Genomic DNA, 1,153,433 nt, shown 5'->3' with positions numbered 1-1,153,433 from the left:
GTGTTTTCGAACTTCGCAATGAGGACATTGCCAATTGAATTCTTTGCGCTTTGCCTCCATTTGGATCTTAAGCTGTTTAATTTCTCGCGTTAGTTTTTTTGTTTTCATCTATGATTTTTCTGTGTTGCTGATTGTCTGTTATTGGAGCACTGGGAGACACCACCCTCGCCAAGCTCACCTGATTGGTCGGTTGGCAACTGCTCCTTCTGCTCCGATTCCGGTCAGGGGTGGTTTCTTCCAGTCGTTTGTGTTGGCCGAAGTGTTCTTGAGGTTTGGTTTCCAAGGGGTCTCCTCGGATTTGTTGGCTTTGGTTTGGCGTGCCCTCGATGTTGGCCTTGATCGCGATCTTGATCGGGACTTCCTTTGGCTCATCAATTCCTCCCGTTCCGAGCTGACCCATCGCGGGGGTCTTTGTTGCTCGAATTCGGGGAAGTCTTTTTTTCGAACTAATCCATTCCGATTTCCGTCGAGGCAGCTCGATTCGAGAAGTTCGGGGGGCGATGTTCTTTAGCTTCTTTCTGCATGAGCTGCCGCCCGTCGTGTGTTCGTCGCCACAGATGGCACATTTTGGCGAGCACTCGTCCATGTTTGAGATGCTGAGATATTCACGCCCTTCTCGCGCCCCGCGCCCCACGCCTCCGTATTTGGTGTTGCATGTTGCAGGATGTCTCCCGCTTCATTTGGTTGAAGGTCCGACGCCCGAGAGGGGCCCGGAATCGCCCCGTCCAGCATGTTCGGTGACCAAAGGAAAATGATCGTCCACCGCCGTCCGTAGCGCTAAACCTAATCCTAGGCTTGGCCTTTTCCCGTCAAAACGTGAGTCTTTTACCATTCAAAAGTCTGAAAAGAGGTGGGAACGCCTGACCTTCGATCGGCTTTCTAGGCATTAGGAAAAGTCCGTAGAGTCTGTAAAATGTTGATTGGAGTCCCGCGAGCACATGTGCACACAAGCACCGCATCCGGCACATGCGAGAGTCTTCCCGCGCCACGTCGCCGGCCGAAGTCGACGTTAGGCTTAGCACCTCCACATGTGCGTCGAATATTCTGGCAACGATAGTAATTTGCTACTTATCTACAATGTCTCTCTCATCGCCAGGCGAGGAGGCTTCCTCCTGGTCGGCTTCTATTCCTCCCCCTGATTTGCCAGTGGAGCTTTTCTTACGCAGTGGGACCAGCATCGTACCTGTGGCTTTAGTCCCGAATGAATACAGCGTAGTGATTCGCATGAAGAATCCCAAGGCGATTCAAATCGAACTACCGATGGCCTCGGCCAATCTTCAACAAATCAACGAGGTTCAACAGTTTGGCCGAGGGTGCATTATTTGCTGATCGCTATACAGGCTTGTGTACAATATTTACTGAAGTGCAATGTTCTTGCAGCACATCCGGTGAGCAGTTTCATTCCTCATCACCTTGCATGTACCAAAGGCCTAGTCCGCGGTGTCAACATAAGTCTTAGTCCGGCAGAAATTTTGGAAATGTTTTCTGCGGCAGGCCTGATTTCTCTGTATCGTTGCAGCCGTGTCGTTGATAATAAGCGCATGCACACAGAAACAGTCAGCCAATCGGAAATCAGTGTATATGGCCACTGAACTGATATACCGAATTGACCCTCTATCACCCTGTGTCCTTCGGTGTCTAAAATGCTGGGGTTTGAGCACTCCATGAAAGGTTGCAGGTCCAACACACGGTGCCGGATTTGTGAAGAAGGCCACAATACAAATGACTGCTCTTCACAGTGGAACTCACCCTGCAGGTGAGCCTAACTTCCCTGCAAGGTCAAAAGAAATACAATTAAGCAATTGAAATAATTGATAGACGTCGATGCTCTCGTCGCGAGGCCTTTGAAGAAATTCAGAGCAAGACTCAAACGTATGCTGATATAACGGCCCGTCGAACATTGTGTATGGAAAGCTTATTCTCACTGGCTGTTGCAGCTTCTGTAGAAAAGGCGTTGGAAAACGCAATGAAGCGCATTATGACAAATCTCACCGACTCCTTTCTTCAGGTAACGTCCCTACAAATAGCTCAGTCATTTCAACTTACTAATGTAGCCAACATTGAGGATCAGGTGCCTAGTCTGCCGCGGAATCAACCTAGTGAAGTGTCGACAGCGCAACCATTGACTAATACCTGTGTCACACGGGCACATTTGGAAGGCCTTCCAGTCGACGGCCTTCGAAATGCCACAACTCTATCGACTCAAAGGAGTTGTCGCGCTGCTACACGGCACTTTCGAAAGGCTGTTGAGTGGTTCACGTGTTTCTCGTAAAATTACGTGGCGCTGCGGATCTTTACTTTCGTTTTCATGTCACGAAAAGTTAAGCAACATTAAAACCACTTAAAAGAACTATAATTTCTTTTATGTTTGTTTATACATTTAAAGAAATGTTTATACATTGCCATACATATATGTTTAATCTTTAAGTTGTTGAGTAGCGAAACTGCGGCAACGTTTGCGTCGCTGCATGTCGCTGTTGTCGAGAGTATGTGCAGTTCGCACATATCAAGTGGCAAAAATACTTTATTGAATAATTAATAACACCCATATATAGTATTTTTAGAGCATTTTGGTTTGATTTGTTCTTTCTAACCGATAGTACGAGCACACTGTGAACGAGAGGGCATGTTCGCACTGTTTCCGTTTCCGTTGCTCAAAGGCCATCGAGATTTCGATAGAGTTATAAGGTGCTCCGTTGACTCGATAGACTATTGACTCGGCGGCCTTCGAAACCGTACGTGTAGCAGCTCGAACTTAACCTTTGAGTCAACTGACTATCGGTTGGAAGGCCTTCCAAACGCCCGTGTGACACGGGTATAACAACGATTTATCAAAGCTATCAACTTCTGAGAAAGTCGACCACATCTGTCTCCCCGAGACAGATGGGGTGGAAAATCAAGATGTAGAAATGGACCTTCGATCTCTTGAACGATCAAGGTCACCGATAGAGAAAAAGTCTAGCTCTCCCACCAACTCCAAGGCAAAAAAGTACGCGAGCGAGATTCCTACTAAGCAGGACTTTTTGAAAGAGAACGTTTTAGACTAAGCATTCTCTGCTGCTCGGATTTTTTCACCATTAACAGTAATTCTGTGGAACTGTAGTTCCATACTTTCTGCTGCAAACATATTTATTATATCTTAATTGCTACTAAATATTCTCCAGATACTATTATTTTACAGGAAACTTGGCTTGCTGCTGGTGAGACTTTTCATTTTAAAAATTTTTCGATGTTTTTGATTGGGTCACCTTTCCTGAGGCGGTGGTTTATTTTTATTTTTCGGGGGATCAGCTAATGTCTGCCATAAAGCTAATATAGCACACCAGATAATGTTACCAGAATGTGAAATGTTAGTATTGTATACTACACTTCCTGGTTGCATGCCATTTTCTACAATTAACACTTACTTTCCCGCTGGAGTGCAAGATATCAGATATCTCGATACCTCTATTGCTTGCAGCCAGAAAAACGTCATACTAGCGGCCGATTTTAATTCTCATCATGTATCGTGGGGTTTCCGAACGGACACTTGTGACAAACGCTTATGGGATTGGGTTTTATCAAATCATATTTCTCTTGTTTAAATTCGAGAGTACATACTTTTGTTCGGGGTCAGTCGCGATCTGCCCTAGATCTTGCGTTTGCTACATCGAGCTTTTCTGTCACTTCTTGAAACACTATTGACTTCGGTATAACAGTGATCATCTCCTTGTAATTTTTGAACTGCTTACCCCGTTAACTAGTTTAGATAGTAATGTGCGCACATTTGTTAATTACGAAAAATTTAAATACGCTTTAATATCAGTTTTACACGCCCAGGAGGGCATGGAGAGGGATATTAAAGCAATGAGCCTGTGTTCAATTCTAAAACAGTCATAAAAAAAGCTCAATTTTCTGTGAAATCTACTAAGGGTGGGTCATATTGTCCCTGGTGGAATTATGGCTGCGAGCGAGATTTTAGACGTCGAAAATCTGCATGGAAAAAAACTTTGATATAACCAATGTCCTGTTAATTGGGCTGATTATACATATATAGCTACTACATTTAAGCGAACAGTCTCAAAAGTCAAGGACGATTATGATTCAAAGCACTACACATATCTTTCGAAGCCTAATAATAAAAGATCCCTGTTTAAATTCCTTCGATCCCGTAAAGTTATACCGGCGCCAGTGAATATTGACTCTGTCGTTCTATGAACAAAAGAACTATCAGTCACTTGAGAAAATTGCTCAAGGACTTGTGCGACGTTTCACGCATAGATTGCCGATAGGACTAGACCTCCCTAGGGAGACGACTTTGTAGAAGTAACAGCGACAGAGCTTGCGGGCATTACATCATTACCGGCGTCAGCCCCAGGTCCAGATGGCGTTACAACAGGAATGCTAAAAGTTCTGTTTGATTGTGCGCCTCAGGACCTCTCAAAACTTCCTATTTTCTAAAAGAATGGAGAGTAGGTAAAATTATTACACTGTTTAAGAAAAAAAGCAGCTGGACTTGACGTAGACAACAGAAGGCCAGTTTCTCTTACTTGCAATGTCGTCAAATTAATATAAAAGGTTGTTCGTGGCCGTATAATAAATTTTATGCAGGATGATGCACTTCTCAGTGCTTGTCAGATTGGATTTCAGATTGAATTTCGTTCCGGGCACTCCAGTGGTGCACCCATGTAGATCTAGAGAGCCGCATTAAACTTGCCGTGCAGCTTTGGTGACGCTAGATGTAGCAAAAGCATACGACTTTGTAGAATGTCTTATTCTATCCAATAAACTTCCGTCCACGAATGTCCCGAAGTATATAACCGCTTGGATATATGAATTTATGAGAGATAGAAAGTTTTATTGTTACTAACGCGCTATTTCGACGCCTAAACACAAGCAGACGAGAGGTGTACCACAGGATGCCGTTCTTTCCCGTATTTTATTTAACATTTTGCTAAGTGCAATCACTTTGTCTCCGGAAGTACACGTTTATTTTTATGCGGACGATATCGCATTTGTAGCATCCGCAACTAATGCACACTCACTACACCAGTCGTTGCAGAATTAGGAATGCTTGAGACATGGCTAGAGGGGTTATGCATGTCGTTAAATGTTAGCACTAGCCAGGCTAACATTTAGTTAGCCTGGCTAGTGCTAACTAAAGTTTTGTTCGATTCAGAAAAAGATGCACGGCACCACAAACGAAAAGGTGCCCGGCTGCACCCACTCGCTGCAAGGTTCAAGGGTGCAGTGCACCACGGCAGCACCTTGCCTTGCACCCCGTTCAATACAGTACGGGGGTGCAGGGTGCACTGCAGCACCTCGGGGAATCGAGGGTCTAGGTGCAGTGCACCGTGATGATGATGATGATGTATGGGGTTTTATGGCGCAAGGGCCAGGAATGGCCAAAGAGCGCCATGTCTGTGGTAGTGGGTGTGCAGTGTAACTATGATTACTATGAAATTGGTGTGACGTGGCTGTAAAGGGGCCTTAAAATATACGCTCTAAAGTGCGTAAAATCTGTGTAATAAAATTATGGCGATGACATATGACTTGTACTATGAACATTTCGATGCATTTAAAAAGAATGATACGATAGGTTAGATATATCAGATTATAAGAAATGCTAGAGCACTACTGCCTCCTTAGAGCCCTTGAAAACACAAGGGCCTGGAGGCATGTGCTAAGCAAAACAATTATCGCAGTGGCATCCTCTGGAGAGAGGAGGCGCTACGAATGCATGGGACTAATAACATGTAAGACCACATCTCTGAGAAAACCTAGGACTGTGTCTGTATTAAAAAGCGGTTCTGGACCAAGAAACATCGCAGGATGAAGGGGAATGTGCTGTCGGTATGCTAAGGAAAAATGTCTCTCTCAGATTCGGCTTCCCGACACTCCAGGAGGACGTGGAGTACGGTCAGCCTCTCCCCGCATCTACCACAGGTTGGAGACTCACTTCCGGTGAGTAGAAAGTTATGGGTGCCAAATGTGTGTCCTATTTTTAGACGACAGAATTGCACATCTGTTCGGCGCGATTTTGTAGTAGAGGGCCAGAATCCTAACTGTGGCTTTATCAGGTGGAGCTTATTATCCGTTTCCGCGTCCCACATGTGTTGCCAGTGGGCTCGCAGCTTCCTTCGCAAGAAAGGCCTCAGATCTGTGACAGGCACCTCAGCGGTAGGGTTAGCGGCTCGCGATGCGATCGACGTGGCCATCTCGTCCGCCAGAACGTTGCCTTCAATTCCCCTATGGCCAGGTACCCAGCATATTATGATATGCTGCTTAGATGAGTACGCTTTACACAAGACGGAATAGAGTTCATTAAATACGGGATTCTTATGTTTGCTGAATGTGATTAAGGCCTTCACGACGCTTAGGGAGTCTGTATAGATCGCTGCTTTTGGAAGTTTAGATTTTCTTATATGCTTCACAGCAGAGAGTAATGCGTAGGCCTCGGCCGTAAATATGCTTGCTTCCGGATGCAGTACGTCGGATTCCGAGAAGGATGGGCCGACGGCTGCATAGGATACCCCGGCATTTGACTTCGAAACGTATGTGTAGAACTCTGCACAGGAATGCTTGTGCTGGAGTTCTAGGAAATGCATTCTGATTTCGGCCTCAGGAGCGTGCTTTGTAACTTGAATGAAAGATGTGTCGCATTGTATCAGCTGCCACCCCCAAGGAGGTAGCAGCTTGGCTGGATGCATTAGGCGAAGCTCGAGGAGTGGAACATGCATTTCTTCACTAAGCTCCCTCACACGCAGCGAGAAAGGCTGTCTTACGGAGGGACGATTGCGAAGGAGTGTAGCATATGTCATGTCATTAACGGCATTAAAACACGGATGTTGAGGATTTGAGTGGACTTTCCGAAAATATGTTTGGCTGATGTATGTTCTCTGCAGATGAAGTGACCACTCATTTGATTCTACATATAGACTTTGTATGGGACTCGTTCTGAAAGCACCAGTGGCCAGTCGGATTCCTAGATGGTGGACTGGGTCTAGCATCTTTAGCGCGCTCGGGGCGGCAGAGTTATATACTACAGCACCATAATCCAATCGAGACCGAATTAGGCTCTTGTATAGGTTCATCAAACACTTCCTGTCACTACCCCATGTAGTCTGGGATAGAAGTTTCATTAAGTTCATTGTTTTTACACATTTTTCTTTCAGATATTTAATGTGTGGAATGAAAGTGAGTCTGTAGTCAAGTATGATACCTAGGAATTTGTGCTCTTTGCTGATAGGTATTCGTTGTCCACAGAAAGAGAGGTGTCCACACACCTCTCTTTCTTGTAAAAAGAACACAAGAGCTTTTGTTAGGATTGATCTTAAATCCATTCTTGTCTGCCCACATTGAGACTTTGTTCAGGCCATGCTGTACCTGTCTCTCGCACACTGCGAGGTTACAGGATCTGAAAGCTATTTGTATGTCGTCCACGTAGACAGAATAAAAGATTGCCGGTGGTAATGAAGCGCGACGCGTGTTCATCTTCACGATGAAGAGTGTGCAGCTGAGCACGCCTCCTTGGGGTACACCTGTTTCTTGCGTAAAAGGACGTGAAAGTACATTACCGACTTTTACCCGGAAGGTACGACTGGACATATAGCTTTCTATTAGGTTTAGCATATTACCATGGATGCCAATTTCTGACTAGTCTCTTAAGATTCCGTAACGCCACGTCGTATCGTACGCCTTCTCCATATCGAGGAATATGGATAAGAAGAATTGTTTGTGTACAAATGCGTCCCGGATATTTGCTTCTATACGTACAAGATGGTCAGTTGTGGAGCGCCCTTCTCGGAAGCCGCACTGATAGGAATCAAGGATTTTGCTCAGTTCAAGGAAATGAATGAGTCGCCGATTAATCATTTTTTCAAACACCTTACAAATGCAACTTGTGAGGGCTATGGGGCGGTAACTTGCCACTGAGGAAGGGTCCTTGCCTTGCTTCAAAACAGGGACCACAATGGCTTCCTTCCATGCGGTTGGAAGGTACAATGCATCCCAAATGGTGTTGAAAAGTGTGAGTAGTGTAACCTGCGTGTCATTGTGTAAGTTTTTGAGCATTTCATACATGATTCTATCAGATCCTGGTGCGGAGCTGTTGCATGCGCTCAAGGAAGCTCTCAATTCGGCAATACAAAAAGGACGGTTGTAAGGCTCATTCTCTCGACCTTTTCTTGTTAATGGCATACGTTCTTTTGTACTTGAAGCGAACGGATCGAACATTAGAACAATTCAGCGTATTACCAAGAAAACGGAGGAGGCCATAAGACTTATAAGAAGGATCTCTAATAGGCATAGGGGTTTAGGAGAAGAAGGTGCGATGCGCTTAGTTCACGCATTCATTATGTGTCATTTCTCGTATGTGGCAGCTATGCTAAATTGGAATAGGGGGGAGAAAAATAAATTGGAAGCATTAATCAGAAAAGCCATCAAGGCTGCGCTTGGTCTGCCTATGACTACGTCAAACGATATGTTGTTACGACTGGGTTTGCATAATACTTTAGATGAAATTGCTGAGGCTCAACGTACCGCACAGAGGGAGCGGTTGCTCGGTACACCAGCGGGTAGGTATATGTTACAGTCAATTGAAGAATCGGTGGCTGTGTCGCACGATAGGGCGCCCCTACACGAGTTGAACGTGAACCTTAGGGCAAATATCATGGTTCGTCCATTTCTGCGGAATGTGCACCCCGTGCACAATGTAGGGAGGCGGGTCGCGAGAGCTAGGGCTTTGTTGCGAGAGGCAAAGGATCAGGAGGAGGAGTCTGCGTTTGTTGACGCCGCATGGATTAATGGTAAAAATGCTTATTCGGTGGTGGTAGTAGATGGCAAAGGGAGCGTTAGAAATGCTGCTTCCATTTATACCAAAGACCCGGGGGTTGCTGAACAGGTGGCTATTGCTCTAGCACTAATTGATTCTAGAAGAGTTTTGGTGTTTAGCGACTCGCGATCTGCGATTACAGCCTTCTCGAGAGGACTTGTTGCGGAACCGGCTAACAGACTGCTGCAGGGTAGGGATATCACTTCGCATACCGTTACTTGGTTCCCGGCGCACATGGGGACAGTGGAGGGAGCCCCGCGTAACCTCAACGAGGTGGCGCACAGGGAGGCACGAGGATTAGTGTGCCGTGTACTCCCTGAAGGGGCTGGATCTCCCGCTCCTGAGTACAGGGACCAACTGTTAACCTACAACGAAATCACCAAGCACTATTACTTAGGGCGCAGGGCATTCCCGTTGCCACATCCTAAATTAAGTACGCCGCAGGCGGTTACATTAAGGCTTCTTCAGACATGGACGTACCCTAACCCGGTCATCATGAATAAAATTAATCCGGACTGCGGGGTTTCAGTCTATTGTAGTAAGTGTGGGGGTTTGCTCGATTTACAACACATGCTGTGGCGCTGCTTGGCGATGGCCGGTGATGGTTCTCGAGGTGAACAGTGGTGGCAGCGAATGCTGCACAGTGAAGTGCTGGCGGACCAACTCAGGGCTGTCCAGAGGGCCCGTGTGATGGCAGAGGGGCTCGGCCTCTCTGTACCGACGTGGGAGCGGCCCGCATCAGTCCCAGACTGATCCCTCAGGACCTAAATAAAGTTCTTTATACCATACCATACGTTCTTCTGTTTGTTTGTATTTGAGAAAGGATTGTGTATAATTTGTTGGACTTGACACGCTCTCAAAATATTCCCCAAGTGACTCTGCCTGGTCTTGCTGTGTATCGCCCTGTGTGTTTACCAGGGGGAGTGAATATGTTTGCCGCCCTCTAATCCTATTAACTCTGTTCCAGGCTTTGGCCTCATCCCTTGTGCCAGCTTTCTCTTCTGGCCTGTCGGCGGGTTCGCCTGCCTTGGGACTTTATTTTTTTTAAGTTCATAAGATTCTCTGCAGTGGGAGAAGCGCGTAGCAACCCCCACGCCTTGTTCTGATTCTTACGGGCGATCCTACATTCGCTGTTCCACCACGGTACACGTCGTTTGCATGCCAGACCACTCACTTCGGATGTGCATTTTGATGCGGCATCTATTATGAATGATGTAAGATACTCCACAGCAGCATCAATTTCTAAAGAAGACATGTCGGCCCATGAGATGTTAGTGAGAGTTCGAAATTTCTCCCAGTCGGCTGTGTCTATCTTCCACCTAGGAGCTTGCGGAGGATATTCGTTTTCTTTAGATGTTCTTATCAGTATAGGGAAGTGGTCGCTTCCGTAAGGATTGTTCGTAACTTCCCATTCGAGTTCGGGCAGTATGGACGGGGAAACTATGCTAAGATCTATTGAAGAAAAGGTTCTGTTTGCTAGGGAGTAATACGTGGGTCCCTTCTTATTCAGCAAGCACGCACCTGAAGAAAAAAGGAACTGTTCAACAAGACGACCTCGCGCGTCTGTACGAGAGTCGCCCCACAGGGAGCTGTGCGCATTGAAATCGCCCAGAACAACATAAGGTTCTGGCAATTGATCTATATAGGATTGAAATTCATGTTTCGTTAATTTGTAATGTGGGGGTATGTAAAGAGAGCTAATGGTGATGAGTTTGTTTAGGAGAACAGCTCGAACCGCCACTGCTTCGAGAGGTGTTTGTAGCGGTAAAAGTTGACACGCAATGCTCTTATGGATAACAATGGCGACACCGCCCGATGATGTGACAGCATCATCGCGATCTTTGCGAAAAGTTATGTACTGTCGGAGAAAGTTTGTGTGTTTGGATTTTAAGTGTGTTTCCTGTAAACACAGCACTTTTGGATTGTGTTGGTGAATGATTTCCTGCACATCATCAAGGTTTCTAAGGAGACCTCTGACGTTCCATTGTATGATTTGTGTATCCATTATTAAAGTAAGTTGGTGCTGTGTGTACGGAAACGGAAAGATGCCTCAGATTACAGAGCTCTTTCGAGGCCCTGTAATCGGGGTTTTGCTCTTTCTGAAGCGTTCGAGGGAGCCTCGCCGCTCCTTAGGCGCTTGGTGCGCCTTGAGGGTAGGTGTAGTGTCCATTGCCTCGTGTGAGGCGCCGGACACGTGCTCTTGCGAGCGAGAAGTTACTAGAGAGGGTCCCGCCTTGGAGGGCAAGACCCCTGCGCCCACCAGCCCGGAGGTCGATGGGGCTTCCTGAGGGATTTGGCTGCGCCGGCTGTTGCCAGCGCAAGAAGGGGCCGGGGAGGCCGGGGCAGCCTCGGCTGCGCCAACCTTCGGGGTCGATGATCCCTCATTCAGGGTTGACGGAGCAGCGCTAGCTGCAACCGCCGCGGGGGCAGATGGCGTAGCTGCCGACTCACTGCCTGTGGGTCGGACAGCCGCCGGAGGCCGTTGTGACGCTGCCCCCTGACGCGCCACTTCGGCAAAGCTTTTCTTTGGCAGGTATGCTACCCGCCTGCGTGCCTCTTTGAACGATATGTTTTCCTTAACTTTGATTGTGACTATGTCTTTCTCTTTTTTCCAGGACGGGCATGACCGCGAGTATGCGGCGTGCTCGCCTTCACAGTTTACACGATGGAGAGTGTTCTTGCAAGCTTCAGAATTATGTTCGTGGGCACTGCACTTCGCACAGGTTTGACGGCCTCGGCAGCTCTGCGAACTGTGGCCGAAGCGTTGGCATTTGAAACATCTAAGAGGGTTTGGCACATATGGCCTAACACGGAGCTTCATGTACCCGGCCTCTACAGACTCGGGCAGAATACTTGAGCCGAAAGTCAATATAAGGTGTTTGGTCTTGATTTCTTTGCTGTCACGCCTGATCTTAATTCTTTTAACATTGATAACATTCTGGTCACTGAAGCCCTCCAAGAGTTCATCCTCAGTGAGCTCCAGCAAGTCATCGTCCGAGACAACACCGCGGCTTGTGTTCATGGTACGGTGCGGGGTTACTGTTACTTGGGTCTCTCCAAATGACACAAGTTTCGGCAGCTTCTCATACTGCTTCTGATCTTGGAGCTCCAAAAGGAGATCACCACTTGACATTCTCGACACCTTATATCCTGTACCGAAAACTTCGGTCAAAGACTTGGAAACAAGGAACGGTGAAATGGACCGCACTAGTTTGTCTGGCTTTTCTGAGTGAATCACGTGGAATCGAGGAAAGTTGTGGACTTGTCGTCCGAAAAATTGAAAGAGATCTTCGGTGCGCCCTCGTTTCTGAGGGCGATCAGGAAGTTTGGGGAAAGAAGTTTCCATGAAATATATAAAAATTCGGCAACAGCGCCGACCGCCCACCACGGAGCTCAACGAGGGGACGCGGCAGAGCTTGCATGCAAGTCTGCACGACGCCAGCCGTACGCCGCCACTATAACCAAATATGGTGTACCCAAGGTTGGATAGCCACACAGGGTTAACCCTTGCCGCCAAGAAGAAGGAAGTAAATAGAAGAGAGAAGGAGACAGGAAAGGGGGAAAGTAAGGGAAAGACGAAGGTTGTAGGAAGAGAGAGACAGGAAAAGGCGACTGCCGATTTCCTCCAGGTGGGTCAGCCTGGAGGTGCCGTCTATGTGAAGCCGAGGCCGAAGAGGTGTGTTGCCTCCTTTGGGGGGCCTTAAAGGTCCAAACACACAGCATTGGCTCAACCTCCAGGATCCCCTTTTCCCCAGACACGGCTAAGCCGCGCACTGCTACACGCGGGAGGGTCCAACCCTCGTGTGCTCGGGTACGTGGTGTCGCAACACACCAAACGCCTGCTGACGCAGACGCCCCTGCGGGGGCAGTGCACCGTGAATAGGTGCGGAATGTGCAGAGAAACTTGGCTGAATCGAATAGACCTTAAATGTAGTCAGGCGGTGACAGGTCGGGGGCAGGAGCTGGGGCGAAGAATTCACCGGGCAGGCGAAGGGCGGCGCCGTACACCATTTCAGCTGCAGTCCACCCGAGGTCTTCTTTAATCGCCGAGCGAATTCCGAACATCACGAGGGGAAGCTCGTCAACCCATGACGTTCAGGCGTTGCGAGCGATGAGTGCAGCCTTCAACTGTCGGTGCAGTCGTTCGAACATTCAATTTGCGGAGGAGTGGTATGCCGTTGTGTGGACGTGCCGTACACCGAGGATACGTGTTAGTGTTCTGAATATTTCGGACTCAAACTGACGACCACGGTCTGTAGTAACAATACTGGGGCAGCCGAAGCGAGAGATCCATCAGGCAACGAAATATGAGGCTACGGTGGATGCCAAATATCGTGAAGCGGGAATGCCCCGGGCCAGCGTGTATAGCGATCCACACAAGTGAGAATGTAGCGCTTTCCGCGCGATGACGGGAGTGGACCGACGATGTAAATGTGCACGTGGTCAAAGCGACAGTCTGGCGAGCGGAAGGTTTGAAGGGGAGATTTGGTGTGTCGCGTCGTCTTCGCACGTTGGCACTGCAAGCGCTCACGAGCCCAGCGGCGGACGTCTTTGTTGACGCCGGGCCACACAAAACGAGACGCGATGAGGCGGTGAGTGGCGCGGATGCCAGGGTGGCTTGCTTTGTGCAGCTTAGTGAAGATTTGACGACGATAGTCGGACGGCACCAAAGGGCGCGTGAGGCCAGAAGCTATAGTGGTCGCGATATACGATGCTTATAGACAACCGCGTACATACGAGCGGCGGAACGCACGTAAGCACGCAACGAAGGCAGAGATACAATCTGTCTTTATTTCGCGTGTCTTTCGCAACGCGGAGCTGGCGTTGCAATCGGGAGCGCGCTTAGGGCGCGCCGCTACATGTGGTACTAGTGTTTCTGTTAATTGCACAGGTGCATATATCTTTACAATACCGCCAGGCAATCATTCCTCAATTTCACTCAGTCAAGTACCTTGGTGCTATTTATGATGACATGCTCACCTGGCGCAGTCACGTTGAACATAATGAAGCAAAGGCAGAACCTGCCGTACCCATGCTCCGCCTGCTCAGCCACCGTCACTCTGGACTACGCAGGGCTACCTTAGTGATGATATATAAGATGTATGTTCGGCCCATAGAATTCAACTGCGTATTTTCTGGTGGTCCCGCCTACAAAACTAAACCTCTCATACTTTTAGAAAGGGAAGCTCTACCCTTATGCGTCGGGCTACCTAGATTCGTTGCCAACAGTTTTATATCATGAAGCTCATATACCCACCCTAGATTGCAGATTCCGCCTGCTTATGATTCAGGCACTTTAAAAAAATTATGACTTTTTAAAGAGGCGTCCGCAATATGTATTTATCACTGAACCGTCTGAGTTTTTTTTAAGTATCGTGGTCGAGATTACACGTGCACTGCCCTCAGATAATACGTGTTCAAGCACTGTTACAACAATTGGATTTCTCCATACGTCGTTTGCTATTTGAATTATGCCTTACCAGACCTTAAAATTGAGTTCGAGGACATATTTCCAAATGATGCTAAACTATTACCAAGGCGAGATTTAATAAATATCTTGCACGGCCACCTACACCAGCTAACCACTGACAATGTAATAGCTACTGACGCTTCTGTGTGCAATGAGAAGGCAGGAGCGGGGTCTTCTCTGAATCTCTTCGATGGTCTTACTCTCTATGCCTTCCCGACTTCACACCTATATTTCAGGCAGAATTATTGGCGATTGTATTAGCATTACGAAAGCTTCCCCAAAATGACCCATTAGCTGTTATTGTGACCGACTCGCTGTCTGTATGCACAACAATTACTGCATCTTCAAATTCAGGAATCCTGCGAACATTTAGTTCGATGGTACCTCGGTACTTACGGCAAGTATACTTGCTTTGGGTACCGGGACATCGTGGGTTACACTTGAATGAAATGGCTTATTCACTCGCACGAGCATCCCTTAACTCTTTCCCTACCATGGAGAAAAGAGGTCTTTTTGTAGGTTACGCCAGGTTCTTTTTTTCTGAAGAAACTACTGCACTCAATATTTTGTGTAATAAATAAACAAAAAGCAGGATGAATGTACTTTTCACGCATAAAAGGTTTATTAACGAGATGTACGTATGTCATAAAAAAGATATAAATTGCCGGAATCAAGATTGCGATAAAATTGAACAAAGTTTGTAAAGACACGGTTCTATCTACTCAGAAAAATATGTAAAAAAATTATGATATATACAAAATGTATTACCGTCTAATAGGCACTAGCTCTGAAAAAAAATCTAAATTTTTCGTTGAACAGGTATTCCACTACAAAAATTTAAGTGCAAGCACTACAGTTTGGCGTGCCGGGCTGCGGCCGCTGATGTTCCGGCCCGGCTTGCGTCGTCGTCGCTCTCAAATTCAAAGTCCGACGAAAAGGCAGCATCCTCAGACTCGCTGCTGCCATCAATAAAATCAGCCACAGACGCAACGGAATCGCAAGATCGATCTTTCATAGCGCGCTACGCTCCCGGAGGCGGCCATTTTTGCTTTCTACTTTGATGATCGCGAAACTTCGAGTGCGTTCAAAAATTAACGCCTGGCGGGGGAAAAGCGAACTGCTTAGAAAACAAAAAGATAGTTCTCCTTCGCGTCCTATGGTGCAGAGTGTCCGTTAGCGGCGCGGAAGGTCTCGAAAGCGGCGTTTGGAACCATCGATAGCGAGCGGCCATTTTTGCTTTCTACTTTGACTATCGCGAAAACTTCGCAGCGCGCTCAAAAATCACCGCGTGGGGGTAAAACCAAACTGCTTAGCAAATAAAAATATAGTTATCCTCCTTCACGTCATATAGCGCAGTGAGTCCGTGAGGGGCGCGTAAGGTCTCTAAAGCGGCTTTTCAAACCATCGTTAGCGGGCTAACGATGAAGTATAAACTCCCTGCAAGCGATCTTGCGCGCGACAGCGACAAGCGACGCGATGGAGATGGCTGTCGTGTTCGCTTGTCTCTTACAAGTCGTACGCCATGCGAGCGATGACTTCGAGCGACGTCTCCCCGGTGTTGCCGGTATGAGGGCAGCAATATAGGCGCCGAAACTAGCGTGACGCGTGCTTTATTAACTTAAGTTGATGTGTTTTACTGTATAAGGCAGCGTAAAATATCCCTGAGGGTCTTGCAGTAGGTTCTTGCCCTTGCATGTATAAAAATTCAATCGTTTGCTCCTTCCGTGCGACAATCGGTAGTATTTGAGTGATGTACATCCAGTTCCGGCTTCGCGCTATTGGCTAGTCGCCCATAGCACTTCCGGGCAACGAGCGACGAATTCTAGTTTTGCAGAACCGAGCGATCGCGCGACAAGACCGAGCAAGCTGTTCAAGCGACGGCCCGATCCGTCGCTCGAAGCCATCGCTCGTCGCTGTCACGCACAAAATCGCGCTCATGGGGTTTAGCTTTGATCTATGGGCCACCGCGGCTAGGTACAGAAATTTCTCTATATCGCAGAATTCTGCAATATCCACGCTAACGTCGTCTTCTGAATTCCACCATCTTTGTTGTCTATGGAATAACAATTGGTGTATTTCAAAAGAATTGGAAGTTTCCTTTACAAGATTGAGAAGTCGTACACCGGCTCTAAATTTTTTCTTACACAAGTCTGTTCTCGCTGTGTCCCCTCTATGTTCTCTTTGCGATGCACCTGAATCTATTGAGCATTACTTTCTTTCGTGCCGCCGACTTTCTGTGAAGGAATTCAAGCGCGTGACACGGTCGAGTCTGTGTTATGTCAGTCAGGTAACGCACCGAACCACCACACATTACGTTGACGCGGCTCGCCGCAGACAGGCGCCAAGGCTGTAGCGAACGAAGAGGTCGGGTAACCAGCATTGTGCCCAGCAACCCGCGAGGAGGAGGAAGAGGAGGAAAAAACTTTATTTTGCAAAGGAATTTGGGACCTTTCAGGCCCCCTGGGTCCCCGCACGACGAGGACCACCTCAACGAATGGTCACGTTTCGGGGCAGTTTCAGGGAGACGAGAAAAGCTTTTCGCTCTAGCCATCCTTCCGACGACGATTCGTCGCATTTGGGGGCATCTTCTGGGAAACAATGACGCTTTCCGCCCCCGCAAAGAGGTGCAGGTGATCAAGCGAGCGTCCAGGGTCCGCAGCGACTGCTTTCCCGTGGGAAAAATAAATGTCGTTCTTTCTTGTGCCCAAGGATGGACCACCGAGCCGGGGACTCCGAACATATTTAAGGTCGTTCCGGCCCATTTTTAAGGCAGACAGTCCCAGACGGCGTTGTCGTTCTGTTCAATGTATTCGGCCTCTCAGCAGACCGGCAACAACTCAACAGGCGCGTCTCAACGGCTTAAAGCCGCCGCACCACACAATCTTACAAAACAGTGCATGCAAATCAGAAGGAAAGGCGACGACTTCAGCGTTCAGAGTGCAGACTAACGCTATTTATTTCTCTCACAACGAAAGACGCACAGCATAACATTTTACTAAGCGAAAACGCTGCAACAAATATCCCGCAAAACATCCCGTCTGTTCCTATAGGTGCAAGACAGGTGGACCAAAATTAGCAAGAAAATACGCACCGCTGTTTAAGGTGCACAACAGCTGATTTTACAGCGCTCGTGTTTGTTCATTCAGTGTTACGACGTTGTGACGAAACAATAGACCATGCTCAGGCATTCTGGACGAGTTTCGAGGCGAGAGCGTTGGCAACTCCGCTAACCGCGCTAATAGGCGCAAGTGACGCTTTGAAAATTCTACCGTCATGGGTCAGGTACCCCAGTCTTTCTCCGCGTTTCAAGGCATCGCATTCGAAGCAAAAAACGACGTGCGCGGTAGCAGAAAACCAACACTTCCTACGTGCCTCCATGCCAAGCGTTGGCCGTCGATGCCAGAACCGCGACACCTCCTCTGTCGCTGAATGGCCACGTCTCTGTGCCGCAGGGAGATCTAGCAGGGAGATCCTCTGTGTGACAGGGAAATCTCGCTGTTTGTCAGCAATACTACCTGCCTCAACTTCCTTTGCACGATGAAAAGATAATTCTGCGGCCTCACGGAGGACTTTGTCTCGATAAGTGGACGCGCCCAGAACTCGCCAGTGCTCTATGGAGTGCAGCCGGCTTGACCACCGACTATCGTCAGGACATCATATTCCGACTGCGACCTCAGCAGAACTTGGCAATCATCAGCACACCCCAGTCACACGTAGCCGACGCATTGTACTAGGTGAGGGAGCTGAACCTTGGTCAGCGGGTCTATCCCATCACGACATATTTTGCGGCCCCAGACAACTCATGCAAGGGAATTGTTCCTGGCCTTTTGCCCAGTACACCGTCTTCGAAGCTAGTGGATGAGCTTTTGGTTCCTGGAACTCAAATACTTCAAGAACGAATGATGGGTCAAACCAACGTTGCGTTGGTAACATTTGAAGGACTTAAAGTGCCTCGCTACGTGCGTTTCTATGGTGCAGAACTCCGCTGCTACCCCCATCGACCCCGCCAACTGGTTTGCAAGATGTGTCACAAGCTCGGCCATGGGGCTGATTACTGTCCTACGCCGGCACGTGGTCATTTGCGCGACGTGCGGGACTGACAACCCCACCCCGTCACATCCGTGCACCCCACACTGCAGATCCTGTGACGGGACCCACCCTACAGCGGATCCAAACTGCCCGCGGCGTGCTAGGCAGACACTGAACAAAGCTTGGGTGCGGAAAGCTCTCGAGAAAGAGCAGCGTGAACTCCAACCCTCCAGCGACCCGACCACTACCACAGATACGGCGGAGACCCGAACGTCGCGCGCCCCAACGAAACAGACCAGAAAAGTCCGGTCGGAGGCCCGTTCGAGATCCCGTCGCAAGTTCCGGACCCGCTCCAAGTCTCGGTCCCGATCCCGCGAGGCATCGGTGCGCCTCCCAGAGAAGCGCCCTCCTTCCCCATCTTCCCAACAACCCTACAGAAGGCCCTGCAGACCAACGCCCCAGCCAAGGTGACCCTGGTCCCTTCAGGGGTGCAGCGGACCCCGGAGAAGAAAACAGCAATGGAGGCGCCTCGGGAGGTCGGGCGGAGAGTCCCCCACAGCTCGCTCCGCCCCGTAAATCTCTCCCTACCCCTTCCCCTATTCCCAATTCGTTATCAATTCCCGATCATCTAATAGAAATAGCCCGCCTACGTCGTGACATGGAGGCGCGCTGTGAGCGCCTGCTAAAACAAATGGACGCGCTGGTGGCAGACATGAACACTAGTATGCAGGCGGCTCTGGACAGGATAGAACGCCAAATGGAGGCCCTTCAAATAGGGATTACGGAACAAGTGAAATTATGTATATAGTGCACTTTCGCACGCATGCAAGTTCCTGAGCTTAGCGGTAACAACGAAAGCGCGCTTTCCGACCAAGGCTCTCGGCCGCAACCCTCAAATGTGGGCACCCGCCCCCCGCATCCCTATGCACGACCGCCTGCTTCCTCTCGCGATGATGATGGCGCCGCGTAACGCGGAGCAACTAGTGGTGTGGCAGTGGAACTGCAGGGGATTCCGTCAAAAAAGAGGTTCCCTACAGCAGTATATCGCCACATCCACGAACCCTCCCGATGTCATCCTCTTACAGGAAGTCAATTGCACCCCTTCTTTATCCGGCTACAGCACGTTCTCGGGTGTCTCTCCTCTTGTGGGAGCCTTAGTTTCGAAACATGTTACATGTCGCATGCATACCACTAACATTGACATTCCTCACCAAATATTATAAATAATTACGCAAGGTAAACGCAGCGAGAGTCTGTTTATACTCAATGCATACAGTTCCCCCCGTTCGCGAACGCACTGTTTTCAGCACCTACTAACAGAATTTGGTGGGTTTGGACGGGTTTGTGTGGTGGCCGGCGACTTTAACGCTCCGCATACTGCATGGGGTTACGTTAAATCGCAGGCTAAAGGGACCCGCTTATGGAATGCTATCTGTAACATGAGATACACACTGCTTACCGACCCAGAGCACCCCACTCAGATGGGCAACAGCGTATCTCGTGACACCTGCCCTGACCTTACCTTCGTGCGCAACACTGGCCCAGTCGTTGCGCACGGGCCTTTAGAGGAGCACCTTGGTAGTGACCACTACATTGTGGCGACCACCTTGTCATTACGGGGTGAGCGCAGGCCCGAGCGAAATATGCGTATAACGGATTGGGCGAAATTCAGGGAACGTCGCCTGGACCCACCTAAGCGCCAAGGGTACGAACGCTGGCTTGACTCTCTCGCACAAGATCTAGAGGCCACCACGAGAACACTGCGCACCACAACCGAGACACCAGACATAGACCCGCATTTACTTCATCTTTGGAACGCTCGCAGAGGGTTGACACGACGATGGAAACGACAACGCCTCGACCGCAAACTTAAGAAACGTATAGATCAAATTACACGGGAATCTCAGGAGTATGCAGAGATCCTTACGAGGAATAACTGGCGAGGATTTTGCGATCGCCTCTCAGGCACATTGAGCACAGCAAAAACGTGGTCGATTCTTCGTTCACTCACAGATCCCACCACAACAAAGGGAGAAACATTTCAACAGCTGCACATCCTAATGCACGAGTACAGGGACGATGTCTCGACACTCCTCAGAGAGCTAGAGAAGCATTTCATACCCACAGGCCCGCCGCCGCAGTACCCTAACTATCCTTATGTAGGCGAGACGAACGAATTGCTCGATGCGGACATCACATCTGACGAGGTGCGGGTGGTCCTACAAGACCTACGCCGCAACACGGCACCGGGAGCCGACCACATCCGATTCGCCACCCTTCGTAACCTCAGTGACGCGGATATTAACCACCTCACCCATATCTTCAATGATTGCTGGCGCAAGGGCATTCTTCCCCAAGCATTACGACACGCCGACATCACACTGATCCCCAAACTGGGCAAGCCTGTTAAAGTTGAAAACTTACGACCCATCTCCCTAACATCCTGCATTGGTAAGCTCATGAGCATGTACTCTTGCGGCGTCTGCAGCCCTTCCTCGAAGAAAAATCATTCTTTTCTAACTCTCAATTCGGATATCGGGCTCATCTGTCTGCCAAAGATGTGCTTTTACAATTGCGGGAGGAGGTCATAGGACCTCCGTCGTCCGCCCAAACGAGAGCACTTATCGCCTTAGACCTAAAAGGGGCATTCGATAATGTTGAACATGACCTCATCCTTCGCAATGTTGCACATTCACACTGTGGAATTCGTATGTACAACTATATCCGCGCATTTCTTCGAGATCGCACAGCCACCGTAGGAATGGGACCGCATCGATCCGGTACGATTCGCCTTGTAGGACGTGGGACACCCCAGGGCTCAGTTCTTTCCCCTACTCTATTCAATATCGCGCTCGCAGGGCTCCCCCGGCTACTGGACCAGATCCCTGATGTCGCCCACGCTATTTATGCGGACGACATTACTATCTGGTCGACACGGGGTTCCGACGGAGCCATCCAGGACTGACTGCAGCAAGCAGTCGATACAGTTTCCGAGTACGCGAGAAAATGCGGCTTAAGATGTGCTCCGGAAAAGTCGGAGCTCATAATCATTCGCCCCCGGAGCCGTTCCTCTACTCTCCCTATCATTGTGCATGTGGATGGCACACCGATACCACAGGTTAATCGTGCTCGTATCCTCGGCCTACACGTCCAAGCGGATGGCAGGTCTAACTACGGTGCTTCCCTTCTATCCAGACAGATTGAGCAAATTCTGGCCATGATCCGGAGGGTCTCCCACAGGCGCTCAGGCCTTCGAGAAGAGGACCTGCTGCGCTTGGTGGAGGCATGCGTGATCAGCCGCCTTACATTCCATCTCCCATTTCAGCGGTTGACGCAAGCGCAACAACTTCGCATAGATGCAATGATTCGCAAAGCGACGAAGCTGGCCCATGGCCTCCCGAACTATACTTCCACACGCCGTCTCCTTAACTTAGGGACACATAACACACTAGGTGAGCTGCTAGAGGCACATTGGGTCAGGCATCGCCAGCGCCTCCTACTCACTCCTACTGGCTGCCATCTTCTCACACGGCTAGGATACTCTGTCCCACCCCTTGAGTCTGAAACCCGTCCAACGATCTTGTCGTCAGCGATACGCCAAGCACTAAGTATTCATCCATTGCCACGTAATATGCACTCCGAGCATGACAAAGAGCGGCGCAAAGCCCGTGTACGATACATTGGCCGCATGCTTGCAAACATCCCGGAAACACATACTTTATACACGGACACATCACGCACTCAAGAGGGCTATACCTCGGTAGTTTTGGATGGCACCGAATCCCTGAGAGACTCTGCTGCAATGCGCGGAACAAATGCCGCTTACGGGACCGAAGAAGAAGAAGAAGCATCGAAGAACGTGGAGAAATATCGACTCCCGCTTTCAACATCGATTTTTACCCGGTAATCAGAGTGTATCCTTGGTTCGGTTACATCAATCGACGCTTAGCATCGAGAGGATCACGGCGACACCAGGATTTCTACGGTGGGTCGACTATTCGCATCTTAAGATACTTTTTGAGCCGCCACCATCGCCGCCGCGCTAGGCCAGATGCTGCCTGAGTGTGGCAATTGGAGGTGAGTCAGACATGCAAGTCGTGATGGAAGGGGAGGAACTACCTCCCGACGAGTGCACCGAAGAGTACGGATGGCAGGCAGCAGTCTCTAGGCGAATTTCGACCAGATCCACTGTTAGCGGCAATTCAGCCGGAGCTAGGCCTCATATGGCTACGTCGCCTAGAACATACGAGAACGGCAGTCGAGTCAAGAACAGGGTCGCCAGGGCGTCCCGAATGCCATACTTGCCGAAAGATCACTTTAAAATCATATTCCGACCACGCGGCGGCCTCAATATTAGCAAGATTGGCTCCACCAAGATAGGTAAAACCATGGTTGCAGCAGCTGGTCTAAGCTCGGACCACATTGCATCAGACATCATATGCCCGAACGTCAACCAAAACATAATTGTGGCGAGTACGCCTCAACGAGAGAATGCTGAGAAATATGTGAGAATAACGTCAATTAACCTGGATGGATGCAGCTTCGAGATCAATGCATGTGAGGCTGCACCTCACAACACGTGCAAGGGAGTGATAAGGAACATTGACTTAGCAGATGGGCCGACGGAGCTGGAGAAGAACATAGTAAACTCAAGAAACCCTTTGGCTCTCGCCGTTAAAAGAATCAAGAATACTGGTACGGTGATCATCGCCTTTGATGGACACAAGGTTCCGAATTTCGTCATATACGGCCCGGTCCTTGTAAGGTGCTCACTATACAGGAAACAAGTCGACGTGTGCTACGCTTGCGGTCGGCTTAGTCACAGAGCTGACATGTGCCCGTCTCCGCAAGAGAGAATATGCCGAGGCTGTGGTGCAGTGAATCCGTGTGACAAACATCAGTGCCAACCCAGGTGTGAACTGTGTGGTTGCCCACACCCAACGGCGGACAAAATGTGTAAGCAGCGCTATACAACTCCATACGTGGTCAGAAAACGGAGAAACGAAAGAGCACTAGCAACCAACGTCAACAAGGACAATAACGACCCGCAGCCAAGATCAAGGTCCCGCGGCAGGTCCAGGTCCCACAGTCGCTCGCGCTCCAGGGGAAGAAGCGTGTCCAGATCCCGACCCAGATCCAGATCCCAATCCAGGGCGCCATCCGGATCCAAGAGATCGGAGTCAACAGGCTGCATCGAAACCCGGGGAAGGAAGCAACGGATCCACATGGGCCGACAAAGTCAATGGAACGGCCATAGCGGATAAGACGCCTCCTCACCGGGACACCAATAAAACAAGACTTATCTGGGCCAACGACGCGCGTACCGATCCGGTAAATGCCATGCTTTGTGACCCACCCCCAGAGCAAAGTAAGGATCGTGAAATAGAAAGACTCAAGAAAGAGAATGCAGAACTAAAGGAAATGAATCAGAACATGATTAGAGAGATGACGGCAATAAGGAAACTCTTAAGCGAGGTTAAACAAGCAGAAAACAAAGATAGCACTAATACACGCAAAGAAGCCCCAGTCCCCGCGCCTGCTGGTGAGGGACCCATGTCAGCCAAGCGTAGAGCTGTTGAAAGTAAGCTCAAAAACACTGAAACACAGATAAAGGAAGTCAAACAAGCGCTGGCGTCTTTCAAAGACAACATGCAGATGTTTATGGACAGTGTCTCACAGTTGATAATGAATGTAGGCCAAATACAGACGGAACTGAATGACCCTAAGGAGGGACTGAAGGCTTTTGGCGAAAGAATCAAAACACTGGAAATGATGACTATGTCAATGGACGTAAGGGAACAATGCGGGTCGTCATTCCTCAGAGCTGCACTAACTCCCCAGGTGGAGGAGATGAATATACAATATGGCTCACAATAAGAAGGAATTTCGAATATGGCAGTGGAATTGCGGGGGGTACAATAACAAACGTAACATCATCCAGCAATACCTTAGGTCACTTCAGTCTAAACCGGATATTATCGCACTTCAGGAGACAGGATATGGATATGTCACACTCACTGGATACAGAGCCATAGAGTGTCAAACCTTCGGTAGGGGCCTGTACGTGCTTGTAAATAAGCAGCTTACACACATCCCACATGACTTAGGCATCGTAGACAAAAACCTAGAGTACCTCATGGTTGAGGTTGTAGTACCAACTTCACACAAAAATCAAAGGAACAATAGCTTATTCGTACTCAACATCTACAGCAATCCGAAACACCAGAAACAACACTTCAAGAGATTATTCCAAAAGGCTACTAATCTAGCTGGAAGTAGACCTCTGATTATATTAGGAGACTTCAATGCAGCCCACGAGCTATGGGGCTACGTTACGACGAATGCCAAGGGCAGGAATCTGTCTAACCACGCGGATGAGCTAGACCTGGTCTTAATCACGGATAAGGCACATCATACAAGGGTTGGCAATTCTGCTGCAGAGACACCACACCTGACCTTACGTTCATTAAGAACACAGAGCATGTTTCATGGACTAACACAAACATGAATTTTGGCAGCGATCATTACGTAATCGAAGTCAAACTGGAAGTAGAGAAAGGCCGAACTCGAGAATTCGAGGTCGTAGATTGGGACCTTTTTCGTAAGTTAAGAGCCCAAAGCGGAAAAGAAACCACCAAACTCAATCTCAGAGACTGGTGTGAGGGCATCAGAAAGGACATTAAAACAGCGTCCAAAAGAATTGTTACAGACACTAATGTAGAGGCAATGGACTCGAAACTTGCCCACTTAATAGAAGCCAAGGAAGCCATAACCCGAAGATGGCGGGCCCAAAGACTAAATCGTAGGCTGAGAAAAAGAATCGCAGAACTTAATAAACAAATCGAACAATACTGCAACACCCTCTGCCAGCAACAGTGGGACGAGTTTTGTGAGTCACTCGATGGGCAAATAAGGAACGGCAAGGCGTGGAAATTGATCAAGCATCTGCTGGATGAAAAAGGCACTAAATCCAACTAGAGACACAGCCTTGCCCGAGCTATACACATAGCGCTTAAGGATCAGCCCATTGAAACAGTAACCAAACAACTAATTGACAAATAACTACCAGTTAGAAATGAGCAGGAACAGGAGCATCAGAATACAGGGGAGCCGCTCAACCTGAACTCGACCAACCCTTCACTACATCCGAAATCCGGAGGGTGTTAATTGAACTAAATCGAAAGTCAGCCCCCGGTCCTGATGGAGTAACAAACAGATCACTTAGAAATCTCGATGAGCCGTCAATTGAATCGCTTACAGACTTCATCAATGAAGCACGGATCTCAGGCGAAGTGCCAGAAGAATGGAAAACTTCACAAGTTATACTAATACCGAAACCGGGTAAACCTCCAAGCTTGGACAACTTAAGGCCGATATCACTTACATCATGCGTGGGGAAGGTCGCTGAACACGCAATCCTTAACAGGCTAAAGGACCACTTAGAGGACAATAATATATACACCCACAACATGCTGGGTTTTAGGTCGCACTTTCCACGCAGGATGCCATGAAGCAAATTAAACACCACATACTCGACGGATATTCTAGATATACTAAGGCCCTACTGATTAGACTTGGAAAAAGCGTTCGACAGCATCAAGCATGAGTACATCCTCAAAACAATAGAAGACAATTTACTCGGGTTGAGGATGTTTAAATACATCAAATCTTTTCTCGAAGCACGCACGGCGAAGATAAAGGTCGGAGACAAACTCAGAAGTGGTTCAGCTCGGAGATCGAGGAACCCCCCATGGATCGATGATCTCTCCCGTCCTTTTCAACCTGTGCATGTTTGGTCTGTCCAGAAAGCTGGGCAACATTAAGGGCATTGACCATACCATATATGCTGATGATCTCACTGTATGGTGTGCTGGTGGCAGTGAAGGGCAGATACAGGACGCGTTTACTGAAGCGATCAAGACGGTGGAAGAATACCTGAGACCCACTGGACTCAGGTGCTCCCCACATAAATCGGAGTTGCTACTTTATAGACGTGAAAAAGGGGGCAGGCCTAAGGGCTGGAAACCTCTATCGGAAAGCAATATACACCTACATGCAGAAAATGGTGCCAATATACCCAGAGTCAATGTGATCAGGGTACTAGGCTTTTTCATTGATGCAAACGGTGGAAACCATACGGAGGTCAAGAAAATCACCCTTAAAACGGATAACGCGTGCAGGATGATCAGACGCCTGGCAGGAAGACACAAGGGCATAAAAGAAGATAACCTCATCAGGTTAATCAACTCTTTCGTGCTCTGTCATATTTCATACGCCGCTGCCATGTACAACTGGACGCAGGTTCAACTCAAGAAACTTGACTCAGCCATCAATAAAGTTGTTAAAAGCGCATTGGGGCTCCCAATTCGAACCAGCACTGCAAAATTGCTCAAGTTAGGAATACACAACATGACCATGGAGATCGCGGAAGCTCAAGAAACATCACAAATAGCGAGACTATCTACAACCAGCACAGGAAGATCAATCCTGGACAAGATCATGATCAACCCGATTACGTATCCAGCACAGTACACTAAAGTTAATCAAGAATTCGCAGACAACATAATTGTCGCACCGTTGCCCAGGAATATGCACCCAAAACATAACATCAACAGGAGAGTTGCACGAGCCAGGGCGTTAATCAAGAAAATGGATAAAGGGGGCAGATGAGCCTGCTTTGTTGATTCGGCTGCCTACAACGATCGAACTAAGTTCGCGGCGGCAGTAGTGGATCATCAGGACAATTGCACCAACTGCGCCACGGTCTACACTAGCAAACCTGAAGTCGCTGAACAAGTTGCCATTGCATTGGCACTAACAGACGATAGACTTACAGAAATTTATAGCGACTCGAAAACAGCTATTAGAGCTTTCAATAGGGGAAAAATTGCCCCACAGGCTGCGAAAATAATTAACAAAAGGCAAACAAACGTTACACGTTACATTTATTGGTTCCCGGCGCACCTTGGTTCACTTGATGGTATTCCTGTGAATCCAAATGAATCGGCCAACAGCGTCGCCCGCGACCTTACAGACCGGGCCGCTTTTACATAGGGTTTTGATTCTGCTGGATTGGAGAACTTACAGAGAGATACGCTCATTACATACAATGAAATCACAAAACATTACTACATGGGAAGGAGGGAGTTTCCACCCCCTCACTATAGACTAAACAGAGCACAAGCAGTTACACTTAGGCAATTACAGAGTCTTATTATTCACCTGCACAAATAAAGGAATGGTATGACATTGCAGACATGAATATTATATGCAAAGCATGCAAAAAGGAGATACGCACGCTTCAACATATGCTCTGGGAGTGTGGGTCGCTCGGCCCTGGCATTTCCCGGAATCGGTTTTTAGGAATGATCAGATCTCCAGATCATATCCTTCAAGTCCTGGCTGTCCAGTACGCCCGTGATAGGGCTAGGAGACTTGACCTCCCGGTCCCAACATGGGACTAGCCAGGCAGGTGGCAACACCTTGTACAGGACAAGAATAAAGTTTTTTCCTCCTCCTCCATGCCGCTTACGGAGAAATTCTCGGCGTTGCTCTTGCAATTCGATACGCCATCCGTGTTCCTGAGGAAGTGTATATATTGACGGACTCGCAACAGGCATGCCGGGCGTTCCTATCAGGACATGGCATCCCGAGAGCGGCGCACCAAATTCTCAAACAGATCCCGCAAAATACACCAACCACACCTCCCCGCATCCACTTACTCTGGACCCCTGGTCATACCTCGCTGCCGGGTAACGAACGCGCACATGCGGTTGCCCGAGAAATTTCCCTCCGGGTGACTTGGCGTGGTGAGGCGACTAGTTCAGAGTGGGGGGATCCCTTGCTCCGTTACGAAGACATACTCCGTCATTATACACGCATTCTTCGCACCCACGCCGCACCACCGCCGTCCTTCTCGCGGGAGGAAGCAGTGGCATTACGCCAGTTACAAACCGCAACTTTTCCAAATCTTGCCTCTCTCTATAAATTCTACCCACACTGTTATGCAGATCGTTGCCCTGGCTGTGGCAGCTCGCCCAAAATCTTCCACGTCACGATTGAGTGCACTGCAAACCTCTTTCCTCCCTTGCCAACTCTCCTTTACCCCCTACGCAACAAAGAGCTGTGGGACGATGCCCTCCGCGACGGACCTCCCGAGGTCCTCCGAGCTATGATACAACGGGCTCGAAACATCGCCGGAATTATCTTAGGGACCCTGGACTGAGGGTTCCTCCCACACTGCTCTCGCCATTCAAATAATATTAATAAAGATGTTTTACTCTCTGCCGTCGACCGGCGGTCCGCGAACTGCTGCGAGTTGCCGTGTCGCTAACATGGACGCGCACCACAAGTGGCTCCTAGGAAATCAACGTCACTCTGCTTACGAAGGAACAGTCTTTATTTGCGTCTGGAATATGCAGAAACGAAACAAGTGACCGCTCACTTGAATTCTGATGGCGTACGTTTATATCGTTTTCACTTGTAAATTGTATTTCGCTGAAACCCTGAACCGTCGTTGTCAGGTGTCGTTTTCTCAACCTAGAAAGAGAGAGAGAGACTCTTTAATTGTGTCTCGTCATGGTACGCGGGGCATTCTAGTAATATATGTGTTACATTGTCTCTAAGTTGCCACAGTTATCACAGTAGGGGTTAGCGGTAAGCCCTATGCGGTACAGATAATTGTTCGTGTAAGCCACGTTCAGCCGAAGACCATTTTACAATGTCTCTAAGTGTCGAGGAAGTGGTCGTGGAAATTTCTGTCCCATATCTGGGTCAATATAACGCAGGAGTTATCTTGGTGAAGCGGCATATTCCAGATGCGGTCTTTTTCTTGAGAGGCATATTTCTTTTGCCATGTTTGAAGCGTCGGCTTTTGTAAATAATGTTCTTTTGAAATTGCGGTATTGGAGTCCATTCCGGGAACTTCATCCGCTTTTTCATTTCCCGAAATACCGGCATGGCCAGGTATCCACTGGAACTTGATGCAATTCCCAGCAATCTTAGCTTTGTGGTGAAAATAAGCAATGTGAAATGCTGCAGGTTGGTTATTACAACGCTTGTGCCTGTTCCACATACTTTGTAGGGCTGCTTTTGAATCCGTGAAAATCACCCATGTCTTTGGCGGCTGCTCTCGAAGTACATACACAAGGGCCTCCTTAATGCCATATAGCTTTGCTGAAGTAGATGATGCCGCTCGCTCAAGATGAAACGAGAATCGTTGCCCTGTAGAGGGAACAAAAAGTCCGCACGATGAACGGTGTGGAGTTGTAGAGCGATCTGTGAAAATGTGCATTGCGGCTGCGTGCATTTATTTGTGCATATATTCCAAAGCTATCTGATAAGTCGCTGCTTGAGGCATTTTCTTTTTCGCACTGATTCCAGGGATATATGGCACGATTTCCAGCGGGGACAGTGTCCATGGTGAAACATTTCGTGGCATAATTTGTGACGCCTGAGCAGGAATCGAAATAGATATGCTTCCGACGGCCTGTCCAAAGCAAGATGTAGCACGGGTTCTAGAAATATCCTTTAAAAAGTGGGTCTTCGTAAGAATGATGTGTTGGAGGTGAATTCGAAGTGTCTCCTACGAAGATAGCACTTCAAGAGGCGGGCATCCAGCTTCTGCTACAGTTCCTGAGCGGGTCGACCCCTTCGGAAGGTCAAGACATACGCGAAGGCAGTTGTTCCGTGCAGCCTGAAGTTTTATCTTGCTTGTGGGAGGCATTTTGTGCAGGATCGGTAGGTAATACCGTATAGTGTTCCGTCGACGTAGGCCTTATGGAGGAGCACTATTGATCGACAGTTGCTGCCCCACTGTGATCCGGCTAAAAATCGGAATGCGTGCGACGGCGAGGAAATCTTCTCACTCAGTTTTTTCACTTCAGGCAACCATGTGAGGTTCCTATCGATCGTCACTCCAAGAAACCTTTGCGTCTTGACGTATGGAAGGATACGACCACCCAACACTAGTGGGTATTTTTCTAACACTTCCGCGTGAAAGCCATAGCAACGCTTTTGTCGGGGGACAATTTCAGACCCCTTGGATTTAGGTAGGCCGATATTTTTGCCAGCACTCTCTCTATACGTTGTTGGGTGGTACTGCGGGAACGCGCCGCGCTCCAAATGCAGATGTCGTCCGCATACAGTGTGATTTTGACGCCACGGGGCAGGTTTCTTCTGAGATGAATGAGGACTAAATTAAATAATACCGGGCTTAACACAGCTCCTTGTGGCACTCCCTTCTCGACGGCATAAAGCGCCGTGGGGCCATCCGGGGTACACATGAAAAGTTGACGTCCTTGAATATGGCCTGCAAACTATGCGTAAAGCCGTCCTCCAAGACCAAGGGTTTCCAAAGCGTCAAGTATTGCTTTCTGATAGACCGAATCATATGCTGCCTTAATGTCCAAAAATAATATAGGTGTGCTTCCACAGACCACTTCCTCTTCAATTGATGAGACCAAGACAATGACATTATCAATTGCGGACCTATTTTGCCGGAAGCCATTCAGTTCCTCCGGGTAAACTTTTGTAGTTTCCAGGAACCAATTTAGTCGTTTGTGAATCATTTTTTCAAATAGCTTCCCTACGCAGCTCAGCAGAGATATGGGTCTGAAGGAGGCGTAATTTGTCGGCTGCTTCCCTAGCTTCAATATAAGAATAACTTTCGCAAGCTTCCATTCCGTAGGAACTTCCCCAGTTATCCCCCCCCCCCCATGAGGCCTTGTAGTACTCCAGAAGACGTACGCGAGATGTGTGGCATAGATTTGCGAGGGCTTCATAACTCACACCGTCATGGCCAGGTGATGATCGCTTGTTTGCGTCGCCGATTGCTGCCGTGAGCTCTTCAATTGTAAATGGTAATTCTAAGTCAGGAAGGGTCGCTCGAGGTGGATTAGGCTGATGACTTGCAATTTGCCGAGAAGGTTGCACCCCGCTGGAAAGGAGCCTACAGTACTGCTCTGCCACCTCTTTCAGGGATGCGCGCTCATGTAATGTGAGGGCGATGAAAGGATAAAGCTGTTGCGGCTCTTTGCCAATGCTTCTGACGACTCGCCAGATTTTGCTCAGCGGTTTTCGTATGTCCACTGTCCCACAAAAGTACCTCCACCTTTTTCGGTTCGGTTTGGTGAGGTAACGCCTTATGTCTTTGTGCCCGTCGACAAGTTCTGAGGTCTTCGATATTCTTAGTACGTAGAGCCTTCCTTTCGGCACGCCTTCGAATGGCACATAACCTTTCGAATTCCTCATTGTTAGTAGGTACATTACAATGCTTAGTGACAGAGCGGGTACTTTGTTTGAGGCAATAAGCTATTGTCGGCATTAATTCTGCATTCGTAGTCGAGGCTGTGATCCCTTTGTCTACGGCTGCTGTGTAAGCTTCCCAGTCTACCGACTTCAGTTTCACATTTCTGGGCGACGTCCGAAAATGAAGGGCAGAGATTAGGATCGGGGAGGGACCATTACCTCGAGTCTCGAAATCTGTACACCATCCGAACATAGGGGCAACTTGACTTGATGCGAATGTGACGTCAATGCAGCTAACACTCTTCGGATTTTTTAGGTATGTTATACAGCCATCGTTCAAGGGCTCTATATTGTATCTTGCAAGAAGCTTCGCCAGCTTAGCACCCCGAGCACATGTGTGTGAACTGCCACAGATCTCGTTATGTGCGTTAAAATCGCCACAAATAATATGTGGGGATTGAGCGCTTCTCAACAAGTTTTGCAATCTTAACACGTCGAAAGGTGATCTTGGTTCCAAGTATAAACGCCGATCAGGGTAAACACTTTAGATGCAATCACTGTGGTTGCGCAAATATATTCATTCTTGTCATGCGGTGCTACGTCAATCACAGAGGCAGGCACTTCGTTGCGAAATCCAACGAGCAGTCGGCCATTTCCATTTTGTTGCCTTGAATGATGAAAATAATAACCCTTTATCCTAAACTGCTCGTCGACACGAGACTCGGAAATGACCATAAAAGGGAATCGGTACACTCGCGCAAGATACTTAAAGTCTGCTAACTTCGAGCGCAAGCCGCGAGCGTTCCACTGGAATATAGTATAGTGTAAATGAGATATCAAGTATGCTGATTCCCATGATGTTCGCAACAATAAAGGCTATTCTCCGTGACAGTTCATCGTTTAAAAGCATCCCTGAGGTAGAGGCTGTCCTGGCTCTGGAACCGCTTGTGTCGTCTTCTTTCACGGCGCAACGCCATGATTCTTCAGAGTAGCAACGATGGCTTCGCCAACAATCGTCTCGCAAGCGGTGTCCACCAACAAACACTTCAACCTAGAAAACAATTTACTGTATGTCATCATCGCCCTTGTCGAGTTATTTTGCATCAAAGAGCTCTTGCAGTGAGCCGATACTTTTGGAACCGTAACGCAACACGACCGGCGGTATACGCTTGCAGCTGCAGGTGATGCACGGCTCTGATGCAGTTTTCCGCGCAAGACACTTCTCATACGCTTTTCACAAGGAAATTCGTCCTCGATGATCGTAGCCTCTTCATTGTTTTCAGTATTCACACTGAGAGAAACGACAAAGAAAAAAAAAGATCACTGACGATTGCGATACTCCCTAATGCGAAATTTGAGCGCAGCTCTATACGTGTTTTCATTTCGCGATATATTGGCTGGCGCGGATAATCTGTCTCGTGCGGCACGTTGGAAACGGAGCAAGTGTGGCGCGACTGCCTCTCTAATTGGGAGATCGCGAGGGGAAGCGCGCGGGTGACGCGTGGGCGCGATTCACCTCAGCCTCCGCTCATGACCGTACAGACCTCCGCTCATGCAGCGCTTTGTTTCACGTATGGTCTCTGTGACGTCGTCGGTGAAGAGACGACGCGCGCTACTCTGGCGCCATATCGTAGTCATCGTCACCGCAGAGCCCGTCTCGCACGGCACTACGCTTTTCTTCTCACGTTTTCGCTATACGCTCCTCCTCCGCTTTCCGCTTCATGGTTCCACTGAACCGTCCTTCTCCGCTTTCCTCCTCGCGCTCTATTCGCTATCGACGACTATCATCCACCGCTGCACTCCGCGTTAGCTCTTTCATCCTTAACTGTGCTCGTTCGCTCGGTTACGAGGGATGCCACTTGCCGCAGGAACGGGCGCGTAATAGCTGCGCTCTAAAAAAAAAAACCACCTCGTATTTGTAAGGAAATTTGTCAAGACTTCGCAATATCAATTTCACATTGACTGGCGTTATAATGGCTGCTGTTTTGCATGCGCTCTTGCATTTGTGCGCTTGTGCACTTTTCGAGCATGACAAAAAAGATCGTTTATATAGATATGTTTTCAGAAATGCTGATAAGAAGACTGGTTTTGCAACGAACTTCCTACTCGAACCATTTTAAAAGCCTTTCAATTCATTTTCACTTGTTCAGGAGCAGACTCCTCTTTTATTGCGATAGCAAATATATGGACACTCCAGGCGCCTTTCTGCCGTCGGCGTCGCCGTGATGTTCCGTATAAAAGCCAAGAGGGGCAACATCGTCGCCGCGCGCCGTATGCTGTGTGAGCGAGACAAAGTGTGCGAGGGTGGGCTTCTTTTTTTTCCTCTATGCGTGCGAGGGTAAGCCGACGATGGTGGCTCCATGGAGGAAGAAAAAAACTAGGAGGGAGCGTCACGTGATTCTGCTAGTCTCAGCGAGCCAACGCCTCCAATACCTCGTGGATAACGTTCTCTGGCTATGAAGGGAAAGCTACGGGCGCGTGGCTGCTGCACATGTGTTACCGCGCCAAGTAGTCCGGCAGCGTTGACGATGCTTTTGGTTGCTCGGAACCATGGAGGAAGGAAAAGGATAAAAGGGAGCATACCGCAACGCGATTGAAGCCATACCTGGTGGCCCAACACGTGATCGCACGTCCAAGTACGCGGTAGGTTCTAGTGCTCCCGCTCTACCAGCAGAGTCACGGCAGGGCAGCTGAACAAGCAAGCACTGAATAAAAACTACTGGCATAGCTACTGGGAACCAAACGTCTCAGCAAATCACGATTTTTGCTCCGTGATCTCGACGCAAGAGGTCACGTGTTGAGCCACCACTGTGGCTTCACGGAGCGTTCGCTTGCTAAGGCTGGCTGCGTGACGTAATGCTCCCTCCTATATTTTTCCTTCCTCCATGCTTGGAACAGACGCTGAATGGGTGCAGCTTCCACGTGCGACGGTTTGGCGTTTGCCCGAACGCGGAAGGGAAAAGCCGCAAAATAGGTAAACTTTTACACTTAGTGTGTTCTTTCTAATTTAACTGTTGCTAATAACGTGCTTATATTTTCTCTTCTTTAGCCTAAGCTAACGTGGATTAAAACGCGGGACTATTTTCAGAAGCGTTCTCAGTTGTGCGCGCTTTGCCTCCGTAGCTTTACCTTCATAGCCACAGAAAGTTTCCCGCGATTTTTTTTCTATAAACAGGTTTTGACTAGGAAGTGTTGAGCAAGCCAACTTCCTCTGACGCCGCTGCTCCTGCTCTCCGGGGCCTTGTGCACGGTGCCTTTTCAGTAGGATTCAGCCAACATGGTTGCCGGACCATTCGAGATTGTTTGGTACGTGGTAGCTATTAATGGCACCTGTCGTCTCAGTCAAGGAGGCACGGGACCACATACGTGGTTCTTCGTTTCAAATGCGTTGCCTTGAAACGTGGAGAAAGACTGGGGCGCCTGACCCATGACGACAGAATTTTCAAAGTGGATTTAGAAATGGTTTTAGGCCCAAAAAATAAGTCATAGACAACAGAATAAAAGACACGGACACGCGCACATTCTGTTGTCCGTGTCTGATTTTTTGCGCCTAAAACCATTTCTAAAGGCATGTATCCTAGCCCGGCAGCAGATGCTACGGAAATTTCAAAGTGGAGTTGCCAATGCTCTCGCCTCAAAGCCCGTCCAGAATGCCTGAGCGTGGTCTATTGTTTCGTGAAATCAGCTGTTACCCACCTTAAACTGTGGCCGGTGCGCATCTTGATAATTTTTGTCCCGCTGTCTTGCAACTATACACTGTTCCCAGCGGCGTAGCCGGGGGAGGGGGGGGGGGCTTATGGGGCTTCAGCCCTCCCCCTAATTTTTTCGTGCCGTCATGCGCCGCCGACGAAAACAACCTCCTGCGCCGGAAATCATGCTAGATTGTGTCTAGAATGTCCTTTTTACGCTCAAAAAAACATTTTAGCGCGAACATTGCGAAATCGGGCTGGATTTTGCGGCAACACCCTTGCACCGGGAGTCACATAACGCAAGGACCCCCATCCGAAGACAAAGTTTCAGGGGCGTTTTCATAGCGAGCGGGCTCGTCGCGGCATCTAGCGGAGGCCGCGGAATTTACGGAGCGCATGGACTTCAATTCCGAAACTTTATGGGTATAAAGTTCTCAAACTTTTGACGCCAAAGGTGCATTGACTTTTCTAAAGTCGTACATCGGACCATACAACGAGACAAGCCAAATCAACATACGCTATCAGACAAGTTGACAAAACGCCCAGCTGGGCCCGATGAGACGAAGCGTTGTGGTGGTTCATTTGTGCCGTCATGTCACAGGAAAAAATATCAACATTTTTGTTTCACCTGTGCCAAAGCATCCATGTCAAGACACGAAAGCAAGCAAAGGTAACTACATTCTTATTTATTTTTCTACTTTGACTTTTATTCGCGGGGACATATTGAGCTTCTTCTTTCTTTTCTTCTCGCTACCCGCGGGCTGCCGAACCAGCGAGAGCGCATGCGTTTTTTTTCGTGCTGCATTGACCACCGCGCGGCGCACTTCGATGCCCGTTCGTTTTTCTCTGGCCGAGTGGATTTTCGCCTGGCAAAGTTTTGGACGCTTTCTGGCTAGCAGACGAGAAAAAGAAACAATCCATGGTCGCTCGCCGCCATCACTGCGGGGACTCGACGGATTGCAGCGCGTTCGCTTGAGCGCTACCTCTCCGGAAAATTTTGTCTCGCCGGCGTAGGATACCGAGCAGTATGCGTATGGTTCTCCGTGGACCAAGCGTCTCACGTTTTCTTCGATATTCATTCGGTAGCCACACTAGGTGCCCAAAATAGACATTCGATTGTAGCCAACATGCTTTCCTTTGCCTTCTTCATTTCGGCACCCGCCGCCCCACAAAAGAAAAAAAATGATATTGTTGTGGCGCAGCGAATTGTCGCATGGTGAAAGTTCAATTTTTTTACTTCTTCTTTTGCGGAAAGTAATGGGCCACGGGACGCTTCAGTTACCGGATACTCTTATTATATTATTGCGATAGCGGTTATATGGACACTCCAGGCACATTCCTACCATCTCCGTCGCCCTCATGTTCCGTATAACTTCCAAGGCCGATAACATCGTGACCGCGCGCCGCATGCTGTATGTGCGAGTGAAAGCGGAAGGGGGGGGGGGGCATGAGTGAGCCGACGACGGCGGCTTAATCTTGTGTGCGCAAGGGAGAAAAGCGGGGAGGAAGCGCGCCGCCTTCCCTCGCGCGCGATACATCGGGGGAGTGGAGAGAGGAGGGGTAGGATCTGTGAATCTGTGGTTGCGCAACATGTTTATTTGCTTTGTTTGACGCATCATATACAGTGAATTTTTCTTAGATACGTAGATATATTGGAGACGTATACGAATAGTTAAATATCTTGTTGTGAGGTTTTGTGTATATGTGCAGTGAACTTTGTTTCCATTGACACTTTTTTGACCCTTATCAAGCTGTATCTTCGCATTTGTATATTCCATTGTATCTTCGCATTTCTAATGTACGAAGGCGAGACAAATGAAAGTGAGCCAACTCCCCCCCCCCCCCTTGCGCAATGATGGTTCGGTTCATTATCTGCTATATATGCACGTGGCACAGAGACATCTCTCATTTACAAAAGTGACACGCAGGTGTGAGGATCAAGGTTCTTTAATGCTCTCATAGACTGGGTTGAACATGGTTGCGTGACCTAACGGACACTCCAAAAGTTGAACAGCGTGGTGTCGTGAGGTTTTTGACAGATGAAGGTGTTTCCCAAAAAGAAATTAGTCGCCGTATGGCTGCCGTGTACGTTGAACATTGCAGTTCATTGGCCACTGTGAAGCGTTGGAGCAAACGGTTCAAAGAAGGACGTGAAAGTTGCAAAGACGATCCAAGACCGGGCCAAAGCCACCGTGCATACCCATCAACCTTTGCAATCACCCCCAACACAATCGCAAAGGTTGATGAGCTGATTAGACAAGAACGGAGGATAAGCACCGGTGAACCGGCAGAGCGTGTGAACATCAGTCACGGTTCGGTTCACACCATAATTCATGCACATCTCGGTTCTTGTGTGCGCAACGGATGCCCAAGGTTTTGAACCACTATCAGACGACGGAGAGGTTCGGCGCTGCCTTGACTCATCTTGTCCGGTATCAAAATGAGGGTGACGACTTGTCTGCAATTGTGACCGGGGACGAATCATGGTACCACTACTACGAGCCCGAAACACGACGGCAAAGCTTACTGTGGAAACATTTAAATTCACCACCCCCAAGGAAAGTAAAGGCCGTCATTTATGCCGGAAAGGTGTTCTTGACCTTTTTTTCCCTCGTCAAGGGCCACTATTGATCGAATCTGCTAAACCTGGCGAGACTATCATTCGTTTCCGATATTTTGCAACGTCGGATCGGCTGCGTGTCGCAATCAAGAATAAAACACGTGGAAAATTGAAGAATGGGTCATCTTGCTCCACGACAATGCCCGTCTCCACGTCGCTGATGTGGTTAATACAAAACTGGCAAAGCTCAAGTGGGAAACGCTGCAACATCCGTCATACAGCCCAGACCTGTTGCCTTGCGACTTCCACATTTTGGAGCATTTGAAGAAACAGCTCAAGGGAACCAAATTCGTGTCGAACGATGACGTGAAAGAATCAGTTACAGACTTTTTGAAGCATCAACCCAAGGAGTTTTATGAGTCGGGAATCACGCGACTCGTTAGTCAGTGGGACAAATGTCTAAATGCTCATGGAGACTACTTTTAAATAAAGTACCCCGCTTGTCATATATTCGCATTGTCTCAACGTCCAAGTTCACATAAGGGCCCTCTGTCCTCCTAAAGTCTCCGCCTTTAATGCCGTCGTCTTCCCTAGGCGAGTCTACTAGGGAATCTAAAAACAGTCCAATAGCAAACCACCCTAGTCAACTCCGTGGCGATACCATGCCCATGCTCGCAGTAACTCGCCGTAACTCAGCCTCCGAAGAGACTGGTTTGGAATCTGTGGCAAGACAGCAACGCACGACGCCCCGTTCGTCGTCGTCTCCCCTTCTTCGCTCAGGCTGCCAGGTAAAGGGCGGGGTGAGGCCCTTTTGTGGAACCCTACAACAATCGGTGTCCACGCTGTGTTGACGTCTGGATAAGCGCCGAGGGATGGGTGGTGATCTGACTCGCCGCAAACGTCTAATTAACTACGCCTCTCAGTTAGTTGTCGTGGTTCCTTTCCTCCTTTTCATCCTCTGCTCAGGCTTCCAGGTAAAGGTGGGCTGAGGGCCTTTCGTAGGACCCTTCAACCGTCGGTGTCCACACTGCGTTCACGTCTGGATAGGAGGAATGAGGGTTTGACACGTGGCAAACGTCCAATTGACGCCTTTGTGGCGTTGAGACGTAACAACAGGAAGAGACGAGATGTTTTGGGGGATACTTCCTTGCCGCATTTTCGCTTAGTAAAAGGTTCTGCTGCAGTGCGTCTTTCGTTGATAATATATATATATATATATATATATATATATATATATATATATATATATATATATTGTTACGCGAACGAAGGACTAAGACTTGAGACTATTTACAAAGTATATTTACAAGGGATAATGCAGCGCTGGCCATTTCAGCCGACAGCTCGAGAGCCAGAGAGGGTTCGTCCTCTTCGTCGGGGCGCCCGCGTGCATCGGCCACAAGAAACACGCAATATGCATGTATCATTATCCCCGGCGGCGGAAGCATCGTCCCGGTGCATCTAAATATCGGTGATAACCGGAAAGTAATATGGCTTGAGGCGTGTGCCATGCACAACGTCAGTGGAATTTGGGACAGATGAGGCACTGGTACTGACTGGGGCGATCTCGTAGGTAGCTGGAGTCACGGCCAGCAGCACTCGGTATGGGCCTGTGTACCGAGACAGGAGTTTTTCTGACATGCCAACGTGGCAATTGGGGACCACAGGAGTACCAGAGATCCAGGCGAAAAGTGGACGTCTCTGTGTTGGCGATCGTACAAGCGCCGTTGCTTCTCTTGAGAGGTCAGGAGGTGAGCGCGAGCAATTTCGCGTGCTTGGGCTGCCGTGGTGATGGCGACAAGTGCATACTCGCTAGTCTCTGCTGCGGCGGATGGAAGCGATGCGTCCAGTGGCAATGTGGGTTCTCGGCCTAACAACAGAAAGAACGGGGAATAACCGGCAGTGTCGTGACGCCAAGAATTATAAGTAAAAGTGACATAGGGTAGAGCAAGGTGCCAATCATTATGGTCGCACGAGACATACTTTGCAAGCATGCCTGTTAGGGTACGATTCAGACGCTCCGGGGGACCATTAGTCTGTGGATGGTAAGACGTAGTCAGATTGTGCTTGGTTGAGTAGGACTGCAGGATGTCGGCGATGATTTTAGAAAGAAATGTCCGACCACGGTCAGTGAGCAATTGGTGTGGAGCGCCACGCTGCAGAATCACGTCGCGTAAAAGAAAATTGGTGACCTCTGTGGCGCAGCTTGTTGGAAGTGCTCTGATGATGGCGTAGCGCGTGGCGTAATCTGTCGCCACAGCAATCCACTTGTTGCCAGACATGGATAGAGGGAAAGGGCCAAGTAAGTTCAAGCCAACGCGAAAGAACGGCTCCGAAGCAATGTCGAGAGGTTGAAGGCACCCGGCAGGGAGCGTCGATGGTGTTTTTCGGCGCTGGCATTTCTCCCACGCCGCAACGTATTTCCGGGCGGAGCGGGCAAAGCCTGGCCAAAAGAAGCGTCGGCGAATCCGGTCGTAGGTGCGGGAGACGCCAAGGTGACCTGCCGTTGGTAAATCATGAAGTTCTTGGAGAACAGCTGACCGAAGGTGCTTGGAATGAAGAGGAGTAGGGCAGGACCGTCGGGGCGTACATTGTGGCGGTATAACACACCATCCTGGAGACCAAACGGGTGAAGGGACGAATCAGAAAGCGAAGATTCCAAGCCATCAATGATTGCGCGCAAAGTGGCATCACGGCGTTGCTCGTTGGCAACGTGTAGCAGCTGACAAACGGAGAAAACGCAAGCGTCCGAAGCGTCGGTATCGGGGTCGGGGACGGCAGGTGATTCGTCCACTGGATAGCGTGATAAATAGTCCGCGTCTTGATGTAATCGGCCCGACTTGTACACTACTGAATAGGAACATTCTTTCAGCCGCAGAGGCCAGCGACCAAGCCGGCCGCTAGGATCCTTCAGTGAGAAAAGCCAGAAGAGCGCGTGGTGGTCCGTGATTACAGAGAAGTGCGTACCATGCAAGTACAGGCGGAATTTCGAAACCTCCCAGACGAGAGCCAGGCATTCACGATCTGTAATCGAATAGTTGCGCTCCGCTGCTGTGAGGAGGCAGCTAGCGTACGCGATAACGCGATCTTGACCCTGTTGGCGCTGGGCTAAGACGGCTCCGATACCGTGACCACTGGCATCGGTACGCACCTCTGTAGGAGAGGACGGGTCAAAGTGAGCTAGTATATGTGGCGTGGTGAGAATGTTGGTGAGGTGGGAAAACGCGGCAGTTTTAGCGGGGCCCCACATAAACGGCACGTCCTTCTTCAGAAGATCAGTAAGAGGTCGGGCAATCGCTGCGAAGTTTTTAACGAAGCGTCGGAAGTAGGAGCAGGGTCCTACAAAACTTCGGACGTCTTTGACAGACTGAGGTACAGGAAAAGACGTGACAGCACGAATTTTCTCCGGGTCTGGTTGAATACCGGAAGCGTCGACGAGGTGGCCCAGCACTATAATCTGCTGACGACCGAAGTGACACTTCGAGGAATTTAGTTGGAGCCCAGCCTCGCGGAAGACTTGAAGAACAGTTGATAAGCGCTCAAGGTGTGTCTCAAATGTAGGCGAAAATACGGGAACGTCGTCTAGGTAGCAAAGGCATGCTGACCATTTGAACCCTTGAAGCAAAGAGCCCATCATATGTTCGAACGTTGCTGGGGCGTTGCATAGACCGAATGGCATAACTTTGAATTGATATAGACAATCAGGAGTGACGAACGCGGTCTTCTCTTGGTCTTTTTCATTCACAGAAATCTGCCGATGACCAGACCGCAGGTCTATTGATCAAAAGTGATTGGCACCGTGGAGACAATCGAGGGCGTCGTCAATTCGAGGCAAGGGGTAGACGTCTTTCTTGATAATGCGGTTTAGATGACGATAATCTACGCAGAAACGGCTTGTGCCATCTTTCTTTTTAACAAGCACCATGGGCGACGCCCAAGGGCTCGACGAAGGTTCAGCAATGCCTTTGGCAAGCATCTTGTTCACTTCATCTAGAATAACCATACGCTCTGAAGCAGAAACTCGATATGGCCGGCGATGAATAGGACTGGCATCACCAGTATTTATGTGATGCTTAAACATTGAAGTCTGGCCCAACTGGCGATTGCTGAGGTCGAAGATGTCGTGGTAGGAAACCAAAAGGCGACAAAGAGCTGCTGCTTGTTCAGGCAATAGGTCCGCATCAATCATGGGCTGAAATGTTGCGTCAGGGCAAATAGCATCCTGTGGACATGGTGAATAATCGGAGCAGACGTCTACAGAAAACGTCGTGACGTGGTCAGCTCCGATAGCACGGAGCGTTGCAACCGATATGCTTTGGGTAGAACTTGCTTTGTCAGGCCAAGATTGACGGCGTGGAGGCATGTCCGATTATCGGCGACGGTGACGACGAAGTGGGGCACAGCGATATTTCGCATCAAAAGGACATCAGGAACAGGTGTGGCGACGTAATCACCATAGGACACAGGGAAAGATGATACCAAATCGACGAATGTCAAGGCTTTAGGCGGCAGGCGGACGAAGGCGGTCGTACTAAAGTTCTTCGGCAGTTTGGCACGAATATGCGCGAGTACAGGAAGTTCCAGGCAAAGGGTACCGGCAGAACAGTCGATCAAAGTTGAATGCGTCGTAAGAAAGTCGAATCCGAGGATTAGGTCATGAGGACAATTGGTCAGCACTCTAAAAAGAACAGGAACGTGGCGGTCGGCGATACTTATACGGGAAGTACACATTCCGGTGACGTCACAGTGCTGCCATCGGCCACGCGTACGGCTCGAGTAGTAGGAGGCGTGAGAACCTTCCTCAGTCGACGACGGAGGTTGCAACTCATTGTGAACAGCTGGGCTCCAGTATCCATTAACGCTGTCAAAGGGACACCGTCGACGTGAACATCAAATAAGTTCTGGTTCGTTGGGAGGGTCAATGGTGGATTTCGACACGACGAAGATAATGCAGCAATACCTCCAGGAGCTGCATGGTCTAGTTTTCCGTCCGGTTTGGTCCATAATTGATCGGCGACGAATAGCGGCGTGGCTGGGCGACGAGGACCGACGGCGCTGAGGTGGCGGCGAGCGAGCAGGACGACTGACATCGACGGATACGTCAGAGGTAGGAGGCATACGGCGAGGTGAGTAACGGCGCGGGTCGGCATACGGGCGAGGAGACGGGGAAAAGGAGCTTGAATACGGCGACATCCAGGAGGTGCGGCAGTGGCGAGCGACGTGGCTAATGCGGAGGCAACGGAAGCAAATGGGCTTGTCGTCCGGAGTTCTCCACTCGGTAGGGTTACGGTATCATGGGAGGGGAATACAGATTTCCGTGAGGCGTAGCAGTCTCGCGCGATCGAATCCCGGCCACGGCGGCCTCATTTCGATGGGGGTGAAATGCGAAAACACCCGTGTACTTAGATTTAGGTGCACGGTATAAAGAACCACAGGTGGTCGAAATTTGCGGAGTCCTCCACTACGGCGTGCCTCATAATCAGAAAGTGGTTTTGGCTCGTAAAACCCCATAATTTAATTTTTTGTTTAGGCGTAGCAGTCGGCACCGGTCGCGGGTCAGGTCAGGAGACGGAGCAGGCAGCAGGAAAACCTATAGGTTTGCAATTTCTTGCCGCACAGCTGCTTGAATGAGAGAGATCACTGGGGCTGGTTGGTCAATGGTAGTGTCAAGGGGGCGTTGATGGAACGGCGCAGGACTTGTGGCCTAGAGCTCGCGGCGAACAATACGTGTGACGTGCTCATTTAAAGGTAGTGAAGCGGTAAGGTCGACGCAAGACGACGTCGCAGCCGTGTCAGGGAGCCGGGAGAACTGTGGAATGACGCGGCGGCTTTTAGCGAGCTCAAAGCGGCGGCATTCCTTGACAATGACGTCGATGGTGGACACATTCTTGAAGACCAACAAGTTGAACGCGTCGCCCGCGATGCCTTTGAGTACGTGGCCGACTTTGTCAACCTCGGCCATTTTCTCGTCGACCTTGCGGCAAAGAGCGAGCACGTCTTGTATGTACGAGACATATGATTCAGTAGAAGGCTGAACTCGGGTAGCAAGCTCTATTCTAGCAGCCAGCTGCCGACCGGTGGGATTTCCAAAGAGGTCGCTGAGCTTCTCCTTCAAAGCATCCAAGCTAGAGATCTCGTCCTCGTGTGTCCGGAACCAGATACGAGGAGTTCCGCCCAAGTACAATAGAACATTCGCTAGCATAATGGTAGGGTCCCAGCGGTTTTTTCGGCTAACACGCTCATACAGGCTGAGCCAGTCCTCAACGTCGACATTATCTTGGCCGGAGAATATGCCAGGATCGCGGGGATTGGTAACCGTAACGTACGATGTTGTCGGGGTCTCAGGAGTAGAAGGAGACGAGGTGTCGTCACCGGGAGCCATGGCGGAAAGCAGGACGGTGCGGCCACTGCGGAGCTGCGTGGCGAGGACGGGGAACGGCACCCTCCACCAAAATGTTACGCGAACGAAGGGTCAAGACTGGACACTATTTACAAAGTATATTTACAAGGGATAATGCAGCGCTGGCCAGTTCAGCCGACAGCTCGAGAGCCAGAGAACGTTCGTCGTCTTTGTCGGGGCGCCCGCGTGCATCGGCCACAAGAAACACACGATATATATATATAACGAACGAGAAGAAAGGGGGTTAACCGAGGGACCCGATTTTCATTAATCACATCACAAGGATATAACAAACAAAGACACCAAGAACAACGCAGGGGAAATTACTTGTACTTACTAATTCAAATTGGAGGCGAGGACTTACGTAGTCGCCATCAGTTGGAAGCGCCTCCCTTGCGTAGTATGGGGGATAACGCGGCGCGCTCCTCGTAGGTTTGGCTTACGGCGCTCAATAAAAACACGCGACAGCCCTCCTGGAGCTTACTGTAAGTACTCTCAAAACGAGGGAATTTTTTTACTGTCAAAATAATAAGCTTAGGAAAACTGAAAGCACAGAATCGTTTACAGACGCTATCTCTTTACCGAATACGAATAGAGTTAACGCCACTGCGCGCGCTCGCCGCGATGGAGTCTCCCGAACCGGCTTCTTGCGTGAAAGGTAGGCAGACGCTGAGAGCAAATTATGTGATATATGTTCTTATAGTGGGCTGTCTATTTAACCTAATGGAGCATAACAGAATGAAGCCTCAATGCAGCGATCGCACGAGTTCGCAGCGACTGACTGCGCGTCTGCATGCATGCCCGCGCACTATGTTTTGCTTTCATTGTGAGCGCGTTTTCGCACCGTGCCGTGAGCTTTAGGCCGCAGAATATGAGCATTTGACAGTGCACAAGCAACCATTGTTGCGTGGACGCTATTAGAGCTGTTCAAAAATAATTTCGTTATAGAGACTTCGACGCCTACGGCGACTGTGATGTGCCGTCACGACGATTCAATCTTTTTTCTTCTAAATTCTTGGACGTTTCAATATATTTTTCTCAAGTTGCGTCGCACTGTATGTTTATCCGTCTTCTCAGTGTGCGATTTCCCGCTGCTTCTTTTTCGTAATCCAGTACGTAATTCATAACAGAAACATAACCATGTGCAGTGCCTTTTTTTAATGCGCTTCTTACCGCTCCCTTTCCATTCCAGTGAACTTGCGAGAATCTAGCATCAACAGGTTCATAGACCAAATAAAGCGCCATGACATTAGCCGGGCAGTGGGCGCGGATGAGCGCCTCAGTGCACGTTTTCTGCTACTCACCGAACATCGCGATGTTCGGCGATTTCAGCTACTGAAATCTTCCTTGCGTCTGTGCTTGCTGCATACCCGAGCCTATGGCTGCCTGTTCTAAGTTTCACGAGCCAAGCTTCACGCAGCTTCTTGTCCTGCGGCTACGTGTGAATAAGGCTGACACCGGGTTCCGTTGCGTACGTCCGGCACTGCGGCATCCAGCCTACCATGCTGCACGTCTCCAAAAGCAGCCACTACCTATTATAGTCCTTTCAAATACTGTCAAGCAGATACCCAAGGCGGGAAAACCTCACCACTTAATCAGAACCGCAGCGCAGGTGGGACTTTGAACTTTCGTTTTCAGTTTGCTTCGGCGCTTCCGAAGTAGCCGACGCGGCCGCTGTGTCCACGCTGTGTCCATGATCCCTCATGCCACGTCACGCCGACGGTGGCGCCAGCTTTTGCAGTGGTGGCGCTCGCCCCCAATAAATAAATTATAGATTAATTGAACTTAAGGTGGATGAACAAACAACTTGCTGCAGGTGGGGAACGATCCCACGTCTTCGCATTACGCGTGTGATGTTCTACCATTTGAGCTACCGCGGCGCCGTCTTCCCATCCACTTTGGGGGGTATTCATGTGTTACTACTAGAACTAACCCTGGGAGTTTTAGCCAGCGCCACCACTCACAAACCTTGGCGGCGGATGTGAAACATCCTTTCTACCGCAGACGTCACGAGTATGTGATTTTTTAGGGTGAAGGCAACTGGTCAATAAACCCACACGTGCTATATGAAGGCATAAATGTTGCCGGATTCGAGACCCTCGTTATGTAATGAACGAGAAGAAAGGGGTTAACCAAGGGGCCCGATTTTTATTAATAAGAAGATATCTTTATCATAAGAAGCCAACAAACAAAGACACCAAGGTGTCTTTGTTTGTTCGCTTCTTATGGTGTGATTATATTGTAATGAAGAACGCCTGGACGTAGGCGGCAGAATTGCCAACAGCATCGCGTACCGCAGATGCTCGAGCTTAGAGGCTGTGCTCGGTGAAGCTCTCTACCCGTCATTGGCCCGTCCTGTAATAATTGGTGGAGATGCTGGGTCCCTTTCACCTCTACCATCCTGGAACTCCGCACTCGAACGCTGCCTTCCGCCATGCCAGACGCCGACCAGCAGACGCTCCCGTCGCCGCCTGTTCTCTGTACTGGCGCTATTCGCCAGCAGGATCCTACCATCTTCAGCGGGACGGACGAGAAAGACGCTGAAGATTCGATTGCATCCTACGAGAGGGTGAGCGCTCATAACAAATGGGAAGACTCGACCAAGCTAACCAACGTCGTTTTCTATCTCGCTGGCGTGGCCAACCTCTGCTTCAAGAAACATGAGGCGGATTTCCGAACGTGGGCTACGTTCAAGGCTGCTTTTACAGCGGTATTTAACCGTCCCGCCGTCCGCAAACTCCGAGTTGAGCAGCATTTGCGCACAAGCGCACAGGACACGGGTGAAACATTCACCAGTTACATAGAGGACGTTGTCGATCTATGTAAACAGCGCCAATGCCACTATGTCGGAAGCGGACCGGATTAAGCACATCATGAAAGGAATTGATGATGATATCTTCCATAAGCTACAGGCCAAGAGCCCGAACACTGTTGCCGACGTTATCACCCTCTGTCAGAGCTACGACGAGCTACGCAAACAGCGAGCTTTGACGAGGACTCCTCCTACAACAGACGCGTCGATCTCCAGCATGGCCATTGGTTCCGACCGAGCGTCGCTGATCACGCAGATCAAGACCTTTTTCCGCGAAGAAGTCGCACGACAGCTGTCTCTGGTACCCTTCACCCAACAGCCTACAAGTCCTTTGCCGTCTGCTCTGCGCAACGTCATTCAAGGAAAAATCGCTGACCCAGCAGCCGCTTGCGGCCGTCCGCTAACTTATGCTGTGGTAGCTGCCAAGCCATGCCAAGAACAGATACGACCGACCCATTCAGCAGCCCGTGCGCCGCCCTTTTCCTCCTATCTCCTGGGCCGGCCCTTGTGTTGCCAACCCGTGACGCACGCACGACAACCGGCCTATATGCTTTGCATGTAGGTATCCCGGACACGTCGCAAGGTTCTGCCGCTGCGTGCAAACAATTGACAATGATCTCCGGGCGCCTCGTTATACGGTCGACTCTCTATCCGACCCAACGCCATCTCGTACTCTGGTTGATCGTCCTCTCTTCGACCATCGCCGTTCGCCATCCCCACGTCGCCAGTCGCTTTCACCGATGCGTCGACGGTCCGTCTTTAACGAGGGAAACTAGACGCCGCAGTTCCCGAGGCAAGAACTGTGCAAGTTTCGAAATGCCGAAGTCCTCGTTCCTTACCTGCTAATGTTATTGACGTGTTTGTCAAAGGTGTCGCTACAGTCGCTCTTGTTGATACCGGCGCAGCTGTTTGTTATGGATGCCAGATTTTGACGATCACTTCGTAAGGTAACGACGCCTCTTTCTGGATTGTCACTTCGAACTGCAAGTGCTCAACCCACCGAACCTGTGCAGCCCGTGTCCTGATTCAAGACGTTACGCGTACACTATAGAATTTGTAGTGCTCTCATCGTGCTCCCACGCAATTATTCTAGGGTGGGAGTTTCTCTCTTCCCACAACGCTGTAATCGATTTCGCTCGCGCGGAGGTTGAATTCACCCAGCTCAGTGACCTCACCTTCATTGATCCTCCTTCTGCGAAACTTGTCGTCAAGGAAGACACCAATATACCGCCGTGCTCGTCAGCACTTGTACCAGTCTCATGTGGGGCTATCTACGATGGAACGGTCTTTTTCACGCCGTCCGACCTCTTCGTTACCCGAAAAGCCCTTCCTCTGCCTTTTGCTACTCTTGACCTCGCCGCCGGTTTCAGCACAATGCCCGTTTATAACACGTTTTCATCCCGGCTCACATTGCTTTGTCACGAATGCCTTGGCCACGTCGAGACCATCGATTCTATGCAGATTGTATCCGTCCCCGACCAGGCGTCCCTTACGACCGTCCTTGACCGGAGCGCCCTCTCTGCTCCTGATCCAACAGCCACGGATGTTTTCAGCCCATTCATCGCCGAGGATCTGATACCCTCGCAGCAATCCCAGCTTCTTACCAATCTGCAGCCCTTCCGAACTTCTTTAGACGTCGCACAAGCATTCTTAGGCCGCACATCAACAGTCGAGCACCACATCGACACTGGCTTCTTAACCGCCGCGCCAACGTTCGTATCGCGTATCCGTTGCGGAACGCCGCATCATTGCCGACCAGGTCGACGCATGCTCAGTCGAGGTGTGAATAAACCTTCACAGAGCCCATGGGCTTCTCCTGTGGTACTTGTCACAAAGAAAGACGGTTCCAAACGCTTCTGTGTAGATTTTCGGCGCTTAAACAAGATCACGCTGAAAGATGTTTACCCATTGCCGCGCATTGATGATGCTCTGGACTGCTTACAAGGAGCCGAGTTCTTTTCATTGGACTAGCGGTCAGGCTACTGGCAGCTCCCGATGGCGGATGCCGATCGCCCAAAAACTGCTTTTGTTACACCAGATGGCCTACATGAGTTCACCGTCATGCCTTTCGGACTTTGCAACGCGCCTGCTAGATTCGAAAGGATGATGTATAACGTTTTGCACGGCCTTACATGGAAGATATGTATATGTTACCTTGACGACATCGTGGTGTTCGCCCCTGATTTCGCAACACACCTGCGCCGCCTTCTGGACGTGCTGAGTTCCTTAACCAACGCCGGTCTGCAGCTTAATCTCAAGAAATGCCGCTTTGCCGCACGCAAGTTGACGATCCTCGGACACGTTGTGTCCAAGGATGGAATTCTTCCGGATCCCGAGAAATTGCGGGCCGTCTCTGCATTTCCTAAGGCCAGTACAGTGAAATAACTTGGCAGTTTCATCGGCTTATGCTCTTATTTCCGGCGCTTCGTTCGAAATTTCGCATCGATACTATCACCCTCACGCAACTGATTCGTGGCGCCAAAGACCTTTCATCGTGGTCCCCTGCCTGCGACCATGCGTTCACCACCTTGCGCCGTCTTCTCAAGACGCCACCTATTCTTCGACATTTTGACCTTCAAGCTCCTACTGAAGTACATACCGACGCAAGTGGCGTAGGCATACGTGCTGTTTTCGCACAGCGTCATGCTGGTCAGGCAGAATACGTCGTGGCTTATGCGAGCCGCACACTGACCAAGGCGGAGGGCAATTACAGCGTCACGGAAAAGGAGTGCTTGGCCATCGTCTGGGCGCTTGGCAAGTTTCGCCCTTATTTATATGGCCGCTCTTTTGACGTAGTGACCGACCATCATGCGCTGTGTTGACTTTCGAATTTAAAAGACCCGTGTGGCCACCTCGCTCTCTGGGCCCTGCGAATCCAGGAGTACGACATACGGGTATGTGTATCGTTCCGGGCGGAAGCATTCCGACGCGGACGCTCTTTCCCGCTCACCACTCTCGCTAGAGGCCACTCGTGAGTCCTCCTGTGAGCACACGTTGTCGTCTCTTGACTTTGACGCTGTTGCTGCCGAAAACACAATGACTCCTGGATTGCATCTCTTTTCGACCTTCTCTCGGATATCTCAACAGTTCCGGCCTCTCGAACACTTCGGTGCCAAGTTCCTCATTTGGCGATCCGTGATCAGCTCCTGTACCGACGCAACTATGCACCAGAAGGACGTACCTGGTTGCTCGTCATCCTGAGAGCCTTGAGATCAGAGATTTATTTATTTATTTATTTATTTATTTATTTATTTATTTATTTATTTATTTATTTATTTATTTATTTCAATGCCCTAAAGGCCCTATGCGGGCATTACATAGGGTGGGATTCATCAAAGAAAACTTAGCAATATACAACACAGAAGATAAACGGCTGAAGACAGAAAATAAACAAGTTAAGAAGCCAGGTACAAGTTAATAGGGGAAGAAAATGACTAGGAACAGGTACTGAAAAAATGCACATGTAGCAAATCCCACAAAGCAAAACAAACATCGCACGTTCAGAAGTTACAAAACATGGCATCTAACATTTCACGATACGTTACGGCCGACACGCACACACTGAAAAGAAAAGAAAAGAAAAAAAACGCACATCATTCTACATTGGAATTTTCTACGTATGACCAAAGAGCTGTTTGAAATGATGTTCCAGCGATAGCCGCAATGCTAGAAGGAAGCGAATTCCACTCTTCAATAGCCAGGACCAAAGGTGAGCATTTGTATCGTTCTGTCCGAGCGAAAACGGGTTTATTCTTCTTCATATGATCTACACGAGCCGATGTGTGCGGCGCCGGGAGATGTGAACTTGCAAATGGCGTGTTGATGTGGTAGAGAGTATGGAAAAAAGATAAACGGCTGAGTTTTCTGCGCATGACCAGAGGCGGGAGATGGAGCGATATTTTCAGTGCTGTTACACTTTGATACCGAGAGTAACGGGAAAGGATGAATCAAGCAGCCTTGTTTTGTATAGATTCCAGCATGTTAAAGATAGGTATAATGAGGGTTCCAGATCATTGACGCGTATTCTATCATAGGCCTGATTAGCATGTTGAATGCGTGTAGTTTAGTGTCCTGGTTGGCTTGGTGTAGTCGGCGTTTAAGAAGGCTAAGTTTTTTTAAGGCTTTGGTAGTAATCAGTTCAATATGAGTGCTCCAGGATAAATTAGAGCTAAAATTTACACCGAGGTATTTTGCCGACGCAGCAGTTTCAATGATAGTATTATTAACTGTGTAGGCATTAGGACTCGTGTTAGCAGCGGAAGTAAACTTGAGATGTTTAGTTTTATCTGCGTTAATCACCATTTGCCACCTGCCGCACCAATGAGTTAGCTCATCAAGATCAGTCTGGAGAGCAATGTTCCACGTCCGCCGTCAAGGTCTGTGAGTGGTGGCGCTGGCTAACACTCCCAGGGTTCTACAAGGAAACATAAATACCCAAGAATGTGGACGGGGAGACGGTGCCGCGGTAGCTCAATTGGTAGAGCATCGCACGCGAAATGCAAAGATTGTGGAATCGTTCCCCACCTGCGGCAAGTTATTTTTTCATCCACTTTAATTTCCATTAATTTATCGTTTCTTTATTTCATTTATTAAGCACAAGTAATTCCCCCTATGTTGTCCTTGGTGTCAGTGTTTGTTGGCTTCTTATGATATGACTAATAAAAATCGGGCACCTCGGTTAACCCCCTTTCTTCTCGTTTGTCACTTATCACGTGACACAAGTTAGGTGACTTTACTCAGTCACTTAGTCCTCCCTGTTTAGTTAAATTTGATCGCAATGAATCTTGCAATTTGCTATATTTATTATAGGTGCGGACATGCTTATTGACCAAATTAATTTGGCACGCGATTTCAAAAATTATTGGAAGGTGATCGCTGTTTGTGGCCGAGGTGATAGCAGACCAGGACAAAAGGACACAACCCGAACTGGAAAGTCAGGTCTAGCACTGAACGCAATTTTCCGGATACAGAGGTTGCGGTTCTCGAATTTACACAATTAAGGTCATTTGATGAAGTCAAACCTAACAATTGTTTGCCACAAGAATCGGACCGATAGCCCCATATGATATATGGTGAGAATTGAAATCACCAGCTACGAGTATATTCTTTCTGCATGGTGCAACTGCACCATCAAGAGAACCTGTATTTACAACTCCTGTAGGAAAATAAACATTGACTTTCGAAAATGGAGCACAACCAGGCAGCATTACGTCCAAAGCTAGCACCTCACTTTCTGCACAGAATGACTGGTGACTAATCTTAGCTCTATGACGAATTTTCAATGAGATGAAAAATGCTAAACCCCCTCTACGAGAAAGTTGATCCAGACGAAAAGTACGAGAATTCTTTAAATAAAATATATTTTCTGTAGATAACCATGTTTCTTGCAAAATAATCAAATCAGAAGAAAGTTCTTCACAAAGATATAACAAATCAGTGGCTGCAGCAAAATGGAACGACAGTTCCACTGCAGTACTTTTAAGGTCCCTATGTTGACGATATACTGGCAGTATTAACTGCCGTCTGTAAAATACTATCTTTTCGGAAATCATCCTTTTATAGGTTGTCATTCTGACTCTTTTTAGCCTTTAGTTTACGAAGGATAGTAGTTCTAGAAAAGTACGGAGAAGCGCGACGTTTACACGTTCGAGCATCCAAATCCATGTTGTCAATGCTTTCTGAACTGGACTCGCAACTGTTACCATACTGGCGTTCGACATTAGATGCGGAAGGTTCTGTGTCGTCTGAGCAGTGAAAACTTGCCCAATGGTCTCAGAAAGGTTCGAAAAAAGACTGTCAAGGACTTCTGCCACAGCTTTTTTCTACAGCAGTTGCTACAGCATCACCAAGAGAGGTATCCATAGCTTTTGAGTGACGTGCAGCAGCTTCAGTGTACTCACATTATTTCTCTAATACAATAGTCCGATCCTCACGACGTGAACATCACTTCCGTTCTATAACTTGTAGAATTTGAAGCTCTCGGTCTCGCAGGGCATTTCGAACAGTCCTCAGGGTGGGAACCTTCGCACAAGCAGCATCGCTCGCTCTGATAGGGGCATCGTGGCATTCTCCACAAATGCGGCACCGAAGCTCTGACCTACATCACTTAATGCTATGGCCATCTCGCCATCACTGAACGCATTGCAGTGGGCGGGGAGAAAGTGCTTCAACCCTGTATATTAAAGGATATGCCTTGAACTCTGGGGGCCTAGTTGTGCCTGTAAAAGTGACAATGACCGACTCTGTGCGGACTCTTTGATTCTCAGAAACTCGTAACATCGGTAGACGGATATGGAACCTGCCGTGGAAAACATCTTCAACACCTCGGAAGCACACAGACTCGCGTCGACTCCCCAAACTAACCCCTTAACGCAAGCTAGATGAGCACGAATAAAAGGGCTCACCGAGTAATTCGCGAACATTATGCAATTTAGAAGGTCGGAGACATAGGTCTGGTCCGGCGAACAACATATAATGCCCCCTTACCAAACTGTCGGACATCGGTTATGCTCTGCAAATGCGGGGTAGCTTTACGCAGCTCTTCTTGAATTGCCTTTGGATTCTTCAGGTGGATGAATCCCCCATTGGTCGGCACTAGGGCAACTGGAACGCTGTGAATGCCACTGCGCAAGAAAGCCTCTATAGGGATATCATTAGTGGGAAGGGAAGCCGTCCAGAGGAAAGACCGCTGGCCGGGAGAAGAAAGAGACATTAGGAACTCACTATGGGATCAATCAGATCATAAATCAGAATCTAAATCAGCAACTAAAAACAAATAAACCACTCGATACTTGACCAATAACCCGCAACACGAGGCCTGGGGAGAGCGTCCGTAGAACACCAAACCAAACCGTCGACCGTCGAGTGGAACGAGACGCACTCGACCCCTTGCTGGCTTGTTTGTCTTGTCTTGTATCCTAAACAGTGGCGCGTACCCACTATGGGAGATTGGCCAAGAAGCAGGCGGTTTTCCGTATGCTTAGAAGTAACGCGAAACTATTTGAATAGTGGAGCGTGGGACGATAGAATTGTAATTTAGAAGTGTAATGAAAAATTGTTAAGAATTTTGGTAAAATAAGTTAACGTAAATAAATGAAATAATAGAAATTATTTATATTTTTTTAGAAATTCAGCAAGGTACTCTTTTTGCTTCTCTAATAAAATTGTAAACTGCAAGAAAAGCATCCCTGTGGCTGCATCCCAGTGAAGTCGCCCCAAAATAAAGAATGGTTGGCGAGGTTAGCGATAGCCCAAGTTTGGTAAATGAGTATTCTAATAGTTTTCTTTGTCTTAGAAAGCGGCGGCACGAGAGAAAATAATGTTCGATAGTTTCAGGTGCACTGCAAAAAGAATATAGAGGGGACGTTGCGAGACCAGACCTGTGTAAGTAAAAATTTACAGGAGGTATACGACATCTCAATTTTGTGAAGGAAACTTCCAATTGCCTTGAAGGACACCAATTATTATTCCATGGGAAGCCAAGATGGTGGAATTCAGAAGACGGTGTTAGTATGGATGTTGCAGAGTTTTGAGATACAGCGAAATTTCTGTACCTAGCCGCAGTGACATAAGCTGATGTCGGCAAAACAGATAGGATAGGGCCGTTGGGGGATGCTCGTGCGAGTGAATCAGCCATTTCATTCAAATGTGTAATCCACGATGTCCCGGTACCCAAAGCAAGTATACTTGCCGTAAGTATCGAGGTACCATCGAACAATATGTTCGCAGGATTCTTGAATTTGAAGATGCAGTAAGTGCTGTGCATACAGACAGCGAGTCGGTCGCAATAACAGCTAATCGGTCATTTTGGGGAAGCTTTCGTGAGGCTAATACAATCGCCAATAATTCTGCCTGAAATATAAGTGTGAAGTCGGGAAGGCAAAAGAAGTAAGGCAATCGAAGAGATTCAGAGAAGATCCCCGCTCCTGCCTTCTCATTGCACACAGAAGCGTCAGTAGCTATTACATTGTCAGTGGTTAGCTGGTGTAGGTGGCCGTGCAAGATATTTATTAAATCTTGCCTTGGTAATAGTTTAGCATGATTTGGAAATATGTCCTCGAACTCAATTTTGAGGTCTGGTAAGGCATCATTTGAATGGCAAACTTGGCGCATGGACACATCCAATTCTTGTAACTGTGCTTGCACAAATATTATCTGAGGACTGTGGAATCTAGACCAGGATACTTCAAAAAACTCGGACGGTTCAGTGGTAAATACATATTGCGAGTGTCTTTCTAAAAAGTCAAATTTTTAAAAACGTCTGAACTGTAAGCATGCGTAATCTGCATCTAGGGTGGGGTATATGAGCTTCATGATACAAAACAGTGTTGGCAACAAATCTAGTTAGCCCGAGGCATAATCGTAGAGCTTCCATTTCTAAAAGTATGAGAGGTTTAGTTTTTTTAGGCGGGACCACCGGAAAATAATACTCAGCTGAATTCGAATATAGGCCGAACATACATCTTATATATCATCAGTAAGGTATTCCTGCGTAGTCCAGAGCGACGGTGGCTCAGCCGGCGGAGCATAGCTACGGCTCGTTCTGCCTTTGTTTTAATATGTTCAATGTGACTGCGTCAGGTGAGTTTGTCATCGTAAATAACACCGAGGTACTTGACTGAGTGAACTTGAGGAATGATTCCCTGGCGCTATTGTAGAGATATATGTACCTGTGCAGTTAATGGGAATACTAAGACCGTACTTTTGCTAATATTTAATGACATACATAACCCCCTCTAGCCATGTCTCCAGCATTCCTAAGTAATTTTGCAACGACTGTTGTAGTGAATATATATTATTTGCGGATGTAAAAATGCGATGTCGTCCGCATAAACATAAACATGTACTTCCGGAGACAAAGGAATAGTGCTTAGCAAAATGTTAAATAATATAGGGGAAAGAACGGAACCCTGTGGTACACCTCTTGTCTGTTTGTGTTTACACGTCGAAATACCGTGTTGGTAACAATAAAACTCTCTATCCCTTATAAATTCATAGATCCAAGCGGTTCTATATTTTGGGAAATTCGTAGTCTGAAGCTTATCGAATAGAATACAATGTTCTACAGAGTCGTATGCTTTTGATACACCTAGCGTCACCAAAGCTGCGTACTCTCTTTTGCGGCGAGCAAGTTTAATGCGGCTCTCTAAATCTACATGGGCGCACCATATGGAGTGGCCGGGACGAAATCCAATGTGACAAGGACTGAGAAGGGTATCATCCTGCATAAAAGTTGTTATACGGCCGTGAAGACCCCGTTCTATTAATTTGACGACATTGGAGGTAAGAGAAATTGGTCTTATGTTTGCTAAGTCAAGTCCAGATGATTTTTTCTTTAATAGTGGAATAATTTTAGCTACTCTCCACTCTCTTGGAACCCATGAATTCCTGAGAGAGAAATTTATTATGTTTAGCAGGTCCTGATGAGCATAATGAAATACAACTTTTAGCATTCCTGTTTTAATTTCATCTGGACCGGGGGCTGACGCTGGTAACTAACTCATAATGCTTTCAAGCTCTGTCGCTGTTACTGTTACAAAGTCGTCTAGCAAGGGAGGTTTCTTTAGTCCTATCGGCAATTTATGTTTGAAACGTTGCGCAAGTCCTTCAGCAATTTTCTCAAGTGATTCTGATAATTCTTTTGTTGATAGAACGACAGATTCGATGTTCACGGGCGCCGGTATAGCTTTGCGAGATCGAAGAAATTTAAACAGGGCTTTTTTTATTGCTAGACTTCGAAAGGTATGTGTAGTGCCTGGAATCATAATCCTCCTTAGCTTTTGAGACTGTTCGTTTAAATGTGGTAGCTATATATGTATAATCAGCCCAATTAACAGGACATTGGTTGTATAAAAGATTTTTCCATGCAGCTTTTCTACGTCTAAAATCTCGCTCGCAGTCGTAATTCCACCAGGGACAATATGATCCAGCCTTAGTAGATTGCACAGTAAATTGCTTGGTAGTGCACAGTAAATTGAGCTTTTTTTATGACTGTTTTAGAATTTAACACAGGCTCATCGCTTTAATATCCCTCTCCATGCCCTCCTGGGCGTGTAAAGCTGATATTAAAGCATTTTTTTATATTTTTCGTAATTAACAATTGTGCGCACATTACTACCTAAACTAGTTAACGGGGTAAGCAGTTCAAAAATTACAAGGAGGTGATCACTGTTCCGGAATCTACAGTCTTCCAGGAGGTGACAGACATGCTCGAGGTAGCAAACGTAAGATCTAGGGCAGATCGCGACTGACCCCGAACGAAAGTATGTGCTCTCGAATTTAAGCAAGAGAAATGATTCGTTAATACCCAATCCCACAAGCGTTTGCCACAAGTGTCCGTTCAGAAACCGCACGATACATGATGAGAATTAAAATCTCCCACTAGTATGATGTTCTTCTGACTGCGAGAAATAGAGGTATCTAGATAACAGGTACCTTGCACTCCAGCGGGGAAGTACGTGTTAATTATAGAAAAAGATGTGCAACCAGGTAGTATTATATCCAGTGCTAAGATTTCACAGTCTTATCTGGTATGCTTCAGAAGCTATATGGCAGATTTTTGATGAGACAAACAAAACTAAACCACCACCTAGGGATAGGCGATCCAATCGAAAACATCGGAAATTTCTTAGATGAAAAGATTGACCAGCAGCAAGCCAAGTTTCCTGTAAAATAATATCTTGAGAGTATTTAGAAATAAGATATAATAAATATGTTGCAGCCGAAAGTATGGAACGACAGTTCCACTGAATTACTGTTAAAGTTTCTATGGTGAATAAATCCGAGCAGCAGAGACTGCTTGGTCTAAAACGTTCTCTTTTAAAAAGTCCTTCTTAGTAGGAATCTCTCTAACGTACTTTTTTGCCTTGGAGTTGGGAGAGCTAGATTTTTTCTCGGTCGGTGACCTTGTTCGTTTAAGAGATAGGGGGTCCATATCTACGTCTTGATTTTCCATCCCATCTGTGTCGAAGAGACAGATTTGGTCGACTTTCTCAGAAGTTGATGGCTTTGGTGAATCGTTATTTGTGAATGGCTGTGCGGTCGATATTTCAATAGGTGGACTCCGCGGTAGACCCGACACTGGATCCTCAATATTGGCGTCATTAGTTTGTTGAAGCCACGGACTTAGTCGTGAGGACAGCATTGTGAGGACGACGACAGCATCGACGTCTATCAATTATTTCGAGGATTTGCACTTATTTTGACCTTTCAGGACAATCAGGTTCATCTGCTGGGTGGGGACCACTGCAATGGCAGCAGGGGCCCTATAACGTAAAACTATTCCAATATGTTTCTATTCCAATCTCCTGACGTCAAATTTACGTAACCACCGACGCAAGCACCGGACGGTCACCCGCAGCGTTGTCTGGACAGACCAATCAAACGCTCTCCTCGTTCATAGGAGGTCACTTTTGTTTGCTTGAAAAACGAATAACATTGCCCACACTGAGCGGCTTGTCGTATCTAATTGGCTGACAAGATGCGAGGAGAACGCTCAAGTGGAGAGGGATTCGCTGGGGCAAAGCCAGTGCACTGAAAATCGATAACCGTATGAAGAGGGTGGTGCCGGCGTCTGCGATTGGTCGGCTTTCCCTTACTTAGCCTGTGGTGGCTGGTCGAAAATCGCGGTGGCATGCAACGGAAGCTCAAGAATGACGCTAAAACTGACCCTCAGCAAAGAAGAGTTTGCAGAATGAGGTGGTAAGCGTGCCGAAAGTGCTCGACAACGTTACACGGCCACGCAAGAACTTTTATTATACGCAAATACACCCATGCTCTCCGGCAGGTGCGAGTAGCCAGCGTCTCAGCGATCGGCGGCAGCCACCTTTTATTCCTTTCGGAACGGGGCAGCCTGCGGCTATCCCGAAGAAAATTCAGTTTTGTTCGGCATATTAATGCATCTTTATCGCGTACACGTCACTTTGACGCGGTGAGTTTGTGTGGTTTTGTGACGTTGCGTGACAAGCAGGTGAAGTGGGTGCAGCCTGAAAACTCTTTAGCAATAGCCGAGGGCTAATGGCGAAAAGGGGTCGAATCAGAAATAACTGTTTTTCTTTTTTCTGTCAAATCATGCATAATCAGTGTGTAAACATCATATCAGATGGGGAGGTATCGCGGTTTTCGTGACGTCGCGTGACAGACAGGTGAAGTGGGGGTGGTGGAAAAAAGTTTTTCACCAATCGTGGAGGGCTGATAGCAGAATTGGAATAGAAAAGTTTGGAATAGTTTTACGTTATAGCGCCCCAGGACTCATTTCGGGAAGAACAGTCATTTGAATGATGACCTTCTCCACAAATTCGGCATCGTGTGTTAGACCTACAGCCTTTTATGGAGTGCCCAAACCGCCAGCACTTTAGACACTGAAGGACACGAGGTAATAGAGGCTCAACTCGGTATATAAGTGGCCGTGCCTTGATTTCCGATGGGCGGCTCATTCCAGAAAAAGTAGCTATGACTGTTTCTGTGGGCATGCGCTTATTATCAACGACACGGCTGCAACGATACACAGAAATTACGCCTGCCGCAGAAAACATTTCCAAAATTTCTGCCGGACATAGACTTATGTCGACACCTCGGACTAGGCCTTTGGTACAGGCAAGGTGATGAGGAATGAAACTGCTCACCGGATATGTCGCAAAAACATCGCACTTCAGTAAATCTTGAACACAAGCCTGGTCTGACGAGCAGCAAAGAATGCACCCTCGGCCAAACTGTCGAACCTCGGTGATTTGTTGAAAATTGGCCGAGGCCATCCGGAGTTCGGTTTGAATTGCCTTGAGATTCTTCATGCGAATCACTCCGCCATAACTCGGAACCAAAACCACAGGCAAGCTTCTCGTCCCACTGCGTAAGAAAAGCTCCACCGGCAAATCAGAGTTACGAACAGAAGTCGACCAGGAGGAAGCCTCCTGGCCTGGCGATGAGAGTGACATTGCAAATAAATAGGAAATTACTCTGGCAGGTTAACAGATATTGAAACAAAAGGTCAAAAACAATTTCGTAAAAGACACAGATTAAAAGAAAACCGCCAGCTACTTGACCAGAACCGGTGTTCGGGAGCTCAGGCACCAGGGCAGGTCAGCTCAAGAAGGCCTCGAAGCGAACGCCTGTCTCACGATCAGCTCGTGACACAGCATTTTTACCACGAGTACGTACATTTGTTATTATCTGTATGTAACTTACTTTGGCTAATAAAAAATAGGGGCAAGGACTTTCTGATTCGCCTTAGTAGATACATAGCCCCCGCAATGTGCGTAAAGTACCCTAACAATGCTAACGCATTAAAAGTAAGCGGAACAACGCACTTTTACCGCGAGTTTGACGGCTCGTATCTCAAGATTTACGGTGCCATCTTGACAAGTCGATACGCCTTGCAAACACGCGCGCACGCACACACTGAGAAAGGAAGAGAGAAAAATTAAATTAAAAATTAATGTCTGGGGTTATACGGGCGAGAAGCACGATACGATTATGAGGCACGCCGTATAGTGTTTGCCTTCGGTAACAGTGTGTTAGTGCGGTCCATGCACCTTATACACGGCGGTTCAAGACTGAACTTCGCCCCCATCGAAATGCGGCCGCGGCGGCCTCGGCGGCCGGGATCTGATCCCGCGCCCCTTCGCTGAGCATCTTCAAAGCCACTACGGCGGGTTAGAAGAGAGAGGTCATTTTTAATGTGAGAAAAGCAGAGATCGAGGTCGGCCGAAGAATCTTTGTCTCTGGCATGCTTCAAGGCAAAAGAGAACGCCTCTTACATCAGGCACCTGCTGTGTGACTAAAGAATGAAGCGGCGAGATCGCGTTGCGGTGAAGGGCTGTAGCGGCTCGTCCAAGTAGGATTGAGTAGCTTGCCTGCTTCAACTCGTCTTCCAGTGCTGACTGCGAATTCGCGTAGCCACATATGAGCTTCTTGTTCGAAGATCGGCGCAACTGCGTACGATCTTCGAACACAGTATCCGAGGTGAATGCTGAACTGTACCGGATGAATACTATGGCATTTTATTCACGCGCTGCATTTCGACTATGAAGTCAAAAATCAGCGCTTCAATCACGGAAGCGAGCAACAATACCTTCGAAATTCCACTGCCTTAATATTCAAACCTTATTTGATCGCATTCAATGCAACAATCAGTGCTAACATGTGCGCGATGTGAAGCACATGGTTTAAGTCTCCCTTGAGTAGAGGGAGGAGGGGGGGAGTGTTATAGGGCGGCGATTAGTGTAACGCCCGCATGCTCCGATATATACGCCAAGACAAAATACTAGGATTTTACTGACGTTTCGGCGGGGCCTTCACTCCAGCTACCTTTCAAACGTAAACATGAGCAACGCTACTTGTTCTGTTTGCCTTGTAGCATCGCTGAAGTTATATATATATATATATATATATATATATATATGGTGGTCCTGCCTTCGTCAGAGTGATTACTCTTCTGATGAAGGCAGCACCGGTCGCCTGCCGAAACGCGTGAAGTTATTTCGTGCGCGTTTGCTTTGTATATATATATTCGGGAATAAAGGAAATCGAGCGGTTCGAACCTTGTTAATCACGAACATAAAAAGCCAACAGAACAGACAATGAAGCCACGGAAAGCATAACTGAAATCAGCTGCTGTGGTTGAAATTGAAATCTAGAAAGGAACGAAGAAAGGGAAATTGTTGTGGGCGAAGAGATAACGTGCCGCCGGTCGTATCGCAACCTACAAACTCCGCATTACGCGAGCGTTGCACTACAAATTGTGCTACGGCGACGGCTATTAATTTATATATGTAAAGTGAAGCATAAGATCAAAGGATTGCGGCAGTAGAGGAGACAAAAAAGAGAAAGAATGGGCACTTTGGAAACGGTTTTTTTTTTCTATTAACTCGGTAGGTACAGGGTTAAAGATACGTGAACTCGAAGCAAATACGTCTACCTGGAACACAGAACATTAGTAGTCTTGCTTCATTAACAACGTCAGGCACTACAACAATATGTTTTCTGGTTTCACACCAACTTACCTACAAAAGTGGACAAAATGCATTCGTCTTTGGTATAACACATCACTCATAATGCACAACTAAACGAATGAAAATCATCTGGTAACCTAAATAAACCACGATGAACCTTCACTAATTCACGAGCAGATAGCTTGACGTGATGAACGCATTAGCCGATTAATCGGATAGTTAATCGATCAGTCGCGCGGTCCTAATTTTAATATATTTGTGATTTATGGCAATCGGCACTGTAATGAAACGTGATCGATCGATACATGGCGATGCTTATCTCTAAGCTCAGCCATTGTTTCTAAACACAACGAGCACAACAAGCAACCATACTGTTGTAAAACGCCTGTATTTGCGCATTGCTGCCGCGGCTATAGTGTGTATGGCTCACACCAGGAGCTCCCCTCTGAGAACCACCGCGGCGTGTCCTCCGACTTGAAGCCGGTGTCCACCGGCTGGGACGCGTAGGTAGAGGTCACCACCGCGGGCCGACGCCTGGTGCGCTGCGAGACGGTGAATTCTCGTTACTCCATGTACTACGGCCACATACATGACCACAACGCTCTAATACAGCGCGCTGGAAACAACGGAGTCCTGCAATACACCTCTCGCCGATACAGTTGCTTCTTTGGTTTCCTTCTCTTCTAATAATTTCAAGCCCCTTCATTTGACCGTGTGCGTCCTCCTATAACCGTTCGTGCATATGACGCTTTTAATACCTTCTTTTTTCGCCAAGTCATCTGTAAACGGGCTGTTGTTCCGGCTCAATAAAACTTGCCAATGGCGGCTTTCCTTCTCCATAATTCAAACACATGCGTCCTGGTGAAAATTTTGTCAATGTTTCCACGAAAGGTTGTCATGGTCTGAAACGAAGAATTAAAATGGCGAACGAAGGTGTCTTGCGTATGTTGCAAGAAATATTGCCCTGTCCCAACTATCATGCACCAAAATTCAAAAATATGCAAATGCCACGTAGCTGGACAGAACCAAGGTAATGTTGTTTGCCGTCGCTTGGAGATACTCATAGTACTTTTTGTATTCCGCCTAATTATGTAATTAGGCGGAATTAGGCGGCGCTCGAGGCACCCATTGCGTCTATTCGCAGGATTCTTTCACGCTCGGAAAAACACTTTTATGTAGCACTTATTGAGAAACGGAAAGCTGTATCGGGAGTTTCTCATGTGGCTCTATAATTTTCTCATTGACACTTTTCATCTAATTATAATATTTGAGAAGTTTATTAATTAATTCAGACTATATTATGCAGTTAGGTAGAAGCGATGGCAAACAACATTACCTTGGTTCTGTCCAGCTGCATGGCATTCGCATATCTATTTTTAAACTCTGGCTAAGTTAGCTGGGACACCCTGTATACCATGCGGTGCGTGTTAATTAAATTCGGCTCTCTTTCTGCATTCCTTGTGTAAGTTCGCTTGAAAAATTTGCATGGTGTTTATTTTTCAGAAATAGCAGAAACGTACCGTACCGTGCCTTGAAATTAAATTTATCCCATTTGCCCGCAACCGCTGTCGTGTCTATAGTAGTAGCGTTTCATTGCCTTCTCACGTCACATTTTCCTTATCTCGCCCCCCTCGCCTCTTTATGGGAACTGCGAGTGAAGAGGGACAAAGCTGTTATTCACTCGTATCGCGACTGCGTCGGTTTCTGCCTCCTCTTCCCCTCCTCTCTACCATTATATCTAGCTTCCCTCTGGACCTGCACGTTAATAGGAAGGTAAGCGCTGCAATTTCTGTAGTGCTTTTGCGGGGGGTCACGGATAATTACAGCTGTTAATAGGCTAATGCGGCGACGCCCAGGGAGCTCCAGAGCGTATTGTGCCCATTCGACGCGGTGCACAGATCCAAACGAGTTTCTTGAGTCGCCTTTACTCTCTGCCGCGCACCTGTCATGTGTACACACGCTCTGAACCACCCCCCGACGCGGTGTGCCAGACAGCAACAGCAGCAGCAGCAGTGGGAAAGTTGAATGAAGAGGCAAAAAAAGAACTTCGCTTTAAAGAAAAAGGAAAATAAGAAAATCTGTGGTGTGGCAAAAAAAGAAAAAAAACTATGAACGACGTTTCAGCTCAACTGATATGATACATCTGCAAAATAAATGTATAATTGGTCAAGTTAACAGATGTAAGCGTTATAATTTGGTAATAGCAGATGATTGGTGGCGATGGGCAGACATGCATAAGCTAGCTAAATAAGTAAGCAAAAGCGAAGTAGCAGCCGAGCCACAGAATGCTTATGCTTAGTAGACAATTTTCAAAATTCCTATAGCATTATTTTTTGTTCACAATACGGTGAGAAATACATAAGTACGCGCCGAATTCTTTAGCAAAAATTAATTAGGTGGGAACGTCGAGACGTATACGTGAACGTACCATTCAGCTCTTCTTTTCCCAAAACATCAGCCCAGTAGGGTCCCAGCACGGCATGAGCAGACCCTGGAAGAAACAAAAACATATCCGGACCAGACCGCGTGATGCTACAGCTCGCAAACAGCATGGGTAAGAAGAGGAAGACAACACGACCTCTGACCTTAAGAAAGAAAAGTAGAATAAGAAGAAGAAATCGGAAAGTACCAACAGAAGACAGAGGAACCAATGCAGCCGATCTCGGATATATAAAACCTGGGCGTACCGAATTGTCTATATCGCCTTGAAAACATACCCTTCAAAATCATATGCAAAAGTATAGCGCTGTTGCACGAGTGTATCGAAATTTTGGTGCCATGAATTTTGGTCCCATAAAGCCGGCCGGCGTAGCGCCGGTCATCGGATTCTCCGTCCCATGAGCTGTCTAAGGCTTTCGCCTTAATAAACATTAAGTTGGTGACCGCCCGGGGCACTTTACCGAGTACGAAACGTGACAAACCGCTGGTTAAAAGTATTCGCTAAATAAAGAATGACGATCTAAACACAGCGGTACTGAATCATTTCATAAGGGGACGCTAGGAAAGCTTGGCCTTGGAATAGATACTTAGCCCCGATTTTGTTACAAGCTCCGTATACGCGACTGTTTGGACAAAGCGCAACGACCTTCGGAAGCGCTTACTTGTCCTTTGGAGCTGTAGCCAAAGCTTCGCGTGTCGTCCACCCAATCACCGTCTACGATAGCCGTCGAAACAGGCTTGTAGAGCCGCACTGGCGTCATGTACAGTCAACAGCAATAGTTTAGATACGGTTCCCCTGCACATTTAAGGCATGTCACATCTAATTTAATAAATCACTGTGTAGGTGGTGAAGGCTACTACATGCTGAAACATTTAATTCGAGCCTGTGTGACCCCGCTCCGCCAGAATTCAGCTTCTTGGCAGATCCTGCGTCCCGTAAACTTTTGCTGTTGTCGGTACATTCATTGTAAACACGGAGGCACTTGAAGATCAAGTCATACTGCCACCTCGAGCCTGCATCATGATTTCTGTCAACGCAGACGCGATAGGAGACATAGAAGTCATCGTCCAGTGCGATCAACGCTTGCTGTTTGTCAGAGAAATTTGCAACGCCGTACAGCTGAGGCAAGCAGTGGACGCGTCACCACGTGATCAAACGTGGCAGCACCTACGGGGTCGCCGTGAAAACGGTCAATGTACAGTAACTCTAGACTAGACTAGCCGGCCTGTCAGCGCTTTCTATCGGCGCGAAGCGACGAGATCACCAAGAACTTGTTGATCACTTTTTGATCTCTCTTGCTGTTGCTGATTTCGTCGCTTCGTGCCGTTAGAAGGGCGTTCATCGGACCGCCAGTCGACGCTCGCGCGGTAATGTTGAAGAATCGGTCGACTGTACTATCGTGAGTAATATTAGCGGGAACACGCGAACGCGTGGAAAATATATATAGCCTCGAAACCGAGTTAGCGCGTTACGCGGATGGCGCTGTTGAAAATAGAGGGGAAAGGGGGCGCTCTTTCGCTAACTGTTTGCACTCCCGCCTCGCTAGCGTTGCTACGCAACAGCAACTGATTGCGTTTCATGTACTGGCCGCTAGTGATGATAAGGGTGCGATCGGAGATCGCACCTTCCACGGCTGCCACATTTCCACATTGACCGAGCACGATGCAACACGTACGCAATGACAAGCTCTGCAAGCGCCGGCACAGAAATCTTGACGTTGCGCAGGGTTCATTCGCAGCTTGTTGCTCAGATCTATCCGATGATTTGCGGAAACAATCTCGCTGTAGTCCCAAATCATGTTCGCTCTGATATTTTCGGGCATCATATTACAGAGATGAGCGGAAGAACCTTACTATTGCATCTTTGGTAAACTTTTCTTAGTCGACGACATGGGTGAAATCGCGCTTGAAGAACTGTTCCTAAAAGCGTCCTTCTTCCAGAAGCGGTGTCCGCTGCTGCTTTAGGTTCCCTGATCTATAGTTGGGAGCGAAGAAGTAAGTGTGCTTGTTGATCTTCTCTGAAGCTGAAACACCGCCACTATTTGATGCGGACTCCACTTATCCGCCATCGGAGATGAGCTTCGCTAACCATGCCACTCATCTTTTCGTCGTAGAAGCTTCAACATATTTTAGCAACTTGCAAACACGCAATAACAGAGATCTGTATCTCCTCAATGCACAAAGAGGGGCATTTGCCCACTCTCACGACGACGGGGGGGGGGGGGGCAAAGTAGGTCATTGCCCCGCCCCCTACACAACACTTTTGAAACCCGGGAATATATTCCGAATGCCTGCAGTCCCAACCAAGATAACTCGGGCCTACAGAAAGCGGCTCGAAGCCCTGATAAGGGGGTGTGGCCTCTCTACCAGCTGCACGTGGAGTCTCTGCTACATTGGTTCTTCAGCGCACTCATCACTGGTATTTACGCATATATAGCATACAGAGCCTGCTCGGTAACAGTTGGTAAATTTCCATACCTCTGCAAGTTTGCAGTAGTCTTTCAAGTCCCGATCTAGAAATTGATTCGGGCTACTCGGTCTGTCAATAGTGCAATTGAACCTCAATAGTGCAATTGAGGTCCCCAGAACTTTCAAAACTGCTTTCACTTATTTGGTCGTGAAAGGTTTTCTCGCAGTGAAACTAAGGCAGCACGAAGCGTTCACTTCACGCTGCCGGCGCTTTTTATCAGGCCAGCGTTGTGACGGCGGGTGCTCGTGGTCCTCTAGTGAGATGCGCTTATATTTGCCTGTACGTGCGCGACACCATGCTTGTCATAGGTGTATCTACCGGTTCTACTCTTCCCCCCACAGTCAGATTTGAAAAGGAAAAGTAGGCCATTTATCCTCCGACGCCCCTACGCACACACGCTTGTGAAAGCGGGCACTGCCGGCTGCACACTGCACAAATAAAACAAAACAACAGCTGAGGCCAACCTTTTTTCTCAGAATTGGGCTCACACAGGTACGATTTATTTATTACGCATTCCCTGCTTTTCGGCCTCGCCTCCACGTGCTGTAGCAGATGACGCTGGGCGGGCCGTGCTAAGCAGCCAAGGGTTAACCTTGCGGTGCGAGACGCCTGCGGGACGTGCCTTGCAAGCCTGCACTGCTGAGGAAGCTATCGCTGGGCTGTGCAAAACAAGTTTAATCTACCATCACTGGCATCGTCCCGCGTTTGTTGGGGCCGTCTAACCTAACCATCTTTGAATACACAAAATCAAATTTGCTTTTGTAATTTACCGGTATTTAATCAGTGTTACCATTTTAGCGATTTTGACGCTAGATTTAGCGAGTTTTTTTCTTTGTCTCCTTACGGCAAAGTTTGCTATTTGGCAATTAGCGACTTTTTTAGTGATGTGAATCAACAGTTGGTAATATTTTAACGATTTATAAGTTAGAAAGGTTGCTTGAAAAAATGACCTTCTAGAACACAGCTTAATAGTCAAAAGCAACACACCTAAACTCGCTGTACAATGTATAGGCTCCGTGACCATGATGAACCAACGGTTTCCTTCACATTGTGATTGTACTTCACAGCACAGTGGTCATCATAGCCTTGATACTGTGGTCACAAACTTGAAGGTTCTTTATTATTTACAAAACCTATTTGAATGCGTTTAAACGCTGTGGGTTCAGCGGTGTCACTAAATCCATTCATTTGGTAGACGCTTGACTAGCCTGTCAGATAACTAATTTACCAAAACCAAGTGGAATAAATTTTCTGTTCAGATTTAGAACCCAGCATGCGTAAATATCGGAACGACTTAACTCGTTCACGCGCGACTGAACAAATCACTTCCGTTTCTCACGCCTTTCGAGCCAATCAGTACCTCACGGCGGCTTTCAGGTATATAGATCAAGGGCGAAAATATGGTATTAACCTGTACAAAGCTTGGGTAATTGTCACTGCCATGTCAACAACATGCGGCCAAGCGCCTTCCACAGAATCTAGTTCTGCTACCACGAACGTCGGGGAGCACAAAAAATGTAGGGATAATATGCAGACTAAATGCATTTTCATGCTAGGAAAACTACGTTGCTTGTGTTTTTTGAATCGTGCGGTATTTGTAACCTTCCAATCTGAGGATAATGAAAAACTTAAGTTGTCATAATCCAGTATGTAAATATTACAGGTATGCGATCGAATATCGACTTTTTTAAAATACGAATCGAATACGAATATTAAGTATCGAATATCGCATAGACAAACGCAGAGGCACATATTTACAGCAGGAATATTTGATTCAGTATAATTAGGAACACGCTTGCACTGAATAGACAGCCAACTATCACGTACAATTAAGATCCTTTTAAACACAAGATCACAACAGTCATGCAATAAACTACACGAATAGCCGCTTGACACCTCTAAGCGTGGTGGCAAACAAGCTTCCCAAGAATGACAGGCATTTGAAACTGACGAACTTTTCAAAAACGCATAATAAACAGTTGTTGAAAAAATATCAGAAGTTATAGAAAAGGAAAATAAAACACTAAGGAAGTATTTGTGTGCCCTAGACAGACTACAGTCTCTTACAAGAAAAAAACACTACTCGTTGTAACGTAAGAGATAAAAATCCTACATGACTAGGCTGCAAGAAAGACTAATTGACAAAATATAGCCGATTGTCATGTATTGACGAAAAGAAGGGAAAACCGAGGGGCCCGATTTTGTAAGGGCACCGTTTTTGTAAGAACGCTGGCACGTATTTGTTAGTCAGAACCATATGAAACCAACAGATAATGAAGAAACGGAATAGATAAGATAAATTATTTGTAGTTTCTAATTGAACGGTAAAAATAAGAATGTAATGACTAAAATTAAACTTGCTGACGGTGAGAGCCAAACCCACAACCTCTGCATTAGGCGCGCGTTGCACTACAAATTGTGCTATGGCGACGGCAGTTGCCACGTCCATGCATTCTTGGGTATATATGTATGTGTACAAGATGTAACCCAAGGAGTGTTAACCAGTGTTACACTTCCACCGCAGAACCGAAATCAAAGCTCGCGTCATGAACTTTGTTTCTGCATCGCTTCGAAAACTGTCGCTGTTTTACTTCTGATAATTATAATTCGCGATACTTTGTTCAGCAGGTGGAGAACAGTAACCCGATTGGAGCAGTCGGTTGTTGCGAAATGTTTGGTCAGTTTCGATATTCGAAAATGCCGAATAGTACATTTTCCAATACCAATAAAATATTACGCACTAACTATTCATATTCAACTATTCAAGTTTTTAATACATTACCAATCCGGAGCCAGTACAGACCTACTGTGGAACACTTTTTAGAACATTGTATGACAGTGTATCGAATGTTTTGTCCCCAAACACCGCAAAATTGTCAGGAAGAAAACTCCTTGGATGACGAGGGAAATTATACGTACTAAAAGGAAACTGGAAAGCAAACGAAAAGCCCGTTCGCAAAACCCCACCTCACAATATGAGGAACCCATTCGACATCTAAGTAAACAGTGAAAACAACTAGTTAGGGAGAGCAAGGACAGGTTTCGTAGCACCACACTTCAGAAATTTCTTGCAGAAGACCCCGGAAAATTTTGGCGCTACGTTAATCTTACGGGTAGGCGACCACACATGAATGCGAGCCAAAATAACGATAAACAGGTTGACAGCTTTAGTGATTTTTTCTCGTCTGTTTTTACGCGAGATAACGGTTCGGTTCCGCACTTTGTAGATGCCCCAGATAGGGCCCTAATAGAGGATATAGTAATTAGTGAAGAAGTAATTCTTAACATGCTCCTCAACATTAATATAAAAAATCACCCGGACCAGATTAAATACCCAACGAATTCATGTACAGGTATGCGGAGTGGGTTTCAAATTATCTTGCCATTATATTTCACTCATCTATTACTACCGGCTGTTTCCCCAGTCCTTGGAAACGTGCCAAAATCGCACCGATAGACAAAGGCGGCTCAACAGCGAACGTCAGCAACTACCGGCCAATTTCCCTTACCAGTGTGTGCTCAAGATTACTGGAGCATATTGTATCAAAACATTTAATTAAATATCTGGATTACCATACGGTATTATACAGCCGTCAACATGGGTTCAGAAGGAAACTCTCCACAACTCAACTTATAGAAATTGTACATGCCCTCTCCCAAACCATTAATTCGCGTGGCCAAACCGACATAGTGTACCTAGACCTTACGAAGGCGTTTCATAAAGTTTCTCATTCTAAGTCATTACGCAAAATAGACGCCATATTTAAAAATCCCGCAATCAGGAAATGGTTCACGTCTTACCTTCATTGCAGAGAATAGTATGTCCAAATTGGAAGCTGCCAGTCCGTACCCTCACTTGTAGAGTTTGGTGTACCTTAGGGTACGGTACTATAGGACCACTCTTATTTCTCGTATTTATTAATGATATGCCTAATGGACATCACTGTGCCGTTGCGTTTATTTGCCGACGACTGCGTCATTTATAACAAAATTCAGTCGAGACAAGACCAAGAAGAACTTAACTCAAATCTACAAAAAATTAAAAAATGTTGCAACGATTGGCAAATAGGCATAAACCCGCAAACGGCTTCGGTAGGATTTCTCTGATAAGAACTGCTATCGTTGAATCTTGGACGAACACATTTTGATACCATGCGCCAGAAACAGAGGTAATTCCATTCAAGATGGTCGCCATCATAACAAGGGCCCTTCAGAGCACCTGTCGCCAGGAACATGAAGTTCAGTAAAGTGGAAAGTTGGCTAGTTGGTGAGTGATCATCATACCTTGCTGGTGAAGCAGCGCACTGACACGGACACAGTGAAGACAAACAGGAAAAGACGACGCTCGCTTACACTTACTCCAGCCTGGAACATGCTGGAGTAAAAACTGCCCGCCAGCAAGCTCATGACGCCGGCCAAGCAGTCTGCTAATAGCGAGCCGCCGGCGGTAGAGCATCAAGCCGCACGGTTTGCACGGCGTCAAGCGCTCCACGTTCCAGCAAAAAGAAAAAAAAAGCCAAGATTCGATGATGGCAGTTATAGAAGAAAGCCTACCGAAGCCGCTTCATCTACTGCGAATAAACCCAGCAGTGCGAGATAGCATGGGCAAATATAAAGAGTGCGTCGCGCGCCGTCATTCCAACAACCTGTCGCGCACGGATAATTCCGAGTCTAGCCGACGAGACGGCGCAGCGATCCTTTGCTTACGCGGTATCGTGGTAACGCGTCAGAAAATAAAAAGAATGTATAGGGCCTGCGGCTTTAAGGTGGCAGCCGTCCGCTGCAGCGTGAGCTGGGCATAGAGAACAATCGCACCCCTGACAACCCATTCCGGCAGCGCATCAGACGTTGCCGGAATGGCAACATCCGAATGGTAACCAAAATTTGCTATGTGGCATGGTGAGGGGCCCTTTAAAGAATGAAAGGGTTGCCGCCCCCCTGACTTTAAGCACTGGGTTAGTGAACTTCGCGGGAATGACGTACCATACACGCAACGCAAGCACACGCACAGGTTCTTTGTATAGGGACACAGGAGGCACTTACCGGTGACGGGGTCCTCAGGGATGCCGTTCCAGGGGCTGAAGTAGCGAGAGATGAAGTCGTAGTCGTCGTTGCCCCTGCCCCGAATGGTGACTGCGACGCCGAGCACTCGGCCGCCGCCCTCAGAGTTCAGCATTCGCGCGGGACTCGGACTCAGGGCCTCGAGGGCTGACCTGCGTGCACCGCCGCATGTATTTCACTCGCTTACGTTAAGTCGAGAGGGCTGGTCAAATGCAGCTTGCGATTATCGCAGGACTCTGCGACTGCGCCGTGGTTTAAATCATGTATAAGCGGCATAATTGTTCAAGTTAACGGGATCCGGATGGTTTGCGTCCCCGCTAACGACATCCACCTAAATCAAAATCTTCCGAGAATTCTGAAGAACCAAGATCGAATACCGTTCGAAGCGCACCTAATATTTCCGGTGCTCGCGCGATATGTTTCTGGCCCCTGAGATAGAAGAAAAATAAAACATCGAATGCCCGCTTTCTGTTGTCAGCCATTATGCAATCTTGACTCGTTTTGACCCCGTAATTTGTATTCAGGGATATGGCAATTGGTATTTCGTACAATTAACTTCGTCGAAGGAATTAGAGGTGATTCAAGTTTTGAAGCACCAACGGTTAGCTGTATACCAACGACGTAAAAAAAGAACACAACCACACGTAAGAAATGTTGTGCGTTCGACGCACCAATCTGCCATGACCAATGCCTTATCAGCATAAATTGAAATTCGGACAGGAAATAACTGGTCAGAACGTCTGTTACCGGACACGGACGTTTGTCGTGTTTCGGAATCTTAATTAAGCCACTGTTACAAGTGCGTGCTGAACCTGGAAATGACACAACTCATTGGTGCATTTTCAAAATGTTTCGCGTTTTGATTAAAGCCGACAGTCCACTTGGTCCGCACGTACACATGCAAGTGTGTTTATCACCTAAACGACCCGCGGCTGAAGCAACAGTCAGCAGTGCGTGGTACTCACCTGGTGCAGGAGTCTTGCAGGCGCACCACTAGCTTCTTCGCATCGGCTGAGTAGCGTACTTCGGCCACCGGTGTCTCACCGACCACGGCCTGCGATGTGATACGCACTCCGGATAATCAAAGCTCGGACCAGCGAATCACTCAGGTATGGGAAACTATAACTATTTTCATCGCTACTTGATTTCATATTGTTCGCACAAATAACATCCATCCTTCGTATAAATAAAACAGCAGATTTCTGCTGACCTGAGTTAACCATAATTGCCAGGAAAGTTTGGTCGAATACTATATATATAAAGCCAAACGTGCGTCATCGTAGGGTTTCGTTTCGGCACCACGAGATTAACAAGTCGTTAGACCACATATGCAGTCTAGCATATCCCATAAAAAAAGGAAAAACTTAAAATTGACGCATAACCTCGCGAAAGTTTCAAGACTATCGCATCAGCGGCGTTAGGCTGGGCTTGAAATTATTCGCCCATCATTCAGGCATATTCTTCCTGCAAAAATATTTCGCACATCTAGAGCACAGCTCTTCTGTTATCTCTGTGCACTACCGTCATGACGTAACAGCATTTCACGGCACTAAAGACAGCAGATTATACGGAGGGTATATACTGCATGATTTGCCTAAACCGAATTTCGCGTGCTCGCACCACGATGGCTCAGTAGACGTGACATACTGCTGCTGATAGAGGCGGATCCAGGTCGTCCAGGAAGCACGCTGAGCTTTGTCAGCAATGAAGTGCCGGTATGCATTAAAAGGGAGGTGGGGGAGAAGTGGGGACTATAGTGCCCCCTCTGAATCCGCCAGTGGCTGCTGAGTATGTACAGATGAAAACACGCTCCTGTATATAGCGCCATTGGAGTGCACGTAAAACACCCACCGCTACCGCGTTGCTCACCGCCCCTGTGCCTGCCTTGGAACATTAAAGCAAATCAATCCATCACTCGATCGATCAACGAATTAATTGATTAATTTAAAATTGATTAAACGAAACAAAATATCACCCACCTTCACGTTAAATTGTAGATTGATACAAAAACAAATTGATTGATTGATTGATTGATTGATTGATTGATTGATTGATTGATTGATTGATTGATTGATTGATTGATTGATTGATTGAAATGACTTACTCAATTTCCACTCGCGCGCAAAGCGAGGCCGACACCTATTGCACGAAGCATACACACTGTAGCCATCTATTCAGCAAGTACAGCGAATTCTATAAATCGTGCACGAAGCCTGCACCGTGTGAACAGAACGGCGACACGCAAAATGATACAAAATGATACAAATGATACAAAATGATACATTTACTTCTCTGCTACAACGAACAACAAAGTGAAACACCTCCGTGATTATAGTCCAGGGGTTCCTAATTAAAGATTCTGGCCTTGGGGAACTCCACCTATTCACGCAGGCTGCTGCGGATCAACTTACTCTGATTGATGTGAGCATTAAGCGTGGAGAAAAATATTCATAACGTCCGAACTTTAGCGGATATATTATCATCATTTAAAGTAAAAAGCGTTGGTTACCTAAAATGTGAAAATGTGCACTTCTTTAAGAGCTACCTTGCTTAGAATGCACCGACGTTGCCCTCTAGAAAACTGTAGCGTTTACTCGTGCAGCAACACGGGTCAGTTTCCTGTGTGCCTATATAGGAATAGGAGCGCCAGCTTTTTACAAGCTGCGTGCATTGCCATCTTATTCTGCACAAACTTTGCATGAACTGTGACAACAGCGTGCGTGCGTGCGTGCGTGCGTGCGTGCGTGCGTGTGTGTGTGCGTGCGTGCGTGTGTGTGTGTGTGTGTGTGTGTGTGTGTGTGTGTGTGTGTGTGTGTGTGTGTGTGTGTGTGTGTGTGTGTGTGTGTGTGAGAGATAAATGCCGGTGGCTCTTTGGTAGCCCATTTTGCTCTTTTCATCGTTTATAAAAATACAAGAGAAAATATGTATGTGTCTGATCAGCCTATAAGCTTTACGTTAGTTACTGCCATAGGCGCCGACTACGGTGGGGCTCCGGGGCTCGAGCCCGCTCCGAAGCTTTCCGGGGGGCAGAGCTCTACCCCCGGCAATGCCGAAGGCAACCCTCCCCCCCCCCCCCCGCCCCACCTAAAGTGTCATTACCAGAGTTTTGTCGTCCACATCACTTGAGGTTTCTTTTGAGTTGTCAACCTTTTCACTTAAAATTTTATTGTGGCTAATAGCTAACTATACCATTGTTGGTGCGGACGTGCATGGCTTTTAATTCACACTTTCGCTTTATTCCTGTAAATCCTGACGATAGGAGGACCAGCGCATTAGAAGCACCAGTGGCGGCTGCCTCATCCGTATTTTCTCACTTCAACATTGTTTTAAATTTCCACTGTAAACACCATACACATACACAATATATTTAAATACATACATAGGACAAAGTTTATTATATTTTTCAAAGAGAAGGAGGTAGCCAATTAATAGATATTTCTAAATGTATGGATAGCCTATGCCTACAGAATGAATATGTTGCTGTATGTTCACCTTGATTGAAATTACTTTGCGTGCTTTTTTGACCCTGAAAGAAACCCGCAGACTTCAATGACCCCTTCAGCGGACTCTTTTATCAACGGCGAATGAAATGCACGTGAATGATATGTGTCTCCGTATTGCTTCTCTGTCCAGTAACCAAAACTAACGACTCATGAAAAAAAAATCTAATAACTTACAACATTTATTAGGGATGGAAACGTCGCCACTTGTATGTAGAGGTCATAATTATATATACAGGTAATCCCAACTATCATGCACTAATATTTCTTTAATTATGGGGTTTTACGTACCAAAACCACTTTCTGATTATGAGGCACGCCGTATAGTGGAGGACTCCGGAAATTATGACCACCTGGGGTTCTTTAACGTGCACCTAAATCTAAGTACACTGGTGTGTTTGCCCCCATCGAAATGCGGCCGCCGTGGCCGGGATTCGACCCCACGACCTCGTGGTCAGCAGCCTGACACCATATCCACTGAGCAACCACGGCGAGTTTAGCAAGATTTTAAAAGACAGCAATTGCGTTACTCGAAGAAAGCCTAGGGCATATTGTTTCCAGTAGAGTAGCCGCCAGTAACTCTTTCGTTAGTGAGGTTTAATTAGGTAATTGTAATTAATTATCTAACTCAAGACGTACTGTTCTAATTATCAAAGTGTCAAGGAGGCATTTGTAGGCACAACCAAGGTACATCTAACTGCGGTATATTCAGCGACGTACTAATTGCGTACTAATTTTCTCCGACTGATAAATGAACCCGCGAAATATGAAAAATAACACGTGACTGCGCTCCCACCCGTATTATAGAGCAGTGCCCTCGAACATGCTCCCTCTGTGTTAGCCAGAACGAAATAAAGGAAATAAAGAAAAACATCGTGATCGAGCTAGTGCCTTATCTGCCGCGCCCCGGCCAAAGTAACACGTCGCGTTTGGTGTTAGTTGGAAACAAGCTGTGATAGCTGTTGTCTTAGCGTAGATAAAGTGCACAGATGATTTTTTTCTTTTGTTTTTGCCACAAAATATATCACCACAAAAGCTAACTGAAACGTCAGTGCAAAGGTTCAAAGGTTCATTTTGTTTCGTCCCAGTCTTTATATAGCAGAAGGCAAACTTGATCCTTGCCTTGTGAGCTGCAAATGGCAACAAGAGGAAGGCTGCATATATATATATAGGTTAATTTGCATAATTCACACTATTGGGGTGACTACAATGCACACTGGGTAAAGCGCAATCGGCGCCAGTACCAGTGGTCGTTCAATGTGGGGTGCGGAATTCACGCCGGTGCTTTAATAAGTCCCATATCCTTCGATCACACGCTGACTAGACACAGCGTTACGCGGACGAAATCCTTGAAGGCGTGGTGGATGAGTTTCTCAGCGAAGTCCCTCTGTCACGTCTTCCACTTCTGTGATATCAGCACGATGGAGCACCAGAATACAGCAGCAGCCGAGCACGGAACTGGCTGGATGCGACTTTTCATGCGCAATAGATTGGAAGGCACGGGCCTGTAAATTGGCCGGCTGGATCACCTGACCTCTCTCCACTCGATTTCTTTCTTTGAGGTTATGGGAAAGATCATGCTTACATGATCGAGATGGACGTCAGATGAGCTCAATGCAAGGATAACGGATGTCTGCCGTAGAATTCCAGCGTCGTTCATCAAGAAAGCCACTGATGATGTGACAAAGCGGACTCAGTACTGCGCAGCTACAGAAGGAGATCTATTCGAACGCGTCGTCTCGGCGTCAGCTGTTGTTCAACGGAGCTTACGAATGCAAAGATAACAAGGGCAGGCTAGTATGTTCTTTTTTTTTCGTTTCTTCTTTATTTATTATTCTTTTTTTTGGTGGGGGGGGGCAGAAGTATATAGCAGGTACTATATATATATATAGTACATGACCGGGGTAGTTGGAGAAGTATGGGAGAGGCCTTTGCCCTGCAGTGGGCGTAACCAGGCTGATAACGATGATGATGATACGCTCTCATGACCGTCACTTCTATTTGGCTTCGGTCCGAAGCAAGTTTCTGGCGCGAAATATAGCTGCGCGCGCACCTACTCTTTCGATGCCGTGCGACCAGCGCCGGGATTTTGAACAGTCTATGCCGGTAGTCCATTGCTTTTCGCGTTTCGTGCGTGGTCAAAGCGGCGCTTCGGCCGCGTTATCAAGCGCCTTTTTTTATCAATGTGATCAGTCGGCCTTGAGAGACGGATAAGTGTGACGTAGAAATTAGAGGAAGGAATAGCTGCGAAGCCGCGATACCTGCTCTGGTGTTCCTTCCGTACCATTCTCAAGGTGATGCGCTGTCTTTTAGGGTTTGCGACAGGCAAAGCAGTTGCTTTCAATCTGCTTATATTAGGGGATCTGCTTTGTGATGCGGGAGAGAGCGCAGTCACGTGGTATTTTTCATATTTCGTGGGGTTTCTTTACCAGTCGCAAAAAAATACTACGTCGCTGAAGACACCGCAGTTAGATGTCATTTGAGGGCGCCTACAAATTGCTCGTTGACATTTAGATAATTAGGATAGTACTTCTCGAGTTAGATAATTACAATTACCTTATTAAATCTCAGTAACGAAATGATTATTCGCGGCTACTTCATTGTACTGAAAACAATATATGCACTAGGTTTTCTTCGAGTAACGCAAGTGCTCTTCTTTTTAATACTGGTGCATGATACTTGGGACACACTCAGCAACCGAAATGAGTCCAAGACAGATTCACTCGAAATCATAATCAACAGCAATCATGCGCAGCGGCGCTTATACTCGAACTCACACACACAAAAAAAGAAAAGAAAAAAAGAAAAGCTGCAGTTTCTCCCGAAAGTCGAAGCAGTAATAATGACAGCGAAGTATAAGACAATAACACGAATGAAGATTACACCACGCGAGACGCCTGAGGGGACTCAGGCTGTGAAATTTAACGGTCTCCTATGAGGTCTTGTAAATACCCATACAAGGTCGTCACTTCAGTGAACAATTCTTCGAGGTCACAGGAAGTTTCTTCAAGTGCAACTTATATTAAAGGTTATATTGTCACGAGAGGAGAAGGCAAGCAGTCACTTCTAAGCGAACGGTCATTTACTGTTTATTTCTGCAGCAGCTACCACACACACTTCTTCGTCCTCAGCTTTCAGCCTTACTAGCGCGTGGCATTACCCCTCCCTCCCCCCCCATAAAAAAAAATAAGAAAAGAGTCACCGTCTCGATGCGACTACACCAATGTTCCCCCAACAGAATTGGGGACGGGTTAAATACCACAAGGAGAAAATAAAATAAATGAGAAAGAGAACGGACGCGAGGACAGGGACCGCACCACAAAGTTTGTGAATTGGAGTCAGCGTGAGCGGTAGGGCTTCATCCTGGTAACGTGAACAGTGTCAGAGGAAAGTGCTCTACGAGACTGGTGCGATGTTTTGGCTGTGACAATTAACTTCGCAGTTGACAGGACTTAGGCGATGCAAAACTACGTAGGGTCCAAAGTATCGGCGCAATAATTTTTCTGAGCGGCCTTGTTGGCGTATATGGGTCCAAACCCATACGAGATCTCCCGGGTTGTATGTGACGTCTCGATGGCGTATGTTGTATCGACGAGCATCTTGACTTTCTCGACATAGAATTCGTTGCCGTGCAAGGTGCTGCGCTGCTTCGGCACGCTGAAAATAGGCGTCTGTATCTGGTGTGGTAGGTTGAGACGAAGTTGGTAAGAGCATCACGTCGAGCATAGTGGCGACGTCGCGTCCAGTAGACCACACGAAAAGGAGGAAATCCGGTGGTTTCTTGTAGCGCAGTGTTATACGCAAATGTCACATACGGAAACACTACGTCCCAATTTTTATGATCCATGGCGACATATATATGGAAAGCATATCTGCAATCGTTTTTTGAGACTCTCACTGAATGGTGCGTTGTTCCACTCAGCTGCAGAATATCTCGGATAAACTGCGCGGTAAAGGCCGTACCACGGTCTGTGATGACGACAGCGGGAGCACCATGTCGAAGGACGATATCTTTGACAAAGACGGTGGCTACATCTGAAGCAGTAGCTTACTGAACGGCTTGGGTTTCGCCGTATCGAGGGAGGTAATCGGTGGGGACAACGATCGAGCGGTTATCAGCCGAAGACTTCGGAAACGGGCCGAGTAAATCCATCCCGACTTGTTCAAAAGGTGAGCAAGGAAGTCGTACAGGCTGAAGTAAACCGGCTGGTTTCATTGGTGGAACTTTGCGACGTTGGCAATCTCGACAACTTCTGACGTAATGCTTCATGGTTTCTGTGAGTTTTCGCCAGTAGTACTTCTGCTTGATCCTTGCCAGAGTACGCGTGAAACCAAGATGCCCGGACGTTGGTTCGTCGTGGCATGCACGTAAAATGTCGCGAATAGAAGCGGGAACAACGAGCAGGAAAACGGTTTCCGTAGGGTGAAAGTTCCGCTTGTATAGGATGCCGCTGCGTAGGCAGAAAGAAAACAAGTGGCGCGCAAACTGCCGCGGGGGTTGTTGGCGGCTTCCTTCAAGGTATTCAATCAAGGGTTGCAGCTCGGAATCTTGGCGTTGCTGTTGAGCTAGGTTTAATGAAGGAAGAGTACAAATAAAACCACAGTCGTCAGTATCTAGTGGTGCGGGTTCAACGGGGGCGCAGGAGAGACAGACGGCGTCGGTGTGTTTCTGACCAGATTTATAGACGATTGTCACGTCAAATTCCTGCAACCGAAGGCTCCATCTTGCGAAACGGCCTGAAGAGTCCCTGAGATTCGCCAGCCAGCAGAGAGAGTGGTGGTCGCTGACGACGCGGAAGAGGCGTCCGTACAGATATGGCCGGAACTTCTGGATAGCCAACACGACCGCCAGACATTTCAGTTTTTCAGTTGCTGAGTAGTTTGTTTTTTTCAGGAGCAGACAACGTGCGGCTAGCATAGGCAATAACGCATTCAACACCAGCTAGAAATTGTACGAGTGACGCTCCGAGACCAACGTTGCTAGCATCAGTATGCACCTCTGAGTCGGCCTCTGTGTCGAAGTAACCAAGGATCGGTGGTGTCTGCAGAGGTCGCTGAAGGTCGTGGAAAACGTAGGATTGTGCCGGGCCCCAAACAAATGTGACGTCTTTCTTGATGAGTCGTTGCAAAGGTTCGGCAATCTCGTAAAAATTGGGCACAAAACGGCGGTAATACGCACAAGTAATACGCACTAAATATCGGTGCACATCGTGCTTTGTCTTCGGTATCGGGAACAGAGCAACTGCCGCGGCTTTGTCAGGGTCAGGGCGAACACCGGTGCTGCTTCTCGTATCCAAGATGACATTTTTGGGGCCTCAGAGACAGGCCGGAGGTGCGAATGGCCTGAAGAACCGCCTCAAGCCGCTCGATGTGTTGCTCAAACGTCGTGGAAAAAACAATTACATCGTTTAAGTAGACTAAACACGAGTGCCACTTGAGGTCAGATAAAACTGTCCATCATGCGTTGAAATGTGGCCGGAGCGGAACACAATCCAAAAGGGAGGACCTTATATTCACAGAGACTGGCGGGTGTTATAAACGCCGTTTTTTCCCAGTCCCGTTCGTCAACTTCAGTCTGCCAGTACCCACTACGCAGATCCATTGAAGAGAAGTAACGGGCATGTCGCAGGTGATCCAAAGAGTCGTCAAACCGAGGAAGCGGATAAACGTCTTTTTTCGTGATCTTGTTCAGTTTGCGATAATCGACACAGAATTGTAGTGAACCGTCTTTCTTCTTAACTAGTACGACAAGTGAAGCCCAAGGACTTGTCCATGGTTGAATGGCGTCATCATCCAGCATTTGTTTAACTTGATGACGAATAGCATCCTGTTTTCTCTGCGACACGCGATAAGCGTGTTGGCGAACAGGTTGGACGGTCTGTTCTGTAATGATTCTGTGTTTGGTTAAAGGTGTCTGCTTGACCTTCGACGTGGCGGTGAAACAGTCGCTAAATGACAATAGCAGAGTGAGGAGCCTCTCCTTTTCGGGTTGGTCTAGCTGTGGGTTGACGTTAATGCGACTGGTCAAGTCCGCATCGCTTGGTTCCGGAATCGAGATTGTCATTACCGAAGCACAGGCATTGGACTCGGCCACTGTTTCAAAGTAGGCCATGGTGGTATGCCTCGCAAAGTGCTTGTATTCGCCACGGAAGTTGGTAACTAGGATCATGGTTTGCCTATTTTGGAGCTCTACGAGAGCTCGTGCGACTCCGACTTCACGATCCAGCAAAATGGTGAGGTTACCTTCGGCGATGCCTATTCCTAGTTGGTCTTGTGGGTATTCAACGAGGACGAAGATGCTATTTCGAGGCGATAACGCGTCACGCAGTCATCGACCACGCGTAAAGCCGCGCGATGATTTTCATCCTCCACACTCGAATCCGAAGAAATGTAATCAGAAAAAGTCACGAACAAGTTACGCAGATTAATGATCACCCATATTCATGGAAAAAATCCATGCCCATTATAACCAACCGAGAACACTTGGGCAGCACAAGGAAAGACGCTACGAAGGTGGAGTACAAATTGCAAGTCTGGCGGTGCGTCGTCCAATGGGTGACACGAAGTGTCCTCCAGCCGTGATCAGATGTAGGCCGTCCCACGCTGTCAGCACCTTGCGTAGCCGAGTGGCCAGTGAGGCACTCATAACCGAGTAATCAGCCCCAGTATCGACAAGTGCAGTTAGCGCATAACAGTCGATGGAAACAGTAATAGTAGCGGAAGTTCTTCTGGCAGTTTCGAATGAAGGCGTCAACGGTACGTCGCGAGGGGATGGCGTCGGCGGAGAATATTTGACGGTTCGCATGACAGCGGCCTCACCCCGGAGGTCGCCGTTTTCAGTTTCGCTAGCGCGGGCTTCCGCCGTTGACTCCATCGGAATTAAAGACGGGTCGAGCGCGGTTTGGTGACGCGCGACGACGAGGTGATAGCGACCGTGACTGTCTTCGCTGCGAGGCAGGAGGAAGTTGCTTTCCAAGTATTCCTCGATTTCGTGCGGGCGTTCGCCATAGCGCGGGCAACGGGCGTCCGGGTGGTATCCCCGCAGAACAATCCGTCGGTATTGGCACTCGCGATACCAGTGTCCAGCCTCCCCAGTCGTAGCACAACGGACTGTTGTCGGGAGCACGCCATACCATGGACTTGCGCAGACCAGGATGAAAGGCTGCTTGCAGAGTCGTGCGGTGGATTGGACTTGGGAAGCGTTGAGGAATCTTAACAGCTAGGCGGCTGCGAGAAACGGGCCGTCGACGGCGTAGAAACCCGAAGAGCATCCGCGTACGAGAAGGGTGGGGGGGGCGGGGGGAGGAAGGGGTTCGGTACGTGTTGGTGGCGAGGGATGAACCACCTGCCTGATTTCCTTCCGAATGACATCCGTAAGAGCCGCTGCACTCGGAGGTGCCGGAGCCGATGCATAACACTTCTGGAGTTCTCGAACAATCTGCCGTATTAGTTCGGTAAAGGATTCCCTGTTATCATTTGCAGGTACAAGCGACCATGCAGCTGTCATGGTGGTCTGGCGTTCATAATGCGAGAGCCGCTACCGGAGCATGCATTCCATGATTGTTGCCATACGGACGAACTCAGACACTATTGCAGGAGGATTGCCCACGAGGCCCGCAAAAAGCTGTTCTTTTACGCCTCGCATTAAGAGACCCACCTTTTTGTTCTCTGGCATTAGTGGGTCGGCCTGACGGAACAATCGCGTTATGTCTTCGACAAATATGGAGGCGGTTTCGTTCGGCATTTGGAACCTTGAAGATAGTGCCTGTTCGGCTCTTTCTTTCCTTTCGGGCCGGGGTGCTGAAAGCGTCGTGAAGCAGTTGGTAAAACTCCTACCAGCGGGTAAATGAAGCTTCGTGGTTCTCGCACCACACTCTTCCCGCGTCTAAAAGGGAAAAGTAGACGTTCTTCAACTTACGGCGATCGTCCCAGTCATTAAAGGTGGCGACCCGGTCGAAATGATCTAACCAGTCTTCGACGTACTCAAAGGCGTCGCCGTGGAACGGGTTAGGCGTGCGAGGCGCGTGGACAATGCATTGTACAGCAGCATTTTGGATCCCCTCGGTTTGGCTTGTGGTTGTTGTTGACATTTTCCTCGCAGAGCTTGTCAGGGGACTGTATCGCGGTGGAAGAACTTAGAGGCGACGGCTGCTTCGATGGATTTCTGCCGTCCCCAAAGTACTGGCGTCGGTAGCTTCTGGTTCAGGACCAATAGGCACAGGGCGTATGCGTACCTAGCACCTCCACCAGTTTGTCGCGAGAGGAAAAGGCAAGCAGTCAGTTCCAGCGAACGGTCGTTTACTGTTTGTTTCTGCAGCAGCTAGCACACCCACATTTCTTCGTCATATATATATATATATATATATATATATATATATATATAGGTGTTACAGCTAACTTTAGCCAGAGTTTAAAAATATGCCGATGCACTCTAAGATGATGCGACCAAATGCATGTTGTAGTGCGTCCCGCTACTTTTTGTATTTTGCTTAATTAGGTACTTCGTCAAGATTAATTAACCAACTTTTGAAGCAACTAAGTTAGGCAAAAAATTCCAATGAGGAAGTTGTAGAGCGCTTTGCAAAACATCTGATAAGGCAGTTTCTAACTTTCTATCTATTAAGTATTAATGTCTTTCAGCTTACTGCGGATTCCCGCGAAATAAAAAAAGAATACCACGCGACATACCCGCTTGCTCGCCGTGATTGCAGCGCTTCCAAACTGCCCGCGTACAAACGAACATGGCATCTACAGGGCGTGCTGCCGCTTAAAGGGCCCCTCACCAGGCCGCATAGCAAATGTTGGTCATACGCTGCAAGTTATTACATGTCCTCTAGGGAGCGTTCTGCCGCAAAATTTTTTCAAATTGGCTCCATTAATAGTCGTGATAAAAACATTTCAGTGCCGCGAACCCACGATTTCAGCAGGCGGGCTCCACTGCCAAGCAAGACGCTATCTCCACTCGGCCTTTCTAGCCTCCGCAAGCGAAATTCCTTCCCTGACGTGTACGTCACAGGCCCCGCCTTCATTTTTTTTCTCCTTGCCTTGTTTTTGTCTTTTTTTGTTGTTGTTGTTGTTGTTTTTTGGAGGGGGGGGGGAAGGGGCGCTACGCACTTCCGATGACTAGAATCACCGGAAAAAATTTCAAAGTACCGCATTCGTTTTCCCCGCGCCGCCGACGCGTTCATTGGCCCGACCGTACCGCGTGACTTTGGGGCGCTATATGCCTTCCAAGCGCCGGGCGGGCCGGCTGAGTAGAGCGCAGGCAGCGCAGGTTTCCACGTTTTTTGTGTTCCGATTGTCGCGCTCGCATTTAACTGCAAGGAAATCATGCCTGGCTGCTGCGCCTTCGGATGCAGCAACCGAACTGAGTCTGGAAATACTTTTTTTCTAGATTCCGACCGGGAAAAATGACCGAGAGCGTCGTTCTGCGTGGTTACACAGAATCGGCCGGGAGAACTTCAAGCCTACAAAAAACACCCGCGTGTGCGAGGTATAAGTACACCTTGCTTGTGCTTTACGGCACTGTTTTAGAAGATATTTAAGCGAAGTGCACGCGGTGTTAGCGATGCTACGAAAATAGGAATTCATTGCAGGAATCGTTCGCGTCTTGCACGCTTGACGCGGGTACACGTGTACGCGTTTGTTGCTCAACACACGCGGTTATTCCGTGCTCGTGGCACGCGAAGGCACACTTGTCGCGCGAGAATTCCGCGTCCTCACGTGCACCAGCTTCTCGCATGATTTCTCCGCGAACGTGAGCGCGCTCTCGCCTCGAGTCACTCGACCCATATGGCACTTTTTTTTTCGCAGATCGTGACGATCGCAGTCAATAGAGAGTTTTAGAATAGGGGCCCCAAAGAAATAGCGTCGAAGCCACTGCGCATGCGTGAGACACAAACTGCGTTTGGGTTTTGCGTTGGGAACGCTATTTCACCGATTTAGCGGGAGCCCAAATAGCGTCCCCAAAAGCTTTGCGTCAGCAAACATGGCAGCACCCATCGAAGCGACGGCTCTAACCTAGCACTAAACTGGCTTTGATTCGTGGTAACGCGTGAAGTTCGCAATTTAGGAGAAGTGACTGCGGTTATCGCTTTCTCTCAACTAACGTGTATTATGAAGATGGATTCATTAGACGCCGCTGATTTCGAATTCGATTGTGTATTTTATGGCTCATAGGCCTAACACGGCTAAGCTTGGCTGGTGAAGGCATAGAGTTTCCTACAAAATTACTAGAGGGAACTCTGGCGCTGCAGTCGTTGTCCTACCATGGGAATGATGGGAAGTACATGGATTTGTCTGATCTTCGTGCTTGTGGATTCAGACGTTCTTGTGGCTTTGTATATTACGCTATATAAATCTTATTGTCGTACATTTCAGCGCAATCTATATTCTTCGAAGTGTAGAAGACGCCGGGGAACGCGTACAATTGCTATTAATTGCAATGATTGAGCTTGTTTATGTGCCCAAATCGAAACGCACCAAGCGTCTCAAAGCACTGGCATGCCCGCGATAAATTCATAAGTGCGTTTCATTCGCTTGTCGATACATGCATCCGTGGCTTAATGGTTTCAATATCAGGCTTCTGTACTAGAGTCCTTGTGTTCGAATCCTGCAGTCGGGCAATTTTAAGGATGTTTATTTAATTATTTATTACGCAATAAACTGTTGAAAATGACGAGTTTACTAAGTCACAAAGCCGTTTGAAGCCAAAAAGGACGAAGTTTAGGCAAATCCATGTACTTCCCATAATTCCCATGCTGGGACAACCGCTCCCATTGTAGCTCACGTAGACACTAGCGCCAGAGTTCCCTCTAGTAATTTTGTAGGAAACTCTATGGGTGAAGGCACGTAAAGATGGTTCGCTCAAAACTAAGCGCAACTAATTGTTTGCTGCTTACAGAATAACCTCTAAATTGTAATTAAACGCGAATACACGCAAGTAAAAATTACTATTCCTATCATAAAATGGTATATTTCATTTAATTATTTCTAATAGCTTTTCTTTGACGCCGTAGTGGCGCTGTCAGCGCAAGACGCTATCCGCAAACCCGTGCCGCAAACGTAAAACCCTAGTCTAAAGCTCTTCACTCCTGCGTGCCCCAACGCTAACCCGCAAAGCTCTTTGGGGCCCCTATTCTAAAACTCTCTAATAAAAGCATGGTCAATACGAGGCCCATGATACTTCCTCTTTTCAACTTATCCTTTGCTCATTTATACATACGCATTTCGAGCTTGAAACCAATGGCCAGGTGATATTCACAACACATGCTTCAAATTTTGAGCTTTAAGCCGAGCACATGCAATGAACTGAAGTCAGCATACATATTATGTTTTATGTTAAAATGCTACAGTGCATACCCAAATAATGTTGTGCTTGATGCATAACAAGAAATACAAAACAACAGAACACCCAGTAGCTTTAGTTTCACTCTGTCACTATGTATGTTACAAAAACCGCTCTAAAAGCACAAGAATTTTATACATCGCCTATGTAACTTAGAAAAAGAAGTGATGCGTCACCAGCGGGCGTTCCGGCTTTTTTTTTTTTACACAGGCAGCAAATCTTGGTAGTCTAAGAAAACAGTCACAAATAAGTTGAGAAGAGTAGCCGTTCATGGGGGGGGGGGGGGGGGGGGAACGCACCAGACAGCCGCGTTCATAAATCGCAATGTAGCAAACTCTCGCTCATTATCAGTGTACAGAAGTACATATACGTTGCTGTAATCACGCAAATGGCTCATATTGGCCTTCCACAAGATTTGGTGCGCAAAATGGTCATCGAAGTTGGTTTTTACGCCTGTTGTGCACAGATCGTCTTACGATCACGGCCAAACACCGGTGCGCACACGGCAGTCGCATGTGTGTCGTGCGTATACGGCGGACGAAGTCGCCCGGCAGAGTCGAGAACGCGCGGTATCAGTTTACAAACTAAATTAAATGTATCCGATTTATCTTGTGAAATTATACAATGAACGTACGTGCCTGTGACGCTGTCAGGTGTTAGTTTCGTCCTGCTTGGAAACATTCAATAGATGTGACGGCGGCCCACGATGTTCATGCCCAAAAGCACAAGCTTGCCTCATTCCGTCTCGAAGTGACGAAATGTTTCCTTCGTAGCTCGCTCCGCGGAAGGGGAAAAAAACGCATGCATAAGCTCCCGATAGCAGCGCTAAGCTGCTGCCCACAATCGTAGCACATGTAGTTCCAGCAGTAAACACGATCGGCGTGCAAAATAACCACCGGCTGCATTACTTCGCACAAAATAACATTTCATTTTCGTTCTTAGCAACCATTATCTCCGGGCACAAAGTATTTGTACTTCAGTAAACACTCAACCCAATGTGTCACGGAATATCAAGCTATTCCAACACGGCGGCCTTCACGCGACTCAGTCGGCTTGGAAGGTATATGGCGGTGGCCGCTCAGTGTTGCCGACCTTTGCAGCAGTACTCTCTGGGGCCGAATCTTATAACGGTTCGGTTGGGGAACCGTTCCTTTGGCCTCACCTGATTGGCCAAAATTTTGATTATGTCACAGGTCGTCAGAGGCAGCGGGGCGGTATAGCAATTTTCGAATACGTCACACATCTGTCAATCATCTTCAAAACGAACCGGTCGTAGGAACCGGAGAAGGGGTAGTCCGCTTTGGGTTCCGTTGCTGTGGCTTGGCTGTTGGCTTGTGACCCTGGCCGCGCTCGCCGGTTGCTTCGGAGGCTATTACTTGCCTTCGTCGTCTGCTTGGCGTTGCTCTTTCGGTGTCGACCACGGCTGGAAATGCGATACGCTTTCGAAGAAGTGACGGATAATGAGTTGCACCGCCCTTGCTGGCTTTCTAAGTAGACCTTTTGCAAGCTACGCTATCAAATGGAGGAGACTCGGGTGCAAGCGTACGAGTGGCCATTCCATGCAGAGGAAGGGATATTGCGTGCTGCGGTTCATCGCCACCGGCCTGCAGCTCCCAGAGCTCAGTCGGACGCGAAGCATTAATCGGAATTGCCTAGATCCCTGCTGCCGGCATTGTCCACAACGTTGCTCTCGCAATTACTGTGTTGGCCGGTTGAAGGGCTGGGTCAGCTTTGCCGTGACTTCAGCTTCAAAGTCAATGCCAAGGAGATATTTGCATGGCGAGATCGAATTCCCAGTGCTATCGCCAGTGTGAATAGCTCGCAGATCGCCGTTCAGCAGTCAGAAGGGTTCAACCTAGGCTGGTTCAGCGCTTCCTTCGTTCGGCTGATAAAACTATACAGTCAGGACGGGAAGGTATTGTGGAGCTCTCTTATTTGGCTTGCCTTTTTTCTCTAGTTCGGGAGTGCCATACTTTGTTTCTCAATTTCACGGCACAGCGCGCACCGTCAGCACCGCACTCTTCGATTTGACTTCGCGCAGGCAATGCAGGGCCCGTATACCGTAATGTTCGATTTAAGTTCCACTGCTTCTATCACGCGACGCGACGTGGGGCAGATCGCAGGGATAGCGGCAGCGCGGAGGCGAGTGAGTCATGTCCGAGCCGATGACGAAGGGCGAAAAAAGAAGGAAAATTGATATAGTCGGCTAGTAAAGGTGTCCCTAAGAACCAGTTCACGGTTTTGTCGTGCTAGCTACTTGAGAAGTGCTCGTAGTGCGTTCCTATTGCATGCATCGTGCGAGCTCCTGGTAGCAGACGACGTAGCCCTGCGCTCTGCCAACTCCGTGGCCAACTCATTTACGCTTACGATACCGCCTGTGGGCTGAGAATGAAAAAGAATGACATTAATAAATTACTTCTGCATTGCGTAAACGCCTGACACCACAAGTTTATATTTCAAAACTTGGCGTATAATATTTAATTTATATTTTACATTCATTTAGCAAGCAGAAACATTCTGCAATTCCTCGATTAGCTCGTCATATAATGACGTACACTTCAGAGGTGGCGCCCTCTCATCTATTGGTCGCGTACTTCCCTTCTTCCACCGCCGGCTTGGGAGTGGCACATCTAATGACGTAAGCGGCGAAGCGGACGGTTCGTATTCCGAACCGTTATAAGATTCGGCCCCTGAAATTTTTTCCAGTGACTCTACCGATGACAGCGTCGCGCGCGAACTGCTGTTGTCTCGTTCGCGCAGCGCACGATTTTGCGCGCTGTGCACAAGGACACATAACTAGCAGTATAATTCAGTGCTCACGAATACTGAGGCAGATCAAGCGGATCGCAGAGCATGATCACGGCGCAGAAACACGGTGGAAAATGGCATAGTTTCGGTACGTGCGCACGTGACTGCACGACCGTGGGAACAAGCAGACGAAGCGGAAGTACATCTCTCTTGCTTCGGTGCGAAGTAAAACAAAAAATACGCAGACATTCCGTTTGTGTGTTTTCTTATTTCTCTAAACTTCAATTCTTCTATTCAAGCAACAGATCACACAAATAACAGATGGTGCCTTGAATAATTCTCGAATACACGTGTCACCACTAGCGACTTCACACTGAGGACTCGAGTACGTAGGCGCAGGGACGCTAGTACGTCATCCTCCGGCTTGGATCGCAGCGGCCGCGAGAGTGGAAAGGTCTGAAATTTCAGACCTTTTCGCGGCGCGTAGCGATGTAATTCTTTGCAAACACGATCGTTGGCGCGCATTGTATGCTCTGCGCTTGTCAGCTCAATATGGCCAGACCTGGTGAGGGGCCCTTTAAAAGGCGACAGGGCAGTGACGAAAGCGTTAGCTGTGCGGTTTACGCCAGCGATGTGCTTCCCTCGCGGCGGTTCATGATAGCGATAAGCAGACGCAGCGGCAGCACATGCTTTGTTCGTTTGTGCGCGGGACGGTTGTGAACAGTGCAATCACGACGCGCAAGCAGGCATACGTGATGTTTTTTTATTATTATTTCGCGGGAATCCGCACTGAGCTGAAAAACACTAATACTTAACAGACAGAGAGACAAACTGTTTATTCGGACGTTTTGCAAAACGCTCTGCAGCTTTCTAAATGGATTTTTCCCTAGCTTCGTTGTTTCAGGAGTTGGTTATTTAATCTTGACTAATTATCTAATTAAGCAAAATAAAAAAAAAATGCGTGACACACTACATACAGAAATGAGCAACATGCATTTGGTCGCGTCGTCTTAGAGTGCATCGGCATATATTTTAACTCTGGCTAAAGTTAGCTGAAACACCCTGTAACATATTGGCCTCGAGCTCCACCACTGGAAAAGCTGGCGCCACCGTCGGCGTGACGTGCTAGGAGGGATCACGTGGACATAGCGGCCGCGTCGGCTGCTTCGGGCGCGCCGAAGCGAGCTGAAAACGAGAGTTTAAATTCCCTCGTACGCTGCGGTCCTCATTTAGTGCCGAGATTTGCCCGCTTCGAGTGTCTCCTTTACAACGCTTGAAAGCACTACAATAGGTAGTGGCTGCCTTCGAAGGCGCACAATATGGTAGGCTACTGCTCGGTGCCGCAATGCCGGACGCACGCAACGGAGCACGGTGTCAGCCTTATTCACACGTAGCCGCAGGACAAGAAGCTGTGTGAAGCTTGGCTCGCGAAACATAAAACCGGCAAACAGTCATCGGCTACAACTCGGGAATGCAGCAAGCACAGACGCGAGGAAGATTTCTGCTACGGCGCCCCGTCTGCGATGTCCTGAAAACGCGCACCGAGACGCTCGCCCGAGTCCGCTGCCCGACTAATGTCATGACAGTTTGGTCTATGAACTTGTCGATGCTATAGATACTGGCAAGTTCAGTGGAGTGGAAAGGCAGCGGAAGAATCACATTTAAAAAAAGCATGGCATATGGTCATGTTTGTGTTATGAATTAATGCACTGGATTACAAAAAAGGAGTAGCGGGGAATTGCACGCTGAGAACACCGATAAACATACAGTGCGACGCAACTCGAGAAATAGTATTGAAAGGTCAAAGAATTTAGTAGAAAAAAAAGATTGAATCGTCGCGACGGCACATCACAGTCCCCGTAGGCGTCGAAGTCTCTACAATGAAATTATTTTTGAACAGCTCTAATAGCGCCCACGCAACAATGGTTGCTTGTATACTGTCAAATGCTCATATTCTGCGGCCTAAAGCTCATGGCACGGTGCGAAAACGCGCGCGCGGAGAAAGCGAAACAGTGCGTGGACAAGCATGCAGACGCGCAGTCGGTCGCTGCGAATCTGCGCGATCGCTTCATTGAGGCTTCATTCTATTACGCTCCATTTAGTTATACAAACACTATAAGAACATATTTCAGATAGTTTGCTCTCAGCGTTTACCTACCTTTCACGCAAGAAGCTGGTTCGGGAGACTCCATCGCGGCGACCGCGCGCAGTGGCGTTCACTGTACGTATTCGGTAAAGAGATAGCGTCTGTAAACGATTGTGTGCTTTCAGTTTGCCCAAGATTATTATTTACAGTAAGAAACTTCTCTCGTTTCGAAAGTACTTACAGAAATGTCCGGGAGAGCTCGCGCGTGGTGTTTTCCGTGAGCGCTGACAGCAAAACCTATGAGGAGCGCGCCACGTGATCCTCATACTATATATGTATACGCCAGCGAGGCGCTTCCGATAGATGGCGACTCCGTAACTCCTCGCAGCCAACAGTCGGATACAACTTTAGAAAAAAGGGGGCGTTTACTCCTCCGAGGCGGAGGCAAACGAGGATCCACCAATGGACGCGCGCTCCGGACTAACGTCATGAGCCGGACGGCCGGTGACTCCGCCGACGGAGAAGATGGCCGCCCGCGCTTCGAACTCCGCGAGGTCCCGTCAGCTGTGTGCTTCAGCGCCTCGTAAGAGTGAATTCCAGAACTCTTTGTGATGGTCTATCATGCTGGAAATATTATTGCGAGCTCACGATGCGGCATTTATGCCGCATGCGTTTATTCTGAGCCGTGATCCGGCGAAGGAACATTGCAGCGAGCATCGCTGGCGCAGCGCTACGCTTTGCCTGAAAACAGGATCCCGCGGCGACCGCTACGAACACACATCCTGCGTGTTTGTTCCATGTTGTTTTATTTCGCTCCCGAGTGAAGTTACGACGAGAAAAGTTTTCCAAAGACTGGTGCCTACTGTTGGCGGCGGTGTGTTCGTGTACTGCATGTGTCGCTGCGTTTTTCGTCGGACGGGGTGAAGTGATGGAGCAAAACCCTTCTCAGGAGAAATCAGAAAAGTGTGCGCGCATGAAACAAACCTACGAGTGTCTCAACAGAAAATACTTGCAGAAGAAGCCTTCAACGCAAAGATTTGTCGCCGTCAACTTAGCGTCAACGATCATTGCGAGCAGTGACATAGCCGAGCGTCTAGCGACGGTGTTCGAGCGTTGTGTAGCACCATCGATTGATTGCTGTCCACCAGTGCTCACTGCACGCGCAAGCTGTAGAATGCGTGCTATGAAATTGTCAAAACTCAAACCAAAAAAATATAAATTTTATGCTATTTAAAACCAAGAGTATTTATTTAAAGCGATGAATGAAGCATTTTTGTATGTTCCTGCCTCGACCGTACACTCGCCCCAGGTTTGTGATTGTTGCGATAAATGCATCATTTTATACAAATACTTTTTCAATGGCAACTGATTCATTTTAAGCTTGGAAAACGAGTAGTAGATACGCCGTGTACATGTGAACGAGCGCAAAAGCCTTGCAGAGCTGCTCTTTCTACTTTTGTCACTTGCATGAAGCTAAAGAGCAGACGCCGGGCAGCGTTGTAGAAGGCACGGGATTATTTTTCTGTTGCTATCCGGCATGTGCTGTAGCACATGAGAGCTCTACTAAACCAGTCATCAAAAACAAAAGTCTTTATTTATACCGAGAATTACGCGTTCAGGAGCACTATTTTTCGAGCGGGACTATTTTAGTCGCGGAGGCAATCGGCTGTCGCGCTTCGGTCATCTGGGCGCGGGGCCTCCCCTTTTTTCTAAAGTTGTATCCGGCTACATATATATATACGAAAAGAAAGGGAGCCGAGCGGCCTGATTTCGGTTAATCATACCATATGAAGCCAACAAACAATGACACCAAAGACAACATAGAGGAATAAGAAGAGGAACGAAACTTTATCTGCAGAAAGGGCTTCGTTGCCCCTAAAACGTGGTAACGCCGTGTGGTCGGGCCCGCTGGCACCGCTGGCCCTCGCCATCCTTTCTGCCCTCCGGACCAGCCTGAGCTGATCCCCGAGGGCGGAGCTGGATAGCAATGCCTCCCACCTCACTCTCGTGTTATTCTCTTCTTGCTCATCGGTGGGAGCCGTGCATTCCCATGTGATGTGGTAGAGTGTCGGTGTGCTCCCACACCATGGACATATGTCCTTGTATGCTGTTGGGTAGTATATGTGCAATTTATGGAGGTTTGTATATGTGTGAGCCTGCGTAACGTCGCTGAGTCCACGGCTGAAAGGTTCCTATGCGGTGCTCGGTAGAGCCTTCTCAATTCCATGTAGTATTGCAAGATTGATTTATAACTTGGATCGATGGGTGTCGAGTCCTCCACGATGTTGCCATGGTCAGCTCGACAATTAGTGAAACCTCGAACCACCTCATCTGCATAGAGGTTCCCGGTAGCACCCTTGTGTCCCGGGGCCCACGTTATTGTTTGGGCATACTTGACGTCGAGTGCTCTGCTGAGTTCGGTAAGTATCCGATGTGCCCTAGCGCCGATTTGTCTCCTCTGATAGTTCATACAAGCAGCCTGAGAATCTGTGATTATTGTCAGTGGAGCACTGCGCTCTATGCCTTCTCTTATGCTAAGGCGATGGCTATCTCTTCAGCTTCTATAATGGTGGCTCGGGAAACCGAAGCCCAGGCCGTGATGTTATCTTTACGGTTTACGATAAATGCCACCATATTCTTTGTGTTGGCCCGATATGGTGAAGCATCCGTGAATCTTGCAGTGACCAAGGACGTTGTTGTTTTGTCTGTGTATTCTGTTCTAGCCTTTCTCCTTCTTGCGTGTAACGTAGGATCCATGTTTTGTGGTATTGGTGATACCCCATACAAATCTCTAATCTGACAGGGCAGACCCTTGGCGCTTTGGTATACTTGTATGCATTCTCCAAGGCTGACTCTTTGAAGAAGAGCTCTGCCGGCTGTCGTTTGCGCCAATCGACTCCTCTCTGCTATGAGTTGGGCCTCAGCCAATTCATGAAATGTATGATGGAGGCTGAGGGCTAGAAGCTTCTCATTTGAAGTGTTGCGTGTCAGCCTCAGGGGTCTCTCATATGCCATCCTTCTTATTTGGTCAGCCTTTCTTCTTCCTCCCTATTCATGGTATGGTAAGGTAGGGAGTACATTAGTCTGCTAATGACCAGGCTTTTCACCAGTCTGAGGGTGTCTTGTTCACCCATCTCTGCCCTATTATGAGCCACACGGGCTATCATCCGGTTACTTTGTTGCATTGTTTTTCTGATCGTGTTTAAATGTCTGCATCGTACGTACATGACATAGAGGAAATTACTAGTACTGACTAATTGAATGAAAGAAATGATAAATTAATTAAACTAAAAATGGATGAAAAAACAACTTCCGCAGGTGCGAAACGATCCCACGTCTTCGCATTACGCGTGCGATGCTCTACCAGTTGAGCTACCGCCAGCGCCTTTTTCCCATCCGCTTTCTTGGGTATTTATGCTTTACTGCTAGAACTAACCCTGGGAGTGTTAGCCAGCGTTACCACTCACAAACCTTGGCGGCGGATTTGGAACATCCTTTCTGCCACTGGTGTCACGTGGACACACACACACACACACACACACACACACACACACACACACACACACACACACACATATATATATATATATATATATATATATATGGTGTTCGGAAAGCTGGTCGGGCCCCAGACCCTAACCCCCGGAAAGATGAAAACTTTCCGCCTGTGCTTACTGCAGATTGGCTGATTAGGCAGAAAACAGCTTCTATATGTAGCTGCCGTCAACACACTTGGATTCAGTCACATAGAATACTTCTTTTTTTAGTTGTGCACGTTATTTGGAATGTTTTCTTGCAACTTTAACGCTTGGCGAAAATCTAGCGGTGCCCATACTCACGTCGAGAAGACTCCGGTAATCTTCTTGTTGCTTTCACCACAAGTACGAGGGCGTGAGGTGCGGCGACATGCGGACAAGGAAAGCGAAAATGCAACTTTTACTGCCTTGGACTTGCCGCTCGCAAGTCAACACTGGTCAAGAAAGACGCGAGAAGCCGTTTCATACCGAAAAACACGCTTGATACTTCCAGCAGAATTAGCACGGAAGCGTGCATGAGTTCTGACGTACTGTTGACACTGTACTGCTGCTGTACATTACTACTGTACTGCTGACGTACTGTTGACACGCGCGCATCTATTACCATGCACACCCGATCAGTTTCAAGGTCAGGTCAGTTTTGTCAACACTAAAGATAGTCAGTTCCAATCCCTTCTATGTCCGTGGTTTCTCCTCGCTAAAGATCTTTGTTCGTGGCATACCAGATAGCCCTGATTGCCTTCGCTAAAGTCTTGACTGCTTCGTCCCTACAACATTTTGCTCGCTGTCAGTGTCATTGCGACAGAAAACACTTGACTGCGAGCATTATCAGCAATGTATTTAGCAAAGTTTCACTTGTCTCATGCGCCTGACGCTATCGGAAAGGCTTTTCATTTAATATAAAACAAAATAAAACAAAATTTCATTTAATATGAACAAAATAAAAGAAACAAGCAAACAAAAATAAAGCTAGAAGCTATGTGGCGCTTTTGGAACTGTATACATTTGTTGAGACACCGACCACTACCACCGAAGACCTTGCTGGCAAATCAAGGACGATGACACCATTTGGCTCCCTTGACGCTTTCAGCACACCGCTCTTGGTGTGGAACCGGAGTTCTCGAGACGCATTTCCTGCAAAGGATCGTTCTGTCAGTAAAAATTGCAGGACTACACAGTGCGCTCAGACTTGTAATATCCTGACACCGTTTAGGCCGCGGAAGAGAAAAAGGTATCTGTGTGACCATTTAACACTGTTTCCGTCTAGATGTCGCTGCAAAGCAAACTGCAAATACGCAGTGTAAGTGGCGAGTCGGCAATTAAGCAACCGTCATGCATATATTATGTAAGCGACACAGTTGCTGAAGCTCTGCGCTCGATGCTCGATCGACGAATGCTTCCTTTTGACTACCTTCTATGTGGTAGTGTAATAAGTTATCCACATCCGTGTAGAATGTTCTTTTCTCTAATTATTACCGTATGTTTACTCATATGTGGGCAGGTCCAATTTCTAACATTTTGTCTTGCGCCTAATGTAAGGCCATGCCAAAGTTTGAACGTGCCCATACTGCGTGCAATGGCACTCACTCACGAGAGCGACGCGTGCTGTTGAGGCGAGCGCCGCGCACTTCTGACGCACATCTTCTAAGTAAGCGGCATGCGGTGCCCTAAATGCGGTGTCGCGTTGGGTTCTCTTTTGGCTGTGTACACCTTGTCGATGTACCGGGCGTTTCAGCGAACACTTTCAAACATCTTTAAAGGTTGCCTGTGGGAGGTAGCACCATTCTAGTTCATGAGCTGGTCTACTCGAACAGGTGGACATTACTTGCTCCGAAAAATAATATGCATAATCGACTAAGTAAAGAATATAATTAAGTTTTTAACTAATTACCTTATGGCCCATATTGCAAATAACAAATTCCAGCTGTGTAGTTCGCAAGGCAGATCCACTTAAAATGAATTCTCAGGATGACACCAGTTTCGAACTAATAATTCCCGAACTTTGCGGAGAAATGCATTGGCGTTCCAGTTACTTTCTTATTAACAAAACGTCGTTTTATGCATTGACGCACAAAAGTAGCTGGAACGTTAATGTAGTTCTCCGCAAAGTTCGGGAATTAATATCTCGAAATTGGTGTCATCCGGAGAATTCGTTCGAAGTGGATCCGCCTGGCGAACTCCACGGCTATAATTTGTTAATTGCATTATGGACCATAAGGTAATTAGCTAGAAGCTTAAGTATTGAATTTCTGATAATTAGTCTATTATGCATTTATATTTTTTGGGGCAAGTAATGTGCGCCTTTTCGAGTAGACCAGCTCATGAACTAGAATTGTGCTTTGAAAATTTTTGAAAGTGTTCGCTGAAACACCCTGTATAGCAACTGAATCGTTTTCGCAGTTTCAATTAGAAATGGCATGACTGCATCTTTTAAGCAAACACATAATTTTTTGCGGCATTGTTATTTCTTCAATACCCGCGTTGAGCACTGGCATGCATCCGCATCACATGCATGTATTTCTGATGTACCCTACATGGGCTTTTTTTTTTCAGTTGCACCAAATTTTTAAAAATCACCTGTGGCAGGTAGCAGAATTCTTATCTTTGAACTAAATTACTCGATGAGGCGGACATTACTTCCATGAGCAAGAAAATGCGTAATTGACTAAATTACAAATTTCCACTAATTATATTTCCTAATTAATTTACAGCACATATTGGAATTTACAAATTGTAGCTAGTGAATTTGCAAGGCATATAGACTTGGAAGAATTTTGAGGATGGCACCGGGTTTGAGATATGCGCCGTCGGACTTGCGGGAAAAATGCGTCATACTGTTCGACTTGCTTTTTTAAAAAAAACGCTGCCTTATGTATTGAAGCACAAAAGTAACTGGAACACCAATGTGTTTCGTCGCACACGTCAAAAATTAATATCTCGAAACTGGTGCCAGCCTGAGAATTCGTTCCAAGTGGATACGCTTTGGGAACTCGCCGGCTACAATTCGTAAATTGCAATGTGTGCCATAAAGTAAATAATCTTTTTAATTAGTGATTTTTGTTAATTAATTGAATATGAATATTTTAAAAGTAATGTCCGCCTCATCGAGTAACCTGGTTGAGGGGTCAGAATCGTGCTATCTGCTACATGCGATTTTTTAAAACTTGGTGCAATTTAAATAAAAAGAAAACACTTGGTATGTTTCAGCTAGGGGACGCATCCAATAGGTGGATGAGGTACGGTTGTAGGGATACTGTTGAAAACAAAAGAAGGGTTCTTCTTCCATTGATGACTGCCGCCATCTTTCTGTACTACGAGGAATTTCTAAATTTTGTGCACACCAAAGTTATGTCAACAGGCTCGTGAAATGGTGAGCGCCTCTGCGCGACAGTTTTCATCAGGCAATTGAACTCCACCACAACGCAGCCGCAGACAGTCGGTCACCACGTTTCTGGAGCGGGAGGCGGATTAGGGTGGATATGAACTTGGCGCCTTCGCGGAAGCTTGCGCCTGGCTGGCGTGGTATTTCGCCGTTCGAATTTGCTGCTTTGTAACACAAAGACACTGCAGAGAATGACAGCCACATGAACTTTTGCGCAATCGTATTTTCTGTGTGTTTTCCTTTGCGGCATAACGAGCGGTGTGTTGAAACGTGGAAAAATCGCGTTCCTTCTGTTTTCTACCTCGGTTTGACAACGTGGTATAGAATATAACGAACCCCACTCGGCAAATATGGCGGCTGCCGTCGCCAGTGTCGCGTGGCCGCACAGTGGCACTTCGTTCTGGGGTGTGAACCAGCGCAGGTTGAAGCAAGAGGCTGAAATGGAACATGGTGATCCAACTCGAGCGAATAAATGGGGGAGAAGAATATAACTCAATCAAAAACCAGCGAAAAAAACATGCATATTTCTTTTGAACACATATACACATATACAGAGTTAACAGGAAAGGGAAAGCGAGGAGCAGGCTGGCAACTGCCACCGGAAGGGGCACAACGCCTGCCTACTCTTCTGAAGGGAGGTGACAGCAACAATGGAAGATAGGAATGAGGGCAGGAAAGAGGAAAGGAAGAACAACAGGACAAATCTAAAGACTTAAGTAGGACACAGTACACTACGCACGTTGTTCTGTGGAGTTTCGACTCTGCAGCCGGAATTAAAGTGACGCCGCGTCGAACAGCCTCCACAATTATCAATCACATCCAAGGCTAGTTCGCTATGCGGCTAATTGTGCGCTCCACGATGAGACGCCAAGTACAGGTGCACGCAATCACGGTTTCACCGGTAGTCGGTTCACAATATACACTACAAGGTGTTTGAACCCGCCACCTCCCATCTTCGAAGGAAGAAGCGTTAGAACACAGTACAGATCACACACAGCACGGCCGGTCACTGAAGGTCACGCTACTACAGAATGTTGAATGTTCACGCTACAAACGTGAACCTAAGTTAGTTAACTTTAGAAAGTTTAGTAGGGCGCGAAGACATGCATACAACAAGCGAGAAGCACACAGTACGATTGTTGGACTGTACAAGTGAAATTTATTGTCCTGTGTACACCTTGTTTGTTGTGTGCCTATTTCGCTTTTTAGTTCATTACGTACCAACTCGCCCAGCTTAGCCTTGTGTCAAAAAACAGAACAAAAAGCAGGCGCGACTCATGCCTTTACTTACATTTGCCAAACTCATCCAGGGGGTTCTGCTTGGACACAAAGGCAGTCTCAGAGTGTTTCATCTCCGCAGCAATCGACTGCTTACGACGATCGTCGATTGCCTGCGCGAAATGTAGTTTTTTTTTTTTTTTTTTGAGGGGGGGAGGGCTACGCCTCCAAAGCTACAAAAAGAATGTTGGCTATGGACGACATCATCGCGAAGTATTACTAATTCCGTAATTCCGACCACTGGAATCTCGACCAGGTAAAGGAGGTTTCTTGCATTCCGCACCCATCGGTCGGCCGCTAATCGAAGCCCCTGCACATATGCGTTTTCTGCTGGAAGACTTCTATGGTACACACACAGTATTTTTCAGTATTACTGTGTTGCCGTTCAACAGTACTAGGAAATGATGCAAGACAATAATATTGTCCAGTGCGTGCCTTGGAAGCCTATAGTTCACGATGGTGTAGGTTCCGCACAAAAAATGACGGACGAAAGCAAGAACAGAGAAGGACACCGCGATTCCAACAGCAGTTTCTTAGCGTAAGAACTAATGGATGCCAGGAACAGTTTCTTAGAGTAAGAAGTAATGGTCAGGAATGTCTTCGTTTCAGCTCATGGATTAAACAAAGCTGAGTCATGTGCTTGCTTCCTTTTACAGAACTATAAAGCTTCGCATCCATCTGAGGCACAGCGTTTCGCTGTGGAGCGAACTTTACACGATGAACCGTGACATCGATTAGCCACCAAGACATGAACTAAATACATAGCTAACAAACTACAACTGAAAACTAGCCAAGTATGTGGTACACGCAGGTCGCTTCTATGACAAATAGTGCTTTTACGCTCTGCATTGGTGCGGTAGCCGAAACTGTATACGCTCTCACCAAAAGTGAAAACAACGACTTATGCCCCGTCCGAGGCCAAACTTGTCTCCCCGTGATGAGGCGCAGTGGAGGGTGACATAGGTTGGGCCTCTTTTGAAGTGGGAGAAGCGCAGAACAATATTAGTTTTGAGAAAAGGCTCAGGAGCCTGGACGAAAATAAATGGATGGCTCAAGCGCACAAATACTTCTACCTCAATAGCGTGGACACGGAATGAAGGAAGAGGGCAAGAAAGTTGACAACCAAGTACAGGATAACTGGAACTGTAGGCATCCCGGAGTCATAAAAGAAAGGTGAAAGAAACAAAGGCGGTAAATTGGATGCAAATAATGGAAACAAACAAAGATGTCCATGGAGTTTTACAAATACAGCAAGCCAGAAATTAGGAAAGAAAATTTGTACGATAACACAAAGGGCAGTTGCCTTGCTACTTGAGGCCTTAGCTGGCTGCCTGAGGACAAAAACGTACAGGAGCAAACATTTGAAACAGGGTATAAGACATGTGTCTGGTGCAGAAAAATTCCTGAAATTACTCAGCACATTATAATGGAATGGCAGATATTCGTTCAACAACACCTGTAGGAAATGTTCACCTTACAGAAGCGCTGTCGTTCAAAGCTGATGTGAGTGTTAACTGGTCAGCGTTCGAGATAAACAAGAAACGTTTAAAGTATTGGGGGAAAAAAAATTACAGGCTCTCTTAAGATCTCTCTTACGAGGTGAACGGCGAAAGCTGTCGTTAGACATATTGGTCATATCATAGTCATTAGTAGTCATTACAAGTCATTTCAGTCATTATTATTATTACTGCTCACTACTAAACATTTTAATCATTTGTAATCAATTGTGGTCATTACAAGCCGTTGTTAGAAATGTTGGTCATATCATAGTCATCAGTAGTCATTACGTCATTTCAGTCATTATTAGTCATTACTGTTCATTACTAAGCGTTTTAGTCATTTCTAATAAATTGTTGTCGTTACAAGTTGTGGTAAGACATATTGGTCATTTCGTAGTCATTACTAGTCATTACAAGTTATTTCAGTCATTATTAGTCATTACTGCTCACTACTAAGCATGCTTAGTAACTTGTAATCAATTGTGGTCATTACACGCCGTCGTTAGACATATTGGTCATTTTATAGTCATCAGTAGTCATTACAAGTCATTTCAGTCACTATTAGTCATTACTGGTCATTCCTAAGCATTTTTAGTCATTTGTAATCAATTGTAGTTCTTACAATTCGTCATTAGACATATTGGTCATTTTGTAGTCAATAGTGGTCATTACAAGCCATTTCAGTCATTACTGGTCATTACTAAGCATTTTAGTCATTTCTAATCATTTTTAGTCATTACAAGTTGTCGTTAGACATATTGGTAATTTCATAGTCATTACTAGTCATTACATGTCATTCAGTCATTATTAGTCATTACTGCTCACTAGTAAGCATTCTTAGTCATTTGTAATCAGTTGTGGTCATTACAAGCCGTCATTAGACATATTGGTCATTTCGTAGTCATCAGTAGTCATTACAAGTCATTAGTAGTCATTTTAGTCATTACTACTAATTACTCGACATTCCTAGTCATTTCTAATCAATTGTGGTCATTACAAGCCGTCGTTGACATATTGGCCATTTTGGAGTCATTATTAGTCATTACAAATCATTAGTAGTTAATATTAGTCATTACTAGTCATTATTAACCTCTACCAATCTCTGTTATAACGTTATCATTCACTAATTGTCCCTATCAATCATTTTTCATTCTTTAATCTGTCTTTAATCTGTCTTAATATGGCGTGATGACGCTTCGGCGGACACTCCGGTGGTCAGGTGCGCTGATACAAACTTCACCATGAGCCTAGAAAGGCTTTCGCCTTAAAAATAAAAGCAGGGAAGGAACGGGGAACATAGTAACATCGGGTACAGGATATACTAGTACACATGTTGACAGCTGAAGTAATGATCTGTGCTAAAAAAAAAATTATAGTAATTGCAGATCAACTCAACTTGTGTTTCTTCAGCTATTTCTTTGTGTAACGCTTAAAATGCCTATTTGAAGGCAATATCTTCTCTGGATCTGTTTAAACAGAAATTGAAAATATTCATAGTATTTAGTTACAAATAACTACATCGTTATTCCTCTTTTTGCTCATTTTCCTTGAATTTGAAAAAGATGAGGCGGGGTCATTACAGGCATAGGTAACTTTACATAATTAAGTACAGATAGGCAAAATGCTCGAGCCCTCCACTATGGCGTCCCTCATAACCCACTGTGCAGTTTCGAAATGTTAAATTCCACGAGTTAATTTAATCGGTTAATAGATAGTAAAACTTGATAGCTCAGGCATGCTAGGTGACTATTGTCGGCACCCCATTTCAACAGGGATGCCATTAGAAATCATTCCACTACTCTAAATCCAAAACGGGTCATTTCCTACCTTCTTTTCCCGCTTGATCGTACCTGTAAACGTTCGCTGGTTCGCGGCCAGAAATTGGAGTGGCGCCCTCTCGTGAGTGACGTCACGGTAAGGACGCCGCTCGCTCCGGCTCGCTCGGCTGCCGCGCGTGCTCGTTCACTTCGTGCATACTTGGGATATTGGTGGCTAGAGCCGTACTTGTTGAAGGATATGTCGGCTTCTTTCTGCTGTCATGCCTGAACCGCAGTTCCTTCTCCAAAACCGCGTGTGCCGAGAAAATTTGCCGCTTGGATATCGCAAGCTATGTAGTGTTGAAGGGGTCTACTGGTTTTGCAATGCATATATGCGCCGTGTCTGTCCATAAATTTTGCGTAAATAGAATGTCTGCAAATTCAACACGCCAAGTTGTGTGTGATGCTTCGTTAAACACTTAAAATCCTATTAGTACTTAGCCATGAGAGACAATGAATTTTACATAGAAGAAAAATCTTGCTATATGGTGTCAACATTATAAATCTGTGTTAGGGCACTGCCCAGCGAAGCTTTCATCGTGATTCTTATTACTCTGGTGAGTTATTATAGTGAAATATGGCCACTTATTAGTGCGTAAAAAGACGAGCTAGGCGCGTTCTATATGAAAAAGTTCGCAACTATACTTTCACCGTTCTCTGAAATAGGAACCCAGAAAACGGATTGCTCATGGCTGTTAACACGATGGCGCGTCATGTATTGTATGTATGTGCTTCACGAATACCATAACAGCAATAACCTGAAAGAAATGTTTCGTAATTAAGATCGCGAGCCAATCAATTGGCGCTATGTACATCCTATCACTGTGGCTTTCATAGTGGCCCTCAGTAGCCTTTATCGACAATATGGCATACCCCAGACGCAACGGCAACAACCGGCTGTCGTTATGGCGAGGCACACATTGTTCTCGAAACCAATCTGTTGTTCACTGCAACTTAGAATTAAAACCATGATGCAGTTTTTTGCAGCGCCAATTGTAATGCCTAAAGTATACTAGAGGCACTACAGCGCAGCTCAGGCTGCCTTGATAATGAAAATTCAAACCCCTCCTGCTTCACCACGTCTCGATCCTGCGTTGTTTAATTACACAAACTGAGATCTATTCGCTTCGTCAGTACGTAAAAGAAAACCTCGCAAACCCGCCTCACAAGGAAAACACCACAAGCCTCACGTGACTTCACTTGATGTTTGATCTCCAGCGGGGAATAATGATATCTTCAACTCTACCAGTGAATGAGGCTTTGGCTTCTTTCTGGCTGCAACCATGTGATTCAAAAGGCATATTTCACTTAAACATTTGGGCCGAGCAGCCTGTGCCAGTTCGCCAAGCAGATTTGTCATGCCTCTCCCTCAATCAAAAATCACCAGTAAATTGCTCAAGTGAGTTGGACGTGCAGCACGGAAAATGGAATAATTATTGGTACATTCCACTCCGTATGCTGCAAACAGCTGTAAGCCTCAATTAACTTTACTTCAAATTACTGCCGCTTAAAATTAACGGTGAATAACGGCCAAATTTTCAGCAGCAGTTAAAGAAGCAAGTGGGGCTGGTAGAACCTAAACTGCAGTGTTAAGTTCTCGTGTTACTGCCAAGCGTTACTGTCAAGAAATGCAACATTCGATATTGTACCATGAACTACTCGTCGTGAGCAAACATGTTTTATTTATTTATTTATTTATTTATTTATTTATGTATTTATTTATTTATTTATTTATTTATTTAAGATACCTTACAGGCCCATTTAAGGGCATTGGGTAAGGGGGGACACAAAGTAAGTGTTTCAACAGGAGTAAACAATATAAACATCAATACAGGCTTTCACAAGATAAGTAAAGCAGTATAGGAGTAAACAATATAAATATCAATACAGGCATCCACAAGATAAGTAAAGCGAAGTTCAATAAATGTTTGTCTAGGCTAAGGTTTAGAGAGCGTAAACACAGTAATATACTCATGCACACAAAAATACAAAAATACAAATGTGAGAAACAGGGAAGGAAAGAAGGTAAATAACATCCTTATACAATGTTTCTACAGGGAACTTTGCAATTCTTCGCGAAAAGCGTCACGATCTGTTATGCTCGCAATGTTATCAGGAAGACTGTTCCATACGGTTATGACACGTGGCACTGCTGATGCGTTAAATGACAGTGTATTGCCGAATATGCGCATGAAACCATGGCTATTGTTAAGGCGACGTGACGTGCGCGCTGGTACTTCAAGCGGCAACACATGAGGTCGATTACCATGGACGTATCTATGGAAAAGGCACAGAAGACTTATCGTGTGACGAGTTTCAAGTGGCTGGAGCGAAATATCTGCTTTAATCTTGGTCACGCTGCAAGTTCTGTCGTAGTTACATGTGATGAAGCGTGATGCCCTGTTCTGAATTTTTTCTAGCATATCAACTAAATAATTTTGATGTGTTGACCATACTGATGACGCAAATTCTAACTGTGGGCGAACAAAAGTCTGATATGCTAATTTACGAACTGTAGTAGGGGATTTACGCAAGTTCCATCTAAGATAACCCAGAGTTTTCGAAGCTCTTGCGCAGATAGCTGTTATGTGTGTACTCCAGGAAAGATGAGTTGTAAGTTCAACGCCAAGGTACTTGTAGGATAATGTCGGAGGTACGGCGGTGTTATTTAGGACGTAAGAAAAGTGAGAGTTTGAATGTTTTCGCGAGAAGGACATAACTTTACATTTGTCTGAGTTCCGGGTCATCTGCCACGTACTGCACCAGAAACTGACAAGGTTAAGGTCGTTCTGCAATACTAAATGGTCATCAGATGTTTTTATTGTACGGTATAAAATGCAATCGTCGGCGAAAAGCCTAATCTGCGATGATATGTTTTGTGGAAGGTCATTAATGAAAATTAAGAAAAGAAGAGGACCAAGGACACTGCCTTGCGGTACGCCAGATGTAACGTCAGAAGTAAGCGATGAGTGGTTATTAACAACAGTGAACTGTTGCCGCAAGGAGAGAAAGTTTCGGAGCCAAGATAAAGTTAATGAATCCAGCCGGAGCGCGGATATTTTTGAGATGAGGCGACAATGAGCGACACGATCAAATGCTTTGGAAAAATCTAAGAATACACAGTCAGTCTGCTGTTTGTTATTCATGCTGGAATGTAATTCTTTTGTAAATTCAAGCAACTGAGTTTCACAAGATAAGCCTTTTCTGAATCCATGCTGGTTAAAATAAAAAAGTCATTTGATTCTAGATGGAGGTAGATATGCGATGCTATGATATGTTCCATTAGTTTACAGCAGATGCATGTTAATGAGATGGGACGGTAATTTCGTGGAGAGTACTTGTTATCCCCCTTGAATACAGGGATAACCTTTGCGATTTTCCAGTCCAGGGGTAGTTCGCCAGATGATAAGGATTTCCTAAAAATATGACACAAAATTTGGCTTGAAATTGTAACGGTATTTTTTAGTATTTTTGAGTTAATATTGTCTATACCGGAAGATGTGGATGATTTCAGATGATTTATTAAAGACGAAATGCCATCTGCTGTAATATCTATTGGTTCCATAAAAGGATGTTCAAAGTCGGGAACTATGGGAACAGTGGAACAGTATTCCTGTGTAAAAACAGAGGTGAAAAAATTGTTTAACGCTACTCTACAATCAGCGTCAGACAGAGGGCTTTCACCATCATTATGTAGGACAATATTGCGGAGAGTGTTACCTGGTGATATGACTTGCCAGAATTTTCTGGGATTGTTGATTAAAAGAGATGGCAGGTCACGTGAGAAATATTTGTCTTTGGCTGCGCATAGCTCTTTGCAGTAAAATTTTAGAAAATCACTGTATGCTGCCCAAGATGAGGCTTGATTGTCCCTTCTGGCCGCCCGATACAGACGCTTCTTCTTGTTTCTTAGTGTTCGAAGGTGCTTTGTAAATCAAGGATTAGATCTGTCATTTGCTATAACGATTTTTGGCACGTAATTTTCTACAAGAGCTGTTAATTTTTGCTTAAAAAGTTCCCAGCTGTCGTTTACGGATATTGAATTAAAGAATGGCAGAAACACTTCACTAAGGAAAATAGCCAATTCAGCATTAATATTCTTATAGTCGGCCCTATTGTAATCTCTAATACTTTTAGTCTGAACCTGATAGAAAGTTTGTGGAATATTAATGTCCAATTCAAGAATTTTGTGATCGCTCAAGTTATCAATGTAAGCAATAGGCCCGGCGGTATCAGGTGCGGAAGTTAATACTAAATCTAGGATGTTGGGACCACGGGTGTGTTGATCGACTGTCTGTGTTAGATTGTAATCTAGTGTTAAGCTAATAAATTCAGCAGAGGAGCGGCATGATGATGACAGATTTGGCCAATCACTAAGTGGAAAATTAAAGTCTCCCAGGAGATAAACAAGAGCCCTGGAACATTGTTGAGTAGCACGTGTAATGCTTTCGCGCAGTACATCGAGAAACGAGTGGTCAGCGTCGGGCGGCCGATAACATGTGCCCACTAGGACGCGGGCAGAGGCTGTTGCGCACGCGACCCAAACTATTTCAGCTGGGGAATCGGTGTGTACAAGAAAGGACGAAATGCAGGTTTTTATAGCAATCAGAACACCACCACCCCTCTTCCCACTACGGTCATGCCTGTAAATGTTGTATTTGTTACTGTTGGGAAGAAGTTCTTCATTAGTGATGTCTGTGTGCAACCAAGTCTCAGAGCTACGATATCGGGATCGCCATCTTCCAAATAAGCACTCAATGCATCGCGCTTGTTTAGTAGGCTGCGAATGTTCGTGTAAGAGAAGATTAAAATCAAGGTAAATGTTGTGAAACTCATTATAGCCAGCGTTTGTGAGATGCTTGTTGCATCACGGCAGGTATGATATTCTAACTGGATTCTTATGTACTGTTCTTGCGGTTATGCTTCTATTATCGCGTGAGCTACCACTGCAAAGTGTAGAGCGGCGCATGAAGAACTCGCAATGGGCTGGTCTGAGCTTCTTCGGCTGGCACTGTAGCGTTACCTTCGAGAAATATTGTCATCTAGGAAATAAGCTCCTTGAATAAATTTTCGCGAACGAAGGCTTCGCAAAAATATATTTCAGACGACCGTCTTAAGTATGCAAGCATAGGAGACTTGGGCGAACAAACGGAAACACCACAGAATGCTCCCGGACACCACCTGTACTGTAGCAGACGACAGGCGCGAGTCCGTGCCCTGACGTCACGCGAGCGGCACTCGCAGCGCCCCTGTAGGTGGTTCTCGGGGCTAATAGCTCATTTATCATGACAATGGGGCAACGATACACATGGAGGTTGGAAAGAGGTCGAGCATTTGTTGGTCGATTAGTGTGCGGCGCCTTCACAATATGCACGTCGAAAAAGAAAGCAGACATTTGGCTTGACGAATATCTCGTCATCAGCAGACAAATACGCTTGCATTGCGGCCAGAAAGGCTGCTTGCTAAATTGTTTTAGAACATAAGTTCCGTAAACGTTGTCCACATTTGTATATCTGTAGAGCGTATACCGACACGTACGACAGGTTGGTCGGAACATCAAGGCATACATTTACACACACACACACACACACACACACACACACACACATACACACACACACACACACACACACACACACACACACACACACACACACCACACACACACACACACACACACACACACACACACACACACACACACACACGCACGCACGCACGCACGCACGCACGCACGCACACACACGCACACACGCACACACACACACACACACACACACACATTTCGTCTCCAGCTGGTGCCCGTTATTCTCCTATCTAGAATCATTGTCAGCCGCTTTTACACGTCCACTGCAGGACGAAAACCTTTCCTACCCCTAGTCTTGCGCCAGCTGACACCATCTTATGCTTGCAGATTTACTAATTTCATCGCGCCACTTAGCTCTCTGCCGTACCCAACTGCAATTTCCTTCTCTTGGACGGCACCCATTCTGTAACTCTTTAGACCGCCGGTGATCTGCCCCACGCATTAACATGGCGTGCCGAATCCCATTTCTTCCTCTTATATCGGCTACCCCTGTTTCTATCTAAACCACCACTGCTGTCTTCCTGTCGCATGCAACGTTACGTTTATCAGTTTTTTTTTTCCATCGTTCGTTGCGAGTTTATTAACTTCTCAAGTTCTTTGATAACCTCCAAAATTTTACCCCATATACGTTAGTACCGGTAGAATGCGATAATTGTACACTTCTCTTTTCAAGGATACCAGTAAGCTGCAGGCCATGACTTACTTTAGCACAGGTTCTAGGGGCTGACTGCCAATCACGAATTCTATTTATCTTGCCAGGCTATTGAACTTTACCTTTGCCTTTGCTCATTAATCTTCGAACCTACTCTTCCACTTAGTCGGCTTAGGACCTCAATCTTTGGTTTAAAGTCATGTACATCATTGTTCAACAAGACAATGTCATCTTCAAAAACGTAGGTTGCTAATAGGATCCCCGTTGATCTTCACTCCTATCCTTCCCACTTCAACAGCTTGGATATTTCTAAGTATGCAGTGGATAGAATTGGAGAGACTGTCTCCTCGTCTGACGCCTTTCTTGATTGGTATTTTTCCGCTCTTCTTGTGAAAAATAAACTTTCTGTGGAATCTACATAGATTTGCTAAGATATTCACGTATGCTTCCTGTACTCCTCCACTAGGCACTGCCCTCTATAACTATTGGTATCTCTACCGAATCAAACCCCTTTTCGTAATCTATGAAAGCCATATCGAGAAGTTGGTTGCATCTAGAATAAAAATCTCTAAATTTGCGTGATCACAGTTGGTAGCCACGTTAATCGGAAAAGCAGTAAATCGAAATGAAAATCTGCACGTACGCCGTCTTCCTGTAGAAACACTACGGCCGCCGGGTTGCCAGAAAATGGAGCCTTTGTAAACGCGTCCACCGTGAACAAGGGAAATCGCACAGAGCGCAGAAAAGCTTCCATGTTGCTGTTACTGGCTGATCGTACCGATAGAAGCGCAGGATCGTAGAGAGTCACTGTGGTGAAGAGACGACTCCGCTGCCGCAGTGTCGCCTTACTGCGGACGCTGTATCCAGCGACGTGCTGCTCCTAATCGGTTGTAAAGATACGCTGGCTGTCGCGCTTATCGCCTGCACCGAGAGCATGCTGCGGCGTATCCAGGACGCCAACGAGAAAGGGCGCAGCGGCGGTTCGCTCTTGGTTTAGGACTTCAACGAAGAGCCGTTTCAAATAAAGTTCTATTCATTCATTCATTCATTCGTCGTCCTGCCATATATGAGAACGGAAGAGCGCGAAGCGAATCTTTAGATAGATAGATAGATAGATAGATAGATAGATAGATAGATAGATAGATAGATAGATAGATAGATAGATAGATAGATAGATAGATAGATAGATAGATAGATAGATAGATAGATAGATAGATAGATAGATAGATAGATAGATAGATAGATAGATTTAATTTTTGTGACGTGACACGAAGGCATATACGTGCTGAGCGATTGATACCCGGATCGTATGTCGCCAGGCGCTTTTTGTGCCACCCGTGAGCGCTGGGTGATCACCGAGAGACCCAGGGCAGTCACAGTGCTTCGCACAGAGACGCTCGCTTTCATAGGACACAAAAATCCGAGGACACTTAATGGATGGATGGAAACAACTTTATTTTAAATCCGGCAAGGTTTAGCGACCCGGGCTCAGGTCTCCCATGAGGGGACTTCGAGGCCTTGCCTCGTCGCCGCCTCTCGGACCTGCTGGACAGCCCACTCTTGCGTCTTAAGGTTGGGGCTGCGCAGAGCGGCGGCCCACTTCGACGCAAGAGCCTCCGGAGCTACTGCCATTGTAGCTGATATAACACGACACTCCCACAACATGTGTGAGAGAGTCACTCTAGTTTCCTGACATAACTTACAAAGAGCACTCGCGTATTGCGCGGGGAAAATGTGCCGCAATCGCACCGAACTGGGGAAGATTTGTGTCTGCAGTTGTCGCCAGACGGCTGCCTGGCGACGTTTCAGTTTAGGGTGAGGGAAGGGGCAATAACCACCGCTGGTAGTGCTTGGTGATGTCATTATATCTGACCAAGCGTTCTCGCGGGTTTTGAACCAGGAGTTGCGAACTCGAAGAGGCGGTCTCAGCTTCTGCGCGGCGGGTCAGTTCTCGCGCAGGGCGGTGTGCTACCTCGTTCAAGTTAGGGGGGGGGGGGGGGGGGGGGGCTCGTCGGTGGGGTGGCGACGTGCGCTGGGAACCACATGGTCGCGGTGCTATCGAAGTGCTGTCGAGCAGCTTCTTAGGGTCTGGAGAGCCTCGGAGGAAATGCGCCCCCGCGCATAGTTGCGAACTGCGGATTGTGAGTCGCTAAGCGCTATATACCTCGCAGAAGGGGTCGGTAAGCGCAAGCGCAATCGCTACCTCTTCCGCTGTTTCTGGGTGTTCCGTTGCGACACTACACGCGTGCGTAAGCCGGAAGTTAACGTCTACGACTACCACTGTGAACCGGTGTTCGCGTGTGTATTCTATCGCGTCTACGAAGCGCGTAGTCCTCTTCCCGCCCAAGGAGCGCAGCAGTGCCTTGGCAAGGGCCTGGCGTCGGCCCCGATTATATTCGGGGTGCGTGTTTCGAGAGATAGGGGCGACGATCAGCGTGTCGCTGAGGTCGGGTGGAATGACCTGTTTCTGACTGTGTTGGACGTGGTAATTGACGCCGAGTTTCTGCAGGATGTACCGGACATGCGTTCGAGTTGCGAGGCTCTTTGCGCATCCACGATTTCCTCAAGCGTGTTGTATACCCCCAGCTGTAGCAGACGAGCAGTGCTTGTGGACTCCGGTAGGCCTAGTGCGATCTTGTAAGTCTTGCGTATAAGGGTATTGACTTTCTCCCTTTCCGTGACATTCCATTTGTGGAAGGCAGCCACATAAGTAATGTGACTGATTACGAAAGAGTGTATGAGGCGCATGACACTGTCCTCCTTCATGCCCGTGTGCTTGTTTGTAAAACGTTTGATCAGGCAGGTAGCCGCTGTAACCTTGCCTTCGATTTTGGGGATAGAAGTTCTATGTTTGACCCGTTGGCTGCTATTTGCATGCCGAGGATGCGCATCTTCGGGACTCGGGGATACAGGAGCTGTCTTGCGTATAGAGGATTATTTCATCACATTGGCGCGATTCGCCTGTAGGCTTGGGCCGGCGGCGCGGGCAGTAGACGAGCAGCTCCGATTTGAGTGGAGATAGTTGGATACCTGTGTCTTGGAGGTAGGCTTCGACTGTAGAGACCGCTGCTTGTAAGGTGGATTCTATCTGACCGGCACTGCCCTTGTCGACCCACAGGCTGATGTCATCTGCATACAAGGCGTGATGGAGGCCGTCAATCTCGTCGAGGTAGGCCGGGAGACCGAGCATCACGAGGTTGAAAAGGAGCGGGGATATGACCGGATCTTGAGGAGTGCTGGTGCTTCCTAGTGCATGTTCGTCGGATGTCATGCTGTCGTCCGCGAGGATGACTGTGCGGCGCGACAGGAAGTCTCTGATGTAGTTGTAGCTTCGCTCGTCCATGTTGAGCTTGTTTATTCTGCTCAGGATTGCTGCATGTGCTACATTGTCAAATACCTTTTCCAGATCTAGGCCGAGGATGGCCCGGTTGCTGCTAGTTGGGTCGTTGATAATCTGGTGGTAGAGCTGGAGCATGACGTCTTGATTGGAGAGGAGTGGCCGGAAGCCCACCATAGTGGGTGGGTAGGCTCCAGTGTCCTCGAGGTGGCAGTTCATGCGGGTGAGGAACGCGTGCTTCACCACATTGCCAACGCAGGGTGTGAGGGAAATGGCCGAAAGTGATCGCGGCTGGACGGCTTGCCTGGCTTCGGTATCAGGACTGCCTTAGAGCATTTCCACGCCTCTAGGATGCGACCTGCTCGCCAGCATTTGTTTACGTATGCTGTAAGAGCGGTTATCGAGACATCATCGAGGTTTCGTAGAGTCTTGTTCGTAACCTTGTCGGGACGAGGTGCTCATTTGCCATTAAGGTCGTGGAGAGCTGCGCGGATCTCTGACTCGTGAAATTCTTCATCGAGTGTCACATTTGTCCCTCCAGTGTAATCTCCGTGTTGAACATCGGGTCGTTGAGGGAAGTACAGTCTCGTCAGGGTGAACACGGCTCACCGTGGCCGCGCTCCGCGGGGCTCCAGTGCGTCCGGCGCGGCGGCGCATCGAAGCGAAGGCATTCTCATTTAGAGGAATCGTCGGTCAATTATTTGGTTACATTGATTAGGTGAAGTAAAAAATGTGGCGCCGACGTTTTTTTTTTTGTTTACTTTTTCTCCTTGGAGTGAATGCACGCCGCATGCGAATGCTGTTTCCGTCCGTTTCGAATATGTAATTGGAGTGGAAAATCTATAATCTACATGTCTGTTTTCTAGCTCAAATTACGTCTTGCCGGGTAATTAAGTCGTTATTCGCTTCTATTTCATTTCAGTAATTTTTCGGATTGGGCCATATGCATATTCTCACTAGCATATAATAATTTGTTAATTGTGCAGTATACGTCCCGAAGCGACACATGGCCTCTGAGTTACGTCATAGAGGTGGGCATCGGATAAATTTGGAGATTAGGAGGAATTGAGTTCTTTTTCTTTTAGGGGGTAGGCGGGGGTGGGCTGGGCTGACAGGATAAAACCCAAATATGAATACGGCCCAGGAACCCAGGAGTGAAAAAATGACTGTATTTTTACCCTCATCACTTATTAAAAACATGCTAAGTGATTTATGTGGTGATAAGCTTGTTTCTGTTAATGTATATTGATTAAGCAGACTGTTCACAAGCTGTAGACCGAACCAGCTGGAAAATGCTCCAGTTAGTGAAGTGCGCCTTCCCGCAATGCCGCCTCGGGCACTCAGTCACCTGAGTCTAGCGAAGTGTACTTTACAGCAAAGCAAGAGGCGGCGCGCTCCAGCTGTGTAGCAGACGACGCGAAGCACCTCCCCTGGGTCCGTGTGCGCCTGCGCCGCTTCGCTTCGATGCGCCGCCGCACTGGACGCACTGGCGCCCGCGGAGCGCAGCCACTTTAGTGGCCACGGTGAGCCGTGTTCACCCTAAGATTGGACAAGACTGTACTTGTATAGCAGGCGGGCCACAAGCTGTTGATCACTCGTGGTAGCCCGTTCCTTGTGCAAAAGGCGTTGCAGGTTTGCTCGATGAGCAGACTAGCTCTGCGTTTCCCCCAAGAGGTGACGAAGGAGACGCCATGTACTGCCATTGTGGAGCTGCCCATCGGCTGCGCTGCAGATGTCATACCACTGTTGGCGGCTGAAGGTCCGGCACTGTTCTTCTAGCTGGCGATTGATTTGTGCGATCTTCTTACGAAGCTTTCCGTTGTGCATTTGCTTCTTCCATCTTGCGTGTAGTGATGTCTTGGCTTCCCAGAGGTGGGTTAGTCGGCTGTCGATCTTGTCAACCTGGACTTCGGGTGCGACCGTCTGTGTCGCCTTGTTCATGTTGTCATTGAGCGTCTCCATCCATGCCTCGATGTCGTCGATGTTCTCTTCACCTCTCTGTTCTACTTGCTGCTTTCGGAACTTGTCCCAGTCCGTCCCTTTGAACAACTTAGGAGGAGGGGGTGTACTTGCCTGAGTAATTCGTGTTTCTATCATCATGTGGTCACTACCGAGATCTTCAAAGGCATTGCGCCACGTTGCTTGAGGAATGTTTCGGACCGCCGTTGGGTCCGGTATCGTGTCCTGTGCCGTTGATGTGCCCGTGCGGGTCGGCATTGTAGGATCGGTAATAAGAGTTAATTCTGCATCATGCAGGTCCTGCCACAGGCATCGACCTTTGGCTGTAGCACTTCTTATGAGTTGTGAATGCGAAAGCATTAATGTCCAATTAAACGCCGCTAAGCGTTCCTTCGAGTTATGAACTCCTTGCGGGCAAGCGAGCGCGTTGAGACGCTTGACCAACGTCTCCTAGATAGCACAAGGCCAATGTACTTCGATCCGTGACGTCATGCCACCTTGCCCGACTGCCATAGAGTCTAATCGGGACGCTTCCCAGTAAGACGCGGTGATTTTTGACGTCACCGCTTTCGTCACGCCTGATTTGGCAGTGGAAATTTCGCCCAAGTAGCATGATGACATAAAACAAAGTGCATTAGTCTACCATCTAGGAGGCGCTGGTTTAGCGCAGTGGGTAAGAGACTCTGCTTCTGAATGTGGGGTAGCAGGTCCGAAACTCACTACCGCCAACGTTTTTCTTTCGAATTTGTTCAGTTTCTTTATGCATTAATTTGTTTTTACCGATTACCGAAGCCAAGTTGATGATGATTAATTTTTTGTTTTGTGGTGCAAGGGCCAAGTATAGCCAAAGAGCACCAGAGGCGCAGTTAGAACGCAGGCACGAACTTGCGCGGACAAGGAACGCGCGGGTATACACAGGCTTCCTATAGCGAGGGTGACGTGGCGCCGCAGCGATGCCCTCTCCCCGCACGCAACACCTGGCGCGCCAGTGTGGCAGCCGGTGTACCTTTTCGCCTTCTCTGCTCCGTCCAGGCGCGCACGTGACGTGGCGTCGAAACCAATGGGAATTTCGGTGCCATTTTGCCGCTACAGACGCCGGATTTTTCGCTCAATGGGCCAGTTGATGTTTTCGCATAAAAAATGTATCAGCTCGGTGTCCCCACCGCCCAACGGTGGCGCAAAAAGTGCGAGCAGCAACGCGCTTTCCGTATCGCGTTTCAATCGCTGAGCACTGTACAGTTCCCTGTAGCTACGTTTCAGCACTGATATTGTTCCGTTAAAAAAAAGCCTTAAAAAGTGCGAGCTCTCCTTACACACCGCCCCTCCTTTATTACTTTGTCACCACACTTAAAGTCAGTATTCAAATAAACGCAAGAATACATATAATGTTAATCTGGAACAAGGCAAACCAAGAGGCAGAGAGAGAGAGAAAAAAAAGGAAAGGCAGGCAGGTTAACCTGGTTACACTTGCTTTGCTACCCTGCACTGGGAGAGGGGGAAACAGGCAGAAAAGGAACAGGAAAGGGAGAAGGAAAAGAAGTGATGCGCGCGCGCACACAGCAGCGTTCACCGTGCAATCAAAGGCGATATCAGAGATGAGGCTAAAAGGGACACAGCCTATAATGCACTACAAGAGAAACGAGTAATAAGGTAACATACGAATCCGCGGTCTGATCAAAATACGGCCGCCGTGCCCGCGAATTAACGGCGATATGATGAAAACATATAACAACAAAAATATATGTAGATCGACTTCCTGTGGCGTCGATTCGTTTGGCTGACACAACCTAGGCTGGGATGATGTAATGATTTTATATATTCCAATGCTATTCCTTTTCGCGCATCGTCAGTGGTCCAAGCGGCGCTCCACCCATGTTATACAGGCTGTTTCACGTAACTTGAACCAACGATTTCAAAAAAGTGGTTAACCGCGCAACTATTTGAAACCAACGACATATGGTTTGCCGTCATGTACAGGCTCGTCCACTCTTAGGATGAACACGGCTCACCGTGGCCGCGCTCCGCGGGGCGCCAGTGCGTCCGGCGCGGCGGCGCATCGAAGCGAAGCGGCGCAGGCGCACACGGACCCAGGGGAGGTGCTTCGCGTCGTCTGCTACACTAGTGTTCCTGTATATGCTCCCGCAGGGAGCAGAGTTGCGCATACCTTTTCCGGCGCCGCTCGCACCGCTATTGGCCGAGCGCGAAAAATGACGTCAAATGATCCGCGCCGCTGCGAAGCCAACTTTACGGGCGCATCGCCGACTCATGCGAACTCGTCGTTTCCGTCAGTGCCATCGCCATTGCAATCAGCGGACCGTCGATCGTGCGTTGAGAGGAGCAGCTGCGGGTTTCAGGTACGGTATTCGACGACGTGAAGTCAAGGACCTTGGTGAAGTGATACGAAACACATCGTACTGGCACTTGTATTCCAGTATGACGGGGTGCGGCGCACCACACTGCACAAACCGCACGGAAGTCAGCCATAGGAGTAAATGCTTCAGCCAAGCAAACTAGCTGCAGACACACTGATACTATAGTGAGAGTGTTGTTGCTAACAAGTCTGGGCTTCTTGAGTTTGAATGCACCCTTCAGAGTTTAAAATTGAAATGAATAATATGTACCTCTCTCGTCAACCGCAATTTCTGAAGAGCTAGGACATCGTTGCAGAAAGCACACAAGGGAACAAGGATAAAACGGGTGCTAAGTTGGCATATGCATATTTAGCTCTCGAGCTGTGATAATTGTAATATATTCATTCTCCGTGTGAAGTTTTGAGAACAGTAAAATTGATTCTAGTCAATGTATTGTCTTGAAGTGCACAGGCTTATTTATTTTGTTAACTAATTGCTGCCATAGAAGCTAAGCCGCAACTGTATGTGTGCTAGCTTGTGAGCATCATGTATCGGCCAGTGGAACAAAAACTTGTCGTTCATTTAAACACGCTAGAAATCTACGTTGTGCTTTGGTGAATGCTGTTTCCTGTGGGCGGGAGTGGAGTGAATGCACTGTTCAATGACGTAGAATTTCCTTGCCTCTGATGCGATAGGTCACAAAGCTTTGTAACCTGGCTTTTTGGCCAAAAGCTGCTTCAGTGATTTCATTGATTTGATACAGTGTCTTCAACTACGGGCTTTTTTCCGAGTGGTAAGAGATCAAGAAAAATGTGTTGTCAGATTACAGTCTGCACTGTGTGAATAATTACTCTGCAAGTTTGCCATCTTGATGTGATTAGTGCAATAAAAATAACCTACTCTTAATAGCTTGTTGCCTTTCCAGTTTCTTTGAATTCTGCCCCCAAGGTTCCAAGAACCAGCACACTTGGCCTGCTGCCAGCAGCCGTTCATGCATTCCCTTGTATGAAATAAATTTGATCTAGAAGCTCATGCATCTTGAATCTTTTTCTACTTGCAGATTTGCTGCTACTATATAGCTGATTAGTCTGCGGTATGAATGAATCGTAAAAGCAAGCTTTGCTTAAAATGTGCGCATGTGAACATTTGAAATGCGCTTAAATCTGTCTGCACCGCATTTATCGAAAACGTGCAGCTGTTGTGAACGATGGTTAGTGATAAATGACGCTCTGTTAACGGTCACTGACATAACTGCAGGTACGATAGCTCTCTTGGCGACGGTCATTAATAGGCTGGTTTCAACAGCCAAAATGCGCTTAGTGTCCACCTTACGTGTGTGGAGTTTTAAACACTCTTTAAAACATTTCTTGCTTTCTGACAGTGATAAGACAACTTCATATGCATGCTGAAAATCATTGCACCGCGTTTTGTGGCAACGTACTGCGCGTTTGCGAGCGAACTTTGGAGCTGTTCGAGCCACGGGAGTATTTTATTTTGGGGAATGGAAGGCGGTCCTACCCCCTATTTGTACGTTCGTGAGTGTGTTTGTATATGCCTGTTTACATAGGTACATACAAAGTTTCGGTTGGTTGGAAGCCCACCCCCTACGACTGCACGAATGACTCGTTTGAGCGTAGCCTGTACTAAGAAGTGCCCTTTGCTAAGCGCCTGCGAACAATTGGCGCTTGTAGCTCGCGACCACTAGAGAAAAAGGCGGAACACCGCGCGGCATTTGGCTCCTGCGCGCACGAGGAGTGGCTTCGCTGCAGAGCTGGATCACGACGGCGGACCTATGCGCAACTCTGCTCCCTGCGGGAGCATATACAGGAACACTAGCATGAACGGCTGCTGGCAGCAGGCCAAGTGTGCTGGTTCTTGGAACCTTGGGGGCAGAATTCAAAGAAACTGGAAAGGCAACAAGCTATTAAGAGTAGGTTATTTTTATTGCACTAATCACATCAAGATGGCAAACTTGCAGAGTAATTATTCACACAGTGCAGACTGTAATCTGACAACACATTTTTCTTGATCTCTTACCACTCGGAAAAAAGCCCGTAGTTGAAGACACTGTATCAAATCAATGAAATCACTGAAGCAGCTTTTGGCCAAAAAGCCAGGTTACAAAGCTTTGTGACCTATCGCATCAGAGGCAAGGAAATTCTACGTCATTGAACAGTGCATTCACTCCACTCCCGCCCACAGGAAACAGCATTCACCAAAGCACAACGTAGATTTCTAGCGTGTTTAAATGAACGACAAGTTTTTGTTCCACTGGCCGATACATGATGCTCACAAGCTAGCACACATACAGTTGCGGCTTAGCTTCTATGGCAGCAATTAGTTAACAAAATAAATAAGCCTGTGCACTTCAAGACAATACATTGACTAGAATCAATTTTACTGTTCTCAAAACTTCACACGGAGAATGAATATATTACAATTATCACAGCTCGAGAGCTAAATATGCATATGCCAACTTAGCACCCGTTTTATCCTTGTTCCCTTGTGTGCTTTCTGCAACGATGTCCTAGCTCTTCAGAAATTGCGGTTGACGAGAGAGGTACATATTATTCATTTCAATTTTAAACTCTGAAGGGTGCATTCAAACTCAAGAAGCCCAGACTTGTTAGCAACAACACTCTCACTATAGTATCAGTGTGTCTGCAGCTAGTTTGCTTGGCTGAAGCATTTACTCCTATGGCTGACTTCCGTGCGGTTTGTGCAGTGTGGTGCGCCGCACCCCGTCATACTGGAATACAAGTGCCAGTACGATGTGTTTCGTATCACTTCACCAAGGTCCTTGACTTCACGTCGTCGAATACCGTACCTGAAACCCGCAGCTGCTCCTCTCAACGCACGATCGACGGTCCGCTGATTGCAATGGCGATGGCACTGACGGAAACGACGAGTTCGCATGAGTCGGCGATGCGCCCGTAAAGTTGGCTTCGCAGCGGCGCGGATCATTTGACGTCATTTTTCGCGCTCGGCCAATAGCGGTGCGAGCGGCGCCGGAAAAGGTATGCGCAACTCTGCTCCCTGCGGGAGCATATACAGGAACACTAGTTCATGCATTCCCTTGTATGAAATAAATTTGATCTAGAAGCTCATGCATCTTGAATCTTTTTCTACTTGCAGATTTGCTGCTACTATATAGCTGATTAGTCTGCGGTATGAATGAATCGTAAAAGCAAGCTTTGCTTAAAATGTGCGCATGTGAACATTTGAAATGCGCTTAAATCTGTCTGCACCGCATTTATCGAAAACGTGCAGCTGTTGTGAACGATGGTTAGTGATAAATGACGCTCTGTTAACGGTCACTGACATAACTGCAGGTACGATAGCTCTCTTGGCGACGGTCATTAATAGGCTGGTTTCAACAGCCAAAATGCGCTTAGTGTCCACCTTACGTGTGTGGAGTTTTAAACACTCTTTAAAACATTTCTTGCTTTCTGACAGTGATAAGACAACTTCATATGCATGCTGAAAATCATTGCACCGCGTTTTGTGGCAACGTACTGCGCGTTTGCGAGCGAACTTTGGAGCTGTTCGAGCCACGGGAGTATTTTATTTTGGGGAATGGAAGGCGGTCCTACCCCCTATTTGTACGTTCGTGAGTGTGTTTGTATATGCCTGTTTACATAGGTACATACAAAGTTTCGGTTGGTTGGAAGCCCACCCCCTACGACTGCACGAATGACTCGTTTGAGCGTAGCCTGTATTAAGAAGTGCCCTTTGCTAAGCGCCTGCGAACAATTGGCGCTTGTAGCTCGCGACCACTAGAGAAAAAGGCGGAACACCGCGCGGCATTTGGCTCCTGCGCGCACGAGGAGTGGCTTCGCTGCAGAGCTGGATCACGACGGCGGACCTATGCGCAACTCTGCTCCCTGCGGGAGCATATACAGGAACACTACCACGCTCTTCCTTGCTGCGCCGCGCGCGGCCGCGTAGCTACCATATGACGTCATAACAGCTGCAAAAGCGGAGGCTCAACTCGTGCGCTCGCTTGCGGCCGCGTAGCTACATAGCCGGGTCTCAGCTCGTGCGCTCGCCTGCATGAGTTGTTTCTTCGTCTAGCCGAACCAAATATAGCCAAGCAACAGCAGTTCTCCAGGCTAAACAGTGGTTCAACAACTAAAGTAAAGGCTAGTATGCTTCGCATCCTGGGCTTAACCTTAGCTAAGCCACAGCCATTTTTTAAGCAGGTGGTTCTTCAAAAATAAAACCAGTTGTTAGAAAGCGCTCGTCCTTTTGTTTCTTCTATTCTTCGTCCCTGTTTGTTTGCGCACAATAAGTTTTAAGATGAATCTGTTCCAACTAGGCCGACTCGCAGTCTTGCTTCGACCCCACTCGTCAATGCCGGCACGCCTAGGGACAAATACCTACAACACGCGCTAAGTTAGTACCTAGACAGGAGCAAAAGCCCCCAGAGATTTTCTCTCTTGCGCCCGCGCTTACTCGCGCCTGCGCACAAATGATTGGCGATCCCTCAAATGAACGTCTCGTGCCGAAGATTTGGCGCTGATACACATTGTTGCTATCTTTGCTATCGCTAATTATCTGTCATTGCGATGCGCCAGTTGTGAGGCGGTGCGAGGCTGGTGTGTTGAGGTTGGTGGGCGTACGTCATGTCGCCAAAGCCAGTGAAAGTTTCTACATGATTGTTGCAAGCGCATATGAGGATATGAACGGTAGCGCCTTAGAGTATGTGAAGTTTTGTACAACATCGTAGCTCGGTGCTTTCGGATTGTTTTGTGCTTCTTTGAACAACAGCCTTTCATTTTGCGTAGTGACACCTTGGCGAATGCTATGGATTGGACGTAGTACGTGTATTCCTGTTCATTTTGTGCGTTACGCCGTGGTGGTTGCCCCGGCTGCATCACGAGAAGAAGGGCGAGGAGCAGGGTTCTTCTTTGTTTCTGCCACATTATAGCAGGGATAAATATAAGTTAGCAAAGATGTTGTCATTTTGTGCCACGTAACTGTTGTATTGTGTACTATGTACATTATTTGCAGTTGAGGAATATGGCCAGTCCAATAGAATTCTGCGCAATCGCGCGGGAAACTACGGTACTCGTGAGTCATCGAGAGACGTCTTGCGACTTCGAGTATCTGCTCACGGACGTGTTGAAAGAGATCCCCCCACATGCAGACTTCAAGACTACTCGGTCCCGTGGTGGGTAGGTCTGTTTTCTACATATGTGTGCGGCGCCTAGGCATCAACCTGTCGTGCAGTAAGGTGTTGGCTCTGGCTGTTTTTACTACACCACTTATATTTTTCACTATGCCAGTTACGGCAAACACCATGCAGAAAGTAATTAAAAATTACAGATGAATGGCAAGAAAACAAAACCATTGTGTCCATGTCGTTCGCACTAAACAATCTTCCTCCATGTAAATGCACATGCTACAGAAGCTAATATCAGGAATTTTGCATTTGACACAGAAGCATATGTCTGTGGCCGACCATCTAACAGCAGCACACACCAGAGCTCGTCAGACTGTCATGACAGCAGCTGGTTTTGTTCTTTCATTAGCAGGATTAGTTGATTGCATCAGTGTTCAGGGACCACAGTTATGAGCACGGCAAGCCTGCATCTACTCCTTTTGCTCAATGTACATATTTGGCATTGCATTTTTCTTTCCTTCCCAAAGTACAGTGTATCTGACAAAGCCTCCCATGCATGAAATTCTCTGAAATTCCCACTGCAGCACAGCTAAGGCAGACAGATATAGTACCATGATCCCATGCATTCAATAGCAGAGGCTTGGATTTTGTACTGCCTAGAAGCATAAACTGCAGCATTGAAATTGCTGCTGACAAGTGTTCTCAAGCGCTGCCTGAGCAGTGCAGCTGGCCTGTAAGGCACAAAACGTTACACGCATTTAACATCATCTTATTTAGCTTGCAAATTTGCATATGTGACAATAAAGGTACAGCAAGTGAGTCACCAGCACATTTGTGTATGGAGTTTTGAATGTTTGGTGGTGCTGAAGTTTCTTTAAAAAATGCTCATTAAGCATGAATAGGGAACCAGTCGCAATGTGGCTCATCAGACGCACCAGGGTGGTCTGCATAGTGATTTTAAAGCAAATCTTCGGGGGGTGGTTGAGAATGTGTATAGTATACATGACAGGTGTTTGACATCTTTACACGAGAAAAGAACTCTGTGGGCATTGCCACAGTGCTCTCTGGAAGTCGCTGGCCATTGACACAACGCCCTCTAGACGGCTGTAATTATACGTGAGCCCTCGAAAAATCATTGCAGAAGCTGCAGTCCTTACCTTTGTACTCGCGCACAACAGCCCAAAGGGGACATAGAATGGTAGAAAGAGCAGACAGAGAATGCTTAATGCCAGCACTGTGACGAAACGTGTGAATAACAGCCTCTCTACTCTTCGCTCGTGGCAGCTTGCGTAAATGGAAGGGTCGCGGGGGAAGGGAAGGGTATCATCAGAAAGCATGGTTCATTTGGGGTCTCTTCAATAAACACTACTGCTAGACTTGGCACCAGTTGTGGACAGACTGTAAAAGTTTTATTTCAAGGTACAGTATGTTTCAAGTTTCTGCTATTTCTGAAAAGCAAATACCATGCAAGTTTGTCGATGCGAACTGACACAGGGTGTGTAGACGCAAAGCCTCGTTAAAGCAGCGCAGCGTGAAAACCACAACACACAAGTGGCTGTCCAGCAAATCACTTCAGCCACGATGCGATGCGCCATCTGGGGGGAATGACATTGCTAAAGTTCTCGCAGGCTACGAACAATGGCGCACAACAACACCTCAAGAAAACACGTTTGCTGAGTGTTCTGTGCACTACCTACATAGACAAACACAAGCGGTACATGCAAGGTAGCATTTATTATTGCGTCACAACTGTTGCATGCCATGAACACCACCATCAAATATCATCAATGAATGCAAGTAGAACAGAAATCTTTGCTTACATCGATTCCCACAGTGCGTGGGATCTGTTTAATTTTTTTGTTCTGAAAGAATATTGATACATGCATATTGCGTGCTTCTTGTCGACGATGCAAGCAGGTGCCCCAACGAAGACGACGAACAATCTCTTGCTCTCGAGCTGTCGGCTGAGCTGGCCAGTGCTGCAGTTACCCTTTGTAAATATACTCTGTAAATAGTCTCCAGTTCTTAATCCTTCGTTCCCGTAGCATTTTCGTGGAGGGTGCCGTTCCCCGTCGTTGCCACGGAGCTCCGCAGTGGCCGCACTGTCCTGCTTTCCGCCATGGCTCCCGGTGACTACACCTAGTCCTTCTACTCCTGCGACCCCGACAACAACGTACAATACAGTTACCAATCCTCACGATCCTGGCATATTCTCCAGTAAAGATAATGTCGACGTTGAAGACTGGCTCAACCTGTATGAGCATGTTAGCCAAAACAACCGCTGGGACCCTGCCATTATGCTAGCGAACGTCCTATTGTACTTGGGCGGAACTCCTCGTATCTGGTTCTGGACACACGAGGACGAGATCTCTAGCTGGGATGCTTTGAAGGAGAAGCTCAGCGACCTCTTTGGAAATCCCACTGGTCAGCAGCTGGCTGCTAGAAAAGAGCTTGCTACCCGAGTTCAGTCTTCTACTGAATCATATGTCTCTTACATACAAGATGTGCTCGCTCTTTGTCAGAAAGTCGACGAGAAAATGGCTGAGGTTGACAAAGTTGGCCACATACTAAAGGAATTGCGAACGTCGCATTCAACTTGTTGGTCTTCAACAATGTGTTCACCATGAACGTCATTGTCAAGGAATGCCACCGCTTTGAGCTCACCAAAAGCCGCCGCGTCATTCCACAGTTCTCCCGGCTCCCTACACGGCTGCGACGATGTCTTGCATCGACCCTATCGCTTCACCACCCTTTAATGAGCACGTCACATGTATTGTTCGCCACAAACTCGATGTTACAAATCCTGTGCCGTTCCATCCACGCCCACTTGGCCCCACCATTTACCAACCAGCCCCAGCGATCTCTCTCATTCAGGCACTTGTGCAGCAAGAATTTGCAAACCTAGGTTTTCCTGCTGCCTGCTCCGTCTCCCGACCTGACGCCGACCGGTGTCGACTGCTACGCCTCGCAGCGATCTGTATTTACTTCCCAGATACCACAACTCTACAGAGTGTTGAACTCCGGACGACAAGCCTGTTTGCTTCCGTTGCCTCCGCATTGGCCACGTTGCTTGCCACTGCCGCACCTCCTGGACGTCGCCGTATTCGAGCTCCTTTTCCTCGTCTACTCGCCCATATGCCGACCCGCGCCATTACTCGCCTTGCCGTATGCTTCCTGCCTCTGACGTATCTGTTGACGACAGTCGTCCTGCTCGCGCGCCGTCGCCCTACCCACACCGCTATTGACCGCCGACCAATTATGGACCCTCCCGGACGGAAAACTAGACCATGCAGCATTATGAAACATCGTTCCAGCGCACAATTGAACACGGACGAGAAGAGAAAGACAACACGAACGCCGGACTTCAACTGAATTTTATTCGTGGAAAACAGGGCTTTGTGTACACAGGGGGAGGGGGGGGCTGCTAGTGCGCAGGACCACCCAAAAATATTTCCTTGGTCTAGGCAACAGTCATCAGAAGTGTCAAACCAAAACAAGAAAGGCATAAAAGCAAAAAGTGAAAAAAAAGTGATACCTTTCCCTCTCTTTTCTTCCCCTCTTTCTTGCATCACTCAGTACAATCTTGCTCATCTCCCGCCCTACCTAGCTGATTCGACACACCCGTTTGCCCTGAGATAATCAAGTTCTTTTTTCCCGAGTACAACAGAAGCAGCACTGACACACTAATCATTTTCATTGGAAATACAAAATGCTTCAAAAGTTTCCCAGTTTTTCTGATTTCTATATTTGTGTTCGTTTGAAAAATGCCTTGTATGCTGGCTTGTGCGAGCAACGGCGAATGTGGTCGGCTAAATGACCAGTGCCACTTAGTGAAGTAGCATTCCTGCGATGCTCTAGCAAGCGTTCGTTCAGATATATTGGGCTAAAACATTAAAAATTTTGTTTCTAAACAGTTTCTGATACGTTTTACTTTGTTCTTACCAAAGCTGGTTGAAACAAGCTTATTTCAACTATAATTGAGTCCAGCACTAGGTGCTCACAAATGTGAAAATTGCAGCAGTCATGATTTATGCATGTGAAACAGAAATTCAAAGTCTGCATGTGTGGTAATCACAGCTCCAAGAACTGCAGCACAGAATAACTTCATGTGGAACGAGCATGAACATAAGCTTTTCTCGTTTTCTTGTTTTATTGTGTGTTTTATTGTATTGTGTGTGCCTATTTTCACTTGTTAAACAGTTGCTGAGATGTCTAATGAAGTGCACTCAACTGTGTAAGAACTTGTAAGAACAAACATGCACAGGTGCCTTCCTATGTTCTTCTGTACTAGAAAGAACAAAAAAAAAAGGATTGTGCAATTTTTTGGTTTTTGGTAATTCTTGCTAGCAGGCTTTTGGGAAGCACCTGTGTGTTTGTTTTAGGTCCAGCAGTCATTAAATGCAAAGCATTCATTGTGATTTGTGAATGACCAACAATTTCATTATACTCTTAGGTATGTCTTCCACCTATTGGTGGAACAGGGGCTTATCTACATCTGTGCCACACTGCCAGAGGCGAGCATGCACCAGTCATTCACCTGTCTCTTCTTGGTAAGTGATGCATGTGTGATGTTTGTGTGTTTACCTACCATGATGGCCCAGCAACTGTGAAACTTGTGTGCTGTGTGGTGGGGGCCCATTAGGAATCCAGATTTATTTATTCTTTATTTATTTATAGATACTGCAATACCAAAAAGGGATTTTAGCAGGGCGGGTTAATACATCAAAAATATTACAAAGAATTGTCAGGAAGAGAAAACAAAATAAAAAGTCTAATAAAAACTAGATTAAAAACTAGAAATGTAGTAAATCTAGTGAAAACTAGAAACTAGGTTCAGAACATAAGCGAAACCAGGATGAAACAAGGAAACAGAACTACGAATTCTACAAACAGAGCTACACAATGAGCAGCACTAAATCCTGATGCAGGAAATCGTTAGCTACATGAGGCAAACGTTTCAAGAGATGGCTGCAAAACAGTGTCATTTCTCAGTTTGTTCCACTTCCTTACTGTCCTTGGAAAGAACAAGTACCTAAAGTAGTTGTTACATGTTTGAAAGGGTGTTATGATTAGATCATGGCATTGTCTTATGGCATAATCGGAGGGAGAAAATATGAAATTGGCAAGATCTACCTTATAGTGCCTGTTAATTAGGTAAAAATTGAAGACAAGAAACTCTATTTTTGTCATTTGGAGAAGTTAAGTTTGCTCTTGCTATGAAAGCGCTTACTGATGTCTGCCCAAAATTGTTGATGAAACAAGCTGCCCTCTTTTGTACGCTTTCAACCTTACTCTCATGGTTATGTCACCGGATCCCCAAGAATGTCAGCGTAGTCAAGTAATGGCATTGCTATGGATTTGTAGGCAAGCAAACAGAGGGAGCACCCACGACGATAATCGAAGAGAGAATAGTCTAGAGGAATTTGAAATCCCACAAGTAACGCCGGAAGAAGTGAAGAAAGCCTTGGGAGCTATGCAAAGGGGGAAGGCGGCTGGGGAGGATCATGTAACAGCAGATTTGTTGAAGGATGGTGGGCAGATTGTACTAAAAAAACTAGCCACCCTGTACACGCAATGCCTCATGACTTCGAGCGTACCAGAACCTCGGAATAACGCTAACATGATCCTAATCCATAAGAAAGGGGACGCCAAAGACTTGAAAAATTATAGACCGATCAGCTTACTGTCCGTTGCCTACAAAATATTTACTAAGGTAATTGCAAATAGAATCAGGAACACCTTAGGCTTCTGTCAACCAAAGGACCAGGCAGGATTCCGTAAAGGCTACTCAACAATAGACCATATTCACACTCAATCAGGTGATAGAGAAATGTGCTGAATGTAACCAACCCTTATATATAGCTTTCATTGATTACGAGAAAGCGTTTGATTTCGAAACCTCAGCAGTCATGGAGGCATTACAGAATCTGGGTGTAGACAAGCCATGTGTAAAAATACTGAGATACCTATAGCGGCTCCACGGCCACCATAGTCCTCAATAAAGAAAGCAACAAAATCCCAATAAAGAAAGACGTCAGGCAGGAAGATACGATCTCTCCAATACTATTCACAGCGTGTTTACAGGAGGTATTCAGAGACTTGGATTGGGAAGAATTGGGTATAAGTGTTTATGGAGAATACCTTAGTAACTTGCGATTCACTGATGATATTGCCTTGCTTAGTAACTCAGGGGACCAGTTGCAATGCATGCTCACTGATCTGGAGAGGCAAAGCAGAAGGGTGGCTCTAAAAATTAATCTGCAGAAAACTAAAGTAATGTTTAACAGTCTCGGTAGAGAACAGCAGTTTACGATAGGTAGCGAGGCACTGGAAGTTGTAAGGGAATACATCTACTTAGTGCAGGTAGTGACCGCGGATCCGGATCATGAGTCTGAAATAATGAGAAGAATAAGAATGGGCTGGGGTGCGTTTGGCAGGCATTCTCAGATAATGAACAGCAGGTTGCCATTATCCCTCAAGAGAAAAGTGCATAACAGCTGTGTCTTACCAGTACTCACATACGGGGCAGAAACCTGGAGGCTTACGAAAAGGGTTCTACTTAAAGTGAGGACGACGCAACGAGCTATGGAAAGAAGAATGATGGGTGTAACGTTAAGGGATAACAAAAGAGCAGATTGGGTGAGGGAACAAACACGAGTTAAAAACATCTTAGTTGAAATCAAGAAAAAGAAATGGGCATGGGCAGGACATGTAATGAGGAGGGAAGATAACCGATGGTCATTAAGGGTCACGGACTGGATTCCAAGGGAAGGGATGGGTAGCAGGGGGCGGCTGCAAGTTAGATGGGCGGATGAGATTAAGAAGTTTGCAGAGACAACATGGCCACAATTAGTGCATGACCGGGGTAGTTGGAGAAGGATGGGAGAGGCCTTTGCCCTGCAGTAGGCGTAACCAGGCTGATGATGATGATGATGATGATGAGACAGTGGGAGTGGAATGCCTGAGGGCCTTTCCAAGAAAGAAAAGTTTTGAATTAGCACACTGCTTGTGACGTAATCAATGTGCTTAATCCAACAGAGATTGTTAGTAATCCAGAGCCCAAGGTACTTATAATGCTGTACTACGAAGAGCATCACACCAAGCGATTACTTTTTGAAATGCATTGTTTAACAACACTTGGTCACCTGAGCCTTTCTCTTGAGAATACATAACAGAATCATCTGTATACAAGTTGATTTTCACTGATACATTTACAGATATGTTATAGGATGGTCAAAATTGATCCAGAGGCCCCCCAACTATGGTGTCTTCATAGGCCCCATGTTCCATTGAGGTGTTAGACCTCTTTAATCAAGTATCTTTGAGTGTGTCGTGACAGCAGTGTTGGCGTAATGTGATGTCACAAATAAAGCATTTAAATTGACATAAGTACTATAAAATTCAACATTTCAAGCATTTCTTTCTCTTTCAAATCACTTGCACTTTTCTGCCTTGCTCTAGTCATGCAAGTGGACAGCTGCCAGTGAAAGATTTATTTTATTGTCTGGAAGATGCATGCATTGCAAGGATTTGGATAAAGTGTGGGTCATATTAGTATTTAGAAGTGCTTCTCTTACACAAGTTTTTGGCACTGGTGATTGCAGTTGCATATTCTGCTGGCTACCATTAGTTTGTGACCTTCAAGAATCTCTTCAGAATATTGTTACTAATTATTCATCTTCTGTTTTGGAGAATGAACTTACAAATGCTGCATGAGCTTTCTCTTTGTCTGTTATTTTGGGACCTGATTTGGTGTAAATGTTTTAGATAAGCATAAGCAGGTAGCTTGAATGTCTACCCACAAGTTCATTCCTTCAGGCTCATTCAGATATAAATGCAAAGATTTACCACAACTGAGCCTGACTTTGAGTGGAAATGAAGTGAAAAAAGCTTTTAATATTCTTTTTTTTTCACAGAAAATAAAAAAAAATATTCTACAGAAAAAAATACACTAAGCAGGCTGCCTTCATGCAAGAGTCTTACTTATCACATTGAGTTCTATCTGTGTAGCGAGTTACAAGTTCAGTTTTCCATGGATTTAAGGTAATCTCATAAAGAGCTACTGATAAGCTAAACTTGAGTTTGAATCTGGTTAACATATCAGCCGTGGTCAGTTATATGCAGACAATTGTTGAAATCACCTTCCTTATAGCAATATTCATAAAACTTTAAATTACTCATGACAAGAAAATGGTTAAATATATCTTAACTTCTTTATCTGGATTGCTTCCCCTTCAAATATGGGCATTTGAATAAGAGAAAAGGCTATCATTTATGTTACACTTCAATATTGCCTGGTTCTCTCTCTGTTTTGTTTGGATCCTCTCAGCATAGTTCATAGGCATGGTTTAATTGAATGTCAGAGTCCACCACTACGACATGCTTCATAATCACATTGTGGTTTTGGTACATAAAATCCCAGTATTTAATTTTTGTTAGGTATTGTGACCAAGATTTCATGATAGATGCATGAGCAGTTTACAGTGGCATTGAAGTATCCAGCAAAATTATATTCAAGGAATAGCTTTTCTTTTTTCTTTTTAACTGCATTTTTGTCTACCCATTCATCTTGCATTTCACATGGCCTTGGTATCTGAACCTAGAAATTTTTGACAGATTGAATTAAAGCTTCCTTACTCAAGATTGTTGCAATTGAAGGCTGGAACAGCGTCCCACAATTTCTCTTAGTGCTTCAATGAGGTCATGCCATGGAATCCTAGATTTATTAGCTGCTGGGCTTCTTGGTGTCTTGAATATGAGAGGGCACAGACTACTCAATGGGCCCTGTTGCTACCACTGCTAATGTTTTCATTCGAGACATTGAAAATGTATTGTGTAAGCTATTTATGTTGAAAAGAATGCAAGATATGGTACACTCATTCATTGTGAAAATTTCTATAAAAGCTTAGGTCCTCTGAAAATGGAACTTGCGTTTACTTTCTAGGGCAATCACAATTTTTTACACATGTTACATGCTTTTCGGTTACCTTTTCTGTACTGGCAGTTGTCTGGTTGAAGTTCCTAATTAATACAACATATTTTTGTATGCTTTTATGATGAACAATCCATTCACTTGCAAAAATTCAACATCACACAAAGCTGGTTCAGGAACATGAATGTGGTGTTACTACACTTCTTTCATATCTTCTCTGACTTAACAATCTACTGCATTTAGTACAAGTAACCTGTTGCCTATATTGGAAGTTTAATCTACCAACCTAGCATGACATACTTCCTACTTAGAGGTGCTTTTTTTTTAAAACCTTTTCTCATTGCAGCTGATACTGACTTTCATTGAGCAATTTTTGACAATTTAGTGCAATTTTATTAAAAATCCAGTTCACTTTTATTTTGGTACACTTTCATGTTTGCCTCTGTGTTCCTTTTGTCCATCATAGATAAAGCAGCGTTTCCTGGAGGGAAGCTTGTCATCACGTGCCTGGACTGCACAGGAACATGAGCTTGACAGAGACTTTGGCAGTGTCATTGCTGATATCCTAGTAAGTTTTATTCCTCTTACAGTTAGTGCTTTTGTGGAAGCATATACCTGCATTTGTGGCAGAGTAAATTTACGGGGTGATAACTTTACTTGCACATAGCATTATGTGGGTGTCTCTGTCACAAATAGCTGGTCACATAAGACACCCTTCTTATGCTGCCCTTTCACTGTATTGACCATAATATATCACCCATGGAGAACAGCTTCTTCTTTTTTTTTCTTTAATATAATAAGCTTGCATGATACAATAAGTGCATTGTGAAATTGGTAGATCTATGCAGATACAGTTTTGAAATTTGAACTGTGCCATCTGTAGACAGATTCCATGGTGACATTTATAAAATGCTGTGGTGGCATAATTCTTTGTGCTAGTAAATGCTCTAGGACAGTTATAGAGCATGTCCTAATATTGCCAGTGCTGTTAATCCAACTTAATACTAAATACTTGAAATATTCCCTTAAAATGAAGAAGGAACTTAGATGCAGAGAAGAATAGATGTGGAGGACAAAGCTTTTTTTTTTCACCCAGCCAAGCTACAACATGCTGGGCCCATTCTAATAAGTAGGGGCTTATAGCCAAATTACCCGATGTAGCAGTCCTAGGAACTCAAATATGGAAAAAGATAAGATGACCATGCATCAAATGGATAGATACAGCAGAAGTTTCAATGTGTCTTTTATCTAGAAGTATACCTTTCCTGAATTATCAACAATACTAATTGTGTAATAAAGCTGTCACATCCTATAGCAATGTATGAGGGGTAATCAGAAAGTTTTGGAATTTGTGTAAACAAAGGTAGGACATTCATCTCTTTATTACCTTTGGGCTGCGCATAATGTAAAACACTGTCACGGTATCAAAACTTACAGAGCGCCACAACGGCCTTCGGCGGCCGTCCGGCCCGCACACAGTGAGCCGGCACTGACGCCATCTGCCCCCTTGGCGGGTGCAGCTGGCACTGCTCTGCTATCCCCGAAGTAGGGGCCATTAACTTCAAGGGTGTCTCCAGAGGCGAGGCATTCAAGCCAAACAAACTGCTCGAAAGAGTGGGTGTCCAGCGCCTCGGAAGAGATGATGGACACACACCCATTCAGACGGCACCCTTAGTGCCAAAAGAGTGGCGCGAATCTCTCGACCACTCCAAAAAAGACAAACCTTGCACCACGGTGCCCAGAAAGGGCTCTGTGAGCTAACTCCTTTTTTGTAAACACTCAGCAGAAAAACCACATTCAACATGAATACACAAATATTACACTGGAATGTCAGAAATATCCTCCACAACCTCGATGACATCAAAGAACTCATGTACAGGGTCCTGAATATTTGGCTGCGCGTGTTCAAAAAAAGATTTTGCACTCACCGCTGCTGCTCTATTCTTCCTCAAATTTTGCAGAACGATCGCATTTTGGCGTCAACTTTGTTTAGTATAACACTTAGCATGATTAGTGGCCTGTTTTTTAAGCCAAAAATGAAAAACTGTTTTCGTCTATGGGAAAAATTGCATCTAAAAAGATGGCCCTGGCACATACTTGTGTCGCCACCTGCAGTCATCTGCAGAAAGCAGCGTTTCAGGGAGGGCTGCTGCATATTGCCCACTCGTGGAACAGGCGACTGCCCTCCCTGAAACGCTGCTTTCTGCAGATGACAGGTGGCGACACAAGTTTATGCTTGTGCCGGTGTGGCAGCAGTTCACATCCCCATAAGCGTAGGCAAATTTGCACTTTTTTCTTAGAATCTAGGCAATTGAAACAAGGCAATCTTGGAAACCGGGCAACTGTGTCAAGTGTTATACTAAACGAAGTCGATGCCAAAATGCGATCGGTCTGCAAAATTTGAACAATAACAGTGCAGCGGTGAGCGAAAATCTTTTCTTGAACACACACACAGCCAAATATTCAGGACCCTGTATATAAGTATAATCCAAAGGTGCTATGTGTTCAAGAGCCACATTTGAAGCCCACTCAAACAAATTTCCTCTGACAATATGCTGTTTTTCGTAAAGACTGAGACAACGCTTTTGCATCATCCGGTGTTGTGGCTATCATAGTCGACAGAGGTGTTGCCTGCCGGGAATTAAAATTTCGTATGCCCCCAGAGGCAGCTGCTGCCTGAGGGGTGTTGTTTGACAAGCTAGTCACTATCAGCTCTATATACATAGATCCAATCCTCCCAATCATCAACTTCATAAAACCGAATTTCAAAACTACATAGATGAACTTCCGGCACCATACATAGTTGTCAGAGATTTAAACGCACATAACACATTGAGGGGAGACTCTCGCTGCAATGCGAGAGGTTGCTTAATTGAAAACTTAATCTTTTACTCAGGAGCATGTATACTTCATAAAAAAGAGCCAACTTACCACAGCATGGCACATAACAGATACTCCTCCACAGGTATATAAGCATAGTGTCGAGTACACTAATGCCATACCTGGAGTGGTCTCTTCTCAAGAACCCCTTTGGTAGCGACCACTTCCCAATTATGTTAAGCCTAACAAAACAATATGCTTGCTTGCCACACATTCCCCAATGGAAGGTTGACTCAGCTAATTTGGAACTTTTCCGAGAAGTAACATATTTAGGCCGAGATGATATTGCCTCTTTTAATATAGACGACGGTGTAGCATATATAGCGGGCTTTATAATTGAGGCTGCCACAAAATGCATCTGTCAAATTAACAGACTGGCAAATAAACGTCGAATCCCGTCGTGGAATGAAGAATGTAAAAAAGCACAGAAAGACCAAACTAAGCTTGGGGACACCTACGCGACCATCCAGCAGTCAAAAACTTGATTAGTTCCAAACAAATGAAGTCCCATGGTAGAAGAACACGTCAACATGCTAAAAGAGAGAGTTGGGAGAAGTATATCTCTGGCATAAATTCTTACACAGACAAGACGAAAGTCTTGAATAGGACAAATAAACTAATATTCTGGCAGGCACATCCCCTACCCTTAGTAAATGGCCAAGGTGATAGCCTGGAAGATCAGGTGAATTGTCTAGGCAAGCACTTTCAATATGTCTCGAGTGCATTGCACTAAACACAAACTTTCCTGAAGTTCAAAGAACACAAAGAGCGGCAGCCCTTTAATCACAAAGGTTCATTGAGTGAGGCTTACAATCACCCATTTAGCTTAGCTGAACCCAAGTCATCTCTCACTTGTTGCAACAACTCGGTGCTGGGTGGCGATTGCATTATGTATGACATTAGATATTTACATCCTGAAGCACTGAAAACATTCCTGTCTCTTTCCAATGCCATGTGGGTGGCTGGGTATATTCCGTCCTCGTGGAAAGAAGCCATAATCATCCTGATACTTAAAAAAAGCAATGACCCGTCCTTAGCCAGCAGTTACAGACCAATAGCACTAACAAGCTGTCTGTGCAAACTGTATGAAAAAAAAATATAAAGCAGTGCTCAATCTATTTCCTAGAAAATAAGAAAATACTAGACCCCTTCCAGTGTGGCTTTCGAGAAGGTAGATCAAGGCAAACATCAGAGATGCGTTTATACATAAGCAGTTTTTACTTTCTGTATTTCTAGATTTAGAGAAAGCATACGACACGACATGGTGCTTCGGGATTCTGCGAGCTCTCCGTGTTGGGTGTCCGTGAAATTTTGTTAAACACAGTCGAGAGCTACTTGTTTAACCGCACATTTCCTGTAAGAGTGGGCAATGCTTTATCTAGAACGTTCACCCAGGAGACCGGCGAGCCGCAAGGGGGTGTGCTTAGTTGCACACTCTTTGTTGTAAATCTGAACTCCCTGTGTACAGTCATTCCACACACCATGTTATATTCTGTGCATGTCAGTGATGTACAGATAGGTTTCAAGTCATGTAACATTGCTATCTGCAAACTACAGGAGCAGCTTGCATTATACAAATTGTCCGAATGGGTGGATGTAAATGGGTTTAAAATAAAATAAATAATAAAAGTATGTGTATACATACTCGTATGTGTATACATACTCTTTTCAAACAAAAGAGGCGTGACACCAACGTCAAATCTCACGATAAATCGAGAGGAACTATCTGTGAGCAGTGAACACAAATTCTTGGGAATAATTCTAGACTCTAAACTTACGTTCATCCCCCAACTTAATTATCTGAAAGCAAATGTCTGAAGATGATGAACCTTTTAAAAATTCTGTTGCACACAACATGGGGTAGTGATCAAAAATGCCTCCTGAACTTGTACAGGAGGCTCGTCAGCTCTCGCCTTGATTATGGCGCTATAATCTATCATTCTGCAACGCCAAGCACGCTAAAGATCCGAGACCCTGTGCACCATCTAGGTATCCGCCTAGCGACCGTTGCTTTCAGGACAAGCCCTGTAGAAAGCCTCTATGTAGAATTAAACAAGTGGTCTTTCCGTCTACAGAGGTCATATTCCAGCGTCACATACTATCTGAAAGCAAACTCGAATCCTGAACATCCTTCTTACACAACTGTAAACGATGTGTCCTGTGCCATACTTTTTAATAATTGGTCCACAGCCAGGGAGCCCTTCTCACTGTGTGTTAGGAATCTCAGTGAAGAAATGTGTGTCCCACTTCTAGGACACTATCTAATGCTTCCAGCGAAGCTGTCACCGCTGTGGCAGTGACAGCTCGTGGAATGTGACCTGTTGTTTGTTGAAGTTAGTAGTAAGCATGCTCCTGAGATGCACATTCGAATGCACTTCCATGAACTTCGGTCGAAGTACTGCTGCCCGGAGTTCTACAGCGATGCATCAAAGTTGCAGGCCGGTGTTTCGTATGCAGCAGTTGGTCCATCCTTTTTAGAGTCTGGCATTCTGCATGCGCAAACAAGTATCCTTACAGTTAAAGCATACGCGCTATTATTGGCTGTGAAACAAATCAAACAAAACTAGAAAAGGCAATTATATTTACCGACTCTCTAAGCATTGTCAAGGCTTTATTTAGTATCGCTAAACAAAGCATAGAAATCTTGTAATTGTTGATCTTTACACGCTCTTGTGCGCTGTTTATGCATGCAATCAACATGTCTATATGCTGTGTGCCCGGGCACAGAAGCATCGGGGGTAATGTGCTTGCCAACGAAATCGCCACATCCACAGCAACAAAATATTTCAACTCTTCCATAGCTGCCCCGCTATAGATTTGAAAGCTTTCATTCAGAAAAAATTAAGAGACTATTGGCAACACTTGTGGGACGCTCAAACCTCGAATAAACTTTATCTAATTAAGGTGCAGTTAAGCACTTCCCCATCAATAATAAAATCACGAGAAACAGATTTTCCGTTCTGTCAATTAAGAATAGGGCACACGTACGATACACAAAATTCTTCCTGACTAGTGACGAACCTTCTACATGTAGTAGATATGATAAAAGACTGTCCGTCATCCACATCCTTGTGGAGTGTCGAGAAACAGAAATCGAGAGAAAAAAAGCACCTTCCTTTAGCTTATCAACAGCGTATCCCGTTACATCCAGCACAGTTTTTGTACAAACCCATTATTCGACACCAAATCTGTTTAAAATTTTTTAAATGTCACTCTTACACTGCACATTATCAGTCCAAAAGTTACGTAGTATGGCATCATCCAGGGGCTCCTGCTGCATTAAGCCTGTTTCACATGCAAGCGATTTTGGGCCAGGAACGGTGCGGCACCCATCGTGTAAGTAAGCCTCCTTTCCCAATACCAGTTTTCCTAGCAGTGCACGCCGCTGCAATCACAACATTTGGAAAAATTGGCGAGCGGCGAGAGCAGCAACCAAGAACCTTGCCTTGAGCAGTGACGTGAAGATCACGTGGCAGGGGCGTGGCCGAAGCATGGGCGGTGCAGGGAACCGGGGAATTCACCCGCTCGAGCAGACGGTTCTAGCAGGCATTTGTAGCAGACGACGTCCGCTGCCAGTTTGCAATGTCTCGCACATTTTCAACGAGCTGTTCATCACTCAAGTTGTGTGGTGTCCACTTGTTTGGGATGCTAAAATGAAGATTTTCACTACAAAGAAGAGAGTTCTTTGCGAATAAATTATGGACTGAAGCCGAAGGTACTCCTCGTCACAAGTGACGCATGCTTCTATAAAGTAAATGTCGGTGTCACTCAAATCGGCCATGTCCGTTGGTGCCTCAGAATTGTCACTTGTTTCCATCTGTCGTTTTTGAGTTCATTCTTTAGAGCCAAATTGTCCCCACGTGCTGTTTTCTTCTTGCCTCTTTTTTCCCCGGATGGTGACAACATATGGGTCTGGACAGACGCAATGAAATGGCAGTCCACACGTTTTGTTCGCAGCGCATGTAGGTGCTTTTTTTTTTTTCCTTCTTTACAACTCCGAACTAGCATGTTCATAGTTTTGTTTGGTCATGTTTCTTCAGTTAAAAGGTGAAGCACCCCAAGCTCTACAAGGGCCGCCGCCTTTCTACTCAAATGCCTAGAGCCGAAAAGGGACGTGAGCTTCTTTGAAAGCCGTCCGTAGGCCTCTTACATGTGGGTGGCCGAGATGGCGTCCGAAAGCCTTGCGGTATTCGAAAACAAGAGCCGTTCGGAGACGTGCATGTGCTTCAAGCCTAGATCACAGAAATACGAACCAACCCATTTATTTGCTTCCATGTGGCTAATTCTGTGTTTGTGTACTAAGCAAGACTTTAAGCTGTCACCTATAAAGAGCTAAAACAGACATAAATGTGAATAAAAGAAATTGTATTCACCGTTCCATACACAGTGCTTTTATTTTTTGCAAGGTTTACAGGCACGAAAGTGGAGCACCAACCTAATAAAGCGATCAAACCCTCAGCTCAAGCACGCCAAAACATGGAAATAGGGAGCAAGGCGCAGCTCTTGAAGACCGCTGAAACCTGAGGCTCACAGGCGCTTTCCGCAAGCAACACAGTGCATCACAGCGGCACGCATCGTGCCAAAACGAAGCATGTGAAACGAAGCTGCGTCTTCGCACTGCGCTGCCGCTCAGCCGTCGCGACCACCGCCACTCCGTCGCTTGCATGTGAAACAGGTTTTAGGTACACATAGTACAGCATGTGTTTCCAGGCTCTTGCATTCAAGGGCCCTGATGAGGCAGTAGTACTACGTTCACCTACAAGTTTTATTACATCATCCTTGCATAACAAAACATTCGTGGTCATAGTTTATATCCTGGTCATTGTCGTTGTTTTAATACATGTATATTTTACACAATTTAAAGTGACTGATTTTAGGCCTATTTACAGCCATACTACATCCACCATTCAAAGTACAATTCTCCATTTCATAAACGATTCATTGAAAAACCATCACCATGTGTATGGCGCTCTTTGGCCATATCTGGCCCTTGTGCCATAAACCCCATACATCAATCCAATCAATCAATCAATCAATCAATCAAAACTTCCGGTTCCACTATTGTTCTGTATTAGCCACGGTGACCTCCGACAATTCTATACATGTGTACCAGAGGAGGAGGAAATAACTTTATTGCGTGTCCTGCGAGTTGGTGGGGAGGGCAGTAAAGTTTTTTGCACAGAAGGGAGCTTTACTAAGACTAGTAGAATGGTGAATGTGTATGGCGGTGAACACACTTTGTATGCTATAGTAGCTTGTTAGTTCAATAAGTTTAAATGGAGTCGTGTGCATGTGCAAGATGACGCAAAGTCAGGTACTCGGGTTGTCCCAAATGATATAGCCCATTTGGCCTGGGCTCAAAGCCTCATCACGAGCAGTCGTGGAATCATGTTGTCCAAAATTGCCACACAATTGGATATATTATATAGCAGTGATTTCGCAATAATGAAATTTGTGGGATCTCAGTATTGGCATGATCGGTGTCACGAGACATCTCTATCGGAGATCGACGCCACCATGTGTATCCAACACGAGATTTCGAGCCTCTGTAATCCAAATGCAAACGAGTTCTCATATCTTCCTAATTCACCTATAAACTTCCTAAATATCTCAATCTAAGCAAGTTGTAAGTCCCAGATTGGTGAGCATAGATATTTGAAAATAAAAAACTGAATTATCTCAAATTTAGCGAGGCCTGAGCTGCAAACATTGCATAGGACTTGACACTTGTAAATAACCAATACTGAATTATTTATTCTTTGGAAGCTAGTCTTGGTAAAAATCTAAAAAATGTTGAGCTTTATGAAATTGCAAAGCTACAGAAATAAGAATCCTTTTGTAAGAAGCATGCCAGGATCATGAGGCAAGTTAGATTTGCAGAGGAAGTGGGTTTCATGGTGAAAGGACCATAATTTGCTTGTTTGTTATTTTGTTCCCTCTCAGAACAACTGCAACAGTGGACGAACGGGTGACCAGATCTCTCAGTTGCACCGCCAGGTGGAGGATGTGCGCGGAATTATGGCACAGAACATTGAGCGAGTAGTTGAGCGAGGTGACAGGCTTGACAGCCTTCTTGAAAAGACCCAGGACTTGGAGCAAGCGGTCAGTTAAATTCTGTTGAATTACAGTTAAGTGCACAGAGGGCAATCTGATAATGACTCTGCCATGTTGCTTATGCTGGAGCACTGCAGTATACATTTGAGTGAAATCCCATTATTACTAGCTTGTTCTTGAAACAGTCTTTGAGTAAAAGTTATTTGCAGTTTAGCTTGGGCCCTGACTTATATTGTGGCACTGTAAGTTGCGGCTACAAATTTCTTCATTTGTTTCTGCAGGGTGTTTCACGAAATGCATTTGAAGTTCCTTAAAAATGGGGAAGATGAGATATGTAAATGATGTTCTCTGGTTTGCTTTTACCACAGAGGCTTGCATTTGAAAATGACTGGAGGTAGTAATTAGACAATTGATTATGCATATTAGACAAATGATCTTTTCAGCTAAGAGAGCAAGTCGACTGACTGCAATGGGAGACTTGAAGCATGTTATCTGAGATGCTCATAACCATTTCCAGACATGCAAAAAGCATACTCTGCTAATTTTTACAGTGCAATGAATTCTAGTCAGTTTCGCATAGAAAAGTGAACTGAAGTGCCAATGAGCGCAACTGTCATGCCTTTAGTAGATGCCCATGAGTGGCGTAACTGCTTGTGCCTTACCATTGGGAAAGCATCATGTGAGCCTTTTTATCAAGCTGTGATCTTGCTCGCTTCATGCTCGCCTGATAGTGAGGCATATGCAGTCTCATCATTCATGGGCATCTAACAAGTCTCTGACATTTGCGCTCATTGGTACTTCAGCTCGCTTTTCTATGTGAAATTGACCAGAATTTACTGGAGAGTGTAAATGCCAATCTTTTTCTTTGTCTTTGCGCCCATGTCACAATATTGGTGTGATGCTGTTTTGAAAATTTGACTCCTCCCCTCCCCCATCCTTTCTTTCATGGGACTTGGGGGAATGCTGAGTAGTTTACAGCATCACTGTAATCCCTCCTCAAATAATCAAGGGTTTGACGAAAGTTCGTCTGGTAAGGCATGGAAATGGAGGGGATCTCGGTCGCTTCAAAAGTAGCGGCATTCATGACGCATCTGCACTTCAACCTCACATGTAAACGGGAGGACTTAACGCCGAGGAGTCTGCGATTAGGAAGACCAGTTACCACGTCGTGGAGCCGGGAAAAACTCCGAAAGTTGGAAACGCATACGTTTTTTGCACGTCGGCAGCTTGAGAATCTGATCCCAGAGGACTTCCCAGAGGTGCAACTGCACGCAAACTACACGGCAACCACGAGAGAATGTCTTCATAGAACGTCACAAGACAAGAAACTACAGGCACTGTGCCGAGATGTGTCACAAGACGCGCAAGGTGTCATCAACCTATCTTCATACACACCGACCGAGAAGGAGGCTGCAATACCGTGGTTTAAATTTCAACACGAAAACACCACCAAGGCCAAGATATGTGGTCTGTACAGTCAAACGTGCAGTCAGTCAACTTCCCTCTGAAGTGCAAGAAGAAGCCCGCACCCGTGCCATTGGTGTGCTTTCCGGTATGCGGAGACACAGTGCAAGAACGCATTCATCGTTAGCGGAGAAGCAAGCCATTCGAAGCCTACGGAATAACAGTAGCACTGCCATTCTACCCTCCAACAAAGGCAATGTATGGTCCTGCTAGATGACTACCACAAGATGATGTTGGCCCTTCTCGAAGGCCATCATACGTACGCTCTTCTAGCTTATGACCCTACAAGCAGACTACGATCCAAACTCCAAAAATTGCTGGCCAGGCTGTTCAAGCTGGTCCCTCCACACCACGTGGGTCTCTATCACCGTTTGCTCTGCATGAACGGATCGGCCCCTGCAATCTACGGCCTGCCAAAAGTCCACAAGCCTGACGTCCCACTTCGTCCTATCGTCGACTTCACCAGGTGTTGAGCCCTCTTGCCGGTAAGACCTCGATGCACGTCGAAAACTCATCCGCATTTGTAGCAAAGATAAAGGACATCAAGCTGAGTGAAGATGACGCCATGGTCTCGTTCAACGTCACATATCTTTTCACTAGTATACCAGTGTATTTGGCAGTAGCCACGTGCAAAGAAGCCTTAGAAGCAGACAGTGGTCTTCCTGGTCACAGCCCCTTCAACTTCACCGAACTTAGCGAACTGCTGCGGTTTTGTCTAAGCAACACATTTTTCTTATGGTGGCAGCCTTTATCAGCAAACGCATGGCACGGCAATGGGAGCGTCAATATCAGTCACCACGGCCCATCTAATAATGGAAGCCTTGGAAGGGAAGGTGCTGGCCACGTTCAACCTGGCACCTAAAGTTTTTTATCGCTACGTGGATGACTGCTTCTGTATTTTGAAGAAGCAAGACATTCAACACTTCCTGGACTGCCTGAATGCCCAAAATGGACACATACAATTCACGTTGAATACAAGAGGAACAACTTGTTGCCTTTCTTGGATGTACTGGTTCGTCAGGATGGGGGCGCTCTCGCCTTCTCAGTATACAGGAAGCCTATGCACACAGGTCATTACCTCAGGTTTAGTTCTTGTCATCCTGTCGGCTACAAGACGTCCGTAGTGTCGTCCCTGATAACACGGGCCGTACGCGTCTGCTCAGGCAACGATGCACTGAAAATGGAATTACGGACGGTCTACCATAAACTAACCCGCAACGGCTACCCTAGTTGTTTCATATGCAGGACCGAGAAGCAGATATTAGAGCCAAGCTCGGAGAACAACGAGACAATCTGTGCACATGCAGCCATCCCTTATGTCCAAGGAATCAGCAAGGCACTGTAGCACATATTTTCAAAATGCGACCTGTGCATTGCCCACATCCTGACCAGCAAGCTCTGGAACCAGCTAATGAATGTGAAAGACAGGTTGCCTGTTGAATCATTCCCAGGAGTTGTGTATAAGATACCATGTGCTGATTGCCACAAAGTATATATTGGTGAAACAGGGAAGTTCTCCAGACCCCTTAAGGACCATAAACGTGACATAAGAAATGGTCACACAACAAACGCCATTGCCGAGCATGTGCAGGAACATAATCACAAGATTGACTGGGACAATGCCACTATTGTTGCCAAGAAAAAAAGAACATGTCATCCCAACGGCTGCTAGAATCTGTAATCATTCAGTTGGCGCCAGCTACGATGAACCGGACACCAGGGACTATGCCTGCCATTTACACACGTTCGTTACGTCACGTGCTGGATTATATAAGTGACGACGATTTCCTGTCCAACTCGGTGAACAAGGAACACAAACGCGGTTCCAAAAGTCGGATTATTCATCAGACTTGGTCAGTGACCGTGATCGCCTCCTCCTCCTCAAATGCGATATACATAATGCTGTTTTATTTATAAAGAAATAGCCCTCCTAAGCCAGATGTTGCCACATCATCTGCTCTTGTGTCATTTTCTGCTATATCAAGCCTCTGCTAGGTACACCAGGAAAAGTAACTGATCACCAGAGGGAAATAAGTCTCTTAGATGGCCTTGATGTGTATTTTCGTTTAGTGTCCCTTTATGCGTTTTGCAGTTATCTGTTTTTTACTGTGAATGTGTAACGACTTATTTCCACATTTGCAGGGGACAGTATTCCGAGCCACTGCCAAGAAAGTGAATCGCCACATGTGCCTTCGTAATGCGCGCATGATGATTGTCATTGGAATTATAGTAGCTGGTGTGATCACCATAATAACATTGTTTGCAACAGGCATTATTAAGACATAACTGCTCTTGCTTCTATGTTCAAAACTCCATTCTATGCATAAAAGTTTAATGCATGTTTCACTATGAAATTAATTGTCTCAAAGTTGTGAATGAACATGGGAATTTTAACTAGGCACCGACACAAAACAAATTTGTCTTTGAGCCCCAATTTGTTTGTGATGCCAGGTACACCATACTTTGCAGCGCAGTGGCTACAGTGCCAGATGTGACATGCCCTGGTTTTTTAGTTGGCACAGAAGCAATCATTGTAAATGCCCTGTGCATGTAATTTGCTACTAGCTGATGTTTGTCCTGAGCATTCCACGGGAGATATTTTCTGCCACATAGGATGCATAATTCCAAGTGACACAAGGGACCAAATCAACTCTTTTTTTTTTTTTTTTTTTTTTTTTGTCAGCTGTGCCTTTGACAAGTTATGCTACATAAATGTATAAGGGGGAAAGGTATAGGTGCAGTTATTTGTCCATGTCTGGGCAGTGCAGTCAACTATATTGTTGCACTTGAGAGGCCATAATTCCACCAGGCACAAACAGGCAGAAACAAACAAAAAAAGCATGCAGTTAATGTCATACCAATGGAAATCTCTGCTGATTTTGCTGCAGAGTTCTTGTAGTTGAAGGAAGAGTGACGCAAAGTATTGAGTTGAGATACTGGCATCATTTGCCTTTTGTGTTCTATCTGTGCACCTATATTTTCTGTTCCTACACGCTCTGTTTTGACGGAACAGTGTGGCAGGACACTGGGCTTTCTGGTGCACATCCAGTGCTCATTGGCGATTTGTGATACCGTGTATCACCAGCTATGTCTACCAGGCATCTTGCGACATTATGCTTCTCTGTGTACGGCTCAAAATGAAAACCTAGAGTGACTGTAGTAAAAGACAACATAATTTTTTATTTCTTATGTGCTGGAGAAAATGAGGTTCGATACCATGATTTTTTTGGTTGAACAGCTGCTGTTTGCAGCAGAAAAACGAAAACCTATATAAACTTTTGCATCAGTACTTAAGTTTCTTGTGTTGCATAGTTGGTATAGTGTTTTCTTTTTGTTTGTTTAACTGTCATGCTATAGTTATTAATAGATGCAATATTTAGCTTATTGTTTGTGTCATCACTTTCAGTGTTTAGTGATATGGTATCATTTTAGTCTGATTGCAATATATATACTAGTATCAATGTATTTTTATCAATTATTTTGCCTTTGTTTGGAGCAGAAAGTGCTCACCTTGTGCCTGCTATCACCTGGTGCACGACATAGTTAAAAGAATCGCTGAGGCTTCTTTACATAAAAAAAATAATTTTATAACCGTTTCACTTGCATTTTTCTTACACTTTCAAATTTTGTTTCTACTGTAATTAGCCACGGTTACAATTTAAACAAAATTTTCATATATTTGATATAACTTAACTATGGAGAGTTTTCTGCTGTAATTTAACGTGTTTCATGGCTGAAGCGATGAAAGGTGCTAATATTTATGTGGTAACATATCTTTTTGATTTAGTGTGTGCCATACTGGTCTCCTTCAGAATAATAAATGCCAATGTTATTTTAGAATTTTTATTAGGTGTGCAAATTTTTCTAATAATGCAGTCAAATCCTACACACATTTTATCTGACATTGCCCATTGCTCATTCTAAGGAGCCAGGGCTCCACTGGGCAGCTTTCTGTGTTGGTGCCATAGCACTAAGAAAAACAGTTTTAGCATTACATAAAAAAGTAACCAGTTATGATTGAAATTACCACAACTTAAATGCATATGAATTCACTTATCAAATAGAGCCTCAACAAAACAATTGAGCAATTATTGGAAGTAGTCAACCATGTTTTGCAATACTTGCAAAACTTTTGTGAGAATTTCACTAATATGAATGATGGACAGACCTGTCAGACTTTTTTTTTTTTCATTTGTGCTGTATAATGTTAAGTCTTCGTTTAAGACCCCACTAGAGAAACCTGGCCAGTTCATTCTATCGTACATATGCTTGTTTAATGATAATAAATGTTGAAAGTCCAGGTAAGTCAGACAAGACTAAAAAATGAGACAGGCTTGAGGCTCTTGCACTAGCTTCTCGTTCTGTTGTAAGACTTGACAGTGTCTACTCAAGACCATTCAGCAGTTCATTGATAAACAAGCAAAACATTGCATTCTAAAAGAACCAAAGGCAAAAGTTATTTTAAATATGCACCAGCACTGTGGCTTGGGCACTAAGTTCAACTAGGGCAATTTTGCTATTCATTTTATCAACTACTAACCAACCTTTTCCCACCAACAAATGCATATCGAATCTTGAAAAGTACTTCTACAAAGTAAACCAGCTTAGTGTTGTTTTTTATGTCCCTTGAAGACTCGTATGCAATGGAGAGGACAATTTTTCGATGATTTAGGGAACAAACTAGCACAGCACGTCATTAGAATGCTGTTGTTTTTCTAACTTCTCTTGATAAAGAAATGTACCAACCAATCCAGCTGGGTTGCTCGGACATAATCATGTGGCATACTTTATAGCTGAACTGTGTTCTGCTACCAGATGAAACATTCCCACTGATGCCACTCTTTGATAACAAGCTCACGTCCTCAAAGTTGCATCACCAGTCATGTTCTAAAGAATTTAACTGATAACTAATATCTGATTACTGAAGAAAAATGGAATTATTACCAGTCTTACAAAAAAAATTTATTGATCAATTACCAAAATTAAGAAAAACTTCATTTTTACGCAATTAGAAATTAATCAGTTGCTTCCAACTCATAGCATACAAGTCTAGGAGGAAACTAGTGCCCATAATGCCTGCTAGCTTGGCTGCATACTTGGCAAACTTTGTTATGTAGCTCTAGATGTGCACATATATGTCAAGTGCAATGGCACCTGTGCCTAGTGACCTATAATCATTGGACACTACCAGCTATTTTTCTAAGTGTTTCATTTGTAAGCTGATGGCTCATGTAGGTAGGACTTTCACATCAAACACATTAAAAAACCTTTGTTTGTTTAGGAAACACGGGAAGTCCCATGTTCTTAGCACTTATATTTGGTAAATTATGACAGATGTTTTTACTTAATTTGTATTTTTTTAAATGGCGTTTTATGATAGTTTATTTTTGCTAACTTTAAAGTTTACTTAATTTCTATATCTTTTAAATGGTGTTTTATGATGGTTTATTTTTGCTAACTTTAGAATTATCTGAAATTGGGCATCTAAATTCATTGCATTGGGAACTATCAAATGGTATAAAGAAGCACAGTATCTACAAAAAAATTCACTAGGCATACCAAAACCAATTTTAAAGATGCAGAATGTTTGCTATACAAGCAGGCATAAACTTGAGCACAAGAATGTTAATTTAAATACACAGTCTCTTATTAGAGGAGGCATCACCGCTATTATATGAATGTTTGACAAAAGTGGCATTGGAAATGGCGGCATGTCCTTTTTAAATTTATAATACATACCATAGAAATTTGCCTGTAAGAATTACCCGTGGAAGTTGAGAGGGCTGGAAGCCTGGGCATGCCTTGGAGAACTAAGCCACTGTAAAGCATGAAGTATCCAAAATAATGAGAGGCTAACAACCTTGGCAATTTCAAATTCCTCATAGCAAGCAAACTGAAGTTCTGGCATGTTGTTGCTGTCAACTAGCACCAACTTGAAGATTGGTCACAGACTTGGAAGCTCATGCTTCACATTAGGTTTCACTATACCCGAATCATCCACTTCTGTACTTCAGTGGTTTGAAAAGGTTTTGTCTGTCTGTTTGGACCACTTTGCAAGACAGCAGAATGGTACTCATGCAGATTTTAAATGTTTCTAGACCAACTGTGGTTATCAAGCTCTAGCAAACTTGTGGCATTAGGTGTGAAGAGTGTCTTTGTTGGGTCAGGATGTTGGTTGAGCATTACACTAAGTGCATTAAAATAAAGGTGGCAGATGAGTCCTTCCTCCAAGAAACTGTAAGGATCATAGCTAGAAAAACTGAAAATAAAAAACTAGCAAAAGCTCCTATTACCCACACTGCTTATGGTAGGCAAGCAGCCCTTGCACAGCAAGCTCTTTGATGGCAAACAGATGCACACAGCTGCATTAGCTTCCAGACCATGCCATCTTCAGTGGAAGTTTTACCTCGATGAATACATGGCAATGCATAACTGCTTTCATTAGACAACTGCTGAATTGATTTGAAATTGTTGCATTTGAGAGAGAGAAAATTCTGGTCATTGTAGTAAGCAGAATTTTTATTTAGCACCACATCTGCTAGAGAAGGAATTCACAAGCTGAAACCAGTGAGGACCAAAACCAACTTCTCATGGGAGCCACACAGGCTGTACTGTACTGGAAACATGTCATCTTTTGCTTGCAGAAAGGCAGTCTGCTTGGTGTCATTTTTTGCTCTCCTCAGCACGTCTTGTAATGTCACGTCGGTCCCCGAAAACCGAAGACTGCTCTAGCTCAAAGTCATGAGTAAATATCGGTAAAATGTTTGCTCAAAGACATTAGCACTTCTAAAGAGAGACACCATTTTCAAGGCATTGTTAGCTATGTGTGTCTGTATTTGTCTTTATCAAGGTTCCTATAAAACCAAAGGATGGGCTGCTCCCTCTGCGTGTCTTTTAACTCTAGTCAACAATGCAGGTTGACGCACCTCTAGCTGCACTGTATATTTGCACTCTTCCGCTGTCACCGAGAAAGGCTCACTAAACAGGTGGTTTCCTTTTCTTATCTCTGAACAATGTAAAACAGTTTTGAGATTCTGCTATAGGGTTCTCGCCATGTTCTGAAGATTTCATGTGCATGAAGTTTATCTTCGAATTCAAAAACATCTGATGTTCGAAATTATTGAAAAAGACACCATTTCCATTTTAGTTCTTAAGTATGATACAGATGGAAAATCTGGCTTCCACAATTAGAATGGAGAAGTGGCGCATCCTAATGCCAGTAGGAGTCGGGCTAGCAGCATGTCAAGAAATTGGTCTTCCAAACCTCGGTCACTTTATAAGAAGCTTTTTAAATGAGACAACGAAGAACCGCACGCTCTTTGCATCCTCCTAATATACAATAACTTGAACGATGTGTAGGATGCCAACATTATTAAAGCCCATTAACCTTGACTGATGCTTACTCCCAGAGCTGCAATGTGAGCAAATATTTGTGACTGTCAACAAGTAAGGCAAGCGCACACAAACAAAAAAAAAACAGCATCTATTCGCAGGTGTTGCAGTCTGCGATCATTCAATCAAAATATATAGGGAATGTGCATGTTTGATTCAATTATGGATGCCGCACTAATGCGATATTGGCCTTGCTATCTCGACGAATACGCACTGTTCTTTGTGCCTTTCTTATATGCTCCCAAAGAGATGCTATGCTCCCACATCCTTTGCAACTTATTGTAACTGATGTCACCGATGGTTCATGTTCTGCATCATGTTTGGCAACAAAATTTGTTTTCCCTCATCATATGGCCATGCTCTGATTGCAGAACCAGCACCATATAAATTTGGCCGCCGGCAGTATGTTGTGCAGCCCTGAGTTACTGTCTGAAGTGGACAAATATGATGCATTAGTTCACAGCTTATGTGAAATGTTACATCATTTATGGGGTTTTGGAAAAAGTCATGCTTTCTATCTTACAAGATTTCTGTCCCTGTAATAAAAAAGGAAAAGAGTTTGTCACTTGGAGTCATCCTTTCTATCCTACAAGATTTCCTGTACTAAAAAAAAAAAAAAACCTTGTCATTTGGAGTATGACTTTCTCAGAAAGTCTATTACGTTGATTTAATGGCATGTTTGGTATTTTTACAGCTCTCTGGCAGTGTTGTTAGTCATGTAAGACAGCTTCAAACCTGCATTACGAGAATAATAGGGTCTAATTGTGACAATCTGGTTTCCTCATTGTAGTGGGAGTCCACGAATGCTTGCAGTAAAGCTTAGTATCTGTTCCACCCATCTGAAGCACTGCTACAGTGCACTGCATGACCAAATATGCCATAAAACAAGTGCTGAAATGTTAATACTTTAGGGAAACTGTCCTATGCCTACTTTCAGTAACAGCATAAAGTTCACTATGGAAAAGAACTGCATGTAGCATTTGCAGAGTGATCTATAAACAGTCGAGCACTGCCCGGGCCGTACAAAGCATTTTTCGGCGGGCCCGGGCCATAGTCAGTCCCGCTCATTAAAGGGCTTAAGTTGTGCCTTTGAGCACATGCAAAGATTATAAAATGCATTGTCCAAGGCATTCTGTGCCAAACTGAAGCAAGATGTACAAAGAGCTGGTTCTTGTATACCTTGCCAAAGAAAATGGAACAAAAGGTTAAGTTCTGATTTTTTTTTCCAGAAAAACAAACATTGTTTTCGTGTCTGGAAAAAAAATTATACGGAAAACCGCTCTTCAAACCATTTCTGTGTTACTTCTGCAATTGCACTATTACTAGTCTTGATACTATTATATTATTTTAGCGCTAACGCAACAGGTATCTCTTCCCACTTGTGCGTTTATTTTATGGTATATGCTTGTGATTCGACATGTTCGTGTGTATATGTTGCAAGAGTTGAGGAGGACTTTGGGATGAAAACTTGGAGGTTTATTTACAGTGAGACGACCAAGAAATTAACAGTCATAGAGTCAGAGTCATTACGGGCCGGCAGCAACTCGGACGCTGCGGCCCGTGGCAAGAAGCTCGAAAGAGATGAATCAAGGAATGCTCTCTTGCTGCTCCCGGTCTCTGGCTTTAAAGCCCTTCGGTGTCTCGAAGACAGGTCACATTCGGCCAATCTGCGAGCCGCTCAGGTGTCGTCATTTTTGGCCAATGGTAGGCGCTCGTGCGATTGTGTCACACCCGGCGGAGAGGGTCGCTCCTTGGTCCCCAATTGTCCGAGTGCTTACTTCTCTCTGCGGTCTTGCCGTCCCTGTCTGCAACTACCGTCACCAAGGCGGAGAGGGTCGCTCTTTGGGCCCCAATTGTCCGAGGGCTTTCTCCCTGCAGTATTGCCTTGCTGACTTGCAAGCGCCGTCACAAATTGGTGGAAGGGGGTGACGCTGCCAGGGTCTCACGGTGCATTACAGCCGTCTTGCTTCGGGACCCACTTTACCTGGAACAGTGCCAGGCTCTCGCTACACTTCCGGGAAGAGTCAAGCAGTGAATAGCTCCAGATGCGGCATACGAGGTGGGGGACGTCAACTCGTTTGAACGTGCCGCGCCTCGTGAATGTGGTATACGTGCTTCTGTGCTCCTTAATTAGCTGCGGCGCGATTCGATGTGGTCTGGTGAACTCGAAGTAGGCTCAGGAAACAGTCCCGTATCTAACAATGTATGCATTTTTTTTTCCACATGTTAAATGACCGCATAGGACCAAATCGTACGATCAAGGTAAATGCAGGTGCACCTGTGGAAAAATAACAGCACAAGCAATAATGGGCCTGATCCCTGATGTTCCCATAGGAGAAACGAAAATTTCAGTCTTTTATTGTGTTTATTGCTTATACACTGCAGCTGATTAGACCCCTAGAAGGTAAGGCTCAAAGAGATTAAAGTTTTTTTTTTACTTACAGGCTGGGTCTGCAATGCACACATGGGCCCTGGCTAAGCCTAGTAATGAACACATGGGCCTGGGTTGGGCTCGGTCATGTATGTCCAGGCCCGGGCAAAGCCCAGGCTTGGTATCACAGGCTGGGCTCGGGCTTCATAAAGCAGGCCCAGGCCGGGCCCGTGCAGTGCTCTAGTAAACAGTATATTTTTTTCAGTGGCCTGGTTTACTTAAAAATAAAGGCCCACACATAAGCACTGTGTGCTTAGGTATAGCAGTGAACATCTACCAGAATAGTAATAGCAATAAAGTATTATTGTTGAAAAGTCATTTTTTGAAAAGTTATCAAAAAATGTTTTGGCCTCGTAAGCTTCTGCCGTTTTTTGTTCAATATGATAAAATGTCCTGTGGATCTATAGCACTCTATATTGTTCACAACAAAACTTGAAATGGTGTAAGCAGTTCTTTATTGTATCATACTTGATTACAACGCGTGCATGCAGAATTGGAAGCCTGGTGTAAACAAATTTACCAGTAAAAAAATATGCATTGTCTTAGGACACAAATGAAGACATTACATTTTCTTTCTGATTATATGGCTAAAATTTCACTCTTGCACATGGCTGTCCTGATTATGGAAGGATGTGTAGATGAGTTATTGGCACTCGCTGTTCATTACAGTAACAGCAAAATGAAAGCAGTGCAAAACATATCTTAAACAATCTCCCTATACAGGGTGTCCCATCTGACTTTATCCAGAGTTTAAAAATATGCCGATGCACTCCAAGATGACGTGACCAAGTACGTGTTGCCAACTATTTTATGGAGTAAGTTGCACAATTTTTTGCATTCTGCTTAATTGCATAATTAGTTGAGATTAATTGAAGAACTTATAAAACAACAAAGATGGGCAAAAGTTGTAGAGTGGCTTGCAAAATGTCTGAATAATTAAACAGTTCCTATCTATCTCTTAAGTTTAAGTTTTGTTTCCACTTGCTGCAGATGCCTGCAAAATAGAAAAAATACCACTTGCCTGTGTGCCATGATTGCAGTGCTCCCAAACGTTCCGCGTACAAACCACCATAGCATTTAGCCGGGCAGCAACGCAGGCGTTCGCTGTGCGATTTACGCCAGCAATATGCTTTCCTCGCAGCGGTTCATGAGAGTGATAAGTGATAGTTTGCGCTTGTACTGCCGCAAACAACAGGTGCGTCATTTTGCGATAGCTGTAAGCAAACTGAACATCTGTGGAAAAAAAAACTTTTTCAGAACATTGATGATGGAATAGCAGTGGCCTAAATGGCCACACGCAGTCTTTCGCTGAATGTTGCATTTATTTTTCCAATATGCACTTTCATAACGCACACTCGAAAGGGCCACCTTCTGCTGTGATACAGCACTGGGACCTTCCAAGTGGGCTTGCTGTTGCTGCCTTAAGCATCATTGGTGAAACACTGCAGCAGACTTCAGTTACCTTGTCCTGTAAGGCTTCTGGAATCGTCATTTCCGTTGTGTATGTGCAATCCTTAATATAGCCCCAGAAGAAAAAGTCAAGAGGGTTAAGGTCGGGTGACCTTGCTGGCCACAGGTTGGGCCCGTTTCTGCCTATCCACTGTCCTGGGAAGGTAATGTCAAGCCATGCTCGTGCTTGACTACAGCCTTGACTACATCGTGCTGATACCACGTTGCACCGAGCCGAGCCAGTAACATGTTGCAGCGGAAGTTTTCCAGCAGCCCTTTGAGGATCTCTCTTACATACCTCTAGGAAGTCGGTGTGTTAAAAAATAGGGGGCTAATGAGTGTGTCGTCATATATTCCGCACCAGACATTAAAAGACCACCGATATTGGTGGCACAATTTTCCTAGCCAGTAGGGATTTTGCTCACTTCAATAGTGTGTGTTGTGGATATTTACTTGGCAATTTCGGCAAAAGTTTGCCTTGTCAGTCCACAGTACCTTCCCAAGAAAGTCTCAATCCTTCTCCTCCTGAATCAAAATCCAATTCACAAAGTTAGGTTTGTTTTGAAGATCCCTGGACTCCAGGCATTGATGCAACTGCAGATGATAGGTGTGCAGTCCAGCTGTTTTCAAAATCCTCCAGGCAGTTTATTTGGATACTCCGGTCTCCGCACTCGCGCTGTGCGTGCTAGCGTGTCGATTAGCCGCCATGAAAGACAAAATGCTGGAGCGCACCTCATCATTTATGGCTGAAGCTCTCTGCCTTTTTCTTGTGAAGCTGCCGGTTTGCTTCAATGACTTGTAGTTGTTCACTATTGTCATCGGGCTAGGTCACATGCCAAGGTGCCAGCTTCGATATGTCCTTGCAGCCTGCCATCTCTGTCCATCTGCAGCCCCCAGGGCAAGGATCATGTCTGCTTTTACTGATTGGAAAAAGGCACCTCAAGATTGCTCGCACTTCAACAGCAGATGGTCTGTTCATCGCTGTCTGGAACTGCCACGTCCGTCATTCACTTTACGCAGCGCAAGCAATAATGGTTGCCGGCGTAAATCGAACAGCCAACGCCTGTGTCGCTGCACTGTTGCCTTTCAAGTGGCAGCATGCCCAGCCAAATGCTATGTCCATTTGTACACGGAACGTTTGGGGGCACTCCAATCATGGCGCGCAAGTGGGCATGTCACATGGTATTTTTTTTGGGAGGGCATCTGCAGCAAGAGGGAAAAAAAAGAACAATACTTAATACATAGATATAAAGTTCGAAATTGTTTAATTGGACGTTTTGCAAACCGTTCTACAACTTTCTACTTAGAATTTTCAACTTCGTTGCTTCATAAACTGGTTAATTAATCTCGACTAATTATGCAATTAAGCAGAATACAAAAAATAGGGTGACTTACTCCATACAATATTCAGCAACATGCATTTGGTCACATCCTCTCAATAGTGCATCAGCATATTTTTAAACTGTGGCTAAGGCTAGCTGGGACACCCTGTATGTTTGGAACTTCAACACACATTTTCACCGCAGAACGTGGGTATGGTTTTTTGGGTGAAATAACATTTCCACTTTCACTCCCGAAAAATCAGGCTTTGGTGGTAGCATTTAATATGGTTATTTCATAACAGAAGCACTGACTTCATGGCACATTTATTACTCTAGGACACAATGTCAAACTCTGAAGAACAACCTAATGCTTTGGGCATATCTTAATGTACAGAAAAACAGCACATGGGAGCACACACAAGCACTAATTGGGTTTGACAAATGACAGCTTGAAGCTACAGACACAGATATGTGTACATGCAAAGTGCAGCCTTGCTCCAATTCTTTGCACTGTCCCAACACAGCTACTTTCGTCGGCTTGACGCTTGAATCAAATGTACAGAGATTGAACACTTGACATGAGGCTGTGAGGTCTAAGGTCATGGAATGTATCCATGCAATGAAATTTAACATTTATACAGTAATGCATGTGTGGTCTCATCTTAGCAAGACTCAGGGTTAGACATAATAGTTGATTTCTTTTTTATTTGCCTGGGTTGCCATGTGGCATAATGTCGAAAGGAAATGAAATATTTGTACTGTTCCGCTACATTTCCTGTAACCATGTTGATGCCAATGATAAAATTTTTGCCAAAACCACCTAGTATATACTGCTGAAACCACCTAGTGTGTACAAGTTCTAAATTGCACAATTTAAATTGTCTCCGATAACTTCAATGACTTGAGCGCAAACCAGAATGGTGGTGAAAGTAGTGCAACAGACATTGGGAAATGCTAAATTTTGAATTAAATGCAGTGAGATGCACAGAAGAATGAAATATATTTTATCTAAAATTAAAGCATGAGAACCTGTCATACTAAAATATCTTTATTGGAGGAAAACAAATATGGAGTAAAAAGCGGGGCCAACCCTAAATGTGTTGGCACTAGTCTTGTAACTTTACTGACAGATATCTTGGTGTTGCCTTCTAGATTTTATTCCAATGATAATACCTTCATGATGTTTGTTCATGAAACAATGTACAAAAAGGCGTGCGAAAAAAGGTTGCCCACTGCCAATTTTGGTAAAACATGTCAATAAACAGCCAACTTGATATCGCCCACCTTATCGAGAATACAGTATACTCCTTTTGCCACCCAAGAGTATCCTTTCTTAAAAGGGGCACTAAAGATAGCTTTATACATTTACTTACTTGCGTCCTACACCAGGTACTGCAGGTTAATAACTCATTTAAGTGCATGTTTCTTGAAAAACATGGATTTAAAGATGCCTGTATCTCCCACACTCCCAATTAAATTCAATTGTAAACAAAGTGACAATGACATTTATTACAGTAGATGCCACCATAGCTGCATATTGCCCTCAGCTTGGCTTTGTTTCATTACATTGGCTCAACTAGTGGCACAGCATAAAATTCGAGGAGATGCCTGCACAAAAAGTACTTGGCACATGGCTTTTTCCTTGAGTAATGTGAGACTGGCAACATGCATGTTACTGAAATGTGACATGCAGCAATTCATGCCAGTGCTAATGGAGTCACCAGCCGTCTCCTCCTGTTCACATTTTAAAAATAAATTAGGGCTCTAGACCCCAGCACAATGGTATAATAATCGTTCACGTGATTGGTCACAGATAACCATAAAATGCATTTGGCTCCTCATATATATATATATATAAAACTTCAACCACTTTTACAAATTGCAAACACCTCCTCAAGTCCAGGTGCACTTTCTGCACAACTTCCCTGACAGTGTCGGGCACGGTGCTGCAAGAGTTCACATTGTGCAAGTTGGGTGTGGACATGTCCACTTCATAGCACACCCAAAATAAATGTAGCAATGTATAAACCTTGTTGTATGCTATCATTGCTATATCATTGCTTAGCCATTACTGTAGCACTTAGAAGTGGCAAATAATTAGTGGCCATAAATGTGCCTTTCCGCTCAGTACATGTAGCAAGCCAGAAATTCATCTGTATTTAGGGAATTTAGAGTTGATAAGGAAAAAAACTTAGTACAGAATTCAGGCAAGTTATTTAGAGTGAATAATTGAGGGGAAATCGGGGCTGCTGACTTCAGGATATTCGTGTTGTATTCAACAAATGAAGTTGCTACAATAACGCACTTTTGTGGAAGTACCAGGTGGTTGCTGCATTGAAGCATCTCAAACTTGGATATTTCTTCCTCTGTTTAGTCCTCACGATCCTTTTGGCTCATGTACATGATCACCAATTAGAAAAAAACATTATGCAGACCCAACACAGATGTTGGAATCTATGTGTAATGTTAATTAAATGCTATAGTACTACAAAATTAAATGTGGGCAGTTGTCATTATTTTCGTCCTATGCAACTTGTAATCTCATGCAAAGTGAGAAAACAGCCCAAACTTGATCACCTATATGCAGTCATCACTGAGAGCTCATCGCTGATTTTCTGTGGCATAAAATGGACAAAGCAATTCAGGTGAGGCGCCATACTGAAGAACTTTTTGCACATTTAAGAGTAAGTGAAGCCTAGCTCTACTTACACAGCTATTCAGAAACCAAAGAGCTTGCACTGTGATTGGACTAATTTATACAAGCCATCTTTTCAGAAAGTGGCTACTTTTCCATCTTTTCAGGAAGGTCTTCATGAAACCAACCCAGTCTGCAAAACTTCAGAAAAATTATGTTTTACTTCAAACAAAGGGCTCTGGGTATATTCTATTTACTCAATCGCCTGTCTGGTCGCCCTGGACAGACAGTTGCACACCCAAGACAGAAATTTTCGAAATGGTACTGTTAGCAGTTTCAAATGTGTGATGCTTTGCACAATTACTAATTGTGCTTCCTAGCTTCAGTTTTTCTGCCAACAATACATGCACAAGAAAGTTCATGAAACTATGACTGTTGCTATAATAACAAGGCATTGAAAATAGTACTTTGCAGCAATTAAACAAGCAGCAAAAGATAATAATTTGTGATGAAAATCATCAAAGTGTTGATGGCAATGTGTCATGTAGTTGCAAATCACTGCTTTGCCGAAGAATGGTTTGAGAAGTGTTTGTGAATGTTACTCCGCTGTTTTGCTATGTGATCCCAATAATGCAAATGCATACACTTCTCAACGTTTACAATTACTTCAGTGAGCATTTAACAGCAATCTGATACAAATGCTGTCACATGAACACAGCTCTCAAAGGTTGTGCACTGTTTCAAGAAGCGCTGCCTTTGAATGTAGCAAAAGCTATGGATGTCTCATGTGGACGGATGTTTCCGAGCCATTACGGAGGTTTTGCAGACTGTATAAATGACATTGTAAAGCTGCCAAATGTGCTTCCACAATTTTCACATGAATATCACACAATCTTTTTCACAATAAATGCAGTGTATATACAGTTGAACTTTGTTATAACATAGTTGCATTCAACATGAAAATACCTTTGTCATAAGCATATTCGTTATACTCGTGTTGATGACAAGCATTTTATATTTCACTTCATTATATCTGATAATTCGTCATATCCATGTATGTTACATTATGGTTCAACAGCTGCGTTTTTTCTCTCTCTCTGGTGTTATGTGTTAGTCAACTTCACAAACTATATGGCAGCGTAATGTCTGTCAGCTGACTTATCAAAGGTAAGTAATACACCAGTCACACCAATTATGACTAAGTGAAAAATAATAAATTCATACAAAGCACTGTGCTACATTCACGTGTCTCCCTGTCTCATAGAACACAATCTTGGAAGATGCTAAACACTGGCCATTAGGCATTTCAGCTGGAGGGATATCTTCACTACAGTTGACTGCTCCTTCATGCAGGCTTCTACCTAAATCTGAAATGACTGAATGTCATAATGCAATCCAGTTATGTAGTAATAAATGCCAGAAGTTGTAGGGCTCAAGGATGAATGTCATCAAATAAAGTCAGAAATAGTACAATTGCATTTAAATTACCACATAAGCTAACAAGTGCGAGGACAAGAAATTATGTTACAAAGTCAACAATTTTCAAGAGAACAAACTAAGAGAAACCTATAAACCTAAACTGTCAAACATGCATGGCATCACTTCTTCAGTAATGAGAACAAAGAGAAGATATTTGTATCTGGTATACTCTGAAAACAAGGACAGTGTCCCTGAAATCTGAAAGATGAAACAAAAAATGTAAATGTTTTCCCCAAGTCTGGCCAAATAGTTTATTTTTAGAAGAAAAGAGAAATGGCTCAAAGGTGTGTCATAAGGCTTTACGTGACTTTAAAAGGATAAAAGTGAGCTGCAGAAAAAATAATCACAGTTATTTGTGATTATAAGAATGTATATACAGTGCGTATGTTGGCACATCCGTTATATAAATGGCAAGATTTAATCACAGTCTGTATATTTTCCACATAAGAAAAGACATCTTCCAGGTCCCGTAACAGTGAAATAATAACAACTTGCTTTAAATGTTTGCCATTCATTGTTATAGACCTCCAATTTCACGCAGCACACCAATAAGCTTGCAAATTCCAAACAGGTAGTTCTTATCACACTCTGCTGTGGGAAAGACGTGAGCAAAGTCAATCATTTTGGCCACACAGTGAATTTTTTTATCATCAGAGCTATAGGGCAAAGATCCATATACAATCAGAAGTGAACTTGAGTAAAAGGCATAAACACGCTGAGTCTCAAACCAGTGCCTGATGTGTTCCAGCTGAACTAATAGGTCTGGCAGAAATGCTGGGCTATTGGGCTGTTGGTGTGTCATGCCAAGGAATGTCTGAAAGGCTGGAAAAAAGGCACAAAAAAAAAAAATGCTCTAAATTAGCAAAAACCTTAGATACCACGAATGCAAAGATGTTGCAGGGGAATCTCTGTAGCTTGTATGTAGGCTATAGCAGCGCTAATTTCTTACAAGTGACTACATACAATTTAACATTGATTTCTTGTTAGCCAGCCCTTGAATGCCACTCAATGGTTGGCTAACACTACCAGGGTTATATCTTGTACACATAAATAAACAAGAATGTGGACATGGGAACAGCTGCCACCTTAGCGCAATTGGCAGTGCAACACTCATGTAATGTGGAGATTGTGGGTTTGGCTCCCACCAGTGGCAAGGCTTCCTTTATGTCCACTTTCATTTCCCTTTAGCTTCTCATTAATACAGTACAATTAAAAACTACAAATAATTTCCTCCATGCTTTTCTTGGCTCCATTATCTGTTGGTTTCATTTGGTTGTGGCTAAGAAAAAATCAGGCCCCTCGGCTTCCATTCTTGTTGTTATGTCGGGTGTGTAATTGATGATGTATTTTATGTTATGATTATTGTATATTATGTATCCCCACACCATCCGTGAATCACAAAACCTTATGTGCACATCAGCTGACACACGAAGTGGCACCCTTGTGTCACACTGGCATATCCATTATGGGGGATCAGGCAAGAAACGGCACATACCAATATGACATACACATTGCTGATGTATGTTTGGGCACACACCCAGTGACCCAAGTTGTCTACTAGGCCAGACAGTAGAAAGTTGTCTATTCAGCCACATACCCAGTGCCCCATGTTGTCTGCTCAGAAAGACAGCAGCCAGCACATACCTAGGCAACTTGGGTCACTGGGTGAAAAAGGCTAGATAAAACGGACAAACCGGAAAGTGGGTAAAGTTCCCAAAAAATGCCAATCGCATTAATATACTATTAACTGTGATTACTTTAGTCTCCATGTGAATGACAGATATTATCTCAAATATAAGTAATGCGTAGAGCTTGGCTTTGTGTGTGTTGAACAGATGTATGACACTGGTAGGTGTTACCGTAAGCAGCTATTTCATAAATAATGTGGCTTGAATGAATGCATGATAGAATGAGAGGATAGCAGCAGTAGATAGAAAAAATCAACCTTTAATCAGTGCTCACATTTTAAAGACTTTTTTTTATGTTGTGAAATGTGACTATGAAATTTCAGTCATTGGTAGAAATGCAGCAAGAACCAAGGTAAATCTCAGGTAAAAAGGGCAGACTTCTTTGAGTGGAAAAAAAGGTGTGGAATTTAGTTTTGCTTGAATTTCAAATCAAGTGATTGCTGTGAAAACAGGTAACAATCAGCTAATGCGCTATTCAATTTAGAAATTAGCGATGGTAAACATCTCTCCTAGTCTGAGATGGTTGTGTCGTCAACATATACATTGTAAGGGTGAAACGTATTGTGGAAGATCATTTATACACAGAATGAATAACAGTCCCAAGATGGAAATTTGAGGCACCTAATGATTAGCAATTATTTTAGTGTTTGAAAACATGCTCATAAATAAACAGTAAGTTTTCTGCTAGACAAGTAGTTTCTTAAAGGTGATAATACAGGGCCTGTTAATCCATAAGCTTTTAAATTTTTAAGCAACATGTTGAGATAAACTGTCTCAAAATGTTTAGAGAAGTTAAAAAAAAATAACCAACAATAAACCCATTGTCAATAGTGTTCTTAATATAGTCTGTTAATGAGATTACAGCTAAGTCAGTTGAATTACCAGAACGAAAACCAAACTGGGAGCTGTTCAAAAGATTAAACTTGGCCAAGTAATTATTCAAACGACTAACAAATTGCTTCTCGATTATCTTGCTAGTGGAAGATATATGATGATTATAAAATGTATTTATTGAGGGATGGCTCGAAGGCCTATTAAGGGAGATAAATAAGATGGCAATTAGAAATAATGGGCTTTGACCTTTCTTGAAAACAGGTATGAACAATATTTTTAAGGATGCAAGGAAAAATGTCGGTTTTAAAGACGACATTAATTATATTAAATGTCGGTTTTAAAGATGACATTAATTATATTGACCAGTGTTATGGAGATCAAATGAGCCATAATTCTTAAATGGCATGATTGAATGTCATCTAAGCTGGGCAAGATATCTTCAAGGTTATTAATTCTGGTGTTACAGAAGTAATTAACTCGATCCATGCTACATTGAGCAGCTGTGCTATGTTGGCTGTAAATTTCAAAAAGTCGCTGAAAGCACTAGCAATCGGAAGTGGGTCCTCAATGCAACAGCATTATAATTCATTTAAAAATAGCAGACTGACATGATCTTCATTTTAGAAACACAAAGAGCAACTGTCAATTTTTTTTTATTTTAGTGGTTCTGACAATTTACAAACTCTATTTCATAATAACTTCTCGTAGGTTTCCAGTAAAGAATTCATAATGTTGCAATATCTTCTGTATCTCAATGCCAAAGTCACCATGAACAGTTGTTTCTTTGTTTTGTTATATACATTATCTTTTTTTTACGCATGCTTTCAAGCAGCTCTTTGGTCTAATGGATTCGTCGGACGATCCTACCGCTGTCAACCAGATGTAGGAGTCGTCGGACGACCTCGCCACTGCCACCATTTGAAGGAGTTGAAGGTCGTAGAGAGGAACTCGGTGAACAGGATTTATTTACATTATTTACATCTTAGAGAAGACATACATCGACAGTCCAGCGTGACTCCCATATGGAGCCCGCAAGACTAACATACAGCAAACAGCTTACGAGCACACAGGTCACGAGTACATTTCTAGCATGACAACGAACACTCAGCTCCCGACGACGAGCACTACAACGAGCACCGGCAAACGCTGCTTATAAGCACTTAATCCCCCCTTGATTCCCAGTGGACGGAAACGTTCGTCCAGTCATCGTTTGACGTCACCGTTCGACGTCACCGTAGGTGACCCGCCCTTTTAGAGGATGAGGGCTGTCATACACGTGCCGCACACACACACAGGTGTAAAGGTCCGCAGCCGACATCAGAGGGGCTTCGTAGAACTCTGCTTTGTCCCGGGTGGTGCGGCCGAGTACCACATTCCTGAGCTGACCCCGCGCCACGTGGCTGCCGGTTTATTCGCAGTTCTCTGAAGGGCGCCCCGTCCGGTTGGATAGGAACACGTGCAGCGGGCTGAAAGCTGGCACGTTGCCACCCCGTCCGGCCATTCCTAACAGCTCCTCCATGGCCTGGAAAATCTCGCCTGGCCAGTGCTGGCAACCGCTGGGCAGGAAAAGAATGGCTGGCGAGCAAGACGATGGCTTTGCTCTCTGCAACCCCTGCGTACTTGGAATGCCTTCAACCATCTCACAACAACTGGCACAGAAGAGTCGATCCTGGCAACACAATACCGCACTCAGCGTTCAAACGCCTGAAATTAGCTGTTAACCTGCCAGGCTTCCTATCAAAATTTCAATGCAAGTCACTCAACTGGGAACCCCAAATTTTGCCCCATAATTTTGTGCCGCCAAAGCGAGCGTTCACGTTCCTCTTGAGTTCGACCAAACCCGACCGTCACGCTGCACAAGAGTAAAGGTTTACGCAGAATTAAACTGAAGGCTCTCAAACACCAATACCCAAACATAACTTAAGCAGCCTTACTTCGCGAACAGCCTGTTCTTAACCTATCACAGTGGCGTACTTTTCTCATGTACTGTTGCCACTGAACCGTCTGGCCAACTCCATAGGTACGTAAATACAATTGCGCTAGCTTTGTGGTCTCTATTCCAAACGCGTACTTGCGACGCTTACTCACATTTGTTCCTTTAATCCACACAGGACACGTTCCTTAAACAAACAACCAAACTTGTATAACTTACGCAACACAGAGGAACCTTTGAACAAATGTGTCTTTTACTAACTAGCTCTATGCACGCGTACTAGAGAAGTCAGAATACGGCTGCCCTCGACACACATGAGCAACCCAGTCATAAATCTTCTGCTTCCCTCCGTCCACACAGGACACGCGCTAAAGGAACTAAGAGCTCTTCTCAGTGCAAATCACGCACTTACTAAAAACCTACGCGGTTAACCTTAGAAAATAAAAAAACATATAAAAAAAGAAGGTTAACTAAAACGCACGCACGTTACCATAGGCCTCTTAACGATAACCTTGACACTCAGGTTACTCACACACACAAAAAAAAAGAAAGCCTATCTGCTTATTAATGAACACCTCGCGAAACTACATGTTTACTTAAAACGCGTCTTTTAAATCTCTAGCTTCTCAAACAAAACATAAACAGAGCTCATACCTTACATATTGAAAGAAACTTAAATCGCGAAAATTATCCGAGTGCTCAAAAATAAAACAAAACAACATGCTTTACTTCCACGGAAGCTCTCTTGGCCTCCCATTCCCGATTGCTTACGACTGACTCATACTTGGAGCCGTACCCGAGGTGGTCGCGGTCCAAAAGCTACTCTGGCTACCGGGGAACAACAAAAGGGCTGACTCACTATCAGCTCCCCCAAGACGTTACAGTCCCCTGCCAATTTGTGTCCTGGCACCCCGCTTTCATCATGACCTCGATTGACCGCGTCACTACTCCCCACCTGGTCTCGTCTTGCCACCTTGCGCTTCTTCGTACTGCACGCTGAGCTTCGAAAAGAACGATGGAACGACGAGGAATTTAACTGCCCCGTGCCTTTTGTCCGCGTCCGCGCAGAACATGCTTCTTGGTCTCTCTTTGACCTGTGGCTTGAACGTTTAGGATGCGTCAACATCATCCGTGACGACCGCACCTTTCTTTTCTCCGCACCCTGCCTTTTCGCGCCTGTCGCCGTCTTTGGCTTCGCTACATTAGCCACCGCATTCCGATCCTTTCGGCGCTTCTTTCTGCGGCGCTTTGTCCTCGAACTCTCTTTCATGCCGTCATCTCGCGCCTCGTGCTGGCCGTTACACATCTCGCCGGCCCTGATGGGTCTCTTACCCGCAGTCTGAATGATCCTTAACTAAATCATTCCTCTCTTGGCTACCTAGACTGGCGGAGAGCCGCACCGATCCCTGAACAATGCAGTTGTTCTCTCGTGAGCTACGGAGCTCGCCATCCCGAGAACTACTCTCAGCTGCATCGTCCAGCTGGCACTTCTCTTCGGCATGGAGATCTGACTCGACATGTACCCGCAGTCTGAATGATCCTTAACTAAATCATTCCTCTCTTGGCTACCTAGACTGGCGGAGAGCCGCACCGATCCCTGAACAATGCAGTTGTTCTCTCGTGAGCTACGGAGCTCGCCATCCCGAGAACTACTCTCAGCTGCATCGTCCAGCTGGCACTTCTCTTCGGCATGGAGATCTGACTCGACATGGGTGCTCGTGTCTGTCAAGTCCGTAGTACTCTGTACCTCGCTAACGACCTCGCTACCATGAGATGTGACGCACACGCGTGGTAACTGTGCCAATTTGTTCGCAGCTGGCCTAGCTGTTTCTACAGTCCTCTGTTGGCACAGCACCTTGTCGCTCTCACTCTGGCCTTTAACGGCCTCTGTTGCTACTAAGGCATCGTTAGCTGCTAGCACTTCGAGTTCACCTAAGAACGTGCTGCTACTCTCACAGGTACTACTACTTTTCTCGGTTTTCGACGAAAATCTGCATTCTACTTCCTCACACTTTCGCTACGTCCAGCCTTCAGATTTCTCAAGCCGCTGTTGACTTCCTGCGTTTAGCTGCTGCAAATCCTGTATCTGTTTCTTTACTGCTGCAATTTCTTTTTCAACCTCCTGCCGTTTTTTCTCATGCTCTTGGCATTTTCGCTCGCGCTCTTGGCATTCTTGCCTAATTGATTCCTGTTCCTGTCTTTTGCTTAGAATTTGTTTACCTAGTTTTTCGATGAGTTTCAAATCATTGCCACTTTGCAAAATGGTCTTACGAATTTCTGATTCCATCAAGTCCTTCTCTACGTCTACCTCGAGCTCTTCACACAACCACAACAGGTCAGCTCCCGTCAAACACATTAGGACCATGGTCGCTACTTTAAGCTTTGGCTCTGCTGTCACACAATACTTGCTGCGATACCCACACAAATCAAACTACAAGTAAAAGATCCCCAGCGAATCAAATTCAAAAACACAGAGAAATTGAAGCCTGGTAAATCTTACAGCCAAAACCAAACGCTTACCCACTGAAGCAGCACCATATCACCAGTCCTTCCCCGCCGTATCCAGTCAGTTGCAAGAGGTGGTCAATCCCAAGTCGCCTCCAACTTGATCAGGATGCCGGTCGGTCACCATGTGCCAACGTCCGTCAGCTACCGTTGCTGTCTCCGAGTCGGAGGCCGATTTAGGAGCCGTAAGCCGATCTCACCGCTGCCATTCAGTTAATGGATTCGTCGGACGATCCTACCGCTGTCAACCAGATGTAGGAGTCGTCGGACGACCTCGCTGCTGCCACCATTTGAAGGAGTTGAAGGTCGTAGAGAGGAACTCGGTGAACAGGATTTATTTACATTATTTACATCTTAGACAAGACATACATCGACAGTCCAGCGTGACTCCCATATGGAGCCCGCAAGACTAACGTACAGCAAACAGCTTACGAGCACACAGCTCACGAGTATATTTCTAGCATGACAATGAGCACTCAGCTCCCGACGACGAGCACTACAACGAGCACCGGCAAATGCTGCTTACAAGCACTTGATTCCCCCATGATTCCCAGTGGACGGAAACGTTCGTCCAGTCATCGTTCAACGTCACCGTTCGACGTCACCGTAGATGACCCGCCCTTTTGGAGGATGAGGGCTGTCATACACGTGCTGCACACACACACAGGTGTAAAGGTCCGGAGCCGACGTCAGAGGGGCTTCGTAGAACTCTGCTTTGTCCCGGGTGGCGCGGCCGAGTACCACATTCCTGAGCTGACCCCGCGCCACGTGGCTGCCGGTTTATTCGCAGTTCTCTGAATGGCGCCCCGTCCAGTTGGATAAGAACACGTGCAGCGGGCTGAAAGCTGGCACGTTGCCACCCCGTCCGGCCATTCCTAACAGGTCACCAATGGATGCCTAGGTGTTTCGTATCACCGTTTACATTTAACCTTCATTGTGCTTCAAGACATGGCTTCCTTAAGTAAACTGCAAAAACTTTCGAGTGCATTCTCAGAGTTTTGCATTTGATCAAGTTCTGACCAATCAATGTTATTCACGTCATGTATAAATTTATTCTTATCAAAGACATTGATTATGTGCCATGTACCATCTAACTTGTTCATAGAGTTAAAAATGACGAAAATAGGGTAGTGGTCACTAATGTCAGCGTTAATGATGCCTGAGTTAGGTGTAGGGGTGATGTTAGTCAACACGCAATCTAGAAGCATTTTCGTTCCACGAGTGGAACCTTGTTGAAGACGTTGAGTCGCTCATACTCCAATGCAATGACGCAGTCTGTGTGTGCTACAAAAAGGCTACTACCAATACCTGAAACTGATGTTAATGTCACCCACTATCAGAGTGTGCTTATTTTCTGAAGCTAACTTTTTAAAGATGATATCAAGAGGAACCACAAATTCAGTTGAGCAGAATGACGGCAAGCGTTATATGCATCCCAATACAACATTTTTAGAATAAATGGAGAAAACCGCATGGTCTAGTTAAATCCACACCGATTCACAATGTGCAATGGGCACGGAGAAGGAAGTATTTAAGGACATAAATCTGCTAGGCCATGACAGCGCGCACAGGCGGCGCGATAAAGTCACATCTGGGCGATGAGAAAAATTGCGATATCGCCTCATATATTGTAAATTTTCCCAGATTTAATCAATAAATAGACATGGTGGACATTATCCTGCAGGGAAAAGGTAATTACCTTCAAAGTTCCAAGTAACCATGTATGATTGAAATTGTGGGCTCGTGCAATACTTGGCATGGAATAAGGACTTCCGAATGGAAGCTGTGACGCAATTACTAAGACAGCAATAGGTTGGTGCTAGAATATTACAGACTTCAACCAGCAGGGTGGTAAGTGAACAATCAGGAAGCTCCGGACAAACTTGCTGCCTTCTCACAGTATATATAATTAGATAGCAGCAGCAAAGAAAATAAATCATTAAGTGTGAAAATTGACCCACAGGATACAGAATTAGGCATAGTGCATTCCGCGCACTTTGTTTTTTTACCAGTGTCCTACGGATCGTCAGACACTTGAAGCGATGCTATTGCATGAGTTAGCGGTTCCCAACATTATCATTAACAATGCTTTCAATCACTTAAGGCATGGCAGGGAAGAAGTTAGAAGAATTTAAATATGAACTAATGGCATACAGGGTAAGTACCGTCATTTGCTGGAATAAATCATACCTAACTTATCAATCTTGCATTTTAAAAAACATACATTACAGATTTGGCGTTCTAAAAAAATACATCACGCAGCAAGTCATGAATTCTTTTTTTCTTTCATTTTTCAAGGCATTTGGAGCCGGCGAAGAGGCGCAAGAAACCCAGCCATTCATGCATAAAAGTAAAGCGCTAGTGATGTATCAGCAGCCAACATCTATGAACCGGCGAGCCTCTTTGGAGAGCGCACGGCGTACGTTTTGCCTTCACGGTGAGCCGACTCACAACAGAGGGCACGTCAGCACCGTGCCCTCCGCCGCGACTTTATTGGGACGCCCGAGCAAGCACTGTTTCGCCTCCTCAAGAATTCTTGCTCCATGGCAATGGGTATAGAAATATCACGCTCTCGAGTGTAAGTGACATCACTGGAAATAAATATCGATGAACCTCTATGATAATCTCTTGAATGGAAGCAGTATTTTGAATGATACAATGGAAATCCAAATATGTTATCTTCACAAAGCCATGTTTCCGAGATGCATATGAGAGAAAATGGATAAGAAAGGGAAGTACGAAAGCTACTTATACTAGACCATGCCCTTCATAATGGATTCACATATAACATATTTCCGGATATAACAGACCATTCTTAAGGTCTCAATTTGGTCTGCCTATATTATTTATGCAATGAATTCCGCTTTTAACCAACCTGGCTATAACGGACTTTAGGCTAAAACAGACATGATTTTATCCAGATGGTGCATATACCATGAACTTTGTTGTGGCAATGCATGCATGCAGCAAAGCACTGCATGCAACTCTTTCCAGTTTCTTGCAAATTATGTGCGAAAATTCACTTTTTCTTAAAAATCAAATAAATTAGCCTCAAGCTTCTCACATCTGTGTGCTGCTCGATGCCCTGTTGGAGAGTTTTTGGGACAACCACAGAAAAGGCTCGCAGCCACCCATCGCAGTCAAGCGTGATGCTGAGCAAGTACAGAGGACACAGTGGCCAAGGCTACCGCTAGGCCTAACCAGCTTAGCTTTGAAGCCTTAGCTTTCGGCCCTTAAAAAATAACTACCGGCAATAGAACATGCATTGTTTTGAGAATGCTTTATTCCTCACCACATCAATTCGCACAAAAAAGAATAGAGGCTGCTCTTCGTGGCGTACATACTGCCGAGTACGTGATGCAGTCAAGCTGTCTCACATGCAGTGCCGGTGGCAGCCGGATGTGGGCTCCGAGTTTAACTTTCTTTCCCTGTATCGCAGCCCTCGTTTGTGCTACAGGTTAACAGCAGACATCACTTGTCATGAAAGATTAAATTAAGAAACAAGTTTATTTTGTTGGCCATCGTTTTGTGCGAAAAACAACACCCGATACTAGTGTCATTGGCAGCTGCTACATGCTCGGCCAAAACAGCAAAAATATCGTTTGGACCCATTTTTTTGCTGAGAGGAAAATCTTGCCATTGCATGGGGGTAGAGCTTGCGTATACTGTAGTGTTGGTAAACTGCCAATTTTCGGCAGCCAGCGTACAGAAAACAGCAGGCAGCAAGGCACCATGTCGCTAGTGTGGTTGTACAATTACAGCATAAATCCGTCTATTTACCTATTTATTTATTTTAATTCCAATTCTTTTTCATTGTTTTTGCAATCGTCTCTGAGTTCCAATGATCAAACACTAGACGGCAGGATATAGTTCCACCATTTCACAACTTACCGCAACCCTAATTTTGGATATAACAGGCTTGAGATCATAGGTGTATATATCAAGGGGGGGGGAGGCAAAGTAGGTCATTTCCCCCCCCCTCCCACACACACACACACACACACTTTTGATATCCGGGAATATATGTGTCTAGAGTCCCAACCAAGATAACTCGTGTCTATAGAAAGCGGCTTGAAGCACTGATAATGGGGGTCTGGCCTCTCCACCAGCTGCACGTGGAGTCTTGGCCACATTGGTTCTTCAGCGCACTCATCACTGGTATTTATATATATAACACAGAGTCTACTCGGTAACAGTTCGTAAATTTCCCCACCTCTGCAAGTCTGCAGTAGTCAAGTCTTGATCTAGACATTGATTCGGGCTACTTGGTCTCTCAATAGTGCAACTGAACCTCAATAGTGCAATTGAGGTTCCCAGAACTTTCAAGACTGCTTTCACTTATTTGGTCCTGAAAGCTGTTCTCGCGGTGAAACTGAGGCAGCACAAGGCATTCGCTTCTCGCTGCCTGCGGTCTTCATCGCATCAGTGTCGTGACAGCGAGTGCTTGTGGTCATCGAGTGAGATGTGTTTATATTTGCCTGTACGTGCGTGATACCATACTCGTCACAGGTGTATCTACCAGTTTGGGGGGAGGTGTGCCCCTCCTCCCACAGTCAGAATTGAAAAGGAAAAGTGAGCCATTTATCCGCCCCCCTATGCACACGCACTTGTGGAAGTGGGTACTGTCGGCTGCACAAATACAACAAAAACAACAGCAGAGGCCAAGTTCTCTCTCAGAATTGGGCTCACATAGGTACAATTTATTTATTATGTACCCCCTGTTTTCAGGCCTCGCTTCCACATGCTGTGGCAGATGACCCATTACTCATACTTTGCGGTGCGAGACGCCTGTGGGACGTGGCTTGCAAGCCTGCACTGCTGAGAAAGCTATCGCTAGGCTGTCCAAAACAAGTTTAATCTACCATCACTTGTAACATCCCGTGTTTGTTGGGGCCATCTAACCTAACCATCTTTGAAAACAAAAAATCAAATTTGCTTTTATAAGTTATCGGTATTTTATCAGTGTTGCCATTTTAGCGATTTTGACACTAGATTTTGCGACATTTTTGTCTGTTTACGACAAAGTTTGCTATTTAGCAATAAGCGACTTTTTTAGTGACTTTAATGAGCAGTTGGCAATATTTTAACGACTTCTAAGTTAGGAAGATTGCTTGGAAAATGGCTTTCAAGAATGCGCTTCGACATTCAAAAGCCACATGCAAGTGGCCGAAACTCACTGTACGACGCATAGGCTCCGGACCATGATGAACCTACAGTTGCCTTCACATTGGTAACCTTCACATTGCGATAGTGCTTCACAGCACAGTGGTCACCATAGCCTTGAAATTGTGGTCACAAAATTGAAGTTTCTTAATTATTAACAAAACCTATTGAATGCACATATAATTGAATATTACAAAACCTGTGAACCTGCAGCGTTTAAGCGCTGTGGGTTCAGTGGTGTCACTAAATCCATTCAATTGGTAGATGCTTGGCAAGCGTGTCAGAGAACTAATTTACCAAAACCAAGTGGAATAAATTTTCTGTTCAGACTTAGAACACAGCAGATGAACAAGACATATCAACTGCGTAAAAGAATAAATATCGCAACGACTTAGCTCGTTCACGCATGACTGAACAAATCGCTTCCGCTTCTCATCCCTTCAAAACCAACAAGTACTTCACGGTGGCTTTCAGCTAGATCAAAGGCGAAAATATGGTATTTAGCTGTTACAAAGCTTGGGTAATTGTCATTGCCATGTTAACAAAATGCTGCCAAGAGCGTTCTACAGAATCTAGTTCTGCTACCACGAATGTCGACAAGCACAAAAAATTTAAGGATAATACGCAGGCTAGTAATGCATTTTCATGCTAGGAAAACTATGTTGCTAGTGTTCTTTTTAATCGTGCTGTATTTGTAACCTTTCAATCTGAGAATAATGAAAAATTTAAGCTGTGATATGCCAGTATGTAAATATTATAGGTAGACGATCAAATATCAACTTTTTCAAATATGAATCGAATACAACGGTAAGTATCGAATATCAAACAGACAAGCGCAGATGCACATATTTGTAGCAGGAATATTTGTTTCAGTATAATTAGGGACACACTTGCACTGAATAGACATATTTAACAGGGATACTGGAATGCATCATGTAACCGCGCAAGCAACAAGGGACAGTGTGTGTTTCCTTCTCTGTCCTTTGTTGTTTGCGCGGTTACATGATGCATTCCAAAACTGAATAGACAGTCAACTATCGTGCACAATTAAGATCGCTTTAAACACAATATCAGAACAGTCACGCAAGGAACTACATGAATAGGCGCTTGACACCTTGAAGCCTGGTAGCAAAGAAGCTTTCCAAGAAAGAAAGGTATTTGAAACTGACGAACTTCTCAAAAACACATAATAAATAGTTGTTGAAAAAATATCAGAAGTTAGGGAAAAGGAAACTAAAATGCTAAGGAGGTATTTGTGTGCCCTAGACAGAATACACAGTCTCTTACAAGAAAAAAACATCACTCATAACGTAAGAGAGAAAACTCCTTTATGACTAGGCTGCAAGAAAGACTAATTAGCAAACCATAAGCACAATATAGCCGATTGTCATGTATTGGACAAAAAGAAGGGAATACCGAGGGGCCCTGTTTTGTAAGAACACTTGCACGCTTGCACATATTTGTCAGTCAGAACCATATGAAAACAACAGGTGATGAAGAAACGGAAAGCATAGGATAAATTATTTGTAGTTTCTAATTGAAATGCAAGAATGAGAAGCTAATGGGAAATGGAGGAATACTCAACTTGCTGACAGTGAGAGCCGAATCCACAACCTCCGCATTATGTACGCGTTGGACTGCAAATGGTGCTACGGCAACAACAGCAGTTCCCACGTCCATGCAGTCTTGGGTATAAATGTATGTATACAAGATCTGAGCTTAGGAGTATTAAACAGCGCAAAACTTCCACCGGAAAAAAAAAATTATATTATGGGGTTTTACGTGCCAAAACTAAGACCTGGTTATGAGGGACACCGTAGTGTCCCAGGACTTCAAAAACTTGGACCACCTGGGGTTCTTTAATGTGCGCCTAAATCTAAGTACACGGGTGTTCTGGCATTTTGCCCCCAGCGAAATGTGGCTGCCGTGGCCGGGATTCAATCCCGCGACCTCATGCTTAGCAGCCCAACACCATAGCCACTCAGCAACCACGGCGGGTTCCACAACACCGAAAACGAAACTTGTAGTATTTCCGGTCTGGTTTCTGCATTGCGTCAGAAACCTTGTCACTGTTTTACTTCTGATAATTATAATTTGCTATACTTTGTTAAGCAGGTGGAGAACAGTAACCCGATCTGAACAGTCGTTTGTTGCGAAATATTTGCTTAGTTTTGATATTCGAAAATACCGAATAGTTCATTTTCGAATACGAATAAAATATTAGACACAAACTATTCATATTCAAAACTTCGATATTCACCTATCCTATAGTAAATACATTACTAAAGCTAAAGCCCTCTATACTCTGTTGGTAAATTCACTGTTTTCCTTCAGCTGCACGAACATTGGACCAACGTGACACCGTCTAGGTAAATTATTTACTTCACGCTAGCTTATAGCGTATTGTCACGTGGTGGTGATGTTCAAGAACACAGTAGCAATACTGTGAAAGACAAAACTAACTTTTATTGGGCAAACCTGTGCCCACAAAAACAGGCTACACTTATAGCACAACGATAGCGGCGAACACGGTCGGCGATCGTCGAAAATCTTATCAGCGGGTCAAGCGCGTCCGCTTTTATACAGCAGTTGTCGAATGTTCCAGACTAATCGCTGGGACCCGCGTGCCTTCCACAAAGTTCTACACCATTCGCGTCAGGTGATGAAATCAGATAACACAAGGTTCGGCGACAACAGACAGCGGATAGAAGCATCGATAACTTTCCAGAAACTTCGGATACATGCAGGCGCGTCCTGCGCCGTGCGATAACATTTGCTGGGCGGTGAAACGTGGTCGCCCGATAAAGATAAGTACACATGTCAATATCCCCCTCTTAATAAGCATCGACCCGATGCTGCATACAAACGAAAGTAATAAAGAAAAACACCCGTAGCAAAGAAAACAACAAAATAAGGAAGTTCGTCAGCGTCTGTAAAAGGGTTTCAGACGCACCATGTGGACCACTTCAGATCATGCGCGGCGCCGCTGTGAATGCGAGATTCCGTCTGGCAGACCTCATAGTCCAGTGCGCCAATACGTCGAATGACCTTGTAGGGTTCGAAATAGGGTCGAAGTAGTTTCTCACTGAGTCCTCGTCGGCGTATCGGGGTCCAAACCCAAACACGGTCGCCAGGCTGGTACTCGACGAAGCGTCGTCAGAGGTTGTAGTGTCGGCTGTCAGTCCTCTGTTGGTTCATGATCCGTAGGCGGGCGAGCTGTCGGGCTTCTTCGGCGCGCTGGAGATAGCTAGCGACGTCAACATTCTCTTCGTCAGTGATGTGGGGCAGCATGGCGTCGAGCATCGTCGTCGGGTTCCTGCCGTAAACTAGCTTAAACGGCGTGATCTGTGTTGTTTCTTGCACCGCCGTGTTGTAAGCGAAGGTAACATACGGCAGGACCGCGTCCCACTTCTTATGCTCGACGTCCACGTACATTGCTAGCATGTCGGCGAGGGTCTTGTTCAGGCGCTCCGTGAGACCATTCGTTTGCGGGTGGCAGGCAGTTGTCCTCCTGTGGCTTGTCCAGCTATATTGCAGAATGGCTTGGGCGAGCTCTGCTGTAAAAGCCGTTCCTCTGTTGGTGATGAGGACTTCTGGGGCACCATGTCGCAGCAGGATGTTCTCGACGAAAAATTTCGCCACTTCGGCTGCGCTGCCTTTTGGTAGAGCTTTAGTTTCAGCAAAGCAGGTGAGATAGTCCGTGGCCACGACGATCCACTTATTCCCGGATGTTGACATCGGAAACGGCCCCAACAAGTCCATCCCAATCTGCTGGAATGGTCGGCGAGGAGGTTCGGTCGGCTGTAGTAATCCTGCTGGCCTTGTCAATGGTGTCTTGCGTCGTTGACAGTCTCGGCATGTCTTGACGTAACGGGCAACGTCGGCGGTCAGACGCGGCCAGTAATACCTTTCCTGTATTCTCGACAGCGTCCGGGAGAATTCGAGGTGCCCAGTGGTTGGATCGTCGTGTAGGGCGTGCAGTATTTCTGGACGCAGCGCTGACGGTACAACAAGAAGGTAGCTGGCGCGGACTGGTGGGAAGTTCTTCACGAGCAGGTTGTTTTGTAGCGTGAACAGAGACAACCCGCGCTTAAATGCCCTAGGGACGTCGGTGTTCCCTTTCAAATACTCGACGAGGCCTTTTAGCTCCGGGTCTGCTCGTTGCTGATTAGTGAAGTCTTCCGCGCTTATTATCCCAAGGAAGGCATCGTCCTCCTCGTCGTCTTGCGGCGGGGGATCGATGGGGGCGCGTGATAAGCAGTCGGCGTCGGAGTGTTTTCTTCCGGACTTGTATATTACCGTGACGTCATGTTCTTGCAGTCTGAGGCTCCACCGCACCAGCCGTCCTGAAGGGTCCTTTAAGTTAGCTAGCCAACACAACGCGTGATGGTTGCCGACGGCTTTGAATGGTCTGCCATAGAGGTAAGGGCGGAATTTAGCTGTAGACCAAATGATGGCGAGGCATTCCTTTTCAGTCGTAGAATAATTGCTTTCCGCTTTTGACAGCGACCGGCTAGCATACGATTTCACCCGTTCAAGTCCTTCTTTCCTCTGGACTAGGACGACAGGTAGCGGCCTGGTGACGGTGAACGGGAAGGTTGTCGAGGGCTCTACTGAGTGGCGGCGAGGTAGTCGGCGACCATCGCGAGGTCGTTCGCCAATCTGTGGCCGCGGCGCGTTAATGGCGAAACCTCGCAGTCCCATCTCCCGTTCGCCCGATAAAGATAAGTACATGTGTCAATATTAGAGTGTTCCAAAACACCTACATTCTTAAAATCCACTTCAGTTATAACAAGAATTTTAGTGACTTTTTTTTTGTCTGACTTCAGTGACACGCTTCCTCAAATGTTGGCAACACTAGACTGAAATGGTCCATAATGCACGATTGATAACCAGATCTGTCAGTGACAAAGATAACTTTCACTGACGCATTTTTCCACCTTTTTTGTTGCCATGTCAATCGGGTAGTCCACAAGGGAGGCAATCTTTACAGTATACGTGCCAACTGGGCCCGCTCTGAGTATGATCCAGCCAGTCATGAACATGAACTTCTGTATAACCTACAGTGGATATATTACAATAAATCAAGGTGTCATAAACACATTAAATAAAAGAACATGTCATCATTTATTGGACTGTGGCCGCTAAAGTGGCATCTACCCACAGAGCAAGAAATATTTAGGTGTGGAAACTCCGCTGTTTGCGGTGACCAGAAAAGGTCACAAGCCCGCGGAGCCGTTATCGTGCTGGCGGCCTGGAAAGAAATTACCATCGTTGAGAGCGCGCCGGAGCAATGCCTCCTTTGGCTGGAGCCGCCTGCACGGGTGCTGCATTTTTTTTTTTTTTTCACTGCGGCTTCTACGACACGCCGCATGGCGCCGCCACTGTATACGGCCCCATCGGCGCATACAACAGTTGTGACCTTATCTGGTCGCCCGCGCTCGCACGCACCGACGGGAGTTTCACCTCCTAAATGTCTTAATCCATGCATCTACCTAACCTCTCTCCCACCCGGAAGGAGCCGGGTGGGAGGGAGGTTAGGTAGATGCCGCTAACCTAACCTTCGCTCCCCTTGGAAGGAGCCGTCCGTGTCAGGCTTTGCAGTAAAGCAGGAAAAAAACGAACATGTACTGCAGAAGTCAAAGGGGAAATTATATGCAGGGTAGTGAAGCTGCCGTTGGTGCGGAGCGTCAATGCGGACAGGGTTGCGGCGGCAGAGTTATCCCAGGTGGCACGTACTGCGAAAATCACTTTCCTACACATACATATATTGTTACGCATGAAGAAAACGAAGACCGGTGAATGTGCTTGCGGTCCCGAGTGGGGGAAGGATAAAAAAAACGACGCTGAGTTGATCAACCAGCTGGCCACTCTTGCGCTCACCTTTGCGACCTAAAGTAAACAGTCCCCTTCATCCGTAAGGGTGATAAACAATCTCCTTTGTGCGTAACAAAGTGTTGGAGGTGCGAGGTATCAAACTCCTGTCAGATGCCGGGGAGCGATTCCGGGAGCTGCTCGGCCAATACTCGTTGCCAGATGATACATGTGCTGGCCATGGGGCACCGTGTGGCCATTCGGAGGGCTGAGAAAACTCTGAGGGCTGGCCATACCACGTGGTCATACGCTGGTTACAAAACCGCGATATATGACCCGGGACACCGCAGGAATAACACACCAGGAGAGGTTGAAACCTTGGTTGTTCGTCGATGAAGCGGATATGATCATTTTCCCGCGTCTAGTGGGTTGGTTCGTGGCGTGTGTCACGACGATACATCGGGCGTCGAGAAGGCGTGCGCTGAGCGCGTTGGTCATAGCGCGGAGTCAGAGGGCGTCTTGTCATCCTCAACTGTGGGGCTGCGCTGTACTCTATGGCCATTGCGGTAACCATCGGTTGCCAAGGGGCCGAATGTGGCGCCGTCATAGCCTCCCGTGACGTGTACACGCCATGGTGGTCAGCAGTTGAATGCAACAACTCCTCGCGGCGGGAAAGTTCCTCGCGGACAAACTGTCGGGTGGTCGAAGGAAGGTCGAGGCAAGGACTCGTGTCCACACTGGCAACTGGCGTAACGTTTGCCAACCTACCAAACTTTGGCGCAATCCGACGCATCTTGAGAGTTTCAAAAGTTCTGCAGTGCCAAATGACGTACACAGAACTGAGGCTCTCCTTTCCAACAAGTGGGCATTGACTTCGTAGGCCCTTTTCCAAAATCAGCCAAGGGAAACCGTTGGATAGTTGTTTGCGTCGACTACCTCACACGCTACTGCGAGACGGCGGCCGTGCCCTCCGCAACTGCCACTGACGTTTTAACATTCCTGCTGCAATATGTCATCCTACGACATGGTCCGCCTCACGTGATCATCAGCGACCGTGGACGACAATTCACAGCAGACGTCGTAGAGGAGCTGCTTCGTTTGTGTGAATCCCACCTGCGTCACTCGACACCATACCATCCACAAACGAGTGGGCTTATGGAGCGCACCAACCGAACAATTGTAAACATGCTATCTATGTATGTTTCATCCGACCACAAGAACTGGGATGACATACTGCCTTTTATCACGTACGCGTTCAACACCGCCAAGCACGAGACCAGCGGCTATAGCCCTTTCTTCCTGCTGTACGCACGGCCACCCCGGTACACAATCGACACTGTTTTCCCTTTCTGTAGTCACGAAAATCCCACTGTCGCCGAGACTCTCTGCCTTGCCAAAGAAGCTCGTCGTATTGCTCGTTTGCGCACTTTGGCATCGCAGGACAGATCAAAAGCACGCTACGACATTCGCCACCGTCCGATAACCTATTGCCCTGGTGATTTAATCTGGCTGTGGACTCCAGTACGGAAACGTGGGTTATGCCAAAAGCTTTTGGCCACCTACGATGGACCGTTTGTTATTATTAACAGACTCACGAAAGTCACCTATAATATAGCTCGCCTCACAGCGAGCGGTAGAAGAGCTGCCAAGACACAAGTGGTCTATGTCGCCTGCTTTAAATTGTTCACGTCAAGACAAATGGATTGACTCGCCCGGCGGGCTTCATCTGTGATGAGAGGAATCTTTGTTACGCGCAAAGGAGACCGTTTATCACCCTTACGGATGAAGGGGACCGTTTACTTTAGGTCGTGAAGGTGAGCGCAAGAGCGGCCAGCTGGTTGATCAACTCAGCGTAGTTTTTTTTTTTTTTCCTTCCCCCACTCGGGACCGCAAGCACGTTCACCGGTCTTCGTTTTCTTCATGCGTAACAACATATATATATATAGAGAGAGAGAGAGAGAGGGAGAGAGGGGGGGTGACTTGCCCCTCACTTGAAAAATAGTAGGTACATACACCACTGCTTCAGATACAACAGACCTTCTACACTGGATTATTAAAGTCCGTAAAAAAAAAGCGTTGACTGTATCATGATTGCGTCGAAAGCTTCATGCGCTAAGGGAACAAGACAGCAATTATTATTTGATATCAAGGACTTAACTTGGGTAGATGACATCAAAGTCATATTTTTTGTGAGTTCTATATGTCATGAGTATGTGAAAAAGTACTAAGGCAATTTCACTCTCTCCCAGCTAGAAGGCAATGTGATTCGACTAGAGAGGTAAGGGCCAGGAAAAAACCCCGAAATATAGGGGAAAAAATTTTTTTTTTGTCAGCACAGAGAAAGTGGGAAAAAAACATTAAAATTTTCATATACAGAAATACTTGCCGTCCTCTGCTGTGCAGCATAAGATTCTAGAAACGACGATGGTGACAACAAGAAAACAGCAGCACAGTTTTCAAGTGTCTTGAGTATATGCTTTGAGTTTTGTTTTCAAAACATAGCTTAGCTTTTAAACGTAGCAGAATACAGGACGCCCTCTGGGTTCTGGTGCAGACTCACGTCTGGGACTCCACGAAGCATGTGAACTGTCAACCTGGTGGCAAGGGCTTTGCATTATTCAGCCGCTGACACCTATAGCTTTTAGGCTGCTTCTGATACCTTCGCCATCTGCCAGTTGTCAACGAAACTGGTCTTTGGAGATGTTCATAACAAGCTTCGCAACAGACTCACAAGTAAACGTGCTGGGAAACTCGTCTACTTACAAATTGAATGTGGAAGCAGCCGCAACCAACTCTAATACGAGTGCGTCCAGTGAAAATGACTCGACACTAAGTGACCTTTTTCTCGGCTATCAGATTAGCAATCTTTCATACAAAAGGACAAGGAATTAATTCTATTGCCTTCGCATTTTGTGCATAATTATTACATGTATTTAAGTATAATTATTTTTTATTGCTGGAATAATAAATATAAGCTATATTTAATGGAGTTAAATTTTTCAAACGGTTTCCTGAATTTTCTGACAAAGAAAAAACTGGAACAAAACTTTCTTTTTCCTTGTCAAAATTTCCGGAAATTTTTGCATCCCTAGATTTGACACACCTTATATATGTTTGCTTTCCTCCAATATAATGTTAATTGGAAGGTCTCTATTTGTATGTGCTGCTTCCTTTTGCTTTTACAGTGAAGCTGTTTATGGCTAGGGTTCCGTGGATTTTTCATGTCCGTCAACAAATCTGCGTGTGCAAAAGCTAAGCTCCTGAATTTGATGCACAATCGCTTCATTCTATGTGAAAGCTTATGCATTTTTAGTAGATTCGTTATCAATAGGCACCATTTTCAAGATCAGTAGGCTCTCAGGTAGATAACTTTTTTTTGCTTGCTTACTGGGGTATGAGCCATTTATTGTCTTACGTGAAGGACAAATTTTTCATTGGGTAGGCATAGAAATGCTTATGCATTTATTAACAGAGGTGATACGAGAATGTGTATGCGTACCTATCATTACTCTTGTTTTTATCAAAATTGTCTAAAAAAAATTATATGACAATTGGCCACTAAGACGAGTCGTCATAGTGGCCAATTGCCATATATAATTTTTTTTAGACAATTTTGATAAAACAAGAGTAATGATAGGTATGCACACACATTCTCGTATCACCTTTGTTAAGAAATCATTATGCCGAGTTTCATTTCATTTTCATAATTAGGTAGTTCACAGTGAAGTTGTAAAAGTTGTGGAATTCCCGTCTGCTGTCAATACATGGGCTTATATTGGAAGGAAACGGACAGCCCCATGTTTGTCTGCTGAGATAAAACTAGTCCTTCCAAGTTTCATTAAGCTAATTAACAAAGAAGTATGCTCAATCACAAATTACAAACAAACATGTTTTGTTCCGTGCACTCCTTTGGACTGCACCTTGGTCAATTGTGTTTTGTTTCGTGCATTTGTTTGGCTTTGCTGTTCAACCACGTTCACGCCATGGATTGGGGGAGAATTTGAGAGCACAGTGACAGCTTTGCTGGAATTCCACTTTCACAGAGTGGATTGGCCCCCAAATTTTTCCCAACCTATTTTGCAGTTAATATAAAATGAAGTTACAAACTCATTCAGTTTTTTGTTCTTCTGATACACTATACAGTAAAACCTCATTAAACTGTACCCACAGTAGTTTCGTTTTAAAAGTAGTAAAGTGAAATTATAGACTCAGCGGCCATTGAACATAATGCGTTTTGTATCCGCATAAACCGTACCAGCTTATTGCATATGTATCGGTTAACACAAAGTGTTTCCACTTTTCATCACAAAATCATGGCGGTACGTCGGCCCAGCAGAACAACGAGCCTCAGAGATCAGAATGGCCTCCAAGCGTAAACGCAGAGGGCACTTGGAAGGGTGAAGCCACAACAACATCAACATCACTTCGATGCTATGCCAGAGTCGGAGCGTTGTGGCCTGTGTTGTAGTATCAGGCAAGCTAGGACAAAAACCAGATGCTCAGCCTAGGAGAAAAATTGGACATAGTTCGTGCTGTCGAACACGGCACGAAGAAGTCAGTGCTAGCACGCGAGAGGGATCTACCGTTGACTATGGTGTGTGGCATTTGGAAACACGAAGAAGTTGACAGGCAATGCTGCTGTGACTGTGAAAATATGTCGGCTATGAGGTTAGACTTTTCGCTATCGTTGCCTCTGTTATTGCTGAAGTGTCGCCTAACGACAGTGGTGAGGACGACACGGAAAGCGACAGCACGGGTGATTCAGGCTCGGCAGTGGCACATGTTGCGCGTTACGTAAGCCTCATGCGGGTGTTTGCCGAGAAGAGGGGGCTGGCTGAAAAGCTGGCTCGTAGCTTGAATGAGTTTGAGGCAGTCGTCGTCGCTGCTAGCCGACTGCAGCATCAGATGAAAATAACATGCTTTTATCGCGCAAAGTGAATAAATACTGCATGAGTTCTGCCTTTGCATCACACTCTCTCTTAGTTCCGTTTTTGACAGGCAAGTGGGCAATCTTGCACTATTTCAGTTAAGCAGTACTACCGTTTAGTACGTACCTTTTTCGAGCTCCGGCCAACTATGGTTTAATGAATTTTCACTGTAATTTCATCACCTAGTGAGGCTTCTCTAACGATTCATGAATGCATTTCAGATGAGAGGGATTATCAGTTAATGAAATGCCGCCTCTTTCACACCTCTGTAGCCTTTGACTTCTTTTCATCATTCAGGCTGCATTGTAAGCTGTAGTACTCTGCCAATGAGAAGCAATGCTTGCTTTGATGCTGAGCTGTGGTATTTTAATGGCCTCTAGACCAGACCACCATGCTGCCCGGATGCACTGCTTAAACAAGAGGTCTAAGGGAATGTGCTGAATAAGAATAGCGAGTTGGCAGGTGAACATCATTGGAAGTAAACACTGCAAATCAAATGAGACAAAGGAAGCATCCTTGCTGTTTGCTTTCTTAGTTAGATTTGCACATTGCCTGTTTACAAAGTAGAAGAAATAAATCCCATCAATAGCCACTGTGTTTATTGGGGGCATCACAGTAAGCATGAAATGTGGTGGGTTTTTCAAGGAAAGGGCATGAGGCCTTTTGAGCTCCCTGCCATGTGTACTGAAATGATAATTATGGTGTTCATGACGGCATTGCCTAGCAACTAAACAGTTTCATTTACCAGGTTAAGAAGTGTTGCAAGGTCCCTTTACGAAGTTTTAAATTTCCTTCACACCAGTTTACTAGAGCTTATAACGTTTCAACGTACAGCATATAAATAAATGGGCCAACTACTGAGAGGCCTCTTGTATTCTCATACCTTTTCAACCATTCATATGCAACCATTCTGAAGGTAAACAAAACACACCTTCTAGTATGGAGTCAGGTGTTTGCTTGAGGCCATAATCTTTTCCATAAATGTGATATTTCTGCTCCCATTTGTCAAAAACCTGCCAGAAAGAAAAAGAACAATGTTATTATAATTTCCTTTAGCCACCTGTCTAACTAGACAAAACAAGACTGCAATACATATCCTGTCGCAGTAGGCTTTATCGCAGTGCCCCAACTATGCGAAATCATTGGCCCCCTTGTGATCAGAAAATTGTTATTAATGCACTATGAATCTCCACTCATGCACTAGATCTGTATGTAAAAAGTTACAGGTAACCAATCACTTGTAAACAATTGCATTTTTTTGTAATTTTGTAATTGGTCAATTGCACTTCTTGACTAGTAATGTTGATGGCAATTAAGTTACCGTATTTGCTCAAAGATAGGTCGAACATGAATATAAGTCGACCCTTATATACAGAACTTGCCAAGAAAGAACAAAATAATAATTTTAATGTAGGTCAACGCACATCTTTTTAGCAATACGAAGAACTTTGAACACGACAAACCTTTATTTATCTTTTTTTTTAAAGGAAGGGCCAGGACACCAACCAAATAAAGGATTTAAAATTGTTTTTAATGTTTCAGCTCCCCCATGGGAGCCTTGGGCGCAATGAGTGAAAACTGGCACAGTGCGCAGTTTTTATGTATAGTGCATGAGATGACTGGTATACATGGGCAGAAGATTGCTGTTGTTGCGAATAAGGTTGTGCAGCATGGTTTGGATGATCAATGACTCCACATAAAGGAACAAAGATAGATTCTTCTCTTAGGCCACTGCACGTGCTTCTTCCCAGTTGATAATTGAATTGAATTATGGGGTTTTACGTGCCTAAACCACTTTCCGATTATGAGGCACGCCGTAGTGGAGGACTCCGGAAATTTCGATCACCTGGGGTACTTTAACGTGCACCTAAATCTAAGTACACAGGCGTTTTCGCATTTCGCCCCCATCAAAATGCGGCCGCCGTGGCAGGGATTCGATCCCGCAACCTCGTGCTCAGCAGCCCAACACCACAACCACTGAGCCACCACGGCGGGTTTCCCAGTTGATAGTGTGTGACATAGTTGTGCAGTGCTCTGCCAGGGCATTTGAAGCAATGCATTGTTTATTGATGTCGTTCCTGTGCTGTTGAAGTCATGTGCCGAAATCGCCGCTCTTGTCTATGTAGAAGTATAGGCAATCTGCACGTGATATGATGTATGCGACGCCTGAAAACTACTCTCTGTCCAGGTGGTCCTTGACGTTGATGACGATTCGGGCAATGTTAGGAACGAAGCGGTGGTGGAAGTCGAGCAGCCCAAGGAACTCATGGAGCTTTCACAATGATGTTGGGCAAGGGAACTCACACAAGGCTTGAACTTTCTTTTCCAACAGTCTGATTCCTTCGGGAGTCAAGCGGTGTGCGAAGAACTCAATGTTGTGGACGCCAAAGCAATGCTAGGAGACTCCCGAGCATGTGCAGCACCATATTTTCTTGCACCAAAATTTGTAAGCATTACATTTTGTGAAAAGCTTCCTGATATTTGATTTGATATTCAGCTTTCTTCATTGATTCAATGTTTGATTCAAAATCTACTATTTGGTATTTGCACACCCCTAATATAGACCCAAAACTCTGCACTATGAAGAGTGTTACATGCCCAAGTAATCTTTTCCAGTCCCAGAATACATAAGTTTAAATTCAAGTGGTGCCACAAATAGTTTTTTATATTTTGTTGTTCCTGTGAGATTGCAGACGGAGAGATGTGCTTAATTACAGCAAACAAAAAATATAGCCTGCCATGACACCATTCACATATGAAAGGGTTTTCTCAGCCATTATGAAAAGATCTTTCACGTACATAGCACCTGTACCAGCATGTTCTTTGGGCAACCCAACTAACACTAAGGAAGTTGTCACTAAATGTAAACAACATGTCCGGGGTCTTACCCGCATGCCAAGAATACGAAAACCAAGCTGCCGACTCCATGTGTACTTTGCCTCTTCAAGGGCGACCTTCTCGGGCTCTGCCAATGGGTCATATGTTTGGGCACCTATCTTCACATCCATGACGCTAGGGCTCCGGAACTCACGAGTCACGTCATCCAAGCGCAGGTACTCCACTTCTGCCAAGGAGGCATATATCTATGAAAGTAGCAGTCAGCAGGAAGGCAGGTGACGGAGCACAATATAAAGGATGCTACATCACGAACAATTGCACAAGTTGCATTGCATGCTACAGTAACTGGACTGAGCTACTTAAAGGTAAATTATTAGATATAAGAACAAGACAAACAGACTAGAAGCAGTGATTGCTTGTATACAAGCTCCTTGCAATGTACTATCGGCGTCAAATGAAAGTTGAACAGCAGAGCGTGTGGCCCAAGCATAAGTGAAGATATAGTGCGCGCCGTCCAGTCATCACAGTTGACAGGTGCGCGCATCCGATTTGGCCACACTGCACGATCCCCATCTAGTGAGATAATTTCGCTTCTGTCCTGGTTCTTACATTTGAAAGGGAGGAAATAAAAAATAAAAATGAAGCTAAAATATTGCAGTTTTCGGCGAGTCTTGTAGCACAGATCGCGGAAGCCACAAGTGCTGTCAGCGCGAATAGCGGTGCGCGTGGTGCAGTTTGCACCATCATCGCCCGCACCGCGCGGACGAATCTCCCTTGCGATGACGGTGCAAACTGCACCACGCGCACCGCTATTTGCGCTGAGAGCACTTGTGGCTTCCGCGATCTGTGCTACAAGACTCGCCGAAAACTGCAATATTTTAGCTTCATTTTTATTTTTTATTTCCTCCCTTTCAAATGTAAGAACCAGGACAGAAGCGAAATTATCTCACTAGATGGGGATCACGCAGTGCGGCCAAATCGGATGTGCGCACCTGTCAACTGTGATGACTGGACGGCGCGCACTATATCTTCACTCATGCTTGGGCCACGCGCTCCGCTGTTCAACTTTCATTTGACGCCGATAGTACATTGAGCCATGTGTGTACAGAGATGTTTGATTGGCAGATTTGAGGGGTAAATGTTTTGCTTCTAAAACAATCACGTAACTTGATGTTGTTAGGACCCTTCATTAAAACACAAAATCAAATTCAGTCTAAAAAAATTAAGTTGATTTTGTTTAATATGTACAGAACTTATTAAAATTGCAATGCATAGATTACAAGATGCATGAAAGTGGTTAACACTAATATACGTTTGAATGATATAAGTATGCTGTGTAAGCACTTTATGAATGTAGTTCCAAGGCACTGAGAGCGTTCCGAATGCCAATGGATAATTCTCAGGGAAAGGCAGTGCCGATGGTCACCCAGTTCAGCAGTTTTTGCCAGTGACCGTGCAATTTAAGGACGCACGAGTTTCGGCTTTCTTTTGGAACGGGTAAAGCAGCATGAAAAACATGGACAGAAAAGGTGATGATGAATGCACACACAATGCTTTACTGGCCCCAACACCAGGTAAACAGCTCACGCTTCAATCCCTAGCTTTGCTGTCAATCATTAGTAGTGTGCACGTTCAAGAGAGAAAAGGTGTTTTGAGCATCAACAAAGGCTACACCAATTTACCAGGCTCCAAAAACAGCTCTTGTCACCTCAGTTTCCCAGATCTCTAGAAAATTATTTTCAAAGCCCCCTTAAAACTTGTCAACGCTTTGTGAACTGAATCGGCATTGGTTCACCTGGCAGGCATTCACCACCACCCGCCTTTTTGGACTTTGCTCGATGGTGCTGTTAAGTACTACATTGCAAGAAAAAAAATTCGCTACACTAGTCATGCTGGAGAGAATATGCTAATGCACTTTCAAAGACGCCTGTTCGGTACTCCCTCGAAGCATCCTCTGCTGGAAGAAAAAATTATGCCGGAAAAAACTGCTTTAATGCTAAGCTGCAGGCCTTGAAAGTTGTGAAACAAAACAAACAGCACAGCGAAGTAGTATTTCAAATATTTGTTCAACACTGCCAAACAGACACCATGAACAAAACTTCTGTCAGAATGACCAAACCTTTGCAAACATACATGTGCATATGAGCATGACAAAACTGAGTAAGTTGCACAGTCCCAGGGAACTTGATCACAAGATATGAACTATCATGTTAAACAGGTGAATTTTTCTGCAAATATTACTTGATTAGCTTTTTTTTTTCACTAGTAAGTCTACGTCAGTTACATAATTGTTTTTGTGTAACTAAAGCAGTTGTGGTTTTATATTGTGCTGCAAATATGCAAGTACAAAAGCATAGCTCCAAGTCTTGTACTTCAATATATCCATAGCACACATATTATTGTTTGACTTTTTGTAATTTTATTCTCCTTTTGAATGTCTGAACCTTTGTTGGATTGTATCACCTCGTATCCATCTATATATGCTCTGAACTCAGATGTAGTGCTGCTGCCGGTTGTACAGGTCTCTAGGGATTCTTAAGATTTATAAAATGTCTTTTCACATAAATTCTTCCAATTCATACTTTTAGTTGTACAAAAAAATTTTTTTCTTCTTCATAATAAAGCAGTCCTACCTATTTCCTACAAATTAAAATCCCATTCGCACATATATCTTTTTTTTTTTCTTCGAAAGAAAAACATCGCCTTTTCATCATGAACTGGAGCAGGTGATGCAAGCTCATTCAGCGTGTAATTCATTTCAATACAGAGAGCATTGCTGTTATGGAAGAAGTATGGCAAGCACAGCCATGTAATCAAATAATATGCCCATGCCTTGGCCAAGGTAGTCTGTCTTCCATGTTCCCAGGTATTTAGGGAGGAATGTTCTCAGGGTCAACAGCTCTGGTAGAGGTTCTTCAGCTCTAAAGACCTCTTCATAAAACTTGTGCTCTCGTAGCGTGCGTTCATCACTGCTCAATAACGGCTTCAATATTGACCCATCTTTGTGTTTCAGAAGACCTACAAGTATTGAAGAGACCAGAAAAATAAAGGAAAAAAGATTAATACATCCATTAAAACAAAGTAGACAGATAAGTAGAAAATGAAGTGTCCCCTAATGGAGGGAACCTGTCAGTTTCCTTAAATAGAATGGGCACCAAGTAAGTCATGGGAGTCAATGTATCAGGCTAACAGATTGAGTTGTGAAATTTACAACATAGTTCTTGCACTATAGTCTCCTAATATGTACTTATTTGTGAAAAATCTGACAAAGAAAAATTCTGAACACACACTTTACACTATTTCCCCATTTTATTTGGCAACGTTGAATACATTTGCAATAACACACTTCAAGGTTAACTTCTAAACTGAAATTGAATGAAATGCTGCTATTAACTGTTTATGTGATGCTTATATTATTGTATTCTATTAATTGGTGATGTATTCATTCTGATATATGCCACAGTATTCTGTATTGCATTCATCCTACACTTTGTCAATGACTATGGTGTTCTGCTGTTGAGGTTGAAGGCTTGGTTCCCAAGTGGTTGCATATCAATGAGGGGGGGATGACAAAAAAAAAACACTCTTGTATTGATATTTCTGTGCACACTTAACCCCAGATGGTCAGAATAATTTCAAAGCCCTTCCTTATAGCAACTCTCCCAGACAAGGTGCAGCTTTCAGATGGTAAAACCCATCAGTTTATTATTCTACTCTTTACGCATTGTTTAGAACATACATTCTTCTCTCCTTTAGGAAAAACCAAGGTACAGGTGATCTAGCAGGGAAATAAAATGATTTACAATCATTCAGCCCGCTCCAAAATGTGATGCCAACATCTCTACTTTCAAATGTCTCTGTAGCATCTGTACTAACAGACATCGTGAAAATCTCGTGAGGGTATCTCAAGGGAAGCATGTCAAGAATCAGTGCTTTATGCTGCAACAGTGCTGCCCAGTTCCAAACAGTTCCGTATGATAAGCATGATTTCTAGACACTTCACAAATAGTGTATGACAATGTTCCCAACAACAATCAGTGCTAATTTTGCATAGAAACATTGTTCCAGTCAACCAAAGTCCATTACTGAAATTTGAAAATGCGCAGAGAGCTGCACCGCTCTGCTTTTATGTTCCTGACACTGGGGGCTTCAAACTGGGATGTCACATGCATGTGACACATTTAAATAAGCTGGGCCTTTATGGTTTTTAAAAATTCTTTGAAATTGAAGGGCCATTCCACCCTGTGAAGGTTGACCAGCGAAGCTGTTATGGTGGTATAAATTATGTTGGTATAGAGTTTTGATGGTATGTAACTATACATATAATTATGTATATGTCATTTATGTGAAATACAAAAAAATACGCAATCATTTGTTGTCTTGTCTCTTTTCTCTTTATTTTATCTTTATCTTGTCACACAAGTGATGATGGCTTTGTGGCCACCGTGATACAGGGCTTTTACGACGACGCCCTAAAGATGCAGGTGTTGACGCAGCTACGACAGAGTGCCATTTAAACGCAGGTGGCAGTTAAACCAAGCCTCGACACAAGCAGCGATATGCATTGACTGGGGCGCAGTCTAAAGGAGTGCACAAAACAAAACATGTTTGTAATTTGTGACTGAGCATACTTCCTTATAAATTATCTGAATCAAACTTGGAAGGACTAGAGTTTTATTCTAGTGGACAAACATGGGGCTATCAGTCTCCCTCCCGTAGAAGCCCATGCATTGACAGCAGGCGGGAATTCCACTATATTTACAACTTCACTGTGAACTACGTAATTATGAAAAGTAAATGAAACTCAGTGTAATGTTAGAGCCGTCCTAGTGGCTAAATGTCAAATAATTTGCTTCGGGATAGCTTCAATAAAACGAGAGTTACAGCCGTTTTATGTAACCATATTCTCCCCGTACATGCCCATGTATTGACAGCAGACGGTAATTTTGTAACGTTTACAACTTGACTGTGAACTAATTATGACAAGTAAATAAAACTCGGCGTAATGATAGAGTCGTCTTAGCGGCCAATGTCAGCATGATTTTTTCCACGATACCTACATTATATTGAGAGCTACAGGGCATTCGCAAGAAAGTTGGCTTTGCCGCAAGGTGTTTTCTGTTCACTGCCACAATTTTTCCGGAGGGTAGCCATAGACAGCTTCGCTGTAATAGCAGCACAATTTAGTAGCTATGGCACCATGTCATACATTCTATGTTTCTCTGCGACTATCCAGCCCTCTGTATATAGTGGCTCCTATGCAGGTTACAGACAATGACAATTCAGAAATACCGAAGCAGTAAGCAGAAATGGGAAAACTTCATTCAAGGTATAGGATTGTTTTCAAAACATAAATTATTCCCCAAGGCCCAGTTATTGCAGGGCATTTTTTTAAATTATTAATAAAGCATAGAGCTGCCCTCACCAGACTAGTACCCATCCAACCTCAGTTTTGAAGTTCTAACTAAATTAATTACCTCCCACACCAGAGGGGCAATGCTAAGTTAAGTTTCTCTATCTAGAATGCTGAAAATGCATGCCATAGTTTCACACTATAAAGTGCATATATTGGAAACCACCAAACACAGAGCATGACAAGACAATGGTGGACAGCGCACAGCAACCCTCATCTTTTTTCTTTCTCTCTGTGTTAGGCACTGGCTCCACATCATGTGCAACTAGCCCACCAACCCTCCTAACTCATGCAGTAAAAAGATTTTCATTAATTTCTCATATTATACAACCTTTCTTATTTCAACAGTGCACAATAGGTTGTGTGCTTTGACATGAAACAGTAGTGATGAATTAGGAATTCATTCAGTGTTGCACAGTTCACGAGTCAGTAGGCCACGTTAACAACTCATAATTTGTGACTTGATACTTGTGCAAAAGCCAAACCATTTTTCTCACTAAGCTATGGGGTTGAAACTTCATGATAACAATGAAACCCGAGGAGCTAAGGATTCTGAAATGAGCAATGGCATAGAAAATGATAACTCTCGTTAAAAAATAGGAAGACAGCACTTTGAATTAGAGAGCAAATTGGTGCAGCTGACATTCTAGTTCAGATTAAGAGGAAGCTTTAGCTCGGGTGCTCCTATCTAAATACATGTAAAAGGAGAATTAGTTTTTCTCGGCAACCGCGGCACCAAATTTGACGAGGTTTGTTGCATTTGAAAGAAAAACTTAAAATCTAGTGACTGTTGGTTTCGAATTTTCGAGTTAGGTCGTCATTTTTTCATTAAAAATTGGCAAAAATCGAAAATTTTAAAAAATTAAACTATCGAGTTTAAAACTCTAACTCAACAACAAGAAATGATAATACAATTCTGCAAATTGCACATAATAGTACATCTGAAGCGCACAAAATTGATGTTACACATGAATATAAAAAAATTTAGTAATAGGGAAATACAACTTTTGCAGAACCCTTGTAACCAACGTAACAAATTCACGTAAGATGTAAAATGACACATCGAATTTGTCCGCTTTGAATGATGTAATGGATGCCGTTTACAGAACCGCGATATCAGTTCTCGGTGCAGACCTATGAATTTGTAAACTTTGTGCTTCTACTTTTTTTCAAACTGTCAAATATTTGAAAATCCTTTTAAGAAAATTCAACCCTAAATCGAAATTCCGCTTCCAACAGTCACTAGAATTCAACTTTCTCTTTCAAATGCAACAAATTTCATTAAAATCAGTCCAGGGGTTATCTCATAAAAACATTTTTGCGTTTTACATGTATTTGAATAGGCCACGTCAGAGTTGGGCCCGAGCTAAAGCTTCCTCTTATGAGGAATAAGTGGAGTTGTCACGTAATGCACAGAGCAGACAAGTGGTGGACTGTTAGAGAAACAAAATAGGTGCCAAGGGGAGGAACTGCAGTCAAACACAGCGGCAGATTAGGTGGTGCGATAACAAAGTTGGCAGGCATAAGATGGAACTGGCTGGCGCAACACAGGTGTAGTTGGGAGATCAGTGGGAGGGGCCTTCGTCCTGAAGTGGACATAAAATAGGCTGACAGTAATACTGACAAGTGGGCACACATTCCTGTCCCATTCCTGGCAAACTTTAAGGGTTTGACAGGTTGTTTGGGTAACACTTGTTATCAGTTGCTGTTGATATCTACAACAGATAATTTATCAAGACGTGTGGTGAATACACTTGGGGCAACGTATGTTCACAGTGCGGCAACAGCTTTCCAGCTGATGAAAATGAGCAAAACGCAATACTACAGTATACCTATAGACTACTGGTACTATCACTCAACATTACAGCGCCAAAATTTCATAGATAAAATAACAAATTGTTTTAATGTGGCTGCTTGAATATGGTACACATTAAAACAGAGTAAAACATGGAGTGCTCACTGACAATTTATTTTCAAGTTAAAATTATATGTCAAAATCCCAAAGCAACACAGGGGCTAAGGAAACATGGCTCCAGATTATTGCTGACCACTTCGTGATATTTAAGCGAACCGCAACCTCATAGTAAGCAAAATGCTATTGCCGCTGAGACAGCGGCAATAGCATTAGCGGAATAGCAAATAGCATTCGGGTTTATTTAAGTTAACTACACAGACTGAAATCCACACCATACATTTTTAACACCATACACTCCGTACAAGACCTGAATTTGACAGCACAAGGCAACAGCATGCAAGTGACAACCACAAAAACGATGCATTGCAAATAAGCAAATCTAATGCCAAAAGCAGCACACTAATAGATCAGGCAAGGTAACTCAAAAAGAATTATGAGGTTTTACATGCCAAAACTACGATCTGATTATGAGGCACGTCATAGTGGGGGACTCGGGAAATTTGGACCACCTAAGGTTCTTTAACACGCACCTAAGTGCCACGGGTGTTTTCGCATTTCGCCCCCATTCAAAGTAGCTCCACTACCTTAATAGTTTCATTTTGCTCGTGAAACAGCGTGCACAACGCCACATCGCCAAGAAACAAGATTATTGCAACCCGCGCGCTTTAATATGGAATATGAATTACCCAACTTGGTTTTGTTGTTCCCGTGAACGTGGCCGGCGATTTGATAGTCGAACAACAACGTTTCCTCGGGCAACAGAGTTCCCTCCTTCATGGCTAGCAAACTTTGAAAAACACGCAACAATTCTTATCAGGCACTACGGACGTGGCGCTGTAGCTTCGGAATATGTAGTACACTGTACATCAAAGGTAGCCCTACGCAGGACAGATCCTACAAGCGCTCTACAGCTGCAGTCCTTCAGAGACTACGAAATAATAAGTGCAGCCACAGAACACCTATATAAACTAAGCAGCGTGCAGCATCGGTCAAACAGCTTTGGGCTGGCCAAATCACAGAACACCTACACAAACTTAGAGAAGGGAAACTGCACCTTCCACAGTGCTACGGAAATAAGCGTAGCGGTGGCGTCGTGAACTAAAGTATGCGACCACAGGTGGCGCTGTACAACAGGGACGCTCCTGTGGACGAGGCTTCAGCGACTTCGTTCGTAGCTAAGTACTTTTTTATCTTTATTAGCTAGTGTTTTGAAGTGTTATCTTTTGCATGTAGTAGGGGCGCAAATTTTGAATTTTTGGTAGGAGTAGGAAACGTACCGGCTTTGTCTAGGTCTGGCGGCTCCCCCGTTAGGCCTAGGGGGTAGTTCTTTCAGCTAGCTCTTCGGATTCTTACATGGAGTAGGGAGTGATAATTTTTGTTTTTGTTTGGGATAGCGGTCGAGGTCGGGTTTGCGTGAGTGATTTGGCGAACTTGCTCGTTGGGCCTAGGGACGTAGGCCTAGCGATGAAATCGAAAAACGTGAAGGCCGCGGGGGACGGGGAGCAAGTGCAGTGCGACGAGTGCCTGCGCTGGTGCTTCCTCGACGAGACTAAATTCCAGAATTTAGCAGACGCGGTGGGGTCTAGCTTCACGTGCAGGTCGTGCGAGGGCGTCAGGGAAGCCGTCCAAAAACTGGAAGAGAATTGGGCGGCTAAGTTTGAAGAGCTTAAGGCAAACCTGAGGGAGGAGCAGGAGAAGCGGGTAGCACTGCAGGCGAAGGTTGAAAATTTCGTCAAGGTGGAGGCGGCCCAGGCCGCGCAGTTGGTGAGGACCGTGGCCGAGCTTGGGGAGGCGAAAGAAAGGAGCGCCGAACTGCAAAGGCGGCTCGACGCTCTTGAGACTCGGGCAGCGGATAATGTCGGGTCAGGACACCAAAGCGAGGGCGAAGTGGGAGGCAGGGAGCCAAAGCAAGCGGTCGCCAGCTCGCCGCCGGTGAATCGGCGTAGCTATAGCGAAGCAGCGCAACACGCCCCGAGTGAGGCGACGCTGCAGCCACAGGAAGCCGGGAAGCAGGGAGAGGTAGGAGAGAGTGAAAGGGTGATTATCGCTGGCGACTCAAACATGGCTGGGTGCTCAAAAGCAATTGTGGAGAGGGTGAAAGGCGACAAAAGAGTGGCGGTAGGGACATTTCCAGGGCAGACACTGGGTTCTGTCATGGAACGAGCAAAAGAAAAGCTCACGGAAAATGCCCACGTGCGCAACCTTGTCGTAGTAGCAGGCGGGCTAAATGACGTCCTGAACAGGAAAGGGCCAGGACTAGCCCAGCGCTTGGCGAAGGGGGTGGACGACTTGCGCGAGCTATCTCCTCAGGTGCAGATCGTGGTGTGCACGGTGCCGGAGGTGCCTGTGCGTGACAGTCACGTACAAAGAGCCGTAATGGCTGCCAATGAGGCAATATGGAAAATGAGCCGAGAGAAAGGCTTCGAGGTTGTCGAAGTAAACAGGGAAGTGAGAAGTTGTGGTGGTTTTAAACGAGATGGGATCCACTTCAATTACAGGCTAGCACGAGAAGTGCTGGCGACTTGGGGGTCGCGCTGTTGCTTTTTTAGGGGGCCCGCGGGCGCTCAGGAGGTCAGAGTAGGTAGTAATAAAGAAGGTCCCCTAGGGGAACATCAGAAGAGCATCGCCGTCGATAACAGAAAAAGGAGGAAAGCAAGAACAAGAGCTCGCCATGCAATAGGCTACATAAACATGCAGGGCGGCAGAAGAAAGGAAAAGTGGGCAGAGATTGAGAAGCAGTTACATAGAGAACAAATAGGGGTGTATGCGGTTACAGAAACGCACCTTAGAGACTCAGAAGAGCCGCCAGTTATTGAGAATTATGTATGGGAAGGGTGCAACAGAACTAAGTCGGAAAGAAAGGGAGGGGGAGTCGGAATGCTCATCCATCAGGGAGCCAAATGAAAAAGAGTAAATTCACAATGTCAAGAGCATCTTTGGTTATCAGGTACAATGAGTGGGAAAGAAACTTGGCTTGGAGTTACGTATTTGTGGACCGGAATAAATTGCACAGAGAAGAATAAAGAGTTAGTGGAATGCATAAGCGCTGATATTAGGGGTTTCGGGAATGGTGCTGAGATAGTCCTATTAGGTGACATGAATGCCCACATACAGGATTTAGATGGCTATACCGACAATAACGGGAAGTTAATGCTAGACCTTTGCGAGCAACATAACCTCGTGATCGTGAATACAGGGCCTAAGTGTGAAGGTCAGATCACGTGGGAAGTGGGCAACCGGCAGTCGACCATTGATTACTGTCTGATGACAGAAGGAATTCATGATAAGTTGAGAGAAATGGTCATCGATGAGGAAGGGTTTAGCAGCATAGGGAGTGACCATAAACGCATCATTTTGAAAATGGGATATGTAGTTGGGAAAGAGAGCAACGAAAGCAAAATGGCCAGACCAAATTTGAACGCTGAACAAATAGCAAATATAGTCACTAGAGTGGAGGAAGAAATTGGCAAGTCGCCAAGTAAGGGGTGGGAATATGGTGAGCTTCTAAGTGTAGTAACGACAGAAATACGGAAAGAGAAACAACATGTTCATTGGAAAGGAAAAAAGAAACCGAAAAGATGGTGGAACAAGGAGATACGAGAAGCGATCGCCGAACGACAGAAAGCATCTCGAGAGCACAGGCAGGCAAAGAAGGCGCAGTTGCCACAGGATGAAGTAACCAGTAAATGGGAAATATACCGGGAGAAAAAGTCTATGGTACAAATACTGGTGCAAGAAAAATTAAAAGGTGAAAGTGAAAGTTGGTTGTCAGAAATACGTGAGAAAAAGAAGGCTGCACCTAGAATATTTTGGAATCACATAAAATTATTAGGCAGGAAGTCAACAACAATACAACAACATATCCTAGACGAAGATGAAAACAGACTGGAAGGAGAAGCAGCAATAAATTACATCCAAAAAGTAACAGCCGAATCTTTCCAAGGCAAGGACGAGGTTGTATTTGAAGAAAAAAAGAGCATGAAAGAGACCCAAGGGGGAAAGGAGCTAGTGCTTACAAATTTAAACTGGAAGAAAGCGGAAGAGAAAATTCCTAAGCGCACAGCCACAGGGCTAGACGAGGTTCCCGTTAGGCTGATAAATGAACTGGGACCAAAAAGTAAGGAAGCTCTCGTGAAAGCAGTTGAAAAAACTTTAAAAGATAGACGAATACCAGACAGTTGGCGACAAAGTAGAATGAATTTAATTTATAAAGGTAAGGGGGAGAAAGACAGAATTCACTCGTATAGACCGTTGACCATTACATCGGTAATATACAGGCTAGCAATGCAGGCAATCAAATTAAAGCTTCAAGCATGGGCAGAAAATAATGGCATTTTGGGAGAGCTTCAGAATGGCTTTAGAATAGGTAGGCGTTTGGATGATAACTTGTTTGTTCTTACTCAGTGTATTGAAATATCAAAAGCAGAAAGCAGACCGTTGTATGTGGCCTTTTTGGACATTACAGGAGCATACGACAACGTAGACCGCAGCATTTTGTTGGATATTCTGGAAGGGGAAGGCTTAGGTAACGATTGTATACAGCTTTTGAGAGAGATTTACCTAGAAAATACTGTTTGCGTTGAATGGGAAGGGATGAGGAGCGCGGAGAAAGTTCATATCAACAAGGGACTGAGGCAGGGGTGCCCTTTATCCCCGCTGCTGTTTATGATGTACATGGTGAGGATGGAGAGGGCGCTAGAAGGAAGTAATATCGGGTTTAATCTATCATACAAACAGGCAGGTACAGTAATAGAGCAGCAACTCCCAGGTTTATTTTATGCGGACGACATTGTGTTGCTCGCAAACAAGCAAAGTGATTTGCAACGTCTGGCTAATATCTGTGGACAGGAAGGCAACAATTTAGGTTTGAAATTTAGTGTTAGAAAATCAGGTGTTATTGTATTCAATGAAAACAGTGAACAGACAGTGGAGATACAGGGCCAAGAAATACCTCGGGTAACAGAATATAAATACCTTGGTATATGGATAAACGAAGGCAAAGGATATATGGAAACACAGGAAAAAAGCATAACAGTCAAGGGGAAGAGAAATGCAGCCATAATGAAGCACAGAGCGCTATGGGGATACAATATAGGTACGAGGTCCTCCGAGGTATGTGGAAAGGGGTAATGGTTCCAGGACTTACTTTTGGAAATGCGGTTGTTTGCTTTAAATCAGGGGTACAATCAGGACTCGACGGGAACCAAAGGTCAGTGGGTCGCCTCGCATTGGGCGCTCACGGGAAGACTACAAATGAAGCTGTGCAAGGGGATATGGGCTGGACTAGTTTTGAAGTGAGGGAAGCTCGCAGTAAAATTGAGTATGAAGAACGGCTGAGGAATATGGAGGAAAGTAAATGGGCTGGGAGAGTGTTCAGGTATCTGTACAGGCAAAACATTGATTCACAGTGGAGGAAAAGAACTAGGAAGCTTACCAGCAAGTATGCGGCCTGTGGGGTGGGCAACACAGCAACAAAGAAGGTCAAGCGGAAAGTCAGAGAGGCTGAATTAATCTCATGGGTGGCGGCAATGGAAAAGAAACCTGCCATGAGTAACTACTTAAGGGGAAAAAACGAAATTAGGAAAGAAACCATTTATGATAACTCAAAGGGAAGCTCATTACTTTTCGAAGCGAGATCGGGATGCCTTAGAACACGCACCTATAAAGCGAGATATAAGAAGGAAGAAGAAGCATGTGCTTGCTGCGGTAAAGCTAGGGAAACGACGGAGCATATTTTATTAGAATGTGAAGACGTCTATCCAGCGGTCGATTTAGGCACCACTGGCCTCCTTGAAGCCCTTGGGTTCAGCGGGAGCAGTGGTAAAGCAAACAGGTCCGCAATAGACATCAGTAAGAGGCGATTGGAGGATTGGTGGAAGAAAAGTGGGGAAACGACAAAAGACGGAGACGTACAACAGCACAGTTCGCAATAGGGTATCAGAAAATTTGGACGTGGTAGTTCATAGTGTTTTTTTTTTTTTCATTGGTTAACTTAGGTATGATATTAGGCAGCATAGTAGCAAGAGCTTGGTGGCGCAAGCCATCGCCCCGTTCCAAAGGGGACGCTCATAACATCCATCCATCCATCCGGAAACGGGGTTTTGCACAGTGGCCGTTGGCTTTACGAGGTGTTCTGTGGCTTTACTGGGTTTCTGGCTGCTGCGCCTCGATCGTGCACCCGCCAGTTTAGTTGCTGTGTGGCAGACGTAGCGCCTACATATATATGTATATGTAGGCGCTACGTTTGCCACACAGCAACCAAACTGCCGGTAGCACGATCGAGGCGCAGCAGAATACATGTAGCGCTGAGTCATATCGAGTTGAGGCACACTCGCATCCCGAGCGGGTTTTCGTTTATTACGCCGCCGTTACCCCGAGTTGTGCCGCCGCGCTCCAGCTGTTGCATTTCGTGTAGGGCTACTGACAGAATGCGGTTTCCAGGTGGCACGATGGCCTCGACTGGAATAAACGCACACAACACCAAAGATTGTGTAAGCCTGAAAATATTTTATTTGCATTTTACAAGTACAACAAAGAGCACACGTCTATACGCATCCACACAAACGCGGTTACATAGTCAAGAACATAGTCAAGAAATGGCTCATTAATAAGGGTAGCACAAGCGCACAAGAAAGAAGACCCAAGCTACAAAACGTACGGTCGGCTGCTAAGTATAATAATTTCCCTGTCACCGTGTGTCACTTTTGTACAGCATCCTTACAGCACTACCAGGCCGGGTAGTTTGGCGGAAAGAACGCAACAGCTTACGGCCGTCAGCTGCCTCTTCCTTACGGGTGTCATAATTATCCTTATCTCCGCATCAACGTCGTGCAAGTCCGCAAACAGGCATCTGTATCTGAACCATATGTGCCAGCTTAATACATGTGTAGTAAAATTATGATAACCACTGCGTCTTATCAAACGTATTGGTTTTGCAAATGCGCATTACAGCTGACGGAACGACATACTGTAAGTGAAGCACAAGAGAACAAGGACAAAAGGAGGGTACAACACTTGAAGAAGAAATGAAGAATTAGTAGGCGTACAGCAAACAAGCGATGACGGAGAACACACAATGATGCATCGGGTGTTCTGCGACATCGGTTTGCGTACTTACGGTGTTATGGAGATCGACGGCATAAAAACGTACCTTCAAGCGTACTCCCTCAACCTCCGCCGCATTCATTATGATAATCAACGCCCAAAACAAAACGAGGCACTATTTGTTGCCAAGAGTAGACCTCTTTACAGCAAGTCTATGTAATGACTCGCAGACGAAACCAGCATGCTTTCGAAAATGTTTTACCGCCGTAGTATTCGAACGCCAACGGCCAGGAAACACATCGATACCAAAAAACCTTGACGCTATGACTAAAAAGCAGCTTCAACAATCAAATTTAAAAAAAATCAACTGCCTATTTGTCTGAGGTAACAAAACATCCTTAGACACCTCGATTGTTTATGTCAATGGTTTGGGTAAAGTAAAAATGGATGGATGGATGGATGATTGTGGCTGAACCCTTTGAATCGGGCGGCGGCGGCGCGCGCCACCTAGCCTTTAATGGTTCTATATGCATGCATACCTATGTATTTACTCCTTTACTTTTGCGTTGATATTGTCCACCAATCAGATAGCCTCCGTTTAGTTATTTCTACCTGTTCAAAGTCTATTCTACTTTCACTGTCTTTAAAACCCAAGGCTTTGAATAGTTCCCCGTTAGATTCAACTGCAGGGTGAAGTTGTTTACAAGCAAGTATAAGGTGTTCCGCCGTTTCCTCCTCCTCTCTACACGCCTCGCACACCAAATCTATCTCCTGGTATCTGGCTCGGTACGTTTTAGTCCTCAGTACACCTGTCCTGGCTTCGAACAACAATGAGCTTCCCTTAGAGTTATCGTAAATACTTTCTTTGGCTATTTCTTGCTTAAACGTCCTGTATGTCTCCAATGCCGATTTGGTTTGCATTTCTGTACTCCACATACCCCTCTCTGCCTCCTTAACCTTTTTCTTGACAGATGATTCCTTACTTGTTCCCCCGCTACTGCCCAAGTATTTGCTTGTCAATTTTCTAGTTCGCTTCCTCCACCTCGTGTCAACATTCCTCGTGTATAAGTAACTGAAAACCTTCCTAGCCCACCGAATTTCCCCCATTTTTCTCAATCGCTCCTCAAATGCTATCTTGCTACTAGCCTCTCTGCCCTCGAAAGAAGACCATCCCAGATCCCCCTGCACTCCAAGATTTGGTGTCTTGCCATGTGCTCCCAGAGCGAGCCTACCCACACCACGTTGCCTAATTTCCAACTGTTGCCGGGTCTCTGTTCTAATACATAGAACTGCATTGGCAAAAGTCAGGCCTGGTACCATTACCCCCTTCCATATCCCTCGTACTACCTCGTACCTATTGTAGTTCCACAGTGCCCTACTCTTCATAATCGCTGCACTTCTGTTACCTTTAGTCGTTAGATATTTTTCGTACTCTGTCAGATACTCAATGCCATTATTTATCCACACCCCAAGGTACTTGTATTTATCGACTATCTCCAGCGTGGCCTCCTGTATCTTATGCTCGCCGCAACTGTTATCATTAAAAATCATGACTGCTGATTTTTCTTTGCTAAACTTCAAGCCTAACCTGTCTCCTTCTGTACCATAGAGTTTCCTACAAAATTACTAGAGGGAACTGTGGCGCTAGTGTCTACGTGAGCTACAATGGGAGCGGTTTTCCTAGACGAGCGTCTCCCCGCAGGCCGGCTGAGGCCGGTGAACAATAGAAGGCAGCATCCACGTGACCCTGCGTTCCCGGATGTTGGTTCCCTAAGTCGGTTTCCAAATGTCCCTATGAGGCCACAGAATACCTAGTGTGTCACGTGATTGGGGAGGCTTCTTCCCTGTATTGCCGCCGGAATATACAACAACCCACGTGCGTGCAATGACACGGAAACCACGTGTTTCCAAACGCCGCGAGTTCTGCTCGCGGCGTTTCCTGCTCTTGCCTACTCCGCATCGGAATGGCGCAGGTCTGTCATCGAGCTGCCATCGGCGATGACGATCGTCGCTGCGAATTTTGCAGCAAACTATTCACCCAGAGGAAGAACATGCTGCAACACATCAGGAATGTTCACAAAATGGCCGTGGATGTCAAGAAATTGATGAAATGCGACGTATGTGGCACTTCCCTGCCTACAATGGAGAAGTATTCGGAGCACCATATCGCAGCGCACAGCTTCGATGCTGAGTACGTGCACCTGGTGTTCCGGAACGATAAGGGTGAGGAACAGTTTTATTAAGTTTATTCTCATTCATCGTGAGCAAATGATGTTGAAACGCAATATTATATCTCGGACTTTTTTTTAATTTCTTGTTGCGCAGTGTGCCTCTAAAAAGTAGTTGGTTATGCCTTGCGCCTTTGTTTTCTCTCTCTCCATCTGTTTCGCGAAGAGCAGCTTTTGCGCAGGTGCCTAATCTATTTCCTTGGGGCATATTGAAGTTTGTATCCTCGTTAAATATAATTTAATTCTTTGTTTATCCATCTCTAGTTAGTCGTGTGCGCGCTCTCCGCGATGCACTACAACACATACGTTTGGCATGGTCTGCTTTTCTGCACAGCAAGTGGAGTGAAATTTGACGTTTGTACATCTTTTTTTTTTTTTTTAAGCGACAAGAGTAAGCTGTTTTGCTTTCTGACGTTGCTTTGTGCCACGTGCGTGCGTGGCCTAGTCTTCGCCTCAATGCACGTCGCAATGCGGCAGAGACGCAGAACCGGGACCACAGTTGAATTTGCGGATGTCGCCGGGATGGTTTCCCAGCGTATTGTGGGCAAGCTCTTTAGCAGTACATTTCATAGAATAGAGCGAAATGTGACGCTCGCGCAACCCCCCCCCCTTTTTTTTTTTTACTTAAACAAGAGGAGGAATTTGCTCTGCGTTGTGACGTTGCTCTGCGCTACTTGCGTGCGTGGTGTAGTCTTCGCCTCAGTGCAGGCCGCAATAGGTTCGAATGCAGGCCGACGTAGGTCCAGGACCACACTTGCAATTGCGGCTGTCAGCGGCTTGGTCTCCCGGCGTACTTTGGGAAAATTCTTTAGTAGTACCACAGTCCTTCAATTGAAGGACTCTGGTTGTAGATTTCATAAGGTAGAGCGAAATTTGACGCACGCGCAATCCTTTTTTCTTTAAGAAGAGTGTGTTAGGAGAGGCTACTTGGTAAGACATCTTTTTGTGAACGTAAACTGCGCTTGGGAAAAGACACCAACGTACAAGAAGACAGGAAGAACGCAGACTAGCAACTGGTTTATTGAAATGGCACATAATGCTGCCTCTTTGAACCAGGCGCATGCCCAAGCCAGATCATAACCGCGTGACGATGGAACACTCCCTCGCCAAGCCCCTATGTACAGTAAAAAATGAAGCTCTTCTTGAAAAGAAGGAGCTTTTCAAGAAGAAACTGAGGGAAGGGATTCACACTGTTCTGGGGCGTAGCTTGCACCACGTGCTCTCAGTTCGTCTTTGTCTTATTGTAACAGCATTGCTGTGAATGTACAGTCTTATTCAATATTGAGGAAGGAGTGAGCATAGATCATGCTTAAGTTTCATATTTGTTTCTTATTAAAACAAAACTAATATGATAAATTTTTTGAAGTTATGGTGCACAGCGTTTGAAATTCAATTTCAACAGAAACTTAAGCAATATCAAGGATGACCTCATGACACGGTCGAATTGAAGGTGAGGGAGTAAAATAAATGCTACATTAGCCCATGTCCAAGACCTTCAATGTGATTATTTTTGTTTGTATCTCTCTCCCCAAGGTACTTGTCACTATCTAATGTTATTTTGTGCGTTTATTACAGAATTTCATGAATGGAAAGCAGAAGAAGAGAGTAGCCAGAACTGCTGGGTCATTTTGCGCACGGGCTCCGAAAAGCTGGCCAGTGGAGGGACAAGGATCCACTATCACTGTAATAGATCAGGCGAGGCAAGGAAAAAGGAAGGTCATAGTGACCGTCGGGAGAAAAGTCAGGGGAGCTGTAGGTCTGGTAAGATATGTCTTTCATTTATTACCGTCACAATGGACAATACTCAGAGTCCGACACCTGAAGGCACCACCATAAAAGTCAGGTATCAAAGAAACCATTACGGTCATAAGCCAGAAATTCAGCACTTGAGAATGAGCGACAAGGAAAAGGCCAGCGTAGCAGAGAACCTAGAAAGGGGTGTGCCCATGAAAACCATTCTAAAGCGAGTAAGAACATCTGTGGCATCCAAGCTGAGGCCAGTGCACTTGGCAGAGTGCTCAACCCTGCATAACATCAAACAGCAGTTTAACATTGCTGCTCCATAACATTGTCACACTAATGACGCTATCAGTGTAGACACGTGGGTGCTTGTGATGAAAGAAAAAGGTGAAACACTTGTCCGCCTGTACAAGGCACAAGGTGCAGTGGACCCAAGTGGTACATTTCCTTCAGCAGACTTTGCTCTTGTTCTGATGACAGAGCCTCAGAAGGAGCTACTAGAAAAATTGGGCCCTGCAGGTACTGTATGTCTTGAATCCACACATGGAACTACAGAGTACCAGTTTGAGCTGACCACTCTTCTGGTGCTAGATAAAGTAGGATCAGGTGTAGCTATAGCTTATTTCATCTGCAACCGGATGAACGAGCAAACTTTGACAGCATTCTTCAACTATCTGGAGTCAGCCATGGCCAAAAAAGTGGCTGCTAAGACATTGATATCTGATGATGCGTCGCAATTCTACAAAGCATGGTCCATGGTCATGGGTGCTGCACAACAGAAACTTCTCTGTGCCTGGCATGTGGATAACAATTGGCGTAAGAAGATACTCGAGTGTGTAGAGAAACAGCTAAGGCCACATGTTTACCATAGTGTGTGGCTACTCTTAGAGTTCCTCGCGGAAAAGGCATTTGAAGATTATTTTAAGCAATTCCTTTCTAGTGAGGAAGAAAAACTGAGGGACTTCCTGAAGTACTTCAGTGACCACTATGCAGTTAGGCCGCAAGAGTGGGCCTATTGCTTTAGGACTAGAGCAGCTGTCAACACTAACATGCACGTTGAGAGCAAGCACAGGACGTTAAAGCATACTATGCTGGAGAGAAAACAGAATAAGCATGGTGACAAACTAATTTCTGTCCTCATGGACTTGACAAATCATTTTTTAATGAAAAGGGCTATCCAGATGATGAAAGGCGCAAAGGGTAAGAAGCTGAGCAGAATTCAGAAGAACTACAGGTCTGGCAGTGAAATGGCAGCTTGTGCCAAATTAAATGAAGATGGCATATGGGCTGTGCCATCTCAGTCTATTAAAGGGCTCTCATATAAAGTGTCAAAAGTGGGAGATGGTGCTTGCTGTCCTTTGAGGTGCAAGGAATGCGCAGTGTGTGTGCATACTTATATGTGCACTTGCTATGACCATCTTATACACTTTACAGTGTGCAAGCACATTCACTTTGTGGTCAACGCTAATCCAACTAGCAGCAACAAGGCCCATGAGAGCTCACCCGAAGAAGCATGTGAGGCAAGTCGGGCATTGCACATTGTACAGAGTATAACAAAGCTGGAAGCAGCCAAAGCAGTGTCCAGCTCAGCACTCTTAAGAGCAAAAATGGACTCAGTCAGACAGGAAATATCAGATGGTGAAGTCTCTGAGGGTGTGGCTGAGAAGGCAAACAATTTGTTTGAGCCAGTTTTCATGCTTGTTGAAAGTGAAAGTGACCCAAAAAGAAAGATGCCAGACCATTCAAATAAACCAGCCAACAAAAAAGTTGTGCGCCTGTTAAGGTTTCACTCTACAAAAAACCCTAGATTGTGGCAGCCATCATCTAGCCTTTCAAGGCCCACTGAAGCTCAAAAGGAAGTCCTTAAATAACAGCTTAGGGACAGCAACATAGAAACTGAAGAGATAACCACGTCAGCAGGGCACGATTACTGGTAACAAGCCTCCAGTGCAGTTAGGAAGAGCGAAGTGGTGCAGTAGTGCTGTGCTGTCATGCCTTATTGAAGCAGGTTGAGGGCTCGCATGTTAACAAATCATGACATGTGGTCTCTGATGATTAGCCCGTCTGTTTTTGTCTGTGGTGTGCAGCCATATGTCACAGCTGGATGGTATGTGTGTTAGAGCACGAGAGAGGCCACCATGCTTGTTGTATGAGCTGCTGGTAAGTGTTCTGTGAAAATAGGTACAAACCCAGTGGTCATCTCTGGTATGTGGCAGCTGTTGGATGGTAGTGTGTTAGAGCACGCCTCCATGCTTGTCATATGAACCGTTGGTAAGTATGTCTGTACATAGATGTAAGGAAGTGCATTGGATGGTGTGTAGTGCTTCAGTGTGCAAAAGCCTCCAATGTGTTTTGCTACTTATAAATTTGTGTAAACACTCAGTAGCGCAGTAGTTATGATGTTGCATTGCTGAGCTCGAGCTTGCGGGTTCAATCCCAGCAAAGGTGGCTGCATTTCAGTGGTGGTGAAATGAAAAAAAAAAAAGTGTGTAGTTGAATTTAAGTGCACATCACAAAACCCAAGGTGGTCAAAAATAATACTGAGTCCCGCACTGTGGCATGCCTCATAATTCGATCTAGATTTTGTGTTCCATGTGATGTTCTTATTGCCCATTTGAATAAACTTTTATTTTTCAGATTACCAAAATAGAGGGCATATGCAATGGTATTGTGTGCAGTCTGGATAAGTTGCTCTGGTCATGAGCACTCAATTAAAACTTCTGCATATTTAGCTGCAGCCGACAGTGTCATAATGATTGTAAAGACTATGCAGAAAGCTTTAGGCCACCCTACATATCAGATCAGTTTTATATTGCATCCCTTATGGTGCATCTCTTACTTGAGTAGGCATAATAACAATTGGCAATGCTTCCTTACACATTTAATATTTTTCTTTCTTTCTTTTGGAAGAGTAACCTTGGAAGAATAATCTACAACAGTGCTCCTACCTTCTCTATCCCCATTTCTTTTCTACACTTCAACTTCATTCTACGCACTATCTTATTCTCCTCTTCATCCTACATTGAGGGTGTGGGAAAGTGAGCTAAAGGTGCATAAAGATTGCTGTGCCGAACTTAATTGCGGCACTGACGAAGACAAATCTTTGTCAAAAGGTTCACTCCAGCTACATTCTCCCTCCAAACACTGTTTATCACTTCAAGCCTTCATATTCCTGTGAGCTTTTGTCTTGTTTAACAGTTGTAACAGTCATACTATTTATTACTATCAATAGCCAGCATACATTTAGCACTGCAAAGGGCTGCTTAGAAGACGTGCGAGTTTCTACTTCCCTTATGATAAATACTACAGACATTCAGTCTCTATTTTATGAAAATCTTTCAAACATTGCCAGTGATGACCACCATATGGGTTAATGTCGGCATGGGACGGAGGCTTTCCCGCAAAAAGAACAGTTATGTTTTGCTCATATCATGTGACTGGCAGTTTCTGCTGTAATTTTTGCACTTGTCAACTGCACTGTGAAGAGTTCATTTCTGTGAATATGTGCTGGCCTGATTCTTCTTGTTCACGCATTTCAGATCTTGTACTATGAGATGAGGAGGGGTAAAATAAAAACACCGTGTAGATTTCACAATGCCTTTAAGAAACCACGCAAAGCTTGGAGATGAAGCATTACATGCAACTTGAACCAAGTGTCTGGACACAGTGAGTGAAAGTTGTTTTGTTATGAGCGAGGGTGTCGGTGTTACTTGTAACTACTTTAAATAAAAGTTTGTTTCAAAACAGTGGCTCAACTCTGTGTTCCCCCGGTAAAAAACAAAACCATTGGGATTTCCAATTCGCTTTTTAAACATAATTGACCTATATGAATAAAAAAAAACTTGAGGAATCAAGATATAAGCTTACCATACCATGGAAACACTTGAAACTCCTTTTGAGAAGCTTACTCATACACGAACACACTATAGCAATTATTTTCAATCATATACTCACAATTTGCCGCGTCACCACGTCAAGTTTCAAGGCAGAATTTTTTTAGACTCGAAGCTATATGCTTAATTCTATCCATTGTTTACTGCATTGCATTTGATTTTCTATAACAAATAAAATTGAATTCTCCATTGATTGCGCCGACGCTCACGTTATAATTACATGCTATTATTATTGACTAGTCATATATATTCTTGGGGGGTGGGGGGCTGCATTGGTGGCGTTCTACGAATTTGCGCCGCGTGTTTGTGCGGGTAAGCTTAAGCGCAAAATTTTTTTAGCGCGGTATGAAAACAATGCACTGCGGGTATTTTAATTAATGCAACGAGCTGTATGAAATATCGGTCAAGGGGTTGGAAACGTCGTTATAGAGAATCCCGACGATTTTCTTTTGCGTGTGTGTATTTGGAGTTGATGCAGTTTTCTTTATTTATTTTGGCTACATTGCGCCAATTGCGCTTCCATAGAATAAGGAAACGCGCTTCCACGCGCTTGCCGACTCGATCGCAAGGGGACAGCCTGATCAACATCAATATCAGCAGCAATGGCGGATTTGCGCTTGCCACGGAGGAAGGAAACTAAGGAGAGGCCCTGACGTCACCCTTTGTGAAGCAAAAGTGAAGCCGGAAGTTGGCGTTGCTCATGGCGATGCTCCGCCTTTTGGGCCACCCTCCTCCCTTGTTTACATCTTTCGTGAAACCACGCCGCGCTGCGCGTGGTATTGCGCGCGCGCTCGCGCATCATCCGGCAGAGCACGGTGCAGGTAACACAGCGCAACAAGACACGGTGACTAACGCAAACCCACCCACACAGCGCCTTTGCCACGGCACGAAACCTACCAGAGCAACACGTGTGAGCGCTCAAAACCATAACAACGCCGCCATTGTGGCCCAAAAGGCGTGGCCATACAGCAAAAAAAATAAAAAAGCAGCAAAAAAATGAGAACCTACTACGTCATTTCCGCCACACTTTTCTTCTAGCGCGCGGAGGGGGTAGGGCCTCTCCTTAGTTTCCTTCCTCCGTGGCGCTTGCCATGGCGCTTGCAAAGTTTTCAATAGTTTTCGCCTTTTAAGTGATGCTTTTGCTATTTTAACGTGTGGAGGTTCATTGTACGTCTGTTTTTTCAAGTTTGGCATGTGTTTTAACACATGTGAAGGTGTAGTCTTTTCTTCTTCAGCGGATATTTGTACAAGACCCTGTTCACCGTCTATCAGGTAAGATGTGTACGTATGCTACACGCAATCGTAGTGCTTCACTAAGCCACAGTGCACTACAAAGTTAAGCATGAGCGGTACACAAAATTCACAAGTTCTTAGTATTGTCAAGAACAACCATTGCTTGGTGAAGTTCTCACAGGCGTTGTAGAAGTTGTTGGGCGCGGCAGTGCTGAACGTAGCGTTAGCGGCTTAAATCGTGTTTTTTACTAGTAACAACGTGTCACTATTTCATATTATTGGCGGCGTCTCCAGGACACCAAATCGATAACGGGGACACCAGAGCTAGAACGCGGACTGGTCTATGGGTTGGGGCTCGCCGAGGCCTGCGCGTGCTAGTAGTATATCTATGATGTCTGTAGGCTGTGTGTAAGTCGTACTTTCCGAATTTTCTGACGCATTTTAAGATCAGCTGTCCGCTTTCGCGGACAAGGCTGGAGTCAGGGTGGTCCGTGAGTTGGAGCAACATAACCTGCTTCCAGTTTAGGACCGCCCTGCTTCCAGTTATGATCCCTCCGCTGCCCCTTAGGTACCCTGCCGCCTCCTTGATTATATTCTAATGCTCTCCTGAGGCCTCTGTTTGCCGGTTACATGTGCCCTCCTGGAGCAGTACTCACTACAACACCAGTCAGAACCTTGCCCATTGGTTTACCTATGTGTGGCCGCAAATATCTGAAACTTAATGCCAGTGCAACAGGTTCGTTGGCAAGGGTGTCAGATCGTTGCTTTGTGTTGAATCGGCCTTTTCTCAATTCTTAAGAATTTAATTGGAATGCACCTGACCAGTGCTGCTCTGTGGTGCTTGCCACCAGTCCCTTGGACAGGGAAGACATATGAGAATCCCTGTGCATACACTTTATATGCAGTGGTGTGACCGCTTCCTTTGGGAAACTACCACGTTAGCGATATTGTGAGCGCAATGTGACTTTCCTTCATCTTCCTCATCCGTACGTAGTGTGTGTCGCTTCTTCCTCGCCATAGCTCTAGCTCGGCAAGAATAAAGCGGTTCCTTAGAAGTGGTGGAGGTGCTGGGGTTCTGCATACCAAGGACGTATAAGGTAACAGTGTTTGCGCCTTTAATATGTCGCATTCGATCATTTTGAGACGTGGTGGTGTTCATGCGTCAGCACAGTGCAAGGACATCCACAATGTAAGAGGTACATGATTCTCGAATTTTATACTCTCTCCGGGCTTTTCTCGCGACCTAAGCACAAGTAGTGGGAGCATCAAAAAACTGACAAAGCTGGTGCATGAATGTTGCCCAGTCAAAAAGATCTGGCTCTTGGATCAAAGCCAATTTTTTTTTTACATTGTAGAGGCAGACGGGCATGCTGTGAAGTTTCTAAGAACTGTCCCACCATTGCTGACTCTGTTGTACATTTATCAAACCACTTGATTCTCACCAAGCTCAAGTTATGGTGACAAAGATGCGCCACGTGCTTTACAGTCACATATTGCACTCGCAATTCATCTGTTATGCCAGTTTGCCGAAATGAGCATGCACAGCAGTGACGAATTCACTATGCATGCACAGGGATTTGCCTTTCCTGTCCTATGGGCTGTTGGCAGGTACGCTCGTCAGGTACACCTCAGGTTTCAGTATGTTTGCATTCGGTTGCATGAATATGGAGGGAGTGTGTTCGCTGTAATCAGTACTACACATTTTGCTAATGTAGGCTTGAGTGGCTTTCCCATGACTCCACTAAATAGTCGGAATACTTCCATGTATGATAGAATGATGAGCATTTTGACCTCCAGACATGCAGCAGTCTTTACACCACTGCAAGGCAGAAGCAGCCTTCTCACCATGTTCACGCTCAAATAAATCTCGTTAAGGCATTTTATGGGCCCGCCAAACCGCCTGCACCACCTGAATGATGTCACTTGTTGTTGCACCTGGCTGTTCATTTCATTTGGCATCCTCTGTTCGCACATATTCGTTTCCAATAATTCAGGAAAATTGCAGGGCTGGTTTGCAATCTTTCCTGTTTTCTTTATTTTTCTTTATGGCCTTGTAAAACTGAGAAACGATAATGAAAAAAAGAAACAAAGGCTGCCTTCCTGTTCACCAGTGAAAGTATTGTTGCTTAGAAAGAGGCGCAGAAAAAGATGTATATGCATGCCGGACAGCCTGCACAAGGTTTTATCTTTGTCTCTTCAAACATGGCGTACCTGCTTGGGGTCAGTGGAATCGCTGTTCTGTAGCATTACCCCTGGCAGCGGAAGCGCTGTCCCAGAGCTCTAAAGAGAGTCATCGGAAACACAGTGCTAAACCTTCATCCTTGAAATGTGAAGGACGTCACTGGACAGGACGAGAGATGACAAGGTGAGTCTGATTGGGGCAATGTTGTGGTGATGGGTGCCACCTGGTTGAGCGCACAGTATGGTCCCCTGTCCTGAGAAAAGCTTTTCTGGGAGCCCTACACAGTGGAAAGGGGACCAGAGAAGTACAAGCGCACCAGGGGAGAAATGAAAGTCGCATTGTGAAGCATGGTACTGTCATTTCTGGTTGCTTCATGACGCAGTAATGATAGTCGCAGCACAATATCTTCAATTTATTCTGGCAACTCACGATATGCAAGTGAATGCTGCTCATTCTGATCATGTGGCTGCGTTTCAGTGCTTGGATATCTAAGGCCACGTTGCAAAATGCACAAGAGATTTATCGACTTCGTATACACAGAAAATACAAGAACAGTTCTAATAGCACTGAAAAGACAGAGCATTCATGGCGTCGTTCAAGCTCAGTGTCCTTGAGCGTGCGCAAGAACTAGTCTAACTGATGTTATGACTGGCCTGTGTGGTCAACGATTTGTGTCGCGGCGCCAAAGCAACAGTGAAAGGCTGGACCTTTTAAATACGCCGAACCGCCTGCAACCGTTGGAAAACGCCTAGGAGGCCCTAATAGCAAAAAGACCTTATCATTTGTACAGGCATTTTCACCTTCTTACCCACGGCTTGCACAACACCCTGATGTCTGCGTAGTCTCCACAGTGCTGTCTCCCTTCAGCAAGTGGGACGGTTAAGCTTCGTGTGTGCATTCGCTCTTTCTCTTCATCCTCGGCAGGGAAGGTGCCAGCGTTCTGTGTGTGTGTGTGTGTGTGTGTGTGTGTGTGTGTGTGTGTGTGTGTGTGTGTGTGTGTGTGTGCGCGCGCGCACCTCAGTGCCTTTCCTTCTGCTGAGCCAGTGGGGGTTAGAAAATTTGTTGAACACTTCCATGTATCGAGCGGTGGCCGCCAGCGTAGAAAGTGTTTTCTCTCTCCTTCTTTTGAGCAAGGGTATTCCAAACAGTATAAAGGACGTCTTCGCCAATGGAATTGAGCCTTCAGTTTTTGATCAAACTAGCATGTCTGTCGCTCTCCATCGGGAAACTTGCAGAGTTGACCACTCCGTAACAATGTGAAGTAAACATTCATTGTTACTCGTTGCCTTGTTGCCGTATCTCCTGCCTGGCCCCCTGAGGACTCACGAGCCGCTGCAAAATGCAGTCAGCGGCACGATCCTGAGCACCTGGGTGCACAGTTTGTAAGAATTGGTGCCAGCGGTTCGATCCGACAACCGATGGTAAGCTCCAGACCACCAAGCCCACGCTACTTCCACAGTCTTGGGTTTCCATCTTTAATACGGAGCAGCAGCAAAAAAAGAATTGACAGCTGTGAATAAGGTATGCGGATGTGGGCTGCTTCCCTTGAACTTCCTGAAGGCAAATGCCTTCAGGAAGTTCAGTCGCACTTTGTTATTTGAAAAGGCGTCTCACCAAGATTAGAAGTTGCAAACCGACAAGTGCAATGCATAGATCACACACTAACAATCCTGTCTCCAAATTATCAAAATGATGCACAGTGGGAAAACAGCTGAAATTTTAAACAAATACCATCATGGTCGCAATGAAGCCCTGCTTCAGCCAGAGTCAAGGTTACATGCACAAATGTCTCTATGTAAAACGTGCTGCCTGCAATATCGCCAACCATGGCACGTGACTTTCGTAAGCCAAACAATGTTAAATGCCATCCCTGGATGTGTGCCCCACAGCAAAAAAGGAAGAGAAGAAAAAAAGGAAAGAAAAGACGGGGCTTGTCATGCGAGTGTGACGTGAACCCTTGGCTCCGTCATGGGGGAAGATGAAGAAGGAAGATCACTTGGAGGCAAAGGGGTTGAGTGCTGTTGCTTTTAGCACTCGCCTCCTGGCAGCGTGAAAATGCAACATTTCAATTTCTTCCATTTCCTTTAATAATGAACTAATTAGAAATATTTGTTTGAGAAAATGCTCCCTTGACGGCTTCCAACGTACCAATGTACCTATAACTAATATTTGCCATGGTGCTTAATGAGAGGGGCTTTTTCAGCCCAAATTAGATCCTGCAGACTATAGTACTGTATGGAAAATATGGTACATGGAACTGTAAAATTTAATTTTCCACAGCAATTTCTACCTGTGCAGTTGGAGTTGGCTTTGTCACAGCATAGATGTGAGGACCGTGAAACAACCTTTATTCCCTAAAGATCCTGTCCTGTAGTATATTTGAGCATTTACATAAAGGCATGGAGACCCTCAGTGTGTTGCAAACTAAGTGGCGGCATATAGGTGGTGTGTGCTGCCTGTAGGGATGCCACTGTAAGCCATCTATGTATTGGCGGATTTCTGAATTGTGGATGGGAGAAGGCTCATGGCTGTTCTGCCTTTGCACCAAGCACTGCAGAGCACAGTGCTGCAATTTTCTCTTTGTGCAGTTGGAAGAAAATTATTCCTGCAGTGGCAGCGACTACACAGAAAATGCACCCTACAAGAGTGGACAGAGTTTCAACGTGACTGTGGTTTGAAATGGTCCGGCCCCTGTGTATACAAGCACCGATTTTCCCAGACAAGTGTGACAGTGCCTGGCTTTGAATGCAGTGTGCTGCTTCATAAATATTGCAGTTGCCCAGCGCTAAGCTGCCTGGATTATGTGGTTGCCATAATGACTTCTCTGTACCCGTGGGACAAATATTTGCACTCAAAATAGCGACAGAAGCCATGCATTTCCTGCTGACATAGAATTAGGTTCCACAATGTCATCTGATGCATACACATGCTGTGGTGTGGTTGGTGTGGCCATGCTCTTTTTTCCTCCCTTCAAATATGCTGGTGAACTGCCACTAGTTACAGATGTCTGCAAGGAGTGCGCACTGTGTGAGTGCTGCACATGAATTGAAATTACGACCACCACAGTGATGATAAAGAACACATTGAAAAGTAATCTGACAACACTTATTAAGACTGTCTACAAGTTTTCTGTGAGAGATTTCCTCAGGGTTGACAAAAACCATCTTAGGGATCATTTAATGGGGTGTTACCGCCCGCATTATGAGGTGAAAGAAAAGGAAGCCATTAGGATTTCTCTGGTGGTGCAAGGTGCTCTAATAGATGGCTTTGAATTGCAATAGACATAAATATTATCATTCTATCTGTCTGGGCACAACTTCTTCGCCAACCTCTCTGTCATCTCTGTAGCACATTAATCTGGGATAGTAACTCACTCTGACGCAGGAGATGAAAGTGCATGCCAGGCATGCTGACCACACTGACTTGGAGAGTGCCACTTTCTTAAATGTGGCAAAAGTCTGTGTTTTGGGCGAAATAAGAGCTCATAGGCAATTTTCATCTGTGATAAACAGAAATAAGTGCTGCCAGTGGTCAGACATCATTGAGGTCGAGCTTCTCAAGCAAGTGGATGCCATCGAGAACACCAAAAAAGCCAGTGATAGCCATTGTGAAGCAGATTCAGATGGTAAGGTCCAGCCGGGGTTTCTCTGCACAAGATCACCAAGTGGAATTCCTAAGTAACGGATATTTTTTCCCCTAAACTGCTACCCTAGAGTGGCCGGAACATGCACCGTTCGATCCAAGCATGCAGCTGTTATCAAAGTTTAGTTTAGTCAATTATTGAGGCTTAAGATGGTTTTAATGAATGTACATTAGGAAACAATTGTAAAAGAATGTAAAAAAATTTGAACTGTGTTGACTCTTTGGTGGCATACTGTTGCTAATCCTGAAGTTACGTCCTCAAATGACTTATGCTCCAGGTATTTGAGCAAAACTATGGGTGTGGAAATATGAATTTTTCAATTTCAAAGCTAATTTGAATAATGAAACCTAAGTGCGAAGCGAATATTTTTCGAATATGAATACTACTGGTATTGCAAAAATCCATTTTTTTTCACCAACCAGAGGTGCAAAATAGTTTACTGCATAGCAAATAATGTACAGGGATATTATGCTTCGTGGTTAACAAAATTCTCTAATACAACACTTTTGTTTGACAATGTCATAACTGTAGTTACTTAATGTTTCATGAAGCAAGGACAACAGCTCAACATGTTCAAAGAGCAGGGACACCTAGTGCATGTCACCATCGATTCAGACATCGAAAAGAGCTGCTTAGAGTGTCTGGTATCAGCAGGTCGCTCTTCACAAGCCGAGCCAACAGTGGGCACCACGCTTACACCATCACTCAAACGGATCTTCTTTTTGGCCCAAAATTTCATCATGCAAATATCTTTGAACCTGCGATTGTGGCAGTGAAAATTTCTGCCACGAGTGAAAATTTCTGCTGGGTGATAAGCTAATCAGTCTTTCCGCAGTGCTGATGTGGAAGTGGCCCGTTCAGAAGCTTTTGTTGTTGAACGCATACTTGGGTTCCTTGGTGTTGAAATTATCCTTCCTTTCTCTAAATCAAAGGGCGAGATCTTGCATTCTGAATGTTTGCTTGCGCTCTCGTTATTCGCCTTCACCGTGCTTTCGTCAGCGGTCGTCTGCTTGGTGAAGCGGGAGCGCCTATTGAACACTGCCTACTCACTGATGTAGAAGGTGAAGCAAACAGTCAGAAAGCTAGAAGCTTGCGCAATCTCATCCCAGGTTTTCAATCCAGTTTGACATTGAAGCATCCTGGTAGTATTAAAGTACTTGAGAATGAGGTTCCAGAAGCATTGCCAAGTTTGCCACTTGGTGAAATTTGTAGTTTGGAAACAATTTAGGCTCTTAGCGAGATTAGCAGTGAACAGAGGTTTTCACATGGCGATTGGTGTTGTCCAAATGCATGAAGAGGTCACAGTACGAGTACTTAAGCTGATAGTGTCGGGTAACCATAAGCACCAGCAGGGGCCCCGTGACAGTGTCCCCTTTAACTTCAGATATGCTTCACTGCATGATGCTAAATATGCTTCGCCGCATAACACGACTCTGCTGCTGTGAAGGTGACTTAAACCGACAACAGCCGAGAAGGTGCAAATAGCACTGCGCCGCCTGGTTCTTGCTGTTGGCCTTTTCTTCTTTTCACAGTGTCCTTACTGTAAGTGCACTCCAGAATTACAATGCAGGAATATGCATGTGTGCACAAGCTTTCATTCAAGAGTAACTCATGACCATAAGTTACGTCATCATGGTTTCGTACCATGTCACGGCATCATAAGCGAGACATAATAAAGGGGGCCTCAAAGGCTGCGGGAGAGACTAATCTTTTGTGCGAGATTGTGCTATCCTTGCTGCACGCAGTGCAATATTATGACTCTCATGTCTATGGTGGCATTGTCGATTATGAATGTTTCCTTACTGCGTTAAAAAAATGTGTAGTGCATCTTTCAGATAATAATGGCATTATAGCTTCAGAGTTGTTCAAGTTTGGGGTACTTGTTCACTAAAAGTACACTATTAGAAAAGCTTTAGAATGTCTAGGTCATAATTGCATTGGAAGAACTGTAAGTCTTCCTACACATAGCAATTGGTAGCTTACTGTACGATGTTGAAGGTGGTTTTTATTCATAGGCCCTACGCAGAGAGCAGCAACACAATGCCTGGCATGTGACCAGGGTTCGTAACAGTGTTTGCATTTCCAGTGCTCGTAACTGATTCCAGTCTTAATGCATAAATTTGCTTTATGAATTCTTTGTAGACAGAAGGTGCTTGAATATTGGTTGCATGAAATGCTCCAATGCACACTGTTACGTGCAGGGTGTCTTTTATTACCATACAGATTTTCTTGTTTTAAAGTTATGAGCGCGGCAAATGTGGCATTCTTGCAGAGGAATTCCTCTATTTTGGAACTCCACAAATTTGGAGGCAGTCACATTTTAATGCACTCTCATTTCTTACAAATCTTGAAAGTTGCACCTAATTCAAGATATTCATCATTGAATTTTACTGGTAAATCGAGGCAATATTGGAACCGAGTGTGCTGGGAGCGCAGAAAAGAAGGTCCCGCTATCTCATCAGATGGAAACATCTTGGCCAGTCATTGTAGCTGCTGATACGACACACTCTGCCTGGCAAGCATGTGCGTCAGTGTGCCATGTCAGGCTATCATTTAAGCTTTGTCCCACACTTCTTGACAGGGCACTGCCGCCTGATGTGGAGGAGGATGCACCAAGTTTTGATTGTACTCAATTGAGCGCGATAATCAATATTTCAGAATAAGTGCAATTTTCGAGATTTAGAAAAAGAAAGGGTGTGCGTTCACATGCGACTGCCTCCAAATATGGCATTTAGAAGGCTGCCGCCAAGTTACTAATAAAAAAGTGACTGAATTTTTCAAAATTTCTGAAACTCGCATTAGCAGCAAAGTGTGTCCACCTGACCTAGAAACTCCTTTGCAAAAACGCCGGGCTCTCCGTGCTCAAATCTTTTTGCTAAATATCAGCATGGTTAAAAAAAAAAAACTAGATATGCATAATTGGTAATGTATGAAAATCGTACACTATTACTTTTCAAAATTTTTGTCCTTCTATGCAACACCAGAAAAATTGGAAATAGAAGCTTCAGGTGACCTATCTGATGTGCAAGTTGCATGGCCATATTATTGTTTTAATTTTTCGCTATCACCTTTTACTGTGATGTCGCCACTGCAGCAGCTCGATGGCTGTGGCTTTTCATTCCAGGTCACAAAGCTGCACCCAGGTAGAGGCAGAATTCAAAAACGCTTGTGTACTTAAGTATAGCTGCACATTACAGAAGCCGAGGCCCTCAAGATTTATCCATAGCCCTCGAGTTCCATATTTTTTATTGGGATTGAAGAGTAATGTTTGTGCTGTATCCCTCTATTTCAGACTAAATAATGTGCATGCAAAATTATATCTTCATTACTTTACACCATAGCACCAATATCTGTTGTGCGTTGAGTTTCTGATGTCCTTGCATTTGCTATAGCAAGGATTTTTAAAAATCAGCCACAAAAGAAAAAAATGAATGGTCAAGGAACCAAGTGGTGTGTAGCAGCTCCCTTCTTTTTTTACTCGGCCGCAAGTTTTGCACTCGTGTGTTAGCAACACTGTTTCGCCAATTGTGTACTTCAAAAGAAGTGTTACCTTTCTGCTTTGGAACTTTGTGGTTTTGTTCTGCCAGCTGCTTGACCAAAACAAGCAAAATGTACTTTGGATATTCCACAAATTCATTCTGTATGCATTTGGTACAATAAAATTTGTTTCAAGAATGGACAAATGCAGTGATGGTTAATTGAAAACTGCAACATGCCGATTTTAGTTTCATGCTTCATTAATTTTCTCAGCCCCAAAGAAAGCATGCGAGGTTCGAAAATGTATCATGTGACAAAGTGCTGGCCTGCCATGACATTAGTGCACTCGGTCTAGAGAACTGATTAATGCTGCACATACATTGAACATGGTGGCCATGACCATCCCTCATGAATTGGCATTCCCTGCCTAAACCACCTCACCAACACAGCCCGTTAACAGCAAGAAAGCTGACGGGGCTTCCAAGAATTTCTATGCACTATTTATTAGTATCGCCCATTGCTTTGCTGACAATTGTCTTGACAAAAGTGGAAGCCGAATCGGTTGAGTTCAATCAGTTTTATTTACATACAACCTATTATAAAGTGGACCTTTCTTCGCCTCTTCAACTGTTCCCACAGCTGCTGCTGCCATCTTGCACGCCACATGGTAGGTGCATGAGAGGATTTTCCAAGGAACTCTGGAAAGCTGTAATCAGATTGTGGGCAAAGTTAAAAACTTAAATACAAAAAGGGTGTAGAGTATTGTAACCTTGTACATGTTGATCACACATGTTTCAGCTACAGCTGTAAGTGCCTTGTCTCATCAACCAAGCTACAGTTCTTGCAACGTTACACTTTGTGATACTCAGTATGAATTGATAAGACTAGCTGCTATTCTAGTGGTTGTGCAGGCCACAGTGCCTGGCCTTTGTGCTTGTATGTGTCAATTTCTCTCTTTCAGTCTCGCCCAAGCCACACCAAAATGCTATCCACAAGTGTTGTGCCAAAATGGCCTGGCAACATTTCGTATTAAGCCGTTTGACCTATTTATTGCGCTGATGCACAAAGTGCAACCAAATGAAGGAAATGACATCACCTAGGTGATTAGTAAATTACCCTTCTAAAATACCACAAGTGCAACTTTGCTGTGGCAAGAGCCTTAGCAAAAACATGAGACACGCAAAAATGAAGGAAAAGCGACACCTTCAAGTTCCCGCACCAACTCACCGTGACAAGCACGAATTTTGATAGTGTCTGCTTGAGCTTAGTTATTTCGAGATACATGCAGTTGAATGCTTTTACAAGCATTGAAATGCCCCACTATGCTAGCTTGCCTTTTATGGCTATAGAAAGTCATACTGCCACAAGTCTGCCTATTCTTCCGATTGGAATCTATATTGAAGCTGCTTTGAGCAATGGGCGGTATTCTATTTCAGCGCAAATGATACATTGAGAGTAGTGTGCCTGGAAGGAATAGACAAAAGCATTGCAGAAGCTGCAGCACTTTGTGTCGCTGAATGATCATACGAGAAGTTAAAGATGCCATCAGAAAGCATCCTTCGTATAGAGTCTCTTTAAAAGAAAAACACTACAACTAGACATGGTGACAGTTGTGGTGGCAAACTAAAAATATTATAATGATAGTTCAAGGTGTGGTATGGCATGTTTATGCTATTTCTGAAAAAATAAACACTGCAAGTGTGTCCATGCCAGCAATTGACACAGGATGTGCAGATGCAAAGCTGCAATACAGCACCACGGCCTCAAAACGACAGTATGCAAGTGGTGGTCCAGCATCAAAACTTCAATGTCCCTACACTGCAACACTGGGAGGCCATGCTGCATGACAGAAGCCTGGGTGGCCAGCAGGCGCTGCTCTGTCGGGCACAGGACGTGGCAGCAACTATTTCTCCTAAGGATTAAATAAACGGATTTCTCTACGTCACCCGCTATGCGATGCGCCATGCGAGGGAATGACAGTGCCACTACTCTCACAGGATATGGATGGTGCACAACACCACCTTGAGCATCGGAGTGCACGTCTGCCTGTGAGCTCTGTACTACAAACACAAGTGGTGCATGCAAGGTAACATTTAACATATCACTGCCAAATGCCATCAATGAACAGAAGCAGCAAAGAAAGCTGGTTACATAATCTTCAGTGTGTCGGATCTGCATATCTTTTACATCCTGTCTGCATGCCGCATTGTTCATTTGTTCGTCACTGCTCAAAAGTGCATAGTTGCATGGTAGTTTTTTCGATCTTGTGCACTTTCTTTTGTCCTGAAAAAATAACCACAGCAGCTATCTTCATAAAATAAAGCAGATGTTTCTGAATGAGCTGTAAGTATTAAAGTTGCTCAAAAGGGTAGTTTACTGAATTGATTGCATTTGAGTACTGCAGGCCTAGTTTCTTTCCGTCTTTCTCTTTTAAAGCCTCAGCACAAATTAGCTGAAACACCCTGTATACTGGACGGCTTGCCTGGCTGCCCGCACCGCCGAGGCGGAGCATCAAACGTTTTTGTGGCGCACTTGTCGCCGTCTCGTGGCACCGGTCGTCCATCCTTATCGCGCACACGCCACCGTCGTCTGGTGTTCTGATTGGCTGCGGCAAAGCGGACAGCTCTGGCGGGCGGGAAAAAAAAGTGGTCCGCGAGCGATCGGGCTTGCCGCCTCATTTAATGCCTGCTTTTATCCGCCTGGCCAAGAGCTTTGCCCGGTTTAGCCGCTTTGTCTTCAGTGTGAACGTGCCTTTAGAGTAAGAAAATCAACAGCTTACACTTCCACATTTTTTGCTTGGTAGCTGCATTCAATTTGCTTGCTCCTCGTCTTTTAGATGTCTAGGCTACCCATATTTTAACGTGGCTGAATAGTACACAAATCAGAAACACGAGTTTCTGTGGCCTAGCCTTCTCACACTTGCAAGGATACCATCCAAAATTGACCTATTTTTCTTATGGGGTGCCCACTGATTATGAGGATGCTGACATCGAAGGATCTCAAGTGGTTCTCTAGCATTTTGGTGACGTAATACAGTAATGCCAAGCTACAACTGACCTGATATCTGTCAGCACCAATGAACGCAGTGGTTAGTATTCTCACTAAATTGAGAGTTCAGCCCAACAGCAGATGGACACCAGTGGTTTGAATCCCCGTGTTGGCAAATTTAACTGGCTGAAATCAAGCATTTAAAAGACACGCATTTATTCCATCCCTTCAATCTGCGAGCATAATGAAGATCAAAGGTCAGGTTATGTGGCTGCAGCACCTTCTGTTCGTGCAGCATACCTTTACTTTTCTTTACCAAGACACTTAGCATGCACATACCTTGTGTGCAAGCCACATCTATTTACAACAGAAACAGCGCTTTCCACTCATGAGCAAAAGTTTGGAGGTAAAATATGGTAGAATTTTTTGTCCAGCCAACGCATGCAGGCTGAAATCCAAGTGGTACAGCCAATATGTGCCTGTTCAATCACTGCAATGCATTGAGCCACTTCTGACAACGCACAGCTGTACCAGAAAAGGTTTAGATTTGTTTTCACTAATGCCATGGACTTATGAACTTTTATGAATGTACCTTCAGCTTTCGCAGACTTTCAAGTAATTCGAATGTAAAGTGGCCTGTGTGTTATTGCTATTCAGCCAGAGTGCAATAGGAGCCAGTCAAATTAGTAAAACATGAAGTCAATGTGCACACAAAGACTACATGTACCCTTGCATGACTTTGTGCCACAGGCAGCTAACAGCTTCCAATTCACAGTTCTTGTAATATGCTTGTGGCCACCATCTACAGTGATCTATTTGATTTAACGGGGATGTGTATGTTGGCTGAAAACAAGAAAATATATTAACACCGATGGATGCAATATATCCTTTCCGGTAGTTTTGCAAGGGGGAAACTAATTCGAACTTCACGGCAGCGTGCACCGCACAGCTGCACCTCATTTTATATTCTCGCGCATGCGTCAGTGTTGCCGCAGCTGTCTATAGTGACACCCTCGCGTGCATTTCTTGTTCAAGCTTTGTTGAAGGGTTTGAAGAAATGAAGGCAGTACGGTGCCGCTCATTTCTTCCTTAATGCGACCTTTGAATAGTGTGTGCATCTTAACCCTTTCATAGACGCAAGCAGAGAACAGGCCGCTTTGTGTCCGAGACATTACAAGTGCTTTTTCTTTTTATGAGGTATTTTTGACATAACGCAAAATCTCAAAGCTGACTATGATTCTGTAATAGCGAAAAGTGGGAATATTACATCCCACTATACAGCCTCAAGGCCCGTTTCTACCTACTCGTGGTCACCTGTAATGTGATTACAAGCAGCCAGAGTACCCAGTAAAGTATACATTGTTTGTGCACGTTTTCATTATACTTACTGAGCATGCTTTGTGTGAGAATCCTCAATCAGGGCTTTCCGATATCACAAGGGTTCTTAGAAAAAAAGATGCTTCTTGAGAATTCTTGAGGGCTCGTATGTAGCAGCTCGCATATGTAGGAATGCGATTTGTTCGCGATGCTAATAATTTGATCACCTGTTTTGGTAGCTGTGGGCACGAGAAATTTAGACACCTAACCGCACCAAAATTCAGCTTATATGAAAACACGGAATTTCGATAAAAAGAGTCCATTTGCCGCTGTGGTGGTTTGAATGAAGGCGATAGAATAGAATAAAATAAACATTGTAGAACGGGAAGTAAATCTGCGCAATCGCTCTATCGCGTTGTTTGACAAAGAAATGGACGAAAAAATGTGCTTAACGTGATTCAGAAACATATCTACACAGGAATGTTCAATGGTAGAAATTACACTTCACCGCTACAGAGTAGCGAAGTTGCCCTGAAAAGTGGGACCAATATTTTCCGACCGCCCAACAAGGGGTGAAATGCGCACAGTATGTACGGCAACACTTGCTTTGTTCACCGCAGTAATGCCACCCTGTAATGGAGACACAACTACGACAAACGGTCCGCATTTCTTCCGCAGCGAGCAGCGAGAAAAAGTGAAACATTTTTTACCGAGTCAGAAATAAGCCAAGCGTGTTCCTGACGGTATGTAACGGCATGCCGCTGGAAAAAGGGGGGTCCATACCTCGGGGTTCAAATTCCGCAGACACGGCATGCGCTTCAGCGTAGCCGTCAATTTGCGGTTGAGCAAGCGACGATTTTGCATTTTCTGTTCCGCATCAGCATGTTCTACGCAACGAGGGAGCTCCTTGAAAACCAGCACGACGGGGGCCATCTCGTTGATCAAGGCCTAAAATTTAAAAGACAACACAACTATTAGCGCTTATTGTTTCAAATTTTGTGATTTCAGTAGACTTACCTTGATGTTGTCGCATATTTCTTGTGGATCCATGTTGCTTTCAAGGTCGTTTCCGCCAACATAAAGAACGGCGAAATCGACACGCTCGAAGCGCATCGTGGAGACAGCTCACGCCAGCCGCACTGCATTGTAGCCCACAAAACTGAATGTGCAGGCTTTCATAGACTCAATTAGGCGCAGGCGCGACCTATTTAAGAATTTAACCCGACAATGACGCCGCGCAAGGACGGCATGACTGAACACGATCCAGCGAGGCGTAACAAGACCACGCGAACGGACCTACGTGAGCCGGCAGTGGCCGCATGTGCATGGCATGTGGCCGGCACACACCACAGGGATTTAGCAGCAGCACCTAGCAGCGTCCTTCCCTAGGCGTACAAGTACCTATCTGGGGGCAGGGAGTACGCCACTGGCTTACGTCACATCCGGTTTGCCTCCAAACCGGGTACAGCCAGCCTGCGGGGATACGCTTCTTTTCCTAGCATGGGAATTATGGGAAGTACATGGATTTGCCTAAACTTCGTCTTTCCGGCTTCAAACGGCTTTGTAGCTTTGCAAATTGATCGTATTGAGCAACATATTGCTTAGTGAATGCGACAATTCACAATTATTATATAAAAATACTGAAATTAATTGACAGCACGCGCTTAGAAAAATGCGAACGCCAAAAGATTAGGAGAAAAAAAGCTTGTAGTACCAGTGTTGCCTTTGTGACTGGTGACTAGATTTAGCAAGAATTTGAAAAATGCAGTGCCAGATAGAAATTATTTTTCAGATATGACGCTTCATTTTTGTAAGTGATGGTGCCGTACTAGTGTGCTTAAGCAGGTAAGAGAGCATAAACACATCATTAGTAACTAATGAGTACGCGTTTGCTTATTTTTGCGCAGGCCAAGTGGGCTACTACATATTTATGGACTATGGCTCACAGCTTTGGGGGAAAGGAGGGGTGGAAAGGGACGATGGAAATGATGGAAATAGGCAATATTTCCGTTTCGCTAGTTTCGTTCGACGTATAAAAGATTGTGCTAATAAAGTTGTGAGGTGAGCACCTCTGCTATTATGCAGTGGTGTGAGTCACACGAGATGCATTTAATAAATTATGCTGAAAGGCTGCGTGAAGTGCAATAGTCTTTCCCTCCCCCCCCCACTCCCAATTTTATAATGTCTGTCGGTTTAGAAATACTTTGATATGTAGCATGCACAACAGGACACACCGATAAATGGCATTATGTGTAGGTTGCGACTACAGCTACTACGCGTTAAAATAACGCATACGAATTCTGCCAACTATTTCTTGTGCCGTCAGAGCGGGGGAAAAAAACGACTTCGTCTGCTACAAACATCGTCTGCTACCGCACAGGCCGTGCGTCGTGCTACGTGCCGTTGCGTCTACTGTCATAGAGTTTCCTACAAAAAATACTACTGTAGCATCTGACAGCGTAAGGAATCAGTTAGCGCAATAAGCTGCAATTACGCGAAAAATTACATGTGTCCATGTTTTATTTTTTGTCCACGCTTAAAAAACAGAACCAAACGACACACGTCCGCCTTTTCAGCGATTAAAAAATTAACGCCGCGAGCATTGTAGAGGCTCTCAGTGACGCTGGTACCGCCGTTCGTTGCTCGCTCATAGATCGTTCGGTCATCCCAGTCACGCCACTACGGCAGTTACAGCTTTTGAGCTCACCGCTTTCAATACGTTCACAATCAGCCGAGACGGGCCGACGCTGTAACCGAAAAGATGCCGAAAGAAAAGCATAGAGTAGTATAGTCAGTATGCTAACTCTACGATGAAAACCCCAGAAAGAGCTATAAACGAAGCCACAAGTACGTTTAAAGCCACAAGCACGAAGATCAGACAAATCCATGTACTTCCCATCATTCCCATGGTAGGACAACGACTGCAGCGCCAGAGTTCCCTCTAGTAATTTTGTAGGAAACTCTATGTTTTGTACCACATATGTCCATTAATTCCTGCAGATCTTCTGCATTGTCAGCCATTAATACAATATCATACAAAATCCGGCATGTTCAGCGCCCCTAGCAGAGAAAGCACAAATTAAAGTATTCGACCAAATTACAGTAGCTACACTTGCGCGCTTACGCTGAAACGCGCCTCGATTGACTTTTCGCCCTCTGTGGCCATTTGTTGAACTTGAGAGTGTGCGGTAGCACAGCGTGCATCTACTGACACCTGCCAGCATAGAGTTTCCTACAAGAATTACTAGAGGGAACTCTGGCGCTAGTGTGTAGGAAACTCTATGCCTGCCAGTGAGCACCGGTGCCATAACCAAACCAGTGACCAAACATAAAAACCAGTAAAAATGGATTATTAATATTTGTCGATGCCTTATAAAAATGACACTAAACGTTAAACTTAAAAAAAATTGTTATTATTTGTGTGTTTCTGCTGAAACTAATTGAAACCTATAACACACACTGTATTTCGAAACTATGGCGTGTCGTAATAGTCATAAATATTCTATCTGTGCAAAACCTCGCCTGTGGTACTAGTATCTGTACGTGTGTTAACTTATAGTCGTAATTAATGAACGAAACCTGACAATACAACACGCAATAACGAAGGCCTACTTTGATGAAACGGTGAAATCTAGCCAGTGCCCTGAAGTGGAGCCATTTCACTAGTTCGTATCGGTTGCGCCCTGAGAACGACAGAGGCAACCGTGGACAGCGTTAACCGTAGAGGCAACAGTGGTTGCGATTGCAGCAGCTCGGTTGGTGTTCGTATTTTCCGTAGCGGTATTGTCGTATCGTGGTTTATCAAAACTAGAGGCCGGTTAATTAACTGAGGACGCGTGAGCAAGTATTCGTCGAAATTGTCGCTACAATGGGAGTCCCGAAGCTCTCAAGTGGAACTGCTTACCTTTTGCTCTGGCTCTTCGTTGTTCGTAGCGTGCAAGGTAAACTAACGCGTGCGGTTTATGTTACAGGCCAAAACTTTAAACGTTCAGTCTTTTGAAGGGTCCTGGTCTGAAGTTGTGTCCTTTTGGGAATGTCTGTATTAATGGTACCGTTGTTTGTGTGAATTCTGTGCCCTGGTGCTCTGCAGTGGATTTCGGTTTGCATTTCACTTGCAAGTGCTTATTGAGCATTGTGTGCGTGCATGTTTTTGTCTAAACAGACGTCAATTTCGGTGTTCTCGAAGTCGCACCACATCTAACGTTTTTTCTGATGTGTTGACGCAATATCTTTCGCGGAGTTGAGTAATGTTGTGGAAGCTACGATAATGATTACTTTGAAATGCAAGCAAATACATAGCACCAGACCTCTTAAAACGTTGACATTTCCGGTCATTTATAGCGTAACTAGAAACTGCATTTTTTTTCTTTTTCTTGCAAGTATTGCCCCCCCTTTTTTTTTCAGTACATGTCTATGCTTGTGCTTAGGCAGGCGAAAATCACTTGAGCAGCGTGCTTTCCCTAACATTATATGTAGGGGACTGGATTTCTCGGCATATATTTTTTTGAAATTCGGCAGGCATTAATTGGCATTTGTTTTCCTGTGAAAATTCGGCGCTTATCAGCATCTGTTTATTTACAACAGCACCTTTTCGACATTTTCGTCCCTTTATCAGAAACTGCTCACATGTATTTGTATTGCAAAGGAAACAGTAAAACTAGAAAGCGTTATTGTCATAAAGGCAGTGCAAAAAAGCATGAGGGCGTAGAAGGGGCAGGCAGGTAGGCAGGTCTGTATATGCCGTATAGTAGACATTTGGGGTGAGCAAATGGGGCATCTATTTAAAAAGTACCGTGACACTGGGCCATGAAAAAAGATGAAAAGATGGGGCCCCCTGCAAATTCCTTGAATCTTACTCCATCCACAATTGCTACTCGATTTGTGCCTCTTGAAATAGGCTCCCTGGTTGTGTCTTGACCCTGTTTGTGTCCAGAAGTTGGTATGTACTGATCCTGGCTGCTGCTTGATAAGCATCGGCACCATTAGCAAATCCCCTTCGCTTTTTCTACATCCAGACTGACAAGTATACACAAGAAGTGCGGGAAGGAATGCACATGCACCAAGTTCCCTTATCAATTTGCCTTTGTCAGAACACGCTTGGTGAAGCCCCCGGTATTCGAGTGACGTTCATGCGAGCCCAACAAGACGTAAACCTGCTCATCCAGAAACCACATTCTTACCCCTACACGCGGGGAAGCATATGTCCCGGCCAAGCACGAGTAAGGGGGCTTAAGTACAAGCACCCAATCCACTTGGAAGCATCTGATCCATTGTGTGAACCCAAATGACAAGCCATGATGAATTCCTAAAATTGGAATCAACAGGTAGTTTTTGACATTCATCAGTAAAAACCAAAAACTCCAATCCCTAATTATATGGTGCATACGTAAACATGACTCACTTTAAGAAAATGTTGTAGCAAAACTTTCAAGCACCTGGGTTCTCATTGATTTACTGTGCTAGTGTGTCAAGGACATGTAGGGTTAGGACTTGTGTGTTTGTGTAGAATGCACTTGGCTGTTAGTATGGAACGTCAACCATCTTTCTGCAGCTGCAAAGAGTACTGTGAGCTTGGTTTCAAACAGTGTCATAAATAATTCCACTGGTTGTAGCAGGCAAATAACTGACATGGTGTTTTCAGATTGAAAACTATTTGGAAGTGCAGGCAAATTGGATGGGTGACTGCCTTCACTCTATAATTGACTTCATTAGGTAGCTCAGTGTAGTAACAGCGTATAGAGGACAGGACAAACGAAAATAATGGACAATGTGCTCACTGTCAGCTCAATTTTATTGAGCACAAGGCAATATATAAAGGCACCAGAAGGAGGTGGAAAAGATAGGCATGTAAAATACAAAGCGTTAAAAGCAAAAATAGGGCCACCAATCGTACATGCGAAGGAAGCACAACTCCTTGGAGAGTAGTGAGTGACAGCATGCTCACACATGTGTCGCCTTTCCTGTTGATGCAAAAAGCCTCGTATATTTCACATACACACTTATTCCGATAACACCTTGAAGGGAAGCTGAAAAACTTGAAAAACAAAAACTGAGCTTTCAGTGAATTATTAGTTTTTCACTCCCTGAGTACAAAAATCATAGTTTAACAATGCACAAGTCACTGCAAGTTGCATTACTTCATCAAAAAACTAGCAGCAGTGTCCGCGGGAGACACCGCAGGTTGGTTGACAGGCTATTAGGACGAAGACGATCGCGAGGTCATCGTGGGTATCAGCGACGAGCGTGATTTGAATAGAGTGCTCACGTGACCCTTGTGTTGACATCCTCCACGGAGCAAGAAACATTTAGGAGTGGAAACTCCGCTGTTTGCGGCGACCAGAAAAGGTCACAAGCCTGCAGAGCCGTTATCATGCTGGCGGCGCCTGGAGGCCTGGAAAAAAATTATCGCCGTTGAGAGGACGCCGGAGCCGCCTGCCCGGGTGCTGCATTTTCTTTTTCGCTGCGGCTTCTACGACGCGCCGCATGGCGCCGCCACTGTATACGGCCCCGTCGGCGCATACAACAATTGTGACCTTATCTGGTTGCCCGCGCTCGCTCGCGCTGACGGGAGTTTCACCTCCTAAATGTCTTACTCCGTGACATCTTCGCACCAAGTTTTTTTCCCCTATGCTAGGTGCACATGGGGCGGAGCTTTGGCGAAAATTTTGCTATGCTCATAATCAAGAAAATAACTTCAGGAGTTGAATTACATTGTGACAGCCTTCCAAACCACTGTAAATCTTCTAATTATAAAACCCCTTCAGTGTCCCTTTCATATTCTGCTCTGATTGAACAATGCCTTACAACTGCATCAGGAGCTATGTGCTGCAAGCTGGCAGCCGACACTCTACTTAAATTGGCATGTTCCGTCAAGCAGTCATTGACGCACTAGCTAGTTTGGCAAATGTAGTAATGGCCACATGAAAGAGGGGTTTTCTACACTACGTTGTGGCAGCATTAAAAAAAGTTTCTACTGTTTTTTCACACTTCTCTCTGTTAACTTTGCAGGACATACTGGAGAACAGCTTGTTCTTTGCCAAAAAAAAAATTCCCTGATGATTATGATACAATACTCCCTAATGAGAAATTTGAGCACAGCTCTACGTGTTTTCATTTTGCATGTAAATATTTTGTATTATTATTGTATACATATGCGGTCTATATATGGAAGAGAATGCTGTGAGTAGCGTAGCTGATGTGGACGATCTGTCTCATGCGGCACCTTGCAAATGGAGTGATGTGTTGTGCGACTGCCTCGCTAATCTGGCGATTGCGAGAGGCAGTGCCTGGGTGACGCAGGGGGGGCAGGCACGATTCACAGCAGCAGCCGCAGACAGGCCTCCCCGACAATATGCGCTATTCTGGCGCCATCTCATAGCCATCGTTGCCACACTATACTTCTCACGCTTTCGCCATACCCTCCTCCTCCGCTTTCCTCACGTCTTTCATTTCCTGCTGCGCTCTGCGCTTGTTCTTGCATCCTATGCTGTGCTCGTTCACTCGGTTCGCTGTTACTTGCCGCAAGAATGGGCACCTAAGAGTTGTGCTCCAAAACAACTCTTGATACCAGCCCTCTCTGCTACTGTCTTTATGTGATGTGTGACTGTGCAAAAATGGTATGATAGTGGTGTGTGACAGCAAAGTTTTTTCTTTTGGATTGGTTTTCTCAATTTCTGGGCAGTTTACGTCTGCTAAAAGACATTCAGCAACAGCATAAAGCAAATTGTCCACAAAGCCAGCCATCTGCAGCCTAAGCACCAGCAAATCCAAGCTGCTGCAAATAATGTGATGGCGAGACCATGACAAGGCAGCCCCCAAACATGATTTGGCCCTGCAGGGGCGTCTGTGTGAGCAGGCGTTGGGTGCGTTGCGACATCACGTACCCAAGCACACGAGGGTTGGCCCCTCCCGCGTGTAGCCATGCGCGGCTTAGCCGTGTCTGGGGAAAGGGGGATCCTGGGGGTTGAGCTGATGCTGGGTGTTTGGACCTTAAGGCCCCCCGGCGGAGGCAACACACCTCTTCGGCCTCTGTTTCACATAGACGGCACCTCCAGGCTGACCCACCTGGAGGAAATCGGCAGTCGCCTTTTCCTGTCCTCCTCTCCATTCTTCGTCTTTCTCTCCCCCTTTTCCATCTTTCCTGTCTTCTGTTCATTTCTTTTAACTTCCTATTTCCTGGCAGCAAGGGTTAACCTTGTGTAATATATCCAGTCTTGGGTATATATATATATTAGGTTATAGTGGGAACGTACCGCTGGCGTACGCAGAATAGAATTTTTCTAATCCTGTGACGTCCCCAGGTTGGGCTCCGAGGTGGGCGGCGGGCATTCCTGCCGAATACAATCCTATATATGGCTTCAAATTCCCCCACACTCCCTGATCGCTCCCTGAAGAGGGGACGCACCGATGAAACCTTCAACGTTCTCTTCAAACCAAAAGAAATATTTCCCAAGTAAACACGTAATACATAGTCAACACGAAACCAAGACAGTCCGTACAATATCCCCGTTTGTGGTTGCAAAATGCCTGACAGAAGCAATTGGTTCTGGTTACAAAGTAACTAAGATGGGAAGCGGCGACCTTCTTATGGAGGTGCGTGACAAGCTCCAATACAGCAAACTGACCAAACTTGTTGCGTTTGGTGACATTCCTGTCTCTGTGGGCCCCCACCGCTCAACGAACACTGTACGTAGTGTCATTTCTGATGACGACCTCCTTGAACTTAATGAGAGCAAGCTGTTGGAAGGATGGAAAGAGCAAAACGTGGTTAAGGTGCAACGAATTAAGTTAAGGCGCGACGACAAGGAAATTCCAACAAAGCATCTAATAATAACATTTGGAACAAGTGAACTACCTGATTCATTAGAGACGGGATATTGTAAACTACGCGTACGACTGTACATTCCCAATCTGCGCCGATGCTTCAAGTGTCAGCGTTTTGGGCATGGGTCTCAGAGTTGCCGAGGGCGTGCTACTTGTGCGAAATGTGCATCTAAAGACCACACTTCAGACAACTGTTCTTCCACAACCCACTGCGCTAACTGTGACGGAGACCACCACGCCTATTCGCGATCGTGCCCGTCATGGAAGAAAGAAAAACAAATAATCTAACTGAAGGTAAAACTAAACATCTCTTTTCCAGAAGCGCGCAAGCGTTTTAGTGTCCACCACCAATCAAATCTGACCTACAGTGATGTGACATGCTGGGGGGCAGCGCCACATCTTCTGCCGGCCGCGCAAGTCACACAGAGTGTGACGGCGGTTACGCCATCAGCCCCCTTGGCGGGAGCAGCCACTGCTCTTCCGCCTCCTACCAAGAAGGGCCAGCAGACCTCTGAGCCTGCCGGTCCCAGGGCCACTGCTCGTGCAGACAGGCCCGAAAAACCCCCGCGCATGCCCGCTGAGCGGGCGTCATCCAGCGCCTCTGACGAGGCGATGGATGTAACAAAAACTTCTTCGGCGTGTCAGACACCGAAGGAACGGCGTTGCTCCCTGGAGCGTGCAACAAAAAAGAAATACCCTGCATCAAGAGGCCTGGAAAGGTCCCTTGAGCCAACCTAATTGATATCTCTTGATACACACCATAAAACACTTCCAATATGGCCACACAGGTAATGCATTGGAATGTGAGAGGTCTAATACACAATCTTGATGACATTAAGGAACTCCTTCGCAAGTTTAATCCAAGGGTGCTGTGTGTGCAAGAGACACACCTCAATCTTTCACATACTAACTTTCTCAAACAATATGCCATTTACCGCAAAGATCGCAGTGACGCCTACGCCTCGTCAGGCGGTGTTGCTATTATAGTTGATAAGGGTATCGCCTGTAATCATTTACATCTGCAAACGCCCCTTGAGGCGTGGCAATCAGAGCCGTGCTATTTGATAAGCTAGTTACGGTTTGCTCTCTCTACATTCCTCCGAGCCATCAACTTTCCAGAACAGAATTTGAGAGCTTTATCGCAGAACTCCCCGAACTTTACATTGTAGTAGGTGATTTAAATGCACACAACACCCTCTGGGGTGGTTCTCGTTGTGATACGAGAGGGCGCTTATTAGAAAACTTCCTTTTATCTTCCAATGCATGCATACTAAACAAGAAAGAAGCCACATTCTACAGCGTGGCGAACAAAACGTTCTCATCTGTTGACTTAAGCATAACATCAAGTACACTAGTGCCATACCTGGAGTGGAACGTGATCAAAAATCCATATGGGAGTGACCATTTCCCAATTGTCTTAAAATTAACAAAAAGCGATAAGTTTTCTCCACATCTGCCCCGTTGGAAGGTCGACTGTGCTGACTGGAAACGATACAGAGAGCTGACACATTTGACCTGGGATGACATCTGTACTCTCTCAATCGATGATAGAGTGTCATATTTGACGGCGTTTATAACTGATGCTGCATCAATATGTATCCCTCAAACGAATGGATCACTCTCTAAACGACGTATTCCTTGGTGGAATGAGCAGTGTAAAAAAGCCCGCAAAAATAAAAATAAGGCTTGGAGTCGCCTTCGCGACTGCCCAACTACCGAGAACTTGATCAGCTTCAAGAAAATAAAATCAGAAGGTAGAAGAAAGCGCCGCCTTGTCAAAAGGGAAAGCTGGCAAAAATACATCTCTAGTATTAATTCATATACAGACGAAAGAAAAGCGTGGAACAGAGTAAACAAAATAAAAGGCCGCGAAACTCATCTTCTACCATTAGTAAACACGCAAACAGATACTCTTGAGGACCAGGCTGACTGTCTAGGAGCACATTTTGAGCACATTTCCAGTACATCTCATTACGCAGATACATTCCTAAAATTCCTGCGACAAGCAGAACAAATGACTCTGGGTGGGAAAGGCACATCCAATGAAGTATACAATCATCCATTTGGAGTGGCTGAGTTCCAAGCATCACTGAACTGTTGCAACAAGTCCGCTCCAGGAAGTGACAGAATAATGTGTGAGATGATCAGATACTTATACCCTGAAACCCAAAAAACACTACTGTCACTCTTCAATTCCATGTTCTCTGCCGGCTACATTCCTTCTGTCTGGAAAGAAGCAATCGTAATCCCTATTCTCAAAGAGGGCAAGGACCCTACCTCACCCAACAGTTATAGGCCTATAGCTCTCACTAATTGTCTATGCAAATTATTTGAGAAGATGATTAACCGTCGCCTCATCCATTTTCTTAAAAGCAACAAGATACTCGATCCCTTTCAGTGTGGTTTTAGGGAGCGTAGATTCACAACAGATCACCTTGTCCGCATCGAAACAAATATCCGTGATGCCTTTGTCCACAAACAGTTTTTCCTGTCAGTATTTTAGATATGGAAAAGGCATACGACATAACCTGGCGCTTTAGAATCCTCCGTGACCTGTCTGAAGTGGGAGTTCAAGGCAACTTGCTGAACGTGATTCAGAGTTACCTCTCCAATCGGACGTTCCGTGTTAGAGTTGGTAACGTTCTGTCTCGTCCATTTACGCAAGAGGCTGGTGTTCCACAAGGTGGTGAGCTGAGCTGCACTCTTTTTATTGTCAAAATGAACGCGATCCAGACTGCCATACCACATACTATGTTTTATTCCGTATATGTGGATGACATCCAGATAGGTTTCAAATCATGTAACCTAAGTATCTGCGAGCGACAAGTACAGCTTTGCATAAATAAATTATCCAAGTGGGCGGACCAAAACGGTTTCAAACTAAGCCCACAAAAAAGTACATGCGTCCTGTTTTCTAACAAGAGAGGCATAACGGCGGACCCCGCAGTAGATCTAAATGGAGAACGGCTATCTGTGAGCCATGAACACAAATTTCTAGGAATCCTTTTAGACAGTAAGCTGACTTTTGTACCACACTTGAAGTATCTGAAATCAAAGTGTCTCAAGTCTATGAACCTGCTGAAGCTCTTTGTCACGTACATCTTGGGGAAGCGACAGGCGGTGCCTTTTAAAGCTCTACAAAAGTCTAATATTAACACGCCTTGACTACGGAGCAATAGTCTATAATTCTGCTGGACCTAGTGCTCTGAAAATGCTTGATCCTATTCACCACTTAGGTATCCGCCTTGCTACAGGCGCCTTTAGGACTAGCCCTGTGCAAAGCCTCTACGTCGAATCAAACGAATGGTCATTGAACTACCAAAGGACATATTTAACTTTCTCCTACACCCTAAAAGTTAACTCAGATGTTAAACATCCTTGTCATTCTACTATATGCGACTTGTCCACTGCTAGGCTGTTTCGTAACTGCCCAGCCACTAGGCCTCCTCTGTCCCTCCGGTTGGAAGAACTCTCAGAAAAAACAGGGGTCCCTCTTTTACACAATGTCCTAATGGCTCCTACACGGCTTCCACCGCCTTGGGAGTGGCAGACTATCCAATGTGACATCTCTTTCTTAGAAGTATCGAAACGAGCCCTGGAGGCACACATTTATTCGCATTTTCTGGAACTCAAGGAGAAGTACTCATGTGATTAATTTTACACAGATGCTTCGAAGTATCCAGCTGGTGTTGCTTACGCAGCTCTGGGACCCTCACTTTCAACATCTGGACCACTAAACCCATACACCAGTATCTTTACAGCGGATGCATACGCCATTCTTAAGGCTATTCAACACATACAGCTCACAAATATCGCTAAGGCTAATGTCTTCACAGACTCTTTAAGTGTAGTGAGAGGCCTAATTAGCTTACGAAAGCATAAGAACTCTGTTTTTAATGAGCTGTATAGCTTGTTATGCTCCGCATATATGTGCAACCAAGCGATTATCCTATGCTGGGTACCTGGCCATAAAGGCATAAAAGGCAACGTAGCTGCTGACGAAAACGCTACGTCAGTGAGTTTTAGCAACACAGATGGAAATATCCCCATTCCTGCCACAGACCTAAAGCCCTTTCTGCACCGTAAATTGAGGAATCATTGGCAAGAAGAGTGGGATACACAAACATTGAATAACTTGCGCATTATAACACCAAAATTGCGGAATTGGATAGGTGACAAAACAGCACGGTACAAGGAAGTACTTCTTTGCCGATTAAGAATAGGACACACTTACAGTACTCACTCCTACCTCTTGACTGGCGGGGATCCTCCTACTTGTAGTAGGTGCGGCGATAGCCTGACTGTCCTCCATGTTCTTATCCAGTGCCCTGCAATAGAAACAGAGAGGAAAAAGTATTTCCCTTCTGCGTATCGGGAAAATATACCTCTCCATCCTGCATTTTTTCTTAGTGACGAACCATTTTTTAAACTGCAAATAGTCTTAGATTTTTTAGCCGAAACCGACACCCTGAAAATCATTTGGCCAGGCAATTTTAGCACATGACTAACAGCCCTGCATCCAAGGGCTCGCTTGAAACTTTGGTGTCAGTGTTCTGCAATACGAAAGCCCATTGCCATAGCCCACATCACTGCCTAGTCACCGTCATTATTTTAGCGACTATATATTCTACGCCACTAACAGCTACAGGTTTTAGGCCCTTTTACAGCCATGTGACATCTACCATGAGGAATTCATTGTGCACGCCATCAATAATACATCGTCAACATTACCACTTGTCATGGCGCTCTTTGGCCAAACCTGGCCTTTGTGCCATAAAACACCACACATCATCAAACATGATTTGGCACGGCTTCGCTTGACTAACTTTGAATACGCTGAGCTGTAGGGTAGGCAGTCTCTAATTAGATCAGGTGCCAAACTGCCAGCACATATGGTCAATAATTGGTTGGGAACCTTTGTTTATTAGCTGGAAATTCAGTTATTGTAATTCCTCCAAGCAAGAATACAACATGTAAATTATCTGTTTAGCACAAAGCTGAGTGTCACACTTGTTACATTCATAACTAAAAAAAAAAAAATTCATGTCTGAAGGCCTTCATAGTCCCTGTTGGTCGCAGGCTATTCATGAGGCATCTGTCATAGCTGGCTAAAAGTAGGTTGCCAAGAATTGGAGCTAGACACGAGCCAATTCATACTCCATCTTTTTTAATAAAAAGGTAATATGAGGCTTTTTGCACCAAAAAGGAAGGTGGCACGCGTGAGTTCGGTTTAACTTCTCTTCAAAGAAATCGGTTTTGCTGCTATTCAAAGAAAGCGTGCTTCTGTTGCGTGCATGATTGGCACCCATGTTATCGATTTTTATGTTTTGTATTATGCGTGCTTATCTCCTCTTCTCCTTCCAGCACTTTGATATATTGCTTTGTGTGCAATAGAATTTGGTTGATAGCACTTTGTTTGTCCTATCCTTCGTTCTCATACTCTGTTTCGCTATAACCTGTACTGACTAGCCCAAATTAGCACTCTTTTGCTGTAGGCTGCTGCTTACAGCTGATGTGCCTACTCCTGACCTGTATGGTTCCCTTAGCTTTTTCAGAATTCTGCAATACCTACTGTGGCAGCTGGGGTTTAAAAAAGCGTTTTCATAGATTACATCACCCATGTCTTACTTTGATAGTGAAGTGAAAGAATTGTCTGTCCTGAAAATAGCTTGATGGGCTAGTGTAATTGCTAAATATTGTTGGGGAGCTAAAACTTTCACGCATACTGTAAAATGCTGGAAAAATGCATGTCAGATTGAAGAATAGCACTGCTAATGTTTTTGCAGACTACAAAAATGCACAGAAATATGACAAGTACAAGCTACCAGGGCTTCACACAGCAGTTTTGGAAACTACAGGAAATTGAGGCATAAAAAGAAAGGATGAAAACATTGCAGGTGCAAAAAACAACAAATAAGACCAGGGTAAACTATCACAATTGATCGTTGTTATTACTGTTGATGCTCAGTACGCATGTCCAAAACCAATTCTGTATTTGCCGGAGTTTTTTTGCGATTAAGGTGACAAGAGGGCATGCTGACATGTGTTCCAAACCTACTCAACATTGTGCAATGGCTTCCATAATTTCTATATTTGTATTTGAATTTATTCTGTTTACTGCTTTGTACTATTGACAAAAGGACAAAATAAATGAAGTGGACACATGTGCACAATGTGTGTCCACTTCATTTATTTTGTCTTTGTGCAACTAGTACAGCACAGTAAACAGAACAATGTTATACCAAATAGCCTTAGTCGAAGTCTTAATTGCGCACATGTGTGTGTGTTTCATTTATTTTGTCCTTTGTGTGAACAGTACGGCGCAATAAACAGAACTGTGTGATACCAATTAGCCCCAGTCGAAGCCTTAATGATCTGTGAATTGTCAATTATACAAGTACTTTGAAATTTTGGAAGGCAACAACATTCACAGTGATTGGCCAGGTGGTGTAGGACCTTAGGTCAGCAAGATAAACAGCTCTGAAACTCTGCAGTCAAACTCGGCTAGGTTCACCCAGACTTGCAAAAGTCAGACCCAGCTGAATTCGCTCATTTTCTGTATTGTACAATGAATTGTGCAGGTTCAATGAGCCTAGCAGGCTCATGTACTCATACTCACTGAGGCTCATTTATATTTGCAGAATAACCCACTCACACAGACTCATGGAATCGTACATGGATTCATGCTTACATATCAGGACTCATTTAACTCACACATTTGCAGCTTCAAATCTCACCCACACTCAGTATCACCAGCTCATGGAAATCAGTAGTCAAACAAGAGATGGCTCAGGCTGGCCTGTGAGACATCCCTTGTTCAACTACCGTTGATCACTTCAAGCCTCCCATCTTCCTTTGAACCTCCGTCTTGCCTGCAGCTCATAGTAAGGGCATTTGTTTGATTAAAAGTTGCATCTATGCATAGTGGTGTCAATCAGTGATTTCTGTTGGCTTACTGCAGGTGAAACAAACATTTGTGAGGGTGGATTGTGTGTAAAATGGATGGTATGTGCTGTTAAGTGCTGTAAAAATTATACAGGGTGTTTTTTTTAGCTGCACCAAATTTTAAAAATTAGAAAGATTTAAATCACGGTAACGTTATGTTTATCATTCGAGCGTACAGATTTGCGGCCTCTAGACACAGAGCGATTGCTGCACTTATGTACGTAATAAGCGAAGTTACGTTAATTAACTTTCTAATTATCAACAATAGGTGGCTACAGCAAATGAGTACTTTGGGGCCCGTGCTCGACACTACCTATCCCAGCGATCAAATTTTGAATAGCGGATTTCATGTGGAAGCTACGCGAAAAGTTAGTTCCCCTTGGCAGGCTCCTTGAAACCGAAACTGGCTGGAAAAAGAGCGTCTGTGTCGTCGATGTCGCTGCCCCCCGCCCGCCCACCTTTCGTCATGTCTCTGAGGTCACCGCCGGTCCGGCCTGCGAGCAGCTTGCGTTATCTCTTTGCTGTCTGTGGTGTTGGCCTAGCACTTGAATGCTGGCAGTCTGCCAAATTTACTTCGCCATTCTGTTGGGCGCCACATGTCCACTTCCATCGACGAAATGCCGTTTCAGGGGCCCAACAGAATGACGAAGTAACTTTGGCGGCCCGCCGGCATTGAAGCCCTAGGCCAACGCCGCAGACAGCAAGAAGATGTGACGAAAGGCGGGCGGGTTGGGGGGGGGGCAGCGACATCGACGACACAGACGCTCTTTTTCCAGCCAGTTTCGGTTACAAGGAGCCTGCCAAGGGGAACGAATTGTTCGCGTAGCTCCCACATGAAATCCGCTATTCAAAATTTGATCGTTGGTATAGGTAGTGTTGAGGACGGGCCCCAAAGTACTCATTTTCTGTAGCCACCTATTGTTGATAATTAGAAAGTGAATTACCGTAACTTTGCTAATTATGTACGTAATTGTGGAAATTACTCTGTATCTAGAGGCTACCTATCCATACACTCAAATGTTAAACATAATGTTACCGTGATGTATATTTCTCTAATTTTAAAAATTTGGTGCAGCTAAAGAAAAATAACGCCCTGTATATTGTTTCAACATTGTTTGTGAATTAGTGTGGTAAACATTATTTGCACACCAAGGTGTCTGCACAATTGACTGACAACCTAGCACCATAAATCAGCAAAAGTTAATTTAGTAGCCATAAGTTCTTTGTTTACATGTCCTCACTCAGGCTTACTGGTTTCACCAAACTCTGCTTGTGAGTACAGAGTTGGATTTACTCATGATCATTGGGACTCAGTCTTGTGTGTAGTCGTGGACTCGAAAACAATTGGATTCACATATATGATCCATTCTTTATTCACACAACCTTCTGTTCACGGGGCTTGCTTAGATGCAAACTCGTGGCCTCTTCGACCCGCTTAACTTCCTCCCATTCATGCTCACACCAATGCGGACTCACTCAGACTCCAACCCATTCGAACTCACTTTGACACACTCAGAGTTATACCCCTTTGGACTCGTTGAGGCGCATACTTTCACCAATTCAGACTTCACAGGAGACTTGAGTTGGAATCGACTGATGAATGAGCTTGTCGCCCTATGCTTATAGCTACACAATGCTAAAACCCCCGCCAAAAAAAAAAAGAAGTAAAGATAGACATGTGCCAAATAAAAGAGCAAATAAAAAGAATGTGTGCGTTAAGCACATGCAGTTTTGCAACTGTAGGTCTCTCTTGCGGCAACAGTTACATTGGTCAAACAGGCAGGTTTTCTTATGAAAGGTTATAGGAGCACTGATATGTATGCCAGCAGCTGGGAGCTTTGGGCCATCTGGCTGATCAGTGCAATAAGTGTGGTTGTGTTCTGCTATTTGAAAGAGCCTTTAAAATTGACAAATCACATATACAAATAGACAAATTATCAATGCAGATTTGGAACATATGTGTTATGCCCTCAATCATTTTATCTGTGAAAGAAATTTCACTGAACATTAACTGTAATGCTCATGCACAATGGTTTTTGCCAGCCTGATTCATGCTTTGTGCCTTCACTGTTTTCACCCTTTCTGTTTACGTTTCAATTTTCTGCAGGTTCCACAACTGCTGTGTAAAGCTCTTTAGTTGTTAGTTCTCACTTGTGGTATTCATATTTGTGTGCATTCTATGTAGTCTCTGCAAAAGCCTTAGCAGCAGAACAATTTTTCGTGCTGTCTTGTGAGCCTGGCTGGACTAGTTGGCTAGGCTCGGTTTCAAGGTATGGTGAGAATTTGAAAGTTGTTATGGCAGAATTGCAATCCGAGGAGTCATGAACATGGTATTGCTTTTTAAATTTTTTATGGTATCAATTATAGTAGGGCTTTTCTATAAGACTCAATATCCTTGGGGGGGAAAAACATCTTATTTTCTTGTTATTTTTATTTCGATTTTTCGCAATGTACCTTTTTTGTAATAACTATTAGTCGCTGAGCTTTTGATTTTTGTGCTACACAGTTGAAACTAAAACTATGTAAATATCTAAAAAAAAAACATTGCAAAAATTTTTTTTCTGTTTTTACATAGTGCAAGTGCCACTATGACATGCTTTTTGTTTACTAAACTTCCATTAGCTTGGGGATATTCATTATAGTTCCAAAGCTGTACGAGGCAATAACTGACTTCACAAAATTTTGTTTACATACACTGCGCAGTTTTTTAGAAAAATGCACAAAAATTTCTTAATATCGCATTATGAGAACAAATGCAAAAAAAGTGTTAAACTGCTTGATTTGTTACCCACCATGGTTGCTTAGTGGCTATGGTGTTGGGCTGCTAAGCACAAGGTCGCGGGATCGAATCCCGGCCACGGCAGCTGCATTTCGATAGGGGTGAAATGCAAGAACACCTGTGTACTTAGATTTAGGTGCACGTTAAAGAACCCTAGGTGGTCCAAATTTCAGTCCCCCACTGCAGTGTGCCTCATGATCAGATCGTAGTTTTAGCATGTAGTTTAATTTTTTTGCTTGATTTGTTAGAACATCTCAGGATTAGTCTTTTTCATGATGAACATTACTGTAGTCTTTCTGTCTCTTTCTGCAGTCCTTTGATTGCTGTTTTACTTCAACTTTCACTTTAAAGTCCCCCCTTTTTTTTTACCTGCGCCGAATCCATTGACAGAGTGCACATTGAAACATACATGTCCAGGAGTGACCTATAGGTGCTTTAGCACACTTGCATTGTAGTGGTTGCCATAAAGCTTTCGTTTTTTTTTTTGTCAGTATTTGCATTCTTACTACCAGCAAAAAAACAAAAAACAAAAAGAAACATGAAATTGGTCTTTCACAGATGCAACATACTCTGAAAAGCTTGTGCCATCATAAGCAAACAAAGGAGGAGCACACAAGAGCTGCATATACCTCCCTAATCACTGGAAGATACACTACATAGAAAAACAGGGAAAACAGAGGGAAGTTGGGAGATGGAAATTCAAGATGATGAGCAAAATGAGAACAAGGTGAAAGCAGGAGCCAACGTTTCGACAAGTGGACTTGTCTTCTTCAAGAACATAGAAAAAGAAAGTTGCAATAGAAAAACGAACAAAGGCTGTCAAACAAGTTGTTTTTGTGTAATAAAAACCTGATACGAAATCGAGACTGGTTGGGGTATGCCCACTTTTCGGTCGATGCGACAACTAAAATGAATTAAACAAGTATTTTAGAAGTCAGGCATTGTGAAGTGTTGCGTGTGGGGGTTTATACTATATATATATAGAGAGAGAGAGAGGGCTAAGGGCATGCACTATCCAAACTGCATAAAATCAAAAAATTGATATTTTAGACCAAACAGTCTCACCCCACCTTAGAAGAAAATAAAATATTTAGTTTTGAATGTTTTGAAGGTTTTATTGAAAAATATTTGAATACAGGAAAGTATATGGTAAATGTTAGTACAGAAGGAGGTCCCAGAGTTTAAACTTCCAAGGGGACCTCCTGTGCTAAGTACAAAAAATAATAAAATACAGACAGGCAGGGGTGTTGCAGATCAGTGAAACAGTATTAGCAAAGATAAATTAAGTAACGAGAATACATAACTTCATTAGAACATCATTAACAGAGAAATATACATAAAACAAATTAAGTACTAGACGGTTATTCATAATGTAAAGTGTAAAAAGCAAAACACGGTTCGTTGTCAATAAAGTTCATTTATTACTAGAGAGTTTTAGAATAGGGGCCCCAAACGTTTTGGGGCCCCAAAGAAATAGCGTCGAAGCCACTGCGCATGCGCGAGACGCAAACTGCGTTTGGGTTTTGCGTTGGGAACGCTATTTCACCGATTTAGCGGGAGCCCAAATAGCGGCCCCAAAAGCTTTGCGTCAGCAAACATGGCGGCACCCATCGAAGCGACGGCTCTAACCTAGCATCAAACTGGGTTCGATTCGTGGTAACGCGTGAAGTTCACAAGCTAGGAGAAGTGACTGCGGTTATCGCTTTCTCTCAACTAGCGTGTGTTATGAAGATTGATTCATTAGACGCCGCTGATTCCGAATTCGATTGTAGATTTTATGGCTCGTAGGCCTAACACGGCTAAGCTTGGCTGGTGAAGGCGCGTAAAGTTGGTTTGCTCAAAACTAAGTGCAACTAATTGTTTGGTGCTTACAGAATAACCTCTAAATTGTAATTAAACACAAATACACGCAAGTCAAAATTACTATTCCTATCATAAAATGGTATAGTTTATTTAATTATTCGTAATAGCTTTTCTTTGACGCCGTAGTGGCGCTGTCAGCGCAAGACGCTATCCGCAAACGCAAAACCCAATTCTAAAACTCTTCACTCCTGCGTGCCGCAATGATAACGCCCGCAAAGCTCTTTGGGACCCCAAACTATTGGGGCCCCTATTCTAAAACTCGCTACTAACAGGCTGTTTACCACACGTGAATTTTCAATCATAACTGCGAGTCGGCCTAGTTGGAACAGATTCATTCTTAAAAAACTTTTTGTGTGCAAACAAACCGGGACGAAGAAAAGGAGCAACGCAAGGACGAGCGCTTTCTAACAACTGGTTTTATTTTCGAAGAACCATCTGCTTAAATACCCACAGATCTGGGCGATCTAGTCAACAGAGCACGCCTATAGCGCAAATAACAACACTTGTGATAAAATGCCGCGGAACATTGCTTTGCTGTAGAACATCGCTGTAGTTCAGCAACAAGTAACCTGCATTTGTGCACCTCTTGAAAAAACAGCCGAGGTCAGTGAGCAAGGAAACGAAGTTGGCAACTCGTGGAAGGACAATAGTATAGGAAACTTTGAGAATGAATTGGGAGAGGGAGGAGGCTGACCTCCTTTAGAAAGAATGTTGTGATTGACACACTGAGAGTGTGAGCAAATGCATGCTGCAGCCTAGAAGATGCACCATGAAAGGCTGAGCAGAGCCAATTTACTCCTTCCAGAGCCATGGGCATTGCTTGCACATTTTACAGAAACAGCCCCCCTACTGAGGGTGGGACAGTTCAGGCCATGGCAACACTAGAACAAGGCCATGGATAGCAAGGAGAGGGAAAATGAGAATTGGAAGAAATGCTTGGCTGGAATGATGTGTGTACATGTTTTCTTTGAGAAGGCATTTGCCTACTGCATTCCTGACCTGTCATTGTCTTTCTTTTTTTTTTCTCTGCTCTTATTTGTGTGAAAGGTTATTGGCTTTTTTTTAGTGCTACTGTTCATACTTCAACCCAATGTAGCATGTTATCACCCTAGTATTTCCATTTGTTATCAGAGGGAAATTATTGTAGTTATTGCAGTGAAGGCATGGTAATTCCTATGTGGCAACGTCTTCAGGCATTCACATCCAGTATGCATTTAATTTGGTATACCCTAGACCTCGAAATTCAGTAACGAGTTCAGCACACTAGTAACAAAGGTTTAATAGCAATCTACTTGCTCGTTTGCCATATAAAACCATGGCCGCTAATTTGTAGCGATGTTTATGCCTTATTCTATGCTATTCTTATCATCCACCACACACGGCCGCCTGATGGCGTTGATAATGTGGGCAGACTGTCGCTCTGACCAGTGGCCAAGCGCGAAAAGCGTGAAAAAGGATAGAATCGGAAAAGGCATCGCTACAAAATACCGGCCCATATGAAAGGCTAAACTGCCAAGGTGGGTTTGACAACCTCTAAATTAAAGATTTAGTTACTTTTCATCTTTACTGCTAGCGCTATGCAAAATGTATGTTGCTGCATTCTGGTAAAACCAGAGTGACCAAATGAGTTTGGACCACAAGTAAGCAACCTTCTCAAAATAAACCTGAATGAGTAGCAGAGCTTGTCCAAGAACAGCTCGAAACAAGCACAATGTCGTAATTAGAATTCTACATCATATGTCCTTTTTCTTGCATGTTTTGAGAGGTTGATATATTAGTTAAAGACGTCATAGGAAGCATACCCAAAAATCAGTCATCATTGATTAAAGTGCTACCTTCCACTAAGCAGTGGTACTGATAGCTATCGTGCTACTCTTGTTGGTTGCAACAGTTGTTACAAATCCTAATGAATGTTGTGATTCAGAGCATGAGAAAGTTTGACTGCATGAATTCACTTGCAAAGGAGAGAATATACACGAGAATAACATTTCTTGGATTTGAAAATCCTGAATGTCAACTAGACTAAAAAACCATGATAAGCAACTGAAGAATTTTACAAGTGGGTGTGCTGATATGACAAATACAAATGTGCTTGTAATAAGCAGAACTGTTCACACTGATCGAAACTTGCAAACTGTTCACTTCCTGTGCATCATGGTCCATATAATTGTTTTCCTCAAGGACTTCCTTAATACTGAATTTTTAGGTGAATGAAATAATAAATGGTATGCTTCTTTCAGCACAGAAATGGTTGTTTAAACAGAAAACACCAAACTCTATTACACTATAAAGTGCATCACATAATAAAAATATATATAAAATAAAATAAATAAATAAATTGCTTTCTTGAGCGGTGGCTTACAAAGGTCCGTCTCACTTAGGTGTAATGTGTACTTTTGTCAGCACTAAGGGGCTGGTTGTCGCATGGCAGTAATGTTCTAAAGGAAGAATGCAGATGTAATAAATTTTGCCTTTTGTGTAAGGTGTGCCACCTAAAATTTTTAGGGTTGGTAAATGGGGTGGAAAACCATGCCACATTAACTTCTATATGATAGTGCAGCACTGAAAGGTGCTTTCTTTCAAGCTCAGTGTGCTTCCATTCTGGCAGACTGTGATTGTATTTGTTGAAACAGGTGAACAGTGGAAAGAAACGTGATGTGGCACCGAGCCACTTCAGCCATGCAATGCCTTCCAGTGGATTTTTTGCCCATACAAGGCCTGCATGCAGTTTGCACAAAGGCTCCTGCAAGTGCTTTTTGCACTCGTGAAAAAGGTTATTGACTACCAGGCTTATGCAGGCATGCACATTAGCTCTTTCGGTAAAAAGACATAACAGATCTGTTATGTCTACTCTGTTGGCAGAAGTGACGTTCGATAGTATGAACCGCATTTCTTACCGAAATGCACTACTATAAAGTGATGCCTCATATTTCTAGTACCTGTGATTTTGTTAAGGTAATGGTCAAGTGCATAAACATGTAACTTAGACAACTCTTCTGCTTATTTCTCTTCTTTTTTGCAGTTTGTGTTCTTGCAAATGCTTTGAAAGGAAATCCAAAGGCTGATAAAAGTGAAGCATCAGAGAGCACAACTTCCTTAGGCATAGCAGTAACAAAACATGATGCAAAGAGTGCACCAAACAGAATCGCTGCAGACCTAGCAGGAAGCAAAGCTGATGAACAAATCAAGTCTGTTCCTGACACCGAGAAAGTTGTTTACATTGAGAAAAATGTAAAGCTTAAAGATAGCCTGGACAAAGAAAATGCTGCACCTACAAGCTTAGTCACTGAAAAGCTTCAGCTGCTGCCCTTGACAACACACTCTCAAATGGAGCAGCAGCACAAAAATGATGATAGACCATCTGTCTTGGACAGCAGCAAGAAATTGTCCAATGGCACAGGTACGTTTCCATTGTTCATGTCGCTTTGCTTGGTGGTGTGACGTTGTCCTTATCTCTTGCTGCTGCACGAATTGCATATATGGCTTGCATTCCTGCCAGACATTGTGCCAAGGTGGTAAGGCCACAGGGCCTTCCGTTTCACTTTCTGAAGATTACAGAACTGGTCATTGACCTGTCAGTGTCAGTACAACTGTCAGTGTCATATGTTGTCAGATCTATGACCTAAGTTTAAAGATACACTGGATGTGCTAGCATGGTTTTCTTCTTAAAAAACTGCTGTGAAGGAACTTAGATAAGTGAAAATGCCTGCCTTGTATGGTGCTTGTAAAGTTCGCCAAAAAATGGGATGGAATCAAAGCCATGGAAATTGGTCATGTTGTCAATGTTATTTGTAGACTGTTCTGAGATACCTAGGTGCAAAGTCCCATACCATTCACTGTTATAATTATTTTTTAACATTTCTAGCTATTGCTGGAGTGACTTGAGTGCTTCAGATTGGTCCTACAACTGCTAAGTCACCTCCTGTGAATCAGCTGTTTACATTCTGGCATCTTTTCCCCAAGTCGCATAGTAGTGGCACATATATTTAGCAATTTACCACAAGCCCCTATGACTGCATTTTATTTTTGGCTGACTTACACTTGTGAGGAGAAGCAAACATACCAGAACCATTTGTACTGATGTGCATTTATTGCCTGCCAGACTGTGCATGTGTGCATATTTTCATGCACCATAAAGACAAAAGCAGATTGCCACCTGTTCTATATTTAGCTTTATTCTCCTGTATGCTCTCTATGGCACTCTCAAGCAGATTAAGAAAGGCTGTGTAGAGGCTGACTCTTTGGCTGTATGTGTACTTTGCCACATCTTGAGGCATAAATAGTTTTGGAATGTCTGGTTGATGCTTCAACAAACTATTGAATATCGATGCAAAAAGGGGAGCTGACCTTCCAGGGCTTAATCTGCTAGGAACTCGTTGCAGCCACAGAGCTGTTTTTGAAGATATTTACAAGGGCAGTTGTATATTTTCACTCACTTCCATAGAAAAAATACGCGCCTTTTTTCAAGTCAAAGACTGTGTGTATTTATCAGTTGTCTATCTAAATGCCATCAACATCGATATGCTTTTGCAGCCAATGAATTGATTATAAGAAACTTTCATAAATAATCCAAATGACGTTTATTGAGCATGGCAGCATTCCATCATGTCTTGTTTGATTTAATTAAAATGTGTCCCTCATAATAAAATTGTGGTTTTGGCACGTAAAATGCCAATAATTTAATTTTTCAGTTCATTAAAAGGCATTTTTCACTCAGAGAAATGCAGTCTAGTCCGTAAACTAATTGTTTGGTGCAAATTGTTTTTTATAAGCGACAGTTATTGTAATTGTATTTTGCACTTACGATAATCTTTGATGCAGTCACCAAGTCACAAATACATTTTTTGAGGGTTTGCAAGGGACACTAAAGACAATTTTATATTTGGTTCTGAAAATGCAAATAGAAATTGTTTGCACTATGTATGAAAATTCTGTATTCATATAAGCTAATGTTCCTCAGCAAAATGGGGTGAAAAAAAAAAAAAAAAAGCTGATTTGTGCTTCCTGCATGTCCGTTCATTAATATAAACAAAGAACGAAACATGTGCTGGTGATATTTGCAGTAACCTATATTACATGGTCTACAACATGCATTTTCACTTTAGTGTCCCTTTAATGAAGCTAGTATTGGTTAACCAAGCCACAGTGGAATGCGCCTAGTCGTGTCACATTTTATGGTTGGCACCTTCCTGTGCATTGAACTTGCCACCTCCTCCAATTTTGGGGTGTGAGAACAGCAGGGCTTCCTTTGAACCTTGTGGATATGTATTGCCTACGCACAAGGCCACTGTACCACGGTTCCGTCTGGCCACTGTAAATAGGTAGGAATCCATATGTTTGTTGCAAACCTCATTGGGTAATGAAAAGCTGTTTTTACTCACTGGGAGTTTGTTTTAAGAGGAGTTAGAAGTGGGCTGAATTGATTTCAGAACATAGGTTGACTTTTCTTTCTTGACCTTTTTGAAGAAAGTGTTCATTGATTGCACTTGATATTAATTTTCTGGCTTCTTTAAGCGATCGACTCAGCAAGGAGGCTTTCTTTTTCTTTCTTTTTGTAATTTTTTGATGAAGTTGCCGAGTGAATCAGTCTTTTGTAACTTAACACTTTAGGTCGATTTGTGCCTTGTAGAAGCGTAAGAGGAAATTGGGATTATGCTTAGTGAAGACATTTTAACATAGATTACTAACAGCTCTGAACAAGAAGAAATGGAAACCGAGGAGCCCGATATCTATTAGTCAGAACCATATGAAACCCACAGATAATGAAGCCAAGGAAGAGAACACATTACGTGGAGGATGTTGCCTGTTCAAATACATGTAGAACACAGAAATGCACTTGAGAGAGAAAGTTCAATTCTAGTGACCGTAGGAAACAAAATTTTTGTTTAGGGCCTGGAATTTTTTGTAAGAATTGCCAAAAGGTCGGAAAGCTAAAAAAATTGAAGCATGAAGTTTACAAATTCATAACTCTGCACCAAAAACAGATATTGTAGTTCTGTAAACTGCATCCATTATAGCAAATAAACAGAAAATTTTAATATATGAATTTACAATGTGCAAAAATTTGTTGCAATGTTTACAAGGGTTTCGCAAGTAGTGGCATATTTCAGAGGTGTGTACAATACATCGATTTTGTCCTCTTCAAGTGTATTATTAGCTGTAGTTTACAGAATTGGGATATCATTTCTTGTTGATTTAGAGCTGTAAACCCGATAGTTTCCTATTTTTAAATCTTGAGATTTTCAACAATTTTTATTAAAAAATTGATGGCCTAAATAAAAAAGATATGATTGCTACAGTCAGTTGATTTTAACTTCTTCTTTTAAATGTAACAAACTTCAGAAAATTCGATGCTGTGGTTGCTGAGAAAAACTATTTTTCCGTTTCAGTCTGTTTAGATAGGAGCCCCCTAGCTAAAGCTTCCTCTTAGATTTCAAAGGGCTTCACTAGTGCACACTAATACTTACAGGGGCAAATTATGGTGACAGAAATATAGGACATTTCTCTATTTCAGGTACAGCAGTGGTTTCAATGAACCAGTCCTATGTGGACAAGAATGATGTAGGTAAAGGTCCTGCACCTAAAAACAAAGTTGATGTGCAGACTACTGTGAATGGTTTGCAAAAATCTGAAGATAACAAAAGTCCAGGCAAAAAGCATGTTCAAAACATTGGAGCACCGGGAGGTGGCAACAAACCCACTGTTAATCCCAAGACCCCTCCATCATTTGTTAAGGAGGCTACAACAGAAACCACTCTGAAGGTTGCTCCACCTGGACCAACTGACACTGATGGAACAAAAGCTCTGCCAGGTCAACCTCCTCAAGGTAAGAGCTTGTTTTTGTTAACATGCTAATATTGCAGCTTAGTAAAAACAAGCTATGTCTGTTATCTTTGGCATATTGCTTAATTGGTGGCTTGTATGCAAAAGTCTTGAATTATGTAACTTGGCAGTGTGTGGCATTTTCACCAAACTCGTATGAGATTAATGAATATTGTGCTTAATACTTCAATTTTATTTTTCTTGTTTGAAATTGTCAAAAATGAACACAAGAGTTTAGTGAAAGTTGTCATGAACCCACCACAATTTTATTTTCCTGGTTTCATATTGTCAAAAATGAATATGCTAGAGTTAAGTGAATGTTGTCATGAACCCACTGCATTAGCTTAGTGTCTGTGATGGTGCGCTGCAAAGCTCCAGGTTATAAGTTCGATCTTGACTATTGCAGCCATATTTTGATAAAACTTGTTGTTGGGCGAGTTGTTTATACTGCGAGGAAATGAATGGACTGTGCGGAATTCAGGACAAGGGCATAGTAGGGGACAGCACTTGTCCATGTCTCTTACCGCGCAGTCCATTTATTTCCTCACAGCCATATTTTGATAGGTGCAAAATGCAATATGCTTGCGTACTTAGATTTATTTATTTATTTATTTATTTATCACACTCTTGAGGCCTGTAGGCACTACAGGCAGGAGTGGTAAAACAACAAAGAATGCAGAAAAATACACAGGATTTAGCAGTTCGCATGGTAAATAGTGGCCTTAAAATTTGATGTGTCCGAAATAGCAATGAGGGATGCAGGAAGGCGGTTCCAGTCGATGCCAGTGTGGGATGTTGCGGCTTGGGGTAGCGTTTAGGCCAGGAATTCTTCAGACACAGGGATGAGTACGTCCGGGAGTAGGAGTGAAAGTTAAAGGGTTTATTTTACATTATTTACACTGGCTCCAGATATGAAAGCCCACTCCATCTAGGAGCCCTTTAAATATCTGAGCTCACTACATGTCTGAGCACACATCAGGACACAATGTCAGCTGACATCAGAACAGACACTGCACCAAACATGTTTGCTTTGCTTTTGAAACAGTCGATTCCCCTAGGTGACTAGACTAGGGAATCTGATGACTGTGTCTCGACCAGTCATAATCGTCGAATCGTTCGCAAAATCCTGTCCATGATGTCGCACCGTTCCGCCGGACTCCTCCTCCAATGTTGCGCGATCGCTCCCACATATGATTCAACGATGTGGCAATCTGTGAACCTGATGTAGACGCCATTCCTGCAGAAGACCTTGACGTTGGCCCCTTTTATGAATTAGGTAGTGGGCTCTCCATGATGGTCTGCTTGTCAGTGTCAGGTTCAGGTAGAGTGGACTTTGCGGTAGTTACCGCTTCCACTGAGGATGGCGGTTGTTGTCACCTTGAAGTGAGCCCCTTTGTTTTCACGTCACAGTCTGTCTGGCCCCACCATCGTTTGGGTGGGGGCTGATGAAAGGGCTGCCTCGTGGGAAGCATCCAACGAATGCTCATTGCCGTTTTGAGATTTAACAGGAGCAAAAAGGAATCCAAATACATGTTTGTATGACAAGGTGGCACAGCAAGTTTGTGTACGTGATCAGGTTGGGGCAAAATGTAGGAAGGAGGCACAAGTAGTTGTTTTAGTACAGGGTTTTAATGGTAGATCTGGAGGAAAAGGTGAAGACAACTTTCTATGTGATGAAAGATCTGCGAAGAGTTTGCTTCATCAATGTAACACTTACGTGATAGGAATGATTAGATAGAATATAGCAAGCTGCTCGGTTTTGAATGGCCGGGAACGTGCACCCCTCTCCTCCCCAACCCCGAATTTCTGTTTAATGTGGTGGCAGGACAGGAACTTTGTCTGTTGGACCAAAAGAAAACTGTGGGCACATACACTCACTGAAGCTAATGCACATGTTGTCCACTGTAATGCACATGTCAAAGCTTGTGAAATAAACATTTGAAAGCACAGAAAAAGAATTTCTTGGATTTTTCTGGACGCACATTGATAGAACAGTAAAAGTAACCAGTGCTTGCATGTGTAGTTTTTCTTCATGCAACAAAGGGTTAAAGATAAAGGCACGGTGGAAAATTTTCTGACAAATACCCTAGCATGTGATTAGCATTAATGGCTATGTAGTCAACATGCTTGTGCCATGAGAGGTCATTAAGCTCTTAAATATGCTTGCACCCTCTGGGGCATATCTTGCCCCACAACAACAATCATCTGCCTTGCTTGCGTTTTCTTGAAAACTCTGCGCTTACTACTTTCCTGTTGAGGATGCTATGCCACGCTGACAACGCGCATGCCGCTCGTGACCTGGTAGTGCCGTGTGCGCAGCATTAAAGAAGGCGCACAAGAACGGTGATTATTGTTGACCATTCAAGAAAAATATGTACTCGTTAGTAATGCAAATATGGCATTGTATGCTCATAGATTTGCACTTAAGGTATGTTCAATTTCGTGAGCCATTGGTTGCACCAAAGGGGATATGCTTGATGGTTGTCTTGTAGCATAGGAGAATCGGAGGGGTCAGTAATTTTATGTTATATTACACAGTTGTCAGCAAAAAAATTGAGGACAACGTGATGCAGTTAGGAAGGTCATTAATATAAATGAAATAAAACAGAGGTCTGAGAACAGACCCCTTCGAGATACCTGAAGTAATTGAGGACCAGACGAAAAATGATTAGCAGTCACATACTGAGTTCTGTTAGAAAGAAAGTCCCTAATCCAAGACAGTCCATTTAGGTAAACATTAAATTGATTAAGTTTAACACTTTCCCTACCATGGGTAAAATGGCTATTTTTTGTAGGTTACACTAAATATTTTTTCCGAAGAAACTATTGCACTCAAAATTTTATGCCATACATGAACGCAAAGCAGAATAAATGCGCTTTTCAGGCATACAACTGTTATTAACGAGATTTGTCATAAAAAAATATAAAGTGCCAAATACAAGATTGTAGAATAAAATTGAACAAAACTTTTAATTTGCTTGTATCTAAAAAGAAAAAATGCTAACATAACTTCTAATATCCAAAATATTTCACAAATAACCATTATTTGCAAGTAAACCAAATTTTTTTCTTGAAACCTTCTTGTGGTACAAAAATTTAACCAAAAGCCCTACACTTGGGCATGCCATGCAGCAAGGCAGTTCCGGCAGTATAGTAGGACGTTGTAATTCTTGCAGTAAACTCTTGTTTTCTGCTGAGTTTTGCTGTCGTAACATTTTTTGCAGTTTTGGTATGTCTTCATGTTAGCTGGCTAGTGCTCAATGGTTTGGTGGAGGAGCACAAACGAGTGGTGCATCCTCAAGTTCCGGGTTGATTTATGTCATTGTCGCTCTCAGAATCAAAGACTGATGAAAAGGCAGCATTGTGTATCTCGCTGCTGCTTGAGCCATCAATAAAATCATCCACAGACACAGCGGAATCGTGAGATCTGCAATGTTTCGAAGCATGCACGCCGCTTCCGAAGGTGGCCATTCTAGCTTTCAACTCCGAGTGCACTCGCATCTTCAGAGCCTGTTCAAAAATCCCTGCCAAGCAGGGATAAAATGAACAGTGGGTCCGTGAGCACCGCGGAAGGTCTTGAAGTTGGCATTTTAAGCCTTTGTTAGCGGACTAATGGTGCCCAATTGCCATGGTAAAGCATGTAAGTAAATCATGCGACATGGTGTCAAGAGCTTTTGCAAAGTCTGAGAATACCCAGCCAATGTCAAATGAATTGTCAGTGATGGCAAGTAGATTGTTAGTTAAGCATGAGTTGGGTGTCACGCGAGGGCATCTTACTCAAACCATGTTGACTATGATGAAAAATTGTATTGCTTTCCAGAAGTAAATAAGGTGAGAATATATGTTCTAAACTTTTCATGGAATACCTGTCATTGAAATAGGACAGTAGTTCTCCAGAGCATGCGCATTACCTGACTTTGGGACTGGAACCACTTTCCGTTCTTTCCATTGTTGCAGGTGAGGTGAGCACTGCAATGACTGGGTATAAATTCTAAACACTTCAGTACACTTGAACATTTTCAAATCAATATTGTCAGGTCCTGCACAAGGAGAAACCTTTTGGTTCTGAATTAAGGGGCCAACACCAACCCAGTCGACTATTGCTGAATACATTACAGGAAAAGTTGAATTAGTTACACTTGGCAAATTGAGAGTGGCATTGCCAAAGCATGGTCTTTAATAATACCAACTAGCCCACCTTTTCTTTCTATTAAGTGGTATTGTCATTGCAAAAAGAAACAAACATAATTTGAAATGTTACAGCACTGATTCAGTGGAATACTGGTGCCATCAGGAGACATTAATTGTATGGACTATGTTTTAGTGCCACAAACAATGTTCCAAAATTTGAGCGTGTTTGTTAAAGAATGTATTTTTGTTATTGTCACTTGGATGTACTCATCTTCTACCCGTTGGGTAGCTAACTGACAGTTGGGAAGATTTGTTAGCTTTCCGCAGTGAAACAGCCTTTTCGTTTTGTTGCACAGGCACTTAGGAGTAGTGTTAAACAGATGAGGGTTAGAAGATAGTGAGGGTTAGAAGGCATGTTCTCTGTAGTTACATACTGATCTATTCGGGACAACATCTTTTTTTCTTTTTTTGAAGAGCAACCAGTTATCAAAGTGAGTGATGTAATCTGCAGTGAATGATTCCATTTTGGCTATAAAAGACGTGATATCTGCATGATTTTAAGCACTAATTCTCTTAAAACTCTTTTTAGAAGAAACATGCGCTTTGAGGATGAAGTGAATAAGCAAGTGATCTTAAGCCAGGCAGGCAGGTAGGTTGGAAGCCAAGTCGGTCGTAGTGAAAATGTGGTCAAAACCATTAGGATACAGTAGTGCGAGTGGGTTTGTGAACAAGCTGTATGAGGTTAAAATTGGGGCACATACTAAGAAGGTGCACGCATTCTGCAGTGTTTTTCTTCACATTTGCAGTACCACCGTGTCGTGAAATGGTGGGAAAATTACAATCCCCTTAGAAATAACATGGGTGTCTTAAGAAACCTAATGACTAAATTCTTTAAAACGTCATGAAGGTCATTGCAAAATGAACTTGATGCAGTTGGGGACCTATAACAAGCACAGAAATGTACATTGTTATCGACTGACAACAACACACATGTATACAAGTTCTAAAGATGAAGAAATCGGTACAACAGAAGAAACAAACATTTAATAAATGGCACTCACCCAGCATGAATATCCCGGTCATAATGAAAGATACTGTGCTTCTTTTCACAGTCAAAAATGTTATTCTGTATTTTTGCTGGTAGCCACTCTCGTTAGCAGTTGCATGTTTAAGAACCCCAGGTGGTTGATATTATAATCCAGAGTCCCTCACTACAGCCTTCCTCATAATCAGTGGTTTTGGCATGTAAAACTCAGAAATTTAAGTATTTTTTAAATCTTATTATGAGGGCACCAATAACATTAAAAAAGAAAACAGTGAAAGAACAGGACGCGAAGTAGCCACAGATGTAATGCTTACTTGCAGGTTCAAGTCAGCGTTGTATCTGGCTCTTTTAGAGTGCAGCTCTTAGGCGCCTGTTCCTGGGTTGAGCGTCAGCGTCGACATAACCGCACAAATGTGCACATGTCACTACTCGTGGATTTGTCGCAGTCTTCTACCACAGCTGGCTCATTGGTGCCCCTCGGCGTAACCGTGCGAACGCTTTCATCGTCGTCTTTTTCCACAGCTGGCTCCGATGCCGCGCATCATGCTAGCGTTGCCATAGTGCCCCCCTCCCTCTGTAAAAATGCTGACGGCACTGACCCACTGCCAGTCGGTGCGGTGATTGCGGTGTGAAATTCTTTGCCTCAGTATATCGCCCACGCCTTCATTGTTGTCTCCTACAGCTGGCTCCGATGCCGCGCATCATGCCAGCATTCCCATACTGCCCCTCCCTCTGCGAAGGTGCTGACAGCACTGGGCCACTGCCAGTCACTGCGGTGATTTCAGTCTGAAATTCTTTGCCTCAGTCTATCGAGAAATGAAAACATGTATATAGCTCGCTCTTATTTCGCATTAAGGAGTTATCGTAATCGTTGGACATTTTTTTTGTCCCAATCTTTCTCGCTGTTTTCATTCTCAACACAATGTACCAACTAGCCCAACAGCAAACTTTTCTGAAGTACCTGTAGCAAACTAACCAAGAGATGAAAGATGAACTTAATGGTACAAACGGTTTATATTGTGTGAACTTGCCCCTGCAAATCAAAGCATTTCAGCAGAGGCAATAATTGCATACACTGTTGCTAGTGGTGGTTAAATTGCACTCAGTGGTTAAGGCATTGTAGCACATTATGGTTGATGAGGCTTTAGGACATTACTAATTACAACATGTTGCCACGTCTGGGAGATTTTAGTAACATATGCCAAATGATGAATTTAATGCCATATGCTTTATTTGATCTGGATAAGGAACCAGGTAAGATGGTATGCTCAATAAAAGAAAGAAAAAGGATACAATTGCAGATAACATTATACCGAATAGCCTATTTGTGCTTCACTACTTTAAGAGGACACTAAAGGAAAGTGCCGAATCTAAAATGTTAGACTATTCTTCTAAAAACTTTGTCCTGTGCATGTAACAAGCCCCATCATGGAGAGGTGTGCATGGGAGCCTGCAATTGTACATTCTAGGATCAACTAATTTATGAGCTAGCATCTTCCCTGGGCATGGAGAAATAACATTTCATCTCTAACATACACTTGTGAGAGACTTCACTCAAGAAAGATATGTGCCGAGTGCTTGGCATGTCGGCTCTCATCACAGAACTCTATTTTGGTTGGCAATAGCTAACTGAGCTACCTCAACATTGTAAAAATAGTTCCAGTGCACAAGAAAGCTGACGGAGGTTCTATTAACAATTACCATCCAGTCTGCATATATTGTTCTTTATTAATGTCATCGAAAAACTGTTTTATAACTGTCTAGAAAAGTACCTCTCTGAATTTAATCTGCTGTCTCATTATCAATTCCATTTTCACCAAGGCCTTTCCACTGAACTTTCTTTTCTTTCTTTTACTGATGGCATTAAACAAGCAATAGACAGCAACATGTCCGTCGGTGTCATGTTCACTGACCTTGCTAAAGCATTTGACACCATTAACAATGAAATTTTGTTACACGAACTTAAGTACTTTGGTATATCTGGCCCACCTTTACAGTTCATTAGCAACTACATTAGTACTCAATTGATGATTGTGGAAATTGACAATTATCAATCTTCAACAAAAAACTGCGCCCTTCCACTCTGTGACGAAAGATGACCAGCGAAGCTGTGTATGAGGGCCCCTTAATGGCGAACTGCACCTTCACCGCTGGTCGGTCCGGCATTGTACTATCTTCGGGATCGGCCCACATATGGGGAGTGCTTAGCGCCTGCTTCACCTCCGCCGCGGGTTCCGCCGGTATTGCACTATCTTCGAAATCGGCCCACGTATGGGGAGTGCTTAAAGGGCCCCTGAAACGGTTCGCACAAATCTTGTTGGCACGTAGGGTACAGCTAAAGTTAATCATTCGCACCTCAATTTATGTGAAACATCGCATATTAAGAGCTACGGACGATTACAAGTTACCCTCCTCCATAGTCATGCATTTTCTCCTCAACTCGTTTGCTGAGTGATTGGGGCTAAGCTCCGCCTTCGCTGGCTCTGCATCATGATGGCACGTCGTGTCGTCGACTTCCAGTTCTGTAGGAGCGAGCGAGCACGTGAAACCTCTCCAAACTCTCCGCCAGCTGCTTGGCAGTCGACCCCAAGCGAGAGCTATCGAAGCAATGTGCGTTGCGACCATTCTGTCGCAGCGCCAAACATGTCTGGTATTCCAGTAACCACAGGCGAGCTGGGCGTTTCGACGGATGGTTGGAGTCATAAACTAAAGCTGATGAAGGAACTTTAGCATAGACCTACGTGAGCGGCCTGATCGGTCTGCACGGTCCAGCCACCTGTTGGCGTGGAGCTTAACTAGCCAAACAGAGTGCTAATATTGCTCTAACCAAGTGTAAAACATTTTAAACATTTACAAAACCAATGTGTTAATGATTACACTCCTGCAAGAAATTCACACCAGCAGCAAAGAAGAATACATTTCGTTACTGCTACTGTGTGTGGTTGAGCTCTGTGCCACCAGGTGGCTGCACTGTACAGACCATTCACCTTTGCGCTTCTCATCCCGTGAAATTACATGGACCACCTGGACAGAGAGTAGTTTTCAGGCGTCGCATACATCATACCATGTGCAGATTGCCTATACTTCTACATAGACGAGACCGGCGATTTCGGGACATGACTTCAACAGCACAGAAACGACCTCAGTAAACAATGCATTGCATCAAATGCCTTGGAAGAGCACTGCACAACTATGTAACACACTATGAACTGGGAAACCCGCCGTGGTGGCTCAGTGGTTGTGGTGTTGGGCTGCTGAGCACGAGGTCGCGGGATCGAATCCCGGCCACGGAGGCCGCATTTCGATGGAGGCGAAATGCGAAAACACCCGTGTACTTAGATTTAGGTGCATGTTAAAGAACCCCAGGTGGTCGAAATTTCCGGAGTCCCCCACTACGGCGTGCGTGCCTCATAATCAGAAAGTGCTTTTGGCACGTAAAACACCATAATTGTTATTATTATTATTATTTTTTTTTCCGGATCAGCCCACGTATGGCGAGTGCTTAATGCCGGCTGCACCTCCGCCGCGGGTCGGCCTGGCATTGCGCTATCTTCAGTATCAGCCCGTGTATGGGGAGTGCTTAACGCCTGCTTCACGTCCGTCGCGGGTCGGGCCGGAATTGCACTATTTTTGGGATTGGCCCACATATGAGGAGTGCTTAACACCTGCTTCACCTGCACCGCGAGTCGGCCCGGCATTACACTGTCTTCGGGATTGGCCCATGTATGGGGAGTTTTTTGCTTACCACAACGACACGAAAATTTCCTTGAACGGTAGAGGTGTACAGCTTCGCTGTAAAATAATTGATCGAGGGGGTACCATAGGGATTCGTGGACCTCTACTCTTCCTTATATTCATAAATGATCTACCTGCAGTACTTTGCCATGACATATGGGCGAGTATTCGCTGTTTGGCGAGTATTTGCCATTTTCGCTGTTGATAAAACCCAGGATTATATTAAAGAAAAACACCTACCTACACCAGCCCTGGTGTAAAGCAAACCTGTTGCATATTAATCCTTCTAAGACCACGTTTATGGTATTCCTTTCTCCATTCTAAGAAGCAAAAAGAACTTCTTCACGGAAAGTTGGCTTGTGAAGGCTGGCTCCCTTCTAGTTCCTCTCCTTCCACATAATTGAGAGCATGAGAAGTACAAAGGGCTTTTTTTTTTTTTTCAGCTGGAGCATTTCAAGAACCATTCACTTAAGCGTAAAACCTTCAATTGTATACAGTCTGGATTCAATATTTCGGCTTCAAATAAACAAATGATAAAATTGTATTTAGCTTTCATTTAAAGTCCCTCGGCACATTCAGGTCATTGCTGTCTTTCACTTTAACAAAAGTAGCCCTTGCATCAATCATAGAAGTAATATACAATTTCCACAGCTGCAGGGTTAATAAGCACCTAATAATAACCATACACATTAATTTGACTGATTATATACAGTAGTTATGGGAACACTGACAGTATTTTTGTCATCTTTTATGAGTATGACTGGATTTTTAATGTAATTCCCCACTACTCTGAACTATGACCCTGATCTGCAGATGTCATCTGAACACATAGGGTGACTTTAATTTATTTTGCAGGAATTGTCCTAGTCTTTTCAGCTGTAAGTTCATTGTGTTGTAGGTAACTGTTAATTCACTACTGTGGTTCTTTAAAGTAATGATTTTTCTATTCATTGTCAACTCTTGCATATGGCCCTCACTATGTTTGTGCCTTAACAATACCAGCATCTATTTCTACATTGTTCGTTTATTCTCTTTTGTGCCACACGACAAGGGCTGCAAAAGTATACGGGTGTGTCACCAGATCTATCAAAAGACCTGGGTGCAATGCCTCCTGCTTCTAGTTCGGGTAAGTAATGGCAGTACCCACTTTTTGTTTATTTTTGTTGATCTTAAAACTAGCATTGTCGTTGAATTGGACGTGTTTGAAAATGGTGCAAGAAATTTATAGATGTACAGCTGACTTCAGTTAATTTGGCCCTGACGGGACCGACGAAATTGAGTGAATTACCTGCCGGGTTGAATTAAACAAGAGTTAGAAAAAAACGCTGATACACATTGCTGATTCATTTGGCAGTATTTTCCCCATTCTAACACATCCCGAAATGAAGGAGCACTCACTGTGCCAAGGCTCGAGTCAGTGAACAGTCATATAAGTAATGGTCGAATGCCTTTCAGGTTTGGCCGCAAGGACATAAAGGTTGACTTAATTAGAGGGCAACTCTGGAGATTTTTTTACCATGTCAAGGTAATGGAATACAGTATAGCCTCGTTGATAAGTCCCCGTTACGTACGTTTTCCCGGCGCCAACGTTCGCGGTTGAGAACACAAAAAAGACCACTTGAGTTACGTTCATTTTTGATCGGTTTATATGTTACCTGAAAATGCTATTTTTCGTCACCAACGTTAAGTACGTCGCCAAACTTCAATCGTATGATACATTCTCCGCGCGCTAGATCCCATGGAAACAAGAAAATACGCTAAATGCACGCGATCGAGAACACTATATAGCGTTTGGTGTGCGAGCTTGCGAAAATTGCTCCCAGAGGCCGCCACACTGCTGCAGGCGCTGTGCAGAAGCACGGCCGGACTCTAGCCGAGCCGAGCCAGGCCAAGCCTCGAGCATACAAAGCGCGCGTCGCCGCGTCTTTAGTCCGCCGTGCCTGTCGTTTCGCTCGATGTTAATTTCAGTAGCTCTGCCCACCCGCTTCAAAGGACTGGCTCTGATGTTATCATCATACAGAAGACGTTTCCGGGATCGTATTATCCAAACCGACGTGGAAATACGATCGTATTAGCCGTACAAAAATGCATTTACCTCTATAGGGCATCGGCCGGGAACGAAAAAAAAACGTATTATGCCGAAAAACGTATTTAGCCGAATCGTATCAACGAGATTTCACTTAGCTGCCCGCCGTGGCAGCTTCACCGCAGTACTCGCCCACCCGTCGCACGGGAAAGCGCCGGTGCACACTCAGTTTCCCACTTCGGTACCAGCAAATCTTCTCCGGGGTCGTCGCATGAGGCATTCAAAGCTATCACAGCCAATTCTATTGTGATAAAAATCTTCGCCTATCTGTTTCACACTGCGTGGTGCTGTCGGAAGCATAGCGCACACTTTTAATAGGCAATTACCGAAACGCATCGCCATTCCATGTTGCAGATTGCTATCGTATACGTTCTCGGCCACCAGATCCCATGTGAACAAGAAAAGGTGCGCACGATCGAGGACAGTACATAGCCGCCCGTCTCGCGTGAAAATGACAGCGCGCACATTTTCTTATTCTGGTACCAGCAAATCTCCGCCCCGGTCGTCGCACGCCGTATTCGCAGCTATCGCCGCCAAACCTATTGCGGTAAGCATCTTCACCTATCTATTTTACAGTGCGGGGTGCCATTGGTAGCGTACTGCGCGCTTTTAGTAGGTGATAATCCTAATGCGCCACCGCTCCCTGCTGCAGGTGGCGCAATGTGGGCATCACGTTTCGCTTCGGCAGCATCCGGTGTCGCCCGCCAGCTCGATTTCGTATCGGTTTCCCTTCTCCCTCTTGAAACACTGCGCAATAGGAAAACAACAAAACACTTCTCCGGCTGCCCGAGCACCACCAGCTCAATGCACGTCGGTGTCTCATCTCATGCCGCAACGATCCACGCGATGCTTCACATTACGTAGATGTGAACAATAGTTGAGTCCGTAAATTTTTTTTCTCGCGTCCAAAATGTATGAATGTGGTTCTACTGTAATAAATGTGCACAGCAACTGCGCACCGAAGATCCGGCAGCCTACGAAGCCGTCATTTAATGAACCGTTAGGATTAACCCAGTGATAAACACCGGGGCCGCACGTTTCAGCTTCAATGGTTAACCATCTTTATGGAGTGCTTGGGTGGTGAATTTTTCTTTATTTCTTTCATTTCCTTCTGGCTAACTCGGAAGGAGCCTGTTTGAGAGCGCTGCTTTATGATGCGGGTGGGAGCGCAGTCACGTGGTATTCGGCATATTTCACAGGGTTTACTTATCAATCGGAAAAAATTCGTACGCAGTTAGTACGTCACTGAAAATACCGCAGCCAGATGTCGCGTGGCTGTGCCTGCAAATGCCTCATTGACACTTTGATAATTACGATAGCGTGTCTTGAGTTATATAATTAATTACAATTACCTAATTAAATCTCAGTAACAAAAAATTACTGGCAGCTACTCTACTGTAATGGAAACAATATGCACTAGGTTTTCTTCAAGTAACGCATTGCTTTTCTTTTAGATCTTGGTGCATGGTAGTGAATTGGGACACCATATATATTTTTATGACCTCTGCATGCAAGTGATGATGTTTCCATCCCTATTAAATGTTGTAAATTGTTAGAAGTGTTTTTTATTGAGTTAGCTTTCTTTACTGGAAAGAGAAGCAATACTGAGACGCATGTCATTCACATGCATTTCGCATGCCGTTGATAAAAAGACTCTGCCGAAGTGGTCACTAAAGTCTGCAGGTTCTTTTTTTTTTTTTTTTTTTTCGGGATCAAAAAAGCATGCAAAGCATATTGAAGCAAGGTAAACATATAGCAACATATTCATTGTCTAGGCATAAGCTAGCCATACCTTTCCATACCTTTAGAAATAATTGTTAATTGGCTACCTCCTATGTTTGAAAAACATAATAAACGCTGACCATTATGTTGTCAATTTAGGTAGAATTGGAGCACCGTACATGGGACAAGATACTACCCTATGTAACATTCGCTTACAATACCGCATTGCAAGAGACCACTCAAGTAACGCCATTCCATCTTGTTTTTGACCGAACAGTGAGCACACCCTTAGATGCAATGCTGCCTGTCAGCGACCATGCAGAACAGAACCCTGACATCAGCGACTTTACACAGAGGGCGAAGAAGCATGTCAGCTGGCGCGACACCGCATTCAACAAAAAGGCATCGCATCAATGTGGACTGATACAACTTGCGGCGAAGAGAAGTCGAGTATGCACTGGGTGACAAAGTATGGGTGTGGATACCCATGCGGACGTGCGGCCTGTCCGAAAAGCTTTTGTGCCATTATTTCAGCCCTTACCGATTACTTCGCCGCATCAGTCCCTTAAACTATGAAGTTACACCGGAAGGACAAGTGAGCTCATCACGATGCCGACATTGCACAGAAACTGTTCATGTGGTCAGAATGAAGCCATATTATGACAGACAGTGAATATTCTACCAAACACATCTACTCGGTACCATATACCACTTTAGTATGGACAACAGCTTGTCAACAATTTCATTGCTTTACACATCGGGATGATGCGTTCTTGGAGGGGGGATAATAACACAAGGCAGAAACCATCTTTAAACAATGGGCAAAGGTTTGTGCCACCCCCCCTCCTTAAGAGGACAACGGCATATTGGTGAGAAAGCAAAGATGAAGACATAATGGCGCGTGCATTTGCCGCATGCACTCGCATCGAGTGTGACCGTTGTCGGGGAATACTAGAAGAAGAGGTGAAGTTCCACTCTAGAAAAAAAAAGAAGGCATTCCTGATCTCCTGTTTGGAACGCGGCAGCTATATTTTTATTCACTCCCTGGGCGAGAAAAAAATGGAGCTGGGTAGGCCATGTAATGCATAAGGAAGATTACTGGCGGACCATTAGAGTTACAGAATGGGTGTGAAGGGAAGGGAAGTGCAGTCGAGGACGGCAGAAAATTAGGTGGTGTGATGAAATTAGGAAATATTCAGGCACAAGTTGTAATCAGCTACCACAAAACAAGGGTAATTGGAGATTGCTGGGAGAGGCCTTAGTCTTGCAGTGGACAGGTAGGTGATGCATGATCTCTTATTTTACTGCTATGTTCAAGAGTGTGATCTGCTTAGAAGAGAAACACTTTTCACATCGTATGTGGTTTTTTTTTTTAATTGGCTAGGCAACCTTGACTATGGCCATGTGAGGGAGCCTGACTCGGAAGAGGAGCTTGAGCCACCCCTGCCAACACAGAAAGGCCTTGCCTCTGCAGCCAGTGGGTCAGCACCCTTAGGGGCGCAGCCCATTGGGGGTTCTGTTGGAGGTAGTCGTCCAGAAAAGCCTCTTGATGCCTCCGCAGCTGCAGGCACCATGCTTTTCCTGCCAGCCCAGGATGACAGCCATTTTTTTGCCTACTTCTTGACTGCAGTGGTGCTTTGTGTGGTTGGGTACTTGGCCTTCCACAACAAGCGCAAGGTTCGTTTTGGTTTTAGACAGCTCTGAAATATGTTATGTGATAAGTTGTGCTAAGTAGTGCCTTATAGCACAATGTGGGCTAGAGTTTTCCTCTCGTGTTGATTGATTTGCCCACATTGGTTGGATGTTTCTCAGAAAAAGCAGATACTTTAACCTCTGGACCAATCAGTGATGCCTGACCAAGATGACATAGCCTCTAGGAATCATGGTGTATTGTTATCAGTAGTATTATCCAGTTCTATGTGAAGTACAGAAGACCTCACATAAAGTTCTAAACGGAACAACTAATCTGTGACAGTTACCTCAAATTGGTATGTTGAAATTGCTCTCCTTTTCAGACGTTATGTATACACTTCAAATATTTGAGAAGGAGAGGTGTTGAAACAACCTTATGTATGCCTATGCTTGGCTAATACAAAACAGCAATTTCTTAACACAAGTGTTGGGTACAGTCGAACCCGTTTACATTGAGTTATTCTGTATATCGAACAGTTTCTGAACACTATATAATTACGAGTATATATAGCAATAATTACGCTTCCATCAAACAAAAATAGCAGCAACTCCCGATATATCGAACGTCAAGCGGCGCTAAAGTGCCCCCAGAAGTAGGCTTTCCCTTGTGGCGGCAGGTTTCCCCTCGTGGCAACGGCTTGCTCGATGCAGCGAGGAATGTGTCGAGCAAGCCCCCCCTGCAAAAAATTATCCTGGCCCACCCGCAGCACTTGCTCAGACAGCCAATCAGAAGCTCTTGTGTCCTCATCGTGCAAGATGGCGTAAGTGCAAGTTGTCTCGCTGCTTTTCTGGTTCATTGTATTTGCAGCTTGTGGGCCTTCTCCCGCAGTGTTATAGTGTACTAGAGTATACTATAACAGTGTTGCCTTGATGAAGCGGCAGAATTTGCCTTTCGCCGTGAAGCTCGAAATCATAAATCGAGTTGGAACGCAGTGAGAAGTCGGATGCTCCCACAGCGTGCAAGATTCCGAGAAGCACTCTCGGCATGATCTTGAAGAATAAGGGGGAGATTAGGGCTAAAGCGGACAAACTAGCAACTCGGTGCCCATGGCGCCCGACGGCTACACACGGTGGTGTACAAGTGGTTCATCCGAAATTGCTTCAAACGTGCCGGCTTCCACGTGCCCGGTGATTGCTATAAATTCTGATGAGTGCGACGAAGCCATTGACGGTGTTGCTGAAGTTTGGAGCGAGCTGTCAGAATTTCCGGAAGCCGTTACGAATCAATGGTCAATGAGTTCGTGAGTGCAGATGATGGTGTCGCAACCAAGAAAGAGCCCAAAAACGAAAACTACATCGCCGACATCGTACTGAGCACAAGTAAAAGTGGGCACAATGAGGAAAGCGACGACGGTCCTTTGCCCACATCCTCCGAGGCGGTTTGTGCACTTGAACTAGTCTGTTCCTTCTGGGTGAATGAGGAAGGTTGTGGCCCCAGCTGCTCCGACTCTTTAGACAATGTGGAGAAGTGCGTGCATTGCAGGCAGCGAAATTGCCCAAGCTGAAGAAAATACAGGACTATTTCATGCGAAACTAAGCTAGTTTCATCAATAAAGGGATTTTATAAATGGTATGTGCTTTTATGACGTCCAATTTTTTAGCAGGCTTATATCGAATTATACCCTATATCGAACTGATAGGCGTTTTTTTGCGAGTTTGATATAGCCGAGTTCGACTGTACAAGCAAGTAAGCAGTGCAAACCTTGACATATCACAGATTTTGTCTACTATTGAGTGCCAACTCGCTTCAGCATGCAACCTGTCAAGAATCATGATAGAGCGCACTTTGAGTGATTGGTTAGTCAGTATACTGTTTTGAGATTGTGGGGATTGCCGACATCCCGTCGATTGTTTGCCATACCAATCGACAAGCAATCACAGCTACATGACACTGCAGCTGTGATGGTGGCAAACTGGTCACGTGGCGCTCTGCCCACCTTTGTGCATATATCAGCAAGACATCGTAAGTCAACGGAACTTAGAATCATGAGAAAGCCTGCTTCATGCGTGCGTGGAATGTGTGTGCTGCGTGTGCTGCCGGGCCCAGGATTAACAGTCCAGTGCTTGAGGATGATTGCCGCTATCACCAAGTTTGTTGAAATACTCTTGTAGACATATTTCTAATGCCATGCAGTTCGTCTTCTTCCTAAGTTTGAATGCTTAAGTAACATTCATTTTGTTCCTCCAGTAGCTCTTGCTATATTCTGTTTCAATAGTTCCGTGCAGCACTGTGGAAGCTACAGGCTTCTTCGACCAATCAGGGGGGCGAATGCATCGTAAAGGTGCCCTTCCTCGCCCTGTTGTCTGCTAGCAGCGAGTGCTGCAGTGCAGGCGGCGGCATCACCTACTACGACTGCAACTGCGCAGCGAGATCAGTTGTTGTGATAGCAATGGTGGAAAATTTGTTCCGTATTGGCTCTGACACCAATAAGGTGTTTGTCTTCAAGATATTTCAAGATGCAGAGAAGGAGGGTTGCAGAGACGGCGGAAGTGGAGGGTTCAGAAGAAACACTCGGCCAGCGTGTCGCAAAGGATGGTGCTGCCATACCTTGATCCTTCTTCTAACATCCACTTGTACACAGTGTATTCGCTGACGCTCGTAAGTGCAGCCAGTTTGTTAATTAGAATTCATGCACGTTTAACGCACTCCCTCTTTGCCATTCCAGGCATGTTCAACACCAACTTATTCAATCTTTTCGCATAACGGAGCAGCTAGGAATGATACCACAAAAGCAAGTCTGTGGACTCATTTTTGCGAAGGGCGAAGCACTACCCAAGAGGGATTCGATCGCGGGGTTGTGGCTGTTCAGACTACATGTATGAATTTAGTCACTGTCAGATCAATTAATTATTTGTACTTTTTAAATGCAAATTAATGTCTTTATGGCAGCATTGCATTAATTTTCTTGTTCTCTGCATGTTTTCATTTGAACAAGAGGTGTGTGTTCAGTACCGTAGAGCCTGAATAAATATTTTATTAAAGTGCAAGCAAAATCGCGCATTAAACCGCCCTGTGACATGCAGAAAAGCTTTAAAGGGAGCAGCCGTCGACAACACCATTTGTCAATGCCATTTAGTCGTCCACCTGCTTCCGAACTGTGGCACTACATGTCACTGCGCAAGAATCTGCGCTTGCGGGTCATGTAGCCTTGGCTCTGCTGCACGGAACTACTGAAACAGACTAAAGTGCCTATTCTGGATGAGGACTACTTGTTAATGCAACCGAGAATCCAAATCGCATATAAGTGCACCGACGGAATGAGTGAAAAAAGAGAGAGTGGCAGAACTTGCTGAGAATTGCTCCACGTGACGAAGTGTCCGTAGTACGCCTTGACGATCAGAGAGGAGCGACAAATTGGTATATGGTGCCGAGAAGTCAAAGGGTAACAACCTCGGAACAGGTCGCACAGGCCCGACCGGCACCGCCCCGAAGGGAGACCTGGGGCCCATCGATTGGCACTAGAAGCGTGGACAACTCAATGGTCCACTTCCCACTCCACCGAGTAAGTAAAACGATGAGAGCAGTGGTATTTCACTGGCAGCCACAAGTAACCTGCCGAAACGAGGCCGTACCCCGTGACCTCCCACTTATGCTACACCTCTCATGTCTCTTCACAGAGTCAGACTAGAGTCAAGCTCAACAGGGTCCTTCCCCGCTGATTTTGCCAAGCCCGTTCCCTTGGCTGTGGTTTCACTAGATAGTAGATAGGGACAGTGGGAATCTCGTTAATCCATTCATACACATCACTAGTTAGATGACGAGGCATTTGGCTACCACAAGAGAGTCGTAGTTTAACAAGTCTTTCCATAGGGATTTTAAACCGGAGACTTCAAATTCCCCCGGCACACCTCAGGAGAAAGAGGGTGATGCACCTAAAGTAGCGCAAGAAACAAAGGCACCCGGTGACAGTGCACACATGTTGGAGGCCCGGAAGAGAGTTTTCTGTTACAACTGCGGAGAGAAAGACCAGGAGGTGTGAGAAGTGGGTGGTGTTTGCCACAATTGACTCCAATAACAACCTGCAGCTCTAGAAGCCGTATATGGGACAGCTTTCAGTGAACAGCCAGGTGTGTGCGGAGGCGGCAATTTCGGCCAGCCTGCAAGAGCAAGTCAGCTATGGCTCTTCGAATGGGTCAGAGCAAACGCTGACGGAGCAACGAGAATTCTTCTCTAGTGTGGGAGCTTTCAGCACAAAAATACAGGAGGAGACTCGGAGACTGATAGGCGTGTCGCCTATTGAGCAGCAGTCAGACGACCATGGAACGATTACCGAGGCAGCTGCGTGCAGTGACAAGTCAAACGTGTTAGTAGCCAAAAGCGAGGGGAAGGCAGTAGAGAGTGGCGGCTTTCCCACACAAGAGACAGAGGGCCCGCTAGGCCAAGTGTGCGGGGGTGGCAAGTTCGGCCAGCCTGCCAGAAAAAGCACAGGAAATAGAGGGCCCGTTAGGCCAAGTATGTAAGGAGGTGGCAAATTCAGCCGGCCTGCTGGAAAAAATCACCTATGGCTGTTCAGATAGGTCAGAACAGATGATGAAAAAAAATTATGCGGATCCCACGCACTGTGGGAATCGATGTAAGCGAAGCTTTCTGTGCTGTTTGTTTTGATTGACGATAATTAGCAGTGATGTTGACAACGAATGTTTTTCCAACATGAGAGTGGTGAGTCAATGTTAAATGTTACTTTGCGTGCACCACTGCTGTTTGTCTGCGTAGTACACAAAACACAAAGGGAGAGGTGTTTGCTTGAGGCGTTGTTGTGCGCCCTATTTCATAACCTCTGAGAAGGTTGAGCATTGTCATTGCTTCACAGGGCACATCGCATTGTGGCCGAAGCATTGAACTTGAATTGGGTTGTGGGGCTGTAAGTGCCGAAAGCACAATCGGATTATGAGGCAGGCCATAGTGGTGCACTCTGCATTAATTTTGGCACCGTGGTGTTCTTTAACATGTCCCTAAATCAAAATGCGCAAGTGTTTTTTATTTCACCCCCGTCGAAATGCGACTGTCTCAGTCAAACCCACGACCTCGAGCAATGCCATAGCTGCAAAGCTATCGTGGCGGTCACAGGAGGCACAGGAGTGTTGATTTGATGTGCGACCGCTCCCGTTGTTGTCTAGAGCCTGCGGTGCACTTTAATTAATGTGGCTCTGCATCTGCACGCCCTGCGTAGGTTGTCCGTTAGACATATTTGCATAGTTTTATTTTTTGGAAATAGCAGAAATGCACCGCACCATACTTAAGTTTATCCAGCGTTTCCTTGCCTTCTCACGTCACATTTGCCCAATTTCCCCCCCCCCCTTGTATCTGTATGGGAACTGCAAGTGAAGAGTGGCATGGCAGTTATTCACTCATTTCACGAATGCGTTGGTTCTACCCATTCTCTGCCTCCTCTCCCCCCTCCTCTCTTCCATTCAATCTAGCTTCCTTCTGGACTTGCATGTTGGTAGAAAGGTAAGCGCTTGCTTGGAGTCACAGATAATTACAGTTGTCAAGAGGCTAATGCAGCGACTACCCGGGAGCTCCAAAGGGCATTGTGCACATTCGATGTGGTGCGGTCCAAACGAGCGTCTCTTTTCTTCTTTGCCACACTCCTTCCATGTACTATATACATGCCCTGAACCACCCCCCAATGCAGTGTGCCAGACAGCAACAGCAGCAGCAGTAGCAGTCGCAGTGGGAAAGTCGAAGGAAAAGGCAGAGAAAGCTTCAGTTTAATATGCTCCCGAGAAGAGCATGCATTCAGCATAAGCATTGTTTTCGAAGCTTTTCCACTCAACTCGACACAATGAAGAGTGGCATGGCAGTTATTCACTCATTTCACGAATGCTTTGGTTCTACCCATTCTCTGCCTCCTCTCCCCCCTCCTCTCTTCCATTCAATCTAGCTTCCCTCTGGACTTGCATGTTGGTAGAAAGGTAAGCGCTTGCGTAGGGTCACAGATAATTACAGCTGTCAAGAGGCTAATGCAGCGACTACCTGGGAGCTCCAGAGGGCATTGTGCACATTCGATGTGGTGCGGTGCAAACGAGCGTCTCTTTTCTTCTCTGCCACACTCCTTCCATGTACTATATACACGCTCTGAACCACCCCCCAATGCAGTGTGCCAGACATCAGCAGCAGCAGCAGTAGTAGCAGTAGCAGTGGGAAAGTCGAAGGAAAAGGCAAAGAAAGCTTCGGTTTAATATGCTCCCGAGAAGAGCATGCATTCAGCATAAGCATTGTTTTCTAGGCTTTTCCACTCGGCTCGACACAATTTTTGCTTCTTTTCCACTGCTATAAGTTGTCAGCCAAAGTGGTGACGTGGGAAATGCTAAAACCATCCTCTGCAGTGCCCCAGTGACTGGAGTTGTGCTGCTGAGCAAAAGGTCACTGATTTGATTCCTTGCTGCAGCAGCCACATTCCAATGAAAGCAAAATGCAAGAACGCTTGTGTACCATGCTTTTGGTGCACATTAAAGAAGCCCAGGTAGTCAAAATCAATTTGGAGCCTCGCAATGAGGTGCAGATGTGTCGCATTTGACCTTGACTGCACAACACTGGCAGTTGAAGCTGAAGCTGTGTTGTGCAAATTCAGCTTGGTGGTTTCACCTACATACAAACTTAACCTGTTCCATCCAATAGGGGCACGGTCTACCTTGTTAGGCACGCTCGCTGTAGTTGTTCGCTGGTCACTTGCGTAATAGCTGAACACTGATCAGGCTAACCTGTTCATGTCATCTCAGCCTGTCACTGATGAGCCGCTCAATGTGTGGCAAACTTGTTGCGACGGTTTGCTGCCCAACATGCTGGCAGGTGGCAAATTTTCGTCACAGCCACCCTGCCTTGGCTATCTCCTATCTCCTTGGCTCTGCTATTTTGCAATGCATTTGGTTCGGCCATCTAATGTCCCAGCAATAAAAGGTGCACAGCATTGCATCGTGACTGTTCTCTCCTTCTCTTCCTTTCTTCTTGGCTTTCCGAGGTACTCTCCTCTATTTCTTCCTTCCCTAGCTGTTGGCACCAAAAGTGCATGCTGCACTGCGGTCAAGAAACGAACACGTCGAGAACCGTTTCAGTTACCAAAATATTAAATGGCCAGATGGTGAGCTTTTGCCGTTACTGCCACTTGAAGGAGTATCAGCACATTTTCCAATTGCAACTACAACCAGTAAACATTAATTCAGATTATTATCATGAGTGAAAATGTCTTGTGTCGCTGAAGTTACCTATTGCAGTTTTGGTAGCGGCAATAAAAGCGATAGCAGTGCGCTGTTTGAACGGAGCAGCAGCAGCAGCCGCATGTTGGCTTTGATGATGCTTGCAAGCACTAACCTAACCAAAGTAGAAAGAAATATTAAATGCTTTGTGCGTGGATGCCAATGTGCACCCACACACACATTCACTACATTGAATTGCTACTACATTCACCTCCATCACTTAAATAAAACAGCAGTTGATTTAACCAGAGTTACACCGTAACACAAAAGTGCGCTGGTGTTTGTCCTGCTAATTTTAGGACACTGATGCCACCAGTTAGCCTGGTTGCAGAACTCTCATAAAGTGCAGCACGCTGGCTGAAGCATGCCACAACTAAGGCCGAAGCATAGATGTTCCACATTCGCCACCAAGGTCTGTGAATGGTGGCGCTGGCTAACACTCCCAGGGTTCTACTAGGAAACATAAATACCCAAGAAAGTGGATGGGGAAACAGCGCTGCGGTAGCTCATTTGGTAGAGCATCGCACGCGAAATGCGAAGGTTGTGGGATTTTTCCCCACCTGCGGCAAGTTGTTTTTTTCATCCACTTTCATTTCCATTAACTCATCGTTTCTTTATTTCATTTATTAAGCACAAGTAATTTCCCCTATGTTGTCCTTGGTGTCAGCGTTTGTTGGTCTCTTATGATCTCGGAAGATTGTTTTAGAAGATTTTGCTCTTTCTCCTGTTCCTAGTTTGTCTTCATTACATGGCATCCATGTACTGCAGATTCTGGCTCTGATTCTGGAAGGCAGGCATGAGCGCCAGAGGAGGCACAACGGACACTACAGAAGGCTGGACAATGCTGATGAAGCGCCATCTGGCCGCAAAAGTCGTGGCAGCTTTTAGAAACAAGGACCTTGCTCTAGTCAGATTACTGTGGCTTACTTTAAGAACTGGCAGCTGGAGCTGCGCATGCCAACTATTGTGCAACAACTCATGGCCACCTGCAACTTCAGGATACAACATTCACTGACTTCCCTGCCTTAGCCATAAGCTTTCATGCACCTAATTCATTTTGTTCTTTCTGAAGAGAATTTTTGTGGCATGATGGTGTAGCTGTGCTAAGGTAGTGAACTAATGAGTGTGGCTGGCACAGGCAGTGTTGCTGTTATTCCACTCCTGAATCTGTGCTTGACAAGAGCTTGTGACTGTCTGTGCAGCATACATGTCGGGCTTAGTGTACAGGTCTAGTCACAAACTATAGTCAAGCATACTGCTGAATAATAATTTGTTTCTGTCGTTAAATTCCATGTTGAAGTACACTTAGATTTAGTGCCCACAACTCTGCTGTCTTGTATGTATGTCCTTGCAAGGTGTGTAAGAGCAACAGTGTTTGCTTGCAGAAGAGGGTTGTAGCGCCAAAAAAGACAACACATAGCAAGCGAGACGGGACAGGCGCAACTTCCAACTGTTTATTCACAGCATATGCAAATGAATGTAAGGACAAATCAAGATGGGTAGCAAGAACCACACATGTGCGTGAGGGTTTTTTACAAAAAAAAGCAGATAAAAGATAGGTGAGGCACACACGTATCTCACGCCCGTGTATCTAAAAAAGCAGTTTCATTCTTATAAATGGAGATAGATGGGGCGCTAACACAATCGCTACAGTTTCTTTTAATATAGAAGGCCTCCAACAGTTCACGGGCTGTCTGGTCCTTACTTCTGTTTAAAACCTTTGCTTTTTTCAGCCTTTCAGCCCCACACTTGTCAATCTATCTATCTACCCATCTATCTCCATTTATAAGAATGAAACTGCTTTTTTAGATACACAGGCATGAGATACGTGTGTGCCTCACCTATCTTTTATCCGCTTTTTTTGTAAAAAACCCTCGTGTGCATGTGTGGTTCTTGCTACCCATCCTGATTTGTCCTTATATTCATTCGCATACGCGATGAATAAACAGTTGGAAGTTGCACCTGTCCCATCTCGCTTGCTATGTGTTGTCTTTTTCGGCGCTACAACCCTCTTCTGGAAACATGCACCAACTAGCCCCCCAACAAGTATTAAACAGTGTTTGCTTTGTGCTGTGACACTGTGGCAAGCTGTGCTCGACTGTTGTGGTTTTAGGGTTTGCTGAGTCACGAATACTTTCTCAGTAGACTTTGAGTACTGCATGCAGCAATGAGATCGGTGTGCTGGTATCTACTGGATGAACCAACACTGTACCAGCAGTACTGGTTAGTGCAGTGCAGTACAGTAGTACAAAGAACTACCAGCACTGCACTGGGGCCCACCATATGTTTTTCTTCCCAAAAGTTAATGCCACTGCGACACACACAAAAAAAAACAAATTGGTATCTCTGAGCACAGAAGGCAAGGTAATAATAAAGGTTCAACTACTTTTTACCCAGAGACTAGAACAAAGTATAAAGCAAGAGGCAATAGGTTGGGCTCTTTTTGCTTCCGCTATCGTGCAAATTCTGTCATACTCAGTTGATCAAATTTTTGCTGTATCAAGACTGAACAATTCATTTTGTAGAGTAATGCAACTATTGAACAAACACGCTTCTTGTTGTTGGCATTTCAAAAATTGAACGTTTGTTGTCCAGCTGTTCAGACTAAGACATATGTCTTTCTGGTTTGCTTTCCGACTGGATGGCATTACATTTTGGCGTTACACATTGTGTATCCCAGTAGCATGGCAATAATAAGAGTTATAATTAATCTGGATTGTCGATTAACTATTGCAGCTGTTGGTGGTTTATATTTACCCGTTTGAGATTCCATTTGTGACCTTGCTGTTTATATATATATATATATATATGCACAGTACGTATGCATGTTCTTAGCAGAACAAATGGTGCGAACACAACTCATTCGTAAACAATAAAACAGTGGTGAAAAACCATTGGTTTGGTGGATTAGCTCCTTGAAACACATCATTATGCCTGAAGACAGTGATGCAGTTATTTAGAATCAAGTTCGGACACTTTTGAGCAAAGAACTTGCTTTTTTTTATTATTCAGCACAATGTTTCAGTTCACAGTAGCACAGAATTTAAGGGATGAGGGGAGGTGCTCCTTAAGTAGTTTGTGTGTGAAAGGTTAAATGTAGCATTTTAATCATTGACTCAAATTTTACAGCAGGTGTAGTTAATGTGATGTTGGCCCATGTGTATTGTAGCTGCAGTATTATGGTGCACTTGCTTTGAAACTGTTTAAATAATTTGAATCAGAAACACCCTTTTTTTACATGTGTTGATTCGTTTATGTGGCTTATATAGTTTTTTTATCATATCTCTTGCATGAAGCTATATTAATTTGGCTCCTGCTGTACTTGCTTATAAGAGAAGTAAAAATTCTAAGATATGTAAGGGGAATGACCACAGTTATTTACTTATGTTGGTTTTACCTCTGTGTGTGCATGATGCATCTTTCACTGTTCACATTGTGTGAAACATAAAGTAAGGAATGTGTTGTTAGTTTGCTGAGCAGAAACAGTTTAGCAAAAGCCCCAAATTCATTACATCCATGTGGACATGACGCTGATGAAGCGGTTAGACTTCGAAAGCACAGGAATGTGTTTTGTTCACAATAAGTGTGGTGCACACTCAAAAATTGAGTTCTTCCGTGCAATTAATGATTCATAGTGTCAGCCTGCACAATTGTTTACAAGTTTCCGAGTCCTGCTTTGCTTGTTGTTTTCATTAAACATGTCTCTCTTTTTTTGTCTTTTCATATGTTTATTAGTAAAGTTACCAAAGAAAAGTTAACAAGAAATGTTGTTACTGCTAGAATGCTTTGCTTGTTTCTCATAAGACATGGTTGACTGGAGACAGTTTAAATTGAAGTATTAGGTTAGGAAACATAAGTATCTTATCTCCAATTGTCATTTAAATTTAGGTTGCAACATTGGCACACATTGTCTGCATGCAGTTGTACTACGTACATCATGGTTTTTTTTTTTTTTTTTGGCATAGTGTCATGTTATCTTGATGTAGTACCCCTTGTTGTCAAGACTCATGATACTTGCATGGTACTGCATAGATTCTTTTCTCACTTTCACTTGTGCTTTTCTTGCATTAGTTCTTTTATTTGTATTTATGTTACACTTTGTTAACTGGTTGTGATTCCATGTTGTGCCTGTAAAAACCCATGCACATTTAGATGCAGCAGTTCATATGGTTCAGCTGCATGGAAGTTTTCAATTTAGTTTGCACATGAGCGCTGGTAATGGTGTGAACGCAATCATATTGTCCACTAAGTTACTTCAAGATGTTACTTGCCCCCCCCCCCCATTATTTTTTTTTCCCCAGGGCTGTTTTTGCGTTGTTTTTAGTACACTGTGCAAGAGAAATGGTGACAATTTTCTTTCTGAGTCAACATCACTCAAGCTTAGCCCATACATTGCACAGGTCTCTAAACTTATTTCTGTTATACACTGGTAATGTATTTGCTTTGTTATGTGATTTATGCAGCACATAAGATATGGCTCATTAATTTTTTATAACTGTATTTCTGAAGGTCATCTGCTGGACACTGGCCTTGAACGTTATTTGTGAATCAATGTTCTTAAGCATGAAGCATGCACCTGTCTCATCTTCTCTTTAGTAGACTAGTCTGCTAGCACTGGGTCACTTTTTTACAATTTCTAAATGCCCATGTTGCTTGCCAATCACTATGTATTCTTAATGAAACATGTCAAAGTGCTTTCTTCCCTTTGTGCTTGAAATAGCAACAATCACTCAACCTTCTGCAAAGGGTGTGCTGACTATGTAAATACTGTACAATATTGTGTGGCAAGCATTTGTTTGCCATGTGCAAAACTGCCCTATTCTGAGAGGGAGTGAAGAGTTCATCTGTGTACATTGATTTGAAAGTAATTTCTGCATCGAGTATAAAAGAAAGTGGTAGAACTTGTTATTGAAATGTGTGTGATTATTGACTATAATGATGCTGACAGCAGTTACTGCAGGCAATATGTTGTATGTGAGAAGCTAGTAATATTCTTCTCTCGTTAGGGATGTAAGGTCCTACAGGGTGCCCCATTTCAAGTATTCCTTGGCTGCTGTATGAGTGATCAGATGTGACACAGGGTTGCATAATGGTGTTCATATCTTCAGCATTCAAACGTGTAGAGCGTGAGAACTCCTTCAAACTCTACAGTTCTAGCACTAACAGTGCACCAGGAACACCATGACATGGCTCAGCAGGAACTCCTAATTTGTAATGCTTTAGAAAGAACTGAATCCTTCACTGTAAAAGTTCATGAACCACGTAAGTACTTACCGAATACATTGTTGTGCTTTTTTTTAACATGGCAAAATGCGTGCACACACATATACTTTCAGACATTTACTTTCAAGATGCATACAGTATTTTGTGCTTTTGGTGCCAAGTTTACCTTGGTACTGGCACATTTCTCATTGACAAAGTCAACTTCAACATTCCATACGTAGTCTTGAAAGTTCTCATGTGCCTCTTGATAAAGCATATGTTGCATATACTGTGCATGTTGTTACAGCTGTAGCACATACAGTGCCTTCAGAGTTAATGTACCAATACTTTTGTAAAAACACTACACCAGTTCCGCAAAAGCTGCTTTCACAGGTGGCTTATGCACTTTGGTGGACGCAACTTTTGATAAGTCAAGTATTGGTAACAAGTTGAAGCATTATATGGTTCATGAGGTGGAAAATTTGGCATACTTGTCAGCGTTAGCGTGACCACGTGATGGTCCTAAAAAGTTGCGAAACTGCGACCTTTAGTGAGATTCGAACCCACGACCTTTGATGTTAATTGAGGCAGAGTTAATTGAGGCACTCAAACTCACAACCTTTATTGGGAGTCAAGCCCACAACCTTTGGTGTCAATTAAAGAGAAGTTAAATAAGGCACATGTAATTAAGGTATAGTTAAGGCACTCAAACCCACAACCTTTGCTGTTAAAACAAAGTGAAGGCACAGGTTTAATTAAGACCATTACAGCACTCGAATGCACGACCATTGATGGGAGTTGAACCTTCGATCTTTGGTGTTAAGGTGAAGTTTATTTTATTTATTTATTTATTTGTACCTCAAATACCCCATTTGGGGTTTTACATGAGGGGTGGGCATATTTAGATAATATTTTCAATTAATGCCTTGAACAATGAATGGCTGGAGTGGTGCACCGCTTCAGCAGATAGATGATTCCAGTCTTTTGCTGTTTGAACGAAGAAGGAGTTAAGATGAGCAGTGGTGCAAGCTGGAGGGGGATAAACAGCCTTTGAATGGCTATGACGGGATGAAGTGCGATACGCAGGCGTGATGTCGGTCTGGTGTAGCAGCGAGTGATAAAATTTGTAAAAGAGGCACAGTCTTGCTGTTTTGCAGCAGTGCTCGAGGTTGGAAGGTTCAGAAATAAGTTTAGTAATGCTAGTGTGGTAAGAGTAGTCGGAATGAATGAACCTTGCTGCATGATTCTGTATGGATTCCAGTGCTGTTGCCAGGTTAGATTGGTATGGGTCCCACAATGAGCATGCATATTCCAGTTTGGGTCAAATGGGTGTTAAATATGCGAGTAGTTTTACTGAGGGGGGAACAAGACATAGATTACAGTGCAGATAGCATAGTACACGACTGGCATCATTGCTAATGCTGCAAATGTGCAGGGACCAACCGAGGTTATTGGACAAGTTAATACCTAAGTACTTATAAGAAGTCACAGCACATATTTCAGAACCGGCGATAACAGAATTAGCTTAAATAAATGATTGGCGACGATGGAAAGTAACTAGTGACATCTTTTTTTACGTTGAGTGACATTAGCCAATATTACGCCAAGTTTCGGGGACGTTGAGGTCGGACTGGAGAGCACGATAATCAGCGCATTAGTAATAGGATGATAGATTACGCAATCGTCAGCAATGAACGAATTTTGGAAGAACCTCCTCTCAGTAAGTCATTAATGGCCCCAGGACTGTGCCTTGCGGCACGCCGGAGATAAGGGGTGATAAATTAGACGAGCATTGGTTAGCGTAAATGAACTGTTGACGGTTAGTCAGAAAGTTGCATATTCATTGGAGAACACAAGGGTTAAGATTAAGACACGATAGTTTTAGGAAGAGTCGTTCATGAGGAACCTTGTCGATGTATATGCAAATGAACTTGAATTGAATTGAAGCCTTTTGAGAATCTAGGAAGAGGGCATCTATGGGTATGTTTTGATCAAGATGTGAGCTGTGTCATTAACGAAGAGAGCTAGTTGAGTCTCACACGACATGCCTTTCTGAAAACCATGTTGATTAGGATTAAAGAAATTAGCGGATGTAAGATAGTTTATAATATGAGAATAAATTATATGCTCCATTAGTTTGGAACAAACACTGGTGAGGAAAATTGGACGGTAATTATGGCACGATGACGATCCTTTTTTTGGTACTGGAATTATCTTGCCTATTTTCCAGTCTTGCAGCAGCACTCCAGGTGATAATGAATACTGAAAGATATGGCACAAAAATACACTAGAGATCTGCACAGTGTTCTTAAGCATTTTGGAATAGATTCCATCGATGCTGGCCAAGGATGTTAATTTGAGGGATTCAATTAGCTTGGTGTTGCCATAAGCCTTGATTGTTATGTCTGGCATCGTTGGGTGGTTGAGGTATGGACAGTATAGGAGGTCAGTGTTAAGTGCAGAAGTAAACACTGAAGAGAAGACAGAGTTTAGTACTTCAGATACCTTATGGCCGGGAACACTGTTATTGTCGTTATCATATTTATTTTATTTATTTATTTATTCAGAAAACCCCTAATGGCCCTCTCGCAGGAAGGTATTACATAAGGGGGGGGGTGGCGGTGAAGTAACGCGTACAGATGTAATAGGCGAGTAATAAGTAAAAAAAAAACGAGAACTGATAAACAATAATCACAAAAGATAATAATACAAGACCAATAAGATTATTGTAGTAGTATAATAATAATCAGAAGTGTACAAAAAGAGAATGCGAATCACAAACACGAAAAATGGAGGGTAACCTGGGTCATAGAAAGCACTCGGACCATTAATATATAACAAATCTGCAAACAATACAACACGTGAACTGAAAAGAAAAAGGCAAAACACCACAATAAAAATAGGAACAATAACCATAAAAATATGCATGTTACATAGAGGAGAAGAACATCTTTTAACATCATTCATAGTGGAAAAAAAAGTGGGGGGGGGGTGACATGACACAAGAAAGGTTTACGCACTTTCATTAATGATTAGAAATTTCTGGAATTCATTTATGTCAGTGACAGTTGCGATGTGTGGTGGCAAGCTATTCCACTCGGTTATGGTGCGCGGTATGAATGATCTGGCATAAGTTAGTGTGCGACACGTGAAGCGTTCGATTTTAAAAGGGTGATCATGGCGGGGAAAGATGGCATAATAATGGTTTATGGTTATTTGGGCTAATGTATTTCCAGAATTGTTTGGGATTGTTTTGCAGCATGTTAGGGAGTGTTGTTGAGTAGAAGGTTCATTTAGCTGTTGCGGCCAAAGAATCAAATGCCTTTTCACTGATGTAATATTTTTCCCAGGCTGGAGCGGTATAGGAATGCTTGGCTATGCGAAACAATTTTTTCTTTTTATTGTTTAGTCATTTTAATGTGTTGTTGAAGCATGGGGACGAAGGTCGCTCGGTTAAGATGATAGTTGGTATGTAAGTCTCAGTGAGTTCAATCATTTTATTTTTAATGTGTCCAGTTGGTGTCTACTGTGCACTTTGTGAAATCGGTAATATACCAGCTGTAAAACTAGGTTAGTGCATTGTTGATGCTGATGTAATCACCTTTATCGTAAAGTGTTATTTTCGTTTTTGGTTTTTGCATTGAGGTAGCTGCCAGGATAATTCTGCATACAGTACTGAGTGATCACTTAGTTCTGTTAGATGTGTTACAGAAGAAACTGTCAGGATGGGATGATAAGATAAGGTCGAGTATGTTAGAGCACTGTTCGTTTTTTCGCGTTGAGGTAGATACTAGCTGCGTCAAACCAAAGGTGAGGCATGTGTTAAGAAAATTACATTCGAGGTTATTCTTAGACAGTGTTATGGCTGGTTCGGACCATGTTATATCAGGAAAGTTAGTTGCACATGACTAAATGACTTAACAGTTTGCAGTGCCTCGTGGAAGTGAATAGTGAAGGAAGCATCCGCATCGGGGGGTCGATAGCAAACACCGATAATAATTTGTAGGTATGAAGAACTGCACAATACGAATAAAGTTTCTAAAGGTGAAGTGATATTGACAATGGAGCAACAAAGGCTGCGATGGGCAGCTGTCAGAACACCTCCTCCACATTTGCCTACACGATCCTGCCTAAAAATGTCAAAATCAGGGAGGAAAGAATTGAGCTCTGTGTTATCGATGGTGGAATTCAGCCATGTTTCTGTTAGTACAAGAAGCGCACAATCAGAAGAATCGATGAGGCTACAGAGTGCTTCATGTTTCGGCAACAAGCTTCTAATGTTAATATGAACGAATGATACAGGGATGCTATCTGGTTTTGCGGTAGTGCGTGATGGTAGCTGTGAAGTTGATATAACTCTATTTGTAGCGTTATCATACTTATAAGTTCTGTTCTCCATGATTAGTTCATCGTACCAAGTTTAAAAGGTTTCTGCTGCGACTTGCCGCACTCGATTAGTTGCTTACATGCATGTCGAGTGTTAGCTGAGTAGTCTTCTGATATGCTGTGGTTGGACCTTCTTAGTTGTTTAGCATTTGAAAGAATACGTTGTTTTACTTTGAAATGTGTTATTTTGATAATTATAGGTCTGTTTCTATTAGAGCTGTATTTTCCAATTCTGAGCGCGCTCGATATCTAAGGGGTCTAACTTTATGTGAAGCTTAGAAGTACGAAGTTCCACGATCTCATTCTCCGATTCTTGCCACGTTTCACGTTCAGTATTAGTTACCCCCGAAAACACAAGGTTGGAACGATGAGCCCTATCTTCTGAATTGTTTAGTTGTGATGATATTTCGGAAATGGCTTTTGTATTTGTATCAACCACTGTCCTGATGCAAGCAACTTCTGTCTTCAGTGCAGTTATGGAGGAAACATCTTCAATTTTTGTTAGTTGCCTCCTAATGTCGTCAAAAATTTTATTGTTCTGCGATACTTTAGGCACAGTTAATTAAGGCAGAGTTAAATGAGGCACTAGAACCCACAACCTTTGGTGGGAGTCGAACCCAGGATCTTTGGTGTTCGTTAATAAACTAAGACGACCGAAAGAGCATAGACATTGTGACCACCACTTCCACCACTTCATCCACTTAGGGATAACGAAGTGCTTCTTGAATTTTTTAATTGACTTTTCTAATTATACAGTTGTGATATTAGTTATATTAGAAAGAAGACAATCATATTCAAAGACATCATTTTGTTTGTATTCGTAATGAAATTTCTCAGTCGGTGCGGGAATTTCGCATTCAAAGGTGAGAGTCTCGTCACACAGACAGACCTATAGACACAGCTGATTCCGTATAAGGACTGGTTTGTCTTCGTGTTGCGTCTCCCACTTTTGAATGCAAAATTTGCATAACAAGTGTCCACTTTGAACAGAAATATCTTGGAACGCAAGTGCTTTAGAAGAATCATAAATTTGAGCTGTCTTCAAATATATTTTGAAGTTTTCATTACCATAATTGCAAAAGGAACAAAAAAGGCAAGCTAAATTGAAAATGTTAATTCGGTTTGTTGGCTTCACTGAATTATTAATGAAGATTGTGTGCACCAGTGTGTGTAAACCACGTACAAGCATCGTTTGTGTAGATTGCACAGCCTTTCTATTAATATGGCTGATGTTTGAACTTTAAAGGGACTGTATATTTATTTATTTATTTCCTCAAATGCTCCAGTAAGGACTACATGAGCTGTGGGCAAAATCATGGATGAGATATTCGATGTCATTTAATTCGATGTTACGGGGCAATCTACAGTGTTCATAGGCAATGCATTTCGATCCTGTGCTGTTTTGATGAAGAATGAGTTCGTGTAGTTGAAGTTTATTCATAAGCAAAACATAGGTACGTACATGTAATATACAGACGAGGGTCCCAAAGTAATGATACTGAAAACAGGACCCTTGCTTAGTAACTACAACAGAATTGTAAAATTGTTGGCAGCATATAAGTGGATAGCATAATAACATATTAGTTGCAAGAAAAGCAAATGATAACGAAAGAAGGAAGAAAAACCCAACAAACTATGCTCTAATCAATGTAACAGATATAACAACGGGAGTGGCAAAAATTATACAATGGTTAAGGCATAAAGGGAAAAAAAGAAACTAACAAAGAAAAAGAAAATGTGGCGCAATGTGAACACTTCAAAAAGAAAAAGAACGGGTGATACTTATTAGTTAGGTGACTATGAAAATACAAATATTTATTAGGAAAAATTATCACAGGTTAGCAGAAAATCTTTTAGCGGAGCTTTGAAACGCTGAAATGTAGGTAATCAACGAGAAGAAAGGGGATTAACCGAAGGGCCCAATTTTTATTAGTCATATCATAAGAAGCCAACAAACACTGACACCAAGGACAACATAGGGGAAATTACTTGTGCTTAATAAATTAAGTAATGAAACGATAAATTAATGGAAATTAAAGTGGATGAAAAAACAACTTGCCGCAGGTGGGAACCGAACCCACAACCTTCGCATTTCGCGTGCGATGCTCTACCAATTGAGCTACCGCGGCACTTTTTTCCCATCCACTTTCATGGGTATTTGTGTCCTAGTAGAACCCTGGGAGTGTTAGTCAGCGCCGCCACTCACAGACCTTGGCGGCGGACGTGGAACGTCCTTCATGCCGCAGGCGTCACGAGAACGTGATCTTTATGGGTGAAGGCAACTGGTCAATGAACCCACATAGGTAGCATATGTGGGTTTATTGACCAGTGTGATTAATAGTATCAAATGCCTTAGTAAGGTCTAAGAAAACTGAACCAACGAATTCATTATTGTCAAGCCTATTCTTAATAAAATCAGTTAAGCAAAGTAGAGCTAAGTTGGTGGAGCTTCCAGACCGAAAACTGAACTGGCACGAAGAGCATGCTGATGATGGGTAAACAGCTTTATGATGACTTGTGCATGAGAGCTGTGATAAGAGGGAATGATTATGGAAGAGCTTATGGTAAAGGCAGAGGCAAGCAGTCTTGCATCAGCAGACCAAGCGTTCAAGAGAAGCTCCGCATTTAAGTGCGGAGACTCTAGTGAAGTAAAACTAATCATAGTAGGCAAACCTGACAGCTCGGTTTTGGACGGCCTCTAGCATGTTAATACGGGTACAATGGCACAGATCACAGAAAGCGGCGGCATATTCTAATTTGGCGGAACTAAGGTTTTGTAGGAGAGGATTTGAATGGAGAATTGTATATATATATATATGAATGATCTGTGTACAATGAATTATTGTTGACCAATATTTTAAAGGAACACTACAGAGAGGCAATTAGTTAGACTGCTGAAATATTGCTTCAAAATTCTATTTGCTTTGATTTGGTGGGAAAGGACCAATTACTCGGAGAGGAAAATTAAGGCCAAACTTACCGTTATAAAATTTCACGCTGTATCTTGCACAGCACCGCTACACCAGTGCGATATCACAAATTTGGAGACATTTTCCTGTATTATGGCTGTTTTAGCACATAAAATGATCTCGAAGCTTACCTTGTCTCCGTGCCCTTTATAGTGCATGTGACCCTCCTTCGTCAATAAACAGTTATAACTCTAACCAAGCAGACACTATCAAAATGAAGAAGGAGGGCAGATTGGGCATGTTGGTCAAGTTGATGGTTTTCCATATTACTTAAAAACAGCTCTACCAAAGCAGGACAAAGAAAGAGAGCGGGTACACACACAGTCGTAAGTCGGCGCTGTGTGTGTCCCCGATCTCTTTGTCCTGTGTCGGTAGTGCTGTTTTTAAGTAAGACTGTCAAAATGTGTGACGTCACAGCAAGCTGGTACAGGAACATTATGGTGGTATCAGCACCAGTCTTTTCTTGCATTTCTGCTGGCTTTAAAGCCTGCTTTTATGGCATGGGCACCCATTTTGCTATTGCAGAATTATGATTTACAAATACAGCTAAGCTTTACTGTGCCTTTAACAACAAATGGTGCTTTTAAATTTTTGTATATTGCTCTAGCCTACTGTGGCACTTCATTGCAATACTGATATTGCAACGTGGACTTTAAAGCTAAAAAAACCACTCATCGTTAAAATGTAACGGCTACTTTCCCATTTATAGGTGTTAACAATCAAAGGATACAGCTGCAAAAACGCTGCTGTCCTACTCTGGGACAATTTGTACAGTTGTGCCAGCCAATTATGTTTTCTCACTTCTGTTATGTCGTGGCAGAGACAAACTTAATTCAATATCAAGTTATGCAAACTATGTTTTGGGGCACGGAGTCGCAGAGTGCAGGTGCAGTGCAGTTTTGTGGGCAGAGCTTGCTCAATTTTTAGGTTGTGACCAAGTACAACTGCCCGCTGCTTTAAATGTAAAAGTAGTGAAGAAAGGGTCCTCACATAAGTGCATTCCTATATTTAAGAAATCTGTTCCATTTGAAAAAAATCACTTATTACATATGCTCTGTTTTTTTTTACTGACAGCTGCATCCCAAATGACAAATGTCTCTGCACATCTTAGTTTCCTTTTCCTTCACAGAGAAAGCTGTTAGTACCAAATGTGGTTCTAGAATGCTCGTAGCATGTTGACAGAGCTGCATTTTTTTAAATAAAGGAAAGATGCAGTCATTGCCCAGATCAAGACCTAATTGATCTTTGGGAACCTGTGTGGGCCCCGTGTTCACACTAAATCAAACACAGGGCTGTCATCAGATTAAAAAGAAAAAGACTATGCAATGAGCATGACCAAGCATATGTGGCTTAATCTTCACTATTCATTTGATAGTGTTGGATGGTTGTTGCATCTTTAAGGATTTTAATGATAATCACATGGCTGTGCTCATTTCATTTGTTATTGAGGTTGAAGTAGGTTATTTTACATCCAAAGGGAGGTCATGAAAAAACTGCACTGTTGTCTGATTGAATGATTCATGAATTTGTGTAAAACCATTAGCCTTACTGACAATTAGAGGGACTTTAGATTGTTTACAATGCAATGTAATTTTTTTTATTGATTATGAATTGCACTCAAGCAGACACTGGCAAATTCATGACATCAGGGGCAGTTGGCGTGAGTGTGTTGAGGCGGTATCGCTACCCATCTTTCATGTTTTCTGGCTTACCAAATTTCCTCTTATAGTAGGGGTGGCCTTTCTGCTATTGCAGCAGTTCAAAATACTAATATAGCTTAGTATTCCTCTTAAATGTCTCTTTAACTGCGGCTTGTTCATGTGTCAGCAAACTGATGAGGTCAGACCACATTTGTTCCATTCAAAGCAAATGTGAGGTGAAAAATGTTTGTATCATTGGCATACATAACTAAACCTTGGGAACTAGGTACAAGATCATTTATGTACAGGTTTGACAGCACTGGCTCAATAGTTAAGATTGACACTTGTGGTACCATACTGTGTATATCTAGCGGAGTAGTTCGATAATTTTAGGGAAACATGCTGGATACTGTTAGATAATTTAATATAATGCAGCTCCTCAAATACTGTGTTTATTAAACTTGGATAAAAGTACGATGATCCACTGAATAAAGAGTTTTCCTTTCCAACAACCTAATCTTCAATAGTCCATCATCTGTGTTACCTCATGCTTAACAATCAGTAGTGCCTGCTTAGCCAACATTTTTTACTGCACAAAGTAATTTCCTACTGAGCTGCAATGGATGTAATGTATGTCACACTCTGTGCATACTTGGTTCTCATGGGCAGCTTAAGAGGGATACAGAGGTAAGCCACCAAAAGTGTGTGAACTGAAGATATTGTCAAAACTTTAGGGCCTTAGGATAATTTACCCAAGTAAAACACTGCTGATAACAGCTTGGTTAAAGACCTGCTGCCGTAGCCCAGTGGCTATGGTGTTTCACTGCTGAGCTGCAGGTAACGGGCTCAATCCCGGCTGCGGCAGCCGCATTTTGATTATAGGCAAAATGCGAAAAAGCTTGCGTCTTGTGCATTGGGTGCTCACCATTAAAAAAAAAAAAAAAAAAGATGCAGTCAAAATTAATTCGGAGCTCCCCTACTATGGCGTACCTCATAATCAGATCGTGTTTGGGGTACATAAAACCCTAGAATTTAATTTTTAATGGTCAACATAGCAGTCATTCTCAGGATTGCTATCAAGAGGGAGCTTTTCACTTAGATGTCAGCCAGCAAAGTTTTGTCATGCCATCGTGCCATAGAGAAAGGAAAGCAGCGCCAGATTTCGCTCTAGGTAATGTAGTGAGAAACTCTATGCCCTACCCCCTCAGCGCGCTTGGAGAAAAGTGTGGAGGAAATGACGTGGTAGGGTCTCTTTTGTTTTGCTGTTTTTTTTTATTTCTTTGCTGTGGTGACCCCGCCTTTCGGGCTACAATGGCGGCTTTGTTATTGTTCTGTGCGCTCACACGTGTTGCTCCGTAGGTTTTGTACCGTGGCAAAGGCGCCGTGCGGGCAGGTTTGCGTTGGTCTCCGTGTTTTGTTGCGCTGCGTTATCTGGACCGTGCTCTATCGGATGTTGCTGTGGCCAGGTGGGACAGGAGGAACTAAATTTCGTGAAATGAACGCGCATGCAACGCTGCACGCAATGTACCGCGCCACGGCAATGGCAGCGGACGAAGGAATAGCCGCGGGAAATTTTGCCTTCTTTGGCGGAATCATGCTAACGTGCTGGTCGCGGGATCGAATCCCGGCCACGGCGGCCGCATTTCGATGGGGGCGAAATGCGAAAACACCCGTGTGCTTAGATTTAGGTGCACGTTAAAGAACCCCAGGTGGTCGAAATTTCCGGAGTCCTCCACTACGGCGTGCATCATAATCAGAAAGTGGTTTTGGCACGTAAAACCCCAAATATTATTATTATGCTAACGTGCTAACGATTGTTTAGTATTTCTGCGGAGCGCGCGGGTCCGAGCAGCACGGTTGCGCGCATCGCGGCGTGGTTTCGCGAGAAATGTAAACAAGAGAGGAGAGCTGGCCCGATAGGCGGAGCAACGCCATGAGCAACGCCAACTTCCGGCTTCACTTTCGCTACACAAAGAGTGACGTCAAGGCCTCTCCTGAGTTTCCTTCCTCCGTGCCATAGAGTTTCCTACAAAATTACTAGAGGGCATAGAGTTTCCTACAAAATTACTAGAGGGAACTCTGGCGCTAGTGTCTACGTGAGCTACAATGGGAGCGGTTGTCCCAGCCATAGAGTTAGTAGAACAACTCTAGAGGAAAAGCTGGGCCGGAAAAGTGGGAACCTCTAGGGCGCCGCCCTGTTGCTACTGGTCAATGTGGCCAGCGCAATTACTATTGAAAGAGCTGAAAGCAAGTACAGGTCACCTTATGCTTTCTCATATAAAAACGCATACCTGATGGCTTTATGAAGGTGGTACGTTAATATTAAGTTTACAGAAAGCGATCGCTAAGTCCGCGACTTATGTAAATCACGATGTACGCATTCTTGCAATAAAGGATGACGCGAATTTCGGTTTCGAATCTGTTTTTTGGATGCGTAGTAGTTTCGTACAGTTTAGGTTTGACATGCGATCGCGCGTCGACATCGGACGCTATGGCACACACACTCGTGCCTTGTGTGCCACCGAAGCCCCGAAGTGCTCTGGCGTATACCTTCACATGTAAGTAAACAAATGTATCTCCTTGTTGAGAATATCACGCGAGTAGGCAGCTCTTGTGGTGCATCACAATCGTTTGAGAAGCGTCACAGTAGAGCATTTTTCTACATGCGGAGCGGTGTTTTTATTTGCAGGTTTCCCTTCAGTAGGAAATTGCTGGACAGGCGGACCAGCGCACCGGAATTGTACTGGCGAAGCCGCAAGCAACTCAAAGAATCTGTTTAATTGTTGCACTTTGAACAATCATGCTTCTACAAAGGCCACAGCAGACAAACAGCCTGATGCCGAGTATTTCTGTGCCACGAAGTAATCAAGAGGCGAGCGCCTAATGCGGACGAAATTGAGTGCATCGAGACTTAGAACGGCAGAAAGCTCAGCTACTTGGTAAGGATTCATTATGCAAAACAGAGGTGAGGCGTGCAGACAGGACACAAGAGTAGAGAAGTGGGCGGCGCTCGTGTTGCATGTTTGCTTGTAAATACTCTATTCTTGTGTCCTGTCTGCACGCCTCACCTCCGTTTTGCATAACGAGTGCATCAACCCACATATTAATAGCGTAGGCGTTTTATTAACTGTGCAATATTTTCAACACTTCCTTGCATGCCATTTCATATGGAATATCTTTTCTGGTCACAAATTTGTGCAGCGAATCTATTTGCATGATTGACTCCGGGCCTGCGGGAACGTTCACTTGCACTTGATGCTGAGTCTTTTACATGTATCCATAAACTGAAGATATGCACATCAGATCCCTGCGAGCATTTTCAAAATTCAATTATTTTAGACAACAGGCACATATGCAATACTGACATAATCCCGAGTACCACTAAGCAGCTGGGACACATTTTTGTTGACCATACTCGCAGGTAAAATAAGTAGATCATGTGGACAGCTCCAGCTCATTCTCCTTAAATCAGTGTATACAAGGGGTATGCAAAGATAATTTTTTTCTCGCGCACCGATTATTTTGCTGTATAAGCAAGAGAACCCACCACGTTAGTGTAACGTATCTTGCACATCACACTAATATGTGCTTTAATTTACCAAGTGAGATGAGTTACTTTTATGGCTCATTCAGTCATATCACACTGCAAGCTGCATTCATCAATCTTCAATTGGATTTTGCAAATGTTTCATTAAACATGTTTCCCTTTTATGCAGATATGCAATGGCAAGCCCTTCCGTGTGTTCCAAAGGTAAAATTTAAGCTCTAAATTAAAGAAGACATTTTTAGTCAGAAACAAGCAAAAATGGTGAATGCAGAGTATCGAAGCCCAAGGTACAGCAATTATGAGAAGTGTCGAATGATTTTAAGGAAAGAGTCATATTTGAAAATGCAAGACTCTTTAGTGGAGGTCAAATAAGTCAATATAGGTAGAATACTCTGCAAAATTATGCGAGTGAGGGGATGTCAAACAATGGGTCAGGAAATGCGTTGTTTTTCTACAAAACAAAAGCTGATTGCCATTACATAAGTCATTTTAGCATCATGAGACTGGTGCTTGATAAATTCAGAAATAAACCAAAAAACAAGACAAGCAAAAATAAAAGAACTATTTAATGATGCTCTCTCCACAGTGGGAAATAAAAACAAACACATCACATCTAATGTGGACATATCAGACGTCTTGTGAAACACTAAAGGAAAAATTCAGTTTCGAGCTATGGAACTTGCCGCATAGTTGTGGGGGGCCTTGCACTTATAGTGATAGTTACCACTGCATTTAGAAATTGAAAGCATTCGTGCAGACAAGGATGATTCTTTATATTTTTGGCTACCACTTCAAATGCCTCCACCAAGTGTTACAATGCTGCACGCAGCCATACTAAGGATCTCGCAGCAACACCTGCAGGTAAAAAGCAGAAGCAGTCAAAGTCCTGGTGTGTACTGGACACTATGTTTGAAGATTTTTGGGCAAGAAGAGTGCAAGAAGCAGACATAACTGCATTGATTTCAATAATTTCCCATTTGAATGGCCTTTTCTTTTTGCTTAGACAATGCCTACGCCTAGTCACAGCAGCTCCCTCATACAGACTCCGCAAGCCAAGAGGCCGTGGAGGCAAATGCAGGTAAGAGGCAAGAAGCAATAGCACTGGTATCGACATTCATCTAATTTCTTTCTTTTTCTTTCGTTTGGGCAGCCAGCACACCTCGAACAGCCACCTTGACTGGGGGTGTGTCACCCTAGTCGCCAAGGAAACATTTGAGGGAAAGCGGCAGGCAACGTGAACAGCCACTTCTCCATGTAAACGATACCCTTTCTCTTGGATGACTCCTTCGCCACGCCAGCACACTTGTGCACAAAGATGCCGTGGAGGCACGTGCAGGTCAGAGGCAAGAAGCAGTGGCACTGGTGTCGACATTCACCCAATTTCTTTTTCTTACACTGAGGCAGCCAGCACACCTCGAATAGCCACCTTGACTACGGGTGTGTCAGTAGATTCCTGTTGTACATATGCTCATAATAAACTTCAGTAAACTTGAACTTGATAATAAACTTGAAGGCAAATGGGACATTGATGCATTGTATTTTTGAACATTTATTGTACGCATACAATATATGTTACACTTTGCAGTGCTACAGAGCGTATTTTGAAGCTTCCCCCTATATTTTGCACCTTTAATTACGTATGTGTTGTGTGGCCCTCAATGCAGTTCATGTTGTAGCAGCTGCTTTGTCTGTGTATCGCACATTGGCTTAAGCTCGTGATATCCACATACTTCTCTCACATATACAAAATAAAGTTCTATGTAGTCCTCAGTGTTACAACAAAAAATGAAAGTAAACAATCCAATCGTGGAATTGTGTTTAATACAGTGATTCCTATGACAGTTACTGACAAGTTGACAACTTGAACTGGTCAATTGGTCCATAGCCTCCTCTATTTTTCAAAAATAAAGGAGGCTATGGATCCGTCATGGCAAGGAATTGTATGTATACATAAAAAGAGGGGGGTATGTGTGTGTGTGTTTGTAGTAGGGGGTATAGGATTAGGGCGGTACGAAAAAATGTACCAACACCGTCCTCTAGACCCATTGCGTTAAGGTACCGTAACAAAGCGTATTATGCATAAAGTTCACACAACCAACTCTGATATTACTGCACACGCCAGGCGACGCGAGCTACATTTGTCATGACGCATTCGCGACTGCACCGGATGCCCTCCATATTATTCTCTTTAATCGTGCACACTGCACCGAGGCAAAAGAAAAATGATGGGCGCAGGTGCCTTTAAGGTATCTCGACCTTGCGAGGCTCTGCTGCACGTGCCAGGGGAGCTGTCCGTGCGAACACTTCCTGGGACACACCTGCCTCGGCGGCCCCAACCTACGTACCGTTCTGCTTCGAGCTTTGATCCCCCCACTGTCCCTTGGGTGCCCTGGAGTTCCTGCACCGCCTGCTTTATTATAATCTCAGGTGCTCTCCTGAGACTTCCGTTTGTAGGTTACATGTGCCCTACCCCAACTGGATCAGTGCTTATAATAATAAAAAAGCCCGATCTATCGTCGCGACGATAGATCGCGAAAGCGGCTTTTGCAACATACCGCGCCCGTGCGAAGAGAATTACGGAACGCCAACGAGGAATCTGACCACAGCTTCGAGCTCGTAACCTCGTCGAGTGACACTCCTGCAACAGGCGTGACCGCTGAAAACCGCATACCACCGGAAACTTCAACAGGATCATCCCTCGGTTGCATAACTGCCACCTGTACGGCCAACATGGACCACACCCGCACCGTCCCGCAACATAGAATAAAGAACCAACTTATAAAGCCCAAACACACGGCTGCACGCACACATCACGACAGTACAAGCGAGACGCCATGCTGCTACGCTGCTACTGTTGCCGGATTAAAACTGACTACTGTCACCAAGTCTAGCAAGCGTCTCAGGAGCTGGCAACCTCGGCGCGTAGCAACATGGCGGCGCTCTTGCGGTTCCCGATTTCAATGCATGGGCCCTATGGGTAGCTTGTCCTCTAGAGTCAGTATAGTAACTCTATGGTCCCAGCATGGGAATTATGGGAAGTACATGGATTTGCCTAAACTTTGTCCTTTTGGCTTCAAACGGCTTTGTGACTTTGTAAACTCGTCATTTTCAACAGTTTATTGCGTAATAAATAATTAAATAAACATAATTAAAATTGCCCGACTACAGGATTCGAACACAGGGACTCTAGTACAGAAGCCTGATATTGAAACCATTAATCCACGGATGCATGTATCGACAAGCGAATGAAACGCACTTATGGATTTATCGCGGGCATGCCAGTGCTTTGAGACGCTTGGTGCGTTTCGATTTGGGCACATAAACAAGCTCAATCATTGCAATTAATAGCAATTGTACGCGTTCCCCGGCGTCTTCTACACTTCGAAGAATATAGATTGCGCTGAAATATACGACAATAAGATTTATATAGCGTAGTATACAAAGCCACAAGAACGTCTGAATCCGCAAGCACGAATATCAGACAAATCCCTGTACTTCCCATCATTCCCATGGTAGGACAACGACTGCAGCGCCAGAGTTCCCTCTAGTAATTTTTGTAGGAAACTGTATGCTAGAGGGAACTCTGGCGCTGCAGTCGTTGTCCTACCATGGGAATGATGGGAAGTACATGGATTTGTCTGATCTTCGTGCTTGTGGATTCAGACGTTCTTGTGGCTTTGTATATTACGCTATATAAATCTTATTGTCGTATATTTCAGCGCAATCTATATTCTTCGAAGTGTAGAAGACGCCGGGGAACGCGTACAATTGCTATTAATTGCAATGATTGAGCTTGTTTATGTGCCCAAATCGAAACGCACCAAGCGTCTCAAAGCACTGGCATGCCCGCGATAAATTCATAAGTGCGTTTCATTCGCTTGTCGATACATGCATCCGTGGCTTAATGGTTTCAATATCAGGCTTCTGTACTAGAGTCCCTGTGTTCGAATCCTGCAGTCGGGCAATGTTAATGATGTTTATTTAATTATTTATTACGCAAAAAACTGTTGAAAATGACGAGTTTACTAAGTCACAAAGCCGTTTGAAGCCAAAAAGGACGAAGTTTAGGCAAATCCATGTACTTCCCATAATTCCCATGCTGGGACAACCGCTCCCATTGTAGCTCACGTAGACACTAGCGCCAGAGTTCCCTCTAGTAATTTTGTAGGAAACTCTACACTCTAAGAACAGTTTACACCCTTTGGCTTGCCCCTTCTGCCACACAAAAATAATCGTCATCTGCCTTGATGCGTTTCCTTTCTTTATAGCTGCGAGCCCAGAACGTTCCAGTAACGAATGGCACGCGCGTTATCAGCATAGAACAGTTTACACCCTTTGGAGTGCCCCTTCTGATAGCGCGCGTGCCGTTCGTCACTGGAAAGTTCCGGGCTTGCAGCGATAAAGAAAGGAAACGCATCAAGGCAGATGACGATTATTTTTGTGTGGCAGAAGGGGCAAGCCAAAGGGTGTAAGCTGTTCTTGTAGGTAACACCCCCTCTTATATAGGTGTTCTGTGGCGCCACCTCTTGGATGCGACGCTAATTGCCCCAAGGTGGCGCTAAGTGCGTGCACACAGAACACCTATACAAACTTAGAGAAGGGAAGTGCGTGTTCGCTCGTGGTCCTATTTTACCTTAGAGTGATAATAAACTCGTATGTATATTATAATTCGCGGGAACCGCTTATAGCATAGGTGTTGTCTTTGCAAAGGAAGAATGGGTGACGCAGCAGATAGCACATGTTCGTCTTCTGGAGATGAATTGGATCTGGAGGATAAAAGCGAGGTATGTAAGAAGCGTTTGTGTGCAAAGCTTATTCGCTGTTCTTTTTGTTTTGAATGAAGTAAATACTAACATATAGCTTCATTTGTAATTTACCAGGTGGAAATCAGAAATGGTAAGTATACAGCTAAGCATGAGATGACCCTGGCTAACGCAAGTCGCTTTATGTATTCCAGACCTCACAGCTATGTCTTTCGAGGAGCTTCAGTCTCTGAAAGAGAAAATTGGTTTGAAGATGTAAGTACGGTATCTACTATCGGCGTAAATTCAAACGCGAACAATTCTGAAACTACTCCAATGCGTTGTTCTTTCCTTTTAAAGCGAAACTTTCTTTTCCTCTTCGACTTTTCCAGTTGCTATGATGCTGCCTCGCACGACGTGCTGGGGTGGTTGAGAGCTCACGGTAGGGGTGCGGGAGATGAGATAGGCGACGTCAACGACGCTTCGGTAGAGCGAGGCACAATGCCCTCTAGACGCCGCAATTGGGCGTGACCCCCGCAAAAGCATTGCAAGAGCTGTCGCGCTTGCCTCCGTGCTCACGCGCAACAGCAATGACAGACCAGGGAGGAACTGGGGAAAATGTTGGAGGGAGTAGAGAGTGCGGAGGCAGGGAATGGGTACAATCGGATCCCTTACCGACGCAGTCAGGAAACGGGTGATTAACCTTACCCCTCACTCGCCTAACATGACACAAGAGAAAGATAATGCGTCGTCAAAAAGCATTGCTTATTTGGACCTTCTTCAGTAATGTGTGAATGAATGACACGTCTCCCTGTGTTCTGTGTACTGCGTGGACAAACACAAGTTGTGCAGGTAAGGCAACATTTAACATCGCGACTGTCGTGTGCTGTCAACATCACTGCCAAATACGGTCAATGAACGCAAACAGCACAGAAAGCTTCGCTTACATTGATTACCACAGTGTGTGGGATCTGCATATCTTTTATGAATTGAAATGTGCAAGCCGTTGGCATAAAGCTATCTTCATTATTTGTATGAAAGGTCCTCGGGATATTAGAGAGTTCATTTTATTGGTCTTATAAAAAGCAATAAAATTAAGTGGAAACAACTACAAAAATTGTTTCGTCTTCATGTGGCTGTATGAAAGATAGGAAATTGACTAATGGAGTTGGTGCACAAGAAAAACAGAAGGGACATGGGTCGTGGGTTCTGCTGTACATGAGTATCTCTTCTTTTTTCCTTGTTGACTGAGTACTACTGCAGAGCAGTCAAATATTCTGCCTGCTGAGGCCTGCTAGTTCATGCACGTAGGCTGAAAATTCTTTTTTCTAGCAGAAATAATAAACTTTTTTTCCATTAACAAAACACTCGTGTATGTGTGATGCTGGTGGTATCCACACATCATCTCTTTGTATGCGTCTGTGCAGGTATAAAGAGGCCGTTTTCGGCTTGGACCGCAGAAAGTCAAAACTGCATTTCTCGCGAGACAATAAAAACCGGTGAGTGACCTCAGTACTGTGCCTAATGCACAAGTGCTAGAACGTTTGTTTTATATATGACTAAGCATTGTATGTGCTTTATTATAAGTACAGAATGGTCGTTCAAGTATGGCATAATACAGGAAGCTAGTTTTATTTTTTATTTTTTTATTTTTCCGCATAGTGTGCATCTGACAAAGCATTCCACAGAATCACCTTGGAACATTCTTTGTATGCAGGTGATTGTCCTGTGTGCAGTGTCAAAAGGGCTGGTGTGAATCTGGAGCACTGGTTTATGCACCCAGTTCACAGGTCTTGCTATGACAAGTGTGCATTCTTTTTTTCTTCTCAGCCCCCGAGAAATGTCTGCCAAACGACAGGTACCTGTATACAGGGAAGTATTCCAAGCCAAAAGAAGGGTGAGCATGTCGCACTACTACATTCTGTTATTGTGGACTAGTTGAATTTGAACCCCTTGCATGGGGACCAAACTTTTGCACTGCACTTATGCCTCATTAAATAGAACTCGTTATCCACAGTGAACAGAGTGAAAAATGAATAAAGCCTTTGGATGACCATTTACTTTAGCCTTGTTAATATGCAGTCTCAGTATTGAGTGAACATTGGCCATCCTTAGTGAGCATTGTCGAACTTGTATTCCAAGTTCAGAGCAGCCTTAAGTGTTGAAGTTTTCCGATTTTTACAGCTCTAAGATATTCAGCTGATACGCATCTTCCTCTGTGTGTGTATGCTTGTGTGTGTGCTTTTGTATGCAGGGCACATATCTCGGCCATGAGCTTATTTGTTACCATATGAAAATAATTTAGTATCAAGAGCTCTTCAACCAACTTTCACTAGCTGTCATCATTTGCTGCTTTGAAAGCTGCATTAAAAACCCGACAGGGATGTGGACACACAGCCCCTAATGAGATTTCAGCTTGAATGCACTGAAGAGGGGCCGCCTTAAAATTTCTGTTCGGGAGCTACAGGAGCACAGTTGTCCATACAAATTATCCACTAGACAAGGACAACCATGTGAATGCCTTTCAGGTTGCCAGTGCTTTGGTGAATTTATTGAATTTTATAAACCCCTTATCCTAATGGTGACCTGGGTACGTAAAATGCTGTTGCCCTATATACTCGTGTAATGGCCGCACCCATGTAAAAGCTGCACCCAAAACTTTCTAAGAAAAATCCCCCCAAAATGTATTTAAAAATTATGTCTGTATAAGATGCACCCTTGAGTTTTAAAAAGGTTGGCAGTGTTATCTATTGTGCGGTGTGAAAATACCAAAGCTTCTTTTTGTGTGCGTAATTGGTGGCAAAACAAGGCAGCCGTGCCAAGTTTTTGGTGCCTCAGTTTTGGTGTAGCAAAAACTCGGCCTCGGAGATTTAGCTGCTGCCTCCGAGAGGCTGTCGTCGTTGGTCTGTGGGGCGTCACCATTTATTCCAGCCGGCAGGTGACATGCTACAGGAATAGTCAAGAATAGCCAGAGCCAGTACAAGAGAGTACTGTAGTTCAGTAAAGGCAAGTACCACCGGAAATATTTACGAAAAGAAGCTTTTTCTCTGTGTACGGCACCCCCAATTTTCACCCCAGATCTCTGGAAAAAGCCTGCGGCCATTACACGAGTACATATGGTATTTAATGTTGAGCAATCAATTTATCTCTTTATAGGGCAGTCAAAACTTCATTGTTGAGTAAAGGTTGCTGAGACATCCGAGGTATTTTAGTTTTTAAAACTGAAAATTCATGTTTTATTGGTTCAGGTGCAATATTCCACCAGGAAGAATACTTGAAGAAGTGTAAGTTGATGAGAATTAGACCACAAAATTTAAGTGTACAATGCATAGCTGAATTATACAGCCTGATGTGATGAAAAAAAGTATAAAGAAGAGGGGAAAAATGTACATGACATATTTTGTGCTCACAACTGAAAATATTTTACTTTAGTTATTTTTGTCGTTAGTATAAGTCCTTGCTTCTATTAAAAAAAAAAACATCGTGGGTGAAAACAGTGCCTCTCTCAGACGTGCCAAACTTAGAATTTGAAATACGTGACAGCATAAGTGAAAAAATACTAAAATTTGGTGATTGGTTATTTAATATGTTGACTGTTTCTTCCTTTGTTCTTTAAATATGCGGTGAACAGCCACTCTGTTCTATATAGTCGCAACAACAGCAGATGCCAGGTTTTGGACGCCACCTATCAAAACCTGACGTTTGACATTTTTCTGGCTCCTGCAATCGTTTCTGCCACATGCAGCCAGCAAAAGCATAGCCTTTGAGATCTGTATTTGTTATACAGAGGGAGCCATCGCTGGGGCTTGGAATTCTTTTTCTTTTATTTGTTTTGCCCTAAACTATATGAAAATGAAAAATTGTAAAATATTTGAGTCAATACAGCAAGAGTATCTAAGTAATATTTTAGGGAACTTTTGGCACAGTATGACTGTGTATTTTCAGCTGTAATTTAAATATTTACTAGCTTTCAGATCGTAAACATTAATATTGCGTTGCTGATTCTGCACTTATGCTGTCTTGGTTGCGTTAAAGGTGTACTAAACACAAATATTAAGTGAACGTGGACTGTTAAAATACCCTTCCAGAAAGCTCACAGCGCTTGTTTTCATGCCAAGAAAAAACTTAGTTTAAAGGGCCCATGAGTTGGCCTCAGCGAGTTTGGTTGGCCACCTCATTCACATAGCAGAACCATGTGAGAATGGCGTATAAGCCTGGATCAGCTCTGTAGTTGACACACAGTGTTGTGTGCCACATGCTGCTTGACCACGACAGACTTCGTTCGCATTGTAGCGTGTGAACTGTTTTCTTCGACCACCTTGCCATTTCATTGGTTTCACAACACTATGACAAGCCAAGTGGAAAGCAGAAACGAAAGACCATCACATTGGAACAGGAGGCAGCTATCGCGAAGGCAGTTGGTTCAGGTGCTAAGAAGTCGTGTTGTGTACGCTGAAGATTTTTTTCACTGTTTTGTTACAATCCCATCACATACGTGGCTCTGTAGTGAACTGTAGACTGCAAAACTCTTTTTCAATGCATGTTTAAAGTTTTGCACCCCATTTGGCATGTATTGCAGCGAAGAACAGTAATGGATATAACAAATTAATTTAGGCTCCCACTTCAACTTTGTTATAACGAAGCTTTACTGTAGTCAAATTTCTGCGTAATAAAAGCTGGTTCAACAAAGCTTCTGGCAGCTTATTTGTAGTAAGAAATAAGTATACATCATTTCTCTACATAACCTCCTAATTCAGATATATATTTTCTTGTGCAAAATGGTAGCTTTGTAACCCTGTCATGAACAGAAGTGGGTTGTGTTGGCAGCCAGTTGCACTCATATTTCTCCACTGCATTGTTGCCATCAAATCATTGGTCTACCAGAGCTTACTTGAGCGACCCAAAGAGATGAAAGTCATAAGGCAATAAGTCAAAACTATAAGAAGAGTGTTCCAGTGATGTCCAACTTATTTTGCTTAATTTTGTGCATGTGACAGCTGCAGTGTGCAGTCTGATGTTCTAATGGAGAAGAATCACTTTATGTATTGATTGATCATGCCTTTTGTGTTGATAAGCAAGTTTAATCTCCCTCAGAAGCTCACAGTAATATGCACCATTAATGGTGCAGTGACCATGCAAGAACCAATATGCAATTTTGGTGGAACCAAAGAACTGTTTCAAGCAGTTTGCCAGCTCACAGCAGAGTCTTACTCGTCCTTGATTGATGATCATGTTTCTCATCTTCAGCCTCTTCATGGCCTTCTATGAATTTCTTATGCCATGGAATCACATGTGGCCTTGACAGTGCTTGATCCTTGGGTTGTGCCACCAATTCGCGGTCAGTTTTACACCCTCACAAGCAAGAAACTTTATAATATGTTGCACCATCGATGGGCGTACCATTTTCTTAAGACATACTATGACGGACTACTGAAGGAGTGTAACGAGACTGGCCAACTGCTCATGTGACTCCTGACTCGCATACCTAATACCCCTGTCACACGGGCACTCAAAAGTCTTTTGAACAAAAAGCCTTCTCCCGAAAAGGAGTTTTGCCCACAGACACACAACAGGGAGCGATCACTTTTTCAGGAGCGGTCTTTTCTGGAAATGGAGTTTGTCTATCTCATTTATGGCCAAAAAGGAGTAGCCTTGAACATAGTTGGTGCCAGCAATTATTATATATTTTAAAAAATAAGCGAGTGCATATTTTTCTGTCGCGTAGGCTCATCGCAAAAAAATATTTTATGTCTCGCAGAAGGTGCAGTAAACCCAGTAATGCTCATTTTCTTCTATACTCTCGTAAGCAGGTCGAACGGGTCGCGGATGTCAAATGATCACGCTTACAGACGCACGTTGCGCAGACAAGAACAATCGTGCCAATAATCGAGCCAACATGATAAAAAAAGCCCAATGTTTCCAGACAAACTTGTGCACTTCGCTAGTCCTGCAAACACTCTTTAAAGTACAAGAGTAAATCTTTGCTATAATGTTTCTTAATCTGGTATTGTTAAACTTATTTGAAAAATGTGTAATACCACAACTTTTCACTTATATTTTGACATAGATCACTTTAATTTGCCCGATTTTGTTTCGAACGCCAGCACCACGCTTTCGGTAGCGTGTCCAGAAGGAAACACTAAAAAGAGATTGTTGGTGCCGTTTGTCTCTTCATTAAAAAGCGAGAAGGAAGTGGGTTAACTGAGGGGCCTGATTTTTATTAGTCATATCATAAGACGCCAACAAACACTGACACCAAGGACAACATAGGGAAAATTACTTGTGCTTAGTAAATGAAATAAAGAAACGATAAATTAATGGAATATGAAAGTGGATGAAAAACTTGCTGCAGGTGGGGAACGATCCCACAACCTTCGCATTTCGCATGCGATGCTCTACCAGTTGAGCTACCACGGTGGTTTTCCCATCCACTTTCTTGGGTATTTATGTTTGCTAGTAGAACTCTGGGAGTGTTAGCCAGCGCCACCACTCAGACCTTGGCGACGGATGTGGAACATCCTTTCTGCCGCAGGCGTCACGAGAACGTGATCTTTTTGGGTGAAGGCAATCGGTCAATAAACCCACACATGCTATTTGAAGGCATCAACGTTGCCAGATTCGAGACCCTCGTCATGTAATAAACGAGAAGAAAGCGGGTTAACTGAGGGGCCCGATTTTATTAGTCATATCATAAGAAGCCAACAAACACTGACACCAAAGACAACATAGGGGAAATTACTTGTGCTTAGTAAATGAAATAAAAAAACAATAAATTAATGGAATATGAAAGTGGATGAAAAAACAACTTGCCGCAGGTGGGCAACGATCCCATAGCCTTCGCATTTCGCCAACAGCATTTTAAGTAATTCAAAAGTCTTTCAAGTTGGTAAAAGACTGCTTACGTAAAAGAGTTTTTGCGTGCTCGTGTGACAGAGGTATAACACACCCTAAGTGGTAGTGTGCGCCAATTGATAGAATGCACTCTAAGAAAATAATCTCATTTATATTTGATCCACCCTCGTATAAACAAGAAGAAAGGGGATTAACTGAGGGGCCCGATTTTATTAGTCATATCCCAAGAAGCCAACAAACACTGACACCAAGGACAACATAGGGGAAATTACTCGTGCTTAATAAATGAAATAATGAAACGATAAATCAATGGGAATTACTTGCCGCAGGTGGGAACCAAACCGAAATGCGAAGTTGTCCTATGTTGTCCTTGGTTTCGGTGTTCGTTGGCTTCTTGTGATACCCTCGTATAAAGGTAACTATGAAGAATGATAGTGTTCCTTACAATTCTCTCTTTCTTTTTCTTTTATAGTTTTTTTTTTCATTTTCAAAATAATTTATTGGATGTAATCAGAAATCCGGCCAGTAGTCATAGATGGTGTCTCCATTGGGCAACCTGGGGCACTGAAACACTGCAGGCATTTAAAAAGCCACAGGAAAGCGTGAGAAAGCTTTAGAGTTTATGTGTGTTTATTGCTGTGCACAAGTGAGTAATATTTGCTTCACATGTTCATGACTGCATTTTCTCATTTATTTACCATGTTAAAAAAATGTTCAGGGCCTTTTTGAGCTCTGGTATGCATACTCGGGGTAAAGCTTCTCGATTGGAGTTGCAAGTTATAGGAAGTGTAAAGGTTAGCTTGAACTTAATGCTTAATGCTTTCTGCAGTGACCCCAGTTCTGTTAACATGATACTAAAGTTGCAGATTGGAGTTTTAATGCTTTTATAGTGATGACATTACTATGAAATGACATGTATAGTTATGGTAATATAATTGTCCAGCTAGATTTCTGTAGTTCATGTGCAACTCCAGTTGCACTAGAACGAAAAATTTGCAAAACATTTTTCTGTTTAATATAGTCAATTACATTATACTCATTTGTTGTAAACATGCATTAAAACATCCGCATTGTTTTTGTTATCTTGCTTTGCATATGTGGAATTCCAGGAATCCAAATCTCTTTGTCACTTTCACTGTGACATATATTTTTTTTTGTGCAGTTCTGTTCTCAATTGTACAGAAAGGCAATCAAATTGGGATGCAACTGGTTATGATTACTTTCCTGCACATTTAACTGATGAAAATAAGAACTTGCATATATAATATTTTTGTTCAGTAGGCTGGAGATTGCATGTGTGCAGAAGTACTGCTGTAATCTGATGATGCTGCACAATGCATTCATGCATGTGGCAGTTGCTGGAGGGACCCGAGGCCGTGTTCTTGAACGGGCTGCTTTGCCATTTCATAAATTAGCCCCTTTTCACTTCTTTAAACAACTCCGCTCCTCATGCTACTTCACATATGTGTTGCTTATAAAGCTTCATATTACAGTGCGATGTACATGAGTGAATAGTCCTTTACAATGATGGTAGTTCACTTTGTGGGAGAAGCTCAAGGTGATACTGCAGCTAACAGTTGCATTGTGGGCTGCTGGAGGCATGATCATTATAACAAGTGATACCCGTGCTACTGTGAATTATAAAATCTTACAAACTTTTTGTATTGTACTCTTGCCTCGTAGATCTAAACAAAGCTGAAATTGTGCTTCTGGAACGCCAATACCTAATAACACAAACAAACACTCTAGGTTGCTGATATGACATTGCCTGTGGGCATTTTTCTGTCTTTATCCAGGTTCAACAGGACCCACGGTTTAATGCTATGTCAGGAAATTTCAGTGAGAGAGACTTCAGGGAAAGCTACTCATTTGTAAATGATATACGAGCAGAGGAGAGGCAGAAGCTAGCCAAGATGGTTCGACAAGAAAAGAATCCCCAACAGCGCATGACTTTGAAACGACTTCTACAGAAGATGGTTTGTATTCTGTCTAGCTCATCGCATCATTTGTGTTACCATTATTATTATTATTATTTTTTGTGAGCTCAATATTTAGGCATTTTCTTGCATGTTGAAATTTTGACATAATTTTTGTAACAAAAATTATGCAAGATGGTCAGTTCACTCGAATGGCCTGTCATTGTGTGTGTGTGTGTGTGTGTGTGTGTGTGTGTGTGTGTGTGTGTGTGTGTGTGTGTGTGTGTGTGTGTGTGTGTGTGTGTGTCCAGATCTTCACGCTTTGGGAATCAACATTATGCAAGTCACGTTGTAATGGTAGCTGGCCATCTAGTCCCATTTGGAGTTCTGCATAGTTTTACTAGATAGTGCAACATGTTTGTGTTGGGTGAACAATTGTGTGTGTGATGACAGTGGCAGGGCAACAGCATGCATTTGTGACCTAATGGGTAGAGCATTAGGCTGTTGCAAAAAGGAACACTCGTTCTAATCCCACCATCTGATCACCAGGGCCAGTTTTTCTATTAAAGAGGCCCCACACGAGGTGAGAGAGGAAACTACCTAATGTGAAATGTTTGGTAAGAGGTAAAGAATGTTTCACATTAACATTGGTCCCGTGCATTGTATGCAGGACCACTCTCGAGAGTTTAAGGGCATCCTTTTGAAAGTTATATCATTCTCAGTACTCAAAACCTGGTGTATGGATTGTGAAACTGAACAAGCAGCAACAGAGAATAAAATCCCACTCTGGCAGATTCACGTGAACATTGCAGATCCTCCGTGCATGAGATGTGATTGCATGCCTGGTACCGTGGTAGCAAAACCAGGAAAGGTGGCTGTTTTGTGTAATACATAAATAGGCGATACATCAGACTTAATAGATAGCTAGGCATATTTCATCTCGATTGTGACTGCCATATGCAGCATGCTGTGCTAAATGTTTAATCCTGGTGTTCTCCTTTTATCTAGACTTGCTCTTGCAGTGAATATAAGTATAAATTATAATTTTCTTGTAGGAAAATCAAGAAGCCACTGAAAAGATGAAAAGTTTGAAGGCTCGCCTTGATGACCAGTACAGTCAGTTCCTCGCTGACAACCGTGAAAGCAATCCAATGTTCCTGAACAGAAGTAAGTAGTGTCTTAATGTCTTTTGAGTCAATTTCCTCATAGGACTGCATAATCAGAAACTGCCTACAATGTTTAGGCAGCACTTTTCATCCAAATGAGCCCTTTCAGGGTCGATTTTTTTCGCCATATGTGACCATCCAGGGTAGATTTCTTTTTATTGCAGATTCCAATTATTCTTAGGGAGCAATTTCTAAAAATAATTTCTGTAATTTTTCTAGAGTGACTGTAAAATGAGAAAAAAATATTTTGTGTTGGTATATATGTACTTTTCATTCATAAATAACAACAATAATAAAAAAAGGAAATAAACTTATAAGAATTAAAACTTTGATGCATTGTTATACACATAGTTCAAGGCTTTGAAAATGCACACACGAGAAAAGTTTTGAGAATGCACACATGAGAATATTTTGCAAGTCTAAAATGTTCCTGCTCTTACACTAATATGTACGTCCATAGTGTAATCAAACTGCGTAGGTGCGCGCACTCAAGAAAACTTGTGTGGTAGTGTGCCCGTCAAAAAAAAGCAAAATGTGTGACAAACTTCAGTAACCTACATCTTATCGCCAACCAGAGGCAATTAGTTTTCGCGAGTCTCCAAACAAATAAAAATAAAAAGAGAGAGAAGAGAAACGGAAACGCATGCACGGTGGCATCCTTCCTATGTGCACCCCTGTGAGCACTAAACGAGTGAGAAACAAATGATCGCCCTTTGAGCAATTAGTAACGTAATAGCCATCAGTTTTGCAAGTGCAATAAGCCGAAACCACCTGTGGAACAAAACCCAAACCGCCGCCCACCCGCCCGCGCGCCAATGCGCAGGTGGTATATAGATGCGCCAGAGCAAACTAGCTCTAAAACAAATGATGCAATGAAAACCAAGAGAGGGAGGCACACGAAAAAAATTCCCTGTATTCCCACATAGTGGCAGCACATGACGGAAAAGAAAAAGTTAGGAAATTGGCGCACTTTTTAAACATACAGAGGCACTTTATATTTGTCATTGACCCTGAAAGGGTTAATTCTGCTGTGCTTTGTTGTTAAAAGATGAACTCAAGAGAACTGATATGTTTCTTCCTGTGCTGCTGCATATTTTGGAGCTTGTATTCAAATAATGTATTAGCTAGCATACTGAGATGTCAGACGGTGCTCTTTGGCTCATGTCCCTCAACGTTTCTAAATACAAGTACATGTGTGTAACTCGCAAGCGGAAAGTCATTAACCATCAGTACTCTCTTAATTCTACAGCCCTCACTCAAGTTGACTCTTACCGTTATCTTGGCGTTACAATCACTAAACAACTTACGTGGTCTGCACAAATAATGACTCTTATAAACAACTGTTCTAAATCACTTGACCTCCTCCAAAGATCGATTTTTCAATCTCCTGTTCCTGTACGCAAGCTCGCCTATGAAACGTTCATTCGCACTAAACTTGAGTTTGCCTTTGCAATTTGGAATCCTCACTAGACCTCCCTTATTCACTCACTCAAATCAATGCAGAATCGCACGGTACATTTTATCACATCAAGCTATGACTGGCAGATAAGTATAGATGGCATTAAATCATCCCTCAGCATCCCTAGTCTAACACTTCATAGAAAGATTTCACAACTTTCCCTTTTCCACAAACTGTATTATATAACTTTTCACACCTTAGGAACACTCTTCTACTTCCACTTAATTGCACTTCTCACCATCTGTTCAATAACCCGAGTCTACAATGCTTGCATGGTACTTCTAATGCCATCAAGAAATCTTTCTTGCCTACTGCTATTGAACTATGGAATGTGCTACCCGAGGACATAGCAAATGAAAGTAGCTCAGATAAATTTAGGCACCTGTTGTCATGTTTTTTAAACCCTTAACCTACCACCACTGCACTGCTACTCTAGCGTCTAACCTTTTGTACTGCCCTGTTATACTGCCGGTTGTGCAGTCGGTTGTGCTAGCAGTTCTACTGTTCTTTCTTTTTCTATTTTATTTTTTTGCCCACCGCCTTCTAGCATGTTTACTAAGTTTTGTTTACCATTGTATAAGTAAGTTAACCATTGTATAATGATGACCATAGTGTTTATTGATGACTTTGCCGCCCCCCCCCTTTATGTAATGCCCTGAAAAGGGTCTTTAAGGGACAGTAAACGATGAAATATTGGGGACAACTTAATAATGGTTGCCCCTCATACCTCTAATAATCAGATGTGCACTGAGCTATTTCGGTTTTCTTTTTGGATAGGGAATGGTTTGCTATAATGTCCATATAACAAAAAGTTAAAAAAATTGATTTGAAAAGCAAAAATGATTTGATATTTACAGCTTGTATGCTGCTTATTAATAGATATTTATATGGTCTTGTGCTTTAGTGCTTGACATCTCAGTGCCATTTATATGGTCTTGTGCTTTAGTGCTTGACAAGTGCAAACATCTTGAAACTTGCTGTTGTCACATGCCCTAAGCATCCACTGAGAAAAAAATGAATTAAGTATTACAATACAGTAAACAGCATGCTCACATACCTCAAGTACCACATATCAAGCTAGCAAAGTACAAGTTCTATGAAAGCACTATTGCACTGGGATCCTTGCTGAGAAACCTGTTGTTTGCCACATACTGCATGCCCACCATGTATACAGTGAGTCGGGGGCATGCAGTACATTCTAGTAGCATGTCAGGTTTCTGACTGTACTTCAGGAAATGTAGTCTAAGCATTTTCATCTGATTTCAGTTTTGTACATTTGTGCAAAATATCAGAGTAGTTGAGTGGATGCAACAAAGTACTAATAGCACAGAACAGAAAAACAAGATTCTTTGTCATTCCATTAGTATTACTGTATTTACTCGATTCTAACACGCCCTTGATTGTAACGGGCACCCGTTTTCCGTGACCCCCCCAAATGAAAACCTCGATTGTAACGTGCACCCGTTTTCCATGAAAAAAAAAAGTGCAATACCGCGTGCCTCGTGTTTTCATATAGAAATACTATTTTGTCTCATTTGGAAAAAACAGATTTATTCCCAATGCACTAAAGTTGGGATGAATAAAAACACAAATGGAAGCGGCGTATCTTGCCGCCAAAATTTTCACTGCGCCGGTACGAGTCACGTTGGGCAATAGATATCACTCGTCGTGACTGTCAGACAACTCCTTATTGCTATCAACACACCAAAGCATTTCATCCTTGGTTCCGTCCACCGTATTCGAAATCTCACACTTTTTAAAGGCCTTGTTGACCATGGCAGACGGGATCGTGCACCATGCATCTTTCACCCATCCAGCAAAGTCCTGCAGCAAGGCACGCTTCATATTATTGGCGAGCGTGAATTCCTGGCAGTTACTGACAAGCTATTCTGTGTAGAGCACCCAAATTATATCTTTCACTGGCTTGTTTTGTTTGTTCTAGAGAAACTGGCCACCCTGTATACGCAATGCCTCATGACTTCAAGCATACCGGAATCTTGGAAAAACGCTAACATAATCCTAATCCATAAGAAAGGGGACACCAAAGACTTGAAAAATTATAGACCGATCAGTTTACTGTCCGTTGCCTACAAAGTATTTACTAAGGTAATTGCAAATAGAATCAGGAACACCTTAGACTTCCATCAACCAAAGGACCAGGCAGGATTCCGTAAAGGCTACTCAACAATAGACCATATTCACACTATCAATCAGGTGATAGAAAAATGTGCGGAATATAACCAACCTTTATATATAGCTTTCATTGATTACAAGAAAGCGTTTGATTCAGTCGAAACCTCAGCAGTCATGGAGACATTGCGGAATCGGGGTGTAGACGAGCTGTATTTAAAAATACTGAAAGATATCTATAGTGGCTCCACAGCCACCGTAGTCCTCCATAAAGAAAGCAACAAAATCCCAATAAAGAAAGGCGTCAGGCAGGGAGATACGATCTCTCCAATGCTATTCACAGCATGTTTACAGGAGGTATTCAGAGACCTGGATTGGGAAAAATTGGGGATAACAGTTAATGGAGAATACCTTATTAACTTCGCTGATGATATTGCCTTGCTTAGTAACTCGGGACCAACTGCAATGCATGCTCACTGACCTGGAGAGGCAAAGCCGAAGGGTGGGTCTAAAAATTAATCTGCAGAAAACTAAACTAATGTTTAACAGTCTCGGAAGAGAACAGCAGTTTACAATAGGTAGTGAGGCACTGGAAGTGGTAAGGGAATACATCTACTTAGGACAGGTAGTGACTGCGGATCCGGATCATGAAACTGAAATAATCTGAAGAATAAGAATGGGCTGGGGTGCGTTTGGCAGGCATTCTCAGATCATGAACAGCAGGTTGCCATTAGCCCTCAAGAGAAAAGTGTGTAACAGCTGTGTCTTACCAGTACTCACGTATGGGGCAGAAACCTGGAGGCTTACGAAAAGGGTTCTACTTAATTTGAGGACGACGCAACGAGCTATGAAAAGAAGAATGATAGGTGTAACGTTAAGGGATAAGAAAGGAGCAGATTGGGTGAGGGAACAAACACGAGGTAATGATATCTTAGTTGAAATCAAGAAAAAGAAATGGGGGGGGGGGGCATGGGCAGGACACGTAATGAGGAGGGAAGATAACCGATGGTCATTAAGAGTTAAGGAATGGATTCCAAGGGAAGGGAAACGTAGCAGAGTGCGGCAGAAAGTTAGGTGGGCGGATGATATTAAGAAGTTTGCAGGGACAACATGGCCACAATTAGGACATGACCGGGGTAGTTGGAGAAGTATGGGAGAGGCCTTTGCCCTGCAGTGGGCATAACCAGGCTGATGATGATGATGACTGGCTTGTTCAAACAAACATCGAGCGGCTGGAGCTGTGATGTCATGTCACCGGGTGTCACGACAAGGTCGGTGTTGCATGCAGCCAGCTCGTCCTTGATGCGCTGGTCAAGGTCGCACCTGAATGTGTCGAGCACAAGCATCTCACGCAGACCCAAACTGCCGCCGGGTCTCTTCCGCCAAACGTTATCAATCCAGTCAGCGACCAAGTCCGTGGTCATCCAACCTTTTTCATTTGTGCGCATAGTCACGCCACTCGGAAACACGATTCCTTTCGGGAGCATCTCCCATCTGAAGATAAGATACGGGGGCAGCTTGTGCCCATCTGCAGTGCAACAAAGCATTGCGGTGACTAGTTTTTTCGTGGCTGGAAGACAAAATGTGCACTTGCGTTGCCCCTTTCTTTTCAATGGTTGTGGTGGCAGGCATGTCAAAGTAGAGCAGTGTCTGATTGGCATTTCCAATCTGTCTGAAGTGGTAGCCGTTTCTAATGGCGCAACATCAAAACGTACCGCTCAAAACTGTGCAATTTCTCTTCATATTCTTCGGGCAATTTCTGGCCTATCCATGTCTGTTTTAGAAGAGAAAAGCCTTTTCTTTTCATAAAATTTGATAGCCAGCATCTACTCACTTTGAAGTCACTCCACCTTAGCCCCTTCTGTAGGGCTAACTGCATCGCCCGTACTCTGAGCAGATCGGTCATCACAGGCCGCTGTGCCGCTCGCTGCTCTTGCACGTATTCCGCAAGCAGCACTTCTATTTCGATGAATCGGCCCTGCTTCAATCCACTGAAGCCCTTCCTTGTTGCTTTGCTGGCGAAAATATTCTTCTGTTTGCGCGAGTTCCAATCGGTCGGCCGAAGTGAGCGGACGTGTTGTCGGCGCGCTCCGCAACCACCGAGACTATGCGACCTTCACCGACCGCCCTTGACCGCCCTTGCCCGGGCCGTTTTCGCCGGGAGTCATATGGGAAGCGGCTTTCTCGCCGTTTCCCACCGACCGCCTTTTCTTCCCGGGATTTTGTTGCCGCTCCCCGCGCCTCTACAGCTCTGAAGCAGTTCCAACGCGGCTGCCCCTGCCGAGGCCATAGCTGCCTTGGCGTGTTTTCTACACCATGAACCAAGAGCGCCAAGCGACCAGCTCTTCCAAGGCCCATGTTCTAAACGGGCATGCAAAGGGCCTTCGGCCAATTCACCGCTCTGTTTCGATGGAGCATTTATCTACCGCAACGTCATTTTCCAACGAGCAGAAGACTCAATCGGTGACGGAGAACGCCGCCGCGCGTTCCTTAACAACAACGAAGACGCCCGAGGTGGATACCGCGGGAGTTGCCGCCGATCCCATCGTCGCCAATTTTCCCTCCCAACAGCGAGAGGTGGACACTCCGACCGGGGAAAGGATGGAGGAAGATGCTGCCCCGAACATTTACGACGACACAGGTGGCTGTTGGAAGACAGTCATACATAAGCGACGCATCCGTCAAACGCGCGCTAAGACGCAACCCTCCGAGAACATCTTGGGCATTCCGGACGCCTCCCAGCCTATCGTACGCAAGCGCATTCGGAATCAGAACCTGCCTCAACTTCCTTTGCACGATGAAAAGATAATTCTGCAGCCTCACGGAGGACTTTGTCTCGATAAGTGGACGTGCCCAGAACTCGCCAGTGCTCTATGGAGTGCAGCCGGCTTGACCACCGAGGATCGTCAGGACATCATATTCCAACTGCAACCTCAGCAGAACTTGGCAATCATCAGCACACCCCAGTCACACGTAGCCGACGCATTGTACAAGGTGAGAGAGCTGAACCTTGGTCAGCGGGTCTATCCCATCATGACATATTTTGCGGCCCCAGACAACTCATGTAAGGGAATTGTTCCTGGCCTTTTGCCCGGTACACCATCTTCCAAGCTAGTGGACGAGCTTGTGGCTCCTGGAACTCAAATACTTCAAGCACGAATGATGGGTCAAACCAACGTTGCATTGGTAACATTTGAAGGACTTAAAGTGCCTCGCTACGTGCGTTTCTGTGGTGCAGAACTCCGCTGCTACCCCCATCGACCCCGCCAACTGGTTTGCAAGATATGTCACAAGCTTGGCCATTGGGCTGATTACTGTCCTACGCCGCACGTGGTCATTTGCGCGACGTGCGGGACTGACAACCCCACCCCGTCACATCCATGCACCCCACACTGCAGATCCTGCGACGGGACCCACCCTACAGCGGATCCAAACTGCCCGCGGCGTGCTAGGCAGACAGTGAACAAAGCTTGGGTGCGGAAAGCTCTCGAGAAAGAGCAGCGTCAACTCCAACCCTCCAGCAACCCGACCACTACCACAGATATGGCGGAGACCCGAACGTCGCGCGCCCCAACGAAGGAGACCAGAAAATTCCGGTCGGAGACCCGTTCGAGATCCCGTCGCAAGTTCAAGTCTCGGTCCCGATCCCGCGAAGCATCGGTGCGCCTCCCAGAGAAGCGCCCTCCTTCCTAATCTTCCCAACAACCCTACAAGAAGGCCCTTCAGACCAACGCCCCAGCCAAGGTGACCCTGGTCCCTTCAGGGATGCAGCGGACCCCGGAGAAGAAAATAGCAATGGAGGCGCCTTGGGAGGTAGGTCGGGCGGAGGGTATCCCACAGCTCGCTCCGCCCCGTAAATCTCTCCCTACCCCTTCCCCTATTACCAATTCGTTACCAAATCCCGATCCTCTAATAGAAATAGCCCGCCTATGTCGTGACATGGAGGCGCGCTGTGAGCGCCTGCAAAACCAAATGGACGCGCTGGTGGCAGACATGAGCACTAGTATGCAAACGGCTCTGGACAGGATAGAACGCCAAATGGAGGCCCTTCAAATAGGGATTACGGAGCAAGTGAAATGATGTATAGAGTGCACTTTCGCACGCATGCTAGTTCCTGAGCTTAGCGGTAACAACGAAAGCGTGCTTTCCGACCAAGGCTCTCGGCCGCAACCTTCAAATGTGGGCACCCGGCGTCCGCATCCCTATGCACGACCGCCTGCTTCCTCTCGCGATGTGGCAGTAGAATTGTAGGGGATTCCGCCGAAAATGAGGTTCCCTACAGCAGTATATCGCCACATCCACGAACCCTCCCGATGTCATCCTCTTACAGGAAGTCAATTGCACCCCTTCTTTATCCGGCTACAGCACGCTCTCAGGTGTCTCTCCTCTTGTGGGAGCCTTATGGTGAATTCCATTGGGAGAACAGGAGTAGAGAGCCGAGCAGTGCGGAGTCGGGTGGCTGCGCAGTGAGAGCAGGAACACTCGACCCGCCACTGGAATGCGGCGTTGATCCGGAGAGCAGGTGGGAGGGGGACGTGTGAGGAGAAATGTACCACGTGACACAAGCAATCGACGTCCCAGCATTCTCTGCGGGAGAGCGGCAAAACACGTGTAACCGTGTTGTGGTCGTCGGACGTTCACCGGTTCGCCGCAGCGTAAAACGTGCATTTGTGCAACGCCGACGCATCCCGCAACGTTTCCGCCTGCAAGATTATCCGAAATGGATTCTGAAGCTCAGCGCATCCTGCTTTCTATTATTCAGGGGAAGTCGCCGCGTGATGCGGAAATTTCTTTTGAACTAGAAAGAAAAACGGGCACTTTAACGATCTGACTTCCCTCGGAAGCTGAACAACGCACCTCCTCGTCGGAGTATGAAGAGGCAGTCTTTCCAATGTACGAGTCCACTTTCGGTCTTTCCTCCGGCAACGAAAATAGCTCTTGAGAGATCGCCGCGTACATTTCGTAGTCGTCATCGCTACTAGTGTCGTCCGTAGAACTACAACTCGAATCCGAAGTTGAGCTCCAGATGCTGTCGCTGCTGTCACCGTCGAGCGTCTCGAGCACTTCAGCAAGACGAAGACGCTTTGCTGCCACAGTTTCCCACGCATCCGAAGAGAAGCAAGGTGTACTATAAATGTTGGTATCTCTCGCTGAATCGTTAAGCCCGTTCATATTAACGACGTCAAAGTCACTGGGGCCAGAACAGTGCCTACGCTTGGTTGCCGCCATTGCCGCCGCGCTCGCCGGCTGAAGCAAAATGAGGAGGATATGACGTTTGGATCACGTGACTTCCTCGGTACTCCGCTTTTCAGGCGAGAGCAGTGCGGACTGCTCCCGGCTGCTCTCGGCGCAGCGAAACTGCTCTTGTTCTACCACTGGATGACGGCGCTCCCACTCCTGTTCGACCAATGAAACACGCCGCGCCTGGAAAGAGCACTTTCAGCGTGCTTTTGAGTGCTCCTGTTCTCCCAATGGAATTCGCCATTAGTTTCGAAACATGTTACATGTCGCGTGCATAGCACTAACATTGACATTCCTCACCAAATATTGGAAATAATTACGCAAGGTAAACGTAGCGAGGGTCTGTTATACTCAATGCATACAGTTCCCCCCGTTCGCGAACACACTGTTTTCAGCACCTACTTACAGAATTTGGTAGGTTTGGACAAGTTTGTGTGGTGGCCGGCGACTTTAACGCTCTGCATACTGCATGGGGTTATGTTAAAACGCAGGCTAAAGGGACCCGCTTATGGAATGCCATCTGTAACATGAGATACACACTGCTTAACGACCCAGAGCACCCCACTCGGATGGGCAACAGTGTATCTCGTGACACCTGCCCTGACCTTACCTTCATGCGCAATACTGGCCCAGTCGTTGCGCACGGGCCTTTAGAGGAGCAGCTTGGTAGTGACCACTACATTGTAGCAACCACCTTGTCATTAAGGGGTGCGCGCAGGCCCGAGCGAAATGTGCGTATAACGGATTGGGCGAAATTCAGGGAATGTCGCCAGGACCCACCTAAGCGCCAAGGGTACGAACGCTGGCTTGACTCTCTCGCACAAGATCTAGAGGCCACCACGAGCACACTGCGCACCACAACAGAGACACCAGACATAGACCCGCATTTACTTCATCTTTGGAACGCTCGCAGAGGGTTGACACGACGATGGAAACGACAACGCCTCAACCGCAAACTTAGGAAACGTATAGATCAAATTACACGGGAATCTCAGGAGTATGCAGAGATCCTTACGAGGAATAACTGGCGAGGATTTTGCGATCGCCTCTCAGGCACATTGAGCACAGCAGAAACGTGGTCGATTCTTCGCTCACTCACAGATCCCACCACAACAAAGGGAAAAACATTTCAACAGCTGCACATCCTAATGCACGAGTACAGGGACGATGTCTCGACACTCCTCAGAGAGCTAGAGAAGCATTTCATACCTACAGGCCCGCCGCCGCAGTACCCTGACTATCCTTATGTAGGTGAGGCGAACGAATTGCTCGATGCAGACATCACATCTGACGAGGTGCGGGTGGTTCTACAAAACCTACGCCGCCACACGGCACCGGGAGCCGACCACATCCGATTCGCCAGCCTTCGTAACCTCAGTGACGCGGATATTAACCACCTCACCCATATCTTCAATGATTGCTGGCGCAAGGGCATGCTTCCCCACGCATGGCGACACACCAACATCACACTGATCCCCAAAGCGGGCAAGCCTGTTAAGGTTGAAAACTTACGACCCATCTCCCTAACATCCTGCATTGGTAAGCTCATGGAGCATGTACTCTTGCGGCGTCTGCAGCCCTTCCTCGAAGAAAAATCATTCTTTTCTAACTCTCAATTCGGATATCGGGCTCATCTGTCTGCCAAAGATGTGCTTTTACAATTGCGGGAGGAAGTCATAACCTCCGTCGTCCGCCCAAACAAGAGCACTCATCGCCTTAGACGCGAGAAAATGCGGCTTAAGATGTGCTCCGGAAAAGTTGTAGCTCATAATCATTCGCCCCTGGAGCCGTTCCTCTACTCCCCCTATCACTGTGCACGTGAATGGCACACCGATACCACAGGTTAATCATGCTCGTATCCTCGGCGTACACGTCCAAGCGGATGGCAGGTCAAACTACAGTCGCCGACCGTTTATTCGGACCTCACGGGGATTGCGGAAATGTCCGAATAAACAGGTGTCCGAAAAAGCACATTAAGAAAAAAAAATAAAATCCTTTATTTCCACGCACTTATTCGGGCTCGGCAGTAGGCTTGAAGAAATCGTGAGTGCGCCGTTGCACGCTGTTCCGTTTACGCGCAATCAGATAAGCCTGAATCTCGGAGAGGGTCGTACGGTCACTATAGGCGGCTGAAAGCACAGTCACTGCTTGTGCACGCTCCGCATGCGACGGCAGCGTAGCACATGGTGCGTCATCTTCCGACTCGGAGTCATCGTCCGGCAGAGCAGCAGAAACCTGACGATCTCGCCGTCGTCGAGTTCTGCGCATGTCAGTACAGCAGTGTCAGCACTTGTGAAACTGTCAAATGAGACGGTGTCCGGAATCGCAATGCAACCACTGCGCAGGTCTCGGCAGAATATTTTCCGCGTCAGTAGGGAGCACTTCGGAAGGCGACAAATCTTAGGCCTCCCAGCACCCGCTTGCCGGCATTCCCCAGCGCAGTCTGCGCTGGCACTGTCGGCGCCATTAGACACTTGACGCGATGTTTCCGTACGCCGCGTTGGATCACCGAAACCTCGGCACAGCTCACAACGCAAACACCACCGTGCCGACACCAGTCGCACAAACGAAAAACGTGCTGCTCGCAGCGTCGTGCGTGAAAGAAAGAAATCAGCTGCTGGATTGTCTTGACATGGCTTACTAAGCTGAAACCGGAACTGCTGTATGACCACTCTATCGAACCAGGCAGAAATGATGATGATGAGCGGGGATTTCTAGTAGCGCCACTTCGTGGGGCAGCAAGGAGGCTAATGGCGTTCAGCAAATCGAACTATGCGCCGGTCAGAGTCGGTGCATGATGCCCTCGATCGAGTTGGCTCAAGGAGTGTCCGAAAAATCAGACGAGGGGTTGCAAGGTGTCCGAACTTTCAGCAGTTGTTATACATTATGGTCTATGGGGAGAATGGCGGTGCCGCGAAGCTGACCGAATAATCGGGCATGTCCGAATTTTTGGAGTCCGGAAAATCGGTCGGCGACTGTACACTGTTTCCCTTCTATCCAGACAGATTGAGCAAATTCTGGCCATGATCCGGAGGGTCTCCAACAGGCACTCGGGCCTTCGAGAAGAGGACCTGCTGCGCTTGGTGGAGGCATGCGTGATCAGCCGCCTTACATACCATCTCCCATTTCAGCGGTTGCAGTGGACTGACTGCAGCAAGCAGTCGATACAGTTTCCGAGTACGCGAGAAAATGCGGCTTAGGATGTGCTCCGGAAAAGTTGTAGCTCATAATCATTCGCCACCGGAGCCGTTCCTCTACTCCCTCTATCACTGTGCACGTGGATGGCGCACCGATACCACAGGTTAACCGTGCTCGTATCCTCGGCCTACACGTCCAAGCGGATGGCAGGTCAAACTACACTGTTTCCCTTCTATCCAGACAGATTGAGCAAATAATGGCCATGATCCGGAGGGTCTCCAACAGGCGCTCGGGCCTTCGAGAAGAGGACCTGCTGCGCTTGGTGGAGGCATGTGTGATCAGCCGCCTTACATACCATCTCCCATTTCAGCGGTTGACCCAAGCGCAACGACTTCGCATAGACGCAGTGATTCGTAAAGCGACGAAGCTGGCCCATGGCATCCCGAACTATACTTCCACACACCGTCTCCTTAACTTAGGGACACATAACACACTAGGCAAGCTGCTAGAGGCACATTGGGTCAGCCATCGCCAGTGCCTCCTACTCACTCCTACTGGCCGCCATCTTCTCACACGGCTAGGATACTCTGTCCCACCCCTTGAGTCTGAAACCTGGCCAACGATCTTGTCGTCAGCGATACGCCAAGCACTAAGTATCCATCCATTGCCACGTAATATGCACCCTGAGCATGACAAAGGGCGGCGCAAAGCCCGTGTACGATACATTGGCCGCATGCTTGCAAACATCCTGGAAACACATACTTTATACACGGACACATCACGCACTCAAGAGGGCTATACCTTGGTAGTTTTGGATGGCACCGAATCCCTGAGAGACTCTGCTGCAATGCGCGGAACAAATGCCGCTTACGGAGAAATTCTCGGTGTTGCTCTTGCAATTCGATACGCCATCCGTGTTCCTGAGGAAGTGTGTATACTGACGGACTCGCAACAGGCATGCCGGGCGTTCCTATCAGGACATGGCATCCCGAGAGCGGCGCACCAGATTCTCAAACAGATCCTGCAAAATACACCAACCACACCTCCCCGAATCCACTTACTCTGGACCCCTGGTCATACCTCGCTGCCGGGTAACGAACGCGCACATGCGGTTGCCCGAGAAATTTCCCTCCAGGCGACTCGGCATGGTGAGGCGACTAGTTCAGAGTGGGGGGATCCCTTGCTCCGTTAGAAAGACATACTCCGTCGTCATACACGCATTCATCGCACCCACGCCGCACCACCGCCGTCCTTCTCGTGGGAGGAAGCAGTGGCATTACGCCAGTTAAAAACTGCAACTTTTCCAAATCTTGTCTCTTTCAATAAATTCTACCCACACTGTTATGCAGATCGTTGCCCTGGCTGTGGCAGCTCGCCCACAATCTTCCACGTCACGATTGAGTGCACTGCAAACCTCTTTCCTCCCTTTCCAACTCTCCTTTACCCCCTACGCAACAAAGAGCTGTGGGACGATGCCCTCTGCGATGGACCTCCCGAGGTCCTCCGAGCTGTGATACAACGAGCTCGAAACATTGCCGGAATCATCTTAGGGACCCTGGACTGAGGGTTCCTCCCACACTGCTCTCGCCATTCAAATATTATTAATAAAGATGTTTTACTCTCTGTTTGCGCCAGTCCCGCATGCAAGTTTCGGGAACTCCGAAAGCCCGTGATGTGGGGGGGGGGCCCGATTTCCGTCCGTCTCCGCGCACATGATAACTTTCCTTTTAAATGCTGCATCATGGTGGACTCGGCGTGTCTTCACAGTTGGCACTTCCGTGCTGTTTGAATAAATGCAGAAAACGCGAAGACAGGCGGTAGACTACCGTAGGTTACACCGGCGCCTGGTTACAGGTACAACATGGAGGTATGCACATAGAGAAATCTACGGCAGCTAGGCTAGAAGCGCATTCGGGGCGGCCATTTTTCAAATGCCGATGGCAATATAGTAACACATATTTAGGGTCGTACTCGATTCTAACGCACATGCAATTTTTGGACCCGTTTTATTGGAAAAAAGGTGCACATTAGATTCGAGTAAATACGGTATTTGCAGTAAGGGCCAAATACTTTACTCTTTTGTTACCGTACCTGTGGAAATTAATCAATTTGATCGACAGTTTTTGTTCGCATTGTTAAACATTTCCGTTGAAATTCTTCTAGCAGCAACATCATGCACTCTCTGAAATGATGAGTGAACTTTAATTATTTGTCAGATTTGACAACTTTTGGAAGATTGGGGAGTCCGGAAAAATAAAACCTTGATGTCTTTAATTTAAAGACTCGAAATTTGCAATTCAGTCGACTAGGCAACGTAATATTTAAATGACAGCAGCAGCGAAGATACAGAAGCTTCTCTCGGGCTGTCATTTTTCTGATCAGATGTATAGGCTATTTTAGCGATGTCTCAAACAATAGTAGATGCTCATGAGTGCATGTTATTTTGATCATTTTATTCGACTAATATCAAGTGCAACTTTATTTTAACCCCTGTGGGTTGCTTTTATCTATCAGGGCTTCGACAGTGCAGGCACAAGTTATTACAAGCAATCCTTTCCGTCTTGTAGGGTGTTCACCTACACAGGAGCACACAGTTGATTACAGACCAACGTTTGACCAAAGCTTGACTATCTATAAGCTCTTATATTTTGAACACCACTTGCTCAAGTGCTCTTATTCATTACTGTGTAATAGTGTGCAACACTTGACATAACTGTACAGCACTGTACAGGAGCTTAACGAAACACGTGGAGGCTCCAGTGCCAATTGAATGCACACTGCACTGTCTTACTTGCACAGAAAAGCCTGTCAAATGCAATAACCTAGTGTGAGGAGGCTTCTGCATGCTCCCTGACCATTGCTTCTTGAGCCTAAAGAATGCAGTAAATCAAACCAGGGGCCTGCTGAAATGAAAAACAAATGCTCTCTCTGCAATAAGAACTTACCCGTTTTCACATTTTCGAAGCCCCTGCTTTCCTGCATAGCTTGGGCATAACTATGGCTAATATTTATGCCAATAAATCTTCATAATATTTTTTTGCATGATCTGTTAATGAACATTGGGAACTAGGAACCGGGTGCATATTTTGTATATTTCAGTACTTCAACTGAAAATGGCAAATTATTCCTTTCATTAATGTTCTTTGGGATGCTTACTTGAAGTTTCACATATAAATTCTCAAAAATTGTCTGAGCAATTACTGCTATACATCCATTCAAAACACCAGTGATGAGGCTATAATCTTGTGTATCATAGGATATGTTGCAACTACTACATCTTGAAATAAAATGTTAAAACATAAGAGCACTGAAAATGAGTTAAAAGCTAAAGAGTTACAGGGAGATGCACCTCAGAAATTTGTATATTGTATAGAGTTTAATCTCCCACTTTTTCATATTTAGTTTATCAAAATCTTTAGTCATTTTTACTAAGAGAGTGTTACAAAATAGCCTACATTGTTCCACATAGAGCACAGATTGCAAGGAAGCCAAAAAGTTTGTTTTGCTTTATTTTTTAAAGAAAACATTTTTAATTTCAACTGCCATTTTCATTAACTTGAGCGGTCCCAAAATGCACTGAAGCAATGTTGCTGAAAATTATAAGACCTAGATACTTGCCTTCTACACAACCTTTTGCATATGCATGCAAAATTTGGTTGTAGTTTTTGGCAATTTAGGTTATGTGTATTTTGGGAAACTGCTTGAAAATGGCATTTAACATTAAAAATGTAAAGTGAAACAAAATTATTTTTTTCCTTCTTTCCAACCTGTGCTCTATTCTTCCCAACCTTTGCTCTATGTGAATGATGTAGACTATTTCTAGGACACTAATTTCACTTTCTTCACCTCTTTTACTGAGGGTCATCTGAAGAAAGTTGGTCTTTGCACAATTGAATTGTTATACTGAACTAAATATTCACTAGCAGCCTTATATATTCCACTGTCAGCATCATTGCCTACTAATTGTAATCCAGTCTATTATAAAGTATTCTATCTGCTAAAAGTGCATTTGCAGCTAAAAGTGCAGCTAAATAAAATCTGCTAGAATGTTAAAATTTGTGTCAATGTTTCATACTGCTTCTTGGATTAAATAACTGGCTATGCCACTGGTTACAACGAAATTAATACTTAGTTCACAAAGTGTGTTTGCAACTCATGCACTCCACTTGCTTTGTAGCAAGATTTCTATTGTGTGCTCATGCTTTGACTGTCATACACAAGTACGTCCTGTTATTCTTCACAGCTGCAAGACGAAAAATTGAGCTGGCTGAAAGATTCAAGCTACTGAAAAAGGCTGGCAGACTCGACAAGTACCTGGAGAAAAAACGCAAGAAAAATGTTCAGAAGGAGCGGAAAAGACTACCTTTATCAGTTATTTGAATTGTGTTGTGCATACCTTGCTTTAAGAAAAGTATATATCCCTCATCGCATTCTCTAGTCAATCACTTGTACCACGCTGAAGCAGTTACCTAATACAAGGTAATCGACATAACCCTTGTTTAAGGACGTAATTTACTGACATAAAATTAAATCTTAAGGGATAGTCGCACACATTTTTATGGGCAAAGTGGTAGATAGGTGACTGCTAAATGATTTTTCTTGTCTGGCTGGCTGTTCCTTGGAAGGTTCAGCTGTGCAGGTGCTCGGGATATTAAAACCACTCCGCTAGATTTACCGTATTTACTTGAATCTAGGCTGACCCCCTAAAGTCTGAAGCCCAAAATATATACATATTACCTCGAATGTAGGCCGAACAAAAAAAGCGAGGACAGCATTCACAAAATGCAAACAGCATTTATTGAATCTGAACGTGCAGAGATCATTCAACGTCGTCGTAGCTGCTAGACCCAACGCTGTGTTCCTTGTCAATGTCACCTTCAAACAGTGCACTATCATCGGTACCATCAAGCGCATTAGATATGGTGCACTTTTTAAAGGCGCGCACGATCAAAGTACCTTGGATGTAGTCCCACGCTGCAGCGACCCAGCCCGCCGGCTGCGATAGCGATGCATGTTTGATGCGGCCCGTTGCGTTAGCATGTGGTCTTCATCAGTCAACCAGTCCGTGTAATATTTCCGCAGACGATCCTTGATAGGTTTGTTGGTGCAGACATCAAGTGGCTGCAACTGGCCTGTCATGCCGCCTGGTATGACAGCGAGGTCCGTGTTCGCTTAGGCGAGCGCAGCCTTCACGTTGTCAGTCAAGTGCCCACAGCAAGAGTTGACGAGGAGGAGCGAGTTTGTCAAAAGGGCTCCTGATAACGTGCATGCCGTTCATTGCTGGAAAATACCGGGCTCGCAGCGTTAAAGAAGGGAAACGCATCAAGGCAGATTATCGTTGTGTGGCAGATATACACCCCAAAGGGCGCAAACTATTTAGAGTACACTCTAAAAGGCTTACACCCTTTGGGGTGTATATTTGCCACACAATAGTTTAAGAAATGTTTACACCCTTTGAGTCGTATCTTGCCACACAACAATAAATGTCACCTGTCTTGTCTGCATTTACTATAATGCTGCGAGCCCGCACTCTTCACTCTTAAAACGTTTGCACCCTTTGGGGTGTATATTTGTCCCACAACAATAATCGTCACCTGCCTTGCTTGCGTTTCATTTCTTGAAGACGCCGCGCCCGCTACTCTCCGGTTGGGAATGCTATGTCATGCTGATAACGCGCATGCCGTTCGTTACTGGGAAGTACGGGGCTCGCAGCGTTAAAGAAGGGAAATGCGGACAAGACAGATGACGTTTATCGTTGTGTGGCAAGGTACGACCCAAAGGGTGTAATCTTGTTTTAGAGTTTGGTACTTCCCAGTAACGACCGGCATTCGCGTTATCAGCATGACATAGCATTGCCGACGCGAAAGTAGCGGGGGCAGCGTTTCAAGAAAGGAAACGCAAGCAAGGCTGATGACGATTATCTTTGTGTGGAAGAGATACACCCCAAAGAGTGTAACGTTGCCTACGCACTCATAAAACGGTTGCACCCGTTGGGGTGTACATTTGTCCCACAATGATAATCGTCATCTGCCCTGCTTGCGTTTCCTTTTTTGAAAACTGCGCTCGCTACTTTCCTGTCGAGAATGCTGCGTCACACTGATCACGCGCATGCCGTTCGTGTCTGGGAAGTACCGGGCTCGCCGCGTTAAAGAAAGGAAACGCGGGTAAGACGACGATTATCGTTGTGGGACAAGATAAGCCCCTAAGGGTGTAAATTTTTTAAGAGTGCGCTCTAAGTGAGTGAGTTAGAACTTTTAAGTCCTGAGGGGAAATTAATCCGGCGACTCCACCCAGGTCGGGGCCGGTAGAGAGTCATTCGGCGACGGCCCGGGCCCTCTGGACAGCCTTGAGCTGAGCGATGAGCTCTGTGCTTCTGAGCGCCGAGTCCCAGGAAGACTGGTCGGGAAAGTCCGTGCTCGCGTTGGCAGGGCACAGCCAGAGCATGTGTTCGAAGTTGTATTCGTGGCCGCAGTGTGGGCATTCAGGAGGAAGGTCAGGATTGATCCTGCTTAGTGTTGGTGTGATGTATGTCCTAGTCTGCAAGTTCTGTAAGTGACGGCCTGTGCTTTTTTGAGCTTTGGGTGAGGAGGAAAAATTCTTCGTGGTAACCTATGAACTGAAGTGATTTCGTGGTATTATACGAGCGGGTCTTTTTTTGTCTAGGTCCCTCCAGGCTGGGTTGAAGCGAGAGGGCGGACCGCAGACGCGGAATTTGAGCTCTCGCGCCAGTTGGTGTGCCCGCTCGTTCGGATTACAGTCAGGAGGTCCGGAAATGTTGCCCATGTGGGCCGGGAACCATGTGATGTGTGGGGACGTGAGGTTGTCTCCTCCCGTTTCATGGAAGAAGATGGTGTTGATAACCGTAGCTGCTTTCCTAGAGACGAGGGCCGACGATATGGTTCTAATAGCTGTTCTTGAGTCCGAGTGACTGACACTCCTTTGCAGCTTCGAAGCAAAGAAGTAATCTAGTAACGGTGGCTTCGAAGGGCCACCGCGATGGCCATTCTGCTTCGTGCGTGAAGTTGGTAACTACCGTGGCTGCGTATACCGGGCTCGCAGCGTTAAAGAAAGGAAACTCATCAAGGCAGATGACGATTATCCTTGTGTGGCAGAAGGGGCACTCCAAAGGGTGCAAACTGTTCTTAGAGTGTAAGAAGACTTTACACCCTTTGGAGTGCCCGTTCTGCCACACAACGATAATCGTCATCTGCCATGATGCGTTTCCTTTCTTTAACGCTGCGAGCCCAGTACTTTCCAGTAGCGAACGGCATGCGCGTTACCAGCATGATAGCATTCCCGACAAGAAAGTAGCGGGCGCGGCGTTTTCAAGAAAGGAAACGCATCAAGGCACATGACGATTATCGTTGTGTGGTAGAAGGGGCACTCCAAAGGGTGTAAAGTCTTCTTACGCTCTTAAAACGGTTGCGCCCTTTGGGGTGTAAATTTGTCCCACAACACTCTTAGAAATATTTACACCCTTTGGGGCTTATCTTGTCCCACAACAATAATCGTCATCTGTCTTGCCCGAGTTTCCTTTCTTGAAAGCTCGGCGCTCGCTACTTTTCTTTTCGAGAAGCTGCGTCACACTGATAACGCGCATGCCGTTCGTGACTGGGAAGTACCGGGCTCGCAGCGTTAAAGGAAACGCAGGAAGACAGATGACGATTATTGTTGTGGGACAAGATACCCCCCAAAGGGTGTAAATATTTCTAAGAGTGAATAATCGTCATTTGCCTTGCTTGCGTTTCCTTTCCTGAAAACTCGGCGCTCGCCACTTTCCTGTCGAGAATGCTGCGTCACACTGTGAACGCGGCGCCGTTCGTGACTGGGAAGTACCGGGCTCGTCGCGTTAGAGAAAGGAAACGCGGGCAAGACGGATGACGATTATTGTTGTGGCACTCTTAAAACGGTTGCACCCTTTGGGGTGTAAATTTCTCCCACAACAATAATCGTCATCTGCCTTGCTTGCGTTTCCTTTCCTGAAAACGCGGCGCTCGCTACTTTCCTGTCGAGAATGCTGCGTCACACTGATAACGCGGCGCCGTTCGTGACTGGGAAGTACCGGGCTCGCCGCGTTAGAGAAAGGAAACGCGGGCAAGACGGATGACGATAATCGTTGTGGGACAAGATAAACCCCAAAGGGTGTACATTTTTCTAAGAGTGTGTGGGACAAGATAAACCCCAAAGGGTGTACATTTTTCTAAGAGTGTACACTCTTAAAATGGTTGCATCCTTTGGGGTGTGTATTTGTCCCACAACAATAATCGTCATCTGCCTTGCTGGCGTTTCCTTTCTTGAAAACTCGGGTCTGGCTACTTTCCTGTCGAGAATGCTGCGTCACACTGATAACGCGCATGCCGTTCGTGACTGGAAAGTACCGGGCTCGCAGCGTTAAAGAAAGGAAACGCGGGCAAGACAGATGGCGATTATTGTTGTGGGACAAGATACGTCCCAAAGGGTGTAAATTTTTCTAAGAGTGAGAGTGTAGAGTGTAAGAAAAGTTTACACCCTTTGGAGTGCCCCCTCTGCCACGCAACGATAATTGTCATCTGCCTTGATGCATTTCCTTTCTTGAGAACGCCGCGCCCGATACTTTCCTGTCGGGAATGATATCATGCTGATAACGCGTATGCCGTTCGTTACTGGAAAGTACCGGGCTCGCAGCGTTAAGAGGAAGCTTTAGCTCGGGCCCAACTCCGACGCGGCCTATTCAAATACATGTAAAACGCAAAAACGTTTTTATGAGATAACCCCTGAACCGATTTTAATGAAATTTGTTGCATTTGAAAGAGAAAGTTGAATTCTAGTGACTGTTGGAAGCGGAATTTCTATTTAGGGCTTCAATTTTCTTAAAACGATTTTCAAATATTTGACCGTTTGAAAAAAATAGAAGCACAATTTTTAAAAATTGATAGCTCTGTATCAAAAACAGATATCGTGGTTCTGTGAACGGCATCCATTAGATCATTGAAAGCGGACAAATTCGATATGTCATTTTACATCTTACGTGAATTTGTAACGTTGTTTACAAGGGTTCTGCAAAAGCTGTATTTCCATGTTACTAAATTTTTTGAGATTCATGTGTAATATATCAATTTTGTCCGCTTTGGATGTACTATTAGATGCATTTCACAGAATTGTATTATCGTTTTTCCTTTAGGAGTTACGGAGTTGTAAACTTGGCAGTTCTGTTTTTTGGAAATTTCGGATTTTCGCCAGTTTTTTAATAAAAGATTGACGCCCTAACTCAAAAATTCGAAACCAACAGTCACTAGACTTTAAGTTTTTCGTTTAAATGCAACAAACCTCGTCAAAATTGGTGCAGTGGTTGCCGAGAAAAACGAATTCTCTTTTTACATGTATTTAGATAGGAGCACCCGAGCTAAAGCTTCCTCTTAAAGAAAATTAAGGAAACGCATCAAGGCAGATTACGATTATCGTTGTGTGGCAGAAGGGGCATTCCAAAGGGTGTAAACTTTTCTTAAGAGTGTATAACTGCTCCTGCAGGATGCTGGAACAGGCGACTGCATGCTCTCCCTTGCTCTCCCTGAAACGCTGTTTTCCTTAGCTGACGGCAGGCGGCGACACAAGTAGACCGTCAAACCAGAAAGAAATGTAGACGCTTCCTATCCAATCCAATCTCACTCCGTATCCGCTGAACAAAAACTGTGGGATTTGGGCTGAATTGGATCTTTTGGATGGCGTAGATATCGGCGGCTCGACGAAACCCGCATCAGCAGTCGCCTTCCAGCTGTTAGGTTGCACAACTGCGAAAGTTTGAAGCACATCGTACAAGTGCATGTCCATTCATCCGCTCTGTATAGACATTTTTGTAGTATGGGTAGAACGATAGCTTACGACGATCATGTTCAAAAACTGATCAGCGTGCTCGTCCAGGTCAGGAACTCGTTGACAGTTGGTGTGATCATCGGGCAGGTAAGCTGGAGCGAGGCTGAAGGTATCGCTCCTTACTGATCAAAAGCAATTTCGTATTTCAGTTGGTCGTTTTTACCATTGCTATTGCGATTTTAATTAAAAGCAAGGAGCGTTTAACATCGAAGTAAAATAGTTGGCAGAACTCTGTGTACACTGCAAAGTGATGAATATCAACGTGTTGCAGAGCACGCAACAGCGAGACATCGTGGTGCACATTGCGAATACGCCCCAGAAGGATGACGAAGAGTCACAGGAGGAAGGCGACGTAAAGCAGTCACACAAGTCCGTCGGCGGCCAAGCAGACATTGAGGAGGCCTGGATCTGCCAACATGCAAAGCAGGTCAGATGAACCTTGCTTGAAGCTAATCTTAATTGCCATGGAAGGATAATCAATTGAACATTTACCTTCTAATGAGGTATGCAGCACTTTGCAAGATTAAGTGCGTCATCTACGCCGGCATTTGTCTAAATAGGTAGCGTAAGAAAATAAGGATTAAAAAAAAGTAAGAAAATTGTATTTTCGTTTTTTTGGACATTTACTGTTTGCTACGCATGCGTATGAGTGACAGTCTAGCACTCCCCTCGTAATGAGGTGGAAACGAGTACATACGATGGCATGCCTTTTAATTTTTGACACTTGACTGAGAGGAAGGACAACAATAATTGGATGCATGACGCTGTAACAACACTGCAGTGTGCAATGAAGAATAACAAATGAAAGCCGGATGTGGTGGCATGACATTTAATATGTCAGGAAAGTTTAGCATGAATGCTACAAAAGCAACCATCTTTCCACAATTCTGTATCTGGGAAAATTTCTGTCAGTTGTAAAATTGCACAAGGAGACTATCAATGCGGGCTATCTGAAAGTGAGTGTCTGTCTTTACCACTCAGCTGCAATTTGTTTCAGAGGAAGGGAGAGGGGGGTTGACATATCTGGTAGTCCCCCTAACATGCTATGGCATGTTTCCAAGTACGTGAAAAAAAAAAAAGATTGTTGCACTCTCTTAATTGTTAAAACCTTATCACGTGGTGTATCATGTATGATGGGCATAGAGCAACTTCTTGCATAATGAAAGTCAAAAAGAATGGAAATCCTACATATTCATCCGGAATCCATTTGCACTCTAACATAGCGACTTTAGCATTGAAAATAATTTTTTACTTATTTTGCCGTTAAAAATGCAAGGTGGCTGCTTGCCACACGTGTGCAAAAGTTTCGTAAATAAACAGGTTATTTTCACAATGTATGCACTTGAAATCAATGTACACACATATTAGGATATTTATTTACTATTTATTAGCCTACTTTAATGTTTTGATTGAGAAATACATTCCGATGGTTCTGTAAGGCAAGCATTAATTGCTGTTTCATATATGTAGGGTCGCCCCTTTTCGGGTAAAACCTTATGATTTCCCAATTTTTGCACCCCAGAGAAGATATTTGTCAAAATCGGGTTAATTCCTATTGCTCCTCGAAGTTGCCCTTTCATAATGAGCAACAGTAAGTGCAGGTATTAGAAAACTAATGAATGCTGCTTACCTTGTATGAGCAAGTGGCCAAGGTATATCATATTAGTAATAATATTCATATATATATATATATATATATATATAATATGTGCTTCCTTTTTCCTAAATACTCAATCAAGAAACATGCATATGTAATATATTCTGTGCCTGCCTGTGTTGAGTGAACAAAAGCTTGTTGCCTTTTTACTAGCCAAGCTTACGTGAATACGACAGTGGCTCATAGAATCACATTTCCTGCACGTCTCATACATCTAAACAGTGGTAATGTGCTAGGAAGTGAACACAGCGCTGACATTGCTCTGCATTGCAAATGGTAGCTGTGACATTGAGAGGATGTTTACTCATCTATGTTAGGTTCAGAGAAGGGTGGCAGGTTAGGCCAGTTGCTATCTTGTTAATTTTGTTGCAAGAGTGTATGGCATGAAGCAGTTACACAGGACGACAGAAAACAAGAACGAAAGGCCTGATAAGTCTAGGATGGACGCAGAAATGCTCAATATGCATACGGTAATGTATGTCAACAAGGGCTTGCACCCGCTGTGGTTGCTCAGTGGCTATGGTGTTTGGCTGCTGAGCACGAGGTCGCGGGATCGAATCCCGGCCATGGCGGCCGCATTTCGATGGGGGCGAAATGTGAAAACACCTGTGTGCTTAGATTTAGGTGCACATTAAAGAACCCCAGGTGGTCAAAATTTCCGGAGTTTTCCACTATGGCATGCCTCATAATCTGAAAGTGGTTTTAGCACATAAAACCTCATCATCCTTTTACAAGGACTTGAAGGCAAGGTAAAGCACGTCCCCTCTTGCGAACCATGCTTGGGTGCACTATACTACTGTGCCGTTTTAATTTGTTAAGCTAAGTGAAAAGAGCAAAGTAAAGGTGATTGCCAAATGCGCCTGTTGTTTTTCTTTATTGGTTTCTTTTGAAAGTATAAAGTCTGCCAATGAGGATTTGTATCAGCTTGGCACGTGACTTCTGGATAGCTCTCTGTCATGTCCATCTACAATGTTCCCATGAGTGATTTCATGCTAACGTGGGTCAAGGGTGGGTCACGGTAGTTATTTCCCCTGTGCGGCTGTGCAGGGCTTCCGTGCAGTATGCAAGCAACTTCTTTGCTAGGAATTAACGGAGAGGAAAATTCTTGTTGTTCCTGATTCAATGTGTCGTGTTGCCATCTCTATGCACCTTGAGGAAGTTTCAAAGGAGTACAACTCTCTGTTGCCACACTGGTGGCCCACGACCCACCAGAGGAATATGATAAGTGACCCACTGGTCGGTCATCATGTGCAGGAATTGGAACTTCAAAGATGTGAAGCCACAGTGAATGTGTTAACTATGTTTCTGTCCAAAAATGAGGCCTTTCGTATGTTAATCATCTGTGAATGTTACCAGGAAAACCCTTACATTGCCAGGAAAAAACTTTGGGCTACCAGACAGCAAACACCCCGATTTGTTCCTGGTTTTTCTCCTTAAAGAATAACACCGGATTTTTACCCCTGAATTTCGAACAATATAAAGCCCGAAAACGAAGGATCCTACATATATGATATGGCATGCAGTTATGGGTTGTTTTGTGAAGGAGAGGAGAGATTTCTTTCCTCGTGAAAGAACAAATTTGGTGTCAAAATAAAATGTTTTTATGAGTTGTACTCTTCCTTAGCACCATTATTGGTGCAGAATAGGTAAGAAAATGAAAATGGTAACACTATTTACGATGAAGATAGCTCCGGGCCTGCCATGTTGCAAGAGCTGCAACACAGGAACAGCAGCAAGAAACAACTCTAGGAAGGGAAGAAAGAAGGTTTTCTTTTGCTTTGCTTCAAACTCCCAAAGAATATGCAAAACAACATTTGACATTAAAGCAAGGTCTATATATGGTCCGACCTATATATTGAAGCTAATTATCAGTGAAGGATGATGTCATAAACGTAATGAAACTTGTACTAGCTGCAGCTGTGAAAAAAAAAAAAAGCCCTACTCCATTTCTTAAAGCAATATGTCAAGTTTTTTCAGTGTTTCTGTATATTTTTGCAAGTTTTTTGCAATGAAAATGCCTTTCTGCATGGTCACAGAACATACATATAACTGCATGGTGTATCACATATGATACGTAACAATTTTTTTCACAGGAAAATAAAAATTAATCCAATTAAAGGTTAAACAAACAGTGGTGTAAGAGTAGTGCTCCTGTTAAAGGTGTACAACTTTTGTATAAATGTGCTGCTTGTGCAAAGCATTTGGCCTCAAAAGTGATGTTGCTGCTTTCAGAAAGCATGCTTTGCTGTCACAGAGACACTAAATAGCAACAATCAGTGTATATTGTTATAGTATTCCGTCAGAACTCAATTTTTATTAATCCTGTGAAAAAGGGTTGATTACTAATAGAGTAAATGAATGCCAAACTTTAATTTCTTGAATTTTGCACTGAAAACTTTCTACTGGTAAGTCAGCATGGCATCATGAATTTCAAAGCATTTTCTTGTATTTGGGCTGTTATGGCTCTGGAGAAGGTGTTGGAACCTGTTACTATGACTTTTTTGGTTCCTTTAGAGTGCAACATAGTCCTCCTTTACCGCTAACCAGCTAACTAGACTGAAGTAGACCTTTCAAAATTCTTGACATCGTGGTCAGCTGGTGTGGGAACTTCAAAGCAGCAGTGTCCTTTGCCCTTAGTTTTTGCATTTTTTCTGGCTTTCCATTCTTTCTCTTAGTGTAAGAATGAGTAGTTTGCTATCATGAAAGTATAATTTAGTAGTACAGTTTACCTTACTGTTCTTAAGCGTCTTTACAGAGTGCAAAACTACAGGCTGTGTACTGTTTCCAGAAATAGTTGTAAGAATGAAATGCATTTTTATTACTTCACAATAAACTTGCATGTCGTCTTCCATGTCTTCTGCATCATATGCATTCATATATGGTAAGATGTTGGCTCATAACTGCAGTTATGAAGGAAGAAGTCCTTCTGCCAGTTGTTTGCAATCTATAGAATTTGGCTCTTGTGCAGGGAATGACTTTGGCGGCTGTACTCGCATCTCTCACTGCAGCATAACCATCATCAATGCTTTATATTGTCCTCAGTATAGGGCTACCTACTTCTCCTTCACATGTATTGCATGCATCTTTCTGCCATCATTTTTTTCATTGCTACTGCTGTAGTATGATTGGCTACCAAAATAACTTCTTTTCGCTATGTTCATTAGATCCAGCTTCTGGGTTGGTTATTACCATCACTGATTTTCTTGCTGCTGCTGGAATTATTGAAAAAATAATTGTCATCTTACACTTCATCTGCTTCCCTTTGTCATGCAGATGTACCTTGATCTTGTGCAGACTTTCGTTGTTCAGTCTGTCAAGTATGGCTAACTTATAAGCAGTTATTGGCCCTGTGATATGCCTGATATCCTCAGCTAGGTCTGTACATTTTGCTCATCCTGCAAACATGCACGGTATGCTCCATGCAGTTACTGCTCTAGTTGCATGCTTGCAGTGATGGGCTTGCAGCTCTGTTGGTAGAGTGCTGATCTTGGAATTAAGACATTGAAGACTTGTTTCCTGGTTCACAGGAGGACAGTTTTCCATTCTTAGTCACGTTAACAAAGACAAGAGGGCTAGTTGGCGCATTGTTTCAGAATGCATAGTGGATTCAGCACAATGGCACAAAGGATAAAGGTAGATACAAGTGCTGGACATCAGCTGCACACTCCTTTAATGTGCAAACCACATCGCACTGATAGATGGATAAAAGAAGTCTTCTCTGTCAATATAAAATCGAAAAAGTGACTGGTTCTTACAGTCCTAAGACAAACATTTGATAAGTTTTTCCAAATTCCTTATCACAAAAGGTTTGTTAGGTCAGAGTAAAGACAAGTGTTTTGAAGAAGGTCCAACACTATGGAAGCCTTGCCAACTTCCTTTTGCTCCTTTATGGATTTTCCCCTGGATTGTTGATGTCCAGGGGAAAATCCACAAAGGAGTTTGTTCCTCCTCTTCCAGTGCTTGTCCTGTCCACCCTTCTTATCCCTTATCCCTTGTTCCTTTGCACTATGCCTTTTAAATTCAGTTTGCCATCTTTGTTACAAAATGACAAAGAACCTATAGTTATTGACTGACAATTTGTGAACTGCCAGATTCTGCAACTTTATGCATGATGTATAAATGTGGTTGAAAGCTGGATGGACCTATATATTGACATTTGGTGCTTAAGAGAAGAATGTAATTGCCGTAATAGCTGTTGACTGTGTTACTTGATTTTGCAAACAAGTTGTCTTAAAGTATATGTAATTCTTGCACTGGCTTGTAAGTTGTTCCTGATTACAATAAGCTTATATGTAATTTCAAGCAAGTCTCAATAATGCATACATACACTGCTGTTCAACATTTGTTTTTGAGCATAACCTTTGTGCTTGACATGAATGGTATCACACCATTCTCACTCCATCTGCCAGTGATCCAGGTTAGTCAGAATTGGCAACAAGAAACGGATCTACATTATTTAGTAGGAGTGTTCAAATATTACAAATTTCAGATACGATATGAATTGAATAGACCTTGTTATTCAATTCATATTCGATTTGAGAGTTTAGTATTCAAAATTGTTGAATATTTGTTTGGCTGAGTATAATAGCGACACCTAGCGAAGTATCGAGGGAGAGAGATTGATGTGGGGGAGGACTGTTCCTACTGAGTATACTGTAGGTGATTTGTTTGTTGCGCAGAGGCACCAGTTCCTGAGTGGATACAGGTGGCAGATAACTTCTGCTCAATAATTTCCAATCATTTAAAAAAGAATGCATGGCTTTTAGGCAGTGTATAAATGAATTTGTTGTCTTGATTGAGTCAAGGCAATTTATTAACAAGTATCACCATATTTGCATCTTTTTAAAACAATGTGCCGTGCTATAGTATCACAACTCTCCTTCAACAAACACAACATTTGTCATGCACCTAGTGACATGGGGTACCTTTGTTTCATTTACTCTCATTGTCATGGTGCACCAAAGAACAGAAAGCAGTTGATTCTAATTTGCAAGCACCTCAGTTGAGTGGATGTCCAGTTGCAAATAGCATTACGTGTATATATCAAATAATGTAAATGAGCCTTATTCTTATACCAAATGGACTCATCACAAACATTAAAATTTACTTAGTTTAGAAATGACAAAATATTCAACATTTGATTCAATGTTTGAAAGCATATTTTTTGGACATTCATATTTAATTTGGTTTGGAAGTTTAACTATTTGAACACTTCTAATAGGTATTTAGCAAATTCAGTTTTTTCTGCAGGTAGCAAAAAATCACTTGTGGCCAGCTGTCAGAAAACCATGGCTTGGAATGGAATGTGGAATGGAATGGACTTGTGTGTATTTGTGCTGAAAATGCTTTGAGTTCAAAATTTTCATTTGCCTTTGTAACTGCCAAGGCTGCCTTTGTTTGTCTTGCAGTAGAGCCACAGCTTGTGCTCTTACTTCACATGACTTAATTGATACCTCTTTGAAGTTCTTGGTTAGTGCTACATTGTCTTTCTGCTGAAAAAGCATTTTGGGCAAAACTGCAAAGCATCCTTTCTGAGTGGCAACTACAACTCACAACTCTTTAGGCACTAAAAACTCAACCAGTTGTTTGGTACCCCTGTTTCTCGCTGCCTACCTTTTGTTCAATACAGAATGTCTTTGACACTCACTGTGCGAATTCTTTCGCTTTTATCTGTCAACTGATAGACTTGGTATGGCTACTTTCTCTGTCGAGTCCAGGACACACTTGAAGCCAAACTTCGGATCCAGCTGCAGAAGTTTTCTCTGTAACATTCTTGAAAGCATAAAGGACAGGACAAGAAGCAAACACAAGACAGTGCTATTGTTTATTTGCTTCTCGTCCTGTTCTTTGCACTGCTTGACTGTTATAATGTACCAACTAGCCTGAGTAACAGCCTTAGTTAAGTTTCCTGTGCTTGTCCAGTAATTCTCTGTGTCCATGGGTCACCACTTTTCCTTCAGGAATATGTCCTTGGTTTTTCATAAGGTATAGTTTAGTTAGAATTCTGTTATAAATTTATTTAAGGTTTGTAATAATTTTTTTTGAAATTGGAAACCATTTGAGTCTTCTGAATGCACATAAAATTAGACAAGTGGGGCTGTAACTCTGAGAAAGTATTATTATGTTTATCAATTCGATGTTCCTGCACTTCATGTTTTCCAAACTGTTAATGTATTTCTGCAATAATAGTTGCGTGTTTCCATTTGAGTCTTCTGAATGCACATAAAATTAGACAAGTGGGGCTGTAACTCTGAGAAAGTATTATTATGTTTATCAATTCGATGTTCCTGCACTTCATGTTTTCCAAACTGTTAATGTATTTCTGCAATAATAGTTGCGTGTTTCCATAGTTTCCTGTCCAACTGCTTTGGTATTTACCCAGTCAAAATGAAACCAATTGGGTTGAAAATGAAACACTTTTACACAAAATATGCAGTTCAGTGTTCTGCCGTAGCCATGCATGTGCTTTTAATTTCCAAAGCGCAGAATAAAGCGCAAGTGTCTAATAATATATTAACTGCAATTTTAAGTAATAATTATGTTGTACATAATAACAGCTGACTTATCTACAGTAAGTAATCTCATAGATTGCATTTGAAGTACCAAGATGTCGCCATCAGGCCTCGCCATTGCTGGTTTTTGACACTTTCTTTGCCTATCTAAAATTATAATTCCTACCTAAATTGCGAACAGCGTGTTGGATTCTATCACTGTAAATCATGGTCATTTCATTTCCATCAACGTTTTGCAACACATTCTGGCCAGTTGTCAGTCCCTTTAAGTTCGTGTCTGTTAATTATAATAATTTCTTTTTCTCAGTTCTTTGAAATGCTGAGAAAAGGTCTAGAGCAAAAATAGTGGCTATAGTGACAAAATGGCTACATGAACAAAAGTGAACACTTTGCTTGTTTGGCCATCTAAAGTAAAACTATGGGACAAAATGATTGGTTGAATATATTAATAGGAAAGATGACAATGTTGCTTGATCAAACTTTTGGCAGATATCACATTACGTGAAACATTGATTGAGATTTGCATTGGGTGCACGTTAAAGAACCCCAGGTGGTCAAAATTAATCGGAGGCCTCCACTATGGTGTACCTCATAATCATATTGTGGTTCTGGCACATGAAACCCCAGAATTTAATTTACGTTAAATAGACAAGATTGATTTGTTCATTGATGGATTCATGGGGTTTAATGTCCCAAAGAAACACTAGAGCCATGAGGTGTAATGGGGTTAATTTTGACAACCTGTGTTTTTTTAACGGGCACCTAAATCTAAGTACATGAGCTTTTTTTGCATTTTGCCCCCTTGGAAATGCAGCAACTGCAGCCGGTAATCAAACCAGTGACCTTGTACTCAGCAGCAAAACGCCATAGCCATTGGGCCATTACGGCGATTTTTTTGAGAAAGTGCCCGCTTCAGAGTTCATTGTGACAATGGAATTCCAAGTTTAAAAAATATATTCTGCTCTGTCAGTGCAGCTTCTTTCAGGGCATTCCTGTTTAGAAAAATGCATGCAAAAGTGGGTAGCCCCTGAGGTCTACATTTGTCACTTCTTAAAAATAACTGTTCATTTATACAGTTCACTATATATGTACATTTGTCTTAAATATAAACTGTACATTTGCATTCATGGAAATAAGGGCTTTTTACTCATGCCATACAGGTAACACGCATGCTTCCTGGAGGCATGGATGTGCTGGGTCTGTTTGCTGTGGGTACTCCGGAAGAACTGGCAGCTGCTCAGCCCAAGCTTAGACAGGTAGGTTACAGCTGAGCGAGGACGCTTATGTTACATGAACTTCTTTTTAAATCTTTAAACGATCTCCATGTGAAAATTATGGTCTCCCCTAGCAATTTTAAGGCACTGTTAAAAAAACATCAGAATACTTTTTCAGAAGGGTGCAGTAACAGCTCAGTGATGTATGCTTGAATCCATCAAGTTCTACTTCTTGTTCTTCACGCCTTTCTGCTGCTTGGCCTCACCTTATGGCATGCCACATCTCCACAGTACATGAAGAACATGGAAGAGCACAGCCTCTGTTAAAATAAATGAAGCAACAATTCATATGGCCATAGCTGATTACAGATCACGTCAATCTCCTGTTGCATTCATACTTAGGGTTGTTCATTTTAGAGTTTTATATGTATTTTTAAAGTTTGGTGGGTAAAAATCGGGTGATATTTTGCAAGCTGAGAATCGTGGAGAAATCTGGATTTTTGTGAAACCATTCTGAAATTCGTTTTTTTTTTCGAGTTACATTTGCAGAAATAATAAGTAATACATTACGTTATGGTTTTTCTTTTTTCATCAGAGGGTATTATGAGCTCCTTAACGCAGACGTTTTAAAACTTGGGATCTGTTTCAGGCTGGTAATGGGGGAAAACACCATGTGCAGACCTTCATTGCATTATATGCAAGGTGTCTACCAACTGGGAAAACCGGGTATTCTCAGTAATTTCGAATAGTCTGAAAAAACTAGGGGAAAACTCAGGGAATTTGCGCTTCAATTGGGGAAAATTATCTGTCATTTTATTGAAAGGGAACGAAAGTCGCCCTACTGCTGGCTCGAATTAAAGAGAGGAATCGCAATGAATTGTCTTTGGCGCTGTGTCGTTGGCTGGAGGAGTTGCCAGTGTACAGTGAACGACCGATTTTCCGGACGCTCGATTTTCGGGAAATGCCCGATAATGCGGACAGATTTGCAGCACCACCACGTACCCCATAGGCTCAATGTCATAAGAAAGTTTGTAATTTCAGACGCAAGAACCCTTCTCTGGCAGATTTTCTGGACTTACTGCCGCGACCGCAGGTCTGAAATGGCAATAATCAAAGCCAACACCGCGGTTTTGATTATCTTGCCGCCTTGAACCAGCGCTCTTGCATGCAGATCCGTGGCAGCCGTAGCCACCACCGCGGCAATGCAAGGCTTAGCTGCTCTGACGTTCGCTATGAAGGTTCTTGCCATTCAGTGCTGTGTTTTTCATTGAAAGAATTTGCCGCTATCAGTAATGGCACCGACTTCGCCTCTGTAATCCTCACGATTGGCTTCGAAGCTTAGAAAACATGGCGTGTTGCATAATGCCGGTTGCCGAATGGCAGCTTCGCCTCAGCACAGTGATGTTACACGGTGAAGCGTACGTGAAGTATGGCGGTGAAGCTTAACAAGCGTGGGAAAAGGCAATTGTCACGGGACACGAATTATACACATGAATTATACACATGTGGACCCGGCGTCTGCTGTCACAGTGCGAGCACCATTATGCCTAATAAGTGTGCTGGCAGGCCTTCAGAGCTTTTTTGGATGTGTCTGAAATGATTTGAGCCCTTAAGAGTAGTAAAAGACGCACATTCATTTTTTTGCACTGCCCGATTAGATTTTTCGGACATTTTCGTGGCCCCTAGGGAGTCAGAAAAATCAGACGTTGACTGTGCAACTGACCAAGAGGATGTTTCAAATGGTCCGTGGGCCGAATGCGTGGTGGAACGAGGACAAGAACAGAAATGACAGTTGCATTGAGGAATGATTGGAAAAGGAGCTTGAGCTCAAAAAGCAATGTTGTCTGATGCAAAAATGCTGGTGACCCCCATAAAAACCAAAAACAACCCTTGAAAGCAGTGAAACACAAAATGGAGGCATTGTGCCTGGGCTGGGAGTATGTGAGGACAGTTGAGGTTGACTTTTCTGCTGCTGAGAAAACCTCACTTGTGATAAAGTTTGAGCCTTATACCAATGATCTTGCTATCACTTGATAGAAATAGCTCATTTTCGAAAATATTTGCATCTGTATGCATCTCTTTTTATTCGCATTCGAAAATGTTCAGCTCGATTTACAGTAGGCTTTATCATTTTTCTTTGTCGAAGATATTTTATTTACTGTGCATTTTACTATCCCCTCCCATCAGTTTTCTATTTTGAATAAAATAAACACTACTCCTTACTATTCAAACTGGATTAAGTTTTTTAAAAATTTTTTTAAATGCTTTCTTGAGAATGATAGCATCGGGCGATGTGGTGACCTGTCTTGACGTAAAATAAAGTTCTGTGTTGCTCGGGGGAAACCTGGAAAACTCAGGGAATTTGAAAATGCCAACCTGGTAGACACCCTGCATACGGGCATGCCCATCAGCTCCAAACAATATCAAATGCAACATAAACCACAATGCCAAGATAAAAACCCCTGAGCAGTGAGAGGCTTGCCAGCAAATTCCCAGAAGACCAGCTCTGGGCTGTCTGGCTGGCGGAGAACGCCGCTACGGTTCAAGGCTTGGCCTACGTCTGAGGAAAGGGGAGCTTTACAGGAATAACCTCCCTGCCCCTCTGTTCCCCTTTTGAAACCAGCAGGGACTTTTCAATAAAGATGTTTTATCTCTCTCTCTCTCTCTCTCTCTCTCTCTCTCTCTCTCTCTCTCTCAGGAGACATCAGGGTTTTCTAGCAAATACTGTAAAGTTTGGTGTTTGTTTGGAAATTAATAAGTAATAATGACAGCAAAGAGGATCAATAACTCCTAGGAAATTAAACATTTTATTCTTGAAAAGCTGGTCATCAATTTTTTACACATCTTTGTTAACATACATTGTCATCTGCATGTGCAACATGTTGGTCTCCATCCAAGACCTGCCCGATCTTTGGATGTATCTCAGCTTAGAGAACGTTCTCTCAACGTCACAGCTTCCATTAGCTAGGCACACCAATGTCAGCGCAGCATTTGCCAGCCTGGGGTAGCAAGCAGTAGAGTCATGCCAATACTGAGTTCGACAACTGTGTTAGTGGGGCTTTGCTTCCAGGAATTACTGGTTCAACTCATTGTGAGGCAAATCCCCGTTATTGTTCACCAAAATGAAGAGAAGTTGGTAGTCATCAAATGGCTGGCTCTGCAGATGCTCCTGAAATGGATGCAAGACAGCTTCCAGTTTCCATAATGTTAACTGGTTTTTGTCTTTGTCTAAGATGTTTTGTTTAACAGTGCAGTACCATTTTGTGGTGAGTTTTGTTCAAAACATTTCAGAACATGTTTTACTAATGTGGCGTTGCTCTTGGGTAACATAGACAAAACAGCTCTTGCCTGATCGCCTCCAGCTCCCCTTGTCGCATCAGTGCATGCATTCATCTGTATGGAAAGAGTGCATCGCCCTCTTTCCTTTCTATTGTGTGCAATTGAAGGGGGATTGATAGTGCATTTCACAAGCTGCGTGCAGCAGGGCTGAGGCTATGTGCTGTGCCGAGGCGGGTCCACTCCAATGCCTATTGTCGCTTTTCTTTAGCTGGCCTTCCCAGAATGTCACGGTGAGTTATTAACTCAGAGTTAGGCACGCTCGTTCGGTGGTTGGCTGAGAGCCGTGTAGCGTATGCAGTGCTGCATGCGGCTTGTGAAATGAACTACAGGTCACTGGAGTTCACTTAACCCAACTAAATCTAACTTTGTTGTCCCGAGGCATGGTAGCTAGCATGTGTGCCCCGCAAACTCCGTGCAGCATAAAAGAAAAATTGGTCGGTATGTGGGTTTGGAATGTGGGGAGAAATCAGATTTAACTCGATTCTCCTGAAACATGTTTCGGGTGTGAAAATCAGGTAAAATTGGGTTTTACCTGAAAATGAACAACCCTATTCACACTTCTTGAACAAACCGGAAAGAGAGGCAGACTTACATCCTCAGTCCTCACCCTCTCTTTTCCTACCTTAGAAAGAAATGGCCGTTTTTTTTTATTATAAGAAGCTGACAAGCAAATACACCAAAGACAACATAGGGGAAATTACTTGTACTTACTAATTGAATTAAAGAAATTATAAACTAATGGCAATGAAAGTGGATGAAAAAACAACATGCCGCAGGTGGGGAATGATCCCACGTCATCGCATTACGCGTGCAATGTTGAGCATTGCACACCTAGTGCAGTGCGTAATGTGCGCCTTGGTGAGAAAAATCCAGCAAAAACAAGGAAGTCCATGTCCCACCTACGTGGAATTGTTTATGACGCTTGACGTGGCGGTCGCAGCATGGAGTGCCAGGCATTGGGCCGGCACTCCATGCGATCATCCGGGAATAGCCATCCCTTGCTTCAAGAACGCTGGTTTTGGTGCTGCCCGACAGGCATCTCGTGCAGATTCGGCGCCGGACGTAGACTTGTGCGAAGGGGCCGTAATCTTGATCGATTGTCCTAGGGTATACGAGATACGATCGCTCTCGTGCTCGGCACCGGACGCATTGTTGCCTGTGGGCGACATCTTGCGCTGGAGAAATGCGGCTGCTTACGTGGAGCGCTGTTGCTCTGCATCCAGTGCCGAGTTATGCGAAATCTCGCAAAAGTGATAGTATCTCCGAAAGAAATTGACTGAGAATACTGCTCCGCGGCAGTGCTGCCACTGTTGATTGATGCGTGCGGTGCACTTTGTACTGTCAGCAGTGCGGTTCTATATCCTCGAGCAAGCTTGCCGAAGCAGGCTAACGGACAGTAAAATTTCATTTTGCGACGCATTACCTATCTGTGCTTTCTCATTTCACAACGAAATTCTTGTGAAAGTGATTTTTTTTTTCGCATTCCTGCGAATGGTTTGTTGGAACACTAATGAATAAAGTGACCCACAGCAGAGAGGAAGAAAAATAATAATTTGCAGTTAGTATTATTTGAGCATAGCAGTGAAAATGTGTTCTGAGCATGTTCGAAAGCTCAAGGTCTTAGTAAAACAACAAAGCTGCTGGAGCAGAAGCTCGGGCAATCTGAGAACATCTGCCGAGTCTGCACAGCTACGGTCACTTGAGATTATGCAGCTGAGTTGGCTTAAGGGGTGATGAGGGTCTTGAAAATTTTTTTTTATTTCTTAACATATCTTTCTGAAAATTGGCATGCAGATATATCTTTGAATGCTGATCCCAAATATATATTCAGATTTTATATATCTCATCTAGAAATGAAGATATTGCAAAATAATTTATCCCACATAGGTCTTTTCTTACGGGCTATTATGATAATTTCTTAATTAAAAAAACTAGTTTTAAAGAATAGCTGTCATTTCCAAGGGCCCACTGCACATCCTAAAGCGAAAGAAATCTTCAAAAAGACATCATATAGGTCATGAATGAATAACAAAGTACATGTAGGAAGAAAAAAACAATGCAGGAGTAATTAGCTTACATCTGACTTAATTGCTAGTCTATCGAGTTTAATGAAAAGTGGAAAGCTTTAGAATGTAGCTGAGGTTTTACTGAAAAAAATGATACCTAATTCAATAAAATCAGTTCATGCAAACATTATGAAAAGTTCTGTAAGGCAATGGCATTTGATCGAAAAAGCAAAGCTGAGAAAATTGCATTCGAAGTTTTGCTTACTCTGCCACTTTTGTTTACCTATCACATGGAAAAATTTAATGCTTTAGCATGCAGCCCAGTCATTACTGAACAAAATAACGCCAAACTCACAGAAATCTGTTCATGTAAAGATCATGAAAACCTCTGTATTGCATTGACACTTGACAAAAAAAAAAGCTCAGAAAGTCACTTGCTATTTTCTGTGAATCTGCCACACATTCACAAAAATCCTGGGCAGTAGTCCTGGGTTCTGTCAAGCTTGTGCTTCTTGGCCATCCTCTTCTTCACCTTTTCAGCATTGGTGTGACTTTTATCAGACCTGCACAGCCTCTGTTTATCCTTTTCAAGGCTCCTATGAATGAGGCAGCTCCCAGGACTGTAACCAAGCTGTGCTGCAACAGCTCTGCTGGTTCTCGCACTGCTCTCTCTCACTGCACTTTGCGAGTTGGAGAGTGGCCATCCCACACTTGCTGCAGCTTGAGGACGCAAACAGCTTCTTTAGCACAGAGAGATCAACGATGATGTACTCTGTGCCGCGATCGTTGTCGTCACTTCCTGTGCCGATGTTCATTAGCTCGAACTTGCGGGAAGTCGCGGACTTCTTCGCCAATGAAGTTTTAATGTTGTCTGCGTATTTTTCACGCCCCGTGCACTCTGTCTCCGTGAAAAACACCGTATCGAAGCGTTGAGCACGCGAGCTCGGTTCAGCCACGTTCGTCGGCACCAAAGCGGCGTGCGGAAACGCCGAAGTCGGTGTTAGGCTTCGGTCAGCCGGCTCTGCCGCTTCCGACGACACGGAATCCGAAGCGACTTGCAGCATCTCAAAAGTTGTCATTTTTGACGGGCTTAGTCCAGGCGCATCCACCGGCACTGCAGAGACTTGCGGTAACATCGAAGTTGACACCGATCGGCACTGTCCAGCCGCGTCCACCGGCGAAGCTAGCGTCGCTGGGGTTTGTTTAAAATTTTGTTCTGCGACGCATTACCTATCTGTGCTTTCTCATTTCACAACAACGAAATTCTTGTGAAAGCTATTTTTTTTACGCATTCCTGCGAATGGTTTGTTGGAACGCTAATGAATAAAGTGACCCACAGCAGAGAGAAAGAAAAATAATAATTTGCAGTTAGTATTATTTGAGCATAGCAGGGAAAATGTGTTCTGAGCATGTTCGATAGCTCAAGGTCTTAGTAAAACAACAAAGCTGCTGGAGCAGAAGCTCGGGCAATCTGAGACCATCTGCTGAGTCTGCACAGCTACGGTCACTTGAGATTGTGCAGCTGAGTTGGCTTAAGCGCACATTTTGCATTATATGACTTTGAAAGTACAACACTGCTGCAGTGGAAGCTACGTGGATTGATACCTTCTGTCAAATTTTTATTTTTCATGACTCCCAAATATGCCAAAGATCAAATATATATTTGATCTTTGGCACGTGAGAAAAAAATTCCATGTATTCCCGAGCACTACAAACAATCTTCCCACGCGATCCTTACTAAATCAGATTATAGTTCTAGCATGTAAAACCCTTTGATTTAATGAGTTATCTCTGTTTTTTGTGAATGCCCAATTTTTTGTGATTTTACATAGATGATATATATATTTGACCTAGAATGAAAGTGCAGCATTCAGTTACTATACACATTGCATAGTGGTGCTTGTAGAATTTCGAAGTCACTGCTTGACAGCAAGTTGAACAGCTATTAATTTCGTATGACACAATAAAAAAAAAGGTTTAAAATTAAATTAAATTATGGAGTTTGACGTGCCAAAACCACGATTTGATAATGAGGCATACCATAGTTAGGGGCTATGAATTAATTTTAACTGCCTGGAGATTATTGCGCACCTACATCTAAGTAAACAAGCGTTTTTTGCATTTCGCCCCCCATCAAAATGCCGCCACCACGGCCAAGGTCGAATGCGCGACCTCGAGCTCAGCAGTGCAGTGCTGTCGCCACTGGGATATTGTGGTGGGTGATAAGGAAAGAGTTAAAGTAATGCCTTCAAGCATATGCATACAGTGATTCACTAGTGATGATTTAATTTGTGGTACAACAAATGTCTTGATGAACAATAACTAGCTTATGGCTGCAGTTTTTCGTCTGCTGCAAAGATATACAATACATATTTTGCGCTGCACATATAATCTAGAACAGTGCATGTACAGTTATAGGCTCCCGACAGTAGTGTTTACTGGTGAGTGCTGTGCCACCTGTCGCAGTGGAAGTGCAGCGCTGGCACAAGCGTGATATTGGCAAACTATGAGACAGCTCATGCAGCAGCTTTGAAACCAGTTGGCACACAGCATAGTATTGCTGTGTGCACTAAGAGAACAATGTTTTTTGAAACACGTGAGCCAATGATGTGCAGCTGGACCTGCTCAAGTCGCAGTTTGGAGTGATGAACATGAAAAACATCAAAAGCAGTCCCACCAAAAAAATGTGCAGGATAGCAGTACTGCCATATTGACTGCCATTTTAGCGATGAAGTGCCAGATCTCTAACTGTACAGATATTTTGGCAGGGCATCAGAAGAATGGCGCAGCAAGAAATTGTCATTGATGAGTGATGCTTTTGACCCTTTGCGGTAGTGATGGGTCAAACTACCTTAGCAACTACCTTAGCAAGCTACCTTACCAACTCAATGCTAAGGTAGCTGTGCTGCTGAACTTGAGGCCGTAGTTTTGAACCTAGCCATGGCAGTTGCATTTCAATGTGTGCGAATGCAAAAACGCTTGTGCGCTTAAATTTTTAAGTGCACGTTAACGAACCCCAGGTGGTCAAAATTACTCCAGAATCCCCCACTATGCATGCCTCATAATCAGATTGTAGTTCTAGCATGTAAAACCCTTTGATTTAATCAGTTATCTCTGTTTTTTGTGAATGCCCAATTTTTTGTGATTATGATATAGATATATAGATGGCCGGTCCTCATTTTCATGAACTCTGATCACAACTTCTGCAGAAATATCTGTAACTCCAGCTTTCACCTTCTGTAGGGTACGGCAGCCTTGTTCAGCTGCAATATTAATGGTAACTTCATCCTGGCCACTGACTCAGGCGAAAAATAATTGAGGTCAAAATTATGCGTTGGTGTTACTTGAGTAAACATTTGTAAATATAATCTTCTAGGAAAAAAAAAAAGAGTGCAACGTCTTTTGCATGATAGTACTTGGAGTGATTCACTCCAAGATGAGTTCCATTAACCCTTTGAGGGTCGATTTTTTTTGCCATATGCGACCACCCAGGGTCGATTTTTTTTATTGCACATTTAAATTCTTCAGAGGGACCTATTTCGAAAAAAATTTACCGTAATTTTTCTAGGGTGACCATAAAGTGAGAAAAAAATGTTTTGCGTTGGCATATATGTGCTGTTTATTCAGAAAAACAATAAAAAATAGCAAATAAAGTTATAAGAATTTTTAAAAAATTGGCGCATTGTTATACAGAATGTCCACACAAGAAAAATACACAAAAAGAATGCGCACACGAAAATTTTTCGCAAGTCTCAAATGTTCCTCTTGCACTAATATTTCTACAGCGTGTGGTAGTCCTTGAAGCATGGCTCCACACAGAGCAGTTTGTTGCACTCAGCGCACATGTACCTTGTGTCCTTGCGACGTTTTTGCTGCCGAGTGGTGTTGGCGCAGACGTGGCACCTCCTCTGGGTGCTGCTTCCCCGAGCAGCTGTGGGAGGCAACTTCTGAATAAACTGCCAAAGAAGGAAACGCATGCACGATGGCATCCTTCGTATGCGGACCCCTGTGAGCAACAAACGAGCGAGTAACAGGCAGTCACCCTTTGAGTGATAAGAAAGAGATAGCCATCAGTTTTGCGAGCGAAAGAAGCCGAAACCGCGTGCGGAACAAAACCAAAACTAACTGCCGCGCGCCCGCGAGGGTGCCAATGCGCGAGCGGTAGCAGACGTGCTGGAGCAAAAAAAGAACTATACAACAAAAACCGAAAGAGAGAGACGTGAGAAAAAAATTCCATGTATTCCCGCGCACTACAAACAATCTTTACACGCGATCCTTGCTAAAGCTACAGCATTGGCACGAAACTCACCGCTCATTATCGCAGGGGACTTCAACGCCCCCCACCCATCGTGGTGTTACCCCACAATCAAGCCTAGCGGCAACAACCTCTCGCGCGCTATCGACGACCTGTCCCTCACCCTTGTGACGAACCACAGGTTTCCCACCAGATTGGGTACGTCGACCTGACGCGATACCTACGCAGGACCTCACGTTACTCCGAAATGTAGCAAACTACACATGGGCGAACACGCAAGAGAACCTGGGCAGCGATAACTTCGTCATACGCACAGAAATACCAAACAGGACGGCCCCACCCCGGTCTTTCACCCTCACAGACTGGGATACCTTCCGCCAGTTACGGAAGGAAGACACGAACACGTACGACTCCTTCACGGAGCTCCTCTCTGCGATAAAGGGCGACGTAACTATAGCCACGAAAACCATACAAACGAAACGGAATTGGAGGTCCCAAGGGTTGATGCTCACCTCGCCCACTTACTCGATGCCAAGGCCTCGATACTTGCGCGATGGAGAGAGCAACGTCTCAACAGACGCCTGCGCAAACGCATCGCGATACTCAACCGAGACATCGAACAATACTGTGCGGAGCTCACAAGACTCACAAGACGAACTATGTTTGGCGGTCGACGACAGCATGCGGACCGGAGGTAAATGGAACCTCCTGAAACGCATGTTAGACGACAGCCAAACAAAGGATAATCAAAGCCACGCGCTAGACCGACTTTTTCACTCACATAAAGAGAAAGGGGGAACGGAAGAGTCCTTCCTGGAATAAATTGCCAAACGTTACCTTCCGCTAGGCGACGCTCACCCCAACGATTACCCGAGCATAAAGTGCGAAACCACTCCCGAACTACACGCTGCCTTCACGGAAGCAGAAGTCCGAGAGGCGCTACACAACTTAAACAGCAGGTTGGCCTCAGGACCCGACAGGGTAACCAACCGAATGTCATGAAACTTAAACAACCAGGCAAACTTAAACAACTAAAGACATCAACCACATGTGGGAAACAGGAGAGGTACCAACGCAATGGCGCACGGCCACGGTGGTCCTTATCCCATAACCCGGCAAACCACTTAACCTCGACAATTTATGCCCCATCTCTCTTACTTCATGTGTAGGTAAAGTAGCCGAGCACGTCATTCAAAACCAAGTGTCACGCTACGTTGAGGAACACGAACTCCTCCCACACAACATGGTAGGGTTTCGACCCCACCTATCCACGCAAGATGTCATGCTACTACTCCTAAAGAGACAGGTCTTCGACGTTAAAACAAGAGACGTTCCAGGCATCCTTGCCCTCGATCTCACGAAATCATTCGACACCGTCTCGCACCGCTTCATATTGGAGTCTGTGGCTGGCCTCGGCCTCGGCCAGAGATTTCAGGAGTATCTGCACTCCTTCCTAAAAGACAGAGAAGCCCGACTGCGAGTCTCGCAACTTAAGTCGGACTGCTACACGCTGGGCTCCGTCGGAACACCGCAAGGCTCGGTCATCTCTCCATTAGTATTTAACATAGTGATGAAGGGACTCGCAGACAAACTACGAGACATCCCGAACGTAAACTGCGCTCTATATGCAGATGACATCACCATCTGGAGCCCGGGAGGCTCCCTGGCAGACATGGAGCAGGCATTACAGTCTGCCCTAGATGCCACGGAGGAGCACCTACTAGACACAGGGATGAAACTACCCTCCAAGAAATCTGAACTCATACTATTTCGCAAGTCTTGCCAAGGAGTCCGCTACCTAACTCCTCTAGACGAACTTCCTATCGCCTTACACACAAGAGACGGACAACAGATTTCGCGAGTCAACCACATACGCATTCTTGGGCTCCTAATCGAAGCCACCGGATGCCACGGACACACGATCAAACACTTAACCGCCAAAACCGAAACATGATCAGACTCATCCACAGAGTCTCAGGGTGCAGGAAGGGTCTCTGCGAAGATAACCTTCTGCGCGTATGCCACGCGTTCCTTATGAGCCACATTAATTACGTCGCCTCTGCCCACAATTGGACGAAAATAGAAAAGATGAAACTAAACACACTCATGCGCAAGAGCATCAAACAGGTCTTGGGCATTCCGCAAAGAACAAGTACAGCAAAGGTTGATCAGCTAGGCATGCACAACAACATCGACGAAGTGATCGAGGCTCACACTATGGCGCAAATACTCCTCCTATCCTCGTCCAAAGCCGGTAGACTAATTCTAAGTGAAGCTAATGTCTCCCTATCTCCCTATCTCGAGCACGCCCTACCCTAACCTACCGTAAAATTTCACCCTACCGAGGGAAATTAGTGACCAACTACAGAGTCTCACCGTTTCCCAGAAACGTCCACCCACTATACAACGTGGGTAGGCGCCGGGCCCGCGCCCGCGCGATTCTCGACCGCACCGACACGGATCGTGAAGCCACCGCATTTGTGGACGCGGCCCAGCACGGCAATACATCAACTTTCGCGATAGCAGTTGTGGACGGCAACGGAACGTTACGATCATCCGCATCGGTTAAATCGACCACCAGTGCTAAAGCAGAACAGATAGCCGTAGCCATCGCCATGGCAGACCCCACATTTACTTATGTCTTCACGGACTCGCGTGCCGCAATTGGGGCCTACGAATGCGGCAACGTATCTAAAGAAGCAGCGCGTATACTACTAGCGTGCTCAAAGGAGAGCAAACGGTGCCTCTCCTGGTTCCCCGCTCACATGGGGAAAGACATTCACCCGCAAAAAGCTAACCTCAGTGAAACGGCCCACGACTGTGCGCGAGAACTTGCCCGCCGCGACGGTCCCACGGCCTCCGAGGGGCTGGACATTCAGTTTAATGACCCGCTACTCACTTACTAAGAAATCACCTCACACTATCGAAAAGGCAGAATGAAATACCCGCTCCTGCACGCCAAACTCGAACGCACGCAGGCGGCCGCGTTTCGAATGCTGCAAACGGACTCGTATCCGTCACGAGGCCTACTAAGCCACTACAACTCAGAAATCCCGACAAATTGCCCAGACTGCCCAGAACTCTATTGCTCACTCTCACACATGCTTTGGCAATGTACCGCGTTACCAGAGGGCCCTCTCTCCAGTGAACCCGAATGGGAAGAAGCCCTCAAAAGCCCGGACCTCAAACTCCAACTCAAGGCCATCCAGAGGGCCCAAGAACTGGCGGAGCGTCACCACGTTCCCGTCCCGACTGGGGCGTCGCCTACGGTTTTGGCCCAAGGAGCTCCCCGCGTGCGATCTGCAATGGCTTATACCTCCTCAGGACCTCAATAAAGTTCTTGAGTGATGTATTCCCACATAGTGACAGCACATGCCAGGCAAGAAAAAGTTAGGAAATTAGCGCGCATTTAAAGCGTACAGACGGTGCCGTAAATATACGGCATCGACCATTTTCGGACCTGTTCGCAGCGCCGTATATTTACGGCATTGACCCTCAAAGGGTTAATAATCTTGAGTTGCTTTTGCTCGGAGCGTGATGCCTGACACAGACTTGTAGTAGTGTTGCACTGCATAAATAATGTGCCAGAAGTTCATTGTCACCCATGTGGCAGCCCATAGTACAAAAATCTGGATTTATGCTTACGTTACGCGTCTTGAAATCTCAGTTCTGCATTTCACTTTCATCAGAGTGTGGCGGCTGTAGTAATGACCCTGTGAAATTCATTGACATCTTATTGATGGGAATGTAATGAGAAAACTTCATTTCCTTTGCGCATTATCTCAAGAAGTGGCTAATCAATTTGAGGACGCAAAAGTATGTGAAAATTGAGGGCTTGCGAGAGCGTCCAAGCAGTACCACGAAAAAGTGGGCTACTCGAATGCACTGCTGAGTTGTACTTGCAGGCTATATTAAACTGCTACGTCAAAGCTGTAATATATTAAGATATAGGGCTTGGTGATGTCTGGAGCTTTAAGTGCATTTACACTGCTGGGAATACTGCTACTACAGTGCAGAGTTGCGGGCAACTTACATGCCGGGTACGTGTCCAGCAGCGGGCAACATTTCTCCTAGATAAGGCGATTAAGTTTGCTATTGGCTTGAGGTCACAAGGCAAAAGTAGCATTGTTTGTGTTGCCCTAAGCAAGCGCGTGCTCCCAGCTTCGATGCTAGCACAACGCGTGCAGACCAGTCCATCCTCGCGAGAGTTGACTCAACTTGCCGTAAGAGGTGTTGATGGTTCCTTCTCTGATGCATGGCCTGGACAGTGTCAGAAGCCTATACAGAGTGTTTGTAAGGTCAATGCCTGTTTCCAGTTCCTTACACCTTTGGTATGTTGCTGTTTAAATGAAACAAACTTCTGTCCTAGAAGAGTGGGTCAGAGTATGTTGTCTGTGATGCATATGGTGGCAGACAACTGCAGCAGATGGCAACATCAGTTATTGATGTGAAAGTATCAAATGGCCCATTGAGCGAAAAATCTGGCATCTGTAGCATCGAAGTGGCACCTAAATTCCCATCGGCTGTTACGCCAGTCACGAGCGTGCCTCGACGGAGCAGAGTGGGCGAAACGTTGTTGCGTGAGGGGAGAGGGCATCGCCACAATGCCATGTCACCAGCGCACCTTGACAGAGCAGATATGGCAACGTGACATTGTGGGGTGAGACAGTTGTCAGCGAGACACTCGCATGATGTGCGCATCCAGGTGCTGCTGTCTTGCTCTTGGAAGCTCAGCGCTCGGTGCGCGGTTCGTATATCTCTTTCTCACCCCCACTGGGCTTAGCTGCTCTGTGCGCCTGCTGGCCTTGATGGCCACTGCTGCTTCCTCGGTGTCTCATCGCGCAGGATGTGGGTGGCATGTGGCGTTGGCACCACAGGCTGCTGCAGCTGCTGCTGCTGCTTGCTGGCTCGGGCAGCACATACTGCTATGGTACATCACTTGTAGTGCAAACTCGAAGGACTGATCAGTAGCATTCAATTGGACATTAATGCTTTCGCATTCACAACTCGTAAGAAGTGCTTAAGTGTCCGCATGTTTTTTTTTCTTTATTAGGTAGTCTGCACCTGCTTTATATAGCCTGCAGGTGTGAAATTCTGTCAAATATCAGTTGTTTTTTTTGAGGATGTCTGCAGTGAATATACAGTGGGTGAGAAAAAAAAATGTTGTCAAGAAGTAAGACTCTCGTTTCTTTATTAGACAGCATCACATGAAATTTCAGCTATAAAGATGTTGTACTGTATGTCGTGGACTATAGCCCTGAAAATATGTTATTTTTTGTCATCACTGGACAATGAAAATAGAAGTGAGTACAGGTGCACCATACGCCAATATTTCTTACCGTGTAAGAAATATTGGAGTATGGTGCACCTGTACTGAACTGTACCCACCAACACAGTTGGTATAACAAACATGAAGTGCTGTGCACATTAAAGGGAAGCTGAAAGCTTTTCCAGAAAAAATGAGTGAAGAGCAGTATGCCGTGGTTTTCAACCCTATGAATTCGAATATCGCGTCGAAATTGAGCGAAAGAAAGCGCAAACATATTTTATTTCGACGAAAAGTGCAGCAGCAGACACGCCCAGCTCGCTCGCCTCGTTTCCGCCTGTGATTGGCCGGGCGCCTCATGACGTCAACAATGGTGTTCGTCCGGACCGACTGCTGCCGCTACACACGAAGCACGGTGCAAAGTAGTTTGGTGGTGTTTTGCTGAGACGGTCATGGAAATTTTTGAGAGCTTGCGTTTCTCTCAGGAGTTCGGTGTTAAGTCCAAACTCTACGAGAGCGATTTTGCGCGCGATGGTCACGGGCGACAGCTTCGAGCGACAAAACGGGCCGTCGCTTAAACAAATCGCTCGGTGTTGTCGCTCGATCGCTTGTTTCTAGAAATCTAGAACTCGTCGCTCGTCGCCCGGAAATGCTATGAGCGACTAGCCAATTCTGCGAAGCCGAAACTGGATGTACATAACTCAAATACTGCTGTTTGTTGCATGGAACGAGCAAACTATTGAATTTTACACGTGCAAAAATAAGAACCTAGTGCAAGACCTTCAGAAATATTTTATGCTCCTTCTTCAGTAAAATATATCAACTTAAATTGATAAAGCATGCGTCACGCTAGTTTCGGTGCGTATATTGCTGCCCTCATACCGGGAAGTCGTCGCTCAAAGCCGTCGCTCAAAGCCGTCGCTCAAAGCCGTCGCTCGCGTGGAGTTCGGCTTGCAGACGACGAGTGAACGCGACAGCTATCGCCTCGTTTGTAGCGCTGTCGCTGTCGCGTGCAAGATCACTTGTAAGGGGTTTATACTTCTACATACTACACGTACATACATACTTTTATATACTACAGTCGAACCCGACTATATCGAACCCGTTTACATCGAATTATTCTATATATCGAACAATTTCAGGACACGATATAGTTACAATGAGTATATATCGCAAAAACTACGCTTACATCGAACAAAAATAGCAGCGACACCCGATATATCGAACGTCAAGCGGCGGAAAGTGCCCCCGGAAGTTGGCTTTCCCTCGCGGTAGCGGAGAAAACCCGGCTGCGCGGCTCCATCCAACCACTCTCCCTACCGTGACCGCGCCCGACCGCGCTGCCTCAGACGAGCCGTCGGCACCCCCCCCCCCTGCAAAAAATGATCCTGGCCCGCCCACAGCGCTTGCTCAGACAGCCAATCAGATGCTCTTGTGCCCTCGTCGTGCAAGATGGCGAAAGTGCGAGTTGTCTCGCGTTTTTTGTGTGCGCCTTGTAGGCCTTCTCCCACAGTGTTGCCGTGATGAAGCGGCAGAATTTGCCTTTCGTCGTGAAGCTCGCAATCATAAATCGTGTCGAACGCGGTGAGAAGTCGGATGTCCCCGCAGAGCACAACATTCCGAGGAGCACTCTCGGCACGATCTTGAAGAATAAGAGGGAGATTAGGGCTAAAGCGTCCAAACTCGCGACCCGGTGCCCGTGGCGCCCGACCCGTACGCACGGCCGCGTACGAGTGGTTAATCTGAAATTGCTTCAGCCGTGCCGACTTCCGTGTGCTCGGTGATGACCGTAAATTTTGATGAATGCGACGAAGCCGTTGCCAGTGTTGCCGAAGTTTGGAGCGAACTGTCAGAATTTCCGGAAGCTGTTGACGAATCAACGGGGGATGAGTTTGTGAGCGCAAATGATGTGTCGCGACCATGGGAGAGCCCGAAAACGAAGACTACATTGCCAACATCGTACCGAGCACAAGTGAAAGTGTGCACAATGAGGAAAGCAACGACGGTCCCACATCCTCCGAAATGATTGGTGCGCTCGCAATAGTCCGGTGCTTCTGCGCGAATGCGGAAAGTTGCGGCCTCAGCTGCTCCGACTCCTTAATGTGGAAAAGTGCGTGCGTCGCAGGCAGCGAAATTGCCAAAGCAGAAGAAAATGCAGGACTATTTCGTGCGAAACTAAGCTAGTTTAATCAATAAAGTGATTTTATAAATGGTATGTGCTTTTATGACATCCAATTATTTAGCAGGCTTATATCGAATTATGCTCTATATCGAACTGATAGGCGTTTTTTTGCGAGTTCGATATAGCCGGGTTCGACTGTACATGTACGAGCTGATTGCGAAGAGCCGGCCTCTCCAAGAAGCAAAAAATGCAGGTGCAAGCATTGCTTTCCACGCGAACGAAGGCGAAGTGTTAGCATCTGCTTGTGTTGGAAATGTTTTTTGGCGAGTATGTTTTTTGCTAAGCTGCATTCAGCGTTCCAGTGAGTACGTTTCCGGGCAAACAACTGTAGTGTTATGTTCCTGCATGCCTCCTCGTAGAACGTTAGCGGTGATGCGATCTGCAGCATTTGTGCGCTGCCCCAAAGCTGTCGGCAATCTACACAGACGGTTTAAACGCGGGAAAAGTTTACCGGCTGTTGTAGCACATGTAGTATAGAACCTTCATCAGCGCGTTATCCACACGCTAGTCGTAACCGGCGAATTCCGTCGGCTATGTGAGATGGTCGGTTTCTTATGTGTGCGAGGGAAGGGGGAGCGCAGCGTCCTGGCGTGAGCAGGCTTTCCAACACATGCAAACTTTACGCTTGTACTGCGTTATGATAGCTGCATGCAGGCTGTTTCACAACACACGTGCGAATAGAAAATTCGCAGCGCTTGGCGATGAAACCTGCGTCAAGGGTGGGCAATAAACATGCACCTTCCGTTCAGTGTGCTATCTATTTTTATTAGGAGAACCGAAAGCACGCATTATTAATAAACTCCGGTAGTAATCGTCACGGAAGTGGTTAGAGCACAGCACTGTTGTTCTTGAGCGCTTGAAGTTGTTTCGCTTCACAGCAGCCTCCCATTTAGCTGAAAGCTTCTTGTCTTGCAGGAACTAATGGAACATCGGAACATCGTCGCGGCCGCTGGTGTTCGTGCAAGCGTAGGCTGCACAGAACGCGGGAATGATCGGCCTACAAGTTCAATTGATGCTGCGCACGTCAACTACCACTCCTATTACACACAAACAAATGAATGTAGGGTCGAGCGAAGCAGATTAGGACGGCATGCACACAAAAGTAAGCCCGGTCAAGCACGGTCGCGGAGACGGCGAAGGAGCGGAGCACCAACGTTGACGTCACTAAGCCGCGGTTTCCGGTCTCTGCTAGCATCGTCAGCGTCAGCAGCAGCGCGCGGCGCTCGACGGGGGGCGAAGCTACAGCGAAATTTTAACCGACGATTGCGTTGCTCCTAAGTCAAAAATCCCCCCCAAAATTTTACCTTCATGGTTTATAAGGTTCCCACATCCATATATGAGCGTCTTACTGAATTCGACAGACTCTTCAGCTTCCCTTTAACATCTGCTTTTCCTAAGAACATCCATTGTATTGACTCTGTGCTTATTGGCTGTGACCACATTCTTCATGTGGGCACCTGCATCCCACACACCTGGTCATCGATTACGATGAGCCTGCTAAATTGAAAGTTTAATACTTATTAGATTTTTGTTGAATAGTGACTAATTACCTTGTATCACCCATCACCCCATGGTCGTCACTCCTATCGCCATGCCTCTAGAGAAACTGTCCTTTTCCAGTAGACTTCCGTTAATTTGACCCTGATGGGACTGACACAATATATAGAATTATCTGACAGGTCGAATTGGACAAGATGCAGAAAAAATTATAAAAATCACAGCGCTGATTCATTTGGCAGTACTTGATTTAAGATGCCTCCGAATCAAATGCGTGCCCACTTTCTATGTATCCGAAGTAGAAAACTAACGTAGAAATGACATTAGAGCTCCTGAACAAAGTAGAAATCTAACGCACACCTGATTTTTTAGCAAGAAATACAGGGATTTTTTTTTTTACTGACTGACTGCTTTTATAGGGCAAGGGTCTAATATGTGTTCTACTATGGCGGCCTGTTTCCTCAAGTCAGCTTTGCCGCAATACATCTGTAATAGGCGGTAAAGAGTACGAATGGTCATGAAGGGTAGTTTTGGTTTCGTGTCTGATTGAACAGTGTAAGCCATCCGCCCTTGTCACGGTGCGACGGCGCATGCACCTTGCCCTAGCGGTTTAGTTGCAAATCGTTTTGGAAGGGTCGCATGCATGGCCTGATCTCAGAGAAAGGCAACCCCCTCCCCCCCCCCCCCCAAAAAAAAAAAGGAATTGCTCGGATGTGCCTGCTGCAAACTATCCTGTGCACCGCGTTGAAACTCCACTGTTAGCTCGACATTGGTGCGGTGCCGAAAACGTGCGTAGCGTAGACTGCAACTTCACTTTAAAACAGAAAGTGGCCAAGGCTTGGTGGTCTGGACTGCACCGTGATCCACGTAATAGCTGCCTTTCATTGACGGCTAGCAAATTTAACAAAAAACCCCTGCGTTACACTTGGACGACACTTAAAAACATCATGTTGCTGAGGAAGTTTTCTTGCAGCATCAACCCTCACTTGCTGGTGGTGCCAGCAGGTGTCTGACTTCACGTACTTGTTTAAGGCACAGTAACACTGAGTCACTACGAGACCGACAAGATGCTCACGCCAGCAATTGGCCGACTATTCAGCACAGTGTGTCGCTGATACCATTTTATCATACCACGCTGACAGTGACGCAACTGATGAGCACGAGTTGTCATATTGCGACTGGCTTTCTTGTCGATGGCACGGATAAAAATTGGTCTTCCAACCATCGTTCGACCGAACCCCATGCGATCGTGTGGTGAACTGACAACGTGATCGCTGCAGCATTTTTGCTTGCATATATAAATAATGCACTCAAAATGAGTCAAAACATGCCTACGAAGTTGAAATGCACAAGCTTCCCTACCAAGCCGTGCACGTTAAGTTTAGTTTGAGCCCATGTTGATCCTGGGGTGCTATAACATAAAGCTATCCCAAACTTTTCTATTCCAATTCTGCAATCAGCCCTTCATGATTGGTAGAAAAAATTTCAGGCCACCCCCACTTCACCTGTCTGTCACGTGACGTCACGAAAACCATGATAGCTCTCCATCTGATGTGTCATGTACACGCTGATTATGCATGATTAGGCTGAAAAAAAAAATTGTTTGTGATTTGACACTTTTTTGCCATTAATCCCTCTGCTGTTGGTCCAAAGTTTCTGGGTTGCACCTACTTCGCCTGTCTGTCTCGCGACTTCACAAAACCGTGAGAACTCACCGCGTCCAAGTGACGTGTACGTGTTAAAGATGCATTAATATGCCGAACAAAATTGAATTCTTTTCTTAATAGCTGGAGACTGCCCCGTTCCGAAAGGAATAGAAGATGGCTGCCCGCCAATCGCTCAGGCACTGGCTTCTCGTAACTGCCGGAGTGCATGGATTTATTTGCGTATAACAAATCTTTTTGCATGGCAGTATGATGTTATCGAGCTTTTCGGCACGTATATGTTGTCGCTGTGCCAACTCTTCTTTGCCGAGGATCCGTTTCAGTGGCATTCTTAACCTTCCATTGCATACCGCCACGATTTTCGACCAATTACTTCCAGTTAAGTGAAGGGCAGCGGACCAATCGCAGATGCCGGCACCACCCTCCTCATCCGGTTATCTATTTTCAGTGCACTGGCTCAGCCCCATGAAAGCCTTCTCCATTTGAGCATGCTCTTCACCTCTTGTCAGCCAATGAGATAGGAAAAACCACTTAACATACGTAATGTTATTCGTTTTTAGAGCAAACAAAAGTGATTCCCTACAAACGAGAAGAGCGTTTGATTTGGCTGTTCAGACAACGCTGCGGGTCACTGCCCGGTGCTTGCGTCGGTGGTTACGTAAATTTGACATCAGGAGATTGGAAGAAAAACAAATTGCAGTAGTTTTACGTTATAGGGCTCCTTTTTAGTGAAGGTTGGGCTTGATACCTTTGAGTTCGTGCATCTGCTGTGGACTTTAACTGAAAAGTAAGCAGTTAGGATGAAGGAAACTGCTTTTATAGTTCAGTTCTGGCCTTAGCGATTTGGAATAAACTACTCTTGATTTCACATGGTGTGTGCACAATAAGCGGCAAACGGTGATAGACACAGCGCTGTGCCAACATCTGTACATCACTGTTCCCACAGGCTGCTTATTGCATTCGCTACGCATGGGTGGCTCTGTACATGTTGTTATGCTTAGACATTTCTTAATTCCAGAGATTCACTGTTTACCTCTGCGGCAGACGGGAAACAAGAGACAAGTTGGGTACGGCAGCATAAACAACCGCCTTGCTTAGATATACCAACAGTGTCATTGAAGCCATCCGTAATTTCGTGAGAGAACAACACGGCCTATCATTGAGGGCTTATGCGAACATAGTTTTCTCTAATAATGCTTTACGTCACACGCAAACTGTAAGTATGATGAAGTTAAAGGAAAGTGAGAATCAGTTATAAATTAACAGCCCGTAATATATGTATCTGCTGGATCGCAGTTGCCATTGTTTAAGTTGATTGGCCACTCATATTGACTGGTCTCAGGGTGAAACAACGCAGCTCATATACGTACATATGTATGTTTTGCTATGTTTTGCCATTATTTCATGTTGGTGATGCACCTTTTCTCTAATAGTTGATGCTAACAACGATCCGTGGCTGTAGATGTTGATGTAAACAAGTGCACCGCTTTGTCTAAAGAATGTGTAAAAAGAATACAAAAAGCGAGGTGCAAGCACAGAAATCAGCGACAACAAACTTAAGCTCAGTGGAAAAAATAAGCACACAGGAAGACACACACACGAACAGCCGAGAAAGACACAGGACAGGCGCTATCCTGTGTTGTGTTCGTGTGTGTTTTCCTGTGCGCTTATTTTTCCATCTATCTGCAATGCACCATCTAGCCCGTCTGCAGGTGCTGTTAAACAAACTTAAGGCAGGCGCATCACTAGACGGAACTCAGCATGCCTTTATCGGCTGCACGGTTAGCACAACAGCGCACTCAGGCCCGTGTACCAAGTACAGTCGGTGAGTGCTACATGGCTTCCAGGAACAACATGCTTCCCGCAGAAACCATTAATAATTATTCGCAATCCATGAAATGCACCACTAACGCGCACTCAACATGGGTGCAGGTGCCGGCGAAAGCCCTGGCACCCTCCCAAAATGTTTTTATCAGCGTGCGGCAGAGGGCAGCACAGGAAAATGCAAAAAGGCAGATTTGCGGCCAAATTTTCTAAAAAAAAATAAAGGCAGGTGTTTGTTAGGATCGGGTAAATACGATAATCAGACATTGTCAGCTATGCTCCTTGCTTGAAAATCTTGTTAGGGCAGGCTGAAAATAGGCTTTTTCTACAGGAGATCACACGTGCTCAACATATTCAATGTCCCCAAGCTCCACTGCGATCGATGCTGCCACTAAAAGGGTCGCTATTGGTGTCACCATAGGGGTTAAGTGTGTGAACTGACTGGCCAAGTTATGATTAGCTGGCAAATACAAATTGTAGGATCAAAATATAATGAAAGTTTGTGTTCATAGTGTGCATGGGTGCCGGCTGGTCGGTTGGGATTGAATTAACCGGAAAATCGAATTAACAGGAGTCAGATTTTGGACAGAAAAATGGGTGTATGTAGATTGTGCGTGGTGTTACTACTCGGAACTTATCAAGAACTTTTTGGTTTACAGGTTTTGCAATAATTTTGAAACTGTTGCAGGTCAAGAAGAAATATTGCTTAGGTTTATTGTAATCACAGGTCACTGTGCACAAGTATCTTCCTTACTGAATTTTTATTTGAAATATGACTCATCTTTTCTAATTTCATACAAACCTATTTTCTGATTATTTTTGGCTGTGGCATTCACCTGTCATTTTAATAAATCCGTACATGACCACAACTTCTGAAACAGGTTGATCTTCAAGGAAAAACTGGACTTAATTGAAAGTTTGGGATCGGCCTTTTGCATAGTTGGTAATGGGATTTCTTGGTTGCTAATTGGAAAGTACTGTTTGCAATTGAACAGTGAGGGGGCCCTCATTTTATATTGGATTTTAGGCCTGAAAGATGCTTCAGAAGTAGGTTAGGGGATGGGGAATACAAGTCACAAATAGTATTCCTCTTTTGTTTTATTTGTGGATGTTATGCATGTCTTACTATATTTGCTTGATCAGGTGCTGTTTGCTGTATTCAAAGTCATTGCTAAGGACCAGAGGATGTCACTAAACTCTCAGGTGTCTGATCGAATCCAGCTCCAGATCTGCACCTTGACAAGGAAGTATCCTTTATTGAAAGCCAGAATTAATGTGTGCTTCTGCTTGCTCTCTTGTCAGCTGTTGCTGTAGTCATGTTGAAAGATGTAAGTGAAAAAAACACAGGAAGAATTAGTGGTAAATTTATCAAAGCATCCGTCTTATGCAACTGAGGAAGGGGATGGGGCAGTGTAATTGCTGAACTATTGAGTGTTGTATATGATGCTGAGGTCTTGTTGCCACTTATGCTATGACATACAGGAATGACGATAGGCAAATTGCACGAAACAGCTGGTGCCTTCTGTTACTGTGTCTGGCTCATTCTCTGTACCATATGCATATGTTGATGAATTGCATGGCATATGTTTATATTGAATGCCCAATGCATAACAATTGACTGCGTAATTTACCCTTTCATCATTATATAACTTTTAACCTTTTATACGTGAATATTTTGTCTGTTTTAAAGGGTTTAGAAACATTTGTTATTGAGAATGACTTTCTAGAAAGCTAATCTGTTGAGCTGTGTGTGCAAATAACTAGAAAAAACATAGCAACCTTTTTCATGTCCCTTTAAGAGTTGCAGTTCTTGCGGCCAATTTTTTCTTGATCCTTGGTATCAGGATAACATGCAAAACGTTTGATGTCTCTGACCACAAAGTAAGTGAACTTGTTTACTACTTTTGGCTCATCTTTATTTTTTAGAGTCTACTGTCATCTCATACATTTTAACGGCTGCCCTGAAAAAGAAAAAAATAGTACCATTGCAGGCAGGCCTTCATTTCTACAGCTCATTGCATTAAGATATTTCAGGACTATGAAGTTTGTAGTAGTCACTTCATTAGACTGAGGAAACTGCAAGGTTTTCACAATGACAAATCAATTTTGTGGAAATCCTTGGCCTTGCAGATTTCCACAGAATTGATTTGCAAGATTTAGTGCGTCTGTGCTTTGAATTGTCAACTGTTTCAGAATCGCTCTGGGATCTTCTAGCCTCTTGGCTAGCTCAGATGGTAGAGCAGCTGCCCCGCATAGGTGTAGGTCTTGGGTTTGGTCCGTAGACTATGAAGAATTTTTACAGTGAAGCTGTCTATGGCTAGGATCTATGCGTGGACGGGATCTGGCAGATCACATCCACGCATAGACCAAAAATTTTTCATACATTGGCCGATCCCGAAGATAGTGCAATACCGGGCCGACCCGCAGCGGAGGTGAAGCAGGTGCTAAGCACTCCCCATACGTGGGCCAATGCCTAAGATAGGGCGATACCGGGCTGACCCACGGTGGATGTGAAGCAGGCGTTAAGCATTCCCCATACGTGGGCCCATCCCGAAGATTGTGCAATATCGGGTCGATCCGTGGCGGAGGTGAAGTGGGCTTTAAGCACTCCCCATATGTGGGCCAATCCCAAAGATAGTGCAATACCAGGCCGACCCGCTGCTGATGCCCAGCTGATGCGCTGGTCATCTTTCTTCACAGACGGGGAGGGCACTGAGTTTTTTCTTCAACTTGACTGCTCACCCATTTGAGGGAATGCTCGGCAATTAAAGGGACACTAAAGGCAAATACTAAGTCAACGTGGACTATTTAAATACCTGTCCTGAAACCTCGCAACACTTATTTCATGCTAAGAAAAGGCGTAGTTTACGAGAAAATTGTATCTAAAGGGTCCGAATACCTTTTTCGAAATTCAAATCTCCCGCCACTCAACTGGGGGAGTGGTGACATTGCAGACACCATTCCCGCCCTTTGCTGCCGTCGATGAGTAAAACAGTGCCCGACAGATGGCGGCACGGAGCTAAGACAGAGCGGCGGATTCACCGCTGCAACTGCTTTTTGGTCAAGTGGCGTAGACCATTCAGGCATCCCTCGACATCACATGGAAGTTCAATTCTCTGCTACTTGCAGTTTGTGCGAGTTTCGTGAGCCAGTAAAACCAGTGCAGCACTATGCGATCAGGAAAGTACTGAAACATGAAAGCGTGGGTGGAGCAGAGTCGAGCGAGAATGAAACCTTTCGACTGCACTCATTATTGTCAACGGTAATTTAAACGAGTTATTTTTTCTAAACATGAAATATGCATGGACAAGTAGCATTTTATTTCATCTTATAATACAATACCAGGATCTTTTTTGCAACGAGCAGTTGATTACTAGTGACAGAATTTAACTGAGGAGTGCTTTCGTCATCGGGCAAGTGCTTGAATGTCCCAGGGGAGTCTCTGATTATGTCCTGCATTTACCTTGATTTCTCGATTATTAAGGCTCTTTTCGCGATAATATTGACACCTTAGAGATTCTCGAGCACTAATCTATAACTTTAGCTTGACTTAGTATTTTCCTTTAGTGTCCCTTTAAAATGGTCTATTTGGTCAAAGTCTGCAATTCTTTTTTCCTCACAGTCCCCAGGTGTTTCATTATCACGTAAGGAAATATTAGAAACAATAGTAAAGTATAAGTTAAAAAAATAGCATTTTTCTATTGTGCTGTCGATGAGCATTAGGTAGAAAATCAGTCTTCGGAAGGTGCCATCGCACCCCAGCTTGTGCGCCTTTCCATTGACGCAATGCTGCCATCTTGGCACCATTTTAAATAGATCGCAGCTTCAGATAACCACAGTGCCGTCTTTTGCTGTTCAAAGAAAGAAGCAAGTGAAAATAGAAAAACTAGCATTGCAATTCTTTACTGATGCCACAAGTGCACAGGAAGTGCTCTTATTAGCTGATGCAGATTTGAATCTCTAGCACACGTTTGTGTACACTTTAACAGGGCAGTCTGTACACTTCTTCATCACGGCGAGGTTTGGTGATTGCGATAGGCTGCGTTGCTGGCTCTCCTCTTTTTTTTTTCTTTATCAAAATACAAAATTGTTGAAGGTACCATTCAAAATGGCGGAATGGTTGTACATATTGGAAAAAAAGAGAAAAAATAGAAATGGGAAGAAGGAAAAAGTTTATTAGCATGTGTACCCCCCCCCCCCCCCCCCACACAGGCTGCGTTGCTGGCTTACGCCTTTCGGTGATGCGTCCAAAAATGCAAAATTGTTGACTTTAGTATTCAATATGGCAAAATGGTCATATTAAAAAAAAAAAAAACAGAAAGAAAGAAGGCGAAAAATAAAAAAGGGTTTATTTGCATGTGTACCCCTTCCTCCACCTCGTGATAGCAAGATCTCCACCTCTAAAAAAATTCTTGGGAGAACCCTGTTTCAAGACCTTTATGAGAACTGATTATTCTAAACGTGACTGGGACTTTTAATTAATATTGCAGTTTGTAAGAAGTTTGCAGAAATGACCGTGAAATAAATATACCGGTATGTATATTTTCATAATGCTGTAAATTACTTTCCTTGCACTTCATTACTGTTTACACTGCCTGTCAAATATCACTGCAGTGTTTTAAACCACAGTTCTGTAGAGCTATAGCAGTTTTATGGGTATGAAAGTGGTGATTATCAGGGATGTATAGCACAGCATGACCTTTGCAGATGTGGCATGAAGCCAAATTGATAACATTTTGTTCCTGTAGTGACTTAAAACCTATTAATTACCATGCCTGTACTCACAATTTATTCATTCATTTTTGTATGCTTAATATTTTCTTAGATATTCCTTTCTTGTCATGTATTTCAAAAAATTGTAAAACAAGGTACAATGCATGCTGTTGTGCCTACTAAAATCTTGTTCACACAGCCATGTTGCTACGGTGCCAATGTAAGTTTTTAATGCCTTTTGTTGTACTTTGTGTTTGTAGTTGCAGTGAGCTTGTGCTAATCTCTATGAAAGTTCTGAAAATATTGATTCAGTCATGATTCATTCATCATTGGAACAATGGGTAGTATGTGTAAGGGTCTAAATTTCATCCTTCTAGCTCTAGAGTTTCTTGTGGTATTAGGCTCTTGAATTTATCTTGTTTTCAACATGGGTGCTATAATGAATCAATTGGAAACCAGGAAAACGTTGTAAATTAGCTATCTGAATGTCACAATTTGTTTTGCAAGCAATTTCTGCCTTAGGTAATCCACTTGAAGAGGCTGAATTTTTTTTTTTTTATGCTACTGGTAATAGTAACAAATCTTTTGAAATAAAAATGTTGTTTTGGTAATACAGGCATGTTATTATTGTAGTGATAGAGCATGTTTGCTGCTTAATATGTTTGGAGCACCTTGAACTGTTGCTTAGCTCAGTGGACTCATTTCAGAATTGTGCGTGGCTTGCCAAGTGCTTGTGAGAAAGAAAAAAAGAAAGAAAGAAAAAAAAAAAGATCAAGCATGTTTTCTAAGGTGAGTGTTTGGGCAGTGCACTGCACGGCCTGCTGACTGGAAGCCTGCAGTGGGACCGAGTGCGTGGCATCGACTCGAGGCATCACTGAGCCTGGACCTGTGGGTTGCACTTAGCGAGGAGCGCTGTCGTCAGGGGCTTTTGCGACAGATCCAAGTGGGCTTGGAGCCTTTCATGCGAGGCCTGCATGATGCTCGAGCACTGCTCAATGGGGAAGCCCGGCCTCCCGATGAACCCCTGGCTGCCGTCACAGACAGGCGCCGCTCCCCACGTGCTGCCAAGGATACCCCCCAGAGCCTATTTCTCGTTGACCTCTTGCTGCCTCTAGTGAGTGCCACCTAGTTGCCATGCTGTGCCTCATTTACAATCGTTCTTTATTTTTATTTCATACGACTGCACTTTTGCTGGTGCAACCAATCAGTGGCTAGCACTATGTGAACAGCATGCATAAATACAGTCAAACCTCGTTATAAAAAAATGTGTTAGGTACATTGAACTAATGAATATATTGAAGTAATCGTAATTTCCTTTACTGATCATTTTGCATCAATTAGGCTGAAATTTGGCAGTGCATAGTGCTGCTTGTACCTTAATTGATTCAGCAGTTCAGTACTCCTGCCAGTTGTTTGTTATGTGAGTACGTGCCAAACCAACCACGCTGCCGTGTTGGCGGCCATGCATGCATGCTACTACTGGCATCTCACATCGCACTACCAATGCTGCCAACTCTTGCACTCTCCTGTGCTCTGTGTTTGTCTTGTGCGCCTTGGTAAAAGGTCATGTACCATTATGCCAGGAAGAAAGGCAAATAGAAGAGCACATCGTTTGTTGTACTTTGAGGAAAGATGCTTTGGTACATGCTGTGCCCTCTAACAATGGCTGCAATAAAATTCTGTGCATGTGTAGTCAAGGGGTTAAGATATGCAGTTAGTGCTGTCATAGAGGTCTTACTTTGTATGGTTTGCAGTGCAGCTGATTTTTATCTGCGACACTTTATACAAAATAACTACTTCATATGCTGCAACTACAAGGCGTGGACATAAGGTAAATCTCACACTACTTGTGTGCCTTTGTGCATCCAGTATGCGAAATACTATGTTTTGGTCACAAGCGCAAGTGGTGTGCTGCAGTCCCTCTTTGCAGGAACATGTCAGTCTGCCAATTCAGTTGTAAATAGGTTCAGATCTGCAGTGCCTTTCACGTAATAATAATGTCATAGTATTGTGTGACAGAAGTATCAAATAATATTACATAGAATTACACGACATATACATTAATGAGAAGAAGGTTTATAAATGACGGTCAGTGCACTAAGTGAAACAAGGGACAAGAAACTAAGAATGTTACCAGGACACAGCACTGATCACTGAGAATAAGGGGAACTGCAGAGCCCAATTTTTTGTTAATCACAACTGTATGAAGCCAACAGATAACGAAGGCAGGTAAAGCATAGGGAAAATGATTTGTAGATTTTAATTGAAGTATAGAAATGATAAGCTAAAGGCAAATGAAAGTGGATGAAAAAACAACTTGCCATTGGTGGAATCCGAATGCTCTGTTTTTTGCTTGCGAAGGCAAGTAGTCTTTCTTAGCCTTCATAGTGTTGCCTGCTATGTGTGAAATGAGTACTATAAACACTCTTAAGATCTGTTATGCCACTACTTGTGCTCGCACGATGGCAAAGATGGATTAGCATTGACAGCTGCATTAGAGAAAGCATTCAAGGATATAAAGAACCTTTTTTAGTAATGGGAGTACTGAATGCTTACTGATTATTTTTTGTCAATTAAACTGAAATCTGGCAGTGCTGCATGATGCTACTTGTACCTTGATTGATTCAGCAGTTCAGTACTCGTGCGAGTTCAGTACTCCTACGGACGAAGCAGCAGCAGAAAACAAACTTTTGCGATTCTTCGGCGATGTGCAGTGGATTCTGTCATCCTCTTACCCAGTGGTTAAGAGCACTCTCCCTCCCCTTTTGTGGCAGCTGATGTCAGTTGTGAGGGCAGACAACCATTATAACAAAGTAATGGATATGTATATCAAAGTAAATGCTTCTTCCCCTTCAATCTAGTTAAAGCAAGGTTTTACTATGTTCATCAAGAAGCATACTTTAGCAATGCCTCACTTTTATATAAGAAATTTGTTGCCTTTAGAAAATCTTGATATTTAAAACAGTTTTTTTTTATTAATTGTACTTCTACATCGTGAGTACTTTTTGTTTGGGTTGTCAAAAGCCCAGTGGTTCACTTCTTGAGTGAAGCCTTGCCTTAGTGCGCGTTGGAAGCTGGTGTTGAAGTTGATGTTGTTTCTTCATGCCAAAGACACCAGCTTCCAAATTATGTCATTATAACATGTTTGAATTCAGGTTCCTGTGAGTGTGTGTCCCTCCACACTTTCGCATGTCACATGCTTCAGTACGCAGTTGAGGTATCATCAGGGGTCCATATTGTGCACCACGGGAGACTGTAACTGAGGCCAAGTTTTGCATGAAGGTGTCGAATAGTGTGACCTAAGAAGATTGGGGCTCTGACTTGTTTATTATTGCATCTTTTTCAACCTCACGGATAGAAATATATCATGAGTTAACCCCCTTTCTTCTCATTCACTGATAGAAATATGTCACAAGTATGTTTTTTGTGAAAATGGAATGGAAGAGGATTGCACTCAATTTTGGTGTCAACAAAATTATGAAGGCACCTAGCAACACTTCTTAAATCTTGACCTGCAGTTGTTTGCGCCAGTGCCTATGGAGTTGCCAGCTATCTCCTCTCTCTGCAACCCCATATCCTTGCTAAATGGTACATTGTTGACCTGTGCAACGTAGGTTATAGCAAAGTGAAATCTCGCAACTATGAACACCACATTAACAAACTTTTCAGATTAACGAACTTTTCAGTAACAAACTTTTCAGATTAATGAACTTTTCAGAAATTCCCTGCTGACTTCTTATGGTTTCAATGTAAAAATATTTCAGTAATACGAACTTCAGAGTACTGAACTTTTCAGAATAACGATCATTATTAAGTTTCCGTGTCATGTTAACAATGCCTCAGTATTACGAACTAATATTCCGAAATCTGGGGATTCTTAGATTTTCGTGTATCCTTCAAGGCAGCTGAAACAGTAGGCAAGCAGATGACAAGGTGCAGAAAGCGGATGCTGCCGCACACGGGTTCAGAAAACCTGAGACAGTGCTCAATAAAAAAACACGGGAGAAATAAATTTTGTTTATATACCGGCAGATTGGTGGGGGGGGGGGGGGGGGGACCAACCCCGCCTAGATGGCAGCCAGAAGCCTTTGAGCTCTAGCGGCATCCTCGGCCTGCTGGACCGCCAAAAGTTGGTCTTCGGGGGCCGAGCTGAGCAACATGGTCTCCCACTGCTTCCATTCTGGTACCATGCTCAGTTCATGAGCCCAAACATGAAGGCAGAAGTGCCGGCAATGTTCGACATGTATGAGCAGTTGTTTTCTGTTTTCTGTTGTTTTATCACTGATGTGATGACACCACATGTCTGGCAAGAGAATTCCCAGAATATCAGGGGCATGCTGTTAAGTCCGTTTTTTTCTGAGGACGCATGCTTGAAATTGATCTGTCCTTTCACATACTGTGCTAAATCTGCTGACTCTTCCTCTAGCCAATGTGAATGATAAAAGGGCATTCTCAATGTTTTACTCTGTAAATCTGAAAGAGTGCTCCACAATGACCATTTTCAACATTGGTAAATTTGCATGTATGTATTGCAGTAAATTGTAGCGGTAGTAAATGGTTCTGCTATTGTAAATGTCAGCTGTAAATAAATGTTCTTGCGAACATACTGCACTTTTTATTTATATTTCTTTTTGTAGTTAAAGATGTTTTTGGAGTAAGCGCGAAACTTAAATATGAATAACGCTAAAGAAGGCAGAAAAACTCTGACTTTAATTTTGCCTAAAAGTTAGTTTGAACTCCAATTTTGATGAATATAATTAGCTAGAAAAGGAGCCACGGTTTCACCCAAAAATGCAATAATAAAATGCAGAATCCTAGTCATATCTTTTGATGCTATGCTGATCAGCGAGGCAAGACAGTTTTTCTTTGCTATGTTTTAATCTGAAACACTGTGCAAATAAATAGTCCTATACAATGCATGTTTTTGTGCATTACTATTGTCTTTTGCTCATTTCACTTCTCATTGACTATAGATAACTGCCTGTGCTGGTAACCTGTTGTTTAGGTCTTTCGCTTTTTCACCAGATTTTAAACAGCAGCATTGGGTTTGCATAAGTTATAAGACTCATAATTGTTAATTGTTTTAGAGCCATTGAAGGCAAAAATGTGTAAGAGATGTATGTTCCTTTAACAAGGTTTCTCTGGGTCAACAGAACAATATGGTGGATTGCAGGATTGTGGCAATGGTGGGCACTCGCCTGGTGGCCAAGTGCAAGGACCAACATCTTGTGGAGCCAGTATGTCCATAACGGGGACCATACAGTGTCGAGGGTTTGTGCATGCCAAAGCCACTGTCCAGGAAGCTGTCAAGGTCAGCTATGTCTGTGCTGCTATATCACTCACAAGAGCTACAAAACAAGAAATTAGGAATATTCAATTGGGTTTCAGTGCTGGCCGTTTGCTTCTAAGTTGCAATTGTGGTAGCCTTACATATTCACAAAGAAATTGCTGCCATGGCTCTCTTGATTTCTGCTGGTTGCTGTGATTGGTCCCTGCTTTGAAGCCTTCATTCTTTGAAAACACATTTGAGAGTGGCACATTCCGAGTGTGTAAACAATTAGTGATATAATTTTTTTTTATACTTCATGGACATTCTTCAAAGGAAGGAAGAAAGAACTACATAAGAGCTAGGTTCGTGAAAAGAACTACGTAGGGTGTTTTTATTACTTCAGATACAACTTATATTAAAGAAATTTATTGCATAATTAAATAAATACATTGTAAGAAATATTGAGTAGTTGAATATAACTACTAACAATACATAGTTGCTTGCATCTAGACTATGCCACTGTTTTTATATTTAAGTTTGGGTCTAGCTGCACGAAACACCCTGCAGTAATGACACAGAGAGACAGACAGACAGACAGTGTTAATTGATGATAGGAGCCATAGGTACTGCCAATAGCTGCAAGTGGAAACCTGTGTTGACTGTATCTTGGTGCTATGGACAAAAAGCTTTCACCTTTCTGTCCAAAGCTGTTCTGAGAGGTGCATTGCCTTTTTACTTATTGTATGTGATGTGAACCACACCAGCTTGAACTTTTACTTTGCCCGCACTTCTGCAAGCATGAGATTGTGGGTGCTGTGTGGAACACACAGGGAAATGACTCTTGTCCTGATTCTGACCATATTAACAACAACAACAACAAAAAAGAGCTTTGCTTCTTTTTTTGGTGCTATGCATTGTCTGGACAGTAGGCTTTCATACTAATGAGGTATAAGTGCATTGAAAAATATGGTCTTCGAAAGATTCTACACAACTGAAATTGTCCACGCTAATAATGGTCGTAATAGTGAGGCACAGCTGTATTCAACTTAAAGTATAGTTTGCATTCAAAGCATTATTATTATATTCATATGCATTTACTGAAACTAGAAAAATGAAAGATAACAACTTTAGAATGGAACACCTCTTGTTTGTCTACTTAAGACACTTCTCTACTTCTTTGTCAAGGTAGACGATGCTTACGTTCTCTGTTAGCATGTGTAATTTATTTTGTGTGGACTTGAAAGCGAATGACTGTAGTACGCCTAACTATGCTGATGAGCATAAGGGCCAAACTACATGTATGCTTGCTGGCGTGCCTTGCGTTTGCCGTGCCTCGCGAGGAATGGCAGTTTGAACCTACAAGATTTGTTCCGGCATATGCCCACTTGGCTCACTATTTTCGCCCTGGTAGACATTGTTTTGTATTTTTGTGAGGCAGCTAGAGGACCAATATTTGTTTGGAGAAGAAATCTATGCTCGCGCCATGCTTTGATGTGTGCAGTCTGTCCTGCACCACCTGTGCATGCATGAGGCACGAGCTTTCGTGTGCTGGCACACGTACGTGTAGTTTAGCCTTAAGGGAAACACAGAAGTTAAATACATGCAGCAGAGATGGGTTTTCTTGTGTCTTGGTTATATTCACAGCTTGCCATTTTTCAGCCATGCAAACGATTTGTGTTCTTAGATTTTGATGCTAATTAAAGAATTTCAGGTGGTCAAAAGTAGTGTGGAGTGCCTCAGATGCCTCAATATAAGATAGTGGTTTTGCCATGTAAAATCACAGGATTTAATTTAATTTTTGGCTAACTTAGGTGAAATGAAATCTTTGCTGATGCAACTAGCAAAGCTTGCTATTATTGGCAGCCTAATGTTACACCAAACCTTACAGGCCATCAAGCAAGATGTATATCGGAGCATCACATCAAGATGTGAGATCCAGTGTGAAGATATGCTGCTTATAGAAGATGAACAGCATGGTAAGCTCCTGACTGCTCTTTCCTTTCGCATGTTCAGAGAGCACAAGGTGACATTGTGGCCACCACATTCACCTTAGAGGTAAAGGGAAACAATGAATCAAGCCTGATGAGTACTCTTTTTGAACCATCTCTGGATTCTGGATACGTTCAGTGGAAAAAAAGAATGCATGCACGGTGACATGCAAAGCCTGCATGCCTTTCGCGAGAAAACCTGACGAGAGTGTTTTTTAGGCTATCAGCAAACCCTATAACTTACCATTTAGGATAGTATTATACAGTCGAACCCACTTATAACAATATTCAGGTGCCACAAAAATTCCATTTTTATAACCGGGTTGCATGAAAAAATCTAAATAGGGGGATGGCAGAGCTGTTGTGAGAAAACTATAATGGCGGGGAGGCCAGTGCCCCTCCCCACCACCTTCCTCCATCCGGCTGCTGATTGTGTTCACTTGTTTAAATACTTCCTGGGCACTCCGATCGCGTGTAACAATTCGCGGCTGTCGGCGTTAAAGAATGACACTGCTATAACAACTGCAAAGAGGTGTCACGGGTGGCAAGCGATAAGCGAGTACTGCCGAGGCACAGTACGTTGTGGAAGCGTGCAGTCACATAGTTTCTTTTTTTTTCATACCTCACAGGCTTATTCAGAGCGTGGATAAAAGAACCATGCATAAGATAATCTTATGAGCCACTGTTATGTAGAAGAAGCTGTTGAAGTGTAGCAAACAAGAAGGAGGATGAAGTGTGGCCCAGTCTGCCGTCTACACTGTTGTTGTGACCCCACTTGCCATCTTTCCAGGTTGTGTAAATAAATCCCTTGTTTGAAATCTCGCCATAACATTTTAGGTGGAAATGTGGGGTACATCCAAAGCACACTACAAAACTATGCAGAGGACATCCTGTGGGCCATTAAACCATGTGGACTGAGAGGCCCACTGGTTCAGCCTCAACTACCACAACATCGGTTGTCATGACCCAACTCCGAGACCCTGGCACCTTCTCTGGTACTGACACCATAGACGTTGAAGACTGGCTAAACGAATACAAGAGGGGCCACAACAATGAAGATGGCGGGCTTGGCCACACTTCATCCTCCTTCTTGTGTGCTACACTTCAGCAGTTTCTTCTACATAACACTGGATCACAACATTAGTTTTCATGGAAGCAACCACGATGTCGAACTGGAACTGAACTGAAAATCGCAACTGAACCATCATTTTCAGCTGAACCAGAAACGAGTGAATATCATTTCCTCCACCTTGGAACTGAACCAGAACTGGAACTTCTTGGAGGAACCGTTGAACAAATGTTCAGCCCAGTGTCATTGTTACTACGAGAGTAGACGATGTCTCTTGCATTGATTCGGGCAGCATGTGAAGTGAACAGTTAAAAGTGAACAGCCTCGGGAGCAGTGTTGTGGCTTGTCGCAGAGATGTGATTGGCTTACTAAACTTGTGTGCATGGTTTGCTTAGCTGAATATTGTACACATAGTTGGTGCGCATTGTCGTGACAGAGCGTCGCCTACGCTGCTTCATCGTGGAGAATACTGCTTGTGCATAGGGCATGTGCTGTGTTCAGGCACACTCCTAATGTGCATATGTATACACAACAAAATATATAGTTAGTACCATGATTTTATTCTTATTTCTTTGAGAATATTTGGGACTGATATTAGAGTGGAATTATGATATATCACTTTCGCATTAAAAAAAATTTTTTTTTTACTGTGGCTGCAGTTATGAGCTAGGAGACCTCCGCTCCAAATGTCCCATATGTCGCAATGTTTCTGTGCCGAAGCACTGTGTCAGGACAAACGCACTAGCTCTGCCTTTCTGTTATCTCAAATGCAAGCGTAGGTTAGAAGGCTTCAACGTGGAATGACACTCTTATGGTTTAGCTCATGCAGTTATGTATAGCTCTTTATTACAGGAACAAATACAATAAACCTTTGCTATTATGAAAAAGTCTTACTTGAATTCTCACTTTTTCGAAATTTCTCGCAGCCATAATCCCAAACACATGCATTTTTAACCAGGTTACTCGAAGCTTACCAATAACCAGCTCCGCTTAGAGCAAACTAGCATGGGTGCGTGTGCACTCACGACGGTGCTTAGCACCTTCTGCGCAGTGAGCGAGCGACCCCTTCCATTGCCAGTTACACAGTCACGGTGCCTGCACCCCCTTTTCCTCCATGCTGTGCCCACACATTATCAGCGGTGAGCAGCGTCCATGGGGGCTCCGTGGCAACTAGCGAGAAGCGGGTGTGCACTCATGGCAGCACTCAGTGCCTTTCATGCCGAGCGAACAAACGGCCAATGCAGTGGCAGCGTAACGTTTTCCTCCATGCTGTGCATGTATGTTCTCAGTGGGGAGCGGCACTGCCACAGAGCCATAGCAACTAGCCAGGTGTGGGTGTGCACTCACGGCAGTACTCGGCGCCTTTTGTACCGAGCAAGCCAGCAAGCAATCTTCACCGTTGCCAGCTATCACCATCACGGTGCCTGTGCGTCCTCCATGCTGTGCCTGTCCGTTATCAGTGAGGAGTGTCACCGCCATGGTGCTGTGGAAGTAGTGCACAACAGAACAGGCAAATGTTGCTCGGCACAGGCTTCCGCGTGCCCGATGTGTGCAAGGTCACCCGAATGAAGACACTTTACTTCTGCTGTGTTTGTGTGCAATCGATTTCGATTGTGCTTGAAAATGTGCTGTGTGACACCCGTATTCGGCTTCCGCGGAGTTGTGTTATTTCAGCTCTACCTTCTTAACTGTTATGGAGTAGTTGCTTTTATGACTTTGCTGCTTATATCAAATTTTTTCACCATTATCTTGACTTTGTTATAATGAGGGTTTACTATACATAAGAATCCTACAGCTGGCCCAGTACATAATGTGTGAGTAGTGGTTCTGTAAGATAGCATGCATGGCTGTTGCTCAAGCATGCAACTAGGGTGTAGAGATGTTGCAAAGTAGCTTGCACTTGAGACTGAATGTAGAAACCAGGTACTTTGTCTCCTCCAATTTCTATTCACACACTAGACATGTTGAACGTAGCAATGCTTACGATAAATTAAATCAGGAATGAAAATGCATAGCACAGCAGCAGAAAGTATAACTGGACAAAATAGATTGACAGCTCCAAAGACACAAGAGCAAAGAAAATTGATTGAAGTAGAGTGAAAGCATCTTGCCAGTGGGAAGAAAGCTCGCAGAAGATTGGGGATTTTGGATGTAATTTGCACACCATTCAATGCATTGGTGGGATTCTATTTTTATCTATCTTGCTATCACCGTAAATGTTTCCAAAGACTAGAGAGAATTGTAAGTCTAGGGCGTTGTCCTCTCTGTCTGGGATGTTTGAAAGTATAGCTGCAAAAGTGTTCCCTTTAAATAAGAAAGAAAAAAAACAAAGTACGGAAAGTCGGAAAATGCATAAAGCACATGCCAATAATGGCATAATTATTTTAATGAAAAATAGGTGCCATTAAATACCCACTGAATCTGACCAAAATTAAACAGACATATTGGATCAGTAGTTCTAAAGAAGGCAAAGAGAAAAGTTTGAGATGTTTATTATGAATTTTCAGAATAATATCCTGTTCCACAAAAAGTGGAGCCAAAAAATTGGCATGAGGAATGTTATCAATTTCCAAGTATGCTTTGTTACAGCAAATGCAGTTTCTGGAAGTTTAAAGGGACACTAAACAAAGATATGAAGCAGAGTTAGATGGAGAGGTTATTCGTTTAGAAGTCTATCATCATTTTCTTTCTGCCTATATATGACTTTGTGTATAGAAAATGCCACCGAAGGTCCCAGTATTGCTTGTCAGTTTGAATTGCTTGTACCAAAGGCAAAGGACGAGCTGACGCAACCCCTTTGTGATCTTCCTCTCTGCTGTATGAGATTTTGGGCTAATGTGCACGGTACCAGCTAGCTAAGGTCTAAGGAGATGCGCAGCTTGTTCTCACTCCGCACTGCGTGTGAAGAGGCACCGCAGCAGGTTTGCTAACTCACTGGCAAGGCGTAGAGGACTCCAGCTGTGGTACAAACTAAAGGGGGTTTATTCCCTGTTACGTGTAAAAAGGCAAGTATGATACAGGGGTTATGGAACTGGGGTGACAGTCGTAGACTATGAGTGGAAGTTCCTGGGAAGTCTGCTCAGCAACGTAGGCTCTTCCAAGCTAACTTTGTCACGCAAAAGGGGGCTGCCTTGCTCAGAAGGACATGGGACCAGGTGGGTCCGCACGTCCGACAGCCAAGAGTGCCGAAGGGGAATCTGCCGGGCAGAGGCACTTGCATACCTCGGATGTTGAAGGAAAGGGTGAGAGGGGCCCGCTCCTCGGGCACTGTTCGTATGCGCAGCATAATTGGAGCTGCGTTCGCAAGCAGCAGGCTCTGTCTGTGGTGAAGGTACTATCGGTGTCAAATGGAATGCGAACAGCAAAGTGCATGGCCGAAGCATAACTGAAGGTATAGTGCACACCACTGAGTCATCACCATTGACAGTTGCGCACATCTGGTTTGACCGCACTGCGCGATGATGCTCCCCTATACTGCAGTATTTTCGTTTCTGTTCTGGTTCTCTTTTATTTGAAAGCGAGAAAAGAAAAATCAAATAAAACAGAAGCTAAAATGTCGCAGTATACGGCGAGTATTGTTGCACAGTGCGGTGAAACTGGATGGGCGAATCTATCTTTGATGATGACTGCGAAAAATTTTATACGCGCACCTCTGTTTGCATTTTTTTTATGCCGATAGCACATCCAGTTTCTGTGTACTATGTGATAATACTCAACCTATACTGCAATATTTTAGCTTCTGTTATCCTTGATTTTTCTTTACTCACTTTCAAATAAAAGAGAAACGAAGATATCGCATTATAGGGGAGCATCATCACACAGTGCAGTCAACTTGGGTGTGCACCTGTCAATGGTGATGACTGAATGGCATGCATTATACCTTCAGCTATTCTTCGGCCATGTGCTCCGTTGTTTGCTTTCATTTGGTGCCGATAGTGCGCTGTCCGAAATAAGGCTGGTATGGCGTGTCCTCGGCAATCGCACAGGTGAACCAGAGACGGCGGTCCAAGGGGTCCCCACAGCTGCTCTCTGTGGTCAGCCAGTGCTAACACCACATGAGATGTACCATAGTCCAAAACGGGTGGTGCCACTCCCAATTTTTCATTTTTTTCAATTTCTTGCTTACGAAAGCTCTGTTCTCGCTACGAATGTCTAATTAGTTATTACAGAAACCTAATCTTTCAGTCTAGCTTGACTTAATCTTTTCGCTAAATGTTCCCTTAAAGGGCCCCTCACCAGGTCTGGCCATTTTGAGCTAACAAGTGCAGAGCATACATTGCATGATAACGATCGTCTGCAAAGTAATACATTGCTACGCACCGCGGAAAGACCTGAAATTTCAGACCGAACGCCGTTTTTCCTTCTCACGGCCACCGCATTCCAAGCTGGACGGTGACATCCTCGTGTCCCTGTGCCTACGTGCTCGTGTCCATAGTGTGACATTGCTCGTAGTGACATGTCACTTCAATAATTATTCAAGGCAACATCTGTTATTTGTGTGATCTGTTGCTTCAATTTACAAATTGAAGTTTAGAGAAATAATGAAACACACAAACGGAATGTCTGCGAGTTTTTCGTTGTACTTCGCACCGAAGCAAGAGAGATGTACTTCCGCTTCGTCTGCTTGTTCCCACGGTCGTGTGGTCACGTGCGCAGGTACTGAAACTATGCCGTTTTCTACCGTGTTTCAATGTGTGATCATGCTCTCCGCTTGTTCTGCCTCAGCATTCATGTTATACTGCTAGTCATGTTTCCTTGTGCACAGCGTGCAAAATCGTGCCTTGCGCGAATGAGACAACAGCTTGCACGCGACGCTGTCAGCGGAAGTGCATAGCACCGAAAAAAAAGAAATAATAATAATAAAGAGGAGAAACAAAAAAAGGCGAAAAAGAAGGTTTTTGTGTTGGCCTGTGATGTATGCATCATGTGATCCTTGAGGTCCCGTATGGGAGAACGCAGGGAAGGAATTTCGCTTGCGGAGGCTAGACGGGGCGAGTGGAGAGAGCGTCTTGCTTGGCAGTGGAGCCCGCCTGCTGAAATCATGGGTTCGCAGCACTGAAATATTTCTATCTCTGCTATCAATGGGCCGATTTGAAAAGTTTTTTTCGGCAGAACGCTTTCCAGAGGACATGTAACAACTTACAACGTATAATCAAAATTTGCTATGGGGCCTGGGGAGGGGCCCTTTAATATATATGGGATTTGAAGTCCAGTTGCTCAAGTAATCATTATTACATTATTACAGCAATAACTGTTATGCAAACTTAGCAGCTGCATTTACTGTGGAAAACCTGATGCTGCTCTAAACAGGAAAGTTTTTTCATTCATGCATAAATTCTCATCGCACTCGTGTCTCATTCTTCTGTTACTACGTGATAACATGAGTAAGTATTTTGCTTGACTCTTTGGCACACCTGGCAGTCTAAATCTTGACCATAATTGTGATGGTACTGCTATAATTTTTCCTGCAAAGACGGTGATGAAGATGAGAAACAAAAAAAAAAAACTTAATGCTGTTAGCAAGGCGAAAGATAATTTTTACTGTTTTCCATTTGATATGATATGTAGCCTGCAAGGCAATTTCAGAAGTTGAAAACGTGCCCAGGCGATGAAGTTCTTATACCCCGACAATGGCTCTGGCACTCTGGTGCTGAGCACGAGGTCAGTGATTAAAAGGAAGCTTTAGCTCGGGAGCACCTGTCTTTCTCCAGCTGCCTTTGTGAGTCTTCCATGGCATGTTATCATTACAGCATGGTGTACAGAATATCAAGGCACAAAGCTTTTCTGATTGTGTTTGTGACCACACGAGACAGTTTGAATTTCATTTGATAGATGGTGCCATGTTCTCAGCTGGACTTTTTGGTCACATATTGGCAAGCAAAGGCACATGGTGGAGAAACCTGAAATTGTCATTTTGTCTTGGCATTTCTGTGGCACTTTTGTTATTTCTGTGACACCCTCTGATGAATATTGAACCTGTATACAGTCGAGCTCACAAATGCTTGATTATTATGAACGAAGATAACATGATGCTCATAATTTCGATGTGGCCTATAGCATCTTGTCTCAAATAAAATTAACGTTTAACAGCTACAAATTCCTTTGAGTGAACAGCGTGTTACGACTGTGGAAATTATATAGATCTTTTTATTGGGTGAAGAGGAAAGGTCTGGCAACTGGCGTGCTGCGAGCCTTTTTTCTCTGGCTTGTGCATGCCGGCATGGGGCTGCTTGAATCTGTTGCTGTCACGGTCTGTGGAATTGTTTTTAGATGTTTTAGCTCTTTCTCTAAAAACATTTACGTGATGTCAGTTCATACAAGGTCATCGAAGAACCACTGTGTAGCCTTTGGGTGCAGCAGTAACCGTACAGACTCGTGTAAGGGCCACACCCGTGGAAGGGCTGCACCCTCAACTTGGCAGCCCAAAATTTGCGGAAAAAAATTTCCATCAGAGAAGCAATTGTGTTTGGTGCCCCGATGCTGCACGCACACATGGTTTGGCAAATGTTCGCACCCTGCGTACTTCTGCGTGCCACTGCTGGAGTGTGAGAGCCATCTAGTAGAGGCCCTTAGATGGTTTTGGTCCCGTTTGACATTTTTCAATGCAACGATAACTGCAGTTGGTAAACCATTGTGATATGTAAGCTTTGTGCTTGGGCATTGCTTCTTTGTGCCTTGTAAAATAGTAATATCTATTGGGGATCTCATAAAAAGAATGCAATGTCTATTTGTGCATATACAATTTCCGCAAAAAGGGTGAGTACATCATGGACGGGCCAAACAAAATCAAACAAGAACATCAGTTTTCATCCCCTTGTGTACTTAAATTTAAGTGAATGCTGCCACTAAGGTGCGCCTCATAACACCACCGGCTACAGTGTACCGAAGACGATTGTGTGGCAACTTGGCTCCAACACAACGCCATCAGACATTGTGGCTTCACTCAAGATGATATTGGGAAACGCGCATGTGACTTACAACAAGCTTGCATCCCGGCACGTGAGCTACACATCTATCACGTGGCTGTCGCAGAACATGACTTTGAAAGCATAAACTCACCAGAGGTATGGCCACCGGGCTGTATCTTTTGACCATTCGTAGGTACTTTGTGAGTATGTGGACAAACCATTGCGAGCAACGAGACCACTCAAACAAGCGTAGTATGAACTGTTACTACCAGAATGTGAGGTGGCTTCGTGCTAAAGTTGAAGCCTTCTACTCTAACCTCATTGCATTGAACACTCCTGTTTTGTGCATTACAGAAACATGGCTTGATGGCACTATACCTTCTGACCAGTGCTTCATATCCAACTACACTGTCTCGTAGTGATCATGATTATGACTCCATGCGTCTTAAACGAGGTAGTAGCGTTCTTATAGCGGTGGACGCCTCATGGATTACACATTGCTTGTTTGACCTTGAGTCATATATTGAATGGGTTTGGATTGAAATCTTTTCAAAGGACGGTCCCAGCTAACTGCTGTGTGCTTATTACTTCCCACATTTGTTTGACATTGATAAGTTTATTCAGCACTTCTAGGAGGTTGAACAGCTCATACATTTTAGCAAGCATCATTAACATTAACATGCCTGGCATCAAGTGGGGCACAGGTAGTGTTTCCAATTTTTCCTTTGGCTGCCGACACTGCAGCGTTGTTGATAAAGCACACTTGTGCGCCTAGTTCCTTATCAGCTACCAGGAAGAAATGATATGGTCGGCCGTAGCAGGTGTCGCTACTCACATGGTTTTTTAGTAACTTAAAAGCTCAAGTACTGAGCAATAAAGATCAGTACTTTGCTGCTGCTGTGTTGTGTCACTTCGGTAGTGACGAGGGTGGGATCGAGGCCACCCGAGTTTGACGAGACAGCAAGCAGTTGGGATGCCTACCTTGTTCGCCTCGAGGCTTACTTTGAAGGCAATGATATTAAGGACTCATCGAAGCGCTGGGTGCTTTTGGCAGCATCGCTCAGTGACAGCATAGTTCGAGTTCTTCAGGGACGATGCCCGTCAACGCCCATGAACAGCTTAGAGTACGACGAAGTTGTGAAGGTGTTAGAAGAGCACTACAGCTCACAAGTGAACAAGACAGCGGCAAGTCACACATTTTATATACGGAAGCAAGAAGATGGCGAGACAGTTAAAGATTTTGTGGTCGACTTACGACGTCTTGCGAAAGATTGCAACTTCGGCAGTTTTCCAGACAGAATGTTACTAGACCGGATAGTCTGTGGTATCCAGGACGACGACACCAGGCGGTTCCTGCTGATGCAAAGGAAGCTGAGGAATTCGCAATGTCTTCAGAAACAGCTGACCTTAACGTCCGTTCCATGAGGAATGCAGATGGCGAGAAAGACGCTAGCAATCTGCTCTTCGTTCAACGGCGGCGTCGTGGCAGTGGACGAAATACTGACAGCAGGTACGATAGACGAGATGCACGCCCTTCGTGCTGGAGATGCGGCTCAAGTCACTCGGCACACGAATGCCAACGTGTCGTGAAGGTGTGCCGGAAATGCGGCACTAGAGGACACTTGGCAAGAATGTGCCAGCGCCGGCACACCAACCAACAGGGATTATACGCGCTCAACGAACTGCCCGATAGGGAAGGCAGCGGGGAAGAAATGCTTTTCGCCCTATCCACCCAGAACAATGCTGGACAGGCGAGGACGCGACCAATGGAACGAAACTTGGTCTGGGGCAGCAGGACACTACGTATGCTGATCAACACAGGGTCATCCGTCAGTGTTATTCCAAAAAACGTCTTAAAGAGGCACCGTAAGTGGTGACCTGGGCTAGAAAAAATGCCACTTCGATTGGCCTGCTTCTTGGGGGCCTCTTCCAGTGGTCGCCCGAGTTGCTATTAGGGTGGAGCACGGCAAGGCGCAAGTGGACAGTTCGCTCGTGATAGTCGACTGTGACGGACCACTACTGTGCGGTAGAAACACAATTCAAGCTTTCCGCGAAGCTGGCTTGTCACTCTTCAAAGAACAGGCTCTACCAGGTGTTCATGTGCTGCAGTGTGAAGACGGCATAAAAGAGCTGCTTGATGAGACTTGCTTGAAGACCAGCTGGGCTGTTGCAAAGGTCCACCCGTGAAGCTGTACAAGTGCCACGGTTTTTGAGGGCTCGTTCGGCGCCGTTCGCGCTTCGCAAAGCTGTGTCTGCTGAAATTGACCGCCTCGTTCAGCAAGGCATTCTGTCATCGGTGAGTGTTTCTGAATGGGCTACACCTATTGTACCAGTGGTGAAGAAGAATGGCGACATAAGGCTGTGCGGCGATATTAAACTCGCCGTGAATCCCGCCACTCACCTGGAGCTGTACCCTTTGCCAAAGGTGGATGACATTTTTGCTGTGCTCTCCGGGGAAGAAGTATTCACTACACTGGACTTGTGGAACACTTATAACCAGCTCCTGCTTGACGAAGAGGCTAAAAAGATAACCGTCATCAACACGCACCAGGGCTTATACTCGTACAACCGATTAGCCTTCGGCGTCTCGTCTGCTCCCATACTGTTCCAGCGGCGCATTGAATCGTTATTGCGGGGCTTACCAGGAGTGCGTGTATACTTGGACAACATCATAATCGCCGAGAAACAGCAGGACACGTCGACGCTTCGACAAGTGTTGCAGAGACTGCGGGACAGTGGCCTTCAGCTGAACAAACCCAAATGTTGGTTCCGAGAGAAAGAAGTGCAGTTTCTGGGGCACAAGATTGATGCGACCGGCCTTCACCCTCTGCGTGACAACCTCGAAGCCGTAATAGCTGCACCAATACCAGAGTCGGTAAGCCAACTTAGGTCCTTTCTGGGGCTAATAACCTATTACTCAAAGTGTTTGCCTAATTTGGCTACGACCCTGGCTCCGCTCTATCGGTCGCTGGTGAAAGGCCAATGCTGGAACTGGAAAAAAGAGCAGGAAAGAGCTTTTGAGGAAGCAAAGTGTGCCTTGGTAAAGGCAAATTTTCTGGTTCACTACGATCCACAGAAGGAATTGCGATTAGAGTGTGACGCTTCATCAGACGGTTTAGGCGCAGTATTATCTCACCGCATTGAGGGTGTGGACCATCCGATAGCATTTCGTTCAAGAATGCTGATGTCAGCAGAACCCAATTATTTGCAAATAGAGAAAGAAGCTATGGCCTTGGCGTTTGGAATTTCTAAGTTTTGCGATTTCCTGTTTGGCAACTGTTTCACGTTAGTAACGGATCACAAGCCACTCCCGGGCTCTTCCACCTAGACAAACCGATTCCACAGATAGCGGCAGCTCGAATTCAGCATTGGGTGCTCCTTCTATCAGCATACCAGTACAATCTGGAATACCGCAAGGGACTGCACAAAGGTAACGCGAACGCTCTTAGTCACATGCCTTTGCCAGGGGATCATGAACGCGGAAGTCAAGTTGTAATGGAATATGTGCTCTACATGAAGGGCTTAGATGCAAGTGCCCTTCCATCTGAACAAATAATTGCTCTGACCCAGGAGGACGGCACACTTTGGCAAGTCCAGGAATGGATCGAGCGTGGCTGGCCATCACATCTTGCCAAGGAGCAGCAGCATCTGCTTCCGTACTTCACCCGCCGACGCGAGTTCGTCGTGAGCCATAGCCTCATTTATTGGGGTCATCATGTGGTTGTGCAGGAGACAGCCCGACAGTGCTTATTGAACGAGCTACACGATATGCACCCAGGAATCGGGGCCATGAAGAGGCTTGCGCGTACATTATTCTGGTACCCCGGATTGGACAATGACATTGAAAGGTTGGTGAAAGGCTGCCTCCAGTGCGTGCAGTGTTGGTCGATGCCTGCGGCGCAAGTTCCTTCCCCGTAGCCCAAGACAGGAAAGCGGTGGTACCGATTGCATATGGATTTTGCAGGCCCTTTTGATGGTTACCTAATCTTCATCCTAGTTGACGCGGAAACGAAGTGGATAGAAGCAACGCCTGTGAAAACAGCGACGACAGACACAGCAACTGTTCAGCTGCTCAGAGAGAGTTTCGCCCGTTTTGGTATCTCACAGTGTGTGGTGTCGGACAACGGCCCCCAGTTCTCGAGCGCGGCAATGGCAAAGTTCATGCAGGAAAATTGCATGCGCCACGTCAGGATGGCACCGTACCATCCACAATCAAATGGATTAGCGGAGCGGGCTGTGCGAACAATAAAAGAGGGTCTTGAGAAAAACAAACCCGGCACACTACAGAAAAAGCTGTCCCGTTTTCTGTTCCATTACAGATCGGCGCCTCTCGAGAGTGGTAAATCACCTGCACAACTACTCATTGACAAGGCTGTCTGCCCACTTCGCAGAAGGTGAGCGACCTACAGAGGCTGATGCGATCCAGGAACAGTTTCCATCGGCCAATAAACAACCACTGTTCCCACCTGGAAAGCGCATCTGGTCCCTCCAATTTCAGCGAGGGCGAAAATGGCTACCAGGGACTGTGATAGCAACGGAGGGGAATCGCATAATAAGGCTGGAGACACCCCTGGGAATACAGCGCCGTCATGTGGATCAGTTGCGGACATGGCTAGCGGAAGCGACGAAGGAGAATGCAACAACGCTCGGCCACAGCTCAGTGGAAACACAGCCGGCCGCGGAGACTCGAGAAGCAAGTGCAACGGTGCACTACAGTCCAGCGACTGCCCAGCCGGCCACAGAGATTCGACAAACGAGTGCATCGGAAGAGGGCCCAATGTAACTTCACCGCTCAACACGACCAAGATGCCTGCCGGAGCGACTGGGCTTTTGAAGGGGAAAGAGATGCAGCATAGTCGATAAAGCACACTTGTGAGCCGAGTTCCTTATCAGCTACCAGCAAGAAACTATATGGTCGGCAGTAGCGGGTGTTGCTACTCACGTGGTTTTTCAGTAACTTAAAAGCTCAAGTACAGAGCAATAAAGATCAGTATTCTGCTGCTGCTGTGTTACGTCACTTCAGACACAAAGCCAGTTTTCTTGTGGTCTTTGCGTGATTCAATGGCTTTCAACAGCACGACACTGTGGTCAACCACCAGGGTAAAGTTCTTGATCTTGTGCTCACAACATCTAAAGCGCAGGTCCACAAGGCCTCTTTTACAATCGTATGCATTGATGTGTACTACCCCCCTCTTGAGATCACTCTACTTATCGCCCCCATTCAGCACACCCCCTGTACACAGCCAATTTGCATTTAACTACTGAAACTACCTTTATGCTTATGACTAGACCAGGGTGCCTGAGGATCAATGCCCGATCTCAGCACCTGCAAAGTTGACCTCTGTGGCTCGAGATGTGATGATCAAATTCATGCCACAACGTTGTTCTCACACCTTCAAATATCCTGCCTGGTTCTTGAAAGAGCTGTGAAAAGAAGCCTCGGTGCCTCTAAAAGAAGGCATATCTTCACCGCATATACAAAGCATCAGGCTGCAAGGTTTTATACTAGCAGTTCAGTGATTGCAGTAAAGAGGCTAAACAACTCTTAACGTTATATAGGCAGGCTCATGTGGACTCCACTAAACCTTCTCTGAAGCGTATCTGTGCCGTCTAAGAAGGTTTGCAAAAGGAGGCTGTGCACATGTAGGGAATGTTAATGCTATTAGCTGTACAACTGGAGCGTGCACTGATCCAACTGAGATTGCAAGTGCATTTGCAGGCCACTTTGGTTCGTGCTTCTCAAAGGATGATGAGGTTGGTGCTTACCACAGGCCAGACTAACCCCCCAGCTTTTCTGTCAATTTACCACCCATCATAAAGGGAGAAGATCATGAATCCGTTGAGAGGCTAAAGGCTAAAAAGAAAAAGCTCACTGTTTCGCCATAAGCGGGAAACAAAGAATGTGATTGCAACATGTTGGAATATTAAGCAAAGTGTAAGACTCGTAGCTGTAGTGGCATTATGAATTGAAGTAAACATGAGCTAAGTAAAAACGAGCTGTTGTGCTAGGGGTCCTCTGTTTGAATCCTGCCATTTGACAATTTCATTTGTGTTTATTAATTAAAGCCAACATCTTTCTTGGCAACTTTAACGCCACTTCTCCATATCGGGTATGTTTCAAACGTCTTTCCTTGGTCCATCCCGGAGGTAATGCCCAGCCGCACCAATAAAATTGCATCATTTTCAGATTTGAGCTCTGTTATTGTTTTGGATGTTTAATATTGAAGTCTGAGAATATTTAAGATATGTAAGATATTTAATATAGGTATGTGCTGTTGGTGTTTTGTTTCATGAAATTTGTTTGTGGGCTGCGTTTCTTAAGATTCTGAGGGATAATTTTGTCAAGAATGTAAGACCTGGTATGAGCAACTTTAGTGATAGAATGGTGTGGCAGTATAACCGGTATATACCGCATGTGGTATAGCATGGCATGGCACATAGCATAGATATACCTAAGTATATGCAGAGCCTCACGGCGACAGCAAAAATTAGTTTGGAGTGCCCATATAATTACTGTCACAATGAAATCATGGGGGACACGATGGAATGCACGAGTGCTGTGCAGACTTGCTTGCACCTATCTTGACCAGAGGTGGGCAAATGCCTTTATTTTTTGTTTTCCTCCCTTACCCTCATGCCGCAAGTACCACCCTCACCTCACCTTCGCGTTGGAAAATTTACCACCCTCCTTCACCCTCCGTCCTCACCTATAAAAACATTATTTGCCTGCCCTCACCCTAACGCTGAAAAGGCTACCATCCTTCTCTTACCTTCTGTTTTCTACAATTTCAGATAAATCATTTGCTTGACTCACGAGCTTAGTTTACAACACTGATAGCCTAGTGTCATTTCTATTGTCAAAGCGTGCTACATTTGTTTGCTTTTAGGTGCTTGACCATAGATTGGCAAAATAAACGGAGCTCACTCAGACTCACTCACAAATTATATTTTTTGCTTAGAGCTCACTTGGACTCGGACTCACCAAAATTATGATAATCCAGGATCACTCGGACTCGTCAGAACTATACTCAGCCAGGCTCACTCGGACTCAGACTCACGAAAATTCTACTCAGCTGTGTTCAGTCAAACTCATTCACTCAGACCCAGAAAGGTCTTCTCGGCCCACAGATCTCACAAACTCAGAATTTCTTTTGAACATATCAGTGACAGAAGTGCCTTCATACCAGGCTAATATATGGGGAATGCAGCTGGATTATAAACGCTAATAATATAGAAAAGAGTATGTATGAGCTTATATGTAAGAATTTTCCTTATTTCTTGTTCATCATGACATCTTGTAAGAACCAAATAAGTATGACACTCGACCTTGGCAGTGCTGGATTTATTTTGCCTAAAGATAAAACATGCAAACGGGATCTTTAAAGAATATGCAAATTCCTATTTGTGCATGTGTGTGTGCATCCAATACGCACACACTTTTGTTATTGTGGTGCATGTGCATATTTGGAAGTTCGGGATATATCACAGTCTTTTCTTTGTAGCGCTGTACTAAATGAAGGCTTGCCTCATAAACAAAAGTTTTCCCTGCTGGTATTGTGCACAAAGAAACTTGGCTATATGTAATGTCATTTATCCACGATTTACTATAGAACCGCAGGAGGTACAGCTCACTGTAATGCTTTTTGAGGTGTCGGACATAACGCTAGGCACTGAGAATTGCTTAAGTCCTTTTTGGTCCATGAAATCAACCGTAGTTTCATCTATGACACTATGTATAAGCCATAAGTGCAGATGCGCAATTTCAGCAGTGACGTTGCTGACACCCATATTTGCTGTCAATCGCACTAAATGCAAGCATCAAACACGGAGGGTGGAAAAAATCTAAGAGGGAGCGTCACGTGATCATCTTGAAGCATAGTCATAAAAATATTTTTAAAAAAAGCTCGTGGGATATATGCCTTCACCACGCGATGCAAAAGCAATGATTTTTATCTGCTAAGCATGTGGAATGGAGAGTATGCGACGAGGATGCCACTAAAGCTTACCACGAGCCGTATAGTTTTTGAAAAAGTCCAATAACCATGCAGGGCCTCCTGAAGACTCATTGCACAGATTGGCTCTGGTAAAAGTGTCATGGGACGGTATCATAGAAGGCTGGCTTGCCAAGGCTAGCTGCTCGGCGTCATGCTACCTGTTATATGCATTTTCCGTTTGTCAATGCACCAAGTGTGCGCTGATGATGTCAAGCCATGCTGAACGGCACCCACCACTGCTTCTGCACGAAGGCTCGAGCGCCCAAGCAAAACGGGAGAGTTCAAACGAATGCTGAATGAGAATGGTAACTGCGCTAACAAAACCTACCAAACTGGAGAAACTCTGACAGCGTCGAACTTGCTCGCTTCTTGTAACAGCGCAGCCCACAGCATGCCTTGTTTGACCTTGGCCACAAGAGAGAAAGGGAATGCTTACATGGCATGCACTCTACTCAGAAGTGCCCAAATGCATTGTGCTTTGCAGCGATCCTTCCCCTACTTCCCTTCCAAGCCTGCTTTATTCCGAAGTGAGGAAATGCATGGAGGGGAGGGGGGTGGAAGGGCTGAGCTGGTAGTTGGGACACAGCAGCGTCGACTTTCGCTACTGGTGCTCCTCAAAACACATGGGTAAATGTGGAGGCGCACATTCATGAAGGGGAGGGGGAAATTGCAGTTGCGGTGCGGAGCCATGTATTCCCTTTTTTTTATGCAATCATGTGAGGTATCCAGTATCATGTTGCCTTTCACTGCTCCGAATTTAGCTATGTTTTTCTTTGTGTTTAGATCAGCAAAACAAATGGAACTCTATCAGGCTCAGTCGCAAAATGTGTGTTTTTGCTCAGGACTCGCTCGGAGTCTGACTCATCAAAATTATACTTGGCCAGGCTCACTCGGACTCAGACTCGCCAAACTTTTTCTCACGTGGGCTCGCTCGGACTCACAGCCAAAATTTTTCTCAGCCAGGCTCACTTGCACTCAGACTCGCCTAAATGAAACTCAGCTGCATGGTTGTTGTGTTCATGCGCAATGTGTAACAGTATCAAGTGGTTTTCTGGTTGTTTTCGTGGTGGTAAATCATCTGATGGCAATGTTAAATTTGTAGAAATACAAAATGCCGCTTAAGATGTGAACATGTTATCAAAGCTGAAATTTCCTGAGTGCATGCCAGCCGTGGTAGCTCAAACTAATGCTGCTTTTGTCAAGCATGAAGTCTTCCATTTATGCCACCGGTTGCAAATTGGCAGTGGGCAAAGTAAAAAATTTTGGCAGAGACAGTTAAGACTGCTTACATGTGGGAATGCGAAAGCATTATAGTCCCTTTGGTGAAATTTTTTTTTCAGCGCGTTTCTTGTCTATGCAAGCTCTTGCCTGCATTCTAACTGCGCCTTGGCAAGGACAAATCAAAATGTGCCAAGCGTCTCAGTGCGCTTGCTTGCCCGGGAGAAGTTCATAGCTTGAAGGACCACTCAGCGCCATTGAATTGGACATTAATGCTTTTGATTTTATACACTCACTTTATACTCTCATGATATGACGTCACCACCTCCCCATTGGCTCCACCATCACATGTGCAAAGAGGCATGCACTAGGCACACCTTTAGTCAACGAGAACCGTGGAGCCACTGTGGCATCGGGGAAGCATGCTTGTCTCGCACCCCAGAGGCCCGGGTTTGATTCCCACCCAGACCGATATTTATGATATTTTCTTTTAAAAGCCATTAATTTACTTATATAGGGACCGAGGTTAAGCTCACTACAACAATGAGTGAGTTGGCGAGCGAAAGACCTCGGAACCGTTCGGACCGATAGCAGGAGCAGAAGAAGTTCTCTTTTATTTTTATTCAGTTTTTCTTCTAATCTCGCAGCTCGCAGCATGAGGCACGAGACACATGCCCCGGAGCGTGCTATGTGTAAAGGGCGGTCAAGGAAGATGACGAGGGCTGCTAGAGGTCTCTTCCTCTTTTAGAAGAAGAGCAGCGGTGCCCAGGAAACAGCCTTTGATGCGGGGCGATCGGATAGATCCATCATTTCAGTGGTTGTAAATTTTAAATTTGTTGAAAGCAGATAATGATGGCAAGGTAGCTATGTAGGCTGGTTTGACCTTGTCTATTGCCACGACTTCTTCACGTCCGTTGAGGTCGATGGTAAGTTTTTTCGGTCTCGTCGACCGACAGATACGCTACCGCACAGTCCCCGACCTCATCAGTCGCCACCAAAAATGGCACGTACCAGTGGTAACACCGCCAACCCAACGCCAGCTCCCGCGTTGCACGCCATCGGGGCTTTCTCAAACAGCATCGCTTCTGCCATTCAACCCCAGACTGACCCGCTACCCGGTCCGTCCACACCATCTGATGAGCTGGCCACCGAGCCGGCGTGCGAGGTCTGCACCTTGCCGACTCCACTGCCTCTGACCTTGCCGACTATCGACACCGCCGACACGGGCCACAATCTTCTGTGACCCCCGAGATTGAATGGGCCATACCTCCAGCGATCAGTGCAGTCCTTGACGTTGTTGACACAGGTCAGTCCACCCAGCCCTTTCGCGTCTTTATTTGTGCTGCCTCCGTGGATGGTCGCACCTCGTCACTGTGCGCTTCACGGCCTCGTCCCGCTCTCAGCTGCGCTGCATCCGGCATTGGGCGACCTCACTGAACGACCGGACACTCCTGCGGGCCTTGACTCCACTTTTCCCGGCCGGCCTGTGGCTTGCTCACAATGCACCCCATTGCTGGCTGCGCCGGATCGTTTTCGCCTTCCGACAGGGTGTGTCATGTCCACATGCAATGCACACGTCATGGCTCATCCAGCGCTTCGACTGAATTGCTCGTGTATACACCCTATGCACCGTGCAATGGTGCAGTCCTTAATGTGCCGCTGGTAATGCTCGCGGGAGCTCCGTTGATGCACCATTCCCCTTGTGGGCTTTGCTGTTCCCCCAACCTCGGGACGAATGTGCCAACCATCATCACATCAACTTGGCGCGTTCGTCCCACCAGCGTCCGTTCATCGGGTCTCCTACCCATTACGTAACACCCACTGTCACCCGCCTGAGCTCTGCGGCAGTGACTCGATACCCTTCACACCGACTACTTGGACTGACCACAGACCCTTCTGAAATGCAGTTGCACTGGCGTGTCTTGTCGCTATTCCGTCAGGATGGGGGGCCCTGTAGCACCTGCCGATGTAACAATGCGGGGATGCTATGATCGGTGCTCTCAGGTGGTGCCTTGGTGCCGGCTGCTAAAAGAAGAGAAAAATAAAATTGGGCGACGTGTGCTCGAGGCAAAAGCTCGGCATACACATGTTGTTCTGGAAGCCTGCTACATTGATGATGATGATGATGATGAAATGTGGCTGGGCTCTTTGCATCAGGTGGGCAAATCGAATATGGTTGCCGCAGCCGCCGCTTCGCTCGCCACCTTCGCCCTTCTGCCGAAATAAATGTAGGGACGACAGCATGGCTAGTGGGTCGCCATCACGACTTCCTATACTTTGTTTACAGGAACCTCCCTGAGAAATTCGACATCAATCCGAGCATGTTGTGACGTGTTTTACTCCTTGCACTGTCTGCCATTTTTGGTACCATCTTTCGGTCATGCAGACTGCGCCGACAAATTTTTGTGTAATGTGGCATATAATGCTTTTGCATTAAAGCTTTAGTAGTAATTACTACATTTTGCTGGTAGTTAAATAAGTCTACATTAGTACACTGAAAGGTTGAAGCAAATACTTTTCTATCAGTACATTTGTTAACAGCATGAAGCTGACCATTACTTTTTACAATGCATGCCTGTGGATGGCAAACTAGATGGAACATGAATGTGTGTACTGAGAACTGTCATTTTTCTAATAAATCGCTAGTGTTTTTCCTGCCAAATGTTTTAGGCATTGTGGAGGTTGAGCTAAAACACTTAAGCTGCAGATCAGACATGGGCACCCTCATAAGGGTGCCCATGTCTGATCTTGACACACATATTCACTCGTTCCTTGGAAACTGGTATCTTTCCCACAGCATGGAAACACTTGATCATCATTCTGATTCTAAAGTCCGGTGGCCCCCCGACAGGGTAAAAATTTATCAACCTGTCTCGCTAATTTTCTCATTTTGGAGGTTATGGAGATGGTCTTATGCCTATTTTCATCCCAAGCTGTATCATAAGCAACACAGTTTTCGTCATAACCGCTCCACTGCCACTAACCTGTGTATGTTCCTTCACAGACTTGCACCTGGTTTTCATACCAGAGCTCAGATGGACACCAGCACCTGTCCAAAGCTTTTGATTTGGTTTCTAACCCTCTGCTCCTATGCAAGACGGATTTGTATGGCATATGCAGGAAATACCTGACATTGTTTTCTAGTTACTTGCCTCATTGCACAAATGCTGTACATGTATCAAGTTGACTCTTTGAGTTTCTTCACTTTTCCTAAGGCACCCTCAGGGCAGCCATCTCGACCTTCAACTCTTAATTTTTATGATGATTTAGTCTCGCACGTCAAAATCTGTGATGTGTTACTTGATTCTTAGTTAACATAATAATTATGTGGAAACCCGTAAGGAAACCCGCTATGTGCAACCTCTCTATTTCTTTTTACCATTATTTTATCCGTCCTTTCATTTACTGTCAGTACTGCTATCATAATAAGTCTGTTTCGCTCCATGCATTGTGTTTATTATGCTTTTTTGCACTTACATAGACCATTCGCTTCTACTGTAGTGCACCACACTAAAGGCGCTAAGCTGTTTGTGGTCACACAGTCAATAAATAAATAAACAGGTTGTGGTTTGACACATAGAACCCTAGAATTTAATTTCTTTTTTCATCTCCTAGAGGCATGAACAGTGTGAATCATACTTATCTAAAGTGGCCAATTGGCTGACTGACCGTCATCCTTAAAAAAGAAAAAGAAAAGAAAGCTAACATTGCAATAAGACCATGCGTGTTCATGCTGCATGCTGGGCCTATGTGTTATAAAACAACCAAATCTATAACCCAGCAACTACTGCTAAATAGCTGCTTTGCACGCTCGCGCAGTCCGCAGCCAGATGCTTGATTACTCTATAGACAAGTACGATTCACACTGTACTGTACGCTGTTATTACTAATTAAACTATTTTACTCGTATGCGAACACCGCATCAATGCAATTTATCCGCAGGTAACAATTTGAACGCTTGTCAAACCAAACAGAACTTATTCTATAAGACGGACACTTGGTGATAGAGATCGGCAGCTTCAGCTTGAACATCTTCTCTGCATTTTTACTATATATTGTACAAAATGTAAATACAAGTGAGTATTTTAAAATGTCCTGGATATCAGGCCCAGACCCACTTTCCTTATTCCACCATGATTAATGAAGTTTCCACATCTTCAAACTCCCGCTCGCAACAATGCTGTGTTACAGTAGCGGAGGAGTATCTCTTTCCCTTCTTCTTTCCATGGCAGCACAACAACGCACCTGCTGATATACTTGTCGGTTGTTTTTGGAAGCCAACGAGACACTCATTTCAAGAAAGCTCAGCAGAACCGGAGATGTTCATTGCTTTGCCAGATGAACAGCAGAGTCTGCGATGATGCTTCATTGTGAGCAATTGTTTCTGCTCGCAGTTCGCAGACAATCAAGTTAGTATAGAACCTGAAAAACTTCTTTTGGCTAGTCAGTCCCTGTAGTGTCCAACCAAGTGCCAAATTGAGACTAATCATGTACTATTTTTGCTCCGTATAACTTCTCCTGTCGGGATCTTCCAAAGGTGGTCAGCTCCATTCAACAAGTTGAGACCGGGCCCTGCATCTGCCTGAAGAAATTTTTTCGTCAGAAGAAATTCGCCTTCATCTCCCATCATCATCATCATCATCATCATCAGCCTGGTTACGCCCACTGCAGGGCAAAGGCCTCTCCCATACTTCTCCAACAACCCCGGTCATGTACTAATCGTGGCCATGCCGTCCCTGCAAACTTCTTAATCTCATCCGCCCACCTAACTTTCTGCCGCCCCCTGCTACGCTTCCCTTCCCTTGGGATCCAGTCCGTAACCCTTAATGACCATCGGTTATCTTCCCTCCTCATTACATGTCCTGCCCATGCCCATTTCTTTTTCTTGATTTCAACTAAGATGTCATTAACTCGCGTTTGTTCCCTCACCCAATCTGCTCTTTTCTTATCCCTTAACGTTACACCTATCATTCTTCTTTCCATAGCTCGTTGTGTCGTCCTCAATTTGAGTAGAACCCTTTTAGTAAGCCTCCAGGTTTCTGCCCCGTAGGTGAGTACTGGTAAGACACAGCTATTATATACTTTCTCTTGAGGGATAATGGCAACCTGCTGTTCATGATTTGGGAATGCCTGCCAAACGCACCCCAGCCCATTCTTATTCTTCGGATTATTTCCGTCTCATGATCCGGATCCGCCGCCACTACCTGCCCTAAGTAGATGTATTCCCTTACGACTTCCAGTGCCTCGCTGCCTATTGTAAATTGCTGTTCTCTCCCGAGACTGTTAAGCATTACTTTAGTTTTCTGCAGATTAATTTTGAGACCCATTCTTCTGCTTTGCCTCTCCAGGTCAGTGAGCATGCATTGCAATTGGTCCCCTGAGTTACTAAGCAAGGCAATATCATCAGCGAATCGCAAGTTACTAAGGTATTCTCCATTAACTTTTATCCCCAATTCTTCCCAATCCAGGTCTCTGAATACCTCCTGTAAACACGCTGTGAATAGCATTGGAGATATCGTATCTCCCTGCCTGACGCCTTTCTTTATTGGGATTTTGTTGCTTGCTTTATGGAGGACTACGGTGGCTGTGGAGCCGCTATAGATATCTTCCAGTATTTTTACATATGGCTCATCTACACCCTGATTCCGTAATGCCTCCATGACTGCTGAGGTTTCGACTGAATCAAACGCTTTCTCGTAATCAATGAAAGCTATATATAAGGGTTGGTTATATTCTGAACATTTCTCTATCACTTGATTGATAGTGTGAATATGGTCTATTGTTGAGTAGCCTTTACGGAATCCTGCCTGGTCCTTTGGTTGACAGAAGTCTAAGGTGTTCCTGATTCTATTTGCAATTACCTTAGTAAATACTTTGTAGGCAACGGACAGTAAGCTGATCGGTCTATAATTTTTCAAGTCTTTGGCGTCCCCTTTCTTATGGATTAGGATTATGTTAGCGTTCTTCCAAGATTCCGGTACGCTCGAGGTCATGAGGCATTGCGTATACGTGGTGGCCAGTTTCTCTAGAACAATCTGTCCACCATCCTTCAACAAATCTGCTGTTACCTGATCCTCCCCAGCTGCCTTCCCCCTTTGCATATCTCCTAAGGCTTTCTTTACTTCTTCCGGCGTTACCTTCGGGATTTCGAATTCCTCTAGACTATTTTCTCTTCCGTTATCGTCGTGGATGCCACTGGTACTGTATAAATCTCTATAGAACTCCTCAGCCACTTGAACTATCTCATCCATATTAGTAATGATATTGCCGGCTTTGTCTCTTAACGCATACATCTGATTCTTGCCAATTCATAGTTTCTTCTTCAGTGTTTTTAGGCTTCCTCCGTTCCTGAGAGCATGTTCAATTCTATCCATATTATACTTCCTTATGTCAGCTGTCTTACGCTTGTTGATTAACTTCGAAAGTTCTGCAAGTTCTATTCTAGCTGTAGGGTTAGATGCTTTCATACATTGGCGTTTCTTGATCAGATCTTTCGTCTCCTGCGATAGTTTGCAGGTATCCTGCCTAACGGAGTTACCACCGACTTCCATTGCACACTCCTTAATGATGCCCATAAGATTGTCGTTTATTGCTTCAACACTAAGGTCCTCTTCCTGAGTTAAAGCTGAATACCTGTTCTGTAGCCTGATCTGGAATTCCTCTAATTTCCCTCTTACCGCTAACTCATTGATCGGCTTCTTATGTACCAGTTTCTTCCGTTCCCTCCTCAGGTCTAGGCTAATTCGAGTTCTTACCATCCTGTGGTCACTGCAGCGCACCTTGCCGAGCACGTCCACATCTTGTATGATGCCAGGGTTAGCGCAGAGTATGAAGTCTATTTCATTTCTAGTCTCGCCGTTCGGGCTCCTCCACGTCCACTTTCGACTATCCCGCTTGCGGAAGAAGGTATTCATTATCCTCATATTATTCTGTTCCGCAAACTCTACTAATAACTCTCCCCTGCTATTCCTAGTGCCTATGCCATATTCACCCACTGCCTTGTCTCCAGCCTGCTTCTTGCCTACCTTGGCATTAAAGTCGCCCATTAGTATAGTGTATTTAGTTTTCACTCTGCCCATCGCCGATTCCACGTCTTCATAGAAGCTTTCGACTTCCTGGTCATCATGACTGGATGTAGGGGCGTAGACCTGTACAATCTTCATTTTGTACCTCTTATTAAGTTTCACAACAAGACCTGCCACCCTCTCGTTAATGCTATAAAATTCCTGTATGTTACCAGCTATATCCTTATTAACCAGGAATCCGACTCCTAGTTCTCTTCTCTCCGCTAAGCCCCGGTAGCACAGGACGTGCCCGCTATTTAGCACTGTATATGCTTCTTTTGGCCTCCTAACTTCACTGAGCCCTATTATATCGCATTTACTGCCCTCTAATTCCTCCAATAGCACTGCTAGACTCGCCTCACTAGATAACGTTCTAGCGTTATACGTTGCCAGGTTCATATTCCAATGGCGGCCTGTCCGGAGCCAGTGATTCTTAGCACCCTCTGCTGCGTCGCAGGTCTGACCGCCGCCGTGGTCAGTTGCTTCGCAGCTGCTGGGGACTGAGGGCCGGGGTTTGATTGTTGTGTTCATAGGAGGTTGTGGCCAAGTACTGCACCAGGGTGGCCAATCCTGCTCTGGTGAGGGAGTGCGTTACCGGTTCTGGTCACCGGGATCAGGCCACACTCCAGGCCTGTTTGTGCAATTTTTTCAACACGCGGATTTTTTTTTTTTTTTTAAATCCGGTGGAAAATTGCCGGCACCGGGATTCGAACCACGGACCTCTTGCACGCGAGGCGGGTGTTCTACCTCTACGCCACCGCTGCACCTTTCATCTCCCAGCTTCTTAAGAAAGTTGGCTTCAGTTGATGATGTGGCGACATAGTGCCAGGTAACTGGAGCCATGATTGCTTGCATGATATGCATGTCTTAGCTGTGTTGGCTACACAGTGGGACTTCCAATGACCTTTAGTTCTTCATCAGGGCTTGAGGATGCATTGCCAAACATGTGAACCATAATTCTGGTTTCGCCTACTACAGTAGAAGTCTGTTATGTGTCCCTTGATTTTATGAAGTGCCGGATTTTACGCCGGATTAGTGTAGTCCTGGCGAACTCCCCATACAGACAATGCATTAAAAACCTTTACATGACGTGAGATTACGCACGTTCCATGTCCATCCCATCTCATGTTGTATAAGATGGGATGTGTGAGGAGGCATTGCCTCATGCTGATGCTGCTGGCTGCAACCTTGGACGAGGATGTCTCCACAGATGCTGCGGTGCCTGTGTCTATGTTCACAGATGTGCTACGTAGCATCGACTACAGTCGACGCTGTAGGTGACCTCCTTGCGGAAGTCGCTGTGCTTGAAAGAAAGCTCTTGCTGCGTGGTTCAAAGAAAGTCTATAAAAAAACTGACTTGATATTTTTATAGTGTTTAAGTGAAGGAAAACAATGTTTTAGCATGCTGGTGGGTGCAGATCGCAGTACTACATGGTATGCTCAATTCATTCTATAAAGTGTGATTTGCACCTGCACTCCAGTATACTTTTCACATTTTATTTTTTTGGTGGTTTTGGATTCTGGAGATCTGGAGAGTGTTAGCCTATGTTTGAATTGAAGCTTATCACAACTCTGTCATACAATACTGTGTATTATAGACATAATTTTTGTTGATCAATTATACGACATCTGAATTAGATGATGTGTTGCGCCATTCCAAAAAAGTAATTAATTGGGGTTCCACTGTATCTGCAGTCAGAGTTTTGCAGTGCGAGCTTCTGTAATAAATTATCTCTGACTACTGCCATCTAGGATTCATTTACCTGGACCTGGTGTTCTTAACAACAGTGGTGCAGAAAGTCTGCAGGTAAACTCTATTGTCCGTCCTTGCGATGATATTCGATGACTCTGTCGCATAGCATTACCACTTGTGACGAGATGACCGCTGTTCTGCTTCCTGAAACTTCCGCTGTCGTTCTTTCTTTGTGTAGTTTGTGTCACGCATGCTCAATCCGTGTCTTTCATGACAAGATGAACACACAAGTTTTACGGGGCAAGATTGTGCCTGCTGCCCTTCTGAAGTACATCTGTAGCAGCAGTTGTCTTTGGCCAGCTGTCCTTTCTTAGTAGCAAGAGAGATTTTGGCATTGCAGGCGCACGTACCTCGCTCTTTCAATTGACAGAAGAAGCATTCACTCCAGCTGGACGAGGTACTGTGCCGTACAGAAGTCGTGCTAGCACCTCGGGTCCTCCCAGCACAGTCATTGAGAGATCATTGTGTTGTTGAGCTGCACTGTGCTCCGCTTTCCAGCTCAACACGTTTGTATGAATGTGAGCAGCTCCTTTAACTTTGCATCCAATGTTGCAGCTGCCACTGTTATTTCCGAGATGTTTTGATGGGTACCAGACATGCATTGTCTTAAAGCTTGGGTCTGCTTTTCAGTGTATACACAAGGACAATCTTGCATGGCGAAGCTTCCTGTAGCATATCAATCAGCATTGCTGAGAAACTGAGCATTGGTATGTTTAGTGCCATTAGACAGCAGATGTTTAGCTGCATGGCACCATACAGTTTCCCAGGTCTTGTATGTCTCTTCCCGACTTTACATGTGGTATACTACAAAGCACTGACAGGTGGTGCTGTCCTAACTTCTTGTGATCACCAAAATGTTCAATGAAAGTTCGATGACATTGGCATAATGCAGGGGTGGGATTCCTGTGCCAAAGACAGAAAATGACCGAAATTGCGGCACGCTGTGCCAGAATGTCTTGGGAATGTATGCTCCGGCAGTGGCCGCAAACAGTGAGCGGATTCGTTTTCCAAAAAAGAGTGCAGCTGTTGAAATTCCGCACACCGCGCGATGGCACCTCCCGCAGAGTTTCTTGTAATTTTCGCATTTGCAGCAATGGACACTCCGGCACTTCCAGTAAGTGGCCAGCACGACGCAGCCACTCCTGGCTGTCGGGCTGCTGTCACAACGGCCTGTGCAGCTGTGATTGTAGAATTTAGAGTGTACGTGAATACGATTGAGTAGGTCGAGCGGTGCGGTGCTCCCTAGCTGAGGCACAAAACAATGAAAACTAGGCTGAGGGTGTTGCACGCTAACTAGATATAGGGAGGCGCACGCTGCAGCAAGTTCAACGGGTGTGCATCTCTGTACCAAGGCTGGTATAGCGTAAAATTATTCCAGTCTGTTTTTGTGCCCATATGGGTGAGGCCTATGCCATTTTGGCCTGGCACAAAGGGTGATGGCAGATTTCGAATAAAACAGATTGGAATAGTTTTACGTTATACCACCAGAAAGTTAAGCATTAGGTGCTTTGAAATTGCCCTGGTCTATTATGTAGAAATGACTTTCAAAAAAAGTCACATATTCATTTCACCCGAAAGGCGAAACATTGATCGCGATAGCAAATTAGTAGACAGCTATACGAAGTAAGGATAATAGTTTTATTGGCCATATAAACTTATAAACATTCACTTACTAAATTAACAAACGTGGTGTCACACACGCACAAGCAAAAGTGAGCACATTTCACTCGATCACCGCGTGTACTCGCTGTCAAAACGCTGGAGTGAGGAAGCGCGGCAGCAGCAGCAAGCTTAGTAACTTTCGTGCTGCCTATCACTTGAACGCGTACTAAGCGATGAAAACACAACGCACACAAAGCTATCATCACTCGGCGCATGCACTGTGTCCCCATCACAGATCGCTTTCAAGATAGGGCCTACGCGGCCTTGCCATATGCAGCAGCCGCTGAAGAACCCGCTCCTCCTCCTCCCCTTCCCCCGGTACCTTGTGCACGACGGAAGACTGTGGGCTTTCTCCTCATGTTCATTTCTCGCACGCGCGAAATTGAGCTGCCATCTTCGGCTCGCCCTTGCATGTTTTGACTCACACACAGCATACGGCGTGGGGCAACGATGTTGTCATCCTTGGACTTTATACAGAACACCATGGCGATGACAACAGCAGAAATGCGCCTGGTGTGTCCATATAATTGCTATCGCCATAATAAAGCACTGTAGTTCGTAACTCTCCCTTCTCCATACGGTCTGTTGGTGAAGCTCATTTCCAGGCACTTCACCCACGCTGTCGAGACATTGAAAGAAAAATGTGTTTATAAAAAATGTGCTATTTTTAAAATTTTCAGACACACTAATGCAGAATGCATGTTTTTTTGTGATTGCTACCACAAATTGAAGATATATAGGCACTATTACCAAAATTCGCATGTACTAGATGGTTGCAGTATCGGGGTAATCTGCTTGAAAGTTCAGCTTAAGGCAGTTGCACTACAATGCTTGTGTTGGTTTATTCTGCTTTGTAGTGGTTTCGAAGTGCACTTCCATATTGCATGTTCCATTATTCTACCAAAATTCAGATTGGCCTGTTCCAAATTGCAATTTACTCTGCTCCAAGCTGCTCCAAAACACAGTTTTTCTTGCTCCAAAATGACTTTAGGCAGTCCCACCTTTGATAACGAGATCTGACAGTCTGGCAATCACTGCCGCCGCTTCGCCTGCAAGGGTAATGCCGTAGATGGAAAAAGTTGTTTGTTGTCTATAGAGCGTTGTTCAGATGAGTATTCTGCTTGTACTGCTCCCAGAAACCTGACTGTTTATGAATGTTGGCACATCAAGGTTCAGTAGCCGTGGGCCAATTCTGAGCATAGCCCCAGGAGCTGCCTATGTATAATTCTGTGAAGTAGTGTACGTGTTCCAAACAGCAATTTTGCAGCAAATCTCGGCAAGCATGCTGATAGTTTGATTTTCATACTCTGCAACAGTTACGTATTCTGCTTCCAGCTCGTCGTTGGCAACGTGCTCTTCGAGAGCCACATTAAAGGGTCGCTCACCAGGTCTAGCCATTTTGAGCTGACAAGCACCGTGCATACAGTGCACGCTAACAATTGTGTCTGCTTAGTATTGCATCGCTACGCGCTGCTGAAAGAGCTGAAATTTAAAACCGAGCGCCATTTGGTCTTGTCCTCATGGGCGCCGCATTTCCAGCCAGAGAGTCGATGCCTATCACCCAATTGTGCCTATGTACATGGCAGTGGTGTGACGTTGCTCATAGTGGCACGTGACTTCGAGAATTAGTCAAGGCAGTATCTTTTATTTGTGTAATCCGTTGCTTCATAGATGAATTAAAGTTTACAAAAATAATAAAACACAAACCGAATGCCTGCGCATTCTTGTTTTACTTCGCCCCGCAGCAAGGGAGGTGTACTTACTTTTCGCCTGCTTGTTCCCCATGTCGTGCAGTTGCACGCGCAGACAATGAAACCATGTCATTTTCTACTGTGTTCGAGCGTGCGATCATGCTCTGTGATCTGCTTGTATCTGCCCCGACTTATACCGCTAGTCAGGTGTTCTTGTGCCCAGCGTGCAAAATCGTGTGCTGTGCATCATCATCATCATCATCATCAGCCTGGTTACGCCCACTGCAGGGCAAAGGCCTCTCCCATACTTCTCCAACTACCCCGGTCATGTACTAATTGTGGCCATGTTGTCCCCGCAAACTTGTGTGCTGTGCAAAACGAGACAAATGGAACAGCTTGTGCGCAACGCCTTGGTTTAAGTGCACTGCGCAGCAAAAAAACGAGGGGGAAGTTAAAAGATGAAGGCACTGTCCGTGATGTATGCGTCACGCGATCTTCAAGCTCCGGTATGGGAGAAAGCAGGGAAAGAATTTCGCTTGCAGAGACTAGACGGGGTAAGTGGAGAGAATGTCTCTCTTGGCAGTGGCCCTTGCCTCCTAAAATCATGGGTTTGCGGCACTGAAGTATGTTTATCTCGGCTATTAATGAACCAATTCGAAAAATTTTTGTGGCAGAACGCTCCCTAGAGGCCACGTAAAAACTTCCAGCGCATAACCGAAATTTGCTATGTGGACTGGTAAGGGGCCTTTTAAGGTTTGAGAGTTTGGCATTGCTAGAACACAGATGGCCGGAAATACCTGAAAGCGATCGGGCTTGCTGCGGAAACTTTGTATTCTGTGCTTGCCAAGCTGATAGCTTGATCTTGAGGTGTTTCATCACAGTAGGTGATGAGATCCAGGTAGACAGAGGTGTGGCATTTGCACCGATCACGAACAATGCGTTGTTCAGTCCTCGCTGCCCGGAGCACAAAGTGGTCGAATAGAAGGTCCCTTGAGGCGTGCGTAGAAGGATACATTGTTGGATCTGGAGGACAATTCCAATTACTGTCCCCCAGATTTTTGGACCTTGCCGTTGGGTGCGGGAGTTGGCCGAGGTTGAGGAGGACTTTGAGATGAAAACTGGAGGTTTACTTACATTATTCACAGTGAGAGGACCAAGAAATTAACAGTCATAGAGTCATTACGGGCCAGCAGCAACTCGGATGCTGCGGCCCGTGGCAAGAAGCTCGAAAGAGATGAATGAAGGAATGCTCTCTTGCTGCTCCCGGTCTCTGGCTTTTAAGCCCTTCGGTGTCTCGAAGTCACGTCACGTTTGGCCAATCGGCGAGCCCGCTCAGGTGACGCCATTTTCGGCCAATCGGCGAGCCTGCTCAGGTGTCATCATTTTCGGCCAAAGGTAGGCGTCCGTGCGATTGTGTCACACTCGGCACCGAGGGTCGCTCCTTGGGCCCCAATTGTCCGAGTGCTTACTTCTCTCTGCGGTATTGCCATCCTGACTTGCAAGTGCCGTCACAATAGGCGGATCAACGTTTCAGTGCTGCAGAGCAGCTTTGCTGGGTACCCATGTTACCTGGAACCGTGCCAGGCTCCCGCTACACTTTCGGGAAGAGCCAAGCAGTGAATAGCTCCACCTGCGGCGCACGAAGTGGGGGACGCCAACTCGTTTGCACGTGCTGCGCCTCGGGAACGGGGTTGATGTGCTTCTGCACCCTTAATTAGCTGTGGCGCGATTCGATGTGGTCTGGTGAACTCGAAGGAGGCTGAGGAAAAGGTCCCGTATCTAACAATGTGTCCGCATGGAGGTTTTGGCACCAATATGCCAACTGCTTTTTGTTCCCATTTCTTACTTCAGTGTCTGCCTTTGCACATATATTCTTTTTCTACAAAGGGCACATTCATTAAATGAATTTTTAGAAATACAAAACTGACCTCCAAGGCTCATTGTAAGCTTAAACATGCGTGCACACATCGCGCTGGGTGCCCCACCTGCCACAAAGGCAGCAGAAACTTTGGCCATGCTGACTTAAATCACTTCAGTACCTCTCACACAACTGTTTCCAATACAGAAGATGCCACGTCACACTATGTAGACTGTGCGAGCTGGAAAATAAACACTAGCAACTGCCGCTAAACGCATATCTGGCATACAACACGGAGCATTAACCCAAGCTGGCATGGCGGCCAAATCTGACGGCTCATAGATGGTACCACTGCCTGGCCAATACGATGGCGATCATGAAAAACAGTCTGTAGGAGGCTTGGATGAAGGTTACCACGAATTGTATGAAGAACAGTTTTCACATGGCTGGATTCTTGTTTGGGGCATCAGAGCCTGGAACTGTGGAGCTTGGAAGCAATGATGACTGGCCTGAATTTATGGTAGCACGTGGTTGAAGTGCAATCAATTGCTGCTCACATCAGTTGGGATGACTTCATCGATATGAATGACGAAGCCAGTGTCTTGAAGGGCATCGTTCGTGAAGCAGTATACTCTCAAGGATAATGGGCGGGGCCATCCGTGATGTTTCCGGCGAGCACCAAGTTTGCATGCCACTACTGAGCAGATGCACATGCGAAGGCTGAGTGCTTCTCTCTTCCCAGAGATGGGGTAGCATTTGTAGCTCTCGAGCAAATGTTCCTCCATCCCCACGGCGAGCTCTTAGGGGCCGTGCAGCCTAACAAAAGCTTGACATAGTAGTCATGTGGTGCACTCTCCTTGCTACGAAGAAGTGGATTTCTCCCTCATGCGGATAGCACTTGAGCTGCAAGGCTTTGTCAGCAATAAATTAAATGAAGTGAGGAGATCACGAAACAATATCACCACCTGTAAGCGCATGAATCATGATTGAGTTTATTGTGTTGCTGAAACAGTTCATCTCCACTTAAGCTCTCGGTGATGAGCACTTGTCTTCTTTGAACAATCTAGGAGCCGTGATGCCAAGCAAGCTTATTGATTACTTTGGAAAACAATAAATATTTTTTATATTTTATTGGTTTATTCTTGTACACCTATTACAAGTGCTCAGCTATAACAAATGCATTCTGCATAACTGTGATGTCTGTTCTAAGTGGTCTCGGCTGTACGATTTTGTTGGTGTACAGGCTGCATGAGGTATTTGAGCACATGGCTTCAAATTGAGATAGACATTAGTATTTGCATTTTATCTGCCTAGATGCTTGACTTCGTCTTCCACAATCCCTCTACCACCAGTCTAGCACATATGCTACCGGGTATTAGCTTCCAATTGGACACACGACACAAATCTGTACACTGTCCTAGTCACCTCACATGCCGACCACAGCAACTTCGAGTTTGGCACTTTTGTGAATGCCTCCAAATCATTTCTTTTTGGGTAAGACAATAGTTTATGGCCAATTATCATCGAAGACAAAGAGAAGCAAGCAAAAAATAAGTGCTGCCAGTGGACAGACACCATTTGGGAGGCTGTTTCTTCAGCAGGTAGAGGCCATGATGAGCGAGAACTCTGTAAAGCCAAATAAAGCCGTCGCAGAGCAACTTCGCACAATCAACTGCCAGTCAAATGTCAACTGCCAAGCTTTCCTTATGGCCGCTAAGGCTGTTAAGGCCGCTATTGTGGAAGCGCTATCCAACATCAACACCTACTATCTGTTACAAGCATGCAGCTGCTATCAAAGGAGAACTCGGACAATAATTGAACCTCAAAAGGGTTTATACAACATCCTTAGAGAACAGGAAAAAGAAACAAGGTTCAAAATTTTGAATGAATACCATATTGCCATGAGACAGCAAAGGGGCTGCTACTGTTGGTTGGATGATGACGACAGCGACAAAGTGGCCAGAGGCATGTGATAGTCCTACATTTGTCACCACTGCTTGTGGCTGTTGTAACCTTTTATATACTAACAATTTGTAAGTACACACTATTTTCGTAACGTCTTTTTTTGATGGAGGTGTGGGGTAAGCCTGTCTGCCTGCCCACTCCGTCAACTAAGCACGGAACTTCAAAGTGGTCTCCGTCTTGTTTGCTCCGCGATGACCAACAAAGCAACGACTGCGCAGCAGCCACAGGCTCCTGTTATTCTTTTGCACCCATGAGACCTGGGAACCTTTTCTGACACAGATGCAGTCTTTGACTTTGGGACCCTCGTCTGTATATTGTCTCTTACAAATTCATTGTACTTAAAGAATAATAAACTGAACTGAACTGAAGATGGCTTGGATGTCGAAAACTGGTTCGACATGTACGAGTGCGTCAGTGACCACAACAGGTGGGAACCCACACTGATGTTAGCCAACATGATATTATACCTGAAAGGAATGGCACGCATGTGGTAAGAGACACATGAAAAGGATCTGACAAGTTGGGACGCTTACAAGGCGAAGCTTTGTGAGTTGTTTGGCAGACTATTTAGTCGTCAGCAGACCACTGTAAAGGAGCAGAGATCCTCCATGCAGGTGACCACTAAATCTTACATTTCTTACATACAGAACGTGCTGGGCCTTTGTCGAAAGGCTGACACAAATATGACCGAATCCGACAAGATCTTGCACATTTTGAAGGGGATAGCCGACGATGCGACACGAAGATCGACACGAGGATAGCACGAAGATCAGACAAATCCATGTACTTCCCATCATTCCCATGGTGGCTGTTTAATTGTTGGAAACTCTATGGTGGGCATCAACTGGAACTCCCTTTTGACGTGCATATAATTTCCAACACTCCCAGCCGCCTATGTTCTGTAGACTTCCTTCATCTGCCGCCACAAGCCGCAAGGTACATCCCGTTTAGTCTTTCTCCTCCTGTGTGCAATGGTGAATACATTGTTTCCCCCGTCCTCGACGTGATCCTTACGCAATCTATCATCCTCCCGCATGCTGTGGTCACCATAGCGGAGAAAAAACAGCAGGCAAGTGTGATACCTGCCGATACACACTTGCCACCTTGTCGTCGTTGCAGGAATGCGATATTTCTGTGTTAGCTGTTGACAGCCCTCAGAGTCATTCAAGCTTTCTCACAATCATCGCGTCACCATGTGCCGATTTTGACAAAATGATATCTGCATACTTCCTGCTTATGGAAGCAGAAGATCTTTGTTGGATTGTGCTATCCTATGCCCATCTCTTTAAGCTCGAAAATCGGCCATTAGGCCAGACCACAGTTGTTAAGCACAACATCCACACTGGCGATGCACCCCTCACCGGCGCCCTTACCATGTTTCTGCCACGGAACGCGACATTATCCAAGAAGAAATCGAGAAAATGCTGGCCAAGGACATCATCGAACTGTTCCCTAGTCCATGAGCATCTCCTGTTGTTCCAGTCAAGAAAAAGGACAACACCTGGCGATTTTGTGTTGATTATCAACACCTCAACAAGATAACGAAGAAAGATGTTTCTCCCTTGCCCTGCATAGACGGTGCACTCGACTGTCTTCACTGTGGCCAATATTTCTCGTCTATTGACTTTCGCTCAGGCTGTTGTCAGATTGCTGTTCATCTACTGGACCGTGAAAAAACTGCATTTGTAACTCCGGATGGCCTCTCTCTATCATTTTAAAGTCATGCCTTTCGGTCTTTGTGATGCGCCGGCCACATCGAGCGCATGATCGATTCGCTTCTTGCGGCTTCAAGTGGTCAACCTGCTTGTGCCACCTTGACGATGCCACCGTTTTTTCACCAACATTCGACAGCCATTTTCAGTGCCTCTCCACCATTCTAAAGGTATTCCGCAATGCTGGCCTCCAGCTCAACTCCTCAAAATGCTGTTTCGAACGTCATGAAATAACCATACTCGGCCATCTCGGCAACACATGGGTGTCCATCCCACTCATGAAAATGTTTGCGCCGTGAAAACCTTGTTTGGCTAAAGACAAACAAAGCTTCATTGGATTGTGCTCCCAGTTCCGCCAATTCATCCGTAATTTCGCTGATATTGCGCGTCCTCTTACTGTGCTCCTCGATAAGGATCTTGCTTTTACACGGAGGCTCGCCCCAAGCTGCTGCCTTTTCGGCGCTTATCGATGCCCTCACAACTTCTCCTATGTTAGTGCATTTTGATCCGACCCCATCGACAGAAGTTCCGTACAGATGCCAGCGGCTATGGAATCAGCACTGTTCTCACTCAGTGTGGACATGACCGTGTTATTGCGTATGCTAGCCGCATGCTGTCCGCACCAGAGAATTAGTCAATAACAGAACAAAAGTGACTTGCTCTTGTCCGGGATGTCACCAAATTTTGTACCCACCTGTTTGGCCGCACCTTTACCATCGTAACTAATCACCATGCCCTCTGTTGGCTTTCTTTGCTGAAAGACTCTACAGACCGCCTTGGTCGTTGGGCTCTCCACCTCCAAGAATTCTGGTAGTGCGCAAGTCCGGCCAGCTTCATCAAGATGCCAATTGCCTGTTATGGTATCCCATGGATTCCCCTGACATCACCGAACAAGACACCGACGCCTGCGACTTGTCTATCTTGGACCTCCTTAATATAGGGGACGAACAACACCGAGACTCAACTTTATGTTCTATCATCAACAGTCTTAGCTCTGCTACACCTGACCCTTCACTCCACTTGTTCTGCCTTCACGATAGCACCTTATATCGCCACAATGTGCATCCAGATGGCCCTGAATGCCTTCTCGTCGTGCCTGCCCATCTATGGTCAGCTGTCCTCCACCATCTTCACAAGAAGATGAGCCAACCGCTGGTCACCTTGGTTTCACCCGCAGTCATGATCGTGTCAAGCGTTGTTTCTTCCGGCCTGGTCTCTACCGCTCCGTGCAACCATATGTCACTAGCTGCGACCAATGCCAACACTGCAAGTGACCAGCTATGCTTCCAGCTGGTCTGCATCATCCTATCAACATCCCCATTGAACCATTCTTTCGTGTTGGGCTTGATCTTCTTGGTCCCTTTTCAACCTCCACATCGGGAAACAAGTGGGTCACTGTCGCGACCGACTATGCGACGTGATATGCCATTACCCACCTCTTCCCAACCAACTGTGCTACGGATTTCGCCGACTTTCTTCTCTATGACATCATCTTGTATCGTGGTGCTCCTCAACAGCGTCTGACCAACCAAGGCCAGTACTTTTTGTGTCGTGTCATCGAGGACATCCTTTGTTCATACTCTACCTGCCACAAGCTCACAACCGCTTATCACCCGCAAACGAATGGACTTAGCTCCTTTTACCTGCAACTTGCCCAGGCATGACACCACTGGCTACTCACCGTTTTATCTTCTCTACGGATGCGAACCTTCGCTGCCTCTCGATACTTTACTTCCCACTGCTCTAAGTTCGTCCACTACGTATGTTTGTGATGCCATAGCACACACCAATACAGCTTACCTGATCACTCGTGAACGGCTCACAGTGTTCCAGGCTTCCCAAAAAGCCCTGTATGACCATCACCTTAGAGGAACTTGTTACTCCCCAGGTTCCCTCATCCTACTGTGGCCTCTGTCCTGTATCGGTCTCCTTGAAAAGCTATTATCCTGCTACGATGGTCCTTAGGGTGTTACATCAAGCCACCGACGTTACATACGAAATTAAAGCAGTCATCAAGCCAGCGCGGTCTATGCGACCACACTCTGCTATTGTGCACGTTGTGAGACCTAAGCCATACGTGACGGCTTCCTCTGGTCTGCCCTAACAAGCACCGGGTCAGCAATCTCGCCTGGGGGTTTGTGCCACGAGACAGCAAAGGGGCTGCTACTGTCGGTCGGATGACGATGACAGCGACGAAGTGGCCAGAGGCACGCAATAGTCCTGCATCTGTTGCTGTTGCTTGGGGCTGTTGTAACTATGTAGGTAGTAAAAATTTGTAAATACATGCTATTCCCGTAACAATATTGAACCTTGTTTGAAATATTGTTGCTATTCGTGAAGTCATCATTATGTCCTCAAATACTTTGCTCAACCGGTATTTGTAGTGCTGCTGGAATGTTCATGAAATAAAATGCAGCTGCAATTGAATGTTTTAGTCTTTTTGCTTGGTACATTGTTGCATTCAGCCTTTACCTTTTGTTGCATTATGTTACACATATCAAATAATGTATGCATTTTCCTTACTTTTGACATTTATGTGTTACCTTGATAATGATTTGCATATGAACGCTTCTCTATGATGTTTTCCATTTCATGTGCCAAGTCAATTGTGAATTGGTGGTGCTTCTGAAATTTGACCACTGATGCCTCTTTCATATTCTAGTCCATCTTACTGGAACACCAATGCCATTGACTAAAAAGCAGCTTTAAGAGGATGTGTATTGTGTGTAAGGGAAGAGAACTTTGTCTCGGACATTTTCAAACAGCGGAATGCACTGTTTTATGCAGACCCTTCACTGGTGCATGAGCTCCCAAAGCGAGTGTTTGCACCTTTGGGTGACCGTGGCTTGACTTTGTGCGATTACATCTTCCATGGGGATGCAGCTTGTGACTCTCTTGAGGCCCTTCAAGAACTGCTCGGCCTTGATGTCTCTGCAGGAGACATTGAGCTTGACACAGAGCACTCACCAGGTGTGCATTTCTTATTTGTCTAAACATTTTTACCATTATTCTTGTGCTGTGTGACTTTTATAGCACACTGCATAGCTCTAACAATGTGTGGATTTTGAATTCTAATGTAAATCTCGTTTATTCAGTGTGCATTCTTTATCTCCTTTGATGATGGGCAGCAAAATGTGTCATCTTTGCTTGTTTTATTGCCAGAAAGCAACCAGCAGGTTATAGATGGTGTTGAGACAGCAGAAATTATTACTGAGGCTACAGAGCAGCTTTCACGTGGACGCAACATGCTCAGTAAGTGCTTTGGCTGCTTTTCTGTTATACGTTGTGTTGGCTTGTAAACATTAAGCAAAAAAAAAAAAAAAAAAAGGTAATGCAGGTTTCTTCGCAACCATCTGAAGTCTTACAACCTACTCAATAAATGGATAGTGTCATGTTATGTGAACTTGGGATTGGCAGAACAGTCGAAAGAGTGTGTGCAGTGCACTGAAACTTTAAATGAAAACTTCAAAGTACATTTATTTTACTTAACAGAGAGAAAGAGAGAGACAGAAAAAAGGGTACTTAACAGATAAATGAGTAATTCTCTATAGGCTGCATTCTTCGAAAGCTTTTGTTTCACAATCTTCAATTGTGTTGCAATTACTGTAGGCATTTATGACTAGAAGTGCTTCTAAAGGGTTCTGCATACAGTAAAGCCTTGTTAATTTATACCCTCGTAATAGTAAATTCTGGTTTAAATATAGTCGCGATGAATCCTATGCCCTATTGCCATTGAACCTAATATAAGAAGGCTGCAGAAAGTAAATGCTGCAGCCAACTGCTTTTTCCGAAACTGGACAGGGTCGCCAAAAATTGCGCGACGGTCGAGGCTGAAGGTGCATCTTGCGTTCGCCCATCGCGTGTGCGACCTTCAATCTGCGAGGCTAGTCTTGAGCTGTGTTTCGCTAATTCAGTTCGGAGGAATTGTCCATAACACAAGCTTTCACCATTCTTTCCAGCAAATACAAACTCTTACACGTTAGCAGTGCTTGCCGGCTGATTGCCTGCGAAACCAAGCTTTGCTTCACGCACTCTGCTGTCAGTTCAGCCTGTGTGCAGGATTGCATGCCGGCTAGGCCTAACCAATGTGGCCTGTCTAGAGTCGAAGACCAAAGTTGTGGTTTGGTGCGGAGTCAACGAAACATGTTGCAGTGGCTGTACGGCACTTTAGAAGCGGATGAACCACCTCGACAACAAAAGTGGTGGTGCGGGCAACACTCAAATGGCAGCAGTTCGTTCACAGTCACCATATTTTGGCATCGGGCACTCGCGGATCTGTCTAAGAAATCCGAGACAACGTACTAGACCGTAAAGGGTACAAAATTTCGGTCACCGTTCTACATTGGTTCTTTGGATTTGGTGGTGATACTGCGGGGAAGGCCAAATAATCGAACATGTCCGAAAAATTAGTCGGAAACTTACTTTTTTTCAGTTTTATTTTGCCTGCTCCATGCAAAGACTGCGGGTCCTTGGATGTTAACCTTTCTTCACTTCACTTTATTAGCTTAAAAACCCCATTGGAGGGGTATTACATAAGGGGTGGTTAATAAAATAAACATTAGGAACAAGCGTTCATTTTGAGATATGGGTGACAACAGCTTCAGTAAAGGCAGATGGGCTTGTGATGGCTGCAATGGCGTGTGGAAGGCCGTTCCAGTCCCTTGATGCTCGAATAAAAAATGATGCTTGAAAAGTGGTGGTCCGGGCATGTGCGCGTGCAACTTTCAACACAAGTTTAAACGGATGCAAATATCCTGGTCATGTTTTAATTCTTAGATAGTTGCAGCTGCTTTCATCCACGTTTTGCAAATGTACAGCCTTTGAAAAAAATTGTTTTGGTTATAGTGCGGATGTTTGATACTCTGGTGACTTATATTGTGTGCTGTCTCCCCATATTCATCTGAACCCATTATTCCACGGTGTAAAAGATTTGGAAGTGTTTGGTCATGCACATATTAATTTAGCCAAGCCCTGTGATCGAGGATTGGCACATACAGTAAAGATGCAACTCAAAAGCACAGCTGTTATCTAGCTGAAATCCAGCTCGCCATTCTAGTAAAAAGATGCACACCTACTGTCAGGATCTGGCTTTGCAAGAGCCGAGATACGTATTTGAACACAGCAACTTGCAGGTGCATGGCTCTCGATACCTGCAGCACAGTCTCGTGACAACCAGCTCCGATATCGATGAAAGCATTTCCATGGCCCATTGTCTCTCGCTGGCTGACATCTGCCCTTGTCGATAACACAGGTGGTTGTGACGAGACAGTGCTTTAGGTATCAATGGCCACACACTCGCACGTTTCTGTTAACATATGTGAGCTATTGCCTAATGGCAGACAACTTGGACTAGTTGATGAATGTTCATACGTTAAAAAGACGAGGATGAATAGCATGATTGTGTATCTACCTTTATTCATCCAAAAGCATGTTGTTGCCCTAGGTGCAAAAACTGCAGGCACCTTCAAAGTGACATTAAAATTAAAAGCACCGCAAATAGTTATACACATGAAGTCAAATCTAGCTTCACTTGTACAAGTTCGGATGTGATTTATATGCTTGAATGTTCCTTCTGTAAGAAACAATATATCGGCGAAACAGGACAATCAATGAACGTCAGATTAAACGGACATCGCGCGGACACAGTTAAAAAGCTTCCCAAAGCTGTCGCCGAGCATTTCAACCAACCAGGTCATAACTTTGATGAACTTAACTCTACATCTTAGTCAAATTTCCGCTCTGAACAAGAAAGAAAATACAGAGAATCATACCTTATCCATAAGTTCAAGACATTGCAACCAATAGGCATAAACGTTTCAAAGGGAGCTTTAGAATCTATTCGCTATGCTAAACTTCAAGCTATCGGCAACAACACTTAGTTTGATTTCTTGGCGTATCCCTCCCCCCCTTTTTTTTCCTTTCCTTTTTTTTTTTTTTTGTCAGCCGGCGTGTCAGACGCCCTTGACACGCCAGCTAACGCGCGTGCGTTGAAGACCGGGGTGGAGGAGGGAGGGGGTGCCCTGGTTTTGACCTTGTACACAGCGTTCCTTTACGCTCAATTGAATTGAAGGTGCCACGTACCTCGGATGCTAAAAAAAAGAGATGTCGAAGCTCTTCGGGTACTGTTAACACGCGTGGTGCACTGTGTAATGTGGACCATGTACGCAAGCAGCAAGCTCCACATCATGCCGGTGGGGAACGTACGCTATCCAAAATAAGGCTGGAATGGAGTGTCCCCAGTGACCATGTAGGCGACGGGTCCAAGGGTTCCCACAAGGTGCATGCAAGTTCACCCATGATGGCTGCGAGCACGTGATTTGCACATCTTGAACAGTGCGACTTTCTTGTGTACTTCACATAAAATACAAGTAAATCCTTCACGAAAACAAAAACTGGTTGATGCTGTACATATGCCCTTAGACTAGCGTGGCTGACCTAATACAGTGTAATTATATTTGTGTGCTATCAGCATGTGAAGCTTTGTGCAAGCTTGTATGTTTTTATGTGCTGGCAGCCAATTGTACATGGACGCAACTCACAGTTCGCGGCAGGGCATGTGTCTCGATGCTGGTAACGGCATTTGAGAAATGTTGAGGCACACTTTGTAGCCTAGCTATCAGCGATTCAGGCAATTGCGATGGGCAACGGTATCTTTTTCACCTGTGGCCTGAACAGTACTTATACTTACAAACATGGTAAGCTGCATCTGTCCTGCAGTGACAACTGAATGGCCAACTTTGGTTTTGCTTCTCTGAAGAAAAAAAAAAAAAAAAACTTAGTGCAGCCTCGGCGCATATTATGCAATTTCTTCCCAAATGTAGCAAGTTTCACCTCTTGGTGTAGTAATCACATCACTACATACTGTGAATGTTTCAAGATTGTTTTGAAAAATGACTTTATTTTTCAGTTCCAATTGCAAGTGCAGCCATTGCTGCTCTTGGTGCTGGTATTTCCTACTTGCTGCTCCAGGACTGAGTCGGTGCACAGCAAAAGTTTATGGCTGACTGTCTGTGTTCCATCATCCTTACAAGTGGCTGATGTACAGAATTAAAATACTCCCAAAATGTTGTCTGTGTACATTTGCACAGTTCTTGTGAAAACACTGCAGTATCATGTTTCGCTTATGTTGCTATGCTTGGCACAGAAGAGTTTAAAACCTGCTTTGAACTGCATTTAGCATACTAGTGAAAATGGAGTCGTTGCAATTTCAGTGCTCCATACTCAGTCACTTAAATTATCAGTTGGATTTAATGTCCCAAAGCAGAATGAGATGTAATGAAGGGTTTTAAGGTTTGTTTAGTGTGTGCCGAAAGTTCTGTGGATAGACATTTTCGCACTTCAGAATGCAGCCAGGAATGTTGTTATAGTCTGCAGCAGAACACTATAGCCACAGCAGTAGGTCTTTTTGAATGCAAACAGCCAGGTCCTTAACCCTTTACTGCACAATTTTTTGTTTCCTCATGTTATTCATGGAGTTACAGGGAAGCATAACAGTAGCACTACTCCCATGGAAACTTTGTAGTTTGAATTTGCAGAAGGGTATGCTGTGTACGTGCAACAACATGCAACTAAAGAAGTTGAAGGTGATAGACAGACTTGGTGCAATTAATACTCATTTATTTGCATGTGACAATCATTGGTGCACTCATGTTTTAGTGTGGAACAAAAAGCAATTTTTCTTGCAGCACAGGTGGTTCCCACACTGAGCAGTATTGCAGATTCCTGTGCATCCAGGAAATAATGGAGCGTTTTCACGTTACCGTCAAAATTGAGAACATAGAAGCACAGATGTGAGGGTACATCCGTGACAACGCGACACGGTAGCGTGCGGATGCATCACATCCTTTTGGGGGGAAAAAAAGGGGGTGGGGGGGAATTCAACCAACCAGAAAGCATCTTCTACTGAATCGAAACGAACTTGCACTCGGGGTCGTCAGCACCCCCGGAAAGGTCACTGCCTTCACTATCGGAACAAACTATCCAGAGATATATTTTTTTTTAAATCTACAGTCTGGAGGATGTGTAGCTTAGCGCAAAACATTTTTGTTGCGCTTTTTCTTATGGAGAGCAAAACTTACCTGTATCACTGCTCGCGGGCGCGTGCAGCTCCGCCACGTTTGTTTTGGTAGAAGATGCGAAGGGTAAGCACAGATGGCAGCACAAGGCGGTGCGTGTTTCAGATGAATATTGGGGAAATGCAACATATGCAGGGAGCTCCAAATGGACTTTGCTTGTTTTTACTGCGGTTTATCGGAATGTTGTGTAAATGCAACAAGGTGCAGTAAACCCAGAACAGATTGTGGACAAGGCGTAAGAAACAGCATTCTGATTACATGTATTGCAGGGCAATGCTAAGCAGCAATAAATGACTTCACACAAAGCATAAGCAAATGGCAAACTTTATTTTGAATGCTCTCAAAAACAAATGCCATAAATGTGACGTTTGGAGGTTAAAAAGAACAAGCCAAGCAGGCAATGGGGATATGAGAGCTAACAGTTTGTGTGTGTTAACTGCAAACTTTTTTTTCTTTTTTACTATATATGCTTAGACAAAATGTCAAATGATACAGATGCTTTGAAAGACTGTGGTACATTAATGAGAACAAATGGGCTTAAAAACTCATTATTGCGCCTATCACAGACGGGTAGTGGTAATGGAGATTTAACTGTACACTCTCATTACAAAATACAAAACACGACTTGGTGCAAATCAACACATCACTTCAGTGCTCGAGTGGTCGGGAGAGAGTCTGAGCAACTGTTAACTTAGCCTTAACTGTCACTGAAGTAGCAGTGCTGGGTCTTTGATCCTTGCTGAACCCAGCAAAAACAGGGCTCTCAAGAAGCTGTGCTGCTGTTGGCCGATCAGCAGGGTTTTCTCTCAGCAGGGAACGTATTACCGGAACTTCTTGTCGGCTATGAATCTGCTGCGACAGAGATAGAGCAAAACTATCAGCACGACTTGCAGGATCATGCAAGAAGTATCGGCAGACAGATGAGATCATGGCAAGTAATACAGCATCAACAGCCTACTTATCCTAGAACACGGGATAAGAACAAAAATGTGGCAGTTTTGCCCAAAGGGTGAAGCACTGACAGCGATGGCAAGGTGTAGCGTTGCACTAGGTCTGTTGTTTGGGGCCTATACTGTGGTCAGCCACGTAGATGTTTCTCCGCAGTCCAGGAAGTTCTGAATTTCCGCAGTCCAACAGAATGTCCTGTTAAATTTGTACACTTCCCTTTTTTGCGCGCACTTTTCAATTATCCATTCTTCATACTATTATGCTGTCATTTTATAACATGCAATTTCACCTTTCAACAGCACCTTACTCTGTAGCAACCCTGAAAGTTTATTTCTGGTTATAACTTAAAATAATTAATCATTTCTTTACCAATATCCCCTATACTGGGTATGAGCCTCAAGTTGGATGAGCAACGATGCAGACTCTTTGAAGAGTGTTCGAACTGTACGCGGGTACGACATATTGGTTAAATGCTGCACATAATGCAACTTCTGCCAGGTAGAAGGAACAGCGCCCTAGCAGTTATGAAACTGTACATGGAGAATGCTTAATGGTGTTCTATTCCAGCTGCTAAGGCAAGAGTCCATGGCCTAATGGTTGCAGTATGGGGCTAAAGTGCTTGAAGTCTTTTGTTCGAATGTGGCCGTTGGACGACTTTATGCTTACTTATTTTAAAGATATATATATGTATATTCACCTGAAGTGTCCATATAATTGTCATCACAATAATATATACACCTTTGAGCATAAAAAACTGTTGCTGCATAATACCCAGACAGGTTTAATGTGGAGGTGGTTTCAGACATCCCCAGAGAAAAAAAAGAAAAAAAAAAGATAAGTATAAAAAGAGAGACGTAGGCCATTCATGGAAAGAACAGTTTCCCACGGTACTATAATGCAACTATTAACAAATTTGCATCCTCTTAAGTGCAAGGGCCAAAAGTGGAGAAAGAGCAAGTAAGAGCTAATAAGTCCTTTTTCTACCTTTTCTACACTTGATATGCATTGGTAGCAACAGTTGCAACTACACTATAAACAATACTTTTATTGGTGCATAAAGTGCACTTCATGTTGAAAATAAATCCATGATACATGCAGTGAACCAAAACATACTATGTGCCTTAAAGGGGTACTGTGTCCTAAATTATGCATGTGTTTTATTCCTCGTTTGCTTACTACAGGATGTCACAATGCCTCCAGCACCAGTGAATGCACCAAAATCTGAGCGTTTGATGTGCCTCTAAAATTGGTTTCTGCATTGACAGTAGCGTCGTTCATCAATAATTTTCGGCAGCGGATGCAAGGCAAAGCACGTGACTTACTCTTGAAGTGCAATGGCCTAGAACACAGTAGCAAAACTGAACGATGAAACTAAGTCTCTACTAGGGGAACTTGTGCCCCTAAAAGCAAGTGATGTTCAAAGCACAATGATAGCAATGAATACAGTCGGCGTTTGTTGAAAATCTCATCTGCGAGTCAGGCGCCTCGGCTTTTATACATGACTCATCAAAGGTTCCAGCGCGATTGCTGGTGTTTGCGTACCTTCCAGAAAGTACCACACAATTAGTGTTGCATATACAATCTGATTACACAACAGATAGAATCGACAATAACATTCAAGGAAGATTTAAAATAATGCCAGCGCATCTTGAATTGAGTGATAACATTATTTTAGTGGGTGAAATGCAATCCCCGGAAAAAGGATAGGTAAGTACACGTGTCAATACAATGACGACATTAAAAATAAACATTGCAATTCCGCTTTTTAAATTATGAAGAGGTGTGACACGCATTTGTGCAATACAAATTAATTTTGTTTGCAACTAACAATAGGTGTGCTGTCCAACAGTCTACGCTCAGAATATAATGTAAAAATAAGCATTTGCATTATGTTTGTTGTATGAGCCACAACCTACTAGAACTCCAGACCTGCACAGATAACAGACTTCTATGGGAGCCGCCGTCTGCGCCCGCCCTCGTTTAACTGTTGGCCACTGGCATCCCTTTTACAACCTGTTTGTCTTTGTACTAGGGGCGGGCAGCCTAAATGACATGCTAAACAGGAAAGGGGCAAGACTAGCCCAGCATTTGGTGAAGGATGTTGAGTGTAGTGTGCACAGTGATGGAGGTACCTTTACACGAAACTAACGTACAAAGAGTGGTTGCGGTCGCTAGTGAGGCTATATGGAGAGTGAGCTGAGAGAAAGGTTTCAAGGTTGTGGAAGGACACGGTAAGTGAGAAAGTGTGGTGGTTTTCAATGAGATGGAATCCACTTCAATCACGGGCTTGGAAGAGAAGTGGCCTGGCGACTTGCCGGTCGTGCAATTGCTTGTTTGGGGGGCCCATGAGTGCTCGTGAGGCCAGGGTATGTAGTAATGAAGACGGTCTCCTAGGGGAACCTCTGACTAGCAACACACCGGCAATAAAAGAGAGGGAGGAAGAAAAAAAGAAAAGGGAAAGAAAAGAGAGCTCACTGTGCAATATGCTACATAAACATGCAGGGCAGCAGAAGAAAGAAAAGTGTTTACAGATTAACTCTTTCAGGGTCAATGACGTAAATATATGGCGCCGCGAACAAGTCCAAAATGGTTGATGCCGTATATTTACGCCGCAGTCCATGCATTTAAAAAGCGTGCCAATTCCCTCATTTTTTCTTTCCTGGCATGTGCTGCCACTATGTGGGAATACAGGGAATTTTTTCTCGCGCCTCCTTCTCTCGGTTCTCGTTGCATTGTTTTAGAGCTAGTTTGCTCCGGCGCATTTACATACTACTGCTCGTGCATTGGCGTGCGCGTGGGCAGGCAGCGGTTTGGGTTTTGTTCTGCGGGCCATTTCGGCTTGCGCTCGCAAAACTGATGGCTATCTCGTTACTAATCGTTCAAAGGGCGGCTGCCTGTTTCTCGCTCGTCTAGTGCTCACAGGGGTGAGCATAGGAACGATGCCGCCGTGCATACGTTTCCTTTTCTCTTTTTTTTGGGAGACTTGCAATATCTCATTGCCTCTGGTTGGCAATAAGATGAAGATTAGCAGAAGTTTGTCACACGCTTTGCTTTTTTGACGTGCACACAACCACAGTTTCCTTGGGTGCGTTCACCTACGCAGTTCGGTTAGGCTATGGATGTAATAATAATAATAATATTTGGGGTTTTACGTGCCAAAACCACTTTCTGATTATGAGGCATGCCGTAGTGGAGGACTCCGGAAATTTTGACCACCTGGGGTTCTTTAACGTGCACCTAAATCTAAGCACACGGGTGTTTTCGCATTTCGCCCCCATCGAAATGCGGCCGCCGTGGCCGGGATTCGATCCCGCGACCTCGTGCTCAGCAGCCCAACACCATAGCCACTGAGCAACCACGGCGGGTGCTATGGATGTAAATATTAGTGTAAGAGCAGGAACATTTGAAACTTGCGAAATATTCTCGTGTGCACATATTCTAAGCCTTGAACTATAACAATGCATCAAATTTTTAATTATGAGTTTATTTACTTTTTTTTTATTGTTGTTCATGAATAAAGAGTAAATTTATACCAATGCAAAATATTTTTTTCTCACTTTACGGTCACTCTAGAAAAATTAGGGTAAGTTTTTTTTCTAAATAAGTCCCTTAGAAGAATTGGAACCTAAAATAAAAGAAAGCGACCCTGGGCGGTCGTATATGGCGAAAAAAAAAATCCACCCTGAAAGGGTTAAGGTGCAGTTAAATAGAGAAGAAATAGGTGTGTGCAGTTACAGAAACACACAATAGAGACTTAGAAGATCCAGCAATAATTGAGAATTATGTTTGGGAAGGGTGCAACAGAACTAAATCAGAAAGAAAGGAAATCAGAATGAAAGGGCATCAAAGGCATCAAAAAGCCAAATGGAAAAAAGTAAATTCAAAATGTCAAGAGCATCTTTGGTTATCAGGCACAATGATTGGCAAGAAAACTTGGCTGGGTGTAACATGTTCATGGACGGGAAAAAATTGCAAAGAGAAGAATCAAGAGTTAGTGGAATGCCTAAGTGCTGATATTAAGGGCGACATGAAAGTCCACATAAAAGATCTAAATGGTTATACTGACAGCAGTGGGAAGTTAATGCTATATCTCCATGAGCAATGTAACCTCATTATTGTGAATATGAGGCTTAAATACGATGGGCAAATCTCATGGCAAGTTGGGAACAGACATCAATCGACCATTGATTGCTGTCTGATGACAGAAGGAATTTGTGAGTTGAGAAAAATGGTCATTGACAAGGAAAGGTATAGCAATGTAGGGAGTGACCATAAATGCATCATTTTGAAAATTCAATATGTAGTTGAGAAAGACAGCAAGGAGCGAAGAATGGCCAGTCCAAATATGAATGTTGCACAAATAACAGATATAGTCGCAAGGGTACAGAAAAAACTTGGTAAATGGCCAACAAAAAGTGGGAACATAGTGAGCTTCAAAACTTAACGATGACAGAAATGAGAAAAGAGAAGCAACACTTACGTTGGAAAGGAAAAAAAAAAACACAAAAAGCTGGTGGAATAGGGGAATGATCGACAAACAACAGAAAGCACCACAAGAGCATAGGCAGGCAAAAAAATTGCAGTTGCCATAGGATGAAGTAGACAGAAAATAGGAAACACAGTACAACCTTGTAGATACGTTCCCATTACGTACGTTTTCTCAGCGCCAACATTCACAATTGAGAACACAAAAAATGACCCAAAAAAGAGACTATCATTTTTTACCGTTTCATATGTTCCTGGGAAACTCAATTTTTCAGCACCAACGTTCAGCACATTGGCAAACTGTGATCGTATGATACATTTTCTATCCACTAGATCCCATGTAAACAAGAAAATGCGCAAGGCGCGCGCGCGTTCGAGAACAGTATATAGTTGCCCACCGCGGCAGTTTCACTGCAATACTCGCCCGCCCACCTCACGTGAAAACACCACTGAGCACTCGGTTTCTCATTTCGGTACCAGCAAATTTCTGAGGTCGTCGCACGCAGCATTCAAAGCTATCACCGCCAATTCTATTGCAATAAGCATCTTCGCCTATCTGTGTCACAGCACGTGGTGCCGTCGGAAGCGTAGCACATGCTTTTTTTTTTTTAAATTCACGTTACCCCTAAAGGCCCTCCTGGAGAGGGTATTACATGGGGGAGGTGCGATACAGCTTTTAATAAACGCGATACATTTCAGTAATAAATGCAATAAAACATAAGGCATAACACGAAAAGAAAAAAATGACCACAAACAACAACAACAAAAAAAGCAATTTTTACACATTTCTGCCACAGCGAAGAAACTCTTGGAATTTTATGATGTCAGTTTCTCTGGCGATGGCTGATGGTAAATTATTCCATTCGATGATACTAGTATGGGAAATGAATGAATTGGCGTAAGACGAGGAATGACACTTCACACGTTTAATTTTGAAAGAATGATCACGACGTGGAAAGATGGCATGAGGTGACTGAAACAAATCACTTCGAAGGGAGGGAGGGTGATAAAGTTTATGGAAAAGTGTTAAACGAGCAAGTTTGCAGCGATATTACAAATCTACCAGTTCGGCATGTTTTTTTAATGCTGTAACACTTGTGAAGGGTGAGTAGTCTGAAAATATGAAGCGAACAGCGCGGTTCTGCAAACATTCGATGTTATAACGTAGGCTTGCTCAGGGTCCCAGATGGCCGCAGCATATTCGATTTTAGGGCGTATTAGAGTTATATAAGCCAGTTTTTTAACGTGCATAGGGGCGTGTCTGAGGTTACGCTTGAGAAGACCAAGTGAGCGGTTAGCAGATGCTAGGGTGAGGTTGATATGGTGATGCCATGATAGGTCAAACTGAAGGTGCACACCAAGGTACTTGTATGTTGTTGTTAGTTCTACAGTATTGTCGTTAAGAATATAAGTGGTTGGAATGCGATCTGTGCGACGAGTGAAAGATATCTGTTTTGTTTAAGAAACGTTTAATGACATTAACCAGGATGAGCACCATAAGCTTACTGCGTTGAGATCAGATTGTAGGGATTGGCGGTCACTGTCACTAGTAATGTTACGGTAAATTACGCAGTCATCAGCAAAAAGTCGAATTCTAGATGTTACACGGGCAGGTAAGTCATTAATATAGATTCAAAAGAGCAAAGGTCCGAGCACACTTCCTTGTGGTACACCAGATGTCACATAAGCAGAGGAGGAGTTAGAATTATTAACCGAGGTGAATTGTGTTCTAGATGACAGAAAGTCCTTAATCCAAGCGAGCACGATAGGGTGGATGTTAAGCTGTGCTAGTTTCAGTAGAAGTCTGATGAGGAACCCGATCAAAAGCGTTTGAAAAATCAAGAAACACTGCGTCGACCTGAAAGCCTGCATCAAGTGATAATTGTAAGTCGTTAATGAATCCAGCTAGTTGAGTGTCACATGAAAATCCCTTGCGGAAACCGTGCTGATAATTGAAAATAATGTTATGATCTTCGAGGTAGTTAATGACTTGGCTGTGAATGATATGCTCAAGAAGTTTGCAAACGGTGCTGGTTAGCGAGATGGGTCGATAGTTCAATGGAGAGGAACGCTCACCTGATTTAAATACAGGTATTACTTTGGCTATCCGCCAGTCATTAGGAATTAGTCCATGTGATAATGATTGCGAGAACAAACAGGACAGCACAGCGCAGCGCAAATGCTTTGAGATGTACGCTTGAGTATCTTATTGTTAAAGCCGAGGTGATCCGAACTACTAGTAATTTTAAGATAGTTTAATAAAGCTAAGATACCTGTTTCATTATTCACAATTTCAGGCATGCAAATGTCATGGATTGTATTTAAGACAGGGGATGAGCTAATGTCTTCTTTGGTGAATACTAATGAAAAGGTGTCATTAAAAACCTGAGCACATTCAGACTCATTAATTATGATGCCGTTACTCTCGGTAAGCAAAATGTCAGGATGAAAGCTAGGATTTATGATGCGCCAGAACTTACGAGGATTGTTTGTTAGCAGAGATGACAGGTCGCGATTGAAAAACTGGCGCCGAGTGGATTTTAGGAGTGACTGGTAGTCCTTGTCGCATTCCTTATACTTGTCCCACGCGCTTAGAAGACCATTCTTTAGTGCCTGCCGGTAAAATCGCTTTTTCTTATTATTCATACGTTGGAACTTCTGATTAAACCAGGTGCACTGCTGCTACATCGGATGGTCATAAGTGGAATGAAGTCATCAACAAGTTTAGTGAAAGTACTCTTGAATAAATCTCAATTCTGCTCAACAGCGCGCAATAAATATTGATTCATGAACTGGGTGAATAGGCGATAACCGAAACATGCCGCCGTTCCCTGCTGCAGACTGCGATAGTTAACGTTTTCTGGCTGCTAGATCCCATGTGAACAAGGTGTGAGGCACGCCTTTTCTTATTCCAGCAAATCGGTATATATTCCAGTATGGTATATAGCCGCCCAGCTCACGTGAAAACGTCGGCGCGCACAGTTTCTTATTCCAGCAAATATCCGCCTGGGTTGTCGCATGCCACATTCACAGTTATTGCCGCCAAACCTACTGTGAAAAACATCTTCACCTTTCTGTTTTACAGCGCGTGGTGTGCAGTGCCATTGGTAGTGTACTGCATGCTTTTAGTAGGCAATAATCCAAATGGCCGCGCCTGCTGCAGGTGGCACGATGTGGGTATTACGTGTCGCTTCGGCAGCATAGGGCCCCGCCCACCAGTTCGATTTCGTTTCAGTTTGCCGTTGCCCTCTCAGCAATAGGAAAACAACACAACGTGTCTCGGCCGCTGGAGCACCACCAGCTCAATGCGCCTCGCCGTCTCGTGTCGCAACGATCCACGTGACGCTTCGCATTACATCGATGTCAAAATTTTTTAGTTACTTCGGATCGTACATCTTCCCGGTTAGCACATTTTTTTCTCATGTTTTTTTTTTCCAAAACGTCAGAACGAGGTTTTACTGTATACCAGGAGAAAAAATTTATCGCTCAAATACTGGTTCAAGCAAAAAGAAAGGTGAAAGTGAACGTTGGTAGTCGGAAATACGTAAGAAAAAGTATGCTGCACCTAGAATATTTTGGAAACAAAAGTGTGGAACAATACAACATATCCAGACCACGACCGCTGGGACAAAAAAAGCCGGAAGATGGTGTGATCCGCGGTGGCACAGCCAGCCGGGAACTGCTGTCTGGGGTCAGCACACAAAATGCACCAGTAACGCGGTTGAAACGACGTAGCCCGATGCATCCCATCCCTGCCAGCTAGCGCCGTTCGGCCCAGCCAGTAGCCTAGAAAGCAACTACGGCTGTTACGTTTGCACCCATTATAGCCTGCCTGATGCACGAAGCCGCACCTTCCTTTTTTCTTTTTTTCCATCCAGCGGCCGTGCTTAGATGAAGATGGAAACGAACTGGAAGGGGTCGTGGCATTAAATTACATCCATAAAATAATAGCTGAATCATTTTAAGGCAATGGCAAGGTGATTTCCTTAAAAAAAAAAAGGGGGGGGGGGGAGCATGAACGAGGACCAGATGGAAAAGGAGTTGGTGCTGTGAAATTTCAGCTGGAAGAAAGAATTTCTAAGTGCACAGGCTAGACAAGGTTCCCATTAGGCTGATTAATGAACTAGGACCAAAAAGTAAGCAGCAGCAGTAGTAGAAAAAAGCTTACAAGATAGGCGAATATCTGACAGTTGGTGACAAAGTAGAATTAATTTATAAAGGCAAGAGGGAAAAAGATGAGATTCACTCATATTGACTGTTTACAATTAAATCTGTAATATACAGGTTAGCAATGCAGGTGATTAAATTAAAACTTCAAGCATGGGCAGAACATAATAGCATACTGGGATAACTTCAGTATGGCTTCAGAATTGGCAGATGTCTGGATGGTAACATGTTTGTTCTTACTCAGTGTATTGAAATATCCCAAGAAAGGAGAACGTTATTATGTGGCTTTTTTTAGAGATTACCGGAGCATATGACAATGTAGACCGCAACATTTTGACGGGTATTCTTGAAGGTTGAAGGGGAAGGTTTAGGCAACAATTGTGTACAGCTTTTGAGGGAGATTTACCTACAAAATACTGTTTGTATTGAATAAGAAGGAATGAGGAGCGAGAAGTTGACATCAACAAGGGACTGAGGCAGGAGTGCCCTTTATCCCCACTGTTGCTTATGATGTATATGGTAAGGATGGAAAAGGCACTAGAGGAAAGTAATATCGGGTTTAATCTCTTTTACAAACGGGCAGCTACAGTAGTAGAGCAGCAGCTTCCAGGTTTGTTTCATGCAGACAACATTGTGTTACTACCTAACAAGCAAAGTGACATACAACATCTGGCTAATATCTGGACAGGAAGGCGAGAATTTAGGTCTGAAATTTAGCATTAAAAAAAATCAGGTGTATGGTATTCAATGAAAACAGTGAACAGACAGTGTCAATACAGGGCCAGGAAATACCTCTGGTAAAAGAATACAAATACCTTGGTAAATGGATAAACGAAGGCAATAGATATATGGAAATACAGGAAAAAACAATAACAGCAAAGGGGAAGAGAAATGCAGTCGCAATGAAACACAGAGTGCTATGGGGATACAATAAGTACAAGGTGCTCCAGGGTATGTGAAAACGTGTAATGGTTCCAGGACTTGCATTTGGAAATGCAGTTATTTGCCTGAAGTCAGGGGTACAATCATGACTCCATGGCAAACAAAGGACAGTGGAACACTTCGCATTGGGCGCTCACGGGAAGACTACAAATGGAGCTGTGTGAGGCGATATGGGCTGGACAAGTTTTGAAGTGAGGGAAGCTCAGAGAAAAACTGATTTTGAAGAATGACTGAGGAATGTGAAAGCAAATGGGTTGCGAGAGTGTTCAGGTATTTGCACAGGAAAAACATTGACTCACCGTGGAGGAAAAGATTAAGAAAGCTTACCAGCCAGTATGCAACCAGTGTAGTGAGTAACATGACAATAAAGAACATCAAACGCAAAGTCAGAGAGGCTGAGACAATCTCATGAATGGCAGCAATGGGGAAAAAAAAAAAAGAGAAACCCGCTTTGAGTAACCACCTATGAAGAAAAAATGAAATCAGGAAAGAATGATTTTATGATAACTTAAAGGGAAGCTCCTTGCTTTTTGAAGCGAGATCAGGATGCCTTAGAATGTGTAGCTATAAAACGAAGTACACCATGGAAGAATCATGTGCTTGTTGCAGTAAAGCTAGGGAAGCGATGGAACATGTTTTATTAGAATGTGAAGCTATCTACCCAGAGGTCGGTTTAGGCTCCTCTGGCCTCTTGACAAACTTGGGTTTAGGGATAGCAGGCAGAAAGTAACCATACAATATCTGCAGTAGAGATCAGTAAGAGGCAAATGTAGGTTTGGTGGCAGAAAAGTAGGGAGACTAAAAACAATGGAGGCATACAAAACCAAAGTTCCCAGTACTTCATGAAGTGATGCTGGGAATTCTTTGTGTGTCTTTGTTGAAACAGAAAGGATGGACATTAGGCAAAATAAGAACAAGAGCTTGGTGGTGCAACCTACCACCCCGTTTCAAAGGGGTCGCTCATAGCATCCATCCATCCACCTGCTACTCTACGGTTGACTGGGGCAGTGTTGTAATTAGAATAGCGGCTGTTGTGTTGTGACGAATTGCTTGCATGGTTGATTTTTGTGAACACAGTGACAGTGATGTTACAAGCCTTTGATCAGTCACTTGGCTGCAAAAGTTGATTGCCCAAACTTGAAAAATGTTGGTGCGTGTAGTCCGCTGCTCTCTAAAGAAGGTTAAAAAGCCACTCCTATTGCGTTTTTGCATGCAGCAAACCACACAGCTCTTGCAAATTAAGTGTCAGTGTTTATAGAGTTTGTAAAGTTGCTTCACAGTTTCATTGTTTAATTTCTAAAGTTAACTTCTGTGCTTTTTAGAAACTGGAAACCACCATATACATTCGAGGAAAGAACAATTACCATTATTTTAACTCTTAACAGTTGCCCACGAGCATGTTGCAAGTTCACGAAGAGAATTACGCATACAGCTTCACTGCATACGTATCTTTCGCACCACCGTTACGCTGTCGCCATACCACGCAGAAAAGCTAGCTTTGCAGTTTGGAAATCTGTGACACAAAGCCTGCAGTGCAGCATGTTTTAAATCACTGGGATGACTTTTGGAAACTTTCAACTCACCTACACGTCAAACAATACTGGAAAAAACTGTATGCTCACCTTTCCTTGAAACAGACTTGCGCACATCGGGCGCAGGAATTATTTGCGAAAGCTTATGCCAGGTCCTCTGCCTTAGTTCAGTAGAGTACACAGCAATAAATAATAATGTCATCTTTGACATTAGGCTATCTGTAATGAACTCAAGCTAGTTTATTGTCTAACTTGAAGTTGACATGATCCCGTGTGATTACTTACGGAGATAGTTCCAATTTTGCGAGACTCAGCTGTCCCGGCACCGAACCCCTCAAAGTATATAGCCTATAGTGCTCTCGACTGATAACAAGCTTGGCACAGCATCAAAAACACTTATCGCGAAAATGAAACTATACCGAAAAAATATCGCCCAAGAATACTGCCCAAGGAAAGCTCTTTCCACGTCATACAACGACGATAAGTGAAGAGAACTTATTTCCAAATTATGATTTCTTGAATAATGGTAGCATTTCTTCTTCCATTCACCTCGCATTACATTTGCAGTCTTATTTTTTTAAAAATTTTACATGATTGGAAAGTAGACCCTCGCAATCGCGGTAGTGTTACATTTGAATAAATATGGTATGACTCTATTAAAAGAATTTTTTTTCATTATCTTCTGGAGGAAAGAAAAGAAAAAGTTATGCTGTATGCTACCTGTACTCGTTTACCTTCCTTGCACGGCTCTTCCTAACCTGATCTCACTATTAAAACACAAAACATTCACAAATTTTGTTTTCTCTTTATATTTGTGAATTTATGCATTTGCCACCAATACAAGAGTTTTGTGCCTGCCAAAACAGCACCACCAGCGTTGGAACATATTGTGCAGGCAGACCATAACGAACAGGTTATAACTAGCGCCACTCTACCCGTATGTTCTGTCCCTAGAGGGAAAAGGGTTAAACTAGACCAGGCATTATGGAGAAGGGGCATCTCTGCAGGTATGCAGCTCAGCAGGTCATGGTATGAACATTGTGTAATAATCATTCCGCATATTTTTTTACAAGCATCTGATCGCCATTTACAAAATGTACTGAGCGTGAGAGTGTGCATTTGCAGGTGGTGGGAAGGCCTCACTGGGAAGAAAGCTTCCGGTACCATGGGATGTGAGCCACATTTTGATTGGAATCAGCATAGGACCTTGTTGGGTGAGTGAAATGTGAAAGGGTATGCCTTCTTCTGTCTGCTTTTATTTTGAATTTGTAAGCTGAATAAACTTTTGTTTGGACGCATGCATTTCGTCATTCTTTTTACATTCACCTCGGGATAACACAAGGCCCCTTTCAGGGAGATGTACACTCTTAAAAGCACCCTTTGGGCTTCTTTTGCCCCACAACAATAATCTTGCTGGAATGCTGTGGGCTAGAATGCTGGCTTCTGGACGCAGCGCAGACCATGTCCACTCAAAAGTGCCCATCATCTTGCCCAAGGTTACGGTAAGAAGCCATGACCACAGTGATGCGTAACTGACAGTGTCCTAAATGAGAGGGGAAAAAAAAAAAAAAGACGGACTCCCAGCTTACCGCTGCCGTGTGAGGCCAGGAGAAAGTGGCAGCGAGCATCTGAGCAAGTGTGTGAGAGCGATGAAAGGCGGAAAGATAAGTGGGGAGCGCAGCACAGCACCTGGTTCGGCTCGCGAAGCTGTCTACGCTGCCACCCTGTTGCCTTTCTCTTGGTATTTTCAAAGAAGTCTAGATTTCAAGGTATACAGAGTCTGGCACAAAAAGATTTTGAGGTATCAGAGTTTGACTTACAACGGTGCCGCTCCACTGAGTTTTGAGCTGCCCCTTCCCACATTATCTAGCACAGGTGAATAACGTCACTCGGGCGAGAGATCCGATTGGCTACCTATGCAACGTCATTGGGCATGCTAGAAACGTGTCGCTTCATTAAGATTACTCATAATAGCATGCATATAAATAGTAAATTGTGTAATCTTAAAGATAAATACACAAATGCAATAAACGTAAACCTCTCTTCGTACAAATGGCCCACTTCCACCTGAGAATGCGAATCGGCATGCTACAGCTCTGGCGATGGCAGATAAATGGCACCAGCACTGTACTGCTCATGTATTTAACTGCAGGTGTGTGCATGGAGTAAACTGTAGTGAGCGCACGCTGTAGAAGATGCAACTGACTTACGTCAATGTCAACACTGACCTCTTTGGTCAACATAACGATCACCCGCAGTTTTGAAAAGGAAAAAAATGGTCTCTAGTCCATGCTGTGAAAGTGCTTGGACAGTGAAGCTGTACACAACAACTAGAATGATTGCCCATTGTGAGGCAGGTTGAAATTATTCACGTGGTTACATTCACATGCACTTTACCCAAATTATTAGCCTAAGACATTTCGATAGCCTGTGAATTGGCTTGGGCTGCTACTTTGTGCACCAACAAAGAGTGGACCAGCGAGAAGAGAAATTTGCTGCACCTGATATGCACGCTGCTTTTTAGGAGTCCAATTATATGCGGCCTTCCCATAGTGCTGTCACAATACAAATCAGTTGCAAGGCAGGTTCTTTTACGTACGGAAGTGTAGTTATGTCACTCCTTGCATTGTATGCTACAGTCAAGCTGCCGTCGCCACGGCAGCTTGCACAACAGTAATGTTTACTGGGAAACGTGTGTGGGGGGTGCTACCTGCTTCACGTTGCATGTATGCGCAAGAGCACCTCATCATTATGTGATTTGGATGCTTGTTTTAAGCTTGTTATTTATTAATACGTATGCTGTTCTGCATGTTGTATGCGTGATTCCAAAGAATGTATGCACTGTCGCTTCACTTGTTAAGAACTTGTAGCCTCTACATTACGGAAGTATGAGCCATTGTATTTGAGGTAGGGGTGGGCAACTATCTAAATTTTCGAACACGAATCAAATACGAACAGTTAGCATCAAATATTGAATCGAATATTGAATGCATACGCACATGCATTTATTAGCAAGTTGGTTTAACATGTTGGAACATTGCAATTACATTGTCACTGATAAAAAAATTCAACTAGGAAACCGTTATATACTAAAATATTGTGTATTTGACTCATGTTAGCTTTCGAAAATGAAGTAGTTTCCGCTAGTCGTCTGTTCTCGCCAACCTGTGCCTTATTACACTGCACCAATTTCCCGTAAACTCGGAGGCATTTGACCCTGTACCAGCCGTCACTCATCGCATTTGCTGTCATGCAATAAGCTCATGATTAGGGGTGGAATCTGCCAAAGAGCGCACCCTCGCTGTTTGGAAACCCATGCTCCTTGTTAATGAGGCCGGCTTTCCTTGCAAAGCTCACATGTCCAGTGGCTAAGTGTGTTTTACATACGAACTTTCGCCAGCAGCATGAAATTATCGCAAAATTCAGCACAAAATCAGACACACTTTTTTAGATTAGATAGAAATAAATGCTAAGAACCATGTTTTCTGCCGCACAGCCAGCAATATATTGGATTTGTTTCGATTACCTAGTTTTTGAATCGAGTATGCATATTAAAAATATAATATTCGATAATATTAGAAAATTTTCAAATACCTACTTTTCTAATCAAATTCAAATATTAAAAATATTTCATATTTAAAATTTTCGAATATTTGCACACCCCTAATTTGGGGGTATGAGCCATTGATGATGATAGTTTTCTGTTGACATTACGTCACAAAGAAATGCTGGTATCTTGGCCATAAATAGCTTCGCCATAAAAGGCGCTTTTAGTGGCAACCGCAGGTTCCGCATTTGTCAGAGAGCCAAGTTTTGTGTATAATTTGCACAGAATGGTAGCAAAAAAGATATCCTAACAAGCCGAGATGCGGAATCTAAACGGTGTGTAGGCAATGCAATGTGACAAAACGTCCATCACAAAGCTGCCACCTTGAGTTAAACTTTAGTGAAATGATACAGTCTCTGCCTTCCACTTGGAAAGTGTAGGTTCATATCCTGCTGTCAGTGTAACTTCTTTTTTCCCAATACTTTTTTCAGTTATAGAGTAAAGGAAACATTAAAAGTGGTCATTTTGCCACATTTACAAGTTAATAATAATAATAAATTATGGGGTTTTACGTGCCAAACCACTTTCTGATTATGAGGCACGCCGTAGTGGGGGACTCCAGAAATTTCGACCACCTGGGGTTCTTTAACATGCACCTAAATCTAAGTACACAGGTGTTTTCGCATTTCGCCCCCATTGAAATGCGGCCACCGTGGCCGAGATTCAATCCCGTGACCTCGTGCTCAGCAGCCCAACACCATACCCACTGAGCAACCATGGCGGATCACATTCACAAGTTAACGGCAGCTCTAGCCTCTAGCATTGTACTTTGATGCTGTACAATAAAGTACCGCTGACACGTGTTTACAAAGAAATCTTGTGAGCATAGATATATAAATGTAAGTGTTAGATATTTACATTGCTATCAGGTTATCATAAACCCAGATAATACAGGAAACAGCTACCTTGTAGTTTGTACATGTAGTGAGTGCCCTCCATCTACAAACGTCTCTTTTCTCCTAATGTAGCGCAATTCAGTGAACATTGAGCGTTGTGCTGCAGCATCTCAATTCAGTGTGTGACATTCGGTTTTAATGTCCGCTAAAAAAACTGCTTAGGAAAGCGATGCGGGAACACACTCCACTCAAATCAACTGGAAGTAGACAATACTTGAGTGACTGCACGAAGGAGGCGAGACATAGCAATGGCTGCATGATGTAAAAGCTGACCGAGAACACTGTGGCTTGAAAGAAAGGTAATGGTTAACCGCTTCTACCTGTTTTATTATAGTGCACCAATACGAAATTCTTGTAATAAAGCATTTCCTGAGAGATACCCTCTGTGTCTAGGCGTATGACAAAAACCGTGTCAGTGGGCATTTAAAGGGCAGCTCTGGTGATTTTTCTAAGTAAACGGATCTGAATAAAATTTGCTGAAAGCGTGCTTCTGCACGCTTCTGTTATTTCTTGAAAACATCAGGCTTGAGAGTTAAGCAAATATCTTACAAATGAATTTTGTTTATTCCCTCAAAACATCTGCCTTGCCTGCTCCTCAGCTACTGGTCACATTGTGTTATGACGTAAAAGGAGGAACACGCAGAGCATGCTGGTAATTAATGGCAGACAACAAAGCCAAGGAGTGAGCTAGTGTTTGGTGTGAGAAGCTGCTGTCGCAAAAAGTTGTGTGTGGATGGGCAAGAGATGGGAGGCAAGTGGTGTGGCGTTGCTGGCTGCACAAACTTCAGTCCCTGCAATTTGTACACAGTTTGAGTCGATATAGCATTCAGCCGAGTTTGAGCCTATCACAGCCGCCGAGTTCGTGCGTCTACTGCTGGCGGACTGACCCGAAGCTGATTAAGCCATTATAAGAATGAAGAAAACTGCTTCTGTAGTTCAGTTTTAACCATACGTGCTTGAAATATAACATTCCTCATTTCGTACAGTGCACACACAAAAAGCTAGAAGCGACAACACTGTGTGCTGTCAGCATGAGTATGCTGCCGATCTCAAACGCGGTCAGTTGCACTAACCGATACTTCCCTAAATTAAATGTTACTATGTACATGGGTGTATTTGTATGTAGTGTTATGCTGACTCATTATTTAGCTTCTGAGGTGCACTGCTTGCCTCATATACAGCAGCATAACTGCAACATTCAGCTGCCAATGGTGTCAATACTGGCTTCGGCATTTCCGCAAGAAAACTGCGCATTCTTTAAATGAACGATCATATGCACAATATCCTAATCTATATCTACTTTACGAAACACGCCAATTGTGTGCATGAAAAGAGTACAAAAAATGATAAGTAGGCAGCATAACAATGCTTCTGTACTAGGGTCTCCCGCTCGCTGTTTTTGAAAGTGCACGGTCGCTCACATCAGCACGACTCACGAGTGATGCAGAGGTGCTTACATGCACAAGATGTACATGCTTTGCTATGTTCTATATTAATTGATGTCACTGATGAATGGCCAGCATTATGCCTCAAGCGAACGACGAACAGTCGCTGTACCTGCTGATGTAAACAAATGCACCAGTCGTGCATCAGACTGTCAATGGCAATCTTGCGGAATACAAATGTGGGAAGTCGTGCTCTACATATTATAGTGAGTATGCGAAGCGCTTTCCCAAGAAGGGGTAAAACACTAAAACAGCAAGCAGCCCAGCTTCATGTTGCAGCGAAATATGTTGCTCATGGGCGCTTGCCCTCGTGGTGGCGGGTTGATGGCGATTTGTGGCTATTGAATTCGTTGCAGTCGTAGCTGTTACCGTTTGACAAATTAAAAGAGCTGATGTAGCAGACATTGTCACATGAAGGTCAGGCGCAGTCACAAATCAGCTGAGTGTCACCTTTGTTTTCGCGCTTTTTTGCTTATTTAAGATTATTTTCGAATTTGCGCAACAGTTCTACTATTAGACATGTGACATAAGTATCTCGGGAACCGAAATACTCCATTACCTTCACATGGTAAAAAAAATATTGGAGTTGCCCTTTAAGTACAACAATATTTCTGCACAAGCAGAAAAACTGTCAAACATGGGGGAAAAAGGGGGGGGGGAGCAAGAGAGAGAAGAGAGAGAGAAACACGATGTCGAAAAGATTTTACATATTTTTAATATTGCGCATGATCAATTTGCATGAAATTTGCCTAGAATGTAGACCAGACTTTCCAGAAAAAGATCAAGATATGAAAGTTTTCCTTCTACATAGGTGATACCCTTAGAACCATTGCAAGCTTCCTGTAGAACTTCCTCAAAGTTTATGTGGCCTATGTCGAACCTTGCTACCTCCTAGTGGCCGCGCCGAGAAAAAGCTGATCCAAGTTCAGGCTTGAAGCGAAAGAGGGTGTCCTATAACAGCATGTGCTGAATGCCTTGTAGTTCTCAAATCGTTATGATGCCGCCGTGCACATGTCCAAAAATGAAAAAGACGGATTCTAAAAGACTTTTGTTGTACATGTATACTATTACGAGTGTCATCACAGTGGAAAGACAGCAATGTATGATTTCATAATTTCCAGAAAGAAGCAGATGACACGCATCAGAGAGCAACCGGGATAACAAACTTCCGCATCAGGAAAAAGTGGCTGATACTATACTGGTTTGTTCGAAACACTTCACTCTGGACGAGTTCTTTCTCCTGGCGAGTAGACCATTGCTTTCTTTTATACTGCAGCTCTTAGGCACCCGTTCCTGTGTTGAGCATGTGTGTGCCTTGGGGTCACTGAGCGAATGAACACAGCGAAAGATGAAAGCGAACAAGGAGTGCAGCGGGAGATGAAAGAAGAGAGCATGAGGAGCAGAGTATGGCGAAGAGTAAAGAGGAAAGCAGAGTGCTGCACGAGACTACGAGATAGTGCCATAGTAATTTGTAATCTGATTGTATGCGTGACACAAATTACGTAGTACTTTCTGGAAGCCACGCAATTACACTGGAACCTTCGATGAGTCATGTATAAAAGCTGACACGGTTGACCCGCAGATCAGATTGTTGACTACTATTGCCGACTCTGCTAACTGCTATTGTTCTTGAGTGTTATTTGTTTTGCAATGCATCGCTCCGTTTGCAACGTGCTGCACGAGACAGATTGTTTGCGCCAGCCAATATATTGCAAAATGAAGACACGTATAGAGCTGCACTCTAATTTCACATTAGGGAGTATTGTAATCGTTAGTGAATTAAAAAGAATTGAAATATCTTGCTGATGTTTCAAATCACGCAGTGTACTTTTTTCAGGCAGTCGCTTTCATAAATTATAGTTATGTATGCTAAAGATACATTTGGTTTTGTTCGTTTATAGATTTCTGCCCCAGCATTAGCATTACTAATGCTTTAAGCAGCAGGAATATTCTCGCTAATGTACTTTTACGTGCAGGGATGGTAGCAGGAATGATAAGTACTTCAGGTCTGAAGATATATCGTTTTCATAGCATGTATTAGTTCAGCAGTGTAAGCCGAAGATGCCGTTTTCTCATTTAACGCGGTGAGTTGTCAGTTTATTTACGTGCAAGAAATTTAGAACTGTACACCGCACTTATTCCAGCTTTGGAGCATTTGGCACTAGTTTGCTTTCCAACACTGCACGCAGCTAATGTCTATTACAGCTAGTTCAATTGGTTTCGAAGTCAAGCAATTGCACTAAGACTGCCAAAAGAAAACCCTCGCTAAATTTTGGAAACCTGATGGAAGAAACTCAACTTGGCCCGATTGGTAGTTATTCACCTCTCACATTTCACAGGGTTTGAGAATATCTACAGGTGGTAGGTGTCTGCTGTGTTCCCAAGCCAACAAATGGAACTCTCATTTGTTTTTACTCCAAGACAACTTGACCAGGTAACCTTACAGTTTTTAGCCTAATTCTATGAGTGCAGAATATCTGTATTTAGCTTCTGAAAGCATGGCAGATGTTGCTGCGCATATATTGTGAGATGCTATATGTGATACACTGCCACACAAGTCATAGTGTGCAGTTGCCTATGAAAGTAAAAAACAGTTGAGTATTGTACTTGTAGCAGTGGAGCAATGCTGCGAACAAATGATTGCACCTTTCGGAGAAGCTCGCTATGCACAACCACTTCCATTTCAGAGCGCAGATCTTAGGCACCCGTTCCTGCAGTAAGCGAATGCAGAGACTAATGAGAGTGGCCAGGCCCCTTCAGTAACGTGCGCACGGGAAACTGGGGGGTATTCTATAAGAGTCCTCCTAGTGGATTGTCCATTTCGGCCACTGCTGATTGGATGCAGCTGTATGAGCGAGGAGGATACGAGCGGCCCCAGCAAATCTGCAGCGGCCATAATGGACAGTCCACTAAGTGGACTTTTACAGAATACCTCCCCTAGTGTCATGCGGACCCACCCAACCGCTCGATGCATATTCGTATGGTAAGCCAGACTGCTTACCTTGTACTATCCTCTCCTCGCGTCAGCTCTCGCTTCTTTGGTTCGCTTGGTATGGTCTCGTTCGCACTCATTTCGATTATCATGGTTTAAGACTGTTTTGTAATCTGATTGTATGCGCGACGCGAATTGTGTAGTACTTCCTGGAAGCCACGCAGCACCAGCGATCACACTTGAACCTTCAAGGAGTTATAACCGCTCGATGCATATTCGTATGGTAAGCCAGACTGCTTACCTTGTACTATCCTCTCCTCGCGTCAGCTCTCGCTTCTTTGGTTCGCTTGGTATGGTCTCGTTCGCACTCATTTCGATTATCATGGTTTGAGACTGTTTTGTTCTCTGATTGTATGTGCGACGCGAATTGTGTAGTACTTCCTGGAAGCCACGCAGCACCAGCGATCACACTTGAACCTTCAAGGAGTTATCTATAAAGGTCTATGTGCTTGACCCGCAGATCAGATTTTTGACGATCGCTGACTCTGCTACATGTCTCTCTAAAATTCTTTACCTCAAATATTGCGAAATGAAAACACGTATATAGCTGTGCTCAAATTTTGCATTAGGGAGTATCCTAACCGTCTGTGAATTTTTTCAACCTCCTGCTCGCTTGAAAGGCTCTTTGTCTTTAAGAAAATCTGATGCAGCTCGCTGGGCAGGCTGGACCTTTGCACATGCAGCGCAACTATTTCTGCAATTTTGTCAATGAAATGCTCAGCCAACACTGTCTTTTGAGCTAAAGCTCCTTCAAAACAGCGGCAGCACACTTCCTTTCCCTTTCATTCCCCAATGAGTGGGCCCTTTTTCTTCTTGTCCTCCTTCCGCCACTCCTTCACCCCATGAACCATTTGAAGCATTTTATTAGTCAGTTGCACAGTCCACGTCCAATTTTTCAAACTCCCTAGGGGCCACGGAAACGTCCGAAAAATCGGCCAGTTGGAAAAAATAAATGCATGTTATTTACTCCCCCTAAGGGCTCAAACCGCCCCAGGCACATTCGAAAACGCTCTGAAGGCCTGTCGGTACACGTATTAGGCATATCAGTGCTCGTACTGTGACAGGAGATACCGGGTGCACGCGTGCACAATTAAATACGTACTGTGTTTCATGGCAATAGCCCCTTCCTATGCTTGTTATGCTTCACTGCAATACTTGTGCGTATGCTTCACCAAGTAACATTTCTGTACAGAGGCGAAGCTGACTCTCGGGAACCAGCCATTATGCAACGCACCGTGCTTTCCAAGCTTCTAAGCCAATCATGAGGACCACAAAGGCGGAGTCAGTGCCATGGCTGACAGCAGCAAATTCTTTCAATGGAAAACACGGCACTCAATGGCAAGAAGTGTAACAGAGAACGTCAAAGCAGCTAGGTCTAGCGTTGCAGCAGTGGTGGCTACGGGTGCCAGCAGATCTGCATGCGAGAGCACCGGTTCGAGGCAGCGAGGTAATCAAAACGGCAGCGGTGGTGGCTTTGATTAATGGCCTTTCGGACCTGTGGTCATGGCAAGAAGCGCCGGAAAAACGGACGGCGAAGGGTTCTTGCGTTAGAAATTTCAGACGTTCTGATACATTGACTCTATGGGGTGCGGTGCCGCGAAGCTGTCCAGATTATCATGCATCCGGAAAGTCAGTCGTTGACTGCACACTGGCAACTCCTCCAGCTGACGACAGGGCGTCGAAGACGATTCATTACGATTCCTGTCTGTTACTCGAGCCAGCATTACCGCGACTTTTAACCCTTTCAATAAAATTACAGCTAATTTTCCCTGATAGAGGCACCAATTCCCAGAATTTTCCCTGACTACTCAAAACACCTGAGAAATCCCAGTTTTCCTGGTTGGTAGAGACTCTGAGATGGTCAAATGATTGAATTAAAAGCGGCTGCTTGCAAACACACATCTCAAATTGCGCGCGGCGTGAGGTGGAGCAGCATCATGTTTTGTATCAAGTCCAAGTGCGATAAGATCTTATTGTGCCCCACACACTTTGTACTTTAGTGTGAGTGGAAGTGTGCAAGGACGAGAAAGAAAGATGATGACTTCATGCACGAGTGCCGTCTTCCGGCACGAGTAAAGGGAAAGAGGGGAAGGGGAGCATGCTCGCAGTTTTTTTTATGACCTGCACCTTCCCTAAACACAAAAAACTATAGAACATAACTAGCATCAATACTGAGCAATGACAAAACTGCATTTAATTATGGAATGCTGTAATTCAGCGTGAATTATTAATACCCATTACCTCTTGGCGTTCCACATGCAGTCTTATTCTACTGGTCATAACAGTAAAGTAAAAACGCTGGGCTCTGAATGCTAGGTCAGAAATTATGAAGAAGCTTTATTGCTCGGGAGCGCCTATCTAAATACATGAGAACGTAGCAACCAGTTTCTCGGCAACCACTGCACTAATTTTGATGAGGTTTGTTACATTTAAAAGAAGTTAAAATTGTGTGTATATTGTCTCTTACCAATTCATTGTACTTAAAGAATAATAAATAATCAACTGAATAATGCAATTATAGGAAGTAGATTTTAAATTTATGCCAACTGCTTCAGAAAAACGTATGAAAAGTGCAAAATTAAAACGGTAATTTGGGAGTAGGACTTAAGCTACAGCCTCATAAACATTGCAACAATTTTACGTTATCTGTAAATTCGTATAATACATTTATCCACTTCAGATGCTTAAACAGAAGCAGTTTACAGAACTGCGAAATCTGCTTTCGGTCGAGAGTTACACTATTTTAAACTTAATGTATCCACTCTTTTAAATTTTAGGATTTTTCGTATTTCTTGTAAATAAATTCGAGTTCCCAAATAAAATAACGCTTCTTAGAGTTGGCTCTCAAATGCAAAAAATTTCATGCAAATTGGTTTAGCTGTCGTGTAAAAAGAGAATTTCTACTTTTTACATACATTTGAATTGGGGAAATTGGAGTTGGCCATGAGCTCAAGTTTCCTCTTAAACCACACAGCATGCTTTAATGTTTCAAGAAACCATACCATCTCTTCAGCAGGTCCAAGGGTTTCTAGGCATCCCTGCTTGAATACTGCCCCAGGGAACATCAGCTAAAGCAGGCAAATACATGATTATATAGCAGCAGTAAGAAAGGCAAACTTTCTCTGATCGTTCTACATCACATTTACACACAACAAAGAGGTATTATAAACACTGTTAGGAAAAGGAGCCAAGCATGAACAGAGGCCTGATATTTATTAGTCACAATCACATGAAACCAACAGACAATGAAACCAAGGAAAGCATAGGGTAAATTAGTTCCTTAATTTACCTTACCCTAGGCTTTCCTTGCATTTTGGCTCCATGTGAATGTAACCGATCATGGCGGGAACTTGTAAACTAGTTTTTAGAGATTTGCCTTGATACTTACTGCAGCAGTGCCACTTCCCAATTTCCAGCAGCATCGTCGGCATCTACGTAGCGGCTGCACGTGACGTCAGTCAGGCAACTATCTGATTGGCTGCCCATGTTGCATCATCAATAATTTTAACACGATAGCATTAAGAGAAAGCTTTAGCTCGGGTGCCCCTATCTAAATAAATGTAAAATGAGAACTCTTTTTTTTTGGCAACCACTGCACCAAATTTGACAAGGACAAAATTGATATGTTACACTAAGATTTGAAAAAATTCAGCAATATGGAAATACAGCTTTTGCAGAACCCTTGTACACAACGTAACAAATTCACGTAAGGTATAAATTACCTTACTGTTACATGAAAATGAAAGAAACCCCTTTTCCAGCATTTCTACAATTCACAAACCGGCCGCGGCATCTGCCATTTGTGTGTGCTGGTGCGCGAGTATCTCGGGGGGGGCCACGGAGCGGCACGTCCGGTTCCTCGCAATGCCTCCAGATGGCACTCGCCTCTGCCACATCGCGGCCCACGCAAGAGGCCACGTTTCTACCAGAAAGCCTGCCTTCGTGCATAGCTTTCATGGCCAGTTTCCCGGTAAACATTATGGTTACATACGCTCCAATTTCCAGGAAGCGTGAGAAGCATTCAGGGATCTTTGAATGCTATCGCATTCCACTCTTAAAGGCAAAGCTTAAGCGTTCTCCAAATTTATTCCAACTTTATGATGAACAAATGTTGCTCTTAATAGTTGAAATATTGGTTAATTTGTTTCTATAAAAAAAGTAACAGAAAGAGAATACACAACAATAATTTATCAGTACACTCAAGCAGTTTTGGCATGCAGCAACTGCCGTCTCTTTGTATTATGTGCTCCGTGTTGGTACGAGCTGTGCGGTCAGTGTTGGTTTCGAGGTTTCATTTCGCGAATACCATGAATTGACCTTGATGCGGTGTAGGCGGCAAATCAAGCGATCGGTGACATGTCAAGCTGTGACATAGTGTGAGCGCAGTGTCTGCAGCACATCAAGCTGTTAGTATCCAATCGGCGCCAAGATCTACGTGTTTGCAGCCGTCACCTCATGCCGGAGGATTACTACCACAATAGAGACTTTTAGCGTGTCCGGTGTTCTGGTAAATGCAGGCGGACTGGGCATTTCGCTGGATGGGTGGATACGAAAATGTGAGTGGTCTGCAGAGTGCAGCCACCAGGCGGCGCAGGACTAAGCAGAGAACAACAAAGCTAATACAGTAGAACCCCGTTGATATGATCCCGTTATGTACGATTTCCCGGTGCCAACTTTCGTGATCGAGAACACACAAAAAATGACACGCTAGAGTTATTCATATTTTTGGGGGAAAACACAGGGAAGGTGGGAGGTGGAAATTCAAGACGATTAGCAAAGTGAGAACAAGGTGAAAGCCGGAGCCAATGTTTCGACAAGTGGACTTCGTCTTTTTCAAGGTGACATATGCTTTCCTCAGCAAGGTATATATAGGTATGGTTCTTCTAAAGCAGAGGTGATAAGGCGGGTGGGTGGGGGCAACAACCGAGGGTGTAGAACTGAAAAGAAAGGTGTGCTATTCAACGTCAGTGGAGGAATGTGAGGAAGTGTCGCGTGTCAACTGGTTGACGTGTTAATATAGGTTCCTTTTTTTTGTAAAAGGGGCCTGGACAATGAGATGGGGTGGGGGATTATTTGCCCCTGTTGGAGGTCAGTGAACTATCATCTCTCTGAAAGAGAGAATGAAAGTAATGGCAGAAAATGGTGCTTGTGGAAAAAAAAAGGGAAAAGAGTAACCATATAAATAAAAGAATGAAAAAAAAAGAAGAGCAGAAAAAAACTAAGCAACTTGATTTTTTTGCTGGTTCACACGTTCCCAGAAAACACCATCTTTCGGCACAAACGTTCAGTACCTCGCCAAACTGCGATTATAGGATACATTTTCCCATTAAATGCCATGTAAATAAGAAAATGCGAGACGCGCGTGCAACTGATAACAGTAGCCGATGGCTGTGGCAGCTTCACCACAATACTCGCCCACCCGCCTAGTCGCACCTCACAACAGCTTCCCTACAATATTCGCCTGCCCGCCACATGTGAAAACGTCGGCATGCACTGAATTTCTTATTCCTGTACCAGCAAATCTCCTCCTGGGTTGTCGCATGCTGCATTTACAGCTACTGCTGACAACCCTATTGCGATAAGCATCTTCGCCCATCTGTTTCACAGCGTGTGGGGCCATGGCAAGTGTACTGTACGCTTTTAATAGGCGATAACCCAAACATGCTGCCATTCTCTGCTGCAGGCTGCAATCGTATACGTTTTCCAGCCGCTAGATCCAGTGTAAACAAGAAATGGCGTGCACGATTGAGATATGTAGCCGCCTGCCACACCATCTTTACGGCAATGCTCGCCCGCCTGTCTCACGTGATAACGCCGGCAAGCACTCAGTTTCTTATTCCTGTACCAGCAAATCTCCTCCCAGGTCGTCACACACCGCATTCATAGTGATCGCTACCAAATCTATTGCAATAAGCTTCTTCACCTATTTGTTTTACAGTGTGCGGAGGGTAGTGCCATTGGTAGTGTGCTACACTATTTTAGTAGGCGATAATCCAACTGCAGTGCCGTTCCCTGCTGCAGGCCACGCGATGTGCCACTGCGAATGTGCCGCCCTACAATGACGAAAAAGATCACTGAAATTTCTCCGATTTAAGCGGAATCGAACCCATGTCACAAGGGTTACTCAAAAACAGAACCCATCTCATTAGCAGGCTGTGCCACAAACGTAATGGGTACGTGCCGCTTTTCAATGAATGCCTTTCATGCCAACGCTTTAGCGAGCTGCGCCATGAATGCACTGGGCATGTGCCACTCTTCAATGAACCTCTCGCTAACTTGGGTCGCTGAGTATGTGCCACTGAGTGTGCAGAAATCAAGGGAACAAACCTCAGCATTTGCAGGCGCCAGTGTGCCATGCTTCTCATCTTGGAGGCCATGCAGCATGTACTTCTCGACAGTGGCACTAGATCGTGATGTGTGTCCAGAATGAAGCGCAAAAGTTGAGCCCAGTTGCCACATAACGTGTTTCTCAGTGTTTGCACGCATCGGTGCGCCTTGCATTTCGGAGGCTATGCACAGACTTTGTGGTGGCGGCACTACATAGTGTAGAGTGTTTGTAGGGAATCGTGAAAGAGGAGTCTCACTGCAGTTCACGCTACATACATAACTTGTTCCGTTTCATACATAACTCGTTCACTAGTGCCATCATGAGACAGGTCCTGCCGCAATTCTCGTCTTATTGAGATCACAGACATATTTTTCATGTATTTAACTGAAAAGGTCAATACCGGTAATTGTATTCCTGAGACTGTTTTGCCAACAGCTGTTTTGGGCTCCGCTGCTGGCGATGACGCTGTATTATGACATTGCGAAGGAGAGATCAAGCGATTTTTTCCCTGATTTTGACATGAGATTGTAAATTCCCAGCTGCATGCAGTGGAATAATATTTGGCTCACATGTTCACAGGAGCATCATTAACAGATCAGCAACATTTTATTATGTTCAAAAAGTGTTTCAGGGTCCTTTTAGAAATAGTGCCACAGTGCTGCGCAACTTTTTCAAGCAGCTTAATGTGACACCAACTCCACCCTCGATACATTGACGAAGGCGGTGATTAAGTGAGGGAAACACCTGACAATGAGCACGAAAACTCATGATAATTTGGCTGTCATAGCTTGGTCAATTTCTGTTATGTTGCAAAGGGATGAAGATTCAGTGCACAAACTGACTGTACTTTCGTCCCAGCAACAGCATGAAAATGGTTGAATTACAGACTGGCCAGGTTGATGGCAAGTGTACTTGGCTTGTATCGTCGGATAATCGCTCTCAAAGATACATTTAGTTTCCAAGCACTGGATGCATTAATGGGCAACAGTGATCCTGGTGCTGTGGAAAAAACGCAGTTGCTTGTAGACGCTGATGCGTCTGGTACCAACCACACATCCGAAAAGTGAAGGTATCCCTAAATGTGATCATCCAAGAATATGGAACACCTTTTTCGACCACACATGCAATTAGTCACTCATCTTCCGACTAATCTGATATTTTGGCCGTTACAGGCAGGCCCTGTCGAGACGCAGTTTCTTGCTAAACGTGAAGCTTCGATTGCGATAGCAAATTATTACACAGCTATACAAAGCAAGGACAGTAGTTTTATTGGCTGTATAAACTTGTAAGCATTCGCTTACTAACTGAACAATGTGCATGGTGTCGCATGTGCACAGGCAAACATGAACAATCTCTCTAGATGACCACTTGCACTCGCTGTCAAAGCGCTGGCATGAGGTGGAGCGGCAGCAGCAGCAAGCGACCTGACCTTCACACTGCCTGTTGCTTGAACACGAACTAAGCGGCGAGAACACAGCACACACAAAGCTATCAGCCCTTGGTGCACCTAGACTCTGTACGCATCGCAAATCACTTTCAAGATAGATCCTGCGGAACTGTGTTCAGCCGTGCTATAAGGCACCACCAGAGTAGAGTGAGGTGACAACACACATCTTAGGCTGCTCAAGTCCCACAGGCTTGATACGCGGTGGTGTCTTGTGTTGAAAGCATTTGCACACCGCTTTGCATTATGCAGATGTCAACGAGTTGAATCGGCCAAATTGTTTGAAAGACCTTGGGTTGTACGTTATTCTGGTCAGTAAGCTCTTTCTTGCGTTTCTTTTTTTTCTAAAACGTATGAATGAGGTTGTACAGTAAATTTCCCGGTTACGACATTTTTTTTTCGCGCAGTGCTATGGAACGCACATTAGAAGGGTTTTATTGTATTGCTTTTCTGCTTGACTTGGTCAACTTGGTGGCCAAACTGACATGCGGTTGTGTAGGTGGAGAGGGAAGGAGTCTGAATGTTTTAGTGGTGCACTGTAAGGTACCATATTTCTACTTGAAGCTGTCCGAATAATTTGTTGGAAACTGTGCTGTATCACCGAGGCCAAGTGTGTTACCATGAATTTCGGAACCATTTTCTTGGAAATTACGGATCACTGAGAGAGAGTAGCTTAATTGAGCTAAGAATTCAAAGACAATGATAATTGCACTGCTGTGCCTTTTGGACTACATGCTTACCGGATAATGTCAGAGCATTTAGCACTGGTCAGTGGAGATACAGAATGCCTGAACTCTTTCTGTACCATGACCATTGGGCATCGTTAGCCAGCCAATGATGGTTTGAAACGCCGCTTTTGAGACCTTCCACTTCACTCACGGACACATTGCACTAACGGTCGTGAAGGAGGAGAACTATATTTTTGTTTGCTAGCTTTTTGCCCTTTGGCAGTGATTTTTGAAGGTGCTAACTTTTTACGATTGTGGAAGTAGAAAGCAAAAATAGCGGCCTCTGGGAGTGGTGCGTGCGCTTCCAAAGATCATATATCTCGCCAGTCTGCTGCATCTGGTTTTATCTATGGATGGAGCAGCATCGACTCTGAGGATGCTGCCCATCCGTTGGACTCTGAGAGCGACGACGACGCAAACCAGCCCGGAACATCGGCAGCTGCAGCCCGGCACACCAAACTGTTGTGCTTGCATTTAAATTTTTGTAATAGAATACCTGTTCAATGAAAAATTTTGATTTTTTTTGGAAATAGTGCCTATTAGATGGCAATACATTTTGTATATCTCATAATCTGTCACATAGTTTTCTAAGTAGATACAACGGTGTCATTACAAACTAATTTTATCCCACAATCTTGATTCTCGCAATTTATATCTCTTTTTATGACATACATTTTATTAATAAAACTTTTATGCGTAAAAAGTGCATTCATTCTGCTTTTTGTTTATGTATTACACAATATATTGAGTGTAGTAGTTACTTCAGACAAAAAAATCTGGCATAATCTACAAAGAACACCTATTTTCCCCATCGTAGGGAAAGAGTTAAATGTCTAATTCTTCACATTTTTTTTTTCTAATCTGCTGAAGAATGGCATGTGATAACAGTATGCTAAAATGCAGCTTGTGTGCACTGTACCATGCAATGCTAAAAAGACTAAATTTCTACGGTACAAATTGTTACAGTGGCTAGTGCTGCATTGAACTTTGGCCTTTGACTGAGGTTTGCTAGAGGTGATCTGTGAGAGCGAAAAATTTTGGTCAAAATAACAGTTGCACGGTTTTAGGAATTCAAGTGCATGTGCCTCTACTGGGGCCTACTTATCAGTTCGAATTATTTCTCAGTTCAAATGAACAGATTTCAAATCACCAGGATTTCACTGTGCCACGAAACTCTTGCATCTCCATGAAGGTCTGTCAGACCAAGTGTGGGCAAAAGGGAGACAAGCCATGAGAAAGGTTGACTACTTGTGGAGCAAGAGCAATGCTTAGGGCCCCATGAGGACTCTTGCCACTTGAGAGTGAGCAACTTACCCATAGCATCAGACACCCAAAAGCAAACATGTCGCTGGCAGGTGTTGGTTGTGGCTCGACATTCATGATGCGTAGCTCTGGGGCAGTGAAGTCAATCCCTCCAGCAATAGGCAACTGGTGGCTCTTGCCCTGAAAAACCATGGTTTACAGTTGAACCCACTTTAACGATGCCAGTTTTAACAATACATTGGTTATGACAATGAGAAGCTTTGCATGGTTGCATGTTTTTTATGGTGAAATACCCCGCTTACTACAATGCCTCCATGATGCATTATCGGTTATAAGAATGAACTCTGGATGAAACGGTAATGGAATGTAAATTCCTAGAAAATAAAAACGAAAGAAAAATTCGAGCCGCTGCGCCCTTGACCACTGCTACAACGGTTGCCGTGCGCTCATACGATAGAGCCTGTTTTCCAGCCTTCTCCACATCACCAGCATCGCACAAGTCTTTCACAAAACACATTTTCTCACTGTGTGCCTCGTTCAGGTTCCCCTTTCACCATTTACGCAGCGGCTGCCAACTTTCTGGTTTGCCTCCACAAGGTTCACCTAATTATCGATGTAGTTTCCACTCCAATTCTGGAACTAGTTGATATCCTCACCCCAGGTCTCCCTCCGCATTGTCAGCAATAAGATCTGTCCTTCCACAGACCAAGCTGGAATCTCACCATGGCCTGCTTCCTTGATGCTAGGTGAGCTACGTTTATGTAACGCCTAGCGCGTGGCTGTCTGCCGATTAGCTACCAACGCTGCGCAGCCATTCCAACTCGTGGTGTGCCCTTATTGTGGTAGTCGTGAGGATACGGTCCATATTTTATGGCAGTGTTTGCTTTCAGCAGCTTTCTTCCAAGAGAGAGCTAGTCTTTTTGGCCTCTTAGGTGCTCCATTTGCACCCGCATTCTTGCACCCGTTGCCTAAGTAGGTGATCAACCAATTTGCGCTTCTTCTTGTCGAGTGTTTATACGAAGTTTGGTTTGCGCGCTGTGATGCAGTCTTCGGGCGGAGGGCACCGGGCCTTCACGAAGTGCTTACAAAAGCACGGAAGGAGGTCTAGTTCCATCTCGACCAGGAGCGGCGTCACTTAGGCGAGAAGTTTCTCTAAGTGTGGGCCCACCCTGCTGTGATTTTTGATGAGTTAGATGGAAAGCTCTCCATCAAGTTATAATGCATGCGCTTAGGCCACTTGACTTGGCTGTGTGTGCCAGTTGATCACCATGTCTGCTCTTGTCATTGTGGAACACAGGGCCAGAACCAGTCATGGCACACACCTGAATGCGATCGCATAGCCCCGGCGACGGCCTTTGTAGTCTCCATGCAAGTTTGCTTTGACCTCTTTTGTGTTAAGGCAATCAGAGGGTCTGTTGGGCTCGTGTCCCTGAAGACCGACATGGCTGTTTGTGTATTGAGCGCAGCAACTCAGTTTGTACAGCTCCGGCCTCCTTGTCCGGGAAGGACCGTTCGCATGAACCAAAGCAGCCCCACCTAGTCAACATGGGTATGGGGGGTCAATGTACCTAATGATGTTGGGTTGATGAGTACATGTAAGCTCTGGGATGCGGTGCCTACAGGTGCCAAATCCTCTTCCCTTTTGACAATGGCGCCAACTGCACTGGCTACGGTGCTCCCAGATTGTTCACTGGCCCCTCATTCTGCACAGTTCTGCCAACGGATAAAGTCGCTCGTGCTCGTCTTTGTTGGTTGCGTTGAAGTCGTTAGTGGCCATGTGGCTTTCCACCTCGTTAGACTCGACACCGAAGTGGAAGATGGCTCATCTGCCAGCTGATCACTGGCAATGCACGGCGTTCGTGAAAAGAAAGCACACTGGTATAAATTCCGAAACGAAATGCAGTATCGTGAAGGACTACGAAAACGGTAAAAAAATTTGTGACTTGGTGAAGAACAATGGACTATTGCAACTCACAGTGTCAGCAATCATCCGCTCGGCAGAGAAGTTCGACAAAGAAAACTGCTCATAGACAACGGGCGCAAATGCGTTTGACAAAGAGCCTATAAGGAGGTGCAAGAGGCCCTCTATGAATAGTTTCTTGGTGCCCATGCCATGAACTTGCCCACCACTGAGCCGGCCAATTAGGGCCACAAAGGCGAAGCAGTTTGCCCGACTCATCAACAATGTGGAATTCCACCCAAGTGGTGACTGAGTACAGTGCTTAAAAGAGAAGCATGGAATTGTTTATAAAGCCATCACTGACGAGGGAGCTTCGCTTGATGTGGAGGCCAAGCAGAAGTGGGTGGAGGAAACGCTGCCCCACATCCTCGACAACTACATTGACACCGATGTATATAATGGTGATGAAACGGGACTGTTCTTCCGGATGTTGCTGTCCAAGACGCATGCACTCAAAGGAGACACATATAAGGGCGGCAAAAACAGCAAGCTGCACCTCTCTGTTTTTGTGTGCCAACAGGGATGGGAACTACAAGTGCCCCACACCTGACATTGGGAAATAAAAAAAGCTCCACTGCTCCCGTGGTGCTGCCAGGATACTGGTGCACTACTGTCACAACCACAAGGCATGGATGACACAAGAACTTTTTCGTGAGTGGCTCTTGGAGTTTAATCAACATATTTAGCGATGTAAGAGGAAGGTGGCACTCATCCTAGATAGTTATAGTGCTCTCCACTCCATGCCTAAGCTCTCAAATGTGGAAGCTTGTTTCCTGCCGCAGAACACGACGGAGGCTTGCAGCCCACGGACGATGGCGTGACCAGCAATTTTAAGCTCATGTACGTCGCCACGTCCCGAACAAGAACATGGCCATGCAAACAAGCAGGGAGCAGCAAGACTTGAAGATCAATCTAATGATGGCTGTGCAGTTTATTTTTGGTGCGTGGTCCGAAGTAAGCGCCTCTACGTTGTGAACATGCTTCAGGAAAGCATGCTTTATCTGAGATAGCAGTGACTTATACGAAGCCTACGAAGCTCCCACCGACAAAGTGATGCCTTAAGTTTGGTCCGCAGTCAACAAGGATGGTTCAGGAGAAGAAGAATTTCTACATACGGATGACGCACTAGAAACATCAGAACTTTTAACAGATGAGGTGATCGTCACGAACGTGCTTGATAGCGCCGCCGACAGTGATGGCAATGACGGCAGCAATGACGCAGTAGCGCAGGCTGCCTCAACTTAGTAGTCCTCGCAGGGGGCCCTGCAGACGCTTCAGTTCCTCCGGGGTTTTGCTGTCGCAAGGGGCCTTCCGCTGCACTACATGGAGCACCTGGATGCTTTGGAGAAGGATGTTGGCAAGCTTCGCGTAAAGCAAGCAAGGCCGACGGACATGGAGTTTTCTCGTGCAAGCAAGTGAGAAGTAGGTGGCGAGATGCTTGTGGCGAACCTTCTTGCATTTTTTAAAAGGCCCCGTTTGGGGCCACCAAAGCGATGCATTGGTGGAGCTCGCTTGCCACTAGCTACCCGTGACCCCTCTTTCCAGTTATAGCAGTGCCATTCTTGAATGCAGACAGCCGCAGCTTGTTACACGCAATCGGAGCACACAGCAAGAAGAGGTAAACAGTTAAATGAGTCAACACAATCAGCAGTTGGATGGAACAAGGTGGTAGGGAGGGGCACTAGCCTCCCAGCCATTAAAGATTTATCACAACAGCTCTGCCATCCCCATACTTTTCTTTCTTCTTTCATGCAACCAAATTATCACAAATATCCGTTACATACGCTGACAAAATGACAAGCTCATGAGTTTGAATTTGGGAGCAAGACCTCAACAAGCAAACACGCATTATAACAAGCTCGATAACGTCTAGTGTGAATTGCGCTGGTTGTAACAAAAGGAAAAATTGTAAACTGACACGGAAGGTTGCCTTTTAGCTTCCTGTCCATTCCTTGTCAACAGAGAATTTGTAATTTTATATTACTTACGTGCCTTTTCCATGTCGTACAAAAGTTTCACATAGATGGCTTTTTTAATGGATAACGGTTGTAGAGATTTATTTGCTGTGATGTCTGTCTAAAGAATGCGTTGAAACAAGTTGCCCTCTGCCATAATGCAGTATTGGCACCTTTTCAGCACGTCCGATGTAGTTTTTTTGATGACGCAAGACAGTATCTCGCTGCAGGCCTCAGCAATCTCTGCCTTTAGCGCTTCTGGTGCAGTTGTAGGTTTGCAGTAGACTCGGTCTTCCACATGTCCCCACAAGAAGTAGTCAAGAGGTGTCAAGTCCGGTGGCCTTTCAGGCTATGCCACTGGTTCTTGCTGCCCGACCCACTGGCGTTTGAAGGCTTCATCAAGCCCGGCTCGGGTAAGGCTGCTGCTGTGAGCTGGTGCACCGTCGTGCTGATACCAAGTTCGCTTTAAAAACGCAAGAGGAAGATCACAGCGAAACTCTTCCACTGGGCCTTCCAAGATGTTGTTCACGTATTGCTGAACAGTGAGCATGTGGTAAAAAAATATGGGTCCAATTATTCTTCCGTCAAATATACCGCACCACACACTGAATGACCATTGGTACTGGTGTCTGGTCTGCGCCACCCAATGCGGTTTCGTATCGTTCCAGTAATGCGCATTATGGATGTTGACTTGAGAATTTCTGGAGAAGGTTGCCTCATCTGTCCAGAGCACTTTGTCAACAAAATTCGGTATTTTGTCACTGTTCACAAGGATCCAATTTGAGAAATCAAGTCGCCATTCGAAGTCTCTTTCTTGCAGCTTTTGATGCAGTTGGAGGTAATACGGATGCATTTCAGCCTTCATAAGAACTCTTGACACTGAAGACTTTGAAATGCCGACCTCACCACTCAAATCACGCACGCTGGAATGAGGGTTTGCAGTCATGAAAGCCAAAATGTCTCCTTCAGCCTCTTCACTGATGGTCCACTTTCTGTGCCACGTCTTCTTGAAGGTACCTGTTTCTTTCAACATCAAGTAACTTCTTACAATTGTGTTCGCGCTAAATCTTCCCCCACATTTCCAATTTCGGTATACCTTGGAAGCTTTCCTCTCGTCGTCCCGTGCCGTTCCCAAGGATAAGACCATGTTCGCCTTCTGCTCGCTTGGGTATGGCATGCTTTAGGCACTGCAAACAACTTCTTTGAAATGGTTGCACGGCACAACACTAATAAGACAATCGAGCTCACATGCATCTAGCCGCTGGTGCAGCTTGGAAGAAAAGCCTATGGAAAAGCGGCGTTGTAACAAATGATGCTCTCTCTCACACAGGTTCCAGACGTATGATGCATGTTTTGTGTGTATTTTTTCTATTCCGCATTGACCTGAACCCTGGAAAAAAAAAAAAAGAATGCTCTTCTCATCATATCGGAATAAACAGCTGCTAACGGCTCGTTCCTCAGCGACAGGCGCGAGCGGCTGCTGATGAATTGCTTTATCAGAGCGCCGTTGCCAGCTGCTGCCAGTAATGTCAGAGGCGAGCAAATGTTGAAGCCGTTTCTCGTAAGTGAAGGGAAGGCACAGTGCTGACAATGTTTTTACAAATCACTCATGAGAGCGCTGTAATCGCCGCACATTCGGGCACACAGAGCTCGCTGTCACGTAATATTTTTAAAACTTCGCGGGCTTTCGTTTTTCCCGAATAAATATGGCCATGCTAAGCCTATCTCATTGGAAATACCTGGGTTGGGCAATATTTGTGGAGCTTCACAACTTTCCTATTGACGCCTGAACGTTTCAAGCTTTATTTAAAACGCTAATTTATCTCGGCTAATTACTAAAAAAAAAAAGACGAGCAAAAAAAAAAAAAACGGTACTGTAAGTTTAGATAAACGCTAAGAACATCCATGAGATTTCTGTTTTGCAGAACACATAGGTTTTTTCGAAACCTTGGTCCAAGTTAGCTGGGACACCCTGCACGCGCACGCACGCACGCACACACACACACACACACACACACACACACACACACACACACACACACACACACACACACACACACACACACACACACACACACACACACACAAACATATAGGGTCTAGGTTCTGCTAACGACTAACTAGAAGATGCCGCAAACCCTCCCAGCTCTCCTGCCTTGCGAGCACAAGAAGACACATCCTTAGTTCACCCTCACAAGCTTTCACTCACACCTACAGCATACTGTGCGCGGCCACGATGTTATCACATATGGACCTTGTAGGGAATGTTACAGCAACAATGCACAAAATTGACAAAGCTTGCTACTTCTCTACAACGCTATACAGGTCAAGCAAAGGAAACAAGTACAAAGCAGTCATAGATGTACTTGTGTGGCAGAGGCCGAAGGTTTGAAAAACTCTGCCTTTTGTCATTAATGAGCCACCTAGCATCACCCCGAAGCTGCTACAACCTTCCGCAATTTCTAAAAACATTTCTTATAGGACTGCCACCCCTCGGCTTCTACCAGAACAGATTTTTTTTTTTGCCTTCCTTTGCCACCATCATAGTGTACGAGTATTCTTGCTTGCCTAGTTTTCTGCTGTGTGCTCATGCCTGTGCTTAAGCACTGCATAGTCAGCATTCTCGCATGTGTTATTTTGAGTTATGGTCTCCAGGAACACTAATCTGTATCTTGTTTCTTATCCCTCAAACCATGACTGCAACTTGCTCGCCCTCAAAGATCTTCTATAGGTACCGTGCAATCACTTAGTTTACAGTTGGGCACTCACAAATCGGCAATACTACTGCGCTTGCACCTCTTATTGCAAGACACATGAAAAATGATAGAATCTGATCTAGTGATTAAACAATTGATTACTGCAAACTTCTCACTTGCTTCATTCTTTTTATAGGTTTACTGAGTTGACTTGCATGCTTGTGTGGCATGCCTTCCTTTCACCACACATCCCTGGAGGAGTACAGTCGCCGACCGATTTTCCGGACTTTGCGGGGACCGAAAAATAGTCCGAAAATATTGTTCAGCCAGAAAAATAAAATATATTAAGCTTAGAGCAACTGATAAAAAAACCTTGTAACGCCCTGCCTAATACTACACTTGGAGGCGATCAGATTTGCTTGGATTTGCGCAAGAGTGATGTCATCTGCGTAAACAGTCTGACAAGAGCGTCACCACGTTGGCAATCTCCGTTGGAGATCAAAGAAACGAGCCACGTTTCTTCACACCACTTGGCTCTCGCGAAGGCACACAAGGATGTGCCAATCACACACATCCGAAGCTGCACGAACACACACAAAGATGCGACGTCGCCTCTGAGACACACCTGCTCTGCGTACACGCCACATGCAAATAACAACTGAAGCTTTAAAATAAATAAATGAAGAAAAATGGATCCCGAATTATGTGGTTATAATGACAGTGCTGACAGAAAAAAGAAATAAACAAGAAGTGCCATCCGCTAGTGTTTTGTCAGCCAAGAAAGAGCGGGCATGGCCTCCGAGACTGGAGGATGTCGCATGCTCTCTATTGTAAGCGTGCATGTTTTGATCTTGAGGGCGATAGAGCGGGTCACTAAAGGCCAAGCCTGGCCTGGCCAAGCTAGCAGGAGATCCAACATGGCAGCCCCCAAGAATCGGGTAGCGCACATACAATAATTACTAGAGGGAACTCTAACACTAGTGTCTATGAGAGCTGCAATGGGAGCAGTTGGCCCAGCAGGGGAATCACATGGATTTGCCTAAACTTAGTCCTTCTGGCTTCAAACGACTTCATGATTGTAAACTCGTCATTTTCCACAATGTACTGCGTAATAAACAATTTAATAAACATTATTAAAATTTTCCGATGGCCCTCTCACAGGAACTCTAGCACAGAGGCCTAATATAGAAACAATTATACCACGGACGCATGCATTGACAAGCGATGTGAAACGCCCTTATGAATTTATTGCGGGCATGCCAGTGGCGCATTTCGATTTGGCCACCTCGATGAGCTCAATCGTTGCAATTAGTGTTGAAGTGTGTGTTTACAGCATCTTCTGCACTTCGAAGAGTATAGATTGCTCTGAAATTTATAAATCTATAAATGGCACGGATGATATTAATATCTTACAATGTGATCTTGACAGTGTAGTATCGTGGTGGAAAAAATGGAAAATGTGTTTGGATATAAGTAAGTGTTGTTTGTTAGTTTTACTAGGAAACACACACCTTTCCATTCTTGTTATAGCCTGTCTTTTATATCGATCGGCCACGCTGAAAATTTGAAATACCTTGGTGTCTACTTGTCTTCTGATTTATCATGGAATAAACATATAGGCAGCTATGTAACTGGTAAAGCCAATGGTGTGTTAAATTTCATTAAATGGAACTTCAAATCTGCCCCAAAAAGCCTTAAGGAAGCTCCGTATGTCACCAATATATGTTCAATCCTTGAATATGCTTGTAGAGTATGGGATCATCATGGCCAAATGCTAATCTATAAATTTGAACGCATACAAAACCGCGCTGCACGCTTTGTCAGTGGTAATTGTAACTTTAATTCCAGTATAACTCACATGGAGAATGAATTAGCTTGGAAGCCTCTTCAGCAGTGAAGAACATTTTTGCAATTAAACTTTTTTCATTCCATTTTTTATGATGAAACTGATATCAATAAAAGTTTATACATGATGAGCCCAGGTTACTTATTAAACAGAAATGATAATGCTAGAAAGGTTTGTGAAACAAGTTGTTGAACGAATATATTTGCGCATTCTTATTTTTTTACGATTCATGAGTGGAATCAAAGTTGGATGAGAGTGTTATCGATGTTCCCACAAAAATGTTTTCCTCTTCCTTGAAAGATGTATGCTTAGTTGAATGTTCAAGTGACAGCTGTGCCTGTCTGCTTTCTTCACTTGATTGTAGCTGTTGTTTCAGCCCCCCTACAATAATGCCCAACTGGGCGATGTAGGTTTGTAAATAAATAAATAAATAAATAAATAAATAAATAAATAAATAAATAATCAATCACTTTCATTGGGGCTTCGAAGAAGAGAAAGTGAGTGAGGACTGTCTTGAATAATTCTGCTGCAGGAGACCCACAGTTGTGCACAGGCACTAGCTCCTGAGCAAAAGCACATATAATTTCCAATTATTCACCAATTTCCAATAGTGCCCATGTGGCAAACTTGGGCCCAAGGCTCAACACCCCATGCCTAACCTGATTAGGAATCACAAAAGCGCCGACTGCATGCATGGGGTTGCTCGTTGCCTTCGCCTTCTTCGGTGTCATAGAATGCAGGTGGAAGAGCACATGTTGCCACAGGTACTTCGCTGATCTGTCGACCATAGCGGACAGTTCACGCCACTTCTCCATCGCTTTAAGAACGCCTTCAGTGTTTTGTAGCTTGAGGTACAAGGCTTCCCTGAGCCTGCCGTAGCCATTCAGCGCGAAGGATCTTGCAGGCCCAAATTTGGCACGGAACCTGCCAATTCACCGCATGAACTGATCACCTACGTCAGGCAAGTAGCCTGAGAGGTTCATGAGGTAGAAGTGGACAGGTGCGTGGCCAAAGGTGTTGATGTGATTTCGTGCTTTAAGCCGCCAAGCAAAAAGCTACCAATTAAGAATTTTGTGGGTTACTTTAAAGGGAATTCCCTTGTTCTTTTGCTTTCAGACAAAGAAGGTGGATTTGTGGTTTGGCCTAATTTTTTCTTCCTCACAAAAGCTACCACTGCCGCCGATTCTGTTTTTCGACCCATGGTAGCCATTTCGTTGCTAAAAGTTAAATCCGAAGTTAAAAAGCTGTGCAACGCGTTGGCTTTTAAAAAGCTGCCCAAAGCAGTCTATAAGTGCAAGAAACTTAGCCTTGACATGTTTTTCACGGCGAAGACACATAATAACCCACAGGGGGCAGTCAATTTTAAGGCAGAAAGAGGGATGTGGCAAAAATCTGTGGCCCTGTTTTTACAAGAGAAACTTAACTTGCTTACTGTCGACGACCCTATTTTAATAAGGAACTCAGACGCTTTGACAAGCTTTCTCGAAGAGAATAACAAAGGCTTACGAGCTTTTTCAGTCTACATAAAAGATCTATATTATTCGTTACCATATGACAAGTTGTTGCAGTGTGTTGATGACGCCACTGATTCCTTTGGTGCGATAGCTTTCCAGAATCGCACTGGTGTTGATAACAGCAGCCTCATCGAACTTTTATCGTTTTACCTAAAATCGATGTTTGTATCTTTTAATGTCCGGACCTACATTCAAAACAGTGGTGCATGCATTGGCTCATGCCTAGCCCCTGTCCTAAGTGACACCTACCTTGCTCATTATGACAGGCTGCTATTGAGCACAGTACATAAACAAAATGTTGTGAAAGTAGACTGTTTTGTAGATGATTTTTTGATCCTTGTAGATTGCAACAATGCTGCTTTTTAGCACACATCAGACATTAACAATTGCTTTCATCGGCTTGTGTTCACCCATGAGATGCCTACTGAGAACAGCTTACGATTCTTAGTCATTTTACTTCTATCACCTGATCATGTATGCTGGATGTACGAACCAAGAAGTGGGAAACCTCTTTTATCATTTGACTCAACCCATTCTGAGGGTTAAGCGAAGCACCAGTAATCTTTGTCTTACTAATGCCCTCAGGAAATCGTCATCAATCCATGCAGTGCAGTTTTGCAGGTCAAATTGATCGACTTTTGTGTGCCAGATACCTGGCTACACTACTGCCAGCTATAGCTGAAAAGCTATTAAAGCAGATAAAGAAGGACAGTCACACAGAAGCCCAACAAAGAAATAATGAACAAGAGGCCGGTAGTCATACCATATTTGCATAACGTCTCTCACAGATTAAAAAAGGTTGGCTGCAGGGGTAGCGTGTAAGTAGTGTTTCCTGCGCCGGATACGCTATGCAGGCTCTGTACAGCCGTAAATCTGCTCCATCCGCGCAGCACTGTCTGTTCGACTATGCACAAGAAGCATTTTGGGTCTTGTGTCGTTCGGGTTCTTTATTCAATTCCACTATCATGTGGGAAGAGATATATAGGCGAAACTAGTTGCTGCCTTAATGAAAGGCTAAAAGAACATGATACAGGGACACTTAGGAATTCACTGTCGTGACTGTGGATGTAAGCCGAATTTTTTTCAGTGTGAAGTGCAAAAAAAGCACCGATCACAACTTATGCGGGAGATTACTGAAGCCGATTTCATAGCAAAGGCTGGCAGCACGTGTGTTAGCACGCCATCTTATTGCCTATTTTCACAGGAAGTATTTTTGATCAGTTTAACGGTGCATGACAGAATTGCACGTTCTGTGACTCATGATGGTGTAGTCTTCTATCGGTGTAATGTTTTGTGAAGTGTTGTGACGACATGTCCAGTTGCTTTTTTGGAGCTATATATTTCGTGCAACTTGCCAACAAACCAGTTGGAAGCCAGTGCTCTGCTCTTTGATCTGGCCAGCTCAACTTGTTTCTTCCCTTTTATGTTGCATTGTACCAGTTTAAGAATGCAATACCAATTCGCCCAACGCTCAACACTAATTAACAATATTCAGAGGTTCTTTTTCTTTAACATTCATGTTTGATTTCATTAGAAAAGCTCACTATTCGAACATCCTTAGTATTTTACTTTTGTGAATATTGGCATAAATAAACCCAATGCTTAATTAGTCAAGTAAGGACTAATATCGAAATTTGGGCAAAAAGACTAATTAGCAGAAAGGAGAAGCACGCAAGACAATATGCTAAAGTAATGCCCCATTCTTTTCTTGTTCCTTTTTTTAAAACAGTTAAGATGCACCAGTCCCTGCACAAGCACTAACCAGCCCAACTTGTCAGAAAATAGTGGGGTTCTACTGTACACACATGTTAAAGTGAGTTATGACATGCATTGTGAGAACAAGAACCCAAAGTATATGTGATGACTGCACCAGCATATAGGCGCTGAAGTCTGGCAGATCAAGTACGATGGACTGGCCATCAGCAGGCAGCACAATCCAGGCAGGATGTACACGGCCATGGCCAATAGAAGGTTTGCTCTCAAAAGGAGTGTGCAGCACGTGGAGGGCACTCAGAATGTCGTGCAGAAGAGTCAGATGGGGCAGGACAGGTCGGGCATGGTTCGTCAGGTGCTTCCCCACGGAGGGAACCATGATGTACACATGGCGCTGGTCCTGCAGGCACACCATTCTCTATTCACAACATTTAAAATGACATTCCTATTGTAGGTTGCACTCTACATTCACAAGCTGTTCAAGCAGTGGTGCTGATAGTGCAGTGTCTCTTTCAAGTTACTGCACCAAAAAGAAAGGAATAGTAAATGCTATTAAGCAAATATGCAAATTTGCAGTCACCAGATGTGCATTGCAATATGTGCAACATCAAAGTATTTGTTCTTCAAATACTGGGTACCTGAAAGTTGGGGGAAATTATTTGATCAATCTGCATTTTATATGAGCTTGCAACCACTCCCACTTTTTAGGTCACAGAGTGTGAAAAAATGGTATATGAAAAAGCTTTGTGCAGGCATTTTCAGTAAGGGTTATGCAGCAGGGAGTAGCGAACTATTGTCAGCAAGTGAGTTCTGTGAACTCGCAAAAAGTAAAGGAAGTTTGATGAAATGGAAAAATTGTCATCTACCTAAGAATAGCCACAAAGCTACAAAAAAATGTTTCTCAGAAAGAAAGCTTTGAGGTTGGAGAAAAATTTTTCCTGTTACAGTAAGTGAACTAGGAACTAATGCTTTTTTGGGGCTGGGCCTGAGATCATAGGCACGAGATCAACCGACGGCCGAACAGCTGCCATTGAAATCCCTGGGCAACCACTCAGCAACTACCGAGAACTCAAGTTTGTCTGTTAGTCATGGAACTGTGTAACTTTGCATGTAAATGGAGTAGTGGTGCCCCCCATACTAAGTTCATTTCTAAATAAAACTAGCACTGCAAGTAATATTACTGAAATCTGCCATGAAAGAAATATACAGGGTGTCTACCAAGTTGACATTTCCAAATTCCCTGAGTTTCCCAGGTTTTCCCTGAGTGGCTTTGTAAAATTCCCTGAATGACACAGAACTTTGTTTAATGTCAAGACAGGCTGACACCATGTCGCCCAATGCTGTCACTCTCTAGTAAGCATTATAAAATATTAAAAAAAAAAAGGACTTAATCCAGTTTTAATAGTAAGGAGTGGTGTTTATTTTATTCAAAAAGAAAACAGAAAGGAGGGCTTAGTGAATACACAGAAATAAAATACCGTCGAAAAAAAGCTAAAACCCATTGTGAATAGAGTCAAACGTTCTCAAATACGAATAAAAAGGAGATGCATGCAGAAGCAAATATTTTCAAATATGAGCTAGTTCTATCAATTGATAGCAAGCTCATTCGTATGAGGCCTGGACTTTGTCACAAGTGAGATTCCCTCTCTCAACAGCTGTTAAGTCATCCTCAACTGTCCTGACATACTCTCAGTCCACGGACAATTCAGTATTCCATTTCACTGCTTTAAAGAGTTTATATTGGTTTGGATGAGGGACACCTGTATCTCAATGTCAACATTTTTTTTTTTTTGCAGGCTCAACCTTATTCAAAGAAGCGGTGGCACACTTTTTTCCCAGTTCATTCCTCAATGCGTAGGTCCTTCCCGTTCTCGTCCTCCTTCCACCGCACGTTCACCCCACGGACCATTTGAAGCATCCTCTAGGTCAGTTGTACAGTCAACGTCCGATTTCTCTGACTTTCTTGGGGCCACGAAAACGTACTCAAAATCGGGCAGTTCAAAAAATGAATGCATGTCTTTTACTCCGCTTAAAGGCTCAAATCACCACAGGCACATCAGAAACAGCTCTGAATGCCTGCCAGTACACTTATTAGGCATATCGGTGCTTGTACTGTGATAGGAGATGGCGGGTGCACGCGTGTGTAAGGAACACATACTGTGTCCCGTGACAATTGCCCCTTCCTCCAATTCCCACGATTATGCTTCACTGCAATAGTCTGGCGTGCGCTTCGCTGCGTAGCATTACTCTACTAAGGCGAAGCTGACTTTCGGAAACCACCATAATGCAACGCGTCGTCCTTCCCGATATTCGAAGACACTGGCAAGAATTACAAAGGCGGAGTCGGTGCCAATTGCTAACAGCGGCGAATCGTTTTACCGAAAAATACGGCGCCGAACAGCAAAAAGCTTGGTAGCGAATGTTGAAGCAGCTAGGCCTAAAGTTGCCGGGGTGGTGGCTAAGGCTGCCAGCGGATTTGCACGCGAGAGCGCCGGTTCGAAGCAGCGAGGTAACCGAAATGGCGACGGTGATGACTTTGATTAATGGCATTTGGGACCTGGAAAAAGTCTGGAAAATCTGATGGAGACGGGTTCTTGCGTCTGAAATTTCAGACGTTCTTATACACTGACTCTATGGGGTAGGTGATGGTGCCGGTCGTTGACTGTACACTGGCAACTCCTCCAGTCGACAACACGGCATCAAAGTAGATTCTTTACAATTCCTCTTTTACTGAAGCCAGCATTACCGCGACTTTCATTCTCTTTCAATAAAATTACAGCTTATCTTCCCTTGACCTTGCAAATGCCTCCAGTTTATATTTTTTAAAGCCTGCTAACAACTTCCTGTCAAGAGCGCATTAACAACACTTGCCGTTTGCCACAGTCCATCCTTTTCCAACCAATCCCAGCAAGGTACATAGTACTATCATGAATCTGAAATCAACTGGCCCTGGTAATGACAATATTTCCAGTTGTTCCATAAAGTACACTGATGATGTCATAGCACCTACTTTTGCGCACATAATGAATTTAATTTTTAAGTACAGTTGAACCTCGCTACAACAAAACTCACGGGACGCGCGAAAAATTTCGTTGTGGCGAAATTTGCCCCAAAACACTGTCAGATTTGACTACAAATTGAAAAACGTCATTCATTTCCAAAAAAAGTCCGTCATCTTTGTTTGCCTCCGTCCTTTGGTCATCATCGCCACGGTGCGATATTCGCACTCGGTCAGCAGTAGCATTGCAACGTCGTCATCGTGGGCGCCAATGAAATTACGAATGACATCAAAAGCGTCCATTACATCCAGTGCACGAGGTAGGGCCAATGCATCTTGTTCGCTGCACAACACTTTCGCAACGATGTCGTTTCAGGCCTTGAAGCGGGTCAGCCAACCTGTGCTTGCCTTAAAATCGTCGATGCCGAGCATGCAAGCATAGTTAAGTGCCTTTTGCTGCAGCACGCTTCCGCTGATTGGCATTTTCTTGGCACGCATATCAAGGAACCATGTAAACAGCGCCTTTTCAAGATCCTCATGTGCAGCTTGAGTCAACTTCTTCCGTTTGGCGGATGCCCCCACAGAAAGAGCACTGGTGATCGCGCCCTTCGACTTCAAAATTGTCGACGGCGTGCTGTTGGAGATGCCGAACTCTGCTGCAACGTCTCCTTTATTTCTGCCGCTCGAAGTCTCGCTGATGATTCGCGCCATCACCTCCAAGGAAAGAAACTTCCGCTTTGTCCCCATGCTGGCCGCACGCACAAGCACAAACTAAAATCTGCGTTGCCGCGTTGCGCCAGCGATCACGTGACCTAGGATGGATACGAATTGGCTGTGGCTCCCGTTTGGCAAAGTGGGCCTGCGCCTTGTCGCAAGGCGGCTAGCCCCATCGTCATCACCACCAAACAATGGTGCCTCTCCATGAGTTTGTTTATCGGCAACGGTGCAGTGGGCGCACGTTTTCGGTGAACCTAAGCAGCGTGGATGTACGAAAAATTGCAGATGATTGGGGTTATGTTTATTTTATTACAAAGCAAATTTTAAAGCCCAGCTCAACCGAGCGAAAATTTCGTTGAAGCGAAAACAAGCCCGAAAAATTGTTGTTCGTTGTGGCGAGAACTTTTTTGCATTGACTTCTATGGCTAGCTGGCGGGGAATTGGAAATATTTCGTTGAAGCAGTGTTCGTTGTAGCGGGGTTCGACTGTACTGCATTGTTTGTACTGAAATGAAGACAAGCAAAGTGGTGCCTGTAAAAAAGAAGAGAGCGAGAGAGAGAGAGAGAGAGAAGAGGGTGCTAGAACAGTCGTGAATAACTATAGGCCAATTACTATTATTTTTTTGTTTAGTAGGGTTGTCATCAGTCATCAATAACTATAAGCCAATTGCTACTATTCCTTGGTTTAGTAAGGTTGCTGAGAAATTCATTGCAGTATGTCTTACAACATACCATGACCACTTTAAGCTAATATTGCCACATCCATTAATATTTCGACAAGGTCTTTTCACTAACCTTGTATAAATTGAAATCACTGATAAAATTAAAAGCAATATTTATAACAGCAAGTTCCTCCGATCGATTTGCAGTGATTTCTGTCAAGCTTTCGACCCTATCAATCATGGACTTCTTCTCGACAAACTTTTCTTCTTATGGCATAACTGGCCCCCACTACAACACTACAGCACATTCACTACAGTGGAATCTCGGTATGATTCTGTACATTCCCAGCCAATGTCCCATACGATTAGAGAGATAACATTATGGGGTTTTACGTGCCAAAACCACTTTCTGATTATGAGACACGCCATAGTGGAGGACTCCGAAAATTTGGACCGTGTGGGGTTATTTATCATCATCATCATCAGCCTGGCTACGCCCACTGCAGGGCAAAGGCCTCTCCCATACTTCTCCAACTACCCCGGTCATGTGCTAATTGTGGCCATGTTGTCCCTGCAAACTTCTTAATCTCATCCGCCCACCTAACTTTCTGCCACCCACTGCTACGCTTCCTTCTCTTGGAATCCAGTCTGTAATCCTTAATGACCATCGGTTATCTTCCCACCTCATTACGTGTCCTGCCCATGCCCATTTCTTTTTCTTGATTTCAACTAAGATGTCATTAACTCGTGTTTGTTCCTTCACCCAATCTGCTCTTTTCTTATCCCTTAACGTTACACCCATAATTTTTCTTTCCATAGCTCGTTGCATCGTCCTCAATTTAAGTAGAAACCTCTTGGGGTTCTTTAATGTGCACCTAAATCTTAGAGCACGGGTGTTTTCACATTTCGCCCCCATCGAAATGCAGCCACCGTGGCAGAGATTCGATCCCGCGACCTCGTGCTCAGCAGCCCAACACCAAAGCCACTGAGCAACCGCGGCGGGTTAATGTCCCATACGATAATACAATACATATAATACAATTTTTGGATGATGCGTTTTATTTTCTGGTTCCCGTGAAGATAGTATCAACGAGATTCCACTGTATTTACTTAATCCTACACACACAATCTCTGTTTCAGGTGCGTTTTTACACACCAAAACTATCGACATAGGAGTTCCACAGGGATCTTTATTAGGACCATTATTATCTCTCAATTACACAAATGATCTTTCAGATTGCTTGTCACCAGAGACAGGGAGATTACTTTACGTGGATGACATTACCATTTTCACTTCACATGACTCCACTAAATCCCGACAATACAGTATAAAGCTATCTTTAAAGTGTTATTACATGGTGTCGTATAGACAGGCTAGTAATCAACACCTCAGAAACTAAATTTGTAATCTTAAGCTTGCAGCTAAAAAAGTTTTGTAACATACTTCCAGTTTGAGTGAATAATCAAGCAATTTTACCCACTGATCAATGCGCATTTCTTGGTGTTGAGATTGGCAGTTTTTTAAGCTCTAATGCACAAAATAAGCAATGAAAATAGAAAACAGGATATGGCACTCGTGTTTTTCACAAAGCCTGGCAATACTTTAGCCTCCGTTACACTAGTTATACTCAATTATGCTTTCATTCATAGTCAACTATTGCATCAAATAGTGGGGTCTCATGCATAATACAAACCGAGGTTTACTGGAGCATGTGCAAAAACACAGCTCCGTTCTTTCATCTACTAAGTCATCTACTTGCAAAAGTAATTTCCTACAACCTAAGTATTATTGCTTACTGCATGGTACACAACCCCAACCTTCTTTATATTACAGGAACAAATTCTATCACAATTTCTGATTTACACATTTCTCCTTACAAAATAACAGTTTTACAGACAAAAGCAGATACTAATTATGGACAGAAAACAGGAGTTCGGCTGCCATTAAGGTATGAAACACTATGGCGTTTAAAAACTCGCCTGCATTATTATCTTTTAAACATGCAGTTGGCTCATTTATGAACAGGTGATTTCGATTAGTTTTTATGCTATTTATTTTCACTCCTCGACATGATCCCATATCCCATTGTAACTCACTGCATGCTATATTGAATGAAGTGCTGCATGTACTGATGACATTATAACAAGCAGAGACAGACGAGTCGATGTAATTCATGCTAGCCTTTTCTTGTTCTGTAACCAACATATAATGTTACCTCCCCCCTTCCCCCCCACGTGTGGCCATTAAGTTTTGTATTTTGTATCTTTATGCCAAGTGTACCTCTAAAACACATCAAATTAAGGCTTTATATAAGTAAGTACTCTGTTTTGTACAAAGATACTTTCTTTCCTCTCTTTCTCAAATATACATGATAATCTTTTACCAATTTCCTTTTGAATGGTTTTAATTCTCATATGTAAGTTACATAAAGATATCAAAAAGCGACAGATGTACTCTTGAAGTGTTTGTTTTGCAATTGCTTTTGTTTTATCCTTACGCTATATGCATTGCAACAAGAGTGCCCACTGCAATGTTTTCACCAAGGGACCTCTTCCTGTATATTTCACTTCATTTGTATATTCCTACGAGCCTGTAATCAATAAACTTATACTCAAGGCTTCAAAATTAATTCAAACATTGCCAGAAGTACCAGCATCGCACAGTCAAAGCTGCACACAGCATCTGCGATTTGTGGCATTTTTACAGCAAACCCTTGTGCTGCATGACAGGTGAATGCAAAATATCCGCTGGCCTTGAGTATCGAAATTCTGTAAATATTCTTCTGCTATGCCCAGTGTTGCAAAAAATGGTGAATGTTTCTCCACTCATTCCCGCACCTTGACTCGAAGAAGTGGATGGCAGCATTGTCCCTAGACAGAAGTGGTCACTGCTCTTCAATGATGCTCCACCTCAATTATTGCGAAGTGTAGCATCTTTCTCAGACGAGAGGCTCGTTTGAGTAGAGGATCGTTTAAAAGTATGGGGAGTTATTCTTTTCAGTAAAAAACGTTCTGTCGCAGCAATGCTCAATTATTTTGATGTGTTCCAAATTATAGAGTGCGCCATGCAGTAACAAAGAAGTTAATGGAACCAGAGTCTTACCTCTGTGACTGATCATCTTCTCTATTACTAGAAAATAAGCATATATGACCATTTAACAAGTCCACTCGCAGCTTAAGATTTGCTATCAGCTCCATGTCTGAAATTAGTAACTGTGCTGCACAAAACATACAATAATTTTCAGGGCTTTCAAGAACCTATACACCCCTTATTAGCTTGTCTGCTAAACAAAGACACACCTTGGCAGTAAGCACTAGTGAATTAATCCTACTTTCCATTCGATAAATCAGTACTTATATAATGTTGATGTTTTTTATATATTTTGCAAGCACACAGCTGACCATTTACCTTGGAGACAAAAACTGCCCTTATGGGAAGAAGGTGACTGCAGCGGGCATAGCTGTACTGTGTAATCTTCATGAGAAGTACATCCAGGTCTCCAGAAAAATCCACTGCATACTCCTGCAAACGTAGGGTTGCAAGCATTATGTGCAACATCATAATACAATGAAACAACATTCTCAGATGCACCTAATGAAATGCCGAAAATTTCATCCTCTTTTATATGCAGCAACATGGGGGCACAGAAATCGCCCTTACCTTGAAATTTTGTTATGCAGTCGAATTCCATTAACTTGATTATAGTTGATTTGATTTTTCGGTCAATTTGATCTCAGTCGGCGCCCATGCATTTATATGGGCCCAAACTTTTATTTCAATAGTAAAATTTGCTCTTGCCAGATAACCGGAACTTGACGAGTCAGCGCACATGTGCCTGACCACTATGGTGATGCCAATAGCGAACCCTTTAGTGGTAGTGCCTGTCTTGGCCAAGCTTACGGAAAAGCAAATGCGGTGAACACGTAAATAAAAATATCTCGTCGAAAATGCCTATTTTTGGCCTGCTCTAGGAAGATTTTGCAGTAATAACTGTAGCTCACAATCTGCCTCACTACAATAGTTACCGGATTCTAAGAAGCACCTCTTATTTCAAGAAAATTGTGTCGAGAATTGCCTGCACGTAGCAATAGGACATGAAATCAAAACCGCCTCTCTGGCATTTGTATGCCTTACCACATAACACAGATGTGTTGTGGCTAAACTGACCTTAGGAAACCGGCCGCCATTGTGCAACACATATTAGACCCTTGACCATTTTTTCGGCATCTTGTTTAATTTGATGTGCCCAATTCAATCAATTTTGTCGGTCCAATCAGGGCCAAATCAACAGAAGTTGACTGTGTTAATCTCCAATGAACAAGCTGCCACAGGAACATTGAAAGAATGCTATACTGTAAAATTTGTCGACTCTTTGGTGAACTTGCATGCCGCCACTGCAGTATCTTGCTCAAGATCAGCTCAACTGCACACTGTGCACATATTCGGTGCACACTGCCTAAACTGAACATCATCAAACAGGATGCTGCTTGTGCTCAGGGCAGCTGCTGTTTAAGCATAATAGAGCACTGGTTGTGCTGTTGAGTGCTGTTGCTTCTTCAGCACGATTGTGGCTCCATGAAAATTGATATGGCAAATGCAGTGACAACCCAATAAAGATGGAGAGCAGAGTGTTTCGCAGTGCTCTATGCAATGAAGTTGCTGACCAATTCATTGGAGTTTTGCAGTGCCGCTACTAATTCCATGGACAACCGAAATTTTGGACACCTAAATCATGCTGTTTGATAATTTGAGCTTCGCCTGCACGACTATGTAGTCAAGCAGAAAAAACGATATTTTTGTTTTAATGTCACAATTTAAAGAGGGAAGCGTTGGAATATGACTTGCGAAGAACCCGAAATTATTTAACTATTGCAGCACAGTTAACTTCTGTTATGTTACTTGGCGATGGAGATTTGGTGCACAGTGTACTTTATTTCTGTAGTGACAGCATGACATTGGCGTAAATATGGAGTGACCAGGTCGCAGGCAATTGTATGTGTGCATAGCAGCACATTGACAAACTCTTATGGCCACTTGTGAAAAGAAGTCACATACTTTTTGGTAGATCCAATATTCCAGACTCCTAATTATTTAGACTTTCTGACGGTTCCAGTCAAATCTGAATTGTTAGTTGGTGACAGCATGGAAAATTTATGTAACTGTAGGCTTTTTATATAGCATTTACGTGGCATTCCTTTGAGTTAGTGAGCCAGTTTACACACACGACGTAGAGACAGTCAGAATTAAACATGATAAGGAATGCTAAGAATGTAACTCATCTGACAACTCCCCATACCACTAACATATTGCGTCATGGGTGCTTAGTGAGTAGATTATAAGGTTTGTTCAATTAAAAAAAGGTGCATGGCACCATGAACAAAAAAGGTGCAGTTGGTATGCTGGTTGGGGTGTGTCACACTGCACCCACTCACTGCAAGGTGCAATAGGCAGGTGTCTCAACAACACTCAATATCAGTTTCTTTCTTGTTCATAGTTTCCGCTTCTTTCACTGTGTGTGAGAGCATGGAACTCCATGGAGCATTTGCCACAATGTGAATAAAAATGTTAAAAACTTCTGATAAAACAAGAAGAAGTATTTTAATGATTGGAAAATGTAGAGAGGTCGGCCGGGTAATGGAGCATCTGGCCTGCTACTCTACGTAAGGGAAGGGGATGATGGGAAGCAAAAGGGTCACAATGGGGGATGATAATGCGAGGAACGAGGTGAAGGACACATTACACAACTGGTATCACAGGCGTGAGTCCAGGCCCGTGTCACCTAGGAAACGTGAAAGTGCACGCATTGTCTCTGTCGTCTGCCAACTCTGTGGCCATGCGCCTAGCAAGAGGTCCTCCGACAGTGGTTCATTGTGTAAATGTCTCAATGTATCTGCCATTGTCAGTCTTTTGCGCGCATACTCAGGGCACACCACGAGCACATGTTCTATAGTCTCTACAGCGCCACACACTGAACAGTCCGGGGAGTCTGTCCGTCCAATAATGTGCAAATATTTGCGCGTGAAGGCGACGCCTAATCGCAGTCTGTGTATCAGGCATGTATGACGGCGTGGAATTCCACACAGAATGGGAAATTTCATATCGGAATCCAGCCTTTTAAGGCGGACGCGACGAGCGTCTGGCTGGGCCCGGTATTTTCTCGTCGCACTCCTCATTAATTCCGACAGGAGGCATGTGATGTCCGGTCTGGAGAATGGCACTACAGTTCGCAGGCCATTGCTGAGGGCGCGCCTTGCTGCAGCATCGGCAATCTCATTACCGTTGAGCCCACAGTGTCCCGGGATCCATTGGAACACTATGCGGTGGTGTTTTTCTTGAGCGCATGAAAGTAGCTCGGTGATCTGCAGTGCCAGAACCTGATATGCCGTGTGGCGCAGGAAGCATCCCAAAATTTGCAGCGCGGGTTTTGAGTCCGTGAAAATGCACCACTCTTGAGGTCTTTCCCCGCAGATGTGGCGAATCGTTTCCCGAATAGCCACAAGCTCTGCAGCGGTTGATGTAGAATTATGGTCTAGTATGAAACCTCGAGTCATCTGTTGGGCTGGTATCACCACAGCTGCTGTTGATGCCTTTGGTGACGCGGAGCCGCCTGTATAAACATGAACATATGTCTGGTATTCTGACCAGATGTACGCAAGAGCAAGTTGTTGTAGTCCACTGATGGGAACCAATGATTTCTTTAGTATGCCGGGGACACGTACACATACGGAAGGTTGAACCATCACCCATGGTGGTTTGACGGGGTGATATGGAAGGGCATAGCCTGATGTTATGTGGGGTAGATGGCTGCGGAGTGCACTTGTGAAACTGCTGTCCGGCTGCTTATGTAGAACCGACGTCAATGGATGGCAATGGTGTGTTAAACTATGGTAATAAATATCTATTTCTAATGCAACTTTATTACATTTCCCACTTAAGTGATTACTGGAGAGTCACAATTAAATAATTCCTGGGAATACTACGACACAGTTTCAAAACTTTCTGGTACAGTTTTACAGTCGCATGCAGGAGGAAGCACAAAAAGGCAGTTTCCTAGTGATTTATGGTCACGTTGGCAAATTGGCTCTCCGAATTGCACTTCTGAGCATTGTTTAGATTGTGCTTATGCCTTGCTTTTATTGGGAAACGTTTTGCAACTACTCCGTTCCACAAGTTGCACCCACAAAGCAAGGGACCATGGTTTTAGCGACTGCAGCAATGTGCGTTGTAAGCATGCATGCTAACCGTGCAAGCTACTAATCTTTTATTTACGCAGAGCAGTGTCCGCACAAAGCACTGTCTACTGATGTGAACACTATGCGCCAGAACTAAAAGAAAGAAAACACAATCCCAATGTGACAATTATGCTTGCATGATGCACATGATAGCAAGAGCAACTTTTAAACAATTGTTGGTGACCAGAACAATTTATAAAAAGACAAAAAAGTGCTACTGGCAATGGGGCAGTAATTTTCGCCTGACACACAACACAAGCACATCTAGGCAAGCACAGGTGAAAAAATGTCTGAAAAGCACCAACTAAAAAGTTTTAGGATACTGGATGAATTCACTGCAAATCAAGATCTAACAGGGAGTTCAGTATGCAGTTTTCTTTTATGTTCATTTTTTCTTCTCAAATAGCACGGTATGGAGTAATACAGAATCGGCAAGAGCTAGTAGTGCCACAGAAGAAGTAACGGTGCGCATTGTAAGGGCATCTGCAGCAATATACTTTAGCACAGGGTTTCACACTGCTAGCAGATGACAGAAAATGATGACCTCTAATACCATAGTGCTCCTGCCGGTGAAGGAAGCACAAACAGTCGAAGCCAGCCTGCTCTGCAGAGAGACGGCGTCATTGGGACACCCGTCTATTCTTACACCACGCCCTGTACCCCATGCAATTGAGGACAGGGGTGCAGGATGAACCGCTGCAACTTGGGGAATCGAGGGGCTAGGTGCAGAAGGTGCAGAGAAACGCAATAGAATAGCTGAATAGAAGAGACCTATATATTTAGCTGTTTGCTTTTGGTCACGAACTACAAAGTATTTTTAGATAGATTATTTTTCTATTTATTGCAGTTCTTGCGAAAGGATGCCTGTCATCGACTTGACTGCAGCACGAAGCTACAAAAGGAAACTTATGCGTGTTTCTGAGAAAGCAAGCTCCATGGCTGAAGAAAAATTAATCTTAATGCAGAGATTGAACCTAGGACCAACACCTTTCCAGGGCAGTCGCTCCAGCATCCAAGGTAACCAAGAGGCAAGCAGATCACGGAGCAAGGCTGAATTAATAGACAACGCACTTTAGTGAATATAAATTTTATGTTGAGTGATTTCAGCATGTTATTTCATATGTCCCGTCTGTATATATATATATTCATAGATTCATAGATTCACTAATATGCAGGAAATTGCAACAGCTCACTTTAGCAAAATTATATAAAGTTACTGTAGTCAAGAGTGGCCTGTGAGTGCACCATCACCACCTGCATGAGCTCATGGTCGCTTGTGCTTTGCTGAACTTTCTCTGACTGCTGCTAACTGTTTGCCCGTGTCCCACTGCAACAAACAGCATTTGAAGTGGTGGAGATGCTGGGCTTCGCTCTATCTGAAACTCCGAAATCGCAAGCTACCATCCCTCAAGACCGACGCCGGAAACATCGCTCCTCTGACGGCCTCACCCACTCTGGTACGTGCTGGTGCATTGTGTTAGCAAGATCCCTCCATCTTCATCGGCACAGACTACAAAGACACTGAAGATTGGATCTGATCCTACAAGCGAGTGCCCTAATAATTGGGACAACAATACCAAGCTGAGGCACACAATTTTTTACCTATCGGACGCTGCCAAGCTATGGTTTTTTAACCATGAAGCCGACCTTACTACATGGTCTGTCTTAAGACCAGCTTCACCAAAGTTTTCATTTGCCCAGCAGTGCAAAAGCTTCACGCAGAGCATTACATGAGCAGAAGATGCCAGCAAGTCAGTGAAAATTTTAAGTTATACAGAAGACATTGTCGACCTTTGCAAACGTGTGGGTGTTGATGCACGAAGAGGATAAAATCAGGCATAGCATGAAGGGTATTGAAGAGGACGCGTTCCAAATGTTGCTATCGAAGAGTCCTTGCACCATCGTTAAAGTAATTGACCTTTCTCAAAGCTACGATGAGTTGCGCAGGCAACGCCTCCAAAGCACACGATACCCTATCAAGGCTTGTCATTGCAGATGACCATGCCCCTCTGCTTTTGAAGATCCAGGAGTTTGCTCGTGCAGAGGTCCCTTGCCAGCTGTCTTTGGTCTCTTGCATGCCAACGTCACCCTCATTCACATTTACACTCCGGAACATCGTCCAAGAGCAAGTCTCTCAAGCCACCCCTCAAGCCCATGAACTGCCGTCAGCAACTGCCACTCTCACATACGCAGAAACAGTTGCTAGACTTCGACCGCCGACTTTCTTGCCAGCAACTATGCCACTACCAGTACAGCTGCATCCCGACCTTCCAGCCGCGACTCGGAGCACACTCTCAGCAGTGGCACACCTTGGCTGATCATCCGATATGTTTCGCTTGTGGAAGTGCTGGTGCTGTGACACACCATGGCCGTCGTCGTATGCTTCCTTATTCGAACGTCCGGCAACCACCACCCTACCTTACTAATTTTAATTAAGCACCTCCCAGCACTCCTGCTCCTTCATTTTACCCTCATCGCCCAACCCTGCCTACCAGTCGCTCGTCATCGTCACATCGATGTTTGCTTCCCCCGATGTGACACCGTACCTAGTCACTGAGCAAGAAAACTGACGATCCGCTAGTGGATCCTGAGGCACGAATTGCGTCCCCATTGCAAAGCACGAGTCCTCGTCCCTCTCCAGCGAACATTACTGAAGTGTCTGTTGAAGGAGTCACCCTCGCACTTCTCGATACAGGAGCCACTCTCTGTCATGAGCACGAAACTATGTTGTTTAGTTTGCAAAGTTCCGACACCTTTGTTGGACCTGTTTCTTTGAATGGCAAGCGCATAAAAAATATTGCCTCTGACTGCCTGTACTGCTCGACTCCTCATTAAAGGACTTCTATAGTTGGGTACAACTTTACAAAAAAGGGTAGGCCCTATCCAGATGACCGAAGCGCAACAGCCGATTGCCTCCGCGACTAAATTAGTCCCGCTCAAAAAACCGTGTGTCTAAAACGTGTAATTCTCGGTATAAATAAAGACTTTTGTATTTCGATTACTGGTTTGGTGGAGCTCTCATGATTGGAATGCTACAGCACGTCAAATCGCGAGAGAAAAATAACCCTGTGCCTTCTACAACGCTGCGCGTCGTCTGCTTTGTAGCTTCATTGCAAGGGACTAAAGTAGAAATAGCCGCTCTGCATGGCTTTTGCGCTTGTTTATATGTACACGGCACACTTACTACTACTTTTCCGAGCTTAATGAATCAGTTGCTATTTAACAAGGATTTTAAAGAAATACATTTATCAAAACTATTACCAACCTGGGGTGAGAAGATGATCGAGGCAGGAAAGATACAAAAATGCTTCATTCATCGTTTTAAATAAATACTCTTTTGGTTTTGTGTTTTCAAAAACTTATTTTCAGGACTGATAGGTCTTTTTTTGTTCCTTCTCACTTTCTTTTTTGTACAGCAACACAGTATGTGAAAAAACCCATAGCTATCAGCAGGGACCAGACTTTGGCAAACTTTCCTCGTCCTAGCTTCAATTTGGAGCAAAACATCATGGACCAAACATGCAGTATGTTTGCAGTGGTGTGTCGCTGTGGGATTCTGTTTTCAGACAAAGCGTAGCGCAGTTTGAGCGATGCTCGCTGCAATCTTTCATCGCCGGATCATGGCTCAGAATAAATGCACACGGCATGAATGGCACATCGTAAGCTCGCAATATTTCCGGCGTAGTAGACCACCACAAACACTTTGGGAATTCACTCTGACGAGGGGCAGGCACACACGACTGACACGACTCAACCCAGTTCAAAGTGCAAGCAGCCATCTTCTTCATTGGTGAGGACACCGCCATCCGACTCGTGATGTCAGTCTAGAGTGCGCGCCCACTGGTGGAGGCTCGTGTGCATCCCGTCTTGGAGGAGTAAATGCCCTTTTTTTCTAAAGTTGTAACCGACTATACATACCGTTGAGCTTGTTGTGCTCTGCTTGTGCTCCCATGATGTAACTTTAGGTTGGAACTTCCTTGCCAACCACAACAGCATTATTGACTGTTGTTGCGCCGAACGTGAACTTTCTGCGCTACATGATGTTGACGCTGTCGACACACGCTATCTTTGTGATAAACTTCTCGTATCTGAACAATCACCGTTCCTCTGTGCTCTTCCATCCTTGTGCCTATGTCATGTGCCACTATTTATGCTGGTACAGTCCTCTTTACACCCTCCGATGTACTTATGCGATGCTATTGTTCTGTGCTGCCCTTCACTCTCCTCACTCTTCACATTGTAGTCACAAAGATACTCATAAGCAGCTTATTTGTGTGGCCTCTAGCATTATTTCATGGTGAATGCATCGGTCGCATTCAGTCCATCGAGAACCTTTGCATCTTCGATGTTCCTGCCGCTTCCATTACTTATTGCGGCATGGCAATGTGTAAAAATAAAGACAGCATAAGAAAGCGCAATTGCACAGTGCGAAAAGAAACGACAATGGAGCAAGAAGAAGCAAACAGAACCAAGCCACTCGAGCGCTCTCACTGGCTCTGGCAGCAACGTAACTGCTGTGGAGGTATCTCAGATGCGACACGCTTGCCACCACTCACCGTGATGAATCACTGCTAGATGTGCCGCACGCTCCGACACCCGTGTTCCTCCCACCTTCTCCTTCTAGCCACCGTAGCTGCACGGAGAGCCATGCAAAGCTACTGCAGCGCTAGAAAAGGAGACGCCCAAAAACCTGCCTCTCTTTGCTCGCACGGGAAGATGACGCTCTTCAAGCCACCATTCTTCTTGACTCATCCTCACACGCTTTTACTTGCACTCAGTGCAGAGAGCACCATAGTCGCGACAGGATTTTATCGCCCTTGGAGTTTATATGGATTGCGACATTGCAGCAACTTTGCACTCGCTCTTAGTCGCGTGGCGTGCAATTTAAAAGGTGCGTTCACAAGCGGCCGCTTTTGATTCAAGCATCTGATCATCTGCGTCTGTGGGAGTATCAAGTTATCGTCTCGGTATTCGTTCGCAGCAGCAGTGAAATTTCCTTGCACTGAACTCATATATACACACTTCATTATACAGTCGAACCTCATTCATTAGCTCGGGGAAAAAATGAGAGAAAAAATGTACAATCCAAAATAACTAAAAAAATCTGACAAATTATACTGTAGCTGATGTGTATGTAATGCGAATTGTTTTGCACAAGGAACGAGACGCCAACACACGTTGACTGGTGGGACTTCGGCGGCCTGCGACACATTTTGTTGTTTTCCTATTACGTAGTGTTTTAAGAAGGCGATAGGAAGCCAAAATGAAATCAAGCTGGTGGTTGCGCCGGATGTCGTCAAAGCAAAATGTGATGCTCACATCCTCACATCACACTGCCTACAGCAGGGAACGGCAGGTGCGTTTGGATTATCACCTACTAAAAGCATGCAGTACGCTACCAACGGCACTACACCCAACGTGCTGTAAAACACATAAGTCAACATGCTTATCAGAATAGGTTTTGCGGTGATAGCTGTGAATGCGGCGTGCGTCAACCTTGGGAAGAGGTTTCCTGGTACCGGAATAAGAAATTGAGGGTGTGCCAGCATTTTCATGTGAGACGGGTGGGTGAGTATTGCGGTGAAGCTGCTAAAGAAGCTGCCACTGCAGGAGGCTATGTACTATTCTGTGCGAGCATTGTTTAACTGCGTGAAAAAACGGAATACAGAGACAGCATGGGACAAGGACGGGCACCCGTCCTTGTCCCATGCTGTCTCTGTGGTCCGTTTATTCACGCAGTTAAACAATGTTCGCAAATATGTACCAACTCACCCAACAACAAGTTCTTCTAAAGTACTATTCTCTATCCTGTGCACCTTGTGCATTTTCCTGTTTACATGGGATCTACAGATCGTCCGGAAAACGAATCCTACGATCGCAGTTTAGCGATGTACTGAACGTTGTTGCCGAAAAATTGCATTCCCAGGGAACGTACAAACCAGTAAAAAAAATAGGTGTAACTCTATTGGGTCATCTTTAGTTTTCTCGATTGTGAAAGTTGGTACCTGGAAATCGTATGTAATGGGATAATATCAATGAGGGTCTACACTAATGAGGTTCTAAATGCATGGTGCATTATGCACAAGAAGTTATAAAAAGATAACCACTTTGTTATATTGAGAATTTCATTCTATTGCAGTTCATTATATCGAGGCTTAACTGTATAACCACAAGGGTACCTAGCATGACCTAAGCATATTTCCAAGAAAAATCGTACCAGAGCTTTACAGCTATGCATAAAAAGGGAACAAATCTTAACACATACAATTATTAGCATGTCCTCTTCGCAGAACGTTGTCTTCAACTGTGGTCCGTAGGTCTCGGTATTGAAAGCTATGAGCTCCCACTGCGATTTCAGAAGACTGTTGAACCTCTGAAAAATATTAATTAGAACAACACATAATAAAGTACAGATCTTGGACTCTTAATGAATTTGTTTGATTATCGCTCTTTTTTGAGACGCAGTTGGGCTAGAGGGCAGTTACATAAAACCTTCATGCAAATAAGTATTATCGATAGTGGTCAAGCCAGTCACCGATTTGCAGCAATTTTTAGAGCAGGAAAAAATCTGTTTTGGAGTACTTTTGGAGTATAAAAAGTAATGATTCAAATCACTTGCAGCAGTACAAGAGTGTGAAACCATTTGGTGCAGAATCTTACGACTGCACTACAAGTAAATTCTGCTCTACAGTAAACAAAGAAACAAGGTCAGAGAGCACAAACCAATGAGGCTCGTCTTCCCACGAAAGAGTGCCTCAGTATGTTGCAAACCGATTCTTATTTAGTAGGCAATAAACTTTTGTACAACACCTCATGAATAATGTATACCATATCTACTCGCATAATGATCGCACTTTTCTGTCAAAAAAAAAGTTGCCGCAAATTCAGGGGTGCAGTCATTACGGCGGTTAAATTTCCCGCGAAAAGAAACTTTTTTTTTTCATCCCGCATTTCCTGCGGGATGACAACAGGTCAACAAACAGGCGGCTGCCACTGTAACAGTGCGGGACAACAAAACGAAAATGGCGGCTGGCGGAGCAAGCCGAATGCGCCGAACGTGATTTTGTTTTCTTTTTGTGACTATATTACGCGCATTGAAACAGTTTCTTCTGTATCAGTAATGAATAATATTTTTAATATCGCAAGTCTGCGGCAATCACGTAGCCATGTCCACTTTGAGGGGACAGAAACAGAGATGTGCGTGCTTAGCTGCCAGCGACATAGAAACACATGGTGGGTATGCTGCGGAAACTGCGGCATTTGTCTTCACTACTATCCTAATACAGCATGTTTCCGCTAAGGGTGGGGGAATATCTTAACTGTGTTACAAGCGTCAGTGTATCAATAGGGTACACTTCTAACGTATCAGTCTAAACGTGGCTACTATCATTTCCGCTCGTGATTTGTTGTGTGCCCATGAGTGCATATGAGAAGAATCGAAAGGCACCTTTTTGTTTTTGTTGACCACAACCATTATAAAGCCTACAAGTAATAAAGCCAATGCAAGTTTGGTTGTAGCTGCTTTTTTTTAATGGAAGTGTGGAAAGTGATGAAAGGAATAAGACACTATGCATCTGCTTAAGAATCTTTGGTGCATGCAGACTGCTTGGTATGTCTTGAAGAGTCGTTCACGTAGCATTCGACAGCATTTGACAGATGGTAAGTGCGATCATCATTAGCTAGACTTGGTACATGACATATCGCTGCGGCAAGTTTGGGGTGTGATCATTATAGAGGAAAGAAAGACGAAAAAAAGAAAAAGAAGAAATTTGGGAAAGGAAAAAAATTGAATTTTGACGACAAAATTCAAGGGTGTGATCATTACGTGAGTGCGATCATTATACAAGTAAATACGGTATACTCCCATAATGAATGCACTTGCATAATAAACCCGCCCCCAACTTTTCTCTTGAAAATTTTGATTTTTGTTTTCCTCTGTGCAATAATCGCACTCGCCTCCATTGACCTGCCCCTCAAGGCAAGCTTTGGGACAAGACAGACCTATGATGAAATGGCTGTGCTGTAGTTCTTCAGAGAGGCTAGAATCTTTCACTCTCGCACACGTCTGTCGATGTCAAATCCATGAGGAGAGATTACAGGCGGGAAGCATGCGGCAAGAACAGGCTGTGCATTATCATGGTCACTTGGGACCTGATGGAAAGACCAACTGCAATAATGCTCAGCCCGTTCTTACCACATGCTTGATGTCAGTGCCAGTGCAAAGGCACCTCGCAGACTCGTGAGGGAAAAGAATGGCTACTGGATTTTACTCTGCCATAAAGCAAATCACGCAGCCGGGCACGGCGCAAAGGAAAGCCCAAGCATAGAGTAACTATGGTCCAAGCGAAATAAGGGCAGGCGGCACATCGTTGACATAGTGGGCATAGTCTGGCATAGTGTCAAATTTGCGTGTCTATTGCTCGCTTTTCTGCCCGTCTTTGGTTTCGCTGTGTGTGATGGGCCCAAAGTCAAGTTATATGCCTGCTACAGGACATAGAGTGTATCTGCTCACAAAACGGAAATGCTTATCAGACACCAATAAACTGACCGATGAGCAGGACGGTCAAGGAAAGAGACGCACACAGCAAGCTCGTCCAAACGACAGGTGCCGAAAAGCAGCACTTCAATGCTATGCTTGCGATAACGGTAGATGGCCAGAAGCTGCGAGGATGAGCTATTGTGGAACAACAATGTGGTTGAATCAGCCAGCGACCTGGACAACAGGTCTGGTGGTTCCAATGCAGAGTGAAGCGTGATAAAAATGCTGTTACAGTTTGCAAATAGTATATATGTAGTAGAGTATAGGTAAGTTATCCAATGCAGTTTTCAAGTCACTACCATTTGACTTCTCAATTTAAGTTTTGAAAAATTTTCGTAAGATTTACCCAACAAAATAAATGCACCGCCCAACTTTGCTTCACTTCTTCGGAATAAAAAGTGTGTACATGGTATGTGCCACGAAGTGGAAATAATGTGTGTGGAGGAGGGGGCTGAAGGCACTTAATTGAATTAAACATTTAATTCTGAGACCAGAAAATGGAGTAACAACAAAAGGAAATGCCTGACGAGGTTTGTTGCTCCAAATACACATGAGCAGTATGAAGCTCAGGGCTAAAAACACACACACACACCAACAGAACACTGTATCGGTGGCAGTTCCCACACAGAAACCATAATACAGTTGCATAGTAAAAATCGAGAAAAAAAAAAAGAATAAACAAATTTAAGATAGGGTAATAGTTTACACATCATGAAGAATGCACAAGTATCACAAATCAGGAAATCAAACAACATATATTACATAGTATACAATACCATTTTAGATTTTAAAATTTCTGAGTATTCTTTATGAACAATATCAGTGAAATGTAACAGTGGTTTTCTACAATTCAAGAGTGTAGGCATTTGATAATTTGTGTGTTGTCCATAGTTTGTTCTTGTTCCAGTGATTGGCCTAATGTGCATGAAATGTGTATTGTTTTCATTTGCGGCTGATCAGTGGCACAAAGGTGGCGTTTTTGAATGTGTTGTGGTAGTTTATAAAGGACTGGGGGGTCTGTAAGTAGTCACGTAGTGGACATGTACATTTCGTCTGCTGCTAAGTCATGATTGGCTGGGCTGGGGTACATGTCAGAAAGAGACGGGTACCCCCAGCCAATCAGATCTTCAGCAGCAGACAAATTGGGGCATGTTCACTAGGTGGACACACTTACCTCCTGATACACCCCCAGATCATCCAACTAGCCGAAGTATCGGTCATATTGCGATATGCAAGTTGCTGATTAATTTTTTGTACCTGCTCTGATTATTCAAACTTCCCCAGGCATTGACATGCTTACAATAGGCACTGGTGGATACAGAAAAGGAGGGAAATTCTGAGCACTGCCTTAGACGTGCTTATATGCTCCAGTGCTGACAAAGTTGAATGTCCAGCCCCTACGCCATTCAGAAAAAAAAAGCGCTTCTTAAAGACGGCACACTTCAGCAAATCCTGCTCCGCGATTTGGCCAATGTCGCCACGCAGACAGCGGGCCTGCAGGAGAGCACGAACTAATCCTGCTTGCATGCGAAGTGGGAAAGGCGGGCTTTTGCAGCAACATTCCTCCTCCAGGCTGTGCACCCTCTACCTTATGACCTCACGAGTGATGTCATGTAGGCATTGTTTTGTTTGTGAATTATTTCCAGTTGGATATCAGGCAGCCGCCAATTGTGGAAGCAGCGACACTGCCACGCTTCGGCATGTGGCCGAGCGTGCTAAGGGAGCTATAGACCATTTTATCAACGAGGAGGAACGTAGCCTCGAACCCGCGTGCCGCGCCGCTTTCTTCCTCGAACTTGTATGTGCGGATTCCGTTTTCTCCCAGCAACAGCTTGGAAAGGTAGCGGTTGAATTGCGAATTAGTGTGATTCGAACGTGTTCTGTCTGGGATTTCTGCAACGTCGGATCACTCATGGTCGATGGGCTACCACTGTTGTATTCGGCTGTAAGAATACCTTAAGGAAGCAAGCGTGAAGTACATCTTCAGCCGCGGCGACTTCGTGAAAACCGCAGCTGCGATAGCAGAGAAGCATTCGCTTTGTATTGCCGCCAGCATTAACAGAAAGGGCTTGATGCCATCAGGAGTATGTTCGGAAGTTTTGCTCCCATAGAGCACTCGGCGACAAACTGAGCACCCATGATCAAACTGGGATATGAAACCAAGCTGTGTATTTGGGTCAGTCAACTATTGCGAATGGATGAAGCTAACTATTTCTTTGTACATGCACATTAAACTTATTCTGTTCAAACTTGTTCTAAGATTATCATGCTTGGCAACCAACGTTCTGGCGTAAGTTGCCTGAGGACGTATTACGACAACAGTACGTGCCGACTAAGAAATGAAGGTGTGTTCTTTTCCATTCTGCAACAAAAGCCACGCCTAGTGTGTGTCGGCCGGCCCTAGTTCACATGGATTCTCCCGTGCTTTGGAATCTCGCCAGCAAGCTGTCAATGCCGCTCCTCGTGCGCTGTGCTAATGCAGAAAATAAAATTGCCGTTGCAAAGAGAAGTTGTTCGTTTTTCAGCTCTCTCGAGTAGGCGAGGTGACCTTGCATGGATAGGCACCATTTGAGACCTAAGAGTGCGCATAATCTTTCCATGCGTCGCGTGCGTCTGGTTGATTGTGGCATATTCGCGGCCACTATCATCAGCTCATTTGATCCATGTTAACAGTCCTTTAGATCAAGTTATTTTACAATTCTTTATTTTGTAAAGGTCGAAGCCCGGGTGCCAGATAAACAATGTTTAGAAAATCGTAGCGCGAAAATTTTAGGACCGCGAAAGCTAGCAAAACGTGCTTCCTTGGAGCGTTGCAGTTACCTGGATTGGGACATATGCTGGTGCGGCACACCGCATGACACATGGAGACAACTCTGATTGTTGTTGCCTGCGTGATACCTTAATAGAGTTCAAGGCTAGACATACAATAATAACATGTTGCACGTATACATTACGTATCAACGATGTTCAGACTTGCTTCCCATTTCGATCGTGGAGAGAGCTGCCGGAGCGCCTCACAGCCTGTCGACATTCGATATTGCGGCTATATCGAAGCTAAGAGCTTAGTGACGACCCGCTAAGAAGTATTGCAATCTAAATCACTTGTTGACAACTCTTGGGAAAGCGCGAAAACTTGCCACTCGTCAACAGCATGTTCGCCGTGCACCCTCCAGCGCTATCCTCCATACCAGCATGGCGCCGCACGATACACAGCACTGTGATTGAAAAATGGCGGTGCCCTCTATAAAACGGTCTATAGGGAGCTTCCGTACACTGGTGGCGCTGGTTAGGCCTAGCAGTATAAGGCCGTGACTAAATGTCGGCGCCGCCTGGCCAACGAAGTGTTAGACGGCGAACTGTCGCGGAATGCTCCCTCTCACCATGCAGAGACCTCTTCGGCAACTGGACTTGAAATTAAGCACACACGCTAAACTGGCGTCCACTGTAGTGGGGATATCGGGCACATAGGCAATTCTCTGGGAACTACCGGGAACTACTAGCAGTTAGAACTTGGAGTGGTGCCCTTTCGCGAGTGACGTCACGGCCAAGATGGCGCTCGCTCCGGCTCGCTCAGGTGCCGCGCGCTCGTTCCCTTTGTGTATGCCTGCATGGGTGGCTCAAGCCGTACTATGTCGGCTTCTTTCTGCTGCTATGGCTGAACCACAGTTCCTTCTTCAAAAGCGCGCGAGTCGAGAAAATTTGTGGCTTTGATATTCCAAGCGATGTAACATTGAAGGGATCTACTGGTTTTACAATGCATATATGCGTCGTGTCTGTCCATAACTTTTGCGTAAAAAGAATGTCTGCAAATTCGACACGCGAAGTTGTGTATGATGCTTCGCTGAACACTTAACATTCCCTTAGTAGTTACCTATGAGAATCACTGCATTTTACATAGAAGAAAAATCTTGGTATTCAGTGTCTTGGTATCCGTGCTAGAAAGACAACGCCCATCGAAGCTGTCATGATTCTTATTACTCTGGTAAGTTGCTCTAGTCGAATATGGCCACTTTATTAATGAGTAAAAGAAAGAGTTAGGCGTGCATTTCGTATAAAAAGTTTGCTGCTACTTTCACCGCTCTCTGAAACAGGCCCCATAAAACGAATTTCTCATCACTGCTAACACGATGGTGCGTCATGTAGAGTATTTATTTGAGAAATACTGCCAGCCTTCAGAGAAGGCCGTAGGCAGGAGTGGACAGTACATATGAAAAAATGATCAAAAATAACAAGACAAGAACGCATTACACAAGGCTCGCACTACACACTGAAAACCAGCGAAAGACCAATAGTTTGCACGTCGCTTGCATACAAACCCGTGCTACAGATATAAAAATTACAATGATATATTGACAGAGTGCTTGACAAGGAAAGAAGAAATCAGAACATGGACAATTCAAGCTGCACATGCGCGTCGCTCGATATGACAAACTGCTGTAATGCATCACTTATCGAAGCATTTTGCGGGAGAACCATAGCATATGTCGAGAGATGATAAGTGTTGCTGAAAATTGAAGGCTGATGGAATTATAAAGCACTTAAGAATGACTGCATGGTGGGTTTCTCGACAATGTGTGCACTGAGACGGTTCCATTCTCGAATAGTTCGAGGAAAAAATGAATTACTGAAGCAATCGGTTCTGCAGGCGAATTCTTTGACCTTTTTCGAGTGATTTCCTCGTGTGGAACGACGAGTCACCTGTTGAATGTACAATTCCTTATTGATACGCAAATTATCATGATATATTAAATACATATATTTCAACCTATCACGATGGCGTCTTAGTTGAAGTGTTTCTAAATTAGCTTTTTCTAGCAGCTGAGTCGGAGATGTGTGCCAGCTATATGAATTATAGACGAATCTTATTGATTTCCTTTGGACACTTTCGAGTTTACTTATATTTAATTCAGTAAATGGGTCCCATAAGACAGAAGCATATTCAAGAATCGGCCTAATAAATGTTTTATATGCCAGTAACTTTATTTCTTCTGTCGACTGACGTAGGGAACGTTTCAGATACCCAAGCTTCTGCATGGCCTTTTTTTGTATGTAGTTGATATGCGTGTTCCACCTGAGATCAGGCGTGATCATGACATCCAAGTATTTATAACTCTCTACTGAAGAAAGACTGCGGCCATTTATTGAATATTGGTAGTGTAGGGGAATCCGTTTTCTTGTTATTGTCATCGATACGGTTTTCTTCTCATTTACCTTCATTTGCCACTCAGAACACCAATGATCTATTTTAGATCGGATGCTGAATTACGTTATACAATATACAATTGTCAGCAAACAACTTAGTTTTCACTGGTATGTCTTGAGTAATGTCATTAATAAAAATTAAAAAGAACAGTGGTCCCAGGATGGATCCCTGCGGTATGCCTGACAAAACTGGGGCCGGACTGGAACTAATGCTGTCGATGGAAACACTCTGCTGTCGCAATGAAAGATATGCTTCTATCCAGGATATTAATGTAGTGTTCTTGAATATTGCTTTCATTTTGATAAGCAGTTTAGGATGGGACACGCGATCAAAGGCTTTCTCGAAATCTAAGAATATAATGTCTACCTGGCTTTGCCTATCCAATGATGAAGCAAAATCATGAACGGTTTCGAGTAGTTGTGTTACCGTTGACAGGTTCTTACGAAAACCATGCTGTCTGGAATCGATCAGGTTGTTATTTTCAAGAAACTCCGATATATGTTTAAAAATGACATGTTCAAGTGTCTTCACACATGTGCATAAAATGGAGATCGGCCGGTATATCGCAATATGTGATGGATTTTGTGATTTAGGAACGGGGACGATTCTTCCATACTTCCAATCATGTGGAAGTTCCGCTTGCCGTAAGGATTTTTTAAATATTATGGTTAAATATTTCGAGCACCATTCGGCATACCTAATGAGGAAGGCATTGGGTATGCCGTCTATTCCAGGGGATTTTTTGCTGTCCACTTTCAAAAGAAGCGAGAGAACGCCTTCCTCAGTTATTGATATGTCACCTATAGTGGGGCATTCGTGAGGTAGTGTAAAGTGTGGCTGATTGCTGTCATCTTTCGTGAACACTGAACAGAAGTAATCATTGAATGAACTCGCAATGGCAAATGGATCCGTAACAGGTCTACCATCAATACATAGATTCGATTAGTTAATTCACAAATACCATAGTAGCAATCACCTGAAAGAAAAGTTTCGTGGTTAAGATCGAGAGCCAATCAATTGCAAGCAATGAACTGTTTCATGGTGGCCCTTAGTAGCCTTTATCAACAATATGGCATACCCATAACGCAATGGTAGCAACTGACTGTCTTTATGGCGAGGCACGCATTGTTCGCGAAGCCTATCAGTTCACTAAAACTTCAAATTGAAACCATGAAGCAGTTTTTTACAGCACCAGTTGCAATGGATAAAGTATACTCGAGGTACTACAGTGCAGCTTAGGGTGCCTAGAAAAGCAAAATTGAAACACCTTCTGCCTCACCAGGTCTCGATCCAGCTTTGTTAGATAATACAAACAGAGAACTATTCGCTTCATCAGTACATAAAAGAGAACCTCGCAAACCTTCATAAGGAAGACACCACAAGCATTACATATTTCACTTGATTTTTGACCCTCTACTGGGGAATTATGATATTGTTACGGAAGGATGAAAGAAGACAGAGGAAGAAGAAGATCGCGAGACGCTGGCTGCTGCGTGTTGTTGGTGGTCAGCCATCTTGTCTACGCTGACTCATCCTGTATACATATTGTAAATATAGTCTTTATATACTCCCAACATCCCCTTAACATATTGGTGGGAGGTGTGGGGTACCACGGCTGGAAACGGAGCTCCGCAGTGGACGTCGCATCACCGTCCGCACCATGAATGACGGTGAGCATGCGGGATCAACGTTGTTGCCTTCTCCAACGTCACTGTTGCCACCTACGTCGCTGTCATCTTCGGCTGTGGTTGTCCAACCCATGGATCCTGGAACTTTCTGCGGGACCGATGGTGCCGACGTTGAAGAGTGGGTGGCTATGTATGAACGCGTGAGTGGAATCAACAGATGGGACCCTATGCTTACAATAGCCAACCTGTTGTTCTACCTATGAGGCTAGGCAAAGGTGTGGTACAAAAACCACGAAGAGGAGATCACGAGCTGGGACCAATGCAAAGAGAAGTTGACAGAGTTGTTTGGCAAACCAGCCGGCTGTAAAATTGCCGCAAAGCAGAAACTAGCCTCCCGTGTCCAATCCCCCATGGAGTCCAATGTCTGGTACACCCAGGACGTGCTGGCACTTTGTCATAAAGCCGATTGCGACATGACAGAAGCAGAAAAGGTCGGGCACGTGCTTAAGGGCATTGCTGCTACGCCTTTAATCTGCTCCTGTGCAAAAGCTGTTTTACAGTTGCCATCATTAAAGAGTGCCGACGATTCGAGCAGGCAAAAAGCCGACGTGCCTTGCAACCATTCGCCAGACTTACCAATACTGCCGCAACGTCGACATGTGAAGATCAACGCGCACAGCAGCATGCGTCGCCATCAGAGGACGTGGTGCGAATCGTTCGACATGAACTGGATGTGATGGCGCCTGCAGCTTTCTGTTTGCGTAGAGTCTGATGCTACCACATTTTCGGTTCCCCTCGAACAAGCCATCGTTCGCCAGGAACTTGAAAACATTGGATTACATTCTATATGTGCTGTCGCCAATCCCAGCGCTAACGAATGCCCTTCTACTATTTTCACTCCACCCTGACACTTCTCTCCGCGTTATCGCAACCCGACTGAGTGGAGAACTGTGGATGACCAGCCAATATGTTTCACCTGTCACCACATTGGTCATGTCGCTCGATACTGCTGCAACTCGTGGCCCTCAACCGCTTGAGCGCCGACCAACCTGAGCCATTTTAATGGAAATGCCCGCAATGTTTCGTCCACCGCTGAGTTCAACAGCGCCGACAACTGTGTTAGGAACATGTGGTACAGTCGCTCACCATCGCCACGCGGACACCAGTCGTGTTTACCGCTAACAGGTCGCCCATCTTCCCGTTCGCCGCAGCCACGTCATCTTTCGTCCCCTGTGGCTTTTGGCCGCAACTTTTCGGAAAACTAAGAAATGCAGCCCTCGGAGGTGGTGCGGCATTGTCTACTACTGCAGCAATGCAGCGATGCAGTTGCGCCAAGCGCCAAGCCGCAAGTTGCGCCAAGTGTTGCGGCGGCTGGTATGAAATGTTCCGCACGAGGTGGATTGGCCGAAACTCACAGACGGTTTATATTGTAATATAATTCGTCTGCCTATATAAATAATTTATTCTCAGCCAGTTCTTTCTAAGCCATGAGCGAGGCAACCAGTGGAAGTCCTTCACCTGCCGCTGCTGCTGAACGAGCTGCCCGAGCAGACGCCCAACGCCGTCGCCGCCAAAATCCCGAGGCGCACTACGCCGAACAAGGCATTGGTGCAGCAAGCCAAGCATGTATCCATCTATTTCTCTGACCACAAAGCTTCCTTCGTGACAATCAACTGGGAGTGCAGTGTTTCTTGAAGAGGGAATATGTGTCATGAATAAAAAGTTGTCTGTAATTGTACATACATGTCTTGCTCGAATTCGTTGCCTCAATATATCTAAAAGTGAATCAGCTGAATAGCTGCACTCAAATTTCGCATTACGAAGTAACATAATCGTCAGCAATTTTTTCGTGTATGTTGTTGCAGTCAACGCATAATGAAAGAGTGCGCGTACTTCAGTAGCAGCGTCGAAACGTCTTGCCCGCTGTCGAATGGCCGAAGAAAAAAAAAAAAAATTCCCCCGAGAACAAATTTCTCTCGTTTCTCCGCGACCGTACTTCCGCGACCAGCGAGGGCGATGGATAAGGAGCGTGCGCCACGTCAAGTTAGCGTTTCTGGGCATCGTAGCACCTTCATGCGCGCGCAGCTATAATATTCTTACAAGTTGATTAATTACATTACACCCCTAAAAATTGGTGGCGTGCACTTCTTTGGCGATGATATTTCGATGATCCCTACAGCTGCGTCGTATGGGCCAACAATTTTTGCCGCTGGCCTATGTACTGAAAGGTTAATGCTGCCACCAGGGACAGAAAGTGGCACAATCAACGCGCGTGCCACTTAGGTTTATGGTGCACGTGAAAAGAAATTTCTATCTCACTTCTAACAGCATGGAGTATCACCGCAACATCGTTTCGTACACTTTTCGAGAAAGAAACAAACGCTCACAGAAGGGCAACTGTTTGGGCTATATGCGAGGTAAGCAATTTCCTGAGCGTGTACAAATTCTTTCGTCCATGTCGTGTCCTGCACACATGTCATTCATGTTCATGTCTGGATGCGTCATTAATGTCACGTGATGCATGCATGCCATTCGTGTCATCTTGTCGTGTCATTAGTCATATGTACGCATGTCGCTCATGCCATGCCATGTATGCTATGTCATTCATGTTGTATACCTCACGGCCAGCCACGGCCAAGACGCGTGCTGTAAATGGCTGGGTGCGCTTTCTCCCCCGCCTCCACCATCTGCCCCTCGCGTGCGCTTTATCACGTTACCGCGAGCGAGCTCTCCTCCCCCTATATCCCTTTGCATGCACAGTAAGGTACCACTCATGAAGCCATCGGCTTTCTTATCTCACCCTCGCACACTTTCACTTGCACACTTTCACTCGTACCTAAAGCAAAAAGTGCATGGGATGCGATAGGGTCTTATCAATTGAACTTTATATGAAACATGATGCAGCTACTCTTCAGCGGTCGCTCTTGTAGTGCCGCGCACGATTTGAAAGGTGTGTCTACAAGCAACCACTTATAATCTTTTGCCATCTCTGTCCATGGAAGTTTGTTTATTGTCTCGACATTCATTTGTGGCAGAAGAGAAATTTCGTTATATTGAAATCGCATACAAACGGACTTCCTTATATTGAGGTTCTAAATATGTGGTGTTGTAAGGACAACAAATAATAAAAAGTTAAATACTTCGTTATGTCAACCTTTAACTGAATATTGGACTGATTGCAGTATTTTTTTTTTTCAGTTCGATATACGTAGGCTCGACTGTATATTATTTTTCCAAATAGGTATCGGATTTGATTCGAGTAAATATGGAATGTGCGCATCAAGAAACCCCAGGTGGTCAACATTAATCCAGAATGCCCCACTACAGCGTGCCTGAAAATCAGATTGTGGTTCTGGCATATAAAAATTCAAAATTTCACTTTTCGCCATCTCCTTCAACATTGTTATAATGAGGTTCAAGTGTATTTCTTGCACATGTCAACCAGTATTCACAGTCAACCTTTTGAGGGGTGCGTAACACAATTTATTTTGCCCCATTTTTGTTTGCTGTGATTGTTTCAATCTCTTAAAGGGCACCTCACCGAGTTTGGCATACAAAACTAACAAGCGCGATGCATAGATCAAATACTGACAATTGTGATAATAAATTTTCAAACTGCTGATTATAATTAAGGCAGCTAAAATTTAAAATAAAACCCTGTGTACCCTTCCTCTTGAGGAAGCCGCACATACTGCTGAAGAATTAAATGCGCATAAACGTCTCTAAGCGAGATGCACTACCCGGAATGACATTGATTATGACATCCAGTGCAGTATAGGCAAGGCAATCATCCAGTGCAGTATAGGCAAGACCACCACTGGAAGTGCAAAAAACGAAGAGAAGAGAAACAAAAGGAGCCAGGCTCACGACAAGAATGTCATGCAGTTCTTTGGCTCCGGCATGATAGAAGGCAAAGAAAGAATGTCGCTTGTGGATGCTAGTCAAAGGAAAAGTGAGAATGTCTATATTGGCAGTGAAGCTTCCCTCTTAGCAGCATTGATGTGCAACCTTTTATATTTCTCCTACCTCCTATATTATTGACCTAACCTCAAAAAATTTACGGTAAAATGCTCACTACACAGCACTGTACAAGTTGCACGTTATATAAAAAAATTTGAAATGGGCCTGGTGAAGAACTATGTCAATACAGTCTGATCCACTTTCAGAAATAATGAACGCAAGACCACGGACAGGAAGATGCATAGCTAGTAAAGGTGGAAAGTGGCATGCAGGAAAACACATACTGCAGGAACGGCCGTAGGTGGCACTAACGCTGTACTCCACCGTGTGTTTAGGTGCTGCAGGCACCCTATTGTAGTCACACTAAAAAGCCAGATTTTTTTTGTGTCACTAAAGCCCAAGAAAGAAAGAAAATTCAATGTGTGACTCCTGTTCTCTGTTGCAGGAGTATGCAAAAAAAAAAAAGCCAGAGGCGTTTTTCACCGCTTTTACAAAAAGCAATAACTCTTAAGGAGTCTTGCAGACACCATTCGAAGTGGTGTTGCATTTATTTAATGGTGGTGGTGCACTTAAAGCAACACAAATTTGTACTTTGTGGTTAGTGCATAGTTATGACATGTTCCCACCAGGTACGTGTTACTACTCGCTGCTTTTGCGCTGGCCCCCTGACATACCACCATAAAGCCTGCATGATATGTCACCCTGGTGGACAATCACGATTGACTGCCTATTTTTTAGAAACTAGCATGGCTGATCCAATTGCGTCACTGATGTGACATGGTGTTGTGACCGTGCTGCCCGAGGCAGGCTTTCAGTTTCATGACCGAGCATTCTGTCCAGAAAGTTTACGTTCTTGAAGCTGGTGTCCCTGACAATTTTGGTAGCTGCAGGAGTGTTGCAAATGAAGATGAAGATGCATAAGTAGGTCTTGCACACTCTCAAGTTCCAGCGATCGCCACAGAGGGCGAAAAATCAACCGCGGTGCATTCCAACGTAAGCGCACAAGTGGAGCTACTGTAATTTGGTCGCATACTTTAATTGTATTTTTTCCGCTAGGGGCGCTCAACGCGGCTAAATATTGGATCTAGAAATGTACATATAATAACCGTCAAACATAGCTAACATGCAATTTCTTGCAAAATAAGCAGACAATTGTTTTTATTAAATTATGTTATTAAAACCTGTGCTTTATTACTTGAATAAAGGTTTTGAGACCACACTGACATGTGATAAGCAGCAGCCCACTGGTATCGATTGCAGTCTTTGCCGTTTATCGATTCAAATTGTACGGCGGTTATATTTGCGAACGGAGTGGTCGTTTCCTCTGTGCAGCATCACGCAGCTTCGTTTTAATTAGACAACAATAATATTTCAGCCAGTTTGTGCGTCTGACATTCGATAGCCACTACTAGGTGAACGTGTTTAAAGACAGTGAATTTTATCAGCTGCGGCGTTTCCATGGCATAATGGCTACATACACAGCTTCCGTCGTCAGTGATCTGCCGCCTCTGGCCGCGTAATGACGGGTTGCTTGAAAAAAAAAAAAAATGTACTAGCTGAAAACTCGTCGCTGGAACTGAGCACAGTCTGTCTGGAAACTACCCAAGAAAGCAGATTAACCTTGCAGCCGGCGAGCCAGTGTGCAGCCAGTGTTTTTTTACTCACCGGTGTGTGCACCGGTGAGTAAAAAAACACTGCTTCGCATTTTCAACTTTCAATTTCTTCAGGTGTGACGCGAATAAAACAGATTACTGTAGTCCATTTTTTTTTTCAAAGTGTAAAATCATAATAAAGTTATTGCTCTTCAAAGGCAATTCAAACAAGGCTCTTGATATTTTGCCACGTTGCTAAAATTCCTAACACGGAGTACAGTATAAAAAATAAATAGTTTTTGGCTGCATCTGCATGAATGATACAGTGCGATAAATTCACAGCACATGAGTGCAAGTGTATTTCCGGTGATACAGTTTGATCAATATCATTTGATACATAATAAAATTACTGTGTTTATTACCTAGTTGCTGGCAAAAAATTTAGTCAGGGCTTCACTAAGCACAGCCTGCGCAAGGACACCATTGAAAGAAATGCACACTCAAAACGGTGTTGTGTGTGTGCACGTGTGCTTTTCTGTCATGCAGCGTTTTATGCACTGTTGTTAGCCATACATGTATCACAAACTCATCCACGCTTCCACCATAGTAATTGAGGCTTTCTTCCTTTGCCTCCAGCCTCCAAGATGCTGTTCATATTTGATCACCCCTTTGGACTCTATTGTCTCTGGACGTACAAGTCAACAGTGAATGTGTTACCACAGAGCCAGAATCCTCGCAAGGTATGTTTCTGAACACTTCAACTAGAACCGTGATTTGTTCATTCATTGGACAAACTTTTGTTTTCTCTGCTTGCATGTTTGTCATGGCTTCGAGGTTTCTCTTTTAAGGAAGAAGGAAAAAAGAGAGATTATTGGTCTGCAAGCTGCCCCCGCCAAGCCATAAGAAGCTCAATGGTCTCCATAATGACAACAGGTCCTTTTGAACTACGTGCCTCGCCATGAAATGTTTGCAAGTTTGCCAGATAGAGGGCTGTGAGCGCTATCAGGAAAGCAGCAGTCTACAGTTTTGTATCGTACCGAGCGGGAATGCTAAAATTTGACATACAAGCTTACTTGATTTTAAGGGCGTTTTATGACAATCGGAGAAGTAACAAATTGAATCCCAGCTTGTTTCTTTTCTCGTCATGTAGCAAGCTCGTACTTGGTAATGCACAAAGTCTGTCATCTGCTATTTGCAAATCAGATTGATGAGCATTACTACCAAGTATCACATTCTCCCTCATAGCATTAATTTGTTACATGAATCTGCGAAGAATTTCAAAGCCTTCAAAACCGCTCAGTGCGATTTTGAAGAAATTATGCTTCATGTTCTCTGAAACTCTGGCAGTCCCTCTTCCCTTTATTATTCTGTTTTTTATTTAAAGTACGCTCAGGGCCATATGGCATTAAAGAGGGGAGTGGGTACAAAGCAGTAGAGTAAAACAAACGAATTAGAGCAGTGAGTTCTGGTAAAACAATGATTCTGCTGATTATACAATGTTAGCTAATGTTTTGCAAAAGAAGTTTGTTATCGGTGAGGGCTACGATACTTCAGGGAAGGTGGTTCCATTCCTGAGATGTGCAGGGGATGAAAGATTGAAAGAAAGACTTCGTGTAGCAAGAATCAATCCCTGCATTACTGCGATGATTGATGCAGTTTGAAATGTACTTGAGGCTGCGGTATGAAGTCGTCGTGAAGTGTAACATGACGGAAAATTTTATTAAATAGCGAAACATGGCGACTGCGGTGATTAGCTAGAAGAATAAGTGCTGGTTAGATTCGTCAAGGTTATATTCGCTGTACGGTTATAATTAAAAAGAATAAAACAAGCATAGTTATTTTGTACTAGTTCAAGTGAAGTAATAAGACTAATGTGACTGGGATCCCATATTGCAGATGCATATTCAAGTTTTTAGCATATTAGCGTCTTCTAAAGGTGTAGTTTTAAAGTAGACATTGCTTTGGAAAAGTTGCCCTGTAAGTACCCGAGCAGGTGAATAGCATTGTTAATGACATACTCCATATTGGTCCGATTTAAATTATTTGTAATGTGTACACCAATATATTTATAGCACATGGCGAAATCTAAGGGCGCATTGTTACGATGGTAAGAGATAGGATAAGAATTAGATCTGGATATTGCATTTTTCATTTGTTAACCCCAAATGCTCATGCACAGTTTGCATGAGTTAAATAACTAGGCTATCGCTGCACCGTAAGAGATAGCTGGAACAGGCAACTTCACCCAACTGGCCTACTCCACACTTCTCAAACATGACAAACCAATAAAATCAATTTTTGTTTCTCTTTCAACATCAGATGACATACTTGAGGGCAGTGTGTTCACAAAGCGTTTTTGAAATATACTCGAAGTTTGGCTTAACATTCAGCCAATCAACAGTGGACGAGCAAGGGAAGCCTCTGCATGGCAACTTATCTTCGTCACGGCCCTCACAAATATGTTTGATTGTTGAAACGTTGGCAACAGGCTGAGGCTTCCCTTGCTCACCTCTGTTACTCAACTGAAGTGTTCATCTCCTTGTAACCTTTTTGCATTGTTTGAACACGCAAACCGAGATGTTTTTTCAACATGAAACCGTAGATTGCATTTTACAAGGATCCGTGAGCATTAGTTGGGCATACTTATATGTTTATTTAGTGTCCTTGTTTATACACAAGATTTGAAGAGGTTCTTGTAAGCACTGTCATCTCCATAACGTTCCTCGCCTTCCTACGAGTACTCTACTTGTGTCAAACCCTTTACTGCTGCACCTGAACACTAAATATGCAGCAGAAATATCGAGAGCACACAATATGTGGTCTAAAATTTAGCATAAAGTTTTTTTTCCCTCTACACTTCGTGTCTATCACCAATGTGTTATGAAAACTAATGCGACATTGCAGCTCGAGCTTACCTTACTGACAGTACAGCTTTGCCGAGCACTTCTTATGTTTCTTTTTTTAATCTAGCTGGAATCGTTGAAGGCAGACCCCCAACATACGTATAGTATTAAACACGTCAAACAGCATTGTACGCAACACAAGTACGAGTGTAGCCGAGGACAATATCATTGTCCTTGCTTTAGCGGCATGCCAAACAGGATGAGAAAACTTCACTCGATTTCAGTTTTTAATTCCGCTAAATAGATTACTATCTGTGTTCCTGTATGTTGTAAACTCAGTGACTGACAGCATTAGCTCCACCTGACATGTACGAAAATTGTGGGCATGTACTGCTTCATTCACGATTGACTATAAACAATGTAAGCTTACTTGTCTGACGTGTTTTTTTGCCAGTTGAGCCCTCTCGGTCACCTGGCGATATAATAAAGTTATCAGCAGTCATTTCAGAGCATCGTACACACAAACACAGCTCCAAATGCAGTAGCAAAACGCCCAAAACCAGCGGATGAGCAGCGCAACGAACCCCACCAGCCACTACCTTAACGGGCATATTGCTCACCACGTAATGATGATGATGATATTAGTTTTGATTTGCCAGCGCCATCTCTCGGTTGCATACTTTAGTTCACAACACTACTGCTACTCTTATTTCCGTTGCACTGTGGAAGGTACAGTTTCCCTTCTCTAAGTTTGTATAGGTGTTCGGTGGCATAAGTAGCAGCCATGGGCACTGCCTCGCACAGTTGAAGCCACAGCTAAAAACGATCAGACAAGTGCGTCCAGGTCTCATCCCTGTTATTTTGCTTGTCACAATGGTAAAATAATAAAATTATTAGAGGCAAAAATTTTTACCTGATACTCTGTTAACTCCAATTCTGGAAAAAGGAGTGCCAATTCAGGAAACCGCCGGATCTGCAGCTGAGACAATTGATCCTGCAAGATGACCAAATTATGAGTTATGTGAACAAAAAATCAAGTAAAAGAAGCTGAGGCAAGTAATCCTATACAGTTTAAAAAAAATTTTTGCAATGGTAAACTATCATTTTACAACATGCACAATCACAGTGCTTTTTCACATGCCAAAAGTCTAGCTGAGTAAAAGCAACAGTCCTAATTTTTACCAGGGTGTCTACCAAGTTCACATTTCCAAATTCCCAGCGTTTTCCAGGTTTTCCCTGAGTGCCTTTGCAAAATTCCCTGAGTGACACAGAACCTTGTTTCATGTCAAGACGGGTTGACACCATGCCACCTGATGCTACCACTCTCTAGTAAGCATGTTAAAAAAAATAAAAGAAGAACAACTTAATACAGTTTGAACAGTAAGGATCGACTAGTGCTTATTTTATTCAAAAAGAAAACAGAAGGGCGGGGCATCTCAGCGTCAGGCAACACTGTTTTTTGAGCTCAAGTACCTTTAAAGAAGCTGCAACACACTACCTTTCCCATTCATTCCTGAATGCGTAGGTTGTTTCTGTTCTCGCCCTCCTTCCGCCACACGTTAACCCCATGGACCATTTGAAGCATCCTCTTATATCCCTATCACACAGGCAGCCGCGAACTCTTGACATGAAACTGCCCAATGGAGATTGACTGCAATGGAGTTGCGGCCGTGCTACACGGCACAGTGTGAGCTTAAACAGTTAGCTTCTGGCCGATAACTGTTTAAGATTTTTAGATTTGGAGATTACTTTCTCATTGTGTCTTGTGTGCTGGTAGTTCAAGCCAAGGGCTAGCAAACCCATCCTCTACTACCATTCAGCTCACTCAAAAGTAATAAAATGAGGCATCATTTAATCATGCCTTACCAACGCTCTTAACAGGTCATGTGTGCATCGGCTGCAAAGCAGTTTTCTTGTCAGGTCAGCCGCCTGAAAGGGCGCAAGTTATCCTCACCATGTGATCACAACTGTTGCAGAAAAAATGCTCAGGCAGCTCAAGGAACCTAACATTGTAAACCAGGGTCGAACAGGCCCTTCTGAAACCAGGTGTGCTATCATTCCATATGTTGACGGCATATCTCACAATCGGGAAAAGTAGGCAAACGAGCTGGTGTTCGGGTTTTATTTTCTGCTCCGAAACGTCTTGGTTTGATATGTGCCAAGGTGAACGCAGGTCATCGGGAAAATAAACAGGTGTGTGCAAAAAAAGATGGGCAGAAGCGTGTCGGACATGTAAAGAAAGTAGTTTATTCAGTTCCTTTGTCGTGTGGTTCATCATATGTAGGCCAACCGGGCAGATGTCTGAATGACAGATTGCATGAGCATCGATATAAGAAGCAAACCCCCTCTCCGGTCACATAAGTGCGGATTCTAAGGCTCACAAGTGCATCCCAGATTTTGATAGAACCTGTGTTTTGAACAGAGCTGATGATCAACTGACAAGGGAGATATTGGAAGCGCTTGAGATCAAAAAGCGTGGTGATGATTGCATCAGTGAAGCCTCAGTTTCCCTTTCGACAAAGCAACTGGCGTATCTTGGGAGCAGCACTTAGAAGTTGTTCTGTATTGTGGTTTCCTTGTGCGATGCAGATGACGGCCCTGTTTCTTCTTGTTGTTTTGATCCTTGACAGCAGGTATTTGATCCTGTGTCAAGAAATAAAACGCTCGGTTGTTAGTGCACCTACGTGGTTGTCTCGTGTCTCCTTCCTTCGTCCGTTGTTTTATTTGGCGCCTTCGTTGCAATCATGCATAACCAACTCGCCCACCAGCACATGCTCAGTGACTTCAAATAGTGAATTTCAGAATCGAATATGAATAGCAATAACTATTCAAAATGTTTTAATACTCACCCACCCCTACTTCAAAATAATGCAATGCATAATTCAAAATAATGCAAAAATTACCAAAAGCCGTTCCTCTTCAATGAAGACACCTTGAAGCTTGATACGCACAGCATGGATATCTGCCGTGACCTTGGCCCTTTCAAACTCGTCAAAGGGCTGAAATTGCAGTACAGAAAAATTGTCAACATCCAAATACACTGGATGTGAGCAACACACTTTACCGCTAAATAAGTTCTATTTAAACTGAGAGGTAATGATACTGAAAGGAATAACATGAAAGGAAATGTTGGATTGGTGAGAAAACCATGCCCATATCCAACACACTGCCGTTCATGCAGTGAGTAAACTTAAAACACAGCTGTAAAGCAGCAAATGCAATCAATCAATGAACTTATACTTGTGGCCAAAAATGGCCTTAGCTTAGAGCCACCATGTTTCTTTTCTTTTATTGTAGTACAAATCTTAAAGAGAAACAAAAAAGAAATATTAGGTTAACCGCTTACTGCATGAATTTTTATTTTCTTGAGGAAACGTTACACATACCCAAATCTAATGCGCAACATTTTTCCGAGAAAATGGGTCCAAAAATTACCTGCATGATACAATTGGATACGAAAGCAAACCTGCATTCATGGTGTTGGCAACAGCCTACTGTTGGAGCTGTTAAACACAGCGTCATTACTATCATAAAATGGTAACAGAGCATGATTCTGTAAGGTTGGTGTCGGTTCATTTTGTGCTCAACTACGATCTTTAGCGCCATTTTCAGCCAGTAACTTATCGCTTTTTTATTACAAATACTAACACTTTCAGAACATATCGTGTGAGTTGGCACTGGATGTGCCGGCATAATCGGTCGCCAGTGTTTCTGGTGCTGCGGATCCAAACCTGTTATCTGCACACATTGCCAACAACACTGTTGGATGCATGCTTTGTTGAGTCTAAAAGTGATAGTAGCAGTATCTCTAAATGTGATAGCTCGAGATTATCACTTCTTAATGCTTGGCATTCTTGGCCAATGATGCACAAATGGAATCGACAACACGCAGTTTTTGTTATGAAAGCTCATTAAAAAAAATTTTTGTTCTTCTGTGAATGTAAATTCTGCACGTCTTGTTTTTTTCTAATCGCGAACATGACATGCTATATTTTTATTTTATAAATGGTGAGTGTGTTACATTGTTACATTCAGGAGCATATCACATTCAGGTGAACCTTTACTTTCTTACTTTAACCACAAGAAAATTGGGTGCGCATTAGATTTGGGGGCGTGTTAGAATTGGGTAGATACAGTAGGCCACATATTCCTAAACAAATGGCACTTCTCTAAAAAAACGCTTGTTTGCGACTTTACAAGTCGAAATTGTTGTGTATCATACATTATACGGCTTACAGATATGGGTATATTTTGTGACCATGCAAAAAGTCATTCGAATTGCAGAAAGCTTGCAAAAAAGAAAAAAATCAGAACCAGTGCAGAAACTTGATACACTCAATAGGTAATGGTGTGTATACCTCAAAGCTCCAGCTAGTATCAAGTTCAATGAAACTTGATGATGTCAGCCTTGATCCACATTAATGTTTGCTTTGCATAGTCTTTAGGAATTCGGCATTCTTCTTCCTAGAGTTTATTCTTGCTGTTGTCGATATTACCTTTTGCAACGTGGCAAGACATACACTTCCTTTATCGTAAACACTGCTATCACTTTCATTTTCGTCAATCAATTGATTATGTGTTTTGATTTCTCGTGCAAATAATGCTTACCTCATTGAATAATCTAACTCAAGGCCTAAAATTCGGCTACCTGCCACAGCCGTTTTTTAAACTTTTGTATAACTTGAAAATGATCACCCCCCATAGCTTTGCCAAGTCACTTCTATATTCTTTCGACTTGCAACAAACATTTGCATGTTCGGCGCATTTCAATAGATCAAAACAAGAACATAGCATTAGATTGTGTAAGAAATGCTACACCCTATAGCATGCCTGAAGAAACGTCAGTCCCAGTGAGAGAATTGACAGGTTTCTTTGCTTCTAACATGCCAAATCTCTCCTGTATAACTGTGTGCTTGATTATGTCAAAGCAGTTTAGCTTACAACAGAATTATGCATTTATAGTTGAGTACACATACCGTATTTAAATCTAGGCCGATAGTTTTGTTCAAATATTCGTATACCAAACTCTAGGGTCAGCTTAGATTTGAGGATTTTTAAAAAAAGTGCCAGTTTTTACATGAAATTGATAAATATGGTGCACAGCAAGCACCATCTGGAAAAGTCAGCATTGCAGCCGCTACTAGCGGCGCCAGTAACACACTGATGTACACGAGCAACGTCGCTATTTTAACCTGTGTCATATCGGCGTGTGGCGTGGCGTTATCGTAATAGCAGAAAACATGTGATGCCACAATGCTGCCGCTTTCAAAGGAAAAGTTGTGCTAGCCGCAGGACATTGTCAAACGTTCAAGCCGGGCGGTACTTCAGCATCAATGAGAAAAATGTCCGTCATTGGAAAAGGGGCAACGAGGGATGCTTTTTGCGTTCGTAAACCGCAATAATGAGATGACAACAATAAGGAAGTTAGTGACCTAGAATGAGCTCGGCATGTTCATATTCAATAAATGCTGTTTTCCTTTTGTGAACGCTGTCCTTGCTTTTTTGTTTGACCTACATTCGATGTAATATACTGAAGCAGGGTTTGGGTATGGGCTAGTTGGTGTTCCATTGCAAACATGACTTACAGTGCGTACATGGACAGGGACCAAAAAAAAACGACAGACAAGCGCTTGCCTTTCTCAATATTTTGGTCCCTGTCCATGTACGCACTATAAGCGATGTTTGCATTCAAGGTAAGTTTTTTTCTTTTATTCCTAGCTTCGGACTTTTGGGGGTTGGCTTAGAATTGGGGCTAGCTTAGCTTAGAGTAAATACGGTATTGCGAAGTATTTCTAAAGAGGCACCATCAACATTTATGCTAAACAATGTGTGCCTGGATGTTATCCAAGGCCTCTTTTTGATTCGAAAGTCTCTTTGGGTAAGCTCTGTGCCATATTAGTATGTAGAATACAGAACTGCAGGACAAACGGCACAAGCAACAAAACTGCACAGCGGCCGCACATTGAAATTTTTGCTAGAAAGAAACAACAAAAGCGTGAAAACAGCGTTGGAGGACCAATGGCATCAGCTATATTAATGACTATGGCCACTCTTGTCAATTTCCAGGATTAGGATGATGATGAAGAAGAAGAAGATAGCTTGCCTTGGGGTTTCAGTAGCAAGACAGCATGAACACAATGAACCTTTCGTTCTTATGGATCTTTGGCACTAACTTGGCACAACTTTCCTCTAAAATGGGGTTTTGGAGCAGGATAGCACAGAAGACTCCTCTTCGCGCAATATGGCGCAAGTGCCACAGTGGTTTCACCAACGAAAAAGTGAAGGGACTACCATAAAAAAAGACCATGCTTGTCACTTTTTTCTTTTTTAAATGCTAAAGGCATAGCACACAATAAAGATCTGACATAAGTACAAACAATAAACCAAAACTACATTGATGTGCTAAACTGTTTTCTTCAAACAATACGGCAGTGCCTACTTGATTTGTTGTCATCTGCACAGAGGCACTTGTTCACAACGCGAGGCCCCACACTGCTCTACTATACACTTAGCATCATAAACATAATAAACCACCGACACATGGCACTAAGGTTACCAGCATCCAATGCACACTTCACATTGGTGCAGCCAATTTGGTCAATAATTCAAGTAAGATTATGTACAGACAATTCTTTGCCAAGAATATAACAAAATATTAAAGTAGCAAAATTTGTGCTGAAGAGTGACAATTTAAGCACACTTTACCTCAATATCCTCTAGGTCAGCCAAACGATGTCGCAAAGCAGATTTCAGTTTACGCAGCTTGCGCTGCAGCTGGCAGGCTTCCATGGCTTTGTATTCGCAATCTCTAGAGTCATGCTGTGAACTATCCAAGCCAAGTTCTTGAAGCAGGCTGCTATAGCGATCTTGTGCAAGAACAGCATCAGATGCCTGATTTAGTGTTTTTTGAAGTTCTGCCACCAGCTGCTGAACCAGAACGCCAAGATGCCCACAATTGGCAGAGGATATCTGAAGTAATCAAACATAGACAATAAACATATATGGAACTTGTCTAGAAAACTAACAGAACAATGCTTATGACTTCTAAAGAGCTGTATACATACCAGATTACATGCAGACACCTCTGCCTGGAGACAGTGCTCAAGGTCCTCCACACATCCATCTATGCAACTAACAGAGAACTGCTTTCCACCAGATTCAGCCTTAGCACATAGAAGGGCCTGTGGAAAAATGTTTGGTCTGTGTTACTGACAAAAAATGCCAAACAATGCGATTTCACATTTCTTCAGCCAGGTTACTCTATAAAACACATCAACTTCCTGCTATGTAGTACTGCAGAACCCGAGATAAAGCATCAAGCAAAGGTTGGCAGCTGAAGACTGTGTCTCAAGCAAGAGAACTCTTTACCACTGAAAAGTCTTAGTGGAGGGAATACATAATCCAATACAATCGAATGCCAGTTTGTTTCAGTTAAACACTACACCTCTAACCAATGAAATACAAAGATCTGTTCTTGCCCCCCCCCCTCCTTTTCATAAACGTGAATGACTTACCACTACATATAAGTGGCAATATAGTAGAACCTCGTTTATACGTTCCTGTTACGTACGTTTTCCCGGCGCCAACATTCACAAATGAGATCACTACAAATGACCCAATTTAGTTACGGTTATTGTTTACTCGTTCATATATTCCCAGAAAACACTATCTTTCGGCACCGACACTCAGTACGTCGTCAAAATGCGATTGTATGATAGGTTTTACGGCCGCTAGATTCTAAGTATACAAGAAAATATGCGAGGTATGCACGATTGAGAACAGTAGCTGCCTGCCACAACAGCTTCACCGCAATACTCGCCTGCCCATCTCACATGAAAACGCTGGTGCGCACTTAGTTTCATTTCGGCAACAGCAAATCTTCTCCGAGATCGTTGCACGCGGCATTCAAAGCTATCACCGCCAATCCTATTGCGATAAGCATGTTCACCTATCGGTTTCACAGCACGTAGTGACGTCAGAAGCGTAGCGCACACTTTTAATAGCCGATAACTGAAACGCGCCGCTGTTCCCTGCTGCAGACTGCGATTGTATATGTTCTCCGGCTGCTAGCTCCCCTGTGAACAAGAAAAGGCACGAGACACGCGTGATCGAGGACAGTATATAGCCGCCCCTCTCATATGAAAATGACCGCATGCACAGTTTCTTATTACGGTACCAGCAAATCTCCACCAGGGTCGTCGCACATAGCATTCACAGCTATCGCCACCAAACCTATTGCAATCAGCATATCAACCTATCTGTTTTACAGCGTGTGGTGCATTGTGCCATTGGTAGCATACTGCATGCTTTTAGTAGGCGATAACCTAAATGTGCCGCCGTTCCCTGCTCCAGACGGCGTGATGTAGGCATCAGGTTTTGCTTCGGCGGCATCCAGCGTCGCCCACGAGCTCGATTTTATTTCGGTTTGCCGTCACTATTTTAAAGCACCATACAATAGGAAAAGAGAACAACGCGTCTCGGGCTGCTGGAGCACCACCAACGCAACGCACCTCGGCGTCTCATGCCGCAACGATCTGCGCAACACATCGCATTATCTAGATGACATCAATAATTGAGTCAAAATTTTTTTAGTTACTTCGGATTGTACATTTTCCCAGTTAGTACATTTTTCTCGTGGACTTTTCCCAAACGTATAACGAGATTCTACTGTGTTCATCTATTTGCAGATGACTGCAAATTATATAGAACAGTTACAGATACTAGCCGTTCTAATCAAGACATTTCAGGAGGATATTAACTGTTCACAGCAATGGTGCATCTATTCACTAATGAAGCTTAATCCAAAAAAATTCAATCTAATGTTATTTTCTCGTCGGTGCCAATGCATTCTTACAAATACACAACTCCATTCCCATGCGTGTTGCTCAGCTTTATAAATACCTAGGTGTCACGATCTCTAACGACTGATCCTGGCGTCCACACATTCCTAACGTCATTTATTCTACTGATAAATCACTTGGGTTTTTAAAATGTCATCCAAAACGGAATTCCAGAAACTAGTTAAACTACTAACCTAGCAGTATCAGATTAAAATTGGTATGTGTGGCTGCCATAAGGAATCTACACCAAACATATCTCATCAAAAGTGTGCCCCAGTGCCCCTTCAGGGACTAATGCAACTTCAAGGTCTAAGGGGGGATGCAGGTCTAAAAAACCGAAAATCGCGAAAAAAAAAAAGATTTTTTGGAATTGCTTCGGCATCTTTAATGCCTAATCTACACCGCATCAAAATGATTTGCCCCGAACCGCACACGATTATTTTGTCAGAGCAGGCTTTGAGAAACAACCCCAAAATCGTGCAGAAACACCGGTGTTCACAGAGCTACAGTAAAACGTCGTCATAACGAAACAGGATATAATGAACTAATGGATATAACAAAGCAATAGTGATTCCCCATGAAATTCCAATAGATGCCCATATATTGAAAATCTCGTTTTAACAAAGCCAAAATTTCCTCTCAATGGGTATAACGAACCTTTTTTTTAGAGCGTAGCTCTTTGGCACCCATTCTTGCGTTTCGCAGCGCCATCATACCTCGCCATAACCAGCTCCGTAGCGGGGGCCAGCACTCCTCGCGCCATCTCTCTTGCACAGAGCGAGCCTTGCAATCTTCGCTCCTCCTCCAATGCCACCTATGTGCAGCGGCAATCAGAGCGTCGGCTTGGTGGCAGCTGATCTCAATGATGTGCTGCTGCACCAGCCGAAACGCACAGCCGCTGCCGTTCGCCACTGCGTGTGCCCCTTCCCCCCTCCTCTCCTCCGTGGTGGTGACAGTGCGGTGTTCTCCGGTTGCCAAAGCGCCCGCTCCGTATCAGCGGATCACGGTGCTTGCTTCCAAAGCCGAAACACAAAGTCACCTTCAGTTGACTCGCTGGCAGCGTCAGTCAGTCGCTGCCATCTCTTCGCTGCGCAACCCATTTCTATGCGCCTACGCACTTCCTCCTGCAACCTCCCAATAAGAGAGGCAGCTGCGCCAAGCTACGCTCCGTTTGAGGCGGCTGGTACGAAATGTTCTGCGCCAGACGGATTGTCTGAGGCTCACAGATGGTTTATATTATAATCTAATCCATCTGCCCATATAAGTAGTTTATTCTCAGCCAGCTCTTTGAGCCATGAGCGAGGCAACTGGTGAAAGTCCGTCTGCCGCTGCTGCTAAACGAGCTGCCCGAGCAGAGGCCCAGCCCCGTTACTGCCAGAATCCAGAGGTGCGCTACTGTCATATATAAGAGGCATGCGGTGAAAAAAGAAAGGAAGAGGACAATGTCTGCGGATCCATCCGAACGGCACGAGCCCTCGAGGCGCATGACCCGAGCTTTGATCGGAAGAGAAGTGGCGCTGAGCTGGCATTATCGACGCGGCTCTGGGCCAAGAAAGTTGGAGCATCAGCATTGTACTGGCGACAGGAGCCATGGAGGTTTGGTCAAGTCCGTGATGCTCACGATCCAGGGTGTAGCCATCAACCTCGGCGACGTTGGAGTGAGGCTTCTTGGACCTGCTGCAGCCTCTCACGGCGGTGCCGGGCACTCCAGGAAGGATCCCCCTTCAGAGGCAGACCAGCACGTACAATAGTCCCCGGGGCATCTCGTCGGCACTCAAAGAAGTAGCGGCGGCACCCGGCGTTAGGCCTAGCCAGGGAGGCCAGAGTGGAACGTCACCAACAGAGTTCGGGACACCGACATCTGAGACGGACGAGCGGGCCAGCCGATACCAAGGCAGCAAAGCTTGCGGAGTCGGCAGGAGCATCGACTATGACCAAGAGCTGCCACGCCTCAGACTTGGAGATACGTGCGACGACAAAACTTTGTAAGAGCATTCCTTTTTGTCAGCGTCGCAGCCATAAGCTAGAGTTGCGGCCCTTCACCCAGAAGGTGCTAGGGACTGACACGGCTGGCAATTAGGACATATTTAGTCACCGTGAAGTAGGTGACAAAGGTGCCGATGTCTCTTTATGGTGTTTCATTTCTTAGGAATGTTATTTGGAGTTAACCGAGTTTTGAGTGTGTTTTATTTTGGGTTTGTTTTGAGTAAAATCTGTTTGCTGTGCTTACCTGCGTCTGCCAACTCCATCTCTCAGAACATCCGTGACAGCTACGCCAAATGAGGCATTGGTGCAGCATGTCTAGCATATATCCATCTTTTTCTCCGACCACAAAGCTACCTTCATGACAATCAAGAACAGCGAGAGGAGTGTTTCTTGAAGAAGTCAAGGATAAAAATTTGTAACTGTACATACGTCTTGCCTGAATTATTTGCCTCAGTATATAGAAAACCGAAACAGCTAAGAGCTGAACTCAAATTTCGCATTAGGATGTTTACGTACCGTATTTATTCGAATCTAGGCTGATAGTTTTTTTCAAATAATCCTATTCCAAACTCTAGGGTCGGCTTAGATTTGGGGATTTTTAATGAAACTGCTAAATATGGTGCATAGCTGGCGCCATCTAGAAAAGTCAGTATCGCAGCCACTACTAGCCGTGCCAGTAGCCAACAGTACACAAGCGAGGTCGCCGTTTTGACCTGTATCGATGTGCGGCGCGGTGTTATCACAATGGCACCAAGCAGGAGATGCCACTACAGTGCCGCTTTCAAGTGAAAAGTTGTGATAGCTGCAGAGGCATTGTCCAACCTTCAAGCGGGCGGGACTTCGGCGTCGACGAGAAAAATGTCCGTCATTGGAGGGGACAACGACAGCAGCTTTTTGCGTGCGCCGCAACGAGGATGGCATTAAGCAGACCAAAGAAAGGCCGTAACCAAGAAGCGGAGACAGTTTTGGCCGACTTTGTTTGTACGCAGAGAGCAGCTGCCCTTCCAGTGACAACAGAAGTGCTCCAAGCGAAAGCTAGGGAACTTTCGAGGGAGCGAGGCCTAACGCCAAAGGAATTCAAAGCCAGCTGGGGCTGGCTTCAGAAATTCATGAAGCGCTTCGGCTTCAGCCTCCGACATCACGCTTCAATCACTCAGAAGCTGCCAGGCGATTTTGAAGAAAAGCTGATAGCTTTTCAGTGCTACGTCCTGCTAAAGAGAGAAGCAGCAGGCTACAACCTTGGGCAAATCGGCAACGCCGACCTGATGGCTGTGTATTTTGATATGCCAGTGGCGTACACCGTGAATGAAAAGGGTGCCAATGAGGTGAAGGTGCGCTCTGCGGGCTACAAGAAGCAGCGCGCAACTGTGATGCTGTGCTGCACAGCTGATGGACATAAACTCCCTTTTTATATGACATTTAAAAGGAAGACACTGCCTGCTCGAGAAACTTTTCCCAAGAAATGTCATTGTGCGGGCAAATGACAATGCGTGAATGACGGGTGTGATGGCGGAAGAGTGGGTTAAAATTCTGCGGCGACAGCATCCAGGAGCCCTTTTGACAAAGAACTCGCTCCTTGTCGTCGACTCTTACCGTGGGCACTAGGCCGACAATGTGAAGGCTGCGCTCGCCCAAGTGAACACAGACCTCACTGTCATACCGGGCGGCATGACGGGCCAGTCGCAGCCACTTGATGTCTGCATCAACAAACCTTTCAAGGATCGTCTGCGGAAATATTACACAGACTGGTTGACCGACAAAGACCACATGCTAACGGCAACGGGCCACAACAAACGTGCATCGCTATCGCAGCTGGCGGGCTGGGTAGCTGCAGCCGAAGATAGTGCACTGTTTGAAGGTGACAGCGACAAGGAACACAACGACGAGTCTAGCAGCAACGACGACATTGAATGAGCTCTGCACATTCAGATTCAATAAATGCTGTTTGCATTTTGTGAGTGCTGTCCTCACTCTTTTTGTTCAGCCAACATTCGGGGTAATATATTTTTTTGTTGTTGGCTTTGGACTTTAGGGGGTCGGCTAAGAATCGGAGTCAGCCTAGATTCGAGTAAATACGGTAATCGTCGGCAATTTTTGTTTCCACAAAGAGGATTTACTGACCATTTTCGCAACTGTCAGGTGAGTGTCTTATAGCGCGCGACGTGGGCGTCTCCCGGCCTCCCCTTTCCCGTGGAACTAGTGGACTCGCCTGCTCTTCCACTACGTGCGTGGGGCAGTGCCAACTGTGGCTTTGTTGTTGCTTGCTGTCTGCATGCGCATGAAGAATATCGGTGTTTCTATCGGTTCGCTCGTGTGAGTTCCCGCCACCAGATAGGAGATGGACGACAGCAACGGCAAACGGAAGTGCAAAACAATATAAATCAAGCAGAAGGTGGCTATGCTGAAGGCCATCAAGTCTGGCAAAAATGTGGCCAATGATTTCGGCATAGTGTTGAACACGCTGTCAACAATTTTGACCAGCAGAGAAGCTGTCAACAGTGCTGTTGCACGTGTCCTAAAAGGCGACGGAAAGAAGCTGCGAGCCCCCGCTTTCGAAGCTGTAGAAAAGGCAGTCTTCAAGTGGTTTTTGGACACAAGAGCAAGACATATGGCACTCGTGTGAATGGGGCACTGTTGCAGAGCAAAGCGAGGAACTTCGCATGCATCATGGGGCACGACGATTTTGTGGCAAATATCGGCCAGCTGCAGCGTTTCAAGGAGCGCCACAATATCATTGGCAGGGCTGTCAGCAGCAAGGAAGCGCAGTCTGTCGACCTCGAAACTTCAATGGTGTGGGTGCAGACAAACGTTGGACAGCTGCTTGAAAAATACAGTGCCAAGGATTTGTTCAATGCGGATGAGACAGCCCTGTTCTACCAGATTTTGCCGCAAAAAACCTTGGCCTTCAAAGGTGAACGCTGCCAGGGTAGTAAACAGAGCAAGGCCCTCGTGAACGTGTTGCTTTTTGCCAACATGGATGAGTCATTAGAGGTGCCGGCCCTCATGGTAGGGAAATGTGCGTCACGACGATGCTTCAAAGGCAAACGAAAGCGCCAAGTGAGTTATCTGTCCAACCGTAAGGCTTGGATGACAAGAGAAACTTTACCACAATGGCTGTGGGAGTGGGACGAGCGGCTGGGCAAGCTTAACTGGAAGATATGCCTCGTGCTGGACAACTGCGCGGCCTACCACACTGCCGCTGTGCTCAAGAACATCGAGCTATGCTTCTTGCTGCCAAGCTGCACTGCAGTTGTGCAACCCCTCGACCAAGGAGTTATCATGAACTTCATGATCACACGCTACCACAAGCGTGTGATCGACCGGATTCTGTTCAATTTGAGCATGAAGTGCGAGTCCACGATCAACTTGTACATGGCGATCGAGATGCTACAGGCTGCTTGGATGGCTGTACTGGCAAGCACGATCGCCAATTGCTTTTGGCATGCCTCATCTGGACAGCGAAGATCTCTGTGCTGCCACCAATGAGAGTGCCGCGGGCGACCAAGCCCCAGCATCGTGGGACACTCTCCTTGACGCCTTGTGCACGTACGCCAGTGCCGATGCTGACGCAGTGACGGCGGAAGAGCTAACGGAAGCGTCAATTTTGCGCGCAGTGATGGGGGTGCCTAATGACGACAGTGACGAATGTGTCGACGACAGCCCAGAGCCTAATATTAGCGAACCCGACTTACCGACTCCCGCAAAAGTGCTGGATGCGGCCGACCTGCTGCATTGCTTCTTCGGCGCTCACGATGACGGTGAAGAAGGATTCAAAATAGTGGCTGCAGCTGAAAAAGCCATCACTCACTTGAAGAAGACGCGACAAAAATCTATCAAAGGCTTTTTTTCTGCGAAGTGAGCCGCCAGCTGGTGTGCTGTTGATCAATCAGTGATGAGCCATTTGGCGTAAATAAAGTAGCAATTCCTTGCAGTCTTTTTTTTTCGCTTGTTGTTTTTCCGTGCGATGGCCATTTTCTTTTTCGCATCGCGAGCTGCTGAGAGATTTGGTGGTGGAGTACATCCTCTCTTGCTTGCTAATTATGGATAGAAATGGATAGTGGCAATAACGAAGTAATGGTTATAACGAAGTAATTACGACCACCCCTTCAACGTCGTTATAACAAGGTTTTACTGTATTTCTCGTCTTTCCCGCTGCTGAGCGCCACCATCTTGGTAGTAAAACACATTGTGGGGCTAGTTGGTGCATAGCTTTTAAAAGATGAAGTGCCAACAGTGACAGCACACTAAGAAGGAACAAAGACAGGACAAGGCGCTACTTGCAACTGCTTATTGAAGTCAAAGGCAGCTGATTATACAGTCATGGGGAGAGTGGGAAGACAAAAGAGGGAACATTGATTATGTGAATGCACATGGGCAAGAATACTGAAGATGTTTATGAAGGCAATCACGATTAATCAAGACAGCACCTTGTCCTGTTTTTGTTTCTTCTTAGTGTGCTGTCACTGTTGGCACTTCACCTTTTGAAATCCATCTTGGTATCGTTTGAAAGCTCAAAGTTCCGTTTTTCAGTTCCCCACATCCTCGCCGACAATGGCTGCATAGAAAAAGCGCAAACGTGAAACAATCAGGGGCCGGTCTGATGAAGCTCACGATGCACGCGGCACTCCTATGGGCTCAGTGCGCTAACCCGTTGAGAGGAGCCTTCTGATTGGCTGTTGCTGTGGGTACTAGGCTTAACAGAGGAGCTTGTCTGCTAGGCCTGGCAGTGGGTTGCTTCGAAAACCGATGATACATCGTTTCTTTATTCATCGTATTACAAACGTAAGCGGCAAATCCACCTTCTCCAAAAAAATAAACAAATGTTTTAAACCGGACACGTGTCCACGAAAAGCGAAAACTGAAGCGCAAGCTGTCTTTGCTTCCTATGGCAAGAAAGAGGAGGCGGTTATCCCAAGGTTCAGACAATCCGACAAGATCGCGCCGCAGATAAATCACTGTGTCAAACAATCTCATACTGCATCGGCTATAACGCAGCAGCGAAGCTAACCATGGCCCGCTATCCCTGCGTGTAGGTTTACTTTGGAGACCACAGATGATGTGCTGATGCCTATTCCCGTGCCTCTCGCATGTACGCGGGTTCATGCTGGTGCATTCCAGATTCTGTTAGGAGCCTATACGTGTGCCTTATGTCTACATCAGCGGAAGAATTTTGCGTTATTAATTTACAGTTGAATTCACTTATAACAATATTCAGGTGCCACGAAAATTCTATTGTTATAACAGATAGTTTTTATAACCAGGTTGCATGAAAAAATCAAACTAGGGGCATGGCAGAGCTGTTGCGAGAAAACTATAATGGCGGGGAGGCCAGTGCCCTTCCCCACCACCTTCCTCCATCCGGCTGCTGATTGTGTTCACTAGTTAACTGCTTCCTGGGCGCTCCTCAGATCGCGTTGAACAAGCCGCAGCATTCGGCGTTAAAGAATGGCACTGCTATAACAACTGCAAAGTGGTGTCACGGGTGGCAAAAGATATACTGTACTGTACTGTAAAGTACTGTACCGCCAAGGCATCGCTTTGGTGGCCCCAAAAGGGGCCTTTTGAAAATTGCGAGAACGCTGCCGCGGCAGCCTGTCGGCTTGAGACATCCAGAAGAAATGGTGAGGTGAGATAACCACAAACATCTCGATACGTACTTCTCACTGGCTTGCACGAGAAAACTGTACGTTCCACAGCCTTGCATGCTTTACGCGAAGCTTGCCAGCATTCTTCTCCAAGGCATCCAGGTGCTCCACATTGTGCGGCGGGAGGTTCCTCGTGAAAACGAAACCCAGGAGCGAATGAATCATCTGCTGCGCCTCCTGTGAAGACAACGTTGAGGCAGCCTGCCCTACCGCGTCATCCCTGCCGTCGCCACCGTCGCTATCTGATGCAAGCATGTTCGCGATGATCGCATCACTGCTGCCGTCGTCGCTGTCGCTATCTGATGCAAACACATTCGCAACAAACGCATCACGTCATCGCTGCCGTCGAACCGTCGACATCTGATCCAAGCACATTCATGACAATTGCATCATTGCTGCTGTTGTCGCAGTCGCTATCTGATGCAAGCACATTCGCGAAGATCGCATCATTGCATCACCGTTGCCTTTGTTGCATCACTTTCTGATGCAAGTGCATTTGCACCGATCGCATCGTCGCTGCCGTCGCTATCTGATGCAAGCATGGTTGTGACGATCGCCTCATGGGTTAGCAGCACTACAGCCGTGTGCGTTTTTTTCACCGGCAACGTCGTACATTGCCTACATTGCCGATGATCAGCGGGCGGATAGGCCATCTTCCGTTACGGCGGTGAGAAGCCACGTGGCCAGGAATGATTGTGACGCGAACAATGAAGACCAATGAGAGTGACTAAACTGTTTGCAGATTGCTGAATGAGGAGCCAGCGAGCAACATGCGAGGAACCCAGGCCACGAACACTCTCAAGTTCAACAAATGGCCACAGAGGACGAAAAAAATCGACCGCGCGGCGCTGCTAAAGAAACAGGCATAGTACATTAATTAAAAAGGTTCCCCCGTGAGCGCATTATCTCCCACTAGAGGCGCCATAGTAAGTGCAACTTCAACCTACAATCTTTCTTTAACAATAAACGAAGCGTTATTACATGACAAAGAGTACAAAATTGTCATTCTTAATTTTACATTGTACTCTTTAATACCAAATTTGTCGTTTTTTACCATTTTAAACGCAAAATAGCGTTCAGCATCATCGACTTCCCACGTGACCTCTGGCCTAGATTTAAAATTTTTACCCGTACGTTCGTGTGCATGGCAGGTACGGATTCTTTGGTTCGTACATTGGTTGGTTCTTTTGTGCTAAAACCAGTTTATTGTGCTTCGATATCTCGCGTTATTTAACTTGGGGTGTAAGCCCGAAAGCTAGGTTTCAGTCGTGAGCCATGTGGAACATGTCTGCATCGAAATGGGAGCCGGGTCCTGCTGCGACTGGGGACAGCAATACCGGTGAGTCGTTTAACATCGGTGCTTCAATCGCTATGTAATATATTCGTCTCTTTAACTTGCAGACGGAGGCAAGTTAACGAACTAGATGCTGCATTACGTATGGGCAGTCAGGACCCTCCGTAGCTGTTTCTGAAATAAGCTTTCAGTTACGAGGCCATCATTATACACACATTCACGAAAGAGAAAGCGATATCGTAATGCGCGTCACATTTTTTAAGTAGCCTTATCAATATATTTTTTTTTTCGAGTCCGCCGGCAACTTCTTTCGTTCACAGAACTGAATAACCCTTTGATAAATTGAAGCTAAAGTACTGAATTCAATGTATTAAACAGTTGCACGCATGATAAGTCACCCATGTTTCGTACCTGTTGGTTCCAAATGTTCTTGCTTTTCAGTTTGGTTTACCTCAGGACATTTATTTTTGCAGTACTGACGCGGTGCATCACATTCATGCAGAAAATGCATCATTTCTAGTAGTTTCATGTCTTTCATCTATTTGCTTGTGAAACCAGCAGTGCGATCTTTTCTAGAGTATAAACGAGTGCACAAATGTTCTCATTTGTGATCTTAATAATACTTAAGCTGTTGGCATGCATTGTAGTTAGGCAGGCATCAATTTTACGGAGAGTAACAATATTTATTTACCATGCTGCTTAAGAACCCTAGAACAAACAGTGTACATTTGCATGTGTTCTGTAGTCACAAACCATTACAATGTATATGTCACACCTTTTCGCATTTTATATTGCAAAATTGTGCTTATTCCACTTTGAGGCAGTCAAAATTTCTGTTCCAGGCATGCAGTAATGAGGACTGCACCAGTATAAAGCAACACACTCCAAGCACTAAACAGAAGCTGCTGCCTGCTACAACTAGGTGATTGTGTGGACTTTGGCTGCTACTACAAGGTAAACAACACCTGGTTAAGAAATAAATATGCTTGATCTATGCTGTATTGGCTTGCTGCAACCACGAGCAAATTATGCTTGTGGGCCTTCATCGGCAGTGATGTGGCGTGAACGGAGACCAGCACACGTGATTACATGGTCCGAAGTGTATGAAGTTGATAGCCACATAGGTCGAAAGGCCTGCAAAAGTGGCTGCAAAATGGTGATGCCCATATTGAGAATGTGGGGCACTAAGTATACACATTAGCAGCCCCTGAAAGAACAAAAAGAAACGTGCAGGGTCGAAAGGATGTAACGCTAAAATGCCAGGTAGTCCATGCCGCTGTGTTGGTTGCAGCAGCAGATGTCTTGCGTCACCTGATTGCTTCGCAATGCAAGTTACGGCAACTGTCGATGCAAACAGGTGGTGCACTGCCCAATTTGCTTGCACTACTGATTGTCGCTTGTTACCAGATCGCCATGTGCGACAACGGAAGTGAGCAGTTTATAAGCTCGCGTTAATGGTTTCAGTGCATCTCAACATGCAAATTTTATTTCTGCTCTTGTACGAGAAGGTGCACTGCTTTCCTTCTGCCAACAAAGTCGCTCGTCCTGTTCATTCACTTGTGGCTTGTTTGTATGGGTGTCAGTAGAGGCTCTTTAGTCTCCTGGCGATTAAAATGCGGCAGCTGAGACATGCCGCAAAGCCAACAAGGCGAGCACGGCGCGTACCCAGCGAACGCCACCGGTAAAAAGCGGCCATATGAAATATCTCACTAACAAAAAAAAAAAAAGGCATTTACGCTTCCTGTTTAAGTAGCGCCATCTGTCAGGCCCCTGCTAAGTTCCATGCGTTGCCGCTTCTTATTTTCGAACAAGGAGGAAGGAAACTCAGGAGAGGCCCTGACGCCACTCTTTGTGAAGCTAAAGAGAAGCCGGAAGTTGGCGTTGTTCATGGCATTGCTCCGCCTATCGGGCCAGCTCTCCTCTCTTGTTTACATCTCTCGCGAAACCATGCCGTGCGGCGCACAACCAGGCTGCTCGGACACGCGCGCTCCGTAGCAATACTAAACAATCGTTAGCATGATTCCGCCAAAGAAGGCAAAATTTCCAGTGGATATTCCTTCGTCCATTGCCGTTGCTCTGGCGCAGTACATTGCGTACAGCGTTGCATGCGCATTAATTTCACGAACTTTAGCTCCTCTGTCCCACCTGGCCACAGCAACATCCGGTAGAGCACGGTCCAGATAACGCAGCGCAACAAAACACGGAGACCAACGCAAACCCGCCCACACGGCACCTTTGCCACGGTACGAAACCAAGGGAGCAACACGTGTGAGCACATAGAACCATAACGAAGCCACCATTGTGGCCCAAAAGGCGTGGCCGCTACAGCAAAGAAAAAAAAAAAGAAATCAGCAAAGAAAGGAGAACCTACTACGTCATTTCCTCCACACTTTTCTCCTAGCGCGCGGAGGGGGTAGGGCCTCTCCTTAGTTTCCTTCCTCCATGTTTTCGAACCACTGGGGAAGGTACAGTTTCCCTTCTCTAAAGTTGGTTCTTTATTCTATGAGGAACCTGCAAACAGCGCAGTTGGCGCAGTCCACTCATGTTTCAGAGGGTGGGGTGGCATAGAGCTGTAGGCGCAGCTCATTTGTGTTTGGAGGGGGGGAAGGGCGACAGGAGAGAGGCGCACGAGGATGACTAGAAAATAAGCACGTGGCGCCTGTTGGAGCAGCGGCCCATAGTGCAGCGGCTCGAATTGCTTTTCTTTTTTCTTTTCAAGGATTTCGCATTTTACTACGGTTTGGCTCGAACACCCAGCAGCCAAGCTTCATCGTTATAATCAATAATGCGACATCGGGGCATTGTATTAAGCAGGTTATTTCACCATGGAAAATATACAAAAGTTGACGGTGGAGCAGCTTCTCATTGTTATAACCGATATATTGTTAAAACCGGTACCGTTATAAGTGGGTTTGACTGTATATTGTAATTATTATTATCCGGTTTTGAAGCTTGAAATTTATATTTTCCCAGTTTCTTTTTCTAGTTTATTGGTTTGTTTTTCTCAAGTATAGCTTTTTTAAAGTCTCAGAAGTTGGCATCAGCACTGTGTCCCTTCTACTCATTCAATTATCGTCATTCTTTTTTCCCCCCTGAATGCAGGCGAGTCAGAGTGCACAAAAACTATGATATAGTGTCTTAGGCACGGTGTAAGAAAAACAGGTGATCCGATGATGCAGGGGCCACAAGGGAGAAACGCATCTCATTAATGGTCGTGTTTCACGTCTGTACTGCTACACGGCAGCCCACGTAAGTAGGCTGAAAAGGCGGGAAATTTGGAAGGGTAAATAGTTACAACTGCACATAAAATGCGTTGAAAGAAATAAAAACAAATTTATTTAGCGCATCTTTCATTCATTACAATCATCCAAGTTCCTCAGGCGCCATAATAGACAATAATGTCTCCAACACTGAGGTCGCGTCCCATGTTCTAGCAGACGGCGTTTCACCAAGCCCGGAAGCACTCGCGGAAAAGCAGTGTGGGCAGACATTCTATTTTTTTGCCATGTTTGCTTTACCGTTGAGCAATCAGTCATCCTTGTCCTCGGTAGACGCTTAATAATGGAAATAATGGAAAAAGACGAATAAGCAGAATCGCAAGAGAGGCAAGAAGAGAGATTTGCCGTTTGAGCGGCGATGTTGCCTGGCGGAGACGGATCGAACCAGACTATGGGCAAAAAGTGTTTCGTTACAAACTGCAAGAACGAATACAACCTGTGTAAAGACAAAGTATCGATGTTCAGTGTCCCTAAGGAGAAGAGTCGACTGCAAGCATGGCAGGATGCCCTACAGCGTGAAGACTGAGTCCTGCAACAAGGCGACTATATGTGCGAAAAGCACTTCGACCTACTGTATGTGACAAAAACATGGACGGTAGTGCACAGTGGAGTTGTTTTAGCCAACACGACCCGAAGAGCTACTCTAGCTAGAGAGGCTGTGCTGAGTAATTTTCCTGCTTCTTCACACTTCACTTTCAAAGAACGGTGTTCCGAGACAACTGAGGCTTGCGGACCACTTCCAAAAGAAGGAGCAATAGGCAGAAAATAGAAATGAAAAGGAAGAAAATGAAAGCAAAATGTAGTAAATCACAGGTTACAGGAGTTAGCAACTGATTTGCCAATAGAAGGTGGCCAGAACCAGATTAGCACTGCCAACACAAGAACGAAGAATGATGAAGAATGCCACAGGGATATCTCTATCCTACCTCGACGAACTTCCTTTCTCTTGGCTTGCAAGTTGATTCCATATTGGTTTTCTGCTGCCTTGTGAATTTTGAATTAAAAAAAAAAAAAAAACCACGATCAGCATCTTCTGCTATGAACATTTTAGTAAGGAGCATGATTCCATTGAACACTATAAATCAGGGTGTCTACCAAATTGACATTTCCAAATTCCCTGAGTTTTCCAGGTTTTCCCTGAGTGCGTTTGCAAAATTCCCTGAGTGATGCAGAACTGTTTTATGTCAAGATGGGCTGAAACCAAATCACCCGATGCTGTCTCTCTTTAGTAAGCAGATGAAAAAAATTTAAAAAAAAAAAACGACTTAATCCAATTTAAATGCTAATGAGTACTGTTTATGCCATTCAAAAAGAGTATAGAAGGGAAGGGTTAGTAAAATGCACAGCAAATAAAATGCCTTAAAATATTGCAAATCGAGTCGGACATTCTCAAATACGAATAAAAAGGAGATGCGTATAGAGGCAAACATTTTCGAATATGAGCTATTTATATCAACTTATAGCAAGCTCAGTGGTATGAGGCCCGAACTTTGTCACAATTGAGATTCTCTCTCAAAAGCTTGTAAGTCAACCTCAACTGTCCTGACATACTCTCAGCCCGCGCACGACGCCTCAGTGTTGTTTCACTGCTTTAAAGAGTTTATTTTGGTTTGGATGAGCGACACCTGCATCTCAGCATCAGCCAACACTGTTTTTTGAGCTCAAGCTCCTTCAAAACGGCGGCAGCATGCTTCTTTTCCCGTTCATTCCTCAATGCGTAGGTGCTTTCTGTTCTTGTTCTCCTTCCAACACTCGCTCACCCCACAGACCATTTGGAGCATCTTCTTGCTCAGTTGCATAGTCCACGTCCGATTTTTCAAACACCCTAGGGCCTGCGAAAACGTCCGAAAAATCGGCCAGTTGGAAAAAATTAATGCACGTCATTTACTGCCCTTAAAGGGAAGCTGAAACGGTTTTCAATTTCCATGAATTGCTGGGATTGGGAAGAACAGACCTAATAATTTACGGTTCCGAAATTTTTTTCTTCGTTTTGTTAATATAAGAGGCGGAAATCGCTTTCTAAATCACCCCCGCGGACATGCCCCCATCGCTTCCCGGAGCGCCGGGTGAGGTGGTTGCCAGAGGAGAGAACCGGCGAGAGTGACGTCACGCACGGGGACCGAGCTGCCGCACCGGCGTGCTGGCATGTGTTGGCATGCCTCTTTCCGTCCTGTGCTTTACTGAACGACGCTACGAGAGATTTGCCGCCGCCACCGCCGCTCACGTTTGTTTTCTTTTGCGATTTTAGTAAACTGTTCTTTCCTTCAGTGCTGCGTGAGTGCCTACAGCCAAGGGTGCCCAACATGCCCTCGTTCTGTGCAGCATTCGGCTGCGCGAACACAGGCGGGAGAGACGATGTGGTGTTTCACAGGTTCCCGAAGGACAAGAAGCTTGCAGCGCAGTGCGGTGAGGAGAGATAAGTTCGTGCTGACGAAATCAATTGTGCTGTGCTCGGACCATTTCCGCGATAGCCGGATAGCCTTACGACAAATGTGGAAACGCGTTGTTGCTAGCGTTGCTATACTTCGTTTCATACATCAGGTGCAACGCTGTGGAGGCTTGAGATACTTCTTGCAGTGGCTGCGTTCGCACTTAGAAAAAGTTCGGTGTTTCTTGACCCGATTTTTGAGAAAATTTTTCATATATAAGCTCAGTTCTGAATGAAAAAAAAAAAAAAAAAGAATTTACCCACAGAAACAATACGGCTACTAACACGTTCTTTTGAATCAATTTTCTTTTCGGCATTTTCTAATTGCAGCCCGTCGCGGCAGCTTCACGTGCATGCTCGCGCGAGCAAACGCCGCTGGCACGCTGCGAAGCCTAGACGGAAACGCACGCAGTAATAAATTTTGGTGACCGGACTTTGTGCGTAGCTTCCACAGCGTTGCACCTAAGGTATGAAATGGAGTATAGGCTTGCCTAGTGACATTCGACGTACGCTTGCAGTTATCGTGTTTACCACATGGCGGTGCTAAAACTGCCTAACATCTTTATGTCAACACTAGCATGGAGCACGCATACCGATTCTTGATTGAGCCACAATCGCAAAGTCGTCGAACCATAGTATGAATATTGCACATATAATACCTCTGGCCATCTCTGGATGTGTATGATAAGCAACTTCCATGACTGTACCTCGCAGCACTGCATGTGCGCGCTTTGAAACGCGGCACTTATGTTCGCGATCGTGTATCAACACTAAAAATCCATGGGACTTTAGACAAGCAGCGCCAAGGTGCTTGACATCGCGGAATTGCACCCGTGTTTACAATCTAATGAGAAGTTAGTGCTTCGGCATTCTTCCAGCAGCAAGTTCCCAGTGACACATTAGCGCATTTTTTCTCCCGTCATTGGAACGTGCAGCTACATGAAAAAAAAAAAAAAAACAACATACGTACCAGCTAAGATTTCCAACGCGCGAGAAGGTGCACACATCGCTCTCGCTTTTGGCACACTCAACATTGTCGTTGCCGCCGTTGCCGCCATTGCCGCCATCGTTTTCCGTATCGGCTGTCGGTTCGAACATGTACGGCGAAAATACAAGCTGTCCGAGACAGCGAGAATGTTCCATAATGCTTACAACTCAGCTATGAAGCCAGAACAGAAGCTTACACTCTGAAACGGCGGCGTCGACCGGCCACTGCCGTGAGTGACGTCACAGCGGCCCCGACCAATCACGGGCAGCAGCGGCGTTCGCGCGATACCCTGAGGCGCTGGTGCGCGTTTTCATGAAAAAAGAGCCGCTTGCGCTTGTTTCCGCCCTTTTTGAACCAGATATTCGTGTTCAGCGGACTCAAAACTGTAGAATGCCGTAGAGAACTCATTTTTTTCAAAAAGTGTTTCAGCTTCCCTTTAAGGGCTGAAACCGCCACAGGCACATTCGAAAACGCTCTGAAGGCCTGTTGGTACACGTATCAGGCATATCGGCACTCATACTGTGACAGGAAATACCGGGTGCACGCGTGTATAATTAAGGAACACATACTGTGTCGCGTGGCAATAGCCCCTTCCCACGCTTGTTATGCTTCACTGCAATACTTCCGCGTATGCTTCACCAAGTAACATTTCTGTGCAGAGGCGAAGCTGACTTTCGATTTGATGCTGATACAATTTTGATTAAAAAAATGCAGCATGCGTTGTAGCAATGTCAACTTACTCTATAAGCTTTCGGGAAATTAGTACAGTAGCCTCAATATGAGAGCGCTAACACTTACACACACTCTGAAAAATTCAGGCTGAAACGCGTGCGCTCAGGGCATGTCAGCCTCCAGTGCCCGGCCTCCTAACCAGCCTCCTAGCCGCGTGCACCACCTTGCAGCTCCCCAACATTAGTGAGACACGCTGCGCACTGCCGTCGGATCACCTGTTCTTCTTACACTGTGGTTTATTATGAAATATTTTGAAATCCTGTAGAAATCACTAACGAGAATTCACATTTGTAAAGCTGCATGCAACTTTAGGATTTCGCAACTTTGCCTAAATTATAGATCATCATCATCATCAGCCTGGTTACGCCCACTGCAGGGCAAAGGCCTCTCCCATACTTCTCCAACTACCCCGGTCATGTACTAATTATGGCCATGTTGTCCCTGCAAACTTCTTTATCTCACCAAACTTTCTGCCGCCCCCTGATATGCTTCCCTTCCCTTGGAATCCAGTCCGTAACCCTTAATGACCATCGGTCATCTTCCCTCCTCATTACATGTCCTGCCCATGCCCTCCCATTTCTTTTTCTTGATTTCAACTAAGATGTCATTAACCCGCGTTTGTTCCCTCACCCAATCTGCTCTTTTCTTATCCCTTAACGTTACACCCATCATTCTTCTTTCCATAGCTCGTTGCGTCGTCCTCAATTTAAGCAGAACTCTTTTCGTCAGCCTCCAGGTTTCTGCCCATATGCGAGTACTGGTAAGACACAGCTGGTTATACACTTTTCTCTTGAGGGATAGTGGCAACCTGTTGTTCATGATTTCAGAATGCCTGCCAAACGCACCCCAGCCCATTCTTATTCTTCTGGTTATTTCGATTTCATGATCCGGATCCGTGGTCACTACCTGCCCGAAGTAGATGTATTCCCTTACCACTTCCAGTGCCTCGCTACCTATCGTAAACTGCTGTTCTCTACCGAGACTGTTAAACATTACTTTAGTTTTCTGCAGATTAATTTTTAGACCCACCCTTCTGCTTTGCCTCTCCACATCAGTGAGCATGCATTGCAATTGGTCCCCTGAGTTACTAAGCAAAGCAATATCATCTGCGAATTGCAAGTTACTAAGGTATTCTCCATTAACTCTTATCCCCAATTCTTCCCAATCGAGGTCACTGAATACCTCCTCTGAATTACAGATACAAACATCCAAGTACTAACTTGCAGTATTTGAACGTCCAGGACCACACCTGCTTACTTTTAACTATCCTGTTGTAGCACATTTTTTGCAAGTCACATGCCAAATTTTTAACACAAGAAAAACTGTAACTACTCTTTTTTATTGACTTAGATAAAACTTAATTCGCATATTTGTAAGCAGCACACAAGATTAGATGTGTCCTGAAGGTTTCGTGTTTCAAGAGCATTGCATGAATACAAAACCAACCAATATTGAGGCTGGTGTTCGGTTTAAGCAGCAGTTCCATTTAAGGGATGACGTAGTATGAAAGTGAGAAGTGACTTTCTGGATTTGTTTTTTCGTCAAGTACGTTTGCCTTATGAAAGGTTTGATAAAAATTTTCCTGAATCGATTTCAGTAAATTTGGTGTTCTTGTGCTCAGCAACACCTGGGCAAGATGCTAGAGCCTAAAGGTTTTCCATATGTTCAATAGACAAAAGAGGTAGTGGCAGTAAAACTTTAAATGCAATTTTTTCAACTTTCTTTTTTTTCATGAAGTGCTTTTGCCTTAAGGATGTTTTGATAATGTTTGCATCAACTGATTTCAGTTAACTAGGTATCATATTTTTTAGCGATATCACAGCTACACCCTAAAAATTTTAAAATTAATTAAGGGGTTTTACGTGCCAAAACCACTGTCTGGTTATGAGGCATGCCGTAGTGGAGGACTCCGGAAATTTTGACTACCTGGGGTTTTTTAACGTGCACCTAAATCCAGGTACGTGGCTGTTTTCGCATTTCGCCCCTATCGAAATGCGGCTGCCGTGGCCGGGATTCGATCCCGCGACCTCATACTCAGCAGCCAAAACCATATCCACTGAGCAACCAAGGCAGGTACAGCTACACCCTAAAGCTTTCTGTTGTTTTTTCTTAAAGGTGATAGCTTATTATTTAGATCAAATGTAGGCTAATTACTGCCACACTGTTTTTTCTTCCCAACTTTGGTATTAATTTGTGATAACCACAATTACTTTATTGTTGTCAGCTTAGCTTTAGGATGTGCAGTGGGCCTTTGGAAATGTCTGCATTTTCTTAAACACACTTTATTTTAATGAGAAATTACTAGAAAGGCCCGTAAGAAATGACCCAATTAGGACTATTGCATTCTGTCATATCTTTTCTTCCAAGTGAGATATTGGAAATCTACATACCTATCAGCATTCTACAATATATCTGCACACAAAAGTTAAGCAACATCTGTTGAAAAAAAAAAAAAAGATTTCATGACTCTCATCTCCCCTTAATCAGTCAATCACTTTGTTCTTACCTGTTCCAGTTCCTGTAGAACAGTTACGAGACGAGCACGTGCAGCATCAGTCTTCTGCCTTTGCCTCTGGAAGTCTGGCCCTTTTTCCATCTGCGATTGCAGTTGCAAAAAATTTGTGAAGGGCAAGTTTTTCTGAACAGATGTGAACAAGCAAAACACAAAATGCAACATTCCCATATGCAATTTAAGGCACCCTCAATATGACTGTCTATGGAATGATCTTCAGCCCCCTTCATATGTATTTCGATGGGAGGGGAAGGGTTCACACATAAATGGGTCTTTTCTTCCTTGGCCCGTTTGATATGACTATTCTGCTATATTGACTGGTACGTTCAACAATTTTGCAGTTGGGATGCATTACAAAAGAAATGCAAGACAGCGACACGGCCTACTAAGATCACCAACTATAAAAAAAATGCACAGCTCACACAGTCAAAATTTGCACAACACCTGCGCCAGCAAATAAGATATGTGGCAGCCAGTACAAGCACTTCCCATTTGTGGCAGCAGTAATGAATCATAGCACCAGTTTCTCTTTTCGCTTCTTTTCTCTTAGTTTTGCGTGGTGAAATACGATGCTGTGGCTGTATGAAGCTCTGGTTTCTCCTTTCCATGGCAGTACAGTACCAAGATGGTGCCACTGGGTCAATGGAAAGCTGCGTATCCACAGTGCCTGATAGAATTTCCCAATTGGGATTTTCATATGGTTTTTGTTGGCAGCATACTAAAAATGTGAATTTTTCTCCACTTTAATTTAGATTGCTTTCTAATATTTCCTACGTGACAAAAGAACGCTTAGAAATCGCAGTAAAAAAAAAAAAAAGAATGTAGGTTTAATAAGTCGACAACTCTGATTGCGAAGTTACCCCTCAAAGGGGTGTACGGCTAATCAGAGCGGTGGGAGGCATACCCCTTGTCACCCATCGTGGGGAGGAGTCTGAGCAGCCTAACTTTCATATTGTACACTCCTTATTACTTTTTATTGTCATTGACGATTAATTGTACGCCTTTGTTTTTCAATGCTTCCCAGTGCTTTTGCAAATCTACTCCCCTTGACTAATGTCGTTATGTACTTTGTACCAGGTGTTTCTGTGTGGGCAGGTGAGCTCAAATGATATGCTTCACTGCATTATTAACTATTTTATTAGAGTATTTTACTTATAAATTTAGTTTTCTATATTAATTGATAACACTACACTTACAAAAATTTACACTGTTTCCATATGTTTTTCACTCATTGTTACTAAGTATACTTTTCATGTTTTGCCCTCATTACTCTATGCCCCACTTGGTTTGTGCAAGATATTTTTAAATGTATTATTTATTTATTAACACTCAGCTTTTTTGTTAAAACAAACAAACAAGCAAACAAAAGGGTAGATGAAATATTGATTTCTTGAAAATTCCAATTCTAGCAAAACAAATTCTTGGGTCAAAATAAAACCTGAAAGAGGTATGTTGAATTTTTTAAAAGTAGGAATTGAGAATGCTGAACCATACATATGAAAAATATTGTACCTGCATGCACAAGTACACACACAGGAAGACAAAAAACAGTTTTCTGTTTCTTCAAAAGCCTCAAAACAAAGGCATACCTATTATTTTCAGACAGATAGGCCTATACCAACAAAAAGGGGGTGTACACAGGTGCATGCCGTAGACTTGCATTAATTTGACACTGACGGGACTGACAAAACTGATAGAATTATCTGGCAGGTTGAACTAAACAAGAGGCAGAAAAAAATGCGAAAGCATAACACTGACTTATTTGGCATATCATTTCAAATAGGGACCCTCGGTTAACCCCCATTTTTTCCGATTTATTTGGCAATATTTCCCAAATTTTGACACACCTGAATGGGATGTGCACCTAATTTTTATGGGTTGACAGTAGAAAACTAATGTAGAAATGACATTAGAGCTTCTGAAAAAAATAAAACAACACATGCCCAGTCTTTCCGCAAAAAAAAAAAAAAAAAAGTAGCGCAGCTTTGATTTTACCACACAGAAAAAACAAAACATTAGCAAACTTTGCCTTGAATAAATGGAAATTTATTTACACTTAGGCTATGTTCCCACTTAGGAAACGGCAAGTGGGTGGAAAGGTCAAAGCAGGCAGAAAACCTTTTCTGCGCATGTCCAAGATGTTTACATTTGTTTCGCCACTGCAGCGGAAACCACTGCTGCTTTCCCCTCCATCTAGTCTGCATATATTTGTCTGTGTGGTGACGCTCTTCATTGCACCATTTCAAATGGCATGGTCATTCATTGACCCATCAGTCATTAAAAGCTGTCATTTTGCGCAACTGCTTGTATCGTCCTTTCATCTACCATGAAAGAGGAAGAAGACAGTTAAGCAGAACGGCTTTCCGCTTCGCCATGCAAAAAAAATTGGTCCGAGATCAACTGGACTCGCCACCTGGTTTTCCGCCCATTTCGCCACCTAGACAGGCGGATTTTGTCAAGTTTTTGCCGCTTCCGCCTGCTCTGAGACCAAATGTGAACGTAGCCTTAATGTCCAGTGATGTCACTCTCAGCACTTTATTACAGCCTAAAGACGACACTGTCACATCCTTTGTATGGTCCTTTATACGTTTAATTATCTGCATTTATCAAACTACTCTGCAATGTTTCCAAATGAGATGGTGGTCCACACCTAGGCTAACCACTTTGCTAGTTCATTCTGCAGTGCATGCAATTCTCTGGAACGTAAAAAACACAACTTGCTGCCGCAAGCTTATCATGTAAAATATGTTTTCTTTTATGAGAGTTCGTAATCAGAGACTGAAAGCAGTGTAATGTCATTGTCATGCTGAAAGTTACTTGAAGCAAGAGCCCCTCTAGTGTTCTTTCACCACCAGAAGACTCAACAGAATGTTAAGAGACCAATGAAACTTTTTTGCAAACAGAATTAATTTTTTGTAAAACTTTACACATTTGTAAAATTAATACACGAGCCAAAATTCATAAAATTCCCAGAAAATGTGGGTAGTTGGCAGGTATACATTTATGCCCTTGTCATAGGGAGTGATTAGAAGCTGTGATGTCTGAAGATATTCAGGACTAGCAAGTACATTTGCTCAACAATCATATTTCACAATAAATGTGAAAAAGAAGTAATGTTTAAAAAATTTAAAGGGGAAAGGGGGCAGCCTTCCGAGAGAAATTATAGGCTTCCTTCTGCATGTGCTATAGTATTCACTATGAACTGCAACATGCTAGCTGTGGCTGGAGCACTCTTTCGGTCAATCTGGTGGTGCTAGCATGCCAATTTCTCAAGAAAAATGTGGAGACAGTTTCACCATTCTAGCAAGGCACCTAATACTGAACTTTCTGGTATAAGGTAAAATTATTCACTCTGTTTTTATTCCAAATCTGCCATTAGCCCTTTGTGATAGGCGTAAATACAGATTGAAATAGTTTCACTTTATACAGGCCCTGGGGACACAGATGCCAGCCCACTGGACCCGCTGCAGCGCGCACCTCCCCAATATCTAGTTTGTTCGCAACACCTATAAATATTCCCCCCCCCCCCCCAACTATAAATATTCCTCTCACCTTCAGTTTGGCAATGCTTTGGCTTAGTTCATCAAAGGTCAAAGGAACAGCTGCAATGTCCAATGGGGCACCTCCAGAAACCACCAGTAGCTCACCATAGGCCCGTTTTAGCTCAGTTAAGGCAGCCTGGAGGAGAGGGAAAAAAAAAAAAAAACCACTAGCCATAGTGTTCTCAACAGAAAAAGCCACTCTAAACTTCAAGTGAAGTTTCATAATTAATGTCAGTTAACATCATAATTAATGCCGTACAGCAATGCTACACATCCTCCATATACACTGACTAAATCAAAATGAACTCGGAGATAGTTGCACAATGACATAGTGTGAAGCACTTGAAAGTCTTAAAAACCCATCATTCACAGATGTGGGTAAAAAATCTAGAGGGAACAGGAAAGACCTGAAAGGCAATATGTATATCAATAAAGCAAATATAGAAACCTGCCCAAAAAATAAATGTAGGAGCCTAACCTGAAATTAAGACAAAAATGTAGAGCTTCACACTAGCATGATCATTACATAGCGGGAAGAAAAAAAAAAGGACAAAGGGGGGAAAAAAAAGAAGGAAAAAGAAAAGGTTCAGACAGCGGAGAAAGATGAAGTGACCAACAAAAGATTTTATGAAGCAGGATGCCACCAGTGGAAATCCTGGCACAGCAATCGACTTGACGTAGCGTGAGGGTCATGTTGGTGCAGCTGCTATGTCACCCGCGTCGTAACTAAAAGGCAGCGGGCTGATAACGAAATTCTAAGGCGAAGTTTTGTTTGCCTACTTTCCCAGGTACCCGCCGTGGTTGCTCAGTGGCTATGGTGTTGGGCTACTGAACACGAGGGCGCAGGATCGAATCCTGGCCACGGCGGCCGCATTCCAATAGGGGTGACATGCAAAAACACCTATGTACTTAGATTTAGGTGCATGTTAAAGAACCACTGGTGGTCGAAATTTCCGTAGTCCTCGACTACTCATAATCAGAAAGTGGTTTTGGCAAGTAAAACCCCATAATTTATATTTTTTACTTTCCCAGGTTTGGTGTGGCTGCTTGGCTGATGGGTCAATTGCTATCTTACCAGATATATTTGTGGATATAAACACAAAGGTTACATGAAAGTACTCGTCAAGTGCCTTATTATAACCTTTGCATGCTGACTGAGTATCCTCACTTGTGTTCTGCATTTAAAAAGAAGAAAGAAAGAACACCACTTCCTACAAAACGAACTTGAACATATAATGTTAGTTCACAAGCATCTCTAAAGAATACCAATCTGTTAATAAAATGGTGAATTACATTAAACATATTCTTTGGTTTACTTTATTTTCTTTCATTTAGCCATTCGGCACGTGACACTGGGTGTGGGTCCATTCTTGGCCAATCCTGAAGAGTGAGCTTGTCCCATACATCTCCTACATAAAACTTATCACACCAAGCCAAACCAAACAAGTTTCTGCATAGCATCAAATAATCATCACCAATCCTTAAAGGGTCGCTTCACATTAATTCCAATATGTGCTTTAGATCTGCAAAATTTTAAGCAACCTAAGGGAAGCTTTAGCCACACTGTGGTTCACAGCTTACCTATGACAAATAAAGAGACAACAAAAATAATTCAAAAAAGAAAAAAGAAGTGAATCATTACACAGGACTATTGCATGTCAGCGTGGGTTATCATACCTTCAACAGCAAGGCAAAGATATTTTCCAACAGCTCCAGAAGAATTTGCGAAAGAATTTGTTTTGTCATGTGAAATGCTCAGATGCTGCAGCCTAATGCCCATGGCATGGTGAAAACTTATGCGTTACATAGTGCAGATACATTTACTTAAATTCAAGGACAATTCAAGGATTTCAAGAATGCCAAAAATATTACAAGATGGGATAACAGACCTTATACGTATAGATACACTAAAAGTACTAAAATCTTCTTAGCCGCAATTTCTTGAAGCTAAGCGGCTGCTCAGTTAACACATGCTTCAAGTTCTTCAGGTCACTTTTCTAGATGACTTTCCCATTGCGATGATGTCAATTGATTTCTGACATGATTGAAAGTAGTTTCTGACTTAAGCCAAAGGTATACTGTCAAAGTCAAATCCCTGAAACTTATTCCCTACAAGGCATTTCAAGAACCGACGGCTCTACAATGGAGCCGTGATGCTGAAATGTGAATCAGCTAGCAAAATGGCAAAACGGTGGCACGATTTGGCTGCTTCATCTGGCTTTGTCTAGCTCGTCGATGGAAACGGAGATATAAACAAGACTTTCATTGGCGGCTGTGTACACGTAACATTGCAATAATTTAGGCACACCTGAAAAAGAATATATACAGGATTCATACCCACAAATTACAGACATTTCGTACAGTTTCCCTTTTTTTTTGCCACCGTGTGGCAAATCGACCTTGAAGAACTTGAAATTCTCACCATGCGTATGCCATGATGCATGGGATGGATGTTAATCACAAGAGCATCTGGTTGACTAAAAGTCACTGAACGCTTCCTTCCGAATTCTATAGTGTTTAAATTAAATAATATAGGAGATGCTACTGACCATACACACCGGAAAATTTCTATGCTCCAAAGTGCCTTTACAGACTTCCTGTTCTCTAATTATTCCTAATAGACGGCTAAAATATTATCAAGATATAACGTGACAATCTAAAAAACACAGTCTTTGTGCGACTTTACAGAATCCAGCGAAATTTCCAGCAAAGCTGTTTCTCTGTCGAGCACTTGCAGTAGGAATTTCAATTGCCTGTAATACTAACACACAGCTTAAAACATTGCCCGCACATCATTTTGCAAAGTGTGCCAGTTTGAATCTCATTTCTGCTACATTGAACACCAGCGTCACATCTCCTTCTGTTAAGACACCTAAATACAAGCATCTAATGCTTGCGTAACGCTGTTTTTAAATGACACAAATGAAACTTTGTGCGCATACCTGGCATAACGTGAGCCACTTTGAAAATTATGAAATCGTTCCCCAGTTCCGCTGACCGAGGACAATGGGAATGCCTACTAGATGCCTTGTCATACGTATGAAAATAAGGGAAAAAAAAGCAGTATTCACTAATTATTTGCGGAGTTCATAATTAACCCAGAGAAAACTAAGTTGGTGCCACAGGGAAGCAACTGCTAATTTTTTTCGCAATGCTGGCGTCATCAGGATCAACCAATTGTATCGCTATCGATTCAGTACGTGATTTAAACTTAAAATAAGCAATATTTAAAGGATCTGTCAACAATTTATTGTTTGAAAAACAAAGGAAGACGGTTGTAAGACGAGGAAAGCTTAAACATGGCAAGTGCTAACAGAATGCTTGAAGTCTTTAATACAATTACTACTCCATCTATTCTGATTCTTTTACCTGTGACTCAGCAAGCTAGGCTTGAATTTTGTAAGGATGACACCATAGTGCGATTATGTAAAATTTCTTCAGCATTAATAGACTCACTGATGATTTTGTTATTACTTAAACCTTATTCTTTATTCCTAGCAAGGCCTCGTGCTGCCGTGGCGGTGGCTACGGCTGTCAGCGTATCTGCGTGCGACAGCATCGGTTCGAGGCGGTGAGATAAAACAGCGGTGTTGGCTTTGACTGTAGGCCGTTTTGGATCTGTGGTCGTGGCAAAAGTCTGGAAAATCTGATGGCCGAAGGGCTCTTGCGTCCGAAATTTCAGACGTTTTTATACATTGACTCCATGGGGCATGTAGTGTCACGAAACCATCCGCATTATCGGGCATGTCCCAAAAATGGGACGTTTGGAAAATCAGTCATTGACTGTACACTGGCAACTCCTCTAGCCGACGACACGGCGTCATGCGTTACGATTCCTCTCTTTTACTCGAGCCAGCATTAGGGCGACTCTCATTCCCTCTCGATAAAATGACAGCTAATTTACACCTGATAGAAGCACAATTTCCCCGAGTTTTCTCTGACTATTTCAAGACGATTCAAGATCCCTGAGAATTCCCGGTAGGTAGACACCCTGAACCTGCTTCAACGTTCAAAAGAAGGGATCCAACCAAGTTCCTTTTCATTGCTGCTACACTAAGAAAGTGGTCGTAACTCCCTAGGATTAATCTTGCCACTGCGGATTAGATTTTTTTTCCAATGCGTTAACGTGCACACCACAACACGGATCCCACACAGGACAAGCATACTACAATAGTGTTAAAACATGTTTTTATGCTGCTTCTTTTACATCAAAGCTTACATGTTTAAACTTCGTTGCAACAAGCAAGGGCAGGCCCTGCACCTTTAACTATGGTATTAATGTGTAGCTTAAATAAACTTGTTGTTGGGTGAGTTGGTGTATTTTAGCAACCATTTTTTTACCTGCACGAACAAATGATCACAGAGAGAGCGAACAAGGACAGGCGGAGACAAGGACTGTGCCTGTCCTTGTCTGCTCTCTGTGGTCATTTGTTCGCGCAGTTAAAGAAATGTTTACAAAAAAGTATTAACATGTTCTGACCAAAAGACCTGCTCTGACAGCATAACACCTAAATATTTGGATGATAGATTATTTTTTATTTCTTGGCCACTTGAATATTTGATTTTGCTAATATTTCTAGTAAAGCTAACATGTACACATTTATGTTCAGTTACATGGAATTAGTGACACACCATCTTAGAGCACAGCTCTTAGGTGGCCGTTCCTGTGTTGAGCGGCAGCGGCATCCCTCGCCATAATGGAAAAAACAAGCACAGCGAAGGATGAAATAGCAAATGCACAGTTCAGCTGGGGATGAAAAATTGCGAAATTGAAGAGTGCGGGAGGAGAAAAGCATAGGAGGAGAGCACAATGAAAGCATAAGGAGGAAAGCTAAGGACAGTATGGCAAAAAGGTGAGGAGGAAAGCTGTGTGCCGCACGAGACATGCTCCATGGCAGGAACCAGGTATGCGGCGAGCGCGTCCACCGATACCATATATGGAAACAAAGCACTGGTATGAGCTTTAGATCTACTGCGCATGTGCTACTTCGCCAAATGCTCGTGGGGCTATAGTAGTTCAGGTGCAACCAAATTAGGAAGGCCATTAACCTTCAAAAAAAGACACTCCCTTACCAAAACAGGAATTGGCCTCTGGTGCAGTATACAGCCACTACTTCCCTCATGACTCCTGCAATTAACCCATGGCTTTAAGTCCCCAGGGCCTGTGGAGCACCTGACAAAGGTGGCAGTCACACTTATGAAACAACACAGGGTGCTAGAATATCTGGATCCAGAGAGGCTGCTACTGGAAATTAATCCTGGCAACACGTAACACACAAACTCTCTTGAGTGAGGGTAGCTTAGCAGGGCTCTTTGAATTATTAGGCATTGCCTGGGATATTATTAACCTTAGTGAGGTTAGAAGAACTGACGAGGCTCATAAAGTGCTAACAGCCATATCCTCTGCTACAGAAGTCTTCCAGACAAGAAAGAATACGGGGTAGGATTTCTAATTCATAACGACATAGCGGGCAACACTGATGAATTCTACAGCATTAATGAAAGGGTAGCAGTCGCCTTAACGGGAGATGCGCCTCGAAACAACTTTTTTTTTTTATTACTTGTATTAAAAGTTTCAAAATTCAGACAAGTTTAGAGTTTTCTATGAAGATTTCAAATATGGCACTACTTTTTGTGTAGCTGTTATAGTTTCTGAGTTATGTGGTGCAGAATGGCAAAATATAGTTATCTTTATGGGCACTTTTTATGTCATAAATTTTCACAAAAAGCATTGTGCTGTAGCTTGCGTAGCTCTTTGTAGATCGCAAAGTGCTGATATCTAGCTAAACAGAGTGTACAATTACTGAAACTATGCAAAAAGAATTAGAACATCTAAATTAACTTTTTTTTCAATTCTCTGAAATATAACGATGTACTTTTGCAACTTATTGCTTGGAGATATTGCAATTTCAAGTAGATAAAAGCACAGTACATATCTTCAAGAATATGTATGCCAAATTTTATTAGTACAGGACAATGGTAAGTGTACAAGGTTAATTTGATGTGATTGTGAAAAGAAATTAATTGAAGTGTCCTAATTGCTTTTTATAGTTCCAGTAATTGTACACGCTGTTTGAATAGACATCGGCACTTTGCAGTCTACAAAGAGCTAAATAAGCTACAGCACAAAGCGTTTTGAAAAAAATTATAACTGAATAAAGTACCTGCAAAATCAACATTTTGCCACTGTGTAGGACTTAACTCAAGAGCTCAAAATTTATTACACAATAAAGTACCCGCAAAATCACTATTTTGCCATTGTGTAGGACTTAACTCAAGAACTATAGGAGCTACACAGAAACTAATAACATATTTGAAATCTGCTTGAAATGCTCTGTAAGTGGGTGGATTTTCAGATCTCTAGTACAAATATTAAAGAAATGTTTTTTCAAGGAGGGTCTCCCACCAATAAAGCTAAACAGGAGATATAGATTAAAGGTAGTACCTTCAGTCATGATGATGAAAAAGTAGAACAGTTTTATGAAGATGTTGAATTAGCAATGAGAAAAGTACAAGCTCACTATACTGTAGTCATAGGCGACTTCAATGTAAAAGTGGGGGAAAAGCAAGCTGGAGAACAAGCAATTGGCAACTATGGCACCAATTCTAGAAATAGTAGAGGAGAAATGATAGAATTTGCAGAAAAGAATACACTCTGAATAATGACCACTTTCTGCAAGAAGTGCAGTAACAGGAAGAGGACATGGAAAAGCCCCAATGGAGAAACAATAAATGAAATAACTTTAATTCTCTCTGCCAATCCCAGCGTAGTGAAGGATGTCGAAGTGTTAGGTAAGCTAAAGGGCAGTTACCATAGGTTAGTGAGGTCTCAGACTGCTCTCAATTTGAAGAGAGCCGTAACTAGGCTAATTTCAGAATCAGCAACTGAGTTGGGAGGCAAGGCACCAAGGCAACCAGTAAATAAGCTCTCCCAAGTAACAATGGACCTAATAAAGAAACGACAAAGCATGAAAGCGTCAAAACTCAAGAAATAATATCTGTCAAATCATATCAAGAGATCACTGAACTGTCAAAGTTTGTAAACAAGAAGAAAGCAATATACAAAATCACAACTTCAGAAAGATTGAGGAAGCAGTAAAATATGGCCACAGCATGAAATTGGTGAGAATAAAACTTGGCATGGCACCGGCCAAGATGTATGAAGCGAAAGCTAAGCAAGGTAATGTCCTCAGCAATATTGATGATATAGTAAACGCAGCAGCAGAATTCCATACTGACCTGTAGAGTACTCAGAGCAGCCTTCACTGGAAGTAGTGATTAACAAGATACAAAGGCACCTTCTATAACTAGCTATGAAGTTAGAAGGGCCTTGCAAGACATGTCCCGGGGAAAAGCGGCAGGAGAAGATGGCTTAACAGTCGATGTAATAAAAGACGGAGGAAATATACTTGAAAAGCTTGTGCCCTTTATACACAACGCCTCAAAACTTCAAGTGTACCAGGGAGCTGGAAGAATGCCAACATTATACTAATCCATAAGAGGGAACATGTTGAAGAATTGAATTATTTGCAGATTAGGCTGCTTTCAGTATTCTAAAAATATTCAACCAAATAATTTCCAATAGAATCAGGGCAACACTTGACTTCAATTAACCAAGAGAACAAGGTGGCTTAAAGGGATATTCTACAAAGGATCACATCCATTTCATCATTTTGATAACTATAAAATCTGCAGTATATACAAGCAATCTCTTTATATGGCTTTAATGGAATATGAAAAGCCATTTAATTCAGTAGAGATTACAGAAGTCATGGAGGCATTGGGTAATTAAGGAGTACAGTAGGCATACATGAGTATATCTACAAAGGTAACACAGCTACCTTGGTCTTCCACCAAGAAAAGTAGAAGATTACCTATCAAGAAAGGGATCAGGGAGGGAGACGCAATCTCGCCACTGCATGCTTAGAAGTGCTCTAGCTATTAGACTGGGAAGGCTTACAAGTGAGGATCAATGGCAAATATCTCAACATCTTTCAGTTTACTGATGACATTGTCCTCTTCAGCAACACTGAGGATGAATTGCAACAAATAATTGAGGGCCTTAACCAAAGAAGTGTAATAGTAGGATTGAAGATTATTATGCAGAAGATGAAGGTAACGTTCAATAGCCTGACAAGAGAACAAGAATTCATGATCACCAGTCAGCCTCTAGAGTCTGTGCAGGAGTATGTTCATCTAGGTCAATCACTCACAGGGGTCGCTGATAATGAGAAGAAAATTTACAGAGAAATAAAACTGGGTTGGAGTGCACACGGCAGGCATTATCAGATACTGACTGGGAGCTTACCACTGTGGTTGAAAAGAAAAGGTTGAAAATCATTACATTCTGTCAATGCTAACATATGTGGGGACGATAGACTGATGTGTCCCCTGATGTTTTCTCTGCATGGCTCTCAGTCTCCTACAATTCGGCTTCTCCACGTAGCTAAGTGCCAGTGGAGGGTCGGTGTGGTTGCAGACTAGAGTGTTGCCCTGCTAACGGCACCTAAAGGCAAGGTCACTCCGAGAAAAACAGGAGTAGACTGTTCCTGTTTGGCTTCAGGTTGGGAAGCTGCGTGGACATTTCGCGCGACCATCCTGTGAAAGGCTTAGGAGCAGGACACTATAATGGACGAACAAGATCCTCTTAACGTGCCACCATTCACATGACCACACATGCGAACCATTAGGCGTTGGTGTCCAGTGTGGAGGTGAACATATTCGCTTGCTATCTGCTCGTGGTGAGCTGAACTACTTCAATTTGTCGCGCGCCCATCGGAATGTTCTATTTTGGCTGACTAGATTGGTGTGTGAAATGTTCATTAAATACTCTTGCTATTGTTTGCACTACTGTGTTCCTCTGTCTCAAGACTATGTGTGAGACCCCACATATATAATGTAGAAACTTGGAGATTAACAAAGAAGCACGAGAACAAGTTAAGGACTATGCAAACAGTGATGGAACGAAAGATGTCAGGCGTAACGTTGAGACAGGAAGAGAGCGTTGTGGATCAGAGAGCAAATGGGGATAGGCAATATCGTAGCTGACATGAAGAGAAAAAGAAATGGAGCTGTGCAGGCCATATAATGCGCAGGATAGACAACCTGTGGACCATTAGAGCTACAGAATGGGTGCCAACAGAAGGGAAGCGCAGTCGAGGACGGCAGAAATTTAGGTGGGTGATGGAAAGGGGAAATTTGCTGGCGGAAGTTGGAATCAGCTAGTGCGAGACATGTGTAAATGGAGATCGTAGGGGGAGGCCTTTGTCCTGCAGTGGACATAAAAATGGGCTGATGATGATTATTGCTAATCTGACCTACTTAACCTATATCGAGAATTACATCGCTAATAGAACTTTGGGTTATTTGCGCCACTACTTTTATAATGGACCATCCTATTTCAAGTTACTACTACAGCAAACTCGAATACAGACGAAATAGAGTATGCATCTTCCATTTTCAATTTACTGAACCTTATTACCACATTAAGACTTCTCAACATTACTCCACTTATTTTATATGTTCAACTTATGATCGAATTGCTCCTCTAACAGCAAATAAAACTAACCTTTAATTTAGACATCTTAACTGATATCTCCATTGCAACATAAACACTCTTAAAAAAGTTCGGACCCTTTGGGGCTTATCTTCTCCCACAACAATAATTATCAGCCTTGCTTGCTACTTTCCTGTCGAGAATGCTGTGTCGCACTGATAACGTACGAGCCGTTCATAACTTGGAAGTACCATGCTTGCAGCATTAAAGAAACGAAAAGTGGGCAAGACAGATGACGATTATTGTTGTGGGACACGATAAGCCATAAACAGTTGGAAAAAAAAAACTAGTGTGACTAGATTTGATGCATCAAATCTAGTCACACTAGCTTTCTTATGCTCTTTTTTAGCTCACACATTCTGCGACTGGAATCGCCTTCACACAGAAATCCTAAACAATAATAATATTCGCAAGTATCATACAACATTAACTAGCCTACACTGTGTAGCCTGAATGTGGTGATTACTGACCATGTTCCTTTTTAATTCTTTCCAAAATGAGGTTAAACTGTATAACTGTAAAGCTGCCTTCTAGGTGTGCGCTCACTTATTTTTTTGCATCTACCATTAGCCAAACTTGTACGATTAGAAAGTAACTGTTTACTCATCGCATTATTTGTCTAGCTTGCTCAAACCACTCCCTTTTGTAATAATTTCCAGCCCTGGTGCCGTAAATAAATAAATAAAGAAAGAAAGAAACACTGTAAGAAACATTTCTTGGCCGAGGGGCAGTCACCTTGCACTGCATACAATATGTGTAATATTTAAAGCTATGACGTTAAACACACAGCTAAACTCAGTTTTCCCGTCTAAGTTAACCAACTAGTTGTCACTCTTGGCCACTTATTTTTTCTGTGCATGAAAGTCTCTTGTCTTCATTAGTGAAATGACAACTTAGCTAATGAACCAGCATTTAAGGGCACAGGGTAAGAAAAAAATTTGAAAAAAATATTTTTCTTTCTTTTTTTTTAGAATTTGAGAAGTTCATCTCTTTCTTCAATGTTTCATAGTCGCACTTTTCTTAGGAAGTCATACTGTGGGCTGAAGAACAGCTTTTCCGAAACAATGTAGTGAGCGGCCACGCATTCTTTTCGGATACTCTTCGCTTTATTGTCAGTTTCTTGAGCCAAAAATTTTCACCAGCAAATTCTAAAGCTCATCTGTAATTAGCGACATATAAATAATGGTCTGGCAACTATGGCAGATCGCCCCCCGCCCCCTTTTTTTAGCCAAGAAAACCGTGAGATACTCCGCATGTTTTTTCCGCGATTCTGCAACCTTCGAATATCTGCGTCGTCTGCGTTTGAGTGAGTTTCCTTTGTGGGAGTATCATACTTTGTGCCTGTGTTTGTCACGGTTGATAAGTGGAGACTCCCAGGGCAAAAAAGACCTCTAACAAACGTGAAAACCATTACCATGGTCGCTTGACCTTTTTTTTTATCCAGCGGTCGTGTCACTACACTCGCCTTGAAAAAGCAAATGTGTGCACGTAATGTAGTGAGATGCCAAACGCGGAACCCACCAGCTTGCCTGCATCTGTTTTGGAGGAGATCAAACGTGTGTATAGGCAGCTATCACAAGCTGAGCTCCAGGAGAAGTGCCTTCGTGGGCAAACTCAAAATGCAAATGAATCGTTCAACCATGTTTGGGAACGCGCACAAAAGAACATGTTTGTTGTGCTTTAGATACTAAGGATAGCAGCTCTGGATGCTGTCATTTCATTCAATGATGACAGCATCGCACGAGCCAACTTTTTGAAGTAGTGTGGATTGAACCTTGGGCGCAACACCATCAAGTGGCTAGGTAACTAGACCACAAGTAAATGTACTTTGTGTACCGAGCAGCACGACAGCTCAAAAAAGAGGCAAGGCAAGCAAAATGAGAAGCCAAAAAGCGCAAAAATGACTTCGACAGTGACTACGAAGCCGAGGCGTATTAAACCAAAGAGTGATGCTTTTAGTGCAAAAAAAAAATTGCTTTTCACCTCTTCTTTTACTTTAGGCTTAAGTACTTCGAAACATGTTTTTTTAATAGAAAGGTACCATTATTTCCTATATATTTGAAGATAGACTGTCAATTGTTTTTTTCAACCATTTAAACAAGCAATGGCAGCTACTGAACTAGAATTAAACAATTACATGCAGAAGTTTCTTCATTACAAATTTTTAAATTCACGAAGAAAGCAAGAATTTATATACTAGACCCAACATTTTGATTAAAAATCTAATCTTCAAGATGTTTTGATAAGTCTAGTTCAGTTAAATGTGCACAAAATTTGGAACAAACTGATGTATGTTTTACCAGGATACCGCTATCAGTTAGGAAGAATTATGTTCCTCACCAAGGCCAAAAATGAATGGGAAGTATAGGGCTTACCCTGTGCCCTTAAACTAATATTGCAATCGAGGATTATATCTGAAAATAAATTGCTTATTTATTTTTTACTCATACGTTAAAATAACAAAATTGGTGCACTGTTCTAAGAATGCAGTGCATGATGCGTGCTGCGAACAGACAAATCTGGGCAATAAATTTGAGATTTTAATTTAATGCATATATGGCCAGGAAGATTATGCAAGAAATACATTTGTGTAATATTAGATTGTCAAGTGCCTATGGCATTTGCCCTAAATGTGGAGTTTAATTTGTAAATGATTCCCAATTAAACTTAGTTATGTTTCGACCATATATAATATGGAAAAGAAATGAGCATGACCAAGAGGAATACATGTTGAAGGACAATATTCCTATGGATGTTTGCAAAATTAAACTCTGTGATCACCTAAACAGCGTATTTGCACCCTTGAGCAGATAAGAAATTGAAATCAATCACATCCATCGAAGTTCGCCTTGCTAATATAATGAAGTATTTTCAGGTTCCTTTCTTGCAATTTATGATACACAGTAAAACCTCGTTAAATTGTACACACTTAAACAGTAGTTTCGTTTTAAAAGTAGCAAAGTCAAATCGCCAACTCAGCGGCTACTGAAAATAATCTGTTTTACATCTGCATAAACCATACCAGCTTATTGCATACATATCAGTTAACACGTAGCGTTTGCCACTTTTTGTCACGCAAACACTGAGGTGCATCGTCTCCATCAGGGAGCCCAGCAGAACAACAAGCCTCAGAGATCAGAACGGCCTCCAAGTGCCCTGTGCATCTGTGCATGAAGCCACATCAACATCATTTCGGTGCCGTGCTAGAGAGCGTTGGGGTGTCGTAGAAAGAAGGACTTTCGTCATGCCTAAACACAGATAAAAAAGACGCCGAGTGCTCAGCACAGAAGAAAAAATACACATCATTCGTGCTATAGAACGTGACATGAAGGTGGCACTGGCAAGCGACAAGGATCTACTGTTGGCTATAGGCTGTTTCACATGGCGCAATTTTCAGTCAGTGACACAGCGAATTCCGTCACTCAGCGACCGCCGAGACATTGTGGGCTCTCCACGACTGGATTCCAACAAGTTGGTCGCGCCGTCGCTCAGTCGCAGCGATCGGTGCGATGTGGGAGGGGCAATGTGTGACGAAACAAAGAGCCGCCAAAATAGGCGCTTTCCTGTTTTACCACGCGTTGGTACCTCTGTGGAGCAATGTCGCGCGCCAGTTTTAGCTATGTTAAGGGCTTACCCACCAGCTCTTGCAGCTTAGGAGCTTCATAAACATTTTCCTTTTCTTCCGTTTACACAATTAGTTTGAAAGGAGAAGCTGCACGCTATCTAGGTCGGGAGAAGGACGCCACTTCAACATAAGGCACGTACCCACTTGATCGCCACCGTCGTATTGCGCCAGCTGCTTATACATGCACACTCAACGGTAGCTTGTTCTACAAAAGCAAATACTCATCCAGGAAAAAAAGTTGTGGCTTCCACCGTAACAACGAAACTAGAGCGTACTAAACGGAACCACCCCATTGACGCCGCACAAGCCACACCCTCATACTTGCGGTGTTGTGCAGCGCCTCACTCACTGTATCTGCAAGTTGTCGTAAAGTCTCAATGCTTTTAAACGTTAAAAATGGTGTGCCTATTCTATTATCGAAAAAAAATAGGAAAATCCTAATATTTGCCTAGTTTTCATGTTTTTATTTAACGATGCAGGCACGGATCCTTTGTGGGCAGGAGGCAACCTTGCGGATCGCTGCGGTGGATATCACGCTGCCGCAAACGCATGTTAAAGCTGTCAGCGAAAATTGCTCTGCGACATGCGTGGCAGAACGATTTTTTTCGCCCCAGTCGTGCCATGTGAAACAGCCTTATGGTGTGTGGCATTTGAAATGCGAACAAGTTGCTCAGCAGCGCTGCTGCGACCTCGAAGAGATGTCGGCTGCAAGGTTTGACTTTTCGCCATTGTTGCCTCTGTTGTAGGCGAAGTGTCAACTAGCGACAGTGATGAGGACAACAAGGAAACTGACAGCACGGACGATTCAGGCTTGATAGTCGCAGAAGCTGCGCGTTACGTCAGCCTCATGAATGCAATTGCTGCGACGAGAACAGTATCCCACAATGAAAAGGGCACCCCACGACTTCTGCAGCGCTACCGCCCGCGTGCACAGAGAACATGCAATGCCAACGAGGAATCTGCCATGTGAGTGTTTGCCAAGAAGTGGGGTGGGGGGCTGAAAAGCTGGCTCGCAGCTTCAGTAATACCGGTGAACACTTTTGATCACGATCAAGCCCGATCCGGATCGGAATTCTCAACTGCGATTGGCTGCCTCGCGTACCTTGCGCAAATGAGCCAATCACGACTGAGTTGATGACAGGCCACTGTCGTCGCTGCTAGGACGCCGCGGCATCAAACCAAAATAACACTTTTGTCAAGCGAAGTGAATAAATACTGCATGTTTTCCCTCCCCCTTTCATTGCACTTTCTCAGAGTTCCGTTTTTGACAGGTAAGTGGGCGATGTCATGCTATTTCGGTTAGGTAATACTACCGTTTAGTACATACTTTTTCTGAGCTCCAGCCAACTGCGGTTTAACGAGGTTTCCCTGTATTTATTTATTTATTTCAAAGTACCTTACAGGCCCCAAGGGGAGCATTGAGTAAGGGGTGCGTCGTTGAACAAATCACAACAGAAAACCGATACATGAGAGCTAAAAATGTTTACAATGATAACGTGCTTGCAAAACAATGTTACAAATAAAAACGCTAAAGCAATAAAAAGAGTTGTCAGGAAAGGAATGAAAAGTACAGTTCACGGTACACTCGCACAAAATAATGCGCACAGCGCGAGCACATAAAACAAACAAAATTGAAACAACAAATTGAAAAAAAGAGAGAGAGACATGGCACATATGTGACTCGTATTATATATCATGACATATCTACAGATGAATATATTTGCTATGATGAAAACTGCGGGTTCAGTAGTTGTCTGAATTTATAATTGCTTATTTGCGCAACAGTGCTGTTAGGAAGCGAATTCCATAACCGAATTGCTAGTGGTAGAGCCGAGACGTTAAATGCGTTAGTGTTCTCATAAATGCGAGTAAGGTTTAAATCATAATAAAGTCTCCATGATGTATAACAGTTGATGTGACTCTGACTTGAATTTCCTTATTTTACATATAGCCAATTGACAAAGCACTAACTATATTTTAGTCATAATATGGAACACAGGCCACAGAATGCAGCTCATCAACACATTGGGATAGTAAGGGGCAATTTGTGGATCAATTTCTCGCCATGGTTATTATAGCAGCCCCTTTTTTGTAAATATGTTTCTTGTTTCAGAGCGTGTGCTAAAAGCGTACTGATAGTCCGCGCTTTCTGTGCAGCCACCAAAGTGAGCATGAAAAACTTTCACTGTTTGCAGGTTTAAAGGGACACTAAAGGTTACCAGAAACTCAAGTTAAAGTGGTAGAGCAATGTTCTCGAATGTCTAAGGCGTCAATATAGTCGCGAACAGAGCTTTAGTAACCGAGAAATTGAGGTAAATGCATGACACGATTTGAGACCCCCCAGCGACATTCCGGTACTAGCCCGATGACGAAAGGACTCCTCATAATTTGTGTTACTAATACTCAACTACTCGTATTAAAAATATCATTTCATTCGATTGTAAGACGGAAAAAAATGCTACTTGTCTACGTCTATTCGATTCTAAGAAAAAACATTTTGACGTTACCCTTCAGTAATATGGGTGTTCGAAAGGTTTCGTTTTCGCTCGACTCTGCTCGCTCGACTCTGCGCCGCGCACGCTTTGGAGTTTCAATAGTTTCGTTATCGCGTCGTGCTGTGAGGGTTCTGCTGGCTCGCGAAACTCATTTGGAACAAGCAGCGAGAATGCCACGTCCATGTGATGTCGTGGGAAGCCCTCGTTGCTTTCCCGCTCCGGAGAGCCGGTGTCGAGGCCACCGTCGTAGTACGCAACGACGCCGGCAGTGCGAGCCCTCAGCAGCAGGTCGCGCCCGTCGGTGCTCAAATCGCTGAAGTTGAGCCCACCATCGCGAGCCAATCTGTCGGTGTCAGGGTCCATTGCGACGAGCGTCGAAGTTAGCGTCATAGAATGAAGTACCAGCTTATGGGCGCCTTGCGCTGGAGTTTGAGGTATAGTAGCGGCACCTGGTGGCGGTGCGGGAAACGACATCTGGGTCGTGCCAGCTTGGGTCGTATTGAGCCCTGGCTGTGGCGAAGCACGTTTCTAGGCCGAGTTTTGCGTCGATTCGCACATTTTTATGCCCTGTTGCGAGTGCGAAAAGGCTCGTCGCTTCTCATAGATTACGCCGACCACGCTGCGAGCTCGCCGCAGCCTATAGTTTAACGAAAACGGACTCTCCGTGTGCCTAGGGACGTAATGTAGGACGTAATTCGTTTCTCCTTCCGCTAGCCACCATACTCCCGCTTTCGCTCTGCTGTCGGCTCTGTCTTGGCTCTGTTTCTGGCCGCGCGTTCGCGTTTTGCGCAGAAAAGCCGTAGCGCCGTCTGCGGACGCCGTTCTACTCACCGATGGCGCAACGTCACTATGAGACCATGATGTCAGTACTCCTCGATCGGAGGGCGGGCGATTTGAACTGCGCTAGAGGTACGCGGACGCTTCAGAACGCATTTTCTCTTAAAATAAGTCTCTCCTTGGCACGAAACAAGCGTTTCGAGGTTTCTGTGATGGTATTTCAACAGTCCACGTTGACTTAATAGTAACCTTTAGTGTCCCTTTAAGTCTTTTGAAGCCATGCTCCCAAAATACACACAATTTACAAACAATTTTCGTGTGTACACGAAAAATCGTGTACACACACGATGCAGGCCTCGTTCAATAATCAGATTAAGCGACTGAAAGCAGCACAGTTCCCTGACTCGTTGGTGACCTCAGTCACCGAAAGTCTTTTACGGAAGGTTAAAGGTACCAGCGCAACAAGGGAGGAAGAAAGAGCCAGAACCGTAAGACCTGCAGTGATTCCTTATGTTCATAAGGTTTCCCATAACCTCAAGAAGGTGGCAGGCCGGTATGGTGTACCCATTGCCTTTTCTGCCCCGTCAAACTGGGTTGACTCTGTTCGAAAACCACACGCGAGGAGACCGGTTCGCAAGGCTGTGGCAAGAAGCATAGCACGTCCTACGGGAGATGCGCTACAGGTGTGGTGTATGAAATTCCCCTTGAGTGCGGCAAGTCCTATATAGGACAGACTGGACGCTGCATAAATGAACGAGCCAGGGAACACGAACTAAATCTAATGAAAGATGGCGTAGCACATTTGCCTGCGCACTGCAAGGCCTGCATGTGCAAACCACGGTTTTCTGAGATTAGGATTCTTGGCAGAAGTAGATTTCAAAGAGCATGTGAGCTGATGGAAGCTTACTATATAAAAAAGAAAGGTACACACAAAGAATGCGCTCGTCCAGCCACACGAAAGGCTGCAAGCATCATGTCAAGGTCGGAAATGCCCTTCTACAAGTTAGTCGCATCCATGAGGAACAAAAAGAAAAACGGAGAGTGACAAGTAACTTTTGAACGACTAGCTACCGTTCTTATCTTTATCACAGATGACAACTCACAACAACCTACTAGGCATTGTCATGAAGCTGTGAGGCACGGGTCTTTCTTCATAAACGGTATTTATTTTTGCTCCATGATGTAACTTATAAAGGTCAGGCGGTGGTAACCTGGAGAAATGATTTATGTCCAAGAAAGATTGACTTATACAGTCAATTTCTTTTGGAAGTGATGACAACCTTGTAATTTAATATACAACAAAACATCATTCCCAGTGTTTTTTCGTAAAAGCTTAACAGAATTAACATTAATATTATTAAACTTAGAATATTTTTATCGGAGGCACTCACAGAACACTTTAATGCAGTTTATGCTCATTACAATGTACATGCTTACAACGGACTTTCGAATATAACTGACCATATTTCAACCTTAGTTTGCTCTACATATTTTATGAATACAAAGAAGTTCGCTTTTAACGGACTGCCCTACAATGAACTATCGGCTGCAGCGGATGAACTTAGCAGCAATGTTTGTCAAAATTGGGCGTATACAACAGACTTTTGGCGTGTTGACACGAGCAGGCAGCTGACCTGCGAGGGTCAGCCGATGATCACGGCTTAAGGGGCGACACAGGATGCATTATTTTCGAAATTTTCACACATCTTGGACCAATATTTTGGTCGTAATGGCGTTTTGTATTGCGTTGGTGAGCTGTATTTTTAATGACGAACACGCAATAAAAGTTTTTTTCCTGACGCGTAGTTGCCGGTCCAAGTTTCCAATTGCAGCCATCCTGGTCTTGTTTGAAAGAGCAACTTTTCTCATTTAGTTTTCGTGCCACTGCTACTCTGTGCGCTGAATGGCTATGACGAGAAAGCCCGCTAAAAAGTAGTCCCCATGCGCAATTCCATTCGTCAACTGAGGCACGTGACCGTAATAACGCCATCCTATTGGCGGATTTTCGTCGTCGTCTGTTTGGGCGTGCGAAACTTGGCATGAAACTATGTCAAATTCAGTTTTCTACAAGCCATAAATTCGGCGAACAGATAAAGAAAGGAGGAGTTTTAAACTTTCAAAAGTGCGCAGTAGCTTTGGAGGATCCCGTCAATAGTTTGCTACCCGTGCCGAACCCCGGCGGGGTCTCCCCCCTTGACTGCGGAATAGGCTTAGCAGATGAAGGCACTTTTGGCAGGGGCCGGGGTTCATGCGGCATTCCAGCACTACTAATGCAACCCGATCATGCAAAACGCAACGCCGGCTACCGTATTTTCTTGCTCACGCCGATGTGGCCGCGGCTGGCTCGGATGCATGGTGGGGGCACGTCCTTATTGTAAGCCACGATTCTATAATTGCTCTGCCATCTTGTGTAAAACGCAAGTTGCAGTGCGGCAGCGGGCAAAGCTGAACGTGACTGCGGTCTCCCCACAGAGGTAGTCATCTCGTGTGCAATGTCCGGCGATGTCGCATCGTCATAGAGTTCGCCGTGCGTGAGCGGCGGCCATACGTGCACCCCGTTCCTCGCGAACTCTCGCTGTGCACGAAATGCAGCGCACCATTAATTGGCGAACGACATTAAATGGATTCGTTTTTTTTTTTTTTGCAATTAAAGATATTCATCTCGTGCGCGATCTGCGGTGGTGCTGCGTCAACCAAAGGTGCAACCCATTCCTCGTGAACAATCTCGCTGAGCGTGTAATGAGGAGCAATGGTAATTGGCAAACAACTTTTTTTTCCTCCCTATAACAAACAAAGCAAAGGACCAGGCAGGATTCCGTAAAGGCTACTCAACAATAGACCATATTCACACTATCAATCAGGTGATAGAGAAATGTGCGGAATATAACCAACCCTTATATATAGCTTTCATTGATTACGAGAAAGCGTTTGATTCTGTCGAAACCTCAGCAGTCATGGAGGCATTAAGGAACCATGGTGTAGACGAGCCATATGTAAAATTACTGAAAGATATCTATAGCGGCTCCACAGCCACCGTAGTCCTCCATAAAGAAAGCAACAAAATCCCAATAAAGAAAGGCGTCAGGCAGGGAGATACAATCTCTCCAATGCTATTCACAGCGTGTTTAAAAGCAGGTATTCGGAGACCTAGATTGGGAAGAATTGGGGATAAAAGTTAATGGAGAATACCTTAGTAACTTGTGATTCGCCGATGATATTGCCTTGCTTAGTAACTCAGGGGACCAATTGCAATGCATGCTCACAGACCTGGAGAGGCAAAGCAGAAGAGTGGGTCTAAAAATTAATCTGCAGAAAACTAAAGTAATGTTTAACAGTCTCGGAAGAGAACAGCAATTTACAATAGGTAGCGAGGCACTGAAAGTGGAAAGGGAATACATCTACTTAGGACAGGTAGTGACGGCGAATCCGGATCATGAGACGGAAATGATCAGAAGAGTAAGAATGCGCTGGGGTGCGTTTGGCAGGAATTCTCAGATCATGAACAGCAGGTTGCCATTATACCTCAAGAGAAAAATATATAACAGCTGTGTCTTACCAGTACTCACGTATGAGGCAGAAACCTGGAGGCTTACGAAAAGGGTTCTACTAAAATTGAGGACGACGCAACGAGCTATGGAAAGAAGAATGATAGGTGTAACGTTCAGGGATAAGAAAAGAGCAGATTGGGTGAGGGAACAAACGCGAGTTAATGACATCTTAATTGAAATCAAGAAAAAGAAATGGGCATGGGCAGGACGTCATGAGGAGGGAAGATAACCGATGGTCATTAAGGGTTATGGACTGGATTCCAAGGGAAGGGAAGCGTAGCAGGGGGCGGCAGAAAGTTAGGTGGGCGGATGAGATTAAAAAGTTTGCAGGGACGACATGGCCACAATTTGTACATGACCGGGGTTGTTGGAGAAGTATGGGAGAGGATTTTGCCCTGCAGTGGGTGTAACCAGGCTGATGATGATGAACAAACGTTTCACACTAGGGCACACATGCTGAGGCATGTGCTAGGGGCACACTAGCTTGTTAACTGGTAGTCTGTAAATACTTCATTATATTCCTCAATAAATCAAGCTGCTTTTTTTTAACACGAACGTTTCGCTCGCCTGTTTGTGGGAACATTATTGCACCAATAATTCTTTTATTTATATATATGAAGCTAAATGTATTAAGCTTGAAGTGCTGCAACTGGATTAGTATGAGGCTTACGAGTCTATTCTAAATAAAATTACGTAACTAGCAATGCCCCGGCATTACACTAAGCATTTTTTTCTTCTGATTATTCATAAAACATGATTTTTGGTCACTTTGCTTGTTTGCTGTTTCAATATGTTTGGATCTACGACAGCGAGAGTTATTTCTTTTGCACCACAAAGCTAAATATATTGAGAATGCAACACTGAAAGCAAATGTTTTTTTAACTTTCGGATCCATTTTTTTTTATTTACATTTACATTTGCTCTTATTATTGATACTGTGAACATAGAATTTCAATGGGCTGAAAAATTACAAATAATTGTTCAATTTCAAATCTGTTTCCAACGTTCGTATCCTTATGCACTCTAGTATCCAACTATATGTTTTTTGCAACTTTCCCTTTAGCAGGTAAATTTTAATTGTTTCAACAAACAATAGAAGGTAATTATTATTTATCTCAGTAACTACTATATATATGCAAAATATAATTAGATATTTAAAATAAACACGAAATACTGAATGAGCATATGCAGTTTTATCAGATTTGATCAAGAAATAACGAAGTTATCTCAACAACCCATGTCCAACCTCAATATTGTGCGCGCGAGGCACAGGGTGGTGGGGTGTCCTCCTCCAGTGGCTGCTGTTAACGGCACGGCCCCACAGGTGTCGTATCTTGAAATTGACCTGCGATGTGGACAAAGCGCGCCTCCTGCCGGTAGCTTCGTATGTGCTGTGCTTCCGACGTTCAGGACGCGTTGAAGTGAAAGACAGCGTGAAGGTCAATTTGCTCGCTGTTGCTGCCGCACTTGCTCACTCCAACATTTCGACAGCGACTTTCTGCGGTCACCAAGCGACACGTGTTTATGTTTACCTGTGCGCACGTGACACGGTGCTTGTTAATTTAGTTAGTAAGGTAATGCTTGCAACTGTATACGGGCGATAAAACTATTATCTTTACTTCGCATAGCTGACTACTAATTTGCTCAGTAGACCATAAATAATTATGATCACTTAGCACAAACAAAAAAGAACGGAAGGGAGCAAGGGGAGCACTGTCCCTTCCATCCTTCCTTGTTTGTGATAAGCCATCGTAAATATTTATAGCCTACTAAGCAATATGAACCGACTAACCCAGCAACATATGCTTCTATACTACTAACCTGCTATCGCAATCAATGCTTTGCATTTCGGGCGAAATCTTGGTTTGTTTTTTACTTTGCACATTTGTCACTCACTTTTTGCAATAACATATTGCACATCGCAATCAAAGTTTCGGAACAGAGGCATTTCACATATTACAGACTTCAGATAAAATGGACATCTTTTGTTGGATTATCAGGGTCCGCTGTAACGAAAGTAAACTGTATATACAATAAGGAGCTCTGTGAATTCGGTCGTGACTTCACATAGGAACCTTAGTGTACTTCACATCATAATCCCAGTCAGCATACTCGCATATACACCATTACTAATCACATTAACCATGGCCTTGGCTACGTACCAAGGAACGACTGCCTACCTTGGTAGGCAGCTGTTGGTAGGCGCAACACGTTGGTAAGACAAAATTAGTAGGCATAAGACAGGCCAAAGTTGGAATAGAAATGCACAGTATGGGAATTAGTATGCAATCTTCAATGTTAAGTTTTATGGAATTATCAAAAATTGCCTGTTGCATATAACATTATTCTTGTCCTTGAGCTGGAATATTCAGAAAGTGGAAATTACCTGCATGTGATATCGAAAGACAAATAACTAATTAACAACTAATTACCTTCTTAATTACTTCTATACGGCACATATGACAATTTACTAAATGTGTCCGGCGAGTATGCAAGGCGTATTCATTTGGAATAAATTTCCAGAATGACACAAGCTTGGAGAAATGAATGTCAAACTTGCTGTAAAAATGCACTGTTGTTCCACCTACTCTTTTACTGAAACACTCTTTAATGCACTGAAGAACAAAAGTAAGAATGCTCATGTACTTTGTCCCATATTTTGGCAAATGATATCTTGAAACTGGTGTAATCCTGAAAACTCATTTCAAGTGAATACGTCTTGCAAACTCAGCAGCTAAAATTTTTAAATTGCCATATGTGCTGTAATTTAGCTTGTTCAATGGTAATCTGAAGATGCGGACATTATTTGCATGGCAAATCGAAACTTCCAGGTAGCTATAATTGAAAAGGTTCACTAATTAATATTTTAATCCATTCAATTATTTTTGAATGTTAAAATTATGTAATTAAAAAAATCTGGGGTTTACGTGCCAAAACCATGACTTGATTATAAGGCATGCTACAGTGAGGGACTCTGGAAAAATTTTGCCCAGCTGGGAATTTTTATGTGCACCCAATGCACTCTACGTGGGCGTTTATGCAAATCACCCCCATTGAAATGCAGCTGGCGAGGCTGGGGTTCAATCCCACACCATCGGGCTTAGTAGCACAACGCCATGACCACTACGCCACCATGGTGGTCAAATTACGTATTTGAACAGGTGCGAATTCCTGCCTGCCGAGCGTAAATGCTAACACTGCCATTATTTCTGCATTTCCATCTCCAAAACACAGTAGGAAATATATTGGCATTCCTGTTTAGTTTTGCAAGAGCCTGTCTTATGACTGCAACGCTAATGCATATATTAGTACACCATTTTGGAGAAAGATACAGCGAAAATGATGCCAGTCTAAAGATTTTTTCCAAGAAGAAATGACTTCACTAACGTTTTGGTTTCAATTTCACAATTTCAACAAATACATATAAATAGACAAGTTTATTAACCCTTTGAAAGTCATTTTTTTTTTACTGCAGATTTGAATTCGTCAGATATTTCCTTAAAAAAAAAACAAGCAAATAATAATTTTGGTGACAATAATGCGACAAATCTTTTTTTTTTTTTACGTATGCAGGTTTATACATGGTTTTAATGCCACACATGAAAATTGGGGGTGTGCAAATACTCGAATATCCCCAAATCGAACAATGAACTTTTCGAAAAATTCTACTCACGATTCGATTATGCACTATGTTTTGAATACAGTCAAACCTCGATATATCAAACATAGATATATGGAATTATTGCATATATCGTACACTTTCTATATTACCTGAAAATCGCATGCATTTTAAATTTTTTTATGGGGTCAGATGTAAAATGGATATATTGAATTCTGCCACCCCAGACCACATGCACTCTGTTGACAGGCGATGAGCTTTCCCGCAACAATCTCCAAGATAGCAGTGGCGCGATGGGCGTTCCCGACTGCTGCGCACCATAGCTGCTCACACTGAACACGCCAGGGGTGCCATTTGAACGTAGCTGCGTACTGCCCTGTGCGTACGCACAGGGCAGTTTGGCTAGTTCGACGTCAACAACACATTAATTACATTCCCCACAATGACCTCTCCTCAGTGCCGTGCTCTGCGCCTGCCACGCTTCGCGAGGGTTGGCGGTCTGGATCGACAATGACAGGGGGGCGGCGCTCATTCACTCATAGATGCCTTGGCCGATGCCACTTAAGACTGTTATTGACAGTGCTTCAAAATCCTTCAATTGAAAGACGTGGAGATCGCAGCAGAAGTAGTGGCCAAACGAAGATGCTGCCGAGGTTGATCCCGCAAGTGCTGATGTTGCCCCGCTCCTGACTTCAACTGAGGCTGTAGCTGCTTTAGCTGTAGGGCTTCAGGAAGGGATACCCTACAATGGATCCCATCCATGTCATTAACACTTCGAGGGTCGAATAATTTTGAAAAGACTTTCCCAGGTGGTCAAATTACTTTATTGCGGATCTTGAATGTACAAAATGTATAAAGTCGGGAATAAATAGTAAAAAAAAATTAGGAACAGTATTTTGGTGTTGGCATCACTCAGAACTGCAAAATGTGCAATAGTATTTCAGAGTGTGGTACTCCTTAAAACACGGGTCTATGCACAGCACCTTATCGCAGTCTGCACACCTAAAACGCGTGTCTGTTCTCCTCTTGGAGCGACGAGTTGTGTTGGCATACACATGACGCCTTCTTTGTGTGCGGCTGCCTTGGGCAGAGGTCTGAGGCACCCTCTCGCGTAAACGCGTTGCCGCAGAGAGCGAGAATACCTCGTGAATGGCAGTGATAAACAAGCTAAGAGCAGCACTAATGAAGATAGAAATCAACTTCTGCCGCCCCTGCAAAAGAGTGCCGACAAAGAGAAAAATGTTTCGCGCACCTCCGTTGCGATCACGTGGACAAACCAAAACCGCGTTGCCGCTGAGAACGAGAATACCTCGCGAGCAGCGAGATAAACAAGCTAAGAGCAGTGGCAATCAAGTTAGAAATCAACTTCCGTAACCCCTGCAAGAGAGTGCCAACAAAGAGAAAGATCACATTTCGCACGCCTCTGTTGCGATCACGCGGTGAAACCGAAACTGCGAAAGGGGTGTTGCCGCAGTCTGCGCGACGTGCTGAAGCTAGAAATCAGTTCTGTTTATCTCTGCAAGAAGGTAGCACAAATTTAAATGCTTCTTGTAAGTCCTAAGAGGTGGCAGCACCTCCCAGTGAGCACGTATCGTCATTATAGTGCGAAATTTCAAACGGAGGGTCGAAACTGTACATGTACGGCAAAGACCTTACGGGACAGAAAACCGCCACCGTACATGTACGGCAAAAACCTTCAAAGGGTTAATTAGGTTATCGAGAAATCCCCAGAATACAATAGGCCTCTCTATATGGATTTTGTAGATTACGAAAAAGCATTTGATTCAGTAGAGATACTAGCAGTCATAGAGGCATTGCGTAATTCAAGCAGTACAGACCACTTACGTAAATACCCTATAAAATATCTACGGAGATTCCACAGCCACCTTAATTCTACACAAGAGAAGCAGGAAGGTACCTATAAAGAAAGGGGTCAGACAAGGAGACAACTTCTCCAATTCTATTCACTGCGTGCTTGGAAGAAGTATTCAAGCTATTAAACTGGGAAGGCTTAGGAGCAAGGATCGACGGCAAATAGCTCAGCAACCTTAGGTTTGCCAATGACATTGTTCTATTCAGCAACACTGCAGACGAGTTGCAACAAATCATTGAGGACCTTAAAAGGGAGAGTGTAAGAGTGGAGTTGAAGATTAATATGCAGAGGACAAAGATAATGATAAACAACCAGGCATGGGAACAAGAGTTCAGGATCGCAAGTCAGCCTTTAGAGTTTGTGAAGGAGTACGTTTACCTTGGTCAACTTATCACAGGGAACCCTGACCATGAGAAGGAAATTAACAGAAGAATAAAAATGGTTTGGATCGCATACGGCAGACATTGTGAGCTCCTGACTGGAAGCTTACCTGTTATCATTGAAAAGGAAGGTGTACAATCAGTGCATTTTACCGGTGCTGACATATGGGACAGAGACCTGGAGACTGTTAAAGAAGCATGAGAAGTTCAGCACCGCGCAAAGAGCAATGGAACGAAGAATGCTAGGCATAACTTTAAGAGACAGAAAGAGAGCGGTTGGGATCAGAGAGCAAAGTAGTATAGATGATATTCTAATAGACATTAAGAGAAAAAATGACACTGGGCAGGTCACGTAATGCACAGATTAGATAACCGCTGAACCATTAGGGTGACAGAACTGGTACCAAGAGAAGGGAAGCGCAGTAGAGGACGGCAGAAGACTAGGCGGTGCGATGAAATTAGGAAATTTGTGGGTGCTAGTTGGAATCGATTGGCGCAGGAAAGGGGTAATTGGAGATCGCAGGGAGAGGCCTTCGTCCTGCAGTGGACATAAAATAGGCTAATGACGATCACAATCATCATGTAGCTGCTTTGGCCCTTCTATGCTGCTACTGTGGTGCAATAGAGGGCACCGGCCTATCGCTTGTGAATCGTTTAGACTATGTTGAGGACTCCATGTTTAAGCACAGGGCTGCCAATAAAAAGCAGGCTACACTGCTGCAGTATTTTCAGCCAAATAAATAAATACTTTGTGTGAAGCTTCAAGTGACTATTTACGGTGGCATGATTGCGGCGTGCTTAGGGATCGCTGTACGGAGAACGCGATTGGTCTAGGCCGCGCCGTCTTACCGCGGCCGACGAAGTCGGCATCGCTTAGACTAATTGCGTCCTGTGCAACCGAATGCGCCCTTTGGACAACGATCCCCGATCTTGCCCTTGGTTCATTGATTGAGTTGCAGCAGTTTGACACGTTGTTTACATGATTTTATATATCGAATTCTGGCTATATCGAACTATTTCGCGATCACCGCGCTGTTTGATATATCGAGGTTCGACTGTATTCGGTACAGAGACCTGCACAGTGCCGCATACCGCATGCGCAATTGAGTGTCTCATGCTCTATGTCGTACAGGTTAGTGCCTCACTACATTGTTTTCGGCACAAAAGGACCAACAAGCATGCCGAGGATGGGCTGCTTTGGCTGACAAGGTAGCAGACTGTTTCTGCAAGCAATTCTCAACTACTGCATGTGCTCCCCAATGCCAGCATGCTGCGAAGATCGGACATAGTTGGCGATGTTGCCGTGACCCTCTAGATTTCAGAACTTTTGACAGGTAGGAAATCACATTGAACCGAACCATGAAAAGGCACCTGCTCTTTACTCTCGGTGTTCATTTCTGAACGCCGATATCGTTGGGTCCAGCCCGTTAGCCATCGTTGGGTCCAGCCCGCATGGACCCAACGATGGCTACATGGGGCACAGTCATATTGAGTCCTGTCATGCAAAGTCTGCACTTTTGTCCAACGCGCAGGTTGGCCTTAAGATAACCCCCTTGCCATAAAGATGAGAAAGCGCTTCTATATTCTGGAAGGAAACTGAAGATCAACACTTTCTAATAAAAGATTGCCATAAAACAGAAGTCCAATATTAAACTGAGAACCTCATTGGTATTCAGTAGAACATAACGTCAATAATTATTAAGCTTCAGAGGGAAAAAAGCAGTCGATTCTATTCAACAGACATTTTATTGATAAAAAAAATATTTTCCAGGCCTTCGTATAGTAGAACTGATCTGCAATCTGTGCTGGAATACTAATTTGGAGTTCCTTTTAATAACAGTAAATTGTACAGCACATCTTCATCACTGTCTACCCAAATTACTGATAGCCTGTTACATTGTTATGCAATGCTAATATGAAGCAGTCTTTTCTTGCACAATACTTGTAACCATTAAGTTTTGTGATAATTTTTTTTATATTCTATATTTGATCGAAAATTCAGCATTTATTTTTCTTGATTTGATTTGAAAACTGTTATTCGGTATTCACATACCTCAAATTAAAATCCAGTGTTATTGGATTCTCTCATTTTGTTAAAAACTAAATTATGAGGTTTTTTTGTGCCAAAACCATGATCTGATAACGAGGCAAGCCGTAGTGGGGAACTCCGGAAATTTGCACCACCTGGGGTTCTTTAACGTGCACCTAACTCTATTAAGTACATGGGTGCTTTCGCATTTCGCCCCCATGTAAATGCGGCCAGCGTGGCCGCAATTCAATCCCGCGACCTCGTGCTCAGCAGCCAAACACCACAGCCACTAAGCAACCACGACGGATTCCTCTCACTTTGTCCTATGGCTTTCCCTTGGTTTCTCTTCCCTAACATATTTCTTTGGAGTTGTTATGTCGCACTTTGATTACCTACATCAAAGGGTCCCAAACTTCCTTACCTTGGAGAACCCCACCTGCCTTCCCAGGATTTTGGCCACTTGCGGAATCCTAAAATGCCGTTCCCATAAGCCCTAGGTCGCCAGAACCCCTGATATACATCCATGTAAAAAAATATTTTCAACACCATTCCATCAGAAAGAGAGAAAGTAATAAAAAGCAACTATCCTCTTGTTTAAAGATAATATTTATAAAATGCTACTTTCCTTTTCTACACAGCATATTTATGACCTGCACGCTGCACAACATAATGGTGTCAAGCATACGCAGTTTAAAAAATTGACCAATACAATTGGCAAATGACACACATTGAAAGCCAACACAAAGTACTCGCACTAACAGCTCACTTTGATATGCAGAAGATTGCGACTATTCGCCTGGTCAGCATCTTTTACTATCTCTTTGTGGGCTTGCAACTGCTGCCGAAGTTCCTCAGAGGCAGCATCGCGCTCAGCTCTCAGTGCTGGCAAGTGGTCCTGCAACATAAAGTAAAAGTAGCACTGATTATGTCACACATTATGATCAATTTTACACACAGTAAAACAAATTTTGTGTGTGTGTGACTAAAGTGTACACCAGATGCTTACATGACTACGACTGCATTCCATCAAAGTAAATTAACTTTACCTGCGCTAAATAATATAATCTCACCGCAACCTAAATTACATTTTTGAAAGTACAGCTTTCTTTTCCACTATTGACTGCAGGAAGACAGTCTCAGTATTCTGCCCCATAATCCATTTGTCAAGAACATTCTTTGCCATAAAGAGAAAAATGTCACCTGCCCAACTGCAACAATAAGCTAGAAAGTTCCGAGTTCGAGTGAGCCTTAAACAAAAAATATATTTTTTTAGAATCTCAGTGAGTTTTATTTTGCCAACTTATGCTTTTCGATGCAACCATCACACCATAACTTTGCAAATCTTGTTACAACATTTTCAAATTTACTTGGGTGGTATATACATACAGGGTTTGTCCGTAAGGTAATCAAAATGGGTCTGGTAAAAAGAATTTACCGATCTGATCGGTACATATTATAATTCTTCAAAACAGTCTCCTTGAGCATTGATACATCACTGCCAATGTAGTTCCCATGCTGCAAAGGCTCTATCGAAGTCAGCAACCATAACCTCTTTAAGAGACTGTGACAGCCCATTGGATAATGAGAACATCATCGAAATGGTGAGCTCTAAGGCTTCTCTTGAGCTTTGGCAACAGAAAAAAGTCTGCAGGGCTCACATCGGGGCTGTACGGTATCTGCAACAAGCTTGCCACCCCTATCCAGGCCAGGTAGGCGGTCACAACAAAGGCAGTGTGGGCTGGATCGTTGTTGTGGTGGAGCTTCCAGCGATCGACAATCTCCAGTCGTTTCTGCTTGACAGCTCTGTGAAAGCACTCAAGGATTTCTTTCTAGAACATGGCGTTGACAGTTCGTCCCGAAGGCAGAAATTCTTTGTGGAGCCCCCAATGCTTGTCGAAAAGAAAAAAAAACAACAACATTGAACATTGTCTTTAACTTGAACTTCAACGTTCTTGCTTTTTTGGGGCGCAGAAAGCTCGTGGTGTGCCACTCCAAACTTTGGCGCTTGCTTTCAAGGTTGATTGAAACACCAATGAGTCGTCACCTGTTCTTACGCCGTTTAAAATGTCTTATTCACTTTCTAATTAAAACAGCATCTCACGAGAAACGTCAACTCGTCGTCGTTTTTATACATCAGTCGTCACTTTTGACGCTAATTTTGAACGAACCTTCCATATCTTAAAATTTTCAGAAATAATTTTGTGAACCGCCGTTTTGCACATGATGAGGTCTTCTGTGATTAATTTGATACTCAAAAGACGGTCTGACTCCAGGAGAGTTTTTACTTTGGCGACATCTTCATCCAAGCCCCTCGCTGAAGGGTGTCCATATTAATCCATGCCTTCAACAGTCTCCTGTCCGTTCTTGAACACACTGAGCCACCGTTAACCAGGGCCCTTGACAGGGCGTCGTCTTTGTAAGCCTCCTTAACGAAGGCAAGCGTTTTGAAAGTGGTTTTGCCCAGGTAAAAGCAAAATTTATTCGCATACCGCTGCTCCAGCCGTTGACATTTTTTTAACGTTTTCCGCCATGACAAAAACACGAAAACAGCTTTTGCATCACTTCAGATCTTAACTACATCAGAGCTCAGATTCCACTACCGCCTGGTGCGTTACTTCACTTAGAACCACCGCCACAACCCCCCCCCCCCCGGGGAGTATGCTACTGGCGTCTGCAGCACCACACAGCAGGCAGTCCCACTACTTTACGAACAAACCCTATATGATGCACAAGCACATCCCATGAAGGCAATGTTTCACTGCATTTCTTAGAACATTTTACACCAATAAACGAAAATGAAAGCTGCAGTCTCTATTTTAGAGACCTAGACAGAAATAATACAGTATACCAAGAAACAGAAAAACCTTCATGCAAACAATCACGAAAAGAAGTTAAAATATATTATGGACAAAATGAATAAAAAAATTATTTCAAAATTAGAACTAAAAATATACAACAGTGGAACTCTGACTACATGACGCTCTCAGGATCACACAAAAATGTTGTATAATCCGAAAAACAAGAATTCTCTCAAGAATATGTGGTGTCACATGAAGCAGTTGTGAGGAGCTTCAATTTGTCATAGGCCAATACACTGCAGGACTTGTAAACCAAAACCGGCAAAAAAATAAATAATACTAATATTAAATGCAAAACGGATACTGCATTGCAGGTGCCAATCAAGCTTTATAGGAGAGATGTAGCATAGCGTGTATTGCGATCTGCACCTTCCAGCATTCTGAAACAGTGTTTGCTGATTTACAGACTTTTTAAAAATCGGTCAATATCTTATAACCTCTTTTGAGCCACGCAGCAAGAGCCGTCTTTCAAGCTCAGCTATGTCTGCAAAAAAGTCACCTACGACGTTGTTACCTGCGCAGGCAAATCTCCAAATATTGTCTAGGATAGTCTGCACATTCGCTCACATAGGCACAAGCACAGCAACTATTGTACTGATGTACTTGTCCGACGTGGCACCTAGCTGTGTCGAATACGATAACCTGTGCGAGACCAAAACTTAGTGACAGACATGTGAGAAGTCTTGCATGCTTGTGTGTAAACAAAGCTCCGAACTGTGTGTGTGTGAACACTTACTTCCGATATGATCTGCGGGCCTCTGGTGGCAGATCAGTTCGACCTTTGTATATGCTTTTCTGATTTCTTACGGCCTAGGGGAGTATCTTAGGTGATCACTTTCAGAGATAGTTTCACTTTCACGAGACTAGCCAATGGACGTGTCGAAAGTATGCGGCCAAAAGCACTCTTGTCAGTGTATGAATATAGCAGGCTTGACACAATGCCGAAACACTGACAGGAGCAGGCACTTCTGAGAGAAAATGCCAAGACAGAGAAAGCACAATGAGACAGCAACGAAGGAATGAAAACAGCAGTTGTTGAGAGACGTGAAAAAGTGGATGGAAACGAACAATGAGAGGGCTGCGAATGTAAGAGAAGGTAAACGAAGGCTAGCAGGGAGCCAGAAACCAGTCACTTTCCAGATGCAAAGTGGTGCTCTCCCTTTCCTGACAGAGAGGAAGGTGGCAGTACTTATCACATGTCGTCTGCTGGGTTCACGGTCTCTATGGCGAGTTTGCTGAGACTGCACTAATCAGTCGTAAAACCAAGGAATTCACGAAATCGGGGGGGGGGGGGGGGGGAGGCATATAAGCGGGGTTCCACTGTAGTGGCAGATCATAGCACTTTTGGATTTGACGAAATGAACAAAAAAACACCGAATTTTTATAAAAATAAAAACTGTAAATATGTATAGTACCAATCATAGCACTTTTGGATGGCCTCCTGAGCTGCTTGATAGCGAGCGACTGCAGATCCACGCTGTGATTTGGCTCGTTTATCTGCCGGCAGGTCTCGTAGATATCCAAGGCCATCTCAACCATGTCCTTGACATCAGGGTCAGTTGAGAACTGTTCTCTCTGAAGCTTCACTTTTTCCAAAAGCATGAAAATATCTGGCAACTGCAGTGAAATAAGAACTAAATAAAGCTGGTGAACAATGAGCATGACTAGAAATTAATCACTCGTTTATTTACCCCACTACAAAGGGGAAAGGACTAAACAAAATGTTGCGAACGCAGCATGAGGAAAAGGCTAGTGCACCAGAAGGCATTTGGCAGGGCATTGGGGTATACACCTCAACCCTCTGGACTCCCCGTAGCCCATATACGACACCAAAGATAAGTCCCAAATGGTCATGAAACATGTACGACAGTGACCAAATATTTGAAAAAACACATTTTAAGAAAGAAGCCCACCTAGCATCATTTTATAGGTGCTCACATCTATCATGACTTCTAAAAATTTCTTTTACTGTACTGCCTACTCTTGGCTTCCACAAGAACTGATATTTCACTTCACTATGGCCACCATATGGTTCAAGAGTATACTAGCCTCGCATAGCTTTTTGTCAGATGTTCACACTTGCAAATGTGCACTTTATATTCAATATTGTCACAAAAACTGATTGCTATTTCATATCTCTGAAAGAGTTAGTACCGCGAGATACTTGTCCGCAAAGCTCTGAAAAATTATGGGGGTTTATGTGTGAAAATTACGATGTGAATATTAAGTACGCCATAGTTCTTGGTTCTTTAACCTGTATCTAAATCTAATTACACAAGCATTTTTGCATTTCACCCCAATCGAAATGTGGCCGCTGCATCAGAAAATCAAACCCCGACCTCGTGCTTAGCAGCAAACGCCATGGGCAACTAGGCACTGAAACTTTGCATGCCTACCACACTGCCATAACACACAGCCTAGCGAGTGGTGGACACATATTCCTCAAGCATATGCTGCAATTTTCGCATTATCAATTTCATCGCTCATCTTGAGGTACACGTGTACAGATTCTGATCTGACTGGGAACAAGCATGCAAGAAGGTATAAGTGCATACGCTTTGCCAATGCGCAACACTTTGGCCAGAGCTTGGCTGAACTAAAAGCTGAAGCAAACATTGATACAGGCGCATGTTTCCAATCATTCAAAATGTTGTACCATGGCTTGGCGATCCTACATACAGCACATGCAATAACCTAGCGTTACACAGAAGCAAAAATTTCCAAAGGTGGCCATTCCAATTCAAAACATACCATAGTTTTCACCAACTACATTTTCTTTTATAGAGAAAAAAAATTAGCACTACAGCAACAGAAGAGTACTGTATGACCCACCTTTGAAAGAGAGTTGTTTTTGGCTTGGCAAAGAGAATCGTTAGCAGCTATTTGTTCTTCTAAAGCCTGCACAAAATACCACAGTAATGTTCAATATGGTCATAGGTAATTCAGATACAGCAAGTTATATTGCATTTCAATGCCAGTATCAATGCAAACCAATATGCAAACAAGATATTGCACATACAAGACACAGTGCACACTACAAGTAATAAAACACACTGCCTTTCATTATTGTTTTCAAGGTGTCAAATCTCAGGTGCATGATTTATCCAAATATTTTAAGTAATGGCTATAAACAAATGCTTCTTTCCTGTGTAGATCATAAGCCTAACCTCTCTGAGCACAAAAAGTGTGGCATAACATAAGAAAATAAGATAACACACCTTCCAATGCAGGCAGGCTAACAGGGCTACGGAGCCTTTTAGTTTAAAGGAATAACCCAACGGATGCACAGCTGGTTACAGCTAAAGGTATTCAGCTTAATTTGTCCTCACGCTCAATAAAATGCAACAATGAAGCTTCATCGTATAATCATTTCCTTTCTTACCTTTCCATGTGGGAATGAGAGTAATTAGACACATAAAAAGATTTAGACAAATTTAAAAAAAAAATAATTGGGTGGGGAGCTTTTAAAATGTCTCTGTACATTCAAAAACATATTGTCAGAAAATATCTCTTACCTGATAGCCATGAAATGATCTCAGAGCACAGTCTCATAAAATAATGCTAGTTAGCTGTCTATTAGTTCAGCCTGCCCACATGCACTAAACTGAAGCTTCATTTTTCTACACTGAAGAGCAGAACTTTGTCTTCAAAATTGTATGTGAAAGTCAAACAAGTGCACTTGCACCAAGCATTTAAAGGCATTAAAGCATATAAAGTCGATCCAGGATTTGGCGGCGAGGAGTTACGGAGTCGCCATCTATCGGAAGCGCCTCGCTGGCGTAGTATGAGGAATCACGCGGCGCGCTCCTCATAGGTTTTGCTGTCAGCGCTCACTGAAAAGACCACACGTGATTTTTTCCTGACATTTCTGTATGTACTTTCGAAACGAGAGAAGTTTTTTCCTGTCTAAATAATAATCTTGGGCAAACTGAAAGCACAGAATCGTTTACAGACACTATCTCTTTACCGAATATGCACAGTGAACGCCACTGTGCGCGGTCGCCGCAGGTAGGTAAATGCTGAGAGCAAACTATGTGAAATATGTTCTTATAGTGTTTGTATAACTGAATGGAGTGTAACAGAATGAAGCCTCAATTCAGCGATCGCACAGATTCGCAGCGACCGACTGCGCGTCTGCATGCTTGTCCCCGCACTGTTTCGCTTTCGCCGGTTTGCGTTTTCGCACCATGCCATGAGCTTTAGGCCGCAGAATATGAGCATTTGACAGTATACAAGCAACCATAGTTGCGCGGGCGCTATCAGAGCTGTTAAAAATAATTTTATTGTAGAGACTTTGACGCCTACGGGGACTGTGATGTGCCGTCGCGACGATTCAATCTTTCTTTTTTCTTCTAAATTCTTGGACGTTTCAATATTATTTCTCAAGCTGTGCCGCACTGTATGTTTATCGGTGTTCTCAGCGGGCGATTTTCCGCTGCTTCTTTTTTGTAAACCAGTGCATTAATTCATAACACAAACATGACCATATGCCATGCTTTTTTTAAATGTGATTCTTACCGCTGCCTTTCCACTCCACTGAACTTGCCAGTATCTATAGCATCGACAAGTTCATAGACCGAACTGTCATGACATTAGTCGGGCAGCGGACTCGGGCGAGCGTCTCAGTGCGCGTTTTCAGGACATCGCAGACCCGGTGCCGTAGAAGAAATCTTCCTCGTGTCTGTGCTTGTTGCATACCCGAGTTGTAGCCAATGATTGCTTGCCGGTTTTATGTTTCGCCAAGCTTTGTGAAGCTGTGTGAAGCTTTCGCCAAGCTTCACACAGCTTCATGTCCTGCGGCTATGTGTGAATAAGGCTGACAACAGGCTCCGTTGCGTACGTCCGGCACTGCGGCACCGAGCAGTAGCCTACCATGTTGTGTGCCTTCAAAGGCAGCCACTACCTATTGTGGTGCTTTCAAGCGTTGTAAAGGAGACACTCGAAGCGGGAAAATCTCAACTCTAAATGAGAACCGCAGCGTACGAGGGAATTTAAACTCTCGTTTTCAGCTCGCTTTAGCGCTCCCGAAGCAGCCGACACGGCCGCTATGTCCACGTGATCCCTAATACCACGTAACGTCGACGGTGGCGCCAGCTTTTCCAGTGGCGGAGCTCGGGGCCAATATAGAACTCAAAGGGGATCACGGAATAGTTCGACCTATTGCTCATTCAAAATATAAATTACCTCTATTTGAAGCTTATCTGAAAACTGAAGCCAATGGAAAATGACCCTGTCAACCTTTAACAGCCGAACTCTGTCGAGTGAGGCTAGCTTAGCAGGAATTTTTGAGGGGAACTATCAGACATTGTTCGGGATATCATCGGCCTTAGTGAGATGAGAAGAACTGGTGACGCTTATACATTTCTGAATAACGTCCATGTCCTCTGCTACAGAGGTCTCCCTGATAAGAAGCAATACGGGGTAGGATTCCTAATCCATAAGGACATAGAGGGCAACATTGACAAATTCTACAGTATTAATGAGAGGGTAGCATAGTCGTAATCAAACTTAATAAGAGGTGTGGATTAAAGGTAGTACAAGCCTATGCTCCAACGTCCAGTCACGATGATGATGAAGTAGATCAGTTTTATGAAGATGTTAAACTAGAAATGCGAAAAGTGCAAACTCAGCATACTCTAGTAATGGGCGACTTCTATGCAAAAGCGGGGAAAAGGCAGCCTAGGGAATAAGCAATTGGTAACCACGGCGTCGATTCTAGGAACGCTAGAGGATAGATGCTGGTAGAATTCGCAGAAAGGAATAAGCTGAGAATAATGAACACCTTTTTCATGAAGCGTAGCAACAGAAACTGGACCTGGAAAAGTGCAAATGATGAAACAAGGAATGAAATAGACTTCATACTTTCTGCTGATCCCAGTATGGGTAGGGTAAAGTGCAGTGATCATAGGTTAGTGAGGGCTAGGATTCGCCTCAATTTGAAGAGAGAAAGAGTAAAATTGGTCAAGAAGAAACAGGTTAACTGAGAGGCAGTAAGGGTAAACGCAGAAAAATTTAGGCTGGTACTTGCAAACAAATTTGCAGCCTTAGAACAGAGAGATGATAATGACATAGAGGTAATGAATGAAACCGTAACGAGGTTGACTTCAGAGGCAGGAACTGAAGTGGGAGGCAAAGCACCAAGGCAACCAGCAGGCAAGCTCTCCCAAGTAACAAAGGACCTAATAAAAAAATGACAAAGAATGAAAATGACCAACTCAAGAGATAAGACAGAATTCACGAAATTGTCAAAACTAATCAACAAGGCCAAAATAAGTGATATTCGAAACTATAACGTGAGAAAGACTGAACAAGCCGTGAAAAACGGACGCAGCCTGAAATCAGTGAGAAGGAAACTTGGCATAGGACAAACCAAGATGCATGCACTGAAAGATAAGCAGGGTAACATCATCAGCAATCTCGAAGGTATAGCAAAAGCAGCAGAAGAATTCTATACTGACTCTCAGTGGAGTCAGGATACCTCCATTCGAAACAGTAATGAACAGGATACAGAAACTCCGCTTATAACATGCGATGAGGGGAAAAGGGCCTCACAAGACATGAAACGAGGAGGAGCGGCAGGAGAAGATAGAATAACAGTCGATTTAATCAAAAATGAAGAAGACATAATGCTTGGAAAACAGGCGGCTCTTTATACAAGGCGTCTATCGACTGCAAGGGTCCAAGAAAACTGGAAGAATGCAAGCATTATACTATTCCACAAAAAGAGAGACGTTAAAGAATTGAAAAATTATAGGCCCATTAGCTTCCTCCCAGTATTATATAAAATATTCACCAAAATATTCTCCATTAGAATATGGCCAACACTGGACTTCAGTCAACCAAGGGACCAGGCTGGCTTCAGGAAGGGATACTCTACAATGGATCACATGCACGTCATTAACCAGGTTATCGAGAAATCATAAGCACTCATAAAGGCATTACGCAAGCAAGGAGTACACACCGCTTACGTAATACCTTGGAAAATATCTATTGAGATTCCACAGCTACCTTAATTCTACACAATAAAAGTAGGACCTACCGTATCTACTCGGATAATGATCACACTTATTTGTCAAAAAAATTGCTGCAAATTCAGAGGTGCAATTATTACGCAAGTTAAATTTCCAGTGAAAAAAAAAAAATTTCTATCCCGCATTTGCTGCGAGATGACAACAGGTCAACCAGCAGCTGCCGCTGTAACAGTGCGGGACACCAAAATAAAAATTGCGGCCAGCGGAGCAAGCCAATGCGCCGAACGGGACTTTTTTTCTTCTCGTGAGTACATTACGTGCATCGAAACAGTTTCTTCCGTATAAGTAATGAATAATATTACTATCAGCAAGTTTGCGGGAATGACAGGCATGACCACTTTGAGCTTAGCTGCCAGTGACATTGAAACACATGGCAAGTATGCTGTGAAAACTGCGGCGTCTTCACTACTATCCTATTACGGCACATTTCTGCTTTGGGTGGGCAAATATCTTTGCTGTGTTACGAGCGTCGGTGTATACGTAGGGTACACTTCTAACGTATGAGTGTAAAGGTGGTTACTATCATTGCCACTCGCGATTTGTTGCGTGCCCACGAGAGCAGACAAGAGGAATCGAAAGACATCTTTGTTGTTGTTGACCACAACCACTATAAAGCCTACAAATAATAAAGCCAAGGCAAGTTTGGTTGTAGCTTTCTTTTTTTCTTTTGAATGTGTGTTGTTTAGTGGCACAAGGGCCCGGTATGGCCAAAAATCGCCAAGACAGTGTTAATGATTTCGCAGTGGAATGATGAGTTCTGTGAAGTTGATGTGACGTGGCTGTAAAAGGGCCTAAAAATATCGTCGCTGTAAAGTGCACAAAATCTATGAGCAATAAGATTATGGCAATGACTAATGATGAGTACTATGAGCCTTACACTGCATTGCGGAAAAATGATATGATATACAGAACATCTAAGATACAAAAATTAGCTACAGCACAACTGCCTCACCAGAGCCCTAGAAACACAAGCGCCTGGAGGCATGTGCTCTACAGTACGACTATCCCAGCGGCATCCTCTAAAGAGAGGAAGCGCTACGAATGTATGGGACTAATACCTTGTAAAACCACATCTCTGAGGAAACCTAGGACTGTGTCTGTATTAAAAACCGGTTCTGGACCGAGGAAAATTGCAGGATGAAGAGGAATGAGCTGCTGGTATGCTAAGGAAAAATGTATCTCTCAAATTTGGCTTCCCGACACTCCAGGAGGACATGGAGTACGGTCAGCCTCTCCCCGCATCTACCACAGGTTGGAGGCTCACTTCTGGTGAGTAGAAAATGATGGGTGCCAAATCTGTGTCCTATTCTGAGACGACAGAATAGGACATCTGTTTGGTGAGATTTTATAGTAGAGGGCCAGAATCCTAACTGTGGCTTTATCAGGTGGAGCTATTTGTTTCTGCGTCCCACATGCGTTGTCAGTGGTTTGGCAGTTTCTTTCGTAGGAAAGGCTTCAGATCTGTGACAGGCACCTCAGCAGTAGGGTTAACAGCTTGCGATGCGATTGACGTGGCCGTCTCATCCATGAGAACGTTACCCTCGATGCTCCTATCGCCAGGCACCTAGCATATAATGATATGCTGGTTAGATATGTACGCTTTACACAAGACTGAATAGAGTTCACTAAGTACTGGATCTTTGTGTGTATAGAGTGACATCAAGGCCTTCACGACGCATAGGGAGTCTGTATGTATAGCTGATTTTTGAAGTTTTTATTTTCTTATATGCTTCACACCAGACAGTAATGTGTAGGCCTCGGCCGTAAAGATATTTGTTTCCGGATGCAGTAGATCGGATTCTGAGAAGGATGGGCCGACGGTAGCATAGGACACCCCGGCATTTGATTTCGAAGCGTCTGTGTAGAACTCTGCGCAGGAGTGCTTGTGCTGGAGTTCTAGGAAATGCATTCGGATTTCGATCTCTGGTGCGTGTTTTGTTACTTCTAAAAAGGATATGTCACATTCTATCACCTGCCACTCCCAAAGTGATAACAGCTTGGTTGGATGCACTAGGCGAAGCTCGAGGAGTGGGACATGCATCTTATCACTAAGCTCCCTCACACGAAGCGAGAAAGGCTGTCTTATAGAGAGACGGTTATGGAAAAGTGTAGTACACGTCCTATCGTTAACAGCGTTAAAACGTGGATGTTGATGATTGGAGTGTATTTTCAGGAAGTATGTAAGGCTGGTGCAAGTTCTCCGTAGATGAAGTGACCATTAATTTGATTCCGCGTATAAGCTTTTAATAGGGCTTGTCCTGAAAGTGCCAGTCGCTACGCGGATACCTAGCTGGTGCACAGGACCTAGAATCTTTAGTGGGCTCGGAGCAGCAGAGTTATATACGACGGCACCATAGTCCAATCCTGATCGAATTAGGCTCTTATAAACATTCATCAGACACTTCCTGTCGCTACCCCATGCTGTGTGGGATAGAATTTTAAGTAAGATCATTGTCCTTAGACATTTTTCTTTAAGATATTTAATGTGCTGAATAAAAGTAAGCTTGGAGTCAAGTATAATACCTAGAAATTTGTGTTCTTTGTTGATAGGTATTTGACGTCCATACAGTTGAACACAAGGATCTGGCACCAGGCCTCTCTTTCTAGTAAAAAGGACACAAGAACTTTTGTGGGGGTTGATTTTAAATCCGTTTTTGTCTGCCCACTTGGAAACCTTGTTCAAGCCCTGCTGCACCTGTCTCTCGCATACTGCGAGGTTACAGGACTTGAAGCCGATTTGATTGTCGTCCACACAGACGGAATAAAGAATGGCAGGTGGTAATGAAGCGTGTTCATCTTCACGATAAAGAGCGTACAACTAAGCACGCTTCCCTGGGGTACACCTGTTCCTTGTGTAAAAGGTTGCGACAATACGCTGAAGATTTTCACGGAGAAGATACGATTCAACAAATAGCTTTCAATTATTTTCAGCATATTTCCACAGATGCCAATTCCAGACAAGTCTCGCAAGATCCCGTAATGCCATGTTGTGTCATATGCCTTCTCCATGTCAAGGAATATTGATAAGGAAAGCTGTTTATGTACAAATGCATCACGAATATATCCTTCAATGCGTACAAGATGATCCGTTGTCGACCGGCCTTCTCTGTAGCCACACGGATGGGGATCAAGTATATTGTTGAGTTCAAGGAAATGTATGAGCCTGCGATTAATCATTTTTCCAAAAAGCTTACACAGGCAGCTTGTAAGAGCTATCGGGCGATAGCTTGCCGCCAGGGATGGGTCTTTCCCCAGCTTCAAAACAGGGACCACAATTGCTTCTTTCCACGTGTGCGGAAGGTATCCGGCAGCCCAAATAGTATTGAAGAGTGCGAGCAATGTTTTTGAGTGTGCAAGTTTTTGATCATGTCATACATGACTCGGTCAGGTCCCGGTGCAGAGCTTTTGCATGAGATCAATGCAGCTCTCATTTCGGCAATACTGAATGGACGATTATATGCTTCATCGTGTCTGCATTTACGTACAAATGGCTTATGTTCTTCGATTTCTTTATATTTAAGTAAAGATTCAGAATAGGGTATTGAGCTCGACACACGCTCAAAGTGCTCCCCAAGAGAGTCTGCCTGGCCTTGCAAGGTATCCACTTGGTCGTTCACCAGAGGCAACGGATAGATTTGTTGCCCTTGTAGCTTTCTCAAGCCATTCCACACTTTTGCCTCCTGCGTGTATGAATAAATGCCAGAGAGGAACCTCACCCAGCTTTCTCTCTCTGCCTGACAGCGTGTCCGCCTTCCCTGTGATTTAATTTGTTTAAAGTCAATTAGATTTTCGGTATTAGGCAGTCTGTGCAATGCGCCCCATGCCTTGTTCCGTCTCTTTCGCGCCTCTCTACAGTCTTCGTTCCACCAAGGAACATGTGTGCTTAGTGAACCACCATTCGTCTGCGGGATAACCTTTTCGGCTGAATCAATAATAAAAGCGATAAAATATGCAATGGCATCATCTATAGTAAAATTATTTATAAAATCTGCTGGCAAATAAGATGATTTTTTAAAATGCTCCCAATCCACCGATGTTAATTTCCATCGAGGAATATGCGGAGGGTTCTCATGCAGAGTTATCACGTTTAAAATTACAGCAAAGTGGTCACTTCCATACAATTTATTGATCACGGACCATTCTAGGTGGGGCAGAGGAGAAGAACCAATTGCTAGATCTATTGCTGAATACGTGTTGTGTTGGACTTTGTAATACGTCGGCTTCTTCTTATTAAACAGGCAGGCACTAAAAGTAAAAAGAAAATTTTCAATTAATCGACCTCTCGCGTCGATTAATGGAAGTGCGGAAAGTGATGAAAGAAATGAAATGGGGCATCTGCTTAAGAATGTTTGGTGCATGCAAACCGCTTGGTATGTCTTGAAGAGTCGTTCGCGTAGCATTCAACTGCATTCGACAGATAGTAAATGCAGTCGTCATTAGCTAGACTTGGCACACAACATATCGCTGTGGCAAGTTTGAGGTGCAATCATTACATGGGAAAGGAAAAAAATCGAATTTTGACGAAAAATTCAGGGGTGCGATCACTACAAGAGTGCTATCATTATGCAAGTAAATACGGTATTTCTGTAGGTTGTTTACCTATTTCATTCGACTGTATTTTTGAACTCAAGTTCTGATGGAGACTGGTCATCTCCATTGAGTTCTGAGTTCGTTCAAATTTTTTCATGCAACAAGATATTGTATAAACTTTTCTTTCTTTTTTTTTGTTCCTGCTCAACGTCTACATAATTTTTTTATTGCATTTAATTACTTCCTATACTATTTAGGTTATACGCATTCCACTTAAGCTCGACTTTTTCCATCTCCCCTTATGTAATGCTCGAACGGGCCCTTGGGGTACTCAAATAAAATAAATAAATAAAAAATATAATATAGCAGGAAAAGCTTTCTTTACACTTAACAAAAAAGTCAAGTTTTTTCGGTGCGTCAAAGTTTTGGGAAACTAACGATAGGTAGATGATGATGATGATGTATGGTGTTTAGTGGTGCAAGCGCCAGGTATGGCCAAAGAGCGCCAAGCACAGGCCTCCAGGCCGTCGCATTCAAGGGTCGTTGTGAGGGTAGTGCTCCTTGATAGGTGTTAAGGGAGGACACGGCTCCTTGCGGCTAAAAAAACCGCAAAAAAATTTATTTTTTGAAAATGAAATTTTTAATATCTACAGCTAATATTCCTTTAATTCACCAATTTTTCGAATCTCACGGAAGAGTATTTCGTCCGTAATATCAATTCATAACATCACTGTGAGCTGAATACCGTGCAAAAACAGCCCTTTTTATCACGGCGCGTAGCTCTTATTCTATGCACGTGATCGCAGCCATCTTGGTCTCATTGGAAAGAGGAGCCTTCCTTCTTTAATTTCCCGTCAAAGGTGACTCTGTCGGTTCGGCAGTGACGCTGAAATCCGGGGAGAAAAAAAAAAAGTTCAAGTGCACAATCCGATTCGCTGACTAGCGCACATGACCTAAAACGCGTCCTGTGGTTGGCTGCGCGAGGTTCCCGTCGTCTGCTCCACTCCGCAGGTGACGTGATGGCGCGTCTCGTTGTGCTCGTAGGTTCGACAAATGCGCAAATATGTCTGATCCACCGGGGAAGTTTGCCACGAGGCACAAGTTCGGCAAAAAGAAGAAGCGATCAGCTCATAACTTTCAGAAGCGCTCTATTCCTTCGGAAGACATCGAGAATAGCCCGCCGCCAACCGCAAAAGATTCTGAAGCCGCGGACGATGCCGAAGTAAGCCTAGCCAGCTCACCAACAAGTGAAATCGTTACGGACAGCGGCCGTGTTCGGCGTGACACTGCAGTGTTGCAACGTGCAAATTTGCTGCAGAGCGAAATGAATGCCCCCCCCCCCCCCAAAAAAACATGTTCTTGCTTCAATGCCAACAGCAAAACGGAAGTTGGATTCCCTCACTTGCGCCTACGACGTAGTGGCCGCACCAGTCGACGCGCAGGTAGGCCTCGCTATTCGGTCATTCGAGCGACGCAGGCAGCGCCACGCGGCCGTCCTCCGAAGGAGTCACCCGGTGATAGAAATCTGCGACGTATTCGGTGGTTCGTTCTGCAGTATGCACTGACGCGCCGATGAGGAAAAAGGGAACATAACCGCATATACAGCGTGCCGCAGTGCTCGAACCGTGCCGTAGCAAGTGTTCACTGCTAAGGTATCTTTAAAATGTACTTCAAGACAGCCGTAACGACCTGAGGCACTCGAACCAGTTACAAAGCTCGTACTACATTTGCATGACACTGAATCGCTTACAGAGGTGAACCCACTTGTCTATAGCGATCGAGCCGAGCTCTGTGCAAGGAAGAAAATTTTAAGGGAGGTACCGAGTTACAAAAAAACCACTGGAAACGCAAGTGGAAAAACCTGAAACATGTTCAGGCACAAGTACTTTGCCCTTAGTCAAACCGCTACACTAAATTTCAGTTCATTTGCTCCGCCGTACACTGCTCGAGGCTCTAGACGAGCTTGATCACCCCTGTACGCGACGAGTTTCGTAAATTGTTGTATTTCACAGCCGTTTTATTTCTTAGTTTACATTTCGAAATGCAGTAGAGTTTGTTCCTTACTGCACAGGATTAATTTGTTAAAAACAAGAGGGCTTGAAACTAATGTCTGTTACCAGTATGCACTTGCGTTTACTAAGTTTACAAATATACGGCTTCATGCCCGTGAGTATTTTCAAGGCTAGTAACGACATAATGACCTTTACAAAGTCTGTACCTTCAGGTACTGCAGTGTTAACACAGTGCGGCAGGCCCTTGAGTGCACTCGTCTGCAGGCAGAGCGATTCGACGCTGACCTCGGTATCTCTAATGGAATAGTAGGCTGTTGGGCTCGTTGGTTTGACATGATTTTTGGAAAGGGGAACACAGAAGCGTTGCGGAAAAAGGAGACGTGGACAGGAAACACGCTCACGTGCAACTAAGTATATTTTCAGAGACCCCCAAAATGATTTCTCACAACCTAAATAGGATCGGGAAAGAACACGGCACTGACCTCGTCTTCACAGCTCCTCTCAAGCTTTCTCAGTTGTGCGCCCTTGCAAAACGTTCATAAGAACAAGATCTGTGAAAAGAAGCACACGAAACCGCTCGCTTCCTGTGCTACCAAAGGGGTATATGATATACCTCTAGGGTGTGGGATAGATTACATTGGACAGACGGGGCGCTGTAAATGACAAGCTATGAGAACATTCTTCATTTTTAAAGGCCCTGAGCAACTCCATGCACCTTGCTGCACACTGCAAGGATTGTGGCTGTAAGCCCCTTTTTGATAAAACCGAGATTAAAAGCAGATCCAAAGGCACACTCAAAAAGTAAATCCTTGAGGGAGGTCATATTCACGCTCACGCTAACATATGTATTAGTGCCCTGTCAGTGCATCTGATGGATAAGGAATTTACGTTCCTCGCCCTTGGCTGAAGTTTCTACGCGACCTTCTCTGACACTCCCCCCCCCCCCCCCCCCCCAAGGTTTTTTGGAATGACTTCTGTCAAGCCACTTGCACGTGCCGTTGTTGCCATCACCTACACTATAGCTGTCATTATTGATGTAGTTGTTAGACGAATTATATATATACAAAAAATGTAAACATTTCTTTTTTACAGTTATCGATGACAGCGCATGCACAATAACGTTCATGGTGATTTGTCTATGAAGATATACTTAGTCGCAAGTGACCATCTTTCCTGTCATCTCCTTCTTCCGCAACGCTTCTGTGCTCCCCTTTGCAAAAATCACCTCTAATGGACTTGATGCCGCAGCATAAGATGTGACCAGCGTTGAAAGTAGCTTCGCCTTCATTTACACACCTTTGCATCTCTTTAGCAAAAGAGAAACCATGGTTTGCAGCTAAACTAGGTGGCCTCAGGTGCTTTGCTGCTCGAGGTGCATATGCTTGCGAGATCACCTTATCACCGTCTCGGCAGCCATTTCGACCTACCGTCACGCCGCCTATAGTCGCTGGAATGACCGAATCGTTAGTTTGGACTCCGTGAATGAAGTGATGTTGTTTGTGAAGTACAAGGTGTGCGGCGGTAGCGTCACAGTAGGCAAAAGCGAACGAGAATATGGCCTTGCCATAAAGATTGTTATCACGTGCGCATACTGCGGTGATATTGCTTCGGCGCGGAGCTCACCCCACGTGAACGGTAATCAGAATAGCACCCCGTTCTTTGTGAACGTTCTTACCGCGCGCGCGATGCAAGCCACCGGGAATCCGCGAACGGCACTAAACGATGTTTTTACCACAATGGACATCTCCCACAAAGGTCTTCACACCAAAACGTGGCCGAGGTATGTGAAAAGCAAGTTGGCACCCGTGGCGGCACTTGCGGCCGAGAAGCAGACGGCACTGTGTGCGCAATCGGTTTGGCAACTGTACGACGAACTGGAGCTTGGAAATCCGAGAAATATTGCCGTGTCAAACGACAGTTCCTGGATGATGCGCAGCCACTCGTCTCACATTGGCGTAGGCGCCGTCATAGAGCTGTTTACGGGGTTAGTCATCGACTATGTGGTGCTCAGCAACCTGTGTGCTGGTTGTGAGCGTGGACCAAAGGATAATGATCCGAGTTATAAAGCTTGGAAGGAGAGCCATGCCTGTCAGAAAAACACCTCCGAGAAGGCCGGCAAAATGGAAGTTGAAGCTGCCCTCATCCTTTTCCAGAGGTCACTCTAACGGCATAACCTGAGGTCACTAACGGCATAACCCTACTCTCGGATGGCGACAGTCGCGTTTTTCTTGCACTGCAGGAGGCCAGAGCATATAGATACATTTCAGTGGAAAATAAAGAAGACTGTACAAATCATGTACAGAAACGTATGGGCACAAGCTTGCAAAACCTTATCACAAAGCATAAGGGACCTAGGTGGATTGGAGAGCCTTGGTGGTTAAGGCAAACTGACCACCGACTTAGTCACAAAGCTGACATGATACAATGGCTGGGCCCTGAAGACTCACAAAGGTGATGTGCAGGGAATGAAAAGCACTGTGATGGCAACTTATCACCACACAACATCAGATGACTTGGTATCAGACCACAGCTATTGTCCACCAGGACCAAGCTCGTGGTGCCGGCAAAATACAGCAAGCGCTAAAGCTGAGGCAACCCCTAACACCAGTACAATTTGCCTCCACATGTCTGTGAAGCCCTGTTGCCCATTTATGAGCGCCTGTCTAATGAAAAGCTCCTTGAGCAGTGCCTACGGGGCAGTACTCAGAACAGCAACAAGTCTCTCTACTCCCCGATATGGGCACTGACTCCAAAGGAACAGCATGCTTCAGTGTTCACCGTGCAAGTTGCAGTAGCTAAAGGAACGCTGGCTGCGAGACGACCTCTGCAGCAATATTGAAAGAGCTGCACCTCAACCCTGGAATACCAAGCATGAAACGCATGGTGGAGAAGGACCACCGCCGAGCAGTTGCATCTGCAAACAAAGCGCAAGACCATTACAGACATGCAGAATGCTTTCAGAAAACGCCATTTGGGTGGCCGTAGTCAAAGTGACTACATTCCTGGTGGCTTTTAGCCACTGTCACTGCAAAATAGTGCACAATTTTTTTCTGCACTTTTGATTAGAAGTGAATTTATTTCTTTTTTTCTTGTTTTCTCAAAACACCAATTTTTTACTTCTTGCTCATTTGTGGCAACAATATCTCTGCCTTCAAGGCAGGTAGAGGCATAATTTTTGTTGTGGCTCGGAGCTGGGTGTACAAAGCACACAATGGTAGGAACAGGTTTTGGAATTTATGCTTTAAAATTTTTCAGTTCTGCTTTAGATCAGACACTAGGGTACCCACATTTGTAACAGTGAAGATTGAATTGCTATAAAATTACTAATATTTGATATATCAAAAACGTATTCCTACCATTGTGCTCCTTATGTTTTCTAGTGCCTAGGCGTATGCCAATATAAATTTTTGTAGCACGTTTTTTTTAATGGTTTCTGCAAATGATGAACAATGAATTTCATTTATCTTCAGAACTACATGGCCTATTAGAAAAATAATCATATATTTGAAATCAGCACAAAAATCTTAACAAGACTGTCAAGTTTCATTAATATTGATGGAAAAGATGAACATTATTTTAATAGCAGTGTCCCCCCTTAATACAGTCTGCGCTCGTGACAACGGACCCGCGTACAACAGACTATCGGCAGAGTCCTTCAATGCTTTTCTGGTCACGAAACTCCTCCTGCAGTTTTATACAGGGACAGAAGCTGCTGCTAGGGTGGCTGCTGTTAGCGTGGGGGCATTTTGTGTCCGCGCGCACCGCACTCGGCTGAAACTCCTGTACCGGGTCGAAGCAATTGTTTATCTTTCATCAAAAAGCTAACATTCTTCTACCTCTCATATTTCGCCTTATATACAATGCGGTTATTGCATGTGCGCGTGAAAAAGTTGCTTTTACTTACCTTTGCAAGATAACAAGGCTATGATTGAGGCAGTCGTGCCGATGCAGCAATATCGAATGTATGCGTCGTTGCAGCGCAGTTCCTTATCTCAGGCAGAGGAGCATGAGATTATTTAAGAATGGGTCGTTTGCTTGTGACACTCTGCAAGCATAAGAAACTCGCCAACTACTCGCAAATTTAAGGTTTGCAGACTTGAAGCAGCACCGATCGCGCTAGATATTTGCAATGAGACCGTCTGTGCTGCGGGAGATTGCCACTGCCGCATTACAACACAGAAAAGCTACTAGATTTCCCGTGTTTGCAGTTTATACAAGCTAACTTCACTTTGCTGCAACCTATCGCAGAGAGCGTCGGCAACATTTTAAAGCAGGAAAGACGAAGCTTTCTCAAGGCAACGTCAGTGTGTTCCTGTTCCGTAGACATTGCAGGAGCAAAAGTGCATCCCACTTCACATTGCGCAGCTACGCAAAGCCAGCTCTAATTCCCGCGTTGGTTACTTTTCACAAATGTCTCGCCTTCTGGGATGAATCTCGCTATTACCTCCACTCCAATTAGGCATGCTTCATAATGAAGACTGCGCTGGGGAGACTTGATTAACTGATGGAAACCGTGTTTCATGTCACTATAATCTAAACAAAAATAAGCACATGTGTTCACGAGCATGATGCTGATGTTTTACAGTAAACAAGGCAAGAATGCAAAATACATAATATGATGGAAAGCATCTCAAAAACCACCAAGCTATTAAGTAGTTCTAATGAACTTGTTTAAAAACAGAAAAATGAACATGGTTTAAATAATAGTGAATGAAAAGAGGCAAATGCATTTTTTCACGATTATCTAACGCATTGAGAAAAAGCAGTGAAAAAAAACTGCTTCTTTGCATGGCTGAAACCGTTAAGGAAGCAATTTAGCACATATCACTTTCTTGCCCCCGCTGGCTGGGCGTGTTGCGTGCTTACTTGCCCGTGCAAGTTTGTTCTTTTCCCTTGTGATTAAGTGCAGACGGCATCTGAAAAAAAAAAAAATTGACAATTGCTGCCATGGTGCCCAGTACACCCGCAGCCCTTCAAACAGCCAAGGAACGGCGCCGGGCAAGGACACAGCGTCTCCTTTCAGAATGAACTTATCGCTTCGAACAATGTCTGTGGTGTAAAAATCTTTTTCGCATACTCTGCCGTGTTGAGAGTCGAAGGTAAAGCCGCCAGCTTCCCGTCGCAGTATTGCACGTTTCCACTTCACCCGCTCATCAGCGTCACTAGGCAAACAAAATAACGATACCTTTTCGCTCATACTTCTGTTGCCGAAGTGACAACGCGGTATAGATCAACAAATTATCTCTTGAAATGAGCAAAACTGACTACCGATGCCGCCAGACTACTTGGGCGCCCAGCCATAGAATAAAGAACCAACTGACGCAGCGCGCAGCTTTCGTCTAACCCCCGCCGTGCTCCCAGCGCTGCCGCGTGGCAGCTGCGAACATAGCAAGCACTCCCATAGCGTTACGGCGGAGTTTCGTGACCAGAAAAGCATAGAAGGACTGCTTTCGGATATAATGGGCCATATTTCAAGCTTAGTTTGCTCTACCTATTTTATTAATGCAATGAAATTCGCTTTTAATAAACCGCACTACAACGGACTATCGGCTACAGCAGACGAAATTAGCAGCAATTTTTTTTCAAAATCAGGCATATAAATTGAACTTTTGCTGTGTCGAGATGGGCTGGCAACTGACTTGCGAGAGCCAGCCGACGATCGCGGCTCAATATCACGCGCGCAAGGGCTGTAGGAAGGCGCGGCACAAGCGCGCCGTCTTTCGTGTATGAGGCACAGGGGTGAGGCAAGGGTGAGGGGCGGGTTCTCCAGCAGCTGCTGTTTACAGCGAGGCCACCGTATCTTGAAAGCGATCTACAATGTGAACACAGTATGCATCAGCGGGCGCCGTATCTTGAAAGCAATCCGCGATGTAGACAAAGTGCGCGCCCGCACGGGCCTCATTTTAGCAATCTACGATGTGGACAAAGTGCACCCACTGCTGACAGCTTTGTATGCGCTGCGCTTTCAACGCTTAGTCCTTTAGTTTGCGTTGAAGTGAGCGAAAGCACGAAGGTCAATTCGCTCGCTGTTGCTGCCACGCTTCCTCTATCCAACATTTTGACAGCGACTTTCCGTGGTCATCAAGCAAGATTTGTTCACGTCTTCCTGCGTGCACGTGACACCGTGCTTGTTAATTTAGTTAGTAAGCGAATGTTTACAATTTTATATGGCTTACAGAACTACTATCCGTTCCTCGCATAGCTGTCCACTAATTTGCCATCGCAACTGATGCTTTGCCTTTCGGGTGAAACTGGGACTTTTTTTGTTTGTTTTTTTATTTGGGTGCTCGTCACTCACTCTTGGTTATAATGTTGTTACACATCGCGACCACAGTTTCGGAAGTGAGGCGTTTCGGATAAAATGGACATTTTTTGTCGGATTATCAGGGTCCGTTGTAATGAGAGTCTACTGTAATCAAATGTTTTAATGATCATGTAGTTTGGGGAAGGAAGTTGCTGCCATGAAGCTTAATTTCGGCAGCAATGCCAGCCGCCTACCGAGCCTAACAAGTAGACGTAACAGGAGTTCATGCAAGTGCTGCCATTCCAAGCTGTACAGTGTTGCTATAACAGGGTGTCTACCAAGTTGACATTTACAATTTCCCCGAGTTTTCCAGGTTTTCCCTGAGTGACGCAGAACTAGGTTTTAGGTAAAGATGGGCTCAAACCATGTCGCCCGATGCTGTCACTCGCTAGTAAGCATGTGAAAAAAAAAACTACTTAATCCAATTTGAATACTAAGGAGTAGTGTTTATGTTATTCAAAAACAGAATAGAAGGGAGGGGTTAGTAAAATGCACAGCAAATAAAATGTCTTTAAAAAAAATTACAAATCGAGCTGGCCATTCTAAATACGAATAAAAAGGAGAAGCATCCAGACGCAAATATTTTCGCATACGAGCTATTTCTATCAACTGATAGCAAGCTCAGTGGTATGAGGCCCGAACTTTGTCACAATTTAGATTCTCTCTCAACAGCTCGTAAGTCAACCACAACTGTCCTGACATACTCTCAGACCCCACATGACGACTCAGTGTTGTGCTTCACTGCTTTAAATATTGTATTTACTCGATTCTAACGTGCCCTCGATTGTAACACGCACCCAAAAAAAAAAAACGAAAAAAAAAAAATACAACACTCGATTGTGACATGCACCCGCTTGTCGTGACCTAAAAGAAGAAAAGTCCTATACAGTACAGCGCAGCTCATTCTTTCATACAGATATACAACTTTCTCTCATTTGGAAAAACCAAACATTTACTCCCAATGCAGTAAAGTTGCGATAAAAAAAAAAGTCGCAGGTTCGCCCGAAAGGCGAAGCATCGATTACGACAGCAAATTAGTCAGCTATACGAAAAGTAAGAGTAGTAGTTTTGTGGGCCATATAAACTTGTAAGCTTAGGCATACTAACTACTGTATTTACTCGAATGTAACGCGCACTTTTTTTCAATGAGACTGGTCTAAAAATAGCCTGCGCGTCAGAATCGAGTACGATCCTGAATCTGCGTTACCATATTGCCATCCGCATTTCAAAATGGCTTCCTCGCACGCGCTTCGAGCCTGGCTGCCATAGTTTTCTCCATGTGATGTAGTAGGTGTGCTTAGGCAATGCTTCCTTTGGCTTAGGTTAGTGCACTGTCTGTCTTCCTGTTTTCTGCGTTTGCTCTATCAGCGTGGAAGTGCCGACTGCAAAGACATGCCAAGTTCATCACGATGCCGCAATTAAAAAGAAAGTGATCACGTGTGCGGAGACGGACGGAAATCGGGCTGCAGCACGGGCGTTCCGAGTTCCCGAAACTTGCGTGCAGGACTGGTGCAAACAGGAGAAGCTTTCTACTCCGGTGACTACTACGTACGGCACGGCCCCTATCTTGAAAGCAATCTGCGATGGAAACAAGAGTCTACGCACCTAAGCGCTCTGCACTGTGTTCTCGTTTTGATAATGAGTTCCTGCGGTCACTGCGTGAGACGTGTTCATGCTTGCTTATGCACGCGCGACACTGTGCTTGTTAATTTAGTTAGTAAACAAATGTTTTAAAGTTTATGCGGCCGATAAAACTGCTATCCTTACTTTTCGTATAGCTGCCTACAAATTTGCTATCATAATGGCCAAAAGGCGAAACTGCGACTTTTTTTTATTTATTGCAGCTTTAGTTCATTGGTAGTAAACTTTTGTTTTTCCAAATGAGAGAGAGGTGTATTCCTGTATGACAGAATGAGGTGCGTGGTACTGTAAAGGATTTTTCTTTTTTTTTTAAAGTCAGGGCAAATCATCATCAGCAGCAGCAGCAGCAGCAGCCTGGTTACGCCCACTGCAGGGCAAAGGCCTCTCCCATACTTCTCCAACAACCCCGGTCATGTACTAATTGTGGCCATGCCGTGCCTGCAAACTTCTTAATCTCATCCGCCCACCTAACTTTCTGCCGCCCCCTGCTACGCTTCCCTTCCCTTGGGATCTAGTCCGTAACCCTTTATGACTATCTGTTATCTTCCCTCCTCATCTGCCCATGCCCATTTCTTTTTATTGATTTCAACTAAGATGTCATTTACTCACGTTTGTTCCCTCACCCAATCTGCTCTTTTCTTATCCCTTAACGTTACACCTAGCATTCTTCTTTCCATAGCTCGTTGCGTCATCCTCAATTTGAGTAGAACCCTTTTCGTAAGCCTCCAGGTTTCTGCCCCGTAGGTGAGTACTGGTAAGACACAGCTGTTATATATTTTTCTCTTGAGGGATAATGGCAACCTGCTGTTCATGATCTGAGAATGCCTGCCAAACGCACCCCAGCGCATTCTTATTCTTCTGATTATTTCCGTCTCATGATCCGGATCCGCCGTTACTACCTGCCCTAAGTAGATGTATTCCCTTACGACTTCCAGTGCCTCGCTGCCTATAGTAAATTGCTGTTCTCTTCCGAGACTGTTAAGCATTACTTTAGTTTTCTGCAGATTAATTTTTAGACCCACTCTTCTGCTTTGCCTCTCCAGGTCAGTGAGCATGCAGTGCAATTGGTCCCCTGAGTTACTAAGCAAGGCAATATCATCGGCGAATCGCAAGTTACTAAGGTATTCTCCATTAACTTTTATCCCCAATTCTTCCCAATCCAGGTCTCTGAATACCTCCTGTAAACACGCTGTGAATAGCATCGGAGAGATCGTATCTCCCTGCCTGACGCCTTTCTTTATTGGGATTTTGTTGCTTGCTTTATGGAGGACTACGGTGGCTGTGGAGCCGCTATATATCTTTCAGTATTTTTACATACGGCTCGTCTACACCCTGATTCTGTAATGCCTCCATGACTGCTGAGGTTTCGGCAGAATCAAACGCTTTCTCGTAATCAATGAAAGCTATATATAAGGGTTGGTTACATTCCGCACATTTCTCTATCACCTGATTGATAGTGTGAATATGATCTATTGTTGAGTAGCCTTTACGGAATCCTGCCTGGTCCTTTGCTTGACAGAAGTCTAGGGTGTTCCTGATTCTATTTGCAATTACCTTAGTAAATAGTTTGTAGGCAACGGACAGTTGCCTACAATGGATGCACGTAAAAAACTAGGTTTTCCTTTTTTTTTTTTTTTGTTCACGGAAAACGGGTACGCATTACAATCGAGGGCGTGTTAGAATAAGTAAATACGGTAAATTAACAACCATGGTGTAACACGCCGACAAGCAAACATGAGCACATCTCACTGGATGACCACGAAAACTCGTCAAAACGCTGGAGTAAGGAAGCGCGGCAGTGGCAGCAAGTGAATTGACCTTCGTGCTGCATCTCTCATCAACCCAAAATGAACTAAGCAGCGAAGACACAGCATGAGGCAGAATCTGTCCTTTTTACCGACGGATTTCCAGATACAGGAGTAGAACCCCCCCACCCCCACCCCCTCTTCCTGGAGCCTTGCACGCAAATGAACATGGCATGCTTCCTCCCCACATTCCTCGCTTGCATGCGCGAGACAGTCACGATCGCCAGCTCACCCTCACACGTTTTCGCTTGCACATACAGCATACGAAGCACAGCAATGATTTTATCACCCTTGGATTTTATACGGAACCTCACGGCAACGGCAGAAATGCGCCTGGAGTGTCCATATAATTGCTATCGTAATAAAAGTCCACAAAACCCGTCAGAAAAGGCTTTTGGCTCCCAAAATTTTAGACATCGGTATACAGTGGCTCTATAAGGTTTGTGGCACTGCCGCTAAGTCGCCCGAATTATTGGCCATATCGGAAAAATTGATGGCTGACTGTATTTAACCACGTTACTCACTGCAGCAGTGAGCACACTAGTACAGTAATAAAGCATGGCATGAATTCCCAGGCAACCATAACAACTTAAAGGGACACTAAAGAGAAACACTAGATCAGATGCTGAGGATAAAAGCGATATTGGGCATGGCATCCAAAATTGTCAGCGCAGCAGCACAAGTTTTGGAGGCTATGTGTCAGGTCATAATGTACAGCATTACATTTGGCAAAGGCCACAATAAACTTGGTAGTGGCAGCCGTGGCAGCATCGCTTAAATCGCTGCACTACAAGCGTGTTACACTTGCATTACAACACTGATCTTTAAGCTACAGTAGATTACATTTTTGTCTTTTCACTAGATCAACATTTTAGTGACATAAACATGTCGCCAGACAACTCTGTGCACCCCAACAATCTATTTCCCTCAGGACACTTTTCCCGGCAGTACAAGCATACAAAATGGTAAAAATTCACGTACAACTATTCTAGGAGAATTTATGTTGTATGTTATACCCAAGTTTCAAGCTTTCGAAAGAAATTCAAGAACAAACCTTGATTCGATCCTCCATAGTCTGCAGCTGAGACCTTAGCAAGTTTCGCTCATCACTCAGCTGCTTCACTGCAGCTGTGGAAGTATCACCACCTCCAGGTGCAACTGGGCGCATACTTCGAGCTGGAACCATGCGGAGTTCAGGCTGGTTCATCATCCATGGCCGCCCTCCTGATCCATGCAGAGTTCCTGGCTCACGTGGGTAGAAAGGAGCCCTAAACCTACAGTAAATTTAGCCCTAATGTTACTATTAATTCTTTTAGAAAGCAACAATTATTCCCCAGTAGGGTCGTTCGTTAGAGAAAATTGGGCTAGTTGGTGATTGTGCGAATGTGGTTTCACTGAAGTATTTTCCTTGAAAAGAATTCCTTGGTGGTGTAAGCTACTTTTAGTTTTTTTTTTTCAGAAACTTCAAAATGGCTTATGTCACCAAGAAATTTTTTCAAGAAAAATACTTTGCTGAAACCACATTCAAGCAATCACCAACTGTCCCAATATTTTTCCAAAAGTATTGGCGATGGTCACTTTTGGGGATTGGGATGCTTCGCACGGAATGACCCAGTAGGAAAATGCTCCAAGCGGTAAGAATGGGCAAGACCGTTTTCAAGCAAATTTTGTAACAGGCAAAATTGCAATTTGTAGCTATAGCCTCCCCTTTTTGAAGCAAGACACCAAGGGGGAGAAAAGAAAAATAACACACAACTATACTGCCTTATTTAAATATATGTACACTTTGAATTGCAACAGAAAGGGCACCCATGAAGAATTTCAGAAATGAACGCTGGCTTAGTGATGACAGAAATCAGTCTAAATGACCATAGGATTGAAGTAAATGCTGTTTAACTCTTTGTAGGACAGTACACATCTTTTACAAAACTCTCAAAATCTTTCGTGTGGGTGAGCAAATGAGGTGCTCAGAAATAGTTTACAACAAATTTCACTCATCTACACCAAACCGTTTATTTTAGATAAGTGGGATGTATTTGTCCCACTGATGTTCACTGGGTCTTTAAAAAAGTGGGATGCTTATGTCTCATTGACCCTCTAGGTTCTTAATGCAAAATTACCCTTCAGACTACTTCCCTCATGAACCAAAAGTCCATTTCACTTCTTTACAAGAAGCCATTTATCTTGAATTACTAGGCCGTATTTGTCCCACTGACACTACAACACTGTTCCGAAATGTGGGACTCATTTGTCCCACTGACCTTCAACCGTCTCAATTTAAAATTATATACAACGACTGCCCTCGTAAAACAGACTGAGGCACGCCTGACAAAGTGGTACAGCGGCTGAGTTACAGAAAATAATTGTATGCACTTTCCACCAGAGCATGGAACACCAATGGCATCAATGCCTTTTTGCACATGCATTCAGAAAGGCAAGTTTTCCGGATTATTTACCGACTCAAGATACAAAACATTGTGCATATCCGACCCACAGTGGGAATTGATGCTATGCGAAGCATTTTGCAGGCAGCTAGCTATGCAATATTGTTTGGGGTTTTGCAAATCATTACCAGGCAGACCAATGTGTTTGTGTATATCCAGTATTTGTGCCTATGCTGCGAGTAGACTGAATTAGAATTAACGCGCATGTTTGTGTGAGATGACAGCTGCAAGACAACAACACAAACAACGATTGCATGATTTTTAAGATCGAATTGATGTGAATGAGCGGTATGGAGGTGTGAGATGGGCAAAAAATGCAGACACAAAATGTTCACTTATGACAGCACATGGTAGCACATGGACACAAACGAGTCAAAATAATGCTTCACGAAGGACAAGGATAATGGCAATATCTTAAAGATATGGTTGAAGTTGTGCTGCTAAAATGTTGCACAAAGGGACACTGCCATGTAAACAAAAAACTGACACAGACCGTGTTTATGTGTTGACTGTGTCCTTCCGTATGCCACCTAAGCAGCGCAATTTAGTAATTCGCACTATTAGGTAATGCCTCACCAACTAGCCTTGTCGAAGCACTTCTGAATGTTAATCTGAATACTGACAACTTTACACACCTGCTACTGATGTGACATTACACAGGCGGATCATGTCGTAAATTTACAGTGAAAAGGTATGCAGCTTTTGAAATTTCGACCGCCATTACATTTGGTTTCATGCAGTATGTGGCAGTGCTGCTGTGATGCCCAAATTATCGAGAGAGTAAAAAAAATCTGGTGTCTATAGAATCAGTCGGCGATTGTAGATATAAAGCATGAGTTCCCCAGACACTATATTACCGACACTAAACGTTATAACTGAACGGCAGATTACCAGGAAATAAATCATTATATAAAAAACAGCTGCAACCCTCTACCTAATGAATGGTATGGAGAGATGCAAAAAATGGTTTGCGTATCCTCCTCTGCCACCTGCGTTGTCCACAGCTTCTCTTGGCACAGTTTTATTTGTGGCATCGATGTAGCAGCCTTAACAAAATGCCACTGGCCCCACAGGTGCAGCATTTCCACCACTGTGCTCATCAACAAGAATATGTAACACAGTCAAACCTCCAATATAAGAGATTCAAACTTTCAGGAAAAAACTAATTTCACAAATTCCCAGAACATTTCTGGTAGATAGTATCTCACACTCGCCATCACAATGCTACTGTGATGAATGAGCGCCAACTACCAGGAGTGAACGCTTTGTGCTGCCTCTCATTTCTACGCATTTCGGAAATTTAGGTTCCGCTATCTCCAACACTAGGCACACAGAACTACAGTGTACATGAAGGTACCAACCATCTCGGCTCAGTCTTTGCACTTGTTGCAGATTACCGAAAAACCAGCGCATAATACAAGGTTCCTTTCCTATTATTAGCGTCCCAAATTTTCGCCTCGTACTATATGCAGATCCGAACGAAAATTTCAGTCAGAAATTTGGGCTACAAGTTTTGGTTTCGTTATTGCTGCGTGGCTGTGGATTGACTTCGTCATTGCTGCGTGGATATGGCTTGGTTTCGTTACTGCTGCGTGACTAAAGCATCGTTTCTTAATTGTTGAGTGCGCACTTGGCAGCACACATGCAAACCGCGCTTCGCGAAGTGCATCTTTTTTATTCCACATGGAACGACCAAGATGTCCAGACGACAAAAACAGTACTCGGCTGCTTTCAAGAGAAAGGTTATTTTAGCCGCGCAGGAAATCGGCAACAGTGCAGCCGGGACGCAGTTTGGCGTCAACGTTGGGAAGCATTTGTGGATGGCATCGACAGAAGGAAACCCTTTTCGCATGCACTGGATCGCGAAGAAGCTTTCGTGGTCTGAAGAGTGGGACATTCCCGAAAATCTAACTCGCCCTGACGGAGTTCATATGCCAACAGCGAGCCACGTATCTAGCTGTGAGTGTGGAGCTTTTGCAGGCAAAAGCTAAGGAGCTTGCAAGAGAAAAAGGGCGACCGAGCTTCGCCTTCGAAGCGAGCAAGCACTGGATTTATCGCTACATGTGCCGTGCTGGATTTTCCTTACACCACCGAACTTTGATTTCGCAAAAGCTGCCCGAATCCTTCGAAGAGCTGCTTGTGGCTTTCCAGCGCCACATTATTTCACTGCACAAGTCCAAGAACTTCCAGCTAGGGCAAATTGGCAATGCTGACCAAACGCCTGTTTATCTGGACATGCCATCGCCCTTCACCGTGCACGAAAAGGGCTATAAACAAGTTTATGTCCGGTTCACTGGCAACGAGAAAACACGAGTTACCATCATTTTGTCGTGCACGGCAGACAGACGCAAGCTCCCACCCTATGTCTTCAAACGTAAGACAGTGCCTAAAGGTGAGGAGATGCCAAAAAATGTGGTCGTGAGATGCCATGAGAAAGGCTGGATGAACGAGAATCTTGTGCTCGACTGAATAAAGTCCGTCTGGTGTAGACGGCCCGGAGCACTGTTGTCATTCCCATCCATCCTCATGCTGGATGCATTTTGTTGCCATTTGGCCGACTCAATGAAGAGGCCGTTGCGCGAATCTGGAACTGAACTCGTTATCTCGGGTGGGACGACGTCTCGGCTGCAGCCTTTAGATGTTTGTGTGAACAAGCCACTCAAGGATGCGGTCAAATGGTGTTATGCAGATTGGATGCGCTCAGGTGAGGCTGCAGTGACGCCGCCCGGCTGCTGAAGCAGGCTTCGCCAGCCACACTATGCAAGTGGATTGTGGACGCACAGGCCAGCATACCAGAGGACCTTGTGCATCACGCATTCGAGAAGTATGGAATCTCGAACGTGCTCGATGGCACAGAGGACGAGTACCTCTGGGAAGATATGTCCGACAAGGAACTATCCGAAGAAAGTGCAGCTGAGGAAAACAGTGATTGAAGTGCGGAGTGCAATTTAAATGTTTTCCTCAAGTTTTCCTAACTCATATTATACGCGGATAAAACTTTTTTGTTTCCCATTTCGCGTCCCAAAAATTTCACCTCATACTATATGTGGGTTCGAATTATACACGGGTTTTTACGGTATCTCTGAGATGCGGCATGTGGCCCACGTATGCAGTCACACGCCATGTCTGTGGCTACACACATGGTCAGCCAGGTGTAGCCACAGTCAGGGTTGAGGAGGAAGCGCGTGCACAAGTGGGGGTGAAGGGTGCACGCCTTCTGCGTGCATGTGTGCTTCGATGGTGTTCTCACCACTTAAACTTTTAATGCAGAAGGAGGCGTGGAAATACTTCCTGCCTCGGCCAACATTTTGACATTTTCTCTGTTAGATTTAACAGCCACACAGGCTTTCCGAGTAAATGCTTGAAATGGCCGAAAACATTGTTAAATCCACACTGTGTCATGAAACTACTTTGTTAAATTGCAAATTGAAATAATTTTTTTATATCATGGATTTCATTAAATCGAGGTCCATTATATCAAGGCTTGACTGCATATCACAATTAAGTGCAGAACACTCACCGGCCACCATTTTTGATGCCATCACATCCAGGGTAAATGGGTCTAAATGATGGTGTTGAGAAGTAGCGATTCTGATCAGGACCGTAAAAACGATCTCCATTAAAGCCTCGTCCAAAACCGTGCTGATAATCATGCTCGTTGTTATAGCCACGATCACAGCTATAGCTGCGGTCCCGAGAAGGATAGGTGCTACGCTCAGGTGTACGCTGGTAGCCTCTGTCATGACTGCTTTCTGCACAACTGATCTGCTGTTGATCTTTCCAATTGGGAGACCGTGACATTACTGAAGGAACAGAAGTTGCACATGAAGGTGCCAGATTTTCATCAGTTTGTTGTAGGCCAGGACTACCAATTGGTGCGGCATCTTTAGTTGGCTGCATCTTCTGAAAATAAAGCACAAAAATACAAAGCACTTACTACATATATATTGATGGATTCTTTGAGGCAAAGGTTAACAAAAACTAAAGAGCGGAGACAAAAGATGGCAATACATCGACATGGAAATGTACTCATGTAAATTTAAGTAGTACAGTAAAACAGCATTATTTCAGAAAATCAGATAATGTAGACTCATCCTGTTCTCCCGACAGGCGTATGCATTGTTTAATAGCATCAAACTCTCATTAATTCAGATGTATTTGTCTGCACAACAGTTATTTCGGGCAACCGTTGAAACACGATGGCACGGAACACTGGAAATGCACGATGCAACAGAGCAAAAGTGGCGCTAGTATCCAAGGAAAATGAAGCAGAGGAGCTCGCATCACCACAGACATCATCAAAAAAATGTACGAGAATGACAGGACCACACGCTTCATGCCTATTTGCGCATTTGTAGCCTTTATTCTTGCATTCACCGCTGTACATGACACGGCATTGGCCACATGCTGTCAGGCCTGCGTATTTTCCATCCATGATCACGAGGATAGCTACCATGCTTGCGGCAAACAACTGTTTTGTTTTGACTCAGTGTGCGTTGGCTGTGTGCCTTCAGAGACGCTATTTTCATGCAATCATTTTCGGAGATAGCTTAACTTTCGCCAGATTTCCCAAGATGATCACCGTATATATCCTTGTATATGGCTTGCAGCGTTTCTGGTGCTGGGCCACACTTGTCGCACAATGCCGAAAGCGCTGTCAGCTCTATACTTAGACGCTGTATACTTTGGAAAGAAACAGGCGTGTTTCTTTCCAAAGTGATAAAAAAGTCAAACTATCTTCAGAAGTGATCGTACCATACCTGCACAATCTACATCTGTGATCGCAGCGATAGCGACGCCATCATCAACAGCAGTTGTGGCAAGCAGTAGTTTTCATTTTGATTCAGTGCAATGCGCATGCACTGTCAAACATAATGTAAACTGCTGAGGATGCAAACTGGTATGTGCCCACAGTAGATTTCTGAAAAGCATGGCTCGGACGAAGACTGGAGTTTTGCAATACACTCACAGTGCGAAGGAACTTGCGACGCCCTCACCGCTGCGCGTGCTAATTAGTCCCGAGATGAAAAGAATTGTAACTTCTGCACTGCTTTTCCGCAAAATAGAAACAGGATTTGGTTATTGATTCAGCAAATATAAGCATGTTGATGTAGTAAGCACTGGTTTATATTTTTCTTGATATCTTCGATAATTCAATATTTGGTATTTCAGAGATCTTTTTTGGGTCTCATGCAATCCGAATCAACATGGTTTTACCGTGTCACCAACAATATTGTTACGAGGATGAGAACGATGAAGGTGTCTCGAGAGAATAAGCACGAAGACTGTGGCTGCTGCTTGGGTGCCATTTCTATCTCCTTTAAATACACACCTGTTTGCATCTCTGCGCCAGCCTCTTTCAGGTATCATTTTGGTGGAGGTGAGGGATGTTTTCTAAGGTGTTTTCTTTGAAATACCTCTGCCTACACCATAGTTTATACCAGCGCCATATATTTTTCAGCTAACTTTATAAAGTGGGGGGGACACTCTACTCTCTCGTGTCCCCTGATGTTCTCCCCACATGGATCTCGTGTCTCCTGGAATCCGGCATCCTCACGTAGCAAATGCGGCATTGCTGGCTGCGCAATTGTATGAGAGATGGCACGTTATCCACGATTCACACCATTTCACAGTGGGTATACTCGGGTGCACAAGTAGCCTCCTCGTCTTTGGCAGTGGGAACTTGGCACAAGCAGCTCAACAGGGTGTTCTGCAGTACCGCCATGCAGACACCTTCCAGTTTGCTCGTATGCGCTAGTTAGCTTGCTTATTTTTAGAAGGTGCAGAAGTTCCCTTTCATTTCCACTATTGTATTGCCGTTTCTTTGTCCTAAGAGCATGCTTGAGACCCCACAGGAGGTACCATGTATTCACTGTCTTATCAAATACACTCCTGTCCATTTCCAAATAGCTGACCAAGATGACAGCCCGGCACACCTGCCAGAAGTATCTAAAGCACAGCGCTCTGCATCCTTGAGCCATTGCCATTCCCAGAGCCCAAATATGTTATCTTTACAGCAAATTCGGAAGAGTTTGCGGGAATGCATAATTGTAAGCAGGCTATGACAAGCTGCAGCCTGATCAGAAGCGCCGTTGAGCATAATTGCAGCGTTCAGCTAGCTAGGCCTACCGGCTTTATTGGCGACTGTAAGCAGCTGTGTGTTGTACTCGAGTAGTGTACACGAGCACTGTGCATTCAAAACAAACTTCCTGTCATGGGAAGGTTGAGAGAAAACCAAAGCAACAATGTTGTCCTCTGACAAGTCTACTGATGTCAGAAGATCGATTTCTGCATCACGAAAATAACTTTTATCAACACTCTGCTGTTTATGAGACTCAACAAGCATGCTCTCAGACTTCTTCCTCTAGGAACTGGCCTCAACAACATCATTCTTGCACATTGTGGCCTAAAAAAAATAAGGGTGCAGCTTTCACATCAGACCATACTGTATATGCCAAAGGTATCCAGCACACCTTAGCATAGTTTCGATTGAGCAATTCTTCGAAGACGTCCAGACCAGAATCAATAACGTGGCAACTTGTTACCAAGTTGGTGGTCTGCTGGGAAATTGTGGTCTTCGTCTTCACCTTCACTACATTGTCCCTCAGCAACTCCTTCATGAAGATGAGTGCCTGTAAAAGACCAGGTGCATGAAATTATGATTTTGAGTGCTCAATTCAGAGTTGTACAAATAAGGTCAAGGGATTTCATAAGCTAGGTGAATGCAAGCTAAGGTCAAATTCAAATTTTATTAAAATGTCCGGGATGCTGAGGCCCGTGGTCAAAAAGCCACTACACAAGCTTGACCAGGACCACGACCCAGTACAAATGGCAGGGACAGGCAAACAGCACAGCAAGAACATAGTTAATGCAAAAAATAAAAAATAAATGTTACCTCTCCTGAAGCCAAACTGCCAAATACTGATATGGTGCTTCTCAAGGAATCAAGCCATGCACTTGTGAATTACTTTCTCTAAACCCTTTCATATTGTTACACGAATGATGGATTAAATACTAAAGACTATTTATAATGTAAATTTACAAAACCAACTGCAGCACCAGCCAGTTCAGCCAACAGCTCGAGACTCTGGAGCAGTTCCGTCTACTTTGTGGGGCGCCCCCACACACCATCCAAAAGAAACACGCAATATGCAGATAGCATTATCTCCGGCGGTGGAAGCACCATCCCAGTGCATCTAATTATCGGTGTTGACAGGAGATGAGTAAAGTTTGAGGGATGTTGTGCGACATGCACAACATCAGAGGCATGTGAGGTAGATGAGCCACTGGCATTAACTGGGGCGATTTCATATGCCACTGCACTCACGGCACGCAGCACTCAGTATGGGCCTGTGTACCAAGACAGGAGTTTTCTGACAGCCCAACATGACGGGTCAGGGACCACATCAGTACCAGAGATCCTGGCGAAAAGTGCACGTCTGTTTGTTGCCTATTGTACTAACTCCGTTGGTTCTCTTGGGAAATCAGGAGGGGAGCGTGGGAATAACCGGCAGTGTCATGACGCAAAGAATCATATGAAAATGTGACATGGGGTAGAGTAAGGTCCGAATCAGTATTGTCGGACGAGACATACTTTGCAAGCATGTCTGTCAGGGTTCGATTCAGACACTCCGTAAGACCATTAGTTTGTGGATGGTAAGATGTAGTCAGCTTATGCCTGGTTGAGCAGGACTGCCAAATGTCGGCGATGACTTTTGAAAGGAATGTGCGGCTACAGTCAGTGAGCAGTTGACGCAGAGCTCCATGTTGTAAAATCATGTCGTGTAAGAAAAAATTGGCGACATCTGTAATGCAGCTTATTGGAAGTGCTCTGGTAATTGTGTAGCATATGGTGTAATCTGTCATCACAGCACCCACTTGTAGCCAGACGCTGATAGAGGGAAAGGGCCAATTAAGTGTAAGCCAATGCAAAAGAACGGCTTCGACAAGACACAAATGGTTGAAGGCACCTGGCAGGGAGCGTTGGTGTTTTTTGGCGCTGGCATTTCTCATACGCCGCAACCTATTTCCGGATGGAACGGGAAAAAGAAGCGTTGGTGAACCCAGTAAAAAATTTGGGAGACGCCGAGTTGACTGGCGGTTGGTAAGTCATGAATTGCGCAGGACCATTGGGGCAAACGTTGTGGCGGTATAATACACTATCCCGGAGGACAAACGAGTGAAGTGACGAATCGGCAGACGAAGATTCCAAGCAACAAATGATGGCACGCAAGGTGGCATCATGGCTTTGATCGTAGGCGACATGGAGCAGTTCAGAAATGGAGAAAATGCATGATTCGGTATCGGTGCCTGCGATAGCTGAGGGTTTGTCCACTGGATAACGTCACAAATAGTCTGTGTCTCGATGTAGCCGGCCCGACTTGTACACTACTATGCATGAATAATCTTGTGAACAAGCAGACTGGCAGGATCCTTGAGTGACAAAAGCCAGCAGAGCACGTGATGGTCTATTATTCCAGAGAAGTGCGTGCATACAAATACGGGCGAAATTTAGAAACCGTCCAGACGAGAGCCAGGCATTCACGCTCTGTAATTGAATAGGTGTGCTCCCATGCTGCGAGGAGGCGGCTAGCACAGGCAATCACACGATCTTGTCCCCGTTGGCGTTGGGCTAAGAAGGCTCTGATTCCGTGACCAGGGACGTCGGTACAGACATCTCTAGAAGAGAACGGGTTAAAGTGGGCTAGTAAAGCTGGGTTGGTGAGAATAGTGGTGAGGTGGGCAAAAGCGGCAGCTTGAGCGGGACCCCACGTAAACATATCCTTCTTTAGAAGGTCAGTAAGTGGTTGGGCAATCGCTGCGAAATCTTTCATGAACCATCAGAAGCAGGAGCATGGTCCTACAAAACTTCGGACATCTTTGACAGACTGAGATACAGGAAAATATGTGACAGCACGAATTTTCTTCGGGTCTGCTTGAATACCCAAGTGTCGACAGGGTGGCCCAACCCTGTAATCGGCCGACGACTGAAGGGAAACTACAATGAATTCAGCTGGAGCCCAGCATTCTGGAATACTCGAAGAATAACTGATAAGCGTTCAAAGTGAGTCTCAAATGTGAGGGAGAAGTACGACAACGTCCTGTTGATGGCATGGCAAATGGCATGTTGACTATTTGAACCCTTGAATCAGAGTCCATCATAGGCTCGAACATTGTTTGGGCGTTATTTAGACAGAAGATGGCATAATTTTGAATTGATAAAGACCATCAGGAGTGACAAATGCAATCTTCTCTTGGTCCTTTTCGTCCACAGAAATCTGCCCATAACCAGACGGCAGGTCTATTGATGAAAGGTAGTTGGCACCATGGAGACAATCGAGGTCGTCGTCAATGTAAGGCGAGGAGCAGAAGTCCTTTTTGGAAATTCGATTGAGAGGACGATAATCTATACAAAAACGCCCCGTGCCATCTTTCTTTTTAACATGCACAACGAGCAACTTCCAAGCAGTACTAGGCGGTATCGAAGATACATGTACCTTAGATACTATCTTAGATACTTTTTTGGGTATCTTGTATCCTTATGATAGGAGTGGCAAGACATGTATCTGTATCTGCATTTTCGATCCATGAAATGATGTATAGTGTATCTTTAGATGCAAGATAATGTTATCGCAACATCACTGTGTGAAACCATAAACTTTGGCTGAACTCCACTTCCAAGGCTGATACTGCTTTAGAGAAGAGCTTTAGAGATGATCCAACATAAAGCTGTCAGGTTTATTTTCTTTAATACAGTAAAAACTCAATTTACCGAAGTGATGACCACACTCAAATTATTTCTTTAAATTGGTAAGGTCGTAAATTCAAGAAAGGGATTGTTCGGTCCTTCTAAATCTAAAATTGTAATGTCATCATCATCATCATCAGCCTGGTTACGCCCACTGCAGGGCAAAGGCCTCTCCCGTACTTCTCCAACTACCCCGGCCATGTACTAATTGTGACCATGTTGTCCCTGCAAACTTCTTAATCTCATCCGCCCACCTAACTTTCTGCCGCCCCCTGCTACGCTTCCCTTCCCTTGGAATCCAGTCAATACCCCTTAATGACCATTGGTTCTCTTCCATCCTCATTACATGTCCTGCCCATGCCCATTTCTTTTTCTTGGTTTCAACTAAGATGTCATTAACTCGCATTTGTTCCCTCACCCCAATCTGCTCTTTTCTTATCCCTTAATCATTCTTCTTTCCATAGCTCGTTGCATTGTCCTCAATTTAAGTAGAACCCTTTCATTAAGCCTCCAGGTTTCTGCCCCATACGTGAGTACTGGTAAGACACATCTGTTATACACTTTTCTCTAGAGGGATAATAATTCTACTTATAGCTGCTGGTATAAAACACGTCGGCATTTCAGAAGATGTAAACTAGCCAAACATTTAGCAACAACCGGCTGTTACAGACGGGCATCCCAGCCGACTCTTATTCTTCTGATTATTTCAGTCTCATGATCCGGATCCACGGTCACTACCTGTCCAAAGTAGATGTATTCCCTTACCACTTCCAGTGCCTCGCTACCTATCGTAAACTGTTGTTCTCTTCCAAGACTATTAAACATTACTTTAGTTTTCTGCAGATTAATTTTTAGACCCAAACTGCTGCTTTGCCTCTCCAGGTCAGTGAGCATGCATTGCAATTGGTCCCCTGAGTTACTAAGCAAGGCAATATCATTAGCGAATCGCAAGTTACTAAGGTATTCTTCAATAACTTTTATACCGAATTCTTCCCAATCCAGGTCTCTGAATGCCTCCTGTAAACGCGCTGTGAATAGCCTTGGAGAGATCGTATATCCCTGCCTGACGCCTTTCTTTATTAGGATTTTCTTGCTTTCTTTATGGAGGACTACGGTGCTTGTGGAGCCGCTATAGATCTCCTTCAATATTTTTACATACGGCTCGTCTACACCCTGATTCCGGAGTGCCTCCATGACTGCTGAGGTTCCGAGTGAATCAAACGCTTTCTCGTAATCAATGAAAGCTATATATAAGGGTTGGTTATATTCCGCACATTCCTCTATCACCTGATAGATAGTGTGAATATAGTCTATTGTTGAGTAGCCTTTACGGAATCTTGCCTGGTCCATTGGATGACAGAAGTCTAAGGTGTTTCCGATTCCATTATTACCTTAGAAAATATTTTGTAGGCAACAGACAGTAAGCTGATCGGTCTATGATTTTTCAAGTTTTTGGCGTCCCCTTTCTTATGGATTAAGATTATGTTGACGTTCTTCCAAGATACCAGTACGCTCGAGGTCATGAGGCATTGTCTATACATGGTGGCCAGTTTCTCTAGAACAATCGGCCCACCATTCTTCAACAAATCTGCTGTTACCTGGTCCTCCACAGCTGCTTTCACCCTTTGCATAGCTCCCAAGGCTTTCTATACGTCTTCTGGCGTTACTTGTGGGATGTCAAATTCCTCTAGACTCTTCCCTCTTCCATTATAGTCGTGGGTGCCACTGGTACTGTATAAATCTCTATAGAACTCCTCAGCCACATGAACTATCTCATCCATATTAGTAAAAACATTGCTGGCTTTGTCTCTTAACGCATACATCTGATTCTTGCCTATTCCTAGTTGCTTCTTCACTGCTTTTAGGCTTCCTCCGTTCCTGAGAGCATGTTCAATTCTATCCATATTGTACTTCCTTATGTCAGCTGTCTTACGCTTGTTGATTAACTTGGAAAGTTCTGCCAGTTCTATTGTAGCTGTAGGGTTAGAGCCTTTCATACATTGGCATTTCTTAATCAGATCATTCGTCTCCTGCGATAGCTTCCTGGTATCCTGTCTAACGAAGTTACCACCGACTTCTATTGCACACTCCTTAACGATACCCATAAGATTGTCGTTTGCTGCTTCAACACTAAGGTCCTCTTCCTGAGTTAAAGCCCAATACCCATTCTGTAGCTTGATCCGGAATTCCTCTATTTTCCCTCTTACCGCTAACTCATTGATCGGCTTCTTATGTACCAGTTTCTTCCGTTCCCTCCTCAGGTCTAGGCTAATTCGAGTTCTTACCATCCTATGGTCACTGCAGCGCACCTTGCCGAGCACGTCCACATCTTGTATGATGCCAGGGTTAGCGCAGAGAATGAGGTCCATTTCATTTCTAGTCTCGCCATTTGGGCTCCTCCATGTCCACTTTCGACTATCCCGCTTGCGGAAGAAGGTATTCATTATCCTCATATTATTCTTTTCTGAAACCTCTACTAATAACTCTCCCCTGCTATTCCTAGAACCTATGCCATATTCCCCCACTGATTTGTCTCCAGCCTGCTTCTTGCCTACCCTGGCATTGAAGTCGCCCATCAGTATAGTGAATTTGGTTCTGGCTTTACCCATCGCCAATTCCACGTCTTCATAGAAGCTTTCAACTTCCTGATCATCATGACTAGATGTAGGGGCATAGACCTGTACGACCTTCAATTTGTACCTCTTATTAAGGTTCACAACAAGACCTGCCACCCTCTCGTTAATGCTATAGAATTCCTGTATGTTACCAGCTATATCCGTATTAATCAGGAATTCGACTCTTAGTTCTGGTCTCTCCGCTAAGCTTCAGTAGCACAGGATGTGCCCGCTTTTTAGCACTGTATATGCTTCTTTTGTCCTCCTAACTTCACTGAGCCCTATTACATCCCATTTGCTGCCCTTTAATTCCTCCAATAGCACTGCTAGACTCACCTCACTAGATAACGTTCAAGCGTTAAACGTTGCCAGGTTCAGATTCCAATGGCGACCTGTCCGAAACCAGGGATTCTTAGCACCCTCTGCTGTGTCGCGGGTCTGACTGCCGCCGTGGTCAGTTGCTTCGTAGCTGCTGGGGACTGAGGGCCGGGGTTTGATTGTTGTATTCATATAGGAAGTTGTGGCCAAGTACTGCACCAGGGTTGCCAATCCTGCTCTGTTGAGGGAGTGCGTTACCGGTTCTAGTCACCGGGATCAGGCTGCACTCCAGGCCTGTTTATGCAATTTTATCAACATGCGGATTTTTTTTTTAATCCGTTGGAAAATTTTGCGGCACCAGGATTCGAACAACGGTCCTCTTGCACGCGAGGCGGATGCCCTACCTCTACGCCACCGCAGCACCTATTGTAATTGTAATGTAATGCGCCCATTTTAATAAAGCAACACCCAAAGGTGTTGCTCAGTTACAACTGCCAGGAAAGTACATTACACTGGAACTTCCCTGGTCAGCGTAACGTTCTTCGCTCGTGTATCCATAAACCATGTAAAGAGGGCTGCCTCCAGCTTCTCGTATGGTGTGGTCTTCAAGTTATTCTAGAGCGCAGCTTTTAACAGCCGGTACCAGAGGTCAGTACCAGAGCAGTACTGAGCGATAACGAAACTGCTGAAACATGAAGGCGCGGGCGGTGCAGAGTCGAGCACAAATGAAGCCTTTCGAGCACCCGCATTGTTGTCAAGGGTAAAGTCAATGAGTTATTTTCTCTAAACATTGAATAGAACTGAACAAGTAGCATTTTTTTCCCCGTGTTATAATAGAATGCAATTATTTTTTTATATTGACAAGTTGAGTACTAGCAACAAAAATAAAATTAGGAGTGCCTTGCTAATCGCAAGTCCCTGGTAAGTTGCAAATCTTGTCCCCCCTACATTTAGCTCAATTTCCTTACTAAAACATTGTTCACGATAATATTAACGCCGCAGGCGTCCTCGAGCATTGATCTATCACTTTAGCTTGACTTAATAGTTGCCTTTAGTGTCCCTTAAATTTATGCCAAGAGAGCCACTGCCACAAAAGGGGTCCTGGTGCGGTAACAGAGGAGTCAGGTGCATGCGTGCTGGCTGACCAAGTTTGAATTATGCGGCAAAGGCCAATTTTATGATCGAAATAACGGAAGTTTGGGCCGACATAAATGCATGGGCTCTGGCCAGGACCTTGGGTCGGGATCAAATTAACCAAAAAATCAAATTAACCAAAGTCAAATTAATGGAAGTCTACTGTACCTGGGTATTAAAGCCACCATGAACCTAGATGTCGAAGCCATCTTTGTTTATTTGGACAGAGTTGCCAGCACAAGTAACGAATTCTGGAGTAGCCAATAGAAAAAGATCAGGCTCATAAGCCACAATCCAAAAGCAAGGAAGATGAAATGAAGCACGTAACACTAAAAAATTCATTACCAGATTTTTTTCTCGCTACTGTGCTCTGCTAAAATACAATTTGAAATTTCGTGATGGCCATGGATGAGTATCCCATGCAACCATCGCACAGCACAATGTGAGATACAGATCCTTATGAACTGCAAATACTGCACTGATGACCTAACTCAACAACACTGTCAATTTAGGCTATGGTGTTCAATGCCCACCATAGTGTTCTATGGACTAATACATCGTGTTCAATGGACAAGAAGGTAAAAAAAAATTAGATGCAAACGATGACAGGCCAACATGTCCATCACAAACATTCATTTTAATACAACACTCCGCTACTCTCCCACCCTGTCGTCCATCCGTGCACACACCACTAGCTTCTTCCTTCCTGAAATTGTCCACTGCCCACACTACTGCAAGGAACTCCCACTACTGGACGGCCTCTGTAAGAACCCGGCTAATGAAGGAAACGGGCTGCAATCCATCAGGGCCAGCCTGCAATAGCACAGCTGCAATGCCAACCCTGCTTGCAGCAGTTTCAAACACGAAAGGTCGGTTTAGATCTGGAAAACCCGCAACTGCATCCTGAGCTAAGAATTGCTTGAGAGCACCGAGAGCCTGCTCTTGGCTCTCAACCCTCTGCCATGGCTCATTCCTTTTCAAAAGGTCCGTGCGTGGACGTGCTGTAGGTAAGAAGTGAGGGACAGAGTTCCTATAACAGGGTGTCTACCAAGTTGACATTACCAAATTCCCTGAGTTTTCCAGGTTTTCCCGAGTGCCTTTGCAAAATTTTCTGAGTGACACTGAACTTTGTTTTATGTCAAGACGGGCAGACACCATGTTGCCCGATGCTGTCACTCTCTAATAAGCACGTTAAAAATTTTAAAAATGACTTAATCCAGTTCGAATAGTAAAAAGTAGTGTTCATCTTATTCAAAAAGAAAAGAGAAGGAAGGGCACAGTAAAATGCACAGCAAATAAAATATGTTCAGGAAAAAATGGTAAAGCCCATTGCAAATCAATTCAAACATTTCAAATACGAATAAAAAGAGGTGCCTAGAGAAGCAAATATTTTAAACTATGAGCTATTTCTATCAACTGATACCAAGCTCATTGGTATGAGGCCCGAACTTTCTCACAAGTGAGATTCTCTCTGAGCAGCTGGATAGTCAACTTCAACTGTCTTGACATACTCGCAGCCCGCACACAACACCTCAGTGTTGCGTTTCACCACTTTAATGTTTATTTTGATTTGGATGAGGGACACCTCCACCTGAGCATCAGCCAACACATTGATTTTTCAGCTCAAGCTCCTTCAAAGAAGCGGCGGCACACTTCCTTTGTCGTTCATCCCTCAATGAAACGATCCTTTCTCTTCTCGCCCTCCTTCCGCCATGTGTTCACCACACGGACCATATGAAGCATCCTCTTGGACAGTTGTAAAGTCAACGCCAGATTTTTTGGACTCCCTCGAGGCCGTGAAAACGTAAAAAAAAATCGGGCAATGAAACAAAATGAATGCATGCCTTTTACTGCCCCCAAGGGACTCAAATGCAACAGGCGTGTCCGAAGAAAGCTCTGAAGGACTGCCAATACACTTATTAAAGCAAAAACGGTAGCTCACAATGAAATGTGCCATTTTCAGTCTGATTACGAAAGCACATTCAAATGATAACTTTAAGCTAGCAGCAACAAGTCGTGTGATGTAGTCTTGGCGTTTTGGAGAATCGTATGCACCTCAGGATAAACTAGAGAAGTGGTTAGTCTAGGCATGGGCTACAATCTACCATTTGCGATTGTTGCAAAGTTGTTTGATAAATGAAAAATATCAAACACACTATGGGCTGTACGGAGGATATGTAGATCTTCACAGACAGCAATGAAGTGCAGTCTAAGAGTGATGACAATGGGCATTAGGTAATGAATGAATGAATTATATTTTATTAAGAAGAGGGAGAGGAGGTCCAAACGAAGGAGAGGTAGACACGCACTAAATCGCACGAGCCAGGCCGCTAGCAACACCAACAAGGGCTAACTTTACTGGACGATTGGGGTTTTCGAGAATGTCATTCTATAAAACTTCAATATGGCAATGTAGAAAAATATTGCTGTCGTCTCGATAATGATTGAATGCGGGACAGTGTAAAATGACATGCTAAAGTTGGCTTCTCATATGGAGTGGCAGAAGGTGCATGTTCAGGGGACAGAGGTGTCAATGCCCTTCTTTCGGTCAGCCAACACCTGCCATTTGTGAATTATGTCACGGGTACTGGCTGTATCGGCAAGTACTTTTTTTAAGAGTATTTCCTGGGATCGGCTGACGGCGAGGTCCCCAAAGGTAGGAGGAGGAGTGAGATGCTTGAGTCTCTCCCTGTAAGTGTACTAAAGCAAGCGGCGTATTCGTGCCATTTCGAAGTGAGAGTTCGGCGCTAAATCTGCATAGGGATGGTCAGAAAGATCAGCAGACCCGCACAAGAGAGGTTGGAGACGATAAGGTAGAACTCCAGATTGTCAGATGGCAAGACCGTGCACCACCTTGTGATTTCCCTTGTGGGCCCCCACGTGTCCCGGCATCCAGGCGACCCTAACGGATATACAGTAAAACCTCGTTAAACTGTACCCGCTTAAACAGTAGTTTTGTTTTAAAAGTAGTAAAGTCAAATCCCCGACTCAGCGGCCATTGAACATAACATATTTTGTACCCGCATAAACTATACCAGCTTATTGCGTACATATTGGTTGACACAGTGTTTCCACTTTTTGTCGCGCAAACACGGCGCTATGTCGTCTCCATCAGGTGGCCCGGCAGAACAACAAGCCTCAGAGATCACAATGGCCTCCAAGCGCCCTGTGCGTTTGTACGTGAATCCACATCAACATCATTTCGGCTCCATGCCAGGGAGCGTTATGGCGTCATGCAAGCAAAGACTCGCGTTATTGCCAAAGCTCAGATAAAAGAAAAAGACGCTGGGTGCTCAGCATAAAAGAAAGTTAGACATCGTTCATGTCATCGAACGTGACACGAAGTCAGCGTTCGCACGCAACATGGGTCTACTGTTGACTACGCTGTGTGGCATTTGGAATGCGAAGAAGTTGCTCAGCAGCGCTGCTGCGATACCACAACAACGATGACCGCAAAGAGATGTCGGCTACGAGGTTCGACTTTTCGCCATCATTGCCTCTGTTGTTGCCGAAGTGTCACCTAGCGACAGTGATGAGGACAACAAGGGAAGCGACAGCACGGGCGATTCCGGCCCGACAGTAACAGAAGCTGCGTGTTACATCAGCCTCATGAATGCAATCACTGCATCGAGAACTGCACCCCGCAATAAAAAAGGCACCCCGCGACTTCTGCAACGCTACCGCGCCCATGCACAGAGAATATGCAACACCAACGAGAAATCTGCCATGCGAGTGTTTGCTGAGAACAGGGGGCTGGCTGAAAAGCTGGCTCGCAGCTTCATTAAGTTTGAGGCTGCTGTCATAGCTACTAGGCCGTGACGGCATCAAAGGTAAATTATGCTTCTGTCGTGCAAAGTGAATAGATACTGCATGTCTTCTTCCCCTTTGATCGCATTAACTCAAGGTTCCAGTTTTGACAGGTAAGTGGGCGATCACATGCTATTTCGGTTAAGCAGTACTACCATTTAGTACGTACTTTTTCTGAGCTCCGGGCAACTACGGTTTGAAGAGGTTTCACTGTACCATTATTCTGCTTTTTGCTGCAGAATCTGGCGGATGTGTGTGTGGAAGTGACATCTTCCACACGGGGGTCCTCAACGTCTTTTAATGCTTCAAATGAGTCAGTGTAGATGGCAGATGGCGCTGTACTGTCTTGTAAGGCGTTTCAGATGGCCATAAGTTCTGCCTGTGAAGGTATCGCATAGTTTAGTGTACAAATGTAGCGCCTGGCCTCACCGGTTCATGGTTTGTACCAGGCCTGAGCCAGCGGTTCCCACTGAGTACGGCGTCAGTATATATTAGGCTGCCATTGTACTGATTGTGTCGGTGAGAGAGGCGGTCTCCACCTGCAAGCGACTAGGCAAGATCAAAGGCATGAAACAGCTCTGGAGGATCCTTTGCAAAATGCTTGGCAAAGGCAGAGAACAATCCTCACTCAAAACCCTTTCACTTCGACACGGCTCTGACAAGCACGAAAAGGAAATCTAAAAACATTCTTTGTTCACGCAAGCACCCGCCCGCACCCCTCAAAACACCAAAACTAGATTCAATGAACCCTGAACTAGACGCCCCGTTCACGCTGGGAGAACTTCATGCCGCCATTAAACAAGGGTAGAAGCGATTCTGCTCTAGGTCATGATGGTATCACCTGGAAAATGTTGCGAAATTTGTCAGAAGAAGCTGAAATGGCTCTCGTAGAAGTAATAAACACGCAGTGGTCCCAAGGAATTATTCCGGAACAATTGCCTGTCCATAATCAATCCGATACCAAAACCGGGAAAAGACTACAAAAATATCCAATCTCCGCCCCATATCGCTCACGCCTACCATATGTAAACTCACTGAGCGGATGATACAAGGATAACTCACTACATCGAATATTGCAAACCAGGCTTACATTAGTCTCAAGCTGGGTTTAGGCCCGACATGGGAGCCCACAATAACCTCTGGTTGCTGCAGAGGGTCCTAAAAAGAAATTCACAGAGTGGACTGCTGGGCTACATCCTGGCTGTCGACATGCGGAAAGAATTTGACAATGTCAAACAAAATCACATTCTCTCAAATCTAACACGACTACATCCCGGCCAACGAACAGTAGACTGGATCGCACAATTTCTTGAAGCCAGACCCATTCGACCTCGCAGCAACAGCAATGCCATTCCAGTCACTTATCTCAACCGAGGAGTCCCTCAGGATTCAATCTTGGGAGCGCTGCTTTTTAACGTGGCCAAGCTCACTGTGGCCTGCAAACCAGAGACAAGTACGTACTGGCGCCTGCTGTAACATGTATGCGGACGGCATAACCATTTGGACAGAAGCACAAGACTATGGCGGGAACATTGAGCACGTGCCACCTAACTTCAAGTTGCCCTTATTGCACTTGAAGACACCCTTCCTAAACTGGGACTCACCTTAGCACCTGAGAACACGGAACTTCTATGTGTCAATGGCATTACGTAATAAGCTCCCATTCTGTCCTGGCGAACTCCCATAGAGATAATGCATTAAAAAACCTTGATTATACAAGATTACGTACATGCTGTCTCATACGATGACTCGCACAGCACTGTAATAACCACAGAGCATGCGCGAGAAGCACCACCATCTTCTGGCAGCTTCCTCATGGTGCCGTTCCCTCCGTCAGGAAGGGAAGAGTGCCCCTTCGCATTCAGAAAGCTCCAGCTGGTTTCCGGGCTCCCTCCTAGCCTCCTTTTTCCTTCTCTCATGTTCACTGCCCTCTCATTGTTTCCCTTCCACCTCTTCACGTCGCTCAACCATCACTCATCTTCATGCCATCTCATTTCCATCTCATTGCACTTTCTCTCTTGGTGTTTCCTCTCAGCAGTACCAGCTCCCGCGAGTGTTTTTGCCGCTGTGCCAAGCTCGCTATCTTCGTACAGTGCCAGGAGTGCTGTTGGCCGCAAACTACAATACATTCATTCCCGAGTCTCATGAAAGTGAAGCCATCTCTGTAAGTAAGCACCCGAGAATACCACCCTCGACCTTATGGAAAGCATGAAAGCATGTGCGAAGATCGAACCAATTAGCCACTGGAAAGCCAGAAGATTGTATCAGATATGAACCCACCATGCAGTTCACGCACGCAGTTCAAAGCTTTGTATACACGCAAGCATACCCAAGTTCTCATGTCTGCCGTTGGGTTTCCGGTTTCGCACAGTTCATCGCACCATGCCAATACTCTTGGCTGCCACCTAGCCATAGATGCTGCCTTCCTTGTGTCTACATGTGCAGATGGGATGGATAGCATCAACAACATTCGGAGCGCAGGCAATCTCCTTGCGGACGTTGCTGCACTTGAAAGACAGCCCTTGCAGGGTGCCTTAAAAAGTGCAAGAAATTGACCAATTTCTTTTAAAGCATGAGAAAATGTTTTAGCCTTCTGGCAGGCACGGAACGTGGTGCACGGTATACTAAATCTCCAATAAAGTGCGATTGCCACCTGCAATGCAGTATCTTTTTGCACTAACTTTTTTCGAGGTTTTCATTTCCAAGTCCTGCAATGTATAGCCTATAAGCCTATTGAAGCTCCTCACAACTCTTTCCCTGAAACCGTGTATTATACAGACAATTTTTGTCGGTCGGATTATACGACTGATGGCTTATACTACCAACGTTTTCGCATGGTCCCAGGAAAGTCGTATCATCGTGGTTCCACTGAACGGAGGTATGCTAGATTATTCTTGCTAAGGAGTCAGATGCGTGTTTGGTTTTGCTTCATTTAGGAAACTAATGTCATTTCATTGATAGTTTCCCACTTTGAGCCCATAAAATGTGGGCGTGCTTTCAATTTGAGGATGTGTTAATATCTAGCAAATACTGTCAAATTAATCAATGGTGATTTGATGTTTTTCTGCTTCTTATTTATTTCAACCCGCTGGATAATTAATTTTTTATTGTTATTCATGAATAAACAGCACATATATACCAACGCAAAATATTTTTTTCTCAGTTTACAGTCACCCTAGAAAAATTATAGCAATTTTTTTTTCGAAATAGGTCCCTCGGAAGAATTGGAATCTGCAATAAAAAAAATCGACCCTGTGCAGTCACATATGGCGAAAGAAATCTACCGTCAAAGGGTTAACACGGCAGCCGTGACATTTATCGGTGCTCCCAGTACCAAAAAGCATAGCCTTTGAAATTCGTGGCTATTACTCAAAAGAAAGCATCGCTAGGATACGTATTTGGGCGCCAGCTATGCGTATAGTGGAACTCAGCAGCGTCCAGGCGATGCATCTGCAAAAGCATGACGGAGACCAACGTCGCAGCAGGTTGTAATGCGTTTCGAGAGTGCATTTTAGAGCACAGCCGTGCGGCGAGCGTCGCGTGCGGCTAGTCACGTTAAGGCACTTGCACTGCACCAGTCGAAATGCTGTCCCCTCTAGACTTAACGCGCACGCCGTCAGTTGTTCCTCTTCGGAGCATGCGCAGAACAATCCCCAACCCACGCAATGCTTTTAACAGCTGCCTGCGACAGTTGCAAAGCGGCATGGGCACCTTTTTTTTTTTTCCGCGCCATACAGTGTGAGTCGGCGCAGTCGGCGCAACGAATGCGTGGATGGAGCAAGAGCCATCTCAACATCACGCCGCATTGGCCGGGTCCAATTACGTTGGCTGTGCCAATGCTTTCAACTATAGACGTTCTTGCCAACGTGACGTAGCGTGTGCACTACGTCACGCTACGTCGGACTATATATGCACCTTAACCGAGCGATTTTTTTCTCACTTTCATTAGTACAAATTTTTGTAGACAGACAGACAGACAGACCCTGGAAAGTGCACGAAGTACTAAAAAGATGCTAATACATTAAAAGAAACAAATCTGAATGAAGCATCCAGCATTCCAGTTGTTCTCATATGGCTTCTGCTCATGACTATGACGACATGGACTCAGTTACTTTGTTTTCATTAGATGCTAGCGCTGCTATTGCTCTTTTACAGAGCTCTGCGCTCGCTATGCTCCGAGTGTCACAATTGACAGGGCTAAGCATGTGCTAAAAACACTTGAAGGTAGGAAGAAGACAAGAACACCAGTCAGCAAAACAATGCTTGGAGCGTTTACAAAAAGAAGAGAAAAAGGAAAGCAGCTGGGACATGTGTTCCGTGATGAGTGAGGGAGGAGAAAAGAATAAGAAGCCAAAGACTGTGGAGAAGGGCACTGCTTATGTGGACTCTGAACCAGGCAGAAATATCTCCATCTGCACTTTGGAGAGGTGAAGGAGCACTGTCAAGAACCCAAACCGGAGAGGGAACAACCTGGAGATGGCCGGCAAAACATCTAGATCCTGAGCACGAGTTACATTGCCATGGCACTGCTTCACAGGCTCAGTAAAGCCCCAAGCTTGCGTCACGGGCCAGAGTCCAGTACCATGGAGAGATCCGCCTGGCCATGTCAGCAGCACGATGTCCGACTGGCCAGGAATGTGTCTTGTGCTATGACGGTCTCAGCAGAGAGCCAAAACCCCATCACCGACACCAGAGGACGAAGCCTATGTCGCTTTTGATTTCTTGTGCTTACATGTTTAGTAGTTTTAATAAATGTTTCTCCTCCTCCCCCTCCTCCTTAGTAGAACTGACAAACAGTATAAGTTAAGGTCTAGTTTGTTGTGCATGCATGTAACTAGTTTAGGTATTTTTTTCGTGTGTGCACAGGATTTATGGCATGTAAAATTAGCTTAATGTTTCTTAGTTATAATTGTTTCTTGGGATAAATGTTTTTTAATATGTTTGCACAGTGTTCCCGTCTTTTTCGGGAATGTAAAAAATTGTGACACGGAAGATTGTCCGAATTAAGCCATTCGCTTCCACGGCCGGCACAAAGCCACTGAAGCCGAATGAGGCCAAAGTGCAGGGGGCCGGCCCTGGTTTTTAGAATGAGTGTTTTGACAAGTCTTTCAGTGATGGCAGCAAACTGCATGCTGCCCACAGCACACTGCATTCTCGTGGCGGGTGCAATCAGCAGTTATTGCAATGCTCCATAATCCAAAAATACAAGCTCGATGGAGCGGATGTTATCACATGTACGTACCTTGTTATAAAGGGCAGGATCATCATCTTTGCTCAAGCTTTGCAGGCCATCAAGGCGGCAGAAGATGACCAGCGGAGGTATGAGGGCAAGTTCGCCAGAAAGGCTCACCAAGTCTGGGCCGTGCCTGATTTCCTCACAGTTACCATAGTCCAGGTACTGAATATAGCTCTGCATATACACATCAGAAAAGCTAATGGACGAGGAACTTTTACACACTTCACACAAGACATAGTGAATGTATGGCTCAGTATTTCACCATCTCAATCCTCAAATCATGAAAAGCTTGCAGCTGCAGATTGGATTAAGAATTTTCAATTCTTTAGCGAGTTTTGTAAAGTATACAAAACGTAAACTACATGCAAAAACGTTCTAGAGGAACATTGGATATGAGAATATCAACTATTTCAGGTACAGCACACCTCAAAAGTACCTTGCCAATCACATGAAAGATACCATATTTACTTGCATAATCATCGCACAAGCGTAATGATCTACCTCTTAATTTTGTCATCAAAATTCGATTTTTTTTTCTTTCTCGTGTAATCATCGCAGCCCGAACTTGCCGCAGCAATATCTTGTGTGCCAAGTCTAGCTAATGATGATCGCGCTTACTATCTGTCGAATGCTATGCGAACGACTGTTCAAGACATACCAAGCGGTCTGCACGCACCAAACATTCTTAAGCAGATGCCTCATTTCATTCCTTTCATCACTTTCCATACTTCCACGAAAAAAAAAGAAGCTACAACCAAACTTGCCTTGGCTATATTATTTGTAGACTTTATAATGGTTGTGGTCAACAACAATAAAAAAGGTGCCTTTCGATTCCTCTCGTCTGCACTCGTGGGCACCCAACAAATCGCGAGCAGCAACGATAGTAGCCACGTTTACACTGATACGTTAGAAGTGTACCCTATTCATGTGCCGACGCTTCTAACACAGCTAAGATATTCGCCCACCCTTAGCAGAAACGTGCCGTATTAGGATACTACTGAAGACAAATGCCGCAATTTTCACAGTATGCCCGCCATGTGTTACTATGTCCCTGGCAGCTAAGCGTGGCCATCTCTGTTTCTGTCCCCACAAAGTGGACATGGGTACGTTATTGCCGCAAACTTGCCGACATTAACAATATTATTCATTACTGACATGGAAACAACTTCCAATGTATGTAATGTACTCAAGAGAAGAAAAAAAAAACGCATTCAGCTTGCTCCGCCGGCCGCCATTTTTGTTTTGGTGTCCCGCACTTTTACAGCGGCAGACTATGGCAGCCGTCTGTTTGTTGACCTGTTGTCATCCCACAGCAAACGTGGGATGGAAAAAAATGTTCTTTTCACGGGAAATCTATCCCGCGTAATGATTGCACCCCTGAATTTGCTTAAATTTTTTTTACAAAAAAGTGTGATCATTATGCGGGTAAATACGGTACACGTCCAATGTACATTTCACAAAAACAATACAAAAAGCGAACCAAGCAAAAATGCAGTTGCCGACCTTCTAACTCGCTTTGCTGAAACACTTTACAAATACAGTCAAACCTCGATATAACGAAGTTGTACTTCCAGTGAAAAACTTGGTTAAATTGCAAATTTCATTAATTCGAGGTTTGAAAGTTTCAGCTTTAAAAACAGCTTTACAAATTCTTAAAGCATTCTGGGTGGATACTATCTTGTTAGTAAGCACTTATAAAGAAATAGCAAGAAGGCCGGGCCATAAGAGCGTGGTTATGTGCGCCAGCAAGTGGGGCGCAGAAAGCACCAAGAGCAATGCATCGACGTTTCCTCACGGCGTCCGAGATTTTTGTGTGTTGCTTCTGTTAGGAACGGCCTGCAGAGGTGCCGACATGCAAAGTTTTCCCAGCCAGCTGCAGCTGCGAGCGTGGCGAGCTTCCTCGAAGAGACCATGGAAGCCTTCAACACCCGCTGCGGTGACTCGTTTCGTAGAGACGGCGAAGTGCCGCGACAACACCCCTCTGCGCTGCTATGACTAAACGCGATCGGCGGACCAACTATTGTTAGTTAACTCGCCACCAACAACCCGGTCTTTCGGGAGCGAGGGAGTTCCTGAGGGAATGTATCTCGCGGCAACGTCCCACGTGCCTTTCAGGATGCAAGACAATGGAGAACCGGCGGCCACGCTGTGGGGGTCAGCACGGGGAACAAGAGAAAACCTCCTTTGGGCAAGACACAGTTATGCGAAGACCGTCTCACCTTGGTGGGGGCAGTGAAACCAGTGCGTATGTGTGTGTGTAAGCCCACCTCCTCCAAAAAGGCGGGTCAACTACGCTGACGTTGGATGCTACGAATTGGCGGGGAACTGCCATTTTTCCCTCACCTAGGGATCTAGGGAGGACGGAGTGTTTATAAGCTGCTCTGTGCTCGTGAGCTGTGTGCTCTGTGATCGTGCTCGTGCTCGACAAGCAGTATGTTTGCAGCTTGGCGCTCGCATGCTGTATACTTCGTCATGCTTGCTCCATTTGGGAGCCACGCTAGGCTGTTGAATGTATCGCTTGTTCTAATGTAAGTATATGTAAATAAACCCTGTACGCCTAGTTCCTCCCAAGTTCCTCCCTACAACTCTTGCACTTCGCGCAGCGCCGTAAATATTGAAGGCCATAGCTGACCGCACTTAGTGCCCGCAGATGGCGCCCACAAAGTGAAAACAAAAGTGTAAAAACATACGAATATTGGTCCTGAGCTCGTGAACAACAAAATGTGCATGAAGTCACCATCCATTTTGGCTTTCCGCAGAGAGAACTTCGAAGAACAATACGGCATGTGGCCTGGCACAGATGCGTGCCAGGAGACGAGGCAGATAAGCGCACATTACTGCCCCCCCCCTCCTTAGCACATGCTTGACCACATTACTGCGCGTTCACTCCCTCACCATCCCTTTTTTGCAGAAAGAATCGTCAGCTCTCGTATTTCTTCGAGTTGTTTCCCAGTGCAATAAATGGCGCAGCAATATTTCCTGCTTACTGCGTCCTGGTGCGCACACAGTTTTGTTGCTCAAACTTTTCAAGCAGAAGGACGCTTGAAATAACTTTTGCCTCGGCCGACATTGTTTTTTGCTAGACTTACTAGCCATACAGGCTCCAAATACACAATTGAAATGGCCGAAAACTTCGTTAAATTGAAACTGTCAGAAACTTAATTTGTTTAATTGTGAAATTAAATACATGGTTTTCAATGCAACAATGATCAGGAAATGAAAATAGATTGTTACATCATGAATTTCGTTAAATCAAGGTTCGTTACATTAAGGTTTTACTGTATTATTCAAACTTGCAGGCAAGGTGCGATTAGAATTGCTCCAAGATGCATGCGACACATTTTAAATATTACTTTCATAGCATTCTTGCTTTTGATACACTTAGTGTACATAGTGCACAAGAGAGTTTGCAGGGCATTATGTGAAATATGAAAAGAAGAATCTGACATCACTCCTATGCGCTAAGGGGACAAGTGAAGAGCATAAGCTCTTGTGCTGAGCAGGACTGATAAATACATTTGTGGTAGGTCATCTACTTGAATCCTATTTTACACTATGTAGACTTGCCTTGGTATTGTCAATCTTCTGCAAAACTTTGCAACGGTACCATTGCCCATCTTCAGAGAACTTAGCAGCATAGATCTAAAGGAGGAAACAAAACAAGTTACATCTGATAAGAGAAAGCCACTAAAGCACTCACAAACACTTAACGACTAACACGAAATAAATAAATAAATAAACGAGTATTTTTACATAAAAGTTATGTCGCAACTAAAATATATGGACACTGCAAATATGTCATCATTAAAACTCGCTGAAATTGATGCCTAATCTAGGGTGCGTGTCGCACCAAAACGACCACCACACTGCACAATGAAAAATCGCCGAGACGACATGCTGGGACTGACGTCATATTCGCTGACCACCAGGTGCACAGGGACAACCTTTAGGGTTGTGCACTCAGAATCCAAAAAAGCAGTTTTTCTTTTCATGCTTTACTTTTCTGCAGAATTCAGGGAGCATGAAATTTTGCCTACAGGAGATGCACCACTCTGATATTGAAAAAAAAATTGTTTACTTGTGAATGGCGTAGAGGTCACTGTAGCTTACAGAATAGTTTACAAAATAGTTTACAGGTCAATGGGTGTTCGATGACCTAGCTTCACTCTCAGGCTTAAAGGGCCCCTCACCAGGTCTGGCCATTTTGAGCTGATAAGCACAGAGCATGCAATACACAAATGATCGTGTTTTCAAAGCATTACATCGCTCGACCAGAAGAGAAAGAATGTAGCAAGCACCTACTTGCTAATGCACAAAATCTGTCATCTGCTCTTTGCAAATCAGCTTGACGGGCATTACCACCAAGTATCACATCCTCCCTCACAATGGTAATTTGTAAAATGAAAATGCAAAGAACTTAAAAATGTGCAAAATGCTCAACACAATTTTGAGGAAATGATACTTCACGTTGACTGAAACTGGCAGTCACTCCTCATTTTATTTTTTAATTTTTTTTAAAGTACCCTCAGGGCCACATGGCATTAAAGAGGGGAGTTGTTACGAAGTAGTAAAGGAAACAAACAAATAAAAAAGTGCGGTGAGTTTCGGTAACATAATGATTCTCCTGATTATACAATGTTAGCTAATGTTTAGCAAATAAGTTTGTTACCGGTGGTGGCTTTGATACTTAAGGGAAGGTGATTCCATTCCCAAGATGTACGGGGTATGAAAGATTGAAAGAAAGACTGTGTAACATGAATGAATTCTTACCTTACTGCGATGATCGATGCAGATTGAAATGTACTGAGCTCGCAGTATGAAGTTGTCATGAAGTGTGGTACGATAGAAAATTTTATGAAATAGCAAAAGACGGATGACTTTGCAGCGGTTAGCTAGTAGAATGAATGCTAGGTTAGTTTTCATTGAGGTTATACTAGTCGTACGGTTAAAATTAGAATGAAACTAGTAGAGTTATTTTGTACTAGTTGAAGTGAAGTAAGATTAATGCAACTGGGATCCCATATTGCAGACACACATTTAAGTTTCGAGCGTATTAATGTCTTCTAGAGCTGTAGTTTAAAAGTAGATGGTGCTTTGGAAAAGCTGTGCTGGCTGTACCCAAGCATGTAATTAGCAACACTAATGGCGTACTCTATATTAATGGTCCAATTTATTTGTAATGTGTACACCAAAATATTTATATGACCTACTGAAATCTAAGGGAACGTTGTTAAGGTAGTAAGTGCTAGGATTATAATTAGATCTGGATACATGCATTATTTTACATTTGTTAACTACAAAAGGCTCATGTACAGTTTGCATGAGTTAAATAACTAGGCTAGCCCTACACTGCAAGAGATAGCTAGAAAAAGCAAGCTCACATAACTCGCCCACTTCACACGTCTCAAACATGACAAATCACTAAAACCAACCAACAGACGACAAATCTGAGCACACTGTGTTCCCAAAAAGCTTTTTAATATACAGTAAAACGTTATAAGAAAGTTGAAGGGGGGGAGGTTGTAATTATTTTGTTATAACTATTAGTTTGTTATAGCCACTATCCGTTTCTATCCATAATTAGAAAGCAAGAGAGGATGTACTCACCACCAAATCTCACAGCAGCCCGCCACGCAAAAAAGAAAACGGCCGTCGCATGGGAAAAAAACAAGCGACAAAAAGACAGCAAGGAATTGCTACTTTATTCACACCAAATGGCTCATCACTGATCGATCAACAGCACACCAGCTGACGGCTCACTTTGCAGAAAAAAAGCCCTTGGTATATTTTTGCAGTGTCTTCTTCAGGTGAATGATGGCTTTTTCAGCTGCAGTCGCTACTTCAAGTCCGTCCTCAGCGTTATCGTGAGTGCCGAAGAACTCATGCAGCAGGTCTGCCACATCCAGCGCTTGTGCGGGTCTCAGTACATCGGGTTCGCCAATATTAGCCTCCAGGCTGTCGTCGACACATTTGCCACTGTCATTAGCCACCCCCATCAGCGCGCGCACAATTTCCGCCTCCATTAGCTCTTCCGTCGTCACCACGTCAGCATCGGCACTGACGTACGTGCAGAAGGTGTCGCAGTCGGCCACAACACCGGCGTCAAGGAGAGCGTCCCACGACGCTAGGGCTTGGTCGCCTGCGGCACCCTCATTTGCGGCAGCACCGAGATCTTCGCTGTAACTACCGCTGCTGGCGCCAAATGAGGCATTCCATAAGCAATTGGCGATCGTGCTTGCCGGTACAGCCATCTAATCAGCCTGCAGCATCTTGATCGCCACGTACAAGTCATAGTGGACTTATGCTTCATGCTCATACTGAGCAGAATCCGGTCGATCACATGCTTGGGGTAGCCTGACTTAAAGTTCATGATAACTCCTTGGTCGAGAGCTTGCACAACTGAAGTGCAGTTTGGTGGCAAGAAGCACAGTTCGATGTTTCTGAGCACAGCTGCAGTGTGGTGGGCCGTGCAGTTGTCCAGCACGAGGCATATCTTGCGGTTCAGCTTGCCCAGCCGCTTGTCCCACTCCCACAGCCATTGTGCTAAAATTTCTCTAGTCATCCAAGCCTTACGGTTGGACAGATAACTCACTTGGAGCTTTCGTTTGCGTTTGAAGCATCGTGGTGATGCACGTTTTCCTACCATGAGGGCTGGCACCTCTAATGACCCATCCATGTTGGCAAAAAGCAACACGGTTACGAGGGCCTTGCTCTGTTTACCACCCTGGCAGCATTCACTTTTGAAGGCCAAGGTTTTTTGCGGCAAAATCTGGTAGAACAGGGCTGTCTCATCCGCATTGAACAAATCCTTGGCACTGTATTTTTCAAGCAGCTGTCCAACGTTTGTCTGCACCCACGCCATTGAAGTTTCGCGGTCGACAGACTGCGCTTCCCTGCTGACAGCCCTGCCAATGATATTGTGGAGCTCCTTGAAACGCTGCAGCCAGCTGACATTTGCCACAAAATCGTCATGCCCCATGATGCATGCAAAGTCGCTCGCTTTGCTCTGCAACAGTGCCCCATTCACGCGAGTGCCATTTGTCTTGCTCTTGCGTCCAAAAACCACTTGAAGACAGCCTTTTCTACAGCTTCGAAAGCGGGGGCTCGCAGCTTCTTTCTATTGCCTTTTAGGCCACGTGCAACGGCACCATCAACAGCTTCTTTGCTGGTCAAAATCGTTGACAGCGTGCTCAACGCTATGCCGAAAGCATCGGCAACTTTTTTTTTTCTTCACGCCAGACTCGACGGCTTTCAGCATAGTCACCTTCTGCTCGATTGATATCGTTTTGCGCTTCCGTTTGCCGTCGTCCATCCCCTTTCTGGTGACAGGAACTCGCACGAACGAACCAATAGAAACACTTGTATCGTCGCTGCGCACAAAGGCAACGACAAGCAACAACAAAACCGCAGTCAGCGCCGCCCGACGCACACAGCAGAAGAGCGAGCAGCTCCACCAGTTGCACGGGAAAGCGGAGGCTGGGAGACATGAACGTCGCGCGCTATAAGACATTGACCTGACGGCTACCAAAATGATCAGTAAATGCTTGTTGTGTAAAAAAAAAAAAAAAAATTCTGACGATTACATTACTTCCTAATGCGAAATTTGAGTGCAGCTCTTCAGCTGTTTCGGCTTTTCTATACACTGAGGCAAATAATTCGAGCAAGACATGTATGTACAGTTACAATTTTTTATTCTTCACTTCTTCAAGAAACACTCCACTCCCAGTTCTTGATTGTCATGAAGGTAGCAATGTGGTCGGAGAAATCGATGAATATATGCTAGACTTGCTGCACCAATGCCTGGATCGGCGTAGTACACCTCTGGACTCTGGCGGCAGCGGTCGTTTAGCAGCAGAGGCAGACAAAGGACTTCCACCAGTTGCCAAGCTCATGGCTCAGAAAGAACTGGCTGAGAATAAACTACTCATTTAGGCAGACGGATTATATTATAATATAAACCATCTGTGAGCCTCAGACAATCCGTCTGGTGCGGAACATTTCGCACCAGCCGCCGCAAACAGAGCGTAGCTTCGCGCAGCTGCCTCGCTTATCGGGAGGTAGTGGGAGGCAGCGCTTAGGCGCATAGGAACGCTGCGCGGCGAAGAGATGCCAGCGACTGACTGACACCGCTGATGCTGCTAGCGAGGCAACTGAAGGCGGCTTTGCGTTTCGGTTTGGGAAGCGCACACCGTGATCTGCTGATACTGAGCTGGTACTTTGGCAACCAGAGAACACCGAGCACTACCGCGCGGTTGCAGCCACGGAGGAGCGGAGGGAAGGAAAGGGTATCCGCAGTGGCGAATGGCAGCTATGCGTTTCTGCTTGGGCAGCAGCACCTCATCGAGATCAGTCGCCACCGAGCCGGCACTCTGATTGCCACCGGACATGGGTGGCATTGGAGGCGGAGCGAAGAGAGCAAGGCTTGGGCCGTGCGCGAGAGATGGTGCCAGAGCGCGCGCAGCTAGAGGCTAGCCCCGGCTATGGAGCTGGTTATGGCGAGGCACGACGGCGTTGCGAAACGCAGGAACGGGCGCCAAAGAGCTGTGCTCTAAAGAAAGGTTCGTTATACCCATTGCGAGGAAATTTTAGCTTCGTTAAAACGAGGTTTTCAATGCATGGGCATTTATAGGAATTTCAAGGGGAATCACGATTGCTTCGTTATATCCATTAGTTTGTTATAGCTAATCAACAGCAGACGAGCAACGGAAGCCTCAGCGTGGGAACTTGCATTCGTCACGGTCCTGAAAAATAGGTTTGCTTGTTGAAACGTTGCCTCTTGGCTGAGGCTTCCCTTACTCACCTCTGTTACTCAATTGAAGTGTACATCACCTTGCAACCACTTTGCTTTGTTTGAATACGTAAACCAATATGCTTTTTCAACATGAAACCGTCAATTGCATTTTCAAGGACTCGTGAGCCTTAATTGGGCTTACTTGTATGCTTATTTAGCGTCCTTGTTTATTCAAACAATATTTCCAGAAGTCCTTGTAAATACTGTTGTCTCCATAATATTCCTTGCTTTTCTACGAATACTCCACTTGCGTCAAAGACTTTACTGCTGCACCAATATGCAATGTAAAATTTATTGCATAACAGTTTTTTTCCCCGACAATTTGTGCCTCTCGCCAATGTGCTATGAAAATAATGGGACATTGCAGCTCGAGCTTATCTTGCTAACAGCACATCTTTCCCGAGCACTTTATACATTTATTTTAATCTAGCTGAAATTGTCGAGCACAGACAATATAATTATAGTACAAAACATGTCGAACAGCACTGTATGCAATACAAGTATGAGGGTAGCCCAGCATAAATATCGATGTCTGAACCTTCGTTCTCCCTGCTATAGCGGCATGCCGAACACTATGGGAAAACTTCACTTGATTTCAGCTCTCAATTCCATTAAATAGATGACTATCTATGTGTGTGTGTTGTAAACTCAAGTGACTGACAGCATTAATTCCACTTGACCTGTACGAAATTTTTGGGCATGTACAGCTCCATTCACCATTAACAATAAACAATGTAAGCTTACTTGCCCAGCCCATACTACCCTGCACAGCTTCATTTGTAGTCTTCCAGTGAGCACCCAATGCAAGGCTTCCCACTGACTTTTCGTTGCCATGGAGTCCTCATTGTAGCCCTGATTTCAAGCAAACAACCGCATTTCCAAATGTAACTCCTGGAACCGTTACACCTTTTCACATAACACGGAGCACCTTCATACCTATCGTATCCCCATAGAGCTCTGTGTTTGATTATGGCCGCATTTCTCTTCCCCTTTGCTTTTATTGTTTTTTCCTGTATTTCCATATATCTATTGCCTTCATTTATCCATATACCAAGGTACTTATATTCTTTTACGATAGGTATTTCCTGGCCATGTATTGACACTGTCTGTTCACTGTTTCATTGAATACCATAACACCTGATATTTTAACGTTAACTTTCAGACCTACATTCTTGTCTTCATGTCCACAGATATTAGCGAGATGTTGCATATCACTTTGCTTGTTAGCTAGCAACACAATGAGGTCTGCATAAAACAAACCTGGAAGCTGCTGCTCTACTATTGTACTCGCCTCTTTTTATGACAGATGAAACCCGGCATTACTTGCCTCTAGCACCCTTTTCATCCTTACCATGTACATCATAAACAACAGTGAGGATACAGGGCACCCCTGCCTCAGTCCCTTGTTGATATCAACTTTCTCCTTGGTCCTCACCCCGTCTTATTCAATGCAAACAGTATTTCCTAGCTAAATCTCTAAAAAGCTGTATACAATCATCGCGTAAGCCTTCCCCTTCCAGAATATCCCATAAAATGTTGCGGTCTATGTCGTCATATGCTTCTGTAAAGTCTAAAAAGGCCATATATAACGGTCTCCTTTCTATTCTGGATATTTCAATACACTGAGCAAGGATAAATAAGTTCTTATCCTGATGTCTACCAATTCTGAAGCCATTCTGAAGTTCTCCCAAATTACCATTATTCTCTGCCCATGCTTGCAGCCTTAACTTAATTGCCTGCATTGCTAACCTGTATATTACCAATGTAATGGTCAACAATCTATATGAGTGAATTCTATCTTCCTCCCCTTACCTTTATAAATTAAATTCTTTCTATTTTGTCGCCAACTGTCTGATATTTGTCAATCTTTTAAACTTTTTTTCTACTGCTTTCAACAGAGCTTCCTTACTTTTTGGACCTAGTTCGTTAGGCAGCATTACGGGAACCTCGTCTAGTGCTGTGGCTATGCACTTAGGAATTTTTTCTTCAGCTTTTTTCCAGTTGAAATTTGTTAGCACAGCTCATTTTCCATCTGGTTTTCTTTAATGCTCTTCTTTTCCTCAAATAGAGCCTTGTTATTGCCTTGGAAAGATTCGGCTGGTATTTTTTGGATGTAATTTAATGCCACGTCCCCTTCCAGTTTGTTTCCATCTTCGTCTAGGATATGTTGTATTGTAGCAGACTTCCTGCCTAATAATTTTATGTTGTTCCAAAATATTTTAGGTGTGGCCTTCTTACAGGCAACCTAAGTGCAGTTTTAGTTGGCAAAAAAGAGTGTTCTTTGACAAGTTGGGGCCGGATTGCAAACGCCGCTGACCGGAGCATCCGTCGAGCTAGGCCTACCAGCCCTATCGCTGGCTGTCAAGCGAAGCCGTCAGTGGACAAGTGCTGTCATGTAATTTGTTGTTACTCACTAAGGCATAATTTTACTGACAGTGTTTGCGTAAAGCGAAACAGAGCGGTGCAAAGTTATTTATATTTTATTGCTCGAAGAGAACATGAAGTCTTCTGAGCACACAAGCTGGGCTGCTAGATGTACGCGAAGCTTACGCATCACTTGCTCCATTGGATGCACGTCTTGTGTGCCCTGAATCGTATGTTGCATGTCGGAGCATGTAGCACCGCACGTCAAATCAGATGCCAAATCATACTCTGTGTCTCCTGCTTAACACATCCTGCACAGGTGTTAAAAAGTTTTACATGTGAAGGAGATGGCTCCCTAGTATGAATAAGTGCTTCATTAAAATCTTGCATATACTTGTTCTCTCAGCAATAGGTTGCCGAATGCAGATATAGAATTGTAAGCGCAACAGGAGACATATCTATGACGCCAAGTGGCTGCTGCACCACAAACCTTACAAAAAAAAAAAAAAAAAAAATCCTGGGCAGCTTACACAAAGTATAATATTCATGGTTAAGTTCCACCACAGTTGAAGTTTGCAAAAGTGGCATAAGTTATCGCTCTGAAAGTTGTCCGTTGGCAAAGGCAAAAATGTTGCCCCGTTGTCTATACAAAAGTTATGCGAAATGAACTGGGCGAACATTTTTAAATGTGGGTGAATTTATTTAGAGGTAAAATACTTCATGCAATTCACCCTTTTAGTGTCTTTGCAGCTGCAATTACGAGGACGGATCAGAAAGTCTTTGCCCCTATATTTTTTATCCAAATTAAAGCTGTAAATGCAGAGTCAGCATGTCCATTCTCAGCGGTGGACCTATCTTGGACAGGCCCGACCTTATCTGCCAGAAGCTCCGTGGTACGGCGCTGCTGTTAGTTGTTAAAGATGGCAGTTGTGCTTCACATGTCCACGGCGTAAGAGCAACGAAGTGTGATTCATTTTCTATGGAGCAAGGGACAAACAGCCATCGAAATCAACAGGGAAATGCAGCCCACGTATGGGGAAAGGTGTCTCACTTGGTGAAGTGTGAGGTGGTGGTGTTGTGAGATGGCAAAAGGCTGTGAAGGCTCACGACAATGAGCATCAGTAGGACAAATTCTACCACAGGGGCATCTCAAATTTAGTGCTGCGATGGGCAACTGTCTGAACCGGTGTGGGGCCTATGTGGAAAAATAGTGCAAGGTACGTAGAACAGTATGTACATGTGTTATTATTTGTATGTACTTTATTTTGGCGAACAAAAAATAGGGGCCCCCCATAAACTTTTTAATTCACCCTCGTACATTTCTTGTTGCTGCAACACGGGATAATACGCTTACCTTCTCAAGTTCTGGATTTGTCTCCGACATAGCTGTGGGGCAAATCTCAGCAAGCTGGGTTCCAAGTTCAGTGGCTTTGTCAGAATCTGAAGGTCGCTGCCCAAAGAAGGATGTTGTGTCTTTCACTTCACAAATTAGTAGCTCCACTTGTGCACATTCCTGTGAAAATAGATAAAGATACCATTAAGCACTGGTTATAGATATATTCGTTATTCCCATACCTTATATATGTAGGTGCCCGATTTACAACTACAAACCTGCCATGAGCATTTTGCAATGATTAGGCCATGTGACACCTCGTATATTTTCACAAGAGTGCCTAATAAACAAATTCTGGGGTTCTATGTGCCAAAACCATGATTATGAGCATGCCGTAGTGGATGACTCCGTACTGATTTCGACCACATGAGGTTCTTTAATAAGCACGCAAGGCACACTACATGAGCATTCTTGCATTCCACCCTTATAAGACTGGCTGCCATGGTGAAGGACTCAAGACCAAACCCACAGCCTCATGCTAAGAAACACACCATAGCCACTGAGCTACCCCAGCAGCTAGCTAATTGTCTGCACTTGCTTTAATGAATTCCGCAAACTTTGCTCTGGCACCACCACACCCTCCACAGGGAGGAACAGTCACCGAAAAATTTGTGCTCTCAAATAAGCTCCACAGCAGTTAGTGGCAGAGTTGCCACTTTACCCAGTGCACTCTGTCCACAACAGATCGCCCACTAACTCCTGTGCAGCTTCTCTGAGGGCGCTTCTTTGTGATGCAGGTGGATAGCTAGTCAAGTGATATGCTTCATTTTTCACAGACTTTCTTTATCAGCCCAAAAAGACAAACAGGTAAAAAAATTGTTGACTACAAATTCTACAAATTGACAGCATGCCATTCAGACCAGTAATTAAAAATTAGCTAACTGCAGTTATTTGAATGGCATGAACCAAAATACAGTAAAACCTCGTTAAACCGTACCCACCTAAACAGTAGTTTCGTTTTTAAAAGCACTAAAGTCAAATCCCCGACTCAGCGGCCATTCAACATAATGTGTTTTGTATCCGCATAAACCGTTTCAGCTTATTGGTTACGTATCGGTTAGCACGTAGTGTTTCCCCTTTTTGTCGTGCAAATACAGCGGTGCGTTGTCTCCATCGGGTCGCGCGGCAGAGCAACAAGCGGATGGATCAGAACAGCGGCCTCCAAGCATCATGTGCGTTTGCGCGTGAAGCCACATCGACATTCAACATGAACATGATTTCGGCGCTGTGCCAGGGAGCATTGTGGCATCGTGCAAACACTCATGTCATGCCGAAGCTCGGATAAAAAAATGTGTCGGGTGCTCAGCGTAGACGAAAAATTAGACATTGTTCGTGCTATCAAACGTGACACGAAGAAATCGGCATTGGCATGCGACAGGGATCTACTGTTGACTACGGTGTGTGGCATTTGGAATGCGAAGAAGTTGCTCAACAGCGCTGCTACGACCGCATAGAGATGTCGGCTACGAAGTTCGACTTTTCGCCATCGTTGCCTCTGTTGTTGCCGATGTGTCGACTAGCGATAGTGATGAGGACGACATGGAAAGCGACAGCACGGGTGATTCAGGCCATACAGTGGCAGAAGCTGCACATTACGTCAGCCTCATGAATGCAATTGTCGCGACGAGAACAGCACCCCGCAATGAAAAAGGCGCCCCACGACACATACACCACTACCGTGCCCGTGCATGGAGAATATGCAATGCCAACGAGGAATCTGCCAGGCGAGTGTTTGCCAAGAAGAGGGGGCTGGCTGAAAAGCTGGCTCGCAGCTTCAGTAAGTTTGAGGCCGCAGTCGTCGCTGTTAGGCCGCCGTTGCGTCCCTGTTTTGAAAACACTGCTCGTGCCTTCATTGCCAGAACGCTGTCATGTGGTTTTCGAGCAAACATGCAATGCGAATAAGCTGTTGCTCGGGCAACTTTTTTGTATTTGCCGACGCCGTCACTGCAGCGAACTGCATTGAAACTAGTTACCGCCAGTCAAGTTCAAAACAAATCTGGCTGATCTTTGCATTTGCTGTTCATGTGCGCAGCACACCTCGTGTTACGGTTTTTCCTAGGGACATACAAATATTCGAAGCTTTCGAATAACAAATCGAATAGTGTCCTATTCGATTTGGTCTTTGAATAGAATAGACACTATTCATAAATGCAAACATTTTTCAAATACTTTTCGAATATTTCTAAACATCAACTCTTCAATATTTCTAAACGTCAATTTGTGCCTGTCTTACCCTCTGCACCAGGAAAGAGTGTGCGGCAAACTTTCCCTCTTCTCTGACTTGTGCAAGACGGCCACAATTGACAATAATTGACGTTGAAGACTCCGCTTGAATGTGTTGCCGTCACGTGCTGCAGAACGATTTGGAGATGTTTTAGCTTATTCTCCATGAAATTTAAGGGATGTCAGTCCATACGAGGTCATTGAATAACCAGCCTTTCAGTGCAGCAGTAACTATAGCATGCAGAAGTTTCCCTTCGCTGAAAAACGTGGGATGTCCATCTTCAGTCGCGTTGTGTGCATGCATGAGGAACTATTTTAGCTGCATCTGTTTTCACTCGACGAGGAGCAGCAGCGACTGTGAATTGCCAGTGTGAATTGAAAAATCTCACCATCTGATGCCTAAAGTGCAACAGCAAAGAAAAAGCAGTCGATGCGGCACATTTCATTTAGAAGGGCACTGCCACAGAACACATTTGAAGAAAGCGCCTTCCTCGAGGACTATTGCCTACTGATCCGGATGGCCTGCGGGCGTGGCCCCCGTTTTAATTCTCTCCTCTCCTATATTATGGATTTCAGCCTGGGCTCCCTGATATAGGAGATAAGAAAACGACCTAAACCCGGAAGCCCCCCCAAATTTCATCTTTCAAATAAACACATTTTCACCACCATCTGATATATTGGTTAACTCTTTCCATACCGCACTCATTAGGCCTCATTAGGCCACTAATGATGGTTTGAAACACCACTTTCGAGACCTCCCGATGATATGTGGTGTTTAATGGCACAAGGGCCAGGTATGGCTAAAGAGCACCATGACAAATGGTGATTTTAACGATGTATTGTGAATAGCGTGGACAGTGAATTCATCATGGTAGATGTGACATGGCTATAAAATGGCGTAAAAACTGTCGCTGTAAATGGCATAAAATACATAGGTACTAAAACAATGACACTGATTATAGTCGGATACAACTTTAGAAAAAAGGGAGCGTTTACTCCTCCGAGGCGGAGGCACACGAGCATCCACCAATGGGTGCGCACTCTGGACTAACATCATGAGCCGGACAGTCGGTGACCCCGCCGACGGAGAAGATGGCCGCCTGCGCTTCGAACTGGGCGAGGTCGCGTCAGCTGTGTGCTTCAGCCCCTAGTCAGAGTGAATTTCAGAAATGTTTGTGATGGTCTATCATGCCGGAAATATTACTGCGAGCTTACGATGCGGCATTTGTGCCGCGTGCGTTTATTCTGAGCCGCGATCCGGCAAAGGAACATTGCAGTGAGCATCGCTGGCGCTGCGCTACGCTTTGCCTGAAAACAGGATCTCGCGGCGACAGCTACAAACACACATCCTGCGTGTTTGTTCCATGTTGTTTTATTTCGCTCCCGAATGAAGTTACAACGAGAAAAATTTTCCAAAGACTGGTGCATACTGTTAGCGGCAGGTGTGTTCGTGTACTGTGTCGCTGCGTTTTTCGTCAGACGGGGTCGTTTTTCGTCGGACCGAGCATCTCGGCGACAAACTTGGTCGTGGCCTCCGCACTGTATTCAAGCTCCCTGTTACGCCAATACGTGTAGCAGTGGAGAATCATGTTGCGTGAATCGCTATTCAAGGTATGGCTACTCTTGTTCTTGTCGAGGCTCCTTGGTGGTGTGGACATCGAGGCGACACAAGGCTCTTTCGGCAATAAAGTGCGAAGTCGCTGGGATCCAGGGCGGAAAACTCGCACACATTGCCTTACGCGAACTGGCGAGATTGCAGGCTTGCAATAATAATAATAATAATAATAATAATAATAATAATAATAATAATAATAATAATAATAATAATAATAATAATAATGATGATGATGAAAAGAAAAAAGAATTGAAAACACAAAACCAAAAAATATAAATTTTATGCTATTTAAAACCAAGAGTATTTATTTAAAACGATGAATGAAGCATTTTTGTACCTTCCTGCCTCGACCGTATTCTCACCCCAGGTTTGCAATGGTGGCGATAAACGCATTGTTTTATATAAGTACTTTTCCAATAGCAACTGATTCATTTTAAGCTTGGAAGACGAGTAGTAGATATGCCGTGTACATGTGAACAAGCGTAAAAGCCTCGCAGAGCTGCTCTTTCTGCTTTTGTCACATGCAATGAAGCTAAAGAGCAGACAGGCAGCGTTGTAGAAGGCACGGGATTATTTTTCTGTCGCTATCCGGCATGTGCTGTAGAACATGGGAGCTCTACTAAACCAGTCATCAAAATATAAAAGTAATTATTTATACTGAGAATTACGCTTTTCAGGAGCCCGATTTTTCGAGCGGGACTATTTTAATCGCGAAGGCAATCGGCTGTCGCGCTTTGGTCATCTAGGCGGGGCCTCCCCTTTTTTCTAAAGTTGTATCCGACTATGGTTAGGGACGTGGGTGACGGCAATTGTGTTTTGGTAAAAACGTACAACAGCAAAACAACAGTGACACTAGAGCTTAGAGGGCCCTCGAATACAAGGGCTGTTAATCACGTGTTAAAATTACCTGGCCAAACTATTTTCAGGGTGTCAGTTTTGGCTAAGAAATCTAAGACTATTTGCAGATTAAAAAGCAGTTCATCGCTAAGAAAAAATGCAGGGCGAAGAGGTATATTGCCACATGGTGTGGCACAGCAAGGGGACAGAAGAGGAAGAGAACGAGGTTCGTCTCGGCATCGCGCGTCAACGGTTAGGTTTCGTGAAGTACAAACGCCTGAATCCCCATTCAGCGTGTATACTTCAGCAGGGTATACGCGACAATTTGGTGGAGCTTGCTGGGTACACCCAACTTATGCAGGAGACCCCACTGGGCAGCAAGAACCTCGCACAATTGGAGTTGACTGCAGTTCACCACACAAGACGGCGAATACGAGGCCTCGCCATAGAATTTGCAAACCTCCAGGAAAAAGTGATGACTACGACCACTGCAACTTCTACGGAAAGGATGACACCGACTTACCTAATGCTGCTGAACCCCCAAGTGCCGACGGCTTTTCATGGCGACATATTTGAAGACGTGGAAGACTGGCTGGCGGAGTTCGAGCACGTGGCTGCGTTTAACAAGTGGGACAATAACGCCAAACTCAGGAACGTCTACTTCAGCCTCCAGGATGCTGCGCGCACGTGGTTTGTGAACCGCGAAAGTGCCCTGTCATCCTGGCCTGAATTCCAGCACAAGCTACTGGAGACTTATTCCAGCCCCGATCGCCGGGAAAATGCGGAGCGAGCCCTTCAGTCACGCGTCCAAAAGCCCAACGAGAGCGTCACGATGTACGTGGAGGACATGACGCGTCTCTTTCAGCGTGCCGATCCGAGCATCTCGGAAGAGAAGAAGGTGCGTCATCTGATGAGAGGCGTAAAGGAATAGCTCTTTGGCGGTCTTGTTTGGAATACGCCCAAGACTGTCGCAGAGTTCCTCACCAAAGCTACCGCAATGGAGAAGATGCTGCAGCAACGGTCGAACATGTACAACCGACAAGTAAACTCCACCTGCTCTACGGATACGCCGGTAGGCTTCGGGTGCGACGTCGCCTTGCTTTGCGAGCTGATTTGCTCAGTGGTTCGCGACGAGCTGCAGAAGCACCACGCTACGTTGCCACCGCCAGTAAGCTCCCTCGCCAGCATCGTAAGCAACGAAGTACAGCAGGCACTGCAGGCATCTCTTTCCAGCAGTGAAGCGCCACCTCTGCCAAGTCAGTCCCGGCGGAAGACTTACGCAGAAACATTACTGAGCCCCGCCCAAACTTTCGTACCTACTTATGTTGCGTCGCCAGTCGCGTTGCAATCGATGCAAGCCGCTCCGACAACTCCACTACCGTACTTCAACGAGCGCTGAACGCCCGCGAGGAAATCAGAGGTTTGGCGAGCACCCGACCGACGACCACTGTGCTACCACTGCGGCGAAGCTGATGATGATGATGTGTTGTGTTTTGTGGCGCAAGGGCCAGGTTTGGCCAAAGAGCGCCATGACACGTGGTAATTTTGACGATGTACTATGGAAGATGTGACTTGGCTGTAAAGTGGCCTAAAAATATTCGCTGTAGAGTGCGTAAAATCTATGGGCTATAAAATTATGGCGATGGTTAATGACGAGTACTATGAACATTAAAATCCGTCGTAGAAGGATGATGCAAAATATAAAATATATAAGATGGTAAAATTACTTGGAGCACTGCTGCCTCGCCAGAGCCCTTCAACCACAAGGGCCTAGAGGCATGTGCTATTCAAAAATTATCATCACAGCGCCATCCTCTGAAGAGAGGAGACGCTATGAACGTATGGGGCTAACAACATGCAACACAACATCTTTCAGATAACTTAGGACTGCGTTGGTGTCAAATAGTGGTTCTGGGCCGAGTAACATTACTGGATGAAGGGGGATCTGCTGCCGGTATGCAATGGGAAAATGTTTCTTTCTTTCAGATTCAGCTTTCCGACACTCCAGAAGGACGTGGAGGACAGTGAGCCTCTCCCCGCATCTACCGCAGGTGGGAGGCTCATTTCCGGTGAGTAAAAAGTTATGTGTACCAAATGTGTGTCCTATTCTTAGACGACAGAATAGGACCTCTGTCCGGCGTGATTTTGTTACGGAAGGCCAGAATCCTAACTGTGGCTTTATCACGTGGAGCTTATTATTTGTTTCCGCGTCCCATAGGCGTTGCCACTGGTTCCGTAGTTTCCTCCGTAAGCGGCGAAGCTGGTCATGTGTATCGGGAGTGCCCCTATCGACGACTCGGCCTGCGGGGTTTTTCCATCGATTCGCCTCGGCCTAGGTTTGGCCAGAGGCCTCCTGACATCGCAGAATTCATCAAGCAGCAGCGCAGGCCGGGCACATCGCAGCGGCAGTCATGCTCACCCTCACCGCGGCGATATTTCCTTGCTCGTGATACCACCTCGAGGACGACGCAAGGGAGATCACCAAGTCCACGCCGGAAAAACTGAGGTCAGCGACCTTCCGAGGCGGGGCCGCTGATACTCAACGCACTGAAGACCTCGTATCGTGCCGACCGCAGAACAACGAAAACACGACGACGCCAGAACCAGTTCCCGCCAACAAGATTTCACTGGACATACCTGTGTTGATCAACGGCAGAAAAATGAGTGCACTTGTAGATACCGGCGCCGATTACTCCATTCTTAGTGGCAAACTGGTGAGGGTTCTGAAAAAGTTACGTTGCCCTGGAACGGGGCACCAGTTCGCACGGCAGGTGGCCACGTCGTCACACCACTTGGCTTATGCACGGCGAGAGTAGAAATTCGCGGTGCTGATTTTCTTGCCACTTGTCTGGTTCTATGCGAGTATTCCCGCGATTTAATTCTTGGGATGGACTTTCTCCGGGAATATGGCGCCATTATTGACCTCCGCGAGCGCTGCATCACTTTCTCGACACAAAGGGCAACAACACAGACCGACGCCGTTGGACACAGATCGGCACTTCGCGTTTCGGACGACAGCATCACGATACCGCCACGTGCGAGTGTTATGGTTCCGGTCAAGTTCGACGAGCAACAAGACGGTGAAGCCATTGTAGAAGGCAACATTTCTATGTTGCTGACCCAAGGTATTTGTGTAGCGCGAAGCCTTCTGGAACTTCGTGATAGCCAGACAGCGGTCCTCGTTACCAACTTTACCTTTGAGCATCGCCACATTTTTCGTGGCACTGCCGTCGCCTACGCCGAACCATCAATGGACATCATCGAGTGCTTTGCTTCTGAAGTGGACACAGACAACGGTTCGCTCAGAGACATCGATGTAGACTCCGAGCTTACGGACGACCAAAAGAGCGCACTGCAGGAACTTCTGAACAAATTCCGCGCGTGCTTCGCTCGGTCTACTAAGGTGGGCTAAATGCCGATCATGAAGCACCGAATAACGACATCCGCCGACGCACGCCCCATCAAACAACAGCCTTATCGTGTCTCACCGAAAGAACGTTAGGCAATTCAAGCCCAAGTCAAGGAGATGCTAGATGGTGTCATTCAGCCTTCGCACAGTCTGAGGTCGTCCCCGGTCGTTCTGGTAAAGAAAAAAGACTAAAAGCTTCGTTTCTGTGTTGATTATCGACGCCTCAACGATGTCACCAAGAAGGGCGTGTACCCACTACCACGTATCGATGACTCTTTAGACAGGTTGCGGCGAACTAAGTATTTTTCGTCTCTCAATCTAAAGAGCGGTTACTGGCAAATTGAGGTAGATGAATGAGACCGCGAAAAAACTGCTTTCGTCACTCCAGATGGCCTTTACGAATTCAGGTTACTTCCTTTCGGGCTCTGTTCGGCGCCAGCAACTTTCCAGCGAATGATGGACACCGTTCTCGCTGGTCTGAAGTGGCAAACCTGCCTCGTCTACCTCGACGACGTGGTTGTTTTTTCGGCGAAATTTGACCACCACCTGAAACGACTGCGGCAAGTTCTCGAAGCCATCCGATCGGCTAACCTCACCCTTAAGCCTCAGAAGTGTCACTTCGGCTACAAGGAGCTTATGTTTCTGGGACATGTGGTCAGCGCGGAAGGCGTTAGCCCCGATCCCGCGAAAACTGCCGCTGTAGCCATGTTTCCAACAACGACCAACAAGAAAGGTGTCCAACACTTCCTGGGCCTTTGCGCATACTACCGGCGTTTCATCGAAAATTTTTCGAAGATGGCGGAGCCACTGACTCGGCTCACGAGGGACAACGTATCGTTCGTCTGGGCCTCAGAGCAAGAGACTGCTTTCACTGAGCCTCGACAGCGTCTGGTGTCAGCACCAGTTCTGGCCCACTTTGACGAGGAGGCAGACACGGAAGTTCATACAGACGCCAGTAACGTCGGTCTTGGTGCGGTGCTTGTACAACGGCAGGAAGGTATTGAAAGAGTGATTGCCTACACAAGTCGCACACTATCGTGTGCAGAGACCAACTACACCACTACAGAGAAAGAGTGTCTTGTCGTCGTATGGGCGCTGGCCAAATTTCGACCTTACCTCAACGGCCGCCCATTCAAAGTTGTAACCGATCATCAATCGTTATGCTGGCTTGCAAATTTACGGGACCCTTCTGGACGACTGGCATGGTGGAGTCAACGTTTGCAGGAGTACGACGTGACCATCGTGTACAAGTCGGGGCGCACACACGAAGACGCTGATGTACTCTCACGCGCCCCTATCGACACCACCGACCAAGACATTGAGGACTACGCCGTTTTCCTTGGGGCAGTAAGCGTTACTGATTTGTCCACACGGCAGCGCGCAGACGACTCACTACGACCTATATTCGAACATCTGGAAGGACGAAACCTATCAATACCCCGGCACATCGCTCGAAGATTGTCGTCTTTTTGTTTACGACATGGCGTCTTGTAAAAGAAGAACTCCGCTGCCACCAACAAGACATACCTTTTGGTCGTTCCAGCAGACCTCCGTGCTGAAGTTTTATTCGCCTGTCATGACGAGCCTCTGTCTGGCCATTTGGGTTTTACGCGAACGCTTGATAGTGTGCAAATCCTACTACTGGCCGAAACTTGCCGAGTGTGTTAAGCGGTACGTGCAAGCCTGCCATGAATGCCAGCGCCGAAAGTCGCCAGCTGTGAAGCCTGCGGGATTGCTGAATCCGATTGACCCACCTGGCAAACCTTTCAACCAGGTCGGCATGGATCTTCTGGGCCCGTTTCCATTGTCATCTTCTGGCAACAGGTGGATAATCGTCGCCAGACTATTTACCACGGTATGCTGAGACAAAGGCGTTGCCTCGAGGCACAGCTTCCGAGGTGGCCCAGTTTTTCATACAAAGCATCGTCCTATGACATGGCGCCTCATCGCACGTCATCACAGACCGAGGCAAAGCCTTTACAGCGCAGCTCATTGAAGACGTTTTTAAACTCAGCTGCACAACGCATCGAAGGACAACTGCCTATCATCCCCAGACAAACAGCTTGACCGAACGACTGAACAAAATGATGACTGACATGCTGTCTATGTACGTAGACGTACAGCACAAGACGTGGGACGAGATACTCCCCCACGTAACGTTTGCCTATAATACTGCTACGCAAGAAACAACACGCTTCACGCCGTTTTACCTCGATTACGGCCGTGAAGTGCAGACTATTTTAGAAGCAATGCTGCCATGCGACAACATCGCTCACCTCGATCTCGCCCAAGATGCCGAACTCTTCGTGCAGCGCGCGGAAGAAGCCCGTCAGCCTGCCTGAGTGCACATAAAGAAACAACAGGGCATCGATGCGCAACGTTACAATCTCCGCCATCGACAAGTCGAGTTCCTACCTGGCGATCAAGTTTTGACCTGGACTGCCGTGCGCCGAAAAGGACTATCCGAGAAGCTTTTGAGTCGCTACTTCGGACCTTACAAAGTGTTGCAGCGAATTAGTGACGTGAATTACGAAGTCCTTCCTGACGGAAGCCAGCCTCCCCGACGTCGACAACCGCAATCTGAGATTGTGCATGTTGTGCAGTTGAAACCGTACCATAGGCCCTAAAATTCGACGTTTTCAGCCGCTTAGGTTAGTTTTTGTTGTTGCTTGTCCCTCAGTGCCTTGTGCCTATATCGCACACCCCAGTGATTGTGACTACAGCCAATGTGTTCGTCCTAGGCCATCTCGGCGCTCTAACGTCAAGCCTATGTATGTTTTAATTCTTTTATTATTATTTTTTGAAGAGGGGGTAGTGTCACATGGTGTGGCACAGCAAGGGGACTGAAGAAGAAGAGAACGAGGTTCGTCTCGGGCATCGCGCATCAATGGTTAGGTTTCGTGAAGTACGAACGCCTGGATCCCCATTCAGCGTGTATATTTCAGCAGGGTATATGCGATAATATTTTCGCGATATGTAGAAGGAAAATACTTTTTCCTCTCTGCTTCTACTGCAGGGCATTGGACAAGAACATGGAAGACTATGAGATTATTGCTGCACTTGCCAGAAGTTGGAGGATCCCCCCCCCCAATCAAGAGGTAAGAGTGAGTACGGTAAGTATGTCCTATCTTTAATTGGCAAACAAGTACTTCCTTGTACCGTGCTGTTTTCTCACTTATCCAGTTCCCTAGTTCTGCTTTTATCATGTGTAGCTTATTCAATGTTTGTGTATCCCACTCTCCTTCCCAATGAATGGCTCTTTAGTTTACGATGTAGAAAAGACTTAGGTCTGTGGCAGGGATGGGGACATTACCATCTGGGTCGTTAAAGCTCACTGACTTAACACTTTCGTCAGCAGCTACGTTGCCTTTTATACCTTTATGGCCAGTGTTACGGTTGGCGTCTGGCACCATGTGCAGAAAGGAATTTCACCAGACCTCCTTCGTCGAAATGAGGCGTGACTTCTCCTGCCACAGTTGGCGTCCCGCACCTCGTGCAGAAAGGACTTTCTCTCACCCAACCTTCACCCACCATGCCTCATTGGAATGAAGCGTGACTTCCTAATTCGCCGTGACCATTTTGAGTGTCTGGCGGAAGCCTCACAGTGTTTACAGGCCTCTTTTGTGTGTGTGTGTGCAACTTTAGAGGGACCCTTTCCTCAAACGGTCAAACTCTACAGGAGAACTTCCACGAACCAGAAACGCGCAAAAAAGACGGACAAGCATTTACAATTCCAGGAGGCGGGACGCCCTTCTCCTTGCAGCAGGCTCGGTATAAGCAGAGGAGGAGGGGCTTGCTTTCTGTGCTGGTCACGTGACATCGACGGAAGCAAGATCCCTCCCACGACTGTAGAGAGCTTATTTAAGGGGCTCCGAAATGTACTTTTGATGACTTCATTCTCCTCCCATCATCTTTCAATAAACCGTGCAAGTTTCACACTAGAAATCGTATCGTCCTTGCCCGGTCGCCATGGTCTACCGGATGCCTGCAGCCCACCGACAACGCCACGCCTCCCAATAGTAACGTCGGTCGAGCTTCGATAGGCAGGCGTTGCTACAACACGGCAGCAGTACGATATGCTACCCTGGAGTATGCAACACCAGGTACCCAGCATAAGAAAGTCGCTTGGTTGCACATATATGCGGAGCACAATGAGCTATGCAGCTCATTCAATACGGAATTCTTGTTTTCGTAAACTAATTAGGGCTCTCGTCTGCGAAGACAACAGCGTTAGCGACATTTACGAGCCTTATGTGTTTAATAGCCGAGAGCATAGTGTATGCTTCCGCTGTAAATATACTGGTGTGTGGGTTTAGTGCCCTAGATGTTGAAAATGAGGGTCTGAGAGCTGCATAAGCAACACCAGCAGGAGACTTTGAAGCATCTGTGTAAAATTCATCACAGGAATACTTCTCTTTAAATAAAAAAAAAAGCAATTTTATGTGAGCCTAAGGTGCTCGTTTCGATATTTATAAGAAAGAGATGTCACATTGGATAATTTGCCACTCCCAAGGCAGTGGAAGCCGAGTAGGAGCCATTAGGACATTCTTTAAAAGAGGGACCCGTGTTTTTCCTGAGAGTGCTTCCAACTGGAGGGACAGAGGAGGCCAGATGGCTGGGCAGTTACAGAACAGCCTCGCAGTGGGCAAGTCGCGAACTGTAAGATGACATGAATTCTGAATATCTGATTTAACTCTCATGATGTAAGAGAAAGTTAAATATGTCCTTTGTAGAGACCATTTGTTGGATTCAACGTACAGGCTTTCTACAGGACTAGTCCTGAAAGCACCTGTAGCAAGATGGATACCCAGTGGTGAATCGAATCTAACATCTTCAAGGCACTAGGCGTAGAAGAGCCATACACTATGGCATCTTAGTCAAGGCGTGACCTTATCAGACTTTTGTACAAGCTCAAGAGGCACCTTCTGTCACTTCCCCAGGATGTACAGGACAAAGGCTTCAGAAGATTCATTGTCTTCATGCAGTTCGCCTTCAGACATTTCAAATGGGGGATAAATGTTAATTAAGACTCTAAAATGAGGCCCAAAAATTTGTTCATGGCTCACAGGGAGCTGTTGTCAACTGAGATAAATAGTGTGATCAGGTAATATACCTCTCTTGTTCGAGAAGAGAACACACATGCTTTTTTATGGGTTTAATTTAAACCCATTCTCATCAGCCCACTTTGGCAATTTGAATGTGCTGTTAGACAGAACTTTGGATGACATTCAGCAAATTGTCTCAGACTCCCATTTCAGCCAGGTCACGGAGAATTCGGAAACACCACGTAGTGTCCTATGCCTTCTCCGTATCAATAAATACTGACAAAAAGAACTGCTTATGCACAAAAGCATCGTGAATATTCGTCTCGATGCGGAAAAGGTGATCAGTTGTGAACGTACTGTCCCTGAAACCACACTGTAGGGGGTCTAATAGTTTAGTTACTTTCAAGAAAATGAAGGCGAAGCCGGTTAACCATTTTGTCAAACAGTTTACATAGGCAACTTGTCAAGGCTATAGGCCTGTAGCTGTTGACAGAACTTGGGTGCTTCCAGTCTTTTAGTATTGGAATTATTATTGCTTCCTTCCAGGTGGACGGAATACAGCCGGCAGAGAACACGGAGTTGAAAAGTGACACTAGTATTTTGTAAGTTTCAAGGTGTAGGAGTTTGATCATTTCATACAGTATTCTGTCACTTCCTGAAGCGGACTTGCTACAGCCATTTAGCGCAGCCTGAAACTCCACCATGTTAAATGGACGGTTGTAAGGTTGATTACTACCAAATTTACACGATTGTAAGTCGACCCTCCCATATCGCGTGTGACAGGGGAAAAAAAAAAAAAAGAAGAGCATACCCGAGGGCGCATTCGATAATGAAAATTTATTGGTAGCTGGCATGGTCACTGGACTACTCGCCTTTAGTTGTGCCCATCCTCACTAGTGCTGCCATCCGATCCCAAAGCGCGTCATCATCTAGAGAAATTCGACATCTGGCAAACGACCACACCACAACATCTTGTGGAACAGCAGCCCACGCCAAATGCACCCAACAGCACACAGCCATCAGGGAGGCTCTTTTTGACAGGTCCGGTTGACGTAATTTCACGGTCTTCTGCCGCCAGCCACTCATTATACTCCCGGCGGAGCAGGTCCTCAAAAGGCGAAGATCCGGGCTTGTTTCATGACCATGTCACACTTCACTGACATGGACTGATTATGCATTTCAGCAACGTTCGCCGCAAACTTGGCCTACAGCTCTGGAAAACGTCCACACTTCGGCCCGGGGGAAATTCTTCACTTGCCGTCACAGGTGAAAATTTTGCTTCGCTGCAGTTGCCAGTCTCACACCACCCGTTCAGAAACATCGAACTTGCGGTCCGCTGCGCAGTGATTTGTTTCTTTGATGTAGAGAATGGAAGCCCTCTTAAACTGAAGGAGTGCCGAATGTTTAGTGGGCCTGGGACACATGTGATGACTGAGGAAGCATGAAAGTAGCATGTAGCCAGCAGTCAAGTCGAACTCGTCAAACTAAGAGCTACAGGGAAAGAGAAACGTGAGCGGTGTCTGCTCTTCCATGAACTATCGATACGCCTCGCAAGCGCTGCCGTTCTGAGGGCGCTGCCGAGAATGGAACAGCAATACTTCCATCAACTATCGGCACCCCCCCCCGAGTGTTGTGTGCACTGTAAAACTCGCAAATGTTGAAAAAACCCTTCCAAAAAGCAAACACACAGAATAGCGGAAAGCTACAGTTAGGGCCATAGAGCAAACATAAAATTTTAACTACATTGTAGCTGCCCTGATGTTATTAGTATCACTTTTTTAGCGATGCCATGCTTTGGTTTTGTTTGTAAGTCAACTTAGATTTTCAAATAAATAAAAAAATAGGTCGACTTACAATCCTATAAATACGGTATTTCCTTTCCGACACAGAGGCAGTCGCTCTGCTTGTTGCCGGTATCTCAGAAATGTATCTGAGTAGTGGGATAAACTAGAAATCTTCTCAAAATGTGCCCCTAGAGAATCAGCTTGGTCAATAAGTGTGTCTTCGTGTGTATTTACCAATAGTAGAGGATGACCTTCACAGCCTTTTATTTTATTTACTCTGTTCCAGGCTTTTCTTTTGTCTGTACATGAATTTATACTAGAGATGTATTTTTGCCAGCTTTCCCTTTTGGCACGGCACACCATTCTTCCACCTTCCAACTTTATTTTCTTGAAGCTGATCAAGTTCTCGGTAGCTAAAGAGTCGTGAAGGAGACTCCAAGCCCTATTTCGATTTTTGCGAACTTTTTTGCACTCCTCATTCCACCAAGGAATATGTCATTTAGAGGGTGATTCATTCATTTCAGGGATACATATTGATGCAGCATCACTTATTAATGCCGTCAAATATGATACTGCATTGCTGATTGAGAGAGTACACATGTCATCCCAGGTCAAGTGCGTCAGCTCTCTGTATCGTTTCCAGTCAGCAGTGTCAACCTTCCAATGGGGCAGATGTGGAGAACACGTATCACCTTTTGTTAACTTTAAGACAATTGGGTAATGGTCACTCCCATATGGATTTTTGATCACATTCCACTCCAGGTATGGCACGAGTGTACTTGATGTGATGCTTAAATCTATAGATGAGAACGTTTTGTTTGTTAGACTGTAGAATGTGGGTTCTTTCTTGTTTAGTAAGCATGCACTTGTGGATAAAAGGAAATTTTCTAATGAGCGCCCTCTCGTATCACAATGTGACTGTCCATAGAGAGTGTTATGTGCATTTAAATCGCCTACTACAATGCAAGGTTCAAGGAATTCTGCGATAAAGCTCTGGAATTCTGTTCTGGAAAGTTGATGGCTGGGAGGGATGTCGTCATCATCATCATGATCATCATCATCAGCCTGGTTACGCCCACTGCAGGGCAAAGGCCTCTCCCATACTTCTCCAACTACCCAGGTCATGTACTAATTGTGGCCACGTTGTCCCTGCAAACTTCTTAATCTCATCCACCCATTTAATTTTCTGCCGCCCCCTGCTATGCTTCCCTTCCCTTGGAATTCAGTCCGTAACCCTCAATGACCATCGGTTATCTTCCCTCCTCATTACATGTCCTACCCATGCCAATTTCTTTTTCTTGATTTCAACTAAGATGTCATTAACTCGCGTTTGTTCCCTCACCCAATCTGCTCTTTTCTTATCCTTTAACTTTACAATCATCACTATTCTTTCCATAGCTCGTTGCGTCGTCCTCAGTATAAGTAGAACCCTTTTCGTAATCCTCCAGGTTTCTGCCCCGTACGTGAGTACTGGTAAGACACAGCTGTTATACACTTTTCTCTTGAGGGATAATGGCAACCTGCTGTTCATTATCTGAGAATGCCTGCCAAACACACCCCAGCCCATTCTTATTCTTCTGGTTATTTCAGTCTCATGATCCGGATCCACGGTCACTACCTGTCCTAAGTAGATGTATTCCCTTACCACTTCCAGTGCCTCGCTACCTATCGTAAACTGCTGTTCTCTTCCAAGACTGTTAAACACTGCTTTAGTTTTCTGCAGATTAATTTTTAGACCCACCCTTTAGCAGCTTTGCCTCTCTAGGTCAGTGAGCATGCATTGCAGTTGGTCCCGAGTTACTAAGCAAGGCAATATCATCAGCGAATCATAAGTTATTAAGGTATTCTCCATTAACTCTTATCGCCAATTCTTCCCAATCCAGGTCTCTGAATACCTCTTGTAAACACGCTGTGAATAGCATTGGAGAGATCGTATCTCCCTGCCTGATGCCTTTCTTTATTGGGATTTCGTTGCTTTCTTTATGGAGGACTACGGTGGCAGTGGAGTCGCTATAGATATCTTTCAGTATTTTTACACACGGCTCGTCTACACCCCGATTCCGTAATGCCTCCATGACTGCTGAGGTTTTGACTGAATCAAACACTTTCTTATAATCAATGAAAGCTATATATAAGGATTGGTTATATTCCGCACATTTCTCTATCCCCTGATTGATAGTGTGAATATGGTCCCTGTACGAATTCCTGAATGATCCTGAGGCTCCAGCCACTGGGAGCAGGCTTCTTCATCTTAAGCGTACCAGTGAAAGCACCAGACCCCATGATGTAGATAATTAAGTCCCCCATTGTTTCCCTTACCTTCTCACTCCCGCCACTTCCCAAGCCAATTCACCGCAGCCCTTTAAGGGCAAAAAAAAAATGTGAATAAAGACGTGTAAACAACAACCGCCCATAGCAGAAACGTGCCGTATTAGGATAATAGTGAAGACAAATGCCGCAGTTTTCGCAGTATGCCCGCCATGTGTTTCTATGTCCCTGGCAGCTAAGCGCGGCCATCTCTGTTTCTGTACCCTCAAAGTGAACATGGCTACGTTATTGCCGCAAACTTGCCAATATTAACGATATTATTCATTACTGACATGGAAAAAACTTTCAATGTACGTAATGTACCCACAAGAAGAAAAAAAATCACGTTCAGCGCGTTTGGCTTGCTCCACCGGCCGCCATTTCTGTTTTGGTGTCCTGCACTGTTACAGCGGCAGCCGCCTACATGGCAGCCGCCTGTTTGTTGACCTCTTGTCATCCTGCAGCAAATGCGGGATGAAAAAAATTTTTCCTTTTCACGGAAAACTTAACCTGCGTAATGATCGCACCCCTGAATTTGTGTCAATTTTTTTGGACAGAAAAGTGCAACCATTATGCAAATAAATACGGTAATTTAAATAATTTTAGTTAACCTGCATATGCGCAAACACGTAACACATTTGTAATGCATTGTACAGCACAAAAGTATTTTCATTTTCTTGTAGCCTAGTTACCAAACACACTTACACTCCCATGACGCAGACGCCGACACAGATTCCTTAGGCTTGGATTGCACGGCTGCTAGCCAAGGCATGTCTATGGCTGTGTGGTTGCCATTTAACAAGCACATCCTGCTAAATTTCGCAAATTCATTCGAAATTAGTGTTTTGGCACAGGTTGGCGCAGCTCAATGGTTTGGCGCAAGATGGTGCAATTGGCGCAGCACTTCCATCCCAGTCTTTCCGAGATCATTTGAGCAGTCCCCTTGCTTTATTCCAGCGGTGGTTTTATGTATCTTCTGCTTGCTAAGTCGACCCGCATGTGTACATGAAGGTTAAACTTGATTGTCATCACAGCTGTAAGCACTTGAAAACAGGTTTTGTGTGCGTCATTTTGTGATTCCACAATGAAAAAGCAGGAACCGTGAAGAAGTAATAAAATGCTAAAGGATGTGGAATGCACTAACACGCAGTTCAGGTGAAAGTAGCATGGAGAAGCTATGGCCTAGTCAAACATAACATGAACCTATCACAATTTGTCTTTTCCACTGCCGTTATATCCAGTGAAGTCACCTGAAGAGGGATCTACATTAGGGCTAGGCGTATGGAATTTTACCATGGTTAATGAGAACCTTTAATGGAATCAATAAAATTGGATTTGTGTTTTTACATACATGAGCTAAAAAAATCAAAACCAATAAGTTTTACACGCAAACCTAAACTGTGCTACTTGTTTGAACAGAAATTGCCTTCAGTGTCAAATGATTGACCACTTCGCATGTAACAATCACATCAAACACGGACGAAAGTAGGCATAGGTTGGTTTTGTCATGACCCCTAAGAGACACACAGGCAGGCGACGAAACACTGTCTGTGATTCCTTTGCTTGCTGCTGAACAAGTTGGAATGTCCCACCGACACTTCCCCAATTTTGCTCATGTGACCTCTGCCAATTACTTGCAACAAAAAAAATTGTGATTAAAACATTAATTATTTGGAAAGTTAATCCATCAATCGCCCAGCTTTGACGCACAGTAGCGTGGCACCCTGTCATATTTCTTTTCTAAACTTTCGTGGTTAACATTGTTTGCTCATGAAACAATGCTGAGCTATTTGTTAATGAAAGTGTAATAAGTGAGACACATGCCTATGACCTTGACTGACTGCTTCAGTATGCAATTTACAACTTCGCATGAATGAAGAGCAGTTTTTAGCAAGTCTATTTATTACTTCATATCGGAAGTTTCATTTTTGCTTTGCATACAATTATAAAATCAACTATCTATATGAACTGAAAAACCAAGAAATGCTTTGATTGTGCTCAAGAAGAATATCTTTTTCGAAAATTCAAACATTCTATATAATTCTTCTGGAAGAGAAATATTCTTTCTTTTAAAAGCAGTCAGAGGAGACAGACTGATGCAAGATCTCTGGCTGCAGTGGTGTCACGGACGTGATGTAAAGCAAACAAAATGTACACCGGTGGTTCACATATGACAAGAGCTACCAGTACAAATTCTAAACGAAGCCATAGGTGGCTTGGGGTGACCCCCCCCCCCTTTTCTGCACGGTGTTTTCCCCCTATTACTGAAAAATTTCCTGCTATACATTTTTTATTTTAGTTGATCATGCATATTCTTGATGCATTTTGTGAACTTGGATAAAAAATAAAAATATTTCATGGGTATTTATATGTGCCGTAATTAAAGAAATAAAAGATTCACTGTTTATAGGCACAAAACAGTTATGTACCAGTTTTTCTAGGACAAATAGTTTTGCCTTCAAATGCAAAGTTTTAAAAATGCTTACATGATTAAGGAAACATTTTTTAAGCAAAAGTGTTTCAGCAGTCAACACTAATGAAATTATATATTTTTTTCAGGAAATACAGAGCAGTCGAGTGTAAATTGAAGATACATATAGAATAACATCAACAAAATGACATGGGTTGTTTACAGATCAAACTGAAATCTTTTTCCAGCATAAAAACTATCAGCACTCTTGAACTATTCAATCCCTACACAGAGTACAACATAGCTAGATGCGGGTTTGAATGAAGTAATTGTTTTACTTACTGGACGAGAAGGGACGTCTGACGACTCTTTAGCAAAACCCTTCTTGCTCTGTGCAGCGCCTGCGTGGTAACAGTTCAATACACCAACTTTCCTGCTGTTGCATAAACATAATAAAGTTTACACGGGGTTCTCCAGCTATAATGCAAAAAGCTTTAATAAAAGATGAATAAGACCAGGTGCACGATGTTTGAGGTCTTGTTGAAAAACACCAATATTTTTTTTTTTTAGCCCCTGACATACAATTACATTAAAAGTTTGTTAAATCGCCTTTCGTTAATGCAAATTTTGAATATTTCAAACAAACTAGCCAAGTCCAGCCAAGCTCCAGAGAACTCCCTATATTAGAAAGAGTGTTAATTCGCACACTATTTGGGCCCGCCACAAATAATTCTAACTAAACACCACCATGTCCAGCTCCTGGCTCAAACTGGCGGTCATTTTTCCAGCTAAGCATCAGCTGACGCAACGTACTTATCAGCATTGTCATCGATCCACACCTCAGTGACAGCTCCCTCAGATCTCAAAGACTATGGTTTTGTGGACTCCATGTACTGAAAATGATTAAAGGAGCTGGAATCTTGTCATGACTGCCATGTTACAATTATTTTTGCAAATGGTTGGCTGCATCGAGACAGTGAAGCATGTGGCCAATGTGGTACGTCGGGCAGCTCACCAGATGCATAGATCAAGCAAGCAAGATAAGCTGCACCATTTTTTATAGTCTTTGTTTTGTTAGTGCCCCGCTGCGTGTGTTATAGGAAGTTTCTGTTGTGGCAACCAGACCTACACTGCTAGCTAGATTCCTTTTACTGGGACCGCGCGTGCCACCATGTCGCGTGGCAAATACCGGAGACTAGTGGACCTGAGGAGAATGATCCCAATCCTGTTCAGGTACAGACCTCACATCTGTTAAGAACAACACGAAAGCACGTGGCTGGAGATACAATTTGTGCCTTCTACTGGCACACTCGTGTTATCAGCGGAATTATGCGCTCAGTACATAATCGAACACACCCCCGGCAAAAGAGTGCATGGCACGTAATTTCGCTGATAACACCAGAGTGCCAGTGAAAGGTGTGGATGGTATTGCCTGCCAGACACTCACACATTGTTTTTGACAAGTCTGAGGACTGTATATAAAGTGTTGAGTGACATGGACTTCGCAGACAACCATATTTACTCGATTGTAACGAGAGTTTTTTTCATGAATTTCATTGCTTGAACTCGACCCTCGCATTAGCTATGTTAAAGCAATTATTCTAAATTCCACGGTTTTCAGCATTACGTTGGCAACCTGTACCTTTGTGTCTCAATCCTATCCATAGACAAGTTGACCGAAGTCAAAACTTTTTTTTTTTTTTTTGAATCAGTGCCATTTTTGCTGTGCTTGTGAATGGTGTTACAGTTACAGTGCTGCAGTACCCTGCGGCCTTTTGCGCTACAACTCCGTTCATTTGGAACGCAGTGACAAAGCGCGTTCGGTGTGACACCTGCTTCAAGAGACTAGCAATTTTGATGGTCAAGGAGCTGGAAAACTCCGCCTCAGTTTTGCAACTCGATATCAACGAGATGGCGATTCACGAATGGCGGGACCAGTGGGAAGCCCTCTTTAAACACAAGGCCAGTCGGAAGCGCTCTGTGGACATTGTAGTAGCCTGGTGCTGCCCCCAAATGAAATGGTTGTGCAGTCTTTGAGCTCGACATCATGAAAGAAAACTTGATTCTAGGACAATAACTTTTGGAGATAGTTCCACTTTCATGAGACTCAGCTCATCACGACGCCAAATCTCTCTCGATAAATGGCTGACAGCACTCTTGGCACCGATAGCGAGTTTAGCACAAACCCAGAAACACTTGGTGGGGACACTTTCGGTGCCAAGTCGCAGGAAATTTTGCAACAGTTAAACTACAGTTCGACCTTTTTATAACAAACTCGATAGTTCCGCGAAAAGTGGTCGTTACATCAGTAGTTCATCATATATAGACTCGCCCTTAAAAACGCTTAAAAATTAACCGCACTGAAGCTGGTGTAAGCAGTTACAATTTGGCAGCGCTTTGGACTGAAAACAAGATTTTCAGTGTCATTTTTGTTCCCAGTGCATTCCCGAACCTAGCAGCAAACTTCCTCTAGAAACATCCACCTAAAGAATGAAATGTGGCATCATGTAGCGCTTTCAAAACGGTGCCTGGTTTCGATCTCCTGTCACTTCAAAACTGCAAGCGCAGCCGGCATTTCTTATTAGAGAGTTTGTGATATATTTTACTACCAGCGGGACATGACTGTATTCTGCATATGAGAGAGAAGCGTTCTAGTTGGCTGGAAGCGTAAACTGCGGCAACTACTGCGGCATGCCGCAATTCTGCAAAGGTCTTGGACATCATGGCCTCGGCATTATGACTGCGCATCAGCCACGCAAGAGCTGTAAAATCACACTATCGACGTCACTTTGGGTGAAAAAAGAAGCATTGTTCAAAAGGTAAAATGTCACAGCGAGCTGTTATCAGCAATCGGCAATGCGTAAATGAAGCGCCGCCAAACCATGATCTCCTGGTAACAGCATAGTAACCACCGACTCTTCGCAACACTGCATGGCAGCAGCACATGGTACAGCGTTCTTGCCGACTCAGGCGGCGTCGACAGGAACGCTTGAGTGGCCGTTGTTGCCATAGCGGAGACATAGATGGTCATTCAAAATAGCTGAAACGGGCATAATGCACATGGTTCCACAAAAACTAGTGATGCCGTCGTGGCATCCACTATTGCACCGGCCAGCGCATAGCCCATGCCATGCTGTTTTTGTAGTGTGCCTCCGCCCTGGAGGAGTATGCGGCACGCCTCCTGCCCTGCTAGTCTTTTGTGTTGATGGTAAAACCAATGCTTCAGAAAGCAGCAGTCACAAGTGGAATTCCTAAACCAGGATGAATTTTTTTTCAACTACGAAGTAGATTTATCAAGGACACAGAAAAGGGCTAGTTCATGGCATTCTGTTACAGCCCAATGGCAATATTCCAGTAAGGGTAGACCCGCCTCTTTCTAACAAGATTAGTTAAATTGAAAGCAAATGGGAAACAAAAATTTACCTCATATTTGAAATAAGCACATCAAGTTGTATCTACGTTTTCGGTACAACCTGATGAACAGATTTTGTTTATCTTTTTTATTCACTTTTTTGTATTTTCGGTTTAAGTACCAACTCCCCCTTGAGTTCAAATTCACTGCATTTCGATTGTGCATAGATATTTCATTTTCGAGTTCTACATTTTTCTGAATTTCAAGGGATAAAAATTGGGTCTTATCTGGCAGTCAGTAGATAATCTACAGGAGGTCATTAGTTAATAGTCAAATAGTCAAAGTTTCACTGACTGTCTGCACTTCATACACACAAAAAAAGATGCATGCTCGTCACATGCAAGCAACATCCTTCAAAATCAAGTTATCTGCAAGTGCTAGTAGCTGATGTACAACCAGTCACTTGTGCAATGACAACAAAAGACAGTGCACGAAATTGGGGAAACTATTTTGTATAGCCCACACACTTAAGTCCTCACAGCCCAAAATTTTTCCTTCAGCACATCAACACACATAACTAGTGAATGCATTTAAATGCAGAGTTCCCATTTAGGTGAAACTTCCTCCACTTGGTTCATTTCTATAGAACTGTACATTAAAATTTATTAACAACTACGAATTGCACCCATGAGAGAGCGAACTGCACATCTCCTGCATCTGCAACATCGCACACACAACATAGTGAGCAAAATCCCACATGTGAACCAATGAACATATTTTGCAATATGAATAAAATAGAAGTGATGTTTCTGAAAGCTCAGTTCACAATGTACCCATAAGAGCAAATCAATTGGTCCAAAAACCTATCTTGCAAAGAAATAAAGGTTGCCCAGGCTGCTGGCATGTGAACATATACACTGTACAATGAAAAAAATTATAAATTAAGGCTTGCTCATTACCAAGGATTGCAGAAAGAGCCATAGCTTTCCTCTTTGGATCCATGCTACTTCCACCTGTTTCCCCAGGATTCACTTCCGATTGTTCTAGCCTACAGATAAAGGTACAAAATTGTGTTACAATAACATTCCAAACAGCCCATAACACAATTTCAAAGTTGCATAAAACAGATAAAAAGATATTAAAATTCTGCTATCATTATTGGGAAAGTAATTCAGCATTACAATCTCTTCACACATAATGAACACATTCATGTTGGCAAGACATTTCTTGCTACCAAAATACAACTTGTGTGCACAATATCGCAATTCGATCCGAATAATGGCGGTGATACGTGTAACAAGCTACAAGAAACAAATGAATATTAAGCACTATTGGCCGTAGCACATTACAAGTAACAGCATTACCCGTAACATGTTGCTTTTTTGAGTAATTTCAAAATGCACTCTCATGCTCTGTATAAGCTAACACACAAAAACACATGGCAAAGCGCTCGCACATTGCAGCTCATACTGAGCGTGAACTTACGTAACATTTTTCAGCAACGTGGACGGTCATGTTGCTAGTTACTTTTCATTTCAATACTTCCTCCCTCGCAAGAAAAAAAAAAGTCTTGATCACTTGAACTAAAGTAGCATAGTAAATATACAAAATATACAGGCGCTCTTGAGGACCTTTCTTGCGGCTCGAATGTATGCCACACAAAATGTGCTTTTGACAATGCCCGCAGTAGACTTCACTAAATATAAAAGTACATACTACCCATCAGGCTTTAATACATGCAGTCGGGGACACATCTGCCCCCACCCCTCTCTTCTGCCTCTCTCACATACACAAGAGATGTATAAATAATCAACCAGCTCCAAAATCGAAGTGCGGGTACGTGTGTGTGCAAATAGGCAATTATTTTTGTGTGCTATAAAAATTTTGCGCGACAGCACTAGCACTTTCATTTCTTAAGAGAGGCATGTCCTGCATCTTCTAACATCACAGTTTACAAAATTACTGTAAAGTTGTTGAATGTCCTGCAAACTTTTCTTTGCAGTTTTCTGTGGATTGAGGATAAAGCCTTGATTTGTTCAATTCAAGGCTAAAGAAATTGTTCCTCCACAAGCCACAGAGGGACAAGTCATCAGATGCAGCTCTATAGGCAGAAACTTTAGACCACTAATTCTACTGAAATCGTAAAGATTTTGCACAAAACTCCCTCGCTAAATCAAGTTCAAGAGTGAAAGCTTAAGAAAAAGCTTAAATTGCATGCATATAAAATATAATCTTCATAAAATAGTTCTTCTGGGTTCCTGTAACAGACACACTGTCTAGAATTTATGAGCATGGAGTAATGACAAAGTAACAAGCATTATTATTGCTTATGTAGGAAGCAGCGCGACGCAGTAGCCTCCGTACCCACGGTTTACTTTGGCTGGCCAGCCATGGTGCCGCGGGATCTCTGGAGCGGTTGATACTGTGGCCACTCAGATCGAGCATGCCGGCATCTTTACTCGCTCTACATGCACGTGAGCCCTCTTTTTCTTCACCGACTCTCGAGGCGACAGTCGTGCCGCTACAGGCCTCCCCTCCCCCCTCCTAGTGCGAAGCGCGATTGAAATATGTACAAAAGGGGCAGGTACAGAAAGAATAAATTAATGTGTGGTGTTTAGTGGTGCAAGGGCCAGGTAGGGCCAAAGAGCACCATGCCAGTGTTAATGAGTTCACAGTAGAGTTACGACTTCTATGAAGTTTATGTGACGTGGCTGTAAAGAGGCCTTAAAAATAGTCGCTATGAGGTGCGTAAAATCTATGTGTAGGAAGATTATGGCGATGAAAAATGATGGGTACTATTAGCATTAAGATGCATTGTGAAAGAATGATACGATATACAAAATATGTCAGATGCTAAAATTGGCTGTAGCACTACTGCCTCACCAGAGCCCTTGAAACACAATGGCCTGGAATAGGCATGTGCTTTACGAAACAACTATCACAGCGGCATCCTCGAAAGAGAGGAAGCGCTACAAATGTATGGGGCTATTAAAATGTAACACAACATCTTTCAGGAAATCTACGACTGTGTTGGTGTCAAAGAGCGGTTCTGGGCTGAGGAACATTACAGGATGGAGGGGGATGTGCTGCCGGTATCCTAGGGGAAAATGTTGCTTTCTCTCAGATTCGGCTTCCCGACACTCCAAGAGGACGTGGAGGAAGATCATCCTCTCCCCGCTTCTACCACAGATTGGAGGTTCATTTCCAGTGAGTAAAAAATTATGGGTGCCAAATGTGTGTCCTATTCTGAGACAACAGAATAGGACATCTGTTCAGCATGATTTTGTTGCAGAGGGCCAGAAACCTAATTGTGGCTTTATTACGTGCAGCTTATTTTTTCTTTCCACGTCCCACAACCACTGCCAAAGGTTTCGCATTTTTTTTCGTAAGAAAAGCCTCAGACCTGAAACAGGGACTGCAGCGGTAGGATTAGCAACGTGCGGTGCAATTTACGTGGCCATCTGGTCTGCCAGAATGTCACCTTCGATGCCCGTATGGCCAGGCACCCAGCATATAATAACAGGCTGGTTAGATATATACGCTTTATACAGGATGGAATAGAGTTTATTAAGTACTGGATTTTTGTGCTTACAGAATGACATCAAGGCCTTCACGACACTTAGGGAGTCTATATATCACCGATTTTTGGAGTTTTGATTTCCTTATATGCTTCGCAGCTGACAATAGTGCGTAGGCCTCAGCCGTAAAGATACTTGTTTCCGGATGCAGTACATCGGATTCCGAGAAGGATGGAGCGATGGCTGCGTAAGACACCCCGTCATGCGACTTCAATGCGTCTGTGTAGAATTCCGTGCAAGGGTGCTTGTAGTGGAGTTCCAGGAAATGCATTCGGATTTCGATCTCAGGAGAATGCTTTGTTAATTGTAGAAAAGATATATCACATTGTATCAGCTGCCACTCCCAAGGCAGCAGCAGCTTAGCTGGAGGTATTAAGCATTGTTTAAGGAGTTCCATTTCGATGCTAAGCTCCCTCAAATGCAGTAAAAAGGGCTACAGAGGGATGATTATGAATTAGTGTAGCACATGTCATATCATTAACGGTATTAGAACACAAATGCTGATGATTAGTGAACTTTCAGAAAATATGTTAGGCTTATTTATGCTCTCTGCAGATGGAGTGACCACTCATTTGATTCTACGTGTAAACTTTCAATTGGCCTTATTCTAAAAGCACCAGTGGCCAGGCGGATGCCTATATGGTGGACGGGATCTAGTATCTTTAGCACGCTTGGGGCAGCAGAATGATAGATCACGGCACCACAGTCCAATGGTGATCGAATCACGCTCTTGTAAAGATCCATTAAACACTTCCTGTCACTGCCCCATGTTGTGTGGGATAAAAGTTTCGGTAAGTTCATTGTTCTTAAGCGTTTCACCTTGAGATACTTTATGTGTGGAATGAAAGTTAGTTTAGAGTCAAGTATAATGCCTAAGAACTTGTACTCTTAGTTCACAGGTATTTGTTGCCCATACATTTCCATATTGGTATCTCCAATGAGCCCTTTGTTTCTTGTGAAAAGCACACAAGAACTTTTGTTGTGGTTGTGTTGTGGAACTTTAAGTTCGTTTTCGTCTGCCCATTTGGACACTTTCTACAAGCCCTGTTGTACTTTCCTCTTGCACACTGCAAGGTTGCAGGATATGAAACCTATTTGTATGTCGTCTACGTAAACGGAATAAAATATGGCTGGCGGTAATGAAGCACTAAGCATGTTCATCTTTCCAGTAAAAAGCGTGCAGCTAAGCACACCTCCTTGGGGTAGACAATTTTTAGTATAAAAGGTCGCAACAATACATTGCCAATTTTCATGTGGAAGGTACGTTTGGACAAACAGCTTTTTAGTATGTTTAACATATTTCCACGAATGCCCATTCCCAACAAGTCTCGCAAGATCCTGTATCACCACGTTATCCTGTATCACCAAGAACTGTTTATGTACAAATGCATCATGGATATTTCCTTCAATGCGCACAAGATGATCAGTCGTTGACCGCCCTTCTCTTAAACCACACTGATAGGGATCAAGCATATTGTTCAGTTCAAGGAAATGTATGAGTCAACGATTAATCATTTTTTTCATATAGCTTACACAGCAACTTGTAAGAGCTATCGGGCAATAACTTGCCTTCAAGGAAGGGTCTTTACCCAGCTTCAAGACGGGAATAACGATAGCTTCCTTCCATGAGGATGGGAGGTATCAGCCAGCCTAGATAGTTGAAAAGTGCCACAAGTGTCATCTGTTGTCGGTGTATAGGTTTTAATCATGTCATACATGATTCTATTAGCTCTCAGTGCAGATTTTTAGTGTTGTCCACTTCTCTTGTGTCCTGCCTGCACGCCTCACCCTTTCTTGCATAATGAATCCTTACCAACTAGCTCAGCTTTCTGTCGTTCAGAGCTTCTACATGTGCTCAAGGCAGCTTTAAGCTCGGTTGTATGGACGGTTGTGTGGTTCACCCAGACGGCATTTACGATCCAGTGCCTTAAGTTCAGCAAATTGTTTATATGTTTGAGGAATGGCTTTGTGTAATGTGTGGAGCTTGATACATGCTCGAAGTGTTCGCCTAGAGCATTGGCCTGGTCTTCCAAGGTAGTCGCTTGGTCGTCAACGAAGGGAAATGGGTGGATTTGTTTCCCCTTTAGCTTTCGTAGGCCATTCCATACTTTAGACTGTAGGAAGTGATGCCCAAGAGAAACCTCTCCCAGCTAGCCCTCCTTGCCTGTCTCTGCGTACCCTTCCCTGTGATTTTGCCAGTTTAAATTCCATGAGATTTTCTGCAGTCGGGAAGCGACGCAGCAAACCTCACTCTGTTTTGTTTCCTTCACGCTAGTCTGCACTGCTCATTCCACCAGGGGACCCGTCTTTAACATGAGAGACCTTGTGTTTGTGGAATGAACTTTTCAGCTGTGTCGAGTATAAACAAGTAAAATATGCTACTGCTTCATCTATACTAAAATCAGTGATAAGATGTCATAAGTAAGTGGATTAATAAGCCTTTGAAGGTCGATTTTTTTTTGCCATATGCGACCGCCCAGGGTCGATTTTTTTTTTTTATTGCAGATTCTAATTCTTCTTAGGGACTTATTTCGAAAAAAATTTCCCGTAATTTTTCTAGGGTGACTGTAAAGCGAGAAACAAATATTTTCAGTTGGTATATATATCTACTCTTCATTCATGAATAACAACAATAGAAAAGCTAATAAACTTACAAGAATAAACAAATTTGAGGCATTGTTATCGTTCAAGGCTTTGAAAATGCGCACACGAAAATATTTCGCAAGACTCAAATGTTCCTGCTTTTACACTAATGTTTACATCCACAGCTTAATCAACTGCGTAGGTGCGTGCACTCAAGAAAACTGTGTGGCTGTGTGCCAGTCAAAAAAGCAAAACGTGTGACAAACTTCCGCTAATCTTCATCTTATCGCCAGAAGGTTGTGCAGGGCAGCGTATTGTGACAACCAGCAAGACCTTGGTCTCGAGATGGCGTTGTCAGTCTCGCCACTGCTTTTTGCTGCTTAATATGCTAGGGCTTTCGTCAGAATAGCTACAAAAAGCCAATGCTGTTGTCGTTGGTAGCATTGGGTTCACGCAATCCGAGAGAGATCTACCAGGCAGCACCGGCAGTATAGGTTATCAGCGAGGCGCAGCCATAGTGATGCCGTAGTGCAAAAACATGACCTCCTGTAGTTTCTTGTAGATGCCTGGGCCTGGTACAAGTTGGAGCTCCGAAAGAAGACCATCTCTGCCAGCTTGTAACTTGCGTGGAGATAGTACAAGTGTTGGTCACTCACGTTGTTGGCGTAGAAGTGATTCTTGAGCTGAAGAAACACAAATGGCAGAGCTGCTCCTGCAAAACTTCGGTAGGCCATGCACCCGTGGAGGGAACGACACAAAACGGAAGGCCCGCATGCTGCTGCTGCTTGTGGCGAAATCTTGAATGATGATAGAATAGAGTTGTGGTGGTCGCTGAAGGCATCACAAAGGTTGTGCTAGTGGTGTCGTCATGCCTGTGAGAGTGAAATTTGCACCTAGTGGAGAAGGTGGGAGAGCCTCTGAATAGGTGATGAGCAGCATGCGGGCCTCAGAGCAACCAAAAGCGTTTGTGTTTGGCCTAGTGAATTCTTTGGAAACAGTCGTCGCGCAGATGCCCTTAAGATATGGAGGAGACTCAAGGACCGAGTAAAGGTTTGGGGCCGCCGTGTGCGGATGATCGGCACGGGTGGACGCAGGCAATGTGGGACAAAATGTGACTGAATGCTAAAGGTGGCATAGAGAGCAAGGACAGCTGCCTGCAAGTCCTCGTAGAAGTCAGAGCTGGGGGTGGCAGCCGGAGCCTGGAACCTTGTTGATACGGAAGTGGTTGTCCAGCTGGATGAACAAGATGTCTGGCATGTCGATGTAGAAGTCCCAGACACCCTACAACGGCGGGACAACTGCTGGACAGCATGAGGCCTTCTCGCCTTGGTAGAGTCGGTGCATTGATGCTGGCATGGCTGGGCTCGGTTGTCCTGGTCACCAATCTGTGGGAGGCGGCACGCAGAGGTAGCCGCCGTGGACAGTTTAGTTAGCTGTAGCTCCCGCAGGCCACTCGGGTTGAGCTCACCAGTCAGTTTTTTTGCGTTGCCCGCACATGAGCACTCTTCATCACCAGATTTGGAGGCAATCGCGTCTCTACACTTTTTTTGGTAATGGCAACAAGTTACCTTAATTTGCAGGTAAAGTAGGGAGGCAATGTGTTCTACGTAATTGAGTTATATACTACATTAAAACTTTTTTGTAATGCCTACAACATAGATAGTAGATTGTTCCAGAATCATCTGTATATTATTTTTGTTTTAGTAACGTGCAAAAGTGCTTTCCCACTATAGTATATCTTCGTTTCAATCTTCAAAATTACTTCAAAATTCTTTAGAATTTTAACAGGTAATTTCAAAGACACTATTATTCTTGAAAAATCTTCTGCATTTCACAGCAAATGAATCTTCTATCAAGCATTTGAAACAGAGTTATTGTTTTGGTCTACATTCTTTTGAATTTAGTACTAATCTGTGACAATGCTCTGCTAATTTTGCATCAACACAGACTGCTTTTATTCATAATTCAGGTTTTTCAAGTACGCGACCCCTCTAGCAGCTGCTACTTTAACTAAATTTGAAGAGCAAGACGCGTGCTCCCACCACTTCTCACCTCTATGCAGTGGTAGTGTTTCACCAAACAGGCTCTTGCGACGATTTTTTTTTTTTTTCACTTGTGCTGTTAAATTAGCTTCTCATCGTCCTTCACTAGCACATGCGTATTTGCTCACGTGCAAAAATAACAAACACATATTCCATTTACCAATGCAAAGGCAACATGCCGATGCGATATGCAGACTATTTGTAACCAAGATTCGAGAGGTACACCAGCCTTTATTTTTCAACAGCTTGGCCAGTACTTTGATCCAACTGGTGAAGACATGTGAGCATCAAACGCATCGTGGCAGGACTTTCTTCAGGATAAACTGGACCGTCGTTTGAAGTCGCTCAACTTGAATGAGGTGGTCAAAATAAGCATCCACGTGCTTGCCCAGTGCAAGCAGCTCAGCATGATGAACAAACAACATGCAAAAGTTCTGCACATGTACCACAAGTGTATTGCAGGGCAAGTGTTGCTTTTATCTCAAGATATTTATCGTGTGACATGGTACAATAGGGGGGTGGGGGGGCAGAAGGTAAGCGGATGCAACATGCTGTTTTGTTAAGCGTGTAAAATTTATTTGCCAGCGAAAAAGTAAGACGTGCGAGTTGTGCATAATGCAGCACCGCGAGTGTGTCACTTTGGTGTCATATGATGCATTCCGATGGGCTGTGTGGCGACATTCCCCGTATTTGTTTAACCCCACATATCCATACAGCTAGTTCCACCTGTATACGCCAACACATTCTTCAGCCAATTGTTAAAGCCCTGTGATGTACATACCAGTAGATTAAAACATCACCAAGACTTCTGCATCAGCTGTAGGGCGGCAAGTGCAGTTTGAATGTTCACAGCACTGGTGTCATACTTTTTACCAGAATGTTAGCTTGCCTCACTCAGCAAGAATCGTGTGATGACTCACAGGTAACATGGTTTTTATATACAGTCGAACCCGGCTATATCAAACTCACAAAAAAAGCCTATCAGTTTGATATAGAGCCTAATTCGATATACACCTGCTATAGGATTGGATGCAATAAAAGCACATACCGCTTATAAAATCACTTTATTGATGAAACTAGCTTAGTTTCCCATGAAATAGTCCTGTATTTTCTTCTGCTTGGGCAATTTCGGTGTCTGCGACACACGCACTTCTCAACATTGTCTAAGGAGTCGGAGTAGCTGAGGCCGCAACCTTCCGCATTCACGCAGAAGCACCGGACTAGTGCGAGTGCACCAATCACCTCGGAGGATGTGGGCAAAGGACCGTTGTTGCTTTCCTCATTGTGCCCACTTTCACTTGTGCTTGGTACGATGTCGGCAATGCAATCTTCATTTTCGGGCTCTCCCGTGGTCGCAACACCATCATCTGCACTCACAAACTCGTCGACTATTGATTTGTCAACAGCTTCCGGAAATTCTGACAGCCCGCTCCAAACTTTGGCAACACCGGCAACGGCTTCGTCACACAAATCACGATTTACAGTCATCACCGAGCACGCAGAAGCCGGCACGTCTGAAGCAATTTCGGATGAATCACTTGTACACGGCCGTGCGTATGCGTTGGGCGCCATGGGCACCGGGTCACCAGGACCGGGTCACCGGGCACCGGGACTTTGGCCACTTTAGCCCTAATCTTCCCCTTATTCTTCATGACTGTGCTGAGAGTGCTCCTCGGAATGTTGCACACTGCAGGGATATACAACTTCTCACCGTGTTCGACTCAAGTTATGATTTCAAGTTTCACGACGAAAGGCGAATTCTGTCGCTTCATCACGGCAACACTGCGGGAGAAGGCCCACAAGGCGCAAACACAATGAACCAGAAAAGCAGCGAGACAACTCACACTTGCGTCGTCTTGCATGACGAGGGCACAAGAGCCTCTGATTGGCTGTCTGAGCAAGCGCTGCAGGCGGGCCAGGATCATTTTTTGCAAGGGGGTGTCGACGACTCGCCCCAGGCAGCGCGGTCACGGTAGGGAGAGCGGGTGGATGGAGCCGCGCCACCGGGTTTCCCCGCCACCACGAGGGAAAGCGAACTTCTGGGGGTACTTTTCTGCCGCTTGAAGTTCGATATATCGAGAGTCGCTGCTATTTTTGTTCAATGTATGCATAATTTTTGCTATATATACTCGTAACTATACAGTGTTCAGAAATTGTTCGATACATAGAATAATTAGACGTAAAGGGCTCGATATAGTTGGGTTCGACTGTGTGCGTGTGTGTGCGTGTGTGTGTGCATGTGTGTATGTATGTATGTATGTATGTATGTATGTATGTATGTATGTATGTGTATATATATATATATATATACACACATTCACCATGCGCACCATACCAGTACAATACATTCAACATTCCAAGGCGGTTCATGCAATAGACAGTACAGCAAGTATATGGCTTGAGACTCTTTGCTAACACTGAACCTATCGCTCAAGCGCTAGTTCACGGAGTCGCTTTCGTCAACGAAACAGCTTGCAGTATTTCTCACAAACTGCAACCAATATTCTCGCACCAATCATGATAAAAAAAATCACTGTTCAGTCCCTCAAGCTCAGGAAATTGCCACGGACCATGCAAGGGCTCAGGCAATCACTTCGCACACCTGCCCTGCGGTAATGGCAGCGCAGCATGGAATGCAGCTCAAGCGAGGATATGTGCATGAGCACAGCAGAATTAAAAAAAGATCCATTATCATGCTATCACATAAATATGTGCGCAATCAAGAACATCATGTGACAATTCATGAATACCTGAAATACGTCCTTGAACATCCTGGTGCACAGCTACAGAAAAGGTTTTGCTGTATACCTTGAATTTGCATCTGAACAGCTTGGGTTCTATTAGGCTTATTGCTGATTGAGCATCACTGCTCGCACCTGGCAACCCTTCGTGCCAAGATATCATTCACTTACGATAGTGACAACAGCACCCAATGAGTGCACACTTAGTGTACATAGCGTGTACGCACACATGCACATGCAAAGTGCAATTACCTGGTGAGTAAGCATACGTAATGCTTTGAGGAAACAGGACTAAGTAGATTCAGTCATGGAACAGTCATTTGACTTTCAGGCCCCGGTTTTGATGAAGGAAAAAGTCTGCTTTGCCGCAGGAACAAGCACTTTTGGCAGACTGTTCAACGTACATCTATATACCTGATATGGCCTCACATTAAACTAATATAGTCAATACACATATGGCAGAGCTGGCTTTGTGTGCATCCAACGAGGTGTTCTGGGTGAAAATTACCTAACTATACTCATGCACAACTTAATAGCAACAGTCAAATAAGGCAAAACACACCAGTGAATGTAAAAGTTTACTTATTTTGAGGCTTTTCCCTTCCGCGTCTGGGCAAACGCGAAACCATCAGACGTGGAAGCGACGTCGATTCAGCATCTGTTCCAAGCAACCAAAAGAACTCAAACGCTCACGGACTACTTGACGCAATAACCCATATGCAGAAGCTCCACCCCCATAGCTTTCTATTCATAGCCACAGAAGGTTGTCCACGAGGTTGTCCAGTTTCAATATACAGTCGACTCTCCTTACAAGAGACCCTGACAATCTGACAAAAAGTATCCGTTTTATCCGAAGTCCGTAATATCCGAAACGCCTCACGATGTCTAACAACTTTACTGCAAAGAGCGAGTGACGAACGTTCAAAGTAAAAAACAAACAAAGAAGTCGCAATTTCACCCGAAAGACGAAGCATCGATTGCAATAGCAAGTTAAACAAGATAAGCACGGCAGCAGCGAGTGAATTGACCTTCGTGCTGTCTCTCGCGTAAATGTGAAATAAACGCTGAAAGCACAGCGCATACGAAGCTACAGGCACTGGGCGCACTTTGCCCACATCACAGATCGCTTTGAATATGAGGTTTGCATGGGCGCGCACTTTGCTCACATCACAGGTCAGTTGCAAGATACAGCACCCACGCGGGCGCACACTTTGTCCACATCGCAGGTCGCTCTCAAGATATGGCACCAGCACGGCCGCACCGTAAGCAGACCCCGGCGGAGTAGAACCCCCTTGATCTCTCTCTACCCGTGCCTCACGTGCGAAAAGAGACGGTGCGGTTGCTCCCTTGAACGCACGATATTGAGCCGCGATCGTCAACTGTCCCGCACAAGAGCCCGTGTCAACACGGAAAAAGTCCGTTTTATACGCCCGATTCTGACAAAAATTGCAACTAATTTCGTCCACTGTAGCCAATAATCCGTTGCAGTACAGTCCGTTTAAAGCAAACTTCATTGCATTAATAAAATAGGTAGAGCAAACAAAGGTTGCAATATGGTCCGTTACATCCGAAAGTCTGTTGTACCCAGGATTCGTTGTAGCAAGTGTAGACTGTATAAAATAAAAGGCGGCAGTTTCGCCTAACAGGCGAAGCATTGATTGCAGCAGCAAATTATTAGAGAGCTATGCAAAGTTAGTCGTTTTACCAGGTGCATAAACTGCTGTAAACATTCACTTACTAACTAAATTAACAAGTACATTGTCATTTGCGCACAGGCAAACATGAAGACATCTCCCTCGATGACCGCGAACACTCAATGTCATAACGCTAGGATGATGGAGAACAGCGAGCGGATTTCACTTCGTGCTGCCTCTGACTTCAAAGCGAACTAAGAGCGCGTGAACACAGCGCACAAGAAGCTATCATTTATATCCGGTCAGCTAGCCTTCGAACCCAACGTAGATTGCCTCCAAGATAGGAAACGCATGGCTAAGCTAAGCCACCACAGCTCGAGTAGAAGAGGGGTGGCGCACTAACCTGTAACCCTCCTCCCAATTGTGCACGTGAAAAGACGGCGTGCATGCTCCCCACCTTCCTCTCTTGCAAGCGCATGAAGACACTGCTGCATAAAGCCACAATACTTCCAAGTCGCACCCTCGCAAGCTTCCGTTCGCACCTACAGCATACGGCCACAATGTTATCGCACTTGGACTTATGCAAAACATCACGGCAACAACAACAGCGAAAATTCACCTTGAATGTCCATATAATTGCTATCGCAATAAAGTGACTTTCCCTGCGCATGTGTCGTATAAATCCCTTTCTAACATTTAGACTTGCAATAGGCATTGCGAGTTTGGCACGCTTCAAGTGAGCAAGAAACATTTGCTGAAGTAGGACATGTCAATCCCACGCCCTAGGGACAAGCACGACTAAATTGAAGTTGCAGTGAAGACATCAACCGGTTTCTTCTGATATGCACAATCTCTCTTGCATAACTGTGCCATGGATCATGTGAAAGCTGATCAAATTATAACCACAGAATTAGCTCTTCCAATCATGCAGGGCTGCAAGGAAGGTCCCTACAATACTCATAAGCAAATTAGATGTCAGTGGTTGAGTACATGTATTACACAATATATTTAAAGTGGAACCGCCAACAACTATCATCAGACACTCTCCTTGCACAAGTCTGTGCCGTGTTGGTACAAGAAACACCAAACTGCAGCACTAACCGCAAAAACCAACTACTCCACAGCGGCAGTAAATTAAACATCCGCCAGAGAGAAATGAAGCTAAAGCATGAGAACTGTTAATGGAGAACCGATGGCATCAGCTATATTTTTGAAGCCACATCGTTCCTTTCCAGGATGATAATAACAGCGGCAGTGGCCTGCTTTAGGCTTTCTTTGAGCTGGTGCCTTTTCACATATGTACCCAATGTGGCCAATTCGCCACATTTATCAAGTTTATTTATAGTACAAAGGCGTCTTTTCCTGCAGTCTGTCCGACCCATGCGCTACAGTTTCACGCATCACGGTCTCGGTATACCGTGTTTGGGAACTCTCTTTAAGCCAAGCGACTACCTCAAGAAGTTGGCGTGTTGTTCAGTTCAGCACTCACCCCTGTCATCTTATCTTCGTCCGTATCTTCTTGGTGCTGCTGCCTTTTCAAATATGTACCAACACGACCAATTTGCCACATTAATCAAGTTTATGTTTCGTACAAAGGGCTCTTTCTCGTTGTGTAGTCTGTCCAACCCATGCGTTACCATTTCACATATTGCGGTCTCAGCATGCCATGTTCGGGAACTCTGTTTCTGTCTCTGGGCCAAGTGACAACATCAAGAAGTCAGCGTGTTGTTTGGTTCAGCGCTCATCCTTGTCTTGTTTCCGTCAGTGTTTTTTTTTGCACTGCTACCATTTCAAATATGTACCCCCCCCCCCCCAACACACACACACAATTCGCCACATTAATCAAGTTTGTTTCGTACAAAAGGCTCTTGTCATGTAGTCTGTCCAACCCATGCGCTGCCGTTCCATGCATTGCAGTCTCAGCATACCTTGCTTGGGAACTCTGTCTCTGGGCCAAGCGACCACCTCAAGAAGTCCGCGTGTTGTTCGGTTCAGTGCTCGTCCTTGTTGTCTTATCTCCGTCAGTGTCTTTGCTACCACTTTTTCAAATAGGTACCAAGGGTCCTATAACGGAAAACTATTCCAATATGTTTTTATTCCAAATCGGCCATTTGCCCTCCCTGAAAGATTAGAATGGTTCAGATCCAGCCCATATGACCGGGAGCCACACCCATATGGGCAGAGCCCGATCCATTTTGAGCCATCACGGAGGGCTAATGGCCGATTCGGAATATAAACGAATTGGAAGTTTTACGTTATACCGACCCAACACGCCCGATTTGCCACATTAATTAATCAAGTTTATTTCTAGTACAGAAGCCTCTTTCTTCTCCTGTAGTCTGTCTGACCCATGCGCTACCGTTTCACACATTGCAATCTCAGTATGCCGTGCTCGGGAACTCTCTTTCTGTATCTGGGCCAAGCGACTACCTCAATAAGTCAGCTTGTTGTTCGTTTCAGTGCTCATTCTTGTTGACTTGTCTCAATCTTTCTTGCGCTGCCGCCTTGTGAAATACAACCCTAAGATTCATCACATTAGACAGAGCAAGGACCCTATAATACAACAGCAGTATTACAAATGTATACCTGCAGTAACAGTATACAGCTCTTTAAAAAGTGCAGTACACTTGAAGGTTACTTCTTGGAAACAGATTCACTACAGTGGCTTTCAAGAGCATAAAAATTGCCAATAAGATGTTATAAGAAATTTTGCAAATTTTAGTTAATCATAGCATACATTGTAACTGTATAATTGAAGCTATCAACTGCTCAATGCCTGTTTGTTTATTGATAAAATTTAGCATTTAGGGAAAATGGTGATAAGTCTCTGTCCTAGTCACCCTCGTCATCCCTTTCTGCTTCAAGTCTACTCCATGTCAAATTGCAACCATTTCTGACTTCGCATGAAAGAAATTAGAATGCCTTAGTACATCACCACCACTTCACTAATGCAGCTATGCTTGCACTAGCCAGGTGCAACTTGTTGCAAAGGAAGAAGAGGGACAACCTAAGCAGATACAAACAAGACTAGGTCCTGGTCATCTCTGTGTTCTTTCTTCACTTCATCTATGCTCATTATAGCGTACCAGCAAAAGTAAATACACTATCGTCAGGCATGCACTGCAACAAGCAGTATCTGGCAGCACGAATGTTGAGAAATTGGCTGCACAGATGCACACACAAGAGAGGACAGCTGTAATGGCAAGCAGAGCCAGCAAAGTACCAGAACACACTTAGATGGTACAAGTACATAGTACAGTGAACTCTCACTTGAGTGAACTTCAAGGGACCCAAAGAAATAGTTCACTTAACTGAAAGTTCACTAAACTGAATTTACACTGGAATATCGAACAACATGGTGCACAGCAGACTTGGAGTCAAAAGTGTGAAATGCAATTTGTGGAGTTACGTACATCAATATAACGAAGTGCGTAACAGTTACGCTGCTGCCTATCTCATTTTGAAGAAGAAAAATAATCTGCAATTTTCGCTTGCACTGGTGCTCTTAAAGCGATAAGTAGTTACAAAGTTGACCAGAACGTCTATGTTTTCGTGTACTTCCTCTAGCACAGCCTGTTGCGGAGACACGAAGTCTCGCAACTTTTCAAGGCATTCTACAGTCTCAGCTAGAATTACAGGATTTGAATCTTCCTTTGGATCTTCCTCGTCGCACTCTTCTGCTTCGGGACGAACACTGGAGACAGTTTTCAGACCTGAAGGTTTAGCACAGATAACCAGCTCACTGTGACACTGCACATAGCCGCCGCTGGAGGAGCGATTAGGGGGCGGCAGGCATCGGCTACGTCAGTGCTGGAGAGCACAAAACATCGTTGAACTGACTTCAATAATGGACCCAGGTCTACTGACCAAGTTCGCTCAACTGAAATATTCGCTTTTTAGAAATTCGTTTAACTGAAATATTTTTACATTGAATGCATCGGAAAACTGCCGAGGATTTTCTAAGTTTGTTATTCTGAAATCAGCGTTAAACCGGCGTTCGTACAACTGATAGTTGACTGTACTCAGTATGTTACATGAACACAAATTCCAGTGACGTGCAATCCGTTTCAAAAAGCACTTTTTTATCATCAGTATCATGTTTCAGAAGGATGTGTGACAGCTGAAAGGGTGATGAGGGAAAACAAAAGCATGCATATAAGAGGTGACAAGTGGTGAGCACCACACGACAAATGAACATACACATTATTAAAGGGCAAATGAACAATGATGACTAGCAGGTGAATATCAGATCCCTTTGAGAGGAATTTGTGGCTGCATTCTTGACCTGCCACTGAGAATAGTACTGCCTTGAGCCATATGATACCGGAGAAAGCATGCATATCTCAAATAATTTAATAGAATATGCGATTTGGCAAATCATGGAAAAAGATGCAAAGCCACCACATGTAACACGCAACTCAGCATCCGATGATGATGATGATATGTGGTGTTTAATGGCGCAAGGGCCAGGTGTGGCCAAAGAGCGCCATGACAAGTGGTGATCTTGACGATGAATTATGGAGATGTGACTTGGCTGTAAAGTGACCTAAAAATAGTTGCTGTAAAGTGCATAAAATCTACGTGATATAAAATTATGGCGATGATTAATGACGAATACTATGAACATTAAAATCCATTGTAGGAGAATGATGCAAAATAGAAAATATATAAGACAGTAAAATTACTTGGGGCACTGCTGCCTCACCAGAGCCCTTGAAACACAAGGGCCTGGAGGCATGTGCTATACGAAAGAGCTATCACAGCAGCATCCTCTGAAGAGAGGACCCGCTATGAACATGTGGGGCTAACAACATGCAAGACAACATCTTTCAGAAAACTTAGAACTGCGTTGGTGTGAAATAAAGGTTCTGGACCGAGTAGCATTACGGGATGTAGGGGGATGTGCTGCCGGTATGCTAGAGAAAAATGCTTCCTTCTCTCAGATTCGGCTGCCCGACACTCCAGGAGGACGTGGAGGACGGTCAGCCTCTCCCCGCATCTACCGCAGGCTGGAGGATCATTTTCAGTGAGAAGAAAGTTATGTGTGCCAAACGTGTGTCCTATTCTGAGGCGACAGAATAGGACATCTGTTCGCCGTGATTTGGTTACGGAGGGCCAAGAACCTAACTGTGGCTTTATCACGTGCAGTTTATTATTTATTTCTGCGTCCCACATACGTTGCCAGTGGTTTCGCAGTTTTCTTCTTAAGAAAGGTTTCAGGTCTGTGACAGGGACCGAAGCAGTAGGACTAACTGCACACAATGAAATGGATGTGGCCATCTGGTCCGTTAGCACGTTTCCCTCAATGCCCCTATGTCCAGGCACCCAGCATATAATCACATGCTGGTTAGATACATATGCTTTACATAACACGGAAAAGAGTTCAATTAAAACAGGATTTTTGCGCTTACAGAACGATATCAAAGCCTTCACAACACTTAGGGAGTCCGTAAAAATAACTGATTTTTTGAGTTTTGTTTTCCTTATATGCTTCACGGCCGACAATATTGCGTAGGCCTCAGCCGTAAATATACTAGTTTCCGGATGCAGTACGTCGGATTCAGAGAAGAATGAACCGACGGCTGCATAGGACACCCCGTCGTGTGACTTCGATGCGTCTGTGTAGAACTCCGTACAGGAGTATTTGTGCTGGAGTTCCCGGAAATGCATTTGGATTTCAATCTCTGGAGCGTTTTTTGCAACTTCCATGAAAGATGTATCGCATTGTATCAACTGCCACTCCCAAGGAGGTAGCAGCTTGGCTGGATGCATTAGGCGAAGTTCGAGAAGTGGAACATGCATTTCATGACTAAGCTCCCTCACACGCAGCGAGAAAGGCTGTCCTACGGAAGGACGATTACGAAACAGTGTAGCATATGTCATGTCATTAATGGTGTTAAAACAGGGATGTTCAGGATTAGAGTGGACTTTCAAAAAATATGTTTGGCTGATGTATGTTCTCTGGATATGAAGTGACCACTCATTCGATTCTGCATATAAACTTTGTACGGGACTCGTTCTGAAAGCTCCTGTGGCTAAACGGATACCCAGATGGTGAACAGGGTCTAGCATCTTTAGCGCGCTCGAGGCGGCAGAGTTATATACCACGGCACCGTAATCTAATCGTGATCGGATTAGGCTCTTATAGAGATTCATTAGGCACTTCCTGTCACTACCCCACGTAGTCTGGGATAGGAGTTTCATTACGTTCATTGTTTTTAGACACTTTTCTTTAAGATGTTTAATGTGTGGGACGAAAGTGAGTCTATTGTCGAGTATAACACCTAGAAATTTGTGCTCTTTGTTTACAGGTACCTGTTGTCCACACATTTCTAAGCAGGGATCCGGAACCAGGCCTCTCTTCCTTGTAAACAAAACACAAGAACTCTTATGAGGATTGATTTTGAATCCATTTTTCTCTGCCCACCCTGACACCTTGTTCAAACCATGCTGTACCTGTTCTCGCATACTGCGAGGTTACAGGATTTGAAACCTATTTGAATGTCGTCCACATAGACGGAATATAAAATGGCCGGTGGTAAGGAAGCACGAAGTGTTGTCACCTTGACAATAAAGAGTGTGCAACTGAGCACGCCACCCTGGGGTACACCGGTTTCTTGTATAAAAGGACGCGACAGCACATTGCCTACTTTCACCCGGAAGGTACGATTGGACAAGTAGCTTTTTATTACGTTTAGCATATTACCATGAATGCCCATTTCTGACAAACCTCTCAAGATTCCGTAGCGCCACGTTGTGTCATACGCCTTTTCCATATCGAGAAATATTGATAAGAAGAACTGTTTATGTATAAAGGCGTCCCGGATATTTCCTTCAATACGTACAAGATGGTCGGTAGTGGAGCGCCCTTCTCGGAAGCCACACTGATAGGGATCAAGCATTTTGTTCTGTTCAAGGAAATGGATGAGTCGCCGATTTATCATTTTTTCAACTACCTTACACATGCAACTTGTGAGGGCTATCGGGCGGTAGCTTGCCACTGAGGAAGGATCTTTGCCTTGTTTTAAAACAGGGACCACAATGGCTTCTTTCCATGCGGTCGGGAGGTACCCTGCGTCCCAGATAGTGTTGAAAAGTTTAAGTAGTGTAACTTGCGTGTCATTGTGTAAGTTTTTCAGCATTTCATACATGATTCTATCAGATCCCGGTGCAGAGCTCTTGCATGCGCTCAAGGCAGCTCTCAACTCTGCAATACTAAAGGGGCGGTTGAACGGTTCATTCTGCCGACACGTTTTTATGAGTGGCTTGCATTCTTCTATTTGCTTATGTTTGAGAAAGGGTTTGGAATAATTGCTGGAACTTGACACGCTCTGAAAGTGCTCCCCAAGTGAGTCTGCTTGTTCAAGCAGGGTATCGCCTTGTGTGTTTACCAGGGGGAGTGAATAAGTTTGTCGTCCTTTTATCCTGTTAACCCTGTTCCAGACTTTCGCCTCATCTGTATAAGAGTTGATACCCGATAAAAACTTCTGCCAACTCTCTCTTCTGGCCTGTCGGCGCGTTCTCCTGGCTTGAGACTTTGCTTTTTTGAAGTTAATAAGATTCTCTGCAGTGGGAGAGGCGCGTAACGATCCCCACGCTTTGTTCTGTTTCCTACGGGCGATCGTACATTCGTTGTTCCACCACGGTACACGTCGTTTGCATGGCAAACCGCTTGCTTCGGATATGCATTTTGATGCGGCATCTATTATGAACGCTGTAAAATACTCCACAGCAGCATCAATTTCTAAAGAAGACATGTGATTCCAGGAGATACTAGTGAGAGTTCGGAATTTCTCCCAGTCGGCTGCATCGATCTTCCACCTAGGAGCCTGTGGTAGATATTCGTTTTCTTTATATGTTCTCAGCAGTATGGGGAAGTGGTCGCTCCCGTAAGGATTGTTTATAACTTCCCATTCGAGTTCAGACAGTATTGACGGGGAAACTACGCTAAGATCAATTGAGGAAAAGGTATTGTTTGCAAGAGAGTAATAGGTGGGTTCTTTCTTATTCAGCAGACACGCACCGGACGAAAAAAGGAATTGTTCAACGAGACGACCTCGCGCATCGATACGAGAGTCTCCCCACAAGCTGCTGTGTGCATTGAAATCACCCAGAACAACATAAGGTTCTGGCAATTGATCTATAAAGGACTGGAATTCATGTTTAGTTAATTTGTAATGTGGGGGTATGTAAACAGAGCTAATAGTGATGAGTTTGTTTAGGAGAACAGCTCGAACCGCCACTGCTTCAAGAGGCGTTTGTAGCTGTAAATGGTGACACGCAATGCTCTTATGTATGACAATGGCAACACCGCCCGATGATGCGACACCATCATCGCGATCTTTACGAAAGGTTATATACTGTCGGAGAAAGTTTGTGTGTTTTGATTTTAGGTGTGTTTCCTGTAAACACAGCACTTTTGGATTGTGTTGGTGGATGAGTGCTTGTACATCACCAAGGTTTCTCAGAAAACCTCTGATATTCCATTGTATGATTTGTGTATCCATATTTAATGTAAATTGCTGCTGTGTATACGGAAACAGAAATGACTAATTAGATTACAGGGCTCTTGCGAGGCCCTGTAACCGGGGTTTTGCCTTTTTTGGAGCGTTCGAGGGAGCCTCGCCGCTCCTTAGGCGCTTGGTGCGCCGTGGAGATAGGTGTTGTGTCCATTGCCTCTTGTGAGGCGCCGGACACGCGCTCTTGCAAGCGAGAAGTTTTTCGGGAGAGTCTCACCTCGGAAGGCGAGACCCCTGCGCCCACCAGCCCAGAGGTCGATGGGGCTCCCTGTGGAATTTGGCTGCGCCGGCTGTTGCCAGCGCTGGGGGGGGCCGGGGAGGTCGTGGCAGCCTCAGCTGCGCCTACCTTCGTGGCCGCTATCGGTCCTGCGGGATCGCTGCGTGTAGCGCAGGTTGCCGCAGATAACTCTTGTGTGGCCGGCAACCCAAGGGTAGCCTGGCCTGGTTGCTGGTTGGATGGAGCAGGCTTACCTACTTCCACCCTGGGGGCAGGAGCCAAAGGTACCTGCTCGCTGTACGCGGGCTGGGTACTTGTCAATGGCCGCTGCGACGCTGCCCCCCGACGCGCCCTATCAGCATAAGGTGTGCTGTGGAAAGGTGAGCACCGTTTACGAGCTTCCTTAAACGAAATGTTTTCCTTGACTTTAAGGGTGATTATATCTTTTTCTTTCTTCCAGTTCGGACAGGAGCGTGAGTAAGCTGCATGGTCACCACTGCAGTTCACACAGTGAGGTGTGCCACTGCAGTTGTCTGAGGGGTGGCCCTGGACTCCACACTTTGCACAAGTTATTTGACCACGGCAGCTCTGCGAGCCATGGCCGAACCTCTGACATTTGAAACATCGTCTAGGGTTGGGGATAAATGGTCGTACATTTAACCTGATGTATCCTGTTTCAATGGTGTCTGGCAGCACGCTGGATGAAAATGTTAGGATAAGATGTTTAGTGGGGATGTCCTTGTTGTCTCGTCTAATTATAATACGTTTTACGTCAGTAACATTTTGTTCTTTCCAGCCTTCCAGGAGTTCAGCTTCTGTCAAATCCTGAAGGTCTGCCTCTGAGACGACTCCGCGTGAGCTGTTCATTGATCGGTGTGGTGTAACAGAAACTGGAATGTTGCCAAAGGTCACCAGACTGTCTAGCTTTTCGTATTGATTTTTCTGTGGGATCTCAAGAAGAAGATCTCCACTTGCCATTTTCGTCACCTTGTAACCTGACCCTAAGGCTTCGGTCAAAGTTTTTGAAACTATGAATGGTGAAATGAGTCTGGCCTGTTTTGCAGCATTCTCACTATGTACAACATGGTATTTCGGGTAGTTCTCTTTGGTGCGGGTCAAATATGAATTTATGTCATCGGTGCGTCCCCTCTTCTGAGGGTGGCGATCAAGTAGGCGGGGAAATGCGGGTGTTCCCATAATTTGTTAGTTCGTTTTCGGCAGCAATGGCGGCCACCCACCACGGAGCCCAACATGGGGACGCTGCAGGCCTTAACGTGTAAGGCTGCAGGCACCAACCGTACATTGCCACTATAACCTAATATATTATACCCAAGGGAGGGCACATACACAAGGTTAACCCTAGCCGCCGTGAAGAAAGGAAGTAGATGGAAGAGAGAAGAAGACAGGAAAGATGTAAAAGTGGGAGAGAAAGTCGAAGATTGGAGAGGAGGACAGGAAAAGGCGACTGCCGATGTCCTCCAGGTGGGTCAGTCTGGAGGTGCCGTCTACGTGAAGCAGAGGCCAAAGAGGCGTGTTGCCTCCGCCGGGGGGCCTTAAAGGTCCGAACACCCGACATCGGCTCAACCCCCAGGATCCCCCTTTCCCCGGACACGGCTAAGCCGCGCACGGCTACACGCGGGAGGGTCCAACCCTCGTGTGCTCGGGTACGTGGTGTCGCAACACACCAAACGCCTGCTTGCGCAGACGCCTCTGCGGGGAACTCAGCATCCGATGACAGGGCAATGTAATCACCAACCACCACTTTATTACTTCATTCCATATACTTCTCGTGTGAAGTATTTTTGACAGCATATCTTTTATATGACCAAACACACATGCATACCTGCCAACTTGGGGACTCCGAAATTTCGCAGATATATCGAGCGGGGGGTACAATGGCAATGACAAAAAAATGCATATCACTCTATTTTTCCTGGGGCACAGCAACGTCACAAACTGGTCTGAATGGCTGCCAGTACAGTTGTCTTAGTGCTCGTACTGGGACCAGAGATGATGCATGATTGTGTGTATAATTAAGAAACATGTACTATGTCCTGTGACAGTGGCACCTTTCTACCTTTCCTCTATTAATAAGCTTCGCTGCATAAGACAGCTGCACTGCGGCAAAACTAAGTTGCGGGGACCACTTATTATTCAATGCATATTAGATCCTTGCCTCACGTGCACTCATCAACACATGCCACGATCTGAAGCGAACAGACTCTATAGACCTTTTCAACGAGAACACCCTGGGCATCGCCATCATGCCCTCTGGGCTATGGTAATTGAGCATGAAACCTCACATAAAAGCACTGCAGAATCTGACGCACGTGCCTTTTTACTCCCGCGCTACAATTCAGAGAGGAGGGTCTCGCTATCCCCGATGATAAGGTCTGAAATGAATTAGAATACCATATATACTCGTGTAAGGGCCACACTTTCTAGAATCTTGGCTGGGTGCGGCCCTTACAATAACCAGGCCACTAGAGGTTTGTACTGATAGCCCGCTAGAGGTTTGTACTGTATGGCAACTATAGCAGAGGGTAAGAGAGGTACAAATGACATAACGCTGCAGTAAACAAGCTCAGATGCCAGCCCATCGTCCCTGACCAGCACCGACTCGAACTGGGCTCCCTTCTCTGGAGGCAAAATGCCACCGATCTGACTGCAAACACTACGAACATAGCCTATACAACATGCTACACAAAAAATAATGGCATGGCAGCGCCAACATGAGTGGCGTCGATGGTAAAGCAGCCAGCGTCATCTAGTAGCACAAAACTAGCTCCGCTTTCTGGCAGGACATTATGAACTTTTTTCCAGAATTCTGGCCTCCAAGTGGGGGTGCCGCCCTTCACAAGTATATATAGTGTTCAGAGATGTGATCAGACATTGTTGTTCCTAGCACGAGTTCAGTTTCGCAGCGTGCGATTGGCCTACGCCATGCCAACATCGTCAGCCACAGCGCACAGCCATGTTTTTGGCGACGTCAAAATCACAACACGCTCCTGTGTTGAAACCAAGCAAGTCGTCTGCTAGGAGCAGAATGCAACAAGAGGTGTGCAGTTTGAGTATCATGCACTTGCTATGAGACTGTTTTCACATGGCAGGTCTGGTGGATTGGATTGGATCCAAACAGTGGCTGTGGCTATGGAATGGCATGTTCGGATCCAATCCAGTCTAATTCGAAAAAATAGCACTTTCAATGGGAGCTTCGGTTGTTGCATCGGCGTTGCTCGTCAGAAGCAGAGCAGTCGGAGGTGCGAAATGCGTCTGAAGAAATGGCAGAAAGCGAATTCCAGCATTGCTTTCATTTCTTGAAATGAACAGTGTGTTGGTTCTACAGCAATCTCGACCCCACAATCAGATGCCAGCGAGCCAGTGGAACGTTGTTGTTCCCTCTTAAAAAGTGCACAATTTTTTCGTCATATTTTTTTTTTCGCTGTGCACAATACTACGTAGCGACCATGCAGGAAAACTAATATTTATAAATTGTAGTAGTCATACATATTAATATTGAGAACATGCTTACGCTTACAAAAAAAATGTTTATATAAAAATTTTATTCATTAGAAGGCGAGAGACATTTCATTTAGTAGTATATTGCCTGCAAGCAGACAATATACTACGAGACAAACATTCAGGGAGTTCACTGCTTGCCAATTGGCTGCTCTCTCTGTCCCGTTCTCACAAATTTTGCAAATTGCCCACTTTGTGACTTTACAGCAACTGAATGAACACTGCTTCGAACAAACATCTCCAATCACACCTCTGGTTCACTATACTGTCTACATACAAATGGCAGATTTAAATCCAACTTTGGTTAGCTGCCTAGCGCATAATAGCAACTGCAATGCGCCTTTGTTGCATGTCAGGCACTTTTTTTTTTTTCTGCAATAGGATTGGCGCAATTTTTCTGGAGATTTCTGGCAGTTTCTGTAAAATCAGGAGGATGGGTCGGAACTCTGGAGTCTCTTGGACAAATCGGAAGAGTTGGTCACTACAAGTGAATAAGAATTGAGCTCAACACGCTTTCACACCACTACAATGAAATAACAGCAATTACCTTGTGCTCTTTTGCATCCTATGAACATCCAGAGGGTTATTTCCAAATAGGTACCCGTTGCGCTTAGCAACGGCTGCGTCAGCATCCAGTTCAAAAAAGTAGCGCACAAATCTGCAATGAACATAATGTGGCACCAAATGAAAACATCAAATGAAAAAATTCCTTTCTGAACAGTTTGACATTAACATTTTTGATAAGCCATTATATAAATTAATGGCTTTGTTTAGCCTGCAGTATTAAGGACTCACCAGTTTACCAAGGCATTAAGTTATAGTCTGAATTTGCATGAACTGCACTTAAAAGAACAAGCTTAAAACATATAAACTGAGACCAGGAAAGGTTTCAGTCTTGCTCAGCCGCAGGCAGTGTTTATCCCGTCAGAAGGTATTTGGGGGAATAAGAGAAATGTTTTGGTACCTGTATGAGCTTGCAGTTTCATACATCAGATGTCAAATTAACTGAGTTTGGTAGGATAAGTTATGATGTTCACAGAATTCCACTGGTTTGTTGAATTCTGACATTTTTTAACATGCTAAAACCACAATATTATTGAGGCACACCATTGTGGGACACTACAAATTAATTCGGTCACCTGGGGCTCTATAGTGCACCTAATCTAAGTTAACGAGCACTGTTAGATTTCCTCCCCATAGATACAAGGTCACTGTGTCTGGGATTGAACCCAGAAACTCAAGCTCAGCAGCATAATGCTATGGTCACTGTTTCAATATAGGGCATAATTTGCTGCATCCAAGTACTTTATACCTTGATTTAAGCACATTCCCTGTTCCACATTAATTAATAAGTGGAAAATGCCTACCTTTATAGGTACAGGTCAAAATGTATCCATGCAAGTTTGAAAAGTTTTAGTTTTAGACTGTTCTGAAGATACAAGCAGACAAGCAACAGTGCCTAATCCAGATCAGAGTTGTGGAGTGGCAAGTCATTGGAATGATTCCAGAATTTTCAACATCCGAGACAGAAGGATAGCACCTGTTGGGCAGATGGAGCCCAGTATTCCAGAATGGAGTTGGAATGGAATGGGCAGATAGTCCTGGAGCACCAAATATCCTTTTTAAGCTAGACTTCAACACCACTAAATTTATAAATTAGACTATACATCACCAATTTATTACGTTTCTCAATATTACTCCGTATCAGATCTTTGATTACTACCAATAGATGGCCACCTCAGCCACAATAATTATAAGCACACAGTATTCTACTTTTCTGAATACCCAGAAACCTTTCTGCATTACAATGTTGAAGTGTGTTTAAAGACAGCAGCTTTTAATTGTGACGAATGATTTAATCATAGCAAGAGCCTACTAAACATAAGACATGAGAATGGATGACAAAAATGAATGGTTGCACCCTGCGCGAGTCAATGGTGATTTGGAACCTGCACCATGTTCTTTTTTTTTAACACACAGTCAAGTACTGAAAGGACACGATAACAGGTGGTCAGAGTTGTGGTAGAAAAACTGGTGCCAGTTAATATGCCAGTAAATTTGAAACGAAAAAGATTGTCTTGCAAAAAATATCAATGTTTTGCTTTTATGTTAGTCATCAAAGTAACAGAATAAGCTAGGTGGATGGATGACAGACACAATGGTTAAGATTATTTTGTACTTTGCTTCAATTGAATAAAAATAGTTTCAGAAGGATTACTGATTTTTGGATATGGCAGATTTTATTCAGAAGGCAAACCTTGCTTGTATCACAGCGTGCGATGTTGTGTACAGCCAAACATGTGAGCAGCTAAAGCGAAGCTAACTTCTGCAGTCATGAGCAGTAGCTGTAGGCTATTAGACTTGCAAAATCGGTGTACAATGCTGCCTGAAATTAGCATCATGTTTGGCTGTGAAAAAGACATGCTTAATTCTAAATAGAAGAAAAACTGCGTAAATACCCCGAACTGAAAGTTTGCTTATGAAGACCTCAACTGTTATACAGCTTTTATTTTTTCATTGTTACTTTGATGAAGCCTAGAGGGCGACTAAGCCTTTCTTTTTTTTAACTTTTTTTTTCATGTAGGTGGAGCTTTGGAAGAATGGACCTCATGGTAGGCTACCTGCTCGCCTGTGACGCGGTCCATTTTTCCGAAACTGACATGTTTTGGAGATACTCATATTATCAGAACTGAATATACGATCACGTCACTTATTCGTGACTTCAAACGACACAGTGAACCCATGTACCTACTGTTAAAAACAATGGACATTCAAGAGATTACAGGCAACAACACACTGCAAAGATAAGTCAAAAACTGTTTGTTCTTGAGCAAAAATATAGTAGGCAACCTTATTTGAAATGTTCTTAAGACATCAAAAATATGTTTTTAGTTACTAGGCACCCACAAGGGCTCAAGTACTAAATAATTATAGAGAAAGTGCTTCTACTGGAATTGGAGAAATCAAATGAATTGACTCCCAGGAGTGGGAATTGTCAAACTCTCAGCATTCTGAGGAGTTAAAAGGGGTGGAATTACGGGAATATAAACTTTTCGGAATGAAGTGAGAAATGAATGGAAGGCTCCACTCTGCAACTCTGATGCTGACATCTCAAATGAGCTCCCCTTTCTGCAGCTCAGGATATGTAGCACTCATTGCAGTCAGTGAGGCATGTATGCTCATTTCGTTGCCCAAGTGCTGTCTATTGATAACTACTGCCTTGATATAGCTTACATCTGAGCATGCGGTGTCACACAGACGGGACTGCCTGAACAGTTTTCGCTTTGCCAGTTACCATGGCTTCCACAGCTTGCCTGCAGTCACCAGTCACATGCTCAACAGTAATAGGTGTATCTACAGAAAGGGCAAGGGGCCAATTGCACCCCCAGTCAGAAGTGGGAGGGCAAAGTAGGTCATTTGCCCCGCCACTTTTGAAAGCAGGCACTTTCGGCTGCGCTCTGTAAAGTTCAACAAAACTACAGCTGAAGCTAAATTTTCTTATTAGAGCGGCCACGTAAGTAATGCTCTTCTTTACTATGCATCCCCTGCTTGGACAGCGCGGATTGTCGTTTGTGCCTCCTCGGGACACCCTGTAGCAGATGACACGCGGGATTCGCCATACACATTTGCATTGCGGAGTATGCCTGGCGTTGGGCAGTTCCCGCCCTAACAAATTTCAGCTTGTACAACTTGCACCATGCCCACTTTTTTGGGACCACTATATCCGTATTTGAAAACACAATCAGCTTGCTATATTTCAACTGCGGGTGACGGCGAGGTGCGGATAAAGTATTATAATCAGCTGCGCCAAACAAGTGGTGTGCCTTTCGGCATGACATCATTGGATTATCAAATGCTGGAACTATTTAATCTTTGTCCAGAGATAGCCTACACAGTGTTGCTTATCACCATCAAAAATTTAATCAAACATCTTACCAGAATAACTGTAGAATTTTATTGGGTAATCACGACTTACTGCAGATGTGCGCATTAAAATGACCTTGGTCGAACGTGCAGAGCCATTTCAATACCAATAGAACGCAGACGAATTTTTTTCTAAAGGCATGTGTCACTTCCGACTTTGATGATTTCATTTTCAGGTGGTTTATAAATAAGAGCTACACTATCACTTGTTTCCCAGCACGGGCAAAAACAGCAGATATTTCGTATTTTGAAAAAATGAGGGCCACTTTTTGGTCACGTGCACTGAAAATTTGCACCATGTGGGTTGCGTGCATGCTCTGAAAAGTTACTGAAGTCGCTTTCTCCCAATTTCAAGGTGAAAGCCTTAAGTGGCTCCTACCCCCGATGGTCTAGAAAAATGCAGCATACAGTACAGGTCATATGAGCTCGCTTCGCACAGACACAAGCTCATGTGTTCATTGTTGTCTTCTTCTACAGCTGGCTCCGATGCCGCTCATCATGCGAGAAAAAAAGGGGGGGGGGGGGGAGGCAAACTTAAGACAGTTAATTCAGGCACTCGAACCCATGACCTTAAGTAGTAGCCAAACCCTCAAGCTTATGTGGAAGTCAAACCCACGACCTTTAGTGATAGGGCAAAGTTAATTAGGGCAGTAATTTATTATAAAGTTAATTAACTAACTCGAACTCATGAATTTTGGTGTTAATTAGGGTAAAGTTAATACATGGCCAATTAAGGCATCACCAATTAAGGAACTCAGACGCACGACCTTTGGTGGGAGAAAACAAGTAAAAACACATTCCAATGAGAATGTCGCGTAATTTAATGAATGTCTGCTGAGGACGCAGACTTTCACCTTCACCCTCTTTGGCATGTGCTAAAGTGATTCAATTTTTCATGCGTCATACACGGCATTTAATTGCCCCTCCCCCCCATCCCCCCTCCCTATACGCTCGGTAAGACAAGTGGGGCATGTTTATATTTATTCAAAGTACAAAGCAATGTTCTGAGTGACCAGCGATATATATTTATACAGTGTAGGTTCATTACAGCCTTTGTAGAAAGTTACTCATTGAGGCGTTCCAGGGCGTTGTACTGCCGCTAATTGAAATAGTTCCTCACTTTTCCATGTGTTTTCATGCATCAAACGAGATTTGTGGTTTGTTTTCCCCTGTCTCCTCAGTAAGCTAAACAAGGACGTGTTTATATCTGGGGAATATTAGGGTCATGGTATGGCCATTGTCTAGGAAATGTTTCAGATGGGTGGGTTAAATGTGCATTTTCCAGTAGAATACATATGCAAGTGGTCCCTAGCGTTGTTAGACTGTTTTAGGAGCGGTGTAAAACTTAGGCGGTTGCACTGGCATAACTACAACTAGAACTGAGATCAACTTTTGTGAGCATCAGGAGAACAATACACCAAGTTAACGTACAATGGTAATGCAAGATCAAACACAGCGTTAAAAAATTTTTAAGGGCTCGAAAGTATCGTGCTGCTATTAGCTAGGTTTCCCAATGACCGAAGAGAACTCTGTGTTTGTTATTTTATAATTTGAAGAAATATGCAGCATTTTAGGCGCAATGCGACATGTATTTTTTACGTTTCTGGCGTATTTAGAAGAGCTAGGAAGAATTATTCAGCCCTCATATTTTTTCTTCTTTTTCATGCGTTATATATGTTTCACCTGGTGTCCTCACTGAACTAATGGAGGCAGCTTCGTTATGTCTGCTGACTGCAAGGACAAGTTAATTGGTGACGTGTAGGTGAAGTTCAATATAGATGGGTAACTGGGGCTTTCGCAATAAATTATGTATGCAAGAACTTCAGAGTGTTTAAGCATGTCTAACGAGTGGGGGGAATTGAGCCCACTGCCGTAGCAGAACTATGAAAGCCACCAAGGCCAAATTTAGCGAAACTTGGTGGTACGCTATGGAAACTTTCTCTGTGAAGCTAAATGCTGTTGGATCAAACATAGCCTTTGTAAAGAAATCTTGTTGAAGAGTCAGAGCGTCTGATGTGGCCACTATCACCTATGCTTCCAGTTTCCCGACATAGCTGTAGGTTACAACAGGTTTATATTTTGAGTAAAGGTAATCCACAAAAAGGGAGACTTTAAAGAATTGAAAAAGTATAGGCCCATTAGCTTACTCCCAGTATAATATAAAATATTAACCAAGATAATCTCCAATAGAATAAAGGCAACACTGCACTTTAGTCAACCAAGGGAACGGGCTGGCTTCAGGATGGAATACTCTACAATGGATCACATCCATGTCATTAATCAGGTTATCGAGAAATCCGCAGAGTACAATAAGCCTCTCTATATGGCTTTCATAGATTATAAAAAGGCATTTGATTCAGTAAAGATACTTGCAGTCATAGAGGCATTACATAATCAAGAAATACAGACCGCTTACGTAAATACCGCTTACATAAATACAGTAGAATCTTGTTACAACAAACTTCGTGGAACCGCCGAATTTAATTCCTTAATTTGAATTATCGTAGTACTGAAAAACCAATATTTGCATGTCAGTAATGTAACACCAACAACGAAAATTACATACCTTTGCAGCAGATGCGCGTGTTCGTACGTAATAAACGAGAACGCTGGGCACAGTTTAACTACAATTTATTGCTTGAAGTCTGTAATCTTCTGGCGAGTAGACAGCAAGCGCTGCAGGACGAACGCCTCCACATCCTCGACCTTCCTCTGAACGTAATCGGGGACATCTTTACAGCGCCCGGGGAATGCTTGAGTCTTTTCTAGAAAAATTAAAACATCCAAGCTGGAAACAGTCTCTTCCTCTTCATGTGTTGATCCAGTGTAAGAATCGTCTTCGTCATTACTGCAACATTCTTGCTCATGCACTTTATTGACAATGTCTTCATTGGTGAGCTCCGCAGATGTAGCCGCCGTGCTGTCGCTGTAATGTAATCATCGAAGGTCACCGCGGTGTGAACGGGGAGCTTCTCGGTAAGCTCATTCCACAGTTCTGGGTTGAGCTCCTCTGTGTCCTCGAAGGTGAAGCCTTTAAGAGGCCTGCCTTTCACCAGCAGTTGCTGATCGTGCTTGCCTTCACGTTCCACCACGACCCTGTAAGCATTTCTGCAGCTTGACGGATGTTTACCTGTGTGGACAGCTTCAGTCGAATATTGATCAGGAGGCGCTGCACAAGACGCTTCCGAAATTCGGCCTTCACACATCTGATGATGCCCTGGTCCAAAGGTAGGAGCAAAGAAGTACAATTCGGGGGCATAAATTCAATTTGCACACTGCTCAATTGCACATTCACGATACGCGCCAAGCACTTGTCAACGATGAGAAGAATTTTTGTCTTTCTTCTTCATTGCGTTGTCGAGCTGCAGCAGCCACTGAGTGAACAATTCTCGCGTCCTCCACGCTTTTTTGTTGACTCCGTAGTCGCAAGGCAACAAGACGTTTTTCAAGCAGCGCGGCTCCGCAGACTTGCCAACAATTAGCGGCTTCAGTTTTTCCGTGCTCTTGGAGTTGCAGCAGAACAGAACCGATACGCGGAGGCGTGATTTCTTTCCGTACTTGCACCTGTCACCATTGAAGTTCATTGTTTTATCAGGCAACTGATAAAAGAACGCCGTTTCATCCCCCCTGAAAACGTCGTCTGGAGAGAAAGACTCGATCTCTTGAAAGCGCTCATTCCGCCAGGCCACCGCACTCTCGGCATCTGCTGGCTTTTCTTCGCCACAAGCAACCTGCCACGTAAAGCCATTCCTTTGCCTGAAGCGGTAAAGCCATCCGGCACCGGAGATGTCCAACGCGGCCGCGAACTGTAGCGCCCTTCTCTTGAATAATCGGGCCTGACAAAGGTACATCGCTTTGTCTGGTATCCTTGAACCACGTGAGGGCGTCATCGTCGACATTCTCATATTAGTCTACAGTTGGGAGCCCTGCTCAAAAGAGAAATGCAGGGAAGTCAAAAAGACTACGCAAAATTAAATTACGAACAAATAGCGCAAATAGCGGCAGGCATAGCGGAAGCAATAGAGAAACATCCCATGGAAAGGTGGGATTATAATCAGTCAGAACTACTCATTAGTACAAAAATAAAAGAAGTAAAAGGAGTAAACAGCTGGAGAGTAAAGAGGAAGCCACGAAGTTGGTGGAATAAGGAAATTGGAGAGGCCATTGAACAACGACTGTTGGCATCACGGGAACACACAGAAGCAAAGAGGGTGCAGTTGTCTGAAGAGGAAATAGGCCAAAAATGGGAATCTTATCAACATAAGAAACAACAAGTGTAGGTCCTCGTCCAGGCTAAAATAAAGCAGTCCTCTGATCGCTGGCTGGCTGAAGTTCGCGATGCAACTAAAGGAGGGTCAAGAAAATTCTCGAACCATATAAGCTGGCTGGGTAAAGTGAATCACAGAAAGCAGGAACAGGTTCACGATGCCAAAGGAAATTGTTTAGAGGGAGATGACGCTGTGAACTGCATTGGTTCAGTTATAGCAGAGTCATTTAGGAAAGACGATAGGGTAATCGCCCCAAATGAGGGAGCAACACAGGATAGCACAATAGAAAGCAGCTTAGAACTGACCAATCTTACCTGGAAAACGGCGGAAGGAAATGTTCCAAAATGCACATCCGCGGGGAAAGACGAAATTCCAATCAAGTTAATAAACTTGGCCCAAGAAGCAAGGAAATGCTGATAAAAGCAATGGAGGCAGTCATAACAAATAAGCAAATTCCGCACAGCTGGAAACGGAGTAAAACGAATTTGATTTATAAAGGGAAAGGTGATAAGAAGAACATAAAATCCTTCCGACCAATTACAATAACATCAGTTACATATAGGCTGGCGATGCAGGCGGTGAAATTAAAGATGCAGTCATGGGTAGAAAGTAATATAATACTCGGAGAACTTAAGAATGGGTTCAGAAGTAGTAGGCGCTTAGATGATAGCCTGTTCATGCTTACCCAGTGCATAGAAATAGCTAAGGCGGAAAATAGACCTCTGTATTTAGCCTTCCTGGACATAAGCGGTGCATACGACAAAGTGAACAGGGAACTTCCGTGGAACATATTAACAGATGAAGGTATCAGTCATGAGGTAATTGATTTTCTACAGGAAATATATCGAGAAAATAATGTTGAAATAACATGGGAAGGAATAAAAAGTACGACAACTGTTGACGTACACAAAGGATTAAGGCAAGGTTGTCCTCTATCACCGCTGCTGTTCATGCTTTATATGATAAGTATGGAAAGAAGGTTACAACGAAGCAATCTAGGGTATAATCTGTCGTACAGATTAGGCGGAAAGATTGTTCAGCAATGACTACCGGGTTTAATGTATGCGGACGATATTGTACTGTTAGCAGATAGCCAGGAAGATTTGCACTACTTAATTACTGTGGAGACGAAGGAGACAGTTCAGGTTTCAGTTTTAGTGCAGCTAAGTCTGGTGGGATGTTTTTCAATAATACAACTGATCAGGAGCTTATAATACAAGGCCATGAAATACCCCGAGTGGCCGAATACAAATATCTCGGGGTATGGATAAACAAAGGGCAGATGAACTCGGAAAAGCACGAACAGTCTCTCATAGCAAAAGGGCGAAGAGATGCCAGGATAATGAAACATAGGGCATTGTGAGGGTACAACAGGTATGAGGTACAGAGATGTATTTGGAAGGGAATAATGGTGCCGGGGCTTACTTTCGGGAATGCGGTCAAGTTCAGTCGAGACAACAAGTAAATCATGGAGAGCTGTTGGAAGATTAGCACTAGGTGCCCACGGGAAAACCACAAACGAAGCAGTACGTACAGGGGGATATGGGCTGGGCATTGTTCGAAGCACGGGAAGCTCAGAGTGAAATCCTATACGAAAAATGTCTGAGGAAATTGGACGATAACAGGTGGGCAGCTAAGGTATTTAAATACCTATACAGAAAGAGCGTTGACTCACAATGGCGGAGAAAAACTAGGAAGCTAACCAGTAAGTATGCCAGACACGAGGACGAAGAAAGACGGAGCATTAACCAACAGGTTAAAAACGCGGAAGGCAAAAATTGGATAAATTCAATGGAAAAGAAGCATAGTGTGGAACTATATCGATACTGGAAACAGCAGATCAGGAAGGAAGCGTTTTATGATAACTCAAGAGGCAGTGCCCTACTCTTTGAAGCTAGGTCAGGATGTCTTAGAACATGGAGCTATAAAAAGAAATTAAACAAGGAAGAAGACATGTACTGTGTATGGTAAATATGTAGAAACAATGGAACACCTCATACTAAAATGTGATGGTATCAATCCCGATGTCGATGCGGCCACAATAACGCTTCCTGAGGCCCTAGGGTTTAGAGATAACAATAGTCAAATAAATGTGTGATGGAAATTAGCAAAAGACGATTGAAGGATTGGTGGCTCAAAAGCAGAGAGGTGACATAAGGTTAAAAGGGTAGGAAGACGTATTTAAAGTAAATTGCGAATTTTAATAACACACAACACAGGTAAACAAAGATAAAAGGCAAAATAAAAAGCTGAGCATGGTGGCAACTGCCATCACACCATTTCAAAGGGGACGCTCCTATCTTCCATCCATCCATCGTAGTTGCCAAGCCGCAAGCGTTTTCTTGAGGGAACCAGCCATGACTCTCGATGCAATTTCATGGTCTTTTGTCAGCAAAGTGAACACACAAGACAATGACAGCACTGAAAACTTTGTAGTTCCTGCTGATCGCTATCAACGTGGTGATGCAAGAATTACGACGTAGTAGGAGAATCCAAACATGACCATACGAACATGACCATACGCGATGCTCATAGAGTTTCTAAATAATTACCCTAGAGGGAAATGTGGCGCTAGTATCTACGGGGGCTCTCATGAGCGTTGCCTCAACCTACATGGGAATGATGGGAAGTACAGGCTTCGGATTGAGTTCGATCTTTAGACTAGTGGCGTTTGCTTGCGGCGCAGTAAACAAAGCTATACCCAAATATTATCGCGTAAAATATAATTTTATTTCTGTAGTATGTTATATAATGTACAACACGCTACATAAACTTTGACTTTGAGTGAGATGGAAGCATGGTTTACTATGGTTTAACACCAGGACACACCAGGGTATGCATTCTTGTGCGATTCTGTTCTCGATTTAACGCAAGAGAATAATTATTTATTTTTGCAACAGCAATAACAACCGTGCAAGTACTTATATAAAAATACTCATCAAGTATTTATGGAAATAAAAATGTATTGTGAGAAAGTGTTGCGCCCTTAGGTGGAATGCTACAAGTGTCGTCTGCTATGACGCCTGCTCGCTGCAAACGCGAGACTTTTCTCACAGACGACAGGCGTTTGCGAACTCTCTCGCTCTTTCGAAAGGCTGCGTAGGCTGTCACGATTGCTGAACGTCTTTAAGTACTTTTAAGCACATCTGCTGCAGTGCTAGCTAGGACGCTAGTGGCCTCCTACGAGTATGCTTCATCATATTTTATATTGATGTACCGCTTCCGAAGCGTTATGGCGTGGCTTTGCACTTACCCATTTTGCGACACTAGACTACAGCCAGGAAGCAGCAACCTTTCCTACCACAAGTAAGTTTGTGTTCTCAAAGTCCTAAAACACGCATTTCAATGAGCACATAAACGAGCAATGCATAATGAAGCCCCCAATAAAATTTGATTGTCAAGCCACTAGAAGTACAGCTGTATATGTCTTGTATCAGCAGTGCCTTCTTTTACCTATTCTGAAGTTTCATAAAGCACATAACGCTACAGCACCAACTTAACACACTTAACAAGCCAAGGTCCAAACGGTCAAAACATGTTCTTTCAACATTTACGATGCCATCGCTTTCTCTTCAGGGCTTCGACACCACACCGCGACACAAACATCGTCCCAGTCGCTGGCCCAGCGCGCTATCGCCACGTTGAGCAACAGAACAAAGGCCGAGAGCTTTGCGTTGCACTGTCCCACTGCAGGTTAGAGCAATTGCGCTTGGAGAGAAACCAAAACTGCCAAAAAAAAATACTTGTAGACTAGTTCGCCAGTCAACAGAATGCCAATCTGAAGCCTGTACTTCCCATCATTCCCATGATGGTTGAACGATCGCAGCGCCAGATTTCCCTCTAGGCATACTAATATGAAAATCTATGGCGACGCTCACGCTGATGCTGCTGGGGCTGTACCCATTGAAACTGGTTCCACAGCGCATGGCTGCTGCGGCTGCAGATGATGATGAAAGGTGTAAGCCTCAGGGATTTGGTACTGAAGCTTCAACAGAACTTCGTAATAATGAAGCATCTTGGTGAATACAGGATTAAATTATGTACGCTATTCTGAAATATTCGGTAATCTGAAATTTATAGTACTTAAAGTTTTTTACATTGAAAATATAGGCATTTTGACGGGAATATTAAAGAATTCGTAAATCTGAAAAGTTCGTTAATGTGGTGTTCGCAATAACGAGATTTTACTGTACCTTGGAAAATATCTACAGAGGTTCCACAGCTACCTTAACTCTAAACAAGAAAAGCAGAAAGATACCTATAAAGAAAGAGGTCAGACAGGGAGAGCCAATCTCTCCAACGTTATTCACTGCATGTCTGGAAGTATTCAAGCTATTAAACTGGAAAGGCTTAGGAGTAAGGATCGACAGCAAATATCAAAAACCTTCGGTGTGCCGATGACATTGTTCTATTCAGCAACAATGCAGACGAATTACAGCAAATGATTGAGGACCTTAACAAAGAGTGTGAGGGTGGGGTTGAAGATCAATATGCAGAAGACAAAGATAATGATGAATAGCCAGGCAAGGGAACAAGAGTTCAAGATCACCAGTCAGCCTCTAGAGTCTGTGAAGGAGTACGTTTACCTAGGCCAATTAACTGCAGGGAACCCTGATCATGAGAAGGAAATTCGAAGAATAAAAATAGGTTGGATCGCATACGGGAGACATTGTCAGCTCCTGAATCGAAGCTTACCATTAACATTGAAAAGGAAGGTGTAATATCAGTGCATTTGACCAGTGCTGACATATGGGGCAGAGACTTGGAGACTGACAAAGAAGCTTGAGAACAAGTTAAGGAACGTGCAAAGAGTGATGGAACGAAGATTACTATGCATAACGTTGAGACAAAAAGAGAGCGATTTGAATCAGAGAGCAAACAGGTATAGATGATATTCTAATTGACATTTTAAAAAAATGGAGCTGGGCAGGTCATGTATGCGCCGGTTAGATAACTGTTGGACCACTAGGGTTACAGAGTGGGTTCGAAGAGAAGGGAAACACAGTTGAGGACGGCAGAAGACAAGGTGGAGCAATTAAATTAGGAAATTCGCGGACGCTGGTTGGAATCGGTTGGCACAGGACAGGGGTAATTGGAGATCGCAGGGAGAGGCCTTCGTTCTGCAGTGGACATAAAATAGGGTGATGATGATGATATAAAAGAAACAAACATTTATTGCAACTGTTCAAAAGGAACAGCTTCGCTGGAAATCCGGTTGTGAGTCTCCAAGGTCACTCACATCTGCTGTATTTTTTTCTTGTGGATATTGCAAGTAAGTTATGTTGAGTGTAATTCGTTGCCTATAATCTCGGTAATACTATTATGTAAACTATTGATACATTTATGCTGTAGGCATAAACACCAAGTACAATTTTTTGTTTAATTACTCAAATTGTTTGTAGCAAGCGTGCATTCTTTTTGTGCGCTCTACGTCTATTACTGGGTGGGATCCGGGACCTCTGTGAGGCACTCATTGCCTTTTGTCCCTGCATCATCTTGAGATTTAATAAAATTGGAATAAATGCAAATTCAAATAATTTTTTTGGGTCCCCTATGTTTGACCATGCGTGAATGATAAATAGGTCCATGTCTGGTAAATACAACTATATATATATATATATATATATATATATATATATATATATATATATATAAAATCATATCATGAGAAACAAACGAACAAAGACACCAAGGACAACATAGGGGAAATTACTTGTACCGATGAATTTAATTAAATGATTAATTAATGGCAATGAAAGCAGATTAAAAGACAACTTGCCACAGGTGGGGAACTATCCCACGTCTTCACATTACGCATAGCATCACACACATAATGCGAAGACGTGGGTGTGCTACTTTTTGCCTCCATCATAGTACATGCTCAGATGTAAACTATCTCAAACCAGGTGTTATCGCTAGGTGTAACTCGCACAGCCAAAATCACACCATTTGATCACTCTAGACATTGTTGATGACTGCACCCCATGCCCACTGTGGTACAGAATTTGCCAAGAACCAGTTTGGCTCATCATTTTAGTTCATGAAACCTTTAATGAGCTATGGCAGAAGTAACACAGTTTGCAAAACCATAACTGTCAAAAACATTACATAGCAAAGCACTAGGTGTTTTTTCTTATGCACTATTTTTTTTAAATGTTGTTCCTACATCCCTGCCAGTATTGCTGAGAGGCTACGTGACTAGGCAGACATAGTAATTGCAAAACTGAAGCCAAAAAGTAGTGAAGTTATGTCAGATTAGCAAAAATCCTAACTATCCTCTTTGGATCCCATGTCCACCCCTGTGGACAGTTGCTTTCATTATTTTCATAATTATACCAAAAATAGTAAGCCACTATATCCTGTTACAGAATAAAGCTAAATGCAGGCAACATTCTATGTGAAGCATGTGATCATTCTGTGGCAACCAGTTTTCTAGAAGACTGACATTTTTTTATGTGTACAGCTGCATTGTCACTGACGACGAAAAGTGGATGTGTAGTACATTTGAAAAACCACCCCATGATGCAGCAATCCGGAATGAAAAGTTAAGGCAAGGAACCACCATATCATCATGTTTGTCTATAGGAAAACAAGACACTTTTACCTGAACAAACTGGAGATATGGATCTCTGTTCATATATACGGAGGTACAGATGCGAGCATATAACCATGCCATCAGATCAAGGAAGTAATTTTTTTAGGTTCGTAAGATACCAGTTGACAATGAGAACTGACCTTGAAAAGTATTGTCACTAAGACTTTTTTTAGTGTCTAAGGAGTCTATAGCACCACAGGGTGTCTACCAAGTTGACATTTCCAAATTCCCAGAGTTTTCCAGGTTTTCCCTGAGCACCTTTGCAAAATTCCCTGAATGAGCCAGAACTTTGTTTTATGTCAAGACAGGCTGACACCACGTTGCCCGATGCTGTCACTCTCTAGTAAGCATGCTGAAACAAAAAAAAAATGACTTAATCCAGTTTGAATAGTAAGGATTAATATCTACTTTATTTAAAGAGAAAACAGAAGGAAGGTGTTAGTAAAATGCACAGCGAAAGAAATGGTAAAGCCCATTCCAAATTGAGTCGAACATTTTCAAATACGAATGAAAAGGCGATGCATACATAAGTAAATATTTTTTTAATATGAGCTATTTCTATGAACTGATAGCAAGCTCAACTGTATATGAGGCCCTGAACTTTGTCACAACTAAGGTTCTCTCTCAGCAGCTGGGAAGTCAACCTCAACTGTCCTGACATACTCTCAGCCCGTACACAACATCTCAGTGTTGGGTTACACTGCTTAAAACAGTTTATTTTGGTTTGCATGAGGGACACCTGTATCTCAGCGTCAGCCAACACTTAGTTTTTTTAGCTCAAGCTCCTTCAAAAAGGCGGCGGCACCCTTCCTTTCCCGTTAATTCCTCAGTGCGTCAGTCCTTCCTGTTCTGATCCTCCTTCTACCACGCTTTCACCACATGGATCATCTGAAGCATCCTCTTGGTCAGTTGTACAGTCAATGTCCGATTTTTCGGATTCCCTAGGGGCCGCAAAAACATCCGAAAGTCGGGCAGTCCAAAAATAATGAATGCCTGTCTTTTAACTGCCCTTAAAGGCTAAAATTGCCACAGGCACGCCCGAAAAGAGAGAGTGAGAGAGAGAGAGAGAGAAAATGATTAATGAAAGGTAGGGAGGTTAACCAGGACTGAGCCCGGTTGGCTACCCTACACCAGGGAAAGGGAAAGGGGGATGGAAAGATTAAAAGAGAAAGTCCACTGGGGATATCAGTTGGTCATTCAGTCCGGTTCACAGATGCTGACTCAATCCGGTATCTTTCAAATATCGCAGCAGCGCTTTTGTGGCCTTTTGTGGCTGCGACATGCGAGGCCATGGTCCCAAGATCTTGTTCAAGGTGAACGGCTTTCCATCTAGCTGTTTGAGAGCTGTGCAGAGGTCTTGCCTTTCATCTTCAAAAGATGGGCAGTAGCACAGTAGGTGTTCTATGGTTTCCTCGACACCGCAGGCATTGCACTTGGCGCTATCAGCCATTCCAATCAAAAATGCATATGCACTGGTGCATGCGACGCCCAAACGTAAGCGTCACAGCACTGTTTCCTCATTTCGAGGAAGACCTGGTAACAGCCACAGTTGCATAAAGAGATCGAGGGAATGCAATCGATGTTGAGTGAATTCAGGGGTGTGCCACTTCTCCAATGTCAAAGAGTGCGCTAGCTTGCCAAAGTGTTGGGCTGCATCGGACCGCAATAAAGGTATAGAAACAAGGGTTGCTCCTTCGTGTGCTTTCCTAGCAGCTTCGTCAGCGAGGTCGTTGCCGGAGATACCGCAATGACCAGGCAGCCACTGAAACACGACGTCGTGTCCTTTCGTGATCATGTGATGGTGCATTTCTTGTATCTCCGACACGAGTTGTTCACATGACCCGCGACGAAGAGATGACAGAAGACATTGTAAGGCCGCCATTGAATCGCCCGAAAAAGCTCTTAAAGGGAAGATGAAACACTTTTCGAAAAAAATGAGTTCTCTGCGGCATTCTACAGTTTTGAGTCCCCTGAACACGAATATCTGGTTCAAAAAGGGCGGAAACAAACGCAAGCGGCTGTTTTTCCAAGAAAACGCGCACCAGCGCCTCAGGGCATCGCGCGAACGCCGCTGTTGCCCGTGATTGGTCGGGGCCGCTGTGACGTCGTTGGCGGTAGTCGCCGGTCGGCGCCGCCGCATGTCTCCGTTTCAGAGCGTAGCACCATTCCTTTCTCTCTGGTAGCACGCGGTTCTGCTGTTCTGGCTTCATAGCTGAGTTGCAAGATGGAACGTTCTCGCTGTCTCCGACAGCTTGTATTGTCCCCGTACATGTTTGAACCCACAGCCGATACGGAAAACGATGGCGGCAACTGCCAACAGCGAGAGCGATGTGTGCACCTTCTCACGCGCTGGAAATCTTAGCTGGTACGTATGTTTTTTTTTTTCATGTAGCTGCACGTTGCAATGACGGGAGAAAAAATGCGCTAAAGTGTCACTGGGAACATGCTGCTGGAAGAATGACGAAGCACTAACTTCTCATTAGATTTACACGGGTGCAATTCCGCGATGTCAAGCACCTTGCCGCTGCTTGTCTAAAGTCCCGTGGTTTTTTCAGCGTTGATACACGACCGCGAACATAAGTGCCGCGTTTCAAAGCGCGCACATGCAGTGCTGTGAGGTACAGTCATGGAAGTTGCTTATCATACACATCCAGAGATGACCAGAGGTATTATATGTGCAATATTCATACTATGGTTCGACGACTTTGCGAGTGTGGCTCGATCAAGAATCGGTATGCGTGCTCCATGCTAGTGTTGACATAAAGACATTAGGCAGTTTTAGCACCGCCGTGTGGTAAACACGATAACTGAACCGTACGTCGAATGTCACTAGGCAAGCCTACACTCCATTTGATACCTCAGGTGCATCGCTGCGGAAGCTACGCTCGAAGTCCGGTCACCAAAATTTATTACTGCGCGCGTTTCCGTCTATGCTTCGCAGCGTGCCAGCGGCGTTTGCTCGCGCGAGCATGCACGTGAAGCTGCCGCGACGGGCTGCAATTAAAAAATACCGAAAAGAAAATTTTTTTAAAAGAACTTGTTAGCAGCCGTATAAGTACACGGATGGTTTCTATGGGTAAATTCTTTTTTTATTTTCATTCCGAACTGAGCTTATATATGGAAAGCTTTCTGAAAAATCGGGTCAAGAAACACCGAACTTTTTCCAAGTGCGAACGCAGCCACTGCAAGAAGTATCTCAAGCCTCCGCAGCGTTGCACCTGATGTATGAAACGGAGTATAGCAACGCTAGCAACAACGCGTTTTCGCATTTGTCGTAAGGCTATCCGGCTACGCTAAAACTGTGTTACGAGACGTTAATGGCTGCAAATGTTCGTATTTCTCCAGTGCATCAATGTGAGCCTAATCACGCTTTCATTAAACTAGGTGCACCTGCATGTGCTGCGTATTGATGGAAGATGAAGAGAACTGCTTGTGCTGCCAGGAGGTGCAAGAGATTAGGAAAAAACAGAAGCGCACGCAGTGCGTAACAAGTGCAAGACAATTCAGGACTGTGTGCCTCAGCAGGGCAGTACTGGAAGTGGCACTTGCCCAGAAAGGAGTCGAACCGGCTGGACAAGGCAAGAAGTTTACACACAGGTGTGAAAATGATATAGCCAATGGAAAAAGAGTGATGCGGAACAACGCGGAACAACGCCGGGCTTCAGTCGCGCCGATTTAATTGGAATACCCATTGCCCGCATCGTTGTCAAGCTCCGATGATAGTCACTGTCGCGGAAATGGTCCGAGCACAGCACGGTTGATTTCGTCGGCACGAACTTATCTCTCCTCACCGCACGTACCCACTGCGCTGCAAGCTTCTTTTCCTTCGGGAATTTGTGAAACACCACATCGTCTCGCCCGCCTGTGTTCGCACAGCCGAATGCTGCACAGAACGAGGGCATGTTGGCCGCCCTTGGCTGTAGGCACTCACGCAGCACAGAAGGAAAGAACAGTTTACGAAAATCGCAAAACAAACGTGAGCGGCGGCGGCAGATCTCTCGTAGCGTCGTTCAGTAAAGCGCAGGACGGAAAGAGGCATGCCAGCACATGTCAGCACGCCGGTCCGCAGCTCGGTTGGCTCGGTCTCCGCCCATGACGTCACTCTCGCCGGTTCTCTCCTCTGCCAACGTCCTCACCCGGCGCTCCGGGAAGCGATGGGGGCGTGTCCGCGCGGGTGATTTAGAAAGCGATTTCCGCCCGTTATATTAACAAAACGAAAAAAACATTTCGGAACCGTAAATTATTAGGTCTGTTCTTCCCAATCCCAGCAATTCATAGAAATTGAAAACCGTTTCAGCTTCCCTTTAAGGCCTGCCACTACACTTACTAGGCATATCGATGCTTGTACTGTGACAGGAGATGGGGGTGCACGTGTGTATAATTCAGGAATACATACTGTGTCCCGTGACAATTGCCCCTGCCCACGCTTGTTATGTTTCACCGCCTAACACTAATGTAATGAGGCAAAGCTAACTTTCGGAGACTGACATTACACAACGCGCTGTGCTCTGCGAGCTTCAAAGCCAATCGCAAGGATTAGAAAGGCGGAGTCGGTGCCATTGGTGATAGCGGCGAATTCTTTCAATGAAAAACACGGCACCGCACGGCAAGAAGCTTAATAGCGAACATAGAAGCAGCTAGGCCTAACGTTGCCGCGGTGGTGGTTACGGCTGCCAGCGGATCTGCATGCGAGAGTGCCGGTTCGAGGCGGCGAGATAATCAAAATAGCGGCGGTGGCGGCTTTGATTAATGCCATTTCAGACCTGCAGTCAGGGCAATATACATTGACTATATGGAGTACGTGGTGGTGCCGCAAAGCCGTGCTAATAATCGGGCATGTCCGAAAAATCGGGCGTCTAGAAAATCGGTCGTTAACTACTCTGGCAATATATCGTGCCGATGACACGGCGTCAATGACGATTCGCTACGATTCCTCTGTTACTGGAGCCAGCATTAACACGACTTTCGTTCCCTTTCAATAAAGTTACAGCTAATTTTCCCTGATAGAAGCACAAATTCCCTGAGTTTCCCTGAGTTTTTCCAGACTGTTCAAATTCCCTGAGAATTCCCGGTTTTCCAGGTTTTCCCGGTTGGTAGACACCCTGCACCACTTTCTACACATGCGCCCTTAAAAGTGCTAAAAAAAGAGATTGGCGTTCCAGGTAGCACTTTCTCAAAATTGTGCCTTTGGCAGTTCTGGACTATGTTAATTGGAATCATGGTTACGATACTTCAGCGCAAAGACAAGAGACAAAATAAAGGAAGTGCACAACACGAGCGCTGTCTCACAACTGAAATTTTATTGGGATCTACCCATAATATATACACATACAAAAAGTAAACAAGAAAACAAAGCAAAGACCGCTGAATAACTCAGAATCAAACCACTACATAGAATCCTAAGAAAAAAAAAAACAGACACAATGCGCAGGGGCGTAGCCAGGGGGGGGGGGCTTATGGGGCTTCAGCCCCCCCCCCCCCCGAAATTTTTTCGTGCTGTCCATGCGCCGCCAAACAAAGCGACCCCCGGCGACGGAAATCACTCTGGATTTTGTCAAAGATGTCTTTCGAAAAGACATTTAACCGCGGAGATTCCGAACTCGGGCTGGATTTCGTGGCAACGCCCATACACCGGGAGTCACATAACGCCAAGCAGTCCCATCCGAGCGCAAAGTTTAAAGGGCGCTTTGATGGTGAGCGGGCTCCCCGCGGCATCTCACTGAGGCCACGGAATCTATGGAGCGCATGGATATCAATTGCGAAACTTTATGGGTATAACTCTCATAAGCTTTTGATGTGAAAGTTGCATTGACATTTCAAAAGTTGTGCTTAAGATTTTCAATTGCGGAACTTTGTGGGTTTAATGTTGTTATAAACATTTGACGTCAAGGTTCCATTGGCTTTTCTAAAGTCTTACGTCGGAACATACAACGAGACAAGCCAAATCAACACACTAGCAGACGAGTTGACAAAGCACGCAGCAAGGTCCAATGAGACGAAGCGTTGGGGTGGTTCATTTGTGCCGTCATGTCACATAAAAAAAATATCAACATTTTTTTAACCTACGCCAGAACATCCATGTCAAGACACTAAGGCCAGCCAAAGTAACTACGTTCTTATTTATTTTTTCTACTTTGACTTTTATTCGCGAGGACACATTGAGCCTCTTAAATTTTTTTTGCTCTCGCTACCCTACCCGCGGGCTGCCAGAGCCAGCCAGAGCGCATACGTTTTTCTCGTATGGCCCCGACCACCGCGCGGTGCACTTCGGTGCGCGTTCGGTTTGCTCTGGCCGAGTGGATTTTCACCTGACAGAGTTTTGGACGCTTTCTGGCTAGCAGACGAGAAAAAAAAAAAAACAATGGTCGCTCGCTGCCATCACTGTGGAGAATCGAACGATTGCACCGCGTTCCTTGAGCGGAACCTTTCCGGAAAGTCTTGTTTCGCCGGTGTAGGATACTGAGCAGTATGCGTATGGTTCGGAGTGGACCAAGCGTCTCGTGTTTTCTTCGGTATTCCCTCCGTAGCCCCATTAGGTGCCCGAAGTAGGCATTCAATTCTGGCCAACATACTTTCCTATGCGTATTTTTTTTTTTCATTTCGGTGCCTCCGCCCCACAGAAAAAAAAATACATTGTTGCGGCGCAGCGAATTGTCGCATGGTGAAAGTTCGATTTTGATACTTCTTTTGCGGAAAGTAATGGGCGACGGGACGCTTCAGTTGCCGGATACGTTTATTATATTATTGCGAAGGCAATTATATGGACACTCCAGGCGCATTCCTGCCGTCGCTGTCGCCCTCATGTTTCGTATAAAGTCCAAGGATGATAACACCGTGACCACGCGCTGTATGCTGTATGTGCGAGTGAAAGCGTAGGAGGGGAGGTGGAATGGGTGAGCCGACGATGGTGGCTCAGTCTTGTGTGCGCAAAGGAGAAAAGCGGGGAGCAAGAGCGCCGCCTTCCGTCGCGCGTAATACATCGGGGGGTGTGGATGGAATGGGGGCGGAATCTAGGATTCTGTGAATCTATGATTGTGCAACATGTTTATTTGCCTTGTTTGACGCATTATATACAGTTACATTTTCTTACATACATAGACTCATTGGAGACTTATACGTATACTTAAATATCTTTTTGCGAGGTTTTGTGTATACATGCAGTGAACTTTGTTTCCAGTGACACTTTTTCGTCCTTTATCAAGCCGTATTTTCGCATTTGTATATCCCATTGTATCTTTGCATTTCTAATGTACGAGGGCGAGTCAAATGAAAGTGAGCCTACCCTAACCGCGCAATAATGGTTCGGTTCATTATCTGCGAGGCATGCGCGTAGGAGAACGGCATGTCTCATTTACAAAAGTGACACGCAGGTGTGAAGATAAATGTTCTTTGATGCTCTCATACACTGGGTTGAATATGGTTGCGTCACATAATGGACACTTCAGAATTTGAACACCTCGGTGTCGCGAAGTTTTTGACAGCTGAAGGTGTTTCCAAAACAGAAATTAATCGGCGTATGGCTGCCGTGTACGTTGAACACTGCATTTCATTGACCACTGTGAAGCATTGGAGCAAACGGTTCAAAGGACGTTGCAAAGACATTCCAAGACCGGGCCAAAACCATCATGCAATCACCCCCCACACAATTTCAAAGGTTCATGAGCTGATGAAACAAGAACGGAGGATAAGCATCAATGAACTGGCAGACCGTCTGAACATCAGTCACGGTTCGGTTCACGCCATAATTCATGAGCTTCTCGGTTATCGGCTCTTTGGTGCGCAATGGATCCCCAAGATTTTGATCCATCGCGAGAAGACGGAGAAGTTTCGCGCTGCCTTGACTCATCTGATCGGGTATCACAATGAGGATGACGACTTCTTGTTTGCAATTGTGATCGGGGACGAACCTTGGTGCCAGTACTACGAGCCTGAAACACGATGGCAAAGCTTACAGTGGAAACATTCGAATTTACCACGCACAAAGAACGCAAAGGCCATCATTTCCGCTGGAAAGGTGTTGGCGACTTTTTTTTTCGATCGTCAGGGTCCATTACTGATAGAATTTGCTAAATCTTGAGAGGCTATCAATTGTTTTCGATATTGTGAAACGCCAGAACGGCAGCGTGTCGCAATCAAGAACGAACAACGTGGAAAATTGACGAATGGGGTCATCTTGTTCCACGACAATGCCTGTCCCCACGTCGCTTATGTGGTTAATACAAAACTGTCAAAGTTCAAGTAGGAAACACTGCAACATCCACCATACAGCTCAGACCTGTCACCTTGCGACTCCTACATTTTGGGGCAACCGAAGAAACAGCTCAAGGGAACCAGATACAGACTTTTTGAAGCAGCAACCCAAGGAGTTTTATAGGACGGGAATCACGCGACTCGTTACTCAATGGGACAAATGTCTAAATTCTCATGAAGACTACTTTTAATTAAGTACCCCGTTGTTGGCTCACATTCATTTGACTTGCCCTCGTATATCTTGCAGAACTGCTTTTTATACGTGCTCTCTATCGCGACTATAACTTCGGTGCAATTACTCATGATACACGACAGGGGACAGCTACTCCTGAGTAATACATTGGAACAAACGACAGCGTCATTGAGATTTTTCACTGGCCATTGCATATATACAAGAATGTAAGCACGGTTCTTGAATGACAAAGTTTCATTGACATATTTGTCCTCAACTTGTTCAGCTCATTGCCTTTTAATTTTTCATATCAGCGGCATGCACTGCTTTCCTGGTTTCGAACTGATATAGTTCTAAAAGTTTGTGTGATATTTTCTTTACCTAATAAATAGACAAAAATATGGAAGCATTGATATCAGTTATCTTGGGCAAAATTTTTGGCACATACAAATATATTCTGTTATGAAAAAATACATATTTTATTGTTTTGACAGTGCGTAGCGTCCAAGAATTCGTTTGCAGCATCTTTGGCAATGACAATGCAGTTATTATTCATGTATTTGATCACTCGACAAATTGTTTAAGAGGAAGCTTTAGCTCGGGCCCAATCCGACGCGGCCTATTCAAATACTTGTAAAACGCAGAAATGCTTTTCTGAGATAATCCTGCTTATCGCTTTTATTGAAATTGGTTGCATTTGAGAAAGAAAGTTAAATCCTAGTGTCTGTTGGAAACAGAACTTCGATTTAGGGCCTGAATTTTGTTTAAAATATTTTGAAAAATTCGAAAATTTGAAAAAATAAAAGCACGACGTTTACAAACTAATAGCTATGCATGAAGAACAGATATTGTGGTTCTGTAAACGACATCTATTATAACAGTCAAAGTGGACAAGTTTGCTATGTCAATTTGTATCTTACGTGGATTGGTTACATTGTGTACAAGGGTTCTGCAAAAGCCGCATTTCCACAACACTAAATTTTTTTGAGATTCATGTGTAACATATCTATTTTGTCCGCTGTAGATGTACTATTAGATGCAATTCACAGAATTGTGATATCATTTTTCATTGTTGAGTCACGGAGTTTTAAACTTGATAGTTTCGTTTTCTGAAAATTTTCGATTTTGGCCAATTTTTGATAAATAAGTGACCGCCTAAATGAAAAATTCAAAACCAGCAGTCACTATAATTAATCTTTTTCTTTTAAATGCAAGAAAGCTCCTCAAATTTGGTGAAGTGGTTGCAGGGAAAAACGAATTCCCCTTCTACATGTATTTAAATAGGAGCACCCGAGCTAAAGCTTCCTCTTAAGGAGGAGGCGAAACTGCAATGTGCCCCCCCTCCCCGAACAAAATTTCCGGCTACGCCACTGGCCCCATATATATATATATATATATATATATATATATATATATATATATATATATATATGGGGCCAGTGGCGTAGCCCCCCCTGAACAAAATTTCTGGCTACGCCACTGACGATGCGCTCTCAATCGGCATGGGCAGTCTAATACCCCAGTCACACGAGCATGCCAAAGGTCCTTTGAAGTTAAGGAGCATTGAGATTTCAAAGACACATTAGTTCAAGGGATATGTGTCAGTGCTACACGGCCTCCAGATGGTCTCCGTTGAAGCTTTTAACAGAAACCGCAACGCATTCTAAGCGCTGCCATCGCCTCAAAACCAATAAAAATATGGCCCAAATGCATCTTATAATAAATTTGTCATATTTTTTTCAGCAATATTTATTTTTCCTAATCCATAGAAACATCAAAACAAAATGCACACGTAGTAAAGGCATTACACATGTTGGTGTTGATTATTCGTTGTTGCCCTTGCTTCAGCTGCTTTGTTTCATTCCTTGTGGCTAGGCAGCGGCATCACATTGCAACAAGTGTAGATGCAAACCAGAATTCCGTGGGTGCTCAATTTTATGTAAAAGCCAGAACCAGACAACCTGTGAACTAGCAGAGACTTTTTTTCATTAGGAAACACAAAAATGCATGCGTCGGCCAGGAATCACTAACCTTACATGACACGGAGTACTACAACATTGATATTATTGATACTACATTTAGACTGCCCGTGCCAATTGAGAGAGCGTCACCTCTGTTTTTTCCTAGGATGCTACATAGTAGTTTGATTCTGGTTTATTCTGTGGTCTGCTTTGTTTTCTTTTCTTCCTTTCTGTACATATATATATATATATATATATATATATATATATATATATATATATATATATATATATATATATATATATATATATTCTGGGTAGATCCCAATAAAAATTTAGTCGTGAGGCTGTGCTCATGTTGTGCCCTTCCTTTTTGTCCCTTGTTTTTGTGCTGAAGTTTCATAACCATGAATCCAACATTCCAACTAGCCTAATTAGCAATGTTAATTGGAATGCCAAGGCACTTTCTAGCAAATTTTGGATATGCTGCACCATTCAGCTATGGCACTGCTAGAAGGCACAGTGTGTCAGAAGAAGCACAAGAGAGTCTCCAGTGCACAACTAATAATTGACACATTTCAGCAGTGACAATACGTGTGTTGCTATATTGCTTCAATCTACTCGCATTAATATCGACAGTCATCCCGAGATGGTTTCTGCCGAAATTTTTTTAAAGTGTTCCACATAAAAATAAACACCTAATCTTTGCACTGCCAGTCTACACACGATGATTGCATGTAGCCTCCGAGATAGTGGCGTGCTGCATGGTGTAGTCTACGGTGACCTGATCTTTCCACTGCCAGTCTACACATAACAATTGTGTGTAGCCTCCGAGATAGTGGCGTGCTGCATGGCGTAGTCTACGGCGACTGCCACGGGATGCCATGACAACACTTTTGGCTGGGGCTTTGCCCTCTTGCCTTCTCCGCTGTGTAGCTTTCAGCACGCTAGTGGAGACAGAAAGAGGGAGAAAGCTGGGTATCACGGTGTGGCAACTCGACTTGTAGTGAAGGAATCAAGAGAGAGAAAGCTTTTTAGCGAAAATGCAGTATTTAGCCAGCACATTTTCGCCTACATTCTACTCTGCAGGGAATGAAATGAAGGAGAAGAAAGGTCCTAAAAGGTGGGCAGAAGAAAAAAAAATGCAGGTTGTGTGATGTTATCAGCAGTAGAGTAACTGTCCGATGCGATGAAGGTAGATGGTAATTGCAAAAGAAAATAAAATCTCAGTCTTGAATGAGATGAAGTGCATGAGTAAACCAACTGAATTATTAAATAAAAACAAGTCCAGGACTTTGCACACCTTTGATTCATGAGACCAGGGTTCAAGCGTCCGTGTCAATGTCAAGTGGCCTTGGTCAAGCCTTTCCACAAATTTTTGTAGCATAAAATTCGTGGGATGATGTCCTTTAATGTTAAGAGCATTCTATGACGAGTTAGAAAAGTGTTTCAAGACCCCTTTAAGGAGCACAAGGAATGCACAAAATATGTACTTAAAAACCATCCAAACCTTCATACAACTACTAGTGGTGCAACAAAGGCAGCCAAAACATTTCCCACAGTGCAAGCAGCCATCCTTCCAATGCATTGTCTGATGGATTAGATCGTTCTAACGTATGTGTTCACTACTTTAATGTGAAGTTGTGCAAAGCATTACATTATATTGGGGATTTCGAATTGCAAAAACATTTTGGCCATAAGAAACACCACTGCAATGACTGGCTCTAGATTAACATGCAAGATCTTAAATACAGACACACTGCAATAAAACATACAGGTGTATCTGTCTTTGCACTCTGCACACATACCAACAGTCGTCCAGCAAGCCAATTTTAAGATAAATTACTTTGCTGACTGGACACTTATCATGGCACCACTGCGAACGCTTATGACAGCACAGTAAATGCTGCGAATTGCAAGCATTGCACTACTTACACTGCATGACTTCTAAAAAAATAAATCATGGGGTTTTACGTGCCAAAAGCACTATCTGATTATGAGGCATGCCGTAGTGGTGGACTCTGTAATAATTTGGACCACCTGGGGTTCTTTACCATGCACCTAAATCTAAGTGCACGGGCGTATTCGCATTCTGCCCCCATCAAAATGCAGCCGCCGTGGCCAGTTCAGTCCCGCAACCTCGTGCTTAGCAGCCCAACACCGTATCCACGTAGCAACCACGGTGGGTTTGCATGAGTTCTGCATGGCTACTGTAACTAGTAAAAAAATGCAGAAAAATAAAATATCGTACAGCAAACAAGGTATTCAAGTCAAGGTAGGCTGTCAGTACTGCAAAATACCAAACCTTATATGACACATGGTTGCGCATGTTCTTGCCAACATGCAACAAAACATTTATTTGCTACTGCTTTTTCTTGCCTACACAAAAGGGCATATTTTAGAATAACACCTTATTTTAGTTGTCTTATAGTACCTGTGTTGAAATGAAACAGCGATGGTGGAGCTACAAGTATTCAGTAACATTTGCAATGTGTTACACCTAAAGGCTGTGCAGTGACGCTTTTCAAAACTTACTGATAAAATTCCCCTATCTGCCCTGCATTGTGCATGCTTTATATGATAGCGAAAATTCGGCAAACACGCGTTGCGATTTCAGCATTCGCTTACGTGCAAGATTTGTCGTACCCAGAAACCGCATCCAACCCATCAAGTTACAACAAATGACAACTGCCGGGGCTGCCAACGCGTAGCACTAGGGAGCCCACATGGACGTCTTGCGCTTACATGTAGGCTGCCTAGTTGCACGTAGTACTGAACGCGACGTCGTACTGAGCGTCTCGTACTTTAACAAATTGTGGATAAATTTGGTGTTAACCATTTCGTTCTTCGAATAAAGTCATCAATTTTTATGAAGCGTCGTACGATGCAGCGAACGCGTTGAAACATGGCTGCTAAGACTGTTGGGCGCCCCCGGAAACTAAATTTGTTGGATACCTCGCTGACATAACTAATCGTACGCCGTGTAGGTACCCATTTCAGCCGAGGGTGCCAGTTTCAAGGCATGCATGGCACGTACTGCGTGGCACGTACTGCGGTATATTTCCACGCGTTATATTTTGACTGCGTCACAATGCCGATACTGCCGCATGGTTTATACACACGCAAAAAGTTGACAGGAGCGCCTTAAAGGCATCACGCTAGGTGACTAGACAATTCAGAAAGGAACAAATTAAGAGCGAACGTGTTCCGTCAAAACTTACGCTACTTTTCCTGCATTCTTCGAGTTCCTAACACGTATAGAGCACACCTCCCCAACTTCGGTGAACAAAGGAGCAAGTGTTTGCTGAAAAGCAGGAAAGAAAAAGAGATCTATATTAGGTCATCACAAAACTTACATAAGTACGTATAGTTAACCTCTAGGGGCATGCACGAGATGTTTTGACATTAGTAGAAAGCAAAGCCTGCCAAGCATGCGTCGAGTGCTGCGTTTGAGTAGCGTTGGTTCAATTTCTCCCCAATACTTGCCTCTGTAACGTTCGAAGGCAAATTACCAACAAATACGTCGAACAGTGGCTTCCTTGTCGCCATAACTCGAAAAATATACAAATGTCCCTATAGGAAAAAAGACTTCCATACAAAAATCCAAACCAGAAACGCACATGCAATCGCGCACGCGTCCAGAACAGCCGTGTCAAGTGTAGAACACTGATCAAAGCTCGCGCAAAACGCAAGCGCCGCCACAACATTGAAAGAGTTTACAACAAAATAATAAATTATGTGGTTGGAACCACTATAATGACGTTTATTACTAAAGTAAATGCTGCATAAATCTTACCAATCAATTGAAATTATTCATTTTGTGAATTTTTTTAAGACGATGTCACTATACACGAGAGCGAAGCTAGCCGCGACCAGCTGGTTGTGCTAGCCACTGCTCTCGGTACGGGCAGCCATAGAGTTCGGGCAGCCTAAAAAAGAATCGAAGTTTACGTAGTACCATTAGTAGCGTGTTAGGGGCAACGATGAACGACAGATTTTCTCCCTACAGTGATAGCTATGACACACCTGACTTCGTATTTGATTACACCTCAGCGTTTGATTATTCTTCTATTCATCACATGACGGCGCTGAAGAAGCCCGAGAAATACATGACAATATTTAACTATAACAAGCGCCAGGTTGTTGTGGATTTGTCAGGTGAACTCCACTTTTCTGGTTGCTAACTTGTATGTTCAATCAAGTCACAACTCCCTTTAACGACTGAGGGGAATGTTATGTAAGTGGTTGACTTAACAGATACGAACTGTTTCAGATTGCGAACCAGAACCGTGGCAGTCAACTGTTATTAGAACGATCGTGACTTTCTTCTGCTACCTCTTCCTCGTTTTCACATTTCCAGTGACGTGCTGGGTCTGCATAAAGGTATATTTTTGGTAGAGTACCTTACCCTCTTCGATTCGTTTACAAGCTGTCGCCTTTACGTCACGCAGAGAGTGCCGTCCCTGGAAAGGATCGCCGTCTTTCGTTTGGGGAAGCTGCAGCCAGTTCAGGGTCCAGGTAACACTGTCGCACGAAAGCTTGTATTGCCTCGGGCATGCATACACAATACTAGCGCTTTGCTGTAAACGTGCTTAAAGTTTTTACTTTTGTCATTCGTTGACCAGAACTATGTGAACACTCGTCGCGATCCATCACAGTGTGTCTCGCCATGCCTTCAGCACTACCAGTGTGTTTTCGGTATTTGACGGGTTGCTGCGGTGTTTGCATTAAAATGCATATGTCCAGCCGTTGTATTACAGAAGAAATTGTATGCAGGGCCGTAAGCAGGAAACAAAACATGCATCGAAGTGCGAGAAGAGGACCATAGTACTGCATGTTTATCCTTTAGGCGCGAATGTGACATCCCAGCATGGAGGGACACACATGGGAGGCTGCATTCCTGTGTGCTGTGTTCTGAAGGCAATCAGCACCATGCTCGTAAAAGTAGAAATCAACGATAGTAGGTTTTCTTGAAAAACACACTCACTCGTCCATAGCTCTAACTGACCTAGCTTATAGAGAATTTTTTGCCGTGCTGCGTTGAGTGGCAGCAGACAAACACCCTCGTACTTTTTGAAGGCAAAGGTTTCTTTTAACCTGAATCTTCACAGCCAGAATGAAAGTTTGTGAGCTGGCATGCAGAAATGGCACTATGTTGTGCCTAGTACTTCATTTGCAGGCATCTACTCATCCACCTCCATTTAGGGTGATGCTAGCTAGCTGACCCAGGGTAATGAAGCTAAGCAAGTCAGAGTCATCCCACAGCTCTGATAGCACCTCATGTTAGATAATCACAATTGTATTAACCCTGAAATGATGGCAAATATAAATGCCCCCCCCCCCCCAAAAGAAAATGTTTATTCGCTATCTAAATGTGCAAAAGACGAGAAGAAGCATAATCAGTGAAAGAAAAATATTTTGTGGAAACGTGTTCAGCAATAGGGAGGAAACATCCAGCAGAAAACTGAATGGGCTTCACCCCAAGTCACCTATGACTTCATTTGAAATTTGTACAGACAACTCTCATCTTATGTGAACCGTAGGTGTGCATTTTATTTGCTCTACATAATGTCTGTGATTCCACTGCAGCCAGATATGTTTCATCAGTCTGTCTCTTCTGACCATGCTATCAAAAAAAAAAAAAAAATGAGGCATGTGCACAACTTCCTCCTCAGTTGTTCCTGTTCTAAACTAACAAATGGCGCTTGCTGCATGTCATTTGATGTTGGCCAAAGACATTTAGCTAGAAAATTCGTACGAAATATGGAAACTTGGCAACAACAAAATTTTTTCTTGTATGTTGCCTCTATATATAGTCAACGCTTGTCCATAAAGGGTTAATATATTAGAGCATGGGTAGTGCAAACAACCTTTCTTCTTTCTTCAACCGTTTTTTTCCCTACCAGCATGTAAGTGCATGAGAAACATTGCTTAAATAAATGTAAACCCATGAAATGTGCTTAATGAATCGGAATTCAAATTTTCAGAAACAAAAAAAAACAAAAAAATATGTAAAATTGGCTTTCAGTGTCCTTTCAATGACCTTGCTGAAGAAAATAAGACCAAAGGTTTTGCAAAGAAGCGAAAGAATGCACTTGCAAAAAACCATCCATAGTTGTCAAGCTTACTGTGTAAATGCAAAAGGGAAGGGTAAAGCTGAAGGCATTGTGAACAAGCTCAGTCGTATAATAGTGTTAAGAGTCAGCTATACTGACTGTGCATTAGACGCCTATTAGATGTGAAGGAATGCAAAGGAATTTGAGCAGTAGAGAGCACAGTGCGTGTTCTGTGTGCTCATTGTTTCTGATCACTGTGACTAGCATCAGCTACATGTCACACAGAGTCCTGTGTAGTACCAGTTTTTTCTTCAACATTGAGTTAGTACCCTGAGCAGTTATTAATTTAGGTATGCTGGTAATGAATGCACGTAACCAAAGGCAACAAAGAGAAATGGTGAAGGGCTTTACATCAGATGATCATCAAGTGCTATTACTTTCTTTTTTTCCCACGTGTAAAAATATATCACATCCATCATCCTTAAAGCGAAGCTTTCTTTGCCTCTTTCTTTGGTTTTCCCACCTATGCTGCTGCTGCCACCACCACCAATGCCGCATTGGGAGTGGTCCAGAGCGTGTGTATACATGGAAGGAGCGTGGCAGAGATGAAAGGAGAAGCGGGAAACTCGTTTGGACCTTTGCATTCGGTTGAAAATGCACAATGCCCTCTGAAGCTCCCTGGGTGTCACCAGCTAGTCTCTTGACAGCTACAATTATCCATGACCCTCCACAAAAGCATTGCAGAAATTGTAGCGCTTACCTTTATACTAACGTGCAAAGCCAGATGGAAGATAGACATAATGGTAGAGAGGAGGGGAAGAGGAGGCAGAGAATGGGTAGAACCATCGCAGTGGCAAAACAAGTGAATAACAGCCTTGCCACCCTTCGCTTGCAGTTCCCATACAAGAGGTAGGGGTATGGGGAAAGGTGACATGAGAAGGCAAGGAAACACAACTACTGTAGACATGACAGCAGTTGCAGGGAAACAGGATAAACTTAAGGGCACTGTACGGTACATTTCTGCTATTGAAAAATAAACACCATGCAAATATGTCAAGTGGACAACTTGCAGAGGGCGTGCAGAAGCAGAGCTGCAATTAAAGCACACCGAAGGGTCTAGGCTACACTACAGAAGTGGTCGCACCTCAAATCAACACTTCTGTGCTTGCCGCAGTAGTTTAGCTTTGCGGGTATGCCATTGCTCGAGGTCATGGATTTCATCCCGACCACGGCAGCCGCATTTCGATGGGATCGAAATAAAAAGTGTTTGTGCACTTTCATTTAGGGACACATTAGAAAACACAACTGTATCAAAATTCTTATGGCATCCGCCACTACACCGTGCGTCATAATCCGATTGTGGTTTTGGCACGTACAGACCCATAATTCATTTAATGTTTAATACTTCTGCCGCAATGCACTATGCCATGTGAGGAAACGACAATGCTCAACCCTCTCAGAGGTTATAAAATATGGCGCACAACAACGCCTCAAGCAAGCACCTCTCCCTGTGTGTTCTACATATTATGCAGAAAAACAGCAGTGGTGCAGACAAAGTAATGTTTAATCAACTCACCACTCTCGTGTTGGACTAAATGTTGAAGAAATTAGACATTTGCTGTCAACATCACTGCTAATTATCGTCAGTCAAAGCAAATAGCACAGAAAGCTTCGCTTAGTACATAGATGCCCATAGTACTTGGGATCTGCATAAATTTTATACTCAGCATACAGACTAGAAAATGTTTACTTCAATGCGCTGATCTTCCTATTAATGCTATTTAGAGCCAGACAGATTTTCTTTTGGAGTCTTGCTAAGCTGTAATAATTTTTGTTTATGACTCCCTGAAATGTACACAGTACTGCTTTCTTTCCCAAAATTTTGTACCTCATGTCTGCGCATTCCCACTCTTTCTGGCCCAAGCTATGTCAAGAAAAGATGATGAACTGAACCACAATCCTTTGCGCTAGGACAGCCCCGTAGTCAATGACAAGGCAAGAATGCCGGAGTCCCTCTTCCCATGAAAGCATGCTGTTTCTTCTCTCTGTTCCTCTGTACTTTCGGAAAATAGTCCTCTTACAATTGAGAAATCTGAAAGAGGTGCTTCTTAACAATGAACATACAATAGCCGTGCACCATGCAAACGAACAGCTAAGTTTGGCAGTTGTGTTTTGTCTTGCTACTGTCGTCACACACATACATGCTCTCTTCTGTGGTGTCTCCAAATGTGCTTTTGGGACAAAGGAACGACAACACAGTATTGCAGACAATCACAAGGGAATTTATTGCACCTTTCATGCAGTACTGCCAGCTAGCCGAATTACTACCAATAGAACATGCCAATGGGTGCAAACGAATCGAGGAAATCTGTCTCACCATGACAGGATATTGAGCAAATATGTCCGCCCCCATGCTGGACACTAGCGGCTAATCATTCGCGTGTACAGTCAGGCAAACGGTGGTGCATTTGAGTGGTCGAGTTCATCCATCCCAGTGCCCCGCTCAACAGCTTCACGAGACGGTCCTACAGAGCGTGCCAACAGCTGCGCGACAACTCCGCGCGTTCTGCCAACCCCAAGCCAAAGAACAAGCGACTACTCCCTTTTGCACCCAGGTAACCCCACCATTAGATAAAGAACAAGCGACTACTCCCTTTTGTGCCCAGGTAACCCCCACCATTAGATGGCATTAGCAGTGCTACACTCGCACCATCTTTCCTACTATTCTATACTGCAACTGCACAAACCGCCGGCGGCTCTTAACTATGCAGAGAAGCCAGATTGCAGGAGACACGAGAACCATGCGGAGAAAACAACTTATGGGACACATGAGAGTCAAGCATCCCCACACATCACACACAAAACTTCTCGATTTATACAAAATGGTAACACAAAGCAATGCTAAATAGCCAGCTACCTGCAAAAGGCTTTGCACAGCATCGATTCCCTCATTTAAAACAAACAAGGCACATCACAGGGAACACACATGCACATTAATATATGGGAACCATGAAAACTGACCTCCTATGTTTTCGCTAATTTCTGCTGAGGAAGGACAGGCTCATAATGCAGCCAAAAAAAATGCACCACGGAAGACCGAGTGGCCCAGCCAGTCCCTTTGCTTGCTTCCATCTCATGAGCCTGTGGCTGTACTCTCCCTTCCTCCACCAGGCCAAGGATGTTTGCGACACAGCGGTCTCTAGTAATGCAAGGCCAGGGCAATGATAGAAAGAAAGATTGGGGGACTTGAGTGATGTTATTGACGTGTGCATACGGATGTGATCCATTTGAGTGGCATCTGCCTCTGCATTCCTGACCTGCTGCTGCCTCTGGTTATATGCCACTGCTCTTGAAGGCTTCACCTTTATATTGCATCTCTTTTTGCCTTCTGCTCGATTTTGTAGTCTGGCTTAACCTTACAAACCAATGTATGTTCTGGTAGCCACTGGCTTTAAAGCCCACACCACACGTACACTTGTGGACACGTGCCAGACAGTGCGGCACGGCTCGTACGCGTCGAAGCACGGCGAGAACTTGATGAACAACTGCTCTCTGTTATCGCGCGCTTGGGCTGTGGCTTGGGCTGCCTCGCGTCGGCCCGCCTGGCTACGCAGCTGCAGCGAGGTACATTCAGCCAGAGTGTCTACCAGCCGGGAATTCTCAGGGATTTTGAGTGGTCTGGAAAAACTGAGGGAATTTGAGGGAATATGAAATAGTGTCAAAATGTAGCAAAACATGCATATCTGCGCATATGTGCCATGCTGTTACACCCTGAGACGAGTCAATATGAGCGGCCGAACCACTTAAACAACGTCAACTGTGATCCGGATACATATATTACGGGCTGTTAACTCCTTCTCGCTTTTCTTTAACTCTATCATACTTACAGTTTTAGCGTGCCATAGAGCATTATTAGAGAAAACTGTGCTCACATAAGTGCTCATTTGTTGGCCATGTTGTTCGCTTACGAAAATGCGTGGATGCCATTGCTCACACGGCATTGATATAAATGAGCGAGGCGGTTGTTTATGCTGCTGTACACTGAATACCCCGTCTCTTGTTTGCCGCTTGATGCAGAGGCAAACAGTGCATCTCTGAAATTGAGAAATGTGTTGGCAAAGCAGCACTTACAGGCCCACCCATATATGTAGCGAATGCAGCCGACAGCCTACAGGTACGGTGACGTACAGATGTTGGCACAGCGCTGTGTCGCCGCATACCGCTTATTGTGTACGCTCCGTGTGAAGTGAAGTGTAGCTGATTTCAAATTGCTAAGGCCAGAATTGAACTATAAAAGCTGTTTCGTTCGACCTAACTGCTTACAGTTCAGTTCAGGTCCGCCGGTAGCGAGTGTACAAACTCGATGGCGCCAGGTTAACCTTCGCTGAACAGGATTGACATTGGCTCAAACTTCGTGGGCATGTTTTGAGAAGGTTAAAGCTTGTGCATTTCAACTTGGCAGGCGTGCTTGACTCATTCTGAGCACGATTAATTATATATACAAGCGAAGACGCTGTCGCTATTGTTTTGGCGGTTCGATGGCCGATCGTGCGGGGTTCGGTCAAACGATGGTCGGCACGCTGATTTTGCCGGTGCCTTCAACAAGAAAGCCTGTCGCAGTACAACTTGCACTTGTCGGTTGCGTCGTTGTCGACCTGGTATGATAAAAAGGTTTCAGTTACGTAAAATAGTCAGTCAATCATTGGAGTGAGCGTCTTGTCGGTCTCGTATCGACCCAGTGTTGCTGCGCCTTACGAGTATGTGCAGTCAGGCACGCGCTGCCACCACCAGCAAGTGAGGACCGACACTGCAAACAGACTTTGTCAGCAACGTGACGTACTTAAGTGTCGCCCAAGTGTAACGCACGGGTTTTTCGTTAAATTAGCGAGCCATTTATGAAAGGCACCAACTACCTGGCTCACGGTGCAGTCCGGACAACTCGGGACGATGCCTTGGTCGCTTTGTCTTGTAAAGTGGAGTTGTGGTCTTACGCTACGCACATTTTTGGCACCACACCGACGTCGAGCTACCAGTAGAGTTTCAACGCGGTACATGGCACGGGTGTTTGCAGCCACGCGCGTCCGAGCGCTTTTTTTTTTTTTTTTCCTCAGGGGACTTCTCGGCATGCGCGACCCTTCCAAAACGTTTCGCGATGATTGTTCCGCTAGGGTAGGGCTCATGCGCCGCAGCGCCATGAAAGAGGCGGATTAACAATTCGACCTGTCTGAAGTGCAGTGACCAGGTGTGTGCAAATGACCACAAATGGTCGAGCTGATTCGGTGACAATTCACTACCCCACTATGAGCAGCGCAGGTTAGAGAGTTAAATGTGCTCATCCTTGACCTCAAGCCAGCACGTTGAGGCAGCGCAGCAAGGTAGTATTGATTTCAGTACATCGATGTTCGAGCGCTGTCATTAAAAGCTACATCAAGCGAGCAGCGCACGAGCTCGCGCTGCTGTGCGATTCACACGTATGTTACTGTGAGCTCATGTGCATTGCATCAGTTAATTATCAGTTGCTAAAGGGACAGATGGCCGCTACTACAGTGCAGGCATAACTACTTGTCTAGCGGCATGCAGTCAACAAATATTGCAGGAGGCCCGCCGTTTCGCAGCATGTCGAAAGACCGCTGCCGTCGTGGCACATACGATCGTGCGCTCGAGCAGTTCGTACATCGTGGCATGCTAAAAGACCGCTGCCGTCACGGCCCGTACCGTCGTGCGTTCGAGCAGTTCCGTACACATGATGTCTGCTTATCGCTGCTGTGAATTCATTTATAGCAAACATTTCCTCGCGTTTGCGCGCCTGAATCCAGCTGTGTGCAAACCTTACCTGAAGTTCAACTTCGTACACGACTCGCTTCACTTGCGACTGACACCGCGCTAAAACTTCGCCGCTTATTTCTTGAACAGCGTACACACATCTGGTGTTGCATAATTTCTTTCGTTTACGCTGCGGGCCACCCCTGAAAAAATCTTCGGCACCCGATATTTGCTGCAAGCCGTGGTACAACACAACCGAAAGTGGCGGGTCCATATTGTAAACATGCTTTCCAAAACAGACGACCGAGCTTGGTGCTACCGTACTACCCAGTTCAGGACAGAAGGTCCTCTATCATTTGTTGTAACTCATCCCCAGTGTTGCTGAACAGTACTATGTCTCCAAAATGAAGGTTGCTGAGATATTTGCCGTTGATCCTTACTCCACGCCGTCCCAATTTAATAGCTTGAATACTTCTTCCTAGCATTCAGTGAATGGCATTGGAAATATTGTGTCTCCTTGTCTGACCCCTTTCTTTATGTATAAGTATCTTCCTACTTTTCTTGTGGAGAATTAAGGTAGCTGTGGAGTCTTTGTAGATATTTTTGAAAATATTTATGTAAGCCTCCTGTACTCCCTGATTATGTAATGCCTCCATGACTGCTGGTATCTCTACTGAATCAAGTGCCTTTTCATAATCTCTGAAAGCCATGTAGAGAGGCTGATTATAATCTACAGATTTCTTGATTACCTGATTGATTACATGGATGTGATACATTGTACAGTACCCCTTCCTGAAGCCAGCCTGTTCCCTTTCCCTTGGGTGACTGAAGTCAAGTGTTGCCCTTATTCTATTGGAAATTATCTTGGTGAATATTTTATACAATACTGCAAGTAAGCTAATGGGCCTATAATTTTTCAATTCTTTAACCTCTCCCTTTTTGTGGATTGGTATAATGTTTTGCATTGTTCCAGTTCTCTGGGACCCTTGAAGTCGATAGGCAGTTCATATAAAGGGCCGCTAGTTTTTCACGCATTATGTCTCCACCATCTTTGATTAAATCGACTGTTATTCCATATTCTTCTGCCACGTTTCCTCGTTTCATGTCTTCTAAGGCCCTTCTAACTTCATTGCAAGTTATGGAATGAGCCTCTGTAACCTGTTCATTACTACTTCCAATGGAGGTATGCTGGCTGCTCTGAGTATTGTACAAGTCAGTATAGAATTCTTCCGCAGCTTTTACTACTTCTTCGAAATTGCTGATGATATTACCCTGCTTATCTTTCAGTGCATACAGCTAGGCTTGTCCTACGCCAAGTTTTCTTCTCACTGATTGTCTCAGTCTTTCTTGCGTTACAATTTCGAATCTCCTTTATTTTCTCCTTGTTGATCAATTTTGACAATTCCGCAAATTCTATCTGATCTCTCGAGTTGGACTGTTTAATTCTTTATTGTTTCTTTATTAGGTCCTTTGTTGCTTTGGAGACCTTAACTACTGGTTGCCTTGGTGCATTGCCTCCTACTTAAAGTGCTGCTTCTGAGGCCAGCCTAGTTACAGTTTCATTCATTACCTCTATGTGATCTACATCTCGTTGTTCTAAGGCTGCATATTTATTTGCAAGTACCAGCCTGAATTGGTCCACTTTCATACTTACTGCGTCTAGGTTGGCCTGTTTCTTCTTGACTAATTTTACTCTTTCTCTCTTCAAATTCAGGTAAATCCTAGACCTCACTAACCAATGATCACTGCACTTTGCCCTACTTAACACTTCTACATCCTGCACTATGCTGGGGTCGGCAGAAAGTATGAAATCGATTTGATTCCTTGTTTGACCATTAGGACTTTTCCAGGTCCACTTTTTGTTGCTACGCTTCCTGAAAAACGTGTTCATTATTCATAGCTTATTCCTTTCCGTGAATTCTACCACCATCTCTCCTCTAGTCTTTCTAGAATCAGCACTGTAGTTTCCAATTTATTGTTCACCAGTCTGCTTTTTCCCTCACTTCTGCATTGAAGTTTCCCATTACTACAGTATACTGAGTTTGTGCTATTCTCATGGCTGATTCCACATCTTCATAAAACTGATTACTTCATCATCATCATGACTGGAGGTTGTAGCGTACGCTTGTACCACCTTTAATCTATACCTCTTAAGTCTTATTACGACTACTGCTACCCTCTCATTAATGTTGCCCTTCATGTCCTTATGTATTAGGAATCCAACCTCGTATTGCTTCTTATCTGGCAGTCAGCACTGTATAAGCCTCACCAGTCCTTCTAACCTCACTAACTTTAATGATATCCCAAATAATGCCTGATAGTTCCTTAAAGAGTCCTGCTAATCTAGCCTCACTTGAGAGAGTTCGGGTGTTCAAGGTTGCCAGGGTCAGTTTCCATTGGCGGCCTGTTTGGGTCAAGAAATTCTTAGCACCCTCTGCTGCATTACAGGTCTGACCGCCGCCTTGGTCAGGTGCTCCGCACTGCTGGGGACTGAGGGCCATGGGTTAATTGTAGGAGTCATGAGGCAAGAGTGGCACCAGGGGGGCCAATTCCTGTTCTGGTGAGGTAGTGCCTTTGTTGAAGCTTAGTGGGCCTTCCTAATTTGATTAGTATAAACCCACTGGCTCTCGGCGTTTTTGCTGGTGTCAGCCGCCACTCCATGCCTGGAGATGTAGAGTACTGGAGGAAGTGAATTCGAGATTGCCACCTTCAAATTTAAAGCTGGCAACAAAAGCTAATGCTCAAAATATTTGCTATACCAACAAAAATGCGACGACAGTCACTGCCTTCTTTAACACCAAAGTACTGAAAAGCACAAACACGTACTATGTGGTTGGCTTTAGGAAAACCCTGAAGGCATATCTAGCATAATCACTGTCCCTATAGTAAATTAATTGTCTCATAAAAGAATGTTAGCAAATTGTAAACTTGACAATGCCAAGACATTATGGGCCTCACATTACTAACACTGCCAAGCTGTTCCAGACTGTTGCAATGTTGAGTTTAGCAAACATTTGACAGACTTTTGCATAAGCTATCAGCTAGTTGCAGTACTATTGAATAGTCTGTATTTTTCTGACTACTCGTATACTCCAGCAGAACAAAGCAGGTATGTAAGAAAGAATCTTTGCCATCCAGAATTTTGTCGCAACAAAGTTTGTCAAAGGTAATGCCTCTGCATAGTGACCATGACACTCAAGACTAGCACAAAGTTGTTACAAGCAAAACGACCATTTGCCAGGTTACTGCAAGAACAAGTTTAAGAAGTACAGTACTACATCATGTTGCCTAATAGAGAAAAATGACACCAGTTGCCCACCTGTTCAAAATACAAGACACTAGAAGAATTTCCACCTCACTTGAGTCTATGTTGAGTTCCTTTGCTATAAAAGGCTTCCCATTGCGGCTTGTTATCTCTTGCAAAAAGTCTAGCTCCAATCGTATAACTTAATGTATTACCAATATGTCTAACAAAGACGCCTAACCCCGATTGTATAACTTCATGTATTACCAAATGTGCAGCAGGTTTCTGCCTTCTTGTGTTACAAGAGTGAAACCTTTTTGGGTGCTGACCCAGGAATATATAGGCATACACACATGCGTAGGCTATTCACAAATCTATGATATCCAGCGGTTGAACATTGGTGCCTCCCGCATTTCCCAGCATACTTGATCGTCACCCTCAAAAGAGGGGACGCACTGATAACCTAAGCACATGCTTCAACCGAACAAAAGAGACTTATCTGAAATTCCACGTTGTGCACAGTGAGAAATCTGAAAAACAGGCAAGATTCATTTCACCATTCATAGTTGCAAAATATTTGACTGAAGCCTTAGGGTCAGGTTATAAAGTGACAAAAATGGCTAGCGGAGACCTTCTTCTTGAGATCCTTCAGAAACATCAGTACGAGAAGCTAGGCAGGTAATATACCAGTTTCTGTTACACCACACCGGTCAATGAATAGCTAAGGCGGAGTCGTGTCAAGAGGCAGACCTCCAGGATTTAACAGAAGTCGAACTCCTGGTAGGATGGAAGGATAAAAATGTAACCAATGTAAAGTGTATTATCCTTAGACGGGACAATAAAGAAATCACCACCAAACACTTTATCCTGACATTTGCAACTAGCGTCCTGCCAGAAACCATTGAAACAGGATACATTAGGCTAACTGTCCGACCATATATCCCCAACCCTAGACAGTGTTTCCAATGCCAAAAGTTCGGCCATGGCTCGCAGAGCTGTCATGGTCAAATAACTTGTGCAAAGTGTGGAGTCCAGGGCCACCCCCCTGACAACTGCAGTGGCACACCTCACTGTGTGAACTGCAGTGGTGACCATCCAGCCTACTGCCACTCCTGTTCGAACTGGAAGAAAGAAAAAGAGATAATCACCCTCAAAGTCAAAGAAAATATTTCGTTTAACGAAGCCCGTAAGAGGTGCTCACCTTTCCACAGAACACCTTATGCTGATGGGGCGCATTGGGGCCAGCGTCACAACGTCCAATGCGAAGTGCCCAGCCCGCGCACAGCGAGCTGGCACCTTTGGCTCCTGCCCCCAGTATGGAAGTAGGTAAGCCTACTCTGCCCAACCAGCAAACTGGCCAGGCTAACTTTGGGTTGCCGGCCCCAGAAAAGTTATCTGCGGCAACCTGCGCTACATGCAGCGATCCCACAGGACCGATAGGGGCCCCGAAGGTGGGCGCAGTCAAGCCTGCCCCAACCTCCCCGGCCCCTTCCAGCGCCGGCAACAGCCGGCACAACTCAGACCCAAAGACAGCTTCATCGACCTCCGGGCTGGTGGGCGCAGGGGTCTTGCCCTCCAAGGCGGGACTCTCTCGAATGATTTCTTGCTCGCAAGAGCGTGTGTCTGGCACCTCACAAGAGCCAATGGATACTACACCAGTCCTCACGGCACACCAAGCACGTAAGGAGCGGTGAAGCTCCCTCACACGCTCTAGAAAGGACAAAACCCGTGTTACAGGCTCTCTAAAGAGCTCTGTAACCTAAGGCACCACTTCTGTTTCTGTACACACAGCACCAACTTACTTTCAATATGGATCCACAAGTTATTGAATGGAACGTCAGAGGTCTTCTTAGAAACCTTGATGATGTGCAAGAACTTATCCACGAACACAATCCAAAAGTGCTGTGTTTACAGGAAACACACTTAAAATCGAAACACACAAACTTTCTCAGACAGTATATTATGTTTTGCAAAAATCGCGATGATGCTGCCATATCATCTGGCAGTGTTGCCATTGTAATTCATAAAAGCGTAGCATGTCAACGTTTACAGCTACAAATGCCCCTTGAAGCAGTTGCAGTTCGAGTTGTTCTCTTAAACAAACTCATCACCATTTGCTCGCTTTACATAGCCCCACATTACCAATTAAACAACCATGAATTTCAGTCCTTTATAGATGAATTGCCAGAACCTTATGTGTTCTTGGCGATTTCAATGCACACAGCTGCCTGTGGGGCGACTCTCGTATAGATGCGCGAGGTCGTCTTGTGAACAGTTCCTTTTTTCTTCTAGTGCATGTCTGCTGAATAAGAAGGAAACCACATATTACTGTCTTGCAAACAGAACCTTTTCTTCAATTGATCTTAGCATAGCTTCCCCGTCTATACTACCTGAACTTGAATGGGAAGTTACCAACAATCCTTACAGGAGCGACCACTTCCCCATACTGCTAAGAACATCTAAAGAAAACAAATATCCACCACAGGCTGCTAGGTGGAAGGTTGATACTGCCGATTCGGAGAAATTCCACACTCTTACTAGTATCTCATGGGCTGACATGTCTTCGTTAGGAATTGATGCTGCTGTGGAGTTTTTTACAGCCTTCATAATAGATGCCGCATCTAAATGCATATCTGAAGCACGGGATTTGGCATGCAAACGGCGTGTCCCGTGGTGGAACAACGAATGTAGGAACGCTCGTAGGAAACAGAACAAAGCATGGGGGTTGCTACGCGCTTCTCCCACTGCAGAGAATCTTATCAACTTTAAGAAAGTAAAGTCCCAAGGCCGGAGAACGCACTGACAGGCCAGAAGAGAGAGTTGGCAGAAGTTTTTATCGGGTATCAACTCGTATACAGATGAGGCCAAAGTATGGAACAGGGTTAATAGGTTAAGAGTGTGACAAACATATTCACTCCTTTTGGTAAACACACAGGGCAATACCCTGCAAGACCAGGCAGACTTACTTGGGGAGCACTTTGAGAGCGTGTAAAGTTCAACCCATTATTCACAATCCTTTCTCAAATATGAACACATAGAAGAATGCAAGTCATACATAAGAAAATGCCGACATAATGAGCCATACAATCGTCCTTTTAGTATTGCCGAGTTGAGAGCTGCTTTGATCGCATGGCAAGAGCTCTGTACCGGGATCTGACAGAATCATGTAGGAAATTATCAAAAACTTACGCAATGACACGCCAGTTTCACTACTCGTACTTTTCAACACTATTCGGGCTGTAGGATACCTTCCAATCGCATGGAAAGAAGCCATTGTGGTCTCTGTTTTGAAACAAGGCAAAGACCCTTCCTGTGTGGCAAGTTACCGCCCCATAGCCCTCACAAGTTGCCTTTGTAATGTATTTGTCAGAAATGGGCACTTGTCAGAAATGGGCATTCATGGCAATATGCTAAATCTAATAGAAAGCTATTTGTCCAATCGTACCTTCCAAGTAAAAATCGGCAATGTACAGTCACGTCCTTTTATACAGGAAACTGGTGTACCCCAGGGAGGCACGCTCAGCTGCACACTCTCTATTGTTAAGATGACAACACTTCGTGCTTCATTACCACCGACCATTTTTTATTCCGTCTACGTGGACGACATTCAAATAGGTTTCAAATTCTGTAATCTCGCAGTGTGCGAGAGACAGGTACAGCATGGCTTGAACAAAGTGTCAAAGTGGGCAGAGAAAAATGGATTTAAAATCAATCTTCAGAAAAGTTCTTGCATTCTTTTTACAAGAAAGAGAGGCCTGGTTCTGGATCCTTGCTTAGAACCGTGTGGACAACAAATACCAGTCAACAAAGAGCACACATTTCTCGGTGTTATACTTGACTATAGGCTCACTTTCATTCCGTACATTAAATATCTTAAAGAAGAATGTCTAAAAGCAATGAACTTATTGAAACTTCTATCCCAGACTACATGGGGTAGTGACAGAAAGTGTTTAATGAATCTTTACAAGAGCCTAATTCGGTCATGATTGGATTATGGTGGCGTAGTATAAACTCTGCCGCCCTGAGCACGCTAAAGATGTTAGATCCTGTCCACCATCTAGGTATCTGCTTAGCCACTGGCGCTTTCAGAACAAGCCCGATTGAAAGCTTATATGCCGAATCAAATGAGTGGTCATTCCACTTACAGAGAACATACATCAGCCTCATATATTTTCTCAGAATACACTCTAATCATGAGCATCCGTGTTTTAATACCATTAACGATATGACATATGCTACACTCTTTCGTAATCGGCCCTCTGTAAGACAGCCCTTTTCACTGCGCGTGAGGGAGCTTAGCGTTTAAATGGATGTCCCACTCCTCAAGCATCGCTTAATGCATCCAGTCAAGCTATTACCCCCCTTGGGAGTGGCAGGTGGTAGAATGTGACATATCCTTTCTAGAAGTTACAACGCATTCTCCAGAGGTCGAAATCCGAATGCATTTCCTATAACTGCAGTATAAGCACACCTGCACAGAGTTCTATACAGACGCTTCCAAGTCACATGCCGGAGTGTCCTACGCAGCCGTTGGTCCATCCTTCTCGGAATCCGATGTACTGCATCCGGAAACAAGTATCTTTATAGCTGAAGCCTACGCAATACTGTCAGCTGTGATGTATATAAGGAAATCAAAGCTCCAAAAAGCAGTGATATATACAGACTCCCCAAGTGTCATGAAGGCTTTTATGTCACTCCATAAGCACAAAAATCCAGTCCTTACTGAACTCTATTCCTACCTGTGTAAAGCTTATCTATCTAATCAGCATATCATTATATGCTGGGTGCCTGGCCATAGGGGCATCGAAGCCAACATTCTGGCGGATCAGATGGCCACGTCAATTGTATCGCACGCTGTTAATCCTACCGCTGCGGTCCCTGTCACAGATCTGAAGCCTTTCTTACGAAAGAAACTTCGAAACCACTGGCAACGTATGTGGGACGCTGAAACAAATAATAAGCTGCGCGGGATAAAGCCAAAATTAAGTTTTTGGCCCTCCGCAACAAAATCACAGCGAACAGATGTCCTTTTCGGTCATCTGAGAATAGGACACACATTTGGCACTCATAATTTTCTACTCACTGGAAATGAACCTCCAACCTGTGATAGATGTGGTGATAGGCTGACCATCCTTCACCTCCTCCTGGAGTGTCGGGAGGCCGAAGCTGAGAGAAAGAAACATTGTTTTCTTGCATACCGCTTTTCTGTCCCTCTTCACCCGGCTATGTTTCTTGGCCAAGAACCACTCTTGGCCCAGCTGTCCTCGGTTTTTGTAATGATGTTATCCTACATGTTATAAGTCCATTACATTCGTAGTGCATCCTCTTTCAAGAGGATGCCGCTGTGATAAATTTTTTACATGGCACATGCCTCCAGGCCCTTGTGTTTCAAGGGCCCTAATGAGGCAGTAGTGCTCTAGCCAATTCAAGCGTTGTTTTACACATTGTATCATTCTTTTGCAATAGATTTTAATGCTCATAGCAAACGTCATTTGCTATCTACATCATCTTATTACAGATAGATGTTACACACTTTCGAGCGACTATTTTTAAGGCCCCTTTACAGCCACGTCACATCAACTTCATAGAACTCATAAGTACACTGCGAGCTCATCACCATGGACCTGGCACTCTTTGACCCTACCTGGCCCTTGTGCCAGTAAACACTACACATTCATTCATTCATTCATAACACGCCCTTGATTGTAACGCACACACATTTTCCGTGACCAAAAAAAAAGCGTACAATACCATGCACCTCGTGCTTTCATATAGAAATACTATTTTCTCTCATTTGGAAAAAGCAGATTCCCAATACATTAAACTTGCAATGAATAAAAACACAAACGGAAGCGGCGCAGCTTGCCGCCAAGATTTTCACTGCGCCGCTATGAGTCACATGGGGCAATAGATATCGCTCGTCGTCGCTATCCAACAACTTATCGCTATCAACAGTCCAAAGCATTTCATCCTTGGTGCCGTCAATGGCATTCGAAATCCCGCACTTTTTAAAGGCCTTATTCACCAAGGCAGACGGGATCGTGCACCATGCAGCTTTCATCCATCCAGCAAAGTCCTGCAGTGAGCCATGCTTCATTTTATTGATGGGCAAACATTAAGCAGCTGGAGCTGCGATGTCATGCTGCTGGGTATCTCCCCAAGGTCGGTGTTGCATGCAGCCAGCTTGTCCTTGATGCGCTGGTCAAGGTGACACCTGAACGTGTCAAGCACAAGCAGACCCAAACTGCTGCCGAGTCTCTTCTGCCAAACATTATCAATCCAGTCAGCGACCAAGTCCGTGGTCATCCAACCTTTTTCTTTTGCATGCAGAATCACGATTCCTTTTGGGAACATCTTCCGCCTGAAGATAAGATACGGGGCCAGCTTGTGCCCATCCTCAGTGCAACAAAGCATTGCGGTGACTCTAGTTTTTTCGTGCCGAAAGACAAAACGCACCCTTGCTTCGCCCCCTTCTTTCCAACGATTGTGGTGGCAGGCATGTCAAAATAGAGCAGCATCTGATTGGCATTTCCAATCTGTCCGAAGTGGTAGGCATTTCTATGGCGCAACTTTTAAACGTACCGTTGAAAACTGTGCAATTTCTCTTCATATTCTTCGGGATATTTTTGGCATATCTCTGTCCGCCTTCGAAGAGAAAAGCCTTTTCTTTTAATAAAATTTGATAGCCAGCACCGGCTCGCTTTGAAATCACTCCGCATTAGCCCTTTCTGTAGGGCTAACTGCATCGCCCGTACTTTGAGCGTATCGGTCGTCACAGGCCACTGTGCCGCTCGCTGCTCTTGCATGTATTCCGCGAGCAGCTCTTCTATTTCGGCGAAGTGGCCCTGCTTCGGTCCACCGAAACACTTCCTTGTTGCTTTGCTGGTGAAAATATTCTCCTTCTGCTTGCACTAGTCCCGCAGGCAAGTTTCAGAAACTCCGAATGCCTGTGATGTGGCCCAATTTCCGTCTGTCTCCGCGCGCATGATAACTTTCCTTTTAAATGCGGTATCAAGGTGGACTCAGCGTGTGTTCGCAGTCAGCGGCGCTTCCATGCTGATTGACATACAGTTTCTCACTATAACACCTAGAGGGAAATCTGGCACCACCGTCTATGGGAGTTTACTAAGGGGCGCTGTGCCGTCATGGGAATGACGGTATATGTGTCTGCGAGGCTTGTGTTGGCTAGTGTTATATGAGGCTTCGTCTAAAAAGTGGATATGGCTACACAAATAATGCGTTATTAAAGTAATATCTTCATAAAATGTTTCTATTCACACATATTACATCTTCCAGTGAAGGTTACTCACCTACGATGCATAACCAACCGAAGAAAAGCAAGAACAGACGACGAACTGCTCCAAACCGAGTGCAAGTCTTGTCATCCATCCTCCAACTTTAGCGGCCCGCTGATACTTTTTACGTTTCATATAATCGTACATGCATTAACAAGTTCTCATTGTTAAACAAAATATGTTTTTGTGTAATAATAAAGCTAAAACAGCTTTTTACATGCTGTTTTAGTAGAAAATGAATCATTGTGACAGACGGAACGGTGCTTGCCAGGTGCGTCTTCAAGGTGTCCTGGCTCTCCGAGGATGTTGCCAATCTGAAGTCACAATATACCGGCATTCCCATGCATACCATAGCGCAGCAGCGCCAGATTTTCCTCTAGGTAATGTAGTGAGAAACTCTACGCTGATTGAATAAACACAGAAAACGGGAAGACAGGCGGTAGACTAGGTTACACCAGCGCCTGGCTACACGTACAACATGGAGGAAGTTACGGCAGCTAGGCTAAAAGCTTACGAGGCAGCCATTTTTTTAATGCCGATTGCGATATGGTAATGCGGATTTAGGGTCGTACTCGGCTCTGACACGCATGCAATTTTTGGACCCATTTTATCGGAAAAAAGGTGCGCATTAGATTCAAGCAAATATGGTATATATCTCTTTAAATGGAATTATAAAATGCAACATCACTGCAAATCAGCATGCTTATACTTTATAATTCTCTTTAATGTCCCTTTAAAGACTACCACATGGTCTGATAGTTAGTTCACTGTGTTTCATTGAACATTATTTGACTGGCTAGAATGGCAGGGTAATTCTCAGTCTCTTGAATGAATAATGACAGTTCTACTGGAATTACCGACTAGGCTTGAGCATTCTTTATAAAATGTAAGTGCTCTACCTGAAGTGAAGACAACATTGTCAGAAGCAAATATAAACATGCACTTGAGGGGCAAGAGCTTAATGATGGAGTTGTAACTGTGTTGTCACACCAGGCATCTTTTTCTCGCAATGCAGGCCTTGTGTTGGTGTTCCCGGTCATTGACTCTTACATGAAAGTTGACCTGAAGCCCAAGGTCTTTGAGGTGCCCGCACGTGAGGTATGATGGGTTATGGCCAGTAGCGTAAATTTTAAGTTGTGTATTCTGCCCAGGTTCTGACTGGTGATGGAGCAATCATCGAGGTGGGAGCCGAGTTGCATTGGCAGGTGGTTCACAGTGTCCGTTATGTCACACGAGTTAAAGAGGTTGATGCTACAGTGGGAGCACTCTGCCAGCAGTGCTTGGCATCTCTGTTGGGCTGCAGTGACCAGGATGACTTAGACCGGCGTCGTGAGGCCATTGAGGCCACACTTCTGGTTTGTGTGCATCTTTGTGTGCGTCTTTACCTACTTTGCCAAAAACAGCACCTGTGTGTGAATTGATGTTTACGTAGATGTTGAAAGCCTTTTGTACATCTCATGTAGGCCTACATAGCAAGTACAGTGAATAGCCATGAACTTCTCTGCCATGGTACATTGTCAGGCACAGAGTCCAGTGAGTTTAAATTCTTTCCCTAGTGGTCCCACCATATTCCAGAGACCTTTTTCTGAAATCAAAAGACCTTATGCATAGTGGTGTCTATTCATTGTAATGTCATCACCAAATCAGCTAGGCAGAGATTCCAGATGAGGTGTGAAAGAAAAACCAGGAAATGCACACCTTTCATAATAACAGCGAACAAAGTGAGCTTAACATTAGTTTAACAGTGCACTTTTAAAGGGCCTTTCACCAGGCCACGTAGCAAATTTTGGTTATACACTGGAGGTTGTTACGTGCCCTCTTGAGAGCATTCTACCACAAGAATTTTTCAAATTGGTTCATTAATAGCCGAGATAGAAATCATTCAGTGCCACAAACCCATGATCTCAGGAGGCAAGTGCTATCACCAATGTAGACATTCTTTCCACTTGCCATATCTAGTGTCTGCAAGCTAAATTCCTCCCCTGCGTTCTCCCATACTGGAGCTGGAGGTTCTTGTGGCACATACATCATGGGTCCCATTGTCTTCTTCTTTTATTTTTATTTTTTCTCACTTCCTTGCTGTGTGGCACACTTCCGCTGACGGTCTCACCCGCGAACAGTTTCATATGTCTTGTTTCGTGCAGCGCACGATTTTGCACGCTGTGCACGAGAATACCTGACTAGCTATATAAGTCAAGGCTACAGGAACACTGAGGCAAACACAGCAGATCATAGAGCATGATCACACACTGGAACATAGTAGGAAATGACTAAGCTTTGTTCTCTGCTTGCGCGACTGCCTGATGTGGGAACAAGCGGATGAAACAGAAGTACATCTCTCTTGCTATGGTATGAAATAAAACAAAGACACGCAGACATTCGGTTTGTAGGTTTTATTATTTCTCTACACTTTATTTTGTCTATTTAAGCAACAGACCAAGCAAATAACTTCTATTGCCTTGAATAATTCTCAAAGTCGCGTGTCACTATGAGCGACGTCACAGCACTGCCATGTACGTAGGTGCACTTGTGTAATATGCGTCGACTCTACGGCTGGGAGTGCAATGCCTGTGAAGAGAGTGGCAAACGGCATTTGGTTTGAAATTTAAGCTCTTTTCATAGCGTGTAGGGATGTAATACTTGACAGAAAATCGTTAGCACGCATTGTATGCACTGCACCTGTCAGATCAAAATGGGCTGACCTGGTGAGACGCGCTTTAATGGGGGAAGCTCATCAGATTAAGCTCTGCTACAGTGTTGAAAGAAAAAGCAACATTGCTCATTATGTGCATTCAGCAAAGTATCATACAACAGGGTGCTCACTGAGTGGTGACTTGCAATTTAAATAATGTTTAAGCCCGATATGGAATTGGGAGTTCTCATGTACTTGTAGAAACTTTGAAATATCTCGTTTGGAAATCTTTACTGGAGAGATTTTTGGTAATGCTTTAATCTAGTGAGTTTCAATTATACAGAGGTCCTTAAAGGGACACTAAAAAGAAACACTTAGTCAGTTTAGACTGATAAAGTATTGTTTCAAAACTGTATTTTTGTTGATTTGGTAGTAAGAGTTTGATTACTAGAAAAGAAAGTGAAGGCCAAACTTCTTTCTTTTTGTTTACTTTCACGCAGAGACCTCAGTTATAGTACATCAGCTGAACATCATGGATTTCATGGTATTTTCTCTCATTTGGACCATTGTGGCACAGTTAAAGTCCTAAAACTTTCTAAGTTCAGTCTTTGGCTCCTTCAGAAAGCAGTTAAGTCAATTTTTTTCTGATAAACAATTACCTAACAAAGCCTGAGCAGATACAGTCAGAAATGTATGATGTCACAAGGAGTTCGTGCAAGAACATCAAGGAGGCTTCACCTCCCATCTTTTGTTCTTGCATCTTTTCTGGCTTACCAAGCCAAGCCTCTTCACATGGTAAGAGTGGATTTTTTGGTACTGTAAAAGTGTAATTTACTAATACAGCTCAACTTATTTTTCTCTTTACTGTCTCTAAGTTTTCATGCCAGAGCTTGATTTATATAGCATCTTTCATGAAGCTTTGCTTTCCTTAGCACAATGAGGAAAGCATCATTGAATATAATTAGCATGGACTTCTGGTCTGTGCGAGAACGTAAGCACTAAAATTTGGAAATTGTTAATCTTTTTTGTCCAAACTACAGTTTTTTCTGTAGTGATGTATAAATATGTAATTTTTTAAACCCAATACAATAGTGCCAGAAGTGAATTGAATATAGAATACTTTTCAAACAGTTTTTTAATAATGAACAGCATTTTTCACCATACATATAAAGTAATCACGTCTTAGCAACAGCTGAACCTAAGCAAATTTCCATCATTGCACTGCATGTTATGAAGTGTAATTTATTGAAAGCACAAATGGAAGCATTACAAATGAGACAAAGGTCACAGGAAAAGGGAGAGTTCAAGTGATCGGCAGGGTAGGCAGTCAATTGAAGCCTCAGCCTGGAGTCAACATTTCAACAGCTGCATTTGCCTGTCTAAGGGCAACGCTTGTTTTGCTTAGCAGTGTTTATATAAATGGAGCAGAACAAGTACGCAGTTTTTTTGCATGCTGAGGGATCTTCAGATCGTAGACAGTAATGTATTTTCAGAATGAAGTTTAGAAAAGCTGTCTTGGGGCAAGTTAGCACCTTTGTTTGCCATCGAGATTAAATCAAAATACGCATTGTCTGCTGTGATGGCAGAGTGAAAAAGGCAGACTTCTTCTCTAGAGGGAATGCTTGTGGAAAAGTCGAGCCCACTTATAACAATGAGCAGCCATGGCACCACCAAGTTTTGTGTATGTTCTATGGCAGAATAAACCCTGCTGCATTATTGGGTATAACAATTGAATATGGCTACTGGGCATCTGCGACAAAAAAGAAAGGAACTCAAAATCCTAGAAAAAAAGGGAAAATATTATGCGCACACCTTGGGCCTTCACCGCATTGCCAGCTTCTGGCACCTCTCTCCCATCTCCTTTCTACCCCTCTAAAACACAAGTCGACAGCACCAACATCCATCAGTGCTATTGATTTGTGTTTCATAGAAGTGCACAACACCAGCATGAAGGTGCGCACGCTAACAGGGGTGGTGGGTTGAATTTTTTGAATGTGGCATGAGAATATTGTAGTCGGCAATTTACTTTACCATAGAACACATAAAAGTTCCCAGTGCTGTAGCTGCTCATTGTTACATCCAAGTGTTGTTAAAGCTGGTAATGTTATAAGTGTGTTTTACTGTACCTTTTGTCTAATTAAAATGTTTTGATGTCTATACCCTCTCTTTTTTATGCAAAATGTTATTGGCACTTGATTTTTTATCAGTGGGTTCATCTGTACATGTTGTCACTCCTGTATAATAAGATGTTGCAACGAAGCATATTCCGATTTCATCCATATAGAACACACAGGCGCAGCGTTCGTAAGTAGTGCCAGACCCTTTGCTGAATGAAATTTGAATGTAAATGATCCTGATTTAGGCCAAAACATCTGGCTTCCGGACCAATGCAGTATGCTATATGTACTGCTCAGGCTTTATGTCCACCACGGCCGAGATAAAATTTTCACAATTTTGCTTCAGTTTTACATTTGATTATGTACAATTGATAATGTAAAGTATTTGAAAACTATTGAAAAAATATTTGAATTTTCCAATAGCAGCTATTCTTTGAGACCGAATCAAGTACTACAACATTCAATTCATTATTCAAAAGTTTTTATTATATTCTCACCCCTAATCTTCTGGGTCATACCTTGGATAGGACAATTATCAGTAACAAGCACCTTTGCAAGAAAGAGAACCGAGGCTCTCAGTTTTGTTAATCATGACCATATAAAGCCAACAGACAATGAAGCCAAGGAAAGCATCGGGGAAAGTAGCTGTAGTTGAAATTGAAATGATGAAAATAATAAAGAAAGGGAAATGCAAGTGGACGAAAAGATAATTTGTCGCCGGTGGGAGCCGAACCCACAACCTCCGCATTATGCGTGCATTGCACTATCAACTGTGCTTTGGTGAAGGCTATCAAACCCTGCCGCCAAAGCACAATTGGTAGTGCAACGCATGCATAATGCGGAGGTTGTGGGTTCGGCTCTCACAGGCGACACATTATCTTTTCGTCCACTTGCATTTCCCTTTCTTTATTATTTTCATTATTTCAATTTCAACTACATCTACTTTCCCTGATGCTTTCCTTGGCTTCATTGTCTGTTGGCTTTATATGGTCAAGCACCCTTATGGTTATACAATAAAAATTGTCATACATCACAGTTAATTCTAAATGTTGAAGAGTGTGTAATCGGGCCAACAATCATGGATGCAGATACTCAAGGGAGGGGAGAAAAGGGAGCAATCCACCTTTTTCATTGCGCTGTGGCGCCACCTCACGGTTAAAGCGAGGAATGAAATGGCAGGCAGCAAGTCGCAGCAGTGGCAGTCGGGCCTGTTGTATGGAGCGCGTAGCAGTGTTTACGTTGCGCTTATGCGATGCGTTAACTGTATCTATTTTACATCAAAAGATGTTTTCTGTGCTGCATGCAACCCTATATTCCTGCTAAGACATCTGTTCTACAGTTGAGTTAAATCAACCAAATAGGCCAGCTTTGATATGTAATGCAAGCTAAAGGGTTTGCCTGTGAACAAATGAGGCATCGATAGTGTAAAAGTGGCATATGCAAGGACCAAAAGTTTAAGGGAGAAAGTTTATTCTGCAATGTCAATTGATTTGTGCACTTACATCATGTAGAGGATTATTGCAGCAGTTTATGCCGTTGTAATAAAGCTGTGTGCACTGTCAATCCAGTGATAAAGGCATATACTAGCAATGGAAAGCTACATTTTGCTGTATTTGATTCTCTATCTGAATAGTAATCACATTTTGAAGCACGATGATGTAAGCATCTAAATGCTGCTACTCAGCTCATTCTTCTGAACAGGACCATAATTGATGGGCAGCAAAAGCCAGTTGATATGTAACACTAGGGTACCACCCATGATCACTCCTGTCATGCAAAACATGGATGCCCTCTCCTCTCCTACTTTATGCCTGTTTGAGATAGCAGTTTTTTTCTCATAGCAGGTAATCTTCAGTTGAACTAGCAAATAACAAAGGGGTAATTTGGATACTGTCATGGGATTTGAGGAAGTTGAAGGCTCGAATAACAAGCGCAACCTTCCCATTCCTTTATTTCTGAATGTTCTTTAATGACTCCTTTTGAGACTCTTGGCAACTTTGCAGCAAACTAGTATGCCACCAATGCGAGCAGGCCCATAGCCAGGAATTTCTGAGTAGAGTACTTAATTTTCAATAATTATTTCCAGTAAAAGGCAGCGTAAATGTATACTGTATATATATATTCTTTTTAGGTTTTTGTGCGGCCATTCGGTCTCATTATAGTTGATAAAAATATAAACATTAATTATTCAGAGCTAAAACTAAGAAACAAACAATGAAAAAAACAGTTTTATAGTGGTTTCTATGTAGCACAAAGCATTTGAGGTTTCGTGTCTGAGCAAAAATTTACATTTACACAAGGGCTTCCAAGTGTCTCTTCATACGCCTTTGCAGAAGCTATCTCTCACTGACCAACATGCACATTGTCACAAAGGTGTTAAAGGGCCAGTAAACAACCCACGGTATGAACATTTTTGACAAGCGGACAATTATCAACTACAGCGGGTGAGGCTTGGCGAGGCCTGGTGGCCTTGCACACCAACTTGTTCAGGTTGTACACACAAACGCAGCCCAGGGCTTCACCCCCTCCCCCCTAGCTATTAGCCTGAATGTGAGGCAGTGAAGGCTTTAAAGAGTAGAGAAGGATATGGGATGGAGGTGGAGGGTAACAGCCAGCAGGTTTGCACCTCCTCCCCTCCCCCTACCCCTGCACATGCCTAGGATGACATTATATTTTAAAATGTGAGTGTATTTCCCGTTGAACTACTGTTCTTGACACTTCACATGTTTTTAGCTGCCAAAACACCTGAACAGTGCGCCACTGACTTGGAAATCATGCGAGCATTGAAGATTTGTCATTCAAAAAAGGTAATGGCGAAAGAATGCAAAGATCTTTGTCATGCAAAGGCAGAGGCTGCAATGGAGCAGCATGAAGCTACAGTTGAAGTGTTGCAGGCTACAACTAAGCAGCAAAGTCAAAGAATAAACAATGGCCATTTATAGTGTACATCTGCTGCAAATTAACTTCAACCTTCGGTTCTGGAAAACTTTCGCCATGCCTGTAGTGTGCGTGATAGACTGTTGTGCTCACAAATAATATTGTTACTCATAAAAGTTACTCCAAAGTACTACTTGCAAGAAAATAATTCAAATAACACCTTTGTGGGATTCTGACAGAAAATGTCTCACAGTGTGTTGTGTGAAAAATGGGAGGTTCTTTCAATGCAAATACCTCTAGAGAAATCATTGACTGACAGCATTCTTCAAATGTGGTCGCATTACATCTCTCAGGTGATAAGCCAAAATGTCTAGATTTTTCTCTTACTTTATTTTCGTACATGTGTGGTGGCTAGCACAACCGCTAGCTGCCCACCAGTCAAATGTACCACTTTTTTTCACTGTTGAATTGTTGAGTATTTTGAAATTATCATGCACATAAATTTCAATCTAAGCAAGTGCAAAGTAGCTTATTGCTATAATAAATATTTAAATTTACTGTGCATACATGCAAGCCTGATAACCAGATTTGTGCAAATTTTGCCCTTTGGTGCATTGAAAAGAAAGGCTTGTAGTCTAAACACCTGTGTGGAATTTTTGGTATATTAACAAAATAAAATTTGCATTTTTGAAGTAGTAGTGCAAATTAGGTGTAATTTTTTTCTCCACCTAATTTTTTATTAATTTCTATGTGGTGATGGGATGTGTATTGAGCACAATTTTTTCATGTTGTGCCTCTCATTTTATTTGTTATAGACCAAGCTGAATGAAACAATCCTTCCATGGGGGCTGGAGGTCATCAAGGTTACTCTGTAAGTGTGCTTTACTCTACGTAGCTGTAAAATGTGATATCTTCATAGTGGTTATTTGTTTGTTTGTTTGTTTGTTTGTTTGTTTTTCAGAATTGATAAGCATAAGTTGCTGTCACTGAACATCATAAAAACGAAAGAATGGATATCAGTCGCACAAGTAAACCAGAAAAATCAGTACCTGGCATACAGTTTTTAGCAAACCAAAAGCAAGAATGTAGCTGTAATGTTGACTCAGCTTTTAACAAGGGATCTGCCTACACTGAGAGCCAAAATAGTACACTTTCAGACACATGTAAACAATAGTCATTACATTCATAGGTGCATTTGCAATATCTGTTTATTTAAATCAGTATAATGCTGTCAAAACAAAAGTGTTGTTATGATGCATGCATTTTTATGAAAAATCATTACTGAACTCTGGGAACTAGTTGTACCTGCTGTCCCAGTTGTGAAACTAAGGTGGTATGTTGAGTACATGCCCCTTGAAAAAATAGTTGAGTATTAAAAGGCAGAAGTAAAAATGCAAGAAAATGAAAAGAATGAAAGATAATATGTAGTACAACTCCTAAAAGTGAGAAAAATGTTGGCTAAAGAATCCGCACCTTTATTATATTGAACGAGCCACATATTAACTTGTGAGACCCAGGAAATGGTTCAGTTGTGCACCTAGTTCCTTGGGCTCCACACATTGATGATCCTTACTACTGTAGCTTTCTAAGTATACATTTGACTTCTAAAAATTAAATCTTCATAGGACCAATGAAATTGATCAAATTATCTGCTCGGTTAAAATTATAATGAAGAAAAAAAAACATCCAGACACACCACTGCTTCAATTCGTAGTATTTACTTGATTTTAACATGGCCCAGGTCTAACATGCACCAAGTTTTTATGGGTCCATAGTAGAAAACAGTGCGCACTGATCTCTAACCCACGTTCGATTTTATAACAAAAGAGATAAGAATAGTATGCCTTTGATACTGGCAATTTGAAATTTGAAACGTGTAGAGTTTGCCTTCTTATAATGGAAATTTATTTACATCTAATGTTCATTGTCATCAGTCTCGTACAGCTTTTTATCACTGTTCATGCACCACAACATGTCACCCTCCTCGTGAATTACATTTGGTACTGTGCATTTTTCAAACTGCTCCGCTACAATCGCAAACAGGATGGTGGCCCGCACCTACACTAACAACTTTGCCAGTTAGTTCTGCGGCACTTACAGGATCAGGACCACCAAAAACATGTGACGCAACTGTCTGGCCACAAACTTATCTTTTGAATGGGCTTTCATAATTGAAGCCTCAAAGCAATGCCATTGTTGCCATCCTACACGAAAACTTAAAGCTTCCATCTTGTGATGGCAGTGGCAATGACACTTGCTCTGAGGATAAGCTGTTGCTAACATCACGAATGTGGTTTCTGTCTCATGTCCAATTGTAACACTCAGGCAATTTTCTGACCAGTTTTCATGATAAAAAAAAAAGGTTCGCATTAAAAACGAGTAAATACATAATCACTCATTACGAGCTGTTGTTTTCACCTTGACATCTGCTAAGGGCAACCTGGAAATCACTGTTTTAGACGGGATATAATGTGTCTTTAATGCGTCCACTCTACCCTAGCAGCACCAAAACAAACAGTGCAGCCATTGGAGTCACGATTGATGACACTATTGGTACAGTGGCTAGAATGGAAAAGTTTGACGAGCGGCATGCAGCGCCTACAGGGTGCATTGAAGCCGCCTGCAGGGAGCCGCGAGGGGGGAGGGGGCGCGGGCTGACGTTTTCATGTCAGCATGCGTGGGATGTCTAAGTGCCGATATTAAGGGTTTCAGGAATGGGGCTGAAGTTATCCTATTAGGTGACATGGATGCCCACATACAGGATTTAGATGGCTGTACCGACAACAACGGGATGTCAATGCTAGATCTTTGTGAGCAACATAACCTTGTTATTGTGAATACAGGGCCTAAGTATGACGGGCAGACCACATGGGATGTGGAAAACTGGCAATCAACCATTGATTACTGTTTGATGACAGAAGGAATTCATGATAGGTTGAGAGAAAGGGTCGTTGATGAGGAAGGGTATAGCAGCATAGGGAGTGGCCATAAACGCATGATTTTGAAAATGTGATATGTAGTTGGGAAAGAGAGCAAGGAGTGCGAAATAGCCAGTCCAAATTTGAATGCTGAACAAATAACAAATATAGTCACTAGAGTTGAGGAAGAACTTGGCAAATGGCCAAATAAATACTGGGAATATAGTGAGCTTCTAAGTGTAATAACGACAGAAATACGTAAAGGGAAACATGTTCATTGGAAAGGAAAAAAGAAACCGAAAAGCTGGTGGAACAGGGAGATACGAGAAGTGATCGCCGAACGACAGAAAGCATTCCGAGAGCACAGGCAGGCAAAGAAGGTGCAGTTGCCGCATGATGAAGCAACTAGTAAATGGTAAATATACCGGGAGAAAAAGTCTATGGTTCAAATACTGGTGCAAGCAAAATTAGAAGGTGAAAGTGAACGTTGGTTGTTAGGAATACGTGAGGAAAAGAAGGCCGCACCTAGAATATTTTGGAACCGCATAAACTTATTAGGCAGGATGTCTGGAACAATACAACAACATAGCCTAGACAAAGATCAAAACAAACTGGAAGGGGACGTGGCATTGAATTGCATCCGAAAAATAACAGCCAAATCTTTGCAAGGCAATGATGAGGTTTTACTTGAAAAAAAAAAAAAAAGAGTATGAAAGAGAACCAGATGGAAAAGGAGTTGGTGCTGACAAGTTTCAACTGGAAGAAAGCTGAAGAGAAAATTCCTAAGCGCACAGCCACAGGGCTAGATGAGGTTCTCGTTAGGCTGATTGATGAACTAGGTCCAAAAAGTAAAGAAGCTTTGTTGAAAGCAGTAGAAAAATGTTTAAAAGATAGGTGCATACCAGGCAGTTGGTGACAAAGTAGAATGAGTTTAATTTATGAAGGTAAGGCAGAGAAAGATAGAATTCACTCAATAGACTGTTGACCATTGCATTGGTAATATACAGGTCAGCAATGCAGGCAATTAAATTAAAGCTGCAAGCATGGGCAGAGAACAATGGCATATTGGGAGAACTTCAGAATGGCTTCAGAATAGGTAGACATTTGGATGATAATTTATTTGTCCTTACTCAGTCTATTGAAATATCCAGAGTAGAAAGGAGGCCATTATATGTGACCTTTTGGACATTACAGGAGTGTATGACAATGCAGACCGCAACATTTTCTGGGATATTCTGGAAGGGGAAGGCTTGGGTGACTATTGTATACAGCTTTTGAGAGAGATTTACCTAGAAAGTACTGTTTGCGTTGAATGGGAAGGGATGAGGAGCGAGGAGAAAGTTGATCTCCACAAGGGACTGAGGCAGTGTTGCTCTTTATCCCCACTACTGTTTATGATTTACATGGTGAGGACGGAAAGGGTGCTAGAGGAAAGTAATATCGGGTTTAATCTCTCATACAAACAGGTGGGTACAGTAGTGAAGCAGCAGCTTCCAGGTTTGTTTTATGTGGACAACATTGTGTTGCTAGCTAACAAGCTAAGTGATATGCAACGTCTTAATATCTGTGGACAGGAAGGCGAGAATTTAGGTCTGAAATTTAGCGTTAAAAAATCGGGTGTTATGCTATTCAATGAACACAGTGAACAGACAGTGTCAACACATGGCCAGGAAATACCTAACTTAAAAGAATATAAACACCTTGGTATATGGATAAACGAAGGCAATAGATACATATATGGAAACACGAGAAAAAACAATAACAGCAAAGGGGAAGAGAAATTTGGCCATAATGAAACACATAGCTCTATGGGGATACAATAGGTACGAGGTGCTCTGGGGTATGTGGAAAGGTGTAATGGTTCCAGTACTTACATTTCGAAATGCAGTTGTTTGCTTGAAATCGGGGCTACTGTGAGGACTCGATGGCAACCAAAGGTCATTGGGACACCTCGCATTGGGCACTCATGGGAAGACTACAAATGAAGCTGTGTAGGGTGATATAGGCTGGCTGGACAAGCTTTGAAGCGAGAGAAGCTCGCAGTGCAATTGATTATAAAAAGCAACTGAGGAATATGGAAGAAATAAATGGGCCGGGAGGGTTTTCAAGTATTTGTACAGGAAAAACATTGATTCACAGTGCAGGAAAAGAACTAGGAAGCTTACCAGCAAGTATGCGAACTGTATGGTAAGCAATGTGGCAACAAAGAACATCAAGCGGAAAGTCAAAGAGGCTGACATAATCTCATAGGTGGTGGTTATGGAAAAGAAACCTGCTATGAGCAATTACTTAAGAGGAAAAAATGAAATTAGGAAAGAAACAATTTATGATAACTCAAAGGGAAGCTCATTACTTTTCGAAGCGAGATGAGGACGCCTTAGAGCACGCACTTATAAAGCAAGACATAAGAAGGAAGAAGCGTGTGCTTGCTGCGGCAAAGCTAGGGAAACGATGGAGCATGTTTTATTAGAATGTGAAGATATTTGCCCAGCGGTCGATTTAGGCATCTCTGGCCTCCTTGAAGCCCTTGGGTTCAGCAAAAGCAGGGGAAAAGTAAACGTGTGTAGTAGAGATTAGTAAACGGCGCTTGAAAAATTGGTGGAAAAAAAGTAGAGAAACGACAAACAACAGAGGCATGCAAAAACAAAGCTCACAATAGAGGTTCAGAAAGTTTAGTTATGGGAATTCATAGCGAGTTTCTTTTTTTCCTCTTTTTTTTCCTCTTTTTTTTCCCCCTTCTTTAACATATGTAGGACATTAGGCAATATAATAACAAGAGCTTAGTGGGACAACCCACCACCCTGTTCTAAAGGGGATGCTCATAGCATCCATCCATCCACGTCGCCTGGTGCAAGTCACACTGGCTCTGTGGCTTCAGTGACGCCACACGCCCTGACCTGTGGGAAGTAGCGCTCGTTTCCATTTCTGTTGCAGCAAGTCTGCATGTGTACTCATGGCAGGAAAACAGAGTCATTGTTTCGTGCCTGGATTCATGACGGGCTACAAGTCATCCAAAAAGAAACTGTCGTTATTTGGCGTTCTGAAAGACGATGCCATGTTTGCGCAGTGGCGGAGAGCGATCCCAAGTGCTGACAAGCAGCTCAAGGGGAACTCCACTGTGTGCGAGTTGCACTTTGACGAAAGATATATCTCCCGGTACTTTGTGCACACCGTAAACGGCGAAATCGTCTGCATTGATAGGGGTAGGCCTCTGTTGCTTCGAGGAGCTGTGCCAACGCAGTTTACTAATTTCCCGCATTACCTGTCGAAGAAACTGCCAGCAAGCAGGAAACGTGCAGCAAGGAGTGCAGCCCCAGCTCCATCCAGCAAGAAAAGTGCCAGACCGTTAGCCTGTGGGTATTGAGATCGAAGACCCCTCGTCCTCAATTTTATTTGAAGACTTGGCCCTACCGTCAGCTGCATGGGGGAAGCACACGCTGAGTGTTTTGCCCCTGACTGTAGCTTGCAGTGCGTGTCAGATTGTGCAGGATAAGCACGTCTTGTATGCAGATAAGTTAGTTCTATTTTCACAGGGGGTGAGCTCTGTGATGCAAGACGTTTTCGTCAGGGAGTGTAGCAGCAGGATGTAGCATGTGATAACCCTGCATTGCTTCTCAGAAAAGTTGATGCCATGAGCATTTCTCCAGGTGCTGGCACTGTACTCGAGTGTTCATTTGTGGTTGGCAATAAGAAGCTTATGCTTTCGGACACGGCCATATCGAGCCAGAAATGCCAGGGGTTCTCCACGGATGGCAAGGCTTGCATTACGTGCGAACATTTACGGAAAGCTTTTCTTAACCGAAGGTCAAGAAAACAGCGCAGCTTGACCGAAGCAACAGCAATTTCAAAGCATAGAAGAGCGCACGCACAAGCCACTTGTCAGCTGAAAGCCAAGCTGTCACTTTATACTAAAACTATTGAGAAACTGGAGAGCCAAAGTGCAGAACTTGAAGAGGGCAGCCTCGCAGACCCGTTACAAGCCCTTCCACCGAAGCAAAGACTTGCTGTTATGCAATGCTTTCAAGCCGCTCGCCGCAAATCAACAAAAGGTATGTAGTACAATCCGGTTTGGTTGCTGGATTGCGTAATAATGTGAATTAAAAGCCCAAGGCTCTACGAGCATGTCTAGCAAGAAGGCATACTCATTCTACTGAGCAGAAGCTCTTTGAAGGTGCACATTTGGAAATACAAGAGTGGGCTTGGCTTCAACCCTGCTATTATTGCAGTAATTGCAAGACAAACAAAATCCATGGAGGAATTCAAATGCCACGGTGGCCTGATTGTGGCCGAAATAAATCTGTCAGAGTTCATGAATGTTGGCGCAGGAGGGAAAGTGGAAGGCCTGGTGGACTTGTAAAGCAACAAGCATCTTCCCTGCAATCAAGGCCTCGTGATCATGTTTCTGCCTCTCACTGGTTCCTGGCACCAGATACTCAGAGTTTTCACTTGCAGGGGAAATGTGAAAGCTGCGCTTTTCTTCAAGATTTCAATAGAAGCCGTGTTGCTCACAGTAAAGGCTGGTCTGAAGGTGGATTATATCATGGCGGATGGAGCTTCATGGAGCTTCAGCGCCTTTTTGAGATTTCTGGCTCCTCGACGTCCGTAAAGCCATCTGCACCATATCCTGTTGACACTGGAAGATGCCTCTTCTTAATTTTGGATTTTTCACACCTGATAAAATGCACCTGAAGGTTCTTTTTACGTTGATAACATCAGAGCAGCACACAAATAGGGTAAGTGTCCAATTACCCTTAAAGGGATGCCACTCTTGCTCACATGAGCCCTAATATGAAAAGATGAACGTAAACCTTGCATTTCACCTTTTCAGTCCGCAGGTACTTCGTGGCCTGTTTTTCTACAAAAAGCAAATAAAGGAGCACTGGGGTGACCCCGCACCAACTCAAGCCTTTGTTCTGCTGATGTGGAAGCTAGTAAAAGCAATGACAGCATGGATTCCATCTGAAGGGCTGAAACCTGACTCTGCACATGAAAGGCACATCAAGGCTGTGTTAGACTACCTAAACCGATGGGATGCTCATGCGGAAACTTCACCAGCCAGATATGTTTCAGCAAGCACTGCTGAGGGGTTAAGGGTCACCCTTCAGGCTACGCTTGACCTGTACCTTCATGAGAAGCTTGGCTTTGAGTACCTGCTGACGTGCTGGCTGAGCCAAGACTTCCTCAAGAAATTGTTTGGTATCATTAGACAATTTTCTGGTCGCAACAACCATCCCACTCCTACCCAATTCTTGCTCACCGTGAACTGCCTTAGTTTTTAGGACTTGGTCAAAGCTCCCAGCAGTGGCAACTGTGAAGGAGGCGATCTGACATTTCTCCTCAGTAGTGAGGTTGCAAGCCATGAAATGGATGCATTGCTGGACAGTGGGTAGGTTAAAGAAGCTTTTCACATGATAAAGAAGTCCGCAATGCTCTCCGACCATGAGTACACTGAAAGATGAGTGATTCGCAGCTAGTCTTCTACATGGCAGGGAATGTTGCACGCAAAACAAGACTGCGTGCAAGGAATGCTTCGATGAGCTCCTTGTTTCTGCCGACGAAGCCACCGAACAGCTGGCGATGTTCACCAAGTTCTGTGACAATACCCTTCTGAGAAGCTCTTCTCATGTATAGACGCCCTTGAAATGACTTTTTCGATGTGGTTCAGTTACACCAAGCTACACAGTGACAGCTTGGAACAGCTTGTCTCCTGCCTGCAAAAAAGTGACATCGTACTAGGCTGTGCACAGCATGGCCTCAGCCTCACCAACCAGGTTACAAAATTCTGTTTGGTCACCCGTTTGCACTTCTACATGAAAGCACTCAACAAAGGGAGAGCATCTCTTTATCAGAGCTTAACTTAGCAGAGGCTGACAACGTTCTGTTTGAACTGCCTGTGAACTATTTAAACAAAATATTTTTTGTTCTCGTCAAAAAAAAAAAAAAGAAAGAAAAAGCAACAGCTCAGGTGCATCGCATAGCAAAATATCATCGATGACTGAGAATGGTTTGTTCTAAACGGATTCTAAGACACTCTTCAAAAAATGAGTTGTTTGCGTAAGCAGTGGGTTGAAAATAACATGTTTGCTTCCGAGTTACCCATGGGAATTTTCTTGCTTTGCGTTCGATAACCGGATAAAGCAAGCTGCGTTCTACCATCGGCACGCGCTCAGTCGAATTATTACCTCGGCGCCTTTTAGTTCGTAAGGGGTAATGCTACTCTATAGAAATTTGCAGCCATGAACGAAGAAGAATATATATATCGCAAAGCTTTCTTATTTGTTATTACGTGTTGGACTGCGCATGCAGATGATCGAATTCAATGCAGCACCCCTGCGCTGCGGCTGCTAGCTACTGTTGCGGCCGACGTGGATGGATGGATGGATGGATGGATGTTATGAACGTCCCCTTTGGAACAGGGTGGTGGGTTGCGCCACCAAGCTCTTGCTACTATGCTGCCTAATATCCTACCTAGGTTAACCAATGAAAAAAGAAAAAAAAAAAACACTATGAACTACCACGTCCAAATTTTTTTATCCCCTATTGCGAATTGTGCTTTTGTACGCCTCCATCTTTTGTCGTTTCCCTACTTTTCTTCCACCAATCCTCCAATCGCCTCTTACTAATGTCTATTGCGGACCTGTTTGCTTTACCACTGCTCTCGCTGAACCCAAGGGCTTCAAGGAGGCCAGTGGTGCCTAAATCGACCGCTGGGTAGACGTCTTCACATTCTAATAAAATATGCTCCGTCGTTTCCCTAGCTTTACTGCAGCAAGCACATGCTTCTTCTTCCTTCTTATATCTCGCTTTATAGGTGCCTGTTCTAAGGCATCCCGATCTCGCTTCGCAAAGTAATGAGCTTCCCTTTGAGTTATCATAAATGGTTTCTTTCCTGATTTCGTTTTTTCCTCTTAAGTAGTTATTCATGGCAGGTTTCTTTTCCATTGCCGCCACCCATGAGATTAATTCAGCCTCTCTGACTTTCCGCTTGACCTTCTTTGTAGCTGTGTTGCCCACCCCACAGGCCGCATACTTGCTGGTAAGCTTCCTAGTTCTTTTCCTCCACTGTGAATCAATGTTTTGCCTGTACAGATACCTGAACACTCTCCCAGCCCATTTACTTTCTTCCATATTCCTCAGCCGTTCTTCATACTCAATTTTACTGCGAGCTTCCCTCACTTCAAAACTAGTCCAGCCCATATCCCCCTGCGCAGCTTCATTTGTAGTCTTCCCGTGAGTGCCCAATGCGAGGCGACCCACTGACCTTTGTTTCCCGTCGAGTCCTGATTGTACCCCTGATTTAAAGCAAACAACCGCATTTCAAAAGTAAGTCCTGGAACCATTACCCCTTTCCACATACCTCGGAGGACCTCGTACCTATTGTATCCCCATAGCGCTCTGTGCTTCATTATGGCTGCATTTCTCTTCCCCTTGACTGTTATGGTTTTTTCCTGTGTTTCCATATATCCATTGCCTTCGTTTATCCATATACCAAGGTATTTATATTCTGTTACCCGAGGTATTTCTTGGCCCTGTATCTCCACTGTCTGTTCACTTTTTTCATTGAATACCATAACACCTGATTTTCTAACACTAAATTTCAAACCTAAATTGTTGCCTTCCTGTCCACAGATATTTGCCAGACGTTGCAAATCACTTTGCTTGTTTGTGAGCAACACAATGTCGTCTGCATAATATAAACCTGGGAGTTGCTGCTCTGTTACTGTACCTGCCTGTTTGTATGAGAGATTAAACCCGATATTACTTCCTTCTAGCGCCCTCTCCATCCTCACCATGTACATCGTAAACAGCAGCGGGGATAAAGGGCACCCCTGCCTCAGTCCCTTGTTGATATTGCCACGACAAACTTGGTGACATTCAAGTTGCGCGTCCTTTGCATTGGGCACTGTGCACGCCGTACAGTGGTGTTGTTCAGCAACAACAGGAAGCGATCTTCGTGGCACGGGCAGCCAGTTGGACCCGGCTCGCATGCGGCACGCGCCCGAGGTGTCACGCGAGAAGAAGAGGAAGACGGTTCGAGCCAGTTTGAGAACGCGACTGCCGCGGATTCCTGCACCACCACAGTGACTTTTACTTGTGGGCACAAGTTCGCCTTTAATAAATATCCTTGTTTTACTAACATCGTTACATTTCTGGTGGAGGTGCGGGGTATGAGTCGAAGCCCCACGAACGAAAGTCAGCGTAGCCCCGACAACCCGCGAGTCCATCTCGTGGAACTGACACCTGTACACCAGCGGACGAGCCGCCGTCTTCGAGGTGACTCGCCCGAATTCGGCCCTCTTCTCTTCTTGCCAAGAGAAACTCCCACAACGGACGCCGCCACAATGACTACCCAGGTAACACCGGCACAGCTAGTCGTAAGCCAACCTCGCAAGCCGCCAACATTCCATGGTGACTCGTTCGAAGACGTGGAAGATTGGTTGGAACTGTTCGAGAGAGTGGCGAGCTTTAATGAATGGAATGAGAGACAGAAGCTCCGTAACGTATATTTCGCGTTGGAAGACTTCGCAAAAACGTGGTATGAAAACCACGAACCCTCTTTGACCTCTTGGGAGGAATTTCGACGACAACTGCTAGCAACGTACGCCAGCACGGATCGTAAAGAAAAGGCTGAAATCGCACTTCAAGCCAGGAACCAGCTCACAAACGAGGAGATCGAAGAATACCTGTCGACGCGCCAAAGCCCCGTTACTCCTCGCCAACGTCAACCACGATCACCGTCGCCCATGCGCTACCGATCGCCTAGCCCACGCGCGTCTCCAAGATTGCCTAGGCGTCGTTCACCAAGCCCACACCAGGAAAACTAAAGCAAGCGACCTGTGGAGGTGAGGCCGCTGATAACCAGAGTGACGAAGATCCTCCAACGCGATTCCAGTGCGGTGATGAGATAATTCCAGTCTACAGGTGCAGGAACGAAACGATTACGTCAGATTTGCGGTTGATAATAGACGGATGCGAGCTGAATGCCTTAGTTGACACCGGCGCTGATTATTCGGTAGTAAGCTTCAAGATGGCGAAGCACCTTAAAAAAGTTGTGACGAAGTGGACTGGTCCGCAGATACGCACGGCAGGCGGCCATCTTATTACGCCCCTTGGCCGATCCACCGCAAGACTTACGATAAAAGGCTTTACTTACGTTTCTGACTTTATTGTACTGCCAGAATGTTCACGGGAACTTATATTGGGAATGGATTTTCTACAAGCTAACGGCGCCATAATTAACCTACGTAGGTCCAGTGTATCTTTCTCGACAAAACAAGCTATACCTGTGGAAGAATCGGAGGAGCGACGTCTCGCTGCACTGCGCGTCGTTGACGATGACGTAACTGTGCCGCCACGCTGCAGTATAATGGTTCTTGTGGAGAATGAAAGATTTTCCGACCGCGAAGGCATAGCGGATGGAAATATAGAGCTCCTTTTCAGCAAAGGTATTTGCGTGGCTCGGGGCCTTGTTCACTTAAGCGATGGCCGTGCAAATGTCGCACTTACAAATTTCGGTAATGAATTCCAACACATCGCACAAGGAACAGCTATTGCCTATTTCCACGAGTTCTGTGAAGCGACCGAATTATGCAGCCTAACTACGTCAACTGCCCTGCCAGGAACCTGCAGTGTCGACAGATCAATTACCGTCAACCCGAGACTCCCTGAAGCCCAAAAGAAACAGATATATGCCCTGATAAAGGATTTTTCTGACTGCTTCTCCACGTCCTCGAAGGTACGGCGCACGTCTGTTGCGAAGCACAGAATCATAACAGAGGACGCCACGAGACCGGTATGCCAGCACCCGTATCGAGTGTCACCAAAAGAAAGGGAGATCATCAAGAAGCAAGTAGAGGAGATGCTTTCAGATGACGTTATTCAGCCTTCCAGCAGTCCATGGGCGTCTCCGGTAGTGCTGGTTAAGAAAAAAGACAACACACTTCGATTCTGCGTCGACTACCGTAAACTGAACAGCGTAACCAAGCGAGATGTGTACCCCCTTCCGCGTATCGACGATACCTTAGATCGGCTCCGATGTGCAAAGTTTTTCTCGTCCCTGGATCTCAAGAGTGGATATTGGCAAATAGAGGTGGATGAACGGGACCGTGAAAAGACAGCATTCATGACCCCTGATGGCCTCTACGAATTTAAAGCACTTCCATTCGGCCTCTGTTCCGCACCCGCAACGTTCCAGCGAATGATGGACTCTGTGCTTGCAGGATTGAAATGGCAGTCATGCTTAGTGTAATTGGATGATGTGGTCGTATTTTCCACCACATTTGACCAACATCTAGAGCGCCTACGACTAGTATTAGAAGCTATTCGCACAGCAGACTTGACAATTAAGCCGGAAAAATGTCAATTCGGCTTCGATGAACTTCGGTTTCTCGGACACGTCATCAGTGCTGAAGGCGTCCGACCAGATCCCGAAAAGACAGCAGCTGTTGCGAGGTTCCCGACACCCACAGACAAAAAGTCAGTGCGACGTTTCTTGGGTTTATGCGCATACTACAGAAGATTTGTGGAAAACTTTTCAAACATTGCTGAGCCCCTTACAATACTGACAAGAGATGATCAACCTTTCATGTGGAAAAGCGAACAACAAGACGCCTTTGACGAGTTAAGGAAACGCCTGCAAGCTTCTCCAATCCTTGCCCATTTTGATGAGACAGCCGACACTGAAGTTCATACCGATGCGAGTAACGTCGGCCTCGGTGCCATACTAGTGCAGTGGAATAACGGCCAGGAGAAAGTAATTGCTTATGCCAGCCGTAAGCTCTCGAAAGCAGAGGCAAACTACTCCACAACCGAGAAAGAGTGCCTTGCAGTCATTTGGGCAATATGTAAATTTCGGCCCTACCTCTATGGTAGACCATTCAGAGCAGTCAGCGATCACCATTCGCTTTGCTGGCTGGCGAATCTCAAGGATCCATCTGGACGACTAGCAAGATGGAGCCTTAGGCTTCAAGAGTATGACATTACTGTCGTATACCGATCCGGGAGGAAACACAGCGATGCCGACTGCTTCACGCGCACCCGTCGAGACAACTGTGTCAGAAGAAGAGGATTTCCCGTTCCTTGGCATTGTTGACGCGTCACAAATTGCTCAACAACAACGAGATGACCCGGAATTGCTTCCACTTATACAGCGCCTGGAGGGACTGGACGTTCAACTGCCGCGTATTTTCTCTAGGGGGCTATCCTCGTTCTGTCTGCGAGGAAGTGTCCTCTACAAGAGAAACTTCGAGAACAGCGAGACGAAGTTTTTACTTGTCGTACCCACATCTATGCGAGAAGAAGTTTTGCATGCATGTCACGATGAGCCGATGTCTGGACACATGGGCGTGAGCCGTACAGTCGCTAGGATTCGTCTGAAATACTACTGGCCCAAGTTATTAGCCTCAGTGCAGCACTACGTCAAGACTTGTCGCGAGTGTCAAAGGCGTAAGACTCCATCCGTAAGACCGGCCGGCCTCCTCCAGCCAATAGAGCCACCAAAAGCCCCATTCCAACAAGATGGTATGGACCTCCTTGGACCCTTCCCAACATCATCTTTAGGCAAAAAGTGGATAGTTGTGGCCACGGACTATCTGACCCGTTACGCAGAAACTGATTCCCTGTACAATGCAACGGCTGTCGAAGTTGCAAAATTCTTTGTCCACAATATCGTGCTCAGGCATGGCGCTCCCGCAGTTGTTATTACCGATTGTGGAACGGCCTTTACTGCGGACCTAATGAAATGCTTGTTGCAAATGACACATACTGATCATAGGAAAACTACGGCGTACCACCCTCAGACAAACGGTTTAACTGAACGCCTTAACAGAACACTGACCGACATGCTTTCAATGTATGTCGACGTTGAACATAGGCTGTGGGACGAAATTTTGCCATACATCACCTTCGCATATAATACGGCCGTTCAGGAAACAACACGAGTCACCCCGTTTGAACTTGTATTCGGCCGAGCAGTAACCACAACTTTGGATGCTATGTTGCCGTTAGATGAAGAAAACCATAACTCATCTGACCTAGATGATTTCTTGCAACGAGCCGAGGAGGCACGACAGATGGCAAGGTACCGAATACGCCGCCAACAACGCAACGACTCCAGCCGGTACAACCGGCGCCGTAGTGAAGCTCATTACCAGCCCGGTGACAAGGTGTGGGTATGGACCCCAGTGCGACGCCGTGGACTATCTGAAAAGCTTCTGTGCCGATACTTCGGCCCTTACGAAATACTTCGTCGTATAAGCGACGTCACTTACGAAGTGAAATCCGCTGGACACGAGAGCCCAAGACGGCGCAACTCCACGGAAGTTGTGCATGTTGTCCGCATGAAACCCTACCAGGAGAGGTCGTGAACAACAACAACAACAAAAAAAAAGTGAGAGCCCACAGGAACCCCTACTTCCTCTCACGCATCGGGCCGATGCGGCAAGGAGGGGGATAATGCCACGACAAACTTGGTGACATTCAAGTTGCGCGTCCTTTGCATTGGGCACTGTGCACGCCGTACAGTGGTGTTGTTCAGCAACAACAGGAAGCGATCTTCGTGGCACGGGCAGCCAGTTGGACCCGGCTCGCATGCGGCACGCGCCCGAGGTGTCACGCGAGAAGAAGAGGAAGACGGTTCGAGCCAGTTTGAGAACGCGACTGCCGCGGATTCCTGCACCACCACAGTGACTTTTACTTGTGGGCACAAGTTCGCCTTTAATAAATATCCTTGTTTTACTAACATCGTTACAATATGAACTTTCTCCGCGCTCCTCATCCCTTCCCATTCAACGCAAACGGTATTTTCTAGGCAAATCTGTCTCAAAAGCTGTAGACAATCGTTACCTAAGCCTTCCCCTTCCAGAATATCCCACAAAATGTTGCGGTCTACGTTGTCGTAGGCTCCTGTAATGTCCAAAAAGGCCACATACAACGGTCTGCTTTCTGCTTTTGATATTTCAATACACTGAGTAAGAACAAACAAGTTATCATCCAAACGCCTACCTATTCTAAAGCCATTCTGAAGCTCTCCCAAAATGCCATTATTCTCTGCCCATGCTTGAAGCTTTCATTTGATTGCCTGCATTGCTAGCCTGTATATTACCGATGTAATGGTCAACGGTCTATACGAGTGAATTCTGTCTTTCTCCCCTTTACCTTTATAAATTAAATTCATTGTACGTGTAAACGTGTGGCAGTGCCCCCTGGCAGTTTCCTCCCAAAGCGTCACGCATGAGCCGGCGCATTCATCACACTTTCCAGTTTTAGCCACTGTACCATTGGGGTCAGATGCTTGCATGCTAACCAGCCAAGTTCGAGTTGTCTAATGAGGGTCAATTTCTGGATTGACATAACTAAAGTGCTGGCCCATTAAAATGTATGGCCACTGGCCGGGGCATTGATTGAGATTGAATTAACCAAAGATTTGAATAATGGAAGTATACTTATGGCTTTCAGATGGCTCCAACCAAAAAAAATAGTTGACAGTCACTTTAGCACACGCTAAAGAGGATGAAGGCGAAAGCCTGCGTGCCCACGAGGCATTAATTAAATTACTTGACATTCTTATTCGAATGCAGTGTTACTTCCTGTTACGTACTTGTTTTCTGCCACCAACGGTTGTGGGTTCGAGTGCCTTAATTAACAGTATCTTAATTATATTTGCCTTAATCAACAGCAAAGGTCGCGGGTTCAACCATCAACGGTGGCACCATCAATTTTGCTCCCACCAAAAATCAAGGGTTTGAGTGCCTTAATTAACTTTGCCTTAATTAACACCAAAGGTCAAGCGCTTGACTCCCACCAAGGGTCTTGGGTTCGAGTGCAGTAATTAACGTCAAAGTTCGTGGGTACAACTCCAACCAAAAATAACGGGTTCGAGTGTCTTAATTAACTATATATTAATTATCTTTGCCTAACTTAGCTTTGCTTTAATGTAACACCAAAGGTAGTGGGTTCGACCATCAATAGTGACACCATCAATTTTGGTGCCATTTAATTTGGTCCCACCAAAGGCCGAGGGTTCGACTCCTTCCAAAGTTCATCGGTTCGAGTGCCTTAAATAACTTTCCTTATTTAACACCAAAGGTTGGAGGTTCAACTCCCACCCTCGCCCACCTCAGCAACACAAGAACGATGTCAATACGTTCTCCAGACAAAGAAACCTCTCCCATAGCCAAACACTCAGAAGACACAGACCATGAAATTCTTAGAACAGAGACCGACCAACAAAAGTGACAGCTTAAACCATTCCAAAGAAAACTTACCATCAGGCTATATTCACAATGTAAACTCAGAACCATCTCAGACTGTGCCCAGCCTACCACCCTTCAGTAGCCAAAAAGAATTCAACACCCCCACTCCCCCACCTCGACCAGGAAAGCTTAAAAGTTGCGCCTCGACATCCCCGTCGTCACTCCGTCCTGAAGAAGAAGCCGAGTTGGTTCCGAAACGTTGGGAAAATAACCTTATTTTTTGGTTGGAGCCACTTGAAAGTCATAATTAATCCAACCAGACAGGCAATTCTGTCAAAATGTTTAGCCTCAAGTCTATATGGAACTCTAATGTATTGATTTTTCTTTGCACACATTTGGTTTGCCATGACACTACAGAATACCTGACAACACATCACACCATGTGATTACACATTTGGGTGCCATATGCATATACCAGCACCATCATTTAGGGGGCATGCAGAGAGATTTAGAGCATTGGAGAACTACATCATCAGCTGCTTCCTAGAGCTCTACTTCACCATGCTTCATGCTCAGCTATGCATGCACCATCCAGTGCTTGCGTGTTAAGCTGCAGTACTCTCATGTATGTCTTCTACAATTTCTTATAACATTTTTTGATGATGTGATGGCTGCACTTCTTCTATATTGAAATAGCTAATAGAATCAGTTTACATGGGTAGCTGTGTGCATGAAGTCAGTTCCAAGCATAACATTCTTATGTTCGTGTTTGATGATCATAGTAAGTGCCATTTTCTCAAGACACAGCCAACCAAATTAGTAATAGTAGAGCGAGAGCAATAGGATTTCTTAAAGTGCTCTAGGTTTAACATAATGAACGAGAAGAAAAGGGGGTTAACCGAGGGGTTCGATTTTATTAGTCATATCATGAGAAGCCAACACTGACACCAAGGACAACATAGGGGAAATTACTTGTGCTTAATAAATGAATATAAGGAAACGATAAATTAATGGAAATTAAAGTGGATGAAAAAACAACTTGCTGCAGGTGGGAACCGAACCGAAGGTTCGGTTCCCACCTGCGAAGGTTGTGGGTTCGGTTCCCACCTGCGGCAAGTTGTTTTTTCAGCCACTTTAATTTCCATTAATTTATCGTTTTCTTATTTTCATTTATTAAGCACAAGTAATTTCCCCTATGTTGTCCTTGGTGTCAGGGTTTGTTGGCTTCTCATGATATGACTAGGTTTAACATAGTAACATAACATAACATTGAATATAACTTTCTGCTAGCGGCCCTCTCACTTGCCATCTTTTCACATACAAACTAATCCATGGCACATGCATGTGCAGTGTGGAGTAGCTAGCTAGCTAGATGGCAGAAAGGGTAGTGCTAATGATAAGATGGTAGTACTACACCAAACACTCTGTTGAATTGATAATTTCATTAAAGCAAGGGTTATGCCAGATGCTCTTTTTTTTTAAGTATACAGAATTTTCAAAAATAATCTGTGGCAGATAGCATAATTCTAATTCTTGAACTGGATTACACGAAAAGGCAAACAATATTTGCAGAAAAAAACAAAATATGTAATTAACTAATTAACAAAATTGCACTATTATAACTAATTACTTGACGGCATATATTGCAATATATTGTTATGGAGCAGTGGGGCGTAGTGTGACTATGAACAAAGATGATGATTTGGCGAAGCGAGCATGCAGGTGTTTCGGGCAGCCATCTTGTGCATCCAGTGTTGCTGCAATTTGTAAATACCTGTTCGTTAACTCAGGATGACACCAGTTTTGAGATAATCATTTCCATAGTGCGCAAGGAAGTACACTGGCATTCCAGTAAATTTTATAGTTCAATGTATAAAACAGTGTTTTTTTTTTATAAGTGGGACAACAGTGCATTCTTACCACAAGTTTGGCAGTGCATATCTCGAAACCCATGCCATCTTCAGAATTCGTTACACGTTGATATGCCTTACAAACTCACCCATTATAATTAGTAAGTTGCAACATGTGCTGTAATGTAATTTGTGAAGAACCTAATGAAATTTTTTTAATTAGTCCATCAGGAATTTTTATTTTTCATGGAAGTAATGCCTGTCTCTTAGAATTGTGCTATCTGCCATAGGTTATCTTGAAAAATAATGCATAGTCTAAAAGAAGCGCCTTATATATTTACTAGTCCATAAACCCCAGAAGCTTTTGAAAAATTTCTGCTGATTAATATATTAGTGAATACGCATCTATAATTGAACTCATGGGCTTGTACGGTGTAACATTCCATTTCATTTTCGTTTCATTTTTATCACTCATTACTAGAGACAGAGGTTTAGGCACTAAGGTATACTATTTTAGGCACCTATAACAGGCACTAAAGTTGTCGTGGAAGGCATATATAGGCACCGAATACTGTCTTTTAGGCATGTATAGGCTCAAAGAATGAGAACTTCTGCTGTGCATATGAGGCTGTGCATATGCTGTGCTGTGCTGTGCTGTGCAATATGCTGTGCATATTTTCTAAGGAACAGAGCCCACTAAACCACTGTTTCGTGAAATTCACTTTATTTTCTCAATATAACAGAATGAGGCAAGTTACATACGTTACAAGATTTATCTGAAATTTAGTGTGACTAGATGCCATGAAAACAGTTGTGAAAGCAGTGACAGACAAGCACCATTTCAAGATTTGTGGGTTTCGTGTTGTGCCCTTTTTTTTACTGAGTTTGTGTACAGAAAAGGAACACATGGTGCACGTATTTGTATTTTGGAACGTTCAGTGAGCCAACACCCTCTATAAATCCAGCATGCTCACTGCTCAGAACATTTAACAGTTTTTTTCTGTACTGAAAACCCGAATTTTTGTTCAAGACAGATTGAAGTTTCGAACTAACTCTATCAACAACAGGTCCATTGGGAATGATGGCAAACCTTTCCTGAACATCCAAAATGAGCCCCACATGCTTGGTCAGAGTTGCGCCCGAGCATTCATGTTTCTCGATGATGTTGGCTAAAAACGTGAAGTGGTCGCACAAGTATGCTAAGTCGCGTTCGAGTGTATCGTCGCATAGCGCAGTTTCTGCCCATCTCACAGTGATGCTCCCGTCTGCTGCAAAGCTGTTAACAGTGCTTACACCAGCAAAGTGTTTGTGGTAATTGGCCCAAGTTGCCCAGTGCATAACATGTTGATCAAAATAAGACTCGGACAAAACACAAAAAGAGGCTTTTTTTAGGCTATAGGAAGCAACATCGAAATTGGTATGTATAGGCACATTAAAAGTGCTGCTGAGATGTTTCTAGACTTGTAGTATGTGGTCATATGTTAAACAGGCATGATAAGGAAGTAAGGAAAAAATTGGCATTTTGCTAAAGTTCTGGTCTTACTCATCAGGCCGAGTCGCTGATGCCAGTGATAACAGTGGCATGACATGCTAAAAAATTAGTTGAAAATGATATGGTATTTGACACAGTACAGGCCGATGATTTTATTTATAGATGCTTACTGAGAAATATTTTTGCTGTCAGAAATATTTCAGAAGCTTCTGGTGTTTCTTCAACTGTTTAATATAGAACTCTCACTTTAATGAAATCCTCACTTTAGCAGAGTGTTAGTTTAGTAGCATGGTAACGACCGAGTCAGTTACAAAGTGCAAAAAGTATGGAAACTGAAATGGATTGTTAGAAAATACAGTCCCTGCATAAGACATGGGTAATAGCTCAGCATTGAAGCACATTGGCCATCATTATGAACAAAATGTTACATGATATTCGACATGCACGTACAGGAGAGAGAAAAGCTGTAGTGAAGACTGCATCTAGCGCCTAAGTTCTTCATCATATTGTGCTGTGCACATTATGAGTAGCAGCCAACTCTAGGCTTCCATCTTTTATTGACTTCCAATGCTGTATGGCAACATCTACTTGGTGCAGCAAGTATTTGAGAACAAAGTTACGCCCACACGCAAATAGACGCAGATACTGGGTACAGATAATTTATGACTATTTAACGTTGTGTACAGGTGGCCATGCATGCAATGAATGTCATCATTCAATGAAACCACTGAGAGCAGCAATCACAGACTCCACACACTGCCGAAATCGACCGCAGGCTGGGATGAGGTGTGTCTTCAGAACATTCGCCATTGCATCAACAATAGCTCCCCTGAGAGTCTCAAGGGTGTTGTGTGGGTGCCTATTGGACTCCCTCCCAACTACGCCCCATACGAAGTAGTCCATTGAGTTGAGATCTGGGGAGCTGGGAGGCCACATGTTTGGAGTAACATGGTCGTGGAGGTTTTCGACCATCCGTTCTTGTGTGGTATGGGCTGTGTGAGATGGTGCAGAGTCTTGCTGGAAAACGTATGGCCTCTCACGTGCTACAGCAGCAATCCAGGGCTTCACAACCATGTTCAATACCTCAATGTAAGCAACAGCGTTAACTCTGGCACCTTGGAGGAAAAAATGTGGAGGCATCACGTCTCCTTCACTGCTCACAACACCCAGGACCATCACTGATGCTGGAAATTTTGTGCACATGACAGTTGGAACGTCCTCGGGGCCTTTGCACAGCCACTGATCATTTTTGCTGTTCAGCTTCTGGTCCTGGACGAAGTTTTTTTAATCGGAGAAAAACCACAAAATTCCAGGGTCCTTTCGGTGTTTCAGTTTGGTCAGGAGACGCTTAGCCCTGGTCAGGTGGTTCTCCTTGGTTTTCTCAGACAAGAGCTGTCCTCTCCGCATAGCATAAGACTTGTAGCGAAGGTCCTCATGAACCACATGTCTGACAGTGGCCTCGTCAACCTCCACCTCCTTGGTGAGTGCTCTTATTGTCTTGCCAGGGTCTTCATCAATGATACCTTGGGCATGGCTAATGAACTCTGGTGTCTTAAGACTCTCAAAATGCTGACAATGTCGTTTCCTTTGTGAAATAGCGTCCACATCATCCCTTGGCAGCCTCCAGTTCTTTCCGAACTTTGAACAGGAATGAACGGGCAACCTTCAAGAATGTTGCGATCTCTGAATCAGGGTGCCCTGCAGCCAAGGACACGATAACTGCATGCCTCTTCATTTGCCGAGTTAGCTGAAGTTCTGCCATGGTTACCTGCAGCAAAAAAGTATTTGCAGCTATTATGTACCTAGAGGGTGGGGGTCACGAAATGTGTGTTCTCAAATACCTGCTGCACCCTATTACTGCAATGCACTCTCTTAGCAATATGTAAGGCTGTGATGAATGCTACAGTAACCACTGGCAGTACTGCTATGTCTTACCTGCAGTGGAAAAAAATGGAAAAAGCTTCTTTTTTCATATGTCACGCATCAAGAATCTTACCTAGCTGGCTTTTTTTTATTCCTTTCCGCTTGGCTTCAGGATTTGAACATGACACTCCCTCATTGTTTTTTTTTTTTCATGCCTTATATCTCCAAGGCACAGGGAGGTAAAATATAATCATGATAAGTAATATGTTCCTTATCAGAGCTAAAGTCAGGAAATTTCAAAACATGGTTAAGTTGATGGTTGTATCATGGTTCACCTGCTTGAGAACGAATATAAGAATAATGAGGTAGGAGAGAAGAGTGCAACAGCTAGACACTTGGAAGCAGAACAGCATAAAACTGTGGCTGCAGATGCCGACAAAGTAGTTTGAACTGTGCTCAGAATTCCTTCATTTGAATGGGCTAGTGGTCTAGTTGGTTAAACATGTTTGCATTGTGCTGTACTTGTGATTGTACTTGTGATTGTGGTTGTACTTGTCCAGCACTCTGGACAAGTCATGCACATGCCAGGCAGAGTGCTCAAAAACTTAAAAATTACACATAGATAGTAAACATTAGCACAACCATGCATAGCCATACCTAGTAAATATTTTCAGGAGGGGGTTTTGCATGGACAGTACATGGCAGCCATTTTGAAATATTCACTTAATTTTGCCTGTGAATCAAGCACATTTCTCAGGGTGTCTACCAACCGGGAAAGCCGGGAATACTCAGGGAAAACTCAGGGAATTCGTGCTTCTATCAGGGAAAATTAGCTGTAACCTTATTGAAAGGGAACGAAAGTCGTGTTAATGCTGGTTCCAGTAACAGGAATCGCAACGAATCGTCATTGACGCTGAGTCATCGGCACGAGGTATTGCCAGAGTAGTTAACGACCGATTTTCCGGACGCCCGATTTTTCAGACATGCCCGATAATTCGCACGGCTTTGCGGCACCACCACGTACTCCATATAGTCAATGTATATTGCCCTGACTGCATTTCTGAAATCGCATTATCAAAGCCGCCACCGCTGCCATTTTGATTATCTCGCCGCCTCGAACCGGCACTTTCCCACGCAGATCCGCTGGCAGCCGTAGTCACCACCCCGGCAGCGTTAGGCCTAGCTGCTTCTACGTTCGCTGTTAAGCTTCTTGCCATTCGGTGCCGTGTTTTTCATTGAAAGAATTCGCCGCTGTCAGCAATGGCACCGACTCCGCCTTTGTAATCCTCGCGATTGACTTCGAAGCTCGCAGAGCACAGCGCGTTGCGTTATGCCAGTCTCCGAAAGTTAGCTTCGCCTCCGTACAGCAATGTTAGGCGGTGAAGCATAACAAGCGTGGGAAGGGGCAATTGTCACGGGACACAGTATGTACTCCTTAATTATACACGCGTGCACCCCCGTGTCCTATCGCAGTACGAGCACCAATATGCTTAATAAGTGTACTGGCAGGCCTTAAGAGCTTTTTCGGACGTGCCTGTGTCTATTTTAGCCCTTAAGGGCAGTTAAAGACATGCATTCATTTTTTTCGGACTGCCAGATTTTTCGTATGTTATTGCGACCCCTAGGGAGTCCGTAAAATCGGACGTTGACTGTACAACTGACCAAGAGGATGCTTCAAATGATCCATGGGGTGAACGTGTGGCAGAAGAAGGATGAGTACAGAAAGGACCAACGCACCGAGGAATTAACGCGAAAGCTAGCGTGCCGCCGCCTCTTTGAAGGAGCTTGAGCTCAAAAAACAAAGTGTTGGCTGACGCCGAGATGCAGGTGTCCCACATCCAAACAAAAATAAACTCTTTAAAGCAGTGAAACCCAACACTGAGATGTTGTGTAGGGGCTGAGAGTATGTCAGGACAGTTGAGGTTGACTTCCCAGCTGCTGAGAGAGAATCTTAGTTGTGACAAAGTTCAGGCCTCATACCGAGGACCTTGCTATCAGTTGATAGAAATAGCTCATATTCAAAAATAATTTACTTATGTATGCATCTCCTTTTCATTTGTATTTGAAAATGTTTGACTCGATTTGGAATGGGTTTTACCATTTTTTTCGCTGTGCATTTTACTAACACCTTCCTTCTGTTTTCTTTTTAAATAAAATAGATATTACTCCTTACTATTCAAACTGGATTAAATCATTTTTTTCAACATGCTTACTAGAGAGTGACAGCTTCGGGCAACATGGTGCCAGCCTGTCTTGACGTAAAACAAAGTTCTGGCTCATTCAGGGAATGTTGCAAAGGTGCTCAAGGAAAACCTGGAAAACTTGGGAAATTTGGAAATGTCACATTGGTAGGCACCCTAATTGCTGACATATTACAGTACTATAAATATATTATGCATCTTTACATATACATACATATTGTTACGTGTAGCTGGAGCCCAATACTATATACAATTTATTTACAGGGAAGCTAACGGAAGGCCAATATGGCGACGCTATATCAAGCGGGCCCACGTCATCTTCTTCATCCTCAGTGCAGCCTCACTGTGCTGGCTGTTCCGTAGCATCACCCCCGGCGGTAGAAGCACTGTCCCGATGCTTAATCTACACATCCGCGGTGAAAGGTGTCTGGTATGGCTTTAGTCTCGCCACGTGAACGATGTCACTTGCAGCCGACGATGGCGCTGACAGGTCGTCGGGGATGACTTCATACGTGACATCGGTCACTTGTCGCAGCACACGGTATGGGTCAGTGTAGCGCGACAACAGCTTTTCGGAAAGGCCCACACGTCGAATGGGTGACCAGAGAAGCACCAGAGAACCCGGAGTAAAGTGCATGTCGCGATGGTGGCAATCATAGAGGCGTCTCTGATGCTGCTGTGAGGCCTCGAGGCGGGTGCGGGCGAGCTGGCCCGCGTGGTCGGCGTGTGCGATCGCGTCGCGGGCGTATTCAGTGGTTGAATGTGTGGCCGAGGGCAGCAAAGTGTCCAAGGGCAACGCGGGTTCTCGGCCATATAGGAGATAGAATGGTGAATAGCCGGCGGTGTCATGACGCGATGAATTATATGCGAACGTCACATATAGTAAGTGAAGATCCCAGTCGTGGTGGTCGGTCGGAACGTACTTTCAAAGCATGTCAGTAATGGTCCGGTTGAGGCGCTCCGTGAGGCCGTTGGTCTGTGGGTGCTAGGACGTGCTGAACTTATGCTTTGTCGAGCAGGAGCGGAGGATGTCCTCGACGACTGCCGACAGAAAGCTGCGGCCATGGTCAGTGAGTAATTGGCGCGGAGCACCATGCACTAAAATGATGTCATAGAGCAGGAAGTCAGCAACGTCAGCAGCACAACTTGTCGGAAGGGCTCTGGTGATTGCGTACCGCGTAGCATAATCAGTAGCGATGGTGACCCATTTATTTCAGGAGCCCGAGAAAGGAAACAGTCCAAGAAGGTCTAGACCAACACGGAAAAAGGGTTCCGGTGGAATGTCGTTCGGCTGGAGACATCCAGCTGGAGGTGTGGAGGGCTTCTTCCGGCGCTGACAGGGCTCACAATCGGCAACGTAGCGCCACACGGAGCGGGCGAGACCCGGCCAAAAGAATCGACGGCGTACACGGTCGTATGTGCGCGAGACGCCGAAGTGTCCAGCCAAGGGAGCGTCGTGAAGTTGTTGGAGAACAGTCGAACGCAGGTGTGATGGAATTATTAGCAGAAGGTCAAGGCCGTGGGGATCGAGATTGCGGCAGTATAATGTTCCCTCCTTAAGGAGAAACATTCGGAGAGAGGCATTGCCAGGCGTTGACTCCAGGTGGTCGATGAGGGCTCGTAATGAAGGATCGCGGCGTTGCTCGTTGCCGATTTCAAGCAACTGAGACACAGAGAAAATGCAAGCGATGGCGTTCGCATCAGCCGGTTCGTCGACGGGGTAGCGGGACAAACAATCGGCATCCTGGTGCAAGCGTCCCGTCTTATATACCACGTAGAAGGTATATTCTTGCAGGCGTAATGCCCAGCGAGCGAGTCGTCCCGTGGAGTCCTTGAGTGAGGATAGCCAGCAGAGCGTGTGGTGATCAGTGATGACACAGAAGGGGCGTCCGTACAAGTATGGACGAAACTTCGACGCCCACACAAGAGCGAGGCACTCGCGCTCTGTGATTGAATAATTGCGCTCAGCGGGTGTAGAAGTCGGCTGGCATAGGCTATAATGCGGTCATGTCCATGCTGGCGTTGTGCTAACACTGCTCCTATGCCGTGACCACTGGCATCAGTTTGAACTTCCGTGTAGGCAGATGGGTTAAAGTGGGCCAGAATTGGAGGCGTGGTAAGGAGAGTAGTGAGCTGCGAAAAAGATGCGGCATGGTCAGGTCCCCAAGAAAATGGGGCGTCTTTCTTCAAGAGGTCGGTAAGGGGACGTGCGATAGTCGCAAAATCCTTCACAAAGCGTCGGAAATAAGAGCACAACCCTACGAAACTATGAACGTCCTTGGTAGACTTCGGAACAGGAAAGTTTGTAACGGCGCAAATTTTGTCCGGATCAGGTCGCACGCCTCTGGCGTCCACGAGGTGTCCAAGGACGGTGATTTGGCGGCGAGCGAAGCGACATTTTGACGAGTTCAACTGGAGACCAGCGTGGCGGAACACGTCAAGAATCACTGAAAGAAAGTCTAAATGCATGTCAAATGTAGGCGAATAAACGATGACAGGTCGTCCATATAACACAAACAGGTGGACCACTTGAACCCCTGAAGCAAAGAGTCCAATTCGTTCGAAGGTGGCAGGTGCGTTACAGAGACCGAAAGGCATCACCTTGAACTGATAAAGGCCGTCAAGGGTAATAAATGCAGTCTTCTCTCGGTCCATGTCGTCGACGGATATCTGCCAGTAGCCGGACCGTAAGTCGATAGAAGAAAAGTAGGTGGCACCGTACAAGTAGTCTAGAGCGTCATCAATACGTGGCAAAGGGTACACGTCCATTTTTGTGATTTTGTTCAGGTGGCGATAATCTACACAGAAACGCCACGTTCCATCCTTCTTTTTGACAAGTACGACGGGAGACGCCCAGGGACTACAGGGAGGCTCTATAATGTCCTTTGCAAGCATCTTTTTGACTTCCTGTTGGATAACAGCTCGTTCGGACGCAGAAACACGATATGGACATTAGTGAATAGGGTTCGCATCGCCAGTGTTTATGCGATGGGTCACGACAGACGTTTGACCTAAGGGTCGATTGTCGAAGTAAAAAAAGTCGCGACAGCCGTCAAGAGTACGGCAAAGGGCTTCAGCTTGAACAGCTGTAAGGTCAGGAGAAACCATCTTTTCAATGTCGACGTCAGTACCGTGCGATGACGTCACGGTATGGGCTGAGCTGTGACGATCTTCCACTGTGAATGGCTCGATCTCATCATCCTACAAAGCGCTAATTATAGCCAATGAAATCCCCTGAGGCAGAACTTGCGCGGTTAGTGTGAAATTGACAAGGGGAAGGCAGGTGCAGTTGCCAGTAATTGTCAGCACAGTGTGCGGCAGGGTAACACCATGTGTAAGTATAACTGCCGGAATTGGTGCGACCACATAATTACCGTCAGGTACAGCTGGTGAGGACAACAAGTCGACGTGTGTCACAGATTGAGGCGGTAGGCGAATAAAATCCATGCAGCTCAAATGGCTTGGAGGCGGGTCCACAGGGTCGGTAAGAAGAGGCAAGTCAAGGTGAAGTGAGCCGGCCAGACAGTCAATGAGGGCCGAATGATTGGCAAGGAAATCCAGACCGAGAATGAGTTCGTGAGGGCAATGCTCGATGACGGTGAAGAAAATGACAATTTGTCTCTCAGCAATGATGAGTCGGGCAGAGCACATGCCAACAATAGTGACAGTCCCTCCGTCGGCGACTTGTACAAATCGGTTCGTGGCGGGCGTCAGAACTTTCTTGAGCCGACGGCGAAGAGCAGCACTCATAATGGACACATGCGCCCCAGTGTCAATCAACGCGCATACAGAAACATTGTCGACGAGAACGTCCAAAAGATTCTTGTTCGTGGGTAAGGGGAAGCGAGGATTTCGTGCCAATGTCGTCTTTGCAGCTTCACCTCCAGAAGCTGCACTGTCTAGTTTTCCGGTTGGGGGTGCGGCGAGTAGGTCGGAGAAGGAGCACGGCGTAACGGGGGTGAACGATATTAACGACGGGAGGGAGAAGGCGAGCGGGAGTAGCGGGGTCGTGTCAAAGGTGTCGCAGGGTCAGATGATGGAGCGGGCATAGAAGGGGCGAAGGAAAAGGATGCGCTAGAGGTGCGAGGGTGGTGATCAAGAGAATAGCGCATCAGAGAAGTCCAGTGGCTGCGGCAGTGGCGAGTGACATGTCCAGTGCGTCGGCAATTAAAACAGATCGGCTTGTCATCCACGGTTCGCCATTTGGAGGGGTTGCGCTGTCCTTAAGAGGAGTAAGAAGAGCGCGATGGGGACGTGAGTGGAGAAAGAGGTTCCAAGCGTATGGAATGAATGGATTGCAGGCCGACGTTGGACAATTCTTGACGGACGACGGCCTGGAACAAGGAGATTGTCACCAAAGAATGATCAGGTGACGGGAATGAAGGGGCCGCCGGTTGTGCCGCTTCGACCTCACGACGAATGATGCAGGTCAAGTTGTCACATTGCAACGGCTGGTGGAAGAGGTCGTCACAGGATGACGTAGCAGCTGTGTTGGGAAGTCGCGTGATGTGCTGAAATACCCGGCGGCTTTTAGCATGCTCAAGACGGCGGCACTCCTTGAGCATCGCATCGATGCTGGTGACGTTCGTAAACACCAGTAAATTTAAGGCGTCGTCAGCAGTGCCTTTGAGAACGTGATTAACCTTATCGTCCTCAGACATGGTCGGGCCAGCCTTGGCACAAAGGGCCAAGACGTCGAGAATGTACGACACGTAGGACTCGGTCGACGTCTGTACACGTGTGGCTAGGACTTTCTTGGCATTGACTTGGCGACCGAAGGGATTGCCAAAAAGGTCGCGGAGCTTCTCTTTGAAGAGATCCCATCTCGAGATCTCTTAGTGAGTCTGGAACCATGCAAGTGGAGCTCCGTCGAGGTAGAAAAGAACGTTCGCGAGCATAATAGTCGGCTCCCACCTGTGACTGGTGTTGACACGTTCCTATAAGCGGAGCCAGTCGTCAACATCAGGACTGCCGACTCCGTTGAAAACAGCAGGATCCCGAGGGGGGGAAACGGCGACGTAGGTTGGGGCTGCAGGCAGAGACGGTTGCATAAATGAAGTGCCGCCAGCAGGAGCCAAAGTTGCACTGTCGCCGTTCCGACCGCTGCGAAGGTCCATGACGAGTACGGGGAACGTCCACCTCCACCAAATTAATGTTACGTATAGCTGGAGCCCAATACTATATACAATTTATTTACAGGGAAGCTAACGGAAGGCCAATATGGCGACGCTATATCAAGCGGGCCCACATCGTCTTCTTCCTCCTCAGTGCAGCCTCACTGTGGCGGCTGTTTCGTAGCAATATAATGGAATATGTGTAAGTTATGCTAAACAGTATATCTCCATAGCAATAATTTTGGGAGATGTCAGAACCCCCTAACCCTTCCCTTGGTTACAGCCCTGAGCACAAACACTAACTTGAATAAAGCCTGAATAATGATAAAATTATGATGTCACATTCTGCAGATGTTGTAAATAGCAGCCATTTATGTCTGGCATGCTTTGGGACTGGCTACTGGTAACGGCTCTTGATAGACAATTGTCTTATGACCATTCTGAAGGTACTCAAAACATTGCCATGACTGGTATTTGACTACCTTCAGTGCTGCTCTTGAACATTCTGAAACTGAAGAGGGCTTTACTTCCAGCCTGGCCTTGTAGCCATAAGGAATTGACTGAGCACCAGCTTTCTTTGCTGTCACGAAGTTTAAGCCAGCAGTTGGGTTCTTCTGGTGTTGTCAGCCAAGAACACATTCAACAGTTTGTGTAAGCCTTGTTTTAATACACTGTGTATTACTATCGTAACTGTGCAAGGTAAGCACAGTGACAGAAAAAAATCACATATTATTATTATATTTTTTTCCACTTTTCATGTCAGAGATAGGCAAATATGTTTCTTTTCGTTTCTTTTCCCCCTTGATGACTTGCCCATAAATTCCTAAGGTATTCATCAGTCAGCATTTGTAAACTACAACTTCCGTGTCAAAATTTTACTTAAAAACTATGGGTGATAACTCACCAGTGCCTTCATTCTAAATCACAGCAAAGTGGCCCGTGTGGTGAAAACAGCTGAACCAAGCAATCCGCTGACTCCTGTAATGTCTGCCATAAAGAGTGTCCTTGGTTTTCCCTCGGAACATGCCAAAACCCAAGCATCAGTTCCACCTGGTCCTGGTAAGCTTTCTTAACTCTTAATAAGACTTCTTCTTGGGCATGTTGGTGGGGTTTACTAACAGCCTTGACACCTTGTGTGTGTGTGTATGTCTTTCCTTTTGTATGTCCCATCTAGTGCCCAAAAACCATATTTCTTAACTCTTTGCTGGAAAAGGGAGAGGATGCGAGAAGTGAAAAGTGGTTAACCAAGACCGTACCATGTGCACATCATCGGATCAGTGAAACACACTTGAGTGGAAAGTCCTTCCCACAATGAATATACCACAGTCATTACGACTTTATATGAAGGTCCATGTTGGTGTATGACATCCAGCTGCATGCATTCCCATTTGGCAAAATGACAAGGGCATTCATTAGTGAATACATGTGCTTTGGGCTTAGCAGAAAGTCGTTGCGAGGCCTTTTTTTCTTAATCTCACATGCTGGCTGTCCACCTGCTTTTGTGGGTGTTCATTCGCTGTCTCCGTGTTATGTGTTTAAAGAGGAAAAGAACCGCGACTTCATATGGCACGTGACAAAGGAGTAGACAGGACGAGCGGTAACTAGCAACTGAGGTTTACTACCCTGACACACGTAGCAGCAAAATGTTGCTCATTTGCTAGTTACCACTCGTCACATCCCATATGAAGTCACGGTTCTTTTCCTCTTTAAACATGCCAGACCAACTGGCCCAAAGTTCCCCCCTCTTGAACCGTGTTGTGTGACATGTCATGTTTATTTTCAAAGTCTGTCAGTCTTCAAAAGCAATCTTTCATGTACATGCTAAGCTATTATTTGATGCAGGACAATTTAGTGTCCTGTCATGGTAACGTAATGTTATCCACGGGCTAACCATGTGCAGCATTTTGTGATCTATATTATGTACTCAACAGAGTGGAATATCATATGCCAGATCTCATAACCGTAGGTGATTTGTGCAATGAGGAACACTTTATACAATAATCTCAGTGCATTTCAGCTTTTGTGGTGGGTGCAACACGAGTGTGCATTTATGGAAGCATGCAAAATCCCGTCCATATTGTTGCAATTATTTTTCTTTCTTTTCTTTCATTTCACTTTTTCTTTTATCTAGGTTGCTATAAATGCTGTTACTACAAATGCTTATACGCTTATAATAATGCATTTCATGTATTTAATAACAAAATGTCCCATTTCAGTATATTATACTCCGAGACCTCTTTCTTTGTAGTACTCTACAATGTAAATATGTGTATAAAAGACCAATAAAGCAATAACAGTACTATCACGCTGTATGCAGTAGGTAGGTTCCTGTCTCGCCTCGTTCCTGACGTCCCTGTAAGTAAAGAAAATTTTGGTCCAATGATGGAATTTGAAGCAAAATACCTCAGCACAGTAGCTCGATGCTCTGCCTATTAAGCCACAGATGCATGCGTTCTTCTCCCCCTTCTTATGCCAACTCGCACTTAGAGACAATTGTCAAGTGTGTCACGTCGCATAGCAACACTTTGCTTTTAAAATCTGGAGCATCTGCACGCGCACCTGTTCTCATTAGGCCACCAATGCAGATATAGGCGGAAAGCTTTCATTTTTCCCACGGGGGCTTGGGCCCGACCAGCTTTTGGAACCCCCCCCCACACACATATATATATATATATATATATATATAGGCAGGCGGTGCAATAACTGCCTGCTTAGCTGGTAGTGCTTGGTGATGTCATCATATCTGACCAAGTATTCTCGCGGGTTTTAAACCAGGAGTTGTGAACTCGAAGAGGCGGTCTCCGCTTCTGCTTGGCGGGTCAGTTCTCGTGCAGAGCGGTGTGCTACCTCGTTCAAGTTAGGGGGGCCCTCGTCGGTGGGGGTGGCAACGTGCGCTGGGAACCACATGATCGCGGTGCTATTGAAGTGCTGTCGAGCAGCTTTCCTTAGGATCTGGAGAGCCTCGGAGGAAATGCGCCCCCACGCGTAGTTGCGAACTTCGGATTGTGAGTCGCTAAGCACTACCTCACAGAGAGGGTTGGTAAGCGCAAGCACAATCGCTACCTCTTTCGCTCTTTCTGGGTATTCTGTTGCGACACTACACGCGTGCGTAAGCCGGGAGTTAACGTCTACGACTACCGCCATGAAGCGGTGTTCGCGTGTGTATTGTGCCACGTCTATGAAGTGGCACTGCCACGTCTATGAAGGAGCGCAGCAGTGCCTTGGCATAGGCCTGGCGTCGGCCCCAATTATATTTGGGGTGCATGTTTCGAAGGATAGGGGCGACAATCAGTGTGTTGCTGAGGTCGGGTGGAATGACCTGTTTCTGACCGTGTTGGATGTGGTAATTGAAGCCAAGTTTCTGCAGCATGTACCGGCCCGTGGATGTCAGGGACATGCGTTCGAGTTGCGAGGCTCTTTGCGCATCCACGATTTCCTCAAATGTGTTGTATACCCCCCAGCTGTAGCAGACGAGCAGTGCTTGTGGACTCCGATAGGCCAAGGGCGATCTTGTAAGTTTTGCGCATTAGGGTATTGATTTTCTCCCTTTCGGTGACATTCCAGTTGTGTAAGGCAGCCACATAAGTAATGTGACTGATTACAAAAATGAGTATGAGGCGCATGACGCTGTCTTCCTTCATGCCCATGTGCTTGTTTGTAATACGTTTGATCAGGCAGGTAGCCGCTGTAACATTGCCTTCGATTTTGCGGATAGCTTCTATGTTCGAACCATTGGCTGCTATATGCATGCCAAGGAAGCATATCTTCGGGACTCGGGGAATACAGGAGCCGTCTTGCGTATAGAGGATTATTTCGTCACATTGGCACGATTCGCCTGTAGGCTTGGGCCGGCGGTGCAGGTGGTAGACGAGCAGCTCCAATTTGAGTGGAGATAGTCAGATACCTGTGTCTTGGAGGTAGGTTTCGACTGCAGAGACCACTGCTTGTAAGGTGGGTTCTATCTGACTGTCACTGCCCTTGTTGACCCACAGGGTGATGTCATCTGCATACAAGGCGTGATGGAGGCCGTCAATCTCGTCGAGGTATGCTGGGAGACCCAGCATCACGAGGTTAAAAAAGAGCGGGGATATGACCGACCCTTGAGGATTGCCGGTGCTTCCTAGTGCATGTTCGTCAGATGTCATGCTGTCGACCGCGAGGATGACCTTGCGGCGCGACATGAAGTCTCTGATGTAGTTGTAGCTTCGTTTGCCCATGTTGAGCTTGTATATTTGGCTCAGGATTGCTGCATGTGTTACATTGTCAAATGCTTTTCCAGATCTAGGCTGAGGATGGCCCGGTTGCCGCTAGTTAGGCCGTTGATAATCTGTTGGTACAGCTGGAGCATGACGTCTTGAGTGGAGAGGTGTGACCGGAAGCCCACCATAGTGGATGGGTAGGCTCCAGTGTTCTAGAGGTGGTGGTTGATGCGGGAGAGAACGCGTGCTCCATCACCTTGCCAACGCAGGATGTGAGGGAAATGGGCCGCAAGTGATCGAGGCTGGACAGCTTGCCTGGCTTCGGTATCAGGACTGCCTTAGAGCGTTTCCACGCCTCTGGACTGCGACCTGCTTGCCAGCATTTGTTGACATGCTGTAAGAGCGGTTATCAAGGCGTCATCGAGGTTTCGTAGAGTCTTGTTCGTAACCTTGTCGGGGCCAGGTGTGGATTGGCCATTAAGGTCGTGGAGAGCTGCGCGGATCTCTGACTCGTGAAATTCTTCATCGAGTGTCACATTTGTCTCTCCAGTGTAATCTCCGTGTTGAACATCGGGTCGTTGAGAGAAGTACTTGTCTAGCAGGCGGACCACAAGCTGTTGATCACCATCACTCGTGGTAGCCCCGTTCCTTGTGCAAACGGCATTGCAGGTTTGCTCGCTGAGCAGACTTACTCTGCGTTTCCCCCAAGAGGTAACGAAGGATATGCCACGTGCTGCCCATCAACTGCGTTGCAGATGTCATGCCACTGTTGGCGGCTTAAGGTCCGACAATGTTGTTCTAGCTGGCAATTGATGTGTGTGATATTCTTATGAAGCTTTCGGTTGTGCCTTTGCTTCTTCCATCTTGCATGTAGTGATGTATTTGCTTCCCGGAGGTGGGGGCTAGTCGGCTGTTGATCTTCGGGTGTGACCGTCTGTGTCGCCTTATTCATACCGTCATTGAGTGTCTCCATCCATGCCTCGATGTCGTCTATGTCTCTGCACCCCGGTTATCCGGCGCAATTTTTGTGCCTAACCCACGTTATATGACGACCCTTGCGAAGCGCGGGACAGAACGGTGGACAAAAGAAAAGTGCCGCGGGTCTCTTTGCTCTCTCCCCCACCAGCAGCCGCCCCCGACGCTCTGTGTGCTGAAATAGTGCCTTTTCTTCTCCGCAATCACTTTCTCCCTCTCTTCTCGGTGGCGTCGCCTCTCGTCGCTTTGGGAAAGCGTTTCTCTCTCCCCCCACCATCAGCTGCCCGCGACGCCTGCTGTGCTGAAATAGCGCCTTTTCTTCTCCACAATCACTTTCTCCCTCTCTTCTCAGCGGCATCGCCTCTCATCGCGTTGGGGAAGCGTTTCTCTCCTTCCAGTTTCCCAGCAGCAGATCACCAACAAGGTAGCGCGGAGAGGCCTAGCCTAGGTTTATCACACGTGTTTTCTGCCCAACTGCACCAGCCGGCTGCAGCCACTGGATGCCAGCATCATTAAGTGCGTCAAGCAAGGGTACCGGAAGCGGTTAGTGCAGCGTCGGCTGGCGGCTGTGGAGCGCAGCGAGTCGGGAAAAAAGATCACCGTGCTCGACGCCATGCATTTTATTGCCAGTTCGTGGAACGCAGTCTTGCGAAGCACAATCGGTAACTCGTTCAAGCACTGTGGCTTTAAGCAAGAGACTGCCTCCACTGCTGGGGACACAAGGACCTCGATGCTACATGAGGCCGATGCAGGCTTCGCCGACGACAATTTCGAGGGTTTAAACCTCACCACGACCTTCGCTGAGTACGTCAAGGCCGACGAAAACGTTGCGATCTGCGGCAAAGTGTTGCTGGATGACGCCATCGAGGAGGCTTTGCCTAGTGCCGACACCGCTGCGACACCGGACGAGGACAACGACGGCGCCACAGATGCCGTGCCTGTGCCTACCACGTTCGCCAAGGTGCTACGGCACATAGACGGCATCCGGAACTTCATCTGTTCATGCAACGCCGCAGAGGACCTCCTTTTGGACGTTGCCCAACTCGAGTGAAAGCTCTTAGTTCACGGATCAAACAAGGTCCAAAAGAAACTTACCGACTTTTTATAAAGTTCGCGCCCGCTAGTGGGAATTGTGGCAGTCGGCAGTGGACTGCCGTAAAGGTTCGTTTGAATAAAGCATGATTGATACCTGTACTGCAGCATTAATTCTTATCGCATTTACTTTTTTGGTAATTTGGGTTTCCAAGCCCTGCAGAGTATGTTAGTAGTTTACATTGAAGTTTCTCGTAAATCCGTCCCACGAAATAAATAGTATTTCTATAGGCATCATTTATTTTCAAATTTTACGATGCCCGCATTTTACGACGCTTTTTCGCGGTGCCGAGAAAGTCGTATAATCGGGGTTCCACTGTGTATATATATATACATACACACACATAATATTTGCACTTGAAGAAGCTTCATGTGACCTCGAAAAGTTCATCACTGAAGTGACGGCCTTATATAATAATTTATAAGACCTCATAATAGGAAACAGTTCAATTTCACAGCCCGAGTCCTCTCGGTTGTGTAATCTTCGTGTAATTGTCGCATACCTGGCTACCACTAATACTGCTTCACCTTTCTGGCAAAACTGCAACCTCTTTCTGCCTTCTTTTTTTCTTTTTCTGTGAGTCCAAGTATAAGCGCTCCTGTGCGTGACTGCTGTTGATTCTGATTTCGAATGAATCTGGCTTGGCCTCATTTTGGTTACTGAGTGAATTATACAGGGTGCCCCAACTATCATGCACCAAGCCATAAAAAAAGCACAGTTGTACACACAAGGAAAACCTAGTGTATATGGTTTCCAGTACAGTGGAGTAGCCACCTCTCGTTCCTGAAATTTAATTTGGCAATTGCAATTAATTATCTAATTCGATAAATACTGTGTCCGAGTTATCAAAATGTCATTGAGGCATTTGTAGGCACCCCCAGGCACCCCCAAATGGCATCGAACTGCTGTGTTTTCAGCAGCGTACTAATTGTGTGCAGTTTTTTCAGACTGGCAAACAAACCTCACGAAATATAAAAAATACCACGTGACTGCGCTCCCACCCGCATCATAAATCAGCACCCTCAATAAGCTGATTGAAAGCAATTGCATTGCCTGTCGCAAACCCGAAGAGACAGCGCATCAGCTTGATAATGGTATGGAAGGAGCACCAACAAGTTTCGCGGCTTTGCAGCTATTCCTACCTCTCTACGTCACACTTATTATCCGTCTCACAGCACGCTCTCGGGTGTCTCTCCTCTTGTGGGAGCCTTAGTTTCGAAACATGTTACATGTCGCATGCATACCACTAACATTGACATTCCTCACCAAATATTGGAAATAATTACGCAAGGTAAATGCAGCGAGAGTCTGTTTATACTCAATGCATACAGTTCCCCCCGTTCGCAAACGCACTGTTTTCAGCACCTACTAACAGAATTTGGTAGGTTTGGACGGGTTTGTGTGGTGGCCGGCGACTTTAACGCTCCGCATACTGCATGGGGTTACGTTAAATCGCAGGCTAAAGGGACCCGCTTATGGAATTCCATCTGTAACATGAGATACACACTCCTTACCGACCCAGAGCACCCCACTCGGATGGGCAACAGCGTATCTCGTGACACCTGCCCTGACCTTACCTTCGTGCGCAATACTGGCCCAGTCGTTGCGCACGGGCCTTTAGAGGAGCACCTTGGTAGTGACCACTACATTGTGGCGACCACCTTGTCATTACGGGGTGCGCGCAGGTCCGAGTGAAATGTGCGTATAACGGATTGGGCGAAATTCAGGAAACGTCGCCAGGACCCACCTGAGCGCCAAGGGTACGAACGCTGGCTTGACTCTCTCGCACAAGATCTAGAGGCCACCACAAGCACATTGCGCACCACAACCGAGACACCAGACATAGACCCGCATTTACTTCATCTTTGGAACGCCCGCAGAGGGTTGACACGACGATGGAAACGACAACGCCTCAACCGCAAACTTAGGAAATGTATAGATCAAATTACACGGGAATCTCAGGAGTATGCAGAGATCCTTACGAGGAATAACTGGCGAGGATTTTGCGATCGCCTCTCAGGCACATTGAGCACAGCAAAAACGTGGTCAATCCTTCGCTCACTCACAGATCCCGCCACAACAAAGGGAAAAACATTTCAACAGCTGCACATCCTAATGCACGAGTACAGGGACGATGTCTCGACACTCCTCAGAGAGCTAGAGAAGCATTTCATACCCACAGGCCCGCCGCCGCAGTACCCTGACTATCCTTATGTAGGCGAGGCGAACGAATTGATAGATGCGGACATCACATCTGACGAGGTGCGGGTGGTCCTACAAGACCTACGCCGCAACACGGCACCGGGAGCCGACCACATCCGATTCGCCACCCTTCGTAACCTCAGTGACGCGGATATTAACCACCTCACCCATATCTTCAATGATTGCTGGCGCAAGGGCATACTTCCCCAAGCATGGCGACACGCCGACATCACACTGATCCCCAAACCGGGCAAGCCCGTTAAGGTTGAAAACTTACGACCCATCTCCCTAACATCCTGCATTGGTAAGCTCATGGAGCATGTACTCTTGCGGCATCTGCAGCCCTTCCTCGAAGAAAAATCATTCTTTTCTAACTCTCAATTCGGATATCGGGCTCATCTGTCTGCCAAAGATGTGCTTTTACAATTGCGGGAGGAAGTCATAGGACCTCCGTCGTCCGCCCAAACGAGAGCACTCATCGCCTTAGACCTAAAAGGGGCATTCGATAATGTTGAACATGACCTCATCCTTCGCAATGTTGCACATTCACACTGTGGAATTCGTATGTACAGCTATATCCGCGCATTTCTTTGAGATCGCACAGCCACCGTAGGAATGGGACCGCATCGATCCGGTACGATTCGCCTTGTAGGACGTGGGACACCCCAGGGCTCAGTTCTTTCCCCTACTTTATTCAATATCGCGCTCACAGGGCTCCCCCGACTACTCGACCAGATCCCTGATGTCGCCCACGCTATTTATGCGGACGACATTACTATCTGGTCGACACGGGGTTCCGACGGAGCCATCCAGGACCAACTGCAGCAAGCAGTCGATACAGTTTCCGAGTACGCGAGAAAATGCGGCTTAAGATGCGCTCCGGAAAAGTCGGAGCTCATAATCATTCGCTCCCAAAGCCGTTCCTCTACTCCCCCTATCACTGTGCACGTGGATGGCACACCGACACCACAGGTTGATTGTGCTCGTATCCTCGGCCTACACATCCAAGCGGATGGCAGGTCAAACTACACTGTTTCCCTTCTATGCAGACAGATTGAGCAAATTCTGGCCATGATCCGGAGGGTCTCCAACAGGCGCTCGGGCCTTCGAGAAGAGGACCTGCTGCGCTTGGTGGAGGCATGCGTGATCAGCCGCCTTACATACCATCTCCCATTTCAGCGGTTGACCCAAGCGCAACAACTTCGCATAGACGCAATGATTCGCAAAGCGACGAAGCTGGCCCATGGCCTCCCGAACTATACTTCCACACACCGTCTCCTTAACTTAGGGACACATAACACACTAGGCGAGCTGCTAGAGGCACATTGGGTCAGCCATCGCCAGCGCCTCCTACTCACTCCTACTGGCCGCCATCTTCTCACACGGCTAGGATACTCTGTCCCACCCCTTGAGTCTGAAACCCGTCCAACGATCTTGTCGTCAGCGATACGCCAAGCACTAAGTATTCATCCATTGCCACGTAATATGCACCCCGAGCATGACAAAGGGCGGCGCAAAGCCCGTGTACGATACATTGGCCGCATGCTTGCAAACATCCCGGAAACACGCACTTTATACACGGACACATCACGCACTCAAGAGGGCTATACCACGGTAGTTTTGGATGGCACCGAATCCCTGAGAGACTCTGCTGCAATGCGCGGAACAAATGCCGCTTACGGAGAAATTCTCGGTGTTGCTCTTGCAATTCGATACGCCATCCGTGTTCCTGAGGAAGTGTATATATTGACGGACTCGCAACAGGCATGCCGGGCGTTCCTATCAGGACATGGCATCCCGAGAGTGGCGCACCAAATTCTCAAACAGATCCCGCAAAATACACTAACCACACCTCCCCGCATCCACTTACTCTGGATTTCTGGTCATACCTCGCTGCCGGGTAACGAACGCGCACATGCGGTTGCCCGAGAAATTTCCCTCCGGGCGACTCGGCGTGGTGAGGCGACTAGTTCAGAGTGGGGGGATCCCTTGCTCCGTTATAAAGACATACTCCATCATTATACACGCATTCGTCGCACCCACGCCGCACCACCGCCGTCCTTCTCGCGGGAGGAAGCAGTGGCATTACGCCAGTTACAAACCGCAACTTTTCCTAATCTTGTCTCTCTCAATAAATTCTACCCACACTGTTATGCAGATCGTTGCCCTGGCTGTGGCAGCTCGCCCACAATCTTCCACGTCACGATTGAGTGCACTGCAAACCTCTTTCCTCCCTTGCCAACTCTCCTTTACCCCCTACGCAACAAAGAGCTGTGGGATGATGCCCTCTGCGACGGATCTCCCGAGGTCCTCCGAGCAGTGATACAACGGGCTCGAAACATCGCCGAAATCATCTTAGGGACCCTGGACTGAGGGTTCCTCCCACACTGCTCTCGCCATTCAAATATTATTAATAAAGATGTTTTACTCTCTCTCTCTCAAGGCCTACTGATCACGTTGATAACAAAATCCCCTTGGTAATGCGTCCAAAACGCCGCTCTGACCACGCACAAAACACAAAAAGCAATGTAATAGGCATAGCATGTTTCAAAATCCTGGCTTTGTTCATACCGCATCGACAGAATGTGCGCAGCTATATTTCAGGCCAGAAACTTGCTTCAGACCAAAGCCAAACTAAAGGGACGGTTTTAGTTTTCACAAGAGTGTATACATGCTGCAAAAACAGGTTCATGCCATAAAATAAAAGTGAAATAAACAGACCGGGAAGCGGCCCACGTGTTGAGAAAGGGCAAAACCAATGCATTCAAGAAAGTAAATAGCCACTTCTAAATGAGCCGAATTGGCAATAGGGACGCCTGCACAAAAAACAAACACACACAAAAAAAAAACATCAGATTTCACTGTGCCCTTATTATCTATGAATTCGAAAGCGCCGTTGAACACCAGCTGCTGCCTAGAGGACGTGTTCGAATAGGTCTCCTACAGATACGCAGTACTGAGTCCGCTTTATCACATCTTCAGTGGCTTTCTTGATGACTGACGCTCGAATTCTATGGCAGACCTCCGTTATCCTTGTCTTGAGGTAACCTGATGTCCGTCTCGATCATGTAAGCGTGATCTTTCATGTAACCCCAAAGAAAGAAATCGAGTGCAAAGAGGTCAGGTGAGCTAGCCGGCCAGTTTACAGGCCCATGCTTTCTACTCTATTGCACATGAAAAGTCTCATCCAGCCGGTTTCGTGCTTGGCTGCTGCTGTGTGCTGGTGCTCCATGTTGCTAATACCACAGAAGTGGAAGACGTGACAATGGGAGTTGGCTGAGAAACTCATCCACCACTCCTTCAAAGATTTCATCCACATTCCGCTGTCCAATCAGTGTGTGATGGAAGAAGATGGGACTGATTATAGCACCAGCATAAATTCCACACCCCACGTTGAATGACCACTGGTACTGGTGTCGATTGCGCTTTACCCAGTGTGCATTGCAGTCATTCCGATAGTGTGCATTATGCAAATTTACCTGGGCGTTTGTGTGAAAATTGGCTTCATCTGTGCCCGTGATGTTGCTCAAAAAGTCCGTTGACTCATTGGCTTTTGTAAGGACCCAATTCGAGAAATCTAGACGATTCTACAAGTCCCTATCTTCCAAGCATTTGTGCTGGTTAAGGTGGTACGGGTGAAAGGCCGTCGTTTAGAATCCTTCAAACTGATGACTTGGAAATTGGTACCAGGGCGGCCCTTATATATACCCTTATAACCAACCCTTATACGTAGCTTTCATTGATTACGAGAAAGCGTTTGATTCTTTCGAAACCTCAGCAGTCATGGAGCCATTACGGAATCAGGGTGTAGACGAGCCGTATGTAAAAATATTGAAAGATATCTATAGCGGCTCCACAGCCACCGTAGTCCTCCATAAAGAAAGAACAAAATCCCAATAAAGAGAGGCGTCAGGCAGGGAGATACGATCTCTCCAATGCTATTCACAGCGTGTTTACTGGAGGTATTCAGAGACCTGGATTGGGAATAATTGGGGATAAAAGTTAATGGAGAATACCTTAGTAACTTGAGATTCGCTGATGATATTGCCTTGCTTAGTAACTCAGGGGACCAATTGCACTGCATGCTCACTGACCTGGAGAGGCAAAGCAGAAGAGTGAGTCTAAAAATTAATTTGCAGAAAACTAAAGTAATATTTAACAGTCTCGGAAGAGAGCAGCAATTTACAATAGGTAGCGAGGCACTGGAAGTGGTAAGGGAATACATCTACTTAGGGCAGGTGGTAACAGCGGATCCGGATCATGAGACGGAAATAATCAGAAGAATAAGAATGGGCTGGGGTGCATTTGGCAGGCATTCTCAGATCATGAACAGCAGGTTGCCATTATCCCTCAAGAGAAAAGTGTATAATAGCTGTGTCTTACCAGTACTCACCTACGAGACAGAAACCTGGAGGCTTACGAAAAGGGTTCTACTTAAATTGAGGACGACGCAACGAGCTATGGAAAGAAGGATGATAGGTGTAACGTTAAGGGATAAGAAAAGAGCAGATTGGGTGAGGGAACAAACGCGAGTTAATGACATCTTAGTTGAAATCAAGAAAAAGAAATGGGGGGGGGGGCATGGGCAGGACATGTAATGAGGAGGGAAGATAACCGATGGTCATTAAGGGTTACGGACTGGATTCCAAGGGAAGGGAAGCGTAGCAGGGGGCGGCAGAAAGTTAGGTGGGCGGATGAGATTAAGAAGTTTGCAGGGACGACATGGCCACAATTAGTACATGACCGGGGTTGTTGGAGATGTATGGGAGAGGCCTTTGCCCTGCAGTGGGCGCAACCAGGCTGATGATGATGATGATGACCAGGGCGGCCATGTCCCCACACGTTAGCATGAGGGTTTGAGGCCATAAATGCTAGAACATCCGTGCATAGGCTAGGACTCCATGCTGGCGTCCTCCACCACTGTTTCTTGAATCTGCCAGTTTTTCTCATGTTTTCATAATTTCTGATGATAGTTGACGCATTTGGTCTACTGCCACACTTCCATGACTGATATATATTTGCGGCCTTCCTCTTGTTGTCATTTGCAGCTGCCAAGGCAAGGATCACTTTTACCTTCTGCTCATTAGAGAAAGACATGGTGACTGGGACGAAACAAAATGCACTTTTGAACATTCACACTGACGTCAATTCGCTTTTGTGATAATAGGTTTGGTGTAAAAACAAAAAAGAACCATCCGTGCACTTTATCTACGCTAAGACAACATCTACCACAGCTTGTTTCCAACACCAAACACAACATGTTGCTTCGGCTGAGGCGTGGCAGATAAACCACTAGCTCGATCACAATGTTTTACAGTGAAACTGTATATGGCTGGCTGATTCGTCCGTCCATTTGTCGCCTGTACGCCGAAAACTCCTCCGGCGCAACCTCGTGCGTATGCACACAAAAACAGCGAAAGAGAGGCGCATGATTGGCTGCACCAGTAGTAACGTCGTTGCTCTCCGTCGCAGCCAAGTCTATTCCATCCTGATGCTGCAGCCCGGGCACAAGAACAGGCTAGTGCAGGTGAGCGCAAGCAGCAACTGCGTACTGAGGATCTGGCAGCCTACCAAGCCATCATTCAAGGAACTGTCGGGATTAACCCAGTGATAAACACAGGGGCTGCACGTTTCAGCTTCGCTGGTTAACCATATGTACGGAGTGCTTGGGTGGTGATTTTTTTTTCTTTATTTCCTTCATTTCGTTCTGGCTAACTCAGCAGGAGTCTGTTCGGGTGGGAGCGCAATCACATGGTATTCGCCATATTTTGCAAATAGTACGCAAATAGTGCGTCACTGAAAATACCGCTGTTAGACGTCCCTTGCCTGTGCCTACAAATGCCTCATGGACACTTTGATAATTATGATAGTATGTCTCAAGTTAAATAATTAATTAGAATTACCTAATTAAATCTCAGTATCAAGAATTTACTAGCAGCTACTCCACTGTACTGGAAACAATATACACTAGGTTTTCTTCGAGTAACACATTGTTTTTTTTTTATCTTCGTGCATGATAGTTAATTGGACAGGCCCTGGCTGAGCTGCTTATACTTATGACCTCTGCATGCAAGTGACAATATTTCCATCCCTAATAAATGTTGTAAATTATTAGAACTGTTTTTTAATGAGTCATTAGTTTTGCTTACTGGAAAGAGAAGTCATACTAAGACACATATTGTTACGCTACGTGGCAGAGCCGAAAAAGAGGAGATGGAAGAAGTGTGCGCAGTGTAGAAAATGCCCAACTCCCTACGATCTCGTCTCTACACCCCCTCGATCGTCTTGTAGATAAATCAATCTCATCCGTAACAACTTTGGTGGACGGTGCTGGGTAATCCCTCTGGACAACCTGGACAAGCCAGCGCTTGCTCGGACTACTGCCTGAAGACACGGCATGAAGGAACCACAAGCAGCTGGCGGCAGCCATGACACAAGCATGCATGATGACAGTGAGTGCCCAAGGCAAGTCATCTGCTGGATCCCTCAAAAAGAACCGCGCACCTTTTCCGGAAAAGCAGATAAGGATGTCGAGGACTGGCTGGCGTATTATCGAAGGGTAAGCAGTCACAATGGATGGAACGCAACAACGCGACTTGCTAACATCGTTTTCTTTCTCACTGGAACCGCACTTCCCTGGTTCGATGATAATGAAAGCACGGTGACAATGTGGGAAAGGTTCATTGACGAAATCAAGAGTCGCTTCGGAGACCTACTTGCAAAATGAAAGAAGGCTGAGCATACACTTTCGCGTAGAGAACAGTTGCCCGGAGAAATAGGCACAACTTACATTGAAAAAGTATTGAAACTGTGCAGAATTGTGAACACTGGCATGTCGGATGTGCGGAGCGAAATCCGCCTCGCCACCGGTGCCTTTAGGATGAGTCCGATTGAAAGCCTCTATGTCGAATCGAATGAATGGTCCCTTGATCTGCAGTGGTCATATTCTACTTTTAATTATTTTCTGAAAGTACATGCTAACAAAAAACATCCTTGTTATCCCACCATAAACGATATGACCTCTGCAACGCTCTATCATAACAAACCTACAGCCAGAGAGCCATTCTCGATCCGTGTGAGAAAGCTGAGCGAGGATATGTACATGTTCCTATTCATGAAAATCGTCTAATGGCTTCTGCCAAGCCATTTGCGCCGTGGTTGTGGCACATCATTGACTGTGGCACGTCATTTGTGGAGGTAATGAAGCACGCTCCTGAGGCCCACATTCATATGCATTTTGTGGAATTGCAGTTTAAATACTCGTGGCCAGAAAATTACACAGATGCGTCTAAATCGCATGCTGGGGTGTCATATGCAGCCTTCGGCCCATCCTCTTCGGAGACCAATGTTCTTCACCCTCACACAAACATCTTTACAGCAGAGGCGTATGCACTATGGTCGACTGCGAAACACATCAAACGGTTAAAACTACATAAGGCAGTCATATATTGAGACTCATTAAGCATTGTAAAAACATTGATGTCATGCTGCAACCACAGAAATCCAGTCATTGCAGATCTTTTCTCTCTCCTCTGTACTATTTATGCCTCTGGCCAACATGTAACAGTATGCTGGGTGTCTGGACACAAAACTATTGAGGGTAATGTCCTGGCAGACTGAATTGCTACCTCCTTAGACACGAAAGCTTGCAACATGTCCGTAGCCGTTCTAGTCTCAGACCTAAAGCCATACTTGCGGAAAAAACCGAAAACCTACTGGCAGCATGAGTGGGACTCTGAAATCCTTAATAAGCTCCACGTAGTTAAGCCACATTTAGGATACTGGCCATCACTGACCAGTCCAGACGAAGTGATGTCCTATTCTGTCGTCTCAGAATAGGGCACACTTATGGTACACGTAGGTTTTTGTTGACTGGCGGTGATTGTCCAATGTGTAGTAGATGTGGGGGTTACGGTTCATCTCGGCGTACAGCGGTCCATTCGTGATACTCAGCCGATTAAGTGGCGTCGACTACATCATCGTCAAACTAACTGCCAATAATCGCTGGTCGCAGAAAACTCCAGTGGTTCATGTGGCCCGCCTGAAGCACTACCATCATGGGTTCCTGAATCGAGAAGTGCCAATTATGCGGTTCCCTAACTTGCTCGGCGAGCTTTGTCTGCGCCGGAGGAAGATGTTACGCTGCATGGTGGAGCTGAAGAAGAGGAGATGGAAGAACTGCACCTGGTGTAGAAAATGCCCGACTGCCTGCGATCTCATCTCTATGCCCCCTCAATCATCTTGTAAATAAATCCATCTCATCCATGACAATATCATTCACATGCATTTCACACGCTGTTAATAAGACTCTGCCAAAGGGGTCACTAAAGTCTGCAGGCTTTTTCAGGGTCAAAAAAGCATGCAAAGCATTTTGAAGCGAGGTGAACATACAGCAACACATTCTATCTCTAAGCATAAGCTATCCATACCTTTAGAAATAATTGTTAATTGGCTACCTCCTTCTCTTTAAAAATGTAATAAACTTTGTCCTGTGTATATAGTTAAATATATTGTGTATGTGCATGGTGTTTACAGTGGAAATGTAAAACAGTGTTGAAGTGAGAACATATGGATCAGGTAGCTGCAGCTGGTACTTCTAATGCACTTGTTTTCCTATTGTCAGGATTTGCAGAAATAGAGGAAAATATAAATTAAAATCCATGCACGTTCGCGCCAACGATGATGCAGTAAGCATTAGCCACAATAAAATTTTAAGCGGAAAGGTCGAGGCACGTTAAAAGAAACCTCAAATGATGTGGGTGAAAACACTCTGGAAATGACACGTCAGGGTGGGGGAGGCTTCGGCATCGCCGGAGGGGGCTGTGCCCCCCTCCCACCGGAAAACTCCGGAGGGGGATAGGGCCCCGGAGCCTCCCCGTAGTCGGAGCCTATGAATACAGAAATGGAATGTGCGAATAGCTGTCAAGCTAACTACCATCCTTTGTGTGCGTCACATCGCATAGCATCAAGTTGCTTAAAAAAAATCGACAGTGCTGCAGTTTCCTCCATTCTTTGCTCGTGGATGCTAGTCCTTTGAGATGCTAAGTGGCGTTGTACTGCCCCTGGGTTCAATGGAACAGGTTGTAATGTTTCTTTGCCGAAGTACAGTAAACAAGGTGTCTACCAACCGAGAAAACCGGGAATTCTCAAGGATTTTGAATAGTCCAGAAATACTCAGGGAATTTGTGCTTCAATCAGGGAAAATTAGCTGTCATTTTATTGAAAGGGAACGAAAGTCGCTCTACTGCAATGAATTGTCCCTGACGCCGTGTCGTCGGCTGGAGGAGTTGCCAGTGTATAGTCAACAACCGATTTTCCGGACGCCCGATTTTTGGGAAATGTCCGATAATGCGGACGGTTTCGCGGCACCACCACGTGTCCCATAGTCAGTGTATAGGAACGTCTGTAATTTCAGACACAAGAACCCTTCGCCATCTGATTTTCCAGACCTTCTGCCGCGACTGTAGGCCCTAAACGGCATTAATAAAAGCCCGTTTTGATTATCTCGCCGCCTCAAACCAGCGCTTTCACACGCAGATCTGCTGGCAGCCGTAGCCGCCACTGCAGCAAGCTACTTCGACCTTCGCTATTAAGGTTCTTGCCTTTTGGGACCGTGTTTTTCATTTAAAAAAGTGCACCACTGTCAGCAGTGGTACCAACTCCGCCTCTGTAATCCTCACGATTGGCTTCGAAGCTTAGAAAGCACGCCGCGTTGCATAATGTCGGTTCCTGAAAGGCAGCTTTGCCTCAGCACAGCGATGACACGCGATGAAGCGTACGTGAGGTATTGCGGTGAAGCTCAACAAGCGTGGGAAGGGGCAATTGTTACGGGACACGGTACTTATTTCACGATTATACACGCGTGCACCCGCCGTCTTCGGTCACAGTACGAGCATCGGTATGCCAAATAAATGTACTGGCAGGCCTTCAGAGCTTTTTCGGACGAGCCCTTAAGGGCGGTAAAAGACATGCATTCATTTTTTCGGACTGTCCAATTCGATTTTTCAGATCTTTTCATGGCCCCTAGGGAGTCCTAAAAATCGGACTTTGACTGTACGACTGACCCAGAGGATGCTTGAAAGGGTCCGTGGGGCGAACGCGCGGCTGAACGAGGACGAGAACAGAAATGACCGGGAAAGAAACTGTGCCGCCTCTTCTTTGAACGAGCTTGAGCTCAAAAGGCAAAGTGTCGGCTGATGCAGAGATGCAGGTGACCCTAATCCAGACCAAAATAAACTCTTGAAAGCAGTGAAACGCAAAACGGAGGCATTGTACATGGTCTGAGAGTATGTGAGAACAGTTGAGGTTGAGTGAGAACAGCTACTGAGAAAATCTCTCTTGTGACAGTTAGGGCCTAATACCAATGATCTTGCTATCAGTTGATAGGAATAGCTCATTTTCGAAAATATTTACTTCTTTATGCATCTCTTTTTATTCGTATTTGAAAATGTTCCACTCGATTTGTAATGGCCTTTATCATTTTTCTTTTCGAAGATATTTATGCTTTGCATTTTACTATCCGCTCACTTCAATTTTCTATTTTGAATAAAATAAACACCACTCCTTATTATTCAAACTCGATTAGGTTGCTTTATCTTTAAATTTTTTAATTGCTTGCTAGAGAGTGACAGCATCTAGCGACATGGTGTCAGCCCATCTTGACATAAAACAAAGTTCTTTGTCACTCGGGGAATTTTGCAAAGGCACTCAAAAGAAACCTGGGAAACTCAGGGAATTTGAAAATATCAACTTGGTAGACACTGAATAAATCAATCATCATGCCATCGCCGTCATCATATTGTCGTTGTCAACATACTGCTGCCGTCATTACAGACTTTTGCGTCACACACACACGATTGTTCACTGTACAGAAACATGTTGGTCTCTGTGGTAACGCTTTGCAGGACACCAACATAATGATCCTGTATAGTCAAATATACTTGCGAAATGCTCCGTATAACATTGGTTCCTACAGGGCAGGGATCTGCATATTAAAGTGAAGCTTTCTTTGCCTTTTCCTTCGAGCTGCTTGCTTGCTTTGCTTTTCTTGGCTTGCTTGCTTGCTTTTCTTTTCTTTGCTTTGCTTTGCTCTCGCTCGTTCCTCTGTGTCGAATGCGCACAATGCCCTCTGGAACTCCCTGGCAGTCGCCACATTAGATGCTTGACAGCTGTTATTATCCGTGGCTGACTCCCCTCAGAAGCACTGCAGAAACTACAACGCTTCCCTTTCTACTAATGTAGAGAAGAGGAGAACAGACAGTTCCCATATAAGAGAGGGGGGAGGTGTTGTGAGAAGGCAAAGAAACCCCACTGCTATACGACAGCTGTTGCGGGGAAACAGGATAAGCTTAAGTTCAAGGTATGGTACAGTACGTTGCTGCTATTTCTGAAAAATAAATTTTATGCAAATATGTAAAGCGGCTAACTGATGCAGGGCATGCAGAAGCAGAGCCGCATTAATTAAAGCGCACCGTAGGGTCCAGGAGACACTCAAATCAACACTTCTGTGCTCGCCACAGTAGCTTTGTGGCTATGGTATTGCTAGAGGTCGTGGATTTTATCCCAATCGCAGCAGCCGCAGTTCGACGGGGTTGAAATAGAAAATTCACATGTACTTAGATTTTGGACACGTTTAAGAACATCACAGTGTCAAAATTAATTCGGAGTCCGCCACTACGGCTTCCCTCTTAATCCGAGTGTGGTTTTGGCACATACAGCCCCATACAGTGCGACTGCCATGTGAGGCAGTGACAATGCTCAACCCTCACGGAGGTTATAAAATATGGCGCTCAACAATGCCTCATGCAAACACCTCTCCCTGTGTGTTCTGTGTACTATGCAGACAAACAGCAGTGGTGCACGCAAGGTAATGTTTAACATCAACTCACCACCCTCTTGTTAGCCTAAACGTTGAAGAAATTAAGCTTTAGGCATCAACATCACCACTAATTATCGTCAATCGAAGCATCCAGCATGGAAAGCTTCGCTTACATAGATTCCAACAGTGCGTGGGATCTGCATAATTTTCTATTTTTCCAGGAATTTTTGCAAGAAGACAACCATAAATTCACTTTTCTTCTTTTAATAGTTCAGCATATTTCTTCATGATAATGTGTTTGTGTTCACAAAACGAAACTACCGTATGAACTTGCATAGGCTGAAGCAGAGTATTGGACTGGCAGGTAAACAGCATGCATACGTATGATTATAGTTGTGTCTTAATGTGGCTATTGTTTGTTTGTTACTTCCTTCATTAAGCTTATGCTTTTTACTTCCTAAATGTAGTTATGCATCTTACACTAGTAACACATAAAGATGCCTTTTCCAGGTTTTTATTGCTGTGTTTTTTTTTTTTTTTTTTTTTTTTTGCTGTTGTTGAGGGTGCCGCTCTTACATGACCATGGCCGTTATATGAGTCTACGTACTTAATGTTTTTTTTTTTACCTGGTGAAACATGATTTAGATTTTAGATCGTTCTTAGTAAACGCTAATACTTGTTAGTCTTCTCACTTTCCAAATTAAGGGAATTGCAGTACGGCTCATAGACTATCTCTGTCTGTGACCACAATTTTAGCTTATCTTCCAATTTCTAGTTAGGCTGGCTGGGCTGCAACAGCCTCCAGGTAAAAACCCTTGTAACACTATTTTAGCCACAAAAGTAAGCTGTTTGCTTCAATATTTCCCATATAATGTGACTCTTACCCTTAAGAAAACACTGTATATTGTAAAATGTTACTTTAGCCACAAAGCAAGCAGTTATTAACTCAGAATCGGTCCTGTCAAGTCGTACTATATTTCTTTCTGTGGCTCAGCACTTGCTAGCACATATTCTGTTTTGCAGCCTTTTTGCCTCCTGTTCTGTCTTTTTTTAATGTCTACTTGATTTTCTACAGACGCTGCTCATGTTTTTCGAGCTTGAGCAGCACAGCTAGACATTGATGTACTATTGTATGCAGCCAAATGGCAGTGGCCCTCACTGTGCGTTGTCAACCGGGTCATGCTGCAGGAGGCCTACATGCTGTGCCAGCAAGCCCAAGTGAGCCACAGTTCGAGCAGCTGGTGCAGGTACTACACCAGCTGGCCCTGTTTGCTGCCCAGCAAAATGAGTTTCAGGGTGTCTGTGCTACGTACACGCTCCAGATCCTTGCTGACACCAAGGATGGCATCACAGTTCATGTTTGCTTTGACCAAGGTATGTCAGGACATAACTGATCTTTATTTATTTATTTAATACATTTATTTAATACTTATTTCGGAGGGCGCTTCTCCACCAGCCACTACCAATGCATCCCTCCTTCATCTCTCTCTCTTTCTGTGTGTGTGTGTGTGTGTGTGTGTGCGCGCGCGCATGCGTGCGTGCGTGTGTGTGTGTGTGTGTGTGTGCGCGCACGTGCGTGTGTGCGTGCGTGCATGCACAGTCGAACCTAAATATATCGAACAGTGCGGTGATCGTGAAATAGTTCAATATAGCCAGAATTCTATATATAAGATCACATTAAAAATGCGTCAAAAACTTCTGCAAATCAATCAATGAACCAAGGGCGCGATCAGGGATCGTTGTTCAGAGCACATGTTCGGTTGGGCCGCGCACAATTAACATAGCTCGCGCCGACTACGTTAGCCGTGAGCTCACGGTCGATTGCACCGCACGCAATTACCCTGGGCCGCGCTGACTTGGTCAGCCGCGCAATGTCAGTGTGGCCTGGGCCAATCGCGCGTAGCGCAACCGAACGCGCACTCCGAACAAGGATCCCCTATCGCGCCATAATCGTGTCGCAGTAAATACTCACTTTAAGCTTCACACAAAGTATTAATTTGGCTGAAAGTACTGCAGCAGTGTAGCCTGCTTCTTATTGGCAGCCGCATGCATAAACACGGAGTCCTCAACATAGTGTAAACGATCCACAAGCGATAGGCCAGTGCCCTCTATTGCGCCGCAGTAGCGGCCTATAGCCTCAGTTGAAGTCGGCTAGTGGGGCAACATCAGCACTTGCGGTATCAATCTTGGCAGCGTCTTCGTTTGGCTGCTACTTCTGCTGCGATCTCTACGTCCGTCATTCGAAGCATTCTGAAACACTGTCAATAATAGTGTGTTAAGTGGCATCTGCTAAGGCATCTATGAGTGAGTCCAGTGAGCGTGCGCTGTCGCCCGCCTTTGTGGATGCAAACCGCCAGTCCTTGCGAGGCGCGGCAGGTGGAGAGCATGGCACCGAGGAGGAGCCAGTGCAACAAATGGAATGCCAACGTTGTGCAATGCGTCGTTGACGTTGTCGAACTAGCCAAGCCGCCGCACACGAACGCCGCTACATTCAAATGGCACCCTCACCGCGATCGATGTGGGCAGATATAGTGCGCAGCAGTCGGGAATGCTCATCGTGCCACCACTACCTTCGAGGGTGTTGCGGGAAAGCTCACCGCCTGTCAACAGAGCGCACATGGTCCAGGGTGGCGGAGTTCGATATATCCATTTTACGTCCAAACCTGTTCGAAATAAAAAATTTTAAATGCATGCGATTTTCCTGGTGCTATAGAAAGTGTTCGATATACGCAATAATTCCGTATATTCATGTTCGATTTATCGAGGTATGACTATATATATATTAGTTCCACATCCACCACCAAGGTTTGTGAGTAGTGGTGCTGGCTAATACTCCCAGCGTTAGTTCTAGTAGTACAAACATAAATACCCCAGCAAGTGGATGGTAAAATGGCACCGCAGTAGCTCAGTTGGTAAGAGCATTGCACACGTAATGTGAAGACATGGGGTCGTATCCCACATGCAGCCACTTCTTTTTTCATCCACTTTCATTTCCATTAATTTATCATTTCTTTGCTTCAGTTAGTAAGCACAAGTCATTTCCCCTATGTTGTCCTTGGTGTCTGGTTGTTGGTTTCTTATGATATGATTAACAAAAATCGGGCCCCTCGGTTCCCTTTCATCTTGTTCATTACAGTACACAGGTCATGAATCCAGTAACATTGATGCTTTCAGGTAGCATGTATGAGTTGGTTGGCCAGTTGCCGTCACCCAAGATCACATACTCATGATGCCTGTGGCAGAGAGGATGTTCCACATCCGCCACCAAGGTTTTTGAGTGGTTGCGTTGGCTAACACTCCCAGGGTTAGTTCTAGTAGTAAAACATAAATACCACAGAAAGTGGATGGGAAAATAGTGCCATGGTAGCTCAAGTGGTAAAAGCATCGCACGCATTATGCAAAGACATGAGTTTATATCCCACCTTCAGCGAGTTATTTTTTCATCCACTTTCGTTTCCATTAATTTATCAGTTCTTTAACTCAATTAGTAAGTACAAGTAATTTCCCCTATGTTGTCCTCCGTGCCTTTGTAGGCTTCTTATGACATACATACATACATACATACATACATACATACATACATACATACATACATACATACATACATACATACATACATATATACGCGCGCACACACGCACCTCCTCCAGAAAGGAATGCCTTAAATGCGTGTTTTTACGTTGCCTGAACCCTTTGCTTGATTTCTGACAAAAGTTCTTCATTGTTAAGGCATGCAGCCACTTTACATCAGATTATGCTGTCATCCTTATGTCATGTTAAAGATGATGATATTGACACGTGCACTTATCTTTATCGGGCGACCACGTTTCGCCGCCTAACAAATGTTATCGCACAGTGTGGGATGCACCTGCATTTATCCGAAGTTTCTGGAAAGTTATCGATGCTTCTATCCGCTGTCTGTTGTCGCCGAACATTGTGTTATCTGATTTCATCGCGTGACTCGAATGGTGTAGAACTTTGTGGAAGGCATGCGGCTCCCAACGATTAGTCTGGAACATTCGTCGACTGCTGTATAAAAGCCAAAGTGCTTGACCCGCTGATCAGAATTTCGACGATCGCCGACCGTGTTCGCCGCTATCGTTGTGCTATAAGTGTAGCCTGTTTTTGTGGGCACAGGTTCGCCCAATAAAAGTTAGTTATGTCTTTCACAGTATTGCTACTGTGTTCTTCAATGTCACCACCACGTGACATCTGGTGGAGGTGCTTGTGCATTCATGTACCGAACGCCCCCGCAAAGCCGCGATCCAAGCCCGAAGCCTGAGGACAAAACCAACATCGCCCAAGACCAGCGTGCTAGCTGCTGACTGCAAGGACTGCCCCCAGAGCACGGACTTCTACCTGAGACGAGCAGGAACATTGCCACCAAGTCCACCCCAATGGCAGCCCCAGAGTCCCCGGTCGTGCTGCAGCAGCCCAGGGAGCCCCCGACGTTCCGCAGTTCAACATTCGAGGACCCGGAAACCTGGCTCGAGACGTATGAGAGGGTCGCTGCATTTAACAGCTGGAACAGGAACGACAAACTACGACATGTCTTCTTCGCATTGGAAGACGCTGCCAGGACGTGGTTCAAGAACAAAGAAGCCACCTTAACGACCTCGGACCTTTTCCGAAGCGGCTTCCTGCAGACATTCACAAGCGTCGTACGCTGAGAACGAGCCAAAACACTACTAGAAACCCGAGTGCAGCTGCCTAATGAAACCACCGCGATTTTTTTCAGAAGAAATGAGCCGCATATTCCGTCACGCCGACCCGGAAATGTCCGAGGAAAAGAAAGTTCAGCTACTGATGCGCGGTGTAAAGGAGGAACTTTTCGCCGGTATGGTGCGAAGCCAACGAAGACTGTCGACGAGTTTCTTCGCGAGGCCACTAGCATCGAGAAGACACTTGAAATGCGGAACCGGCAATTCAACTGCGGCACAAATTCAACAAGCTACGCCGGGGTTCAGTCACTGGCCACCGACGACCTGCGCGAGACTATCCGAGCGGTCGTGCGGGTGGAGCTACACAAGCTGTTCCCGTCATCACAGCCTCAAGTGGCTTCGATTGCTGACGTCGTACGTGAGGAGCTCCAACAACAACTCGGAGTAGCCCTGGAATCGCCGCAGCCTCAGCTGCAAGCGATGACATACGCCGCTGTAGCCCGCCGTCACGTTCCGCCTTCGCGTCCACGGCAAGGCCCAGTGACGACACAGTTCCGTCGTCCACCACCACCCCCGCCGCCAGCACGCCAATCCGTCACCACACGCGGCATTCCAAGGAAGACTGACGTTTGGCGCGCCCCCGACCACCGTCTGCTTTGCTATCACTGCGGAGAAGCTGGGCACATCTACCGCCGATGCCCATACCGGGAGATGGGACGTTGAAGGTTCGCCGTTAACGCGCCACGGCCTCAGATTGGCGAACGACCTCGCGGAAAACTAAAAGCAGCAACCGATGGAGGTGCGGTTGCTGTTCGTCGAACTGACGAAGATCCTCCACCGCTGACGAAGACACCGAAGAAACAACCTCAGCGACATAACGACACGCCACCGTCCCGACGAAGTCTGGAAGCAAAGAATACGACGATGAAAGATGACCCGACGACGCAACGTTCCAGCTTCAGTTCAACACGATGCAGCTGTGATCCGACGCCGAGACCTAACTGCAACGCCAAAGAACCACCGACCTCGACATGCTTTCGACGGCCACGCAGTTACCGCCTTAGTGGACACAGGGGCCGATTACTTCGTAATGAGTGGACACATGGCCGCCCAGTTGAAGAAGGTTAAGACTGCATGGGAGGGTCCCCAAATTCGGACCGCTGGAGGACACCTCATTACGCCGACTGGAATCTGCACGGCAAGAATTACCGTTGATGACCGGACTTACCCTGCCACTTTCGTTATCCTCCAACAATGTTCACGCGGCGTCATTCTCGGCATGGACTTCCTAAGCCAACATGGCGCAGTCATCGACCTGAAGTAGAAGTCGATAACCCTGTCTGAAGACCAAGCGATACCGCCGGAGAGCTCTCGTAGTCACCATTCCTTAAGCGTGCTCGAAAGTCAAGTCAGCATCCCACCTCGCTCCAGCATTGTCATTTCCGTCGGCAACAAAACACCTGCCGACGTAGAAGGCGTCATCGAGGGTGACCAACGTGTACTGCTAGACCGTGATATTTGCGTCGCAAGAGGGATCGCGCGACTGCATGGAGGGAAAACTGAAGTGTTACTGACAAACTTCAGCCAGGAGTTCAAGCACATCAACAAGGGCATGACAATCGCGTACATCGAGGAAATTCTGGAAACCAGTAATGCGTTTGTGCTCTCAGATTCCGCCGCATCTACCCCGACGACCATGGTTCCCGAACCAGACTACGACATTAATCCAAGTCTCCCCGTGTTTAAGCAGCAGCAGCTCAGAAGTCTGCTCCAACGATACAAAGGCTGCTTTTCGACGTCATCGTGGATTCGACAAACCCCAGTCGCCAAGCATCGCATAATCACCGAGGAGTGCACTCTACCACTCCGCCAGAGCCCTTACCAAGTTTCGCCGTGAGAATGTGAAGCTATAACAGAACAAGTCAATGAAATGCTGCGTGACGACATCATCCAGCCGTCGAAAAGCCCGTAGGCATCCCCTGTTGTCCTGGTGAAAAAAAAGGACGGAACCCTACGTTTCTGCGCCGATCATCGTCGTCTGAACAAGATCATGAAGAAGGACGTATACCCCCTCCCACGGATAGACGACGCATTGGATCGGCTCTGCAACGCTAAATACTTCTCGTCGATGGACCTCAAGTCTGGCTATTTGCAAATAGAATTCGACGCAAGAGATTGCGAAAAGACCGCCTTCATCACCCCAGATGGCCTCTACGAGTTCAAGGTTATGCCATTTAAACTGTGCTCGGTGCCTGCAACGTTCCAGCGCGGGATGGACGCGGTTTTAGCAGGATTGAAGTGGCAGACCTGTCTCGTTTATTTGGATGACGTCGTTGTCTTCGCCGGAAATTTCGACGATCACCTTAGGTGGCTTGCAACAGTACTAGAGGCCATCACGTCATCAGGGCTCACTCTGAAGCCAGAAAAGTGCCGCTTCGCTTACGATGAGCTTCTGTTCCTAGGCCACATAATCAGCAAATCTGGTGTCCGTCCAGACCCGCAAAAGACAGCTGCCACCGCACAGTTCCCGCAACCCATCGACAAGAAGGCAGTGCGTAGATTTCTTGGCATGTGTGCCTACTACAGGCGATTTGTCAAGGACTTTTCACGCATCGCTGAGCCGCTGACACAGCTAACTAAATGTGACGTCAAGTTCAAGTGGGAAACGCCGCAGGCCGACGCATTTCAAGAACTCAAACGATGCATGCAGTCGCCGCCCGTATTTGCGCAGTTCGACGAGCACGCCGATACCGAAATCCACACTGACGCCAGTAGCCTAGGCCTCGGTGCCATTCTAGTCCAGAGAAAAGATGGACATGAGCACGTGATAGCTTACGCTAGCCGGTCGTTGTCAAAAGCAGAAGACAATTATTCTACAATGGAAAAGGAATGCCTCGCCATTGTTTGGGCTACAGCGAAATTTCGCCCTTACCTGTATGGCAGACCATTCAAAGTGGTCAGCGACCATCACGCGTTGTGTTGGCTAGCTAACATAAAGGACCCTTCTGGACGGCTGGCACAGTGGAGCCTCAGACTACAAGAATACAACATCACTGTAACGTACAAGTCCGGACAAAAACACTCTGACGCCGACTGCTTATCACGCGCCCCCATCGATACCCCGCCGCAGGACGACGAGGACGATGACGCCTTCCTTGGAATAACAAGTGCGGAAGACTTCGCCGAACAACAACGAGGGGACCCGGAGCTAAAAGCCCTAGTCGAGTATTTGGAAGGGCACACTGACGTTGTGCCTAGGGCATTTAAGCGTGGATTGTCTTCGTTCACGCTTCAAAACAACCTACTCATGAAGAAGAACTTCTCACCAGTCCGCGCCAACTACCTTCTTGTTGTTCCGTCGGCACTGCGTCTAGAAGTACTGCACGCCCTACATGACGATCCGACCGCTGGGCACCTCGGTTTCTCCCGGACACTATCGAGGATACAAGAAAAGTATTACTGGCCGCACCTAACCGCCGATGTCGCCCGTTACGTCAGGACATGCCGAGACTGTCAGCGACACAAGACACCACCGAAAAGGCCAGCGGGACTACTACAGCCGATCAAGCCTCCTTACCGACCTTTTCAGCAGATCGGGATGGACTTGTTGGGACCGTTTCCGACATCAACTTCCTGAAATAAGTGGATTGTCGTGGCGATGGACTATCTCACCCGCTTTGCTGAAACTAAAGCTCTACCGAAAGGCAGCGCAGCCGAAGTGACGAATTTTTTCGTCGAGAACATCCTGCTGCGACATGGTGCTCCAGAAGTCTTCATCACCGACAGAGGAACGGCTTTTACAGCAGAGCTTACGCAAGCCATTCTGCAATACAGCCAGACAAGTCGCAGGAGGACAACTGCCTACCATCCGCAGACGAATGGTCTCACGGAGCACTTGAACAAGACCCTCGCTGACATGCTAGCAATGTACGTCGACGTCGAACACAAGACCTGGGATGCTGTCCTGCCGTACGTAACATTCGCTTACAACACGGCGGTGCAAGAAAAAGCACAGATCATGCCGTTTAAGCTGGTTTACGGCAGGAACCCGACGACGATGCTCGACGCTATGCTGCCGCACGTCACTGACGAAGAGAATCTTGACGTCGCTACCTATCTCCAGCGCGCCGAAGAAGCTCGACAGCTCGCCCGCCTACGGATCAAGAACCAGCAGCGTACCGACAGCCGACACTACAATCTCCGACGACGCTTCGTCGAGTACCAGCCCGGCGACCGTGTTTGGGTATGGACGCCGATACGCCGACGAGGACTCATTGAGAAACTACTGCGACGATATTTTGGACCCTACAAGGTCATCCGACGTATTGGCGCACTGGACTATGAGGTCGTGCCAGACGGCATTTCGCATTCACAGCGGCGCCGCGCATGATCTGAAGTGGTCCATGTGGTGCGTCTTAAACCCTTTTACGGACGCTGACGAACTTCCTTATTTTGTTGTTTTCTTTGCTAAGAGTACTTTTCTTTATTACTTTTGTTTGTTTGCAGCATCGGGTCGATGCTTTTTAAGAGGGGGGTATTGACACGTGTACTTATCTTTATCGGGCGACCACGTTTTCCCGCCTAACAAATGTTATCGCACAGCGCGGGATGCGCCTGCATTTATCCGAAGTTTCTGGAAAGTTATCGATGCTTCTATCCACTGTCTGTTGTCGCCGAACTTTGTGTTATCTGATTTCATTGCGTGACTCGAATGGTGTAGAACTTTGTGGAAGGCATGCGGCTCCCAACGATTAGTCTGGAACATTCGTCGACTGCTGTATAAAAGCCGACGTGCTTGACTCGCTGATCAGAATTTCGACGATCGCCGACCGTGTTCGCTGCTATCGTTGTGCTATAAGTGTAGCCTGTTCTTGTGGGCACAGGTTCACCCAATAAAAGTTAGTTTTGTCTTTCACAGTAGTGCTACTGTGTTCTTCAACGTCACCACCACTTGACAATATTTAAAAGAAACACTAACATTTTGTTTACAAATAGATGCATTTATATAACGTATATTGATGACCTAGTTGGTACATGACATAGAAAAACAAACAGTGCTAAATACGGGTCCAAACAAAAACAAGACTGCACACTGCCTTGTGTCTTCTTGTTTAACTCCTTTTTCACGCTGTTTGTTTTTCCAAGCAGAAGCGTTTACAAACCCACAGTGAACAACGTAACCCATCATGGCCCACCCTATGCAGATATATTCTACGCGTGTGCAAGAGATGTATTTTCCAATAACAAAGTTCTCATCGACAGATTAGAAGAACAATGTATTCTGACTATTGAACAGCTTTGCCTTTACCACTCAGAACCCCACTACTCGATCTTCTAGGTTTAGGTGGCGGAAAATGCACTTCAACCGCAATAGTTTCCTCTCAGCGGTTAGATGGGGGGTTGGGAACCATGAGGACAACAAATTTTCCCAGAAATTCTAAAGGCTTTGAGCTCGCACTCCTCCCCTTGAGCGACTCCACTTAGAGGGAGGAATAATGCCTGTGCTGAAGAGCTAAAATTCCCCGTTTGGATTGGCAGTATGTATTAAATAAACAAAATAAATAAAACGTCAAACAGCAGAGCTAGACAGTAATTGTATTTTTGCAAATGGTCTATACAAATATGCAGCCTATCTGGTTTTCATGAACGGAAAAAGGACGCATTTCCTAAACTCATAACTTGACACAAAAAAAGTAAGAAGGGCAAGGAGCAAAAACATACTTGTTGCAGCCCATGTAACAGCGGAGATAAACATTGTTTTCCAACCAGATCTTCTTGTCAGTGGTTTAGCCACGGTTACATATAGAAGAGGGCGGGCACTATTTTGCAAGTCACCTATTACTCGGTAGCACTTACAGTGTTTGCTATATTATTCTACATTTAAAATAGAGGAACGAACTTTTGCGCTAGAACATCAATAGTCATATGATACAAGTTACGCTCACCTTTTGTTACCTGCTGTCAGATTTTTTTGAAAATAGGTTTGGAGGGAACTTCCAATTATGGTATCGGCAGTGAGGACTTGCAGAGTCGCCATCTGTCGATAGTATCTCGCTTGCGTAATATGAGGAATAACGCAACGCGCTCCTCGTAAGTTTGGCTGTCGGCGCTCAATAAAAACACCACGTGGGAGCCCTCCTGGACATTTCTGTAAGTAGTCTCAAAATGACAGAAGCTCTTTACTGTCAAAATATTAATCTTGGGCAAACAGAAAGCACAGAATCGTTTACAGATGCTATCTCTTTATCGAATACGTACAGTGAATGCCCACTGCGCACGGTCGCTGTGATAGAGTCCCTCGAACCGGTTTCTTGCGTGAAAGGTAGACAATCGCTGAGAGCAAATTACCGTATTTACTCGTTTCTAACGCGTCCTCAATTGTAACATGCACTCGTTTTCCGTGACCAAAAAGAAAGGAAAAAAAAAACCTCCCTCAACTGTGACGCGCACCCGTTTGCCATGACCTAAAGAAAGAAAAGTCATTTACAGTACCAAACACCTCATTCTTTCATACAGAAATACAACTTCTCTTGATTTGGAAAAGCAAAGATTTACTTTCAAAGCACTAAAGTTGCGATAAATAAAAAAAGTTACAGTTTCGCCCAAAAGGCGAAGCATCGACTACAATTGAAAATTAGCATACAGCTATACGAAAAGTAAGGATAGTAGTTTTATCGGCCGTATAAACTTTTAAACATTTGCTTACCAACTAAATTAACAAACATGGTGTCACGTGTGCGCAAGCAAACATGAACACGTCTCACTCAATGACCGCGGAAACTCTTTATCAGAATGCTGAGTAAGGAAGTGCAGCAGCAGGAGCGAGCAAATTGACCTTTGTGCGGCCTCTCGCTTCAACGCGAACTAAGCGACGAGATCACAGCATGGTGTGCCTAGATGCATAGACTGTCTTTATTGGAGATCGCTTTCGAGATAGGGGCGACGCAGCCGCACCTTACGCAGCAGCTACCGGAGTAGAATGCCTCTCCTGTTTGCGCCAGTCCCGCACGCAAGTTTCGGGAACTCTGCACGCCCGTGATGCCGCCCGATTTTCGTCCGTCTCCGCACACTGGATCACTTTCCTTTTAATTGCAGCATCGCATGTCTTTGCAGTTGGCACTTCTATGCTGATAGAGCAAACGCAGAAACGGGAAGACAGACGGTGTATTACTACAGCACATAAAGGAAGCTACGGCAGCTAGGCTTGAAATGTGCACGAGGCGGCCATTTTGAATTGCCAATGGCGATATGGTAACGCAAATTTAGGGTTGTACTCAATTCTAATGCGCTTGCAATTTTCGGACCCGTTTTATGGGAAAGAAAGTGCGCATTAGATTCGACTAAATACGGTATATGAAATATGCTCTTCTAGTAGGCTGTCTGTATAACCAAATGGAGCAAAACGTAATGAAGCCTCAGTGCAGCAATCGCACGGTTCACAGCAACCGACTGCGCACCTGCATGCATGTCTGCGCACGATGTTTCGCTTTGGCTGTGAGCGTGTTTTTTGCACCGTGCCATGAGCTTTAGGCCACAGCATATGAGCATTTGACAGTACACAAGCAACCATTGTTTCGATGAGTTTTTCGAGTCAACTTTCCTCTCTACCATGCTCCTGGCAAGTATATACACACTCTGAACCACCCCCCTGACTGGCGCACAAGACAATGAATTACAGACCTATTTCATTAACCTCGGTACCTTGCAAAATCTTTGAACATATAGTTTTCACTCACCTTGCAAATTTCCTTGAATCAAATACTTTTTTAGCTGTTATCAACACGGGTTCAGGAAATCATATTTTTGTGAAACACAACTATTAACATTTAAAAATGACTTGCATGGGTTTTTGGACTCTGATTTTGCGACAGACTGTATCTTTTTTTACTTTTCTAAACCTTTTGATAAAGTTCATCACCTACTACTTATCTATAAGCTAAGCCTTCTAAATATTGTCCCTTTAATATTCAAATGTATTTGTAGCTTTCTTTCTAGTCATACTCAATATGTAACTATTGATGACGACTCACCAAAGGTACGAGTAGAATCGGGTGCACCTCAAGGCTCTGTGTTGGCACCTTTGCTTTTTCTCATTTATAATAACCTGCCTAATCAAATCACCAGTTCTGCTTGTTTATTTGCCAATGATTGTGTAATTTACTAGAAGATAACTAATGATTCTAACATGGTTACATTACAATCAGATTTAGATAATGTAACAACCTGGTGCTCTCGCTGGCACATGAATCTTAACGCCTCAAAATATAAATTCATGAGACTCTCATGTAACCTAGTAACTTTTCTTAATTACTACGTTAACATCTCACTCGAATCAGTATCATGTTATATTAACTCAGAGCGCACATTACAAATAATCTCTCGTGGAAGTGACATATTGAACATATTCCATCCAAAGCTTATCGCATGCTGGGCTACCTGAAGTGCAATTTCCCGCTGGCACCTCCTTCTCTAAAGCGACAGTTATATGTCACCTACATTCAACCTAATCTAGAATCATCAATATGGGACCCTCATCAATTAATTTTAATTAACATTTTAGAAGCTGTACAGAATCGTTCCATTCGTTTTATTCTTAACAGTTACCAGCGCACAGCAAGCATAACTAGCATGAAACTTGCCCTCAATATATATCCCCTTACCAAACGCAGAAAAATCGCTCGCCTTTGTTTGTTCCATAAAATATACCATTCGGTTCCCACGCTCAAATCACGCTATATCGAACTAGGCTCTTTTACCTCTACACGCTTGGACCATCGTCATAAAGTGAACATGCCATCCCTATAGAACCTCTACCTATGGTAACTCATTTCATCCAAAAACATGCCAGGAATGGAATCACCTACCGAATCCACTAGTCTGTATTACTAACACCGACGACTTCCGTAAGGCACTTATTAACATTATCTAGTATACCTCGACTTTAATATATTTACACGTGTAGAGTAGCTGTTTTTTTTTCTGACCAGTACTATTTATAAGTTAGTTCCATTGTACAGTACTACCTACCTAATCTACAAACAGTATACTTTGTATTATGATTTATCTTCTATCAATATGTGCTTATCTTCTCACTCTCTCACTATGCATTTATATTTAATCTGTATTACCCGTTTGTATTATATTGTGTCTCTATTTTATTCTGTCACTCTAACTTGCGTTATTTTGACATTGGACTATGCACTGTTATCTGATTATTGTGTTTTCTTCTTTGTATAGTTATCTGTATCTATTAGCCCCTCCCCTCTGTAATACTTCATGTAAGCCCTGAAGATACTATAAATAAATAAATAAATAAATAAATAAATAAATAAGCAGCAGCAGCAGCAGCATGAAAGCCAAAGGAAGAGGCAAATAAAGCTTCACTTTAAAATGTGCATGCAATTTATGATTGAGAAAGACAGTTATTGTTTTTGAGGTACAGATGCCTAACGCAAAACAGAATCCAATTTCTGCTTTTGTTGCTTTATAGTCCGGAATTTCATTGGACTATAGCGCAATATGTCTAATTTTCTTTTTATGCAGTCTATCCCTCCTACAGCCATGCAGTGTTTGAAAATTACAGGTAGTGTGGAGCTGGTTCGTGGCAGCGACCTGGGAAACAGAAGGAATGCTGACGTGACGCTGCGCCTCTCTGCTGATGATCTGACCCTGATCCTATGCGGGAAGGAGTCTCCTATGCAGGTGTACATGGGTGGCCGCATTCAAGTCCAAGGCGATTGGTCTTGCCTGCGTCGTTTCATGGGCGTAATTGACAAATGCTCTACCGGCTAGAAGTTGCTTGTTTTTTCCAGGTCAAACCATTCAATTTACACATTGTAGCTTTTGCAATCTAATATTTAACAGTAATGTGAGCTGTATGCTTAAAGGCATCATTGTACTTACGCTTTGCATGCTGATTTGCTGTACGGTTTGTTACAAGCACATAATATAGCAATGCTGAACCATGAGGACAAAATATTGTGAAGTAGCTCCAAATTATTTCATCCTTGGTTTCTATGAAGAAACTTATCTGATAGTAGTGTAACGTAGAGGAGTAGAGCTTGCTTCAACAATGTGTAAATCACAATGTTGTAGTCATTGGTGCACTTGCGAACACATGTTATATACCTATGCAGCACAGCTTTTATTTTATGTAGTGGACTCCCTTTAAAACAATTGCTTAAGAAACACTCAAGATTCATTTGTCTTATCAGACATGTATCTGAACAGTAAAGCACCAAGTTTATGCTACACACAACAAGGTGCCAAAAATTTCTTAGCCTATCAGAAAATTGATCTAAACAGAGGTGGTCTTAAAAGCTGTTTACTGTGTTATAAACTTACACAGTCGAGCGCCTTTACAACTAATGCTTCTATAACTAAATAACCTGTATAACAAATGTATAATTGTTTCCCAATTCTATTGTAAGCAGTGTGGTGCGCGACTTTTATACCGAAGTGACCTGTATAACGAACGATTTCGGAGGCCCCAAGTACTTAATTATAAAGGCATTCAACTGCAGCATTGCACTTGACAGAAGATTGATGTCATTGTATGCTTCCCTTCAAAACCTGTGATTTGCAGAGATTTATTACCATGAAAAAAAAAAGCAAGAGCTCTTTATCGGTCAAAATCTTTTCCATGTTGCCAAACACTTGTAGCGTGAGCATATTTAAGCAGATCAGTGGTGTCATTCTCAGACATGAATTGTGTGCTAGTCATCTAGATGGTTTTATTTTGTGTCATGATTTCTGAAATTTAGATAAAATGTGATCTGAAATACTAGCATTTATAGTGATAAACACATTCCATTCTTGGTTGTGTGAGCACACCCACCCAAAGTTCACCCTCGCTCTAACAGTGCTCTGAGTCATATACCTAGTCACTGCTTGAACAGTATTGGAAATGTTAATTTCAAGAAGAATATGCTTCTCATTTTAAGTTGTGTACATCTTAGTGTCAGTGGTGTTTTCTTTTTGAAAGTTTGTTATAAAGCTTTTACAGTGCTTACATTGTGAAGAGTGCAGGCACTTTAAGGTTTAACACCTCATTCTTCATCCACATTTCAGCATCTTCCATCAATAACATTTCAAATGTATCTTCTTGTGTGACCATGTTGGATCATATGTACAGTATTGTCTGAGAACTACTACCTTCAAGCAAAAAGTTATTTCTGACTTGGGATAGAGCATGGTCAAAGCTGCGTGCAAAGCAATCGTTTTCGTATTTATTTATTATTTATTTTTTAAACAGGTATAATCTTGCTTTATATTATAACTATATTCTGAGCAATATTGAAGATTTTTGTGAACAGCAACAATTTTTTTATAAATGTGTAGCAATATGGCATATTTAAAAAAGTGCAGTGCTTACTTTTTCGTCTTGTTTTGGCAATTGAAGTGCAGTTAGAAAAGTACTGACATGGTACTTGTGACTGTTCATTTTTTTCATTAAATGAAGATCCTGGACCTCTAAATTCTAGAAAAAATGCTGGAAAGCCTCAAAGCACTCTAAATAATATAACAGCCAGTTTTGGTTTCGTTTCTATCGTTCATGACATCACAATACAGAAGGGAGAAGACGTTGCGAGGTTTTGACACTCTTCATCTGCTATGTTGCTACGTCGGACCTCACAACAAGGCAGCATAAGAGGCAACTGAGTAAACAAAACAAGTGTCAAAATGTCACAATGTCCTGCACTTTTGTGACCACATTCTGCTTCATGAAATCACAACGCAGCAACTGCTTCAAAAATGAAAACAAAACTGGCCGTGTAGCAAAGTACATTAAATTATGTAGGGTACTCTGAGGCTTGTCAGTATATTTTCTAGGGCTTAGAGGTCTAGGGCAATATATATATATATATATATATATATATATATATATATATATATATATATATATATATATATATATATATATATATATATCCCACAGTGACTGTTTACAGGTTGAATTATGTGGGATACCACCCTTTAAAGGAATACTCACATAATATTTAGTCACTGTGGGCTATATATATTTTCTTTTCTGGTTATTTTAGAGTATCAAACACCATTTGAATGCAGGGAGATCTTGTGCATTACTGTTATTATTATTATGCAAAGGAGGTTCGCAGAGCGCATAGTAGGTGCACACCAGGCGTAAACTGGATGACACAACAGTCTACGCTTAGTAAACCAGCCTCCACCTCCGAACTCTTGCGTTGCAATGATCATCACAGCCTTGAAACATGCATCTTCTTCACTACACTTCTTTTTTGTTCTCTTTTCTTTTTTTTCTTTTCTTTTTTAACGTAAAAATTTGGAACTTTCATTACTCTCTTTGTCGCTATAAGGTAATAGTTTTTATTTTATTTTTTAAGTTTGCTATACCAAGGACTCTGCATAACAGTATTTTACATGAGTGATGGGTGAGAACAAAAATAAAGTTTAAAGGGCCGTTCACCAGGTCTGACCATTTTAAACTAGCCATTTCACTGTCAGGTCACAATGGCGGATGATGATGGGAGAAACGAGATGAAAGAACACAACGCATAGGTGCTACCATCACACACACGAGTCCAGGCACATGTCACCTAAGAAACGTGAAAAAGCATGCATTGCCTCTGTCATCCGCCAACTCTGGTTGTGCGCCTAGCAGGAGGTCCTCCCATAGTGGTTTGCTGTCTAAATGCCTCAAGGTAGCTGCCAGTGTCAGTCTTTCGCACGCATACCCAGGGCGCACCACGAGCACATGGTCTATAGTCTCAATAGCGCCATTAACCGGTAAAAATGAAGCGTAATTGTACTGGGTAATTTTTTGTGTTCTCGATCGCCAATATTGGTGCTAAGAAATCGTACGAAACAGTATTGCATCAACAAGGTTCTACTGAACTCATTGTTCACAAATACTACTAGCATTTTTTGTGCAACTTATTCGTATAGGAATAACTATTTCATATTGTTTTGTAACATGCTGGTACCTGAAGTTGGCAGTGTAAACATTCTTACACAGTTTATCATTTTGGCTTAAACTCACTCTCACAAACCTAGAAAGTTCCTTTTTTGTTATCTCTTGCCTTGTAACGTAGACTGTCTTCACCCCCATCTCCCCTTAATGCGGAATTCGTGAAGTAGTTTTCGTGTGTGCTCTGGCTGGCATCACTCCTGTTCACAGCACTTTTCTCAAAAATAAAATGCACTTTGCAGAGAGACATCCAGGTAAATATAGGGTAACCATTCTATATAAATGTTGTCAGTACTGTTATAGCAGTGCTTGTACGATTAACAGCGTACTGACTTGGGCTGGTTTGTATATCATGGTAAGTAGCAGATTTTTATAGCATGGCACAAGACACAAAAGCAACCTCAGGGATAGAGCTGTATCTAAAATCAAATGCTATATTTCGAGAAACAGCATATAAAGTCATATGAAAGGGGTACACAAGAAAAAGAAATAGTATCGGCATTATGGATAATGCAGTTCTTTTGTCAATAGATGTAGGAACTGTGAGCTGATACATGCGTCATCATGTGTCAGGATACATGAAGCATTGAATACCTTGTGGGCACACTTTTCACAATTCTTTCTTGCTATATTGTTGTTTTCAAAGAGTAATGCAGCTGCGCCTCTGACAATGGGGGATAAGATGACTGTAGGAGAATCCTTTTAGTTAATCGGCATGTTCCTGTAGGCGGCCATTGATACTTCTTTCTGTTTGCCCGATGTAGCAATGATTGCACATAAGCAGAATTTCATGCACAATGTGTGTACAGCATTCAACAAAACAGCAAGCATATCTTTTAAAAGAGTATGGCCGCTTCTTGGTTTCTTATTTTATTCATCCTCCTGCATAATCCATTAAGCTTGTTGGGCATACTAAAAATTACTTTCACTGTGACGTTCGCCACCATTTCTGTTATGTAAAGAGACATGCAGTGTACATAAAAGATATTGGCAGTCCTTGGTTTAGAAGGCTGAAATAATTTCTTTCTTGATGTGAAAGCATCAAATGTCCCATTAAGCGAAAACACCAGTGTCTGTAGCAGCTAAGTGGCACATAAATTCTCGTTGGCTGCGATGCCACATCACGGGCGTGCCTCGATGGAGCAGATGTGATGCCGCAGGGCAAGATGGGTTGTCGTTGCCGAGGCGCTCATGTGACGAATGCATGCGGGTGCCGCCATATCACTCTAAGAAGCCAGCATACAGTCTGTATCTCTCTCACCTCTCTCACCCCCTACTGGCATTAGCTCTGCTGCTTGCTTGGTCTCTCGTCCCACAGGATATCGGTTGCATGCGGTGTTGGCACTATAGGCTGCTGCTTCCTGGCTCAGGCAGCATGTACTGCTGTGGTGTACATTACTTGCAGCGCATAACTCCAAGTGCTCAGCGGTATTCAATTGGACGTTAATGATATCATATTCACAACTCGAGAAGTGCTTAGGTGTCCTCAGATTTTTTTCTTACCAGTTTTTATTACCACTTATTATGCTGCCTCCAAAGATAAAGCATTTGGTGGTTCAGTGCTCAGTACCCATGGTTCCTTCTATGTCCTGTTTTGTGCTGTTCAAGTCTGCTTTTCCTTTGCATGGCCTCTGTGAACATTGTTTAGTTCGGTACTAAGCTCCCATTTAGCAGTTAGAGGGAGGTAAGTGCATTGTCTTCAGAAGCATCTGATGCATTTAAAATTGTTTTTGTTACATCAAGATTCAGTAGTGCAGTGCTTATTTGCTAACTTCTGACAGGACAGGTTCCTTAGATTACAGTAATTGTAGGCACAGCATAACAGTGCTATTTAATGACCACCAATGTATTTTGTCATAGATACAAGGAAGTTTACTGCAAATCTGCTCCAACATATGGCACATAAAGCTGAAGGTTACATTGCAATGTTTGCCCTGTAACTCATAATTAAAAGCTAACGGCATGTTCTGGAACAAAAAGTTGATATGGCAATTTCACATGTTCTTACTGTCATAGTTACCATCATAATAAATTCTGCAGCTGCGGGCCATCATTCCATTATATATGTGTTAACATTAGTCATCGGTGCTTTCATTAGAAGCTACATTACTTAAGTGCATAGATGTACACCTCATCACAAGAAAAGTAAAGGCCAGCAATCAGTGGCCAACAGTGTGCATCTGGCCTTTACTTTTTTTTGTAATGGGTTTTATCTCAACTTTCTGTACATAGTTTATTATTAGGCTGACATTTATTACACTAAGGTGGCTCAACACACGGAACATTCTTAATAATCATTCCTGCCTGAAGTGAGAATAGTTATGTTGTAATGAGTTGACTTAGAATGAGAATGTTCTGAGATTACTTTGTAAGAATAGCAATGTTCTTGTAAGATTACTTTGTAAGAATAGTAATGTTTTTATTATATTTTATATTATTTGCTATGTACATACTTCAGCCCACATGGGCTTAATGACATTACTTAAGAATCCGGGGCACAGCCAGGTGGGCGCACACCGGGCATGGGCCCCCCTACCCCCCTTCCCCCCAAATTTCTGTGTACCAGGATACATGGCATAAAACGATGTGCGACAACACCTGCTTGCCTCCCCCTCCACGCCCAGGTCAAGTGCATGCCTCCCCCCTCAAGAAAAAAAAAAATGCTTGGCTACACCACTGTTAAGAATAGTGAGGTTCTGATGAGATTACTTTTGAGCCATAATTTTTAAGAAAACATCCTAGTTCTTTCCATTCATGGGTGGCAGAAATTTTGCACAAATGGGCCCTTTGTTTTGCAGTGAATAGTGCCAATAATATTAACACAAAAGTGCTGTGTACCTGTATGCATGTGGCTTTATTTTTAGCATACTCTTTCCTTATTACAATCTTTTAAACATTTGGACTCAGTCCTGTGGCTTTGTTGTGAAATTTCAAAAACCAGGTATTCAATCCCTTATGAATATTCTGCTTTTCCTATGCAGTGCTGACTTGTCTGGTTTGTTGTGCGATTGTGAGGTACTTGTTATGATGTGCTTGTTGATACAGAACACTTTTAGTATGTTGTTAAAGGTTCGTGACATAAAATGAAATTCATTTTCTTACAATTGTGTGTAGTCATGCATTACCTATTCAGTCCTTGAAAGCGTTTAGTCTAAAAGGAAGCTGTTTTGCAAAGCGGGGCCACGTTTTGTTTTATTCCTTCCAGAGAATCTTGCTTGAGCGTTCTTTTCAGTGCATAGATAATTGTCAGGACTACATCACTGCTCTTAGCTGAGGAAAAGGTAGTGCTTGCTGAATATGCAGAATTGTTTACATGTACATGTTGCCACCACTGTGTTCCTTTCATCACAACTGGTTTGTATGTTTTTGAAAACTTATTTTGTAATCAAACGTTTTGTTTTAATATTTTTTAATCCGTCTGAATGACGAATAGTGACGGGAAAAAAACATCATGCCCTCACTTTTTTTCTTTTTCTAAAGCTGAATGCATTCATTCTTTATTTGCCCAAGTTTCTTGCAATTGGTACTGCATATTTAGCTGAGCATGTTCTGGGGACCATGATGTGTCCAATGTTTTTGTGTGTGATTTCTGTTGTCTGGTTTTCTTCAGTAAGAGTTAATGCACTCTGTTTGCATTTAAATTGTTTGCTGTTATTTGAAAAGCAGAGGGATGTTGCTGAGGGAAGCTCTGTTTCCCAGTAGTGAACATTGAAAGATACTAAGTGAGTCCTCTTAGGATGATAATTTAAGACCTTTATAAACTTTTAACTGCACTAACTGTGGCAATTTTTTCTCACTGTCTCGATTCATGTGCATCATAACCCTCATGTGGGCCACATATCATTTGCCTAGGGAGCATGTGGTTTACTCGTGGGCCATCGGTGAGCCAAGGATTTTCTGTGTGCTTTGGGGTTGTTTGTGTTGTTTGAAATCGTGTTCAGCAAAAATGTTTCCCCTGTGTTAATTTTTGGCAAGATGTAGCTCCCACGCTACATGAAAGGCATAAATACTCTGCCACACTGCAGGAATATACAGCATGGCTTATCGATGACTAGCAGAACAGTGAACTTGCTAATTATAAAAATGAGGTGTAGGGGAACTAAGCCATGTCATTGTCGTTTAAGGGCACTCATGGGTTTAATCATAAAAAAAAATAGCATACGCTTCTAGTGGTCAGTCGATGCTTAACACCTGACGCAGAGCAGGAAGGAGCTTCCTTCTGACTTGCTGGTAACCCCTGTCACCTGGTATGTTGCTCCCAAACATTTCTCTGTGCAAGCTTTGCTACATCATGAGCCAATACCAGTATTACATCTGAATCAGACCAAAGTGGCAACTGGTTGGATCCTAGCTGCTGGGCTCTAGATAATGTTGAACACCATTCAAGCAGCTGTTACGATGTGCTTTGTAACATCTACTGGCTCTCTTTAACACTGTACTGAGGCATAAACATTGAGTCTACTATCACAGTGGTGCCATTCAAAGTAGATGTGCATGCAGTTCCCACAGCTTTTTAGTTACTCCATGGCTAACAATTTATTCTTACTTTGTTAATGCACTGACATGACTATAGTACCAATTGTGCCAAATTGCACCAAAAGGCTTGTATTGTTTGCTAAGTCTGCTACTTTAATGAAACATTAATATTCTATGCCAAGCCCAATAAGACTGTTGTCACTTTTCAGCAACAATGTGTCATTTTCATTTAAATTAGACACCCCTTTTTGGTGATTGCCATATTACAAATGTCAAAAATATGTATGTGGTGCATATAAAGAGCAAGGTTATCCTTGTGCTAATGTAACTTTGGTGTGGCTTCGTCTTATTTCTTCCCGTGTACTTAGATTTAGGTGCATATTAAAGAACGGGAGGTGATCCAAATTTCCGGAGTCCCCCGCTACGGCATGCCTCATAATCAGAACGTGGTTTTGGCACTTAAAACTCCATAACTTAATATTTTGAAGCATCACTGCCTTTCATATTTATCCTGGTTTCAAAGCCACAGTCATTGCAGAAGGGATTGCGTGTGATGCTTCAAATAACAGTGTGGCTGTTGTTATCAGTTCATTTCTGACCGGTTTCAGTGTAGCATGATGCTCCATACCAGAATTTTGTTGTTGCAAGAAGTGTTCATGTTTGTATCGTACCGAAGTTTCTACTGACAGATCATCGGGTCATGTGCAAGCTTGAAACTGATGTTGCAAATTGAGTTTCTAGATGGTGAGCTAAATGTTTCTGGTGTATTTGGTGCTAACAAAACTGTCTCAGGTTTATTGTGACTATGAATAATGAAATATTCCTTCTGAAGACTACCGAAATGTAGTAACTGTCAGTGACAGCTCACTTACAAAACAAGCTGCTTTCATGTCTGTAGCACTTTGTTAAGCCTTATACATGCCTTCTCTGTTAAAAAAAAACAGCAGTTGGTTGAAGAGCTGCTGTTGCGCACTTTTGGTTTCCAGTAGTAAGCATTCCACCACTGCATGGCAAGTGTACATGGCATCTGCAGCACGTAAAGTGTGCAGGAAGTGGCCTGTGTGATGCTGCTCTTTGGTGCACAACTGTTACGCATCAGTGTGCTGCGTGCCTCAACACCTCACGCTGCAGAGCACAAGATGAAAGTAGTACTTGAAAAAGTGTGACAGGTGGCTTGCATGATAAGCACAGTTGTTGTTCTGAAAAATTATGTGGTTTGCAGTCAATATTAATCATAGAAAATGTTGAGTGATGGGTAGAGGTTTCAGTTATACATTACATCAGCATAGTTACATGTCGTAAATGGTGTACTGGGCTATTTTGGAGCCCCATTGGAATCTTGCATATCTGGGCTTAGCTGTAGCACATATTTCAGCAAATTGGGGACCATGGATGAGCAACAGCTGTCCTTCGACTGCCTACATGTTTGAAATGAAAGCTGGACTTGTCATCTGTATATTTTGACAGAAATTACTTGACTATGTGTACTTGTTGCCTTCGGGAAACGAGTTTATCAGGATCATTAAATGCTTTAGTGTAGAGTTTTAAATTGTGGTGCAGATGTGGGAAGAAGATGTTCTTTTATGTGATAAATTATTCAGTCAATATCTGGTTGTATAATTGTTATCGATGTGCATGTGAGGTACATGTCAGGTTTTCAGTCTGCTTGCCCCTCTTGGCAGAAAAAGCTCGAAAGCCAGAAAAAAAACTTCTTGTGAACCAGTTGTAAAAAGATTTCGAAAAAGTGTGTTGTGAAGCAAATAACTTTAGCAAAGGATATGCATTAGAATTCTTAAAATCTTCAGTTAATTGGCATTGGTGTAGGGGGCTTCAGCAATATTGAAAGTTAGCATTCTCTGTTAATGTTTAATGTAAAACAAAGCCAAAGTCAGCCTATTAAAACCCTTAAGCTAAAAAAAATTTATAGTTTTTTGTCGTGATTTATATAAATTCTTTTTTATTTCTTTACTGCAGAAGTCTAAGTTGTTAAATTGACAAGCGGTACTTATTTTTTTAAATTTATTTTTGAGCTTCCTAGTAGCATTATTATGCTTAGACATTCTACTTATATATAAATCTCGAGAACACTGTATAATCCTGCTCTTTCAGACATTATATTTACATTCAATCTTATTCAACTTGTTCACACACCAACTCGAGTCCAAGGTTCCTCAAGTTCGATACTGGATCTGGTTTTTGTTAGTGATTATTTTCCCTCAGCCGCATCAGATATTGAAATCCTAGATGGAGTGTCAGACCACAAACTTGTGCTGTGCACTCTGCCTTTTGCTGTTCCCTCAAATATAAAATGTGACGCAACACAAATACTGTCATTTAGTAAGGCAAATGATGCAGCCATTATGACATATCTCGTTCACAAATATGCCAACTATTTTGATCTGTCCATGAATGAATCGTCAACCATCGATGAATTATGGGTGCAGTTCAAGGCTCATGTCAGGCATTGCATTGATCATTTTATTCCCACCGTAAGAAAACGCACTAAGAAACAGAACCCATGGATTACACGTGATGCTATTCACTTAAAACATAAAATCAAATGCATAAGAAAATCGAGCAAGACATGTATGATTCCTGACTATCACACTCGTTTCAATTCTCTAACTCAGTCATTAAAAAGTAAAGTAAAGGAACATAAACAGCACTACTGCAGTACCACACTGAATGGGTTCATTAAAACTTCACCCCACAAGTTCTGGTGATATATAAGCTCCCAATGGTCAAATAGTATGGCAAGATCTACTAAAATTGATGCTGACTCCTTCAACAGTCACTTTCAGTCAGTGTTTACCCATGATAACAGCTCTAGTGGGCTTACGCTAGGAAGAGCATACATATAAACTGCAAGACAGTGAAATGCACATCTAATGCAGTCATAATGGATCAAGAAACTGTTAAATATGATCTGTTTCATTGCCTTCCATTTCACACACTGTCATTGATCACCACTGTAACTTAGTATGAGAATTAGAGAAACCAACCATCCATTTGTTGTGTGCTTTACGAAGTTCCTATAATAATAAACTGCAAGTAAAAAGGGTACATTTTTCTTCATTGTCTCAAATGTCCCTGCAGGACATTCAAGTGTTTCTCATATAGAGTACAAGCTAGTTTTTGTACTTTGTGTCCCTAAAATTTTTTAATCATAGTAGAAGTTTGCATCCATACTCCTTGTTTTCCTTGCTGTGTAATTTTACAGTGCACCTTTTTGCATTCATTTGCACATATATTTTAAAAGTTGCAAAGCATAACCTTAGAGGCATCTGAAATAAGAAAATTCACAGTTTGTGTAAGTTTTTGATAACTGCAACTGCCCATAAATTCTGGCTGCTTGACTGCACTCTACATTCAAAAAAAAAAAAAAAAAAATGAGCTGTTGCACAATAGTGGTGACGATACATTAGTAAATGAAGATGTGTGCACACAAAAATATATTTTGTTGTTGTCTACTGCCTCAAACAAGACATAGAAGCTGCATTAAATCATAACAGTTTTTGAAAAGGCAAAAGAAATTATATCATTGTGTTGGCTTTCTTAATAAGAAAATGGTGAGGCATACCTTACCTTAATACTATATGGCAGCCTAAATGGCTTTGTGTAGTGATGTTTTACTGATCTAATTATTTCAAAACATATGTATGCTTTTCCAATAAGTACCTTTGCGTGAAGGCTTGGCACAGACCAGTGGGGAGAAATTTCTGTGCAATGACGTGTCAAATTAGTAAAAGTTCTTGCTTTGTCTTATAAATGTGCCTTGTGTTTGCTTTGTGCATAATCCCCGCAATGTCATCTTGTTGATCTAAACCAGACATTTAGCTGCTGTGATAAATGATGCAAAGTGAATTGGGTTTTTTTGTCTGTGCTGATGCCAAACTTAACAAGGAATGCAATTTGTGTGCAGTAAGGAAGTTGAACACCATCTCTTCCTTATTTATTATATTATTTTTGAGAAAATATACTTGATTATGTTTTATAGCCTATTCGTTATCCAGTTTGTCAAGCTTCTGTTCTCAAAACCATAGCAGTGTTGGAATTTTGCATTGTAGGGAAGTGCTTGTTCTATTTGGCTCATTTATATTTTCTTATTACAGTAAACATTGCAGTATGCCAGTGCAAAACAAACAAATAAAAGAATGGATAAATAAGCAGTATTCGTCCTGTCTGTCACAGAGAGTTAGCATTGACTGGCTATGCCACTTGCTTTTTCTTTGGTGAAAGTGATCATTACCTTATATGAGAACTTGATGCAAGTGTCTTTTTCTTATCCCTCAGACATCTAGACTACGCAAACTTCTGTTTACTGATATACTCAATAGTGTGGAATGAATGGTAGCTGGGTGCATATGTTGAAGACTACTCAGGCATTTAGTACTATATGGTGTTTTATAGAGGTCAGATAGCAGTGCCATGTGGCACGAATATTTAACCTAGTTCATGTTGCACAGGGCTATGTGCATAAAACGTGACTGTAGTGACACGTGCATACATATGAGAATACATTCTACGAGCATAATTCAGCAAAAAACTTAGCGGTGTTACTTGGATGCATGAATGAATTTTTTGAGCAGCAGGTTAGAATATTGACACATTTAAGTTCTGTTATATGGCATGTTTATCCATAATCATTGTGTGCCTTTTTTGTTTGACTATAAAGAAAGAAAGAAAGAAAGAAAGTACAATGTTGTAGCTGTATAAAACTAAAATCTTGAGTTGCAAGAGTAACATCTGGATCCTCATAACCAAGTGTATGTGAAAGCTTGATTTGATTATCTGATGCTCTGGCATCTCTACAATTTGTGCCAAGGCTTGCTGTAAGCATACTTGACTGCCACCTTACTTTTGTCATGTTGCATGTACCTTTTTTTCCACTTAGAGAAATGACAACAGGGACAATATGACTAGGGGTTCGCAGGAAGATGGAGACTTGAAGTGATCAACAGTGGCAAACAAGGAGACTCCTAAGCCTGGAGTCATTATTTCAAAGAAGGCAATTTCTCTTCAAAGACAAGTCCTCTTTTCCAGAACACTGGCTCCAGGCTGAAAATTCTTATTTGGCCACTTATAATATTTTTCTGGGAGTTGTTGCATGCTGGGTGCTGCACTAAAATTTATGAATAATGATTATATCTTTGTGCTCATTGGATGTTAGAACAAATTTAATGTGTTGATGTGAATGATATACTGTAGCATTGAAAAAAAAATTAAACAGTTCAGGCCCATAAAACATAATTCATGGCATTGTACACATAGGTGATTGTTTCCATTGTTTATCTGAATGTAGTGTAATTGCATGTGGCCATGCCAGATATGTATATGACACTATGTGCAACATGATCCAAGGAAAACACGGGGAAGGCAGGAGATGGCAATTCAAGACGATGAGCAAAACAAGAACAAGATAAAAGCGGGCGCCAACGTTTCGACAAGTGGACTTGTCTACTTCAAGGTGACATATGTCAGTCAGTCAGTCAGTCTGTATTTTATTTTCACCAAACAAAAACATCTGTGAAAAAAGAAAGACGGCAAAAAAGTTGCGGATACTGCAGCTTGACTAAGCACTGTATGCTCACTGTATTCGTATGCTTTCCTCGGCACAGTATACTGAATGTTTCACGTAACTTGAACCAAGGATTTTAAAGAAGTAGTTAGCCGCAGCTGAATGAAACCAATGGCATCTGGTTTGCCATCATGGGGTGCTCCTTAGAGTATTTTTCATATTCTGCTTAATTAGTTATTGAACTAAGATCAACTATGCAAAATATTTAATATTCACTTTAAGGCCAAGTGCATTTCATTGCTTTGTAGAGGGGATTCTTAAACGACCGATTAAATTTTTTATGGCAAAGTGCATGCTGCCTGGTGATTTTTTTCAGCGTGCAAAGAAAGCCTGTGAAATGTGAAATAAAACCACGTGACTGCGCTCATGCGCTATCGTATTGCAGCGCTTTCAACCGTGCTTCATGCTAAAGAACCGTGCGCGCGTACTGTGGCGAAGTGAGCGGCTGCGGCTCTAGGCATTGGCTTCAAATTGCGTCAGCATCTTTGGCGGTGGCATATGGAAAGGAAACATTATTGTCCGTGATAAGTGATAGGCTCAACGCACGATTGAGAGCACTGCAGTACGATAGCGCATGAGTGCAGTCACGTGGTTTTATTTCATATTTTGCAGGCTTTCTTTAAACGCCGAAAAAAATCCGTCATGCAGCATGTGCATTTCTGCAAAAATTGGATTGGTCGTTTCTGAACCCATTCTACAATGCAACAAAATGCACTTTTTCCTAAAGTGAATAATACATTTTTTTCATAATTGATCTTGGTTAATTAACTAATTAAGTGGAATAAAAAATCCTCTCAGGAGCGTCACATGACGACAAACCATATGCTGTTAGTTTCATTCAGCTGTGGCTAACCACTTCTTTTTAAATCCTTGGTTCAAGTTACGTGAAACACCCTGTATATAGGTGGGGTTCTTCTAAAGGGGAGAGTGGGTAAGGCGGGTGGATGAGGCAACGACCGAAGCTGTGTCAGTGGCAAGGCTGTACAACTGAAACTAGGGGTGCTATGCACATGGCCAGTGACACTGCCGTGTGTCAGCCGGCGTGTCAACGTCCGTGTGCATTGCACCCTTTTATTATCTGATTCGCTAGAGGTCAGTGGGCTATTGTCTCTCTGAAAGAGATAATAAAAAGAACACCAGAAAATGGTGCTCATGAAAAAAACGTACTAAAATAGAATAAACATATAATAAAAGAAAAAAAAAGCTAGGCAGCAAAGAAGAAAAAAATGCTAAGCAACCAAATGAAAATAACTGAGTACTGTTGCCTGTAGCTTGAAATTTAGCATAGCGAGTAGATTCTAGAGCTCCCTTTGAAATGTTTATGCCTATTGGTTGCAATGTCTTATATTTGTGGATGAGGTATGATTCTCTGTACTTTATTTCTCGTTCAGAACAGAAATTTGACTATAAGATGTAGAGTTTTAAGTTCGTCAAAATTATAACCTGCTTGGTTGAAATGCTCAGCGACTGCTTTGGGAAGCTTTTTAGCTGTGCCCGCGCGTTCCTTCTTACGGAAGGAACATTCAAGCATATAAATCACATCCAAATTAGTACAAGGAAAGCTAGTTTTCACTTTGTGTGTATAACTATTTGTGGTGCTCATAATTTTAATGTCACTTTGAAGGTGCCTGCAGGTTTTTCATCTGGGGCAACAACATGCTTGGTACATCCGGAAACGCTTTTTTCAGACGCTCGTTACTTGATAATATTGGGTGGTAGTTTCTTAGGATGTTGTTTATGTTTGGGAGGGCATTAGAGTAATTTGTTATGAAGGCTGACGGTCTGTAAGGTTCTGGTGTTCTTAGCTGATTCCGACTGCCTCTCCTATCTTGATGCGATGTCATAAGCTCTGTCAAGAGGAACTTGTGGATAGTTTCTGCTAGCATTGCTTTAAGGTCATTTTGGTGGTGGATATAATCATTGTCTTCGCTGCAGATTCTTCTTATTCATTTTGCTTGTCCAACAAAAATTACTTGCTCGCAGTGTCGCAGGTAATGACTGTTGTAGTCTAAATATTGCTGGCTATCTGTAGGCTTCCGGTAACCACCTGCCTTACCCCCTCCTCTTCTCTTTAGAACCCTACCTATATATACTGTGCCGAGGAAAGCATATGTCGCCTTGAAAAAGACAAGTCCACTTGTTGAAACGTTGGCTCCCGTTTTTACCTTGTTGTCTTTTTGCTCAATGTGCAGCATGATGTCTTATTGGCTGCATGATCTAGTTGACTAATCAGTGCCAGTTAATAAATAGCCGGAGCCACAGACAGTGAGGAATGTGGCAGAAAAAGCAAACATAAATAAGGACAGAGTGGTAAAAAAGAGTGGCCATAGTGATTTGCATACCCAAAATCAATTGTATCTGCATTGATTGCACAAGACAGAAGCAGCTGCAGAAGGACAGTATTAATATGTGATACCACAAGCAATTACAATCATTTCATTGAACACTGTCCAGTGGACATTTACAGCTTTCACTATGCTAGGCATTGTGAAAGAAGAGGGAAAGAGTTTGCACAAAGATGGGGAAAATTTATTCAGAGCTCCACTGATATGGAATGCTTAGCAAAAATGTTTGTAGAAGGAGTCCCATCTATAAAAAGAATGCCCCTTGAAAGTTCACTAAAGAGTGCTACTTGGAATTTTTATTTGACTGCTCTTCTGGTGCTAAAGGCACTGTTCATGTCCATATTGTGGCATCTATGACTAGGTGCTGTTGTGTGGTTCTTTGGAAGAATGATATTTAAGAACATGGTGCGTAAATGCATACAGATGCACAACCCTCGTCTTTCTCTCTTTTTTTTTTTTCCTCCTTCCTTGTGTGCTTTCTTCACTGCTTGCTGCTGATGATGTCAACCTGCTACAAAAGTTACGTGTGAGAGCAACGGCCACGTTTAAAAGTTGGAAGGTAACTGTTCCTTCTTCAAAATGACATTGTGATTGTTGTTGAGGACATATGAGCATTCCACACATAGCATGAACAAATATGTGAAGAAAAAAGACTTTGCTACCATACATGTTTTGCCCATATCCAATGGCTGCTGATCAGTGAATACCTTGTGAATAGTTTTCATGTCAAGGCACAACCAAGATTGCACACATACACTTTGAAAGTTTGTTTCATGCAGTTTTTGTTGCTATAGCTCATAACAGCTTGATATTTAGTCATTGTTTCCTGCATTTTATTGCTTTGTGCTCTCCTTGTAGTTTTCCTGCTCTCTTTTAGTTTTCATGGGAGGTCCCCCTGACATACTGTTATACTCTGGGGGGTCTTCCACTGTATCAAAAAAGGACGTGCCAAAAATGTTACACTTGGAATGGGTAGTACATGTACACTTTATCACAAAAATATATAGGCTAGACGACCATCGCCGGCAATGGAAGACCAAGTTTTACTTTCTTATTATAGGGTGGGATCTTAGCAGTAGATGGTCTCATCAGAATTTAGTATTTTTTTGGAGAGAGTTGGTTCTTGAAGAGCTAATGCGGAGCATTAGTTCTAAGAGTAGCAAGAGGTTTTTATCTGTATCGCCACCTGTATACATGGCCGGTTGGAAGGTTCTTGCGCAGAGGCTCAACCAAGAGGACACATTGCACAAGATAGTTTGAAATGCAAAAATGTTTTCTTTAACTGTGAATATTTGTTCTGGGTTTTCCAAGTATGCTGTTCTCTAACAACCTTAAGAGATTCAATTCAGGTAAAAGCATTTCCTTGGCATTTTGGTTTGAAAAAATTAATTTCAGCATAGGTTTTTAGTAGCTGTATTCCACAATTTGCTAAATGAATGGTTTCATAGCATGCCCGTCTAGTATATCACTTTTCAGTCAAGCAGTTCAAAGTATTTGCCCTTGAGCATCTGCTGCATTAAAGCTCATCATCAAACAGTAGAAGCATTGTGCATTTGTCTCTGGATTATTGGGGAACAAAAAGCAGTTATTTGCTGTATCAATTTTTTCTCTGGTACTAAGCTTTATATATTCAAATTGCATTTGTCCCATTTTTGTTTTTATCCCTTTTATTGCATCACATTGCATAGTCACCATAAATTCAGGATGCACTGTTTGAATTCGCATTGATTTAGGAGGTACACACATCACTGAAATACGTGACTGTTAACAGTTTTTAACCTTAATGTTTAAGAGAAAGTTTCCTAGTTGAAGATGGCAATAGGTGCAAGTGTTGTTCTGTCAGTGCTTTCACACGAAGTACTTGTCTTGTTAATTTATCGATAAATACTGAAGAGTGCTAGTGCAACACAACTAGCTTCAAAATTAACACCACCTATATTTCTCTGCCGTGGTTATTACTTTTTTTAGGACGCTTTTATCCCTTACATGTTGTTTTTAGTTTTATGTAATTGATTGCTTTAAATTTGTAAGAAATTCACAGAATTTCTAACAAGAATTTTGCACAACATGAAAGGAAATACTGACTGCTACTATTCATTAGAAGTGTTGTTGTCCCATTAGCTTTTCTGTGCCGTGATTGAGATGCAGAAAGTTTAAAGAGGTGTGTGTAAATGCAACTACTTGTGCAGCTGTTCTCTCTTCTGTGGTGCATCCAAGTAACACAATATAGTTTCAGTTATACAGAAGTAGCTTAAGAGTTATCCCATAGTGTGACCATAATATTGAGGCTCCTTGTTATATATATGTATATGCAGTGTTTGTTGTGTTGTCATTGTGCTAGATAGTGAAAGTGTGTCCTTCCTTACTGCATTTCTGGTGTGAGAGGTACCAATAAATGTCCCTTGCGCTGTGCTGCAGCATTGTCTTGTTATTATTTTCAAGGCGGTTGTGCTTGCAAGGGAAGCAGCAAGTTGAGGTACTGTTAGAATAGAACGAAATGTGAACCGGACAGACTATAATGGGGACAAAGAAAAAAGGTGTGCTTTTAGCCGAACAATAAACTACACATCCTACTAGAATGTGCCAATGAGGCCATGCAGCACATGCTTGATATTGTTGCGATTACCTAGTGCAAGCGAGCATAAAACTGTCTCTTGAAAAGGAAAAAAAAATAACATTACATTGTTAGGGGGCCATGATACTGAACAAGCCAGAATAGACCCCCACCTACGTTCGTAACGACCAGCAAATGGGCAGATCTATATACTAGGCGTCCTGTTACATGAAAAGAGAGGTGCAGGCATATGGCTCAAATGATTAACTAGAACCCTAACAAGAGTGCTCCATGCACATCATTGGGTCAGGCGTATATTGTGCATACCTTGAACTGCTTTGGAGGAGCAGGAACGGAATTGGCCAGAAAGCTTGACATTTGTTCTATATCGAAAGAGTGCTACAGCATGGCATGCTTTCAGTTGACCAAGAAACAGATAGCCAAACTTGAAGGCCTTTATATAGAAACTCTGAGGGCAATAGAGAGAGAGAATAAACATCCTTATTGCGACAAAGCAGTGGGGAGGCATCTTTAGTCCAAAGACTCCTTGACCTTCCGGTTTCTACAGCCCTCAACACCACCAGGTGTTGGTCGTCGAGGTTGGAGCCGATTGGTGCTCTTTCCCGAAGCTCGTAGGAAGAATAGAAGGGAGTTAGTAACCTGTAAAATTGGGGAAAGTGGGGTTAATTAAATTCTAAACACCTGGAAAAGCCGGGGAGGGGGATCGCTTATACTGCCCAAGTTGCAAAGTCATGTAGCAGTTACCCCAAAAAAATTCTTGGCAATGATATTGCACGTAATGTATACCATGTGTCTCACCTAACATAAGTCAAGCTGTTTTTAAAAAAAAATGATTAAAGAAACAATGCAAGATTTGATTATAAGTGCTTGGTCGCCAAAGGTGTTGCTACTGAACAACATAGGTCTTATATAATCGTATCTTGCATCGTATCTTTCCCATCTTTTTTTTTTTCTTTTAATATCTTGGCTAATGTTAGCCAGGACGGCCTATAGATGACAATTATTGTGACGATTATTAGAACAAAATACTCCCCATTGGGGCATATCTTATACAAAAACAAAAACCATCTACCTTACATGCCTTTACTTTCTTTAGTGCTGTGCACCCAGTGTAATTGCGTGGTACTTTCAGGTCATGAATGGCATGTGCATCGTCACTGTTCTTGACAGGAAAGTAGCGAACGCAGACTTTTCAAGCAAGTAAACGCAAGCAAGGCAGGTCGAACATGCGCCTCAATACTTTTTTTAATGTCCTAAACTTTTTTTAGAGTGTACTCATACCAAGGTGCACTTATAAGCCACAATTTTTAAGAACGAATTCAGAGATCGAATATGAACTCCATGGCTGGTGCGCTTGGCATGTAAAAAGCCTCAGTTTTGCCAGAAAGACGAAGCATTAATAGCAATAGCAAAGGATTAGACAACCACATAAAGTAACATTTATTGGCTGTGTAAATTGCGGTAAACATGTGCTTAGCAAGCACTGTGTAACACGGGCTCAGCTAAACATGAACCGATTTCACTGGAGGACTGCAAACACTTTCTGTCACACCGTTGGCGTGATGAAGAACCCCAGCCTTGTGGTGCAAAAGCTTGGGCTGCCTTTTGCTTCAGCGCATGTCTTAACATTTGAGATCACTACTTCCAACGCTAGGTGCGCGGGAGACAGCGCACGTGAAGCAACCAGCCACTTGGTTCCCCCCATTTTTGCTGCTGCCGCAGCTAGATGACCTCCCAGATACGGTGCGTGGTCCGCGTATGCACTCAATCGGGCGAACAGCCCTGCACCATATATGCCTGCACTGTGACGCGGCCGCGGTGGAGAAGGAGACGCTCGCTTAGCTGCCCTCCCCGCGCGCTCACCTCCGCAATACCTCCCCTTCCACGCCTAGCGCTCGTTTGATCACGTGACCTCCACATTGGGCACGCGGAAGGACGATGCGTACCAAGCCATCATCCATCATTCTCGGCCACGACCTACTGTATAGAAAACGGCACCGAGAGCGGCGCTGCTGCGCCGGCGTTGAGAGCGCCGCATGCGGGGCAAAATTCAACTAGCGGGTGGTGCGCGCCTCTTCCATCTCTCGTTCGCACCGCCTTGCCTCTTGCACTGCGCGTGTTTGGGCACGTTTCTTACCACGCGCGGTGTGCGCCTACGTGTGTGTGTGTGTGTGGACGTTTTATTCGAAGGACGATGTACAGTCTGTTTCACACTTAGGGGAAAACTCGGAGCGCATTGCATCGCGATGCGGCGAGCGCATGAGTCAGGCGGCGGCAGCAGCTCGCGCAGGCGCAGATGCTCGAGGGGCGGGGTCTTGAACGGCATCGTCTGCTACGGCGGCGCGCGCTGGCCGCATTGTCGGGAAGCGTTCAGCTGTCAGTTGCAGTGCGCCGATCTCATCGTTACTGCGTGAAATGAGCCGATATTTCTTACTAAGCGTTGTGCGACGCCCACTGATACGCCTCGAAGGTAAGTACATCGCTGAAAGGTGCAGGGCAGTCACAGACAACGTACTGATTCCATACATTCTTGACGGCCCGTTCCTGGAATACGACTATACTAACGCGATAGGCTGCCGATCCACACTGCTCGTGTTGTGCAAGAACTGCTGGAAGAGCGCGCCGTCACTCTCTTGGAGTGGGCACGCCTCAATCCCCGGGCGCCAACATCATTTAGAATGACGAACTCATTGAAAGTATATATATATATATATATATATATATATATATATATATATATATATATATATCGCTGGTAGCACGATTCCCTCTATCAATCGCCCGAGGATGGGCTTCGATCCACCACCGTCAGCGACTGAGACGTGCTGCGAATAAACACATATCCCTGATCAAGTCACTCTACACTTCACTGCCTTCCAGGATGAGCGCTGTCATCGCTGCCGCTGGGGACATGACGAAGCACTAACTGAAGTTCGGAGCGTGACGTTTCCATTTCCCCGCCGGCGGGCAGGGTCTGTCTGGTGTAGTGATTGATTGTCGAGAAAAATCACTGCCAGCTCATTGTCTTAACCTAAAACATTCCTTTAATTGTACCCGTTTGTTTCATCGTGTTCGACCTCCCAAAGTTATCATTGTTGAGGGCTTTGTTTTCCTTTCGAGTCAAATAAAGACTGAGCACGTTGCGCGCACATCTTGGTGCGTCTTGTCGCTGATTATTACGGTAGCGCAACACAGTGAAGAAATATAGGTGCACGCGCTCAGTACCCCGGCCTTTCGAAAGAACAAATGAAACATGCTGTCAAAAGAAGTTTGTGGAACTCCATTATCACCAATGAAGGCTCAGAGTTTGGCGTCGCACGTTTAGTAAAGAACATCAGCTCAGTTCCCGCAGTACCAATGAAATCGATGCACTGAATAGCACGCTTCCCGACAATGCGGCCAGCGCGCGCCGCCGTAGCAGACGACGCAGATATACGACTCCGCCCCTCGAGCTGCCGCCGCTGCACGACTCCATTGCTTGCCGCATCGCAATGCAATATGTTCCGAGTTTTCCCCTAAGTGTGAAACAGACTGTACACGCTTCTATTTGCCTTTAAGAAGATCGGTACGCTTGACGATTATTTTTATGTCTGCATAGCCATGTAAGTGACGTTGAGCAGGTAATTGGAAACGACACCGTATGTACCGCCGGAAAAATCGGCAGCACATATGATGCGCGGCACATGTGTACGGGCTAAAGTCATTTTTGCAGTTTCTCACAATATGTTTGCTGCAAATCCGTGTTGTCTCTGATGGCGACAACGGACTTCCATTGACACTGTGCGGAAATAAACAAAATCTATCGCTGCATAGCACAAGTACGACATGCGCACACAACTTTAACTAGTACGTGAGTCCCGGCCCTACAATATAGAATAGAGGCAGCAATGTATACATAGCTTGGCCATTTTTTAACAGTGCTCAAGAGACGGAAGTTGAAAGTATTAGTAATTATTTCTGCTTCAGCAATGCCGGCGCGCGACCAAGACGCGGGCGTGTATCGTCCAGTAACTCGATTGATCGGCTGCAGGGTGCAGCAGGATGCAGGAATGAACTCCAGTCATGTTCAGTGCATCGTGCACATATTCAATTTCTCGGCACGCGTGAACTTCGGCCACTGCTAGCGCATAAAACAGAAGTGGTTTCCATTCTTGGGCAGCGGACACACAAACGAAACACGATATAGAAGACAGGGCAAGCGCTGCAGTCGGACAACTGAAAGTTTTTATCTGAATAAAAGGATTATATACCTATAGTAATTATTAAATTCATGTGGGTTACATATAAAAACCGTCATACACACTCAGGAGTGATCACTGAACGAGCTCGCTTCGTTTAACAGTTGTTTCACTTCGTTCGGCGCACCGCAGTAATCCATGTCTGTCGTCTGTTTTTTTCGTACCATTTTCTTGTGAATCGGCAGAATTTCACTAGTGGCATCAACCCTTCCGTGTTTACATTGCTCTCGTGACAGTTAACAACACAATCATAATTTCCGGTCATCCGAAGAGGCGCCGTCGCAAACAAGAGACGTTTCGCGCGCAGCGCGAACTGAACGCGGGCGCGATCGTGAAGGGAAGCGGCGGCGGAAGCCTACACCCGTTGGAGGTGAAATCGTTCCGCCAGGAGAGAAACGAGCGCTGGCGTGTAGGATGAAACTTGGAATTCGACCCTACTGCGCAATGCCGGCGTGCCTAGAGACAAACGCCACAACACGCGCTAATGCCTAGGCAGAGTCTTCGAGAAGCAAAAGCCCCCAGATTTTCTCTCTGGCGCCCGCTCTTACTCGCGCCTGCGCACAAACGGCTGGCGATCCCTCAAATGAGCGTCTCGTAGCACACCATACCGACGACTTTCCTAGTGGATTGACTTGGCCGCAAGTTCGGATACACAAGTACCATACAAGTACTGTTACGCCTATGGTTACGCTCTCCGCTGCTCTCCCGTATTCGCTCGCATTCATGCAGGCTCGAAGCACTTGAAGCGTCGCAGGTACCGTATCATATCGTGTCGTGCTGGGCCGTGAAACGCGATCCTCGCCAACGACACAAATTCACAAGCACCGATAGATTGACGCTGCGCATCTGGGATGCCTTCAAAGGTGTGTGAAACAGTACCAGATACTCGGCGTTTATAAAATGGCAATGATTAAGTTGAAGTTGTATCCTTTGGTGCTTTTTGCTTACTTGTATTACCCGTATTCTGTGCTTGACGCCTCTTGTGTGTTTTTATTACCGCATGATTGTCGCACTGCTGAGCGCAGTGGTGACCTGTGCAGCCTGTGCTCACTGAAACTGCTTACACGTAATTAAAGCTATTAACTCGTCCGCAAATGCGTTTGAGTATATTGCATTATTCCGCACCTAGGTTTTTTCAGCAGTTTTATTCAAGTTGCTCTTTCTGCTGCAAACGTTCGAAGCTTATTTAAGGACGTGTTTACTTGTGTAACATACATCAATTCGCTTCTTTATCACTTGAGGAAAAGGCAATAGGGCATTTTTGCTGTTGGCTACCGTGGCGCGAATTTCACTCATTACCAATAGTTGTTTTCTTAATTCTCCGTTTCAACTTTGCTGAGGATTTAAAAAAAAAAAATATGCATTGGTGTAGTATGGACAATTTCCCTCAGTGATAGCGTTTAAGCTGACACTCATGTTTGTTTATAGTTCACCCGCAACTGGCGTGCAGCTTGCTCTCGGTAGAAACGTCTAGAACAAGACTAGGGGTTGCTGTTCTCGCTTTTTCAGGCATGTACCTGCAGTTCGACACTTAATTTTGCACTGCCATCCAGTGGAAACAGCTGGAAGTTCTGACATAGAGGTGAGTTCTGAAGAGCTCGTGCAGAATCGAAGCATATTTATAAAAAATATTTTAGTCCACTCATTAAACTTAGCATGTATGTAAAGCCTGTGAACAATATGAATTCAGTGCAAGCAGTGACCTCAATATATGTTTCTGTTACCACACCCTGGATTACCACACCCTACACGAAGGATGTGTAGCCAAGTGCTGATGTATAAAGTAAATGACAGCATGCATAAGGAAGAAGTGGGTGCAGGACGTGGGCTTTTACTGTTTTCTCCATGTATGACATACTCTCTGGTGTGATTTGTCAACCAACAGCCTCGTTTGTTTTAGTGTACCGTTAAATGCTGGATATTCTTTCTAGAATGAGCATAAAGAGTTATTGTTAGACATATTATCAGTAATTGCAATGAACAGACTAAACAAGCCTGACTGGCATACATAAACTTGAAGCACTGTACCATGGTACCACTACCATGTGTGTTGATGCAGAATAATGATAGGTCTATTGTATGAGCCTTAAATGTTTTTGAAGAAAGCCAACACTTCTACAATACAGTAATTTAAACATGATTTAAAGTATGTCATAAAGCACACTAAATATTGTAGGAGAATGGTAACACGCCGCAGTAATATTAATGAATTTGAAAACTTTATCAAGCTACTGTGATGATTTCTAGACATCTGCACACCTTTTGTGCATATAACTATGCAATGCCTATGTGATTAGCATGTCTTTAGCTTTGCTTGACATTCAGTAGGTTGTGGAGATAAGATTGTGTGCAGTTTTGAACAGCAGTAGAGCTAACTACCACTCCTAAAATTAGAGGTTCCTGAAGCTTTGTATATTTTTCAATCTTGTGAACATAATGTCTGCTTAAAAATAGTCATTTCGCATTTTGTAAGCACGGTACAGGTACGCTCATGAGTATTGCTGCCATTGTTCATCTGCATCACTTTATCGTTTTATAGCAGCGTGCTGTTGCAGCTTTTCATAGTGATGCTGTCACAAAATTTTCTTTACTGGAGTGTGCCGTCAGTGAGAACTAAGAAAAAAAAAGCAGCCACATATTTCTACTAGTACAGAGTTCGCCTATGAAATTTATGTGACTTGTCATTTCCTTATAGTGTATATTTTATCCTACTTTATATTGCTACTTTTTATTGTTTGCCAACTTTATTGAATTGCCTACTCTTCTTTTGAATGGTTAAATATTTCACTTCTTAAAGATGGCTTTTAGGATCAATTATATAATAATAATAATAATTGTAATAACCTTTATTCTGTCATTTCTAATACACATTCACTGCCACACCTAAACAAAGAAAGGCTCATCTGTGAGTAGGCCGAGTGATTGAATTGGACAATTTCCTGCACAAAAAACTATAAAACTTTCCCCCTCCTGTCCCATTAAAAAAAAAACGTTCTAGAAAACTCTCGCACAATATATTTTTCCTTCTGGGCTAAGTGCCATTTCAGTTGAATATGTAACAGGTAGTCATTGAATGCTGGTAATTTGCCGTGACCTGTATAACCTGCGTAAATGTAGACCTATGTAAATATATATTACACCGGATGTGACCATGGTACAGTCATGGGTTCAATTTCTGGCTGTGGTGGCTGTATTTCAATGGGGCCAAAAACACGGTGTAGTTATATTTATGGGCACTTTAATGACCCCAGGTAATATAAATTTCATATTTTTTGTATTGTTTCAATATCAGAGGAGATAGGAAAAATTAAGATGTCTCTTTGCCATGCTGTCAAGATGTGAGCTTCACTTGCAATATAGAGACGCTTCATTTTCCTCGTCTAGCATCAACAAATGACATTCCTTCCCTGCATTTTCCTATACAAAAGCCGAGGGACACATCATGTTTACGTCATGAGCCTTACCTCTCCCTCTCTTTCTCTTCTTTTTTAGCTGTGCAGCACATTTCCAGTGGTAGCTTTGCGTTCTGCATTGAAGTTTGTGGGGTTCTCCTCCCGTGCTCTTGGGGCAAAGGAACGACAACACAGTAGTGCAAACAACCACAAGGGCATTTATTGCACCTTTCATAGATCAACGCCTGCTAGCCGAGTTGCCATCCACAAAACATGCCGATGGGCACGTGACAAATCTAGGAAGTCCGACTCACCGCGACCGGATAGCGAGCGAATATCTTCGCCCCATGCTGGATCTCAGTGCCTGGTCGTTCGCGCGTACGGTCACGCGAACAGTTGCGCGCTCGAACGATCGTGTTCGTCCATCACAGGGTAAGCCTCGCCAGACGGTCTCGCAGAAGCATGGATCGGCACACGTGCGGCACGTCCGCGCTGCTTGCCGACCTCGAGCCAAAGAGGAAGCGCCTTCTCCTTCCCACGCCCAAGTACCACCGCCGGTAGGCGGCGTTAGCACCGCAATACGCGCGCCATCTCTCAAACTGCGCTTCAACCAGACCGACTGCCGCGGGCATCACGCAGACCACGTGGCGAAGCCGGATTGCAGGAGACGGGAGCTATGCGGAAAAACAACATATCAGGGGACGCGAGAGAGTCGTGCATCCTCACAAGTTACATGCCGTAATCGGTGACTTGCAGGCAGTGTGTCTGTCATAGAGGCATTTATAAGTGTGACCTTGATTCTCCAGCAGGAAGCGGGTATCCCTCGCAAGAAAAGGCACACATTCTTTCGTTTGAAATTTCAGCTGTTTTTGTGCTGTGCAGTGGTTTGAAACTTTGCAAACACGATTGACAGTGTGGGATCTGCACATTGCACTTGTCTGTTTGCAAAGGCAGGAAGGCCCTTTAAGCCGGTACCGAAGCTTCTGCACATTATTAATACTATTTAAGAAAATTATTGAAGTGAAATGCTAGGATATTTTTAAAATGAATCAGCTTTTGAAAGGTTGCAAAAATTGCGAGCGGTACAGTTTTACTTTTACAGGAACGCTTGCCACATCAGTACAAGCAGGCAATTAGGTATGCAAGGGATGATGTCAATGCTTTCAGTACTAAAGAAAAGAGAAACTGAATGTGAATGACACTGGACTCTTGGTAGCCATCAACTATTTGTAGCATGTAAAAATTTGAAAAAATATGCCTAACAATACTTTAAAAATAGGGGTGTTCAAATACTGAAATTTCTGAATTAGATACAAATATTTGAGGAAAAACTACCTCCAAGTATTGGATCAAATATAGAATATTTTTTTCATTTCTAAACAAAGTGAAATATGAAGTTTGTGTGACTGTCTCATAAAAAGAGGCTTATTTTAATATATACGATGGGCGTTAGCATCTGGTCAACTGGCGAGTTTGTTAATGAGAAGCAACTGCCTTCAGTTATCTGGTGCACCATGACAATGACAGTAATGAAACAAAGGAACAGCAGCAGATAGAAGTAGTGTGTTGTGTTCATTGAAGGAGAGAAATGTGATACTATAGCACGACACATGATTTTAAAGGGATGCAAACATGGTGAGACAAGCCAAATAATAAATTCCCTTGCCTGAATCGAGATGGCAGTCATATGCAAGCTGCCTAAAAGCAAATATATATTTTTTTTATTTGCTGGAAATCATTGAGCGGAAGCTATCTGCTCCATGTGTTCGTGCAGGAACTGGTGCATCTGTGTACCAATCGCAGCTCTCCAGCAGCAGTATTTGGAAGTATTCTGACTTGCATCATTCTCTCTCCCTCAAAACTCCAATAAATGTTATCCCTTATAAGATGAGAAGCAAATATTGGACACTTTCAAATAGTGAATTCTTGAATCGAGATCGAATAGCAATAATTTGATTTGTATTTGAAATTTGATCAATGTTTGCACAGCCCTATTTATTAGCCAATTAATTCATGCTTTAGTTGCAGTTAATCTTAAACTATTAACACCGGCTTTATTAAAAGCATAATCATCATCAGCCTGTTTTGTTTCCACTGCAGGATGAAAGCATCTCCCTGCGATTTCCAATTACCCCTGTCCTGCGCCAACTGATTCCAACTAGCGCCTGTGGATTTCCTAATTTTATCGCTCCACCTAGTCTTCTGCTGTCCTCAACTGCGTTGGTCGAAGACAGCAGAGGTCCTCAATCATTTGTCTTAACTTGTCTGCGTAGTTGCTGAATAGAACAATGTCATCGGCAAACCGAAGGTTGCTGAGATATTCGCCGTTGATCCTTACTCCTAAGCCTTCCCAGTTTAAGAGCTTGAATACTGCTTCCAAGCACGCAGTGAATAGCATTGAAGAGAATGTGTCTCCCTGTCTGACCCCTTTCTTTATAGGCATCTTCCTGCTTTTCTTGTGTAGAATTAAGGTAGCTGTAGAACCTCTGTAGATATTTTCCAAAGTATTAAAAGCATGGCAGAAAGAATTGTTGCAGGTTATTTTAACTTCATTTAGCCTTCATAATGGAATGTCCTCACTGTTTTATGTGAGGACCAAATTTTTTATAAACTTTGGGGTATGTTGCGACATCTGGCATATAGGCCAGAAAATGTACACATATCAGGAGGATAAAAATTAGTATGAGGTATTTCCTGGCTTAACTTGTGCGAAACTATTTATTTGGACTAAGGAGCACCACATAATCAAGGTATAGGTGACATGACGATTTTTGTTAACCTATAGCTAGGGAATAGAAGTGCACAAAAAAAGCTGTCTATCCCTTGCACCCTGGTTGCTTGCATGGTTGCCGTGTGCTGTTGGCGGCTGATGAGTATCCAGTGCTGTCAATTCCAACGCAGGTTAAAGGCAGGCAGTGTAGCCGGGGGTGGATGTGCCCCTCGCCCCCTTCATCGATATTTTTGTGTAGCTGGGATATCTGGCATAAAACTACATGCAATAACACCTGCCTGCCCCTCCACCCTCTACCCCAGTCAAGTCTGTGCTCCCACTGCCAAAAAGAAAATTCCTGGCTATGCCACTTGGTCGACAAGCATTGACATTGCATGACCTTTTTTCCTCTCAGGCGTTGCATATATCTTCTTGCAGAAGGTATGCGTGAAGCTCCTCTGTACTTAAAAGAACCTAATGTTCATCCCCTGCCAAAAGTCCAAGAACTTTCCAGGTCTTTGGGCAACATGCTCCTACAGCCATTGAGTGTTGCAAATGCCGAATGTTGTGAATTCGCCGCGTACCATAGCCAAAGCAGTAATGCAAAAATTAACTGTATTCTCAGGCTCACTACGTACCCATTGTAATCACTGAGGTGTAAGAAATCTGAAGAAAATTTTGGAAGCATAAGCTGACTTTATGTTCACAAAACCTGTAGAAAATACTAGGGATGTTCCGAAAGTAAGTTTTGTCATTTTTTTGAAAGAGAAGATGGTACACCAGGTGACACAAACAATCGCCATGAAGATCCACACCCATTGCTGGTTCAACAATGGAAGGAGCGTCAGTGAAGGAGGAATGACGGATGTGCAGAGCACCGAAGAAGGGAGAGTAGCAGCAGACCGGCATGCCCAAGGTTATTCGAGTACAAATCACGGTGGCAGACAGACATGTGCTGACAATTTGGTCATCAATGGAAGTGTGTGCTGTCATCTGGTATGAATGGGCACGTGGGACTAGTGTGTCCATCATCCACGAACGCCTATAGATTGTGTATGATGAAGAGGTCATGCCTCAGGCCTTGCATTGCAGGGCGTCGAGTTTCACCAGAGTGGTTTCTTCAAACTGATTGCACGCTACGACAAATATTTGAATGTTGGTGGCGACTATGTGGAAAATTCCAGGGCTTAGGCTGCACTAATTTGGTATGTCACGAATTTGCAGCAATCAGCTTGAAAAGTTTAAAACTTCACAATTTGTGCCAAATAAGCACAAAAGGCAAACTTGATTGCTTTAAATTTTAGATCAGTAAAATGTACAACTAAACATGTAACGATCAACCAGATTTTACAATCAAAACTGCAGGCATGCAGCTGCAACCTGACCCAATGACAGGGTGGTGGCTCATTTGAAAACATCAGTCTATTCATAGTATTGGTGAATTGACAGGAGTCGACCTAATACGAGCTCTATATTTTTGTTGGCCAAAGATGAGGCTGTTGGACTCTATTGAGGAAAAAGCTTAACTCTTTAAACCATAGGTAAAGTGGGAGGTAATAAGGTAAAGTAGGAGGGAGAAAATGACCAACAGCAGTGAACCCATGTAGAAGTTAGGTGCTTTTGGTAGAATAGGCCAAAGGGAATGTATGCAAATCAATGTGGCTGCTCAATTGATTAATGAAATAAATCATGTTCTGTACATACACACATTTCTGAAACAAAGTAGATTTTAACATTTGCGTGTTTTTCTGGTTTTGCTAACTACAGTTGAACATGAAATAACAAATTTGAATAAAATAAATTATTCTCTATATCAAACAGAAACTTGAAGACTTATTATTTAAGATCTTTCCTTCATAATGAACTGGACATTGGATATATTGAACTCGGGGTGTCAGCTGCCAGACGAGGAAGGTGCTTTCTTGCATCCCGCAATGCTTCATCACTCACTACTTTTATGGTGGATGCGCTTTGCCGTTACTGTGACAACATGGAGGCGTGAACTGGAGCAGGTCTACATGATCTAGCAGTTTGAGAATGCCATTTTTTGTGACACTGAGGAGCACTTTAGGGCATCAGCAAAAATTACTGACTACTATGCATAGCTTTGTTATCAATAAATGGATTGGGCAGTATCCACCGCCTCAGACGAGGTGATGGATACGAGCACAACTCCGACGTCTCAGACGCCCAAGGAACGGCGCAGCTCCCTCGAGCGCCTTGCGAAGAAAGAAAAATCCCGTATCACAGGGTCTGGAAAGGTCTCATGAGCTAATCTAATCTATCTCTCTTAGACACATAGCACAAAACACATACAACATGGATACACAAATATTACAATGGAATGTCAGGGGTTTACTCCACGACCTTGACGACATTAAGGAACTCTTAAATAAGTACAATCTAAAGGTGCTTTATGTCCAAGAAACTCATCTTAATCCTTCACGCACGAACTTTCTCCGGCTGTATACCATTTACCGAAAAGACCGCAACGACGCCCATGCCTCGTCTGGTGGTGTGGCAATAATTGTAGATAAAGGTGTTGCTTGCCGTCAATTACAGCTTAAAGCGCCCCTAGAGACAGTTGCAGTCCGTGTGATACTGTTTAATAAACTGGTAACAATTTCCTCACTATACATCCCCCCTAACTACCGTCTTTCAAAAACAGACTTTCAAAGCTTTATTAATGAACTACCGGAACCTTATATTGTCATGGGAGATTTTAATGCACACAACACCCTTTGGGGAGGTTGTCATCGTGATGCTAGGGGACGCTTAGTAGAAAGCTTTCTCTCCACTACAGGTGCATGCTTATTTAATATAAAAGAGCCTGCATTCTATAGCGTGGCAAGCAAAACATTTTCATCGATTGATTTAAGCATTGCATCTGGTACACTCGTACCGTATCTAGAGTGGAACATGCTTAAAAGTCCATATGGGAGCGACCATTTTCCGATTGCCATAAAAGCAACAAAACATGATTAATGCTCTCCATGCGTCCCCCACTGGAAAGTTGAGTCAGCCGACTGGAAACGTTATAAAGAACTCACCCGCATGACCTGGGAAGACATCTCTACACTTCCTATTGATGATGTAGTGGCATATCTGACAACATTTATTCTTCATGCGGCGTCATTATGTATCCCTGAATCCAATGGATCGCCTTCCAAACAACGAGTTCCCTGGTGGAATGCGGAGTGTAAGGAAGCTCGTAGAAACCAAAATAAGGCTTGGAGTCATCTTCGCGAATCTGCAACTGCCGAGAACCTGATCAATTTCAAGAAAGTAAAGTCACTAGGTAGAACACGTCGCCGTGCTAAACAGGAAAGTTGGGAAAAATACATCAGTAGCATCAATTCATATATAAACGAACAGAAAGCCTGGAATAGGGTGAACAAAATAAAAGGCCGTGAAACCCATCCTCTACCTTTAGAGGACCAAGCTGATTCTCTAGGGGCACATTTTCAGTACATTTCGAGTTCATCCCATTACTCAGATACATTCGTAAGATATTAGCGACAAGCGGAACGACAGCCTCTGGATCAAAAAGGAAATAAAAATGAACCTTACAACCGACCATTTAATATGGTGGAATTTCAGGCTGCACCGAACTGTTGCAATATATCGGCTCCTAGAGACGATCGAATAGTTTGAGATGATCGAATACCTACACACCGAAACACACAAAATGCTACTATCACTTTTTAACCCCATATTCTCTGCCAGTTATATTCCATCTGCCTGGAAGCAAGCAGTCATAATTCCTATTCTCAAAGAGGCCAAGGATCCGACTTTGGCCAGCAGCTACAAGCCTATAGCCCTGACAAGCTGCCTATGAAAACTCTTCAAGAAAATGGTGAACATTTGCCTAATTCATTATCTTGAAAGCAACAAAATACTAGATCCCTTGCAGTGTGGTTTTAGGGAGGGTAAATCTACAACAGACCACCTTGTCTGCATAGAGGCGAAAATCCGTGATGCCTTCGTGCACAAGCAATTTTTATTAGAGGTATTTTTAGATATGGAGAAGGCATACGACACAACTTGGCATTTTGGAATTCTTTGTGATCTGGCTGGTATGGGTGTCAGAGGCAACCTCTTGAACGTGATTCAAAGACTGCTCTCCAATCGTACGTTCCGTGACAGGGTTGGTAATGTGTTATCTCGTCCATTTACGCAGGAAACAGGTGTGCCACAAGGTGGTGTGCTGAGCTGCATCCTATTCATCATAAAAATGAATTCCCTAGGTAGGGTCATACCACGAACAATGTTTTATTCAGTGTGTGTGGATGATGTACAGATACGATTTAAATCATGCAATATTTCTATCTGTGAGCGAAATGTACAGCTTGGCCTAAACAAGATGTCTTAAGTGGGCTGACAATATTAAATGTAAGTTAAACCCCCAAAAAAGCACATGCGTTCTATTCTCGAAAAAGAGAGGTATATTACCTGACCCTGCTATGTATGTTAATGGACAGCGGCTATCTGTCAGCCACGAACATAAATTTTTAGGAATCATCTTAGACTCAAAACTAACATTTGTTCCTCACCTTAGGTATCTTAGAGCGAAATGTCTGAAGACAATGAATTTACTGAAGCTCTTCTCCCGCACTTCTTGGGGAAGTGATAGAAGATGCCTTTTGAGCCTCTACAAAAGCTTATATGGTCTCGCCTCGACTATGGAGCTATAGTATATAGCTCTGCTGCACCTACAGGCACTTTTAGGACAAGTCCCATGGAAAGCCTTTATGTGGAGTGTAATGAATGGCCATTACATCTCCAAAGGACATATTTAAGCTCTTCCTATGCTCTCAAGGTTTAATCAGACATGCAGCATCCATGTCAGTCTGTCTGTCTGTCTGTCCGTCCTTCCTTCTTTCCTTCCTTCCTTCCTTTCTTTCTTTGCAGGAAAATCACATCATCCTGCGGGTGGGAGTAATATAGTTATTGCTTTAGCCAAAAAGGTAGAAGAGGAGCTATTTTTCTAATACATCCAACAGACTTCGCGAGCTCGGAGAGCAGATGATTGACATGAGGGGTCCAAGACAACTCTTCACTAAACCATACCCCAAGGAACTTTTGCACACTTACTTGTTCTAAGTTATGTCCTCTGTACTCTGTAAGTTAATAATATTTTTATGCTTATTGATTGGCTTAAATATCATGTACTTTGTTTTTACTGCATTCAACTGAAGTTTGTTTTGTTGCAACCATGTGAATAAATCATATAAATACAGTTTGGCCGATTGTTCAATGTCATGCAGTATTCTACCTGTAAAGAATAAACTAGTGTCGTCTGCAAACATGGTTATTGTGGGTGTTCTTTGTAGTTTCGTAATGTCATTCACATATAAGAGGAAAAGTAACGGGCCTAATATCGAGCCTTGCGGGGCACCTAGTTTAATGTCAAGCTGTTTTGAAGAAGTACAGTCTATTTTAACAAACTGACGCCGAAACGATAAGTAGCTCTTGATACGGTCCAATGTGATACCTCAAATTCCATAGCAATCTTATTTTATAGCTAAGATTTCGTGGTTAATGGGAATCAAAAGCTTTGCGCAGATCGAGAAATATTCCTAAGGTGAAGAGCTGATCTTCAAAATTTGATTATTTGCTGCTTGACGGCAAGAAGAGCGTCCTGAGTTGTCTTATTTTTCTGAAAACCATACTGTGAGGGTGATATTATGATACTTGGTTAGATATTTTGACAGCCGGTTATTAATTGACAATTCGTAAATCTTTGAAAACGCTAGTAGCACTGAGATTGGCCAGTAATTTGTAATATCATCAGTTCTACCTCCTTTGTGTATTGTAATTACTTTGGCCAGTTTTAGTTTACAGTGTAAGACATGTCACTCATCTATACGTGATGTGTCTACTACCAGGCTATTTCGTAACCGCCCAGCTATCAGGGCTCCGTTTAACATTCGTGTGATAGCACTGGCAGAAGAAACAGGTGTCTTAGTCCCAGAGAATGTCCTAATGGCACCCACTCGCCTGCCCCCACCATGGCAATGGCTGACCATTGAATGCGACATCTCTTTCATTGAAATATCTATGCAGGCACCAGAAGCACATATACAATTCCATTTTCGTGAACTTCAGGACAAGTACTCCTGTACAGAATACTATACAGACGCTTCCAAGTCCCCTAATGGAGTTTCCTACGCAGCTCTGGGACCTTCATTTTCAGTATCCGGGGCACTAAATCCACACACAAGTATCTTTACAGTGGAAGCTTACGCTATACTCTTGGCTATTCAAAACATAAGGCTCACAAACCTTGCTAGAGCTATTGTGTTTAGATTCATTAAGTGTAGCCAAAGCCCTACTTAGTCCAAGAAAATACAAGAACTCAATTCTTAGTGAGCTGTACAGTCTGTTGTGCTTCCTACATATATGCAATCAAGCGATTGTCATATGCTGGGTACCTGGTCACAAAGGTATAAGATATAAGAGGCAATGAAGCTGCTGATGAAAGCGCTACATCAGTAACTTGTAGCGACACAGATGGAAATATCCCCATCCCTGCCACAGACCTAAAGCCTTTTCTACGCTGTAAATTGAGGAATCATAGGCAAGGCGAGTGGGATACACAAGCAATGAATAAGCTTCACATAATAAAACCAAAACTAGGGAATTGGATAAGTGGGAAAACAGCACGGTACAAGGAAGTACTTCTTTGCTGATTAAGGATAGGCCACATATACGGTACTCACTCTTATCTCTTGACTGAGGGAGATCCTCCAACTTGTAAGTGCAGTAATAGTCTGACAGTGTTCCATATTCTTATTCAGTGCCCTCCAATATAAACAGAGAGGAAAAAGTATTTCTCTTCTGCATATCGCGAAAATATACCTTTTCACTCCGTATTTTTTCTTAGCGATGAACCGCTTTTTAATCTGCAAATAGTCTTAGATTTCGTAGCCAAAACTGACACCCTGAAAATTGTTTGGCCAGGCAACTTTTAGCACATGACTAATAGCCCTGCATTCAAGGCCTATCTTGAAACTCTGGTGTCACTGTTATGTTTTATTGCATCATGTTTTAACGAAAGCCCATTGCCATAGCTCACATCACTACCTAGTCAGCGCCATTATTTTAGCACCTATATATTCTTTGCCACTTACAGCGACAGGTTTTAGGCCCTTTTACAGCCATGTCACATCTACCATGAGGAATTCATTGTGCACGCCATCCACAATAGATCGTTAGCATTACTACTTGTCATGGTGCTCTTTGGCCAAACCTGGCCCTTGCGCCATAACACACCACACATCATCAACAAATGGATTCTTTCTTGGCTTCTTTTCTCCACTGGAGATAAGATATTCATATATAAAGAATGAATATAGTTTCTTATAAACAAGTTTGAACCTGTTTGGTACAACTGGCATCAACTGTATATCAAAGTGCTGAACCAAATTGATACATGATACTATTGCATAAATTTTCACAATTAATAAAGCGGTTAGCTTTATGATTTGTCCCGGACCAGGACAAATTTTTCTTCAACTACGAGACTTTTCTTTTGTGGAACCCGTACGGGTTTCCTTTGTAGCAATTGCTAAGAATGGGTGGATGTCTATGATTTTTCCTTAATTAATTACCTGAATTATAAGGGCAGAATAACAGTTCAGAAAAAAGAAAAGGAATGGGGGAGGCAGCTGTCGAAAGCTTATTCTCTAGCTTGAAATAAGAGAAACAGCTAACTTCTCAATAGACCATCTATTGGTACATCTTTGCTTCCAGCGTAACATGACACTATATTTAGCAACTCATTTCACTCCCTTCCTATTTTAGTATTTGACCCGCCATGAAGGCTTAGTGGCTATGGAGTAGCGCTGATAAGTAAGAGGTTGCAGCTTCGATTACTTGCCAAGGTGGCCACATTTCAATGGGGCTGAAATGCAAGAAAGCTTGTGTACCATGCATTGGGTGCACATTAGGGAAACCCAGGTGGCCAAAATAATTTGGAGGCCGTCACTACGGCGTGCCTCATAATCATATCATATGGTTATAGCATGTAAAATGCCAGAATTTAATGTTATTATATATTTTGCCATGGAAAAAGATTTTGTAAACAGGCATTAAGGATTAAGTTTTCTATTGTCTGAAGGACTTGTAACTGGGCTGCTTGCACAGCCTTGGCGCTCCAAGTATCTAGAATAATTAGGTTCTTAATACTCACTAGCCCTTCGACTGCCAGCAGGTCGACAGTTGACCTGTCGAAATGAATGACTTGGACATTAAAGCACCCTTCACTGAACCCCATCCAAAAGGTTGGTTATACACTCTGATATGTAAAACGCAGTCTAGGTTGAGTTTTACCACAGTCATTTTTCAAATTGGTTCAACACTAGAGGAGGTGGAAGAAATATAATGATGCATTGCCATGGTGCCACGAGATGAGCTTCTATGCCTTCTTCCCTGCCTTCTGCCGCATCGGACATGAGAGACTGCACTGCGAGTCTCGCTTCCTTTTTTCTCTTCTTTTTTGCTGCGTGGTGCACTTCCAGTGGTGGTTTTGCACATTCTGCATTGAATGATTTGTTGATGTCATGTTCCATAATTAGTGTTGTGCAGAACCGTTTATGCGGGTGACCTCGATTCTCTAGTGGGAAGTGGAGCTCCCTCGATGGGAAGGGTGCACAGGCTTCCATTCAAAATTTCAGCTGTTCTTGCGTTGCACTGTGGTTTGATACTTGGCCGACGCTATCAACAGCTAGTGATCTATGCATTGCACTTGTCTGTTTGCAATACCTAAAATTGGTGAGGATACCTAAAATCAGTGAGGTATCCTTTAAAAGGGAAATAGTGCAAGAAATTAATTTCCAACTAGAAAATGCTGTTATAAGCATTTTATTTGGAGCTCTGTCACTGTTCGAGATTGTGATAGTACTAAAATCAGTGCTTTAATAATCTAGTCATTCACTAATAGGCTGGCCTCATCGGTGCAGCCTCGGTGGGAATGACTGCATATTTAATGTTTATGAAGTGGGAAATGAGGCTAGCACATTGTGTCGGCCATCATTAGGGAAGTGAATATCCAAATACTTGAGTCTAGCACTAGAGTTTAACTTTTTCTTTTTGCGCATTCATATTTTTTAATTCCAGGTCCTTTCATGTTTAAAAATTGAATACATTGAGGTAAGGTGAAAATGGTAAAGGTGATGTAGTGGGAAGCAAACAGATTGCAGCACATTAGTGAAGGAGTACAAAGAAGGGTGTAAGTATTTGTCTGCTTGTGCACTGTAGATTTCATTGACATAGACTATGAACTAACCCATTTTTTTATGTTGGGGAGCAAACTATGTCCTCTATAATGATATGTGCTGTTCCACCTATTGAGCTTTTGTGGTAGCTGACCTTTCCTTTTCCATTATGGTTATTCTTACTTATGATTTTGCCCTGGTATGTCTTGGCAGTCCCACTGCTCATTCTGATCACTTCATTGAGAGTCCTTTATTAAAGGAGGAGGTACATGTCGTCTGTGGGCCTACTAAGGGCATTGCCGGTGTACGCTTAGTTCACTGAATCCTATGATCTTGTCTTGGTCAGCTGACAAGTGATGAGTTGTGCTGAGGCTGTACCTGGTCAGGAGAGCAATTGATCAGTCCCACTAAATTGCCCTGAGCAGGCCACTCTGGCTTCTATATTTTGTAAGTAAAAGCTGCATGTTGTAGGCAATGCTTTGTGGTAGTTTATGCTTTGTAATCCTTGTACGGCCATTCTCCCGGTTTCAAAATCTGTACTTTGCCACTGTGGCAGCGGAGCTCTCCGCATGTCACCATAACTGTCGTAATGTTGGATCATCGCCATTTCATTACAGAGTACGACATATAAACTAAATTTGTGTAAATTATTGATGAAGAGCTCTTTGGAGTGCAAAAGGGGAGACTTTTCGAAAAGAGGGACCGGTGGGGTAAGCTGCTTGAGGTGGGGTTGACTTGGGGTGCATAAGGGCATACACATAATGCATGGTGACCATTGAGAACGCCGTGTCACTTGGGAGGTTGTATGGGTTTGCCCGGTGGGGCAAGAGTAGAAATAGATCGAAGTCATCTGGACACCAGGGCATACTGGTACGTCCTGGGGACAATGTGGCGACAAACGCCGTTGCTGCTTCTGCAGACGGGATGACCAGTCTGTATCTTCTGATCAAGACATTGGTGGTCAAGGCTGAAGGCATCACCAGCAACTCTGAAGTGCTTTTCTGGAACATTTTTCTTGTGTATTGATAGTCATGTACATTTTGTTAAAATTGCATTTGATATTTTAATGTCTTGTGTTCACTGCAGTGGAGTTTTCTGTTGGCATGCTTTGACTGGTAGTTTAGGACTGGACTTTTTTTTTCTTGCATGTTGTAATCTTTATGAGAAGCAGCATGTGCATTGAACATGCTCATTTTATGTGCACTCGTCAAGGTTATATTTGCAAAAGTCATGCTGTAGGGGAAAATACTGCATTGAGGGAGCAACAAAAATGTCATTCACTTTATTTTTGTTTTTGAGCTGATATTACTTGTAGCTCTTGCTTCGAAACTTGAGGAAGTTTGTTGATGTTCTTTCTTTTTACCTGTCTTCTATTAGCAAGTGTAAAGAACAGTTTTACTTCATTGCAGCTCTCATCTTGCCTGTCTACAAGTTTGCTCCAGTTTTCTTTGTTGCTGTTGGCTACATTATTATTGATTAATGTTCTCTTTTATGTGTGTGCAGTGCCAAGTATGAAGCGATCCCGTTCAGAAGCAGGGACTGGTGGAGGCAGTGGGAGAACCAGTCCATCACTGGGGCTAACACCAGGCTCAGGAGCTCCGATGATGCTGTATTCTTGGGGTCTAGGGCCCAATGGAGAGCTGGGCCTCACACAAGGAAAAGGTGAAGAAAAACCGATGACCATGGTTAGATGGCAGCCCATTTGCAAATGAAAATACCTCATGCGTTTTGGTGCCTGCAGTGGCTTGTACAAGTTTTTTTTTTTGTGTGTGTATGCAGAGTTTACTAAACAGAGGTTTACTGTATGGAACAAATTGCACTGTGGAGAGAAGAAAGTGAATAATGTAGGGTTCTAACTTTGTAGTTACTCATCAAGTAACCAAAACTAGACAACCATGTACTGTTAGTTTTTAAGAAAATGTTTTGCAAATATTGCTGTTTAAATCTTACAAAATGATTTTGTCATGGCCTTCTGAATGATTGTTGGGCCTGCAGATGGGGTGGATACTGAGACGCCAGTGAGCCAGCCGGAGCGAGTGAGGCGTTTTGGCACACGGGCAGTGCGAGAAGTTGCTTGTGGCCACAAGCACACCCTTGTTTTGCTTGCAAGTGGATCTGTCTACAGCTGTGGTGCCAATGACTTCGGCCAACTAGGACAGGATCGCTCTATGCGCAAGCTGGGTAAGGAAACCAGAGGGATTTTTTTTTAAAGGAAGCAAAAGTAGCAGGAGTTTCGCATAATTATTGGTACTTGGGCGTTTCATAACTTTATTTCATTTATGTTTTAGTATCACTTGTAGATAAAAAATCTAGGCTATATTGTATGTGACCCTTTCACTTTAGTTCATTTTCAGCATATACCAGGTGTTTCTATGAAGACTTCAAGCAATATATAAAAATACCAATTTTGAAATAAAAGGGCGATTCCTTTGGAGACATACTGTCACTGGTGGTACCACTACCACGGGGTGATAGGTGATATGGCGTAATTATTCACCAATTAACAAAAGTCCGATAATCAACTTTAAAACTTTTTGTTTCAGTGGGCTTATCTTATGGAGAATTTAAAGGGACCTCTCTGTACAAGCCATATCAACTTTTGGATATGGAAAAATGTGATTACTCGCGGAACTGTGGCACGCCGAATTTCGGCAATCAGACAGTGCGAAACCAAAACTGGGAGGCTGCAGCGAGTGCAGTGCCACTTCTGGAGGTGACATTCTGCTTACGTCACCATGAGAGGTGCAGCTTGTTTTTGTAGAAACACCCTGTATAAATGTTGGCCCCCTTGGCAAAAAAGCTGTGGCAGTTGCTGCATACTATAACTAAGGAACCTTGAGCACATTAGTTGACAGGAATTGTAAGAGCTTCGCCATGTTACTAACTCCAAACTCTCCATGTTACATACAGCTCAGCTTTCAGCTATGTAGAGACTATGGGAAGAGTTGAATTGTATTTAAAGAATGAAAATCCTGGTTTTCATTGGCCATTAGTATGAAATGTTATGCTGATATTATAGATCACATTATGTAGTCGTAGCTGTAGAGTGACATATCATTGAATTTGACAGCAAAACAAGGCCACACGCATAAACCCCCCCCCTTCTCCACTCTGATCAGAAACCTTTTCTTCGCTTTTTTATTTATTTATTTCAATGCCCAAACGTGTTACAGAAGGGAGTGGTGAAAACAAAAAGTACATGTCATAAGCAGTTAGTACATCAGTAATCTTCAGTGGCAGATTTAAATGCAGAGACATTGAGAATGGTGAAGATAGACGTTGGCAGGTAATTCCATTTCTTGGCTGTCTTCGTGATGAGTGAATCAGAACATAAATTATGCGACAGAAAGAGACGTCAACTTTATGGCGGTGGTTAGTACCACATGACAGATACATTGGCTCACTGAGAAATTCATTTTTCGGGCGTGCATTATGAAAAGTCTTCTGAAACATTGATAAAAAGGACATTTTCGTATGCAAAGAGAGGTCGGGAAGCTGCAAAATGAGTTTCAGCGATAATAAACCGGAAAAGCGGGAATAATTTGACAAAATTAAACGCGCACTATGATTTTGCACCGATTCTAGTTAATTAATAAGAAATTCTTAACTACGATCCCACAAAGCATGGGCATATTCAAGCTTACACCTTACAAGTGTTCTATATAATTTTAATTTGAGAGATGACAATGCCCTTGAAAAGTTGCGGCGTAAATAACCTAACGTGTGATTAGCATTATTAATCAGTTTTATTTTTTTTTCCTCAAGGAAAGGAAAAATGGACCCCAGACAAAAAGCTGCTCATTGAGCAGCTTGACGAGGCCTGAGGCCAACATAGTTAACATGGTTAACTATGTTAACATGGTTTTGCCAAGAAGGTTAGCAGCAATATGAACTCAGTACTTATAAGAGCCTACTTCGTCTAACACAGAACCATCAATATTAAAAAGAGCAGGGTTACAAGTGGTTCACTTTCTAAAAATTCTCATTACTTTACCTTTTTTAGCATCGAAATGTATTTGTCATGCGTTGCGCCAGTTTGTGATAGTGTTAAGGTCAGACTGAAGCGCTGTATGATCAGCATCATAAGATATTATGCAATAAATTATGCAGTCATCAGCATATAGCCTAATAGATGAACTAATATAAATTAAAAATAGAATAGGGCCGCGGACAGAATCCTGCAGTACACTCGGAAGTAACTGAACATAAAGGGAATCTAAATTGTTAGCTGTAACCAATTGCATTCTGTTAAAAAGAAACTTTTCAATCCATGCAATAATATTGCGATCAATGTTTGATTTGCTTTATTTAAAACATAGTACTGGGGGAGGCTGAAGACCAGATGCTTTCTGAAAATCGAGGAATATGCAATCGATGAAACACCCGTTGTCAAGAGCAGCGAAAAGTTCATTAATAAAACAAATCAGTTGCATTTCACGTGAATCTGATTGACAAAACCCATGCTGTTTAGCCATAAAAAAATGCATTGGACCCGAGGAACTTGGCTAAACTTGAGGAGTATGGACGCTAGTTGGTGATATAGGTTTGTAGTTAAGAGAGGAATGAGCACCACCAGATTTGAACAACAGTACCACCTTTCCCACCTTCCAGTCGCTGTGTAGCTGGCTAGAAGCAATGGTCTGTGAACAAAGTTCTGTTAATACTGTCATGAACAGTGGCGAGGACAAAGACGTAGTGGAGCTGGGTCAGAGTCTCTCCTGGCGGACTGAAAGACCTGCTAAAACCTGTTTGCCCTGTGCAGTCGTGACTAGCCAAGTGCTAGCCATTTACTCTTGAGTAAATACTTCCCATAACACCTTTTTGGTGGAGGTTGTGGGCTCTATTCCTCCCAGCCCTGGATCTTCAAAGCAGACGCCATGTTTCTCCCGCCTCCATGGCTGAAAACAGTACGCCGTCATTGCAGCCCGCGCCCACAGCTCTGGTGACCATGGTCCTTTCGCATCCCCTTGACCCCGGCACATTTTGCGGTTTGGACAACAATGATATCGACGATAGGCTCCTATTGTATGAGCACGTCAGCGAGCACCACAGGTGGGATGAGACGCTAATGCTCACCAACATCATTTTCTACCTATGGGGCACAGCTCGCGTGGGGTGTAACACGCACGAAGAACTGACAAGTTGGTATGTATGCAAGGAGAAGATGTGTGAATTGTTTGGCCAATTGGTTGTATGGCAAATGACAGTCCGGCACGACTTTGCGGCCAGAGCTCAGACATCAACGGAATCGTACGTCGCATATATCCAAGATGTGCTAGCCTTGTGCCGCACCATTGACAAAGACATGCCAGAGGCGGACAAGGTTGGCCATGTGTTAAAAGGCATAGCTGATGTCTTCAATATACTCATGTGTAAGCACTGCAGCACGGCTGACTCCATCATAACAGAATGCCGCTGGTTTGAACAAGCAAAAAGCAGGTGCATTAGTCACTGCTTTACCAGACTCCCAAACACGGCTGCGACATCCTCATGCGAAGATCCCATCACGCCTCCTCCGTTATCGACGCCTAACAACCCAACCAGGATTGTTCGCCAGGAGCTCGAAGCCATCGCTCCAGCCACTTATCAGGCACCTGCTCATGACCATTTGGCGACAATATCCCTCATTCAAGCCGTCGTCTGTCAAGAGGTTGCGAATATAGGCATTCCACAAGCCACCTGTCACGCACCTCAGCCCATGTGTGCTTCTGGTCCTCACACTGAACACTACACCGCCCCAATTGTTGCTACTGCCGCTTACGCTCCCTGGTTCACACCCTGCTACAGAAACCCATCTGAGTGGAGGATGCCAGACATTCGACCAATCTGTTTTTCTGGCTGTTTTTCTGGCTGGCGATTGACCAATCTGTTCTGATTTCACGCTACTGCCGCAATCATCGGTATTACCGACCAAGCTTCCCCAGTGACCGCTGCCAAGATCGTGGCCCGTCTTCTAGCACATCTCTTCTCAACGAGCACCTTCCGGCCCGTGAACATCACCGTTTTTGTCTTCACCACTGTTCATGACAATGGAAATATAGATTTCAGTGTTCTTCAAAAATTTAGATTTAATACCATCCCTTCTGCATGAAGACAATTTGAAGTTTTTAAGGAAGTGCAACGAAGCAAAAGAATCTGAGGAGAGGATCTATTGGTGCTTAATTCCTTTAGAATAGTCAGAGAGATTAATATTTCACACATGAAAAAATCACATGGCAAACATTTCATTTATTACAGAACAACATTGTGAATATGGAACAGGAACAGATTTAGTGCAGAGCAAGTGAATACTGACAACAATATTTTTAAAACTACAGAAGCTTATTCTGCCTATGATAAAATTGAATGCTAAGTGTACAGCCAAACCGGCTTTTATTGAACCACAAGAAAGCTGTCCGAGTTCTGATGTCAAGGTATTTAAAACTTTATTTTTGAAATAAACTTACCTTTAGGAGATACACTGATTGGCTTTTAGGTGTACGGTCCAACATTATGAAATCTGTGCTCTGCGACCAGTACAAACGAAGGTCTGCTCATCACGCTAGCTGTTGGATAGTTGAAGTAAATTTTTTTTTTCAAGGGCCCATTGTCCTGGCTTATCATAGCTGCCCTGCTGGATATCCAGGCACTGTGCATGCAATTGTGGAACTAAAAGCTATTGTTTTTCTTTTCTTTCCTTCATTGCACTCTATTATTTCGCTTATTAAATGTTCTACTTCAAAATTTTCCTGTCACGTTTCATTCTGTGAGTATACTAGTACGTTAATGAACTCTGTATGGTCAGAAATAATGCAAACTCCTCCAGTGCAGCATCTCTCATAGCCTCCGTGTTTACACAGGATGTCACACCCTAAAATCAGTTAATCATTTCTTTCATTTCTATCCTGTTTTAGAACTTATTGGTCTGAGACGTTTATCTTGAGATCCTGATCATTGAATTAGCATAAGGATTGTTCAAATAGCGAAAGGTTTGGGCTACTACTATGTGTTACATGTACAATTAAAAGGACTTGCCATGGTTGCTTAGTGGCTTTGGTGTTGTGTTGCTAATCACGAGGTCGCGGGATCAAATCCCGGCCATGGCGACTGTATTTCGATGGGGGCAAAATGTAAAAACACTCAAGTACTTAGATTTAGGTGCACACTAAAGAACCCCAGGTGGTCAAAATTAATCCGGACTCCCCCACTACGGCATGCCTCATAATCAGATTGTGGTTTTAGCACTTAAAACCCCTTGATTTTTAACAATTAAAAGGAGCTTGATACAAAAAAAAAGTTTGAGGTACCCGTATGGGTTTCTTAGCTGTCTGTACACTGACATTTCCTTACTCTATCTATGCCATGACGCATATTGTCCTCTTTTTCTAGATCTTTCTTTTCTAGCAATTCCATCAGTCGTAGAGCACTTCTTGAATTTATGTTCAGACATGACTCTACATGTGTGTCTTGTGCAGAACAAGTGGCTGCCCTTGCAGCACATGAGATCCGAGCAGTAGCCTGTGGGGAAGCACACTCACTGGCCCTTAGTGATGCTGGTCAAGTGTTTTCTTGGGGCTGCAACCGCAATGGTCAGCTGGGCTGTGGAACTGAGGAGGAGAGTCGTTTGCGGCCCAAAGTGATCAAGAAGTTGGCCACCTTGCACATTGTGCAGATTGCATGTGGTGCAGTGCACTGCCTTGCCTTGGCTAACAATGGGGAGCTGTTCAGCTGGGGTGGAAATACTTCTGGCCAACTTGGCCTTGGCAGGGACTCGACAGGAAACGAGCGAATGCCACGTCGAGTGACCCACCTGCTAGGTGTGCCTCTTGCCCAAGTGGCCTGTGGGGCCACGCACAGTGTTGGCCTGACACCGTCAGGTACAGTCTTTGTCTGGGGACGCAACAGGTGAGTCCTTCAATGGTGATAGCTGTTACACAGATAACAAACAAGTCATGTAAAACCTTCCTTCAATTGGTTGGTCCGTCACCATAAAATATTTTGTGGAAAAAGTAATGCATTTGGCTCAGGGTGGGATTTGAACTTGTGGCCCTTCATCTGTGAGTTAGGTGTTCGAACCACGGCACCATGGCAGTAATGCAGTTGAGCCACATGTAGTGAAGCACTTTGATGATCAACTTTGCAAGTACTTTGGGGAGTGTTAGAGCCTGTAATTGCAAGTAATGGAATGCCATTGGAAAGCAGTTTCAATGAGATGTCACTTTGCCCACTTCTTGCATTCTTTGTGGAGGACTAGAGCTTGGCATTGCAATAACTGGAACACTATGCACTGTGAAACATTGAAAAGGCAGATTTCTTTGCATGTGCAGCCAGACTTCTTTTGCATTTCACCTCGAACACTTGTCAAAGGGAGTTTCAGTGAATTAGCAATTTCGGCACCCTATAATAAATGACAACAGCATAAAAGTCCGGTGCTTGGGTCAGGTTCTTGTCAGGTGCTTGTGTAATTGCATTTATCACAAACGCATTTATTGTGAAGCATGTGTGTAAGTGCATTCTGAGGAAGTGCGAGTTCCCCTTAGCTATCACCATTACATCTGATTTACTTTCAAAAGTAAAGATCTTTTTCTGTCTCTTTTTGTGTGTGGTCTTTGCTTTCAGCTTTGCTCAGTCCTTGCCTGCTTGGGGTCACTTGAGGCTCACTGTGAAACCTCTTGTGGAGGGAGCCACTGGCTTGGCCCCCTCTGGCGCCATGTTGTTTTTCTCTTCCACTTGTATTTCTCTTTTACTCATTATTCCTACTATCAAGAAAAAAAAAAAGGAAAAGAAGTTCATTTCTCCCATTCTTTCTTGGGCTTGTTGGATTCACATGAATATTAGGCAAATGTTAGCATTGCCAGACAATATTGGCCATGTTGCATAAATACAGTCGAAGCTAGTTCAGTGAGGTCGTATTTGGGGCTTAAAATTGGGCAGAAAAGTTAATTAAATTGAGTTCTTTGTTGTTGTAGCAGTAGAAATAGCAAGCCCTTCTAGTGTAAGCTTGCAGGGCTCCTCCCATAGAATTGAATGTATATGCACACTGCTTTGAATGCAGCTATGTGAAACGAAATACCAGGTATATTGCAGTTGTTGAAAAACCCTGCAAAGGAGCTAGGCAACGAGTGCACTTATCAGGGCGCAAGGACATAGGCGTGCGCATGGTGAAGATAATGAAGAAGACATGCAGATTGAGTGACAAGGAGCTTCTGGGGTGCACTTAGAACAGTGACCAAGCACAAAGCATTGTACCCATGTATGGTGCACTTTCTCTTGTTACTTCCCTCATCACTCCCTTGCCTGTAGTATGTGCTTATATTCACCATGAATGCTTCTTGTGCATGAGGACTTGCATTATATAAAATGGGTATCACCTTCACATGTAGCATCAGTGGTGCAAATAGGGAAGTGGTTGGACAGCGGACTGTTCTTATGGGTGTCTAAGTCACCACTGTCCTTTGCAGGGAGAATCCTGGTGTTTTCTAAATGTCTCATTTAGGATGTCCTGATGTTTTGTTACACATGGGCTCGCACTAGGAAACTGATACCTTTGGTTTTATTCAGACATTTGCATCTGTAGTGAATTAAGTTATAAACAGCCTACTCTACAATTTGAAATGTTTTCATATAAGTCTATTAAGGTAGCAGCCTATGAGTGAGCACTTGTAATTAAGTGCATATAAATTCAGCTACTTATTATGTAGTTACAGTGTTGGGACACAGTTTGTGCAGCCATGTAATCTCAAGAAACTAAATTAAATCAGTCCTGCTGGCAGCAGACATCCATTGTTAGTGTTGCAGCAAAGTGCATTTAATCTTGAAGTACATTGTTTTTAAGAAAGCAAGCCATGATACTCAACCACTGTGTGAAATTTTTTATTATTTATTAATGTTATTTTCACATTCACATAAAAATGTGCATTGCAGACTGGTGCGCAGTGTACGCCAACCTTCTGATGAGCACACAACACTTGCGGCTTTGACGAATTTACAAAACAAAAGTGTTGTAGGCATGAAATGAACTTGGTTTGTGTGTAGAAGATGTGACTAGTTAATTGTGCCATAGTGGAAAGCAAGGTGTGATTATTGTTTAATATACTAAGCCAGAAACTATTGCAGCCTAGCTGCAGCAGACATCATGCATGGTTCCCACCTGACTGCTATAGAATGGAATTAGTTACTTTTTTTTTTAGCCTAGCTAGAAAGGGGTCAATATCTCGGAATACAATCCATGAGCATAAATGGGACATTCCCAGTGCACGCATTAACGTTGGTCCACTGCTAGAAAATGGTACTGTGATCCTAACGGTCCTTCTCATGAAGGCTACCACAGTACATGTGCGCTTTGAAAAGGCTTTATTAAAGCAAAACTGCAATGCAAAGTTACAACTGCTTTGCTAAATTAGAGATCATGCAAGGCCTTCTCTTGTAGCACCTCACTGTAATTGTAAAAACTTTATTAGGTAGCAGACCACTAAATTAGACTTCCTTAAATTGAGGTTCATCTGTAGTGCTGCTGAATTTGCAGTCAAAACATTTTGAAATGTGGAATAATTAAAGAGCTTCCAAGGAATGTATCACCACCAGAAAGGACTCTTTGTTAAATTTATGTGCAGAGTTCGTCCCGAAGGTAATTTAAAAGTTTTAACCCGAAAAGAATAGCAGTAGCAGCTCCAGTAGCAGTAGTAGTTACATCACTGAAGCTGCAGGGGTATCAAATCAGCTTAGATATAATAATATATGTTTATAACGATCAGGTTTTGCTTTTTCCTTGTCATTGTAGGTGGATTGCAAAGTTCATGAATGTGCATTCAGCACTTTGCAAATAATGGGCAGAATTGAGCCAACAAAAATGTAGATCACATGGTGCAGTTGATTAACTAATTTCTAGGTGTAATTAGAGTGCAGGACAATGCTGAGGATTCACAAGGTACCATATTATAGGTGCTTAGGCTGCAACCACTTGCTCCTCTGAGCATTGTATAAAACTTTGTGCACACCAACTCATTTAGTTGGTTTGGTTGGTGATATCTGAGGCGATAATTAAATTTGGATGCATCATTGTCAAAGCTGTGGTAAAAATCCAGCAGTGAAACCTAGCAAATATATGTTACAGGCTCTAAGGCCAAACATTGTACTTAACATGTTATGATCAGTGAGTTCTCACCTGCCATGGTAGCGTAGTGGCTTAGACGTTGCGCTGCTAACCCCAAGAGCGCGGGATCCAATCCTGGCCTCAGCAGTATCATTTTGATGGGGGTGAAATTAAAAAAATGCTCGTGGATTATGCGTTGGGTGCACATGAAAGAATCCCACGTGGTCAAAATTAATCCGGAGCCTTGCCACTACATTGTGCCTCATAATTAAATCGTAATTCTGGCACGTAAAACCCTAATATATATATATATATATATATATATATATATATATATATATATATATATATATATATATATTTATTTATTTATTTATTTATTTATTTATTTATTTATTTATCAATGAGTTCTCAAGCACTTTCTCAGTCAGTGACTTCCGACACCATTTTGGCAGTGTATTTAGTTGTGTATTGTGTATTTCAGAGTTTCTTCACTAACATGCTACATATTTATGTACTCACTCTGTAACAGTATATCACTAGTTGTAAATAACTCTACTGCTTTTTGTTTGGTGGAACCAATCGCCCATTGCTTCTTTTGGCTTGTGTTTTTACTGGGGCTTGTTGCATCTGTATATTGGAACTGGTCCTGCATATCTGTGCAGTCTCAGGTATTATGCGCAGCTGTAAATTGCACCACTGCAGTAATTCAAAAGGATTTAAATTTAAAGCTTGCATATATAATTTGATATAGCCAAAAGCTTTATAAATGGGGACGTTTCAGACTGACAGACTACCTTCCTCATAAAACCTATCCTGATGCTGTATTTTGTAAAAGTCAATTTCATTTTAAATTTTTTTCTTGCCATCTGGCACACCTAGTGGCTGATCCAAGCAATAACAAGGGCACAGCGCCATCCAAGCAATGGTGAAGGGCAAAAAGAATTAAAGCTTAAATCGATTGTTGGAAAATGTGGCCCACATTCCATGATAATCTTGGCAGAGCTTGTGGTTGATGCTGAGATGGCTAGACACCATGCATGCTCTTCCAGATCCTGGTGCTTTGGTCATGGTATGCAAGCACTGCATTTTCTTGGCATTTATAATGTTTTACATAGTCTGCATAAAAGTTATGGACACCTTGGGTTAGTTTCAGTGCAATCATTTTCTACAAGTACATACTTGCGAACTCCTAAAATTTTTGTAATGGGTACGAATCTGGGCTTGTCCTATGATTTTAAGAATTTTGCATCAAGGTTCACAAAAACTTCTGTTTACAAAAATGTTTCACTCGTTAGTCTCTGACCATACCCTTGAAAGTCTTCTGATGGTGAAAGGACACCAGAGGGTGATATTTAGAGCAAGTTTGCTCAGCCAAGTTTCTACAGCAGGCAAAATTGGCAACGGCAAAATTGCTGAAAAAGTCAATGTGATCAAAAACAATGTCTTGCTTGTGACTTACTGCTGATCCAAGTTTGCGGGTGCCTGTGTGTTGTGTCTAAAGCTAAATAATTGACAATGAAGTTCGTATATGTGTGCCACAAAAGGTATGGCTCTGTGCGAACTTTAAAAAATAACGTCCGCCGTGGTGGCTTGGTGGCTATGGCGTTGTGCTGCTTTGCACGAGGTCGCCTAATCAAATCCCAACCATGGCGGCTGCATTTTGATGGGAGTGAAATGCAAAAATGTTTGCGTACCATGCATTGGGTGCAACATGGTCAAACCCAGGTGGTCAAAATTAATTCGGAGTCCCCCACTACAGCATGCTTCATAATCAATTGTGGTTTTGGCACATAACACATAACACGTGTTATTTACCCCCTTCCCCTGTTTGCTAATCATGTTCATGATTTTTTACTAATTTTAATGTTCTCAGGTTGGCAGGTATGCAAATATTAAAATTTGAAATTTCACTTCAAGTTTGCCAGGGGAATAGCAGCTGCTTCCGGGTGTCACTGCAGATAGGTATGCAGCATATTAGTGCTGGCACTGTTCATTTGTAGTGGGGGGCACTGCAGAAATGAAATTTTTACACTTTTACAGGTGTTCATTTTTTATATTTGTTATGCTTATCTGCCATTCAGTTTCTTGAAAAAAATTGTTTTGTGGATCTGTATTATGAACTTCAAACATTGTGACATGCTGTAGTAGTAATGAGATTCTATTACAGCTGCTATGATAAGCCCGCTTTGGTAACTATAAAATACGGCAGGTTGGGTCACAGTGGCAGTCTCGCTCCTCTGTGTGATAGCTTTCAGGGCAGGTATTTTGCATATGCATTGCTCTCGTACCTTTATGCACTTTGCGCCAGATTGGAACATAATATGATGAAAAAGAGGAGCAGGTATGGTGCATTCAGAGTGGCAAGACACTACGTGTGTTACTTCCTTGCGTAGCCAAAGTGACTTATATCACACTGGACATTTTAACTTAATTTGAATCGAATGGCATTAGCATCGAATGACATTATTCGGTTGCTACATAGCAATATTTAATGTCATTAGAGTTGAATGACTTCCACAATTGAATGAGTTCGAGAAACTCATTCGGCTTTGCACTCAAAGTGAATGTATACTCTCTATCCCAGAGACAAGGCAAAATATGACACTGTACATTCGCAACTTCAGAAGCATTCATGTAAAGAGGTAATTAATATGGCATGGTTTAAAGCTTCTGTCATTTTAACTAGAGAAAAGCTGTACAGCAGGCTGTCACAAAGTGTTTTTACTCTCCACCTCAGTGGCGTCTGGCGGTCGTTGCTTTACTAGTCATCCATATTGTAAACGATTGGGCGCCTATATGAACGTGTTTCCAGCTTCTCGAATGGCATCTGCATCCATTTGACGATCGAGCCTCTTCCTCTGATTAGTATGCTTTGCTTGCAATACAAAACACACATGAACTAACTGCTTCACCTACTACAACTGAGCGTCGTCGTTCAGCGCTGCCATGCCAGTCATATAGCTTGTTTTCAGTTAACTGGCTATGGCCATAAACTCTCTAAGCCTTGTTTTAGCTTGTAGTGGCCAGACATTCTAGAATTAGAAGTTTTATATGCGTGTTATTTCAGTGAAGTGATGTCCCATGTTTATATTAAAATAAATAGATTTACTTTTCAGACATTCTACACATACAGTGATACCTCGTTAAACGATAGTTGGTCGGAGCTCGGAAAAAGTATGTACTAAATGGTAGTACTGCTTAACCGAATTACCATGAGATCACCCACTTACCTGTCAAAAACGGAACTCAGAGAGAGTGCAATGAAAGGGGAAAAAACATGCAGTGTTTATTCACTTCGCACGACAAAAGTGTTTGTTATTTTCATTTGATGCTGCGGCGGCCTAGCAGCGACGACAGCAGCCTCAAACTTACTGAAGCTCCGAGCCAGTTTTTCAGCCAGCCCCCTCTTCTCGGCTAACACTCGTATGGCAGATTCCTCATTGGCATTCTCCATGCACGCGCGCGGTAGTGCTGCAGAAGTTGCGGGGCGCCTTTTTTATTGACGGGTGCTGTTCTCGTCACGACGATTGCATTCAGGAGGCTGATGTAACGTTTAGCTTCTACCCTTGTCAGGCCTGAATCGCCCGTGCTGTTGCTTTCTGTGTCGTCCTCATCACTGTCGCTAGTCGACACTTCGGCAACAACAGAGGCAACAATGGCGAAAAGTCTAACCTCGTAGCCGACATCATTTCGTGGTCGCAGCAGCGCTGCTGAGCAACTGCTTCGCATTCCAAATGTCACACACCGTAGTCAGCAGCAGATCCCTGTCACGTGCCAGCTACGATTTCATGTCACGTTCAATAGCACTACCGATATCTAATTTTCCTTCTATGCGGAGCACCCGGCGCGTTTTTATTCGAGCTTCGGCATGATGCGAGTCCTTGATTGCACGACGCCACAACGCTCTCTGGTACAGTGCCAAAGTGATGTTGATGTGGCTTCACGCGCAAACGCGCAGGGCGCTTGGAGGCCGTTGTTCCGATCTCTGAGGCTTGTTGTTCTGCCGGGCCGCCCGATGGAGACAACGCACCGCCATGTTTGCGCGCCGAAAAGTGGAAATACTACGTTTTAACCGATACGTACGCAATGAGCTGGTATGGTTTATGCGGATGCAAAACACATTATGTTAAATAGCCGCTGAGTCGGGGATTTGACTTTACTACTCTTTAAACAAAACTACTGCTTAAGCAGGTACGGTTTAACAAAGTTTTACTGTACTTTGTTCTACTTTTCTCACCAATTCTTTTTTGCAATGATTGCCATTGATATCATAACCAAATGACATTAATTTTTCCTGTGTAGCACCACTACGGGTCAAATGGCAATCATTGTACCGAATGTCATTGAAGTATAATGACATTAAAATGTCTGCTGTGACAGGGGTATTAATGCCTTACCATTTGATATCTCTGATGGCAGTTTCTGCACCTCCAGTCCCACTTTGAACTCTATGACGTCGATGCAGACACACCTCTTACCGTGTGTACAGAAGCTAGTCCTGTTATATTAAATGCTGAGAAGTAGACCAACTCATGACAGTGCATCTTTTGTATGTGTCCAGCCTGTGTTCATCTACTTTCGAAAGCAATGTTCAATGGGTTACATTGGCAGCTGCGGCCAGCTAGGTTTGAGCGACCAGAAGGATCGGGTGCACCCAACCGTGCTCAAGCCTCTCCGCTCCCAAAGAATCAAGCACATTTGTTGTGGAGAGAACCACACCGCCGCCCTCACTGCGGTAAGCATGCACTGACTTGCCAGCTCACAATGCCAAGAAATTAGTCATAGTTTTGAAGTTCTTTCTGTTCTTTCCACAAGTTGTGAAAACTGACCTGTGCAGCATCATAAAATTGCTGTTGCCAGGATTGGTGGCGCTATGCATCTTAGTGTTGGGTGTTTTTAGTGCTGAAATCTGTAGTTCCTTCTCTTGCTTTGTATGTTCTGTAGCTCCCCTGCTCATAACTTTTCTGCTGTTTATCACGTGTACTTTTAATTACTTGGCTGACATAACTCCACATTTTGTGAACATGTGTCGCATATTGTCTGCTAAACAGGTGCCGTTCATACAGTGTGTACGAGGTATTTGAGAACACAGGTCTGGATCACAGTAGATATTATATTCTCATTCTGTCTGTCTTGGCACTTGACTTCATCTTCATAAACCTTTCTGTCACCTGCTAGCACATTTACTCCAGGGTAGCAGCTTACTCTCTGACAGAGGAGATGAAAATGCTTGCAGACCTTTTCACCTTAGACACCTTGGAGTCTTCCCCTTTCTTGAATTTGTTGTCTGTTTTCGGCCTGAAAAATAGCTCACGGGTTCAATTAGTGAGCTGTCATCTGTGACAAAGAGAAAGTAGTGCCCGTGGTCAGACACCACTCAGACAGTTGAGTTTGTACAGCAGGTAGAGAACCATCATGAGTGAAATTCTGGGAAACTTGTGCTAGCCACTCACTGCCAAGCAGCTTTAGGCTGCAGACTCAACATGTAGGCTTTCTGTGCACAAGGACTTGCACATCAGTCATACGTGATGGATTTGATTCCTCCCATATGGCCTGCATGACCCTACAGTGGTTGGTTTTGCACTTTGTGGTGATATCAACCTCAGCGCCGGATTCTAATTTCCAGTGCTTGAACCTGCTACACTGCCATGTATGAGAGGAGGGGGAGCATCGCTGAGAGATAACACACAGGGACACAATAAAAACTCTCCAAAGGTTGCTATTGTGGAAAGAGTGGCCAACATTAACAGGTACCATCTGAACAAAGCATAGTCATTTTTTAAGCTGAATTAAGTCAGGTATTGTAGGTAAAAATGGTTGTATTGATCAGGCTTTGAAAACAGCAGTAAAATAGACAATGTAAAAAATTTTGAGCAGCTATAGTTAATCATATTTGAAATGTTTTTGTTATTCCTAAAGTAATCACTGCATTCTCAAATACCTTGTGTACCCATTATGAGATGAAAAGAGACATGACTTTAGGCAATGTGTATTTGGTTATGTTTTACATCTATAGCATGCCTTTTCATATATAAATGCAGTTAAGTACTTTAGTGCAGCTTTTATTCTTAAATTTGTTTTTGCTATCTTTATGTTCATTGTGGGGTACTGCCTTAACTTTTTGCTTTGTGGTGCAGCTACTCATTTAACTGCAGTTTCAATTTATAGGCTCTGCTACGTATTTTTATAGTGATGGCTCTTAAATGAGCCCCGTAATATCCTTTTAAAAAGCTGTGGAAAAAGTGGCTGGTGTAAAAGGGCATCACTTCACAAATATTTACAGTTGAGCCTAAATACAGTTATTTATAATGAATTATCAGATATAGTGAAGTAAATGTAAAATTTGGCTGGTCATCATTATTTCAATAGAGTGTTCTGCTATAAAGAACCCTAAATAGCAAACCCAAAAATGCAGGATCTGGCATGGTATTGGTTGTAGGGAAGGAAATTGTTTGCACCTGCCCGATATTATTTTAACAAGCAAGTCCCAGTTTCTCCCAAAAGGCGAAGCATTGATTGCGATAGCAAATTATTAAGCAGCTATACGAAGTAAGATTGTTATTTATCGGCTATATAAACTGCAGTAAACATTCGCATACTAAATTAACAAGCATGACATAAAGTGCGCACAGGCAAATATGAACAGATTCCATTTAATGACTGCGAACAATTGATCACTGTCAGAATGCTGGCGTGATGAAGACAGGCAGCAGCGGTGAGTGAATGCATTGTGCTGCCTCTAGCTTCAGTGCGTCTCTAAAACTTGAGGTTGTGCAACCTGCAACACTAGGCGTGTGGGAACACAGTGCATATCAAGGCACCAGCCATCGTGGCTCACATAGTCTTTGTACCCACAGCAGAAATCCTCCAAGATAGGATGTGTATGGCTGCACCATGCGCACAACACTGGTCGAGTGGGAAGATGGTGTGCATCAAGCCACCATCCTTCTCGGCTCACCCTTTCATGCTTTTCCTCGCACCTATAGTATACGGTGCCATGGGGCACAATAGGATCTTATTGCACTTGGACTTTGTATGGAATGTCACAGCAACGGCGAAAATTTGCCTGGAGTGTCCCTATAATTGCTATCGGAATAAAGTCTTGCACACAGTTGTCGACCTAATTTTCAGCTGCTTGATTTCTTCCTACCTGCACAATTCAAACATTTCTGCAGCATCATCGTCCTTGGAACCACTGAGAAACTGAAATTTAAAACATCACCCATAGTGTGGCTCAATTTTTCCAACATGACCCGTGCGTGTGATGCCGCAAATATGGCAGCCACGAAGAAACGATTTACACCACGTTGACTTGGCACCAAATCGCAAATTTGGTTGCCGACTCCTGATGAAGTGGCACTGGTGAGGTGTAGCAGCCTAGGCAAGTATGCAAGTACACTTGTGACACATTTGCCAATGGCTGCCAGAGTGGCTGGTGACAAGCCATCATGGGAAGCCACCATTACTATGTCTGTACCAGCAGACCTCATTACCCATAAAGTGGGAAATTACATGCATGAGATAAACTGGCAGCCATAGTAGTTATGGAGTTTGAGTCCAAGTGCAGCCCTAGTCCTCAGAGTCTGAAAAATCTGTTGGTGACAGTATTCAGTAAGGACAACTTGAAATCTTGAAATCAACTTGAAAACTGTGATTAGACCACAGCCGGCATACCAGCTTGCTGGTCCTGTCTGATCACACTGATTACATGGTTGCGTACTAGCAATGGTGCAAAGTGCATGTATGTAATCTAGGGTCCCCGTGCCATGCATCAACATGGCAAGCTGTTGACGGGCGATCAAAATCTGTAGGAGATCCTTTGCTGACCTGTTGGAGGCAGTATGGTTGCATTTCTTTCACATAGATTGGATTGCAATCTTTTTGAACCGATATCAGTGTGTATGCTTATAATGATCATCGAATATAAAGAAAATATTTTTATGTTGGATGTGACTTTGCTATATTGAGGTTTCACTGTAATATAAGTTTCTTTAATGCTTCTTGTATTAATGAAGTAATCAGCAACCAACTGTTGCCCTTATGCATTCATAAGCATCCTCTTTCATTTTTGTAACTGTGACTGCTGAAAGCCATGGCTGTGTGAACCAATGCCCACAGTGCTCCACTGTACATCATCTCTCTGAGCTTTAGTATCACTTCAGTGATATAAGTCACCACCAACAGGTAGTGCTGCCATATTGGTAATTAATGATATTTTTTGCTGTAGTTGTCAGCATGTTTTAGCTTTGAATTTAAATAAAACACGACTGCTGTTGGGTGATACCATGAGAGATCAAACATGCATGTCCGCTTGATATTTTTGTTTTGTCTGTCTTTTTTTTTTTTTAATGTCATGTAGGAATATTCAAACTGCACTGAATCGAAAATTTGATTCCCGAAAGGCGTCCCCAGCAAGCCAAAAAAATGTTTGAAGGTGGCGGTGTGAGCATCCTCCTATTGCTTACCACAATATTTTCTGATTTCATGGCCAAATTATATGCCAACTAAAAACGTGTCGAAAAACTTTTTCTGCTCATTTAAATACGCTTCACAGTATATTAGTTCCATGCATTCTTTTATGCTGTCCACAAACGAAAAAATTGAAAAAAATTCCAAACATGCCCCAAATCAGAAACTTTTTTAAACTTTGATGCACCCTGGCACATTTTCTATTTCACACAGAAACTTGAAAAAACTGTCAAGCATAAAATGTTTGTTCAAAATATTATCTTCCTGCATGAAAAACAAGAGAAGAAAAACCTAGTTAAACAAGTTTTTTTTTCAAAAAAGCTCATTTTCAATAAATGAAATATAAAAAACTTCGGTTCCAGTTTTGAAAAAAATTTTGGATGGAAGTCCGCTTATGTCGGGCAAAATGTGAGTGCGATATGTTTTCTCATTTGCTTTATTCACAAAATATAACAGGCCAAAGTGACCCATGTTGAGCGTTCTGGCTTTAGTGCCGCAATGGCTCGTTCCGGTTTGATAAGATTTACTCTCTTTTAAAATAAGAAAAGGCAATGGTTGCCACAAGTGAAGGAAGGTTTATCTGGGGTTTTTATTGTGGCAAGAACAGAGAATGTGTTTTCTGCTTTGTTTTCTGGGATGCAAGAGAGAAGAAACTCTATACTACTTGTGGTGCTCAAACAAATTTATTGCTTGCCCTTTGCAGTTAGCATTTAAGAGGGTATAATCACCTTCAGCTGGCTAGAGGCAGTTCTCGACACAGACAGCACACGTCCACTTGACTGATGGCGGGCACACATCCACATATGCCATGACTGAATTCCCAGTACATGCAGCACTGACTTCCACTACACTAACTTCTGCTGACGATGCTTCTCGATGGCTGCAGCAGGCACAGGGCCACATTTGATGTTGCTGCTAAAATGGGAGACAGTCTCATGTGCCGACTGAATGGAGCGCTTCCAGACCTCGGGTTGCGCAAGGAAGCTTGGTGCTTAAGGAGCCGACCCACACTGTCACTGGCATTCTTCTTCCCATGCCCGGTAGCGGAAAATATCCACCTCATGGACGTATACTTAGTGGCACAACATATAAAATTGGTACCTATTTTTAAAATGGCTCGCTTCACCATTGCTGACGTATTTACGTGACAGTAGGTGGTTGCTTTTTCACCTAACACTTTGTGCACACTACCTAGGGTGTAGCAGGTGTGCGCTGCGTTGTGATACATGCTGTCGCTTATGACAGCAAAGCTGTGTGTTGCTTTCCTTGTTGTGGCGACACAGGTGAAAATGGAGATTTGTTTTTTGTACCAGCAGCACGATTGTGTTTAATTTGAGAGAAGGACAGTCCAGTTTTCCGCAAGATCAAAATCCAGAACAATGTTTTCATGCTGCTTGCACTTCTTTACCTCATGAATAGCTGAGGCTTGATTGCGGTGTATGTATTTGTAAGGAATCCATTTGGTCACACATTTGCCGAGCTCTATCATAAAAAGGGTTGGAGATCACGTCTTCTTGATCAAGTCACCACTTTCCCAAACAGGACCTTGTCCTCGTCGACCGTTCCCAGACTGGTCAAAGTGAGGCTTTCACTCCATGGCCAGTGCTCGCTTTCACCTAACGTACAATCTATGGTTGGGTAGCTGAAATGGCACAATGCTTTCATGCCTTCCAATGCAATTTCCATGCCTGTTACATTCTCAAACACGGAGACACAAAGGTTGGTATTAGCGCAATAAATGCAAACGCAAACCTCTTGTTGTGGTGCGAGCAGCACCCATTTTGGATGCAGGCTGTAAAATTTTGGGGTGAGCTGCTTTGCACATTTCGAACGTCTTGCGGATCATCATCATCATTGTGAATGGTCGGGAGGCAGGGAACAAAGTGTCTTTATTATCAGACAAAGGGCTGCTTATATAAGGACAGGTACAAATATGAGCATGCGCACTTCGTACCGTAAGGGCACGTGTTAACATGACAGTGCGCATACTTACATCTTCCTTCTTTTCGAAGAGAAAACAAAAAGGAGAAAAAAAATTACAAATTCTCTCTGGCAGGGGTTAACGTTGTGGCAGCCTACGCAGACGGTTACTTCTACGAAGGGTATCCTCAGGTTGTAGCTCCGCCATCTGGTCAGGCTGGGATACCGACTCCACAGAAACTGTAGCTTCAGGGTCTGACGTAGGTTGCATTTCTTTGGAACTGAGATGCTCCCTGGTGCGCCGCAGCTCTTGTCCGCTGTCTGTAAGTAAGGTGTACGACCAAGGTATGCCTACAGGGCCTACAACCACAGCTGGCGACGAGGTTCTGCGTATGGTGTCGTACACTGATACTGGAGACCCACTGCGAAGAGGGGGTAGACGCTTGGCCGTCCGGTTGTAGAAGATCCACTGCTTTTCTCTTATTTCTTGGAGGCGATTGCGAACGGCTTGTAGTGGCACAGTCTGCGGTTCGAGGTGCTGGGGAAGAACTGGCAACTGTGTCCTTGTTTGGCGGCCCATCAACCTTTGAACGGGCAACTTCAATTGCTCGTCCCTTGGCACGTTTCGCCACTCCAGCAGGGCACTGTAAAATTCCAGGGTTGCAAAAGGACACTTAGTTAGCAGTTTTTTTCGCCTCCTACACTGCAGGCTCCGCCATGCCATTGCCACGAAGATAGTACAGGCTTGAAGTTACGTGGGCAATTCCGAGCTGCGCAGCAAAAGAGCGGAAGCACGCGTTGTTGAAAGGTGGGCTATTATCACTGCACAGCTTTGCCGGGATTCCATGAGTCGCAAAGACGAGTATGCACGCATTTTTTACCGCTGTCGCTGTTGTATAACATAGCTTTTGAACCTCGAAAAAGAACGAGTAGAAATCCACGAGGATTAGGTAGGACTGGTCATCGTGGTGGAAAATATCAAGCCCTACTACTTGCCATGGCAGGCCTGGTATCTTGTGGCTCAGCATAGGCAGTCTAGTGTTCCTGCGCTTGTACTTTTCGCACGCTGCGCATGACTTAGCTAGAGCCGATATGTCTGCGTTCATGGTGGGCAAGAACATTATTTCTCTGGCTCTCATCTTCATTTTTTCTTCGCCTCCATGTGCGGTGTGTTGCAAGCGCAGAATTTCCGGTCGCTTGGCCGAAGGAATGACTATTTTGTTGGTTCTGAGTAGCAGGCCTTCCTCAACATGCAGCTCGTTGCAGTAACACCAGTATGGACGTAGGGCATGTGGCACATGGTTCTTTGTTTCCGGCCATTCTGTGCTCGAGTAACGGCGCAGTTCAGCCATACTGGCATCCTTGTTAGTTTCGTGTCGAATACTCTCAAGCTGCTGGTCTGACACAGGAAGCGAAGAAATAACTCTGATTTGAAATTGTTCTGTCTCTTCGGTTAGTTCTGTAGCACTCGGGAAGCGAGAAAGCGCATCAGCTAGAAATAACTCCTTGCCTCGTTTGAACGTGACATTGATTGGGAATCTTTGCAAAACAAGCCTCATGCGCTGCAATCGTAGCGGGCATTCACAAAGTGGCTTTTTGAATATAGATTCCAGAGGCCTGTGATCCGACTTGACGGTAACCTCCGACTGCCCGAAGACATAATCTTGAAATTTTGTGCAACCATGAACAATTGCTAATGGTTCCTTCTTGATCTGCGCGTAGCACTGCTGTGCTTCCGTTAGCGAACGGGATGAGTAGGCAACTGGCTGCCATCCTGTACAAGAACGGCTCCTATGCCATGCTGACTGGCGTCTACTGACAAGGTCAATGGTTTCTCTTGGTTAAAATAGGCAAGGACTGGCACCTTTGTGAGGGTCGCTCGAAGCTGACGAAAGCTGTTGTCTTGCTGGTCTGTGCAGACCCACGCGACTTCCTTTTTCAACAGCTTGCGAAGTGGCGCTGACAACGTGGATATGTTAGGGACAAACCGAGCCATGAAGTTGATCATGCCGAGGAAAACTTGCAGTTGCTTATGGTTTTATGGTGGCGGGACTTGCATGATGTCTTCGACTCTGCTCAGGTCCAGGCACAGCCCCTCTGGAGTCAGAATGTGGCCCATGTAGCAGACTCTGGGCTGGATTAAATTGCACTTGTTCTTATTGAGCTTCAGGTTGTGTTGTCTACACCGGGACAGCAAAGCTACTAAATTTCTGTCGTGTTGCTCTGGTGACTGTCCCCAAACCAATGTCGTCCATAACGACGGCAACGCCCCTCAAGCCCTCTAGCACCTGGTGCATCACCCGCTGAAAAATTTCCGGCGCGAAAGCGATGCCAAACGGCATGTGCAGGAATCTGTATCGCCTGTAGGGCATGCTCATAGCGCATAAGCGGGAGCTCGGCTTGTCTAACTTAATCTGCCAGAATCCTGACAATGCATCCAGAGTAGAAAAGAATTTCGCTCCATGCAGCCGCGGTAGGATATCTTCTAACGTTGGCATGTGGTAGTGCTCTCTCAGAAGTGCCTCATTTAAGTCGGATGGGTCCAAGCATATGCATACTTTTTATTTCTTTACTACCACAACCATGTGACTAGACCAGGAAGTCGGTTCTGTTAGTTTAGCAACGATGCCGTCGTGCTCCATCTGGTCCAGCTCAGCTCGGACGCGCTCCTGAAGGGCGATGGCGATTTGCCGTGCTGGCTTGACGACGCCTCGAGCTTCAGGTTGCAGCTCCATGTGGTAGGCTACATCTGATTTCTCTCAGCCCCTGGGAAACATCTCGAAATCTTTCTACTATTTCCTTAGTTTCCAAGGCATCCACGGTGTTTATGCGGCCAATCAGCCCTAAGCGTTCAGCTACCTTGCCACTCAATGTAACAGGAACAGCTTGTTTCACGATAAAGAAAAGCGCCGTGGTAGACTGCATTGTACTGGTGACCTGAAGCTCGGTCTTCTTCGTCTCCTTTTCTATGTGCCCGAAAAACAACCGTAGTGTAGAGCAGCAGTCTTGTGCTGGCTTCGTAGTTATGTTTCTGAGTGTCACTCCGGGCATTACGCAACAGTTGGCCTCAGTATCAATTTCGCAGCATGTGGCGGAACCTGCAGTGTCGACAGTTGCTGACCAGCGGTCGTGGCCATCAATTGCATTGACTTCGAGGGTTTGAAGAAAATAGCCCTCGTCCTCTGCCATTTCGATCTGTTTTATCTTGCATGCTTGGCCCCTTGGTCTCGATTCTGGTTGACGACACCCCCACGCGAAGTGGTTTCGGCCACTGCACTTGTTACAGCGCTTGCCTTGCGCAGGGCACTTTGCTTTTCCGTGTGCGTAAGAGCAGTTTGAGCAAATTCTGAGGCTAGTTTTTGATTTCACAGCATGTACGGTGGCCTCATCGGTTTTACTTACTTCTGCCTCCCTGATCTCGTTAAAGTGCTCCTTTGCTTGTTCCCTTGCTCGGCATATTTTCACTGTTTTGGCATACGATGGATTTTCAGACAGAAGTTTCTGTTGCACGTCCTCGTCTCTAACTCCTAGAATTATTCGACTGAGCAGTAATCTGTCCTCTAGTTCTCCGAATTCACACAAGCGAGCAAGAGTTCGGATATCGATCAGCCACTCGTTAAGATTCGCCCTCACGTTGATCTCGGGAGCCGAAACGAAACTTGTTGAACGTTAAATTCTTCGCTGGTTTGTAGTGGGCCTCGAATTTTTTAATGAGCTTATCGAGGTCTTGCTTTTCGTCCTCATTTGCGAATTTGAAGGTATAGAACACCCGCCTTGCTTCTTCACCAATTGTCACAAGAAGTGTTGCTGCCTGAACTTCTTTAGGCTGCTTCCTTAGTCCGGTCGCTGTAGAAAATAAACTCACTTTTCCAGATGATCCAGTTCTGGTAAGCGTCACCCATACTTTCCAGTGGCTTTGGCGGTGGTAGAACCGTCTACGTCATACTTCTTTCTCTGGAGTGTACTAGGGGTGCAGCTGGACGAGGGTGCGGGGAAGAACAGCGGCGAACGAGGCTTGCGAAACGCGTCACTGCCCCACTTCTGACACCATGTGAATTGTTGGGAGGCAGGGAACAAAGTGTCTTTATTATCATACAAGGGGCTGCTTATATAAGGAAAGGTACAAATATGAGCATGCGCATTTCGTACGGTAAGGGCACGTGTTAACATGACAGTGCACATACTTACAATCATCATCATCATCATCATCATATTTTATGTCCACTGCAGAACGAAGGCTTCTCCCCGCGATCTCCAATTACCCCTGTCCTACGCCAGCCGATACCAACTAGCACCCGCAAACTTCCTAATTTCGTCGCACCACCTTCTATCGTCCTCTACTGCGCTTCCCTTCTCTTGGTACCCACTCAGTCACCCTAATGGTCTAACGGTTATCTACGCATTACATGACCTGCCCAATGCCATTTCTTTCTCTTTGTGTCAATTAGAATGTTCTCTATACCTGTTTTCTCTCTGATCCAAACCGCTCTCTTTCTGTCTCTTAAATTTATGCCTAGCATTCTTCGTTCCATAGCTCTTTGTGCAGTCCTTAACTTGTTCTCAAGCTTCATTGTCAGTCTCCAAGTCTCTGCCCCATATGTGATCGCCGGTAAAATGCAGTGATTGTATGCCTTCCTTTTCAATGATAGCGGTAAGTTTCCAGTCAGGAGCTCACAATGTCTGCCGTATGCGATCCAAACCACTTTATTTCTTCTGTGAATTTCCTTCTCGTGGTCAGGGTTTCCTGTGATTAGTTGACCTAGGTAAACATACTCTTTCACAGACTCTAGAGGCTGACTGGCGATCCTGAATTCTTGTTCCCTTCCCCAGTTATTCATCATTATCTTTGTCCTCTGCATATTAATCTTCAGCCCCACTCTTACACGCTCTCTGTTAAGATCCTCAATCATTTGTTGTAACTTGTCTGCATTGTTGCTGAATAGAACAATATCATCGGCAAACCGGAGGTTGCTGAGATATTCGCCGTCGATCCTTACTCCTAAGCCTTTCCAGTGTAATAGCTTGAATACTTCTTCCAAGCATGCAGAGAATAGCATTGGAGAGACTGTGTCTCCCTGTCTGACCCCTTTCTTTATAGGTACTTTCTACTTTTCTTGTGCAGAATTAAGGTAGCTGTGGAATCTCTGTAGATATTTTACAAGGTATATACGTAAGCGTTCTGTACTCCTTGGTTACGTGATGCCTCTATGACTGCTGGTAACGCTGCTGAATCAAAGGCCTTTTCGTAATCTATGAAAGCCATATGGAGAGGCTTATTGTACTCTGTGGATTTCTCGATAACCTGTTTAATGACATTATGTGATCCATTGTAGAGTAACTCTTCCTGAAACCAGCCTGTTCCCTTGGTTGACTATAGTCAAGTGTTGCCCTTATACTATTGGAGATTATTTCGGTAAATATTTTATATAATACTGGGAGTAAGCAAATAGACCTATAGTTTTTTAGTTCTTTAATGTCTCCCTTTTTGTGGATTAGTGTAATGTTTGCATTCTTCCAGTTTTCTGGGACCCTTGCAGTTGATGGACATTTCGTATAGAGAGCTGCCAGTTTTTTTAGCATTATGTCTCCTCCATCTTTGATTAAATTGACTGTTATTCCATCTTCTCGTGCCGCTTTTTTCCATTTCATGTCTTGCAAGGCCCTTCTGACCTCATCTCTAGCTATAGGAGGAGTTTCTGTATCTTGTTCATTATCGTTCCGAATGGAGTTCTTCTGAGTCCTGTGGGTACTGTACAAGTCAGTATAGAATTCTCCTGCTGCATTTATTATACCTTCGAGATTGCTGATGATAATACCCTGCTTATCTTTTAGTGCATACATCTTGGTTTGTCCTATGCCAAATTTCCTTCTTACTGATCTCAGGCTGCAGCCATTTCTTACGGCTTCCTCAGTCATTCTCACGTTATAATTTCGAATATCACTTATTTTCGCCTTCTTAATCAGTTTTGACAGTTCTGCGAATTCTATCTTATCTCTTGAGTTGGACACTTTCATTCTTTGTCATTTCTTTATTAGGCCCCTTGTTATTTGGGAGAGCTTGCCTACTGGTTGCCTTGGTGACTTGCCTCCCACTACAGTTGCTGCCTCTGAAGTCAGCCTTGTTATGGTTTCATTCATTAGCTCTATGTCATCATCATCATCATCTCTCTTCTAAGGCTGCAAATTTGTTTGCAAGTACCAGCCTAAATTTGTCTGCTTTTACCCTTACTGCCTCTAAGTTGACCTGTTTCTTCTTGACCAGTTTTACTCTTTCTCTCTTCAAATTGAGGTTAATCTTAACCCTCACTAACCTATGATCACTGCACTTTACCCTACCGATTGCTTCTACATCCTGCACTATGCTGGGATCGGCAGAAAGTATGAAATCAATTTCATTCCTTGTTTCACCATTAGGGCTTTCCCAGGTCCACTTTCTGTTGCTATGATTCCTGAAAAAGGTGTTCATTATTCTCAGCTTATTCCTTTCTGCAAATTCTACCAGCACCTCTCCTCTAGCGTTTCTAGAATTGACGCCGTAGTTGCCAATTGCCTGTTCACCCGCCTGCTTTTTCCCCACTTTTGCATTGAAGTTGCCCATTACTGCTGTATACCGAGTTTGCACTTTTCTCATCGCTAATTCAACATCTTCATAAAACTGATCTACTTCCTCATCGTCGTGGCTGAATGTTGGAGCGTAGGCTTGTACTACTTTAATCTATACCTCTTATTAAGTTTGATTACGACTACTGCTACCCTCTCCTTAATGCTGTAGAATTTGTCAATGTTGTTCGCTATGTCCTTATGGATTAGGAATCCTACCCCGTATTGCTTCTGATCAGGGAGACCTCTACAGCAGAGGACATGGCCGTTATTCAGCAATGTATCAGCCTCACCAGTTCTTCTAATCTTACTAAGGATGATTATATCCCTAACAATGTCTGATAGTCCCTCGAACAGTACTGCTAGGCTAGCCTCACTCGACAGAGTTCAGCTGACAGGGTCAGCTTCCATTGGTGGCCTGTCCGGACCCAGAGATTCTTAGCAACCTCTGCTGCGTTATAGGTCTGACCGCCTCCTTGGACAGGTGCTCCGCAGCTGCTGGGGACTGAGGGCCATGAGTTAACTGTAGATATCATTGGGGAGGTTGTGACCAAATACTGCACCAGGGAGGCTAATTCCTGTTCTGGTGAGGGAGTGTCTTTGTTCAAGCTTAGTGGGCCTTCCTAATTTGGTTGTACCTAGATTAGTATAGCCCCACTCGCTATCTGCATCTTTCGCTGGTGTCAGGCACCACTCCAAGCCTGCAGATGTGGTGCACTGGAGGATGTCATACGCAGATACACCATCGTAGGTTAAAAAAAAAAAAAAAAAAGGAGGGGGGGGGGAATGTGAACTTCCAACTATCGCAACCGAGCATAAGATATAGCTCAGTAACATAATCCCGCAGGCGGCTAGGCTACCTTGTCGCCGAAAAGTGCAGCACAGAGGGCCTTACATGTCTAAGAGATCCACTGATTTCTTCGCCCTTTGTGGGTTTTGCTGATCGTCATAGGATGCACAATATAGTATCAATTCTTCCTGGTCCTAACATCTTGTTTCCCGAATCTCATGCACGCATGTAGTCTTAAACGTGTCGAGGTACACGATATGTTTTCGCTGAAATTGAACAGCACTTAACAGTTGCATGTAAAAATAAAAAGGGAAAAGTTTTCAGCACTTAACGGGAGGTCCCGGGCCGTGTATCATTCGTTCGTCGCATCTGCGTGTCTCTTGGCGTCCGAAAGCTAGCGCTCCGGGGTATCCAGAATGGTGAGTCGTGTCACCGTATCGATACCGCTCTGAGCCTGGCTCAAAGGGAGCAACCTTGAAAGCTCCCAATGGTGTCTCCACCCTTTCTTCAGCTTTGCACTGCGCTTATAATAGAGCTAATGAGAAGGAGGAAATGGGGGTGGGGGGTAACTGACCCCGTAGTTTTTCTGGGAATGCTGTGGCCCTAAACGCTAGAAAGTTGGGAATTGTATGCCTCCTTTAATGTACAGTGGTGCCTTCTTCGGTCAGTCAGACATGGTTTGGACATTTCGCGCTTGTAAACAATTGGTGGCTGTGTTGCCGCCACGGTCGCAATACAGTTCTTGGGAGTATAAACTAAAATAAGCAGGAAAGCATAACTGCAGATGTAGACGAAAGGAATGGATGCATATACGATCGTTCTGACGTGCTGGAAATCTGTGTTAACTTTACAGCGAGGTGTTGTTGCTGCATGCATCTTCTTTGCGGGGATATTGGAAGGCATGAAAGCACATTTCAAACGTCTCATGGATACGTGTCATAAACCGCTTCGTGAGATATTCTCTCTGGCCATTCGGGATGACTGATACAATGTCCTTATTGTTCGGGCTTTGCCGAGAGCACCCAAGTTCATCCTTGGTGAAGTAGTCTAGCGTAGCTTGTACATCCGGTGGGCTTAACCTTGACCTCATGTGCAGATCAATATCTGACCGCATTCTATGCTTCTCGTGCCAGTTTTCGGCCTTTCTGAGCATGTACGTTGTGACAGCTGGGATTGCCTCTTGGAAGGCGTTTGTTTTCAACTTCTGGTGGCACAACAGTTAAGAGGCAGAGGCACTTTCGATAGGACCTTGAAGCCTCGTATGCTTGCTTCAAGATATTTAACCAGCTAGCGCCTGCACAACATTCTGTCACAAACGGTTTAAGTGTACTGATGCTTCTGTATGCAGTGCTTAAAGTTGAGCATAGCGTCACGACGACGCTTTCAATCTCAGCCCGTTTTCTCTTTCCGTAAGATCGTCTGCTGCATTTGTGAATGAAAGATGGTGGCTTCAATGGTGAAACATCAGAAGAAAGGTGGACGTAACTGTTGAAGTCGTGAATCACTTCTTCCTGAAGGAATGCCTTGTCTGCTTCATTGTGGGTTTCACTAGATGAAGACAGGATTTCCTTGAGGCACGAAAAGCAGTGCTGACAGACCTCATCAGTGTCATGAATATCCTCAGCCTCTGGCAGTAGCTTCCACAGAGAGGCAACATCCAAAACCTTCATGCAACGAAAATTTTTCTTAGCAATCTTCTTGTGAATGTGTAAACAATCGGCATAGAATACTCGGACCAAGCTATGAGAGAGCATGCATCGCGTGTACGGAACAGCTAGACCAAGTCGAAATGTTTATACTAAACAACACCGCTCTCTTTCTGTTGCTTTTTCTGTGCCACTGTCGTGAATGAGCCTCCAGAATGTCTCTCTGTTTCATGATAAACAAGACCGTCTACAACTTTTCATTGTGAAAACATGTGGGCCACACTAGTTATTGAAGGAAAATGTCCGTCTGGCGCCATCAGTGACCTCTGCGGTTCAGTGTGGGAAAGCGCATCAGCAAGGTACTGACCAGACATAATAAATTAGGCAACTTTGGCAGCCACTGGCTCAGTCATACCGCATGGTACTTTTTGGGACAGCTGAAACGCAGAAGTGAAGGTCGAGCTTAGACAGGAAGACATTATCTGTGAGTGATCTGGAAAACTTTGATAATGGGAAACGAAATAAACTGCTTTTTTAGAAAGGCACAGTGCGAGTCACACGTGGTGGTGCGAAAGAGGGTTCCATTATCGATTGCACATAGGGGATGGGGAGCAGGCAGTGAAGTAGCACTTTCATAATGGCGCACCTGCTCATTATGGAAGCACTCTGTTGCTTATGGATTAGCCGGCCTTGGTTCCACTTACAGGTGATTTACTGTGTGCACCAGACAGGTTTTGGCAAAGTCGGCCACAACATGCACTTGTGGTGTCTCTCATGCTGTTGACAAGCGAATAATGGAAGTTTAAGTGTGATGCCCACGAAGATTGTAGGCTGCAAACTCAGTACGCATTAGCACTTTATAGAGGGCGGCAGCCCGCCACACTGGCACCCCAACTAGACACAAATAAAATCTGGCAATACCTTTTTGTTGAAAACAAGCTGCCAAAGCAAAGTTCTGAAGCAGCAAAAAAATTAAAAGTAGGTTTGCGTACAATGCAAACTGATAGAAAACCAGCAATGGTACTGACGCCACTTTGCTCAACATGGGCCACTTTGGCCCATTATATTTTGTGAATAAAGCAAATGAGGAAACATAAATTTTATTTTTTGAAAAGGAGTTTTTTTTAAAGCCTTGCTTATTTAACTATTTTTTCTTCTCTTGTATTTCATGTAGGAAGATAATATTTTGCATAAATGTTGCAAAGAGAAGATTCTATGTTTGACACTTTTTTTCATGTTTCTGTATGAAATAGATAAATTTTTAAACTTTGATGCCTCTTGGCACTTTTTCTGATTTGGACCATGTTTGGAATGTTTTTACATTGTTTTCGTTTGTGGACAGCATAAAGAAACACATAAAACTAATTTACTGTGAAGTGTATAAAATTAGAAAACTTTTCGACTTAACGTTTTTAGTTTGCATTTAGTTTGGCCGTGAAATCTAAAAATATCATGGTAAGCAATAGAAGGATGGTCGTGCCAGCCTCTGAATATTTTTTTGGCTTGCTGGTAACGCTTTTCGGGAATGAAATTCTCGGTTCCGTGCAGTTTGAATATTCCTACATGACATATAAAAAAACCAGACGAAATAAAAATATCAAACGGACATGCATGATTGATCTCTTGTGGAATTGCCCTGTTGCTAAACATGGTAATTGACACATCCTATTCCCGATTTTGTGGCATGAAATAGAGGTAGAGCATAGTGTTCTCTTCTACTCAAGGTTCTTGTTTCGAATCGCTACCCTGTCCGCTACATTTTTCAGACTTGGAGTGGTGCCTGAATCTGGACCCACCCCAGAAAAAAATGTGGAAAGCCCGTAGGACTTTTATTTGGCTGGGTGCAGCCATATTAGTTGCATTAGGATGGTCTATTAAATGTCTAGAAGACACTTTGCTGGAACAGGACTAGCAATTGGCCTCTGTACGTCCTTCATGAACCGTGCAGTTTGCAGGTGTAGGATGGAATTGGCTTATGCAAGACAGGTAACTGAAGGTTGCTGTGCAAAGCCTTCGTCCTGCAGTGCACATAAAAGAGGCTGACGATAATGCTGATGATGACATCCCTCATGAATTTTGCAAAGGTTGTAGAGGTGTTGGGTAGAGTAAAGGGCAATGAACACAGGTTATAGAGGTCCATGTTTCTTTTTTTTTTTTTAAGACAAAAAGGAGAAAAGTAGTTGGGTGAAAAGTAAGCCAACTTGGTAGCAGTCAGTCGCACAAATGCACAAGGCTTTAGAACAGCACAATGAGGATAGTGTGGATGGATTGAATGAGACCTTAACAAAATGAATTTCAAAGGCCACAATTAAAGGTACGGCGCCAAGATAGGACACAATCGAACTCTCCCAAGAAACGGTTCTTAGCGGAAAAATGAACAGAGCATGAAAATCTAAAATCCCTGAGATGAGACCAAATGGTTGGGATTGTCAGAAATTATCAATAAGTGTAAGATATGCTAATTGAAAATTATAGCATCAGAAAGTTTGAGAAAGCTGTGAACAAAAGGATAAGCATGAAATCCTCAAAAAGGAGGTTTCACATTGGCAGGAAGAAGATGTATGCAGTTGAAGATAAGCAGGGCAATGTCATGAGGAATTGTATAATAAATGCAGCAGAATAATTTTATATTGAAATGTCTGATACCTAAGACCATCACATAACCATGATTATGTAGTTGCAACGAAGAAATGGAAACTCCCTGTGTAAATATGAATGAGGTTACAAAGGCTTTGCAAGGGTTAGCGCACATACAGCAGGCACTCAATTCATGGATGACAGCTTACTGATATCCTTGGAAAAAGGTTTACTATCAGTGAATTCTGACAGCATTAGCCAGTGGTGCTGAAACTGAGAGGATAGCAAAGAAACTTGAGAAGGACCCTGCAGACTGAGCAGCCAAACCAATAACCATAGGCGTAATGCTAATACACAGGAAGGTGGTAGTATGAATTAGAGCAGATGTGGGTAACTGATATTGTAGTTGAGATTCAGAAGTGGAGTGTATAATGTGTAGAGCAAATAACTGGTCATCTATTAGAGTAACAGAATGGGTGCAGTGGAGAGGGAAGTGCAGTTGAGGCTGTCAAAAGACCAGGAGGTGTGCTGATATTAGGAAATTTGAAATTGGGATTAGTAGGCAAGACAGGAGTAAGATGAAATCAATGAGAAAGCTTCGCCCAGCATTGGGCATCTAATAATAATAATAAAATGATTACTGGTTTTTACCGACGTCATTTAATCATGAGCAAAAACAGCCAAGTGAAGTACAGGAACATGTTGGCCTATGTGGAGACGGTTCCGTGGTGGTTTCACAGAATTTAAATACCAGCAGTTCCAAAGTGATGTGCAGAGACTGCTGCTACTTGGCCCTGTAGTCAGATTTTTAAAGACGAGGTCTTCGATGACTTAAAACAGGCTAGGTATATCTGGGATCTGTGTATTTTACAGCTACATCCAAAGCATTGTAGCAAGTTGCAAATGCTATCAAAATGTAGGTCTCAAAGAAGCAGAAAGCGAGAATAAGTCGCAGAGTAGGTAAAACTAATGGTAAGGACGCGATTAGCACCAATATAGTAGAAAATTAACCATGTTGCACAACCCTATGAAGGGTGCACTGCCATATACAGGTTGTTTTTTATTAGCTGCACCAAATTTTTAAAATTAGAAAAATATAAATCATGGTAATGTTATGTTTACCATTTCAGTGTATGGATTGGTAGCCTCTTCTAGATACAGAGCAATTGCTGCACTTATGTGTGTAATTAGTGAAGTTATGGTAATTAAATTTCTAATTAACAATAGGTGGCTACAGCAAATGAGTACTTTGAGGCCTGTCCTCGACACTACCTATCCCAACAGTAAAATTTTGAATAGCGGTGTCCATGTGAGAGATAAGCGATCAATTACTTCCCCTTGGAAGGCTCCTTGAAACCGAAACTGGCTGGCAAAAAAGCGCTTATGTCAGCCATGCCCCCCCCCCCCTCCCTGCCTTTCGTTATGTCTCCGAGGTCACAGCCCCGCGAGCATCCTGCATTATCTGCTTGCTGTCTGCAGCTTTAGCCCAATGCTTCAATGCCGGCAGGCCGCCAAATTTACTTCGTCACTCCGTTGGGTGCCACATGTCCACTTCCACCGACAAAATGCCGTTTGAGGTTTTTGGATGAGAACGACGTTTAGACAAAATTCACTTTCTCTAGGAAAGCTGTCTCAAATGCGCATGTGCAATTTGTGTAAATAAAAGCACGTAAACTAAAACACCGAGTGAAGGAAAAGAAAGATGGAAAAAAATACCATACGGTCGACGCTACAGACTGATATGACGACGTGCCTGCAGTATCTAAAAGCCTAAAGAGTGGGGTGGGCACTACAGTCATAGAGAAAGAAATTCTACAGTGCCAACGTGGCACCCAACGGAATGACGAAGTAAATTTGGCAGCGTGCCGGCTTTCAAGCACTAGGCTAATGCCACAGACAGCAAGGAGATAATGCAAGCTGCTCGCGGGGCCGGACCAGCGGTGACCTCAGAGACGTGACGAAAGTCGGAGGGGTGGGGGGGGACATCGACGACACAGGCGCTCATTTGCCAGCCAGTTTCGGTTTCAAGGAGCCTTCCAAGAGGAACTAATTGTTCGCGTAGCTCCCATATGAACACCTCTACTCAAAATTTGACCGTCGGGATAGATAGTGTCGAGGACGGGACTCAAAGTACTAATTTTTTTTTGTAGCCACCTATTGTTAATTATACAGTTAATTACTGTAACTTTGCTAATTACGTACATCATTGCCGCACACTCGAGTGGTAAACATAATGTTACCCTGATATATATTTTTCGAATTTTAAAATTTGGTGCAGCTAATGAAAAAACACCCTGTATACACATGTTGAAGCGAGGCCTCTGCTCGCGTACTTTTGGAAAATGGAGTGAGTTTGTTTGGATTAAGCAGGGCTTGCACGAGGCAATGGTGTTTGGGAGGTGGCTTCACCTTTGCCCACAAGAAGCAAGAATTAGTTGGAGAGTAGGTAAAATTGGTGGTATGGGGGGGGGGGGCATAACTAGTGCCAATATAGTTCAAAATTAGCTACATTGCACCATAGACTTTACTATACCCGGGATCGAACTACCTGGCTTCTTGGTCAAAGAAGTTTGTTCAAAAAAGGAAAGGGTAAACTAAAGCGTTGGTGCTGAAGAAGACATCATCATCATCATCAGCCTGGTTACGCCCACTGCAGGGCAAAGGCCTCTCCCATATTTCTCCAATAACCCCGATCATGTACTAATTGTGGCCATGTCGTCCCTGCAAACTTCTTAATCTCATCCGCCCACCTAACTTTCTGCCACCCCCTGCTACGCTTCCTTTTCCTTGGAATCCAGTCTGTAACCCTTAATGACCATCGGTTATCTTCCCTCGTCATTAGATGTCCTGCCCATGCCATTTTTTTTCTTGATTTAAACTAAGATGTCATTAACTCGAGTTTGTTCCCTCACCCAACCTGCTCTTTTCTTATCCCTTAACACTACACCCACCATTCTTCTATCTATAGCGCGTTGCGTCGTCCTCAATTTAAGTAGAGCCCTTTCCGTAAGCCTCCAGGTTTCTGCCCCGTACATGAGTACTGGTAAGACACAGCTGTTATGCACTTTTCTCCTGAGGGATAATGGCAACCTGCTGTTCATGATCTGAGAATGCTTGCCAAACGCACCCCAGCCCATTCTTATTCTTCTGATTATTTCAGTCTCATGATCCGGATCCGCAGTCACTACCTGTCCTAAGTAGATGTATTCCCTTACCACTTCCAGTGCCTTACTACCTATCGTAAACTGCTGTTACTAATGTTAAGTTAGTTAATGTTAATGTTAAGTTACTAGTGTATTCTGCATTAACTCTTATCCCCAATTCTTCCCAATCCAGGTCTCTGAATACCTCCTGTAAACACGCTGTGAATAGCATTGGAGAGATCGTATCTCCCTGCCTGACGCCTTTCTTTATTGGGATTTTGTTACTTTCTTTATGGAGGACTACAGTGGCTGTGGAGCCGCTATAGATATCTTTCAGTATTTTTGCATACGGCTTGTCTACACCCTGATTCCGTAATGCCTGCACGACTGCTGAGGTTTCAACTGAATCAAACGCTTTCTCGTAATCAATGAAAGCTATATATAAGGGTTGGTTATATTCCACACATTTCTCTATCACCTGATTGATAGTGTGAATATGGTCTATTGTTGAGTAGCCTTTTTGGAATCCTGCCTGGTCCTTTGGTTGACAGAAGTCTAAGGTGTTGCTGATTCTATTTGCGATTACCTTAGTAAATACTTTGTAGGCAATGAAGAATGAAGAAGACAAGGTCAACATAATTGCACAATAATGCGGCATAATGAATAAGATACGAAATGAGGGGATAATGAACATGAAAAAGAAACTGACAGAGACAGAATGGAGAGACATAATCGGCATTTAATCATTAAACCATTTGGAGCATGATGTACGCCAACCTTGTCTTTAGCGGTGACATTTGGTTGACCCCCCTCCCCCTTTTCTTTTGATGACACCCTTATGGTGCTGCTTATTCCATGCAGAAACGGAGGGCAATTTCAAAACCAGACATTTATTGCACCACTTATGCTGTGTGAGTGTATCTGTGACAGATGTCTGCAAATGGAATAAATGCACCAGTCGAGCGATCCCTCTTGCGACGCAAATTTCACGGTCTAGTAGTAGACGTTGGTCACCCTCGATGACGCCTTCTACGTCGGCAGGCGTTTTGGTGCCTACGGATATAACAATGCTGGAGCGAGGCGGGATGCTGACTTGACTTTCGAGCACACTTAAGGCATGGTGACTACTAGAGCTCTCCGGCGGTATTGCTCGATCTTCTGACAGCGTTATGGACTTCGACTTCAGGTCAATGATTGCGCCGTGTTGGTTCAGCAAGTCCATGCCGAGAATGACGTCTCGCGAACACTGTTGGAGGATAACGAAGGTGGCAGGGTTAGTCCGGTCACGAACGGTAATTCTTGCCGTGCAGATTCCAGTCGGCGTAATGAGGTGTCCTCCAGCGGTCCAAATTTGGGGACCCTCCCATGCAGTCTTAACCTTCTTCAACTGGGCGGCGATGTGTCCACTCATTGCGGAGTAATCGGCCCCTGTGTCGACTAAAGCAGTGACTGCGTGGCCGTCGAGAAACATGTCCAGGTCGGTGGTTCTTTGTCTGGCGTTGCAGTTGGGTCTTGGTGTCGGATCACGGCTGCATCGTGTTGAACTGAAGCTGGAACGTCCCGTCGTCAAGTCATCTTTCGTCGGTGTAGTCTTGGCTTCCCGACTTCTTCGGGACGGCGGCGTGTCGTCATTAGGTCGTCGAGATGGTTTCTTCGTCGTCTTCGTCGGCGGCGGAGGATCTTCGTCAGTTCGACGAACAGCAACCGCACCTCCATCGGTTGCTACTTTTAGTTTTCCGGATATGGGCTCGCAGAGTGGCCCCGGGCTGGGCCGGTGTATGGTCGGCGCTGTGGTGACAGGTAGCGGCCTGGTGACGGCGAACGGGACGCGCGTCGAGGGCTCCATTGAGTAGCGGCGAGGTAGTCGGCGATGTCACGTGGGCGCTCTCCAAGCTGTGGACGCGGCGCGTTGACGGCGAACCCTCTCAGTCCCAAGTCGCGGTATGGGCATCGGCGATACACATGGCCGGCTTCACCGCAGTGATAGCAGAGCGGGCGGTGGTCGGGGGCTCGCCAAATGTCTGTCTTCCTCGGGTAGCTGCGCTGGGTGACGGGTGGGCGTGCTGGCGGCGGCGGCGGTGGTCGACGGAATTGCGGCGTTGCAGGGCCCTGGCGCGGTCGTGGAGGGGGACCTTGACGGCGGGCGACGGCGGCGTAGGTCATCGCTTCTGGCTGGGGCTGCGATGATTGTGGTTGTAACTCGGGAACTCCGAGCGATCGCTGAACTTCTTTGACAATTTCGGCGACTGCGGCCACTTGAGGTTGCGATGAAGGGAAGATCCTTTGAAGCTCCTCTCGTACGACTGCCCTGATGGTCTCGCGCAGGTCGTCGGTGGCCAGTGACTGAACTCCGGCGTAGTTTGTCGAGCTCGTGCGGCGGTTGAATTGCCGGTTCCGCATTTCGAGTGTCTTCTCAATGCTGGTGGCCTCGCGAAGGAACTCTTCTACGGTCGTCGGTGGGCTTCGTATCATTGCGCCGAAAAGTTCCTCCTTTACACCACGCATCAGCAGGCAGACTTTCTTCTCCTCGGACATTTCCGGGTCGGCGTGGCGGAACAGACGGTTCATTTTCTCAGTGAAGATCGCGATCGTCTCATTCGGCAGCTGCGCTCTGGTCTCCAGTAGAGCTTGGGCTCGCTCTTTTCGCACGACACTTGTAAATGTTTGCAGAAAGCCGCTTCGGAACAGGTCCCACGTAGTCAAGGTGGCTTCTCGATTCTCGAACCACGTCCTGGCGGCGTCCTCCAATGCGAAATAAACATGTCGCAGCTTGTCGTCGCTTGCCCAGCTGTTAAACGTAGCAACCCTCTCATACGTTTCCAGCCAGCTTTCCGGATCCTCAAATGTGGAACCGCGGAACGTCGGTGGTTCCCTGGGCTGCTGCAGCACGATGGGGGACGCTGGGGCTGCCATTGGAGTTGCCTTGGACACAATCTTCTTGGTCTCAGGTAGGAGTCCATGCTCCGGGGGCAGCTGTTGAAGACGACGGCTTGCTCGATGTTCCGGGAAGGCGCTGGTGTTGTCTTTGCGGTCCGGGCTTGAATTACGGCTTGTCGGGAGCGTCCGGTACATGAACGTAAAGCACCTCCACCAGATGTCACGTGGTGGTGACGTTGAATAACACAGTAGCAATACTGTGAACGACAAAACTAACTTTTATTGGGCGAACCTGTGCCCACAAAACAGGCTACACTTATAGCACAACGATAGCGGCGAAAATGCTCGGCGATCGTCGAAAATCTGATCAGCGGGTCAAGCGCGTCGGCTTTTATAGATCAGTCATCGAATGTTTCAGATGAACCGTTGGGACCCGCATGCCTTCTACGAAGTTCTACACCATTCGTGTCAAGCGATGAAATCAGATAACACAAGGTTCGGCAACAACAGACAGCGGATAGAAGCATCGATAACTTTCCAGAAACTTCGGATCATGCGTGTGTCAATATTCATGTCAATATGAACACGTGTCAATATTCATGCCTATCAAGATGCAGCACATTGCTGCAGATTACTTGCTTTTGAAACCTAGCAGAGCTGCATATTTTAGTGAACAAAGTTTTCTGCTAAAGTGTGCTAATTGTGTGCACCTGTTAAATCATTGTCATTTTCATGCAGACAAGCTCTACACCTGCTACAGTGGTTGCAATGAGCGCAGTGAAACGATATGTTTATCTCTTAGGTTGCATAGAGAACTTTCAGGTTTTTAACTTAATCACACTGAACATGCTAATAATGTGCATGTACGAGTGAATTGAAAGTTGCACTGTATATAACTCTTTGTAGTTTGCTCACTTTGCTAAGAGTAAAAAAATTTTGCAACCTATATTAGGGCATGTAATAACTATTGCTTGTTCACTAATTATGTCTTTGTACGTCAGCTCAGCAGATTTGAAACTTATATTTGCAGGATGGAGGTGTTTTCACATTTGGTGCGGGCACCTACGGGCAGCTGGGTCATGGAGTGAAAGTGAATGAAGCAGTACCACGGCGCGTTGTGGAACTTATGGGCACTGCTATCACTCAGCTTTCATGTGGCCGGTAAGTCTTATGGATACTAAGCATGTGAGAGCAGTCAAAAGGGTGCACTTAATACTTGCATATTCCTTTACCTCCTGTTTTGTTTGTACTGTGTTGCATTTTGATGTTGTTCAAAAGGGAATTCAGCAACTTTACAGGGTTTACAGTTCAATACTTTTCTGAAATCGAAAGTGTGATAATAACATGTTGTGGTGGCTTAGTGACTATAGTGTTGCGCTGCCTCGCTTAAGGTTGCGGCTTCAATTCCCAGCCGCGGTGGCTGTATTTCGATGGGGGAGAAATACAAAAATGCTCGTCTGCTCGATTTAGCTGTACCTGATTTGGTCCAAATTAATTCGGAGTCTTCCACTGTGGCGTGCCTCATTTCAGTGTTTCCAGGGTTTTTCCAGGGTTTCATTCCAGTTTTTTGGCATGCAAAACCCTGGGATTTAATTTTAATGTTTTGATGGTAGACAAAGATAGGATTTGTTGTCAAATAGCATGTCAGAGAGCACATGTTTGCTATTCATACGTAAATGCAATCACAGCATTTTGGACAATACGCTATTGTGACTCAATTTTAGTTACAATTTTTTTAGATAATATGTGTAATTTGACCACTTTTGTGTAGTTTATGGCCCCAACTTTCTTGTTGTGGGAACTACCCTAGCAAAAATTCTAATACAAAAACTAATAGCCTATGAGGTTATTGACACTAATACAGTCTATTATGTCTATTAGTGTATTAGTCTAATAGATCTATTGGTGTATTGGCCTATTAGTCTGATAGGTCTATTGGTATATTAGTCTAATAGGTATATCGGCGTATTAGTCTAATAGGTATATCGGCGTATTAGTCTAATAGGTCTATTGGTGTGAAAGAAAAGGTTTCAATGCACCAGTTACAGAATGAAAAACAGGCATAATTGCTAGGAGCATTTATTAGCATACAAATATTTTTACAGATTTCTCTTTCGAGATCTTCGTCAGGTCAGCAATCTTGATTACCAGAGCTTTTACTCCACCACTTCGACCAGAGAACGTCCTTTTGGGGTGGTCTAAGAAACCTGGGTAGAAATATACACACATATAGAAACATTTATAAGCAGGGTGCTTGTTCTACCACTAAATGTTTAAGCAGGCAATATTTGCTTCTAAATTGGAATAATATGGCCCCGTAATTTCCAAACTAATTTTAGGACAAAGTGTGATATGCTTAGTTCGACATGATTATCATAAAGAAAAATGACGCCATCTGATATGACAGAACAACTAGACAGCACATAAGATGCACCAAAGATGTTCTGTGTGTTACATCGAAACTGTAGGCAGATAAGGAACAACTCTAGACAGAAATCTTGCACAGCATTGTCGGAAACATGCATGTCACTGCTGCTATGCGCACAACAATCGGCCCAATCACACTGTACTGTAGTGCATCCACCATTGGGATAAAAAGAAACAACTTTATACTATACTATAGAAGCATAAACAAGTACATTAGTTACCTCCAAATGGAAAGGAATTGGCGCCGGCGAAAACACATCACATCGATGCACGCTGATAGATCCACGAAGCACACGGGTAAAAACAGTTGCCTTCCGTTGTTTTGAAGTCACACAACACTCATATCCAAGTATTATACTGCAGGAATAAGATTGCGCAGACGCCAGCACCTCGGGTTCCTTAAAAACACATCGTTCATTCACTAAAAATCGCGCACCCCTCGCCTTGACATGGCTACAGTACACTGCAACATGGCAGCCGCCAATGCACACGTGCTGTGCGCAACTACGGCTGTACTTTTGCGATCTTCCCGCCTGCCGTGTTCCCTTCTCTGCGATACTGCTCATTGATGTCAATAAATATTACGGCCTTTATATGCGGTATTAAGTTATCAATTTAGGTTACAAGCTTAACACTGCTTTATGCGCACTTCAACAGGAGATACGGGACTAACGAAACTTCAGTGGCAAACAACTATGGTTGCTGCGATTGCACCATCGTTCGTAAACCCACCGGGCATCGCGACTCTGCCTTGCAGGTCACGGCTGATTGTTCGTTGTGCTTTTTTTTTTTCGTGGCGAAGTATTTGCTGTGTTGTAAACACTAGCTGTTTCCTCACGACTCATCGCGATGAGGCTCAACAGAGGCCTAGTTATAAGACGTCACCAGTGAAACAAAATTGGCAAGACCATGTAGGCGCGCGTCCATCGCTTTCGTGTATATCGCTGAGAGATAAGCTTAGTGCGATGAAACTAATACAAACGTGCGAATGCTGTGTGCTGCACATTTTGTACAGCAAAATTCTTAATTATTCAGCGAATATTCAGAGACCTCTCTGCAAATGGTCCCCAATACAGACTTAATTTTTCATAAACTTTCACCCTCGCATTAAACAAGCAGCAAAAAGGGGCAACAGAATTCAACAATGCATGTTGCATAACAGACCAGCAACAATCTGTATAAAGTCAATAGGACGTATCAGTCTAATAACGAAACTAGTAGACATGCAACACTGTATAAGACTAATACGCCTAATACATAGGCTCTATTGGTCTTATAGGCCAATCAGTACAACTAATAGAAATTTCTATTGGTCTAATACAAAACTTATACAACTAATACAAAACTGTATTAGACTAATACAAACTTCTATTAGAATTTTTACTAGGGTATGGTGTCACATATCTGTCATACCTAAGCAAATGAGGAACTATGTGTAATGCAGGTGCCACACTGTGGCTTATGCTCCTCAGTCGGGAAAGGTGTACATCTTTGGCCTGGGCGTGAGTGGCCAGCTGGGAAATGGGACGCTAGAGTCCTCTGCCTTGCCTGTGACCGTTCCGGGATTATGGCATGGTGTGGCACACCCTTCTCAAACAAACAGTTCTCCTAGTCCTCATCCACAAACTTCACAAATTGCTGCTGGTGAGTGAATTAATGGTCTGCGACGCCACCTTTTGGCAACTTTTTCGGAAACTGGTGCAAGAAGATTGTATTGAAGATATTGCAATAGAGTCTGGTTGTTTTGTGCCCCCCACCCATATTTTGCTAGCATCTGGTGCATAATTGAATCTTATTAGTATTAAATGCTACAAAGCTATGGCCCAGAGTTAAAATAATGTACATACTTCTTTTGAAGCTTGCTCATCCCTGATGCTTAGAGCAGATGAGTCATTTGGGCTTCAGAATGGGGCTGTGCCTTGGCAGATTAGAGATAAAAGTGCATGTGATTTTTGTGTAGTATATTGAAACTCTGTAATAACTTGTTTTTCAGTTTATGGTTATAAAATTGTCCACTCTTCGAAAAAAATTTCTCTACGGTATATGAAATGTTTGCATATATTTTCAGCTGGTAAAGGCTGTGATGGTTTAAAACATTTTTCTACAGCAGGGTTATTTCTTGCATTGTCACCTGTTTTCGATAATGTTGTGTTGATTTGGCTATTTGGATGGCTTTTGGGGCCTGCCCTTTCTCCCAAAATAAGAGGCCATGCCTGTGGAAGACTTGTGGTCCACAAACCGCTCTGATGAGGTGTCTGGCCAAGACCAGGGCACATTTGCCCCACCTTCTGCAACCCGTGATGAGAGGCTGACTCCTGACGATGTTATAGCGGCCGACCTGGCCACCTTGGACACATCGGATGCTGATGACACGGAGTCCTGTAAGGAGCTCACTGACCTCCCACACCTCAGCTTTTTCTACCTATAAAGGACCCTGACTACTTTTCTTCCTGCATCCATCCTGCCCCTGTGCTGTTGCATGTGACCCCTTCCTTCCAATTCCTTCATGGCCTTCATTCACTTCCTTGCATTGTGTGGTACTCTATGGGAGCACAAGATGCTGCTTTTATTCTCTCTTTGAATGCTTTCAGCATTATGCACAATAAACTCACCTGGCACTCAGCATTTTTAACTGCACAGCATTTATAAAAAAATTGCGATGGTTGATAGTGCAAGTGTATTTATTTACTTGAGTAATATGGACAGGTTGAGGTTACATTTAAGTAAATTGAAATAATTGCTTAAGTGATTATGAAATTACTCCTAATTAACAAGCTACGGATGAGCTATGTTTGTTTACAGATGTTATAATGAGAATGATTATCCCAAAAGACAGTCATTGGTTCATGTTGTCAATGCCCGAAGTTGTTTTTCTCTTCATAGTCCTCCTGCAACCATAGTCTTACAATAACTACTTGAGTTGTGCCATCTATTATTTATACTGCATAGCCCCCCATTTTGCAAAAATTGTGTATTATCTATTTGTCACTGAAAATAGCAGTCCACACACGTCATTAGTAAAAATTGTGCATGACATGCTTTGGTGGAAGGATGATTCTGGTGGCTTGCATGCTGCACTGTATTGCTGACCCCAAGAACAGTAAGTAGCTTATCAGCTGGTTGGCTGTAATGTCAAGTGTTCTTTACATCTGCATTATAGTCGGGTGGAGGAGGGGCCTTTACATGCATGCCACTCTTCTACATGTTTGATAATTTGAATGGGAGTTTAACAGTATGTATATTGATGCACAATCAAGTAAGAAAAAAATTTCCCAAAATGGAATGGCCTCAGCAAAGCAATGACTTGAAGTCTACATTATAGGTTTCTGTCCTAATGTAATTAAAAAGTGAATTTACAAAATTGTTACTTACCTAATTAATCTGTGATTTGTTACACACCTATCCATATAAGCCCACTGTAACAGGGGAATTGTGCTAACACATGTCAGTTCAAGAAATTCTGTTCAGTTAAATAAAAGATAAGCTTCCCCTCATTTTTGTTTTTGTGCACTTCTCTTTTTAGCATTTCCTCATATCTGTTGACATTCTGGTTTTGGCACCTGTGATAAACTGGAATCGGCTAGATTATGTAATCTTTGATTTGCCAGTGCTCTACACATGTGTAAATTATAGTTTCATTCAGTTATCAATTATTCATTCATGCATTACAGATAGTTTACTGTGAGCGCCTAAAAAAGCTATGCATAGCAAAACTCTCTCATTGCTTTTATTTTGTGCCTATGGGTCATACCATGTTACATCAGCATTAGTTGCCCTGCCCCTTTCTTTCTTCGAAATTTTCAAGTTGAAAACGGCCTAAAGGGTCACATAGACACATGTCTGCATGTAGGTGTAACAACCTTTTTTCTTTTATTTTTCCTAGAAGACCTTTACCACTTAATGTTTTTATGGCATAAGCTCTTGGCATGCTCAAAGTATTCCCAATTACATTTATCACTATTTCAACCTTGTTTACTCAATACACCTAATTAACTTTAATGGCTTCTGGCAGATGAGTTCTCGAACAGTATGTTAGCTTTTGTAGCCATGTAAAGGTGTTGTTGGCTCAGACTGACCAACTCTGTGGGCTTGACAAGTTAATTTTGCTTCAAATGTCGGTTTTGTTCATTACTGACCCAGAAACTCAAGATAGTAAATGTGACCCAAAGTTGTGGCTTATCAAATGCTCTTTCATTACAAAAAAAAATTATGAGGTGTTAACAGTTTGTAGCTCCTATGAGTTAATTTTGCAACAGGCAGGCAGAAAACCTACTTGAACTGAAGTCCTCCAGGGATTGTAAGAAGAGGGGAAGATAGTAAATATGAGACTTTAGCCTCCACAGGTTAAACCTTCTGACATAGTTTTCAAGTGGGGTGCAATGTTTACTTTATAAAAATGTCACGCTTTGTGTGCACATAAGAAGCTGCAGCTCAGGGGGGTGGGACGACCGTGCAGTAGCACCATCAAGTGTGCACTAGGGGAGGGGGGGGGGGGGGAGCAGGTGTGTGCACATCTCCTCCTCAAGCCTTGCCGTGGCTGAGCATGGCTGTCAGTGTTGCTAAGTGCATGTGTGAGGTAATCTGTGGTTAGCGCAAAGGTGGGGCGCTGTGATGACCGGTGGTTTCATGTGTGCTGTCTGGCTGCGCGCCTAGTGCTGGGGCATCCTTGTATATACTTTCATGCATGCCCATCGGTGTGAAGAACGCAGGACGTCGGTCATCTTGTCTAGTTCAGGTGCTCGCGGCCAGTTGGTGGTGCCAGCAGACAATAGAGCAGACAATACTATAGCGCGGCGCCGGCTAGAGCTGGACTCTTTTCTGCGCAGCTTCTTTCATATTATTGAAGCTAAGCAGTAGTAACGCCTACACTGGTATATATAGTCTGCTGCCAAAAGATATGTGTACGAGAAATGAATGAGCATAAGAGATGGCTCTCATTTATCGCTACGATGCTTCGTTGCACTTTTACGTATTGAAGCTGTATTACTTGCTAGCCAAGCAAAAAAGCAATATAAAGTTTGAAAAGTGCAACACAAACACAACTATTGCCCTCATTAACAGCTACAGCTTGTATATGGTACAGTGGCTTTTGTGCAAACATACTTGACTTCATGCTGTCACAGCACTTGAGCACCGTTTTTGTAGAGGTCATGCACCAAAAGTTGCGAGCTCATATTCGTGATCACATGACACTGATCAAACACCATGAGTAACTAGCAGTTTGAGCTTTCAGGATGTGGTATACAGTCGATGACGTCTTCACTACACATTGAAATGGGCCACATTAATCGTATGACTGGCGCTGACAATGTGCAGAATGAGAAAGCCGACTGATTCAATTTCTTGTAGCATGCAGTTTATGACAGTATGAACTCATGACCAATGCAGTTCTTTGTATAAAGCATGTAACTGAACTGCTAAAGTGGACTAATAGTCTGTTATGTACATAGTACATCAATGAATTTGCTAGTGCACGCTATCTGTACTTTTTCTGGGAAGGATTGTAAGAGTTGGGGTCCGACATGTCAAAAGGGGGTAGCTGGCCCATGCGATCATCCGACTCATCCACGCTAAGGACATTGTTGAAGGGAGTAACCTGTTCTCACCGAGAATGAGGAGTACTGGGTTTATTTACAGTATCTACATGAGGAGTGGGGGGTTCGCTTAAGCCTCCTCTGTCCTCCCTAGATCCCTAGGGCAGGGAAAACTGCCGCTTCACCTTCGTCTAATCGAAGCGTCCAACGTCATCAAAGGACCCATTTTGAGGGCGAGGGTTCACACAATCACTCCCGCACCTTTGTTTACTGAACACACAGAAAGGAGGGGAACTTCATAGACAGAGATTGTCACGCTTGACTCCAACTGGTGCGTCTTGGTTCCTGAGATGACCCAGCAGTTAGCTGGAGCATGTGTTAAACAACCGTGGCAGTTCGTAGAACCCCCTTTTCCAGGAGTTTCTTGCTCCCCTCATCCGTGACAGCGACAGTGAACAAAAAAACAACACTTGATACGCCAAACATGTCTCGCCTTGCCTCAGGTCTCTCCGAGGGGGATGCATTGTTAGCTTCACAACGTGATTCGTCGCATTGGTGCAGGATAGGCTAGAACGTCACTACCCCTGTTAGCCGATCATAACAGGATGTGCCCGTAGTCAGCAGATACTGCTTTGCTTTATATACACAGCCACTGCTTTATGCTCATTTTATCCTGTATCATTCCGATGTTTTATCTAGACAAACAGGTTTATTCACATTCTCATAGACTTACAGACTTGCACAGGCTACCTTTTTGCCTTTTCTGTGCGCCTGCCATGGCTCACAGACGCTGTGATAGCGCCCCTAGAAAGGGCACTGTCATCCCAGAATGGAAATGCAAGAAGGCCAAGTGAGGAGGTTGAACCACGCCACCACAGCGATTGCACAAGCACGGAACTATGACTCCAGAACTTATGACTCCTATAGGTCACATAATCTGGAGTTTTGGAGATGCATTGAAGCGAGAGGCAAACCTCTGCCTGTGCCCTTCATCATGCCAGCGTTCTGGCAGCGAGTGTTCGTGGTCATCAAGTGCGATCTGTCCGTTTGCCTGTGCACGCATGACACCACGCTTGCAAATTTAATAAGTGTATGTTTACTTCAATTTATACGGCAGATAAAACTACGAACCTTACTTCGTGTAGTAGTGTAATACTGCTATTGCTACCACTGCTTCGCCTTTCAGGCAAAACTCCAACTTTCTTGCTCATAGCAAAAAAATACTAGAAACAATGCATAATGGCTACTGAAATTTTGGGCACCATACCGGATCTTGCTCAAATTCTTGGACATGACACGTGCACACAAGTCACAAATTTACAACAAACTTGGCGGCCGTGAACAACAGGTTGTTGCAGTGCGATTTAAAAGGAAAGCTCTCTTTATGGCATTGAGCAGGTCTTTATGCTACATTGGTTGGACTCTGTGGAAAGCACTCCGCTGGCAGGGTCATTTACTGGGGACGACACTATCATTTGTCGCAGTGGTGTGCACGTAAAAGCTTCGCAGGCTTCACTTCATACTGCTGATGTGATATCGTCGATGTGGCATGAAATCGTATGATTCATTGCCGACTCTCAAATTGTACAAAATAAATTTTTTTTGTTATTGAAATACATTTTTTATTGCCAGATAATTCAGAAAATTTTATGGCCCCTGCTGTATAATAAACATTTGTCATCGACTGTACTTAGTATATGCATAAAAGGTTGATTTTCAGCATAACGAAATTTTGGCATAACTACATAAAGTGCTGATTTTAACAACTTCATTATATTGAGGTTTAACTGCACTCGCTACTGTATTCACCATATTGACCAGCTATCTCACTGTTGTACTTTCACAAATTATGAACAGCTGTACAAGTGAACTTGACGCAAAATGTTGCCTCTTGTCCACATCCTTATGACGTTTTGTATTTATTTGCATTGTGACTCTTAACCCTTTCGCTGTTGGACCTTTCTGGCTGTGACGGACTCCCAGTGTCGGCTTGGTTTCAGGGAACGAGCATAATAGAAAATGAACATAGCAATTTATTTTTGATCATGTTTGGTATACAAATTACATAGTCAATGCAATATGCACATTTCGGTGTTCTGCAGCTGTTGTTAGTAAACATCATCATCATCAGCGTGACTATAACATCCGTTCAACATCCGAATCTGACGATGCGGAACTCATCTCTTCCTTGCATGAGACTCTGTCCGAGTCCGAATCCAAGCTCGGCTCGTATTCTGAGTCGGAAGAGCCACCGCTCCAATGAGCAGACGATGGTCCCGCGCGCTCAGCCATCCAAAAGTAACCGCGCGCAGGGAGGATGCGCTTTCAGTCACTCGCACAACGGAGAGAAATGGAACATTGTGTGATCAAGAAGACAGAGGGAGATGGAAAAAGGCTAAAACAAAGTTCGAATAGCTTTATGTTTACTGCTGTAAGTCGGAAGCAAGGGTGGGGCGAGAGCGCGAAAGCAGCAATCGAGTCACTCTTTTCGGAGAGGCAACGGCGCGTGCCCCTGAACTTGACACGCCGTAGCAGATACACCAACAGAAGAAAAAAAAAATACCTTCAAACCAGTGGAGATGGCAGAACAACCCTTGAACTCATGACCACATGCACGCGACGCATGATCCAGCGAACGCGGAGCCACCGCGCCACTCAACAAAGAGAGAGGGGCGAGTGGCACTCGCACCGTACTCTTCAATACATGTTCCAACACAGGTCGGGGTAAAAATACGAACTTGTAGAAAGAGTCAACACATGGTGTGGCCTGTCTAGGAGTGCCAGCTTTGCGCTCAGGCGTGAAATTTTGAATGCACGATAGAGAACGTACCGGTACATCAGTGACACTGTGGGGGGGGAAGCGCGAAGACGTACTGGTACGTCCGTGACAGCGAAAGGGTTAATAAATAAATTAAGTTACAATACTTGTGGACAACTTTCTTTGGCAATGAAGGGAAAGCTACAAAGGCAAATCGCTCAAACGTAAGAGAGCTTCTAAAATAAATCCCACTTTCTCATCCTCGCCAATTCAAGCTGTGGAAGAGAAAATAAACATCTTATGTACAACTTCAAAATAAAACAATATGCACAACTGAGTGTTAAATCTCACTTATTTTCCTGCTTTTCTCTTCCACATTTAAACATATGCAAAACCATCACATTGCGGAAGCTACACTGATTCAGTATCTGTTCCAAAAAACCAAAAGCACTGTCAAACCCTGCCAGAATACTTAAACAGTAACACATGTGCACAAGCTCTGACTCCGTAGTTATCCCTTCATTGCCACAAAAAGTTTTCCACAATTGTAAATGAAACAAATTCCTTTTTAAGGTAATTTAGGGGTTAGGGTAACCTATACTGCGGCATAGTTAAAGCTCAAAACTGGGTTTGCGGTGTCCATCTCTCGGCCCATCTATCCATTAAGCAGACAGTGCCAGCAGTCATAGTAGCCATTAGGTTATCATTGCTATTGTGTCATTGTCAGACCACCTCCTCTTTCTTGGCTTCACCCTCACTGTAGGGCAAAGAAAATGAAAACTTTGTCCACTACTGCCACTGCATTGTACGTGCTGCAGGCAATCCAAGCCCTATGGTATTCTGACTCAAAGTAGTGCCGGTGACTGTATCACTGTTCTGTGTATTCAAACAAACTGAAGTTACATCATATGTATAAACAAGGGCGAATCAGCAAGTCTTTGCCCCAATTTTTTATTAGCCAAAATAAGGTACATACAGGTAATTACAAATATACATACTATTCTACGTACGTTAAAGGGACACTAAAGGTTACTATTAAGTCAACGTGGACTGTTGAAATACCATCCCAGAAACCTCGAAACGCTTGTTTCTTGCGAAGAAGAGGTTTATTTTAAGAGAAAATGCGTTCTAAAGCGTCCGCATAGCTCTAGCGCAGTTCAAATCGCCCGCCCTCCGATTGAGGAGTGGTGACGTCATGGTCTCGTAGTGACGTTGCGCCGTCGGTGAGTAAAACGGTGCCCGCAGGTGGCGCTACGGCTTTTCTGCGCAAAACGCAAATGCGCGGCCAGAAACAGAGCCAAGGCAGTCAACAGCGTGAAAGCGGTATTATGGTGGCTAGTCGAAGGGAAAGCGTGCGACGATAAGCTGGTTCTTTATTTTACGACGCCAACTTTGACGCTTGTTGCAATGGACGACCCTGACAACGACACATCGGCTCGCGATGCTGGGCTCGACTTCAGCGATTTAAGCACTGATGAACGTGACCTGCTGGTGAGGGCTCGCGCTGCCGGCGTCGTTGTGTACTACTACAACGGCGGCCTGCTTTGAAAGGCACTCCACATGACTTCAGTAAGTCGGCGTTGAACTCGTAATCCTCTGGACGAAAGTGCAGTGAGCACACTACGTGATTTTTCAGCTCTTTGCCAGCGCGCACTTAAGTGCCAGCGCGCACGGCACTTAACCACTTCGAACGGAGAGGTTCACTCATTGGCACACAGTAATAAGCAATGTTGGGTTCGCCGCTGCAACTGCCCTTGGCCAAGTTCCGCAGACAGTTTGCGCATCTCACAACATCACATGGACGTGGCATTCTCGCTGTTTTTTCCAAATGCAAGTTTCGCGAGCCAGGAGGACCACCGCAGCACGATGCGATAACAAAACTGGAACTCCAAAGCGCGCGCGGCGCAAAGTTGAGCGCACAGAGTCGAGCGAAAACGAGACCTTTGGATCACCCATACTACTCAAGGGTAACGTCAAATTTTTTTGCTTAGAATAGAATAGAAGTAGACAAGTAGCATTTTGTTCCGTCTTATAATCTAATGAAAGGATCTTTTTAATACAAGTAGTTGAGTACTAGTGACATAAATTATGATGAGGAGTGCCTTCGTCATTGGGCTAATACCGGAATGTCACTGGGGAGTCTCAAATCGTGTCATGCATTTACCTCAATTTCTCGGTTACTAAAGCTCTGCTCGCGATTATACTGACGCCTTAGATGTTCTAGAGCATTGCTTTATCACTTTAACTTGACTTCATAGTAACCATTAGTGTCCCTTTAAACTATTTTTCCGCATAGTCCCCACACCAGTTCAGCTATTTGTCCCATCGCAGTGTTAAATTTGAGATGCCCCTGTGGTAGAATTCACCCGGCTGATTTTGGAACCACGTTCGACTGCTGTCTTGGCATCATCGTTGCATGTGAATTGCTGTCCTGCCAGGAACTTCTGCAGCAGATCGAAAGCCTGGAAATCGCTAGGTACGAGGTCCAGACTGTCTGGTGGATGGTTCAGACTCTCAAACTGAAATGACCGGAGCTTGTTGGCGGCTCTGATTGTCACGTATTGCCTCGCAGTGTCGTGGAGGATAACCACGTTCCATATCAAGAATCCCTAGGTGTTTTTGCCTGATGGCAGCCAGCAGACATGACAGTGTGGAACAATAACTGTCCTCTTGCTGGATATCATGCCACAAGGTGCAACCATCGGCATTGATGGTTGCACCTTGTGGCATTAAATTCAGCAGGAACAGTCCTCGGCAATCCCAGAAGACCGTTAACACCACTTTCCTACTAGATTGCACTGAACAAAATTTGTTTGTCACTGGCAAACCCGGATGTTTCCACACCATGCTCTGCTGGTTCTATTCCGGCATGAAATGCATTATCCACATTTCTTCACCAGTAACAATGCGGTCTTGGAAACTTTCACCGTCCTTGGCATACCGTTACAGATGATTTATTGAAGCAATCATTTGCTTGCCTTTCATCATGTCGTCCAGCTGCTTAGGTACCCACCAAAATGAAACCTTCTGGTACCGTAAGGACCCCTGAGTGATATCGTAAACACTCTCACTCGAAATGCCAAGCTCCCGGGAAATGTCCTTGAGGTGCACACGCCGATTGGTTTTCGCCATTGCATCCATGTGGGAAATGTTGTCAGTCATTGACGCCCACGGTTTCCCCAAGCGCTCATTCTCATGCAAGTCTTCAAAGCCTTTTGTAAACTCACAACACCACAACCTCACACTTCTCAAAGCGAGACACCTCTCCCCATCTGTGGGCTGCATTTCCCTGTGGGTTTCGATGGGCATTAGTCCCTTGCTCCATAGAAAACGAATCGCACTTCATTGCTCGTACGCCATGGACGTGTGAAGCACAACCGTCGTCTTCAACTGACAGCAGCGCCGTGCCACCGAGCTACTGGCACATAAAGCCGGGCTGGTCCAAGAAAGGTCCACTGCTGGGAATGGGTATGTTGACTTTGCATTTACAGCCGTAATTTGGCTACAAAAAAAATAGGAGCAAGGACTTTCTGATTCACCCTCATAGAATCGAAGAGCACATGAAATTCAACAATTTCATTATTTCAATGCATTAGGCATTGCATACAAAGATTACCAAAATGTGTGGCAGGAATCGCAAATAAGTGCCTGCATACTTAAACCAAAGCATTGCCTGTCACTGGTATCTGAACTCGCGTCCCTTTGGCAGTGTGCACTTCGGAGCGGGACATGCTACGTAATTGTGTAACATTCTCGCTTGGTAATTTGTGCAATGTGTTGCACTTCACAAGAACCCTGAGAGTATTGATGTCTGTGCCTGTATTTTGGAAGTTACGGCAGGCATAACACTTTAGTGGATGAGGACAACATTGGGTGTTTTGCACAGCAGTGCATTGGGTGCTTTGCAGGCCTTGAAAAAGAAAAGTCCTCATGTCGAAGCGTTGGCCCCTGCTTTCACCTTGTTCTCGTTTTGCTCTTCGTCTTGCGTAGTAATAGTTCGTGACCTGGCAAAGAAGAGGACTGAAGAGACGAGAAGAACAGGAAGAGGAGAAGGAGAAGGAAGTGGTCAAGACGGATCCTTGTAAATAAATGAGTGTATTTTAACTCATACCTTATATTTGCTACAGCCAACCATGTGGCTTGAAGTAACATTGGTAAGAAGAGCAAATAGGCAGGCGACCGTGAAGACCTACCAGCTTAAGGGCAAAGACTCGGTGATTCTTCACCTAGGTTGCAACACTGGATGAAAGTAGAAGTTGGATTTGGTGGGTGCCACCTGAAAGTGGATGCCCTTGTCATGCAGGATCTTGTTTATTTTATGCAGACCTGGTATGGAAGCGTTTGAAGATATTTCTTGGAGAGACGGAGTGACCATTGATTTATCATTTAAGCCTAATTTGTGTGGAATTGAAATTTTGCTTCGCACGGTTAGATACGCTGATGAGGTACTGACAGGTTTTCCTGAACTTATTTGTGTTGAGACATACCCGCCAGCAGCAGATGTACTTTGGGTACCTTTTACACTTCGTGACGTCACAATAGTGCGTAAAACGCCGTACAGTCTCTCCCACAAGACGGCTAAAGGCCGAACTCCAGCAAATAGTAAATGCCGGTATTATAAGACCTTCAACATCCACCTTTTTGTCACCAATCGCCTTAGTACTGAAAGACGATAGCTCATTTTGCCTTTGCACAAATTACCAGCAGATAAACGGGCAAACTGATTTGTTTCCTTTTTCGATGCCCCGAATAGACGAGATCATCAATGAAGCTGGAGGATAAAATTGTTTCTCTCGAATCGACCTCTGTAAAGGATACTGGCAAGTGCCACCACAAGAAGACTACAAGCAGTACACTGCTTTTGTAATGCCTTGCGATGTGTACGAGTAAAACCGCTTACCATTCGGTTGGAAGAATTCTGAAGCTTTGTTTCAGAAAATGATGGATGGCATCTCAATGAGTTCCTGGGAAAGTTTTGTAACGTATACATTGACAACATCATCATATACCGATGTACAAGAGAAGAACATGAAAAGCACCTTTCGTGCATGTTAGAAGCCTTCAAGTCAAAGTTAACAACTAACAAGAACAGTAAATTTTTTCAGACGAATTTTGTCTTTCTGGGAAGAGTTTTTGGCAGTAAAACTAAAACAACAAAAGAATCTGTACAAAGGATGAAGACGCGCATCAAGTCATATGATCTACACTCCACGTTTTCCTTGGACTCGCCGGTCATTTCTGTGCGTTCGTTAAGAATTACACTGCAAAGACATAATGCGTCACTAAGCTGATGCAAAAGGATGTACCCTTTAGGTGGAGTGAAGAATGCAAGAAAGCATACCGGTACCTTGTCAAAGCTATATCGTCGGATTCTGTGCTTGTACTACCTGACTTCGACGAGCCTTTCGAACTGTGCATGGACTCTTCACATTATGGTACAGGGGCCATTCTATATCAATGAGACACAAAGGAGCAGCAAGGGCGGGAACTCATAAGTGATTGGATATTATTATTCTACATTCTCGAAAGCTCAAGAACATTGTATGACCACAGAAAAAGAGGCTCTGGCTATTGTGATGGCACTCCGGTATTTCAAAAGCTACATAGAGGTTTGCCACTTCCGGCTTTTCATAGACAACTGAGCATTAACCTACCTCTTGGCATTAACCCAGCCTAAGGGCAGTGTGGTATGTTGGATCAGTGAAATACAACAGTTCACTTTTGATGTAAGCCATCGACCCGGTGATAAGCTTCCCAACGCAGGTGCTCTTTCTAGGCTCCAGATCACAGAAGTGAACACATCTGGTCATGGACACGTTTACAGCTTGTGAGAAAGCACCAAAGACTTGAGTTGCGATAATGGCAAATTCTGCATGTCGGGAAGCTTGGTGCCAAAGGTTTTGAAGCTGTACCATGACATCCAGAGTCAGGAGGGCATGGTGGATTCTGGAAAACTTGTTGGAAGATAAAAAGTCGTTTCACATTGAAAAATATGAAAGAAAATATAAAGAACTACGTGCAAACCTGTCGCCAGTGCCAGATTAACAAGGCCAAGTATCATCCACAAGGGAATAGAATGGTTATCGCTAATCATTCCGAAGTACCATTTCAAATGGTTCATCTAGATTTTGCCGAAATGAAAAAGCGAGGCGAGGAAGTCGGGAAGACTCAAGCATTCCTTGTTGCAATAGATGAGTACACACGCATGGCAGCTGCAAAGCCAGGAAAGAAAGAGGTCAATTCTGTTTTGACGTTACTGGAGCGAAATATGTTCAAGAACACCAAGTTGGGGGTGTCCGACAACGGGCCAGCTTTCCACAGTAAGGGCTCATTCACACCGGCGACTGACAGTGGTCGCGCGACCAAGTTGGTCGCAAAGCGACCAGTCGCAAATGGTCGCAAACGGTCGCCTTTCTTGAAAAGCGACCATTTTGGGCCAGTCGCTTTCTGCGCGATTTTTCAGTCGCGCGACCGTGGTCGCAAAACTGATAAACCAATCAGCGGCGCACCGGAAGTGATCTTTCGTGTGTCTACATCCGGCCTCCTCCGGCGTCGCGTTCAAATTCCGCGTAGATTCCGAGAGTTCTCGCTGAGAACGATAATCTCCGGGATTGCGACTTGCGGGTCGCGCTCAGCCGGGCTTGCCGGTGTGAACATCAGTCGCCTTCGGTCGCTTTTTGATTGCGAGTCGCAAATGGTCGCGCGACCTCCTCAAGTCGCCGGTGTGAATGTGCCCTAAGAAGCTTCAAGAATGGGCCCGTGAAAGAATTGCCCTTAGATTTGCCGCACCCTACTATCCTGAAGTAAACAACATAGCTATGAGGCTCATTCGTGACTTGGACATTCATCGCAATATACCCCGATTTCAGTGGTGGATGAAAGTGTGCCTTGGAAGCGGCAGTCAGGCACCATAACCTTTCTCATACCATGGGATTAGGGTGCACGCCTAACTTTGCTGCATCAGGCAGAACTACTTGGCTACCGGCAGACTACGACCTTGGAATCGCTAGAAAAGTAGATCTACAGGGAAAGCACAAAACGGGAGAGAAACTTATGCGCTACAGATCAAGTATGAAGAGCACTATGGTCTGCGACATAGCTCCAAGATGCCAGTAATAGAGCCTGGAGATATAGCTTTAGTCCAAAAAAGTTTAAATCAACCAAAGTCAAGATTTTCTGTTCCCTACACCGTGATAAGGACTATCGAACAGCAAGAAATTCTAAAATTGCTAAGCTATTTGGAATCGGAAGGAAAAACTGAAATAGCAACAGTGGGAAACGCTGTACCCTGTCATCCCAGGAGGAATGAAAACCGAAGTCTGGGAGGATGTTCTGGCGAAGACATCAAGATGGATCTCTTTAAATAAATGAGTGTATTTTAACTCATACTTTATATAGTTGTTTCTCAGAAGAGGGTGATATCAGCAGTAAGAACCTGTGGCTGTTGCAGTAAATGAGTTCATCTCTAGGATAATCTAGTCTGCTTGCTTTGGATCAGTACTTTATAGATATAGCCTCGCTAAGCCTTAGTTACTATGTGCTGAAACAACCCATCAAATTTTACCTTAGCAAAATCTGTCAAGATGAAAAATTGAAAGCAATATTCAGATCTGGGGGGGGGAGGGGGGGGGGAGTTGCTCCTGTATTGCTTCCAGTATAGGAAAACAATCTGTTTCTTGGGAGCAGAAATTAGGACCTTGTGGAGACAGTTCTTGGTTAAAAAATCATTTTGTTGTTATTTAAACAATAGTAATTGTTGTGACCACATCTGAGTGCTTTGTGTAAAATGTTAAGTATACTATCACATTCAGTATGAGCTGTGACGTGTGAGCTCTCGAGAAAAAAGTAGAAAAGGTTTCACCATACCAGCAATGCATATACGCCCCGTGCTTTCCTTCGTGTGCTTTCTTCGCAGAGTGATAATACACTGGCCCGCAGAGCAGCTTGGAAATTCTTAGCCCTTAGTGCAGCTTGCTTTGTCATGGCGCACAGTTGCACTAGCTTCGTGACTATGTTTCTTTTTTTCTTTTTCTCTCCCTTTTTTCTTTTTCAAGTGACTGAATGATAGCTCCTCGGCAGGCCAGTGTATTATTGCTCTGCGAAGAAACCCGATGACAGAAAGCAGGGGGGTATGCACATTGCTGGAATGGTAAAACCCTTTCCACTTTTCTCAAGAGAGTCACTCTGGCCATGGCTCACATGTTGCCGCTGATACTGGTAGTGTGTACGTGGTACGTATGCTCTGTGATAGTATGTACTGTCTACAAAATGGTAATTTAAATTATACTCATTTTAGTGAAACTTGCAGCAATGGCTTGGTGGCTGTAGCATTCTGCTGCTGAGCACAAAATCGTGGGTTAAGTTCCCAACTGCTGCAGCTACATTCAGATGGCGACAGAGTGTAAATGTGCTCATGAACCTTGTTTTGGATGTGTGTTAAAGAATTCACGGTAGTCAAAAATAATCTAGAACTCTCCACTATAGCACCATAGCTAGGGTTAGACTTTTTCTTGAGTTTATTTTAGGGTAAAATCAGAGGGTGTGTTCGGTGTTTATTATTTTTTAAAAATCAGACTTTGTTAAGGTTTCTTTTGTGGCACAATGAAAGTCAGATATCTTATACCCGGTTTGCATTACAGTGAACTCTCGTTAAGATGAACTTGGTTAAGCCGAATTCTCGTATATAATGAAGAACATGGGAATTTTTGTTTGGTTTTCCATAGACTCATTGGCAAAAAAATCCGCTGAAGATGAACCGTATCAGACATACTCTTCAGTTAAGACGAACATTCGAAGTGACCGCTACCGATCTTGGAAGCTAGGGTGCCTCGATGCGCCACACCCAGGGGCGTGTGCCTCGAGGCACCCTACTCGAGGCCTGCAGTGCACATCACCCTTAGACAGAGGGGAAAACAAGAGGAGGAAACAAAAAGTTACAGCGACGTTTCATTTTGTGAACGCGGGTGACATGCAAGCATATGGGCGCTATAGCACACACAAAGCTATCGGTCCTCGGTGCACCTAGACGCCTACACTGTCCGCATCACAGATCGTATTCAAGACAGGGCTCGCGCAGCCGCACCATACGCAGCAGCCGCCGGAGTAGAACTCCCCCTTGTAAACATTCGCTTACTAATTAACAAGCATGGACACATCAAACTCTATGACCGCGGACGCTCTGTGTCAAAACGCTGCCGTGAGGAATCGCGGCAGCAGCAGAGAGCGAAGTGACCTTCGTGCTGTATATCGCTTCAATGCAAACTGAGTGGTGAGAACATAGTGCCTGCAAAGCTACGAGTCATCGGCCCAGTTAGACTGTGCCTCCTAAGCAGATCGTTTTTAAATGAAGCCTGCGCAACAGCGCGCAGATCAAGTACAATGCCCCCCTCCCTCCTGTCCCTGGGTGCCATGCGCATGACGGAAGATGGCGTGCTTCCTCCTCTCTTGCACATGTGAGATTGAGCCGCCATCGTCCGTTCACCATCGCACAATTTCACTTGCACACACAGTGTACAGCACACGAGGACGATGTTGTCACATGACGAGTATCGCAAACAAAACCTGTAGCAACTGCTAGAGGAGGTCAACACAGCATGCCTCGGCCTACCTTCCTCCTCCACGAAGCTTCGCTGAACTACTGTGGCACCGTCGCTGAAAAACTGTGGCAGACTTCAGTTATCTTCTCCTGTAAGGCTTCTGGAGTCGTCGCCTCCGTTGTGTATATGTGATCCTTAATATAGCCCCAGAAGAAAAAGTCGCGAGGGTTGGGGTCGGGTGACATTGCCAGCCACAGCACAGGCCCGTTGCTGCCTATCCATTCCCCTGGGAAGGTAACATCAAGGCATGCTCGTGCTTGACTGCAGCTGTGGGCTGGGGCCCCGTCGTGCTGACACTAGATTGCTTCAAGCTGGGCTATTGGCATGTTGCAGCAGAAGTCTTCAACCGGCCCTTTGAGGAACTCGCATACCTCTTGCTGGTCAGAGTGTTGTTTTAAAACACTGGGCCAATGGCTGTGCTGTCATATATTCCACACCAAACGTTAATATACCACTGATATTGGTGGCGGGATCTTCCTAGCCAGTGGAGATTTTTCTCACTTCTATAGTGGCCGTTGTGGATATTTACTTGGCAATTTCGGGAGAAGTTCACCTTGTCAGTCCAGATACCTTGGTGAGAAAGTCAGAATCCTGCTTCTCCTGAATCACAATCCAATTCGCAAAGTCGAGTCTCTTTTGAAGATCCCTTGACTCCAGGCATTGATGCAAGTCCAGGTTATAAGAGTGCAGTCCAGCTGTTTTAAAAATCATCCAGGCAGTTGAGTGGGACACACCGAGCTGTGAGCTCACACTGCGCATGCTAGCATGTAGATTAGCCGCCATGAAAGACAAAACGTTGGTGCGAACCTCATTATTTATGACTGAAGCTCTCCGCCTCTTTTTTGTGAAGCTGCTGGTTTGTTTCAGCGACTCGTAGGTGTTGAATATTGTCATCGGGCTCGGTTGCGTATCCGGGTGCCAGCTTCAAAATATTCTTGCAGCCTGCTGTCTCCGGCCGCCTGCAGCTCCTAGGGCAAGGATCGTGTCTGCTTTTTCTTCGTTGGAAAAAGGCATCACGAAATTGCTCGTGCTTTAACAGCCAATGCATGATAGTCTGTTCATCGCTGTCGGGAGTTACCACCTACCACCACCACCACGTCCATCAGTCGTTTTACGCAGTGCAGGAGATAACGGTTGCTAGCTTAAATCGAACAGCCAACGCTTGCATCGCTGCCCTGTCGCTTCTTAAGTGGCAGCACACCTATGGCTGTTTATGCTCGGAAAGCTTGGGAGCAGTGCAATCATGACGCGCAAGCGGGTATGTCACGTTGTGTTTTTTGTATTTCGCGGGATTCCGCAGTGAGCTGAAAAGTACTAATACTTGATAGAAAGACAGAAACTGTTTACTCAGACGCTTCACAAACCGCCTCTGCAACTTTCTAATTGGAATTTTTTTCCTAGGTTCGTTGCTTCAGAAGTTAGTTAAATATTCTTGACTAATTTTCTTATTAAACAAAATACAAAAATAGTGTGATACACTGCATACAAAAGTGAGCAACATGCATTTGGTCGCGTCGTCTTAGAGTGCATCGGCATGTTTTTAAACTCTGGCTAAAGTTAGCTAAAACACCCTGTATAATACATCAAACAAGGCACACAGACATGTTGCGCAATCACAGATTCACAGATTAGAATCCTAAGCCCCCCTCCCCTCCACTCCACTCCCCCGATGCATCGCGCGTGATGGAAGGCAGCATGCTTCCTCCCCGCTTTTCTCTGTTGCGCACACAAGACTGACCCACCATCGTCGGCTCACCCTCCCCACCCCTCCCCACCCCGCTACGCTTTCACTCGCACATACAGCATGCGGCGCATGCTGACGATGTTATCGCCCTTGGAATTCGCACGGAACATGTTGCCGACGACAGAAATGCACCTTCAGTGTCCATATAATTGCTATTGCAACACTATAGTAAGAGTATCCTGCAAATGAAGAGTCCCGTGGCCCATTACTTTTCACAAAAGCAGTAACAAAATCGAACTTACAGCATGTGACAATTCGCTGCGCCGCAAAATGTCTTTTTTTTGTGTGTGTATGGGGGGGGGGGGGCAGCGAGATGAAGAAACACAAAGAAAAGCATGTTGGCCACAATTGAATGCACCTAATGTATGCACCTAATGAATGCACCTACACCTAATGTATCCTGCAAATGAGGAATATAGAAGAACCTGCAACCTAAGGAATATAGAAGAAAACGTGAGACGCGTGGTCCACAGATAACCGTATGCATGCTATTCGTTATCCTATACATTGGCAAGATAAAAAAACTTTCCGTAGACATTGCGATAACATCGAAACAATGGTGATGCCCTCAATTGAACACGTAGCAATCTGTTGAGTTCCCACAATGGTGACGGCGAGTGACCATTGCTTCTTTTTCTCGTCTGCTAGCCAGAAAGCATCCAAAACTCTCTGAGGCCAAAATCCACTCGGCCAGAGAAAAACAAATGCGCACCACAGTGCGCCGCGCGGTTGTCAGGGCAACACGTGAAAAACACATGACCTCTGGCTGGCTCTGGCTGTCTGTGGGTAGTGAGAACAAAAAAAATTTGAAGAGGCTCAGTGTGTCCTCGCGAATAAAAGTCAAAGTGGAAAAAACAAATTAGAACGCAATTACCTTTACTGGCTTTAGTCTCTTGACATGGATGCTTTGGCACATGTGAAAGAAATGTTGATGTTCTTTTCTGTGACATGATGGCACAAATGAACCATCACAACGCTTCGTCTCATCGGACCTCGCTGCGTGCTTTGTCAACTTGTCGAATAGTGTGTTGATTTGGCTTGTCTCCTTGTATGGTCCGATGTACGACTTTAGAAAAGTCAATGAAGCTTTGGCGTCAAATGTTTATAAGAACATTAAACCCACAAAGATCTGGAATTGAAAATGTAAAGCACAACTTTGGAAATGTCAGTGCACCTTTCGCATCAAAACTTTGTGATCTTTATACCCATAATGTTTCTGAATTGAAATCCATGCGCTCTTTAGATTCTGCGGCTTCTGCGAGATGCCGCTATGAGCCCGCTTGCCATCAAAGCGCCCTCGAAACTTTGTGCTCGGATGGGGATCTTTGCGTTATGTGACTCCAGGTACATGGGCGTTGCCATGAAATCCAGCCCAAGTTCACAACCTTCGTGCTGAAATATCTTTTCGGGCATGAAAAATACATTCTAGAGAAAATCCAGAATGATTTCCGGCGCCGTGGGTTGTTTTGGTTGGTAGTGCATCACAGCACGACAAAATTTCGGGGGGGGGGGGGGGGGCTGAAGCCCCATAAGCCCCCCCTTCCCCCCCTGGCTACGTCCCTGTTACCAGCTACTTTTTGGGTTCAATTGTATAAAACAACATTTTGATAAGAAAGTAAGTGGAACAATAGTGCATTTTCCCTGCAAGTTTCACAGTGCATATCTCTAAACCCATGCGATCATTAGAAGTCGTTCCAAGTGTTTGTGCCTCACAAACTCACAGGCCAGGACTTATAAATTGCAATATGTGCCCTAAAGTAATTACCTAAAAAGCTAATTAGTCAATCTTTAAGTAGTCAATTTCGCATTTTGATTTCTCATGTGAGTTATGTCCGCCACTTTGAGCAAGTCAGCTCCAGGACTATGGTTCTATCTACCACACAAGATTTTAAAAAAGTTGTGTGGTCTAAAAAGACACCCATGTATAAATGGGGTGCCATGTCGATACAAGCAATAATGTTCTTGGGGAAAGAAAATACATTTATTTTGTAGTAGAGAATGTGGTATGGAAGGTGAATTTGTGTCATTTTGCTAGGAGTGTCCTAGCAGATGTGCATCCATTCATGCGACACTGTAACAAGGTTTGCTGTCAGCATTGTTAGGTCTGAAAAATGGGACAGCAAGCTTAATGATGAAGTCCTCTTTGCTTGATCTGTAAGGTTCAAATGCAAGTCTCGTTTAAATAAAACTTTGTGTTTATGAACAGTTGGTTTATTGAAAGTAGGACTTGAGTATTGCCTTATGTTGAAACTGTTGCTAATCTAACTTGTTTTATGTTGCAGCTCAAAGCAGTGGTGTGTCTACAGCAGACCCTGATGCACCACTGGTGGTCTACAGAGTAATTGCAGGATGGGACCGCAATTTCCTTCTTTGCCACGAATACAAGGTGACCTTTTACCTGTCTTATGTTGCTATGTTTCGTTGTCAGCATTTTGATAACATAGTACCTCAATATCCCTAAAACACTATACCTTGTGTTGATAGTTCCTGCCTACATTGTAGTTGCAGAAGAAATGCTGTGGCAAGAAATAACATGTTAATTAATTAATTAAAATGTTCTCATAATGGTGAATGAATGACTTTATAGTTTCTGATGACAATAGTTGAGTTATTAGCAAGTCGGTGTTAAGTAAACCAAGATTGACACAGGGGTTGCTGTGCTGTTGTCTTGACACAAGTTATTCGTATACTTGTATTTATAGGTAAGATTAGGCACCCATACAATTCCATGGGCCAATACTTTTGTTATTTCAGTCATGAAATTTGCCCTCCCCAGGTAATATAACCTGAATGGTCAGGGCGCATGTGCTAGACCCCTGTGGCAGTTATAATGATGACTCCAGTGGCTTCAGTGTCTGTCTCAACTGTGCTAGGAGGCAATGAATTTGTAAAAGGCACTATCTGCTGGTTTTCGGCCTGCCTTTAGTTGATCTTGAAGCAAGAACAGCAGCTCACAATTATTTAATATCATATTTACCTGGGATAGTGATGTGCATCTTTTTTCCAATAAAATGGGTTCGAAAATTGTCTGTGCATTAAAATAGGATACAAAATAGAAACCACATTCACAGCGTTGGCAACAGCCTACTATTATCAGGGCCAGGTCCATTGTCATGACAAAATGGCCTTAGAAGCACTACTAAACAGGCACGCTCACTAAAAAAAAAGTTTTCTTATTTGCCTAGCTAGTGGCAACAGAGCTAGTTTTTTCAGCGTGCTGAGTCTTGAGCATTGTAAGACTAACTGGTCAAATAGTCTAGGCATTAGCCACCACCTGTTTGCTATTGTTGCAGAGTCATTCAAGAAATGCTGAATGTCAAATGCAATGAACTACCTAGAGGACATGTGCCCCAAAGTGTTAAAGAGCTGTCAGAGACAATAATGGTCATAAAGCGTAAATAACTCACCATTCTGTGAAAGTAAACAGCCAGTTTTATCTTTTCTTCTGATTGTAAGAATCAGAGGCATGCTACTTTCTTTCTATAAAATTGGGTAATTTGAACCCCTAAAAACAGGGTGTACATTAGATTTGAGAGCATATTATAAGTTGGTAAACACTGCCATATAAAGCAGCAGTGTATTTGGGCATCTTTTTCTGCATCTTATTTTAACTTGACCCCCTGGATAATTCAGTAGATTTTATTGGTACCGTCACTGTGTAATTTACAGAAGTCAACGCCATTTACAGTCGAACCTTAACATAGCAAACACGTATATTTATATTTTATTTATTGCTTCTGCAACCAACATTATAGGAACTTTAGCAGTGTGGGTTACAAAATAAAAGAATAAACAGCATAATGGCACAAAGAAACTTGCAGAGGTTACAAAATCTGCATAAAACGGGCACATTATTACAAAAATAACAGTACTATAAAGACAAAGAACGCATAAAATTACGCTGCAAAAGCTACAAATTATGTTTCAGTTACAAAAATATAAAATGTTTTAAAGCACAGCTCTCAAGTGCCGATTCCTGCGTTGAACATCGGTGGCGAAACTGAGTGAATGAGTAGAGCGAAGGATGAATGAGCGAACGTTGAGCGCAGTGACGGATGAAAATAGACCTCTCGTCCCTGTGAGAGCTCTCTTCGTTCTCGCTGAGGTGAGGTGAGAGCTAAAAAAGCTCAAGGAGGAAAGAGGAGGAGGAAGCTACAGTGAAAGAAAGCATGAAGTGGAAAGCGGAGGAGGAATAGAGAGGAGAGATGGCATGTACTGAGTTGTCGGCAGCCACGGCATCCGCAGCTGTGTGGGTGATCTCATCTGCGCTTCCGAGGGGGGGCCAGAGTGGCGTGAGGTGGAGAGGGCTACTCTCGTCCACGGCGTCATCTGCTGAAGTCAGTCTGCAGTACAAGCGTGTGTGACAGGGATCACTGCTCCTGCAAGAGGCGATGGTGAGTGGCTGTGAGTAAGGCTTGATGTTGAGTAAGGCTCAGGTGTTGCTGCTGCTGATGCTGGTAGTAAGATTTCCCCGTGACGAAGGGCCGCTCTCATCGTTGGTGGAATGAAAGCACGAGAAGAAAAGCGTAGTGCCATGCAAGGCGGGCTGTGCGGTGATGATGGCTACGATATGGCGCCAGAGCCACGCACATCGTCTATATGGAAACAAAATGCTGCATGAGCGGAAGTCTGTCTGCGGCGGCAGCTGTGAATCATGCCCATGCGTCATCCACGCACTGCTTCTCGCGATCTCCCCATTAGTGAGGCAGTCGCGCCACACTTCGCTCCATTTGCAATGTGCCGCACGAGACAGATTGTCCATGCCAGTTACACTACTCACAGCATTCTCATCTTAATATACCGTATTTACTCGAATCTAACACAAACTTCTTTTCCGATAAACGGGTCCAAAAATTGTGTGCGCGTTAGAATTGAATATGACCCTAAATCTGCGTTACCATATTGCCATCGGCATTTCAAGATGGCTGCCTCGTATGCGCTTCGAGGGTAGCTGCCAGTAGCTTCCTCCATGTGCTGTAGTATGTGTGCTTAGGCAATGATTCCTTTGGCTTTGGTTAGTGCACCGCCCATTTTCCAGTTTCTGCATTTGCTCTATCTGCTTGGAAGTGCCGTCTGCAAAGACATGCTGATTTCATCATGATGCCACAATTAAAAGGAAAGTGGTCACATGTGCGGAGACGGACGGAAATCAATCCATATCACGGGCGTTCAGAGTTCCAGAAACTTGCATGCGGGACTGGTGCAAACAGGAGAGGTGTTCTACATGGACGGCTGCTACATACAGCACAACTGCGTGGCCTTTATCTTGAAAGCGATCTGCGATAGAGACAAGAGTCTATGCATCTAGGCATACCATGCTGTGTTCTCCTCACTTAGTTCGCATTGAAGCGAGAGGCCGCACAAAGGTGAATTTCCTCATTCCTGCTACCGCACTTCCTCACTCCAGCGTTCTGATAAAGAGTTTCTGAGGTCATTGAGTGAGACGTGTTCATGTTTGCTTGCGCACTCATGACACCATGCTTGTTAATTTAGTTAGTAAGCGAATGTTTAAAAGTTTATACAGCCGATAAAACTACTATCCTTACTTTTCGTATAAGCTGTATGCTAATTTTCTATTGTAGTCAATGCTTCGCCTTTGGGGCGATACTGTAACTTTCTTTATTTATCGCAACTTTAGTGCTTTGGAAGTAAATCTTTGTTTTTTCTAAATGAGAAAAAGTTGTATTTCTGTATGAAAGAATGAGGTGCGCGGTACTGTAAAGGACTTTTCTTTTTTTTAGGTCATGGCAAACGGGTGCACGTTACAATTGAAGGCATTTTCTTTTCCTTTTTTTTCTGGTCACAGAGAAAAATGTGAAAATTGAGGGCGCATTAGAATTGAGTAAATTCAGTAAACCAAGTACCTGTGTAATCATAATACAAAACATTGACATGTGAAATGAAAACATGTATATAGCTGCGCTCAAATTTTGCATTAGGGAGTACCGTAATCATGGGGGAATTTTTTTCACCAATATCAGCATGTAACGAATACGCTCGAACCTCATTGATATGATCTGTTACGTACGTTCTCCCCGTGCCAATGTTTGCCATCAAGAACACCAAAAATTACCCAATACAGTTATTCTGTTTTTACCAGTGCATATGTTCCCCGAAATCACAATCTTTTGGTGCCAACATTCAGTACATCGCCAAACTATGATCGCATGATATGTTTTTTGGCTGCTGCATCCCATGTAAAAAAGAAAAGGCATGAGCCGTGCATGATCGAGAACAAAAGCCGTCTGTTTAAGTAGCTTCCCTGCAATACTCACACGTCCATTTTATGTGAAAACGTCGACGCATACTCAGTTTCCCATTATGGTACCAGCAAAAATAGTCTCCCAAGTCGTCGCACTCTGCATTCGTAGCTATCGCCGTCAACCCTATTGTGATAAGCATCTTTACCTATCTGTTCCACAGCATGTGAGGCATAGTGCTGTTGGAAATATATTGCATGCTTTTAATAGGCGATAATCCAAATCCACAACTGTTCCTTGCTGCAGGTGGTGTGAAGTGAGCGTTGTGTTTCGCTCTGACGGCATTGTATTCTGGCATCCTTCACCAGCTCGATTTCGTTTCAATTTCGTCGCCGCCTCAAAACGCTTTGCAATAGGAAAACGGCAACTTGCGTCTCCTGTCGCTCGGGCACCACTAGCTCAACGTGTGTTGGTTCTGTTGAAATGATTTGCGCTGAGTGGGCAGGCCGAATTGGAGGAACGTAATCATAAGCTTAACGAAGCTACAAAAATGACAATGCGTGTCATTGGGCCATTCAAACTCCACCGGCGTATGTTGGAGTCTGGTGCTGCAAATATTCGCACAGCGTGTTGCATTACGTAGATGTCAGCTACGGTTGAGTCTGTCAAATTTTTTAGTGAATGTGGATCGTACGTTTTCCCAATTAGTATGTTTTTCTTGCATTTTTTCCCCGAAGTGTAAGAACAAGGTTCCACTGTACATGCTTATAATGAATACTGGATATTAAAAAGGTATTCTCTTGTCAGATGTGACTTTGTTATTATTCTCATTATTATTCATTATTCGTCATTATTAATCTTGTTACAGTCGACTCTCGTTACAACGGACCCTGATAAACCCACAAAAAACGTTTGTTTTATCCGAAGTCTGTAATATCTGAGATGCCTTACTTCCAAAACTTTCGTAGCGATATCTAACAACTTTATTACAAAGACTGAGTAACGAACATCCAAAAGTAAATAAACAAGCAAAGAAAGTTGCAGTTTCGTTCAAAAGGCGAAGCATTGATTGCAACAGCAAATTAAGTAAGAGCAGCGTAGCAGCAGCAGCGAGCGAATTGACCTTCTTGCTGTCTCTCGCTTCAACACGAACTAAACATGAAAAGCACAGCACATACGAAGCTACCAGCACTGGGCGCACTTAGTCCACATTGCAGATCGCCTTGAAGATGAGGTCGGCGCAGGCACGCACTTTGTTCACATCCCAGATCACTTTCAAGATATGGCACCTGTGCGGGCGTGCACTTTGTCCACACCGTAGTTCGCTTTCAAGATATGGCGCCCCGCACCATTAACAGCAGCGACTGGAAAGAACCTCCCCCCCCCCCCCCCCCCCCCCCCATGCCTTGCGCGTGAGAAGCGGTGCGCTTCCGCCCCGCTTCTGAAAACTGGTTTCATGAGAATTGGTTCCAAGCGGACATAACTTTCAGTCATTAGCTACAATTTTTATGGTGCAATGTGTGCTGTAATTAGCTTAAAATTAATTAACAATGCTTCCTTAATTAGTCTAATATTCATTTTGATTTCTCGTTGAAATAATATCCACCTCAGAGTAGTTTGATCAAGAGTAAGAATTTTGCAACATGCCAAGAGGGATTTTTAAAAATTCTGTTAATGATTTTTACAAAAATGCATGCACGCATGCAAGCACACATGCATAGAGAGAGAGAAAATATTCTGGGATCAACATGGCAGCCCCCTATCCCTTGCCTGCCACGGCAGCTAGTTCAATAATCTGTGAACCAGACAAAAAGGAGGCTAAAGTGTTTTTGCATAACTTTTTTGCATTATCTGTTAGGTGTAATGGAGTTGAAGTTTATTTAGAGTCTTGTTTGTTGAGCAGCATTATGCAACATGAGAAGCAGGAGTTGACAAAACTAAAGCTTTTTACGCAGGCAGATGCCCCTCGTCCAGTGGACCAGCGTTTCCATCAAAAGGAAACGCAGATCTTGAGCCTGGACAACGACATTCTCGAACAGTTACCATTTCTTGCAGCCACGGAACAGGTGCCCCAGGAGTTACTTGCGTAAGTGCATTTGACGAATAAATTTTTTTTTTTTGAAGGCTTTTTTTTATTCTGCATGTAATGTTAGAAACAGACTTTCCTCTCTGGTGTTAAAAGCAATTGGGAGGTGTGTGTATTGACCAATTTTGCGAAGCAGTTTGCTCTAGAGAAACGAGATGGCACTTTTGGTGGCGTGCCGGATGTTGCCTCAGCGAAAGCGCACGAATACGAAACCATTACTTCTTCTGCCCTGCTTCTTTGTGATCAGCTGTCAAAAATGCAACTGGGTTTTCGCTAATGCACTGTGCTCCATTCAATTCATGCTGCAATGTATGGAGCGGTGGAATGAAGACATCTGCAGTTGTTGGCTGCAAAAATTGTGACTGGCATATTGTCATGGTATAACGCGGACAGAAGACAGGGAGACGCTCTTCAAGAACAACAGGACAACCTGTTCAAAAACAAACGGAACAGAGGCACGTCTTCTTCGTCCTCGCCTATCTCAGCCACCCACTAGACGGAGTTCGCTAATGCCCCCATCGTCGTTGTCTTCTGCATAGAATACATGCATCAGTATTAAGGAATGGAATAAATCAGTATGTCCAATTTCATGGGCCACTTTTACATAAGGACTGCCTGTGTTGCCGGCTCTTTGCAATGCATGGCCTCCCTTGAGGATAAACAAAAAATTCACTCATCTGCCAGCATTGTAGCACTAACCCCCAAGGAAAAGACTTCAACCCTGGTATGCCTGCAAGAGGGATTATTGCTCATTATACATTGACAAATGGACTAGCACCACTTCTTGTCTTGTAAGTTTCTCGCATGTTATCTACACACATACACCCCAACACACACTCAAAATTATGCCCACTCTATCACCAACATATCAAGATGAAGTGAACAGGCACACACTTGATTCAACGTGCCGAAGCATGGGTAGCGCACTAATGTTCGAAGCTGAACATTTCGTAACTGTCCACACAGTAAGCGAGTGACTAGCAATAATGCATATTCGCTACATGCTATTACAATGTACAGGACAACTACGTTACAAGCCTTGTGCGCAGCAAGAACAAATATATTCCAACTGAGCACACCTGCGAGTGATTGGGCAGAAAATACACAATCAGATAGTGACCACCTGGGGAACCTTACTGAGTCAGAAATATGACAAGCCGCTGTTTAATAGTATTTGCTAAATAAAGAATGGAGAGCTAAACACACTGATTCTGATTCAATTCATAGACAGAAAATTTGTAAACACATAGCTTGGAACAGAGTTTTAGCTCCGCCTTTATTACAAGCACTGTTTACGCTGCTCGGGCCATTTGGACAAAGCATAACGAGCTCTCAAAGTGCTTATGTGTCCTTTGAAGCTGTAGCCGAAGGTTCGCTTGTCGTCCACCCAGTCACCGTCTATGATACCCGTCGAAACAGAGGTTTGCAGAGCCACACTGGCGTCATGTAGATCTGTTGTAAACAAGGAGGCAACGGAGGCAGCTAAGGCAAGCATTGGACGCGTCGCTACGTAATGAAACATGGCAGGACCCACAGGATTGCCATGAAAAGGGTCAATACAGTTGATCCTGGATATATCAAATTCGGATACATCAAAGTATTGTCTATATCGAACAGTTGTAAAATCCCTTTGAAAATCCCATGCAAAAGTATAGTGATGTACTGCACACACAGGCTGTTTCACACTTAGGGGAAAACTCTGAGCACATTGCATCGCGATGTGGCAAGTGCTTGAGTCAGGTGGCGACAGCAGCTCGCGCAGGCACAGACACTTGAGAAGCGTAGCCTTGAACCGCGTCGTCTGCTACGGCTGCGTCTGCTAGCTGCATTGTTGGCAAGCATGTTACTGTTGGGGGCAATGCGCGAATTTCATCATTGCTGCGTGAACTGAGCCAATATTCTTTACTAAGCGTTGTGCGACGCCCACTGATACTTGTTGAAGGCAAGTTCATCGCTGAAAGGTACTGATTCTGTACGTTCTTGAGGGCCCATTTCTGGAAGGCGACACGATAGGTCACCCATCCACACTGCTCTTGTTGTGCAAGAACTGCTCAAAGAATGTGGCGTCACTGTCTTGGACTGGCCACTCCAATCCCCGGACCGCAACATCATTGAAAATGTCTGGGGTTGATTGAAAGTATTGCTGGCACGCCATCCTCTCCATAAGTTGTTCAAGGATATTCTTTGGTTCACCATCGTCAGTGTGTGGGACGTGCTGCAAAGGAATATATCGCTGACCAGTACACTCTACACCTCACTGCACTCTAGAATGAGTGCTGTCATCGCTGCTGCTGAGGACATAACGAGATACTAAGTGAAGTTCGGTGTGCGATGTGTGCATTTCACTGCCGGCTGGCCGGTAGGGTCTGCCTGGTGTAATTAACTATTGTCGAGAAGAATCACTTCCAGAGCGGTATGCAGGAGAAAGGCATGGTGGTGTTCGCTTCCGAAATAACATGGTATTACAGGAGAAAGACATGGTGCCTTCCTTCCTTGACAGGCATATAATTTGACGGCAGTTTTTTCCAGCTCATTGTCTTAACCTAATGCATTCCTTTATTCGTATCCATTTGTTTCATCGTGTTTGACCCCATAGTTATTATTTTTGAGTGCTTTGTTTTCCTTTCGCGTCAAATAAAGACCAAACAGGTTGCGCGCACATTTTGGCGTCTTTCTTGTTGCTGCGTATTACGGTAGCACACGTAGTGAATAAATGTAATTGCACACACTCAGTACCCTGCCCTTTTGAAAGAAAGAAGCGTGCTGTGAAAAGCAGTTTGTAGAATTTCATTATCGCCAACGAAGGCTCAGAGGTTGGCATTGCACAACGCTTAGTCAAGAATATCGGCTCAGTTCCTGCCATAACAATAAAATCCGCACACTGTCCCTGACAGTAGCACGCTTTCTGACAATGCGGCCAGCGTGCCGTCTCCGTAGCAGACGACGTGGATCAAGATCTCGCTCCTATAGTGTCTGCGCCTGCATGAGCTGCTGCCGCTGCCCGACTCCAGCGCTTGCGGCATCGCGATACAATGCAGTCTGAGTTTTCCCCTAAGTGTGAAATAGCCTGTACATTGACTCCTGTTCGCAGTCATAATCAATATACAGTTAAACCTCGATATAACGAAGTAGGTAAAATCACCAGTTTGCTTCCTTATATGGAAATTTTGAAATTCGACTTGTTATGTAAATAAGTACAGTCACTGATCCATTTTTCTTGCATGCAAAGGAGCCGCAGAACTTTTCAAATTATTTGTTTGAATTATTTGTTTTAACAAATTATGTTTGAATAAGAAAACAATTCATTTTGATGAATTTGGAAGTTGGTGATGAATGATACAGTTTCACGCCACGTCGACAATATCTTCACACCGGTTGTACAAATTAAGTGAAGGCAGCCACGCTTTCACGTGCACTCCGCCCCCGTGGCTGATAGCGTCACCCACACTGGGGCAACGTAATCATGAAAAGTGCCAGAAGCGGGGAGCAAATGCTTCTCGCCTGCCTTTTGTCCATTGAGTCACCGAAAGTCGATATTACGCAACCTCCAATACTAAACGCATGGGAAGACAGCTTACATGATGCTGCACCGTCTCGGCATGCTCGCTCTTTTGACACGCGGCAGATTACCTCTAAAGCAGTGTGCACGGCTGCGTATACGCTCGGCCGCGCTTACAGCCATGCGCAGCCACGGCCGAGACGTGTGCCATTAATAGTAACAGACATGCTGCTGGGAACGATAACGTGTGATTCGCACTACAAGTGCGTTGATGGCAGCATGGCTGATGTGTATCATACAGGCTAGTTTGCTTCCGCAGTCTGTTCATTTCTACCCTTTCTTGATTAAACGCACAACAAGCACTTCAAAGTGCGTGAGTCGCACCGTCGTCACATGTCAGGGCAATGTGGGCTTTTCAGGTTAGCATTTAGATCGTTATATCAAAGACCACGCTGCAGAGAAAGTGACTTGCAACGTTTGTGAGCAAAAAAAAAAGTTTTGTGCATTGGACACGGTCTTAGAGAAGCAAATAGATAAGTTCCCACTTTTCACGATCTCTGGAAATTGTCCGAGATGTGCGGAGGTCTCAGATGAGCTTCAGATTGGCTTATATTATATATCGAATTATCAGTGCATCAAACTATTTCACGATCTCCTTTGAGTTTGATATATCTGGGATCAACTTTATTTCAAGATTACTGTATAAAGTGAGAGTATTAACATATTACTCTGATGCTGCTCTTATTTGCGAAGATTTTGGTAGTACTTGATTGTAAGAAATGGCTTAATATTTTATATATTCATGGAGCATTCAGCAGTGCATTTTTCATGCTTGAAGTTCTCTGGGCTGTTGGTACTGGTCTGAAAGTGATGAGGATATGCTTGTTAATGTGTGTCTGCTGTATACAAAAATATTTTACATTGAATAATATGCACAAGGTGTTGCAGAGCTGCATAAGAATTGGTTTCTTAATTTGTCCATTAACTGCAAAAGAAAAGGCAAGGGTTTCCACTTTCCAAAAGGACTGTGCAGTGTTCTTGAGAATGCTTCTTGGGCGGCAATGATAGGACTGTCATGATGTGGTGATTTCATGCATACAATATGGCATGGAACTGGAACTATGATGATTGGGTAGGAATGCAATGAGCAGTTTGTGTTAGTGTGGCATTATGGGTGCGGTGCAGAAACTATGAAATTATCTTTTGCATCAGAAAACAAATGAAACCTTCCCCCTGACATGCGGCATGTTCCCCATGACGGACGGTTCCACCATTTCCTTTTGTTGATTCTACATTTCATTATCACCGCATATGACACTTACATTTAAATACCTATTATTTATTGTGAATTAAAAAGGCAATTAGTGCACTCAAACGTGGTATTAAACTGCATTTTCTTCTCTGTCACATCCATGCAAAGTTCTATGCTAATTAACTGTTGCTTCAAGTGGACGGTACTGGAAATGCTGCTAAGCAATGAAAATGTGAGAAAGTTTTGATTTCCATTTGCTTGTGCTATGCTCATGTGGGTTGTACTGGTATGTACATTCAACAACACTGTTACTTCATACAGCAACTGCTTACTCTGCTTTTGAATGAAACTAAGAGACATATTGACGTAGACCCTACTTAACTTTTTCGTCACCACGCCTATAGCAATGGATCAATTTGATCGATAGTTTTTCTTTGCATTGGTAAACATTTCCGTTCGAACTCTTCTATTAGCAACATCATGCACTGTCTAACATCACGACTGAGCTTTAACTACTTATCAAATTTGACAACTTTTAGCAGATTGGGGAGTCTGAAAAAATAAAACTTTGACTGGTGGTATCATCGAAACTAGCCTCCAGTGCTCCTAGCTCTTCAATGAAGAGACGCAAGATTTGCACTTTGGTCGACTCGGCAACGTAATTTTTGAATGACAGCAGCAGGGAAGACCCAGAAGTTTCTCTCAGGTTGTCAATTTTCATATCCATCGTGCAGGCTGTTTTAACAATGTCTCAAACAATGCTCGATGCTCATGAGTGTGTGTTATTTTGATAATTGTGTTCAATTAAGATCAAGTGCAATTTTATTTACACCCCCCCCCCTTTCGCTGGGCTGCTTTCATACATCAGTGCATTGACAGAGTATGCACAAATTACTATGAGAAGTCCTTCCCATCATATGGGGTTCTCGCTCGTGCAAAAGCGCACAGTTGATTTCACGCCAACCTTCAACCGAAGCTTGACTAGCTGCCTAGTCTCTTACATCTTGAACACCGCCTGTGCAAGTGCCCTTACTCATAACTGTACAATGTTGTGCAACACTCCACATTATTGTACAGCACTGTCCAGGAACTGAACAAAGCATGTGGAGGCTCCAGCGCCAATTCAACACACACTAGACCACCTTGCTTGCATAGAAAAACCGATCGAACGCAATAACCTAGTATGAGGAGGCTGCTGCATGCTCCCTGACCTACAACCATTGCTTCGCTAGCCTAAACAATGCAGTAAATCAAACGAGGTGCCTGCTGCAATGACAAACACAAATGCTTCCTGTACAATAGGAACTTACCCATTTTCACATTTGCAAAGCTACTGCTTTCCCGCATAGCATGGGCATCATTATGCCTAGTATTGATGCTGACAAATCTTCATAATAATTTTTTTACATGATCTGACCTACAAAAGTTGGGAACCAGGAACCAGGAGCACGATCGGAGATCATTGTTCGGAACGCATGTTCAGTTTCACCTCACGCGATTGGCTTAGGCTGTGCCAATGTCGTCAGCTGCTGGGGGTGGCCACGTTTTTGGTGATGTTAAAATGGTGACACGCTCTTGCCATTCATTTTCAAAGCAAACACTTCGTCTGCTAGGAGTAGAACACGACGAGAGGTGTTGCGTTTGAGCCATTCGCACGCGCTACGATGCCAGCTTCGCATGGCACGTCTGGTGAATTGGAGTGGATCCAAATGGTGGTTGTGGCTACAGAATGACACATTCTGATCCAATCCATAGTCTAATTCTAGAAAATGGCAGTTGCAATGGGAGCCTCGGTTCTTTCGTTGGCGTTGCTTGAGGAAGAAGCAGAGTGGTTGGAGGTGCAAAATACGTTAAGAAGGCAGAAAGCGAATTCCAGTGTGGCTTTTGTTTCTCGAAACAAACAGTTCATTGAACAGCTCCCTCTGACACGCCGAGACCAGGAACCGCTTAGTGGCTGTGGTGTTGGGCTGCTAAGCACGAAGTCGCAGGATTGAATCTCAGCCACGGCGGCCACATTTCACTGGGGGCGAAATGTGCAAACACCCATTTACTTAGATTTAGGTGCACGTTAAAGAACCCCAGGTGGTCCAAATTTCCGTAATCCCCCACTACGGCATGCCTCATAATCAGATCATGGTTTTGGCACATAAAACCCCATTTTATTTTTTTTTAGACCTGGGGGCCCAGTGGGGCATTGCGGTGTGACGACATGTTGTTTTTTAAAAATTTCTATAGTTTTTTTTTTTCGCTTTGCACAACACCACTTGGCGACCATGCAGAGAAACTAATAGTAATAAATTGTAGTAGTCATACGTATTACTACTTGAGAACGTGTTTAAGCTTGAGAAGAAAAAATGATTTTTTTTTTCATATAAAAATTTTATTCATTAGAAGGTGAGAAACATTTTGTCTTGTATATTGTACCCGAGCAGACAGCAAACGAGGCACATAAACTTCTGGGGAATTCACTGCTTGCCGATTGGCTGCTCTCTCCAATTCCACTCTCACAAATTTTGTGGACGGCCCAGTTTATGACGTTGCAGTGAACGAACGCATTCAGTTCTAAACAAAGATATCCTGTTCCCCCCAGTTGCATATATATATATATATATATATATATATATATATATATATATATATATATTACTCCTTAGTAATACTAAAAATAGCAAATTATCACTTTCATTCGCGTTCCTTAAAGTGCTTCCTTGAAGTTTCTCATAAGAATTCTCGAAAATTGTTTCTGCAAATATTACTGCTATACAGCCATTAAAAACACCAGTGATCAGGCTATAATTTTATATATTGCAGTTTATGGTGAGACTACAATGGCTTCAAATAAAATGTTGAAACAAAAGCACTGAAAATTATCACTTTTTCAGCAGTAATGAAAGAGTTAATTCATTTGTCTGGGCTATTTCTCTTGATTGATTGATTGATTGATTGATTGATTGATTGATCTTTTATTTCCTTGAAAGTTAAAGGGGAAGCTCCTCTACTTGGTGCTGCAAAAAGTTTCCTGTAACTGCATTCCTTAGCATGAATATGTGTTTTGTAGTCTGTTCATTTAAAGAGGGGTTTGTTGCTAGTGTCCTCTAGCATTTGCTTATTTTTCAGTGTTGGCTCACACACTTCTGACATAGTTTTCAAACTGTACTGTCAAGTACACATAGGGTAAAACATAGGAGCTGTAAAGTCTGTTACACAGTGGCGTGTTGTTTTGAAGTGTACGTGATCATAACGGAACCTTGCGGAAAGTGCTGTAACCATGACAGTACCATCAATAAGCCGAACAGGCTTGGCAACAATAACAAGCCGCTTCTGCCATATAAAACCAATGCCCACTGCTGTTGGGCACTCAAGTGTCATGTGAATCCAGAGCGATGAAATGTGGATATGGGACACTGGGGACAGTGAAGTGTGCATCCAGAGCCATGAAAATTCAAATTCAGGGTTACCCTAATTTTGCTCGTATTTGGAAGTTTCTGCATCTGATAACTTACATCTGTGCGCATTTATTACAGTAGAACCACGTTCATACATTTTGAACGTGAGAAAAATGTACTGACCGGGAAAACGTACGATCCAAAAAAATTTGACGGACTCAACTATTGTTCACATCTACGTAATGTGAAGTGTCGCGTGGATCATTGCAGCATGAGATGAGACGCCGACGTGCATTGAGCTGGTGGTGCTCGGGCAGCCCGAGAAGTGTTTTGTTGTTTTCCTATTGCGCAGTGTTTTAAGAGGGACAAGGGAAACCTTCTCCCTCTTAAGAGGGAGGAGGCCGACGCTGGATGCCGCTGAAGCGAAACGTGATGCCCACATCGCACCGCTTGTAGCAGGGAACGGCGGCGCATTTAGATTATCACCTAATAAAAGCATACAGTACGCAACCAATGGCACTAAGCACCATGCGCTGTAAAACAGATTGGCGAAGATGCTTATCGCAATAGGTTTGGTGGCGATAGCTGTGAATGCGGCATGCAACGACCCAGGCGTTGATTTGCTAGTACCAGAATAAGAAACTGTGCGTGCTGTCATTTTCACGTGAGACGGGCAGCTATATACTGTTCTCGATCACGCGTGCCTCACGCTTTTTCTTGTTCACATGGAATCTAGCAGCCAGAATACATCTACGATCACAGTCTGCTCCAGGGAACGGCGGCGTGTTTTGCGTATCGCCTATTAAAAGCATGCACTATGCTCCCAACGGCACCACGCGCTGTGAAACAGATAGGTGAAGATGCTTATCGCAATAGGATTGGCAGTGATAGCTGTGAAAGCCACATGCGACGACCCCGTAAAAGATTTGCTGGTACCGAAGTGAGAACCTGAGTGCGCGCCACTGTTTTTCACGTGAGATGGGCAGGTGACTATTGCAGTGAAGCTGACGTGGCGGGCAGCTATATACTGTTGTCAATCATGCACGCCTTGCATATTTTCTTGTTTACGTGGGAGCTAGTGGCCGGAAAACGTATCATATGATTGCAGTTTGGCGACGTATTGAATGTTGGTACCAAAAAATAATGTTTTCTGGGAACGTATGAACCGGTCAAAAATAAGTGTAACTCGATTGGGTCATTTTTTTTATGTTCTCAATTGCAAACGTTGGCGCCGGGAAAGCGTACATAATGGGAATGTATCAGCGAGGTTCCACTGTATCAAAATTCATTTTGCTGTTGCTTCTTTGACATGTTCGGAGTAGTTATAGAATAAGAATGGTGGTTGCAGGGCCCCTTTATTTCTGAACACTGTGCACATAGTGTTTATAGCTGGAGATGACTGCTGTGTACATTTGCAGCTATTTGGAGACCGTTTTTGCTTCCTGTGCCTGCCTTAATGCATCGTACTTGAAAGAAGACGACGGACACTTCAACTGCAGTGAGCTCAACCCTGGTGTGGACTTGGAGGCAGCACGCCATGGCTTCCACTGTATTCAGGATGCCAAGAACCCATCAGTGCCAGAAGTGGTAAGATATACTGGTTCTCGTTTGGTCATCTGCTTGGTGCTGCAAAAAGTTTCCTGTAATTGTATCCCTTAGCTTGTGTACCTGTTTTGTAGTCTGTTCATGGTTTGAGGAGGGGTTTGTGGCTAGCCTCCTTTCATAAATAATAGTAGCATACTTTTCCATAGTGTACGGCAGTACTGCTGGATGGCGGCAAAGCATCCAGGACTATATAAGGATGGAATAAACTCTGTTGGGCACTTGCCCGCCCAGGAGAGTCGGCTGCGGTATTATTCGCTCGCTCGACATGGTGTCAGAAGTGGGGGGGGGGGGATCTGTCTCCGCTAATCCCGTGCTTGCGGCTTGACACACGGCTGGCCCCGCCGCCGCCGCTCTCCGTCGAAGAAGTCGCCTTCCCTCCCTCATGGCCACCGGAGAAGGCTCCGTCCGCTGCTTCGTCGGCCTCCCGTTCCTGTAAGGCATGGCCCAGTTGTGTCCACCGCCAGCATTTGACTTTGACAACCCCAGCTCCTGGTCCTCATGGCTGCTGCAGTATGAGGACTACTCGTTCACCACTGCACTCTACGCCACTCCGACTGAGGTCCAAGTGTGCTCCATGCTCTACTGCATGGGCCCGCAAGCCAGGGTGGTCCTCGCATCCACTACACTGCGAGAGGCGGACCTGAAGGACGTCGCCACCGTGAAGAAGGCGTTCACTGACCACTTTGTCCACCTGCCGAATGAGCTGTACGAGTCGGCACGCTTTTACTGTCGTACGGAGCTACCGGGTGAGACGGCCAACGCGTTTTTCACTGCGCTTCGGACGATGGTCAAGTGCTGCAACTACTCCTCGCCCAACATCGAAGAGCAGCTCGTCTGACACCATTTCCTCGTGGGCTTCCTTGACTGCACGCTCTAGGAGCAGCTTTGTCGGAACCCGAGAATGACGCTGCCCGAAGCGGTCACGCACGTTTGCCAACATGAAGACACTGATAACGAGTGGAAGGCTCATGACTCGGCTGATTCATTGTCACTTGCTTTTGCAAGGGAAAGCCAGCGCCAGCTGATAAGACAACCCAGCAGCTGTGCCTATTCTGCGGGCATGCATCACACCCTCGCGCTGACTATCCGGCTCGTAGAGCATCCTGCAACTTTTGCCGCAAGAGTGGCCACTTTGAGAATGTGGGCCCCAAGAAGAAGCATGTCAACAGCAAGCACACACAGAAGCCTTCTGCCAGCTCCATCAAGCTACATGCGATTGATGGAGAGTGCCCAAACGTGAAGTTCATCAAGGTATTCGTCAATGGGTGCCCACTTTCCTTCAAGGTGAACTCCGGCGCCGAAGTTACTGTCATACCCAGTACGTTTCCCAATGTCCCCTCGAAGCTTCAAGACCCCAAGAGCGAGTTGAAGGCCCTGGCAACAACATCCTGCTGGTTATAGGCACTTACGTCGCTACCCTGTCAAGGCATAGCAAGTCCACCAAGCAGCTGCTCTACATCCTGGCAGCCAAGATGGTCCCACTGCTGGGCTTCCAGGCAATCCAAGCCTTGTGTGTCTGCACAGTTGTCGACCAAGTTTCAGGGACTCTACAGCCCACAGGCGACTTGTGCCTCGATCCCAGCCTCCTCCGAGTACTTGGGGCACTCCCCGAAGCCTTTACTATCAGGCGCCAACCGAATGCTACGCCTTTTTCCTTGAGCGTACCCCGGCGCCTTCCACTCCCTCACTGCGATGTCGTCAAGACTGAGCTAGACAACCTAGAAGCAGAGGGCATGATTCGTCGAATGGGCACACTCACTGACTGGCATGCTGGACTGGTTGTCTCGGGCAGCTATCGGCTCTGCATGGACCTGACTCACCTCAACAACGTGATTCTCCTATGACGTCATGTGCTTCCTACTGTGGAACAATGCCTCGGGTAGCTCGGAGAAGCCACAGTTTTCTCCAAGTTAGATGCCACATTGAGCTTCCACCAGGTCAAGCCGTCCCCCGAGTCCCAAGAATACACCACATTCATAACCTCGTTTGGCCACTATTGTTTCCTCCGGCTGCCGTTTGGGATCACGTCTGCACTGGAGTACTTCCAGTGGCAGATGTCCCGTGTCCTCAATGGCCAAGCGGGTGTTGTGATTGTGATCGACGACATCCTTGTCTTTGGGAAGACACACTCCAGGCATGACTGCCGTCTCCAACAAGTCATGCATCGGCTGGCGAAGGCAAGAGTCATGTTCAACCGGGAGAAGTGCTCGTTCGCTACTTCCAGTGTCCAGTTCCTTGGCGTCGTGGTCAGCGCTGAATGCATCTATCCAGACCCGGACAAGGTTGTGGCGATCCAAGCCATGCATGCACCCAAGGGTGTCGCAGGGGTAAGTCATCTGCTGGGCCTTGTGAATCACATTGGGCGCTTCTTACCCCACATTTCGGAGGTGACCGCTCCGATCCGAGCCTTGCTAATCAAGAACTCTGCCTGGACTTAGGACGATGCGCAGCAGTCTGTCTTCTCCCAACTAAAGAACCACAGAGCACATGCTGGTGGGCGATTTGGTTACGCATGATTACGACGAAGGCGTCAAATAAAACGACAGATGAAGGAAGACGACATGGGACAACCACGTAGGTGCACTAGCAACTGTGCGTTTTATTTCTTGACACAGGAATACATAGCTGCTGCCAATAGTCAAAACATCAAGAAAAGACTGTGCCGTCATCTGCATCACAGATCTGTATCACACATGATGGCACTGTTGTTTCTTGATGTTTTGACTCTTGGCAGCAGCTATTTATTCCTGCGTCAAGAAATAAAATGCTCAGTTGTTAGTGCGCCTACGTGGTTGTCTCGTGTCGTCTTCCTTCGTCAGTCGTTTTATTTGATGCCTTCGTCGTAATCAGCTGAAGAAGCTGTTGTGCTCTGTGCGTGGCTCGCTATAACACCGCATACAGGAACCCGGTCTCGGCCGACGCCAGCTCCTATGGCCTTGGAGCAGTACATCTTCAGGAGCAGCTGTCCGGTGAGCTTCAGGCCGTTGCTTTCGCATCGCGGTTGCTCACACCCACGGAACACTGATACAGCCAAATGGAGAAAGAAGCTCTGATGGCCAGCTGGGCAGTGCAAAAGTTTGAGGAATACATCCGTGGACTTCACTTGTTCCTCGAGACGGACCACCAACCTCTGGTGGCGCTCTTGGGGTCCATGGACGTTGACCTGCTGCCACCACTGATCCAGCGGTTTCGCTTGGAGCTGATGCGTTTCCAATATCAAGTACTTTACGTACCGGGGAAGCTGTTGGCAACTGCCGATATGCTTTCGCGCGCACAGCTAGATTCCCCTCCATCCAACCGGGCAAATCAAGTCGAGCTTTTTGCACAAGAGTTCGTCCGCTCCTTCCCAGACATGGTCTCATCGCAGCTCGAGTACCTGTGCCAGGCCCAAGCCAACGACGGCGAGTGCAGTCTGCTGCTTCAGTACTGCGCCAACAGGTGGCCTCGGCAGTCCCGCTTGCCTCTCCAGGTTAAAAGGTACTGGCAGTACCAAGGGGACCTCGGCGTCTGTGAAGGGCTGCTTCTGAAGGGGTCCCGCATCATTATGCTGTCTGCCTTTCAGTGGCGCATGCTTGAGCTTCTTCATGATGTGCATCAAGGCATGAACTGGTGCAAAGCTCTGGCTCAGGAATCAGTCTGGTGGCCAGGCATCAACAACACTGGTGGCTGACTGCCCTACATGCGCCGAAACCAGGGTACAGCGCTTGGAGCCCATACTGCTGTCAAACACTTGGCCCTGAGAAGAGGTGGGTGTCAATCTTTTTCATCTGAACGGCCAGGACTACGCACGTCTGGTGGATTACCGGTCACGCCTCCCGGAAGTCATCAGCTTGCGCTCGACGACAGCACCTGCTGTCATCAACGCCATCAAGAGCGTCTTCGCGCATCACGGGATCCCGAGACTAGTGTGCAGCAATAACAACCGTCAGTTTACTGCAAGGGAGTTCTCGGCCTTCACTGAGTCCTACGGCTTTCGCCACGTCACAAGTAGCCCCCGTTTTCCACAGTCACACAATGAGGTGGAACGGGTGGCGAGGACGGTCAAGGACTTGCTGCGGAAAGCGGATGATCCCTACCTGGTGCTTCTCGCATACCGGGACACACCTGGGGTAAACGAAGTGGGCCCTGCTCAGCTGCTCATGGGCAGGCGCCTACAGATTCGTGTACCGAAGACGTCGCACCAGCTGGAGCCAGCCTCGTCCCCGGCGGTCCCATTCACTCTGCGTGACCAGGACAACTGGAGGTGCCAAGCATCCAACTTCAACCGAAGACATGCGGCTCACATACTGTGGCCTCTTCAGGCCAGCAAACGGGTCTGGGGATGGGACGTTCAAATCCCCCGTGACCGTCATGGGGCCAGCTCAACGCCCCCGCTCTTACGTGGTGGAGAGTCTGACGGGTGTACTTCAGCACAACAGGATACACCTGGTTCCAACGATGGGACATCCTGCGGAATACACTACCAGCCCACCTGGAACTCCCGCGGCGGCGCATTCTGCCATGTCCACAACAACGCCTGGAGCTGCTTGAACAGCCCAAGACTGGAGAACCGCATCGATTGGGAAAGCACTTCCATGGAAGAGGCACCCTGCAGTTCTACTTCTGCACCACGCGTCTCAAGGTTCGGCAGAAAAAATCTGCAGGCTGAGAAGGCTCGACGTATGAAGGTTTTTTTTTTTTTTTTCCGGAGTAAGAGTTTCTCTGTTTTGTTGTTTGGTTTTACTGAACGGAGGATGTAGTGTACGGCAGTACCGCTGGATGGCAGCACAGCCTCCACAACTATATAAGGACAGAATAAACCCTGTTGGGCACTTGCCCGCCTGGAGAGTCGGCTGCGGTGTCATTTGCTCGCTCGACAGTATGGTAATCTTGTTGTGTACTACAATTTAATGCTGATGTGAGGAAGTTTCATTGAAAGCAAACTTTTGTTATTTTTGTTGAACATCTATTGCAGTAGTACACACGAATATCGACGCAAACAAATCAGTAGTTAGGCCTGTGCGAAAGAACTGAAAACACGGAAAAATTCTGAAATGCAGAGCTGTATAGTCGAAAGACTCATGCCTGAGTATAAACATGTGTTTCCTTACCTTTTCCTTCTTCTTTTGTATTATAAAATAAGAAGTGGAAACATGATTTGAGATGGTAGAGAACATTTGTTTAGAAATTCCACAAGTTGAAGTTCACTTTTCTTAGGTGGTGCACGCACTGAAAACATATTTTGTGTATTTTAGGACTCAATTTTGTAGAAGAGCGTATTTATGAGATACTCTGAAAATATTCCAACTTTGTAACTTTGTTCTGCAAACAAAAGTAGCATTGTTGTAACACTGTGCCCACCACCTTACCTTACTGCAAACAACAGCTGTGAGCTAGTAAATGGGCCGTTTGTGTTCGTTCATACATCGGCCTTTTGTTCCAGCGTGGCGTAGCAAAAGATATTGGAGCATAGTGTGTTCCCGGTATCGAACCAATATTATGGTTTTGAGCTAAGTCTTCAAACCACTACACCACAATCTTTTTGTACAAGTTAAGATAGTCAGTGCATTGCTGCACTGACTATCCTAACTTCACTCACATTCACCATTCACTCACATTCCAAAATGTCCAGAATAAGTGAAGTGTCATAAGAATTGTATGTATTAAAAGGACTATCAGAGGACCTAATTAGTGCATATATATGACATTATTTAAAGGGGTCCTGAACTACTTTTTATCAAAGTGTAGAAATGCATTTGAAGTTAAAATAGGCTATTTCAGAAATACTTTCCCGCAATAAGTACTACAATGCGTTCAGCAGAAGCGGAGTTATTGGCAATCAAACACGCCCGTCGCAGTGCGTCCGCTCTTTCTTCAATACCTTGCACTGCAAACGCTACGGTGGAGCAGGGCATGCCCAAAATTCTCCACCTGCTGAACGTCACCGTGGCATGCAGTTCAAATTTGATTTTGGATGTCCATGTAGATGCCACTACCGATTGTGGCGCCTTCAATGTGCGCCGAACATGGTTGTCTTTGGCTACCCGTAGTGTGCTCAGCCAGTGGACTCATCGCGGCACCCCGTGGTGGCCCCGGTATCTACTACGCTACGTGGCAGACCACAGCCACATGCAACTGTAGTGTGTATGCGCAGTGTTTGCTTTGTGCATGACAGCGCTTGAGTTCGCGCTCACGCTCATATGCTCCAGTCTGGCCTGCTATGTGGTGCGAACTGGCTTTGTGCTTCACCAGATTGACCGACGGATAACAGCCACATCCAACTTGCACATTTTGAAGCCCTATCAATAGCTCGATCATCACAGAGCGAAGTCTGCCAAGGTGTCTAACCAGGAGCATCCAGGAGTTGAGTGCGCACTGGCAAGCGTGCATGTGATCTGACCTTAAGTTTTGCGTGGTTCGAGGCTAGTTGAATGTTCAAAACTAGTCGAAATTAGTGAGACCTGACGGCTAGGACACTGATAAGCAGGGTGGCGAAAGTTTAATTCCTATGTGGATAGCTGCGGCGAAGCGTGAGCAGACGATAGTTGGCTGCTTGCAGAAGTATGTAATCATTACCGAAGTCGAAAGCAGATTTTCGCTTACTTCAGCCTGTTTATTAAACTGTGTCTATAAATATACACAGTAACAGTAGGAAGAAGCACACTGATCTAAACATCTTTCTTGACTGATGTCAGCTATTGGCCTGTAGCAGCCACGTATGGGAAGCTGCTGTGTTACAAAATAAAGCATCCAGAAAAGAGTGAGGATCAGGCTTCTGTTTAAAAGAAAGGGTTTTTGAGAAAGGTGCCTTCTTGCTCCGCTTGCAAGCTCCACATGCTGCTCATGACTGCAAAACTACGCTGAGACGTTCACGGCAGCGTATGCTATCCGTGGGCTATGTTTTTTCACCAAGCCCAAGGGGTGGCTCAAGACCCCTTTAAAAGTAAAGGGGGGGGGGGGGTCACAGGCACCGCATGAAAGAAAAGGGTAGACTCAAGAAACGCGCTTGTCTCATGTCTATTCTTTTATTTTGTGCAGTATGTGTTTTTTGTGCTCCTAAATCATGTCATGTTTTGTGTATGCTTGGGAGAAGCAGAGTGAGTAGAATAGTACAGTGAAGCATCCTGATCATCAAAACACGAAATTACGCTGGATATAGTAAACGTTTAAAATATTACTTGCAAAGTGAAACAGTTTTGGGCATACAGTAAAACCTCACTAATTCGTTTTTCACATGACAGAAAAACATGTCCGAATTAACCGAATTTCAAGTTGTTTAGGGTATCAAGAAAACAGTTAACAAATGCTTTCTATGCCAACACACTTTTATTTAGTAACTGAATCAGCAAATCCTGTTTCTATTTTGCACAAAAGCAGTGCAGAAGCTGTAAGTCTCATCATCTTGTGATTGATTACTGCTTGCAGAAGGCCCTGCATTTCACAGTGTGGCTGTGGCGTGCGCCTTCATCTGAGGTGTGTTTTTCACTACCGTGAGCACATCCTGATTATTTTTTTGCCAGTGAGCTGGTCACCAACATATTGTCTGTCCATCATGATAAAGCTGGCGCCCTTCATCCTCGACAGCTTCTTCTGTGTTTGTGACATTTCTCGTGCAGCCATTGCAGCGAGTCAAAAGGAAAGTACTGTTTGCCGCAACTGCAGTGGTTTGACTGCAATCATGGAGTTCTGAAGGCACATGGCTGACACTGTATTGTGCCAAAACGAAACTACAACTACTGCCGACAAAACTGCAGTCTCTATTGACGTGATTATGGATGATCACCACATACAGTCAGCGACTGGCTATGTGGACATGCCCAATAATTCTGATGCCTTGCGGCACTGCCACATATCCCATAGAGTCAATGTATAGACCTTTTGTGTCAAGTAGTTTGCTCTAGAGGATCAAGATGGCATTTTCGGCGGTGCGCCGCATGTTGCCTCACGCAAAAGCGATACCATTACCTCTTCTACTACTATTGTGTGGTCAGCTGTCGGTATTGCAACTGGATATTGTTCGTTAATGCACTGTGCTCTAGTCATGCTGCAAAATGTAGAATGGTAGAGGGAAGGTGTGCGCAGTTGTGGGCTGTAAAAATAGTGACTGGCATAGTGAGAAATAGAATGAATCTGTCTGATTCTACTGCATAAGGACAGCCTGTGTTGCTGGCCCTTCGCGATGCATGTCCCTCCTCGAAGATAAAAAAAATTCACTCATCTGCCAGAATTCTATTGCTAACTTCCAAAGAAAGGACTTCAACCCCGGAACATCAGCAAAAGTGAGTACTGCTTGTTATGCAGTAGCAGCGGAAGTAGCGCCGCTTCCATACATAATAATTTTCTCGCTCGTTATCTATGGACATCCACCCCAACTCGCACTCAAAATCTTAAGCCCACTCTATCGACCATGTATCAAGAATAGGTGAATGGGTGTACTCTTGAATCAATGCACCGAAACATGGGTGATGGACAACACCAAAAGCACACAAATGTTCGAAGCTGAATGTGATGGTCCATAGAAATAAGCGAGTGACTAATGATAATGCGTTCTTGCTAAAAGCTATAACAAAGCGCAGAACATCTACGTTCCAAGCCTGCTGAGCGGCAAGAACAAATCTACCGCAACTGAGCACACCCACGAGTGACTATGCAGAAACTAAGCGTCAAATAGTGATCCTACCAAGGAACATTACTGAGCCAGAAACCTGACATGCTTCTGTATCAAAGTGATTCGAAGAGCAAAAAACATTGATCCTCAGAAACTCAGAATTGAAAAGTGTGGACAGTTTGGAATATATTTGTAGTCCCCTTCTTGTGTAAGCACTGCATACGCTGCTTGCACCGCTGAGACAAGGTGTAATGAGCTCCAAAAGCCTTTACATGTTCTCAGAAGCCGTGGCCACAGCTTTGTCTTGTCCACCCAATCACCATTTAGTATATCCACCAAAACAGAGGCCTGCTGAGCCACAGCAGCATCATGCACATCCTTTTAAACACGCAGGCAATGGAGGAAAGCAATGCACTTCTCACCACGTGATAAACAATGGTGGCACCCACAGGGTCGTCGTGAAAATGGTCTATAGGACGTCTGAAATTTTGGATGTTGAAACCCTTTGCCGTCCGATTTTCCTAACTTTTTGTCTTGACTGCAGGTCCGAAATGACAATAATTGAAGCCACCACTGCTGGCATTTTGATCTCCAAACCAACACTCTCTCATGCAAATCTGATGGCAACCGTAGCCAGCGTGATAACGCTAGCCGTAGCTGCATCACTGTTCGCTACCAAGCGCGCTCGCATACCGATTCACTGGCAGTCATAGCCACCCTGGCAACATAACTCTAGGCCTAGCTGCTTCAATGTTCACTACCAAGCTTGATGCTGTTCAGTATTGTTTTTCATTGAAAGAATTTGCCGCTATCAGCAATGGCGCCGATTCCGTTTTAGTCATCCTCGCAGACAGCTTTGAAGCACGGAAAGTACGGCAAGGGTGAAACATTGCATAATGCCGGTTTTCAAAAGTCAGCTTTGCCCCAATACAGTAATGTTATGCGGCCAAGCATACAAAGAATGGAAAGGACTACTGTCTCGGACGTAGTATGCATTCTTTAATTATATACGCATGTACCAACTGTGTCCTGTTACTGGGAGTCCTTCAAAGCTTTAGTTGACGTGCCTGTGGCAATTTTAGCCCTTGGGAGCGGTAAAAAAGCATACATTAACTTTTTCGGACGAGCCGATTTTTCAGAGATTTTTGCGGCACCTAGGGAGTCAGAAAAAATCGGACTTTGACTGTAGTTCTGAATCAGCAGACGTGCGCACCGAGTCAAAACGAAATTACTGTTTACTGGAACTGCTGTGGGCAAGACCGTGGTTGCCGTTGGCATGATCGTGGATGGCGACTATGCAGTTATCAAGGCAATGCTGTGTTATGCATGGCGGTAAACGCAAGGATTAAGGTCATAAAGGCACAAATAGGTACCAAGCATTCTGGCATTCCTGTCATTCCCATACAATTTCCGCTGATGACTATGGGGATGCGGACTCTGCTACTTTGTTTCAGTTGGATGCTAGAACCATTCTTGCTGCTTCGTGTGGCACATTGCGGCACTTTGTGCTTGCTGAGCTCTGGAAGTTGTCTGGTTTAACTGGTGTGTGACCAAATACGTCTGAATTAACAAGAGTTTGATTCCATTAAGTAGTACTAAGCCTGCCATTGCCAGAGGACGTGTCTGAATGATCCACGTTTCTGAATTAAAGAGAGCTTAATTAATGAGGTCTTACTACTTAGGCAGCTGCCAGGACTTCTTTTGGTGGCACTGAAGTTATATGCCTAAGCTCTCCTAGAGATGGGAGGTTTCACTCCGGATCGCATGTGAGTCTCTAAACATATTAAGGCATCAAGGGATAATAACTGCTGTTCATAGTGACTGAAAACAGTCACTACAGTCCGGGACTTTTTGAATCGTAACAGTTCAACACTCTTTAATGTAAATTCTAGATTTACTTTGCTGTATCTAATGATTTTTCATGTCAATGTTTGTTATGTCAAGCTTTGACTTAAGCAATTAATGTAAAACATTGTGTAGTTCACTGCAACTGCAACTCCATAATGAAAAATATCATATTTGCACGAATATAATGCGCATTTAAAAAAAATAATTTTTGGTCTCAGAATGCGCCTCATGTTATATTTGTGTTCTTGACACAAATATAACACGAGGCTCATTCTTGACACAAATATGAAAAAAAATTTTTCCTAAAAAACAGCCTTGAGCAAGACGATCAGCGCTGTTATGCAGACGTGCCAAACGAGTGGTCGTTGAAGTCGCGTTGTGGATCACTGTGCAATCTGTGAAAGGCTTTGCCATGTTTGATTGTGTTGCACGCATTTCTGAAGTGCTGCCTGTCCAATGACCATGAGTGGTATCATTGAGAATGATGCAGTGTTCTCTGACAGTCACAAAGATGTCAGCGCTCGTCTTTTCACTATTTTGCGACAGCAGTTTACAGTAACGAATAAACCCCTATGGGTATTCTCCTTTATGCATAGTTTTCGATTACTTTGCGGCATCACTTCGCCTGATGATCATAATATATATATTTTTTCTGATAGACAGAAAGTCCCTCTTCGTTTTATGTTCGTGGTTGCCTTATTTACTGGCAAATACATTGTTGCAATTCTGTAAATGTTGGAATGTCTAAGCAAACAAATTAACCATAATAATTTTCAGCGTGAAATGTGTATCTTACAAAAGCTATTTTTCACAAAAGATGCAACATATTAAATTTATGTACTTTATATGGAGGGGCAGTTGCTCCTGCATATAATTTTGCGCACAACTTTTTCATTTTCTTAGCTTGTGAGCAGCAGTTGTGAACCCTTGGCTACTTGATATGTTTGAACTAGACTCCCAAGTGCTCCAGAGGAGAACCTCCTGCCACTCGTGGAGAACTTTTAGAGAACTTCAGTGACACCATAAAAACTAAAAATTGCATAAGTTTAACCAAGGTAAATCCCAGGAATTGCAATGCTCTTTGTTTTAAAGCGAGCTGCTTCAGTTCTATTAAGTTGTCTTATTTTTGTTCGATTTTGTCGTGGAAAAAAAAATCTGCCGCCAATATAAGCACTCTCGCAGTAGCTTCTTTTTTTCATTTGAATGCAACAAACTTCATTCTAATTTGTCATAGAAGACAGAGATGAAAGTGCTGCGCCAATTGCATCATCTTGGGCCAAACCATTGAGCTGCACAAGAGCACTAATATTGAATCAAGTCATTAAATTTTGCTAGATGTGCCTGTTGTGTGGCAACCACACAGCCATGTGTTGGCTAGCGTTTAACCCTGGAATCCCAGCCTAAGCAATTCATTTCATAATCTGGGCCTTTTGAGTGTGGGTGTGTTTGGTGGAGCATTGTAACTTGGCCACAGGAAAATCAAAATTGTTTTGTTCTATAAGTGCATTATGAATGTTTTATATAAGTCAAACACATTTGTGTGCTGTGCGGACCAGCTAAAGATGATTTCAACTGGTGCTCAATTTGTGGGACAGTCGGGAAAGAAAGCTATACTCTCAGCTGAATAAATAAGTTGTACAGTCTGTTTAGTGCGTAGCTCATCAGTTTTCTTGTACATTTAAGGCTTCCTTGTGCATCCTATTGGTAAATCTGCACCCATTAATGGCGAATACAGTGTGTGTAACATTCCAAATATAATTTGCACGTGCACCACATCCAATTACTGGGATCATAGTGAGACATGCCGACAAACAACTCGTTTGCTTTCGTTAAACTTCTTGACCAGAAATATCCTATGGCAACTGTAATCGTCACTGAAATTTGGACTCTGGGTGCTCTGTTTCTTGCACAACACCACACAAAATCCTTTTGCCGCTGCAAAACACAAGGTGAGAATGTAAAGTTTTGGTTTTAGCCAACCTCAGCAGCCAAATGGCAGTTGTAAAAGGTCATAGAATATGCAAACGACAGAAATTGGGTTCGCGGCAACGATGTTATTGACGCCAGTTGTGCAGATAGTGTGAAAATTTTAGTAAACCATCATTCGGCGTCCAAAATAATTGTCACCATTTTACAGTTGCTTGATGGCACCTGCGGGCTGAAAATAAGCCTGAATAGCCAAGCTTGTGCTAAATATTGGTTGACGACATAGATCGGAAAGCCAGTCAACAATTTTTTTCTCTGTTTCTTTAAGGAAAAAAATAGCAGCAGGGTGTCTACCAACCGGGAAAACCGGAAATTCTCAGGGAATTTGAATAGTCTGGAAATACTCAGGGAAAACTTAGGGAATTTGTGCTTCTGTCAGAGATAACTAGCTGTAATTTTATTGAAAGTGAACGAAAGTCGTGCTAATGCTGGCTCCAGTAACCGAGGAATCGCAACAAATCGTGTTTGACTCCGTGTCGTCGGCTCGAGGAGTTTCCAGAGTACAATCAACGACCGATTTTCCAGGCGCGCCCGATTTTTCTGAGATGCCCTTCGCGGCACCACCACATACCCCTAGAGTCAATGTATAACAACGGCTGAAATTTGAGATGCAAGAACACTTCGGCCGACCGATATTTCGGACTTCTTGCCGTGACTGCAGGTCCGAAACGACAATCAAAGCCACCACGGCCGCCATTTTGATTATCTCGCTGCCTCGAACCGGCGCGCGCAGATCCACTGGCAGCCGTAGATACCACCGTGGCAACACTAGGCCGAGCTGCTTCGACGTTCGCTATTAAGCTTCTTGCCGTGTGGTTCCGCCTTTTTCATTGAAAGAATTCGTCGCTGTCAGCAATGGCACCGACTCCGCCTTTGTAATCTTTCAGATCGGCTTCGAAGCTCGGAAAACACAACGCGTTGCATAATGTCAGCTTCGCCTCAGTACAGTCATGTTAGGTGGTGAAGCTTAACAAGTGTTGGAAGGGCCAGTTGTCGTGGGACACCGTATGTGTTCCTTAATTATACATGCGTGCATCCCCGTTTCCTGTCGCACTGTGAGCACCGATATGCCTATTAAGTTTACTGGCAGGCCTGTAATCCTCCAGATCGGCTTCGAAGCTCGGAAAACAGCGCGTTGCCCAATGCCGGTTCTCAAAAGTCAGCTTCGCCTCAGTACAGCAATGTTAGGCGGTGAAACATACACAAATTATTGCGGTGAAGCTTAACAAGCGTGGGAAGGGGCAATTGTTACGGCACACCGTATGTCTTCCTTAATTATACATGCGTGCATCCCCGTTTCCTGTTGCACTGTGAGAACCGATATGCCTAATAAGTTTGCTGGCAGGCCTCCAGAGCTTTTTCGGAACCCGCCGTGGTTGCTCAGTGACTATGGTGTTGGGCTGCTGAGCACGAGGTCGCGGGATCGAAACCCCGCCACGGCGTCCGCATTTCGATGGGGGCGAAATGCGAAAACATCCGTGTACTTAGATTTAGGTGCACGTTAAAGAACCCCAGGTGGTCGAAATTCCCGGAGTCCTCCACTACGGCGTGCCTCATAATCAGAAAGTGGTTTTGGCACGTAAAACCCCATAATTAAGATTAAGCTTTTTCGGATGTGCCTGTGGCGATTTGAGCCATTAAGGACAGTTAGACATGCATTCATTTTTTTCAGACTGCCGGTTTTTCGGACGTTTTCGCGGCCCTTAGGGAGTCCGAAAAAATCGGACGTTGACTGTACAACTGACCAAGAGGATGCTTCAAATGGTCGGTGGGGCGAACATGTAATAGAAAAAGACAAGAACAGGAAGGACCCATGCATTGAGGAATGAACGGGAGAGGAAGCATGCCACCGCCGCTTTGAACAAGCTTGAACTAAAAAAACATAGTGTTGGCTGATGCTGAGGTGCAGGTGTCCCTCATCCTAACCAAACTAAACTTTAAAGCAGGGCAACCCAACACTGAGGTGTTGTGTATGGGCTGAGAGTATGTCAGGACAGTTGAGGGCGACTTTCCAGCGGCTGATAGAGAATCTTAGTTGTGGCAAAGTTCAGGCCTCATACCAATGAGCTTGCTATCAATTGATAGAAATAGCGCATATTCGAAAATATTTGCTTCTGTATGCATCTCCTTTTCATTGGTATTTGAAAATGTTTGACTCAATTTGGAATCAGTTTTGCCCTTTTTTTTCAAATATATTTTATTCATTGTGCATTTTACTAACACCTTGCTTTTGTTTTCTTTTTGAATAAAATAAACATTGCGTCTTACTATTCAAACTGGATTAGGTCATTTTTGTTTCAACATGCTTGCTAGAGAGTGACAGTATCGGGCACCATGGTGTCCGCCCATCTTGACATACAAGAAGATTCTGCCTCATTTAGAATATTCTACAAAGGCACTCAGGGAAAACCTGGAAAACTTGGGGAATTTGGAAATGTCACCTTGGTAGACACCCTGATCAGTTCTTTTTCTAGGCAAAGGATGTGGAATACTGGCAAACAAGCAGTGACCAGGAAAGTAACTTCACATTTATTCTATTCTGCTATCCCAACTGAATGTTGACAAGGAGCAAGAATAAGCTTCATAAAAATGAGCCGGCGATGGAATTGTCCGAGATGAGCGGCATTCCTAGTCCAGGATGCAATGGGTCTTATCTTGTTGCCATTCAGTCGAGCAGTGGTAGGCCCATCTGAACGTCCACAAGACTTGAAAAATAACAGAGGGCAGTACGCGAATGGTGTTCACTGTACATTGATGGTCACTTTGAGTATTTCTCGTTCATTTCGTGCCAGCACATTAATTAGCTAACTTTATAACTTCCCTAACCAATGAGATGTCAGCTAAAAAGTTCTGGAGGATGTTGAAAAATGGCCGATAACAGCATTTAAAGCAACCGAGGATTTGTCCAGAACTTTTTTCTAGAGAAAAAGAAAAACCATGAAAAAAATGCTGTCCCCATCACAATGTTTCCGCGTGCCATAGATTGCATCAAGCTCAACTCTAACATTGTCATATATGGGCACAAGAGGCCATGAATTGTTCTTTACGCGTCAAATGTTTTTGGCACACATCTTCGGTCATTACCAAATGCAAAGTAGCACGGCGATCTTGCAACGGTTCGGAAAGCGAACCATTACAAGACCACGCTTCTTATTCACATGTGCTTAATATACACAATGTACAAGATGAAAAGTTGTGGGGGTTCCACTCTGCGTGCGGCAAGGGCTGAAGGCGAGCTCCGGATCTAACCCCCACGCAGTCGCTTTATGTTACTCCCCAACCCGTAGCGCGGGAATCGCGGCTACGTCGGGTTCGAACGAATAAGGCAACCAGCGGCGTCAACTGTAAGAACGTTTATTGCTACCGGCAATAAAGAACACTGGCAGAAGGACGTCCTCTCTGTAATAGTAATAAATAGGCTGGCCTCGTTGCCCGGGATAGTCAGGCAACGTGGGCACTCACGGGTTGCGGCAGGTACTCCAGTCCGGCAGGTTTGGGGTCCGGGCTCAGAGAGAGGGTCTCCTCCGGTCGCGCTGTTTTGTACCTTTTTACCTGGGCGAGGGGAATGTCCTCCTCGCCCGTCAGCTACCTGCCCGCGAGTCGGGGAGGAAGGGCGCGCGCGCGTCGCGAGAGAGAATCGGGAGAGGGCATAGTGCGCCTCTTCCCTGTCTATGCCGGCTCTCGACCAGAGGGTGTTGTCTCGACGCAACGGCGCGGGGGAAGATGGGCGCGTGTGCTCCCCACATCCTCCTCCCCTTAAGAAGCCCCCCGTACGTTGATGCTGGCACCTAGGTACGCTCGAGGGGTTCGGGCGCCCGTTTTCTAAAGTTCCCGCCAAGGTTCGCGATCAAGGCAGCGTTGCACACGCCGGCCTTGAGCGTCGGGCTTGCGTTGCTGTAGCCCTCAGTTGGCAGATACTTGAAGGTGCCCAGTCAGCGGCACTGCTCGGGCTTGCGAGGCGGATCGTAGTCCCGGCTCGAAGGCGGCTCCCCGTGCCGCGCCCCAGGTGTCGGCTGCACAAGCCGGAAGGTCGCTTGATGGGCGCCGGTAGTGGTTCGTGCGGCTGCAAGGCCAGCGTAGCACCGTCAGCGCAGCCGGTGCGTCAGTTGTACCAGCGAGTACTGCAGGCAGTTCGCATGACCGTGTGTTGTTTCCTGCTTCAGAAAATTGGATTAGTCCACTGCACGGTACGAAATTGTGATAAGCAGCATGACTGGCCGGATCCGGGAACACCGTCAACGCCCGTTACGACGGGAATGGTCGTCCGCACCATCAACGATTCCCAACACAGGATAATCGCCGCACTGGCCCTTGCAAGTATTTGGTCATGCACACCGCATGCAAACACGTTGAATTGTTCACGACACATTCCGTCGTGGTCTGTGTGGTTGCTTGAAGACTGGAACGACGACTCGTCAATACTCGGCGCTCTGCTGTCGCTAGACGTTCGCTTCTCGGCAGGAACTAACAAGGTGCCAGCACGGCCCGGACTTACGAATGGTCCTCGCAGTCATCGGGCTACGCAAATATAGCAGTCGGATCACTTCCGCCTGCTACGCAAGTTGTAGCGCTGCTGCGGGCTCGCCGTTCGATTCTGGCTGCTCTCACTCACCGACCGCGGTTGAGGGAGGGTCTGATCTTCATACCACTGCTCATCACGCGGCACGTAGCGTTTCAGGTCGCATACGTGTACCGGCCCGCCGATCGGCTTCCCTTTCATGTTCTCGAGCCGGTAAACAAGCGAGGAAACCTTCTCTCGCACTTGATACGGCCCGGCCCACTTCGGCGCCAGCGAGGCAGCGAACTGTTTGCTAGAATCGCTGAGAACGTGCTGGCGTCGAAGCACCAGATCGCCCACTTCGTAGCGGACGTTCCGATGCGAGCGGTCATACTGCGCCTTCTGTTGCGGCCTTGCAGTGCGAAGATTACGGCGCGCTTTGTGTAGAGCTTCCGTCATCTTGGCACGTAGGTGCGTCGCGTATTCAGCTCGCGCTGCCGGCGCGACCGATATTCCGCTGCGATCCGCGAGAACTCTATCCATCGGATTCGGCAGCTCTCTCCCCAGGTTGAGAGAAGGCGCATACCCAATCGAGCGGTTCACTGTCGATCGCAATGCAAACCCGATCTCTGGAAGGTAGGTATCCCAGTCCTTATGGCTTTCAGAGAACGCGACAAGCATGTGCTTAATGTTGCGATTGACCCGTTCAGTGGGGTTCGACTGAGCATGGTAAGTTGTCGTTTTCTTGTGCTTAATGCCAAGTGCAGCGCACGAGTCGATGAAAACCTTCGCAGTGAAGTAGGACGCATTGTCCGTTATCAACTGCTCCGGAAAGCCAAATCTGGTGAAAACCTCGATCAACTTATCCATGATCACTCGTGCCGTCAGTTTTCGCAAGGGGAAAAGTTCGACCCATTTACTGAAGTGATCTGTGACTACAAGCAAGAATTTGTTCCTGCTCGGTGTGGTGGGATACAGTCCCATGACGTCACACGCCGCGATTTGCCAGGGAGTCTGGCTGTCGATGGGCTGCATAAGGCCGGGCGGTCGTCCACCTCGGGGCTTCACGCTTTGGCACACATGACATGAGCGGGCGTAGCGCATCACGTCCCGTTTCATGCCTGGCCAGGTAGCGAGGCGACACAACTTGACGTAAGTCTTGGGGCCGCTCGAGTGCCCAGCGATACACGAGTCGTGAAAGTAGCGTAGCAGTGCTCCTCGCAACGCGCGCGGTATCACCACCTTAAATGCCTCACTTGTGTCGTCCTCGGTGGGAATATACCTCAGCAGGAGGCCTTCGGAATTCAGCAGATAAGAATCCAGCGCACTCACAGCATTACCAACTGATCCCGAGCGCTTAGCACCGACAGCAATACCAGCTGCCTCCATATTTGCGGCGGCCGCGCCACCCTGCTGCCGGAGCTCGTCGAGCACTCTTCGACAAAACGGGTCCTTCTGCTGAGCCGCGAGCAGCACCTCTCTGCTGAAGACGACTCCTGCGGAACCGACATCTACGTGGTTCAGGCTCTCGCCCAGGATCGACGGTTGTTCCGCATCCCTTACTTGGGCCTCTCCATCGCCTCGGACTGGCGCTCGCGAAAGTGCGTCAGCTGCGGCATTGATTTTTCCTTTGCGGTAGCGCACGGTGAAGTCGTAATGCTGCAGCTGCAGCAGCAGTGCCCAACGCGCCAGGCGGCCACTCGGCTCGCTCAAATGCCTCAACCAAGTGAGAGCCATGTGGTCAGTCTCAATCTTGAATGCCACTCCATCGACGTAATAGTCGAACTTTCGCAGAGCGAAAACTATCGCGAGGCACTCCTCTGTCACCGAGTAGTTCCGTTCTGCCGGCGTCAACGAACGACTCGCGAACGCAACCGGTCGGAGAGTGCCTCCGTGCTCCTAAAGCACAATTGCACCTAAGCCTAGGTCGCTTGCGTCTGTTTGAATCACAAACTCCCTATTCAAATCGGGCAGCTGCAATTCGGCCGTGTCGGCGAGCACCTTCGTGAGGCCACGCAGTGCCGCCTCCTGCTCTTGACCCCAAGTCCACCGTTCGTCTTTCCTCAAGAGCTTCGTCAAAGGCGCTTGCACTGCCGCGCAGTCTGGAATGAATTGGCGATAAAAGTTCACCAATCCCAGAAAGCGCTTTAGTTCGCCGATATCTTTAGGCGACGGGTACCTCAGTATAGCCTCGAGCTTATCCTTACTCGGCAGGATGCGGCCGTTGTCCAGCGTGAATCCCAACAGCGCTATTTTGCTCGCAACTATCTGAGCTTTGTTCGGGTTCAGCGTGATACCCGCGGACCTAAGCCTGTCTAGGACGTCTCTCAAGTGGCGCAAGTGCTCCTCGAATGTTTTCGAATAAACCACTATGTCGTCCAGATATGCGAGGGCATGTTGCCACTTCGCGTCTCCTAGCACTCGGTCCATCAACCTTTGATATGTAGCGGGAGCTCCGACCAAACCAGAAGACATTCTCTTAAATTGAAAGAGCCCCCGGTGACAAGTGAAAGCCGTTTTCTCTTTGTCACGCTCGTCCCTTTCGACCTGAAAGTATCCACGACTAGCAGCGAGCGTCGTAAAGTACTTCGCCCCGCCTAGGTTAGACACTAAAGAGGAAATGGAGGGTAGAGGGTACGCATCCTTCTTCGTAACCTCATTCAGCCTGCGGTAGTCTACACAAAGGCGATAGGTATCGTCCTTCTTCGGGAGAACTACCGGGAAGCCCCATGGGCTGTTCGACCTTTCCACCACGCCTGTGTCGATGAGTTCGTCTAAGGCGCTATCAAGTGCTTTCCGCTTAGTCAAGCTAATCGGCCGAGGATTACATTTCCATGGTGCCGCGTCACCCGTCTGTATCCTGCGTCTGACTAGCGTAGTGCGGCCCGGACGGTCAGTGAAAATCGCGTCGTATTCGTACAACAGCAACGACAGTCGTGCCCGTTCTCTCTCCGGCATATTGACCTCTGACAAAAGCGGGTGCGTTACTCCTCGCAGAACAGTGGCGCACTGTTGTGCCACCGTGTCTCTCTCCTCGCCTGCGCCGATTACGGTTCGCTCGCTTGGCTGTGGCCGGGTGTGGCCCACGCGCGCGCCCGGGGACTGGCGTGTCTCCGCTGACACGGGCGCTTTTGCGAAAAGCTTTAACGCACCCGTTCCTTTCTCTCGGTAACCTCCGCTGCCGATGTCTCTGACAATGCCCGACTTGATGAGAAAGTCTCGACCCAAAATAACAGGTACTGATAAACCCGGGAGATGTACGAGGCGTTGTCGCCTGACACGTTTCTCCCAACGGATCACTAACCTAGCTGTACCGCTCGATTGTGCTGTGCCGGAAGCAAGTCGGAAGGTGGTGTCATTATCTCTCAAGCGGATATTGTTCTCGCGGATATGATGCAACACCTCGTCACCAAATAATGAAGCGCTTGCTCCAGTATCCAATAATGCAGTGAATTTCCTTCGGGCTATCGTTAGCTCGATGAACGGCGCCTGCGAGTCCGCAACACCTCCTACGCGACAAGCCGAAGGCGCAAGTAACTCGATACCACCGGCTATGTTCGACATCGCCGGACGGGACCCAAGATGGATAACCGGCGGCCTCGCCCGTTTCCCGAGCCACGCGCTCGGCCTCGGCCCGGCGTGCGGCCGCAGTCACGGGCGATGCGCCCTGGTCGGCCGCATTGGTAGCAGCGGCCGCTGAAGCCTCGGTGGCCTGGGCGGCCGTCGCTCCACTCCGGCTCGCCGTAGCTTCCTTGAACTGCGTTCGGCGTGTGCCGCTCCTCCAGTCACTCATCGGCCTCTCGTTCCTGTCGCGGCGCGCTGAGTGCGGCATTAGTCGGTGCTGTTCTCAGCGCGTATGCGTACGGGTCCAAAGCGCGGTCTGATAACTCCCAACTACGCTGGACCTGCTGCTCCGCGAACGATGCCGACGCGTCGACTCTAGACGAGTGGAAAGTGATCGCGCCGTTGTTCCACGCGCAGCGAGGCTCGAGTGACAGCGCCGCGGGTGGAGGCGGACCGTATGCTCGCGCCGAGAGGATGTCCCCCTGGATGCGCCTCGCCTCGGCGGCGAGTTTGTCTAGGTCTGTAAACCTACATCCTCTGAAGTAGGCCGCGAAAGTGGGGTGTGCCTGCCGTTTGACACGCTCAACTTTCTCTGCATCGGTGGCGTGAGGGTTCGCGAGACGATAAAGTTCGTCCATCGCTCGAACATATTCCAGCAGGGACTCGTCCGGATGCTGGGTACGAAGCTCCAACTCTCTCCTCAAACGCCACTCGTAATTGGGCGGAAGAAATTCCTCGCGGAAGTTCGCGCAGAACTCTTCTACCGTGCGGCATCGGTGTCCGGTCAGTCGGAACCATCGAGCCGCCTGGTCAGTCAGTGCCCGGATCACGCGCGCGACTAGTTCGGCGTCTGAAAGCCCGGTTGCCTGCTGGTAATACAGCAGACGGTCGAGGTACTCGCACTCGTGCGATCGTGGTACCCACTGTAGGTAGGCATGTCTACCTTAATTCGTGGTCGCTCGCTCTGCGACGAGGCCTGCATTGTGCCTTGCAGGGCGCCGGCTAAGCTCTGCATGATTTGCAACGCGTTTTGCAGCATTGCCTCGCTCGACGGCAAACTCGCGCCCAAAGGGCGGGATGCCTCCGCCGCCCGGGTCGAGGTATTTAGTGGCATGTGTGCCTCTATGTCCGCGTCGCAAAGCGGCGAGGGGCTCGACGTGGTACGCCTCGTATCAGGGTTAACCTCTGTCCACGTGGCATTTGTGCCAGCCTGACTGTTCCGCGTGAAACACTCAAAACCAAAGCCGCCGCGTTAGCAATAGGCTGCTGACTTTGCGTCGCTACATTTGACAACATGAACAAATCTGAGAGGTCAGACAAGCCAGCCGCCATTATTTGCTGAAACGTGGGTAGTCCTAGCGCCAACACACACCCGAAGACTAGCCGTGTTGCCGAATTCGATCCACGTTGGTAGCGCCAAATGTGGGGGTTCCACTCTGCGTGCGGCTAGGGCTGAAGGCGAGCTCCGGATCTAGCCCCACGCAGTCGCTTTGTGTTACTCCCCAACCCGTAGCGCGGGAATCGCGGCTACGTCGGGTTCGAACGAATAAGGCAACCAGCGGCGTCAACTGTAAGAACGTTTATTGCTACCGGCAATAAAGAACACTGGCAGAAGGACGTCCTCTCTGTAATAGTAATAAATAGGCTGGCCTCGTTGCCCGGGATAGTCAGGCAACGTGGTCACTCACGGGTTGCGGCAGCAGGTACTCCAGTCCGGCAGGTTAGGGGTCCGGCCTCGGAGAGGAGGGTCTCCTCCGGTCGCGCTGTTTTGTACCTTTTTACCTGGGCGAGGGGAATGTCCTCCTCGCCCGTCAGCTACCTGCACGCGAGTCGGGGAGGAAGGGCGCGCGCGCGTCGCAAGAGCGAGGGAAAATCGGGAGAGGGCATAGTGCGCCTCTCCCCTGTCTATGCCGGCTCTCGACCAGAGGGTGTTGTCTCGACGAGACGGCGCGGGGGAAGATGGGCGCGTGTGCTCCCCACAAAGTTTACGTCGGACGCCGCTGATATCACTGGTGCGGTGACATGTTGGACTATGGATTTTTAAAAAATTTCGTGGGCTTTCTTCTTTTCACTTTTGCCAGAAAAAAGGACCGCACAAGACCTAGGTTGCTTTAAACGCTGTTATCAGTCATCTCTCAACTTCCTCCACAAACTTTGCATTGGCACCTTATCCAATAAATAAGTTAACAAATATTAGCTATTTAAACTTAAATATTAGTTCCTTGTGCATAAAAAAACTATTGACTAGCATTAACAGACTCCTATCAACATAGAGTGGGGGCTGTTGATGTAACTCCTCCGTTATCTTTTTCTTGGCCACGTGTAGTTGGGCACTTGCAGTATGTAACTTCATTAATTGGGGTTTCTCAGAAACCCATATGGGGGTCTCCTTTGTCAAGCGGATGACAATTTTTCCCTCTCATGAACTTTCCTCCACCTTGTGGGCTTCCGCAGAACTGATTTGCTGCAACGTGATAGTGTTCTGCAAAGTCAAATAAAGAGCACCTTTTCTTGATTTGCCTTTATTTAACTCATGTTGAGCTTTATCAAGCTGCTCCCACATGTGTATCTTCTGCTCCATTACGGACAATTCCTGCTCCAAACCTGCTACATGGGGTCAAATTTTCTGCTCCCTGAGCTGCCCCAAAACTCCCTTGGCTGCGTTCATCCCTGGAAGAGCATTTCCGCAGCTTTTAGAATGTAGTGGATGCAGTCTGGCAGTTACTAAAGAAAAACTACTTGGCACTACCACAGCACAAATCAGGCAATGATTTGAGAGCAAATACTGTATAAATAGAAGCTCATTCATACCAGGGGCGGAGCCAAGGGGGCGGGGGGCTCATGGGGCTTCAGAACCCCCCCCCCCTGAGATTTTTTTCGTGCTGTCCTGCACCACTGACCAAAACAACCCCCTGCACCGGAAATCATTCTGAATTTTGTCTAGAATGTCTTTCTCGCGCTCGAAAAGACGGACATTTCAGCGCAAACATTGCGAACTCGAGCTGGATTTTGTGGCAGCACCCCTGCACCTAGAGTCATATAACGCAAGGAGCCCCATCCAATCACCAATTTTCAAGAGCGTTTTGATGGTGAGCGGGCTCGTCGCGGCATCTCGTGGAGGCCACGGAATCTATGGAGCGCGTGGATTCCAATTCCGAAACTTAATGGGTATAAAGTTCTCAAACTTTTGATGTGAAAGGTGCATTGACATTCCCAAAGTCGTGCATTAGATTTTCAATTCCGGAACTTTGCGGGTTTAATGTTGTTATAAACATTTCACGCCAATAGTGCATTGACTTTTCTAAAGTCCTAGATCGGACCATACAACTGGACAAGCCAAATCAACACACTATCCGACAAGTTCAAGCATTGTGGTGGTTCACTAGTGCCATTGTGTCACAGAAAAGAATATCAACATTTTTCTTCACCTGCGCCAAAACATCCATGTCAAGACAGTAAAGCCAGCAAAGGTATTATTCTTTCTTTTTGTAGTTTGACTTTTATTCACGAGGACACATTGAGCCTCTTCACTTTTCTTGTTCTTGCTACCCGCGGGCTGCCAGAGCCAGCCAGAGCGCATGCGTTTTTCTTGTGTTGCCCCGACCACCGCGCGGCCACTTTGGTGCGCGTTTGTTTTTCTCTGGCTGGGTGGATTTTTGCCTTGCAGACGCTTTCAGGCTAGCGGATGAGAAAAAGAAACAATGATCAATTGGGGACTCGACGGATTGCAACACGCTCGCTTGAGCGCAACCTCTTCGGAAAGCCTTGTCTCGTCAGTGTAGGATACTGAGCAGTATGCGTATGGTTCTCTGCGGGCCAAATGACTCATGTTTTCTTCAATATTCCTTCAGTAGCCACATTAGGTGCCCAAAATAGGCATTCGATTGTGGCCAACATGCTTTCCTTCAGGTTTTTTCATTTCGGTGCCCCCGCCTCACAAAAGAAAGACATTGTTGTGGCACAGTGAATTGTCGCTTGGCAAAAGTTTGATTTCGTTGCGTCTTCTTTTGCGGAAAGTGATGAGCTACGGGACGCTTCAGTTGCCGAATACTCTTATTATAATTTTGCAATAGCAATTATATGGACACTAAGGCGCATTCCTGCCGTTGCCATCGCCCTCATGTTCCGTATGAAGTCCAGGGGCGATAACATCATTACTGCGCGCCGCATGCTGTATGTTCGAGTGAAAGTGTAGAGGGGGGGGGGGGGGAGTGGCATGAGTGAGCCGACGATGGTGGCTTAGTTTTGTGTGCTCATGGGAGAAAAGCGTGGAGGATGCGTGCCACCTTCCGTCGCGTGTGATGTATCAGGGTGAGTAGAGGGAGGGAGGCGAGCCTTAGGATTATGTGATCTGTGATTGCGCAACATCTTTATTTGCCTTGTTTGACACAATATACACAGTGACTTTTTCTTAGATACTTAGATATATTGGAGACTTTTATGTATATTCAAATATCTTGTTGCGAGGTTTTATGTATACGTGCAGTGAACCTTGTTTGCAGTGAGACTTTTTTGCCCTTTATCAAGCTGTATCTTCACATTTGTATATTTCATTGTATCTTCACATTTCTAATGCACGAGGGCGAGTCAAATGAAAGTGAGCCAGCCCATCCCGCGCAATAATAGTTCGTCTCATTATCTGCGTGGCATGCACGTAGCACACAGGCATCTCTCATTTACAAAAGTGACTCACAGATGTGAGGATAAATGTTCTTTAATGCCATCATACACTGCGTTGAACATGGTTCTGTGACATAATGGATGCTCTGAAAGTTGAACAGCATGGTGTCTTGAGGTTTTTGACAGCTGAAAGTGTTTCCCAAAAAGAAATTAGTCACCGTATGGCTTCCATGTACATTGAACATTGTATTTCATTGGCCACTGTGAAACATTGGAGCAAATGGTTCAAAGAAGGACGTGAAAGTTGCAAATACGATCCAAGACTGGGCCAAAGCCGCCGTGCAATCACCCCCAACACAATTGCAAAGGTTGATGAACTGATTAGACAAGAACAGAGGATAAGCATCGATGAACTAGCAGAGCGTGCGAACATCAGGTACTGTTTGGTTCACACCATAATTCATTAACATCTCGGTTATTGGCTCTTGTATGCGCAATGGATGCTCAAGATTTTGAACCACCGCCAGAAGACGGAGAGGTTCGGTGCTGGCTTGGGTTATATGATCCAGTATCACAATGAGGGTGACTACTTCCTGTCTGCAATTGTGTCCGGGGACGAAACATGGTGCCACTACTGCGAGCCTGAAACAGAACGGCAAAGATTACAGTGGAAACATTCCAATTCACCACTCCAAAGAAAGCAAAGGCCGTCATTTCCACCAGAAAAGTGCTGTTGACTTTTTTTTCGATCGTCAGGGGCCATTACTGATAGAATTGGCTAAACCTGGAGACACTATCAATCATTTCCGATATTGTGAAACGCCGGATCGGCTGCGTGCCTTAATCAAAAACAAACGACGTGGAAATTTGATGAACGGGGTCATCTTGCTCCATGACAATGCCCGTTGCCATGTCGCTGATGTGGTTAACGCAAAACTGGCAAAGTTCAAGTCAGAAACGCTGCAACATCTGCCATACAGCCCAGACCTGTCGCCTTGTGACTTCCACAATTTCTGGCAAATAAAAAAAACAGCTCAAGGGAACCAGATTCGTGTCGGACGGTGACGTGAAAGAGTCGGTTAGAGGCTTTTTGAAACAGCAACCCAAAGATTTCTATGAGACGGGAATCATGCTACTCGTTAGTCAGTGGGACAAATGTCTAAACGGTCACGGAGACTACTTTTAAACAAAGTACGCCATTTGTCATATATTCGCATTGGCTGACTTTCATTTGACTCGCCCTCGCATATTTTGCTTTTTATATGTGCTCTGTGTTGCGACTATAATTTCGGTGCAATTACTCACAATACACAACCGGTGACAGCTGCTCCTGCGCAATACATTGGAACAAAGAACGGCGTCATTGAGATTTTTCCTTGGGTGTTGCATTTGTACAAAAATGTAAACAAGGTTCTTGAATGACAAAGCTTCATTAAAATATTTGTCCTTGTTCATTTCACGGCCTGTACATTTTTCATATAAGCAGCATGCACTGCTTTCCTGTTTTCGAACTGATGTAGTTCTAAAGTTCTTGTGATATTTTCTTTTCTTATTAGTTAGACAAAAACATGGAAGCATTGATATCAGTTATTTCAGGCACAATTTCTGGGGCATACGAGTATATTCTTTCATTCAAAAATACATATTTTCCTTGCCTTCACAGTGCGTAGCGTTCAAATTCGTTTGCAGCATATTTGGCGATGGCAATGCAGTTACGCATCATGAGCCCCCATTGAACGAACTTTGTGGCTACGCCACTGGTTAATACGTCTTGGAAAAAACGTTGGAAACAAAAAAAAACATACTAAACCGAAAGACGTTGATCCAAATTGACAAAAATTTGACAGACTCAACTGCAGTTGACATCTTCATTGTGCAAATCGTTGCACACGAGGCGCACGTCGAGCTGGTGGAGCTTCAGTGGCATGAGACGTGTTTTGTTGTTTTCTTATTGTGTAGTGTTTTAAGACAGCGGTGGGAAACCAAAACGAGATCAAGCTGGTGGGTGACGCCGAGTGCCACTGAAGCGAAACGTGCCGCTCACATAATGCGGCCCGTAGCAGGGAACAGCGGTGCGTTTGAATTATAGCCTACTAAAAACGTGCTGTACGCTATTAACGGCAGTATGCCCCACATGCTTTGAAACATAGGTGAAGGTGCTTATCGCGATAGGTTTGGTGGAGGTAGCGGTAAATGGGGTGTGCAATGATGCGGGAGGAGATTTGCTGGTACTGGAATAAGAAACTTGGTATGCACTAGTGTTTTCCTGCGAGATGAGTGGGCGATTATTGCAGTGAAGCTGCTGTAGCGGGCGGCCAAATGGTGGCTCCATAGTGCTGGTCTCACGCATTTTCTTGTTTACATGGAATCTAGTGGCCGGAAAATGTATCATATGATCACGATTTGCCGATGTGTTGAACGTTGTTGCTGAAAAAACATGTTTCCCGGGAACATATGTACCAGTAAATTTAAGTGCAACTCTCTTGGGTAGTTTTTTGTCTTCTCGATCACAAACGTTTGCATGGTAAAATTGTACGTAACAGGATCATATGAACGAGGTTCTACTGTGCTTTTGTGCAAGTCAGCACTCACATGTCCTGCTGTGTGTATATAATTTATCAATTGTCAAACTAAATTTACTTCTGATGGGCAGATTTATGCATTCATCAATGAGATGGTCGTGATGAAAAGAACCAAGAAACGTCCCACGGAGGTAAACTGTGCAAGGCAGACTAATGGCACAAGCTTCTGTAAAGGTGAAGTTAGTAGATACAATAATGTGGACCTGGTTAAGTGGTATTCACAATACTTTGAAATCTGAATATTTTCTCCTAGAAGCATGCATCACATGATGAAAATGTTACGTCATTGCGAGGCAATGGTGTGATGTAGACAATCAGAAATTTGATGGTTTGCGTGACTACTACAAGCTATCCAAGCCAAGGCCATCTGATTGGACAGATTTTGTGTTAGTTCACTTAGGTGTCTGGAAACCTGGACAGTGATGGTGGCATTCTAATTTTTGTCAGCCCATCTTCACTACGTCATGACGAGTCCAGAAGTGGTAGTCTAATGACCCAACAACAAGTCCAATGACAGTGGTACAATGAGCATTAATACAGCATGTGCAACACCAATGTAGGAAGGATAAGAGTTTGCATTACTGAGACTTGCTGTATTCTGCTTTTTAGCCTTGGTTTGTACGACCACTCCCCTCTGCACTCACATTTACCGTTTGGAGAAAATCAGAAGTGTGCAAGAAATTCCGCTAACCAGGAAAGTGATGAACACTCTGTTGGAGACCAGTATTTAAATTTGCAGAGCTCTGGATGCATGTTCTGCATGTTTTGGCAATTTTTTTTGTACAGTCATGGATATGGTACAAAAAAACATAATGACACGTGTACTTGTTTGTCTTTATCGGGCGACACATTTTACCGCCTAACAAATGTTATCGCACAGCGCAGGATGCGCCTGCATGTATCGGAAGCTTCTGGATCGAATGTTATCGATGCTTCTATCCGCTGTCTCTGACCGAACCTTGTGTAATCTGATCGCATGTGTGCGCGACGCGAATAATGTAGAACTTTGTGGAAGGCACGCGGGTCCCAGCAATTACTCTGGAACATTCGACGACTGATGCATAAAAAAGCCGACGCGCTTGACCCGCTGGTCACATTTTCGACGATCGCCGACCGTGTTCGCCGCTATCGTTGAGCTATAAGTGTAGCCTGTTTTTGTGGGCACAGGTTCGCCTAATAAAAGTTAGTTTTGTCTCTCACAGTATTGCTACTGTGTTCTTCAACGTCACCGCCACGTGACAATATTGTGTGGCACGTTTGGAAGCTGTCACTATTTGCCTCTGTCTTTGTCTGGCAGCTGTTTACTGAGTGCCTTCTGTCACATCCATCCTTTTGCAATACAGCTTTGTTGTTGTACAAGAAAATTATTCTCTTTTCAAAGACCTATATCTACAGTGGTGTGGTGATTCTGTGTGTAGGTGTCTAGGTGTCAGTGACATGTAGGCAAGTGTTCATGAGTATGCACGTGCCATCAGCCATTGCATTGAAAGCATAATAGTGGCTTTGGGAGTGGGGTTTATTGGTGGCGTCGTCACCCAGAAGATGGACAGAAATGGGTGCTTGACTTGAGCTATAGTGTTTTCTTTCAGTGAGGCACCCACATCATTACTTATGGCAGCATGCCACTTACAGGAGTAGACTTATCTTTTGCATGAAAGGCAGGAAAGAAACATCGAGTACATGATGCATTTATTCAGTGCATGGTGTCAGAAGAACATGCCTTAAGCAACCAAGGACTCTATTTGGAAGGATGCAAGGGAAATTCAAATGAAACTGGGAGAAATCTGTACGATGGCAATTCAGGTACTGTGACAAAGGTCAGTGCCATCTTTGTGGTATAATGGCTATTCCCCCTAATGTGAGACATGTCGCCCTCGCACCAACTCCTGCTTGCAGGTGTTGATGCACGCCACATATGTAGAAATTCACTGGCTGTTGCATTACAGGAAAAGCAGAGAGGTCAGCCTGAGCTGTTGCACTCTAGCCTGCTACCCTGCACTTAGGAAAAGGGCAGGGGAGCATAAGTATAGCGATATATGATGGTAAGGTAAAGGGAAGGAGTGAGTGCATGTATACATTACACAGTGGACCTACTAAAGCTGCTCGTCCAGTCATGTGGCATGCAGGAACTTCAGTAATAATGCTTCTGTTGTCTACCTGGCCATTTTAGTGTCAGGCCATGGGCTGAGTACAGTGCCCTTCGACAGTGGTTGCCTGCGGACACTGCCTAGGAAACCATCTAGTGTCTGTATCTCCTGCACACATGCTGGACAATCACATGCTGTTTCAGTGCTCCATGTATGTGATGTGTCTGGCAGTGTTCGCACTCAGGGCTGTTCAGTTTGATAAGATAAGCTTAGCAGTGGGTGAAAGCAATGCCCGGACAAATCCTATGTAGCAAAGGTGCCTGGCTTCCCATAACCCTTGCAGGTAAGTGGAATTTCCCTTCAGGATCGAATACATGCAGGTGTCTAGGGATGTCGGCATGAGCCCTGCACATCGTAAGGTTATGTATGAGTGATGTGACCAGCTAGTTGGTGTCAAGTAATGTGTAGGCAATCCACATTATATAGGAGACATGGAAAGCCGATCTTACCTCACTGTCGGCGAGTTCTATGTCAATCACGCCACAGTGACTAAACACCCATTGAAATGTGATGTTGTGGGCACGTCACTGAGTACTTTTGTGCAATTCGCAAAGCACCAGGATGCGGATAGGGTCTGTTCTTCAAAAAGCATTCTGCTGCCTACAGTGTTGACTTGGCATCATTGAACACTGCTAACCCTTTAACTGGCAGCTCAACAATATTGTTGACCTTACAAAAATAACTGCAAAAACTATACAAAACCAAATATTAATCTGTGCCTTTCAATTTACCTTAATTTATGTACCTGCTCAACAGTGGTAATCACATAAATGTCGACCGTGAGCAGCAGCATATATTTTGGTGAGCAAACTCGAAGAAAGCTATTATTTTTCTCTTTTGAGGAAGATCTCAAGTACAGACATTTACTTTGTCAAAGTAAGTACCAAACACAAGTTTTGGACCATACGTTGGTCTCTAATCAGCTGGTCAACAAAATTTTCTACCTGCTGTATGTTTCTTAGTTTTCAGAGAAACCCTTTCAGGCTTCATTTGGTGCGCATTTGAACAATATCAAGAAGAAATAAAGCAATAAAAACATTTTAGGCGAGGCCTTTCTTATCTTGCCAGTTAAAGGGTTAATTTTGAGTTGTGTGGGCTGTGAATAAATTTACAACCTCCCATATAGCAGTCATTTCTGTAGCTGTCGATGTCAGTTTGTGGTCCACTAAAAACTTCCAGGTGATGCCAAGTTTCGGAATAACAAACGCAGCCGTTGTGGTGGATGATGTGACCATATCATATGTGTATACTTGAAGAGTCCCGCTATCCAATGAATTGGGACAGGGAAAAAAAAACATGAAAATTATTCGTATGTCTTGGTATTTGAAGCCTCACTAATGATCTTGGTATTACCTAAGGAGGTGTTTCAAGGATGTTGGTGGCCTGGAAGCTTGTGGGTATAACGCTCACATGACTAGCAACTGCTTTTCAAAACTTGCAATTGTGATTGGTTTTTAGAAATAATGATAAAGGATTGCCTGAATGTCTGACCAGCAGGCAAAGAAAGCTTCTACTTTTAAATTATGTCCTTTTCAGCTTGTTCTGCTTGCACTGAACTGTGGTTCATCATGGCAGTTCTCAGACACTGCCGCACCGATGCCCTCAAAATTTAGTCTGGTAACACTAATATTCCTTTGACTTCTGCACTGCTTGTGTGAACAAAGACACAGTGGTATCATTTTTTGTACCTGAAGTCACTCATGGCTCAAAGGGATTTCTCGCTTGTGTGAATACTGTTGTAGATGTGATGCTCATGCCTGCAAGTATCCACGAGTTTTACAAAGGCAGGAGAGCTCATATAAAAATTTATTCATCTCATTGTAGGGCAGTTCTTTTTAAAAGCTCATTAGCTTCACACACTGTTGTTTACATGCGTTTCCTGATGGCAGCAGATTATTCCAGCCATATGTGCTAATATTAAGTTTTTGTTCGTGCAGGTGGGTGCATGCCTTGAGGAGATGGTCAAAGGCCTGGCTTCAGGCCCCTCAGACATTGAGGCTATGCGTGTCCTGCTGCTGCTGCCACAGTGCCAGTTTTTCCGAAACCTTAATCACTACCTGGAGACTCTTGTGGGCAAATACTGTTTGTGTGTCTCCCGCCTTAGCACACGTGCTGCTGACGTCTTAAGTAAGAGCTATACCATCTGTGTTACCTTTTGTCCGTGGTTTCTCGCTTGCGTCATGTAAATTTTAGGCACAGTTTCACTTTCAAGTGATTCTATTTGGAAGCATTACTTTGCAAAGATGTTTTACAGTGCCATAAAAATGGTTTGGGGCCTAACTCCATAACAGTTTATTTAATTTCTCATTCTTTTTTCCCTCTGTCATTGGCTTAAACGTTGCTGCACCACTGATGTCACCGGGATTGGATACTTTGTGCAAAATGAGTGGTTTGAAAAAAAAATAGAAAATGAAATTGGTCATCACAAAATACGGCTCTTTGACATCTTTTGTGTTAAATGTCATACTGAACCACTTGACTGCATATCCTAACACTTTTGTAAGTGATGTGGAGGTAATGAATCTACAAACAAGCGGTGAAATAAAACTGTATTCTGTAAAGTTCTTACAATTTTGAAAATATGTGTCAGTATTCTGATATATATCTGCCACCGTGACATGCCAACACACATAATCCTAAAAAAAAAAAACTAAAACAAGCAGAGGGCCATGAAGCCACCATCACAGTCTCTACTTCAATTGCACACTGCAGAAAACGTACGGGTCACATGCACGCGAATTCGCACTGTTTATAAGTGATGGTTTTCCAATTCACCATTTGTGTTGGCATTTTCATTGTCGAAGCAGCTTAAGCATCTTGAAAGTGGAATCTACAAATAAGCGGTGAACTGAAGCTGCATTCTGTGAAGTTCTTACAATTTTGAAAATATGTGTCAGTATTTTGATAAGTCATAGTTGTCTCCATATATCTACCAGTGATGTGTTCACTTCCCACTGCATGCAAGCTAAACACGCATTTTGACTTGCAGCATTTCTTACATCACACTGCATTACAGAATGTTTTCCACACTACTTGAAAGTGCACTCTGTATGGTGACAAATGACTAAATAATTCTGATGTGTGTTCTGGTGAGTGCAGGGGTGCCTTATGCTTGGAAGTAAATGGAGTTTTCAATGAGTGTTAGCTGCTATCATCTGTTCATTACGCTGCACAGTAATGTCTTTTCTTTCCTGACTTTTTTAAACACTGTGAGGGACTTTAGTGTCACACCTGCAGGTGTGCTACGTGAAGAGAATGGACACAGGATGCCATATGCAAATACACAATCAAAACTTACATTGGGAATCACTAATCAAATTACAGGCAAGAAACATTACAAAAGCAAAACGAACAGTTCACAGAAAAATCAAATACCTAATGTGACGCAACAGGAGATGGGGCATGAAGAAACAATATTTTAGCAGAGGGCTCACAGGTTACACGCCCATCATCCGACACGATGCGGTGGTGTCAGTTGATCAGTGGAGTTTGGCGCTGTGGCTCCGATGTAGGTAGACAGCTTGGTTGCTCCTAATGATAGGCGGCAGAGGCAGTGACAGGCAGAGTTGGCCATGACGGCGCCTGGCCTCATGCAAAGCTGCGGGCCATCTTCGTTCCTGCAGCCTTCTTAGCGCCCGCCTGATCCGAAGTTGTTTGCGTCTCTCCTCAAACTGCCGTTCCCAGACCTGTGGTCATCCGACACCCGGCCGAGGTGCAGTGTTTCCCTCTTTCGCCTATTTCTCCTCCAGATGCCCTGTGCTGAAGAACTGTTTTAGTCTTATGTCTTGAAGTTTGGCTGTCTGGGGACTGTCTTCGAAATTCCGTTGGGTCATCCGGTGCAACTGTCTGGCTGCTACTTTGCAGGCCAGTATTTGGTGCCTTGCGGAGAAGTGCACCAGTCACTTCAATCACCCCCCACTTAAGTTGTCCGGGTGCACAATTTTTTATTATTGCACTATCCCAGTCGCACATACGCTGACACAGACACAAACATGGGCGCAGCTGTTCATCATTCAGTACACATGCATAACAACGGTGTGTCCAATATAAGTATAAAACAACATTCACCGTTTACATGAAAACGCATGCACGTACAGAACAAAATGTCTCGCTCACCAAAAAAAGTGGCTATTTCATGTAATGAGACCCGCACCCCACCCGATACACTACGTCATATAAAAACACGGGAAGGATATCGTGTTACAATGATTACACCCGGCTCGTAGTCAGCCCCTACATTTTCGCTGCCCTTTATGTATTGTACAGTGAGCTCATATTCCATGAGAGTCAAACTCCAGCGCAGAACACGACTGTTTACATGCCTTGCAGAGTTCATATAGGCAAGAGGCTCATGGTTGCATTGCAGAATGATTTGCCCAACAAGAATGCATGAAATTTTTTTTAACTGCCCGCACAAGCACCAGTCCCTCTCGTTCAATCGCTGACTAGTTTTCCTCACATGACAGCAGTTGGCGACTTGTGTATGCCACTGGAGAACTCCATCATGGCGCTGCATGAGGATGGCCTCCACGCTTTTCGAAGAAGCATTAGTGCACAGCACGAATGGCTTCGTTAATCCGGGGGGCCCTCAAAATCAGCTGGCTGGAAAGCATTCGCTCTAGTTGGTCGAATGCCTCTTGTTCTTTCTCGCCCCATATCACTTTGTGTGGTGCCTTCTTTTGGTTCAACTTTGTCAAAGGGCAGGCCATCTCTGAGAAGTTCAGAAGGAAGTCTGTGTAATAGCCCATAAGGCCCAAAAATGACCGCACCGCTTTCTTAGTTTCAGGCAGCTTTGCAGCTTGAATCTTCTCCACTGTCTCGGTTTACGGTTGTAGGAGACCCATGTCCAACAATGTGTCCAAGAAAATTGGTAGAAGTGAAGCCAACTTGGCTCTTTGTTGGGCGCACCGTCAGACCGGCTCGTTCCATACGCTCAAGGAAAGACTGAAGTATATTCACATGCTCCTTCCAAGTTTCAATGGTGATGAGCACATCATCAAAATAGTGGTGGATGTTTGGAAGGCCTTCCACAAGCTTACTCATTAGCCTCGTGAAGACAGCTGGTGCTGTCTTAATGCCGAAGGCATAAAGTGAAATTGGTAAAGCCCGGAAGCACAAAGTCTGGAAGCTCAAGCACCCCTGAGAGAAATCAAATTTTGAAAAATAGTGGCACTTTCCTAATTTTGAGAGCATCATGTCCACCCTGGGGATTGGCTCATCATCGGAAACCAAGACTTGGTTCAAATGCCGGAAGTCAATGCAAAGGTGCATGGCCCCATCCTTTTTCTCTACAACTACCACAGGCGACTGGTACGAGGAATCCAAGCGCTCAATTATTCCCTGCCGGAGCATCTGCTGCACTTATTTTTGCACAGTTTCTTTAACAGCAAATGGTATCGGATATTGCTTGGCCTGAATTGACGCCTCCGCCGTAACTTCAAGCTTGCACTGTAAGAGGTGCGTCTTTCCAGGAACATCTCGTCAGTACACTCTGGGAGGCTTTTAGAACGGTCTGTGAATTGTGAATATTGTTTCTCAGTCATTTCCTCGGATAGTTTGACATCTCTAAACATTTCTTGCTGTTGAAGCTGCAAGAAAGAGAGAAGGGCATAAAGTGAAAGGGCATTGGTTCCCTCTTCTTCGCAAGGTTCGCATTAGAGTGCCACTGAAGCCTGATTAGATTCGGTGTCTCTTGTTGACCTCTCTTCGTATTTCTTTAGCATATGATGAGTTCCAAGATCAATGATGTAATCCACCTCGTTACTTTTTCGAGAACCATAAATGGGCCCTTCCACGTCAGCATCAGCTTATTAGCATCCGATGGCAGTAGGAGGAGACCATTTTGTAGACCTATTGTACCATTTTCGCCTTCTTGAGCTGTTCTTCAGCAGTTCGGCAGGTGTCCTCCAGGCGCTGGTGCAATTCCATCACGTATCCGTACGATGTCATTGTTTTGCTGTCCATATGATCACCTGTCCACAGTTCTATTAAAATGGCCATTGGTCCTCGGACATATCGGCCATAGAGCAAGTCAAATGGCACAAACCCCAAGCTGCTATGCAGTACCTCACGGTATGAAAACAGCAATGGGGCCAAATATCGGTCCCAAGTCTTTGGGCTCTCTTGGCACATTCGGCAGATCATCTGCTTGAGTGTCCCGTTCAACCGCTCCACAAGTCCATTAGCCATGGGGTGGTAAGGTGTAGTTGGGAGTTGCTTGAATGCGAGCAACCGGCCCAGTTCCTTTATAACTCTCGACATGAACGATGTTCCCTGGTCACTGAATATTTCTCGGGGAATCCCCACGTGAGAGAACATCTCCAGAAGGGCCTCAGCGACCTTCTCTGTCTCAATGCTTGGCAGGGCAACTGCATCGGGCAACGGGTCGCATAATCAACCATGGTAAGGACATATCGGTTTCCTATTTCGGAGGTTGGTGACAACGGGCCGGCAATGTCTATGACAACTCGTTGCAATGGAGTCTCGACTGTTGGCACGCTTCCGAGTGGCACCCGACCAACCAAGTGTTTGTCAGTCCTCTGGCAGGTGTCACAGGATCTTACAAAACAAGTGGTGTTGGATTGCACACCCAGCCAATAGTTCCTCGAGCACTTGATCTGTTATCCTCTTGGTTCCCTGATGACTAGCCAGAACTCCCTCGTGAGCCATCTTCAAAACAAACTCGCGAAGTTCGGCTGGCACAACAAGCTGTTTCATCTCTTTCTTTGATGGCAGCTTATATTTCCTGAAGAGAATATCCTTCATCAGAATGCTCGACCAATCTTATGGTAGCCTTGTTACTGACTGCTTCAAAGTAGCACTGTAGTGTGGGATCGTCTCTCTGCTTCGCTATCAAATCGGACGGATTTAGTTGTAAGTGATTGCTTGGCGCAACGGGTAATGGATTCGATGTCTCAGAAGCTGTTCTTGTGATGATGGCAACCGTTGTGTCATTGCTGGTTTGCTTGGCAGCAGCATCGAGGATAGCGTCCGATGTCAAGTTCAGCTGACTGTCCGGCCCAGCCACCTCGTTCCGCTGGAGACGGCTCTTTATCCCCAAAGAATCATATGGCCTCTTCTAGCAAGGGTCAGGAGCAGAAGCATCTCGCACACCCTTGACATTCCCCATGACCACATCATAAAGTTGATTCTCCATGCGTGTCACCGTCACTCTGCCGGTGAGAAATGGAGAGCTGATGTTTACTTCAGCCTCAGGCAGGCGCATGACTGACCGGTCTAGCAAGGTAATGACGGGACTCTTTCCAGTCAGTTTCTCGTCAGGCACTAGTGAGTGCTTCACTATCACTGAATTGCATCCATTCTCCCGTAATACTATTATGACAGATCCCTCCAGCACGCCATTGGCTGTTGGCATTCTGTTCACTTGTGATTTCGTTTTCTTTTCATCTTGCATCTCAATTGGAGTTCCACTAGTAAAGGTGCCTTTTGTCTCAAAAGCCCTTACGCCGCTCTCAGCGGCCATAGTGCACGACGCTTGGCCATCTGTGCCCAAATCATATGGACAGGCTTCCTCTTTGTGGCCACCCTTGCAACATTTCGGGCAGGGAGCCCCCTTTGGATTAGACAGTCTTGTTTTTGATGAACAGTCTGCCTTCCTATGCCTTAACTTGTTGCAAAGGAAACAGTAAACTTTTCCCTTTACAGTTCGCCCATCTGAGACCCTAGCTTGCACTGCAAACCTTCCCGACAAGAAGCTCTCGTCCAGCAAGTATGTCGAGCAGCCATGGCCAGTCGAGTCCTTGAATGAGGACACCACCCACTTGACCTCAAGAGCAACCACCTCGATGGTCCGAATAAATGTTTTCTCTTTCTCTCTCTCTTGCTCTTTGTCTTTTCAAAGGTTGATCAGGCCCTGTTCTTCGAGGTAATGGTCCGCAGTCTCTGCGAGCTTGTCCAGGCCTCTGCAGCCCCTTTCTTTCAAAAAGACGGCCAGCTTCTCATGACACCGCCGAAGAAACTTTTCAGAAATGGTTGTCTCGGAGGTCCTTGTAGGTATGCTCCGTCTTAGCCATTTGCTGTCATTGGTCGAAATAGCGGGCGAGACGACCAGCAAACTGTCTCCCTGTTTCGGAATTTTCAGCTCTGGCATTTCTGAACTTCGTCCTGTACACTTCCTCTGTGTATTGGAAACGCTCTAGAAGGGTTTGCTTCAACTTGGCGGAGTCCACTATGTCGTCAGCCGCCATACGACCCACAGTACTCAGTGCTTCACCGGTTAAGCACGAACTGAGAGATAACGCCCATCTATCAGTTGGCCACCCTTGACTATTGGCCACTCTTTCAAACCATTGGATATACGTATACAACTCATTGAATGGGGGAATGAACTTGTGCGGCCTTTGGTAACCCTGTGCCGAACTAAACTTAAACACTGCTAGCTGACGGATCGCTGCCAGCCGCGGGAGCTAACCTTGCCTGTTGTTGTAACTTCCGCTTAAGTTCAAGAATTGATTTTTCTTCTTGTAAGCGAGCTCTTGCTATCTCTTCTGCCTCCTTAGCTGCTGCGCGATTAGCATCTATCCAGCATCTATCATCTTAGCTCCTTAGCATCTATCATCTATGCAGCTCCATAATGAGGCCTTATAGAGCATCACCGGGTTGGTGTGTGGGGGCTGAGAATGGATCTCCAGAAATTATTGCAACTTGGCAAGGAATTAGGCATAACAGGCCCAGACGTAATGAGGGGGGATGTGGCTTTCGCATCGTGAAAAATGGCAAAAAATAGATTTTTTTTTAAATCACCTTTTCAGTTTCTCTAACTTTTTTTCTATCTGATTCTGAAATATCATCACTATAAACCACGTAGAAGTGCTCTAAAAAATTTGTTTTATCAGCCAAGGTGGTGAAAAATTTCATCAAGAAAGAACAGCGTTTTTCAAGCCACAATATCTCGGGAACGGCGCAACCGAGCGCTGCCATCTTGGTCTCATGGGAAAGCGCATTTCTCCGCCTTCAAATTTGCTGCTTCAGCTATCCCCTCCATACAGAAACAAGCACACAAAAAGCAAATGATTGAAGGTCATGCCGGAGTCTGAGATTAGCCGTGCCCGCCATGTGACTCCAGCGTGGTTCGCCATTGGTCCAGCGCACGCGTCGTCTGCTCGGCTCTTTGCACCTGGCGAGCCTGAAGTCTCCACTCGCCGTAATCTTGACGTGTCATTATGGGCCCTATGCGGACATCGCAGTAGTGCCCCTACGTTTGTGGACGTCTCAGACCCACGCAGCATCGGAGCATCGGCGACACGGACGTCACGACCGAGGTTCGCGTGCGGAATCCTCGGACATGCAGCTAGGCCTTTCAGCACTCTGTGTTTCGGAATTCGTGACCGAGCACATTGCGCACGCAATCCTCGTACTGTGGCTAAGTATTTCGCGCACAGGAGTCTCTGACTCGGCGATCAAGCACATCACGCGCGAACATCTCGGACCCTCGCCTAAACATTTTGTGCACCTGTGCCTCCGACTGCACGACTAAGTACATCGAGCGTTGACTCCTCGAGCCCGTGTCTAGGCATTTTGCGCACTGGCACCTCGGACTGCGCAAATAAGCGCATCAAGTGTCAACTCCTCAAGCTCGAGACGGCATTTCGCGCGTCGGCACCTCAGACTGCGCGGCTAGGTATTTTGCACGTCGACACCTCGAACTGCGCGACTAAGCACATCAAGTGTCGACTCCTTGTATCCGCAGCTAGGCATTTCATGTGTTGGCACCTTGGACCTACAACCCAGCATATTGCGCGTTCACTCTATTATATTGTCACGATAGCTCGTAACAATATCTATCATACCACCCCTTCATAAAGAGAACCTCATCATGAGCTCTGTTCACTAGGCCCCTTGGGCTGGCACAGACACCTGGCGGCAGAAGTGATCGAGGCATCACACAGAAGTGATCGAGGCATCACACAGAAGTACAATTCTGGAAAGCACCTAGCAGCTGCATATCTATCACTGGCTCTTCGATCCTAAGTTCCACAGCCATTGTCAGATGAAGATAACCAGGAAGGCTAGGAAGGCACTGAGAGCCTTCATTCAGTAACATGGTCAATTCTACCAAAAGAAAAAATATAATGCCTCACTGATTGTACTGTAGACTGCTATCAATCAGGCAGCCTGCAGGTACAACACTGGAACTGTATTCATGCCCACACAGAGTTCTGCACCTCGCTTGGTTTGAAACCCAGGCACCATGCTCTTTATAGAGCAGCAGCAAAGAATGCCATAAAAAAAAAAGGAGGGGGGTGGATGAAGGCATACCAGACCAGAGGCCACATGTACCAGAAGCCCTACATCACAAAACACCCCAAAGACCACAAATTTGGTACCTTTTAGAGAACTGAAAAGAAGGTGAAACTTTGAGGGCCGTTTTCTCAAAACTGACTTTTTTTTTTTTTTCCTTTCTGCTCAGTTTCTGGAGCTGATTTCTTTGTTGCTGTTTAACATATTTTGACTCCGTTTTTTTTTTTTTTTTGTCACGTTCCTTGGACTACAGTGCAGGTCGTGACATTCTTGCTTTCTTATCTTGATCCTTTGTAAGTTTATGATATGGCTATTTGTCTACCCCGAAAGTGTGCTTGGTGCGAAGGTGACATAAAAATGGCACTCCAAAAAATTTGTGTTGCAAAAGAAATAAAGCAAGAATGTCATGACCTTCAGTATGCATTTAGATGTGCAGTCAATACTTAACAAGCCTTCTATCATGTTTTTTAAGTTCCCCAGGCTCTCCAGAAAGTTCGAGGGAGAATAGGTCTGCTCAATAAAATTCAATAAAATGTTCTCAAGATATCGCTCTGAAACTTTTATGGAAGCATCAGGGAGACATTCTAAATGTTTGTGCCAATTTTCATCAAATCCATGAAGAAATAAGGAAATTGATTTTCAGAGCCACATCCTCCCCGTTAGGTCTTAATAAAAGCAAGTACTTGTTTGTCACGGACGGCAGTTTTTGTGAGGGACTTTAGTGTCATTGCAGTTGTGCTACGTGAAGAGAATGTACACGAGACGCCGTATACAAATACACAATCAAAACTTGTATTAAACCCACCCGATCTGAAGTTGAATGTGTCTCTCCTCCAACTACCGCACCCAGACCCATGGTCATCCGACACCCGGCCTGGGTGCATTGACTCTGTTTGGATCGCACCTCTGGTACGAGTTGTTGTGGTCGCACCGCTGGTGCGATTGGTTGGGAACTCGGCGCTGACGCCCGTGGTTGTACCTGGGTCGCAAGCCCCAAGGGTAGCGTTGGCCTGGCGGCCTGGGGTACAACTGGAAGCATCCGAAGGTCCCGGCAAAGCATGAGTCGACTGGTAACAACAAAACAACTTGTTTATTTTAACATCGCAAAGAGTTGGCGGTCAGGTTGACCGAAGTAGAGAGACGGGAGAGCACTTTACTCAACAGAAGAAATCGGAGCCCTCCTTTTGGCGTCCGGGGGCAGCTGTTTTTATACTCTCGCAGTTGAGGGCAAGAAGGAACCCCTCAATAGACGAGCACGTGATTGTACAATGGGCTAAGGTGACGCACACTGTCGTAGCGCCGCCGGTCGGGCACAAAGACTGGGAGGAGAAGGTAACTTCGGCTCTCGTAGCGCCTCTGGTCGGGCACAATGACTGGGAGGAGAAGGTGACCCCCTGCTGTCGCATCGCCGCCGGTCGGGCACAATGGCACATACACTCACACACGCACATGAAGACACGTGGCATCGGAACATGCCTGGAAACGCCTGAAAACGCCTGGCGGGGAGCGTAGCGGCGACGCCGAACGGGCCAAAATGTCTGCCGCTTTGTTGCAATCGCGCCGGCTAAACCGCGCGTCGTAGGCGAAACGTAACAGACCGCCCCGCCGGGGGAAGGAGATCCCGATGGACAGGGGACTGCATCCGCTGTCCGGAGGGATGTCGCTCGATGATGCTCATAACAGAAGTCGGGCGTCCCTCGACGTTTCTTGAGCGCAGCGCACAGAGAAGGCCTCGTTCTCTCGTTCAGGTTCGCAGAGGACACTGCAAAGTGACTTCGGGAGAGTTCACATTCTTGTTCTCGTTCCCGGCAAGCGTTAGAACTACGCTGAAACTCAACCGCTCAGTCAGCAAGCACGGCACAACCCTCACTAAGCCCTGCCAGGCTCTTTCCCCTTTTATACCACTGCCTAGTTCCTTACAGTAGTCTAGCATCACTCAGAACGCGTCCACAAATTGAAAAATTGCACTAAAAAGCATATCATCACTTTGAAACACTAAACAAAAGCAATATGTTAAAAAATCCTGCCTCAGGAAGAAAAACATCAGTAACAAACAATTTTTGAGGCTGATTCCTACGTTAGGGGCTTCGACTTAAGCCATCGGCGTTACCGTTGAGACTCCCCTTTTTGAACGCACCTCAAAGGAATATTGTTGCAAAGCGAGGCTCCAGCGCAGGAGGCGGCAATTTTTGGGAGAGATGGTCTGCAGCCATTGGAGAGGGCAGTGATCCGTCTCAATGATAAACCTCGAGCCGGCTAGATAGCATGACAATTTCTGAACGGCCCACACGAGACATGCACACTCTTTCTCGGTGGCGCTATACGCCTGCTCACGACTGGTCAGCTTACGACTAGCATACAGGACGGGGTGTTCTACTTCTCCATTTTCCCGTTGGCACAGTACAACGCCCATGCCTCGCTCACTAGCATCGCATTCAACAACGAACCCTTTTGTATAGTCCGGCGATCGTAGCACAGGCTGGCTTGTTAGGGCACTCTTTAGGGCGCTAAAAGCTCTTTCCTTTGTCTCGTCCCAGACGACTGTTTGAGGCTCTGTCTTTCTTAGAGCATCCGTCAGGGGAGCCGCGATATCAGAGTACCTGGGGATGTACCTCTGATAGTAGCCGGCGACACCTAAGAACGACCGAATATCGGTCTTTGTGCGCGGTTGCGGAAAGTCTCGCACAGCGGCCACTTTTATTTCAGAGGGGCGGCGACGACCCTGACCAATCACGTGACCGAGGTAGACAACCTCGGCCTGTGCTAACTGGCACTTAGGAGCCTTTACTGTCAAGCCCGCTTCGCGCAGGCGGGTTAGCACTGCCCGCAAGTGTGCCATATGCTCAGACCAGGATGCGGAGAATATCGCTACGTCGTCTAGATACGGTAAAGCGAATTCTTGCTGTCCCCGCAACACTTTATCCATGAGGCTCGAAAAACAGTATGGCGCGTTCTTCAAACCAAAACTCAACACTTTAGGACGGAATGTTCCCATTGGTGAAATGAACGCCGCATACCTACTAACCTCTTCTGTAAGTGGAACCTGCCAATAACCCCTGACAAGATCTAGGGTGGAAATAAACTGAGCGCTACTAACTTTCTCAAGGCGCTCCTCGATGTTAGGGATCGGATAAATTTGATCCTTAGTGATGGAATTAAGCCTGCGGTAGTCGACGCAAGGACGAGGTTCCTTGCCCGGTACCTCAACTAAAATCAAAGGGGAGGTATAATCACTCTCACCCGCCTCAATAACACCGAGCTGTAGCATTTTCTTTACCTCAGCCTCCATAATATCGCGCTGGCTGGGTGACACCCGGTACGCCTTGGATCGTACTGGCTCTGGGGAGGTAAGTTCTATTTCATGAGTAAGGACAGAAGTCCTACCAGGCCTCTCAGAGAACTGACCTTGAAACTCTTGTAAGAGCTGGTGTAGTTCGGTTTTCTGCTCAGGCGACAGCGGTGCTTTACTGATTAAGTCACTAATGACTTGATCGGTGTCTTCCCTGTTCGTCACTGAGCCTAGTCCCGGAAGCTCGACCGGAAGCTCTTCGGGAACGTTTACCATCATACACACCACTGCTTCCCGTTGCTTATAGGGTTTGAGCAGATTACAGTGGTAAACTTGCTGTGCTTTCCGTTTTCCTGGCAGACTCACCACGTAGTTGACGTCCGGCAGTGTTTGAACAATTCGTGCTGGGCCCTCCCACTGCACGTCGAGTTTGTTCTTTAGCGATGTGCGCAATATCATGACCTCATCGCCCACCTCAAAACGACGGGCCCTGGCTGTCCGATCATAATAAACCTTGGCCCTCTGCTGGGCCTTTGCCATTGCTTCACCTGACTACTCCTGTGCCCTTCTTAAGCGTTCGAGGAGCCTAAGAACGTACTCCACCACGACTGGGTCGTCGCCCCTGCCTTCCCACGATTCTCGAAGCATGCGAAGCGGAGACCGAAGCGAGCGACCGTACACCAGCTCAGCTGGCGAAAACCCCGTAGCTGCATGCGGCGCGGTTCTTAATGCAAACATCACCCCAGGCAGACACAGCTCCCAGTCAGTTTGATGTTCAAAACACAAGGCTCTCAACACGCGCTTCATGACGGAGTGGAGCTTCTCAACGGAATTCGACTGTGGGTGGTACACTGAGCTGTGTAGCAGCTTTACCCCACACCTTTCGAGAAAAGTTGTCGTCAAAGCGCTAGTAAACACTGTGCCCTGATCTGATTGGATTTCTGCAGGAAAACCAACTCGCGCAAATATGGACAGTAGTGCATTAACTATCTCAACTGAGCTGAGTTCTTTAAGCGGCACTGCTTCAGGGAACTTTGTCGCTGGGCAGATCACAGTCAAAATGTGTCTGTACCCCGTGGCTGTTACCGGCAGAGGTCCCACTGTATCAATAACGAGCCGTCTAAAAGGCTCCGTAATGATAGGTACCAATTTCAACGGCGCCCTTGATTTGTCCCCTGGTTTGCCCACCCGCTGACAGGTGTCACATGACCTCACGAAGTGGTCTGCGTCCCGAAAACACCCTGGCCAATAGTACTCTTGCAAGAGACGGTCCTTAGTTTTCTTAACTCCTAGGTGTCCGGACCACGAACCCCCATGCGTCAAGCGCAACAGATCCTGACGATAGCATTGAGGCACGATCAGCTGATCGAACTCCACTCCTCTGCGGTCTAGATACTTCCGGTACAGGACTCCACCTCGTTCCACAAAACGCGCATTTTTCCTGGCGATACCTTCCTTGACATTGCAGCGTATGTTTTCTAGGCTACCATCCTTCTTTTGCTCGGCTATCAAAGCCGACCGGCTGACTTTTAGCAACCTATCAAGTCCGTCTGACGTAGGCGCGATGAGCAAATCAGTAGATAGCTCTTCTAACTTTCCCGTGTCGGGCATTTCCTCTCCAGTATCTGGCGCCTTCAACGCTACAGACTCAATTTTATTCAGTTCGGGCGTGCTCTGAATATCAGCTTGCTGCGCCTCTGACCCTTTTTCGTTGTTTGATAACGTCGGCCCCGCAACTACCGCCTTTGCAGCGAGCTCCCGAACCTTCGATCTGGTTAAGGCCTGAACACTAGCTTCACCAAACAAAAGCCCCTTCTCGCGCAGGAGGTGATCGGACCTGTTTGAAAATAGGTACGGGTACTGGGGGGGCAGCATAGATGACACTGCCGCCTCCGTCACAAGTGCTCCGAAAGGTCCTTCAATAAGCACCTTTGCTACTGGCAGACACACGCTATGAGCTTCCACGGCTTGCTTGATCCATGCGCACTCGCCCGTGAACATATGGGGTTCTACGTAAGACGGGTGAACTACATCCATCGTAGCTGCGGAATCGCGAAGCACTCGGCACTCTTTCCCGTTCACGAGGAGGTCTCGCATGTAAGGCTCGAGAAGCTTCATGTTCTCGTCAGTGCTGCTTAATGAAAAAAACACAACTTTTGGTGTTGTTTCCGGACACTGCGCCGAAAAGTGACCCGGCTTCTGGCACGTATAACAAACGCGCACTTGCCTCATCTCGAACCGCTTTCTGCGTTCGGCTTCGGCTGCCGCCGTCTCTTTACGTTTGGTCGGACTGCTTTCACTCGCATCCTCACTACGCGTGTTCCCCTTTGCTCTCATGGGTGTGAACTTCGGCCTCTCAAACTTCGAGCCAAATTCACCCTTTTGACCGTCCTTAGCTCCGCGAGCCCGACGCGTCACAAACTCCTCGGCTAGCTCAGCGGCTTTAGCCACCGTACAAACGTCTGGCCTATCCAAGACCCAGTATCGCACGTTCTCCGGTAACCGACTATAAAACTGTTCTAGCCCGAAACACTGCAGAACTTTATCGTGGTCACCAAACGCTTTCTCTTCTTTGAGCCACTCCTGCATGTTTGACATAAGCCTGTACGCAAACTCTGTATATGACTCACTTCTGCCTTTCTCATTTTCCCGAAACTTCCGACGGAACGCCTCCGCAGACAGCCGGTACATTTTTAGAAGACTCGATTTCACTGTGTCGAAATCCTCTGCCTCCTCTCTATCCAAGCGAGCGACTACGTCGGCCGCCTCGCCGGGTAACAAAGTGAGCAAGCGCTGTGGCCACGTTTCCCGAGAGAACCCCTGCTTCTCGCACGTTCGCTCAAAGTTAACCAGGAACAAACCAATGTCCTCTCCAAGCTTAAACGGCCGCATCAGGTCAGTCATTTTGAACAATACGCGTTCTCCTGCACCGTGTGCCTGACTTCCATTACGAGCGCGTTCCATCTCTACCTCAAGACGCTTCATTTCCAAAGCGTGTTGACGGTCACGCTCTTGTTGCTCTCGCTCTTTCTGTTCTTTACGTTCACGCTCTTCTTTTTCTTTCTGTTCTTTACGTTCACGCTCTTCTTTTTCTTTCTGTTCTTTACGTTCACGCTCTTCTTTTTCTTTTTGCTCTTTAAGTTCCCGCTCCTGTCTTTTTGCAGTCTCCCTCTCTTCAATGGTCTCAAGGCATTCCGACAGCTCGTCATCCTCAGCCTCTAACTCAAGAATAGCCTTTAGCAGTTCAGGTTTTCTGAGTTTGTCTGAGACATCCAGACCCAACTCTCTTGCAAGCTCCAGCAATTTCGGTTTGCGCAACGACTTCAAATCCATGGCTGCTCTGAATGCTGCTTTCTCTACTGCTTACTATTGTCTTGCCGCAAACTAACCCGGCAGCAACGACAACCACAATTACCAGCTCTGTTTCTGACACTAACAAAAGCCTGGCAAAGCTCAGAAGAAGAAAGTCCCGCACTCACCAAACCTCGCAGGCAGGAATTCAGCGCAGTCGTTCCGCTGCAGGCAACCAGTCATCACACAGGGCTCGTTGCACTGCTCCCGGATCGTCGTTGAGCTGCTCAGCATACAGTCAACTGCATCTCTTCGCTGCTGGCCTCCGTTGTCGCGATCTCACCGCTGGCAGACAGTTGTTTGGATCGCACCTCTGGTACGAGTTGTTGTGGTCGCACCGCTGGTGCGATTGGTTGGGAACTCGGCGCTGACGCCCGTGGTTGTACCTGGGTCGCAAGCCCCAAGGGTAGCGTTGGCCTGGCGGCCTGGGGTACAACTGGAAGCATCCGAAGGTCCCGGCAAAGCATGAGTCGACTGGTAACAACAAAACAACTTGTTTATTTTAACATCGCAAAGAGTTGGCGGTCAGGTTGACCGAAGTAGAGAGACGGGAGAGCACTTTACTCAACAGAAGAAATCGGAGCCCTCCTTTTGGCGTCCGGGGGCAGCTGTTTTTATACTCTCGCAGTTGAGGGCAAGAAGGAACCCCTCAATAGACGAGCACGTGATTGTACAATGGGCTAAGGTGACGCACACTGTCGTAGCGCCGCCGGTCGGGCACAAAGACTGGGAGGAGAAGGTAACTTCGGCTCTCGTAGCGCCTCTGGTCGGGCACAATGACTGGGAGGAGAAGGTGACCCCCTGCTGTCGCATCGCCGCCGGTCGGGCACAATGGCACATACACTCACACACGCACATGAAGACACGTGGCATCGGAACATGCCTGGAAACGCCTGGAAACGCCTGGCGGGGAGCGTAGCGGCGACGCCGAACGGGCCAAAATGTCTGCCGCTTTGTTGCAATCGCGCCGGCTAAACCGCGCGTCGTAGGCGAAACGTAACAACTCCCTCTTTCGCCTATTTTTCCTCCAGATGCCCTGTGCCAAAGCACCTTTGTTTTAGTCTGTGTTTTCAAGTTTGGCTGTCTGGGGACGGTCTTTGAAACTACGTCGGGTCGTCCGATGCGACTGTCTGGCTGCTGCTTTGCGGGCCAATATTCGGTGTCTTGTGGAGAAGTACACCTTCACTACAAACACCATGTATAGGCTGCAGTTCTGTTGCTTGCGCTACATTTCGCAGGAATTGAGGTTTTGCTTGGATAACAGCTTCTGGTGTAATGTTATGCAATGCCAGAATTAGCAGGCTGGTAGCATTGAGTGTCACTACAATGATTCATGTAGTGTGCTTTACATAAATTCTTCCTTTTTGTCTTACATATTGCTCTCTGTGGATGGACTAAAGAATGCCTTGTTTGTTGTCTTGATGTTTGGTATTGCCATTTAATTTGGAGAGCTTCATGCCTTGAATTCTCCAGTTTTGATAGCACTTGGTAGCATGAAAAACTATGAGGACAATGTAATGTTAACTAAAAGAAGTTTGACTGAGTTTAAGTGTCAAGGTTGCACTTAAAACTTTAAAACTTGGCTTATACATGTTTTTTCTTCAGATAAATGGTGGTCGCTTTTGACTGAAGCTCAGTTTGAAGACCTCCTGACGGTAAGGATTAATTTTACTTTCAACCTTACAATAAAACACCATGGATGCTACCTGCTCTTTACCATCGGCGCCAACTGCAGTTGACCCACACAGTGCCAACGATGGCTATGCGAGGAGCAGTGATTGAGTCACGTGACATGCCTTTTTTTGTCTGTCACACAGATTTGCCTAATGATAACCTATGTGCCGTAAAGTTGGAATAGCCCTTCTGTATTTTGGAGAAAAACTGGAAAGCAAAACTTCCTATGTAATAAAAGATTGCTGTAAAGCACAGGGTCACTATTCAACTGAAAACCTCATTGGTATTCAGTATAACATAATGTCACTACTTCAATAGCTTCAGAGGGAAAAACGCACTTGATTCTATTCAGCAGACTTTCTATTGATAAAAATATATTTTCCAGACCTTCATATACTAGAACTCAGCTGTAATCAGTGCTGGCATGCTAATTTGGAGTTCCCTTTAATAAGAGCAGATTGTTCTGTATATCTTGATAATTATACTGTAACTATGTTACTGATAGCTTGCTACATTTTTGCTATGCAATGCTAGGAGACTCTCGAGCATGTGCAGCACAATATTTTCTTGCCAAAAATTTGTAACCTATAAATTTTCTAAAAAAATTTTCTGATATTCGAAATTCAATTTCATATTCTGCTTTTCTTTTCCTGATTTTTTTATTTTTATTTTTCTTTTCCTGGTAATTTGAAAAATACTATTCAGTACTTGCACCCTCCTACTTGTTATGCTTGTTGTTTTTTTTCTTGTGTGCGCTTGGTTCAAATGTTTGGCATTTTAACTTACTGTGCCCATTTTGTTACTTTTCTTCTTTCCTTTTTTTTTTTGTTGTGGAATCTTACCGAGATATTCTTGGGGCCTTGCATCACTTTTTGAAGAAATGCAAATGGTTAAACGGCCAGGATGTTTTATTTGTTTTTTTTCGCTTAAAATGTGTTCTATTGGTGTCAGATGAAACGTCAACAGCGGAGTGCATGGTCGAAGCATAACTGAAGCTATAGTATGCGTTGTCCAGTCATCACCATTGACAGGTGCGCACATCCAGTTTGACTGCACTGCATGATGACACTCCCCCTATACTGCAATATTTTCATTTCTGTTATGGTTCTCTTTTATTTCAAAACAAGAAAAGAAAAATCAAAGCAAATGGATCTTAAAATATCGCTGTAGAACGAGCATCCTTGACGCCTACTGGCTAACTGTATGAGCAAAGCTATCTCTAATGAAGACTGTTAGACGGTGCAAACTGTACCATGCACACTGGTGTTCACGTTTCATTTGATGCCGATAGCGCATCTGTTTTGACTGCATTGAGAAGCTTTGCCCCAGGGCAGAGCTGCAGGCCGCTCCCATGTGGGGACTTGTAGGCCGAGCCTAACTGCCGCATCGAGGGCTCTCTGGACAGCCCAAGTGTGCCGTGAAAGTTCTGAGCTCTGGATGGCAGAGCTCTATTCTTCCGTGAGGGGCATTCCAACGAGGGGCATTGCCAGAGCATGTGTTCGAGATTGCTAATAGCCCCACAGTTGGGGCAAGTAGACCTAAAAGCCTCTGGAGTGATCATATGGAAAAGGGCCAGGTTGGGATAGGACTTCGTCTGCATGCGTAAAGTGGATGCCAGAGGCTTTGGAATGAGGATGACCAAGGCCATATTACAGGACTCCAGGGCAACCCCTTGTTGCCATATTCCATTGATCTCCTCTGTCAACCATATGGAGCCGTCGTCCAGGTTTCTGAGGGCCCAGTTGGGGATGTCATCAGGACCAGGGGCCGACCCCCCATTTAGATTCTGGAGGGCTTCCCTTACTTTGCATGACTTGAAGGGGTTATCTAGCTTGGGGCAAGATGAGCCTTTGTAGGGCAGATAGTCTTCGTCACTCGAGTTGCCCAATGTCAGATACTTGCGAGCGAGTCTTTTGAGTATGGTCTTTACTGTCTCTGGTTGTGATGCCTCGTGTAGAACCTTCGCTATCACTTGTGTTTGGTTTGACTTGGTATTGCTAGCATTGAGCAGATGCTAGAGTAGGTTCTATTTAGCTCCAACTCTCACCTGGCCATCCACGGAATTGCAGGCCTCATCCCACTGTTGTCTGCTCAGGGTTTGGCAGTGATCTTCTATAGTTTTGTTGAGCTCCACGATCTTTTTTTCGGAGCATTCAGTTGAGTTTCTGCCCTTTCCATATTCCATATTCAGGTTTGCTAAAGGAGGACTCGAGTGAAACCATGTTGGTTGCAACTCTACAGAGCATGTCATAGCATTTTTTGCATTTTGTTCAGTTGCATAATTAGTCAAGATTATATTATGTCCCGTATTAATGTTAAAGAAAAACATCCAGGGAGGAAGTTTTTGAGTATTCCTGAACGTGTTACATTCAGAAGTGTTTAGCTTTCTGTCTAATCTACAAGAATTTTTTCTGAATCATAAAGAAAGCTTGTAAAGTATGAAAAAAAACAAACCATGTGACGGTGCATTTATGCACCAGAATTGCAGTGCTCTCAAATGTGCCATGCATGAACAAGAGAAAAAGACGAATTTACTTACAAAACAGCAGATGGCTCAGCCTAAGCTTTAGCTTGCTCTGGCCTGCTACGCTGCACACACATGTATAAATAGTGTTTTTAACCCACTGTGCTGCAGCTGAAAAAGTAAAAGGGCAATAATGCAGCCATTAGCTTTGAAGTTCATGGCAATGGTTTGCCTCAATTTCACTGCCAAAAGCAACAGATGCAGCTGTTTGTGATAGCAATACACAGAATGAAGAACCTGGAATAATCGCTTCCTTGTCACTCCCTAGGTGACAGTGCACTAGCTTACAATAGCTGCTCATTCATGCATGGCACGACTGAGAGCACTGTGATCATGCAAGCAGGCACTGCAGTTGCATGGCTTCCGTTATTTTTTCACAAACTTTCTTCAGGACTCGGAAAAAATAATTGCTTATTGTAATTCTACTTTAGAAAAGCGGCTGAGAGTGTTCTAGTCGCATACACATTGATAGCGCTTCAAAATGCACAAGTTTGATGTGACTACTATCCATCAGTCAAGCTGATGCACGACAAAGCCGTTTACACCAAGTAGCACGGCCAGACTGGAACATATAAGCGCGAGCGTTAAGCCCTGTTGTGCACAAAGCAAATGCTGCTCATACGCACTGCAGTTGTATGCAGCTGCGGTCTGCTACATAGCGTAGATACTGTGGCCGCGGGGTGCCGCGATGCATCCACCGATTGAGCACACTGTAGCTCGCTGAGGACAACCACATTTGACGCGTTGTAAATGCCAAAATCAGAAATAATGGCATTTACGTGGACATACAAAATCAAATTTGAACTGCATGCCACATTCAGTAGGCGGGGCGTTGTGGGCACACCCCGCTCCACCCTAGCCTTCACAGCGGAAGCCATTGAAGAAGGAACGAAAGCACCGCTAACGCGATGTTCGATTGCCAATAACTCCACTTCTGCTGTATGCATTCAAGTACTTTTTGCGGCATTGTATTGCTGAAATAATCACATTCAACTTCAAATGCATTTTTCGACTTTGATAAAAAGTGGTTCAGGGCTCCTTAAGGAAAGGAATGGAAATGAATTTGAATTCACTAGAACAGGTGTGCAAGTTTGAATGTCTTTTCTTTTACTTTTCAGATATTTAAGGAATGTGTTGTTTATATTCTTGCCCATCAGATGCAGGTGAGTTTGTTGGACAAATAAGCTCACATTCATTGATTACTTGTAGTTATTGTTTCAAGTTACTCTGAGGCGATAGTGTAAATAAAGCATGCAGCCATAACGTACAGCCTTACGTTGTATGTGCATCTTCTGTATTTTGCATTGCTAAGAAAACTGTGATAATGAGGCTATTTAGGATTATAATATTTATTGGATTATGGCTTGGTGGAAATGAGACAGTGCAGTCAAAGTTGTAATCTGCAATGTTGAGTACACTGGGTATGCTGGGTAAGAACTAAGCAAGTCGATTGGTGTTTCAAACGAGAGTTACTGAAGCGCTGTACCTAGTTTTTTTCCGTAAGAATGTTAGTCACATTGTTGTGTAGAGAGTAAAAGCAAAAATTGCAGTTGAGCATTAACATAAAGAATATCAACATGAGGAAATTTTCTGGATAATGATATGACCTGCTTCAAATAGAGGAAGAGCCAAAATGTGTAAAATTCAGTGCACTGTAGACAATTTCTTTCTTCTCATTAATACATTACTAGCCGTAGCATACCAGTATTTGCGATACTCATAATGAACTAATTAATGTTTTCTAGGTAATGTTATAGTTAATCAGTTCAACCTTGCACCAATTTCTGGGCATTTATGCTAAGACTCTTTTACAAAATATATTGGCAATCCACTTAGCTTTGTCCCACGTGGGAGGTTTTTCAGGAAAATAGTAAAAGAAACATCAATGCATGTCTCGTAACTGATGCTACTTTCAGGATTTTTACTGTGTGTGTAGATGTGTTGAGCAGTGACCAGGTTCATTCCACGGTTGTGGCATGTGCCCTGAAGTCGTTAATGAAAAGTTAGTTTATTGTACACTGTTAACCCACTACTGAGGCCTATTACAGGGAGAGTACGAACAATACAGGAATACGTGTACACAGATATAAAATAACAAATACCCAGCTAACAAGAGAAAGCACATAATTGAAAAGCTTATCTAGGCACAATTCAGATCCACTTACATCATTTTTCCACACCGCATTATTTGATAATCTATTCCCCAAAGTAATATTTACAGAAAAGATAAAAACAAAACAAATAGGATCAAGCTAGTATTGGTTGTGGAACCAAACTAAGTGTTTTGCCTGAGGACACCACATCTGAAGCTGTTTCACATGTGCAACTTTATTTTTTATTGTCCTTGTAATACTTACTTAGAAAATCACTCTATGCTTCGGTCTTTTTAACTAATGGTTTCACGACCACTACAATGCACTACTTGTTGAACTACAGTCGAACCCACTTATAAAAGTATTCAAGTGCCGTGAAAAGTCCATTGTTATAATGGAGTTGCATGAAAAAAATCAAAATAGGGGGCTGGCAGAGCTGACGTGAGAAAACTATCATGGCAGGGAGGCTAGTGCCCCTCCCCACCACCTTCTTTCATCTGGCTGCTGATTGTGTTCACTCGTTTAACTGCTTCCTAGGCACTCTGATCGCGTGTAACAAGCCGCGGCTCTCGGTGTTAAAGAATGGCACTGCTATAACAACTGTAAAGAAGGGTCACGGGTGGCAAGCGATATGCGAGCACCGCCAAGGCATCGCTTTGGTGGCACCAAAAGGGGCCTTTTAAAAATTCCAGACAGGCTGCCGCGGCAGCCTGTCAGCTTGAGAAATCCAGAAGAAATGCTGAGGCAAGGTCGCCACAAGCATCTCGCCATGTACTCCTCACTGTCTTGTACGAGAAAACCCTATGTCTGTCAGCCTTGCATGCTTTACGTGAAGCTTGCCGACATCCTTCTCCAAGGCATCCAGGTGCTTCACGTAGTGCAGCGGAAGGTTTCTCGCGAAAATGAAGCCCCGAAGGACAACATTGAGTACACCTGTCTCAACCAGCCTGCCTGAGGGCAGCCTGCCTAAACGTTGTAATGTGAGGACAGTGTTGAGAGAGGCGTGCGGAGAGACTGGCTGAAAAATGAGCGTGCAGCGGCTGTTGGAGCAGCGGCCCTTCATGCAGCCGCTCAAATTTCTCGTTTTCTTTTTTTCTTTTCAAGGATTTCGCATTTCACTGCCTTTTGGCTCAGACACCCTGCAGCCAGACTTCATCTTGATAACTGATAATGCGGCATCGGGGCATTGTAGTAAGCGGGTTATTTCACCATGGAAAACATACAAAAGTTGATGATGCAGCAGCTTCTTTTCGGTATAACTGATATATTGTTAAAACCAGTATCATTATAAGTGGGTTCGACTGCACTAGTACATTTCTGACACTGTGTCAGTCTGTTGGTCTTTTGAGCATATAAAAAATGTCCTAAAATTTGCTAAATACATTCCAATTTCTTCAAGATCTCTTGATGTGGGCTCCAAACTACTATCATATTTGAAGATAGGCTGGATATAGTGAAGTCTTGAAAGAATTTACTGCATCACTGCAATGAACAAATAATAATAGTAAAAAAAGAAATGTGATAGGCTGACACACATTCTCTACATGGTGTCACCAGCCCAGTTTATTTATTCATTATTGTTATGTGTAAATACTTGAACGGAGTTACATTATTTCATTAGTTTATTTTCATCCCCTTTTTATGACACCATGAGCTCAGCGTTTGAAGGTCTTGACTTATTTTAATCCGATCTTCCTCGCAGTGTACACAGTAATAAACTAAGCAAACATCTGCAAAAAAAATCAATTTCACAGGAGCTTCAACAGCTGCAGAAATACCATTTATATATCGTAGGTGCAATAGTAGTCCTAATACGGAACCTTGGTATACCTGAATAACCCTTCTTATTTACCCAACAAACTGTCTGACAGGCTGTTTGTATAGTCAAAAACACTAATTTTTGGGACCCTTGACTCTCATGCGTCCTCTGATGTTTTTACCCCATGGCTCTTGCGTCTCCTGTAATATGGCTTCCCTGCATAGCTATGAACCGCTAGCGGTCGGTGGAGTTGCAGAATAGTATGAGAGATGGTGCGAGTTACTCGGGTTTACTCAGGCGCTAAAGGGAGTACTAGCCTCTTCCTCTTTGGCTTGGGGTCGGCTGTGTGCATGGATGTTTCGTGCGCGTGTTGGCGTGCTTCGCAGGACTATCCTGTGAAAGCCTTTAGAGCAGGACACCAGATGGACGAACACAATCATTTGAATGCGCCACCGTTCGCTGGACTGTACATGCAAACAATTGGACGGTGTCAGGCATGAGGGCAAACATATTCACTCGATATCCTGTCGTGAAGAGTTGGACTTCTTTGGTTTGTTAGCACTCATCAACGTGTTCTATTGGTATTAATTCGACATATGAAAGGTCTATGAAAGGTGTAGTAAACACCCTTGTGATTGTTTGCACTACTTCTTTGTCATTTCTTTGTCCCAAGAGCACATTTGAAATTTCACATAATCTAGCTGAGCTCATTTTATAAAGTTGCTTGTCATGCTAACTTTTTTGGAGTGCCTTTGCAAGATATTTGCATCTAACATTAACTTGCTCTTCTGCAGCCAAAGTTATACAAAAACTGTACTGTGGATCATTTGTGCCAATTGAGATGTCACGAGAAAACTGGATTGAATTTTTTCTGCTAGCATGAACATAGTGAATCTTTTTCCTCTAAAAAAACATATGTGTTTTACTACTATATGTTCAAGGGTCTTGCAACACAGATGCGGCAGATACATGCCTGTAATTGCCAAGCATTGATCAGTTGCCGCCCGTGATTAAAATAATGATGGTGCTATGCAAGAGTTGTGGCAATGAGAGATTATTCGTAGATTTCACAAAAATAGTCGATTGGTAATAAATAGAACGATGACTATGCACATACACTCAAACGTCATCGTAAGGAAGTTGAAAGAGAGCCTAAATTACTTTGTTATACCTACTCGCTATATTCCTTATTGCCCTTCACTGCCATACCAGGTATTTTTTTGTAGTTGCAGCAAATTTTTAAAAATTCGTCTTGTATATAGCACAATTCTAATCCTTGAACTAAATTACTCGATGAGGTGGGCATTACTTCTGTGAGAAATCAGAATGCCTAATTGAATAATTAACATAACTGCACAAACAAACCTTTTCAATTAATTACTTTATGGCAAATATTGCAATCTACCAATTGTAGCTGGTGAGTTCGCAAGGCGAATCACCATGTGGAACGAATTTTTGGGATGACATCAGTTTTCGAGATCCTTTCGAAATGTCTGACGAATGACACTCACGTTCCAGTTACTTTTGTGCTTCAATGTGTAAAACAGCGTTTTCATTAAAGAATAACTGTAACAAGAGTCAGTTTTTACTGCAAATTTAACAGCGCATATCTCAAAACCGGTGCCATCCTCAGAATTTGTTCCAAGTCAATATGCCTTGCAAACTCACTAGCTACAATTTGTAAATTGCAATGTGTGCTGTAAGTTAATTAGTCAGTTACACATCTCATTGCTCGTGGAAGCAATGTCCACCTCATTGAGTAATTTACTTTAAGGGTTAGAATTGTGCCAACTGCCTCAGATGAACTTGAAAAATTTGGTGCAGCAAAGAAAAAAGAACCCCCCCCCCCCCTACACACACATTATATATGTGTGTGTGTTCGTGCACTCGCGCACCCAGTGGGGTGCATAACTTTGAAAAAGCAAAAAGGAAGACAGCTTTGAAAGAAGACACACATACACTCATGCAAGTGCATGTACGAATGTACACACACACGCACACATGTGTGTGTCTTCTTTTAAAGTTGTCTTCTTTTTTTGCTTTTTCAAAGTTGTGCACCCCACTGGGTATGCGCGCACACACACCCAGTGGGTGCACAACTTTGAAAAAGCAAAAAAAAAAAAAAAAAAATAGAAAGGACAACTTTGCGGCTCGCCAAACTGCTGTGTGGCCACATATGCGTTGAAATTTTAATAATATGGCAACAAATTCTCAGCAGCAAAAACTATTTGCAATGTGCAACACACAACTTCTTAACACTTGACAGACAGCCTGTATGATTGCTGCCTTCTGTTACAGTGGGATGGTTTTCACTTCAGCTTTCCACTTTGCCAGTTCAGATTTTCGTGAAACTGACAAAATGGCGACATGGTTGAATTTATGAACAGACAGCACACTGTACCGTTAACAAAGTTCATCAGGGTTGAGCAGCATGTGGCACACAAAATAACATGGTACACCACCTACACAGCAGCTGCTCTACTGCTATTTTGGGGTCCCACTATGTGAGGTGAGATGTTGGCTACACAGTCAGCAGCCAGTGAACCTTGCTGTGTCTGTTTGGTTTGGCCTGGCCATCTATGCCAAACTATGGCAACCTGCGCTGTGCGCAGACAAGTGCTATGGCAAAGTGTCGCTGCTTGCATGCAGCTGTGCGTGGCTGCGGGAGAGACCTCGTCGATGTATTGGATTCTGGGAGTTTTGAACTGCCTTGCCGAGTGAATTTTTTGAACTCTGCAGAAATATACTTCCCGCACTTTTTGGTTTGAGAGACAAATCTAGTTTTTTATATCCATTGGCAGAACAGCTTTACTTTGTTAAAATGGGATTTTATGTACGTACGTAGATCTCTATGGCAATTTCAAGGGGGATTGCATTTAGTTCATTATATCCCATATTGTTATGATCAGGTTCGAGTGTAGTCACAAAAATTAATTTGGTAATCTCTTGGAGCCACAGGATCTTTTTGTTTCCTGTGATAGCAGCTGATTAAATATGCCCTCCTTATTTGTTTTTTAACAGATAAATCCAATTAGATTGCAGTATCTTCACCTGCGGGTAACTGCTCAAGAGGTGAGGATGATGCCAAAAGCTGCAGTTCTGGCTTGTCTATAGGTTTACATTGACGGAGGCTGCTTTGATGGAATTCATAGTGCCATCACATTTAGCATCAGCCTAAGTGAGGCCAAGGCTGGCTTTGGTAGGTGGTGTGTGTATACAGGGGGAACATATCTGTGATGGTGCCTGTTCCAGACAAAGAAGAACCACGGACACCTCAAACTGGCCCTGGATATTCTAGCCAAGCTCAACAAAGTAAGTTGTGCTTTTTTATTTCTCTTCAATCGTCATATATGCCAGTGCATAAGGCAGTTTCTACTGCTTTTATTCCGAGTGGAAACATCAGCTGTTTCTTTAGTCATTTTCATCATTTGATACCAGAATGCATTAGTATGTAGTATAGCATAACTGCGAGTCAGCCTAGTTGGAACAGATTCATTATTTAAAAGCTTTTTGTGCGCAAACAAACAGGGACAAAGAAGAGGAGCAACACAAGGACGAACGCTCGTACTTGTGTTGCTTCTCTTCTTTGTCCTTGTTTGTATGCGCACAAAAGGTTTTTAAATAGTATAGTACACTATATAGCATTAGTATAGTATGGCAGCACCAAGCCATTGCATTCTGTAATTTAAATACTGTCCCAGTGCATTTTGCTTGAGCGTGTAATGTGTACAGTGCATTCTCAGTATACCCCAAGAAGGCACCTGACAATATGCTGCCTCCTCGTGAATTTGTCACCTTAATTTTACCCGTTCAGTTCCTAAGGAAAGTTTTGGCTCATACACAGTTCTACTTCTAACCAATTTTTTAAATGGGAATTCATAATTTCTGTGTTTTCAGTAACACCTGAGCATACCTTAATAATTAAAACAATAAAGCTTTATTCCAATGATTTGGAGTGTCGCTTCAGACTTGACACTCCTTTAAGAATGGATGTTAACCTCAAAATTTAAAGACAGTTTGTGTGTTTCACAGCAGCACAAGAAGGCACAAATGTCCTGAAAAATAAATGAGTGTAGTGAATAATATTCAAATGTAGTGGAAGTATTGCATACTGGCATAAGCAACATAATGTCGTATAGATTCGTGGGCTGACAATGTCTGGAATCATCAAACTCAGTCTTGAGATATTCATAGTGTTCGACTACTTCAGAGAACATTAAACAAATACTGCAGTGAAAAATTTATTGGCTCATCGGCAAGGTGTAGACACATTCCTTGCATTTAGGGACATCAAAGGGTTTTTGCTTGCTATATGTATACCATATAGTCAAGCCCGGTTATAGTGAACTGGTTCATGTGCTTAAAGTTTGATGCATCAAATAATTTGATACGTTCAAACAAGGTATAACAAACTTTAATGATGACTTTGTTGTACATGGATAAAATAAAGCTGCGCGACATAGCTGAAACACCCTGTGGTGACTTGACTCTGACAGCTGCATGTGTAAGTAATGCAGCAACCTAAAATAATCTAGCTTGCTATTGGGCTATGCATTGTATCACGTCCTACTTGGCTATGGGAAGATGATGGGAACAACAATAAATTACATACACATGCTCTTCATTGCCACGAATATGCAGTGTTGCGATTGAGTTATGCGGGATTGGTACAGTGGCTTGCCGACAAGGTCCTACCAAGCCAAGCTGCCACCCCCAGCAGACTTATTCGACACAAAGGGGACCGTACATGGATCTGTACTTCACTGCTGTGGCTGTCAGCCTAGCCCGAGTGTCTGATTGTGTGTTTGATTGCTGATAAGATCTACAATTGTGAACATATTGTCAGTGAGCTTCTCGTGACGACTTCTCACCAGCCACTCCATAGAATAAGGAACAAGTGGCCACTATGCTGGCTGCACTGCTTAGGCCACTGCGCCTACCCAGCGCAGCTTCATCTATAGTCAGCAACCAAAGTTGCGGTTTCGTACCCAATCAACATGGCAGCAATTTTATTGATGGCTATACCATGTTTGCGGCATCGCGTGTGCAGCTTATGCTCAAAATATATATAGGGTCTTCAAAATTTTCATCGTTGCCGTTATTCATTGATTCTAGGGGTAGGTGGCAATGCTGCAAGGAAGTGCGAGTAGTTGTGCAGGTCTGAAAAATTGGTTGGTGACTGTATTTATAATTTTTGCTTCCAAAATATATATTTTTAATGGGCCCCTCACCAGGCTGCACAGCATGCTTCAGTTATACACTGGATGTTATGTGTCCTCTAGGGAGCGTTCTGCCACAAAAATGTTTCAAATTGGCTCATTAATAGCAGAGATAAAAATATTTCAGTGCCGCGATCCCATGATTTCAGGAGGCGAGCTCCACTGCCATGCGAGACACTCTCTCCACTTTCCCCGTCTAGCCTCCGCAAGCTTTCGTTCCCTGCGTTCTCCCATACCAGACCTCGAGGATCGCATGATGCATACATCACGATTCCCCCCCCCCCTTCATTTTTTTTCTCACTTTTTTGCGGTGTGGTGCACTTCCGCTGACGTCGTCACGCACGAGCGGTTGCGATTGTTTCGTTTCGTGCAGTGCACGATTTTGCACGCTGTGCACGAGGACACCTGACTAGTGGTCTATGCTACATGAATACTGAGACACAAGCAAGTGGATCACAAAGCATGATCCCGTGCTAGAAAGCGGTAGAAAGTGACATAGTTTCAATGTCTGCATGCGCGACTGCACGAGGTGGGAACAAGCAGATGAAACTGAAGTACATCTCTCTTGCTGTGGCGCAAAGTAAAACAAAAACATGTCAACATTCAGTTTGTGTGTTTTATTATTTTTCTATTCATCTATTCTAGCAACATATTACACAAATAACAGATGTTGCCTTGAATAATTCTCGAAGTCACGTGTCACCATGAGCGACGTCACAGCGCAAACACGTGTACATGGGTGCACTAGCATGTGTATGTCAACCTCCGGCTTGGAGTGCAGCAGCCGCGAGGAGAAGGAAAAACAGCATTCAGTTTGAAATTTCAGACCTTTCCACGGCACATAGCGATGTAATACTGTGCATACATTTTCGTTATCGCGCAATGTATGCTCTGCGCTTGGCAGCTCAAAATGGCCAGACCTGGTTAGGAGCCCTTTAAAGCACATGCTAACAAAAATGTGTTACATTCTAACTGAAGCTGTGTTAGATCCTGCATTATTGATTTCATTATAGCAGGAGAATACGGTACTCCATTAAAGGACCAACAAAATATTGGATTTACGTTATATCTGATAATTTGTTCTATCTATGTTCGTTATACAGTTGAAACTCAATTTAACAAAGTGAAGACCACGCTCATATTATTTCGTTAAAGCAGGAAGTTTGTAAAATTGAAAAAGAATTTTTTTGCGCCTTTGAAATAAAATTGTAACGTAGCCACTTGCAAAAGCTACCGCAGCATTGTATTTACCGCTAATCCAGCCATCTGTCGCACAAATCATGAAATAATGGAAGCAACCACCGCGGCTCCCTACCGAGGCGGTCTTGAGTCCGCTGTTCATGCATGGGTGCGGCGTGCAGCCTCGCCTAAATAAAGCTAGGGCCGTGTCTGGGGCTCCTAGATGGTTTAACACGATAGCTTTAGAGTGCACACTTGGAGGAAAGCCCATCTGTGTCAAAATTAGAAAGAAATCACCTCTTTTTTTTTTTACTCATTTATTTCAGGAAAAACTTTGTTAAATCGAGTTCGGCCAAGTTAGTTTCATTAATTTTGGTTGATGACAACATTGAACCCTATGGGTAATGCTGAGGAATGGAAATTTCTTCATTAGATCGGGAACTTCTTAAAATCGGGTTTCGTTAGTTAGAGTTTTAACTGTATCTAAGTTTGACTGTATTTTTGCCATTAGTGGATAGCTTTGCAATTCAAAAAAGGTATGAACAAAATTTCAAAAAAGTTCATTTCATGGTCCTGGCTAGAGCCTTCATAGGTTCATACGCTTTAATGCTGCTTTATGGACCCTAAGTCATAAAAGTAGCATTAAGGTTCAGCATTGCTTTATATGGGGTGCAGCACACATGCTCGGACCAAACAACAAGTAGTTCTGCTAACGTTTGAGCATTTATATCACCATGTTTTCTTGTTTATTTTTCATAAGTTGTGGAATCTGTTTTGCATGTTCCAGTGGATCTATATGCAAGAGTCTGCTTTGTGCTAGAGGTTTTTCTTTCTTTTTTCGTCCATGACAGGTGAACAAAGAGTGTGGTGGCTTGGTTTCATATGAACACTTCTACATACCTGATGTCACTGATAAGGTGGATGTCCAATTAGACTATATCCAGTGGATTCAGGAGGACAGTGGGGATAGGGTAAGCATTTCCATTTAACTGCTGACGTATAGCGGTGTTCCAAATACAAGAATTCAAGCGTAATTGTCTTTGTGCTAACCTTCAGATTTTGCGCTAGTGAAGTTTTAAAGGGTCCCTGCATTCCTGCAGTGCAGTGAGGTGTCTTGAACATACAGAAAGAGTATCGCACTGGAAAGTAACATTATAGCAGGTGCACATGAAGACATACCATGGTAGCTCAGTGGGTACACTACTCTGCTGGGCATGAGGTCGCAAGTTTAGTTCCTAGCCATAGCAGCTGCTCTCTGATGGCACCAAAATGCAGCATTCTTTTGTACGGCGTATTGGGTGCTTGTTAAAATAAATAAATCATGCCCATGCAAAGACCTGACATGAGAGTCTATTGCAAAAAAAAAAATGCACCGAAGTTCTAAAGCACCTAGCAGTGGTGAACTCCAACTCTGCTACGCTCCACATGCAGCCATGACTTATGCAGCCATTACAACCGCAGCTGTGGCTTTGTTGTAGAGCCCCCGCCTTGGCTGCGGGAGGTTATGGGTTCGATTCCCACCGCCTCCGTGCACCAACTGGTTCTCAAACGGGCCCAAGTGTACTCCGGCCTGGCTTTCAGCTTTGTTCAGGAGTGATACACTTTGTAAAGGGGCCTGCGCCCTAAATTCCCGTCGAAACTCTCGTGAGCACAAAAAAAAAAAGTTTGTTTTCTATGTGGCGCCCCAAATGCACTTATTGAGGTGAGGACTGTCAGAGTTGTCGGACGATCCCACCGCTGTCAACCAGATGTAGGAATCGTCGGACAACAATGGTTCCGCCAATTACCTCCCCTCGAGAACTCCCCTGAGCTGACCCCGCGCCACGTGGCTGCCGGTTATCCGCAGTTCTCTGAAGTGCGCCCCGTCCGGTTGGATTGGAACACGTGCAGCGGGCTGAAATAGCTGCAGGCCAATGCTAACAGCTCCTCCATGGCCCGGAAAATCTCGCCTGGCCAGTGCTGGTAACCGCTGGGCAGGAAGAGAATGGCTGGCGAGCAAGATGATGGCTTTGCTCTCTGCAACCCCTGCGCACTTGGAATGCCTTCAACCATCTCACAACAACTGGCACAGAAGAGTCGACCCGGCAACACAATACCGCTCAGCGCTCAAATGCCCGGAATTAGCTGTTAACCCACCAGGCTTCCTATCACAATTTCAGTGCAAGTCACTCAACTGGGAATCCCCAAATTTTGCCCCAAAATTTCGTGCTGCCAAAGCGAGCGTTCATGTTCCTTTTGAGTTCGGCCAAACCCGACCGTCGCGCTGCACAAGAGTAAAGGTTTACGCAGAACTTAACCGAAGGCTCTCAACTACCAATACCCAAACATAACTTAAGAAGCCTAAGTTCACTAACAGCCTATTCTTACCCTATCACAGTGGCGTACTTATCTCATGTACTGTTGCCACCGAACCGTCTGGCCAACTCCACAGGTACGTCATCACAAACGCGCTAGCTTTGTGGTCCCTATTCCGAACGTGTACTTGCGTCTTACACAAACGTTTCATTACGCTTACTCACATTTGTTCCTTTAGTCCACACAGGACACGTTCCTTAAACGAACAACCAAACTTGCGTAACTAACACAACACAGAGGAACCTTTAAACAAATGTGTCTTCTAATAACTAGCTCTCTGCACGCTAACTACAGAAGTCAGAATACGGCTGCCCTCAATAAACACGAGCAACCCAGTCATAAACCGTCTGCTTCCTTCCGTCCGCACAGGACACGCGCTAATGGACCTAAGAGCTCTTCTCAGTGCAAATGATGCCCTCACTGAAAACCTACGCGGTTAACCTTAGAAAATAAAAAAAAACGCATAAAAAATGGAAGGGTAACTAATACACACGCGCGTTACGATAGGCCTCTCAACAATAACCTTGACACTTAGGTTACTTACACACAAAAAAAGAAAGCCTATCTACTTATTAATGAACACCTCGCGAAACTACATGTTTACTTAAAACCCGTTTTTCCAATCTCGGAGCTTCTCGAACAAAACACAGAGCTCATACTTTTACATATTGAAAGAAACTTAAATCGCGAAAATTATCCGATGCTCAAAAAATAAAACAAAACAGAATGTTTTACTTCTACGGAAGCTCTCTTGACCTCCCGTTCCAAATGCTTACGTCTGACTCATACTTTGAGCCTTACCCGAGGTGGTCGCGGTTCGAAAGCTACTTTGGCTACCGAGGAACAACAAAAGGGCTGACTCACTATCATCTCCCCCAAGACGTTACAGTCCCCTGCCAGTTTGCGTCCTGGCGCCCCACTTTCATCACGACCTCGATTGACCGCGTCGCTACTCCCCACCTGGTCTCGTCTTGCCACCTTGCGCTTCTTTGTACTACACGCTGAGCTTTGAAAAGAATGACGGAACGACGAGGAATTTAACTGCCCAGTGCCCTTTGTCCGCGTCCATGCAGAACATGCTTCTTGGTCCCCCTTTGACCGGTGGCTCGAGCGTGTTTTATGCGTCAACATCGTCACCGACGACCGCATCTTTCTTTTCCTCGCGCATGGCCTTTTTGCGACTGTCGCAGTCTCTGGCTGCACAACATTAGCCACCGCATTCCGATCTTTTCGGCGCTTCTTTCTGCGGCGCTTTCTCCTCGAACTCTTTTTCATGCCGTCATCTCACGCCTCGTGCTGGCCGTTACACATCTCGTCGGCCCGGATCGGTCTCTTACCCGCACAGTCTGAATGATCCTTAACTAAATCATTCCTCTATTGGCTACCTAGACTGGCGGAGAGCCGCACCGATCTCTGAACAATGCAGTTGTTCTCTCGTGAGCTACGGAGCTCGCCATCCCGAGAACTACTCTCAACTGCATCGTCCAACTGGCACTTCTCTTCGGCACGGAGATCTGACTTGACATGGGTGCTCGTGTCTATCGGGTCAGCAGTACCCTTTTCTTCGCTAGCAAACTCGCTAACATTACAAGTGACGCACACGCGCGGTAACTGTGCCAATTTGTTCGCAGCTGGCCTAGCTGTCTCTACAGTCTTCTGTTGGCACAGCACCTCGTCGCTCTCACTCTGGCCTTTAACGGCCTCTGCTGCCACTAAGGCATCGTTAGCGGCTAACACTTCAAGTTTACTAATGAATGTGCTGCTAATCTCGCAGGGGCTACTACTTTCCTCGGTTTTCAACTGAAATCTGCTGTCTACTTCCTCCCACTTTCGCTGTGTCCAGCCTACAGATTTCTCAAGCCGCTGTTGACTTTGCTCGATTAACTGCTCAAAACCTTCAATCTCTTTGTTCAATGTAGCAACGTACTGCCTCGTTACTTCTGTTAGGTCTTTCTCCTGCGAAATGCTTTTCAGTTCCTGCCTAGCTTTTTCCTGTTTTGCCTAAATTGTTCCTGTTCTTGCCTAATTACTTTCTGTTCCCGTTTCTTGCTTAGAATTTGTTTACCCATTTCTTTTATGAATTTCAAATCATTGTTACTTTCGAGAATTGTCTTACGAATTTCTGTTTCCGTCAAGTCCTCCTCTATGTTTACCTCGATCTCCTCACACTACCACAACAGGTCAGCTCTCGTCAAACACATTAGGACCATGGTCGCTTCTTTAAGCTTCGGCTCTGCTGTCACACAATACTTGTTGCGATACCCACGCAAATCAAAATACAAGCAAAAGATCCCAGCGAATCAAATCAACAAACACAGCGAAATTGAAGCCTGGTAAATCTTACTGCCAAAACCAAACGCTTACCCACTGAAGCAGCATCACATCACCAGTCCTTCTCCGCCGTACCCAGTCAGTTGCAAGAGGTGGTCTATCTCATGTCGCCTCCAACTTGATCAGGATACTGGTCGGTCACCATGTGCCAACGTCCGCCAGCTGCCGTTGCTGTCTCCGAGTTGTAGGCTGATTTAGGAGCCGTAGGCCAATCTAGGAGCCGTAGGCCGATCTCACCGCTGCCATTCAGTTGTCAGAGTTGTCAGATGATCCCACTGCTGCCACCAGTTGTCAGAGTTGTCGGACGATCCCACCGCTGTCAACCAGATGTAGGAATCGTCGGACGATCTCGCCGCTGCCACCGTTTGAAGGAGTTGAAGGTCGTATAGAGGAACTTGGTGAACAGGATTTATTTACATTATTTACATCTTAGACAAGACATACATCGACAGTCTAGCGTGACTCCCATATGGAGCCTGCAAGACTAACATACAGCAAACAGCTTACGAGCACACAGCTCACGAGTACATTTCGAGCACGACAACGAGCACGCAGCTCACGAGTACATTTCGAGCATGACAACGAGCACGCAGCTCACTAGTACATTTCTAGCACAACAACGAGCACGACGACGAGCACACTCCAGCAGCCGACAATCGCTGCTTATAAGCTCTCTGCTCGACGTCATAGTTCGACGTCATTCAAGATGACCCGCCCTTTTGGAGGAGGATGAGGGCTGTCGACTTGGAGGAGGATGAGGGCTTACATACACGTGCCGCACACACACACACACAGGTGTAATGGTCCGGAGCCGACGTCAAAGGGGCTTCGTAGAACTCTGAGCCGTCCCTGGTGACGCTGCCGGGTAGCACATTGTCTGGTGTCTCGTAAAGCTCATGGGGAGGTTCCGCCAATTACCTCCCCTTGAGAACTCCCCTGAGCTGACCCCGCGCCACGTGGCTGCCGGTTATCCGCAGTTCTCTGAAGTGCGCCCCGTCCAGTTGGATTGGAACACATGCAGCGGGCTGAAATAGCTGCAGGCCGATCCTAACAGGACGCCTTTGGGTTGAAGACAAACACCCCTTTCCAAACGTTGAGGTTTCATAATGGCTGAGCACCAGGCCGGGAGCATGCTTGTACCCATTTTACCGGTAGGTACCCGGCGGCAGCACTTGCCTACCACTGCCGTGGCAGATGCTCTTCAGCAGGGCCATCTGTGGTTGGACAACCAGGCATCCAGAGAAAACTGGTGAAATCTGTATTGGGCCCCTTATTCAAGATGTGAGCCTCCACAAGAGCCGAGCACAAGGTCAGGTAACATCTCGACCTATTAGAAAAAAACGGTGGGTTTCTGGCGGCACCAGGATTTGAACTCGGTACCTCCTGCATATGAGGCGAATGGTCTACCGCTAGGCCACCGTTGCGATGGCTTATCGCTGCAGTGGCCCAGCAGTAGAGCATATGCCTCGTATGCAGGAGGTACCGTGTTCAAATCCTGGTGCCGCCGGAAACCCACTGTTTCATAATTTACACAGGTTCACTAAGCGTACTAACAGCACTTCACCCTAAAAATGCAATTACACCATTAATCGGCGACATCCCACATAACATAAGAAGAACCACAAGACAAGGACACAACATAAAATTTTGCTGGATGCCCAGTCACGTCGGAATCGGTGGGGACGAAAAAGGAGATGAATGTGCAGGGAAAGCTCGACATAAAAAATCATCAAAGCAAGAATTCCTTACAAAGACTGTATGAAATTAGTGCACCATAAACTGAGAAATAAATGGCAGACTACATAGAATAATGAACTAACAAATAAACTACATCTAGTAAAACCTGTCATAAAAGAATGGAAGTCATGCTAACACCGAGAACGCTTCATCAAAGTAGTTTTATGTCGCCTTTGCATCAGACACACGCGCCTTACACACAACTTCCTTCTGACAAAACAAAACAAGCCTGGCTGCGAAAAATGTGGAAATGAACTTACTGTAAACCACATCTTATTATCATGCGTGCAACTTGAAACACTGAGGAAAAAAATACTTCTTTTTGTAATCAACATATTCCCTTTCACCCAGCATTGATTTTAGGTGGAGATGCACTTGTTGATATCACACTTGTTATTAGTTTCTTAAGAGAAGCAGCTATCCTTGAAAAACTATAAATGAGCCTACCCGCAACTTCATCTTGTGATACACCTCACCCACCTTCTCATATTTGAGAAGAAGACTGAGGTCTTTAGTTTGTTGGGATCCTCGGAGTCCTTGCCCAGACTCCGATCGTCACTGAGGTAACATAAATGTTACCTTGTGTTTGGCGCATGATAGCCTGAGTTGCTTATGCGCCATTAAACACAACACAACGCAACGCAAGGTCTGCACGAAGCTTGTGCCGAAAGTGTTGACGGAAAATCAGAAAGAACTTCGAGTTTTGCACTGTGAAGAATTGTTAGATTTGATTCAAAATGAGCCGGACTTTCTTAACTTTGTCGTAACCGGAGACGAATCCTGAGTGTTCGAGTGCGACGTAGAATCGAAAAGCCAGAGCAGCGAGTGGCACTCAAAATCATTCCCCCACCCCAAGAAAGCGCGAATGAGCAAGTCTCACATCAAAACGATGCTCATTGTCTTCTTTGACGCCCGAGAAATTGTCCTGTTCCGCACGGAGAAACTGTCAACTCAGCCTTTTACCTGGAGGGGCTCAAGAGATTGAAACCCCGGGTTGCGCGTGTTAGGGCTGACATCAAAGACACGGTCAAGCTCCACCATGACAATCCCTCCAGCCACACGTTCTTCATCGTTACCAACTTCCTGGCCCGGAGCAGCACCCTGGTGGTCCCCTATCCTCCTTGCAGTCCTGACTTGGCTCTGTGCGACTTTTTTTTTGTTTCCGCCACTGAAGAGAGCGTTGAAAGGAAAGCATTGGAAGACCGTGGAAAACGTCCAAAAGAGCGCTGAAAGGAAAGCAGTGGAAGACCGTGGAAAACGTCCAAAAGCATGAGTGCAGCGTTCCTGAGATACATTCCCGTCGAGGACTTTCATGGTGCCTTCCAGGCATGGCAGACATGTCTCCGCAAGTGTGTGTATTGATGCAGGGGGAGAGTATTTTGAAGAATTTTAACTATTTTTACAGGTCCAGTCAATAGATCTATTTTTCTCAGAAAATGCGCATTACTTTCATAATGTACCCTATATGCTATCCGCAGACTGTTTTTTCACCAAGCCCGAGGGCTGGTTCAGGCCCCTTTAGGGAGGGTCAAATTCACAAGGTTTTACAGTACTTCTAATTTATGACCAATTTAGCCAAAGTGAAATATTGTTGCAGTTGGCCTTTGACTCTTTCGTTACCGCTAGAAATGTACTTATTTTCAGTGCTTTTATGTTTGAACATCTTATTTCAAGACGTAGAAGTCACAACATATACCGTGATACATAAAATTACAGCCTGATCACTGGTGTTTTGAATGGATGTAAAACAGTAATTATTATCAGACAGTCTTTGAGAATTCTTGTGTGAAACTTCAAAGCACCTCAAGGAACATTAATGAAAGTAATAATTTGCTATTTTTAGTATAAGCACTGAGATTAAAAGAAATCTGAAATCTATAAAATATGTGCCTAGCTCCTTGTTCCCAAGTTTCGTAAGTCAGACCACACACAAAAAATTAATATGCAGGTTTGTTGGTGTCAGTACTATCCATAGGGATGTCCATGCTATGCAGGAAAGCAGTAGCTTCACAAATGTGGAAACGGGCAAGTCCCAATTGTGCAGGTAGCATTTGTTTTGTTTACTCATCGCAACAGGCACCTGGTTCGTACTTTACTGCATTAGGCTCGTGAAGCAATTGTCAGGTCATGGAGCATTCACTGGCCTTCCTCATCCTTGATTATTGCATTCAATCAGCTTTTTTGTGGAAGCAAGCTGGTCTAATGCACACTCAACTGGCGCTGGAGCCTCCACATGCTTTGCTCATTTTCACTACAATGCTCTACAGTAATGTGGAGTTACATTGCAATAGGATGGATAGGTGGGATGGTTGGTAATGCATAATTTGAAAACTTAGAGCGCAAGAAAAGCACTGGACATAGAAAAGGAACACATACTACATGTGCGCGTGGTGTGTCTTGCTTTTCTACTTCCAGTGTCTTTCTTGTGCTTTAAGTTTTCTAATAATGTGGAGTGTTACAATATATTGTACAGTTATGAATAAGGGAACTTCTATTGGCGGTTTTCAGAATGTAAGAGATGATACTATTAGTCAAGCTTCAGTCAAAGTTTGGACTAAAATTGACTGAATGCTCTAGTGTTAGTGCCTCCCATGATGGTAAGGATTGCTCGTAATAATTTGTACAGATGCTGTCAAAATGCTGATGGATATAAGCAACCTACGGTGGGGCATATAAAGTTGCACTAGATATTAGTTGAACACAATTATCAAAATAACACGCACTTATGAGCATCTATTGTTTGAGACATCGCTAAAACATCCTATACTTCTGATCAGAAAAATGACTACCTGAGAGATGCTTCTGTGTCTTCACCGCTGCTGTCACTTAAAAACAATCTTGCCTAGTAGACCAAAGCGCAAATTTTGAGTCTCTTTATTGAAGCAGTACTAGGAGCACCAGAGGCTAATCTCATCAATACCTGCAGTCAAAGTTTTATTTTTCCAGACTTCCTCAATCTGCCAAAAATGGTCAAATCTGACCAATTGTTGGATCAGTCATCATTTCTGACGGTGCAAATGATGTTGCTAGTATAATAAGTCCAACTGAACTGTTTAATAATGTGTAGAAGAACTGTTGATCAAATTGATAGATTTCTATAGTCTAATAAAGGAAAGAGTTAAAGAATCATACCCGTGCCACACGGGCATAGAAAATGGCATTAACTTTCTAATGCCTTAAAATGTAATATCATTTGTGTGGTGCCATGCGAGCAAATAAAATGGCAGTTGCCTTAATGCCAATCATCATCGAAGGCATTTGCCAGAACTCATTCGACTGAGAAATGCCTACTCTCGACGCCATAGCTTGCTCAGTGCGGTTTACTTAATTTGAAACGACATCCTATTTAGCTGGAAACAAAATTTTCAGGTGTTTAAACCATACAGCATACACAAGCTAGCACATCCAGTTTTATATGATGCAAAAAGAAAGCATTAGAAGAGAAGCTGGTGCAAGCGGAGTCATGTTAAATTTTGGTAACAAGCATGCAAGACAGCGACGGACTAAAGCTAGCAGCACCATAGTATGTTTAATTCTACATTTCACTGCCGTTGAAGGCAAGTTGAACTTGTAAATGAATGGTTATCTTTTCATTATTACCTTAAAATTGCTCACTTCAGGAGACGCCGTTATCGACATCATCGAGCCAAATGTCATTAAAATTGGACGTGTGGCAGCTCCGCTGAAAAAAATGTCATTCAGGAACTTAAGGCCTTAACTACTGAATGCCATTTTATGTGCCCGTGTGGCACCGGTATAAGAGTAGAGGCATGAGATCAAACAACATTTGTCAACTATTGCTTACTCATTATGTGCGTACAAGTACTGCCATATAAAGCGTTTAGAGTCCCTTAGTGTCATTTTAAGCACAGTTAATAAGCTTGAAATCTATTCTATAACAGTTAGCATTTTATAATGACAGTGTGTGCCATGTACAATTGCTGTATGTCTACTGATCGCAACCCCTTGGAGCACATGAAGTCATGTGCCGAGTCATATTGCCTGTTACTACGGTCACAGCCAACTTTAACATAGTTGCCATAGTGGAATTGTACCATTCAGTTCCATTCAATGCCTGATTTTACCACAGCCTGACTAGTTATTGTTATAAATTGGTTGCACTGCAGCTTGAAGAAGAAAAAAAAAACAATTTTCGAAATCCATGCACTGTTTTCTCTTTCTTCTTACTCTCAATTTTACTCTCAAGAGCAATAAGGTGTACTTCTGCGACTACCCATTTGTGTTCAACGCTCAAGCCAAGACACTCATTCTGCAGACAGACTCTCGTATCCAGATGCAGGTAACAAAGCTTGTTTGTTCATATGTGTTTGCTTTGATATTCCATTTTCAAATTTCTGGTTTTCTAGATGTTATTTTGCTTTTCAGTCAAATTAAAGTACATAATTAAAGAAGTACTGATGCATGACTTTATTTTTATGGATAAATGTCGACCCATTAATTACTGTTTGAAGCTTCAATTTTTCAAAAGCACTGCATATAATTCTCATAGTATTTTAATGCTGTCAGTTCAAATCAAGTGCAGCGTCACCTTGGGCTTCAAGCAGAATTCCTAATTACATCACATATAAGCAGAGGGGATGGTGATGTGGCGTCACAAACCACTGACATACAAGTCAGTTGGCTTGTTTCATGGCTGCGTGCCACACTTTGACTGTATCTCCAAATGCTGAGGTAAGGTGTTTGGCACTTCATGGATTACTATGGGACAGAAAGTAAAATGGGGGCTCTGCATGGTCCTCGGCTCTGTGTTCTGAGAGAATCAACAGAAGAGGACAGCCAGGCTGATCTTGTGTCAAATGTGGACAAATGAAGAGTGAAGAAGAAAAAGATAGCTATGCAGTGATGCACTCTCGACTTTTGGTGATAGTGATGATGTGGTGTGTGGCCACTGCACTGGGCTATCTGATGCGTGCATGTGCGGTTTGTGTTACCACATAACCAATACCTCGGATTTCCCTGATGTAACTCTGAGGCCTACTTCAAGCATAAAGCTGCAGTGCATTAGGCACAAGTTTCGAACTGGCTGCATTGAAAGACAATATAATCAATGAGTTGCATGCACTTAAGAAATTGAGGTCTCATATAATTACTGCTGCCGTTTGGCCTTGTTGGTGTGATATAGTAATGATGTAAAGCACTGGAGCACCTGGTGATGCATCTGGCATTACTAGCAAGGCTTTTTTATTAACTCTTATCATTTTGCCAGAAGTTGACTTGCATACTTTGGGACGAAAAACAATTCATTCAGAAATGAGGGGTGTGTATAGGGCCCTATATTGCTCCTATTTTGAGGGACCTATTTTCAGCAAAGCTTGATAGAGAGCTGTCTAGGCTTGCCACTGATGCAGGAGTCCTTAAAACTTTTAGATATGTTGATGCTTATCTGATAATTTTAAACTAACAATGTTCCCTCTAAACCCCTTGTGAATAATGTACTTAACCTGTTTTGTCAGTGCCTGGAGCCCTTGTCACTAACCTGTGAATTTCCTAACCATGACAGAAACCTGCGCTTTCTTTACATTAAGTGTACGTTCCATGTTAACTGGACCTGCTGGCAATATGAACTACGAGGTAATAAACAGCTTTTGCCATGTAGCTCAGCTCACTCCAAACTAGTGAAGAGAAGCATCATCGGTCTATGCCTTAAGAACACTCTTAACAAATTGTACGGTCACCTAATGAAGTCTCTACAGTCAGTCTGCCCGCCTTTCAGAAGCAGGATATCCGTTGCACATTCAGGCAGTGGTTGCAGATGGCTTGATTGGGAAGTTTCGTTCGGGTGTGGAGATCAACATTCCGTGTAGCGTGAAAGATTGGAAAAGAGTAGCTGTCATTCCATATTTACATAAAATTTTGCATTACCTGAAAAAGCTGATACAAAGGGCTAATGGCAAAGTAATGGTTTTGGTCTCATGCAAGTTAAAAACTACTTCTAAGCCCAGCAACGCTCCACAAGATAAGATGCATGCCTGCAAGAAGTGGCATAGAACACGATTTTTAAATTGTAGGGAATGAGTAGTACACCAAGTACCTCTTTCCTGTGGTAAGCAGTACGTCGAGCAGACGAGCTGTTGCATAGACAACAGATTAAGAGAACATTCTAACAATGTTAACAAAGGATGTGATGGGTAGCTAGGATTGCATTTGCAGCACGTGTGGATGCAAGCCACTTTCCCAAAATACCGCAGTGTTATTGTTACACAAAGACGAACTAACAAGATTAGTCATTCAAGCAGCGAAGATTGCAACATTGGGCACGGATTGTGTCAACGCACTGTCCATGTCATTGACCGAGAAAGAATTGTCATATATGTATAAGTGTGTCCTAGCGTGTGTACTTGGTAGTGTGACCACTTTCAGACATATACTTTAGTCAAGAGGAAAGAAAAATGCCATGTCTGTGTGCGTGTCATTTGCTGTGGCATAGGGTTGTAGTGCGTGTATATATTTGTGCCTCTGTTTTTAAGTAAATCAACAGTTGAAAGTTAGCGCTCGTGTTGTGTCCTCCTCTGTTGTCCTCGTCTGCTTCAGCGCTTTACATTATTACTCATATAATCATTGAGTTGGTAGCTACATAATAAAGCAAAAAAATAAATGGTGTAAAAGTTTGTGTCAGTATTCCTTTAAGCAGCATAGAATGTTTTCACACACTCAACTTCCTGAATTATAGTTAAGTAAAGCTGTGTTCTAATGAAAAGTTTTTATAAAGTACAATAAATTTCTTTTAAGTTAAGCTCTATTGGGGCTGACTTTACGGTAAGCGTGACTATTTGAGGACTGTAATTTAGATTCTTATATACATCCAGCACATGTCTCTTAATGAGAACTTCTGATAAGGACAGATATTCTAGGTATCTTCACATATTAAAAGAAGTCTACTGTAATCAGTTGAACAAGTGTTGTGTAAGTTTTCTTCTTAGCTACAACTGCTATGAAATAGGGTTTTAATGGGCATGCTCAGTCGGTAACTGGTCCTTGCCTGTGTCAGTGATGCCTCCTACAGCAGACAAAATTTTCTGCTTGGTGTAGATTTCAAGCATTTCTTGTTGAGTAGGCTTAATAGCAGGCATTTAACCCTTTCAGATGCCGCCTGCCATTTGTAGAGAAAAAAATTGCACAATAAGCCGCCTAAGTAGGCCTCAGTAAAATATATAGGCCAGTGGCAAACAAGAAACTACCGTTCTTTTTTTTTATCAGGGTGTCTACCAACCGGGAAAACCGGGAATTCTCAGGTATTTTGAGTAGTCTGGAAAAAGTCAGGGAAAACTCAGGGAATTTGGGCCTCTATCAGGGAAAATTAGCGCCAATTTTATTGGAAGGGTCGAAAGTCGCGGTAATGCTGGCTCGAGCAACAGACAGGAATCGTAATGAATCGTCTTTGACGCGCTGTCGTCGGCTGGAGGAGTTGCCACTGTGCAGAAAACGACCGACTTTCCGGATTCCCGATGATTCGGACGGCTTCGCGGCACCGCCACGTACCCCATAGAGTCAACGTATCAGAACGTGCGAAATTTCAGACGCAAGAAACCTTCGCCGTCCGATTTTCCGGACGTTTTGCTGTGACCGCAGGTTCGAAACGGCAATAATCAAAGGCACCACCGCGGCCGTTTTGATTACTTCGCCACCTCGAACCGGCACTCTCGCACGCAGATCCGCTGGCAGCCGTTGCCACCATAGAGTAACTCTATGGTTGCCACCACTGCGGCAACGCTAGGCCTAGCTGCTTCGACGTTCGCTATGAAGCTTCTTGCCGTTGGGTGCCGAGTTTTTTATTGAAAGAATTAGCTGCTGTCAGTAATGGCACGGACACCGCTTTTGTGGTCCTCGCGATTGGCTTAGAAGCTTGGAAAGCACGGTGCGTTGCATAATGCCAGTTCCCGAAAGTCAGCTTCGCCTCTGCACAGAAATGTTACTTGGTGAAGCATACGCAAAAGTATTGCAGTGAAGCATAACAAGCGTGGGAAGGGGCTATTGCCACGGAAAACAGTATGTATTCCTTAAAGGGACACTAAAGGTTACTATTAAGTCAATGTGGACTGTTGAAATACCATCACAGAAACCTCGAAACGCTTGTTTCGTGCCAAGGAGGGACTTATTTTAAGAGAAAATGCGTTCTGGAGCGTCCGCGTACCTCTAGCGCAGTTCAAATCGCCCGCCCTCCGATCGAGGAGTACTGACATCATGGTCTCATAGTGACGTTGCGCCATCGGTGAGTAGAACGCCATCGGTGAAAAGCCGTAACGCCGCAGACGGCGCTACGGCTTTTCTGCGCAAAACGCGAACGCGCGGCCAGAAACAGAGCCAAGACAGAGTCGACAGCAGAGCGAAAGCGGGAGTATGGTGGCTAGCGGAAGGAGAAACGAATTACGTCCCGCATTACGTCCCACGGCACACGGAGAGTCCGTTTTCGTTAAACTATAGGCTGCGGCGAGCTCGCAGCGTGGTCGGCGTGGTCTATGAGAAGCGACGAGCCTTTTCGCACTCGCAACAGGGCATAAAAATGTGCGAATCGACGCAAAACTCGGCCTAGAAACGTGCTTCGCCACAGCCAGGGCTCAATACGACCCAAGCTGGCACGACCCAGATGTCGTTTCCCGCACCGCCACCAGGCGCCGCTACTATACCTCAAACTCCAGCGCAAGATGCCCATAAGCTGGTACTTCATTCTATGACGCTAACTTCGACGCTCGTCGCAATGGACTCTGACACCGACAGATTGGCTCGCGATGGTGGGCTCAACTTCAGCGATTTGAGCACCGACGAGCGCGACCTGCTGCTGAGGGCTCGCACTGCCGGCGTCGTTGCGTACTACGACGGCGGCCTCGACACCGGCTCTCCGGAGCGGGAAAGCAACGAGGGCTTCCCACGACATCACATGGACGTGGCATTCTCGCTGCTTGTTCCAAATGAAAGTTTCGCGAGCCAGCAGAACCCTCACAGCACGACGCGATAACGAAACTACTGAAACTCCAAAGCGTGCGCGGCGCAGAGTAGAGCGTGCAGAGTCGAGCGAAAACGAAACCTTTCGAACACCCGGTATATTACTGAAGGGTAACGTCAAAATGTTATTTTTTCTTAGAATCGAATAGACGTAGACAAGTAGCATTTTTTTCCGTCTTATAATCGAATGAAATGATATTTTTAATACGAGTAGTTGAGTATTAGTAACACAAATTATGAGGAGTCCTTTCGTCATCGGGCTAGTACCGGAATGTCGCTGGGGGGTCTCAAATCGTGTCATGCATTTACCTCAATTTCTCGGTTACTAAAGCTCTGTTTGCGATTATATTGACACCTTAGACATTCTAGAACATTGCTCTACCACTTTAACTTGAGTTTCTGGTAACCTTTAGTGTCCCTTTAATTATACACACGCGCACCCGGTATTTCCTGTCACAGTACGAGCGCCGATATGCCTAATATGTGTACCGACAGGCCTTCAGAGCGTTTTCGAACGTGCCTGTGGCGGTTTGAGCCCCTAAGGGCAGTAAATGACACGCATTTACTTTTTTCCAACTGGCCGATTTTTCGAACGTTTTCGCGACCCCTAGGGAGTTCTAAAAATTGGCCGTGGACTGTGCAACTGACCAAGATGCTTCAAATGGTCCTTGGGGCGAACGAGTGGCAGAAGGAGGACAAGAACAGAAAGGATGTACGCATTGAGGAATAAACGGGAAAGGAAGCTTGCTGCCGCCGTTTTGAAGGAGCTTGAGCTCAAAAAACAAAGTTTTGGCTGATGCCGAGATGCAGGTGTCCCACATCCAAACCAAAATAAACTCTTTAAAGCAGTGAAACACAACACTCGGGCGTCGTGCGCGGGCTGAGAGTATGTCAGGACAGTTGAGGTTGACTTACGAGCGGTTGAGAGAGAATCTCAATTGTAACAGAGTTCGGGCCTCATACCACTGAGCTTGTTATCATTTGATAGAAATAGCTCATCTTCGAATGTATTTGCTTCTATGTGCATCTCCTTTTTATTCGTATTTGTGAATGTCCGACTTATTTGCAATTTTTTTCGAAGACACCTTATTTGCTGTGCATTTTACTGACCCCTGCCTTCTATTCTCTTTTTGAATAACATAAACACTACTCCTTAGTATTCAAATTGGATTAAGTCGCTTTTTAATTTTTTTCATGTGCTTACTCGAGAGTGACAGCATCAGGCGATAAGTTTCAGCTCGTCTTGACATAAAACATAGTTCTGCATCACTCAGGGAAATGGGCAAAGGCACTCAGGGAAAACCTGGAAAACTCGGGGAATTTGGAAATGTCAACTTGGTAGACACCCTGAGAATGGTTGTCAACAAATTTCACAATGCATCTTGGGCTTTGAAACTGTAGAAGCAGTTGTGCTCTTGTGTCAGACAGGGCAGCAAATCCTGAATGGGTTTCTATAGCCCTCTAATTTACAGTCAAATGACTCTGAGCTGGCTCTGCTTCTGGCATTAGCGCTAACATCTGGCCATGGCCTTCTTTCCTTCTTTGGAAGTCATGTTCACATTTGTATGTTTTGTTTGAATGCTGTGAGTATTTGTCGCTTCAAAAATAACTTTGAAGGTGAACTCAAAGATATATCCCAAGAAATGGAGGCGTTGGGATGATATCCTTATTCAAGAGGCTTTCGGGCTGTCCACCGAGCACGGCAGTGTTGGTGGTGGTGGAAGGAGGAGAGAAGGCAATATCTTTAATTGAAAATTTTTCACACTCTTTGGTAGTACTAAATATACCTGTAAATTTTACATCTTGCATATTCTCTTCATTCGCGTCTTCAATGCGGAACTGACGAAATCAACTCTGGCAACATCATCCTCCTTGTTGTCACTTGAGTTGGCATCCGAGACGTTTCTCGGGTGATTTTCTCCTGGTGCTTTAACGCACATTACTTGTGCGCATCATTGAGATCCTTCTCATAAAATGACGAAGGAGGCAGTGCAACAAACGCTGCACAGCTACATGAGCAGTTCATTAGCTAACCAAGTTGAGCCTTGTTGTACAAGTTTGTGACCATACACAAATTCCAGCTCTTAGAGGACACCTGAGTCGTGTGGGTGTTGTAATTTGGTCTTGAGACACTCTCATGATTGTTATATCAGTGGGTAATTTTTTGAATGCCAAAGATAATGCTAAAATAAGTAGTGCAGGGAAAAAATGAGAAAGATAGCTTATCCGACAACACCAAACTGTGTGCTGCCATGCTAAATATTTCACATATTACTTTAATTTGCATTTGCTATATCATGCTGTAAACTCCACAGTTGCAAGATGAAGAGTGTCGAATTCGGCTAGAACCACGAAATAGGCAGCATCTGAAATTGCTCAGAACAAAAGGTGTAAGTTCACAATGTATACAACTGTGTACAGTCGGCGTCACCAATGTGTTGAGCATGGCAACGGCAGCCTCTGAGGCGCTCAGGAGCCAGCCATTGATGTCTTATGGTAGTTGCTAGGCCCAAACATGCCCAGCAGCTAGTGTAGACGTTGCTGGCTGCCTTCAGAGCGCCCCAGAGGCCGCCATTCTTGCATTCTACACAAAGGTGACGGTGACTGTTATAGTGTATGAAGTATTTAGCCCTTTCAGACGCTATGTAAGCTAGTAAGCAGACTCACGTGTTGCTTTTCCCCATGCATGATCCATTAAGTTCAGCGTGTCCACATATATGACCCTTAATGAATATCTCTGAAAGCAACTTGGTAGGCCACTCACTATATACTGCTTAAAGAAAAATATTAAGCCGGGCTTGATTGATAAGTTTAGTCTAGAAGTCTACCATCATTTTCTGTGTTCCACTATATCACTTTGCTGCATAGAAAATTGCCGCCAAAGGTGCAGCTGCTGCTCGTCAATTTTAACTGCCCAAGCCACAATGGACAAGTTGACATAATCTTCACATGACCTCCCTCTATGCCACTCTCTGTGAATCAGCCAGTGCTAACATAAGATGAGAGGTACCGTAGTCCATAACAGGTGGCGCCGCTACAGTTTTTGATTTTTGTCATTTTCTCATCTACAAAAGCTCTGTTCTTGCTGTGAATGACAGACTTATTATTACAGAAGCCTAATCGTTGTCTAGCTCAACTTAATATTTTCTTTTAGTGTCCCTTTAAGAAATTAGAACAGAATTGCAGACAGAGAAGAAGAGAGTAGTACACAAACCAACACACAAGCACAAGTAAAACAGACTATTGTTAGGTAATGATGATATTCTTTTTTTACTGCTTTGAATAGTTGAGTACAGTATCAAATGTTCAAACAAAATGGGAATGAAATGTTGCAAATATTATTTGCCTGAAATTCAGTCTCAAATATTTGCAGACACCTTGTAAAAAAACTTCTCATTTAAATAATTCTTGCATGTTGGCACATTTTGCCTTGTGAAGTAATATGTTAATTAACCCTTCGACTGCCACTCCTGGGATAACTTGGGGACTGACCCTTGCGCAACCCTTGCCACTTTAGGGTACAGTCGTCTTGTGTTTTGAGCACACTCCCTTGCTCTCCCAAAGCAGCTTGGGCAAAAACGGCTGCTGTATGCCTGCTGTGCCATCTGTGGAGAGGTCATTTAATCATACAAAAAACTTGTAAGGTAAATTTCTGACTGCAGATGGAGCAAATGTCTGAGCGCTCTGTCGCTTTGTCTCGGCAGGGGAGCCCTGTCGAACCAGTGCGGCATGTCCGACCATATTTTTAAATGAGATAACTTATAAATTGTTGATGAATTCTTATCGGGAGAAAGCAACATTGAACTTACTTCTATGCAACATCAATATGGAAATCAGTATGCCAAATCAATATGGAAAGAAACCCCAGCAGTGGCTGAGATGCAGTCGAAAATAACACCTTGTAGTCAAAGGGTTAAAGAGCAAAACTGACAATTTTTTAACTGTTCCAAGATATGAATGGCAGTGCGACTTGAAAATAAAAAATTTTATGCCCTGTCAATTGAAATGACAATTAAAAGCTTGTTATGTAGAACCACTGTGAGTTCTTACGATGGTTCAATATATTACTGATGGGAACTTTGTATGTCAGTACGGAAAAACACTAAACATGTGCATCTGTTTTGTATGTTTTCTCCTTGTCTTCTTTTATTCCTGTTTTGTTAAAGAGTTTAGCCCGTTTTATGTTGACCTAAATGATACCTGGTTAAGAGGTTGGTTATTGTGCCTGCATATGTTATTTTATCACTGTTCAGTGAACTCATGTTTAAGTGGTAAATATATGATTGCAAAATTTCAAAGTGCTTGTGTTGTTGCTGTAAGAAGAGCAGCTTTTATTTGGCTGAGACCTTCTATTTTACAGTGCCTGTTTGTCCTCATGTCCCACAATTAATTTGCCTCTATGTCTGACTGCGTGCAGCAAGCAATGGAATCAGCCTGCCAGCAGACAATTGCCAGTATGATTTTGCCTGTGGTGCCACCTTCTAACCCATACTTGGTGCTGTATGTTGGGCGGGAAAATATTGTTAATGACACTCTAAACCAGCTTGCTGACCAATCTGCTGCAGACCTCAAGAAGCCTCTAAAGGTGACTGCACTGCTCTTCTTCAAGGTTATTTATTTCGATGTTTGTGTGAATATGCTTATTCATATTTGGATAAAACAGATCTAGTCATATTTATGTGCTGGGATAAGAGGTACTCCATACATTGTCGGCTCCTTTCGATTTTTGTCTAAAATATAAACATACCGTAAAATGCAACATGATTTTCATTAACACATTGCATATCACACAGACCACACAAATGTGGTTCAGAAGTGATCATGGCTATTCATATATGCTTTCTTTAGCAACAAATTGTTTTTCCTCCAGCATTGTCCTGTCCACTGGGTCCAATTTGTCTACAGCATGTGGTAAATGTTTGATGGATGCTTTGTGATACCTTGTGAAAATGGGTATGCACAAGGCTCACACCCTACCAGCAACAGTCAGGAAAGGACACGACACTCCTCCACTCCGCGACGCACAAAGGCACTGCGGCAGTGTTTGTCGGCTCTCTGACACGGCACAGAGAAGGATCTGGAGTCAGATCGCCAACAGACGCAGGTTTAGTGCGACAGTCACGGTGCTTACGGGCAAAACCTCACTGCAAGGCTTATTGAGTACATGTGCCTGTTGCGCTAGGGTTAACCACGTAGTGGTCCACCAAGCGCGAGAATAAGAAGTCTCGGGAGAAAAGGTCCCACATAACCACCTCGTTGAGGGTCTGTGAGCATCTGCTGCTGCGATAAAGCCATGAAGCACTCAGTGGAAGAGAGCTCGTTTGGAGAGGGCGCCAGAAGGCCGCCATTTTGGAGGCCAATCAGGATGCATCCTGATGACGTTTGCTTGCACGGTGACTCTCCATGACTTGACCCTGGGAGGGAGAAGTACGGTTTGTGTGAGAAATTAGCACCGGTGCACTAGCTGTGTCTGCAATGTTGCCGTTATGGCAGCAGTTCCCAGTGATTGAGCTGGGTCATTAGGCATGGGAAGGCACCTCGATCCCCACAACCTTTATAGGAGAATTCTAGAAGAGTTGATTGTTGGGCTAGTTGGTTGTCCATAATTGAAGTAGTAACTTGGCGCGATAAAAACATGGAAACAAGAAAGGCGGACAAGGACAAGCACTACTCACAACTGTTTAATGGAAGGAAGGAAAGTACATATATATCCTCTTGTCACGCAAGCACATACCAACCAGTAGAGAACAGGCACATGCACCTCAAAGCCAGTTGTGCAAGAAATTAAATTCGGCATCTAGTAATGAGATAGAAGGCTCACTTATGCACCTATCTCTATTCTTCTTGATAAAGAAGGCCTCAAGAGCGAGCCTGGAAGAGGCGTTGCTCTTAAGGCCTTCTTTATCAATAAAATAAATAAAACAAATAAAAAAAAGAACCGCTCTTCAAACCGTTTCCCTATTACCGCTAATGCAAGGTGTGTCACTTTCTACTTGTGCGTTTATTTTATGTTCTTATGAATTTGCCAATTTGTATATATACAGTGTGTCTGTAAAGTCATGGTGCACTTTTGACAGGTAACAGGAAAACAACAAAATAAGATAGAAATGTGAAATCACCAAATAAAAGGAAATAAATAAATAAATAAAATTGTCCATTGCCTGGATTCAAACAGAAGCTTCTAGCAGAGAAGCCCGATACTGCAACCATTATACCATGATGCCAAAACTCATAATTTTGGCATGAAAAGCCATGGGAATTATTTAAAATTGATGAACATGTCATCATGTGTCAAAACGTGAGCCAATGTGCATTCTGAAAATGTAAGCCACCCGAAGGTAGTGGAGTCTAGAATTGTGGGCAGATCCTGAAAATAGTGCAGCCAACAAGCTTTAGAGCCGCACACTACTCCTACTACCCTCAAGCGAACAGTGGTGTGATTTACTGCGTTGCATAGTGACTGCGCCCCAACCTCACCCCCAACTCGCTTGTGAAGACTGTCTTTCATTGACACTACTGGAGTTTGGACCATCTTTCAACTTTTTTATTGCGCAACCTTACCCGAATTTGAGGATAGCTTCATCGTGTAACAGTACCCTTTGGGTCAATTAAATTTTAGTTCCACCAGCTTTGTGGTCACATGCTAGTGACGACAAATGAGGTAGCAAATGAAACTAAAATAAAGATTTGCCACGGTTGCCACACCCAAGAAATTAGGGCCTAAATTTATGGAAAAGAAGTGCAGCCCTTACACTCGAATATGTTCCATATTTCAGTATGCATCATTTATGTGTGTATATATGCATCACTTATGTGTCTTTATATCTTCTTAATTATTCATTGCCATTCAGTGTTATTTCTACGGGTGGCTTCATGTTCATATGTCACTATTAATTGCCAGTGTTGTAATAATGATGCCATTCTTTCATGACAGTGGAAATGTTTTCATTGTGGGCTATTGCTTTGTATTTTGTTGCAAAGGTTCAATTTCATGGAGAAGATGCTGTGGATGCTGGAGGTGTTAAAAAGGCAAGCCAATTTGCTATTACTTTTTAAAGAGAGTGTAAGCAAGCACACTTGCAAGATTGATATATTCATTGACATAATGTACATGCATTTCTTATGGAGTACAAGTAATCAAGCTGAACTGATGATGGTTTAGGATGCTTACTAATGACATTCAAACTAAAAAATTTTCCAATGAGTATGATGCTCCCTAATGTGAAATTTGAGGGCAGCTCTATACGTGTTTTCATTTCGTGATATATTGAGGCATTGCGCCGATCACTGCACCAACTGGCAGGGTCGCGACGTGCAGTGCTTTATATAGACCGGCCACACAGTTGCCACTTCCCGGCAACTGCAGCTTATGCACTCATAACCTTTAGTGTGAAACGCTTGCGGCGAATGCTGTGCACACAGGTGAGCTTTCTGGTTCTTTTTTTCTTTCCTCTGGATGCACAGACGTGAGCGCCATCTGGTGGTGCTTCAAGGTGGCTTCCTTCACTTACCTCCTCGCTTCACTATCACAGCCTTTTGCTTTTCTCCTCACCCTTTCACCATACTCTCCCCCTCTAGTGTCAGCCTCATGTTTTCACCATCGCCTGCTCCTTCGCTTTCCTCCTTGCGCTCTCTATGCTATCGCCTTTCATTCCCTGCTGCGCTTTGCGCTTGCTCAGTTATGCCGAGGGACGACGAAGCTTGCTGATGCTCAACACAGGAACGGGCACCCAAGAGCTGTGCTCTAAAAACAGGGCACATGCTTGCTGTACACCTGCCTTGTTTTCTTTCTTCTCTCAGGCTATTTATGCTTGAATATTTTAAATCAAGTTGAAATGGGTCAGTATACCAATTCAGAAGCAAGAATGTTGAATGTAAATATTATATGGTAAGATATGTTTGCTTTTTGAGAAAGAATATGACACACAGATTCTAGTTTAATATTTAGAGTAGCCCTTTAAACCAGTGTTTCCTCAAAAAGCTGTTAAAAGAAATGGGCTGCCTACAAAAAAATTGATTGTTTCAAGTAGCACTGAAAGCATGTTTTCTGTGGAGCTCAAAAATTTTGCATGTTAGCAACTAGCCCTACGAACAGCTAGGTTGTACTCTAAACACAGATATACTATTAAAAACATGTATGTGAGTTGATAAAATAGTCCACAGCAAACATGCTTAACTGAACTTCTCCATTGGTCCTTTAAGTTGTCTTGTGACATGCCCTCCTCGTTGAAAGTAGTAATAAACTGAGTATGACATTTTGCAATGATTTATTCATAGGCTTAAAAACTCACCTGTAACAGAAAATATACAAGGTGATCTTTTTATTAGAAAAAAGATTTTTAAATATGTGATTTAACCAATGTAAGGATGCTTTCTTCGTTATTTGTCCCTTTAGTACAACAGACACTAGGTTCACAAGTAGCTGGCACAGTCTTTTTGCTAATTAACTCTTTGTGTACTCTGTTATATGCTTTGAAATTTTATGTGTGTGTTAAGTAAAACTTTTTATTTTTAGTTTGAAATTTTTTTAATTATCTTCACTTGCTCATTTCTTTTTACTGTTTCACAGTTTATAAGTCTTATATCTTGGAGTGTGCGAGTAATTCTTGAAACAGAATCGAACAGGAATAGAATAGTGACAGGAGTGAATTGAATCGAATAGGGTAATTCCATACCAACCGTCCCAACCTTGGTGCTCGACCAGCTGTGATTTCTTTTGAAAAATTCAAGGTGCTTCTGTATAACACAAAAAGTCATTTTGTAAAATATTTCTTGAGAAAAAATTTTCCATCGGCGCAAGCACCACCTGAGCTTTGTTGTACGACAAAACTATGCGTCATAAAGTGTTGGGAAAAAAAGGAGAAAAAAGAAAAAAAAAGCTGTTACATTGTTAAGAGGGTATAAGACTTATTTTTTTCAGGAGAATAAAGAAGAGCATTGCACTTAAAATTCAATTTGTGAAGTCCTAGCCATTCCTTTATTTTTATAGGGAATTAAAGATGGGCAATATGGTCCATATTTGAGAATATCTTTTTTAAAGATGGCTTCTGCAAAAAGCAAATTTAGATTAACTAAGTGCTCAGGACATGCACTGTGCACACAAAATGTCTTGAAGACAGTTTTAAGCATGCAGCAATGGATACACATGATAAATTTGCAAATTTGGCTTATGTTTATCTTCCAATTGAACATTGAGGTGGTCATATTAAAATTATGGAAAATATTGCACCTGGTAGCACATTGCACTGTTTCTAAACTGAGGAAGCTTTATTAAAGTAAAGCAATGTGACTTTCTTTTGTTCAAAGCCCATTTTATTTGAATAATTTTTTGGCCCCCTTGGTGTTCGAATGAAGTAGGTTCCACTGTATCGTTCAATATTAGCATGCTTCTCCAAGTAACTTAAACAGAAAGCTCCGTCTGACACATGCACTGATCAAGTGCTGTGCATGCAGTGCAAACAACCAGTGGTCCCTGTGAAATGCACAACAAGCAAAACCATGGCAGGAAGTGTACCAGAAGGAAAGTGAGAGCTTTAGCAGATCGCAGGCATATGTTAGAATCAGTGTTAAGCAAAGCTTTCTTTGATGTTTTTTTGAATATCCAGGGATTACTGCCCCGAACGTGTACTGAAGTGCAGTACAAGGAAGTCTTTAACTTGCTTTTTCATTGCCAACGGACTGATGTGAACGGCAGCCAATGTGACATTGGTGTCCCTACGTTTCACTCATGCAACTTGTGTTTCCCACACTATCTGTGAGGATGCACTTGGCCTTTGTGTCAAATGGTCATGACAACTTAATTGTGCCACCTATGAGATGCGTAGCACTCTCGTTCTTGTAAATTGCCATGCCAGTGCACCTAGCACACTTATGTTTTCATTGAAACACTTAGGGCATGGAACAGCAATAGGGTATGGAACCGTGCTCGCATGTCCCTGACAGTGTGAGGATGTCCATTTGAGGCATCGAATGGACATCCTCACACTGTGATCACAGTGTGAGGATCCAGTGATGAGTGTGAGGACATCCTCACACTGGACATTGAACGATAGGATCACCACATCTCAGTTTCAAGCGTTGTAATTCATCTCCACACTCTGCCGCTGAGTTGCTTTGGTTTGGTTTTTGCTCTTTTTGCCGACTTCTCCACTTCATGCCTCTGGTTGCCCACGCAGCACACATGTTGATACTGTGTTAGTCAGAAATGTGTAATGGCCTTGTGTCTGCTTCGCAAGACAGCAGCCATCACCCGAAAAGTGGGGGAGAATAGGTAAAGAAAGCATTGCTTTAAAGTAAATACCATGTGGGTGCTAAATTCCAATATGGAAAAAGACTGGAGAAATATCGCTTGCGGGCACTGGTCGAGGCAATGGGAGAGAGCCTCTGGTTTGGGGGAGGGTAGCTTTCCTCTTCAGATTATCGCCTTGCAAAATTTCGTTTGATTTTTTTCTCTGTTTCTACTAAACCTATTTTTAAAAATTATTGCAGTAGAGCCAGGGGCTGTGCAAGGGGGGGCGGCCCCCCTTTGCCCCACCCCCAAAGAGTGCTGAAAAGCTGATCCAAGGTAGGCGGTATGAAACAAAATGTTAATTTTCACGTCTTATAATTTGGAGGCAGACGTATGAGAGCAGCGCCGCTTACAAAGGACGGTCTTGTTTAAGCATAGCAGTTTATTATAGAAAATTTATGATCACAAGCAATTACCCTCGCACTTGTGATAGAATAGGTGCTTGAAATACAGCACGAACTGCCGCAGTGAGATAAAAATGGTTTCAACGATTCTAAATAGATTTAAAAATGGGCTACATTTCTTCGTTGTTCGGTCTGCTTGCGTGAACCGGGAAGTTCGTGCCTTGGATGTAATAGCCTCGGCCACAAAATCGCAAGTGGGGTCAAATGAGTTGAGATGTCATGACCCTTCTAAGTTGCAGATTTTCTCACAGAAAACTGTCAGGACAGTGCTGCTTACTCTCAAAAAGACCTGGTAAGCCACCCACCCTTGCAGGATGCCACCACTTAGTCAGCCATCCGCTCCACGAACCTAATTGCCTGTCAGTAAAGAGGCGCGCCAAATGCTGATGCATTTGAGAGTGTTGCGGCTCGAAGTGGCATTTGGGCCAGGAATCCATCAAGCCCATCGACGAGTACTTCTGGTAATAGGAATTAACGAAAAATTGTGCAGATCCCACGTACTGTGGGCATCAATGTACATGAAGCCTTCTTTGCTGTTTGCTTTGATTGATAATAATTAGCGTTGATGTTGATGGCGAATGTTTCATTTCTTCAGTGTTCAGTCCAACGCGAAAGTGCTGAGTTGCCATTAAACGTTATCTTGCGTGCACCCCTGCCGTTTGTCTGCGCAGTACACAGAACACACAAGGAGAGGTGTTTGCTTGAAGCATTGTTGTGCGCCTAATTTTATAACGTCTGAGAGGGTTGAGTATTGTCATTGCCTCACATGGCACATCGCATTGTGGCAGAAGTATTAAAGTTTAATTGAATTATGTTTTTTTTTTTTTTATTCCGCCCCCGTCGAAATGGTGGCTGCCGCGGTCGGGATCAAATCCGCGACCTCGAGCAGTGACATAGCTGCAAAGCTACTGCTGTGGGCACAGAAGTGTTGATTTGACGTGCCAATGCTTCTGTGGTGTCACCTAGGCCCTGCGGTGTGCTTTAATTAATGCGGCTATTTTTCCGCACACCCTGAGTAAGTTGTCCGCTCTGCATGGCGGGGTGTTTATTTTTCAGAAATAGCAGGGACGTATCTTACTGTACCTTGAACTTAAGTTTATCCTGTTTCCCCACAACCGTTGTCGTGTCTATAGTAGTAGCGTTTCATTGCCTTCTCATGTCATCTTTTCTCTATCGAAGCCGAAAGGAAGTGCGTATCGAAGCCGAAAGGAAGTGCAATATAGAGACCCTGCTGCAATTGATGACTGTCTTGGGAGAATGTAAACTAGCCTTCCACGAACTGCACAAGCTAGGTGTTATCACCATGATGATATGGGCATTGTCATCATCTTGCAAGCACACATTTTCATGCCTTCGAAGATTGAAGGCTTATCTTCGCAGCAAGATGACGAATAACCGTCTGAGCGACCTAGCTGTGCTTGTGGTCTAGCGATCTCTTGCCAATAAGATAGATCTTCAGCGTGTTGTCAACATGTTTGATGCTGTGCACAGTAATCAACATATACGTCTGCACTAGTATGCCGGTATAATAATACCCCATCTTATCTTTGTGATGCTTTTGTGGGAAAATTGTGCAAAACGAGCGTAGGACCGATACCTATAGCGGTATCAGAATACCCGCTTCACCATCGAATAAATCCTGCCTGTGTTTTTTCTCCTACTGTCACAGCGCAGGCATTGGCATCTGTGGTTGTGACGAAATCTTCATCTGCCCCTGTCGTCGCTTTGAAACAGACTCCATATAGGGTGCTGTCCGAGGCCATGTCGGTAGCCTAGCTTGTGTAGTGAACAGTGTATAGTCGGAGAGCAGTTATTTGCATTTGTGAAACCTGCTGTACTGCGTGACCAAATGTGACACTGACTGAAATGCCTACTGCATGCTTTATTTTTGCATGATCTTGGATTATAGCATGAAGTGACACGGACACAGACTAGAAGCAGACAGGTCGAGCGCTACCATGTTACCATACCAACTCACCCAACTTTCTATCCTTTTGCATTACATTTCTACTTTTGCAGTTCTCTCCTCTCTTCTATTTGTTTTTGCTATTCTTTTCCTATATACTTTCTTGTTATTCTTTTTCCGATTTCCAGCATTTAGAATCACCAGCTGGCACCACAAGAGTGTATTAATTTTTTTTTTTTTTTTTGTAATCTAGCACGTCCTTAAAAAAGTTGGAATTGATATGTTCATTGCTTAGAGGTGTTATTTCTCTCTCCTGTTGTGAAATGTACTGTTTTGAAGCTATATTGTCATTAGTAAACTGATGTTATTTTGTTGCTGCTGAGTACCTCTTTTTTTTTTTTCTTATTTAATACTGTTTCTTTATGTATGTGCTTTACCATGTATTATAAATATTTTCATTTTCTTAGCAGAAGCACTGCTGTGTAAATATGTGGAATTTTAATTCATATCTTACTGCGATGCTCAAATAGCTTATTCACACTGATGTGTTTAGAAGGCCTTCAGCCCATTAAAAAATAGTCACAACACATTGCATAAGTTCCCTGCCTCCCCGAAGGAACTCACTTGTTGTGGGTGCACCCCCCTTCCCCCCCCCCCCCCCAGTAAAAAGATCCTGGCACCACCCCTGAGTAGAGCAGTTGCATTGTTGGCTAGTCGATGCTTATTTGTATTTATTTTGCTTAGCGTATGTGCAAGCTTTTTTTTCCTTTTTTGGAAAACAAGGTTCTTTGTTTTCTATTTTCAACACCTGCGTAGGAGTTCTTTCTCCTGCTGCTGAAGGAGATCTTGGATCCAAAGTACGGAATGTTCACAGAGTACCCAGAGTCCCGGTGTATATGGTTCAACACTCAGGTGTGTGATACTGTTATGTTTGTCATACATCATGGCATGCTGTTTCTTTTCTAATACGAAAGCATTATATGCCCCATTACGTGAAAATCGGTTGGCATAGCTGGTGTGACCAGAAAATGGTACCAAAAATGACCGACAGCACAAAGAGTAAAAACACGCCAAAAAATCCTTGTGTTGATGACAAATTTATATAGTCAAAATCGTAATTTCTATTCGTAATTCTATTCATCAAAATTTGGTAAATTTCGGTCTTTGTGGTCTGTGAACCTGGGGCTCCGGGCTGCAAGACGAGCATGGTTCTCTGATGACACAGTAGCTCTACGGCTCTGGCTGAATAAAAGGTGTGCCTAGTGTGTGCATCATTGGGCATGTGCAGCCAATGGGGTGTAGGTGACCCCTCGTCATGAGTGTATAACGTGAGTGCGTTCATGGCATTCCGAGGTCTACAAATGTTGAATGCTTTCTCATACCCACACGTAAGGAGTCTTAAGTGTCTCTGTTGAATTTTTTTTCAGAGATGGCGGTCTGTGGCACCCATGAAAGCTTGCGTGACATGAGAGCCTACGTGTCATGAAAACTTGCGTTAGCCATATGATTAGCCATTGTATTTCATGGCAGCTTGCTTTAAATTTTATCTCTCGTTAAGTTAAGACCAATTATTTTGTTACACTTTCTTGGTGTCAACCTTTAAATGGCAGCACACATACAGGCAGAAAAAAGCTCTAAATGTTTGTGTTTATCCTTTTCATAATGCTATAAGAATGTTGGCCGAGGAAAAACTTATTTGCAAGCGCCTTTCCGCATGACAAATTCGAGCATCAGAAACGACTTTGAAATGCGCACGCCGGGACACAATATACAGGAAACACTGCTCCGCCATTTGTCGTTTAACAACTTGCGGAGGCAGCGTGGCAAGCGTCAGCTCAAAGTGCTCGGAGAAGCACGAGAGCTGACGATCCCTTCAGCTCAAGGAGGTTGGGGAACACGTGAGCATGTCGTAATGTGATCAAGCATGCGCTAGAGGAGGTGGGGGAGGGGTGTAGGCACATTTATCTACCCTCTCCCCTTGGCCTGTGCCTCTCCTCTTCCTTTGCTGTAGCTGTGCGTAGCTGTCTATATGTGGGCCACGCACCATATCTTGGAGGTAATCTTCATCATGTGCAAAGGCCGAGATGAAATGGTTGGTGTCTTGATGTGCATTTTGTTGTTCTCGCATGTCTAGTGTTGGCGGTCGTGTAATCTCAAGTTTCCGAGGCACGGTGCAAAGCATTCGCTCGCGTTGCGACAGCTGACAGCAAGTGTTCTTGGTCATCAAGTGAAATCTTTGCCTGAGCGTACGTGGCACCGATCACTATTAAAACTACAAACTTCATGTAGTTGTCTCCTTGCTATCCCACCCCGCAGGGGCGTCTGCGTAAGCAGGCGTTTGGTGTGTTGCGACACCACGTACCCGAGCACACAAGGGTTGGACCCTCCCGCGTGTAGCCGTGCGCGGCTTAGCCGTGTCCGGGGAAAGGGGGATCCTGGGGGTTGAGCCAATGCCGGGTGTTCGGACCTTTAAGGCCCCCCGGCGGAGGCAACACACCTCTTTGGCCTCTGCTTCACGTAGACGGCACCCCCGGACTGACCCACCCGGGGGAAATCGGCAGTCGCCTTTTCCTGTCTCTCTTCCTACAACCTTTCCCTTACTTTCCACCTTTCCTGTCTCCTTCTCTCTTCTATTCACTTCCTTCTTGGCGGCAAGGGTTAACCCTGTGTGGCTATCCAACCTTGGGTACACCATATTTGGTTATAGTGGCGGCGTACGGCTGGCGTCGTGCAGACTTGCATGCAAGCTCTGCCGCGTCCCCTCGTTGGGCTCCGTGGTGGGTGGTCGGCGCTGTTGCCGAATTTTTATATATTTCATGGAAACTTCTTTTCCCAAACTTCCTGATCGCCCTCAGAAACGAGGGCGCACCGAAGATCTCTTCCAATTTTTCGGACGACAAGTCGACAACTTTCCGCGATTCCACGTGATTCACTCAGAAAAGCCAGACAAACTAGTGCGATCCATTTCACCGTTCCTTGTATCCAAGTCTTTGACCGAAGTTTTCGGTACAGGATATAAGGTGTCGAGAATGTCAAGTGGTGATCTCCTTTTGGAGCTCCAAAACCAGAAGCAGTATGAGAAGCTGCCGAAACTTGTGTCATTTGGAGAGACCCAAGTAACAGTAGCCCCGCACCGTACCATGAACACAAGCCGCGGTGTTGTCTCGGACGATGACTTGCTGGAGCTCACTGAGGATGAACTCTTGGAGGGCTTCAGGGATCAGAATGTTATCAATGTTAAAAGAATTAAGATCAGGCGTGACAGCAAAGAACTCAAGACCAAACACCTTACATTGACTTTCAGCTCAAGTATTCTACCTGAATCTGTAGAGGCCGGGTACATCAAGCTCCGTGTTAGGCCATATGTCCCAAACCCCCTTAGATGTTTCAAATGCCAACGCTTCGGCCACAGTTCGCAGAGCTGCCGAGGCCATCAAACCTGTGCGAAGTGCAGTGCCCACGAGCATAATTCTGAAGCTTGCAAGAACACTCCCCATTGTGTAAACTGCGAAGGCGAGCACGCTGCATACTCGCGGTCGTGCCCGTCCTGGAAAAAAGAGAAAGACATAGTCACAATCAAAGTTAAGGAAAACATATCGTTCAAAGAGGCATGCAGGCGGGTGTCCTTCCTGCCAAAGAACACCTTTGCCGAAGTGGCGCGTCAGGGGGCAGCGCCACAACAGTCTCCGGCGGCTGTCCGACCCACAGGCAGTGAGTCGGCAGTTACGCCATCTGCCCCCACGGTGGTTGCAGCTAGCGCTGCGCCGCCTACTCAGCAAACGGGGCCATCGACCCCGAAGGTGGGCGCAGCCGAGGCTGCCCCAACCTCCCCGGCCCCTTCCAGCGCTGGCAACAGCCGGCGCAGCCAAATCCCGCAGGGTGCCCCATCGACCTCCGGGCTGGTGGGCGCAGGGGTCTTGCCCTCCAAGGCAGGACTCTCCCTTGTAACTTCTCGCTCGCAAGAGCACGTGTCCGGCGCCTCACAAGAGGCAATGGACACTACACCTATCCCCAAGGCGCACCAAACGCCTAAGGAGCGTCGAGACTCCCTCGAACGCTCCAGAAAGGGCAGAACTCCCGTTACAGGGCCTCGAAAGAGCTCTGTAACCTAACGCAACACCTCCCTTTCCATACACACAGCACTTATTTCCTTCCAATATGGCTACACAAATAATTCAATGGAATGTCAGAGGTCTCCTTAGGAACCTTGATGACGTACAAGAGCTTATCTAAAAACACAATCCAAAAGTGCTGTGTCTACAGGAAACACACTTAACACCACAACACACAAACTTTCTCCGACCGTATGTCAAGTTCCGCAAAGATCGCGATGATGCTGTCGTATCATCAGGCGGTGTTGCCATTTTAATTCATAAAAGCATCTCCTGTCAGCGTTTACAGCTACAAACACCCCTCGAAGCAGTGGCGGTTCGAGCTGTTCTTCTAAATAAACTCGTCACCATTTGCTCCCTTTACGTACCCCCAAACTACAAATTAACAAAACATGAATTCCAATCCTTTATAGATCAATTGACAGAACCTTATGTTGTTCTTAGCGATTTCAATGCGCACAGCTCCCTCTGGGGCGACTCTCGTATAGATGCGCGAGGTCGTCTTGTTGAACAGTTCCTTCTTTCTTCTGGTGCGTGCCTTCTGAATAAGAAGAAACCCACATATTACTGTCTTGCAAACAATACCTTTTCTTCAATTGATCTGAGCATAGTCTCCCCGTCCATACTGCCTGAACTCGAATGGGAAGTTACGAACAATCCTTACGGAAGCGACCATTTCCCCATACTATTAAGAACACTTAAAGAAGACGAATATCCACCACAGGCTCCTAGGTGGAAGACTGACACAGCAGATTGGGAGAAATTCCGAACCTTAACTAGCATATCATGGGATGACATGTCCGCGTTAGGAATTGATGCTGCTGTGGAATATTTTACAGCCTTCATAATAGATGCCGCAACTAAATGTATATCACAAGTAAATGGATTGGCATGCAAACGGCGTGTCCCGTGGTGGAACGACGATTGCAGGATCGCTCGTAAGAAACAAAACAAAGCGTGGGGGTTGCTACGCGCCTCCCCCACTGCAGAGAATCTTATCAATTTTAAACAAGTAAAATCCCAAGGCAGGCGAACCCGCCGACAGGCCAGAAGAGAGAGTTGGCAGAAGTTTTTATCTGGTATCAACTCCTATACAGATGAGGCCAAAGTCTGGAACAGGGTTAATAGGATAAAAGGGCGACAAACATATTCACTTCCTTTGGTGAACACACAAGGTGAAACACTGAAAGATCAGGCAGACTCACTTGGAGAACACTTTGAAAGCGTGTCGAGTTCAAACCATTATTCGCAATCCTTTTTGAAGTACAAACAAATAGAAGAATGTAAGCCAATAATACGAAAATCCAGACAGAATGAACCTTATAACCAGCCGTTCAGTATTGCTGAGTTGAGAGCTGCCTTGACCACATGCAAAAGTTCTGCACCGGGACCTGATAGAGTCATGTACGAAATGATCAGAAACTTACACTTCTCACACTTTTCAACACTATTTGGGCTGCGGGATACCTCCCATCCACATGGAAAGAAGCAATTGTGGTCCCTGTTCTTAAGCAGGGTAAAGACCCTTCCTTGGCGGCAAGTTACCGCCCGATAGCGCTTACAAATTGTCTTTGTAAGCTTTTTGGAAAAATGGTTAACCGCAGACTTGCACATTTCCTGGAACTCAACAATATGCTCGATCCCTTTCAGTGTGGCTTCAGAAAAGGGCGGTCCACAACCGATCACCTTGTGCGCATTGAGGGAAACATTCGCGACGCCTTTCTACATAAACAATATTTCTTATCCGTATTCCTCTATATGGAGAAGGCGTACGACACTACGTGGCGCTATGGAATCTTGAGGGACTTGTCGGGAATTGGCATCCGTGGCAATATGCTCGTCCTAATAGAAAGCTATTTGTCCAACCGTACATTCCGCGTGAAAGTCGGCAATGTATTGTCGCGACCTTTTATACAGGAAACTGGTGTACCTCAAGGAGGTGTACTTAGCTGCACGCTCTTCGTCGTGAAAATGAACACCCTTCGTGCTTCATTACCGCCAGCCATTTCTTATTCTGTTTACGTAGACGACATACAGATAGGTTTCAAATCCTGCAACCTTACAGTATGTGAGAGGCAAGTTCAACAGGGCTTGAACAAAGTGTCCAAATGGGCAGAAGAAAATGGATTTAAAGTTAACCCCAACAAAAGTTCGTGTGTGCTTTTCACAAGAAAGAGAGGCCTCATTGCAAAAACCAGTATCGAAATGTATGGTCAGCAAATTCCTGTGAACAAAGAACACAAGTTCTTAGGCATCATACTTGATTCGAAATTAACTTTTATTCCACACATAAAGTACCTCAAGGTCAAATGCTTAAAAACAATGAACTTACTTAAAGTGTTATCCCACACAACATGGGGCAGCGACAGGAAATGTTTAATGAATCTTTACAAGAGCCTCATCCGATCACGGTTGGACTACGGTGCCGTGATCTATCATTCTGCAGCCCTGAGCGCGCTAAAGATGCTAGATCCGGTCCACCATCTAGGAATCCGACTGGCAACTGGAGCTTTCAGAACAAGTCCTGTTGAAAGCTTATATGCAGAATCAAATGAGTGCTCACTTCATCTGCAGAGAACATACATCAGCCAAACATATTTTTTGAAAGTCCACTCTAATCCTCAACATCCATGTTTTAATACCATTAACGATACGACATATGCTACACTCTTTCATAATCGTCCCTCCGTAAGACAGCCTTTCTTGCTGCGTGTGAGGGAGCTTAGTGATGAAATGCGTGTCCCAATCCTTGAGCTTCGCCCAATGCATCCAGCCCAGCTGCTACCTCCTTGGGAGTGGCAGCTGATACAATGCGATACATCCTTCATGCAAGTTACAAAACACGCTCCAGAGATTGAAATCCAAATGCATTTCCGGGAACTCCAGCACAAATACTCCTGCACGGAGTTCTACACAGACGCATCGAAGTCACACGACGGGGTGTCCTATGCAGCCGTCGGTCCATCCTTCTCGGAAACCGATGTACTGCATCCGGAAACTAGTATCTTTACGGCTGAGGCTTACGCACTGCTGTCGGTCGTAAAGCATATAAATAAATCAAAACTCCAGAAATCAGTTATATATACGGGCTCCCTTAGTGTTGTGAAGGCCTTGATGTCTTTCTGTAGCCACAAAAATCCGGTAATTAATGAACTCTACTCCGTACTGTGTAAAGCGTATACAGGAAACCTGCATGTCATCATATGCTGGGTGCCAGGTCATAGGGGCATCGAAGGCAATGTTCTGGCGGACCGGATGGCCACGTCAGTTGCATCGCATTCTGTTAATTCCACCGCCGCAGTCCCTGTGACAGATCTGAAGCCCTTCTTACGGAGGAAACTACGGAACCACTGGCAACGCCTATGGGACGCGGAAACAAATAATAAGCTCCACGTGATAAAGCCACTGTTAGGATTCTGGCCTTCCGTAACAAAATCACGCCAGACAGATGTCCTATTCTGTCGTCTAAGGATAGGACACACATTCGGCACACACAACTTTTTACTCACTGGAAACGAGCCTCCAACCTGTGGTAGATGGGGGGGAGGCTGACCGTCCTCCACGTCCTTCTGGAGTGTCGGAAAGCCGAATCTGAAAGAAAGAAACATTTTCCCTTAGCATACCGGCAGCACATCCCCCTCCATCCAGTAATGTTACTCGGCCCAGAACCACTGTTTGACACCAACGCAGTCCTGGGCTTCCTGAAAGATGTCGTAATACATATTATTAGCCCCACACACTCGTAGCGTCTCCTCTCTTTAGAGGATGCCGCTGTGATAGCTGTTTCATATAGCACATGCCTCTAGGCCCTTGTGCTTCAAGGGCTCTGGCGAGGCAGTGGTGCTACAGGTAATTTCACCATCCAATATATTTTCTGTATTGCATCGCTCTTTCACGATGAATTTTATTGCACATTGAACACGTCATTTGTCATCGACATAATCTTATTACAGATATATTTTACGCACTCTAGAGCGACTATTTTTAAGGCCCCTATACAGCCACTTTACATTAACCCCATAGAACTCATGACTACATTGCGAACTTATCACCACTGCCTTGGCGCTCTTTGGCCAAACTTGGCCCTTGCGCCAATAAACACTACATATCATCATCATCATCTTTGCTATCCCATCAATGCTCCGCTTTTCTGGGGAAACTGTGACATTTCTTTTTCTCAGGGCAAATATCCATATCTTTTTGCAGTTTTATTTTTCATTTGAGTGCGCCATCTCATGACGGCTGTGGGCACTTGGTGCGGTCACCCATGGCATCCAAGGCTTATGCCACAGCGCGATGCACTGCTCTCAGCATGATCTCCATCGCACGCGATAGCGCTCATAACTACATTATTAAGGCCTGACCTCCTTGCAATTTGTTTATAAGTGATTACTGACAAGATACTGTCCACCAGGAATGATCAGGGAATTTGTGAAATGATTTTTACTACTGGAACTAAAACCTTGAACAAATGAAATTCTCTATTTATCAATGTTTTTCACTGCAAGTACAACCTCGTTATATCAGTTCAACTGATATAACGAGGTTGTATAACTGTACAACTGTATAATAATAGTTAGAAACAAGACATTCTGGCAGTTGGTTAAATGCAACTTGTTCCATTGGGTCTTTGTTGAATTTCTAACATGACTCTAATATACCCTACAATTTGTTCTGCGGAAACCCGCAAAGTGGAGAGAAGTAATCAATAAAGGGAAAATCAGACGTCCACCCGTTCTAGCAATTGTTACAAAAGAAACCCATACGGGTTCCTTGAAAGAAAAGCCTCAGAGTTGAAGAAAAATTCGTCTTGGTCCGGGACTCGAACCCGGGACCACCGCCTTTCCAGGGCAGCCACTCTACCATCTCAGCTAACTAGGCAGCTAGCAGATGGCAGGGCGAAGTCGAATTTGTCGACAGCACGAAGCAAAGGCAAGTGTTTGACGTAGTAGTTCTGCAGAAACCCGCAAAGTGGAAAGAAGTAATTAACAAAGCGAAAATCAGACATCCACCCATTCATAGTAATTGCTACAAAGGAAACCCATACGGGTTCCTTGAAAGAAAAGCCTCAGAGTTGACGAAAAATTCATCCTGGTCCGGGTCTCCACCTTGCGGGTTTCCGCAGAACTACTACGTCAAACACTTGCCTTCGCTTCGTGTTGTCGACAAATTCGACTTCGCCCTGCCATCTGCTAGCCGCCTGGTTAGCTCAGATGGTAGAGCGGCTGCCCCGGAAAGGCGGTGGTCCCAAGTTCGAGTCCCAGAGCAGGACGAATTTTTCTTCAACTCTGAAGCTTTTCTTTCGAGGAACTCGTATGGGTTTCCTTTGTAGCAATTGCTACGAACGGGTGGATGTATGATTTTCCCTTTATTAATTAGTTTTTTTATAGGGGCTTTAGAGCGGGCATTAATTATCTGATTTTTAATTTATACAATGAGCAAGCCGACCAAATAACATTACTGCTACTGCCTGTATTACATGCCTACAGCCAATGTTTCTTTCTTTTTTACTTTTGGGACATGTAAATGTTCCAGGATAGTTAGGAAAGGGCAGATTTATTGAACAGAAGTTTTTAAATTTAGAGCTCCCAGAATTTTCTTTTACATGAATCACAAAAATTGGACACTGGCGCTGCTATGGAGTAGTGTGCTGTTGCATGCTAGCTAGGGAGCATGCAATGCTAGGCTAGGCAGCTGTGGGGGTGAACCATTGCAACATCATGGTGCTCTAGACATTTGTAAATGATGCCTAGAAGGAGGCAGGAATGGTTGATGAAAAATGTGAATATCATCTCTGGCAGTTGTAATCACTCTTAAAACCACCAGAGTTCTTTTTTTTTTCTTCAGTTTTTTTTATTCTGTGAAGTAGCACCCTTTTTTGTCAAATGTCTTGGTTTTGTAACTCTGTAAGCACTTGAATATTTCAATATTTTCTGCATATTCCAGCACATGTCAGTCAATTTAGTATGGGAGAGTTTAAAGAAAATAGGGGATAGCATTTTTTTAAATTGCTTTTTTGAAACAATAATGCATGTTCAGCAACATGCCCTACTTGAGTGCTTCCTGGTGAATTGTCATGCCAACCACAGCAAAAATAATTGGCACGAGTTTCGATAAGTTACATGGTAATATGCTCGCTAAGTTTCGAAACTTTGACTTACATACACGGGTGAAGACAAAGATATGCACTTTGGTCATAATTGTACTGTATTTGCAATTTTTCGTCTCAAAGTCTGACTCCTGACTATTTGTGATACATTATCATCAGTGTAATTCTACCCACCCATGATCTCTTGCTGAACTGTAGCTATGCTACTTTTTCTTAAAAGCAAACAAAAATATGATTTTGTTGTAATATGCAAAATTCACTTCTCACTAAGAGGGCACTAAAGCACTTCTGGATAAGCAATGGGGTATTTCCCCAGCATGCACATTCATATTGTTTTGAACATTGTATTGGAAGAGTTGAAAGCACTTCTCTCCTGCCTCTTGAGCATTACTACCTCTGCTTGGTTCCTGTGTGCTTCGTTTGACTAGTAGAATTCACCAACTTACCTCAACGGCCGTGGGCCCAATGCCAGACATGAATAGCTGTGCATTTGCGAGCTCATGGATCACCCTGACACAAATCAGGGAAGTCAGTTATACCCTCTTGTTTCACGGGCTTCATAGAAAAGTTGAGAAGGTACAATATGCCCCACTATTAAAGGTAGTGCTTAACCAGTAATAAAGCCAATATATAAGCTGGACATGCAATCACTATTTACCGGAGAGAAGTTGCCGATACAATCTGTCAGATGTACATTTATACATAAAAATATTTGTTGGAGAGTGCATATGCTATATCTCAGCAATATAGATGACTGAATACTAAGAAGCTTTAACAGTGGACTATACTGTAAATGCACGTAACTATACATGCACATGATTATAGGTGTTCAAGGTTTCATAATAAGCTTTAATGAGACACTTTATATGTGATGTTCAGAAGGCATTGGGGTCAGCACCAAGATAGAACATCTGTTCTGTTGGGTTTATCTTAGAGCCAGAGTAGAATGGATGTGCTGTTTTGTGTTAAGTGGTCTGCACTGCACCAGTATATCTGCACAGGCATTGATTATACACCTATATGTAAGAGCAAGAGCACTTCCATTTGAGTCTTGAATTTCAATTTCAATTCATTGGCAAAGCTGCTGCTGCTGCTGTGTAAATTACCGTATTAATTCTAATATAAGGTGGTCACGATATAAGGTGAGGGTGCAGTTGGGGGACTCAAGAAAAAGAACTTAAGTATGCACACTAATATAAGGCAATATAGAGTAGCCGACAGATTATTCAGACTTGGTGGGGATCACCTCAAATTAGAAATAAACGAAAGACCATGGAATAATCATAATAATTGGTGCGGATTATATACAAATTTAGCTTTGAGGTGTGACTTATGGCAGTGTGATTTTTGCCTTATGGTGGGGCTATATGGCAGCGTTTAATTCAGTGCTATGAATCCACATTATAAGGCGAAGTTCGCATTGCCTTGAAATCTCACCTCAAGGTGAAATTTGCATATAACCTGCACCTCACCTTTACTGTTAAATTTTTCTATTTCTCGATGCAGGTTATATGTGCAAAAATATGGTTCTGCCTCACCTGCCAAGGCTTATTAGTTGGTAAAGTTTGAGCTGCTGTCTAAAATCTGGATTGATGGAAGTGTAGCGCTGCTGCTGCCACATTGAAGTAGTAACTTACTCTATCAGCCTTGCATATAAAGTGGGGTGTGGCTTCGAGGCTAAGGATTCTGGGAAAAGGGATCACCTTATATTCAAATAAATACCGTAGCAATGGCTCTACACCATTGCTAACAAAAACTGACAATAGTATCATCATGTCTTTCACAAAAGCAGTTCAAGATATCATGTCACTTTGCCTACATTGCATATGGGTGTGTATTTTGCCTGTTAAAGATACACTTTAGTTCTCACCTTTTTATGCAACTTTTTGCAGAGTTTTGAAGAAGATGTCATGTACTACCTGATTGGCATTGTCTGTGGTCTGGCCATATACAACTTCACCATCATAGCCCTGCCCTTCCCACTGGTTCTCTACAAGAAGCTTCTCAAGCAGTTGGTGTCTATTCTTTAGAATCTCTCTTTTTTTTAGGATATAATTTATTAGTTTTTTTTATTATTTATAGATTATCCTATTCGATTGAAGATTGAGGCCATATGTGAACTTGATTATTTGATGTTCTAAATTATTGGGCAGTGACCTTGCTACTAGAAGGACAATATTGAAAAAAAAAATCTTATAGTGTTTCTTTAATGTGTTATCACATGCAATTTCTGTGCCTTCACAAAATTATTATTATTATTATTTAAAGTCTGGGGTTTTATGTGCCAAAACTGCAATTTAATTATGAGGCACGCCGTAGTGAGGGACTCCAGATCAATTTTGACCACCTGGGGTTCTTTAATGTGCACCCAATGCACGGTACATGGGTGTTTCTGCATTTCACCCCCATCGAAATGTGGCTGCTGAGGCCGGGATTCATCATTCACAACTTTCTGGAAGAAGTGCATGGTGTTCCTGAGCCCCTGTGTAGAACCAATCTACTCATTGCCACGTTTGCCACTTTTAGCGCCGGATGCAAAGGGACAGTGAGAGGGTGAAGAACTTCGTAGCCATGTTGCACAGACTGTTGGACCTGTGTACATTCAGTATGAAACTAGATGATTTTAGAGGCTGCTTTGTCTGTGGTAGTTGGGACAACACAATGAGGATGGAATTGGTTGAGGAACTGGAGTTGAAGTAATGGCCTACCCAGATCATCACAAGTATGGAGGCATCCATCAAGAGAGTACAGCAGGTGACTGGTCCAGCAGTAGTGAATGATGTTTGCAGCCTTTTGCATGGTGAAAAGGCTGCAAGCGGCATAGTGGCTTGTACAGATTTCACAATCTGCATTTTGTTTCTTGCAAGAAGAACATTAGGCAGGTAAAAGTGCTTGTTTATGCAAGAGCCTTCGTAAGCATTGGTGGACAGGCACAGCGAAAATGTGCAACGTGGTTGGGATCCTGGTTCTAGTAACCTTACTGATTTGTCAGCCCGAGCTCAGTGTTCCATGTTAGTGGCAGATGCAATCTCCAACTATGATTCCAATCTTGAATTCAACATTGAAACCAGTACAGCTGTTGTTGGCAGCCCGTGGTTTGTGGAGCTGGGATCCTCAAATGTCACCGTCACTGTGGTGATGCCATGAATGCTTTGAGGTCGCAGCATCTGCATTTGTGCATCAGTACTTGTCTAAGCCCAGTCAGTTTGTGCAGAGGGGGACGCGGGAGCCATTTTCTCACGAGATGAAATTTATGCAGTGTTTCCCTGGGCTGCATCCTGCAAAGTCCAGTAGCAGCTGAGAGGCTACTTCGACCGCTGGGCAGCTGTCATTTACAAGGCATAGGTGGTAGCAGAGTTGTGAGAAAACAGAAGCTGAGCTGATAGTGTTTATTGTCAGGAATGAGTCTTGGGTTTTTGGAAGGAATTCAGCAAAAGCTTTAGAATACCACTGCGTGTGCACCAATGCAGTAGATTTGGCAAGTAAGTTTTCTGACTTATTTTCAAAGTTCTTGGTACTTTGAAAGGTCTCAAAGCCATGATTTTTTAAGCCAGGTACAGTACCAAATACTTTCCAGGGCTTAGAAGGCTAAGAAATTCAAATACTGCAGTGTAAAAGTACTCTTAAGGCCAGTGCGAATGTCAGCATGAGCGATATTGCTAATCCCAGTATTCAAGAAAGATGTGGTATGAATGGCGATTTCAAGCTTGCCGTGAACAAGGCAGACGAGATCAAGACATATACATTGCTTTGATGAAGTACATGATGGGGCTCTAAAGCTGCTGAAGGTTGTTTCAATGCAATTGCTTGCCTTTCATGGCAGTGTCAGCACTTTCACTCTTCTAACAAGATATTGAAAACCTGTTGCAAGGATGTAACAAGGTAGGTGTTTATTTTGACTGTATTCTGGCAAAGAGGGATCACAAGAAGATCATCTCATGAGCTCAGATTAGGTGCTCAACAGGCTCCATGCAGTTGGGTTAAGCTGAAGCCAAAGGAATCCACATTTGGAGGAGAATGAGCAGAATACTTGGGCTTCACCATAGATATCGATATTAACCCAGCGCCTGAGAGAATACAGGCAATTGTTTGAGCCTCAGACTTGAAGGACGTGCACAAGCTGCTGAATTTGTGGCTTAATTTTTATTAAGGTTACTGTTAAGTTAGTTGTCTATGCTGTATTCTCCGCACTAACTGCCCGAGAAAGATGCATTGTGGCACTGTTATTGGCGTTGTGGGACTGAGTGAAAGGCTGCTTACATTTGCAGATGTCCTGGTTTATTATGATGTTATGTCACCATTGTTGCAGTGTTACATGATGCATCACCATACAGCATGGTGCAGTTCTGGCTCACATGTTGAAATTGGTAGTGGAGAAGCCTGTAGATGGGTTGGGGGGGGGGGGGGGGGCATTTGCGTAGCAGTGCCTGACAGAAGCCAAGGAGGTCTACAGCCAGTTGGAGAGGAAGGTTCTGGCTGAGGTGTTTGGTGGGCTCAATTCTTTAGTTTCAGCAATATGTGTGGGGTCAGCATGTGGAGACATTCATGGATAACAAGCATCTATTGGGCCTTCTCAGGCACTAGTGTCGGGTTTCTGCACTGAGTTCACCATGTGTAATGCATTGAGCACTGACACTAAGTGCAGCTAGAGCTACTATTTGATATACAGGGCTGGGATGAACTTGATCGATTGAGGAGACTGCCACTGCACATTGTACCTCCTGAAGAAGCCAGTGTACGAATTTTGATGTCCCCGAACATGCCTTCCAAGGAATGTTGTCAGCAGGTATACTGGAGGCTGCAGTAGGCTGTGATGTGTTGCTAGGTCCATTGTGGATGTTGCTGGGTTCGGTAGCTATGCACCACCAGGAGCTTAACTCTTTCGTTACCACGCCTATTCAAATTGATCACTGGTGACTGATGCTTTGGACCATCGATTTCAACATGTTAGAGCCATTTCTTATCCACTTAATGCCATCCAGTTGTTAGTACTGGCACTGAACTGTCAGAATAAGTTTAAATTTTCGCACTCCAGCAATGTTGTAATTTTTGACGGTCCTATTTGCGAACTAATTTGCATATGTTCTAGCAAAAAGAGGCATGGCTGTGACCTTCTGCCACACTCGAGAAAAAAGCTTGCCACTCACGATTACGCTGCACTAGCATCAAAATTTTGTAATCAAATTACTCCCAGCAAGTCAAGAATTAAATTATATCGCTGGCTTTTCTGTCCAACAGTGCTGAGCTGTGATAATTAACTGAAAATGTTGCCAGCTGTTCACTAGTGAGCTTTGGTTTGGAGTACGAGTCATTTTATTCCACCAAAGTGTATTTTTGAATGTCCACGACATGTCCAACATGTAGACCTGGCCTTTTCAACCAGTTTCCAAGAGTCTGTTTTGCTTCTCTCGTAAAATCCAGGCAAGGGGTGCTGCCGGTGTCACTGCGCAGTTAAACGAAATTTGCTCCAATGGTGTCGTTTCGTGTGGCTTCGTCACGAGGAAAGTGTCGTGCTCGAAACTGTGCTGCACCCGCACTTCAATTTAGGGATGAGGACTCGAGTTATGATTCCGAAGATGACAGCAAAGCAGATTCAAGCTCTGACGGCGAAAATGTTTTGAGTGAACGTGAGGGGACATCTGCAGCTGTTCACCGGCGAGTTTCCTTTACAGCCTTGAGCGGTCTCCTTCCTTGCACGTTCTTATCTGCCGATCTTTTTGCATGACCTGAGAACTCTACTGATCATCTTCAGGGTGCATACTTCGCTTGGTTATGTTGTGCTGCCATTGGCAGCAAAGAAACTTCCATTCACGCCAAGAAGGCCACCTGTAGCACATCCCTGCCGGGCACAATGGATTAGCGCAAGGCAGTTTACAACGCCATGGGATATTTTCATACTCTCCTTCTCTGCAGAGGTGATAAAGACAATCTGCAAAAATGCAAACAGATATACTTAGATGCATAATCTTGTGGTTGCCCAGCTACGCTGAGAGCAATCGGTCCTAGAGGTGCATGACTCTAGATGAACTGATGAAGTACGTTCCTTGGTCTTCTCATCAAACCATCCTCAGAAGATGCGAAAAGGCAGAACTGCTAAATGTGCTATGAGGACCGCAAAGTTGAACAAAAACCAGATGTTCTGTGGGAAAAGAGCATAGTGAACCTATGCTTCACAAAATCCAGGAACTGTTTCACCACATGGCGTGAACGATGAACTGGTCTTAGTTTCTTTTTTGTATCTAAAGAACGGCGGTGTACTGAGCATTTATTTTTTTCAGACAATATTCCTGAGTTATTTGTCTTTCAAATGTATATTCTGAATTTCCTTTAATATTAATGTTTTTGTAGGTATCATGTTTTTTTATTGTTGTTTTTATCAACTGGCAGCAAAAATACCGCATTTTAGAATTTTTGTTTTACTTAATAAATTTTTTGTTTGGCAATGTATGTTTTTTGGGAAGAGCATTTCATTATGCACAATATGCTATGCTGCAATGTGTGCTGGAATATTATTTGTAGAGGTAAATAATTTTTTTCCGAGACCTATAAAAAATGATAATTTTCTCGCAGTAACGAAAGAGTTAAGGGCAGCCCTTTAGGAGCCTGTGTCTGCCGCAGCATAACCTGACTAAAGGTGGCACTGGGGCCCATGACCTCCAATGTTCAACCAACAGAGGCCCACCCACGCAATCCTGCAGTACCATGGCTGGGCGTCTAATCGGGTGGAACTAATCCCAGCACCCCTCCTACACCACGATTTTTGTTACTTCAAAAGTCCTTGAGAGTGTGTTTGCCAGTGCAGTGGCATTTGCCATAGCCAAGGAACTTTGGGGTGAAGGGTTGTTGCAATGATAGATGGTGCCAGCAGACTGCTACAGCACTATGGGGCATGTGACTGCACTCCTATATTAGGCTTTTAATGTGTCAGAATTTGAACAGTCATGCAAACAAAAACCCATCTGTTAGCTTGTGTTCCGCAAAAGAGGGGAGAGGAGTGAAGAGGAAGATGACAGAGGTGGAATAGGAGGGAGTATCCTCCTATTCTCCATAAGGATACTCCTAGAAGGAGTATCCTGATGGAGGCAGGATACTCCTTGTGCTGGAATGCAACCTTGCACAGTTGGTGCTCAGTCGTCAGCAGATGCATTTTGCTCCTGGGCAAGTCTGGACATGTGTTACACATTCCGGTGGTAACCTGAGTGGTTGTGTTTGTGTTCTGTGTGCTGTATAGTTAAAGGTATTGATAAATGGGGCAAAAACTGATGCTAACGCATTACTGTCACACGAATTGTTCATCGCCCTAATTTTTGGTGTGGCACCCACAGTTGCACTTGGCCTGCAAGGCAGGCTTGTCATTGTACTTATAAACATTGTTCTAACTCGTAACAACTTGAAATTATGCCATCAGGGTTTTCTGCTGTTACAGGTTTGGAATTGACAAGATGCTGTCTTTTTTTGTGGCCCTTTTCCTTCCTAAATGCTTGCTTGGGGTATATTCAACATCCCTGGTTGAATGGCTTGACACATCTTTTGAAGCACATGCTACGGCATGATGATAACTTCAGAAAATTATCTAGTTGTGGAACATAATTGCTTTCACATTTTGCGGCATCGAAAAGTTCTCTGAATATTTTTTTAAGGTGAAGCGTTTTAGCAAATCATCAGTGTTTTTTTCATTTTTATGGAAATGCTCTTGCACCTCTAATGCCTGCATGGTTAGTCTCTGCAGCAGCTTCAGAGATGAAATTTGGCAGCTATTGCAGCTTTACAAAACAAACCAATAATAAGAGATAATTACTGTGTGTGGTGTTCAGAACACGCATAGGTGTGGGGGAATGAAAGTAATTTCAGAGTATTTGAATAAAAATATTTATGTTTGTATTGACTAGCTCTTACACTTGCACAGGAAACCAACACTGAAGGATTTGCAAGACCTCTCCCCTACATTAGCCAAGTAAGTTGGCGGTAATTTTATCGTTTAATAGATACAGCAAAGCTCAATAAAGCATTGATCACATTCTGTTTCATATGGGATGCAGGGGTCTGCAAAACCTGTTGGACTATGATGGAGACGACCTGGAAAACGCATTTTTTCTAACATTTGAGGTAATTACCTTTATTAAATTGTGACACTAGTGTGTGTCATTCTACTTAACACTGGGGCACATTTTCTTTGTTGTTCACTTTGTTGCTGCTGTGCATGAAGTCATGTTCAATTTCCAGCCCCCTGGAGGGGGGGGGGGGTTGTCAACACTCTGATGGGAACAGGATATGCTATAGCACCTACGTTATTGAAATTTAACAGTAGATTAAATGTATATACATATAAGGTGGGCCAAAGTAATCCGCTGCTCGTTGTACAGTATCTGTCATAGCTCATGCTTTTCTGTAGATGCTAAATCCTATCAGCTATTACTATTGTTAGCATAGATTTTTTTAATATGAGAATGCCTTTCAAACTGTATCATAGTTCTATATTCTAATGTCATGATGGCCTAAAAAAATTGTCCGTGTTATAAGTATGATCCAACAAAGCTATTAATGTGCATGTATAAATTATGCATGTTAATATCATGTCTCAAAAGCATTTTACGATAGGATCTCAGTTATGCCCTTCATGCACTGTGTGTACAATTGTACATGCCAAAATAACACCCCGAAGGTACTCATGAAAGTAATGATTAAAATATTGCATACTACTTGGGACTCTTCTTATGGGTCCCATCCTACAAAATTGATTAATACGTAGAAAGTATGCTAGATGGAAAAGTAGAAATAGACATTTAGATTTTTGATTGTGGCACCAGTATGTAGTCATGTAATGGATTCTTGTCTTTCATTATCTTCTTGGGCGCCATTCACGGGTTGAGCATTGGCGTCCCTCAGCGTAACCGCACAAATGCGATTTTGCCACTGCTCATGCGTTTGTTGTCTACTACCACAGCTGGCTGGTCAGCATTTTCAGCGTAATTGTGTGAACGTGCTCATGCCACTGCTTGCACGGTCGTGGTCGTCATCTTCTTCCACAGCTGGCTCTGGTGCTGCTGATCATGCCAGTGTTCCTATATTTCCCCTCCCTCTACGAAGGTGCTAATGGCACTGGCCCACTGCCAGTCGGTGCAATGATTTCGGTCTCAAATTCTTTGCCTCAACATATTGTGAAATAAAAACATGTATCAAGCTGTGCTAAAATTTCGCATTAATTAATAATATTTGGGGTTTTACGTGCCAAAACCACTTTCTGATTATGAGGCACGCCGTAGTGGAGGACTCCGGAAATTTTGACCACCTGGGGTTCTTTAACGTGCACCTAAATCTAAGCACACGGGTGTTTTCGCATTTCTCCCCCATCGAAATGCGGCCGCCGTGAAAATTTCGCATTAGGTAGTATCATAATTGTTGGACACTTTTTTTTTAGAACATCAGGCAAACTTTGCAATTGGCTGGGCATTTTCCAAATGCACTGCTTGTAAAACGGCTGTTTATGCTTCCATATCTAAAGAACTTATGAGAGTGAATGCATCGAGTTCACATTTGTGGACACAACGAAATTCCCTGAAATTTTCATACTGCTGCTGTTGCTGTTGTTTTTAGCAATACTGAAAATGCAAGAAATGATTTAAAACCATGTTTTCAACTGTCAGGATTAATTGGCACCTGAAGTAATTATACTAATCTTCTGGTATTGAATAAAATATTTTTGCAGTGCTAAATTTATATCAGAAATGCCTGAAATAATTATCTTGAGGCAGCAAAAATTGCACTTATTCAAATTTATTCACAGCTAAAATGTTTCTGCACATTTGCTGACTAAATTTTCTGATATGGCACGAGCCATTAACATTTCTGAATAGTAGGGCAGTTCAAGGATCTATTGCCTTTCACAACACCATCAACATGGGATGCCCCATAAGACTTTTGCTGAATCCTGAGCTTCAGCCTATTAATATGTATGTGAAATTTCGTTATGAGACAGCCATTTTGCATTCAACCACTTGATAGGTTAATGTATGTCATATATCACCAACTCTCAGTGGCAGTTTAGGTTTCACAGTGAGAATTTGCTTTGGCAGTTTTGCCTACATACGAGCTTTTTTCATTGCACACTTAAACTTCTTCAAAGACGGTCCACAGGTCCATTTGGAGCTGCATGCCCACACAGCTCATCTCTAGTTTAATCATTGTTGCAGCACTGTAAAAAGCATGGAATGCTGAGAACGGACGTGCTTGCTTTCAAAAAAACTTCTGCTGGTTTGCCAAGCTTGAATGTAATGTACAGGAACCACAGAACAAATTGCTGCACATATGATTAGTAAAGCTTAAATTTGAATTCTTGCGTACTTCATTATTAGGGCATAGGGAAAATTACTTGTGCTTAATAAATGAATTAAAGAAACGATAAATTAATGGAAATGAAAGTGGATTAAAGAACAACTTGCTGCAGGTGGGGAACAATTCCATAACCTTCGCATCTGGCAACATTGATGCCTTCAGGTAGCGTCTGGGTTTATTGACCAGTTGTCTTCACCGAAAAAGATCACATTCTCGTGACTACTGTGGCAGAAAGGACGTTCCACGTCCGCCACCAAGGTCTGTGAGTGGTGGCGCTGGCTAACACTCCCAAGATTCTACTAGGAAACGTAAATACCCAAGAAAGTGAATGGGGAAATGGCGCCATGGTAGCTCAATTGGTGGAGCATCGCACGCGAAATGCGAAGGTTGTGGGATCGTTCCCCACCTGCGGCAACTTGTTTTCTCATCCACTTTCATTTCCATTAATTTATCGTTTCTTTATTTCATTTATTAACCACAAGTAATTTCGCATATGTTGTCCTTGGTGTCAGTGTTTGAATTGGCTTCTTATGATACGACTAATAAAAATTGTGCCCCTCGGTTAACTCGCTTTCTTCTCGTTTATTATTAGGGCAGGCTACTCTCAACTTCCTTCATAGATGCACCATTTCAACCATACTGTATGTGTTTTTTTTTTTTTTTTTAGCTCTGCTACCCTGGATGGCAAATTAGTAGCTGAGAGATGAGACTGCCAGGAAGTTGTTGGAAGTGTTCTAGATTAAAAAGAAAGGGTGTGATTGTGTCGGCAATATGTCTATCGTATTGTACCTGTTCTGCAGAAATGGGCTTTCTTTGAGATATGTTATCATGACTTTGTTGTTTTGCATCATACCTTGGCTCTCTGCACATGCGCAGTTGTCTCTTTTTCTGTGTTTCTGAGGCTCTCATTGAACAGTTGGTAGTTTGGCGCTTCACTCCTCTTTTCTTCTGTCCCTTTTCACGAAATGTATTTCACGCAACAATCAAGCACAGTTAAACCTCAACATAACGAAATTCTCGATGTAACAAAGTATTCAATCTTTCATAAGCTCTTGTCCGTAGTACACTATGTATTTAGAACCTGAATATAACGAAGTGCGTGTATGCAATTTTAATATAATGAAATTTAACTGCGCTGCAAAGGAATGCCGATACAATAAATAGGAACTTCCACGGATGCAGGTGGTCAAATGATTGAATTACAAGCGGCTGCTTACAAATGGGCACCTCTCAAATTGTGCGCCGCGTGACAAGAGTGACCGCCAAAGTGGAGCCCAGTATGGGTGACGCTATCAGCCGTGGGGGCGGAGTGCACATGAAAGCATGGCCGGCTTCACTTAATTCATACTGCCGATATGAAGATATCGTCGACGTACGTGGCATGAAACCGTATCATTCCTTGCCGGCTGCCAAATTTATTAAAATTGTTTTTTCATTCCAATTTGCTTTTCACGATTGGCTGATAATTCGGGAAATTCTGCGGTCCCTTTCTGTCTAAGAAAAATCTATTGGCGACTGTTCTTATTTGCATAAAAGGTCAAATTTCAATACAATGAAATTTCGATATAACAAAGCAAATTTTTGATTTTACTAACTTTGTTATGTCGAGGTTTATCTCGTCATGCTGAATCAACTCAGATCTTCTTACTGTTAGCTTTCACTTTTGGAAAGTAGGGGCTTGTAAAGCCAGTGAAACCAAGTATATTGGAAACAACATGAATGATGGCAGCTTTGTCATAGCCACAATGTTTGCAAGATTGCGCATGTTGGTCATGTTCAACTTTCCGAGTGAGGCGGCACATTGTATCAGAAATTTTGGTGTACTGTGGGGGGCCTCATACCTGCTCTTGTGACAAAGGAATGACAACACAGCAGTGCGAACAATCAAAATGTCATTCATTGCACTTTTTAACACCAATCTAGCCAGCCAAATTACTATCAGTAGAACAGGCCGATGGGTGCAGATGAATTGAGGAAGTCCAACTTGCTAGGACAGAATATCGAGCGAATATGTTCGCCCCCATGATGGACACCAACACCTAATTGTTCGCATGTACACTCATGTGAATGGGGACACATTCAAATGATTGTGTTTGTCCATCCTGGTGCCCCACTCTGAAGCCTCTTGCAGGACAGCCTTGCTGTTATGAATCAGCATGCGCCGCTGACACGTGTTTATTTTGTTAGATCCACCGGCCACGCCTCTTGTGAATCGGCAGTGGCTACGGTGACGTCACAAGATAAAGGCTATAAAAGCTACACTAACCTTTAATAAAGTGTTTGTTCTTTGCCAACTGCTTCTCGAATTACTTCAGTGGCGACGAGGCTGCCCACCAGCGGGCCTTGTCTGCTCCATGGCGACCCACGTCAGACCGCCGGGTTTCGACGAAATGGAAGATGGTTGGGATGCCTACCAGGTGTGTCTGCATTCCTACTTTGAAGCTTACAAATTCGTTGACTCGAAGAAACGACAAGCCCTGCTAACGGCAGCCTTAAGCACGGCAACAGTCAGCATAACGGTACGGTGCGTGCTGGCGAAGATTCAAGACCTCACCTACGAGAAGCTGCTTGAACTGCTGGCAGAACACTTTGCGCCATAGGGAAACGAAATAGTGGAGTCCTACAAGTTCTTCACGAGATGCCAGCGTTCCGATAAGGCAACAAAGGACTTCATTGTGGAAATTTGGAAGAAGGCCTGCTGTTGCAACTTTGGCGAGGCACGGAACAGGATGCTATGAGACAGACTTGTTTGTGGTCTACGTGATGCTGGCCTTCGTCGGAAGCTTTTGGCAAGACCTTCACTGATGCTGAAAGAAGCCGAAGATATAGCTTTAGCAGCTGAGATGGCAGAATGTTGATCATATGGAGAAGACACAGGATTATGGCAACGTCTATGCTGTGAGGAGCAAGGTGCAAGGTCAAGCGTATTACCACAAGACTCATCCGAGCACTTCTCGTCCAAACGAAGACGTCGTTTGCCCGTGCTGCGGTAGCACTAAACACAGCAAAGTGCAAGTTTCGCCGGGCGGAGTGTTTTCGCTGCTGACGTAAAGGGCACCTAGCTAAAATGTGTGTATGGAAACAAAGGGTGGGCCCTTTGCGAGAAACATTCGTCAGAGAGTGATGGCAACGAACTTTGTCTACTGAGTTTGTACACTACGTCGGTAAACTGGGTCAAGCCCGTGGTTCGCACTTTCTGCTGGAGTGGAATTCCGCTGACAGTGCTAGTGGACACCGGATCGCCTGTCTCCATCATTACATGGAAAACATACTGCAAGCATCGGCATGCCTGGCCTGCACTCCGCGAGACGTCCTTGCAGTTGTCCTGCTTTCTTGGCAAGCTTCCCATGAGGGGTCAGCTGAAGCTTCCGGTCTCGTACGCGGGAAAGACCCTAGATGCAACTCTAACCGTACTGCAATGCGATGGCCCAAACTTGTGTGGGCGCGATGTCATCAGCGCATTTGAGTGTAGCGGAAGGCCCGTCCTCAGCATTCTCGGCGAGGAAGCCTCCGGTGAGCAAAATGTCCCTGACAGTACTTTGATTAGCATGCTCTTAGCAGAGTTCAGTGATTTGTTTACGCCAGGTCTAGGGCTAATTGATGGATCCGCAGTCCATTTGCGGTTGCGGGAATTCCGCGGTTCTGCAAAGCACGTTCTGTGCCATATGCAATGTGGGAGCAAGTGTCAAATGAAATAGACAGACTTGTTAAGCATGGCATTCTCTCGCCTGTCGACAGTGCAGACTGGGCCACGCCTCTGGTTCCCGTTATCAAAAAGAATGGTTTCATTCGGTTGTGTGGCTATTTTAAGGTGACCGCAAATGCTGCATGTGTCACGGAGCAGTACCCATTGCCAAAAATACGGGATATCTTTGCAAACCTAAACGGTGGTGAAGTATTCAGCACTATCGACTTGAAAGCTGCTTACGGTCATTTGCCGCTTGACGAGGAAACAAAGAAGATTTTGGTCGTAAACACTCCGAAAGGCCTGTTTTGCTTTAATAGGCTTCCTTTTAGTGTAGCCTCTGCTCCTGCGATTTCGGAGACGTATGGACGGCACCTTGCAAGGCATTCCGGGCATTCAAGTATATTTGGACAATGTGGTAGTCGCGGAGAAATGCGGCAACTGTGAGACACTGTGTGAAGTTTTCAGACGTTTCCGGCAACAGGGTGTCAAGCTGAATCTGCAGAAATGCAAGTTCCGATAAGCAGAAGTTGAATTTCCAGGACATCGTATAAATACAATCGGATTGTTACCTAAGATGGACAACATTGCTGCAATTATAAACATGCCGAAGCCAACTGGTGTTATGGAACTATGGACGTTTTTGGGCTTTGTGACCTACTACCACTCATTTCTGGGAAACTTGGCTACTGTTCTAGAGCCACTGCATGAGCTGCTAAGAAAGAACGCACGCTGGCAGTGGGGAGTGAGACAAGATAACGCGTTCTGAGCAACAAAGTGGCTGCTAGAGGAAGCTAAGTTCTTGGCTCACTACGATCCAAGTAAGCCGCTTATCTTGGAAACTGATGCGTCGTCGTGTGGCGTCAGCACAATGCTATATCACAGAGTAAATGGGCAAGATTGACCAATTGGGTGCCGGTCGCGAACACTTTCAGCTGCTGAGTGCAATTACGCGCAAATTGAAAGAGGGGCATTGGCTGTTGTCTTCGGGGTTACAAAGTTCCGGGAATATCTGCTCGGGAATCATTTCACGCTTGTTACAGATCACAAACCTCTTCTGAGCCTTTTCAGCCCCGATAAGCCTGATCCCGCCATGGCTGCTGCCCGGATTCAGCGTTGGTCCCTCTTGCTAAGCACTTACAACTACAAAGTTCAGTTCAAGCGAGGAAAGACGTTGATTCCTGCAGACACCCTCAGCCGTTTACCGGTGCGGCAGGAGCATAACACTAAGGCTGCAGAAGATGACGCTTGTGAGTATGTTCTTCTGACCGATCATCTCAACACCTGTCCTCTGTCGGCGAGTGACTTGGCTAAGATGACTGTTGACGACAGCGACTTCGTGCAAGTTCGCGATTACATTCAGAATGGCTGGCCACGGTACTTGCAACCTGCTCAGGAGCCGTTAGGCGCGTACATGCACAGGAAAGACAAACTGACGTATACTGGGGCCATCGAGCGGTTATTCCAACAAGTGCGCGGCACTCAATGCTGTGTATGCTGCATGAGTCACATCAAGGGATAACGGCTATGAAGAACCTGGCACGTTCTGTTTTCTGGTACCCAGGGCTCGATCGTGACATTGAGAAGCTGGTCAACGCGTGTCCAACATGCATTGAATGGGGCAACATGCCTCCTGCCCGACAACCTGTGCCTTGGCCGGACACAGAGGAGCCATGGTCTAGGGTCCATGTCGATTTTGCGGGTCCTGTGGAAGGTAACATGTTGCTGATTGTGGTTGACTCCCATACGAAATGGATCGAGGTTACCGCCATGAAGACTATGTTCAGACGGTTCGGTTTGTCGAGGACCCTTGTGACGGACAACGGGCCGCAGTTTACTAGCGAAGAGTTCAGGGCATTTATGAAACGCAGTGGCATCGCTCATTTGTGGACAGCTCCCTACAAACCGCAGTCTAATGGGCTGGCGGAAAGAGCAGTACGGACTGTCAAACAAGGGTTAAACAAAAATACACGCGGCACTTTGCAAGCTCGGCTGGACCATATTTTTTCGCATTATCGGCGCACTCCCTTGCCAAATAGGCAAACCCCAGCTTCCATGCTTCTCGGATATCAGCCACATTCTTTATTGCACAACGTCGTGTCACGACCTTTCCCTTCTGCAGGGGTGTGCAACAGTGGCCAACCCCTGTGCAAAGACGTCTGGTTCAAGAACTACGGAGTGGGTGACAAATGGAAACCAGGCTCGGTAGAGCCCACCGAAGGCTCGCGAATGGCAGCGGTAAAGACTGCAGATGGGGAGCAACATCGCCGCCACCTCGACCAGCTAAAAAGCAGGAGTACCAGCGTGGGAGGAGAAGCGGTGGAACCCGAGGCCCCCATGCAAGTACCAATGGCTAAAGGCAGCCAGAATGCAGCGGCAGACTCGCAGTCTCAAGGACACGACAGCAGTCACAGTCGGGCTCAAGTAGGCACCGAGATTCGAACGCCGTCAGACGGGCGGGCCGAAGCCGAGGGTGCTACCAGCAAGACGCAAGTGATTGACCGTGCTGAAGTGACACTGCGCAGGTCGAAACGGGAGCACCGGCCCCCCAACCGCTTCACTCCTTAAGGGGGAAGAATTGTTATGAATCAGCATGCGCCGCTGACACGTGTTTATTTTGTTAGATTCACCGGCCATGCCTCTTGTGAATCGGCAGTGGCTGCGGTGACGTCACAAGATAAAGGCTATAAAAGCTACACTAATCTTTAATAAAGCGTTCGTTCTTTGCCAACCGCTTCTCGAGTTACTTCACCTGCAGAGCGTGCCGGCCGGCATGTGAGAATCCCGCACACACTGCCGACCACAAGCCAAAAAGGAAGAGACTCCCTTCTGCAATCGAGCAACACCACTCTTAGGTAGCATTAGCAGCGCAGCACTTGCATGATGTTTCGTACTATTCTGCAACTAGACCTGCTGCTGGCAGCATTTAGCTGCGCAGTGAAACCAAATTACAGATGTGAGTGCCACGTGGAGAAAACAACATAAGGGGGTGCAAGAGAGTGCAGAACGTCCAAACAGCACAATCCTGAAAACTGTAAAATTGTACTTAAATGCTATCTCAAATATTCTCAGGTGCCATGACATTGTAAGAATGGTTATGGTGCATTGCTGTTCATTGCTTTTGTTTCCTGTCATCACCGCTAGCAACAACTTCCACTGCTCAGTGCTTACCATTATGCTGCTTGTAAACCTGGCTCAAAGTATTGTGCATGTATCCATCATACTGGTGCAACAGTATGGAAGCTTCATGGGGCTGAAGATTACAGACAGTGGTTGTGGCGCAGGTGATGTTTGGGGACCTGGAGAAGTTCACAGAGGGCAAGATAGGGCAAGTGGAATACCAACTTGCACTCTACTGGCTGGAACTTGGCTCCTAGCCCTAACAAAAACCCAAATGGGTTGTTGCCTTGTCATGATGTTACATCCAGTGGTTGTGACTTGTTTATTGTTACGCGCGAAGGAGACCGTTTATAACCCTTACGAATGAAGGGGACCGTTTACTTTAAGTCGCGAAGGTGAGCGTAAGAGTGGTCAGCTGGTTTATCGACTGAGTGTCATTCTCTTCTTCCTTCCCCCACTCGGGTCCGCAAGCACGTTCACCGGTCTTCGTTTTCTTCATGCGTAACATTCCTCTCGTCGCAGACGAAGCCCGCCGGGCGAGCCAATCCATCTGTCATGATGTGAACAATTTCAGGCGGGCAACATGGACCACTTGTGTCTTGGCAGCTCTTCTACCACTCGCGGTGATGCGAGCTATGTTATACGTGACTTCCGTGAGTCTGTTAATAATAACATATGGTCCATCGTAGGTGGCCAAAAGCTTTTGGCATAATCTGCGTTTCCGTACTGGAGTCCACAGCCAGACTAAATCACCAGGGCGATAGGTTACCGGACGGTGGCGAATGTCGTAGCGTGCTTTTGATCTGTCCTGCGATGCCAAAGTGCGCAAACGAGCAATACGACGAGCTTCTTCGGCAAGGCAGAGAGTCTCGGCGACAGTGGGATTTTCATGACTACAGAAAGGGAAAACAGTGTCGATTGTGTACCGGGGTGGCCGTGCATACAGCAGGAAGAAAGGGCTATAGCCGGTAGTCTCGTGCTTTGCGATGTTGAACGCGTACGTAAAAGGCAGTACGTCATCCCAGTTCTTGTGGTCGGATGAAACGTACATAGATAGCATGTTTACAATTGTTCGGTTGGTACGCTCCGTAAGCCCATTCGTTTGTGGATGGTATGGTGTCGAGTGACGCAAGTGGGAATCTCACAAACGAAGCAGCTCCTCTACGACGTCCGCTGTGAATTGTCGTCCATGGTCGCTGATAATCACTCGGGGCGGACCATGTCGCAGGATCACATATTGCAGCAGGAATGTTGAAACGTCAGTGGCAGTTGCGGAGGGCACGGCCGCCGTCTCGCAGTAGCGTGTGAGGTAGTCGACGCAAACAACTATCCAACGGTTTCCCTATCAACTATCCAACGTGCTTCGAAAGCACACCCACTAACGTTCGGCGTTCACTCGTGCTGAGCGATTTATTTACGATCGACAAAAGGGCCGTTTCCGAACTGTGGCCATCAGGTTCTTCCGGCACATCTGTAAGTTCAGCCACTGATAAGGACGCGTGTTCCCTGGCGAAGGCTAATTTCATGCCGTCTGATAGTATAACGGGCTCCTTAGAACAGTTTACGGTCCATAAGCCAGTGCGTCCGCCTTTGATCGACACCACACAATGTGGCACCAACACATTCTTCTTCATACAGTTGAAGTGCATCGGTTCTACGGTAGCTTCGAAGCTGTCTGAATCGGCTCCGCAACAGATAACGGGAACGCATACGGTAGATGATGCAGGTATGACCGTATCACCACAAACACACAGTGTAGTTTCGCGATCTACAGGGTTCTCCAGGAGTCCTGATGGAATCCTACCACTTAAGAATACTTTTCCTGTGCGGCAGTCGACAGTAGCACCACACTCCCGCAAGAAGTCCATGCCGAGAATAACATCATGGGTCGACCGTGGAATAATTACAAACTCTGTCGTAATAATATGGCCTCCCAAAAACACGTCAGCACTACACACCCCAATAGGTCGCAACGGCTCGCCACTCACTCCACAGAACTTTGAATCTTCGTCCCATTTAAACAAAACCTTTCGCCCTAACATTTGTTTAAAACAGACACTCATGACGGAAATTGTTGTGCCTGTGTCCACCAGAGCTATCACAGGGACATTATCTACAAGCACGCGCACTTTGTTTTTCAGCATCAACACAGGAGGTATTTCTGTCAGTAGCACGTCTCCAGCGACCTCACCTCCATCGGCCGCGCTAGCTAGTTTACCGGTGACGAAGGGGACGCGGTGCGACGCAGCGGTGAGGGAGAACGGGGAGCATGACGTTGCCGTGGGGGTGTCAAACTTCTGTCAGATGCTGGGGAGCGATTCCGGGAGCTGCTCGGCCAATACTCATCGCCAGACGATACGTGTGCTGGCCACGGGGCACCGTGTGGCCATTCGGAGGGCCGAGAAAACTCTGACGGCTGGCCATACCACGTGGTCATACGCTGGTTGCAAAACCGCGATATATGACCCGGGACACCACAGGAATAACACACCGGGAGAGGTCGAAACCTTGGTCATTCGTCGATGAAGCGGATATTATCATTTTCCCGCGTGTAGTGGGTTGGTTCGTGGCGTGTGTCACGACGATACATCGGGCGTTGAGAAGGCTTGCACTGAGTGCATTGGTCATAGCGCGGAGTCGGCGGGCGTGTTGTCATCCTCGACTGTGGGGCTGCGCTGTACTCTACGGCCGCTGCGGTAAACATCGGTTGACAAGGGGCCGAATGTGGCGCCGTCATAGCCTCACGTGACGTGTGTCAACAGTTGAATGCAACAACCCTGCGCGGCGGGAAAGTTCCTCGCGAACAATCTGTCAGATGGTCGAAGGAAGGTCGAGGCAAGGACTCGTGTCCACACTGGCAACCGTCGTAACGTTTGCCAACCGACCAAACTTTGGTGCAGTCCGACGCATCTTGAGCGTTTCAAAAGTTCTGCAGTGCCGAATGACGTCCGACACAGAACTGAGGCTCTCCTTTCCAATTAGAAAATTGTACACATCCTCAGCCACTCCTTTCAGCAAATGTCCAACTTTATCTTCTTCCGACATGCGAGCATTGACCACCTTGCACAGCTTTAACACTTCTTTGATGTATGTTGTGCATGTCTCACCTGGTAGCTGCGCCCGTTGCGACAGTGTCTGCTCCGCACGCTTCTTTTTGGCGACTGAGTCCCCAAAACACGCCTTTAACTCGTCAACAAAATGTTCCCACGTCGTAAGCGTGTCCTCATGGTTCTCATGCCACACGAGGGTGGTATCGGTCAGGGAGAACACCACATTGGTGAGCTGAGCGGTTGCATCCCACCCGTTGGATTTGCTCACTCGTGTGTAGTGGACGAGCCACTCGTCGGCATCTTCCCCCGCTTTGCCTCCGAAGGTGGGTGGAACTCGGTAGTATGGCAGTGGACTGCTAGGCGCTGCCCTCGGAGTGGCTGCTTCTGGCATGTCAAAGATGGTCACGGCTGATGGCAGGAGGCCGGCAAGTCGACGGCTTCGACGAAGCTGCGGCAGTGATGGTTCCGTTGTTGTGAGCGGTACCCCGCACCTCCACCACTTTGTTACGCGCGAAGGAGACCGTTTATAACCCTTACGGATGAAGGGGACCGTTTACTTTAAGTCGCGAAGGTGAGCGCAAGAGCGGTCAGCTGGTTTATCAACTGAGCGTCATTCTCTTCTTCCTTCCGCCACTCGAGTCCGCAAGCACGTTCACCGGTCTTCGTTTTCTTCATGCGTAACAATATCGTCTCATTTAGAATGGCATGGAAGAGCATTTAGAGCACGAAAAATATTAAACAATTGTACACAGCCCACTAGGCCAAAAAATTTTGTAAATTCATGTCTATCTTATAGCAAATCTGCAAGGTGTGGTCGTCTTGTGGATTTACTTCATTCAGTACATCAGTCATTAAGCTTTCTGGTTGACTAAAGTACTCTGTATTCTTGAGATTTATTAATTTCTTGGTGTGCTGCTTCGTTTAAAAATTGGCTGCGTATTTCTCTCTCTCTCTTTCTGCAGGCATCGTCATACGCGTGTTTCGGAAAGTTTTTTTTTTAATTGCCTCTAGGATGTTATGCAATTTGGCCTCTTCGAGTGGATCATACTTTAAGAGGGGGACATTACTTTTGTAACAAATCGCAATGTTGAAATAGGTAATCAAGAAATTACACTAAACTTTTTAAGTATGCACTTTAGAGTACATGTTACAATTACAGAATTAAAGTCTAGCAGTAGCGAGGTGATATTTGCTTAGCAGAAATCATAAGTTGCATTAGTTTTGAAATGAGTTTCTAACCAAATACTCTGGTGTACCAGTTAGTGTTACAAAAGCCTTAGCTTATTGGAAAAGCTAACACCAATGCATATATTGTAGCTGGTTTTGGGGATGAATCTTTGGACAATGGTGCTACTTTCAGAGGTTTTGTAATATATATAGGACTTTATTATAGCTTGGCATCATTTATTCAATTATATTGTGCACCCTAAAGTGACTAATTTTGAATTTTATACAGAATTTTACAATGCATGGTTGTAATGAGTGTTAAAGTACTGAATATGCTAACTTTTCTTGAATTTTAACTGGTCATGTTCTTTCTTACAAATTTGTAGGTGTTCAAGAATTTGGGTTGCATTGAAATTAAAGTGTTGGGCATTGTGCAAAGTTTATTCATTTCTTTTCAGGGCCCGTTCCGTTAACAGTCCATATAATTTTTCAATTCTTCTTGCCCCTTTTCATTGGCTCGTACGCTCACATTATTGTTGGGGTTCACCATGTGGCATGATAGCTGTTAACAAAAGAAATAATGGAAAATTAAATGCCTTGTTATGACATACGGTGCCAGATGAACCTAAAGTTTGTGTGCCATTAATTGGAGTTGAGGCTATACAATCAGTTTGGTTTGATGTCTGATGTGGTAGACTATTGTAGAATAGAAAACATCACTTTGTACATGTTCTTTGTCTATATTTGCCTTACCAGTAAAGTCACATATTGTTATATTATTAGCAAAGTCTCATATTACAAGTCAGCGTACAGGGTACAGTTTGTAATTTTGTAGTGCACATAATGTTCCGAGATTCAGTTCTTTTCCTTCTAAGTGCCTTGTGTGCTTGATTTGCTGTTTACTTATCTGCTTGTTTTTTCATCCTTGCTTCTCAGATTTTTTTCTTCATGTCGCAGTTCTGACTACCTTTTCTTTCTCTATAGGTATCAGTAGAGCACTATGGTCACACACTTAGTCATGAGCTCAAGAAAGGTGGCAGCCATATTAAGGTCACGAGAGAAAATAGGTGAGTAAGCACCTTGGTACATGCCACACAGGATACAGCCCGAACTCTCGGCACTTGGTGGGCTGCTCGGTGTCAGACATCGGGTTGCACTATAAATTTCTACTTATAAAAGCTATGTTTAATAGGAATGATGGCCAAATATATGCTATCATCATTGCATAATGAATGATATTGACATGTGTGCTTGTTTAAATATGTTTCTCGGGTGACCGGTTTTTCACTTACTAACAAAGGTTAAACATTATCGCTCAGCACAGGATGTGCCTGCATGTATTGGAAGTTTCTCGAAGGTTATTGATGGTACTGTCCGTTGTCTGTTGTCACTGAACCTTGTGTAATCTGATTGTATGCGCAACGCGAATTGTGTAGTACTTTCTGGAAGACACGCAGGCGCCACTGATTATTCTGGAACCTGCGATGACTCATGTATAAAAGCTGATGCGCTTGCCCCATAGATCAGATTTCGATGATGCCGACTGTGTTTTCCGCTGTCATTGTGCTTTGGGCGTAACTTGCCTTTGTGGGCACAGGTTTGTCCATTAAAAAGTTTGTTTTGTCATTCACAGTTTTGCAACTATTTTCTTCATTGTCATTACAACGTGGCATCTGGTGGAGGTGCTTTTGCATTCATTTACCGGACTCCCCTGTCAACCCTACACACCGAAGACAACACCAGCGTGTCCTGGACCATCAAGCAAGCTGCAGGCTACAAAACCTGTCCCCGGAGCACGGATTTCTACCTGAGATGACCATAAAGACTTTGGCCAAGTCAACAACCACACTGGCAGCCCCAGCATCACCCATTGTGCTGCAACAGCCCAGGGAGCCACCGACCTTCCGCGGATAATCATTTGAAGACCCAGAAAACTGGCTGGAAACGTATGAAAGGGTCGCTACCTTTAACAATTGGAACTGCGACGACAAGGTGCACCACGTCTTCTTCTCATTGAAAGATGGCGTGAGGTAGTGGTTCGAGAAATGAGAAACCACCTTAACATTGTGGGACCTATTTTGCCGCGACTCCCTGCAAACCTTCACGAGCGTCGTGCACAAAGAGCAAGTGCATGCTTGGCTGGAAAGCCGAGGGCAACTGCTCAATGAGGCCATCGCCATATTCATGGAAGAGATGACTCGTCTTTTCCGACAGGCCGGCCCGGAAATGACTGAGGCAAAAAAAGTCCGCTTCCTGATGCAGGGCATAAAGCAAGAACTTTTCACAGGACTGATCTGCAACCTCCCGAAGACCGTAGCAGAGTTTTTGACAGAGGCAAAGAAGACGCTGGAAATGCGCACCCACCAATACAACCTCCAAGTGCTTTCACCAAAGCGCGAAATTCAAGCACTAGGCTTCAAGAAGCTTCGAGAGACCATTAGAACTGTTGTACGTGAAGAACTGTGCAGGATGTTCTCTTGGATGCAGCCTCAAGTAGTATCCATTGCTGACATCATCCAAGAGGAAATTCAGCAGTCACTTGGAGTACCCGAATCACCGGGGCCTTGGCTGAAAGCGATGACCTATGCCGCCGTAGCCCGCCGCAATGCTCCGCCCCCCCCCCCCCCCCATGCCCATGCCAGGGCCTGGTAACGCCGCAGTTCCGTTGTTCGCGCCACCAGCTCACCTTCTTTTCACCCATCACAGCTACCCAAGGAAGACAGATGCATGGCGCTCTCCAGACCACCACCCACTCTGCTACCACTGCAAAGCAGCCCACGTATATTGCCGGTGCCCATACTACAACTTGGGACTGTGAGGCTTCGCCATCAATGCAACGCGTCCACAGCTTAGTGAACAGCCTTGTGATATCGCCGACTACATCACCACAACACAGTAGAGACCCTGAAGTTCTTCGTGTTCCCTGGCACCAGTAAGCTACCTGTCACCGCAGCGCTGACCGTACACAAGACCAGCTCGTGGCCGGTCTTTAAGCCCATATCAGGAAAATTAAAAGCAGCAACTGTTGGAGGTGCAGTTGCTGTACGTCAGAGTATCGAAGACCCTCCGCTGCCGCCGCTGCTGCTTCAAGATATATCTCGACGAGGTAGGAATGACAGTCCGCCATCCCGGTGAAGCCTCGGAGCCAAGGGTATGCTGACAAAAGAAGACCTGACGATGAGACGTACCAGCTACAGAACAATGCGATGCAGCCGTGATGCAATGCCACGACCCAACTGCAATGCAAGATGAAGAACCACCGACCTTTACATTCTTCTCGATGGCCACACCGTCATTGCTCTAGTAGACACAGGAGCCGACTACTCATCATCAGTGGACCCTTCGCTGCCAAGCTGAAGAAAGTCAAAGACTACATGGGACGGCCCTCATATCCGGACAGCTGGAGGACACCTTACAACGCCAACTGGAACCTGCACAGCAAGAGTTACAGTGCATGACCGGACTTACACTTCGACCTTCGTTATCCTTCAAATGTGCTCACGCGATGTAATTCTCGGCATCGACTTTTTGAATCAACACAGCACAGTCGTAAACCTAAAACCGAAGTTGATAACGCTGTCCACAGACCATGCATTGCTGCTGGTGAGGACTTCCGTGAGAGTACTTGAAAACCAAGTCAGCATCCCGCCTCGCTCCAGCATTGTCATTTCCGTCGGCACCAAAATACTTGCAGACATAGAAGGCATAATAGACGACGACCAGCATCTACTGCTCGATCGTGAAATTTGTGTCGCAAGAGGTATCGCTCAACTACACCGAGGAAAACCAAAAGTGATGCTGACGAACTTCAGCCAGGAGTTCAAACACATCAACAAGGGTACAGCAATCACATACATCGAGGAAATTGTGGAAACCAGCGATGCGTTTATCGTCTCCATTTCTGTCGGATTTACCTCGGCAGTCAAAGTTTGGGAACCAGTCTCCGACATAAATCCAAGTCTTCCCGTGAGTAAGCAGCAACAGCTTAAAGTCTGCTCCGATGATACAAAGACTGCTTTTCGACATCATTGTGTATTCGACAAATGCCAGTTGCAAGTCATCGCATAATAACCGAAGAATCCACTCGACCACTTCGCCAGAGCCCTTACAGAGTTTTGACGCGAGAATGTGAAGCTATAAGACAGCAAGTCGATGAAATGCTGTACGATGACATCATCCAGCCGTCGAATAGCCCGTGGGCAACTACTGTACTCTTGGTGAAGAAAAAGGACAGAACCCTGTGTTTCTGCGTCGATTATCGTAGGTTGAATGAGATCGCAAAGAAAGACGTATACTCCCTCCCACGCATAGACGATGCATTGGATCGGCTCTGCAATGCTAAGTACTTCTTGTTGATGGGTCTCAAGACTGGCTACTAGCAAATAGAAGTTGACAAGAAGGATCTTGAGAAGACCGCCGTCGTCACGCACGACAGCCTCTACGAATTCAAGGTCATGCCTTTTGAACTGTGCTCGACAGCTGCAACATTTTAGCACGTGATGGACGCAGTGTTAGTAGGGTTGAAGTGGCAGACCTGTCTCGCCTACTTGGATGACGTCGTCGTCTTTGCCGAGAATTTTGACAATCACCTTAGGCTTCTTGGAAGGTGCATGTTCAAGAACCCCAGGTGGTAGAAATTTCCAGATTCCCCCACTACGGCGTGCCTCGTAATCAGATAGTGGTTTTGGCACGTAAAACCCCATAACTTAAACATTTAGGTGGCTTGGGACAGTACTGGAGGCCATCAAGTCATCAAGGTTCACTCTGAAGCTGGAACAGTGCTGCTTTGCTTACAATGAGCTTCTGTTCCATGGGCCACATCATCAGCAAATCTGGAGTCCACCCTGATCCGCAGAAGACATCTGCCATTGCTAAATTTCCACAGCCCACAGACAAGAAAGGAGTGCGCAGATTTCTTGGCTTGTGTGCCTATTACAGGCACTTTGTCAAGAATTTCTTGCGCATTGCCCAGCCACTGACCTTTTTCACGAAATCAGACATTGAGTTTAAGTGGGAAACACCTCAAATCGAAGCATTCGAAGAGCTTAAATGATGCCTGCAGTCTACAACGGAAAAAGAATGCCTTCCCATCATTTTGGCTACCATGAAATTCTGTCCTTACCTGTCAAAGTCATAAGCGACCACCATTCCTTGTGTTGGCTGTCAAATATAACCCATTCAAAGTCGATTTTTTTCGCCATATGCGACCGCCCAGGGTCGATTTTTTTGTATTGCAGATTCCAATTCTTCTGAGGGACCTACTTCGAAGAAATTTACCGTAATTTTTCTAGGGTGACCGTAAAGTGAGAAAAAAATATTTTGCATTGGTATATATGTACTCTTTATTCATGAATAACAACAATAAAAAACGAAATAAACTTATAAGAATTAAAAATTTGATGCATTGTTATAGTTCGAGGCTTAGAATATGTGCACACGAGAATATTTCGCAAGTCTCAAATGAGGTGTGGCCAGCACTGCCAAAGACATGCCATGCGCTAGAGCCACAGCACATGACTCACCACTTAAAGTCAAATGTCGCTTCAGTTGACCAATTGCGAGACAAGGATTCACAAGTGATTGCTGTTCTCAAGTCGCTCATGAATGTCATGCGTCTACTACTGACAAACATGGACACTCCGGCTGCTCGTAGCGCACTGCAAGTACTGGATGCACTGACTCCAGTACTTGAAAGCATCGCATAGCACCATGGCCCACCCCTCGTTGCCTTTCCACAAGGAAATCAAGAAGGCATCTCTATTGCAGTGGAGTGCCCGTGGTCTCAAATTGAGAATTTCAGATTTTAGACACTTTGTCTTTGAAAACCGTTTTCCCATCCTAGTAATTTGTGCACCGAATGTGCAGAATATCATACGCATTTCTGGCTATGAGCCATTCATGTCCTCTACCTGTGGTGATGTGAGCAAGGTCATTGAATATATTAGATGTGATCTGACATACGTGTTGCACCCAGTCCCGCCTCATGACAACCTGTACATCTGTTTAATTGTAAAAACAAAGAAGCTTACGTTCACATTGGTTGCTGTTTACATTGATCCTTCAAGTGGCTTCGACTCTAAACGACTGCAAGACATGCTATCAGCGACACCCGGCCCTACGATTCTCACCGGAGATTTTAATGCTCACCATCCACTTTGAGGGAGTTTGAAGATGGACTCCAGGGGAAGGAGACTAGCATCCTTTGCCACACAGCACAACCTTTACTGCCTCAACGATGGTAGTCTGACATACTTACGGGTCCTTACCTACAGCAGCTGCCTAGACTTGACCCTGCTTTCTTGGCGTCTTGAAAGAAACGTGCAATGGTTTCCAGACATCGAATCACATGGAAGCTACCATATACCCACATAACTAAAGATCAAGGGACTATATAAATGTTCCTCCACTAGCCTCCGGCGAATTGACTAGGCGGCGTTTTGGTCGCACATGGAGGAAGTATGTCAGCAAGGGAACCATTCAAGTCTGGAACACGAAATCCAAAAAGCCATGCAAGAAACTACGCGCGGTTTTCAGCCTTTCCCAAAATAGGAAGAATTTGAAACCGAACGGCAGTGACTACGAGCAATTCGCTGGCGGGCTGAAAGAAGATACAGGAGAACTAAATCCATCCATGATCTCAGAGAGGCAAGACAGATGCAAAAGAAGATTCAACGCTGCATTGATACACTACAATCTCAAAGATGGAAACGTTTCTGTGAGTCGTTGGATCCACGTCAGTGATTATCTCAGATATGGAGAACCGTGCATTGTTCCTTTCATTGCACCAAGGTCGCAGAGAAATTGACATTGCTGAAGAATTTTGCTCAAGACTTGTCAGCTTACAGCTCCAATGCGCACTTACACTATGTGCCACTCCTGTGCCACGGGATTCCCGAATGGATGTAATGTTTTCGGTGGAGGAGCTTGAAGCGGCACTGGCGACTTGCAGGCGCTCCTTGTCACCTGAGCCGGACAGCGTTACCTATACGGTGCTTGCCAATCCTGGACAGAAAGCACGACTCTTGCTGCTAAACCATTACAAAGAGTCTTGGTGCAACGGTTTGGTTCCACATGAATGGAAATGCAGCCGCTTGTTTCCACTTCTCAAACCTGGTAAATCACTGTTAGATTTTTCATCGTACTGCCCCATCGCTCTGGCCAGTTGCATAGGGAAAATAATGAAAAGAATGATTTTGACGCGCCAGGACTGGTACCTGGAAAATTACGTGTACCCAGATGCTATGGCTGGCTTCCGGCGTGGGCGCTCATCCATAGATAATGTCATCGATTTGGTCATGTTTTTTCAACATCAAAAACGTCTGAAACGGCTCACTGCTGCATTATTCCTTGACATAAAAGACGCCTATGATAATATAGTACATTATGTCTTTATAGAGGCTCTGATTGAAGCCGGAATCAGTGGCCGCACTGCAGTTATTTGACCGACAGGCATTTCTTCATGATGAACGAGGATAGTGTCACGACTCCACAGCAAACATTCTGTGGAGTATTGCAAGGTGGAGTGCTGGGAGCCTGACGCTATTCAACCTAGTGCTCATTGGCTTAGTCAGATACTTGCCCAACAAAGTTCAAGTATCAATTTATGCCGACGACATCGGCATTTGGGCGTCTGCTGTAACACAACTGCAGGCACAAGCATGGCTACAAAAGGCAGCTATGTTAACATCACTGTACTTGCGAAAACAGAACTTAGAGCTGTCTTCAGAGAAAGGCTGCCTTGTTACATTCACTCCCAAGGCAATGAAGCGTTACTCTGTAAGTGTCAATGGGCAAGCAGTTGCAAACGCACGGAAACACTGCTTTTTACGGGTAGTTATCAACCACGACCTATCATGGAGCCCGCATGTTTCATACCTAAAGAAGAGGTTAGTGACAATCATACATCTCCTCAAATTTCTCGGTGGAAAGTCATAGGGCACATCGGTGCGGTCAATGCTGCAGCTTTGTAATGCCTTGTTCCTCGGTTTCGCAAGATACAGCCTCCCTGTGCTTGGTAACACCTGCAAAACAAATCTGCGCATACTCCAGGGACTACCAAGGTCAAGCCCTAAGGAGGTGTCTCGATCTTCCGAGGTGTGTGTCTACAGCAGTAATGATTGTCATGGCCCGAGATCACCCAATATCGACGTACTTGGCAACCGATGCTCTCAGGGCGCATATTCGGCACATTGCCCGACTACCTTCTCACCATCTTGCCACTCTTACCTGTAGAAAGGCCACACGCAACTTTCAGTCTTATAATTGTTGCCAATTGTACCTCATTGCCATCGAAATACATGCCTGCAGCAAGACCATCCTCACCTTTATAGCGCCTGCACAGACCTGTTATATGCTTCACCATCCCAGGAATCATGAAGAAAGTTAACATGCTGTCGTTTGCCCTGGAGCAGGCCACATTAGGACTTTTACATGAGGTGCACAGTGGCTGCGTACACGTTTAAATTGATGGCTTAGTCACACCTGCAAGTTCAGCTGCTGCTGTGGTGATACCAACAAGATCCGTCAAAATACAGCTAAAAATGTCACGTATCATCAGCGATAGCTGCTGAACTGGTAGCCCTGTGCACGGCTCTTCATTTCATTCAGGAGGAACCACCCCATGCGTGGTCAATCTTCCGTAATTCCAAGGCAGCCCTACAGAGTGTACTCTCAGCACTGCGCCATGGATCACATGAGCAGCTCATTGCAGAGATCAGAAAAGTCCGCCATTGTATAGTTCACAAAGGACACGACATAATATATCAGTGGTTGCCTAGTCACTGTGGCATACATGGCAATGATCGAGCAGACGCAGCTGCCCGATCTGCCCATGACGGCATCAACTGCATTGCCATTCCCCTTTCAAAAGCCTACTCAGCGAAAAAACTTTACGCACTTGTGCGTGGCCTGACATTAGCTCAGTGTAATTCATCCGAGTTCACAAAAGTGCACGCCTTCATATCCTGGACCCTAATCTACAGCTCCGTATTCTGCCCGAGCTTCCACGACGTAACTGCACCCTTCTAGTCAATCTATGGCTTGGAGTAGCATTTTCGAATGCGTACTCCTTTCTTACCAGAATGGTCAACAGCCCACTCTGTGACTTATGCGGGTGCAATGAAACAATCGCGCACCTTCTTTGTGAGTGCCCTTGTTTCAACCCACAAAGAGCAGTCCTCTCAGCCACCCTAGACAAACTGGACAAGTGCCCAATGACAAAACATCCGTGGAAACTGGCCTATGTGAACATCAGCGCGATCCGCTATGAAGGCGCTGCTGTGGTACTTAATGACTCGGGACTTTCTGACAAATTGTGACTGTACACTGTGATACGTAGGATTGTACGGTGACACTGCGTAACACTAGGAACGCCTTTGCGGGCTGCGTGACAGTGCCCTCAGAAACATTTCATGTGTATCATGTGTACGTGTGTGTGTTCTTTTTTCTTATCCTTTTCTCTCTCTCACCTACCACATCCCTTTGTCCCTCCCCCAGTACAGGGTAGCCAACTGGAGACACACACTCTGGTTAACTTCCCTGTCTTTCCTCTGCCCCCCCTCTCTCTCTCTCTCTCTCTCTCTCTCTCTCTCTCTCTCTCTCTCTCTCTCTCTCTCTCTCTCTCTCTCTCTCTCTCTCTCTCCCAAGTCTCAAATGTTCCTGCTCTTACACTAATATTTACGTCCATAGCCTAACCGAACTGTGTAGGTGAGCACACCCAAGAAAACTGTGTGGTTGTGTGCCTGTCAAAAAAGCAAAACGTGTGACAGACTTCCACTAATCTTCATCTTATTGCCAAGCAGAGGCAATTGGATATTGCGAGTCTCCCAAAAAAAAAAGAAAAGAAAAGGAAATGCATGCACAGCGGCATCCTTCCTGTGCTCACCCCTGTGAGCACTAAACTAGTAAAAAACAGGCGGCCGTCCTTTGAGCGATCAGTAATGACGTAGCTATCAGTTTTGCGAGCACAAGAAGCCAAAACCACTCGCAGAACAAAACCCAAACTGCCGCCCGCCCGCCCGCTTGCATGCCAATGCGCGAGCGGTAGTATGTAGACGCGCCGGAGCAAACTAGCTCTAAAACAAACCACGGAACAGAAACCGAGAGAGGGAGGCACGAGAAAGAAATTCCCTGTATTCCCACACAGTGGCAGTACATGCCAGGAAAGGAAAAATGAGGAAATTGGCGGGCTTTTTAAGCGTACAGACGGCGCCATAAATATACAGCATCGATCATTTTGGACTTGTTCACAGCGCTGTATATTTACGTCATTGACCCTGAAAGGGTTAAAGGACCCTTCAAGATGCCTTGCACGTTGGAGCTTCAGACTCCGGGAATTTGACATCACCGTCGTCTACAAATCTGGACGCAAGCACTTTGATGCCGACTGCCTATCACGTGCCCCCATTGACCTGCCACTGCAAGATGACAAAGTTGACGATGCCTTCTTAGGTACAATAAGCGTGGAAGACTTCGTTGAACAACGACAAGCAGACCCGGAGCTAAAAAGCCTCGTTGAGTATTTGGAAGGCAACACCGCTGTTGTCCCGAGGGCATTTGGGCGAGGATTGTCTTCGTTTTGCCTGCAAAATGACGTCCTTGTAAAAAAGAACTTCACCCCAGTCCGCGCAAACCACATTCCCATTATGCCTGTAGCATCGCAGCCAGAAATCCTGCATGCCCTGCATGATGTTCAGACTGCCGGGCACCTTGGATTTTTCCATACACTCACAAGGATACAAGAGAATTACTACTGGCCACACCTTACCACTGATGTCGCCCATTACGTCGGGACATACTGAGACTCAGCAACGCAGGACATCCCCAACAAGGCCAGCAGGACTGCTACAGCCAATTGGGATGGACTTATTGGGGCCATTTCTGACGTCAACATCCAAAAATAAGTGGATCGTCGTGGCTACCGACTACCTTACCCACTATGTTGGAACAAAAGCCCTGCCTGAAGGCAGTGTGGCCAATGTGGCAAAATTCATTGTCGAGAATATATTGCTACAACATATTGCCCCGTAAGTGTTCATCACCGACTGAGGAACGGCTTTTACAACGGAGCTCACGCAAGTGGTTCTGCAACACTGCCACAGGAGGACAACTGCCTACCACCAGCAGGTCTTACGAAAAGGCTAAACAAGACCCTTGCCGACATGTTGGCAACATGCGTCGACGTCGAACACAAGCCACGGGATGCTGTCCTTCTGTACGTAACCTTCACTTACAACATGGCCGTGCAAGAAACAATGCAGATCACGCCATTCAAGCTGGTTTACGGAAGGAACCTGACGACGACTCTCGACGCCATGCTGCCGCACGTCACTGACAAAGAGAATCCCGACGTCGCCGCCTATCTCCACTGTGTCGAAGAAGCCTGACAGCTTGCCCGCCTATTTATCAAGAATCAGCAGAGGACCGACAGCCGGCACTACAATCTCCAACGACGACACATGGAGTACCAGCCTGGTGACCGTGTTTTGGCTTGGACCCCAATACGTTGATGAGGTCTTGGAAACTTCTGCGATGCTACTTCAGACCCTACAAGATCATCTGACGAAATGGCGCACTGGACTATGAGGTAGTGCCAGATGGCATTATGCTGTCACAACGGTGCCGCTAATGACCTGAAATAGTTCATGTTATGCAGAATAAACCGTTCTGACAAAACGACAGAAAGCTGAGCTAGTTGGTAAGGATTCATTATGCAAAATAGAAGTGAGGCGTGCAGACAGGGCACAAGAGTAGAGAAGTGGACAACACGAACGCCGAATATCAACTGAAGGGAGCACTGAGGCGAAAAAAGAAAGAAGACACAAAACTCATCTGCGCATGCTCAGGAATGGTAACACCACGTGTCGATCAGGTACACATGCCGGTCTACGTGAGAGATAACTGTTAAGGCACTTAATCTCTTCCTTATGTAAAGTAATCGAAGGCTGACTCACGCACGCACTTCCACCATTATAGATATGCCATGCCTCTACCATAAGACGCGTATCTTCATTCTTATGCCTGTACACTATCACATATTCATCTAACTCTGGCGTGCAGTTACAATCTCGGCAATGTAGCGAAAGATTAGAAGGCGATCCACCGGTTAGCAACCTTTTATGTTCCATTAGCCTCTGATTGATACACCGCCTCGTTTGCCCTACGTAGAACTAGCCACAGCTAAGGGGAATTTTATACACCACACCCATACAACAGTCAGTAAAACTGTTGTTCTTATTGTGCTTTACTGGACAAATATCTGTTTGTTTTTTGCCTTTTACCTGCTCCTGTTTATTCTGTACGGCAGCGCATATCTTACCTAGCTTATTGGGAGCAGTGAAAGCAACATTAACATCATATCTACTAGCAACTTTTTTAAGCCTGTGCGACACTGAATGAATATACGGAATAGCCACTACTCTTTTTTTGCTATTACTGCTTTCTGTAATCACGTCCGTCCCTCTCGAAACCGACTTCTTTAGGCGCTCAGCCACAGTGGCCACCGCTACACTAGGATAACCTGCTTCTAATAGGCGCCGGACCTGCGCATTAAAACTGGCACTCATTTTGTGCATGCAGGATCTGGTGAGGGAAGACTTAAGGCACGACATGGCAATTCCGTTTTCTACTAATTTAGAATGCTTGGATTGAAAGTTTAGCAACGTCTTCGAAGATCTTGGGGAGTACTGCCAACAAACATGATTTTGTTCGAAGATCACGGAAATGTCAAGAAACTGAATTACGCATCGCTGAGGAAATTCCTTGGTAAACTTTAATCCTACCCCATAAAGTTTAAATTGCTCACTTACTGAGGTAGCAGCGGAATCGAATTCTTCCCTATTGCAGAAAATCAGGTAATCATCAACGTAATGAAATATCTTGATAACGCTATCACCTAAGGCTTTCTCTAAGCAGTTGTCAACCTTACTCAGGTAAATGTTGCTAAGAATAGGGGCACCCTTTGAGCCAATACAAATGCCTGATTTCTGCAGAAAAACGCCATCTCTCCACCCAATCAGCGTCGACTTCAAGTACATTGAAAGAATTTCTAGAAAAGCTCCGAAAGTCGGCTTTTATTGACAGATGCGGTGTTTCCACGGGAGCTTTTCTAGAAATTCTTTCAATGCACGACATCAATTGTGTAGTGGTTTCTGGAAGATGCACGGGCACCAGCGACTATTCTGGAACCTTCGATGACTCATACATAAAAGCCAAAGCGCTTGCCCCGCATCAGATTTCGATGATCGCTGACTGTGTTTGCTGCTATCGTTGCGCTTTGACTGTAACTTGCTTTAGTGGTCGCAGGTTCGCTTAATAAAAAGTTCCGTCATTCACAGTTTTGTGACTGTTTTCTTCATGATCACTACAACGTGACAATATATTTCACTGCTGCACTTTCCCAACAAGGGCTTCCCGTGTGTTGCCATAGTGCATGCTGGAATATTGTGAGCTCATGTTGGCACCCACTTGAAAAACCACAACGAGTAGCTGTGCTTGCTTGTTTACATGTTTACAACAGCGAAATTGCATTCTGTTTTTAAAATTAAATTATGGTGTTTTACATGCCAAAACCACAATCTGATCATGAGGCACGCCATAGTGGGGAACTCCGGAAATTTGGACCACCTGGGGTTCTTTAACGTGCACCTAAAGCCAAGTACACAAGTGTCTTCGCAATTTGCCCCCATCGAAATGCAGTCGCTATGGCTGGGGTTGCACTGTGTTGTGATTGTGCATAACATATAAATAATGAAAAGCTGTATAGCATAACCTATATGTTGTACAATTTCAAGTATATAAAATTTCTGAATTCTAATTTCAGGCATGAAAAGATGTTTCCTTAGGCAGACAAGGGTTTGTTTACTTGATACATGGCAGACAGCAACTTATCTGCCTCCTGTGAACAAAAAACACTTGGAGGCTCTAATTCATCATTTTTACCTGAGGACGTTATCACTGGCTCCAATTTCAATCACTTGTTCCCTCTGGTAGAAGTACGGATGTACTTCTGGTACTCTAGACAGGTTCGAGATTAAATCATTCAAAAGACTTGCTTGCATGCCTGAGCAGAGAATTTACTGTAGATCCCAATAACGTATGTTCATGGCTCCTGTCTGAGAATACCAAGAAAATAGTGCCTTATATTTTCGCTGGAACAAGAGTCCCCCCCCAAAAACTTTTGAGCGGTGGACATCTTGCAACGAGGAATTGCAACGACGAATTGGAGGGGGCTGGGGGGAGGGGGAGGGGTACACACGCAGATAAGCTTTCTATATTTTCTGTACCATTTTGAATGGTATATTCAACATTTTTGCATCGTGGACACATTATCAAAAGAAATGTGAGCCCGTGACCCAGCCTACCAGGATCGCCAAATGTTACCAGCTGTGCTATTCTGCGCATTGTCAAATCAATCATATTGTCGAATTCACCATCTTGTCAGTGCTGATCACAACACCAGAGTTACTCTTTCTTGCTTGCTTCTTCTGCTTTTAATGTTGCATGGGGAAATACAATGTTGTCGCTATTTGAAGCTCCAATATCTCCTCTTTGTGATGGTACCAAGATCACAGCATTGTGTCAATGAAAAGCCGCACTAGGATGGCTAGTTGCATGATCTACGGTGTGACAGCATCTCTGGAAGCCCGATTTTCTGTTCAATTTTAGCCAAATGCACACTTGAAAAGTGCCATTTTCTCAACTTTGACTTCAGACTTCATTCTAATATTTCACCACATGATAAAGGAAAACCTGAATATCATGAAAAATTTTTTAAAAGAAATTGGAAGCTTTGATCAAAATGACCACTCTAATTGCTGAGTCACCCTTCATAAGGGTTGGCAGTAAAGTTTGGGAGTAGGCGGAATTTCGCCTGCCGCCCATCGTGAAGAGAACTTTGGCTAGAAACCAATAAAAGAATGATCTCATAATTTCTATATTGAGCGTATTTGCGCAAATGTAATGCAAGTATTTCTTTTTTTTTCTTATTCTTCTTTTGTGTGTGTAAAATTGAGCTTGAGGAAGCTTACTGTGTTATACAGTCAAACCTCATTATAATGAAGTCACAACCAACAAACCCTTGTTAACTCAAACTCGGATATCTCGAAACATTGGTGAAGTCTAAATTTTTTTCTGGCTGTGGTATCAGCCCAATTGAATTGAAAAATTTAGTTGTGTTCTTCACCTCTTATCTCGAAAAGCTTTATACCGGGCTCTAAATTTCGACTTTGAACATACCAGGAAACAAGTTCACTGACGATTACGATACTCCCTAATGGGAAATTTGGGCACAGCTCTATATGTGTTTTTGTTTTGCAATATATTGAGGCAAAGAATGTGAGAGAGACATGTAGCAGAATCGGCAATCATTGAAAATTTGATCTTGGTTCAAGTGCGTCGGCTTTTATGCATGACTAGTCAAAGGTTCCAGTGTAATCGCTGCTGCCACTTGGCTTCCAGAAAGTACTACACAATTGGCATTGTGCAATCAGATTGCAGAACAATTGCAAACCATGACAACTGAAACAAATGCAAATGAGACCAAACCAAGCAAACCAAACAAGTGCAAGCGAGAGCAGATGCGAGCAGACGATCGTACAAAACTAGCGGTCTGGCTGAGGCTTGATACGAGTATGCATCGAGCGGTCGGGTGGGTCCACATAATACCAGTTTCCCACGTGCACGTCACTGAAGGGGCCGCTCTCATTGGTGTCTGCTGTTCACGAGTCGCATCTTTCATCTGCCGCTCCATGTTCACTTTTTCATCTTTGTGCTTGTGTACTCGTTCACTCAGTTATGCCGCTGATGCTGCCGCTCGCCGCAGAAATGGGCCATTAATAGCTGTGCTCTAAAAGGCAATGGGGCAGCGTCGGCCATGTTGCTTGCACTCACTTTTCTACCGGTGACAGCTTGCCAGCTGAGCCAGATGCTGCACTGGCTAGTGCTCCCTGATAGTCCCCCCCCCCTTTCTATCTATCACCACACATGCACACTTGCTCAGCTGCTCGCTGTCACTTTGTTCTGTGTGGCCTCGTGCAGCAGTGGTGAGCTGGGAGGTGAAGTCTTTCAGTATGGTCACAGTATTAATTGTGACCTTGAGTAGGATCATATGGGCTTTTGAGCTGGTGTGATCAGCCCACATGCTGCACCCAAAAGAAGCCAGGATGTGAGTGAGCAACCCCACAGCGGTTCAGTGAGATCGTGGCTTGATAAGGATGCTTGATAAGGCTTAAGTGCTGTGTCATTCATAAGTGTTTGCTAAAGACATGACAATTGCACTCTAACACAGTTCAGTTTCAGATAACAAAGTGAAATTGTTCAGAATTCATTCAGATGCAGAAAGTAGCAGCGTCAGCTTTTTGGATGTCTGAAACTGGTTATGCCCAGATGACTGGCTTCAAATATTGCATTTGGATCAATCGTCTTGACTGCCAAACATTCCATCTTGGTGCAGTGCCAGTAATGCTGTTGCCCGTAGGTGCCACTGTATCTGGTGCCAATAGATGCGAAAGTGACCGAGAGTATTATACTAGTGGCTTTTCAGAAAGGTTACATGTGGCCTATGTGCAACCAGCGGGCTTCTATTTTCATGATTTTGCTTATCTTGAAATTTTTTTCGAGCTTTTACAGCTTCGAGTTAATGGGGGTTCACTGTGTACCTTCGTTATATTCAGTATTTGTTATAAGCATATATTCATTACATGCTGATATCAACAAGCAAAATTTTATATTTGCTTCATTATATTTGATAATTTATTATATCAATGCTCGTTTTATCAAGGTTCAACTGTATTGAGAAGAATCATTTAAATAACACTGGGCCTTATGCAGAATGTTAATACTGGTAGTGTACAGAATGAAACTTGTTTCATAAGATTCTCTGTAAATTATTAGAGACAAACTATGCTGGATGTCCTAAGTCTTGCGAAGTATTTAAACAAATTTAATGCAAACAGTGATAGTTCTATGTTATGGTGGTAGTTCATGTTAGCCATGACTATTTTTTTTTTTTCATTTTGTGGGAAATAGTAGCAGTATAGCATTGTGCTTTGCAAGTCTCTTATTGGCAATTTTACATTGTACTGCAGGCAGGAGTATGTGGATCTCTACGTGGACTTTGTCCTCAACACATCAGTCAAACACTGCTTTGAGGCATTTTCTCAAGGCTTCTACAAAGTCTGTAGCAGCAAAGTCCTGGTAAGCATAGCCATTTCTAAACAAGCTCGGTACTAACAAGCGGGGTACTGCTGTCATCAGTAATGTGTTCAGGATCAATACATTCAATGTAGGTGTCATGTATGATGAGCCTATATGCATATATGGGTAGTTTCTGACGGAATAATTGTTGTAACGGGAGAATGTTAAGTTTAGGAAACAGTGACCTTCAGGACAAATCAAATGGGCTGAAAGTCATTAGTCTCGTAGCTTGGTTCTGAAGTCACTGCAGACGTTCACTGTGTGTAAAATACGTATTGGCCCGCGACGATACACAATACGAAAGATGGTTATGAAAACGTATAAGCAAAATACAAAAATTGTACAAGGTGAGGTGGAAAATAAGTTCTTGTCTGATTATTATGTAGATGTCTGATGATTATGTAGATGCCATATGCAATCTTATTCATGAGTGATTGGGTGTGTCCATGAAATTTTAGTTCAGTATCTAAAATGATGCCAAGAAACTGCACTTCATTTGAAACCTGTATGACGTAATCACCAATGTGAACGGAAGGTGTGACGTTGATTGAAATTTGCAGAAAGTGGAATAAAAGTGGTTTTAGTGGGATTAATCTGAAGATTATAATATTGGCACCATAAAGTAATATTGTTCAAGTTGGTGTTAAGGTTAGACTGGGGGCGTGGCAACTGATTTACTGGATGTAAAGATGGTCATGTCATCAGCATAAATTATGCACTTGGTTTTAGCAAGAATAGTGGATAGGTCATTAATAAACATAAGAAAGTAAAAGTGGGCCTAAAATTGATCCCTGTGTGACTCCTATGTTAATTGGCTTGGATGATGAGAGATGGCCATTAACCTGTATCATTTGAGACCGGTTACTGAAGTAGTTTCTAATAAAATTTAGTGGAGGGCCAGATATGCGGAATGATTCGAACTTAACAAGTAGTATGCGATGGTTTATGGCATCGAAGGCTTTCGTCAGGTCGATAAATACAGATCTCACAATTAGGCCTCTGTCAATAGCTTGCTTAATTTCTTCAGTTAAAGTAGTAAGTGCCAGTAGAGTTGCATATCCTAGGTGAAATTCAAATTGCTGAGGAGACAAAAGGTTAAATTTCTTTAAGTAGCACATTAATTAAGTGTGGAATAGCTTTTCAATCGCTTTACCAAAAAAAGGGATACAAGTTGGCCTATAATTCCCTACTGAAGTATGATCACCTTTTTTGAAAACAGGAACTATTCTACCAGCTTTAAGGCAGCTTGGAAGCGCCCCTGCAGAGAACAATTTGTTAATGATTTGTGCCAAAACTGACATTATTTAATCCAAAATTAGTTTTACTTTACAAGGATCAATATGGTCTATGCCAGTGTTTGTAGTCTTCAAAAATGTAATGACCTGATGAAATTCATCTACAGTTGTCGAATGCAGATAAAAAGAATGACTACACTGTGGTATATCAGGTAAAGGACATGCCGCTTGCTACGTATCTGTATATGTGCAAAAATGTTCACTGAATGCATTATCTATTCTATCAGGATCAGCATAAATTTCGTTGCCTAGCTTTATTTTCATTGTGGTCTCTGAGCAATCATTTTTGTTCAGAAGCTCTTCAATAATTTTCCAGCAGCATGTCATGTTGCTTGTGTTTTTTACAATAAGATCCTGGTCAAATTGCGGTTATCACACCTTAATAATGAAGATAGCTTTGGAGAATATTTCTGAAAGCATGACTTTAAGGTTACAAGGCAGCAACTTTAATTTCTTTTGGCGGTTAAGGTTGGCAGATACATACTAACTTCGAAGAAACTGTTGTGTAATTTGTGAACAGCCATTTTGCTTCGTCACAGTAGTGCAAGTGGTGCAGTTTTCTATACTCTTAGCTATTGTTTCCAAGAAAGATGCAAAAGCCTTTTCTGCACAATCCTTCTTAATTACTGATGTCCAGTCTACTGTACTAATTCATTGCACAAATTGAGCGAGTCAACACATCGCTTTGTCTAAGTCATCATCATCATCAGCCTGTTTTATGTCCACTGCAGGACGAAGGCCTCTCCCTACGATCTCCAATTACCCCTGTCCAGTGCTAACCGGTTCCAATTAGTGCCCGTGAATTTCCTAATTTCATCGCTCCACCTAGTCTTCTCCCCTCGATTGCGTTTCCCTTCTATTGGTACCCATTCTGTAACCCTAATGGTCCAACGGTTATCTAACCTGCGCATTACATGACCTGCTGTTGCGTACTCCAGGGTAGCGTATCATACTGCTGCTGAGTTGTAGCGACGCCTGCCTATCGAAGCTCGACTGACGTTACTATTGGGTAGTGTGGCGTTGTCGGTGGGCTGCAGGCATCTGGTAGACCATGGCAACCAGGCAAGGACGAGACTATTTCTAGTGCGAAACTTGCACGGTTTATTCGAAGGTTGGTGAAAGATGAAGAGAAGAGAATGAAGTGTCAAAAAAAGTACATTTCGGAGCCCCTTAAATAGGCTCTCTACAATCATGGGAGGGATCTTGCTTCCGTCGACGTCACGTGACAGACACAGAGTCTGATTCGCGGAAAGAGGGCCCCGCCTCCGTTTATACCAAGCCTCTGGTTATCCAAGCCCCTGGTTATGCCAAGCCTCCAGGAATTGTAGATGCTTGTCCTTCTCTTCTGCGCGTTGCTAGTCCATGGATGTTCTCACAGTTCGAGGAAAGGGTCCCTCTAAAGTCGCACACACACACAAAAGAGGCCTGTAAACACTGCGGGGCTTCCGCCAGACTGGCAGACACGCGAGATGACCATGGCGAATTAGGAAGTCACGCTTTGTTTCGACGAGGCATGGTGGGCGAAAATCCTTTTTGCATGGTGTGCTAGATGCCAACCGTACCACTGCCCAGCTCCATTTTTTTTTCTTGATGTCAATTAGAATATCGTCTATACCTGTTTGCTCTTTGATCCAAACCGCTCTCTTTCTGTCTCTTAACGTTATGCTTAGCAATCTTCATTCCATCGCTCTTTGTGCAGTTCTTAACTTGTTCTCAAGCTTCTTTGTCAGTCTCGAAGTCTCTGCCCCATATGTCAGCACTGGTAAAATGCACTGATTGTACACCTTCCTTTTGAATAATAATGGTAAGCTTCCAATCAGGAGCTGGCAATGTCTGCAGTATGCGATCCAACCCATTTTTATTCTTCTGTGAATTTCCTTCTCGTGATCAGGGTTCCCTGTGATTAGTCGACCTAGGTAAACATACTCCTTCACAGACTCTACAGGCCAACTGGCGATCCTGAACTCGTGCTCCTTTGCCCGGCTATTTATCATTGTCTTCTGCATATTAATCTTTAATCCCACTCTTACACTCTCTCTGTTAAGGTCCTCAATCTTTTGTTGTAACTCGTCTGCATTGTTGCTGAATAGAACAATGTCATCGGCAAACCGAAGGTTGCTGAGATATTCGCCGTCGGTCTTTACTCCTAAGCCTTCCCAGTTTAATAACTTGAATACTTCTTCCAAGCACACAGTGAATAGCATTGGAGAAATTGTATCTCCCGGTCTGACGCCTTTCTTTATAGGTATCTTCCTGCTTGTGTAGAATTAAGGTAGCTGTAGAACCTCTGTAGATGTTTTCCAAGGTATTTACGTAAGCATTCTGTACTCCTTGATTACGTAATGCCGCTATGACTGTTGGTATCTCTACTGAATCAAATGCCTTTTCGTAATCTATGAAAGCCATATAGAGGGGTTGATTGTACTCTGCGGATTTCTCGATAACCTGATTAATGACATGGATGTGATCCATTGTAGAGTATCCCTTCCTGAAGCCAGCCTGTTCCCTTGGTTGACTATAAAGTCCAGTGTCCCTTATTCTATTGGAGATTATTTTGGTAAATATTTTATATAATACTGGGAGTAAGCTAATGGGTCTATAACTTTTCAATTCTTTAGCGTCTCCCTTTTTGTGGATTAGTATAATGTTTGCATTCTTCCAGTTTTCTGGGACCCTTGCAGTCAATAGACACTTCATATAAAAAGCCTCCAGTTTTCCAAGCATTATGTCTCCTCCATCTTTGATTAGATCGACTGTTATTCCATCTTCTCCTGCCGCTCTTCCTTGTTTCATATCTTGCAAGGCCCTTCTGACCTCGTCGCTAGTTATAGGAGGAGTTTCTGTATCCTGTTCATTACTGTTTCTAATTGATTCTAATTGAGGTATTCTGACTCCTCTGGGTACTGCACAGGTCAGTATAGAATTCTTCCACGGCTTTTACTATGTCTTTGAGATTGCTGATGATATTACCCTTCTTATCTTTCAGTGCATACATCTTGGTTTCTCCTATGCCAAGTTTCTTTCTCACTTATTTCAGGCTGTGTCCATTTTTTTACGGCTTCTTCAGAAGCCAAGAAGGAAAGGGGCTTTCACTGTGGTGTGAGGTGATTATCTGCATACACAGGTTTGGGGCCTGTACTCTGGTCAAATCCTATGTCCATGGTAGACAGCCGTGCCTTTCTTGCCTTTTTAGTGAATTCAGCCTTCTTGTTTCTCTAACAGAATTGCACATTAATTTGGCTTCCATTTTTTTGCGGCCACGCTGTGTTCATATCTGTATTGGTGATTGGACAACCAATCTTCTCACCAATAATTTGGACCACTGCCAGGCAGTTTTTGCCTTTTGTCTTGGGATGCCTTTCAGCTGAACATTATTTAGCCACAAATATTGTTTGAGATCACAGATTTGTTTACTAAGTTTCTTGTTTTCATCTCTCAAGACCTTGTTTTCTTTGGTCATTGCCTCATTGTCATTTTTCACACATTCATAAAGGTCATTGAACATCACTAGGCTAGTTTTCAGTTTGGCAACCTCCTAACGAAGAGCCTGCAATTTCATTGCTAGTTCAACACAAGTCAGCATGCTAGAGATTAGAAATGCAAAAAGTAAACACAAGAATAGAGGCAACAATGGAGGCAGGCAAATGCACAATAAAGAATTGAGTGTACAAGAGAGCAACGAACCTGGATGGAGCGAACGCAAGGATCAGTACTTGCACACAGCTGCAACCACTGTTTTTTGTAGTGCTTCTTCTACAGTAGGTGGCAAATGCAGTAGCTGAAGTTGAGAGACATAATTGGGAGATGTGTACATTCCGTGGATACAGCAGCAGTCTAACAGTGCTGCCCAGTGGACCATGCAGATTAGATTCACTACATGGACGGAGCAAACACAGGGATCAGTACTTGCACACAGCTGCAACCACAGGTGCCCAAAATTGTATGCTGTTTGGTCACCTGACTGAGCAAACAATTTGTGTAGGAGAGTAGTTTCTTTTCCATCAGAAGGCACAACCATTTATAATCTGACCGAGATGGCTAATGCTTTTGATCTTTACTTCCAATCTGTGTATGCACACAATGACAACTTTTTGCTACCATTTACAGTTAATGATCCTGAGCTCTCTATCGGTGCTTTTGTAATCGGTAAAAATGGTACGCAGTCGAACCCGACTATATCAAACCTGTTTACATCGAGTTATTCTATATATCGAACAATTTCTGAACACAGTATAGTTACAATGAGTATATATAGCAAAAATTATGCTTACATTGAACAATAGTAGCAGCTACTTCCGATATATAGAACATCAAGCAGCGGAAAAGTGCCCCCAGAAGTTGACTTTCCCTTGCTGTGGTGGGGAAGCCCGGCAGCGCGGCTCTATCCAACAGCTCTCCCTACTGTGACCGCGCTGCCTCGGGTGAGCCGTCGACACCCCACTGCAAAAAATGATCCTGGCCCGCCCGCAGAGCTTGCTCAGACAGCCAATCAGAGGCTCTTGTGCCTTCGTCGTGCAAGATGGCACAAGTGCGAGTTGTCTCGCTGCTTTTCTGGTTCATTGTGTTTGTGCCTTGTAGGCCTTCTCCCAGAGTGTTGCCATGATGAAGCGGCAGAATTCACCTTTCATCGTGAAGCTCGAATCGATAAATCAGGTCAAACGTGGTGTGAAGTCGGATGTCTCTGCAGCGTGCAAGATTCTGAGGAGCACTCTCAGCACGATCTTGAAGAATAAAGGGGAGATTAGGGCTAAAGCGGCCAAACTCGTGACTCGGTGCCCGCGGCACCCAATGCATACGTGCGGCCGTGTTCAAATGGTTCACCCAAAATTACTTCAGACGTGCCGGCCTCCGCGTGCTCGGTGATGACTGTAAATTCTGATGAATGCAACAAAGCCGTTGCAGGTGTTGCCCAAATTTGGAGTGAGCTGTCAGAATTTCCGGAAGCTGTTGACAACAGTTGACGAGTTTGTGAGTGCAGATGATGGTGTTGTGACCATGGGAGAGCCCGAAAACGAAGACTACATTGCCGACATCGTACCGAGCACAAGTGAAAGTGGGCACAATGAGGAAAGCAACGACATTCCTTTGCCCACATCCTCCAAGGTGATTGGTGCACTCGCACTTGTGTGGTGCTTCTGCGCGAATGCGGAAGGTTGCGGCGTCAGGTGCTCCGACTCCTTAAACAATGTGGAGAAGTGCGTGCATCGCAGGCAGCGAAATTGCTCAAGCAGAAGAAAATACAGGACTATTTCATGGGAAACTAAGCTAGTTTCATCAATAAAGTTATTTTATAAATGGTATGTGCTTTTATGAGATCCAAATCTTTAGCAAGCTTATATCGAATTATGCTCTATATCAAACTGATAGGCGTTTTTTTTTTTTTTTTCGAGTTCGATATAGCCGGGTTCGACTGTACTGAATCTGATACTAAACTTAACAAAGAAGTGCTCAGGCCCAAACAGTTTTCTAGTCCATTGTTTTCTCTGGTCATCTCATTATTTGGCTGTCATTTTCAATAAATTGTTGACTACAGTGTCGAAAGCCATACCGGGAAGCTAGCCAAAGCCCTGCCCTATAAGGCTGGTGAAAAACAGCTTCTAACTATAGGTCTATATTGTTTAATTTCAATTCATGCAAGGTACTAGAACATATCGCACACAAGCACACACACTATAGAATACCTTCAATCCAATAACATTGTGTCTCTCTAATACTCAAGATGGATTCTGTTACGGTTTCAGCACAGTAACTCAACTAGTAGAATTTGCACACTGCATTTCTAGCAGTCATGATATTGGCAAACAAAGAGGTGTAGTGTTTTTTCCACTTTTTGAAAGCCTTAGAACCGTGATTTACAGTAAGCTACTTTGAAACTACTTTGATGGATAGCCAGTTTTCTAAATTTTTGCCCGCAGTTAGTTCTACTTACTGCAGAGGTAACTTCAGACATCTCGCAGGGCTCTGTTCTCAAACTTTGCTTATCTTTGATCTTCATAAATGACCTACCCATCAGTATCATGTCAAGAGCCCGTCTTGACATGAGTCCTTTACGGAGGAGTCCTTTACCAGGTCCTGTACGTGGTGCACAGGTTGGCAGATACATACTAACTTCCAAGAAACTGTCGTGTAATTTGCGAACAGCCATTTTGCTTTGCTTCATAATTATACATCAAACAATGCAGTAGTTCCTCGAGCATATAAGTACCTAGGGGACGTCATCATGCACAACATGCAATGGTCTCAGCAGGTTGATCACTTTACAGCAAAAGCACTAAAAAATATTTGGTTACTGATTTTATCGAAAGCTGAAGAAAACGAAATTGCTAATGTATAAAGCACTTATTCAATGCTTAGAATATATTTTTATTTATGTTATATGCTTCATGCATCTGGAGCCCATATTAGGAGTGCGGCACTCACAAAATTGAATCTGAATGAAGGAAAGCAGTTTCATTTGTCATTGTTATGATTAGGATTTTTAACTGTCATCTTCCCTGACTTCCTTGAATTTTCCCCTGGTGTGCACTAGGTACGTAGCACATTGAATCTATGAAAATATTGTACTACATTAGTCACTTATCTTGTTGTCTATTTGCTAATGCTTACCTCGCAATGGTCAGTGCTTTTTCAACTAGAAGATGACCCAGGCTCAACCTCAAGCCATCTTTTGTGCATGCTAGCAACTTCAAATGCATTTCAAGTTTAAACAGCGTGGAAAGACTGCAACATGGTGCCTGTGTGTATGTGTTCCTTGTTGTCACCGTCTTTTCATGCTGCTTAAACTTGTTATACCAACTTGCCTGAACAGAAGTACTTCAAACACCATTTGTTCCCTGAGTTGTCTAAGGCTGGAACACAATGCCCAGTTCTTTCCTTGAATTGCCACTGTTGGATTTTTTAGAGACACATTGGTGATAAAGTTGTACCTCACTATAATGTACCGACTCATGTTAACTTTACTGTTTTGCTTATATTCAAGTGAAGCTTGTATTTCCTCACTTGTGTCGGTGTTGGTGTTGCCGTACGAAAAAACCCAAACCGCAGGAAAATAAAAATTGCTTGTCGAGCTGCGGATTCGAACCACTGACCTCAGGGTTGCGAGACCACCATGCTAACTGATTCATCCACTGTCGGTTCATCATATGTGCCCTTTAAAGCGGGATTTTATGTGCATGAAGAAGTAGACACAGCGCAAGGCGCGACCTAATCACAGGGTGTCCCTTTTCTCTGGAGGAGGGAAAGGGTGTGATGACATGTTCGGTCGCCTCGCGCCTACCATTTCCCGCCAGTTCAGGCCTGGCACTCAAATGGGGAGGCCGCGTTTGGTTCATTCTGTCGAAGAGCAGGCTGCGTTGAAGGAATGGCAGTGGGAGTGGGATACGCATTGTGCGTTTGGCCGAAGAACAGGCGGTATTTAATGAATGCCTCCGGGAACTCACTCAAGAAAGGGCTTGTCGACGACGTGCTGACCTCGCCGTGAGGGAGCGGGAGGCCAAGGTGTTATGAGAACGAAGAGCCGCGGATCCCAAGCTTCACTTGCATTTCCCTTCACAGTATAAGAAGGGCGTTCAATTTTTTCTTTTGTATTTCTTTTGTATTTTATATTTTTCTCTCTCTTATACTTTTACCCACTCCTGCAATATCCCTGAATAGGGCTACGGTGTTGAATTAATTATTTATTAATCGATTGGCTAATTAAATCGTTAATTAATTAATATAGAGCAAGTGCTGGAAGGAAGGGTCAACAAAATGTCCTGTGTGTTTCAGGTAGTGCCTGCACACCATAATGCTACAGATCATAATGATGAAAACATGTATTTCACAGAGGTAACATGCTCTTGATGTCTGTGGGTTAATAGCAGTAGAACTTGCTTATGGCTGACTTACGCTCAAACTGCATGACCGCATGCACGTGGCAGGCGAGCAGTGTGCAATTCCAGTCAAGCGTAAGTCTACCTTCAGAGTAAGAAATGTTGAAAAACATTTAGTCGTGTTTGTCATGATAGTGTTTGAAAGCTCAGAATTATTGCTAGTATTATGCATTGTTGGCACGTTTTCATGTGCACTTTTCTCTGTTTCCATCCAGGACTTGTTTCACGCTCAAGAACTAATGGTCTTGGTGGTTGGTAGCGAAAATTACAACTGGAATGAACTTGAAAAGGTATGATGATGTACAGCCTTGATATATTCATATACCAAGATATTTCAAGATATTTCGTATATCAGGCAGCTATGTCAGAGTTACATGTCTAGTAGCACATGTTAGACATTGAAGTGCGATATATTCAAAGATGTGCTTGGAATTTTCTCTCTCTCTCTCTTTTCTTTCAAGAATGCTGAATACAAAGACGAGTTTCACAAGAACCATCCAACTGTGAAAATGTTCTGGCGAGTCTTTCATAGCCTTGACTATGAGGAGAAGAAGAAGTTTCTGCGTAAGTTTTTTTTAGTTACACGAGGCTTTTTTACTTCTGTGCACTTGATTGTGTTCAAATATACAGGTAGTCTCAGATAACTTTAGCCAGAGTTTAAAAATATGCAAATGCCATGTAGCTGGACAGAACCAAGGTAATTTTGTTTGCCGTCGCTTGGAGACACTCAAATGAATCGTTCATTCTGCCTAATTGGATAATTAGTCTTAATCAGCTTTTCAAATATTGTAATTAGATGAAAAGTGTAGAAAATTGTAGAGCGACATGAAGACTTCAGATACAGCTTACTGTTGCTCAATACGTGCTACATAAGTGTTTTTCCGATCATGAAAGAAGCCTGTAAATGCTCACCAAATTGCTGCTCGATTGGCCACTCGAGGCACTTTGCGTGTATTCGCAGGCTTCTTTCACGCTCGGAAAAACTCTTTTATGTAGCCTGTATTGAACAACAAAAAGCTGTATCAGGAGTTTTTCATGTTGCTCTATAATTTTCTCATTGACACCTTCCATCTAATTATAATATTTGAGAAGCTGATTAGTTAATTAGGACTAATTATGTAATTAGGTAGAATGAAAAAAAATAATCTGAGTATCTCCAAGCGACGGCAAACAACATTACCTTGGTTCTGTCCAGCTATGTGCCATTCGCATATTTTTAAACTCTGGCTAAACTTAGCTGAAACATGCTGTATACATGTACACAGTTGAACCTCAGTATAGTGAGCACATATGTAACATATTATAGGATATAAGGAAGTAAATAAAAGATTTGGCTGGGTATGTTTCAATTTAATGGAGTATTCTGCTGCTATAATGAAATCAAAAATGCAGGATCTGAAATGATATCGGTTGTAGCGTAGCAAATTTTTGTTTTCATGTGCCTCAAAATAGATATTCTGGTAGCAAAGATGCAAAATTGAGTTGCCGATCGATTTTTCAGCTGACTTATTTTTTGGACCTCCGCGATTATTCAGACTTTCCTGTGGCTCTGCTACCCATAGCATCAATGTATAATGGCAATAACTGGAATTTCAGATGCTGCACAATGTTTCAGGCATGAATTGCATGCGTGAGCTGTCAACAAAGCTGCGGCCATGTTGACTAAACCGCAACATTGATTGCCAACTCTCAATAAAGCGGTGCCGATTAGGCCTAGCTTCCTAAGCAGCGTGGGTGGTGGAGCAGCTGGTGACAAGCCATCGGGGGAAGCTTGCTGTCAGTATGTTCGCACTCCACAGACCATATCGGCAATGGAGCACGAGATCAGACACACAAGCTAGACTGACGGCTCTAGTAGCGTAGTACATGGATCCACGTGCACATATTCCGCGTGTCCAAAAAGTGTGTAGGTGGCGGCAGCATGGCATTGGTGGACAGCAGTTGGCAAATCAACATGCCAATCTCTCATAATAGCACCAATCATACGGTTGCACCTTCATGGTGGTGTAGAGCATGTGTATGTAATTTATTGATGTTGCTGTTCCTCGTATAGGCACGGCAAGATGCTGACAGGTCATCAAAATCTACAGAAGATCCTTTGCTGGCCCACCGGAGGCACCCCGCTCGTGTTTCTTAGGCATAGACCTGATCACAATTGTTTTTTGCCAGTATCCATGTGCATGCTTATAACAAATAACAGATATAACGAAGGCATTTTTCTGGCTGATGCAGCATTGTGATACAGTCTATGCCGGATATATAGAACTCCCAGGGGATCGCAAAATAGTTATATATATATATATCGACAATTCGAAGTATAAATTATGCCTATCAGAAGCTTCGCGTGTCTTGGCAGTTTCCCAAGATAGTGAAAGGTGAGGAATTTAACAATTTGCTTCTCCAAGGCTGCTTCAAACGCACAAAAGCTGACTCATTTTTTAGAGCGCAGCTCTTCTGTGCCTATTCCTGCATAGAGCGCAGCTGTTCCTGGCGTAACCAAGCAAATGAGCACAGCGGATAAAAGAGCTAATGCAGAGCGCAGTGGGGGATGAAAAGATCGCCGAGAAGGAAGAGTGTGAGGAGGAAAGTGGAGAAGGAGGGCGCAGCGGAAGCATGATATGGAAAGCAAAGAAGGAGGACATGGTGAAAGTGTGAGAAGAAAAGCATAAAGCCGTGCAGGTGTAGTGTCTGTGGCGACGACTGCTACAAAATGGCACTAGAGTAGCGCGCCGTCGTCTCTTCACTGATGACTTCTTTCTTCGGCCACTGCTTTTCACCAGCCAACAACTGTTAAACATTATCCATTGATGCGCAATGCACCTGCATGTATCGGAAGTTTCTTGAATGTTGTTGATAGTTCTGTCCATTTGCTGTTGTCACCAACGCTTTTTGTAATCTGACTGTATGCACGATGCGAATTGTGTAGTGCTTTCTGGAAGCCACATGGGCACCAGCAATTACACTAGAATCTTTGATGTGCCAGCCCCGCAGGGGCGTCTGCGTCAGCAGGCGTTTGGTGTGTTGCGACACCACGTACCCGAGCACACGAGGGTTGGCCCCTCCCGCGTGTAGCCGTGCGCGGCTTAGCCGTGTCTGGGGAAAGGGGGATCCTGGGGGTTGAGCTGATGCTGGGTGTTTGGACCTTTAAGGCCCCTCGGCGGAGGCAACACACCCCTTTGGCCTCTGCTTCACATAGACGGCACCCCCGGACTGACCCACCCGGGGGAAATCGGTAGTTGCCTTTTCCTATCTTTCTCTCTCTTAAACCTTCATCTTTCTCTCTCACTTTCCACCTTTCCTGTCTTCTTCTCACTTCGTTTACTTCCAATTCTCCAGGCAGCGAGGGTTAACCTGGTGTAGTTCATCCAACCTTGGATCTATTATATTGGGTTATAGTAGCTATGTACAGCTGGCGTCTGCGTTTCCTTCGGGTCTCGCAGCGTCCCCTTGTTGGGCTCGATGGTGGGTGGCTGGCATAGCTGCCGAAATGTAATAAGTTATTGATGGCTTTAAGCACCTTTCCCCGACTTCCTGATTGCCCTCTTTCGAAAAGAGGGCGCACCGAAGAAACTTTTCAATTCTCTGCCCAACGCAAGGAATCCTTCCCACGCTACCACGTCGTACATAGTCAGTGCCCTGATAAGACAGTAAGAACCCTTTCACCATTCACCGTTGCGAAAGTTCTCACCGATGTTCTTGGTCCTGGATACAAGATTACTAAAATGGCTAGCGGCGACCTACTGCTTGAAGTACGTGACCAGCTCCAATGTGAAAAGATTTCAAATATTCTGGCTTTTGGTGATGTCGAAGTCACAGTGACGCCACATCGATCTATGAACACATCCAGAGGTGTGGTATCAGACACCGATCTTTTGAACCTGAGTGAAGAAGAACTACTCGAAGGATGGAAGGAACAAGAAGTTGTCAAAGTACAAAGAATAACGATCAAGCGCGACAACAAAGAAATTCCTACAAAACATCTTGTTCTCACGTTTGCTACAAGTGTTCTGCCAGAATCTCTCGATACAGGATACACAAAAACACGAGTAAGACCATACATTCCAAATCCACGTAGATGTTTCAAATGTCAAAGATTTGGCCATGGCTCACAAAGCTGCCGAGGCCGTCTCACTTGCGCAAAATGTGGTCAAGAGCACGCTTCCGACAACTGCACTGGCGCACTCCACTGTGTGAACTGCGACGGTGATCACGCCACATATTCCCGATCGTGTCCGACGTGGAAAAAAGAAAAGGATATTATTACACTGAAAGTTAAAGAGAATATATCGTTTCAAGAAGCGCGGAAACGTGTTTCATTCATTCATACCGCAGGCTATGTTGGTGCGGCGCGTAAGGGGGCAACGCTGCAGCAGACTCCGGCATCAGCCCGGCCCACAAAGAGTGTGGCCGAGGTTGTGCCACCAGCCCCCTCGGCGATAGCAGCCAACGCTGCCTCGCCGTCACAGAAAGAGGGCCCATCGACCTCAGGGTTGGTAGGCACGAAGGTCTCATCTGCTCAGGTGAAGCCTTCACGACAAACGCGCCGCTCACAAGAGCGGACGTCCAGTGCCTCTCAAGAGGCAATGGACACTACTTCAAGCCAGACGGCGCAGCAAGCGCCCAAGGACCGCCGCCAGTCTCAGGATGGCGGCAAGAAAGACAAACTCCGCATTACAGGGCCTGGGAAGGCCCTGTAATCTAAATCAAGTTTCCTCTCCTAACACACAGCACACACACACACTATTAGCTATGGAGACACAAATATTACAATGGAACGTCAGGGGTCTCCTACATAACCTCGATGATGTCAAGGAACTCTTGCGTAAATATAATCCAAAGGTGCTGTGTGTACAAGAGACCCATTTGAAACTTACACAGACAGGATTTCTACCCCAATTTAACATTTTTCGCAAGGACCGTGACGATGCTTTTGCTTCGTCCGGTGGTGTCGCGATTATAGTTGATAAGCGTGTAGCATGCCAGGCCTTGGAACTCCGAACGCCTCTTGAGGCAGTTGCGGTTCGAGCCTTACTGTTAGGTAAACTCATTACAATCTCTTCTGTGTATATACCACCCCATTATCGACTCCAAAGAACAGAATTTCTTAGTCTAATCGATGAGCTGCCTGAGCCCTACGTACTCGTTGGAGATTTCAACGCGCACCATACTCTCTGGGGAGACTCTCGATGCGATGTCAAAGGCCGCTTAATAGAAAATTTCCTTGTTTCTTCAGGTGCATGCATATTAAATAAAAAGGAGCCGACATTCTATAGCACAACACATGGCACGTACTCTGCGATAGATTTAGCTATCTGCTCGGCTACACTTGTACCTTGCCTAGAATGGGAGGTAGTCGAAAACCCATATGGGAGTGATCATTTTCCCATCTGCCTCAAAGCTTTAGAACAAACTGAATTCCTGCCACACACCCCTCAATGGAAAGTTGCATCCGCAGATTGGAAAAAATTTCAGGAAATCACCCAGATGCAGCGAAACACTTTTAAAGATTTTAGTGTGAATGATGCTATTGCTTATTTTACCGCTTTTATAATTGACGCTGCAATAGAGTGCATTCCACAAACGAAGGGGACTGCAAAAAAGAAGCGCGTGCCGTGGTGGAATGAGCAATGCAAGAATGCGCGTAAGGAGCAAAACAAAGCCTGGCGTTTACTACGTCAATCTCCAACGGCAGAAAACCTCATCAACTTTAAGCACGTGAAATCCAAAGGCAGACGAACGCGTCGTATCGCTAAAAGAGAAAGCTGGGAAAAATACGTCACAAGCATAAATTCCTATACACAAGAAGCAAAAGTCTGGAACAGGCTAAGAAAATTAATTACTCGACAAACCTACAACATGCCTTTGGTTGATGATGAAGGCCACAGCCTTCAAGACCAGGCGAACGCTCTGGGAGGACACTTCGAGCGAGTTTCTAGCTCTGCGAACTACTCGCAGTCATTCCAGCAACATAAACAGATTGCTGAAAGTAAGGCACTGAACCGTAAAGCTAGCGGAAGTGAACCGTACAATCATCCATTTAGCATTGCTGAGTTCAAAGCTTCCTTGAACGGCTGCACGAAATCGGCGCCAGGAGCCGACAGAGTCATGTACATAATGATAAAACATCTTCACCCTGACACGCAGATGGCTCTGTTGTCTATTTTCAACACTATCTGGCAAACAGGACACATTCCATTGGCATGGAAAGAGGCGATAGTAGTCCCTGTTTTGAAACAAGGTAAAGATCCGTCCTCTGTGGCAAGCTACCGGCCCATAGCACTCACAAGTTGTCTATGTAAGCTCTTTGAGAAAATGATAAATCGCAGGCTCTTGCACTTCCTTGAATCAAACAAGCTCCTTGACCCATATCAGTGTGGTTTTAGGGAAGGCCGATCGAAGACAGACCACCTCGTTCGCATTGAAGCATATATTCGGGACGCTTTCATACACAAACAGTTCTTTCTTTCTGTATTCTTAGACATGGAAAAGGCTTACGACACCATGTGGCGGTATGGAATTCTACGTGACTTATCAGAGTTGGGCATCCGCGGAAAAATGCTTATTGTAATCGAAAGCTATTTGTCAAATCGCACATTCCGTGTCAGGATTGGTAATGTCCTCTCGAGACCATTTCTACAGGAAACTGGGGTACCGCAGGGTGGCGTGCTTAGCTGCACACTTTTTTATCATAAAAATGAATTCCTTGCGCTCATCAATACCGCGTAGTATATTTTATTCAGTATATGTTGATGACGTTCAGATTGGATTTAAGTCATGTAATCTAGCTATCTGCGAGCGACAAGTACAGCTTTGTTTAAACAAGGTGTCTAAGTGGGCTGATGAAAATGGCTTTACGCTCAATGTCAGCAAGAGTACCTGTCTTCTTTTCACTCAAAAAAGAGGTCTCATAGCAAATCCTGGAGTCGAACTTCAGGGACAGCACATACCTGTGAGCACAGAACACAAATTTTTAGGCGTTATTTTAGACACGAAATTAACCTTTATTTCACACCTGAAGTACCTCAGAAACAAATGCCTAAAAACCATGAACATTCTTAAAATTTTGTCACACACAACGTGGGGTAGCGATAAGAAATGCATCCTGAACCTTTACAAGAGCCTTATTCGAACACGCTTAGATTATGGGGCAATAGTTTATCATTCGGCTAGCCCTAGTGCATTGAAGATGCTGGATCCTGTCCATCACCAAGGTATCCACCTGGCGACCGGTGCCTTCAGGATAAGTCCTGTGGAGAGTCTTTACGTTGAAGCTAATGAGTGGTCGCTTCATCTTCAGAGGTCGTACTTAAGTTTTATGTATTTTCTGAAGGTAAATGCAAACCGTGAGCATCCCTCTTACCCAAGTGTAAACAACATGACATCTGCAACTTTATTTAATAATTGACCGGCAGTTAGAGAAGCCTTCTCACTGCGTGTACGGAAACTCAGTCAAGAAATGGATGTTCCACTTTTTGAAAATCCTCTTATGGCTCCTGTCATGCTATGTCCGCCGTGGCAATGGCAGCTCATTGAGTGTGATACTTCGTTCGTTGAAATAACGAAGAACGCTCCCCAGGTATACATTGAAATGCACTTTCTTGAACTTCAGTCGAAGTACTCTTGCCAGGAATTTTACACAGATGCCTCAAAGTCGCATGCCGGCGTTTCGTATGCAGCCATCGGTCCATCATTTTCAGACTCCAACGTCCTGCACCCAGAAACAAGCATATTCACTGCTGAGGCATATGCTGTACTGACAGCTGTTAAACATATCAAGAAAATGAAATTGCAAAAGGCTATTATATTCACAGACTCCCTTAGTGTCGTAAAATCTCTAATGTCACTCCAGAAACGCAACATTCCTGTACTCAATGAGTTATATTCGCTCCTGTGCACAGCATATACATCTAATCAGCACGTCATAATATGTTGGGTACCTGGGCACAGAGACATTAAGGGCAACATGCTTGCAGATGAAATTGCCACATCCATTGCAACGAAAGCTGGCAGCTGTTCCGTAGGTATCCCTGCCTCAGACTTAAAGCCATTTCTGCGCAAAAAACTTCGAAGGCATTGGCAACACAAGTGGGACACAGAAACCTCGAATAAACTCCATTTGATCGAGCCACAATTACGAAATTTCCCACCGATAACAAAAATACGGCGAATCGAGGTCATTTTCTGCCGCCTTCGGATAGGTCATACGTATGGCACGCACTCTTATCTCTTGACCGGTAGTGAACCTCCCATATGCTGCAGATGTGGCAAGACACTAACCGTCCTCCATGTCTTGCTGGAGTGTAGAGAAATGGAAACTGAAAGGAAAAAACACTTCCCTCTAGCCTACCGACAAAACATTCCTTTTCATCCTGCAATGTTGCTTGGTGCTGACCCATTTTTTCACAGAAAGTCAGTTTTTAACTTTCTGGAAGATGTTAATTCATTGCAAGTTATAGGCCGAAGAGATTCGTAGCACAGCATCTTACCAGACGCTGCTGCTGCGATAGTAGCATTTTGTAGAGCACGTGCCTACAGGCCCTTGCACCTAAGGGCATCTTGAGGCAATAGTGCTATTGGCATTTACATATTTTATTCCATCCCTCCATGAGAACATATCTTTTAAATTCATAGTACATCTAAAAAGTCACTGTGACAATTTTAATAGATATATGTTAATTTTACTATTGTTTTAAGGCCCCTATACAGCCAGGTTCCATTGTTATAGCCAACCACGACGCCATTGATCATTACTTGCATCACTGACTCCATTAAAACATTGCTTGGCGCTCTTTGGCCATGAGTGGCCCTTGCGCCATAAAACCCCACATATAATCATCATTGATGTGCCATGTATAAAAGCCCACGTGCTTGATGCGCAGATGAAATTTTCGACGATGGCTGACTCTGCTACATGTCTCTCTTAAATTCCTTGCCTTGATATGTCGTGAAATGAAAACACGTATAGAGGTGCGTTCAAATTTTCCATTAGTGAGTATCGTAACCGTCAGTGAATTCTTTTTTCAGACAAATGTTGCATATTGCTCACGCATGGAGTTGTCACAACACTAACACCAAAAGCCTGCGTCACCTGGACACGAGACTGTGTTGCGCTGCACATGCGTCGAAGTGCTTGTTGGGTGTTCTTATTCAAGATATGGTAGAAATGGACGCACTGCAGAAGCAAACTAGCCTGTACGGATATGCGCCATGCTGCCATCAGGGCACTTGTACGGCGAATTGCACGTGAATTTGCCCAGCCAATCGTCATACGTGGGCAACGAGCCAGGCGGGCTGTTGTGCCAGGTTTTGGAAATGACTTCCTGTTGGAACCAGTCGTCCTCGCTTTTCGACTGCCCTAAAATGTCCATGCATCTCTTCATCTGTGCTGCTCAGCATTCCGATGCATTGTGGCCGATGTGTCTCCTAGTTATTGGCCCTTTCCCTTTGGCCCCTACGTGGGTGATTTCCAATACTACACACATGGTCTTTGTTTTGAAAGTATGGCTTTCCACTTGCAGAACATCCCAGTACATTCCCACCCACGTGTAACTGTGTAAGCATGAATCAGATGTGTTCAGCACGGTACCTCAAATTGCACATTGATGAGTATTGCGGCCGCTGCCACATTGAAAAGGGGGGGTGAGGGTCACAAACTTTGAGTGTGGCATCCACAGGTTGTGTTAAATTCAAACTGTAATGTAAACATTCGTCCAAGTGGAGGTTGGGGCCGGATTCATTTTGGCAGCTCGCAGAATCCTAAAATGCTGTTAATGAAAAGCCTTTGTCTACAAGAAGACAAACGTGGGGGCGCAGAATCTAGTTCAGCATCACATGCCCAGAGCCACTCAGATTAAAGATTGGATATCATCCACGCTTTCTTGTGTAATGCGTACTGAACCGGCAAACCCTTTGCATTCTTGAAGCAGAGTGGTGATCTGCTCTTGCCGACAGCTAATGGCTACAGTTCACACAAGTCATCCATATTTGCAGCAAGCAAAAGTGAGAGCACCCTGCTCATTTTACAGCAGAGCTGTATATGTCTACCCTCCCATAGATTTTTTAATGTCCGTCCCTCAAAGTTCCTGCACCCTCTATGAGGAGGCAAAGCAAACCAGTAAGGCATGTGGTGACACCAGGCATAGCAAGAGGAAAGCTAAGAGACTACCCAATACCATAGAGTTTCATACAATAATTACCAGAGGGAACTCTGGTGCTAGTGTCTATGAGAGCTGCTATCGGGACGGTTTAGCCAGCATGGGAATTAGGGCAAGTACATGGATTTGGCTGAACTTTGTGCTTCTGGCTTCAAACGGCTTTGTGTCTTTGTAAACTTGCCATTTTCAACAAAGTACTGTGTAATAAATAATTAAATAGACATTAAAACTGTCCGACGGGAGGATTCGAACACAGGATCTCTAGTACAGGAGCCCGATATGGAAACCATTACTCAACGGACGCATGTAGTGCCGTACCAACTATTTCTAGAGTGGGGCAAACCGCAGATGGTCTGACCCATAGAGTTTCTAAATAAATACCCTAGAGGGAAATGTGGCGCTAATGTCTACGGGAGTTCTCATGAATGTTGCCTCAACCTACATGGGAATGATGGGAAGTACAGGCTTCGGATTGACTTCGATCTTTAGACTAGTGGCGTTTGCTTACGGTGCAGTAAACAAAGCTGTACTCAAGTATTATCGCGTAAAATCTCATTTTATTTCTGCAGTATGTTATATAACGTATAACACGCTACATAAGCTTTGTATGACTTTGAGATAGAAGCATGGTTTACTATGGTTTGTCACTAGGACACACCAGGGTATGCATGCTTGTGTGATTTTGTTCCTGATTTAATGCCAAAGAATAATTATTTATTTATTTTTGCAACAGCAATAATAACCATGCATGTACTTATATAGAAATACTCCTCAAGTATTTATGGAAATAAAAATGTTGTATTGTGAGAAAGTGCTGCACCCTTGAGCAGAATGCTATAAGTGTCGTCTGCTACAATGCCTGCTCGCTGCAAACGCGAGACTTTTTTCGCAGATGACAGGCACTTGCAAACTCTCTCGCTCTTTCGAAAAGTGCGTCGGCTGTCACGATTGCTGAACGGCTTCAAGTATTTTTTAAGCACATCTGCTGCAGTGCTAGCTAGGACGCTAGTGGCCTCCTACGAGTATGCTTCATCATATTTTATATTGACATACCGCTTCCGAAGCGTTATGGCATGGCTTTGCACTTACCCATTTTGCGACTACAGCCAGGAAGCCGCAACCTTTCCTACCACAAGTAAGTTTGTGTTCTCAAAGTCCTAAAACACGCACTTCAATGAGCATATAAACGAGCAATGCATAATGAAGCCCTCAATAAAATTTGATTGTCAAGCCACTAGAAGTACAACTGTACGTCTTGTATCAGTAGTGCCTTCTTTTTCCTATTCTGAAGTTTCATAAAGCATGATCTTAAAAATGTTCTTTCAACGTTTACGATGGCGTCGCTTTCTCGTCAGGGCTTCGACGCCACACCGCAACACAAACATTGTCCAAGTCGCTGGCCCAGCGCGCTACTGCCACTTTGAGCTTTGCGTTGCACTGTCCCACTGCAGGTTATAGCAATTGCACTTGGAGCGAAACCAAAACTGCCGAAAAAGTACTTGTAGACTTCCAGATTTCCCTCTAGGTATACTAATATGAAACTCTATGGGTCTGACCCCCCCCCTCTCTCTATATGTGTGTGTGTGTGTGTGTGTGTGTGTTTGGTTTATTCTGACAAAGGCTGCGCCGCGGCCGAAACATTAAATGATTAAACATGCCATTTTCATAATTGTGCCCCTTCGTTTCTTCAACTACCTATGCACCGGACCTACAGAACTTTTCCTTGATTTTATATATATATATATATATTGCAAATTACTCTTACAATAATTGAAATAACCTGGAAAGGCTTCTGCCAGTTATATCTATATTTAATAGACAGGGACCTATTTATCTATCGCACATGGTGAACCATGGGGGCCCGAAAAATGATCTCAATTTGCATTTATCTCTTCCAACTATATAAAATCTCAAGATGATACAGGGACAAAGGGCAGTTAGTGCCCCACAGTGGTCCCGGATCCCGCCCAGTAGCAGCAGTACCGCTCACATAAAAAATGCACATTTGCCACAAAGAATTTGAATAATTGAACAAAGAATTGTACTTGCTGTTTAAGCCTACAGCATAAATGTATCGCTAGTTTAGGTAATAGTATTGTAAATACTATTAATGACATAACGACGTACAATCAACATAACTTACTTGCAATATTCACATAAAAAAATTGAATCGACATCCCGACCCTGCGACAGATGTCCAGCGAATCTGTTGAGAGCCAATTGCTACCAAATGCTGAGGGGGCTATTCAATGCTTTATCGCTTTATAACGCTCCCTCCCCCCCCCCCCCCCCACTCAATTTCTGCTAGATCTGACATCTGTTGAGTTCACAGTTCTTCCAGGGCAGCAGGATAAATTGTTTGTTCGCAAGACACATTCATAAAGCTCCGGATAGTTTACATGCATAATTTACTACAAATGCCATAATCAGACCCCTGTCTTTAAAGTCTACCTACATATTGCCCATAATGCACCCTTTATTTTCGCCCAATATGAACAAAATGTCTGGTTTAGTTCACCGAGGACATCGCTGAATATAAGACGGAACGTGTTATGGCTCCAGAAAATAAGGAAAGAAAAACGATGGCTCATTAATTTATTGCAACTCCTCTAAATGGACCAGGAGCAGCTTGCATGAACATTTAATAATGAAAAGAATAACGAATTTAAGAATGCGTTTTTAAATGTTCCATAGACAACACCTAGTCCACACAAGAACGCATTCTTAAATCCGTTATTATTTTCGTTATTGAATGTTCGTGCAAGCTGCCCCAGGAACGTAAAAGTTTTCTCACATTCGCAGTTACCATGTCCCCCTCCCCTTTCCACAAAATATAAACCTGTTGTAAATTACAGCTAGGTCGGGACCTTGGGAAGCATAGCTGGTAGCGGCTGTATCACGCGCTCTAACACTTGCATAAGAAATTTTTTTACAAAGGCCGTGTTTGATCCAACTACATTTAACTTCGCACAGAGGGTTTCCATAGTGTACCACCAATTTTCACTAAATTTGGTCTTGGCAGCTTTTATAGTTCTGCCAGGGCAGCGGGCTCAATTCTTGCCCGCTCGCTAGACACGCTAAAAGGCTCTGGAGTGCTTGCATACGTAATTTATTGCGAAAGCCCCAATTACCCATCTGTTTTGAACTTCACCTCCACATATTAACTTGTCCTTACAGTCACCAAACATAACAAAGTTGCCTCCTTTAGTTCAGTGAGGACACCAGGCTGAACTAATATATCACGCATGAAAAAGTAAGAAAGAGATGAGGGTTCAGTAATTATTCGTAATGCGTCTAAATAAGCACTTACAATGCTGCCTATTCCTTCAATGTATAACATATCTGAAACACAGAGTTCTATTGGTACATTGGGAAACCTAGCTAATAGCAGTAGCACGATACTTTCGAAAACTTGCTTACAATTTTTTTTAACGCTGTATTTGATCAACACATATTTACCATTGCATATAAACTTGACGTATTTTTCCCCTTATGTTCACAAAATTTGGCCTCGGTTGTTGTAATTATGCCAGTGCAGCCGTCAAAGTCTTACAGCCTTTGTAAAACAGACTAATAATGCTATGGACCACTTGCATATGTATTCCACTGGAAAATGCGCATTTAGCCCACCCATTTGGAACATTGCCTACACCTTATTCATACCATGCCCCTAATTTTCCCTAGATATAAACAAGATGCATTGTTTAGCTTGCCAAGGACCCTGGAGAAACAAACTATGAATCTCGTAATATCCCCTTCAGTCATGGTGTACACGTTTGTGAACGCCACTTATTATTGCCATTATTGTGCAGTGGTTGCAAGGAATAGACAATGAGGTTTGGGTAAATTTAACATTCTGCTTTCTTAAAGTGCACCCATTTCACTTCTGAGTGAAAATGCATCGCTTCACACAACCGCTTTTATGAAGGCACTACCGTCTTTGATAGGACGTTTGAAGTGAGGCGTTTCCATAGTAATCGCAATAGATTCTTCCCTTGTTGTAATGCTTGTGCCCAATAATTAACATGTGCATGTAATTTGAGCAGGTGATTCAATATATTTAATGAAGAAACAAAGCATGACTGTCTGTAAAATAAATGAATATTTAGTTACTATGTAATTATGATGGCTCACTATAGAATGCATAGACTCATTCTCCCACCTTGACTTGCTCTTTATGTGGAGTCTCCATCACCTTGGGATAAGTTATGTAAATTTGACACATTTATCGACAGTCTATCATAATTCATGACGTAATGTATTTCAGAAAAATACATGAAAAAATGAGGGTTTAGTAATTATCTGTGGTACTTTCATTTAAAGCAGGAAAGTGAAAGTTTCACAACTCGTTACGCTTAAAATTTTCCTACTTTCGTGGAATTTCATGCCTGTATCTCGTGTGTTGTTTTAGGAGTCTAGGAAACATATTAGCGTCAGTATGACACCCTGGAACGCTTCAATGAGTAGCTTTCTAAAAAGCAGTAATGAACCTACACAGAATAAACATATATCGCTCGTCACTCAGAACATTGTTTTGTACGTCGAATAAATATAAACACTGTGCCTCGCATATTTTACTGAGTATACCAAGGGAAAAAAACCAAATGCCGTGTATAATGCATGATTTGCATAATTTGATTTGGATAATGCATGAAAATTTGGATAAAGCGACCAGTGAGTTACTGTTTTCAGAATACATAAGCAACTTGCACAGTGCAAATTTTCTGTACACATCACCAAAAAGTGGCCCTCATTTTTTTCAAATACGAAATATCTGCTGTATTTGCTCCTGTCGGGAAACAATAGTGTAGCTCTTATTTAAAAACAGCCTGAAAATGAAATCGTCAGTTGGAAGTGACTCATGTATTTAGAAAAAATTCAAGTCAGTATTCTATTGCTATTTAAGTGGCTCTGCAAGTTCGACCAAGGCCATTTTCATGAGCTTATGTATGATAAGTTGTGATTACACAATGAAATTCAACAGTTATACCTGTTAGAGGATTGATTAAATTTCTGATGGTGATAAGATACTGAGACTGCAACACTGCAATAGAAAGAGATTAAATAGTTCCAGCATTTGATAATCCAACAATTTCATGCCGTAAGGCACACCAATCGTTGGGCGCGGCTAATTATAATACTTTATCTGGATTTTGCCCTCACCCGCAGATTAAATGTAACAAGCTGATAGTGTTTTAGAATACGGATATAGTGGTCCCAAAAAACTGGGCATGATGCAAGTCACGCAAGCTGACAGTTTGTTAGGGCGGGAACTGCCCAGCGCCAAGCGTTATCCGCAACGCGAGCATGTATGGGGAATCCTGCGCATCGTCCGCTACAGGGTGTTCCGGAAGGCACAAAAGACAACGTTGTTGTCCAAGCAGGGATATGCATATTAAAGAAAAGCATTCCTTATGTAGTTGCTCTACTAAGAAAGAAAATTTAGCTTTAGCTGTAGTGGCAATGGACTTTCCAGCATGTAGCCGAAAGTGCCTGTGCCCGCTTTCAAAGGTGGGGTGGGGGGTCAAACTACATACTTTGCCCCCAACTTTTGACAGCGGGGGGGAGGGGGGGGGCAGCGACAAGTGACATAGAATGCCATTATGAATTTCTCACGGGCAAGTCAGTGTGTTGAGACCCTTGGTGCATTTCAATTTCGCGACATTGACAGGCTGAACCACTGCAATTAGAAGTTGTGTGTGTTTGCACAGAATCTGTCTGCAGTTGTGAGTATGCAAATCAGTGTATATCATAGCAACCACAAAGCCATTGTGACCATCGTTATTAAGTGACAATGAGTGATGCAATAAAGTCTTTACTACAAGTTTTTTGCCATGACATTTACAGCTCCGCTGGTCATCCACTTTCACAGTTCAAAATGGCCTTGAATTTTTTTCCTCCATGGCATGTACTGCCCATCAGGTTCAATTTCTTCTCTGACAGAATCTGCATAAAGAGTGCCATTTCAAATTTGTCACCATTAAATATTCTTGATGACGCGAGAAGTGATCGGGTCCCATTTAGGAGAAGCATGCTTGCAGGGGCGCAGTGTGGCATGGCATTCAATATATCTAATGTGGTGGTGAAGGAGGAGGAAAGAACTTTATTGGGTCCTGAGGAACCCCTTCCCACCCACTCTTGGTTTAGTGGTCGGCAGGGGTCGCGGGCCGCACCCACGTTGGGACGGGAAGCCCGTGAGCCTCCGCCCTTTCGTGAGCCCTCTGGACGGCCCGGAGCTGGGTCTGGTGGTCGTCGCTTCGCAGGGCGTCCATCCAGTCTTCTTCTTTGCTGAACACGGTGCCGCTTAACGCGGAGCATTGCCAAAGCATGTGCGATAGCGAGCAGTACGATTCGCCGCAATCCAGACATTGCGGCTCTACGTCCGATGAATAAAGGCTCATTCTGCCTCTCGAGGGGAACGACCTTGTTTGCAACATTCTGAATATAGATGACTGTGGTCTAGTAAGTTTAGCGTGGGGAAGCGGGAAGGTCCTCCTCGACAGCTGATAATGCGTGGTTATTTCGTTGAAGGTGAGCAGCGGGTCTCGGTGCTCCCCTCCCTCCCCGCCACTTCGCTCGCCACGATCGCCGCGGTGCGTGAGTCCTCGCGCGCGTCCGTGTGCCAGCTCGTTGGCGTTGGGAAAGTCGGGGTGCACGTCGGCCCCCATGTGGGCTGGGAACCATTTGAGGATGTGATGACCCGCGGCTCCCGCACTGCCGAGGATGGCCGCCGCTTTCCGCGATATCGAGCCCGAGGCGAATGCTCTGGCCGCCGATCGCGAATCTGTGTATACGTAAGGGCGTTCGGGGTCCCTCATTGCCATGGCTATTGCCACCTGCTCGGCCAAGGGAGTTTGATCTACATGTAGTACCTTGCTATTCTTTTCCATGGGATTCTCAAGGGGGTTTTACAACTGTTTGATATAGACAATAATTTTATATATCTGAGTTTGATATATTCGGGATCAACTGTAGTGAGGTTTGACTACGTATATATGTACGTGTGTGTGTGTGTGTTGTGTCATTCACTGCACCATCATTATGCCAAATTACTCTGCACAGACACCAGGGCCTCCGGACCTGTTTGCTAGAATGCATTTATCTCTGAGTAAATATGCCAAGCCGACTTGATCTATTCCTGGGCAAGCCTAATCGGGTCCCTACATTCCTTAATGACACAAACATATGAATGTGACTCAAACTCAAACAAAATGAGCTAATGCACATTGCCAAACCAAGCAATGAAAAATTTGATGTTATTGCCAATGTGAGATAAAGGGTCCAGAATGAGAATGGTATGATTGTCGCATTCGAGTCAGGCATTGTGTTGGGGGAAATCTCAGAAACCCAACCCTGAGGCCAACAAACATTAGAAATGTCTTATTAACAAGCTTGCGGATGCATACCGTTGCTATTGCTCCGATTTGTGCTGTGGCTGTACACCTGTATTTGCAAACTTAATAAATTACTTGTACAAGCCTACCTTACTTCTTAAATATGCAGTTCTGAAGCATAGAATCTTAACAGTTGCCAATAATGTTGTATGACATGGCAGGCTGCTGATGAAATGACTGGGGTGTCCAGAGAATAGTGCAGTTTCATTGGTTTGGCGTATTCCAGGATAAATATGTTACAGAAAATAAACCTAAGTTTGAAGTACGTTTGCATTTTGTCTATTTCTTTTGAATAATATTATGTAGTGCATACAGCCTTTGTGCTAAACACGCTTTTCCCACCATGTGCACTCTTCACTAAAGGAAGTCGCAACTGTGTATGCACACACACTCAATTGCATTGAGTGTGTGTGCATCGTGAGGCACATATGGCTCTTGCAGCTGCCACATGCCAATACTTAAGAGAGCTGTGGGTGCTCCTCATGAGAAACTGTAGTGCATGATGATCTGTATAATATAATAGTAATTGGAGATCTTCGAACTGTCAGTGATGCTGCAGTGTTGCAGGAGTAGCTTAGAATATTTTCATGCACTTCTTTTGTTTGTGATCCTTTTGTGGTAAGCTGGTCTGCATCATGTTTTCACTTGCTCACGTCCAGTTACACTTTTTTTATAATGCAAAGCATTCCCTGGCTCATCCCAGGTACTTTGCGGTAGGCAGGCAGGTAGGCGGGCGGGCGGTTTCTGTCTTGCATCATTTCAAGCCTCTTCAGTAAAAGAGAATTGAAGTGCCCAATGGTGAGATCGAACCTTGGCCCCCCAGCACCACAGCCTGGTTCTCTGACCATTAAGCCATTATCGCATGCATAGTTCTCTAATGCCAGTAAGGGCTGGATTTTCCAGGCATCTGGCGCTTGTGGCATGCCACATAGCATGAGTGAGAGTGCGTGCACACATGCCAGTTTTCCTTCGCCAGGGTACAAAAAAATTTAGTTCACATGCCATCGCCGTCATACCAACACTTTCAGCATCATCTTTTTGCTGTTGTCATGACGCAGGAGCTCGCATCACACACACACACACACGCACAAATTTTTCTATAACTCGCGCCTTTATATCTGTAAGGGTGTAAGTTATAGAACTTACTTGACGTAGACAAAAGTATTGAATCATCTAGTAACACTTTGCAAAAATCCAAAAAGTGCTGGACACCTAGCCGCGTACAAAGTGCTTCGCATAACATTGATTCGCACAGTGCAAGAGATTTGCATTTTTTATAGCACAGCTCTTAGGTGGCCGTTCCTGTGGCGCGCTTTGGTGCTCCCGGCGTAACTGAGACAATGAGCACAGTGAAAGATGAGAGCGATGAGTGTGGTAGCGGGGGATGAAAAAAGCAGCAAGAGGGAAGAGGCGTGAGGAGGAAAGCAGAGAGGACAGTGCAGCGGGGAACCATGAGGTGGAAAGCAAAGGAGGTTATGGCGAAAACATGAGAAGAAAAGCGTGCGGCAACGGTGGCTACAAGATGGCACCAGAGTAGCAGGCGTCGTCTGGGAGGTTTTTCGGCGGCAGCCTCCGTGAATCGCGACCATGTGTCGCCCACGCACTGGCTTCATGCACTGGCTCTTGTGAACTTCAGATTAGCGAGGCAGTGGTGCCTCACCTTGCTCCGTTTACAACATGCCGCACGAGACCAATCGTCCACGCCAGCCCATATACAGTCGACTGTCGTTACAACGGACCCTGATAATCAGACAAAAGATGTCCGTTTTATCCGAAGTCCATAATATCTGAGACACCTCACTTTCGAAATTTTCGCCGTTACGTCTAACAAATTTATTGCAAAGAGTGAGTGATAAACATACAAAGTAAATAAACAAACAAAGAAAGTAACAGTTTCGCACGAAAGCCGAAGCATTGATGGCGATCGCAAATTAAGCAAAATAAGTGCGGCAGCAGCAGCGCACGAATTGAACTTCGTGCCGTCTCTCGCTTCAACATGAACTAAACGTTGAAAGCACAGCACATACAAGGCTGCCGGCACTAGACAAACTTTGTCTGCATCGCAAAGCACTTTGAAGATGAGGCCCACGTGGGCGCGCACTTTGTTCACATCACAGATCATTTTCAAGATACGGCGCCCACATGGCTGTGCCGTTAATGGCAGCCACCGGAATAGAACCGTTCCCCCTTCATTCCCTCGCCCGCCCCTCCTCCCCCTCCCCATGCCTCGCACGCGAAAGATGGCGTGCTTCCGCCCCGCTTTCCTCCCTTCCTCACATGCAAGATATTGAGCCATGATCGTCGGCTGACTGTCGTAAGTCAATTGCCAGCCCGTGTCGACACGGCAAAAACCTATCTTATACACCTGATTTTGACAAAAATTGCCGTAATTTCGTCCGCTGTAGCAGATAGTCCATTGTAGCACGGTCTGTTAACAGCGAACTTCGTTGCATTAATAAAATAGGTAGAACAAACTAAGGCTGAAATATGGTCCATCATATCCAAAAGTCTGTTGTACGTGGGTCTGTTGTAACGAGCGTAGACTGTATTGTGAGATATATAGAGCTGCACTCAAATTTTGCATTAGGGAGTTTTGTAATCATTGGTGAACTTTTTTTTTATTTTGTTACTGTTGTTCTTGCTAATTTGATGAGGGTGAAATGCATAAACGCCTGTGTACCGTGCATTGGATGCATGTTAAAGAACCCCAGGTGGTCCAAAATAATCTGGAGAATCCCCCACTACGGCATACCTCATAATAGCACTGTCAGTGCAGCTGAGCGCATACACAGCTTGCGTGCTGTTTTAGACCTAATCTACCATGTGTGCTGCCAAGGTTGCATAATCTTGAGTTTTGGAGACTCGTTGAAGCAAGAAGTAGATGAAGCATTTGCTGCCCGCTACCAGCGATTTTCATAATAGCATCATCCTACAGCAGGTGACACTACAGTCGAACCGCTTTATAGCAAACTTGATAGTTCTGTGAAATGTTGTTGTTGTATCAGTAGTTTGGTACATGTGAACTGGTGTGTGTTTGGTATATGTGCCTTTGTCGAAGACATCCTCAGGTCGAATTCTTAGCTTACCAAAGCATATTGAACGAAGCATCTTGATCTTGGTGACCTTCCTCCTTTCTGATAGTGATTCAAGATTTGTTAGTTGCAACATAGCTGTTGGAGAGTCATGATATTTATAACAAATTTATGTAAATTGGGCGGATGTTTTCAAGTTATTTTTGTGTTGTCTGGTGTGTGCAGGTCTTACACTGTGTTCACGTACTTGACAGCCAGTCTAGTAATTGCTTTATATGCTTTTAGTTGAAATGAACTTGATTTCTCTAGTTTGGGTTTTAAGGAACCTAAATTCTGCCATGCCGCACAACATATATGATCACTGTGCTTTGTTCAGTTAAAATGTGAAGTCAAAGTGACGCCTAAGTACTATGATCCTTCTACTTGCCTGATGAATTGTTCTCCAATGTTTGTAAAAGCTAGCTTGTTAACCTTATTAGTGACACTTAGATGGACAGCTTTGAATGAAGAAGGACAGAGGACGGTGTTTCTGCTATCCTTTTTGTTCCTCTTGTGTCCATGTCTTCTACTCGTAACCTTCAAAACCATGAATTCTTAGAAACTCGTTAAAGCTTCCATGCTTCTAAATCAAGGAAAAGTCTGTGAACAAGCTTTTCCCACTGCTCTTGTTAAAAACAACACAGTTTACTTTGCTCTTCAAATGTGGGAGCCAGAACTTGCTGTATTTTCCTTTTTTTTTTTTTTGCTAAATGTTTTTTTTAGTTCTTGGTTGGTGTTTCCTTGTTTCATCACGCTTTCCTTAGAACATTGAAATAGTGGATTGGAGGAGGAAACCTTCACCAAGATATTCAATGAAAATGAAGGACATGTTAAAATGAAATAAATTTATGTATCGATGGTGAGGACACCCTGGCTGGGCACACAGCACATTGTGCTTTTCTTGTTTTCGTTTATTCCAGTTTTCCTGACAGGATCAGACCGAATTCCCATCCTTGGAATGAGTGAGATCAAGGTAACTTACTTTTCTATATCATGATCTTGAAGGCTGGCTTATACCTGCCGCGGTTGCTTAGTGGCTATGGTGTTGGGCTGCTAAGCACGAGGTCGTGGGATCGAATCCCGACCACAGTGGCCGCATTTTGATGGGGGGCAAAGTGCAAAAACACCCATGTACTTAGATTTAGGGGCATGTTAAAGAACCCCAGGTAGTCAAAATTTCCGGAGTCCCCCACTATGGCGTGCCTCATAATCAGATCATGGTTTTGGCACGTAAAACCCCATAATTTGATTCTTTCTTTTAAGGCCGCCATATGTAACTACTACAGAAGTAATTAGCATGTGCACATGCATACACACAGACAAAATAGCACTATTGTCTGTTTTCCTTGCCACCATATGGGCATGTGACAATATTCAGTGATGCATTTGAGCCTTCTCAAACACATGCACACAAGTACTTGTACATGGAAAGCAGCAGTAGTATGTATGAATACCAGATGTTTTATTGTCGTGCAGGAATATTTTTATCTATTTGACCATGAACTCTAGAGTGGATTGCAATCATTACTTTTGAGGGCAACCTAGCAACCAAAATATTATTTCTCCATTTGACAAAATCAGCCTTATTTGACGCACCCCATTGTGGTGACTGTCCATGCTGTGCGATACTTTATTTTGTCTGTTACACTGTGTATTCTCTGCTAAACCCTCTTGGTCTGATGAGTGTGCCATGGTGTCTCAGTTGCTGATATGCTCTAATGGTGTGCATGAGGTTATTGGTTTGATTTCCTGACAGTGCAGCTGCGTTCTGACGGAGGTGAAATACAAAAAGCACTTGTGCCCTTATAATTTAGCGCACATCAAAGAACACCAGGTAGTCAAAGTTAGTTAATAGCCAGCTTTTACAACAGTGTCTGTCATAGCAACCCCCCTAAGCTACCTTGGCCAGTCTCGGGCATCAGTGTAATGCGCCGCGACCTGCGCTATGTCGCCATTGATACTACCCCCTCCACGGAGGACACACAGGACTATGCCGCTATCAATCTGAATTCAGGGGTGCAACATCAGGCGAGTGTCTATGTGTGCCTGGGCTGGCCGTGGGACTCGGGGTAAACTATGTGCACTAGCGACACACAGCATGGCCGACAGTCTGTGGGGACTTTGATGCAAACCACCAATCTTGGGGTGACTGTCGCTAGGACTAGCGAGGCCACAACCGCCTGGACATTGTGGAACTACTGGATTTGTCTCTGAATGGCGTGAGCCGACGTTCGGGCACTGCGGCTCTGCCAAGATATCCTTCCTGCTGGTATTGGAGGGATTGACGCCGGGTGGTGAAATGAGAACAGCCAGTCAGGTTTCGACCACGACACCACCCACATTTGCCCTACTACGCAAGAGTGACAAGCCAGGTTTACCACTAGGAAGTCAGTGTGCGAACTCTCGACTTGGGTGGGGACCTACTATTGAGTGATTCCAAAGTCCGAGCCATGCAGCGGTGTACCACCCAGCGTTAGATCTCAAGCTGCTGCTAAATTTGTGAGTGAACCTACCGCGCAATAGTCTCACCAGCGAAAAAGAAGAACTTGCTTGCCAAAGTTGCTGTTCACACGAATAAGTTTAGTGGTCCTTACGAAAGAGTTTGCGGGCCGTTTTACATTAGCACCACAGGCAGGTAATGGACCATGTCTCCAGCTACCAGGAATTGCGGCAAAAAAGCTCGGCACTTAAGATGACAGATCAGCTGCAGAGTTTAAAAGAAGCAAAACTAAATCAATATAGGATGGTATTCTTCCAATCTGTATTTTAATTAATTTGGAAGAGGGATATTGAAATTTTGCGCCGAAACCACAGCACCTGTATATCAGCGTGACATCATGGTCTTCAATTTGTATTTGCGTTTTCGGACAATTTTAGCATAGTAATGGTTTCCAAAACATGCAATGGTTATTGTTGGTTCCTTTTAAATGCAATGCGACCCTTTTTTACCTATAGACCTACACGATGTTTGCAAATAACAGGGCTATTTTTTTACCTACACTTACTACATGAGTGTAGCTAGTGTAGGAAGTCGCCATTTTTCTTACTCTGTGTAGAAAAGTGTAGGTCCACTCGCCTACACAAAGCCAGTTTTTATAGCTGTAGTGTAGCATGAAAACTACACTTTCTACCTGTGGTTTCGATGAGTGCTGGCAGCAGGCAACAAACAAGCAGGCTGGCATTGCAAACATGTGGTGCCATTTTCTCTGTGGCTGTAGGCGCTGATATAGTGACGAAAGTGAATATTCGCTGCAAGGACGGTGGCAAATTACTGGCATGACCATGTGTCACAGAGGAAGGTGAGCTAATCTTCCAAGGTAAAATTATTTTACTCACGGATGGTGCGGGCTGTTTCAGACCCCGTGCTGTATTATACGAATTGAGAAGTTGTATTTGTGCACTGCGCATTCGTGATGTGTTTCACTGTAGTTTGTCTCGATTTGTTGAGGAAAGGAAACTTGTGCATTGGCATTTAGTTTCAGACAAAGGCATATACGCAGCCAGTAAGTGGGAAGTCAGGTGAAGTGCGGAGTCGGGCGCTTTTCGTCTGCTCCGATTGGCTACAGCCCAGCGAGCGCAGTGCAGCACACAACCACTGCCCGGCACTACACTCGTCTATGCAAGCCTGCACGAAGTGTAGGTAAAAAAAATAGCCCTAACGGTAGGCAACATCAAAATATTGTAGGCCCTGTACCACCATCGCCTAGGCTCTGCCCACATTTGCCTTCCCCGCTTGCACGCTAGGACAATGGCTAGTATTGCACTATTTTTTAAATTTTTTTTTTGGGGGGGGGAGGGGGGGTGCCGAAACCACGATTTGATTATGAGGCACATGGTAGTGGGGGTTCAGGATTAATTTTGACTACTTGGGGTTCTTTAACGTGCACCCAGTGCAGGTTCTTGCATTTCACCCCCATCGAAATACGGCCAAACGAGATGGTAGGCCTAGTTCATTGACTGCCACAACCAGGGGTGATGGCGCTTGCAATCTGGCCACAGCTCAGTTTAGTGTGCCTATTTTTGAGCACTCTTAACGGGGACACAAATAATTTGGTTTTCTTGATGTCGTCAGTGTATACTACACTAAACATACTATTTGCGAGCCAGCCAAGCCTCCTTTGAAACAGTTGGTGTTTGCTTTCCAAGATGAAATGCTGTCAGATCGTTACTCGCAATCATGCCAGTGGTCTAGTATTGGTGCTGCTTAAACAGTGTTGCCAAATGTTGGCGAGCAAAAGTAGCTAGATGGCAACATGAAAGTAGCGAGTAGTAGCTAAAAAATTCGGCAAGGTGCTAAAAGTAGCTAATTTTATTTCAAGTGCTGTTTTAACATATTCTGGGTGCATAGCATTTATTGGCAGCTGTATTATGTTCAAAGATTAAACACAGCTCTCAAGTCGTGTCTTCTTGCAGGCAACTATGCAGAACATGTATGAACAAATAAGAAATATGCTCCCATTTTGATTCCAATAATTTAGGGCAGGTATGGTTTTCGCAAAGTGTCATGGCTTCTGCGCTCGCAAAAGATGAGCTGCGAATGCAAGACTGCTCTGTAAATATTGTCACGTACGAGTTTGTGCCACTGTGAAGAAAAGGATGTTGTGAGGTGTAGAGGAGGTTGAAGTCGGTAGATCGTGTTACTTTGACTACTGAGCTACAGCCTCGTGACTGTATATATTGTAAATACATATATTTTCTGCCCCGTAACATTTTGGTGGAGGTGCGGGTACTCTTGCCACAAGCCAGCCCTGGATCTTTGCAGCGGGCATCACATCGGTTCCACTGTTATGGCTACTGACGCTGCCTCCGTCGCTCAGACACCAGTGGAAGTAGTGCTACGTCATCCAGGAAGTTCATCGGCTCTGCTAAGGTCAACGTCGAAGACTGAGTGCCACCAAGTGCCACACTTTTGCTGGCCAACGTGATCTTTTACTTGGGCGGAACCGTGAAGGTATAGTCCGAGACGCACGAAGCCAACATTAGAACCTGGGACTCCTGCAAGGAAAAGCTACATGATCTTTTCAGAAGACCTGTGGGACGTCAAATGGAGGCCAAGCATAGCGTCTCGTGCCCAGACATCAACCGAATCATATGTCGCATATATTCAAGACATTCTGGCTCTCTGCCGTAAAGTGGATTAGGACATGCTGGAGGCCGATAAGGTTGGACACATCTTGAAGGGCATCACGGACGATGCGTTCAACCTCCTGCTTTGCAGGAACTGCTCAACGGTTGAGTTCATCGATCAGTAAAGAATGCCGGAATTTTGAGCAAGCGAAGAGCAAACACGTCGTACAATGCTTCGACCGACTTCCGAATACGGCTGCCACTTCCTCCTGCAACGACCCTCCGGCGTCACATTCGCCTACAATGCCAAGCTTGCCGCAGGTCATCCGTCGCGAACTTGAGGCTATGGCTCCAAGTTCTCACTGCCCCCATATGCATGGCAACATGACCATCTGACTCATACAAGCTCTCGTTTGCCAAATTGCAAACATGGACATCCAGTCTGCCGTCCGCCCACGTCACACCTCTACTGTTCCTGTCATTGCCTCTGCTGCACCTCGACAGTCGTTCTCGAATTGATATCGGAACTCCTCTGAGTGGCGAACACCTGATGACAGGCCTGTTTGCTTTGCTTGCTCCCGAGTCACTGCTGTAGTAGCCGCTGGTACTCCTCGCCTCAACCATATGCTGCTTGCCGCTTCGACCAAGACCCTCGGCTTCCATCGCCCCTCTCTCAACCATATCATGCCGGCTTTCCATCTCGGGGACACACACCACTAACCACTTGCCCTTGCCGCAACGCCATCAGTCCCGTTCTCCTGCACCTCGACGTCCCTCGTCCCCGTCCTACACGGGCCGCTTCTCGGGAAACTAAGCAATGCAGCCCCCGGAGGTGAGGCTGCATTGACGACTCGGACTGCAAAACCTCTGCTGACCCCTGCTGCTTGACCGAACTTTGTTAAAATTTTTGTTGATGATGTACCCATTCTAGCCCTCATCGATACTGGAGCTCAGGTCTCGGGTATGTGATCAGATCTTCGTCACCGTCTCTGTAAAGTCCTGACACCTGCCGAGTCACCTGCCGCCAGAGTAGCTAATGGTAGTACAACAGCCGTGATGGGAATGCGCGACGCCCGTGTTACCATTGCCGGCTGTCCAGTGTTAGTTTTGTTCACTGTACTGGCCGAGCGTCCCCACGAAGTGATTCTTGGAATAGACTTTCTGACTGCCCATTCAGCACTTATTGACTGTGTAACCGGCACTCTTCACCTTGAACTGCCCCATTACTTTGCCGACCTGACCAACGTCCACAAGTCCCGACTTCGTTCTACTGAATTTGTTCGACTGCAACCTGATGCTGCGACTTACGTCCTCATGTCGCCTTCTCCACCACTTCGAGATGGTCCTTACGTGGTGTCCCCACTTTGCAACGTCCTCCTGGCCTGTCAAATAGCACTACCAAGCTCAATTGTAACTCTTGTCAACAATCAAGCATGGCTTCCTCTTCTAAAGTTTGGTTTGTGTCCGCAAGTGCTTCCTGAGAGTGTATCTCTTGCTGTGTTGTCCCCTTTGGAAGACTGTGGAGTAGCTGCTTTTACGCCCGAACCACGATTTGACACTGCTGCAGCTTCTGCCCTTCCTACTTCACGCAACGACAAGTTTACACCAATGATAGCTACTGATTTACGACCTGCTTACGCCGACGCCCTTCGCCGCATTCTGATGTCCTATGAAGACATCTTTGGTTTTGGCAATCGCCCGCTAGGTCGAACCCGTGTTGTCACCCATCCAATCCACACTGGTGACGCTCCTCCTATACACCGGCGGCCCTACCGTGTGTCTGCAGCTGAATGCCAGGTGATCCAAACGGAGGTGGACAAAATGCTCTCCAAAGATATTATCGAGCCTTCCTGCAGTCCGTGGGCATCACCTGTCGTTTTGGTTAAAAAGAAGGACAATACCTGGAGATGTTGTATTGATTACCGTCACCTCAATAAGATTACCAAAAGGACATGTACCCGCTTCCGCGCATTGATGACGCACTGGACTGCTTACACGGGGCCAGTTATTTTTCGTCAATTGATTTATGCTCTGGTTACTGGCAAATTGCAGTGGATGATCAAAATCGCGAAAAGACCGCCTTCGTCACCCCAGATGGTCGCTACCAATTTAAAGTGATGCCTTTCGGACTGTGCAATGCCTCTGCTACCTTCGAGCGCATGATTGACTCTCTTCTGCACCGATTCAAATTGACCACATGCCTCTCTTACCTTCATGACGTCATTGTTTTTTGACCGATGTTTGAGAGCCACCTCCATCGACTCTCAGCTATCCTTGCTGTTTTTCGACGAGCTAGCTTACAACTCATTTCTGCAAAATGCCATTTTGGCCACCGCCAAACACGAGTACTTGGCCACTTGGTTGACGCTGCTAGTGTCCAGCCTGATCCTGATAAAGTTCGTGCCGTTGACGAGTTTCCACTTCTGCATTATTCTACCGATGTCCGAAGTTTCCTAGGGCTGTGTTCCTATTTTCGGCGATTTATCCAGAACTTTGCTGAAATCGTTCGTCCTCTCACAGACCTCCTCAAAAAGGACACCACTTTTCGTTGGGGACCTGACCAGGCTGCAGCATTTTCAACGCTTATCAGTTGCCTTACCACTCCACCCATGTTGGGTCATTTTGATCCGCATGCCTACACAGAAGCTCGCACTGATGCCAGCGGCCATGGAATTGGCGCTATCTTGTCCTAACGACAGTGGGACACCAATTGCGTGATCACATATGCTAGCTGTCTTCTTTCAGCACCAGACCACAACTACTCCATAACAGAATGTGAATGCTTGGCCCTTGTTTCGTCCATTGCTAAGTTCTGCCCTTACCTGTTCGGTCGGCATTTCACCATCGTGATAGATCATCATGCCTTACATTGGCTATCAGCACTCAGAGACCCAACAGGCTGTCTTGGCCGCTGGGCTTTACGCCTGCAAGAGTACACCTTTCCCGTGTCCTACAAATCTGGGCAGCTACATAAGGACGCCGACTGCCTCTCCTGCTATCCTGTCAACCCAATTAGAATATACCTCATCCATTTGGGATCCTCATCAGATCACATTAATTAATGAAATCGAATCAGTGCAAGATCGCTCTGTTCGTTTCATCTTAGCTAACTACCACCGCACTGCTGGTGTTACAATAATGAAGAGTACCCTTCAAATCCCATTATTATTTCTTGCAGAAAGGAATCACTCCATTTCCCTTTTTCATAAAATCTACTACCACAATGCATCTCTTTGCCCTATTTGGATCCACTCTGCGTCTCATTCGGCTCATCATGATCACGTACATAAAGTTAATGTACCCTGTCATAACACCATCGCGTGCTCACAATCATTCCTTCCTAAGACTTCAGTCGACTGGAATAATCTAGCTACATCATTAGTAAGCATCAGTGACCCCACTCTTTTTAAGAATTTTAATGGAATAATTACGTACTTATTCGTGAACATTGTCTGCTTACTAAAGTGTACTCCTTCTGTATTTTCATATTATGTAAGTCTCTGTTTGATTGTTGGGAATACATTACTAGTTTTTTCATATCACTTTTGTTCCCGGCACTGTGGATTCCTAGAACTAATCCTGTATTTTTTACTCTTGGAAATGTATTCTTGCCCCTCCCCTCTGCAATGTACAATTATGTACTTTGAGGGTATCACAAATAAAAAATAAATAAACCCTCCAGGTGGCACCGAAACCGATACAGATACCTGCATTTTGTCAATCTCCGACTTGTCACGCATCACCGACGAGCAGCATCGTGACCCATATTCGCGATCCATCATCAAACGCCTTACCTCGGAGCAACAGGACGTTTCCCTCCGTATGTTTGTTCTCTAGGACGGGACTTTATACCAATGCAATATGAATCCAAATGGTGCTGAACTACTTCTCGTCGTTCCCCAGCACCTGCGCTCAACAATTCTCTTGCAGTTACACAATGTGCCCACCGCTGGTCATTTGGGTGTCTCCCGTACGTATGACCGTGTGCGCAGGCGATTTTTCTGTCCTGGGCTATATCGCTCTGTTCGAATTTACGTCGCTGCCTGCAAGCTTTGCCAATGCCGCAAGAAGCCTCCATTGTCTCCCGCTGGGCGCCTTCAGCCTATAGATATCCTCAGTGAGCCATTTTACTGCGTCGGCCTGGACCTCCTTGGCCCATTTCCAACTTCATCCTCGGGCAACAAGTGGGTGGTCATTGCGATGGACTATACCACGCGTTATGTCATAACGCGGGCCCTCCCTACGAGCTGCACAACTGATGTGGCTGATTTTCTCCTTCATGAAGTGATCCTACATCATGGTGCTCCACGTCAGCTACTCACAGATAGAGGCCGCTGTTTTCTTTTTAAGGTTGTCGACGACCTTCTTCGCTCTTGCTCCACGTCCCACAAGTCCACGACGACTTACCGCCGACAGACAAATGGACTTACCGAGCGTCTCAACCGTACACTCACGGACATGCTCTCCATGTACGTGTCCGATGATCACCGGGATTGGGACTGCACCTTACCTTTCGTGACGTTTGCGTACAATTCGTTGCGTCACAATACTACTGGTTATTCTCCGTTCTGTCTACTGTATGGCCGTGACCCAATCCTGCCTCTTGAATTGTTCGTGCGGCCACAGCACGTCACATTGCCTGTGACCGTCTTCTGGCATCTCAGACTAGCCATAGCACCATTACAACAGTCATCGTCTGGACCTTCATTTCAGCCCTGGATCACTTGTCCTGCTTTGGTTGCCCTCCCGTCGTGTCGGCCTTTGCAAAAAACTGCTGCCGCAATACGTCGGGCCATACCAAGTTCTTTGCCAAGTCACCAGCCTCACATATGAGATATCACCTGTGACTTCGACGTCTTCTACCCCACCAAGAACTGATATCGTGCACGTTTCGCAACTAAAGCCGTATAACTCGCACACTGATTCGACACCCTAGGAAGCATCGAGATGATGCTTCTGCCGCCGAGGGCAAATGTCGCATACAAGTTTGTGCCGCTGTGGAGAAAAGGACGTTGTGAGGTGCAGAGGAGGTTGAAGTGTCTCAACGATCGGTAGATGGTGTTACCATGACTACTGAGCTACAACCTCGTAACTGTATATACTGTAAATGCATATATTTTCTCCCCCATAACAATATGTAAAAAATGAACTACATATGCTTTTGGTCATACCCTGAGACCTATGAAATCAAAACTGAAGTTCTTAGCAAAATGTACAACTGTGAAAAATTAACAGAAAAGAAAATCCTCGTCGACACTGAGTAATTCTTTAACAAAATATTATAGGATAGGATTTTTAGTGCCTATTCTGTAGTCCTATGCCAAGCATTTCTATGTTGTATTTTGTTGCCATGTTTTCAAACCACATTTAATTACCATGCAGTGGCATGGAGGATGGCGAGTGGTCTGGTTGATCCATCAGATACAAAAATTACACTGCTAAAAGACACCTTAACCAAAAGACTAACATCAGTAGACTAACATCAACTTCAGACTGATGAACACAAAATGAAAGCTTTTTGGATGTTGATTTTATTAACAAAAAACTTTTTATGAAACTAGCCACATGAAGACATGTGAAAGCCAGAACGCCTGGCGAAAGAGATGACCTGAGTAAGAGTATTAAGAGCATTGATCTAAACAAAACCTAACAACAGACTTGCTAGAAGAAAACATTAAAAATACATATTTCACTGTGTCATGTGTTAATAAGCAAAATACAATAGAATAGAAAAACAATGCAGAGTGCAATCTTCCGCACCAGGCAAACAAAATGGTGACATAGACGAAGGCCGCGCAGTTCGTACGGAGTGTAAAACTTTTTCATGCACATAAATTGCGACATGCCATAGATGTTTAACATATCTCAATGAAATTGCACATTTGCCACAAACGAAACAATCTAGAATAGCATTTGATACACATAACATAAAATAGAGATTTTAGTGTACTTCTAATCATACAGTCAACCACATTGGCGAACAAAACAATGACTATATTACATAACAGTAACTGTATCATGAGAAGTTAACAAACAAAGATACCAAGGACAGCGTAAGGGAAATTACTTGTACTTACTGCCATATTTACTTACATAATGAATGCACTTTTTTCCCCGTAAGACATGTGCAAAGACAATGCAGCGGTGGCGTAGAGGTAGAACACCCGCCTCACGTGCAAGAGGTTCGTGGTTCGAATCCCGGTGCCGCGCAATTTTCCACCGGATTAAAAAAATATATATATCCACGTGTTGATAAGATTGCATAAACAGGCCTGGAGTGTGGCCTGATCCCAGTGACCAGAACCGGTAACGCACTACCTCACCAGAGCAGGATTGGCCACCCTGGTGCAGTACTTGGCCACAACCTCTTATATGAACGCCGCAATCAAACCCCGGCCCTCAGTCCCCAGCAGCTGCGAAGCAACTGACCACGGCGGCGGTCAGACCTGCGACGCAGCAGAGGGTGCTAAGAAAACCTGGCTCCGGACAGGCCGCCATTGGCATATGAACCTGGCAACGTTTAACGCTAGAACATTATCTAGTGAGGCGAGTCTAGCAGTGCTATTGGAGGAATTAGAGGGCAGTAAATGGGACATAATAGGGGTCAGCGAAGTTAGGAGGCCAAAAGAAGCATATACAGTGCTAAAAAGCGGGCACGTCCTGTGCTACCGGGGCTTAGTGGAGAGACGAGAACTAGGAGTCGGATTCCTGATTAATAAGAACATAGCTGGTAACATACAGGAATTCTATAGCATTAACGAGAGGGTGGCAGGTCTTGTTGTGAAACTTAATAAGAGGTACAAAATGAAGGTTGTACAGGTCTACGCCCCCACATCCAGTCATGATGACCAGGAAGTCGAAAGCTTCTATGAAGACGTGGAATCGGTGATGGCGAAAGTCAAAACAAAATACACTATACTGATGGGCGACATCAATGCCAAGGTAGGCAAGAAGCAGGCTGGAGACAAGGCAGTGGGGGAATATGGCATAGGCAATAGGAATACCAGGGGAGAGTTATTAGTAGAGTTTGCGGAACAGAATAATATGCGGATAATGAATACCTTCTTCCGCAAGCGGGATAGCCGAAAGTGGACGTGGAGGAGCCCGAACGGCGAGACTAGAAATGAAATGGACTTCATACTCTGCACTAACCCTGGCATCATACAAGATGTGGACGTGCTCAGCAAGGTGCGCTGCAGTGACCATAGGATGGTAAGAACTCGAATTAGCCTAGACCTGAGGAGGGAACAGAAGAAACTGGTACATAAAAAGCCGATCAATGAGTTAGTGGTAAGAGGGAAAATTGAGCAGTTGCAGATCAAGCTACAGAACAGGTATTCGGCTTTAACTCAGGAAGAGGACCTTAGTGTTGATGCAATGAACGACAATCTTGTGGGCATCATTAAGGAGTGTGCAGTAGAAGTTGGTGGTAACTCCGTTAGACAGGATACCAGTAAGCTATCGCAGGAGACGAAAGATCTGATCAAGAAATGCCAATGTATGAAAGCCTCTAACCCTACAGCTAGAATAGAACTGGCAGAACTTTCGAAGTTAATCAACAAACGTAAGACAGCTGACATAAGGAAGTATAATATGGATAGAATTGAACATGCTCTCAGGAACGGAGGAAGCCTAAAAGCAGTGAAGAAGAAACTAGGAATTGGCAAGAATCAGTTGTATGCGTTAAGAGACAAAGCCGGCAATATCATTACTAATATGTATGAGATAGTTCAAGTGGCTTAGGAGTTCTATAGAGATTTATACAGTACCAGTGGCACCCATGACGATATTGGAAGAGAGAATAGTATAGAGGAATTCGAAATCCCACAGGTAACGCCGGAAGAAGTACAGAAAGCCTTGGGAGCTGTGCAAAGGGGGAAGGCAGCTGGGGACGATCAGGTAACAGCAGATTTGCTGAGGGATGGTGGGCAGATTGTTCTAGAGAAACTGGCCACCCTGTATACGCAATGCCTCATGACTTCGAGCGTACCGGAATCTTGGAAAAGCGCTAACATAATCCTAATCCATAAGAAAGGCGACGCCAGAAACTTGAAAAATTATAGACCGATCAGCTTACTGTCCGTTGCCTACAAAGTATTTACTTAGGTAATTGCAAATAGAATCAGGAACACCTTAGACTTCCGTCAACCAAAGGACCAGGCAGGATTCCGTAAAGGCTACTCAACAATAGACCATATTCACACTATCAATCAGGTGATAGAAAAATGTGCGGAATATAACCAACCTTTATATATAGCTTTCATTGATTACGAGAAAGCGTTTGATTCAGTCGAAACCTCAGCAGTCATGGAGGCATTGCGGAATCAGGGTGTAGACGAGCCGTATGTAAAAATACTGAAAGATATCTATAGCGGCTCCACAGCCACCGTAGTCCTCCATAAAGAAAGCAACCAAATCCCAATAAAGAAAGGCGTCGGGCAGGGAGATACGATCTCTCCAATGCTATTCACAGCGTGTTTACAGGAGGTATTCAGAGACCTGGATTGGGAAGAATTGGGGATAAGAGTTAATGGAGAATACCTTAGTAACTTGCGATTCGCTGATGATATTGCCTTGCTTAGTAACTCAGGGGACCAACTGCAATACATGCTCAATGACCTGGAGAGGCAAAGCCGAAGGGTTGGTCTAAAAATTAATCTGCAGAAAACTAAAGTAATGTTTAATAGTCTCGGAAGAGAACAGCAGTTTACGATAGGTAGTGAGGCACTGGAAGTGGTAAGGGAATACATCTACTTAGGACAGGTAGTGACTGCGGATCCGGATCATGAGACTAAAATAATCAGAAGAATAAGAATGGGCTGGGGTGCGTTTGGCAGGCATTCTCAGATCATGAACAGCAGGTTGCCATTATCCCTCAAGAGAAAAGCTTATAACAGCTGTGTCTTACCAGTACTCACGTACGGGGCAGAAACCTGGAGGCTTACGAAAAGGGTTCTACTTAAATTGAGGACGATGCAACGAGCTATGGAAAGAAGAATGATAGGTGTAACGTTAAGGGATAAGAAAAGAGCAGATTGGGTGAGGGAACAAATGCGAGTTAATGATATATTAGTTGAAATCAAGAAAAAGAATGGGCATGGGCAGGACACATAATGAGGAGGGAAGATAACCGATGGTCATTAGAGTTACGGAATAGATTCCAAGGGAAGGGAAGCGTAGCAGAGGGCGGCAGAAAGTTAGGTGGGCGGATGAGATTAAGAAGTTTGCAGGGACAACATGGCCACAATTAGCACATGACCGGGGTAGTTGGAGAAGTATGGGAGAGGCCTTTGCCCTGCAGTGGGCGTAACCAGGCTGATGATGATGATGATGATGTGCAAAGTTGGGGGGTGCGTTGATTAGGCAGGGTAAGATTTTGATCAATTTTCTTTCCTGTGGCCACCTCTAATGAGAAGTCAGTTTCACCTGAAATGCAAATCGTCAATTGCGATAGCTACATGAAGTAAGGTTAGTAGTTTTATCGGCCATATAAACTTGCAGACATTTGCTTCAACGCAAACTGAGTGACAAGAACGCAGCACGCACAAAGGTGTGAGCCGCCATTGACTCAGCCCCCGACGCAGCTCACTTTGAAGATAGGGCATGCCGCAGCTGCACAATGCACACTTACTGCCAAAGTAACCCCCCACCTCGCTCCCCTTCTCCTGGCGCCAAGTGCACGAAAGAAGGCAGCATGTTTCCTTCCTACTTTTTTCCCTTGTACGCGGGATATTGAGCCGCGATTGTCAGCGCTGCTCGGGCGCGGTTGTGCAGTTGCTGCCAGAGTACAACGCCGCCTCCCTCCCCCCTTCCGGTGGGGGAGGGGAGGAGGGCCTTTTGCAGGACGTAAGAGGGTGTGCAAGATTGAGCCGCATTCGTCGGCTTCCCTTGTGCGCTTTTGCCCATGCGGTGTGCAGTAGCAATGACGACGACGGCAAAAATGCGCCTGGAGCGTCTATATAATTGCTATCGCAATAAGAGTAAGAGACACAGTCGCACCCGCCGGACGCCATATCAGACGCCGAATCATACTGTGTGTCTCCTACTTCATGGCAGCAAGTTCAGGGTGCGATCATTATGCTAGAAAAAGAAAAAAATTACTTCTTGACTGAAAAAGTGGGGGCTGCATTCATTACGCGAGTGCGTTCATTATGCAAGTAAATATGGCAATTGAATTAAAGAAGTGATAAATCAATGACATTGAAAGTGGATGAAAAAACAACTTGCTACAGGTGGGGAACAATCCCACATCTTCGCATTACTTGTGTGATGCTCTAACCAATTGAGCTACACCGGCGCCATTTTCCCATCCACTTTCTTGGTTATTTGTGGTTTACTACTAGAACTAACCTTGGGAGTGTTAGCCAGGGCCATTACTCACACACCTTGGCGGTGGATGTGGTAGATCGTTTCTGCTGCGGCCGTCACAAGTACGTGATCTTTCTTTTGGCGAAGGCAACTGCTCTATAAATTCACGCGTGCTACCTGAATGCATCAATGTTGCCAGATTTGAGACCCTCGTTATGTAATGAATGAGGAGAAAGGGGGTTTACCCCCCTTTCTTCTGGTTCATAACAGTAACCGATAACATATGGCAAGGCTGAGTAATAAAAATATGTTTGCTAAGTTTAGAAGAGCAAAACAATTATGCTGGATGAGTACAATGTGTACAGCGCAATAAACAGGAAACTTGGAATATGCACTATTATAATTTTAAACATAGGAAGAGCTCGTCTTTGAAATTCCTAATTATACACTCTCACAGGCAATAAAAGTATACAGAAGCTATGGCAGTACATAAAGGCAACCAGTCCTGTGGTGCACACGATTCTTGGATAATATCTGCACCTTGCAGCGCATCATCCTCTGCTGTTGTGCACGATGTCATCGTGCCGATTTTTGCTACTTTGTCACTTGGCAAGCTATATTCATGTTTTTTTTTTTTTATGCATCTGGAGCCCGTCCCGCACACATAGTAGTGCATTCAGTGTGCTGGTGTCCAAACTATTATGACGCTTGCTCTTCACAATGCTCATGTCGCTAAAGCATCTTTCTACTCCAGCATTTGAGAAAGGCAATAACAGCAGTGTCATGGCGAGCGTGGCCAGCTCAGCAAACGGGTTTTCACCCTGTGCGTCCCTATAGGAACCAACTTCTGCCCAGAAATCATTGGTTGTATTTGTAGAGCACCATTTTACGTGCCGCAAATTCCTCCACTGCATTTTACAAGCAGACATTGCTTCCACGGAGAGAAACTGCAACGCCAATTCCATAGCTGGCTCATGTATTGCTTTCAATGCGTGCCCTACTGAGAGGAGAGAAGCCTTTTTATAGCACTGAATATTTTCTGGAAGCCACTGACTCAGCTGGCTGAAGAGTTCCACAATGAAATGTCAGGAGCGAAACTGCAGCTCCTTTTAATCGTCGTGTGGCAAGTGTGCGTCTCGGAGTGCTGTTTCAAACTGGTGACCAAAGTAAGGATTTGGGTCGAGATGCTCATTGATATTGACCGTTAACATGTCGTATCGGGAAGTTGGCAAAGGTACTTTTGCAGCTGTCAACTTCACAAGGATCATCAGATCTTTGAATGATATCATTGGATTTTGTTTTTCCGCTTTATAGGATTTGTTGACATTCTGAACTTCCATTAAAACCCAGTCCAGCAACAGTATGTTGCAATTGTTTTTGTGGTCACTGTGCATTTCATAAAGCATCATTGCCATGTAGCAATTTTTATCTCTCTGTGCTTTTTCAAAAACTTCCTTCAGTTCAGTCCATTGGGCAAGTATCTTATTTACTGCCGTGTGTATTGACAACCAGCGTGTGTCACAGGCTAGTAGTATAGTAAGTGGAGTCTCTCCGTCGTTTATTTCGCAGTATAATCTTTGGTATTCCAGTTTCCTTGTTTAAGACTGAGCAAATCATCGGTATGTCTTTCTCACCAGAAATTCTATCTTTCACGGCAATGTAACCAACGCATGTGAAACTGCAAGCTGAAGAGCTGCTTCGCTCGCTTTCGTTGAGAGTGTAAACATGCCCTGTTGCATGAATGGGGCAAGCTCATGATGGCACTTGCACTGGCCTCTTATAATGCGCTACGCAATAGCATTTCTGCCCACAGCTGAGGCACAGCCACCTGATGTTTGTGCAGAAATTGTGGGCATCTGTGAGAAGCACTAAGCAGCTCAGTGTACATAAAGACGCACACACACCATTGCACGTGAGGAGCTCAAAGAGCACCTTCACGTGTACATGGACGGCTCCATTTCCAGAGGATGAAGCTCGACTGCGAGCGCAGCCACAGTCTCAGCGCCGCATTGCACCAGATGCTATTGGCTCCCAGAGCTCAGGCTGGGCCTGCAGCGACGCTTTAATTGCCATCGAAATGCGTGCTGTTAGCGGGCTCGCACGCCATGCCAGCACCGCCTAGATTGCAAAAGTGTGGCCAACACCACCTAGGTGGTGTTGGCCACACTCGCCAGGCGGAATAGGGGTTGCCTACCCTCTCGTCTTTGTGAAGTATACAAGATAGTGGATCTCGTAGTGAAAGAAGTCAGTCTTCATTTTCATTGGCTGACTGGGAACTGCTGCGTGGTGGCCAACGAGGAAGAGGCTGATCAGCTGGCCGACGCTATTTATTGCATTAATTGCAGCTGGCCGACACGCTGCTATTCATTGCATCGTACCAGCGACCGGGGATCCGAAGATGTGAGATGTTCGAACATTCACCGTAGAGGAGTGAGGAAATGTGGGGCTGGGTCTGACATCTAGAGCATTTTAAACACGTTTAGATTTATATTTTGTACAAGAATGATGATGAATACTGAAGGCAAGATCACGTTTAAGTTCCAGCTGCCGATCTCTCTACCAACCGTCCGCTTTCTCTTTTAACCCCTCTGTTGTCTTGGTCCCGTCGCCTTCCCCCAATTTGGTGTCAGGGGATGGATGACACCATCCCCCACCAATCCGGAGTGTGGTATCCCTTTTCCTCCGAGGAGAGCTTGGCCCAAAATGCACGCATATCACTGTGCATGAGAAGGAAGGAGGGAGGCACACTGACCACGTCTCTGCCACAGACGTGGCAATTTGGGCTGATGTCAGGTGATGTGGAATGTTCCCTTGCAAACTGTCCGAGCCACTTCTGGCGGAGCCCAACTGTTTGCCCTGAATCATCGCAGTTGGAGATGGCTCTGACGAGGTCGTCGGCAGGTTCACCATTGTCACATCCTCTGTGCGCGACTGGTTTTGCTGGGTAAACAGCCAATCGCAACAACGCCCACTTTCCTGCTGGGAAACCACCGCCCTCTGTCAGCAGACATGGGCTCACACGATTACAGTGCACCACTCTGCTGCATCTCCGCACAGGTTGCGCACAGGCATTGGCTCATTGCCGCTAACATGGTTCTGCATCTTCAAGTGTGTGCCTGACTGTGGTGAGGAAGCATTCCATCAGCTCTTTCTTACGTTCACACACACTGTGGCGTGGCGTGCAGAGGTCCTTGCCACTTTCAGCACTCTGGGAATTGTAGCATACACAGCGACTGCGTTTCTCTTCCCTGCAGACATAGCTTTCATTGACAGCACTAGGATTTCTCAGTGCCTCACATTCTGCGATGCACGACCACATGCAGAGTTTGCCTGTACATCAGGAGGACTGTCAGGCTGGCGACGAACTTTTTAGAACACAGCTCTTAGGCGCCTGTACCTGCGGTGAGCATCAGCGTCGGCAACCTACTTCGAAGCGCAGCGGGGGATGAAAAAAGTGGCGAGAACAAAAAGAGTGCGAGGAGAAAAGCGGAGGAGGTGGGTATAGCAAAAGCTAAGAAGAAAAGCTTAGTGCCGCGCTAGAGGGGCTTTGCGTCGACGATGGCTGCGAGATGGCGCCAGAGTAGCCTGCGCCGTCTGTATGGAAACAATGCGCTGCATGAGCGGAGGTTGTCTGCGGTGGCTGCTGTGGATTGTGCCGCCACGTCACCCACACGCTTCCTTTCATGATCTCCTGATTGATGAAGCACTTGCACCACACTTCACTCCGTTTACATCTTGTACAAGACAGATTGTCCGCACCAGCCTATATAGCACGAAATGAAAGCACGTATAGAGCTGCGCTCAAATTTCACATTAGGAGCTATTGTAATCATTGGTGAATTTTTTTAGTCTCTCCTTGTCTTATCTACTTTCGTGACATCTTTCATATTCTAATATGTGTTCCACTTCATTGAGAGTATCATAATCGTAGGTGAATTTTTTTCCTCTCTCTCTCCTTGCCCAATATACTTTCATGACATCTTTCATATTCTAATATGCGTTCCACTCCATTCTCTGTTCTCATCTTTGGCTCTGGAAAAGTGTAGGTGCCAGCAGAGCAGTGAGACAAATGCGATGCTTGCGGCAACACCCCTTTCTCTACTCCTGCCATCATACCTTTTTTTCTTCTTTTTGATGTGGGAATAAACAAACAGTCCTCCTTTGTTCACACTCAATATAGCTCAAGGTGTGTATCTTTGTATTGCTTAGGTTGGTCTTTCACTTGGAGCTTCTTACGATGGGAGCAGCATTGCTTACATTGTTGCAGTGTCGAATGTTGATCATGAGGCTATGCTAAGTAAAGAACAGGGCAGTAAGTTTCTGAAAATAGTTCTCTGTTGTATTAGAAAATTCAGTGGTTATGCCTCTACAATGAGAAGATCCTCACACTTTTGCAAAAATCTGGGTGTGAAGCTCTGAAACATTGTCGTAGAGCTCTGAAAGGTCGTAGTATGTAGAGTTAATTGGACTAAATGTGATCCTCATTATACACAAGGCGTGCTCCCATTGTAAAGGCAAACCAAGCTTGCATATGGCAGTCTGTTTATGGTTGCCGACAGACTTTTCGAATGCCTGATTCTTCGACCTTCCACGCCGCTGCCTTCTCCAAAGAACTATTGTATAACAGCAGTCTAAATTTCGAATGCCGGGCCGTGTCTTGCTAGATTTTTCTGGCATGATATGCGCTTGATGCATCGCAAGCGTGGTGACTATAAAGAAATCTGCTCCCGTTTAGATTGTCACCTGTAAACTCAACTTTGTTGGCTAGGCAATTTGTTAGCATTCCAAGCTGGTAAAAATATTCGTCGACTCTGTAACTTGTGGTCGCCAACGAAACAGTGCTAATTAGTCGTAGCGACCTAGTCAGTGTGGTTGTTAGGAACGTTTGCAGGCAGCAAAGCATCAGAATAACCTTGCCGTCAATATGTTGATACTACTAGTCATGATTGGCAGTCGGACCTGCAATCAGGCACACATGCTTGACTGGTGGTATATAGAAGCGACGTTTGAGTCCGCAGGCACCTAGCCGCGGCAGCTAATCATTTGTGTGCTTGCTGGACGTATAACTTTCATGTGGGCTGAAGCCTCCGGGCTAAATTCATGGAACATGGGTTTGATCCTGGCTGCGGCAGCCGACGCCTTAGACATCGGCGCATGTTCCCGAGTGGTCAAAATGAATCCTGAGATCTCCACTATGGTGCGCCTCATAATCAGATCGGGGTCTTGGAACGTAAAACACCAAAATTTAATTGTTTTTTTTTCTTTTTTTTCCCTTTCTTTAATTGTGATGACGCGTGATGCATATCAGGCTTAGAGTCATGCAGGGTCTCTATTCGGGCTGCTCAACAGGTGAACGCGAAACACCACCGTGGTTTTGTCCATTATGAAATTTACTACTCCACTGAAGAAAAATGTCTAAACGAGTGTTTTTATACATTGCCTTTTTTTTTTTATTTTGAAAGATTTTTCTGGCTGCTGGGCTACTCGGGCATTTTAGTCGACTCCTGTGTATCCCAAAAGTTGGAGAGTCTTCTTTTGCACAAAATGCAGTGTATCACAAAAAAGTAAGCTTACAGAAAGATGCTACATCACGCTGTCAGTTTTTGCGTGGAGGGAGCAATTGTTGAGAAAACACTCTGCATTGTTGTTGCAGGTTGTCTTGCAACCAATGAAGGTGGATGACAGTCACCTACCTGTGGCCCACACATGCTTCAACTTACTTGATCTTCCAATGTATTCAAGCGAAGCGGTAATGCGGGAAAAGCTGCGACTAGCCATCCAGAATGCCCAGGGCTTCGGTCTTGTATAGCCTTCTTGTCTATATCTGATGTCTGAGTGGGCAGTACACAAATGGAACACCTGAGATGTGTGTGAGCATTTTTTTTTTCGCTTGCATCCGTGTGGAATGGGTGAATAAAGCAGATATCTGAGCATCACAAGTGAACTTACTTACGGCAGCTGTAGGAGCACTGGATATGTTTAGCTTCCGCACACAGAGAAGTTATAGGCCACAGATCCACAGGGAGTCGTAAGTACTCGCTTACAGAAAGTACTAGAAGTTACACTGCATTTCAGTCAAGAAGACTTGCTGTGGAATGCAGTACAGCTAAGCTTACTTGATTTTAAAATTTAGCCCTTGTTGCTATCATTATAAAGTACACTTACCATTGCTTAATATATAAATGACAGTGGCACATTGCTTGTTAAATGCCAAATTTAGTGATATATTTTAATACAACTACTTTAAACATTCTGAACAAATTTTGTTCACTGTCAAGCAGCGATATTGAAATGTGTTGATCAGTTTAATATTGATATCAGCACATTTGTATGTACTTCTGCATTGAGCTGCCCATAGGCATTGAAGCCTCGATCGAGCTCTTTTGTTGCACAGTGGAAAAGTTTACAGATGCCAATGTTGAAACGCACCGAAAAAAAAAAAAAAGCCCAAAGAACCTTATTTTATACACTTGGCCTTATGGGCTTATAATCCACTCTGCTGTGATTGGCTTGCAAACTGGTCGTTTACTTTCAATTACTTTCATTTGCTACGCTGTTCTTACTGGCATGCAGCACCCATGTTAATTTATTTGGGTATGCATGAATAACTGTGTTGATTTTGTGATGCTCCATGTGTTCTTTATGAGCCACGTGTTTTGTATAAGGTTTTTGCATTTGATCAAAGTCTGGAAGTAAGGATGGCCTTTAGTTTTTTTTACTTCGTTAGAGAGTGACTGTTTGCATGTGTGTTGCAGAAGCGGCACATTTTGTATAATTGTGTTGTGTTTGATGCAAGGTTCAGAAAATAAAGTCTTTTTCTCTAATTTTGTGGGCAGATGTTGGTTTCCTTGTACGTAGAAAGTTGTCTGTCACAGATGCATGAGCTAGAGTGAGCTTCGGAGCCGCTTTCTCCATTGCAGACTGCTGCTAAGAAAATTGGCTCTTGTTTTTAAGAGCTTTTAACAGCAGGCTGAAGATAATTGCTACTAGCTTATTGCAAGGTGCGCTCTCCGTGTGTTCCGAATTCTATCTTTCGCCCTTAGGTCTGCTCAGAAGCCTTCCTGTCGCTGGGGCTTCTGTATCTTTAGTACACAGCTTACCCAGAAGAGGGTAGGTTCCCATGGTCCAGGCACTGCACAGAAATGTCTCCATTGCCCTTGATGTCAACACCACCTGAATTGCCGGGCCACCAAGTTCGGTCAACGTCACCTAGACTAGATGTTGGCTCGGTAGAGTAGTAGTCCCTGGCGTGCACACTCACAACGACAAGGCCGTAAATAAAATCTCGGCCGCTCGTGGTGCGAGCAGTCGCCACCGCCCGTATCACCTGGTCCATGCTTGCCGCACAGCTGTGTGAGGTGTTGACAGAGTTGCGACCTGTCCCAGTGATCCGAAGACGCACTCCCATGGGAACACGAAGTAAGCTGCGACTAAGTCCACTATGCAGAAATAAGGACAGCTCGACAAGTTGGTGTGGTGACATAAAATAGTGGGAAAAACATCAACGAAGGAAAGGGAACGACAGGCTGAAGTGCTGACTCAACTAAAAACTGGAAAAAAAAAAAAAAACATATGGACCATTTTGCACACGCCTTGGCAGCAGTGAGCTTGCGGCCCCTGTGGACGTTCAGAACCCGGGTAATGATCAGTCTCTTATGGCTGAAAAAAAAAATGTTTTCAAATTATCTCAATGTAAGTAACACGCCTTTATGTGTTGTTGATAATAGAAAGAGGGGGGGCTTATTGTGCCTCAAGCACAGATATAATTTTCTGTGCATTATATGGCACATTTAATTTGTATATTCGGGGTTATCTGCAGATGAACACTTGAAAATCTGCATGGCTGTGTGTTGCCGCACGACTGCGGCTTTCCATTGTATTTCTTGGCCGCTCTATTTCTGTGGTGAGAACGGGAAGCTTGCCAGCTAGATACCCTGTTTGTAAACAGCAAAATGGTCTGTATATAGCCAATCATTGACGCCACCTACTGGTCAGAAAAAACAAGCCAAAAAATATATCAACTGCAAGGAAAAGCATATGCGTTCAGATCACTACAAGTCATCAAGATTGAGGGCAGAAAAAAATGCGAAAGGTATTCTATTTCCTTACCAGTTCATGCAATTGGCTAACTGTCCTCCTGAAGGTGAAAACGTGAAACGGTTCATTAATCTCAATTTCAGATTACAATCCTCCGCTGAGTGGGAATAAGGTAAACTAAACACGGAATATATTCTCTTAATCTCACATTAATACCTCTTCCACTGTGACCGACATTTTGGCACATAACAGGAGACCGTAGACAACAGCCACTTGGATGGATGGATGGATGGAGTAACTTTATAGAAAGGTCCTGCGAGCTACGGGGCACAAGGTCCCATAGAGCGGGCTACTCCCACGTTGGGACCGGGAGTTGTAGTTCCCTGGCCGCATCGTGGGCTCGCTGGACGGCCCAGAGCTGCTCCGCCAGGTCCGTGCTGCGTAATGTGTCTTGTAGCCTGGCGGAGTCTTGATCCTTGTTTGCGTGGGTCCGACCACACGGCCAGAGCAAGTGATGTACGTCTAGTGTGCTATGGCAATTTTCGCAATATGATGTTTTGTATAGGTCAGGCATGTAGTGGTGTAGTCTGTTCTGCGTGGGGTACGTATTTGTTTGAAGCATTCTGAACGTCAGGGCTTGAGGCCTGGTCAGCTTATTGTGAGGTGTGCTGTATATTCTGCGGTCTAGATAAAAGTGCTTTATGATCTCGTTATATGTGGAGGGAGGGTCCCGATTCTCGCTGGGATGGACAGCCACTTTGTACGGAATAAACTGCACACACTTAGCGTCACGCCCGCTGTCGCCAGCATCAACATTTAGCTTATTGCGAACAAGACTACATACTCTGGACATCTTAAATGGCGACAAAAAAAAATCTCTCATGCAACTTATGTAGGTAAGAGATTACAACAGGCTTCTTTTCATTGTTACATTCTCACAGCTTCTGCCTTCTGCTTCATCCACTTCACGAGTTATAGCCACACGCAGTGATAATACAGTGGGCCTCTTCGATTTTTGGAGTTCTGGCAGCCAGATGGCAGCCAGCTAGTTCCGGTTCTGACAGGAAGTCACATGAGCTGGGATCCCAAGACAACCCGAACCTGCCCGAAGTTAGCAAAATCGAACGCTGGTGCAGCTGACCAAATGTAAACATGCTACCAGCATGGCAGCGCCCGTCGAGGCCGGCGCGCGCTCGGCGTAGTTGGCCCATTTATGCGTTGCCAGCTTGAAAATATATTGTTGCATTCAGGGATACGATCTCTTTCGCGCGACTCGGCGCAGGACGCGTACTCGGCCAACCTCGCTTGCGCAGCGCAACAGATGGCCTTCGACGCGGCGGATGACAAGACGCGAAATCGTGATTGTATACTCGAAAGCGATAGCTGGAGGACCCCTGCTCGCAGCGATCACGTCGACCATTGATGAGTTGGCGTTGTGTCATCACAATTAAGACATGAAAAAGCAGGTTATCGGGTACGTCTAGCTCATACACATAAAATTTCGCGCTGACCTGCTTGGGCTTCGATTTCATAAAGTTTGTTGTGGCTGATGGTGCTTCTCATTTAAGGAGCTGGGGACATACGCGATATACATACATATACATATAGCAGATATACAGATATATGTATACAGATATACATACGTATGTATACAGATATACATACGCGAGATATGTGAAAAGGAATGCCACCAGAGAAAGACGAACCCAAAATGTACCGCAATGTGTGAATGAGCGTCAACAACTTGCGTGGAACACGATGAAGATAACATGCACACATGAGAGCGCGGCGCGCTGTTCACCGCCGCGAAGAAGCAATCAGCTGGGGACACGCACACAAAAGCTTCAAACGGTTCACCACAACTCGTATCACACCGCTTCGCGATGCGGAACGGTGCGTTAGCACCTAAAAAGATAACGCTAGAAGTAAGGAAATCTGAAGATGACCGCAGACAGTTGGCTGAGCGAGGTAAATTTAAGTCCTCAAGCACCCGCGTTGCAATCTGCAAAGTCCCCGTAAAGATGGTGGCGAGCACCCATCGCCTCTTTTAGTCGTCTGCTAGCCAGAGAACTTCCAGAAAGCAGCCAGACCAAAATCGTCCTGGCAGGTTCTGGCAGCCCGCGGGTAGCCAGAACCGTCCAGCGCGAGCAAAACGAACGCCCGGCGGAAGTGCGTAGCGCGGTGGGCGGAGCAACCCGAGAAAAACGAATACGCTCTGGCTGGCTCTGGCAGCCCGCGGGTAGCCAGAAGTGGAAAATCGAAGAAGCCCAGTGTTTCCGGTAACCCGCAGCAGATTGTTGCAGCAACCAGCAAAGGTGTATGTCTGAGAAAGCGAATACCTTATGCAGTCCATGGAAATTGAATGGAAGCACTAGGGACGGTATTCTCGGGCGATCGCTTTCTTAGACAGTTTTACAATAGAGAACGGAATTTATTTCTCTGTGGTTTCACTTTTGCGAGATTTAGCGATACCTAGCATCGGACGCGTCTGCGTTTACGGCTGACAGCATTTCAAGCGCTGTGCCAAGCTTGCTACCTTCGCACGGCAAGAGCGCTATCGGCCGCATACTTGTACGCGCCCAGTGCCTAGTCTCGCGAAATGTAGCGAAAGTCAGCTGTCTCCCAAAGCAATGGCCCAACAATGCAGCCCGAGCACTATTTCCGAAGCATACTGCTGACGTCGACATGTTTTGGTAGACGTGATGAAAGCTTCACTATGGTAGCAGCGTGACGATAACAGTGGCTTGACCAAGTCTGCATGACAACAGGATCACGGCAGCGTGATGATGGCAGCATTACAACAGTGTGACGAGGATGGCATGACAGCAGCTGTGCACCTGCACTTCTCCGCATGTTTACTTCACGGAGGCCTCTGACCGCAGATCCCACGCAATGTGGGAGGCATTCTAAGCGGAACTGTGGTGAGCCGGCATTGTAAAACGACACGGGAGGTATGGGCCTGGCTCTCACTGGCTGCAAGTTGTTTCGTTTTTCGTCCACTTTCCTTCACCTTGTCATTTGTAGATTTAAATTGAAACTACACATAATTATCCTATGCTTTATAGTTGGCTTCATTGTCTGTTAGCTTCATAAGGTTGTGTAAGCGTAGTCTCTCTTGAACTTGTGTGTACGTTGGTGCAGTTTATACTCTTAACAAACTTTGTGCATTTATTGTATTTATGTGAGCGCTTTGTTCTTGTGCAGCATAAGGACCCCCATAATCCTTGTCATTAATTCCAATGGTAGCCTGATTTTGCTTCCTCTTCAACAAAAAAATTTTTTAAATAAAAGCGGAGCAACAGATTTCAGATATGAGCACCCCAAATTGAGTAATTGGTTATAATAATGTTTAAATATAATACTTTTTAATTCATTCGCATTTTTAGGGTACTTCATGCACTTTCTGGAGGCTATCAATGTATGTTTCTGTCACCATATTCCCACTACCCGTATCCCTGGGTAGTCCATGGTCGAATGGGTAAGCACATCGGGCTGCCGTGCTGAGGGAACAGAGTTTGAAACCAACCATCGGACCAACTTGGGTCACTGAGTATGTGTCAATGTGTACATATGTGCCGCTCTTCAACGAACCTCTTTCACGCCGACATGAATCACTAGTTACGGGACTGGGTAGCCACTGCTGTTTGAAGAAACTCTTTGATGCCGACTTGGATATGTGTGACTCGTTCTTTGCTGGTCTTCAGTAAACCTCTTTGATGCCAACTTTGGTTACTGGGTATGTGTCAGTAAGTGCGTTCCACTCTTAAATAACTTTTTAAGGCCAATTTTGGTAACTAGGTAATGTGACACTGGGAATGTGCCACTCTACAATGACGAAAGAGATACTCTAAGTTTCTCCGATGCTGTGAGGAATTGAACCCACGTCACAAGGGTTCCTTAAGGACATCAGTCGGATGCATTAGCAGGCCGCACCACAAATGCACTGGTCATATGTTCCCCTCTTCAGTAAACCTTTTGGCAACTTGGGTTACCGAGTGTGTGCCACTGAGTGTGCAGCAAGCGAGGGAACAATTCTCAGTGTTTGCAGGCACTGGTCCGCTACGCATCTCATCTAGGAGGCTTCGCGGCGGCACTGCTAGATGACACCGAGTGTTCTCAAGGAAGCGTGAAAGAGTAGTCCTGCAGCAGTACACGCCTCATGCATGACTGGTTTCGACGGTGGGAATACATTGTGTCGCTATATTTATTTTTATCTACATTTAATTTTATATGCCACTGTATACACCAGCATTCTATATTCTAACCCTTTATCTGTATGGCTAATTCAGTGACCGATAAATTCCTATGTTCCAGGTAACGTTAGCCAAGCCGTTCTACAATTAAGAAGATTTAAAAAACACGGTGCAAGATAAAATTAGAAGACTTACAGTGCTTGGTCGTCAGAGGTCAGATGACCAAGCATTGCAAGTCCTAAGCTCATATCTTGCACCATGATTTTTTTTTTCTTATTCGTTGAACAGCTTGGCTAACGTTAGCTGGGACCAGACATGGGCACTCTCATGGGGCCCAGCCATCACCCTCATCTGCTCACACCCTTGCGTGAAGTGAGGATCGTCTCCGGGAACATTGGTGAGGGAGAGTGCAGTGACGATGTGAGGTTAAATGTGGAAAAGGCGATTCACATTGTTGAAGTACAGAAAAGTCAGTCAGAACGTATCTTTGGTGGGATAAAAGTCTAAAGTTTTGAAGTGTACTGGCAGGAAGTCTCTCTAGCACAGAGGTACTGTCAAACGATTCTTTAACAGTACCATGCGAGCGGCAACTGGCCGGCCAGTCAGCGTCATTTAACAATGCGAAGCGACGAGATCAGCAACAGTAGCGCAAGTGCACCACGTTCACTAGAAGCGGAAGTTTCATCTGCTAGGCTCTTTCCACGAGCACGACACAGTCCCTGGCACGATTACCTCAGTGCTGAGCTCCCCAGCTTATCAGAGATAACTGCTCGCAGTGAACTTAGTGTGCATGCACTATTCTTGCTGATCTTGTCACTTCGTGGCGTTAGAAGGCACTGACCGGCCGGCCAGTCACCACTCGCGTGGTACTGCTAAAGAATCGGTCGACTGTACATCGAAGTCCACTTTTAACCAACTAAAATCATAGATGGCTGTTGATATTAGCTGTATATAGCTAAACCTATTGAAAGCTGTGTCCACTGAAAGCGACAATGAGAGCAGTAGGAGTGATAGCGACTTTTCGGCATCACTTCATGATTATTATTTCTTTATTGATCACCACTGGTCAGCGCACTCCTTTATCCGAAGTAAACACCCTGCAATTTACCTTTCTTGCTCTAATTAAATGAATAAAAATTTTGAGTTTGAAGATTTTCGGCCACTGATAGTGTTTGTTGACATATCAACTAAAGGAAACTTCAGGATGAAGAAAAAACATGTAGGTAATGTATAGCTAGAGCTTGTCTACAGCACAACCAGTAAACATTAAGCTTTAGTGCTATAGCTTAACTTCCTCAGTGTCGAGTTGTTGCACTGATACTTAAGAAGAACTGCAGCAGAATAGTTGAATAGATTGATACGTAGTACTCAGTATGTATTCATGAATTTCGACAAATTCTCTACTTTCAAATCCCCGTAACCAGTCTGAGACATTCGGCATGAAGAACACCGCTAGTGATTTATTACAAACATGACAGCACTCAGCACATGCCGTCATGCTCAATCTATAGTTCGCCATCCATAGGCATGCATTGTAAAAAATAATGGTCAGCTTCATGCCATAGAGTTTCATATTGCTACGGCACAATATGTGCGATCACGAAAGGCGAGCAGTGTGAAGACGACGACGACGATTAGAAGCTAGCGCAGGCTGTTGCCTCTTGGCCAAGCGAAGCGTATTGCCTCGTAAATATACTTGTAAATAGCTTTTCGTCGGTGTCTTCCTACGTAACATATCTGGTGGAGCTGGACGTTCCCTGTACCTCGTCACGGAGCTTCGCAGTGGACGGTACGTCGAGCCTTCCTTCATGGCTCCCGGCGACGACGGGAGCCATCCATTGCAGTAGACGACACTTCATCCGATACTCCTCTACCATCGCAGTCGGCAAATTGTGCCATCGCTGACTTACAGAAAATGATTGCCCCCGACTTGCCGTCTGAGAACGCTCGTGAACTCTACCGCGTTCTGTTTTCCTACCACGATATTTTTGACTTTAACGATCGTCCTTTGGCCCAAACTACAGCTGTCAAACATCGCATTAATACCGGCGATGCCCCTCCTATTCATCGCCGCCCGTATCGAGTGTCACCAGCTGAGCGTCAAGTTATTCACGCAGAAGTTCGCAAAATGCTTGCCAAGAACATTATTGAACCATCATATAGTCCATGGGCGTCACCTGTAGTACTGGTCAAAAAGAAGGATGGCTCATGGCGCTTTTGCGTGGATTATCGGCACCTTAATAGGGTTACCAAAAAGGACGTGTATCCCCTACCTCGGATTGATGACGCCCTTGACTGCCTCCACGGTGCTCGCTATTTCTCCTCTATTGACCTTCGCTCCGGCTACTGGCAGATTGCCGTGGACGATCTCGACCGCGCGAAGACTGCTTTTGTCACACCCGACGGTCTTTATCAATTCAAAGTGATGCCGTTCGGTCTATGTAACGCCCCTGCGACCGCCCCTGCCACTTTTGAACGCATGATGGACTCCCTTCTTCACGGATTCAAATGGTCCACGTGCCTGTGCTACCTGGACGACGTTATCGTATTCTCCCCAACGTTCGCTACGCACCTCGAGCGCCTCTCAGCAGTCCTGGACGTTTTTCGTCGAGCCGGTCTGCAACTCAACGCATCCAAGTGCCAATTCGGCCGTCGCCAGAGTACCGTCCTTGGACATCTCGTTGACGCGAACGGAGTGCAACCGGACCCAGGCAAGATCCATGCTGTTGAGCACTTCCCTGTTCCGAAGTGTGTCAAGGATGTGCGCAGCTTCATCGGCCTTTGTTCGTACTTCCGCCGTTTCGTGAGAAATTTCGCCGCCATAGCACGACCACTAACCGAGCTTTTGAAAAAAGACGCACCTTTCCAGTGGGGCGATAACGAGGCCTCTGCATTCTCACATCTAATCGACATTCTCACAACGCCTCCCGTTCTGGCCCATTTCGATCCTTCTGCGCCTACCGAAGTCCGTACTGATGCCAGCGGTCACGGAATTGGCGCGGTACTGGCAAAACGCCAGCGTGGCCACGACCGGGTTATCGCTTACGCCAGCAGGCTCCTCTCACCCGCGGAGCGCAACTATTCCATCACTGAGCGTGAGTGTCTGGCCCTAGTTTGGGCGGTTGCGAAATTCCGCCCATACTTATATGGCTGATCCTTTTCCGTTGTCACAGACCATCACGCGCTTTGCTGGTTATGCTCACTGAAAGATCCTACAGGAAGACTTGGTCGCTGGGCCTTACGCCTCCAAGAATATTCGTATACTGTCACCTATAAATCTGGCCGACTACACAAGTACGCTGACTGCCTGTCTCGCTACCCGGTCGACGAGCCTGACGACGCCGACAGTAGTAGCGCCAACGGCATTTTCTCTCTGTCTGCCTTCGCTAACATCGCCGATGAGCAGTACCGAGACCTATCGCTGCGAGCACTTATCGAGCGTCTGCGCTCTACACCTACCGACGCATCCGTTCGCCGATATGTCCTCCAGGGCGGCATTCTGTATCGAAGGAACTTCCTCCCTGACGGCTCTGACCTTCTTCTTGTCGTGCCAAAACAGCTACGACAGACTGTGCTCTTTGAGATGCATGACGCACCCACTGCAGGACATCTTGGGGTAACCCGCACGTACGACCGCGTCCGCCGCCGCTTCTATTGGCCTGGTCTCGCTCGCTCCGTTCGACGCTATGTTGCTGCCTGTGATCCCTGCCAGCGTCGGAAAACACCTCAGGTGCTACCTGCCGGTCATCTCCAGCCGATCACCGTCCCTGTGGAACCGTTCTTTCGTGTTGGATTAGACCTGCTCGGTCCCTTTCCCACGTCATCCTCTGGGAACAAATGGGTAGCCGTCGCGACTGATTACGCCACCCGATACGCTATCACTCGGGCTCTCCCTACCAGTTGCGCCACTGACGTCGCGGACTTTCTCTTGCGTGACATTATCTAGCTTCATGGCGCCCCGCGACAGCTCCTTACTGACCGTGGTCGAAACTTTCTCTCGAAAGTTATCGTTGACATTGTGCGTTCCTGCTCCATTCAACACAAACTGACTACCTCATACCATCCCCAAACCAATGGCCTGACAGAGCGGTTAAACCGTACTCTTACCGATATGCTGGCCAAGTACGTTTCCAAGGACCACCACGACTGGGACATTGCCCTTCCTTACGTAACATTTGCGTACAGTTCTTCCCGGCACGACACCGTTGGATTTTCTCCCTTTTATCTACTGTACGGTCGCGAACCTACCTTGCCCTTAGACACGGCACTTCCTCCTGCTGCGGTCTCAACAAGCGAGTATGCGCGCGACGCCATCGCCCTCGCCGACCATGCACGCCAGCTTGCCCGTGCTCGACTGACGGCCTCACAAACCACTCAGCCGTGCCAGTACAACGCCCGCCATCGTGACGTACAGTTTTCGCCTGGTGCGCTCGTGCTCCTGTGGTCGCCCACTCGTCACGTCGGACTTTCAGAGAAGCTCCTTTCGCGATACACAGGGCCCTACCGCGTGCTGCGCCAGGTGACGCCTGTGACTTACGAAATTGCTCCTGTGGGTTCAACCTCGTCCTCTCCTCTGGCATCTAGTGACGTCGTACACGTCAGTAGGCTCAAGGCCTACTACACTGCTTCCGAGTCCGATCTTTAGTCGCTCCGGGACGGCGCTTTTGCCGCCGAGGGTAGTGCTACGGCACAATATGTGCGATCACGAAAGGCGAGCAGTGTGAAGACGACGACGACGATTAGAAGCTAGCGCGGGCTGTTGCCTCTTGGCCAAGCGAAGCGTATTGCCTCGTAAATATACTTGTAAATAGCTTTTCGTCGGTGTCTTCCTACGTAACATATCATTATAACTAGAGGGAAATCTGGCACTGCGATTGTTCAACTATCATGGAAATGATAGGAAGTACAGTCTACGGATTGGTATTCTGTTGATTGGCGAACTAGTCGACAAGTATTTTTTTGCCAGTTTTGGTGTCGCTCCAAGCCCAATTGTTATAACTCGCAGTGGGGCAGTGCGGCACAAAACTCTCTGCCTTTGTTCTGTTGTTCGAAGTGGCAATAGCGCACTGGGCCAGCGACTGGACCGATGTTTGTGTCGCGGTGTGGTGACGAAGCCCAGATAAGAAAGCAATGGCATCGTAAACGTTGAATGAACATGTTTTGACCATTTTGACCTTGGTTTGTTAAGTGTGTTAGCATGGCGCCATAGCATTACGTGCTGTATCATACTTCAGAAGAGCAAAAAAAGAAGTACTACTGATACAAGCACGCTGCTATGTACATGTTCTATGCTTAGAACCTTTAAAGCACGTAGAAAACATGGTGTGCCTACTAAAAAGCTTAAGTGCGGGGCTTTCACTAAAATGCATTGCGATTATGCATCTACTGGTGCTTTCTTCTGGGATGACTGATTGGACCGGTTCACCGGTTATGTGGCCTAATTGTTACATGGCCTGCCTAGCTCAATTATTTTCTCTTAGTGTCAAATAGAATATCGGCTTTCTGCGTTTGCTCTCTGATCCACACTGCTCTCTTCCAGTCTCTTGCCGTTGCACGTAACAACTTTCGTTCAGTCGCTCTTTGCATCGTCAGTATGTAGGTGCAGCTTAATGCTTTGCTACAGCTACAGCTTATATTTGCAGTGCGAGGCTTAAAGCTGTAAAGTGTAGCTGCGCACGTGCGCTGCGTTTTTAATAACGTGCCAGTAACTTTTTTCTACTAGGGATGCAGAGTGCAATACAAAGACGGCTGACTGCTTGTATAATGCATTTTGTTTACTGTACAGACAGTCTTACTTCTAGCAGCTTGACAATCGGACTTGATTGAGGGCTTCATTACGCATTACTCATTTATGTGCTCATTGAAATGTGTGTTTCAGGACATTTCAGAACACAATTATAAACTTACTTGTGCTAGGAAAGGTTGCTGCTACTTGTGGTAGGGAAGGTTGCTGTAGTCTGCGTCGCAAAATGGGTAAGCGCAAAGCCATGCCATAGCGCCTGCTGGTGCGCGCTTCATAAAAAGCGGTGCATCAACATAAAATATAAAGAAGCATACTCGTAGGAGGCCACAAGCGTCCCAGCTAGCACTGCAGCAGATGTGCTTAAAAGTACTTAAGACATTCAGCAATTGTGACAGCCGACGCAGCCGTTTGAAAGTGCGAGAGAGCTCGTAAGTGCCTATCGTCTGCGAGAAAAGTCTCGCGTTGGCAGCGAGCAGGCATCGTAGCAGACGACACTTGTAACATTCCTCTGAAAAGCGCAACACTTTCTCACAATACAACATTTTTATTTCCATAAATATTTGATGAGTATTTTTACATAAGCTCATGCATGCTTGTTGTTGTGTCGGCAGCGGCAGGCAAGTGGGGGGCCGCGCCCAGCGAACGCGCGGCGAGCGCCGACGCAGTGAGGGAGACTCGGAGCTAACTGCTCCTGATGAAAACCGGAACGAAGACTGAGCCGGCTCGCGGCCGTTTATTACTAAAAAGGACTTCACACGCCAGATGACACCTCCTGATTGGTCCCAGCTCGTCACATGACAGAAGGGGGGTGCGCCATCTAGCTAAACTACTGCAAAACATAAATGTATGATAACACAGATCTGGCAGGGGGCGACACTATACTACACTTGTTACTGCTGTTATAAACATAAATAAACGATTATTTGCTGTTGCTAAATCGGGAACAGAAATTCAGAACAATGCATACCCTGGTGTGCCCTAGTGGTAAACCGTGCTTTGATCTCGAAGTCATATAATGTTTATGTAATGTATTGTGCATTATATAACACTGCAGAAAGAAAATTAGATTTTACACTAAAATATTTTAGTATAGCGTCATGTACTGCGCCGCAAGCAAACGCCACTAGTCTAACGATCGAAGTGAATCCGAAGCCTGTACTTCCCATGCTCAGGAGAGCCCTCGTAGACACTAGCGCCACATTTCCCTCTAGGGTATTTATTTACAAACTCTATGGCTTCATGCTAACAAGAATACTTATTGATGAAAAAGTAAGCGCTTCAGCTTTTCATTACATTAATGTAGGGCTGTTTAACTACCAGCGAAGTGTAGTAATTACTGCCAAAATTTTTACTTTGCCCACTGCTGGTACGCAACCGCTGTGGCATAAATGAAGGACGTGGCCTCATTCTTGACAAAAACAGTATTCTGAGCCACCACTGCTGGCATAACATGTTTGCATCTTATGTGGGATTTCGTATTTCGACAAATTTAACATCGCCTATGACATGTCGCATTCATCGGCGTTTGTAACTGTATATACATAGTAATCTGCCTCGGTCTAGACTATATTTTCTTTCTTTCACAAATGAATGGCAGGTGTTGCGTGACCAGTACCAGAATCCTACATAAAAATATCAATAATGAAGAGATTGAAGACCTTCAAGAAGAACGAGGTGTGGCAGACTTTCAGCATTGTCCTTGTTAATCGTAGTTTCCCGGATAGCCACAAACATCCAATAGATGTACCAGATTGATCCAAACATCCTGCAAAAAAAAAAAATGGGATGTCCTATGGACATCCTTTACATGCACATACATCTAAGGGACATACAATGGCATCAAAGCTTAGGATGTCCGTTGAATATTAATTCATTCATCAAACGTACAGCGGACAAAATTTTGTATGTCCATAGAATGTCTCTAAAAACAGTACTTCAGACACATTGCACAAAGTTTTAGATGTTCACGAAATGTCCATAAAGTTTGTACTTTAAACGTGCATTGTAGGCTGCCGCATTTAAACTTCTATGATTTTGACATGTACAATGCTACGTTGTTGGGGCCTGTAGTTAGTGCATCTATATCATGCTGTATCATCAGTTCTAGAAGAGTTTGTTGTTGGGCTACTTGGTTCTCCATAATTGAGCTAGTAACTTAATGCAATGAAAACGAAAGACACAAGCAACACAGACAAAGACAAGTTCACATGTAATGGATGTTCATAGGACGTCACATTCTTTTGCTGGACATCGATCGATTGTTGGTAGTTAATAAAATGGATGTTTGTGCATGAAATGTACATTTTTTCAGGACAACAAAATGCACAAGCAGTGGGGGAAGCGAAAGAAGAATGTATGTGCGCCCAAAACTTCCATGTTGCAGATTCTGAGTTTTGTAGACTTCTTTAATTGTTTCCAACTTTGGAAAAGTAATCTAAAAACAAGGTACAGTATAAGTAGGAATTAACTGATATACAGCAGAAAAAAAGCGCATGGAAATTATATGAAGGGACTCTACTTTTGTGAAGCACCATGAAACGTTTTAAAACAGCAACAAACCTCGTGTGCAAGTTATTGCGTGACCTCCGATACTTGACGGTCAGTCTCCGAGGCCATGTGCGTCGTACGCAAGGAACCAGAAGCACGCCACAAATGTCATGCTAAATGAAAAATGATGTTTAAAGATGTTAGAAAAGGAAACTGGTTTAAGCAGATATTACGTAGCATTATTGTCCAATTATCAATTAGTCTCACAGTCACGTTCCTGTCATACATTACCATAAGCGCAACCATTGCATTGACGCAGCAAGCAAGCGTTCGCGGATGTGTGCGAGCTTGTGTTCCGGTGCTCGCGCTGAGCTATGATCCTCTATGCCATGCTCCCTCAAGCCGCCACCACCGCTCAAGGGCTGCAGAAGATAGCAAGATAGCGCCAACCTTTCCTTTCTTGCAACAAATCACTTCTATATTGCGGTGCTGATGATGTGACATTTCATTTCTTATACTCACCATGTCTGTAGTGGTGTCCGGTCGTCAACAGGCACATGCTTTTTAAGGTATGTTGGCAGTTTGTTTTTGTTTTCTTCTCTTGTACGCCGGTAATGAGTACTTAGCATGGGCTGGAAGAGCTGATGCACAACGCAAACGCACAACAGTTTTGCCAATACCCTTCAAGGCATGTCAATGGTGTTCCTTGTCGGAATATTATTAAACTGAACAAATCGGTGCATGGCTAAGATTTGTTCAAACAAATGGACTGCAACCCAAAACAAATGGCGATAGACAAGTGACGTTCTTGTCCGTCTCTCTTTGTCCCATGTTTCAGTACAGCTTCTGATACTCATTCGTCTTGGTCTTTCTTGTACTGTGCTTCTTGTGGTCCACAGGTTCTTGCACTATGGCAATATGGTTTCAGTGGTTCTGGCACACGTTTTTGATGGTGCTCGATCTTGTGAGGTAGTCCCTAATCATGCATTGCTTTTGTTCTGTCTACTAGTGGAGGTCTTTTATAGTTGGGACAGTTTGTATAGCTAAGTGTTCTTTTACGCGCTTTGTTGCTCCTCGGTACTGTTAGATACGGGACCTTTTCCTGAGCCTCCTTCGATTTCACCAGGCCACATCGAATCGCGTCACACCTAATTAAGGAGCGCAGAAGCACATCTACCACGTTCCCGAGGAACGGCACGTCCAAACAAGTTGGCGTACCCCACCTCGTGCGCCACACGTCGAGCTATTGTCCCACTGCTTGACTCTTCCCGAAAGTGTAGCGAGAGCCTGGCACGGTTCCAGGTAACGTGGGTCCTGAGCCAAGCTGCTTTGCAGCTCTGAAAGGTCGCCCGAAAGCAACCCGTCTCCCCCCCCATCCGCCTATTGTGACGGCGCTTGCAAGCCGCGAGGCAACGACGGTCATAATTCACCGTGAAGCCCTGGGAGCAATCCCCCCCGTCCGCCTTTGTGACGGCAGTTGCAGACCAGGAAGGCAATACCGCAGACAAGTAAACCCTCGGACAATTGGAGCCCAAGGAGCGACCTTCTGCGCCGGGTGTGACTTATATTCGCACGGGCGCCTACCATTGGCCGAAAATGACGCCACCTGAGCGGGCTCGCCGATTGGCCAAAAATGACGCCACCTGTGCGGGCTCGCCGATTGGCCGAACGTGACGTGACTTCGAGACACCGAAGGGTTTAAAAGCCAGAGACCGGGAGCAGCAAGGGAGCATTCCTTCATTCATCTCTTTCGAGCTTCTTGCCATGGGCCGCAGCGTCCGAGTTGCTGCCGGCCCGTAATAACTTTATGACTGTTAATTTCTTTGTACTCTCACTGTAAATAATGTAAATAAACCTCCAGTTTTCATCTCAAAGTCCTCCTCAAGCTCGGCCAACTCCCGCACCCAACGGGAAGGTCCAAAATCTGGGGGACAGCAATTGGGATTGTCCTCCAGATGTAACAACTGGTGGCAGTGCTATGGTTGAAACTTCTTCCAAAGAAATCCTAAGGAACCGGGAACAGCGAAGAAGAAAAAGCCTTCGTCCAAAGGAGTCCCGAGGAACTTGGAACAGCGAAGAAGAGAGAGTCTTCGTCCAAAGTAGTCCTGAGGAACTGGGAACAGCGAGGAAAAGCGAGCCTTCGACCGAGAGAGTCCTGAGGAACCGGGAAGAGCGGACCGATGAACCAGATGGAACGGTGCTGCAACTGTAAGTGAGCGCGTGGTTTTTTTTTCCTTTTGATTCTCCAGACTTCAAATGTGTTTATTTTGATAGTTCTAGGAATCGGGAATTTGTTGCATATTGTGTGTTTGCACAAATTAACTAAGGAAAACAGTTCTAACCACCAGTCGGGGCAGCTGCCATGGATCTTAGCAGGTTGACGAGGTTAGACTTGTTATTGGTGTGCGACGATTTTGGAGTTGAGGCGGACGAACAGATGAAAAAGCCAGCAATCATAAAGGCGATTCAAGATAGTGGCAATGATGATGAAAGCATTGAGATTGCTTGGGAGGTGATACAAAAACCACGGGAGCGTGAGCGTCGGGAACGTAAGCGTGAACGTGAGCAAAAGTACGAGAAAGAGAAGGCAGCATTGGAAAAACAGATACAATATTTTCAGCAGTTAAAGGAACAAAGACAACGCCTGTCTGAAAATTCTGTAGGCAGTACAGAGCAAAAGAATGAGGAAGTATCTAGCGGATTTTCGCCATATTGCATGTGAGATCAGCAGCACATTCCTAGGTGAGCGGAAAGGACTAGCCGCTAATGATGCCTTAGTGGCAACAGAGGCCGTTAAAGGCCGTAGTGAAAGCGACGAGGTGCTGTGCCAACAGAGCACTGTAGAGACAGCTGGGCCAGCTGTGAATGAATTGGCACAGTCACCACGCGTGTGCGTCGCATGTAACGTTAACGAGGTAGTTAACGAAGCACAGAGTAGTGCTGACCCGACAGACGCGAGCTCCCATGTCAGGTCAGATCTGCGTGCCGAAGCGCAGTGCCAGCTGGACGATGCAGTTGAAGGCAGCACGCAGGATTGCGAGCTGCGTCGCTCAAGGGAAGACAACTGCATGGTTCAGGGATCGGTGCAGCTCTCCTCCAGTCTAGGTAGCCAAGAGAGGGATGATTTAGTTAAGAATCATTCGGACTGTGCGAGTGAGACAGCGATCGAGACCGACGGACTGTGTTCAGATGCACAGCGTGAGCTGGGCAATGCAGTAGAGGGCAGTTCGCAAGAGTGCGTGTTGCATAGCTCGAGTAAAGAATGCTGCATTGTTCCTGAGTCGGTTGGGCTGTCCACCAGTTGTGGCAAAGTGAGAGCTGATTTAAAGGAAAATCACTCAGACTGTGCGGGTAGGAGACCGATCCAGGCCGACGAGTTGTGTACCGGCCAGCACGAGGCGCGAGAGAGCGGCATGAAAAGGAATTCAAAGAGAAAGCGCCGTAGAAAGAAGCGCGGTAAAGACCGAAAGGCGGTGAATAATGGAGCGCAGCCGAAGACGGCGAAAGACGCAAAAAGGCCGTGCGCGAGGAAAAGAAAGGTGCGGTCGTCGTTGACGATGTTGGCGCGTCAAGCACGTTCGGGCCACCGGTCAAAAAGAGACCGAGAAGCATGTTCTGCACGAACGCGGACAAAGGGCACGGGGCAGTTATGTTCCTCGTCGTTCCGTCACTCTTTTCGGAGTGCAGCATGTAGTGCGACGGAGCGCAAGGTGGCAAGACGAGACGAGGTGGTAAGGAGTCGTGACGCGGTCAGTCGAGTTCGTGATGAAACTGTGGCGCCAGGATGCAAATTGGCAGGAGACTGTAACGTGTTGAAGGAGCTGATAGTGTGTCAGCCCTTTTGTTGTTCCTCGGTAGCCAGAGTAGCTTTCAAACCCGCGACCACCTCGAGTACGGCTCAAAAGTATGAGTCAGACGTAAACGTTTGGAACGGGAGGCCGAGAGAGCTTCCGTAGAAGGAAAACGTGTTGTTTTCTTTTGTTTTTGAGCATTTTAAAAATTTCCGCGATTTGAGGCTAGAATTTCTTTAACTATGTAAGGTAAGAGCTTTCTTTAGGTTTTCGTTTGAGAAGCTCCGATGTTTGAAAGACGTGTTTTATGTAAACATTTATTCTCGCGAGGTGTTAATTAATGAGTAGATAGGCTTTTTTTTTTGTGAGTAACCTGAAGTGTCAAGGTTATCGGTGAAAGGCCTGTAGTAACGCGCGTATGCATTCGTTAACCTTCTTTATTTTTAAAAGTGTTTTTGAAATTTCTAAGGTTAAGCACGTAGGATATCAGTAAGTGCATAATTTGCACTGAGAAGCATTCTTAGTTTCATTAGCGCGTGTCCTGTGCGGACAGAAGGAAGCAGAGTGTTTATGACGGGGTCGCTCGTGTGTGTTGAGGAAGGCCGCGTTTTGATTTCTCTAGTAAGCGTGCGTGGAACTAGTTATTAGAAGACGCATTATTTTAAGGGTTCTTCAGAGTGCGTAATTTAAGCAAGTTTAATTGTTTGTTTAAGGTACGTGTCCTGTAGGGACTAAAGGAAGAAACGTGAGTAAGCGTAACGAAACGTTTGCCTACGACGCAAGTACGCGTTCTGAATAGTGACCACAAAGCTAGCGCGCTTGTGATTACATACTTGTAGAGTTGACCGGACTGTTCAGTGGCCCCAATACGTGCGGTAAGTACGCCACTGCGATAGGTTAGAAACATGCTGTTCGTGAAGTTAGGCCGCTTAAGTTATGTTCGGCTGTTTTCATTTTCTCCCCTTTGATTTGCAACGACAATATCGCTCTGGCCTTGTCGGAATTCGAGGAGATATGGATAGCAGTTACTAAGGTGGTTGGAACTGCTTTGTCAAAATTGGGGAAAAAAAAGATCAGGGTTCATTTTGACTCAGTAATAGCCTGGCGAGTCAGGGGTGAAGAGCCTGCGCTTACACGTGGTGCAGCGCTATGTTGTTTTGTTTATTTGACGTACGTTCTCCAAGGCCCAGGATACCGAAGTTCGTCACACGAGGCTCGACACCAGTACCCTACATGTTCTTTCAGCGTTCCTCATGGCCAGCGAATTGATTTCACCGGCCATTCCGAACTTCCGGGGCGAGGAGGAGCTGTTAGATACGGGACCTTTTTCTTAGCCTCCTTCGAGTTCACCAGGGCACATCGAATCGCGTCACACCTAATTAAGGAGCACAGAAGCACATCTACCACGTTCCCGAGGAGCGGCACGTCCAAACAAGTTGGCGTCCCCCACCTCGTGCGCCACACGTCGAGCTATGGACGTCAGACTCTGGAGTTTCGCAAGACGCGTAGCGCCACCTGCCGTTGCGAAGAGGCAGTAATTGAGTAGTGCGAAGCCTGACTCCCTTGCTAAGTTGCCTATGCAGCTAGCGACTGCGAAACAACGATTTAACTAGATTTTGGTCCATATGGCGAGCCTTTTGCGCATTTAACACCCAGACAGAGAGCTACGAATTTCTACGCTAGTCGGACGCGCCTCCGAACTGCCATAAAGCCCTGCGCGCTACAGAGAAACGCCGCAATCGACGCTACTGTGGTGTTGTAAATTGCCATGAACGTGAAGGACGGAATAACAACGTTCAGTTTTACCGATTTCCATCGCGATCGTATGACGGGGAAAGGTGAGAGCGCTGGATACGGGCCGTTCAACCTGTTGGGTAATCGGATTACGTGCATTCCCCACAACACAGCGGCTCGCATGAGAAAGTGCGACAATTTTGTTCTTCTGTAGTTGTGTTGCGTAGGCCTGACGGAGGACCGTGGTAACTAAGCGAAAACTCAAGAATTTGCAGCCGCCACTTCGTTAGTAACAGAAAAAACAACGTTGCGAGCCACCTTGCTTATGTGCCATCGATATCTCCGCCTTTTAACAGACGTCCTTTCTCCGGTTGACTCAACAAATGGAACGGAGAGATCTGGCAGGTCAGCTTAACCAAACATTTTGGTTCGTTTATGAATTCAAAATCCTGTTCTAGAGCATCGTTGCATCGCGAGTTCATTTCACTTACGGTATTTTGTATGTCCTGCGCCGATACAACTAGCACGCTTCGCAATGTGCTGAGCCTGCTCGACTGCGTTTTTCAAATGTGAGCAATAAAGTTGCTTTAGGAGCACTGGATGAGTAATTGCGAAATAACGCACATTTGTAAAGCAAAAAAATGTCGCATTTATTTACATTTATTTGTGCGCGCTTGTTGCTCGAAGCGTCTGCAAAAAGTTCAAATTAAGGTACTGAGCGATGCTGTCTAGCTCCTGCGAGAAAGAAAGATGCAGCGCGTAGGCACTGTAGGAAGCTTACTTACGTTATGATCGCATGCTGCCTTGGAAAACGTTTTCTGTTTGCTGCCCTGGAAAAGGCTATGAAAGGGTTTACTCTCTGTAAATAATTGCGAGACAAAACATTACGATAAATATACATAAAAACATAGGAGATACTTAATAAATCTTGTGTTCAGGAGATATTCAATATGAAACAACTTGAAATGCTTAGATTTTTATGCTGACATGCCTATAGACAAACCTGATGCTCTCTGTACTTGCGAGTTGCAGCACGCCGTATTAACGCTTGAAACTTTATTTTATATTGCACACGTACTTCGCCCTGCTAAGCTTCCTTTCCGAAGCGTGGATGGGCGGAAGAAGCTTTCCAGGCCCTTGATTTTTAGGAAACCGTGCCTCGACACAAACGAAAGAGAAGGGTCCATTGTGGCCTATGCACCTTCGCTTGCGGACAGCTCTCCTTGCACTACTCAGTTTGCGCCAAGGCTCCGATGGGGGCGCTGGTGCCGGGTTTTTCCGCAGCGCCGCCTGGGCAGAGTCTGAGGTCTATTGTCCCACTGCTTGACTCTTCCCGAAAGTGTAGCGAGAGCCTGGCACGGTTCCAGGTAACGTGGGTCCTGAGCAAAGCTGTTTTGCAGCTCTGAAAGGTCGCTCGAAGACAACCCGTCTTTCCCCATCCGCCTATTGTGACGGCGCTTGCAAGCCACGAGGCAACGACGGCCGTAATGCACCGTGAAGCCCTGGGAGCAATCCCCCCGTCCGCCTTTGTGACGGCAGTTGCAGACCAGGAAAGCAATACCGCAGACAAGTAATCCCTCGGACAATTGGAGCCCAAGGAGCGACCCTCTGCGCCGGGTGTGAGTTATATTCGCACGGGCGCCTACCATTGGCCGAAAATGACGCCACCTGAGCGGGCGCGCCGATTGGCCAAAAATGACGCCACCTGTGCGGGCTCGCCGATTGGCCGAACGTGACGTGACTTCGAGACACCGAAGGGGTTAAAAGTCAGAGACCGGGAGCAGCAAGGGAGCATTCCTTCATTCATATCTTTCGAGCTTCTTGCCATGGGCCGCAGCGTCCGAGTTGCTGCCGGCCCGTAATAACTTTATGACTGTTAATTTCTTTGTGCTCTCACTGTAAATAATGTAAATAAACCTCCAGTTTTCATCTCAAAGTCCTCCTCAACATCGGCCAACTCCCGCACCCAACGGCAAGGTCTAATATCTGGGGGACTGTGTGCAATTGGGGTTGTCCTCCAGATCCGACAGTACATTTACATAGCTCCTGTGTATAACGTGCAGTATTACGTACTGGTACCGTTTGTAGGCACAAGCCATGTACTTTCACGTGTTCTTGAACAGTCAATTCTTTTGCACATTATATGAAGCTTCGCTGAGCTCTAATGCTTGCGAGGGGAAATTTTATTGTCATTGCTACTATTTAAACAGATTCCTTAGGTATGCTTTGATGATAAAGGAGATGCTATAGCTGTGGATTTCTACTCTGGGATTTTAGCCTAATCACTGAATTTAGAGAAGCTGAAAGCCGGTTACTTTAGGTGTCTTAAGCTATTTTGTATGTCTTACCCTCACGTTCAGAAATGTGCCTTAACTTGAAGCCCAAGCATGATTTGATCAAGATAAAGCCCGACGTGAACGCGCCCAGGGAAAGGCAATGAGTGTCTCGGGCATGCTCACGCCTGTTGTTATAGTGACAAAGTCAAGCGTAGGCTTCAAGGGCGCCGTTTGGATCCAATCCAATCCACCACACCCGCCATGCTATGGTGGCATAGCCATGCGAAGCCGGTCTCGTAACGAGCGTGTAATCGCTCTAAACTTCCGAATTCCCGTCGGGTTCGGCGCCTAGCAGACGACGTGCTCGGTTGCAAGATTGACAGGAGCGTGTCGTCATTTTGACGTCACCAAAAACGTGGCCGCGCCCCGCGGCTGGCGACGTCGGCGCGGAGTAGGCCAATCGCGCGCGCCGGTAACCGAACGAACGCGCCGAACAACCATGTTCGATTGCACCCCCCTCCAAAAGGGCCTTCGATGCGAACCTTTGCCACAAGGAGACAAACCCTGGAGGCCTCTACGGCTTGCCTTATCCAAGCACATTATCCCGTGAACTGGCCTTCCTCTACGTACGACGGATGCACCACGTCCATTGTGGCCTCCGAGTCGCGATGCACCCGACACGGCTTGCCGTTTACCGTAAGGTCTCGAATGTACGGTTCTAGCAATTTCTGATTTTCCTCGTTATAGTTAGTGACATCAACACCAGTTTGGGATCTCTGCACCCCACGGAGATATGACCCATTTGCTGGCAGTTGTAGCAAACTACTGGTTTCTTTGCCGCGAAAGCGTTTTTCTTTTGCCTTTCTGCCCTTCGTTCGGGTGACTCCTCCTTTCCCTCGCTGTCCTCGTCACTATTTCTCACCGAATCTGACCTTTCCTTTGAATTATACTGACTCGACTTTGACCATCGCTTTGGCTTGTCGGGTCTGTATTTATTCATCTCCTTTTTAGGAGCTTCGTTGCCTTCGAACGCACGGCGAGTTGCGTACAACTCAGCGAGATTGGCCGCTATTGTGATAGTGTTTACGCCTGGCCTATCCTGAACCCAACACTTGATGTTTTCTGGCAGGCGGCGGTATATTTGTTCTAAAGCAACGCACTGCATTGTCTTTTCGGCGTCGCCGAGTGCACCCTCTTCTCTGAGCCATTCTTTCAGGTTTAGCTCTAAAGTGTATGCAAAATCTGAGTACGACTCACTTTTGGCCTTCTCGACCTACCTGAATTTTCGCCTGGATGCTTCTGCTGATAATCTACACTTTTTAAGCAGATTCGCTTTGATTTCATCGAAATCCTCTGCTTCTTCTTTCCCCATGCGGACAATATCAGCTACCTCACGTGGCAGTAACGTAAGCAAGCGTTGCGGCCACGTGTTTCTCGCGAATTTTGCCTTCTCACACACGCGCTCAAATTGCACCAGAAAAAGACCTATGTCCCCTCCTACTGAGTAGGGTTCTATCAAGTCTGTCATTCTGAGCTCGCTTTCACGTGCCTCTGTGCTAGGTCTTTCAGTATTTTGAGCTTTCAGGAGCTCAATCTCTAGGCGCTTCATTTCGAACACGCCCGCGCTCTTCTTTGGCCTCACGTGCTGCCCGCTCGCGCTCTTCTTTTTCTTCTATGCGCTTATGCTCTTCCCCCTTCTCCGCAATGCTCTCTAGGCATTCCTTTAGTTCGTCGTCTGACCCGATCGCTTCGATCGCCTCAATGATCTCCGGCTTTCTGTTTGATTCGGCAATTTGGAGGCCCAACTCTCTGGCCAAGCTAAACAATTCCGGCTTCTTTAGTGCCTTCAAGTTCATGGCTGCCCTTAGTGCTGCTAACTCTTCACTCTATAACAACCTCGACGTACTCAAAACTTCCGTCAACGGTTAAAGAAAACACTGCTCTGTACTTCCCCCCAAAATACGTAAAGCCAAGTGATACCTTAGTGAAGAAAAGCCGTGCACTCACCATATGCAGTCATGAATCCTGACACCTTCCTTCCGAACGTTGACACCAGGACGAAGAGGCGACGATCTCTTAGATGTCCAAAGTTAAAGTCTCCAGGGTAGCGTATCCCAATCGCTGCCAACGAGTTGTTGCGACGCCTGTTTCTCGCAGCTCGACCGGTGTTACTTTTAGGTAGCGTGGCGTTCTCGGCGGGCTGCAGGCGTCCGGTAGACCATGGCGATCAGGCAGGGACGAGACGATTTCTAGTGCGAAACTTGCACGGTTTATTCAATGGATGGTGAAAGATGAGAAGAGAATGAAGTGAAAAAGTACATTGCGGGGCCCTTTAAATATATATAGGCCCACTAAAATCGTAGGCGGGATCTTGCCCACGTCAACATCACGTGACAGGCACTGAGTCTGGTGGTGAATGGACAGCTGATCGCTCCTCCCCAATGAGCTTGCACGACCCCGCCTCCGCAGGTGGCAACCCTGGTGCCTGGTCGGGGATGGGGCTACTGATCCATGCCTCCAGGTGAGGTGGTACGGGCTTGCTTCCGCAAGGGGCAACCCGCAGGTCTGGTTGGGAATGGGGCTGCTGATTCATGCTCCCAGGTGAGGTGGTACAGGCTTGCTTCGTCTGGCGGCAACCTGCGGAGCCTGTTTGGTTCGCGGAAAGCGCGTCTGATTGTGGATGGGCGATTGATCCATTCTTCTAGGTGACGTTGGTTCGCGGAAGTTCTTCTTTAGAGCTTGACAGTTCGTGGAAAAGGTCCCGCGATTCGCACACACGCAAAGGGTCCTGTAAGCACTGCGGGGAGCCGGCAACCCCCCGAGACAACCACAATAAATTGGGAATTCGCCCTTCGTTTCGATGAGGCATGGTGGTCGAGCATCCTTTTTGCTCGGTGTGCTACACGCCAACCGTAACAACCTATGCTTCACAAAATCCAGGAACTGCTTCACCGCATGGCATGGTCGTTGAACTGATCTTAGTTTCTTTTTTGTATCCGAATAACGGCGGTATACTGAGTATTTATTTTTTTTCAGACACTATTCCTGGGTTATTTATCTTTGAAATGTATATTCTGAATTTCCTTTTATATTAACGTTTTTGTAGATATCATGTTTTTTACTGCTGTCTTTATCAACTGGCAGCAAAAATGGAAGTTTCTAGAATTTTTATGTTTTACCTAATATTTTTTTAGCAACGTATGCTTTTGTAAATACCATTTCATTATGTACAATAATACGATATGCTGCAGTGTGTGCTGGAATATTTGTAGTGGTAAATATTTTTTTCGTGTCCTATAAAAACGACCATTTTCTCACGGTAACGGAAGAGTTAGGGCACTCGAACTCGCCGCCTTTGATGGGAGAAAACAAGTAATAGGAAATGCATTCGAATGAGAATGAGAAGTAATTTAATGAATGTTCGCGAGCGCCCAGGCTTTCGCCTTAATCCTCCTTAGCGTATGCTAAAGTGACTCAACTTTTACGTATAGTCCTAGCGCTCATCAAAACGTGAAAAGGGGACTCCGAAAATCGCAGATCTGTATTTTAATCATGAACTATTAGAAATCCTGCAACGGCTACATGAAAAAAGTGAGTTAAGTAAGCACTAGGTAAAGCACACAAGTGAGACTCACAATGTCATATCAACGTTACTTTTTACTTATACAATTGATAAAGCTTTATTGCAAAAATTATTGGCACCCGGCCAGGCACATGTATGAAAATATTCATTGCAAGTTCTAGCTGTATACAAACAGGTTAAACGTGGATCAGAAAAGAAAAAAAAACTTAAATAATATATGCTTGAAAATTCAACTTCACTAAAACAAAAGTAATGAGAAAAGGGCTTTAACATTCAGAAAATGACTACCAGTTCGCAATGCCAGAGCTATATTTAAAGATTAAAACTGATTAGTAGGAGGTAATAACAGCACGTGCTAATGAATGACCAAAAGGTATGGCCTGTATGTACAGCACCTGCTTCTGGATTCAAGATAGAAAACCAGTACTTTCCAGCTATCTTTAAAAACGTATACTAAAAGAAAATCCACAAGCTGAATCCCGAGATGGAATTTTCATCTTGATAAGCAACTTGCTCAGCTTCCCACACCACGAAAGTGCCAAATACATAATGCTGCTAGATGCTTCGAGACAAGCAGTGCAAGTGCAAGTGCATATTTGTTTCCTTTGTTCTTTTTTGTCAAGTGAACATATTTGTCATGTGAACATTTTTTTTTGTCGTATGGGAGATGCAGTTAGGATTCCTTGCTTTGTTTTTTCTTTTCTTGGTCAAGTGAACATGTTTGTAGGTATTATACATAATTAATTAGATTGATTTGAATGTACAGTGTATGTATATTGCTGTATGTGAATTGTTATAATCTTCCCGTAAAAAAAATTGTACCTCGCAACTTACCATGTCGAAACTGTGCCTGCGTGAATTCAGGGTGTCTAGGGCCTAGTCAGGTGACCACGTGTGTCACCTTTAGCCCTCTTCACCCGGACAACTGTATATTGTCTAAATTTCAATAAAGTCAAGTCAAGTCAAGTCAAGTCAAAGTGGGAAATATCTCTGACACTTGAAGAGGTGCGCTAGAAACCGAGCGATACAAACATGTCTGGAAATGAACTACCAAAACGTTGCTCTCAGGACGTTTCTATAAGCGATCCGCAAGGCGAACAAACACAAATAGCAGTCAGAACCACAGCTCAAAATTTCAGTACGCAACTGTGCAGTTCTGCCAAGTCTATACGTACTTGGCCCATGGTCCACCGAACAAAAGTCTAAAAGACAACACCAATGAAGCACGCTTCATCACGCTGTTCGCGCACGGTGAATTACCCTGCACTTGCGTTGAGGCACAGAACACCTATATGTAGAGGCGGGGAGACGGTTTTCGGTGCACACTTGAGGTCGAGAGAGGATGTGGAGCGGGGAGGAAAATAAAGTAGGAAAAAAGAAAAAGAAACTACTCGGTCGACGCGTATTAGAAGCTTCGTCGGCATCATTCAACTTCGTTTTGCAATTAATCGAGCACGTAGTGCTGGCTCTGTGTGTTCCACATGACTTCGGCGCTACGGTAGCCCCTTTTCGTGTGTGCGTACTCCTAAACAGTGGATACAAATGTTCGTAGTGTACAGACAGACGTTTCCTATCGTGCAGTGGTGCTGCTGGGGCAAAGCCTGCTCATGCTAGCGAGTCCAGTGCACATCTCGTTGGGACATTCTTATTCGCGCGGTTTACCATGTTAACGAAGCAAGCGATGAAGTGCATGCGGTGTTCCGTGTTTTAAGTCAGTGTGTCTGAACCATGCCTACGTTTCCGCAGTCCTTCTTGATTTTCCCGTTTTCGCGCCTGCGTGTTCTTACTGATATATGACAATACAAATTAATAATTCACAGTCGAGTAACATTACGAACCTGCTGCTTCTAATTATTCTGTTATGTTAGTATTTTTGGGCTAGAATTGTCTGGTTATGCAGAACAGCATCGAAACTGATTCAGTTAGTTAGTTTGGGTTTAATGGCACAAAGGCAAGGCCATGCTGCGCCAGTCACAAGACAAAATAAAATGGAACGTTAGGGCAGGTAAACCTGCATTACATTATAGTTCGTGTAAATAACCAGTTTTTTCTAAAAAGTCGAAGAGGTTAGCAAATGGCACTAGGGGGTCATCTGCTATAATAGGGCAGGGTGTAATGGAATGTTCAAATTATACAGGCTGTGTAAAAACCTCCGTCTCAGTGTATCGATGTGTGGACATGTTATTGGGATGTGCATGACTGTAAGAGCTTCATTGCATTTTTCGCAAGTTGGCGGGTTTCTTTTCGGAGAAGGAAATTGTGCGTCAGCTGTGTGTGTCCAATTCGAAGTCGACACAAGATCACCTCGTAAAATCGTTGCTGGTGACTGCATGATTTCCACTCGCCAATTACAGGTTTAATTAGATGAAGCTTGTTGCTTAAACAATTGTCCCAATCGCGTTGTCATTTTGACGTCAAGGCCTTCCGAATCGCATTGACACTGTCTTTATATGGAAGTGCTGTATTTTGAATGTTTTTGTACGATGCCATTGATGCGCATCTATCCGCTGCTTCGAAACTGCTTCATCTCTGGAAATATGAAGCCTCATTGGAAGCTTTAGCCGCAGTGGACGTCAGGTGAAAAGAAAAGGGAAGGGATGTGGTTTGAGGGACGAAACTATAAATGAAGAATGTTTTTAAATACAAACAACGCTAATGAATATTGGAAACAAGTGATACAAGCTAAAGCAAATTTTATAAAGAAATTAAATAAAAAAAACAGACAGCGTGCAGCCGTGGTGCTTACAATATTGGCGGCGAGGAGTTACGGAGTCGCCATCTATCGGAAGCGCCTCGCTGGCGTAGTATGAGGGATCACGTGGCGCGCTCCTCATAGGTTTTGCTGTCAGCGCTCACTGAAAACACCACGCGCGAGCTCTCTCGGACATTTCTGTAAGTACTTTCGAAACGAGAGAAGTTTCTTACTGTCTAAATAATAATCTTGGGTAAACTGAAAGCACACAATCGTTTACAGACGCTATCTCTTTACCGAATACGTACAGTGAACGCCACTGCGCGCGGTCGCCGCGGTGGAGTCTCCCGAACCGGCTTCTTGCGTGAAAGGTAGGTAAACGCTGAGAGCAAACTATCTGAAATCTGTTCTTATAGTGTTTGTATAACTAAATGGAGCGTAATAGAATGAAGCCTCAATGCAGCGATCGCGCAGATTCGCAGCGACCGACTGCGCGTCTGCATGCTTGTCCGCGCACTGTTTCGCTTTCTCCGCGCGCGCGTTTTCGCACCGTGCCATGAGCTTTAGGCCGCAGAATATGAGCATTTGACAGTATACAAACAACCATCGTTGCGTGGGCGCTATCAGAGCTGTTCAAAAATAATTTCATTGTAGAGACTTCGACGCCTACGGGGACTGGGATGTGCCGTCGCGACGATTCAATCTTTTTTTTCTTCCAAATTCTTTGACCTTTCATTATTATTTCTCGAGTTGCGTCGCACTGTATGTTTTTCGGTGTTCTCAGCGTGCAATTTCCCGCTGCTCCTTTTTTGTAATCCAGTGCATTAATTCATATCACAAACATGACCATATGCCATGCTTTTTTTTAAATGTGCTTCTTACCGCTGCCTTTCCACTCCACTGAACTTGCCAGTATTTATAGCATCGACAAGTTCATAGACCAAACCGTCATGACATTAGTCGGGCAGCGGACTCGGGCGAGCGTCTCAGTGCGCGTTTTCAGAACATCGCAGACCGGGCGCCGTAGCAGAAATCTTCCTCGCGTCTGTGCTTGCTGCATGCCCGAGTTGTAGCCGATGACTGTTTGCCGGTTTTATATTTCGCGAGCCAAGCTTCACACAGCTTCTTGTCCTGCGGCTAGGTGTGAATAAGGCTGACACCGTGCTCCGTTGCGTGCGTCCGGCATTGCGGCACCGAGCAGTAGCCTACCATGTTGTGCGACTTCAAAGGCAGCCACTACCTATTGTAGTGCTTTCAAGAGTTGTAAAGGAGACACTCGAAGCGGGAAAATCTCGCCACTAAATGAGGACCGCAGCGTACGAGGGAATTTAAACTCTCGTTTTCAGCTCGCTTCGGCGCGCCCGAAGCAGCCGACGCGGCCGCTATGTCCACGTGATCCCTCCTAGCACGTCACGCCGACGGTGGCGCCAGCTTTTCCAGTGGTGGAGCTCGAGGCCAATAGACCCTTCCAAGATTAAATTCCTAAAGGTGGCGTCACAGGCTTCAGCCACCTAAAGCCCCTTAAGCTTCGTAAAGTAGCGTCACGCCTTGAAGAATGCCGCCTCCTCCTCGCGCGCTCTGGCCGAGGCCGACGCCGCGTCGCTATTGGCCTAATAGCATCACGTGGGCCCTCGCGCCGTGCTTCAGTGCCATTTTCGCTCGAGAAGCGTCTACGGAGTGGCGAGGAGCTCATGATGTCGTCGTTGCTATGCTCGAGCGGTGTAGGCTGCGCCATAGTCGAGAAGGGAGCGTGAAAGAGAGGGGAAACGAGGAGGAGTGAAGGCGGAGGAGGAGTGTCGCTACTTTACGAAGCTTAATGGCTTTTACAGCCACCGGAAGACGTCCCAGAAAACTTCCGGTCTATGATGGTTACCTGTGTTTACGCTTGGTTTACGTGGTCGCGTCTCAGCTTTTCTGAGTAGGCTGTCGCAGTTTTTTTTTCTAAAATCTTTTTCTGTAGTTCTTCACAGCCACCGCGTGCCCGAGCTCGAGAATCGTACGGTATAGTACCTGGCTGCAGCCTTCTAGCTGGTACGAATCTTTCCGAAGTGCGGGCCTACAGATTCCCGGTCGAAGACAAACGGTGAACTGCTAGTATCACCGCAATACGCTGGGAATGCGGGGAGCCGAGCAATCGATTAGAAATATGCTCTGCACGCTTTGTCTTAACGCTAAATTGTCACTTGAAAGTAATTCCTTGCTTACTGTGTGTGAAGACATTGCACAAAAAGGCGGACGCTCGTTAGTTGTTAGGTGTGTATGGTGCAAAAGCGATCGTGAAACAAAGGAATGTTGTGTGCCCGCTGTTATTGATGTTCCAAGTGACCCTGACAGCTGCGAAGTCGAAGCAACAGAAAATACTCGTACAGGCAGCTACGTCGTATCTCTCCTGTTTTGTTAGAGAGTAATCCGCTTTTACGCTTATCAAACCAATATTTCTACAGTAATATTTAATGAATTCAGTCACATGAAACTCTCTACCGGTTTCACTGACAATGTTGGCGACATAAATTAACTAAAATGTTATACCCTACAAAAGTGTTACCCTCTGCTGTAATTACATATCAAAACGCAGTATCAGCTTCCATAGACCGATTTCGAGAAAATTGTTTTGTAGCTACGTAATGGAGAAATCGAGTCACATTATTTGCGCGTTTTTTTTCTTCCTTTGCTACAGGTAACGCTGCAAATGTAGCAACAACAACCTATTAAGAACTTTTTTTTATTTCACGGGAGACATCGAAGTCCAATGACTGAAACACCGCGTGGAGATGTGTCTACTTCACCCGGCTCATCTAGTTCACCTCAAACAGCTGTGAAACCAACAGCCGAAGAGTGCGTTGTTACGTTCGACCGGCGAGGGCTGGCGATCTTCGGGGAAGCGACCGACGGAAAGGCGCCACCAGGTCTGCTGCGACGACTCGCTTTGAAAGGACGACCAGACGTCAGTCCCCAGCCCATCGGCGCCACCATCGCTGTGGCGACGACTCGTTTTGTAAGGACCACAATGCGCCGAGTCCCCAACCGAACGATGCCGAGATGTATACACGCAGTCGGCAGGCTAAGTATTGTTTGTGGAATCGCCACCGCCTTCACGGTTCGATTGGAGCAGGGGATCTCCTGGGAGATATTTTGCCGTGTCGTTTCACGCAGCTTAGAAGTCGTCAGTAAATGGATAGACGCGGCGGCCACAGACTGCAGGGTCAACTCTGGGATAAAGAGGCGCCTGCTTGAGTCAAGCATCGTGTCTGCGAAAACCCTCTCACCATGCTGTGATCAGAGACCCTCCCTCACAAAGGCGGGTCGGCTACGATGACTTTGGACGCTCCAAATTGGTCGGCGGGGAACTGCCGTTTCCCCTCACCCAGGGATCTAGGGAGGACAGAGTGTATTTAAGGAGCCGTTGGCGGCTCCTCGGAGTGCATTCCTCTTTCAGTCATGTTAGACTGATGAAGCTGTAACGTTCTCTACTGTAAATAAATCCCATATTCCTCGTTCTCGATGAGAACAAGTCTCTCCCTTCAACAACGTCATCAGCGTGGATAAGTTGGACGACGGCATGGGCCAGCTACCATCGATTTCATGCCCGACTCCAAACATCACAGCGTGCAGCCAAAAGTGCAGAGCCGATGTTTTTCATTTACGCGTTTTCCATTCATTGAGACTTCGAAATATGGTTATTGGTGCAAAACGTGCAAACAGGCATATAATGAAGGGATACTCCTTGTTGACGGAAAAACTAGTGGTGCGTGGGTAATTAAGCCGGTCAGCAAGCTAAATGCATCTAAACTTGGAGAAAAGGCCGTGAAACACAACGCCTCGGGACAGCACAGACACGCTGAACGCCTTTTAAGCCAGCCACAGACGATTTCAGAAGAGTTAAACGAGGCGGCTAAAACTGCTGACGACAACACTCGGTTTATGAGAAAGGACATGGCGTTCGCATCTTATTTTCTTTTCAAGCGAGAAGTAGCCCACACAACGAACTGGAGACCCCCGCTGAGTTCTCTGCCACAAGTGAATCCCGAGGTCGAGGAACGGTTCAAGGCAAGACGAGCCAACGCTCATTACCTTTCTGCGAGAAATTCAACAGACTGGTTGGAAGCGTTTGGAGTGACCGTCAAGGAAACGACTGTAGAGAAAGTGGAGACATTTCTCTCTATATTCGGGAAGTTTTCTTACATGGCTGATGAATGCACGGACGTCAATGGAAGACAAATTTTAAGTCACTGCGTGTGTTGTCTTGTTGCCAACGGACGCATTTCTTCATGTCGAGGCTATTGATGACACATCGGCCGCATCTGTGACATCGCAAATTTTGAGAGTTGAGCACGTCTAGGTTGGACTCGACCAAGATGGCTTCTTGTGCATTCGATGGGGCGGCGAACTTCTCTGGCCGGCATGGAGGAGTACAAGCCTTACTGAAGCAGCAGTGCAACCCCCATCTTTGTTATACTCACTGCAGGGCACACTTGCTGCAGCTTGCGTTGGTGCGAGCTGCAGAGCCGTCAAAGGAAATCAAGCGGACCATTAGCTTGGTCTCCTCGCTCTACTCTTTCTTTAGCGAGAGCCTCAAGCGCCTGAGCGTCCTTGAAAATATTGAGGATGCCCTAGGATTGAAGCTGAAGCTGTGCAACCCGGAAAAACTCGCTGGCTCTCGCACGAGCGGACGTTATCGGTGATCTTGAGGCTTCTTGAGCCTTTACTGGTGGCCTTAGAGAGCATTTATCAAGATGGTGGGGACATGAACAGTGAAGCTGGTGGGCTATTGCTGCAGCTGCGGTCAGAGAAAATGATTGCAATTATTTATTATGTGGATCGTCTGTTCAAGCCATTGGCGTCTTTGAACAGCGCCATTCAGAGGACTTCTACGACTGCGGTAGACCTATGTCCTCTCGTCGAGGCAACAACTGAGGCGATTGCGGAACTTTCTGTTCAAGGAGTGCTCAAAGAGAGAGAAAGGCAGAAGAGAGGGGAAGGGCAGGGAGGTTAACTAGATGGGAAGATCCGGTTTGCTAGCCTACGCTGGGGAGAGAGGGGAGGGGGAGAGGGGACCTGCGAGACGTCTTCTGCCATCTTCTGCTGCTGCCGATCACAACAGCCACTGTTGAGCGCTCGTTTTCAGCCCTCAACAGGATTTTGTCGTCAGAAAGAAGCCGTCTTCTTCCCAACCATGTGAATGAGCTGATGAGCATAACTATCGAAGGTCCTGAAGTACCCGACGCGCGAGATGCTATTGATGATGACCGACGTGTTTTTAATGATTTCATCGCAAAAGCGGTGCAGTGCTACAGCAAAAAGCCTAGACGGTTGTAAATAAGGTGCGGCGTTATGAGGTTTTAGTCTTTAAAAATGCGTACATTTTCCTATTTTTATTTTGAAAGTCAATGTTTGCTTCTTTCGTTAGCTATAAAAACACTTCAATGCGTTTCTGTAGACGCATAAATAAAATTTTACGTTTTCGAGATTCGAAGATTTTTTCGGCGTCCTTATTTGGCCCATTATCATATGTCCGGTCTTCAATTGATCTTGTTATTAGGAAACCTGAATGATTAGCGTTGCTTTCACGCTGCGTCTAGTAAGAAGTGTCCAAATTTAACGATATGAACTACAATAAATAACATATTGGACTCGGCGGCACCGTATGGCGCACGATGCTGAATTTCGTGTTCTGCTTTGTACAGGTGTTCCTGTGGCTGCCTGGATCCGCCCATGCAGGCACGTACCCAGGATTTTTTTCAGGGGGGGGGTGGGCAACCCAAGGTAACTTCTATGCAAATGAGGGGGGTACCTTTACTAGTACAAATGTGAGTAACGTCCACCATTCGCCACAAAAACGCATAAACCAACAAAAGAGAAATGAAATAAGGTGTATTTTACAGGTATATACGCCTGTGCGATACACCTCTCTTTTACTTGACAAACAAAGAACTACGCCAAATATGTATAGAGCTTTAGTTTCAAAATTTGTTTTTAATGTTATCTTTGTTGAGACGTAGGCTGAAAGACTAGTTTTTAGTCTTGATGCCAATTTTGGCTTGGAAGCATGCATGGCCTTATGGCCCCGTCTCCTTTTTTAGGTGCCACCATAGCCGAAACTCTTCATATTTTTTTTGCATTGGCTACATTGCATTGGGAGCGTCTTTATTGTCCTGCTCTAAAGCTGCACAGGATGTGTAAAGCTTTTTTTTTCGGTATTGTCCAAGGGGGATCTGAACTCAAGTGTCCAATTTATGCTTTAGTGCCTGAAATCTCATATACTTAACCTTTGACTTGTTTTCTTGCTTCCTGACTGCAGTACAAACTTTTAAATAGACAGTTAATACGGATTTAATGATGACATGCATGGCTCAAACACCGTGATATGATACAAGTGGTTTCATGTGATATTATGCAAGTGATACTATTTTTCTTAAGTTTCAAATCTAGTCATGTGCCAACAAGGCCTGCTGTATTTGAGGTGTATCCTATGTTGTATTTTCAAATAAAAATATTGCATTTTAAACAACCCTATACTATAGTTGTGGAACTGCCAGTTTATACTCGAAATATTTATACAAGCTGTTGCAATCGCACCGCTGGCACGAGTTGTTGCAGATGGGTTGCAAGCCCCAAGGGTAGCGTTGGCCTGGCGGCCTGGGGCACAACTGGAAGCATCCGAAGGTCCTGGCAAAGCATGAGTCGACTGCTAACAGAACAACTTGTTTATTCTAGCATCGCAAAAGAGTGGCCGGTCAGGTCGACCGAAGTGGAGAGACGGGAGAGCACGCTACTCAACGGAAGAATTCGGAGCCTCTCTTGGCGTCCGGGGGCAGCTGCTTTTATACTCTCGGAGTTGAGGGCAAGAAGGAACGCCTCGATAGAGGCGCACGTGACGGCGCCGCTCGGGAACGTTGAGACGAGTAGGTGACGCATCCGCCGGGCCGACGCCGGTCAGACCTCCTCGCTTCACAGTTGGGGGAGCTCCTCTCCCCGGCTGCCGCGCTTTGACAAGCGTGGGCACCAACATGCACACACACACACACGCGCACACGAAGACACGTGGCATTAAAACATGCCTGGACGCGCTTGGCGGGGAGGCGTATCGGCGGCGCTGAACGGGCCAAAATGTCCGCCGCTTTGAACGAAGCCCCGGCGTCCGTTGCATCCGCGCCGGCTATACCGCGCGTCGTAGGCGAAACGTAACAGACCGCCCCGCCGGGGGAAGGAGATCCCGATGGTCAGGGGACTGCATCCGCTGTCCGGAGGGATGTCGCTCGATGATGCTCATAACCGAAGTCGGGCGTCCTTCGGCGTTTCTTGAGCGCAGCGCACAGAGAAGGCCTCGTTCTCTCGTTCAGGTTCACACAGGACACTGCAAAGTGACTTCGGGAGAGTTGACATTTTTGTTCTCGTTCCCGGCAAGCGTTAGAACTACGCCGAAACTCAACCGCTCAGTCAGCAAGCACGAAACAACCCTCACCAAGTCCTGCCAGGCTCTTTCCCCTTTTATACCACTGCCTAGTTCCTTACAGTAGTCTAGCAGCACTCAGAACGCGTCCACAAATTGGAAAATTACACTAGAAAGCACGTCATCACTTTGAAACACTAAACAAAAGCTATATGTTAAAAATCCAGCCTCAGGAAGAAAAACATCAGTAACAAACAACTCTGCGGCTGATTCCTACGTTAGGGGCTTCGACTTAAGCCATCGGCGTTACCGTTGAGACTCCCCTTTTTGTAACGCACCTCAAAGGAATATTGTTGCAAAGCGAGGCTCCAGCGCAGGAGGCGGCCATTTTTGGGAGAGATGGTCTGCAGCCATTGGAGAGGGCAGTGATCCGTCTCAGTGATAAACCTCGAGCCGGCTAAGTAGCATGACAATTTCTGAACGGCCCATACGAGGCACGCACACTCTTTCTCGGTGGCGCTGTACGCCTGCTCACGACTGGTCAGCTTACGACTAGCATACAGGACGGGGTGCTCCACTTCTCCATTTTCCCGTTGGCACAGTACAACGCCCATGCCTCGCTCACTAGCATCGCACTGAACTACGAACCCTTTTGTGTAGTCTGGCGATCGTAGCACAGGCCGGCTTGTTAGGGCGCTCTTTAGGGCGCTAAAAGCTCTTTCATTTGTCTCGTCCCAGACGACTGTTTGGGGCTCTGTTTTTCTTAGAGCATCCGTCAGGGGAGCCGCGATATCAGAGTACCTGGGGATGTACCTCAGATAGTAGCCGGCGACACCTAAGAACGACCGAATATCGGTCTTCGTGCGCGGTTGCGGGAAGTCTCGCACAGCGGCCACCTTTATTTCAGAGGGGCGGCGACGACCCCGACCAATCATGTGACCGAGGTAGACAACCTCGGCCTGTGCTAACTGGGACTTGGGAGCCTTGACTGTCAAGCCCGCTTCGCGCAGGCGGGTCAGGACTGCCCGCAAGTGTGCCATATGCTCAGACCAGGATGCGGAGAATATCGCTACGTCGTCTAAATACGGTAAAGCGAATTCTTGCTGTCCCCGCAACACTTTATCCATGAGGCTTGAAAAACAGTATGGCGCGTTCTTCAAACCAAAACTCAACACTTTAGGACGGAATGTTCCCATTGGTGAAATGAACGCCGCATACCTACTAACCTCTTCTGTAAGTGGAACCTGCCAATAACCCCTGACAAGATCTAGGGTGGAAATAAACTGAGCGCTACTAACTTTCTCAAGGCGCTCCTCGATGTTAGGGATCGGATAAATTTGATCCTTAGTGATGGAATTAAGCCTGCGGTAGTCGACGCAAGGACGAGGTTCCTTGCCCGGTACCTCAACTAAAATCAAAGGGGAGGTATAATCACTCTCACCCGCCTCAATAACACCGAGCTGTAGCATTTTCTTTACCTCAGCCTCCATAATATCGCGCTGGCTGGGTGACACCCGGTACGCCTTGGATCGTACTGGCTCTGGGGAGGTAAGTTCTATTTCATGAGTAAGGACAGAAGTCCTACCAGGCCTCTCAGAGAACTGACCTTGAAACTCTTGTAAGAGCTGGTGTAGTTCGGTTTTCTGCTCAGGCGACAGCGGTGCTTTACTGATTAAGTCACTAATGACTTGATCGGTGTCTTCCCTGTTCGTCACTGAGCCTAGTCCCGGAAGCTCGACCGGAAGCTCTTCGGGAACGTTTACCATCATACACACCACTGCTTCCCGTTGCTTATAGGGTTTGAGCAGATTACAGTGGTAAACTTGCTGTGCTTTCCGTTTTCCTGGCAGACTCACCACGTAGTTGACGTCCGGCAGTGTTTGAACAATTCGTGCTGGGCCCTCCCACTGCACGTCGAGTTTGTTCTTTAGCGATGTGCGCAATATCATGACCTCATCGCCCACCTCAAAACGACGGGCCCTGGCTGTCCGATCATAATAAACCTTGGCCCTCTGCTGGGCCTTTGCCATTGCTTCACCTGACTACTCCTGTGCCCTTCTTAAGCGTTCGAGGAGCCTAAGAACGTACTCCACCACGACTGGGTCGTCGCCCCTGCCTTCCCACGATTCTCGAAGCATGCGAAGCGGAGACCGAAGCGAGCGACCGTACACCAGCTCAGCTGGCGAAAACCCCGTAGCCGCATGCGGCGCGGTCCTTAATGCAAACATCACCCCAGGCAGACACAGCTCCCAGTCCGTTTGTTGTTCAAAACACAATGCTCTCAACACGCGCTTCATGACGGAGTGGAGCTTCTCAGCGGAATTCGACTGTGGGTGGTACACCGAGCTGTGTAACAGCTTTACCCCACACCTTTCGAGAAAAGTTGTCGTCAAAGCGCTAGTAAATACTGTGCCCTGATCTGATTGGATTTCCGCAGGAAAACCAACTCGCGCAAATATGGACAGTAGTGCATTGACTATCTCAACTGAGCTGAGTTCTTTAAGCGGCACTGCTTCAGGGAACTTTGTCGCTGGGCAGATCACAGTCAAAATGTGTCTGTACCCCGTGGCTGTTACCGGCAGAGGTCCCACTGTATCAATAACGAGCCGTCTAAAAGGCTCCGTAATGATAGGTACCAATTTCAACGGCGCCCTCGATTTGTCCCCTGGTTTGCCCACCCGCTGACAGGTGTCACATGTCCTCACGAAGTGGTCTGCGTCCCGAAAACACCCTGGCCAATAGTACTCTTGCAAGAGACGGTACTTAGTTTTCTTAACTCCTAGGTGTCCGGACCACGAACCAACGTGCGACAAGCGCAACAGATCCTGACGGTAGCACTGAGGAACGATCAGCTGATCGAACTCCACTCCCCTGCGGTCTAGATACTTCCGGTACAGGACCCCACCTCTTTCCACAAAACGAGCATTTTTCTTGGCGATACCTTCCTTGAGAATGCAGCGTATGTTTTCTAGGCTGCCATCCTTTTTTTGCTCGGCTATCAAAGCCGACCGGCTGACTTTAGCAACCTATTAAGTCCGTCTGACGTAGGCGCGATGAGCAAATCTGCAGATAGCTCTTCTAACTTTCCCGTGTCGGGCATTCCCTCTCCAGTATCTGGTGCCTTCAACGCTACAGGCTCAATTTTATTCAGTTCGGACGTGCTCTGAATATCAGCTTGCTGCGCCTCTGACCCTTTCTCATTGTTCGACAACGTCGGCCCCGCAACTACCGCCTTTGCAGCGAGCTCCCGAACCTTCGATCTGGTTAAGGCCTGAACGCTAGCCTCACCAAACAAAAGCCCCTTCTCGCGCAGGAGGTGATCGGACCTGTTGGAAAATAGGTACGGGTACTGGGGGGGCAGCATAGATGACACTGCGGCCTCCGTCTCGAGTGCTCCGAAAGGTCCTTCAATAAGCACTTTTGCTACGGGCAGTCACACGCTATGAGCTTCTACGGCTTGCTTGATCCATGCGCACTCGCCCGTGAACATATCGGGTTCTACGTAAGAGGGGTGAACTACATCCATCGTAGCTGCGGAATCGCGAAGCACTCGGCACTCTTTCCCGTTCACGAGTAGGTCTCGCATGTAAGGCTCGAGAAGCTTCATGTTCTCGTCAGTGCTGCATAATGACAAAAACACGACTTTTGTTTTTGTTTCCGGACACTGCGCCGAAAAGTGACCCGGCTTCTGGCACGTATAACACACGTGCACTTGCCTCGTCTCGAGCCGCTTTCTGCGTTCGACTTCGGCTGCCGCCGTCTCCTTACGTTCGGTCGGACTTTCACTCGCATCCGCACTACGTGTGTCCCCCCTTGCTCTCATGAGCGTGAACTTCGGCCTCTCAAACTTGGAGCCAAATTCACCCTTTTGACCGTCCTTAGCTCCGCGAGCCCGACGCGTCACAAACTCCTCGGCTAGCTCGGCGGCTTTAGCCACCGTACTAACGTCTGGCCTATCCAAGACCCAGTACCGCACGTTCTCAGGTAGCCGACTATAAAACTGTTCCAGCCCGAAACACTGCAGAACTTTCTCGTGGTCACCAAACGCTTTCTCTTCTTTGAGCCACTCCTGCATGTTTGACATAAGCCTGTAGGCAAACTCTGTATATGACTCACTTTTGCCTTTCTCATTTTCCCGAAACTTCCGACGGAACGCCTCCGCTGACAGCCTGTACTTTTTTAGCAGACTCGATTCCTTTTTGTCGAAATCCTCTGCCTCCTCTCTCTTCAAGCGAGCGACTACGTCGGCCGCCTCGCCGGGTAACAAAGTGAGCAAGCGCTGTGGCCACGTTTCCCGAGAGAACCCCTGCTTCTCGCACGTTCGCTCAAAGTTCATCATCATCATCATCATCAGCCTGGTTACGCCCACTGCAGGGCAAAGGCCTCTCCCATACTTCTCCAACAACCCCGGTCATGTACTAATTGTGGCCATGCCGTCCCTGCAAACTTCTTAATCTCATCTGCCCACCTAACTTCCTGCCGCCCCCTGCTACGCTTCCCTTCCCTTGGGATCCAGTCCGTAACCCTTAATGACCATCGGTTATCTTCCCTCCTCATTACATGTCCTGCCCATGCCCATTTCTTTTTCTTGATTTCAACTAAGATGTCATTAACTCGCGTTTGTTCCCTCACCCAATCTGCTTTTTCTTATCCCTTAACGTTACACCTATCATTCTTCTTTCCATAGCTCGTTGTGTCGTCCTCAATTTGAGTAGAACCCTTTTCGTAAGCCTCCAGGTTTCTGCCCCGTAGGTGAGTACTGGTAAGACACAGCTATTATATACTTTTCTCTTGAGGGATAACGGCAACCTACTGTTCATGATTTGGGAATGCCTGCCAAACGCACTCCAGCCCATTCTTATTCTTCTGATTATTTCCGTCTCATGATCCGGATGCGCCGTCACTACCTGCCCTAAGTAGATGTATTCCCTTACGACTTCCAGTGCCTCGCTGCCTATTGTAAATTGCTGTTCTCTCCCGAGACTGTTAAGCATTACTTTAGTTTTCTGCATATTAATTTTTAGACCCACTCTTCTGCTTTGCCTCTCCAGGTCAGTGAGCATGCATTGCAATTGGTCCCCTGAGTTACTAAGCAAGGCAATATCATCAGCGAATCGCAAGTTACTAAGGTATTCTCCATTAACTTTTATCCCCAATTCTTCCCAATCCAGGTCTCTGAATACCTCCTGTAAACACGCTGTGAATAGCATTGGAGATATCGTATCTCCCTGCCTGACGCCTTTCTTTATTGGGATTTTGTTGCTTGCTTTATGGAGGACTACGGTGGCTGTGGAGCCGCTATAGATATCTTCCAGTATTTTTACATATGGCTCATCTACACCCTGATTGCGTAATGCCTCCATGACTGCTGAGGTTTCGACTGAATCAAACGCTTTCTCGTAATCAATGAAAGCTATATACAACGGTTGCTTATATTCTGCACATTTCTCTATCACTTGATTGATAGTGTGAATATGGTCTATTGTTGAGTAGCCTTTACGGAATCCTGCCTGGTCCTTTGGTTGACAGAAGTCTAAGGTGTTCCTGATTCTATTTGCAATTACCTTAGTAAATACTTTGTAGGCAACGGACAGTAAGCTGATCGGTCTATAATTTTTCAAGTCTTTGGCGTCCCCTTTCTTATGGATTAGGATTATGTTAGCGTTCTTCCAAGATTCCGGTACGCTCGAGGTCATGAGGCATTGCGTATACAGGGTGGCCAGTTTCTCTAGAACAATCTGTCCACCATCCTTCAACAAATCTGCTGTTACCTGATCCTCCCCAGCTGCCTTCCCCCTTTGCATATCTCCTAAGGCTTTCTTTACTTCTTCCGGCGTTACCTTCGGGATTTCGAATTCCTCTAGACTATGTTCTCTTCCATTATCGTCGTGGGTGCCACTGGTACTGTATAAATCTCTATAGAACTCCTCAGCCACTTGAACTATCTCATCCATATTAGTAATGATATTGCCGGCTTTGTCTCTTAACGCATGCATCTGATTCTTGCCAATTCCTAGTTTCTTCTTCACTGTTTTTAGGCTTCCTCCGCTCCTGAGAGCATGTTCAATTCTATCCATATTATACTTCCTTATGTCAGCTGTCTTAAGGAAGTATAGTCCTATGAACACAACAATCGCTCAAAGTTAACCAGGAACAAACCAATGTCCTCTCCAAGCTTAAACGGCCGCATCAGGTCAGTCATTTTGAACGATACTCGTTCTCCTGCACCGTGTGTCTGACTTCCATTACGTGCGCGTTCCATCTCTACCTCGAGACGCTTCATTTCCAAAGCGTGTTGACGGTCGCGCTCCTCTTTTTCTTTCTCTTTTTGTTCTTTTCGTTCGCGCTCATCTTTCTCTTTCTGTTCTTTACGTTCGCGCTCCTGTCTTTCTCTTTTTGCCGTCTCCCTCTCCTCAATGGTCTCAAGGCATTCCGACAGCTCGTCATCCTCAGCTTCTAACTCAAGAATAGCCCTTAGCAGTTCTGGTTTTCTGAGTTTGTCTGAGACATCCAGACCCAACTCTCTTGCAAGCTCCAGCAATTTCGGTTTGCGCAACGACTTCCAATCCATGGCTGCTCTGAATGCTGCTTTCTCTACTGCCTACTACTGTCTTGCCGCAAACTAACCCGGCAGCAACGACAACCACGATTACCAGCTCTGTTTCTGACACTAACAAAAGCCTGGCAAAACTCAGAAGAAGAAAGTCCCGCACTCACCAAACCTCGCAGCCAAGAATTCAGCGCAGTCGTTCCGCTGCAGGCAACCAGTCATCACACAGGGCTGGTTGCACTGCTCCCGGATGGTCGTTGTGCTGCTCAGCATACAGTCAACCGCATATCTTCGCTGCTGGCCTCCGTTGTCGCGATCTCACCGCTGGCACTTGCAGATGGGTTGCAAGCCCCAAGGGTAGCGTTGGCCTGGCGGCCTGGGGCACAACTGGAAGCATCCGAAGGTCCTGGCAAAGCATGAGTCGACTGCTAACAGAACAACTTGTTTATTCTAGCATCGCAAAAGAGCGGCCGGTCAGGTCGACCGAAGTGGAGAGACGGGAGAGCACGCTACTCAACGGAAGAATTCGGAGCCTCTCTTGGCGTCCGGGGGCAGCTGCTTTTATACTCTCGGAGTTGAGGGCAAGAAGGAACGCCTCGATAGAGGCGCACGTGACGGCGCCGCTCGGGCACGTTGAGACGAGTAGGTGACGCATCCGCCGGGCCGACGCCGGTCAGACCTCCTCGCTTCACAGTTGGGGGAGCTCCTCTCCCCGGCTGCCGCGCTTTGACAAGCGTGGGCACCAACATGCACACACACACACACGCGCACACGAAGACACGTGGCATTAAAACATGCCTGGACGCGCTTGGCGGGGAGGCGTATCGGCGGCGCTGAACGGGCCAAAATGTCCGCCGCTTTGAACGAAGCCCCGGCGTCCGTTGCATCCGCGCCGGCTATACCGCGCGTCGTAGGCGAAACGTAACAAAGCTAACTGGGCCTTCTCCTCAGGCCTTCATATTGTGTTTTGAACCGTATTGTTGGGAACATTACCGTTACATATTTGCTCAAATGTTGAGCAATAGACTATCTCACGAGGAATTTCATTTCGTCAGAAATCAGAAAGGATACTAGCAGTAGCCCTTTGCTGGCTGATATACAAATATTTAAGTGATTTAAATGGAAGTAACCTGTTGTTACCCCATTCAGCTGAGCGGTTTTTTTTTTTACAGAGAATTTTATATGGGCCCCGCGCTTTATATGGTCCGCCGAGCCGGCTGCGGCTTAGCTACGGGGACGCGCCACCTCTTAGGCTTTGTACCAGAAAGGCCAAATCCGCGCATGGTGCACCCAGCCAGCTGTCGCCAAACAACATAGGTGCGTCATTTCCTTCTTTCGCGCTTCTCTTTGCTTGTGCCTCTTCTTTCTTGCGCGCTTCTTTCCGCGACAGGATTAAGCAGACTGCGACCGTGCGCGGAGAAATGTGAGCCCTCGCGGAGGACGCCACTCGGCCAGTCCGTTTTGGACACTGTCTCTTCACGCGCTTGCGCTTCGAAATAGTTCACCTGTCCACCTCGTGTGGTTTCCACAGCGAAGGGTGTCCCTGTGTCTCTCAGCTTAAGCAAAAAAAAAAAACTGCGTTTTGTTGGCAACTTAGAAATTACACAAGCCGTAGCATCTCCTCTTCGACCGCAATGATATCTAGTGAAAAAAATGCTCTCTACCGCTCAAAAAGCACAACAAAGGTGAGCGCGCGAGAACAGATCTTTACTTACGAATGGCATAGTAAGTGACAGACGCATACTCTTTTTGGGCACAATTGTGTAGCTGTTAAGCAATTAATAAAGGAAATTTTTGCTTTGCCCGTGAACAACGTCAAGCGTTCAGACCCTTGACCCGTGCTGTTGCTGCGTTTGTCCTCTTGCGTATGCATTTACGTTTACTGTGTGGATTGTTTCAAAGGATTGTTTTTTTGTGTGTGGATTGCCTGCAGATTGACGCTATATTCCTAGACTTGTCAAAGGCATTTGACCGTGTGCCACATGCAAACTTAATTGAAATTCTTAAAACATTTGGATTACCAGAAAATATAGTACATTGGATTCAAGCTTATTTAGCGAATCGTGTTCCGTTTGTGCAAATCGATGGTGTGAAATCTAATAGCCTGCCTGTTTTATCCGGTGTACCACAGGGGTCAGTGTTGGGACCCCTGCTGTTTCTTATCTATGTAAATGATATTGCTAAAAATTTGGATCCTAATGTGAAGGTGAAATTGTTTGCTAATGATTGTGTCATTTATTCCACTGTAAGGAGTTCTTCATGCCAGGATACACTTAACAATAGTCTTTGTAAGCTCGCGGACTGGTGCGACGACAGAGGAATGCAAATAAACTTTTCCAAAACAGTGTCAATGACAATAACATTGAAACCAAAGCCACTACTTTATACTTACCACATTGGCAATCGGAACCTTGAATCAATTACCTCTCTTAAATATTTAGGCATAACAATTAACAGTAACCTCAAATGGGACACCCATATTAACAACATATGCAACAAAGCTTTAAAAAAACTTTGCTTTCTACGTAGAAAGCTAAAGAAGTCCCCTTCATCTGTCAAGCTGCAAGCTTATCGTTCCCTCGTACGCCCAGTCCTAGAGTATGCTTCCATAGTGTGGGACCCGTTCATTAAAAAGGAAATTGACAAACTTGAACGAATTCAGCGCCTGGCTGCACGGTTTATTTGCTCTGATTACAAAACATCTTCATCAGTTTCTGGCATGTTACGCCAACTTAGACTGGATCCGCTTCATGTGCGCCGTAATATCGCCAGGTTGAAATTTTTTTTACTCGTTATTTCATAATCAAACAGGTTTAGCAAATGCCACATATATTACCCATGCTCCTCAAAGGTCGTCGAGCATTTTTCATTCTAAAGTAGTTCAGCCATACTTTGCTCGAACTAAAATCTTTCAGAAATCATTTTTTCCACTTACGAGCGAAGAATGGAATCATTTACCGGAATGTGTTGTTGAATACACTTCTTATGTTTCATTTGAAAATATGTTGATAAAGCATCTTATGTAAACCCTCTGCTGCTTGGGCAGCATTGCTGCCTGCAGTATTGCGTAAATAAATAAATAAATAAATAAATAAATAAATAAATAAATAAAGGTATCATTCCGCATGCAAAAATTTAAAAAAGAAAATCAGTCAGCTGAAATTCATATTTTTTTTTCATTTTCGCATGCTAAATGATACCTTAGGAGCAATCCACCGAGTAAACACAAATGCATGTGCAGGAGAAGAACAACAGCAACAGCGCGAGCCAATGCTCAGAACACTTGACGTTGGCAAAGCGAAAATTTGCATCATTTATTGGTTAGCAGCTGCACAATTGTAACCCAAAAGAATATGAGTCTTTCACTTACAATATACTATTCGAAAGTAAAGGAATTTCTGTGGCTCCCGCGTTCACCTTTGTTGCGCCTTTTTGGGGAGTAGGTGGCATTATTTCGTCTTGATATCCTGGAGGTCGAACAGGAGATGTTGCGGTACACGTAAGGTGTAAGTTGCCTGCAGAATGCAATGTTTTTTTTTTATTAGGCTGAGAGGGACACAGGAGCACACTTTGCCCGGAGAACCGCACGAGGTTGACACGTGAACTATTCTGAAGCGCAAGCGCGTGTAAAGGCAGCGTCCGAAAAAGAGAGCGTCCGAAAAGGGGCGTCCTCCGCGCATGGTTGTAGGCTGCCTAATACGGCCGCAGAAAGAAGCGCGTAAGAAAGAAGAGGCGCAAGCAGAAAGAAGCCCGACAGAAGAAGAGCCGCGTCCCCGTTGCTAGGCGACACCGGCTATACGGAGCATGCGCAGCGCGGTGGTCACTTGGGACCTCCAGCAAGCCGCTTTGTGTAAACATTTTAATGGTTCAAGAGGTATACTGTAGCAAGTAACCTCTATATTTAGGCAAAGACGCTCAATACTGTATGCCTATACTAGAGGTTAAAGTGTTGTAACCTCTGGTGTAGGTGCACGCCTACTTACCTTTCATCATCATCATCATCATAAGCCTGGTTACGCCCACTGCAGGGCAAAGGCCTCTCCCATACTTCTCCAACAACCCCGGTCTTGTACTAACTGTGGCCATGTCGTCCCTGCAAACTTCTTAATCTCATCCGCCCACCTAACTTTCTGCCGCCCCCTGCTACGCTTCCCTTCCCTTGGAATCCAGTCCGTAACCCTTAATGACCATCGGTTATCTTCCCTCCTCATTACATGTCCTGCCCATGCCCCCCCCCCCCATTTCTTTTTCTTGATTTCAACTAAGATGTCATTAACTCGCGTTTGTTCCCTCACCCAATCTGCTCTTTTCTTATCCCTTAACGTTACACCCATCATCCTTCTTTCCATAGCTCGTTGCGTCGTCCTCAATTTAAGTAGAACCCTTTTCGTAAGCCTCCAAGTTTCTGCCTCATACGTGAGTACTGGTAAGACACAGCTGTTATACACTTTTCTCTTGAGGGATAGTGGTAACCTGCTGTTCATGATCTGAGAATGCCTGCCAAACGCACCCCAGCCCATTCTAATTCTTCTGATTATTTCAGTCTCATGATCCGGATCCGCAGTCACCACCTGCCCTAAGTAGATGTATTCCCTTACCACTTCTAGTGCCTCGCTACCTATTGTAAATTGCTGTTCTCTTCCGAGACTGTTAAACATTGCTTTAGTTTTCTGCAGATTAATTTTTAGACCCACCCTTCTGCTTTGCCTCTCCAGGTCAGTGAGCATGTATTGCAGTTGGTCCCCTGAGTTACTAAGCAAGGCAATATCATCAGCGAATCGCAACTTACTAAGGTATTCTCCATTAACTCTTATCCCCAATTCTTTCCAATCCAAGTCTCTGAATAACTCCTGTAAACACGCTGTGAATAGCATTGGAGAGGTCGTATCTTCCTGCCTGACGCCCTTCTTTATTGGGATTTCGTTGCTCTCTTTATGGAGGGCTACGGTGGCTGTGGAGCCGCTGTAGATATCTTTCAGTATTTTTACATACGGCTCGTCTACACCCTGATTCCGCAATTCCTCCATGACTGCTGAGGTTTCGACTGAATCAAACGCTTTCTCGTAATCAATGAAAGCTATGTATAAAGGTTGGTTATATTCCGCCCATTTTTCTATCACCTGATTGATAGTGTGAATATGGTCTATTGTTGAGTAGCCTTTACGGAATCGTGCCTGGTCCTTTACACACACACACACACACACACACACACACACACACACACACACACACACACACACACATATATATATATATATATATATATATATTGAACTATAACTATAACTATAACTATAATAGTTATATATATATAACTATTGAATATATATATATATATATATATATATATATTGAACTATAACTATAACTATAACTATAATAGTTATATATATATAACTATTGAATATATATATATATATATATATATATATATATATATATATATATATATATATATATATTCAATAGTTCCGGTATTTGATGATTCAACAATTTCATGCTGCCGTAAAGCACGTGCGCCACCGTTGATCGCGGCTGATTATAATAATTTATCCAGTCCCTCCATCCCAACCCCCGATCATTAGGTTAAATATAGCAAGCTAATTTAGTGTTTTCAAATATGATAAGGCGGTCCCAAAAAACTGCATGATGCCAGTAGCGCAACATGAAATTTGTTATGGCGGGAACTGCCCAGTGCCAGCCTTCTCCGCAATGCCTCCGCAATGCAGGCCCGTACGCCATACACGCTGCTCCTTCGTCGTCTGCAACAGCTCTTCGCGGCGAGACACAGAAGATAATACTCACAGCCCATGCAGGGGATACGTAATAAAGAAGAGCATTACTTACGTGGCTAATGCACTCAGATTGAAAATATGGCCCCAGCTGTTATTTTGTTGGATTTTCGAGCGTGCAGCCGGAAGTGCCCGCTTTCAAAAGTGTGTGTGGGAAGGAGTGGAGGGGGGGGGGGTCAAATGGCATACTTTTCTCCTCCACTTATGACAATGGGGAAGGGGGGGGAGCGCAAGTGCTACTCCTGCTCCCCGGTAAATACGCCTGTGCCCGCCATGGCAAGATGAAAACCGCTTGTGACCGCACGGACGTGGTGGTACAGCTGCCAGATGGAGTGATGCGGTGATAATAAATAATTTTTTATTGTAGATGCACGCAGCGGTCAGCGCCCACCGTAGCCGGGCGCAGCCACGAAACCCGCCTGCTGCTGTCCTTGCTGCTGGAACTTGCCGGCCGAGTGCTGGTTGAAGCCGCCCTGAAAGCCTCCCGTGCCCGAGCCGTATCGATTGAAGCTGGTCTCCTCGAATCCCATCTCGGTGCGGTAGCCTTTGGTCTCGCGGAATCCCTGCACGTTCTTGTACTTGTCCTGTCCCTCGAAGGCCTGGCTGCCCTGGTTGAAGCCCTGCGCGGCCTGTTGGTAGCCGTGCTGTTGGCCGCCCTCCACATGGCCATAGTGGGCGCCGCCCAGCGGCACCTGGTGCCCGCCGTGGTTGTGCTTGTGGCCTCGTAGAAGAGAGCCGATCCGGCTGGGCCGTTTGTTGTGCAGGTGCCTGAGCAGTTTGCCCAGGGTTCGCCCTTCGACGCCTTCCTCCTGACCGGCCTCTGCGGCGGCAGGAGAGGGTGGCGCTGGCTTTACGGGGTCGGCGGCTTCCGACCAGCAGGCGACTGCGGCCACGAGGGCAACCATAAGAACCTACAATACACGTAGCGTATTTAGTCAATTGCAGGTGGTCCCACAGAGTGCCAATTTGGCCCGGTTTGTACATATACAGGGTGTCCCAACTTAAACGATTAAAACTCCCAAGATTTAAAAAAAAACGAAGCCGTTTATGGCTAGGCTTCCGTGCATTTTTCGTGAGCGTGTGCAAAAACCGTGGGCCAATCCCGAAGATGGTGGTGAAAGGGTACAGGCGCAATCGCACATACCCCTGTAGAACTCCGGGTGGTGGGCTCCGGGACCTGTGAGTCGCCTTTGAACTACCCTCGTCACACCTGGGACCAAATGAGGTCCCAGGCACAAGGGTAAGAGCAGAACTATTTTTAGTACGCGATTTACAAACATCATAATCATTGGGTTACAAAAACCAAGGCGATAACAAGCTAAATGTGTATACAATAAAATCCAAACAGAATGTCTAAAAGAATGTACTTAGTAGTGTTAGTAATTCAAAGGTTAAAACTGGAAAGCTGTAAACAATAATTCTCTTAAAAAACTATAAACATATAAGATGGGCCAATAGGGGTTACTACGATCGGATGTTGGCCCAAAAGGCCGACCCGCGTCGGCCATGTCTACGTTCGCACCGCACTCTCTTCGTCGGCACTCCATGCGTTTGCGTATCTAGTTTCCTTTCTTTCGGCTGTGCTGTGGTGGCGGCCCCGTCGAAACGTTCACCAGGGAGCCTATACACACAAGCGCTGTTTTAGCGTGGTGACACCCTTTGTAAGGGTACTTGCCGCCGCCAGCGGGTTAAAGTTTCTGACAAATTATAAGATGTGGGCGACAAAATGGCGAAAGACCAGCCGACAGACCATGTTTCCCGCAACCCTCGGTGACAGGAAACTCGGGAAACTAAAAAAAAAAAAGAAATTTTAAGATAAACTTTGGCTTCAGCAGCCAGAGACATAAAGCATATCTGAGCGCAATACACGGCACGTCTATGTTTTAGTTTAACAGGCTAGTAACCACAGTCTTTATTACAACACACTTCGAAAAACACCCTTCATGTATTACGTACAAGTGGAAGGCAACGGCAGTGCTTCATTGAGTTCAAATTCTTGGCGTGAGATAATACTGCCACGAGCACGCTACCGTGCCTTATAACTTGGCGCTGTATATGTGTCGCACGACATGCAATAGAAAAAAAAGAAGTTTGATGTGTTAAAATAAAAGGAAAATGCGTTTAGTACATTAAAGATGTATGCAGGTTTCGTGTGAACATCGGTATAAAACTAATAAAAGAAATTTAATTGATCGCGTGCCAGCATGGGTACATCAGAGCATGACAAAAAATAACAGGAATGCGTTATGACTTCTAGCGAGATTGGGGACCAGTATGGCTGATCACCAAATTTGGCGGTAAAACTCTACGGCCGTGGCATTTTATCACCACACACAGGCAGTGGCGTAGCCGTGGGATGCGATAACGGCGTCATTTCTGCCTGACCGCCTACGCGACTTCATGTGGCGCCTAAGGTGGCAAATGCTTCCAACTCGTGACAAGCTAGAGCGGTGGGGCGTAGTCCCATCTTCGCTGTGTCCCAATTGGCCCCTTCAAAAATCCAATAAACGTGTGCTGCTGCAATGCGTCGTTGCCAGATTATTTTGGAGGGCCGTGCATACCGGTTTTCGTGGCCTTGGAGTTAACCGCTTTATTACATCTGGTCGCTTCTCACGTGGCCGCGTTGCGAGACATTTAATTGCTGCGGAGGCCTTTTGTCCATGGCGTAACCGGTGCGAGGCAATTGCCGTGGGGCATCGTCGCAGCGCTCTGTTTCCACTGCTGGGGAGGCTCTACTTTGAGCTACTGTCGTTTCTGTCCTGTCAGAGGAGTTATTCTTCTTTGGGGAATGAGAGTTCCTTCGACAGCGGTCATGCCGTTTCCTGTCAGTGGCAGATGGACGCGTAAGGCTTAATTTTGGACCAGCCTGGTTCTTGTAGCCAGGCCATCAGAAGTATTCATTGAATGTGCATAGAATACAGGTGCCTGTGATTTCTGTGTGTGTGTGCTCTCGTATAATTGAATATTTTTGTATATACGCATTTCATAGCATCACTTCAAAATTATGTAAAGTGCCCCTGTCACATCATCAGTGTACATAACCATTGTGTAGACAGTATATATTGAACATAATTTTATACATGTGACAATTAGTTTATGTGTAACTATGCCTTTCCGTGGGTATGTGGTTATATGTTAGTGAGTGAGGACTCGGACACTACTTTGAAAACATGCCATCTATACAGTGCTTCGTTTTGTATATATGTTATCGTTCTGGTGGAATTGTGCCGTGATTGTCACTCAGTGTTCGTATCATCTCTTGTTGAAATAAAGTTTTTCTAAATACAAATAACGGTCCAAATTTTGGTGTTGTCACCACCCTGAAACGGGCCTTGCATGTAGGTTCCCTAAAGATCACACGTGGCTAGTTTCCTGCGGCTTCTCGGCGCGGCGGTCCTGTCGTCCACGCGAATGACAAAAATTTGGAGGACGCTTAAGCTTCACCTTTACTAGTGGAACGCGATAGCATTCAAAGGTCCCTGACTGCTTCTCACGCTTCCCGGCAACTGCAGCGTACGTAACCGTAATGTTTACGGGGAAACGCTCGCGGCGAACGCTATGCACGAAGACGGGCTTTCTGTTCGAAACGCGGCCTCTTGCATGGGCCGCGATGCGGTGGAGGCGGGCGCCATCTGGAAGTCTTTCAAGGGAGCGGACGCGCCGGCGTGCGCAGATGGCGGACGCCGTCTCTGGTCTGTGCTTTGTAGAAACGCTGGAAAAGAGGTTTGAGCTTTCGCGTAACAGGATTATGTTTTCTCGTATATTCAAATTACGCTCCAAGAGCTATCATGTCTGTAGGTTGTGTGTAAGTCGTAGTTTACGTTTGTTACACGTATTTTACCTTGAGAAATGCAATTATTTCAATGAATTCCTTGCGTCACATGAACACATGTGTTCACATGTGTGGTACGAAAATCTTTTTACCGATGCGACACCGGACGCCGACGCCAGCTTTTCTACGACACGGGCTCCTTAACGCTATCACGTTAATAAATGTGTGTGCGTACCTTTCGTGACGATTACCACCGATCGAGACAATAAATGAGTTCGTACCTTTGTTCAAAATTCTTAACTTAAGTTTATCCAGCGTTTCCTTGCCTTCTCACGTCACCTATTCACTATCCCCCCACCCCTTGTGAGTGGCAAGGTCACTCGTTTCGCGACTACGTCGGTTCTACCCATTCTCTGCCTCCTCTCTCCCCTCCTTTCTTACATTATATCTAGCTTCCGTCTGGACTTGCACGTTAGTAGAAAGGTAAGCGCTTGCTTAGGGGGTCACGGATAATTACAGCTGTCAAAAGACTAATGTGGTGACGACTCGAGAGCTCCAAAGGGCATTGTGAACATTCGACGCGGTGCGGTCCAAACGATTTCCTCGCGTCTCTTTTCTTCTCTACCACACTCCTGACTGAACCACCCCCCGACGCCATAGGCCGGACAGCAGCAGCCACAGCAGCAGCAGTAGAAAAGTCGAAGGAAAAGGTAAAGGAAGCTTCGTTTAAAAATTCCCAGTACAGCTTTCTGTCACTCAATATGTGCTACATAAATGTGTTTTTCCGAGCGTGAAAGAAGCCCGCGAATACATGCAAAGTGCCCCGAGCGGGCTTCTTTCACGCCCGCAAAAAACACATTTATGTAGCACGTACTGAGCAACAGAAACTTGTATCGGGAGTTTTTCATGTTGCTCTACTAATTTCTCATTGACACTTTTCATTTAATTATAATATTTGAGAAGCTGCTTATTAACTAAGCATAATTATGTAATTAGGCGGAATGCAAGAATATGAATGAATGGATGTATGGTGTTTATTGGCGCAAGGGCCAGGTATGGCCAAAGAGCGCCAGGTCCGTGGTGATGAGTTCGCAATGTAGTTATGAGTTCTTTGAGGTGGATGTGACATGGCTGTAAAGGGGCCTTAAAAATAGTCACTCTAGAGTGCGTAAAATCTATCTGTAATAAGATTATTTCAGGGTCCCTTTAAAGGGACCCTGAAACGATTTTGACGATTTTCTACAAACGTACTGAGCCGTTAGAGTAGGTCCTTCTGATCATTAATTGACACATCTAAGTGCTCCGCGTAAAGCGTGTAATTTATTATAAGGCTTTAAAAATGCACATCGCTGCCGATCGCAGCACACTGCTCGGCGGAATTTTAAGCCGCCCCTACCCATATGACCGAAATCACCCATATGACGTCAGTGGGGCGAGCTATCCGATTGGCTGACTAGGGCGCGTGATCAATAATTTTTCCAACTTTATGGTAAACAAATGATGCTTGTAATAGTTGGGATGTTAGTTAATTTGTTTTTATAAAAAGAAAGTGACATAAAGAGAATGCACAAGAACAATTTTTCAGTACACTTAAGCACTTCCGGCACATAGCAAGTGTCGTCTGCTTGTGTTACAACGTGCTCCGTCTTTGACAAGAGCTCCGCCGTCAGTGTCGGTTTGTCTTTTCGCGAGCGCTATGATTCGACTTTGTTGCGTTGTGGACTGCAAACGTACCGACTGGCAATATGTCAAACTGCGACATCGTGTCCCTCTGCAAGCCAGTAGACGAGCGGACTGGCTGCAGCGCATCGGACTGCCGCTATCCGATCCGCGCCAGGATTTGTGCGATTGCGGCCGTCACTTTACACCGGAAGAACGCAATAGCGTTTCGCGAGTCCGGTATTAGGGTAAACGCAAGCGCGAGGGGACAGGCCCTGGCCGTGTCCCCTTGCTTGTCGTTCAGGGGATGAACAGACGCGCAAATGTGAATGGTCTGCACGGTGCAGCCACCTGGTGGCATAGAGCTCAACCACACACAGTAGCAGTAACAAAATGTATTCTTCTTTGCTGCTGGTGTAAATTTTTCGCAGGAGTGTAATCGTTAACATGTTGTTTTTGTAAATGTTTAAAATATTTTACACTTGGTTAGAGCAATATTAGCTCTTTCTTTGGCTGGTTAAGCTCTGCGGCAACGGGTGGCTGGACCGTGGAGACCGATCAGGCAGCTCACGTACGTCTACGCTAAAGTTCCTTCATCAGCTTGAGTTTATGCCTTCACCGTTCCGTCGAAATATTCAGGTAGTGTGTGATTAACGGAATACCAGACACCTTTGGCGATACGACAGAATGCTCGCAACGCAGGCGGCTTCGATAGCTCTCCCTTGAGGTCGACGGCCAAGCGGCTAGCGGAGAGGTTTCTCGCGGGCGGGGGCGGGCTCCAAAACAACCGGAAGTGGACGATGTGACGTCGCATCGTGACGCAGAACCAGTGAAGGCGGAGCTTAGCCCCGATCGCTCGGCGAACGAGTTGAGGAGGAAAAGCATGGCTAGGGAGGAGGGTAACTTGTAATTGCTTGTAGCTCCATTAATACGTAACGCTTCATTTAAAATGTGGTGCGAATGTTCTACTTAAGCTGTACCCTACGCGTCTACAAAATTTGTCCGAACCGTTTCAGGGGCCCTTTAAGAAGGGCTTCAAGTCTGTGGCAAGGACCGAAGCAGTAGCATGCAATGAAATTGATGTGGCCATCTGGTCCGCTAGAACGTTACCCTCGATGCCCCTATGGCCAGGCACCCAGCATATTAATCACATGTTGGTTAGATATATATGCTTTACACAGGACGGAATAGTGTTAATTAGTTACTGGTTTTTGTGCTTACAGAATTACATCAAGGCCTTCACAACACTTAGGGAGTCCGTATATATAACTGGTTTTTGGAGTTTTGATTTTCTTATATGCTTCACTGCCGACAATAGTGCGCAGGCTTCAGCCATAAAGATACTTGTTTCCGATGCAATACATCGGATTCCGAGAAGGATGGACCGACGGCTGCATAGGACACTCCGGCTTGTGACTTGGAAGCATCAGTGTAGAACTCTGTGCACGACTGCTTATACTGAAGTTCTTGGAAATGCATTCGGATTTCGACCTATAGCACGTGCTTTGTAATTTTTAGAAAGGATACGTCACCTGCCACTCGGAAGGAGGTAAAAGCTTGGTTAGGTGCATTAAGCGATGTTCGAGGAGTGGGACTTGCATTTCATCGCTAAGCTCCTTCACACGCAGCGAGAAAGGCTGTCTTATGGAGGGACGATTGCGGAAAAGTCTAGCACACGCCATGTCGGTAATGTTATTAAAACATGGATGTTCAAGGTTAGAGTGCACTTTAAGGAAATACGTAAAATTGATATATGATCGACCACTCATTCTATTCGGCATATAAGCTTTCAATCCGGCTCGTTCTGAAAGCGTCAGTGGCTAAGCGGATACCTAGATGGTGGACAGGATCTAACATCTTTAGCGCGCTCAGGGCGGCAGAGTTATATACTACGGCACCATAATCCAATCATGACTGAATTAGGCTCTTGTAAAGATTCATTAAACACTTTCTGTCACTACCCCATGTAGTCTGAAATATAAGTTTCAATAAGTTCATTGTTTTTAGACATTTTTCTTTAAGATATTTAATGTATGGCATGAAAGTGAACCTATAGTCAAGTATAACACCTAGAAATTTGTGCTCTTTGTTGACTGGTATTTGTTGTCCACACAGTTCTAAGCAAGGATCCAGAACCAGGACTCTCTTTCTTGTAAAAAGAACGCAAGAACTTTTGTGAGGATTGATTTTAAATCCATTTTTCTCTGCCCACTTTGACACTTTGTTCAAGCCATGCTGTACCTGTCTCTCGCACACTGCGAGGTTACAGAATTTGAAACCTATTTGAATGTCGTCCACGTAGACGGAATAAAAAATGGTCGGTGGTAATGAAGCACGAAGTGTTGTCATCTTAACAATAGAGAGTGTGCAGCTGAGCGTGCCTCCCTGGGGTACACCAGTTTCCTGTATAAAAGGACGTGATTGTACATTGCCGATTTTTACTTGGAATGTACGATTGGACAAATAGCTTTCTATTAGATTTAGCATATTACCATGAATGCCCATTTCTGACAAGTGTCTCAAGATTCCGTAGTGTCACGTTGTGTCGTATGCCTTCTCCATATCGAGGAATATGGATAAGAAAAACTGTTTGTGTACAAATGCGTCGCGGATATTTCCTTCAATACGTACAAGATGATCGGTTGCGGAGCACCCTTGTCTGAGGCCACACCGATAGGGATCAAGCATTTTGCTCAGTTCAAGGAAATGGATGAGTCGCCGATTAATCATTTTTTCAAATACATTACAAAGGCAACTTGTGTGGGCTATGGGGCGGTAACTTGCCACAAAGGAAGGGTCTTTGACTTGTTTCAAAACAGGGACCACAATGGCTTCTTTCCATGCGGTTGGAAGGTATCCTACAGCCCAAATAGTGTTGAGAAGTGCGAGTAGTGTAACTTGCGTGTCATTGTGTAAGTTTTTGATCATTTCATACATGATTCTGTCAGATCCCGGTGCAGAGCTCTTGCCATGCGATCAAGGCAGCTCTCAACTCGGCAATACTAAAAGGACGATTGTATGGCTCATTATGTCGGCATTTTCTTATGTATGGCTTGCATTCTTCTATGGGTTCATATTTGAGAAAGGATTTTGAATAATGGGTTGAACTTGACACGCTCTCAAAGTGCTCCCCAAGTGAGTCTGCCTGATCTTTCAGAGTATCGCCTTGTGTGTTTACCAAAGGGAGTGAATATGTTTGTCGCCCTCTTATCCTATTAACCCTGTTCCAGACTTTGGCCTCATCTGTATACGAGTTGATACCCGATAAAAACTTCTGCCAACTCTCTCTTCTGGCCTGTCAGTGCGTTCTCCTGCCTTGGGACTTTACTTTCTTAAAGTTGATAAGATTCTCTGCAATGGGAGAAGCGCGTAGCAACCCCCATGCTTTGTTCTGTTTCCTACGAGCATTCCTACATTTGTTGTTCCACCACGGGACACGCCGTTTGTATGCCAAGCCACTTACTTCAGATATGCATTTCGATGCGGCATCTATAATGAATGCTGTAAAATACTCCACAGCAGCATCAATTCCTAACGAAGACATGTGAGCCCATGAGATAGTAGTGAGATTTCGGAAGTTCTCCCAATCGGCTGTATCAATCTTCCACGTAGGAGCCTGTGGTGGATATTCATTTTCGTTATGTGTTCTTAGCAGTATGGGGAAGTGGTCGCTCCCGTAGGGATTGTTGGTAACTTCCCATTCAAGTTCAGGCAGTATTGACGGGGAAACTATGCTAAGGTCAATTGAAGAAAAGGTTTTGTTTGCAAGACAGTAATATATGTGGGTTCCTTCTTATTCAGAAGGCACGCACCAGAAGAAAAAAGGAACTGTTCAACAAGACGCCTTGCGCATCTATACGAGAGTCGCCCCACAGGCAGGTGTGCGCATTGAAATCGCGAAGAACAACATAAGGTTCTGGCAATTCATCTATAAAGGACTGAAATTCATGTTTGTTTAATTTGTAATGTGGGGGTATGTAAAGCGAGCAAATGGTGATGAGTTTGTTTAGGAGAACAACTCGAACCACCACTGCTTCAAAGGGCGTGTTTGCAACTGTAAACGTTGACACGCAATGCTTTTATGAATAACAATGGCAACACCGCCCGATGATGCGATAGCATTATGGCGATCTTTGCGAAACGTAACATACTGTCGGAGAAAGTTTGTGTGTTTTGATTTTAAGTGTGTTTCCTGTAAACACAGCACTTTTGGATTGTGTTCGTGGATAAGTTCTTGCACATCATCGAGGTTTCTAAGAAGACCTGTGATGTTCCATTGAATGATTTGTGTATCCATATTGAAAGTAAGTTGGTGCTGTGTGTACAGAAACAGAAGTGATGCCTTAGATTACAGAGCTCTTTGCAGGCCCTGTAACGGGGGTTTTGTTTGTTCTGGAGCGTTCGAGGGAGTCTCGCCGCTCCTTAGGCGCTTGGTGCGCCGTGGGGATTGGTGTAGTGTCCATTGCCTCCTGTGAGGCGCCGGACGCGCGCTCTTGCGAGCGAGAAGTTATCCGAGAGATTCCCGCCTTGGACGGCAAGACCCCTGCGCCCACCAGCCCGGAGGTCGATGGGGCTGCCTTTGGGTCTGAGCTGCGCCGGCTGTTGCCAGCGCTGGAAGGGGCCGGGGAGGTTGGGGCAGCCTTGGCTGCGCCCACCTTCGGGGCCGCTATCGGTCCTGCGGGATCGCTGTGTGTAGCGCAGGTTGCCGCAGATAACTTTTGTGAAGCCGGCAACCCAAGGGTAGCCTGGCCTGTTTGCTGGTTGGATCGAGTAGTCTTACCTACTTCCACCCTGGGGGCAGGAGCCAAAGGTGCCAGCTCGCTGCGCGCGGGCTGGGCACTTGGCATTGGCTGCTGCGACGCTGCCCCCCGACGCGCCGCATCAGCATAAGGTCTGCTGTGGAAAGGTGGGCATCTTTTACGGGCTTCTTTAAACGAGATGTTTTCTTTGACTTTGAGCGTAATTCCGTCTTTTTCTTTCTTCCATTTCGGACAGGAGCGTGAGTAGGCTGGATGGTCACCACTGCAGTTCACACAGTGAGGTGTGCCACTGCAGTTGTCGGAGGGGTGGCCCTGGCCTCCACACTTTGCACAAGTTATTTGACCACGACAGCTCTGCGAGCCATGGCCGAACCTTTGACATTGGAAACACCGTCTAGGGTTGTGGATATATGGTCGGACAGTTAGCCTTATGTATCCTCTTTCAATGGTTTCCGGCAGAACGCTAGATGCAAATGTTAGGACAAGGTGTTTGGTGAGAATTTCTTTGTTGTCCCGTCTTAGGATAATACGCTTTACATTGATTACATTTTGGTATTTCCACCCTTCCAAGAGTTCAGCTGCAGTCTAATCCTGGAGGTCTGCCGCTGACACGATTCCGCGTGAGCTATTCATTGTTCGGTGTTGTATAACAGAAACAGGTATGTTACCAAATGTCACAAGGCTGCCTAGCTTCTCGTACTGATGTTTCTGAGGGATCTCAAGAAGGTCTCCGCTAGCCATTTTCGTTACTTTATAACCTGACCCTATGGCTTCGGTTAAAGATTTTGCAACTATGAAAGGAGAAATGAATCTGGCCTGTTTTTCAGAGTTCTCGCTGTGTACAACATGGTATTTCGGATAGGTCTCTCTTGTTCGGTTGAAGCATGTGGTTAGGTCATCGGTGCGTCCCCTCTTTTGAGGGTGGAGATGAAGTATGCGGGGAAATGGCGATGTTCCCATAGTACTTCGGTTTTTTTTCGGCAGCAATGGCGGCCCCCCACCACGGAGCCCAACTTGGGGACGCTGCAGCACTTAACGGGTAAGGCTGCAGGCTCCACTCCAACCGTACATTGCCACTATAACCTAATATATTGTACTCAAGGGAGGGCACATACACAAGGTTAACCCTAGCCGCCTAGGAAAATCGGGAAGTGGCGGAAGAGAAGAGATGAAAGGACAGTAAAAGAAAGAAGATAGGAAAAAAAAAGGTTGAAGAGACGGACAGGAAAAGGCGACTGCCGATTTCCCCCGGGTGGGTCAGTCCGGGGGTGCCGTCTACGTGAAGCAGAGGTCAAAGAGGTGTGTTGCCTCCGCCGGGGGGCCTTAACGGTCCGAACAGCCGGCATCGGCTCAACCCCCAGGATCCCCCTTTCCCTGGACACGGCTAAGCTGCGCACGGCTACACGCGGGAGGGTCCAACCCTCATGTGCTCGGGTGCAGACGCCCCTGTGGGGGGAATGCAAAAATAATCTGAGTATCTCCAAACGACGGCAGACAACATTACCTTGGTTCTGTCCAGCTACGTGACATTTGCGTATTTTCAAATCTTGGTGCATGATAGCTGGAACACCCTTTATATACGAGGCCGAATCAGAGTCTGCCCCTATTTTTTTTAGACAAATTACGGCTGTAAATGCGAATTCCCAGCTGTGGACCTTTCTTAGATCGGCCCGGCCTTATCTGCCGCTAGCTCCGCGGCACAGCGCTGCTGTCAGTTGTTGAAGATGTTGGTTGTGTTTCACACGTCCACAGCGTACGAGCAACGAAGTGTGATTCGTTTTCTACGAAGCAAGGGGCGAACGCCCATCGAAATCCACAGAGAAATGCAGCCCATGTAAGGGTAAACGTGTCTGGCTTTCAGAAGTGTGAAGTGGTGGTATTGTGAGTTCGTAAAAGGCCGTGAAGACTTGCATGACAATGAGCGTTCGGGGAGGCCGCGTGCGTCGCTGACTGACGACAGGGGTATCTCAAATTTTGTGTTGCGATGGGACAAATGGGGTCTGAACTGGTGTGGGGACTATGTGGAAAAAATAGCGTAAGGTACGTAGAATAGTACGTTATATTTGTAATTACCTGTATGTACCTTATTTTGGCTAATAAAGAAATAGGGGCAATCACTTTCTGATTCGCTCTCGTATATACTTGGGCGAAGAAACGGCGCTCTTGAGCAAGACAATAGGAGGTGTCACTCACGAGCGCTGCTTCCTCTTCTCCTGTTCAAAAGCGCAGTTTTTACACCCAAATCTAGGTGCTCCAGCTGTTTATAAGCAGACTCTAATCACCGGTTTCCCAGTTTAAGGCTGCTTTTTAGCACCGCAACCTTAGTAGGCAAATGCGTTTGGTCAGCGGCCGGTATGAGCTTCAGTGATAAATATCAAAACACCTTGGGTGTCCTGAAGGCTTTGCAGAGATGTTGAGTCTTAAAGCGTCGAACCTTAACCGGAACTGAATGCCGAACCGAAGCGTGTGCCGCAATTTTGGAAATGAGCCTGAACCGGCACAAAACAGAGGAATCGTACGTACCGGCACCGCTTCATAACTGGTTCATAACGGTTCAGAAAAAACAAAGCAACCGTTACGAAACTGTTTGGCGCGCTGTTCTGAACGTCTTTTCAGAAAATTGCATTTGTCCCAGCGCCCCTTGGTTTCGCCTATTGAATCTTCAGGTCAGGTCAGGTCAGGTCAGGCCAGGTCAGTTTATTTCCTTAAAGGCCCCTTTATCAGGAGTGTTACATAAGGGGTGGGGTACATCTTCTAACAAAAATTCAACGTGATAACAGACGAAACATTTGAAAAGTGGTAGATACTTTGTGTAAACAAGTGCATACTCGTGTCAAATTGTCAATTAGAATAAGAAAGCAACAGTTAATTTGGCCGAAGAGAAGAAACAGTGGCAATGGACAACTCATTTCAGTAACTAGTGGAACATTTGGAAAAAGGTAGATACATTGCATACAATCAAAAACGTATGGTAGATGATGAATTTGTACAAAAAGATAATTACTTTGACAAAATAGAAGCAACCTCTGCAATGAACACATGGTGATTATTTGTATATACAACATGGTGGGGAAGGGCATTCCAGTCAGTTGCTGTTCGCGACTTGAACCGGTAAATTGAACATTCCATCGGCCGTAGTGAAAATATCAAAATGTTTCTGCATATGACATACTTTTTTCGAAGGAAAGTTATGTTCGGCGTACAAAGATGCTCAATGACCAGGCTTTGCAATCGAGTGCGATATATTAGAAAGCATCGACGCACGCGATTCGATTGCTTTTAGCTGTTCGTAAGACCTAAACTTCATATCGTATTTTATTAAATATTTTAAAAAATATATATTTTAGACTGATTGCAGGGAGGAATATAATCTGATAACCCTTCACAATATATTGAAATGAATTTAATTGAAAAACGTTTATTGTGTAAGGAAAGGGTTGTGGAAGCAGTGGGCGGGGCCCTATAGTCCAGGGCTCCACTGGCCTCACCAGCCCGCCGTGCTTGGTCGAGGAGTGCCTCTTGGGCCTCCTTTTCCTCGCTGGAGAGCCAGGTCTCCCAACGCTCCGTTCTGCATTTTTGCGCCGGAATGTGAGGCCTATTAATTTTGGGTGTCCTGAGCTCGCATTCTCAAGTAATGTGGGCGAGAGTTGGCTGGCCTCGGCACCACGGGTGAGTGCCTACGCATGCGGAGGGTGGCATGGCCGTAGGTGCAGGTATGTCTTTGTCTGCAGACGGTGCCACTCATACACTTCCCTCACACCTCACTGAGGATGTGGCAGGGGGTAGCCGAAGCCGTTGATGTTCTACTGTGATTTATTTCCGCTACGCTGTGTGCGCTGGTCTCTTCCTTACTCAGTGTTTGCCCGTTCAGTTGGTACAGAACCCGATCGCAGTACAACTATAGGATCGGCAGAGAATCGAATAGATTGAACGGTATACTCTCACTGTCACATTAAAGCGGCGGCGAAAGGCGAGATGGCAGCACGACCAGTCTCGACTAAGAGAATGGAATCAGCTTAACCGAGAGCGCACGATGATCGATCGTCGTCAACGCTTTATCGCGGTTTCGCCGCTTAAGTTAGCGATCTCCGACCGCCAATGTCTCCTTGTTCAGTCCTCGCCATCATCGGTTCTACGACGCTGTTTAAAATGGAACTCTGGAAAAGTTGGCGCAGGAAAAGTTATCGAAACTAGTCGGGTTAATTGTCTCGCGGGTTCCTTTAGAATTAGAGGTGTTCGAATAGTGAAATTACCACATCGAATACGATTATGTGGGGAAAAACGACCCCCCAATGTGGAATACCGAATATTTTGTCATTTCTAAACAAACATCCCATTGCAGTAATGAAATGCGCGTATACTTGCCACATTATACGACTTCATCATTAGGTACGCGATTTTTAGAGCTGATTCGCGATAGTCGTAACGACAATCATTTCACGATTTTTATAGGGAAAAATCGATTTTAAATGTACGTAAATACAGCCGTTGGCCGAACTTGCACCTCCTGACATTTCGGACCGGCTAGATAATTCGGACGTACCCGCAGCAAGTAAACCCACTGCACATAGCACCAACGTACAACGGCAACCGAAATTTATATCTCCACCGCCTAAATATTTTGTGACTAAACTTCATGAATATTTTAGTTTGTATATGACACAGCCCATCCTATAGCTGCAACTATACAGGATGTCCCAGCTAATTTTAGCCAGAGTTTAAATATACGCAAATGTCACGTAGCTGGACAGAACCAACGTAATGTTGTTTACCGTCGCTCGGAGATACTCAAATTACTTTTTTCATTCCTGCTAATTATATAATTAGTATTAATTAATTATTCAGCTTCTCAAATATTATAATTGAATTAAAAGTGTCAATCAGAAAATTCTAGAGCAACATGAAAAATTCCCGATACAACTTTCTGTTGCTCCATACGTGCTACATCAAAGTTTTTTTTTCCGACCGTGAAAGACTCCCGCGAATGCACGCAGAGTGCCTCGAGCGGCCAGTCGCGCGGCAATTTTGCGTGCATTTGCGGGCTTCTTTCACGCTCGGAAAAAAACACTTTGATGTAGCACGTATTGAGCAACAGAAAGTTGTATCGGGAGTTTTTCATGTTGTTCTAGAATTTTCTCATTGAGACTTTTCATTCAATTATCATATTTGAGAAGATTATAAATAATTAATACTAATTATCTAATTAGCAGGAATGAAAAACGTAATTTGAGTATCTCCGAGCGACGGCAAACAATATTACCTTGGTTCTGTCCAGCTACGTGACATTTGCGTATTTTCAAATCTTGGTGCATGATAGCTGGGACACCCTGTACGTAAGCAAGTGCCTGATGACAGCGTCCCTACAGAATCAAGTCTGCGATTGTTCGCCACAGTTTAGGATTTGTTTGCTTAGACTGCAGTACATTTTAAACTCTGAGGTTGGCAGGTTTGAACACGCCGAGAGCATTTCATCATATACACGTGTTGTGCTCGCTGAAGGATGTGGCAGTGTAATACTACTGCACCGCACATGCTTTTAAACGAATGCAAGTATGGTGAGACTAGAAAATAATAATTCGCTTTCCTTAAATCGAGATAACAAACTCGTCGGCTGTCCATGAGCGATGCATATTCCTATTGAATCAATGTGAATTAGTCAACAGAAGTTACCTGCCCCATGCGTTCGCTCAGTGCCCTTGCGTAACAACTGCGCCTCTGCTGCAGTAGAATCCTTCAGAAAAATATTTGCATCAGTTTTCTTCCACTTAAGCTCCAATAAAAAATGTTATTCCTTGTATTTGAATAAAAACGAATATTCTTCGGATGGATAGTGAATTCTCGAATCGAATCGAATAGCAAGAAGTATTCGATTCGTGTTCGAAATTTCCAATATTCGCACACTCCTATTTAGACTGCAGTGTAGCACTTTCTTACTAACAAATGATTAACCATAGCCAAGTAGACGCTGCTAAAGTTCATGAAGTCACGGCAGTGGAAACTCTGGTTTTCTGCCATTAAACCTGCTCTCACGGTAGGAGTGGCAGCTTTTCTATCATAGAAGCGTAATTTATTAACGCAGCTTAACCTGATGTTCATATTTAGTGTAGTATGGGGGGTCATGTGCCGGCTGCTAAGCAAGCACACGACGTCAATTATGGATACTGTCGCAGCTGCCGGCCCTCAATTCTGCAACGCCTGCCTCCGAGCGCGTAGTATCTTCGTTGAGCAGGCAACTCACCGTTGCCTCTCTCGTCAGAATTGTACTTACGCGCCCGTCTCACTCTTTCGCCAGTCTTTTTCTTTTTCTCCCAGCGTTGGCTGCGTTTGAGTACGGCGAATGAAAGTGCTAACGCTGGCTATACTAGACATATATGCTACAAATTTCATAGCAGGAAAGCATAAAGATAATTAGCTGTGGTTGAAATTGAAATGCAGAAAACAATGAGGGAAAAAAGAAAATGAAAGGGGACGAAAAGATAACTTGTCGCCGATGGGAGACAAACCCATAACCACATACGAATATATATATACATATATATATACGGTATTTGGACACTTTCGAAAATTCTTAGCAGTTGCCTGCGGCAGATAGCGGAATTCTTGTTCATGAGGCGGTCTGCTCGAAGCGGCGGACACTACTTGCACAAAAAATTGAAATGCATAATCGACTTTTATGTTTTATGTTTTTAACTCATTACCTTATGTTGCCTTATGTTACCTCACGTTGCAATTTACAAATTCTATCCGTGGAGTTCGCGAGGCGGATCCACTGGGAACGAATTCTCAAGATGACACCAGTTTCAAGATATTAGTTCCCGAACTTTGCGGAGAAATGCATTAGCGTTCCAGCTACTTCTGTGCTTGAATGCATAAAACGACGTTTTGTTAAGAAAGTAACTGAAACGCGAATGCATTTCTCCGCAAAGTTCAGGAATTAATATCTCGAAACTGGTATCATCCTGAGAATTCGTTCCAAGTAGATCCGCCTTGCGAACTCCACGGATAGAATTTGTAAATTGCAACATGGGCTATAAGGTAATGAGTTAAAAACTTAATTGGTAAATGTTTGTTAATTACTCTATTATGCATTTCAATTTTCTTGCCCAAGTTAATGTCCGCCTCTTCGAGTAGACCAGCTCATGAACTAGAATTGTGCTATCTGCCACAGGTAACCTTTAAAACTTCTTGAAGTGCTCGCTGAATCACTCTGCACATGAATGCGTACAAAAGCAAGATACTAGTCAGGGGGTACAGCTAAATTACAATAAAGATAAGATAGCGGACAAAACGCTACATGTTTCTTAATTATCCTGCATGAGCTCAAATATTGAACGACGTCCTTCGTGCAGAGTGCTTGCGTTTCCTTTTGTGTTATCAGTGAATGCCAAGCACCGCAAAATGGTGTCTGTTAAAAAATAATAAACATTTAGTGAGATCATGTCGAAGCTTCAGGCGCCGCAAAGTTCCTTCCAAATTCTGTTCACATTTAGTCTGCTTGTTACTTTCTTACTCTTCCGTTCAAATCTACTTTTAAAGCTGTGGGGCTAGCCACTTTTAAGTGGCCAGCACAGCTGCTTCGCGACTCTAGCCTGCCGGTTTTCGGAGCTATACCAAGTACCAGAAGTGCGAAACTCCCACCGATACTTGCCACCCTAATGCCAGCTCGAAAGCCCTTCTTCCCTAAATCTACTTTAATGCCACTCAATGCCCTATCTGCCTGCAGTGCTGGACATCGCGTTCAGCGCTGGAAGCGGCGGAGAGCTTATGCTAAACCGCCAAGCGAACTCACCGTTCTGCCGTTCATCGTGAAGAGTCCTGCTCGCTGAAGACCAATCCTCGAAGTGCGTTTCTTCGCGCTATTCCCGCGGGCGAGACGGTGTGTTGGACACGTGCCGCATCTTTCATTATAAGCCGTCCGTGTTCGAACCGGTTCGGAAGCGCCGGAGGAAGACCTCCAGGCGCCCCGTCAAGGTCGAATGGTGTAAACGGCTTACTCTCCGCGTCGTATTTTCGCCGCTCCATCCAATCCCCCGAAGAAACATGCGATTCCGCGCGCACCCACGAAGCCACCGGGAACGCTTGCGACAGCACTTCACGTCCCTCACTTGATGGTCTTTGCGCAACAGTTATAGCAGCTCACAGATGGCCTCTCCTCCTCGGACTCTCGTTTTCGCGACACGGTCTGGCGTCATAAACGTATGCGTCAAAACTAAACACGCAGTTTCAACGTCTGAGTCACGATGGGTAACGACGGGTCGCTCGTTTCTTCCGCGGAAGGGTTTTCTTTGAGGACATTCATGGCGTGATGTCTTCTTTCCTGGTAAGAACGAGGCGGAAAACAAGTAAACTTAAGAGCGTACTTTCTTGCGCTTACAAATTGTCACGAAAGCGAGCAGATTGCTTGAAGCAAGAGCGCGGGGTTCATGGGAAAAAGAAAGAAAACGCGCGCGGGGTGAATGGGAAGAGGGGCGTCGTTTGTTTTTTAACTGTAATGTTCAATTTATTCATTTATTTATTTATAGTGCTGCCGCTCACGATTGATAGCGTTAGTATTGCTCAAATTTGAGGCACAATGAAAAAGATACCCGTCTCCACTGTGCAGGATGATTTCCCTTAATGACGCTGACTGGACAGTGCAGCAGCCCTGTCTGTGGCTGATGTAACCTGTTCTCGTACCACCTCCCCCTTTTCTTCCTCAAATTTACCAGGGGCTCCCGATGCTTCTACCCACAGCACAAGCAAAAGCCACGGCATGTCACCCTGTAGCATGGTAGAAGAAAACTTTATTCACCTTCGGCTCTAGTGTGGGACGTCTTTGTGAAGGTGGCGTTCCCTGGTGCTGGAGGGCCGGCGACGATCAGTGCCATCCTTTCGCGTACAGACGCTGTCAGACTTTGCTTCTTCACTCATATTGCCGCACCCTCCGTGGTAACTTAGCAGCAAGGCGTGGCGCTGCTGAGCTCGAGGTCACGGGTTCGATCCCAGCCGCAGCGACCACATTTCGATAGGGGCGAAACGCAGAAGCGCTCGTGTACTCAGGGGCATGTTGAAGAACCCAAGGTCGTCAAAATTAATCCATAATCCCCCCCCCTTCAGCAAGGCTTATAATAATATTGTTGTTCTTGCACATAAAACCCCAGAATTGAGTTATTTGATTAATTCATATCAACGCTTCCTATAGCCTTGCACGCAGCACTCATATTTAATATCGACCCTTTTCGCGGGGCAGTTTGCTCGGAACGAGACGGCGGTTTCCACGGCGCGCTGCACGTTGCCTCTGCGAAAGCGCGCGAGTACGAAGCCATTGCCACCCTACTGCTACTCGCGCAGTAGCAGGGGCAAGCCATTGCCCCTGCTACTGCGCGATCAGCTGTAGGAAATGCAACTGGGTGTTCGCTAATGCACTTTGATCCATTCATGCTGCAAATGCAAAATGTGGAACGGTAGAGAGAAGGTGTGTGCAGTGGTTGGCTGTGAAAATAGTGACCGTTATGTTAAGTATAATGGAATTAATCTGTTCGACCAAGTCCGCGGATCACTGCCACACAAGGGCTGCCTGTGTTGCCGGCCACCCTTCGCGATGCACGGCTTTGCTCGAGGATAGAAAATTCACTCTTCCGTTGTATCTCTAACCTCCAAAGAAAGGACTTTAAACCCGTAACATCGACAAGAGTGAGCACCACTCGTTGCCCATTGACAAAGAGAGTAGCGATGCTTCCTGGCATAGTAAATTTCTCGCATGTTATTTACGCACATCTACCCCATCTCACACGCCCACACTTACGCCCGTTCTATCGACAACCTCTCAAGAATAGCTAAATGGGCGCACACTTCAATCAATACGGCGAAGCACGCGTGATAGCGACTACACCGAATACGCACGAATGTTCATGGCTGAATGTTTCGTGACGGTCCACAGAGTAAGCAAGTGACAAGCGATAATACGTATTCGCTACAAGCTATTACAAAGTACAGAACAGCTATGTTCCAAGCCTTGTGCGCAGCAAGAACAAACCTATTCAACTGAGTAAACCCGCGAGCGATTAGGCAGCAAATAAACAATCAGATAGTGACCGCTCCGAGGAACTTTACTGAGTCATAAACATGACAAGCCGCTGCTTCAGAGTGTTAGCCAAATAAAGAACCAAAAGAAAAACACACGGTTCCTTATTTAATTGATAAGCCGAAAGTTTGAACAGCTTGGCATACATTTGTAGTCCCGCTTCTAGTGCAAGCACCCTATACGCTGCTCGCGCCGTTTGGACGATGCAT

The 1,153,433-nt window shown here is 44.7% G+C and overlaps 13 protein-coding genes and 1 long non-coding RNA gene across 37 annotated transcripts; 8 read left to right on the top strand and 6 right to left on the bottom strand.

The window, feature by feature from the left end:
* Positions 1-62,337: 62,337 nt before the first annotated feature.
* On the bottom strand, positions 62,338-110,244 carry LOC142587101 (phenazine biosynthesis-like domain-containing protein). 2 transcript variants are annotated; one of them, XM_075697997.1, is made up of 9 exons: positions 110,149-110,244; positions 99,829-99,928; positions 98,874-98,972; positions 96,177-96,289; positions 95,459-95,488; positions 72,904-72,992; positions 71,921-72,090; positions 64,397-64,459; positions 62,338-62,510 (listed from the first exon to the last, which is right to left on the bottom strand). In XM_075697997.1, exons 2-9 carry the CDS (start codon positions 99,887-99,889, stop codon positions 62,395-62,397), a joined length of 741 nt encoding a protein of 246 aa, XP_075554112.1. In that variant the 5' UTR covers positions 99,890-99,928; positions 110,149-110,244; the 3' UTR covers positions 62,338-62,394. The 2 variants fall into 2 exon arrangements, with proteins under 2 accessions (XP_075554112.1, XP_075554106.1); XM_075697991.1 differs by having other exon boundaries at positions 110,014-110,240.
* A 6,547-nt stretch (positions 110,245-116,791) lies between these two features.
* On the top strand, positions 116,792-118,044 carry LOC142572292 (uncharacterized). Its single transcript, XR_012826037.1, has 2 exons — positions 116,792-117,020; positions 117,943-118,044. It is a non-coding gene; the product is annotated as an uncharacterized LOC142572292 (long non-coding RNA).
* A 3,442-nt stretch (positions 118,045-121,486) lies between these two features.
* Positions 121,487-167,767, top strand: LOC142587067 (vesicle-associated membrane protein 7-like). Of its 6 annotated transcripts, none has more exons than XM_075697970.1 (6): positions 121,487-121,625; positions 122,031-122,194; positions 126,596-126,692; positions 131,541-131,642; positions 139,898-140,056; positions 167,439-167,764. In XM_075697970.1, exons 2-6 carry the CDS (start codon positions 122,040-122,042, stop codon positions 167,697-167,699), a joined length of 774 nt encoding a protein of 257 aa, XP_075554085.1. In that variant the 5' UTR covers positions 121,487-121,625; positions 122,031-122,039; the 3' UTR covers positions 167,700-167,764. The 6 variants fall into 6 exon arrangements, with proteins under 6 accessions (XP_075554085.1, XP_075554081.1, XP_075554101.1 ...); XM_075697966.1 differs by having other exon boundaries at positions 121,500-121,718; positions 167,439-167,763; XM_075697986.1 differs by lacking the exon at positions 167,439-167,764 and adding an exon at positions 143,615-145,316 and having other exon boundaries at positions 121,500-121,718.
* On the bottom strand, positions 135,658-192,209 carry LOC142587053 (inositol polyphosphate multikinase-like). Of its 2 annotated transcripts, none has more exons than XM_075697947.1 (5): positions 191,898-192,209; positions 186,716-186,901; positions 183,934-184,109; positions 181,977-182,058; positions 135,658-136,443 (listed from the first exon to the last, which is right to left on the bottom strand). In XM_075697947.1, the coding sequence occupies exons 1-5, from the start codon at positions 191,986-191,988 to the stop codon at positions 136,289-136,291; spliced, it is 690 nt and encodes a 229-aa protein (XP_075554062.1). In that variant the 5' UTR covers positions 191,989-192,209; the 3' UTR covers positions 135,658-136,288. The 2 variants fall into 2 exon arrangements, with proteins under 2 accessions (XP_075554062.1, XP_075554055.1); XM_075697940.1 differs by lacking the exon at positions 135,658-136,443 and adding an exon at positions 151,734-159,002 and having other exon boundaries at positions 191,898-192,201.
* Positions 192,210-200,204: 7,995 nt separating this feature from the next.
* On the top strand, positions 200,205-205,972 carry LOC142587036 (uncharacterized). 2 transcript variants are annotated; one of them, XM_075697929.1, is made up of 2 exons: positions 200,205-200,478; positions 202,059-205,972. In XM_075697929.1, the coding sequence occupies exons 1-2, from the start codon at positions 200,220-200,222 to the stop codon at positions 202,547-202,549; spliced, it is 750 nt and encodes a 249-aa protein (XP_075554044.1). In that variant the 5' UTR covers positions 200,205-200,219; the 3' UTR covers positions 202,550-205,972. The 2 variants fall into 2 exon arrangements, with proteins under 2 accessions (XP_075554044.1, XP_075554036.1); XM_075697921.1 differs by having other exon boundaries at positions 200,217-200,478.
* Positions 205,973-217,213: 11,241 nt separating this feature from the next.
* On the bottom strand, positions 217,214-222,431 carry LOC142587015 (uncharacterized). Of its 5 annotated transcripts, none has more exons than XR_012829334.1 (4): positions 221,974-222,411; positions 221,740-221,904; positions 219,709-219,825; positions 217,214-217,357 (listed from the first exon to the last, which is right to left on the bottom strand). XR_012829334.1 is itself a non-coding variant. In XM_075697901.1 (3 exons), the coding sequence occupies exons 1-3, from the start codon at positions 222,067-222,069 to the stop codon at positions 217,220-217,222; spliced, it is 399 nt and encodes a 132-aa protein (XP_075554016.1). In that variant the 5' UTR covers positions 222,070-222,263; the 3' UTR covers positions 217,214-217,219. The 5 variants fall into 5 exon arrangements, 3 of the variants coding, with proteins under 3 accessions (XP_075554016.1, XP_075554008.1, XP_075554027.1); XR_012829337.1 differs by lacking the exon at positions 217,214-217,357 and adding an exon at positions 217,364-218,934; XM_075697901.1 differs by lacking the exon at positions 219,709-219,825 and having other exon boundaries at positions 221,974-222,263.
* Positions 222,432-224,464: 2,033 nt separating this feature from the next.
* On the top strand, positions 224,465-271,211 carry LOC142587002 (uncharacterized). 2 transcript variants are annotated; one of them, XM_075697880.1, is made up of 7 exons: positions 224,465-224,897; positions 226,047-226,280; positions 244,389-244,766; positions 247,881-248,192; positions 258,151-258,225; positions 262,292-262,584; positions 270,565-271,211. In XM_075697880.1, exons 2-7 carry the CDS (start codon positions 226,241-226,243, stop codon positions 270,682-270,684), a joined length of 1,218 nt encoding a protein of 405 aa, XP_075553995.1. In that variant the 5' UTR covers positions 224,465-224,897; positions 226,047-226,240; the 3' UTR covers positions 270,685-271,211. The 2 variants fall into 2 exon arrangements, with proteins under 2 accessions (XP_075553995.1, XP_075553987.1); XM_075697872.1 differs by lacking the exon at positions 226,047-226,280 and having other exon boundaries at positions 224,468-224,897.
* Positions 271,212-292,028: 20,817 nt separating this feature from the next.
* LOC142586968 (ribosomal RNA processing protein 36 homolog) lies at positions 292,029-318,614 on the top strand. The gene is made up of 8 exons (XM_075697841.1): positions 292,029-292,324; positions 292,421-292,436; positions 292,498-292,558; positions 293,710-293,781; positions 294,113-294,179; positions 300,931-301,110; positions 302,106-302,217; positions 318,428-318,614. Exons 1-8 carry the CDS (start codon positions 292,256-292,258, stop codon positions 318,562-318,564), a joined length of 714 nt encoding a protein of 237 aa, XP_075553956.1. The 5' UTR covers positions 292,029-292,255; the 3' UTR covers positions 318,565-318,614.
* A 5,212-nt stretch (positions 318,615-323,826) lies between these two features.
* Positions 323,827-409,381, top strand: LOC142586951 (protein odr-4 homolog). Of its 2 annotated transcripts, XM_075697823.1 has the most exons (11): positions 323,828-324,120; positions 324,305-324,460; positions 333,363-333,458; positions 356,593-356,696; positions 357,294-357,330; positions 360,968-361,276; positions 365,336-365,473; positions 367,320-367,407; positions 405,101-405,283; positions 405,476-405,565; positions 409,221-409,381. In XM_075697823.1, the coding sequence occupies exons 1-11, from the start codon at positions 324,022-324,024 to the stop codon at positions 409,286-409,288; spliced, it is 1,368 nt and encodes a 455-aa protein (XP_075553938.1). In that variant the 5' UTR covers positions 323,828-324,021; the 3' UTR covers positions 409,289-409,381. The 2 variants fall into 2 exon arrangements, with proteins under 2 accessions (XP_075553946.1, XP_075553938.1); XM_075697831.1 differs by lacking the exons at positions 405,101-405,283; positions 405,476-405,565; positions 409,221-409,381 and adding an exon at positions 368,302-369,381 and having other exon boundaries at positions 323,827-324,120.
* Positions 409,382-410,696: 1,315 nt separating this feature from the next.
* On the bottom strand, positions 410,697-549,699 carry LOC142588037 (serine/threonine-protein kinase 31-like). The gene is made up of 15 exons (XM_075699509.1): positions 549,656-549,699; positions 549,029-549,173; positions 548,137-548,265; positions 519,479-519,604; positions 515,921-516,010; positions 495,288-495,404; positions 494,929-495,192; positions 491,127-491,222; positions 489,137-489,217; positions 470,724-470,831; positions 460,635-460,748; positions 453,007-453,249; positions 441,217-441,345; positions 434,405-434,470; positions 410,697-411,240 (listed from the first exon to the last, which is right to left on the bottom strand). Exons 1-15 carry the CDS (start codon positions 549,697-549,699, stop codon positions 411,037-411,039), a joined length of 1,956 nt encoding a protein of 651 aa, XP_075555624.1. The 3' UTR covers positions 410,697-411,036.
* Positions 549,700-551,357: 1,658 nt separating this feature from the next.
* On the bottom strand, positions 551,358-688,060 carry LOC142587966 (uncharacterized). The gene is made up of 14 exons (XM_075699402.1): positions 687,873-688,060; positions 687,608-687,690; positions 659,764-659,874; positions 635,343-635,431; positions 631,374-631,432; positions 611,363-611,521; positions 602,421-602,495; positions 598,860-599,027; positions 582,469-582,627; positions 579,516-579,898; positions 574,606-574,825; positions 553,061-553,126; positions 551,644-551,845; positions 551,358-551,392 (listed from the first exon to the last, which is right to left on the bottom strand). The coding sequence occupies exons 1-14, from the start codon at positions 687,933-687,935 to the stop codon at positions 551,358-551,360; spliced, it is 1,872 nt and encodes a 623-aa protein (XP_075555517.1). The 5' UTR covers positions 687,936-688,060.
* A 208-nt stretch (positions 688,061-688,268) lies between these two features.
* Positions 688,269-780,423, top strand: LOC142586936 (stomatin-like protein 1). 2 transcript variants are annotated; one of them, XM_075697819.1, is made up of 9 exons: positions 688,269-688,544; positions 688,660-688,769; positions 688,838-688,904; positions 707,760-707,842; positions 707,896-708,099; positions 715,186-715,241; positions 744,929-745,059; positions 765,426-765,661; positions 778,532-778,732. In XM_075697819.1, the coding sequence occupies exons 1-9, from the start codon at positions 688,370-688,372 to the stop codon at positions 778,586-778,588; spliced, it is 1,119 nt and encodes a 372-aa protein (XP_075553934.1). In that variant the 5' UTR covers positions 688,269-688,369; the 3' UTR covers positions 778,589-778,732. The 2 variants fall into 2 exon arrangements, with proteins under 2 accessions (XP_075553934.1, XP_075553929.1); XM_075697814.1 differs by having other exon boundaries at positions 688,270-688,544; positions 765,476-765,661; positions 778,532-780,423.
* A 21,371-nt stretch (positions 780,424-801,794) lies between these two features.
* On the top strand, positions 801,795-1,085,526 carry Herc4 (HECT and RLD domain containing E3 ubiquitin ligase 4). 9 transcript variants are annotated; one of them, XM_075697773.1, is made up of 32 exons: positions 801,795-801,972; positions 802,619-802,691; positions 811,392-811,458; positions 817,933-818,091; positions 818,425-818,610; positions 823,884-824,313; positions 832,115-832,238; positions 856,556-856,686; positions 859,397-859,596; positions 860,157-860,333; positions 879,867-879,970; positions 885,740-885,870; positions 895,426-895,594; positions 927,382-927,571; positions 943,950-943,999; positions 947,661-947,705; positions 953,416-953,466; positions 953,647-953,706; positions 957,644-957,763; positions 967,423-967,515; positions 976,594-976,761; positions 979,158-979,205; positions 985,591-985,686; positions 996,888-997,006; positions 1,002,902-1,002,949; positions 1,003,035-1,003,101; positions 1,017,334-1,017,416; positions 1,033,434-1,033,542; positions 1,042,924-1,042,998; positions 1,043,170-1,043,272; positions 1,064,248-1,064,300; positions 1,084,356-1,085,526. In XM_075697773.1, the coding sequence occupies exons 3-32, from the start codon at positions 811,446-811,448 to the stop codon at positions 1,084,509-1,084,511; spliced, it is 3,558 nt and encodes a 1,185-aa protein (XP_075553888.1). In that variant the 5' UTR covers positions 801,795-801,972; positions 802,619-802,691; positions 811,392-811,445; the 3' UTR covers positions 1,084,512-1,085,526. The 9 variants fall into 9 exon arrangements, with proteins under 9 accessions (XP_075553888.1, XP_075553876.1, XP_075553881.1 ...); XM_075697761.1 differs by having other exon boundaries at positions 885,728-885,870; XM_075697766.1 differs by having other exon boundaries at positions 802,595-802,691; positions 885,728-885,870.
* A 47,785-nt stretch (positions 1,085,527-1,133,311) lies between these two features.
* Gbp2 (Growth-blocking peptide 2) lies at positions 1,133,312-1,151,093 on the bottom strand. The gene is made up of 2 exons (XM_075697749.1): positions 1,150,951-1,151,093; positions 1,133,312-1,133,881 (listed from the first exon to the last, which is right to left on the bottom strand). The coding sequence occupies exons 1-2, from the start codon at positions 1,150,963-1,150,965 to the stop codon at positions 1,133,351-1,133,353; spliced, it is 546 nt and encodes a 181-aa protein (XP_075553864.1). The 5' UTR covers positions 1,150,966-1,151,093; the 3' UTR covers positions 1,133,312-1,133,350.
* Positions 1,151,094-1,153,433: the final 2,340 nt, after the last annotated feature.

Source organism: Dermacentor variabilis, chromosome 1 (assembly GCF_050947875.1).
Source record: "Dermacentor variabilis isolate Ectoservices chromosome 1, ASM5094787v1, whole genome shotgun sequence".
Classification (NCBI taxonomy): domain Eukaryota; kingdom Metazoa; phylum Arthropoda; class Arachnida; order Ixodida; family Ixodidae; genus Dermacentor; species Dermacentor variabilis.
This window is presented reverse-complemented; position numbering and strand designations above follow the sequence as displayed.

Bases quoted from the DNA above. Each gene is read 5' to 3' on its own strand.
- LOC142587015 (XM_075697893.1), bottom strand. From the start codon at position 222,069: ATGCGCTTCGAGCGTGTCGATTTCGCCGTTCTTTATGTTGGCGGAAAC. The intron at 221,905-221,973 runs GTAAGTCTACTG...TTTAAATTTTAG, and splicing joins AAATATGCGACAACATCAAG to GCCTTGATCAACGAGATGGC. The intron at 218,935-221,739 runs GTATGGACCCCC...TTATTTTTTCAG, and splicing joins TGCGGAATTTGAACCCCGAG to GACAAAAGAAAGTGCACAAG.
- LOC142587053 (XM_075697940.1), bottom strand. From the start codon at position 191,988: ATGAAGGAGGGAACTCTGTTGCCCGAGGAAACGTTGTTGTTCGACTAT. The intron at 184,110-186,715 runs GCATGGGCATAT...CCTCCTTGGCAG, and splicing joins GACAGACTACCTTGGCCAAG to AAGTGGAGTACCTGCGCTTG. The intron at 182,059-183,933 runs GTAAGACCCCGG...TCTTTCTGGCAG, and splicing joins TTCGTATTCTTGGCATGCGG to GTTTTTGACAAATGGGAGCA.
- LOC142586936 (XM_075697814.1), top strand. From the start codon at position 688,370: ATGAACGACAGATTTTCTCCCTACAGTGATAGCTATGACACACCTGAC. The intron at 688,545-688,659 runs GTGAACTCCACT...GAACTGTTTCAG, and splicing joins GGTTGTTGTGGATTTGTCAG to ATTGCGAACCAGAACCGTGG. The intron at 707,843-707,895 runs GTATGATGGGTT...TATTCTGCCCAG, and splicing joins TTGAGGTGCCCGCACGTGAG to GTTCTGACTGGTGATGGAGC.
- LOC142588037 (XM_075699509.1), bottom strand. From the start codon at position 549,699: ATGGACACCCTTCAGCGAGGGGCTTGGATGAAGATGTCGCCAAA. The intron at 495,193-495,287 runs GTATGTATACAG...TGATTACTTCAG, and splicing joins AGGTGTCTGCATGTAATCTG to ATATCCTCTGCCAATTGTGG. The intron at 411,241-434,404 runs GTATGGTTTCTT...TCTCTGTCGCAG, and splicing joins TTGGACCTGCTGAAGAGATG to CAGATTCATAGCCGACAAGA.
- LOC142586968 (XM_075697841.1), top strand. From the start codon at position 292,256: ATGGGTGACGCAGCAGATAGCACATGTTCGTCTTCTGGAGATGAATTG. The intron at 292,559-293,709 runs GTAAGTACGGTA...GCGTCTGTGCAG, and splicing joins GAGAAAATTGGTTTGAAGAT to GTATAAAGAGGCCGTTTTCG. The intron at 301,111-302,105 runs GTTTGTATTCTG...ATTTTCTTGTAG, and splicing joins AACGACTTCTACAGAAGATG to GAAAATCAAGAAGCCACTGA.
- LOC142587067 (XM_075697959.1), top strand. The intron at 122,191-126,595 runs GTGGGTAGGTCT...TTATACTCTTAG, and splicing joins CAAGACTACTCGGTCCCGTG to GTATGTCTTCCACCTATTGG. The intron at 140,057-167,438 runs GTCAGTTAAATT...TCATTTTTCAAG, and splicing joins CCCAGGACTTGGAGCAAGCG to GCATTTGGAGCCGGCGAAGA.
- LOC142587101 (XM_075697991.1), bottom strand. From the start codon at position 110,124: ATGGAAGCTTTTCTGCGCTCTGTGCGATTTCCCTTGTTCACGGTGGAC. The intron at 98,973-99,828 runs GTAAGTAAAGGC...GTTCCATTTCAG, and splicing joins CCTGGATGAGTTTGGCAAAT to CCTCTTGCTTCAACCTGCGC. The intron at 72,091-72,903 runs GTGAGTACCACG...CGGTGCACGCAG, and splicing joins CTGCAAGACTCCTGCACCAG to GTCAGCCCTCGAGGCCCTGA.
- Herc4 (XM_075697761.1), top strand. The intron at 976,762-979,157 runs GTGACTGCACTG...TTTGTTGCAAAG, and splicing joins ACCTCAAGAAGCCTCTAAAG to GTTCAATTTCATGGAGAAGA. The intron at 979,206-985,590 runs GCAAGCCAATTT...ACACCTGCGTAG, and splicing joins ATGCTGGAGGTGTTAAAAAG to GAGTTCTTTCTCCTGCTGCT.
- LOC142586951 (XM_075697823.1), top strand. From the start codon at position 324,022: ATGGGTAGAACGATAGCTTACGACGATCATGTTCAAAAACTGATCAGC. The intron at 333,459-356,592 runs GTAGGTTACAGC...TTGCTTGATCAG, and splicing joins CTCAGCCCAAGCTTAGACAG to GTGCTGTTTGCTGTATTCAA. The intron at 361,277-365,335 runs GTGAGTGCCACC...GGTGGATTGCAG, and splicing joins TTGACCTCTTGCTGCCTCTA to GATTGTGGCAATGGTGGGCA.
- LOC142587036 (XM_075697921.1), top strand. From the start codon at position 202,598: ATGAAAGAAAAAGGTGAAACACTTGTCCGCCTGTACAAGGCACAAGGT.
- LOC142587002 (XM_075697872.1), top strand. From the start codon at position 224,825: ATGGGAGTCCCGAAGCTCTCAAGTGGAACTGCTTACCTTTTGCTCTGG. The intron at 248,193-258,150 runs GTAAGAGCTTGT...CCACACGACAAG, and splicing joins GCCAGGTCAACCTCCTCAAG to GGCTGCAAAAGTATACGGGT. The intron at 262,585-270,564 runs GTTCGTTTTGGT...CATGTACTGCAG, and splicing joins CCTTCCACAACAAGCGCAAG to ATTCTGGCTCTGATTCTGGA.
- LOC142587966 (XM_075699402.1), bottom strand. From the start codon at position 687,935: ATGGCGACAAGGAAGCCACTGTTCGACGTATTTGTTGGTAATTTGCCT. The intron at 611,522-631,373 runs GTAAGTAAAACA...CTATTTTCACAG, and splicing joins CAGACGTCCCTTCTCGTCCA to GAATGTGCACAAGTGGAGCT. The intron at 574,826-579,515 runs GTGAGTGTTCTG...AATTTACTGTAG, and splicing joins GGCATCAAAAATGGTGGCCG to GTTTAGGGCTCCTTTCTACC.